Source organism: Chelonia mydas, chromosome 11 (genome assembly GCF_015237465.2).
Source record: "Chelonia mydas isolate rCheMyd1 chromosome 11, rCheMyd1.pri.v2, whole genome shotgun sequence".
NCBI lineage: Eukaryota > Metazoa > Chordata > Testudines > Cheloniidae > Chelonia > Chelonia mydas.
In genome coordinates, this window is record NC_051251.2 from 16,666,914 (window position 1) to 17,713,155 (window position 1,046,242).

The window sequence follows — 1,046,242 nt, forward strand, 5'->3', positions numbered from 1 at the left end:
TTATCTATTTATTTTGCAGGTAAGGTTTTAGTGTCAAAGTGCCATATGATTCTGTCTGCAATCTTCCATCAGATTAATTTGTCCCTTGCCTGTTGCTTGCAAGGGGAAAAAGTGCTAGAATTTAAGATCCAAGCCATGTTGCCCACGTTACTATTAGAGGTCCTCAAAGCAAAATATTTGATGTATTTTTTTAAAAAATTGAAAGAATCTAAAACTGACTGGGTTTTTTTTACTTTCATTAAATTCCAATTAACTTTTAAACGTTCATTGGAAATTATCTGAAGACACAGAGGAGAGCTAAAGATAACTTTTTCCCCTTTTTTATGATTTTTTTTAAGTCTAGTACCAAAGCTGCAATGTCTACAGCTGTCACAACAGAAAGGAAGAGCTCACAGAGACTAATGACCAAAAAGCAGAAAATCTGCCGGTAACTGCTTAATAACATAGTGCTTTAAAATGCTTCTCTGACACTTCAGTTTTTTATGTTCTAGAATGTGAAATGCATGCAAATGTGGTGTCTCTGAAACATTCTGAGCCATTGAATGCTCATGAATATGAGCTATCAGTCTAGAATACAACAACACACGTTGACTGTGAACATTGTTGCTACTGTAATAAGTCCGAGAGGTTTCCCTTTTGTTTCGTTCTTATTTCAAGATATTTCAGATTTCTATTACTTAGTCAGTTAGGTCCATGTTTGTATGCAGAGTTGTTGTAGCCATGTTGGTCCCAGGATATTACCTCACTCACCTTGTCTCTTTAATATCTGTTATTTGACCAACTTCTGTTGGTGAGAGAGACAAGCTTTCAAGCTTACACAGAGCTCTTCTTTCAGGTTTGGGAATGCCAGAAGTTGGTCCAATAAAAGATATTACCTCAGCCACCTTATCTCTCAATTAGGGACAGATTTTTATAAGTATTTAGGGGTCTAAAGGTGCAGATAGGTGCCTAATTCCCTTTGATTTTAATAGGTGCCTATCTGCATCTTTAGGTCCCAAACACTTAAAAATGTGGTCCTTAGTCCTTCCTTAGAAGGCTTTTACTCGTTCATTAGAAAACAAAACACTTATTAACTTATGTGATAGATTTTTCTTTATGTTGCATAATGCACTAGATCTCTAGGGTTTTTTTGATACTGTGAGCTAGACAGACTGATTGTTAGGTTTTTTATTATTATTTTCAGATAGGAAAAGGTTATACTGAAAATTATGCAGTCCCTACATATTTTCAGGGTGCACTACTGCAGAAATAGCATAGAAATAGGACAACGGAAACCCAATTTTTTGACATAGGCAACCAAAAAGGCATCAGGTGGGTACCATTCTCAGTCTCTGAATTGGATTTGTAGTTTTCAACTGGTAATACCCAGATGTGCACAGAGACAGGACCAAATGAGCCTAGGCCATCCCTGACAGGTGTATGTTCAACCTGTTCTTAAAATCCTTCAGTGATGGAGATTCCACAACCTTCCTTGGAACTCTGTTTCAGAGGTTAACTACCCTTATAGGTTAGATTATAGGAAATCTTTTCTATTTCCCTGGGTGCAAATTAAGCCCATTACTTCTAGTCCTACCTTCAGTGGACATGAGACAGTTGAACCCAATCCTCTTTATAGCAGCCCTTAACACATTTGAAGTAGTAATAACAAACAAATACATAGTTTCCGCTTTCAGCACTCCCACTATAAAAGTTGTTCCAACATCCTTGCTACAGCCACAAGTCCTCCACATCTCTGGCTAACAGAGAAAAGTGGTGAGGCCAGCAAGCAGGCCTGAAAGCCTTAAAAGTCTCATCTGCATCTCCACTGCCAGTTGCCTAGACTAATTTCTCAAAAATGAGCTGGTACCCCCTCAAGGGCTGTGAGATTTGTCCAGGATTTCTAGCATTGCCCTACAGAATTTGCTTTGTGAGCCAGTGTCTGCTGGCTGGAGAGCTAGTTTGCTGCCTTCTCACTCTTGCTCTGGAAGCTGAGAGTACATGCCTGCATGAGAAGCAGCCCTCAAGCTACCAGAGCTAGTCTCCTCTCTCTCTGAGCTGAGACAACAAGCACCCTATGCTTATCACTGTTGCATACCATTGCCAGACACTGCAAGGCTCCCAGCTTCAGTCAGCTCAGTCTGTGATGCTCCTCTAGATTCCCAATATACCAGCTGCCCATCATGAGGACTGGGAGGAGAACATACAGCAGCAGTAGGATTGCCAGATGTATGGTTTTTGACCAGAATGCCCAGTCAAAAAGGGACCCTGGCGGCTCCAGTCGGCACTGCTGACTGGCTACGTTCCCTCTAAGCTACCCGACTGGCTATCAAGGGCCATGCAGGCAGGGCGAGGCATCTCTCCCCTGGCCCTGGGTTGCTGCAGCAACAGAAGGCTGGGGGAGAGTCCTCTCTCCCCACTGCAGCCCTGGGGCAGCCTGCACCCCAAACCCCTCATCCCCAGCCCCACCCCAGAGCCCTCACTACCCCGCACCCTAACCCTCTGCCCCAGCCCTGAGCCCCCTCCTGCACCCTGAACCCCTCATCCCCAGTCCCACCCCTCATTTCTGGCCCCATGATGGAGCCCGCATGCTCAGCCAGAACTCTCACCCCCTCCCACACCTCAACCCCCTGCCCCAGCCTGGTGAAAGTGAGTGAGGGAGAGTGAGCAATGGAGGGAGAGGGGATGGAGGGAGCAGAGGGGGCCTTGGAGAAGGGGTGGGGCGGGGCAAGGGTGTTAGGGTTGCCAACTTTCTAATTCCACAATACCAAAGCAGCAGACAATGTGGAGCTGTTTTGAAAAACTGGGTTCTTCATGCTGATTTTTTTATGGGAAAAATCCCTATTGAAATTTTGATTTCCTACAGAAAGTTTTAAAATGTCATTCAAATGTCATTTGCTTGGGGTTTTTTTAACCAAAATAATGGAGTTTCTTTAATTTTCAGGCTCTCTCCCCATTTTTGCTTTTTCTTGTTTTCCCCACAGGGAAAAAGGGAGGGGAGGATGATTTTTTAAAGTATGATAAAGGTGCAGGGGAAGAATACTTCTCACCTTTTTATTGTTTTGCACCTGGCAGAAGTTGGAAACAAGTCATAAAGTGCAGGAAAGTGGGGAAAACAGCACTTCTCACAGAAAAAAAAGGGGGGGGGTAAAAAGAGGGGGCTTTCCCCCATGTCAAAACTTTGTAACTAATTTCCAACTGGCAAAGTTCCTGCCCCACCACCACTTTCTGTTTGCCAACTCTTGTAATCTGGAAAAAATTACAAAGTGTTGAAAAGCGGGGAAAAACCATCATTTCAAAATTTTAAAAGTGAGGGGTATTAAAATTAAACCTTCTGAAAAAATTTGGATTTTGACCCTCCCCCAAATTTGTCAAAAACAAGATTCCCCCCCCACACACACACAATTTTTTTTTTCAATTGAACCCTATTTTTGGCCAGCTCCAAGGCAGTGTCAGGCCTTTTTCCTCATCAGGACTACATAGCCAAGCCTTCAGCTGGCAGAGAGGTACCACATGAAGACCGAGGTATGCCCTTGGCCACTCTACCAACCCAACATCTAAGCCAGCCACAGCCTGTTTGCTTTGTCTTCTGTCCTTCCCGGACTCTGACTGATTTTTTTGGTGGCTTTTTTAAAGATTAATCTACTGGAATCATGCAATTACATGAGACTCTCGGCTTTCATTCAAAGTAAAAGTAAGTTTCTAGTTCTTATACTTGCAAAGAAAAATTTGAAAAATGGAACCTTAGAAGTTATTATTTGTTACCATAGTACCTGGAAACCCCAATCACAGACCAGGACCCTGTTATGCTAGGTGCAACACCAAGAAGTTTGCAAACCACTGGCTTATGCTTTTTTATTCTGGAATTCATATTTGAGAGCAGACTTACAATAACCAATTCTGTGCTCTTTATTTGCAGGTGATTTTTACTTACCTTCACTATGGATCCCAAGATGGATGGGAAACCCTGCAGCCTACGTTCCGTCTCCAGGGGTGCTAACACTTCATAAGATTTATGTAATTCTCCAGGAAGCATGGAGGCACTGCAGCCTATTTATCAAAAGTCTTTACATTTTACTCACATCGTCATGATTTGTATTTGCTTGAGTCTTTTATTTTTTTTTTTACACTCCAGATTTCTGCATGTGAAATTAAGTCAATTACTACACCAGTACATGAGCAGCCCATCCTCCATTCCATTCCCTTACCTTATCCTATATATAACCTTATGCTATAATCCAGTGCTGGCCTTCATTTTCTACAGCAGGACAGATTCAGTATTTTCCTTTGGGGGACATTAATGATTCTGCAGACATTTCTGTTGTTTCTTGCTGGAACAAACCATTAGCCTTTCAAAATGGGAAGAGAACAGGGAAAGCTACCTGGATGAAAGATGCAAATAAAGAAATGATATATCTTGAGAGTTTCTTTACAGGAACGTTACATGAAATTATAGGGCTAATGGTCTATTGTCTCTTTAGACCATTGTTTCTCAGCCTTTTTAAGTTTGGAACCCCTTAAAGTCAAAAATGTTCATGACCCCCTTACTTTTACAGTAAAAGTGTCAGTGACAACAGTGTTATGCCAATAGAATGTATTTGTATGTGTGCTCAAGAGGATGACAGAGAAAACGTGTCCTTGAAAGGTTAGGGAGTGTGGGAAGTTGGGGAGCAAGATTTTCTTTGCTCAGATTGTAATAATGTTTTCAATACTTCACAACCCCCCTGACCGCCTTTTGGGACTTCCCCCTTGGGGATTGCAGCCCACCGGTTGAGATACACTGACCTAGATCAACAGCTTTCTCAAACTGATGACAAGCAAAGTAATCCGCTCTGGGATTTGTGGGTGGTGATGGGGCAGGCTACGGAATGGGGTCAGAGCCAGGTGCATAGCCACTCCTGCAGTGACGGCCTGTATGTAACATAGAGATTCTGGGCCTAACAGTGATGAGTGGGTCACTAGAAACTTAAGTTGACTCCTCATCTCCAACCCCAGTGCTCGGAAATACACCCTTTGAGGTAGTTCCTGGGGGCAGCAGCAAATGGGGGAAGCCATAGGAGCACGAATCCAACAGAGCTGTACTCGGATAGGGATGTGAGAAAGCTGGAAGATAGTACAGAAAGAAAGGGCCTCCATGCAGATGCCTGTGGCCTCTGATGGATTCTCCAAGATCTATGCATTCTGAGGGCTAAACTCCTCACCTCCCCATCCCCCACAAAGCAGTGATGGGAAGGAAACTTTCCAAAGGCAAAGTCTCTGAGTTTCTAGTCTCCCACACTTTAACTCCCATATAGGATTAGATGGCCCCAAGTTATTTTACTGCCTTTTATTTAATGCAACAACACTAGATACGTCTTTAGTGGAGTGCTGAAGGTATCTTTTCGGTCCAGACTTGTTTAATATCTTCACAAATGATCTAGCTGACAGAATAATCAGCACATAATGAAATTCAGAGATGTTAAATCAGGAGTTGAGGACACCAGTGAGGACAGAGAAGTAACATGGAGAGAAATAATAAAAGGAGATTCAGCTTCGGAAATATGAAGGCTAATATAAGGTTTTAGATTATATTTGAGACATTCAGTAGGAGGGCAAAAGTTGGAAAGCACTAATATAGAAAGAGGCCAGGAGTGAGAGTGGACAGCAAATTAAACATGAGTTAAAAAATCAAGATATGGCCCTAAAAAGATATTACTATTTTGGGCTTGCAAATACAGAGAAACATGTAATGGGATGAGGAAAAAAAGACACGCACTCTCTGCTGTTCCGATATGAGTGCAGGTAGAACACTGCATTCCTATCTGAGGACCTCATTACCAGAAAGATGTTGATATATTGAAAGGAGTTTAAAGGAGAGCTACAACAACGATTCGAGCCTGGACGATATGTTTTAGCTTGGCTAAGAAGGCTATGTCATCTATACATATCTGAAGACTGAAAACACCAAGGAAGGAAAGGACTATTCAGCAGAGTAAAAGTAAAGAGGAAACAGTTATCAAAATAGCATAGTGTGGATGAAATTAGCTCAGTCTGAATGTCATAAAAACCACTTCCTGACAGTGAGACCAATTAGCTTGCGGAATAGTTTCACAAAACTATTCCACAATAATACTTAAAATACTCCAATATAAGAGAGAGAGACAGAGAGAAATACCCCTAAAGTGGCAGAAGGGACTAGATGACTTTTCCACTATTAAATCACATGATCCACCTAGCTTTCCTTTTAGACATTTTCAGACTTTTTTTCCTTCTAGTTTTTTATTACATTTAAAAACGAAAAATTTGGATATTTCAATTTTTTTTTAATTTTCAACTTGTGGGATTTCTCCTACTTTCCTCTCACTTTTTAACTCTCCTCTCCACTTTCTCCAGTGGGTAAAAATGTTGGGGTTAAAATAAGAGAAAATGAATTTTATTCCCAGCGAAATGAAATAAAAATTTTAGTTTTGAACATTTTTGTTGAAAAAAAACAACATTTAAGAAATTTCTGAACAAAATTTAAAAATATTCTGTCAAATTTTTCATGAAATCTTTCTTTGACCAGGTCTAGCTACAATAACAAAAATGTTGTGGGTTTTTTGGTTCTTGGTAGAGATTTATTTTTTTTCCAGCAATAACACTAAAATAGCATGAAAAATAGATTTGAAATTTTCTTGCAATGCTAATCATCAGCACTGCATGTGATTTGCTCTCAAGAGACATTTCACAAAAAACAGGGATTGGATAAAGTGCTGCATATTCACCTAACATCCATCAGGAAGCCATTATTTCACTAGATAAGCAAAAACAGTTTTGATTATTTCAGATGAAAGTTTCTTCTTCTTAAGCCATGCCTACATTACCACTTATGTCAGTATAACTTTATGCTACTCACAGATCTGAATAAGCCACCCCTCCAAGTGACGTAAGTTACTGTGACCTAAGCGTCAGGATGGACAGCGCTATGTCAGCAGGAGAGCTTCTCCCGGTGACATACCTACCGCCGCTCATTGCGGGTGGATTAATTAAGTCAACAGGAGAGCCCTGTCCCATCATCTTACAGCAGCTACACTAGGAAGCTTACAGCGGCATGGATGCAGCTGCGCTGCTGTAAACTCTCTAGAGCAGCCCTAGTCTAAGAAAACAGGTGCAGTGTTATCTAACGGTTAGAGCATTGGTCTGAAAGTTAGGACACCTAGTTTCCAATCCAAATGGCCATCTAGTTCTCATTATGTGACTCAGTCCTGGCCTACACTGAAAAATTATACTGGCATAGCTAGTCGGTCGGGGCATGGTGGGGAAAACCGTACACCTGACTGATCTATGTTGCCATAACGCCCCGTGTACACGAGGCTACGTTGGCAGAAGGAGGTTTCCATCAATGTAGCTAATTTCATCTGGGGAGGTTGTGTTCCTACACTTAGGGCTATGCCAACATAACTATGCTGCAACAATCTCCAGAGTGGAGAGAGACCCACCGTTTCTCTGTGCCTCCATTTAACCATTATCAAAATAGGGATAGTGAAACTTTCCTATCACACAGGTGTTGGGAGGAGGGGTGGATTAATTGGTGAGTGTAAAGTGCTTTGATCCCCACAAATAAAAATCACTATTAGAAGTATTATTGGCACTAAAACCTCCACTAAAAACCATCTTCAGTAGGCAACCCTGTGTTAAATGACTGCATTTTGGTGTAAGTTTCCAGGTATAATTGTTTTACCTTTAAATAACCCATCTGTTATGCTGTTAAGTGATCACGTAAGGCCCAGCAAAAATTAAGAGAGTTTTCATTTTTAAAACTGGTAAGTACTTCACAGTTAAAACTGCACAAGATTATCCTATTCCTCTGCACAGTGCCGCAGATAACCACCACTCCTTGCTTTGCCATTCTCATATATCCTTTTAATCAAATCCTTAGCTGTTGCAAGCATCTTGATTAATGGGCTTGATCAGAGCCCCTCCTTGTTTAACGATTATGTTCGCCTCCTCATTTCACACCCACATCACACCATTCCCATTTTATTGCAGGAATTGAAGTATACGACCTCCTGTCAGATTACAGGGTAATTTATACTTTTTTAAAACCTCAAGGAATATATTACTTCCTAGTGGAATGGAATCTGAACTCGATGCTTGTTATAATTTTAAGTGGGGTACCTAAATAACTACAAGAATGGACATATTGATATCACATCTTTTAAAAGAGCTGTTGTACATGGCCTGTGTATCTTCAAGACTACTAAATCCAATTTGTCAAGGCACAGCATCTTCTCCTGCCTTGGCAGTTACTGAAAAGAATCAAGTTCTGTACAAATGAATATCTGAACATCTTCAAAGGTTGCCCTGAGAGAAATTTTGCCTGGTGTAACTACATTGATGTATTATAACAGCTTTCCATTTAAATTCCACTCACACCTAGATGTTATCCAGGTCAGGATCCCATTTTGCTAGAGGATATACAAATATATAGTAAATAACAGTCCCTCTCTAAAGAGCTTACAATAGTTACACTGGTGTAAACCTTTTAAGCAGGGCTTATCCAGCACAGCTTTTGAAGTACAGCATACCCCATAGATACATAATTATGACAAGAGGTTTCAGTACATTTATTTGGGGACAGTAAATCATCATGTCGATACTTGTGACACTATTCAAGTGGTAATGTTATGCCAGGAGTAATCCACAAGATATACAGTTATACATCTGATGTCTCCAGATCCTGGCAGAACTGTGTGGTATAGAATTTTCCACTGATTTGCTTCAGGTCACAATGTTGTGTCAGTTCCCTTCAGGAATCCAGTATATGCAGTTATAGACTCGTGTGTTTATCCCTTTTTGGATTAAAGCAATAAGAACTGTGGGCAAAATTATGTTATGCCATTTATTAATTTAGGAGTCTTGTATTAAGGGTTTTAAAAGTATATTTCAAAAGTTTTAGTGCATGGGGAAAATAATTCTCTCCACCAGTTAAGATAAGAATCAACTCTAGCTGCTGCACTAAGGTCCCAATTCAGCAAAGCATTTAACATGTACTCGAAGTAGAGTATGTGCTAAAGGGCTTTGCCAAATGAAGGTCTAACCACAAAAACAGTAGCTAAAGTGCTCCCTCTCCTGTGTCCCATTTATCTTCAGGCAAGCTCAGTTGGACTATGGTGAAATCACAGCTAGCCTAATTGTCCTTCTGTGCATAGCATTTTCTTCATAGCTAAGGGTTTTATTATTCCAAGTGGACATACATGCACTCTGTAGGAACTTTGGTTCAGAAGCTCATAATGTCTCTTTTTGCTCGAGACATTAGGCAAGTTTTTACTATAGTGTTATTCCAGGTAGTTTACAACATTGTCACTTCAAATTTTAATAACAGTTCTGTGAAGCTTTCTGTAATATTCACCTAGTCATAAGAATTGCACTAGCTTTTATGTTATGGTTTTCCTTCTCTTTCTGTAAATTGCCAGTAACTCCCTGGCCAAATACCACTAAAGTCACTGGAGTTCGACCAGCGGTGAATTTCACTCATGTACAGTGAAATGAATATCTGTCTCTTTATCTAAGGGTATGTCTACACTACCCGCTGGATCGGCCAGCAGCGATCGAGCCAGCGGGGATTGATTTATCGCGTCTAGTCTAGATGAGATAAATTGACCCCCAAGCACTCTCCTGTCGACTCCTGTACTCCACCGCCGTGAGAGGCGCAGGCGGAGTCAACAGGGGAGCAGCAGCAGTCCTCACTGCAGTGAAGACACCGCAGTAAGTCAATGTAAGTATGTCGACTTCAGCTACGTTATTCATGTAGCTGAAGTTGTGTAACTTAGATTGACCCCCCTCCCCCTCCCCCAGTGTAGACCAGGGCTAAGGCATTTGCTCCTTTGCACACTCAGGAGAAAATTAAACTCAGCTCAGGTGAGGCAAGGAAGAGTGCAGAAAGTTTGGCCATTGTACCAGATCACAGCCTTGGAGAAAGCTGCGTCTTCCTGAAAACTGCTACAGAATGGCTGCTTCAAATGACCTAAGCAGTATGAGGCAACAGACACCAGCATGGTTTAGGATCCATATCTAGCATAGCAGATAAAAGTCTGTGCACCTATAAGGTAAGGACGTAGCTCCCTGGGAGGTGTGTCAACTGATATTTTACAGAAATAGAAACCAACATTTTTGATCCTCTGCATCCATTAAGTATTTGGTTCTTTGTACAACAGTCATATGGAAACACTTGATTATCTATTGATTAATATATTTACTGGCTTAGTGACCTTAACTGTTATCTCTGTGTCCAAAGGCATCTCTCATATTGAACAAATCCTTGACAACTCCAGAATGTTTTGGTACATTGGTCTATCTTATGTTATCATACAGTGCCTCTCACGCAGGCACATAAGAGCTAAGAATGAAGCTATGAGCGTCTAAAATCTCTCTCATTTATAACTAGCACAGAGAGAAGTGGAGCTAAGAACATTATAATGTGAGGAAATAATGTAATGACACAGAAGTGCTAATGCAAATTATTTGTTCTCCTGGGACATATTCACCAGGCTGTTTCTAGTACAATACTTCAAGACCTTTGTGACAGTGTAAATGGTGTTGCAGAGGATGGGCTGTGTTTCAACTGCAGATGAAAGTCACCAAAAGACACTTAGGGAAAACCTGTTTTGGTGCAGAAAAACTGATTTTGCTGAAGCCAATGACCAGGTGTAGTCCCTGTGTGTAATCTTTCCAATAAACCATTGTAAAAAAATAGTAAAATTGCAAAGTAAAATAATAAAAAATTATAAATGTTTCAAAAGAATCTAAGTGCAATAATTTAATTTAATATTTGCAACTCTAAATTATTGTCACTATAACAAAAACAGTAATACTAATAGCATCTGAAGTTTTATTATTAGGACCACATTCATATAAAGCCTTTTGTCCTAATAGATCCCAAACTGCTTTTCAGTCTTATAGGTTAGACACTTATAAGCTACACTGATTCTCCACTGGTTTGCACCTTGCTTAGTGATTTACAGCTGGGTAAAGGGTGGTAAAATAGTACTAGACTGATCTGTTAGCAGTTTACATCCATCCTTCCCAGATCTAAATGACTATATTAGATGAAAGACAGTGGGATAGCAGATATATCAATTCCCCCCGTTAGTGAAATGCAACCATTCTGGGATGGAATCCAACACTACACAACAATTCAGGACAGGAAATGAAAAATAATGGAGTGCCCAGCTGAACCTGCAGGAGACATCCAGGTAGGCAGATTATAATTACTTAAATTGCAGTCCTGCCTGGAATCAATGTTAACACCTCCATTCTTAAGAAAAGCACCAGGGCATCAGTACATATCATGGGGTCAAAGCCTCTGTTTCATGCCTCATTGAAAAAAAAAAAGCAGATTCTAAATGGTTTTACTGATTTTAATTGTCATTTTAATGCCATGTAGCACCTAAAATACACTGGTGGATAGGCACTATATAAACAAACAGCAAAGTCTGAAGAGGTATGTTCATCATGTAAAGACTGGACTTTTAATGGTCATTACCATTGCAGGTCTAGGGTTTTAATTTAAAAGGACAGGTATATGGTTATCAGAAAGAATCACTGCTATTGAAAGCCAAGTATACACCATGTAGTTTCACGGTCTGTGATCCAGTCATGAACAAAATATCCTTTCACTTCACTATTGCCTTTATATAAATTCAGTTTTCATAAAAACCAATATTAAAAAAGTCTATTTTGTTTACCAAGTTAAGTACATTTTATATGCTCACTTAAGTCAGCATGCTATTTCACAGTCAATTCAAAGTTATTATAGAGATGAATCCAAGTGCTATATTAAAAACAATTTAGTTTTTATATCTTTCTAGTTGTCTCTTTATACTCTCTCCTTTTTATTCACTGAATGAAGTGTCAAGGACCATTCCACTGATAAAATACAGCTGCTTTCACTTATAATCTTACTTCCCCAAAATGGGAAGAAAAACACAATACATGCTATGGGGGGTTAGGTAGTGAAGAGTTGACAGGAGATCAAGAGACTCTTTAAAGACCAATGAAAGCCATACACGCAGGTTTTTAAAAACTCTTGGTTTGTGCAGGTAAGACTGAATAGCCTATATAGAGGTATTTACGTCATTCACATTCAGTTCTCCTCATCAGCCTTACGGTATTTGTCCCAGACCCATGGGAAGACAGACAAGATGCAAATCTGGGCATGAGAAGGGGCTCAGACTGGAGGTACAAGTTTATATATTCTCTCTCCCATAAATATGCAGGGCCCGTAACTTACCTGAATCACACCAGCCAACCCACATGCTCTGGTGATGCCTTTTCTCCCTCCCAGCCACCCACCTGCTCCAACCCCCTGGGTGGTGGGACACTTAAAGCACTACCCATTTTCCCCCGCAACAGCCCAGAAAAAGACCTGTCATCTTTGAGGTTGTGGGGATTGCACTGGAGGACTTTTTGACCAAGGATCCCAAATGGGATAGGTTGCAGACCCCTTTATTCACTACTTCCTCTTAAAGGTTAAAAATTGTTTTAGTCCTTTGGGATGATTGGTGTAAAATCACCAAAGAACAGTTTAAACCATCTTGTAGTTAAACAAGAGAGAGAAAAACAACACAAACAGTATTCATAATGTACCAAGTGGGCACAGTTCATCTTGTGATATGGTATCATGCTGCCTGGAGTGACCCACAACCGAGAGTGCCTACTTCAAGGCAGACTGCCAGAAAACAGGGTACACACCCGAAGCTGGCGGTATGTTCTATAATTAGATTTCACCAAGCCAGTACCAAATGTGAACTCTTGGATCACTAGACCAGTCTGACCATGGAGTCAGAGACTGTCTCCTTATACTCTTCAGCCTATCTTGCCACTCAGACAACCTGGACTTTGTAATAATGATCACTTAAACCAAAAATTACACCACATCAGGTTGCTCCCAGTCCCAAGAGACCAGTCACTTACCCCAGATCAATTGTACTCCAAATCTTACACCAAAGACAATGCTGGCAGCCAATTCTTTAGTAAAGCTAATGGTTTATTAGCTAAGAAAAAAGAGTGAGAGTTATTGAGAGGTTACATCAGGTAAGATATATGTTCATGTGAATCACAGCTTGTAATTTCAAATAATGGCAGTGATGTAATAAACTGCTAGTTTCCCAACACTCTTGTCAGGATACCCAAACTGTTTCTGTGGATTTCTGCTTTGCATCTGGTACACGTCCGTGTAAGAGTCCAATCATTCAGAGATAAAGGCTCTTTCTTTGAATCCATATTTATAGTATCTCACACAGAAAGCAAGCTGGCAGTGTCTATAACCACGTGGAGTTTTCCTTTGATGACATGTGTGAGGAATGCACCTAGTCTTTTGACCACCAACCATTATACATAATGGCCAGTTCCTTTGAAATTAGCATTTTTTGTTAAAGTCCTAGGTCTTCCATTAACATTTCACAAGTTTTCTTTGATGGTTATTTAGTTACGGGAATACACAATGTAAATGTTTGCTGTTACATTATAACAGGAACAGATCAGTGAAAACAATACAAGTAACATTCCAGTAGTTTTCATGAAGTTTAAAGATCTGAATACACACTTACACATTTAACATCTACACTAACACACAGGTGAATTGGACTGGGGTTCTGACCTGAGCTGGCATCTGATTTGCCAATGTCACACAGGGAATAACCAATATCTTGGCTTTCTTGAGCAGCTTGTGTCTCTTTTTCTTCTGACCCCTGCGTAGGGAAGTGCCTGGGTCTTGGTTTGCAGTCCTACTTTTGCAACATAAGGAGTCCTATTGAAGCTGTATGCATACATATACAAGTAGTTCCTAGAGCCGGTTGAAATTTTTTAAATTTTGCATTTTTTAAGGGGAAAAATGAACAAAATTGTTGTGACTGCAGCCCCTACTGTATGTGAGGGTTTGGGATGCAGTGACTTCCCTGCTGGATCCATAATTCACTCTGTGTTGCCCCTACAAATAGGTAATACCAGGGTTAAGAAGTGTAGAGGGCTCTGTAAGGATCTTCCAGTCTTCAGTAAGTCTAACCCTTTAATACGTTTTGCTGCAACCAACCCAAGTACATTCCATTCATAGAGCACTGGAGCTCTCAGCGAGGCATATTTAACTTAATCCGTCTGTTTCTCCCACATACCCACTTTACACTGTACTTAAACTTCCAATGCATTGGAAAATATTGTGATTAGGTTTCTTTATTAGACATTTAAAAGGGCTGTGTTGTATTTCTAAATATGGTTGATTGGGGAACAGTATGTGATCTTTGAGGAGGATTTATCTTAAGGGCATTTATTTAAATGAGCTTCATTACAGAACATTCTTTTGAATGGGGTGGGAAACGGAGAACCTGAACGCAGAAAATGAATGTTGTTCTGGCTGTGGCAAGTTCATAAGGGCTCTATTAGGAGCCGAGTAAAGAGCTGCCGGAGGAAGTTATTTGCAGTGCACAACAAGGTGACCTGTGACCCAGTCATCCAAATTGGTCACCTCATCTTCCTCAGGGCCCTCTCTGTCCAGAATATCTAATAGCAACCTAATATTAATATTAAATTAATTTGCAAACTGGACACCATTACATTAGGCTTGAATAAAGACTGGGAGTGGATGTGTCATTACACAAAGTAAAACTATTTCCCCATGTTTATTCCCCCTTCCTCCCCCCCCCCCCCCCCAAGCTACTGTTCCTCACACGTTCTTGTCAACTGCTGGAAATGACTCACCTTGATTATCACTACAAAAGGTTTTTTTTCTCTCCTGCTGGTAATAGCTCACCTTACCTGATCACTCTTGTTACAGTGTGTATGGTAACACCCACTGTTTCATGTTCTCTGTGTATATAAAATCTCCCCACTGTATTTTCCACTGCATGCATCTGATGAAGTGAGCTGTAGCTCACCAAAGCTTATGCTCAAATAAATTGGTTAGTCTCTACGGTGCCACAAGTACGCCTTTTCTAATAGCAACCTGACATCTCTCACAAACAGGAGATAAAAAGGAGAAAAACCCGTCAATAAATGGATGTGTCTGTTATAGGCCAACACCAGCTCAGGGAGACATTCCTGCCAGGCTCACTTCTTTTCAGGTGAGAGTGTTCTTAGCATGTCATGCATTGACTGGTTAAACTGTACCGGGAGACTTTGGCAAACCAGTGAAGTGCCTAAAACCACTAAGGCTTATTGCTAAAAGCAGCCAAGTCAGCAGGCTGTAAATTGGCCATTCAGCAGTCTTAGTTTAACAAAGGCGGGGGGGGAGGAGGAGGGGAGGGGTGGGTGCCACAGAGAGGGCAGCTTGACCCTGCATCCTTCCTGATAAGAATTGTGTTGAAGTTACTGATACATACATTTTAGAAGAGCAGGATGTGCCCCCGGAATGTCTACTGGGGCCTCAAGGCTGCAAACTCTGGAAAAACCCACACCTGGTTAATCGATAATCAGAAGGAACCTCTCACTTGACCATTGAAACTGCTTCCCTAACAAGTTTGCTTTAAGGGACATGTCATTCTGTTACTAATGTATAAATAAGGAGAAAAAGTTTGAGGCAGTGGGACTCTTCAGGACTGGACTCTCCCTCTGGATGCATCTTGTGTTCCCCACCGGCAGACGGGCTGCCGCTGTGCCACTCCAGGGCCACGCTCAGCTTTGGTGATTATCAAGGGTTGGGGGTGTTTTACTAACCTGTTGCGGATGTGTGTATAAGTGCTTGAGACTAAGTAAAGTTTAGCTTTAAGTGAAAGCACTCTTGTGTTGTCCTGTGTGTGCCAGCCATCTATCGGTCGGACGGCCGTGTCTCCCGATTTATTTCCTGACACCACCTCACAGAGTAAAAGTTACCAAGAGCTTTGGGTTGAAGGAACCCTGGGTAACAAAACCTCTCGCATTGAGCAGTTCCTTGTGGGTGATAGGGTGTTTGGCTTTTGGCTGTGCCATACAGTTTGCACACTTCAGATATCTCCTCTGATTAAGAATTCCTCCCCGGATCAGAGTGTAACCACAGTGGACAACCACAATACACAAACCAGTGTTCTATGAGGGCTTCGGCCATTGTCCACGCCATCTGGTTTCTAGTTGGAACTGCAATGGTAAATCTGCTGAACCTGTCCAGGAGAAGTAGTACATTCTCATACCCCTCTGAAGATCTTTCTAGCTGTATGTAGTCCATCACCAGGACCTCCATTGGGGAAGTCACGTTAGTACAGGTCAAAGAGGCTCGGGTGCGAGGAAACACATAGTTGGCTAGGGCACACTGTTTGCACTGACGGATTCACAACTGTATGTTGCTACCCATCGTGGGCCAGTAATCGTTTCTCCTTATTACTTCAAGAGAGCTCCTGTCTCCAAAATGCCCCACATGATCATGCCTGGCTTCATAAACTTGCTGGCATAGCAACACAGGCACCACTAACTGCCATGCTTCTTCGCCATCTTGGGGATGATATGGTACCCAGAGCAGCGCTCCGTGGTGTAATCTAAGTCGCTCCCACTGTCTGGCCAGCTTCTTAGACTGCGGGTATCTGGCCTCATTCAGCTCATGACTGCCACTAAGACAGTTCTGACATAACCTTCTCATTGCAGAGTTTGAATCTCCTCCTATGAGTACCCCAAGATTATCGCACTCTCCTCTTTTACCAGGTTTTGTACTGCATCCTTTATCATTTCATCCTCAGGCTTTAGATTCTCTAGACACAAACAGGTCTGCACACGATCTGCAGGAATGACCAGGAGGTCTTTTTCCAGATGTTCGCCCTCTTCTGATTCCTCCTCTAGACATGGTGTCTGGACTGATGTTCTGCCTTCCAGGTTTATACCATACTTCAAAAGTGAATTCAGCAAGTTGGGCCACCCACTGGTGTTCAGTGTTGCCTAAATTAGCCATTGCCAGGTATTTTGGAGTGGATTGTGCTCTGAAGTCACCATGAACTTAGAGTACACTGACTAAATAATCCTTACATTTTTCAGTGACAGCCCGCTTCAAGGCCAGCAGTTCTAGTTTAAAAGCACGGTAGTTTTTGTCATTGCTTTCTGACCTCCTCAGTCCTTGGCTTGCATATGCAATCATGTGCTTGGCCTCCTCTTGCCTCTGGCTGAGCACCGCACCCAAGCTGTGCAGGCTTCCATCAGTTGTCACTATAAATGGCAGGCTAAAGTTGGGATATGCAAGAACAAATGGTGACATTAGCCAGTGTCCTAATTTGCCAAAAGCTGTCTGAGAGACATCATCCCTCACAATGCATTGGTCCTGTCCCTTCCTTTGAGCCAGTTGGCCCACTAGGCCATATAGGGGTGCAGCAATGTGTGCGAACTTTGGGATGAATGGTCTGTAATAGCTCATGAAACCTAGGGCCTGCGGCACTTGGTTGGGATTCTCCTCCTTACATACCTGGATTGGATCCTTCAAAAATCACATGGCCCAATGGGGCAACACTTGCTCAGCTTCAATCAATATTCCTTCAACCATGTGAAAACCAAGTCAAGTTTTTCCATACGACTCCCGAAATCTTTGGAAAACACAATGATATTGTCCAGGTATATCAGCAAGCATCTAGGATATATTCTCCTAACACGTCCTCCATTAGTCTCTAGAATGTAGTGGGCTCATTGCACAAGCCAAATGGCATGTGTGTCCATTTGAACAGCCCAAACAGAGTCAAAACTCCTGTCTTTTCCTGGTCTTGTTCTTTCACTGCAAACTGGAAGTAACCAGAAGTTAGACTGAGAGTTGAAAACACTCTCGCCCCTCCTAATGCATCCAGTGACTCTCCCCCCTGGGGTAGCAGGTAGGCATCCTTGCATGTCATCTCATTCAGGTTCCTGTTGTCACAGCAGAATCCCACCCACCACCGTTTTTTATAATGATCACTGCAGGCGATGCCCAGGGCTTTCTTTAAGGACACCTTGAGTCACTAGGTCCTGGATGTGTCTTTTTACCTCCTGGAATACTCGTAGTGAAATCCTCCGGTGTCTGTTTTATCGGGACAGCATTTCCAGTGGGTATTTGGTGTGTCACTGTGGTGATGTAACCAAAGTCTCGCTCATCCCTGGAAAAGACCTCTTGATGTTTCTCTAGTAGTACCTGCAAACAGCCAACCTGTGTGGGGGTTAACCCTTGGAGGTCCACTGGAATGAGTAGCTCTCTGTTGGGTGCCACTTGGGATGAGATAAACCGTGCTTCCTTTTCCACTTTTGTGAACCCACAGTTCATCCCTGTTTTCTTCCAGGGCCACCCTCACTGGGGGAGCCACTCCTTCGGGTCGGTGTACCTCTGACAGTCTGGTTCGGGGGCACAACTTTTTGGCTTTCTCACTTGGGTTTCACAGCCTGACTGGCACTTTTCCCTTGCTGGCATTAGCAAGTCCATTTGCAACCAGGAGCCCATTAGGGAGACTGATCCCAGGTGTTGGCTCGACAAGCACTCAGTACCCATCAAAGCCACCTGGTACCCAGCAGCATCCATCAATAATCTTCACACTCCAGGGGGGTAGAACCACCTTCTGTCTCCCTGCCACCTTAACATAGCCTATTGGTCCCATAGGACCTGGGAAACGTTTCTGTCTCTCCACTTGGGCTAGTACCCACTTCAGCATAGCATCCTTCTTAGCTTGCCCATGTCCGTTCAGCTGCTGAGTTCCTTCCCCTACCAGCAGTAATTCTTTCAGCTCTCTAATAATATTCATTCCGAGAATTCCTGGTACCAATAGTCCCCTTACACAAACATGACCTCTTCCTACGTATTCTTCCACTCCTAAAGTGCCCATCACCATGGTATTTTGCTCTATGGTATCCTCTGCATTAAAAGCTATGTAACCGAGATTTGATCTGAGTATAAGTTCTCTTCGGTAATGTCACAATGCTTCTCTCAGATGTCGCATCTTACTTGTATATGATTTCATAGACCTAACAGAAGATCCCTATTTGTTGGCTGTAAATCAAAGCGCAACACTATACAGTCCTCTCTCAGTTATCTAGGATTAAAAGGGCACCAGGCTGTCTCAGAGAGAGAGTTGTTTTCTATTGGTGCTCTGTCTGTTAGTGTCTTCCTTTCAGATGAGTTGTCACAGGGAAAGGATGCCGCTGCAGATGTGGAAACCATTTCGCTGGCACTCACTGAACTGAAACCTAATTTCTGGTACAAAAGCACCATCTAGTGGCGAATTGGGACATTGCTTATGTTCCAGATCTGAAAACAGAGTGAAATGCAACCGCCCATACAGGATTATTTGAAATTCCCCATATGCTCAGTAATGCTAGTAGTCCTTCATATATCTACACTGATAAGGCCAGTTGTCAATCTTTTTCTCATTTGTTTCTACCATCCTGATTTAGTCTTTCAATTGTGTATTCATTTTAACTGCCATAAACCATTTTTTTTTGGTTTTGTTATATTCTGGCTTTCATCGTAATGTTACATGGAGCTTATCATATTTCTAAGATGTTTGTTTATTATATTCCACACATTATGGCTATTGCCATTCTCCATTGTTAATATGGGTGGGCCCAAAATACCCAGACAAAAAATAAACCACAAGACCACCTCTCAAATTCCTGTCAATGTTAAATTCTAATCACACTTCTCTTTAGATTCAGCTGCAGAATATGCAATGGGAGTTTGAAATTTTAGACTTAGCTGGCATATGGTCTTCACTAAAGACCAGTGCCTTTGCTTGGTTATGAGGGGAAAATATGTTAGAGAGACTGAAAAATCATTTCCTGAGCATGCTTAGTCGTCATTTACTAAGATTTTAGGAGCCTGACCCCAGTTTATGAAATCCCTGGTAGGCCTCTGCTCTCAAGACACTGCTGGGACACTTTGTAATCAACCCCTCAGACCAGAAGTCCTGAAGACCAACAGAACTGAACCTTGTTGCACTGAAGTGGATACCAATTCCAGATCTGAAAGTCCATACTGAGAATGTCATGACCCAACATCCTATTAATTAAACAAATAGATCACAACACCTCAGAATCAGATATCAGAATCACCACAGAAGGAGAGGCAGTCTCTAAGGTTGCTAGAACCTAAGCCACACAGGGCTTTATAGATCAAAACCGACACCTTTAAATCCACGCTGAAATAAAAGAGAAGCCAGTACAGGTTACAGAGTGTGGGTGTAATGCTCTTCTCTGTGAGAGGTGCCATTTAATAAGAGGACAGCTGCACACTGTATTGGATGAGAAGTGGACTTTAACTGAGCAATATTACTGTACGGTCTTGGTTAATTACAAATAGCGAATGGAGGTTCTGTCTGCAGTTCTGGGCTTATGTTGCTGTTTTATTGGGACTATTAGTGCTTAAGAGATATTCAAGAGCCATGCTCAGTTGAGGATGCTAATGATTCATCAGTCCGCGTGTTCTATTAAGTAATGAACTATGCCCTTTAAGAAAGAATTGTTAAATGTTTGCAACTGTTGCTCTTGAGCAAAACAAAAGCCAACGTTCAATTACAGTATTTTGTTAACTGTTGTTAAGTGCCATACAGAAGACGTCAGAAATTGCCAGTTCACATTCTGAGGGAGGCTTGGACTGAAATGGAGATGTGATGCACTTGTTAGTTTAACATGATTATTGTTTTCAAAGTTTATATAACTCAGATTCAAACTTTAAGGCCAGAAGGGACAATCATGATCATCTAGTCTGATCTCCTGCACATTGCAAGCCACAGAACCTCATCCGCCCACTCCTATAATAGACCTGCTAACCTCTGGCTGAGTTATTGAAGTCCTCAAATCATCATTTAAAGACTTCAAGTTACAGAGAATTCACCAATTATACTAGCTTAAACCTGCAAGTGAACTGTGCCCCATGCTGCAGAGGAAGGCAAAACACCCACAGGGTCTCTGCAAGCTGACCCAGGAGAAAATTTCTTTCCGACCCCAAATATGGCAATCAGTCAGACCTTGAACACGTGGGCAAGACCCAACAGCCAGAGCAACTCTGAGCCCTCGTTTTTTATGTAGAGTACTTGTGGCACCTTAGAGACTAACAAATTTATTTGAGCATAAGCTTTCTTGGGCTAAAACCCACTTCATCGGATGCATGCAATGGAAAATACTGCATGCATCCGATGAAGTGAGCTATAGCTCATGAAACTTATACTCAAATAAATTTGTTAGTCTCTAAGGTGCCACAAGTACTCCTGTTCTTTTTGTGGATACAGACTAACACGGCTGCTACTCTGAAACCTCTCCTAAGGTAGTTTTTCCATTCCTAAGATCATCCTAGTAGTCCTTTTCTGCACCTGTTCCAGTTTGAATTAATCTTTCTTAAACACGGGAGACCAGAACTGCACACAGTATTCCAGATGAGGTCTCACCAGTGCCTTGTATAATGGTACTAACACTTCCCTGTCTCTACTGGAAATACTTTGCCTGACACATCCTAACACCACATTAGCATTTTTCACAGCTGCATTGCTTTGGTGTCTCAGTCATCCTGTGATCAACCAGGACACCCAGGTCTTTCTCTTCCTCTCTCACTTCCAACAGAAACATCCCCAGCTTATAGCAAAAATTCTTGTTGTTAGTCCCTAAATGCATAACCTTGCACTTGGCACTGTTGAATTTCATCCCATTTCTATTACTCTAGTTTTCATCTCAATGTCTTATATCTCTACCATTTAGCTAAAGTCTGTTAAGACTTTTTTTTTTTGACACATTGGCCAAAATATACAAAAAGGGTTAGTGATTTTGCATGCCCTAGTTTTGGCTTCCTACTTTGAGCCATTTCAAAAGGGCTTGATTTTCACAAGGCAGACTAAGAAAATCAGCCTCCTTTAAAGAATGTCAAGTTAGGCTCCCAAAAAGAGACCCAAAATCACTTTGTTTTTAATTTAGGTCATCAATATTTATCCTTTCAATAGGGAGTTCAAACTTTCTCTTCCCGGTTTTTCCTTACCACTGACTCTAGTGCACCGAAAGGGACTGGGTATAAACAGAAACCTCATCAAGGAAAGCCTGACAGTACATTTCAGATGTTCTGGAAATAAATAAAAACAATGATTGTTATTATTGGCCATTTATATGACTGTGCTTATGTTAGGTGTTCGAGAGAATAAGTTATTGTACTCCTGTAAATGCTGATGAGTCATTCAGTAATACATATTTTCAAGAACAACATTTTAAGGTCATACTGTAGTCATCTTAAACCATGACATTTTCTTGAAGAGCCTATACATTAAATCCTTTTGACTCCTTTACACAGTATTAACCAGCCTTTGGGGAAAATCCCATGGACATTGGATCAGCAGAGCAACCAGTAGGGAATTTCTTAAACTGATAATAATAAACTTGAAGTGTAGGGAACTACAAAAGCAGTTTCTCCTCCCTTGGTGTTCACACCTCAACTGCTAGAAGAGGGCCTCATCCTCCCTGATTGAACTATCCTCGTTATCCCTAGTCTGATTCTTGTTTGCATATTTATACCTGCCTCTGGACATTTCTACTACATGCATCCGACGAAGTGGGTATTTACCCACGAAAGCTTATGCTCCAATACATCTGTTAGTCTATAAGGTGCCATGGGACTCTTTGCCGCTTTTACAGATCCAGACTAACACAGCTAACCCTCTGATACTTGAAGTGTAGGTTATTATTAAAGGGTATCTGGCACATTACAACAGGTAAAAAGGTACTAAATCAACTGCAAAATGCTGGCCTCCGACAACTCACAAACCAAAGGCACAAAGGGGCCTAGGGTTTTAACTCTGGCAGGATCTGCAGAACTGTTGGGTTTTCAGCAGCAATTGAAGGAGGAGAGTAAGGGAGCCTAGTACACAGTATCTGGGAGCCTGTCCTATGTGTAAGGCCTGGCATAGAAGGTGGCTTGTAGTCAGAAGTGCAAAGGAAGCAACAAGGGAAGCTTAGACAGACTTTAGGGAGCAGGCGGGCGTGTAGAAAATTAAAAGAGGTAATTTATAGAATAGCTCCATTCTTCTGGAGAGTTTGAAGCACTAAGCAAACTAATGAGCACAGCAGTGCACCAAAGTAATTGCTGGATACTTATCACATAGCTACAATTTAGTTACATATTTATTTCCCCCACATAGAATAGATGCCTCAGCTGAAAACCATGATTTCAGATCTGGATAGGTGCAAACAAAGGCGCACATGTGCCATAGTACTAGGAGTTACCCTGATGGACCCTGAGGGAAAAGCGTCCTATGAACTTCAGAAGGCTGGAATAATTTCGCCTGCTCATCCAGTACAGCAAACTCCTCAAGAGCATTCCTTATTTTTGATGAAGAAATATTTGACAGTATCCTAAGTCCATTAAAACAATGAGGAGTCCAGTGGCACCTTAAAGACTAACAGATTTATTTGGGTATAAGCTTTTGTAGATAAAAAACTCACTTCTTCAGATGCATGGAGTGAAAATTACAGATGCGAAAATTACAGATGCAGGCATAAATATACTGACACATGAAGAGAAGGGAGTTACCTTACAAGTTGAGAACCAGTGTTGACAAGGCCAATTCAGTCAGGGTGGATGTGGACCACTCCCAATAACTGATGAGGGGGTGTCAATACCAAGAGAGGGAAAAAATGCTTTTGTAGTGAGCCAGCCACTCCCAGTCCCTTTTCAAGCCCAAATTGATGGTGTGAAGTTTGCAAACGAATTGTAGCTCTTTGGTTGCTCTTTGAAGTCTGTTTCTGAAGTTTTGTTGTTGAAGAATGGCTACTTTTAAATCTGTTATTGAATGTCCAGGGAGATTGAAGTGTTCTCCTACTGGCTTTTGTATGTTACCGTCCTGATGTCTGATTTGTGTCCATTTTATTCTTTTACATAGAGACTTTCTGGTTTAGCCAATGTACATGACAGAGGGGCATTGGCTCATTGGGTTTTGGAACCCATGTCCCCTCCCTAGTGACTGCCGTTCAGTTGAGGGCGAGTCCCTCCATTGGGGTGTGCCGGTACACTTCTGCTGCCCTCGGTTCACACAACAAGGATAACAACCCGTTAATACTCCGCCCCAATAACAAGGTGACTGGGGATCCAACACCAGCCACAAGTGATCATTTGGGCAAGCAATCCCATCATGCTGAGCACCTAGGCAGTGTGGATGTGTCCACGCAAAAGAAATCAGCTCCTGAAATCCTTTTCCACAGCTCACCACTAGATGTCAGGGGAGATCTCATTCAGACTCTGTTTACACAAGTATTCCATCTCTTGGTTTTCAGTCTCTTAGTTTCTGACACAGGACAGTCATTTTGCCTTTTGCCTCATGACTGCTTAATAGCCTCTTCTGGGGGACTGTCTCAAAGGCCTTTTTGAAACTCCAAATAAATTGTATCTATTGGCGCTCCATTTTACATGGTCTTGCCGACAGACTCAGATAATTCCAGAAGATTGGGAAGGTCATTGCATAGCATCGCTATGAACAGTTAACCAGTTGCAGCAAAAATTAAGAGGACTGATCTAATAAAATCCTGACACAAGATTATTTCTATCCTAGGTTTCCTTTTAACACACAGAAAGGAACTTCCTTGGAGTCATTCATCTCTCTCTGACCAGGTTTTAGGAAGCACTGGTATCTTTCTGTCGCTCATCAGTGGAGTCTGAGATTAATAAAATCCACTAGCAAATAGTCTGCATCCCGAGACATTATTCTAGTTTACACCACGCACTAACTTTCTTGAATTTACAATTTCTTTTAGATGGTTTTCCCCAGTTGTCTGAATAAAAAATACCTAACTCTTATTTCTTTACAGCTTCCAAATATTTGAAAAAAGATTAATTCTAAATCTTTTTCATGACCTCAGTGTTGAACCCACAAACTCTTAGCTTCTGACTCTTTGATCAAACAACATCACTGCTTGTCACAGACACAGAACAGGACAGTTATAAAACAGATAGCTACTCAGAAAATTCTCTTCTGAGCCGACACCACTTCACCTGAATAAGAGCTCTCTCTAAATTCAAAATTTTATCTCTTTCACCCACAGAAATTCATCTAATAAAAAATATTATCTCACCCACCTTGGCTCTCTAACACCATTTCAGGAGAGATTTATCACTTATATCTTCCTAGATACTTCCATTAGTTGGTGAAACCAAAAAAGTTACATGACCTTGGTCCTAACTCTTCAATTTCTGAAGAATACTATTGTTACTTATTTTACACACATGCACTGATGATCTATTTTATATGGCCCTCATCACCATAATATCGGAGCATCTCCTAGTTGTTAATGAATTTTAGCCTCACAACAGCTGTGAAGTAGGGAAGAATTATTGTACCTATTTTACAGGTTGGTGACTAAGGCACGGGGCAGATTAAGTAACTTTTCAAAGGTCATACAGGAAGTCAGTGGAAAGTCTCAGTCTGAAGTATTATCCACAAGATCAAACTCTGCCTACTTGTGCTTAGTTCTGTAAAAGATTCAAATGACAATATGTTCCCTGAATGTCAGCCAAGAACACACTGGTAATGTGATTGTGAAGATGATGACTGTTCATGTGTACAATATGGGAGAGAGAAATGGGAGTGGTGATGCTATCACCACAAGAAATTGGTTTCCAGTAGGGATTTCAATTAAAAGGAAGGGGCCTTGCCTTGCACACTGGCAAGCAAGATTATTCCACGCTTTGAAATACCGGTAGCTTTTACTCGCTATGTACAGTATATGCTGTGTATAACACTCCTATTACTAATTCTCTCAGTCTCACCAGGGTTCCTGTGAGACTGAGAATTCATAGTGAAGCAGTGTCCCATTGCATATACTGTATTTCTTGTGATGCAGAAGAGGAATCTTTATAGTCGTCAGCAAGCAATTTGTTCCTTTCTGTTGCTTATGAACTGGGCAGCCAAGATTTTAAGAGACTATTTTATTTTTCATTAATATTGCAGGCATCTGCTAGGGATGCTAGAGCTTACTGATCTAAGTTGTACCCTCCTTACTTTCATTATAGTGGAAACTGAGGAGAATGCTTACTATATTAGAATGAAGCATGATTGCTGGCAAGAAGTGGCCAGCTAGTCTTTCATTTTTGCTGTAAAATGCAAAATGAAATCTAGAGCTTGCAGCATCAAGTTCACTTTTTGTTTGTCAGGAAGCAAAATCAGTAATCTAAAGATGATTTATTTATTTAATGGTGCTAATATGAAGTGAGGGATATTTTTCACACCCAAGGCCTGGTCAACATTTACTAGTAGATTGGTGCTGCTGCAATCGATGCAGCAGGCATCGATTCAGCAGGTCTTATGAAGACTTGCTTTAAAAAAAAAAAAAATCGATCGCAGAGCGCTTGCCGGTCGACTCCAATAATCCACCACTCTGAGAAGAGTGAGGTAAATCAACGGGACAGCATCTTCCATAGATGCAGAGCAGTGTAAACACCACGGTAAGTCGACCTACACTACTTTGACTCCAGTTATGTTATTCATGTAACTGGAGTAGTGTAACTTAGGTCAACTTACCGCAGTTGTGTAGACAAGCCCCAAGTAATGAAATGGCTTTAGAACTGTGAGTTTAACAGGAAATTTCTGATGAGCTGGCGTTGATTACTCAGCTCAATAAGCCCAGCAAATGCTTGAGGTCTGCCTGGTTTCCTTTCATTGTTCTTATCAAATAGAATTTAAAAACAAGACACTCGAGGCAGTGGAATCAAAGGATTATTACACTTCTGGGTGGTTAAAGTCAATCAGGCTTTGTGCACCTGTGCTTTTAACCCAATGGCTCGAGGCATATATTAATTCCCCAGCAAGTTACAAGCTGTGGTTTTTTACTGCTTAAATAATTATGCTCAGCCATTCCAACTCAAACCTCTAGCCATGTAAAGGAAAGCTATTGTATTACAATGGTTTTTAAAATTTTCCTTCATTGTATCCTTAACACTTGAAATTAATAAAACTCAAGTAACACTAAAATCAACAGCACTTTTCCCTATCAATATTCTTTACTCTCAGCCTTTCAAATAAATTCATTTTTGGGCTCACTCACTAGACAATGCTGAGGTGTAGGGGTTGCAATCGCTGTAAGGGGATGTTTCAGCTGAAACAAAAGTGGCTGTCACTTGATCTGTTTTTTCTAAAATACCTTGATTTCACAAAATCTAAACTGGGCCTACATTGACTGGGTTGTGATTCTTCAGCAATCACATCAATTACCGTAACTTCAGCTGTAATCAAGTTTTCTTAAGTGCCACATTTATTTTAACCTCTCAAAGTCAGCTAAACCTGGAGTCTCCGATACATTATGCATTCACAAACCCACAGGAATTAGAACCAGAAAAGATTCTGTCTGTCAGCCTCCTGCCGTTCTCATGGAGATCAGTGCCTAGATCCAGGCTGCAGGGAGGCGTCTGTCTCTGCTTAGCAAGCCACACAGGGGAACCTGTCTCCTGGAGTCAGAGGCATAGACATCTAAGTACATTCTTGCGGGAATGAGTTAGATGCCTGTCTCGCTTCTCAGAAAACAGTTGGAGGAGGAAGAGGGGGTGCCACCTCTGCCTGCCTGATAACTTTTCTCCCACTGCTTAGAGGACTTTCCTGTGATAGGGGAGATCCAGGTTCAATTCCCCTCTATGCCTGATGGGGAGAAAAGCTTTGAAACGGGGTCTCCCACCTCTCAGTTCAGTGCTCTAACCACTTAGCTATTCTGATGTGGCGGGTCCTGCAACCTCTCCTGTTGAAGCTGTTCCACTGTGGATAAATAATGAAAGTGCTGGGAGGAGGGAAATGACTGGATGCTCTGTCACCTCCCAGTTTGGGACCCTAATCACATGTCTATACAGTTGTTTCCAAAAAAAATTTCTGACCCAACAACTCTAAGTATTTATCCACAGTGGAACAGCTTCAAATAGGAGACATGGAGGGAGCCCTACCTCAGACTATCCCAGAGCTCAGTGGAGACCCCTGTTCAAAATCCTCAATTCGGCAGAGAATGGAATTGAATCTGGGTCTCCCACGTTCCAGGTGAGAGCTCTAACCACTGGGATAACATCTAGAAGGTTGACAGGGGCACCACCAGCAGCTGCAGCAGCTATTTTGTGTGGAGAGAGGCAGGCACTTAACTTATTCCCACAAGAAACGCCTTAGGCACTACGCTACCTGGTTTCAGGAAGCTCCTGTTCATGGATTGTGAAGCAGAGCTTGGTGCCTCCCTGGCCTGGACTTTGGCGCCTGTCTTCACGAGAGGGGCAGGACTTAGCACACACTCCTCTTGACACAGCATCTCCCATTGGTGGCTCCCTGGGCTAAAGGTTATCAGGAGGGCACCACCGTCACCACTTCCTCCTCCATCCAGATTTTGAATAGGGCCCATTCTGGGAGGCGACCATCGAGCATGCCTACTGGATTGGGCTCCACATGTGACTTTTCTGGGGGTGGGCAGGGAAGATGCCTACCTTCTCCTGGTTCAGTCTGTGGCTTAGGCAGGAGACAGGCAACAGGCCATCTACAGCCTGCATGGCCAGAAGTGGAAATTTAGGTGCCTACAGGGTTCGATTGGAGTTTTGTAGATCACAGTGGAACCTAAAACTGTGACTTAGATGCCCTCCCAAGTACCTTTGTGAATTGGGGCCACAGTGGCTATACAAAACTGTGCCCACTGAGGAGATGGGGACAGATCCTGTCCCCTTTACACTGCCAGACAAAGTGGAGGGAGTAGAACCAAGAATCTCACCCATTTGACTAGCAGCATGAAATAGAATTTTTAGACAGAGGAAGAAAAAAAATTTCTGGGGCAGCCCGGAAACCACCACCCCCCGCCCCCGCAGGAGGAGCAGTATCTGCAGGAGCACCCCACCCAGCACTTAAGATTTAGTTAGGGGTGACAGGTCACGGGCTGTGACTTTTTGTTAATTGCCCGTGACCTGTCCATGACATTTACTAAAAATACCCATGACTAAATCATAGCCTTATTCATAAATTTGAAATATATGGCACAATTACACATTTTAAAGATTTTAAATTACATTTACTAATCTGGGTCAGAGCTGGCATTAGTGACATTAGAATTATAGGGACTGTGACGGGTCCAGCACCGCAGCACCCCTTTGTGGCAGGGGTGGATGGGGTGTCGGGGTCTTGCCACTCTTACATTCCCACGCCCGTCCTTTAAGGGCGTTCCGATGTGGCCCAATGGCCAGTTTCCCCGTGTTCACCCCTTAGTCGGGGCAGCGTGGCCCAGCGTCCAGAGTCCATGTGTCATGCCCCGCATATCAGGGCAGCGTGGCCCAGCTGCCAGAGCCCATAGCTCCCCCCATCAGGCAGGGAAGTGTATCCCAATGGTCGGAGTGGTAGGGGGACCTGGGCCCACCCTCTCCACTGGGTCCCAACCCAGGGCTCTCCTAGTGGTGGGGTTTCCCCACACGCTTAGCTCAGCGGGGATCCGCCTGCAACACACCGAGTGTCAGTGCAGCTTTAACACTGCTTGTCTCTAAAGTTCCCCGTGGTCACTTCCTACCTTCACCGTTGTGTTCTCCACTCCAGGGTGGTGGGGTCCTTCAGTCCCTCCCCTCCTGTCGAGATCTCTGCCTGGGACGCCAGGTGCGTCCTGGCTTGGCTGGCCCCTGGAGGATTGGGTGTCCCTTGTCAGGGGCTGGCAGTGTGCCTCCTTCTCCTCCAGTGGTCAGCCCAGACTGAGCACCTTTGCAGGCTTTTATACCTATTCTCCAGTTGGAGCATGCCCAGCAGGGCTTCCGGGGCGGGGCTTCCTCTGCCAGGAAGGAAGCTTTAACCACTGCAGTACCAGTGTGGGACCACTCTGCCCCATCACAGGGACCAATTGTAAAAGAATGTAAACCAATTTCTATTTAATTTTAGGACAGGATTAACATTTTAAAAATTAATTTGTTTGAAATTTGAACTTTTAGACTAAAAAACAAACACTAACACTAAAATGTATTCTTGGTTCCAAAGTCCCACTTTGAAGAGTTTCCAAGACATCACTAAAGATTAGAATTCTGGGTTAAAAATTAAGAATTAAAAACCTTTAAAGAACTCGCTTTTAAGAGCTAAGAATGATCATGAAACAACTCATTTTTGACTCCATTTTTCCCAATAAGTTCTTCACATAGTTAAATGCAAACAAGCAAATCCTCCCTTCCCTTTTTCCCCAAAGAAATACCATAAACTAACCAAGTGAAAGATTTATTATTTCTATTTTTAAATATTTAGGAGACACTGTAATGACTAAGAGACCTTAAACCTGGGATCATTTTCAGCTGCTTATAGTTATGAGAAAATTGTGGTTCTATTAAAGTATTTGCAAGGAATGCCTTCTGTGACACAGGTAGGCCAGGTGCCAGCTTATGCCAAGCTCCCCATGTCTCAACTGGGCACTAATGGATGCATAGCTGGAATCTGTCTGGCTCACTTTTGGGTTAATATTGGTAAAATAGGGATTAGATTTATAAGGAAGTGTTTAGACTGTATGAATCACCATATAGGAGAGGGACATTAATTAGCATGAAGAGTTACTCTTCTCCAAAAAAATGTTATGCCCCTTACAAAAGAGGAGACCTATTGATACCAAATGGACTCTGATTGGATCTAACAACTAGAAACTCTCTACATCTGGATTGAGAAACCATCACCAAAAGGACTAAAGATTCTTCTTATTGTTCTACTCTCTACCCCACGAAGGTGAGTCACTTGAGTAGACTCCTTCCATCACATGAAGGTGTAGCTCCGAGCACACAGCAGCAGGGGGATGAAAACCCCAAACAAAAGGAACTAAGTACCTCTGTACTGCTGGGAATCAGGGAGTGGAGGAGGGTTCCTAGGCATAAATAAGAGATCCCCAGCTGCTGAGCCTGGAGTAGCCCTAAAGGTCAAGTAGAGATTGCTAATTATAGAAACCAATATTATCTTTTGAAACGTAAGGCGGTAACTCATTGGTGTGTCTATGTTTGTTTGCTTTAGCCCTGTAAATTTCTTTTTCTATTTGAGAAATCTTGATACAATTTAATATAGGATTGTCTCAAGGCATTGTCTTTGGTGTGAGACTTAAAGCACAACTGACCTGGTGTAAGTGACTGGTCCTTTGGGATCAGAAGTAAAATGACTATTGCTGTGATTCTTAGTGTAAGGGGCCATCTATCACAGAGATACAGTCACCCGGGTGGGAAGACAGGCTGGAGTACCCAAGGGGACTGTCTATGCCTCCATGCTGAAGCTGTTAAAATGCCTAAGGAGTTTGTACTTGGTGCGGTAGTTTGGTGAAATCTAAATTTAGAACTCACAGCCAATTAGGGGTTGGTGCCCTGGTTTTCAATAGTCTGCCCTGAAGTTGGTACTCATGCTCGTGCATCACATCTTCCCTTTCTTCCTTCTCCTCCAAAGAAATGGTTAATGTCCTGCATTGAAAGTGGTTATTTGGAAATAGGAAAGGGTTTTCCCAATATGTAAACATATTTAAGTACAACTGCAGACTTTTAATTCCATTGGCCATATTTTGTGAATTAAATGCTATATGGTATTACAAAATACGACTAGATCAAATGTAAACTTGTTCACCTGGAGCAGGAATCTGAGAGCAACCAGGAACTGAATGGGTTGCTAAGCAATGTTGTTAGAAACCGTTCTTGTGTCCTAATTAACTGAATTCCATGATTGTCAGTGGACTACCTAGGAGCCTGGTTTGGACATGACCGTTCCAGTTCTATGGCTTTGTTTAGGGAGAGGCTTAAGAGAAAGTTTTACTTAATGCTTCAGCTATTACTACTTGATAGGTATCAGTCTTCAGGCAAAAAAAAAGTTCTGGGCTTTTCTTCTGCATGCTATATGTTCTCATTGATAACAGCTGTAGAGTCATGGAGCGCCTCCTACTGAAGTTGCTAGTGGAATGAAAAAAATGAAACACTTATTTTTACCTTAAGCAGGACTCTCACTCAGTTCTCCCATACACCTGAAAGCTTCCAACCTTCACAAGAATATATTTTCCCTTCCAAAAAAAGCAAGAACGGGAGCTGACTTGTTAACTTGCCTTAAACTCAGGGATGCTACTGTATTTGACTCTTACTACGGTGTCGTAAAATTAATCTTAGGCAGTGCGAGCAGTAATTTGTTGCCAAGTCAAATGTATAGAAATGCAGTAAACACTTACATAATAGGGAAGAAGTTGGTGATAAGAATTTCACCTCACTACTTTAAGGTGCATGTAATTGTAAGAGGTGCTGCATTAATGAACGTCCTCCTTGAATAAATTTCTCTGTGGTCAAAAAAGGTTAAAAATAATCTTCCGAAAACCAGCCCTTAAAAGAAGGCAGATAAACTAGTGGGAACTGAAGGTTCCTTAACTAGTGAGAGGAAAGGGGAAGACAAACACAGAACAGGAACAAAAAGAAGAGGAGTACTTGTGGCACCTTAGAGACTAGCCAATTTAGTACTCCTTTTCTTTTTGCGAATACAGATTAACACGGCTGCTACTCTGAGAACAGGAAAAGGTGTTTGTGCCTCAGCCTTTGCACTGAGGGAGAACAACAGAGAAGACATTGTCCAATTATTTTGGAAAAACTTTATTGAGGGGTTAAAAGCATTGCCCAGGAAATATATTAAAACAACCCTCTTAAAATATAAAAGCTATTCCTTGGATTAAAAGGAAGTGAAAGTGTTACTGAAGCAGAACCTCATGCTCTCAGATTGAGGTAGCTACACGGGGAAATCTAGAGAAAATGTAAGAGGCAGTTAGAGTACAGCACACAAGAGTAGAATTAAATGAGTCTGGAGTCATTCCTGTTCAAGGCCAAACACTAGCTTTAGAGATATGTGGAAATATGACCTAGGTGAGTGGCCATCTCCACCAGTGATATATTTCTACATACAAAAAGCCTAGTTTAAAATTGGGACAGCACAGATGTGAAACATTTTGATTGCTGACAGAGTAAGGCAGCTAGGAAAACTTGTGTAGTGCCTTTCACTAAACATACCCAATTTAAGACAGAAGTCCTACATACTGGCCATAAAGCACAAATGGTAGTGTTGCACCTAAAAGTGGTTAACTATCATACGTTCAAGAAATTAGACATTACTGCTCACACTGTGTGCATTTAAGACATTGCTTAGATCACCCACTGGCAACAAGAGCTGTTTGAACTATGAGTAATTTGACAAACGCAAGAGCTAACTTTGTGTCAAATTGACAACAAAAGTGCTTATGTGAAATAATTTTTACAACTATATTGGAATTATGGATGATTGTGTACTGTTTGTAATGAAAACTCAGTTGCTTCATTGGCTTTTGGAGTTTGCTATCCAAGCTCTGTGACAAGTTACTTAGGTGACATGGACCAACTAACCTTTTTATTGACTACTGCAGTGCCAAGCAAGTCTCTTCAGTAAATGAAGTTCAGCTATCAACCTGAAGCTCCTAATTTATGAACCTATGAAAATCTTTGGTCATTTGAGCACTATGGTCACATGAATAATCGAAGTACAGAAAATAAAGTTATAAATTGCTTCTAATTCAGAGCACTACTCATGAACAAGCTTACGATTTTTGACCAATATTTGCATCATTTAGAGTAGACAGCCAGCATTACTGCATCAAACAAAGTGCCTGGAAATTCTGACTTTGGGTTGCAGTTCATTTGCAGACAAAGTTAGCATCCTTTTGTCATTCCACCCTTTTTCTTTTAGAGCAGTTACAGAACAGGGCTCTTAATTTCAAAAAGCTAAGTGAATTAGTCACAAAACAAGGGGAGGTTAAGCACACTTGCTTTTGCAAATACCAACTTATAGTTACAAGTCACTACACAATCTTCTTCAGAAATTATACCCATTCCCAGGCAGATCTACTTGCCTTAGCTGAAGTATCTCTGCAAACCCAGATACATTTATGTTAAATACTATTAATTTAATAAATTGACAAGATATTGGCAATGAAAACTGCAGCGAAGCAGCTAAACTTAACTTTAGGAAGAGGATTTACCTGCCAGTGACCAGTTGTCTTGGACAGTGGTTAAAAGGAATAGATATCATCTGGGCCAGCCCAACAAAGGAACACACACAGGATTTTTTTTCACACTCACTGATCTGTTGCTGAGAAATGAATGATTGCTCCTCTTCTACCCTCATAACTATTAAAATTAGGATACAATTAAAGCTTCCAAGCCCTGAGCATAGAAAAATTACAATGCTGAGGATATTGATGCAAAAGCAAGGGTTTTCATAAACAGGTTTCCAAAACTTTTAAGGCAGCTGTTTGCTCACCTTACTCTATTCATAAAGGCAGAGTCAGAGAGTTTAAGGTCATCTAATCTGACTTCCTGTACATCACGGACCACCAACACCATTCAGCACTTGCACAATAAACCCAGCAACCTAAATTAGACTATTATAGCCCACAGGAGACTAAACTGTTACATGCCACAGGCAGAGAATGGGAGGGACTGAGGTTTACCACTGCCCAAGGCCCCCACATTGGCAGAGAAATGACTGAGACATAACCAGATAATCCTGGCAAGTGACCCATGCCCACATGCTGCAGAGGAAAACCCAACCCCCCCAAAAACCCAAACCCCAAGGTCATTGCCAGTCTGACCCTGAGGATGTTAGCAAAAACCAGCCAGCCAACCACCTGACAGAGAGAATGCTTGGAGCCAACTCAGCATCCTGGCCCTCCCCATCCTATGTCCTATCTCCAATCATGGTCAGAGAAAGAAGTTTTTTAAAAAAAAAACCCTCTCAGAATATATGGGGGTGAAAGGGGAAATCCCTTCCTTACACCTGCATGCAGATGAAACCCTGAAGCATGAGCTTTAGGAACATAAGACAAAGTGGAAGTGAGCCCCAAAGCAGTTGAGTCCTGCCCCCTACCATCACAAGCAACCCCATCATACAATTATACTCAAATGTATTCTGCTCTCTTAAAACTATTAAGTTATTTACTCCCACAACTCCTATTGGGAATTTGTTCCCCAACCTTACCCCTCCAATGGTTGGAAACCACCTAAATTCAGCCTGAATTTATTCATGGCCCAGTTTATATAATTTGTTCTTGTGCCAACACTGTCCTTAGTTTAGCTCTTCACAATCCCTTGTATTTTTCCCCCGATATATTTATAGAAGACAATCTTATCCCATCTCAGCCTTCATTTTGCTAAACAAGCCAAGCTCTTCCAGTGTCATCCCATAAGATAGGTCCCTCATTCTCCTGATCATCCTGGTAGCTCTTCTCTGCACCTGTTTCAGTTTAAATTAATCTTTCCTGAACCTGGGTGGCCAGAATCATGCACAGTATTCCAATGCAATCTTACCAGTGCCGTGTACAATGGCATTAATATTTCTCTGTCTTTTCTTGAAATGCCACAGTGAATCACTAGTGAAAATTAGTGCTGCATTCATAGAAATATTTTTGATAGCAGATGGGATTTGAAGATACACTGGGTACATATAGTGGACAGAAAAGCTCACTTTCACACAGTCTAGGTATGAATTTTAAAACAGCGCCAGGTGTATTCTTTAGTCTTGTTTTCGATCTTTCTACCAAAACTGAGAACTTTATTTAAAAGCAACATTTTTCAATGTATATCTACAGAAAGCTAATCTAAGTTACTGATTCTGATATGGATTCCTGTATTCCTCTTCCCTTCTAAATTGATATAAGAGCGAGAAATGTCCTTACAGTCTGCTTACCAAATATCCAGAGATAGTCACTTCCCACTCCATAGATTGTTTCCCTCAGCATTTCATTCCTTTTTGGACACCTTGTAGTCAGCCGACACTCAGTCATAGGCTCTTGCACTCTTCTGTCCCTGGTTCCCCGACAGGAGCACACACACACCCCCGCCCCCCGCTCCTGGGCAATCTCACTGTTCCCAGCAAGAGTTCAGCTTACTCCCAGGGTTCTTTCTAAGTCCAATTACCTCTAGTACTTGGCAGTGCTCCCCAGGCCAGACCACAGGTTGTTGGCTGGGAACAGCCTTACAGGCCTCTTGTCCACATCAAGTTTGCAATGCCGGTCTGCCCCCAAACAAAGGGAACAGGGGACTAAGAAAGGGAAGCTAATCCGTGCCTGAACCAGGCTCTCCTTGCTACTAGAGGTCACGGGCTGTCCCTAGAAACCTTTCATCCTGAGCAAACTTTCCCCTTTCCTGTATGTGTGGGCTCCACCTTGTTAAGCTCCCCTTCTCCAGATAAGAGGAAGTTACTCACCTTGTGCAGTAACGATGGTTCTTCGAGGTGTGTGTCCCTATGGTGAAGCTCCACTTTAGGTGTCTGTGTGCCCCTGCACCTCTAATCAGAGATTTTTGGTAGCAGAGTCCCATTGAGCCTGCGCATGTACTCTCCCTCCCTCGTGGTCTGCCTCGGGGCTATTTAGCACTGCATGGGTGAACCCCGCTCACTTCCTTCTCTACCACAGAGTCCTATAGAGAACTCTGAAGTAGAGGGGAGGAGGGCGGGTTGTGGAGCACCCACAGGGACACACATCTCGAAGAACCATCGTTACTGCACAAAGTGAGTAACTTCCTCTTCTTCTTCGAGTAGTGTCTCTATGGGTGCTCCACTGTAGGTGACTCCGGAGCAGTACCCACCGCTGGAGGCTGGGACTTCGGAGTGGAGTCTTTTACTATAGAGAGTACTGTGGAGTCGAAGACGGTGTCAGTGGCCAAATCTTCAGTGATCGCATAATGTTCTGCGAAAGTATGGACAGAGGCCCCAATCATTGCTCTATAGATTGGGGAGATAGGGGTATCCCTATGGATTGTGATTGAGGTAGGAACTGATCTCATGGAGTGCGTATGGACAGAAGCAAGTTGCGCCCTTGCTAAGTGATTAATGTAACTAGAGACCCATTTGGATAGTCTTTGAGGAGATAACACAGAGCTTTTGGATCTTTCTGTGGATGAAAGGAAGAGTTTAGGGAATTTCCTGAAGTCCTTAGTCCTGTCCAAGTAGAATGCTAATGTCCTTCTAATATCTAGCATATGCACAATTGTCTCCCAGTTGTCACAATGTGGTTTTGGGGAAAAACAGGGAGATGGATCTGTTAATTCATATGGAAAGTGCAGAAAAAGTAGGGAGAAACTTGGGATATGGCCCTAGAGTTATTATTGTTATTATTATTATTTGTTTTTTTTAAAGACAAAGGCCATGAATGATGGGTGTGCCACCAGGGCCGCTATTTCTCCTATGTGCCTAGCTGAGGTGATGGCAATTAGAAATGCTGTTGTCATGGACAGGTGTAAGAGAGAACAAGTTGCCCTGGACTCAGAGGGAGGTCTAGTCCAAGCCCTGAGAACTAGATTAAAGTCCCAGGCTGCAGCGGGTGGTGTCACATGGGGGAAGAGAGTCTCAATGCCCTTAAAGAGTCTACGCATTAGTGGTTGAGCAAACTCCAAGTGGGAAGCCATTTTCACCATGAGGTGTACCTTAAGGGAGCTGAGTGAGAGTTTAAAATGTAGTGCAAAATCAGAGGGAGGAAAGATGAGGATGGGTCTGTCCATTTGGAATGGTACAAACTTGGAGTCGTTTCCATTGTGTAGATAGGTATGTGGATGGTCAACTTGTGGTTGTGTTGCAAAATGTGTTTCAGCTTGTCAGAGCATTCTGCTTCTAAGCCTTGGAACAAAGAAAGATCGAAGCCTGGAGGCGGAGGACCCATGTATTCGGGTAAAGGGTCAGCCAATTGTTTTGAGAGAGCGGGTGAGGAATGGGCTGACATCAGAGGAACAGGAGGGCATATTGCCATCTGCATCAGGTAGGGAGCCAGCCTTGTCATAGTCAAGAGGGCCAATCACACTAATTCTCGCTTTGTTTTGTTGAATTTTCAACAGAATCTTGGATAGGGTAGGAAACTGGGAAAAGACATACAAGTGGGCCCTGTCTGCTGGAAAGATGAGGGCAATTGCCAGTGAATGTTTCCCCAAAGGGTGGCTATATCTTGAAGCACCTGTGAATTCAGTATACACTTATTATCATAAGAAAATTCCAACTGAGACTGTTGGTTACCCCGTTCTGTATCCCTGGTAGACAGACAGCTGCGATGAGCACATTGTGATGGGTGCATCAATTCCAAAGTTTGAATGCTGTCTTGCAGAAGGAGGGCGATCTGGCAGCTCCTTGGCAGTTTATACAAAACATACAGGTCACATTAAGTCCATCATAACCTTTGTGTGTTGTTTTTGATGAAAGGCAGAGTTTGTGCACAGACACTCCTGACAGCCCCTAGCCCCAAAAGCGTGATATGAAAGGTCATTTCGGTGGAAGGCCATTTGTCCTGAACCTTGCTGTTGTGTAGGTGAGCTCCCCAGCATATTAGGGAGACGTGCCCCAGGGTGGTGAATGTGGGTAGTGAGAGGAGCACTCTTGCTTGTACTGCACCAGGTTGGTGCTGATAAAGTCCAGTCACGGTACTGGGATTAGTATGCCACTACAATGAAGTGAACCTTGGAGACCCTGTGTGGAGCAGTCTGTACCTATAATGATCCTGCCCCAAAGGTAAGCAGTAGGAAATCTCCTGTACGATGGTTGTATTGAGCTATGGAAGTAGGCACCCTGTAGGTTCAGGGCTAGAAATCAATCTCTTTGCTCTAGAGCTGGTCCTAACTGCTGTGAAGTAAGGTAAGGTGATTTCTGAGTGGCGTGACAGGTGTATAGATGGAAGCTGATGCTGTAAAGTATCATTGTTCAGTCCCCCGACCAGCTCATCAAAGTGCTTATAAGAGGCAGTTTGAGAAGTCATGGACTGGGGTGCAGACTGTTCTCACTTTTGAGCCCTGCGCCTCTTACACTGTGGCTCATAACAGTACAGAGATGGTGAGTATTGAGAAGATTGTGATCTGTGGTGAGGTTGAGAGGTATATCTTCTCTTCTATTCCACAGTGTAGATTCCTAAGGAGTGTAGTGAGGTCCAAGAATCCTTCAGGATGTGGAAGGAAAATCTGTCTTCTCCGCAAAGAGTTTGGCCCTTCAAATTGGAAGTCTGTAGCTCTTCAGGCAATCTAGAGAGGTGTAGCGAACAACAACAACAAAAAAACCCCACAACCCACCTCAGTACCACTGTCATGGAGACTGGGTGGGCAGCTGTAACAGCTACATCCAGTGGTGTCTCTAGGACCGGTCTGGCTATTAACTGACCTTCTCTAAGAATGGTCTGAATCTGTTCTTTTTGTGTTTCCAGTAATGTTTCAGAAACATCCTGGGTTTCCCAAGTTTAACAAAATTGTTTTGGCCATGACAGTTTGGTAATTTATGACTCTAAACAGTAATGTTGTTCATGAATACGCCACCTTGCGAAGCCTGATCATATGGAGTTGACTTGGCATTATGTTGCTTGCTTCATGCATTAACCACATCCACTATGATGGAGTTGGGTTGCGGATGTTGAAAACAAAGTCTGCCTCTTTGGGTAGAGATGTCGGGTTGTTTTTGTTTACACTCTGTTGCTGGTTGGTGCGATGGAGGCTGGCTCTGCCAGATGATTTTGGTAGGATCTAGAATCAGCTCATTAACTGGGAGGACAGTTCTAGATGAGAAGGTAGTGTGCAGAATTTCCACCAACTTGTGATGTGTATCTGCCACCTCCTGTAAGGGAATCTGCAGCTCGTCTGCCACCCTCTTGGTAAGATCCAGAAAGTTCCTAAATCTTCTCCTAGTGATGAGGGGTGGGCAGCACAGTCTCATCTGGGAGAGATGAGGAGAAGTGTGTTGAAGAGGTAGCTTCCTCTTCGGGTGTGTTTTTTCTCTCTCCCCCCCACCCGCTTCCCGCTTCTTTCCTGTTCTGAGAAAGCTTTCTCCTGTTCTGGCTCAGGTGCTCTCCTGCCCTGGGTCAGGTGCCAGGCTGTAGCAAACCATCTGGTGGACTCTCACTGAGAGATACCGGAGACGGTCACACCATGTGTGTGTATATACCCAAAGAGTTACAATATGGCCTTGGGAGGGAGAGGCAGGAAGGCAGGCACAGGCGGTTGGCGTGATGGAATTGGGGATGTCCCTTGTAGTGTGGTGGTGGGCCACCTTGAGGGGCCAAGGAATGATCTCCGCCTGCCCAGTGTCAGATTCGTCAGTGGGTAAGGGTGCCACTGACTGGGGTATTGGCAGTATACAGCCCAGCGGTAAGAGCGATTGTGGGTGCCGGGATGTGCTCGATACCGGGGTCCTGGTACCAAGTAATGGGGATCGTGGTTCTTCCCCATTCATCAGGTCTCTAGGGTACCAGAGCTCATGCAGTACCATGGGTTCATTTGGTACCACAGAGGAGGGTCCATGGTACATTGTCAGTACCGATAGTTGGGCAGAGCACTCCCTAAATGAGAGTTTTGCCCAGTACAAAAAGTTTGTTGGTGCCACTTTTTTAGAGACGGTATGGTAATTGTCTCTCCCTGGGTACTGAGGCCACAGGTCTCCAGAGTATCTGAGTACCTGTGTTACCAGGGGCTCATCCAGAACCCCAGAGGAGTGTCTGTAGTTGGTATCAATGGTTGAGAAGGTGCAGAACACTTCCTAGGTGGGAGTTTTGTTGCATCGGGTACCAAAGGGTTTCTCTATGCCGCTCTACTAGATGCCTGGGGAGGGGGGGAATGCCCCCAGACAGGGAAGGAAAGTGAAGTTCTTTTCCCTTTTCTTTTTAAACCAAAGGAATAAAAAATAAAATAAAGAAAAGGAGTACTTGTGGCACCTTAGAGACTAACAAATTTATTTGAGCATAAGCTTTGGTGAGCTACAGCTCACTTCATCGGACGCATGCAGTGGAAAATACAGTGGGGAGATTTTATATACGCAGAGAACATGAAACAATGGGTGTTACCATTCACACTGTAATGAGAGTGATCAGGTAACACTTAGTGTTTACTAACCCAGGAACCTATCCTTGCAACAAAGCCCGTTGCCAACTGTGTCCACATATCTATTCAGGGGACACCATCACAGGGCCTAATCACATCAGCCACACTATCAGAGGCTCGTTCACCTGCACATCTACCAATGTGATATATGCCGTCATGTGCCAGCAATGCCCCTCTGCCATGTACATTGGCCAAACTGGACAGTCTCTACATAAAAGAATAAATGGACACAAATCAGACGTCAGGAATTATAACATTCAAAAACCAGTCGGAGAACACTTCAATCTCTCTGGTCACTCGATTACAGACCTAAAAGTTGCAATTCTTCAACAAAAAAACTTGGAAAACAGACTCCAACAAGAGACTGCTGAATTGGAATTAATTTGCAAACTGGACACCATTACATTAGGCTTGAATAAAGACTGGGAGTGGATGTGTCATTACACAAAGTAAAACTATTTCCCCATGTTTATTCCCTCCCTCCCCCGATCCTACTGTTCCTCACACGTTCTTGTCAACTGCTGGAAATGGCCCATCTTGATTATCACTACAAAAGGTTTTTTCTCCCTCCTTCTGGTAATAGCTCATCTTACCTGATCACTCTCCTTACAGTGTGTATGGTAACACCCATTGTTTCATGTTCTCTGTGTATATAAAATCTCCCCACTGTATTTTCCACTGCATGCATCCAATGAAGTGAGCTGTAGCTTATGCTCAAATAAACTTATTTGTCTCTAAGGTGCCACAAGTCCTCCTTTTCTTTTTACAGATAAAGATTAACACGGCTGCTACTCTGAAACCTAAAATAAAACACTAGCCTGAGTACTTTTAGGGAGAACAAAGGTAACAAAACAAACACTACTTACGCTAATGACACAGATAAGGAAGGGACAACTGCTCAGTTCAGTCAGAGGCCAAAGGCAGTAGAGAAGGATTTGCCCTTGCAGTGCTAAATAGCCTCGAGGCAGACCAGGAGGGAGGGAGAGCACATGCCCGGGCTCAATGGGACACTGCTACCAAAAATCTCCAAGATATTGGTAGAGGTGCAGGGGCACACAGACACCTGAAGTGGAGCACCCATAGGGACACTACTTGAAGAAGAAAGTATGTTCTGCAGGTGCACCCAGTTGACACTGCCAGCATGCTCATTAGCCTATTGATAGGATGGTGGGGAGGGTCATATCCCAGACACCTGAAGAACTGCAGTACCATTTTTACTTTTCTTCCTGCACTTGCATTCTCATCTGCTCCAGCTCTCTTGCTGGTATTCAAATGCTCCTCCCCATCTCAGCAGGGAAAGTTGGATCAGACCAACAGGGGGATGGACCACAGTAGGGCGGACCCAGGTCATGCTAAGACAAGCTGGTGAAGAGGCCTCTCCTTCTGGCTCAGAGTGCATTTGTTTCCTCTGCTTCCCATTGGCCAGCCAGGGAGGGATTAAGAAGCCCTTTCCTCTCCTCCCCCTATCAATTTAAATCCGAGACCAAGGGCTATCTTGCTGCTTCCTCCTCCCCCATAGGTGGGAATGTTGATGTGTCCAGGACGCTGTGGGTCTGCCCAATAGCCTGTTTTGAGGACTAGGAAATAATTGTTTCACATTGGGCCACACGGACCAGCTGCCAGAAGGTTTTTGCCTTCCTCACAGCACCATAGAACAGCAGCTCAGGTTGAAAGGAGTAAGAATAGGAACATATTGCATGCAGGAATAGAGGAATGTTCAGTCTGCTGCACTATGTGGCCGATATCCAATGTAGAAGTAGGTTAAAAAGGGCAACTCCCAGCAATAAATGAGACCTGGACTATGGCTGGAGAACCTTTTGACCATTAAGAGAAGCGGAGTCCTAAAGTCTTCACAGACTAAGGTCCCCATTGGTTCCCTCAGTCACCTCGTTGAGGGGGCATGCAAGGGGATTTAGAAGTGAGCTGAGGCCTAGGGCTTAGGCTGAGGAGGATCAACCCCAAGTTGTTGGTTATATGGTGTGAGCTCTTTAAACACCACACAGGACCCAATTAAATGTACATGAGGGGGGGATGGCTAGATAACAATGGATAGGGACACTAAGTTAAATACACTTAAATCATCTGGGTCCATCTTTCATGCACCTGCTTGTCCTGGAAGTCTGGGTACCTGCTATAAAAATCCGATGGCACCGTGTCTGAGCATCAATACTGCAATTTTACAGCCCCACAGCCAGAGCCCCATGAACCTGAATCAGCTGACTCAGGCCAGCCATGGCTGTACCAAGGGTCTTCTATCTACATACCCTAAGTCAACTGTGTGAATAATACAGTGGTGTAGGGGAGACCATCAAAAAATGGAGTTTTTATTTAGTGTGTGTTTGGCACTACATTTCCTACCTTAAAAGCAATTTCAGATTTCTCACACACACTTTACTACACTGGGTATTAGCCAATGCGTAAGGCACTTGTTGATGAACACATTAGACCAATGGTGCCCAACCTTATTACACAGGAGGGCCACATAAACCTAAGAATGAGCTTGTGTGGGCACAGCAAATTCTACATATTTTCATAAAATTTGAAGTCACCTGTACTGATTTATATTTTAAGTTCAGTTTGTTTCGTATGTATTTAGACAGACAATACTGTACATAGGTTGTTTCTATTTACCCTCTTGTGTAAACCAAAATGATGCAAACATTGACACCAAAACACTAATGAATTGGCTGTTAGTATATTGTGCTGAAACAGGTTGCAGACCTTATGAAATGCTGCTCTGGTGTGTCATGTACAGTCTGCAGGTTGGGCCCCCAACATTACACCACCTGTTAGCCTCTTCCTTTTCTCAGGTGGAGGGATTTCTGCTATTTTTCAATGCAGATGTGTTAAGAAATAGATATTAATTTAAGCAACAGTAGTTTATTTCCTGAACCCAATTCAGGCAGCATATCCATCTTAACAGTATTCTGTTATTGACTGGATGGGTTTCAGGTAAAGTATCATTCTTGTTTGCAAAATACAGTAAAATAAAGCCTCAAAAGCTACAGGCACAACTGAACTTCACTTTTCCGCCAGACAACAGCACAACTATGGCTGTACATACAGCTTTACCTTCAAGACTAGACTGACGGAAGTGTGCAACTTGCTATTTCCCTGCTGCTGCAGTGGAGAATGCAATTCTAGAACACTTGGCCCCCATATGTAGGGCCCTACCAAAATTCACATAAGAACGGCCATACTGGGTCAGACCAAAGGTCCATCTAGCCCAGTATCCGGTCTTCCAACAGTGGCCAATGCCAGATGCCCCAGAGGGAATGAACAGAAGAAGAGGTAATCATCAAGTTGTCCATCCCCCTGTCACCCAATCCCAGCTTCTGGCAGAGGCTAGGGACACTATCCCTGCCCATCCTGGCTAACAGCCATTGATGGACCTATCCTCCATGAATCTATCTATTTATGAATTCACAGTCCATTATGGTCAATTTCATGGTCGTAGGATTTTAAAATTGTAAATTTCCTGATTTCAGATATTTAAAGCTGAAATTTCATTGTTTTGTAATTGCAAGAATGAGTTGGGGGTCACAAGGTTGTTGTAGAGGGGGTTGCGGTATTGCTACCCTTACTTCTGTGCTGCTGCTGGCGGCGGCCCTGTCATCAGAGATGGGCGGCTGGAGAGCAGCAGCTGCTGGCCAGGAGCCCAGCTTTGAAGGCAGAGCCACCACCAGCAGCAATGCATAAGTAAGGGTACCCTTACTTCTGCATTGCTGCTGGCAGGGCGCTGCCTTCAGAGCTGGGTGCCTGGCCAACAGCTGCTGCTCTCTGGCTGCCCCGCTCTGAAGGCAGCACAGAAGTAAAAGTGGCAATACTGTGACCCCCCCCTCCCCCCGCAAAATAACCTTTCGACACCCCCCTCCCAGCAACTCCCTTTTGGGTCAGGACCCACAGTTTGAGAAATGCTGGTCTCCCCCCATGAAATCTGTATAGTATAGGGTAAGAGCACACAAAAGACCACATTTCATGGGGAGAGACCAGATTGCACGGTCCGTGACGCGTTTTTCACAGCTGTGAATTTGGTAAAGCCTACTCATATGGCACTTTACTTCTTGAAAGTGCTGCAGAACATTAATCCTTATAATATACATGAGATGTATAATCCATAATTTTATAGATTGACAAACCGAGTAGTTAAGAGACTTTCCCAAGGACAAACACTGAGTTAATGTAAGAGCTTGGAATAGAACTCAAACTTCCATCTCCAAGTACTATGCTCCAGCCACTAAGTCTACCTTAGAAGCCAAGTGGAATGTTTTTGCACTGATATTAACCAACGAACAAAGCACAATGAAATTATAGCAGTTGTCAGGAGAGAATAGGAATCGTACCTAGAGTTTTATTTAAAAAGATAAAGATAAATTTATATCATGATTAACAGTTTCTTATTTTGCTTCAAGGTTCTGTTTATTTTTAGCTTCTGCACAAAAAAATGTCTTAGTAATAGTTGTAAAAATGCCTTTCCATAATTTATCCTCGTTTTCTGGAAAGAATGGTCTCATTTGTCATACTCTCTCTTCTCTTTCAAGTGACTGAAAGATATCACATCTAAACGTTCATCTCTTTCCTCTACCCTTGATTTCTAGTGTCTCCATTTTTCATTTCAGTTGGGGGGAAAAATCAAGTAAAATATCTCCCTCTTGTGGTCTTCTGTGTAAACTGGTTTAACTAAGTTTGTGAGTCCAGCAGAAAATCTCCGGCTGCACATTCTTTAGAAAGATTTCCCTGTATTTTCTGTGTTCAAACATTAACAGCAATTGCAGATGATCACATTAAATACATCCAACTTCTTTCTAGAAACTAAAAAAAAAACTTGCGCTTCACTTTACTTTTGCACATAAGCTATGAAAACTGAAAAAAGGCAATGCTGTCTCCTGCAAACCACCACAGGAACTGAAATGAAAAAAAAAATGTAGCAATAAGCTATGGAGATGAATAAAACCAAATACTGAGATGTATAGACTGATTAATTTAGATGATGCCATACAAATTTCAGTTCTAAAAATTTCACTTTAGTTTGAGCAATGCACATAGTGATCTCTATCTTGCAAACCAGCTGAGGAGTGTATGAAGACTTCGTGCAATGTGATCAACAAAGCCTCACACAAATATAAAAAGAAATGGTGTGCCTTTATTGGAATGGTGTTAGGCTTTAAAATATACCACTTCTGATAATCAGATTATTTGTTTTTTAATTAGAAATGACACTACGGAACTGCAATACTGGTCCAACAGTCTTGTCTTTACTTTTGTTTTTTTAAGCAAGAAATAGAATGAAAATGCACCGAGTAATCAGAAAGCACTAGCAGGCATCGGTTAACCCAAGATACTAGCTTCTTCGTTCCAAAAGCACTTGCAAAGTTGGAACCGAGGACTTAGACTGGTCATAATTTGCAATAACTAGAGTCACATGAGTAAGTTTCATGTGCCCAATATATATATTTTTTTAATTTACCATTAAGGTGGTCACTGGTATTTTTTCCTCAAATATTACAGTTTTTCTTTAATTGATATTTTTCCTCAAAGTATAAAAAAGTATGAAATATAAACAAGTTCTTGCGTTGTACACATGTAAGAGTACAATTGAAGCATTAGAGAGCTGACTATCTACACACCGTCAAATCCCATCAAATCTTGGATAATTCCTTAATATACAAAATATCAGGGCACAGAAAGAACTAAAACCCACTTCTTTGTTTTGTTACGCACAGGTTCAAATATTCAATCTAAAGAAAAACACTTAATTATTTTGGCTTTCCACTATATCCGCATATTGAGACACTTATTAAAATATTCCTGTTTAATTGTGTTTGGGCTTTTTCTTATTGTCAAGTCATGTTTGTTATCTTCAATAGCCGCCATCCAGACAAACAAGTAATCAGAAAGACCCTCTTTCCCCCCCTTCCCTAGCCCTGACCCCTCTGAGGTCAGTTTTAAGACATAACTCCAAACACTGGGTTGTGACGACAGATGCTAGGACCAATCTCTTCATAATCTTTTTTGGTGTGGCATACTTGGTAGAACTCGGGCTGGAAAAGAGGAAAACAAAAAGTCAGATGCTCTGCTTGCATTTCAACTATACGTAAATCTCAATAACTGGGAAAACAAAGGTTTATTGAATTTGGAAACTATACTTCGTTCTGAATTACTGCTAAACAAATCCATACAAAAAGAAAAGGAGGACTTGTGGCACCTTAGAGACTAACCAAATAATAAAACTATTACCAGCAGGAGACATGCATCCGATGAAGTGAGCTGTAGCTCACGAAAGCTCATGCTCAAATAAATTGGTTAGTCTCTAAGGTGCCACAAGTCCTCCTTTTCTTTTTGCGAATACAGACTAACACGGCTGTTACTCCAAAATCCATACAACAGGCCTCACATTTTGCTATAAAGCCAAATACAGTATTCAATAAGAATACTCATGCAGAATCGTGTAACTATTATAAACAGATACATTTCATGACACTTGGTTGTCATTTGCTCCTTTAAATCTCTGAAGTCTTCACTGGACTCAAAGGGGTTTATATGCGCCTCCCCAAACACATCAATAGGAGTTATGAATGTGCATCAAGAACAGAATAGGATTCCAAAGTGTACCTAGAATGACGGAACCATGTTAAGTTTTATAACCAACTTACTGTGGAAGCCAGCATTGATCCTCCAAACCAAACTGCATATCTTTGCATATGATGAGTAATGACTTGTACATCAATAGGTTTGGGCTACAAAGGAAAACAAAATGAATACAATTAAAACTTGCTATTACTAGTAACACTCAAGAGTGTGTACATTTTTCTTTACAGATCTAAGTTTAGTGCTCATAATTAAATCATTTCTTGAACGCAGCATGTATATCTGCACTACGCTATATTTACACAACCACCACACACCTACTATTCTCCCAAATAAAAACTATTTTTAAAAAGTTAATTTTTAAAATTTCATGTGGTGATTCCACCTACATAAACACAATAAAAACCCTGAAATTCCTATCTCAGACGTGTGTCATCACTTCGCAATCTACAGCCATAGCTTTTCTTTTTCTAAATTGGATCACCCACAAAGAAGCGTCTTCCTCTCTACATTCACACAAAACAGAAATTGTAACACCAAACTTAGAGTGGTTGGAAATGAATGTTTCCTGACTGTCTGGAGTACTGGTGTTGCAGGCAATAGTGTGTATGATGTAGTTTGATAATGATGGGTATATTTGGGTGTGTCGTGTGTGTTGGGTGTGAGTGCATGAAGTTGATTGAAATTTAGCGAGTGTGGTAGGTAACCTGAGGAAATAAGATGTGTGTGAGGGAAAGAGATTTATTAGAGGGAAGCAAGGTGCTGTGGTTCTGCGAGTGTTTCAAGCAATCACTACAGATAAATTTCATCATTTTGAAAGATTATTGTTTGCAACTACTAATAGTGTTATTTAAAGGTGATGCAATAAGGAAGTCTGATGTGTTTTGATTTTTCAGTAATTGATTTACTGTTGGGGAGAACAAAGGGCCTAAGTAGGTGGTCTGGGATGGAGTCCTGTATCGGTGCTGAGGCAGCTGTGATTGAATGGATGCACTAGGACATTAAAGCAACAGTGCCATGGGGACATAGGACCTGCAAGATGGGAGGGTCCCAGATCTTGGTCTGCAGCCCAAGTCCTAACATCTACTCTGCAGTTAAACAGCCCCCCGTTAGCCCGAGCCCCAGAAGCCCAAGTCAGCTGGCATCGGCCAGCCGCAGGTGTCTAATTGCAGTGTAGACATGCCCAGAGATTTCTACAGTTCATGAGTGAAGCAAGGGATGGGCAGCCCAGCTGTGAAGCAAGGGAAGCAGCACCACAGCGCTCTATTACACAATACTTGTGTTGAGATTATTCTCAGGAGCCCATTACAGTATATTAATCCTTGTTAAAATAATCTAGAAAATCTTTATATAAAAGAAGAATCAACTTTAGTTCAAAATGACAACACAAACAGAAGAGTGTCATTGCAGTAATTTCTTGTTACTTAAGACCTAGAATTTCCAGTAAAAAAAAGCATAATAAAAAAAAAAAGAGATATACATGAGTCATGAATGTTAGTTTAATGTATTGGCTAAGGAAACAAACCTTCAGTCTGCCACCACTCAGTTCCTCACTGAGTTTCAGTCGGGCATCAACAGTTCTTTTCAAATCTCGTTGTAAACGGCGACCAAAGTCCCTGAACATGGTCGAACCTCCAGAGAGGACAATATTCTATAATGAATATGCATATACATTAGAAATAGGTCATTAAGTAATTTTAAGACTATCAAAAGTTAGATATTAGTCTTTGACATAAGAGTGAAGACAGATGCTGATTATAATAATTATATTAAGGATGCTTCCTGTTTACAAGGACTCAGACCTAAATTTTTGACTGATTAGTGATTTCAGGGGCCTCCATTTTTGGGTACTCTATGGGAGAGACGTTACCGGGGATTGATTTTTCAGAACTTGGATACTTGGCATGACTGAATATCACATCTCTTCAGGGTGTCAATGTGGGCACCCAATATTGAGGCATCAAGAATTACTAGTCACTTCTAAAAGTTAGCTCCTCAATATTTATTCAGCCCTGGACATGGATATTCAACCTATGGTCACCAATTTGACATGGCATTTTAAAGTTATTACACAGAATGTTTTAAATTATTTAAATTTTAAAACGTTAGATAAAGTACCACACATAATTTGGGCTGTTACTCTGAAGAAAGGTAAATTGTTTACAAAAACGTTTAAAATTCCCTTTGATCCCTACCATTATCTTTTCTTTCCCTCAACATTTTCCCCCATTTTTAACCCTTTTCCTCCTCCTTTTTTTTAAACAGTATTACAGTCCCGAAACATTAAAATAGATTAAAATGTTCAAATTGCAATTCTGGTTAAAATTAAATGGTTAATGAAAATTTCTTCACTCTGAGTGCTCTTCTGTATGTTAGACCCAATGACAGTGCAGTTTGCTTTTAATCAAAATCTACCACCAACTGTATAAAAAGATGACATCTATATCTAGTAAAGGACATGCATGTTTGGACCCCACTGAAACAAAACTATTTTAAAATAGCTTCACTGTTACTGACCTTATACAGAGGACGTCTAACATCAATAGGACAATTCTGAATAACTTCATCTACTACTTCTGAAATGGGTTGTGTGAAGTCAGGATTAGCAAACTAAAATCAGAAGTCAAATTGGATATAAAAAACAGCAGTCATTAGGTAGCTAACATCACAATTTTAAACCAACATACATCAAAAGTCTTGCACTTTTAATTCGAAAAAGAATCGAAGTGCAATTTGAAACAGCAGTAATTCTTTTCTGGGTTTTAGAAGCAAAACCCTTTTTCTTGACCTACTATGCGTACACAGGTTACTCAGGGGATCCCAGGAAAGTGAGAAAAGTAAGAACACAATTAGACTTGAAAGAGAAGAAAGCTCATTAGTAGTAGGGAGTCGGAGTACCTGAGATCAACATGTAATAGAAAGAGAAAAAGGAAAATTCAAGATTAATCCCAGACACGTCCTTAATTGAAAAAACAGTGTTAGTACATGCAGGAGTAATAGGAAGGATGTTCTGAGGGTTTCCCCCCTTCCCCCTCTCCTGCACATTCACAAATGGAAAAAGGTCAAGTCAAATGCTGCACAGTTTATACCAAACAGAAGAGGGGAGAAAATAAATGAAGCAAGCCATCTTATTGCACTACATGTGCAACCATTAACTAATACTGGAAACAGAAACCTGAGTATTTTAATGGCCATTTAGTAAAAGGTTAAAAAGAAAAGAAAAGTGATTAGATTTTTTCCCCATTTTGCCAATTGTTCTCTTGTACTGCTTTTGTAACTTTAACAATTCTTTTGCAACAGTTCAAAGACCTCCCACCCTTCTCAGATGCTCAGTACTGAAGCACACAGTTTAACTCAGAATGAGGAAGTGGCCATGACAACAGAAAGAAAGAGAGAGAGAGAGAGAGAGAGAAAGAGAAAGAACGAAAGAAAGAAAGAACTGAGGAAGAAATAGGTAGAGTTATTCCTATCTGCTTTTTCTAAAATGACCCTGAAAACAGGAGTAGTGGCACAGAATTGGAAGTGAGGGGGGAAATTTTTAATTAAAATTGGTATTTTAAATGACTGGACAGAACCATGCACGACGGGTAAGAAGAAATTTAAAAGATAAATGCTTAGCAAGACGAAGAAGAAGAAGAAGAAGAAGAAGAAGAGAGGACCAATAACCTATATTAGCAATACAATTCTTTAAAACATTCTAGGGTTGTACTGTTTGTGTCTGCTCAAGTGCTTTAATTTGTATACTGAAAGGTTACCCAATAGCAAGAAGTAAAACTCACTCGCTTTTTACAGCAGCAATTATCTACTTTAAAATATAAACTGAGAGAGGCAAGTTTTCACATCTTTCAAATGCATTTAGATTTTAGTGTACCAATTTTAAACTGCTGTTCTACAGCTTGAATTGAAAAAATCTGAAGACCATTATAATTCACACCAATTTACCTCAGGATGAAAGAAGATCTCCGGCCCCAGGAATCTCTCATAGCCAACATCAATGGTGAATTCTTTCTTTGAGATTGCATTGATTCCGGTATACTGCTTAATCCATTTTGTACCATCTGTGTCATACTTGTTAAATTCTTTTACTAAATCAGGGCAGACATAACTAAAGCGCTCCTGAAAAATTAAATACACACATTTGTAGAAATCTTCCCCAAAATAGTAGGAAAATGATGGTATGTACTTCCAATATGGAGCCGTTTGAACCCAATTACATATAACACAAATAAGGGGCCTTTTAAAAAAAGGTCTAGGCTCTTGGGAAGAGTTGGAAGCTGGTAAGTAACTCCATAGTAGAGTAACAAAAAAAAAAAAAAAAGTTCAGCTGACACTATGTACAATTAAATAATAAACTTTGCTTCTACAAATCATTTCTGTGTATCACTGGGAGCAATTTGGTTTTGATTCCATTTTTCCCTCAAATTCTATGGTAATGAAAAAGGAGTACTAAATGTATAATGTATTTCATAGATGAACATCCTTCAGTGGATCAGGTATAACAGATTTGTACTGCAGGAAAAAAAAAGACAGCTACCTATGCAGAAGAAGTCATAAGGACATAAGAAAGGCCATATTGGATTAGTATCCTGACTTCAGACGGTGGCCAATGCCAGATTCGTCAGAAGGCAATTATTGAGCGATCCATTCCCTGTCATCCAGTCCCATCTTCAGAGGCTTAGGGACAGTCAGAGCATGGGGTTGCATCCCTGACCATCTTGGCTAATAGCCACTGGTGGACCTATCCTCCATGAAACTAAATAATTTATAGTTATAGTGTTGGTCTTCACAACATCCCCTGGCAACAAGTTCTACAGGTTGACTGTGCATTGTGTGAATCAAAAAACAATAAGCAATTATGGCTTTTCATTTTACAGATAGCACCAGGAGAGTTTCCAGTTAAGTATTACAATAGTTACTCTCATGGGAAAAGATGGTTCTAGACGGACATTGGTATATTAATATGTTATATTTTAGGTATTTAAATATCAACATTTATAGTCTCATTTAGAAAAAGAGCATCATTAAGAAGGTAGTTATTTTTAATATGATTTTAATATAAATGTATATTGTGGTATAACTCTGCCATTCATGAATTCTCATTTTACCTTCACTGCTTTAGCGGTTTCCAAGGATTGCTCAGGAGGAATTCCTACTTCTCGCTCTCTCAGCAGTTGCTGAATGAAGTATGTTATATCTCGTCCTGCAATTGGAATATGTTTGATACAGCTGCCAATCACATAGCCTTCAGCCTGGAAGTAACATTAATTTGGAGAAGGAGAAAAAAATGCCTTTCATCAGCTTCAGAAAAAAATAGTTACTTATTGAAGCATATAGAGTGCGATTCTGAAAATGCTTAGTCACATCCTTACATGATTTGGTCCTTCACTACCACAATTTAGATTTATCAGAGTTACACTTACACACACAATCCCTCTCATAATCTTGCACCCTTGATGGAGTCCTGAGGACATTCCCGTTATTCATAGCTCTTTACGCTCCATTTCTGAGGCCCTGCATTTGGTTACCATTCTCACAGGCAACAGGGACCGGACACATCCATTCTGTCAGCGCTTAAAGTAAACATCTTACTCTCTATTTGCTCCTTAAGTCAGAGAAAGTGAGTGCCATTGAATGATGGGAGGCATTCTCTCACCCATTACTGTTCAATAGCACTCAAGAGTTGTAGGCACTTAAGTATGCAAGAGTTTACAATCTATAGGGGCAAAAGAGATGAGAGGAGGAGACTAGCAAAGTCCAGCAAAGTGATCAAAATGGCATCTAGCACATCACATTGGTCCACCATTTTTATCATTTTTCATTCAGCAAGCGGAGTACCCCAGGGGTCGGTCCTGGGGCCGGTTTTGTTCAACATCTCTATTAATGATCTGGATGATGGGATGGATTGTACCCTCAGCAAGTTTGCAGGTTACACTAAGCTGGGGGTAGAGGTAGATATGCTGGAGGGTTGGGATAGGGTCCAGAGTGACCTAGACAAATTGGAGGATTGGGCCAAAATAAATCTGATGAGGTTCAACAAGGACAAGTGCAGAGTCCTGCACTGAGGACGGAAGAATCCCATGTACCACTACAGCCTGGGGACCAACTGGCTAAGCAGCAGTTCTGCAGAAAAGGACCTGGGGATTACAGTAGATGAGAAGCTGGCTATGAGTTAGCAGTGTGCCCTTGTTGCCAAGAAGGCTAACGGCATATTGGGCTGCATTGGGAGGAGTACTGCCAGCAGATCAAGGGAAGTGATTTTTTCCCTCTATTCTGCACTGGTGAGGCCACATCTGGAGTATTGCGTCCAGTTTTGGGCCCCCCACTACAGAAAGGATGTGGACAAATTGGAGAAAGTCCAGGGAAGGGCAACAAAAATGATTGGGAACTAGGGCATGTCTTACGAGGAGAGGCTGAGGGAACTGGGCTTGTTTAGTCTGCAGAAGAGAAGAGTGAGGGGGGATTTGAAAGCAGCCTTCAACTACCTGAAAGGGAGGGGGGTTCCAAAGAGGATGAAGCTCGGCTGTTCTCAGTGGTGGCAGATGACAGAACAAGGAGCAATGGTCTTAAGTTGCAGTGGGGGTGGTCTCGGTTGGATATTAGGAAACACTATTTCACTAGGAGGGTGGTGAAGCATGGGAATGGGTTACCTAGGGAGGTGGTGGAATCTCCATCCTTAGAGGTTTTTAAGGCCCAACTTGACAAAGCCCTGGCTGGGATGATTTAGTTGGTGTTGGTCCTGCTTTGAGCAGGGGGTTGGACAAGATGTCCTCCTGAGGTCTCTTCCAACCCTAATCTTCTATGATTCCACCCTCCCTATCCTCACCTGTCATAAAGAAGGAAAGGGGAGGCAGGTGTTTAATTCTATCATAAGTGATAGGATATTGGTGTTCATGTGGATTAACTTGTAAATTGCATATGTTTTAACAGGAGATTAGATTCCTCAACCTTTAAAAAGGAAGATCAAACCAGAAGACTAAATTATTCTATTATCAGATATACTGTTTGTACAGCATATGCAGTACTCTTTACAGTATTTAAAATATTTGAAATGTCTTAACTATTTCAAGTTCTGCATGATCTCTGAAATTTTAATAATGAGCTAAAACATTTTGTAAGTAGCAAACCCATACTTAAAATGTGTATTTTTAACTAAAAATGATCAAAATGAATATTCACATGTACGTCTGTCCCATTGCGGAGACCACATTTTCATCTATCAATTCCTTTTCATCTACTTACATTTTTAGTACTTCATCTATTGCATTACATTACATTATAGATGGGCATTTGACCAGTCCAAAAATAGTCAGTCAACTGACTGGTCAAATAAATGTGAAAACTGTCAAATACTTTAAAGCACTAATTTCTTAGAAAAGTAACCAAAAAAAAAAAGAGTAAGACTATATGTTCGCCAATAGGCTTAGCCTAAGATAGGTACTTATGCCTAATTACACACATAAAAAGTACTTTTAACTAAGTTATTTCAACTCAGAGAATTGTGAAACAATGAAATGAAGTTCTAAAGAAAAGTGAAAGAATTACAGAAGTGAGTGATCAAGACAGTTCAGAAGGCTAACAGATGGCACCCTCATGCACCCAAAAACGTAGCAGCTGCCTACATCAGGGCAGTTTTGACGGAATATTTGACAAGAGTCAAGTATATGGTCAGCTGACCAGTCAACTGGCTGGCTGTCCAAGCCTACATCATGGGTATTTGCTTTAGTATGCTAAAGGTTGAAAAATGCTGGAAATAAGAAACTCCTTTGTGAATATATCGTCCCCTAACTGTCCAAGTGATACCAAAAAAAATTACGTACAACCTGTTCATCTATTTAAGTTAAAATATTAAGAAAGTTCTGCTGTCTTTTAATAGCCATTTAAAACCGATGAAGCATAATAAAAACAACCTAACTTACCATTACAAGAGTTGAAATTTCAGTAATCTAATAAGCCTTAGCAGAAAAACGCCATCTCTAATAAGAGTCTAATCGGAAATATTTTACATAGTATTTTTCACTGAGCTGAGAAGAAAAACTGTAAAGCACATTTAGATCATAACCAATGTAACTTTCCAATATAATGAATCAAGCAAATGAGCGTACTAACTGTTAATTTACAATTAGTAAGCTCATTTACATAGTTCTCTATTTTGTAAGACTGGTCCTACAAACACCAGATACCCATTTTCTCTCAAAAGACAGCTATGCAAAGAGATGTATTTCCATTCATCTGGAGAAGAAAACTAGTATATACTCCAATTATAAAACTTTCAGTGTGCAATTCTGTAAATTGCATTGCATGCCTACAGCAAAAACAATACTTTGACATTTAATAAAATTATACATTAGTTATAAAATAAAACAAATAATTATATGTTCTATTTTTAAGATCTTATAAGTCTGTTAACCAACTTTATTATTTGAGTCATGTAGGAATTTTCCTACCTGTTTGATCTTTGCTGTATGGTAGTACACTAGAATTGTAATTTTTTCTGATTTAACAGTTTGGATAAGTGAAAGCTCTGACCTTAATATGGAACATTTGATGTACATGAATATTAGGGTTCTAGTTTACAGATGACAAAATTGATTCAGAGTAGGGGCCAAGTTCTGTGAGCTTCTGAGGACACTGAACTAACACTGACTTTTAATGAGGAAACGAGAGTGCTCTGCAGTTCTCAGCACCTTAGCATAGAAGGGCCGCAGGTGAGAGTTGCCAGAGGTCATTCAGTAACAGTCATGTTTTAACTACAACAAAAGCCACCTCCCATACCAATGTTCACTTCAGCAAGGTTACAATGCGTGATATAGCATTACATTATGCGGGTTTGATATTTTGATACTTACCACAGGAATGACATGAGTAACACCATCTCCACTGTCTATAACTGTGCCAGTCAATGTCCGTTCTCCTACCTGTCTCGATGTCCAAGATGCAGCTAAGGCAAGGACAGCCTTGCAAAAGAGAAAGCAGAATTTGAACCTTTAGTTTTACATTGATGCATAAAGCCTACACTGAGGTTCCTCTACAGCTGATGTTTTATACCCTTTGAATGAAGATACAAAAAAAGCCAAAGTGAGCAAAGTCTATTTAAACACAACTGAAGCAAAATAACCTAAGCCCTCAATATTTGAACACTTTTCATTTTTCCCTTACAGCACAATGGAAACGAAACAAGTACATTGTATTTTGACACTAATGTAGCATAAATTACCATGTACTGAAAAGGGAATTGAAGATGTATTGCATTCTAAACAAAAGTACTAGAATTATTAGAGTTTGGCATTTAGTTAGTTTCCTTTTATAGGCAAATACACTTATAAACTAAGGGGCAGATCAGTGGTTTTCCACCTTTTTTCATTTGTGGACCCCTAAAAAATTTCAGATGGAGGTGGTCCCAAGGGGTCCATGAACCACAGATTGAAAACCACTGTTCTATGGTAACAACCATCTTTCACAGACCTGTGAGACATAGTCTGTAGACCCCAGGTTGAAAACCACTGGGCTAGATCCTCTGTTGGTGTAAGCCGGCATGGTTCCACTGATTTCATTGAAGGATGCAAGTTTAAACATCAATTCTTGTTTGAACCTCCACTTAAGTGATTTACACAAGCAAGGAACATCAGATTGTATTTCTACTATCTGAAGTGTTGGAGGAAATGAACTTCAAACTGTTAGGGGACAAAATACATCATCCTCTGTATTCCTCACACATTGAAGACTTTTTTTTTTTTTTTTAAATGTTCGAATTGGAGAGCAGGACACTACTGGCAGAAAATAACCATATGATGATAGGTGCCACTTGGAGAGATCTACACAATTATACAAATGAATGGTAAATGCATGTTTGAATATCCAGGTCGCTGCCTGACACGGTACTAAGACAAACATCTCTCCAAGGAAGTGTGAATGAAAGAAGTGGAACATCCACTTTACATTTTGGAGGAAGGGGATGGGTCTAGACCCGTGGATGAACAACTAATAGAAAATGTGAAGGAATCTAGATGAACCTGTATGTGAGTCAGTATGATTTCTCCAATGGCAAATTAGTACCTGTATATTTGATTATACACCAGGATAGAAGAATTTGTCCAGTAGTAAAAAGCATAATCACAAAATTGAAACTGATTTCTAAAGGGAATCTGCTTAAGTGCTATTGTGTTCCATCTCCTTAAACAAATATAAACTATATCATGCTCCTAAAACAAAAATTCCTAAGGAAACAGATCAATGCTTTCTAAAAATAAAATTTTTCACTAAAGCTCAAGTTACAAATCTCTCTCTGAATAATCTTCAGTGTAATTCACTAATTTGTGTGCATTAGTACAATTTATGGATTGGAAAGTAACAATGGAGTGGTGGAATATCTATATAAAACAGCTTTCCCAAAACAAAAACCAACAAAAAAAAAGTATTGATAGTTCCTGTCCCTAATGTTTCCTAGCCACAGAACAGACACAGCACAGAAATACAGCAATGCAAGTTCTGCAAAACAGAGGTACTCCTATCCAAAGGGTTACCTCTAGACATGAAAGACAACTTCCTGTTCTTGGCCTATTGCTACTTATTATGGTGTGTTTTCTCATGTGAAACCTGTCCTTCACAAACTGAGTTGAAACCACCAGTTAATTTTACATAATATCATTTGGCTGCTGGCTGGAGTACGTATTTTTGACCACTAGACTGGATTTGAACCAGTCACCCCATGAAAACCTCTGACCCAAATATCAAACTCCAAAACATCTTCCAACCATTAGAATTATGCACAATTTTTTCATTGGGTTTAAAGATTATTTAAATTAAAGCTGAGAAAAATCATCCTTCCTTCCCTCCACTTAACAGTTGCATTCTCACCTGAACAGCAATGTACAGCCCTGGAACGTTGAAAGACTCGAACATTATCTCAGCAGTATATTCCCTATTTTCCGGAGTATTTAGTGGAGGTTCAGTCTGTATGACAGAAGTGATTTTTAAAATCAATTCAAATCCAATACTTGCATTTATTCAGATTTTAAAACACACCAAGAAAAAAGTTTTCAGGTTGTGAGCTTAATAATTTACCCAGAGTACAAATAGCAGGAATTCACACTGTGCTTTAAAAAGCAAACTGTTTAATTTAGTAAACCTGTCAATTCCCATGAAGGCTGAAAGACTAATGCAAACTGCACCACAGGGATATACCACTCTATGTGACAATGCAGGAACACAAAGTGACGTGAAAATTAATTCTTGCCGCAATTTACCAAGATATATTGGTGTCCTCTTATCCTGGGCAGTTATTTCACTGCAACATTGTATCCATTGACAGAATATAGCACTACCATCCAAAAAAAGGACTGCTGTATATTCCAAGTATTTTGATATCCCCAATTACAAAAAGGCTATTTTTTCCTCAGCAATTCATCTAACTGAACATAGATATTATGTTCTATTTTCTTCTCAAAGGCAATATCTGAAAAAGATCGTCTGTTACCATCTGAATGAATTATATTAAAGGGAGACTGGGACAGAATACATATGATGTGCTACTATAGTGAACTTGGACTTATTACAAACTATAGTTCTCTTTGTTTTTTGAAAGTATGCATTCTGAATGAGTGAGGAATATTTAAAGAAATAAACATAATATTTGTTGCTACCAGTTGCTTTCGTGTAGGCATACACTACGGTTCTAGTAGAGGAGGAATATTGAATTCAACCTGCAACCCTCATTGAAGTGCCACTGATTTCCATGAGATTCTATGTGGTTGGTTAGTGGGTGCAGATTCAGGCTCCATATTCATGGAACAAACCAGGGTTGTGATACTAAAGCAATTTTCTGCCTTTACCTTTTTTTATAAATAAGTAGAGGAAATTTTCAAGAAGAGTTATAAACTGGTCATGAATAAATTTAAGCTGAAAATTAGAAGAAAGTTTCTAACCATCAGAGGAATGAGATTCTGGAACTGCCTCCTGAGAAGAGGAGTGGGAACAATTGCTTAGCTAGGTTTAAAATGGAGGTTGATGAATTCATAAACAGGATGAAATAACAGAGCGGGGGGACTGAACTTAATGATCCAGAAATTTCTTTCCAGTCTTATGTTTTTAACTTCTATATGTGGACATTTCTTTCTTTCTTTCTTTTTTTTTTTTAAAAAAGAGTCTTGTAAAAAAAGACTGAAGTTGTGGGCAACTTGACAAGTTAATTGTAACTAAATTGTGTAGCAAATTCAACTCTCAAAATCCAAGAACAAGCTTTCAGCAACAGTTGTGAGGAATTAAGAAGGCTCAGAACTTGCCCCAAATCCAACCATAAAATGTCTAGAACTACTCAAAGCTGCAAAACAAATCCCACTGAATAGATTTACACTCCATGTTTCCACAGGCTCTGTAAAAAGTACGGCAACTGAAATGAAACTTTCAGCAACTGCATCCAAATGATACAGTAAATTGTTCCGTTTTAATACAACTGCTATTAACACAGCGCACAGACTGCTACTGCATCACTGGAGAAATACTTACCTAAAATGTAGTTTCCATGACATCACTATTCACTTCAATGGAGAGCTGTTGCAACAGAGAAAGTTTGGGGCAATAGAAATAAAAGGAAGAATAGGAGTTTGTAGATCAGACACTCCTTTGCTTTTAAAACTCATAAAAAAATAAAGCAGCAACATATAGAGAAGCAGCCAGACCAGCTTGGCTTCAGCCAATGCACATAACCTTTAACTTCCTACACAGGTGGCACAGCTTAAAGGTTTATTTACATAAAAGGTTCTTTGTGTAATAAACACAAAATTCTTACATATTCTTTCATAAACAGGAAGTAATTTGTACTCACCAAAAGAAAGTAATGATCTTCCGGTTCTGCTCTTAGATATTTAAAGATAACTTGCTCCATAAACCTCTCCATCAAGTCCCAGTCTTCAACTATACCATGGCGGATAGGCCACTGTTAAAACAGATGCATCAGTATATATTTGGAAAGTTTAAAATAAGAAGTCTTATTGATTGTAAGTGCAGGAAAAAAAATTCACTAAAAGTGGCGACAAACTACACAGTAAGAACACTGTGCTGTAAGTTCTTCCTACCGCAGAATGATTAATAATTTGAAATTCTGAAATCTTTCTAAGTACTCATCTATGCTGGAAAATAGACTGTAAGCAAATGTGCTTCACTCTCCAGTGTTACTTCAAAGAAAAAAATTAACATACTTTTTTCCAAATGAAGACAAAATGTTTTGAAAGTTACCAGAACTGGTTGAATATTAAATCACATACGAATAGCATTTTCTTTTAAAAAGTACATGTTAAAAATGGAAAAATAGAAAAATAAAGAGTTCTTTACAGTTAAGGATCAATAAGAAACCATTTATTTTACAGTGGATTTTTTAGAAGTATTAAATTAATAGAGAAGAACTATCCTTTAATACCTTTGTTGCATAAGTTGGTTTTTCTATTGCTTCGTCCCCAATAAAGAAGTCTAAATCATCCACACCTTTTGTAACCCTCCTTTGTGCTTGATCAACAACTTTTGCCGATTCCTTGATTGCAATACCTTTAATAAGCAACAGATATATAAATGACATTGTAGATTGTATATCCTGAAACTTCTATCACACTTCAAAGCTTTATATTCTGAATTAAAAGATTAAAACATTGCCACCTGGAAATAGTTTACCATTCCTAGCTTCGGTACAGGTACAATGAGTCTGCATAGAACACTCAAAAATCTCATTTGAAAGGCCACCTATAATGAAACACTATTAGGATTGAATAATACAACACAGTCATGAAAAACAAAATATGAACATGGTGCAATGCGAAGCATACAATGCAGAAAGAGGTTACTTACTTTGTGCAGTAACTGTGGTTCTTCAAGATGTATCCCTTTGGGTGCTCTACTTCAGAAGCACATGCACCTCTCGAGCCCTTGATTGAAGATTTTCAGTTAGCATCCATCTGGCCCATGCCTCCTCATGCAATATAGGGGTGTGTGGGCGAGCTGCCCTCAGTTCCTTCTCTACCCAAACACCCCTAAGGAACAGTCCAAAGCAGAGGGGAAGGAGGGTGGGTAGTGGAGTATGCATGGGGGACACATCTCAAAGAACCACAATTACTGTGCAGAATGAGTAACTTTCTTTGAGTAGCGTCCCAGTGGATGCTCCACTTGAGGTGACTTCTGAGGGACGAGGAAGGGAGGGATATAAAATGTATCGTGTATCCTAATGCTCTGACCTATTTATCTGAAGTGATCCACCTCCAGGCATGTTGGAAGCAAGCAGGACAGTCTCCAAAGTGCAGGGAGGTGGGCTAGTAGGAGCAGCTGTGAATACAAAAGTGTGGGAAGATTCAAACCCTTGACCAAGCCAACGAAAATGTTGCTTTGAAGATGGCTAGGTGGTCGTGGAAGGCAGTTGGGCAGCCCTCTTTTTCTGAAACTTACGTCTCTTTCCAGGGTGTTTGGTGGATCTATGGGACCTGGAAAACGGAGCAGGATGCAGTCCCTGGGTAGTCTGTGACCTCCTAAACCTTTTCTTATTTGTAGGTGTATATGTGCCCAGGGATTGTAAAGTAGCCCTAGAATTTGTTAGAGTGTTCAAGAACTCATCTGTGGTTTACAAGAACAGCTTGCAACTGTTGAAGAGGAGCTCCTCCATGGTGTTCTGTACTTCTCTTGGAAACCCCAAGAAATGACCATTATGCCTTGTGCATAACCACCGTCATAAAGATGCAACTGGTAGCAGTGTATGAAGCATCAAAGGATGTTTGAAGAGTGGTTATGGCCACCAACCGCCTTTCTGAGATGGACTGGAATTGCTCCCTATCATCTTGTGGGAGATGCTCAATAAAAGCTGTGAACTGGTTATAATTCGCAAAATTATATGTGGGCATGACTGCCAAATAATCACAATCCTGAACTGGAGGAATGCTGAAGAATAAGCCCTTGGCCCAAAGATATCCAGCCTTTTCTGGTCCTTGTCATATGGGGTAGACTTACTGAAATACTGACTACCCTGCTCATTTACCACGTCCACCACCAGAGAATTAGGTGTGGGAGGTGGGAAAACAAAAAGACAACAATACTTTTTATCTTCCTGTTTACATGTGGGCAGAATAATGTCAGGTGTCTGCCATGGCAGTATAGCTGGATCCAGGAGTACCTCATTGATGGGTAACTATTCTGGGGGTGTTGCTGACTGCAGGATAACCATCAGTTTTTGCTGTGAATTCTTGACACCTCTGAGAGGAATCTGAAAAGTGTCAGTCACTCTCTGAGATCATGAAATTACTGGAAAAAAAATCATCAGCTGTGGATGGTGGCAGAACCATAACCATCTTGTCCAGAAGTGAGGATGAAGTAGGAATTTGAGAGGTGGCCTCCTTATCTGCCCTAGCCTCCTGCTCCTCAAATATTTCCTCCTGTCGGGGGGCTGGCTGGGGAGGAGAGGGCTATACAACTCTGGCCTCCCTATGAGAGTGGTCTGGTAAATTGTCGCCGATAGGCAGCCCGGGGGGGGTGGGGGCTCTCACTGGAGAGTCCTGTGGTACTGGAGGACGGTAGTCCAGAGATCAGAGTCTTGGTACCAAGAGACCCTCAGTACCCACGAGGAGCGGAGACTCTGGTTAATCTGTTATCAAGAGGTCCTTAGTATATCTGAACTCCTGCGGTACTAAATAGGGGATCAGTACTGAAGCAGTAGCTAAGGCCATGGTTGCCGAAGCTGATCATGGGCTCTTATTATACAATTATTAGAAATATAGAAAGCCAAGGCATGCTCAAGTTGGACATACTCGGGCTCAGTCTCAGGCTGAGGCAGTTGAGAAGGAACTGAAGGTGGTTCACACCACACACCCCTATATAGCTTTGGTGTCTGGCATGAGGAGGCAAAGGGTGCATACGCAGGTCGAATGGACACAGCTAACTGAAAAATCTCTGATCAAGAGCTCAAGAGATGCTCATGCTAAGAGATGCATGAGCGCCTGAAGTGGAGCACCCCTAGAGGTACTACTCAAAGAAGAAGTTAGTATTTTAGCAGAGTCAATAAACCTGCTGTTAATTCCACCTGTTGAAGATTTGCCTCAACTGGCAATGGACTACTTTACCTCCACATTCAACTAACAACCACTCAGCAGCCAGAAAGATAGGAGAAAAAAAGGAAACATCTGTTCAATGTGCACCCACATTCAAAAAAAAGCAGAGAAGTAATGTACAAAGAATGGGATAAAGATATTTTCAACACCATGCCACTATATAAATGGATGTTTCGCTCTGATTGAACTCTAAGTTTAGTTTTAGACACCTCATCATAAAGACATTAACAGACCAAGAAGGGATTCAAAAATGCAATTAAAGTCTGGGGAGAAAAGATTTCCACAAAGAGAGAGACAGGAATATTAAGATTCTTTATCTCTTAGAGAGGGGACATGAGGGAGATACACAAAATAATGAATACTATTGAAAAGATCAGTCAAGTATTCTTATTTACCTTCTATCACAACACAAGAACGAAAATTAGGAAGACACTTTCCCTTATAGCACCTTCTTTATTTATTATGGGGGTTTTGCACACTGAAGCTTGAGGTACTGGCCAATATCAAAAACAGGATACTCGGTAGATGGATCATTGGCCTGATCCAGTAAGGGTACCATGCACCTGACCTTTGCCTCCAATCTTTTGCAGCTTGATTTGGCTAGTTGGGTTAGCGAGTGCCTGGTAAATTTTTCAACCCTGCAGATCACCTTTAAAATTACACACTCTCCTGAAGTCAGGTGTCATATACACTTCCATATCTAAGTCAAAAGGTGTTCAATTATTGGTCAATACCTAGACCTGTGAAGGTATTGACCAATAATAGTGAAGGATGCCGAAGCAATGTGTGAAAAATCCTAATCCAACCACTTGGGGATAGTGACTTTTGCTAATGAACAGAGGATCTTAACTGAGCACTTGCTCATCATAAAAATCCTAAGCATTTACTACTGAATCCTACTTTGCTCCTCAGAGCAGTGAAAGAAGACAAATCAAATATCAACAGAGACAGCAAGAACCATAGAAGAGCCAAGACTGAAACTAAGAGTGAGACAGAAAGAGATGAACGGTATTATATATTTATAAATTATAGTAGCTTACTCATAGATGGTAAGGGGTACAGGGAGAAAAGCACCCAATAGGAGTAGAACTGAGCAAATAATTCATTTTCTGTTCTGTGGCTGAACTGGGGAGCGGGGTGGGAGGGGGGGAATCTCTAAAATATTCAGTTTGTTTCAGACCCAAAACGGATTGATTGTTTTTCTTACCAAATAAAAAATAAAAAAAATATCTTTCAGGTTGAATTAAACGCTTTGAATTTTGTTTCAGGAGCAAACATTTTATTTCAAAAGTGTTACTTCCCAAAATTGGCATATTTTTTGGCAGATTTACTCTGAAGAAAATTTTGTCCAACTCGAATAGGAGGATACAAGACAATCTTGTGCTACACATAAAAGGAAGAGTTGAGCCAAGCATTTTTAAGAGCTCTATTATAAAGCTCTTTGATACTTTAGGTTAAGAAGGCGCTTGCTGCCCAGCAGTGACATCTTAAAAACAGTTTTGAGACAGACACCACCAGTTGCTATAAACCTCCAGAGCTTTTCCACTTAAAGTGATTTACCATTGCTCTAACCTAAAATAGGATGACTCCATATTTCTTGTTGAATGTGATACTAGCCTACATTTTGGGCAACATTTGAAAATAAAATAAAAAGAAGCAATTTAGAAAAGCAGCACATTGTGACAATACAAACTGGAAATTAAATCTGGGTAGTGAAATAATTAGGTTACCATGGTGTTCGAAGATGGGAACTTCTCCAGCAGTATCAGAGAGCAGTTGGCTTTGGTTGTTCAGCACAAGATTGAAAAGCTTTTACAAGAAAGAGGACGTGTGTGTGTCATACTGACTTTTGTGCTCAAAAACCGATGGGGCCATTTGTTTTAAATATAACAACTGGAAAAAGAAGAGAATGAGTCTTTAAAATTTGTGTTCATACAAAAAATATTTTGATATGGACACAAGAAAATAGGAGTGCTGGCTCTGGAGGGATATCAATTACTTGATATTTTGAACATATATCGCACAGTAAAAATTAAAGACAAGAAAGAAGAAGGTTTGCTGGACATTAACAAATAGCTGGGAGACAGCAAAGAAAGAAAATGAACCCCTGAACTCCAACAGGGACAAAACAGTCTTCCTGGCCAATGCAATTGGCCTAATATTTCACATTTACTTTATTTTTCTGGCAAGTTTCCTTGTGCAGTACAGATGCATATTCAGAATTAAGCAGGAAATCTATATAAAGGAACAGTGGGAGAGAAAAATATTCTTTGAGAGTGGGAGATCAGGAAAGAGAAACAACTGATCAAGAGGGAAGGAATGCTGCTCAAACTGGTTATATAGTAAGCATTTTTCCCCCCAAAGAATCAAATAGAGAGCAATAGCCAATATTTAAAGTCAAAAGAAAAAAAATTAAAATAGCAAAGGTGGAGTGAAAAGAGCTAAAAATATAGAAGCTTTTAAGAGAGCCTCACTTATTTCAGTATGATTTTATGTATATGTACTGCTGAAATTTATCTAATGTGGATTACAGATTCTATTTTACCCCATTTTGGGTGGTGGATTAGTTTAGTATGCAATTAGTGTAATTATTATATAATTTGGTCTAAAGGACAGATGACGAAATATTTAATTTCATCAAATGATAGTGTTGCAGACTACGACACTTTCAAAAGCAGTCCCATTTAGACTGCAGCTATTTCCACAGTATGGTAATTTTTGTGTTTGATGTACAAATAACTGAACTTATTCATGGATATTTCAAATCCATTATTTCCTCAAAGATTTAACATATATATGTGCCACTATCCTCTTTTCTTGATGACCAGTTACATAATTTCCCTGCTTATCTCTTAGGTAATTCCCATTCCAGTATTTAATGTCTAAAGCAGACCATTATGATCATGTTAGAATTACTAGCAAGGAAGAAGAGATGCAGGAAGAATAAATAGAAGAAACATCTGAATATCCGGGAGTATACAAATACAAGTTTTAAATATTCTAATCCATGTAAGTAGATTTATGTCCATATTTGAAGTGAAAAGTCTATCTTTAATATTATAATGCGAAAAGAATGACAAGTGGATTATTCAGTTAAAGGCATTTGTTCAGCAACATTTTCTGTTAATCCAACATTAGCTCCTAAATACTGTTCTCAATGTCCTGTTGAGAAATAGCAATTTCCACAACACACTTAACATTAAAATTCTAAAGGGAAGTAACTGGCTAGCAGTTACTAGTTTTTGGTGAAATAGGCAGTACTGACAAGGCAACATCGAAAGCGAAGGTTTAAGGGGAAAAGCAAAACTGAGGATAGTACACTGGAGAGGATATATCAAGTAAACATATAAAAAAAAGCAAAAATGATCAAAAAACAAACAAACAAAAAAAGGTGGATAGTTCCAAATTAAAAACCCACATAGAAAAGAAATGGATCTATAGTACTGGAGTAAATCAGGGGAACAGTAAGAAATATTAAATGCATCAAGCTTAGTTTCCCATACAAGTATTTTGTTGCCAAAGAAGCAAGACAGCCCAAACTAGCCACAATATTTACTTTGCAACAATAATTTTTAAGCACTACTGCTTCTTATCCTGTTTCCATTTGGTACTCATTCAGTGAAATTCATTTGTGCTAATTAGTTTTTTCTACCAAGAATTGATACTTGACTGATTTGGCCCAGGTGATCAATGACATAGTGCCAAATCTTTTAACCTTCTAGATGGACTTCCAAAAGGAAATTAATTGAATTCTACATTCTACTCCAATTTGGCAACAATCACTGGGAACCCCTTCATGAAGAGGATGGAATAAAGATGTAAATTTTACATGAAAAAAGAAAGTTAAAAAAATCAGTTTCTACAAGTACCATTTGCAAAACTTAAGTTGGGAAACTGTTAATGGAAACACTGAAAAAGTCTGGGGAAAATACATCAGGTCAAAAGAACTGAAGATATGAAAACATACCAAAAAGTTGTAAATTAGGCTGTTTTCTCCAGTTATATATGGTCACAACTTGAAATATTTACATGGTCTCTTGAAAGGTGAACCATACCTGTGCTACTATTACTTTAAAGCCAGCCTCCTTTACCAGCCTTTCAACCTCAAAGGCTAGGTTTTGTTTTGCTTTTAAAAGCAGCTTACTTTCTACACAAATTGAGGCTACATTTTCAGGAAAATTACCTAAAGCCCAGGGACAAATGCTTACGTTCCACTTCCAGCCCTGTGCATGGTGATTCTGTATTCCTGGCCACCTTTCTAATTTTAAAAATAAATAGACCATGAACTTTAGTGCATGTGTAAACAAATGCTTACATGAAGGAATGATGAACTGTGGTTCTGTATTTCCAGCATATCCCAGTTTTGTATACCTACAAAACAAAAAGCAAACGGGTTATGTTATTAATATTCTCATCAATAGTAAGTCTAAGATACTATGTGATGATTAATGCCACTGAAATGTTGGTTAAATACCTTTCTTAAGAGTAGTCTTAAAGGCACAAACTGAGACTTCCAATGGAGTTGAATCACTTAAATCAAGCCTGAAACTGACAATGATTTTCTAAAATATCTTACTGTTTAAAGCACAACCCTAACCTTATTTATATACTTCAGGGAAAAACATCCTCATGAAAACAGAAATATTTACAAAAGCATAGCTGTGTGCATGAAAGGAATGTGTAATATTAAACCCCACCCTCCTACGAGCATCAAGAGAGAAACTACAATTTCTTAAAATTTTAACTTTTCCTTAAATTATATTTATCACTGTTGAGGAATGGAGTCACAGCAAGTTACTGTAAGTTTGCTCTTCTCTGTCCAACATTCACCAGTTCCATAAGAATATTTTTTATGAAATAAGAAAACAAGGTTTTTAGGGCTATGTCTACACTACCATTTATGTGGTATAAGTTACGTCCCTTAGGGACGTGAAAAAGCTACCCCTGAGTGATAAATTACACAGACCTTTTCAGAGTCACACATGGAATATGCAGATTTTAAAATATTTTTACTTTACATAGATGAGGAAAACTATGCATCCATACTTCCCAGATTCAATCCCTATAGTGTCTTTTGGACATTAATGTTATTCAGTGTACCATACATCACTTATATTATTGCAATATGGTGAACTTCAGATATATCAAATATCAAAATGCCTGAAAATATAATCTGATTCTACTGAGTTCGCGAAACTGTAATAAACATCTTGGCTTAAAAGCATGCAAACGATTTGCTACCACTGAAAAGTTAATTACGATATTCTTACTTTTGATGTATTGGACCAAATGATAACCAGACTGTAAAATTAAGACCTAGCTGTAACACAGATGAAGTGTTTAAATTAGTAAACTAACTATGCACTACACCTAAATATTGCAGGCTATGTACCTATTTATCAATATTTAAATAAGGGTGCATCCAAATTTTCTCAATTTCTCTATACAGTCAGATGGTTGCATTGACTATATAACAATCAGTTAAAAGTACAAAATATATGCAGCAGCATACAGGCATCTCTATAGATTTGACATTTCAAATACAGGCAGAGAAAATGGCAAACCACATAATGGCAAACCACAAATTTTAATAGAGTATATAACTCCACATCAACAAAAATTCAAGCAGTCTTGCAAAACAGACAGGAACATGTTGGTTTTACAAGCCATGGGCAGGAGTGCTGCTCCGTTACTTTTTGTTCACGCTAATCTCGGAGGCTGTTGTTCTGTTCATCTAATCACTAATGTTTCCATATCTTCTGATCTTGGACACGTATTGGTATGAAGTTAAGCATCAACACGATGTTCACAATTTAAAAGATGATCAATTTCTCTTCTGATGACGGAACTATTATCACAGAATGTCAGTGTTACAGAATGTAACGCTGGACGTTGTTTTGTGAAACTAGAGTCAGAAATATTACAAAGGCTATGTAGATAAGAACCATTTAGATAAGTTAATTTTGACCAATGCAAGGAAAATTAATTTTTCTATAAAATACAATAGGCAAAACAAGATTGGTCTGACTGATGTTCAAGGAGATCATATTAGAACTTAATACAGTGGAGAATGATGGAAACAAATGAACCTCTTTTGCTGACACAGTGTCGTGTTATATGCTATTCTGAAATCTATTTGAACTTGTGGATTCATTCTCAGAAAAATATTGATCTTTAATATGTTTGTTTTAAAAATTCTATAATGATGTCCAGTTACTAAAATAATTAAAGGCCAGGTGAGTGTTCCATTACTACTTATACAGAACTAGAGTTAAGTTTTGGCACTTCCACTTTAAACATCATTTTCAAAAGTTTACCATTTCACAACAGAAGTTAACTGGAATACCAGCAGAAGACAGTTAATGGATCAATCTTCAGCTGTGCATTAAGGACTATCCCACATTTGGCCCTCAGTCTCTCAACTAATGAATGGGTATGTCTACATAGCAAAGAAAAACCCGCATCTGGCCCTTGCTAGCTGACTCAGGCTCCCAGGTCTCAGGCAGTGGGGCTGTTTGATTGCTGTGTAGACTTCTGAGCCTGGAGCCCAAACCCCATGAGCCCAAGTTGGCTAGCAGGGGCCAGATGCAGGTTTTTCTTTGTGGTGTAGACATATCTATTTCCAAAGGAGACAGTGGGTGAGCCTCACTTGTCCAAACACCAAAGTTTGCTGTAAGAAAGGTGTGATCCCCAGCATTTATGGATTTTATAACACGCACATTAAAAGATCTTAAAGTTGTGTCTGTTTAGTTTTGTTTTTAAACACAAATTTAATTACAGAACAAATCTGAACCTAAAGCTGTGCTGTTTACTTCCATATTCAGTTGCTGAGAGTTCTCATGAGTTCCCCAACCACCCTTTATTGATAACTGAGATTCTACTATATTCAAAAAGTAATGACCACCACATAATTTGTGTGCTTCCTTAGTAACTACCTTGCATACATTTAGCAAATTGTGTTCAGTCTCATGGATCTCTTACCTCCAAATGTGAAATTTTACAGATGTATTCAAACTTAGACTAGCATGGTACTTCTCTCTGCATGGACAGCTCTCATTAGAGCAGACAGTGTCCTATCTGTAGGTAACTGTATCCCTATATTCATACAGGTTCCAAGACTATTTTGAGGCTTTTCCCCCCATACCTAACTCAGCCTCATTTCTTTCCTTGTACTATAATTTCTTCTCCTCCAATGTGTCCTTGAGAGTTCAGATTGCTCAGAGATTGACTTTATAGCACAGGTTTCAACTTGAATTTCAATTTCCAGTTAACTGTTTAATACAGAAATCTAGTTTGTGTTATTCTACATTACTACGCTGAGTTCACACGAAGGTATTAATATGATAAGTAAAGGCCTGTTACTGGGACTATATCATTTCTCTCACCCCCAATCATTTTTACATCTCCTTCCCAGTTCCCTTCAGTCTAGCCCTCATGTTCTCTCCTCACTGACTGAAAGACCCACAGCAGCAGTGAAGCATCCATTATGATCACACCTATTAGGCGTTAAAACAACACTACTACAAGAGAAGCACAGGCTTAATAACAGTATCCAAAATTGCTATAGTGCCCAAATAGGTTGAAATTCACTGTGTTACATTGTGATTTTTTTTCTGGCTTTGAGTCTTGAACTCAACACTATTTTAATGTAGTTATATTTAATTACATCCAAGCTAAGCCTTAAAGAGAAAATATATATAAAACAGAATAGCAGTATTGGCCTATAAGAATAATAGTGCTGTTCAAAGGAGCAAGTTTCACATGCTGAACAATGTATTCTTAGAATTGTTTAATAGAACATTCTTAAAATGTCCATATAGTACAATTATATTGGCCTTTCCGTTTTGGAGCTCCATTCAGGTCATAAAGGAGGATTTATCTTTTCCTAGTCTCCATTTATTAGCATCAGAGTACTCACTCCATCTGTCATGACCGGAAAAAAGCTATCCTTAAGAGATGTCCAAATCCAGGTTAGCATGGGTGTTGCTGATCGAACAGCACTAGAAAAGTAGTGCAAAGAAGTTTGTATATTACCCGTCTGACTATGGCTAGTTAAACCTACTGTTGGACATTCTTTTAGCAATGTTCACTCAAAAAAAGGGAATATTAGATATATGTATTATTAGAAAAGCTAATTAACACTTTAAAGTTAACTGCTAGTATTTTCTAAGGAATGTGAAAATTGTAGGGTTATGCACTAATGCCCAAAACAACAAGTATAACAGCAGTAACCAGCACTTGGTTTTCTTTTAAGTTTTTATAAATTACTTCTGTGCAGAATGCCTATTTTACCCTTGCTTTTGGAGGGCATTCAGGACTTAACCTTACAATTAGCTCATTTTACTTAAAGGCGACTTGTGCTCATGTTTAACTTTTCACATCAAGGATGACAGGTTTCAGAATTTTATAATGCACTTTGAATTACTGTTGGAAGCTTTCATAACTACAAGCAGTAAAAATCAATTAAATGAGTATCTACAGCAGGGGTTCCCAAACTTGATTTGTGGCTTGTAAGGGGTAAGCCCCTGGCAAGGCACGAGATGTTTTTTACCTGTACAAGCCTTCTCACATCAGACACTCCTAGTGAACGTCTCATCAAGAAGTGTGGTATGACTGACAACTAAAAAAGTAGACAGAAGAGGCAATGTGTCTACTAGTTAGAGCAGTGGGCTCAGTTCCTGGGATCTAGACCTGCCTCCTATTTATGCTGTGTGACAGGGTCGGGCCAGATGGCTACAGGAGAGTAATAGACAGCAGATATATTAGCCCCAGGCTAAGTAGGTCCCTTTTCCCTTTGTAAGGTAACAGGAAGGTTCCAGAACAATCAGGAACCTTCTGGAGACAATTAAGACAGACAGGCTGATTAGAACACCTGCAGCCAATCAAGAAGCTGCTAGAATCAATTAAGGCCGGCTAATCAGGGCACCTGGGTTCAAAAAGGAGCTCACTTCAGTTTGTGGTGCGCATGTAAGGAGCTGGGAGCAAGAGGCACCAGGAGCAGAGAGTGAGAACGCATACTGTTGGAGGACTGAGGAGTAGATGCATTATCAGACACCAGGAGGAAGGTCCTATGGTGAGGATAAAGAAGGGTTTGGGAGGAGGCCATGGGGAAGTAGCCCAGGGAGTTGTAGCTGTCGCACAGCTGTTCCAGGAGGCACTCTAGACAGCAGCATTCCACAGGGCCCTGGGCTGAAACCCAGAGTAGAGGGCGGGCCCAGGTTCCCCCCAAACCTCCCAACCCCTGGTCAGACACAAGAGTTGACCTGGATTGTGGATTCACAAAAGCGGCCAAACTGAGGGCTGCCGTGAAGCTCCAAGGCAAGCAAATCCGCCAATAAGCACAAGACCCACCAAAGTAGAGGAGGAACTTTGTCACAGCTGATACCAGACCAAAACACAATACTGGAACTTCAAGGTTGGATACAAGGAAGATTCTTCTAACTGCCAAACACACATACAACTCTGAAACTTGAATTCAAGTCTCTGATTCTAATTTTTTTAAAAATGACATGTCTGCAGGGTCAGCATCTGCCCTCCATTTTACCTGTATGAACACTGGGCAGAAGCTGCACCTACAGTTGCAATTTACTAACTAGTCTGCTGGTAACGTGAAAATCAGAACAGAATCCAGCTCACTTTTACATAGGAGAAAAAAATGGACTTCTGCTTAATGCAGCAAACTAGGACTCAGGAGAACTTGTTACTATTTCCAGTTCTGGCACAGACTGCTGCTATGGCCAGTTCCCCATTTGTAAAAGAAGGAAAATATTTACCTCACTAAAGTGAGGAAGATTAATGTTTGTAAAGAACTCTGAGATCACTGGAAGAAGTTCTGAATAGTTGTACTTCTGGGAATAGTGTCAGTAAGTGCTGGAAAATTATACTCTGTCCTGAAAAAGCTAAAGCCTCATCAAGTGCAACATCCAACACAGAAAAAAGCCAAGAAGTGTCCCAGCATATAAAAAGAGTTAAATAGTTTTATATCAAACTCAGCAGATTCTAAGAAAAACAAAAAGTAAGTTGTTGCAGATAGCAACATGCTGCTTAGTAGTTTTGTGGTGTAGGAAACAGTCCAGTATACACACACACACACACTCTGAAAACTGAAAGAAAAATATAGCCAGATGAAAGATGTATTTTCAATAAAAAGGCTGCATTCAAAGCATACAGATCAGCAGATCTAAAAATACACAATGCTTATTCAGCTAGAACACAGCAGCCTGACTCCTAAAAATAAAAATAAAGTGTTGGGGTTTTGGTTTTTTTAGTTGTTAGAACAGAAACATTCATTCTACTTTGGTCTCTGAGGGCATATCTACCCTACAGCTGCTACATGTACAGAGCTGCAGTTATGCTCCTGCAGCAAGGTAGTGTAGATGCTTCCTACATTGATGGAAAGGGTTTTTCCCATTGATTTAGTAAATCCATCTCTCCAAGAGACAGTAGGTAGGTCGATAGAAAAATGTTTCTGTTGACCTACTCACATCTACTCTGGGGTTAGGCTGACCTGACTATTGCACTCAAAAGTGCAAAAACAGGCCTGTTATCAGCTGTACTACCAATGTAGTCTCTCAAAGTGAGGATTCACCTTTAACAAACTAGACTAGACTTACAGATACTATTCCGTAAGCTAACATGGAGTGGTCAAAAATTGAGACATCGGAGAGGAGGGGAAGGTAGAAAAGTGAGGAAGAAAAGAGAAAAAACCAGGGGAAAAAAGTCATAATGAATACATTTTTAATGATTACTTTTTATATAACTTATAGCACCCTCTAGCTTTGCATATCTATTTTTCAAATTTACCAGATCTACTCATCCAATGCTGATGTTAAAATTGAAAGATTCTACTCACTAAAAAAAAAAAAAAAGTGACGCCTTAAGCAAACTGGATTTTACAAATTCCCTAGTGCCACTCATGTAAACCAAGATGTGTCTGACTAATGTATGAATCAATGAAGTATGAGACACAGCCTGTCTTCAATCCTATTTGCACTAGTAATTGAGTCCCTTTCTCCATTACTGAAAAGATCCCAATATAAGAAAGATTGCAGAAGAGACTACTGATATAGCACCACTGATTACAGATTACACCCTAAAGTACTTTCTATAAATTTGAAAAACCTTATTAGATTTGGAGACCTCTCTCAGTCAGGAGTGACTTACAGGGAGGAAGGTGGGCACTTTGAGTTCTCTTCCCCTAACTTTCCCAAACAGAATTCTGTACTACTAATAGCATATTACACATTGCTCCAATCAAGTTATATTGTTCTATAACATTCTTCTAAGATGCCACAGTACCAAATCCACACACATGAATGTAAAACATAATAGGGAGGTAGATCACCTTGTATGACCTGAATTACAGAACACTATTATTAATGGTTTTCAAGTTTCTAGAAGGGAAAAATAATCTTATGATCCTCTTTGGTCAAGCTGTCATTAAGATAGTTTTCTCCAAATTCAGCTACCTATTATTAAATGTTCTTGTTGACCTACTTATTTTTCTTCATTAGAAGAAGGGAAAAATACTAAGATCATTCCTGTGAAAGACAAGATCGGTGAGGTAATATCTTTCATTGGACCAACTTCTGTTGGTGAGACAGACAAGTTTTCAAGCTTACACAGAGCTCTTCTTCAGGTCTGGGAAATGAAGACCTTGTCTACACTAGGATTTACTTCAGAATAAATTTCATCACTTAGGGTGTGAATAATCCACACCAGAGTTACACCAACCTAAGCGCCAGTGTAGACAGTGCTATGTCAGTGGGAGAACTGCCTCTTGTGGGAGGTGGAGTAACTATGCCAACGGGAGAGCTCTCTCCCATCAGCTTAGAACTTCCTCACCAGAAGCGCTACAGTGGCGCATCTGCATTGGTGAAGCTAGACCACTGTAGCACTTCTAGTGTAGATGCAGCATAACTCAAACTGTCACTGCTAAACATAAGATTTGACACGCTTGTTTACGGTAAGTAGTTAACACATTTCAAGGGACTATTCAAGGTGAAGTGGCCAATTAACACCCGTCCAGTCATAGGGAAGAAAGAGGGTGGGGAGTTGTTAGTGGGTTAGATAGTTGTAACAAGCCATAAATCCAGTATCTCTATTCAGTGTATGGGCTTGTCTACTCTGGCAACTTACAGCGCTCCAACTTTCTCGCTCAGGGGTGTAAAAAAAAAAAACCAAGCCACTCCCCTGAGCGTAGCAAGTTTCAGTGCTGTAAAGCGCTAGTGTAAACAGTGCACCAGCGCTGGTAGCTGCGCCTCTCGTTGAGGTGGTTTTTTTTAAGAGAGCTGGGAGAGCTCTCTCCTAGTGCTGCGCTGCGACCACACAAGCCACATTAAAGCGCTCCCGTGGCAGCGCTTTAGTGTTGCCAGCGTAGACTAGCCCTAAGATTTTTAGGGTCTAGCAAAATTATGAATTTAAGCTCACAGGATCATCTTTTAAGGTGTTGTGCACCTTTCCTTTGAGGATGAGGACTGAGAGGTCAGGTATAGAATGATCGCTTTGTGAAAAGCATTCACCCACAGGTGATATGGTGTTTTTGTCTTTTATCATTTTCCTGTGTGAATTCACTTGAGAATTGTAGTGATTGTCTGGTTTCACCCAGTTGCTATTGGGGCATTTAGCGCACTGGATGAGGAACACTACAGGTTGTGACAGGCACGTGTAGACCCATGGATCTTGAAAAGTGTGTTGTGCAGGATAACTGTAGCAATGGAGATTTGTCTGTGGATTTTGCATCTATTGTTGTGGCAGGGTCTTGTACCACTTCGAGTTGGTGTATCCTGGTCTGTAGGGAGCTTGCAAGCTTGTCTTTTTCACCAACAGAAGTTCACCCAATAAAAGATACCTCACCCATCTTGTCTCTCCAACATCCTGGGACCAACATGGCTACAACAACACTGCATGCAACAATTGTTCCTATCTGGTAATCAGAATCTTAGCATTTACTTAAAACAGCTAACATTACCCAAATTCAGTAGGGAGCTGCTACTTACAAAATAATAATTCAGCCATCACTACTCCAGGATGTGATTATGTAAATCTGGCTAGGCAAGTGGAGTAAAAATGTTCTTGGCATACTATATACAAATATTAAGCAAAGCCACAGCGCGTAGATACTAACATGAGTAACTACAGATCAAACAGAAAAAGAGTACTTGTGGCACCGTAGAGACTAACAAATTTATTTGAGCATAAGCTTTCGTGAGCTACAGCTCACTCCATCGGATGCATGCAATGGAAAATACAGTGGGGAGATTTTATATACACAGAGAACATGAAAGAATGGGTGTTACCATACACACTGTAACACGAGTGATCAGGTAAGGTGTGCTATTACCAGCAGGAGAGAGAGAACAAAAACAAAAACAAAAAACAAAAAAACAAAAAAAATCCCTCAGTCTGGACCAGTCCACACAGGAGATCCATTTCCTGGACACTACAGTGCTAATAAGTGATGGTCACAAACACCACCCTATACCAGAAACCTACTGACCGCTATACTGACTTACACGCCTCCAGCTTTCATCCAGACTACACCATTGTCTACAGCCGAAATCTACGATACAACCGCATTTGCTCCAACCCCTCAGACAGAAGCAAACAAACACTTACAAGATCTCTATCAAGCATTCTTACAACTACAATACCCACCAGCTGAAGTGAAGAAACAGACAAAGCCAGAAGGGTACCCAGAAGTCACCTACTACAGGACAGGCCCAACAAAGAAAATAACAGAACGCCACTAGCCATCACCTTCAGCCCCCAACTAAAACCTCTCCAACGCATCCTCAAGGATCTACAACCTGTCCTGAAGGATGACCCATCACTCTCACAGATCTTGGGACACAGGCCAGTCCTTGCTTACAGACAGCCCCCCAACCTGAAGCAAATACTCACCAGCAACCACACACCACACAACAAAAACACTAACCCAGGAACCTATCCTTGCAACAAAGCCTGTTGCCAACTGTGTCCACATATCTATTCAGGGGACACCATCATAGGGCCTAATCACATCAGCCACACTATCAGAGGCTCGTTCACCTGCACATCTACCAATGTGATATATGCCATCATGTGCCAGCAATGCCCCTCTGCCATGTACACTGGCCAAACTGGACAGTCTCTACGTAAAAGAATAAATGGACACAAATCAGACATCAAGAATTATAACATTCAAAAACCAGTCGGAGAACACTTCAATCTCTCCAGTCACTCGATTACAGACCTAAAAGTCGCAATTCTTCAACAAAAAAACTTCAAAACCAGACTCCAACGAGAGACTGCTGAATTGGAATGAATTTGCAAACTGGACACCATTATAGTAGGCTTGAATAAAGACTGGGAATGGATGTGTCATTACACAAAGTAAAACTATTTCCCCATGTTTATTTCCTCCACCACCACCGTTCCTCACACATTCTTGTTCTTGTCAACTGCTGGAAATGGCCCACCTTGATCACTACAAAAGGGGTTTCTTTTCTTCTTTTTTTTCCCCCCCCAGTTTCTTCTTTTTCTTTCTTTCTTCTTCTCCTCTCTCCTGCTGGTAATAGCTCACCTTACCTGATCATTCTTGTTACAGTGTGCATGGTAACACCCATTGTTTCATGTTCTCTGTGTATATAAAATCTCCCCACTGTATTTTCCACTGCATGCATCCGATGAAGTGAGCTGTAGCTCTCGAAAGCTTATGCTCAAATAAATTTGTTAGTCTCTAAGGTGCCACAAGTACTCCTTTTCTTTTTGCGGATACAGACTAACACGGCTGCTACTCTAAATACAGATCAAATATTTGATCTTCTCAGGTATTATCAGAAATAAATCCCCATGCCAATATAGACTTTACTCCAAAGTATTACCCAATTCCAAACGATAACTGAAAGTAAATGGAAGACAGTATCCTCCTTTTAGCCTATGAACTACTGAACAACCACTTAAAATCATTAACAATTACTAAACAAGTTACCATTATTATATGCCATGACCAATGTGGGAGTGCTTAGTAATAAATACTGATCTGTCCCCCCAAATGTTTTAGGTGTAGGATTTCTGATATTATTGGAATGTCAGGGAGAGTAGAGATTTCAGCACATGTCCCCTCAGTCACAAGATTTGCAACTGAAAACCACGAAGCCTGAATAGGTCTAGCTACCAAATAAGGAAGCAAACATCACAGCAACATTCTCTCAAATGGCCTGACTAGCCAAGTGGAAAAAAACAGTGAGACAAAAGGAAGACTTCACACCTAGGCCCTGTAATAGAAGCCACTGAGAAAATGGTAACTGGGCTCAGAAATACACTGCAATAAAACACCCACTGCTGGCCCACGTCAGCTGACTCAAGCTTGCGAGGCTAAAAATTGTAATGTAGACATTCAGAGCCTGGTCTCCAGTCTGAGCCCAAATATCTATGTTTATAGTTCTGCAAGCCTGAATCAGCGGACGTAGGGCAGCCACAGTTTTATTGCGCTAACAGGGAGTGTGGTTTCCACTGCAGTTAAACCAGTTAATATAGTCTGGGTGGAATATCCCCACTACAAAACTGCTACCTGTGTCAGACTTACATAACTGCATCCAGTGGTGCTGTACTAGTCTGTACGCTGGGATGGAATTCTGATGAGATATCCCATAGTTCTTAGCGGTGCAAGAAACTGGGCTGCTCTATGAATTCATTTGCAGGGTGCTCTCTCACACCTAGCATGGTGGTGCTGTCTGTGGCAGTGACACGAGAACAATATTTCATGTACATAACTTCCAAATGGAGTTACTCATTATTAATGCAGACAATTCTGAAGAAAAAAAGTAAACATTTGGCAACAAGAACTTTTAATGCGAATGTCATTAAGGATTTCAATCTGCAAGCCAAGTGATTTGTGGCACACCTGACTTATATACACCTTTCAGTTTCTTTCCTGTCCACTAAACATAAAAATGTTCTTTTGGGTGTATTCTCCCAAATTATGGGTCCTACTTATATCACACCAGCAGAAGATTGGTGTCAGCTTCCAGGTAGCACGAGAAGAGAATTTATTGGATGACACCTCTGTTCAAATGCTGTAGAAGCACAGCAGAAATGGAGCAGGCAAATCTCGGGTTAAATGCTGAGGCAGCACAGGTGATTCCCAGTGTAGAGTAAGAGAGGCAGACAAAGCGCAGCTCAGGGGGAACTGGAGGCTAGGATTGCAGGACTCATAGCACCTGGGTTTAATTAGCCTAACTCTTCACTCTCACTGCAAAGTAGGCGAGCTGCCAGCCTGGGTTGAAGCAAAAACTGACCCCAGCCAATGTCCTTAAACTGTGCTTGAGACTCCCTCAAGCCCCAGCTAGAGGGTTTTCCTGCATGGATGGAAGCAGGGTTAGGCTGAAGCCTGACCTAACCCGGCAGCGAAGACATAACCAGGGAGGCTCTGAGAAAAGGAGTTTCAATCAGAGGAGGGAATGGATGAGGGGACACACTCTGGAAGGAAAACTGAGACCAGGCTGGGTCCCAAGAACCACCGAGTTCCTGAAAAGAATACAAGTTGCGTCTTTTCTTTTCCTTTAACTCAAGAGAGGAGAGAGAGTATTGAGAAATTCAACCCAAAGACAGGTAAGGGTGGTAGTGACAACGGAGGCCTGGCAAGCCTACCTCACTAGCAACTCAAGCTGTGAGAAAGCAGATAAGTTTATGAAATGTTCCAATTCCATAGAATGATAAAAGCTAAAAACCACAATGCTGCCTGAGCAAAAGAAGGGGAAGGAGTGAGCTTCAACAAAATGGCGGCTACCTCCACCATCTCCAGGGACCCTGAGATCAACTGTGACACCACTATGACTGTCATCCTGATCCTGAGACATATCCTGACCAGACTGGTCCAAGAAGAGGAATCCAGATGACAATGCCACCTCCACTACCTCTAGCTAAATCCTGAACTCCATCTGGGGCGTGAGACTTTGTTGTCTCGTCCTGTTTCCCTACCCAGTGTCTTTTCCTTCCCCACCTTATTTCTTTTCCCTCTCTTTTTTTCTTCTTCTTTTTTAAATAAGAGTCTGGCTTAGCCAGCCAAGACTGTATATTCTGCAACACTGTTGTAAGGCTCCGACCAAAGAGTCATCTAAAAGCAAAACTCTTAATAGCCAAATGCTGCAAATGTTTGCCAGGTCTCAGAGTGGCAGATACTGAGACCAGATGCCACGTCCGCATTTCTTCAACAGTGAGGTTGCAAGTGAAAGTCAACTCCAGAGACAGAAGTGCTTTTTTAAATCTGAGTAGTTGTTCTCTCTCTCCCCTTAGGTATGTCATATCCAGGAAACGGGATCAGACTTTAAAATGGCAGCAATAACTGCTCCAGCCCATCTCACCTAACTTTTTTCTCCAAAAAGGACAGTTATCATCTAAGACCATCAAACAAGGGGGTTCTTTCTAAAAACTCTCCCCAGCTAGAGTGAAAGGGAACAAAAGGATGTTGTTAAAATGACAAACTGTACTTAACACTTAACATTTCAGATGCTTTAACTGTTTTTCCTTCTTGTCTGTATCTTTATTAAAATATTAAAAAAGATTTTCAATAACATGTTTGTCATGGTATTAAGCATGCTAGAGGTCTCTGCATAACAAACCCCAAACCTTGTTTAAAACTGTTCCATGTTGGGCAGTTTCAGGGTCATGTTAAACACCTTTAACTCTTTGGGCCCATATATTCCATCTAAATTAATACAACACAGCACTAGACCTAACACCTCAGGGGTGTACTCAGAGAGACCAGAATTGGGACACAGGTCCAATCAGCCATGTAACTGTGACATATGCAAATAGGACATCTTCAAAGGGGTAACAAAAACAAAGACTGCAGTTTGAAAATTTTCTTCACCACCTACTTCTCTTAGAAATCACAAGGTTTTACCACGACAAGACCAATTGTTCATAAGCGATACGGTAAGTGAATAATTAAAATTAAAGCTGCATATTTTGGATTAAGCGCAGGAGGGAAAGGAACAGAGAATAAAACTGAAGCAATGCCTCATAATTGCATGAAACAGTGAATAATCTGTGTAACTTGCTGCCTCCTACACATGAATTGTCTGCATTACTGTGGCCTGCAGAACATTCTCTCCCTTCCCTTCAAGTGATATCTCTGATACAGAGGTTGTCAATTTCCGCCTTCCTTTTTTCTCAGTCAGGACACAGCTTCCACTCTCCTTTGGATACCAGTCCATCTAGCAACATTTCTAATGTAGGTGGTTCTCTTTCTTCCTCTTCCTGGTTTGCCTGCAATCTTGTCTGATAGTATGAGTACTGAAACTGAGTCACTCTGTGATAAGTGAACAATATGTCCAAAAAGATGATATTCTTTTACACAGGGTCTCTAATAATTGTGCTCTTTTTAAATTCATCCTTCTCATCACCTCATCATTCATCATTTTGTTGATCCAGCTAATTTTTAACGTTCTTCTGTAACATCACAACTCAAAACCTCCGAGTTGCGTCTGTGTCCTTTTTAAGAGCCCAGTTTCCACATCTGTACAGCAGGGGTGACCAAATGTAGCACATCAGCAATCTAGTGCGGATATGCAGTTTTAACTTTTGGACTACACGGAAGTCTTTGTATGTTACTGAATACATTTTAGGTAAGCTGTATCCTGATCTTGATTTTTTTTTTTTTTTAATCGCATCTTCTGTCTGATGTTATTAGACCCCCCAAGTAGGGGAAACTATTCACTTGTTCCACAACAAAGTAGGAACTGAAGACAAACAGTAAAATGAAAAAAAGAGTGCCATTCAATTACATCACATGAAAGCAGACAAGTAAATATAAAATTTGTCAATAAGTGCTTGTATACAAATGCTATAATTTTAAGTACTATGATAAGTGAACTTGAGTGTGTGATAGTAAATGAGGATATTGATATAACAGGCATCACAGAGACTTGATGAAATGATGATGATGATAACGATAATAATCAATGGGACATGATAATACCAGAGGAACAAAATATATAGGAATGACAAAGTAGCTTGCGCTGGTGGGGAAGTGGCATATATATTTGAAAGAAAGCAGGTGGTCAAAAAAAGTAAAAATCTCAAATGACAAACTGTATCAGAGAATCTCAATGAATAAAAATTCCATGTTTGAATAAGGGTATAGATAGTAGGAATATACTACCAAGCAGCTGACCATGACGACGACAGTGATTGTGAAATGCTCAGGGAGATTAAAGAGGCTACAAAAACAGAAAAGTAAATACTAATGAAGGATTTCAACGATCCCATATTGGCTGGGTACATGTCACCTGAGGATGGGATGCCGAGAATTTCTAGACACCATTAATGACTGCTTCTTGGAGCAGCTAGTCCTGAAACTCAAAAGGGGAGAGGCAATTCTTGATTCAGTTCTAAGCGGAGCACAGGATCTGGTCTAAGAGGTGAATATAGCTGAACCACTCAGTAACAGCAGCCATAATATAATTAAATTCAACATCCTTGTAAGTGGGGAAAATACCAAAGAAACCCACCACAGTGGCATTTAACTACAAAAAGGGGAACTATAAAAAAAAAAGATGAAGTTTGTTTCTTTTAACTTCTATTTAACTATCACAAGAGCAAAATGCTTTCACACTGCATGGAAACTATTTAAAAACCACCACAATAGAGGCTCAAACTAAATGTATACCCCAAAAAGTAAGAGAACCAAAAACACGCTACCATGGCTAAACAGCACAGTAAGAGAGGCAGTTAGAGGCAAAAGGCATCCTTTAGAAGGCATATCCTACTGAAGAAAATAGAAAGGAGCATAAACTCTGGCAAGTCAAATGCAAAAATGTCATTAGGAAGGCCAAAAAAGAATCTGAAGAGCAACTAGCAAGACATTAACTGCAGATTTTTTTTTTTTTTTTTTTTTTAAGTATATCAGAAGCAGGAAGCCTGCTAAACAATCAGTTGAGTCAATGGATGATAGTGGTGCTAAAGGAGTACTCAAGGAAGATAAGGCCATTGCAGACAAGCTAAATGAATTCTTAGCATTGGTCTTCACTGCACAGGATGTGAGTGAGATTCCCACACTTGAGCCATTCTTTTTAGATAACAGATCTGAGGAACCGTTCTGGATTGAGATGTCAACAGATGTGATTTTGGAACAAACTGATAAATTAAACAGTAATAAGTCACCGGGATCAGAGAGTATTCACCAAAGAGTTCTGAAGGAACTCATTTGAAATTACAGAAGTACTAACTGTAGTATATAACCTATCACTTAAATCAGTCTCTGTACCAGATGACTGGCAGATAGCTAATGTGAAGTTGAATTTTTAAAAAGGTTCCAGAGACAATCCAATTGCAGGCCAGAAAGCCTGTCTTCAGTACCAGGTAAACTGACTGAAACAATAGTAAAGAACAGAATTATCAGTCACACACATGAAACAATACGTTGGGGAAGAATCAACATGGCTTTTGTAAAAGAATATCACGCTTAACCAATCTATTAAAATTCTTTGAGGGTGTCAACAAACTTGTGGACAAGAGTGATCCAGTTAATATAGTCTACTTGGACTTTCAGAAAGTCTCTGACAAGGCCCCTCACTAAAGGTTCTTAAGCAAAGTAAGCAGTCAAAGGATAAGAGGGAAGGTCTTCTTATGGATCAGTAACTGATTAAAAGATAGGAAATGAAGACTAGGACTAAACGGTCAGTTTTCACTGTGGAGAGAGATAAATAGTGGGATCCCCCAAGGTTCTGTACTCGGACCAGTACTGTTCAACATAGTCATAAACAATCTGGAAAAAGGGGTAAACAGTGAGGTGGCAAAGTTTGCAAATGATACTAAATTACTCAAGATAGTTAAGTCCAAAGCTGACTGTGACAATTACAAAAGGATCTCACAAAATTGGGTGGATGGGAAACAAAATGATAGATGAAACTCCATGTTAACAAATGCAAAGAAACGCAGACTGGAAAACATAATCCCAACTATACATACTAAATGATGCAGTCTAGTTAGCTGTTATCACTCAAGAATAATCTTGGAGTCCTCTGAAAACATTTACTCAATGTGTAGCAACAACAGAAAGAAAAAAAAAGTGCTAACAATGTTAGGAACCATCTATCCCTTTACTAATAAGACAGAAAATATCATAATGCACGCTATATAAAGCCATGATATGCCCACACATTGAAACCTGTGTGCAGTTCTGGTCATTTCATCTCAAAAAAAGATACATTAGAATTGGAAAAGGTACAGAGAAAGGCAACAAAAGTGATCGGGGTATGGAACAGCTTCCATTTGAGATATTAAGAAGAATGGGACTGTTCATCTTAGACAAGAGATAACTAAAAGGGGGGGAAGAGAATACGAGAGAGGTCTATAAAATCATGAATAGCATGAAGAAAGCAAATAAGCAAGTATTATTTATCTCCAAGAACCAGGGATCACCTAATGAAATGAATAGGCAGCAGATTTAAAACAGACATGAGGAAGTACTTCTTCATACAGTCAACCTGTGGAATTTGTTGCCATGCGATGATGTGACAGCCGGAAGTATAAGTGCATTCAAAAAAGAATTAGATAACTTCATGGAGGATAGCTCCATCAATAGCTTTTAGCCAAGATGATCAGGGATGCAACCTCATGCTCTGGATGTCCCTAAGCCTCTGACTGCCAGAAACTGGGACTGGATGACAGGATGGATCACTCAATAATTGCTCTGTTCTGTTTATTCCCTCAGAAGCATCTGGCACTGGACACGGTCAGAAGAAAAGTTACTGTGCTAGATGGACCATTGGTCTGACCAAGTTGGGCCATTTTTATGTTATGTTCTTAACTTGAGCATTGAGGTATTGGTGTTGCCTACCTTGTGTGCTATTGTTTACTTAGCATACTTTTTGTCTTTCTAATGTTGATCACCATTCCGTATTTCTTGCTGGCACTGTTCACAGCAATAAGCATGTTCTCAAGTTCTTCCCTTGTGAAAGAGATGGGTAAACTAGGTCATTGGCATATCTAATGTTGTTGATATATATGCCATTGACCGATATGCCCTGGCTGGTGTCTTCAAAACTTTCCCGCATTATATCTTCTACATATATATTAAATAGCTGTGGAGTAGGATGTAACCGTGGGGTAACGCCTTTTGTGATGCTGCCGTACTCAGATATTTCACAGTTCATTTGGATTGCTGCTTTCTCTCCTCATTACAGGTTTTGGGGGTGGGGTTTTTTGTGTTTTTTTATGGACAAATTGTAGGTCTTGAGTCAATATTGCATTCTGTAGACCATTACCTCCACTATTTAAAATCCCTTTCAAAAAAAAAAACAAAACTTTACTTCTTCCATAATATCTAGAATAAAATTTACTATTTTGTATTTTTATCTATAGATAATTAATTTTTAAAAATGAGGGAAAAGTAACTTCAAGTACTACTCTACTCGAATGCCCCTTCCAAATTGTACCTTATTTAAGTATGTCTCCCTAGCTCTGTTTGACACATTGACACAAATAATGAAACTAACTATTCAGAAAGTTTCAGAGTAGCAGCCGTGTTAGTCTGTATTTGCAAAAAGAAAAGGAGGACGTTCTTGTCAACTGCTGGAAATGTCCCACCTTGATTATCACTACAAAAGGACCCCCCCCCCCCCCCAAGCTGGTAATAGCTCACCTTAAGTGATCACTCTCATTACAGTGTGTATGGTAACACCCATTGTTTCATGTTCTCTCTGTATATAAATCTCCCCACTGTATCTTCCCCTGAATGCATCCGATGAACTGAGCTGTAGCTCACGAAAGCTTATGCTCAAATAAATTTGTTAGTCTCTAAGGTGCCACAAGTCCTCCTTTTCTTTATTCAGAAAGTGCCATCAAATACACAAAACAAAATGGAGAGAAAAGTTTTCATTAACTAAAAGATTACAGGAAAAAATTTAAGAGTTACATAGAGCGATGGTAGGTACAAAATGTTAAGACAAGAGTGATTACGTAGATGTCCTTAATGACTGGTTACACAATGTAAAATGGATAAAACTAGTAAGGATATTCAAGCCAACTGGAAGTTTATAGACTAACTCCCTTGCTACTCTACATTGTTACTTTTTCCACATAGCATATATGCAAAATATTATGTGATGCACAATTTATCAGTGAATAAAATCTACTACACATTTCTACAGTCTTTCATCATTAAACTGCAGAATCACCACACTCTGGATGAAACAACATTCATTTTACAACTGAAACAATTATACTCAAATTATATCTAGTCCACACAAATGCTGCTTCTTTTTACTTCCTTTCACATACACTCTCAGTAGCAGCTTTTACAACAACAAACAGCACAAAATACATATGCTAATGTACTGTTTCATTTGTTTCAAAGTTTACAATGATGTTCAATGACCAGCAATATTTGATGTATTAAATCATCCAAAAAATGGCCCACAACTGGTCCTTTCCAGCAAGGAGACCTGGAAAATCTGCAGTCCAGTAATGTCTTATCTACAGCAGAAAATTTTGTACTAATTTTTCATCAGTTGTGCCTGGTGGTATTCTATTTAGGGTTTTCATACTGCACTCAAAGCAGTATCAGAGTTCTTTCCACAGTTAAGAAGGACATTTACAACAGTGCAAGCACTATGTGGACAGGGATCAGCTGTTTTTAAAGCATCACAAAAACTCCTTCGGCACATTACTGCTAAAAAATGAGAACATATTTAGTCTTTACATATGTATGTTGAAGTGACCACAAGAAGCGTGGACAAAGCTGTGGGACTGTTGAAGACTAATTTCAGTCTTTTATGTTGTTGCTGTATTTGAATCAATATGGAGATTCAGGACAGTTGGGAAGCCCAAGAAGAGTGTATTTTTCATTTCTCCTGAAGAAGAGAAAAGGAAAATAAATTGCAAATCCTCTCCTGTCAGACAGATTTTGTGCTACAGCTGGAGCAGATAAAAGTTGGTCAGGAAGCAGTGAAGCCTCTGGAATCCCCTCAATACTTGAATTACTGCGAAATGACACGGGAAGAAAGGGCTGTTCATAGAAGAAATTAATTAGCGTAATATCTCTTCTCAAATGTTCTTAAGAATCAGACATGGGATGATAAGTCTAGGCAAGAACTGAGACCATCAAACTAAAATTCACAATTTGCTGACAAGAAAACTTTCAGTGGGCACTGTTTCTTCAATCCAGTGCCCCGAACTTCTGTACTAGTGAAGTTCTAATTATTAGCTAGTATGGGACTGGTCTTTACCTTAAGAATTTTGATTTTTTTTTTTTTTTGGTTTGCAACTACTTTAATCATAAATGTTGGGTTTTAAATAACTTTAAATTCATAGGACTGAATTACTACTAGTCAAAAATGGAAACTTAACATTGCAACTGAAGGAAAAGCACACAATTTCAAATTATCCCAGACAAAATACTCTGAGGATGCAGACTAGAAAAACAGAGACGGTAGTCTAAAAGTGTTTCTAGACATAGGGGATGTTATGGACAGTGCAAACCAGACCACTGGACCAGGCAATTATTGCAACACTGGATATTTGAGAAGATGCTGTAGAACAGGATGTAGGAGTTTAAAAAAAAAAACCCAAAAACCAAAAATCCCATTCTTCACCTAAACAGAGACTACTGCAAATTCACTTTGGTGAATATTTTCACTGTGACAACACATACCTGCCTTAAGCCATTGATATTAAATAAGATCCTGATAAAATGTAAAGTGCAACCAGGGAGTTATAGCTGTGTAAAGAGAAAGAAAGCTACCATTTATTTTGACAATTGTCTAGGTATCTTGGAAAAGAAAGGAAAAAAAACTTCTAAACACTGATTTACATTTCAAAGTATTATTTTTTTTCTTGTATTTAATAAACAGAACTACGATTTATCCAAATTCTGCTTTTATCTGTGTCTTTCTTTCCTGAATCTGAGTAAACCTGTACAAATGAAATAGATTCTTAACACAAAACAAATCCAAAATTCAGAAACTTAACTACTCTAAAGCATTCGCTATATGGGGAAGTTCACCAAAACATTCCCATTCATTCTACTACCACCAGTTGAACCAGGGGAACCAACTGAACCACTGTGAAAACAATTAGAAGCAGCAGTGCAAGCAAACCTCCTGTGGCCAAATCCATCTTATCACAGTTTCAATTAAAATGGCAATTTTTAAAAAAATGGCACAGGCCACCAGAACCTTGTTTAAACTGGGAGCTGCAGTATAGACACTCAGCAGAACCTGTGGGAGTGTTTTGGTCAAATTTTCCCAGTGTAAACATAGCTAATGAGTCTATTGCTACCATGTTATGTCTGATGGTAGCAATAGACTTTGGTAGCTAGCTTATGAATAGTTACTATTAAGGCTGCTTGGCATCTACAACAGCATGATAAACCTGTCCAGGATCAACCTTTTTATAATAAATTCAGATATTGAACAGTGTCTTGACCAAAATTCATAGTGCCATAAAGCATTCTCCAGAGACTCCAGTCTCAAAACTCCCACCCTCTTCTGATATCTTAGGAGCTCTAAGAGCTCCTAAGATATCAGAAGAGGGTGGGAGTTTTGAGACTGGAGTCTCTGGAGGATGCTTTATGGCACTATGAATTCCAAACAAATACAAATCAAGCCCACCGATCTGAACAGTTTCTGGACAAAATGAGGATACCACAATGTTTTTTCTCACTTGATGCTGCTGTTGGTGGTATAGCACTCTCCTAAAAAAACCACCACGAGGAGTGACCTCTAACACAGTCTATGCCAAGGGTGGCCAAACCATGACTCACAAGCTGCATGTGGCTCTTTTACAGTTGAAATAAAGCTTCTTGTTGAATAGATCATATCTAGCAGCACTACACATGTCTAAAAACTGTTACCAGAATACAACACGTGGGCGGAAGAAAGTGCTTTGGGAATCTATTTGCCAGTGGCCAGAGGGAAGTTGTTCTTGGGGAAAGTAACGCTAATCAGTGTCTACTATGCTTAAGTTTTCAGTAAAATTAAAACCTATCAAATATGCCAGGCTGTCATGGTTGGTAAAATAAGTTTCCTATTGGGAACAAACAATCAGACTGCTGTCTTTGAGTCAGCACACACAGGTTTTATGTGTGGTACTACTTATGGCTTTGTTAAGCAGCAGCAGAGTGAAATTAACAACTTTCTGGTCAGTCTCACTGCTGCCATTCAGAACCCTCTAGGTAGCAATAAAAATTTTAAGAATCATGTCAATTTCATGGTGCAGCACAGAAAAACCAGAGCAGCAGGAGCCACACACTGGGGTTATTCATGGGTGATAACACAAAAATGGAGACTATAAGAGAGGGAGAGTAGCTGAGACCTGTTCCTCCTGAAGCAACCAGGAGGCTCTGGAGTTGGAAACGTAGTTTCTAGCACCCCGGGGGGGGGGGGGGGGGGGGGAAGAGAAGGGGAGACATGGTGGGGGAAGAGAGGGAGGATAGAACTCCAAATTAAGATACCTATATTTTGAAGCAGATATTTGTGTGAACACAAACTGTACCTATCCAATTCTTTGGGTGTCTCTGATAATCAAGATATGCTTATGGATAAAATTAGTTATTTTCCCCAAACTGGATAAAAATGATTTCCTTAATTTTATATTTCACATATTAATTAAGATATGCAACAAAATTGCCAATTTTGATAAAGCAAACTAGATGTTGTGTTTTAATTCTCTGGAGCTTAAAAAGTTCAGTAGAAATACTGGAGAAAGCCATGGGTGCTTACAGTTTCTAATGCCGTTGCATTTAAGAAGAACGTTCTGTTATATTGCTGTTGTGATGGCTGTTAATATAGATTAAAAAAAAAAGGCAACAATAAAAAGATCACAATTGCTATATCAGCTAATTTTTACTCAGATTTGGGATAAAGATATACAAATGAAAGCCCAATTAAAATCAAGTTTTCCATGCTATGTCATTTCAGCACCTACCTTAAGATCAGGTCAAGCAGCCATCAGCACTATGGCAGCTACCAGAAAGGTGTCTCCTCTAACTGTTCAAACTGGCTTGGGTACCTAAATATAATTTTCTACTAAGTTAAATTCACAGGTATTCAAGGTTCGTAAAATAACTGCAGTAGTGACTTGACTCTTTAGAAATTGTATCTTTATATTTAAAAGTTAGAGCGGATGATAAGATGCCATTTAAAATTATACCATTGCTCAAAATGGGAACTTACTCAGAATCTCCTCAATTTATAGTTTGGCCATTTCTATATAAAGAAGATAATATCTGCAAATGTTATACCATAGCAGATTAACAAAGCCAAACAGAGGCATGACTACAAGCACTTATATATTACCTTACCACCCTGATCTAACTTGTAATTCTGAATCCATTTGCTTTCTATTTGTGAAACTCCTTTTAAGTAGTTATTTTTAAAATGCTAAAAATATATATCTTATTTGAATGCAGTTCTCAAAAATAAGAAATGGCACATGGCTTTGAATGTTACATTTGTATTACAAATGTAATTTGTGTTGGCATTGACAGAATGCTCCCTTTCTCCTACCACATCCTTTGGGACCTGCACATTCATTTTTGAGTGTCCTAACAGTATGCCTCTGTATTTCAACACACAAGACAGAGCTGGACATATGCTGTATTGCTAATTGGTCATTACTTTCAAATTCATCCACATAATCTACTTATCTTAAAGAAAAACATTAAAATGCACTTTATATTATAGATAATACATGTGAAAGTGTGTCCAACTAAAGGGTAAAACAAAATGCCCTAGAATTTTGGAAGAGATTTTAGCATACATGTATAAAATTTCATAACATACCACTACACAGACAAAGTCAACAAATCAGGCCCACCCCCTAGAATAGGCCAACAACCTTCCAACATCCATCAGAAGAAGCCTGAGAGAAAAGATTTGTCATCTATTAAGTTCTGAAGTCAACTAGCTAGGAGTCTGCTGGGCAGATAGAAACAGCAAATTCGAAAGTCAAGTCTTGCCCTTGAAGAAAAGCCTGCTGTTGGCCCCCAGACACACAAGACTACCCCCCACTGACTTCTGCTTTTGTGACAGTACACAAAGGAAAATTAAGACACTTTACTCACATTGATCATAACTTGCTAAAGATTTTCCCCAAACTTTTGGGGATGTAAAATGTACAGCTATTTCACTGCATTTCTTCCATATAATGTGATGCAGGCATTCTGCCCAACGAATAAAAATGTCCAGAGCATCATATACATTTGTGCTGGTTTAACCGCTTAACGTATTAATTTAAGGAGGTAACCAAGTGGTGTTTGTTTGTCAAGAGCAGACTTGCATTAAAATACCAGTTTACATAGTCATGTTGCAACATGTTTCTACTTCAGGACAATGTTTAAATTAGAAGCAGTTGTCTTCTGAAAAAGTATCCTACTGAACTGTAGACAAAACATGTCATTAAATCTTGTCTTAATAAAAGCTAGTCTCATTTAAGATTTTATTTTTTTTATCTGACAGTAAATATACAAGGGCAGTGATATTTCTGAAATCTCTTGCAGATGCTGAACATGGAGATAAATCTAAGGCAACTCATGACAAAAAAAATAATAATAAGTATGCAACATTTTCAGAAACAAAACAATCAGAGACATTGCATCATCCAAAGAATTAAAACTGGAATCAGTCCAGTGACAGCATGCACTGTCTCTCACTCCTCACAGTCTAAGTTAGTCTACATTACGCAGCTGTAAAGTTCTAAGCACCATGCAATGACCACAAGCGGGGAAAAAAGGAGCCTCACAAGAAAGGCATCAGAATAAGACACTTCCCACACCTAAATGCTAGTTTAGAATCAAACAAAATGGAGAACCCATGTTCAGATGAGAGAGAAAAATAGAATGGTGTTCCACCATTAAAAAAAAAAGGTTCAGAGATTGGTTCAATAACATTTTCAATTTAGGAGGTATCATCTTCTTCGACTTATTCAATTATTTCTCAAAAACAATAAATATTGGCAAGATGTCATGCGTACCACCTAAAATTCTAGTAGTACTTGCTTCCCTTGGTAGCTTATATAAAGATTCCTGAACCAGGTACACATTCCAAGGCCTACTTTCAGACTAGAAACGTTTTAGAAAGGTAGTTTGTCCAAGGATAACTTGCATTTCCTGACCCTTTTTGATTAAGTAGACTTACCATGGCATTCATATAGTCTATTTCTTTTTTCTTCTTCTTCACTTTTGATAAAAAAGAAACTGCTCATACACTAAGTCAGCAGTGTCAAACAGCTGACCCATAGTCCCACCTAACTATTTATCCAGCCCGCAAGACAGATTAGATTCTCAAGCTTTCATTTTGTTAAGAAGTTAGTTTCTAGCCCTTATGGTTCTGAAAAGAAAACCTGCATTCAGATCATGTTTGGAACTGTGTCTTTCTGAACTGACAACGTGCCACTGCCCCATATTGATGATAAATAGGCCCATGAGTTAAAAGCCCATAACTGACAATTGCTGCGTTTCTTGCACCTTCCTCTAAATCATCCACATAGCATTGCACTAGACAGACCACTGGTTCTGTGTTCCTAAAAGCCAAATTTTCAACTAATTTTGGTGCCCAAGTGTACATCTCATCTGCACATTTACCACATTACCTGTGTGGTGTGGGCAACTCAGATACTAGCATGGGCAAATGGCAAAAAAAACCAAACACCAAAACAGAAGCTGAATAGTACCCCGCATAGTTTCTCTCTCATTGTATTAATATTTCTCAAGTAGCCTCAAGTAAATGTTAGTTACTACTATCAGGGCCATATTCTCCCTTGATCTTTGTGCAAGCTTTCCATCTGGCCAATGGACAATATAAAACTGATTTGACCTTCTTTTTAGAATTAGTTTGATTCTCCAATCACTTTTCTTCAACAGGAGGTTTAAATGACAGTAGCAGATTGAAAAAGCAACTGCAATGGCAGCAGCAACAGAAAAGTATAAATTACATTATTTTTGATGAACTGTGATGTGTATTTCAATGAGACACTTTTAAAAGTTGTGTCAACAGCTGGAGAGCTGTACATTTTTATGTCACAAAGTGGGCTAGGATTCACTAGGCTCTTCTAAAAGTCCATGCAGCTACTAAGTGTTCATGGTCAAAAGTTATTTTCAATCTTACAATAAAAAGTTATAAGTTTTAAAAATACTTAAAAAAAAACTTTTTTTTTTTAAAGTTTTAAAATTTTCAACTCCACCTCCAAATCTAGCACAGAGCCTATTCACACGTGAAGCATAGAGGGCACCCCTCTATCCCCACCAGAGTTACTGGCAAGCAGAAAAGCCCTTAAAATCCTGAAATGGTATTTTTCCCTTTTCCATGAATGAGTGGCTCAAGAGATTTTGCTCATGCTTCCCCCCACACACAAAAAATCAATTCTAAAAGTGGAAAATTTAACCCCAAAAGGAGAATTTTTAATATCAAAGCATATGAAAACAGGGGTTATAAAGAAAGTCTCATTGTAATCTTAACTATTAAAAAATATACTATAATTAACTAAGTTATTCTAAATAATAAAGATGATAGTTTAGTGCAGTAGTTCTCAACCGGGGGTACAAGTACGTGTGGGGGTACGCAGAGGTCTTCCAGGGGGTACATCAACTCATCTAGATATTTGTCTAGTTTTACAACAGGCTACATAAAAAGCACTAGCGAATTCAGTACAAACTAAAATCCCATACATACAATGACTTGTTTATACTGCTCTATATACTATACACTGAAATGTTAGTAAAATATTTATATTCCAAACGATTTATTTTATAGTTATATGGTAAAAATCAGAAAGTAAGCAATTTTTCAGTAACAGTGTGCTGTGACACTTTGGTATTTTTATGTCTGATTTTGCAGGCATGTAGTTTTTAAGTGAGGTGAAACTTGGGGCACACAAGACAAATCACACTCCTGAAAGGGATATAGTAGTCTGGAAAAGTTGAGATCCACTGTTTTAGTAGATATAAATGAAAACTGGTGGGAAGAGGCTCATAATTAGAATGTCAGTACAAGACTCTCTAAGTACATTTTAGTGGGGCCTACAAACACCAAAGTATCAAATAAATAGAGAAACAGAACCCTCAAGACCTGTACATGTCTTTGCTGAGTAACCACATTACTGTAATAATGACATGTTTCAGAGTAGCAGTCGTGTTAGTCTGTATTCGCAAAAAGAAAAGGAGTACTTGTGTCACCTTAGAGACTAACCAATTTATTTGAGCATAAGCTATGCATCCAATGAAGTGAGCTGTAGCTCACGAAAGCTTAAGCTCAAATAAATTGGTTAGTCTCTAAGGTGCCACAAGTACTCCTTTCTTTTTGCACTTTACTGTAATCCTTGTTCTATATATTCTCTTACTCCCTATTTAAACGTAGGCCCCAATAATAAAAAGGGATCCTTTACTCCTGTACAAAGATTGCTATAAAAAATGGAAATTCTTTGCAGGTATAAGTAATTCTCTTTACAGACTCTAGGCTTGTAAACTCTTCAGGGCAGGGGCCATGTATTCCCTTGTAGTAGGTGCTTCACTGAAACACTTCATCGTTCAAAAAAACCCAAATATGACAAAGCGCTCCCTACCTAATACATAAAATGTGATATACAAAAGGAAAGAGTACATTCACACTTCATATAAATTCAAGGTATTTATTCCTGCTGTAACTCTAAATGCAACCTTACCTATGACAGGTTTCAGAGTAGCCGTGTTAGTCTGTATTCGCAAAAAGAAAAGGAGTACTTGTGTCACCTTAGAGACTAACCAATTTATTTGAGCATAAGCTTTTGTGAGCTACAGCTGAATTCCACTGAATGCATCTGATGAAGTGAGCTGTAGCTCACGAAAGCTTATGCTCAAATAAATTGGTTAGTCTCTAAGGTGCCACAAGTACTCCTCTTCTTTTTGCAAATACAGACTGACAGGGCTGCCACTCTGAAACCTGTCACTTAACACTCTCACTTTCCCTAGAGAAGAGGGAGGAGCTAGAACCATTACAAAAAAATCTTTTGATAGATTCTACAATAAAGCCTTCTGGAATGTTTAAAAATAAATCATTCCATCTTTAAAATCATACACTAATCAGTAGTTCACAGGAGGAAAAAAAAATCCTTGCATTTCCTCAGTACACTACTACCATTAAGGATACAATAATCCTGCCAAGTTCAAACTCAGTCTTTACTTCCTACTTTTACCCACACGGTCTTGCACACAGTGGGAAGACTAGGAGCAGCAAACACAGACAACAACTGAAAGGAATTCTGAACCTCTGTCCCTTCCATCTATTTGCATTAGCTATCACTGGTACTTTCTCTCTACTCGTCATCGGGTAGTTGCTAAATACAAAATAGTTTCTAAAAAGGATTTGGTTCAGGTTTGACACTGAAAACTGCCTTATAAGGTATAAAAGCCTGAAAGCAGGAAGAGGCTTTGACAAAACTAAGGAAGTTCCGCTGCGCTTGCTCACTAGAAGAGGGGGGAGGGTTTCCCCTATAGAGAAGTAATACTGAATAAATGATTTGATCCATATATTAAAAAAGAAAACCCATGGTATTTAACAATAACCCGTGAGCTCAGAATATTTAAGCACACAATTACATGACTGAACAATAGAAATAATACTTTTTTTTTATCATTTTGCTATCCTATCTGGATTCTGAGTAGGGTCCACCCTAACCTCAGCAGCCCCTGAGCAGGAGCCTGCTTCCTGCAAGACACAGGCAGCAAGCTTGGTCTTGGGAGATTCTCAGTCAAGGGTGGGGAACACTGCTTCCTGAATGACCGAGACAGGAAGATTTCTAGAGCAGAATGAATGAGATTAGGGTAGAGAGGAGACCCTACAAAAAACACCCAAGAGGGCGAGGGGAGAATGCTCACCTTAGGGTGTGACCCTGCCCCCAGAGTCAGACTGATTTTTGGAGGGTCAGAGCAGACCCTGCCCCTGCACAGTCAGCCCAAAATAAACAGGGGGCGGGAGACGGTGCTACTTGGGCAGAGGCCCACTCCCACAGGGAGTCGGGGGGTGGGTGCTGAAGTCAGGGTGGGAGCCCGCGCCCACCCAGATCTGGGGGAGGGGGGTGCTCCTGGGGCGGGAGCCCGGGCTCACAAAGCCGTAGGAGGGAAGGAGCCGCGCGGAAAGGGGATGGTGGGGGAGAAACGGGGGGGGGAGCACTTCAACCCCTTCCCCCGCTTTCTAGCCTCCTCTCCCCGCTGACACCCCCGCCCCAGGGGGGGCTATTGTGGGGCAAGACACGTCCCTGCAGCCTCCCCACCGGGGCGGGATCCGGGGGGTGGAGGAGATACCCCACCCCCCACGGGCACCCACACGGGAGGGGGGCACCCCCCCGCCCCCGGTGCCTGGTACCAAACTGTCAGCAGCCTCCCTGCTGCCCATTCATCGCCGGCTCGCCGCCCCCGCGCTCACCCCGTGCCGCAGTCCACCACGCAAGCCGGTAGCCGCCCTGCCATCCTCCTCGCTAGAGATGGTGCTGGCCGGGGAAAGGTGGGGGGCCCTGGACTCTCCTTCTCGCCGCTCTCTCTCCACTACGGGGGAGCGAACGCGGTCACTTCCGCAACCCAGCCAGTCCCTCCCCCGCTCGCTCGCTCACAGCCCGGGCGAACCCAAGATGGCCGACTCCCTCGTCCCTCCCAGCGCAGCACGGCGAGGTGGGAGGGCGCAACAACCGAACCATTCAGTGACGTCCAATTTCTCGTCCTCGCCCATACGAGCGGGTGTGAAGTAAAGCGGGCGGGCTCCTCTCCGCCTACTTATTTTTCTTTAAAGAGCCTTGGTTTCACCATCTGATTCTTCAAGGTCCTTTTGAAGGAGGATCAATTAAAAAAAAGATCTGCCAGTTATTTGAATAAAGAGGCGGAAAGAATTATTCGCCTTCTGTTATTTGGGAAAAGACACAGGGACAATTGAGTGTTGGATGGAGGGATGAAGAGTTGCAAAGATTAAACCACAATCAACCAAGTTCCTGTAAATTGGTTGAAATAGTGGGATTGGGGAGGAGGGCTGCAGGCAATGTTCCCTCTAATTTTTGACAGGCTGTGTGCGCAAAAAATTTATTCAGTGCAAATTTTTGTGTGCACGGTGTTTCGCTGTGTGCGCGGGGTACGCACGCTGCTTAGAGGGAACAGTGGCTGCAGGCACCACCAAACTCAATTCCCAGTAATTAGGGTCTTTTGAAATGGTGGGATGAGGGAGTACTCAGTTTCCATATAAATATGGATTACGCATTAAATGCAGAAGTGTATACTGCTTGGTTCTGTCTCTGAAGAGTCCAAATGCAAGAGCAGACAGATGTAGCTGTCTCCCAGGAGTACATTTTGTGAATCATGTACTTGTTGTGGTAGCTAAGTATATGCATTTTTTTCCATTGGTAAAAAGCAAGTAGCTCTTCTTACAATAAAAAAATCCCCTAAAAATAAGTGGGAAAATAATAACAATAAGACCTGTTTTAAAAAATTTGGCAGTGTCCTTTTATTAATTATTTATAGCACTAAGAAATGTTCAATATGCTTCACATTAGACATAGAAGGACAATTTCCCTACCCCCTACACCCAAAAAAACTGTACAATCTAAGAGGTCAGGAGGTCAATTATGGCAGCTTTGCCACAAGCCCTGTGTTTTATCACCATCGTCCGCAAATCCCAAAGGGATGTGGCCTCCTTGCAAATTGAGCACCACCTTGATCGATCTCTGGCAAAGTACTTAAGGTGGCCTAGTTGTATATTCAGTTTATAACCATCACTGGCAATTTTCTCACACCACCAAAGCTTTTGACACCCACATGATTGCCAGCCATGTAGACACGTTCCTTGGTACACATGCTTTGAAATTCATTGGTCTGCCATTCTAATAATATGTCCACCCCAAGAAAACCTCTAAAACCAGACCAGTGCTGATTAAGGCAGTTGCTGGGTTCAGTTTTGAATATCCTCATTTCTAATCCTGTCCTGCCACTTGATGTGGAGCAGCTGATGAAAATGACAAGAATCATCCATCTGGGGTTCTTCAGCCCTCCTCTGTGCCCACATTTCACTTCTGTACAGTAGAGTTGGTGTAACTGTGGTTCTACACATCTACAGCTTTGTAGCAAGCTTGATGTCATGACATCCCGATGTGGGAGGAATGTTAACTGGGTTCAAATAACAGTTCTGCGGAGGATTTGGAGGTGGGAGACAGCCTGGCCTAGTTTCTGTCTCATTCAGGGCCTCCTGAAGGTATGGTTCAATGGGACCCTGCGCAGTGGTTTGCAGATGGGGAACCTATCCCAAGTGTCTTTCCTACCTCACTGCTACAGCTGCTTTCATAGTTCCCATGTGTTCTCAGGACAGTGTCCGCTGCTGCTTCTTTAGAACATTTGGGTGCTGCCAACATTTTCCTGAAGAAGGCAAGTAAAGGGAAGGTAAAATTGAAGGTTTTTAAGGGTTAATATCTCAGAAAAAGCAGAATGGAATTTCATGGGATAAAGAAAAGGCACTTCGATAGCCTGAGTGCTGTCCTCCTTCCAAATATCAAAGGAGACTGTGACTCAGGGAGCAAAACAGTATCCCTTGCAAGTACTTGATCACATTTTGCTGTAGGGACTTTTGTCCAGGAAAAACAGCAAAAGCATGATAACTGACTAATAGCTCTCTAGCATCCAATATCCTAACATAATGCTTCCAATTAGTCTACATAAGGCACTTTAGAACTACAGCTGAAATGGAGAAGAAATAATAAAAAAGCTGCTATAAGAGTATATTGATTATTTCTTTTCAATAGTAGTGCCATTTACTAGTAAATGTAAAATCAAACCCACAAGCACTTACTTTAATGCAGAATATGGAAAACGTCCAGTAGTTTTCTTCTGTTGGTCTAAGCATTTTCTGTGGGTTGACAGCACAAAGACAAGGAAAAAGTAGAGTAGCTTATGTGGAAAGTGATACAAATGTAGCAAATAATTCCATTGCAGTCCTTTCCTATCAGTTTATGTGTTGTTTCTCTGGTCTGAGTCTATATTAAAAATTACATTGCAGAAGAGCAAAGATATTGCATTTTCCGTTTTACTAAATGACAATGGGATTTACATGCAAAAAGCCAAAAGTACAGATTTCATCTGAATACTGAGATGTCTTCGTGTTTACAAATAGAGTATGTGTAATTTGCAGCATTTTCCTCAGTACCTTGTGATATATTGTAGGTTCCTCTTTTTGGAATACAATGCAAAGTAGGGGTTGGAGTCCTGCAGCTCTTGCTCAGGCAAAACCTCCATTAAAGCCAATGAGAGCTTTTCCAAGGGAAAAGGCTGCAGAATTAGGCCCTTCAGCTGTAGTTGAGTTCTCATTTTTTATTTAATCAATTCTTCAAAGTTTTGAGCACTCTGGCCCCAATACAGCGAAGAATATAAGCATGTGCCCACCTTTTCAACTTTAAGTCCTGTATGGTTGTATAGTAATAGCATGATTTTGATGTTCAGTGCCAAAATCCAGGCGGACCAAGTAGGACATAGTTGCTGGATATGTGTTTTTGTGGCACTGTTACGCCATGATAAAGTGGTATCTATACTGTTTTGGTGGACAGGGAGAAGTTACATATATACCAACTTTAGATGGTAAAAATGGATGGTATTTAAACAAAAATTATCCAGATTTCGAGGAATTTTGGTGCCAAATTAGAGATTTTGTATACCAGATGTGTTCCAGACCAGATTTTTTCAATGTAATAGTAGAAGCAACCCTTATTTCTGTTTTGATGGTACAATTTCGGGGGTTTGTCCCAGGATTTTGCAGGATCCAGATACCAGAGCCAAACTTTGGCAGTGTTGATGCCATTACTAAACTGGATGGGATGCTTTTCAGAGTCCCAAACATGCTGGGCCATTCCCCTCCAGCTACTGACCTCCTCTCGCAGATACAAAAGGAGTAGCTATGTGTGTCCAAATATAGATTCAGGCCCAAAGAGCAAAATGAAGAGAAAGATGCAATGAATGGAGAAAAGAAAGGCATTAGAAATGTATTCCTGGAATTGCACTTTGTGTAACAAGGTGCCACTGCTGGATGGTGGGGAAGGACTGTGCAGATACACATGAATGATACTTTTTGGAGCACGTATGTGTACCTCTTATGATCCAACAGAGTGCTAGCTCAGAATTTAAGAGGCCCAGGTTCAACTGGCTCTGCCATGGACTTCCTTTGTAACCCTGGGCAAGTCACTTAGTCTCTTAGTTTCCTGTCAGGAAAATGGCAATAACAGTACTTTACTACCTCATGAGGTGTTGTGAGGATAAGCACATTTAAGATTATCTGGTGCTCAGATACTATGGTGATGGAAGCCAAATAAGTGCCATATGTAGATTTTGAGAGCTACTTCATACAGGTCCAGAATTTGTCCTCTTTGTAATAAAAATAAAGTAATTAGCAGGAAGGAGAGCAGTTATTATCTTTATTATTGGTGTGTCCACATGTGGAATATTTAAGGCGTATATCATTTTGGTGTCTAATCATCATTTAGTAGTTTGTCTTGGATTTAGAAAAATCAGTTATTGTTTAATTCCATCAGAAATACATACAAAATTTTTACAACCCACAAATTAACCTTCGTGCAGGGATATGTTCCCAAAAGACGACTGAATAAATTCCCTTGCTAATCTACAGCTTTGCTGTTTGTATTATTCCTCTGCAAGCTCAATGATTTGCAATAGTGGAGAACTCCTGGGGATCTGTTTGACTCTGTATGTGCCTGAGATCTCCAGACAGAATGTGCGGTTTGTGATCACTGAAATCAAAGGAACAATGACATTGGGTTCAAATGCAGTCCTAAAGACAGGAATATTTCACTACACCAGCAAAGCAGAAATATGTTCTTTCTGTTATAGAACCTCACTTTTCCTGGAACATTCGAAAATAAAACACCTTCCTTTTTATTATTAGTTTATAAGAAAACACGTATATACAGCTAAATATTTACACAGTGCCATGTGCATTTTGTCTTTCTAAAACAAATGTTGATGAAGCCAATAGATTATTTCTTCCAAAATATTTAAAATTAAAAATGTTTAGTGTGTGTACATACATTGGAGAGCAGGGAGGGTGTGTGATCAAATTTTACGGAAATTCATACTATTTTTAAAAAAATTGAATCTCATTTTAATATACTTCTTTCCATAGTTGCTTGCCTTTAGTGATGGATTGGACTCTTCAGAAATCCCCATTAGTTTTCTGATCATACCCACTTTGAACTAAAATTCCAAAGGCCCAGATCCTCAAAAGTATACAGGCATCTTACTCCAATTGAAATCAATGGAAGTTAAATGCCTAAATAGAGAATCTGGGACAGATTTCCTATATGATGCAAGTAAAGTCACTTAATCCAAACTTTTCACAGGTGGTCACTAACTGAGTATTCCTGATTTTCCTGGGTGTGTGATAAAGATACACTGGGGTCTGACTGGCAGGAGTGCTGAGCTCTCACAGCTGTAAGTGAAGTAAACAGAAGCTGTGGTTTGAACATATAAAGGATTAATGTTAAGTCTTCTGAAAAATCAGGTCCTATACATCTCACATTGGGCACCCAATATTAGGTGGATACTTTGGACCTTAATCTTTCTCTGTCTCAGTTCCCCTAATCTTGCAAGGGCATTGTGAAAATGAATGCATTAATATTCGTGAAGCAATCAGATACTATAGTGCTGAGCATCACAGAAAAGCCCATAAAGGAAATTAATAATTCTGTCTTCAGAGCAGGGTTTGAACAGTAAATAAGGCACTGGGCCACATATTGCCCAATTAGGAGAAAACAAAATATTGGATTGCTGAGCATTAAGTGAGCACTGTCCACTCTGCACACTGAATGAGGTAGAGGTTTGTGGGGAAAAAAACAAAATGTGATCATGTAATTAAAGACTGCATCATAATACGTGTGTGCAAGGGAGGGGCGAATTAAGGTTGCACCGGTGACCTTAACTCTGGCATTTCCCAATTTTTGAGTACTTGACTTTGCATCCTTAATAATGTCCTTTTAACATAGATTTGTGTATGTATGTGTGTATAATTGCATATCATCTGGACATTCCAAATATAGGAACATAACTGTTTCTAGACTATGAGTTGTAAGACATGCCATATATCACTCAAAAGATAATTTCCCCTAGATTTACAATAAAGTCTAAGTCCTAAATTTGTCCTGATGTCACAATGATTTTCTCTTTCTTATTATGCTTTCTCTAGTCTGTGAGTAAAAATACTTTATTAACAAAGCTTATTGGAAATTAGGCAATCTGTAATATCATGAAGAAGCAGAAAAAAAGCAGCAACAACAGCTAGAGTTTCAAGCCAGCCAACATAGGAACGTTAGCAGCTAGAGGAAAGTGAGAAAGGGCCCAAGGCCTTGTCAGAACCTCTGGCAGAGGACAATCTAGTACATTGGACATTGTCATTGCTATTGTATCAAAAATTGTATACTTTAAACAGACGATCAATTATGTGCAGCCTGGAATTTCAAATGTGATTGCTTCCTTACATGGCAAGAACCTAAAAAATAACATGCAAGGTTTATGTTACATTTTGCTGCAAATACTACATGCAGGATAGCTAGACATCCAATCGTGAGTTTTGGAAGAAGTCCAAAGACCCCAAATAGGGAAGTGGCGAAGAAGAAGAAGTTGATGATACACTTAATCATGCAAACTTAGAAAAACTACATGTGAAGAGAATTTTCTTTTCACTTTATTCCTCATGCAATCTTCTCTCCAGTTAATTTCACAGAATATTTAAATAGCAAAGTTTTAATGACACTGTGCTCATGATTCACGTGTGTGTTTGTTGAGACAGAAGGAATCTGCATGCCACTATATCTTTACTCCTTGAGCAATGTTGTCAGGTAACAGATAAGCCTGGCCAATTGGGATGTCCCAAAATGGCTATCAGTTCTTCTCCCTATCTCTGCAATTTTGCTGGCTGTCATGTGGTATCCTTATGGACCCTATGTGGAGCTCTTTGTTCTGTACATGGAGTTCCTTCTGTGTCAGCTGCTCAGACTTGCAAGGGAGAAGAGAGAAGTTCTGTCTTCCCTGATCACCTCCTCAGCTGCACAGACCTAATGCTACTCTCTTCTCTCCTTGGCCTGCAGTTCCTACCCTGACACTTTCAGTGGAGCAATGGTAAAATAATATGCCATTTTGAGTCCTAAGGCATCACAGCAACTAAAGATACATCATTACAGCATGGAGAATGAGAGACACAATGGTACACATAGTGCCTTGCACAACCTCCCTCAATTACGCTCCACTCCTAAATTTAAAATCTGGAAAACCCACAAAACCTTGTGTCTTCCCCAATCTTGGCATAACACCACGAGGCTCAATATTGTCCCACAATTAATTCCTTTTTAAAGTTAACCTTTCTCTTTCCAGTGCTAGGAAACCAGTTATGAATGAGCTGATACTCAATCCCAGGGGTCAGCAAACTTTGGCATGCAGCCCATTAGGATAATCTGCTGGCGGGCCGCAAGATGCTTTGTTTATGCTGATTGTCTGCAGGCACAGCCCCCCGCAACTCCCAGTGGCCGCGGTTCACCGTTCCCGGCCAATGGGAGCTGTGGGAAGCAGCGGCCAGCACTTCCCTGCAGCCTGTGCTTCTTCCCACAGCTCCCATTGGCGGGGAATGGCGAATCATGGCCACTGGAAGACCGTGCTGTGGACAGTCAGCGTAAACAAAACGTCTCATGGCCTGCCAGCAGATTACCCCGATGGGCCGTGTGCTGAAGGTTGCCGACCCCTGCTCTATCGCATCCGCAACAAAGAACAGAGACCCTGAATTAGTGTCCAAGTATGCCCCTTTCCTGAGATTGGCCTTTATTGATAACCAACAAAGGGGGTGGGTTTGCATCAAGGAGAAACACACACAACTGTCACACCAAAGCCTGGCCCATCATGAAACTGGTTTTCAAAGCCTCTCTGATGCTCAGCATGCCTTGCTATGCTCTTCTAATCACCCTGGTGTCTGGCTGCTCAAAATCGGACGCCAGGCAATTTGCCTCAACCTCCCACCCCATCATAAATGTCTTCCTCTCTCCCCACCCCCGACTTACACTCACAGATATTACAGAGCACACAGCAAGCAGCAATAACAATGGGAATGTAGGTTGCACTGAGGTCTGACCTAGTCAGCAAACAGCATCAGCGAGCTTTTAAATGTCCAAAGGCACATTCTACCACCATTCTGCACTTGCTCAGCCTATAGTTGAACTGTTCCTTACTACTGTCCAGGCTTCATGAGCCATGGGAGCAAGGGGTAGGCTGGGGTAGGTGCTGACCGCACGGTGCTGCCGGCTGGGAGAGCAGCCTGAGGCAGAAGCTTCCAGCTCGCATGATATTCCAGGCAGGACTGAATTTTCATGAGATGAAACTTAAAGAAGAGAATGACCTGGAGTCTCTGGCTCCCATTCGGTGCTCTAAGACGAGAATAGCCATGTTTGTCCAGGCACCCCTGATCGACCTCACCAAAGTCTGCCAGGAGATGTACAATGGCTATCAGTCCTACTGCACCATCTGCCACGAAGGCAAGGAGCCGCTGTTGTGTAGCAATGCCAGCAGCACCCAGGAGATATACGGTGACCATGAGCTGAGTGGACTCCATGCTTGCCGTGGTACGGCATTTGCACGGGTAACCCAGGAAAAAAGGCACAAAACGATTGTCTTCCATTCCTTTCACGGAGGGAGGTAGGGAGGAGGGCCTGACGACATGTACCCAAAACCACCCGCAACAATGTTTTTGCCCCATCAGGCATTGGGAGCTTAACCCAGAATTCCAATGGGCAGCGGAGACTGTGGGAACTGTGGAATAGCTACCCACAGTGCACTGCTCTGTAAATCAATGCTAGCTACGGTAGTGAGGACGCACGCCGCCGACTTAATGCGCTTAATGTGGCCATACGCAATTGACTGTATAAAATCAGTTTCTAAAAATTGACTTCTATAAAATCAACCTAATTTCGTAGTGTAGACATACCCTGAGACCAGATTTTTCTCAAAACAGTGATCCGTCACTCATGTGAGTAGTATCATTAGCTACAATTAAACTACTCGAGTAACTTTGCACCAACGTATGCAAGAGATTGTAGGTAGCCCCATTTTATGCTCATTCCCACAGACTGTGGTTTTTACAGATAGCTTTGTAAATTCTGGATTCAAAGTATTGTGAATGTCTGATTTTTTTTTTTTCATTCATTTTTAGTTTTGCATGGTTAAGCTTTTGGTTGGTTTTTAAAGTTTTTTTATTTATATACTGAAAATAATTGGATGGCAGCAATGTCACTATATTTTCAGTTGTGGAAAATCCATTACCAATTAGGATACTTGTTTTTCTTACATACTATAAATCAAGAGTAAGGAGACTGAGGCGACAAGTGTGATGTCGCTTTATAATAATACTATTGACTAATGTTTGTTAACTGTGTTCCATAGCATACAGCAGAGCATAAAACACTCTCAATCCTAGTTTCATTTTCTACAGTTATGAAGATTGAGTATCAAGAAAGCTAATTTTGTTTACTAATCCCCATGCTTTATGCCTCAGAGAAAGTTACATAGCCAAAACTGTTTGCGTTGCTTCTTGTGTGTATTGTAACATTTTCCTTTGTTGCATTTCATGGTGAGCATTAGTTTTATTTAAAAAAACCCCCGCCCACACATTTTTGAGTAATGATGTTTCTTACCACTTTGCAGTATGAGGCAAAACAGATAACCTGTACCCAATTTAACACAAATCAGAACCTGGGAACTCTGAAAGGTACACCAAATCACCTGCAGTTTTTTTTTCTTTTTCCATTAGGGTTGATAGGTCAGTGGACGTTAAGCACATATTGAAGAGCTTTACTGAACGCAGATGGAATTATTCACATGCCTTTTCTACAATTTCCCGCAAAGTACAGAAAAGTTCTTACACAATTGACAGGGAAAGAATCCTGGAGTGCATCAGTAGAAAGAACCATGGGATATGTCCCCAGACATATATGGACAAGTGCAGAAACAGCAAGGACACAGGAACGGCTTTGCTGTGGGGATTCTTACATCTGGGCTAAGATATCCTGGGTGCTCAGACCTGATTGCCAATCACCCAGATTAATTGTGCAGGGAAGATATACCTTAATGCCCTGATCCAACTCCCACTGAAGACAACTGCAGAACTCTCATGAATAGAATCAACAGGAATAAAACCCATCACTTTTTATTACTATTAAGATAAAATTTTTGTCATTCCAGTTTCTAAAACTCACTCTTGATAAAGGTGTTTCCATTCATACAAGGATTGTAGTGGTGTTGTGATGTAGAAATACTTTTACCTTGGCTGGATATACAGTAGTGTTTTTGTTTTTATGTTTATCTCTAAAATGTAATCAAATGTTGTTCACAGTTAAATACGAAGTACACAAAAATGCAGTACAGAAAATACTTGGAATGTACATGAAAAGAGGGCAATTTCGCCTCCCAAGAATGCTATTCCCTAGTCTTTAATTCATACTCGGCTAAAACTGAAATAATTTTATAAAGAAGAAATGAAGCATTCAAACAATTTTAATGCAGTTTAGACATCATGTGAGATTTTATGATGGAAAGCCAAGAAGTTCACTACCAGCTAAAAATGCAGCCAAAGTCCTGTGACCTCTCCAAGGGTATGTCTATACTACTCGCCGGGTCAGCAGGCAGTGATCGATCCAGCGGGGGTCGATTTATCAGATCTAGTCTAGACGCGATAAATCGACCCCTGAATGCTCTCCCGTTGACTCCTGTACTCCATAGGCACGAGAGGCGCAGGCGGAGTCGATGGGGGAGCAGCAGCAGTCAACTCACCACAGTGAAGACCTTGCGGTGAGTAGATCGAAGTATGTCAACTTCAGCTACGTTATTCGCTTAGCTGAAGATGTGTAACTTAAATCGATCCCACCCCCCTAGTGTAGACCAGGCCTTAGTTGCAAACAAATTTAATAACCCTTTGACCCATTTTTTTTTCAAACCCCTGAAGAACCACAGCTTAAGTGTTTCATCCTGTGAAGGGGAAAAGTTTGGCACTGCAACTCAAACTGTAGTTTTCTACTCTTTGCATGCCTCTCAGACAGAATTGTTTTAAAACAAAACATTCACAGGTTTGTTTCACCCCTGCTGCTGCAGGGCAGTGCAAATTGCATACCCTTCTGAAACCCTGACAAGGGAACACACATCTGTGGAATGACAGGTGTTCTCATCATTGATGCCTCCACTGGGATTTCTACTATGAGAAAGGCAGCTTTAATTTATGGCTGAGGTTCTGCAAGGTGGCTAATCAGAGGATGCTGAGAATACACTAGAGCAACCTTCTCTCCAGATGCCTGGCTATGCCCTTGTACTTGCCAGTGCCACTCAGTTTAGCCACTGTATTCACCAACTGCAGGGCACATGGCAGAATAGGACCTGTGGGCGTCTTATGCCATGACAACTCACCTTCCCCTACAGGTGGACTTTCCACCACCAAGGTCCAGGGCACCGGGGCCTTCCACCACTAGTGGTCAGCTATGAGAGCTTCAAAACAGTGGTACAAAGCTACTGCAGTGCAGCTATCTGGTCCCCTACTCTTCTTTCTTAGAGTGTATGCACCTTGATTGTGATATAGTTGGAATATTCATCTATTGTTTTAATAGATATTATCAGTAATTTCGAAGTATCTATAGTATGAAATAGTAAAGATGACATTAGGCATCACTATTAACAGGCAGTATGTCTAGTGATGAGATCAGGAACTGTGAATCTTAACTCCTTGGCTCTACTCCTGGCTTTGCTACTTACTAACCTTAGGTGAGTCAGATGCTTTCTGAACCTGAGTTTTTTTCCTTCTGTAAAAAGTTGTAAGGATCTGTGCAAAACTGGAAAAAAATGCTTTATTAAAGTAGATGCACATTTTTTGTCAGCTCATTTTACATTGTTTTCATGTTCTCACAATTTCACAAAAAGCACCTTTTCAGGAGTCCACACTTTTTCCAGATTGCCTTGGGAAATTCACTTCTAACTCAATGTACATGCAAAATTTTGAGCGGTCAAAATTTCATGTGAAAGTACCATCCCAGTCATTTTTGGTAATTTTGTCTTGAAGGAAGAACACAGTGGGGGATGGAGCAACACACAATCATTCAGCCACACATTTTAACTACTCAGATTATAACTACTGTGGATGTAACTGAGAACATAATTTGTTGCATTTATCTCTATTATTTAGATTGTAATCAATCAGGGACTGTCTCTTACTATGTGTCTGTATAGCACCTACTACAATTGGGCTCCATCTTGTTTGGCACCTGTTGGTGCTAATCTACTACAAAATAATAAGTACAGAAGTTTTTCCTAAGTAGGAAATAAAGGATCAGTGAATAAAATGACAGTTTGACTGATACTGAAACTTTCTTAATGTCATTTCTTTTTCTTTTTTTTCTTTCTAAAAAGTGGTTTTAGTTTGTATACAGGAAATCATTCAAGGTCCACAATAACATGAATCCAGGAGGCTATTTTGATCAAATGTTACTTTACAGCTTTTAATTTAAAATTTGTGTATAATTATAATAGTTAAACTGTAGGAAAGACAAAATAGATTACTATTTCAATAGCTTGTGAAGTGTGGATGATCTGATGTCCACTTTTACCACCATGCAATATGCATGAAATTAGCTTTTTGAAAAATTGTCAGTAGCAATTCCTCCCACCCATGTGCAAAATTTGAAATGATTTCCTAGGAGATTTTACAGTTGCCTTTGCCTTCCCACTCAATTTGCTATAGTTGAATTTTTTAATAAATTACATTTTTTTAAAATGAATCCTGAACAAGATGTTAGTTTTCATTAGTCGCTTCCCAATCCAACTGTGTGAGGTTATCACCGTGTACATGCTGTAAGCCCAGTTCCTTTCTACAGTAAACCAGTAATAACTCATTCTAGTCATTGCAGATTATCTATCGAGAGATGAATCTGGCTCTATATCTAACTCTATGCTGGTGTACTTTTTTTAAAAAGGACAGACACTTTGTATTTTTAATAGTTTCTGATGTTTCCTTTTGTGTCTTGTCTAGAAGGTGCATTGGCTAGTGGACAACTTTATATTTTGAAAGCTAAACTTTAGGTATCGGGCACACTGGCATTTGTACTGATAATTAAACAGATGAGTCCTGTAATATTTTGAGGGGGCAGTTGTTTCTTTGGTTTTTACGTGCCATTACTTTAAATGTGTGGTGACTTGCAGCTCACACACACATTCAAGTCCTATCTTTCTTCTCTGGTCCTTCTGTCTGTAAACTGTCCTGCTTCTCTGAGTTTTCTGTTACCTCTTTTATTTCCCTCTGTTTCTCACTCACCTGTATCTTTCAATATAACACTATTCTGAAAGGATTATGAAAAGGGCCCATGTACTGGTTCCCATCTCTTCCATCAATATACTTGGTTCATTGCTTTGACCACCTTTCAGCAAAAGAGACTAAAGAGCCAGTCAGCTTCTACTGGGAGCCAGAGGTAGTGCTGCTCTGTGGGAGTTCACAACACAACAGTGCTACAGTAGCACAGGCAGCTGACCAAATCTCCTAGAACTGGTAGAAATTATAAAACTTTCTCTCCAAACCAGGACGCTCCTGATAAAATCCGGGCTATATGGTGTCCTCCTAATTCAGTTTCACAAACTGTCATAAATATAAAGGGAAGGGTAAACACCTTTAAAATCCCTGCTGGCCAGAGGAAAAACCCTTTCACCTGTAAAGGGTTAAGAAGCTAAGATAACCTCGCTGGCACCTGACCAAAATGACCAATGAAGAGACAAGGTACTTTCAAAGCGGGGGGGACAAAGGTTCTCTCTGTCTGGGTGATGCTTTTGCCAGGAACAGAAAAGGAATGGAGTCTTAGAACTTGGTAAGTAATCTAGCTAGATATGCATTAGATTCTGTTTTGTTTAAATGACTGAGAAAATAAGCTGTGCTGAAGGGAATGGATATTCCTGTTTTTGTGTCTTTTTGTAACTTAAGGTTTTGCCTAGAGGGATTCTCTATGTTTTGAATCTGATTACCCTGTAAGGTATTTACCATCCTGATTTTACAGAGGTGATTCTTTTTTACTTTTCACTTCTATTAAAATTCTTCTTTTAAGAACCTGATTGCTTTTTCATTGTTCTTAAGATCCAAGGGTTTGGGTCTGTGTTCACCTATGCAAATTGGTGAGGATTTTTATCAAGCCTTCCCCAGGAAAGGGGGTGCAGGGTTTGGGGAGGATTTTGGGGGGAAAGATGTTTCCAAGCGGGCTCTTTCCCGGTTATATATCTGTTAGACGCTTGGTGGTGGCAGCAATAAAGTCCAAGGGAAAAAGGAAAATAGTTTGTACCTTAGGGAAGTTTTAACCTAAGCTGGTAAAAATAAGCTTAGGAGGTTTTCATGCAGGTCCCTACATCTGTACCCTAGAGTTCAGAGTGGGGAAGGAACCTTGACACAAACATAGAGGGCAGATTCTCTGGTCCACTAAAGCCCCCTTTTTCCATGTAAACATTGTAAACTGGCATTACATTAATGGATAGCCAGTGGAGAATTCTCCCAGCACAGGGGAATTCTTAGATTCCAAGGCTAGAAGGGATCATCGTGATAATCTAGTCTGATCTTTTATATAACATAGGCCATAGACCTACCCCAAAATAATTCCTTGACCAAATTTTTTAAAAACACATCCAATCTTGATTTAAAAATGGTCAGTGATGAAGAATCCACCTCAACCCTTGGTAAATTGTTCCAATGGTTAATTACTCTGTTAAAAATGCACAGCTTATTTCCTGTCTGAATTTGTCTAGCTTCTACCACCTGCCATTGGATTGTGTTATACCTTCCTCTGTTTGATTAAAGAACCCATTATTCAATATTTGTTCCCATGTAGGTATTTACAGACTGTAATCAAGTCACCCCTTAACTTTTTCTTTATTAAGCAAAATAGACTGAGCTCCTTGTGTTTATCGATGATTAAAGGATTAGAAAGCATGCTTTACATTCTTGTGGCTCTTCTCTTAACCCTCTCCAATTTATCAACATCCTCCTTGAATTGAGGCCACCAGAACTGGACACGGTATTCTAGCAGCAGCTGAACCAGAGCCAAATACAGAAGTAAAATAACGTCTCAACTCCTGTTTGTGTCTGAGGACTGCATTAGCTCTTTTGGCCACAGCATCACACTAGCAGCAATGGGAACTTTGCCAGCAGAAGCAACTCTATTGATTCTTGTACCTGCCGTCCCCCTAGCTGTCTTAAAGATTGTGTCAGAGGGAGACTGTTGGCAAGACTGGTACTAGGGCGGAGGCATGGTGGATTAGAACTCCACTACACCTAATCGTAATCTAGCATGTCAGGGTTGACTCTGAAGTTCTAATTTGTGCCGGGCCAGGCAGTTCTGAATCAGGGAACTACAACTGTTCCTCTGTGGCTCTCCCATTCAATTCTGCCTGGAGTTTGGAGAGGAGAGAAGAGGCTACATCCTCTAGTGTCTGAACTCTTGGAACTAGTCTTCTAATAGACGGGTAAAACTGCTGTTTGCTACCATTTCCCATTCTTTCAAGATTGTCTAGATTAGAATTTAGACTCATTCTCATTGCTAACATTTCAGTATAGTACTGAAACAGGGTGTAGAACTGCTGGTTGACACGACAGCTTTCAGAGAAGATATTAAGTCATTGTTCCTTTTGCCTATCTTAGTTGGCATCCAAGTGGAAATCACGGATCATATGAAACTTGAGTAGGAGATAAGACTAATGTCCTGGCCAACTTTCCATCTCACAATAAGAAAGGTTCTAATGTTCCTGCTTGCATGAGCTATTGCTGAGTACATAAAGATTGCTCCACTTGTCAACATGACTGTTGCAGTACTAGTATTTAAAGCACTGAAATATCTTGATTACAAAAAGTGCTATATCAGTGGGTCAGAAAAACAAATTTCAATTTTTAAATCTCTTACATTATGCTATTGTTTCTGCTCTCCCTACATCTCTGAATTGTTAATACTCTATTTGCTTGCTTGGTCAGAGGACTTCTACGTACAAGGATTGTTCACCATTCGCTAGTTTAACTGGAACATCTTTTATTAGGGGATTCTCTTGCTATAAGCTAATAGTCCAGTTTTGCAAACGCTTGATACAAATTAGGTCTTAAGTACATTGAAATCAGCAGGACCACTCAGTCTTAAATCCCTAATAAGTATTTTCAGCAAGTTTGTAAAGCACATTGACTGAGTCAGTATTCCTGATACCACAAAACAATGTCTTAAAGGCAAAACCTTTTATTTATTTAAATTTATAAAGCACCTATCTTATAAATCTAGTAAAGTTATATTGCTGAACCAGGGTAAGGACTGAGCTATGTGTTTTGTACAGCATCTAGAATAATGGGAGTGCAGCAACATAAAATTAATAATGAAGGTAGAGATTGGAGGGGAAAAAAATGATTCGGTCATCTAGTCTATCTCCCACACATTGCAAGGAAGTGTATAAAAGCATATGAACTGAAGTTGTACTGTATCTCAATTTTATTTTTATTAGACTTTGGGTTATACTGTTAATATTTTTTACATTTATGTATTTATTAAGCTGCTCCACTACAAAAGCAATGAACAATGCCAGTTGCATTCTTAAATGCCACAATACTTGAAGAAATGGGCAAGTTTTAACAATAAAATACAGTTCTTCCACATATTGGGCTGTAAATGAAATCTGACATCAAATTGCAAATTACCAGTAGAGTTGTTTGTAGTATAACCGTTTGACCCTGTTATAGCTAGTCTTTGTAACTTACACTACCCTTCGCAACAAACTTTGTCTACAGTGGACATATTTTCTTAAAATCTCCCACCATGGTCACTATACATTCAACTTTCCTGGAGTTCGCAACAGCAGGAGAACTAGCTTTTATTTGAGAGCAGCACAATAGCAGCTCAGACCTTTTCTGAGCTGTCAGATGCCAGGGTGACTTTAATGCAGGTGGTCAGATGTGCCACTGCTAGCATCAGTGCAACTCCACTGGTGGTAACAATAGTGGAGAACTATCAGGAAAAAGCCTAATCTAGATGTCCAAAATATCTCTGTGTAGTCATCTTCACAAGAAAAAAGTAATGGCATGATCACACAGCAAGGAAAATTGTAAATAATGTTTCAGAGTGGTAGCTATGTTAGTCTGTATCAGCAAAAACGAGGAGTCCTTGTGGCACCATAGAGATTAACAAAAAGAAAAGGAGTACTTGTGGCACCTTAGAGACTAACCAATTTATTTGAGCATAAGCTTTCGTGAGCTACAGCTCACTTCATCGGATGCATACTGTGGAAAGTGTAGAAGATCTTTTTATACACACAAAGCATGAAAAAATACCTCCGCCCACCCCACTCTCCTGCTGGTAATAGCTTATCTAAAGTGACCACTCTCCTTACAATGTGTATGATAATCAAGGTGGGCCATTTCCAGCACAAATCCAGGGTTTAACAAGAATGTGGGGGGGGGAGGGTGTAGGAAAAAACAAGGGGAAATAGGTTACCTTGCATAATGACTTAGCCACTCCCAGTCTCTATTCAAGCCTAGGTTAATTGTATCCAATTTGCAAATGAATTCCAATTCAACAGTTTCTCGCTGGAGTCTGGATTTGAAGTTTTTTTGTTGTAATATCGCAACTTTCATGTCTGTAATCGCGTGACCAGAGAGATTGAAGTGTTCTCCGACTGGTTTATGAATGTTATAATTCTTGACATCTGATTTGTGTCCATTTATTCTTTTACATAGAGACTGTCCAGTTTGACCAATGTACATGGCAGAAGGGCATTGCTGGCACATGATGGCATACATCACATTGGTGGATGTGCAGGTGAACGAGCCTCAGAGTGTGGCTGATGTTATTAGGCCCTGTGATGGTGTCCCCTGAATAGATATGTGGGCACAGTTGGCAACGGGCTTTGTTGCAAGGATAGGTTCCTGGGTTAGTGGTTTTGTTGTGTGGTATGTGGTTGCTGGTGAGTATTTGCTTCAGGCTGGGGGGCTGTCTGTAGGCAAGGACTGGCCTGTCTCCAAAAATTTGTGGGAGCGTTGGGTCATCCTTCAGGTTGTAGATCCTTAATAATGCGTTGGAGGAGTTTTAGTTGGGGGCTGAAGGTGACGGCTAGTGGCGTTCTGTTAGGCCTGTCCTGTAGTAGGTGACTTCTGGGAACTCTTCTGGCTCTATCAATCTGTTTCTTCACTTCCGCAGGTGGGTATTGTAGTTGTAAGAACGCTTGATAGAGATCTTGTAGGTGTTTGTCTCTGTCTGAGGGATTGGAGCAAATGCGGTTGTATCGCAGAGCTTGGTTGTAGACGATGGATCGTGTGGTGTGGTCAGGGTGAAAGCTGGAGGGATGTAGGTAGGAATAGCGGTCAGTAGGTTTCCGGTATAGGGTGGTGTTTATGTGACCATCGTTTATTAGCACTGTAGTGTCCAGGAAGTGGATCTCTTGTGTGGACTGGACCAGGCTGAGGTTGATGGTGGGATGGAAATTGTTGAAATCATGGTGGAATTCCTCAAGGGCTTCTTTTCCATGGGTCCAGATGATGAAGATGTCATCAATATAGCGCAAGTAGAGTAGGGGCGTTAGGGGACGAGAGCTGAGGAAGCGTTGTTCTAAGTCAGCCATAAAATGTTGGCATACTGTGGGGCCATGCGGGTACCCATGGCAGTGCCGCTGATCTGAAGGTATACATTGTCCCCAAATGTAAAATAGTTATGGGTAAGGACAAAGTCACAAAGTTCAGCCACCAGGTTAGCCATGACATTATCGGGGATAGTGTTCTTGACGGCTTGTAGTCCATCTTTGTGTGGAATGTTGGTGTAGAAGGCTTCTACATCCATAGTGGCCAGGATGGGGTTATCAGGAAGATCACCGATGGATTGTAGTTTCCTCAGGAAGTCGGTGGTGTCTCGAAGATAGCTGGGAGTGCTGGTAGCATAGGGCCTGAGGAGGGAGTCTACATAGCCAGACAATCCCGCTGTCAGGGTGCGAAAACCTGGATTTGTGCTGGAAATGGCCCAACTTGATTATCATACACATTGTAAGGAGAGCGATCCCTTTAGATAAGCTATTACCAGCAGGAGAGTGGGGTGGGGGGAAGTATTTTTTCATGCTTTGTGTGTATATCTTCTACACTTTCCACAGTATGCATCCGATGAAGTGAGCTGTAGCTCACGAAAGCATATGCTCAAATAAATTGGTTAGTCTCTAAAGTACCATTATGAAAAAGGATGGGCTTTAGCTGGCAAAAAATTGTGAATAAAAAAATTATTAAAGGCTCTCTTTTTTTCGAAGAGATTTTTCTTCCAGGCCTCAGGGGCTGCCCATAAGTTACAGAACTTTTTATGTGGGGGAGGGCCTAACGCTGAAACAAGCACACACCCCGTTAGAGGACACCCCGCCCCCATGCCTTATGTACTTTACAGCCCGCTGAGCGCAGATCTGGCCTGTGCTCTCCATGGGCCCGGGCCTCCGCCGCCGGCGAGTCACTCGCACCCCTTCCACGCTGCCCCCCTTACTCCGCCCCCCTTTCCCTTCCCGCCCCACCACACCCCTCTGCACGGCCCTCTACCGGCGCGCGCTCGGCGCCGTCCCCTTCCCCGCTCCCTCACACCCTTCGCTCGCCAGCCGCGCCCCTTCCGCCTTCTCCTCCCCCCACTTCCGCTCCTGCCCCGGCCGTCGCCAGCGCCGCCTCTCGCCCCCGCCGCCGCGTCGGCGTCTGTGGGAGCGGCAGCAGGCCGGCGGGTGGCTCTCCGAGCAGATCGATGGAGGCCCGGCGCGGCTGGCCGGTAGGGGGCGCTGGCTCTCGCTCGCTGGCTCTGGGATGGATTTGCCGCGGCCCAGCTGAGACTCCGGGCCAGCCACCATCTTAGAGGAGAGGAGCGGGCCGCGCAGCGGGACGGAGGGGTCTTGGGGCCGGGCCCTGCCGCACACAGGTACCGGTGAGACCCGAGCAAGGGTTTCCGGCCCGGAACCCAACGGGGAACCGATGCCCGGTGTCCGGGGCGCCCCGACTAAACCCTGGCTCGGGGTGTCAGTGGGGGAAGGGACCAGCCTCTTCGCCTTCTCGCCCCCCCGTCCATGAGTGAGGGTGGGGGCGGTGCCCAGCCTGCCTAGGTCGTCTTCCCCTGACCAGCCTCCCTCTCCGTGGGGGGAGACTCGCCGCCTTCCCCCACTGTCACCTGCGTGTGAGGGGGGAAGCCGTTCCTTCTGCCCCCGGGATCCACTGGGTGGGGGCTTAGCTTCCCCTGCACATCCACTTTTCGGGGGGGGGGGGGCTGTCTCCTCTCCCTCACCACCAGAGTACGGGGTGGGGAATGGGGGCCTGTCTCTCTCTCCCCCACACCCTCAGAGTGGGGGGTGTGCGCGCGCGGAGGAAGGGAGGCTATCTCCCGTGCCCCCATCCCCAGAGTGGGTGGGGAGGGGGCGGAGGGCTGTCTCATTCTCTCCCACCTGATCCCCAGAGTTGGGTGGGTGTCTGCCGAGGAAGGGGGTTGCTCCTGTCCCTCTTCCCCATTCCCGGAGTGGAGGAATGGCGCCGGGGAAGGGGAACTGTTGTCTTTCTCTCCCCACAGCAATGTGTGTGTTGGGGGGGAAGGGTCTCTTCCTTTGCCACCCAACTGTGGAGTGGGAAGTTTTTTGGGGGGGGGGGGGGGAAGGTCTCCTGTTTCTCTCCCCCCATCCCTAGAGTGAGTGGGTGGAGGGGGAAGGAAACAGAACTGAACCCCTACCCTGGAAGCATCTCTCTAGAAGTGCAGCATTGTGCCTGTTCCCGAATGTGTAAGGCTACCACAGTTATGAGGGTGAGGAGTACTTCTGGACACTGTGCTGGACTTGATCTCACCACTGCTGTGTAGTTGTCTACCCCGCTGCAAGCTGATTTCTTTTGATCTTCTATTAAGAAGGATTGGACAGGTGATTTCCAAGAAATGCTTATGTTTCTGATAATTCAGTAGCTGATATTCTTCCTTGTGTGTGGATTAAATGCATGATCCAGCATGTTATTAGGGGACACCATTGATCAGATGAGAGGTAAAAGTGAGGTCCTGAGTGGTTATTAAAGATTCCCTAGTACTTTTCACAATTGTGGGTGAAACCGCCTGATGTTTGGGCCAAATTCCATTTGGGTAATTTATGTTCTTCCTAACTAAAATTCCTCTGTATTAATTTTATATTGTACATGTCATATTCAAAATTGTTGTGTAATGTTACCAGTTGTCTGTTTTGCCGCAAAGGTGTCTGCCCTTCAGTTGTGGGTGAAGTTATATGTGTGTAAGGTTTGTCAGTTAGACAGTAAAGTTTTAGGATTCTTCCATATGGAATATGCTACGTAGACACAAGTGTTCTGTGTGATCTCTTCGTAATGTTTGAACTTGTGGAGTTCATGGTCGGTTTATTCCGGTAATTGTCAGTTAATAGTTAAACACACCATGTAATATACCATTTCTATTCACACTTGCAAATTACAATATAGCTGAAAATTTATGTTTCTGACACTTGTATGAGAATTTAGATATATTTTTTTCAAGTATTCCTCTTATTCTTTAGATACTGGGAACCCGCTCTACTATTATTTATATACAGAACATTTTGATGTCATGGAGGTACTGTTTTCAAGTGAGTATTGCCTTTTGTTGGACTCCAGATGTCTCATGAGATAAAATAATTGAGCTTATTTTAACTAATTCAAAACAAAATGCTTTCTGTGTGTATTTTGGTCTTCTATTTTTTAATTAATTTTTATTTGGGCAGGTGTGGTAGACTAGTGACAATGCTCAGCACCAGCATATGAGACTTGGGTTCGATAACCTGTGCTTTGCTTCATGATACGGGGATTTTTGTGGAGGAGTCTACTCTTTTTATGGAGTTTTCTTTGAGTAAGGACTGTGGGAGTAGACCTTTAGTGATTGCAATATCGCTCGGAAAGCATCCCACCCATCTGATTTAAAAATTGCCGTTGTCTTATTTGAAGGAAGTCCTCACCACCCCCACCTTCTATTCCTATGTAGTATGGTGATCAATTGTTATGGAAGTGAATTCTTGAGGTAGTAGAAAGGACAACAAAGAAAACCCTGTATGTTTTAGAAATTATTTGCACAAAATGCACCGGTTTGTTTTGCTTTTGACTTTTGTGCCATCAAATGAAAAACAGTGAGACACGAGTTAGTCAATACAAAGGCTGACCATTTCTATATAACCTCCCTGAGATTGGTACCATCATATTTTTTTTTTTTATACGTTTGTCCTGGCTGACAAATAGGTATTTCTAGAATTGGAAGGATGGCACTAAATGATTAGTCAATCCACTTCTATTCATTGTCTGGTTGTAGCTAAAACGTAATTTCTGTGTCTTCATCATATGACCCACGTACTTCACGGGTGTGAGTGAAATAAGAATCCACTGAGGCCAGTATATTTCAAGTCTCTTTTGACACATTCCCTTATGAGAACAGGCAGTGTTCAATTAGTCGGTACATTTTAAAGTTGTTCTCATGTTGGCCCAGATTGTGGTGTGGGTGCAAAACTGTGAAGACTGAAAAAAAAATTCAATCTGTTGTGATTGAGCTGCTGTCCAGGTGCCTTTGTCATGGACTAGCTTTTACATAGAATATCCGTAGTATATACACTGGTTTAGCAATTTTTGTGTTCATAAAGCGGTTTCCCTTATGATCAACAAGCTATTTGATTACTTCATATTCTCAGAGATATCATATTGTTCTGACTTCACTATTAAATTGTATTATAAATTGAGAATGGTGGTAATCTTTACATGTGGTGCTAATGTGGCTTTGCTGTCAGAGGTGATGGGACTTCTTGCAAATGGAATGACACTTGCAGGATTACACATACTTACTACCCTTCTAAATACACTTTTGGCATATGTATCTTAGTAAAAATGGTGTTCTACGTTTTGTGAATTAGCATAAGGCCATTCCAGCCCATTCATCCAAATGTAGGTAGCCAAGTGAAAATACATGTGAGATCATTTTAAATGTCCAGGGATTGGGGTAGTATCTTTTATTGGACCAACTTCTGCTTGAAAGTTTGTCTCTCTCACCAACAGAAGATGGTCCAATCAAAGATACTTCACCCACCTTGTCTCTCTAATATCCTGGGGCTGATGCAGCTACAATAACGGTGCATACAATAAAGGCATTTATGTCTGGGAGTATCAACTGTTAATGCGGAGTATCTCTACCTAAAATTAAGTGATTGAGAATAGTTTAATGTGGGCGGGAGGGGGAAGGACACCACTGAGTTGGGATTTTCACTCTTCACAAAGTGTTGGAAAGGGGTGTTCTAAAGTTTTCATTCCTTTTTGGCTTTCTGCAGAAGGCCTGCACGTAACTGGCTGAAAAAAAATGGTTCCACAAGATGACAATCTCAGCCCTAATATGGTCTAAATGGTAAGGAAAACTATTTTGTGTCTAGTCTACTATCAGCCTCTGTTGAAAAGTGTTTATTAACAAAGGTGGTTTTGAAGCATATTTAACTGTTACTGTAAAGATGACGTATAAAGGAATTCTGATTTTTGTTGCTGATGCAATGAACCAATGTCTGGAAGTTGAAAGCTAGACAAATTCAGACTGGAAATAAGGCGTACATTTTTAACAGTGAGAATAATTGGAACAACTTACTAAGAGTCATAGTGGATTCTCCATTACTGAAAATTTTAAAATTAAAATTGGATGTTTTTCCAAAAGATATGCTCCAGGAATTATTTTGGGGAAGCTCAGTGGCTTGTGTTATAGACAAATGTTATACATAGATGATCACAGTGGTCTTTTCTGGCCTTGGAATCTGTAAATATGTCTTAGACAAGCAGTACGTTTTGCCTCAAATAACAAAGAAAAGAGGGACATTCAGCACAATTTTGAAGTATATCTTTTGTTTAATTGTGTTCGGGTTTAAAAAAACAACCAACCGAACAAAAACCATATGATCTGTTGCATGCTCTCACCTCCATCTCACAACATGCATACACCACAGGAGCTTGCACGTAACCGGGCAGAAGTGTCAGACACATTCTGTGAGAAGGCTGCAGTATATATTTAATCTTTGTTCTTGGCCCTGATGTCCAAAGGTAGGATGCTAAATTGTCTTCAGATTCCCAATGGATTTCTCACTGACGATAATAGGCTTTGAATGGAGTTGTAAGTGCTCAGAACCTTGTAGGAATCTAGCTCAAAGGCAGGTTTGCACAGTGATAGAGGGTAGAATACGGTCCTTAAGCAGTAACTAAATTGTAGCCCAAATTCTGCACTGTAGTACATGGGGTACAACTCCTATGGACTTAAATGAGAGCTAAAGCTGTATAACTGAACAGAATCTACCCTTAGAAAAGTAAACTGTTGCATTCAACTTCAATGGGTTGTGGATGGAAATGATAGAGGGCAGTTTTGGGACCAGTGTCTGTTTTCCCCCTCTGTTTAGTCGCTGGTGTGTTCAGTTACAATTACTGCTATTGTGTGCGGAAATCACATAAACATAAAACTGCACCTGTACTTATTTAGCTTTAAAGTAGTAGATGTATCATCCTAGCTGTATAAATGAGGCAGTTCACACCTCTCAAATTTATGTAAGGGTCCATCCACAGTGCAGCTCAGAGGTGAATTCTCATCTTGCGTAGAAGTACATGCACCAGTGTTGCAGCGATGGCATGGGTGCTGACTTGGGCTACCTGCTTCAGTTCAACCGTAACCAAGATCTTAGATATGCACTTGGTTGGCTAGCTAGAACTACCACCTCTGCCATTATGGCCTCACTGCTATTTTTAGCATGCCAGCTCAAGCAGAACTGAGGTGTTTACATCTGCCTGAACTGGGAATTACACCTCCCAGCTGCAGTGTAGACATAGACTAAGACAGGTATGTCAAGTCATGTTCTGCAGAGTCTGACTCTGTTATGCGTCTGGAAGAATACTTAAGGTGGGCAAGATGTTTGATACCAATAGCATAGGTTAATGTAGTTCCTGCGCATGTATATGTGTATAATTATTTTAACCTATTAAAAAGATTTTGCTTTCTGAAGTGCCAGCCCCTGTCTGCCACAGGATTGCATAGTAAATGTAAAGTGATCAGCAAGTACAGTGTACATGCTAGGTCACTGTGGGTAGCAACCTACAGTGGATCTGGACTCTCTAACCTCCAGAATGCATAAACAAATAAGGTTTTCATCTTCAGAGTATGCTGCAAGTGCCTCTTAGCCTGGCTTATTAGAGTGATTCAGCATACGTTGCATGTCTTATTCCTGGGGGAATTCTGTGCCAAAAATTAAAAATTCTGTGCACAATATTGTAAAATTCTGCATTTTTATTTGTCAAAATAACACAACAGTTTCAATTATTTTGGTATTTTATTTCAAAATATCTGTTAGCAAGTATGTCTGTAACAATACACACAACAAAAAAGATTCAGGAAATGTTTTTGACAAATAGATTCCTTACTGGACATACGAATACAGAACTTTGAGTAATAATTAGGGCTGACAAGCCATTAAACAAAGTAATTGCGATTAATCACGCCATTAAAAAAAGTAATGGAATACCATTTACTTAAATATTTTTGGATGTTTTCTACATTTTCAAATATATTGATTTCAGTTACAACACAGAATACAAAGTGTACAGTGCTCACTTTATATTTATTTTTCTTACAAGTATTTGCACTGTAATAAACAAAAGAAATTAGTATTTTTCAATTCACCTAATACAAGTACTGTAGTGCAATCTCTTTATCATCAATGTCGAACTTAGAAATGTAGAATTATGTACCAAAAAACCCTGCACTCAAAAACAAAACAGTGTAAAATTTCAGTGCCTACAAGTTCACTCAGTCTTACTTCTTGTTCAGCCAACCACTAAGACAAACAAGTTTATTTCAAGGAGCTGACTGAGGAGATATCTGAGCAATTATCCTTGAGAAATCATGGAAGACCGGAGAGATTCCGGAAGACTGGAAAAGGGCAAATATAGTGCCCATCTATAAAAAAGGAAAGAAGGACAACCCAGGGAATTACAGACCAGTCATCTTAACTTCTGTACCCAGAAAGATAATGGAGCAAATAATTAAGCAATCAGTTTGCAAGCATCTAGAAGATGATAAGGTGATAAGTGACAGTCAGAATGGATATGTCAAAAACAAATCATATCAGACCAACCTGATAGCTTTCTTTGACAGAGTAACAAACCTTGTGGATGGGGGGAAAGCAGTAGATGTGTTATTACTAGATTTTAGTAAAGCTTTTCTTACTGTCCTGCATGACATTCTCATAAATAAACTAGGGAAATGCAACCGAGGTGGAGCTACTATAAGGTGGGTGCAAAACTGGTTGGAAAACCGTTCCCAGAGAGTATTTATCAGTGGTTGAGTCATCCTGGAAGGGTATAACGAGTGGGGTTCCGCAGGGATCAGTTCTGGGTCTGGTTCTTTTCAGTATCTTCATCAATGATTTAGATAATGGCATACAGAGTACACTTATAAAGTTTGTGGACCATACCAAGCTGGGAGTGGTTGCAAGTGCTTTGGAGGGTAGGATTAAAATTCAAAATGATCTGGACAAACCGGAGAAATGGTCTGAAGTAAGTAGGATGAAATTCAATAAAGACAAATGCAAAGTATTCCATTTAGGAAGGAACAATCAGCTGCACAGATACAAAATGGGAAATGACTGGCTAGGAAGGAGTACTGAGGAAAGGGATCTGGGGGTCATAGTGGACCACAAGCTAAATATGAGTCAACAGAGTAACGCTGTTGCAAAAAAAGCAAACATCATTCTGGGATGTATTATCAGGAATGTTATAAGCAAGACATGAAAAGTAATTCTTCTGCTCTACTCCAGTCTGATTAGGCCTCAACTGAAGTATTGTGTCCAGTTCTGGGTACCACATTTCAGGAAGGATGTGGACAAATTGGAGAGAGTCTAGAGAAGAGCAACAAAAATAATGAAAGGTCTAGAAAACATGACCTATGAGGGAAGATAGAAAAAAATGAGTTTGTTTAGTGTGGAAAAGAGAAGACTGAGAGGAGACATAACAGTGTTCAAGTATGTAAAAGTTTGTTACAAGGAGGAGAAAGAAAAATTGTTTTTCTTAAGCTCTGAGGATAGAACAAGAAGCAATGGGCTTAAATTGCAGCCAGGGAGATTTGGGTTGGACATGAAGAAAAACTTCATAACTGTCAGGGTGGTTAAGCACTGGAATAAATTGCCTAGAGAGGTTGTGGAATCTCTGTCACTGGAGAAATTTTTAAGAGCAGGTTAGACAAACCCCTGTCAGGAAAGGTCTAGATAATACTTAGTCCTGCCACGAGTGCAAGGGACTGGATTAGATGACCTCTTGAGGTCCCTTTCAGTTCTGTGATTCACATTTGCAGGAGATAATGCTTCCTGCTTCTTGTTTACAATGTCACTTGAAAGTGAGAACAGGCATTCTCATGGCACTGTTGTAGCCGGCCTTGCAAGATATTTATGCGCCAGATGCTCTAAAGACTCATATGTCCCTTCATGCTTCAACTGCCATTCCAGGGGACATGCACCCATGCTGATGATGGGTTCTGCTCTATAAAAATCCAAAGAAGTGCAGACCGACGCATGTTCATTTTCATTATCTGAGTCGGATGCCACCAGCAGAAGGTTGATTTTCTTTTTTGGTGGTTCAGGTTCTGTAGTTTCTGCATTGGAGTGTTGCTCTTTTCAGACTTCTGAAAGCATGCGCCACGCTTCGTCCCTCTCAGATTTTGGAAGGCACTTCAGATTCTTAAACCTTGGGTCGAGTGCTGTACCTATCTTTAGAAATCTCACATTGGTACCTTCTTTACGTTTTGTCAAATCTGCAGTGAAAGTGTTCTTAAAATGAACAACATATGCTGGGGTCATCATCGAAGACTGCCATAACATGAAATATATGGCAGAATGCGGGTAAAACAGAGCAAGGGACATACAGTTCTCCCCCAAGGAGTTCAGTTACAAATTTAATTAACGCTTTATTTTTTTAACAAGCATCATCAGCATGGAAATATGTCCTCTGCAATGGTGGCCGAAGTATGAAGGGGCATATGAATGTTTAGCATATCTGGCACGTAAATACCTTGGAACGCCAGCTACAATAGTGCCATGCCAACGCTTGTTCTCACTTTCTGGTGATGTAAATAAGAAGTGGGCAGCATTATCTCCCATAAATGTAAACAAACTTGTTTGTCTTAGTAATTGGCTGAATAAGAAGTAGGACTGAGTGGACTTGTAGGCTCTGAAGTTTTACATTGTTTTGTTTTTGAGTGCAGTTATGTAACAAATCTACATTTGTAAGTTGCATTTTCACTATAAAGAGATTGCACTTCAGTACTTGTATGAGGTGAATTGAAAAATACTATTTCTTTTGTTTATCATTTTCACAGTGCATATATTTGTAATAAAAAATATACACTTTGATTTCAATTACAACACAATACAATAGATATGAAAATGTAGAAGAATATCCAAAATATTTAATAAATTTCAGTTGGTATTCTATTAACAGTGCGATTTAAAACTGTGATTGTGATTATTTTTTTAATCACGGTTAATTTTTTTTAGTTAATCGTGTGAGTTAACTGCGATTAATTGACAGCCCTATTTCGTAATTTATTTAAACTACAATACAGAAACATATTTCCTGCACCCATCAGAAGCTGGGCAAAGGCTTAGTAGTGTCAGGAGTAATGGAGGAGCTGAGGGAGAGGGAAGTAATTGCTGGAAAGGAGCCTGGGAGTGAACCTGGAGGGCAGTTGGGTATGGGTGGGGAAAAATAAGGACCAGTTTTTCGGGGGGGGGGTAGGGGAGGGATTGTTAGGGAGTTGGGGACCCTCCCCCATGCTGACCGCAGACTCTCCCGTTCAGTGCCTTTGTGTTCCTGCACCCCCACTCAACCACTCTTCTTCCCCCTGCCCAAGTGTCCCTGTACCCTCTCTCGGCCACCCCGTCAACATGTGACCCACTCCCATTCAGCCCCGGCCCCAGTCTGTCCTCCCACTAGCCCTTCTGAACTCCAGTCTGTGACCCCCCCATGTGACTCCCATTCACCCCATGTGCTCCCCTTTGTTGTCTCCCCCCACCCCCCAAATATTCCATGCCTCCTCACCTGGATCCACTGTCATGGCGCTGTAAGGAACGCAGCCTCTCTTCTCTGTCGGCTGCTACAAGGAACCAGTTGCTGGTCTTCTCTAGTGCCACAATAGTCCCTGGTGGGCAAAAGGCAGCTCCTCTCCAACAGAATGTATCTTCTGTGGAGGAAAAGAAACCCTGCAGGTCTAAGAGCCTGAACTTGCACAGTGCTGGGCAGTCAACTTCGATAAGTGTAGTGGGAATTAAAGGTGTTACTTGCTTTGCAGGATTGAGCCCTAATTTGTGTTGATTCTTCTTTATTCACTTTTAAAATGTAATTTAGAGTGCTTGGAGAGCATCAGTTAAACTGCGAACAAGAAAGAACAAAAGATAGTAGGCCTTGCTAGCTAGGGGGTACACCCTTGGCAGGTATTAAAGGTGAAATGTAGAGTTGGAGGGAAAAGTTTGCTCTTTGCTGCTCCCTCTTTTTAACACACAATCGGGACATTCATTGACACAAGATATCATTGAAGCCAAGAGCTTAATCGGATTCAAAAAAGGATTATGCAGTGACATGGATAAGGAGAGCATTAGGTAGGATAGAAAAAAAAATTGAGAGAGAATCCTTTGTTTTAAAGCATAAGATGTCTGAAGTTAAAATGAAACTTTCTCTGTGGATTGTTTACTGAGACTCACCAATTACAGGATTTTTCACCTTCGAAAGCATCTGGTACTAGCCACTGTCTGAGATAGGATGCCAGATTAGATTAGATTAGACTGGTGATTGATCTAGTGCAGCGATTCTTATTATCTATGATGTGAAAAGACTCCCCAAATACAGTAAACTGTTTTTTGTTGAATATTTTTGGAGAACCTGAACAAAGATGTGGAGAGAGAGCGTGATGGAGTCTTTCATGAAAAAGGAGCTATAAAGAGGAATAACTTTGTTTTTGCTACAGTTTAGCCTTAAAATAATAAACTTAAAATATATACATGCTCTTCCAAATCGTGTTTGAATCTGAAACATTTTTAAGTAAGGACGTTTCAGTTATACTTAAGAATTAAGGTTTTCTCCTTCATGCAATTACATATCTTTTTCTTATGTAGTTTAAATATTACTATTAAGCCCAAGCAGTGTGCTCAACCCTGTACAGGACACTGATATCAATACAATCTCTGCACCAAATGTAAGACCCAAAAAACAAACCCCACTAGGAGAACCAGAGGAAGGAGCCAGTGTAATTAAACTTTTTGAGAAAACTGTTTCCATTTGTGGATCATTAAGAGGGATTTAAATAAGCGAAGGGTTGTGCTCCCACACCTGATGCTGTTTCACCTTTATGCTCTATATTACTAATGATTTTCAAACCTTAAAATATGGACTGAATTGTTAAGATTGTTTATATTTGCATCTGTAACATTTAGGGCTTGGGAGTTTTGATATTGCAATATAATTTATTGTTTTCTGTTTAGGAAACTTATTGAATGAACATGTATTTATTACACAGTATTTCATATTTTATTTTTTTTTATTTTAGGAGACAGCTTTCATCTTGACAATGGCAGCTTGAAGTCTATTAAAGTCCAAGCATTTATTTTGTTTTTAAAAATTACTGTGCAGGTATGTAAAATATAAACCTCGGGAATTATTTTCTCAGCGTTCTTCTTTATTTCAGCATGTTGTTCTCAATGTGGGGAAACAAAATACTGCATATTTTCACTTTCTTTTTACAAATATTCATGATTTAAAATCTGTTTGCATATTGTGAAAAAATTGAAATAGTACAACAGTTTAAGATATCCAGAATCCTTATTTTCTCTTCACACACTTTGCATTCCATATTAAATTTTACAAACTTTAATAATGCTGTGATACATAGTGCTATAAGATGTCTTATATCGAAGATTTAGAGAAGAATCATGGGTTTGATATTGAGGATCAGAACAGATACCCAGGACACTGTCAGCTTTCAGTTTAGTCAGTATTGCACCTGTCTTGAGTGCAAACTGAGACTTCACAATCACATTTTCCTATTAAGCTTTTTTTTCTTGTTGCAGCCTGAAACACAGAAAACAAGAAACTGGCCATATAGGGGAAGTGGAGATGATAAATACACACATTGCTGTCAAATGCACAAGAAAACTGAAAAGATAAATATTTTTTCTTTAATTTCTTAGTTATGGTGATCTTGACTGTTACTTTTAATAAGTATTGAAAAAACCCTTCAGACATAGGTGGTTTTTTAGTTGGTGTCACTTAAAATGACTAATCATGAGTAAAAAGCAGTATAATATGTATTAAAATGTATCCATAAAATATAAACCAATTCAGAGAACTTGTGATCTCTGAAATATTAGATGAGTAATTTTAGGGGGAAATCCTGCTCTCTACTATTCTCTCCATCAGATTCCAGATGCAGGAGAAGTGGGGTGGGTCTGATACGGAAGAGTAGGGCAAGAGGTCAAGAGACTATAGGATGATCTGTTCCAGCTGTGTGCTTTGGAGCAGCAGGGGGATCTGGGATATGACTAAGTAGTATGATGGCTGAGGGTCAGTGGCTCCACCATTTAGTGGATTTACTGGTTGTTCCTAACCCCAGCAAAGCAGGCATGCGGGAGCCTTAGGCTACAATAGCCTTCAGGCTGCACTAGAAGCTTGAGAGCCACTCTTTTACTAGTTGTCAACCTGGGTGTGGGAGAAAATTCCTTCCCTCTGGCTTCTTTGAATTCCTTCACACACAAGTCCTGTTTGGCTTATACATTATGCAAAGGGCTTGGCCCTAGATTATTATTTAAGATCATCTTCTTGGCCCAGTGTTTTCAACATGTATTGTTTTCACCTCTTTGAATTCCTCAGTTATTTTCTCCTTCACCACCACATTTAAATAAAAATTTCTGGCCCTCATCAGGTCCTTTGTAAGTGGGTTCCTATCTGCTTTATCCACATTTTCTCTCTTTTGTGTCAAGCCCTTCCTTCCATCAACCATTCCAGTCTTTATTGTCTTCCAGTTTGCTTCCATCACAAACAACTGCATGCTTTTTTCAACCATCCTTTTTGTAGAGAACACCTATCCTGATCTTCCCTGGAAATTCACTGCATATCTCTTGGATCCTTTCTCAAGGCCCACTACTTATGGGGAAATTGTCAGTCAATAATGGCTACATGGATTGCCATCAGGGACTTCTGATATTTATCTTAATTAATTGTCTGTCTTAAATCTACAAAAACATAACTTTCTGGCTGGGCACATATCTGGTCTATTTAAAAGCATGTTCTTACTGCATCATCTTCACTTCCTTATTACTTCTGCTTATTTGTTACACCCATTTTTTGCATATTAATTAGATCTTAAGCTCTTTGGGGATAGGAGAGCCTTTTATTCTCTTCACCTTCTAATGTGATGAGGCCCCAGTCCTGACAGGAGCTTCTAGGCATTACTATAATACAAATGAATGTTTTTAATTATTTCTGGGAGCACTAACAGTTGACTTTCCAAACAGGTGAAGAAATGATCCGTGTCTTGCTGACAGTCTAAAGACAGACATACAAACAGCGGGTAGGGGAAAGGTATACAACATGTGCTGGCAACAGATACAGTATAAGTGGGGCTGGTAGCACTGCTTGTTGTTTAAGTTACCCAGCACTTCCCATTATTAGACCCTGGTTTCAGTTGCTAGGTCTAGGAGCCGGTGAAGGAAGAACAGGGTGCGAGAACAGGGGATTGGGAGAATTGAGATTGGATGAGGATTGGAATGGGGGAGACTGGGACTGGCAGGACAAGAGTAGAACTGGAAACCAGTGTGTTGTAGGCAATATATAGAGGTGAGGGAAGACAGATGTGGCAAGGAGCTGAGGTGTGTGGGAGAAATGAAACTGAATAGGCAAAGGGACTGGCATAAGTAATCAGGGAAGTTGAGGACACTGAGGTTGGGTGAGAAGCCTGGGGAGAGGGAGCCAGCGGGTTGGGGGAATGTGGGCAGGTGATGGGAGGCCAGAGACAAGGGGGAGAGACCAGGGAGTGGGGGAGGAAACTGGACAGGAAGACTGGGAGCAAGGAGTTGGGATGGGGGAAGATTGGAAATGCCTTGACAAGGAGACCTGGAACAGACAGGAGTTAGAAGGGTGGGGCTAGATTTACTGGGCAGGGCGATTAGTATCAGAAACCTGAGGAGTGGAGACTCAGTATAGCTTCAGTGTCTCTCACCAAACCTCAGTCCCTGGCCTCTCTAGCTGAGGTTTTTTTGCCCTGCTTCATTCTCAGCCCTCATCTGGTTCTAGCCCTCACCTGGAGACATCAATAGGGTCACCACTCCATCACTCTCAGCCTTCAGCTCTCTTTGGCTCTCCCGCTCAGAGAGCCAGGAGACATCTCTCTTGGCTAATGTCAATCTTCAGCCCTCTGTGGTCATGGCTCTTACAAGTTTTGTAAGTGACCACCCAACTGCCTTCCTGCTTTCTGCTATCACCAGCCTTATCGGGGTCCACTGCACAGCTTGGGAACTCTTTCTAATCCCTCTTTCAGGGATATTCCCTGCCTCATTCAATTTAGCTTTGCTCTTCTCCTGAGTGCTGTCTCTAGAATTTGGATTCTGAACTCTTGCCTTTGGCTGTCACTCATTTAAAACTTCCAGGGGCATCCCTGCCCTCCGCATCACACCAAATTAGGGCGCAAAGCTGGACTGAAATTGGAGAGGGGCCAGCTACCTTGTTTCACTATTTCTTTCAGCAAAGCAGGTTGTCTTGGTTTATTCCAGAGTCAGGGTTTGCTACATAAAGGTTAATGAGTTGTTAGATGAGTTCAAGAAGGAATCCTTACTATTATAGCTTTTTATTCTAACAAACAGAAAAGAATTTTAGGTATTCCATGACTAAATCTCTTAAATACATTTATTTTCAGAATATGTGTATATAGAAGTGCAAGTGGAAGCATAAAGCTTGCTAAATCAATATCTCTTACCAAGGTCCACTGGCGAGTACTTAACTTCTTTCTGGCATTAATAGTCTGCGGTATTAGACTTCTAACTTCCTGTTCAGAATCTAAAGAAAACATTTTGTCATCCTAAACTGATACTTTCATAAAACCTAAGGTCTTGCTGAATTTCAGGTCTATTGATGGGCAGTCTTAGTGCCACATACAGTAGATATATATAGGCACATATAGATTTAGTTGTATAATAAACTTGAGTCCCCTTCTGCTCACCTTGGTGAATGTACAAATGTGTGTGTATTGCTGGCATGGTCAAGATAAGACTTTGTTTGGAGTAAGACTAATGCAGCTTGTGATTTCAAAGGCATCTGGAGCAAGGTTTAGAAAAGGTGGGTTGATTTCACTCTCCTTGCCCTTTAAAAGACATGTATGATATTTTCCAATATACCTTCTTCAACTTCAATATTTATTATATATAGAAAAACTGTTAAAAGAATGTTTCAAGGGCTTGACTGTGAAAGCTAAAGTTAGGACTTCGCAATGACAGCCTGGGACTGGCCATGCAGTATTTACTCTGTTGCCATGTATGTCCATCCTGCGCACTGAATGAGGCAGGGTATTGTGGGGGGAAAAAATAGTATGTGATCGTGTAATTAAAGATGGTACAATGATGCATATGCCCAGGGCAGCAGGAATAAATTTGCGTGGGCAGCTGTATATCTAGCATTTTCTGACTGGATTTTGCAGTCTAGATAATGTTTTTAATGCCCTTATTTGATCAGCATGCTCCTTCCTGTGCATATGAGCAAGTATTGCCATAGTTCAACATTTAAACCCTTTTATACTTTTGGCATTCTAGTAATTTGCTCATCTCTTCCTTATACTTAAGTCCTGATAAGGTAGATCTTGTCAGTACCAACTTGGGTAGGGACTTTTAAAATTGCCAGAGGTCCTCTGTGTGTTAACCTAAACTTTGTCTTGAAATTTCTAGTAGACATGTCTGTATGTTCTCCCATTGATTTTTATTTTGTTTTAAATACATCTGTACATAAGTTGTCTTAATGTCCTTTTATATTTCACACCTAGCTGAAAGCTAGGACACCTCTACAGTACCACTGAAGTCCATCTAACTTATGTCACTTGGGTGTGAAAAAGACACCCTTCTGAGCAATGCAAGTTACAGTGATCTAAGCGCTGTGCATTCCAGCGCCATGTTGGCATAGAGTGTCTTCACCAAACGTGCAGCTGTGCCGATGTAGTACTTCTTTCTAGTGTAGACCTGCCCCATGTCTGCAGTGCTTGTTTTGATAGCTAGGTATTCAGTATTCATGCTGTATGAATAACTGACTTTTTTTTTTTTTGGTTCCGGGGAAAACCCAAACTGGAATTTTTGCTGCATTGAAAAGTTGGAGGAAAAAAAATACAGTTTGGGTCAACTGAAACATTTTGTTTAGATTTGGGGCATTTTCAACTTTTTGTCTTATTAAGAGCAAAGGAAATTTAAAAACAAAGGGTCTAGATTCACAAAATCATTGAGATTGTGGGGCCCCTCTTATACCTTATAAGCCTAGGATCTGGGAAACCTGTTTCAAGTCCCTGCTCCAGAACAGTGACTGTAACCTGGGTCTCTCAATAGCATATTACACACACACTTAATGTCTGTTAAATGCTACTGATGGCTTTTTTCTTACTTTCCTGTATATTTATATATACTGTATTTATAGTCACTGTCTATAATCTGTATTTTGTTCTGTATTGATGTTTAATAGGTTACAAATGGTGTGGGTTTTTATCATGAACCGAATGAGCTCCCAAAGCAGTTCCTCCACTCAGCGTAAGCGAATGGCTCTTGGAATTGTCATTCTTCTACTTGTTGATGTGATATGGGTTGCCTCCTCAGAACTCACTTCAGTAAGCATTGTTTCATGCTTCTTCTTTTTAAAAAAGGGGAAAATAATATTACATAGACACTTTTGAAGCTCTGATCACATTTATACAGAGTTTTACTTGACACATTTTTTTAATCTTAAAAAAGGGCGAAAAAAATCTGAATCCTCCAGGTAGCTAGACAGTACTATAAGCTATGTGAACTGAGAGCTATGAGCCAGCATAATGTAAGAGCTATTATTTTAACTATGGAGGGTATTGTTTAATCTAGAAATTGTCAGTATCTTGAACCAACAATCATCAGAGGGGTAGCCATGTTAGTCTGGATCTGTAAAAGTGGCAAAGAGTCCCGTGGCACCTTATAGACTAACAGACGTATTGGAGCATAAGCTTTCGCGGGTGAATACCCACTTTGTTGGATGCATGACTGCATGCATGACTGCATGCATCCGACGAAGTGGGTATTCACCCACAAAAGCTTATGCTCCAATATGTCTGTTAGTCTATAAGGTGCCACAGGACTCTTTGCCACTTGAACCAACAAGTATTCTTATTTTTTAGTTAGGGAGTCAAAACCTGACTTACTTATTATTATATCAGTGAAAAAAAATGCCAAGTGTTGCCACAGGGAGCAGTTATATCCTTAAAAGTTAGTCTGTATAATGAACCTGTCATTCTAGCTTTACATTTCAGATTTTATGAAACTATTGCCTGTAGCCTGTTAGGGAAAATTATTATGGCTATATTTGTTCCCATACTGAAAAATCAGCAATGTTGCTGTTAATAGACTAAACACTAATATAAGTAGTTAAAGATCACTATTGTTTAATTGTGGTTTTTAAACAATGCCAGCGTGTTTACAAATGAAGATTGACTTAATAAGCTTTGAAACTTTACCATGAGGAAGAAAAATGCTGCTTTTAACCATCTTGATTTAAATGAAACAAGCACAGAAATGGTTTCCTTATCTTGTGAAATCTTTTTTTAACTTTTTCTTTGTTTTAGTAGTTTAACACAGTACTGTACTGTATTTGTGTTTTTTGTTTTGTTTCCTCTGCTGCTGCCTAATTGTGTATTTCCGGTTCCAAATGAGGTGTGTGGTTGATCAGTCAGTTCGTAGCTCTGGTGTTCGTAATTCTGAGATTCTATCGTATATGTTTTGACTTCAAGAAGACCTGCTGGGCTGATTTGGACTTGAAAAGCACTGATTGAGAAGTCACATGACTCATTAGTAATTATGAAGACTGTAACTATTTATTTTCATTCCGCAGTATGTTTTTTCGAAGTACGAGAAACCTTTTTTCAGTACCTTTGCAAAAACGTCCATGTTTGTTCTATACCTCTTGGGATTTATTGTTTGGAAACCATGGAGGCAACAGTGTACACGTGGGTTTCGTGGAAGGCACGCAGCTTTTGTAAGTATTTTTCAATTTAATAACCTAAATATACACAATTCAAAGTTTTAAAGGGGGGTGGAAATTGAGGGTTAGTGTATATTACTTTGCTGATAGTGATATTGGCAAGGCCCCCTACTGGAGATGCCCATTATGCCAGAAAATATTCTTTACCCAGCGTAGTTAAGCCACCACCCTGAACATTAGTTTTACTGGCAGAAATAATTTTGACATTATAAGTTGCATCTACATGGGGTTTTTTTGCTGTCATATCTGTGTCAGTTAGAGGTTTGGTTTTGTTTGTTTTTCCTCTCCTCCTTGTCTTCCCTGTCAACATAGCTATACTGGAAAAACTTTGTAGTGTAAATCTGGCCTTACAATAACATAAGCTAAACTCCAGATGTTAAGTGAATCAAATACTGATTTCATTAAAATACCATTACAAACTGAACAGACAGAAATGGTAATTTCAGGTTGTACAATTGAGTCTATATCTGGAACTCTATACTCTAACATTATGATTTGTCACTTTTTATATCCAGTTTCTTCAGATTAATTCTGACTAGCATGTTTAGAGAGACTACAATCACTCTTTTTTGAGATCACGTTCAGGAACTTGTTAGAATGAGTTTTAGTTTCCTGTCACCAACTAAATGTATTTGTAGGGTTTTATGTTGTTAAACATCTTTGTGGACAAAGACTCTGCTCACATTATGGTGGGCATATTCTACACTCAAATTTGGTGTTTGATATTAAATTCAGTGTCTAAAGCAGGGGTGGGCAAATTTTTTGGCCCGTGGGCCACCTCGGAGTGCAAAACTGGTACGGAGAGCCAGATAGAGAAGGCTGGGCCTCCCCAAACAGCCTGGCCCCCACCCCCTATCTGCCCCCTCCCACTATATGCGCCCCCCTAGAACCCCCCACCCATCCAACCGCTTCTTTTCCCCTGACCGCCCCCTCCCAGGACCCCCGCCCCTAACCACCCCCTGGGATTCCACCCCCTATTTAACCTAACCTCCCATGCTCCCTGTCCCCTGACTGCCCCCCCTCCCCCGAACCTCTGCCCTGTCCAATTGCCCCCTGTCCCCTGATGACCCCCCCCAGGACCCCACTCCCTATCCAACCCCCCCCTTGCTCCCTGACTGCCCCCCAGGATTCCCTGCTCCTTATCCAACCCCCCGACCCCTTACCGTGCTGCTCAGAGCAGCATTTCTGGGAGCCACGCCAGAGCCAGACACGCTGCCCTGCATGAGCGTGCTGCCCGCGTGGCGGCATAACTACAGGGGAGGGGGGACAGCAGGGGAGGGACCGGGGTCTAGCCTCCCGGACCAGGAGATCAGGGGCCGGGCAGGACAGTCCAATGGGCCGTAGTTTGCCCAACTCTGGTCTAAAGACTCGACTCTCATGAGAGGCTTGGAACTAACCTCATGTTACAGAGGCATAGAAGCAATTCCAGGGGAAATTTCAGAAGACTAGAAGAGTGCTAAAAAAGCAGGCAGAATCACCTGGGTAACTGTATGTCCATTAGCCTGACATCAATCCGGGCAAAACAATGCAAAAGCAATACAGGATTCAGTGGATAAAGAATTAACAGATAGGAATATAATTAGTGCTAGCTAATATGGTTTTGTGGAAAACAGGTCTTGTGAACCCTGATTTGAGTCTTTGAGATGACAAATGTGGTTGATAAAGGTAAGAGCATAGATGTAATGTACTCAACTTTTGTAAGGTGTTTGACTTATCGTGCAACATTCTGATTAAAAACAACTGTACTATAGCAAGAGAGCACATGTTAAAGAGATTAAGAACTACTAACTGATCTCTCAAAAAGTAGTTGTCAATGAGAATCATCTTTGAATGGGGTTACTCTTAGTGGGGTGCTGCAAGGTTTGGTACTAGGTGTGATATTATTCAACATTTTTTTTAAGTGATCTGGAAGTAAATATAAAATCACTGGTGATAAAATTTGTGGATGACACAAAGATTGGCAGAGTGGTAGATAATGATGAGGACAAAGCAGTCATACCTATTCATCTGGATGGCTTCGTAATCTGGGCCTGTTCCAAAAAATGTATTTGAATATGGCCAGATGCAAAGTTATGCACTTAAGAACAAGGAACACAGTCCATAACCTGCACAGTGGGGAATGGTGTCTTGGAAAACTGATTCTGAAAAGGATTTAGGGGACATAGTGGACAAGCAACTGAACACGTGCTCCATACGCAATTCACGTTAGATCTTTTTGCCAGATCCGTGACTGTCGGAACAGTGAAGTGACTTTACCTCTGTGTACAGTGTTGGTGAGTCCTTAATAGGAATAATACATACCATTCTGGTGTCAACATTTTAACATGTTAAAAAAACTAGAGAATGCTCAGAAAAGAGCCACAAAAGTGAAATGAGAGCTGGAAGAAGTGCCTTCCTTAAAAATCTCAATCTACTTAGTTTATTGAGAGGAAGATTTGAGAGGTAATTTGACTATGGTGTCTAACTACTTTCTTGGGGAGAAAATGCTGGGTGTGAAAAGGCTCTTCAGTCTCGTGGAGAAAGGCATAATAAGAACTAATGGATGAAGCCAGACAAATTCATTTTTAACAATGGGTGTGATCGATTATTGGAACAAACTACCAAGGGATGTTGTGAATTGTTCATGTCTTGATGTTTTTCATATCATGACTGGATGCCTTTGTCGAAGATACGCTTTAGTTCATTACAAGTTAGTGGATTTAGTGCAGCAGTAACTGACCTTTGATACACAGGACATCTGACCAGATGATTTAATGATCTTTTCTGGTTTTATAATCTATGAAAGAAGTAAAAATAGTGCATAAATCTCTCTCAGATTATGTAAACTTGAAGAGTAGGATTTGGTGGAATAATGTAGATCAGGGGTCGGCAACCCAGCATGCAGCCCATCTGGGTAATCCGCTGGTGGGCTGTAAGACGTTTTGTTGGCCATCCACAGGCACGGCCCCCCGCAACTCCCAGTGGCCGTGTGCCAAAGGTTGCTGACCCCAGGTGTAGATCTAGCTAGAGTTCTTCAGTCTTTCTGGCTGTTTCCTCTTAGATATAGGGAGGGTCCAAGAGAACAACTTCATTTGTTAAAAACACAATAGATTTTTATTAGTTAGGTAAACGATACTTTCCATTGAATCTGGGAAATATAATGTCTTTTCTGGCTTTTTATGGTTTTAAAAAATTGGTGGAAAACATTCAAAAGTTTTGACATTTTTGCTTTCTGGGTCCTTTTTTTGAAATGTGCTCTGTATACTGTAACTATTCATTTTTCATCACTCATTTTAATAATGTGTAGAAAGGATCTAGTGCTTGGGAATTAGTTTATACTTGAAGATAGGATAGACTTGATACTGTGAAGTGAAAAATGACTTGGCTAGTTTAGAAAGCCATTGATGGCAGCATATTTCCGAAGTACAATGTAGAGATAGGATTATTGCATTAAGTTGGGGGTGAGGCAAGTTTTTTCTTAGGAGCAGGGGAAGAAGGTTGTTTTGTAACTGTGTAATTCCATATAAACATCTTGTTACCAGGGTGGATTTGATTTAAATCAAATTGATATAAATCACTAGTCAGGAAGACTTGATTTAATCATGGATTTCTACGTAAAAGTGAATTCTTGTCGGTTGTTATAACCTTAATACATATTCTTCACAACTCACAGATAGCTGTAGATTTCATTTTTAGAAAGTACACACTATACATTTTCAAAGTGATTTATTTTGAAAATTTTTCAGATTAGTTTTACAGCTATATCTGAAAATGAATGATTGTTTGGTTATTTCATTTACCAAAGGTAATTGAAGCAGATAGTTCACCTCCCAATGACTTCATAAATATCTCCAATTCAGTAGTCATTAATTTGGAGGATTTTCTTGCCTTCCTGTATTAGGAGGAGAACATCACCAGACAGACATTTAAATTGTTTAACGATAACATTATGTATTCTGGATTTTTTTTCTTCAACAGCAAACATAATATTTTAATAAAACAAGCATATGAATTTAATTAAACATTTGTTTTTTTTAAATCAGGGTTGTTGTTTTTTGTTAAAATTGTTTTTAACTAAAACAGTTAAATGAAATTTAAACAAAAATTAAATCGACTATGTCAGCCAGGTCAACATGAAAAATTTAAAATATTGGCTTCTGCAGCAAACTTCACCTTCATTTTCCTGTTTGTTCATAATCTGGAAAAGAAGAACAAGCTTTCCTGCTTTTTCAAGTCCCAAACGATTTCTCAATTTGGAATTAATTAATTAACTAATGGGAGCTGCTGGAAGTGATGGCCAGTATGTCCCTTGGCCCACGCTGCTTCCAGCAGCTCCCATTGGCCTGGAGCAGCGAACCGTGGCCACTGGGAGCGGCGATCGACCGAACCTGCGGACGTGGCAGGTAAACAAACCAGCCCGGCCCGCCAGGGGCTTTCCCTGCACAAGCGGTGGAACAAGTTTAGGAACCACTGTTCTAGACTGAGCACTGAGTCCCATTGGGTAGATAGAAAGATTAACCTAAATAATCTATATAGAAGCCCGTGGAACCCCATAAGATTGGGTCCCTAATCCATGAACTATTGGAACTCATTTACAAAATTTTTCTTAAACTTTACATGAATATGTTGTCTCATACTATAGAATTAGCATTCATAATCCCTATTCCATGATGAGATATCTTTGAGCTATAACGTGTCTTAATTAAAGCTATCTTTAGATAGGTTTTTTCCCCTCAAAAAGCATTTTATCAAAAAAATCCGATTTAAATAAAAATCTGACTTTTTTATTTTTATCCACCCTGCTTGTTACTAAAAGATGTACTATTAGACATTTGAATGTTTTAAAGCAATGTTTTGTGCACCAACCTTAACCAATCTAATATATTTATAGACATTCAATTCAATAATTCCTTCAGCATTTCTGATAATAAATAGTTATATATAGATTGTGTGTTAAGCCAGTAGGGAATTGCTCTTTGCAGAACAAGACCTAGTTTTACTGTTGCTGATCTTCCCTGCTGGCTTGTAAAATATTAATAACTTTTTATAGTTATTTTTCTTTTCAGTATTTTGTGACTAAACTATGGTAGACTACAATGTAAACATTTTTTACTTAGGATTTTATATAATAATTTTACAATGACTTGTTAAAATTTTAAATGTAAAATCTCTAATTAGTTTGCAGATGCTGAAGGTTATTTTGCTGCTTGTACAACAGATAACACTGTAAACAGTTCTTTGGTAAGTCCCTTCATTTTTTTGTATGATTAAGACACCACTATGTTTGTCAATTATTTCCATCCTATTCTAAAAATTGTACACTTAAATTTGCAGGCATTCAGGAAATAAGATGAGTTACATTTCTCCTTTAATCAAAATGACTGAAAAGCATTTAGTTAAAATGGCAGTAATGTGTCATGCAAGAAATAGTGCTACTCACAGTGGGAGATGTGGGATCTCTCTGAAATAAAACATATTAAGTGAATTTAGATTGGACTATGAAATAAATATCAGTGTGTCATACAAGAGAAACATTCCCAGGTTCAGCTCAATTTTTGCAAAGCCAAATGTGGAGAGCCAGTGATAAATCCAAACAGCCTTCAAATCCAAGGCCCGTACAACAGTGATTCAGCTGGAGGTGAACACATTAACATATCATGATCTCATCTTACAACTTGAAAGAGAAATAAACTCCAGCCAGGTTTACCATATAGGTGATTTTTGTCAGTCTTCATTTTTAAATCTTGTTGGGACATGCATGGTAGTTGCTATATTTGGACTGGTCTAAAATATTAACTTGTTAGAAGATTTTAAAAAAAAAAAGGGTTTACTTAACGGATTTAAAATGTATTCTAAAATAGATTGGTCATGTATTTTTATATGTGTACTAGAAAGTTGAAATATTTTAGTAGTAGTGAAGAGACTTGGTAGAGCGATCGTGATACTGCTTAAAAATTCTGACTGTCTTGCTATTTCATGGAACTTGTTTTTCCTTTAGTATTTTGTTTCCAGGTATCCTAAGATAACAGTTTTGCTAACAGTTTCAATGTTCTGTTTAACTGCATATGCTACTTGTCCTGCTGCATTTCAGAGTGAACCTTTGTATGTTCCTGTAAAGTTTCATGACTTACCAAGTGAAAAGAATGGCAGTGCTAACAGTGATACTGAAAAAAGTGAGTAAAGACTTCAGAATTTCAAAATGCTCTTTGGTACAGGGACTATTTTTGTGTCTGTATTGCCCCTGTTGTGGGTGCAGAGCTAGCTCCACCACTATCCTGTTCCTGATATCTGTGAGCAAATCCCCTCAGGTGTCTGGCCTCATTCCTTGCCTTTCCTGGGATGGAATTTTGGGATTTCCCCCCACACTTTTAGAGTTGATCTAAACTTAAAAGTTAGGTTAACAGCTACATTGGTCAGGGTTTTAAAAAAAAAAAAAAAATTTAATGGATAGCTGTGCATATTGTCACTACTACAGTAATAGGTGCTATAGAAAAACCTAAGACACTGTTATAATTAGTATTGTTTATTAAATGAAAACAAAAACAATCTAACTCTTGTTTGTATAAAAAAGTTTCCTGTCTGATGTAACTATTAGATTCTTTGACCCATTCTCCAAACCTGAAAAATCCTCCAGATTCCTACTGAAACTTTGAGGATCTGTGTAACGCTCCTACCCTCAGAACGCTATATTGCAACCATCCTTTTCTTATAGTTTAGCATAACTGTATGGGGTACTTTTTACTGAGAAACACTAGCCAGACTCTTCAACAACACAGGATAGTTTCTCTTGCCTAGGGACTGTTTTTGTTGCCACTGTATTCCCTGCTTGTCTAAAGAGCAAGAAATCAGGTGAAATCCTGGCCCCAGGATGAAGTCATTGACTTCAGAGGGGACAGGGCACCATCATAGGACTGGAAAATGGAAGTTCAAATCATTATCACTCTGTCACTGAGCTAATTCTTTTGTTGTTAACTTAACCACTCCTTGTGTTGTGGAATCTTTTTATTAGTTTAAATTGGTACAGGCTACATTGTAAGATCAAAAACAACTTTAATTTTCCCATGCATGCAAATTTGTGCAACTTTTAACATCTGATAATTTCCTTAAAACAAAATTATTAGAACTTGAGCTATTGTGCATTATTAAAAATACAATGTGCATACAAAGTAGTGGGGAAAAATAAAGTAACAGGCTTCATTGTCAAGTTTCAAAGGAGTTACTCTGAATAGACCGTAATAATTATTTAAAGCAATTATGAGGTCCTTTTTTCATAAGTACCCTATCAAGTGGTATAAATACTATTTTGTTAAAAAAAGAACTAAAGCAAATCTTTTGTTGGAGGGAGAAGCTTCATGTCATGATTTGTGAACTGCTGTAATCAATGGGATCAAACATCACTTCTTTTTTTTCCTGTGTAATAGAGTGAAAAGTTGAATGATCATGTGCCACTTTGTTTTTTCCTTAAGCTCCCAAAAAGCCTCGTGTAAGGTTCAGTAATGTTATGGAGATTCGACAACTCCCATCAAGCCATGCATTGGAAGCAAAGTTGTCTCGCATGTCATATCCAACTGTTAAGGAGCAGGAATCAATATTAAAAACTGTAGGGAAACTCACTGCAACTCAAGTAGCAAAAATCAGCTTTTTCTTTTGCTTTGTGGTATGTCCTTTGTTCTTTAAGAAAATTATTATGTATAGCTACAAATATTGAACTGTTTTACGTAGTAATGAAAATGAACTTGTATTTAACGTTGGAGTGTGGTCTGTTTTTTCAGTGTTTTTCTCATTTTATGTATATGCTAAATACAGTATAACCTCTCTGATCTGCACTTCCCTAAAACGCAACTCTGAACAGTACACTGGGTTTTCAGTGGCTTGCATTTAATTGTAGCACAGGTTCTACTGCTGGCAGGGCCATTGTAAATTATGTCTTACTCCACTCTTCAGAATGGATGTGGTAAGTCACTCACTAGTCTTGTCTGGGCAGAAATCCGGGGTTACTTAAACACCAGCTGTTGTTTCTTCCTTGTATAGAGGAGTGGGGCTGAGCCCTGACTGTACCCACAACTTTGTGGATATAGCATGTAGAACTGCCTTTCAGTTTCAGGGTGGAAAAGGAGAAAGGACTTATAAATGCAGCTGTTGCTCTGCTCTCTTTTTGTGGAACCTCTTGAAAGCTGCCACCACCTTGTCTGTCTCATCCTGTGGCATTATACACAGCCATGCAGTGATGTGAAGATGCTTGGCTTGTGACAGAGGATATCCTCAACTCTCCCCAATGAGAATAGATAGGGCTGCAAGATGTCCTTATCCTCATCAGCAGACTGGTCATCTTCACATACTTCTGCAGCAGTTCTCAATGTCATGGAAACACAGAGGTGAGAGTGGCATGTTTCCTAAGAGCCAGCACTGAAGAGGAGGGTAACAAAGCAGTGGTGGCCCTTCCAACAGTGGCCCCACTGTACTGCTAGAGATGTTTTATTTAAATTTAAATTAATCTGGTTAAGAGCAAGCTACACATAGCTCTTAGGCCAGCAGGAGATACTTCATGGGTATAGCAGCTCAGGAGGTGGCTTTAACTGGTGCACTGACCAGAGGAAAGTGATCTGACAAGTGGAATTTCTTGAGATGGATGCATATATTGAGAAGATGTCCACAGAATTTAAAGGAAAACTAGTTGTATATTTCATGTATATGAAGGAGATTATAAAGTAACAATTTTTTTAGATTTATTTTCTATTTTTGCACATGTACTTAAAAACTGTCTGGAATAAGATTATTCTTTCCTTTTTGTTTACAAACAAATTAAATGATACTGCTCTTGCTTTTGCAGTTGCTTCTAAAAGGTACCTTGGCCGTATCTACTTCTGTATTTTTCTTCTTGGTCATCATTCAAAAAGTAAAATCTTTTTGAAATAATTTTTGGGAGAATGGTAGCTTCACTAAGAACATCTTTAGGCTAACATTATTAATGAGCTCTTGCCCAAGACATGATCTAATATTTACTGTTTTACAAAGGATTTTACAAACATTTAATCCTCACAAAATACCTGTGAGATAATTGGTCTATGCATTGTATTATCTCTATTTTGGAGATGCTTGTTTGTTTATGTACTTAAGATGTTTTAAGACTCCAGTATATGAATCCGTTTAAGTGAGATGATGATTAATTTAACCTTTTGAGATTTATGGAAATAAGTAGTTTCTCTTAGTTTTTGAAAACTGTTTCAAAATGATGACTTCAGACTAAGTTGTTAGCTTTTTGGTTGTTGCTGACTTGCAGTTGCCATTTCACTGATTATCTCTAGTGTGCATTTTTTTAAAGTCTGCAGTAATTACTTTATTGTAGACGCCTCTGAAACTGTTCATGTTGCCTGTTTTCACCTCTGCTACTTTATGCCTCTGCCTCTTCTTAATAACAATTAGAAGTTGATATTGTTATTTATAAGGCAAAAGGACTTGTGTGAAAGCCTTGTCCTGATTGATTTTTTTGTATACTGGTTCAAGTGATATCTCTGGTAAATATAAAAAAAATCTAAAAATTGTAGGAATTAGTGCACAGGCAAAACAGACTGTTTTAATACATTTTGTGATTATCCATTTATTCATTAAACTACTTTCCTTGTTCTGCAGTGGTTTTTGGCAAACTTCTCTTATCAAGAAGCACTCTTAAATGCACAAGTTGCCATAGTTAATATCCTATCTTCAACCTCTGGTAAGATATGAAATGTGCATTGTAAGAGCTAGTGAAATAGCTGTTTATAAATTAAAGCTCTTTTTGTTATGCTAGCACTAGTTCATTAAATTGACTATTATGTGTATCTTTGAGAAGCGTAAAGTTTAAAAAACAAACATGATAGCTTAGACGCATTCCCTATATTGACAGGTTTCAGAGTAACAGCCGTGTTAGTCTGTATTCGCAAAAAGAAAAGGAGTACTTGTGGCACCTTAGAGACTAACCAATTTTATTTGAGCATGAGCTTTCGTGAGCTACAGCTCACTTCATCGGATGCATACTGTGGAAGCTGCAGAAGACATTATATACACACAGAGACCATGAAACAATACCTCCTCCCACCCCACTCTCCTGCTGGTAATAGCTTATCTAAAGTGATCATCAAGTTGGGCCATTTCCAGCACAAATCCAGGTTTTCTCACCCCCTCCCCACCCCCATACACACACAAACTCACTCTCCTGCTGGTAATAGCTCATCCAAAGTAACCACTCTCCCTATAATGTGCATGATAATCAAGGTGGGCCATTTCCTGCACAAATCCAGGTTCTCTCACCCCCCTCCAAAAACCACACACACAAACTCACTCTCCTGCTGGTAATAGCCCATCCAAAGTGACCACTCTCTTCACAATGTGTATGATAATCAAGGTGGGCCATTTCCTGCACAAATCCAGGTTCTCTCACCCCCCTCCAAAAACCACACACACAAACTCACTCTCCTGCTGGTAATAGCCTATCCAAAGTGACCACTCTCCTTACAACGTGCATGAAAATCAAGGTGGGACATTTCCAGCACAAATACAGGTTTTCTCACCCCCCCCCTTCCCCCCCCCAAAAAACCCCCCCCACACACAAACTCACTCTCCTGCTGATAATAGCTTATCCAAAGTGACCACTCTCCCTACAATGTGCATGATAATCAAGGTGGGCCATTTCCAGCACAAATCCAGGTTTTCTCACCCCCTCCCCACCCCCATACACACACAAACTCACTCTCCTGCTGGTAATAGCTCATCCAAAGTAACCACTCTCCCTATAATGTGCATGATAATCAAGGTGGGCCATTTCCAGCACAAATCCAGGTTTTCTCACCCCCCCCAACACACACAGAAACTCACTCTCCTGCTGGCAGTTGGAAATTATTTTATTACCTATGTCTTACCACTTTGCAACTTGCATTCTTTTGTCTTTATATAGCTCTGCAAGTACATTACATTTTTATAGTTAGGATACTTTTTGGACTGTAGTAGTTGCAAGGAAAGCTGACCTTTTAGGTGGCTGCAATTTACTATTGTAAAAAAAAAAAAAAAACATCCTTCACATACAGAAGAAATTTTTTGTTTTAAAAGTGAGCTACTTTTCTAGGATGCTCAGCCATACCTGAAATCGATGTACTGAATGCCCCTGACTATGAGAGGGGTATTTTTAAAATTTTAGATTTATTACTTTTTTTCTTCAGCAGCTCTTGTGAAATCTAAATTTGAAATAATGTATTGAACAGAACCTCCAGCATGTGCTGAATCTGAAACCAGTAAAATTTCCTTGGGTTTTTTGTCTTTAAGCTGATCACGATTGCAGTTTCTATACAACCTTAAGTTTTAATTGGTATGAGAACAATAATAAAATTTACAGTGTATTTTTTTTTTTAAATGGGGAAGGGGAAAGCAGTATGCCCCCGTAGACTATATGTAGCGAGTATTGTGGATGTGGTTTGAACCAAATGGCACAGCTGCTGTGCTGTAAAGAGCTGGTGGTAATATGACAGGTCTGGGCTACAGTAACCCAAAGAAGGGTGGGAGTGAAAGTAATTTCAATGAAGGCTGTGCTGTATACCCTGATACTGGTCACTGGAAGCATTAAGGACATAAATCTAATTTTAGTTTTGTGAATTTTACACTTGCAGATCTCCTTTTAAGAAAAAAAAAATCTGCTTTTGAACTGCAAACAAACAAACAAAATCTAGCACCCTTTCAAGTTTGCAACATAAAAACAAAGGTTTCTTTTACACTGGAAAATTTGCAGGGGATGTCATAATTAGAACCAGTCAATTCCACTGTTTGGAGGTTTGAGAAGTGCCAAGCTGCAGTGTTTTTAGGAAATGGTTAGTTCCGCCATTGAAGTGTCTTAATTTAAAACTATATGAGCGCTTTTTTTGTATCTCATATTTCTATTGACCCAAAAACCATAATCTGTCCCTACTATGGACATCAAGTTCTCTAAATAGGTTTTTTTTTTTTTACATGTTCAGTGAGACTGTCTAATTTTATCATAGCATGGCAGACACTAATTGCTCCCCAGTTTTGCTTTAACGTGTAATTAGACTTAGTCTTTCAAAGTTGATACTTACGTTTATCGCAACCCAAAAATAGCGCACTGCTTTAGTTACTGCTATTTAAAAAGTATAGTTCCAATATACACTGGTTTTGACATGGGCTGATATATTTTTTTTATATATATAAAAAGACTTAACTGAGTTTATTTCCTTTGCATGTTTAAGTTGCAATCTTCTTCATTTTTGTTAAATGTATTTTTACTTGTCGGGGGCATAGATTTTGAATTTCAATTTAGACACTGTCAACATTTCAGCAATACAAGAAAATTAGAGACAAACTGACATACTAATTCGGTTGCAAAAATTCAGATTAAAAGTATGGAAACTAATCTGAAATGAGTAGACAACATTTAAGTTAAATTGAGATAGTGGTAGTACAGTTTATTGAACAGATGAGTAATAAAGCTTGAAAAGATGTTACACCTTTTTATTTTCTCTTACAGGACTTTTTACCTTAATCTTAGCTGCAGTGTTTCCAAGTAACAGTGGAGACCGGTTTACCCTTTCCAAACTGTTAGCTGTTGTTTTAAGGTAGGCATATAAACTCTTAATCTCCAACACCCCTTCTCTGACCCTACCCCTAAACAAGCTGGTATTTTTTTGAACTGTTAGTTCAATTTATTTGGTGAAGAATGTTATTTCAAGAGTAGCAGATCTTGGCAAGTTTTTTAAAGAAAATAAAATGTAGAAGAGTGCCTGCTTAAAATTTCACTTTTTTTTTTTGACAACTGCTCTGACCAGGAGTCTTCTCCCTCTAAATCAGCGGTTCTCAACTCTGGTCCACCGCTTGATCAGGGAAAGCCCCTGGCGGGCCGGGCCGGTTTGTTTACCTGCCACGTCTGCAGGTTCGGCCGATTGCGGCTCCCACTGGCCGCAGTTCGCCTCTCCAGGCCAATGGGGGCTGCAGAAAGCAGTGTGGGCCAAGGGATTTGCTGGCCACCCTTCCCGCAGGCCCCATTGGCCTGGAGCGGCGAACCGCAGCCAGTGGGAGCCGTGATCGGCCGAACCACAGGACGTGGCAAGCAAACAAACCGGCCCGGCCCGCCAGGGGCTTTCCCTGAACAAGCGGTGGACCAGAGTTGAGAACCACTACTCTAAATATAAACCTTTCTTTAATAGAATTCCCTATATGCTGGTTGCTGAAGACTAAGTAACCGAGGATTAAGGTTAAAACGCTGCTGGAACCTTGTGGTGTTACTACTCTGCTCTGGAATGACTTGTTTTACTATATATTTTCACTTGAACCCGTTTTTGGGTCAGATGACTTTGGTGTGCAGCATTAGGGAGCTAATTTGAAGTTCAGCTAATTTTGACTTTTTAATGTTTGTGTCTGAAAGTTGTGTGCATGATACTTAAGTAACTTCCAAATATTTAGATGGGTTAGGAAAAAAAATGCTATGATATGTGGGTAATCTGGTTAGTTTCACAGTTTTGTTCTGCTATCATTCAAAACTCTCAGCTGTCAGATTTTTATAGATCTGCCCTGGATTCCCCCCCCCCGCCACTATGTCAGTGGAGTTTTGGGAAAGTATATAGTGTGTATACGACAATGGTGATATGCTTCAGATTCTTTTGTTTTATTAGTCAAAGTGAATCTCAACTGTAATGGGCAGGGCATCTTTAAGCAATTATATTTTAGTGGTCATTTTAACCTAATTTAAGATATAAGTATAGGATTTGGTTATAAAATTATTAGATAATAAATACTAACACTTTTTTCTTATTGCTAGTTAATTTTAGATTTTGTTTTAATGCAGATGGAAAGCATTAGATGTTTAATGAAACTTAATATCTCATGTCAGCTTTGTTCTCACAAAGGCCTGATCCATAGTTCAGTGAAGTCAGTGCAAAGAATCACATTGATTTAACTGAGCTTTGGAGTAGGCCTTAAAGCACAGATTCACCAAAAGCTGGGTTCAGTCTAATTACAGATATCTAAAAACTGGTGTCTTTATTTGTTGGTATGCGTGTGTGCGAGATTTAATTAAAAAAAAAAAAAAATCTGTGGTATGCCTAATAGTTGATGATGTTTTTTCCTAGCATTGGCGGTGTAGTTCTTGTTAATCTCTCTGGGTCTGAGAAATCTCCAGGAAGAGGTACAATAGGTATATTAAATATTTTTAAAATTTTATTCTGTAAATTGAAATACCAAGATAAATGTAACATGTTGGCTTTTTTTTTTAACTGCTCAAAACTACAGGGTGGGAGAGGGAAATGTATAAATCTGTCATGTATTAGACTCTGGAAGATTAACTGCTGAAAGTGGCTTGTTTTGAGGAATGCTTTTTATTAAATACCCTTTCAGTATATGCATGTAGCGGGTCACATTTTCATAAGTTTCATTCATTCCATATAATAATGGATTCTATAGTAAACTATTACAATTAGAAAATTGCCCAGTAGAGGGAATTAAGTATGATAGTCATATTGATAACACTATGCCTAATCCATTTGTCTTAAAACAATATTTTTCATCTTTTACAGGTTCCCTGTGGTCTCTTGTAGGAGCAGTGCTGTATGCTGTCTATATAGTTATGATAAAAAGAAAAGTAGACAGAGAAGATAAGCTTGATATACCAATGTTCTTTGGTAAGAACAGCAATATTGTAATATAGCAATGACTATATTGAAAACAAAACTTTCATTTACAGAATGACTAAATCCCTTGCTCTTCAGGCCCCAATCTTGTAAACACTTAAACATGCATGTAAAGTTAAGCATATATGTGTCTGCAGGTTTAGGGCCTTAATCTTTGAGTATTCTCAGTACTAGTCCATTCTTAGGTCCTGATCCTGAGGAGTATTGAGCAGCAGCTCTCACTGTAGTCAGTGGGAGTCTCAGGTGCTTGACACATCTCTGTAAGGCCATCGGTGACACAGTGACCCTCTGTTGATAATTCCTGTGATGTATTTTTATATTGAATAAAAACTGGGTTGGTATGCTGAAATTTTTGTTGTAGTGCAGGTTTTGTAGTGAGCAGTTCAATATGGTGTCTCCACTTTGCAATGCCATAATTTCTGAAGTCCAAATTGTAAACCAGAAACCATATATTGTGCCATAGAGCCTTACTAACCTTCAAAAATATAGTGTTCTGTCCCTGCCTCTGAGCAGACTTAATAGCAAAGTGCTACTGGGAGTTTTCATATTAATAAAATTTCAAATGTACTAGTATATCATGAAATATAAATAAAAATAAATGATGAAATAAATGACCATAGTACAGTTATGTTCTATGTTGCTTGCTGATTCACAGAAATCAGTAATTTGCAGTGAGTCTTCCAGTCTTTGTGCTAATTAGTGAGGCTTTAAGAAACTATCTGCAAAATCAGTAATCTGCAAAAATATCTACAAAAAGTGGAAACATAGATGAATTACAAAGGAGATGGACAAAAGAATGTTATAAGCATATGGGACAAAATTAGAAAAGAGAAGGCACAAAATGAGTTACATCTAGCAAAGGACATGTGGCAATAAGAGGAGGTTCTTTCAGTACGTTAGGAGCAAGAGAAAGATGAAGGAGAGTGTAGGTCCACTACTTTGAGGGGAAGGAGAGCTAACTAATGCCATCAACAAGGCTGAAATGTTTTATGCCTCTTTTGCTCAGTCTTCATTAAAATGGTTAATTTGACCAGATACTCAATACAATCAATATTAACAACAAGGGGGAAGGAACGCAAGCCAAAATAGGGAAAGAACAGGTTAAAGAATATTTAGCTGTGTTGGCAGGGCCTGATGAAATTTATGATAGGGTACTTAAGGCACAAAATGAAGCAATCGCAGAATTGTTAGTAATTATCTTCGAGAACTCATGAAGGACAGGTGAGGTCCTAGAGGACTTCAGAAGGCCAAATATAATACCTGCCTTTTAAAAAGGGGAATAGAGAGGTCATGGGAAATTACAGACCAGTCAGTCTAACTTTGATACCTGGAAAGATGATAGAACAAATTATTAAACAATCAGTTTGTAAGCACCTAGAACAGGGCTAGTCAATAGGCAGATCGTGGGCCAAATCCAGACCATCAGATGCTTTTGAACGGACCCTGAAATCATTTTACTTATTTTTTTTATTATTATTTTCTCTGGAGTCTGGACTGTGACTATACGTTCACCAAGAAATTTGGACCTTCACTAAATATAGGCTACTCCTGCCCTAGAGGATAAAAGGGTTATAAGGTATAGCCAGCTTGAATATATCAAGAACAAATCATCCCAAGCCAATCTAATTTCCTTTTTTCATAGTGTTACTGGCACAGTGGATAGGGGGAAGCAGTAGATGCGATATATCTGGAATTTTAGTAAGGCTTTTGCAATAATCCCACATGACTTTCTCATAAGCAAACAAGGGAAAAGCAGTTTAGATGAAATTACTATAAGGTGAGTACATTTAGCGGGGTCCCAGAGTCTGCTACTCTGCTACAGTCCTGGGTCTGCTACTATTCAATATTTGCATTAATTACTTGGATAAGGGAGTGGAAAGTATGTTTATAAAATTTTTGGATGACACCAAACTGGGAGGGTTTGCAAGCACTTTTGAGGCCAGGCTTAGAATTCAAAACTACCTGACAAATTGGAGAATTTGTATGAAATTCAATAAAGACAAGTACAAAGTAATTTTAACAGTTGGAAACAAGTAAAGCCAGCACCATGTGGTCATCTACTTTTTCCAGACCCACGAGCAAGTTGTTCATTGACCAAGTTCATTCAGTGGTTCATGCACCGTGCTTTGAAACCCACAGTAGTAGTCCTTAACTTGGAATTATTATTATAAATTCCCGATCTTTTTTTCCCCCAAAGTTTGGTCTTTTAGTTCTCTTTTCACATGTAGGCACTGACAACCTATTTTCTCAGACCCATGTTTTCTTCTTATAACTCTTGTGTAACTGTCCAATGCACCCCTGTTTCAAATGGACAGTTGGATTCAGGCAGGAGCTCTTACTGACCAGTGTCACTTTTTAAAAAGTCCATGATAGAGCTTTGTTGTTTGTTTGTTTTTTTAAAAACATGTTTTATGCCTTGTTACTAGTCCAGCTTTCATACTGTGACCCTATGTTGGAATTGAAAAAAGCTTCAGGAGTCCCTCCCAATAGTTCTAGGACCGTCTAGCCATTAAAAATCGTGGTGGTTGTGACACCCTGGATTCCCCATCTTCTAGATCATCCCTATTGCTAGTGTAAATTCTTTCTTGTTGGAATCTTTAAAATGGAAGATTGCTTTACTTGTGGAAAGTCAAATACGCATTCTGAACTTGGGGAACTACTAAAAGCCTAGAAATGTCACATATTGTAAATATTTAAAGTATTGCTTGCCATTTTCAGTTAAAGATTCCTGTATTCCTCTCCCCAGGAATAGGAACAACCTATTAAGATAGTTTTTTCTGCAGCTCTTGCCAGACATTTGGACTTTAGGGGAAGCAAAGTAAGGGGAGAAAGAGGTAAAAAAAAATTATGATGAAACTGAAAGGAAACCAACATTAATTTGATTTTTATGTTCAGGTTTTGTAGGCCTCTTTAATCTGCTGCTGCTTTGGCCAGGTTTCTTCCTACTTCATTATACTGGATTCGAGGCCTTTGAATTTCCCAATAAATTGGTATTGATGTGCATTGTCATTAATGGCCTTATTGGAACAGTTCTGTCAGAATTCCTCTGGCTGTGGTATGTACTGTTTACTTCATATAAGTTGTCCTCTGATACATTACTTAAAGACTGTGAGCTGCTGAGGTGTCAAAATGATTAGGCTGTGTTTTTGTTTTACAGTGATCTGTAAAGGCAGTCCGAGTTAGAGGAAGTCATCTGATATATCATAAATTATGGTTTAAGAGCAGTTAGCCTGATAATTGTAAAGAGAAAATGGCTCGAGATTATAGAAAGAAACAAGTGTACATATTATTATTTAGAACTAAGAAGAATAAACCCAATAGTAGTTAATTTTTTATATTGTTCGCCAATTATAAAACTATTAGAGGAAAGATGACGAGATTTTGAGGATCCTGTTTATCCTGAAATTGTAGTTTTCTTGTGCTGATTTCTACTGAAACAATACACTTACCAAAAAAAAAAGGTGAGCATTAATCATCTTGGATTATGAGTTTACATAAAAACTATTATTTAAATTCCAGACTCTTGCAATATCCTGGCAATGCAAGAATCATATCCAGTAAATTACATACTTCCATAGTTTAAAAGTTTAACTAAATTAGATCTTTGAAAAATGATTGCACTGGTATCTTATTAGCTTGCATTAATCACTAGGAGATGAATTGCGAATTAGCAAGTCAGTAAACAAAGGAAATCTAGGATAATGTGTTTTATGGGTGAGTAACAGTAGGAATTGGGTCAGTAACAGTAGGAATTGAACCTGAGACTTCTGGGTTTAAGACCATGGTCTCTACAGCATGAGCAGAAGAACTAGGATCAGAGGTTCTTCTTTGAGTACTTGTTCATGTCAATTCCAATTAGGTGTGTGCGTGCCACATGCAAAACAGATGGAAGATTTTTCCCCTAGCAGAATCTGGAGGGTTGGCCTGGGCACGCCCTGGAATCGCGCCTTCATGGCACCCAATATAGCACCCTGCCAACCCGCCACCCCCTCAGTTCCTCCTTACCACCAATGATGGCTAGCTGGAACTTCCCTCACTCTTGCTTCTGCAAGCTAGTGTCCCGTTGTATGTTGTATATAGTTAATAGTTTTTGTCTTAAGTTAATACTAGTAGTGGCGTTACTAGGCTGTTTTCTTTGTGGAGGTCCCCCTGCTTCTTTTCTCCCTCCACCACTGGGACATGCCTCGGACTCTGGGGTTCGAACTATGTGAAGTCTGCGGAAAGCTGATGCCAAAAAGTGGCCTGCACACTTCTTGTTTGAAGTGCCTTGGTGAGAGTCACCAAAAGGACAAGTGCCGCATTTGTAAAGGGTTTTGGCCAAGGACCCTGAAGGATCGCGAACAGAGACTCGGACTTATCCTCATGGAGGCAGCCCGCAATCCAGCCCTGGGTCAGCGGAGCCCATGCCAAGCTCCGCCTCCTCTGTGCGCAGCACACCGATGGTGCACAGGTCGGCTCCTAGAAAGGAAATTAAGGACTCCCGGCACCAACACAGTGCCGAACGTAAGACTTCTGGTAGGTGCTGATATGTATTCCTGGTGACCCAGAAGAAAAAGAGGCAGGAGAGAGGACGCTCTCCCTGTCCTAAGCCTAAGGAGACAGCGGCAGGGAGACCTTAGCACACCCAGCCTACTTTGGGTCTGGCAGCTCCCAGGGGCTCGTCGACTCAAGGCACTGGTAATAGCCAGACCGCCTGTTCCATCTAGAGGCAAGCCAGCAATGAGGTCACGCTGCTCACCATCTCCAGCACACCACTCCCCGGTGCTGGCCGCCCACGGGGGGAAATCACATCAGTCTCCAGAGGCTTGGCACCGCTCTTCGGCACCATCCAATACTATTCCTCTGTGGTCTTCTTTTTTGGAGACCTCGGAGTCCAGCAGCAGGAGGTCTAGATCTAGGCAACACCGCCAGCACCCTGGCCACCTCAGTGGCAACCACCAACTCAGTAACTCTTTTGGACTCCATGGGCTAACCATCAGGCTAAGGGTCAGGACCAGGCATAGAGATCCAGATGGACATTGATTGCGACGGCAGCTGGCATCGGGTCCATCTCCAGCAACGATTCCTGCCTGCCGCTTTGAGCTCGGCGCTGGCAGCCTCAGCACCATCCACATGAGGACTGCCACCCTCTTGGCACCGAGGGCAGTGATGAGGGCCATGGGCCAGTGTTTTCGTCCTCCTCCTCCCCAGATGACCCTGTTGTGGGCATGTCAAAAGCCCCGGCCTTGGAGGATAGTAGGGTCCTGCAACAGCTGTTGCGCAGGGAGGCCCAGAACCTGGGGATCCAGGCAGAGGAAGTGGTATAGGATGAGGATCCCTTGGTGGATGTCCTCGCCCTCTCTGGACCCTCGTGTATCGTGCTATCACTTATTAAAACTATAAGTGACAGCACAAAAACTTTGTGGTAGACCCTGGCCTCCTTGCCCCCCACTGCAAGTAGGAATGAAAGAAGCTATTTCGTCCCCTCAGAGGGGTACCAGTGCTTGTACGCTCACCCTCCACCTGACTCCCTGGTGGTGGATGCTACAAACCAAACGGAGCACCAGGGGTTCCAGGGACCCTCCCCTGAAAACCGGGAGGCCAAAAAGGTTGACTTATTTGGGAGGAAAGTATACTCATCTCTGATTTGCAGCTGCGAATTGCAAACCAACAGGCCATCATTAGTAGATAATCCTTTAACACCTGTGGAGCGATGGACAAGTTTGCTGAGCTGCTACCACCAGACTCCTGTTCTGAATTGAATGCCTTGGTGAAGGAAGGCAAACTCATTTCTAGGGCTTCCTTGCAGGTGGCTCTTGATGGCGTGGATGCAGCCCCCGTACCATGGCTATGGAGGTGGCCATGAGGAGGTCCTCTTGGCTCCAGATCTCTGGACTACCTCATGAAGTCCAGCAGACCATCCAAAACCTACCTTTTGAAGGTCAGGCATTGTTTTCTGAAAAGACAGACAGAAGACTGCACAGTTTAAAAGACTCGAGGGCTACCCTCAAGTCCCTGGGTATACACACCCCCACCACACAATGCAGGCATTTCAGGCTGCAACCTCCTCCGCGGTTTTACCAGCAAAACTGACAGGGTGGTTCCTGGAGGAGGAATAGGAGCAGCAGGAAGTGGCCGTACCTGTCCTCAGGCCAGGGCTCTGGCCAAACCAAGCCTTCTGCGGGCCAGAAACAGGCCTTTTGAAGGCGCGCATGAGGATGTCATACCAGATCAAGAACTGGATCTGCCCCGCCTTACCTTTTCGTTCCAACTATCCCCTTTCTATTGTGCATGGTCCCGTATCACTTCAGACCTCCGGGTGCTCCGCACAGTAGAGAGGGGATACTCCATCTAATTCTGTGCCCTCCCACCCTTCCACCTCCCTTCCCCGTCCCTCTTCAGGGACCCTTCTCATGAGTAGCTCCTTATACAGGAGGTGCACTTGCTCCTTTTACTAGGGGCAGTGGTAGAGGTTCCTCAGGAGCAGAAGGGCAAGGGCTTCTGTTCCTGGTATTTCCTAATACTGAAAGCCAAAGGAGGGCTCAGGCACATCCTAGATCTGCAAGAACTCAACAAGTTCGTGAAGAAACTCAAATTCTACATGATCTCTTTAGCCTCCATCATCCCTTCACTGGATCCAGGAGACTGGTATGCCACCCTCGACTTGAAGGATGCTTACTTTCACATAGCGATAACTCTGTCCCACAGAAAATCTCAGGTTTGTGGTGAACAACACCCACTACCAGTTCACAGTCCTTCCATTTGACCTGTCAGCTGCACCTTGAGTATTCACCAAGTGCGTGGTAGTTGTGGCTGCATTCCTGCGCAGGTGACAGGTACAGTGTTCCCGTACCTTAACAACTGGCTGATTAAGGGCTGATCCAGGGCTCAAGTAGAGAAGTCCCCTTCATAAGAGCATCTTACGATGAATTGGGCCTGCTACTGAACGAGGGGAAATCCCTGGTTCAGAGGATAGAATTTGTAGGGGCAGTACTGTACTCCAGGCCAGAGCATTCCTTCCCGAAGTGAGATTTCGAGCCCTAGGTGATAGCATTCAAGGTCTCAGGCAGTTCCCCACCACCACAGCACAGAACTGCCTGAAACTTCTAGGACACATGGCTACTTGTACCCACGTAATACATCATGCCAGACTCAGACTTCGATCTCTTCATGTCATGGCTAGCGTCAGTGTATCAGCCAACCCAGGACAGTTTGTCCAGGATTGTAACCCTGCCTCCTCCAGTACTCCTGTGGTGGCTCACCCTGCAGGTAGTATGTGCAGGGGTCCCCTTCACCAGCCCTCAGCCATCCATCAGAGGTGTCAGACTTGGGCTGGGGGGCACGTTTGGGAGACCTCAGAACACAAGGCCTCTGGTCTCAGGCAGATCTCACTCTACACATCAACGTCAGAGCTGAGAGTGGTACACCTGGCATGCCAGACTTTTCAAGCCCACCTAACAGGTAGATGTGTATCAGTCATGACAGACAACACCACAGCGATGTTTTATGTCAACAAACGGGGGTGCACGCTCCTCTCCCCTGTGCCAGGAAGCACTCATGCTGTGGGACTTCTCTGTAGAGCACTCGATACACCTGCAAGCATCGTACCTCCCTGGAGTTCAGAACGAGTTGACAGATCATCTCAGCAGGTCATTCCATCGCCACAAGTGGTTCCTTAGGCCGGACGTCATGAACTCAATCTTCCATCAGTGGGGCTTTTCCCAGATAGACCTGTTCGCCACGTAACATAACAGGAAGTGTCAGCAGTTTTGCTCCTTCCTGAATCACAGCCCGGGCTCCATTGCAGATGTGTTCTTCCTCCCCTGGGGAGGCCATCTCATATATGCATTCCTGCCCATCCCTCTCATTCACAAGGTACTCCTTGAGATGTGGAGGGAAGAAGCTTCAATGATATTGATAGCTCCAGCCTGGTCCTACCAGCACTGGTACACGTCACTCCCGGAAATGTCCGTGGAAGCTCCAGTTACCTTGCGGCTTTTCCCGGACTTACTAACTCAGGATCATGGCCTTCTCCAACATCCGAACCTTGAGTCACTCCACCTCACAGCATGGAAGCTCCATGGATGCCCCCTGGGGAGCTTTCTTGCTCTGATCAAGTCAGACAAGTTCTCCTTGGCAGCAGGAAACCCTCCATGAGAGCTACCTACCTTGCCAAGTAGAGGAAATTTTCAGTCTGGTTGGCGCAGCACCATTCGGCTCCGATGCTCGCCTTGGTGCTGCTTATACTGGACTGTCTTCTCCACCTCAAGCAGAAGGGACTGTCTGTGTCGTCAATAAGGGTTCAGTTGGCTGCCATCTCTGCCTTCCACCCAGGCTCAGAGGGACACTCAGTCTTTGCCAACCCGTTGGCCAGCCATTTCCTTAAAGGTCTCAACAGATTATACCCGCAGGTCTGACAGCCTGTTTCAGCTTGGGACCTCAGTTTGGTCTTATACAGACTTATGGGGCCACCATTTGAGCCTTTGGCGACGTGCTCCCTGTTCTCTCATACAAGGTGGCGTTTCTGGTAGCAATAACCTCAGCTAGGAGGGTGTCTGAGCTCAGGGCCCTAACATCAGAGCCTCCTTACTGTATTCCATAAGGACGAGGTTCAGCTCAGGCCTCACCCGGCTTTTCTCCCAAAGGTGGTCTCCCAGTTCCACATCAACCAGGACATCTTCCTCCTGGTGTTCTGTCCAAAGCTGCACTTGACTGGCAGGGAGCAAAGGCTTCACTCATTGGATGTCCGCAGAGCACTAGCTTTCTACATCAAGAGAACTAAACCATTCCGAAAGTCCATCCAGTTATTCGTGGTAGTGGTGGACAGAGCGAAATGTCTTCCTATCTCTTCTCGAGATTTTCTCATGGATCACATCCTGCATCCGTGAGTGCTACAACCTGGCAGGGGTGCCTGCTCCTTCGATCGCTGTGCACTCCACCAGAGCTCAGGCCTCTTCAACGGCGTTCCTGGTGCAGGTCCCCACCCAGGAAATGTGCAGAGCAGTGGTCTGGTCCTCCATACACACTTTCACCACATGCTAAGCGATCACCCAGCAGGCCAGAGACAATGTGGCCTTTGGAAGAGCAGTGTTCCAATCAGTGGACTACTCCGCCCCACCTCCTGAACTTGGGCTTGTGAGTCACCTGATCGGAATTGACATGAACAAGCGCTTGAAGAAGAAAGAATGGTTACTCACCTTCTCGTAACTGTTGTTCTTCAAGATGTGGTGTTCACGTCCATTCCAATACCCATCCTCCTTACCCCTCTGTCGGAGTAGCCGGCAAGAAGGAACTGAGGTCGGTAGGGCCCTCTATTGGGAGCCATGAAGTTGCGACTCCAGGGGGCGCCCAAGCCAACCCTATGGATGCTGCTAGAGGAAAAATCTTCTGGCTGTCATGCACACACCTGTTTTGGAATGGTCATGAACAACACATCTCGAAGAACAACAGTTATGAGAAGGCGAGTAACCGTTTTTTGTGTCAGGCTTCTGAATTGAGTGGCCTAGTCACTGGACGGTGACTGAGCCACACTGTGAAGGTTCACCTGCATCACAGAGTATAGGCTCTTAGTATTTTGATAAGTTTTAGTTTTAATTGACAGGATATTTTGGAATATTATACACCATCTTGCTAATAAGAGACATCTCTCTAGCGATGGTATTAAATCGTTTGCTGAAAAATGAAGCAAGATTGCTAAATTGGAAAAAAATAATAATTGCCAAAGTGTAGATTAGAAAAATATTCTTGTGTTGTAACACTTGTTTGAACTGAAACCATTTAAATGTTGAGATCCCAGCTCCTACATTAAGCTAGTGATTTCATGGCTATGCAGTGAATGAGAAATCTCATTTTGTCCCCAAACTCTGCCTAAAATATTTCTAAACCCAAAGAATCTTAGGATTCTTTGAGTTAACATCAAACGTCCTTTTATTCATGCAAATAGTCCCAACAAGACCACAGTTGTTTTTTGTTTTTGCTTTTTTAATTACACTTTGTGCGTACAACGACATAAAAGCATAAGCTGAAGAGCCAAGTGGCAGATTTTGAGTCTTAATTATTTGTTTCTTCATATTTGTAGGTTTGAATTAAACTTTGTACTCCTAAATTTCTGTGTGGTTGAATTACTTCTGTATTTGGAAGAACTTAAAGTTGGGTCATAGAAAGTACCTACCAGTTAAAAGCGTTGTGAACGGGAGCTGGAAATTTGGATTTGTGCATTTAATTCTGGGGGAGTGGAGAGTGCTTTTTTGCTGCTTTTGCTCCATAAGTAAACAAGGCCTAACATTTGTTTGCTTCCTCTCTCTGCCCCCATCACCCCGCTCAAGTATTTTTTCTGCCCTTTTTTTTTTTTTTTTTTTTTTTGGTAAAGTTTACCAATATAATGTCCAGTCTACTCTTTGTTTTGCTGGAAGTCTCTCTGAGAAGGACCCAGTGGCTTGGATTGGGGGTTCTCTCATTCCTTAATTGAAGAGGCATGTGCATTAAATCTTTAGCCGAAAGACTTTTTTCCAACTGTTTGTTCAAACTGTTTGAGCTTAATAGGCGTTAACAAAAATAAAACAATTTTGTGATGTGAATAAAAATCACATCCCCTTTCAGTTAACTAGGTTTCATGTGCATAGCTTCTGTGATGTCACTCCTACTAATTCTCTAGTTATCCATATAATTACATAGGAAAGACTTAACTGAATTTTTAAAAATAGAATAAAAAAGATTAATATTCTTAAATTTAAGGTCTTGTTTAAAGTTGGTAATTAGTACTGGTCAGATAACTGAGGGAGAGGGGGTTGTTTTCTGTGGAAAACTTCAACATTTTGGCCAACAACCTGAAAATCTTAAGCTGAAAACAGAAAATTTTGATTTGGTAATGTCACTATGGTACATCATAAGAGATGTAGTCTGTCTGGTAATCTGGCCCATAGAGGAGAATGGGGTGGTGAGGCACCTGGACTACATCTCCGTTGAGGTGATGTGGTAGCATTTCTGAATAAAATCTTAGCATTTTTCAACCAGGAACTTTATTGGTGTGGAGATTGGTTGGTTGTGGGGGTTTTTTTGGGGTGGTAAGGGTAAGGTGGTGGTGGTTGTTTTTTAACAGGTCAGTCTGTGGAAAGTTATTGGGGGTTTTTTTTGTTTGATATTTAGTAGAAAGGTCAATTTTCTGTTGAAACAGTTTTGATGGAAAATTTTGACCAGCCCTAGTAATTAGGAAGTTAAATTAAAATAGAAAAAATATATCTGGTGCCCTCTTTGTTCCTTGATGATGGAGATAAAGAAACAAAAAAGGGGAGAAGTTCTGTTTTTTTTTTCCAGATTACCCGTAAAACTTCCTAATTACTGATTTTGATAGTCCATCAGCATCTAATACCATTAGACTCATGAATAAATAGGTAATTTAGTTTAATGAACAGTATTGACTGAAGTGGGAAAATAAGCATTTACAGAGTTATTAAATCAGTGATTCTTTACATGACAAAGCAGAATACCTCTTAGGAAGGTATCTGTTGTCAAGCCTGGTTTTACATTTGGGATCATTGACTTGATGGATCATAGTGTCTAACTTACAGCCTTTCTTAGTATCTTAGGTGCTGTTAACTTGATACCAAAATGGCTCAAACTAGGCAAGCCTTACTGTAGATCTTTTGTTGGGCCAATAATTCGTGAACTAAAGAATACTTCAAATTCACAGTAATTCCATGAAATGTCTTATTTAAAAAATATATATATTGTATGGCTCAGTCACTTTCACATTGAAGGTGTCCTGCAAAGAACTTTTGAAAACAAACCTTATGACTTTACACTTAAAACAAACCTTAACTAACAGATAACCTTGATTAAATCTCTTCTGTACTTTAAAGTATTTGTCTTAATTTTTAAATAAGACTTTTATATTTTTTAGGGGCTGCTTTCTTACCTCATCACTGATAGGCACACTTGCGCTAAGCCTTACAATACCTCTGTCCATAATAGCTGACATGTGCATGCAGAAGGTAATGTACACTTGATTACTGATAAGATTTGAGCATTATTAACAGGCCTAAGTAGGTATCTTTTAATGCAATGCCAGTGTTAAAGCTGAATGTACACAATGTACAGTATTTTCCTATTACTGTTAATTATCAAGACTGAATTGTCTGTCATCCTTCCTGTATGTATCTTAATCTTGTTTGTTACTGCATACTTTATCTCACTGAAATACAACTTCAATGAAAAGTAATTTAAATCACCAAACTCTCCCACTTCAGTTCCTTTACCTGGTCTAATCATTTAACTAAACCTGTAGAACATCATGTAACAGCATCCTTAAATAGCAACTTAATAGTGTAAAATCCTGTCTGTGGCCTGTATATTTTGAAAATATTCAGTTAGTGATGTAAAAAACCTGTAGGTTAATGTTTGCAGAAGATGGACAATTTAAGGCTTAATCCTAGATTTTATGAATACAATAAACATTAAATTAAATCTGTAAATGAAGCGGTCCCAATTAAAAAAAAAACACCTTATTTCGATGGGTATTGTGTCATAGAAGTTAATAACTGTGAGAGAGCACTTCATGTGATTAAAATAAATATCCAAAAATAGTGTGTTTAGAACAGAAATGAGCCACAATTTTTCATTTATATTCCCCCTCAAACTAAATTGTCTAAATTTTTGTTGAATATTCTATTAAAATTAGATCATTTTTGTCATGATTTTCATATAAAATTTAGCTGTCTTTCTGAATGTTTGACTGTAGTATTTTATCAATGGCAAGGAACCCCAAATTCTTAATTTGTTTATATGAATTATAATCTGGATTTAGTGTTCTCATAACACAGGAATGAGGGGTCACCAAATCAAATTAATAGGCAGCAGATTTAAAACAAACAAAAGGAAGTATTTTTTTACACAATGCACAGTCAACCTGTGGAACTCCTTGCCAGAGGATGTTGTCAAGGTCAAACTATAACAGGGTTCAAAAAAGAACTAGATAAATTCATGGAGGATAGGTCCATCAATGGCTATTTGCCAGGATGGACAGGGATGGTGTCCCTAGCCTCTGTTTGCCAGAAGCTGGGAATGGGCAACTGGATGGATCACTTGATGATTACCTGTTCTGTTCATTCCCTCTGCGGCACCTGGCATTGGCCACTGTCGGAAGACAGGATACTAGGCTAGCTGGACCTTTGATCTGACCCAGGTATAGCCATTCTTATGTTCTATGTATAGTAACACATAATACATTCATACATGTTGAGTACTACTTTGTCTTCATTTTCATTCTTGTTTTAATTGACTCAAAGCTCTCCGTCTTACAGGTTTGTTTTTCTGTTTGCTAAGATCATGGGCTCTTAAAACTTTGCTGCTGCTCCTAATGTTGGAGCAAATAATTATTCCGTTTTGCTGCAAAGTCTGACTATAACAACTGAGATCACTTGATCTGTCTCTACAATACCTGTTTAACTTTTTGGAATCGCTTTCAAAACTAGCACAAGTACTGCTTGTCGGGGGAGGAGAAAGCATACATTTGTGCATAAGTGATATGCCTCAAAATTTTTGAAATTAGTGTATATGTTATCTTTCTCACCTGTATCGTTAATTCTTCTTTGTACTCACCAAAAAAAAAAAAATGGATATCGATCAAGTGCATTTTGTACTTATCAAAGGCAAATCATGAAAGCTTCCTTTATGTTCTGACAAATTTAAACGAATGACAGCAATGACTAACAGTTAGTTGTATGTTGCTAAATAAGTCGGAAATCCTCCTTTCCCTTAAATAATATTGAAATGGTTAAAGTTCTTTGGTTTAGATGGTAAACCCTAAAATGGATCAGTAAGCAATACAATAATTTAAAAGCAGCTTACACTTATAGCAATTCCCAGCTTAGAGGATCCGGACTCACTTTGTAGACTGGATTCCCTTCACCCATTGATGGCATGCAGCAGCTGTTAAATGCAACAAAATAGTCTAAGGCAGGTACGGAAGTGGACGTATACTCTGTTCCATGGGTGGGCAATCTTTTTGGCCTGAGGGCCACATCTGAGTATGGAAATTGTATGACGGGCCATGAATGCCCACGAAATTGGGGGTTGGGGTGCAGGGGGTGAGGGCTCCGGCTGGAGATGCGGGCTCTGCGGTGGGGCCAGAAATGAGTTCAGGGTGCAGGAGGGGGCTCCGGGCAGGGGGTTGGGGTGTGAGTGGGGGGGTGAGGGCTCTGGCTGGGGGTGCAGGCTCTGGGGTGGGGCTGGGGATGAGGAGTTAGGGGTGCAGGAGGGTGCTCCGGGCTGGGACCGAGGGGTTCGGAGGGCAAGAGGGGGATCAGGGCTGGGGAAGGGGGTTAGGGGTGCAGGCTCCGGGTGGAGCTTACCTCAAGCATCTCCCAGAGGCAGCGGCATGTCACCCATCTGGCTCCTACGCGGAAGCACAGCCAGACAGCTCTGTGCGCTGCCCTGTCCGCAGGCGCCACCCCTGCAGCTCCCATTGGCCGCGGTTCCTGGAGCGTGAATTGACTTGCACAAGATCAACCAGCAAATTAGTGGCAGTGCCAGAAATTAACTCAGTCTGCCAGTTGCTGATCACTCCCACCACTCTCAATGGCATTTCTTTTCTTCTGAAGTGGGGTCTTTAATCCAACTTGACTCTAGGTAGTTTGTAAAATCTCAAAAGATCAAAGCTCAAGCATAAAGATGATACATAAAAATACACTAACAATTCCTTATGGACCTCACAAGAAATATTACTTGGATCAATTTATACATCATGTAGATGTCTTGAGTGAATACACAGGTTTCAGGTGTTACTTATGGTTGTTCAGTTTACACTACATTTTTAGCACAGGCTTATTTTAAAAAGTAATTAGCTCATTAGATAACTTATTACAGTAGTTCATTAAATTGCAGTTTTTTACATTACTTTTGAGATACTCTTTTACTTGCTTGTAGAGGGTCTGTCCCCATTCTGATACTTAAATGTGGGGAGACTAAAGCTGATCACAGATTTTTCACAGGGAAAATTTCCATTCTGATGAACAGTTTTTTTTTTTCTATGTGCATTTTTTGTGCATATTATTGTTTCATTTTGATTTAATGTCCCTTTGGGATTTTTTAATACACTGAAAAGCTTTGTTTTTTCTTTTTTTGGACTTTAAGGGTCGTTCCCCCCCCCCCCCCCCATCTTCTCACTTTTCCCCTCTACTGAAAAAAAGGGGTAGGAGTGTGTTGGTAGAGCGTGAGCCAACTTTACCTGACTGTGTTTGAACACTTTTCCCACTCTTTCCAGTTGGAAAACAAAGTGGAGTTGTCTTTTCCTGCTGAGGAGGGAAGAGTTCTGAAACGTGTGTAACCTTTTGAATATCACAGTGCTGTCACCTTGTCTTCAGAATAATTACGTTGTCACTATAGTCTTGGCAGACCATTCAGGTGCACAAGGATACGTGCTCACCCCATCCTTATGCAGAACACAGCTCCACATCTCTCTGCTGCCTCGGACACCCCCACTCCCTCTATCTCTGACTCCCTCATTTCCCTGGTCTCCATGCAGAGCACTCACCCTGACCCCACTAACATGCCGACTTGCTTCCACTCCACAAGCAGAGCATCCAACCAAGCACTCCCTCCTGTGCCTGAAACCCTGAGGGTAATCTTGCCCAGGGACAAAAATGTAGTTCTCAGTGAAGTTCGTAGTTTGCTCAGTACAAAGAAAACTTAGAGGAAACATTGCTACTGTCATGTGTCTCGTTAAAATGCAGGTCTTCCTCTGGCTTTATTGCCTTATTTTTATGCAATTACATGACACTTTTTAGTGGTTATTTCCCAAAATACAGTATCTTCTGGAAGCTGCTAAGCACTCTGAAGACTGGAATCCGTTTTTATTTTGTTGTTTTCCATTATATCACGTAAGGCTGACTTTTCCCAAATCTTATTTTTTGGACATTGGGTTCAGCAACATCTGTATGTGTTGTGAAGTCTGTTGTAGTGACATTTTATGTGGGCCACTGTTTTTGTGGTAGGCTATTTTTAAAAGGCCTTTCTTCATGTGAAATGCCAGTCGCCACAAGAAAGAAAATGACAAGCATTAAGATGGCTGAATTCAAACCTGAATAATAGTAGTGGAAGCAGACATGAAATATGATATATTTTCTATTTGGTAGAAAGTGAAAATGTTTTCAGCTTTAGGTGTACAGAAACTACAACTAAAATAAATTATTTCATGCGAATAAGCTAAAGCTTAAACAAAACACGCCTAATTGTCTTGGCCTTGAAACTTAAGCAATTCATATAAAAGACATAAACATTGTACCAAGAATATAAAAGTAAATAAAAAGTTCTTCAGTGAATCAAAGTAACTCTTCTCCACAAAAACAGGAAGAATTTCACTCCAGTGCATGTAGGCAGCGATATTTATATCTTTGAAGTGCAAACGGCTCACAAGCTTTTTTTTATTATTATTTTTCATATTCTGAGGCAATTTGTTTAAATTTAGTCGCGGCCATGGTTGAATGAACAGGAATCCTTTTTCGTAATTCCCAGAAAACTGGAACAGTTTCTTCTCTGAACTATAAACCCAAATAGAGTCTCAGCCCAGTCCTTTAAATAAATAGAATTTATTCTGTATAAGCAAAAAATACACAAAATCACTGCAGCATCTGAAATGGAAGAGACAGCATTAAAGCAATGTTGCGTGACAGATGCGAGGCACACTAATGCAATGGCAACACAGTTTCTTTTAACTTGCTAATTATTTTTATGGCACTCATCACTATAATCGGAACACTTGTACTGTATCTGTTTGACATTTATAATATTAATAAGCCCAAAACATTTAATAACAAATCTCATTTATTTTACTCACTCTCATCTCACTTGCTCTTCTTTTCCTTATTTTAATAAATCTTTATCTACCTCTGCTTTCTCCGCCTGTCTGCTGGCAACATCTGTCTTAATCCTAGTCCTCTGCACATATCCACTCCTTTCCTCCCTACCTTCCCTAACCCTTTCCATCCTTCAGGCATAACACCCTCTGACCTTTTTCTTGCTCTTCTTTTCCTGCTCCTTGTGGATTTTCCTGTTGCTTTTATTTCTGACTATTATCTCTTCACTCTCACTAAAAACTGCTGCTGCCTCTAGAGTCTGCCTTTGGTTAACCTTTTATTAGCAATCTGTCTCCTCCTCCACCTCCCCATAGACATTGCCACTGAGAAACGTGGTAATGGTGTAGGGGTCTTTTCAGCTTCAAATTGCACGCTTTCTAGTTCATTTTCTCTTCACATGGCTGTCATCTACCATCCAGGTTTCTGTCTGCCTGTGTGACTTTGTCTGCCTGTCTCTTTCTCACACTAATTAACACCATTCTGATGTGACCTAAGCAGGCTAGGTCTGTCTTTGGTTTTAACTTGTGGCTGGAGGAGTGCTGAATTCTTCCCTTCCTTTCCCTTCAGTGCCTTTTATAATTGAGCTGGTCTGGATAGAACTAGCTCAAGGGAGCATTCCCTCTGAAGCTGGGTGCTTCAGGTTAGCTGTGTTCCCCAGGAGATTTGCCTCTTCCCCTAAACACAGAAGCTCTGAGGAAAAGGGAAAAGTACTAAAATATAAGACGTGCATGCTTTAGACCTTACAAGTCAAACTTGTTGCAGCTAGTAATACTAGTTATTATAAAGCACTTTTCATCCATAGATCTCAGTATGCTTTAGGAAGGAAGTTGGTATCATAATCCCCATTTAACAGATGGAGAAACTGAGGCACGGAGCGTGAATTGACTTGCACAAGGTCAACCAGCAAATTAGTGGCAGTGCCAGAAATTGAACCCAGGTCCTCTTAGTCCTAGTCCAATGGCTGTTCCCCATGTTTTTAATGTACCTTTTAAGCTCATTTAAACATTTATTTCAATTGTTTGAAGCTAGGCTCAGTTAGAAATTAATGTGGACACTAATCAATTCTAGTAACTGCAGATACAGATTTCTAAGAATGAGGTGTTGTCCATACTCATTAAAACCCCAAGATTTCCTATCACTGTATAAGACTTTATTTTTTTCCACAAGGGGGAGCCTTGTCTATGGTTAATCAGCTTTTCCCAGCTAAAAAGAAGCTTTTTACAGACCTTGTAATTTCTGTTTTGAAGCTTTACATATGTAGTAGACATTCCAGATGCTCAGGCTAACTATTACTACCCTAGAGTCAGGTAAAATCTCGTTCATCTAATTTATGGCTCACTTTCAAAACAGGTGAGCAAATAACTTAATAAAAAGTGCTGTACTTCCCTCCCCACACACACACAACACACACTCAGGAAGAACAAATTCTTGTTACTTCCAAAACTATTAGCTTCTCCATGTGCTTTATTTGGCAGACAAAAATCAGAACTTCTTTGCTAGTACCACATCCAAGGATTTTTCTCTTCAATTATTGTTTGTTTTTATTTCTTTAATGCACACATCTCTGAATATCTCTTTAAATGAGCATTTGGGGGCACAAATTGCCCTGAAATATTTGGGTTTTTTTCAGCTAAACTGTTGGTCAGAAATTCAAATCTAGGTAGGTATGTTGTTTTGTGACATTTCACTTGGGTTGTCCATACAGTTGTTTCAGGGCTTGGAAAATTCGCTTGCCTGCTCATCTTTGAAAATTAAACTTTCATGGATTAGTGTCATCAACTTGTACGGGTGGGTGGAGAAACAAAGAAAGTGCTTCCATTTTTCAGCAACCAGATATAATTTAGGAGAGGGGAGATGCATGCGTATTTTCCTGAGACTGATATGGAAGATGAAGTCCCCAAAAGAGGGTTTAAAGACCGTATCCTAGTATGAATCCCAGCACATCTCTTTCCATGCCTGGGAGGAGTGTTGGCTTCTCACCTGAATGTGGATCCACATCAGCTTTTAGCTAGAAGATGTAGTCTCTTGATATTCTGTACCTGGTAATCCTTCTAAGGTCCATGAGTGAATAAGTAAGGGTGAGATCATTTGAGAAACTAGAAAAGAGAACCATGTTACCGGGAAGAGAAGGGGAGGAAAAACATAGGTCCCAATGTAAGGAGGTAAGGAAAAAAGGGAATTGAACACAGCAGGTGACTGAGGATACGATGAACGAAGAGATCTTATAGAAAATGTTAAAATGCAAAAACTGTAACATTGGTCAGCATTCAAAGGAACTGAGACCCAACACAGTTTACAAATAGATTTTATTTTTTTCTCCAAGTGGAAATGTCTCTTAAACACATATCCTGACACTATTGTAGCAACAAACGAGGTAATAAATTTACAAATTCAGTTATCTTTACAATCTTGAAGTTAGACACTTTTAACAATAACAAAAGTAGACACTTCTCAATTTTATGGCAGTTGTCACAAAAGAAAAAAGTCCAATGTTAAAAGAAATTACTATTGCACTTTGTTACATGATGGATAAATTATATTCATGCTCTAATTCCAGGTGCAGTTTTCCTGGTTATTTTTTGCAGGGGCAATCCATGTATTTTTCTCATTTTTCATTGCAACTTGCTTATGCCATTACAACAACTGGGATCCAGTGATGGTAGGAATCAGAAGAATGTTTGCCTTTATCTGCAGAAAGCATCGAATTCAGAGGTATGATCACCTATTGTAATTTCCCTAACTTTTCATTCTATCTTCCCTATGTATCCTACCTATTTCAGAAGCCTCAGAACTCTCACCCAGGGTTTTTGGCTCCCTCCCTTCCCCTTCTTTAAGAGCACCTCATTGACTGTTTGATTAGGTACCAGTGTAATTCTTTATCTCCATTCTTTGCCCTAATATCCAGTGAGGGCAGAGACAAATTTATAAAAATCCCTGTGACAGGATTGTCTGTCCTTTAAGGGCCAGAGGTCTGGGTCCTGCCAGCCCTGTTCATTAATCAGATGCAGCTGAAGGGTGGACATGTGTTCCTTATAAAGAGCTGGGCCATCAGGAAGGAAAGGTAGGCAGAGGCTGCAGGGAGTCCATTGGGAGGGGAGGCAGTGGGGGGAAAAAGCCTCCTGGGAGAAGCCCTGGGAAGGGGTGCAAGGAACGAGGAGGAATCCTGCAACAGGCCTTGAAGCAGGACGGAATGAGAGAGGCAAAGGGGAAAATCCCCTAGTACTTGTAGCCCCGTGGGGGTGGAAGAACTGGTTTTGTTTTGTTTTTTTATCTATGTTTGGAAAATAAAACTATGCCTGGAAAGAGACTTTGGGTATGGCAGTGGAGTTTTCATGGGCTGGGGACAAGCCACCATCTTAAAATCCCATTGTACTAAAACATTTTTCTACAGTGAATATTCTTTACAGTTTTGGTTTTGCCTAATTATTGTTACCATAGTATTTGCTATATTTCCGAGACACCAAATGGCTGTCTATAGATCTTAATTATGACGACTCTAGTACAGTATATGTAATTCACCTAAGTATTTAGTTTTTTAATGAACACTACTCAAGATACTATGTAACTCTTTTATATAGCGTTACCATCCTTAGTATTCATGTCTCCATGTCACAATATAACCAGTCTTAGATTTTCTGTAATTACAAAATGAATTTGATATCTCTTTCAGAATGCCAGAGGAAAGTGAGCAGTGTGAAAGCCTCATCCCTATGCATAGTGTTTCTCAAGAAGGAGAAAGCTGCTGTTCATAGGCAATAGGTATGTCTAACACGTAAACTTCAAAAGATACAGTGAATACATTCAAACTCTAAGTAAATTTTTTCCCTCTTGAGGTTAACACCTTACAATGGACTTGCTAATTATTCCATTACCTTCAGTAGCTTTACCTGTTTTATGAACTCTCATTTCCATGAATTAAAGAAGGAGCTCATATATGTTAGCAGTCTGCCAGAGAGTCATGGAAATTTACCTGTGCAGGCACAACATTTACTCTCTCGCCCTTTATCATGATTGATACTCTCCCTTGAAATAAATGAAGCTGCTCTCCCTGACAAGTGAGTGTGGAGAATTTTGCAAAGCTAAAATAACTAGAAATGCAAGATTTAGAAAAATGTGGTCGTTTTTTCCATAGTCTAATAATGCCTGTTTGGCCTCAAAACAAAATGTAGCCCAGCTCTATAGTATATTTGCAATCTATTTTTCACCATTCTGCATGCGAAATTTCAAATACGTTTAATACTATGACTGGAAAAGGTATGGAAAATGGGAAATATAGGATCAAAATCAATACAATTAATACCTAGTGCATAGCATTAATAATTCTGTTTTCATTTTTTTCAGTTTAAAGATGGATTCATACTCAGCAAAGAGACAATCTCCTGGAAAGTCCATAAGGAACCGTATTTCAGTGCCTATTCTACATTTGGAAAAAAAGTTTCAGTTCTTTTGAAACTCCTAAACTTTTATTTTCCCATAATTGCCTGTCTTCATCTAGTTCTATCAACGAACAACTTCAATATGTGCATATCACTACAACTATAGGAAATCCCAGTCCATCTAAACTACCAACCTGCCTTATAGAACTCAACTTGAAATTACTTGACATAATCAAGAAAGCAAATGCTGGTCTGGTGATTTATTTTTGTTTTTGTTTTCACATTTTTGTTAAATGCTGGACAACAAGTTGTTCAAAAATTACTTTAAAAAATGAATACGTTAATAAGTCTGCAGGTTGTCATTTCTTACAGGCTTTCAGATAAAAAAGCTAAATATGTAGGTTACTTGTAATAGGTACGGATTAACATTTTTGTTCTATAAAGTCTATTTGCATATTAACACATAAAATTAGAAAAATATCTTAATTTATTAAATAAGTACATTTTTGCAACTATCAGAGCAAGACGTATGCAAGTTTCTGGAACACTACGTATATTGCTTTATCCCATTTTAAAAAACCTTGTAATAGGAAAGGGTGCTTTGTGTTTAAAAATCTGTTATGACCTAACAATCTGAAACTTTTAAAGAAGTGTGTATAAAAAGGTTATGTATTTTTAAATTTGGCTGGACAAGCACTTGATGTAAACGTTCATAATTCAGAATCAGTCTCTTTTTGAGAACTTAATAGTCAAAATTATTTAATATGTAAAATTGTAAATAATTCCAAGATGCCATGTGTGCAGCTGCTTATTTGAGGGGGGAAAACATCAAGTAGAATTCTAAATTTTGTAGTTATTATCTTGTCTCAACTGAAATCTTCCAAGCAATTATAAAGCTAGAGATAATCAAGTTGACTTCGTTTTCCTAATGAAATTATTGTGTAATGGCTAACTTTCACTGTGACCTGAGTTTTCTTCCCTACTGCAATGCTGCTGTTCTGTTTGATGCTGCAAGGTAATGAATTAATAAATATATTCACAAGAATCCTGCCAATAGTCATTGCCCTCTTCAAAAAGTAAAATTTGGTAACTTTGGCCCAGGGGTATTATTTACTAATTCATTGTCTTTTAGTGAATTGTAATGCTTATAAAGAGTACAGATGGACTTTCAGTCAAGGTGACTAAATCCTCCAGATACCTACAAAACCTACAGTAACATTGCAAGCTTTCTCCTGCTGCTCTGCAATTTGTCTCAACCCTGTTCTGGAGGAACTGATGTTTTTCTAGGGATAAATGTCCATTCAGTCTTTGATCTCTATATTACTCCCACCAATAAGGATACTAATTGTGGAAATGGTGGTGGTGATTTGGTGATGTAAAGAAAAAACTAGTCTAACTAGACTGTATTAAGACCACAGACTTGGATAAATGTTTAGAAGGATTAGATTTTAATTTATTCAATCCCCCAATCAGTAGATGTAGGGAGAAGTCCATTGTTAATTGAAATTTATAGAGGGTAAGTTAAAACATAGGCTATTGCACTTGCAGGCAAATATTTATTTCTTTGTTCATTTTTATCAAATACAAATATTTTTCTGAATTTTATATCAACGATTGGTCACTAAACTATGAACAAAATTTATCTGAGGCCAACCTTTTTCAAAGTAGGGCCATGAAGATAGGACCTGAGGTTGGGATTTTCAAAAGATTTATAAGCACAGTCCCATTTGAAGTCACTTAGATACTTTCAAAAATCCCATTTTTTTTTTTTTTTGGTCCCAAGTCCATATTTAGTCACCTGTCCTTTATACTCCTATTTTTGAACGCTTAAGCCAGAGTTCCTGATCTCTTGCAGAAATGGAGGTCAATAAAAATTGGAAAGAAATACTGATGATGTACATCAAACTGAATGAAAAATAACGTTCAGTTCTACCAAACTGCATTAGTTTTAAACAGTCTTAACTAAAAGTGAATGTCTCTGTCTGTCGATTACTTCAGCCGTCAACTACCCATGAGAAGACAGGAACTTTAAATGCCGCAGTTGAACTATTTTTATATCTGATCATGGGTAGAATTTTTTGGCTGTTTGGCAAGAAGAGAATTCTCCTGATAAGGTTAAAAATGGTTTTTAGGGAGCAAGGTAACTCCGGAGAATTTAAGCGGAATCCTTACTAAGAAAAGCCATTAATTAAGGCATAGTGGCAATGGAATGCAAATAGTTGTTCCCTTAAATAATGATTACATCTTCAGTTAATATTTGGCTTCTGTCAAGTTTGCCTAATTAATGCTCAACACTAAATCATGTTCTCTATAGTAGCGAGAAGGGTAAGGATTGTGGCATCTGCAGAGATAAGCTTAGCAAAGCTAATTTTGCTTTCCAACAGGCGTATTGCCCTGTTTTCAGAAGAAAACTAAGGTTCACTTTTGAAATCGATTGCCCATGACCCATAGTTGTTGTTGTACTGGGCTGTAACATATAACTGTGGACCAGAATCCTTATTTAACATTACAAAACATGACAAAGATGTGTAATCTATCATCAAATCCTTGGTTAGTTTATAGAGTTTTACATAGCAGTTTTAAATTGTGTAGAGAAATACATTGTGCTGGAAAAAATGAACATTAATACATAGAACATCTTATCTCTATGCCTCCGAAGGACATTCAAATAACTATATGTTTAAACAATTCAGATGCTGGGACCTCCTCACTAATTTTAAAAAAAAATATATATATATATTTATATTTATATATATATAAATAAATATTTTGAGAAATCAGATTTGTTTAGTGTCATGATATAAAGTGTTAGATATCATAAATGACTTCAGCAATCTTCTTATTAATGTGTAGCATTCTGGAGAATGGAATGTAAAATACAAAATAAAAATTTAAGGCCTTTCAGGGAAATAATTTGAACAGTTGTGCCCCAGCATTACAAGAGATACATGTATTAGAGTATTAATTACTAAAGTTATATATTGTTACATTATACCTGCATTTAATAAGAGGAAATATTTTTTTCTATACCAACCTGTGATTTTTAGTACAAGAACATCTTTTATATCTTTTTTGTTAGAAAAGTGATTCATGGAGCTTTCTATAATGGTTGCTAGGTAAAGGCACAAGAGATTTAGCTTTTGAATCTCAGGTACCGGTGCAATAGTGGTGACGTGATGAATATAATACTTTTCTTGTTTTGTTTTTTGGGTTTTGTTCTTTTTTACATGACATGATGTGCAACTGGAATCAGTTTCTTGTTACAGTAATGTGAAGAAGCTATCTCTCCTGGTAGAATTCTCTTTACCGATATGTGCTACCATAACTTGTTTTTTTACTCTTTAATTGGAATGTCTTGATTTTGATTTATTTCCTGTAGGAAGTGTGTACACCATAAAAAAAAAAAAATCTTCTCTAACTTTTTAAATTAATCATACTTTGAATGTTGTTGCATATTTAAAGAGCAGTGATTTACCACATATACCTACATTATAGAAAAACAATGCCATATATATAGTGTTGTCCAAAAATTAGCTCATTTATCGCAGCATCCTTATGAGGCAGCTAAATAATTATCCTCATTTTTACATATGGAGAGACTGATACAGAGCAAAGTTAAGTGATTTTCTGACTGCCCCAAAATAAGTCTTGGAACTCAAGAGTTGAATGGGAGTAACAATTAGTCTGCTACACTATACTGTGCAGTCCGGTAGACAGTAAATAAGGGTTTAATTCTGGCTATATTCAACTGGATCTGTTAAATACAGAAAACTGCATTAACCCTTTTACTGCTAGTGGCTGCTGCAAACTTTAGCCTAAATCCAGAAAAGCACTCAAGCACTTAACCTCTAGCACTGCTCTAGTAGTACTCTAGTAATCCCATGATAGTTACACACAGACTTAGGTGCTTTGCTGGATTGGGGCCTTCAGCAGTATTTTCCTTAGAAATGCTAAATGCCCTTCAAAGGACAGTTAAAACCAGGGTATTGCATGTGATGCAAGACATGCTGTGTGTGCTGTTATGTGCATCACATACCTCATATTACACAGCAGGCTAGAAGTTTAAAATAGTAAGAGCCTGAAAACTGAGTTTCCTTGCCTTATACACTTGCCATTCTTCCTGTTTGTTTATCCCCACTGTGCCTAGGTACTGCTGTTTACTGTTGTGATTCTTTATCCTGTTTCCATTGTTTATAATCCATTTTCGAAGAATTCTCCTTTCATATTGAGTTTTGCCATTCGTGGTCTCTACATAGTCTTTTGGCTTGGGAAAATTAATTAAAGTGTCGAGCCTATTTTAAGTCACGGAACAAGGGGAAAGTTCTTAACTCCAAGGTGAGTTTATGCAAAAAAATGGTGAATTATTATTTTTGCTAGGCATTTCTTTAGACGTAGTGAAGTAGTGGCTATTTGAAAATGCCATTTGAAGAATGCACAGTAGGGGGGGCAAAAATCCTCCTGGATCTTATGTAGCAACCTGAGCAGGCTGTAAGCATAGGCGGCAAGTTTATATGGGCCCACGTTGTCCGTGCTCCACCAATATTCAGGAACTTGGGTCCGGCTCTACCAATGTTTGGGCTTATATTTTCAGAGCCGTCCCGCCATAGGACCGACCAGGGCCCTACACTTCAGAGGGATGCGGAGGCCAGAGCAGCCTGGGGGATTAGTGGGGGGCCTGGAGCTGGCAGCAGTGAGTGACCCGGCCCCAGCCTGTCCTGCTCTGCCCTGCCCCCGCCTCTTCCCACCCCTGCTGCACCCTCTGCTTGGACCCATTCTGGACACCACCAGAAATCATACAAACCTGGCACCCATGGCTGTAAGTGCATGGCATGCATCTGTGCACATCTGCATAATTATACAGTTTTCTTTAACAAGCATTGCTGGTCACAGACGGGCTAGTGTCTCTTAACTAGTGATCCGGAAACTTTTCTGTTTTCTGAATTTAACACAAAGAAGACAGGCAAATGCAATGCAATCCCACCGCACCCCCGATCATTAACGCAATGCTAGTACTGAGAAATAAGATACACAAAAATCAGAAAATAGCAGAAGTTAAGGTTTCTTTTGCACAACTGAGTTATATGACTATATTGTGGTCCTGTTACTTTTTCTCTCACTTCCAGTGTAAATCCTCACTATATTATCATTTCGGTTAAGTACTGCATAACTGAATATATAGTTGTGCAGCTTGATAAGAGTTACTGATGCAGTGAAAACCTTACCTTTTGATATTTCTTTGGGAGGTTTTTTGCCTGTTTATGTTGTATTTTTTGTTGGTTTTGGTTTGGTTTTTCCAACCTTGTGTTGCAATAACACTAGTTCTTCGCACTTTATATAATACCATAGCATGATTTCTCAGGGAAATGTGGATGATCTTAAGCAGCTTATATCCAAGGAGGTGATTTGAAAATGAAGCAGCAGCCCTTTGTAGGCTTTTATTTGAACATTGAATATAGTTTTCATATTTTGTTTCCTTTCATTTAGCTCCTTCATCCTGGTTCTTTGGATAAGGATGACATTACAAGTATAATTCCCTATTGCTTTGTTTTTTCAGAAATATAATTCCTCTGTTATACTTACCCAGTTTTCCGACATAGTTGTACTGTGCATCATCTTTACTGTATGAAATTGTATTGAAATTAATAGGACTCTTGCTCTGTTGATTTCAAAGCTGCCCTTTTATCCATGGTAGTATCGTGATGCCTAGCATTGAGGGTTAAACAGCTCTACTGTATCACATACCTAGTTGAGTTTTGTACTGATTTCAGTGCACAGTGCTAGTATAACAGTATTTCCATGAATATGTTCCCTACAGTCAATGGGGTTCTTCTTCAAGTGCTTCTTCACGTCCATTCCACATTAGGTGTGCGTGCGTTGCGTGCATGAGCGTCGGAAACTTGCGCCACGTGCCGCAAACCTATGCCAGTTAATGACCCCCACGACTCGTGTCTATGTTGCTTGGGGGACGGACATCAAACTGAATAGTGTAGGATTTGCAAGGTGTTTAAGCCAAGGACAAGGAAAGAAAGAGACTTCCGTCTAAAGCAACTGTTGATGGAGACCGCATTGCAGCCGCCGGGCCCGGAGTGCCTGATGCTGGCTCAGGCTTTCTCGGTGCGTAGTGCCCCGGAGCCATCGAGAGACCCGGCACCAGCTAAGCACAGTAAACTGTCGGCCCCAGAGTGCCAGGCTAGGCCCTGGCACCGCTCATCCTCCCCAGTGCGGCCCCCGGTGCAGCTGAAAGGAAGGCACGGTTGTTCCCTGCACAGGAAGCTGGCGCCTCCCAAGGCCCCGAGCGCTGATAAGAGTGGGAAGGCTGCGGTCCCAGCAGCACAAGCCCTACCGAGCCCAGACCTAAGTGAGCTCAGTGCAGACGATGGGCTTGAGGGCATAACAGAGCAGCTCTCTACGCCTGGCACCTTTTGAGGCTGCAAAGGACCTCATCGAGCTGTCAGCGGCGAGCCCCTTTCCGTATGGGGAGAACCCTCCGGCACCCATGCCTTGGGTGCTATTGAGGGGTAAGCCAGCAATGGTGTGCTGCTTGAGGACACCATCCCAGCACCGCTCCCGGAGGTGGTCCCGGTTGAGCTCCGGCAACTCACACTTACCAGCGGCCCAGAAGGAGATTGCGGCACCGGCAGCGGGTCGGCGCGAAGAAGCACCGGAAAGGGCACGCCGCTCTCCGGCACCACCCAGAGACTGGCACCGGGAGGAATTGAGACGGCTCTCGCCAGAGGACTCCCACAGACCGTCCCGATCCAGATCCCGGTCCCGGGGATACCGGTACTGCTCCCGCTCAGCCAGGAGCCACTCGGTCTCCCGCCGGCGCAGATCATTGGCACCGCCACGGCCTTTGCGATGGGCGTCGCTGCAGTCCGCCGCTATAGCTACCTGCACCGGGCCCCGGACAGCAGGGACCTTTAGGGGAGCTGGCAACCCCAATGGGGGCTGCCAGGCCATTGGCTCTTCTGGACCCCTGGGCCCATCAGGAGTGCCAAGGGGCACCATCCAGGGCAAGTTACTCGGTGCAGGGGTCCCGGTCGCTGCACTGACGCCAGATGGTGCCGGAGGTTACAGTATCCAGGCCTCCAGTATCCCCCTAGCGTAAACCGGAGAGACCGGCACCGAGCCCGGTGCCGTCCCATGGACTCTCACCCCGGCCTGAGCCGGAGGCCCCTCCCATGGGAGAAGGGGAACAGGAGGACGAACCAGAGGGGGTCGAGCAGCAGCTAACTTCCTCGTCTTCCCCCGATGAGGTGGTGGAGGGTACAGAGGTGTCCGGCGCTTTGCCGATAGACCATAGAGCCCACCAGGAATTGCTGCGCAGGGTCACCCAAAACTTGGGGTTGCAGGCCTAGGAGACAGTGGAGCAGGAAGACCCCATGGTGGACATTTTGAGCCCCGAAGGTTCATCCAGAATAGCGCTCCCGCTCATTAAGACCATTCAGTCCAACTATAAGACTATATGGCAGACCCCGGCCTCCTGTGCTCCAACGGCCAAAGGAGTGGAGCGTAAATACTTTGCCCCATCTAAGGGCTATGAGTTCCTGTTCTGTCACCCGAGTCCATTCTCCCTAGTGGTCTCAGCGGTAAACAAAAGAGAGTGCCAGGGACAGCAGGCCCTGGCCCCTAAGGCCAAGGAGGCAAAAGGCCTGGACCTTTTTGGCAGAAAGGTGTACTCATCTGGGGGCCTTCAGTTGAGGATTGCGAACCAGCAGGGCATCCTCAACAGGCACAATTTCAACTCCTAGGTGGTGGTGGGGAAGTTTAAGGACAACATCCCGCAAGGTTCCCAACAGGAGTTCACGGCCCTGGTGGACGAGAGCAAGGCAGTAGCCAAGACCTCTCTCCAAGCCTCCCTGGATTCAGCAGACGCGGCGGCTAGAACAATCGCGTCAAGGGTGGTCATGAGGTGCTCGGCGTGGCTCCAGGAGTCAGGCCTGCCGCCCGAGGTCCAGAATACACTCCAGGACCTCCCCTTCGAAGGGTCTGGGCTCTTCTTGGACCAGATAGATACAAGGCTGCATCGCCTCAAGGACTCGAGAGCTATGCTTAAGTCGCTGGGTATGCACACCCCGGTGACCCAGAGGAAGCTCTTTAAGCTGCAACCTCCTCCTCAACGCCAGTACCAGCCTCGCCATAGGCATGAGCCTTACCACAGGTGAGGCAGGGATAACAGGCCATGGCACAACAACAATAGTAACAATAATGCGCCAGGCCAGAACCAAGGCCAGCACAAACCCCAGCTGGGCACTAAGCCAGACTTTTGAAGGTGCGCTCGAGGACAGCGTACCAGACCAGTCACTGGATCCATCCCTTTGTTTCCTGAACCGCCTGTCCCGTTTCTCCCGTGCGTGGTCCACCATTACGTCAGACTATTGGGTCTTATGCACGGTGCGGAACAGGTACTCGCTGCAGTTCACCTGCCACCCCTCCTCCCAGTCCCTCTTCAGGGACCCCTCTCATGAGCATCTCCTAGAGAAGGAAGTCCGCTCACTGCTAGAGGTGGGGAGCGGTAGAGGCTGTGCCACACCTGAGGAGGAAGGGGTTCTACTCCCAGTGCTTCCTCATCCCCAAGGCCAAAGGGGGCCTTTGCCCCATCCTAGACCTGTGCGGGCTCAACAAGTTCCTGATCAGGGCCTGGTTCCGCATGGTCTCTCTGGGCACCATCATCCCTTCCTTGGATCCGGGGGACCGGTATGCTGCCCTCAACATGAAGGACGTGTACTTTCATATCGCCTTCCACCCAGCACATCGGCGGTTCCTACACTTCACTGTGGGCCGAGAACATTACCAGTTTGCAGTTCTCCCGTTCAGTCTAGCCACGGCCCCAAGGGTGTTCACGAAGTGCAGGGCGGTGGTGGCTGCCTCCTTACGGAGGCAGAGAATCCGCGTGTACCTGTACCTTGACGACTGGCTCCTGGTGGGCCGATCTGAGGCAGAAGTGCGGGGCCATGTGGAGGTGGCCCTGAGATTGTTCTGCGAGCTGGGGCTCCTGGTCAACGTCCCCAAGTCCACGCTTGTACCCGCGCAGAGTGGAATTCATAGGGGCGATCCTGGACGCAGTGCAGGCCAGGGCAAGCCTTCCGGTATCCCGATTCTGGGCTATCCAGCAAGCGGTGGCCTCCCTGCGCCAGTTTCCAACGACAACGGCCAGGTGCTGCTTGCGGCTGCTGGACCACATGGCAGCATGCACACATGTGGTCAGGCATGCCAGACTCAGACTCAGGACTCTGCAGGCGTGGCTCGCTTGGGTATACCGCCCAGGCAGGGACCCCCTGGACTTGGTAGTGACAGCCCCAAGGGACGTGCTGGACTCCCTGCTGTGGTGGCAGTCCCAGCCTGTGGTTTGCGAAGGCATCCCCTTTCCCGCCCCACAGCCGGACCTGACGCTGGTGATGGACGCATCAGACCACAGTTGGGGGCTCACCTGGGGGACCTCATAACACAGGGGTTGTGGTCCGGAGTAGAGCGGTAGCGCCATATCAATGTGAAGGAGCTCAGGGCGGTTCGTCTTGCCTGCCAGACCTTTCACGCCACTCTGAGTGGTCACAGCGTGACAGTTTTGACAGACAACACTACTGCCATGTTTTATATAAACAAACAGGGTGGGGCTCATTCCTCGCCACTCTGTCGCGAGGCTCTCCTCCTCTAGGACCTTTGCATAGCCCATGCAATTCACGTCGAGGCGTCCTATCTCCTGGGGGTACGAAATGAGCTGGCGGACTCCCTCAGCCGGTTGTACCGCATGCATGAGTGGATGCTCAGGGCAGACATGCTTTTGCTCTTCCGCAGGCGGGGGTTCCCCCGGGTAGATCTGTTTGCCAACGCCCAGTGCCCACGGTTCTGCTTGTTCCAGGGTCACAGCCCAGGCTCACTCATGGACACGTTTGCGGCCCCATGGAGAGGGGGCTTGATATATGCCTTCCCCCTGCTCCCCTTGGTGCACAAGGTCCTACTCAAGGTGCGCAGGGACAGGCCGGTGGTGATCCTCATCGCCCCAGCCTGGGCCCACCAGCACTGGTAAACATCGCTCCTAGAGCTGTTGGTGGAGGCCCCAGAAGTCCTGCCCCTATACCGGGACCTCATTACACAGGACAGTGGATGGCTTCTCCACCCCAACCTACAGTCACTCCACCTGACAGCCTGGAGGCTCTGTGGCTAAATGCCCTGAAGAGCTAGTGCTCCCTTCCAGTGCAGCAGATTCTGCTTGGCAGTAGAAAGCCCTCTACGAGGGCAGCCTATATGGCCAAGTGGAAAAGGTTCTCATGTTGGTGTGAACCCCAACAGATGCAGCCATGCCAGGCCCTGGTGCAGGCAATCCTGGAGTACCTCCTGCACCTCAAGCAGCAAGGACTAGCCCCATCCTCACTCAAAGTGCACCTGGCGGCCTTCCATTCGGGGTTCTCGGGGGGCTCGGTGTTTTCCCACCCAATGGTGGGACGGTTTCTTAAAGGGTTGGAGAGGGTGTTCCCCTACTCCCGCCCATCAGTCTCTCCATAGAACCTTAACCTGGTCCCCTCTAAACTCATGGGACCCCCTTTCAAGCCTCTCACTTCCTGTTCCCTCCTCCACCTTTTCTGGAAGGTGGCATTTCTGGTTGCCATTACCTCGGCCAGAAGGTTGTCCGAACTGAGGGCCCTCACCTCTGAGCCACCGTATACAGTATTTCACAAGGACAAGGTGCAGCTCCGGCCGCACCCCAAGTTCTTCCGTAAGGTGATCTCCCAATTCCATTTGGGCCAGGTCATTTGTCTGCCAGTGTTCTTTCCGAAATCCCATATGGACCCGAGTTACCGCAACTTGCACACCCTGGATGTGCATCGAGTGCTGGCGTTCTATTTGCAGCGCACCAAGCCCTTTTGCAAATCCATACAGCTGTTTGTAGCTGTAGCCGAGAGGATGATAGGCCTCCCAGTATCGGTGCAGTGGATTTTGTCTTGGATTGCAAGCTGCATCCAGGCGTGCTATGAGCTCGCAGGTGTTCTGGTTCCAGCCCCGGCGGTCACGGCCCACTCGACCAGGATGCAAGCGGCGTTCCTGGCACAGGTCCCAATCCAGGAGATCTGCAGAGCAGCCACCTGGTCCTCTGTGCGCACTTTCACAACCCACTACGTGGTCAACCAGCAGGCTGGAGAAGACGTGGCAGTTGGCAGAGCGGTCCTCCGAGCGGTTGTTCTGTGACTCCTACCCTTCTCCAGAGGTAAGCTTGTGATTCACCTAATGTGGAATGGACGTAAACGGAATCGAAGAAAGAAAAAACGGTTACTTACTTTCTCGTAACTGTTGTTCTTCGAGATGTGGTGTTCACATCCATTCCACCACCCACCTTCCTACCCCTCTGTCGGAGTCGCTGGCAAGAAGTAACTGCAGGGGGTTGGGCCGGCGGGGGGTATATATGCACGGTGCAGTGGCATCACTTGGGGGATCCCGCCGGCCCGACAGGAGCTGCTAAGGGAAGAAGTTTGTGCGGTGTGCGCACACCTAATGTGGAATGGACGTGAACAACAGTTACGAGAAAGTAAGTAACCTTTTTTTTGCAAAGTAAAGTACAGTCAGGTTGTCCTTTCAATTTTTTCTTCAGCAAAGTTGCTTCCCCAACTAATTTAAGCCCTCTGAAGTAAATGGCAGTCTTTCCATGGTTTTCCAGTGGGTTTTGAGTCAGAATTTTATTGAAATAAGGCTCTTACAAGCAGCTTGATCTTTCTTCGTACACAGTATTTCCATGTGTAATATACCTCTGGAATAGTCTTACTTTAATAGGATTTTGCATAGTATCCGCCAATGGGACTTGATGCAGTAAAAAATGTAGTGACCCTAGCATTCTAACTGTTCACTCAAGCCATTATTCTCTTGTACCCAAGACAATAGCAGCTTTATTATGTAGAGTCTTAGGTGTCTTTGGCTCCAGTTGTTATAATGTTGGGCTCTAAATCAGTGGTGTAAGGGATCCTATCCATTTCAGTAGGATTTATCATTCATTTTTAGAAGGATTAATTGTCAGTATCAACATCAATATATGTGCGCTCGTGGACTTGAGCCTCAAGTCTCTCTTAACAGATTTCCCAGTATGGCTGCTCTGTTTGCACTTGGGTCAGTATGCAGCAGGAAGTTTGCTCGTTGGTTTATGCTACTGAGATTGTATTGTGCCTGCAGCTGTTATCTTTGCATTGGCTGCCTATATTTCCTTCAGCTTGAGAAACAGCAGTGCTAACAGTAGAGTGGAAAGTCTCCTTCCGGAAGTTGCAAAATGGGAGAGAAGGAAGGAAGGTGATCATTTAAAATAATATAAAAACAGCACATTCATTGGAAGGAGCAAAACCTTGTTGAGCCGCTGGAAAGTTAGGGCTAGAAATTTCATTTAACTAGAAAATGTACATGGGAAGTTTTTTGTGTTTATCTGATTGAATATGAAATGACTAGGATATAAAACTGTGATCTAGTTTCTAGTAAATACCATGCATATTAAATTTAGAAGTTAATTGCCAGTTGTGATGCAATCTAGACACAGCTATATTAAAAGTAGTCATTTTTTGGTCACAGTGTTACATTGACTTCTAAGTAGAACATACTGAGTTCAGTGGGGAGTTATGATTTTAAAATTCACACAGTATAGCACAATGAATCTTGGAAGAGATACTTTGATACCTGAGGCTTTTGGGGTGGAGGTTTATGGGGTGGTCTTTAAACAAAAATATGTTTTGGAAATCATTATTTTGTCTATAGAGGTTGGTAGGTTTTAAAAGTTTAGCATTTAAAGATGAGAAAAACCCATGAAATTATTAACTGTAACATAATAATGTTAATGCTCATTAGAGCATTAACATTTTGTACTAAATTTCAGCGCTCTTCATCATGAAATGAATTCAGAAACCAGGATTCTAAGGCAGACAGCCCTGCAAAACTATAGTGAAACCACTAGGTGTAACTGATGAAAATAGTGTATACTTGTACAAAAGTGCTTAAAGTTTCCAGACTCTTTCTAATAATTCAAAGCACAGCAAGTTCCAGGGATACATCTTGTATGAAATATTCATGTGCTGCAAAATTTTTTAACCCATTTTCCTTTGATGAGACCAGAGCCTCAATTGCTGATCACTGATGCATATTGCATTTGCAAATAAATAAATCCTGGTTTCAAAGGGTTTTAAATCTTGATCTATTTTTGATAAATAGAAGTGTAGCATTTTATCTGATTTCCATTCAATAACAAAAATATGCATGCAGAAAAGAACATGTAACCATGATTTCCTGAGTGATTATAAATCCAAGAAAACGTTATAAATATTCTAAATATTGCCAGCAGATCGAGGGACGTGATCGTTCCCCTCTATTCGACATTGGTGAGGCCTCATCTGGAGTACTGTGTCCAGTTTTGGGCCCCACTCTACAAGAAGGATGTGGAAAAATTGGAAAACGTCCAGCAGAGGGCAACAAAAATGATTAGGGGACTGGAACACATGACTTATGAGGAGAGGCTGAGGGAACTGGGGATGTTTAGTCTTCAGAAGAGAAGAATGAGGTGGGATTTGATAGCTGCTTTCAACTACCTGAAAGGGGGTTCCAAAGAGGATGGCTCTAGACTGTTCTCAGTGGTAGCAGATGACAGAACAAGGAGTAACTCTCTCAAGTTGCAGTGGCGCAGATTTAGGTTGGATATTAGAAAAAACTTTTTCACTAGGAGGGTGGTGAAACACTGGAATGCGTTACCTAGGGAGGTGGTGGAATCTCCTTCCCTAGAAGTTTTTAAGGTCAGGCTTGACAAAGCCCTGGCTGGGATGATTTAGTCGGGGATCAGTCCTGCTTTGAGCAGGGGGTTGGACTAGATGACCTCCTGATGTCCCTTCCAACCCTGATATTCTATGATTCTGAAATGAAGACACATGTCTTCTTAGGAACTGGAAGGTAGTCCCCTACTTTAGCACCAACTTGTGCTTTTCATTTCACTAGTATAAATCTGGAGTAGCAAAGACCAGAACTCAGTCATTAGTTCATGGCAAGCAAATATTAGCTTTAACATGGAATTCCATAGTCTGACACTTTATTCATTTTCTTAGGGGTTTTGGTGAAGTAAAAAGTATAGCATAGTATTTTTTTAATCCACAAGAATCAAAAACAGATTAAACAATGAAATATTTTAGAACTTGTACAGGCCTAAAACACAGAAATTATTGGCATATATTAGGAATTTCAGACACTGCTTATATATTTTTTAAAAAATCAGTACATGTGTGATTATTTGAAATATATATATTATGATGAAAATGGGAGAAAATAGTATTGATAGAGATTTACATTTGGTAATATCCAGTACCAAACCTTATGAAAGGGCTAATGAAAAAGAAAACATCATGTATTCTAATGAACTGCTTATGTAATACAATCAATTGGTGTGAAATTTTTGTCTTGTATATTTCATATTTATTGTATGTCTGTAAAAACAAATTAAAAATTGTCTTGTTTTCTTAACAGAAATAAGCATTTGGTTACAATTTGTCTTTAAAGCCAGGGTTCCCAAACTGTCAATGTCCATGATCATGGACATCGGGCTAGTCATATGATGCTAGCTCTGCTTTTTTTCCCTCCCAAGATAGCAAATCACATTACAGTTATCCACATTAAAAATTTTATAATACTGATTTTCCATATAAACAATTGCTGTGGGTAGCACAGGTTGTTTGATCATTACAAGAAAGGAGGTAGTTTTCCCACTGATAAATGGGAGGGGGAAGGTAAAGTGGTCTGTGAGATGTAACTTTCAAGGTGTGTAATAAGCCCTGCTTAAATGTGTTTCTACAAATTGAATCTCTGGATGAAAGTTACATTGCTGAATTAGACCCTTCCATGGCAGTTGTTCCTTAGACCAGGCCTGAATTTGACACATCTTGGTTAAAGTTTTATAATAAGGAAAATTGGCACCCATCTTAATTATCTATGTACCATAGTCTGGGTTCCAATATAAATGATTTCTCAAGCTTAATAACACCTTTATCTCTAGAATTCAATATGACCTTTCAAACCGCAATTGACAGTATTTACCAGCAGTAAATTAATAAGATTCCAGAGTCCATTATGAGTTTTAATGGGTCTTCTTTGGAAGAATAACATAGTAGTGAAAAGTTGCGGGGCAAACTATACATGTCCACTTAATTACTTTTTTTTAAAAAAAACAAAGTGAATCAGAATGTCTTGATTTGCTCTGAGTCAATCAGGATCCCATATGCTTGTAATTGGGTTTCAAACTGGACTGATAAACCAGGTAGCAGGTAAATTGTTACTTTCTCAAAATTTTAGCCAGTTTTCTGTTTATATCCTGAGATGGAAGTGCCCCCTATGCTTTCTTCAATATCATGGTTGGTCAGCAGGGGGAGTTACTGTAGTACATATCCACTATTTGTTCCAGTTTTCTGAAAGTCACCTACACAAGAAATTAGACAAGGTGGGTGAGGTAATATCTTTTCTTGGACCAACTACTATAGTGCATACTACATAAATGACATTAGCAGTACAAAGATCATGACTCATCTGTTTCTGACCCTTCGTTTTGAAATTAATCAGCACCTCATGCTGAGCTTCCTCCACGGAGTTGAGCTTTCATAGATTTTAATGATTTCTTAAATCTTTTGTGGATTGTAGGCTTTTACCTAAACATACTAGAAAAATTAATCGTTAAAAATCTTTGCTTTTTCTAAACTTACTGAAATACTCAGGGCTGAATTCAGCCTTCTGATATTACCTGTACCTGCACTCTACTATACCTGAAGTCAATTTTGTTGCAGATTTTGGCATTAAGATTAAACCGGGGTGCCGGAACGGGAGTCCAACAGGCCATGGCTCTCCCACTTTTTGCTACAGGCCCAGCCCCCTGCTTCTCCTCTTCCCCCAAGGCCTCGCGCCCCCCTGCAGCAAGGCCAGAAGCTGGAGCCAAGGCCAGGTAAGAGTGGCTTGGGGAGCTGCAGACCCTCCATCTGCCCAGGGTGGGGTGGGAGGGCTGAGAGCAGCCCCCATCTCGTGTCCCCACTCCCTGGGTCTCCCACCCAGAGCAGATAGAGAATCTGCAGCTGACCACAGGTGACCAGGTGGCTCTTTGGCCCCCGAGGCCTAGCCCCCAGACTGGAATCTGGAGCTGGGTTGGGGGAAGAGCCTTGCAGGCAGCTGTGAGGAGCTGCAGACCCTCCACCTGCCCTGGGTGGGCCCTCAGGGGGCCAGGGACACAGGCCAGGATAAACAAGAAATGCACCCAGTTCTGCTCCAGAGGTGGTCAGGGTCCCACTGATCCGTGGAAGATGCCTTTCACTTTCAGTGATTGTCAGATATACTGTGTGTTTTCCCCCAGACTCCTCTAATATCCAAAGTTCTACTCAAAATATAAAAGGACAAAGCCAGAGTTGTTCTTATAGTTCTGACCTGGCCTGGACAAACCTGGTTTCCTTACCTGGCCATTTACTCACCAGTCACTCTTCAGACTGCTCCTCATCTCTCTTCGGAAGGCAGGAAGATCCTTCACCCCAATCTCAGAGTTCTTCCCCTCAAAGCATGGCTGGTTGATGGTTCACGGGATTAGAAATGACCTGTTCAGAGGAAGTAAAAAGAGTGCCATTACTACCATCTAGACTCTCTACAATTACTTACAAAATGGACAAGATTTGCCTGCTGATGTGACCTCAAACACATTCCACCAACCTCATTGCTATCAGATATGCTGGACTGCATTTTATAATTAAAAAAAATTCTGGGCTGTCGCTGAGCTCCATTAGAATCCATCTGGCAGTTATCACAGCTTTCCATGCTCCAGTAAAAGGTTATTTCATATTCAACCATCCAATGACAATGAGGTTCCTTAGGCAGCTCAGAAATCTTTCTACCACTCAAATGTCCTACTCTCGTTTTGGAACCTCACTCTGGTTCTTAAATACCTTAGCCATCGGTGCAAATAGAGATCTTGATCTGCTCACTCCTCCCTTTATTGATGAACACAGCATTTCTGGTAGCCATCACGTTGGCTCAAGTAGTTGGGGAAATAGGGGCCCTTATGGCATATCCCCCCTTCACAATATTTTTTTTCAAATGTTTTTCAAAAACAAGGTCATATTACAACCACACCCCAAGTTTTTACCAAAGATATTTTCCACTATTTCTAGTGTCCTCTTGTGAAATCACTTGTAGTTGTCCGCACCCTAGTGTTTACCCTAGTAAACATGTATGTTTAAAGAGACAAGGTGGGTGAGGTAACAGCTTTTATTGAGCCAACTTACGCTGGTGAAAGAGACAGACTTTCAAGCTACATGTTTAGACACATTTTAAAAGTTTATCTCCAGCCTGTTGACTCTTACAAGATGTGTATAAAAACTAGCAACTGGTTACCCAGCCCTGCGTCTCTTTCTCTGAGGCATCTTCTGTCTCCCTGTTGGAATGAGGAGGGTTCTCTCATCTTTTCACTCATCCTCCACCTCTGTGAACCACATTTCATCCCTGACACTACTTCATTTGCAAGAGCCAAATGGCCTTTGTTCATAGGTGAAGTTTTCTCATAACTTTAAAACCTTTAAAAAATATATATAGGGGTTCTGGAAGAGAGAATATGTATAGAAAACATTCTTGTCAATTTTTAGCTATATTTATAACCCAATAATATCACATTATATTGTTTAAAAAACTTGGCAACTCTTAACATTTCTAAAATAACTGGTTTATTGCCTTGGAGTAAACTGATTTTTTTTCTTATTAGAAGCTTCCACTTAAAGTAAAAATCTAGAGCGCTGTTTAAAATTAATTTGGAATTTCCTTTTTGTAATTTTATCTAGTACATTACAATTTTGCTGTGACATGAAGATGGTTATACCATAAAAATTAGCTGATTACTTAAATTAGCTATACTTTGTGGGAAATGTGCTGCATCATTTGCTGGGATTATTTGGCTTAATTACTAGAATTATGCTGTTAACGGTGATGAGTAAACTCCATTATTAAACTGTGCAACTGTAATGTGTTTGTTTACACAGTGCAAGGGGAGTATTATTTACTTCATAATATGCTAAAATGTACTCTTCCTCCCTGTAACATTCAGCTTTCCCACCCAGAAGGCCCTCCAGAACTCAGGTACAAGTCTACTAGTCGAGTTCTTTTGTTTAATGTGTCTTTCAAACAAAGACCTTCACTCTGATCTGCTGGAGCTGTGTGTAGAGCTAGCTTGTGTGACTGTGATGGGGATTCAAGTGTGTAAGAGAGAGACTCACACAATGTAGGGCCTGATCCCTTACTCACTTGAGTAAAAGCTGCAGGATCAACTCCATGATATGGGACTGTGGTGTCTGCTGCTGTTGGGTGTGGACTGATCTGGAAGGGAGGAGGAGGAAGTGATTTATCAAGGGAAACCAGCAAATGGATCCTCTTGTGGTACACCCTAGCCTCTCAACAGGCTCTCCTGGCCTCATGTACACTTCCCTACCCTCAATTAACACATCCAAAAGGAATGTACAGTAAAGCATCCACACCCCTCTTTCTCCATCTACAACATTGGGGGGGGAAGAACCCTCAGGGCTTTTGCCCTGTGGTGGGGCTAGGGGCTTCTGCCAGAGATGACTGGTGCCTGTTGAGAGTGGGGAGACACAATTTGAAGATTTGCCCCCCCCCGCCAAAGCTTGAGGCATGCCCCCCCTTACCCTCAGCAGTCCCTCCTTGCAGCTCCCAGTTGTTTGCTGCTGCCTCTCCTGCAGCTCCCAGCTTGCTGGCTACAGCAGCTGCCGCGCAGGGAGGGGGCCCGGTGGTACCGAGCGGAGCCAGCAAACCCTGACAAAAATCAGGGTGGGGTGGGGGCCACTTCTCGTGCCCCTCCCCATGTCTTCTGTGGCTTCTTCCCAGCGGTGAGGTAGGTCTCGGGCCTTCAGCTCCACGGGTCACACCTGCCAGGGCTCGGGGCTTTAGCAGGAGCAGGGCTGAAGCCCCAAACCGCAGCAGGCGCTTCCCACAGGGGTGAAGCCCCAAGACCCCCCTCCCTGAAGGGCAGAAGCCCCTAGATCCACCACCCTGCCACAGGGCTCAAGCCCTGAGTTCCGGCAGGCATCTCCCACAGAGCTGAAGCCCTGAGATCCCCCTCCTGGCAGGGCTGACGCCCCAAGCGCGGGCAAGAGCGCCCCAGCTCTCAAACTTCTGAAGATTGTCCTATGCGGCTGGCGGGGTCAGTACGTTAGGCCACCCCGGTCTATGGGGAACATGCAAATACGTCATTCCAAGAAATGAGAAATTCCTGCCCTCTGCAGGAACCAGCCTCTTAGTGAGACTTAGATTGTTGCTATTAGTAGGGGACACAAAGGAAATGATGCATAACCATTAAGATCCATTCATTCATTTGTCAGTGCTGGAAAGTGTGAAATGAAATGTCTCCAACTACAGAAAGGGTCTGAATGGCCAAGCTTAAAGCAATTGCTAGAGAGAGAGTGGAAAGAGACACTGTCCACTATAGGCACCTTTTCTAAGGGAAAGGGTCTGAGAGGAACACTTACTTCGTTTGGAATAGAATGGCTGGGAAAATATGATGATGTGATGGAGGTTGGACACACACCAAAGATAGGATAAGGTGGATGAATCCTTCAGGTAGCTTGCCCAAGCTGCTATCATCCTGTCTAGAGTGAGGGAGGAATAGCTTTTCAAAAACGTGAAGAGAGATATAAAGCCAGTTTTCAGAAGCCAAAGCATGACAGAGAACCTGAGCTGTTTGGGGAAGAGGCAGCCCAGGCTCAAGACGGATCCAGCGTTGCTGCCTGTCATGATATTTGGTGACTGTCTTAAAGCCCCAGCTCCTGGGCTGAGATGGTTCTGAGAGAATCTTCACTTCCGTTTAAAAAAAAAAAAAATCTAGTCCTCATGGTTGCAGAGCAAAATGTGGAAATGTGAATCTTAAAGGCTCAAATGCCAGAAGGCAAATAAAAAGAACCTCAGTCATTGTTTTTAAAAAAATGATTTTTACACCTACATCAAGATTGGGGGGTGGGGGCGGGAGGAGGAGCTGGCTCATTATTTTGAACATTTTGGGTTAGTGATCCTGAGATTCCTTCTGCATGAAGCAGCGTCAGCAGTGGCTGTCTCTCTGCCAGGGTAACTCCTAGAGATGGTAACTTGATGCCTTCAATATTTCCTTCTCGAATCTTGCAGGTGCTTTATAAAAATGTCTCATGTCTCCTTTTATAAACTCTTTTATTTTTGTTTTTTCTGCTCAGTGTAAATGATATTGTTTCAGTTCTGATTATGTGCTAATGCTAAGCACCGTACAAGTTCACAGATACAGCTAACCCCTTCTCCAAAGAACTTACAATCTGAAATACAAAAAGAAAAGGAGGACTTGTGGCACCTTAGAGACTAACAAATTTATTTGAGCATAAGCTTTTGGAAGCTTATGCTCAAATAAATTTGTTAGTCTCTAAGGTGCCACAAGTCCTCCTTTTCTTTTTGCGGATACAGACTAACATGGCTGCTACTCTGAAACCAGTCTGAAACACAGACACACATAAGACAAACACTGGGAGACCTCGAGGAAGGGATTCATTTTGAATATTTCTCTTGTCCGTGCATGCAGTTTTGTGGTAGGGGGGCAGTTAACTGATTTGGGTTGGTGTTTGGGCTTTCAGAAGTGAATCTTTAAGAAGGCTTTTAAAAAGGAGACAGATCCCTCTTGTTTTCATGATCTGGCTGAAACTGTGCTGCTCTATATAAAACTGGAGACCCACAGTACTAGTCTTGATTGCCTAGCTCTAGTTCCAGAGTTGGAAAATAAGGGCTGCTATGTGGCTGCTTGGAAGAGAAAAAGGACTCTGGGGCAGAAATAGTCTTAGAGCAAATATTCTGGTGTTGCCAGTGAAAAGGACACAGACCAAAGGCCAGATACTGAAACATTTTCATACTGACGTTGCTGATGCCCCTTACCTGCACAATGTCAATGGGCAAGTCACTTCACCTTTGTGTGCCTCGGTTTCTCTAGCTGTACAATGAGGATAATGATCACATTCCTTTGTAAAGTGCTTTCAGCTCTGAAGAGGAAAAATACTATAGAAAAACTAATTACTACGACTTACTATTAGAAGGACCACTGTAAATGAAGCATTTGGGACTGTTTTCAGCCCACACTGCCGTGAACTGTGCTGACCTCTGGTTGTCTTGTTTCCTGGATTTCTCTCCTGCATCCTGCTATTCCTCTTCTCCAATCCCACCTGCATTTCTTGGGCAATCAGCCCAGTTCCCAAAGTTCTTAATGAGTCCTGACTGGAGATGCCAACAGTAATACATCTCTGCTGTAGCTGCTCTCACTGCTCAGCCAGGCCCTTTAATATTGATGTCTCTCTGGTGGCAGCAATGAAGATTAACTACCATTTGTTACTTTTAAAAAATAAGCTTTCTAGCTATGTTGAGGCAGAGTGGCATTGTTCCAGATAGCTAAATGACTTATTTTTTTAATATAACAAATGGGCAGTTTATCTTCATTGGTGCCACCACAGAACCATGTCAGTATCAAAGGGCCTGGCCCAGCAGCGGAGAGGTGTTTAGGGCTAGGCCTCAAAGTGCTTGGGGAATTGGGCTGTTTGCCCAAAAAATACACGTGGAGGAGACCAGAACGAGGAGAGGATAGAGCAATAGCAAAGGCAAAGAGAGTATAGTGATGAGCAGAAGGTGACTGTGGACACAATTAGAAAGTTAATGCAGGCCCCACCCATCCTCCACCCTGGTCTTGCTTCTAAGGGAAAGACAGTAGCGGCACTGCAGTCCTGGACCTTAGGAAAAGACGAACAAATGTCAACTTGCTTTAAACGTACAGCTGCTCCATTTACAATACAGCAGCACAGAACCCAATCTACCGGCTGAGCACCACTTTGCCGCTCGTGGTCTGTGTACAAAGACGGTCCTTAAGCAAGGCACTGCCCGTTTGGGGAGAAGGGGGGTTTGACCATGCTCTAATATACAGCACTTGCCTATTGCCCTGAGAAGCCAATCAAGCACCTGGGGATGTTAACCTGCAAAGAAATATTAATCACAGACCTTTTCCTCCAGTCATGTCCCTAATGCCAGTGACCTAGAACCTGTAATGGCAGTTCCATGACCATGAGCCTGCATGGGGAACCCTTAAATGTCTGGATCTGCCAACCTCTGGGTAGCAGTGCAAAGCTGTCCTAACATACAAGAGAACTGGACCCAGCACTCACACAAGATGCTTACATCATCCATTCCTTCTAAAAATTAACCCTTTCTTTTAAAAAATCAATTTTTTTAAAACTTCAGTGGCATCCTCATCTGCTGCATCAGCAAACTCAAGTTTTGTCGATGTATTTTTCTGACTTATAAAATACATCCATCCTAAATCCTTGGTGCACATACTGTATAAACTAGATAGGTACAAAACCAACCCCTAACAATTACAACATTTCATCACCCTCCCAATCTACCAAGGCCAGCAATTTCTCCTCCCACTTAGCCACCTGTACCCTCCTAAACATATCCATCTGCTTCTCAGAAAGCCTTGTAGCACTGGTCTAGCAGTTATCAAACTCAGGGATTGTTCCAACAGAGTCTCTATCAGTAAATGTCACCCACTTCTGTATTATTTAAATCACATGGTGCCTGTTACAATCTCTTTCCATTCCTCCTCCTCCCCCACCCCCTGCCCCACACACATACCCTACCCTCCCCCTTAGAGAGAGATCCATGGGGCTTTCTCTTTCTGGTCCCCAAGAGTTGAGAGTCTGCTGGGATGCATGTCTCCTGAGAAGAGATAATTACTTCCTTGTAATTGCTGTTCTCTGAAGATAGGCATCTCAAAGGATTACCTCTTGCCCACCCCCTCACCTCCCTACCGAGCTGAGATTTTTGTAAATCGTGTGTGTGTTTGTTAATGGTTTTCTTCTTTTAATTTGAGGTGATATAGGGAGGATTTTCATCTTCCACTACAAAAGGAATGGATGCTTGGAGAGTAGAGGACAGCTGAAACCTCTCAGCAGGTGTAGCATTAAATGACTCCTGCTATGAACAATGGCTTACAACTTTGAGATGAGACAGGTCCCACTGAAACTGTTTGCAGGTGCACAAATCCCTACTCCTTCCAAGAATGGTACAGACCAGATTGTCATCTGATGTAAACAGGCATAGTTCTGTTTGCTGTAATGGAGCTATAACAACTTTCATCAGCTGAGAATCTGGCCCTATGGGTAATCTTCAGTTAAACACAATTACAGGTAAGTAGTTTCCTCTAGTATTGCCTTTTTTATTTCCTATCAACTTCATCTCTTAACAATTTATTGGGTTTTTGCTCAGCACATAGGAAGGTGTTTGGGCATTCTGATCAGTCCAAAAGTTAAGTAAATCAGCAAGGAGCATGTGGACTGTGGTTTTTGGTGCATCAACAATTTTTACATCCAGTTTAGCTTTTTTATCCACGAAAAAAGACACTCATATTGAAAATTATACCTTTTAAACCTCTGTATATTTTAATTAGTGCCTCAACTCTGTTGTGTTTTGTATTTGGAACCTTCTCTTTCAATACTTATGTAAGAAAATTGTTTGTTCGTCAACAATTTTCTTTAAATGTAGTAACTAAATTATACTGCTCCTTGTTCTTAGGAATACTGTAGTCTATATACTTGTTATAAATTTCAAGATGCAGCTTAGTAAAATATACCAGGAGAGCAGAAGGGCAGATTACACTTCACCTCTATTAGTATCATTGTCAGTTTTTCCTGTAGGGGCTTATACTGAAAAGCCATCCTCTTTATCCTTTTATAAAATAAGTGGACATGTGCTGCTATTTTTGACTTTCCTATCAGCACAACCTTCTTTCAGGAAGATTTACTCAGAATCAGAAAATTCTATTTGAAACAGTGTTTACTCTTAATTAAATGTGCTAACTTAGTCAGGGTTATTACTAATGATCCCTTTCTTGAGAGTCTACTCTTTAAATTCAAATCCAAGGTTGGCTCGATTTCTTTGCCTGTGGTTATTTGAGACAAAGGTATATAACTAATTGATCCCCATGGCTGTAGTCAGTGACCTATAAATTTTCTATCTTACTCAAACATAGCAGTATAGGATTTTCTGCTGCTAATAGCCTTGTCCAATATTTAGATTCTATCTTTATTCAATCAACTCATTTACCGTTCGTCTTAAATGCGGGAAAGATGAAGGCATCACCTTGTAAGAAATTATGCCACAAGATTAAGGTTGCTGATGTATTGGGTATTAAATTACAGTTTAGTTTGACTCTTTCACAGTCTGGCATTTCAGGTTTAGTGTATAGGTTTCATCCAGAGATTATATGATCAAGCATATAATGATCAAGCATACACTATTTGGGCCTGATATATTTAAACAGTAATTAGTATGTGCAGTATGCACTAATGTTGATAACCACGCAAAAGCTCCATTGTCCTTCTGGACTTTTTACAATAGAGAGTATGATCCTCTCTTAACACAGAGAGAAGTTGCATACATTATGTTAACATAATCTGTAATATTGAAGCACAGTTGATAAATAAACTGTTTATAGAGATTTATGTAATGGTATATTGGCAAAATAAATATTTTCTTAATGGCATGTGATATTGGTCAGTGCTCTAGGATTAAATGGTTTAAGATATAACTAGGGCTCCATGATTTCTACGGTGACCAGTGTGGCTGACCCGAGGGCTCCCAAGCAGCTGGCTATGGGGCCAGCTGCTCAGGTGGCCCCCGGGACAGCCACACCAGACGCTGCTGGAGCAGCTCTGCAGCCGGATGCTCAGGTGGCCCCGCAGCTAGCTGCACCAGCTGGGGGACCACCCGAGCAGCGGCCAGTGTGGCTGGCCCTGGGGACCGCTAGGAAGGGTCCCACGGGCAGCCAGAGCAGCCGCTGTCAGCAGACCGCATCAGCAGTCCCGGGGCGGCCAGAGCAGCCACTGCTCAGAGGCCCCCAGCAGCAGTCCCCTGGAGCAGCCACTGTCAACAGCCCCTGGCAGCAGTCCTGGGGTGGGCAGAGCAGCTGCTGCTCAATGGCCCCCAACAGCTGAAGCCACTGCCCCACCCCAGCAGCAGCCCCCATCCAGCGGTGCCAACCCTTCCCCCCTCCCCGCAAGATTTAGTCAGGGGGTATTTATAGTATAAATCATGGACAGGTCACAGACCATGAATTTTTGTTTGTTGTCCATGACCTGTCCATGACTTTTACTAAAAATATCTGTGACTAAATTGTAGCCTTAGGGATAACACGGGATTGTGCTGTGTTAAATGTGCTATGGCAAGTTCAAAAATATCTTTCCTATTGTTAGGGTATGTAAACATTTTCCCTCCAGAAACACACTCCTATTATATCCCTTTCAACAGCCATGTTGTCCTATGACCCTGCAATCACAGCTGTGTAACCGCAACATGCTTTGCCATGTTTGCCTATCACCTTGACATCCTAAAATGGTTCCCAATGACTTGCCAAGACATCAGTTTCCCTTGACCTTGCAATCATAATCTTATTAACATAAGTGCATAATGACACTGTTTCATTTTGATCCACTATGTGGTCTCCACAGACTTGCTTTGACATTGTAATGCCCTCATTTGGACATTGTAATATAGGCCCTTAATGAAATTATTTTACCATTAACTTGAGTGTAGTGCCAGCAATGTACAACAGGCACCATAAAATCATTTTTGATAATCCATAGTCCCATGCAAACAAATGGGAACCAGCTTGGCTGGAGAAGTATCATAAAATGATTTGTTCCATTTACTGTGCATCTCTCTTTAGAGGTAAGGAGCTATACTCCATCCACACACTTGGCAGTGAATGGTTTTGATTCAGTGGGGAATGTGTCGACTGTCCATGCCTTGCCAAGAACTCTCATGACCTAACTGTCAGTGGGCTCTTTAGCACCTATTCCCAGTGTGTCTCTGGCACATCGCTTCTTGACCCTTGTGCAATTTGTTTAATTATTTAAATGTTATTAGGCTAGGAGCTGCTGAAGGAGATGAGTCTGGCATTGTGCTCCAAAGGTTTTAAGCCTCAGCCTGATCAGAGAGAGCATTCAGCCACTGAGAATGCCTCATCCCCAAGCCCCATGAGTCTGAATCTGGGCTTGGTTGGCCAAAGCATAGCTATATCGTGGCATAGGAAAAGGCAGTCCCTGAAGTAAGCAGCTGAGGTAGGCACAACTGCAATTGGATTATTAGGGTGTCCTCTGTTTACCCTGCCTAGTAGTTAGGTGGCTACTTGATGAATCATTTGTAGTTGCCAGATGACTGCATTAAAAAAAATAGGATGGGGGGGTGGAGGTTGTTTGTTTATTTACTTATTTTTGCAAACTTTTGTTGGAATGTCAAAATCTGAAAATTTTACTTTGAAGTTGGAGGGAAAACAGAAGGAAACATAACTGAAAATGCAAAACCTTCAACCAGCTCTACTTCTGGGTCACTTAGTATGTCACAGCAGTCTAGCCCTGAGGTGAGCAAAGCAGATGGTCAGTTAGCGTCAGAGAGAGAGAGGCTAAGGGTAAAATCCCAGATCCACTCAAGTCAAAGGCAAAACTCCCATTTACAAAGATGGGCCAGGAGTTCACGTCAAGTTTCCTGACCAGGTGGAGATGAAAGAAGGAATTGCTGAGCACCCATGAGTAGGAATGAGTCAATAAGTCTCTGTGGTTGTTCATCTCCTTGACAATTGAGAAACTCGTGCAATTGAATGTGAACACAGTTTCTGCTAGTTCCTTGGAGGACTTCCCCTTTGCAACTTACATTAAAGTGCCTGTTACATGATTTTGGAATGGAATTAAACATCATACTCTTTAGAAATTCTGTACTGTTTTGTAAAGGGACCCATGTTTAGCTGACCTTTTAAAACTATATATTATACAGTTAGCCCAGCCTAATGTGTAGGTTAGTCTTTTTTACACCAGTTGTTCTGGCAGTGACTAACCACTTTACACTTAACAGTTGCTGTGGTTTTCATACAAAGCAATGAGCATGCACATTTCATTATCATACAGCATGAGCACAGCTTTCCTTATTTATAAGACCTTTACTAAGTGCCATAATTGTTTTTGTAATTATTCAGTCCTTCACTATGTACCATTTAAACAAAAGAACCACAGAAGGGTGGAATCAGAAGCACATTTGCTAAACACTGAGCATGGAAATGTCCTCCTAAGCTGTTTTAATGTCAGTTCTGGTCCCCTTCTTTAGTGCTTAGGCTTTAAACATCACAACCATGAAAAGAAAGAAGGAACACAATTAGAAAATGTACAGGAACCATGTAGATGAAATTGTGAATTGGCATTTAATCATGGAAAGGGATTCTGTAACAGGGCCTTTTTGGTTTTTTTTAAATTGGTGTGAGTCAATGAGCTTTTATGGTAGCAAAATTGCACAGTAGGCTTTAATTGTGCATAATTATTGCACTGCATGGTGCACAGTGATATATTCAACTGAATTCCATTAAGTATTTGATTGAACTCCAGAAAGATGTGTACCTGACCGTGTTTGGAATACACTTGTTTAATATGCAAGTCCTTCCTTGTCTTAGAAAAAAGAAAATAAATTTATAAAAAAGGGTGTGTTTTTTTTCCATTTCTCCAATCTCTATATGATAAATAGTCTCCATGGGCTGCCACTTTATCCTCCTGAAATTAACTTGAGTTTTGCTTCTGACTTCAACCAGATCACAAGCAGATACTACACAAATTATAATATAACTCTTACATGGCTAGGAGCTGGTTTAGGTGTGTAACTTTAAGTTCCCAGGTTTGAAAATTTGACAAATGGCTCATCCAAGGTCACACAATGGGTCAACTGCAGAAATGGGACTAGACTCCCAGTCACCCAAATACTAATAATTAGGCCAGAGACCTAAACAATGTTTACAATTATTTGAATATATAATAAAGATGTTCTACTATACATTTCAGCTTAAAGTGGTGGAGTGCATGGCTGAAGCTTGGTGACATAATGATCTTAAGGGGTCTTCCACAACCTTCTCACTTGATTGATTTACAGCCATTTCTAACTTGTGCACATTCCCTTGCTGCATGATTAATTCCTGCTGATTCAATCACTTTATCTTGTAGTCAATATTGTAGAAACATCCAGCTTCTGATCCAAGACTAAGAGAACTTGACTTCCTCCGCTGTAATTATGTAAAGAATGTACATCATTGTAGCCTTAGCATTTGAAGCACCCCAGTGTTCTGTTGTTTGGTGCGTTCAGTTCTTTCTTTCTTCCTTCCTTTCTTTCTTCAGACAAAGCCTACTGCTATGCTTTCAAGTCTTCAAGAATGATCTGATTGTTTCCCATCTTTTCACTAGTAAAGGAGCCAATGCCTATTGATCTCCTGTTCAGTATCACAGCTCTCATTCATCATGAAGCCCAATTATGATGATTGTGGGCTGTCACATTTCCATAGAAAAACAGCTTTGGGTTTGGGGTATTTTTCTGGGGGGGTGGGGGTGGGGATGAATTAATTGAGGCTGAAAATATTGTAATTACTTTTCCACAGTATTCTGTAGCCCTTTCACTCTCCCAGAGATGAAAGTACAGTGTAACAAACAATAGCTCTAGCAAAGCTTTTTCCTGTTTGTTCTGATGACCTTGCCATCATTATAATGTAGACAGCAAACCTTACAATCATCCTCTTTTTCTCAGCATCTTCCAACATGTAAGCATCTGTATGTAACCTCAAAGCACACACTAAAGGAAGAATGAGTTTTCACTACTCCTGAGCAAGGGTTTTTTTGTGTGTTGTTGTAACCATACAGCACCAGGAAGAATAAGCAGAGAGAGAGTCTGTGTTGTTCCAAGATGCTCAGAAAATGGTTGCTGGAGGAGCTGTAGCTGAAGTTAGGCCAGGCAGGATATTTTTATCTCTTCACCCAGTACAGAACCAGCAATACTTTTATTCACAGGGAGCAGATAATAATTCTGTGATTACTTTGCAGTTTTTCCCATGGACATTTGAACCACTGTATTCTGCCACTAAGAAAACCAGTCTCTTTAGCTATGGTGATTTCTGCTCTGCTACTTATAGCTATGGGAAGTAACTGTAGAGACACAAAGTCCTATCTAAATCCTCACTTTCTTGAGATTTCAGAGGATAATGCAGACAGAATAGGAGAATCCTTATACAGGGAAATAACTACATTATAAACTTAAAAACAGGAATTGTGACGGGAAAAAATTAAACACACTGTAGATGCTCTTCTTGTTGACTGGCATTTGACTGAACAATCTGGGGCTGATTCTGACTTACAGTAAGGCCCCTTTACACAGGGTTGTGAAGAAGCTTATCTACATGCACTTTCTTGCACTTCTAGCGTGGTGTGAAGGGGCCTTACTGTAAGTGAGAATCAGGCCGTTTCACTGTATGCTACAAAATTAAATCAACTGTGAATCTTTTATGTATAAAAATGTGAAGAATAAAGTACATATTTCTTCTTGCTTTAGGTTTTTAATAGATCACTGCTACCAGCACAATCAGAAGGAAAAAACCCACACACAAAAACCCCCTCCATTGAGTGCCTCACTTTTTTAGAATCTGGATATGTTCCCAGATTATACATCTGCCCCTCAATTTCTGTCTGAAATAATGTAAATACCAAATCGGACAGCTGTGTGGGAGATAGTTACAGCGGCATGCCCCTGTGCTACTTCTGCTGGTGCATTTACAGAACCCAGCATGAGCTTGCTCCTCTACGACTTAGCTTGGCAAGGGACGCCCATTAGCAAGAACAGGCTCCAAGCATAATTAAGGAAGCATGTGCTTTTTCCTTTCTTGAGATTTTTAACTCCTCTAGTTCCTGGCTTTATTTTTTCTCATTCACATTGTAGCAGCAGTGGTGAAAAGGCTATGTTGCAACCAGTCAAGTTATAATTTGGTACTATGTGGGTAGCAGGTAATTAATACTGGCAAATATCCATTCCAGACACCTCTTCTTAACCCTTTATTTTTCTCCCTTTTAGTGTTTCTTTTAAGGTAGTGGTAAGGAGCTAAGTTGATTTGAATAGAGGTAATGCAGAAATGCTCTCAGGTGTGACATTTCTTTCATAAAGCTTTGGGTCTCTGGCCAAGTAGATCCTTAATAGGACGTGACATCTTTCACCTTGAGAGGTATGCCTACACTGCAGGGTAAGCCCAGGGTTAGTGGGACTTGAGTCAGCAGACCCTGGGACAGAGGACCCAGGGCTTGAGCTTCTACACTGATTATAAACCCTAGGCTGAGAATTTTCTAGTCCAGGCTTGAACCCTGGGGCTCTGGTGTCCACACTACAGCACGCAGACCTGAGTTCAACCAACTCGATCTCAGATTTTCTAGTGCCCTTCAAAATGTGCAAAAAGAAAAGGAGGACTTGTGGCACCTTAGAGACTAACCAATTTATTTGAGCATGAGCTTTCGTGAGCTACAGCTCACTTCATCGGATGCATACTGTGGAAATCGCAGAAGACATTATATACACAGACACCATGAAACAATACCTCCTCCCACCCCACTCTCCTGCTGGTAATAGCTTATCTAAAGTGATAGCAAGAGAGTGAGTTTGTTTGTGGGAGGGCGGAGGGTGAGAAAACCTGGATTTGTGCTGGAAATGGCCCAACTTGATGATCACTTTAGATAAGCTATTACCAGCAGGAGAGTGGGGTGGGAGGAGGTATTGTTTCATGGTGTCTGTGTATATAATGTCTTCTGCGATTTCCACAGTATGCATCCGATGAAGTGAGCTGTAGCTCACGAAAGCTCATGCTCAAATAAATTGGTTAGTTTCTAAGGTGCCACAAGTCCTCCTTTTCTTTTTGCGAATACAGACTAACACGGCTGTTACTCTGAAACCTTCAAAATGTGGTCGCTCTAATCCTTTGACTGTGGTGCAGTTTGGGAAATCTTGACTTTTCCACCCTGCATGTTACAGGCAGTTTGAACAGCCCACCAACACAGCCTGCCAAGCACTCATTTTGGTCTGTGTGCTCCCAGCAACCAGACCCAGAAACATAGAGGAGGTGCTTTTTGAAGAACTTCTCTTGCTTGTGCTTTCATACCTGTATCAGGAAATGGGCAAAGCCTCGGTGAGACGCTGGTGGTGTTTTCTGACCCACCAAAGGCACCTGAGAGAGCTAATGGCCACGACCAGGAGGAGGAGGAGGTCACAGACATGGCCAACTTGAACTGGCTGCTCATGACACTCGGTATAGCTGTTGATGCCCCCTACATAGAGTGGCACTTCAGGAGCAGGGCCAAAAGCACAGACCGATGGGATCATGCAGGCCTGGGATGACCGGCAGTGGGTCCAGAACTTCTGCATGAAGAAAGCTACATTTCTGGAGCTTTGTGAGCAGCTTGCCCCCAAACTCCGGTGCAAAGACACGTGCATGAAGGTGGCCATTTTGGTACAGAAGCAGTTGCTATAGTCATCTGGAAGCTGGCTACCCTTGACTGCTACAGGTCCACTGCCAACCAGTTTGGTGTTGGAAAGTTGACTGTGGCTAAAGTGGAGATGGAGTTTTCTGAGGCAGTCAGGCATGTGGTTTACCACAAGGTGGCAGACATAAAAGATATTCCTGAAGTAAATGCTGGCTTTGAGAGAATGGAGTTGCCAAACTGTGCCAGGATCATTGATGGAACTCATATGTCCATAGTTTGCCCTCCTCAAGGAGCACATAGGTACTGCAAAGGGTAGTGCCCCATTGTTATGCAGGTCCTCGTGAACCACAGAAGCCGATCTATGAATATCAACGTGGGCTGCCCTGGAAAAGTTCATGACGCCAGGGTTTTTCACCAATCAGAAGTCTACATTCATGGACAGGCTTGGACACTATTGCCACCAAATGCCATTGTTATAAATGGAGTTACTGTCCCCACTGTTATTCTGGGGGGGCGGGGACGCAGGTATCCCCTTTTATGTTGGTTTATGAAATCATATTCTGATTTCAGAAGCCCTGGCAAAAGTCAGTTTAATTACACCTCAGCAGGTGTAGGATGGTAGTTAAATGTGCTTTAGGCAGATTGAAATCCTGTTAGAAAGTCTGTAGACTCTGCCAGGATGGGCAGAGATGGTGTCCCTAGCCTCTGTTTGCCAGAAGCTGGGAATGGACAATGGGATGGATCAATTGATGATTACCTGTTCTGTTCATTCCCTCTGGGGCAGGGCACCTGGCATTGGCCACTGTCAGAAGACCGGATACTGGGCTAGATGGACCTTTGTTCTGACTCAGTACAGCCGTTCTTATGTTATCAAGGCTGTCTGCACTATTGTGACTTGCTGTGCTCTTCACAATCTTTGTGAAGCCAGAAGTACACCATTTCACCCTGAATGGACCTATGACAGCGAGGGGCCACTGAATTGGTACACTCAGTCTGCCTACCACTGATGGAGCTGGATACATCTGGGCAACATAAGTCAGGGATTCTTTGTGCTCCCACACTATGGACTTGCATGGCCCAATGTAAGAGGGAGGAATAATACCTTTCTGAATGTGCTTGTGGGTGGGTGGGTGGAGCTGATTACTTGTGGGGAATTTGGGGGAGGGATGCAGGGGTTGATTGCCATGCAGTGTACTTAAGAATGACCTGACCGCTTATCAAATTGGGGGAGAGGAGCTGATTCACAATATGGATTGATGTAAGGAAGTGATTCATGTAGTTAACTGTAATGAGGAATAGTGTTTGCATACAAATTCCCCATTGTCTCTGACCACGTGTTTACCTTTACTATTTGAAATACAGATTGTGTGATAGGAATCAGTGATTATAAATAAACTTTCTTTTATCCAGAAAGTTGATTGCTGACACTTATTAGAAAACTACAACATTAATCCATTTCCAGACAGGCCAGCAGCCATTACCACAAGAGAACCTTAAAAAAAAAAAAACCCCAAAGGGCATGAAGAAATGCCAACAGTGAAACTATGTACAAGACAGACACCCCCTGCTGTTGCATGTCCCCAGGCTCCCCATTCTCCTTTCCCTTTTTTCCACGTTTGCTGAGCACTTGGTACTGGGGCACGGGGTCGGAGGCATCCATGTGGGAAGCGGTCAGTATGGAAGACTGCATGGGGCAAAGTTGCCTTACTCAGCTGCTCATGGGCCTGATTGCATGGGCCACCCAGCCATGGAGTCAGGCCGTAATGTGGGTTCATCAGGAGCTGGTACTCTTGTGGCGATTAGAGGTAGCAGCTGCTCCAACAGTTCTTTCTGCTGAGCTCTGTGCTCCTGCCTTAGCTGCTGTTCCTGTTCCAGGAACTGCGAAGCAAGTGCCTGCTCCAACGCTGAAACCTTGTCTTCATGCTGTGCAGTCAGTTGGAGCCTTTCCTCTTTCTTTCCTCTAGCCAGAAGTCCACCTGTCTTTGGTACTAGACCTGCTGGTTGGCTCTGTCCAGAACTTCAACCATAAGTTCATCACAGAAATGCTTCCTCTTGGAATGGTCTGTTGGCCCAGGATTCTACTACAATGTGGGTGAGCTGTGAAGGTACTGCAACCTTTAGAGGAAAAGGGGCCTGGAACAGGACACGACACAGGGCTAGTCTGTCAAATAGCTCAGTGCAGGAGTACAGAAAAAAATCTTTGTGGAATTTCAAGGACATCAAGTTTTACTTCTCCAAACTGAACTTATATTGAAAGCAATGTTTCAGACTCCAGAAGCTCCCTGGACATAGCAGGATTAATTGCAGTAAAAGAAGGTTTCAAAGTAGCAGCTGTATTAGTCTGTATTCGCAAAGAGAAAAGGAGTACTTGTGGCACAGTAGAGACTAATCAATTTATTTGAGCATAAGCTTTCGTGAGCTACAGCTCACTTCATCGGATGAATTCCTTCCAGTTTTGAGAGCTCATTCTTAATCTTTCCCTGTTTGCTGTAGAGGATGTTGATCAGGTGGTTCCGCAGTTTCTTTGAGAGCGTGTGGCACAAGCTGTCAGCATAGTCTGTGTGGTATGTAGATTGTAATGGATTTTTTACCTTCAGTCCTTTTGGTATGATGTCCATCTGTTTTCATTTGGAAAGGAAGATGTCTGTCTGTATCTGTACGAGTTTTTTCATGAAGTTGATAGATTTCCATTCCATACGGCTAAATGTAGTGCCTTGCATAATGACAGGTTTCAGAGTAGCAGCCGTGTTAGTCTGTATTAGCAAAGAGAAAAGGAGTACTTGTGGCACCTTAGAGACTAACCAATTTATTTGAGCATAAGCTTCCGTGAGCTACTGCTCACTTCATCGGATGCATCGGATGAAGTTAGCTGTAGCTCACGAAAGCTTATGCTCAAATAAATTGGTTAGTCTCTAAGGTGCCACAAGTACTCCTTTTCTCTTTGCAGTAAAAGAAGTGCAGAGGCAATGGTAAGTTTAAAAAAAAAAAAAAATCACAGCTGCTTTTCCACCCTCCCACTAAAATTTGCAGAAGTTCGGTTTGGAGGGGCAGTAGGTAGCTGTGCTACAAAAGCTTTCTCTGTCATTTCAGGCCTTCCACATCTTGGACATAACCGTTTCTGGGGTGACTGATTGGCAAGGGGAAATGTTATTCCAAACTGCTCATGGGAAACCTGCAGTGTATGCAACTGAAGTATTCAAACATATAGTGACTGAACAGCACATCTGTGAATGGAGTGAACTATCATGCTATCATGGTGGCCTTGGAAAATATGCCCATCCCTGAAATGTGACTCCTATCTGGAGTTCCTGCTACAGGGCAAATTTGAAGCTATCAGCACCTATGGTTGGGTCAGAATTCATGAGGGAAGTAACAGGATGCTGCTCTAGTATCCCATAGTTTAGCCTGTTATCACTGTCTGCAAACACCCAGAACACCACTGCTATCCTCTTTACATGGCCCCCAGCACATTGCTGGACAAAATTTCAAACTCCAGTCACATTTGGGACAAATGATTTTGTCACCTATGGACTATGAGTAAGTCTGCATGTCTGTCCCATAAGTCACAGATTCCATGACTTTCCTTGACTTCTGCAGTGGCTAGCAGCAGCAGTTTGGTGTGTGTGGGAGGGGGCTCAGGCTAGGGCAGGGGGTTGGGGTGTAGGGTGGGGTGGCACTTACCTCGGGGTGGGGGATTCCCCCGCTCCCACCGGCATGTCCCTGCAGGTCCTAGGCGGAGGGCCCAGGGGGTTCCACGCGCTGCCCATGCCCGCAGGCCCCACCCCTGCAGCTCCCATTGGCTGCAGTTCCCAGCCAATGGGAGCTGCAGAGCTGGTGTTTGTGGCCCCCCCCCGGCTGCCCCTCCCCCTAGGAGCTGCAGGGATATGTGGAGCTGGGTAGGCATCCTGCCAGCCCTGCCAACTCTTCCACCCCCCAGCACCAGCAGGGATCTTGGGCCACACGCTGCTGCCTGGCCCCCCCCCACCCTAGCACCAGCAGGGTCCCGGGCCAACCCCACAGCACCTGTGGTGTCCCCGGAGCACCCTCCCACCCATAGTACCCGCAGCCCTCTGCCCAAGTTTTAGTTGGGGTATACAGTAAAAGTCATGCAGTGAATTTTTGTTTACTACCCCTGACCTGTCCATGACTTTTTTTTTACTAAAAATACCTGTGACTAAAACATAGTCTTAACTACAAGTGACTGAAATGGACTAGATGTGTAAATGGAGCGTATTTTCACCTGCTCGCTCACTCCCTAGTTCACTGTTTCCAGGTGGCTTGTTACACCGCTGAGTGGTTAAAACAGCAGAGTACTTACAGCGATGGCAATGGAAGGTTATTATTTTTAAGTAACAGGAATGCCCTAAAAAAAATCAGCACCTTTCCCATAAATATTTGCTTTTCAAGGAGCTTTTTTACTGTCTGCATTACCTGGTTGCCATTTTGAACTTCACTCCACATGCATGGGGGTGTGGGGGGGCGGGAAGGGGAGGAGCAGGATGTCAAGGTGCTGGCATACAATCTGCCATTAGTGGACGCATACCGCTAGCCAGGGCTTCTAATAACTTTGGCATTGGTTCATAGAATGGAAATCCCTCCCATTCCTATATTAATGAACATTAAAATGGATCCAGAAACTTACCAGTCTCTAGGGCACTTCTGTGCCTTCCGTTTCTGCTGCCAGTTCCATGGTGGGCTGTTCGGGAGTGGGAGGGGGGCATCAAAAAGCTCCTTCAAGTATGCCCCACGATGTACTGCTGCTGTCCGGCTCCAAAGCCGCCTCTGGGACTAGTGTCTTCTGTCAGATCTCAACTGGACTCTGGGGCCAGCTGGTTCCATTTCAGCTGACCAGATCATCATGCACTATCATTGGCCCCATGCTCAGTGCAGTACCCAGCACCCGGTCAAACTCCTCATAAAATGGCCATGATGCTGGCGAGTTGCCTGAGGTGAGGTTCTGGTCCCCGGTTTTCCTGTACTCGGTCTTGAGCTGCTTAAGCCACTCCCTACACTGGTCACCAGTCTGGTAAATTTCCAGGGCTGCCATCTTCTTCCCTATTTGCTGGAATGCATGGTCATTCCTGATCCTCTTACTAAAATCCACAGTTTTGCTGGCATTGCACCAGAGATTAACCAAAATCTGGCTGTGCTTCTGTGTCCATGAAGCAATGCTCTTTGTAAAGGACTTCTTCTGGTACGTCTCCACTAGAAATGCAGAAGGTTCTCCAAAGGCGCATTTGCAGCTCACCAGTCAGAAAACTATGGAAAGGTTAAACTCTCATTCGCTGCATTGCTGGGCTACAAGGGCAGTTAATTCCAGTTTCCTGGAGTCAATTAGTGATTCATGGGATGGAGAGGACAAAAGAAGTTGGCCCATGGGATAGTTTTGGTGGAATCCCAGGACCCAAGTCGGGGTGGGGCTGCGTCTACACTGCAAAGCAATAGGGCTTGAACCCTGGGTCCCAGCTTGACCAGGGCTCGAGCAATGGGAAGTAACCACACAAACACAAGGTCCTACATAAAGCCTTACTTCCTGTGATACAGTTGTCAAAATTCAGTGGCTGTTTAGTGATCTTTAGAAAATTATTTGGTGGTCTCAAGCCTATTGTTATGGGATGAGTACATATCACCACAATCCACACACTCTGTATTACTGCAGGAAAAGTCGGATAGGAGGCCTGAACTACTATGGTCATTGAACTGCTATGGCGGTTTTCACTGCAAAGATAACTCAGGGTATAGCTCAGTTGATCCTGTTGACTTGACCCGGGAACATAAATCATCAGCTGCTAACATGACCACATTGTAGGGTGGACAAAGACTAGTAACGTTTGAGTACCGCTAGGTCTCCAATGCCATCCACAATTCCCCCTAGGCTGTCTCATCTTGTCATCTACCAGTTCCCTGCTTGCTGGACTGGAAGTCCTCTAGCAATTCATATAGGCCAGTTTGGCATTTGAACCTAATGTTTACACTCAACTTCCGAGACCAGCAACAACATTCTCCAACTCTGCCACAGAGCTCTGTCTGATTCTGTTTGAGAAGGGAGACCAGGAAAAGACATCTCAGCACACTGTCATCTGGCCCAAGGCTGACACCAAAGTTCTGACAGGTCTCTGGTGTGTGGCCATGAGGGACCATGATTTTGGGACCAAGTCCTGCAATGCTGATCGCTCCAGAGCAGGGTTGAGTCACATAGGTGAGGTATGAAGTAGAGAAGCTTGCACGGTCACTGCTTATTCTGTCTTCGCTTTTCCAGAATTGTCAGGCTAGCTTCTCTACTACTTTTAATAAGCACTGAATTCACTGAAGGAAGATAGAAAATATTGTTAGTCCCGTTAAAGAGAAGTGAAGCTCCTGAGCAATTAGTGTGAGTTGACAGGATTGAGAGAATGTTTGTTACCATTTTAATTATATATAGATTTTACTAACTTTTCTGACTACAGAAAAATTCCAGAAGGGAAAAGCCATTTATATTCAACAGATCATTCAACAAATAATCTCTTTTATAATGGAGCGAGAACACTGTGAAAGACATCCAATAGGTTTATCCTTTTCCAAAACAGTTCATTTATAGGTTGCCAGGTAACCAGAAGTCTTTGACTTTAAATAATTATTTCATTGGGATACAAAAAACCAGATCTCTCAGGAGCGGAAATGGCAGGAGCTATCTAAAATGAACAGCAGTCTTGCCAAATGCCCACTGAGTTGATCGTCAATACGCTCCCCCACAAAAGTGAAAGAAGGGATTTGATAAAATCTTCATTGGCCATATGAACCCAATTTTAGATACACATAGGAAGTATTTTGCTAGCAGATTAATAAATTGAATCTGCATATTCTCACTCAAGGTCACCCTGTCACTCAACAAGTAAATCATACTCTTGAGCTGCTTCAGGAAAAACAAGTGTACAAAGGAAGCGCTGCAAAGGAAAACTGTAAATAAGAACTATTGTCAAACTATTATCTGCTACTGAATCTTCTCTTTATGGTTAATAATTAGCTCTGCTGCATGAATTGTCCCTTTAATATTCAAAGGTGGGAAAGTGTCATTGGGCCATGGTATTTCCCTAAGTAGTACAACTCTTGCGGGCTAGGATGCTCTGTTTTACAGTACCTGATTCTCTTCTCACTTTTAGATAAGTATATCCCCATGGGCTTCACTGAAGTTACTGCTGATCAGACTGTTTAAATGCGATCAGCCTTGGATCCAGAGGACTAGATTCACAAGGGGATTCAGATGGCTCACTGTTGGGCACTTAACTCCAACACTTAGATGCCACTGGCCGATCGTTGACCTGCTTGACACATAACTCATATTTAAACTCCAGGAGGATTCACAAAGTAGGCGTGCTCAGATTATGCCAACTCTCCATGGAAGACAATTGAGGAGAAATTGATAATGATGGAGATGCCCTTCTTAAACACAAATAGCTCAGTGGTTTGCACACTCACTTAGGATGTAGGCACCCCAGATCCAAATCCCTGTTGGGGATTCTGAGTTCTGAATCAGGTAGAGTATTTTCCCAGCCAAACAACACAGAACCTAGCACAATGTGGTCCTGGTCCATGACAGGAGCCTTTAGGGGCTATGGTAATACAAATAAATAAAATGTAATGTTATACCCATGTTTTCAGATCATGAGGACAAGAAATAAGGGGGCAGATTCCCCAAGCAGCCAGGGCAGTGCTTGGCACACCTGGAGAAATGGACCAGCACAGATGGCTTTATGCCACCTGTCTGACCCTAAGATTCTGGGGGCTGCCAAAGACTGAACCAGCCCATGATGCCATTTAGAACAGGCTCAAGGCCGCTTTAACATGCACTGATGGATAGAAGCTCCCAGCAAGCTGCTCCACAAACCAAGCTTACCCCCAAACACCACCTAGACTGATGTGGGGCGGCGGCTATGCCAGTCTTACACCTGCTGAATCCTCCATGACTATCATTTTCAGTCCACTTTTGTTGCTGCAATGGTGCAAGGGGGACTGACCAAGGACAAAGGATCTGGTTCAAGATTTTCTTTAGTTAATTTACTGCTCATAAAATGTTTGATCAACAGGTCTGGAGACCTTGAGGGTGTAGTAATCTAATCACAGGACAGGGACAGCATGGGCAGAGTCAGGGCAAACTTCTAGGTCTGCTGGTGTGCCTTTAATCTTGACTCTCCGGGACCAATCTAAGGGAGTGATAGTAGCTCAGTCTCTTTGTCAATTCAATTCTTGGCCCCTCCTGCCATTTACCAACTAGGGTATCCATTGCAAAGCAGAGTCCTGTCAACTAGAGACTGGGCTGAGACCAATGATTTACTTCATAGAGCCTCCACAGCAGTCCTCAGTGGGAGCAACTTTCTATCACTACTGGACTAGGTTTGTGTTTTTGTTGCAGACCTTTCCTACCACAGTCAGAGTTTTAAATGTTCTCTTCATTTGAACAATATTTTGCTGCCATGACTTTTCCAGCATCACTATCTGCCTTTTCTAGCCAAAATGCTCAAACACAATTGGCTTTGTTTCCATAGTTTTGTCACATCACCTTAGCACTGTGTTATACTCAATAGCACTTTAATAAAAAGGTCAACCAATGTCCAAAGTTCACAGTAATCTGATAGTTTGCAACAGTGTCTATCGGAAAAGTCTTATCTACAACTCTGCACTGAAAGATGACCACAGTAAAAAGTATACTGTTTGGAATTCTGCTACACAATTTGAAATCCCATTTTGTTATTGTTTCGGAATTTGCATTAATAACTTCATTAGCATCAATATGAGAGACTCTTGTTTGTCATGCTTCGGGCATTCCAGCGGTTCAAGATCAATATTGATACGGAATACGCAAGGTCTTGCATACTACCGAGACAGCATTAATGATTATAGTAAAATGATAGGATGGCAAATGGAAGTGATTCAGTTCTTGGAGGTACAGCTCCCTACTTGGAATTACCTGCAAAAATATGGATCAGATGTCTACTTATTGGAGTGATTTGTTGTCTTTACTTAATCACTTTAGAAGAGTGATGAAGGTGGGGAGGGTAGGAGCATCTGAAAAAGCTCCTCAGAGTAATCCGTAATTCAACGGGGGGTCGGATCCAAAGCCCAGTGAAGACTATGGAAAGATTCTCATTGACTTCAATGACTGTTGATGAAACTCATACTATACACAATTTCTATAGAGGTGGAGAAAAAGGAACATAGAAATGTATCACTGATCTATTTGATAGCAATTAATTTTCCAGTTGAAGCATGAACTAAAGCTTACAGATCTTTTTCAAGCATTAGGCCCATTACTAGGGAGATGGTAAAATTCTTAATAATAATGCAGAAAAATCAGAAGTGTTTGATAAATACTTACATTTTGTATTTGGAAAGAAGCAGGATGCTGTACTCTTTTCACATGAAGATGATGAAGTACTTTCCAGTCCCACTAGCACCTGAGGAAGCTGTTAGACAACATTTATTAGGGATAAATATTTTTAAATCAGTAGGTCTATCATTCCATAGGAAATGACCCTTGAGGTTTTTTTTAAAGTGATTTTTTTTTAAGTGGGACAATGTTAGCTAACAAAAAAATTTCTAAAAGTGCTGAGGAGCTCCCTGGTCTGTTAATGTTGTGCCAATATTCAAAAAAGGAATGTGTATTCATCCAGGTAACTACTGGCTGGTTAACCTGACATCAGCCCGAGGCAGAATAATGGAAAAGCTGATATGGAATTCAGCGGATACAGACAGGGATATAACTGATGCCAGTCAACATGGTTTTTTGGGAAATAGGTCTTGTCAGACACACCTGATTTCATTCTTTGATGAGATTAGAAGTGTGGCTGATAAAGGTAACTGCATACATGTAACATACTTAACTTTTATGAGACATTTGATTTAGTATCACACAATATTTTAATTTAAAAACCTAGTACTATACAATATCAAAAGATTTTTGAGTCAAAGTGGACAAGCAACTGAACTTCCAGGGTGATGCTGTGTCAAAAAGGGCCAATGTGATTCCTGAATGTATAAAGAAAGGAGTATGAGTAAGAAGCAGATTTTACCTCTGTGTATGGCACTGGTGAGATACCAATACTAGAATGCTGCACCTATTTCTGGTATCAACATTTTTAAAAAGGCTGTTGAAAAATCAGGAGAATTCATGAAGAGCCACAAAAAATGACTAGAGGACATGCCTTACAGTGAGAGGCTTAAAGAGCTAAATTTGTTTATTTTATTGAAAAGAAGATTGGGAGGTTAGTTGATTACAATGTATAAGTACCTTCATGGTGGGGGAAGGTATAACTAGAATCAAATGTTGAAAACTGAAGGCAGACAAATTAAAAGTGTACACCTAAATTCTAACGTGAACGATGAGGGTGATTAACTATTAGAACAAACTACCAAGGGAAGCTGTGGATTCTTCATTTCTTAGTGTTTTCAAATCAAGACTGTTTTAGATGTAACAGTCCCTTCTAGCCTTAAATCCTATGAATGAAAAAGTAAAACGCCCTTTGAAAACAGTTTAGGTACTACTTGAGTGAGATCTGCAGCATTTAGCCTTGTGTATGTAACAGGATATATATTGTTCTTGCTTTCTGGTACAAATCCTGCCCTCAGGTGTTGCTGTGTACATGCATCATATAATTCGCAAGCTATTTAATCCTTATTAGTGCAGTATTTCACATTATGAAACCACAATATGGAAGAAAAAGAGAAAGAATTAGACAAACCTTTATGGGAAGAATCTTATGGAATTTAATAGGCAATTACATTCATGCTATAGAACTTCAAAACAACATGTGGAATTCTGTGGCAGGTGTATACGTCTCTGTTAAATTCCATCGGTTTAAAATTCTATAAAAGGATTTCAATCTCTATTTTCTGCAATAGGTTTTTAGAGTAATTTCCATGGAAATGCATGTCATTTCTAATCCTGGTGTATTGGTTTCATCCATTTATGTTCCACAGGGGATTCTAGTAGGGACAATTTTTGAGAATCATTGAGCTATTCAGCACTCACTGTATGCGGGGAAGAATTTCTTCTCTCCTCACCAGAGTGTCACCTGCAACATTAAATCTTTATTAGAGTATAAAATAGTAAACACTGAAGACAGATCTGATGCTACAAAAGCTTTTGATTTAAACAAGAGAAGGGCAATTTTGTGAAAAGAATCCCATTTGTAGAAGTGAGCAGTAATTTCCAACGTTTGAATTTTTCCACAGGAAATGGCCCTCGCGGTTTTTTTTTTTAAAGAGGGACAATGTTAGCTAACAAAAAGCACTAGCACACAGGGCCCTTCTTGCACAGGGACTCCTGTGAGGTACGATCCTGCTCTGATGGAAGTCCTTGGCAAAGCTCCTATTGACTTCAATTGGGGCAGGAGTATGCTACCTAAAGCAGCCACAGGAAGGCGACTGCTTGTCAGTCCCAGCTTGGGCACTCTGGTTTTACAGTTTAGAACAAAGGTGGGCAAACTACGGCCCATAGGCCACATCCGGCCCGCGGGACCCTCCTGCCTGACTCCTGAGCTCCTGGCCCGGGAGGCTAGCCCCCAGCCCCTCCCCTCCCCTGCTGTTCCCAGTGGGGGGCAGTCAGGAATAAGAGGAGGGATTAGATGGGGCTGCGGGGGGGGGGGGGCAGTCAAGAGACAGGGAGGGGTGGATGGGGCAGGGGTCCGGGGGGGGCCGTCAGGGGGTGAGAAGCAGGGTGGGGTCAGGCCACGCCTGGCTGTTTGGGGAGGAACAGCCTTCCCTAACCGGCCCTCCATACAATTTCGGAAACCCGATGTGGCCCTCAGGCCAAAAAGTTCGCCTGCCCCTGGCTTAGAACAAAAGGCTCAAATGTTGTAGGGGACAGCAAGCTCAAGAGCACTGCAGCAATCAAAAGAGAAATGAAACAGTGCTGCTTTGCACGTTGTGGTAATGGGGAAGGGTAGAGTCACAACACTCTATTCTGAAGCGTTTCCATGTGGGAGGCCTGTTACCTCAGTCACAGCAAAGTGAGCAAGTGAAACCTTCATAATTTCACTTTGCAAGAGGAATTGGCTGCTCTGACCACATTCAATCACTGTTCACAATCCTCCACTGGCTTTTTACTGTGGTGTTTTTCTCCATAAGGCATGAAGAGCTTATGTCTAACACTTAAAATTTATTTTTACTTAAACGTTGCATAATGCTGACACAGCAACCACAGCCTGATGTTAACTGCAGCCTGTAGCTCCCTGCTGTCTTGAATCCCCCCCCTTGCCAAATTGGAGGATGACTGTCGGTCTTTGCAGCCATATCCAAGGACCTACCCAATCTCAATCTGATGTTGACTTTCAATAGAATTATTATTGTTATTATTAGTGTTGTCACTTCTCACAATTTTCTTGTAACCGAATTTTGGCTGGGCTAGAGCCAGTCTTATGATGATGCAAGAAGCTCTCCCCTTAGGAATCTGAGCCCTGTCAGGGGCAGAACTCCCTCTTGTTTGGCTGCTTGTCCCCCAAGTCTACCATCCGGGGCGGGGCAACCAATCAGAGCTGCTGTCTGAAGAGCTCTCTCCCTCTTCCTCTCCCCTCAGCACCCTGAAGCCACTCTTACAGGACTGGGGGGGGGAGAGGAGAGGAGGGAGCCGCAGAGGTGGTGGGTTTAATAGGCCAAGGGAGACTAAGCCTCCCCTGGAGCAGCCGCCGCCGACAGACAGCTGGGCCGCGGTGGCCATGTCTGCACTCTGCCTCTCCCTGTCCCTGGTCTTCCCCTTCCCTAAACCTCCACCGCCTGCCGCTGCCTGGCGGAGTCCCTCCTCGCCTCTCCTCCAATCCACCCCCCGCCCCGTTTCTGGAGGTGCTCGCTGCTCACCGCGTACCTCCTCTCCTCCACCCCCTGCCCCACGAGGCCGCTCCCACCCACTGCTCACTCTGTCCCTGTGGGGCGGCGGGGGGCAGCAGAGAAGGGACGCAGAGGGCCGAAGCGGCGGGCGCCTCGGGGGAAGGGGTGCGTGGTGGCGCGGAGGGACATGGGGAGTGGCGGGCAGTGGGGGCGTTGCAGGGGAAGAGAAGAGTAGAGGAGGGAGGCGGGGAGCGGCGGGGGCGGCGAGCGGGGAGGGGGCCAAACGGGAGTAGGGGCGGGGCCCGGGGCGGAGCGAGGGTGGAGTATGGGCAGGGCCGTGGGCGGGAGAGGCAGGACGGGGTGCTAGCTTCCCCGAGGGGAAGTTTCACCTGCCAGCCGTGGCAGGAGGCACCCAGCAGCTCCGGGAGGCTCCATTTCCCCTCCCCTCCCCTCCTAGGAGCAATGGGGACAGCTCCTCTCCCTCCCTTCCTGAGGCACTTAACTTGGGAAGCGGGAGAGGGGGCTCAGCCCCCCTGCAGGCTTGGGTGTGGTGAAGAACACAAGGAGAAGCAGAGGGGAGGCTGGAGGGGCTGGGGCTGAGCCTGAACTGGGGGGGGGGGGTCAAATTGATGTGGGGACAGGATAGCTTTGGAGAGTGGGGGGTGGGGGGGTGGAATTCATTGCTGGAGAGGGGACGGGCAGATGTGGAGGTGAGAACTCCTTCAACGGGCCGAAATCACCTGACCCAATACATTCGGGAGGCTGGACAACACGAATTCTCTCTCTCGCGCGCGCGCACACAATGGGCAGGGGGAGGCCAAACATTAGAGAGGGAGGGCATTGTCTGTCTTTTTAATGTTTTTAAAATGTCTCATGGTTTTTAGGATCTGACTCATGATTTTTTATCTCTTATTATTTATTATTGCTATTGTTGTAGCACCTAGAAGCCCCAGTCATGAACCAGGACCCCTTTGTGCTAGGCGCTGTACAAACACAGAATAAAAAGACAGTCCCTGCCCCAAAGCCTTAACCTACTTAAGTGCGTGTGGAGATCCCATTCGGCACTTATCTGCATCTTTAGGCATGTAAATGCCTTTGTAAATCTCACCATAAGTTCCTGGGAGCAGTGACCTTGTCCTTATAGCTGTCTAAAGCATATAGTGTACTGTTGGATTGTCATTATACAAACAATAAATAACAAAGACAGAAACAATGGAGAGAAAGCAAGAGGCGCAGAGAGCAGAAAGTGAGAACAGAGATAACGTAGAGGATTTCCACATGAACTCTGTGCAATTTATCCTACAGAAGTTATACAGTCCTAATGGTTTTGCTACAGCTGGTGACAGTTTCTGTATCATTCCGACATGTGGTAAAAGAGCTCCACTTCCATGGTACATGAAGTTACTACACCCTGCCAATCCCAGAATCTGCCCCAACAGCAAAAGCGTGCTATTTTTATTACAATAACCCTAGAACTACCAGGCCTGGAAACGGTATCAAATATAAGTACGTATAAAGGCAATGTAGGGTTACATACCCAGTCACTGTTTGTGTGGGGCTTCAGATTATTCAAGGGTCAGTTTAGTAGGCTAGTACAGTAACCAGCTTACTGAATCAACATTTACGGGGAGATTTTCAAAGGCATAAATGCCTGTTAGGCACCTAAGGTCTCTGCAGGCAGAGAAAGTGTGATTAGCCACCAGTCAGAAGCAGAGGCTTTCCAGGGAAATATGACATACCTACACCAAACATCTTAAGTACCAGCTCCTAGATAATGAAGGCACACAGTGCTCTGAGTATAGACTAGCTTACTTACATGTCTGCCTGCTATTAATTTACCTGTACTGACTTTACTCCCAATTACCAGTGTAATTGGTAATTAGGAGTCAAGCCTGTCACTTTCCATTAATAACATTTGCTTCTACAACTACATGTATAGTCCATGTTAATGTTTGCATCATTTACCTGAATAACCTTAAATATAGGCTATGTACTCAACTGCCTTCTTAACTGTGGACCTTCCTACAACTATAGTATAACTATAGTTTTACAACATACATAAATAGAGGGATTTTTTTTTTAAAGCTGCTTATGATGGGGCCAGTGACCATTCCCCTTTTTGTACTATGATTCTCACAAGCTAGTCAGGCTTCTCTGAGAAATCTCCATGGAACACTTCACTGTTGCAAGGAAGGAAAGGGCACTACTCCTGTTACACCAGAACTGAACCAATGTTCCAGTTTGACAGTGGGAGATACATCTTCAATTCAGAGTTAACTCAGGTTCTTACTCAGGTGTTACCCCTAACTCCCCTCCCATCCACACGTAAAAAATCTGTCACCCAAGTTGAGTGATGCTTTCAGACCAGGATATCTGGCTTTTCTGGGACTGTGTGTCTAACAGGCAGCAGGTTTAAAACAAACAAAGGGAAGTATTTTTTTCATACAACACAGAGTCAATCTGTGGAACTCCTTGCCTGAGGATGTTGTGAAGCCCAAAACAATAACTGGGTTCAGAAAGAACTAGGTACGTTCATGGAGGATAGATCCATCAATGGCTATTAGCCAGGATGGGCAGGGACGGTGTCCCTAACCTCTGTTTGCCAGAAGTTGGGAATGAGCGACAGGGGATGGATCACTTGATGATCACCTGTTCTGTTCATTCCCTCTGGGGCATTGGCCACTGTCAGAAGACAGGATACTGGACTAGATGGACCTTTGGTCTGACACAGTATGGCCGGTCTTATGTTGTAGACGAGAGCTTGGGTACAGCTTTCATTCAGGCTGGGCACCCTCCTTGCCCCACTTTGCATAGAGGACACATGCTAAACCATTTGAGCCCTGATAGTCCTCCAGTGTCTTCCCACAATTCCCCCTGTGTTCCCAAAAAGACAGACAAGTCCCCCCACAATTCACTGGGAAAGAATCATAGTGTGGCTCAACTTACAGCAGCACAATGAGCCATGGGTTATGTTTTCAGAAGTTCTAGCAACATATGTGGGTGAGTATAGCATCAGTAAGGACACAGTAAGTAGGGCGAGGCTTTGCAATGTGGTTGTTAACACCCAGGCTAAACTAACCTGAGTGCTTAGACCTGGGTGATGAGGACCAGGATTAAGTCTGCAGTGAAGACAGACCCTGGAGGGTTTGTCTTTGGACTAAGACATCATTAATAATCCCATTGTGCTTTTTACAAGAAGGATTGAACCTTCTTTGTTCTGGCCAAATTTCAAGTCAGATATTTACATTCTCCTACTTAAGTTTCCCCAACAGTTCGGTTGGATATGGTATCCTCTACATGTGTAGAATTGCTGAGTTAAACAGCTGCTGTGCTATACCCCAAAAGTGGCTGCATTATTTCTGCGGCAGGTGAAGCAGTCCCTATATATCCCTTACTTATTTCATAGGAGAATTTAATGTTTGAATTAGTCAATGGTTGTTAAATCTCTTGAAAGGAAAGATGCTATAAAACTGTAAAGCATTTCATTTAAATGAGTGGCCGAATATTTTGAGTGTAGAGATCTGATATTTATTGTAAATGAGAAACAGGTAAGAGGAAATGTCCCTGTTAAAGTGACACAGCTGACATGATTTGCTTTCAAGTGGGCTAAAGAGCATCCTTCAGAATAAACCTTATCAGCTGAGTATTGAAATGTTGAAATGTATGCAAAATGGCTGTATAACTACTCAGCTGGGCACATGAATTCAAGTACTGAAGATGACAAGAGGACAAATATGAGATGGACATTAGCAAGGATTTCATTGCTTCCTGTGGCAGAAAGCCAACTTAACACTGCAGCTATTATTTCCCCCCAAAAAAGCAGAGATCAAAGTGGACAATTTCCAGAAATTGCACAGTCATATCACTAAAAAACAGAACCAATGGCAATTGTATGAATTGGAGCATTTTGGCAACATGGCTGGGAGGCTTGTATCCATGGATCTTTCAAGGAATTGGAACATTAATCCTGTAGTTTCATAAATGCAAGCTGTGGAGATGCTACCTCCTGCAATGATGCATTTTTGCAATGGTTCTATTATGTCTTGTAAGCTGAAGCCAGTCAGAGGAAAAAAATTCTGAAGTCCTGCATAGAGCTATAGTGCTATATGCAAAAGGATGAAACTCTGTTATAAACACTGGCCAAAACCAGTATTTTAATGCAAGACCTGCCGCATGCTCAGATAGGGGATGTTACAGGCACAGCTAACTGATGGGTTAAAAAACCGACAAAAAGCCTTGGCTTGAGCAGGTGGTTTGATGTGTATTTGAAAGCCATTAAATATTCATCTTGACAAACAGTTCAGAAAACAGGCAGTGATAAATGTGTCCTGCATGGGTGTGCCTAAGCTTGTGTTCCAAGGCTAAAGGTGGTAATTTTCTGTACTCTCATGACACTGTGTTTAAAGACACTTGGGATTCCATACAGATGATTTCAGAACAAACACTCTCTGTGCGGCCAGCTCACAGTTATAGGGGACTCGTGGGGGTGGGGGGAGTATTGTTTTTAAGTTATAAATATTTCCTTTTTCTAGAGGAAGGATATAAATAAACATAGTCCCTTGATTTTAGGGGGTAAAAAGTCCTCTCTAGTCCAATAGAGAGACTGCTTCTTGCCTGTCTCAACTACCAAACCCAACCCATCTTGTTTCAGGTTTTCTCTTTAATAAGTCACAGCTGAATGCCTTTCCTTCCATACATAGCAACTACTGCAGTCTCTGTGAGATGTGACAATTCTCTTTCCTTGCTCCAGTGAAGGAGCTTAACCCTTTTACACACCGATGAGGGGAAGGCACACACAACCTGTCACAATGATGCCTAACTCACTCCTCCTTGTCAGGGATGAACACACTGGGTGTGCTCCGGACAACACTGACTATGAAAAAGAAGGCTGTATATAGAACAAGAATATTTAATGTTCTCATATGTGGTCAGAGAACAGGATTTGCTTTTTTTAAAAACATAATTCCAGACAGCTATAAACCAGAGTAAAATTTGAGCCGGAGTAAAATGTGAATGTGTTTTGCAGCCATAATTGTATTTCAACTATTATTAATTAATAATAAATATAACAGTCAAGGCAACTTCTGTGGAGGGGTGAGCTTGTTCCTCTTGAGTTTGTAAAGCTACAGGTTATTCTATTGCTAATGTGAGAGTAGGAGAAAGAATAAGCTTATAGGACAGGCAGCTGGCTGGAACTCAGAAGATCTGTGTTCAGTTCTCAGGTCTTCCATAGATTTCCTATGTGACCTTGTGTAAATCTATTACTGCCCAATCTATAAAACAGTTTGGGAGAAAGAAGCTTTGTTATTCCCTTGTCTGTCTTGTCTATGAAGACTAAGTAATTTGGGGCAGGTGCTGTCTTTTATTATGCAACATACAATCTTGAATGGGGTTTCCTGATGAGAAAAAAATAAAATAATAATTATAATAAGGCATTCACGAGATTGATATTATTGCATGTGATACTCTGACCTGATGGCACCACCCCAGAAAACACTGAGTAAATTGGTTATATTATGCTTCCCATGTCTAGCCTATTTCCAGAAAGGAAATCATCTAGTAGTCAATGGCAGAGCAGTTGTAATATATTATGGAAGACCTAGCCAAAAGGGTATTTAAAAAGCAAACATACAGTTTTAATTATTTGGGGGAGGGGAGGAATCTTAATGATTTATTAAATATCTATTTTCTATTATTTACTATAACTTTTTTTTTATTGACACAATAACATTAAGGATCGAGCTTTTTTTGCCTCTGTTTTCACTAACAAGGTCAGCTCCCAGACTGCTGCGCTGGGCATCACAAAATGGGGAAGAGATGGCCAGCCCTCTGTAGAGATAGAGGTGGTTAGGGACTATTTAGAAAAGCTGGACGTGCACAAGTCCATGGGGCCGGACGAGTTGCATCCGAGAGTGCTGAAGGAATTGGCGGCTGTGATTGCAGAGCCCTTGGCCATTATCTTTGAAAACTCGTGGCGAACGGGGGAAGTCCCGGATGACTGGAAAAAGGCTAATGTAGTGCCCATCTTTAAAAAAGGGAAGAAGGAGGATCCTGGGAACTACAGGCCAGTCAGCCTCACCTCAGTCCCTGGAAAAATCATGGAGCAGGTCCTCAAAGAATCAATCCTGAAGCACTTAGAGGAGAGGAAAGTGATCAGGAACAGTCAGCATGGATTCACCAAGGGAAGGTCATGCCTGACTAATCTAATCGCCTTTTATGATGAGATTACTGGTTCTGTGGATGAAGGGAAAGCAGTGGATGTATTGTTTCTTGACTTTAGCAAAGCTTTTGACACGGTCTCCCACAGCATTCTTGTCAGCAAGTTAAGGAAGTATGGGCTGGATGAATGCACTATAAGGTGGGTAGAAAGCTGGCTACATTGTCGGGCTCAACGGGTAGTGATCAATGGCTCCATGTCTAGTTGGCAGCCGGTGTCAAGTGGAGTGCCCCAGGGGTCGGTCCTGGGGCCGGTTTTGTTCAATATCTTCATAAATGATCTGGAGGATGGTGTGGATTGCACTCTCAGCAAATTTGCGGATGATACTAAACTGGGAGGAGTGGTAGATACGCTGGAGGGGAGGGATAGGATACAGAAGGACCTAGACAAATTGGAGGATTGGGCCAAAAGAAATCTGATGAGGTTCAATAAGGATAAGTGCAGGGTCCTGCACTTAGGACGGAAGAACCCAATGCACCGCTACAGACTAGGGACCGAATGGCTAGGCAGCAGTTCTGCGGAAAAGGACCTAGGGGTGACAGTGGACGAGAAGCTGGATATGAGTCAGCAGTGTGCCCTTGTTGCCAAGAAGGCCAATGGCATTTTGGGATGTATATGTAGGGGCATAGCGAGCAGATCGAGGGACGTGATCGTTCCCCTCTATTCGACACTGGTGAGGCCTCATCTGGAGTACTGTGTCCAGTTTTGGGCCCCACACTACAAGAAGGATGTGGATAAATTGGAGAGAGTCCAGCGAAGGGCAACAAAAATGATTAGGGGTCTAGAGCACATGACTTATGAGGAGAGGCTGAGGGAGCTGGGATTGTTTAGTCTGCAGAAGAGAAGAATGAGGGGGGATTTGATAGCTGCTTTCAACTACCTGAAAGGGGGTTCCAAAGAGGATGGCTCTAGACTGTTCTCAATGGTAGCAGATGACAGAACGAGGAGTAATGGTCTCAAGTTGCAATGGGGGAGGTTTAGATTGGATATTAGGAAAAACTTTTTCACTAAGAGGGTGGTGAAACACTGGAATGCGTTACCTAGGGAGGTGGTGGAATCTCCTTCCTTAGAAGTTTTTAAGGTCAGGCTTGACAAAGCCCTAGCTGGGATGATTTAATTGGAGATCGGTCCTGCTTTGAGCAGGGGTTTGGACTAGATTGCCCTCGATCTGCTGGCAATGCCCCTCCTTATACATCCCAAAATGCCATTGGCCTTCTTGGTAACAAGGGCACACTGTTGACTCATATCCAGCTTCTCATCCACTGTAACCCCTAGGTCCTTTTCTGCAGAACTGCTGCCTAGCCATTCGGTCCCTAGTCTGTAGCGATGCATTGGATTCTTCCGTCCTAAGTGCAGGACTCTGCACTTGTCCTTGTTGAACCTTATCAGATTTCTTTTAGCCCAATCCTCCAATTTGTCTAGGTCCCTCTGTATCCAGCCCATACTTCTTTAACTTGCTGGCAAGAATACTGTGTCAAAAGCTTTGCTAAAGTCAAGGAACAACATGTCCACTGCTTTCCCTTCATCCACAGAGCCAGTTATCTCATCACAGAAGGCAATTAGATTAGTCAGGCATGACTTGCCCTTGGTGAATCCATGCTGACTGTTCCTGATCACTTTCCTCTCCTCTAAGTGCTTCAGAATTGATTCCTTGAGAACCTGCTCCATGATTTTTCCAGGGACTGAGGTGAGGCTCACTGGCCTGTAGTTCCCCGGATCCTCCTTCTTCCCTTTTTTAAAGATGGGCACTACATTAGCCTTTTTCCATGAAAGGACATATGAATCTTTAGCGCATCTGGCACATACAGTTCTATGCAAACGCCTGTTCTCACTTTCAGGTGACATTATAAACAAGAAGCGGGCAGCATTATCTTGTGCAAATGTAAACAAACTCGTTTGTCTGAGCGATTGGCTGAACAAGAAGTAGGACTGAGTGGACTTGCAGGCTCTAAAATTTTACATTGTTTTATTTTTTAATGGAGTTTTTTTGTACATAATTCTACATTTGTAAAGTTCAACTTTCATGACAAAGAGATTGCACTTGTATTAGGTGAAAAATACTATTTCTTTTGTTTTTTACAGTGCAAATACTTGTAATAAAAAAATATAAAATGATCACTGTAAACTTTGTATTCTGTGTTGTAATTGAAATCAATATATTTGAAAATGTAGAAAACATCCACAAATATTTAAATAAATGGTATTCTATTATTGTTTAAAAGCACGATTCATTTTTTTATCATGCGATTAATCACGACTCATTTTTTTAATCACTTGACAGCCCTACTTTTCTTGCAGTTTTTTCTCATATGCTGGGCACTGTCGTGGCTTGTGTGGGTTGCCACAGTGGGCGCAGGTCCATGTACTGTTTTTGCTGGACTCTGACTTTAAGCTCTGCATACCTTTCTGCCTCGCATCCCTTTTCTTGTAGTATTTTGGATTCTCAATCATGGCTCCCGTGTGAGAGCACTGTCCACCGTTCAGAAGCTTTATTTTGGACAGGATGGCTTTTGTAGGCAAATTATAAATGCTTTGCTAAGGGTTAATTCTATGTCTTCCAATAGTCTCCCTCTAAATTTGTTTGTTTTGTTCTAGAATCTGGTCATGAGCTAGTCTCTTATCAGGGACGGAGTTACCGCCCCCACCCCCATTGCAAGATTGTTTTTTTTCACCCCCAGATCAGTCACATGCTGTACTATAGTTTCACCTTCCTGTGGTACCCTGCGATTAAAAATTATATGTCTCATTTTTCAATACACCTCACATTTCTGTACAACAGGTCCATCCCCTGCCTGAATTAACTGATAACTATTTAAACACAACAAATGCTTCAGAACCAGACACTGTCAATAATAAACTTCCTTCTGAATGTCTTCCTTTTTCTGGCACCCCTGGTTTGCAGATACAGAGTGAAGTGCTGTTTGAACTTTCTCCAATTGTCTTCCACGTGTCCTGAAAGTTTCAGCTCTGTTGGAGCTTTTAACTGCTCAATTTTTCCACTCAGAGTATGCTCTTAATTTCTTTTTACTCCTGGTGCCATGTAGGCAGTAATTACTCAGCGCTTAAGTTATTTGCAAGAGAGATTTAGTTTATTCTGTGTCTGGCTCCAACTGGCTGTGCATAACAACAAGAGCTTTATAGTACCCCATCCAGAATCTTTCTGGGAACCTTAGCCCTTAAAGGCACCTTCCCTAATACCACCCCCCCATTTCCTGCCTAGACAAGCCACTAAGACCTGGTCTACACTTAAAACTTAGGTCAACATAACTAGTGCTGATGGGTATAAAAAATCCATGCACTTGAGTGCTGTAGTTAAGGAAAGCCAGTCTAACCCCCCAGTGTAGATGCAGTTAGGTCAATGGAAGAATGTTTCTGTCAACCTAGCTATCATTGTTCAGTGAGGTGCTGTTCCTACAGTGACAGAAAAACTCCTTCCTTCAGTGTAGGCTGCATCTACACTATGCTATAGTCCTCTTAATGTAGACATGGCCTATGACTTGCCTTCAGATTAACTCTAGTATCAATTTGTTTACCTTCTGTTTCAGAGGTGAACTGGGGAAGGCTGAGATTCTGCCTCTGCAAACAAACGAGAGACAAATGCATGACAATTATACTGGAGGACAAGAGGCCTGCTGTGATGTGGAGAGAAAACATGTGGTGGGAGAGGGACATGGGTCAGAAATATTTCTAACTTAAATAAACAAAAAGACTTTCACATCCTCGCTTTCTTTGCTTTTGAGCTTTCATTCAGGTTTTGGAGTTTTTCAGCCAGACGAAGTGAGGAGATGAGGTGTTTCTGCCAAGCACCTTGAACATGGGAACCAATCATAGCAGAGTTATTACAGTCAATTAGGGCAGATTTGCATATTCACAACATGGCTATTGAGAAAAATTCTACAGAGAGACTGCAAATCTAATAATGGCTGTCAGCCATTCAGAACACAGTGATTAGCATAGTGTATGGTAATTGAGAAATAACCATATAATTATTATGCAAATTGGGCACCCATAACCAATCAGTGTGCCTGGAATTACACAGCTGGGAAAAAATGTACTTATGAGTCAGTAACTATATGGTATCCCTGCACACTGAAAGAGGTTAATCTACAAATAATTTACAAAAAATGTGATGGCATCTGTCAGATGAGTTTGTTGTTCCTAGATCAGTTCCCATTTACAATTTTTACCAACTACCACACTGAGAGGTCTGATCCTGTGAACACTTTGTAGGATGGCCCATTAACAAGAGAGCAGATTGGCCAAGAACTGAATGGCATGGAAACTGCTCTGTCCTTGCACCTCTTAGATGTGTTGCCAAGGCAGCATGGGGGAAAGGTTGCACTGCAACTACCTGTGCAATACCTGTTATGTGGGAGAGAAGACTTTGCTTACCCGAACTATCAATCACGCAACTTTCTCCAGAACTACGCCCTGCTCTACATGACAGTTAGGTTGACATCAAGCAGTTTATGTTGACATAACTCATTAAATGTCTACACTCGAATGTAGCTCCCATTGATGTAACTCACCCACTGTGACACCGCATCCCATATTCTTCATAGAGATATTGTTATGATATGATTGATATGCATAACTATGATGTATTTTATACAAGATAGGTCATGTGAGATATCATTAAAAAGGTTATGATCTACTGAATACGATTATCCTCTTTGTATGCATGTAGCATTTTGGTATCTGAAGTTAGGAATATTGTCTGTGCATCTATTACAAATGTGCTTACACCTGGGGAATGCCCACTAGGCAGAATTCAATCAGTCTAGATGGCTGGCTGGGAAGGGCCATTACAGAAAACAATAGGCCTTTGAAGAAGTTTATCTCCCACTGGGGAGCCTTCCTGAGGATGCTACAAACGGCCTTCTAGTCACGGCTGCTATAATACTACAGGGGCATGTGACCAGATCACCTGGTACTGGACTCCATCTTGGAACACAAGTGTTTTTCCACTAAAAGGTGTGGGAACCTTGGAGACAAAGGGTTCCCGCCATATGCAATAGCTATTTAAGGCAGGGGAGTGACATCACTGAGGTTCTTCACTGACTCCCTGCCCAAAGGAGACTCTTGGAAACACATGAGGAACACGGAGTGAACTGGGGGGAAGTGCTAGACCCAGGCTACAGGGGTTTCTAGCCTGTGAGAGGAATACCTGGGGTTTTTAAGTTGCAAGCAAGGGCAGCTGGCCCCTTTAGAATCTCTGCAACCTGCTTAAATCATCATTTAGGGTGAGAAGATGCTACTCATATCCAATCTCTTTAGTATATTAAGCTTAGATTGTGTTTTGTTTATTTGCTAGGTAATCTGTTTTGATCTGGTTGCTATTCCTTATAATCACTTAAAATCTATCTTTTGTAATTAATAAATGTGTTTTTGCTTTATCACAACCCAGTGTGTGGGAGTTATAACTTGGGGCAGAAAGCTGTTGTATATTCCTCTTCACATTGAGAGAGGAGGCGAATTTCATGAGCTTATGCTGTTCAGTTTCCTGTGCAGTGCAAGAGGGTATAATTTTGGGTTTACACTCCAGAGTGGGATGAGTGTCTAAGTGGCTGGGAAGTTCCTTAGCTGAAGCCTTTCCACACAGAGCTGATCACAGCATCTGTATGTTTCTTCAGCTGGATGTGTCCCTACCCGTATGTGTGCTGGTGAAGGTGCACACTGGAGACTGTGGCAGGCTGGTCATAGCAGTACAGTGTAAAGGGAGCCCAGGCTGGTGGGTCAGGTGGGCTCAGTGGTACCCCAGTTCCAGGTAGCACCGTGGGGGGAACCTATCACACCCACTACATCAACTTGATAATTTCACCTCTACAAGAGGTGTAGCCTTGATGTAGTTAGGTCGATGCAGTGTCAGCGTGGACATTGCATTGCTTACATCAACTGTTGCTGCCTTTTAGAAGTTGTCCCACAATGCCCCACACTGACTGTTAAATTGATGCACACGCTCCTGGTGAAGAGTGCACCACCAATACGAGGAGCATAGTGTGGATTTGCAAAAGCGATGTAATTATTGGGGTGGTGGTACTTTGATGTAACCTAGGTTGACTTAATTTTGCAGTGTAGACTTGCCCCAAAGTCACACAGAGATTAAAGCAGAAAGCTAACCATAGAAGAACTATTTACATAAGCATTACTCCAGACACAATAATCTGTATTACCTATCTATGTATTTGTATGCCCCCGCCCCGCCCATTACTCGTAGTATCTTATCAAACAAATCCATGAAAGATGACTTGTGCCTCCCCATAGTGGGGAGAGGCACAATCTAAAGGGGAGGACATGTGACCACCCCATGTGTCTTCCCTGCCCAGTGACACACCTCCTCCAGCTCCCAGCCTGGGGCTACCACTCTGTCCCTGCCCCACATTGCCTGGGGGGATGGGGGAACTGGGACTCTGTCTTTCTTTCCCTGCACCTTCCCCACGTGTCACCTCTGAACATTGCAGGAGTTAATGTTACCTGGCCAATGGAGAGAGCAGGCTGCAGGTAGAATGTCAGATCTGCATCTACCTTGCCTGCACTTAATCTTTTTTTTTTTTTTTTTTTTTTGAGCTTTTTGCATTACCGTCATTGTCTGGTTGATAAAGTGCTGACTGCAGCCTGCCAGCACTGCTGTGTGCTATCTTACATATGTGGGCTTCTCCACAACGCTGATGACTGGCCCCCAGTATGATCAAACTGAAGACATCAAAAATCATGAGTAAGACCCCCCAAAATAATCAGATTAGCCCAAAAAAATCATGACAAAAAAAATCAAATATTTGTAGTCTGTCTTTTGACTTTGTAACTCCCCTCTATTCATTTGCCAAAGCATGCGTTATAATTTCAGATTGAAAAGTCAACCTTATTGAAAACAGTGGGAGGTGGCGGACAATTTCTTTATTAAGGGCAGCCTCACTTCCCTTTGCAGATAGACTGTAAGGAAATGGTGACCATCTTGCTGGCTTCAGTCCCATTGATAGTAACAGAAGATTGTGGCCATTTTGTGTAAGGGAAGATTCATGAGTTTCAGCCTTTCATCATGTTTTCATTAGACAGGTAAAAAAAACCCCCAACTCCCCTACCCCAAAAGCATAAAAGTTATAATAAAATTGCAAGAGTTGGTGAACTCTTGGTGACCAACCCATAGATCAACTGGGTGCTGTAAAGAACCATTTCTTCTTATACAAGAGCAAGGGTCCATCCATGGAAATTAATTTAAAGATAATAGAAAATTTGGAATACAATAAAAAATTGACCGGTGGAACTCATTGCCACAAGATATTTGTAAGGCAAAGAGATTAATAAGATCCTCCAAAAGATTAGACATTCATGTGAATAATAATAATATAATCTAGTGCTACACTAATTAGGATAAAAATATATGAGAGCCTTCAACCTTCATACTGCAGTCAACCATTAACTATCTGTGGTTAGGAAGAATCTTCCCTACTAGGTATATTATTGCATAATTACCCACGATGGATATTTCAGACCTTCCTGAGAGGATCCTGGACTAGATGGACAATCGTTCTGATCTGATATGGCAGTTCCTATGTACCTTCTTTTTTATGGTCTCAGTTTATGGGCACTGAAATATTCTCTTTCTACTCTTATTCCCTCTGTGGTACTACAACTCTAATAAAGGGAGTTAATAAACATTGTGTATATTCTAAAGATAATATTGAAAGCTGCAAAATTGCATATGCATTTTATAATTGGTGTGGAAAAGGGGGGAGATCTAATCCTATTGGACCCCCCCTTTCTTCCCTTTGATGGCAAGCAGCAAATTTTAATTAGCTTCATTTCCATGATTCAGTCATGCATATGTAATCTTTGTTCACACTTTTATAAAGTAAAATTAAGTGAAAGAAATTGGGTAATAATAGAAAGCTTGTCTGAGCAGAACAAATTTGAATTATCAAGCATAAGGAAAGATGACTGGGGCTACAGGGCTTGAAGTTCTGCAAGGTTTGAGGTGGTTTCTCTGAAACAGGACTGCATAAATAATCCATTGAAACAGGTGCTGATTATCCAGTTATTGGCATCCTTTGTTCATTATGTACTTGGGTTGCCTAGGTGTAGAGATAACCACTGAATATGAGGAGGCTGCTTAATAATATTTTTCTAATGCTCCTCTTATCTTGAGATAAAATGTGACCTGAACTTTTCTAGTTAATAAAAATTACTGTTTGAACCCACTTTTCTTGGATTTAGTATTAGAACAGCTCATCATACAGGACCTGGCGTGATTACAGCTGCTAAAGTTATTCTGCCATTTGGGGAAAAACAACTTGCATTGTACTGTGAAGTTCTCCTAACCCATACAACCCCCCTAAATCAATGGGCCCAGGGATTACTTCAGGAGCCTTTAGTGTCCTGGTGTGAAACTAAAACTAAAGAGCGTATTAAATTCTGTCCCTCTGGAATGAGGCATGGAAGAGGGAAATACAGTCTAATCCCTGCCAGTCATGATTATTGGAAGGAATGAGCGTGATTAGGATTGCTATCTGTATTATTTTTATCTAGCAGGGGAAAAAATGGAAATGTAAAGAGATACTCTTAATCTGTTTATGCTCAGAGTTTGACTTACTTTAAAACTTGTTAGAATACCCTTTACATTCTAAATATGTATTTTATATATCCATCAGCTCATCACCAATAATTTATTTACATTAAGAAACCTATTTGTCTATATAGGGCTGCAACCAGCTAGCATAAATCAAGCCAGCCCCCTTGAAGTCAATCAAATTATATCTGAAGCAAGGCTTAGGCCCACTTTATTTTGCTCTGCTGCATCATAACCATGCATGAGGAATGTGCTGATTAAAGGTAGTATAAAAACAGAGCAACAAAGGAGGTTAAAGTCAGCATAGAGCAAAAGCCTGAATCCTGCTCAAAGGGAAGCTACTGAATGAATCACCTCTCTCCAGTATCTGCCTTCCACACCAACCCCACCTTTATTTGTCTCCTGGCTAGCAGGTTCAGGGTAAAGGCCTCTTACAGCAGTAGGTATCTGATTTCAGGAAGTGGAGGCTGTTTGTTTTGAAAAGCTATTGCACTTTTTCCCCTACCCACCTGACTGCTGGTCAGTGACCATATCCTGTCTCTGCCTCAGCCAGTTAATGTTAAACGAGAGCAGCTGCACAAACTCTTATCTCATCCCCAAGTCTGCGGCAGTGAAAGCTTGGGTGCAAGGTGTGCTGCAAAGCAGTAGATAGCAGCAGTGAATGGAAGAGGTACAGCTCTGCAGTTCATTGCCTGGAGTGTTTGAGAAAACAGAACTGATTTCAGCAGAGAAGAGAGAGGGAACAATGAAAAGAAATTTGTTTCATCCATCATAAGAAAAGGGGAACGTATGCTGAGAACTACCCTATCTTCTTCCCACCACGCCTGTGCTGAATTATGGACGCACTCTCTGTAACTAACAAACCAGCTTTGATTCAGGTCAGGTGTGCCTTGTAGAGTCCCTTTCACTGCAGCCTGCTTGTACGAGCTTGTGACTGTGAAGGGAGGAAGCGGGATCTATTTACTTCTTTACTTAGAATATTGGAGGGAGTTGGTAAGCAGAGTCTTCTTCCTTGTTTTTCTGTGGACTTGGTCATGGCTCAACAAAGTGGCCAGGCAAATTGCTCTCATGTGATTGATCACAGTCATGTCCCAGAGTTCGAGGTTGCGCTGTGGATCAAGATCACTCTCGCCTTCGTCTACATCTTTATCTTTGTTGCAGGGATCGTGGGCAACAGTATCACCATCCAGACCACCAAAGTGCTGCAGAGGAAAGGCTATCTGCAGAAGGAGGTCACTGACCATATGGTGAGCTTGGCCTGTTCCGACTTGCTGGTCATCCTGTTGGGTATGCCTGTGGAGTTCTTCAGCATTATCTGGATCCCCTTCTCCACCCCAAACGGCAACGTGGCCTGCAAGCTGTACTGCTTCATCTTCGAGGCCTGCAGCTACGCCACCATACTGCACGTGGCCACCCTCAGCTTCGAGAGGTACATTGCTATCTGCCACCCTTTCAAGTTCAAGGCTGCCTCTGGACCCCATAAGGCCAAGATACTCATTGCCTTTGTCTGGGTCATCTCCATCCTGGTGGCCCTTCCTCTGCTCTTTGCAATGGGCACTGAATACCCCCTAGAAATTGTCCAGGGTCACCGAGGAGTGACTCCCTGCATCACGCCTACCTCCAGACACCACTGGCCTAACCTGATGAGCAATGTCACTATGTGTACAAATCTTTCTTCCAAGTGGATTGTCTTCCAGTCCAGCATCTTCAGCGCCTTCATTGTGTACATTGTGGTGCTGACATCAGTGGCCTTCATGTGCCGCAGCATGATGAAAACTCTGATGATCCTCAAGAAAGGGACTGTGATGGTTCAGGGGGTACAAAGTCACCAGGAGCAGTATCTAAGGAAAAATCAGAGTATGGAGGGCAAGAACTCCAGGAAACAGACCATCATCTTCCTAGGTAAGGGCATGTTTTATTTGTAGGGGTCGGGAAGAAACTTAGAGGTATCTTGCTCACCCTGCCCAGGCCCATGTATTGCAGTATGGGATGCAGGTCCAAAATGAGGGAGGCCCTGGAATTTAAGAAAATTATTCATACAACTAAATAAATCACTCTATTTCCTCACTTTTGTGGTTCTTCACTCTTGATGACAATAACTTTTTAACAATTAAAGTGATGGGACCCCAAGCTGGTGTGGAATGTGGGACTGAAAATGAATAGCGTCTCTCAAATGGCACAGCTGAGGGCCATGCCCAGAGGAACTGTTCTCATACCATCTGCATCCTTTGGCTTTCTACACAAAGGCCAAGGCTGGGTTTTTTTAGTTTCATTCCAGTCTCCCCCCCTGGCCCCCCGGCCATTTTTTTTAAAGGGACCCTTTAAATTTTAAAAAATATATTTTAAAAAACCTGATTCCCTGAGCTGTGTCTTATTAACATTCTATCATGTTAAAGCAATGGGGAGGGAGGTCACTAAGTAAAATCCAGTTTACTTTGTTATTTATGCTGCCTGGTTACACTCTGTGTTTCTTTCCCTGTGGACAAATGAAGCTGGCCTCACTGTGGCATACAATGTTAGTCTGGTAGGCAGGGCAGAGAGATAGTGACTTGATGTCAAACTGTTCCTGCTGGCATTTTTTCCCTTAAATTCCTGACTATGTGGCAGTTGCAAAAATTTGTTGTCTCACAAGATCTAAATCTCAGCCAGTTCTGATGCATGTCCTATTCAGAATGTTACCTAGCAAGTGTCCTGTGCTGAACTATGTCAATTGTTGCTATATTTAAGTTGAATGATTGATTGAAACTGGGCTGGAGAGTTCATTTGGTCTCACAGGTTGCTCTTGCCCATGTTTGTTTGTTTTTTCCTCTGGTCTGATTTGAAGGCCCATAACCTTGGAATTATGTCTGATTCTGATCTCTCTCGCCACATTTGTCAGACTAAAACTAATCAAGTTGTCATTTCACCAACTCGGAATCTTTCCAGGCTGTGATCCATGTAGCCTCCACCTCCAGTTGAGGGTCTTAGAGGTGCTCTTAATCATGTCTTGCTTGAATTACAGCAAATCCTTGTTTTGCTGGCTTGCTTAATACAGTAGTGGCTACGGTAAATGAACAAGCTAGTGGATGAATGCATAGACAAAATAGGATTTCAGTGCAGCTTTTTGGCACTTTGATACCTCAGGGAAGGGGTTGACACAAATAGGCTCTTCCACTTAGAAAACCTTGCAGAGATTAATACTGACTGTCCCATATTCTCCTAGCTAGTCATATTCTTACTATTATCTGCAACCCACCAAACCTTTTCTAGAGGCCTATGGAATAGGGGGAATGAAATGGATTCCTGAACCAGGAATTCTAGCTATAGTGAAAAGAGACCCAGTCTTTCTCTGCCCTCTTCTGCATTATGTCTGGGTCAGAATTGCGGACCCAGTTAAAAGATACCATGTGGACAAGATCTAACCTTACTCCTGTAATTATGTCTCAGTAACCAGATTAAAAGTGTTGGATAACAGATGTGGCCAAATACATGCATAAAGTGTTCTGCAGGATTCAAAGATGAGAACTGAAGGTTCAGGCCATATGCCTTACTTTGTCAAAACACTTGTCTGGTCCTTGTGTCTAAAGTGCATTTTTTGAGAAGAAACACTCTGGTTACTGTGGTTCTCTAATGATACTGCAAACCATTTTGAGATCATTTGGAATGAAAGGCACTGTATAAATATGATGACTTACATTTCAGTGGCACTGTATCTGAATTGCCTTCTGGGATGGAAGGCAATGACTAATGCACTTTGCACAGAGCAAGGGAGAGAGACTGTTTTGCTGTTTAAGGTCTTTGCTACAGTGGGACCTTTCAGATATCTGTGTAACTTGCTCCCGTCACAAATTGTCCACATCTACATTCAAATCCAGCTTAAGGCCCCAATCGTGCAATGCACTCTACGTGGGTGCAGAGGGGAAACTACATTACTGTGGCTTTTCTTCCCATTTATCCCGTCACCCTGTCTGGAGTGGCTTACAACCTTGAGTGCCAACCTCAGGGCAGACTGTCAAGAAGGCAGGGCAGACACCCCAAATGGGTGGTATGTTCTATTATTAGATTTCACCAACTCAGTAACAAGTGTGTCCTTCTAAAGCGCCATAACAGCCTTACTGTGGAATTGCAGACAATCCCATTGGACACTCCAGTCTATCTTGCCATCAAGGCAAGCTGGACTTAGCAATGGTTCATTGGTATACACCAAAGGCCACACAATATTCAGGTTGCTGCCAGTCCCAAGAGACCAGTCACTCACCCCCATGTCAAATTTTACCTCTGATCTCACACCAAAGACAACACATTTAGCCAATCCTATAGTAAACTAGCTAAGGATTAAGAAAAGAAATGAGAACTTTATTCCAGGTTAAAGTAGGCAAATATATATACACACAAATGAATTAGTGTATAGTGCCAAAAGATGACCAAGTTGTAGTAATCTGTCAGCGCTGAATGTCTTTTAGGGCTAACCCAGGTCGACCCTGGGGATCTCTGTTTCTGTTTCATAACTCTAGCCCTCTGAGAGTCTCAACAGCAAAAGAGAGATGAAAAATTTCCTTCTTAGCTATTTTTAGTTCCTTCTTTCAGAATTCAAACTGAGCTCTTTTGTATATAGCCTCTTTGTGGTTGTGAAGGGGCAATTAACAAAGTCTTTGTATTGTAATATCCCACAATGGCCCCTTTAGTTTTGGTATCCTTGATGAACAGGAGACAATCCCTCCTGACAGGGCTCACAGTTTCATAGCAAATACTTTTTTTACAGTTATGAAGCAAAAACTTAAATATTGCCTTATAGCAGGTGATACAGATATTACTGAGATTAATGCATGCAGCAATTTACAAGCATTTCATAAAGTCTAAACACTAAACCCATGGTTATAAGCTCAATGCCCATCTTAACCATGCTGATACACAGCTGAAACAGACGGTGTTCCAGCAATGAATTTGTCAGTGCTTGGCCAAGGCCTAAAGCCTTGGTAAGAGCTGGCACCTGGTTTGCCAGCCTCACAGCCCATATCTCCACTTCTTAATTTTTCCTTTGACTGCCCAGTTGGAAGTGGGTGAGGACCAATGCTAAAAGCTAAATGAAAGCAATTGTCTGGTGCTTAATATTAAAGGAATTTGCCACTGATATCTAAAATTTTCTGTGTGCGACCAGCACGCTGACAGTGTTGGAAAATGCTTTCATGAATTTCCTGAAACGATTTTTACAATGTATTTCAAATGGCTCTTAAAAATATGAGCCTCACTAATTAACTTGGGTTAGGAAATAAATTAATGAACTGAAGAGGAAAAAATCATGGCCTGCATCCATGAGAATAATACAATGCAATTTAATATGCGGATTTCATAAGAATTATGCTTGAAGGCAATTTTAACCAAGAAGAAACAAACACATAAATTGTTTACAAATTGCTTAATTTAAATATGTTGATTTAGCAGCCCTCTTTGTATTTCATTTAACAGATGGGTCAAATTAAAACAGATATTTGCTTATTTCCAACATATTTCACATTAAATGTGAAATGTAAATGACGGCGTATAGCAAGATGTCTTTGAGCATCTAACCGCAATAAAAACAATCTAGCATTTTCTTCCTCCAGTTGTTAAGTGATAACTTCTACAAAACAGAAATTCATAAATCTACCAAAGATGAGAAGAACGTAAGTAGAAAAACACAGAAGTAGAAACTGATGGTTTGTTTGTTGTTTTGTTTTGTTTTTTTAGTGCCTTATTATTGTGCCATGTTTGGGAATAATGAAAACAAATTGGGAAAGTTGACAGTGAGAAAATATTTCCTGTATCATTTCAGAATCCAGTAGATAGTTTGCGGGAAGTAATCAAGATGCAGATGGGAATGGACAGTCATAGCGTAGAGAGAGCATGTGTTTGAGGGAGAATACAAAGGTAGATACTACTAAAATATGTACAGAACCGAATTCTTCTGTTAGCATAACGGAGAGCAGAAATTTGGTTCATATTGTCAGGATGCTCGTCTGATTTTCAGTCTGATAGTCTATAATATACTAATGTAATGGACCAGATTCTGGACTGTGACTGAGGAACACTTGATGCAGCTTGTGGTGGTGGGGGAATAGATGGTATAAAGGTGGATTTAAACCACTTTTGCCTTCCCCAGTTCTTGTGGTGCTGGTCTAGTCCCTAGCTGTGCTAGTCTGAACCCCAGGCCTTCAGACTGCTTTAATTTACTCTAAGATCCAAAGGGGCTGCTCAGGCATTTGGAAATTGCTGGGGTGCAGGGATATCTGGCCACACTCCTCTTCCTCCAGACCCAAGAACTATGCTGGCAGCCTGGAGGGGAGAGGTGTGGGAACCACAACAGCAATTCTGGACCCATAGTGCTGGTGGAATCCTTTTGATATCCGGGCAAGCCAGATTTATGGTAGCTCTACACCAGTGGAGCTGTGCGAAGTTGCCCCAGTGTATTGGGAGATTGACTTGTAACTGTTAAGTGTAATGCCCTTCTAAGTAGCACAGTGCTGTTCCTTTCATATGTTACAGTGGATATAAGCGCTGTTGTACCTCATTGCTTACACAGCTCAAATTTAAGTGTCTTGCACTTCAGATAGACACACTTTAGGGGTTTTTGCAAGCAACTTTTCTTGTCCTTGCCTCAGTGTGTGTTTATCACTTGGAAACTGAACCTGCTCTTCTTAGTCATATGGGAAACTGCATTCCCTGCAATGGGACTGCTTGTGTGAGTAAAGCAAGTAGAATTTGGTTTGATATGGTGTGGGATTTGCTTAAATGACTCATAATTGACTGTGCTTCCTTGTTCGTTGCAAACATCATTTTATGGGGGAGGGATAGCTCAGTGGTTTGAGCATTGACTTGCTAACCCCAGGGTTGTGAGTTTAATCCTTAAGGGGGCCATTTAGGGATCTGGGGAAAAAAGTTAGGGATTGGTCCTGCTTTGAGTGGGGGGGTTGGACTAGATGCTCTCTTGAGCTCCCTTCCAACCCTGATATTCTATGATTCTGTGATAAAATGTATATTGGGGCTGTTATCTCAGGCTGGTGTTATGAGCAGTAAGGCAAATCTATCTATTGTCATTTTGTCAGTGTAATTTTGTATGATTCACACTTGTGCAGTATTTTATATTTAAACTTCTTGCTTCATCTACAGCAGCAGAAGTTAGTGAAGTGTTACATTTTCAGACCTGTGCCCAGGAAAAGTGCTGGACTGGTAGAACTTGGATAAATGGAGGATAAACCTCGGCAACAGCAGTGCAAGCTTCCCCACAATACCAGTCCTTCTGTGATCAGGTGGGATTGACCCTGAAGGTGGGGTTCTAGCTTGTTCAGCTCCTGGCCTTTCTGCCAAAAGCTAAAATGGTGATAAAAGACCCAGGTAGATGCCAAGGGTGGTTTTGCACTGCGTGGACTTGTGGGCATTTATTGTACACTTGTCAGTATACACTCTGTCTGTCTTTGTCCTGAAAACGTTGAGATCTGTGGTCATCCTAACCTCTTATCTGCTGTGGAAAGGAGTATCGAAGTGATGGGCCAGCTGCTGAGAAATCTATATCCCCTGTTTGAAGCATGAATCAGCTATGTAGCTACTCAGGGTATGTCTACATTGCAGTTAGTTGGCATGGGCCAGCAGCAGGTGTCTGACTCGGGCATGCCGGGTTCAGGCTAAGGGGCTGTTTAATTACAGAGTAGATATTCAGGTTCCACCTGGAGCCTGAGCTCTAAGATCCTGTCAGGTAGGAGGGTCACAGAGCCCCAGCTTCAACCCATGCCTGGACATCTACACTGCATTTGAACAGTCCTGCAGACTGAACCCCGTGAGCCCAAGTCAGCTGGCATAGCCGATCAGCCGGTGTCTAATTGCAGTGTAGACATACCCTCGGTAGCTGCTGCTCCCAGTTGTTTGGCTGGAGTAGGGGCTGCAGCTCTCCCTCCCTGACTGTAAAAGGATCTGTGTTTACACAGATCTACTGCCCCTGCCCCTCTCCCAACCCAACAGAGCCAGGTCTGCTGTATGCACAGGATACAGTGCCCCTGGCAGGCTGACAGCTCGGCTGTCTCCCGCTTTGGCAGAAGAACCGTAGTGTCAAATAAGCAGGAATAGGAACTTTTCATACAAGCTTTGTGTAGCTTCTCCATTAGAAGCAGTTACAATTTGGTGGCGTTTTTAGGGTTAATTTGGCATAGTGCTTACACAGATATGGAGAGGTCTCTCTACTCAGCACTTTACAATGTACCAGATTTAGTGTTCCGCCACAAGATAGAGTTCACTTTGATCTTATTTGTATTCCAGTAGCACCAAGATTGTGCTGTATAGGAAGAGACAGTCCCTTCCCCAAAGAGCTCACAATCCATATACACAAGACAGGGGAAGGGGTGGGAGAAGAAACAGGCACTGAGAGTAGAGGCAACTTCCCAAACCTCACCCAAATCAGTGGCAGAGCCAGGAATTAATTGAACACAAGTCTCTTGAATATCACACCAGTGTCCTATCCCCTGGAAAACACTGCCTCTTTGATACCTATTGTGTCCCCACTGAGTACTGAGTTTTACAATAGATGCCTAGCCCCACTGTGCTAATTAAAATAATCACAAAACATACTGCGGCCCATGTTCACGACTCATTAGCTTGGCAGTCGTTAATCTTTTAATTCTACACAATGCCAGTTTTAAACAAACAGGTGTGTGAGCTGACCTAAACAGTCAATTAAAGCTAAATATAACTACAGTGACCAATGCTAGCACTTTTCTTTAAATCAGAAATTAAAAAATGACCCCCAAAACTGGAGAAGGGCACCTGATTTCCTCCCCTCCCCCCTTGTTATGAACCATCTAGTGTTGGCAGATTAAGGTGTAGTTCAAAATAAAGATATTGTGTATAGAAATTACCTTTCAAAAGATCACCAAGGAAATATATTTTGTAAGGCACTTGGCAAATGGATTTTCAGGAGAACCGATTACTTCAAGTATTCTGCAAAAAATATGTGGTTGTCATTTAGAGATGACTCAGGTGCTGCAAAACTTGACAATGGTAGGACTTCTGTTACAAGAAAATTAGACATTTCCTCATGGGCTGGAAATTGTCTGCTTCTTTTCCTTACAGCAAAAGGTACAGCTTGGAGACAGAACAAAAATTGAAAGAACAACTTTGTTGATTAGGTTATAGTCCCCTTAGAGTTTATTGGACATGTGCCTAAAGATGAATATGTTGTAGATTGGTGGTTATTTTCATGTGTGCGTGTTATATAGTTCCCCTTAACCATATATTTCCTGATGGGGCCTTCTTTGGAGAGGGACTCTGATTACACAAGTCAATAAACTATATGTATCAGTATCACCTGGTGCTTAGATATTGTCAGATCTCATAAATTTAGCAGGGGCAGCTGGATGAGTGTTTGGCTGGAGAATTTAAGGGAACATCTGGATAATCCAGGAAGTTGTGCTGGTGGCATCCACTTTGAGTCAATGCCACAGCACTGTATTGATGCTGTCTTTTGAATAAGACATAAAAGCAAACGTCTTGCATGCTTGTTATTGCTAAAAATGCCTTCATTCATTCCACAAGAGTAGGGGGTGTTAACCCTGGTGCCCTGCCCAAATCTGGGTAATTGCGTTCTGATTATTGAAAACTCCCCCATGTGTTCAGATGAATATGGTTCCTTCACTTCTGTCCCAAATAGTTCTGTAGCATTGCCATGTTCTGTCACACAGATATTGGATTTCACCCAGAGGTAGCTGCATCTCATTGGAGGGTGGTTGACTCCTAAACAGTTCCTGAGACACTGTGGTCATTTTAGGTGAAAGTCTTTAGATAAAATATTAAAGGAACCATCAATCACCCTCCACTGAAATACAGCTACCTCTGGGTTGGAATGTGTCATCCATTCTGTGTCATCAGAGCTCCACGTTAATGATGGGAAGTGATTTAACATCTCCAAACAAAACTACAGCATGAACTTTTGCTGGATAGAATGTTGTTTCCCAGGGTTGAATTTGAGTTGGCAGTGGGTGGGAGAATCAGGGTTGACATATTCACAGTGCTGCTAAATATACTGACCTGGATGTGTTTACTGGCCAGGAGTAGTCAAAGCCTTTTAAAAAAAAAAAAACCTCAACAACAACAAAACAAAGGAGCATTTCCAGCAGCGCAGTGCTGGGCACAACACTAGCCAAAAGGGAAGATTACACCTTTTTATATGAGCCTCCTTATGTTACGGTGCTAGTTGTAATAATTTTATTGCACAAACCTCAACAAATGGGAATTTAATAATATAGTGTTTAGGAGAGAGAAAGATAGATCTGTGGTAATAACACACAAATGGGAACAAACTTTGGAATCTTAACCATGCAGGGGGAAACTATAGCCACCCACAGCAACACACTGGAAATCTGGAATGCAAACACCTCTTACTGTTAGTCGGAACCCCAAATGGGTCGCAAGTTTGTTTTAATGGGGTCGCCAGGGCTGGCATTAGAGCAGACCCCTGCCCGTGTCCCTGCCCCCCGGACTCCCTGCCCAGGGCAGATGGAGGGTCCACACTCCCCACAGCTGCCTGCATGGCTCTTCTTATGGCTTGGCTGTGGCTTTGAGGGCCCTCCTCTCTTCCTCCCTCCTCCCACCACCCCGCAACTAGAGCCAGGTCGGGGACAGAGCCGGCGTGGAGTCGTGGACCCTCGAACTCCACCTGCCCTGGGCGGGGATATGGGCTGGGCACTGCTCTCAGCCCCCACACACCGCAGGCAGATGGAGGGTCCATGCGGCTCCCCGTCTGGCCTCCAGGCTGGACTGGCTGGAGGATGGGGCCTTGGTTGGGAGGAGCGGGAGAGGAGGGAAGGGAGTGGGGTCCAGCCGGGCAAAAAGTGTATGGGCCTGTCCCGCCCACTTTCAAAAAGTGGGAGGACCATGTCCCTCCACCCCTCCCAGTTCTAGCACCACTGTACTGGGGCTCAGGGCAGTAAACTGAAGCCCGAGCCCTGCCATGAGGGGCTGAAGCCAAAGCCCAAGGGTTTCGTCCCCACGGGGCTTGGGCTTGGGCTTTCTGCCGTTGGCCCCAGCGAGTCTAATGCCGGCCTTGCCGAAACCTGAGCCCCACCATGTGGGGCTGAAGCTCAAGGTCAAGCAACTCACCTTCATGGGGACCCCTGTGGTGTGAGGTCATGTAGTAATTTTTGTTGTCAGAAGGGGGTCGCAGTGCAATGACAGTTTTCAGTTGGAGATTAGAATGGGGATGGTGACTGAAAGATCTGTGCAGAAACTGCCTCTTAAAACTCTAGAAAAGGTAGAATAAAGCGTCCTAGGACAGCACCAGAAGGGAATTTTATTCCCAATATGGAGCCAAGCAGATGTGCCTGGGAGATAATTGTTGGGATGTTCAGAAATGTATCTTGTCTGAGATGTCTCAGCGTTCATGTGGCAGCCTGTAAACTGTTTCATGCTACTACATACAGCATGGTTTTGGGAGATTAATTTTTCATTAATCTATAATATATATTCGGAGTAATCTTTCCTTTTATAACCAACAAGTGCACATTTTGTATGGGAGAAAGAATACTGTGTGTGTGAAATCCCGAATAAGTACTGTGTAATAATAAAAAAAATTAACACTCGCCTCCTTTAAAAATTCATATGGACAATGTGAATGAGAATGGCTTTAATAATGAAAAAGGGGTGAGCGAAAAGTGTCAAACATGGGGCCAGAGAGAGCATTCTAAAACCCAACTTTGGGGGGAGCGAAAAAGTTGGCCCATGGATTTCACGTTCAGAAATAATGCTAAATCTATTCTTTTTCTCAGTTCCTCCTTCCTTTGTAAATGGTTATTTATACAAGTAAGAACCTATCAGCAGGCAGGTTTAGTCTAATAGTCAGTTGACCTTGATGATATGTTACTCTTGCGTCTGATTTAAAGGATCAGAAAGATTATCTCTTTCCCTCTTGGTAACCATGCAGATGAAGTCTAGCAGTGTAAATTGCTTGGGTTACCCTTGAGGAAAGTCTGAAGGGACATGTTAGAACTGTTTTTGCCTAGAAGGATGGGGCTGTGGCACAGTTACATATTGAAATCTTAACTGGTGGTCTGCAGTGGAAATTATTGTTTTGAAATGTCTCCTGACTAGTTCTGCAATGGTATTAGCTGCCCAGTAAAACTGCAAGTCTAGGAATCCCCTTGTCATAATGGAAGAAGAAGAAAATAAGCTTTAGCCTGCTGGTTGTTGCTGTGCATTTAGTGCTGAGATTCTAATAGCTGCCTTTAGGAAGTCAAGGAGTTATGTGCGATCAAATTGAAAGCTCCAAATGACTAATAAATTCTCCGATATTAGAGCTCTTTCATTAAAATTCACAGACTAGCAATTATTGTTTAAAGATAATGGTCTTGACATCAGCTAGAAAACAAAAGATTTAATTTTGTGAAATGTGGTATAATCGGAATTCAAAACAATAGAAGAATAGATAATGCACTTAATTTTCACAGGTGAAGACTTTAATAAATCATCTGTGAACTTGCCACAAATGAGTCTTATCTATTGAAACTGGGAGAGGTACGTGAGCAATCTATACATGACTTGGAGCCTGGCTCGGGGGTGATAGCGAGAAAACATTGCCAGAAGGGAATACTAATGCCTGGGATCATGGTATATTGTCCAGAGGAAGAGAATGGTATTCCAAAATTCTAGAGGTTGTCTTACTTAATCTGAGTGCACTAGGTTGTTACTGGAGGCACTCTGTTTTATTATTAACCCTCCTCAGCTCCACACACACACGCAGATTGACCCTAAGCTACCAGCTCCTTGGAAGAAGTCCTTGAGGCCTTTTTTCCCTGCTCTCAGGAGCTATCTTTGGAGAGAGTGACACAAGATTGGAAGATTTCTGTCTACCCACAACACTTGAGCAGGGGTAAGCTTCAGAGATGGATGTTGGGTGGGCTCTTTCTCTCCTCCTCTCTGTTAAAGAACATACTGAGGGAAAAGTTCTGGGTACTAGCAGGCGCACTGACCTCTCAGCTAAAGGGAGATGGAGAGGAGGGTAATGAGACAGCCTTGTTGCTATTTTTTTTTCTCCTATGTAAGAGTGGGGAATAAGAGGCTGAGGTTTTAAGGCCAGTGCTAAGAGTATTCTTAATGCTGCTGGCATTCTGAGGGGCTTTGGATTGGGAGAGAGCCAGAGTACTAAAGAAATCTCTGTAGTGCAACTGAGGGCTTCCTTGTGATGTTAGTGCTAGAGCATGGAGGGGAAGAGGTGGGCATATCCTAGAGCTGTTTGTCTGGGTGGGAGAAAAGATCAGGCTGATATGGTGTCCTCAACATGTACTCTTTCTTCTGGTGTAACTGCTGTTTCCTTTTGTGTATCAATTGGAGGGCAATTGTGTCTGGATTCTCACTAAACAGAGGACCGGTGAAATGAACGGAGGATAAAGCGTTCTTTAGAAATTCATAGATTCCAAGGCTAGAAGGGACCATTGTGATTATCTAGTTTGATCTCCTGTGTAACGCAGGTCAGAGAAGTGCCCCAGAATAATTCCTAGATCATACTGTTTTAGAACAACATCCAAATTCTTATGAGCCCTATTAGTGTATGCACATAAAGACAAAAATAGTTTTACAATCATCACATTTTGAGCTGACGCCACTTGGTTGGGATGGCAGAGGATGTAAATTAGTGATGACTCTAGCTTTCTGGCTAAATATTTTTGGGGCTACATTACTTGTAATACCCTGAACTTTTCACTTGAAACAATTTTAAGCACTCTATTGCAGTGTAATTACATTTTGCATGTTTTAATGAAAATGTAATAACCCCTTTAACACTTCGGTGACCTTTGGCCTCCTTTAGACTCTAATCTAACATTCTTGTTTTCTGGGTTCCACTTTTCCATTCCCAGTGCAGGAAAAGCAGTCTAATTATGCTAAAAGTAAAACCTTCAATCACTTGAGAGGCCAATTAAAAGTGACAGTATCTGCAATAGTTGGTAAACTGCTTGCTGTACAACAGGGAAAAAATTACACTGGATTCTGCTTATTTCAGCTTTAAATTATAGCGTGGAAAGCCTAAAAAACCCATAAAAATGTAAACCATCTAATCTCTAGCAAGTACTCGTGTGTGTAAATATATATGTTCAACAAGAGTCCAACTAACTTTTTCTGAGGGTTTTAAATGATCATCCATAAAAGGTAAATACTTGTATCATATTTTGCATCCTCAATACACAGCCTTTCCTCTCACCTCTATTAAATGGTGGATATAATTCCTATGTTATTAGCATTGTGTTGTTGATCAAATTCTACACCGTAGCTCAGCCAAAGACATTGGATGGTATACAAACATGGGTAAACATTTTCAAAAATGAAAAGCTGGTTGGCACTTTTCAATTATTATTTATTTGTAATTTGAAATAGTGGTGTGTGGTTTTTTTGTTTGTTTTGTTTTAAAGGCATGTTTTTGTCAAAATGGAATCTTCCATGGGTTATGTGTTTTTTCTCAATTAATTCTAGATTTTTGTCCCCCTCACTCCTCCCACCAAAAACTGAAACCAGAAAAATTTGGGCCAAAATAAAAACAAACAAACAACCTTTTGGGAAAAAAAAATAGAGAAAACAAAATTCACGGTCATCAAATATTTTTGCAGGACCAAAACAACATTTTTCCTCCCAGCTCTAGAGACGCTTTTTTTTTTTTTTTTTTTTTTAAAATGCTTCAATTCTTGGATGCCCAATTGAGACACCTTTTGAAGGGCCTAACTTTCAGAAAACGTTCCTCTGAAAACCAAACTCTTAAAATGTCTGAAGTTGGGCATGCAAGAATTGAGGTGCTCAGATACCATGGTAATGAGCAGAATATCAGAACCCATACTGAATACAGTAGAAGCACCAAAAATTACTATTGAAAAATCTTAATCTTAGATAATTTAAAATAGTGAGACTGTTTATAAAATTTTTCCTTTGCCCCATTCTGTGAATGGGTCCAAACCACATAATGCTAGCTTAGTACTAGGCTACATTGTTCATGTATCAAAGCAGGTTGACTGTGGCTTCTAATGTGCCAAATAAGAACCAAATCCTTGGTGGTTTGTCAAGGATAAATAGAAGTCAAGGGCAAGTGCAGTTGCCCAGCTGAATTGATTAGATTAGGTTTTAGACTCTGAAATAGCATCAAAAGGTCTTTAGACTTTTTCACAACACAGCTTTATTTTCTTGATTTTTTTTTTTTTGTCCAACGAGACCTCTAAAATAGATTTAGGGCAGATTTTTCAGAAACACAAAGGCTATTTAGGTACCCAGATTCTATTGAAAGCCTGGGAGTTGGTGCTTAACTCCTATTTGTATAGCTAATAGAATTCTTATTTGGTCATAATTACTGTGGGTTAGATTATGAGCCGCTTTTACTTGCATTGGTGAGCAGTTAAACAAAGGAGTTGTCTCATGGTGCCAGATTTTCAAACGTATTTAGGTACCTAAAAATGCAGATGGTGTCTAGTAGAATTTTCAGAATTATCTGCCTGCATCTTTAGATGCCTAAATACACAGATTTTTTTTTTTAAAAGGTAACGGCTCACCAGTTTGAATAACCCAGCCCTATGCAATTGCGTTGTTTGTATTGAAAACCTAAGCTACACGTTCAGGTTTCTTAAACTAGACCATTTCTATCTGACAATAGTCAGATGTTTCACAAAGCAACTGAAGCGCAGGGCTTAAAGGCCGTCGGATACCATTGTGATGAGTATGGTATGAAAACTTAGAAGCTGCCTCTAGGAAGGATTGGAGTTTATTGCTCTTTGATTATGGCATTGTGTAAGTTTTTTATGGCTGACCCAGCAATGAGGTTGTTCCTCTGACTGGGGAGGGTGTGTGCAGTGTGGGTGTTTTTTATACTAGCAAAAACAGTTGACTATTAAGGTGAACTGGCTTGTATATGTCATTTTATGAGCACTATGTGACTGCACGAACCCCTGCGGCTGGAGAGTGCTGGAGCCAGTGAAGGTGCAGCAGACTCTCTCAAGTGACACTACCTGGCAGGCAAATAGCTCAAGTTTTCAGAAGTCAGGATAGGAAACCCATGAGATCTATTTCCAGCTGAAATACACACACAAATGGTTCTCTGCCTATGAGCTGCTTCCCATACAAGTTGCTTTGTGTCCTGAGAAGAGTAGGAAACGTTCACCAAAAGACCAAGGGTATACGAAGTTTGATGTGCTGCAATCCCTGTTTGCCCTTTGATGTGCACTCTACTCAATTTGTCTGCATCCTGGATCCAAGACCCACCGTAAAGTGTTCATTTATTTTCTGCTTCCCTAGTGTCCCAGCTTGGTCTATGCCTTGGATGTACTAATCCATGACCTACTCAGTTGTGAGTCTCCTTGTGCCCAGTGTCTGGTACTTAAAAGCCTGTGTTGTGAATGCTTTCTTCCAAGAGAGAATTGGTCTAACCTTATCAGATTGAAGTGAAGTTTTAAAATGCCTGGATGTTTGTTTGCTGACAGGCAGATGATGTCCTCTAGACTGTCACAGTGTGAACAAAGTGCTGTGAAACCAAATCATAACCCTTTGTTAGGCTTCAGTCAAACCACATTAAGCTTTGGCAACAAGATGGTGCTTGAGCTGCCTTGGCCTTATGCAGAGCATTCTCATTTTGAAATCTTCTATAATGAAGAGATTTTGATATTTGCATAATTCAAACATGAAATCCTCTAACAACCACAGAAGACTTGATTTAATTAACTCAGGGCACTGCCATTCCCAGTCTCAGGCAGATGGCAAATACCTTTACTGTAAGTATACTTAAAGATTCACTTTTTTCTTTAATCAAGCAACAAAATCTTACCCAAGGGAACCTGAAATTGGCTTATCTTTTCCTCAGACTGAATAGTACAGACACCTCTTGGGTTACATGTAAGGTCAATCATTCTTTGTGTTACAAATTAGCTGGTGGGGGGAGGGGGAGTTAATACATTCTGCTACAACCCTTTGAAAACCTGTGCAATGTGTATGGTTTGCAAACAGAAGAAGCTAGTTCCTCAGTGGTGCTCTGCCTAGTTATACACTGATTTCATTGGAACTATGCCCACTGACATCCACTGATGATTTGGCCCTAGATTTTTTTAATCTCCCTTTAGAAGGTGTTGAGCACTTAACTTGTGACACCCACTCTTTGGTAGAAAACCTATCTCTTAGGTAAGTAATTATAACTTCCTTTAACTGTTTTCTCAATGTTGCAACCCACGGGTGGGGGGAAGGGAGTTACTGGGCCAGATTCTCAAGCCTGGCTACAGCCTCTCTGTACAACACAAGTAGTGTAAAGGGGCAATATTCCTCCCTCAACTCTCTAGCACAAAAATTCCACAGAGTAGGGGTCCTCCATGTTTGTGCATCCATGCCATTGCCCTTAGGGTGTACGGATGTGTCAGGGCATGGCAAAGCTCCACCATACCAGTCTTCCACTGGTCCATTGAGGTTCCTGTGTCAGAGAGGCAAGTTAGAGGTATCTGGTGATAGCTCTAAGTGGTGGTGTGGCTGGACTTCAGAATCAGGAACCACAGCCAGGTGCCTCGTCTTCCTCTCATTCCCTGCACTGAGCAGAGCTCTAGTGCTGGGGTGAATCCTCCCCACTTTCTCCCCATTGTCAGACAAACCCTCATGTGCGCGGGTGAATGCGTGGTGGTGGTTTTTGTTTTATATCCAAACGTGCCGTCTCTGTATCAAAGCTTTGGAGTTCATTCTCTCCCCTTCAAATATGTTTTCATTTTCCATTTTCTTATATCCGGGTAACCTGACCTCTTACCTGTTTCTGCTTCTCAGAAACATTCCCCTGAGCTTCATCAAAACCAGAGCACTCTCTACATTCTCATGGAGAGCTGAGCCTCTATATTTTAATATCTATATATTTTTTCTAGAGCTGAGTCGAAACACTTATTTCACAAAGCATTCATGGTGAGGGTTTCTTTCTTCAGGTCACTAATGAATTTAAGAAGTGCTCTCTGCCTCTGTTTCCTGCCAGCTTCCCTGCCAAAAGAAAGTCACAACTTTTTTTTGAGGAGAACTCTCAAGGGTGCTCGGAATGTTGGGGTTTGACCTCTGGAAATGAAGGTGTCTCTATTATTGATTGTATATATTAAGTGACTTTTATTTTTTAATAAAAAAAAAAGCATACATTTCTTGGCATTTCCCGGCATTTCCCCTGCAAGACATTATGCTTGCCTTACTGTCCCCATTTCAATATCCGTTGTTGGCTACCTTTTACTAGCCTGCTCAAAGAAGGCTTCTAGTTCGGCAATATGGCTCTCAATTGCTGTCAATGAAGCAGCTCTAAGAAACAACTTACTCACGTAAGGTTAAATCCTGTACTTCCCCTTCTCACTCTTGAGTCATCTACTCCCTGTAGATATGGAAGTACCTACATTCAATTGGTAAGTCTCAGACCAGGCTCTGAAGGCACTATAAAGGAAGATTTTATACCTCTGCTCGCTGTGGGCTTTTCAATGGCAGTGAAAAAGGTGGTTGTGAGTGTGGGAAACATTATCCACAGAGGCAGAGACACCGATCCTAATGCCCATTTATGGACAGGAGGTCAAACAGTAGCTGCTTAGTACTCTGTGCCGTGATGGAGATTCTATCTCCTTGCAGAGATCATCTGAGTAGGGATGCAGAATTTGACCTATAGATATGCATAAGCTACATCATAGACCTATTTGAATTAATTATGATACCCTTTGCTACCTTGAAAAATTGGTGTAGTCAACTTAGACTTACAATAAATGCCAAGAAGACAAAGTATTTGCATCTTGGAAAAGGGACAATAGATAGAGTATTGAAATGAAGCAGTGGGGAAGTCCAAGAACAAGTAAAATCTTGTGTACCTAGGAAGTTTGATTGGTGCCAATGGGTCCATCAAGGATAAGATTAAAAGAAGACGTGCTTTAGTTATATGTGCTGCACAGAAGTTGGTGACAATATGGATAGATAAAAACATTGTTTGGTACCAAAGTGAAAATTTGTCTAACCAGTGTACTAACAGAATTACAATCTGGTCTGGAAGAAGCTGCCTTAAATGAAACAGACATCTGAAGGCTGGAGGCAGTTAGAGATAAGAGTTCCTTGGAAGATGACAAGTGTAAAGTGGAATGATTTAAAGACAAATAGTGTTAGGAGAATAGAATGTGAAATCAGGGTACAGGATTGGCTGCAGTTAAAAAAGATTATGATGGCGTGGACGCTGTAGAAGACAAACAGCTGATAGGATGCCAAAGATGAGAATGTAAATGCAGCCAGGGTCAGTCAGACCCTAGAAGCCAACCACTGACAAGATGGTGGGACATCAGACACAGAGACGTGACTAGGCTGGGCTTCATGGAGGAGCAATTCATGGGTAGGAATGAATGGCAATACTGTGCTCCCCGTGTCTGTTAAGATGCTTTGGGATGCAGAGAAGATGTGTGTGTAAATTAATCTGGAGGCAAGGGGCAAGTCTTCTATCATTCTAACTGGTGTCCTGAGCATTGTTCCACGGGCTGCAATTCAGAAAAGCATGTTAAGAGACACTTTCATGAATTGGGACCATTCTTCCTCATTCTCCTTCTTTCTCTTCTTATGTATCGACTCCACCATCCTGAAATCAAAAGAGGAAGAGATGCAATTCCCTTAATGGTACTGGCTAGTTAGCAGTAACCGCTTTGCTGAGTAATGTAACTACTCCTAACTCATCTGGGGGAGGGTGAGCACTTCATGCTGCACTCCAATTCCTGTTGCTTTAGGAACTGAGAGTCTGGTCACGTGGCAGCTCAGAGCCCTACAAGAAGGCAATGTGTTGCATTTTGCCTCATGAGTACCAGTTCATTTATCCAAAAGTGTCACAGTTCAGGGCAACTGCACCTGTATTTCCCCCTTTATGGTCCAGCAAGGGCACCTGCTCTAGATTTCTGGTTCCCCAGCCATCACCTTTCTTGGGTGGAGAGACAAGTGTCTCTCCCTCCTGACTGGGTATTTACAGGCTGCCCAGCTCCCTGCCTAACACTCTGAAGTCCCCAGCAAAATCAGAGTGCCTAAACTTGCATGCTCTGCTTTTCAACTTAAAGGCTATAAATAGCGTAACTGCCCACAGTTATAAAGAGCTGTGTGGTAACTCATAAGCAAGCACAGTTAATTTTAAGGGCAAAGCACTACAAAGAAAATGAAGTTTGAACAATGAAAGAATGAATGCCTACTAATAAGCTTATCAGAGATCAACCCTCCCCCCTACTCTGTAAAGCCTCTGGTTGGTGTCAGTCCTTCTAACTCTTCCCTAGGGATTGGGGCTCTCCCTTTGGAAGAATGTCTTGGCTCTTGCAGGATCAGAACAAAGACCCTGAGTCAGTTTTAATTCAAGCTATTTAACAAAAAGTTTTTTTGTTGGCTGTAGAGAATCCAGTTTGAATCAGTATGTGTAAGTGGTACTCTCCAGAACTGTTACAGCCTGAGTGAATTATCCTAGCTACCCCCGCCCCCTGTCCCTCCCACACACTGTTGTTTAGGTCCAGGAAGGCTGTTGTCCCCCTTCTCCCACAGAATTACATAAATATAATTCAATAGAGTTTGTCCAGGATATTGCAGGAAATTGCCCTGTTACAAGGAGACCACCATGTCTTCATGTTCCTGGAAATTTGTGTTTGCTGAACCTGCTTGAGGATTCAAAGGTGACTCAGCTCGGACCCTCTAGCAATGGCAGCTTCGTTCAATGAAGGTACCAAGAATTAAACAGATCCGGAGAGTGAATCAAGGTGCAAAGGTGGCACTTATAGTGGATATCTTATTATAATGCCCACTAGGAAGTGGAATTAGTTCTTCAGCGCATTTGAACAGCAATTAAACCATAATGACTCTCAAGCCATCCGGGGTCAGAAATAATTGAAATAGGCTCCATATCCTTTTATCTATCCCTGAGAAATCCAGTCTCCCGGAGCTGCAAATGCTCTTTAGTAACTACTTGGCTTGGTTTTCTTATTTTTAATAAAGTACTTTCAGATCACTTTTGTCCAATCTATTTTTTATGAAAATTAAGAAGAGCCAGGAGAAAAAAAGTCCTTTTGTTTTCAAGTGAAAGTTGATGGTTTTTGATCTGAGGGCTGATGTTCTACAGGAATAGTTGAAACAATAATCTCACGGTAACCCCTATGGTAGCTTAAAATAGAAAAGCTCCCTAGTTAATGAATATAAATGAATTTACATTCACTTCCATTTTTATGAGGTTACTAAAACTGATTAATGTTAGGTACCACAAATTTGTTTAAAGAAGTTGAGTAATTGTTCTGATTCCTATCCCAAGAACATGCAATTTATTTATTACTCTGATTTTTGACAGGTTTCAGAGTAGCAGCCGTGTTAGTCTGTATTCGCAAAAAGAAAAGGAGTACTTGTGGCACCTTAGAGACTAACCAATTTATTTGAGCGAAAGCTTATGCTCAAATAAATTGGTTAGTCTCTAAGGTGCCACAAGTACTCCTTTTCTTTTTTCTGATTTTTGAATGTCCTTGAAATCACAGTGAGTCCATGGGTTTGTCTTTGTCAGAGTTTTACAAGAAGTAGTTTTATCACAGAAGGAGAGAGGCAAACATGAGTAACATTATACAAATTAAAGAAATTGTGGTGAATTGTTTGGCTTCGAGGTAAGAATTAGAACTGCTCTTGAGTGAATTCAGGTATCTACAATCTTGCTTAACATAAATGGAATTCTATATTCAGGACACATTAAATTAGACAAACTGGTATAGTTTCATCACAACAGAACAATAACTCTTCCATTAGAATATTTAAAATAAGTTAACTTGCTACATTTTTATTGTGATTCTTTCTGAGTTAGGGCCAGACTGACTTCAGTGAGACTACCTGTGGTTTAAGGTACTTCTTGCTATAAGAAGATTGCCCTTAGTTTTTAAATGTTGAGGGTCAAAACTAATTTTTTTTTCTGTCTCAAATTTTTTAGTAATTAAGTGAGGTGGGGTGTGTGTGTGTGTGTGTGTGTGTTAAGGCTCCAAACTTGATGCTCCATAAACAGTTATGAGCTGCTTAAAGGAATTCCCTGGATTTGAAATATCTAACTTTCTCCTCAATGATGTAGCCGTGTTTTAACTGGTGAATGAAAATTGGCCTCTCGGGAGGCCATCAGAAGTTTTTTGTCTCCCACCGCAATTGTGCTCCTATCAGAGTTCTCCTGCTCTTGTGTATCAGGAGATGTTTAGCAGACATTGATCTGAATTGCCCTCTACGGCACATGAATGGTTTTCTCCCCTCCACCTGCCTACAAAATTGCCTTTTAAACTTATCTACAATTTTGCCCATAGATCTTCATGATTTAAGATATCCTTATTAGTGGTTAGCGTATTACAGCATTACCCACTGGAGTCTGTTTATGTATTTGGAATGCTTTTATTCCCTTTGCCTATTGTTGCCTCACCAGGCCATGTGAAACTGTATATGATGTCAGAATTGTAGTAATACCAAAATTCTTAAACACTTAACGTAATTTAGATGTAGAGACAGTTTTAACTCCCAATTGCATATGAAAATATTTAAGGACAAAATGATAAGTGATATGCCTCTCTAGCCAGTATAAATGAAACTATCACCATGATTTCAAGCAGACCAGAGAGTTTCTGTATTAGGGCTATCCTTCCATTGGAGCATATGTATAACTTTCATTAATATTTTGAGTTCTCTGTGCACGGTAATAGGCGAACATATGCTGTTTAAAAACAAGTTGGGGAAAATCAAAAAGCTCTTGCATTTGAAATTTCCCCCTTCAAGCAATTTAACTTATTATGGGCCAGAAAAAAGTTATGCATATGATGAACTTTATGGCAAAGTTACTTTTCACAATCAGTGCAGCTATAAAAAGACACTTTAAAAAATCCCTTGCACTCTGAAAGTCCTGTGACAATTCATGACTCAAAATTTGATTCTGTGAGTAACTTATTGGATGGCTGTATTAATAGAAAAATATCCAAAACATATGTATACTGCTCAGTTAGGATTACGAACTTCTACTGAGGGTCTCACAATTGAAAAGACCATTGGTGGTTGGACATACCAGATGCTGGACTGTGAATTCACAGCCCAAAATATTATTGTATTCCAGTAGAGTCTTGGATCCTGAAATCAGGATCTTATTGTGTTATGCACTGTATAGACACACATGAGTTGTTTACACAAACAATTAGTTTACAGTAAGCTGGGGTGTGAATCTAACTCACACTAGCCTCCCATGCTCTGTCTCTCTGAACCCTGCTGACAGATTAATATTCATTAGTGCGCTTTGATCTAGTCCTGTTTCAAAGAGGATAAGAAACAGTCCGTACCCTAAAGGATTTACCATCTAAATCAACAAGACAAGCAAAGAATGGGAAGAATGAAGTATTATTACCATTTTCCAGATGGGGAAACTGATCTTCTCTTAGCTTTAATAAGACAGCTATTGCGTATTAAAATAACTGTCTATGTAAGAAATGTCCTCGTTCATTGAAGTATAGTGGGTTAACTTCATCTGAGAACTATATAACATTTTACCTAACAGATTGGGAAATATTGTATCTCTCTCTTTTTTTAAAATGCATATTTCAAAATTTTCTTTTTAAATGACTTACTTTTCTTTGGGTGTTCATCTATCCCTGTTTCCTAGCAAGAGCTCCTTCAACTGTTTAATTTTTTTTCCATTTTCAGTGCAGATTAGCGGAAGAAAATGAAGTGCATTCAATTGGTGGCTCCCCTCCCCCCTTTCTCATCTAAGTAGAAATATTGCTTGCAGACTCGAATTGTGAGACACACATTCAGTTAATAATAGAAACTGAAGTGGATATTTAAATGTGTTAGTAGCTGCTCAGAGGGAAATGTACCTCTTCCTACTTGTAAAATAAACTAGGATCAGGCTGTGGAAAGCTGTTTAACTTAAATTTGACAGGAATGTAACTTAGACTGCTTTTCAGTATTTATTTTCCCCTTGACAGCATTTAAATATCGTAACTCCTTGGTCTATCTTTTGAAACCTTGTTGAATTCTTTTTATATTTAGTTCTTTCAGTTGCTCTTCGGTTAAGATTCTATGCTGCTTCTCATTCTCTCTCTCCCTCTCAACCTTCTTCCCTTTCCACGGCTTCATTTAAACACATTTTTCATCTTGGGAGACTGTTGCTGCTGGTAGTCTAACTGGTTTGCTTTGATGCAATGTTTTCTTTTATCATTCATGTGTAGCTGTATCTCCAGATAAACTGAATAAAACTTCCCTATGGGGAAGAAGGGTGCATGGAGTTCTTGGCTTGTTGTTTGATTTATTTTAGTGCATTGGAACAAGAGCCTGTAGTGGTTTCTTTGTAGCCCTGAGCATTCAGACACAGCTGGTGCATCAGTGCCTGCACTTCATGCATTCAGGATGGCAGGTTTCCGGTGATATGTATGACGAAGGTTTATAATTTATAATGAATCTGCAATATCATGGGCAAAAGAATTATATGGAGTATGGAAAGACAGAGAGCAATGAAGCTGTACAATTTAATTCAGGCACAGCTCAGTCCACAAGAATTATCATCCGAGTGACAGAAGTGTCATTTTTAATGCCTGCTGAACACACAAACAAGCAAACATTTTGGACATTTTCAAAGACCAATAGCTAATGCTGATAATGGGATACAATTTTGCAGACTTTTCTGAAGTCACTGATATCCAGATAGATTTTCATTGCTTGCATCAGGGAGGAAATTGTAGGAATGAGGAAGTGAAGTTGTGCTTTTTAAAAAAAAAAATAAATTACTCAGCCCTTTCAGTCTGTGCAGCCTGAAGTCCTCTGATACGTGTCTGGCTTGAGAGAGCATGCTGAAAAGTTCAATCCAGATCCAAGTTTCAGGGCTGCTCCAATCTGGGGCTCTGATTTGGATCCATATGATAAATAAGGCCTAAATTTCCAAAAGTCTTACTATGCGTGGGTGTTAATTTCAAAGGGCAGGCAAAGGATAAATATATGTAGGGTTTTTAATGTGGGTTGTTTTTTCCCTTGCATGTCCTCAAGACTTTATTTAGTCCAGAGGCAATTGTGAGTATCCTTATTGTTTTACCCTCTTAAGACCACTACAGTTTATAGTGCTCTTTCATAACTTATTTACATCGATAAGCCTGAAGTGCTTGTTTGTCTGATGTTCACACGAGCTGCATCACTCCCTTGTACCCTAGCCATAATCAGCTCAGTTAGGGAGGACAATTGTTTCCTAGGCCAGCAGCAAATTTATCGTCAGGAGGCACTTGAATAGCGTAATTGAGGACCAGCTCATGTTATCTACTGCTTTACTTAGGAGATTGGCCTAGTGCAGTGGTTCCCAAACTTTAACAGCCTACAAACCCCTTTCACTAAATCTGTGAAATCTCGTGAACCCCCTCCTAAAAATGAATATTTCCAAGGATTTAAGTTTAAATTTTCTCCGCACTCCATGGGGCTCCTGCTGCTGGATCCTGTTGACCGCTCTGGTCAACTGAGCTCCCCTGAGCTTGGGCTGCTCGTCCCGCTGACCGCCGGGGCTTGGGCTGCCAGCCCCAACTGCCCGGCCCTGGTCTCCCTGGGGCTTGGGCTGCCAGCCCCGCATGGAGCGCTGGGGTTCGGGCTGCCGGCTCCCCCACTCACGGGGGCAGGACATGGGCTGCCAGCCCCCACTGCCCTGCCCTGCTGTCCCTGGGGCTCAGGCGGTCTGCCCTGCAACCGGGTCCCACCTGCTGCCTCCAATGCCCGGGGTCCTCTGGTCGCCATGAGTGAAATTTTTCTGGTGAACCCCCTGTAACGTTCTGCAAACCCCCAGGGGTTCGTGAACCCCAGTTTGGGAACCACTGGCCTAGTGAGAGAACTTTAAGCTCCCCAGCTCCGGGAGGAGCTGGCAGCATCAGAAAGATGCATTACTTGACTAATGTTGTGTGTGAACATGAGCTGTAAAATAACTATTGATGCCAAAAAGACATTAGGGTGGTTTGGAGGAACTATGTAGAAAGTTGCCTTTTCAGAATTAGTTCGTGATTGGTGGTGGGGTCTTGTATTTACTGGCTATGACACACCCAAATTTTATAATGTGGTTTAAACTCTGCTGAACTTTCTGTCTAGCTGTCCATCCAAGTTTCTTTTGTGGTCAGCCAGTTCTGCTTTCAGTTGTGTAAATTCTTTTCCTTGCTTTAGATTAAACACACACAGTTTTTTACACACAGATTAAGATTTTCAAAAAGTAGCCTGCAGCTAGGTTCCTAAATAAATGAACGGGTGGGTGGGCTTGGGTGTTTTCAGAAGTACTGAGCAACCAGTTCCGTTGCAGTAGCTCAACGTTTTGTGAAAACCGGCCACCTGCTTTTTTGAAAAATTTGGCTTCAGTTTGCCTGCAGTGCAGTGGCATAATTATAGTGACTTTGTGTAACAAGATTGATTCCTTGTACCTCTTGAAATGTTCACTCGTCGTGGCAAAGCTGCCACCTGCTTTGTGAGTAGCTGAAAGAATTTTTCCTCTGTTGATGCGGTAAAAAATACACAGACTTCAGGCTGGAGGGGAAAAGCAATCGCAGGAGGCAGCAATGACAGCCCTTAACACAATGGGTCCTACTCCATGACCAGGGCTCCTAGGTGCTATCAAAATATAAATTAGTAATAAGGCGTTCATTTTTAAGTTTAAAAAATAAATTACAAGTTCAACTGATATTCTTGGCAGATGAAATTTCATGTTGATAAATGCAAAGTAATGCACATAGGAAGGCATAATCCCAACTATATTTATAAAATGATGGGGTCTAAATGAGCTGTTACCACTCAAGAAAGGGTGGATTGTTCTCTGAAAACATCCACTCAATGTGTAGCGGCAGTCAAAAAGGCGAACAGAATATTGGGAGCCATTAAGAAAGGGTTAGATAATAGGACAGAAAATATCCTGTTGCCTCTCTATAAATCCATGGTACACCCATATCTTGAATACTGTGTGTAGATGTGGTTTCCCCATCTCAAAAAAGATATATTGGAATTGGAAAAGGTTCATAAAAGGGCAACAAAAGTGATTAGGGGAATGGAACGGCTTCTGTATGAGGAGAGATTAATAAGACTGTGACTTTTCAGCTTGGAAAAGAGACGACCAAGGGGAGATATGATTTGAGGTCTATAAAACTCATGACTGGTGTAGAGACAGTAGATAAGGAAGTGTTATTTACTCCTCATAACACAAGAACTAGGGGTCACCAAATAAAATTAATAGACAGCAGGTTTAAAACAAATAAAAGGAAGTATTTCTCCACAGAATGCACAGTCAACCTGTGGAACTCCTTGCCGGAGGATGTTGTGAAGGCCAAGACCATAACAGGGTTCAAAATGGAACTAGATAAATTCATGGAGGATAGCTCCATCAATGGCTATTAGCCAGGATAGACAGGAATGGTGTCCCTAGTCTCTGTTTGCCAGAAGCTGGGAATGAGATACAGGGGGATGGATCACTTGATTACCTGTTCTGTTCATTCCCTCTGGGGCACCTGGCACTGGCCACTGGGCTAGATGGACCTTTGGTCTGACCCAGTAGGGCAATTCTTACTTTCTTATGATGATGTGCAGGAAGCTTCTTTCAGGAGCATTAGTTTTTCAAAGCAGCAACAGTACAGATACCATTAAAACAACAAATACTTTAAGATGTACATTTCAAAATTACTATAAAATGTTTTTTGACTTCTTTTTATAATAGGTTTTAAGAGACAAATTTGTGCGAGCAGGCCTATCTATCTGTGCTGCTGCACAGATTGATTTATATGCTTGAGTAACAGAAATCTATAGGTAAATGCATTAAAAAGCAATGACACTTCTGTAAAGCAACATTTCTCATGGAAAACATTCTTTGTTAATGATTGCTATCAAGTCGACTATCTTTAATACATTAGGTCTGAGTTCATTTTATTGCTCCATTGAAAGGAGGACATGTTATTTAAGAGGTTCTTTCATTTTGGAGCAAACTTGGAAAGACAGCACTTAAACCTAAAGCAATTTACTGGGCTAGTCACTTTCTATATTCCCTTTGCTAATAAGGCATGGAAAAGACCTACTGAATCATGCAGGGCATCTCCCTTCCGATGCAAGGTTATTCTCTATGACATGTTGTCTAGTCTGGTTTTATGGGCCTCATCCTGGAATGAAGTCAATGGGAAATGAGGATATTTGGCATTCATAAGCACAAAAGTGAGGGGATGCTCAGCTCTAGAGCTTGTTTGAAAAATAACTTTTTGGGGGGGGGAGAAAAATCAAAATCTCTTCCTTTTTTTTTTTTTTTTTTTTTTGATTAAAAGAACAAAATCTTGATTGTTTCCCCCTTTTCTCTTCTTTATTTCTTTTTTCCATTTTGCGGCATAAGGAGGGATGGGAGGGGTGGACAAATAAACTGAAAAAGCATTTTTTTTTCATTTGTGCTTTCAAAACTGAAACACTTTCCATTTTTCCTCAAAAATCAGAAAGTCCAAAAATGAACTATGCTCCCAAAAAAATCACTTTTCATTGAAAGCGTTTGGGAATGAAAAGTGACCTTCTCTACTCTGCACTTTGCAAGATCAAGCCTTAGATGTCTCAGGATGATGGGAATTCTGCTCCCATCGGTTGATTTCCCAACCTGCGAGATCTTGCCCAGGGAGAGATCCTGACATCTTTACTCACGCTGAATGGTTCCCTGGCTCAGAAGTAATTCCATTGATTAAGGTTAATTTGGCTAGAAAACAAGAATTCAGTTTTGTGAATAATTTCAAGGTCTTGAAATTTTAGGTTTTGTTCCACATCACAACTTTTAGGGGAGAGACATCCAGCCACCCAGAATAGCTGGTCAATGCAGAGACCCAGTTTGAAGTCCCTGCTCTGCCTGATTCTTGTCTCCCACATCTCAGCTGAGTGCACGATCATGAAAAGTAATGGGATGTTACGTGCATTGTTTGCATTTACCTGTATCCCATTATAACATAGTAGCAAACATTTACATTGTACATACCCCTATAACTAAACAACCCATCAAATGAGAAAGAAGCCTTGTGTAATGCAAATTACTCCTGGGAGAGTTCTGCACCAAATAATTAAAAATTATGTGCAAAATATTTTTAAAATATGCAAAATTCTGCATAATCATGCCAACTTCAATTATTTTAGTAGTTTTATTTCAAAATACCTGTCAGCAAGTATGTCTGTAACAATACAGACAACAGAAAGATTCAGGAAATGTTTTTTGATAAATAGATTCCTCACTAGGCATATTAAGAGAGCGCAAGAGGGGAGGGCTCCTGCCTCATACTGAGAAAGCGGGACAATCAGCGAGTTATCTTAAGTGCCTATACACAAATGCAAGAAGCCTGGGAAACAAGCAGGGAGAGCTGGAAGTCCTGGCACAGTCGAGGAATTATGATGTGATTGGAATAACAGAAACTTGGTGGGATAACTTGCATGACTGGAGTACTGTCATGGATGGATATAAACTGTTCGGGAAGGACAGGCAGGGCAGAAAAGGTGGGGGAGTTGCATTTTATGTAAGAGAGCAGTATGACTGCTCAGAGCTCCAGTATGAAACTGCAGAAAAACCTGAGTATCTGGATTAAGTTTAGAAGTGTGAGCAACAAGGGTGATGTCATGGTGGGACTCTGCTATAGACCACCAGACCAGAGGGATGAGGTGGATGAGGCTTTCTTCCGGTAACTAATGGAAGTTACTACATTGCAGGCCCTGGTTCTCATGGGAGACTTCAATCACCCTGATATCTGCTGGGAGAGCAATACAGCGGTGCACAGACAATCCAAGAAGTTTTTGGAAAGTGTAGGGGACAATTTCCTGGCGCAAGTGCTGGAGGAACCAACTAGGGGCAGAGCTCTTCTTGACCTGCTGCTCACAAACTGGGAAGAATTAGTAGGGGAAGCTAAAGTGGATGGGAACTTGGGAGGCAGTGAGCATGAGATGGTTGAGTTCACGATCCTGACACAAGGAAGAAAGGAGAGCAGCAGAATACGGACCCTGGACTTCAGAAGAGAAGACTTTGATTCTCTCAGGGAACTGATGGGCAGGATCCCCTGGGAGAATAACATGAGGGGGAAAGGAGTCCAGGAGAGCTGGCTGTATTTTAAAGAATCCTTATTGAGGTTACAGGGATAAACCATCCCGATGTGTAGGAAGAATAGTAAATATGGCAGGCGACCAGCTTGGCTTAACAGTGAAATCCTTGCTGATCTTAAACACAAAAAAGAAGCTTACAAGAAGTGGAAGATTGGACAAATGACCAGGGAGGAGTATAAAAGTATTGCTCAGGCATGCAGCAGTGAAATCAGGAAGGCCAAATCACACCTGGAGTTGCAGCTATCAAGAGATGTTAAGAGTAACAAGAAGGGTTTCTTCAGGTATGTTAGCAACAAGAAGAAAGTCAAGGAAAGTGTGGGCCCCTTACTGAATGAGGGAGGCAACCTAGTGACGGAGGATGTGGGAAAAGCTTATATACTCAATGCTTTTTTTGCCTCTGTCTTCACGAACAAGGTCCGCTCCCAGACTACTGCACGGGGCAACATAGCATGGGGAGGAGGCGACCAGCCCACTGTGGAGAAAGAAGTGATTCGGGACTATTTAGAAAAGCTGGATGAGCACAAGTCCATGGGGCTGGATGCGCTGCATCCGAGAGTGCTAAAGGAGTTGGCGGATGTGATTGTAGAGCCATTGGCTATTATCTTTGAAAACTCATGGCAATCGGGGGAAGTCCTGGATGACTGGAAAAAGGCTAATGTAGTGCCCATCTTTTAAAAAAGGGAAGGTGGAGGATCCTGGGAACTACAGGCCAGTCAGCCTCACCTCAGTCCCTGGAAAAATCATGGAGCAGGTCCTCAAGGAATCAATTCTGAAGCACTTAGAGGAGAGGAAAGTGATCAGGAACAGTCAGCATGGATTCACCAACGGCAAGTCATGCCTGACTAATCTAATTGCCTTCTATGACGAGATAACTGGGTCTGTGGATGAGGGGAAAGCAGTGGACGTGTTATTCCTTGACTTTAGCAAAGCTTTTGATTTGGTCTCCCACAGTATTCTTGCCAGCAAGTTAAAGAAGTATGGGCTGGATGAATGGACTATAAGGTGGATAGATAGCTGGCTAGATCGTCTGGCTCAGTGGGTAGTGATCAATGGCTCCATGTCTAGTTGGCAGTCGGTATCAAGCGGAGTGCCCCAAGGGTTAGTCCTGGGGCCGGTTTTGTTCAATATCTTCATTAATGATCTGGAGGATGGCGTGGACTGCACCCTCAGCAAGTTTGCAGATGACACTAAACTGGGAGGAGAGGTAGATACGCTGGAGTGTAGGGATAGGATACAGAGGGACCTAGACAAATTAGAGGATTGGGCCAAAAGAAATCTGATGAGGTTCAAGAAAGGCAAGTGCAGAGTCCTGCACTTAGGATGGAAGAATCCCATGCACCTCTAGAGACTAGGGACCGAATGGCTAGGCAGCAGTTCTGCGGAAAAGGACCTAGAGGTTACAGTGGATGAGTAGCTGGATATGAGTCAACAGTGTGCCCTTGTTGCCAAGAAGGCGAATGGCATTTTGGGCTGTGTAAGTAGGGGCATTGCCAGTGGATCGAGGGATGTGATTATTCCCCTCATCTGGAGTACTGTGTCCAGTTTTGGCCCCCACACTACAAGAAGGATGTGGAAAAATTGGAAAGCATCCAGCGGAGGGCAACAAAAATGATTAGGGGACTGGATCACATAATTTATGAGGAGAGGCTGAGGGAACTGGGATTGTTTAGTCTGCAGAAGAAAAGAATGAGGGGGGATTTGATAGCTGCTTTCAACTACCTCAAAGGGGGTTCCAAAGAGGTTGGCTCTAGACTGTTCTCAGTGGTAGCAGATGACTGAACAAGGAGTAATGGTCTCAAGTTGCAGTATGGGAGGTTTAGGTTGGATATTAGGAAAAACTTTTGCACTAGGAGGGTGGTGAAGCACTGGGATGCGTTACCTAGGGAGGTGGTGGAATCTCCTTCCTTTTTGAGGTTTTTAAGGTCAAGCTTGACAAAGCCCTGGCTGGGATGATTTAGTTGGGGATTGGCCCTGCTTTGAGCAGGGGGTTGGACTAGATGACCTCCTGAGGTCCCTTCCAACCCTGATATTCTATGATTCTATGAATACAGAACTTTGAGTAATAATTCATTCAAATTACAATACAGATACATATTTCCTGCACCCTTCAGAAGCAATGCAAAGGCTTTGGGGGGAGTCAGGGGTAATGGAGGAACTGAGGGAGAGGGAAGTAATTGCTAACACGGATACTGGGAGTGAACTTGGTTGTTTTTGGGTGTGGGTGGGAGAAGTATGGAATAGGGTTTGTTTTTTTGGGGGTGGTGGGAGGAATTGTTAGGGAGCCTCCCACATGCAGATCCTGGCTGACCCCTAGCCTCCCTCTCTTTCAGTCAGGGAGCTCTTCCCCTGTTCCCATGTGTCCCTATACCCATACCCATGTGGCCATGCACTCCCACTGAGCCGTCCTGCTAACCCAATGTGTCCCTGCACCCCCACTGCCATTCAGCCCCCACTCCAGTCTGTCCCCCCCACTAGCCCTTCTGAACCCTAGTCTGTGACCCCGCCCAGAAGCCTCATGTGCCTCACACTGTTCCCCCCTCCCTCCCCATACCCTGTGCCTCCTGATCTCGTCCCACAGGCAGGGCACTGTGAGGAATGCAGCCTGCTCTTCCCTATCCACAGCTGGAGCTGTTCTGGTGCCATAGTGACCTTCTGTGGGTGAAAGACGTAACTGCAACACTTCTCGACAGAATGTATTTTCTGTTGAGGAAAAAAAAATGTGCATGGCGTATGAATTCTGCATGTGCGCAGTGGCGCAGAATTCCCCCAGAAGCTGCAAATGAAGATCTTTAGCAGGAAAGTGCTAATTCATGTGGATTGGAAGGCAAGTGGTCATTGTGTGAGATTATCAGAGATCCAAGACTCTAAACGCGCTCCTTTCTATTCACCGGTCACAAAAAGAGCCCACGTGGGTGGTGACCCTCTCAGCTTGTTTTCTTTGAGAAGCTCTAAGTATGGACTCAGGGAGAGCTGCTCTATCTCTGGACTGTTTGGATTTTTACAGACCAGTGTGACACACATGTGATTGGCTCTTCAGGGCTGGGTGTCCCTCTCTCTTTCTCTTTCTCCAAAAAGCCATGCCCAGCTCTGGAGCCACCCTGCTTTGGCCCAGATATCCTATCAAGACACTAATTCCTTTTCTAATGAGCACCTCCCAGTCCCATCCCTGGAGACTGCCTAGAGCAGTGGAGGGTGAGCAGGGCACCATTGGGTGCACTCCTCTACCTGACCGGCTCAGCTGAAGTCTACCAGGTTCTTGTCCTGCTGCTCAGGCTGGCCCTGCGTTATAACTGTAAAAATACCTGCTCTGAACTTGTGAACCCAGGCAGGAGGAGTAGTTCCCCTGCCCATCAAGAAGGACTAGCAAAATGAAGTGGGCCATTGTGAAACATCACGATACAAAGACTGAGTTAATGGCCGTCGCACATCCATGAAGATGCTACATGCAAGGAAGCTCATGCCTTCAGCCTGAATTCTGGAAGAAGGCAATAAAGATAGCTGACATGAAAATTCTTCATCCCTTTGCTGTTTGGGCTCTCGCAGGGCTGGAGCTATGAAACAAAAGCAGAGATCCTCAGGATAAACTGGGTTTGCACTAAAAGACAGTCAGTGCTGACAGATTACCACATCAGTCACCATTTGGAACCATAGACTGTAACTCATTTGTGCACACGGGCTGCCTGCTTTAACCTGTAAATAGGTGTCTCATTTTTTCCCCCTAGTTAATAAATCCTTTGTTAGTTTATTATGCAATTATCTACAAGTGTTGCCTTTGATGTGAGATCTGAGGTACACATTGACAAGGTTGAGTGACTGGTCTTTTGGGACTGGAAGTAACCTGAATTTTTTTGTGATCTTTGGTGTAAGTGACCATTTATCACAAAGTCCAGCTTGCCTGAGTGGCAAGATAAACTGGAGTGTTGGAGAGAGAGTCTGTGACTTCCCTGGTATGACTGTTATAGTGCTTCAGAAGTTTGCATTTGTTACTGGGTTGGTGAAATCTGCTGGTGTGTTCCAATTAGTTTGGGGGGTCTGCCCTGCTTTTTGACAGTCTGCCTTGAGGTTGACACTCACAGTTGAACTGCTCCAGACAGATCTGACCACGATGGGGCTGCCACACTACCTCTCTATTTATTAACACAGCCAAAAGCCCATGTGGGTGGGAAGCAGCAAATGCCATGTTTAATGATGAGATCTGTTAATACAGCTAGGGAACCATATAACAAAGTATTGTTTACACTCCCTCTCTTTCAGTCTTCCTCGCCCTCCCCTTCTTCCCCCAATTCCTTCCTGGGCCTAAAATATATTTCCATGAAAGCGTCTGGTTGTGAATCCATATTATCCAATATGAATCCATATTATCCAATGGCAAAAACACTTTGAGATTTCTACACAGCACAGAAAAACCCACGGCTGGCCCGTACCAACAGACTCGGGCTCCTGGGGCTTGAGCTGCGGGGCTGTTTCATTGCTGTGTAGACTTCCAGGCTCGGGCTGGAGCCTGAGCTCTAGGATGCTGTGAGGTGGGAGGGTCCTAGAGCCCAGAAGTCTACACAGCAATGAAACAGCCCCGCAGCCCTAGTCGGCTGGCACGGCCCCTGTGGGAGTTTTTCTTTGCTGTGTAGATGTACTCTGAATAATTGCTGACCAGCTGTATTATTTAGTACTAGACCCATCTGACATGTAAACTGAATTGCAAGTGGCTAAATGGCTTGCCCATAGTCTTACCTAAATTGTTTTTAGCCACCACTGTATCCATCTTATTTCAGACACAATTTTTCACAAGTGCAGCAAATCCTGTACTGTGCTGTTTACCTTCATTTCCAGGCAGACAGAGTGGAACAAAGGTAATCCTGATTTCTCCCCGCCCCCCCGGCCTTAATTCCACACCATCAAATCCTCTTTCTATGAGGACCATCACAATAGCATCTTAGTGCTTTGCTCTATGAAGGCTTTTTAATTATGGATGTTAAGTGACATACTTAGGCTTGGGCTACACGTAAGTTTTACAGGCATTGTTATGGCAGCAAGTGTGAATCTCTTTTACCGACACAGCTAGGTTGGTTCCAGTATAAGCACTCTGACACTGATATAACTGTGTCTACACTGGGCTTTTTGCCACTTGAACTATGAAATTTTAAGTGTAGATAAGACCATAATTTTTTCTGCCTTTCCCAGCTTATCATCCTGAGGTAGTGTGGCCCAGTGGATAGGGCATTAGACTGGGACTGAGGAGACCTGGGTTCTGTCCCTAGCTCTGCCACTGGTCTGCTGTGAGTCCTTGGGTAAGTCACTTTGCCTCACTGTGCCTCTGCTTCCACACCTGCAGAGAGGGGATTTCTGTCTCCTTTGTAAAGCGCTTAGCACTGATTTGATACAACGGAGTGACTTAGTGCAAACTACAAGTGTGACAATACAGCAGGGCGCACTTGAGCGCACACACGGGCATTAGCATGGATTTCCTTGCTTCTCTTTGAAGTCGTGCCCTTAGGAGTAAATTTTTCAAAGTGGTGTGTGAGATTTTTAGCTGCAAAATGCCTATGGAAAATCAGCCCCTCGACAGTTTGATGAAAAATATCCTGCTTAAAGTGAGATTAGTGTAGGGTTTTGTTGTCCTTCATTTCCATGGGATTCTAATGGCAGTCTGCAAAAGAAAGAGACTCTCCCCTGAGAATGTGTAGCATTTTGGGTTTCGCATCAATGTAATCCAATTACCCAAGCGTAGGCCATGCAGAACTATTTTGTCTGAGGTATACATCAATCCAGTACTAGTACAATATACTGAAGAGAAGGAGAAGCCAGATCTGGCATGCTTCTTAACGGCATAACCCAATGCATTTGCCAAAGGAAAGGCATATGTTTCTCTTCTGTGTTAAATAGTGTTTGATGTGAGTAATTTGTGGAGAGCGGGGGACAAAGCCCATGCATGGGGGTTCAGAGATATCCTCCTGAGGGAACAGTTTTATAAGACACATGCCATCTGCTGCATTCAAATGCAAAAAGGGTTTGCTCTTCAGAAGTTGGATCTAGGGATAGAAGTCCATCCCTGCCAGAGTTGGCTTAGTGGTATCCAGATGGGGAGAATGATGAGTTTCATCATAGGCGGTGAAATTCACCTCCACGCTTAGCCTCCAATTCAAACATCAAATAGACTGATCTGACTGTAGTTGGTAGCTTCTTTAATGAAAGTTTTTCTGAAGTCCTCTCATGTTGAGCAGCATGCTCTGAGCTGTTTCATTACTGTTCTTTCTGGTTTGCTTCCAGGCATCTCCGTTTTACATATCGGTCAGAAGAGGGGTGAACACTAAGTGGTGGTTACTGTCTCCTAAGCAAGGAGACCAAAACTAGGGAGACCAAAATTCAGATCATCATCATCATATGACTGTCGTCTTTCTTGCATGCTTTGATCATCAGTTAAATGGCTACTGGTGGCATTAAAGTTGTTGTTGTTAGGTTTCAGAGCTGACACCCCTCAATATGAATTGGTGCAGGTCACACTGAGCTATTGGTTCAGACTCTTTGCAGACTCAGGTGTTTAATTCTCATTCTGAAGGTTATCTTTGCAATTGAAAGGGCTAGAGACAAAGGCCACATTTTTTATTAAGGGTACACCTATAATTAGCTTATAAAGGACTTTTATAAATGGTTAAGCTTTAATCTAACAAGTCAGCAGGCTGCTTCTAACCATCTGTAATACCACCCATTGGTGTGCTTACGTGGCAGTCACCATATTGGCCAGCACCAGGAATCTCCACACCTAAATGCACAAGTGTGTACAGCTTGAGCTACAGAGACAGAATTGGAGGCTACAGAGGTTTAACAGACTCTTATCCTCTGTGGATTGGTAACACATAACACACACTGACCGGTAGGTTACACTTTTATAGCAATTCGTAATTTTATCATACTACTCACATCTGATGGCTGGCTGAAATCAGTTTTGAAAGTGGAGATCTTGGCTTGATTCACACTGGGGATTAGCCCTATCTTCCTCTAGAAGTTTTGCTCTATCCAGGCATAGCAAGATCATATAGCACACACTTCCTCTTCTTACTGTGTGTTTATGGAAGTTCCTCTCAATTGGTTGGTTATTATTGTTAGGATTCACAAAGTGCGTCTTCTTTTAATTAGTCATTTTGTCTTTAGTTTTTCAATTTACACCTCTGCTTGACATAGATGGCACATGTAAACAGCTGAAGATGACTGAAGGCAGTAAAGCTGCCTTTGAAATACAGCTTTTCTGGTGTAAGAGGGAACAGGCTAATTTTAACTTACTCAAAATGTACATTGTGCAGACTTTTCTTGTGCTAGGAAAAACACAATCGTTAAAATAGGGACCTGCTAAGTCTCATCTTCCTGCATGCAGTGTGTCTGTAAAAGCACCTGTTACAACAAAACTATATGTGAAAACTATTTATACTACTTCTATTGTGTCTCCATGTTTATGGATAGGCATAGCATGGCACAGAATGAAATGCGGATGCCCGGAAGACTTTAGAATGCCAGGCATTTAATGCGTGGCGTGGTGGAGCTGTGACATGCTGTATTCATAATCTTGCAAGTTTACAACATCCAGAATGAAGCTACCAGGCATCTCCATGATACTCTTCTGTAACTTGCTAAATGTTTGAATCCTATATCAGGATCACCCCCTCTTGAGGTGCCACTTCAGTTCCATGCTCCTTTATTGGCTGCTTATCAGCCTGTTTTCTTGGGGTGAAATTCTCTCTCCACTGAAGTCAATGGGAGTTTTGCCATTAACTTCAATGGGGCAAGGATTTCGTCTTTGGTGAGCATGTCCCACCTACTTCACAATCCCTCTTGCTCTGAGCTTTTAGTCTTGCCCTGTCACTGTTCCTCCCTTTGATCATAGCTCTTTTAGCCTTTTCCCCAATATAACTTGAATTCTTTCTCTTCCTCTTTCCTGATGTGTCACTTTCTCACCTGAAAAGTCCCCCTGGCTTCTCACTGATGATGGAATTTCTCTAAAGATTTTTTGTTGATGGTTTGTATTGAGAGTAAATATCAATCTGTATTGCATTTCTTGATCTCCGTACTGTAATAATTATCAGACATCAGTCCTACTCTGGAGGAAGGATTAAGATTGAATAATCCAGTTGCGAGGAAATGAGTTGGGCTTGTTCTGAGTCAAACAATCAGACAGGTGTAAATGAAACCCACTGACACTTCCCGCAGCCTCCTATCTGCCCAACTCATCTCCACAAAGAGGCAGGAAAAAAATAACCTAAAGCAAAAATGTTCTTTGCTTAAGTTCCACCAGTATGAAGTTTAATAGTCATGTACAGTAAAACCTTCCAAGAATGGGGGCGGGGGGGAGGAGGGAAGAGAGTAAATAATGAACCCTTTACATCATTCTTCATAGATGGCTATTATAAATAATCCACTGCAAACTAAATAAAAGGCTTCAGATTAGTTATGCTTGCCTGCCTGTTCCCCTGCCATTTAGTCTCTCTCTTCTCCTGTTTGTTTTTCCTTTTGTTTATGGAGAGCCCCAGAGACATATAATGCATGGAGCATGTGCATCTATGCTTAAGTGAATGTAATTTGTATGTTAGAGTTAAAATTCCTTTTGTGCTCTCCCATTCATCTTCGTGTCCTCTAAACATGGATCCTGGTGTTTGGGACAAATATAGCAGAAGATTTTTGTGTGTGTGTAAATGTAAATTAGGCCAAAGAACCATGGTTGCTACCTGATTTTAGACATTGTATGTGTTAGGCAGACTGAAACTGTATGGAAGATAAACTATGAATTGGGATTGCTCTTTGTCTACTTACTTACTTTCTTCAAGCTCCTTTCTACCCACTCATGTAATAAATGCAACTCAAAAGTTCTCCGGCCCAGCAGAAAAGGATTCCAGGTGGAGGCCAGCACATATTACAAAATGAGTTGTACTGAATATTTCACTTGTGCCACAAAAATGTTTTGCCATTAAGGCAAAATGCCAGAGTATCATCAGCTGCCATAAACCCCCTATTTATAATAATAATACAGGATTGGTTAGAGCAGTTAACAGTAATTTGTCACATTGAACAAAGAATGTGTGTTTTGCTGTCACCTTGAATAAGGAGGCTGGAGAGATTCTTGCTCTGTACAACCTGGCTGATAAATGGTGAGATGACAAAGGGGGGAAGTGGCAATGGAAACTGTTGCTCAGATGAACTGTACTGAGCTGTCTGCATTAAAAGCCAGGGTACTAACGCTATATAATTGAGCGCTGAGAAACCACCTGTAGTGATTTCCCAGTCTAACGGAGAGCCAGGTTTGCACAGTACATGGGCCTGTGATTCACCAGTATCATGACACTCCAATCTGCTTTCCATCATCCTGCAAATAGCACGACCAGAAGTCATTGACCTGTTGTTGGCAATGACTGGAAAACGAGTGTTGCCTGGTGCTTTGGCCTAGATTCCAGTCTGCGATAATCCTGGGTTTCTTTGTCTCGTCCCTCCCTCTCTCCTTGGAAGCCAATATTTGAGACAGCCCAGACACTTTAAATGTGCTGTAATTGAAGGTATTCAGCTTTTAGTTCTGCTTAAATCTGTGGTTCAAGTGTGCTGCAGTTAAATATTGCTCTGTGCTCAGTTATGGTTCTGCACATATAAACTCTGCTGGAGCTTATTCAGCTATAAGTAAATCTAACATGTACGGATTGTAAGAGGAAGTATTGAGCCATTTACTTGTAGGATAGGTATAGATTAACCGGGGATGGACCAGTGCACTTTTACCACATGCCGTCAATTGAAAGACGGAAGGATTTCTGGGGTGGAGGGAAGGTGGTATTAAAATGGCTAAAAATCAGGCAATAGAGAGATTCTTGGGAAGTGGGTTTCCGATCCTGTGTGGAAATGTCCTCAATGGAAATTCATGTTTCTGTCTTGCTTAAACCTGGCTCCTAACTTTTATTGAAAGTTTGTGAAGTACAGAATGCAGAAGGAAAGGCAGGGGTTGGCTTGGTGTGCCGGTCTGCAGTGTTTAGTGGGAGGAGGACCATGTCCTAGTTCCCCAAGTAATTGCATCTCGCGCCCATGTGTGGCCTCCTTCAGAGCACCCGACTTAGCTAGAGGCCTGAGACCGGTCATCTTTCTTATGGTGTTCTGCAACTCTTCTTCTAAACTGGGGATTTAGGCTGCAATTCACTGTGGTTAGTCCAGCAGGTCTAAGATTTTTAGTTTGGCACCTGAAATGATGTTGCCTCAGAGGCAATGACAGGGTTAGCCAGTGCCTAGCCAGCCTTTGTAAAGTATTGTAATGTAATCATTATTAAGAACAAAAACATTACAGAGGAAACATTTCTTGAAAACAGTACACTGTTTACATGCAGGTCTTAGCTTATCAGATAGTCATTCATCTTCTACATGGAAACCCTGAGACAGGGAGAGAAGTCCTTCAACTCCTTCCCACAGGGTCTGTCCCTCTTGATCTGGGTGTCATGGCGGTTCTTGGATCATGTGAGAGTGACCTCCTGTCCTTTGTCAGCCTGGCCACTTCATTCAGTGCTGTGTTTAGTAGCTTTTTTTCACCAGGTCAAATAAATATATGCAAGCTTCTCCAGACTAATTACCGACCTAGGGATTTGCTTTAATCATCTTCCCCACTGATGTTAGTTCCTGCGGGAAACTCGGGTAACGCTGCCCCATAGAGCCAGAATACAATCCCTTGCCCATGTAGCATTTATAAAATTGATTCAATAGTCTGGATATTCCAGCTGTCCATATTATCTGTAAAAGACTTCCTTAGGAATCAACCTATCACTTCTCTGACCATTGAGGGCATCAGTTGTTTTCCAGCCAGCCCTAAGCATAAGTTTTTCAGATTTTTGTGTTTAAAAAACACAAAGAATTAGACATCAGAACAAAAATGAGACTTTTTCAAAAATTTTTTTGCAGGATTCGGAGCAGGGCCTTGAAACTTGGTTTCTTACATCCCAGGCAAGTGCCGTAACCACCACTGGCTATTTTGGCGGGTCGGGGGTCTCTCTCGTTTTGCACAGAGATTCTGTCTTGTATCTAAGACACCTGCCCAACAAAAGTTTAACGGAAACTGACACGGTTCAGTGAAAAGTTTTGGTTTTGTTGAAAAATTCCCATCACTCCCAGTTGCACTACAGTGATTAATGCAGCCTAGGTTCTAGGTTCAGTCAGCCTCACCTCAGTCCCCGGAAAAATCATGGAGCAGGTCCTCAAGGAATCAATCCTGAAGCACTTACACGAGAGGAAAGTGATCAGGAACAGTCAGCATGGATTCACCAAGGGAAGGTCATGCCTGACTAATCTAATCGCCTTCTATGATGAGATTACTGGTTCTGTGGATGAAGGGAAAGCAGTGGATGTATTGTTTCTTGACTTTAGCAAAGCTTTTGACACGGTCTCCCACAGTATTCTTGTCAGCAAGTTAAAGAAGTATGGGCTGGATGAATGCACTATAAGGTGGGTAGAAAGTTGGCTAGATTGTCGGGCTCAACGGTTAGTAATCAATGACTCCATGTCTAGATGGCAGCCGGTATCAAATGGAGTGCCCCAAGGGTCGGTCCTGGGGCCGGTTTTGTTCAATATCTTCATAAATGATCTGGAGGATGGTGTGGATTGCACTCTCAGCAAATTTGCGGATGATACTAAACTAGGAGGAGTGGTAGATACAGTGGCAGGTAGGGATAGGATACAGAGGGACCTAGACAAATTGGAGGATTGGGCCAAAAGAAATCTGATGAGGTTCAACGAGGATAAGTGCAGGGTCCTGCACTTAGGACAGAAGAATCCAATGCACCGCTACAGACTAGGGACCGAATGGCTCAGCAGCAGTTCTGCGGAAAAGGACCTACGGGCTACAGTGGACGAGAAGCTGGATATGAGTCAACAGTGTGCCCTTGTTGCCAAGAAGGCCAATGGCATTTTGAGATGTTTAAGTAGGGGCATAGCCCGTAGATTGAGGGACGTGATCGTTCCCCTCTATTCAACATTGGTGAGGCCTCATCTGGAGTACTGTGTCCAGTTTTGGGCCCCACACTACAAGAAGGATGTGGAAAAATTGGAGAGAGTCCAGCGAAGGGCAACAAAAATGATTAGGGGTCTGGAACACATGACTTATGAGGAGAGGCTGAGGGAACTGGGATTGTTTAGTCTGCAGAAGAGAAGAATGAGGGGGGATTTGATAGCTGCTTTCAACTACCTGAGAGGTGGTTCCAAAGAGGATGGTTCTAGACTATTCTCAGTGGTAGAAGATGACAGGACAAGGAGTAATGGTCTCAAGTTGCAGTGTGGGAGGTTTAGGTTGGATATTAGGAAAAACTTTTTCACTCGGAGGGTGGTGAAACACTGGAATGCATTACCTAGGGAGGTGGTAGAATCTCCTTCCTTAGACGTTTTTAAGGTCAGGCTTGACAAAGCCCTGGCTGGGATGATTTAATTGGGGATTGGCCCTGCTTTGAGCAGGGGGTTGGACTAGATGACCTCCTGAGGTCCCTTCCAACCCTGATATTCTATGATTCTATGATTAGGCAGGGGAGAGCAGTGAGATCTGCATGCAATGGGAGTGCCTCCCACTGGTCAGTCTAAGGAGACTGCTTTGAAGGCAGTTTTTTGTTCCTCCTCCTGTTAGGAAGGATGGAGTGGATTCGTGGCAATTTGCAGAACCCTTAATCGCTGCTTCCAGGAAAAGCAGTAAATTTACCTCTGAAACTTCGTCTGCACCCAGTTCAAGGACTTGTTCAAATGAAGTGTTGAACACTCTGAGTTCCAATATGCCAGGAGGGAATGCTCCAAAGCAGAAGTAATTCCAAGAGTGAGAATGCACCTTTTTTCCCCCTAATAGACTGCCAGTATTTCAGCAATAATTTCTACTTCACGCGTCAATGTAAATTATCTTGCTGCATCTGTCAACAGGCACCTAAAGCAAAAATAAAGGCAGAATAGCTCCTCATAAATATCCAATATCCTAATTATCAGAGCTTGACTTAACCAATGGCAGTGTAATAAAATAAGATTTAAAAAAAATCTTTTGCCATGAAAAATGCATGCTTCATTCGTTGAAGGCTGACTGCAGTGTCACAACTTTGGTGGCAAATAGTGCATGAAGCATATGGTTAGGGAATATGAAGCCACTAAATATTTTATCTTGCTGGCAAGGTACTTGGAGAAAAAGTATAAACCTTAAATCTATCAGATTCTTCCTCCCAAACTGTTTTAATAATATAGAAATCTGAGTTCTTGAGAGAAATGCAACACATCCATTTTGCAGTGTGCTTAGGTGTAGTGAATAGCATAAATTATGGAGTTTAAAATGTCATTGCTCTCTATTTCTAAGAATTGTTTGGCAGTCTTGCTTTGCAGGCTTCCATTTCTTTTAACAACAAATCATTCTAGCCAAGATAGGTCAGAACCTGGGATCCAAACCAGTTTGAATTAGTGGGGTGTTACAATTTGAATCGTCTTTCTCTGATCTTGAGCCTAGAGTTCTGGTTCTGGGTTGAATTCAGACCTGAGGAGGGAATCTTGGAATATTTCAATGTCTTCTAATATGAGCCAAAGCATTAAATCTAATGTGGATGTGAACAGCACCTTATTGGCTCATTTCTATATTAAACAACAAATATTTTCAGTTCATTATAAGATTCTTTAAAAAGTGAAAATTACACTGAGGTTGTGCGCACAAAGCTCCAGTTTTGTTTTTGTTTTTGTTTGCAGGGTGGGCCGATTTTATGTGTATTATGGTAGGCGGCTCAGTCGGTAGTGGGAACTTGCTGAGCTAGGTACTGTAGAAACTTGTATTAAGAGTCAGTCCCTGCAATCGAACTAGAAAAATGAGAGGAAATACTTGGTGGAACTGAGGCACAGGGTGGATCAAGGGAGTTCCCCAATGTGAAACAAGAAGTTTGGGGCAGGGCTCGGAACCGAACCCACATTTGTTGCATCCAACTCTATTGCCTCAACCAATGGTGCAATGAGTGTGAATGGCTCGTTAAAGAAAAGATAAAGAGTGAGTCTGCAGGATGAGATCAGCTGGCTGTTTTGGCGAGTGACACATATCATGGATGGTGGTTTTGTACACATTTTTTAGGTATAGTCCTGTTTAATTGTAGACTGAGATTTGTGCAAGGAATTCAGGAGAGGGGCCATAAAATGGAATTCTGCCCCATCTCCTCGGGCTCTATTTCTCCACAGCTGCTACTCCAACCCCTGGGTAAGAAGAATGCATGGGGGGCAGCAGGTGACAGCAGCTGCTTTTATCAGATGGTGACTCTTCTCATCTGCATGAAGTCTGCACAGATTTTTCTCTCTCTCTGGCACAAAGGGAGGTCCAACCCCATGTGGTGACTTCCCCAGTCTCCTCCCTCGCTACTCAAGTTCAACATGTTTAAATCAGCAGGCCCGAATCACTTGCATCCAAGAGTTTTAAAAGAGCTGGCTGAGGAGCTCGCTAGACTGTTAAAGTTGATTTTTCAATAAGTTTTCAGAATACCAGGCAAGTTTAGGAAGACTGGAAGAAAATGTTGTGCCAATAGTTAAAAAGGGTAAATGGAATGACCTGAAAAATTCTAGGCCTGTCAGTTTGACATTGATCCTGGGCAAGATTACGGAGCGGCTGATACAGAACTCAATTATTAAAGAATTAAAGGAGGGTAACTAATGCCAATCAATGTGGGTTTATGGAAAACAGACCCTGCCAAACCAAGTTGATTGTTTTTATGAGCTTACAAATTTGGTTAATAACGGTAATAGTTTTGATAAAATATACTTAGACTTCTGTAAGGCATTTGATTTAGTATTGCATTACACTTTGATTAAAAAACCAGAATGATATATTTTAGATCACATATTAAGTGATCTAAAAAAGTAATTGTAAATGGGGAATCATTGAGCAGGTGTGTGTTTAGTGGGTTTCCACAGGAGTCTGTTCTTGGGCCTGGTGCTATTTAACATTTTTATTAATGACCTGGAAGAAAACATAAAATCCTCACTGATGAAGTTTGCTAGTGACATAAACTGTGGAGGTGGTACATGAAGAGGACAAGTTGTAGATACAGAGCTGTCTGGATTGCTTGGTAAGCTGGGCTGAAGCAAACAATATGCATTTGAATATGGTTAAATCCAATGTATACATTTATGAACAAAGAATGTAGTCCATACTTTCAGGCTAGGGAACTCTATCCTGGGAAGTAGGGATGTTGAAAAAGATTTGGGGGGTCATGATGGATAATCAGCTGAACAAGATTTCCCAGTACAATGCCGTGACAAAAAGGCTAATGCAATTCCTGGGTGCATAAACAGAGGAATCTCGAGTAGGCAAAGAGAAGTTTATTTTACCTTTGTGTTTATTACTGGTATGACCACTTTGGAAATACTGTGTCCAGTTCCAGCGTAAACAATTGAAGAAGGATTCTGATAAATTGGAGAGGGCTAAAAAGACCCATGAGAATGATTAAAGGATCAGAAAATATGCCTTATCATGATTGAGGTCCTTGAGTCTATCTAGTTAACCTAGGGTTGCCAGGTTTTCGACCGGAATGCCCAGTTGAAAAGGGACTGTAGGGGCTCTGGTCAGCACCGCCGACTGAGCCGTTAAAAGTCCGGTCAGTAGTGCTGCAAGGCTAAGGAAAGGTACTTCCTACCTGTCCTGGTGCTGTGCTGCACCCCGGAAGCGGACAGAGGTCTGGCTCCTAGGCGTGGGGAGCCATGGGCTACCCCTACCCCAATCATCAGTTCTGTACTCCCATTGGTCGGGAACTGTGGCCAATGGGAGCTGGGGGGCGGGCGTGGTGCCTGTGGGTGAAAGCAGCGTGTGGAGCCTCCTGGCCCCCGTGCCTAGGAGCCGGACCTGCTGGCCACTTCTAGGGCACAGCATGGAGCCAGGACAGGCAGGGAGCCTGCCTTAACCCTGCTGCACTGCTGACCAGGAGCTACCTGTGGTAAGCCCACGCCCCAACCCTGAGCCCCCCCAAACCCGTAGCCCCCCCCCGTACACCCCAAACCCCTCATCCCCCACACCAGAGCCCACACCCCCAGCCCAGAGCCCTGACCCTGCCACACCCTAACCCACTTCCTCAACACGCAGCCTACTCCCACACTCCAAATCCCTTGGCTCCCCACCCCAGAGCCCACACCCCCAGCCGGAGCCCTCACCCCCTTCTGCACCCCAACTCCCTGCATCAGCCCATCCAATGGGAGTTGCAGAGTCAGCTTGTGGGCGGGGCAGTGCGCAGAGACACCCTTGCCCCCACTCAGGGGCCGCAGGGACGTGCGGCCCGTTTCCGGGAGCAGCACAGAGCCAGGGCAGGCAGGACCCTGCCTTAGCCCTGCTGTACCTCCAGAGGGGGAGGAGTTGATCAGCGGGGCCCACGGTCCCCCCAGAGTACCCTTGGGGACCACCAGGAGCCAGCGGATCCCAGTTTGTGAAACGCTGCTCTTGGAATAATTTGGGGAAAATTCTATGGTCTGTTCTATACAGGTCAGACTAGATGATCACAATGGTCCCTCCAGTCCTTGAAATCTATGAATATGGGTTTTTGGCTTTATGCTTGCCTTTGTGCTTGTATCCACAAGACACTTGCAGGCAGCAATTGGTATTCTGCTCCATAACTCTCATGGTACATACGGTAAGCCTAGATAAGGCTACCATTGTTTATTTTGCACACTAGATTATGGAAATCAGAGGCTTATGGGGTCTGTAGTTCCACTAGGATAGAAAGAATCACGTGGTAGTTAGGGCACTAGACTGGGACTTCAGAGACCTGGGTTCAATTCATAACTCAGCTACAGATCTCCTATGTGACTTTAGGCAGGCTACTTAAGCTCCTTTGTGCCTCCATTACTGATCAGTAAAATGGGCATATTAGTACTTCTCTGCTTCACAAGGGTGTCCTTATCCTAGATAAAATCTACTCATGAGTGAGGCACTCAGATATATGGCCCTCATCACTGGAATAAGTATCTGGATAGATCTTTGCTCTTTCCCTATATATGCCAACGTGTGAATACACTGACCACAATGAATGCTCCTCATTAGGTGCTGTGTAAGTTGAGGGGAGGGTTGGATTGGGGTAGGTAGGAGGTCATGAAACACTACAGTAGACTGAGTGGACTTTTGGTTGGCTGTCTCTGCTAGTGTCATCATCTTTATGAAGGTCTCTACAACAAAGACACTCCCTTCTGTCACTCTCTGTGACCAGCATTATAATAATCAAAAGTTCTCAAGGGAAGAGGCAATCAGTGGGGAGAAGTGGTAAAGGTACCCCTCTCCTTTGAGGTCTGCATTTTTCCATACGCTGAATGAAGTACAATCCCTTCATTCCAAATACAGCTGTAGCAAACAAGAAGCCTGGGGCTGAATCCTCTTTCATGCCAAGGTAGTATTCTGGAAGTGTAAACTAGTGACTATTAAAAAGAAAAGGAGTATGTGTGGCACCTTAAGCTCAAATAAATTTGTTTAGTCTCTAAGCTTTTGTGAGCTACAGCTCACTTCATTGGATGCATGCAGTGGAAAATAAAAATAACATGGCTGCTACTCTTTAAAGTGACTATTAGAGGCTTCCAATGTAGACAAAGGAGTGATGACTCGCTAACTGATGTATGGAAGCTGGTAGAAAACTGTTAATTTATTATTTTCAAAATAAATAGCAGGAACTGAAAGCTAGTGAAAAGACTAGAGAGAGAGAGAGAGAGAGAGCGCGCTCTGTGCACTGGTATGATGGAACAATTGAACACGGCTCAGTGAGATGGTGGAAAGACATAGTGTTGAAAAACAGGAAATTTCTGAAGGCTGCTGTGGACAACTGGTAGGATAAACTAAGACAGCAAATGATTTAAAACGCAGTTATCTGCTAATCCTTCAGCTCTGTGGTTTTTGGAGATCAGGGGGCCACGTTTATATTTATTAAAATACTTGAGCTGAATAGTATAATCATGATACTCTTTTATGCTTTTGTGGCAAAGCTCTTGAGGAACTTCACACATTGCTAAGCCTTGCCTCACTCCATGAAGGAGGTAAGTACTATTATTCCTGTTCTAACAGATCAGGAAAGTGAGCCACAAAGTTGACATAATAGAATTGTCCTCTACAATGGGGATCTGCATAATGTTGGGGAAGGAAGAAGGATACGCATATGCAGAAGGAAAACATTCAGAGGCTCATTCATACAGCTAAGTATTTTATACTCTTTTGTCCCAGAGATTGGATTTTCATATCCTCAATGCAGGAAACATGATTTCGGGGGAGAAATCAATTACAGGAGTCTTTAAATCTTTTTCTCTCTTTCCTTGAAGGTGCCAGTTTCAAAGGCTTTATATCTTAGCTTTGGATAAACTAGTAGCATGTATCGGCGAGAAGTCTAAGCAGATGTAATTGGACTGTTGACTTGCTTTCCACATAGACTGAAATAGAGTAATTTTTAGTCCTATTCAGGTCACAGGGTGGAAATTTTTGAGAACACTTCAAGTGCCAGAGTCTTAGGCTAGATGGACTTCTCTGAGAGACCTGGAAGTACACAGGCTTGACGTGTGTGTGGTGTTGGCTAACTTAACTTTTGATGTAGGATCCTTGATTAATCTATCCTATGGTGATAGCATAGAAATATTGTCTCCATTAATTTCCATGCTGTTTGAAATAAACAAGGACTGAACATGTAGTAAATATTTGGCTGTGTAGTGCTTTCTGGGGCAGTTCATAGCAGGGAGGGACTGCTGTCTTTTTTGATGATAAAAAGCTTACAGATTGATGTGAAAAATTGGTCTATGGTGTTATGCACAACTCACAAATTTCTAAAACTTCTTTTGGTAACATTACTGAAGTGTTGAATGTGTGTGAGCTTCTCTATTCAAAAGGATATAAATATGCAACCCCCGGCATGTGGAGCTGAGTTTACATCCTTTTAGAAAGGGTAGTCTGTCATCTTGTTTCCTGCTTTGTACTCCCTGTTGAACAAAATCTGCCAACATGACACTGGATACTGATTCACAGTTTGTATGGTTATAAAAATATTGGCAGAATTCCATTGTTTTGCTATGTAATTCTTAATTTACATTTTTAATGTTCTGTGTCCTCATTCACATTACTGGTTTTACTCCTCTGTGTACATGTATAATAGAATGGAATTTTTTTCCTAAAAATTATGAATACTAAAAAGCGTGTGTGTGTGTTTGTTTTTAAAATAGGGAATGTCTCATGGTTTCTCTCTTAGGATAGGTTTCCTGCTATTATGTATTAACCAAAAGAATTTTTTAAAACAATCTGTTTAAAAATAAACACCCCAAGTGTTTTGGTTACCACAAGAAAATCTGTTCATTTTCCATTATCCTATGGTTTTTGCCATTGTGTAACTAAATGATAGAAACCTGAGAACCAGCCTTCCTGAAACGTGTCTCAATGGTTTTTTTTAAATCATGAAAAGCGTGGGTGTCCCTGCTAAGTAAATAGAAGATTAACAATGCTGTGACCAAGCAGCATTTTTAAATGATTGTGCCGAGTCAAACTTTTTTTTATAACCAGATCTCTGGCTCCATCAGCACTAGAGAAAGGAACAGGTGGGACTTCGCTGGGGTAGACGCCCAACAATGCAGTTTTTGTCTGCAGCAGCTCTCCTACTTGGAGTATATTTCCATTCTGCATCTGCACATGGCATCCTCGTACTCCAGTCTAAGTGTTATAATTGAACTACGCTCTGTGTGCCTATCTCACAAACCTTCATAACCACTCCTTGAAGAGTGGCCTGTGGGAGATTTGGAAAGGCCTTCTTGGATCCTGAAGGGGGACAAACTCCTGGGAAGCTCAGCTACTTCTGGTCTCAATTTTGCATGTATGTCCAAGAAGTCTTGGTTGGAGTTTACCCTTTGCTCAAACGCTTTCTACTGGAGTTCCTGAAAACTAATCATCAAGCCTCTCAGAGGTACTGAAGGAGGTACCAGCAATATCTGCACAGAGCTAGAGAAAGAGACCAGCAGGTTGTGGAAATCATGCTTCAAGGCTTGGGTTCTCCCCTCCACCACCTTCTCAATTCCTGAAGTAGCCAGCTACTTCAAATGGAAATTCATCACATGAAGTGCTGCTTTTGGGTCAGCCTACAGCTGCAGGCTGCGGGGCGGGGTGGAAGGTTTCCAAAGGAAGAAGCATATGTGACCTGCAATAAGCAGCATTAAATTGTAGCATGCTCTTCCATTAAAAATATTTGTTGTTTTTCTAGGGTGACATTCAGCTCCATAGCTGTGAAATGGCAATTGTACTGATAGGAAATTAATCACACTTTATGGACTAATAACAGAGAAATGTGGTAAATTAACTTTAATGAGTACACAAACTTGTAAGCCAGATGCTACAAATAACCAGTACAAAAATATGGAAAAATAAGTCTCTTCCTTCCCCCTTTCCCCCCTGCCCCCACAGTGGTAACCGGGTGTTGCTGTTTGTTCTGCACGGTTCTGTACAAAATAGCATTTACATGTCTATACAAGTCTTTTATACAGAATAAACCACCTGAAGAGAACAGTGTCTTTCAGCAGGGGCCATCCTGGCCTCCTCCATGAAGGCGTGAAAAGAGAATGAAACTGTTATGTTCCTGCAGAGCCTGAGCACAGGCCAACCACATCAGCTGCCAGTCTCCAGGGACCCTCAGCCACAGAAGGATACTGAAGGCGCAGTAACCCCTCCAGGCGGGAATGAGCTTACACAGGGGCTAGAAACCGCTCTGAGCATGTAAGGCAGGGCTTCGCACTTAGGTGTGGGAGGTGTCTGACTGGATCCCCAAGCTGTGCTGGTTTCCAGCAGCATCTAGGAGGAAGTTTAAAGCTGCCATGCATCCTGCAATGCAGAGTATTAGTGAGCATCGTACTTCCTGAGTTGTAGACACTGAGACAATGGAATACAGCTAGGTCAGACTGCAGCAGCAACAGTACTGGGTTTGGCTAGACCCTTCCTCAGTAATCACTGAAATTATGCAGGAGTTAAGGTTGTGAAGAAAGGATGGGTGGAGCCTGTCCTACATGGGCCTCTCACTGAAAAGAGCATGCACTAATACCGTGGGAGACGTGGGGCACCCAGTAAGAGGTGCTAGTGTTGTGGACCATGTTACTGAAAGTAGAATGCAAAATTAGCTGGGAAATATGAGTGTGTGCACACATGTTTTCAACAAGTCAAGTTAAACTCTGTTGGGGATAAATGGAAAGCATATTGTTTGTTCGAAGGAAGAAATGCAACGCTGAATTGATTTTGGACATGCAATGGCCATTTCAGAAGACTGTCATCTTCTCCTTGAGAGTGCTGCTGGGTAAACCCTCTCATGGGTGAGACTGGAGGGGTAGATCAAAGTACCCTGGGAAATATATCTGAGGGTACTCTGGGGAAGTGGGAGGACACCTACCCAAGAAACTAGAGGCTGTCTCTCTAATGCAGTGGTGGGCAACCTGCGTCCCGTTCGGGTAATCCGCTGGTGGGCCATGAGACAGTTGTTTACATTGACTGTCCGCAGGCACAGCCGTACGCAGCTCCCAGTGGCCTCACCGGGAATGGTGAACCGCGGCCCCTGGGAGCTGCGGGTGGCCGTGCCTGTGGACGGTCAATGTAAACAAACTGTCTCGTAGCCTGCCAGTGGATTACCCTGACGGGCTGCGTGTGGGCCGCAGGTTGCCCACCACTGCTCTAACGTGTTGCCAAGGGGCAGAGAGACTAAAGGGACAAGCTGGGGGAAATAGAAAGTGCTCTCTAGAGTGGAATACCTTTTTTGTTTCTTTACTGCACCTACTCCAAGGTTTATGTACCTGTCTGAGCTCTTGCAGAGTTTCAGGCTATATTATATCCTTCCTGTTTTTGTCTTGATTTTGATTTACTTGCTCTCCTTTTAAAAAAAAAATGTCATCTGAGTGTTTAAGCAGTTTGAGAATTTTGTGCAGACCGTCTAGAGATGGAATAAGCTTCAGCCTCTAAGATAAAGTCCCAAATGAAGGGCATCTGGAGCATGCCCCGAGTGAGTATGTCAAGAGTGTGCAGTAAGGAGTCCTCTCCCACAAGGTGTTGTGCTTGTGTAAGCCAGGCCTGCTTGGAGTAACACTCTGTCCCCCTCTTGTGGCGGCTAGACTAGCTAGCGATTGATGAACCTGCTACAGCCTTGGCGAAGAGAGACATGCATTTTCGCTCATGCAGTAGAGGCTCATGCATTAAGCTCCAGAGGTCCCAGGTTTGATCTCAGCTTCTGCCGACTGGAGTTTGTTGGCATTATGCTTGCTGGGCCTTGATCCACTGGATGCATGGATATGCATAATTACTGATGAGAACTGATTTTAAGACGCTTATGGTGACAGTATGACTTGGGCGAAAGTGTATTAGGAAGGGACCGCAAACATTGAAAAGCTGCCCGGGGATACGAACCAACCCCAACCCCTTGCAGGATTGAATCTGATTTGTTTATAAAGTCAGAACAGGAAGCCCTGAATGCAAGACTGATGGGAAGGGAAGTTGGAAGGTGACTAGAGAGGTGTGTACAGGTAGGTGAGTAAGAGAAAATGAACGTACGCTTGACTCAGAACTGGCAGTTCTTCTTGTTACTACCGGTATGGTACGTTCGGGGAAGATCATCCACTTTTATTTGAAGTGCTATAATGACTAATGTTGAGTCAGTCAGGCTCATGTAATGCAAACTTAAAATAGCATGACTGACTTTGCAGACCTCTGATAACTATGTTCTGTCCCTGAACTCCAAACATTTAGTCAAACCTGGCTTAGGACAGAGTGGAATTGTAAGGCAGTGTCCTCACCATCCGTAGCACCTCCTCATGTCAGGGTGAGGTGCTGCCTGGGGGTGGTCCTCTCCAGCACCTCCTGTTGGCCCTCTGCTACTCACTGGGTTTTCCGTGCCTTGCTCCTCCTGGCCAAGTTATAAAGTTCAGTCCCCTTTTATGGTAATAATGTCCCAACTCAAAGGAACAAAACTTATCCTTCTCAGAACCAATCCTCCGCATGTTGTTTGCCCCACTCCCAGGCTCTCCCAGGACAGTTCCTCCTCACTCTATCATGGAGGGCCTGGCTGCCTTGTGCCATGGACCCTCAGGGCTTCTTCTCTGGAGCCTCTGTTCTCCTGGGCTTGCTTTAGGAGTCTGTTTCTCCCCAGTCGCCCTCTCCCTTCAGGGACAGTCTCGGGGTGCAAGGAGTCCCTCCATTGTTCCTTTCCCCTTTAGTCTGAGTCTTCTTCCATAGCTCCTCTTTCAGGGAAGTCCTCATCCAGCCCTGCCCTTCTCTGAGCCCACTGCCCAGCGACGTTCCATTCCCCTGCAGCAGCCCCAGCCTTCTCCTAGTCAGAGTAAATCATGGGATCCTGGCCATTCTCCCTCTCCCCTCTGCCCCTGGGCTTCGTCCTCACCACCTCTCTAGTCCCAGAGTATGACTGCAGACTGTCTTCTTGCCAGCCCCTCTTTTCTCCTTCATATGCTTTATGGTGCAGCAGACTCAACCACCGAGTCTGTAACCACCACTTACTATGTTCCTCGTACATTCATGCCACTCCTCTCTCTCACCCTGCTCTACATCCTAAATAGTAGAAGGTTTTTTTTTAATGTTACCCTGGTTTCCTGATGCCCACTAACCCTCTCATTGTGTATTCTGTTACCTGAAAGTGTCTCAATTCTTCATAAAAATCTGTTTTTCCAAAGAGCACTCCCTGTATCAGATGATCAACAGTCTCTTTAACTTCACGTATGTTACATAACCCAGCTTTGTCTATTCACTAAATATAAATTATTATTTTCAAACCACAGAGGCCAGTTAACAATCTAAATATGATCCACTTCACTGATCCTTCCATAAATTTGGGCTAGCACCTTGTCCTCTATTTTGGCAGCCCCTTTCTGCTACAGACTTTACGCTAACTAACCGGCTCCAGTCCAACTGGGCTAGCCTACCTCTTCCTCCAGGTGCAGCCTGGTATGTTAATTGTCCTCTCATGCCCACATTAACCGATTCAGAGCCAGTGGCCAGGGTACACACCCCATCACAGGAATGCACGACTGTACAGTTAAAACTAGATTTTAAAAAAGCACCAGGGAAACCTTACCATTACATGCGTTAGGACTAGCTTGTGTAGTCAACATAATGCACCTGCACATTATTTTACTACCCACTGTGCATTAAGCCATCATCAAAGTTTTACTGTGCTCTCAAGGTAGAAAAATGTCTGCAGAGAGCTGTCTGTCAGCTCACACCACGTTTAAATGCAATTTTCCATGCCCGTCTAATAACACACTGTTTCCAAACAACGCTTTCCTAATAAAAATAAAAATAAAAACCCAGATAAACGTTTGGTGATGGCAGTGGAAGTCGTCCAAGGGCAAAGGGTAAAATAGTTTGTACCTTGGGGAAGTTTTAACCTAAGCTGGTAAAAGTAAGTTTAGGAGGTTTTCATGCAGGTCCCCACATCTGTACCCTAGAGTTCAGAGTGGGGGAGGAACCTTGACACACACGTTGTAAGGGAGGGTGGTGTATAGACTTCTGTTTTATTAGACTTCCCCAAAACATGCTACATTTTAGAGAAAATGTTGCTGCAAAAGCAAACCACTTTTTGATTAAGTGGCAATGTTATTAAATATTGAATGTGTGTATGTGTGAATTGTAATGGAGAGTGCTTTAAAATGGTGTAGATAGGAAAAAAAAACCCTGACTTTTGTCACCTAAGATGATAAAGAGCAGCCTAAAGACCATTTATTGCACAGGTTCCTATGCAAATTACTCCTGGCAAAACATATACTAATGGAAGAATAAAATGGAGTGTGTGTGTGTATGTATGTTTGTGTGTGTATGTGTGTGTAATATATATATTCAACCATATACTTGTGTGGGGACGTACTGCATATATAAAACAGGAACCAGTGGCTGGAAGTTGAAGCTATGCAAATTTTAGATTAGAAATAAGACAAACATTTTTGAACACTGAGGTTAATTAACCATTGGAACAATTTACCAAGGGTTGTGGTAGATTCTCCACCACTGGAAACTTTAAAATTGTCTGTTTTTCTGAGATATGCCCTAGCTCAAGTACAGCTATTAACTTGAAGCAGGGATCAATACAGGGAAACCTTATGGTCTGTATTTCTGCAGGATATCAAAGTAGATGATCACACTGGTCCCATCTGGCCTTTAAAATCTATTGAGTACAGTACATCCATTCCTAGTGGCATATATCTGGTTCCAGTAGTGTTGCCACATGACTGTACAAGACACAAGAACCAGAAATCATATTTAAAGGAACTAAAAGATGATTCCTAAGTAGAGCTATACAAAAGTCAATGGCTTCACTGCATTGATTTTGGTTGGTGTGTTTGTGCCTCATCACCCCCAAATTCCTGTATTTTTTGGGTCTTCTGTTAGAACAAATTCTAAAATTAATGGAAATCACTCATTTGGATATCTATTGGAAACCACTAAGGCCAGATCTTTGCCATCTGGCATAGTTCTGGCTCCTCAGAGCACTCCCATTGACTCTCATGTACCAAGCACTAGGTTTGGTGCTAGGCATTTTGTAGCATGAAGACCTTATTTGCAAGCTCTTTGAAACAGGGATGTGTCTGCAACTCCAAAGCCATCTGTTGATGTGCTCCGTTTACTTAAGGGGATTGTAAAAACTTAATGAAGCTACTCTGAGTTTTTGAATTGGTGACACAATGTGAAACCAGGAGAACTGTGCCTGTTTCTACAGGGCTCTGTTGGACTTGCATAGTGTGGGTCTTAAACACTCATTTAAAATACCTGTAACCAACCACTTGATGTTTTACTTCCCTTCCTATTTTCAGTGTTGTCACTTGTTTGTTTGTGGCTCTGTTTGCTGTCTGTGTCACTTTATTATTTATGTTTGCTGTTCTTTGTGTATGAAGTATTAATCAAATTAAGAGTTGCCATCCCATAGAAATTGTAGAAGCCTGAGTGAATGCCGTTTTACTCTCCTTTTTCAGTATCAGAAAATACTGTATTAATATTTGCAATGAGAACATGACTATTTCTAGTTGACTCATAGATTTGTTTAGCATCTTTAAAGCTGAGCTGTGTGTGCAGGTAATATGCATGCAAGAGGGATAGTTTTTTGAACTGCAAAAGTCCGTAGCATGCTTGTGTTTTGGCAGATGCTTCATTTTTCGAGAGCAGCTTTCCCTGAAGATTTAGTGGTCTATGGTAGGAGTAGGTTATTAAATTGGGCCTCTGGTGCATATTTTTTATGCTTTCACTTAATGGCCATGACTTTGTTTTATTTATATAGCTGTTTTCAGTATGCCACATTTTGGTGTGTTTACTAGCTTGAGAGTTGTTAGAAAGGATGATAAAATACATGTACTCCAAGGGATACTTAGTCGGCTCCTCTCGTAAGATAGCATGAACTATAACTGAGGCGGGGTGGGATATAATTTAGAATGAGAGGGACTGGAGTTTATTTCTAGAATCTTTGAAGGTTAGAAATCCCTTCAAACAGAAGGGGGCAGCAATGTACAAAAGTAACACGGTTCTTGTGAAATATACATTTAGAGAAGGCAAAGAAATATCCAGGGTAGGTTAGGAAGATTTTATAATCTTTACCTGGGATTTCTCAAAGGAAATGTATTGGAAATGCCACTTACTGTTCCCTGCATGCATACTTTCTTCAGCATCCTAAATGCTACCACGGATATAATAAATGATTGCTGTTGAGGTATACTGAGTTCTTTAATCTCTCTGTTGCTTTGTGTAACTTGTAAATTACACAGCCCTGCAGAAAATTACATATAAACCAGGATTATGATCCTCATTATGAAAACTGGCTTTTGACGGCAGACTATTTTTAATTGTCATTTGGTTAGTTTTCCTTTCACTTAAGTTATTAAATAAAATTAGTTGGGCTTTTTAGTACTTGAAATCTAGCCAGATATTGTAATGTCTTAGACATTTTGAATTCATTTGCAAGTTCATCTGCAAAACAAATACCAAGAAATACATGTATAGACATAACCATATTAATTAGAGATCATGAAAACCCTACTAGGTCATCTGTTGTTTGTATTGCGATTGGGGCTGGACCATCTAGACTCTCTCTGCTAGACACTGTACATGCACATATCCTTGCTCCACAAATTATGATTTCTGTATAAGGTGAGACACTACAGGGGGATAGGGGGAAACACCAGCAGGTGTGCCAGAGTATTAAAATAAGACGATTGTAAGAGTCCTAAACAATGGTCACAAGACCATCAGCCTACCCATTGTCATGTGACTTCAAAGCACTGGGGAGAGATTTTAAGGTAAGGTTAGGAGGAGGGTAATGGACTGGTCTTGCAGACTCTCATGAAGAGCTCCTCCAGTCAGTAGGAGTTGGGAAAAGAGAAAGTGTGTTGATGCTGTCAAGTTTTCCATTCACTGCCCAGGGGTCAACTGTCTATACCATCTAAGCTTATTTGGGTCCTTTCCAAAGTTCCTTGTAATCTATTTTCATCATTTTGTTCAGCCCAGACTTAAATAAATAAATTTTAAAAAAGTGGGGGGACCTTCTGCTTAACTTCCTGCTTAAAACCCTTTCCAGTTGCTTTTTCTGTGCCTCATCTTTGTTGGTTAAATTTTCCTCGTAGCCAGTTCCTGGTTGCTAGGGGAGTAGAAGGCTGAGGGCTGCGTGCTAGGTGAGTAGGAAGGGAATTGGGGATGGGGAGAGAAGAAAGGAGGGAGGAATTTATGAAGATGCAGAGGTGGGAAAACTACAGCCTGCGGGCCACATCCAGCCCATGGGACCATCCTGCCCAGCTCCTGAGCTCCTGGCCCGGGAGGCTAGCCCCCGGCCCCTCCCTCGCTGTTCCCTCTCCCCGGCAGCCGTGCAGCGCAACACTCTGAACAGCGGGGCTGCAGAGCCCGGTCTGACCCGGTGCTCTGTGCTGCGTGGCGTGGCTACCTGTCCTCTAAGGGGGCAGGGAGCGGTTGGATAGAGGGCAGGGGAGTTTGGGGTGGTGGTCAGGGGATGGGGGTGTGGATAGCGGTTGGGGCAGTCAGAGGGCAGGGAATGGGGGTTGAATGGGGGGCAGGGGTCCCAGGGGGGCTGTCAGGAAGGAGAGGAGGGGTGGATGGGGTGGTGGGGGGCAGTTAGGGGTAGGGGTCTTGGGGCGGTCGGGGACTGAGAGCAGGGGGGATGGATGGGGCCATCAGGGAAAAGGAGGGGTTGGATTGGGCAGGAGTCCTGGGGGGGCCGTCAGGGGGTGAGAAGTGGGGGGTCGGGCCATGCCTGGCTGTTTGTGGAGGCACAGCCTCCCCTAACTGGCCCTCCATATAATTTCAGGTTTCAGAGTAGCAATTTCAGAAACCCGATGCGGCCATCAGGCCAAAAAGTTTGCCTGCCCCTGGTCTAGAGGGAAAGGGAAGCAAGATTGGAAGAACATAGGTGAAGTATGAGGAGAGCATAAAGGAGAAAAAGAAATAGAACAAGAAAGTGTTCCTATTTCCTCTCTCATTTCCAACTAACTAGTTGTTACAGAAGATGGGGCAGAACATGCCCCTTCAACTCTCATTGGAGTCATTGGAAACCTTTACATTGACTTTGAGTCTTAGATTCATTCCTAAATAAAGACCATGTTAAAATAGTGTATATGGATAATATTCACTGGTAGTGGAGGCTCTGGTTAAGGCTGAGAGAGGGTTTCTAACTTTTTTCCTAGTTGCTCATGTATTTCTCATTCTTTGTGGGCTGTAGTTCCCCATGCCTGGTTGGTCAGTCGGTCGGTTTCTCTCTCTTTAAAATTAAACAAAATTGGTTTGGCTGTTTTTGATTTATGCAAGCATGGGGAAAATACAATTCTGCCATATCTTTAGAGTCAAAATTTGCGCACACGTAACTCAAAGCTGGCTGAAGCTAGCTATGTCAAATTAGCTTGTTTATAGTTCTCACTGGGGAGTTCCCAGTTGGGGAAAAAAGGTTTAGTGTTTTAAGTTCTGAACGTTTAGCAAGTCAGCATTTTCATGCATGCACGCTAGAATTATGTTTCCAGTGCTTTTAACCTAGATCAGCTTAGAGGATTTAAGGATGCATTGGCTGAGAAGCCTTTCTTTCAGTTAAGGTTGCTCTGGTAAAGTACTTTGATCATACGTAGATGAATCTTAAGTATGAAACAGCATCTTTTCCTTTATTTCTTTTAAACAAACACATGAACCAAAATACAGCAGGGAATCTTAAATAATGCAAGACTAGTATGTAATGCAATGTTAAGACTGGGAAATGAAATCCTTAATTTTTAGAATTATGGCTCTTAGATTCTTAACACAACATTATGGCAATTCAGCTGCATGTCATGATATGTATATATACTATTTTCTACTCCAGTATCCTTATATAATACCAACCTTTTTAATGGCTGAAGGCTTCCTTTACCAAATATCAGAAAATACAGAATAGCTGCAACATGGCCAAGTTGCTCCAGAAACCTTAATTTCTGGGTTTCTTTTGTTTGTTTGTTCGTTCTTTCTTTTGAACTTGAATTGTGCAATTTTATCATTCTGTCAGTATGATTTTGTACTCAATTTACCTAGTGTTGCCAATGCTCAGTATTTTAACCAGACTCTCATGATTCTTAAAGACCCAGCTCCTGGATGCATGTGATTAAGTGAGAATCTCTGCTTTCATTTTTTAAAAAGTATGTTTCTAGCACTCATTAATGCAGCAGAAAGCTTAAAACCTGACATAAGTGCACCCTAATGGCTCAGAAGGCAAAGAACCCAAATTTATTTTTAATCTAATGGATTTTTTTTTTTTTTTTTACCCAATCATGATAATATGGGCCGAAGTCATGATTTTTCAGTGCTTGGGCTTACCAAAACTGCTTATTAGAGTTTTTTATTTTTAGAGTTAGGGGAAGGAAAATAAGGAGAGTGAGGGGAAGAAAGCAAATAAACCCCTCCAACACACATGGCATGTCTTGGAGGACCAAGTTTTAACTTTTTTGTATGTTGTGTGCATGCCTTTGTTTGACTACTATGCATGCAAAGTCATACGTTCCTGCTTTAGTATCAATTGGATATAGAATTCTTCACTTGTCATCCCTAAGCTTCTGTGCACTGTGAAACAGTTGTACTGTTCGGCCCTGCAGGTTGCTGCATTTGAGTGGTTAGTGATGTGATCTCTCTACATTTTGCCTTTTACACTAGATTGTGTTATATCCATATAGCATGTAAGACCAATAGCTCTAGAACTCTTTTAAGTTATATGGTTTTATTAATGCAGGGTATATTAGTCCTTTAGCATACCCTTCTTCTATGCAAATTTATCCAAAGTCCCATTCCATGGCACATTAAGTAATTTAGTTAATGATGATTAATCATCTTAACCTTGATTTTCCCCTAGATAACAGACCCATGATATATCTGTACAGGAATAACTAAACAATTGATACAGTTGAAAAGATAGGAATAGTTTGTTTTTCTCAGATTTACAATTAGCATGCCACAGCATGAAGCTCTCTGTATATGCTGTGTTGTATGTTGCTTATGTTCCATAATACAAATAATTGAGCCCCTACCCCCATCGCATTCACATTTCATCCCTAGGCATTATTTTAAATAAAAGTTAATGATACGTGCTTCCAGGTGGGTGCCCTGAATGCCTCCTGGGAGATTCCAGGGGTTGTTTCTTGATCATTAAGCTTGAAGGTTTCCAAAACTTTTGTGTCAATACTAAATATATGTTTACTGTTGAACAATTAAAAAAGGGAGCTGTACAGCACCAGCTGCTTGGTTTCTTGTCCCTGTTGTGATGCCTCATAGAAGAGCAGAATGTCCTGGGAGTCTGCACTCATGAGTTATCTTGTGAAGATGTTTAGCTGTGATTATTACATAGCGTATGGGAGTATATGAGTTATGTAGAAGGAGAAACAAAAATGGTCTGATGGCTCTTTGAGACAAGGTGAGTGAGATATCATCTTTTACTGGACCAGCTTCTGTTGGGGAGAGAGACAGAGTTGTGTGTAAGCTTGAAAGCTTGTCTCTCTCCCCAACAGAAGCTAGTCCAATATTACCTCTCCCACCTTGTCTCGCTAATATCCTGGGACTGACATGGCTACAAGGTGGGTTTTTTGGCATGCCAGATACCTACTCAACCTAGACCCTGAATAGCCTTATTAAGAATTGTACGTGCTTCCTTCCTTTTCAAAACAGCAAAGTCTCTTTTATCTGGCCAGTAGAATAGTGTACTACAATCTAAAGAATATGTAGACGCAGGGATGAAAGCTCTGCTATTTGTACTCTTGTGCTGGGTATTCTTAAGGCTAAGCAAGCTTCAGAAAGAAAATTTTGGCCTGTTAAAATTAATTTCAAATCTGCCAGCCAATGACCATCAATCTTGACCTGGACAAATTAAGCTACTTGGGGACAGGCATATGCAGTACATTCTTGTGCTGCAGAAAAGACTGGATAGCTGAGAAAGAAAGGGGTGAAGAGTTACAGTTTCACATGTCAAACTACCATTAAACTCTATAGATGTTGCCAAAGTATAAACATGACACATACTTCAGCTCTTTGTCAGAGGTAGGGACAGTCTACCCAGGATGGGGTTTTAGCGTGTGTGAAGTTTTACCCAATATGCCCGTATGTCATTGTCTTCGATTCCTGAGCTAATAGCTGGCTACTAAATAGTATGATCCCATATCTGACCTTTCTCATAGGGTTAGGCACAGTTTTTCCTCTCTCTCCTTCTCTCTCTTAATCCAAAAAAAAAAGTGTTTTCTCATTTCTGATAATTTGGGAAAATATTTCTTGGCCTTTCATGGATTTTTGGACATTTTTGGAGTAGGAAGTGCATGTCTATCTCCATCTTGCCTTCTATTCTAGATCATGTTGGTTACATGGTCACTTTTCTCTGGATTAGACCTTGCTTTTTATCTTCCACATTCCACTTTTACTCTATGATCATTGACTCTGTCTCTTTGGTGAGAGTCTCACTTAATCTTGCATGCTTCACTACTGTGAACTAGATGGGTGAATCTATCCTAGTGGCTTTATATCGTGTAGAAGATTCTTAGCTTTTTCTTGTAGTGTTTTAATAGCTATCCTGAAGCTCCCAGATTGTCATCTTGTGAACCCAAGGATGGTTGTGTGCTCAGTTTCCATATTACCATACTACAGTGTTATTCTGTGTTGGGTTTTGCCTTTGAGATACCATTTTTAATTTGGCTCTAGGCTGATCTTTATAGCACTAGATTTCTAGCAGGTATCAGTGGTTTGAGCATTGGCCTGCTAAACCCAGGGTTGTGAGCTCAATCCTTGAGAGGGCCATTTAGGGATCTGGGGCAAAAATTGGGGATTGGTCCTGCTTTGAGCAGGGGGTTGAACTAGATGACCTCCTGAGGTCCCTTCCAACCCTTGTATTCTATGATAAGACTAATTGTTTTATGCCCAGACCATCAGTATATATGTAGGTATCTTGTCTGAGTTGTTTACTGGTAGTCTGGGATCCTAGCATCAGTCTGAGGTGACACCCCTCTTGTACTCTTTCCTTGCTGAAAGGATGCTTTCCAGGTGTTGAGTTTTGGTCCTATATTGGCACAAACATGTAATAATGTCCTCTTTGCTATGTTTCTTACCAATTTCACCTATAGCAACTTCAGTTTGATTCCAGGGTGGCAATTGAGTCAAATTCTCTAATATGAGCCAGGCAAATATTTATTTACTCTCCTTCCCCCCCCCCGACAACCTGCTTCTTTCCAGGATAAAATGTGATTAATTCCATGTAGTTGCATTGTATTACAGTCGGTCAGCTATTGCAGCACTTTCATTGAGGACACAACAGGCTACTTTGCTGATACTGCTGCTGACACTGATCTCTCGGCAGTTGATAGGAGTGAGCCTTTTGCATACAGAGATAATTGGGTCATCTGACCATATCTTAAGGAAGTGCCTGTGTAATTTAAGTATTTTTGGCTGAAGCCAATGAAATAAGAAAAAGAAAAGGGGACAGTTGGGGAGGGAAGATCTTTTGATTTAAAACATGCTGCACTGCTTGTACTACGCTCAATGGTGAGACATTGGTAGCTCTCTAAATTCCCTAGGGAACAGAGACTCGGGTACAAGGCTTGAAATAGTAGGTGGAATCTGGATCCATTGAAGTACATGCCATTGGTTTCAATGAAGCCAGTATCTAACCCACTGTTTTTGATTTCCCTAGATATCCAGGAGAAGTAATTCTTCCACTCTGATTAGGCCTCACTGGTGTATTGTGTTCAGTTCTGGGCACCACATTTCAGGAAGGATGTGGACAAATTGGAGAGAATCCAGAGAAAAGCAACACAAATAATTAAAGGTCTAGAAAACATGACCTATGAGGGAAGACTGAAAAAATTGGGTTTGTTTAGTCTAGAAAAGAGAAGACTGAGAGGGGATATAACAGTTTTTCAAGAATGTAAAAGGTTGTTATAAGGAGGAGGAAGAAAAATTGTTTTTCATAACCTCTGAGGATAGGACAAGAAGCAATGGGCTTAAATTGCAGCAAGGGAGGTTTAGGTTGGACATTAGGAAAAACTTCCCAGCTGTCAAGGTGGTTAAGCACTGGAATAAATTGCCTAGGGAGGTTGTGGAATCTCCATCATTGGAGATTTTTAAGAGCAGGTTAGACAAACACCTGTCAGGAATGGTCTAGATAATTAGTCCTGCCACCAGTACAGGGGACTGGATTTGATGACCTCTCGAGGTCCCTTCCAGTTCTGTGATTCTATGATGTATGGAAAGCTACTTGCCTGGTGTCTGGGGGGATGGGTAATCCAGTCTCTCTTCCTCCTCCTTGTCCTTCTTCCATGAAGACCACCTGAGTGTGTGTTTTTAGGGGAAGAATGGCCGTTTTTTTTTCTTTTTCAATCATGGATGTTGTATTGTTGTTTTCCAATGATCTGTTAGATACAGACTTTAGAGTCTATGTAGACAAGTCAAGAGGTTTCTCAAAGCCTTTATTAGGCATTGAGCAGCTTCTTAAAGCTTGTTCTTTTGGACTGGAAAATATAACACGTGGGGAAACAAAAATCCTATCCACCTGTCTCACTTGCACAGGGATTTGGGTTTAGCACACAAACGAACAACAAAATTTGGCTCAGATCTTGTCTTCAGGCTTGGGTGCTCATAGGGTTCCTCCCTCAAGACTCCAGATTATTTTGTGTAAGCTGCTTCCATGTGTGTCATACATGGGTGGGATAATGAGCCACCTGCCTCACTATGAGGAGAATGCACTTAATCCTTTCTCAGCTGAAACACCACCTGCTAACAGGGTGGGATATTTTAGGTAAGGGACACCTTATGTTATGGAACATGTAAAGGAACCTATTTTGGTGTGAAATTTGAAACAGAAATGCATCCCTCCCACTGGATGAAGGGAACAGCCCCTCCTCCCAATAGCAGTTCATAAATGAGCAGGAAATATAAACTCAGGATTTACACTGCTAATACTAACGTGAAATGGAGTTCATTATCATGTTGATCCTTGAAATAAAGAAGGGGTAGAGAAATTGCCACAGGCACTGACCCATACGTTTATTATAATTGAGTCCATTAGCCTTAATTTTATAATTTGTAAAGTAACTTTTCACATTTACAAATGGCTTTAATTGCTTGATGGAAGGAGTTAGGATTTAAAAATGGGGAAAAAAAACAAACAAACAAAAACAAACCCCAAATCTGGCCATTTATATCAATGGGCCCATTTGTACAATAGAGCTGACAATTTAGATCTAGCAAGAGTTGCAGTTGTTTTTGTTGGGCCATTAAAGGCATTTTAGGCCAATTAGGGGTATTAAAAAAAAAAGAAAAGAAAAGAAAGAGGGCTTGCACATTAGGGCTTCTGTATGTGGCTAATGCTTTTTTTTGCCAGGGTCCTTTGTTTGTCCAGTTTTGGATACTGGAGGGATGAGGGCTCTGGCTAGGGGTGTGGGCTCTGGTGTGGAGCTGGGAATGAGTGATCTGGGGTGCAGGAGGGGACTTTAGGCTGGGGCAGGGGTTGGGGTGTGGGGGTGTGTGAGGGCTCTGGCTGGGGGTGCAGACTCTGAGGTGGGGCTGGGGATGAGGGGTTTGGGTGCAGGAGGGTGCTCTGGGCTGGCACTGAGGGGTTCGGAGGGCTGGGACAGGGGTGTGGAGCGTGGGTTGGGGGTCAGGGGTGCAGGCTCCAGGTGGCACTTACCTCAAGCAGCTCCCAGAAGCAGCAGCATGTCCCCGCTCCGGCTCCTATGCGGAGCTGCAGCCAGGCGGCTCTGTGCACTGCCCAGTCTGCAGGCACCACCCCTGCAGCTCCCATTGGCTGTGGTTCCTGGCCAATGGGAGCTGCAGAGCTGGTGCTTGGGGCAAGGGCAGCATGCAGAGCCCTCTGGCTGTCCCTACATGTAGGAGCCGGAGGTGGGACATGTCACTGCTTCTGGGAGGTGCGCGAAGCCATGGCAGGCAGGGAGCCTGCCTTAGCTCCACTGCACCGCCGACTGGATTTTTAACGGCCCAATCAGCAGTGCTGACGGGAGCTGCCAGGGTCCCTTTTCGACTGGGCATTCCAGTAGAAGAACGGACACCTGGCAACCCTAGGTCAGCCTGTGAAATACTTTCTGTTCTGGTTTCAGAACCTAGTTGGGGGTGGAATCTGGGCATGAGTTGCTGAAACGGTAGACATATATTGAAGAACTTAGTAGACAAAGCCTTGAAGAGAATGGACCACAAAGTAATCACGTATCTTGTTTGTGCTGGGGTAGCAAAGCTAGGGACCCTCACCCTTGCTCCAATCTCCCAAACCACATAAGTATGTACAGTTAAGCATGTGAGTAGTTCCATTATTCCAATGTCCAATGCTAGGTATGTAATTTAAGTGCTTTGCTGATCAAGGCCTCTGTGAGGACTTGATTGAGCCACCTCTAGGGGAAGACCAGTGATAATGTAAGAAAAAGAGCCAGCTTTCAACTTTTTTTTTTTTAATGTGTGTCTAGTATTAAAATCTACATGTTTAATTGCAGCTAATGTGGATTCTTCAACAGCTTTAAACTCTTCAGAAGAGCATTTCACCTATTGTATGATAAGGCCAACATTCTGATTTAAGTTCAGACCCAGGTTAACAACTTTTGCTGTTGTGAAAATGGATGGCTTGTTGGCTTTAATTTGGAGATGTTTAGAACGGTCTCCTAAATACCTAGAAATAACACTGATTAATGAAAATATTTATCTCTGTCTTAATGACCACAATATGGACATGTCTAAGGATTTGTCCCAGAAACTTGCACCAGCTGCAGTTCTGGTGCTTAACTCGCCTCCCTTGCATTGCAAAGTGCAAGCTGACTGGAGAATCTGCATAGCTTGGCGGAGGAGGGCACATAAAATTAATGCTGGAATTGAGCCTCTGAAACAAAATATGTTAAAAGTGCCATTTGTTGCCCATAAAACAAAAATATTCTAAAAATCAGGGTAAGAATTAGATGCTAAGGTTCTCCCGTCTCTGCAAAGGATACAAGAGGTTTCAGTGAAGAGGAGGGCAAAACAGAATGCAAGGGCAGTACATTACTTTATTCAAAAGCAAAGAGAATGCTATGGTTGGGTTATCAGTATTCAGAGGCAACAGCTAACCTCAGGAAGAGAGAGAGATGATCATTCCAAGTAGAAGACCTCTGCAGACAGGTCTAGCTTGCTGCGTGGCAGCATGATATATCTGATGTCAATAAAACCGTAGTGAGTGATATCTGATTAGCACAGACAAGACCTGCTTACACATGCTTTATTTTAAATCCACCAAATGTTCTTGTAGCTTAGAAAATGAAAGATCTAAAGAGCATAAAAGCATGCAATGCTTAGGAGAATCTTCATTACAAGACAGCGTTGGCCGGGAGAACAAGTCACAATGTTGGATTCTCTTAGGCTCTGATCCCATTGAGACACCCTGAGTTGTGTCTCAAAGTGGACAAAAGGAGTTTGCCACCAACCGTTGTGTTGCTTTTTTAGCAATCAGATCAGTGCTCTGTTCACCCAATTATAAATCTCTGAAATACCACTGTCGTTTTTTTTAAAGGAACAAGTATATGATGAATCGACTATTTTAGAAATATATACAAAGTATAATGGAATAACAGCAGCAGGTGACTTCCATGCAGCCTTTTATCCTCAGCCCAGGCTCACCTTCTGAGCTTCTCCCCTGCTTCCTGTTCCTCCCACTTGCATTCTCCCAGTTGTCTCATTAGCCCAGCAATTGCCACCTGTGTCAGTAATCTTCAGCAGAGGCTGATAAATTGACTTCAGGTTTCAGAGTAGCAGCCATGTTAGTCTGTATCCGCAAAAAGAAAAGAAGGTGCCACAAGTCCTCAGAGACTAACAAATTTATTTGAGCATAAGCTTTCGTGAGCTACAGCTCACTTCATCGGATGCATTCAGTGGAAAATACAGTGGGGAGATTTATAATGTTATAATTCTTGATGTCGTCTTTGTGTCCATTTATTCTTTTACGTAGAGACTGTCCAGTTTGGCCAGTGTACATGGCAGAGGGGCATTGCCCCATGAGCCCAAGTCAATTGGCATGGGCCAGACATGGCTGTCTAATAGGGTTGCCAGGTGTCTGGTTTTCAACCGGAACGCCCAGTCGAAAAGTGACCCTGATAGCTCTGGTTAGCTCTGCTCACCGGGCTGCTAAAAGTCTGGTTGGCAGTGCAGTGGGGCTAAGGCAGGCTCTGATGTCCATGGCTCCATGCGGCTCCCAGAAGCAGCTGGTATGTGTGGCTCCTGTGCACAGGGGCTCTGTGTGCTGCCCTGCTCTGAGCACCGGCTCCACAGCTCCCATTGGCTGCAGCTGCGGGGGCGGCGCCTACAGGCACGGGCAGTGTGCAGAGCCACCGGGTCGCCCCTGCGTCTAGGAGTCGGACATGCTGGCCACTTGAGGTAAGCACCACCCAGCTGGAGCACGTACCCCAAGCCCCCTCCCGCACCCCAGCCCCTACCCCAGACCTGAGCCCCCTCTTGTACCCCAAACTCCTCATCCCCAGCCTCACCCCAGAGCCCACACCCCAGCCAGAGCCTGCACCCAAACCCATTGGCCCCAGCCCAGAACCTGCTCTTGCACCCCAAATCCCCCAACCGGAGCCCTCACCTCCTCCCACAGCCCAACCTCCTGCCTCAGCCTAGAGCCCCCTCTGCACCCTGAACCACTCATTTCTGGCCCCACCCTGGAGCCCGCACCTCCAGCCGGAGCCCTCACTCTGTCCCACACCCAACACCCTGCCCCAGCTTGGAGCCCCCTCCTGCACCCTGAATTTCTGCCCCTGCCCCAGCCCGTTGAAATTGAGTGAGGGTGGGGGAGAACGAGTGACAGAGGGAGAGGGGATGAAATGAGCGGGGCACAGGGGAGACATGAAAGGGGTGGGGCAAGTGCGTTCAGTTTTGTGCAATTAGAAAGTTGGCCACCCTACTGTCTAATTGCAGTGTAGATGGCCTCAGTGATGGGGGGTGTTGCTAATAGTACCCTGTCATGGGGTGATTTAAATTTGCCTGACAGATAAAGGGAGGAGAAGCTTAAATGCAGGAAAGATGAAGAAAAGGAAACAGTCTGCAGAGCTGGGCAAAATAGGGCTCCTTGTCCAGACATGTTTCACAGAGCTGTATAACTAATCATAAAAGTAACCAACAGAGGTGAGAAAGAGAGTTGAGGGTATTAAGGAATTTTTTATGCCAGCAGGTAGCTCTGCTATCTAGGTATAGAGCTGTATAGATGACCCTTGGTCAGCAATACATGCTCTGGTCAGTCCAAGTAGAGTTTAGCCAATATTTCCCAGTGTGCAAAGTTGACTTCTTGAACCCAGAACCCATAAAGCCATTCAGTCAGTCTCTTTTTTTTACAGTATCTGGTAGTGAGACTGTAGTCAGGGTTTTTGTTAAGTCTGCTGCCAGGCTCCTAAACTATCATTATCTGGAGGAGGATAAGAGTGATTCTAAACTGTGTATTATCCTTTGTCTTGATTGGTCTTATTTGACCTGGGCCTTGCTCTGCTGTTTCTGAATATAAAAGTTAAGGGGTTAGAAAAGTGGGAAACTGACAAGATGCTAAAGTTTTTGTAGATCTGTGCAGTAGAGAGAGTCGGTTTTCTTCCTATTTTATCTCTGCTTTGAAGCAATTGGGCAATAAAAGTACAAAGTCAAATTTCTCAAAAGTTTTATTGTCCTCATCCTTTTGTATCAGGACATGTGAGAGTTACACGTTTTGGACTTTCTGAATAAGAACTAGGAAAAAGGAGAGAACCCTTTTAGATTTCACTGATTTTTTTTGTTGTTTTTTTGGTCAGGGAGCCTGCAATCTGTTCCATTTGGGATATTTAGCTTGGTTTTCAATGTGTTCTGTTTATCACTGATGAACACTTTGAATGCCTTGAAGTACTATGAGGACAGAGAGATACCAACTTTTAAGTCATATTTCAAACAGCATGTCCGATCTTAGGCAGACTTCAATGAGGCCAGTTTATTGCTAGTCACCCTCTTATTTTAACATACTTAAAAAAAATCTTAGGGCTAAATGAGTTAGTCTCCAAGATGACTTGTACTAACACATCACTCCCCCCTCCCCCCCCCACTTTAATCTTTTGTTTCTAGACACAATTTGAAATGTTTGGGGGTGTTGGAATATTCAAGGCAGCTGTATGATTAAAGACAGCACATTACACATAGTGGGTATGCTGGCTAGCATACCCTTACTCACAAAGTGACAAGAAGCTAATCATTGCTATTTCCCACTTCCCATAGTGGTAGACGCTTGAAGCAGGAGAGAAAGCAATTTCTTACCTATAAATTGTTTTTCTCTTTTCCTTTGAACATCTAGACCCATCAGTCTAAGGTCCCTCTTTTCTCATTGATTGATTGACAGTTTCAATGGAAAAAGCAGTTGACTGCTAAAGAAACACGCTAGTTTTATACCTGAGAATGTGAGCTTTGTAAAAGGAATTCTGTGAGACTAATTGAACACGATTGGCATCTGCCACTGATACAGTGAAAAGAGGAAAAGACCGACATTCTGGACTGGTGGATATCAGATGCTTAGAGAAAACCAATATCTGGTAAAAAGCTACTACTTTCTCCTTCATTCATCGTCTTTTAGAGTGCACAGCCATAGTCAGATAACAGCAAACAAGGTCTGATTCTCTTGGCCATTTGAAAATCTAAAAAGCACATTAAAAAATGCATTCTTTCCAAGTCGAGAGCGCTCAGGAAATTTAAATCAGTTATAAACCTAATGAAACCTAGGCTTCCTAGTGGTCACTGTAGGTGTGTCTACACTGCAGTTAAACCCCCACAGCTGGCACATGCCAGCTGATCTCACTCATGGGGCTCGGGCTAAGGAGCTGTTTAACTGTGGTGTAGGAGTTTGGGTTCAGGATGCAGCCTGAGCTCTGTGATGCTCTCACCTTACAGGGTCCCAGAGCCTGGGCTAAAGCCCCAGCCTGAACATCTACACCACAATTAAACAGCCCCGAGCCCGAGTCCTGCAAGCCTGAGTCAGCTGGCACGGGCCAGCCGTGGGTGAATAATTGCAGTGTAGCCGTACGCTATGCAAACACTGAGACACATTCTTCCTTCCTTCAATTTAAATAAAGCAACAGCAGTAAATGAAGTTGCATGAATGTAAAAGAGGACAGAATCTGATCTGTGCCTGCTTGGTCTCAATACTATTTTATTTTATTTCCAAGGTCTTTTAATCAAAAGGGCACATTAAATGAAAAAGCATGTGGAGTGGAGGGAGGAGAGGGAAACATTGAATAAATAAATAAAACAGAACACTGAAAGTGTCTGCAGAAATGAAATGTGTTTTAACATGGTGCAGGTTCATATTAATGATGTTTTGCAAGACTGAATGTGATCTGTTTTTCTGTATCTTGAGCACTAGATTCTGTATTTTGAATTACTCAAATTAGCATACAGGAAAGAAGCTGGGTCTAGTGGCTAGAGGAGGGAGCTGGGAGCCAGGATATCTGTGTGGTATTCCTGACTCCTCACCCATAACTCAGGTGACATTGGGCAAGTCACTTAACCTTTATCTGTTTCCACATCTGAAATGAAGATAACACGCTAATCATGTGGTTAAGTCTGTAGAGGTTTAATTCATCAGTGCTTGTACAGTACTTTGCACTTGTGTAAACTGCCTTCCATCTGATGATCTCCAAGTACTTTTTGTTATCTGTTGTTGTTTATGTGGTTTCATTATTTTTTTTTTTTTTATCCATAGTCAGGAGGACTTGAGAAGAATATTTCTAGTTCTCCTGGCTGTGGAGAAAAAATGGAATTCTGATCCCAGTGTACCCAAAAAGCTCCAAATCCAGAAGGCAAATAAAGCCTCAAAATGCATCTTTCTCTTAAATCCCAGGATTTTTAAGCCAATCTCATCACTTTTTTTTTTGGAGCCCAACTCATGATTTTTGATTTGGGTTGGCAATGCTGGTAGTAGACTCTCAGATTCTTTAATATCTACTTTGTGCTCTGTGAAGCCTCACAGCCACCGCTTGATGATGATAAACTGGCATTGCAAAAGGATCTAGCAGAGGAATTCTGATGCAAGAGAATGCTCCAAGGTGGATGATGATCTCCAAAAACAATCTTTTACATTGTATTGGATTTCCCCTTCCCCACAATCTGGATTGTAGGGAGGTGCAATTAGGAGAGAGACGGGGGATTTGAAAGTGTTCTGGCATGTGGTGCAGCTGGTGTAGTCAGCTCTAGGGAGAAAAGGTGCTGGTGGGGGTGGCTTTGACTGCAGGAAAAGTGTGGTGTGGTCTTACCTTGTTAATATTGCCACCGGAGTGCTCAAAAATCATGAGTCAGGACCCCCAAAATCATGAAATTTAAAAAAATAATAACTTGGGGGTTTTATTGGCCTCCTGGTTTCTGCCACTTTACTGTTTGCTCAGTTCATGGTCTCAAGATTTTCCCCACAACTACAAGGGCTAGAAACTTTCTCCCTTTAGGGAAGGGAAGCTGAGATTCTCACCTAGTCACATGCTTCCAGAAGCTAGGGCTTTAACAAAAGCACCAAATATCCTGAGGTTTATGAGAATTGGGAGAGTGCCTTGTTCATTCAGATAATCTTGTTGCTATAGTATTAACTAATGTAACATTGACCTTCCAGAAAGCAGCATAAATATGCTTCATATCTGGTTAGTCCCAGCCAAGATAAGATTATCACTTATTTGTCTTTTAGGGTATGTCTACACTCTGATAAAAGACCTGTCGTATGGCTAGGGCTGGCCCAAGTTAGCTGTTGTGGGCTCTGGCTGCAGGGTTATATAATTGCAGTGTCGGATTCAGGGTGGAACCCTGGTTCTAAAGTCTATACTGCAATTTTATACCCTCAGCCCCCAGCCTAAGTCCTCTGAGCCTCAGTCAGCTGACCTAGGCTCTGATACTTGGTGCCATTGTTTTTTTGTTTTTTTTTTTTTACGGCATTGTAGACACATCCTTGGTAGCCCCACAAGGCCAAATCAGGACACAGTGATGCCATGCTGGGCTGTCTACACAAATAAAATAAGAGGCAGACAAATGGGGAGAGGACAAGGTAGCTATGCAGCATTCATGTTTTGTGTAATATTCAGCTGCTACAATTCTGTGTAAATTCAACAGGCAAGTATCTAAATACGTGAACCAACAACATGTTCTCAAGTCTGCCTTCATATTGACTGGATACTGATCATGGGTGTTTGTTTTTTTTTAATTCTGTGTCTCTGAGAACCCTTGTTACAGTGAGAGTCACAATGCTCCAATTCATATGATGGCTCGAGTAGGAATTCAAAGAAATATTCACTGCCCTGTTGGTGTGCAGAAAATCCCCAAGCAATGGGACTGACTGGTGGCTGGGTTTCCCTGGTGAGAGAGGATTTCATTTTGTTCGCATGAAGTTTCCCAAAGGCCAGTGACAGCCTGCATTGTGCAAACTCTATTTACTCCATGCCTTTTTTTTTTTTTTTTTAACTTTTATACAGTTGTGATAAATTACTCAAAAATTATTAAACCAGCGTAATGCAGATGGCCTGCTGGCCAGAAGGCAGTTGGGTGCTTTCCTTTGCAGAATGCATGCGTCTGGCAGCAGCCTTGATGATGGTGCTCCCTGAGCCAGTGGTGATTAAGTGACAGGTGTATTATGGATGTGACAAGCCTGAAATCTCAAGGGCATAATTGGTGCTGGCTAAATCACTCTCTTCTTTTTGTCTTTCTGCAGCAAGGAGAGCTGCTTTAGGGCTTAAATGTTGGTGCAGACCCCAAACCATTTATGGGGGGGGGAGAGGAGAATAACGGAGTTGAATGGATATGATAAGATATTGTCCTTTGTCTTTCACTGAGACTGCATGGTGGCACTTCCTGCTACAGACTAAATGTGGAGTATTGGAGACTGAGAAAAGTAAGTGGAGGCTGAGGATGAATTCCTAGACTAGGCTCTTGGACCGCCACACAGTTCAGAAGTGATAGGTGCTCTCTCCAATAGTCGCTTTTCCTGCCAGAGACTGCGGGTGGGATCCACAAAGCAAGTTACCCTCCTAAGTCCCTATGCGTGGCACCACTGCAATCCCTGAAATGCCATTTGGCTGCTTCCTAACCCTGCAGGTGCCTAAACTCACTTGGCCCCTAAGTTTCGTCTGTAAAAGTCTCCTGGGCATCTAAATTTTAGACCCTAGGGTATGTGCACTGCTGCCTCCTTCTAGGCATCCAGATGCCTATCCCCTGCTTCAGCCCCAGGGCAATTCACGAACCGGTGAAAGAGGGTATGCATCAGCCAATGTTGCATGCAAGGGTCAGGTGGCCTGTGAGCTGGCCTATTGGATTGGGCCCTATTCAAATCCATTGCTACAGAATCACACTCTCTCTCCACCTCCCTCCCCCCGCCCCAGCTCCTCCAACCATATGACTATTTAAGTATTTACCCACCGTGGAACAATTATTGGGCCAGAGGAAGCGTAAGGATGTAGCCTGGTGTTCAGGGCACCTGCCAGAGAGGTGGGAGAGCAGTCGTCCAATCCCCTTGCTCTAGTCACTCTTTCGTTACGTATCCACAGCAGCACAGCTCAACAGGAGAGACTGAGGGAGCCCCCCACCAGAATCTCCCATAGCTTAGTGGTTAGAGCCCTCTCCTAAGAGGTGGCAGACCCCTGTTCAGATCCTTTCTCTTGTGAAGCAGGAGGGGAGATGAACCTGGGTGTCCCATATCTTAGGCAAATGTTCTCACCACTGGGCTAAAAGTTATGACCAGCAACTTTGTGTAGAATGAGGCAGGCACCTAGTGTATCCCTTTAAGAAACTAGTTGGGTGCCTAAGCCACCTGACTCCAGGAGATAGGTTCCCATTCATGGATTGCTAGCACAGATAGGGGCATATGTCTGGGCTGCAGGGAGTGTCTGATGTACAAGAGAGAGGGCTGGGGATTACCAGACACTCCTCTCACGGGCATCTGCCATTGACTAGTGTAGGCAGCTCTTTGCCTAGCATGCTGGCTTTTGTGCATTACATTCATAGGCGCCTATCTCTCCCCATTCATTGTATAAGGAGCTTAGGTGTCTAACTTGGCTTCGTGGATCACGGTGGTGTTCTTGTGTTTTGGTTTTGGGTTTTTTTTGGTGGTGGTGTTTAAAAGTTAGCGGAGCAATGCTTAAGTCCTTTTATGCATCCCACTCCGAGGGAAAGTTGGTCCTACAAAATTGAATCGACCTAAGTTATGTCAATTTGCAGCCACTACCATGCTTAACTTGTTTTTGCACGTCCACACTACGCTTCTTGTGTCGGCAGTGCGTGTCCTCACCAGGCTTGCTTGCACTGATTTAATTGTCAGTGTGGGACAGTGTAGGGCGGCTTCTGAAAGGCAGCAACAGTCAATGTAAGCAATGCAGCGCCTACGTGGACACTGTCGACCCAACTGTATCGACCTAAGCACGACGCCTCTCTCAGAAGTGGAGTTAAGTCAGGGTAGTGGGCGAGTTACATCGGTGGGAGCTACACTTCACCGTAGATGCTTACAGAGTTAAGTCGACATTAGGTAGCTTACGTCAACCTAACTCTCTCTAATGTAGACCCAGGCTAAATGTCTCAGCCTTATGTAAGTTCCTCTTTAAAGCAACAGATCTCCCTGGTACTTCAACTCTAAGCAGATCATCTGTTACAAGCTGAGATATATAGAATCATAGGACTGGAAGGGACCTCGAGAGGTCATCTAGTCCAGTCCCCAGCACTCATGGCAGGACTAAGTATTATCTAGACCATCCCTGATGGTGTTTGTCCAACCTGCTCTTAAAAATCCCCAATGATGGAGATTCCACCACCTCCCTAAGCAATTTATTCCAGTGCTTAACCACCCTGACACTTAGTTAGGAAGTTTTTCCTAATGTCCAACCTAAACTGCCCTTGCTGCAATTTAAGCCCATTGCTTCTTGTCCTATCCTCAGAGGTTAAGAACAACAATTTTTCTCTGGTTTCAGAGTAGCAGCCATGTTAGTCTGTATCCACAAAAAGAAAAGGAGTACTCGTGGCACCTTAGAGACTAACAAATTTATTTGAGCATAAGCTTTTGTGAGCGATGTATTGCGATACAAATCGTCTGTAATAACCAGCCAAGCCTAAGAAGGATTGAACCTGGTTCTTTGACTTTGGGACAGGACACTTTACAACCTTTTCAGAGCTATTTCTTAGAAGCGAACAAGGCCTAGAAACCCAGATGTCTGCGTGCAAATCATCCTGCCAGAGAAAAACAGGAAATAAAATATTGGTTAAGGTTCTCCCTCTGCCCCTATTCCTTTATTCTAACATGCTCATTTGGATTGGCCACAAGGCGCTGGTCCCTCCAGAGGTCGGTCCCCCTTGCTGCTGCCACAGTTTCATCCAGTATATGAACCCATATAATCAGGCTGAAGTGCAGTACTGACTAAGTGCTGCCAAACTAACTCTACACCATTTGGTTTCCCAGGGAGAGACGAGAGGAATAACTGTGAAAAGCAATGACTTCTCTGTTGGACAACGCTGCATCAAGGAATGGGGGGAAACCTATGTTTATTAACCTGAGGGCTGCAGTGCTGAAAGCCTGCAGGGTTTTTCTATTAGTGGGCTTCTACAGTGATGCTAGCTATCCTATTTATTTATGATATTTTGATTGATTTTTTTTTTTGATGTGTGTATGTGTGATACCACTTATTACATATATTTTCAAAACCCAAATGAAGCTGTAACTAGCTTGGTTTCCAAGACTCCATGTGGGTTCATATTTCGAGTTTGTGTTTGAGTTCTGTGGAAAAAAATGCCTGCTGCAACCAGAGGAATTTTTTAAATGACTTTCCCTCTTCATCCCCAGTCAGTTTGCTTTATAAATATATATATATATTTTTTCTCCCCTGCACCAAAAGAGACAGCATTTGATTTATGAAATTTAGTTTAATTAAATTGCAGAAACAGAATCTCGTCTCTGGTACTAACAGAGAGAGACTACATTATTAAAGTAATAAAAGGGGAAGAAACAATTTATTGAGGACAAACTCAGGAAAGCAAGAGCAGACAGACAGTTAATGAAAGGCGAGCAAGGGCTTGGCAGCACTTTACAGGGCAGAGTGGAGCTGGCAAAAGTCCAGCTGGAATATGTTTCCCAATTAACTCTAATTCTCTGCTTTTGGATGCAGACTAGATTGCTGTGTTGTCATTTCTCCATCCTGGGCATTCCTCTTGCTGAATCCCCCTTCTGAGTAGGAATTTACGCTGAGCAGTGAGCGAGTAAATAAATAAATAAAAATCAACAGCTATGAACCATCTTAGTTTTCAAGGGTAGAGGAATATGCTTTTAATGCCGGTCTCCAAGCTACACATTCCGCTGCAGGAACTTCATTAACACACTCATTAGTGTTATCTGATTCACTGCTGTAGCCTCTCCTTGGGAGTTTGGAACAGCAGCTGGAAGAGCAAATCAGCTTGAGCTAATGCATATGTTAATAACACTAATGTTGTAGCATTTGGTGTTGCTAAAAGAGAGACAGTAAAATATCTATGCTGTCCCCTACACTTAAAAAGAAAAAAAGACCAGTGCAGCATAAAATAAAGCTATCCTCTAGGAACATTTATAGTCCGTATTTATAGATTAGTGCAGTATGTTAGATATTCCGACAGTAAAATACCCACACGAAGACCCATGCAATGAATTATTCAGCAAGATCTATTGTAAACTGGTCTACTGACAAGGAAAACAAACTAATGTTTCAGTAAGTTGAAATGAGTCTGCCACCTATGACCCTCCAGCCCTGCATAGTCGATAGACCTCTGCCAGCATAAACTTAGTACTCCATCTGCTTTATGTTCATCATTTTTAGTGGCACACAGAATGCTCCACTGTCTCAAGTTCCACTGAAACCCCACAGTGTAAGTCTTGAGTATAATCAAACAAATTAGCAACTTCACTTCATTGCTTCAAGGGTAGAGATTAGTCAGTTCGCTCTACACAAGGAGTAGTTGAATTAGGTAAAATGAGCAACCTGGTCCATATTTCAGCAGCACTGCAGTACTCCTCCAGCTACTAATTAGACATTTCAAGATAACTAATTTCAGGTATCTAATTTGTGCCTTTTTAGGTCCTGTGTGCCATGAACTTCAGTATTTCTAACATGAGTGATGCTGAAAGGGTCAAAGTGAAAGCAAAAGCAAAGGTGACTGTATTCTCTGATTAGCATTCATGTGCCATGCCTTTTGATTTGCATTCCTTGTCTACGCTCTTGAAAATGTCATAGAAGAGTCTACATCTTTGGTGTCAGGAACTGCTGCTGGTATCTTCATTTTTGGCTTTCTCTTAGTAAAACATTAGTTAGCTATAATACATCATACTATATTAAAGTACTATGTATGCAATTATACAGTATTAAAGAGGACTGTCAATAGTGATGCAAAAAGAAAAGGAGTACTTGTGGCACCTTAGAGACTAACAAATTTATCTGAGCATAAGCTTTCGTGAGCTACAGCCCACTTCATCGGATGTATCCGATGAAGTGGGCTGTAGCTCACGAAAGCTTATGCTCAGATAAATTTGTTAGTCTCTAAGGTGCCACAAGTACTCCTTTTCTCTTTGTGAATACAGACTAACACGGCTGCTACTCTGAAATAGTGATGCAGACGCTGATAGGGACTTCTTATGAAAGGTACTGGATCAACAGGGATGGAAAAGTAGATACAGTCCAGGCATCTACCCCACACTGTCCCACTAATGTACCTCAGTCCTGATGTGGAAGAGCTATCTCTAGTGATAAGGCGGCCTCAGTGTGTGATCTCTTTGCAAAATCCACCACAGCTGGAACCGTATTAATGTGAAACTTCCCAAAGAGGAGCTGAGACCACAAAATAATTCCTCATGGGCTACTTAAAGCCACAGTAAAGGTTTTTCACTACTCCTAGCCTGTTTCAAATGTCGACTGGTGCCATAATCTAGTCTGGTCCCCCCACCTCTGCCATCTGGTTCCCCTTCTGATCCTGGTGACACCCAGGAGCCCAATTCTCTCCTCCTTATTCACGCTGAGTAGTACTTCCTAGGTAAGTAGTCTCATTGAGTCCGTTTCCATTTGATGTGAATAAGGATGGCAAATCCTGCCCTTAGTATCTGTTTGGATTTGTGAGGTTGTCACATTTTATATCTGAATTTTGTTTTCCTGTACATCATATCTGCTAAGTGGTGATGCAATTTCAATCTGATACAGGTTGCAGCTAATTTCACTTAAGCTAATAAGCAATTTTCCTTCCCTCTAAACTGTATTTCAGAACTTTTATCTGGAGTCCACAGCTTCATTGGGCACTCTACATTCTGCCCATCAATAGAAGTTCTGTACATTGAACTAGTGCAGAACATGCTATTGCAACTCATATTTGCAAATTTGAAAAAAAAATTGGCCCGACACTGAGTGGCTCTTTTTCTGGCAATATCTTTATATTTTAATTTAATAGATATTGCCTGTTTATCTTAATAAGGCATTTTCTCACACTCAGCTCTAAGCACTTTAGTTTATTCTGTCTAAAAAATAAGAATAAATCATCAAGGTAAGAAAAGCTTGCCCTTTATCTGAACAAAAAGCATGTGGCCCATACATTACTTCTCTCACACCCCCGACCCATATGCACATCATGATAAAAATGAGAAATAAAGATAGACAATAAAAATCCAGGACGTGAACTAGTGTGATCAAAATCTTCGGATTTATGGGGCCCTACGCAGTATTATTAAACTGGTGCCCCTAAGCCCGATGGCAGCCCAGGCTCGCAGCCCCGGTGGGGGAGGGATGAGACAGCAAAGGATACCAAGTCTCAAGATGAGGGAGAGTCACAGTTCCCCACAGAGACCCCGCACCTTACCTTCATCCTAGCTATTATGGCAACTTGCCTCTATTGATTTATACATTTTTTAAAAAAAAAAAGCTCTCTTGTAAAGTCTGTTCTGAGGTTACTCCAAATACTTAAACAATATTCAAACTTGAGCCTTTGATAACTTTTAACATTCATTTATTCTGCCTCTTCAGGAGAGAGGCAGGCGAAGTGTTTTGCATATATCACAAGAGGAAAGGCTATAAAGGAGATCATTGTCTGCAGACAGTAATATACAAGTAAAAGCCATAATGAGAGCCAACAAAAGGAGCAAAACTTGGCTGTAATGGGGGGAGAATAATTGTTTTGAGTTCCCCCCCCCCACTTTCCTGCCACAGGATAACAAGTGGAAAGATAATAAACCCATTCTGTATGCTGTAAATATTTTACAGTACGGATATATTCTGGTTTTAATCTTTATGGAGAAAGTGTCTTCTCCAATTAAGTCAATGGGAAAGCACCCATTGTTTTGAATGTAATGAAATCTGGTGATAATGGGTTACTCCTAGGTGATAAACAATTTCCATTCAGTGGTAATGTGGATAATTAATAACTGGAACCCGAAGTAGTACAAATCAAGCAATTCTAAATGTCTGTATCAACATGTAAGACTACTGGGTACAACTTTCAAAAGTGACTATGACACCCAAGTCCCAAATGAAGCCCCACTGGGACTCCCTGGGTCATTGAGTCCAATCCCCTGCTATCGCAGGCAATGCTGTGATATAATCCCTTGGGTGCTTTAGAAAATGCTACCCAGTATCTCTAAGTGGCATTCTTCCTCCTCAGACTTATTCTGACATCTTCCCACTGTGCCTTAATTGGAAGCTTGGAAATAGTATTTATGTGCTAGGTCTGCCCTTTTTATAAATGTGCACATTTGGCTGGATAGAAAATCATTGCATGGGTTCTTTCTCTTATAAACCGTTGATTTTGTTTCCTTTCTCTGGCTCTAAGTCAAGAATAGATAACCAGCTAAAAGATGATTCAGGCCCATCCACTCTCTGCATGCTAGATTAACAATATTGGAGACGCCAGCATTGTAACCACATTCATGACATTGTGGTTTGTACAGTGTATATTGGCCCTTCCTATTTAGGGGTTCTGGACCTGTACATCATGTCAAAACCAGAAGAACTGGGAACAATAGTTCCGGTTCCTGTTAGAATCTTAACATTATACAATACCTACTACTAAGTATTATAGATGCCAAATGCATTAATTTTTTTTCTGAATCAGGTTCTTAATATGTGTATACTTTTGGCTGAATTGTTAATAAAATCAACAGCAATTGTACAGTATTATGAATTGCCTAGCGTTGGTTTGAAGTCAAAGCTATTTTTGACACCTACGGAGTTATTGCGTGGAAAATATCAGTGCAGAGTGAAAATTTACAGTTGAGTCAAACCCCTTAGAAACCAGTTTCTAATGAAAATTATAATGAAACTTTAATTATAACCGGGCTAGTCGAGTCCCTGAGTATACATGTCCCATTAGATCTTGTCCACTGAGATAGTGACATCTTTTACTCCTCTCTTCCAGGAGTAAAAAATCAAAGCAAAACGCAACCTGGGTTTCACATGTGGCCAGAACTGTTACAATAGCTTCTATTTTGTGGGTTTATCAAAATCTCATTACCACTAGCTGGAGATGTGGCCAGAGAAGAATAAATAGGCCTTCAATTTATAAAGTGGAAAGAAGGATTTGGGCAAAACAAGAGCACTTTTGCTTTTTTCCGTATAAGAGGGGACAGGTTTGTTTAATGTAAAATGCTGTATCCACTTTCAAGTTGCCACACTATATTAGAGCTTTTATAAACCACTAGTCAGATAATACACAGTATATTGAATGAGCTCTGTTCCTGTGCTATGCATGGAGTTCTCTGATTCCTGGGGCAACAACTGCAGTGCTCTTTCCTCCCTCCCCCTTTGTTTGCATAGTCTCTTAGTCCCTGATCCTGCAACTGCTTACTCACGTGTTTGTTTTTAAGCAAATGAGTTATTGCATTAGGCCTGGTCTGCACTAACATTGTAAGTCGGTCGAAGTTTAAGCTAGTTCAGTTACATAACAGTTGACGTAACTTAGGTTGACTTACAGGGGGTATGTACACCGCACTATGTCAACAGGAGATGCTCTCCCATCAGCATAGCTTCTGCCTCTCGGGGAGGTGGAGTACAGACGCCGATGGAAGAGCCTGTCCCATCGACTTAGCGTGTCTTCACCCAGCCTGCTAAACTGAGACCACTGCATTAATCGCAGCAGTGCCAATTTATCCAGTAGTGTACACATGGCCTTAGTTTCCATTACAGTACCTCTAGGTGAGGCTATGCCTTAAATGAATCCAGAAACTTAAGATGGTACTGAATGTGTCAGCCTGCTTATTGATCAGTTCTTTTTTATGGTAGCCCTCCACATCTGTTCGCCATGCTTGAGACTGGCTGCTGATTGGTTTCTCAATTTAAATCTAAGGTGTTGGCTTTTGACATCATGCCCTCAGTAGGAAGGTCCCAAGTAACTTGAGATCTCCGCCCTCTTCGTGCCATAGTGCCACACTGTGGTCAGCAGAGGCACTCAAGTTGCGTACCTCTCAATATAGAAGAGAGGCAGCTGGCAAAATAGTGTTTTTTCTGTGTGAGCGAGAGGGGGAGGGCTCAGTTCTGGAACTAGTTCCCCACACTGGAATTCTGAAAGACATTTATTTGCACAGGGTGCTGCAGAGGGTGCCGGTGAGGAGGAGATGTGTGTGAAGCTTTGTAGAGGGTCCAGTGCTGTTGATGTGAAAGCTGCTGGTTTTAGTTTTTATCTGTGTAACTGGTGCTGGGGACACTTAAGAACTTTTGGACAGGTGCCCCTTTTTATTACTATAGAAATCCAAATAAACCATTCAGAGGCTTTGATGTTATATAAATGAGAACAATTCTGTTCAGAAAAGCACTCTCTTGAATGCCATGCTTTAGAATTGAAGTCTGTGTTCCTCAATATGTAACTTCTGTAAAATTTGAAAGGCAGCCCAAACTTCCTGAGACTGCTGGCTAATGGGGAGGTGAGAGGCCTCCCTATTACTATAGCACTAAAAAGTTGGTAGACATTCTTCACAATTGACTTTAAAAGATAGCTCCTGTGTAGGAGGCCTAACAAAGGCCCATGTTCTTACTTTAAAATAGCCCCAAAAAGCAATTACCGTTCTTGAGAGTGGAAAGTATAGGATTCCTGGGTACTACTTAAGCCTGTCCTGCCGATACAACATGCCTTTAAATTTAACCTGAACTCAGACACCTCCTGGGAGCTTCGTTTTTCTCTCCTTAGCTTTATTGCTGTAAGTCCAGTTTCTCTGGGCGCACAACACCAGGTTGCAATAAAGAAAAGTCAACTTTACAAATTGGACTAAGGCCTCATTCCCCTTTGTGACATAAAGGGCGTGTTTGTAAGAGGCAAGGAACTCTTCCAGTGATATCCCAGAGTCAAAAGATAATCTAAGGACTTCCAAGAACTTGGAGCTCCAGTGATGTAAACTCAAAAACTATGAGGGCTGAGGGAAAACCCTTTTCACTTCTGGAATTCCAGTAACAAGATGGTGAAAGGCATTGGAGTGCTCTGCTCCTTTTGACATGATCAGCATAAATTTGGTTGTCCAACAGCTCAAAGCTTCTTTGATTCCCAGAATACCTTGGAAGAAAATTTGGCTGTTACCTTGACTGTGGTTTTTTTAGGGGACTGGGACAGGGGGCGGAGGGGGAGGGGGAGGGCAAGAGAGGGAAATGTGGTTAATGCATTCTGAATATCTTGCTGTGAAATAAACATAGTGTAAGCTAGAAACTTTAAGCAGCACACAGATTCTTTATTCTCAACTATCCAAGTAATAAGATTTTCAATTGAGCAACGTGGCAGAGTTGTGGTGTGAGTTTGGATGGACTACACAAACTACAGGGCAATGGAGACTTCAGCCCAAGGAAAGGAAGCTGGGTCGCAAATGCAGGCAGTAGGCGGAGGTAAGACAGAGCTTTCCTGGCTGCAAAAATGGCCGCTTATCATCTCAAACCAGCACTGATAGCAGTGAATGAATGAAATGTGACTCTGAGATTTGAGAACATTTATATAACTGATAGCCACACTAAATTCCGAACAAAGAAAGGTGCTGTGCATAACCCAGGCCAAAGAGGACCAGGGGAACCTCTTTTTTTGGTGGTTGCTAGAGCCCTGTGAATGGCAAAATCCTGTTTGTAAATCTTTCTAAATAAAGAACTGACTGTGGCTCCAGGAGGAAATACGAAAGTTGCTGCTCCTTGACAATTCATACTTCATGTTCAATATATATATTGTATTTAAACCACACCATGGATGAACACGGCCCCGTTCCCTGAGAAGTTTCCAATCTAGGGCCCTTGTCGTACAGTTCGATGGCTGTGGGTGTGAATTCTTCTGACCATGCAAAGTCCCAGGACATCATGGAAGATCACATGAATGCAGATGTGCGCTTGTGTGGATCCAGTTGCAGGTTTGAGGATCTAGGTTATGTATGATGTGAGGACATGGAGAGAGAATGGGTTGGGGTGGGAACTAGATGGAGGCTTATATAGCATAAAGCAACTTGTTTGCATTGTATGTGTAGTCATTGTATGTTGCATCCGATGAAGTGAGCTGTAGCTCACGAAAGCTCATGCTCAAATAAATTGGTTAGTCTCTAAGGTGCTACAAGTACTCCTAGTCTTAGAAGTGGAATTCTTTCTAAATATACTAGGTTGACATGGGTTAGTGGTCCAGCACAGTCACAAGAAATCTGTTCGGAGGAGAGCTTGGATGGGTGTTGCATGGCATACGGGATCAGGGAAGCTTTTCAGCCCACAGGTAGGGGGTAAGCAGTGTATGGCATCGTTCCAAGAGTACTAATTGTGCAAAATGTGAGAGTATAATTTGACAGATAATGAGGGGAGTGAAGCAAGATGGAGGCATTAAGAGAAGAATTGGCCATCAGTGTACTTTAGGAAAAGACCCCAAGTGATGTACTCAAGGAAAGGACCTCAAACATTTTCTTGCAACTTTTGCATGAGGTTTTTTTTTTTTTTCCTATCCATACTCACATTTTAATCAAAAAGTGTTCTGGTACATTGCAATGAGTTGTGTGAAAGCCAGGTTTTTGCACTGGGGATATTTTTTCTAAAAGTATAAATTGGTATTGTACATAGTTGCATTGATTACAAATGCAAGATGGTCTTGGACTCTTCTGTATTTGTTAGAAGATTTCTCCTTTATAATTTGCCATTGGCATGGAACTACTCAGTTTTGCTTCATCATCTTCAACTTGATTGTTCCAACTCTTTTTATGGAGGACCTGTTTGCACAGACCCTCTAAGTATTGGCTAGAAATATACTGTGGTATCATACCCCTTTGGGAGAGTCAGCAGCTGGATGCTTTTTGTTTCTTTCCAAAGACACCTACCAATAGCAGGATTTACTTTTCTCCCTTAAACTCAAGAGCAGTATCAGCTCAAGGGTTTTTGAAATATGGATGCCTAAAGTTAGGCTCCTAAATCCTTATTTAGAATCCTAAATATTTTCATGTTTTCAGCTCCCATTGACTTTAATAACAGCTGATGGGTGCCATTAATCTTGAAATTCAGGCCACTTGCAGCGGGCGTGCTTACAGGTTCTAGAGAGATCACTGGTTCTAGCGTTATTCCCATTTTAAATTTAGGCAACAAGGCTCTGGGGCCTGCGAGGCCTTAAATTCCCAAATGGAATGTGCCTATTATATTATGACTCTTTAAATATCTATTTTAGAAATCCAAGTGTAGGCCAGATTATTTTTAAAGACTCCCTGAAGCCCTTAGGAGGGGATGTACTGACTGGACATTGAATTTTTAACTTCAGTGATAAAACGGGAGTAATAGAAAAATGTCAGAGGAGCGTGAGTGTGAGGTGTTTCAGCTTTTTTAAGACTTTGGAACTCAAGTATTTTGCAGTATTTTCCAGGGAGAGAATATGGATGGCTGAAAAAATTGTAAATTCAGAGAAACCATGCTGGGAGGGGAAGTGATCCTTATTTCGGCAGTTTATATTTTGTTTTTGTTTTTGTCTGTAATAGTGATTCAAGTCCTTGTTTGGGCATTTGAGTTAGACACAAAACAAAACAAAAATGCTTTCATTCTGTCTGTAAAGATGAATCATCCCTGCCTCTTCAGGGATGACAGAGCTCCCAGCCCCAATGCCTGGGCCCAAGAAAAAAAGAAGCCCAGTTTGACACGACATTGCTGATATTAGCAAAGTTTAAAAAATAAAAAACAAGATGGAAAATAACCATCTTTTGGGAAGGAGAGGTGTCGAACCTTACAGGGAACCCAGGGCCGGCTCTAGGATTTTTGACGCCCCAAGCAAAAATTTTTTTTGCCCGCCCCCACTTTTTTTTGTGTTCCCCCCGCCCCTGGCTCCGCCCCTTCCCAACCCCTTCCCCAATTCCCTGCCTCCTCCCCGGGCGTGCCGCATTCCCCCCCCCCATTGCTTCCTGTGGCTTCCCCCCCGCCCTAGCTCACATCCGCTCTGCCTGCTTCCGTGAACACGCCGCCGCTCCGCTTCTCTCCCCACCCCCCTCCCCCCCCCAGGAGAGGGAGAGGCAGCGCATTCAGGGGAGCAGGCGGAGCGGAGGTGAGCGAGGGTGTGGGGGGGAGCGCAGGAAGTAATGGGGGGGTAGAGGAACTGCCTCCCCCCCCCGAGCGTGCCGCCACTCAGCTTCTCCCTCCCTCCCAGGCTTGCCTCATGAAACAGCTGTTTCGCACGTGGCAAGCCTGGTAGGGAGGGGGGAGAAGTGGAGTGGTGGCGGCGTGCTCAGGGGAGCAGGCGGAGGCGAGCTGGGACGGTGGGGGCACATTTCTAGGGGCGGCATGGCCAGCGCCGGAATGCCGCCCCTAGAAATGTGCCGCTCCAAGCACCTGCTTGTTTTGCTTGTGCCTAGTGCCGGCCCTGAGGGCACCCACAGGTGCTGACTTCCCCTCTTTCCCCTGAGTGCTCGACCTCCCCCGGCCCCACCCCTTCCATGAGACCCTGCCCCCATTTCAACCCCTTTCCCAAAGTCCCCACCCCAACTCCACCCCCTCCCTGCCCCTATTTCAACTCCTTCCCCAAATCCCCGCCATGTTCCCGCTCCTCCCCATCTTCCCAGAGCATGCTTGAGGGGAGCTTGGCTGCCTGTGGGTGCAGAGCACCCACTAACTTTTCCCCATGGGTGCTCCAGCCCCGGAGCACCCATGGAGTCGGCACCTATGAGGGCACCCTTAAAACGTGATTAAAGGGGAAAAATGGGTGACTAAACTAATTTTAAACGTGATCTGCAAAGGGAAATAGTTTTGTAGCTCACCTTTATAAACACAAGAGATTTGTGTTGTGTAACTATAGTTCTTTCTCTAAACTGTTTTTGACCAACTGGATGACAGCATTTCTTTAACCCGCCTCATAGTGGGAAGATTTGAAGCACTGCGATCTAGTCCCTTTCCCCACACCAGTGGACGTTTGATCACAGCCTACAACAGTCATCCCTTTTGGGGGAGACTTCACCATGAAACTGCAGCGTAAGAATGTGTGGGTGGGGGCAGCAGGTCAGGATCGACTGCAAAGACTCTAACCCATGCTGTCAGGACCTCACTCTCTTACACAAGAACTGATCATACTAAAACTTCATCCAGTTTCCAAAATTAAACAATGAAAGAACAGAATGAAGAAGGCTGTGCATTTGGAGGTTAGGGGGTAGAGGAGAAAGCTGAGGCTCTGGATGTGCACTATAGAATGCAACAGGTTAATGGATCAGAAAAACCCTTGGCTAGAAGGATCGCGACAGTCTATAGAAGGAAAGTGCAAGATGCATGGGACTCTTCAAACCATTTAGTGGCTGGCTGGAAGAGATTGTTTGGCTTCCCAGTTGTAGGGCAAGTGTGCCTCTTTGAGCAGAGCAGGTAAAGCTGTAATATTGGAAGGGATATAGGAATAAATGAGAAGGCATGGGGGGGGGAGAAAAGGGGGGGTAGGATTAAATGGAATGAAAATGCATTTATAAAATCTCCTGCTTGAACTGGCAACTCTTCCTCTCTCTGCTGCATCCTCGAGTGGGTGGGATGAGAGAATCTACATTAAGATGACCAGGGGCTCTCACCTGCTGGAAAGAAGCAGAGATTAAAGGGGGAAGGACACGAAAGGCATGCAAAGCACTGGCACGCATGGAGTGTAAATCCTACACTCAGCTGGCTTGTGTTTCAAAGGAAAGCATTTCAAATGCTGAGAGAGATGGTGCTGTTAGCCGGTGATGCAATTACATGGCTGTGAGCTATAGAAACTTTTTCTATGTGGCACATATTAAACCTTTCAGAGGTAGTGCTTTGATTTTTAATGTTATGCTTTTGGCAGGCAATCAGGGTCTTTAATAGTATGGGGGCCAGAGGGAAAATGTTTCAAAACAGTGAGGATCTTATCATAGTGTGCAATTAATGAATAATTATTAAAAAACCAGAAGTAACTGGAAGAGCAGGCATGAGCTGGCAACGCAATTCTCTGGTTTCATGCCCATAATGAAATCTCAAGAGAAGAGAAATATGATATGCAGTTTCATGCAATTGAATCTGGGTTTCACCCCTTCTCCCAGTTAAAAGATAATAGATCTTGGGGGAGGAGGGGAACTGTCACTCCATTTTATTTTAAGTCACTTGTGAGCTGTAGCTCATGAAAGCTTATGCTCTAATAAATTTGTTAGTCTCTAAGGTGCCACAAGTACTCCTTTTCTTTATAATTGTTGTTAGGGGGCTTATTCCTTCACCCGCTTACTTCCCTGGTCCTTCTCGCATGAACAGAGAGCAACAATACCTGAAGTCCAAAGGTGCAAACAATTCAATATTTATTGGTGTGAACTTCCAGCAAGCATAATTCCAGTTTCCTTCCTTAGTGTCCCCCTTCCCAGCTCTGACACCACAGAGCCTTATCTGTGTCCCTGTTCCCATTCCCCTCCTTAGCAAAACATGATTCAAATTTCCCCACCCCCATTCCCTGTTCCCATTCCCCCCCCACCACCCACTTCCTGATTGACTGCAGACTATATAGTAAAACTTGAGTTCTGCTTCGCTATACCTTAACCAATCATTTTCCTGAAATTTAACTAACCAATCCTAACATATTGTAACATGATTATGTAACCAATTATATCCTACCAACTTAATTAGTTTACACCCAGCAAAATTAATTATACAGCAGACAGAAACAATCACAGAACCAGACAGAGACCATGCAAATAAACAATAGCAAAGTGGGAACTATAATGACAAAACAATACAGAAGTGAGGATTTCACATCCCAGCTATTGATAAGTGAGTTCTTGCCAGACAGAATGCTCTCAAACTAAGTTTCCTTTTACATCTTCTAGGCACTTCCCTTTCTCTGGAGGCGATAGGCATTATCAGGACAGGACTGTATTCCTAACAGCCCAATAGCACCTTATTTCAGTGTGACTAGTTTGGAATGTGAGGATCTGACCATTCGCTTCCCAGCTTATGGCTGCCTCTGCTGCTTAGCCAAAGATCTTAGCCTAAGCACAGGGCCTCAGACTGTCACAGTAAGAGAAGGCCCTTACACGGGCAGACAGTGATTTTGATTCTTTCTTTTATACCTCTGTAACTAGCTAAGTGATAAGAATACACCTAAATTCTTAGAGTATAGGCCTTTACAGACAGGCCTGAATATCTATATCCTAACAATTGTCATGGTGAAGCATTTAGCCTATTTAACTAGCAAAGTGATATTCTTCAATACTTTGAAACAGTATTTTGAATTGTTGAACTATTTTTAAAAATATTGGTGTGAATTTAGGTAAGAGTATCTGATAGCCCTAGAGACTGTAAGCCACCACCTTCTTCAAGTGCTTGCAAATGTGTTTTCCACATAGGTGCGCAGGTGCTCAGCACACCAAAGCCACAGAGCTTTGGCTAGCAGTACACATAGGTGTGTCAGCTTCTGAGCCCTCTGGCCCATCCCCTGGCTGTTTAAGGGCTGCCCTGACCCCCCTCAGTTCCTCCTGGCCTCCTGTAGCAAGAGTCAGAGCATTCTGTGTGGTATTTTTACCTCATAGTTCTCTCTCTGTCTGTCTTTTTCTGGGATTTTACTATATAATTAAGTTCAGTATTACCCAGAGGTTTAGTTTATAGTAGTTAGTTGAGATATGTAGTTATCCTGGGTGATGCCCTATCCGGGGTTTAAACCTCGGGGGTGGGGGAGGGGCTATCCCCAGAATTGACCCCCCACGCACAGTGGCAAATCATTCAGGAGAAGAACTTGGGTGGCAAGGGACTTGCGTTTTGAAGCAACAACTTCTGGGGCAGGCCATGAGGCTAACTAGAAAATTTATTCTACCTCATCCTTACAAATGCACATTGCCAATGAGCAGGTGCTTTTACCAATGTATGACTTTCTAAATTGGGAAACAATAATATTATTTACGGATTGGTTGTCCGCATCCTCCAGAGAAGAGTTTGACTTTCATTGTGGAAGGCGATCTAGTGCAGGGGCGCTCTCAAAAAATTTTTTGATGGCTTCAGAGTGCGGCCACCAACTCTTGCTGGTGGCCGCTCGAACGGTTTTTCCTAAAATACTTATTTAACTTTAGGAAAAACAAACCAAAAAAAATGCACATATATAGGTCCAAATCATTGTAATTTATTAATCAGGGGTGTTTTTTTGCAGACTCGATTAAAAAAACATACAGTTGTCTCTATTCTTTACTGGATCTAAATAGAATACAAACACAAAGACGGCACTTTGCATGTTTTTGTCTTTTTTGTTTGTTTTTTTGGTTGCTTTTTTTAGACTTGCTAGCTAGTAAGTCTGCTGCTGTGAAAAGCGATACTTATTTGTTAAGATCACTTATCATTGCCTCCAGACTAGCTACTAAGTTTACTGTGAAAAGTGACATGAACAAACATACAAATATCACTTTTCACAGCAGACTTACTCAGCCCCTGCAAGCCTGGGGACAAATTCAGCCCTTGATAGGGAGGCGGGTAGGAAGGCACTGGGGACCAGGGGAGATGGGGAGAATTGATGGGGGCCGAGGGAGGCAGCGGGGGGCCGGGGCGATGGGAGCTGGATCCTGGGGCTGGAGCCTGGGGGATGAAGCCCAGGGCTGGAGGAGATAGCAGGGGTCAGGAGTAATGAGGAGAGAGGGTGAGCCTGCAGACAGAGCCACCACCATGTGGCTGGGGGGACGGAGCACAAAGTCCCACAGCTGCCATTTACCACCCCAGAACTGAAACCTGACCCTGCCGCCCTTGGGGAATTCACCGGTTGCCTGCTCCTCCAGCGTTTGTGTCTCCAGAGGGGGACAGGGCCCAACCCCTGCTGGCAGCCCCAGGGGAGGGGCTGCTGCTTTGCTCTCTTCCCCCCTCCACTCCCAAAAATACCACCCAGGAGGCTGTGGCCTCAAGAAAAGGTGATGGCCACATGCAGTCATGGTGGCCGCATTTGAGAGAGACAGGCCTAGGAGCAAAAAGTCACTGCAGTGAACTTAGGACATGGCTGACACTTCCTCTAGAGTTATGGCTGCTGCTGTAACAATGAGAAGGGCTTCATGGTTGCAGAACTCTGGTCTAGCTCCTGAGGCCCAACAGACAACTGAGGACCTACCCTTTGACAGTCAGTTTTTGTTTTCAGAGAAAACCTGCAAAACGTTACGTGCCTTTAAAGACTCGTACTATGTTGCATTTAGAGATTTTTACCTTGGTGATAAAGAGGCTTCACTTGGGGCAGGGGTGGGGGTGACAAGAGCAGCAATATTGCCCTCAGCACTTCTTTCATTTGAATTATCCCGCTAGACAGCAAGACTTCTCTAGAAAGGGGTACAAGTCTCATAAGAGAAGTTTTCTGGTCCCAGTTTCAACCAGTCAGCCCATCCTTCATCAGCTTTGGGCAAGCATCCAATCTGACTCTCTCTGAGTTTGGCATTCCAGTCATTGCACTTCAAGCCATTTCTTCTCCATTCTGGGACAGGCTATTCCACTTCTACAGGTCTTGGGAGTCAACAAGGATAGACAAGTGGGTCTTAAGCACTATGGGACAGGGTTATGTCATTCAATTACTGTCCATTTCCCCCTTCCCAACCTCCTACTCTGTTCCTTTCTAGGGACCCCTCTGATGAGTCTATGCTACTTCAGCAGGTGCAGACTCTCTGGGCTTCTGGGGTGATAGAGGAGGTTCCTATTCAGAATTGGGGAAAGGGATTCCATTCATGGTACTTCCTGATTCTCAAGCCCAAGGAAAAGATTAAACCTATCCTTAATCTCTACATTCTCAACAAGTTCATCAAATACATGAGATTCTACATGGTTACACTAGTGACTATTCTGCCTGCTTTGAATCACAATGACTGGTTTGCTCCCCTGAGTCTTCAGGATGCTTACTTTCATGTGGTGATTTCTCCCAAGTCCCAGGAAGTTTCTGAAATTTGTAGTAGCAGGTCAGCATTATCAATACACTGTGCTTCCCTTTGGCCTGCCCTGCGCTCTGTGGGTATTTACCAAACATAACTGATAGCAGCATATTTCAGAAAAAGAGGAATTAATGTCTTCCAATATCTGGACAATTGGTTAGCAAGAAGCAAGTCCTCTGTTATGTCCAATTCACATTACGTCTCTTCAGTCATCTAGGCCTGATTTTGAAAAAAAAATTGACATTAATACCAAATAAAAAAACCGTGTTCAAGGGTGTTTCTGCTGAACAAATTATTTCATGCAATTAGTCACCTCTGTCTGGCATAACAATCTCAACTTTCAGCTATGGTCCTTGTATGCATGGAGTTATTAGGCCATATGGCTGCATGCACTTCCATAGTCCAGCATATAAGATTGTACCTTCATCTTCTGGAAGCATGGGGTTGAAGTTGGTCAATCACCTGAATTGTCAATCATTAGGCAGGTTTGTCTGAGTGTCTCTAGCGATCCTGGACTCCCTATAGTGATGGACAGTTCAGATAAATATATCCCAGGGTGTTCCCTTTGCTCATCCTTCTCTGATCACAACTATTGTTACTGATGCTGCTTCAATAGGTTGGGGAACACTGAAAATTTAGGGCTTGTGGTCAGAACAGGCGGCTTCCTTTCATATCAATGTTCTGGAGCTTTGAGCCACTTTCAAAGCCTGGCAAGCCTTTTGGGATCACGAGTGGTGCAGCAGTTCGTATACTTACTGACAATACCACCTCCATGTATTGTGAATAAGCAGGGAGGTGCCCGCTCCAACCAGCTTTGTCAAGAGGCAACAAAATTTTGGCAGTTCTTCATTAAGGACAGCATGGTTCCCACAGCTGCTCATTTACCTGCGGTCAAAAATCACTTGACCAATCATCTCCGAGGACCATGAGTGGTCTTTCAAGACCCAAGTCCTAAGGTCCCTCTTATAGAATGGGGCATCCTGATAACAGACGTGTTTTGTAATGAGAGATGGCAAGAAGTTCCATTGGTTTTTCTCTCAAGTAGGTCTCAGTCCAGGCTCCTGAACCAACACCTTCCATCTGAATTGGGGATTGGTGGTGATATAAAGCTTCCCTCTGATCCCAATCAACCCACAGGTCATCCTCACATTGAAGTTGGATCATGCCAAACTGATTCTTACCACTGCAGTGTGGCCAACACAATGTTTGTTCTCTGACCTACTCAGTCTATCGGTTTGAACACCCATATCTCTTCCTCTCTATCTTGATGTACTGACTCAGCATGATGATGAGTTTTGCACCCAGTGCTCAGCACTCTGGCATGGATGCTGCATGGCTAGCTGAGGAGGAATGCTCTTTGGGAGCTGTTACGCAAATACAACTCAATAACAGAGCTACCTATTCAGCCAAGTGGAAGCAGCTTTTGGTTTGGTCGCTAGTCTGGGGACTTCAACCCAGGCTAGCCTGCATTCAAAAAACTTTGGAGGACCTGCTACAGTTTCAATCCTCTTGTCTGTCTCTCAGCTCCTTCTTAGTGATGACCTTGGAGTTTCATCCTCTAATCCAAAGGAAGTAAATTTTTCTCAAACTCTCTCTATTATAGCAAAATTTCTAAGAGGATTACTCCTCTCCGCCCCCCTGTGAAAGAGCTGGTTCCCTTGTGTGACCTTAATACTGTTAGCTTCCCTTATGGGGCCTGTGTCTGAGCCCCTGGCAACCTGTTCTGACACAATAGCAGACTTCCTTGTTTCTATAACATCTGCAAGGGGAGCAGGTGCTGTAGGCCTTAATGGCTGAGCCCCCGTATATGCAGTTTTTCCAAAGACAAAGTGGCCCTATAACCTCATTCAAAACTCTTGTCGAAAGTGATTTCCCAATTTCACCTGAACCAAGTAATATACTTACCAGTGTTCTTTCGTAAACTGCAGTCAAATGCAGATGAACGGCCGCTTCATTCATTGGATGTGAGATGATGCTCGGTGTTTTACTTGGGGAGGACTTAAGCCTTTCTGTTCATCGCTTCACCTTTTGTGTCCTGTGCAAATTGAATGATGGGTCAGGCAGTCTCTGCATGCATGATTTCCAGGTGGATAACTTCCTGCATTATGACCGCATATGAAGAAGCTCACCCATCAACTCTGCAGAGATTACAGGTTCATTTGACAAGGGCCCAAACTATGCTGATGTTTTGATGTTGGACATTTGCAGGGCTGCTACCTGGTCTTCTGTCCCAAGCACTATGCTGCTACCACAATGCTGCATTTAGGTTAGATATAAACTTTAGGAAGGCAGTTCTGTAGCCTGTTAAGTAGGCTCTGAGTCCCACCTCCTTTGAGGACTGCTTCAGAGCCACCTGAGAAGAATACTCATCTGCAACCACTCAAATAAGGAAAAAATGGTTACATACCTGTACTGCAACTGTTGTTCTTTGAGAGGTGCGTCCAGGTGTGTATTCCAGGACCCACCCTCTGTTCCCTCTGCATCCATCTCTACTCTTAACATCTGGTGCAAAGGAACTGAGGGTGCTGCCCTTAAATAGCCACGAGAGAGGCTAAGGGCCAGAGAGTGCGAGTGCTGCCCCACTGGTACGGCTAAGAAAAGTTCTCCAGCTTTGATGCTCTGGGAGTGCATACACATTGGCACCCACATTTCAAAGAACAACAATTACAGTACAGGTAGGTAAGTTTTTTAACTACAGAGCAGGCACAGCTTGGGCAATGATAGCCCAATCTTCCCCACACCGACCCGCCAATGAGCTTGAACACTGAGCTGAAGGACAACTTCTAGGTAGGGAAAAGGGTAACTGAGGAGACCTGGGTATACTTCTCTGCTCTGCTACACGCTTTCTGTGTGACCGTGGACGTCACTTTAATATAGCTAGTGCTTCAGTTCCCTATCTGTAAAATGGAGACCATAATGCTCCCCTTTTCTGTCTTGTTTAATTACAGGGTAAGCTCTTCAGGGTGTGTGTGTGTGTGTGTGTGCGCGCACACACACATGTTGTCTGATCTCAGTTGATGTACTTAGGCACAATATAACTAATGATGATTTGCCCTTTGTGCCTCTGCCAAAGGTTCCAGTTGTGGCAGTGGTTTTTGTAATGTGGGACTGGACAGAGGCAACCAAACTCATTTTGCACAGGGCATATAAACAGTCATCTGTTTGGTGCCACTTCCAAAGACTAACAACAAGGACTGGGTTTGAACTAGCAACCGAGAACTGGAGAAACCGAACAATACCCAAGGCCTCTAGTGCTGTACCTTGAAATAATTTAATTACATTTTTAACCAACTTTGTACAATAAACCACAGTTACAATTAGCCCTGGCATAACTCACATTCCTTTATGGATCTAGGACCAGTTTATGGTAAAACAGAATTACATATCTCATCATATAGTGTTCACTGAGAAGACCTTTAAATGTGTCAGGAGTGGCAGTGACTTCTCTATTTCAGGCTATGTAACAGTTTTCATTCTAAATCCCAGTTAGTCAAACCTTCCATGCTGATTCCCACCCCACTTTGAGGCTTCTTTTCCAATGTAAAGAAAATGGTTTTTTGTTTGTTTAGTTTAGTTTTTGCAATTCACATACCATTCAAGTACACAGCTTCACATTGTTCTGTTTGAAATCTAAGTGAGTTCAGACTTGTAAAAAATGTATACTTCTCTGAACTTTGCTAAATGGAGAAAATAGTCTGGTGTCTTGGAAAGGTTTCTAGCTGGAAAAGACCTTTAATCTATTTATTTTTTAGACATTTTGATTTCTACGGAGCACTGCACCTTGGAAGGACTTCAGAAGCTCGAAAGCCTTTAAAAAAACAATTAGATTTCCCAGTCACATTACTTTGAAAAACAATGGCACATAGTGAAAACACTTGGCCAGATTGACTTGGGGGGGAAGGAGATTAAATTGACATACGCTAGATGTGGCATTTTCCTGGAATCATTACTAGGAGACAGAGCTCAATCTTTGCTACTTTGACTACTTACCCTATGGTGGTTTTCAAATTTTAACTGTCTTCCACAGCCTCTGGCTCTGATTCCCTTCTGCTCTAGAGAGCAGGGGAAAGGGTTTAAAGCAATTTCATGCTTAAGGAAGAGGGCAGCAGACCCATACAATCACCTTTCCATTCTTGCATCTGCAACCCCCCGCCCCCCATACCCATGAGCACCATGCAGTGTAGGCTTGATAGGCTTCAAATGGGGAGCAGCTCTTCTGAATAGCATGTTCTCCTGTGAAACAGGTGGTATTTCTGCTGGGCTTTTAGGCAGAAGCTAATAATGCCACAAGCAGCACTAACTTCAAGTGCAAGGTAGGAGAGCCATCATGCTAGGGAAGAGGATGAGATGGTGACAGGGACTGTATTAATCAATTTGGAGATCTTACCTCCTCCATTAGGACACAAGCTCCCTTCTCCCCTTCCCCTCCCCCCTGCATCCATCAGTCCCAGAGAACATGCAGCAGAAAATATACAATGTTCACCTGAAGTATCTGCATCCTCTCCCTCTCTTCCCCACCCCCGCCAATGGCTCTTACCACAGGAATGTCCAGCATGATATTTTGGTGACTTACATGAATTGTATTTGAAGCAGCTTTAGATGCCTTTTATTCAAAAAGATGCTTGGAACTTGGAGCTTTGTTTCAGAACCTGTATGGAAGGTGAAATGTGCGAGCCAAGTCTGATAATATGCAACCACCATACTGGCAAATCTGTCTTGTACTCTCTTTGACAAAAGTAAGACGGGCAATAAGCTGCAGGAGGAGAATGCAGAGTCCTTTCCTAACACTTCCTTCCTCACCCTACTTCCAGGAGGATGTGGTTCAGGCCTGGGGCTATCCATGTCAAAACAGTGCCTCAAAAGCAATAAAAAGTTGCATGCAGACTTGTGCTTTGTCAGCTCTGTATTCAGAGTGGTCTATTCTATGCTTGTCTCTGGTTGCTGAGGATGATCTGTGTCCAGTTCTGGGCACCACACTTCAGAAAAGATCTGGACAAATTGGAGTAAGTCCAGTCAAGAGCAACAAAAATTAATTAGAGGTCTAGAAAACGTGACTTTCAAGGACAGATTTGGTTTGTTAGTCTGGGGAAGAGAAGACTGAGGGGGACATAGCAGTTCTCAAGTACATAAAAGGCTGTTATAAAGAGGAGGGTGATAAATTGTTCTCCTTAACCACGGAGGACTGCATAAGTAGTAGTATGGGCTTAAATTGCAGCAAGGAAAAACTTTCTAACCCTCAGGGTAGTTAAGCACTGGAACAAATTACCTAGGGGAGTTGTGGAATTGCAGTCACTGGAGATTTTTAAGAGCGGGTTAGACAAACCGCTGCCAGGGAAGGTCTAGATAATACTCAGTCCTGCCTCAGTGCTGGGGACTGGACCAGATGACCTATCAAGGTGCCTTCCAGTCCTACATTTCTAAGATCTCTGTGGTTCCTCAGCTTTATGTCTTGCCTTTAAGATGCCCTAAAGTGAATGATTGACTGTGGATCTAAATTGTCTTTTTCAGTTTTTGACAGCTGTCCTTTCCATTGCATGTCCTTAGAAGAAGTCTTCTCTCTGGTGGTTGGAGGCATACAAAGCTCAAACCTTCTCAGCTAGCTTCAGTGGCAAGGACAATGTGTTATGTTCATTTTGAGTCTTCGTTAAGCTGTTAAGAGCAAGGTTGTTGTCCTATTGTGAATTCTTTTGGCATTTAGCACAGCCATGTGACTCTCCATTGCTAAAGAGGACTTCTCTTTATGCAAGATGTGCTCAGTGCCACAGTAAAACTTGATGCCACTGTTAAGCCGTTGCAGTGTTACCAACTAAAGCCATTGTTTTTTTCCTCCTTTAAAAGTTTATGGACTCAGCGCTCATGCCAACAAAATTTGGCAAAATGTCTTGCCCAGCTTTCGCCACTGTCATTAATTCATAATCTTGCCAGATCTGCTATAATTTAGTGCCAGCTCAGCAAGCTGAAATTAACTCTTTTGTGTAATCACTTGATCACTTAATTTATCTCTTATTTCTATGTGTGGAACTAAATGTAAACTGTCATTGTAAATCACTAACTCAAGTAATAGGAGAAGAGTGCACAATTTATATATTTCAATACCACTCAATTAAAAAAAATTCCCATGTAAATATACTATGCAAAATCCTTCTCCTGAATGCTTCAGACCTTATGGGTAAAATGTCCTTTTGGCCCCATGTTTCTTGCGCTACTATTATTCTGGCCTTTAAATTGATAAAATATTTAGTTTAAGATTTCTGGCCTTGGGAGCAAAATTAAGTCCTCTTGGATCCCGGACTAATTTGTTCCTCATAGATGTCTGTCTGTAGATCTGCCTATTGCCCCTGTCAGAACATAAAGTTGCAAGAATGCATCTTTAATTTGACCCTGCCCTGCTAATATTTTTATCGCAATCACTTAGTATCTCTACTACTGCAATTATCTCTTCTCTGTTCAATCACAGTAGTTGCAGGTGACAGTCTGGGTATGCTTCTACTCCAACTAATTGTCTGCCCCAGAACTTTCTTCAAGTCTAGGATTGCTTTTATGTGCCCAGTTTTCCTACGTCCAGCTCTCTACTTAACCCCCCTCCAATCCCATATCTACCCTCTCCAGTCCACTGAAATTGTCTGGACCAACTTCACTAATGGCCTTCTCCTAGTTAAATAGAAAAGAATTCAGGTTGAAGCATCTGCTACCTTGAACACTACCGTTCATTCTTACTCTTCCACTTTTGCTCCTGGTTCTCCTAATCTAGCTGACTGCACTGTCATCATTTTGCATTAATGGCTGCTCCTCTGGTACCTTTGGAACCCTATTCCCTGTCTCCGTCTTCCTCTCCCTCGTGGTGACCTAAAGTTCTCCCATAGTTTCATAATTTTGAACTGAAATCTTTTTGCTACATTAGCATATCAAGGGAACTAAACTTGCTCCAGAGCAATAATACTGGAAACATCCACTCAAGTTCTGGCCCTCCAGCATCTTTGGAGCATACTGTGCTTCCTATGTTGCTACTTATACCAAGGTGTGAAATGGAAATGTTCAGTAGAAAATGAATGGTAATGAAATTCTTTTTAAAGGAATATTATTTTCTCTCTCTTTTTTTTTTTTTTTTGAGAAAAAAAATTCTGCATTTTTATCAGTTGCTCTTCCATAGATTCCAGGACCAGAAGGGACCATTGTGATCATCTAGTCTGACCTCCTGTGTAACACAGGCCAGAAACTCCCCCAAAATAATTACTAGATCATATCTTTTAAAAACACATTCAATCTTGGTTTAAACATTGTCAGTTTTTTGTTTAAATCCAAACCCCAAATCTGTATATGTATTTAGTATAATGAAAATGAAGTATTCTGCCTGAAAAGAACAAACACAATTAAGTCTACCTTTTTGTTTTATTGGTGAGGTTTTTTTTTTTTATTGAATTGATCTGTTACAAGGTTCTCCATTGTGGCTAAAATATTATATTGTACATAACATTTTCCTGTTTTAGCTCAACTTGCTCAATTTTCATTTAGTTTCAAGGTGGTTCATTCTGTTGAAGCCCTATTTTGTTCAGACTAGCAGCTCAAGAGGCTTCCTGTAGCTAAGAGATTGTTTTTGAATTGATACATTATTCAGTCATGAATTTCTTCTTTACTGTAGGAGCGAGTGTGTGTGTCTTATCACAAATATGAGTTTGAGTTTAGAACAATTGCCATTTTGACCAAATATAAAAAATGTAAAATTAACTGTGACACTCAGTAATATGTTGTGATGCCTCTGTATACTGCATGGATTTGAAAGAGAAAGTCCTTTGGGAAAGAACCTCCTATGGTGTATAGTAATAGGATTTACTGCATTTAGAATAATACAATATATTGTAGAAATACAGGTGTTAGTGAGGAATGAAACTATATTTCATACCATCAAGAGATGTAATCAGAAACATGTTTGGTCTTGTTGATCAGCCACTAATTAAGTACATCTTTAATAGCATTCAAAATCTGACTCTGGTATAATGTTCTAAATTAATTTATTATGAGATTATTATATTCGCTAAAGGAATGAGATAAAAACAGAAAGCAGCAATTTTAATATTCCACTAATCAGCATTTTTTAAAATAGTTCCTTTGATTTGTTACTGCCCGTTGTACAGTACAAGATGTTTTCCACTTTAGGTGGATTACTGCCTTATATGTTCCACTTACAAGTTTTCTGTCATATAAAGTTAACTTGGATAAATGTAAGACAGTAGGGGGAAAAACAGTCTAAGCTTTCCATACACACTGTCTCTGAACTTGTAAGATGTTCTGAAGGGAAAAAAACAAACAAACCCTGGGGACCATTGTGGCAAATGGGAGGAAGATATTTGCCTAGTACATAACCAGTGGCAGATTAATGATTTTGCCACTCATAGACCCTGAAATAATTGCCCCCCCCCATCCCATATGAACTTGTTTTAGTTTCTTTACAAATTCATTTGAGCTAAAATGAATCTAAATGTCATTAAAATAATTGAACATTTACAAGTGTTGTTATAAATAAAATTACAAGTACAGCGGGCCCTCGCTTGAACGCGTGTCTGTATAGCACGATTTCGCTTATAGTGCGGGACCACGCATGGATCCAAAACCCCATGTTCAAGCGGGGGTCCGGTGTATATCAAATATTTATTTTTTATTTTGTGTAGATACAATAAAAGAAATAAAAGTATGTGAGTAGTAAGTAATTACATTTGTTTACACCTACATCTTTGAGCGGCAAACTTATTAATTAATTCTGTATAATCCAGAGAAGTTGTTAGATCCTTTTCAATTGTAAGGAGAGAAAGGGAGTTTACTTTTTCTTCACTGAGATTAGCCCTCAAATAGTTTTTCACCCTTTTTAATGCCGAAAATGATGGTTCCGCTGAACAGTTTGTAGCAGGTGTGCAAACGAACATTTGGAAGGCAATATCAATATTTGGATATACTGAATGAATGTTTTGATTTCGAAGAAGGCTGCAATATCTTAAAATTGACTTCTTTTCATTTTCAGGAATTTCAACACCTTCCAAATACAATTGAAAATGTAGACACTCATTCACGAATGATTCTTCTAACTCTCTTTGGTAGCATAGCTGTAATTTTTTAGCGTGAACTGTTATATCTGTTGTTGAAGTATTGGTAATGTTAGAGAGAAACTGAAATCTGCCATAAATTTCTTGATACGCATTACTTCTGCGTTTTTAATTCGGAGCATACAAGGTCTAGTATTGTTAAAAAGGTATCTACTTTAAATTTAATCTCTACCACACATTTCCACTTCAACTTCGCGTATCTCATCAGATTGAAGTTTACGCTTTCTTTTTTGCCTTGTGTCAAATTTGTAGTCTTCAATTTCAGATTTTTCTTTGGCTGTCTCTTCGTACATATCAAACAAGTCCCGTGTAGAGTTAATGTATCCTCTTAGTGAGTTGTAGAATTCTACAACTGTCTGTATATCAATATAAACATTTTGCAGTTTTTGGCTAGTTATATGAAATCTTTCCAAGAGTGAGCTCCAAAATACAGCCATAAAAGCTGCCTCAAGTCGATGGAGTTTTCGCTGCAGGCCTGCAGCTTCATTATGTGTAATAGGTTTCTCAGTAGCCTCCTCCTTTATTGTATTTGAGGCTTTAATTATAGCATTCCAGTTTTCACTCAAATTATGACAAGCTTCCACTCGATGACCATTGAGTCTCGGAAAGTCTTTTTGTTACTTTACTGCCTGTCTTCAAATTAGATAGTAAAATCTCCCATCAGTGAGTAGAGGCAGAAAAAAATGAATAAAGATGTTGGACAGTTGAGAAAAATGAACATGCTTCTTGACAACTTTCTGCTGCACATACTCCAACCAGATTTAAAGAATGTGCAGAGCAAGGCACATACACAGCATAAGGATTTCTATTCTTTATTCTTGCTTGCAACCTGCTATATACACCAGACATGTTAGTGGCATTGTCATACGACTGGCCACGGCAGTTTGCGATATCTAATCTGTAACAATTCAAAGTTGAAAGTACAGCATCGGCTAACTGTTCTGATTTGTGGCCAGTATTTGGTAAAAAAACAAAGAAACCTCTCTACTGGTATGCCATCATCGTTTACATTTCTCAGTATAAAAGCCAATTGATCAACATGAGATATGTCGGGAGTTGAGCCAATGCTTATCGAGAAATATTTGGCTTTTTTTATTTCTAATAATATTTGAGATCACATTTGAAGCCATCAATTTTCTAAATTCATTACTATATAGGATGAAAGATAAGATACGTTACCTCCACCTTCATTTCCGTAACGTGCAATGTAATTTGCTAAAAATGGATCGAATTCTGCAACAAGCTCAAGGGCCATCATGTAATTGCCGTTATAAGGTGATCCAAATTTTTCCACCTTACCTCTAAATGCAAGTCCTCTGTTTGAAAGTTTCTTTACCACTGCTACAATCCTCTTCAACACATTTCTCCAATAAATAATGTCTTTCTTTTGAAATTTTAAATTCATATCAATTCTTCCGGATATCTCGCCCCTCTTCACCATTGTCAGTTCACACGTTTTATGTTCAGTTGAATTTTCATGTTCACGTAGTTGAGCTGATATGTTTTGCCTTCATGGTATCCACTCATCTCCAGACTAGAGATCCCTCCGAATAATTGACATGGGGCACAATACCTGGCTCCTTTGCTCTCCGAATATACAAGATATTGCCTTGGCTTTACTTCACTGTTTAAAAGATGTCGTTCAAACACATTTTTTGTTAGAACACGCATTTTATCAGTATATTGTCTTTTTGAGTTAGTAAAATCACTATCAATATTTTGTTTAATACCATGCATTGATAAATACTCAATTGTAGTATCATTCACTATCCAGGTTTCAGAGTAGCAGCCGTGTTAGTCTGTATTCGCAAAAAGAAAAGGAGTACTTGTGGCACCTTAGAGACTAACCAAGTTACATCCGATGAAGTGAGCCGTAGCTCACAAAAGCTTATGCTCACATAAATTGGTTAGTCTCTAAGGTGCCACAAGTCCTCCTTTTCTTTATTCAATATCCATTGGGCCAGGTCGTCACTTATGGTAGATATTTCAATGTCCGATTGAATTTCTATTGACATGATTCCCAAATCTCTGCAGTATTGTCAAAGATATCCAGATCAACATGATTCCTGGTAATCTCTGATATGCTAGTATTTGGAGCATTTTCTTCAACACTAACTGCAGCCGGAATTTCCTCATTAGTTTCAATATGTACTTTTAATTACATCAATATTTTCAATACCAACACCAATGTTTTCACTTTTTACTTCACTACTTCTTTCAACTATTTTTTTCTGTCTTACTGTCGGCACTAACTGATACAACAAAGGAATCAATTTTGCGCATTTTTCCTATCATTTCATTTTCCCTTTCTTTTGTATAGCATTTTTTTTAAACTGAGAACCACTTAATTTCTTTCTTCCGGTCCTAGTGTTAATGCTTAGGATTGTCGCGAGCATGTTCTTTACTAAATGGTGTTGCGCCGTCATGGGTGGTTTCAGTACGCGCTGTGATTGGTAGAATCGCGGCGTGCGTCACTGGTGCCGCAATTACAAAAATGCTGCTATTATAAATTTGCCGCCCTAGGCCTAGGCCTTGTCAGCCTAGGTGATAATATGCCGCTGTACATAACATAACATAACATAGCCAAATTATGGACCCATGGCTTCCATTGGCATCCTAATGTAAGATTTGTAACATGTTAAGAAGGGATCACTTTCCTCCTTGGGTTGGAGCAGTGCTGCAATTGCTGAAGTGGAGGCTCCACTGACTCTCACAATACATCTTCTTTGGAAGCTAGATTTAATTATGAACTAAGAGGGCTCTTGCAGCCCACTTACCAAAAGCAGAACAATTCTGCATGCTGATAAAAGGCTGGCTTAATATTGCTATTGTGTTATCCTTCTGAAGAAATGTGTCTGCCATATAACTTCCGGTGTCCAGAGATTGGCTATGGTAGACTTCCAGGGTCATGTGCAGGAATTTAAATTTGACCCCTTTTTAAGGGGCACAGAAGCTCACTCTTCCCCTTCCCACCTGCAGTCCCATGAGTAGCTCGCTGCTCCCCCTCCCCACCCTGGAGAGGAGCTTGCTGCACCCCCCCTCCCCGCAGCTCCCAGAGGGAGAGGACTCCCCCAGTTCCGGGGCTGCAGCTGTCTCCCCGCCGTAGCCCCAGGGCTGGGGGTATACTGTATCATGGGGGGGGGAGGGATGACCCATGCCCCTGCCCCTGCTTGCCCCTCCTTGCACATGCCCCTGTAGACTTCAAATTCCTCTGAACAAGTAGGTGGGAGTTGCTTGTATTGTGACTGCTGGAAAGAAAAAATATCCCTATTTGAAGAGCTTACTTGGGGACCATGAGCCATTTCACCCTGTTCAATAGATGGGAGTATGTGTGGGATTAGAGACTGTAAAAACTCTGACAAGGCATATGGAGGCATGGGAAGGCTAAAGTGAAAAGGTAATTAAAGAGAGAAAAGGAATAAGCAAAAAATGAGAGTTTTGAAAAAAGGGGAAATATACTCTGTGCCACCTCCACATTCAAGGTGGAACAGATTGTTTAGCATAAGGAGCTACCATGGAAGAGACCATTCAAGGTGAAGTAGGTCCCTCATTGAGCATTGGTTGTAATTGTTTAATGATATCCCATATGGTTTCTGGTGTAGGGTGGTAGGTGACAAATAGGGGTATGTGGTCAGACTTGTGGTTTGTTCAGGTTTTTTCCCTGTATTGATGCAGTTTCTCCTGGGGTATTTGGTTCCATGGTGCGATGTACTTCTCTGGTAGAGTGTCCTTGGTTGGTGGAGGCAGCTGTAAGTGTCCTTAAGGTGGTGTGTATCCTGGATATTTTTCTTGCAGCATATTCTGTGGTATCTGAGTGCCTGGCTGTAGATAACGGATTTGTCGGGATGTTTGGTGTGGTTACTGGATCTGTGAAGGCACATGTGTGGTGATCCAGGGTTGTCTGTAGAGTTTGATTGCTGAAGATGATCGTGGTGTCCAGGAAGCTCATGCTGGTGTGGGAGCGTTCTAGAGATAGTTCCTTGGAGGAATGGTGGTTGAACTGGTGGTGCAAATCTATGACAGAGTTTTAGGTCATCTGTCCAGAGCAGGGGCGGGCAAACTTTTTGGCCTGAGGGCCACATCGGGTTTCGGAAATTGTATGGAGGGCTGGTTAGGGGAGGCTGTGCCCCCGCTCCCTATCTGCCCCCCACCTTGCTTCTCGTCCCCTGACGCCCCCCCCCAGGATTCCTGCCCCATCCAGCCCCCCTCCCGCTCTCTGTCCCTTGACCGCCCCCCACCACCCTATCCAACCATCCCTGCTTCCTGACTGCCCCTCCCCGGGACCCCTGCCCTCTGACCGCCCCAACCCCATCCACACCCCCACCCCCTGTCCACACCCCAAACTCTCCTGCCCTCTATGCAACCCCCACTGCTCCCTGCCCCCTTACCACGCAGCACAGAACACCAGTGGCTGGCAGTGCTACAGCCACGCCGCCCAGAGCATTGCCCAGCCGCCCAGAGCGTTGCACCGGTGTAGTGTAGTAAATTGCTCTCCGTAACTGCTACCAGTAACACATTCCTACGCAGAGCAGTTAGATACACTACACCAGCAGCATGGCATGCTGAGGCTGCAGGGGAGGGGGGCCAGCATGGGAGGGGTTGGGGGCGAGCCTCCTGGGCCAGGAGCTCAGGGGCTGGGCAGGAGGGTCCCGTGGGCCAGATATGGCCTGCGGGCCATAGTTTGCCCACCTCTGGTCCAGAGGATGAAAATATCAGGGATGTATCACAGGTGTAAAATATTGATTTCATAGTGCATCCTTCTTGTGGAGCTTCTCTTGTGTACGTAGTTGCTGTGAAAGCTTTTCCATTACAAGAACAGTCCATATTTTACTATATCACAATTCCATAGGAGTCATCATCACATTTTCCCAATAGGGTGCAATACAGACTCTATCTGCGAACAATAAAAGAATAACAATTTGTTTTTCTGTTTAAAATGCAGATCCTTTACTGAAGTGATAAGTAAAGAGGTCAGAGGTTCTTTAGGAAGCCAGAGTTTTGTTATAAGATGAATCCCTTTAATAATTTCCTCCCAAAGCCACGAGATGTGGAAGTATAATTTCCTCCTGGACACAGCCACCCCATGTGGAAGTATCTTTCCCCTTTCCCTGCAATCCCTCCAACAGAATGCCTATATAGTAGCAAAAACATGATGGATCTTAACTGGACTCAAATGCAATAACTGATTAAACAAATGTATTTGAGCTATGCAAATTGAAGATGTATATACTCTTTCCCATATGAAGACCCACTCATCCAGGTCAATTTCTTTGTCCAATTACCTCTCCCATCTTTTTATCTGTCTAATTTTAAGTTGCTGGTTATGCATGTTGTAGATTTAGAACATAGATCCATAACCAAAAAATTCAACAAGCCATCCTATTAGGTTATGTATAAAGTGTGTTTCTTATGCATGGCTAGGATTACTATTAGGATGGTGATTTGGGGGAGAAGATGTGGTGGGGGTCTTCACCCTCCCTAATTTGCAGTATCTTGTGCACTAAATTTGGGCCGGGGGCTGCACCCGCCTGTGAGAGAAGATGTGTTTACGAAAGTAACATCATTTACAGTGATTCAGAATGAAGAGAATCTGGAGAAGGTAGGTGACCTCATTTAAATGTCAGACGTCATGCATGACCTCCCTGTGCTCCCCATCCCTCCCCCCAAAAAAATCCTGCCCGACACTGGATTCCTGATTTTCCACTTAAGAATTGTAATATGTTTGCATAATTAGATCAGATGCACTATCATATAATTAGAATCATTCCTGATCTTCTCTTGCTCATTAATATAATTTTGTTCTGAACATCACTGTCTGGTTCCTGTCTTTCTTAGCCTGGAATTAGTTACACTGAGTGGAGAAACGTGGCAGATAGCGGGGGCTCTGGTTTAATTACTTTTCTCAAGTTTCCATTATCATCTCATTGCACTTGGTATTCATCAGAAAGGTGCTACAAAAGATAGAGAAAACTGCATGGTCCAGCTCCACCTGGAATACTGTAGTTAGTTTTGGTCTCTACTCAAGGGTATAACTGAGAATCAGAAGGCTAACAAATGTTTGAACCTGGTGAGACTTGCATAGAAAGGAGTAAAATTGCTTCAATTGTTTAGTCTGTAAAACAGTAAAAGGGATTTGATTGACTCTTTTAAAAACAAATTATGAAGGAAATTGTCAAACTGATCAGACTCTTTCCTTTAGAATCTAATCTGATGATATGAGGTTGATACTTGATGGCAAGAGGAAAATGCTCATTTATGAGATGTATATTCAATCTGTAGATATTGCTGCACACGGGGTAGCTGAGATATTTATAAGGGACCTAATACCTTGTTATCTCATTGCTGAAAGTATGTAATATGAAGAAGCAAAAGACTTTAGAGCAAATGGTATTTACTCTCTCTCTTCTCTCTTGAATTAGAAGGGAGAGTGCATCCATAATAAAGTCTCTTTAAGGTACTGTTTTTCCAAAGCACTCTGTATTGGCCTAATGGTCACGCTTTTGTCTATTATCAGACTCCTATTAACATCAGTGGGAGTGGAGTTAGGCCAGTGCCCATGGCTTTTGAAAATCCTATCCTTATTTGCAGGATTCCTTAGGAAAGGCTTGAAAAAAGTGACATTCGTTAGCACCATGTGGGCCATTTCTGTGGCAAGTCCAGCTCTGAAACATTGATTAGGAAGGATACAGGATGTTAAGAGAGGATGGGTTCTGTTGGAGTTCAGATGTCTCCACTTTCTCAGTGACCTTGCCCAGGAAAGGGAGGCTGGAAACTGGGGAATGATTAGCCATATGGTTCTTGTTTAAATATGCGTATGGTAGCTTGACTGCTTTGAAGAAGACTTTCATCTGAGTTATCACAGGGATCAGCACATCTTTAGTGGAATACATCAGGCGTGAAGGGCAGGGGACGTTGTTACAGGTGATGGACAGTCAGTCTTCAGGCAGGATGGTGTCCGTTCCTGATTCTGGGGTAGCTCTATGCATAGGCGCTGACTTCCCATCTTTCCCCTGGGTGCTCGACTCCCCGACTCTTCCCCCGGCCCCGCCCCCACTCCATCCCTTCCATGAGGCCCCACCCCTGCCCCGCCTCATCCCATCACTGCCCTGCCCCCATTCCAACCCCTTCCCCAAAGTCCCCACCCTGGCCCCGCCTCCTCCCCTGAGTGCACCATGTTCCCGCTCCTCCCCCTCCCTCCTGGAACATGCTAATGCTGCTAAATAGCTGTTTGGTGGCAGCTGGGCGGTAGGCGGAGGAGTGGGGACGTGGAACGCTTGGGGAGGAGGGGACAGTAGGAGGAGGGGGAGCTTGGCTGCTGGTGGGTGCAGAGCAACCACTAACTTTTCCCCATGGGTGCTCCAGCCACGGAGCACCCACAGAGTCTGCACCTATGGCTCTGTGTCTCAGCAAACCCCACTCTGATTTTGTTGAATTCCTCAGCAAATAATGAAGACACATCTGCCTCTGTGTAAGCGGACACTGTTAGTGATTGCCAGTAAAGTCTACAGCTGCTGTGTGCAAGCAGATAATGTTACCACACTATTCCTGGTTAAATATACATTAAGGATTATGGGATTAAATTTTCAAAAACACCGAAGTCCCACTTTCAAAAATGATTTAGGCATTTTGGAGCCTAAGTGATTTTGAAAATTTTACCCACTGAATATTGTGGTAACATTAATTAGGTAAAACTGTAATTTGAAGTGAAAATCGAAGGTATGGCAGAAGGGTATTCAAACCTCATGTTTCAGTAAATCACTTGCAGTGGTTGCACAGGAAATTTAATTCCATGTATACATGCATGGCATGCATATATCTCGTAAACTAGCCAGGTGTGTTAAAGGGTCTCTTCACCTTCTTCTAAAGCACTGGTTTTAGCCACTGCCAGAAGAAAAAAATTAGATCAATGGTCTGTTTTTAATGAGACAGTTTGGGTATTCTGTATCTCTTCTACTTTCCCCTACACTAACACATTTTAAAGTAATCCTTTTCAAGGAGGTTTGAGGGTGGATTTTAGTCTGTATTCTCCTGTAATTTTCTGGGTTCATTACTTTAACTAACAAACGCTATTAGAGGTCACCTGAAATGAAGATTCTACTCTCCTTTCTGGAAGGAGGCAGCTGCAATGTGAAATATTTCACTTTCTTTATCTTGACTGATTATGATTGATTATGGTATTTCCAAGCAAGCACTCTTTCTTCTGAAAACTCCCAGACGGGTTATAAACTTTTGGATCTTAAAAATTAGTCCTGGAGGAAAAACCTGAAACATCTGGCTTTATAAATTTTTTTCCACACTTTTTTGGCCACATTGTTTCCCTTCCCCTCATAGCAACTAATCTAACAGAAGAATATCCACTCTCTTCAGGCCAAAGTGCTAAGGAAGCTGGCTCAGCATCAGGCTAACGTTTCCAGGAGAACTTGGATACATTTTGGAATCCAAAATACCCAAACCCCTCACTTCCATGCAGCTCTAAAACTCCTTCTGTCAGAAGTGGAAAATTCTTGCTACTGTATATTCTCTGGACAAGTACGCTTTCCACATGGGGCTGCACATCTGGTGAGTAATTGTAGCTCTCCGGCTGCAAGAAGTCACAGAAACTCTTCCACCTGACCCATGTGGGAGCATTTCTAGACTGTACAGAGGAGAAGAACTCAATGGAGATGAGTTGAATTTACCCATCTCTATTGAATCTTTCCTTCCGTTCCCTACAGGTTCTCAATGGGTGAAAAATAATGTTTGGACTGCATGGACGGTCTTTCAAAATTTTTCTGTAGTTGACTGACTTGGTTAACCAAATGGGGAGGAGCCCATTCCTGCATTAAGGTGTTGAGAAGGATGAGTCTCTTCTGCATGAGCCTAACTGCTGAGGTATATTGGACTTCATCTCCTATCAAGAGACAGCCACAGAATGCCCTGGTTCCTTTCTCACTAGAGGGGTTATTAATCCTTCTGTCTCGTTTCACGCACATTATCACTCTAATTGTGGACACCACACAATGGGAGCAGGAGCAGGCTGCTGATTTTTGTGTTTGCAGTATTAATTTATGAAAACAAGTCAGAGTTCATTTCTCCCTTAACTTGGTGTTATAGTATTGCATTTCTTCTCATAAACTTTGCAATAAGGAGATCTCTCAGCAACTGTGTGTGAATTATTTCTTCCTTGAGCTAAATAGTTTTGAATTTTGCACTTGATATTTTAATCTCATTTTCATTTCATCTCCAAGCACTTCACGCATTACTGAATTAAACCTCATAGTATTCCTTGTTGATATTTTGAATGACTTTCCTAAAGTCACAGTGTGTCAGTAACGGAGCTGGGACTAGAACTAAAGTCAGATTTCTAGTTCTGCACATAAGCAACCAAATTATCCACTTTTTTCCACCAAATTTGTGAATGGCATATTGAATTTCTGTTCTTTTCTCCTCTTCGTTTGGACATTGTTACTGCTGTGCACTTGGATGCAAGATTTAAATGGCTGCACGCCACTTTTTTAATGGAGCTTGCTCTGGTTTCTCTTCTCACACAGTCTGTTGTACATAAACTCCACTTGCCCCTGAAAATCAGCTGGCAGTCATGTTTTTTGCTATAATTTCATTTCCAACGTGTTAACTACAGAGCAGTAGGTTTTCTTCGTCTGATGGTTTTGAATGCAAAAGCCATCTTAGGAGCCTGATCATATCTCTCCAGTTTGGGAGAGCTTTGCTGATTCCCACTATGACAATTGGTTCTGTATAAAATATAGTTCAGACTTGTCTTTCTGGCAGAGCTCTTCAGTATCTCTCATATCTGCTGATCTAATATTTTGCCTCCCTGGATTTATATTCAGCTGTTAACTGTTCAATGAATTCAGCAGCTAGCTTCTGCTAGATGAGACTCCTGGTATAGGTGTCTAAAGCTGCAGTGGCTAATTCTGTAATTTTTTTGAAAAATCTGAATTCCAAATTGCGTTTGCTGGTTGCAACACTGAATTTAAATGAGAGTTCTATGGAAACTGAATTTTTCAGTGGCTCTCTAACACATAAAGAAACAAGTCTTCATTCTTTGTAAAAGGAAATCAAAGGGAACCATTCCAGAGAAATTGTTCTGAAAGGGAGAAACATTAATAAAAGATTCCATTTTTTTCCTTTTATTACCCCTCCTCCCAAGTTTGTTTACACTCCAGCGTTTAAACTACTTTTTAAATGAAGATTTTTTTTGTGTGATATGTACATTATAAAAGACTATATTATTTGACAGCTGTTTTATTTTATAATTTATTTTATTTTAAAATAAATCTGAAATGAGACCACTGTGGAAAATCTAATTAATAAATTTTAGACCATTCCTCTTTCATATTAGCTGAATATGGAAGTGCAGTGGGTTTTTTTTAAAGTAGTCTTGAATTACAATTTGATTGATGACAATTCTATGATTCTATGATTAGTATATATTATCAGCATTTTTTGTACTGATTGGGAGTGGACACCTCTGAGAATTGATGATGAATCATAGAATATTAGGGTTGGAAGAGACCTTAGGAGGTCATCTAGTCCAATCCAGTCCAATCCAATTTATAGCGTTTCATCTCTAGGCTAAGTATAGTAGTATGTGAACCTAAAAAGAACTGTCAATCCCTGGTTCAAATAAGATTCATGTCAAGTACTATATGTCATCACTATCTAATGATGACCTCACTGCATAGTAAGTGGTGTGGGGATAATTGTCTGGCTTGTAGGGAAAGGTGTGTGGCTCTTTTAAGGGCTAGAGAGCCAGAGTGACTTGCTGTGACAGGTTCAGATCAAGTGAGCATGGAGATGCCATAGGGAAGGGATACAGTGATCAGATAAAATTGATTGGGAAAGCATTTAAAGGCGGTATTTTTTTAAAGAAGCAGAAATGTGAGGGTTGGAGCTTCTATGACTTGTAGGCCTGGAAGCCAACCCCCCATTTTTTTACAGCCTCCCCCTTAACTCTCATTGGAACGTGGGGGAGAGGGGAGAGTAAAGGGGCAGGGCTGACAGCAGCTCCCCCTACCCCCGCCTTGGTATATGTAAATGATTAGGGAATTACTTGCACTGTAAACTTTTATCTGCCTATTACTCCGACACCTAGGAATGAAGCTGTAGCCTAATTAAACCACATCCAGTATCTCCTGTCCGTCATCCAGCATAGCCAGACAATGACTGTTTACTAGCTTATATGAAATGAGACAGGTGTACGTCCAGTATCAGACTGGACAAGCATACACATCAAATGCCCCATTAATTCTCACCCTTCCTACCAATTTTCCTGAGACTGCCAAGGGTGGAATGGTCATGGAGAATGAACTACTGTCTCATCCAGAGAGGTGTGGTCCCTTCCAGAGAGGTGTTGAGGCAGGTTGGCATAGCATTGTGGGAGGGCTGAACTGCTGCATGTTGTGTGGAAAACAAGACATCAGTCCAGTGCTACGAGCCTGATTCTAGATTGTGAAAGAGAATTATGTAGTTGTGGCACTCTGTATCTCAAAGCAGCACTCTGGAACCCCCATATTCACCCCTGTCACAGAATTATGGTATATTTCATACAAAGCATGCCATGTAAGATATCATATGAAGGGTCATGATCTGCTGAAACCCATTATTCTGTCCAAATATGTATATCATTAGTGTGTGTGAAGTTATGAGATTTCGCTGTATGGTTGTTACTGAAATATGTTGTAAGTTTGAGAATCTCTGCTAGTTCCCCGGTGACAACAAAGGTGGAGATCCACTCCCAGGAGGGTGTCAAGTGACCATTAATCAGCAGGGGAGTTGTGAACAAGGGATTCTGTACAATGCTGTAAGAGGGCTGCATAAGCGTCACACAGTGGGGAATTGCTCAACTCTGTGACTCGGCAAAGCCCACTAGGATGTGTCTGAGAATTTTCCAAGCACATGGACTGAGGGCATAAAATACGGGACACTGATATCATGCCTTTGCCTTTCTCCTCCACAACCTATACTGGAAGTTACAGGAATGCTGGGAAGACAGACTTGAACTGAGGAGACTGGTCCCAGGCTTAAAGGAGAGGCCTGTGTATTATTAACTATAACCTACCTGCAACATCCAGTGGGGTGAGAAACTGCTTGATCCAAATACTGCCTAATGTAAGAGAGTTTAGGATTTAGACTGTGGACTTACCGTGGGTGTTTTTTTTTTTTTTTTGGTAACTATCTCTGACCCTTTATGCCTACCACTTATAATCACTTAAAATATATCTTTCTGTAGTTAATAAATCTGTTTTTATATTTTATATTTTATCTAAAACAGTGTGTTTTGGTTGAAGTGCATCTCAGCTCAGGTTGAAAAGTCTAGTGTTTGTCCTTTCCAAATCATAGGAGGGGTGAATGGGTGATGAACTTACAGTGGTCAGCCTTCTAACCAGGGCAAGACAGTATAGTCTGGGGGTGCAAAGCTAGGGGCTTGGGAGATTTGCTGGTGCCTTTCTCTGTGTGATTCATGAGTGGCTCAGGGATCACTCATGCAACCTAGCTGGGTGTGGGGCTCCACATGCTGTTGTACTGAGTGATAACAGCACCTGGAAGGGGTTGCTACTTGTCACTAGCAAAGCATTGTGAGAGACAGCCCAAGCTGGAGAGTTAAGGGGCACAGCCGTACCCTAGTTCCAGGTTGCAACCCCAGAATCCCATCACAGGAGTAAAAATAAAACATCAAGGATTAAGCAGTCAGTTCTTTCTCCTCAAGGCTCCATAGTTATGGCCTGGTTCACAAAGTATTCGTGCATCCTTCATATGGAAAAAATTTGATAGATATGTGCATGATTAAAATGAATATGGTTGAATGATGAGAATCATGAATAAGTTTGCAGTCAGTGGCAGTGAATCTAAGACATTAAAGTAGAATCACTTGTACTAGATAGATAAGTAAAGTTCTATGTGTATCTGAATAGGAAAAAGTGAAGAGGAGTAATTTCTTTTTTAAACTTTTGGAAGGAATTATATAGGAGAGATTTTGGGAAGATTTTCAAAGACCAAATGGGAGTTAAGTGCCAACTTGTGCCTTTGAAAATGTTCCTCATAGTTATTTCTAAAAGTTAGGCATTTTAAAAATGTTAAATTATAAGCACTTCTCTCCACTGGTGAGATATGAATGGGACTTATATTATATACTACGTAGTTTTTCATTTAGAAGCTGACCACCACTCGTTTGTTGAAAGAAGGTTGCTCTTGTTGAATAACTGTACTTTTACTGTGCATCTTTCTTGTATAGGCCACAGGTAGAAGAAATTGCAATATATGGTATCCAAGGGATTCTAAACAAAGGTTTATGCAGTGCTTGTATAGCAAATTAATGGAATTTTGTAGCAGCACTTTCATGCCAGTAAGGGAGACACGCCGCATGCAATAGAGCAGACACGGGAGAGCAGCAGAACAATCAGACTTTTCAATGAGGGAGGAGGGAACTGGAGTCACCTGCACTCTGTTACCTTGCATCATTGGTTTAATCCAAACTTGTCAAACCCCTGATCACCATATTGCTACAAATGACCACCTGGGAGCAAAAGAGAAGAGAAGGTGGCCTTATTTGTGTGTGTGTGCGCGCGTGTGGCCAATCATTCAAACTCTTCCAGTCCTTCTGTGGTCAGAACTAGAGGTGCATTGGCAGTGAGATGTGGAGAATCTTGTACATAGGCCTTGTGCTCACTGATGCCATTTATCTCTCTCACTGCCATTGAAATCACCCAAGATCCTTTTTTAAAGGGGTAAACATAAATTCAAGTTTGCCAGTAATGCCATACTAGACATACTTCAGCTTTGAGAGAGGAACTGCCGGAAGCACTAAATGTGTAATTTGTAAGCAGACTGCACTAACTCCATTAACATCTGTGATTTACTTAAGACAGTAATAGCTTCTCTGATGGAGAAAAAGGTAAGTTGTTCTAAAACAGTGTATTCGGGTATTTAGCTATTAAAACTTTGTAGTTGAGTCTCCCATTTCCTGAGCTCAGTGACAGAACAGTTAGGCGCACCTGACATCTTTGTAATACACAACACCTCTTGCTTTCTGTACACCTGACTGTGCAAGAAGACTTCGATTCACCTATAAACTGTTAGAGCTCTTCAGATTGACATCACAGGTGAATTTAATGATAAGAGATTGCCTAAAATGCTTGATAACACATTAGTTGCACAGTAAGGCACACAGCTGTGTGTGTGTGTAATTCGTCTCTTACAAGCATGCACAATGCGCACACACCCTATTTAGCTGTTATATTTAACAGTAAGCTCTCTGGAGCAAGAACCCTGCCTAAAGCTTTTCTTGTAACTAGCCCACTGGGTCCATGATCCTGACTCAGCTGCTGCTATGCAATATAATTACTGCACTCCTTGTCCGGGACTGTGATCCCTTTGCTGAGGCCATATTCATTTTGCTTTGAACATCAAACAGTGAAATGTCAAATGGCTACATTCCATCGCTACATACATGAGAGAAATCCTAATGCACGATTAGCCCAAGAGGGTCATATGGGACACTAGCCTACGAAGTGCTAAATGTACTCAACTCCCAGTGACAGCTATGGGAGTTAACAGTGCTCAGTACTTCACAGGAGGCTGCCTCACATGTGCCTGATGCCATCAACAATTGTAATTGTTTACCCAAAATTAACCATGTGGCCTGAAAAAATGTTAACCAATTAGACTGCATATGAAAATAACTGATAAGTTCTGCTCTGAACTGCTGGGTAAAAAAGGACAGTTTCTTGTTCAGCAGGGCAGCCCCCTGTGTGTATTCAGACATGCCTGCCTGCATTAGTACCAAAATATGCTTTTGCTACCTTTTTATTCCTATTAGCCCCGCAGAGCCAGCACAGCTAAGAGAGGGAGCTGGATTCTATTTGCCCTTGCGTGTGATCAGCAGACTTGTTTGTTCCATTCCAATTATAATGTTACATGTGTGCAAACCCACCGATGGCAACGGTGACAAATAACGGGGCTGCGCAGATGGGGAGGAGCTGGCTCGCGGAATCTGTTCACTGGAGATGGTGCACAGTTAGCAGCCAGCCTAACCTGATTTTCAGTTCCCACGCTGAGTTTGCAGAGCTGGCTGGTGTGAATGGAGCACATTTTGATATGGAAATCATTAGCACCGTCACCCCACCCCTACAATGTCACTTTACAAGTCAGAGCCAAGATTACACGATTGAGAGTGGTAGCCGTGTTGGTCTGTATCAGCCAAAACAAAACAAAACAAGGAGTCCTTGTGGCACCTTAGAGACTAACAAATTTATTCTAGAACATTAGGGTTATTTTGTTGTTGCTGCTGTTTTAAGGGGAAAGAGTGCTTCTGAACCTTGGGGCTTGGAAGAGATTTGCCTAAAAACTTGATGAGCTCATTCAAACTGTATGTGTAGACTTTATAGAGCCCTGCCCAGATACAAAATGTATATCTACAGATGAGAATATCCATGGACATAAAGTGGATATCTGCGGATTTGCAGGGCTCTAGCAACAACGAGCGAGACCAGCAGAGCCACAGCCAGCAACCACGCCAGGAACGGCAGTGGCAAAAGCAGCAGCATGTCTGGCCGCCACTTGCAAGAGCCAGCGCTCAGCCCGGGCACCTCCTCCAGCGTGGCTGTACCACCTCCTGCCCTGCCCACTGGGGTGGGCAGCAGGCTCACCAGTAGCTGTCCCCGGTCACACTAGTTTGTGCAAGTGGCTCATGTGCTCCCAGACAGGAGATGAACACTGCTGCCTGGTCGCTGGCCAGGGCCCTGATGGTCTCGCTCCTTGTCGCTAGAGCCTGCAAATCCACGGATATCCATTTTACGTTCTCAGATATAAATGGTGTTTCCAGGCAGGGCTCTGTGTATGTAGCAATGCATATATTTACATGTTTCAGTGAACATCAAAATATATTGTCCTCTGAACTAAATATTGACACAGCCAAGGCAGAGATCAATATATTATCTCTTGGATTAACAAGCTTTTATTTTCACCTCAACAGACATCAATATCTGCTTATTATTATATATTATGGTGTTTGTCCTTCTGCAAAGAAAGCTTACATGTGGGGGAGGGAATGGGAGAGATGATTTGTATGCTCCCCATGCTTTGATTTCACTCGATACTTTATGTTGTACCTGGAGCGTAATTGTACAGTCCTTATTCAACAAAACTCTTATTGATGTCTATGATACTTTCTGTACTAAGTAATTCAGGGTTGGGCAATTGATTATTGGGAAATATAAAGTTAATTACCACTAGCAAAAATGGCCATAGTATCCATCTTTTCCATTGTGCAGACTACAGTTGCCTTCTGATTTATGGTAAGAGGTGTGTGTTTGATGATACACTGAAGCTTAGACACAGAGCCGACTACAGAATGCAAATTCAGACCTTCAGGTGTGAGTAACAGTAGGGGAAAAAACAAACATGGGGAAATAGTTTTACTTTGTGTAATGACCCATCCACTCCCAGTCTTTATTCAAGCCTAATTTAATGGTGTCCAGTTTGCAAATTAATTTCAATTCAGCAGTTTCTCATTGGAGTCTGTTTTTGAAGGTTTTTTATTGGTTGCTTTCAAAGTAATGGGCAGTAGAGGAGACATGGGAGCTGCCTGCAGATTCTGGGAGACAGCATTGCATTAACCTTCCAAACATTCATCATCTTGGCAATCGTAAGATTGAGAAAGCAATATTTTGTTTTCTTAATAAAACCTTAAACTCTGCAAACTGATGGCTTAGATTCCCAGAAAACAAGTAGGTTTTCAAGCCCATATTAAATCAATTTAAAAACACAAACTGAAGGTGGCATTGTATGAAATTACTGCTAGGTATGTGGTTTTTAAAATGTGAGATTTTTTTCACAAGGGTTAACTGTGAAAGGTTTCACAACCAGTTAGCATTAACTTGGGCAGTTAACTTGACTCCTCTGCCAAAAAAGTAGGATTAGTGGGGACAAAAGTGGCAAAGATATTTTTTTTTTTAACCAAGGCAAAGTGTGATCTGCAAGACTGTGGGCCCATGGCAGTGAATTTAGCATTTGTAAGATACAGGTTTTACTGAATATTTTCCTCTTCTAGGATCTGATGTAGCTAGCTTTACAAAAAGATGATTTAAATCTGGTGGGCTGTGGGAAAGGTCTGCATCCCGATACAAAGTAGGGCACTAATGTCACATTATACCCTGAATTGGAGTATAAAACCAGGTCTAGTGTGAAAATATAAAATGTAGAAAGCTAAGAATGTCCTATTGAACCAAGTGCATTTCTGTCTGCACTTGACTCATAACTCAGCTAACCATATGCTTATAGTCTACTGACAATTGCCATTTAAATGTCAGTTTACAAGCAGATGTTGAGAACCCTCTTTTGTACCATTAATTTAATCACAGAAAAATAAAGTTTAGGTTTTAACCCTGCTGCTGCCAACTGTGAGCCAGCCTAGGAGCAGATTCCTATACACTATTAATCATCAGGGCAAATAGTATAATTGGAATAGACAAGGAGAATGTACTTGATGTGACAATGACCACGGAAGTGGTTAATAGAATAGGGCATCAAAATAAAAATATGCATTGGAGCATTCTACTGACTGTGGTTTATAATTTCATTAGATGACTCCAGGTTCTGTGGATTGGGCTGGCAGTGCCTAGTTGTAGGGTGGAAATAACATACTTTGACAACAAAGAAAAGGGGGAAGGAGCCATCAGGCACATTCTGGTCTTTTCAACATTGAAACAAGCAAAACCTGTAGAAAATCCCGGTGTGCTCCCCCAGACTTTGGATCCTGCTAGCTGGAATGTGTTTAAAATCACCTAGTAAAGACAGTAATGAATTTAATTTAGCATTCTATAGCTCAGGGGAATGTTTTGAGTCATAAAAAGTATAGTTAAGAGAAATGACTGCCAAACTCATTCTATTCTATGCCAATGATGCATATTTATGTCATTAGCTCTTAGGCATTAGGTTTGCTTTATTACAAAGACCATCCTTTATCACTTATGAAGATTAGATATTGTAGCTTCCCGAAAGAAGCTTTATACTCACAATTATTTTAATTTAAACTAGCAACCATTTGTCAAGATTTGTACAATGAAATGCACAATTTTTAAAAAGGAGGGTTACATTTTAAAACTAAATTTCTAGCAGAATAGGCCACTTTTGGTTGGGGCAAAGTGTTGTGTAGTTTGCTTAATGTTTAAATTTATTTGCCTTTCATCCAAGGATCTCAAAGCACTTGAGTTACATGAGTTTTGTTAAGTTTGCTGAAATAACTGAGTCAATGTAGTTACTCTTACTTAAAAGCTGGCATGTATTCACTAGTCTGCGTTCAACCAGTGCTAAGCCTCTGATTGCATGGCTTAATGAACTTTTGAATATTAAACCATACATAATGATTCTAATGTTGTTGGAAATTTCAAGCATCAAGTGCTACAGTTTGTTGGACATCTGCATTACTTTGTTTTTAAACAATACTGAGAGGATAAATCTGTGTCCTGTGCTAATGTCTTTTGTCATTTTAGTACAGTAATCAAGAGGAAAAATGACTTTGGGGGCTTGCAGATCAGGTGAAACATGTAAGGTTATAATAGACAGCAGGTGACTGATCTGTGTGCATAGAAGTCACAGGGAAAAGATGTATCAATTCTGGTATAAAATACAGTTTGTTTTACATGTGAGTTAATTTCACTGATCTTCATTAAAGTTCATACACAAATGTATGTGCATTCTGCACATTACATATCAAATACTATGCCCTCCTTCACCCCGAGGCTGTGTACAAGTTCAGACTGATTGCAGCAGTAACTCAGTCCACATATTTAATACATTATATTAAGGCCTGAATGAGAATGTAAAGCTTTTCCTTGGAGGTATGAAGTAACTCTAAGTGTATCTGAACTAAATGCAAACAGCTAGAATAAAACACGATTTTTTTTGTCAGCATATTTATTCACGTGGTGCTTCTCTGCTAAAACAATGACCGTTTTTTTTAAGTGTAAAAATGAATAATTACTTGTCCTTCTAAAAATGACAAAGTTTACAGAGAAATTACTCTCCTCCCCCTAAAAAGACTAACCACTGTGGTACTGCAAAAGAGCACAAACAGCTCATTTTTCACTTGCTGTACACATGCCCAAATAGTCAATTCCCCCAGAACAGACATGTCTGAAGAATATAGGGAGGAATCTTACACACTTGGCTGTTTAGACTCAAAATAAAGGTCAATGTCAAAGGATGCAAGATAAAAATGTGAACACTCAGGGCATTATGTTAGAGCTTTAAAAATGGAACTAAAACACTGGTTTTAGAAGATGAGATCTTCACAGTAGAATTTCCATCCTTGGTCTTTATATAATCTGGCAAGATAAAATAACTTGTAATTTAAAAAAATGAAACACAAATTGATTTACTCTATAGTAAACAAGCTTTCGTAGTGTGATAAGAATTTGGTTGCAGTTACTATGTGTAAGGGGACTGTTGCCCCCTTACTAACATTCAGTGGGGGTGTTTTAGTTGCTAGCTCCCGGTACTAAAAGGGGGAAGGGTCGATGGTGAAATCAGGACCCTGAGACTGACAGTCCCTAGGAACAATGGGGAGAGGCCTATGCTCCAGGTCAGCCTGAATGACAGGGCGGCAGGCTAATCAGGGAGTCAGGAGGCCAGGGAGGTCCTGTCCTCCGTGTGAGCTGGATTTGCCTGGGTCAGACAGAGTGGGACCAAGCTAAGGAGAAAGCAGGGGCCCAAGCTGAGCTGGGGGGCAGAGCTGTGACAGATCCAGAGGGACCAGAGGCACAGCCCAGAGAGAGCAGACCCTGTCCTGGGAGCAGAGCTGCAGCCCCAAAGCCAGAGGCACAGCCCAGAGAGAGCAGACTTGCCCTGGGAGCAGAGCTGCAGCAACCAGAGCCAGGGGGGCCAGAAAAGCAGCCCACAAAGCAGGTCAATGCTGGGAGCAGAGTCACAGAAGCGGCCTGCAGACCTGTCCTGGGAGCAGAGCTGCAGCAACCGGAGCCAGAGAAGCAGCCCAGGGAGCTGGAGGCGGAGCAACAGCCCTGCTGAGGCAGAGTGGAGCTGGAGCAGTCTGGAGCCGGGTGTCGTGAGCAGCTGGGGAGAGCGAGGGGGGACCCTGGGCAACGGGCCCAGCACAGGGAGATGCCTCAGCCAGGAGGTTCTGCAGGACAGAGTTGGAGGGGGATTGGTAACCCTGACAGGGCGGGGGCAACCCTGGGAAGAAGGGCCCTGCCACCTAGAGCCTGAGAGCGTGTGGCCACCGCCAGAGCGAGTGTCCAACCCACAGCATCCCTGCAGCACTGCCAGAGCCTGGGACTTACAAGGAACAGACTGTGAACTGCCCTGACATTCCAGAGACACTGTGATGTTCCCTGCCACAGAGCGGGGTGATGTGTTTTCCTTTAACCTTCCCATTTTCCCTTATTCTTTTTAAAATTAATTGTTGATTAAATAACTTGCATTTGCTTAAAATTGTATGTAATGATCAGTGGGTCAGAGAAGTGCCCAGTGCAGAGAGAGTACCCCAGAGTGGGGACACCCTAGCCCCTGTCCTAGGTGACCACAGCAGGGTTGGGGGTTGAGCTCCCCAGGAATCCTGGGCCCAGCCTTGTTGGGGTTACGAGCAGTGATGAGCTGCCAAAATCTTAACAATCGGTTCCCTCCTCACCCCATGAGGGGGTCGTGGCTCGCCCCCGTCCCCCAGGACTCCTGCCCCATCCAACCCCCCACGTTCCTTGAAGCCCCCCCCACCCCATCCACACCCCTCCCCGTCCCCTGACTCCCCGTGGAACCGTTCAGGAGGGTCTTATGGGCCACCGTAGTGGGTGCCCACCCCTAAGAGCCAGAGGGACCTGCCAGGGAGTGAGGTGGGGAGTCCTGGTGCTTACCTGGGGCGGCTCCCGGGAAGCATCCAGCAGGTCCCTCTGGCTCCTACGGGTGGGGTAGCGTAGCTGGGGGGGAGCAGGGGGAGCGGCCTCTCCCCCCACAGATCACATAAAAAGTGGTGCCTGAGGCATTGACTCCATGGGCGCTCCGGGGCTGGAGCGCACCCACGGGGAGAATTTGGTGGGTGCAGAGCACGTACCAGCAGCTCCGTGCCCGGCCCCAGCTCACCTCTGATCCGCCTCCTCTCCTGAATGAGTCACCCCACTGTGCTTCTCCACACCCCCCCCCCCGCCCCGGCTTCCCGCGAATCAGCTGTTCGCACAGGAAGCCTGGGAGGGCTGAGAAGCAGGCGGCGGCTTCGCACTCAGGCCGAGGGTGGCGGAGGTGAGCTGGGGCGGGGAGCAGTTCCCCTGAGCGCCCCCCGGGTTACCTGCTGTGGCACGGGCGGCCCTCCTCGCGCTCGCCCACCCCAGCTCACCTCCGCTCCGCCTCCCTAGGCCTGAGCGCGAAGCTGCCGCTTGCTTCTCAGCGCTCCCAGGCTTCCCCCACGAACAGCTGATTCGCGGGAAGCCGGGGGGGGGGCGGAGAAGCAGAACGGGTCGGAGCGTAACTCAGGGTCAGAGGTGGAGCCGAGGTGAGCTGGGGCTGGGGTGGGAAGCTGTCGGTGGGTGCTCTGCACCCACCAAATTTTTCCCGTGGGTGCTCCAGCTCCGGAGCACCCATGGAGTCGGCGCATAAGGTGCCACTTTTGGCTGGTTGTTAAATTTAGAAGCCCTTTTAGAACCGGTTGTCCCACGAGGGACAACCGGTTCTAAAAAGGCTTCTAAATTAAACTGGTTCCAGCTCACTACTGGTTATGAGGACTCTGCCAGACAGGAGAGTGGAAGGGGAGTCCTCAGGGGCAGGGAGGCCACTTTGTAAAGGAAGTGGGAGCGAGGACTCAGATCCTTTCACTAGCCCACTTCACCGGGGTAGGACAGAAGCCAGGAAAGTTCCCCACAATAGCGGGACTATTCCCCTGCTTACGTATAGTAATGAGGGCCATATAAGTACCTAGATTGCAGAGTGCAAAAATCAGCCCAATAACCTACCTTTGCTATTCTATAAAAGGTGGTAATTAAGTAAATGATCCATCAGAAAAGTTCTTACCCAGGACACTTGTTTTGCTTCTCTCTGCCATGGCTCTTTGACATTTATAGTGCTGGCAGCAAAGAAAACCATTAAAGTCTGGAGCTCTGCACAAAGCTCATGTCATGACACAGAAATGCAACACAAATAGTGAAACACAAATGTGAGGTGAGGGACATGCAGTACAAAAATGTTACAGGACATCTACAGAGAGACTGGTGGGTGAGGTATTGTGATAGTAGAGAACAGAATGAAAGGTGATGTGCAGAGAAGCAAAAGATGAGGCCACACTGTCTCCTCTGGTCACTTACCTGATCAAGCAAGTTCCTATTTCTCCTTTTCCCAGCCTCTATAGATACAGTAATGTTGATATCTGAGATACCAACCCCTCCCCCCCCCCCCAATCCTTCAGGGCAGCAGTGTCCTTGAAAATTAAATTTCATTAAAATGTTTTTTGGGGGGGAAATTCTCAGAAAAGAGGGTTTTCAATTGATCAGTATGGGTCAATGAGAGAAGAAATTTGTACAGTCCTTGTACAACAGAAGGGAAACTGGTCTCCCATTAAGAAAATGAATCTCTTTATTAAAGAATCTGGAAAAAATAAAATTAAAATGTGAAAACTGCAGTTCTTAGAACACTGAATACACACACTGCTTGTTTCTGAGTCCTGGCACTTCCAAAGTGGTGAAAACCTCATATCTTTTTCTTTACATTCATAATTTTGACTCCAGTAAAATACTGGTTTTCAAGCCAACAAATGTTATCTAATGCACTGTTTTAGAATTCCATGTCTCCCTAAAGTGATCTCATCCTTTCCAGTCAATTATTCTCTTTTGCTTTCTATGTTTTAGAATTAACAAGACGTGGGGTGTAGTTATGAAACCAAATTTACTGAAAGGCAGCTGCAGAATTCTTGTTTCTGTTGAGAAGCAGGTTGGATTTCAGAACTATAAAATCAAAGGTAGAAAAAATCTGGTAAAATGTGCTGCCTTGCACTACAGAGCTCTACAAGACTATTATAACTGTAGGGGAGGCAGACTCTGCTGCTGCCATTGTGTTTTAATACAAGGCACCTTTGATGAAAAGGGAAAAATATAGTGGAAACTGTAAAGTTTTCAATTTTTAGTACATTTTCTTGGAGTATTTATATTTGAATTTGTGTCATCGTCAAATGAGAAGTTAGGATTTCCAGCATTTGTTTCCATATTAGCTAGAGGTTAGGAGTTTCAAAACTCAGACTGCATTCCCTTCCCTGCCTCCATATCCTTGTGCTACCACTGTGTGGAAAGTACTCTGATAGATGTGTTCTAATGCTACTGTCACAAGAGAGACTCCATTATTGCTGTTTCTCTATTGAAAGCTTCTCCGTAAAGACAGAATCCTCAGATGTCTATTTAGATAATGTTTCCCTTTAAAAAAACGTCGATAAGGTAGCGTGATGCAGCGACACATTATATGTAAATATAGAATGATCAGATACCACATTTTGGAACACATTTTGTATTATCTCAAACTGCTTACATTTCTGTCTTTCCTGTGCCATTTACATTCATGAATTTAATTCCCAACATATATCTTCTTAATTACCCTAAAAAGATCCATACATACTTTACTTAAAAATATCTTCTGTAAGAGGAAAGTTACCAAAAATAATGCCTAATATACTATTATGCATTCTTTTTTTTCTTTTTTTTTTTGGTAAAATACAAACAGTCTGATCTCTCTTCTGGGTATTGCCTGCACTAATATGGCTATATTTTTTTAAAAAAAGGAAGAAAAGGGAAAACACAAATGTAGGAACAAACAAATTCCCATTCTTTCTAAAGATACAAATATCAATGAGAGAACATCTGAAAATTAACAAGTGCCAACAGGTAGAAATAAATACAATCTTACACAATCTGTATCCAATCATATACGGCAATGACTTTGAACCTGTTAAAATATTTGCTACTGCCAGAAAAAGCTGTCGAGCAAAACACTGAAAAATCAGTACCATTTCCTACCCAGTAAGTGCAAAACTGAGAGACTAAATATTGTATGATTTGTTTCACATGTTTTCTTTTTCTCCCCCTTTGCTCACAGGACTGATTGTTGCCACTCTGGCAATATGTTGGGTGCCAAATCAGATTCGAAGGATCATGGCTGCTGCTAAACCTAAGCAGGACTGGACTGTGCCCTACTTCAGAGCGTATATGATCCTTCTTCCCATTGCAGACACCTTCTTTTACTTCAGTTCTGTGATAAACCCACTCCTGTACAACATCTCTTCTCAGCAGTTCCGAACCGTATTTCGACAGGTCCTCCGTTGCCATCTGACGATAGAACATGCCAATAAACAGAAGCTTCTGCGAGCCAATTTGAATTCTCGAACCAGCACTGGCCATTTTATGCGTCCATTGATCTTCCTTTCATCTAAGCGCAATTCTTCTAGAAAGAGCCCTGTTTTCTTAAATACTTTTCAGAATGAGACCAAACCTGACTACAGTCCACCGAAATTGAATCTTGAATCACCGGAGACCAACTTGGAAATAATGCCACTGGAGACTAATTTAGAGTCCAGTCCAGCTGCACAGAATGGCCTTCATGAACATGAAATGTGACTCCGTGTAAGGCAAAGTTAGATGATTAGCAATAAACATAACATGGAAATTAAAATAACTGAGGATCTAGAAACTGAACAATCAACTATACCTTCCTTAAGTGCTGTTTCTGATGGACTTGTTTCCAGTTACACAAATGGAGCATGAGTTTGTGTGCCATTCGTTTTTTAAAGTGCACACTAGAAATTCAATCAGACAACTGAATTTATTACTTGCTGACCAAAAGAAAAAAAAAAACAGGGAGAGGAAGATGGTTCTTGGACCAAACTCTTCTTTAGCAGGGTGGCAGCAAAAGAACAGCAGTGTCTTTGAAGAAAGTGGGATATGGGGATATGGAACAAATAATGCCAGGACAAAAAAAAAATCCTTTAAGTTTAGCAATGCACTGATGATAAAAGAGCCAATTTTAAGAGCAAAATAGTAGTTAATATGCCTGCCTTGGGCACTGTGCCAGAATTCCCCCTCTTCTTGGGCCGGGGTCCATTGCAGAGTGGAGTATTGCAGCAGCTGATGCAAACAGAGTTCATTTTCCCTGGGGAGCAGAAAGACTGGTATCCAGCAGAGGCTATGAGACAGGCTGCAGAGGATGCGCAGGACTTGCGATAGAGGATTCCTGTGACACAGAACAAAAGTTACTTAGCTTAATATGAACATGCTTTTGGTGTATGTTAGAATCCTGTTTGAAGATTCTGACAGACAGTTGGGAATGCTGGTTAAAATTTTCAAATCAATATTGGGGATTTAGTCTCATCACTTCCATAAGTTAGAATAACAGATGTGTGACTAAAATCCCTGCATTGCTATGAAAATCTCAGCCATTGTTTTAGATTTGTTTTAATGTTGTAAAATATACAATATGCATTTTAAAGCCATACATTTTACAACCAAAAATGTAATCCGATGGAGTGCCTGTTAAAAGGTTTGAAAAGGAAATCTAGTCAATTTCAAAAGGCACTCCAGTTTCAGATACTTTACTGGCCTGAGTCCTCCGGCACAATTTTTGTAGCTTTAGAATTACTTTTTTTTTCCAATGTTTTAAAAATGTTGCTTTTGCTTGTTGCTTTGTGGGGAAAAAATGTACAAAGATGGGTAAGTGATTGACTTTGGGAGGGGAAATGACTAAACACAAAGCACTGTTCAATACACAAGGAAAACCACCAAATAGATTTCTCTAATTTTGTTCAGTCCTAGTTGTTGTTTTAGGAGAGGGTAAAAACAATTTGAAGAGAAATTATTTTTTTAAAGTTGAAGGTGTTCCTTTAAAAGCTAGTATCTCGAACTGTTTTTAACTGAATAAAACGCAGTGCACTCTGCATTCTAATGCACACAATCCTATATTTTAAAAATTTTATAAGGTTGTAAAATAAACAATTATTACCACTCACTACTTCAAGGGTCTTTCCTTTATGTGATATGACAGAAATTTGGATAGGGCACATAATACAGCCGTGAATCCTTGGGGTTTTTTTTTTTTTTTTTTGCCCAATTTACCTGGGGGAAGATTAGGGAGAGGAAGGGGTGGAAGTATAATAAATGCTTAGTAAGTGTTACATGCATTCAAGATTAATAAAAACCTCATTCCTCTATAGATATCATGAGTAGGATTTTAAAAAGTGTTCATGTCAGTAGGAACAAAGTGAGGCCACTGATGAGTGCTTTTTAAAATCCCACCCATAACCTTTTGATTTTTATGTTCACGCTAATAGGCCAAGACTGCCTGTCTGAGAGGAAAGGGGATGCCCTAGCCAAAGAAGAAAATGACCCGAACGCGCATTCAACTGCATACCTCTTAGTTTCTTTACTCTGAAATAACATGCCCACCAGTATAGTGTGTTGGCTTCTAAGTAGGGCTGTTGATTAATCGCAGTTAACTCACGTGATTAACTCAAAAAATTAATTGTGATTAATCGCAGTTTTAATTGCACTGTTAAACAATAAAATACCAACTGAAATTTATTAAATATTTTGGATGTTTTTCAACATTTTCATATATATTGTATTCTGTGTTGTAATTGAAATCAAAGTGAATATTATTTTTTATTACAAATATTGCACTGTAAAAATGATAAAAGAAATAGTGTTTTTCACCTCATACAAGTACTGTAGTGCAATCTCTTTGTCGTGAAAGTGCAACTTACAAATGTAGATTTTTTTTATTACATAGCTTCACTCAAAAACAAAACAATGTAAAACTTCAGAGCCTACAAGTCCACTCAGTCCTACTTCTTGTTCAGCCAATCGTTAAGACAAACAAGTTTGTTTCCATTTACAGGAGATAATGCTGCCCACTTCTTATTTACAATGTCACCAGAAAGTGAGAAAAGGCATTTGCATGACACTTTCGTCACTGGCATTGCTAAACATCCATATGCCCCTTCATGCTTCGGTCACCATTCCAGAGGACATGCTTCCATACTGATGACACTCGTAAAAAAAAAATAATGCATTAATTAAATTTGTCACTGAACTCCTTGGGGGAGAACTGTATATCCCCTGCTCGGTTTTACCCACATTCTGCCATATATTTCATGTTATAATAGTCTCTGATGATGACCCAGTACATGTTGTTCGTTTTAAGAACACGTTCACTGCAGATTTGACAAAACACAAAGAAGGTACCAATGTGAGATTTCTAAAGATAGCTACAGCACTGGACCCAAGGTTTAAGCATCTGAAGTGCCTTCCAAAATTTGAGAGGGACGAGGTGTGGAGCATGCTTTCAGAAGTCTTAAAAGACCAATACTTCAATGCGGAAACTACAGAACCCGAATCACCAAAAAAGAAAAGCAACCTTTTGCTGGTGGCATCTGACTCGGATAATGAAAACGAACTTGCGTTGGTCTGCACTGCTTTGGATTGTTATTGAGCAGAACCCATCATCAGCATGTGCGCACATCCCCTGGAGTGGGGGTTGAAGCATGAAGGGACGTATGAGTCTTTACCGCATCTGGCATGTAAATATCTTGCGATGCCAGCTACAACAGTGCCATTCAAATGCCTGTTCTCCCTTTCAGGTGACATAAACAAGAAGAGGGCAGCATTATCTCCTGCAATTGTAAACAAACTTGTTTTGTCTTAGGGTACGTCTTCACTACACACCGGATCGGCGGGTAGTGATCTATCTATCAGGGATTGATTTATCGTGTCTTGTCTAGAATCTCCTGTCAAGACACGATAAATCAATCCCTGATAGATAGATCACTACCCGCCGATCCGGTCGGTAGTGAAGACGTGGTAGAATCCTGTGGTAGAATCTCCTTCCTTAGAAGTTTTTAAGGTCAGGCTTGACAAAGCCCTGGCTGGGATGATTTAATTGGGGATTGGTCCTGCTTTGAGCAGGGGGTTGGACTAGATGACCTCCTGAGGTCCCTTCCAACCCTGATATTCTATGATTCTATGAAATCGATCTCCAAATCGACGCCTGTAGTCCACCTCGGCAGGAGGAGTAAGCGGAGTCGATGGGGGAGCCGCCGCCGTTGACTCGCCACCCTGAGTACAGCCAGATAAGTTGAACTAAGATGCTTCAACTTCAGCTATGTGAATAGCATAGCTGAACTTGTGCATCTTAGTTCGAACCCCGCCCCCAGCGTAGCCCAGGCCTTAGCAATTGGCTGAACAAGAAGTAGGACTGAGTAGACTTGGAGGCTCTAAAATTTTTACATTGTTTTGTTTTTGAATGCAGTCTTTCTGTACATAATTGTATATTTGTAGGTTCAACTTTCATGACAAAGATTGCAATACAGTACTTGTATTAGGTGAATTGAAAAATACTATTTTTTTTACAGTGCAAATACTTGTAATCAAAAAATATAAAGTGAGCACTGTACAGTTTGTATTCTGTGTTGTAATTGAAATCAATATTTGAAAATGTAGAAAACATTCAAAAATATTTATATAAATGGTATTCTATTATTTAACAGTGCAGTTAATCACAATTAATTTTTTTAATCACTTGACCGCCCTACTTCTAAGAGGTTTTTTTTTTAAATATTATGCATTAGTTGGTAAAACTCAAAGCACTTTATAAAGGCAAGTAAGTATCAGCATCCCCACTTTCCAGATGATCCACAGAGAGGTGAAGTGTCATGCTAAGGTTCACAGAGCAGGTCAGTGACAGTTGGGGTTAAAATTCAGGTCTCCTATGGAGTTGACCATGCTGCTTCCCAGCACAGAAACTGAAGATGTCAAAGCTGTGTCTCTGGGTTGTTGCTTAGTCTTGCCTACCCAAGGCCCCCTCAGTAATACTATAATGACAGAATGCACATTATTAAGCTTTTGTGCTAACCATAATGTACAGTTCTGAAGCATAAACCTTTATGTATAGATTCATAGATACTAAGGTCAGAAGGGACCATTATGATCATCTAGTCTGACCTCCTGCACAACGCAGGCCACATCAAATTAGCTGACAGGAAAGCACTTAAGTGATACTTAAAGTACTTAACTTCCACTGACTTGAAAGGAATTAAGCATAGTTTTAAAATTACATGCCTACATCTTTAACCCTCTCTAAATCCCAGCCCCTGTGGGTGGGTCACTAATAGTTGTGGGGAAGTTCCTTCTTAGGTGAGCTGAGATAAGGATATGAGGATTCACTGGAAGAATTATGTGCCCACGTACACTATGAATCACAGCCCAACAAGGGCTCCTTGAGGCTGAGCACTAGGAGAGCAGAAGTTTGCACAAGCCACACCCCCACCTCTTTGGCCTCCTCCCCAAAGCCAGCTATGATATGTAGGTCCACTGGCTAAATCCCCTTTGAACGGGGGGAAGAGAGCAGTGCACTAGTTCTACGGTCTAGTAGAGATCTTAAGCAGTAATAGCTACAGCAGAACAAAGCCATCTTCCCCCACCCACTTGCTGTGAACCTCTCCCAGTGCATAGTCTATTTGGTTTGTGCCCTGGGGGAAATTATTTCCTACGCTCAGCAATATTGCTTAGAGAGGAAAAGCAGCTGTTGGTCTTATTTTAATCAATTCCCTGCATGTTGCCCCAAAACTGGTACTGTTCTAGTGTTGTGGAACTTTCAGAATCGATGCCAATATAGAGTTATCTACAGAAAATTCTTATCATCTTATCCTGATCTTAATTAAATCAATGACCTGCTTGGAGCCAAGATTTCACCCACTATGTTGGGTTCATCTTTGACTATTGATGCTGCCATGGTATCTTACCTTAAGGACAGACGTTCATCCACCTTATTTTGGGTAAACTTTGTTAACAAGGGCTTTTTTTCCTTTCACAAACTGATGTCAAAGTTTGCATGCGGGTGACCCTGGAAATAGATTATTCCGGTCCAGGAGCTCTAACAGTGTTACCCCTGGTAGGTTCATGATGCTGGCATCCCAATGTCTGGGTTGCTTTGTCCAAATTTATTCTCCAGCATTTGAAGGGCAAAAGCCCTGTCCCAGCCTTGCTACTTGCATGGCCATTGCTAGAGCTAATTTTCTCTAGTTCTTGAGAAATCACTGCTTTTGTGTAAGAGTTAAATGAGAACAACCATGCTGAGTGTTTCCCATTTCTATTCCAGAAGATCAGACCTTGGTGATGAGTCCCCTTCCTCCTCTGCAGGCTTCTGGCTCATCCAATCCTCTCTATTTAGAACATGTCAAGAACATTGAAGCTGATTTTTCCCTGCCTAACTATTAAGCTTCTAGAATTTTAGTAACAGAGGTGCATGATTTTGTTCTGTTTATATACAGTTTTTCTTTCGCTGCTGAGCATTTTTCTTTGACTGAGATGGTTCTCCCCGTTTCGTGTGATTTGCATCCACAGTGATTTATGGTTTAGGTATCTGATGTGACGGAGCCTCCAAGTCGTGTTGCTTTAACTGAAGGACTATGTTCATTACTGTGAACAGTTTGTTCATAGCCTCGAAATGGAAGCATCCTGATTTTCACCAGGGAACTCTGAAGACCTCAATCATGATGATCATATACGCCTACAGCCTTAATTTCAACTGCCATCAATGGCTTTCTTATCTCCAGCATGAATTCAGTTGCATAATAGAGTTCCTGTAAAAACAAACCCTAAATTCCTGCAGGGAAGGTGGAATTTTAAACTCTAGTACTGTAGTTTCATGCACAGATGGAACACATTCATGCTTAAGTAGAACGAATGATCTGACTGGCAATAAAACCTCATTGTAACATTCATCTCTTGTAGTGTCTTCACAATTGTTTCTTCCAATAGAAAATTCCATTCCCCAATGAGTGTTTATTCCCATTTCCAGCTGCAGTAGCAGTAATCTGAATTAGACTCAGATTCTTCTTTAGATAATTAAAACTGTGCAGCATTCTTATAGTTGGGTTTGTGGCAGTTCTTTGGCTTTCTTAGAACTCTCCACATCCAAGATATCTTTTTATAAACAAAAAAGTACAGATGGATCTGCGTTCAAAGGACCTGTTGTTACACAGAAATTATCTGCATTTTCAAGATGACTCTAGGAGTTGTCAGGTAGCAACTCAACTTACATGGAAAAAGGTTTTTACTGTGGTTGGCATGCTGTAATCCTTCTTCACAAGGTACGATAAAGATAAGCAAGTAGCCTGAAAAATAGGAAAAATTGATGCCATTCGAGGCGATTTACTTTCTTCTTGCTCAACTTCTAGTCAAATACGACTCTTATTTTCCCCATACCTTTTTGGTTCAAGTTGGGGCAAAAGCTATGAAGCCCTGAATCACAGAAATCTTAGAGATGGTTATTACAGAAGACTAGCTCATACCTCTTTGATCCTGGTTTCTTGAGGTAGTAGAATGAATATAGAACAAATGATTGCCTCCAAACTTTGATTCAAGGAAAAATTATAACCCTCCTCCAGAAAGGTTAGTTTCCAGGTCCAACAACACAATAAAATGTAGAGGGGAAAACCCATTCAAACAAACCTTTGCATACATCAATGTTGCATGTACCATTCATATAGTAGACTATGAACTAGTTGGGGGTTTTGGCAATCATGGAGTGCCATATGTGGTAATGCAATCTTCTTCTGGTCTCTAGAGCCTGGTGTTCCTGTCGTCCTTTCATACAGCAATGGGAATTTCCACAGGGAGGCTATTTCATGCCCTATACACATCTTAGCCTAACTACATTGCATAAATTGGACTGTCTCTCCTATCACTGAAATAAATGAATGCCTATCATACCACAGTAGCTGCACGACCACATTTTATGACTATGAGTAAAGATGCTACTTTTCTTGCCGCAAAATAAGGTAAGCAAAACATGTCTACCCTAAGGACTTCATATGCTGCATATGAAGCACACAGTGAGCAACATAGAGCAAAAAATACAGTATATTCCAGCTCTGTGGAGGCATTTTTTTAGTACCGCTATTATATTAAAAATAAACTATCAAACACAAGCCAGCATAACAAAAAGTACTTCGCATCTGCAGGAGCACAGAAGGAAGCTTTCTATGTCTTGTTCTTTGCTGTATCACTAGTTTCTGTGGGCCTTTAATGTACCTTTCTTATATTTATTTGTCTGGCACTGCCCAGAATATGCTAGTGCTTCTGATACATAATAGAAGGTAAGGCTCCTGCCTAAAGAGCTTATGGCAGACCAGCTCAGTCACAGCATAAAGAAAAGCTCATACACAATAAAAGAAAGTAGCAACAGGACAGCCAAAAATTGGGAACTATTCAAGTATAGAAGAAGACTAGTTATAACACTGAATTTAAAACAATCCAGCATTCTACCACCACACAGCATTCTGAGAGCAAAATTGGGCCCAAACGTGTGTTCATTTTAGCCTACTGAATAGCAATGATTCAGAACGGTTTCAAGAAACAAAGTGTTAGATTCACAAAGGGGATTAAGCAAAGCAATTCCTAACTTTCAGGTGTGCTGATACCAGTGGAATGCACAAACCCTGAGTTAGGGGCCCATGTGCCCTCTACACTGTGTGGGGAGAATTAGACACCTCAAAATGGAGTCCACAAAACACAGCATGCTGAGCTAGGAGTTGCCTAAATTAGCCAATAGAGTAATAGAGCCCACTGTCAGTAGCAAATGCCAAGGAGAGGGGTGTGTCATGAGCCCTGCCCCTCAAAGGGAATTAGATGCCTAAATCTGGGCTGGATGCTTATTGGAAGTGATTAGGACACTCACATGGGATGAGATGCTAAGAGTAACAAGAAGGGTTTCTTCAGGTATATTAGCAACAAGAAGAAAGTCAAGGAAAGTGTGGGCCCCTTACTGAATGAGGGAGGCAACCTAGTGACAGAGGATGTGGAAAAAGCTAATGTACTCAATGCTTTTTTTGTCTCTGCCTTCACGAACAAGGTCTGCTCCCAGACTACTGCACGGGGCAACATAGCATGGGGAGGAGGTGACCAGCCCTCTGTCGAGAAAGAAGTGATTCGGGACTATTTAGAAAAGCTGGACGAGCACAAGTCCATGGGGCCGGATGCGCTGCACCGAGAGTGCTAAAGGAGTTGGCGGATGTGATTGCAGAGCCATTGGCCATTATCTTTGAAAACTCGTGGCAATTGGGGGAAGTCCTGGACGACTGGAAAAAGGCTAATGTAGTGCCCATCTTTTAAAAAAGGGAAGATGGAGGATCCTGGGAACTACAGGCCAGTCAGCCTCACCTCAGTTCCTGGAAAAATCATGGAGCAGGTCCTAAAGGAATCAATTCTGAAGCACTTAGAGGAGAGGAAAGTGATCAGGAACAGTCAGCATGGATTCACCAAAGGCAAGTCATGCCTGACTAATCTAATTGCCTTCTATGATGAGATAACTGGCTCTGTGGATGAGGGGAAAGCAGTGGACATGTTGTTCCTTGACTTTAGCAAAGCTTTTGACATGGTCTCCCACAGTATTCTTGCCAGCAAGTTAAAGAAGTATGGGCGGGATGAATGGACTATAAGGTGGATAGAAAGTTGACTAGATTGTCGGGCTCAACGGGTGGTGATCAATGGCTTCATGTCTAGTTGGCAGCCGGTATCAAGTGGAGTGCCCCAAGGGTCGGTCCTGGGGCCGGTTTTGTTCAATATCTTCATAAATGATCTGGAGGATGGTGTAGATTGCACCCTCAGCAAGTTTGCAGATGACACTAAACTGGGAGGAGAGGTAGATACGCTGGAGGGTAGGGATAGGATACAGAGGGACCTAGACAAATTAGAGGATTGGGCCAAAAGAAATCTGATGAGGTTCAACAAGGACAAGTGCAGAGTCCTGCACTTAGGATGGAAGAATCCCATGCACCGCTACAGACTAGGGACCGAATGGCTAGGCAGCAGTTCTGCAGAAAAGGACCTAGGGGTTACAGTGGACAAGAAGCTGGATATGAGTCAACGGTGCGCTGTTGTTGCCAAGAACGCCAATGGCATTTTGGGATGTATAAGTAGGGTCATTGCCAGCAGATCGAGGGACGTGATCGTTCCCCTCTATTCGACATTGGTGAGGCCTCATCTGGAGTACTGTGTCCAGTTTTGGGCCCCACACTGCAAGAAGGATGTGGAAAAATTGGAAAACGTCCATCGGAGTGCAATAACAATGATTAGGGGACTGGAACACATGAGTTATGAGGAGAGGTTGAGGGAACTGGGATTGTTTAGTCTGCGGAAGAGAAGAATGAGGGGGGATTTGATAGCTGCTTTCAACTACCTGAAAGGGGGTTCCAGAGAGGATGGATCTAGACTGTTCTCAGTGGTATCAGAAGACAGAACAAGGAGTAATGGTCTCAAGTTGCAGTGGGGGAGGTTTAGGGTGGATATTAGGAAAAACTTTTTCACTAGGCGGGTGGTGAAACACTGGAATGCGTTACCTAGGGAGGTGATGGAATCTCCTTCCTTAGAAGTTTTTAAGGTCAGGCTTGACAAAGCTCAGCCTGGGATGATTTAGTTTGGGATTGGTCCTGCTTTGAGCAGGGCATTGGACTAGATGACCTCCTGAGGTCCTTTCCAACCCTGATATTCTATGATTCTATGTAAGAGACCCTGATTCAATTTCCCCTTCTGCCTGATGAGAAGGGGCATCCATCACTCAGGAGAGTGCCCTAACCATTGGACTACGGGCTAATCTGATGCGGAGCTCTCTGGCTGAAGCTGTTCCATGGTTATAAATAATTAAATAGGTTTTGGGCCAGAGAGAGGAAGCGTAAAATAACTATAGTCCAGTGGTTAGAGCACCCATGTTTAAATCCCGGCTCATTAGACAGAAGAAAGACTGAAACTGGGGTCTCCCAGATGAATGCTGTAACCACTTGGTTGATGGGTATACAGGAGCTGCTCTTTCCCTCCTTCCCCAGCAAGAAGGCTGTTCTACGCAGAGTTAGGCAGGCACTGAGCACAACTACCTGATCAGGTGCTGCATGGTAATGCCTGATTTGGGGATCCTGCAGGGGCTTAGGCAATAGTTAGGTATGCAGGCACCTGTCTAAGATGCAGTGTGCATGCCCAGCGGCTGGAATCTAGGCACCTAAGGCACTTTTACAGGAAACATTTTTGGTACTTAGAGAATTTATGCAGAAACTGATACATCCAGACTTAGATGGCAGCTGAGTGAGGGGTTTGTAAATGCCAGTGGTGACTAAACACTGGTCTTAGGCACTTGAAGTGGGAGTTTGTGGCCTTAAGTCCCTTTGGGAATGTGGCCTAAAAACAAAATTAAACAAAGATGAAATGGCCCTAGATTAAATTAAATATGTCCTAAAAGAGACACTTCTATCATTCCAATTCATGTTTTGCATCATAATGTTTCTGATTGCTGGGCTATCAAATAGTATAGTATAAGAACTTCTCCATGGCCTGAGATAACCATTCCTCCAATAGGCTTTTGTAAAGAAAACGAGACACAAGGAAGCAACATATGGAAAGTTGCTGCCATATTCTTGCATTTGGTGCTTACCAAAAAGGCTGCAAATTAGTTACTGCTTCAGTCAAGCTCATCTGAATCAGCTGCACGCGCACACACTGTGTGAAACCGGTAATAATAATTAGCCTCACTTTAATGATACACATTCATGATTAATTAAGTCTGTCTTGGATGTTATTGCATTTGTTCATAAAGACAAGATTTAACACAGTGTATACAAGTTGATAAAGCATTCTTCTGTCACCTTTGTTATGCCAGCCTCCTAAATGGCCTCACCTCTTGTTCCTCTGAATTTTTAATTTTGGGGGTCTTGGGAAATCTGTACGGTCATGCTTTTTTGAAGCACTCAGACTTGATGTCTTGTCTTTCTACCTACACTTTCTCTGCAGTTTTAACTGTATATATGGTATTCTTTAGTTCTTGCCCTACATTGTGTGAGCCCTGCTAAACAGCTCCTGCATTTCAGCCTAGTGTCTGCTGCATTTCGGAATATACAACTCTTGAGTAATTATTGCAGTAAATATTGGTCTTCCGTAGCCTAGTTAAGTGCCCTAACCACTGGGCTATGGAGTCAATGTCCCGCTCTGACCTAATGACCATTTAAGTAATGTATGTAAAGTGAAACAACTTCCACAGGCAAGACCCTGCCCACACTAGCCATAGCACTCACTAGGAGACTGTCTTCAGGTCCCTGCTTTGCTCAAGTAGAATGCAGATTTGCACTAGGAATTAGGGGAGCCCATCACCATATCCTAAGTAAGTGCTCTACCTGCAGGCCCAATGGGTATGAAGGCCCTACTGCCGGAGTGGTTCTTGAAAAAGGGCCGACCTGGCTTAGGCCCTGAACGCCAGGAGACAGTCCATGACTGTGACTTTCGAGTGGGGGGAGTTAGGCATCCAAGATCCTTTGAGGGCTGGGTTTAGGCAGCTCCCTGCTCAGTGTGCTGACTTCTGTGAATCTCTTTTTTTAGACACCTAACTCTCCCCATGCATCGTATAGGGACCCTGGGCACCTAAGTCAGGGTGGTGAATTCCACTCGATGGCAGGGAACCTAAAAGATAGGCATAGCAACCCCATGCACCCCCTCCTTGTGAATCCCACCCTTCTTGTAATGCCAGAATAATTAAATATAATCTTTGATGTATATCATTTAATACATCAAAAATCATATTTAATTTGAAATATAGGACTTGAGTTCAGATTTTTTGATACATCCACAGATGGTCAAAAACAGACTGCAAAGCCACAAAAGGATTAGGGTATAGGATTATCTTGTTCTGGTGGAGGATCTGGTACAGATTAACTAGGACAGCCTTTGCAACAGACTAAGTGGCTTTGACATGCACCTTTTCCTCCACTCACTAGATTGTAAAGCTAAGTGTAACACCGACAAACCCTGGTCGTCAGCAGGAGCGATCGAACCTGGGATCTCTGAAGCTTAGTGCATGATTCTCTGCTGCATGAGCTAAAAGCCACGTGCCACTTAGTCAAGGCTGTAGCAGACTCATTACTCTCTAGGTGGTTTAAGTGCCACTGGAAGAGGACAGAACACCACACTCAGCAGGCATCAGTCACATAAGCATCCCTGTTTATCTAGTATTTGTTCACAGGAGTCATTATGCAGTGATTTGATGCCACAAGTCTTTTTGGGATTTTGCTCTCCTGATTTATAGAAAAAGTCTTTATGAATATTTGATCCAATAAGGTCCTACACGTATTAGAATGTGACGCATCTTGCAGGTGGAAAAGGAATGTTTCCTTGCATTATGCTTTGAAAAAGAAATCATGTATTCAAAACTTGCTTATGTGCAACTACACTAATATTCAAGAAGCTGAAGTTGTTACAATAACTTCATATAAAAGACTCAAACCTGTGCTCTTGTTTTGTTTCTAATAAAGAATAACCTGCTTGGAAGAGATGAAAACTGGGCGTGCTTTTAATTTTACACACAGGCTCTTTAAATTGTGCTGTTTCATTTTAGACTAATTTTGCTGTCCCTACTCTCTCAAAACTCACACGGAAGTTAATTACGTTTTAATAACAATTGTACTTATGTACTACCTTTCATGAGAGAATCTCAAAGTGATTTAATAAACGTCTAATTAATCTTCACTATATTTAATTGTGATCCACAATTTATAAGGAGGCACCTGAGGCATAATGATCTGAAGTCTGCAGCATAACCAGAGACAGAACTCAACTCTTCTATCGCCAAGACCTATGCTTTAGAACGAAGGCCCTGCATCTCCCCTTTCGTTACACTCGTAAGGATTCCAGAATTGGACCCCCCCTTATAAATATATTAAGGAGCAAGTATATCCATTACAATTAGATTCTGAGATAGTGTAGTATAGTTATGAAAACTACATCCATTATCTTAGTGTTTTCTTCCTAAGGGCTTGCATGACTTGAGTGTTAATTTGGATTAAGGCAGGGTATGAATTTAAAGAGCAATAGCTATTTCTGAATAACTCCAAGTGTGGACACTCATTCCAGACTTATTCTTGACTGCGTCCTGAATAACTCCGGGTGTAGACAAGCACTAAATAGTTCTTCATATACAATTTCACTTTATGCTTAGAATGATTGCAGCAACAATTTTAAAAATTCGTTTAATCACTGCCTTGGTTTTTAAATCCTTTGGGCAAATACAGTAATAGGTGGTTTTGAACAACACGTCTTTTTTAAAAAAGATGCTTGATTACCTGCTTTCTGACCTCTCTGCCATGACCATGTCATGTAGGGCTGAAAATGTTCTTAGATGAAAAACAGGATAATTGCTGGATACAGTGAACAAGGGACTGGATTACTGTGATTTATTTTACAATACTGAAGAAGAACATGGCATCAAATTGTGCCTTCCAATTATGGCACTGGAAGTCTAAAGCAAAACAGGCTTGTTAATATTGTTTTAAATAATGACCCAGGAAAATCCATCCTATTGCTTGCAGCTTCACAAAGCACAAGTGAGGCATTAAACTACTAAAAATATGCATTGATTAGCAAAGTCTAAGAGCAGCATCTGGTTTTTCTGTATTACCAGACAGATTTTTTTTTTAGTAAATGCCAAGTATGGATTAAAAACAATTGCATTCCAGTCAAACCGCAGCTTTCATTTTCCAATCTTAACCTTTTATTTTCTGCTGTTGTATCTATTTCATCTTTACAATTTACTGTGCACTAGCAGTAAAGTAGTAAATTGTACAACTTTTCAAGTACAGTTGGCTTGTACAGTCGTCAGCTGTCCTTTCTTTCTACATGGTAGGGAAGTGTCATGGATATTGAGATCAAAATGTATTCCAGTTTCCAGTACTGGACATTTACTCAGGCTTCTGACCTTTCAGCATCAGACTTTAGTATTTTACTTGCAGGTATTGATTACAGTAGTAATTCCCTGAAATGAATTAGGGAGCCATAGTCCTTATGCTATTTGGAGTGTTAAATGGCCCCAATCCTGCAAACATTTACACACATAAATAACTTTACACATGTGAATAATCCACATATTTTTCAAGAGCCTTATTCAGTTCAGTGCGTCTATTTGCATGTGTACAGCTATTTGCCAGTATACATATTTGCAGGACTGGGGCTAACGTCGTCAGCTCTTGCAAGTTTAACACAGAAACCTACATTCAAGTCTTGATGGAATAAAGAAGGACCTAATTTATTAGTATTTTGTTGTTTAAAGTATATTTTTATGGTTTAAATCTAAATATATATTCTGCTATTGATTTTGGATATTTAACACTTTAGAACCCAATCCTGCTGTCCTTGACTTCAATGTGACCAGGATGAGGCCATTGGTTTGGGGGTTTTAAAATGATTTTTAGTTCACATTGAAAGTGTCACTGGTAATACCATCATTAGAACACCACGTACTATGGATGCAGCATTTGTGATTACTCTCAATTTTGCCAACGGATGCCCCTGCTATAAAATGAAAACAACTATATTGTTGTCATTAAATATACTTGCTTGTGTTTAGCTCCCCAGGAGTTAGAGAAAAAGCTGGGCAGGTCACTGGAAATTGTTTTTGAAATTCAGATTCATTTATATGTGAAATGTGGGGCACGATATGGTACTCGATAAGGGACAGAGTTCAGAGATACCAGCCTATGGGCACCATATCCTATCATTGTACATATTTTTCAGACAAGCCCAGAAATAGAAAAACATAAAAAGCTATTGTCCATGTCCTGTGAGAAATGAAATTCACTGGACCAGATATCACAACCTCCTTAAAATAATACAACACTTCATCACTTTTGCGTTTGGATCCTTTTCATGGTTTTCAAGTCATCAACTACTTGAAGTCCACAACCAGCTCCACCATTACTTTACTGTATTTAAAACACACACGCACAAAGCAATTTATTATAAACTCTCCATGGTTTCACCTTATCTAATGCACTTAATTCAGTTTATCTCCTGCTTGTTTTGTAGTGTTGTAGGCAACTGATAGAAAGCGATTTATTAATAAGAGAACATGCCCTACAGCTTTGGCATCTGAAAACAGTTTCTGAATGGTAATATATCCACCCCTCGAAGTTTACAGCATATAGTGAAAGTTAATGACATATACTATAATTCTTTTATTCATATTCAAGCTTTTATTCACACCCCAACAAAAAGCATCCAGGTGTTGTGAATATTGGTTACTATGCTTTGATTCTGTTCAGCATCTAACAGTGCAGAACAAGATGCTATTTGCTAACTATGTCATGCACTAAGTTACTTTCTACACTTGAAAAATACTAATAAAATATATTGTCTTAAGTGTTATATTAGTTTTGAAAATGATCAAAATACATATGTGCATCTCTTCATTCCCCTCCTTATTCCCAACTCCACTGAGTTATTAAAACAAAAAGACTTTAATCACTTTTGACATTGTTCTTAAAAAAATAAAATAAAACCACAACAGAAAAAACAACCCACACATCCTGAAACCACTGCAGGAATTGGTACATATTCCTTTCTGTAAATTTTTAAGTGATAAAGATGAAGTTAAAGAAGATTTATAGCTATTATCTATAAAACTGTAATGTTTAGAGAGATTCTGAAGGTGTTAAACTTTGTTGACTATGGTAATCTTTTGTCAATAAATGTACGCAGGGCACACTCTCCCCTTGATGCCAATGTGTAACTCTGCTTGAGTCAATGGGAGTTATGCGGTAACAGAAATCTGTCAATCTGCCCGAGGCGTCAGGTGATCAGGCTGAGGCCACAGGATCATTAAGGGAGGAGATGATGTAACACACCAAGTGCTTAAATTTTAAAAGTTTATTGATAAAATAATAAAAACAACAGCGGAGAGTGATGGATGCTCCCCACATCACTCAGAGGAAGGAAGAAAGTGTTAGTGCCCCAAGCCCTAACCCACTTTCGTACTCACACACGTTCTACCTGAGGCTGGCCAAGCCTGGGTGTAACGTGAGCAGAAGAGAAGGAAGGGTGGACGGGAGTTCTGTCCTGGCCCAGGTCGTCCTGGGGTCCGCTATGATCTACGAATTACTCCAGCTCTCAGGAGGGTTTTAAGTCCTGGGTTCCTTTGGGGGTGTTCCATTCCGTGACCTCTGTTTCTGGTGCTCTTGTGCCAGTCCAAACCGGCTTTCTGTGGTCTTCTTCGCTTTACCAAAACACAACAGCTCCAGGGACGCGAAGCTCTGCTCCCCCCCTCATTGTCTCGCCTATGTTTTCCATCTCTGCAGCCCTGGTTCAGTGTATTTTTTCTTTCTCATGGCTGGCTGTGGCTGGGTGAGATAATTTTTCATCTAGCGCCGTGACCTTGGACTGGGGCCAGCTCTTATCATCGGACTGAGCTTGCTAGCCGCAGTGTTGAGTTAACCCATTCTCTGCTTTTTTTCTCCTTCCCTCTTTGGCCTCTTGTAGCCTGAAAATGAGTCTTCTACTCCCCACTCACACTTTTGACCCTCCCCAAAATGCTTTGCGATGCTTGCAACAGCGTTAGCAACATGCAGTGCTGATCTGCCTTCCTCAGGGGAACCCCTGAGGTTGTGACAGTTATGCATATGCAGGAGAGGAGTATATACTTGTTTAGCCCTTAAGAACAACATATATGGTGCAACTTGAATGTGGCAGCAAAGAAATCAGAGGTGAAGGTGTTAATGTAGGACTAGTTGTGGTAGAACTTTAACATCTGCTTCCCTCTGCTTCATAAAAGGAGGGAGTTGGAAATCAGTATCATGAAGATCCTTAGAAACAGCAATTAAAATTCACCAGTGAAATGAATATCATGTTCCTAGGCACTACTTTAAGTACAATTACAGGAATTGCTTTAATTATACTGCAGTATTCTATACAAGTGCATGCATGGGAAATGCCACTGTAAATTGGAAAAAAAAAAAAAAAAAAGAGAACCTTTTATTGCAGGTATATTGAATTGATGAGGTTCATTTACAGGGAAACTTTATAAATAATCTCATCTTGCTATCTAGAGAAAATTTAGTTTTTAGAAACTTTTTTTGGAATGCCTGTTGCAAAACTCTTTTTGCCTTTTTCCAAGCGGCATTTTAATGCAGATACTAGGTGAATGGTGTAACAGAGACAGTGAAAAAAAGATTTACAAGCTACATAACAGAGAAATAGCAAGAGCATGAAGCCTTGTTTTAAAAATTCAATAGCCTGTTATAGCTACTGAGCATTGAGATGGTCTAAGAATTTTACATTTTCCAACTCTGTCCTTTGATTTTTCTCCCGTCACACTTGATTTCCTTCTACTCTGTTCATTTTCTGGGTTTATTCTATTTTTAAAAACACCGTTATTTATAGTGATAAGAAATTGCCTTGTACCATTTTTTGATGACGGTTGTACGGTTTTCTCCATTTGGAGATAGACTGGGTTCTGTATTTGCTGCATTTCTGTATCTTTTTGCAGACTATGGGCCTGATCCAAAGCCCATCAAAGTCAGTGGAAAGACCAACTCCCCTTGCATTCAGTGGGTTTTGCATCAAGTCCCAAGTGGTCAGGTCACTCGTCACCAATAGAAGAAAAGTTGTATTTCTTAGAATTTGTTTTATTTAAATATAATAAACACAAGAATAGCCGAAACATTTAATTCGGTCCAAAGAAGAGAAGTATGCATTTAGGTTTCTTTGTTCTTGTATTCACTTTCACTTTGACAAGCAGCAGCTTTGTAGATTCAGTGCTCAAAAATCAGTAAAAAAAAAAAAAAAATAATAATAATAAAAAAAAAATCAGTTACCAATGTTTTCCTGAAATAGTTGCAAATGGAATTAATATAATGAAGAACGCTTCTCATTCATCAAACATTTCATCTATGTAATCTGCTTGCAAACATCAGTTGCTTCTTCAACTAGAAGGCTAACCTTAAAAACCTATCCCTTATGTTAGTTTCTATGGCACCAAAAGTATTTGATATGGGCTTCAGTGCCTCCTCCAGAGCTCACAGTTCTTCCTTATAAAGAAGAGAAGTATTGATGCTTTTTAAAAACTAGGTTAAGTAATTAGTTGGCGAAGTGCATTCCCTGTAGTGAAATATGGTTCTTTTGCATCTCCCATTGGAAGCCATCTCCCATTACTACCTAAAACTTAGTCTTGAAAAATGCATAAATAATGGTACTGAAACTTGGAACATTTTTGTCATTTACTTCATGAGGTCTCCAATTCTGTACATTTTGGATGGGTTATCTAGGTTTTATTGTAATACAAACTGATATAATAAGAGAACATGTGTGTTGGGGGGCGGGTGGGAGAAGAGGGTATATTCGCTCAGTATAGTCACCCATCTTGGTACATGCTTAACTGCTTCCCCCACCCAAATACATCCCACTTTTATTATTATTGTTTTAATTAGGAAATAGACCATTTGTGACATTAGTGGAACCATCTGATTGGTACTGCTTAAGTTGATCTGATTTAAATATGAATGATTTCAATATCTATTTTGAAAATCCAAGATACTCATAACTGTGCTTTTTTAACTTGGATTTTTGTAAAATTTCATATTTTACATAGGATTGTTAGAATGCCTTGTGTAGGGATGAAATACATTTCAGAAAACTGGTTCTAGACCCAAATTCTGAGAATGCTTTGACTGAGTAGAGTAAGGTTTTAAACATAGCTTAAGCTTCACTTTACCTTAATTAAACAGGAGTGGTTTGTCTTGACTAAAGTAAGGCTTAAGAAGTATTTACAATATAAATGAATAAAGCTTAGAATTGCAGTTCTCCTTTGTATTACTGAGGAGAGAGCTTAGTATAGAAATAAAATTGAACCACTGAACTGTCATTGTTAAACTTAATGACCACTAACAAATATGTAAGAAAATAGCCATTGCCTACATGCTCATGAGTATAATGTATACAAGCATGTAAATCAGTGACCCCCTTGACTGCAAAATAGACAACTAGATTAATGTATGTTGCAAAGGACGGGAGACAAGGTTCATTAGGTTACTGATTCAGACCATGAACTTTATCTCAATATACTGCATTTAACTTTTAAATAAGGTTTAGGAGAACATGAAACATTTTGCTTACTGACAGAGCTATATTTTACTAGAGGCAGAATTTGGCTAGTCTATAAAAATTAAATTATACTCCTTTTACTGTATCGAGTCGAGGAAAAAACTAATTACAAGATCACACTGACAAGTAAATGCAAATGCATATTCTTTATATACTGGGTTAAAAATTCAAACTCAAATATTATTATAAAATGAAAATCAATATTTGAAATACTTTTCAGTTTTCAATGATAAGCACATAAAACTGAGTTTTAAAATGGCCTGTCAAAATAAATGTTGAATTATTAAATGAAATTTTTGAGAATGAGCCATTTTATTTTACACACATTTAAACAACAAGAAAAAACCCCAATAAGAGATGATTTACTCAATCCTCCTTGCTTTACTACCACCCTTTTCTCGAACTGACTGAGGAAATAGGAAAGAAATTTAACCTGTACCGCAAATCTCACTCAATTTGGAATAGTTAAGTTAAAAATAAAATTTACTTCTTTACGGGAACTTGTAACTCTCTAACTTAAAACTAATAAGAACTGCATTTACAGAACAAAGCCAAATAAGACTGAACTGTAGTCTGCTATGCACTGCATGATAGGTATCTATGGGAAAATTCAAACGTCAGTCCAGAGACTTTCATTATAGGCAATGTAATATTGCCCAGGTAAAAGAATAGAAGAACATTTCATTAAAAATGTTTCTCTACCTTTATTTAGTCTATTGCAAACCAGTTTCTTTGTAGTGGTGAAGACAAGTTTATGCAGCCATATATTTTTAATACCCAATCACCATCATTCATATTTTCAATATAACATAGTCACAAAAGCTTAATCAGCCAGTTTGCAAACTCAGTTGTTAATCTGATTTTTTTTAATCTGAACAAGTCAGTTGTACATACATGCTATGTGAGTGGCTTCCACTTAAATCTTTTGGATACCTATACACTTAAGTAAACCATTCCTTGTGTAAGGAGGTCTAACTGCAAACACTTCTTTGTCTAACATTCATCCGGAAAACAAGATTACAGATGTTTCTTTGAAGGCTGTTATAGTCTGAAATTGTACATTAGAATAAAAATATTGTGCAAAGGGAAGGGGATAAAAGGAAAGAAAGTGGCAAGAGTTAAATTAGGATAATTTACATGTTTTACTGGGAGGGATCTGATTTGACTATATAGGATTTTTATAGCACTTCAAACTCCTCCACATCATTCATTCAAACCAATTTAAAAGCTTATAGAATATTTGGGGTGCATGTGGCAAAGCCTTCAAACTGCATTTCAAATATTTGTCTAAAATTATGCATAGGTTCAAAGCACCTCACAACCCATAACTGTCTCAAACCTCCACCACCTTCTCTGAGTAAATACTCCTTTCTTGAAAGAAGATACTATGTTTGAAATAAAGAGAAAAACGTGTTTTTACCCAAAATATGTTCATATTTTAAAGTTGAGTTCTCTTACTGAATGGCGACTAATCTTCCCTTAAGTATATATCTTTTTCTGTCTGTTCAGAACAAATCCCAAATACTTTACAAAGTAGCTATAAGTGCAGTACTGTGTGTATGGTGTTATCTGTATTGAGGACAAATGCTAACAATGCATTCTCTATTTACTAAAGAGGCAATTTTACCACTTTCTCATGATTTGCAGGGCGTTAATCATGGTTAGCTGTAAGATCAGAGTTGCTGATAAATACCTTGGTAAATATCATTTAGGTCTGTAGAAGATTTTAATAGTATTAATCACTTTTGTTTATGTGGAAACTATTTTACATTTCAAGTCCTGTAGCTATACTTATATTTCCCATTAACAGAGGGAATCTGGTATTGTTGGAAGGAGACAGGCTGTGGCTTTATTTACATAAACACCAAAACAGTCCTATATACCATCCTTAATCAACAGGCATGTATAAATTGTTGCCCTCAGCTGTGAGCCACTATATCCATCCAAGATCCTTTCCCTCCAAATCAGTGGTACTACATACTCCCATCTATGTACATCTTCTGGATTCCTGCCTTTTGTAGATGAGTTTTTCAATCTGAAACACCACTCATCAGTGTGCAGATCATATCTAATTTGAGGAACTCCTGAGAGCCAGTACTATCCTAGCTCCTTCTGCCCCTGCAAACATCACAGGTGGAGGCTATGATAGGAGCAGGAGGCTATATGAAATAGCAAACAGCCAAACACTTTTCCTCTATCACAGAGCCCAACCCAAAAGTCTCTGATAAAGCTGGAACGTTTTATCCAGTTAGATGACTATGATTGGTCCTGAAGTTTAACATACAAAACACCTGCCCCCAAAATCTCTAAAAATATCTTGAAGTATTTGATGTAATGGATTGATTTACAGCCCAGCCCAGAGATGATTTAGGGAGAAAAGAACAAACATGGCTGGCTTCCTCTTGAAAATATTAGTGATCTTTGAATAAAAAACTAAAAGCAGTGCACTGTATTCTAAAATTAATTAGAGCAGTGACAGAGCCCCTAAAGAATTTTCAGAGATAACATCCATATGCCCAATACATTCTTTCAGCCATGCCCACTTGAATTCCAATATCTTTCCCTGCTCACTGTCTTCTGGATGAAATCCCATAGCTCAGCTTCTTATCCCACGCGATCAACCTTTACTTTATGTGAATTGCTGGAGTAAATAAAGAAAAGAAGGAATTACTAATTTAATGCACTTTTCCGCCATCTCTTGGGAAAGGCCCATCTAATTAACTATAATGAGATTAAACTAACTTGTTATTAATTTTCCAGTGCTGTGAAACTAAATTTGACCATAAGACCATATTTTAACATCTTTATTAACATTTGTCTTGTAAGTTTCAATATTTTCCATTTTAAAGGAAAATTATTAACCTAAAGTATCTGAAAAATACAATAAATTTGAGATAAAGTCCCTTTGGTAATAACATAATATGCCTTAAGCTAAAAATTCATAGTAGAGAAAAATGAACAAATGCAGCTAAGAGCACCAAACAATACCAAATAAACCTGGAAGAGTGTAATTATTAAGTTCTTACCAGAACTTTTTTCCATTACTTCTTTCTGGCACATGTCTTGAACATTCACTGTGCAGTTCACAATGAACTCTGGAGCAGAGCAGTCATTATTTAGCTGGAATTCTTCACACTGGTAACACTGTATTTGCAGACCAATTCCTGGAATAGACAGAGTTTTGCTCAGAGTAGATCTGCATATGCCAAAAATGCTACTTATTTTTTCTTCACTCTGTTGTTCCTATTTAGCAGCAAAGCAAAAATATGGGTTTTGTCAAAAGATTTGTCTACAAGTCTGGCCCATTTAGCTGACGCTACTCCTTATAGGATCATAGAATATCAAGGTTGGAAGGGACCCCGGGGGGGGGGTCACATCTAGTCCAACCCCCTGCTCAAAGCAGGACCAATCCCCAATTTTTGCCCCAGATCCCAAACGGCCCCCTGAAAGATTGAACTCACAACCCTGAGTTCAGCAGGCGAATGCTCAAACCACTGAGCTATCGCTCTCCCCTCATAATTACCCAGATTCTTATAATTAGCTAACTATGTACAAACGGGGAGTCTACATGAGCGAAGCAATCCCTAGCCAGCCACTCAACTTTTTTGAATTATCCGAATTCCCTGGGGAGCAAGAGCAAACGCTGCAGCCAGCAGGGGGCAGAGTACGAAGAACAGGACTGAAACAAAATTGATACCACTTACCCACCGACCCGGCACTCTCAGCTCCCACTCTACCCCGCTGGAGTCCCCTTAAAGCAGTGGGATAAGAACTATCCGTGCTTGGGGGACAGTAACCGGGCTAACAGACGCGCTTCAGCTCTTATCTGTGCCGTCGGGTTTACTTAACTACTAATTAATTACAAATGATTTAATTACTATTTTGCCATGCACAATTACAGCTGCAAAGCCGTCTTCGCTTCCCTCTTTTATCATGTAAATTAGGTCCTTCTCCAACACGAAGTGCAGGAAACTGTCACAGGCCCTCCATGCTGGGCGGGGGGCGGGCACTGCTCGAGGTGAGACACTTCTCCACTACGTCGTCACCCAGAGGAGCTGTCCCCGGGCATGTCAGGGAATTGGGCGCTGCACGAAGAGAGCCCGGCTGTTCCCTATGCACCTCGCTGGGGACCGCTGGCAGAGCTGGTCCCTTGTGCATCTCACAGGGAGCAGCAAAATGCCAGAGGGGACCCCGAGCCTGGCTGACGATGCCGATTCAGTTCACACCGGCGCTGCTCCCAGGACGGAGGCTGGTAGAAGGGACCCAGACCTGAGCTGTTCCCAGCTGAGCGATGCGGTTCTCCAGGCAATCGCCCACAGAGGCTGGCCTCAGTCAGTGTTAGGATCGCGGGGCCAGGGAGGCGAGCGCTGCGCAGGGACCTGGCTCAGGGCTGGAGACTGCGCTCAGCGAGCGATGACCCACAGCTGAGCTGATCCTCGCGCACCCGCCGGCGAGAGGAGCCGGGCTGGTGCATTGCCCGGGGGAGGGCGGCCAGCGGGGCACGGGCTGGGCAGAGGCTCCCCTCGGGAGCGCTGGGCGCAGTGCCGGGGGAAGGGGCCACCCCGCCAGCAGCTGTTGAATAGCAGCGCGAACTTTGCAGAGTGGCGGGGAGCGGGTGGCAGCGGGGAGCTGCTGCGGGCGCCGGCCGGGAGAGCGGCGCGGGAAGCGGCAGGTGCGAGAGCCGGGCGCAGCCGGCGCCGCGCCCTGCCCAGGCCCCCAGGGGCGCGCTGCCCCGCGTCTCCTACCTGGAGCCAGGACCAATCCCCAGAAAGTTGCCGCGCCGAAGAGGAGCCACATCCTCGTGGAGCCGGGGCCCCGGGCTGCGCGGCGCCCGCCGCGGCGCATCAGAAGCAGCCGGGCAGCCGAGGCGCGGTGCCGCCGAGCCTCTTCCCCGCACCGCTGCGGCGAGCAGCTCCGGGAGCCCGCATCGCCCGCCCGGCTGCGCGCTGCCTCCAGCCTCCAGGAGTTGGGAGCGGAGACTGGCCGGCGCTGGGGGAGAGTCGGCGAGAGAAAAGTCTCCCGCTGCCCCCCTCCCTCGCACCATGTGACAGGGGAGGGGAGAGGGACCCCTCCCGGCACACTCGGGGAAGGGGAAGGGAGAAAGTTCGTGGGGGTGGGGGAGGGAGGAAGACCCCCCCCCGCCCCCCGCGCGCTGATCACGAGACCCCCCCGCCTCCGGCCAGGCAGTAAAGCTGGGCGGGCTTCCCAAGTCAACCCACCCGCCCCTCTCCCGGGGCTCCCTCTCCTGCTCCCAGTGTGTGGGGCGGGGGGCCGCTAGCGATCCGAGACCCTCCCCAAGGCGGTGGGGGCTCAGGCGCTGAGCTACTGCTACACAGTGGCCGGTGAGTCGGGCTCTGCCCCTAACCCCATCCCGGGCTGCGGGCTTTGTCCGTGCGCTGCAGCCCGACGCGGTCTGGGAAGGGTAGGGAGAGCCCCCGTCCGGTGTGTGTCTGCCGGCAGGGCTCTGTCCTTAACCAGCGCGCACCTCCCGGGCCGGCAGGGGCCGAAGGGCTCCCCACACAGCAGGGACCCGTGGGGACAGACGGGCGGGCACTGACCCCGACCCTGCCCGGGCGGAGCGGTCACGAACCTTCAGCTTCTCACCCCCAACTCTTCCCCCGGCATGGGGGAGGGGGCTCGGTCCCTAATTTACCCTAGGGGTGTGTGTATGGGCTGGGGGGGGGGGTCTGACTGTAACCCTTAGTGTGTATATATGTGTGTGGGGGGGGGGGGCTCTGACCTTATCCACCCACCTGTGTGTCTTGGGTGGGGTCTGACCCTAAGCCCCCCCACGAGCATGTGTATGGGGGGGGCTCTGACCTTAACCACCAACCTGTGTGTTGGGGGGGCTGGCCCTAACCCCCCCAGTGTGTGTGTGTGTTTGTGTGTGTGTGGGGGGTTAACTCTAACCTCCCCTAGTGTGTATTGGGGGAAGGGGCTGTAGAAGGCACTGCCCTTAAACCCCCCCCCCCCAACCTGTGTTTTAACGGAGGGGGCGGCGCGCTGCCCTTAACCCATCCACGTGTGTGTGGGAGGAAGGGGCGCCTCTGTGCTGTTTGCAGGGACACTCCCCCGCCGAAGGGCTTTGGTCCGGGTTAGGCTCGCCCTCGCTAATGGCCCGCGGGGCACACAGCAGCGTGCCCGTCGAGAACGTGCAGGAGGCCTCGGCCGGGTGGGAGGCGAGCGGGCCCAGGGCGAGGCGGGGGCACGCTCATTGCTGGCTAGCGGAGCTGTGGCCCAGCCCACGGCTCGCTCGGCGCAGGGGGAGGCTCGCCCTCCCCCGGGGCGGTGCCCCAGCGCAGTCGTTCCCATGCCACGGTGGGCGCGTGTCGACTCCCTGGGAAGCGCTGCCGGGGGCAGGACCCATTCCCTGCAGCACCCTCCCAAAGGCGCCGCCACACGGGCCGCGGCGAGGAGCGTTTCCGTGGCTGTCCCCGCCATGCGGGGCCTGGCTCTCGTCTGGCACAGTGTGGAAGCGTATGGAGGCTACTGGGGCCACCCCACGTCACGGTGGTTTTCATTCCTACAATCCGCTGCGGCCTTCATTTGTGAGATGAAGAACTAGCTGAAGGAAAATGATGGTTTTCATTGTACAGCCTATTACAACTCCTTCCCCAGCCTCATCTTTCCGCAACCCACAGGCTTCCCTTTGATCAGTCACAATCTTGTCTGCAAGCAGAGGGGTTTGAATTAAGCTTAAATTACTTTTTAGTTGCCATGTCGAGAATTCATTTGAATGATTGAATTCCATCTGCACGTTTATTATTTCTGGGGCACGGAGGGCTAGTTGACTGGAGAAGGGAAATGGTTTGCACAGTGTTTTGCATGCATATGGTATCATAGAGGTGGTTCTTTAAAATAGTTTTACATTTTTATTTGCTTCCCATCTCTTCTTTGATATTTTCTTGGACAATTAATTTGTAAATCCATCTCATTAAACCAATTAACTCCAACATGGACGACTTGTCCTTGGGAAAATATATATCTTTAACCATTCCTATAAATGTGATATGAACTTTATTTAGAAATAAGTTTCAAAAAGACAATGCAAGTTTAAATCTGACATCATTACTTAAAATAAAATTAAAATGTAACAAATTGCACAAAGTATTAACAAAATAACACTGATCATACAATATCATAAAGATTAACAGGTATTTGCTAAAGAAACAGTAGACCCTAGAAATATCCCAAATATACCTAGTTTACAGATAGATTGCTGTACAAAAGCAGTTATAAATACTTCACAACTAGCAAAAATACACATAACCTTTGAAATAGACTTCCCCTTACATATAAAGTCTTTATAGGAAAAAGATATGTTGAATTAAGAGTTAGCACCAAAAACATTTTTTTTTAGTTTAAAAAAGTTTATCACAAATATGAATTTTATTTCAGTTTTCCAGGATTCCTAGATGGAGTTAAAAGGTGGTCTGAAGGGGAAAAATCAACATACCACATTCAGAAATTCATATTAAATGGTTACAGCGGAAGGAGAAGTAGGTAAACTATAAAAGTAAATACTGCAGTGAGCAATAAAGGCCAGATCCTGCAATCCTTTACTCAGGCAAAACTCCCATTGAAGTCAAATGGCAAATCACTTTGACCCTGATCTTCCAAACACTTTTATGCACATGGTTTATGAACTCAGTGGGGCTGCTCAGATGCACAAGTAGTAGTAGGGATCTGGGTATTTGATTCCAACCATTCTCATACTGTCTCAAACATCAAAACCCTCTGGAAGTATCAACAGATACATGTTAAGGAATTACACCAACCAAAATGCACATACCCCTGGAGAATCTTATGTGAAATTGCACTAAAATAAAAAAAAAATTACAAAGTGTACGTTGTAAAATGTGGTCCAAGAAGGTTTATTTCAAACAATTTGGCGGGCTCAAGTTTATGTTAAAGCAGTGTTTCTACATACAGTTTTAAGACTAGTACAATTATAAATCTTTCTTTAAAAAATGCACTAACTCTGCTTGTTAATATTAACATCAACTTTTAAAAGTTAGTAATCTGTCATTTCAGGAGCATGGCACCATTTAATATTTATTGCTTTTTTTTTTCTACAAATATATTTTTTCAAAAATTTTTACAACTTCTGTACAAGTATTCATAAAAGTGCAAAATTAAGACATTTTGTATAACAGCTTTTGTGTTCAATTTTCAGTCTCATGCATCACAATAAATGCAGTCTTGTCTTTCCTTATTGCTGTGTCATGAAAATAAGTCAGGAAATACCCTGCTGTGGATCCAACAATTTAGGATGAAGTTTTTCAACAGTTGTTCCTTTCTTTTTTTCCCCTCAGTTCGTTAAGTGCTCCATTCACAACCCACTAGAAAGTCTCTTTATACATCATTAGAGCCTTGGCTCGCACAGGATGAGAAGCTATCATATAAAGAATCACTCAAGGATTCTAAATTGTCTACAACATGACTATCAGAGCTATTTAAAGAAGCTTCTTCATTCTTTCCATTTTCTTCCTTTTGTCCTTCAACCTTGTTCACACAATTCTTCTCTTTTTCTAATAAAATGACATTATTGCTGTTAAATTTATTGAGAGACTCCAGGGAAATTTTAGATAATCTATTCTCAGAATCTTCCCTTGTTTTTTCAGCTTGTTTCAATTTCTGTAATAAGTAAGGAAAATATTAGAAACATATTTCTTACAAAAATAAAGCTATCCTACCGACAGTCAAATGTTTGTTTGTCCAACATTCACAGTGTTAAAGGAATAAATTGTTAGAGGCTTGTACCTAAATCCTCCAGTATAATTAAATGGAATAATAAAGCCCATTTTTGGGTTAAATCATAGCTTTAATGATTCTGCTGAGATAAATAGGACTCAATTTGCAAAACAGTTAAGTCCCATTTACATTTTAAGTGGCAGATTCTGGAATTTGTATGTGTAAAATATCTTCAGCCTCTTCATAGTAATTTAAATTTTCCCTCGTCACTATTTATTTATTTATTGTAAGGGTAAATGAATATTTGTCTATGAATTGACTTTGGAGTCTGCCAAATAACTAACATGCAGTGCACATATGCTGAGGGGGAAAATATATTTTCTGTATGATACAGGCACAAATGAAACTTACTAAAAAATAACCTAACATTTTGCATGTGTAAGGTTATCGATTTCCATGAACCAAAAGCCTCCCTAATAGAAATGAAAGCAACAAGAGAGGAAATTACACTGAACTGATCCAATCCCCACAGACCAGAATCAATCAGATATTGGCTAGATCTACTTTGGGAAGTGTTGTAATTCTGTTGAAACTGCACCAAATGAAACACTGGACAATGTATTAGCACATTATATTAAAAAAAATCACAGTAGTATTATATAAGTGTAATTGCATCCCTTTGTTGGCTACAAAGATCTTTTCAAGACCAGTTTATCAGCTGTTTAGGGAGAAGTTCAATAAAAATGACCTGTCTTTCACATACAGTCTTTTTTTTTTTTATCATGTTACCAACTCATGTTACAGATAATATTATCAAAAAATAACATTGCACATTTGATGGGCACGGAGACCTAGGGAGCCAAGTTTTTTAAATACATATTATTAAATGAGGTGTGCTATCCCAGTTAGGGTCATTCCTTATTTTTAGTAATAGTATTAAGCAGCAATGACTGGATCAATATACTATTGGCAATCCAAGAACAAACAGTGTTACTTGGTTTCGATGGATAGTTTAGGCCCACCCAAGAATACAGCTCAACCAGAACCAGAAGATCCTGAGTGATTAAACACACAGTTTTAACTAGTCATGAGGGTTTGTGGAAAATATTAAGGTTAAAAATATATCAGGCTTTCTTTCTGCCATGTTTATTTAACCCTAGAGATCTTGGGCAATGGGAAGACAGATTAGGTAAAGGAGGGTGCTTATTTTTTAAGGTTAAATATGTAAAAAAGGGGGGGCATGAAGCCATGCCACCTTAGATTGTGAACTTGTTAGATCTTACAGGCTTAATGTGGCTGCCCAGGTTAGAACTTGGATGAAACCTTTCGGAAAACTTTAAATGACACTAGAAGTAATGTTGGTGACACAGTAGGTGGGACTCTTCTCTTTGGTCCAATAGTGAACGCATGCCCCGACATATTTCAAGGGGGAATTGTATTATTGCAAGTGCCATTTTTCTAGATGAGACAAAACAGTGGTCCTTACCACTGATCTCACAGTACTTTCTGAAAGAGGAGGGATGTAATCCCCAGTATTCCAGACAAATTCAAATTTTGGAAGTTACAGTTGACAGTCCACCCACTTAAAATTCCCTGTAATTTCAGGTTTCAAAGTTCTTCCCTTCCCTTAAACAATGCTGTATAGTGTATACTGACACAGAACAGGAGTACTTGTGGCACCTTAGAAACTAACAAATATATTTGAGCATAAGCTTTCGTGAGCTACTTCCGATGAAGTGAGCTGTAGCTCACGAAAGCTTATGCTCAAATAAATTGGTTAGTCTCTAAGGTGCCACAAGTACTCCTTTTCTTTTTGCGAATACAGACTAAGATGATTGCTACTCTGAAACCTGACACAGAGCAGATGCCATATTTCAGTGTAGGCTGAATGAAATGATCCATATGCGTAACATCTTTAAAACACTTACATAGTGCCTTTTATCCTACAGACTAGCAAAATCTTAAATATTTTATTAAATGAACTATTGATTTTTAATTTGAGTCACATGGCTTTTCTTTGGGGTTTTTTTCTTCCAACTTTCAGCTTTGCTTTGGATAAATAAAATGGGGATGTTTGGGCATAGACATGGAGGGATAAACATGGGGTTTTGGGTGAAATCCTGGATCTGTTACGTAAATGGCAAAACTTCCATTGGTTTTAATGGGGGATTTCATCCTTTATTTTCTGACAAGAGCTAGAATGTATGTATGGACTGACTGCACAGGGCTATTTCTGATAGTATATTGTACACTGTTAAATAACAACAAAAACTCTGGATGGGCTGAAAGACAGTGTAAGTCACAGGGGTGGACATGCAGTTAGCTGACTAGTATATTCTATGTACCTGGAACCTCAATAGCGTATAACCTCATGCAAGTCCAATATAAAATAGTACATTGATATAATCACACCCTTGTTAAGGTATTTAATATGGGGGTTACAGGAAATAAACTATACTAAAGAAATTATTGGGACGAAAGGTATCCACACCAAATTTTAACTAAAATCACTGAACCAAATGAAACTGAAGTGCCCAGCATTGAAAACTGAATATACTGCGTAGTAAACACTGCAATGGATGGATGCTCATAATTCTAAATTTGATACACATAAGTCTTATGTGGATACAGTATCTGCTATCCTACAACGGGAAGTAGGAAGGGTGGAAACGGTGTTTCATGTGTTCCTGGCAGTGGGAACACGTGTACTCAAAAGGAATGGGAGGTTATCATTGCCACACTTAATGTGTATGACTGAACCTGAGGCAAAGGCATTTGTTTTCAGAATAAGTTAAAGATATTTTATGATATATGATTGCCTTTTCATATACGTATTAATGCCAAGGTCAATGGTTTCATTTGGTAAAAGACAGAAGATGGTCTGGGTTTTCTTTTCTCTAACACATTACTACAATACTGTATGAGCAAAGATGTGTGATTTATTGATAGTGTTGCGGTGAGATGCAAAATATTTTTTTCCTTTTCCTTTTCAGCTGATGCTGATGTACGGTTTTCATTTCATATGATACATAATGTCCTCCTTTTCTGGGTTTCTTTCTCCTTTGAACAGTGTTCAGGATTGCCAACCCCAAGCAGTCAACAATCAAGAGTCAGACTCCAAAAATCATGAGACTGGCTTAAAAAAAGCCCCCCCCCCCTTTTTTTAAACAATAATACATTTTGTGTTATTTTTATTTGTCACTGGATTTTGTGCTATTAGGGTTCATGTCTGCAAGCCTCACTCTGTAACCATGAGGGCTAGAAACATTTTTAGAAAAGAGAGAGGAGAGATTCTCATGTCATACCATTGCTCCAGGAGCTGAAGCTTTAAGGAAAAACACCAGATATCCCCAGTCTCCTAAGACAATCTTCAGATAACAGCAAGTATATAAAGGAAATGTAAATTGGGAGGTTTGGGAGTGGGAGTAGGAACAATTAAGGGAATCATACTAATGTATTAGACAAATTCATTAAGAAGAACTTCCCCCCACAGTTTAATTTGCAAGAGAATTGTGTTTGCATATCATATTAATACATTATGCTGACCTTGGAATAAGAAGTCATGTAATATAATTCTTAATACATGTGGGCAAAAAGTTACAATATGATATTTCCTTAATTATAATTCTGGAAGTAAATTCCATTACATCCAAAACTCCTCCACACAGAAAAGGTTTAAGCACAATAATTTCTGTGAGGATTTCTACAGACAATGCACTGTTCCTGTCGCATGATAATGAAATAACTTACATATCCACTTTGTAAAGGCTAACATGCATTATTTTATTATCAAGAAAGAATCCCCTTTGTTCTTTAACAACCTATTCAGTAGTTACGGAAGGTGAATACCAGTAGGATACAAAATATAGACTATTTGGATTCAGAATACATTATATTTCTTGGTTTTCATGGCAGTTTACAAAAACTGCTGTATGAAACAAAAGGAAATCACAAAATAATAAATATTATTAGGATATGTTGATAAATTATAGACATAGTTGGTCAAATTCTGTTCTCAGTTACATGCATTTAGATCTATTACTGACTTCAGTGGAGTAGCACAGGTGTAACAAGGAACAGACTTTGCCTCAAAGATGTTAGCTTTACTCATGTTTAAGTCATTAATTTACTAATGCACTTTTAGTGTCAATTCTCACATGAAAGAATCAGTATCTTCTCCTGACGATAAGGCCCTTCAGTGGGATATATATATATAAGTATATTGGGAAATTGGATAGCTCAGGGATTTGGTAATGGTATATTAGTTCATATCAAATCTGGTCCAGGTCAGTAGTGACTGAAAGTCATTACTATCAGAAACATGTCAACCTAACTGTGGTCAACCTAACTGTCAGGGAACAAGTATTCCTATCACCACAGCTGGCAATATGAGCAGAGGAATAGAAATGGAAACTGAAGTGCATTCTCATTTAAAACATGGTTCCTTGCTGAGGGCCAAGGCACAAGGCAGGTTCAGTGGGGAGAACTGCTGCTGACCATGCCATACCTGTTCTGAGGTAGACGGACTGATCTATCCTTCAAGGTGGTCAACTCAGCACCTTTTCACAAACATTAAATTCACCCAGATGAAAATACAATAGATACAAGCACAGATTATGTCCTGAACCAAGATACAGTCAGTACAGAAGATGCCATCAGGGAGCAATTTAAGCCTTCTTGATTCTTACGGTACCTTTGCAGCATCAAGGCTCAAGGCTCCTCTAATTAATGCCAACTGGCTATGAACTCAATGGGACCATACTACAATTGTGAATTGGTGTTGTGCAGGTGTGCTGTGCTCCACCCCAGGAACACCCCGTATTAGTGTCTGTATGTGTGTAGGGGGGGCAATTGCCACAGAACTGGCTTTTCCACTTTACATCAGCTGAGTGCTCCCCTAGTCTGCAGGAATCCTCAGCCGGCCACCACCTGAGAGTGGTATACAGTTGCCAGAGGAGGAGGAGGAGAGAATCTAGTCCAGATACTACACACATTAATTAGGAATCAATTTACATTGATTGCAATTTACATTGATCCTCTGCAGCATGGGGCATGGGTCACTTGCGGGTTTTAACTAGCGTAAATGGTGGATTCTCTGTAACTAGAAGTCTTTAAATCATGATTGAGGACTTCAGTAACTCAGCCACAGGCTAGGGGTCTATTACAGGAGTGGGTGGGTGGGTGAGGTTCTGTGGCCTGCAATGTGCAGGAGGTCTGATTAGATGACCATGATGCTCCCTTCTGACCTTAAAGTCTATGCGTCTATATGGAGATATACTGCAGTCATAAATCAGAATACTTTTTCATTTTGGCAACATTCTAATGGGTTTAGTTAAGACCAGAACTAATGTAATAAAATATCTTAGTGCAACAAATTCAGAAAACAAAGCTAACCTACATGCACATTTAAGAATTGGACATACACACTGAATATTTCTACTTTACTAACAAAGAATTTATGATGCACTTTCTAATTAAAAAGTCATAGGGCCAGATTATGGGTGGGCAGTGGTGCAAGGAGCCTCTTCTCCTTGTGCCTGATATGCTCAGGGACAAGCCACAATTGCAGTCCTAGTGCTAACCTGAACAGCACCTGGACTAGGGCTAGCAAACAGGGACAGGGAAGGGTGGGGTGACGGCAGAGCTATGGCTGCTGAGGAGAACTCATGCTGAACCCCCTTAAGGACTGTAGCCGCATGTCCATTCCTACCATATACTGGTGGAGCTACCATTGTGTAATGTAGCGAGACACTGCCTCCTAGCCAGACTGAGCCTGTAAGGTACACCTGAGCCCCAAATTAGCAAGGAAAATACTGTAGTGTAAATGCATTTTGCATTCTTCTACGTTTAGTTAAACAGTAGTTTAAGGGGCTCAGAGTCAGTTACACACTAGAATAAAATAAACCTTACTTTTGTCTCGCATGCACTGAGCAATTTAGTTTTTAGATTATCACAAAAGTAAAAGGAACATTGCTCCAAGTGAAGTACAGCTGCAAAACACTCCTGTGTAAAAACAACTAAATTGCTATGAGAATTAAATATAGATCAACAAAATCAATACTTAATTGTATAACTCAAGGTCTTTCATTTCAGATCTAATCCCTAATAGGAGATATCAAGTATGCTTGCTTTTGATTTTTTTTTTAAATTATTATTTAAAACTACACCACAAGGCAAAACAATTTTCTAGCTTTTTACATTTTTTAATTCCATAAGTTACTTCGCCTGTGTGTATCCAAGGTCATATTGATCTCACAGTCTGTAACTGTTTTATCATTTTAAATACAGAGTTTTATCAATCTAGATGTCCCGTAGTTGTTACAATAACTGCTTTGCATTTATTACACACTAGGATTAAGCAGTAAAAGACACAGATGCACTACTGTATTTGTTACAAACTACCATATTGCATGCTCAGTAGGACACCTTTAATATATATGCAGTGTCCTCTTATAAAAAAGGCGTTTTGCAGACACAGGGCTGGATTCTGATCAAAGTTACACTGATGTAAATCAGAAGTAACTCCACTGACGTCGATGGAGTCACACTACTGTAACACCATGGTAAGTGAGATCGGGTTCAGGGCCATAGAATTTTGTGTTGCAGAGCCAAGCGTGGTATGAAAAGGTTCAGTATAGCTTTGAGCTGAGGTACAGTAGTTTTCCATTAGACAGACAGAAAGGGACAGAATGCAGTGGTAGTTTCTCAATAGAAAGTGAACAGTCTCCAGATCTCATTTAGCCAAATGGATGAGAACATTAGGTGGACAGGTAAAGCTCTACGGTGAAAATAGTGGTACAATCACATCCAGGAAACTACAAAGGTGAAAGCTGTAACTGCATGACCTCTGTTATATTACAGCAGAGCTAAAAATGTAATGTTTGAACTTTTTTCTCTTTAAAGCGTAACCTTAAATAATAAGTTAAGCCTTGTTCTCCCTTATATACTGTCAGAGGCTTTCATCTATTTTCTAGACTGACGGTAAAATAATTTTTGAAATAATGAATCATTTTTCTTTTTCCTGCTTGAACAGAAATCCCATGATTATTTTGCTGTAGCAGACAATGACCTTCTCAAAGGAACCCCATCAGACTTTCAAGATAAATAATAAAGAAGCCCTCTATTTCCTGCCTCCAGGAAAAATTGCTTTGACATAGAGTATTTGTGAAATTATTGATCTGTTCATCATTTTATGAGAAAACAATATACACTTAGGTGAAAGTAATCTACATATGGTATTATGTGTAGCTTGATGATACTGTCAACAGAACCAGAAACTTGCATGCCATTTCTAGGACAGGGGAGTAACGTTCTACATAAATATTTAATTTTTCGTGACAAGGAGAATATTTTTGGCCCTTCTAAATTGTAAATAAATTACCTAAGGGGAAATAAAGCTCATTAGCATGAGCTCTGCATGGCTCACACCTGCAGACCTGGACAAAATGGCTATTGATGAATAAATAGCTTGCTGTGGAGCTGAGAGCTGTATTATCGATGGTTTGAATTCTTGTATGATGTGGAAAGTAAAAGACACTGCCTAGTGAATAGAGCTTTATGTGTCTAAAAGCACAATTTTCATAATATGGCTAGATATATATCTGCTTTTAAGAAGGGATTAAGTGGATTCAGTTACTCAAAATGAATACTGTGCCCAGTATGATGTTGCACCTAGAAATATAGGCATTATAACAGCAATAATTACATACCAGTATTACCCTCACAGTTTAGCACGCAATATTATCCCTTTGGTGATACACCAGACTGTTTACATATACACTAGATTAGATATTCTCAACCTTTCATTCTTGCCTCAAAGTTTTGCCCATTTTTAGTACCCAAGATTTTCAAATTCTGAAATGTTCCTGATCAGGTAAGAAACTGGGTGTGCCAAAGTATATCAGGATGGCTGTTTTCCCATGGCACCATATGATGACTGAGAGGGGACGTGACAGTTTTCAAGCTTAGAAAAGGTTGTTACAAGGGGGAGGGAGAAATATTGTTCTCCTTAACCTCTGGGGATAGTACAATAAGCAATGGTATTAAATTGCAGTAAGGGCAGTTTAGGTTGGATATTAGGAAAAACTTCCTAACTGTCAGGGTAGTTAAGCACTGGAATAAATTGCCTAGGGAGGTTGTGGAGATTTTTAAGAGCAGGCTAGACAAACACCTGTCAGGAATGGTTTAGATAATACTTAGTCCTGCCATGAGTGCAGGGGACTCGACTAGATGACCTCTTGAGGTCCCTTCCAATTCTATAATGGCTATTGGATGCATGAACTGTACATGAACAAAGTGTGTTTGACAGTGGTTGAGGAGAGAATAATTTGAGCTGAATTTAGTAGAAAAAGATGGCAGCAACAACATAACAACAACTAGACAACTGTGACCAGAGAAGTTAAAAAAGCTAAACACTCCTGCTTTCTCCAGAGAGTAAGCAAGGCCACAAACTGTCAGCAGACATGGAATCACCAATTCTGCTTCTCATGGAGGAAATCCAGTAGACAATTGTGATGCTAACTTCAATCACAGACTCATCACCAGAATTAAAGAACAAATAAATATTTGTTCTTTAATTCTGGTGATGAGTCTGTGATTGAAGGATTGAAGGAAAAGGAGGCTGAAACTTTAGATTTTAGCGTTTGAGAGAGTGACAATTAATACGAGACACACAGGGTAAACTTTGCATTTCAGAAATCAATTTACTGTTGTTACTCATGGGGAGAATTAAGTAATAAAATTATTCTGATTTTCTAGTGAAGGGAAAAATTACAGTAAAACATTTCAGACTGAAAGGCCAAACTAAGTTGCTGACAATTATCTTACTCTACAAAACCATATAAAGTTTAATACTGCCTCTAAATGTTAGCCTTACGTTGCCAATGATAACCCATTGAACACCATTTTAGTGAAAACCATGCACACTTAAACTAAATGCTTTTACTCTTTACCTTCTTAATCAGTTTTTTATTCAATGTACAGTATTTAAATATCCAGGGTTCTGTTCTGTAGAGGTGGATATGCCATGAAAGTCTGTTTGTTTGTTTGGTAGTTTAAACAGGGAAGGGATAAAATGGGGATATCCTGGCTATTTAATCCAAAATTAGCATTTGTTAAAATTGATTTCTTTTTAAAACCAGGACATCAGTTAGAACTGAATGAGGAATGAAACTGTAAAAACTAGTTCAAACAACCAAGTTATTTTGACAAGATAATTCACAATGCGGCTCTTAGGGAGCCTGATTCTGCCACATAGACACCAATGGCAAAACTCCCATGGAATCCAATGGAGGCAGGATCAGGCACATACAACATATAATCTTTAATGACTCTCACCATGAGAGTAGTCATCTTTCCCTAAGGCTGACCTGTTCTCAAATGATTTTTCATAAGCATTAGTCACACACTTGCCTGTCTTCATGTTCTACCTTTGACTTTCTATTTATTTTGGTAATTACAAAGAAATTTCTCCCCTCACTCTCCAGTTATGTCCGAGTCCCTTACTGTCTCAGAGTTAGTAATGCAGTGCACTGATGGAAAATGGGATTCCAGTGCACAATGTCTCCTTCAAGACTCAGTAGTGGAGAGTAACTGGGGGTAGATAATGATTTTCTGCTCTAGTAACCCTCCCTATTGGGCATCTGAACTAGATTCTCTTCAGGTTAGCCTGTGAACACCCAGAGTGCACCACCTGACCCAACGGGAAAAGGGCAGAAGCAGATGAGGTAGAAATAGCATTTTCAAGTGGCAGTATCAGTAGCAGTCAGCACAACGAAAAAACCCTCTTCTCCCTGCTACGAAGAGCAGCAGGTGTTTATACACACAGGGGGACATCCCCACCCCAGTACCCAGCACAAGTAGCTTGACTAGGTTGGGAGATTTGTAAAGGGAAGAAAGAGAACATCCTTCCTCACATGGCTGTAGAGACGGTTCACAGGAGATACTCCATTTAAATTGCTGGAATAGCTAGGGTTGCCAACTTTGTAATTGCAGAAAACCGAACACTGTTGCCCTGCCTGCGGCCCCAAGGCCCCACCCCTTCTCTAAGGCCCCACTTCTGCTCACTCCATCACTCACTCTTCCTCACCCTTGCTCTCTTTCACTGGGTTGGGGTGCAGGAGAGGGTGAGGGTGAGGGCTCTGGCTGGGGGTGCGGTGTCTGGGGTTGGGCTGGGGATGAGGGGCTTGGAGTGCAGAAGGGGGCTCCCAGCTGGGGTGAGGGGTTCGGAGTGTGGGGCTCAGGGCTGGGGCAGTGGGTTGGGATGTGTGAGGGGGTACAGGCTCTAGGATGGGGGGTGAGGGATCCTGGGTGGGACCAGAAATGAGGGATTCAGGATGTGGAAGGGGGCTCCGGGATGGGATTTGGGAGGGGTGCGGGGTGTGTACTCCGGAAGGGAGTTTGGGTGCAGGAGGGGGCTCAGGGCTGGGCAGGAGGTTGGGGTGTGGGAGGAGGTGTGAGCTCCTAGTAGAGGCTCAGGGCTGGGACGGGGGTTGGAGTACAGGAGGGGGTTTGGGCTCTGGGTGGAACTTACCTCAGGCGGCTCCCGGGAAGTGGCCACATGTCTCTCTGGCTCCTAGGTGGAGGCATGACCAGGGGGCTCTGTGCACCCGCAGGCACTGACCCTGCAGCTCCCACTGGCTGCAGTTCCCGGCCAATGGGAACTGTGGAGCCAGTGCTCGGGATGGAGGCAGCACACGAAGCCCCCATGGCCACAACTCCACCTACGAGCCGGAGGGACATGCCGGTTGCTTCCCAGGAACTGGGGACAGAGCTTGCCAGTGCTGCCAACAGGACTTTTAACGGCCCAGTCAGCAGTGCTGACCAGAGCTGCCAGGGTCCCTTTTTGACTGGGTGTTCCGGTTGAAAACCAGACACCTGGCAACCCTAGGAACAGCCTCTAGGGTCCTTGCATGCTCTCTGTGTAAGGGGAGTGGGGAGGGAACACAGGGTCTGTTCATATCCACCAGTTCACCCTACTTCATTTCCAAACACCTTCTTGTGTACTGCTGCACAGGAAACTGCTGCAGAATGAGACTCCATGTCATACAGGCAGTACGCATATACAGCACGGCTTCCCTAACAAATCCTACCTTCCTTGGGCAGCAGAATTACACTGGTTTCACTGCCAGCAGGCCTTTCACACCTGCACTTGTGGAAGCAGGATTTGCCAGTAAGGACTACCAAGTCAAAATTAAGAGGCTTTTTGTGGGGGTTGTTCATAGGAGCAAGAATCTCCTCACTTCCTCTCCACCTCAGGTCTTAAAGTTACAATGTTCAGGTAAAGTCTGCATACTCATGGTTCCATTGGCCAGGTTCCCATATCTCCCCCAACTGGCTACACCAAAACCTCAATGGAGGTGTATCCCCTCAGCATATGCACTCTCTTAAAACTTGTCCTGATCTGTGCAATGGAAAGGCAACATTGAGGAGAGATTAGTAAGCCTGGGACTTTTCAGCTTGGAAAAGAGACGACTACGGGAGGATATGTTAGAGGTCTATAAAATCATGACGGTGTGGAGAAAGTAAATAAGTAAGTGTTATTTAATCCTTCTCATAACACAAGAACCAAATGAAATTAAGAGGTAGCAGGTTTAAAACAAACTAAAGGAAGTATTTTTTTCATGCAAGGCACAGTCAACCTGTGGAACTCCTTGCCAGAGGAAGTTGTGAAGGCCAAGACTATAACAGGGTTCAAAAATGACAAACTCTAGTTCTTGTTAGCCTGTGAACATCCAGAGTGCACCACCTGACCCAATGGGAAAGGGGCAGAAGCAGCAGAAGTAGAAATATCAGTTTTCGAGTGGCAGCACTGAGGATAAATTCATTGAGGATAGGTCCATCAATGGCTATTAGCCAGGATGGGCAGGGATGGTGTCCCTAGTCTCTGCCAGAAGCTGGGAATAGGCAACAGGGGATGGATCACTTAATGTTTACTTGGTTCTGTTCATTCCCTCTGAGGCATCTGGCATTGGCCAGTGTCAGTAGACACGATACTGGACTAGATGAACCTTTGGTTTGACCCAGCATGGCCATTCTTATGTTCATCCACAACGGGTCAGGGAAAGACTGAGACCTAAATAGTGATGTTGGTTCAGTGGCTCTTCTTGCCACTTCAACTGGCATTAAGATCAGATCATTTTTTAGAAATGACTGGAACCAAACAAAAACAGGAATCTATCTGTCTGTATTGAAACTTATGCTTCATCCATCAGCAATCAAACCCTGTACATAAGTATATTTCACATACACTTTTTAAAATTTCCTGCAACCAATTTACTTGTTCTTTAGCCCAGAAATTTTGTGGGAAGGGAGGGGCAGAAGCCACAGAGGCACACACACAAAAAACAGAACAGCACACATACAAAAATCAGAACAGTCAAGGCTGGGAAAAAATACCCAAATTTAAGTAAGGGGAGAATTACTCTTGCAATTTTTAAAGTATATTTCAGTCTAGTTGGTTGTGTCAATAAAGAGCTCATAGTATAAGCCAGCTAGAAAATAAATGCTATGAAGGATGTTCCATTTTATGTGGTTTGAATTTGATTAGTGATTAGTCTTGGTGGTTTAAGTCACATGGGAACAATAATCAAGGTTTCTCTACTGCAGCTCTGTAACAACTGGAAAACACTCTGCTGGCTCATGTCCCATACTCTGATGGGATATTAACCTAAAATCTAATTAATCTATGAATGAATTACGGCTCTAGAAATACACTGATTATAATCAATTTTAAGTGAGATCCTAACAGAAGATAAGATGAAGAAAAAGCTGTAAAATTAACAGAGGTTGATAAATTCTGTTTACTATGTCTGATGATTTTTAGGGGGATAATTTTACAATCCATCAAACTTTTGTCAGTTCAAAAGTCACACTGCCAAACGTATGCAGTAAATTAATTTTTAAATTTACATATTTATTAAATATCTTATTGAAAACAGCATGAAGCAAGTCCGGGTTGAATAATAAAGTAACTTGTTATTCTAGCAAACAGGAAGCAAACAAAAACCCCACAACCCTCCTATTGAAAAAGACTTTATACTCAGGCAATAATCATATAAATCTCTATCTGAACTAGTTAAGTAAAACAATGTATTATTAAGTCACGCACCAAAATTTACATTAAGAATTATGGCACTGATACAATCAAGACAAGAAAATTCATAATTTAAATGCCAAGAAATTCATGGTTAAGGTTGAAATTTTCCATAAGCGTGTTTCGCATCTTGGGCCTGGGCTCCATTAGTGGTGCCAGACAAGTATGGGAGTGGGTGTGGGAAACTGCACGCACTCTGACTTGGCACCGTGGGGAGCTCCTTGGAACCCATCTTCCCTCCCTGCACCTGCAGTAACCCTGAATGCCATTGCCACAGAAGCAGCTTAAGTGTATAGTGGTACCAGCTCAGGAAGTAGCTCACCTACCCAAATTTGTTTCTGCATTCACAACACCAGAGAGCTCAGCTGCCAAAGGATGTGTTCCAGCTCCATTCTGGACACCTCCCACCAGAAGAATGAGAACCATGTAACTTGATGAAGAATGAGGAAAGGAGCATAGGGATCAATCAGGTGAGGGGAATGGAAAAAAAGGAAAGAGGAAAAAACCCTTTGAAATCAAAATTTAAAAAAAGAGAGAAATAATCAGGTGGGGGGTGAGGTGGCTAAGAATGTGTTTGGGGGGGAGAGAGAGAGAGGAGAGAGCAACAATTAGAAACCCTGCCACTGTGGTCAGGCATGGCACAAGAGGTTACAGAAGAGGAGGGTAACAACACACCAACCTGTCACAAACTCCAAAAAAGGTGGATAGGGAACCATTCTGATATGTTTTCCTAGGCACACTGGAAACATCAGAGACCAGTCAAGGAGAGTTCCTGGCAGGAGCCACATTTCAGCCTTATCTATAAATCATTGCTGCTTTAATGATTTTCTGTTATAACTTTGACATGTCCTGGACTCCCACTGCTGTTTCTCCTGTGTTATGTCTCACTGATATGCTGCTGAAATCAATGGAACGTCAGTAATGCCTGTCCTAATGTCCCCTTGATTTCCTTTTCTCAATATCATCTCCATGCCTTTTCTCACGCAACAAAACCCTTTCCAAACCTGGTCCACCAAGTCATTACCTTCTACTCATTCCAATCTCCCCTAAACAATCATTTCTTCCAGGCCCTCTACAACAGGTGATTTGATCTAAACAGACAAAACCAAGTTTTACTTTAGAGGAACCATCCAGGTGTGCGTGCATTGTAACCACGTCACCATAACCCTTGTGGTTCCTTCCCCAATCCCTGCTCTCATTAGCTGCTCTCGCTCACAGTATCATCTCCAATATTAGAATGCAAAATGCTTAGGTCAGGGACCATGTCTCTTCATTTAATCTGTACAGTATCTAGCACATCTCTGGATGCTAAGGCATACTTTATGCATGTTGCAGAAGAGAAGCAATGTGTTTCTGGACTCCTTCCACATAGCAGTCCAGTAGAAAAATGTGGTGGTGTTGGTTAGGGTAGTAACAAGGTAAAATAAGACTGAGTAGTGTAGTCTGTGGCCTAAAATACATCTGGGCATACACAAATATAGATCATAGACTAATCTAATATTTGCCAGGAAACTCAAGGATCTAGTCCTGTGATGTGTGACTCATCTGGCTTACTCCACAAGGAAATGACAGAGACAAGAAGAGACATGCAGGAAATAGGTGAGTCATGTCAGACACAAAACCAAATGGCAGAGGACACCCTTCACCCCCTGCTGTGGAGAATCATCATAAAGAAATATCAGTAGGAATAAGCAGAGTATGTTGGCACCGAGAAGTGGACTGCAGGTTACACAGCTAGAAAGCTACCATACCTAAATAGCTGTTAGATGTTGTATGTGACAGACTCACTGAGGGGAACCTTGTGAAGTTTCTTGTCCTCCCTGTGGGTTTTCTCCAGTGACAGAATGATGCAACTCATAGTGTGTGTATTTAGTGATGTGTAAGTGGTGGGGTGACCCGACACTGCAGTGAACGTGTAGGAGAAATATGTTTAAGATTTTTTGTCTTGTCTTATGTATTTTAGAAATGTTACTGCATTATTAATTCTGTCAACTGTTCTGAGATGTGTTATATGCCTCATATTCCTGTATATAAAATAAAGGGGACATTATTGTTATTATAAAAGGCCACTAGGAGGGCTAAAATACAACTGGAATATGTGCATACATACTGTAGCCTATTCGTTAATGTGCATCAATTTTTTTGAGTGATCAGATACATGCCAGACGATGCACAACAACAAACTCATTAGGAAATAATAAAAATCAGTACCTAAGTTATATTAGGAAATGAACAGTTTGAAAAGTTTTGTTGAAAAACAAAACAAATCTATGTTTGATATATATTGGAGCCTAAGTAAATCTTTAAAATATTAACAGGTTCCATGTTTTGAACCAATCAAATGGTTATGAGGATTTAATTAAAATTGCCCCAGTGCACAGACACTGCAATGAGATCAACACAGCAGGATTCCCGAGCTGGCATGAAGCCCCACTGAAGTATGTAGGGCTCTGTGGATGCTACCATAAAATTAACTAATAATAATAATGATTATTTACTTAGCACTGCTATAGCAACTTTTTATGAATTAAACCCCAAATACACCAGGGAGGTATTATTTTTATTCTTAGTTTCATTGATGTGGAAAGTGAGGCAACAAGAGATTAAGTGATTTGTCCGATATGTCACCCAAAAAGCCAGCAGCAGAACTGGGAGTAAAATCCTACTCTCTTGATTCCACAGTGCTGTGCTTTAACTACTAGCCCATGTAGAAATATTAGAGAATTTTTCTCCTTCAGCCAGGAAATTCTCTATACAGACATTAAGGACTGGATTGTACTCCTCATTAGAAGAGATCCTGAAATGCTATGTCAGAACACCAGACCTACAATCTGATCCAAAATCGATTGAAGCTAATGGCATAGTTTCCATTGACTTCGGTGAACTTTGGATCAGGACCTTGGTGTGTTAGAGATATAAATAGGTTAATTTACCCAACTCCCCTAGAAACAAGTTTTTGAGCTGCAAACTAAAGCTAAAAAATACCAAATGGAATGCCATCTGCTGCAATGAACAGAACATGACCAGTTCCCAAATGCTTGAGATTCTTTCAAAATAAAGTTTGAAATGGTTTTTGTTATACTCCCGACTGCTTCACAAAAGTTGACTTAACTCAGGTTAGCAAACGCTGATGTCACCAGCAACTGTAAGCTAGATTCTGATGTATCATTTGGAGCTGTCCAACATTTTAATCTTATTGGTTTGCCCTGTGTAAAGGTTTGGTCATTTTCTACACACACACTATGTACTGGGAGCTGTGGAGGCAATTACTGTCTCTGAGCATATATGGCTGTTGGTTATCCAGTAAATGATCCAAGTCCTCCCATTTGGCACACAGCTTAGATTCCTTTCCCCTTTCCCCCTCAGGATGGGAAGCCATTTCAGGATCACTACTGTAGCCCTGACTGAGTCTGCAGCATTCTCCCCAGCCTGCCTTAAGGCACCCCAATAGGAAGACAGTGTTGGAAGACATGTGGATCTGCTCCCCACACAATGGCACAAAAGCCCTACAGAGCTGAGGTGTGAGCCACCCAAGGTGCCTGCACCACTGCATGGCTCCACCAAAGCACCAATGCTGCCCCCTTTCTGCCCCACAGAGGAAGGAACATAATTTTCACCATGGAGCAATAGAGTAGACTATAAATTATGCCTTCATATTTTAAGTTTCTCCCTAACCACACACCACTACCACCAGCCCTACCCCAAATGATAGACGTAATCATTAACAACTAACAGAGTTTTGGTCCTTATCAGATAGCTGGAACAGACCATCATCCTCCATGTTACTCAGCTATTTTGGATGGTTACTACTGCTCTTTGACTTACTACCCTGCCTCAGTGTTCCTTCTGGTTCACTATTGTGCTACTAAAACCCAGCATATGCTGGCACAGTACAGATTCCCTTTTTCTACCTAACATTTATAGGAGTACTCGATTGGTAACACTGGAGTCTTTAGTGCTACTGTTTGGTGTGGCAGGTTTTCAGTGTCACGAAAAAAAGAAAGAGGAAATTTAATATAAAAAAAGCCTGTAAATGACAGATCTGGTTCTGGCCTTTGCTGGTTGCCAGTGTTATAATGGTAATGGAAAATGCTATAAAAATTAGCTTCAAATTAACAGGAGTTTTATTATGATACAACCTTTTGTGTAGAATCATAGGTTCTCATTCAAAAACACAGTATTTAGTCTTCTTTTTGGTGGAAACCATAGAAAAATGCCTTTTGAGGCTTCTGTGATGTCACTCACACTACCCCAGTACAAGAGTTAGACATTATAGGTTAAATTATAGGTTAAATTCACCTAAAGGTAAGTACATAAATCCATATTTGGGCACCTAAATAAGAGACCTGATTTTCAGAGGAGCTGAATACGTAGAACTCTCTTGGATGTCTCTAAAAGCTGCAAGCTTTCAGCACCTCTGAAAATCAAGGCATTTGTTTAAATGTCTAAACATGAGTTTAGGTGCCTAACATTAAGAACCCAAGCTTGAAAAAACTGGCCAGTGTTTTTACCGATGAGGGCCCATGAACAGGACACTACGGTTAGGCTTTGCAGTGTTATATAACTCTTGCAAAAATGACCATGAACAAAGTATGTTATGCTTATTTGGTTCTACTCATCAGTGTCAGGCAGCCTAATAAACGTACCTCTTGCATTTCAAATCCATTTTGTAGCTTTGTGCATGTGTAACCTCTCCCTCTCTGACAGCCACACCCGCTAACTTTGCTGCAGATTCAGTGTCTCAGTGAAGTTTAAACACTCCTGCCATAAAAAGTCATGTACTATTAATGCATGGTTAACATTTTAATTTTAAAATACTCTGCAATATAATTTATTCATATTTAATTTCCTCATTGCCACCCACTTGTGTTTTATTCGACATCCACTGAAATTCATTTGAGGCCTTGTTTTATAGTATGCCTAATAGTGTATTTAATTTTACAGACAAGATGAGTTCATGTTTAACAGGATATCAGAGGGATCACTTTTAAATGCATAGCAATTATTCAAATAATTCTTCAAATAACCACCTGGTTTCTTGTTTACTAAGAATAACAGAGTAGTTAAAAAAATCCCTGCGGCTATAGGCATTTTATAATTAGAGAAGTTTTAGCAACCTTTATTAATGATCAAGCAAAGAATGGAGTAATCCACAGAAGGCGGCAGTACTTGGAGCTCAGCTGTCAGGATGCCTCTCAGTGACGAAGAGAGGGTAGTTCAGGCTGGGAGGACTCAGATATGTGCCACTAAAGTTTACATCACTCTTCTGAGCTTTTGTGAAAGGTTATTAAATACATTTAAATTACTCAGGTGTATCTTACAAACTTCTCATATAATCTTTGTCACTCATTGCTATTAAGTTTGCTGAGTCCCGTGTTGATTTGTTATACTAGATACAACTATTGCTTTTCATGAGTGCTGCATGGGGACTGAAATCCAAATGCCAAGGTCTTAAAAAATTTGTTAGAAGACAAATATTTTATTTTGGGGCTGGGGCCAATCAAAAATTAACAGGATGGGTGCACTTCCAATTCCCTAATTAAAACCAGTGTACTTACAGTGGCATTTTCTCCTACCTCTACCCACAGGACATAGTCAGTGTTTTTGTCAGGTTGCAGATGACTTTTCATTTAAATAAAAGTTGAAATTTTTGGGAGATGAAACACAGCAGACTTAGTAAATGGCTGGACTGGAGCAGACTATAAGATAAAAAACAGTCTTCAAAAAGATTTTAACATGTAATTTTAAAAAGATATTAGCAAGAACTTTCTGTCCTCTTAAAAAAAAAAAGTGATGGAGCATTTCTTCCTGTCTATATATGAAGGAAAAGAAAGAAGCAGGCTACAGGGCTCTACTAAAAAAAGAAATGGCTTGGCAGTACATTTTGTATGCAGTGCATAGCCCCTATTAACGTGAGCTACGAAACTTATTCCTCATGCATCGTGCTGAGAACATAACTCTGATATTAAAATATCAGTCATTTCCTGCCCCTCCCTTCATGATATTCAACTGCTTTTATGCAAAGCATATCACTGTTATAGATGGTGGAGGCAAATTTCAGCTGGAAAAACAATTTGCAAAAATGCTGTCCTATTATTCATCTCATTTAACTTTGCTAATCAGATGCTCCTCTGGAGTCAAAATATTTTCCAGACTCACAAAACAAAGAGCTCTTTTGAACATCTCTCTGCTCCTATTCCTCTTATTGTGAATTGAGTCAACTCAGTGTTTATTGTATTCAATTTATTTTTATCTGTTTCTTTTATTACTAATAACATTTCCACCATTATAACAATTACATGATCTTACAAACTTCCTAATAATATTTGTCATTTGTTGCTGTTAATGTCTACTGAATTCCATGTTGGATTATTGTATTAGATTATAATATTCCAATTCATGGCAACAATATGAAAGCAAAGGGAAATAAAACCAAAAGCTTCATTTCCAAAGTTGCAAGATTGAAGAGTGTAAGATGACAAATGGCAGAAACATTATTGCACTTTGAGTCATGGTGCAAATCGCAATGGCTACATCTGTCAAGTTTTTTGACAAACGGCTTAGAATGTTCTCCAATTAAGGGAATCAGCTAGTAAATTATATTTTTATTCAGTGTATGCTCTTGGTTCTAGCTGTCTGTTGACTGAAGGATCTATCTGCTTATGCCTATTCACCACGGAATCTATTTAATTCTTAAATATTCTTCAGTTATATAGGGAAATAAACATTTGCTATCACTAACAGACATGTGCTTATCTCTAAGGACTCCAAAATGATATGAGCGCCAAGACATTTTATATTTGGACCAATGAAAGATACAGTTATATAACTTGTATACACCAAAAGTACCGTGGTTGTGTGATTCAAATAGTTTAAAAAATGCTCCTTGGGTGGGAAAATAATGTAAATTAAGACCAGTAGGGGTCTGGGCTGCATTAGACAAAATAGGGAACGCTTCTGCTCCAGTGGGCAAGTTTTCCTTAGTCAAAAAGGGCCAGATTCTTTCACCCTGACAGAGAGGAAAGGCTAAGAGCTCAGTGAGTAGTCCCATTGAAATCAGTGGGGCATCTTATGGAGCAAGACATTGCTCAGTGTGAGTAAGGGTGGAAGAATGTGGCTTACAGGAAAGAGAGGGCCTGAGTCTCCTCTCAGTTACACCGGCATAGGACAGGAGTAACTACTGCAATCCATGGGCTACAGCAGTGTAAAATGGATGTAAAGTGAGAGGGTAATCAGGTCCAGGATATTTTTCAACCATTCAGCCAGTCCTGTCAAGTTCTAGCCCCTTACAGACACCTACAGCCCTCTTGTCTTCAGCCTTCCCATAAACACTCCGTCACCTGCATTCCTTTGTTAGACCTTCCCCCCACCCCTCTACACTTCCATTTCCTGTCCTTACCCTTCCGTCAACACGGCAACAAAGACAATTCTTATTAAGGAACACACATGAAGAAATATCAAAGGGAGTAGAAAAAAGAAGGGTGACATCCTCAGCCCCAGTCCTTTTATGCCATGTACAAGGGTTGGAGTGGTGTAAAATTAAAAGTCTCTTATTTGGACTGGGTAAAATTCCGCAAGTGCAGGAGTTGAGGAGAGAGCTCTAAGGCTGCCCCCAAGGATCCTCTTGCAAGCCCTGACAGAAGGACTGTGCCCTGGGTGGGGCCACAGCATACAGTGCTGAAGCTCAGGGCAGCCCAAAGAAATGGCCATAATTTAGGCAGGCACCCACACTGCACAGGCACAGCAAACAATCTCACCCTAATAGTTGAAGCACAGCTCTGGTGGTGTGAATCGTTTGGAGATTTGCTCTGAGTAGGATTAGATGGCACCCTGGCAAAAATGCCAAAGTCCCATCTATACCACGGACTCCACCTGTGGAAAACCACAGATTCCAGTTTTCCTAATTTAGATAGAGCCTTTCATTTCCTCTGCCTCTTCTCTCAGTTAACATAGATATTAAGTTCTCAGTTGTCTAACCTTGCTCTGTTATTTCACTCAGCACAACTAAGCAGGGAGCTGTCTCCCTGCCTGCTAGTCACACCCCCTTCCCATAATCCAAACCTCCTCTTACCCCTCACCAACTCCTCAAATGTTTCTGAAAAATCTAGTGAACCTTGGATGAAAAACATTTGGTTTGCTCAAAGTAACATGCCACCTACCACTCCAACTTTATATGGGGACAGGTACATTGGAGCAAATATAAAATAAAGAGAACATTTATACAGCATGGAGGGCCAGTCAAAGCAGTGACATGCTAGTGAAAACGCCAGAGTTCTGTCTACACTACAGCCTCCATCATGGCTGCCACTACTGTGGAGGATCGCAGGTCTCAGTCTTCCCCATGTAGAGAAGGTCTCTGGACATGAAGCTTTACGCTAGCTGCTAGAGAACTAGGTTGTAGCAACAGTTTTTTTTTCTGTTGGACCCTATGTTTGTGAAAAATCTTTTGTTTCTTTCCTATTATAACTGGTCCCCTCTAAGATCTTAATTAAGCCTTGGAGAAAAAGCTTGTTTGGTGACGGATTTTTGTTGTTGTTGCTGTACCTTTCTAGCTATCTGGATCATGATAGAAAATCCACCATGACTCTTGGCAAATTATTCCAATAGTTAATTACCCTCATGGTTAAAAATTTACACCTAATTTACAGTCTGATTTTATCTGATTTCAGCTTCCAGCCATTGGATCATAGTACACCTTTTTCTGCTAGGCTGAAGAGCCTATTATTAAATAGTTATTACCCATTTAGGTTCATGCAAGACTGTAATCAAGTCACCTCTTTACTCTTCTTTGTTAAGCTAAATAGATTGAGCTCCTCGAGTCTATTACTATAAGGCATGTTTTATAATCCTTTAATCATTCTTATGGCTCTTCTCTGAACCCTCTCCAATTTGTCAACATCCTCCTCAAATTGTTGACACCAGAACTTGACACAGTATTCCAGCAGCAGTCATACCAGTGTCAAATGCAAAGGTAAAATAACTTCTTCATTGTATTTAAGATTCCCGTTCATGCATCGAAGGATCACATTAGCCCTTTCAGCCACAGCGTCTCACTGTGAACTCATGTTCAGCTGATTATACAGCATAACTCCCAAATCTTTTTCAGGGTAACTGCTTCCAGGACAGAGTCCCCCATCCTATAATTATGGACTACATTCTTTGACTATATTTACATTTAGCTATATTAAAACACATATAGTTTACTTGCACTCTGCTTACCAAGAGGTCCATATTGCTCTGTATCAGTGACCTGTCCTCTTAATTATTTACCACTCTCCCAATTTCTGGGTCATCTGTCATCTTTATCATTGATGATTTTATGTTTTCTTCTAGCTCATTAATAAAAATGTTAAATGGCATAGGGCCAAAAACTGATCAATGACAGCCTGCACTAGAAATACACCCATTTAGCAATGATTCCCCATTTACAATTGAATCACAGAATCATAGAATATTAGGGTTGGAAGGGACCTCAGGAGGTCATCTAGTCTAATCCCCTGATCAAAGCAGGACCAATCCACAACTAAATCATCCCAGCCAGAGCTTTGTCAAGCCTGACCTTAAAAACTTAAAAGGAAGGAGATTCCACCACCTCCCTAGGTAACACATTCCAGTGCTTCACCACCCTCCTAATGAAAAAGTTTTTCCTAATATCCAACCTAAACCTCCCCCACTGCAACTTGAGACCATTACTCCTCGTTCTGTCATCTGCTACCACTGAGAACAGTCTAGAGCCATCCTCTTTGGAACCCCCTTTCAGGTAGTTGAAAACAGCTATCAAATCCCCCCTCATGCTTCTCTTCTGCAGGACGAAACAATCCCAGTTCCCTTAGCCTCTCCTCATAAGTCATGTGTTCCAGTCCCCTAATTGTTGTTGCCCTCTGCTGGATGTTTTCCCATTTTTCCACATCCTTCTTGTGGTGGTGGTGGTGTGTGTGTGTGTGGGGGGGCAAAACTGGACACAGTATTCCAGATGAGGCCTCACCAATGTCGAATAAAAGGGAACGATCATGTCCCTTGATCTGCTGGCAATGCCCCTACTTATACAGCCCAAAATGCCATTGGCCTTCCTGGCAACAAGGGCACACTGTTGACTCATATCCAGCTTCTTGTCCACTGTAACCCCTAGGTCCTTTTCTGCAGAACTGCTGCCGAGCCATTCGGTCCCTAGTCTGTAGCAGTGTGTGAGATTCTTCCATCCTAAATGCAGGACTCTGCACTTTTCTTTGTTGAACCTCATCAGATTTCTTTTGGACCAATCCTCTAATTTGTCTAGGGCCCTTTGTATCCTATCCCTACCTTCCAGCGTATCTACCTCTCCTCCCAGTTTAGTGTCATCTGCAAACTTGCTGAGGGTGCAATCCACGCCATCCTCCAGATCATTAATGAAGATATTGAACAAAACCGGCCCCAGGACCGACCCTTGGGGCACTCCACTTGATATTGGCTGCCAACTAGACATGGAGCCATTGATCACTACCCGTTGAGCCCGACAATCTAGCCAGCTTTCTATCCACCTTATAGTCCATTCATCCAGCCCATACTTCTTAAACTTGCTGGCAAGAATACTGTGGGAGACTGTGTCAAAAGCTTTGCTAAAGTCAAGGAATAACATGTACACTGCTTTCCCTTCATCCACAGAGCCAGTTATCTCATCACAGAAGGCAATTAGATTAGTCAGGCATGACTTGCCCTTGGTGAATGCATGCTGACTGTTCCTGATCACTTTCCTCTCCTCTAAGTGCTTCAGAATTGAGACCTATAAGTTAACCAGTTTTTACTCCATTTCATGTGTGCACTGTTATATATTTCTAGTTTTTAATCAAAATGTCACATAGCACCAAATCAAACGCCTTACGAAAACTATTACCTTTATCAAGCTAATTTGTAATTTCATCAAAAAAAGATATCGAGTTAGCTTCATAGGATCTATTTTCCATAAACATGTCAATGTGCCTTAATTATATTACCTTCCTTTAATTATTTATTAATCAAGTACCATATCAGGTGCTCCATTATTTTATCAGGATCAAAGACAGGCTGACAGGCTTATAAGTATCCAGGTAACTGAATTTGCCCTTTTAAAATATTGGGACAATGTTCACTTTCTTCCAGCCTTCTGGAACTTCTCCAATGCTCCAAGACTTATTGAAAATCAACATTAATGGTCCAGTTTGCTCTCAGCCAGCTCTTATATCTTGGATGTAAGATTATCTAGTGCTGCTGATTTCAAAATGTTTAACTTTAGTAGCCGCTGTTTAACATTCTCCTGAGATACTAGTGGAATGGAAAGAGTGTTATCATATGATATGATTACATCATATGTTTTTCCCAAATATAGTATAAATATTTATTCAAAATGTCTGCCTTTTCTGCATTATTATAGATAATTCTACCATTTCAATATAGTAATGGACCAGTGTAATTGTTAATACACTTAAAAAGCCTCTTTCTTATACTCCTTAATTCTGCTGACCATAATTTCTCCTTCTGCCCCTTTGCTTCCCTTATCACTTGTCTACAATTCCTACCTTCTGACTTATACTCATTACAATCAACTTCCCCTTTCTTCTATTTATTTATAGTATTGTTTTATAGCTGTGTTCACTTCCCCTCTAAACCACATTTTTTTTAACCAATATGTGTTTCCTTCTCAATTGTGGCCTTTGGGCATCTGCTAAAGTGTTCTTAAACAATTCCCACATTTTAAGTGGTTTCTGGATCTAATTAGGAATAAAAGACTGAGTAACATAGGAGGGATATTGAAATGGGAACTCACCCTATTAAACATGTGAGATGTCGAATTTGTTGATGTCCAGAGACCTCCTAATTTATTTCTAATTTAATGTTTCCTCATTCTCAAACAAATTAAATTTGAGGCTAGATGACACATTTTTAAATTCTGCAGTACTCCCATGGGTGGTACAATAAAGTCCATTATCTTACTGGATCATGCTCCTGTGTTTTTTTCATTGAGGTTGTCACTCTTATGAGACTCCCAGGACAGTAGACTGGACATTAAATTGTGTAATTATCCAGACTCTATTGTTCCTTGATGGAACAAATATTACATTATTCATCTGAGATTCTCAACACACTCATTAAACATAAATTACACCTCATACTCTCCAGTGAGGTAAGTAACTGAAATTATACCCATTTTATTAAGTAGAAGCAGATATAGATTAAGTGACCTGACTAAGATAACACAGGTGTCACAATGGCAAAGACAAAGACAAAATGATCAGACAAGCACCAATACTGAAATTAAGCTACATTTTTGTAAGCCTATTTTTGGCTGTGATGAACCAGACTACCATTATAAGACATTACAGGCCTGATGTTCTCTGTGGGTTCCAGAGGAGGAACTCGGGCTGTGAACTGCCAGAGAAGTAAAGTCTGCCTGGGCAGGGCCAGCACTAGCTGCACAAGCTGCTTGCAAATACAGCTCCAAAGGTCGGTCTGGAGGCAGTTGGGGCTGCTAAGAAAGTGAACAGGCCTAGATGCCAGGGGACCTGGGAAATGTGATGATTCAGTGAAGTCTCCACCAATTAGACTCGGACGGATCACTGGCTAGAACCTTAAGCTGCTACCGCTGGAGAGCTGCTAGGGCAGGCAACCACGGTATCCCATTTGTCCCCCCCCCCCCTTCCTTAGTAATGAATGTCTCTAGTGGCCCAGCTTTCACTCAGATTTGCAGAAGTGCAAATTGTACCTCCATGTGCCTGCAGGGCTGAACTGAGCCCTATCTTAACATTTTTACCATATTAAGGAACAGCAAATTGCTGCACACCGAGTTGTACAGCAAGCACTTTCTATTTCCACAGGCATTATGAAGTATTTCCTAACTAAAGCTACCTTTAAAAGACACTAATATAAAACAATGAGAAAAGGAGGGAAGACAGGCTGGATGGTTCAGGGGATTGTTAAGAGGATACAACTACTAGGTTGCTGGTTCAAATCCAGTTCAAGTCAGTAATGAGCAGTGGATGCTTTGTCCCATGATTGTTTAGAGGACTACTTAAACTGGTGGTGAGAGTCAGTTCCTAAGTATCCATGTGAGAACACCACCACCATGATTGCCAGTCTCAGGAGATAGGATAGGGACTGAATGGCCATGGAAAATGAATTATGCTCTCTTTCCTAGAAATGACAAGACTGGAATGGGTCAGGGTGGGGGAAAGTTGGTACAACCACTGCCCATGCTATACCATTCTGTGGATAGGTAATGAGCCTCCAGAGTCAACCCAGTTCCTTTCACAAGCACTGAATATTTTGAAATAAATACATTCATTAAAAAAAAATAGATGAAGTTGATATCTCATCATCAAGGCTGCCAGAAGGGATAGCTTATTGATCTAAATGTCTGGTGTGAAATAGCTAGGTTCCCTAGAACCACAGATTCCAGTCCCATCAGGATCAGCTCAACCTTGCATCCTCGTGAGTCAGAGAAATTGAGTTTAATGAAGTTTACTGTGTTTGTCTCTTTCGGATCTTAAAAACTGAAGTCATGTCAATTCAACATGCATGTGAAAGATCTAATGACACTTTTAATAAGAGGAGGGATTTGCTTCCGAGTCCTTGGACAAACTGTCCTCTCCCTCTACTTTTGCTTCTACAGTATGCTTTGCAGTGGTTTCCCGCCTACATGCTGGATCGCACGACCAGGTACGGCTGCAATTAAGAGGCACTGGATTATCTTATGCATTGCTCGTAAAATGCTTTTGGCTCTTTGAGGATGGCAGGCATTGTATAATTACTAATTATCATCATTTTGTAAGTCCTTGTTTGGATACTCCATTGTGCTAATATGATACTTTAGAAGACTCACAAGTACAATGAGGCATACATTAATTCCCATCAACTCACTCACTTGTAAAAATTCTTGAGTTTATCTGGGAATGTCACCATGTTGATTCCCTTCATAAACATAGCCAAAATAGCACTGGTTTCTCTGTTGATATATTTGTTTTTCCTCTGCCCATATTTTCCAGCTAGCTCTAAAACCTATTTGAATGGCAAGACACGGTGATTTGAGCATCAAATCTCCTTCATGAATCAGCTGTACAATACACAGGCACTCTGCTGCATAGAAAAAAAGAGTATAACTTCACTTATGCACAAATAAGCCTCTTTAGTTAATTGGGTCTATAATTAAATCATTGATGTAGTAAACACTGTAATGTGAGGTGAAAAGTCAGTGTTTACATGTAAATCATTGTAATTGAGGAAAAACAGATTTCCAAGCTTGCAATGGATACAAACGTTTCATCACTCTTCTTCTACAAAGGAGCCTATCCTTTCTGCCCTCACCAAGTCATACCTTGAAATATAAGCAAGAAAAAAATCTTGAGAATTGTAACTGAACTACATATAGGGAGGAAAGGAAAGAAGAATGACTTTATTAAATAAAAACATGTGACTCCATTACATAGAGACAGAGAGGATCATATATTTTTCATGAAGCTTTGGGGTCATAAGGATGATGAACTAACTGGCATGCTTTTCTGCAGCCAGAAAGAAGGCAGTAAAAATAATTAATTATTAGAGTATTGCCATAGCACCTGAGCCCTAGTCATGGACCAGGACCACCTTGTGCTAGGTGCTGTACAAACAACATGGGAAAGTGATGTCTTGTTTTCTGAGTTCTTTAAAACATGCTGTGATTTATTAATTTTTATAAAAAACCCACTGAGATAATGCAAATTGTGAAATAATATTTCCATCTCTGACTTGTCATGATTCAGATTTCTGTGTAACTGGAGCACAGATCATGATGTCAGCAAGTGGTTTAGGGCATTATCAGTTATTGCCACAAGCAATAGAAGCAATATTCTGTATACTATGGGCCTGATCTAAAGTTTGCTAAATCAATGGGTGTTTTTCTATTGACTTTGATGGTCTTTGGTACAGGTCCGGTAGGAGTTCATTAAATTACATCAGTTATTGTGTAATTAAAATCAAATTTAACTGCTGCCTATAAAAATAATTGTGTTCCCAATTTTAAAATACTGCAATTAGCAAAAATCATGTTAGAAAAATATATTAATCCTATTAATTTAGACGATGGTTTTATCCACATCCTTCAGTTCACTTCAGTTATCTTCTATTTGAAATCATGTTTTCTTTGTATAAAAATGGAAACTTACTGAAGAATCTGAGTATTTCAGAATTTCCTGGCATGGCTACATTTTCCTAGCTGATTTAAAACGATCTCTTACTGGTGAGCAGAAATTTGAGGATATTAAAAATAGTTTCCAAAACAGAAAGTTTAGGATATCTCAGATCAAAGATGGGATCGAGCAACATTAAAAATGTATTTTACATCCTCAGAAACAATGTATAATTTCTCAAACATTCTGTTTACTTTCCCCTCTATAAGAAAGGTATTTTGTCTGTTCTGAAGCCTTGCTTTGAAGCCTTTTGGTGACTGAATGTATTTGTGTGTGTGTATTTTGGGGGTAGCACTGGTGAATGTGTACTGGGGGAGGAGAGACAAATCAAACTACAATAGTGCCAGATTAGCAGAGCTTCCTTCCAAAATGTCTCATTACAGCACTGAGCCTGTAACCACCATCTTACTAGTGGTGCCTTACAGTCCAATTTAATTGAGCTAAGGTACTGCCATGGCACACTGCTCTTTTGACAAGCATGGTAAACTCATTCTGTCCATCATGACACTTTAAAAAAAAAAACTTGACGTACATCATTCAAGAATTAAATTCAAGGCACGTACCATCTTCTTTTTAGAAGGCCACATTATAGATCACAGTTCCTTTCCAAAATTTGCCTGATTTTTCAGAATCATTGACGCAGGTCCTCGTTGCCAGGATTCCCCATTTTTTGTGAGTAATGTTCCAAGCCACACAAGTCTAATTTAAACAGACTATGGATCTTCTTGTGGCGGACAAATTACAGCTGAGAAAAAAATTGCTGCGCTGGTTCAAACAAGGAGTTCAGGGGCAACCTGCTTTTCATGGTCACTGCTCCTCATTTGTCATTCTGAAAAGTTTAATACTAATAGGCAAATCCCTTGTGTTTTATTGAGCTTTCACTGTTCACCAAGAGGTAACACTGGTTTTGAGCACTGTTTCAAATCTTCAAAAAGTCATCTTAAAAGCCCCCCAACTTAATGCATGGTAAATGCTGGGGCTGAGATACACCTGCTGTTTTCTAGTTTAATGATGCAGTGTTACAAGGTTCTTAAGGCCATGTCAATGAGTTTTGTTTACTTTTAACCCACTGCTGATTTTGCACATTATTTAAACATGAAAAAACTATAATATACCAGTAAAAATTAATTAAGTGCAAATGCTACCTTTTTTAGCCCATTTAATTAATACAACCAAATCTGATTGCTCGATTAATAGCAAAAGACCTTGACCCTGGCAAAGGCAGAATTGTAATATTTGTTTTGAGACAATTCATCATCTCTACATAATTCAGTTGTGAATCTCTAAATGTTTAAGGTGAGGAATTAAATGGTTGTTTCCCTTCATTTATCCTTTTTAGTACAGTTCTAGTGTCATTTTCTTTTCCTCATGTTTTTCTAATTGTAAAGCCAGAGCATAGTCTAGTCATTACATAAATGTTGGTAGATGGTGAAACAAAGTAGGTACATGTCAGGATTTTTCTTTCTAAGTTTGTGAGTGAATGTAGTGTTCAGTAAAGTGCAGGTTTCCGAGCACTGCCGTGAAGGCACAGTGTAAGTAAGAGCTGTGAAAGCTTCTTCCATGTCATTCCGACTGTGCACTTTGGGCCTAACCTCCAATGCTCTCTGATAAGTAACAGATATTGCCAACTCTGTGGAATTGTATAGTGATTTTCTTAAGTGCACAAGTGGGGTCAAGATGAAAAATGCATTTTTTCTCTTGTGATCTAACCCACTGTGCCACTTGCATTATCATCTATTATCGTCCTCCTGTATATTTACAATATTGTGCTCAAAATGTGCTAGGTGCTGTACAGCGACAGAATAGAATGCAGCCCCTGCTGAGAAGAGCTTACAATCAAAAAGAGAATGGCTGCAGAGAAGAGATTCAATATGCAAAATGAACAGAGCAATGACATGGGACAGGTTTTGTTAGTTCAGTTTTTTTTAAAATGAATATGTTCACTTAATTTCTGCTATAATCTTTTAGTTTTAGCTGTTTTTTCAATGGGGCAGTCAGGGTTGAAGTGAGGGAGAGGAATGGTGGGAAGGGATTGTAGGACTGAGAAGAGGAGGAGGAGGATGAGAGTAAGGGGAGAGAAGCACAATGGGATGTGAATGAGGGATTTGGCAGATGAAGGGTGGCAGAGATAAGGGCAATGGGGGAAGAAGATGGACCAACCACCAATGACAATTCAACTAATGAGAAGATAATATGTCCAAGTCCAGATCTCAGAGGTTAGTGAACACAATGATGTCAAGTGGCTCCAAGCCCCATGGAGGGAAGCAAATGGATAGATAGCAAAGAGGAGGCATGCAAGCTGGAGGCTAATCTTCTGCAGCACCAGCTAAAGCTGAACCTGGATGCTTGCCAAAGTCTGACCCCTGCAAGTGCTTCTTGGCTATTGCTGCTCCTCATTTGAAGGCCACTAGGACCAGTGTCCCAGGAGGGTATGGCTGAGATTAAGGGGCACTGGGCCTGAAGGACCCTGATTTGCACCCTGTGCCCTCAGCTGTAGCTGGTGCTGGCTTCTTTAGAGAAGGAGCCCTGAGGGTTGAGAAATTTTCCTAAACATGTCCCCTCCAAACTCCTTGAGGCGGCTCCTGCTCAAGTGGAATTTCTGGGCCTGGTTGCTGTGGGTCTGGTAGGCAGGGTAGAAGCAAGGCTGGAAGTCCCAGACTTGACAGCTGGTGCTGTCTGCTTTGGGATCATTAGCTCCAGGTTCTAGCCACTGATTCTCTGTTAACAAACTACTTCTATTTGTGATTCACTGCACTTCAGAAACAGAGGTAAAAAAGCCCCAGCTGGAGAAGAGGTGGGAGAATGAAAGTACATGCTCACCAGTAGTATTTTAAGGGGCAATGGGCAGGGTTTAGCAAAAAATACTTCACCTCTTCACACACAAAATCCAAGTAATCCACCTTCCTGCAGGGAACTTTTCAGGGATGGTGGGGGAGGTGGTATGAAACAGGCTGTGGGTAGCACTGTAGGTCCACTACAGCTACTATTCCAGGACTATAGTCTGAAATATCTGCCAGTTTACCTGTGCACCCATAGGCAGAGATTTGGAGGAACTAGATCCATGTAATCATGGATCCAATAGTCCATCCTTTAAGCAGCCACCAATGGCCTCTCTATATCACCTACTTCAGGGCTAGTGTGGACCCTCCTATACACTCTGTCTGCAATTCTCAGAGATATGGTATCTTAGGTATTAAGTGGTGCAAAAGTCCATCGTTTATGGATGATATAAATTAGCAAGCAGGTTTACATCTACTATGGGGAAAATGCAATTTTCTGTCCATAAAGCATTGAGGTTCAGAGATGAGAGTTGTGTGCGACCTTGATCAGTGTGTTTGAAGCCATCATTTGCTGCATCCTCAGAGCAGAAATGACATATACTCCAGCAGCCTTGGATACAAGTCACTCTCAGTTTCTTCCTTAAATCTAATTCTAGGTTCTTTTAATAAAATTTATACTTACAGAAACAGATTTGTTTTTTTTTAAGTTTACACATAAGAAAAGATTCTCTGTAAAACAGGCATTAAAATGTATTGCACCTGTGACTGCTTGCCATAGAATGTATTTTCCCTTTTAATACTTGGAATTGTGTACCTCACTGAGAAAGAGAAAGAGAGAATATTGGTGGTGGTGGGGGAAGGGGGGAATGGACAGAAAACAAGAATGTGTGTGTGGGAGGGAGAGAAAGCGAGAAAATGTGGCAGAGTACATTATTTCAGAGGTACTGTGTGTTCAAGGTGGTAGAGACTCCCATAGTAAGGGTCATACTCTGCTACTAATCTCTTGGTGGAACTCTTGATTAAGTCAAATGAAGTTTGCACAGAAATTGGTGGTAAGACAGACCTAGTCTTAAGAGAACTGTGTCTGACTATATGATGGTATTTTGGGGAGCCCACAAAACAGTTGGTAACCACAGCAGACTTCTACTTGAATTGTTTTTTAAATACCATGTAATAGGCCTATGCTGCACTAAATAAAATGCAACCTCTTGTAAGCTGACTCAGCGTGGAGCAGCAGCCACAAATGTTATGTCTACACTGCAGCTTGGAGCGTGGGTAGATGGACTTGTCTCTGCTCAAGCTAGCATGCTAAAACAGCAGTGTGGATGTCACAGCAGGGGAGGCAGCTTGGGCTCGATGCCTAAGTTTAACCCTGCCTGACTCCCTGGGGGTCTGAGCGTAGGTGACTAGCCCGAGCCATTGCTTGTGCCTCAATGTCCACCCTGCTATTTTTAGAGCACTGGCTCGAGCAGCACTGGTCTGTGTCTATCTACCTGGGCTGGGAGACACTCCCCGCTGCAGTGCAGGCATTTCCAAAGAGATATCACGGGTTTTACTGCTAGTCTTAAACAGAAGTTTGCCATGAATCTTAGGGCTCCAGATTGTCTCTAATGGTAAGTTTCGGAAGTCTGTTGTAAGCTAGAGCTGACATCAAGATCACCACACTTATGCAACCTCCTTTAAAAAGGTGCTTAGTTTGCTTTACTCCCCCTAGCAACCCATGCCATATTTTCAGGTGTCTTTTTGGTTTCTGTAAATACTAATGATGAATGCAGAAAATGAATATAAATGAGACAGATATATTCCTGGGTTAAGTAAGAGGAATATCATAAAAAGCAAGATAACTCACACTAGGGATCTCTTTGCTCTTGCCTTCTTTACTGGAAGCTCCACTCAGTTGCTCAATAAAACTGTAATGTGTTAATTGTTCAGGCCCATCCTCTCCATAATGGCCATAGAGACTGTGTTGATATAAATCCAAGATTGACATAGGGCTCCCCATAAAGGACTTTCTCACAGTATTTTCTTCTTGCTCAGCTATGGAAAGATTTTTAAAAACATTGCACATTTATTTGAGAGAAAGTTCATGTCCAGCTTAAATGGATGACAGTGTAATTTTTAATAGCAATACAGATACTTTAAGACAACTAGAAAGGTCAGTGGTTGGTAATAAAAGCATAACAAAAACTATGTGAAAGTTAAGGGTATGATTTAAAACTACTGAAAAAGGACATTCAAAGTTAATACTTAAAATTCAGGATGACTTTCTATCCTTAAAGAAGATACAATGGTCTGAGATAAACAGAGGGGCAAATCCCAGATTTTTAATTTCCTTTCTTTTGTGACTTTAGATGAGATTGTTAATTTGACTTTAGTGTAGAATTTTTTTTTTAAAATATTTTTGGTTTAAGTTTTTATCTTTAGCTGTTAATAGCCTTCAAGCCCGAACTTCCTTGGGCACATGCCTATCTTTTGGTTGGCTTGCTTCTGAACATATTTTTTCTTTTATCTACTTTTTCATTTGTTTTATAAATCTTAAATCCTTAACTGACTGGCTGGCAGTGAATACAGTGGTGTAGAACCTATGTTTGTGAGATCAGAATCAAGCTCTATTAACTTGTTAAAGATCATACAGGAGGTGGAAGTGCTAGGAATAGACCTCAGGACTCCCTACTCCTAGGCCTGAAACCCAGGTTAAAAAAAAAATGCAAAGAAATCTTCTGTAACATTGTGAGACAGCACAAGGGAAGGATGTTCGAGATTGGGCATTTGTTTCTCTACTGGCTCTTGCTGTCACACACATTTGAACGCTGCCTGACAGAAGTACGGTATATCCAGTACCTTTTGAAAAAACATCGTCTCCACTGCCTTCAACAGGGTTACACTGATGTAAAATCCAGTTGAGATCAAAATTAGGGTGGTCTGGTACTTGAGGTATGGGGCGAAGGCTCAGAATACCTGGGTTTAATTCCTAGTGTGCCACAGACTTCCTATGTGACTAGACAACTCATTAATAGCCTGATCCAAAGCCCATTGAAGCAATGAGCCATTCCATTGACATCAATGGGCTTTGCAGCAGACCTTTAGTCTCCTTGTGCTTCAGTTCCTTGCCTGTACAATGGGAATTAAAATACTCCCCTACCTCATGGAGTGTAGTGAGGATAAGTTCATTAATGTTTGTGAGGCTCTGAGGCAATACAGTAATGGGGCCATATAAGTATCTAGATCATCTCTGTGCCTCAGTTTGCTCATTTGTAAAACGGGGATACCACCTCACCCCCACACAGGTGTTGTGAGGCTAAATCAGTTAATGTCAGTCAGGTGTGTCGAGCTCTTTGGATGCAAGTTGCAATAGAAGCATAGCGTTATTACTTACCTGATCTCGTCAACTGTATTTAAAGTGACCAAGGCTGAAATGTTGATCCATAGGAGAAAAAACAACCACTCGCTATACCAACATTTTAGGATTTTTTTTTTGTTTGCCTCAATTGCAGACCAGAAGTTTTGCATCCATTTTGGTTCTCTCTGTCCCAACCCCAATGAACCAGCTATGTAAAAGTAACAGCTCACTAAGTAAAGTGGTGGTTTTAATTCACAGTAGATGTCACAAAATTTGAAGGCTGCTGTCATTTAATGCGCTTACACATGATAAAATCCTTTAAAACATTTGTTATGGATAAAGAAATCACTGCACATATGGCAACACCTATTTAAGAAAGTACGATTCTCTCCTGTTACAAAATCATTTTAGAAAAATATCACATGTCTCTTTGATTTAATCACTTGCAACATTTCATATATAACCAAAGATTAAAAAAATAGCAGCATGCCCTAAATAAAATAATCAACCTCCCACACTCTTGCTTCGGGTTGCCAACTCTCTGGCATTGTCCTGGACTCTCCAGGAATTAAAGATTAATCTTTAATTAAAGATTATATCATGTGATGAAAACTCCAGGAATATGTCCAACCAAAATTGGCAACCCTACTCTTGCTGCTGAAAAACACTCAAATGGATTATCCCTGCAAATGCCAAACATTCAGTCTAGCTCCTGGTAGACACTAATGGCACCTGGGTGTCTATCTGCAGTATCTATCTGCCTGTGGCATTTTTAGGCACTTATCACTGTAGTTTCTACTGTATGTGCTGGGTCAAGTTCACCCACTGTGCAAAGGGCTGGCATAAAGTCTATGCATCACTGAAGTCTCCCTTAAATTCTCATGAAATGCACAGGTCCTCAGGGCTTGAGTGGGTTCATTGGTGCACAGCTCTTGTGCTGGCCTTATACACTCCCTTGAATCATTCGTAGCAGGGAAGCCGAGGATGGAATGGGCCTGGACTTTCCCACTGCAGAGAGTCTTCTCCATAACACAGCTAACATACATTACAGGATGGTTTTCACTGTTGCTGCTGCTCATGAATTACCTATTCTGGTGTTCGAATACGGACAGCAATCTTCTGGACCACCAATCCAGCAGTCAGTTACCTCAGAATTTAGAAAAATTACCCCAAGGAATTCACTGTTGAGCTTTCATACTAGATTTCAATTCAGAGTCGATTCTTGTGACCTAATTTGATTCTCAGAAAAGTAGCAATATACACTGGGAAGGCTGACAGACCCTTGAATGGAGCCGTGTGAACAGTACCACTGTCATAAGACAGTTAGAAAGCTATGGCCATGGCTCATTGGGTTATTTTAACCTACTACTATACTATGTAATTAAAAAAAAAAGTTATCTTTATAATCACCTTTTTATTGCTGCAATAATGCAGCTAAAGACTTTTTAGTTCACCATGGGGATTTATGAATAAAAGCCTTAGAGTTATGCCCATAGTGGCAAGAATGGTGTTCCAGAAAACAATGATGCGGATATGTAATAAAATTATACATAATGGGAAATTATATCCGAAGAAAGATAGAGTTAAAAAGTGGAAATAATCCCACAATGAAAGACACAATCAGCGGCTGTCAGGATGGAGATGGGAACTATACATTACCATGTATTACATTTTCAGTTACCTTGTTTGTTCTTTGTTAGATCTCCTAACTCTTCCCCTGCGGTTCCAAAGTCACTTGTTTCATAGTCTGGCTCCGGCTCAGCGTCACTACTGCTGCTAGCAGAGTAAGTGCACGCTCGCAGTGCCTTGTCCTGCACCGGTAATAACAGCACAATGAGAATGACTCATACACTAGGGCAGAATATTTTATTAGGGTATAAAACATTTTGCATTCATCAAAGAAAACCTCGGATTTACTAATGGAACTACAGCAATTATCATTCAGCATCTAATGATAAGTTTGACAGTATGGGAAATAGCCACTGGTTATTGTCCAGATATGTCCCAGGAGTTAGTCCTGCTTATACTGGGCCAGATTCTGCAACTTTATTCACCTTGTGTAGTACCATACTCCTCACTTAGTCCCACGGGTTTAAACAGGACTCCGTGAGCGAATAACAGCTTAACATTAGTAAGAGTGGGAGAATCCAGCCTCTTTCCCTCTGTAAAACTACTTTAAGGTTGCACACTTTCCTCAGGTAATATTTATTTATTTGCATTTATAAAGTACCCTTCATATACAATTTTCAAGCCTCTCAAGTATTTCTAAGATAGCATGTAGGGCATTCACACAACAGATGATGTGTAGGGCTGTGTAAAGGTTTTATCAACACTTGGTTGGAATGACTAGCATAAAACACTCATGGCTTTACCATCTGTGAGCAATTCAGCCATTTTAATGTGATGCCCCCCTTCCTATCTTTTGGCAGAGTGGTAGGGAAGCAATAAACTCCACAACTGGCTCCTTCTCCTCTGGACTCCATGGGGAGGGGCATAGACAAATTCATCCCTTCCTCTGGAAGTGAAGATCCCTAGTAAAGAGCAGCCCTGGTCCTGATACCCTACTCCATGGAAGCGCTGAAGATTTAGGAGTTCAGTGGCAGCAGAAAGGAGAGGGGAGGAAGTAACATCTGATATTCAGAATAGGGTGGTATTTGTACTTGGTGTTCAGATTATCAACCAGATAGCAAGGTCCACAAGTACAATTATCACCTGGACCCACTTTTAAACTTTTTTTTAATATGAGAAATTCTTACAGCAGTTTTGGAGACGCTGGTTTTTCCCCTTGTATTCCTCAATTCATCAGAGATTTAAAATGACAGCTGCTTATTGGGTAAGAGGCATATTCCAACAACAGGAGTATGGGAGCGAGAGGCAGCAGTACTCTAATCAGGATCTGCCACAGACTTGCCAATGTGACATTGGGCAAGCCACTTAACTTATCTGTGTGCACCATGGAGAACAAGAGTCTGGGCCAACTTTATAAGGGAACAGCCCTGCACCAGTTTTAAAAAAAGCATAAAACAAAAAGATTAGCATAAATTACAGCATAAGCAACGTAAAGATCTTAGCTCACAATAGTGTGAGGCTTATGTGCTAGCTGTAGATCAGTTTCCTTGTTAAACCACCCCCTTTCTTGAGGAGGTTATTTTTTAAATCACCCTATGTATCCTATATCTCAAGGGTTCCCATTTGCTAACCTGCTGCACCTGTTCTTCCAGCAGGGCTTGACTCATCTGGCACTTCTAATCATTCATAGCCCTCCAACCATCAACAGTAGCTTTTACACAGGCGTATGCATTTGCCTATTTGTCCTTTTCATTGTTTTCACGGAAGGATTGAAAGAGAGACAGATCATTGTAGGGATTACCAAAATGACACAAACCAAAAGAAGATTATTTTACCTTTTACACTAAAATTATATTACATCCACTCACACATAACACACCAACAGCAAAACCTAGATCAGGAAAGAACTGTATCTCCAAAGGGAAAAAACAAGAAAAAGCCCAAATCTCTTGTAAAGAAAGACCATCAGGTAACCGCAACTCAATTTCCTCATCTATAGAATGCCTGGAGATAATAATATTTAAGTAATTAATGTCTGTAAAGCATGAGACAAAGTACCAAGCATACCTGTGGGCACTGTATTATTAATAAATAATAACATACCTTTTGTCAATGAATGTTATCCAGTAATCACAAATAATTATGCATTAGATTGTTAATTATTCTTTTCATTAAAGTTAGGACATTTAGCAATTTTGACTCTTTACAGTGAAGTATGGTCTTTAGACTAAATATATATGCTAGTTACACCACTGGCATTTTTCTTTCAATTTATACCTTTGTTTTTTTAGTGGCTTTCTTGCTGCTCCAGTCTGGAAGAATCTTCTTGTTTTCCACATTTTTTTCAGTATGCTCTAATGAAACAGAAGTCACCAGAACTTGTTCATGCCCACTTTGCTTTGGAGGGTTAATTATTCCTGAATTCAGAAAGAGATTATGCAATTTATGGATCTCATCATCATCACACTAACAACAGCGTTTGCTTGTGTTTAGGAGTAATCCAGTGTTCAGTTATGGGTTGATTCTGATACTTCTTTTCACGTCAAAGAATCCCATTCTTCAATGGAACGACTTGTATAGTAAGGTGCTGTTCAACATAAGGGGGGCAGAATCTTGCCCAAAGCACTTCCCAAGGCACAATTTAAAATCAGTCTTTGACTCTTAAAATGTAAACTCTTTGCAAATGAGAAACAAAAGGTTAAAAATGATTTTTAGGAAGCAGTTAGAAAAGCTGTACTGTTATTTTATATTCTGGTGGAGAGAAACATAGCAAACTCAGTTTGTTGACAAAGACATAAATAGGAAATTATATCTTACTCCAGAAATGTTTTAGATCAAATAGTTCTATTTATTTACTACATGTATGTTGTGTAAAACCAAAATCTAAGAAAATAAACAGTGCTTTGTAGAATAAAATGAAAGTTGTGTTTTTGGTGAAGTAGGGTAAAGAAGAAGGGTCAGATGAAAATATTCCAGGAAAGAATGAGTTGACCTCACAATCTGATGTATTCTACTTTTTTTGCATCTCTTCATGACAATTTAATTAAGATACAAACCTTACAAGATTGGTGCAGTGAATATTACGATTAAAATCAGTGCAATCTTACTGCTACCAACTTCTTATGAAGCAATTCAATGCTTGCAGTTTCTATTCAATTTGTTATAATGACAGTGTTTAATCATGGAGTCTACTCTATAGCACACTGCTGAATTGAGGTCACACATGTGGCTATTCAAGCATGTAGCATATAATCTATAACTAAGATTTCTCTTCTGAATCTCTTAGCTGTGCCATTAATTAACAATACATTTCTTTTGAAAATAATATGTATTAATATATATTTTATTTAGCTTTGATTCAAAACCTGCAGGGGAGTTTGAAATAAAGGCCACAATATGTGTTTGTACTCTAATATACTGTACTGGGAATATGGCTAAATCAACCACATTCCAGTATGTTTAATTAAAAACCTTCTCATATACATTCTGATGAAACACCAGTCTTAGGTTCAATTTAAATAACAGCAATTTGGCAAAACATACTTTGGTGGCCTTACCCTAAATTTAAACCTGATGTCTAGCCCTGCATGACCATTACATGGGATTTCTTGTATGAGGGCAATGTGGTACAGAGTCATGCAAGTTAAATAAATCAGTGTCATTTTTTTAGTTGCAATAAATATTCTACCTTGACAAAGTGTTAGCAAAAAATTTCAGCCTGTAGATTTTTTGCTGGTTTTTTAATAGCTCTCTTTTTAGAAAGTAAACTCTTTGGGGCAGGGACTGTCTCTTAGTATGTGTTTATATGTGTTAATCTAAGGCTAGATCCACAAAGGGATTTAAACATTTAATTGTCACTTTGGGCACCTAAACCCAAAATGTAGATCCCTCAATGCTGTAGCTCAAAGGCTACCTAACCATGTAGAAGCCCACATTTCCACTGGAAAGACCCCATGGCACCTACACTTCTGCTGGTGAGCATGCACAAAGCTGCCTAACTCCTGACACCCTCACCTAGCTCCTACCTAAACTGCAGTGGGATCCTCAAACTAGATGTTCCCCCGCCTAGCTCACCTGCAGAGCCCGATCAAGTGGGCATTCTCAGAGGATACCTACTAACACAGAAGAAAGTGGTAGTGTAGCCCAGTGGCTAAAGCACTTACCTGGGATGTGGTCATTGGAATAGGGGCTTGGACCAGACTTTCCCACATCCCAGGTGAGTGCACTAACCACTGGGCTACAGAGTCACTCTCTCACACTCACTCTCTCTGGCCCAATGAATGTTTAAAAATTTCATACAAAGTGGAACAGCTTCAACAGGAGAGATTTAAAGCTGCAACCAGAATACTATGTAGCCCAGTGGTTAGGATAGTCACATAAGAAGTGGGAGACCTGGATTCAAGTCCTTTCTCCAAATCGGGCAGGACGGATTTGAAGCTGCACCTCCCATTGGGCTATAAGCTACACAAGGGGTGGAATAGCTGCCCCCATTTTTTTGAGAGAAAGGGCTGAGCTGATTTAGGTGCCAGAAGAGATTTCATGGCTGTGAATCCCAAGTGAAGGGAGGTGGCAGACTCCGTTGGAGAGGTGGAGCTCAGGCCGCACCCCTGTCCTTGGCACTAGCTTAGGCAGTTCCCTGCTCAGTGACTCCCATTCTTAGGCACCTAACTCTACTCATGCACTGTACAGTGAGCCTGGGTCTCCAGCTCAGGGCTGTGGATTCCACTGTGCATCAAGGAGCCTAAACATTAGACGTCTATCTGCCCTTTGTGGATCTAAGTGCACAGTTTTTAACAGCAAAGACCACCAATCCTAATAGCGGCTTTGGGGCATTCCCATAATACAAAGAATACATAATATCGAAGTAGGAACAATTAAAATTTGTACACCACCCAAAGCAGTTTAATTTATTGTGTTATTTGCAATATTTCCCATTTTAAGTACAGAAATTACTCCATGATAAAGATAAATGCTGTGGTGTAATTAACATCCATTTTTTTTACTGGCACTTTTACTTTTAGGCCACAAGCCTGCAAACACGCATACACACACATACCTTTACACACTGGCAGTCCCATTGAACTCAGTGGGACTATATTCAATTCAGTTTGTATATATAAAGATACTCATGTGTGTGTTTGCTGGATTGGGGCCTTAGCATACGTCTTTCATTCCTTTGTGAGCGCTTGTTTTATATGTGATAGTTAATGCACATTCTGCTGATCCATCAAAATAAGTGTTTTTTACTACTGTCTATACATACATTTGTACAGTGCAGTAACATATCAAAAGACTTATGTTTACAGTTGAGGCAAAATATTCATTGGTATAGAATTTATGCACCGAGTCCAAATTACTTTGTATTCCAAGTTCAGTTCTGAAAGCAAGTGTTTATGAATATGTCATTTTAACATTTAATATCACAATAAGGCCACTGACAGCAAATTGAGAGCCTGATCCTGAAAGTTGCTGAGCACATGCAACTCTTATTCAAATCAATGGGAATCAACAGTGTTCAGCATTTCTCAGGGCTGGCCCTACTTTTCTCTCAAATACTGTTTCTTGAGGAATGGATTTAATATTTTGCACAATTTTCTTTGAGATACAGATATGCATTATGAGCAACCAAATTTCCATTCGACTCACGTCACCAACTTGATAACCTTATATATTCACATAAGGAATCTTTTCTGCTACATGCTTAGCGTTCTCGTTATCTAACGTCATTATTACAGGGCTTCTGTTAATGGAAACAGACATTAGGGCAGAAAGAATCTAATTTCCAGTGTAACTGGCACTTTACCTGAGGAGACTGGTTTTGGAAGGCGACTTTGAAAAGGTTGTACAACTTTGGCAGTCATGGCAGGATCAGATGTTGAATGACTAATCATGCTTTCCACAGATTCTGGGCTCTTAGCTGTTGAAGGCACTTCTCGCTCAAGAGTTTTGGCTTTTATTGAAGGAGCTGAAGGAAGGGCTTGCTCAGGAGACATGAAGACTTCCGTTTCTAAAGTTGATTCTTGCTTAGAAACATATCGTCCAGTTGACCGGTTTCCTGAGTCTGGGAGAGGGAAGGTTCCTATCCCACTGTCCAATGTTCTCATCTGGCAGCAAGACTCTAAGATACAGGAAGATTGTGTGATGGGAGTGGAGCTAAAGGAATCACTAGTATTTAAAGACAGTGAAAGGGGCTATGGGGAAAGAGGGTATCTTGAAAGGAAGGTTTTAAGGAAAGAAAAACATTTCACATTTAGCAAGTGTCAGTTGCAATTGCAACTTCTAATATTTCACGTGAAACATCTTTTTCATTAAACTCAACAAAACATCACATTCAAATACAGTTAAACCACAACAAAAAGATAAAAGACAAGACATTCTAAGTTGCATGACTTAAACTCTTGTTATGACAATGGCTAAAAAGGCATGTACTAGAAACTAATTACTGCTCTTAATGGTTGATACGAATTTCTTTGAGCTACATTATATTTTAACAGTTTGGAGAGAATTCAGAGAAGACCATTCACATGATTAAAGGCTGGGGGTAGGCTTACAGGAAAAAGTAAAAGAATTAAGAGTGCAGTGCTCTCCTTCCCATGTGCAACATGTACAATAGGAGCTCGTTCTTCCGCGAGGAAGGAAAGGGGTGCGAATGTGCCACTGCCAGAAGTCATACCACCAATTCTTGCAGATGACCAAGATCTACAGGGTTACCTGGAGATATCAGCCTCTGAGGGTTCCCCCACAGGCCTCCCATAGCAATGACAAGACAGCTCACATCCCTGCCTTCTTACACTTTGGCTCAGCTGATGTTATCTTGTCACACATGCCCTATGCACTGTTTATTCAAATTGCAGAGGAGCAGTTACTGCTGATCAGGGAAGCAAGTGTTTTAGTTGGTAAATTCCTGACAGGGGGACATGACTCAAAGCTTCACACCAAATCCCTCCCCCTGCGTCTTCTCAAATGAGTGGTGTTCGGCTCCACCATAGCAGCCATGGAGTGGAGATAGGGATGCAACTGTGGCTCCCCTACGTGGTGGATGGGATGCAGCTGCATAATCCTATCCCTCCCTCTCTATTCACTCACATAGTCTTCCCCTCTGACATACCTAGCTTGGCCAAACAATCCTGAGAGGGTATTATGGCAATTGACCTATATTTTAAGAGTGTAAATAACAAGGAGGAAGCTTTAGGACTAATGGCTTGAAACTAAGCAAAATTTAGGTTAAATATCTGGAAACATATCCTGACAGCAAGATCTATCAGGCTGTTGCAGATACTCCCCAAAGAAGTGGTGGAAATCCCATAGCTTGAGCAATTTAAAACCAGACTGGAAGAGGGACTTGAGAGTATATGGTAGCAAGCAATTGTGCCCTGGTAGGACACACAGAATGACTTAATAGATCTTCTCCATCTCTGTTTTCTATGCTCCTATGTACTGATCTTTTTATGATATTCCTATTTGCTATTTAACACCATCATAGTTAGCAGTGCTCTGTCAAGTCATGTTCTGTTATTTTTCCTCTGCAGCATTTCTAATATTTGAAAACATTTCTCCCTTACACATTTTGCCTGTCTGCTTCTGAAATAATGGCTGTTTTCACTTAATATTTTTATCTTAACTTGATATTGGTATAAGAACTTATCTTCGCCTCCCTTCCACCCCCCAAAAAATTGTTAGGTGGCTATTTATTTTTTCAGTTTCTTGTCAGAGAAGTAGTAGTTTTATCTATCTATCTCAGGTACTTATATGCCTGCTAATTACTGTAGTATATGAGTGCATCACAGTCTTGAATGCATTTATCCTCAGAACACCACTGTGAAGAAAGGAAGTATCATTATCCCCACTTTACAGATGGGGATTTGAGGCACAGAGAGAGACTTAGGACTTGTCTACACTTAAAATGCTGCAGCGGAGTAGCTACACCTCTGTAGTGCTTCAGTGAAGATGCTATATATGCAGACTGAAGGGGTTTTCCCATTGGTGTAGGTGCTCCACCCCTCTGAAAGGAGGTAGCTAGGTTGAAGCGAGAATTATCCTGTCGACCTAGCACTGTCAACACTGGGGTTAGGTCGTTTTAACTGCATTGTTCAGGGGTGTGGATCTTTCACACCCATCTGCAACGTAGTTATACTGACCTCTTTTCCTAGTGCAGACCAGGCCTTAGTGACTTGCCCAAAATCAAACAGGAAGCCTGTGACAAGGCAGGCAAGAGCCTTAACAATTGATCCATCCTTCCTCTTTTTTAGTTTTAATTGCTCTGGTTTTTTTTTAAAGCCACAATAACATAGCTACTTAGAATTCTGTGGATTGTTCCTATCAGATTGTAACAGTGTTCAAGTAAGTTACATTCAATGAGTCAGTCCTGGTAACATGCTACATGGACTAGCAGGGGTTAGAAACCCCATGGATAATAAGCAGACATCATTTACTGACAGGTCTCCTACCAACGAAAGAAAAACAGGAGTGAAGAAGCGATTTCGATTAATTTCTACTTAGCTGGAAGGATGGTGACTGATGTGGGGATCTTAGTTTGGAGAGGTATAGATCAGATAACGATGGAAAGAATTCCAGGGCTTCAGCAAAGACATGGGATAAACTAGGAGGGATAAAAAGAAGACCATATTTTGGACCCTAAATATCTTAACAGCATGCCTTTTATGGTCTGCAGTGTTATTATCGGGCCTGATCCTGCATTCCAATTTCACTGGAAATTCTGCAAAAGAAGAGCTTGTAAGATCAAGCACACATCTTGTAACTCTTTTCCATTTACAGCCATTCTTTTCCATCACGTTGTTTTAAAAATATTCTATATTAGAAACAACAGTCAGTCCTTCCTAATTACAGCACACCGATGTCTGGTACTGGACTCAGATCAAACAACGGATGCTGATCATGCAAAAAAGTAGCAGTGGCCTTCAACACAGGAAAATTGGAAGTGAAAGACTATCAACTCTTTTTGGAATAGCTTCAAGAAAGAACACATCTAGTGCCAGAGAATCCCTCTTCCTCATGACTCATCTTTACAAATCCTAGGAAACCTAACATCCATGAAAGATAGAGCTCATAATCAAGATAAATGACTAGTAAGGACTGTGCTGATTGCCAAAAAATGATTCTTGAAAAGTGGAAGTCCCCAACTGTTTCTAAAATAATTGATTAGATGAGAGAGTGACCTGGGAGCACAAAGTAAGTCTCACTTAATAAACATAAATACTTTTAACCAAAATAAAATCTTCTGTAGAATGCTGTATCTGGCTAACCATCTTTGTAAAAGGAAAAGATGCTATGTTGTAAAACAGATTTTCAAAGGAGCTCAGTGCCAGGCTTTTAGTGCAGAGCACCCACCACAGGATCTTGGTTTTCAAAAGGGCTCAGTATTCAGAAGCTCCCACTGTGACACTGGTGGCGAGATTTTCCAAAAAGATGTGAACCCAACAAGCTATAATCTGTCCCTAGATCTAAACACAATGAACATCACAACTTCCTATGTAGTGTGCTAACTTTTCAATGTGCATTAGTGCTTTATACCTGAAAGCTTATTTTATTAATACAAATAAACTATTGTTCATAGATGTGTGGGTTTTTTCCCCGAAGAATGATTTGCATTATTAAGTGAATGAGTATTAAGTATTCCTGTGTGCTGGATTTTAACTTCTATGAGGCAACTGCCAAATCAAAGTATGTGGAACACTCATCAGGGATGGCTCCCAAGCCAAACTGCTTAAGCCCAAATATGACTCCTTTAGGTTCTCTTAGCCCTGTACTGGGGTTTCAGTTGGAATACTTGCATTACTAAGTGCTGGCCAGTATGTGTAAGGTTGCATAATCAAACTCAAAGATATAAAATGACTCAGTAGAACATTAATGTGCCAAAAGGAGTCATATTTGAGCTTAATTGCTATGGTTAGGGAGTCTTCCCTGGCAAGTATGCCAAATTCCTTGGAGGGGAGGCGGTGGTGGTTTGTATTTTTTGCCTCAGGGAAGAGAGGCACTATTCCACAGGCATGACTTTGTTATAGTGATCACAGACTTACCATCTGCCATACTACTGACCAAATAGTCAAGAATCAGTCTCTGAAATACCGAAAGAATTTTTCCTTTGCCTGGAGTTGATTCTGCCTACAAAACAAAAGTCCCTATAACTCCTGTGCAGATGCGTTCTTCCAAACTGAAAGCAGAAATAGGCCCATGACTTTGAGACCTTTACAGGAGATCACAAACCTCCTCACCCCAGAAGGGGACCTTCTGACACCTTGTGACAGGCAACAAACAATACTATCTCCATATTTCCCTATGGATGGCACAACTTGGGGAATACCTCTGGGTTTAGCGAGGCTTCCTCCGACAAGCTGTTACTTCTACACAAGGCATTGGCCATTATGCTCTCTGATCTAAGAATTGACTGAACAGTTATGCATGTGTAGGAATTTCAGTCTAACTTCCACATTTTCATAGATAAGATGATCATCCAGTCTGGTCTGGATTCCCCTAGTCTGGTAAGGTAGACATCATGGTACTGTAGTCTGACAAACCTTGGACTTTAGTGTCCTGTGGTAACAGCATTGAGACCTCTCCAGACAAAAAGCAACTGCATGTTTTATAGTCTGAAATAGGTCTCTGAAAACTTAGCAAGATTTAAAGAGGGACTGGATGACTATATTGATAAACAAGAATATCTAGAGTTCTAATGTTAATGTTAATAGAAAAATTTTGTAAGGGATATAAAACATGCTTCAGGATTTACACCAATCTCTAGCTATTAAAATGAGACCTTCATGGGGGCAAATTATCCCACATCCACCTTCTATGGAGTCTTTTAACTTCCTCTGAAGCATCTGGTGCTGGCCACTGTCAGAGACAAATTACTGAAGTAGATGGATGTCGGGTTGGAGCCAGTCTGACAAGTCCTGTGTTCCTATGATATGCCCCGTTCACTGCTTACTTAAAAATCAGACGGTAGAATCCATGCATCTCCCTAAGTAAGGATTAGTCAGGGTAGGTTGGCAACCATGGACAAATATTTCATCTTGTTAGGACACCTCATCCTGGTATAGAAATGAGGCCTGGTGTAGGATACATTAAAATGATTAGATTTTTTCTCTTTAAAATACCAGCAACACATTCACAGAACTCATCACTGGCCAAATTCCTGGGTTGTTTTAAAATAATCACATTACATAAAAGGAGGGTTCTTACATAAGACACCTCTTGTTTCCGGTTTCAGATAATATGCAATTTGGGAAATCATTATTTGAAAAAAGAAGACAAGATGAACAGTACAACAAGAAACCCAGAGGGCCTGATGCTTCTGTCCTTTCTCAGGTTAAAATTCCACATTGATGTAAATAGGGGAGTTTAGCCCAAATAAGGACTCCTAAATGAAAAAAAATAAATAAAGCATGTACATGGAGGAGCCTCTTCACAAGGCTTGGCTTTGTCACTCTTATCCATACTGAATAGTACCTTACTCTGCAAGTACTGATTTCAATGAGGCTGCCTGCAAAGTAAAGTACTATTTAATGTGAGTAATGAGGCAAAATCAGGGCCTACATAACTTTGAGATTAGGTACAAAGAAGCACTCTTGGGTTGAGCTTCCACAAACCAGAGTTCAACCTTAGAGAGAGCGTGAATCTCTGAAAACAGGATTTTATAATGGAAGTGATGACATAGCCTTTCAGTACAGCTTCTTAGATGCACTGCTCCAATAATTTACAAAAATATTCTTATTCAGAAAAAAAAAAAGGCATTGGCAAGGTATTCTTTTCTTCTGGATACTTGGTAGAGCTTTCCAAAATACCTGATCTGTGAAAATGGTGGATCAAAGACTCACATTCCACTCATAAATTCTTACCAGATGTTTGGTTTATTGAGGAGTTAGCCAATAATCTGAACAGATCTCAATTATTCCTTAAATAGGAGTTTAATTCCAATTAATTAAAAATATTTGTAGGGTTTTTAAAATATAAAGCAGTGTAAGTTCTAAATATTGCCAGGTTTGGGGATGCATTTACATGCATGCATATATAATAATGATTAAATAATCCTTAGAGTGCCTTACATTTGAAATAAAATGAATGAGCCCCTGATCAGCAAAGCAATTAAGTACATAGCCATATTCAAAATAATGGGACTATTTATGTGCTTGAGGGCAAGTGTATGTTTGTGTGCTTGCTGGATAAACAAAATATATGTTTCTGGACATGTGTGCAGACAAGGAGTTATATCTCTCTATATCTCTCTAATTTTAGATTCCAGCATGCCCTAATCAAAGCATTGTCTTGTATTGACCTGTGCTAAGATTGACAGAGGATGGTCAAAAGTCAATCCCACTTCGCTAAACGTGTCAGGATTTCTGGAAACTTCGCTAATCACAACAGCTCTGAATCAGACGGCATCACAAGGTTAACACAAACATTTTTGCTGGTTACCTTAATGTAAACAAACAACATTACTTCTATTTCAAAGCACAGAATTCCTTTAACAGTTATAACTATAGAAGAACTAGGAAAAGTGTATACAATACTGGCTACCAGAGCTAATTTTAATGGCAAGTCATGTAGATTGTCACATTGGCTATCTAAACTTAAAAAATAACAAAATGTTTTTAGGGACATAGAGAATCTGCGTTCAAACAGTATATAGGTAGCTCTCAGTAAACCTGGCTTCCTGGGTAGTGTAACTACAACTACCATAGCCCACAGGGTCTTAATTTCTTTCATATTAATGGTTCGCTTTATGTAAAAAAGGTTACATTTACCCTTGAGTAGAGGGCACACACCACTAGAACTAGTGGGGAAAAAATCACACAGACATTTTTGAATTTTTGGCCAAAAACCCAAAAGTGTTTGGTGGAAATCCTTTGGTTTTTGGCTGAAATGTTTTGACAAGAAACCCAAAATTTTTCACAGAAAGCAGACACTTTTCACAATCAAATTCATTTAGTCAAAAACCTAAGTTACCACTGAAAAACAGTTTATGGAAAATTCTTGACCCATTCTGCTCACCACTTAGCCCTCAAAATAGTGTTTAAAGTGATACATAACTCTTGTGTGGGCTGTCTGCACAGGGGTGAATGACTGCACTGAAATGAAGGAGACATATTCAAACCACTAAAATGAAGCCCCCCCAAATATTCTGACAAGTACTCTTTCTTTGCATGAGAAATTCATCCTGTCTCTAAAAGTTACACTGGCATACGCAGCAGATGATATGATGTGGCTTTTGAGCCAGATATGAGCACAGCTAATTTTTTTGGTATTTTGAAACATGCCAGATTATTAATTATCACTCTTTCTTCTTTCATAATAATATCTCCAGTGTAAACAGATCTCTGCAAAACTGCTTTACCAGTTAATAAACATCTTTAAACTACATGTGGTATTGGCAAGAAGAATTTAAACTACAGATGGCAGAACAGATCTCTTTATTTGCACATCCTTCTCTTCATCTGCAGTGCTAACGTAACTACAAAAAAAATGTACATAATTCTGCCAAACTGATGTCAGTTTTCAAGCAGATTATTCCTTTTGGGCTTATACTACCATTGGATATAATTAGTCAAAGATGAATGCATCAGTTGTTTACTGTCTGGATTAGAAGCATGACCAATATGCACACCTGAAGAAGCTAAGCCTACTGTAGGTAAAAATCAGAGGAGAATTAGAGGTAACGATTTGTATGAACATGATTCTCTTCTCACTTACAGTAGTTTTACACTGATGTAATCCTATTAATTGCAATGGAGTTTTTCCTAATTTATACCAGGGGACATGAGAAGAATCAGGCCCTGTATCTTCAAACTGATTAATCTAAATATGAGTTTTGCCCAGACTCAGGGTTGCTCAAATCTGGGTTGCAGTTCAGATCCAATTATAATTAAAATTTTTCTATAAAACTATGTTGTGGTCCTTATTTGTCCTTCCCCACTTATCCAACCATGCCTCTTATTGTCTCACCCCTTCTCCTGCCTTTCTGCATTCCATCCAACTTCAATACCCTGACTGTACAATTCTCCCACAAATATCTGCATGCTCTTTCCTATGACACCCCTATCCATGGAACTTCCTGTTTGAGTGGAAATACCAGACCACTACCTTCTCTTCGTTCACCCACCTCTCCAAAGACACACTTCTGCCTACAACAATAAGTCAGACACATTTATTTGTAATATTGATAGCAAGTAATAATAATAATCTTCTGCTCTACCATATTGTATGCTGACTTTTACCATATACTGTTATTCCTGTCCATCTTCCCTCTCCCATTTTGTTATCCCTCTTCTTGCATTATGACAAGACAGATTGTAAGCTTTTTGGGGCAGGGATCATGGGTGAAATCCTTGTCCCTATTCAAATCAACAGAAGTTTTGTTAGGATTTCATCACATGTATTCTCATTTGTGATTTACCTAGGGCATTTTTGGGCAATGTCAATTATTTTTAAGAACAAAAGTTGTAAAAACAAAATTATTTATGGACACTTGCACTTGTTCCTTATCTTTCCCAAAACATTAGTTGTTCCTCCAATTTGTTATAATTATTTACTGGGAAAAGATTTACATTTTATCCAAGAAAATTAGACATTAGGATAACAAGTTTGATATGCCTTAACAGGAATAGTAGGGCCTTTAATTGATGTGAGGTGAAAATTCTAGCTCTGTGTGTAAGACTCATTGTGAATTTTTAACAAAATTGAATTGCACCTACAGGATGTGAACAGGGTCAGGGTAGAAATGGGTTTGTTTTGGAAGGAATCAGACTCCTCCTTTTTGACTATACATAACTTTGGCTGTACATTCTCACCTGCCAATCAGCATTAATGATTTGCAAGTGTGCTTAGGCACTCCCAACTGATGAATAATAGATGAAGAGAAGGTGAAATCCTCAAATCAAATGTACAGGATGAATCCAAGTTAAGCAAAAGAAATGATAAATTATTGCTGTAGCAATGCAGAAGTGTGGCTATTCCTGATGCTTCCATAGTTCAAATGTGTAGTACCGCAGCCTGAGAAAGGATAGTCAGTGTATGTAGGTACTAAACTGGGACTCAGGAGATTGGGGCTCAGCCACAGGCTTTGTATGTTACCTTGGGCTAGTCACTTAGGCCAGGAATTTTAAGGGATTTAGTCACTTAAAGATGCACATAGGCGCCTAGTGGGACTTTCAAAAGCACCTGGGCCTCTAACTTCCATTGAAATCAATGCGACATGGGCACTAGGTGCTTTTGAAAATCCACTAGGCACCTAACTGTATATTTAGGTGCCTAAATACCTTTAAAAATCTGTTCTATAAAGAGCCTGAGACTTAGGAACCTAAGTCACTTTTGAAAATGAGACTTAGGCATGGCAACGCCAAGTGGAGCAATGCCTCAATACCTTTACAATCTGGGACTTAATTTTTCTGGCTCAGATTTCTAAAGCTATTTAGGCCCCTAACTCTCATTGAGTTCTGTGCCATTGGTTTCAATGGGAGTTAGGCCCCTAAACACCTTAAAAAAAATCTTGCCCTTTGTGCCTCAGTTCTCCATCTTAAAAATGAGACTATCAATACTCCCCTACTTCCCAAGAGAGTTGTCAGAATAAAGCCATTCACGTTTAGCACTCAGATACAATAGTGATGGGGCCATATCTACATAGATAAACAGAGCGCCACAGACAAAGAGGCTATGAACTGAATCCTAGCAAATGTTTTCTGGTTTTACTCACATTCAGTTCACATTGAACTGTGACCAGTTCAAACCTCAGTCTCAACCCTAGTACCACTGAGGGTGGAAGCCAGAGTTCACTGACTGGTATTGCTGAAGTCTTAGTCTAGGATAAACCAGGAAACTTGACTGAACAGGTTGGGAGCCACTGATAACATGCTCTTGCAGGAACCTCGTGTAACTGGCGCGTGGTCTCATTCACGTTAGGAGAGCCTCCTTAATTTTTCTGCTAGTGAACAGACAAGAGCAGTGACAGAGCTCTGAGTCCATACATTTTGTCTCAGGCACTATGAAGTCATTTATAAAAGATGTGCACAAGAAGCTCTGCATACTGCAAATGCAAAAGAGAATGTACTATATTTATTTTAGTAACATCACCGATTTGTTTTTAATAGCACAAAACAGTGCTAAAATAAAAGCTATATAAATATTAAATGAGGCTTTAAATAATTTATTAGTTATGCCCAGAGGGTGATTTTACTTAACCGTAATGTAATAACTAGTTATATATATATACACACACACACACGTGCAACTAAATGGCTTTATTTCCCAATTAATGTAGTGAAAACCTGTTAACAGACTTTTCTGGGTGACTTTCAGTTGAGCTATAATCTTTCTTATTTCAGCACACAAGTTCAGCTCCTCCAGACCAGATGATATTCTAATCACTGTATCTGAAAGCTAACTGTGTGTAAACAGAAAGCAGCAGTTGGTGACAAATTGTCATGATCTAAAGCCAGAACAATGAATACTGATTTCTTTCAGAAAGTGTTTTCCCCATAACAAATGTCTGTAATATAAATGCTAGGTGGTGTTTCAAAAACATCGTTAACATGAGTGGTTGGGAACAGCATACTGTAACACTCTGCCTGCTAGAGGCTGGAGAGAGACAAATAATTAATGAAAAATAAATTTGATTTTTTCTGTTTATGAATGGTCCTCAGATTGTGAAATTCTCAGATATATTCAATATTCAAAGCGACGCATGAATTTCTTTAGTGAATATTTCATGCTCGTGGAGATTACTGTTGAAATTGTGCTATGCTGATTAAAGTCAATGAAAAGACAGCTACTGATTTCAATAGGCTTTGGACAGGCTTGAATGAGTTATGTAACTAACTGGTAAGAATGTGAATTTTGAATTACATATTAAAATAAAAAATAAAAAAATAAAAATTTGAAATTCATTTTTTGCACTTCAAGCATATTTCAGCATTCAAGATTAAAATTTGTTTTTCATGAACATTCATGCTCCTAAAACCCATTTCACCATTTGTACAAACAGAACAGAAAATCAGTGTGTGCACAAGTGAAGTGAATTGGAAAAAAACCCGAACAAACATCCATAGAAAATGTTTTGTAATATTCCCTCTGCTCCACTACAGACATGTGAAGTAGTGTTAATGAGAAATGCATGACCAAAGCTCCATACAGAGAGACGAAGATGTGTCCGTCCACAAGTGGTTTTAACCAAAATATGTACTAACCAAAAGCAATAATCTCTAAAGTGAAAAGTCTAAAATATAAGGAAATCATATTTATATGGAGAATAATGTCTTATACTACCCCAACTAATTGGGATAAGTACTGTATTCTCTATATGCATGATATAAAGTAGGATAAATCGGGCCAGATCTTAAGCTGATGTAAATCAATATAGCTCCAGTGACTTCTGAACTATGGCTCTGGGCCAATGTGTTTAAATGGTATTTTAAATCCTGAAGAATAGTAGATTTTAAGTATCCAGAATACTAATCAGGGTATTACCTGCATATAACTGTAGGAAACATCAGGTTTTCTATCATTCCAATTACATAATTTAGTACTTCCAGGTGGATAAATGTAATGACAAAAAATAAAATGAACAGCAAATCATTGTGACTAACACGGAAATGTTGATCCAAGATATTAAAATTCTCCACAGAAAGGAGAGCTAAACGGTATACCATAGCGTTGCTGCAGGAGACTTGGCAATTATGAACTGTTATGTGTATTATCCGTTTGAAGTAGGAATAAATTATTTGTCTTTGCCAGACTGTGAAGAAGGTAAGTTGACATAAATTAGGAGACACAAATTCATGCTAGTTTCTTATTCACAATAAAAGATTCTCCACCATCTTCAAATGTACACATAAAATTACATTCCATTATTGCAGACTCCTTCATACCATCACTTCAGAAATACTTTTCAGAAGACACTCAATAACCAAACAATAGTTAATGGCCTAGGCAGCACACAGTATCTGCACACACGATTTCTAAAGGCTCTGAAAATTGCATGTGGATTCCAAGGATGGGAACACTCACATGGACAGGGGAGTCATGGATAGGCAGAGATCCCTTGTACATTGGTCACATGCATGACAGAGAGGGAGATAAAGGAGATTTTGGAGACAGGAAGAAAGGGGGAAATACAGGGGATACTGGCTGGGTGAGAATATAAGACACTTGGGGGTGGAGGGAATGGGGTGAGGGAATGAAGAGCAACAGGCACTGAGATAATATTAAACCTGTTCTGGGATGGATCTGAGAGGGAGGAAAAAAAACTACAGAGAGACCACTGGAATCCACCAACTGTCTGCACACCCATCCCTTTTGCGTGGCATATTTTGCACTGCTGCTTGGCACATAATTAGCATATGTTATTATTAGCATATGGAACATGACAGTTCCCCACCTGTCTGCATAGCCAAAAAATCCTGTGCCTGTAGACTGAGTGGTGCAGAGATTTTGAAAAGTGCCCTCTCATGGGGGAACACAGAGCTACAGTGCAAAGGAATTGGCAGGGACAGTAGTTGCTTTTGTAGTATAGTAGCAGGTGAAGGTACTAGTCTGAATGGCTTCTTCCTGTAATTAGTTCTGTCCTGTCTGTAAATCTGTGCATTAGTCCATAGGGTTACCCTTTCGTACTACGCCAAATGACTGAGAAAGCATGAGGCACCTTGCCACATCATCTAGAACGTATGTAGGTCTGGTAGGCTTTGATGTTGCAAGAGGTAAATAGTTTATTTTTAACATTTATTAATATTCAAGCTGCTGAGGTACAGTGGCCGAGTAGGCTGCAAATGTGGCTGATAAGCTGTAGCCCCATTACAAAGTCTCAGTTCAGCGAGCACTCACATTAAAACCTGTGTACAAACTCACAATGGTTGGGTTCTTGTAAGGCTTAATTGTCAACCTGTGTGTGCCCTTAGGGCTTTTGAAAACAGGTTTCATTCTGGGTGTGCAAATAAGTACATGACTACAGGTACCACTGTTCACATATAAATGACTCATTGAACATGTGACCCCTTACCATTTCTCACATCAGACATAACACCTTCAGAGTACAGATTCCAAATACATCAGAAACAGATTGGAAATTGATTCAGTGCTACCAGTGTTGTTACAGCCAGTAACCTAGCGCTCTCTCATCTGTAGAGACTTTTAGGTATTCTATCGCCTTACTAGAGTGCTGAAGGGGAAGATAAAGCAAATATCATTCCTTTATCTGATCATGTGTAAAATGAATCAGCCAACCACTGTCTGTGATAAGATGATTGCTAAATGATTCTTCTCAAATTCTATCAATGGACTGACGAAAAAAATTAAGACAGACATTGATAAGTTACTTTCTCAGGCCTGGAGGTTTCATGACAAGAGAGGATTTCTTTAGACCCCAACACACACCTCAGCAGAGGAGTCCCAGGATCTTCCCCAAATCTGAACAACTTCTGAATGACTGTACCTATTCCTAACCACATTTTAATTTCAATCACCTTTCTTTACTAAATGGACAGCCTCAATTTGTTCACTGTCATTTGTTTTGTTATGTGATTTCATTTTATCTTGATAATTCATTATTGCCCTCACCTAATCCGCCCACAGTTTTTCAGGACTCTCTAAAGTAAATGTATTTACTCAAATATGTCAGGCGTAATGGGCATATTACAGGATGACATGTGTCAGACTTAATACATAGACCACATTAATTGAGTTTGTTTCCATCATGTCTATCTTCATATTCTCAGAATGGAAAAACATGAAACCAGACAGTTACAACTTACTTAATATCAACATAACAAACTACCCAGCTGTGGCATTTTTAAAAATGGTGAGTGTTGTAATGTTAATTAATGATTTGCTTGGTGGGAAAAGAGAATAGTGGGATAATTTCATGCATATTTACTAATTATGACAGAGAGACCTTGATAGTACCGTTAGGTATGAGGATGGAATAACACTAGAAAGGAAAGCATATTTCCCAGCCTACCTACAAAATGATCCATATTCGGTTCTGGGAATTTGCCTTACTGCTGAAGACACTTAAAGACCTACAAGCCATGAAAAAGCAGCCTCCAGTGACTTAAAGGGCTCAGTTGGGAAAATGGGCTGAGCAGGAGCTATTCTTGGGAACCTGCTCAGTATATATTAGGTTTCAGGGCAATGTGAGCAGGAAACCAACTAGGTTCACTGATGCAGGCAGCTGATGAGAAATGATCTGAGGACTTACGCTTCTCTTGCTGGATAAGAAGGATCCATGGGAGGAGCAGTTCTGAATAGGGGCTTTACAGAGATGCAGTTGGAATGTCAAGAGACTGAATTGGAGAGTTAGACTGTTTGTTTTTAAAGGCCTAGATTCCAGAAGGAAACCTAGCATCTGGAACAAAGGCACATTGACAAGAAGCAGCAGAAACAGTATCTATGGAGCCACATAAAATGTATGCTCAAACCCATGGTCTGATCAAGAGTAAAGAGCAGGTTTGGGGTTCTTTTGATGAGAGTGAAGGTGGGATTTGACAGACAATTTGGGGCAGGGAAGGTGATGGGAGGAATAGGGAGGGAGAAAATTGATCCCTCCTACCGCCCACATCTGGTTATTACATAAAAACATAATGGCTATACTGGGTCAGACCAAAGTCCATCTAGCCCAGGATCCTGTCTTCCAACAGTGGCCAATGCCAGGTGCTTCAGACGGAATGAACAGAACAGGTAACCATCAAGTGATCCATCTCCTGTCAACCAGTCCCAGCTTCTGGCAAACAGAGGCTAGGGACACCATTCCTGCTCATCCTGGCTAATAGCCATTGATGGACCTATCCTCCCTGAACTTATCTAGCTCTCTTTTGAACCCTGTTATAGTCTTGGCCTTCACAACATCCTCTGTCAAAGAGTTCCACAGGTTGTCCGTGGCACTTAGGCACATATGATTGATAACCTAAGAATTTTTAAGATGACCCTGGTCAGAAGTTATGGCACTGTCTCCCCACACCACTTTGTCCTTGCACCTCAGTGAAGCTTACAGTGATTGCCATTTTTACCAAAGTGGCCTTCTACTTAGGTGATGTGATTGCACATTTATCAGGAGAAATCTGCTCAAAGAAATAAGCCAAAGCTTTGTCCTACAGCAGAAAGTAAGTCTGTGAGATACAACACTTAAATACCAAGGTGATTGGTAACTTATAAATACCCTAGATAGATGGATACTGTAGGTAGAAAAACTAATGCATTAATTTATAGCACTCATCTGCCCCTCATTTTATATAGTGTATAAAGCTATTGTAAGTACTGAATCAGACAATATTTGGATGCAGTTTTGGATAAGGATATTATGCATAGATTTTTGATACCACAACAAAAACTTTTAATGCTGACACTTCACTTTATAAGTCAACCCTATTCACCGTCAACAGCATTTTACATCTAGCGAACTTGCTATCAATTTATCTGTTAAACTTGCTATCCAGAGCATTCCTGTTTCCCTGAAATTTAATTTTGATCACTTGTCTTGTTTCTTTTGTGTAAAACTTAAAGGTGTACACCTAAAAATACAATCCTTGCTGCAAAAGACCAATAGCCCAAAATTTCAGGAGCATTAAAAATGCCACTGAATTCAACCAAACATTCTTTTAAAATAAGGAAATCTACAAAAAAAGCTATGTGAAAAACAGACCTTCCTTTTTGGATCAGATTGCCTTTAAATTAAACTGCAGAACCTTTCTGCAAGGTTGTTCTTGGAAAGCAAAAAACGATGGTATAGGAAAGTGCCTCCTATAAGGTAGAGATGATTATCGAGAACTTTAATGGAATTGAGCACCATAGTACAGCAGAACTATAAAAGAAACCTTGACCTGAGTATATTTTTATTCTGTCACAAAAAACCTAAGTCTACAATGCATTTTTAATGTTACTTAACAGTTTGGATGCCTGACCCTCTGTCTATCTTGAGACTTCCTTAAGCCCCTTTCAATCATTTGTTAGCTTTTCCCCCCTCTGCATTATTGACATATCAACATCTCTAGAGTCTGCCAGTTAACATTGGATGAATTTATCTAGAGAAACTGACCTGAGCCTTTCGCCAAAACTTTTATCTTATTTATTTTTGCATGGTTCTGCACTTCAGATCAAATACTCAACATAAACAATAAGGGACACTGCTGTAGTAGGATAATGCCTCCCCAAGAGCTGTGACTATTATCTCTGTGGCACTTCAAACCCCTGCTCACCTGGGGAAATTAAGCCCTGAACACAAATATCAAACCCATACATCCCACCTGGTAGTATCATATGCTTTCAACAGACCAGCTAAAGGTCTAACTCCAACAGTAAATCCTGAAACATTTTGGATCACTATCCTAATCCCTGTCCTATCAATAATTTGCTTAGCATGCCATCCACAGTGCTGAAACTAATTACAGTGCAGTTAATAATGAACTGATTTTTAATTCATTTTACCAGCATTTCTTGGACCCAAACTCTGCACACAGTGCTCTCACTGATTTCAAGTCACTGTATGCTTTCATTTGACAGCAGCCTTTGTCCCGCAATGATTTAGCCCAAGCAATGGCACACTCAAAATAAAACACAGAAACAATTACATTATGAAGGCTTGTGAGGTGCTGTGCTTTAGTTAAATTAAGAGAAGGCGCAAGAACCCCTAGTTAGAGAAGGGGATTGAACGTTAAGAGTTCTGGATTCTATTCTGTGCTCTGTTAATCACTAGCAGACTGACCATAGCTTTATTATATCTTATGCCTGTCTTGCAAATTACCCTATTAATAAAATAGGCATAATAATACTTATCTACCCAAAAGAAGTGTTAAGAGTCTTAATTAATGTATGTAAAGCACTGAATGGTCCTTGGATGCAGGTGCAATATAAAGAGAAAATGTTCTAACATTCGTCTCTTTTTTGGCTAACCCAAAGAGTCTATAATATCTTTAAATCTATTTAGATCAAATGCTTAATAATAAAACATTAGCAACTGATAGTTTACACGTTATTTGTTTAACAGGTTCAGGAGGATGTAATTATTGGAAAATGATGAATCAGAGTTGTCTTACATGGTGCCAAGTTTGAAGGCTGTAAAATATTATCTGACTTGCATATTAGCTAATTGTGCAGAACTGATACCAATTTAGGCATTTTACATTGACAACTATAGTAAAGAATGTCTTTTTTCTTCAACTCATTCAGTTCTGTTTTGTAAGATTTTAGTTCCTTCAGTTAGAGCATAGAAGAAAAATGACAGTATGCCAGGTTCATTACAATGTAGCTACACAACAACTCACCATAATAAACTTTAAATTATGGTTTTGAAATGACTGCTGAGAAAGTCAGAAATAGAATGTATTTAACGCAGACCGGCTGGAGTCCGGTGTCCATAGAGAGTCATGCTGAGCGCTGGCAGCAAAAATACCAACATGGGAACAGACTAGCATAAGAGGAGCATAAAACACAGCAAAGCCTGATTCAGGTAAAAGCATCTCTGTTCAGGAAGGATGTTTGAACATGTCTTTCAGTTGGGCTTAATTCCTACGAAGTAAATGAAACGTAGCATGTTTACGTTCTTTCCTGAATTGGGGCCAGCTTGCTAACACTAAAAAACAAAAACATTGCTTAGGGCCCTTCTATGTACTCCATCTTTTATGTAACAATGACACCTATACAGTGCACTGCCGTGCATCTTCTAAGACCTCTACGACATTAAGTGATGAAGCCTCACAACAAACCCTGAAAGAAAGGTCTGTACATTTTAACAACAGGGAACAGACAGCGGGTAGATTCTGTGCCAGAACTCTCAGCCCAAGGGGAGGAGGTGCTAAGGTGGCTTTAAGCCACCTTTGCATTCCTGGATCCTCAGCTGTGTCAGGAGCCTCATTTACGACAGATTCCCAGGGGTGCTCTATGAAATGCAGGACTGGCTTGGAATCACTGCAGTGCTGCCTGGAATCTCCACAGCACCACATACAGACAAGCCCTCTGTCACTCTTGGCATACCCGCTATACCAGAGCCTATGAAGAGGTCCTCAGAAGGCTGCCTTACCATTGACCATCACAGTGCCTGTATTGGGAAAATCCTCCCCTTGGGCAGATCTCGGTTTTTTAGAGCCCCTTTATGCTGCTCTGGTGCTTTTACCCAGCACTGAAGGACCAGAGCAGGGGTGCCGATGTCACCCAGATAATTTAAGTGGCTTACTCATGGCTATACCATGAAACTGAGGCAGGGCCAGGCTTCCCGTTCAGGAGTGCCTTGAGACTGAGTCCCATGCCACCTATATACCGTCAGCAGCTTATTTACATATAAGGTGTATCTTCGCTGCAACTGGGAAGTTTGATTTCCAGCATGGGTAGGTGGATACATCCTACATCTGCTCAAGCTAGCTTGTTAAAAATAGCAGTGTAGCCACAGTGGCACAGTGGCAGCCTCTAGGGTACAGACTTGGGTGGCTAGCTTGAGCTGCTGCAGCCGCACAGCTAGTTTTAGCTCACTTGCTCAAATAAAGCTAGCACGTATCTCTCTCCCCGCACTGGGAATAACACTTCCCAGCTGCAGTGCCTTCACATAACCTTCAGTTTATATGGAAAAAAATAAAACAAATTCTCAGACTCAGAAATGTAGGGCCAGAAGGGATCTCAAGAGGTCATCAAGTGTAGCCCTCTGTGCTGAGGTAGGACCAAGTAAACATAGGCCATCCCTAACAGGTGTTTGTTTCAATCTGTTCTTACAAACCGCCACTGACAGGGATTCCACAAACTCCCTTGGAAGCCTAGTCCAGAACTTAACTACCCTTATCAGGAAAAAACTTTCTACCTATATCACACCTAAATCTTTCCTGCTGCAGATTAAGCCCATTAGTTCTTGTTCTTAACTTCTATGGGCACAGTGAACAATTGATCACCATCCTCTTTATAACAGCCATTAGCATATTGGAAGACTGTTAACTGGTCTTCTTTGTCATTGCTATCTCCTGAGCAGCCAGCCCTAGTAGTCTGAGCCAGAGTCCACAGTCATGAGATGGGGTCAAGAGTCAGCTGGGTCAGTATACCAGGAGGTCAGAGGCAGGAGACAACTGGAGATCAACACCACAAGATAGATGCCAGGAGTCACACAGAGTTGGGATGCCAGGAAACCAAGCCAGGGGAGCAGCAGCAGGAAGCGCAAGGTACACACAGTCCAGAGAAGCACAGAGGCCACTGGTTCAAACACTTTCCTGTTCTTGCTGCTGGCTTAAATAGGGCCAGCGGGCCAATCTGCTGATCTGGGACTCTGCCAGTTGGACGTCATTGGTGGAGCCTCACACTGGGTCTGGGTGTCATTGGTCCCAGGTAAGCAATTGTCAGCGGTCTTCCTGGTGGAGGGTTGGAGCATGACTGCTCCCATAAGCCTCATTGGCTCAGGTTTGAGACCTGTGGGGTATGACATAGCCCCCTTCCCTACAGGTGTGGTCCAGATTTTTCAGGGTATCTCCTATGGCAGGGGTGGCAAACTATGGCTCGCCAGCTGATTTAATCTGGCCCTCGAGGTCCTGCTGGGGAGCGGGGTCTGGGTCTTGCCCTGCTCCCGCGCTCCAGCCGGGAAGTGGAGTCAGGAGCTGCTCCACATATGCGTGCTGCAGCTCCACATGGCTCCCAGAAGCAGCAGCATGTCCCCCCTCCAGCTCCTATGTTTAGGGGCAACCAGGGGGCTCCACGTGCTGCCCCTGCCCCAATATTGCCCCCGCAGCTGTCATTGGCAGGAACTGCCTGCAGATGGGGCAGCACGCAGAGCTGCCTGGCTGCGCCTCCATGTAGGAGCCACGGGGGACATACTGTTGCTTCCGGGAGCTGCTTGAGGTAAGCTCTGCCTGGAGCCTGCACCCCCGAGTCCCTCCCATTCTCCCACCCCCTGCTCCAGCCCTGATCCCCCTCCCATTCTCCAAACGCCTTGATCCCAGCCCTGAGCACCCTCCTTCACCCGAAACCCCTCATCCCCAGCCCCACCCCAGAGCCTGTACCCCCAGCTGGAGCCCTTACCCCCACACACACACCTCAAGCTCCTATCCCAGCCTGGAGCCCCCTCCTGCACCCTGAACTCATTTCTAGCCCCATCCCAGAGCCTGCACCCCCAGCCAGATCCTCACGCCCCCATTCCCCAACTCCCTGCCCCAGCCCTGATCCCCCTCCTGCCCTCTGAACCCCTTGGTCCCAGGGTGGAGCACCCTCCTAGATCCCAAATCCCTCATCACAGCCCCACCCCAGAGCCTCAGCTCCAGCCAGAGCCCTCACCCCCTCCTGCACCCCAACTCCAATTTCTTGAGCATTCATGGCCTGCCATACAATTTCCATACCCAGATGTGGCCCTCGAGCCAAAAAGTTTGCCTACCCCTGTGCTATGAAAGGCCCGAAACAGGGCCAGAGCATGAATGTTTTCAGCTGGCTCTCAAGTGTGTTCCTCTGGACTATAACCTTTCCTGTCAATCAGGTACCCATAATTTTTCCTACTTGACTTCATGAGCAATGGATTTCTCTTGTGACCCAGTGGGGGCATTGCATAGTCTGTATGGGGAAATGTGTTTTTGATGTATGGTTTTAGAAGTGAGACATGGAATACCGGGTGGACTCTAAAAGACTGAGGGAGCTGGAGCTGCAACATGATCAGGTTGATTAGTTGCCAAACCCAGTACCAGCCAAGGAGATGATAGTCTAGTTTCTGGCATGGTCTATCTGTGTGGAGGTATTCTGTTGAAAGCAAAACCTTTTCGTCTATGGAGTAGGAAGGGCCCTGTTGCTGACACTTCTCCACATGTCTTTTGTAGACCTCGTTTGCCTTCTCAAGGTGTCCCTTCATGTCCTCTTGAATGTGATGGATACATTGTATTAGGTCTGAGGCAGATGGGTTGGGTGAGGATGTAGGTAGTTGTGGGTGGTACCCATGGTTGATAAAGAAAGGGTTGTGGCCAGTGGATGCATGGTCTGCACTATTGTACAAGAACTCTGCATATGGTAGCAGTGACCCTAGTGATGGCTGATTAAGCATCTTAAGTACTGTTTGGCTGAGGATGGTAAGCAAAGGACAGCTGCATGTGGACTCCTAATAACACAGGGCCTCATGCCAGAAGCAGGCAGTAAATTGTGTCCTCCCAGTTGGAGATGACATGATCTGGGAGGCCATGAAGATGGACTACGTTGTTTATCCAGAGCTGGGTGGTTTCCTCTGAGGAGGGTAAACCTGTGCAGGGAATGAAGTGAGCCATCTTAAAAATGCGATCTACCACTGTCAGGATGCTTGTGAAACAACTGGATTCTGGTAATCCAAGGAAATGGCCTCCCAGGGCTGGGGTGTCCAGACGTTGGAGGAGACCATAGAGTTTCTGGTGAGGGATGCTGGTGCGGGAAAACACCTACAAAGGTCTTTATTGTGGGGTGCATTTGGGGCCACCAGAAGAAATGGGACATTAATCGTTTGATTTTGTATTGCCCTAAGTGTCCTGCCAAGGTGGAGTTATGGCACAGTTGAAGAACCGCCACTCTTGCTGATCCTTGGGGAACATAGATGGGGTCCCTCAGAAACAAAATCCCCTCTTGGGTGTCATGTGGTTCTCAGCTGATAATGGCCAGCTGGTTGGGTGGAATTCCATAGACAGAGGCAGAGTGGATGACCTCAAGCAGGTCTTGGTGGCTAGCTGCATGAAGGAAATCCATGGGTCTTGAGAATATGGGCTGATTCCAGCCTGGGGCCTTGTGAGTCAGAAGCATATCTTTGGGTCAAGACATCAGCCTTGCTGTTTCTGGTTCCAGGGCAGTAGGTCAAGGTAAAGTTGAACTGGGAGAAGAACAGGACCCACTGGAGTTGTTGATAGTTCAGGGCCTTAGCCCTGCACAAGTATTCCAGGTTCTTGTGATCAGTAAACACTTGGACCAGATGACAGGTCCCTTCCACGAAGTGTCACTACTCTTCAAAGGCAGTCTTAACTGCCAGGAGCAGCTTGTCCAAGATCTCATATTTTCACTCAGCAGCTGTAAGCTTCCTTGAGTAGTAGGCAATGAGGTGCAGTATTTGCTCAGGTCCCTGCCTTTGGGACAGGACTGCCCCAATCGTCGTACTAGAGGCATCGACTTCAACAACGAAAGCTTCCATCTTGTCAGGATGGGCCAATATTGGAGCAGTGGTGAAGGCAAGCTTCAGCTCCTCAGATGTGTACTGGATCTTGTGCAACCAATAGAACTTGGCGTTTTTCTGGAGTGAGGGGGTTGGCTTGTTTGAAAAATTTGAAATGAACTTTTGGTAGATGTTTGCAAGGCCTAAAAAACATCGTAAGCCATGCTCTCTGGCTGTGCCCCACTCCGCTGTCTCCCCTGCTTTTGAGGGAACTGGTAGTCTATAGTCCAGTCACTCGCCTCAGTGGCCTGCTGCAGTCACCAGTCTAGTCCCTTGCTCCAGGGGCAAACTTCAGTCTGTGCTGGCCACTTCCTTCAGGGCAAATGGGGGCAGTGCTAGCATCTTATCTGCCCTTCCTCCAGGGCCTCAGTCTGGCAGCGGTCAGCCAGACGCTCCTTCTGCTCTGCTACTCTGCCCAGCACTTCTCTAGCCCTGGTGCTCCTAGGCAGCCAGTCCTTCTCCCTAGCAGGCCAGGGAGAGACTGCCCTCTGCTTTGTTGAGCAGCCCTTTATATATGGCCCCTGCTGGCCCTGATGGGCTGCTGCAACAAGGCACCTCCAATTGGCTCGCGTAGTGAGCCCTCCTCTAATTAGAAGGTTCTGTGCAGGCTCCCTCTGGCCTGCTTTAACCCTCCCTCTTCCTGGTGTGGGGCAACCACCCCAGTACACATAGGTTTGGGGACACATCAGAAACGGAAGGTTCCCATTGAACCATTCAGGCAAGGGTATTCCCGGTCCATGTTCAGGGTAAGACACTGCAGGCCATCTTCGCAGCACTGTGTTCTCAGCTATGAGCTGCCTCACTTGCTCCTGCAGCCATTGATTGTCTAAGGTCAGCTGCACAACTTGGGCCTGCAGGACTTGACTATCCTCCTGGAGGTGGAGGGCTCATTTGGGTGAGTTTGATGCTTCTGGTGGCCACAGTAGTGTTGCTGGGTCCATCCTTCTCACATCAGGCTCAGTCCCGCAGGACTACTGTGGTCCAAACAAGCTCTCACAGCCAGGCTGTGGGCAGCCAAACCTAGTAGTCAGAGCCAGGGTCTGCAGTAGTGAGACAGGAGCCAAGAGTTGGCTGGGTTAGGATACCGAGAAGTCAGAAGCAGGAGACAAATGAGATCAACACCATGAGTCAGGTGCTTGGAGTCTTGCCAGGTTGGGATGCCAGGAAATCTAGCAGGAGGAGCGGGCGAGCGGGGGGGGGGGGGGGGGGGACGGCGGGCACAGGAAGTACAAGGCACACAGTCCAGAGCAGGATGCATCCCAGTTGTTTGGACAGCTTCCTGTTCCTGCTGGTGGCTTATGTATAGCCAGCAGGCTCTGGGACTCTGCCAATTTGATCTCAGGGGGCAAAGCCTCATATTGGGGCTGGGCTCCATGGGTCACAGGTAAGCAGTTCTCAGCAGACTTTCAGGTGGAGTGTTGGAGCGTGGGCACTACAATGAACCATTTGACCTGTGGGTCAGTCTTTTCTTAAGACTAAACATGACTAATTTTTTTAATCTTTCCTCAGAAGCAAGACTTTTTAAACCGTTTATCATTTTTTTTGTTTCCCTCTGGAGTTTCTCAATTTGTCCATTTGCTTTCTAAAGTTTGGCACCCAGAACTGGACACAGTACTCCAATTAAAGCCTCACCAGTGCCAAGTACGGCAGGACAATTACCTCCATGTCTTACATACGATGATCCTGTTAATACACCCCAGAATGACATTAGTCTTTTTTCACAACTGCATCACACTGTTGATGCGTAATCAATTTGTAATTCACTATAACCCCCCAGATCCTTTTCAGCAGTCCTACTGTCTAGCCAGTTATTCCCCATTTTCATAGAATCATAGAATATTAGGGTTGGGAGAGACCTCAGGAGGTCATCTAGTCCAATCCCCTGCTCAAAGCAGGACCAACACCAACTAAATCATCCCAGCCAGGGCTTTTAAAAACCTCTAAGGATTGAGATTCCACCACCTCCCTAGGTAACCCATTCCAGTGCTTCACCACCTCCTAGTGGAATAGTGTTTCCTAATATCCAACCTAGACCTCCCCCACTGCAACTTGAGACCATTGCTCCTCGTTCTGTCATCTGACACCACTGAGAACAGCTGAGCTCCATCCTCTTTGGAACCCCCCTTCAGATAGTTGAAGGTTCCTATCAAATCCCCCCTCACTCTTCTCTTCTGCAGACTAAATAACCCCAGGTCCCTCAGCCTCTCCTCGTAAGTCATGTATCCCAGCCCCCAAATCATTTTCGTTGCCCTCCGCTGGACTCTCTCCAATGTGTCCACATCCCTTATGTAGTGGGGGGACCAAAACTGGACACAATACTCCAGGTGTAGCCTCACCAGTGCAGAATAGAGGGGAATAATCACTTCCCTCGATCTGCTGTCAATGCTCCTACTAATACAGCCTAATATACTGTTGGCCTTCTTGGCAACAAGGGCACACTGTTGACTCATAACCAGCTTCTCATCCACTGTAATCCCCAGGTCCTTTTCTGCAGAACTGCTTCTTAGCTAGTCAGTCCCCAGCCTGTAGCGGTGTATTGGATTCTTCCTTCCTAAGTGCAGGACTCTGCACTTGTCCTTGTTGAACCTCATCAGATTTCTTTTGGCCCAATCCTCCAATTTGTCTAGGTCCCTCTGTATCCTATCCCTACCCTCCAGCGTATCTACCTCTCCTTCCAGTTTAGTGTCATCTGCAAACTTGCTGAGGATGCAATCCACGCCATCCTCCAGATCGTTAAGGAAGATATTGAACAAAACCGGCCCCAGGACTGATACCGGCTGCAAACTAGACATCGAGCCATTGATCACTACCCATTGAGCCCGACAATCTAGCCAGATTTCTATCCACCTTATAGTCCAGAAGTCTATCTAATCTAACTTTTATGGCCACTTTGTATAACAAAACACCCAGAAAGAGATAAAGCCTACTTTATAGGACTCCCACAGATGAATGTCCAAGACCGGGGACCAATCAAGGCAGAGGCACGATAGGCCTACACCTAGGCCCTGGAGTCACTTGGTGAATGCATGATCTCATCTTTCATTAACAAATAGAAATAGATTTCTAGTGCACATAGTTGTGAGAAAAAGCTTGAAAATGTGATCCATATGTAAATGACGCAAGGACATCTGCCGAAGTCTGCAGGTAGCTTGAAAAAATAGCTCAGAGGTGTGAACATCCCCATGCATCTCAATGAGGTGTTAACTAACTTCTCTGGGAGCCCCCACCAACACCACCTTAACAGAGAATTGTGCATATTGCAGAAAAGTTGAGCAGCAGGCCCAGCCAATGCATGTAAGGGTTAAAAAGTAATATAACTAGGAGCTGGAGTAAACACAGGGGTGCCCCCTGCTGCCACACCTGCCTCTTCCAGGATGCTAAGGGACCCCTGCTGCCACCCTTGTGTGGAACCTGCTTCTCTGAAAGGGAAAGGAGCCTCCCCTCCCCCAACACTATCACTCCATGGAATGGGGATGAGAACCACTGGGCAGGGGGAGCTGGGGCCTGATGGGTAAAGTCATAGGGGACAGGTTGTGGTGTGCCTAAGAGCCCAGGTTGCCTTAATCTGTCCCTGCCCATGGGCCAAATGCAGTTGATTGAAGTCTGATCTCAAGAGTTATTACAATTTTGTTTAGTAACCACCAAGCTCACAGCCTTGCAAACAAGTAGAGAGTCACAATATTTAATCCAGCAAACCTAGCAGCATGAATTATCATTATAATCAACTTATCATTAGAATCCACATTTTTAAAGAAACCACAACCAATGGGTCCTCAGCCATTACTGGTTGTAATCTACACCTGCAACAGCCAAGGGAGTCTGGGAGTCTCTTAAGTATTAGTCACAGGGCCAAACTGTGTTACAATCAGGGCCAAATTATGGCTGGCCCTGCAGGCATGCATTAGAGAGGTGAGAGTTTAAAGAGCCCCTTCTGCCCACCCCAGCACAGCTGCACAGAAGACAGACAGTTTAGAATTAGTATTACAGCATGGCATGATCTGATGACTTTGTCACCCCCCAGGCTCTAATCTTTATGGGGAAGGGGAGCTGTGACATTGGGGGACCAGGTGCCAGCTCATGCCAAGGCCCCTAGGTGTCAGCTGAACACTGACTAATACATAACTGGAACCAATCTGGCTCACCTGTGTGCTGGTGTGGTTACAACAAGTATTAGCATTATACAAATGTGTTTAGTGTTCAGAGTTCATGAAATGCTTGTAAATTGCTGCATGCATTAATCTCACTTACAGTGTCTCATGTTATAAAGTAATATTTAAATGTTTGCTCTGTCACTGTAAATCATCCAACAGGAGAGAAATATTAGGCAAATGTAAAATACTAGTTTGCCACAGGAGGTGTTATCTCATGCCCAACAAAAGAAGGTCCACCAACACCAGACAAATTGTTGTGGAACATCAGAGGACAAAAGACTTTATTGATTGCTTCCCCCTCCGCCCCCACAAAGAGGAGATGTGCAACTGAATTCCTCTCAGCAGCTGAACTTGCAACTCAAAGCAGAGGGGAAGGAATAAAAAGCTCTAACAAGGAGAAACTGTATCTTTTATGCTGTTTGGACTCTGAGGGGCAAGGATTACTAAGCATAAGCAAAAGCTCCCCAGTGATTGGCCTGGGTTAACCGTAAAGGACATATAAAGCTTGCTTATTATAGAAGCTACTATTATGTTTTGAAAGTTAAGACTGGAACTCATTTTTGTGTATATATGTTTACCTGCTTTAACCTTGTAAATAATGTTCTTATTTCCTTTTCTTAGTTAATAAATCTTTAGATAGTTTATTACAAGATTGGCTACAAGTATTGTCTTTGGTGTGAGATCTCAAGTGCAATTAACTGGCAGTAAGTGGTGATTTTTGGTGTAAAGGGCCATTTATCACAAAGGCAGGCTTGCCTAGGTGACAAGATTGATAGGAGTGCCCCAGGGGACTGTCTGTGACTCCATGTTAAGGCTTTTGTAGTGCTTGGGGAGTCTGCACGTGATCCTTGGTTGGTGAAATCTAACCATAGAACTCACAGACGAATTGGGGTTTGAGCCCCGCTTCTTCACAGTCTGCCTTGAGGCTGGTCCTCATGCTCTTGAGCTACTGCAGGAAGAGCTTGACAGGCCAACTTGAAAAGTGCTTCTTCCTAGCATAATCCCCAACAGTACCCTGGAAAGACTAAGTCAGATTCTACCCTACGCTGTGGTCTCTGGCAACACAGAGGGTTGAAATGGCCACTGCAGAATCCTCCTGTCCCACATAAAGCGAACATAATGGCTCTTTGACATCTCCTTTCACAGGGCCATATTTTGTCCCGTATTGCATCAGAGCTTATGGGAACAAATAGTTTAAGAAATGTTGACCATGTATTTCAAATTAAAAAGTAGTACATGCTAATCAAATCGCAAGCAGGAGGAATTGTGCTAGTCCACTGAAGAACACATAGTGGAGGTAATTCTTTTCTTATTTATTTAGTAAAACCTTTTAGTACCTTTCCTTAAATAGGGGCAGTATCTGGCACTCAGTCTGTGCTAGATTGTCACAGCTATTACTCTGCCGCACAGAGTATGACTTTGCTACTCTGGCTGTGGTGAGAAGAGCAGGGTCTACTCATCTGATAATCCCTGCTGTGAGCAAATGGTTAGGGAGGAAGGAAAGAGGAGCAGAGTGGGAGCAGCCATGGATTTGCTACTTCTAGTCACTGGCCAGAATAGATAGCTGGGTGCTGAGATGGGAGTAAGCTGCTCCACAAAAAGAGGAAGTAATTTTCTCTACCAGAGCAAGGGAGGAGTAGATGAGGAACTGTGACCCTGAGTCATAACTCGATCCTTGCTCTGCTCCTGAGGTGATACAGCTATCTGCCATCCCTTATTCAAGGCAGAGTGTATAGTTACAGATTGTACATTGGTTGAACTCCTGCGAAAAGCAAGGGCAGTTTTGCATGAACAACTACTACAAGACCAGGACATAGTACATGGAATACTCCAGTTGTAACCTCTGGGCCAGGTTGTAACACCCTTACTCACATCGAATAGCACCTTGCTCCACAATTGGTGTCAGCATGGTAGAGCACGATGTCAGTATCTGTACCTCTGGACTGGCAAACAAATGCAGAAAAAGTCCTTCTTTAAAAAGGACAATTTAGTAGCTAGGTTAGCTACTGAGATTAAACATTGTTTTACCAGGGGAAAAAAGCAACATTAATACCCATATAAAATATAGTTTTGTACCTATTACGTGACTCTGACATGTAGTGCTTGTGATGGTGTCCTCTTCATCTTCTTGCTGACTTTCTTTAGTCTGCACATAGTACAACAAAAATCAAAGTAAAGAAAATATTCTTCACGTGTCTGCTTTTGGTAGCATAGACCAAAAATGGTGTGAAGCCATAGCACTTTTGTTTTATTGTTTTAGCTGATTATTTACCTTAATTATCCTAATATCCTTTCAGAAATGTTTAGCTGCTCACGTATCAAAAGTAGGAACATATAGTATGTGTCATTCCATGAAAGATGTCTAAAGATAACAGCTTTGATTCTAAATCCCCTAATAAAAGCCATGATATGTGGCTGTCAAGAAAAATTAAGACTTGGGGACATGTAATTCCTCAAGAGGAAATTACTTCTGTTACTATCCATTTTAATAAGAATACAGAAATACACTCAGGTCTCATGACCCTGTATTTGTTTCTCTCCAGGAATACCACGTGTCATTCTTTATGCTAAGGAAAATATGAGGTGAACTTAATGTGTGACCTGGTATCTCCTCATTCAATTTGCAATCATTTAACTCTGGTGTCTTCTTTTCCACCTGTTAAAAGGCTAGCTAGAAAGCCAATCATAATTTTTAAAAATGCATCATGCACCAAGATCCCTATACTGATCTTTTCTATAGCACTGTAGTTAAAATGTGTGATTCTAGCCTCATGGATTTTCTAGGTGATGCTTGAGAGGACTGCATAATTCACACTTTTTCTTCTCTCCTATTCCCAAAAATGGGTGCACAAATAGTTAAGCTTCTTCCTCGCATGCATTCTGTCAACCTGCTTCTTACACGTACAGAGAAAAACCTCTCCAGTGTGCACCATCTGTGGCTATAATTCAGATCCAAGGGCATATGTTTTTTCTTACACCATGCTAATACGTATAAGTCAAACAAAGGAAAATACTTCCTCAGGCTGTCCTGAAAGAGAACAAGCCCTGAAGAAAAATTCACTCTTTCACTGCTTAGTGCTCGTGCTCTTATTAATACTTGTTAACTGACCTCTGTTGCCCAAAGCCACTTCCAGGATCTATTGTATTTTATATACATTCCAAGAAGTATTAAATATGCTTCCTAGTCTAAAATCTTAGGATTATTATTTGCAAAACTATTAATTTTTTTAAAAAAATTATCATAGACCAGATTCTGCTGGTCTTACTCACACAGGTAGTTCCACTGACTTCTCATAACTACCATTAGTAAGTCAAGGATTTGGCTCTATAAATTTGCAAAAGTCACATATTCTTTGAAGCGGAAAGATTTTATATGGACCTTTTTTGGGGGAACAGAACTCTTTAGGGCATGTGGAATAAGAGAAGAATATGTGCATGGTTTGACTTAACTGATTGATAAAGTAATCTTTTCACATTTAGGGACTGTACCACAGCTAGGACATGGGCAGCCTGACACAGCAATCTGAGCCAGATTCCACAGTGATGAGACGGAAGTCAGCTGGGTCAGGATATTAGGAGATGAGAAGCAGAAGACAAACTGGAGATCTGCACCACAAGTTAGGAATCAGGGTCAGGCTGGGTCAGAATAGCAGGAGGTCAGAAGCAGGAAACCAACTGGAGGTCTGGACCCAAAACTTGGATGCCAGGAAATAAAGGAGCAGAGAGGGGGCAGGCGTGGAGCAGAGCTGTTTCAACAGCTTCCTGTTCCTGCTACTGGCTTAAGTAGGGCCAGTGGATCAATCAGCCACCCTGGGGCTCCAACAATCGGACCTCAGGGGCGGAGCCTTACACTGTAGCTGGGCTTCATGGGTCCCAGGTTGGTCCTTGTCAGCAAGCTGGGTTCAAGACCCATAGGTCATGAGGGATTGTATGTGTCCTGCTAATTTTATTAAACTTCATGATAGAAGTCTATGTCCTTGGGTATTCCAAAATGCACAGAGTGCAATTCAAGGAGCTGTATGCAAATCTGGCTCAAATTTCTCACTTGCATTGCCCTGATTTTAGTGCTACTCTGTCCACTTCTCCCCCCACACTGTTGCACCTGACCTGAAGTAATGGCCAATGGTCTGAATAAGTTGAGGTCTGTGTCAGAAAAGAACATGTGGGGTGTTATTGTTTTGTGCCTATGGGAGTACATGTGTGAGTGAGCAGCATTTGGCCCAAAAGGTACCTCTTTTGATTAACTTAATCATATTGCATTTGGTGGCTGTGTATCCCTCCCAAAGGTGTATGCCCAAGCTTACTGTTAATGAGATGCTAGTTTTATATCTTTTAAATATGAGAGCCAAGTAATGGTGCTCTCTAGTATAAGTTGCACAAAAATCAGTGATAAGTGCTGCATAAGGGATGGCATAATAGGCCCCCATGCTTTTAATTAGAACTTGGAAAGAGAAAAGATTTAATTCTATGAAGTATAAGAAAAAAGACTTGAAAAAAACACTTTCTAGAATGTTAATGTTTAAAAGAGCCTCACATTACTGTCAGGTTTTAAAAAAGCGGTACATACGATATGAGGTTTGAAGAACAAGTGTCAGTTTCAGTGTTGACCCTCATTACTGAATGTTCTTTACATTGTTAAGAAAAGAATAATCCTCTTAGTTTAAGGTTTTTTAAAAGATTTATTCTGTTTTCTCAAAAAGCATTTATTTTTCCTTTTTATAAAAAATACACAATGGTCTATGCTCCCACATGCTAGTGTTTTCAATCATAGATATCTCTCCAAAGAGAATCCGTTGCAATCTTCTTCAGAGAAAGCAGGCACCAAAGAATAATGGAAAGAGCTAGAAATAAGATGCATGAACTCTGAATTTAAAGAGTGTCAATTGTTTCTCTTGTATGAATTTGGAGGACAAGCTGAAATTCCACTTAATTTATAAATCCTATTTAACACCATATTTCTTTCAAAAATTAGATTTAAGAGCACAAAGTATATGCTTTCATTCTCTTTATTCTAAATGTTCTCAACATGTTGACACTAGTTATTTCATTTAGGAATTAAACTCAACAAAATTCATAATAAGGAATTCACAGCTGAAGCAACTTGAATCTTCAAAAAGAATATAGTTACAATACTTTGATTTCCAGCTTAACAAAAGGGATGTATGGTATAAGATAGGTAATGCCTTTTCACCATGACTAATTTGTCCTTAGAAGCTAAATAGGATAATTAGCATTTCTCCATTATTTATGTATATTAAGGACAATCTTTGTACTTCACTGATAAAATGAAGTGTGTTTCTTGAAGATATACTTAAAGTCCTAAATGACTGTTATTGTTACATTTTAAAAAACTTTACAAAATGAGAGACAAAAAGCATAGCAAATTATTGCAGCATTAGAAAATAATAAGAAAGCAAAAAAGAAATTGTAGAAGCAACGGTTCAGAGCTTTTTGTACTTCTGTACAGTGACGATATACTCTATGCTGTCAGGACCATATTAAATGGGACATCGTTAAATTGAGTGGCTCTGATAAGGGGCTCCGCTTTGCTATCAAAGTTCTAGATCACTTGGATTGAATTTCCTGCATATTGCACATTTCCAGACTTTCATTCTCTCTCCTTCCTTTCAGTGACATTACAAGGGCAGCCTTAGATATGCTTATAATTTGTGGTTTTATAATGCAGGGGACATCTACATTTTCAAAGAAGAGATGATACCACAGAAGCCAGGAGCAAAAAGTTTTCCAAAGCATTCGTTCTGCCAACGCTTTCTGAGAGAGTTTACAAAATGACCTTGTATATCCTTTTATAAAGACACTATTTGCATGAAAATAAAAATACACATTTGCCTGGACTTGAAAGTGTGTCTGTGATAACTGTAACCTTAAGCACTCTAACATCAATAGTAAACTAAGAGGTTTTCCAATTTCCCTTATGAAGCCTTTTGAAACTTGCTTTACCCTTCAAACATAACACAGAGAAATATTTAATTACTTCATATTTCAAATTTTGTCATACAAAATGGCAGCATGTGCTGTATTTTAATAACCCATTTTGTCAGAACGAAAATGATATGCTTAAATTAATGCTGTATAGTATACACATTTGGTGCAAGCGTTCAAATTATTTTGCAAAAAGGGAAAATAATATGGTTAACACAACTATGGAGAGTGTAGACAGTGTTTTATGATACAAAATTAAATGCTGTCAGAGTTCAAACATCTGTACGCCACTGGTATTTGAACTTTATAACATCATGGGAGAAGCCCACTCCAAAGGAGAAATCACTGTCAGCTGAGTTCTAAGATTAGTTATTAAAAACTTCACAATTAAGGGTATCTTTAGAGTGAGATCTTAGGTCACAATTCTGCAAAGATTTACACATTCTTAGCTTTATTAATTTGCTGCACAGCAAGCACTACTCACAATGTGTAAAGCTAAGCACATACATGCATTACCTTTGCACATCAGGGCCTAAGAGCTGACAGTGCTTAAAACAATTTTCCTTAGGAATTGTAATGCTTCTGCTCTCTGGATAAATTAAAGTATCAGATCCAGTTAAAAACTGTAGAGAAGCACAAAATTCACTCCCAGGGGGAAATTTTCAAAGGGAATCTAAGGGGCTTAATTCTCATGGAAAGTCAAGTATCCAATTCCCACTTGTGTGTTTGGTAGTGACAAACATCCCTAAATGTGGTTCAGTGCTTTGCTTTTTTTTTCCATTGAGTTTTACACTTTTTACTTTTTAATGGTTTCAATCATATCAGAAGAATGTTTGACACAAGTGTATAATTTTCAGGGGAAAGTAAAGAAGAAAAGAAAATGGTCTCATTATTTCATTGTGCTGCACTGTGATTATGGCATCATCGTGCAAATATATTTACAGAAATTCAGTTGCCGGTAAAAGCAGTACGATCTTCATGAATAGTCGTACAATCTGGCCCATAATCAAACTGTCAGATTTGGCATTAATTCATAGTTCTCTAGTTACAAAATTCTTTCTACTATATATAAACAATTATTGTCTTGTTTGTCTGTACTGAAAATAAGGAACAAAGCACATCCAGATATTAATAAAAGGGAAATAACGTTTTTGTGCACTAAAGAACTTACCAGTGTCTCATGCTGCATTTCCATATCAGCTTTTGTTTTGCTATTTTTCTTGTGGCTTCCTTGAGTGCTGATAGAGTTGCTGGGAAGACAGGAGCCCTGGGAGCTGCCCTTCGACACACTCCTGTAGGAAACATTATTTGATCCACTTTCTGTCTGCTGAGCTGCTTTCTTATCAACTCTGCAGGTAGAAAGTGATTCCTCTAATAAATTACATTGCCCTTCTTCAATCACTCTACTTTTCCCATCCCTTTAATGTTTAAAGTAACCTCTCTGTATCTTTCTGTCTCTAGACCTTTGAGTGATAAATGTTTCTAACTAGTCTTGATCAAATCTGTCACTTGTAATTTCAGGTAGTATATCAATTTAGTCTTTCACATACAAGGATTTATTTTATATTTGAAATTGCTGTGCGGCAAACTGGGAATCACTGTACAATGATTGTTGAGTGTCTTTGTGGCCTAAGGTTATGGTAGCTGTAAATGTAATTAATTCTGGCTAGTTACCAAATGCACATTTGCTGGTTACAATCACTGAGAATGGCAGAAATAAAAAACATGTACATAATTTTCCTCTGTGTCACACCAGATGCCTACATTCCTGGTTTCTGGAATAGTTTGAATTCCTGTAATCTTTGATCAAATTTACCATTCTTTAATTTCAAAGACCATTGCTTTGGTTAACAAACTAACATGAACCAGATTATTGTTTTATTGCTAACATTTTCCCCCAGAGATTAAAATCTTGATATGTACAAAACAAATGCTGCTATTGTAACACCGACAGACCCCGGTCGTCATCGGGCGGAATCGAACCTGCGACCTCTGGAGCTTAGTACATGAGCTTGTACCGCATGACCTAAAAGGCTACAGAGCAGACTAATAATCTCTCTCTTTCTCTCTCTCTTTCTAAGTGGTCTTGGGGCTACTACATGGGACAGAATACACCCAGGAGGTGCATGGGTTACACTATGCATTCCTATCTAGAAGAAACATGCTTGCATTTTGTTTAATACTGAGAATGCACATAAAGCTGCAGAGAAAAAAAAACTGCACATCCCAAATTGTTTCATAAAGTAATTACCTGTTTAAAAGTTCTTTCATAAAACTGTCTTTTGCTGAATATGTGATGGTGGAGGAACCACTCTTTTGATAACACCTAATCTGGCCAGGGATGTCTTGTGAAGCTCTTGTATTCTTTATGCCTTTCAAATCATCATCTAAAATGTCACCATTTTCGGTTTTCTTATTAAATTCATTTTCTGCTTCAGGGTGTTGGTCAGTTTTCTTTTTATCTTTTTTTTTCTCTGACTTTGCCTGCCTATTTCCAAAACCTGAACCTTTTGCTTCTTTCTTTTCTACCTTTGTTTTAGGAACATCAGTTTTTCTACCATTCAGGGCTGGGAGTTTACTCTTACGAAAACCAAACCAGCTAGCTATAGAGGGCCCAGTCTTTTGCTTCATCTCAGCAGTGGGAGGCTTGTTTTGCCCTTGACCCTTCTGCACATTTTCCTGGATACACAACATGACTTTTTCTTCTATTGTAGGTTGTACAACAGATGAACTTAAAGCACTGGGAACCTCAGAGTTTTCTGATATCTTTAAAGAGGTTTCTTGTCTCTGTGACTTGCTTGCTTCAAGTTTACGAGGATATTGTATTCCATCCAAGTTTTGAAATGATGAAATTTGTTCTGTTGGAATAGTAGGTGATGACTCCAACTCCAATTCTGCTTGCATGATACTTTTTTTGTTTAGTGGATGCTGTTTAGAATTCTCACTGCTTTTTTCATTGTGGACAAATATACTTGGTGTATCTTTCTGAGAAGGTGATTCATTTCCCTCACATTTTGAAATGCTGTGAAACAAGTCCACTTTTGGAGACGTTCTGAATGGTAGTCTGCTTGGGCTACCATGCTGACTATTGGAACTACTCATGCTTCCATCAGAAACTTGTCTAGAATATAAATTTTCTGGGACTTTTGAAGTATCTGAAAGGGTCTCTGATGCCATTGCTAACCCAGGAGTGGCCTTGATTTGGAATCCTTCCATGGTAGAGTTTTGTCTTGTTAAAGAATTTCCTCTCTCAGAAGTGTTAGTAATAATCTGAGTCCGTACTTTTCCTAGACCTTCTGTCACAGGGATAGCTGGCTTTTCCCCTGTATGAATGCTGAAACTTTGACTACGGGCCTTTGCTCCATTCATTCCCAGAGCCGGTTTTAAGTATGCTTTGTTACTAGAAGAAACAGATCTCTTAACTAATTTGTTTTCTAATCCATCTCCTCGGTCTACCATAATGCTGCAGTTTTCAGGTGAGTGAGGAGATGCTGTATCCATAGTAAGTCCCATGGAAAAAATATCTTTTATTTCAGTATCGGCCTTAGTGACTCTTAATTCCGTACTCACTGTTTCCATGGTGGTTAGACACATGGATTCATCCTGCTTGTACTTACATGAACTCACATTGCTTTTGGAAGCTGCATTTATACTGTCTTTTTCTTGTTTTCCTGGTACAGTAGAACTCTTCCTGAGGCGTTGGGGAGATTTTACAAGTTGTTTCAGTCCTACAGGGAGACGGGCTTTCAGTCCTTTCTCATGAGAATTTTGGACAGCATTTGTCATGTCACTGCCATGAAACGATAGTGGCAATGAGGAACGGTTAACATGAGATAGAAGAGGCTCGCTACTACTTGCTGTGTGACATTGTGGAGATGTGGGCAGACTGTTTGGCATTTTTTGAGGCACTCCACTGCCATTGGATATTCCTTTTTTGCCTGAATACGTGCTTTGTGAGGAAACCGTTTCCAGTGACACACAAGCGAGAGAGAAAGTCTTAGCTGTCCGTAATCCTGGGTTAGAAAACTCCTGATTGCTGCAGAATACTGACTGATTAGAGGTTTTTGGGTTAGCTCTTTTTGTGAAAACTTTGGGAGGCCCTTGAGAGTTTCCAGGGGACTTTTGAAGCATGTTTTGTGTGCTCATTTGTCCATTCTCTTGAAGGTGAACTAATTCAATTTTGGCCATGAGAGGTGTATTTTTTGTTAGCATTTCACGATTAGATTGATTATGAAAAGCAATAGGGTTTGCAGTTCCTTTTAAGGGTGATGATTTAAGAATATTTCTTGCTGTTTCATTGGGAACAGTTGCTCCTGGCTTTATGGATAAAGGTGGAGAATGTTCATAATTTGGTTTTATCAACAGTGAAGTTGACCGGCCTGGAGGAGGGGGTGGTGATGGGGATTGGGTTTCTACAGTTGCTAAATTACAATGAATATCTCTAGTTGGGGGCTCTCCATAGTCACTGCGTTCTATAAGGTGCTGAGGCAATAATGGTGATCCTGGAACTTGACTCTTTGGATTCTTTCTCCATTCACTTCTGCCTGGATTTTTAGAATTTTGAGGAAGATGGTGCTTTGGAATTTGTATGTCTATTTTCGAATCCAAATTATGAGTTGGACTTTGTGCCTTTTTGAATCTTGACAGTTTCATAGGCGGCAAAGCTGGTGATTTTTCTAGGGTTGTTGGGCCAGATGATGAGGCTGCACCAGACTCACTATCTGTCATCTTAATTTTCTGTGGTGAAAACTTATTTCTGCTGGGTATTTTAGTCAAGTTTTGCTTTTGATTGATACCTGCATGAACAGTGGAGACGGAACTGGCCTTATATGATACATTGTACACTGGCTTCACTAGCTTTTGTCGTAGAGTATTTTGCAACAATGCTCTTTCAAAGTGTAAAGATTCACTGCATGTCATGGGGACAACTGTATTTTCATTCCCTACATTGTTCTGAAGAGTCTTTTTCTCTATTTCATCTTCAGGTGTTTCTAAAACAGTGTAGTTTCTAGCATCAGTTCCTGTCTGCGAATTAGTTATTCCCTGAGGTATAAATTCAGTGTATTCTGCATTGCGCCCACTTTGTGGTCGGTTGATGGAAAGTTCATTTCTAGTCACAGTGACTACTCCAGTTTGATGTGAACTGAATTCAATAGGCTCACCATCCTCAGCATCAAATATTACAGTAGTGCATTCTTCAGAAGAAGTCTTTTTAATAAGCTTTTGTTGTTTAATAAAATTACATGTCTTTGGCCCAATATCTGACTGAGCAGATACTTGTTTTTCCTCTCCATCAGTAGATACAAACTGAGAATTCTCCATCCCTGCAAGCATGTCAGAGCTCTTTGTATGCTTGTCAGTAAAGGGAGTTAATAACAACTCTGATGAACTTTTTTCATCACTGCTTTCTATATGTAATTCATCCATGACTTCATTGTCATCAGTATCTGAAAACTGTAAATTAAGGTCCTTCCAACCCAGATTAGCAGTGCTTTGATCTAGCTGCAGTACAGGCAGTTTAACATTTGTGCATGATTTTACCTCTGACTGAAAATCATTGACAAAACTAGTTAGTTTTTCAGGTCTTTCCTTTGAATTAAAATATGAACCTTTTTCTGGTAAACGTTTCCCATTAGGCTCCCAACCAAATAGACTGTCAGAAATACTGTGGGTTAATTTATTACAATAGAGCCTGCCACCTTTGCTTGGTACTTCATGCAGCAATACTAAAGATGAAGATTCATCATCTGCATCATCATGTGAATCTGAATCATAAGTGAAAGTTTTGTTGTGCTCGATGCAAACGCTCCCTATTTCCATTGGCTTACAATGAGTTTGTTCTTCATGACTGCCACATTTAATTCCAGGGGAATATATTCCTTCATTGGAGTTCATGCAATCTTTGTAACCCCATTTTGATATTACTGAAGATGGTTCAAATAATATTTTTCGTTTCTGTAACTTCTTCAGCCCTTCCAAAATGTGGTTTTCCTTGATACGAGTTGGAGGTGGATCGTCTGTAGGACTAGAGAGGTTGCTCGGTAGCGAAGAACCAATGCTTATTCTTTTATCCCAGCTTACAGATGACTGTTAAAAAAATAAGAATATGCTGGTAAGAAAAAAAGTAACACCTTTTATTTAATTGGTTATAAATTGCATATGGTATTAAGTCTCATCTAGACAAACTGCTATCTTTGGAATTGATGCCAATATTCTTTCTTAATACAGTATTTCATAGTAGTGTGAAATGGGGAGTGTGATTGGCGTGTGTAAGAGAGAATGTGGGTAATGAGTAAGACAGAAAGAGAGCAGAAGAAATTTGAGTGTGAAAGAGAAAGGGAATGTCTGAATGAGAGAGAGATTGGGAAAGCAGAGGGAGAGAATGAGGATAGTTGACTTGATTTAGGGGAAAGAGGAAATGGGAATCAATGAGATGAGTGAAGAAAGAGTGAGAACAGAGGATAGTGAAGGGGCTGCACTCATGCATGCAAACTTATGGTCAGGTGATCTGCCATTTCACATATGAGGGAAAAAAATAAAGGGAAGACTACACAGCATATATAGTAAATACTGCATATTTACATGAACTCCAGCACCACTATGACATGCTGGGCCCTGGGAGGAAACCCCATGAACCCTACTTCTACATTGAAGTCTGTGAGGTAATGGGGCCCTATATAGTACTATAGATAGAGGTCTGTTACTATTGTTATTAGTAGTAGTGAAGAAGTGGGGTTGTTAAGCAAGTGGGCTTTGTATCCTGCAGATTAGAACTGTATTAGCAGCTCCTCTTGCCTGGATGTGACTCAGGCAGCTTAGAGACCCACCAAGCAGCCCAGAAGACAGCTAGGAAAGGTGATTCTTCTGCATTATGGACCATTTATGGGTCTTTTCTTATAACTGATGCTTGGATTTGAGATAGGAGAAGTCTATAGTAGGTCTTATGTGTATTGTTTGGTTTAATATGCTAACAACCAAAAATAAATATAGCAACCCAGAAAAAGATTTTATTTTTGTTAACCAGAGAGTTTGGTGTCTATTACTGAGGGAAACCCCTGAGCTCCCGTACAGTCCCCAATAGTTTTCTACATGGAAATCTCCTCTTTTTGCCTTTTTCAACTTGCCTTTTTGAAAATATAGGAAGCACAATACAACAGAAAATGCTTGAGAATGAACAGCAAACAAAAGTGCAAATTGAGCAAACTGTGATTTGCAAAGAAGAGCTAGAGATAGGCATAGCTAGAAAAGAAAAGGCAATTTTCTTACGGTGAGATAGTATGACTGTGGTACTTTACTAAATTATAGTAAATGTATCTTTACCTTAAATATTACAGAAATTTCCTCCCTTCTGATTGCTTAGTCTGTGCTCCCTGTGTCAAAGCCACATTTCTAAAATATCATTGGAAAAATTATTGAAAAATATACTATAGGGAAATATCTTCCTCCAGCAAGTTGATGGACTAGTTGTGACTTCACAAGAGTCTATGGATTCTACGATTCTAAATATAAACCATATTCACAGCGAAGGCCAAACCTTGATGTGATTTGCAAAACTTGCTTGGAATAGTTCTTGTTAAAATGTTTTGCATGTTTTTAAATGACTGTGATGCTTGCAAAAAGTGCTGGAGTGAATGTCCTGAGAAAATAAAACAATCCATTTAACAGTGGTAGAGGCAGTGGGAATGTGAGCATCTTTGTGCCTCAAGGCCACATCGAGAAGGACCATCTCAAAGAACGAGCAGGTAATTCTGGGCCAGGTTCTCTTCTGTGTCTAGCTTCTCTGCCTGGCCCCAACCCAGGGCACAGTTTAGAGCAGTGTTGCTCTAAGATCTATCAGCGGGAAATGATTTGCCAGCTGAGGATAGCCAAAACGTAGAGTGGTCCAGCCATACCTCTGCCCCACCAACAACACATCCTTTCTAACCTCCCTGAGTGGGGGGCTGCAGGGAGGGGAGCATAGGAGCCAGCTATGCTGTTTTTGTTGGCATTGAGGAGCCTTGAGCAAAGGTAAATAGCTAGGGTGATGCTCCTTTTGTGCTGCTTGAGTAGCATAAAATTAGCAGAGCAGGACTGAGAATCTACCTCGCAGTCTTTGAACTCTGGAATGTTAAGTGTGTTGGTGGTTTTTCTGAGATGATCAACTGTCTACTGGGTACTTTACTCACACCACAAACTTCTTCCACTGAACAGATGTCTGACGGTAACTTTCAGTCACTATTTACCAGGGTTATATCTAGGGAACTACCAAATTCACGGTCCATTTTGGTCAATTTCATGGTCAGAGGATTTTAAAAATCGTAAATTTCATGATTTCAGATATTTAAATCTGAAATTTCACGGTGTTGTAATTGTAGGGGTCCTGACCCAAAAAGGAGTTGTGTGTGTGGGGGGGGGGAGGGGCGGGTCGCAAGGTTGTTGTAGAGGGGGTTGCGGTATTGCTACCCTTACCTCTGTGCTGCTGCTGGCGGCGGCCCTGTCATCAGAGATGGGCGGCCGGAGAGCGGCAGCTGCTGACCGGGAGCCCACCTCTGAAGGCAGAGCCACCACCAGCAGCAATGCATAAGTAAGGATGACTTCAGAATTGGGCCTTTGACAGAGGTGAGAGTAAGCCGGTCCAGTCCGATATGGTGTACCATTAAGAAAGCCGCTGATAATGGCAGGGGGCAAAAGGGGCAGCTACCCTGGGGCTTCAGCAGTGATTTAAAGGGCCTGGGGCTCCCGGCCCCCACTGCTCCTGTGGCTGGAGCCCCGGGCCCTTTAAATCACCACAGAAGCCCCGGGCAGTGGGGGTGGGGCAGCGCTGAAGGGCTGGCTAGGGGATTTTGGCCCCTGCCCCGCCCCTTCTGCCAGAGGCCCTGCCTCTCCCAGGGCCCAGAGCTGCCCCCGCCCCACCTTGCCCAGGACCCCAGCCACCCTGCGTACCAGTAAGTCATTTAAGTTACTTTCACCCCTGGTCCTTGGTCAGCAGCTGCCACTCTCTGGCCACCCAGCTCTGAAGGCAGCAGCGCAGAAGTAAGGGTGCCCTGGTATGGTATTGCCACCCTTCCTTCTGCGCTGCTGCTGGTGGGGTGCTGCCTTCAGAACTGAGCGGCTGGCCAACAGCCTCAGCTCTCTGGCTGCCCAGCTCGGAAGGCAGTGCAGAAGTAAGGGTGGCAATACTGCGACACCCCTAAAATAACCTTGCAGCCCCCCCACCTGGAACTCCCTTTTGGGTCAGGACCCCCAAGTTGAGAAATGCTGGTCTCCCCTGTGAAATCTGTATAGTGTAGGGTAAAAGCACACAAAAGACCAGATTTCATGGGGGGAGACTAGATTTTTACGGTCCGTGATGCGTTTTTCATGGCCGTGAATTTGGTAGGGCCCTAGTTATATCTGAACCTAAGAGTTGAAAGTTTCCTTTTCCCAAATCCTTCACCCTTTACCTCCCTATTCTAGCGCCGCTCAAAAAGCCTACTTTGAAGTTAGCATGCTTAGAAAAGGAAACTAAATGAAACATTCTTTCTGAGAAGAAACCTGGAGAAAATCCAAAACTGACAAGAAGTTGCTGTTCAGAGAAGAAGCCTACCATTCAATATGCTCAGTTAATACAGAGACAGGGAGAACAGAAAACGATTAAAAACAATATGAGCTCAACTTGCTTAACCCTTTGGCACTGGTGGTGGCGATGCTCCCAGTGTTGTGTGCTAATTCATCATGCATTAGGACTTTGCATTGAGGTAATTCAACAATTAGCGTCAAGGGGCTAAACTTCCCTATATGATTCAAGCTGAAATCTCTCCAACTACTCTATTTAAGGCCATTAGATCACGAGACCTCCTTTCCGATGTATTTTTTCCCTATGCATTGCAGAAGCAAACACTTTCAGTTCATAAGCCTCCTGCCTCCTAAACCATAATGACATTTTTTTTTTAAATCTGCTAAATCTACCAAATTTTACCCTTGATTAAACCAAGGCAACCCAAATGAAGCCAGTGTGGCACAACTTGGCCTCATGTGTAAATGCATAGACTGGTTTTGCATGTTGCACTCTGTAGGCCCTTGTGCCAGATAGCTTAAAGAGTTAAGGAGGCCTGAAGTTTGTTCGGACCTCTCACATCTGCACATTTGCCCCCACCAAACTCTAGCAAGTTCGATAATCATTTAAAGGGATGGGGGGAGAAGAGGAAGAAAGGCAAATCATTCAGAAATTTCTGACTGCTCCATCTTGTTTCAGATGAATTGAGTTAATAAATGAAACAAATCAATTTGCTTTACCCTTTTACTGCACGTCTTTCCATCATTCCAAGTGTAGGAGGAGCCACTGGAATATTCACTGCAAGCACTTGATAGAGAGAGTTCACTGCTACTGCAACTGCTCCGGGGATATAGGCGACTGGGCCCTGTCATATTTATTTGACTCTGGCATTTCAAGGCAGGTATACTGGATTTCACATTCTGCTGGCATTCCTAAAACACAAGAAGAAATGCAACAATCTTATGGGTAAAAACAGATAACTTTCTCTTCTACCTGATTGATTTAGTTAATAGGGCAAAATGCAAGTGTGCCATTTATACTTGCATAATATTCCATTAGGATCTGGTAATATTAATGAATAGATATAAAATAAAAAAACAATTTAATGTTTAGCTTTATTAGAACAGAAAAAAATCTCAATCCCTCCAATTATTTTTATTTACTTACTATGGCTTCAGCATTCTGCTGGTCTTTCTGCAAGAGTATTTTGAATCTGTGTGAATTATGCTGTAGATATTAGCAGCATGCTCCAGTAAGATATCACAAACTAAGTTATAAGAGTACAAGTACATCTTGACAACTGCATTATAGCCCCACAATGTAACAGATGAGGCTCCACCAACTGGACAAGGTAAATTAATTTAGTGTCCCAAACAGAATGTCCATTGAGAATGGAATCTCTCCATTACAGTCTAATTCTGGTTTCCTATCTAGTCCAAACCTTTGTCTAAGAAACTCTCGGATGCAGGACAATCCATCTTTGTGTCACTCTCAGACAGCTGAAGCCTCTTACTTATGCAATTTATTGACACTTTATGGCTGCCTTTAGTACTTGGGTAGTTATCGCCCCTCTCCAAATGCAATTTCAGCTGACTGTGACTAAATGCCAGCTTTGAGGAAGAGAGTAATGAAGAGCAGATAGCACGTTAGGTAAAATATTAAACCTTTGTAGGAGTATCTAGGATGTGTGTAATTTATATTCAAACTAGTTCTCTTGTGCCTAACAATGCTAGACTTTCTTTAACGTTAAGTGCCTGCACTGTTATGCTGTTATGATGATATCCTCGTCTGCCATATAGAATCAGAAACTTTTTTAATTACCAGGAATACCGAAGAGCAACACGACTATATTTTTCTGAAAGGTGGCTTAGAATTTCATTAAAACTAGAAAATAACCTCACAACCAAGCCTTAAGCAATATTTATTGATTTCCATTCTTGTTTATAGCCTGATGTAGTTTTGCTTAGATGGGTGTTTTCACATTTATATCCCAATAGGATACAAACAAATCTAAGGTTATATAATACATGAGCGGCTGGCAAAACTGTCAAATAGATTCAATGGATGTATAAAATGTTTCATGGAAATCTTTGGAAAATATTCAATTTAGAGACCATTCTCCATATACTCTGTTCCATGCTGGGTTGCTTTTTGTGTGTGTGATTTCCCCCCATTTATTACTACAAAGGCTGTTTGGCTGAGAACAGGATTTTTATTGCTGAGGAGTTCCTCAGCGACTGCTGCTCATTCCTCAAGTGACATCATAATACTCTGTCTGTAACAAACCTAATTACAGGGCAAATCATCGCTCCCTGTCATGGACAAAACCCCATGATCAGAAAAATCAGTCAGCAGTAGCAGCAGAGAGTTTCACCTCATGTCCTCCTAAGCAGTGAAAGGGGTGTAGAAGAACTGGTCTCCAAACCCTCCGGAGCGCCAGGTAATACACAGAGCACAGGCTTCAGCATTTCTGCAATAGAGTCCCTTGGCTTTCACCACTGGCATCATTCACTCCCTCTGCTGTCACTAGTTCCCCCTGCTATGCCTGCGTCCTCCCCTGCAGGTAGAAGGCATGGAGGCCAACAGTAGTATTGACTTCTGCTTATTATGGTATTTCAGCTGTGGTGCTAGATAAACATACAATGTTCGGTGACTGCACTCTGGGTTCCACCCCATATAACAGGCCAGACATGTCCAAAATGCCTAGTGCCTGCCTGGAAGGACTGCTGTAGATTCTGGGGAAAGGGAGCACATAGCATGGTGCAGAGCCCTCACTCTCCTCCCCCCACCTTCTGCTGCTTTGGGAGCCTTCCCATCCCATCCCCTTTTCCCCTTTGTGCCTTAAGGAGGAGAGGGACATCAGGTCCTATGATTTCAGAATAAGAAGCAAATGGACATCTAAGCAAAAAGTATTTTCATGTAAATACCCTTAATATTTACAGCAAGTAAGAAAACATGGAAAATATAGTGTGCATCCCGAGAATTCTCTCTGAACAGAACGTTCTCTCAACTTCCTCAATTTTAAAAGGAGGCTGGGTTTTTCTTCTAGGAGTTGTCTAATTTTTTTTTAAATTCTGTTTAAAAAACCTTTAAAGATTATATTTATGACGCATTAATTATATATAGTTAACTTGCACACTAGTTAATTAATTTGAATTGCATAATCTGAGTTTTTTCCCCTAATCATGACTTCTAAACCATCAGCTTTAATGAAATTAGAGTACAAAAGCTGTCTGTATGAGTATAATTTAAACATGTAATTGTTGTTAGGAAGAAAAGACAACTGACTGAATCAAACAATTGCAGAGAGAAAACTGCATACTTAGAAAAATCTAACCTGAAAGCTAAATTACAGATTGTACAGAGGGTCATTAACATCTTTTTGAACCTTTGAAACAATGGCTTTCCACTAAAATATGTATTATTATAAAGCGGATTACATTTCTGATGACACTTTTATACTTTAAGATGAAAGGCATAGAAAGGCTCAGTTTTCTGTTCTCATCTGCTTTATTTCTCTCTATCTTCATGTGACTTTTGTTTTTAAAGCTACTTTTCTCTCCGTCAATGAAACATGAAAGCCCTACTGGTTACAGTTTTGCCAAATAAGCACAAAGCTAACCCCCAACTTTAATTAAAAAAAAAACCAAAAAACTGCAGAGACTATGAATTTTTAAAAGTTCATACATAATATATCATAAAAGTAGGATGAATAACATGGTACATGGGCTTTAATAAAAAGCTCCTTGACCATTTCTCAGAGATTTTGAGATGTAATCAATACCCAAAAAGGTATATTGGGGACATTGTCAAGATTTATGCTTTTTTTGCACAGAGTGACACTTTCTGTGTACTATATCAACCAGAGACATGATATTGAATTTCAGAGACCAGAAGAAAGGAAAGTATTGTTATCTGTCTCAACAATGGCTCACCCATGACATCGCACTTCACAGACAAAAATGAGCACTCCAAATGAGGCACTTAAAGACCGCACAAAGACTCACATGAATCTGAACACCAGTAGTTCGTGATTGTATCAAACTTCTGTTCCTTTCTACATCTGAAAGCAAATCCCCAGACGAGAGATCTAAGATGCGTGAATGCAGTTTCTGGCAGAAGAGAATGACCAAAGCATAAACATTTGACAAATATGCAACAGATCAGCATTTTAAAAATTCCAAACCATGCAGTTAAATTTCAAAGGAGAATAAAACCCTGTGGTAAAAGAGCACTTGTCCTAATTTGAAAGTTTTCCATTTTACTGCTTACTGAGTACAGGACTTGATGCACGAAAATTTTTCATCCAAAGAAAACTGAACTTTTTCTCCCTGCGACTGTTTCACAACTTATCATGATTTCACATGCAATAATGACAAAGTAATAGGACCCCACTCATATTTATCCATAGAGTTTGGAAAGTTTGCATTAAAGAAGCATAAAAATGAATGATGAAATTAACATTTATAAAGCAATCAACGCATTAACCTTGTTTTATTTAGCAGTTGCTACAGCTTGAGTGAATGATTATAAAAGTGACCCTATTTCTAAACGGCATTGGTCTTGTGAAGTCCTGCCTTGCACACATTTTAACTCAAAGTCATTAATGTCATCTGTTAGGAACAATTAATATGAATAGAAAATAATTGCATCAGGGAGCAAGGGACTCAGAGGATTTTGTGCATTAATATTCACATGCTGTTCAATTACACACTCAGTCCTTTATTTCAGTTTTGCTTGGAAGGCCTGCTAACCTGATGCCATTTCCCCCATATTAATCTGTACACTAATTACCAAGGCTTTCTGTATAGAATAAGTCTGACCTGTTTTAATTTCAAATGTATGATTTATTTGAATGCTGTTTCTTGACCAGTGACTTCAAAAGAAAAAAATAGCTATATCTGCTCTCCAGCTGGTCATGTGAGCTAAGCTTTTTGATTATAGATATTTGGGATCTGATCTGCAGTCCACTGAAATATATGAAAAGGTTCCTGTTGACTTCAATGAGCTTTGGGTCAGGCCCTCTGGTAAGATCCTGCCCACCCTCCCTGCAACCACAGAAGAATCAAGCCACTGGAACTGCTCAGTTCATGTTGTGCATGGCTGTGGGTATTGGAAAGGGGTGAAGGGGAAGGAGAGGCTGCAGCAAACCTGCCAAGAAAACTTGGTACCCTGCGTTACACTGTGCAGGACACACCCTACAGGGATGTGGAGACGATGCAGCGGGGCAAGGCAATGGGCCCGGAACTGTTTATCCATTTGTCCACAAATATTAGTGTGAGGGGGAAGCAATAGCTTGCAACTGCTAATCTTACCGATATCCAGCTGGAGTATTGGCAGAGCAGCTCTACACAGGCTTCTGCAAGCTGGGACTGAGGCTTCAGCTCAGCACCACATGCAGTGCTCAGCCTGCTTATCAGGCACTCACCTCTACAGTTTCTTCCTCTGGAGAATGAATCATCCAGAAATAGACATCTCTTCTTCCAGCCTTTGCTGGTCACATCCAGAATTGCAGACTGACTTCTATTGCAGGCAATTTAGTACTTTTAACCACTAATTATTAATTGGGGAATAATTTTGCAGGAGTTACATATTCATCTAGTTTTCATTCAGTGTTTTGTTTTAACCTGTGCTATCCTGTTTCAGTAAGATTATGGGAAACTGTTTGAATGATGAATGCTCTGTATAATCATATTTCCTATAACACAATGTTGAATAGATGCCACAAACACTTTGCATTCAGTATAGTTTTCATTATAAATATTTACTACACCGAGTGTACATGTCTTTTAACACAGTGTCAGTTATATCTATTCTCCAGCTATTGAATGTGAACCATTTAAAATATTGTTATTGTAATTGCAGGCTGATGTTTGCCCAAAATTTAAATACTGCCTAATTACACCTTTCCAAGCTCACAGGTTTACAATGAACTCAAAGTTAGCCTTTAACTGAAAGTCTCCCAACTGTATAGTTGAGCCACCAGAAAATTCGAATTGATTCAGACACAGGAATCTTTGATGCGATGCAAAGGTGTTGCTAGGAAGGGCCCTTTGAAAAGGACTGTCTTTCCTCCAAAAAGACCAACTTCCTAGTCTCTCCTTGCAGAGGATTTTTAGTGCAAGTTTCTGTACTTAAGCCATGCATTAGACTGGAAAATTGGAGAAGTGTGAAGGGAATAGACACTAACGTTTATTTCCCAAGAAAACATACTGGAAATATTACTTCAGGAGTTTTACATCTTGAAGACTTGCTTCAGAGTTTGTCAGTCCCTAAAAATGTTTTGAAAATACTATTTTATTGTACAGGAGTTAGCAATACAGATGGCCGTAAATAATGAAGTGAACAATATAATTTGTTATAACAATAACAGTTACATGAAACTAAGTACACTGCTATATCATCCTTGTGAAACATAATGCCAGCTCACTCAGCATACTGAGTCAGCCAGAAGAAAATAAAATCAGGAAGGAGAAAGAAATAATCTCCCAAATAACAACCTAAAATTAATTAAAAATAGTAAATTGTTAAAAGTTATATATTATTGGGCTCAATACAGGGGTAAATGGGTGACATTTAATGGCCTGTGATATACAGGAGGTCAGACTAGGTGATCTAATGAATCCTTCTGCCTTAAACTCTATGAGCCTATAAATAATAAAAGTAAATCAGCAAAATATAATAAGAATAATAGAGAAGAAAGGAAGGAAAGTGGGTTCTCAAGATCTATAATACCATTACATATCTGTATCAAATAGACCAATTAAGTAATCATCATACTGGAAACGTTCACCATCATACAAATCACAAAAGGATGTGGGGGTTATAATGGATCACAAATTGAATATGAGTCAACAATGTGATTGAGTAGTGAAAAAGGCCAATATCACACTGGAGGGTACTAACAGGAATGTTGTATGTAAGACACAGTGGGTAACTGTCTCACTCTTCTCAGCTGGAGTATGTTTCCAGTTCAGAGCGCCACACTTTAAGACAGATGAAGAGAAATTGAGAGAGTCAGAGGAGAGCAACAAAAATGACGCAAGGTTTACAAAACCTGACTTGTGAAGAAAAGTTAAAAAACTGGGTACGTTTAGTTTTGAGAAAAGAAGACTGAGGGGGTAACAATCTTCATATATGCTAAGAGCTGTTATAAAGAGGATGGTGATCAATTGTTCTCCATATCCATTGAAGGTAGGACAAGAAGTAATGGGCTTAATCTGCAGCAAGGGAGTTATACGTTGGATATTAGGAAAAGGTTTCTAACTATCAGACTAGTTAAGCACTGGAGTAGGTTTCCAAGGGAGTTGTGGAATCCCTCTCATTGGAGGTTTTGAAAAACCAATTAGACAAATGCCTGTCAGGGATGGTCTAGTGTACACAGAAAGGAAGCTTGACTAGACGACCTCTTGAGGGCCCTTCCAGTCCTACATTTGTAGGATTCTATGAAATTAGCTGTAACAGATACATATCCAGCAGAATGACCTACCTTAACAAAGTTTAAAGAAACAGAACAAAGTTTGGATTAAGATAATTAAGGAAATAAAGCCACACAGCAATGAAACAGTAATTATAAAGTAAAAATGACAGGAAAATAATTTCCCCCCACATTCATTTATTTTCTCTAAGTGATAAAGTCAAAAAATAAAGAAGTATAATGTTGCTTATTAAAAATGTCAATACATTTACAAAATGAAAAAATATTCTACAAAATGTGACATCCCCCCCCACTGATGACTTTATCTCACAGAAGCTCCAATGACATGATGTAAACTATACTGTATTGATCACGGACGTTCTCACGACACGCTTGTTTACATCACAGCATCTGTGTAATGATACCTCTGTGCTGAAAATAATTTGGTTTTTAAAATATTGTTGATGCCCTTGGGGTTCAGCAGAGCAAAATAGAGTACAGAAGGAGATTACTCTTCTTGAAGTTTGTGTAATGTGGAGAACTTCCATGCATGAACTTCCCTTGCCTGAACAGAAGAGGCCATCAGGTGCACACATGGCATCACCCTTATTGTCCTTGAACTGCTGTGGATCGAGGCACACGTGCATGAGAATGGAGCAGTCCTGAGCTGGGGAAATACATGTTATCCTCTCACCAGCCCCCATGCAGAACACTCAGGAAAGTTAATACAGCCTAGGCTGTATCATTTTTTCAGAAGTTTTTCTCTTTTTGGTTCCAAAAAGCCTAAAGAAATAATACACTGTGAAACAGTTCTATTGCCCCATACCAGATAATGTTATAACCCCCCCCCCCAATAAACACTATGATTTGGTATCTAGTTTATTTAATAGGAGTTTCTAAAGATAATGTCTCCATTATGGAATTGGATCCTGCTGTCTTCTGGGCATTGAACAGAATGCACAGAAATGTTTTCAGGGAGACGGGACATCTTATACCTGTTTCTTGCAAGATTGGTGAGAGTTCTAATTCAAGCTAAATACTACACAACCAATATATTAAGCATGTATTCTTCATATGCTTAATTCTGAGAACGAAGGGGCAAATTATGTGTATGGAAACACTGAAAATAAAAAATGTAACATGGATTTCAGCTTTACGCAAATTAGAGTTTACAAACACTGGCATAGGGTGAAGATTGCCTTCCAAAGAGACCAGCAAAATTGGTCATGTATTGGAAGTGGGCTTTAACTAAAGAGCATAGAAAGTGCACTGAAAACCTCAAAGATGCTTTAAAGTGTTTTCTTACGAAGTGATGCTATTGGAAATGGTTCTTACTGCAGATCTCACTGTACTTAATTATAATATAAAATGTTGGAACATTTCTGAGAACTGTACTCTTTTTGATCTACAAAAATGTATGAATTTATTATTATGTATAATTGTTAGCTATACTTACTTATTTCAGATCTTGGAAGTTATAAATATAATGGAACATTGAGAATTAAACTCCTGCTTTTCTACTAATTAATTACTGTGCTATAAACAGAACTTTATATCCATTGCAAAATACTGTTTAATCTAACTTTTCAGTACACAAACAACAATATTTATTTATTTTCTATTTTCATAGTTTATAATGGCAATACTGACCTCCATGCATTTCCCCCTAGTTAATCAGGTGGGTTAAGGATTTGCATTCACCTCCTCTCACTGTTTATGAATTGCCAGGAAATGCAGTGTCACAGTAATGCTGTTACGTTTGCATATGCCTTTTCACCATTCTTTTCATACTGACTACTGATATTACCTAGTGTCGTTTCAAGGGCAATGCTTGGTCCAAATTTTCAAAGTTCTTTTCCTCCCAATTCCCTAACAACTTCCTTATTATTTATCCTGACAATCTACCCTTACCTCCGACATATGCCATTCCTCTTAATGATTTGGATCTGTAAAGGGTCCAGCTTTGTAGAGGCCCTTTTCCAGATGCCAGAGTGTCCACTGTCCTCTTTACCACTTTTCAGAGATCTCTCTACAAGAGTTGAAGCTCCCCAAAGAGTATTAATGGCACATGCCTGTCTATTTCATAAGATGCCTCATCTGCTTTTGCTCCAAAGTGGAGACTGAAGTAATGAGACTTTCCACACCAGTAGTTCCAATTTCTGGGGAATAAAATTTGGTCCTTTCTTGTAGGCTGCACAGAAAAGGTCCAAAGGTATATCTCCCTAGTTTCTGTGTAAAGAGACCATCAGTAGAGGATGAGGAAATAACAGCATGGCTCTCAGCAGCAGAAAAAGGAGTTCAGTTTAAAAAAAAAGAAAAAGCATTTTCAGGAGAATGAACATGAAAATTCGAAACTAACTTTTCTCCTGATCTTCTCTATTAGGTGCCTGTAGCATTCTGAGTAAGTGTCCACATTTAGGATAGTTTCCAGCCCATATTTATTGGAAGTAAACCACGAACCTCTGCATTCTGCATAATTGGAGTTAGATCTTTGCTTTTAAATGTTTGCTGGCTGGATGGAATATTGTCTACAGACACCCTTCAAATGGCATAGAATACTTTGTAACAAACATTTGGACACACACAGCACCTTGGTCCTGAGGACACCCAAGACAGAGCCGGATGCCAACCAGTCAATCTGCAGAAGTCTCCCTGTCCATCCCCATCTTGCACCATCAATTGCCAGGGGAAAAAAGAGGGTGGGGTACTTGTAGATAGAGGCCATGGCCAGAGAAGTGCTGAGCCAAACCCTATCCTGGCCCCCTTATTTGGGTGCAGAACAATCATGGGGCTGAAAAAGAATGACAAGTTACTCACCTGAGGCAGCTGACAGAATATATGATAGGTAGTAGATCCACCAGGGGCTCAAGTGGATAACTTCTTCAGCTCACACGTGCATAGCAGGCCCAGGTTTAAGCAAGTACAGTAAAAACCAGAGTAGGAACCTTATACTATCTTAAAACAATTCCAATATTTGCTTGTGACTGTTTAACAATAACACCTTATAATATTTGTAAGGCTGACTAAACCTTTAGATCATTAAAAGCCATTAATAAACCTTTACTCTGAGTCCCCATTTTTGGACATGCAAACTTTCGTAATCTTGTATGACTCTAAGGCACCATAAAACTGATCATAAAGGGAATGCAAAATGCAAGAAAAAATTGATGAAAATTAGCTCCATAATGTACAATCTTTTGTTCTTTCTGCTGCTCTGAGTATTGGTTCCAACAGGACAAGTAGCTAATGACAATATTTGGTGATACTTCTAAAGGTCTATTACGTGGAATCTGTGTCTTGAAAATGCAATGAATGTCTGTAGCCTTACCTCCCATGATATTTAATACTAACATCCACCTTATCAGTGATTCAGGTTTAGTACTTTGTTCTTCTCTATAGCCTAACTGGTAGATTTAATAAAATTAGCTTGCCTTACAGTTTGTATCTGCAGAGTTGCATCCTTATTTTCCTCTAGCTTCAACCTTATAGTTGCTGTTTTGTTTTCTATCCTACAGTAAGTGAATCCCAGGATATGAAATGCCTCATAGTGATATAAGCAAGCAGTTGGGGATTGTTATTTATTGGTCTTACAAATAGCTGTTTGAAATGTAAGGAACAAAATTACAAGCTTACAATATTGCTCAGTATTAACAGTGGGGAAAGTTATACACAAAATAAATAGTAAAGGATTAACTCTAAAACATAGTTCAGTAAGCCAAATAATTTCTTAGTATAAAAAAGAGCTTCTAGCTATTACAGAGAATTCATCCAGTCAAGTGGATTTTATTTTGATTTTCTATTAATCTAGCAAAAGTATTTCCCTGTTCAAGTTTTAATTTGTTTATTTCTGATTTTCCCCCCCTCCTGTCAGGATAAAGCCGTTAAAAGCTAAGTCAGGAGATACAAAAGATGCCAGACTTTAAATTCAAACCCACCCTTAATAGTGGCTTGTCAGCTTTGCTGGCAAATCCTACAGGCGAGTTTACTGAGACTTAACTGACAACATTCAAGACAAAGTACAAGGATGTGATATTACAAACGTTTGTATGGAAGATTAGGGAGTTACAGCTACATCGGAAAACCTTGTTAACAAAGCAAATCCACCACAAAATATAAAACAATAGTTTTGTGTCTGTTTCAGATTCTACAGGCTTGTTACACTTTGTTGTAATCAAGCCTTTCAAAGATAGGCAGAAGCAGTGAATTAGATTCCAAAAGTACTGAGAAAGTTGAAAGCAAAAATTCCTAAATGTCCTCGAGTGTAAATTGTGAGGTATTAAGCACATATTTGATGCATAAACATAAATAGCATAATCTCTCTGTATTCTTCAGTAGCCTGTGTTACTATAAGCCTAAAATTATTCCTCTTTCAAATCCTCCTAGTTTTATTAATTTTTATAAACTGCTTTAAATAAAAGCTACACTGACAGATTTAATGTAATCCCCTCTGATCCTTGCTTTCATTTTATAACTATATCAGTGTTTTCAAGTCTTGAGAACTCCAAAATATTAGTTCTTATTTTAATAGCATTAAGTTAGGAGTGTGTAAATACAGCAGAAACGATAAAATCAACTAATTTGTTTTTTTGGGAAAAATATGTATAAAGTTCCCTATGGTTTATAATTATTGTAGAGTCAACATTTTACACCAATAACCTGGTAATCAGCTAGCCAGAAGGTAAATGATTAACACAATTAATTATTTCATTGAGCTCACTGAAGACTCCTTGCGTATTTCATGACACCATCTTTCCTGCAAAATGCATTCTGAGGTGTTCAACCCTCCTATTAAATATCAATCTTCACTTTCTGTGCTCATTTGTTTCACATAAAAAGCAGTAAATACTTTTCATAAATACTTTTCTATTGATCTAAAATGAACGAAGTAAATTTTCCTCCCACTTTACTATGGGATGGCCAAAATCACACAGATACAGCAAGTTATGTGTATATGAAAAATTGTAACATAGAATTCTGCAAGTTATGACACCTTGTCTTTTTTATTAGTCAGTTTCAAAGACTTTTCATTTACATTTCAGCGTGGTCAGAATCACTCCAGAATACCATTTTATACTTCTAACTTTTATGACAAGGAAAATCTATACCATTTATCTTTTATGACCTGCCTTACAGAAGATATTTGTACTTTAACACAAAAAGGCAGGCCTGCCTTTTATTCTGTCAGGGTGCCCAAGTGCAGTACTTTAACATATGAATGTGAACAGCTATGCTATTGCTTAGGTTCCATCTATAAAATATGCACTGTATAATATAGAAGTTATTTGATTATATACTATTAATTAATTTCATCATGTGATTAGGTAGCTTATATCAGGATAGCCAGTGATATATCATTTATAGTATAATGTAGTGTTGGCCTCTGTCTTTGTGATTCTTATTGTTTTAAACTTCTTTTCACATTCACTTCCTGACTCTGTCACTAGAACCAAAAATCATCTAAAGGAATTAGCCAGACCTCAATACGATCTTGTTATTGACATTTATGTTGATCGATGTTGGCTCTTACAGAATTGGAATCTGCAGATCAATTCTCTTATTAGATTCTTTCTCACTGCTGCCATGATCATTTTATCACACAAGCTGCTGCTATCAAATGCTGTTTTATCACTTTATAATGGGATAAGCTAAAGCTTTCCTCCAGCGTAGAGTTAGAAATGAAAACTGTCTTGAATCTCAAGATCACTTACTCAAGTATTCAAGATCACTTACTCAAGTATTCAGAAATATCCTAATCATTGTGTATATTTTAAAAGTTAATTTAAACTAAATTCACATAACCCCCACAAAATTATTTCCCATGCTAAAATTCCAACTTATTTCCAGGGGGAAAAAGGTTAAATATTAAGGGCTTAGAGACTGGCACGAATCTCCCCACCTCCTCTTCTGTATTTTGAGTCAAGGCAGTAAGTGAGCCTAGGAATGAAGGGATTTTCAGTAGAGATAATATCAGGAACAAAAACTCTGATGTCTGGAATGAAAAGAAGCACATAATTCTCTTTCTCTCTCATACACACAAACAGAGCACAGGACAAAATGTATATACAAGGATTGTTGCAGTTTTATGTCTTTAAAATTTGTAAGGATAATTATACAAAATGCACATGTGGCTCTGCAGGAATGGCATTCCAGCTCCTGTTAAGAGAGGAGTTCCTCACATTAATTTAAATCTCTGATAAAATAAATTAGCTTTTTTATTGTAAGGTTAAACTATGAGACTATGATTGTTATGTATTACTTCAATCCAGGCCTTAATGGTATTTTAGCCCTGTGGTGGGCAAACAGAAACTATTTCAAGCCTTCCAAAGGCTACTAAAACATGTGCAGATGTCTGGAAAATTAATACTATTATCTAACTCTAACCTTTTGCCTGTAGGAGGAAAAGGAGAGACAAGGCTCAGGGAAGATATTTTAGATCAATACATGGCAACAGAGGAAGGTAAGCACTGCTTTGCTAGGAAGTTCAGAGGCAACAAGCTGGTGTCCCAAATAAGCATTATATTACATATTTTCAATAGATTCCTTCTTGCATAGTTTTAGCTGAAATAATTCATTTATTCTATAAAAAAACAGAAGAGATAAGCATCATTTTCTATAATCTTCTTTCACTGCAGTTTCTCAAAGTCCAGCATGTTAGACCCTGAAAAGATTCATTTATTTACATGACAAGAACATGAATTTGTCAACGTTAATATTGAACAAGCCATCTTTTCCTTTCCCAAAATGTTCTGTATTTTGAAAGATGTTTTTGTGTATCTTATAGAAATGTCACAGATGGTGGGGCCGGTTGGGGGTGGAAGGCAGAGTAGTAGCAGGATTTACACAAAATGTCCTCATTCCTACTTTCAAGACTTTCATAACTTTTTAATAAAAGTTCTTTCTCCAACACTGATCAAAATGCAATGTTTTCTGCTCTGGAAAAGCAATTCCAAATTTTGAACTTTTATAAAGGTTCTGTTAAAAAGCCTTAGCGGTCTGGACGGAAGGTGTTTTATTGAACACTTCTTCTTTAAAGCGTCTTTTGGAGGATGGGCAAACTGATTTGGAAATAATCAAAGGCAGTCACCCAGCTGGTGTAAATTGTCAGCTTCTCTGCTCCTGAATCTTTTTGTCTATTTCTATAAATGAAGATTCTGAAGTGTTCAATTAACTCTTTTCCCCCCAACTTTTTGTTAATGTCCTCGAAGTCCCAACATAGAGTGAGAAAACCTAATCTTGTGGAATTTCCAGCCCAAGGCTAACTACCTCATGAAAACACTTAAGCACTTTCCCAAAATTACAGGACAATAAACATGTGCAGGATTGAACCATAACTTTGCAAACCCAAAGCCTTGAATAAGCATCCCAATTTTGGCTGTTTATCTGAGCCAGACCCAAATTTAGCATCTTTAAGATTTAATTGTCCTGTTCCAGTGGTTCTAATGAGGGATTTATTCTATAGATTACAGGTCTACTGGATTAAGCAAAGAACTGGGACTCAGGAATTCTTGATGTTTAGCCTACCCTTGTTTCAGGCTGCTGTATGGACATGAGTATGTCACTTAACTCTCTGCTTCCCCATCTGTAAAACAAATATAGTGATACTTATCACAAAGGAGTGCTGTAAGCAGAGCTGGGAAAATAGTGGAAAAAATCGATCTTCTAACTTGTTCCCTAAATCTGATTCAACGAAGCAAGGTGTCTTTTTAAAATTCCCTTTTCCATGAACATTCAAATAGCTGGGGTTTTCCCCCCTCAGCTTAACGATGGAGTTTCTGTTCGTGTCCAGAAGTGTATTCAGATGCAGATATGCACACTCACACCAGAAGTCTTTGCTTGATGACCCCATGTATAAAAACTGGCGTTGAGGTTTTGGGCATGAGAGTATTAGAAGGAAGAGACTGGGGGCTATGTCTACATTTAGAATGCTGCAGCAGTGTTTCAGTGGAGACACTACCTATGCTGACAGGAGGGCTTCTCCAGTTGGTGTAGGTAATCTACCTGCCCGAGAGGTGGTCGTGAGGTTGATGGAAGAATTCTTCCATTGACCTAGCACTATTTACACCAAGGGCTAGATTGGTATAGCTTCCTCCTGCAGGGGTGTGGATTTTTCACACCCCTGAGAGATGTAGCGATACCGATGTAAGTTACTAGTGTAGACCAGGCCTGGGAGAGTGAGAAAGCCAAACCAATCATTTTTAATAAAGAGCGTGATCACCCAGCAAAAGGAGAAGGACGCAGAAAAGCATAAAGGGGCATAATCTAAAGAGCAGGTTTATTTTTTGTTTTCTGAAATCTTATTTCCTCCTCTGCTGCTCTCTTTAAACTTGCCTGGAGATTCTGAACATGTTTCAGACCCTGGAACAGAGACTGCGCAATGTGACTAGCTACTGAGGTGGAACAATTATTCTAAGGAACTACAACTGTACAAAGCATAAGATCTTGTATATTTTACTGGAGTCATATGGAAGCTTCTTGGTATGATTGGGTGGGTCTGCTGATCAAGAAAGGGCTATCCCATTCCCTCCTGAGAGCAGGAGTGGGGCTGGGGATGAGCAAGCAGGGGTGCCACTTGGTGTAGAAGGGAAAGCCAAAGATTAGCCACCGCAATTACTCGGTATGATTGTGACAAGAGAATACTGAATCTAAAATCTGCTGAACAGCCAATACATCTGACTGGTCTTCCCCATCTTCACTCAGGAAAGATTCTAGATATCTTTAAATCTGGGTCCATGTAAGCAGACAAAAACAATCATCTATGTTTTGTAAAGAAAAAAGGAAAATATTTAAACAAGATATATTTATTTTCTGCTCTGCTTTTCTCACTAAAAAACACTCTCCACTCCCTCCCTGAGAAACTCAGCACCCTCAAGTCATTTGTCCAGGTTCTTATTTATGGAAGACTAGGTCATTCAATCAGAGAACAGACGGCATACCATAGTTGGCCAATCACACAGACGGAACACAAACCCCCATATATCAAATACTCAAGGGACCATTGACATGGAAGAGTTCACAAAAAAAAAACAAAAAAAACCCACAGCGCAAAATAGGTTCCTTAAAAACTATTTACAAAACAATTCTGAATTATGAACAGTACAAATCAAAACCTGTTCCCTGACAACTCCTGGAGAGGAAAAGGCACCAAATCAGACAATGAATTGATCATAATAGTGTGACCAGATCTATTGGGAGGATTAACTAAATGGTTTTTCGTGGTGATCTGAAGACAAGTGCTAAGCACTGTTATTGAGTCAAACTGTGGTCTTGCAGTAGCATGGCAATCAGCTGCACAGACATGGACCTTGTCATTCCTGAGAACAGCCAGGCCAGGTGTGTAAGGGAAAGGGGAAGACAGTCTCTCTCCCTACGTGGTGGTTTGGACCTGTGCTCACCACCCACAGTGAGGAGCCTTGTGCTGTTCCTGTCTCCCCTGTCTCTTTGTGCTGGGCTTGCAGAAGTCAATGTGGTACTAAAGATCTGCCATGGACTTGGCTTGGGAGTAGACAGAAAGACCAGGATTAGTTCCTAAAACTGATATCTTGGCACAGAAAGAGGATAGTGTTACAGGAGTCAGGTGTTTTCCCTTTCTGCCTCACACTGTGCTTCTAGATGACTCATCCCATTTTGGAGCTGTTGTGAGATAACCATCTCCAGGTATGTGGCCTATTCAATTTCACAGTGTTTTGACAGCTGGGGCAGCAGAGAAGCAGTGTCCCTCCACAGCCACCTTAGGGCTTAAGGGAGTCACAAACCTGCCTATGGTTGTGGAGCCTTATGAATCTATCCCTGAATGGGAGGAGAAAGTGCCAGGTTTTGCTTAGGATTCTGTTGCCTTGTACCTCTAGCTAGCTCTTCTCTGTAGAGAAAAGCAGGGCCAAGATTTGGTCCACGAAATAATATTATGTTGACGAGATTTCCAGAAAAGATCAGCTCCCATTTTGGGATCAAATAAGTGTCCAGAATTCCAAAGGTGCTCAGCATATTGACTGAGCACTTGAAAATCTGGCCCTGAGCTCTTTTGAAAATCTGGTCCTACGTGCTGTTATACGGAAGACCAAAATTAAAGGTTATTTCTATTAGTTATTCCCTCATGGGCTGGGAATGACTGGTAATATTGCAGAGGCAACCCTCTGTCCCTTAAGGAAGGCCATATGTCAGGTTACTGTCAAGTAACTCCCAAGGACTGGTTTACAGAATAGCATTTAAGGCGTCCTTTAAAAAAACAAGGTTATATTCTTCCTCAGGTTCATGTACAATATCTGAAGTCCATAGACAAATGTACAGTATGCACAAGTCTTATGTACACTGGAGGTGGACATATAAGGAAGAATTTTAGTCAACAGAACATAAGAGGAAACCTGAAAAGAGTATGTATCAGTTTTTAAAACAATAGAATATTAAAGTTTAAAATTCAAACTCTACAAAATGGGTGCAGAATAAAAACGATTCACATCAATGACTTTGTAGTTGAGAAAGACTAAAGAGTGGGCATCTCTTCGAGATTTCTAAAGTACTGTTATTAATTCAAGATGTCATTATCCTGATATGCTGGTTTCCATACTTCAAATGCAGTCAGTGAGAGTTTAATTCATGACGTTAAAGATGCCCTTGTATTCCACACAGGACACAGACAAATCACCACTCCTCCCAGTATCCTGAAAAAGGTGAGTGACTAATGAAACATGGCTTGCTCACATTTAGAGACAAATTAATTTTAATACCATCTAAAAATGCAAAAGAATTAGAGTTAAGTCTAGCAATATGCTGCAAAATGTTTAACAACAAAGGTAACTTTTCCCTTCAGCCTGCTTTTATCAAGAAAGAAGACAGATGGCAATTTAAGAGTTAAAGCACTAATGGACTCTTCAGTTTCATTGAGCATCTATGTGCTGATTTTATCTTGCAATACAGTATTTCACATCCTCAGCAAAGTCAATAGAGATTTAGTCAATAGTGTCACAGCCTTTGGATGAGGATCTGAATTTTACCAGTATCAAACCATCATTACAGAAGATAGGTCATATGGGAAAGAAAGGAGCACATTAGTAAAATTCAATACAAAAAGATTGGGTTGTTTGACTAGCTGTTTCATGACTCATTATGGATCACATTTCACTTTAACTACTACCCCATCTCTTCTTACTACTGTGCAATATATATAATAGTATACAAAGTATACAGAATATATGCCAGGGAAATTATTCGTTTTGTAATAGATGGCAGCACAAAATCTTATAGAATAATCTTGTTTGTTAAAATCACTTAACATAACTTTAGTTGGAGTCATCTGGTGAGAGTCCATGAAGTTTAATTTAAAATCACTTGCAAATCACAGTGACTTGATAAAAGTTTAAAAATCTTACAATGTAATCAAGTATAACCTTTACAGGCATAGACAGTTTTAGATAATAGAGCCATACGTTTGATTTTGTTTCACAACCCAAAGTTCTATCGCCATGCTATATAAAGTAGTAATGGGAAAAAAGAGATAATAAGTGAAATTTTCAGGGAGTTTCACATATTCATTTTAGTGATGCTACAGGTAAATTAATCCTCTATTTTTATTACATCAGCCATTAATTTCATATAAATACATATACACACATATTACACACTATTTTTTGAGCAGTAGGCCTTTGTCTAAATTTCAGTCTTTTAAGATAACCAAAATAAATACTTCATATTTAGCAACATTAATAATAATGTTTATACTTCCATGCCGTTTTAGAATTTCAGTAGATTTCTCTTTTACAATAAAGATCAGAAACCCTCTAAATCTTTGAATCATTTAATCTTATGCATTCTTTTGGAATTTCATTTGGGAGTTATGGAGTGTGAAATATTCACCATGATGAGAAAACAATTATCTAGCACACCTGTTGCTTATGCATATTGTGTTTACGACAGTCCTGCAATGGCTATTATTTTATTCCGCTGCATAATTTCAATGAGGGGGCTTTGAAAGTTGATCTGATGACATGAAATTACACTTTTATATGTAACACATGGCTAGTGCTTTGCCCATTGTGATAACACTAGAATGATGTCTGTTTTCCAAGTCAAATTAATTTTCCAGTCTGCACTCCAGTGAGAAAGATTTCTCAGTTTTAATGGGAAATTGAAGGAGTCTTGGCCTAAATATACAAGTTATATAACAAACAGGATAATATACACTGAACACAGAAATGCATCAACTGCAATATATTTACATCTATTGAATCTTTGATACTGTCCCTGTCATAAAATTGATGATGATAAATCTTTGTATCATCTAGGCTGCATTCATTAAGAAAATTCCCCACACTGTTCATGTGCACTTTATGTAAACTTAAAAAAAAAGTAAACAAGTAAATGCCACTGCTTTCTATTTAATTAAAACCTACCCCACCCCACCCTACTCCAAACAAAGAGCTAATTCAGTACCACATCCCCAAAGAGTAAATAAATGGTCTGGAGCTGGTAATAAAAAATACAAACAGAGCTGATAGAATTTTCACACAGTTCAGAGCGTAGAACAAAGGCTACCTATAAACAGCTCTCACTTATACTTTGACCATTTACCCAGGGATTTACATGACAAGCTGACATCTTATATTTATGTTCAGTAAATACAGCAAGTTGAAAAACCAAGGTGCCCCTGAGTCAAGTGGTTGCTTCTCTTTAAGGAAGGTGTGATTATGAGGAACAAAATACAACAGTGGACAACAAAGAAAAGTGTATCTTTTTAATGCTTTTATAAAAAGTTTAAAGTGTAGGGCTCCTCTGAAAAGCAACTGTAAAAATGGTAGCGTAGGCCTCCTTGTTTCTTGCCTTTCACTGATTCCTACATTTAAAGCGTTCAGTTTACAAGTATAATGATATTTTTTCACAATGATTATCTCTGCATACTCACCTTGATCTACAAAAGCAAAATTGGATTTTTTCCATTGTGCACATCCCCATCGGTAATAAAGGTCCTTACACCCAGGCAACCCCATTGTCTACATGCTATGGCCTCAGTGTATCCTCACTGACAACAATTTGCCCCCATGGAACTTAGTGAACAATTCTGGTGAGGATGATGATGCATAAGATGGAACGGAACCTACAGCTCACTCAGTCTCAGCTGTATGTATTTTTATTTTTGTCACTAAGAGCCTGGCGTAAGTGTTCTCTTGATCCACACTTCCCCTGAGTAACATCCATCTTCATTCATCAGGACGATGCCCACATATATCTTTCAACTGTTATAACAGATTGTATTCCTATTTCAAAATAATTTATAAATATTACACTAAAGACCATTTATATTTTGCCTCAAAACCATTTACTCAATTTACTGTTGGTAGTCTTTCCCTGGCAATTTATTGTCAGTTGAGCAGAGGACAAATCTTGCTTTCAGAGGTTGGATGTGAAAAGTGCCTCCATAAAATATCACAGAACCTCATGTTTGTATAGACATGGAAAAGCCTTTTAATGCTTTTATTTGGCAGTCCTAAAGGCTAATAATCTGTGCTATAAGGACTTGAGAAGTGCTGGCTGCTGAGGGTTATTTTCACTTAAAAGATTTGTCATGTTCACCGGGATTATATGCTTGGTGAGCTTTGTTCATTTTGAGGGGGTAGGAGGGGGAGATCAGAAAGACTCCAGATGCTGAACTAGGAGAAGCCAGACATGACAAGTAGGAGATCATAGAAACACATACATTAGAGATGGAACTGATCTATTAGGTCAGTTAGTCCATCATACCGCTGATGAAAGATTGTTCACCATTGTGCTATATCCAGTTTAGTTTTCAATGTCCCAAATGATGAGGCTTCCATCTTTTCCCAGGGGAAACTATTTCACAGTGTAACACAACTCATTATCAGGAAGGTTTTCCTAATACTGAGAATATGCCTATATCAATGTGAATATGACTCTGATCCAGCAAAGCACTTAATTTTAAGTACTCAAGTACTTAATTTTAAGCCTGTGAGGAAGATTCACTGGGTTCAAATGCCCAGAAGTGTGACTAGTAACAGTCAACAGTGAGTGGGCAGGATACCGCTGCTGGAGAAGTTGGTCATTGACTCTCTAATCTGTTCCTTTTTATCTGAGAGATCTCTCAGGATTGAATTGGTCAGTTGTTCATCTGATCAGTGGGCTGTATTGCAAGGAGGATGAAAGTCTCAAGGCAGGAGACCATCAAACTGGAGCAGAGGGAAACAATCCTATAGTTGGGACCCACCTTCCAGATGAAGTCATGATATCCTCTTGCTTTGAGGATATCCCTCCAGCCATGGGGACTCCAGTTATTATGAAGGGATGGGCAATAGTAGTAGGGGATTTGATTATTAGAAACATAGACAGCTGGATATGTGAGAACTGTGAGAATGGCATGGAGAACTGACTGTCAGGCGCGAAGGTAGCAGATCTCACAAGAGATCTAGATTAGTGGTTCTCAAAGCCGGTCCGCTGCTTGTTCAGGGAAAGCCCCTGGCGGGCCGGACCGGTTTGTTTACCCGCCGTGTCTGCAGGTTCAGCCAATCGCGGCTCCCACTGGCTGCGGTTTGCTGCTCCAGGCCAATGGAGGCTCCGGGAAGGGCAGCCAGCATGTCCCTTGGCCCGTGCTGCTTCCCGCAGCCCCCATTGGCCGGGAGCGGCGAACCGCAGCCAGTGGGAGCCGCAATTGGCCGAACCTGCGGATGCAGCAGGTAAACAAACCGGTCTGGCCCACCAGGGGCTTTCCCTGAACAAGCAGCGAACCGGCTTTGAGAACCACTGATCTAGACAGCTTTATAGGCAGTGATGAGAAGGAAATGGTACTAGGTAAGAGATTAAAGTCCAGAACCTCCATGGTAGCATTCTTTGAAATGCTTCCTGTTCCATGTGCAGGGACACCAAGACAGAAAGCACTTCAAGGTCTAAATGTAAGGATGAGGGCATGGTATAGGGAGGAAGGATTTAGGTTTATAAGGAACTGAGGAACTTTTGGGGGAAGCAGTAGCCTATACAGGAGGGATGGGGTTCAACTATCCAAAATGGAACCACCAGACTGCTTGCACATAAAATAAAAAAGATTACTGAGGATTAGAGATTATGGGAGCTGGGGGAAAATTGACAGGTGAGGAGGACCACCTGCTTTGGGCACAGACATCCCTTGGGGATGAATTTATTAAAGGGGGGAACACAATATAGTAGAGAAGGTAGGAAAGAAGTAGGTAAAGTACAGGTAAGAGCTAATAAGGAATAATCCCATTTAAGCATAACACCTGAAGGCAAGCAACTAAATATGGACAAAATGCACAAGTGCTTATATATAAATGCAAGAAATCTAAATACGAAGAGGGTGAACTAGAGACCTTAGCTTAAATGAGGATTTTGATATAACAGTCATTTCAGAAGCTTGGTGGAATAAGGATACTCAAAGGGACATGGTAATACTTGGGCACAAAATATATAGGACTGACACAGTAGGTATTGTTGGTGGGGGAGTGGCATTATAGGTTTTAAAAAAGCATAGTCAAATAAGGTGAAAATCTTAAATGAATCAAACTATATCACAAATCTCTAGGGATAGAAATTCTGTGCTTCAATAATAAGAGTATAGCAGCAGAAATATACTGCCAACCACCTGCCCAGGATGCTGACGGTGATTGCGAAATGCTGAGGGAGGTAAGAGAGGCTACAGAACCAGAAAACACAATAATAAAGGGTGATTTCAACTATCCTTATATTTACTGGGTAAATGTCATCTAAGGGCAAGATGCAGAGATAAAATTTACAGACACCATGAATGATTTATTCTTGGAGAAGCTTGTCCTGGAACCCACAAGAGAACAGAAATTCTTAATTTAGTCCTAAGTAGAGCACAGGACCTGGTCTAAGAGGTAACTATAGTTGAACCACTCGGTAACAGTGACCATAAAGTAATTAAATTTAGCATCCTTGTAGAAGGGAAAATACCAGCTCAACCCACCACAATAACATTTAACTTTAAAAAGGGTAACTGTACAAGAATGAAGATGCTAGGTAGACAGAAATTAAAAAGAGCGGTCACAAGGGTAAAACGCTGCAAGCAGCATGGAGAGCACTGAAAAACACCATAATAGGGACTCAGACTAAATGTATACCCCAAATCAAAAAAGACAGTGGGAGGACTACAAGAATTCCATGATGGTTAAACAAAATAATGCAAAATAAGGGAGGCTGCTAGTGGCAAAAAGGCATCCTTCAAAAATTGGAAGTCAAATCCTATTGAGGAAAATAGGATGGAGCACAAACTCTGGCAAGTGAAATGTAGAAGTATATTAAGGAAAGTCAAAAACGAATTTAAGAAGCAACTTGTTAAAGATGCAAAAACTAGCAGTAATTCTTTTTAAGTACATCAGAAGCAGGAAGTCTGCCAAGCAGGCAGTGGGGCCACTAGACTACCAATGTGTTAAAGGTGCACTCAAGAAAGACAAGGCCAATACAGAGAAGCTAAATGAATTCTTTGCATCAGTCTTCACTGCAGGTGATGTGGGGGAGATACCAACATCAGAGTGATTCTTTTTGGGTGACAAAGTTGAAGTACTCGCCCAAACTGATGTGTCAATAGAACAGATTTTAGGAAAAAAAATTATAAACTAAACAGTAATAAGTCACCAGGACCAGATGATCAAGGTGATAAAGCGTACTTAGATTTTCAAAAAGCCTTAACAAGGTCCTTCGGCAAAGGCTTCTAAGGAAACCAAGTAGCCATGAGTGAAGAGGCCTTACCAATCTATTAGAATTCTTTGAGGAGGTCAACAAATATGGTGGACAAGAGTGATCCAGTGGACGTAGTGTATTTGGACTTTTAGAAAGCCTTTGACTAAGTCCCACACCAAAACCTCTTAAGCAAAGTAAGCAGTCATGGATAACAGGGAAGTTCCTCTCATGGATCAGTAAATAGGTGAAAGATAGGAAACAAAGGGAAGGAATAAACGGTTGGTTTTCACAGTAGAGAGAGGTGAACAGCGGGGTTATACTGCAGGAATTTCAGAGCCTTGAAATGGCTGAAACTTAAAGTTACTGATCTTTTTCCTAAATATGCCTTTAGAGTGCAGATATGCATGAGGTGTGGTCTAGACAGTTGGCATGCTATCCAGTCTGAATTATGCAGCTTTCAGCACATATTGGTACAGTTATTTAAATGAATGGTTAACTGTTGACATCCTTTTCTACCAATATAAGATGATCTTTGGGTTTGTTTTCTCCTCCGCAATTGCTTACTTTTTGAAGTACCTACTAATTCTGCATATTCAACTGGTAGAAGCCAACGTAATGTCTCTTTTAACCATCTGTATTCAGAACATCATGATGTCTCAAGATATCTGAATGTAAGGTCAGATTCTGGACCATTCATTTCATCCACTTCTGTCAGGGCTTAAACAATTAATTGTCCTATCGTTCTTCACATATATAATAATGTTGTTGGAGCAATTTACCCCTTTCTGCTAGGTTGATAACTATTTCCATCTACGTAAGTGTATTTCCCTTCAAATACATATTTTAGAGCACACTCTTCAAATAGTTATAGAAGTCAATACAAAAATAGTTAATACCTACATTAAGATGAGAATTTAGCAATCTGGCCACAGCAGTATGGACAAATTTTAGGTACACAGTTAAGCAATACTGGAGATCCATGGAAAATGAATTATACTAATCCAGCCAAATGTACACAAGGCATAATTAGACATTTCAAAAGACTTCCTGCTTTGTTCTAGAGCTGCTAAAGTGATATTTGTAGAGATAGTGATAAAATGACAATTAAAAGAGAGTTTGGGAACAGAGATGCCCTCGGTCTTACGATTAGTAATATTATTTTATACTTCCCACACTCTATGCAAATTTCACTATGTAGTTGATGTAGTATGATGAAATAAATCAAATCAATGAACAATACTACTACCACTTTGCACTTATTTAACACCTTTTACCCAAGGATCTCAAAGTGCTTTAATTACATCAATGATAGTAACTCTGTTTATGAAGAGATAGAACAACATTCTTGAGAGAATTCAGCTAACAAATTTATACATATGCACCTTCTCATGTAAAATTGTTATTTATTTATGCCTTTACTTGATTTTCATGGTATTACCAACAGGAGAGTGGGTTTGGGGGGGGGGGGGGGGAAAGAGAGAAAACCTGGATTTGTGCTGGAAATGGCCCAACTTGATTATCATACACATTGTAAGGAGAGTGATCACTTTAGATAAGCTATTACCAGCAAGAGAGTGGGGTGGGGGGAGGTATTTTTTCATGCTTTGTGTGTATAAAAAGATCTTCTACAATTTCCACAGTATGCATCCGATCTTTTTTCGTTTCATGGTAGTATACAAGCTATTATAGAATGGCTTTGGTGTATATGACAGGCCAAATCCTGCCCTCAGTTACATTTGTGCAATTGTATGAGTGTAACTGAGGGCAAAATTTGGCACTATATCTTCTATAAAGAATTTTTCAATGGACTGGCTTTTTCTCTCATGTACAATCGGTTAAATCAGGAATAACTCCAACGAAATTAGTGGAGTTACTCTGAGGTAAAAGATATGTACAATATGAAATCAGAATCAAGCCCAGTGTCTGTAATTCCATTTTCACCTGTAAGGGGGGGAAAGAGCAATGACTGGAAGAGAAAGCCCTGAATTCATTTCTCTGTTTCAAGAGGAAAACCTGGATTTGTGCTGGAAATGGCCCAACTTGATTATCATACACATTGTAAGGAGAGTAATCACTTTAGATAAGCTATTACCAGCAGGAGAGTGGGGTGGGGGGAGAGAAAATCTTTTGTAGTGGTAAACACCCATTTTTTCATGGTTTGTGTGTATAAAAAGATCTTCTGTACTTTCCACAGTATGCATCCGATGAAGTGAGCTGTAGCTCACGAAAGCTTATGCTCAAATAAATTAGTCTCTAAGGTGCCACAAGTACTCCTTTTCTTTTTGCGAAAAGTAACGGCTGTTACTCTGAAACCTGTCATCTTTATACCAAACACTCACGTATCTGCCTCTCCACTCATTTAGTTTCTCTGCACTAGCTTTGTCTTCCTTGAGTGCTCCTTTTCATCCAAGCTCAAATCTCAGCCTGTCTAACATTCCCTCCTGGTGTGTGGCTCACTGACAGAATATATGTAACATGGCTAGCTAAAACTGAGCTCCTGATCTTTCTTTCTATACTCTTCCCAAAAGGGCAGGTACATTATTTCTCCTCTACCCCCACCCTCCCGCAGGGGGTCAACTGGACAGGAGCTCCATTAGTGCCACAGATCCTGGCCTTGGCTGTTGCTGCTTTTCAGGTGGTATTGAGTTGAAGGCACCTCCACAAGATCTCCTCCACAAAACTGTCCCAGTGAGTCAAGGAGAAGGATGGTTAGATAACAGCAAAAATTAGGTGCCTTAAACACTTGCTTATTTAGCCTACACCGAATGCCAACTTTATACATGACTTCCAGCAACAAGAAAGCATGTCTCCAGAGAATCTCAAAACAAACTCACCTCCCATACAAATTGGTGACGGAGCAGAGACTGAATTACCTCCGGCTCCCGGAAACTCTGGTCTTTTATGTCAGGGTTTGGGTTACTTAATCTTTTCAAGATAGGAATGAGATTTCCCCCATGTGACATATACTGCCAGCAATGGACGCACCGAAATTTCAAGTGCCAAAGAATTAATGTAACAATCTGCATAATCAAATCCCCCAGATAAACATAGTAATTTCTTGTTCAGTACTATCAGTCCCTTGGATTTAATGGATACTTATATTTATCCAAAATTCATGAAAATGTAATACTTAATAACTGTTTTACAGTGAAGGCTTCTTAAAGTTGTCTTTTAAACCTCCCTTGCATGAAATTTGCTAAATCTGGAGTAATCAGTTTTTCTTTTTGATCTGTGTGTGAAACATGAGGGAAAACAGCATAGTGCATTCAGTATTATATAAGGAACATGTTCTGCACTCTAATTTAAATCACATCCTTAAATGATCACACTGTGTTATGTTCTCCTCTTGTTTATAAACCAAACAGATTGTGAAGGCTTTGTTTAAAGTCAAATGCACTAAAATAACCTGTAATACTGGTGATTCATTATTTTGAAAAGCATTTAAGCTCACTGAGGCAAGATTTCAACACCACTGAAATGGAAGAAATCCATACTTTAATACAAATTTGGTATGTCAAGAAATTCATATATAGTTTTTAAAGTACATTTAAATGTAGGTAAAAGAATTTACTAATGTCTGGTTGCAGAATAATCTGCTGGTAACATGCAAAAAAGTCACTGGTGATAATGGTATACATGATAACTACAGAAGAAAACAACTAAGATTAACTCAATTTTCTTCTTCCTTTGCACTCATTTCAAATTTGTAACTATTTAATTGTACACAGAATTTTAGGATGAGATTTGTATGAAAATAACATTGTACTGCATTGTATAAATCAACAATAAATAAATGATGATATTTTCACACATATTTAAGTAAATGAGTAGCACAAGTACAACTGACTTTGAATAGGGCTTGTGAGCCTTGGCTGCGATTTTCAAAATTCTCAGAGTTAGTCTCCTTTGAAAATCCCATCCCTAAATTATAGGACTCATGTTCCTAAGTCATTTAGATGCTTTTCAGAATTTATAAATGGGTACACAACATGTAAAGCAAATACAGTTATTGATCATATAATTTCTCTAAACTCAACTATATCTTTAGAGAATAATTCAACTGGGGAATAGTTCTTAGTAAATGAAGGTGGATCTGGGACTCCATTCTAAAACACACAGATCACACACCCTGCCTTAGAACAGTGTCCCCCAAAGGGTGGGTCTCGACCTACCAGTGGGTCATGCGAAGGTTCCAAAGGGGTCACAGGTGGCAGATCACTCTCCACCATCCCCTACCTATCCCCCAAGGGTCTCCCCTCTGCATTAGGCCAGGATTAGGCTTGCGGTGTCAGGGTGGAGGGTGCATGTACATTATGGTGGATCACCAAAAAAACACAAAATGCAGTTGGTAGGTTGCCTTAGTAAAATGTTTTGGAATGTTGACCAATATATGCTGGCTAGCATGTACATATATCATATTAGTCGTATGTATATTATCCACACCATAGATATATATTACTATGCATTAAGCACAAAAGCATTAAGCACAAATATTATAGCAGTTATACAGACTAAACTAGCCTAGACCTTTACTATAATCCTGCCTATTCACTTATGCTGGTATCCCATAACATCGTGCATTAGTTGAAGTAAGCTTTGGCTTAAGTAGACAGGAAAGTTGTCAGGATAAGGACATATGTGTATTTTACCCTAGCAAGAGATAGGGAGTTATTCCCATAGGCCAGTACTGGAATATCCCAAAGGAAGACGACAAGATATGATTGTTCTGACCTGGTACAAACCTAGAAGGTACCTTCAAACACCAGTACCTGGAATGCTAGTATCCAAAACAAAGATAAGGAAAGGAGCAGAACAACAAGTTAATGAACTGGGACAAACTGATGGGCTGAATTTTAGTAACATGTAAAGAAATGTGTACCTTGTAAAATCATCGGATAAATACTACCAGCTGAAATGTGTAACTTTGGGAGCACACCGTCCATGTAAGGTGAATGTGACAACGGTGCATAAGACAGCTTTCCAGAGACTGGTATTGTATAAAAACTATTTCCTGTACTATATTATTATTGGCTTATAGCAATAAACCTGACTGACATTGGTTATTTGGTCTATTGAGTACATTTCATAATGAATCAAAATGTGGTCAAAGAATTGATTATACAATTTATCAACAGAAACCACTGCCTTAGAACGTCCAGGTGCAGCTAAATGTGCAGAGATTCCACTTGGAAGCTGCAAAGTGTCAACTCCATAGGTTTTGAGAGAGTTGTGGTCTCCTGGTTGCCTGTGTATGTAGAAGGGACCATCAGAACATTTAAGCAACCACCCTTTCAAATAATTATGGTGTTTGGCCCCAACTCAAAAAAGCATTGTGATTCAGGCACGTATTTAAGTACACACTTGAGTACATTCCTGAATAAGGGTAACTTAAGCAAGTGCTTAAGAGCTTTTCTGAATCTGGGTTTAAGAGTATAATCCAAAGTGTCCATTAATGTGGCAACCCCGATGGCAGACATATTATTAGTTGCCTAATCTAGCAGAATTCAGTAATATCATTTGGAAATATCTCTTTGAAAATCTTAAAGTCTCAGATGATGAATTAGATTCCACTGGGCAAATTAATTTAGAAGATGAGTTAAATTTTGGTAATTCTCAAATTTACTGTTCTGTTTTTCTGCAAAAAAAATATTTGACACTGATCATCTTTATCAGAAGTCCATCATTGTCTGAAATACAGTGACACTCTTCTTTTGATTTTTCACAAGGGCTCAAAATACTTTGATGACCTAGTTCAGTTGCACATCAGCAGTACATTTTGCTGTCAGTTTGGCGACATGGAGTTTAGGAATAACAGTGGTTCCCCTTCTCACTTGGCCAATAAAGACTAAGTAGTGAAGTCAGAAAAATTCTGCAGATATAAAGAGCCTGCCTGCTAAACCATGGAGAGGCAACAAGGATAAATGTTACAAATTCATACAAGCTGGAAATAAAAAGACTTACTAGATCGACTCCTTCCTGCTACCAATGCAAGTTCATTCTCTTCAGTATATTCCATAGCACTTGGTGCAGTCCAGTTTCAAATAACTTTAATCATAGGACTGACACCAGTTCCTTTGAGAAGATATACGACATCCTAAGGGCCAAATTTCACCATCATATACATGTGTGGAACACCTGGTGATTTCCATAAGAGTTTCATTCATGCTCTTACATAGGCCAAATTCTGTACTCTCATGTACCTTTCTTTGGTCTCAGTGGCAATTGTATACACACAAAGGGCAGAATTTGGACCATCTTTAAGCAGCTTCTCAATCTCAACCTAAAGTTACCTTCATTTAATTTCATCCCAGCTCATGGTCAGATTTTCTGGCTAGCACAGAGGTGCTGCTAGGCACTTCTAATGGGAAGGGGAACAAAGAATAATAGGGAAGATAAAAATAAATTCATATTAAGGGAAATGCCACATCAAAAGAAAATCTGAAGCCTTCCTGATTTTTCCAAAATAACAAGGAAGAATGGGAGACAGGTCACTCTACATCTGAGTTCTTGACTGTCTTGTCCCAGAAAAGGTAAAAAAAAATATTGCTCTGGGTCTATGTAATATATTGAGTCACTACAGCAAACATGGAGAAAGCTAAATAGACTGTTTTCCTTCTCACAGAAAATTACGCTTTGTTTACCATCAAATGGAATATTATGGAATTATGTATCCACAATTTTTGCCCCCCAAGAGGAATAATGAACCCATATGTGATCCCATTTATCATCCTGAGGAGGAACTTGAAAAAGTAACTTATTCCTCAAATATACTTCTCTCTCCACATCTGCACATAATGCCCAGCTAAAGTTTGGTGGTGTACACTTTCAATTTCAATGCCATCAGATGATAGATAGATTTTCTTCTAATATATTATGTCTATCAGTTGTCACTTCTTGCTTGCTAACATTTTCTTAAGAAGATTAATATTATGTAAATGTACTGAACCTAAATTTAGCAGATTCCAGAGGCAAAGATTTCTTCCTACCTGGAGGAGGAGGTCAGAAGCTGGTTTGACCCTTTGTTGGAAAAGCATACTTAGCATTCGATTCTGTTGTTCCAAATCAAAAACTCTTGTTTTCAGCTTTACACATTCTTCCCTCAGATCCTACAGCACAGGAAAAAATAGGAGGATTGAGGAAAAATGCAATGAAACTCTTGAAAATGCTTTATGGAATAGGAGGCTTCAGAAGAGAAAAATGAGCAAAATTTTCAAAATAGCACAAATAAATCAGAAAAAAAGATACTATGCCATTTCCCTGATTATTTGCTCATCAAAAGATAATATTTAAAATGCATGAAATCAGAAATATTAGTTACAGTACATATACTTTTGGAGTGTGATGTCAGTTAAGCCTTAGCAGCAGTGTGATTTAGTGTATCGATATGGTCATAAAATCAATCAGAAAACACAAGAATAATTATGTTTTCATAGAGCTGGACTGTGTCTTTAAGCACAGCCCTAAAATACCATGCAGTGCTTTGTAAGCTACACCATTACAGAAGTAGACCAAGGAGGCATTATACCTTGGAGATGCTCCTCCAAAATCCCCTCCCTTCCCTGGTTTCTGCTTGCTCTGGAGTAGTACCAAGAGCAAAGTATACCACTACGCATGCTGGCTCAGCTGTGCTGACTGTTGCATCAGGAAGGGAGGGGAAGCTTGGCTCTTCACTTTCCATTCCTCTTCCTATCCACAAGCTCTGGACTAGCTACTCTAGGGGTGGCGTGGCCACAGACAGAGGTTGATGAGCCTGCTACAGCCTTGGCTGAGGAAGCTCATCCCAAGTTTTAAAGGTTTACCTAGTCCAGTTGCCAATAAGGGCTACCACTTGTAACCTTATGACCCTGGATGGGTTGTCTGCAGCTGAGATTGTACTTGGGATTTCTGGTTCTTAAAGCATGAAGCCCTTCTGTCCAGGTCAATCAGCCAAAGATTGCAGGTTCATTAACCTTTACCTTTCGCCCAGTCACCTGTAGAAGGGGACAGAGTGCCAATTTGTGTGGGCTACACCCACTCCCAAGGGCTTGCATAGGGTTGTAAAAATGATGCTCATTCCCCTTTATCCCCTTAGGCGGCCACAAAGTCCAAATCACAGTTCAGAACAGAGTGAACAGAGGTCTGATAAACTGAAGCCGAGTATGGGTTTGTTTTTTTTTAATATACCCAGCATGATTCCATACCATACACTATTTCAGCTGTCAAATTTGATGATGCAGTTTTGTAACTGAAGGGACCTATGACAACTTTTTAAAGAGAAGCTGCTGTATAATTTAGCCCAATAATTTATCTGCTTTACAATGGTTATAGTCTAATGGGAATTCTTATAGTCTTAAGATTTTTAGAAAATGTCTATCACCTCAGCATCTAAGACCCCAGCAAAGCACTTCAAGCATTGCTTAAGTTTAAATACATGAGTAGGCCTACTGAAATTAAGCATGTGCTTAAGTGCTTTGATGGACTCAGGCCTAAGTGCAGATCCTAAAAGTTTGTTTTTTTTGCAGTCACCATTCTGCTAGCAAAATATTAATCAAAATAAAGCACTCAACAATACCCAGTGTTTATGTAAGAACTGTTTTATGCTCTACTTCTGCAGCAGAGCCTGCTACCCAGATAGCTAAAGGAACATAACCTAACGAATGCTTTATTCTCAGAGCTACAGTGGCATCTTTGATGCTGGTGGTACACAATCCATGAAATAAACGTTAGCCATCTTGGTGGTTATTCCACCACAATTACAAGGGGCAGGGGGAATCAATGCAGGCACATTTATTCCCACAAAAAGCGTAACCACTCTTCTCAGTTTTTTTTAAATTTAGAACAGCTGCTACCCACTGGCACTGCCTAACTGGTGGAGAAACAGGCCTCTTGCTTCCAATATGCTTTGTCCATCAATATCATTAACAATGTATTGACCTGCAAAGGTGCATGAACCTGATGAAGTAGCAGCTCAGAGTGGGAAATTATAGTCAGAAGTAACCAAAGTGCCTGTCTACATCAGTGCCAGTTCTTATCTAGAGTGTACTGTAGCCAGCACAGAGAATACAAAAGAGGTCACCACACAATGAGAAAATCTTGTCCCAAGACCATTGGAAACATGCTGAAATATCTTTAGTTACAGAGGTATCACTGGATGAATTATGAAGTTATTTCCCCTGGATACATTACCAGGATAGTGCTTATTTTAAGTGGTTCTAAAGCTGTCCAAGTTCTATATGTGCTGCCTTCTAAAATGACGAGGCAATGATATCTATTTGAGGTGTAGTGAAATCCTAAAGCTTTAATTCTCTGAGTGAAAAACCCTGCTAAAAACTCTCATCTATTACCTTATATGGGACAGTGTTTCTCGTCAGGGGAAGCACAACACCAAAGCTCCTCTTTACATGGCTTTCACAAATAATCAAAGAAATTAAAACTGAGACCTCGCTGCTATAATGAAGTTTAAATACTGAGTTCACTGAAGAGGAAAAACGCTTCATGGGAACTGACAATTTAAAACAACATTGCAGACATAGCAATATTGCCTCTCAAACCTTTCCTTTTAAGAGCTAAACATTGGAATTTTATATCCCTCCAACTTCAGACTTTTTGCTCAAGAGCAAGAGTAAAATTCTGGCATGTTACCAACCAAGATGCAGTAAACTGTTCCAACACTAATGCCATTCACAGTAAGGTGAAAAAAAGCACTAACAGGAAATTAACATAAGAATATTTATGTAAAGTAGCAATGCCTGGTTATATTAAATCAAAATAGTAAAATGATCAGTAGGCATGTTGTGTAATAATTAACAAAACCTGAAGTATCTCATTATGCACATTCCAGATGGTAGGACTAATGGGTATTAAAAAAGCGATACCACAAATATCTATCTCAGGACTGTAGTATCTGAGTGTCTCACAATCTTTAAGGTGTTTATCCTTACAACACCCACTGCACTATTCCTCGATACCAGAACTATTTTTCCCCCAGCTGGGAAATGATGCCTTTCCTTCAAATTCTGGAAATCCACTGCCTTTTCTTTGAATCCATTTCCTCTGTTGTAATGCTCAGTTCCTGTCCACACATTCACCATACACAGCACTGAAGGGCACCTGTAGCACCAGATAACAGGTGGCAAGATTTAAAAAATCAGAAAGGGAAAAATTAAATGATCACGCGGATCCTAGAGCAGAGAATGTGGGTCAGCACTTTCCTGAAAGGACTCAAGTGTAGCAGGGTGACAAGCAAAGGTCAGATCTATGGATCACTCAACAATTCCATTATGCACTATAACTCCGATGTTACAATGTTGATCCAGATCTTAAGGAAAACTTAGACCCAAGCACGCAGCCGCACTTTCTCAACTGGGCACTAGGGATCTCTGGAGAGGGGATGGAAACCTCACACGGGCTGCAGAGATATTCCATGCAGTTTATTCCAGCCTTCTGTCTGGAGCCTGCTTCTAGGGTGTTAGCACAACCAGTTGAAGGGAAACGCTCTCTAGCAGCAGTTCCCCACTGCCTACCTTTTCCCCAGGCCCCTTCCCATGTGTTGCCACAGAGCAAACCCCAGCAGTGGTAGGTTACAAGCAGTGCAGGGGATGTCACCTCCTGTGTGGAGCTTCAAAATACTGCCTCCCTCTTTGCCCAGGGGAATTACCCATGTTTAATTCTACCACATAGAGTTAAGCCATCCATGGATACATAAAGAATGATGGTTGATGATCTGCACAGAAATCAATGGGACTGTGCAACAAACACCAACAAACACACAAAACATATTTTGTGGGTTTGTCTCAAAATCATTTGCTGATTATCTGACTTCTCAGATTTTCCAGAGGTAAAACCTGCTATTTGTAAGTGGGGAGAAAAATGCAAACAAATTTTCTGCATAAAAAGATGAAATTTTGCTCTGGGGCTAATTCAGGAAAATTCCCAATTTCACATATTTTCTGCAAGCGCCTGGTAAAAAGCCGGCCATATCAGAGTAATTCAATATGTATTATAACAAATGATATACTCCAAAAGTGCACATTTAAGACTGTAATTCCATCTCAAGGTTTCAATGACATTGATAAATCACTCAAGCTTTGCTCTCTCAGTTTATCTCATCAGAATTCCTCAGTGGAATCACAGTCTTCTCATATACTGGTGGCTGTACAGTACTTTATCCCTTACATTACAGCATGTACTTAATTTAAACAAAAATTAGCCCTTGCTGAGCAATTTCAAATTCACAATAAAACATACCCAATATAGGTTACTGTGCAATATTACTCTCCTTGAATCTTTGAAAGCTCTCAGCTTGTCTTCATGCCTCACTATGCCCCAGAGGTGTGTTATCTCACTGTGGCATGACTTGATGTGTCTTGCTGCTTAGCTGCAGTATGGTAGATTTATCTGTTTACTAGTTATTACCTGGATTTGTATAACTACTACCTTTTGTGATTGACCTGAAGAGTCCAATTTCCTACACTATTGTTTTCCTCTCCTTTCTTATAAATGATCTCAGTATGAACAGAGGTAGGAGTACTGTAACAGTTAACATTCATTAGCATTTAGAAGAGTACCCTCTCCATTCCATGGACGTTAAATTAGCTGGTATTACTCAGCAGTTGGTAAGCAGCTGTTAAATCCCATCAATACTCAGCAAATTACTTTATTAAATATATTTAAATCCATTTTTATTATATCTGTACGAACTCCACAGTTCCTACAAGTTTGGGTGGGTCCATTATTGGGAAAGTATATTGTCATAAAAAAATCTGACTCTCAGTGCAAAAGGATTCAGAGAGCTTCTCTCTGCTTTTGGAAAACAATCACAACATTTCCCGAATTATAGCCTAAAATATGAAGACTGAAACTCTAGCAAATATGTTACCATTATAAGATGTGAACTTGCTTTATGTACTCAAGGATCAGTTCTCTGATTATACGTAGAATAGATATAGCAAGAACAGCAACAGTGCAAGCTTCCCCACACTGCCTTGCCTCATGTCTGACCTGCGTGGACCACCACTAGGCTTGAGTGTGCTGTGTCATTTCCAAACCTATGCAGGGTGGAATTGTGGGTACAGAGACAAAGACAGTGTTCTGAAGATGTGGAGGTGAGGAATGGAATATTCATCCCCAAGTGACAGTGGCATCTGTGGAGCCATTTTGTGGCCACAATTACTGAGCATAGGGCTTTAGAAAACATTAATTGCCCCCTCTATATGCTCCCTCCACAGATCTTCACAGTATGTGAATGTGGTGGCTACACTCCAGGATATTCCTGCATTGCCTACCTACAAATCCCTCTCTACACAGCTGTCATATAGCACAGAGGCGTTAAAGAGCAAAGTTCCATAGCATGGGGCTGAAGCGTCCCCTTTACATCATCTTCACTACTCAGCCTTAGAATATCCATTCCTCCGCTGTGTATATGGGAGCCTTCCATTGCCACTCAGGCAGGCACAGGCTTTCACCTATAACCCTTACATTCTGCTGACAGCCAACAAGAGTGCCAAGTGTGACGGTGTTTTTCTGATGTCCAACAGGAACCGGATTGGGAGACAGAACCAACTAATTTTGGATAGGACACAAAAAAGCCAAGAGATGGGATGGACTGTCAGGCATTATTTACCTTAGCCAGGCCTACCCTAAGTATCAAATGGGATGAGGCTATATATTCCATTACCAATCCTCTGAGGTGTCCAGAAATTATTTTTCATTTTTGTTATTGGTAAAACACTTGTCATATTTTGACATTTTGTGGTTGCGTTAGTGAAATGTGTGCACAGCATTTGAAAAAATGTATCCCACATAAAAACATACATTTTCTAATTCAATGGTTTGCATTTATAGCCTTTAAAAATATGCCAAAAATCAGAGAAACAATCTTACCTTTTGAGTAAGTAGAGCTTGAACAACCTGGTTGGCTACCTGTAAGAAATAAATAATAAAATAACTGAGCAGTGTATTATATTGATTTTTTTGGCAGAGGAGACCCTTTTCTGAGGGATCCCACTATAAGCTATTTCCCCCCTGGAGTAACTTCCCGAACCCACTCCCTAAATCAGATAGTGACATTACGCGCGTACATAAAATCTAGGTTCTAACTTTTGACCGGTTCCCCATTTCATACCAAACATATACTCCCTAGTAACTTTAGTATGACATTACAAATCTTTGTTTTGGTCTTCTAGTCTAATACAGTCAAACAGAATACAATGTAAGGGTCAGATCTCTCACTGGTGTAAATCACTATAGTTGAACTGACTTCAATACCGCTACACTGCTGAGGACGTGATCCTGAATGTTTTGATGAAGCTTAGTTGTTTCTTGATTCAATGCTGGCAAATGGTACATCTATCATGATAGGCAGGCAACAATAAAGTGCCACAGAAAATTAAAATACCTAGAGTCATCAAATATGGTTGGTTTCAGAGCAGCAGCCGTGTTAGTCTGTATTCGCAAAAAGAAAAGGAGTACTTGTGGCACCTTAGCGACTAACCAATTTATTTGAGCATAAGCTTTCGTGAGCTACAGCTCATTTCATCAGATCCGATGAAGTGAGCTGTAGCTCACGAAAGCTTATGCTCAAATAAATTGGTTAGTCTCTAAGGTGCCACAAGTACTCCTTTTCTTTTTGCAAAATATGGTTGGAAGCATTCACACAATAATGTGTAATTGCCTTGAATCAGATTACACACCATTGATTAGAGGAACTGTATACGTGGGAGGGAATTTTTAAATTTATTTTATATAAGTGTCCTCTCCTAAGTTACATTTTTGACATGGGGGAAAAGTAAGTATTTTCTGCTGGTGATACTTTTGAATGTTTTTGATAAATGTTTCATTAAAAAATGTATTACCATAATCAAATGTCATTTTTGAAACTATACATGAACTGTCACATTTTCAATGCGTTTGTCCTGATTCCATTCTGTATAAATAACATAATCTTAGGCTTAACTCTCTGTGCACAGAGTCTAGTTACGAGTTCGAGTCCATTTTAACTTTCTAAAAGTTAAACAATACGTGAGGCTGTCATTTGGAAGTACAAATCTGCCTTGCCTCTCTTTACTGTTAGTGAATTTAAAATAAAAATAAAAAAAAACAGAGCATTCAAGTGAACTAAGTCATGAGCAAAGAGCTGAAGCTAATTCATTTCGGTAAATAATTCAATTCTCTAAAACCCAAAACTTTGATTTGATTCATATTCTCATAAAATTGCCTAGTATCTATTTTTTCCCCCAAACTGGTCCCTAATTTAAGGCAGCCTGTGGAACAATGGTCACATAAAATAGCTCTATACATGATTTAACAGAAGACAGACTAATACTGGAACTGTAATAACCCACAGGAGTAAATATGTTATATTTCTGAAATCCATGTGTTGCCCCACAGGCTTTTAGAATCTACATCTGACAGTGTTCCTTCTGGCATGTACTTTTAACGTCTGTTTGCTCTACCTGAAAATTGAACAAATCACATCTAATACCTTATTTCTTTACTTCCTGACATACAGTTACTTTACCAAGGACTAAAGGGTTCTTTGCAATGTGTTCAAAGCACTTGCAACAGCATTACCTGTAAAATGATTCTTACAGCTTTATAGACTGTACAAAGAAGTGTAGATGGAATAATCTGCCAATTGAGGTGGAGGGGTGGGGGAAGAACTTGCTGATGCACACTGGACAAATTTTTCTAACTTGGGTGCATGAAGGTAGGTACCTAAGGGTTTGTCTACACAGGGACACAGGAAAGTTAATCTGAATTATTTATTATTATTTAAAGGTGTGAATTTGAAGTGAAGTGGTTTAGTTAAATTACACGAAAAGCCTGTGTGAACATCTTCATTCAGAATCAAAGTGGCCTTAATTCAGTTTAGTTTCATTCACTTCCAAAGTGATTTAAACTATATCAAATTAAGGCCACTTTAATTTTGAACAACATCTTCCATATAGGCATTTACTGTGGTTTAACTAATCCACTGCAAATTCACACATTTAGTTAATTTGGATTAATTTTCCTGGATGTCCCAGCATAGACAAGCCCTAAATGAATGCTGCTTGATTTTCACAGATGCTAATGACCAAAGCTCCCATTGACCCCAGTAGTTTTAGGCACCCAAGTCTGAAAATTATGTCTCCTGTCCTGAGATTTTCAAATCCAGTCCCTTGACTGGCATGTCCAGAGAAAACTGAGAATTCAGACTGAGCAGGAAGCCTGCAGGATAGTATCTGGAGTAATGGTGGTTCATTTAGGCTTCACACAGAAGGGAATCACCAAATGGAGTCACATCCAGACCCCCTCAGCTTAAAGGTGGTCATAATTATGGGAAATTCATTCCTGTAGTTAACATTCCTGTTCCTGTTTGTGGGAAAGTGAAGTAACTGCTAACTAAGACTACTTTACACCTATACCATGCCACTCACCTGAGGATGTCAAAAGGCTTTCAGACAACACTCCTGTGCGGTAGGCATTGTCTGTGGTGTATTGAAAACTGTGTTAAAACTGTGCAAGCTGAACACTTTACATTGTAAGGGCGTTCCTGGTTCGGCTTACAGGCTAGAGGGCAAGGACCACACAGATGTTTTTTGGGGCCCAGAAAAAAATCTGAAGGTGAGGCTCCTCATCACCCTTCTAAAAAATTATCACGGAGACAAAAGAGTTTAAGAAGAGGAGAAGGATTGAAGGAGGTTAGAGAGGGCCAGGTCTTTGGGGTCGCTGCCCGCCTTGTGCTGCCTGGGGGGCTAGAGAGGGGATGGGGAAGACAGTGAGGGCCCACGTGGATGGAGTCACTGCCTTCCCTGCGGAGCTAGGGAGGCTCTGCCCCGCATACAGCTGGAAGGCCACTCCTGGTCCTGCCTCTCCCTGAGTTCCAGGCACGCTAGTGGTGGGAGAATTTTCCCTGATTCTGCTCCTAACTCCAGGTTCTCAGCCTGGTGGGTCACCTCAGGCCCAGCGCAATGATGCCAGCAGCAGCCACTCTGAAATCTGAGTCACTCCCCACACTATTGGGGGGGGGGGGGCGTTGCCAAACCTGAGTGGTGCTGGATATCCTGAACCAGACTGCAACGCCTCTCACTAAAATTTGGCCTAGATACTTGATTTCTGTATGTGAAGTATTTTTTTACAGAACTGTATCTTTAACATATGGCTTTGTGTAACATTTAGGATTTTCTAATTAATTAAACAGAAGCTCTGAGAGATATTTTTCTTTCATTTTTTTAAAAAGTAAAATGCATATTGAAGAAGCCTTTATATGTTGGGGGTGCTAATTGAAAATGTATTATAGTAATATTAAGACGCAATCATTTTAAGATTTCATCTATCACTGAAGCAGTCATTTGTACATTTTCCTCTATATCAGTACAGTCAAGCTTGACAGAAATCTTAGCTGGCACAATAACGTGAATAAACATTATACTACTTCTTGCCAATAAACTGACAGTCAAATTCCTGAATAGGAAACTAGGATTAAGCATGTAACCTCAAGCCCATAAGGTACAGGAAGATAATCCTGTTTCTTGCATTATGTTTTCTAGACAGAGAGATAGGTTTACAGTATATTTTTGAATTTTAAATAAATGCGCTCTTTTTCTGGTTTGTGTAGGATTGGGCAGTTCAGTGCTATTTACTTCCAAATATTATTCCAGAGATGTTCATATGTCAACTTCAGATAAAATAATAGAGATGGGCAATTAATTTTAAACATCTGTGAATATATGAATAGAGTTCATAAAGGATTTTGCTTCAGTCATGTTCATATCCCTTGTGTGTTTTCTGTCTATGAATATTTGAGTTTGATTGAGTTTTACTGGTGAAAATGATTGGAGAACATGAAATTTTAAGTCAGAGGTACAGTGTTCACCCTTGAATAGTGACGGATGGGCATGGAATGAATGAGGAAGAAGGAAGTACAAGGGATGATGGAATGAAGAAGGAGACAAAGAAAGGAGGAGGAAATGGAAGTGAGAGAGGCTGTACTCATAGGTGTTAAACATGAGCTCAAACAGCTATTTGCTCCTCAAAGAAAGGAAATAAGAGGGAACTTTGATACCTTCACCGCTTTAGTTTGTGCATGTTGCGGGGCGGGGGGGAGAGGAGGGGTTAGATGTTGTTGCCAACCCATCATGGCTAGGCTGGGATGATGCTGGAACTTCTTCCCCAGGTAGGAGCCCCACCCACCATGAAAGTTTTGCTGAGGTGGCATGTATGGCCAAGCACAGAATCCACTGATGGGGTGGCAGGTTTACCCTCTGCTTGGGACAGACCCTGGTCTTCCTGGACAGGGAGCCGCGGTTTGGGAAGGAGGGCCCACAGGACAGTGGCAGATTCCCTCAACCCTACAATCATCACTACCCCATCTAGAGGCAGGGTGGCGTCACAGGAGCACAGGGCCCCAGGAATTATGAACTGCCTTGAATCCAGCTCTTGGGTGTACAAGACATGAAGAGGATGAAATGCACCCTTGGTTCATAGCATTCCCCTTAATCGACAGAGGTCAGAACATGACATGACCATGCATAATATTCATCCTCTCTGGCTGATGCTGCGACCTTGTATGGCTTCCTCTGCAGTCTGACAGGGATGGGACACCCCCTTTTTTTGTGGGGTCCAAAGATCATGATTCATGATTGATTTGATTGCTGGTAGGAAATTAAAAATAATTATTGTAATGGACCCTGAAACTCTCTTTTAGAGGGCTGATCTACTGCAACTTGGGGACTAATCAGAGCCTGCTGTTTTGAGCGACAGCTGAGTCCCTTCCCCTCAGCCAACCAGGTCATTTTGGTGGCAGAAGTGAGTATGTGAGACATCCTGTAAGGAAAGAGAATGAGGCAGCTGATCTCTGGTCCTGAGGATTGCATAGGAAGCTCCTAAAATCTGGATCAAACAAGAAAAGGACCAGGAAAGGAGCTCCTGCCTGGGAGAAGTGGAGCTTGTACCTTGGGCCTAGAGCCTTAAAGAACAAAAGTTTTCTAACCAAAAAATGGACAATTTTTCATAATTTTTTAAAATGTTTTTATTTTTTGACCAGCTCTGCTGAGAATCCCTGGTTAGGAATAACTTTGTATCAGGGTATGCTTGCTCCAGAGGGGTCCATGCGATTCAAGGCAATTGGAGCCACAGGGTCCCAAGGGCATTAATGGATTATTTCTTAATTGTGTTTATGTCAGATCATTAATTCTGTTTATTGTTTCTTTACTGAATTCACTGAGATTATCTCAGCAGAGAGGAAGTAAAGGTCCCTGTTTATTTTGTGAACCCTTCCTGTGAGTGACATTCCTGTGTGAGCCCACTCAGTGTTAGATGCCCATGTGGCTGTCATAGTTGGAACTCACAGTGCTTATCTCCGGGTTTGTGGTGAGGTTGTCATGGCTGCTGAAACCAAATTATGTGCATCATTGCTCACATAGGTCCAGGCCTATTTCGGCTGAGATAGGGCAGGTTACAATATCACTAGGAAGAGAGAGGTCAAGGCGTTGGAGGGGGGGAAAGAGATGAGAAATATAGTGGGTAACAGGTGAGGCAAAGAAGAAGAGAGGTGATTAGAAATAACAGAGGTATAAGAAAAAAAGAAGGGAACACAGAAAAAATGAGAGGCAAGACACAAGACAATGTACCTTACTGAAAACAGCAGCCCTTGTCACTTACAGAGAAGAAACATTGCCTCCAGGAGAGCGTTCACAGAATGGGGAGGAACAGATATGCCAGGGGAAGACCTGAATCACCTGACTGAAGCACTTAGAAAATAAAATCTGGAGCACAGTTTTAAAATGACTATTATTCGTATTGCAGTAGCACGTAGGAGCCACAGTCATGGACTAGGACCCCTTTATGCTAGGCACTGTACAAATACACACCAAAAAGAGGGTTCCTTCCCCCAAATGCTTACAGTCTAAATATGTGGACCCCTTTTATTTTCTCAATGGTGGGTAACTGTCTCACTTAACCCAGTGCTGAAATGACTTCTATGGCCACATCATATCCAAGACAAGCAGATAATAAAAAACAAAGAACTTCACAATTTCATATTAAACGTAATAAATTCTTATATTCTATCCTAACGAGGTTCTTACACCACCATAGTATCTGAGCACTTTCCACCAGTGCGTTAAGTGACGTGACTAGTATCTGTCATATGTGATTTGTTCTTTCTGTCTCGTCCTTTCTCCAAGGGGAGAATTGTGTGTGTAGTGTGGTGTTTTGCTTTTTTAAATGCACAGGCTGCTGTGTGTTGCTATGCTGCAAGGTGTAAAGGCTGCCGTTTATCTGAGTTATAGTTATATATATAGCAATCACAGATCTGGTTAAACCCAAACTAGACAGAGCATGTGATGGCGGGTGCAGACAGCCACAGAATCCACTAAAACCTTTGGGTGGGCCATATTTTATTTATTTGTTTGTTTGTCTGTGTTTCAAAAAGGCTACATACCCTTCCATAGGGCAACAACCAGTAACACCAGCTCTTACATGAGTTAGGCAGCGGCAATAGCCTGAGCATGCTTTGCTTCCAAGTAAAAAGATACCCAGCACGGCTAGCCCATGCCATCCACTACAGGCGCAACAGAGCACTCTCACAGCAGCAGCGGCAGCAGCATGCCTTCTGTGGCCAGCAGCAGGTCACAGCACGGCAGTGAGATCAGGAATTTGGGGAGGGCATCCTCCCTTTCAGCACAAGGATTAATGTAGTGGGCAAAATAAAATGCTGACAGGCCAGTTACCCATCCCTTTTTTTCCCCCCCAGTGGTCACCAGCCCTTCTCCCCTTTCCCTCCAGCCATCCTGAGATGGTGGCCCTGTGCAAGGGCACAGAGTTCACATTGGTTAAGCTGGGTCTGGTGCTAAGCACCCTTCTTTCAAGCTAAATGGAAGGAGCAGTTAAGTCCCTTTATGTAATGAAATCACTGAAAACAACAGAAGCCATCACCCAAGGCAATGGGCTGCATGGCGAGGCCTGAGCAGATGCTAAACTAAGCATGTGAGCTGAGGGCTCCCTGATTGTAAACAAAGCACTAAAGGATTGTTTGGCAAGCTGAGTGTGTGCTAGAGGAGGGAAAGTTAGCAGACAGTGAGAGATACAGTCATGAGGGTGACCCTGAGAGCAGAACAACAGAGCTTCTAGGGCTGGGAACCTACTGGAAAGGCAGGCTTGGGGAAACTGCCTGTTCGTTGTTCATTACAGTCAGCAAAACTCAGTCACAGAACCTTTCTTAAATCTACATTACCTCATCGAGGCACCTTTCATACTGTTCTCTTTGATTTTCATTTTCCAGAGCCAATGCTGAATTCTCTGCCTGCAGTAAGATGCAAATATATAATGCAAATGAATCATTGGGTATTTTGTGCTACATGACAACTTATTCAATGAATTTTCTGCACATACCTTCTCAGGATCCAAAATAATTTCTTAAAAATACACAAAATATTTCCTTTAAGTTACTGTTATAAACAAAACTGAAATGTCATCAGTTTTATGAAGTTATCCACAAAATACATTACAATTTAGAAAAATACAAGCATTGACATTCTAAGTATATCTGTAACCTAGTCTTGTCAGGTGCAAAGATAGTTTGCATGTCAGTTTTATTCCTGGTACTGTACATTGAAACTGACACCCAACCTGCATAGAGAAAGTATCTGGTGAAAACGGAATCTATCCCAAGCTAAAAGCAACAATAAGTCATTCCAGGGCACTGGAATTGAGTAACCATGGATATAGTGGCCACACAATAATTGATGGGTACATTACACTCTAATCATAAAAAATAATTTTCTTAATCCACCACATTAAAAACACATGCCAAAGTCTACCATTTCAAGAGTGAAAAGGAATTATATTTTACAACATCTAAATAAAATCTTAAAGTCAAACAGTAAATTTCATTCTAACAAATGTCAGTTTAAAAATTAATATTTTCCTGTATACTAATGGCTTTAATCTGTCCTTAATTATCCACTGTTCTGAGATTTTTGCATAATGCACATGAAAAAAATAGCACAAGATGGTATTAAAATTTAAATTGTGTTAAATCACTGTACTCTTCTATATAATTTTGCCTTTGCCTTGGGAAGCTCCTTTGTTGCAGAAATTCCCCAAAATATAACAGAAACAAATACATCATTTTCAAATAAGAGCAAGTTTCACCTGTATTCCTCTCAAAGACTGAAAAAATAAAAAAATATAAAAATGTGCAAATTAAAGCTGGCCTTGGGAATCTATGTGTTGTCCCTGCTCCCCACTCAGACCCTTCACATCATGCAACCATAACATCACGATCAATACATTCAGATAATTACAACCATTAAAAAGTTTACATTACTCACCTCCCTTTTACTGCACTGACAATCCATAAAAGCTTAATAAATGAGGTCTTTTAACCACAGTTATTTTTTGGAACAATGGTCACATGTATGGTTAATGTTTGCAATTCCAGACCGAAAAGTTTATTGGTGTAATCAAACACGTCCTAAGGGAAGATTTTGCCCGGAGAGAGCAACAGTTATCTCTTTATAGTTAAAAAAAAAAAGAAAAGAAAAAAGAAAAGAAAGAAACCTGAGCAAAATTGCAATTAGTTAATTCACCGACCTTTATTTCAAATTCAAGATTAACCTAAAAATAATGTGTTGGGAGGAGAAAGGGAAATATGCCCATAATTAGCCAGTATTTAAGAAGTATAGAGACAAGCCAAAGGGTGAGGAGAGCAACATATGGAGATTACTTACCTTTCTAAACAAACAGTTTTATAAAGTCAGCAGTACACTCCAGAGATATCTATCAGCAAATGTTATGAATTTCTCTGCATCATATCTGCGCCATACAGCACACCCACAGATTCAACATTTGGTTACAAGAGAGTTTCTAAGTGTCCCAGCAAAGTGGCAGAACATATTGCAGGAAAAGATAAAGGTACAGTAGTAAATTCAAAGCAGAAGCAAAGATAGAAGCAGAGGTCAGAATAACAAAAGCAGCAGTAAGAGTTTGGGAGCTGGATGCTCAAATATCCAAGAGGACATCATACTTGCACACCGGAGCTAAAACAGAAGTAGGAACACGTAAACTATCTGTAACCCAAGGAAAGTGCCAGCCCACTCAGGAAACAGACACTTGTTATCAGTTTGGAAAAGCGTTCCATGCTCCTTGTGATTGCTGATTTAAAGATGCACATTGCAGAAGCTGTAATAAAAAAGGTCATAGCCAAACAGTTTGTCACGCTACAAGAAATAAGGAAGAGACCAAATTAGGATATAGAAAAAGGAATATCAAGGTACACTCTGTAGACAGATTTCAGAGTAGCAGCCGTGTTAGTCTGTAGTCGCAAAAAGAAAAGGAGTACTTGGGGCACCTTAGAGACTAACCAATTTACTTGAGCATAAGCTTTCGTGAGCTACAGCTCACTTCATCGGATGCATTCAGTGGAATTCAGCTGTAGCTCACAAAAGCTTATGCTCAAATAAATTGGTTAGTCTCTAAGGTGCCACAAGTCCTCCTTTTCTTTCTGTAGACAGAGGCAATGGTGACACAGACTGCGAGAGTGGATAGCCAGCTGTGGATATAGTGTAAGCCAAAATCACAAGTCATCAATCGGGTTGACACCCCAGGTGGAGGGAAAAATACTTGAAATGGAAGTGGACACTGGCTCCATAGTCTCATGTTCAGAATATATGAAAACTTAAAAAAAATAACTAACTAAGGGAGACACTGATGTTACTAAAACATATACGGGAGAAAAGATAGCACCAACTGGAGTAAAACAAGTGAATGTGGAGTATAACAATAAGCAATGTTTATTAGACTCTCATATCATTGAGAAGGGGGGCAAAGCCCTCTGGGGCGATGAATGGTTATACAATGTTCCTCTGGATTGGAAATCTATAAAGATCTCTAAAGTCATTTTCAATGTACCCCACTAAAACAGCTGAACAGCAGCTGGAAGGGATATTATGTCAGGCATTGGGAATAATCAAGGGGGGCACAGGAACTCTAAACCACATGAAGGCTAAAATGAACCTAGCCGAGAAGGCACAACCCAAGTTTCACAAAACTCAACCTGTACCTTACAGCAGTCGCTCAAAGGTAGATGCTGAACTGGAATGCCCAGAAAGAGAGGGCATGCTTTCAACAGGGGCCTGGAGCAAGAGGGGAACTCCTATCAGCCCAGCTGTGAAAAATGTGCTGCAGTAAGGGTTTGTGGATATTTTAAGGTCACCATAAACCCTGTCTGAAAACACTTACACATGGAAGTTCAGGAAGAGTCTAAAGCAAACCTCACAATCAACACACAAAAGGCTCTTTACCAATACAGCAGGCTAGTGCGTAGCATTGCTTCAGCTCCTGCTATATGGCAATGGATCAAGTTTTGCAAGGTATTCTGAGCACACAGTGGTATCTGGATGACATGACTGTGACCAGTAGAGGAACATCTGGAATCCTGGAAGGGGATAGTAAAGTGTCTAAAAGAATCTAGGTTACAAGCCAATTGCATAAAATGTGAACTTTTCAGGGCTCAATAGCTTATTGCGTGCACGTTACTGATGTACACGGCCTACATAAATCTCAGGAGAAGATTAAAGCAGTGCTGGAAGCTCCTCTGACAAAGAATGTGTCATAATGTAGAACATTTCTAGGATTTATTAACTACTATAGCCGATTTGACCACACCTAGCAACTGTATTACATCTGCTGAACTGTTTGCTGCAGACTGGTCAAAAGTGGGTATAGTCATGTAAGCGTCAAAAAGCTTTCCTGGAAGCAAAACAATTGGTCATATCAGACAGTGCTAATGCACTTTAACCCACTGTTGCCTGTCAAGTTAGCATGTGATGCTTCTTTACATGGAATTGGGGCAGTTATACTGCACTCAATGCCAGATGGCAGTGAGAGATCCATAGCATTTGCCTCCAGTCTCTCACAGTGCCAGTATGTAACTATGCACAAATAGACAAAGAGGCTTTAAGTCTGGTATTGGGTGCAAAGAAATTCAACAAATACTTATATGGGTGGAAATTCACACTTGTCATAGAGCACCCTAGTATCAATCTTGCATCTGAGGAAGGGAGTTCCTGTGAAACTGCAGCATGTATGCAATGCTTGGCCCTCTTCTTGGCAGGTTATATCTATAGCATCGAATTCAAAAGAACAGATGCTCACACAAACCAAGATAGGCTCCCCTGTCTGCCCATGCTAGTTGAAGGGTAACCTGTAACAAAAACAAAATCTATCATATTTGTAAACTTGTTACAAACTGAGTGTGCCCCAGTGACTTGTAGTTTGTTCGAGCAAGAAACCAAGAGGTTTATGAAGCCACTCTGAAGGGCTGGAAATATACTGAGCACCCTAATCTGGCACCCTTTTACACTGGCAAAGTTGAATTTATGGTACATCCAGGAATTCATGTTATTATACCTAGCAAACTGCATATAAGAGTCTTAGAAAAGATCCATGTAAGTCACCTAGGAGTAGTAAAAATGAAGGCATTTGCCAGAAATTTTGTATGGTGGCCAGGCATTGACTAACAAATAGAGCCACTTGCTAAGGAATGTTTAGGATGCCAACAGGTACCAGACATGCCTAAACCAGCACCATTACACCCCTGAGAATGGCCCTCAGCACCCTGACAGTGTCTGCATATTGATTTTGCAGAACCATTTTGGGGAATAATGTATCGAGTAGTGGTGGATGCCCATTCCAAATGGTCGCATATTTTTTGCATGAAAACCACCACAGCTGCACAGATGGTAGAAAAATCTTTGAATTTTGTTTGCAAGAACTGTGCAGCAGGAACAAGCTGCGAGTGACAACAGCTTTCAGCTAAGTTCAGAAGGGTTTCAGTCGTTCATGAAGAAAAATGGTGTTAGACATGTTATCTCAGCACTATGCCACGGAGCCACAAATGGTTTGGTTGAAAGACTTGTACAAACTTCTATGCAAGCTCTGTGATCCATAACAGATGAGAAGGGGTCATTATAGCAGAAGCTGGCATGCTTCTTACTAGCATATCAAAATGCATAACATGCCATGATGAACCAAACGTCTGAAATTCTGTTTATGGACTGAAATCTCAGGTCATGCTTGGACTTATTAAAGCAAGATCTATGTCTACAAGTCAGAAATAGTCAAACAAGTTAAGCAATTGGAGAGAGCGCACCTTGTAAGCTACAAATGGATCAAACAGCAATTGTTAGCACACAAATGGGTACTTTGTCCTATAGAGTACAAGTGGCACCCAATATGTTCGGACACTGCCACACTGACCCACTACAAGATTTGGGGGTGACTCCATGACTGACAAAAGAAGCAAACTTGGGAAGCCATCAATTGTTCCGACACTGGTGCCCCAACCCGAAGCAATAACATTAAACCAGAAAACAGCTGCATTGAACCATCAGCATCATCTGAGGGAACATCCGATTCAGACATTACTGTGGACCCACCACTTCCTCAGGGAAATGTTCAAAATGCTGGCAGATGCAAAATAGAAACCACCTAAAAGATCTGACTTGTAACTGAAACTTTGGTTGTTCCCCCCCAAACACTTCTGAAGGTTTTGTGCCCATTTGATTTCAGGGAGAGGGTGGATGTGATATATTTGAATGTATTGAGCAGTGTTGAATCTGTTTATGTGAATTTGCAATTACAGTTTTATTTCTGAGTCAGTATTCACCAATGTGAATAGGTATTGTACAATCTAGCCCTAAAATAGTAAGCTTGAAAAATATATATGATACAGCCTGCTCCCATGTCCAAATGCCTAAAAGATCTGCTAACAATATATGGTCATTTAGTAAACACACAACTACAAAATATCAAACTTGAGTCCTACATTTCTTTCAGTCTGTCTTATTTTGACTGCTGTGATGTAGTAATAAAATGGAAGCTGAATCTAAAACTGCGTGTGTTTTATTGCCTATAATATGACTTCAGCAAGCTATTCCTTGGTGAATACACTGCCAAAATTAGGAAATCTGAGCGTGACAGCATTAATAATAAATAGTACATTTTTCCTCATTGCCTGCCACAGTGGAAATATCTGTATAATACAAACTTTTTCACACCAGTGGCTTTGAATGTGTACAGAAAGGATGTAATCCAGTCTATGCTAGCTTGCTTCTTGATTGCTGAGCAAATCATGCCCATTTATTTGGTATTTTTGAAATGGGGACTGAGCAAGGAAGGGAACACTTCACAGACTTCATTTAAGATCCCGGTGCCAATCCCTGTAAGGTTGACAGACCTATACAGGGATCAGTATGTCACCCCATATTGCAAAAGAACACTTACAGTAAACCACAATCACCCCCATAATATTTACATATATATAAACTTGGGAACAGTTTTGTAGTTTAAAAAAAACGACCTTTCTTTAAAAGAGGGAAACCAAAGTAGGGATAAAGTGAGACAGGCTAAAAGTCAAGTAGAGTTGGACCTTGCAAAGGGAATTAAAACCAATAGTAAAAGGTTCTATAGCCATATAAATAAGAAGAAAACAAAGAAAGAAGAAGTGGGACCGCTAAACACTGAGGATGGAGTGGAGGTAAAGGATAATCTAGGCATGGCCCAATATCTAAACAAATACTTTGCCTCAGTCTTTAATAAGGCTAATGAGGATCTTAGGGATAATGGTAGCATGACAAATGGGAATAAGGATATGGAAGTAGATATTACCATATCTGAGGTAGAAGCGAAACTCGAACAGCTTAATGGGCCTAAATCGGGGGGCCCAGGTAATCTTCATCCAAGAATATTAAATGAATTGGCACATGAAATTGCAAGCCCATTAGCAAGAATTTTTAATGAATCTGTAAACTCAGGGATTGTACCGTATGATTGGAGAATTGCTGACATAGTTCCTATTTTTAAGAAAGGGAAAAAAAAAGTGACCTGGGTAACTACAGGCCTGTTAGTTTGACATCTGTAGTATGCAAGGTCTTGAAAAAAATTTTGAAGGAGAAAGTAGTTAAGGACATTGAGGTCAATGGTAAATGGGACAAAATACAACATGGTTTTACAAAAGGTAGATCGTGCCAAACCAACCTGATCTCCTTCTTTGAGAAAGTAACATATTTTTTAGACAAAGGAAATGCAGTGGATCTAATTTACCTAGATTCCAGTAAGGCGTTTGATACTGTGCTACATGGGGAATTATTAGTTAAATTGGAAAAGATGGGGATCAATATGAAAACTGAAAGGTGGATAAGGAATTGATTAAAGGGGAGACTATCACAGCGGGTCATACTGAAAGGTGAACTGTCAGGCTGGAGAGAGCTTACCAGTGGAGTTCTTCAGAGATCGGTTTTGGGACCAATCTTATTTAATCTTTTTATTACTGACCTCGGCAGAAAAAGTGGGAGTGTGCTAATAAAATTTGCAGATGATACAAAGCTGGGAGGTATTGCCAATTTAGAGAGAGACCGGGATATCATACAGGAAGATCTGGATGACCTTGTAAACTGGAGTAATAGTAATAGGATGAAATTTAATAGTGAAAAGTGCAAGGTCATGCATTTAGGGATTAATAACAAGAAATTTAGTTATAAACTGGGGACACATAAATTAGAAGTAACGGAGGAGGAGAAGGACCTTGGAGTACTGGTTGATCACAGGATGACTATGAGCCGCCAATGTGATATTGCCGTGAAAAAAGCGAATGTGGTCTTGGGATGCATTAGGCGAGGTATTTCCAGTAGCAATAAGGAGGTTTTAGTACCGTTATACAAGGCACTGGTGAGACCTCACCTGGAATACTGTGTGCAGTTCTGGTCTCCCATGTTTAAGAAGGATGAATTCAAACTGGAACAGAGAAGGTACAGAGAAGGGCTTCTAGGATGATCTGAGGAATGGAAAACCTGTCTTATGAAAGGAGACTCAAGGAGCTTGGCTTGTTTAGCCTAACCAAAAGAAGGTTGAGGGGAGATATGATTGCTCTCTATAAATATATTAGAGGGATAAATACCGGAGAGGGAGGAGAATTATTTAAGATCAGTACCAATGTGGACACAAGAACAAATGGATATAAACTGGTCATCGGGAAGTTTAGACTTGAAATTAGACGAAAGTTTCTAACCCTCAGAGGAGTGAAGTTTTGGAATAGCCTTCCCAGGGAAGCAGTGGGGGCAAAAGACCTATCTGGCTTTAAGATTAAACTCTTAAAGGAGTTGGTATGATGGGATAATATGATTTTGACAATTAATTGATCTTTAAATATTCATGGTAAATAGGCCCAATGGCCTGTGATGGGATGTTAGATGGGGTGGGATCTGAGTTACTACAGAGAATTCTTTCCTGGGTATCTGGCTGTTTAATCTTGCCTATATGCTCAGGGTTCAGCTGATCGCCATATTTGGGGTCAGGAAGGAATTTTCCTCCAGGGCAGATTGGAAGAGGCCCTGGAGGTTTTTCACCTTCCTCTGTAGCATGGGGCATGGGTCACTTGCTGGAGGATTCTCTGCTCCTTGAAGTCTTTAAACCATGATTTGAGGACTTCAATAGCTCAGACATAGGTGAGAGGTTTATCACAGGAGTGGGTGGGTGAGATTCTGTGGCCTGCATTGTGCAGGAGGTCAGACTAGATGATCATAATGGTCCCTTCTGACCTTAATATCTATGAATCTATGAATGTGCTTTTTCTCTTTGGAAGACCAGAATGGTAGAGAATTGTGGAAGTCTTTCACCACTCTTATCACCCAGACTTTTTACCTCATGGTGTTCTCTGTTGGGAATCCTAATGATCCTTGTTTCCTCTACCCCCAAGAATTCAGATTCCAGCCATCTTCTGATTGGGAAACTCTTGTGGGATTTGCATGGAGTTAAAAAGTATCACTCCTTATAATTATTTGAAAAGGTGGCTGTTAAGCAAAATAGGTACTCTGAGAAACTGTCCCTCTATTACACATTTTTTGTGGGAAGTGGGAGGACAGTATACTCCAAGCTGTATCATGTTTACTGACCCTCAGAGGCATAATAGAGAAATAGAAGTTACACACCTGACATAACCTAGGAGGTGAGTCCATAAATCAAAAGGAAGAAAGCTGGAAGATTATTGATGATGACACTTTCTTAAGTATCAGCTGTATGGTTTCTGCAGTCATTCTGGTTTTAGATACAGTTGTACTTTTATTCTAATGGATTTTGCGCATCTTTTTTCTTCTGTGTTTTCTTATGTCCCAATACACACACGGAACGTAAAAAACTAAACAAAACAACCTAAAAGCCAAAGCAGTCTAAGCATGGTAAACAGTCCCGGGGACCATGGATATGTTTGGTCTGTCACTAGTGTTTCAGCAGCTCAGACTGTGGGTAAGTACTTCTCTGCTGGGGTCTCAGCCCTCATCCTATAGTATTCAGTCAGCTGAAGACATGTTGCAACATAAAGCTTGCCATTAGATGAGTCATTACATACTGCTTTGCATGCTATTAAGGCACTATCATGCTGATGCCAAGATAGAGGCTTATGTGCTTCATATCTTCAAATTGGAATAAAAGGTTTCTACTGTAGAAGAGACTCTCCAAACAGTTAGTGGGAAATATAAGGTTTTAAATCAGTAACTGGATAATGCTAAGCAGCTTTCAGCTGCCTTAATTAGAGACAACTTTGTTCTAAACCGTAAGACTGAATTTATGGAAAATCAATTAGAAAATGAAAATTTAAGATTACTTTGTATAAAATAGGGTTTTCTGGCATTGACACCATCGCCAAGATACAGTCATTACTAGATACTTATTTGTTTCTTAGTTTGATCCACTTTTCAGGGTGAAAAAGGCAGATTATATCTCCAGCAAAGCTATAAATATTTTCAGGACACGTTAGAGCTGGGACAACAATCTTTCCCACTCCCACGCCGACAAGGGTCTTATGAAACATAATGAATTAGTTCATGATAAGTACTTTGAGATCTTCAAAAGAAAAGTGTGATACAGTATACTGATTGGAGAAAGTCTTCAACACTTTTATAAATACGATGGAAGAAAAAAAACAAAACCCACTGAATTTTCCCCCAAAAGACTGATTTTCTTTCAAGAACCAATTATTGCAGAGTCAAGATATGAAACAAAGGGATATGGAGGGCAGGATAGCAGACATGTATTTGGCACTAAGGCGAAAGGAAATGAGGGTTTAAAGGTCGTATGTCAAGTTAGCAACTCAAAATTCTTTGAAGGTATCATTGATAAAGGTCAAGGGGAACAGAGTTATGACAGTGAACTTTAAAAACACTGACAGATTGCTAGAACACTGGTTACTCTGTGCATTTCCTTGTTATTCATAATAAACCAGTAGTCCCTTTATAGAAAAGTTTATTGATTTACACAGACACTCATTTGTGTAAACCCTGTATAGTACATTAAGAGCTGCCCAAGTACTTCAAAAGCACTCAGCAATTTTTTTTCATGTTTTTAATCTATGATTTCACACATTTTGTGCGCAGAGCTGTATAGATTCCACCATTTACAGCTATCCAGAAGGGGCTGGTTTGAACCTAAGAAGAAGTTTGTAGACTGTGTAGATGTAGGTAATGGTTCCTGGATCCCTTATGTCCTTTGGGATTTTTTCCAAGCTACTGCTCTAGAAGGAGCCTGCCACCTCCATACCTTTGACCCTGGTGAACTGTTTACCTCCATCTTTTTCTGCATGTCTTGATGAGACAGAGACAACATACCTTTTGAAAGTAAGTAATTACATAAAAGTTTTACTGGCATAGTTACGTTGGTTAAGGGGTGTGATATTTGTAATGATAAAACTATTCTAGTAAAAGCCCTAGTGTAGACATAGTTACATCACTATAAAACTGTTTATACTGGTATAACTTTTGCTGGTTCCATGTTTCCTTTTATATTGATATAAATGCTTCAATAGTAGGAGTTATACTGCTATAACTGCATCTCCAGAGTGTCATTCACCAATACAATTCTTTCTCTTTCTTCAATCCCAGCCTCATTCACCACGCAGCTTCTGACTTCTGCAACAAATGAGGCAGGGGTCCTACGTTCAGCAGCTTCATTTTCACTACACAACCTTGATTCATTCCATAAGCACTGTTCATCCTATACCTTGAATGAGGCAGGAGTCCAGCAGAAACAACAATATGCGTCCATGTAATTTAAAACTACTATAATACATACATACAAGGAGATCACTTGTGCGTATGTATTATGCGGGGGAGAGGGAGGGATAGCTCAGTGATTTGAGCATTGGCTTGCTAAACCCAGGGTTGTGAGTTCAATCCTTGAGGGGGTCATTTAGGGATCTGGGGCAAAACTTGGGGATTGGTCCTGCTTTGAGCAGGGGGTTGGACTAGATGAATTCTGAAGGTCCCTTCTAACCCTGATATTCTATGACCAAACAGAGGTTGCAAAGACAATATTAACACGGGTATTTCCTTACTTTTGAGTGCTTGACTGTGCAAACTTAACGTTCTTTTACTGTCTCTTGCCCTTCCCCCCCACAGCCCATCTCCTTCCTTAGAGGTTTTTAAGGTCAGGCTTGACAAAGCCCTGGCTGGGATGATTTAGTTCGGGTTTGGTCCTGCTTTGAGCAGGGGATTGGACTAGATGATCTCCTGAGGTCCCTTCCAACGCTGATATTCTATGATTCTAAATTGCATATGTGCACATTATTTGTATGTGAACCTAAACTTTAGCTTTAAAAAATTGTGTGGATTTAGTGCTGGAGAAAGACTGGAGTAAGGAAGTCCTCCATTTATCCACAATCCAGCAAGAGAACAGGGGAAGTTGTTACCCTCACGCATTGCCCTGCCAATATACCTCCACTGATCTATCGTGGACTGCCCCTAGGCGCCAACAAAGGTAGCATAATTTTCATGGTCCATGTAGTTCTAACTCTCTCTACTGAGTCACAGTCTCTGACTGCTACCGAGAATAACTAATGATGAAGTCAAGTTATCCCACTCATTCATCTGTTAGCAAAAAATCAGGCATAACTCAGACTTCAACTGGGCTTCTCAAAATGCCCCAGGACAATTAGATACATTTTTTATTTTCTGGTTAAAGTCGGAGTTCTGCCTTGTTTTGTCGTTATTCATTTCTTTTTGCAAACTGGTGAATGAGTGGGATAACTTGACTTTTAACCTTCAAATCTACTTATGTTGGATAAGCAACTGACCTTCACAAGGCTAAGCCAAACAAACCCAAACTATCTGAGGTTCACACATTTTACTAGAGATGAGGCTGCTTCTTAAATATAAAATATAAATCCAATTTTTCCGGGGCTTTGCAAACTATCTTTGCTGAGTTTTCTTAGGATTTTTCTAGAGAAGCTATGGCCCGATATTTTTAACTGGCTCAAGAGTCACAATATTCCTCTTTCTTATTTCTGTTGACTATATGGTAGTTAAGAACAACAAGCCTTTAAAACCTTCAACATTTTCCCTCCTGATACCATAGAAATGTCTGGCGCTGACATTTTAAAAGAAGCTTAGGAACAGGCTCTAGCACAACAGAATGCACTATAACACAAGACTTATCTTCAAGCAAATAAATACCCAGGCTATAAACAGATATATCAGTAATAGCCATTTTATAGCAAATTCTGGTGTACGGAAAATTTCAGCATCTCTGACATATACTGTTTGTATATATACACACACACACGCAGAGTATAATATACTTACAATATAATCACACATACAAGCATATGTAGGATACAATTATACATCTTTATATGTCAGATGTAAAGGGTCTCTATTCCATCATTTTTTGACATGGTCAGACAGTATACTTTTGGAGAAGAGGAGAACAGTGACAATAAATTGGACAAACCGACAGTGCTGTACATCATACGTGTTGTCTCTGGGGGTCACAGATCTAACAAAATCTCAAAGCTCTGACATTGCCTAAAGAAAGGGGCCACTGCTAGTGAGGGGAACTGATGTAGCCAAATCCGAGAGAATGTTTTCCCACTGGCTTCAGAGCCGTCACCGTACGGTATTACCGCACACGCTTCTTGTTCTATTCCGGACATGATGCTAGAGGCAGTGGTGCCAAAACACAAACCAGGGCAGAAGTCTGAATGCTCCTGCAAGGGAACATTTGTGCATGTCACCCCAAAAAGACAACTGTAATTACTGGTGTATCTTTGCTTTCTTGTATTCAAAAACTTGGGTTTGGCAATCCATCTCTTTGCAAATTGTGAAGCACCTCCCCAATCTCTGCTGTGTTTCATCTCCTTGTCCAATCCTGTAAATGAGCTGATGCCATAATGACACTCTCTCCAATTGGTATCCAACAGAGCATCTCATCTTGGTGTATTTATTTTGCTTCTCCTACCTAGTATTAACAAATATTTGCATCTTTCTCAAGGAAATAAACATTAATCAGTCCAGCAGTACTGAAATTGTAATTATTATGAACTAAGGAAAGGCCATAAATAAGAAATGCAATCCTAATGCCAACTAGACACATCTTTAAGAACATTTTCTTCCCCCCCACACACATTTGCATGTTATTTAAATATACATAAACACAGTCACTTATAAACACACAAAGGATTCACTTCACTCACCACTGAAATGGATTTTTTTTGTCATTTTGGTTTACAGACTTCTTTATTTGTTTGGCTAGCTGCATTTGCTTTAACTCTCTTTCTCTGCTTCAAGCAACAAAATCTCCAGAGAAAATCCCTGAGACCAAATTTTTCTGGAATTCAATAAAGTGTTCACTATGACTGTTTGGCAGCTTTGTACCAATATGTACAGTGATAACTAGAGCTGGTTGAAATTTTTTCTGTGGAACACTTTTCTATCAGAAAATGCAGTTTTCTCAAAATCAAAACATTCATGGGAACGTGTAAATGTAGATGAAAATTTCAAAATGGTTCTAATCAAAATGGAGTATTTCATTCTGACTTCCTTGTTTCAATTTGACAATTTTTAAATGTGTATTTTCTTATATATATATTTAATATTTATACACATATTATTGAATATATTTTAACTTTTCAACTTTATGAAAATAAAACATTTTGACATCTAAAAAATGTTTTGATAAGGTCATTTAGATGTTTCAGAAACTAAGTATTTTGGAATCTTCAGCCAATTTTAAATTTCAAATTTTCATCCCAATCAGGATGAAAAGAAATTTTGAAATGTCTGAATTTCCTCAGGATGAAAATTCCATTTTCTAATGAACTCTAACCATCCCATTATGACTTAGAACCTGATGCGAAGTCCACTGAGGTCAGCTGGAAGTGCTCCTATGACTTCAGTGGGCTTGGGATCTGGTACTTAAGAGCTTTTTGAAAATGATGTGTTTGACGAATCAGCAATTTTGTTTTTTGAAAGTAGAATATTGTAGGATTTTTAAAAAAATCATAACATGACAGAAACTACTCATATGCTTAAAGTTAAGCATGCATGCAAGTTTTTGTAAGGTGGGAGGAATCTCAAGTTGAAATCAAGTTATAACACCCTTTCCCTCAAACTTCTGTAGTGATGAGCACCTCAGGGAGGGAGAAGACTTTATCTCGAATATTAGACCGATTCTACTGGCCAGGTGTGCATCATAAGATAAGAGAATACTGTTCCTCCTGACCAAAATGTCAGTTGGCCAGCAACAAAGGGGCCCCTAAGGCACCCTTGATCCCTCTGCCTTTGATCAAGATGGCCTTCAAGAGAATTGGTGTGGACATGGTCGGACCCCTAGCGAAAACTACCTCGGTGCATCAGTGCATATTAGAGATTGTTGACTATGCAACCAGGTACCCAGAGGCTGCTCCGCGAAAGCTATGGCAATAGCTCCAGAGTTCTTGAAGCTCTTTTCATGCATGGGATTTCCCCCAGGAAATATTAACAAATCAAGGAACGAACTTAACCTTTAGAAGGTAGAATAGTTTACTCATCAGTTGGGAGGTGATGTTCCTAAAAACCTTGGTGGAACAACCACAGACTGATGGTCTAATAGAGTGATTTAATAAGATACTGAAAGGAATGTTGAAATGCTTTGCCAGTGACTATACCAAAGAGTGGGACCAGCTACACCCATCACTCCTGTTTGCCATGAGAAGTACTGCAAGACTCTTCGGGGTTATCTCCATTTGAATTGCTTTATGGTCGTCAACCACGGGGAATTTTGTATTTGCTCTGTGAAGGGTGGGAGGAACAAGACGTAAGTAGTGCCTTAACCATGACCCAATACATCTTGCAACTAAGGCAGTGGTGGGCAAACTATGGTGACCATGTCCTACTGTCCTAAATGTAGTCTGTAACCTATAATTTAAATCAGCTTCTGAACCAAATGACCGGAGGATAGCCAACGTGATGCCAATTTTTAAAAAGGGCTCCAGAGGTGATCCCAGCAATTACAGGCTGGTAAGCCTGACTTCAGTACCAGGTAAACCGGTTGAAACTATAGTAAAGAACAAAATTATCAGACACATAGATGAACAAAATTTGTTGGGGACGTGTCAACATGGTTTTTGTAAAGGGAAATCATGCCTCACCAATCTACTAGAATTCTTTGAAAGGGTTAACAAGCATGTGGACAAGGGGAATCCAGTGGATATAGTGTACTTAGATTTTCAGAAAGCCTTTGACAAGGTCCCTCACCAATTGCTCTTTAAGCTGTCATGGGATAAGAGGGAAGGTCCTCTCATGGACTGGTAACTGGTTAAAAGATAGGAAACAAAGGGTAGGAATAAACGGTCAGTTTTCAGAATGGAGAGAGGTAAATAGTGGTGTCCCCCAGGGGTCTGTACTAGGACCAGTTCTATTCAACACATTCATAAATGATCTGGAAAAAGGGATAAACAGTGAAGTGGCAAAATTTTCAGATGATACAAAACTACTCAAGATAGTTAAGTCCCAGGCAGACTGTGGAGAGCTAAAAAAGGATCTCTCAAAATGGCAACAAAATGGCAGATGAAACTAAATGTTGATAAATGCAAAGTAATGCACATTGAAAAACATAATCCCAACTATATATATCAAATGATGGCGTCTAAATTAGCTGTTACCACTTAAGAAAGAGATCGTGGAGTCATTGTGGATAGTTCTCTGAAAACATCCACTCAGTGTGCAGCAGCAGTCAAAAAAGCAAACAGAACTTTGGGAATCATTAAGAAAGGGATAGATAAGACGACAGAAAATATCATATTGCCTCTATATAAATCCATGGTACGCCCACATCTTGAATACCGCATGCAGATGTGGTCACCCCATTTCAAAAAAGATATACTGGAATTGGAAAAGGTTCAGAAAAGGGCAACAAAAATTATTAGGGGTACAGAACAGCTTCCATATGAGGAGAGATTAATAATACTGGGACTTTGCAGTGGTGAGGCAGGTTGGGCTAATGGATTGTGAGATAAAACTGCCAGGGAGGAGAAAGGAAATCAAGATCTATCACATGAATCTTCTCAAACCTTGGAAGACATGGGAGGCCCTGATGATAACTCCCCATCTTCCGGAACCTGAATTAGGACCCCAACTACTCAGCAGCCAAGAACTGACAACAGTATAAGAGGGTGAGGGCTCTCCCCTGGGCAAAGAAAGCAGCTCCACCAATTGATCAAGAACTTTGCACTTGTATTCTCCATCCACACAGGGAGAATGCAGTTGATTCAACACCATCTGGAGACCAACCCGGGCCAGCTGGTCAGGAAGAATGCTAGGTCATTGCCATGGATGATGTGGGATATAGTCTGAGGGGAAGTACGGGTGATGTGGATTTGGGGGTAATTGTCCCATCCAAAAGTGAATGGACAAGCTCCATAATTCTCGTTCCCAAACTGGACAGTTCAGTTCTGCACTGACTTTAGAAAGGTTGATGCCATCTCGAAATTCAACACTTACCCAATACCAAGTGTAGATGAGTTACTGGAGCAGCTGAGACCAGAGAAATACCCGAGCACTACTGACTTAACAAAAAAGTACTGGGAGATTCCTTTATCCCCTTCTTTGCAAGAGAAAACAGCTTTCTACATCCCTTTTGGACACTTCCAGTTCAAGACTATTCCTTTCAATCTCCTTGGAGCTGCCATGACTTTCCAAAGGCTTATGAATAGGATCCTCAGGCCCCACCATCAGTATGCTGTGGCCTACACAGACAGCATCATTGTCTATAGTCCTACCTGGGAAGACCACCTACTGCACTTAAAGGCAATGCTAAAAGCCCTATGGGATGCGGGACTTACAGCCAACCCAGTAAAATGTAAGTTAGCCATAAATGATGTAGCCTACTTGGATACTGCATAGGTCTGATGAAATCAGTGGTCAACACGATACAGGCTCTAGCAGTGTGTTCCATTCCCGAGACAAATAGGCATGTAAGGTGTTTTCTCGGTCTGGTCAGTTATTACTGGAGGTTTATACCTGGTTTTGCCTCAATTGCAGCCACCCTTACAGACTTAAAAGGCAACAACACAAAAAGATCCAATGGGATGAGAAATGCAAAGTCAGTTTTAATGAGCTGAAAACACGACTGTGCCAGGCACACCCATGCTCTTCAACCTTGATTTCTCCTGGGAGTTCATGCTGCGCATGGGAAGCCTCGGATATCAAGCTCAGCACTATATGTTGGATCATATTAAAGAAGTTCTGTATTAAAATCACAAATGAGTTTGATTCCCCATAGTTTAAATTCCAGGGTATTACTGATTAAGAGGTCTCTTGGGTTTTGGTACTGTTTCTCTCCCTCTATGTGTAAAACTTGCAAGCTGCTAATTGTGTTAGTACATTCTAAGACAGAGTCTGTTCTCAAAGCAATTCTTTGTAAGAACAACTACTCACACAGAGAGAGACTCAAAGCAATACTTTGTAACAACAGAAACAGCACCCAGAGACTCCCCACCCTTTTGTTGTATTCATCTCGCTTTGTTAACAATTGTGATTAAAATAGAGTTAGAGGATGTATGTGGATGGATGCTTGGTGTGGATAATAACTGAATGATCAGGGAGGTGCCAGCCTACGAATCCAGTGTCCATCGGCTGAAGAAGGCGTCAAGTGGAAATAACCAGAGGACCCCCGGAGGGCAGACTGGAATCCACCCAACAGCCTCAAGAACCAACGAACAAGATAATATCTGGAAGCACGGAGCAGTCAGGAATGTGCCATCTGCTGATTGATTCAGCAAATGCATGATGAAGCAATTCCCATAGACTGGCATAGGAAGAAATTCCTATAAAAAATGAACTCTAGAAAGTGAGAACTTTGGTGTCTGATTCTGCAAACCAACTTCCAGGAGCATCAGATGAGCATCTGACAAGGCCCTGCTCCCTCCTCATGTCCAGGTCACCTGGCCAGTGGCTTGGCATGAGCAACTCTAAGGCTGGTAACTATGATAACAACCTTGCAGAACTTGTGTGTGTATGAATGAATGTGTGAATAAATATGAAATTGAATGGAATGTTATAGCTATAACTAACTGCTTACTATGATTCTTTCTGTATTCACAATAAATGTGGCATTTTGCCTTTTCCCCTTTAATAAGATCCTGCTGTTTTTTATTCTATTGGTATAACATATACTCTTGCAAAACTTTGAAGGAAAAGAACACCCAGTCCTATTCCTGAGTAGGAAGATCTTTCCCACAGAAAAGGCTTACTCCATTCTTGAAAAGGAGGTATTGGCGATTAAGTGGACCATGTTTTCCTTTGAGTATTGTCTGAGAGGGTAGCCCCTCTCTCTGGTCACAGAACATGCCCCCCTACATTGGATTCACACCATGAAAGACAAAAAACCCACATATAATGAGATGGTAACTTGTGCTACAACCCTACAGTTTCAGAGTATAGCACTAGCTGGGAAGGGACCATAACACCGATTTCTTCTCATGGGAGATCGGGGATGGCAACAAACTGCCCCAGTATGGCTTTTCCAGGTTGAGAGGTGAGGTACGTAAAGGGACACAGCCTCATACTGACATTGAGGACACTATTGAGCGCCTATGGGCCTGTCCAGCACTAATAAGGTGCACCTTCAAGGCTTGTTCTGCCTGGAGAGCAGGGAGCTTAAAAGGGAAAACCTATCACAGGAAGGGGCAGTGAACAGGGAGAAGGCTGCCCTGCCTCAGACAGTGAGACAGGCCCACGGAGAAGGAGACAGCAACAAGCCGCACTGCTCCCAAAGCTGGACAACCCAGCCTCAGAGCAACACGTCTCATGAGGAGTGGCTGGAGGTGGACCTTGTGTAGATTAAGCCCAAAGGGCTGACCCAGGAAGACTGCCTGAATTGTTTTGCCTTGCGTCTGTTTGATTTCCCATGTGGTCCCCTCTCCCACAGGGGACGAAAGAGGGGGAGAGGACTTTTCTTTTGTTTGCTCCAAGAACCTCTTGGGCATCTGCTGGAAAGGGGGAGAGTACAAGAACCTGCAGTGGGGTCTAGAGGGGACTTGTAGGGACCCTTTCCCTCCACAACTCCCCAAAACACAAAAACAAACAAAAACAGATAATACCTTTGTTTATGATATAAAGCTTGATATTTCACCTTGTCCCTCCCAAATTTATTTTTCCTTGTCTGTCTTTTAGCTTAGAAATATGACTATTGTCAAGTCTTCCCCTTCCTGGTTTTGCTAGCTGTGTCACTGGAAGGCTAGAGAACTGGAATAGATGCTTTCTCTATCCTTAATTGAAGAAGTAGGGTGTTGAATCCTTAACAGTGATCTTTTCCCCCAACCATTTATCCAGTGTTTGGAATAAATAGGTGTTTTAAAAACAAACAAAAAATAAAAAGTCTTTAACACACAAACAGCCTGACCAAATATTCCTTCTTTTCTTAATTGCTCAAATTTCACATCCTTGGTATGTCTGATGTAACAATCCTCAGAATTTTCCAGCCATCCATGGAGTTTTCATGGTGAAAGGTGATACACTACACTGGAATGTACAGGTAAAAATAAGCAGGAACTTTTCACCTCCCCAAAATGTTCAGGCCTTTTTTAAACATCTTAAAGAAACAAATAAGACATCTTCCCTCCCTCCTCCCCACACACACTTTTTAAAAAAAATTTGCAAATCTCCTTTTTAGTTTATTGTCCTTTTGTGTTTGTATATGTGAAAATGGAATCATCTCTTTTGCTTTGCTATGTTGTACGATAGAAACATTTTAAGTATAGTATGGTGCCATAATATTATACTTTAATTGTATCACAGAATATTAATTTTTTCATGAAAGCTAAAATCTATTTACCTTCCTTCCCCTACAGTGTATAAGCTTTGTTTTATTCCACACTTTAAAATTATTGACTTTCATCACAATTTAAGCTATTAACGTCAACTGTTTCACAATTCCTAAAAGAAACTTATAACGTGTTTCTCTATATTTAACCACACAGAGGTTCCTGAAAGGCAGTGTTAGCTGCAATTTCATTTTATTCAATTCCATAGAAGTGCATCCATAAGTCAACTGTCCCCAGGGATTTCAAAATGACCTTCTTCTCAAGGATTTCATTTGCTTCCCTCTCCCCTCCAGGCGAGGAGTTATAAAAACACCACCACAACTCACAACCAAGCACGGTAGGTATTTGGTCCATTGTGCACTAGACATGACACAATGCCACATAATGCGATGAAGTTTTTTCATAGCCAATAGCTAACTTCTCATAAGTGAACCAGCAAAGTATTGTTTACTTGCTGCCAAATGAAATAAAACTCCAGTGACAAACATCTTTCTTTCCCTTTTGAATTTCATCTATTTTTCTTCTTACAGACACAATACGCAGCAAATAACATCCTGTAAGTCACTCTGTTTATGTCATGATACACAATAGGTTAAATTAAAAATGAAGTTGCTTTTTCAGTGCAATTTTACTTCACCCAAAGCAGAACAAAAGCATCTGAAATTTAGTATCTTTTACAATCTGAAGCTGCCTTTTCCCAAGTTGTGCTACCTTCAGAAGGGATGGATGCCCTTTGCTGGGCGATTGTGGCCTTAGAAGCCGTCTATCATGGCAGCATACCATGGTTATTCTAAACCATCCTTGAGGGATGCCTGATGCAGCTGCAACCAGTAGTCTGAGGGCTCTTACTTACCAGGGGCTTGCCCCTATGGAGTCATCACCTACGTCAAGGAAACTTCCCATAAACCCAAACTGAAAGATAGGACAAATGGGATAGAAAGCCTTGTTTAAAACACAGAATGGCATTCTTCTGTATAGCTTAGAACCAATCCAGAGGCCTTCTGTGACAAATGATTAAAAAGAGAATTTTCAAAAGCTTTTACAGGGTAAATGTTGTGAATTTACATTTAATGGAAAACAGAAAATGTGCAACAATATCACAAAAAGTGCATAAAAGGAAACTAGCTGTGTGTGAAAAGTATATGTTTATTTGACATAGTCATTTTTTGGAATTAGTATAGTACCACAATAAGTATCTTTATTTATTTAGCATGCCCCGTGTTGAAGGACACAATATAAATTTTGGATTGCACATGTGACAGAAACATCCCCAGTTCGCGCTGGGATTGTTAGTTACACATGTCAGGGATGCAACTACAGAACAAAAACGATACCACTTGATATCTTGTATCTAACCAACCTAGCGAGATTCCGCATTCTAAAAATTAGCAACAAAGCTTCGGCAAGCAATAATTGCTGAAGGATTTGATGACTAATTTCAAAGAAAGAGAACGCTCACAGATTTCTCAAACTATCTGTGACTAAATCAAAAACAGAATAAAGAAAATGAAGTGTTTTGAATTATGTGCCTAGCTCTAATCACATGTGTTAGGCTAAATTCTGTGAGATACCTTGGTGCTATTTACATTGATTTCACATGAGATGCGCTTATGAAAAAGAGAGCAGAATGCATCCTGTTATCTGATTTATATAAGTAACCTCAAACAATGGGCAAAATTCAGACTAGTGGTATGTGCAACTCCACTGCAGTCAGTGGAATTACACCCACTTATACCAAGTCCGAATTGATCCCAGGGAAGTCAAATATACAAACATTACTATTGACCACGAGGAAATGTTGCCGTTATCTTAATCCCAACTGCTACTCAAGAGCAATATCAATGATTAATTGATTGGCCTAGGGGGGAAATGTGTACAAGAGAACACAAATAAATCAATGTGTGAAACACTATGCAATGTAATATATACCTGGGATCGATCATATTACTGCTCACTCAGATAGGCCTGCAACTGAGAAATAGTCCTGCTCACAAGAGGTCACCAGCAGGGCAAATTGGGTGCTTAACAAAAGAAATTTTCATCGTTTTATGCATACCCTATTTCTCCTGAAGAGGGCAAAAGAGATGGATGAGGGACAGAAAGAATCACTAAAATGAAAAGAAAAATAGTTTTGATAAATAAAGGGTAAGTGAGAGAAAGACACAGTCTGTTTCATAAGCAATAAGTGATGCAGCAAAGAGGCTAAGTTGTAGGAAAGACATGATTTAATGATCATGCGTGGAGGCTACGTTACACTGGCCTGTCTGTCTGGCAGGAACATGGCCCCAGACTGAATTCTCAAGACCCTTGTGTAACAGCAAAGTACGTCCTTTCTGAAACCTGACCCCCCTTTCTCCAGTTCCTCTCACACTACAGAGTCAGTGGGTATTTAAGTCAAGTTACTGAAATCAGGGAAGTTCTCTCAAAACAGAAGTGTTATTTTGGCAAAATATTCAGCATTATTTTAATGTCTGTCTGATAAATTTATTAGTTGGTCTTAAAATAAATGGGCAATTACATTTTAAAAATGAAAACAGGATTGATTAAAGAACATGGCGGTGTCCCTAGAGCTTGGATTTATTTTATAGAAATTTAGAGACATAGCAAAATAATTACTATTGTGATGATGTAGGTTGGATTTAAGGAAGAATTGACATTGTTTATTTAAGAAAATGAAGAATATACCTTCTGTTGTTCCTATCAGAGATGGTAGTGATTAAAATGTCGTGAAATAAGGTATGTCTTCACTAGCAACGTTAAAGCACTGCCGTGTGGCTGTGTAGTCACAGCACCACACAGTTGTGGCTGTAAAAAAACCACTCCCACAAGGGGAGGAGCTCCCAGTGCTGGTGCACTGTCTACACTGGCACTTTACAGTGCTGAAACTTGCAGCACTCAGGGGGGTGTTTTTTCACACCCCTGAGGGAGAAAGTTGCAGCTCTGTAAATTGGCAGTGTAGACAAGGCCATAAAATGAAATGACAAAGCCCTTTGTGATAGTGCTAAGCAACAGGCAATGGACTTTTGCCGAGAGGAGGAGTTTACTGAGCTTGTGCACAAAAGTCGAAAGGGGTCTGGATATTGCTGGGGAGGGAGAACACTGCATGCAGCAGAATGGAGAGCAAACATGTAGGCATGTTTCAACTCCAGAACAGAAAAATTCCATAAGAATGAAAACAGCCTTTGATGAACTTCTAGAGCAGGGATTCTCAACCATTTTCTTTCTGAGCCCCCCCCCCCATGCTATAAAAATTCCATGGCCCACCTGGGCCACAACAGTTTTTCTGCATATCCAGTAAAAGCCAGGGCTGTCATTTGAGGGTAGCAAGCAAGTCAATTGCCTGGGGCCCCACAAAACTAAGTTGCTCAGTCTTTGGCTTCAGCCCCGGGCGGCGGGGCTTGGGCTTTAACTTCATCCCCAGGCAGCAGGGCTCTGGCTTCAGCTTTCTGCCCTGGGCCCCAGAGAGTCGAACGCCGGCCCTGCTCTCTGGTTTATTTTGGCGGCTCTCCTGAAACCTGCTCATGGCCCCTCAGGGGACCACGTTCCTCTGGTTGAGAGCCGCTACTCTAGAGAAACGGCAGGGAGAAATTTTTTGCACTCCAACCAGGTCAGTTTTTCAGGGAAAACCTCTTCCAACTGATTTCCAGATTGCCACAGACTGTTAAGAGAAATGCTAACTGTGCATTTCAAATAGAAGTGCCACAAATGAGCAAGACTCTACTGCTTAAGGAGGTGTTAGGGTGACAAGAGGTGTTTTGGGAGTTGAATTTCAGGGATGAGTTCAATATAAGGCCAGGATGAAAGATTAGATTTGACTGTTGAATAGACTGAGAGAGTATAAAGTGCAGGCAAAGTCCTCAGAGGTTTAACCTAAGCATGAAGAAGACAACAATTTCAAGGATATGAGGGTAGAGTTAGATTAAGTGGGGGATTCTAGAGGTACAGAGGTGCTTTGAGAAAAACAGTGAGGATGACTGTCATTGAGCACTTGGAAATGAGAGAGGCAGGCGTGACTGAGAAGACAGGGGGACTCATGTATTTGCCTGATTAAGAAGCATGATGATATTACATTTTGTGTGCTCTTTAATTTTTGGATATGATGCTCAACTGTCAGACTCAGTTTTTCATCTGACCCTAAACTGCTGTTGGAATAACCTCATCAGAGAATTTTACATAGCAAAACAACTAACCTGTAAGACCCCTTCTTTTTCAGCAGATTGCAGCAAAGTGGAGTGAAAAAACTAAAAGCTCTTGTCGTTACTCTTTCCGGAAAAGAATCTTGTCTCACATTAAAATTTCAGATGAAGTGAATGAGTGTTAAAGTCAGCAAAGACTATTTTGGAAGCACTGACTGAGGGCTTGACTGGAGATAACAAGGAGTTTACATATTAATTAAATAGGGAGAGTTGTCACTCTCAATAAATGGGCATTTCCATCTTCTTTTCTGAAATGGTTTTCCAGTTTGGGCCTTGCATGCAGTGTGTATTAATGAGGACAGGAATATGGAGATATTGAATTGCAAAAGTGTATAAGCACCATTATGATATACAATGGAAAGTGAGTGTTATCTCATGTCCTTATGCAGAAAAGGAAGGGACTATGCCCTCTAGATGGCATTATGAACCTGCATATTTCAGATTTTAATGGGTCAGAATGTCAGGCACACTATTTACCCTTCCACCTATGTAGGAAATTTGTGTACGTAAGTCAAAAAGATCAGATGGCTGCTTTTGGTCTCTATGGGATGGAGACAGCTGCTCACTGTTAAAATGCAAAAAGGTTGCTGTCTTGGGAGAAAGCCACTTTCCTGGCCATTTGATTAGTACTCCAGGTGCAATGAGGTAAAGAAAGGATGCTCCAAAATCTCAGGACAAAAATGACTGAGGATCTCCAAGACACCATCTGGGCAGATTCATTAAGGGTAACTAGACTTGATAGCATGCCAAGGATGGATGAGATGAGATATCAAAGCACGAGAACAAACATAAATATAACAAATCTCAGGCATTACGAAAAATGGGGGGAAATGTCTGCAAAAATAGTTGTCTTTTTCTGTAAAATCAAACTCTTCCTTCTACATGCTGTTTAATACCATTGCAAATCTTAATCAGGCAAATATATACTGACATAAAATATACATATATTTTGTGGCTTTTTTTGGTTTTACTGTTCAATTGAAAGCAGGTATTTGTTGCATAATACATGCTTGATTTATTCATTCTATTTATGTTTTTACACAGATTATTGAAATTATAACTAATCTTAAAGTCTGCAAGTACCACACTGACATGTTAAACTGACTTTTAAAAATTAGAATAAATATTTAGGTTTTAACTGCTGTGGACCAACAAAGAACTTTATAAAACAAGGATACTGAAACAATGATCTTCTGATTATGCAAATATGTGCATGTGTGTGTGTGTGTATATGTGTGTGTGTGTGTGTGTGTACTCCCCCCCCCCCCAATACTGGGGTCAAGAACCTCAGTTGACCTAAGTCAGCTAAGGATCTGGGCCAGCTGGGCCAGATCTGGGATGTGGGTTTCTAATTTGTGGTGTTTTGCAAGTTTAACAAAAAGAAAATCATTATCATTTTTTAAAGTTGTGTTACTCTCCTAACCTCATTCATGTTTCATCATCTTCCAAAGCCCATAGAAGAAAATGAATTGAGAGAAATTATTTTTGCTATGTGAGAATCAAATACCTTGCAACTCTAACTGCTGAAGTAAATTAATGGGATTTCCTCTGCAGCCAACAAAGAATGCTGATGGCATATGGGATTTTCCTATTTAGATCAATTTGACATGAATTCCAGCTACTTATTATTTTAAGTCTATGAACTATTTATTATTGGAGACTTGCTTCGTTGGATCACAAAAAGCATTGCATTAGTATGTAAATTAGAAATGTACGGCCTGATCCTGCAAAACCTCTCTCAGACAAAAAGCCCTTGCTCCATGAGAAGTCCCTTGCAGACTCACTTAACCAATGACAGGTTTCAGAGTAACAGCCGTGTTAGTCTGTATTCGCAAAAAGAAAAGGAGTACTTGTGGCACCTTAGAAACTAACCAATTTATTTGAGCATAAGCTGTAGCTCACGAAACCTTATGCTCAAATAAATTGGTTAGTCTCTAAGGTGCCACAAGTACTCCTTTTCTTTTTACTTAACCAATGGTTTGCAGAATCAATTTCAGAATTTATCTAATAGAAATTATATATACATAAAAATAAATTATTACGACTTACTATTTTAAAATTACAAATAAGAGAGTGGTAAAGTAACTGAAAGCACAGAGAACTTTGTTCGGCAAAATTTTGTCTCATTTGACTAGGATACTGCATTTTCAATTTTTTTGCATTTTTGATTGTTAAGAAGCTAAGTTACATTACTTACTGATGATATGCAGTGAGGTATTGTACACAGAGTGATCCAATGATACTTAAAGTGATTAAAAATGGAATTATAAAAGTCTTTTAAACACTTAAGCAAAAGTACTTGAGATTCAAAATATGAGATTAATTACAACCCAGCAAGGATTCACTCCAGAATGGGGTGGAATATGAAATAGTTGTTATGGAAGGTCTGCAAAATGGAAGCCTTTATATTTAGTTATAAACTATTATATTTAGTTGCGTTGCAGACAATACAGAAAATGTTAACCTCTGTTCTCCAAGTTTTTCTGTAAATTCAGTAACTCAACACATTGTTTAGGAGATCCTCAAGTTTAAATACAGTTTCCATTGTTTGTATGCATTATAACAAGCTAAAACATTAGTAGAAAAATAAAAATAATATTTTTAAAAAGGACATTTAGTGCACATAAAAGGAGCTGAATTGACAGCACTGAAAAATCAAACCCCATGTCAATCTACCTTGAGTAGACATAAATAGGTAACAGCGTAGGTTATCTGCCTTATCAGTGAGCCTTAACCTGACCTGGACAGTGTTATGTTTGTAGTAAGAGCATGCAAGAAGCTGAAACTAAACCAGAAAGTGAACAAAAACTTCTATTAAAAACTATATTAATTGCATGAGAAGGTTGAACAAGGAGAATTCTGGCTTATGCAAAAATGATCTCCCATCTTGGTGAAGGAAGGGAGTGCAGTCACAGGCCGCAGTGCATAATGGGATGTGAAGTCAACCTGGAGAGACCGACCTACAGTGAAGAGTGGGAGCATAAGTCATCTGAACTACAAGTACCCTGAGAAACTATGGCAGCATTTTGGAATTTAAATATTTTGAAATTTTAAAATTTGGCATTCAATTTATCTATTAAAATTTTCATTTAGTCAAAACCCCTCCAATTTTTCATCAAAAACAGTTTCAGCAAAAATTTTCTACCAGCCCTCAAGAGCATACCTAAGGCAGTAGCATGTGTTACATGCCAATTCAATCCTTGACTTCTTTTCTGAGTGTAGCAATAAAGGAGCTATTTAGTACTAATTGTGCTTGATAAAGCCATTTGTAGATATGAACGTTTCTTTACCAGAAGCCCGACTGATATCGATTGACTGTTGAACAGTCAGTTAAGTGTAACATTCAGCTATCCAGCACAGATTGCATTCAGCAGTGACCTAGAGGTGAAGGGATTTACCTATTACTATTATTAACCTATTATATCCCCCAAACTCCCAACATCCCAACTGAAAATAATTACACTCAATTTAAAACTGTAAGAAAAATAAATTGAGATACTGTATACAGCATTACTTTTTCCAGACATCAAGAAATCTGGAGATCATGGAAATGCCACTAAGTATGGACATGGTTTTCATTAAATTTCTTATGCTCTTCAGGGGAGCAAAATAATTTTAATCTGATTAAAATGTCATTTCTTTCTAAAACAATTTTAAGGTGTAAATATTTAGGACACAGATGCATGTTTAGTCCAAACTCATTATAAGGAGTCTGCCGGGAGAAAGGAAGTGTTTTCAATGGTGTGCATATTTGGCGGTGTGCAGTTTCATTTTAACAGCACTTGGAAAATATATTACCCTTAAATATGGCTTTATGATAGCTTTGTATTGTTAAGTACATTTTCAATGCCATATGGGGCATTTCCATCACTCATTCTTATTCCCCCCCCACAATTTTTAATATTTAACACTTTTTAAAAAGCTCTTGTAACAGGAAAGGGGCTTAATTTAAAAATCTGAAGCAAAAAAAATACATATCCATAGACAGATGTATGGCCCCACGTCACCTTCCACCAGGTGATGGCTATTTATGCGTATTTATATTAAGACACTGTTCCATTTGGGGGGAAGGGCTGTGCGGTGGACTGTGCACCTCCAGCCAGTCCCAAAGACGAGCACAATCGTTTCAGCAGTGATAGGGGAGTGAAACCCAAGTAGTTCCTCCTGTATCCAGAGGGGAGGGGCAGGACTATCTTCATCACCTTTAGGGAGACTAATGTCCACACTAGACATTCTTTGCCTTTGCATGCCAAGAGCCCTGGCTTCTCTGCAGGACTGCAAAAAGGGAAGATGCTGGATAGAAAAGATCTTGTACCTTCTCCATGTCATTTTCTAGCCTTATATACTGAAATATACTTTATTAACTTTGAATGTAGCCAATATGTTCATGTCACAGGTTCACCAGAGCCAATGGACTCACAAGGAAGAACCCTAAAATTTTACAGCAGTCAACTGATGTTCAGCTCAAGGTGGACACCTCAGTTTTATATTCCACAACATAAAACAATCTTTCATTGACTCAGTCAGAAACATGCAGAGTTAGCCAATGACCAGACTGGGCTTTGGGGTTAAGAGAGGTGTAGATCCTTCCTCTCCTAACTTCACCTAGAACCGTCCCTGGGAGAAAGCATCCAACCCTTTTTACATCACCTGTTGGGCTCTGATTGGCTTTCTGTCTGCTCCCAACCTTTCTAGCCACCAAAGAACTATTCTCATTGGTACTGCCTGCAGCTGACCCTGGGTGACCTCTCTATGCAGCTCTTGGAGATCTAAACTCACTTCTTTTTTCTCCAAAAGGAAATCTTCCTTGGACAAGGTGCATCAAGGCAGTGGGACTTCCAGTAAGGGGCAGTAAACCTTGGTATACACCATCACAGTCCAACAGATATTTTCAGTAGTCCAGGTTCTTTCAAGTGAATATATAACCTTTATTCACATTCTATTTACATTTTCCTACTTTTAGTAAGAAAATAATAATACTTTTAATACTTAGATTTCAGTAACTAAAATAACTGACATGTAGTTCTTGTAATGGTTATGTAATCTAGCAGTTTTATCCATTAATTAATTTGGTGTGGGGGGGGGAATAGATTTTGAAATGGCTTAGCCATAATGGTATCAATTACAGTAGATTTGTTATTTGAAAACTTGCTTAAATCCTGAGAAGTAAAAGTTTACCAACATTATTACAAGCAAACAACATTGTAGTTTGGAGACAGCATGCTGTCTTCAATCTAAGTGCAACAAACTGGAGAGTTTGTGAAATCCATGGTATGTGAAAATGTTGGTTAATTATCAGGCATTGGTCCACATTATGGAATTTGGACTCATTCAGCTTCCCCCGCCCCGCCCCATGACTGTAAGGGATCTGGTTCTTCCACATGGCTCAGAATTGAATGGTAAAATCTCCCTGGGAGAAGAAGATTTGACAGTAAAGGGGTCAGATAATTTGGATTAACTAGCTTGACCTACGGTGACTAATTAGATAATAAATCTGGTCATGTGAGTGAGAAAAATGTATTGAACAAAACATGAATCTGTTCAGTGTTTTCATTGATCTGACAAAAGCATTTGATACAGTCAATAGAGAAGGATTATGGATGATCCTCAGCAAACTTGGTTGCCCACCAAAACTGGTAAAGATCATTTGTTTATTTCATGAGGAGATGCAAGGTCAGATACTTTTTAATGGAGATCTCACTGACTCCTTTCCCATTTCAAATGGAGTCAAACAAGGCTGTGTCCTTGCCTCTGTACTGTTCAACCTCTTCTTCACCCAAGTTCTCAACCATGCTACAGATGGGCTCAACAGAGGCATATACATCAGACACAGACACGACAGCTCAGTCTTCAATCTTACAAGGCTTAAAGCAAAAACAAAAGTAACAGAACTACTAATAAGAGAAGCGCTCTTTGCGGATGATTGTGCCCTCCTAGCACACATAGAGGGAGCTCCTTAGTGCATCCTAGATCGCTTTGTTGAAGCATCAAAATTGTTTGGCGTCTCAATCAACCTGGAGAAAACTGTGGTGTTGCAGCAACCATCTTCACCGCTCTGTGCCCTATCCCCGGGCATCTCCACGAGTGGAATCCAGCTAAAGCAAGTTGACAGTTTTACCTATCTCAGCAGCAACATCTCCCATGATGGATCTCTTGACAAAGAGATCACAAACAGGATAGAGAAAGCTTCTCAGTCATTAGGAAAGTTACATAACAAAGTCCTGAAATCCCATAACAATAACCCTCTCAGCAAAAATAAAACTTTCTAATGCTCTTGTGCTCACATCTTTTCTCTACGGCTGTGAGACCTGGACACCATATGGTATATCAAACAGCTAGAGGCCTTCCATATGCGGTCTCTGTGTACCATTATGGGGATCCGCTGGCAGGACAAAATTACCAACCTGGAGGTTCTCCAAAAGTCAAATGCCATAAGCTACGCTGGGCTGAACACATCGTTGGGATGCCTGAACATCGACTCCCCAGAAAAATTTTCTATGGAGAATTGGCACAAGGACACTGGAACCAAGTCCACCCCAGAAAGTGCTACAAGGACAGCATCAAGGACAGCACATACTTTGGTGCAATACAACCAGATGATCTTGAGAAAGCTGCATTAAATAGATCAGCATGGCAACATACAACACTCAGAGCTTTCCAAGCCTTTGAAGCGGACAGCAATAATCAATTGTTAGCTGCAAGGAAAAAGCGTCATACTACTGCTATAGCTACCAAGACGCTCACCAATGACTTCTCTGCCCGATCTGCTCACGAGCATGTGTGTCACGCTTTGGACTTCAGAGTCACTCCAGAATCCACAAAAAGAGGGAGAGCATGAAAACGTCATCGTTGAACCGACGGACTACACACACACGAGTGGCCAGGGAATTGGGGAGAGAGGCTGTTTATGGATGAATCAAATTAAATGTGGTGACTGAAGGAGGACTATTTGCTGTAGATTATTTTTAGGCAATTTAGTGATTATGTCACAATTTTAAGTAATGGGATTAAACTTTCTTGTAGGCAACAACTGCAGATGAAGCAGTTCACTTCTAGTAAGTAACAAGTTTCTTCTCCTTGTTACCAAAGGGATTTTAGACTCCTTGATGCTTGACACTTTCTTTGGTGAAAAAATAGTCTAACAAAAAATTTATTCAATATACATCATAATCCATATGGAAATATCTGTTAAAAAAAGGAAGCCCAGAATCTATAAACTGCAACATTAAAGATTAAAATGAAGTTGCTTTCTCTTTGAAATTTCAGTTCACCCAAAGGAAATAAGTGTCTTCATAAACACGGTCTCTCTCAGCTATTTGGTTATCAAATAGTCTCTCTCCATAGAGTAATAAAAGCATAATATAGGAAGTATTTGACATACTTCCTCATTTGTTTAATGGTGATGATATGGGGGAAATTACCCTTTCAATACACTGGAACATTTAGCTTATGATCCTAAGTGAACCTTCTCCCATAAGCTCAATTTATTAAAACAAAATACATTTTCCCATGACAAATTGCAAAGAGTGAGAGTGAAAAACACTATAATTAGAATCAAGGGGAAGGCTTTTTGTGACTCTTCTCAAATAGAAACTAGGTCTACTATAGTTCAGTTTACTGAAACTTTCATTGAGTTTCACTCACCCGCGAGCAATGAGATTTTCACACATGAATTAGGCCTTTCATTGGAAAACTTCAAGATCACAATTTTATGCTACCTCAGTGGCTTGCTGTTTTGGTGCAAGAAAGCAAGGCTGACAGCAGCCTACAGTCACCAATTTCCTCAGCTCGTGGAACTGATGCAAACTGCAGAATTTAGGTGCTTGAGGCAGGAGGGCTGGTTGCCTGCTATCTAAGTATGTAACAACCTGTAGGAATCACTGATTGGTTACCAATATCCGTCTTAACTGGAAGTTATGTTGTACTTTTAATACAGAATGTGGGTTAGAGGTAGAAAAAAATAAAATGGTGGCTTTGGGAATGAACTGACTTTCATTCAGGGGCAGGGCCAAGTAGTAGTATTTATTATTTGTATTACAGTAGCCCCTTGAAGCTCCAGCTTCCAACATTCTAGGCACTCTACAGACCCACAGAAAGAGGCAGCTCCTGCCCTGAACAACTTACAGTCTAAGTAGACAAGACAGAAACAGGATGTATTATCATCTGTCACAGAGCCTCAACAGGCATATTAGTTTGTAAGTATCACACCAGTACTCCAGATGGTTAGATGAAAAATCAAAGCCCTATTTTATTTATTTTTTCCTTGCCTGTTTTAGAGATGAAGGGCCAAGACAACAGACAAACAAACAAAACACATAAAGGGGCTATCAATATTAATAGCTAGAATAGCCAAGTCTAAGACAGTACTTGTTAACTAGTCCCCCATCTCCTCTCTGACCTTTGTCTCCTCTTAGCCAATATGCACCATTTTCAGGTACCTTAATGACCACTGAACTATAAGTCTCTATTTTCCCAATTGTGATCCTTGTGTCCCAGTGGTTCCCTGATTTGTGTTTCTGGGTCAAATCTGTAAAATGAATCCTGAGGAAAGAAAGCCAGCAAGCCAAACCCAGGCAACCTCTCCCCAAGATATTTGACTGCCCTCTCACATCCCCGTTCTTTACAGATGAAGAATTGAAGCACTGAGAAATTAAATTACTTGTACAAGATACAGGAGGTCTGTAGCTGAACTGGGAACTGAACCCAGATTTTCTGAGTCTCAATCCAACCCCTAACCACAACCTCATTCCTCTTCAAGGAAATGTGAGGACCCAGAGCCTAGTGCATGAAAGAAGGCCATCACACACAATGATTTGTGTATTTTACAGAAACCTTTTAATAAAACCTATGTTTACTGTTTTAAAAAAATTGTCTTTCATTCAGCATCCTTTGGTTTATTCCCTCAGGCTAACACCATTTGACAGAAAGGTTGCTTTCTTCCTGACTGCTCAGTCAAAAGCAAATGGTTTTTAGAGAGTTGCAATGAGAAAACTTAAAAAAAAAAAAAAAGAGGACAGAACACTTAATACCGTCAGACCTAATTATTTCATGCTGAATTCTCCACAATGTGTAAATGTCTGTCTATCGGACAGATTTTAATAAGCCTTCAAAAGCTGACACAGTATTTATCACTGATTTGTTAATTTAATTTTTTAAAATCAAAATGACTATTGCTTTTAGGGCTAGATTAGGGACCAAGCCCTGTGTAGCATAGTGAAGAGCTGCACCATTCCTGGAGGACCACCAAAGAGATTGTACTTTGGACAGATAGGAACACTCCCTCCCAGGTGATCCCTGTATACACAGGAAGAGTGAAAAAACTGCTCTGTTCACATATCATCCCACCCCTCCCCACTCCACCCACAGGCTGGTATAGAGGGGACAGGGCTATGAACTAGACTGTCCCCTGCCCCTTTTTGGGGGACTTCTCTTTGGTCAGGGGAGGTTGTGAGAAGCAAGCAGTTCCCCAGAGCACAGGAATTGCTACTGTAGGAAGGCTTTCCTTGCTGCATAGTTGGAACAGAAGCTTCTTGCTTGATGGGTAGGCCAAGCTCTCACAAGACTAAGACCTTTTTGGTATTCCTGCATGGCCAGGGAGGATATACTTGCTAAATAAAGCCTCAAAGGACTTAAACTGAACACAAAAGTGAAATTCACAAGTAATCCAAGTGATTCAGTAGTAATACATAATGAGAATCCTTTGCTGCTCTTTAGCATTTTATGTGGGGTTGTTAGCACTGTCTATTATTAAGGTTGCCTGAGACTTCCAATGATAAGACCTAGTTTTCAGTTGCTCTTCACTTTGCCAAACTAACTTTCTGGGCTGAAGTGTGCTTTTTGTCATCCCTGTAAAATTTCACCCAAATCTGGCCAAGTTAGAAGCCCTTTGAAAATCACAGTTTACACATGGTCAGTAGAGACATGATAGTACTTTGCAGCTAAATTCCCCCAAAATTCCATCCACGCTGGGCATGGTCCATGCTTGGGGCTAAGCAAGATTTTCCCTGCAATTGCAATTTAGGGATGCTGCGAGCCAGGGCCCGGCACCAAAACTGACAGCAGGAAGCCTCTCTGCCCTGTGCTTTCAGTGTGACCCTTCAGCTAGGCCCAGGAAGCATGGAGAAGGAACCTGCTTTATTTGAATGGGGAGAGGACAATAGCTGGATGTGAGGAGAGTGGGGCAAGTAGATTGGGTCAAAGAGCCGGAGAGGGTGTGGGACTGAAGGCTGGTGGTGGGGAGAGGGAAACTGGGCCTGGGAGTTAGAGTTAGAGTAGGGGGGAGACTGGGACTGGCTGGGCAAGGAGACTGGAACTGGGAGTTACGGAGGCTAACAGGGTGCATGACTGGGACTGCCTACATAAAGAAATTCAGACTTAGAATCAGTGAGGCAGTGGAGAAGTAGTCAGGGGTTCTGTTGAAATAAACAGTATGTGATCATGTAATTAGAGACTGTATCTTAATGCATACACACCAGGGAGTCAAATTAAGGTTGCAAAGGCAACCTTAATTCTGGCATTTCCTAACTTCTGAGTGTTTGACTTTTCAGCCTTTTCCACATAGTATGTGTAATATGTAGCTATACTGGGGGTTGATGCATTTTCAAAACATACTATGTTGTGCAGGTTTTCCTGACTGCCTTTAAAAATATCTCTCTCCAATCACTCTTGTGCTGAAAGCAGACATGAAAATGAAAACCAACCAAAGAGTTGCACTATTTTCCTTACATCATTAATCTTTTATCTTTTTCAGAAGTCCACATACACAATGAATTTACCAGTGGAATTACTTTTGCTTCGTAAGAGCTATAAGGTGTTTGATCATAACTGCTGGAGTAAATTAAGTGGATTTCATGAGCAGCTAACTAAGAATGCTGATGCCACAAGGGAGTTTTGATATCCAAGAGATCACAATTTTATATCAATTCCTATAGAGTGGGATATAATGGATTTTGAACCATTTGTTATTTGCCATCTGTTTCATTTGATTACAAATGTGTGGTATTTATAGGCTTGGAAGGATTCAATTTAAATCATGACTTGTCAGTAAATGGCAATTTCACCTGACACACAAAGCGAGGGAAAAAATGTCCACTGAAAGCAGTCAGTGAGCGCAGCCTCCCCAACACTTAGCAGCTTCAAGGATCTGGTATCACAGGACCTCAGCCACGCAGGACGCCCGTTTCCCTGCTGTCATGGCCCTGCTGACTCATTCACTGGCCAAGAATGGGGGGGTTACCATGGGCCGGAGATGTTCAGCAGTGAGGTGGCTTCCCCTGTCCTTGTCATGTGCCTGATCGCAGCCTCCCACGCACAAAAAGGCCTGAGATCTTTGTTTGTTTGAGCTTCAACCTCCTAGCTGTGAGAACTGAAGACTTTATGGTAAAATTCTGTAATTTACACTTTTGAATTAGGCTTGTACAAATAAATAAAGCTTTAACTTTTTTAATCTCAACATCTACTGCCATTAAATAATTATTGCCTGCCACCTGCCCCCTTCATGCACCTGAGAAAATTAAAATAATTAAAAATAAAAACATGCTTAAAATTCATATTATCCATCACAATTAGAACATAATAAAAATTGAATTCTGCCACACCTAAGAGTATTTATCAGTCAGTACGTTGGAAAGAGAATTGCTATGACTGATAAAGGATGTAAAAAGATCATCATTAAAAGGGCAAATGAGGGAATACTAAACTTTGTCAAAGGGCACAGAACACCTCATCGGGGAAAAAAAAAAAACTTTTCGGTAGGCTGACAGTAAAAACACTTTACTAAATTGCTTTTCATTGTTCACTGAGAAACCATCTATACTAAGATGCAGTGTGGTGGTTTATTTGGCAAATGAGAAAAATAGTGCTAAAAACAACTGCACTGTTAAAGTCATTTTCTCCCTTTTAACAACGTATTACTTGAGAATAAAATGTATTACTGTTTTTACTCTAGAATGGATACCGTGCAACATTCAGTTCAGCATCAGTTTGTACTAGCTTCATCATATTTGCCATTTTTGCACCAGACTATTCGTGCAGAAATCTATTACTTGCCTCCCAGCTAATGCGGTGATGTTCAGTATTCCAAATACTATTAGCATCCAAAGAATTCTCTTCCTGTTATGGAGCTAGAACATGAGATTATTTTTTCCTATATGGGTAGCATAAAAATATAAGCTGAATAACCCATTGGTATGCTTCTTTGGGGCTAGGGTTTTGATAGTGGGTAACTCCTCTGCTTTAGTCTGGTGTTCCTCAAAGACATTTAGTATATAGCAAAACCTTTTTTTTCTACTAGTTCAAATTCTTCCCTAGATTAATGATAAATATATTACTGTCTTTAGTGCAGGGACAGCACACTCCAGCAATAGGATGATGAGGAAGGGCTGGGAAGAGAAAGGAAGGACTCTGTGTACCCTGGAAAAGGAGTACTTGTGGCACCTTAGAGACTAACCAATTTATCTGAGCATAAACTTTCGTGAGCTACAGCTCACTTCATGAAAGCTTGTGCTCAAATAAATTGGTTAGTCTCTAAGGTGCCACAAGTCCTCCTTTTCTTTTTGCGAATACAGACTAACACGGCTGCTACTCTGAAACCTGTGTACCCTGGGAATCTCTTAGGTGTTGAAATTGCATATTTGGCTAAATATGTGAAAACTTTCTTGATGCAAATGATCTCTTCTCTTAAAATATGTGCTGAATTCATGAGTCAGTGTCAAATATTCGTAGAAAGAACACGTGTGTGTGGGGGGAAGCGTGATGAGGAGTATAAATCCCACACTAGAGTGGAAAGGGTTAAAGAGCAGTTCTGGGCCCCGGTAACTCTGCATCCCCTCTTTTCCCCAAACCTGCAGAGCGTGCTCCAGCTGGAGGAAGGACTTTAAAGGGAGCCAGACAACTCAGATGGGGGAACAGGGGAGATCTCTACCCTGAGTGCTCCAGTCCAAAGCTGCCACAAAAGCCTCTGCTGGGGAGGAAAGGACTATCAGCTGTCTCTAGCCAGGCTGAAGGTTCAGTTACCCCTTTTTCCCCCCTTTGCAATAGTAAGTTGGACTTTGAGACTGTAGAAGGGGGTGGATAGTAGGAAGTGGTCAAAGGAGGCAGTCTTGAGGCAAACCCTGGTGCCTGACTTTGTTTTCCTCTCATAGGGCCCAGAGTAAGAGCTCAGTGGAGTGGAAGGGTCCAGGCTCCTTTATCAAATGCCCTTGTCACACAGGGATCTAACCGTCACTTCCACCCCTCCCAGAAGTAAGAAGATGATGGAGATGTTGAAAGCCTCATGGGAAGGACCATCTGCAGGGGCCAGGAGATAAACTGAGGATCCTCTCCTGTCGGAAGGACATGGGACCCTCTACAGTTTGTTGAACGCTGCTGCCCCAAAAGGGGGGACGAACTAAAGTGGTGACCCAGCTAGAGGACTGAGTTGATTCACACCAAAAGGCAGGTCAGCCCAGTTCTGGAGGAGTTGCTGACAGGAAGCACCAGAGACAGGGAGGGGGAAATTGAGGGCCCAATGACCTAACTACTAGATGATGCCACCGGTAAGCCCAGCTCCCGGCAGTACATACATACATGCGTACATACATATTTAAACAGACATAAATTAGCAATATTTGTGAAAATATTTATATACTGAAAATATTTTTAAATCACACACGTATGCTATATTTCTGCCAACTTTTAAAATCAAATTTCAACTTGGGGCCAACAATTTTGACTAGGATTTTTAAGAGGTGGTGTTATGACTAGGATGGCTTCCAAAGGAAGTAATAGAGTTGGGAAGATACACAAGGCTTGAAAAGACATTACAAGTCTGTGATACAAAATTATTTATAATCAGATGCTTTATTTCAGCTTTTATTAGTTTGATGAGACTAGGTGCATCTTGCAAATTCCCATCTCAAACTGTGCCCAAAATTATCTGCTCTTATTTTACTGCCTGGTATACATATACATATGTATACACATACATATCCCTAAGTAAAAGGATAAATGGACACAAATCAGATATTAGAAATGGCAACATACAAAAACCTGTAGGAGAACACTTCAACTTCCCTGGACACACAATAGCAGATTTAAAGGTAGCCATCCTGCAGCAAAAAACCTTCAGGACCAGACTTCAAAGAGGAACTGCTGAGCTTCAGTTCATTTGCAAATTTGACACCCTCAGCCCAGGATCAAACAAAGACTGTGAATGGCTCGCCAACTACAAAAGCAGTTCTCCTCCCTTGGTGTTCACACCTCAACTGCTAGAAGAGGGCCTCATCCTCCCTGATTGATCTAACCTCGTTATCCCTAGCCTGATTCTTGCTTGTATATTTACACCTGCCTCTGGAAATTTCCACTCCATGCCTCTGACAAAGTGGGTATTCACCCACAAAAGCTTATGCTCCAATACATCTGTTAGTCTATAAGGTGCCACAGGACTCTTTGCTGCTTTTACAGATCCAGACTAACACGGCGACCCCTCTGATACATATACTTAGTATCTCTGTCTAGTGTATTAATCTATAAGGCTATTTTAAAGTACTAGTTCTATTTGAAATGAGTGTTGAGGGCCTTTATGTTCCTTGTATTTGGAAATGCATCCCTATTCGGGAAAGTCCTTGAGCAGAGCCACTGGAACTTAAGCAAGTGCCTTCCTGAATGGAGGCCTTAGTCCTAATTTTCTACTACAAGTAACAAGCAGTTTTGTTTAGAACAATGTATCCTGCTCACAAAGGAAGCAGGAAATGATGTTACTTCCACACAACCCGAACGATATACTTTACTAACAGAAATGTTATACATGCAATTAATTTAATCAAAAGTAAGTATTAAGACTTGGAAAGAGAAATAACTATCCAAAACACTTAATTTTTTTCTCAGTTGGTGAATGGAAATACTCCCTAGCATATAAATAGTGTGCTTACTACTCATGGCAGTGTTTACACTTAGGGGTTTACCATGGTTTTTAAATCACAGACTGAATGTGACATGTGTCCCATTGTGCTGGGGTACATTGCATGATATGCTATGTCACATCTAACTATATATTACATTATTTCTTGATGCCTTCTTCTGATATTAATGTATGCTAATACCAGCAATCCACTGCTTGTAGAGATAAATATATAATGAAAATATTTTCTTGTAACAATTTGTTTCCCCCAAAAAATACTACTGGTAAAAACATGCACTGGGCCAACAAATAATTTTTAAAAAGGAATCAGCTCCTCCAAATGGTCTTCCATTGATCAAAGGCTGGACAAAACATTTCCAAAAAACTGTCTCAGTGAAAAATTGAGTTTCCAATGAAATAACATTTTTCATTAAAAGAGTCTGCTTTCTGCAGAAAATTTTGAATTTTCATCTTAAACACTTTGGCCAAAATTGCAAACTTTTCAGCCAAAAACATTTGGGTTTTGGCTGGCTGAAAATTTTCCAGTTCCAGTTTTTCCAAATCTATCCAGAGGGGAAAAAAATTTCCAAACAGCTCTGCATTGGTCACCATACAGTGGGCCAAATCTTGCTGTTAGTTACCTCCATGCAAATGCTAATGATAGCACAATGTGGTCCTGAGACATTCATGAGTTTTATTCATGAGTTTTGCTTAAAGGCATAATCTTAATGCACAACACTGCACAGATGGATGGACTAACTTTCCTATGTGCTTTATTAGACTTGTTAATTTTATGAATCATGTCTGATAATTGTAATAATTTGAATACTCAAGATGAAGGAACCTGCTAATTGGTTTACTGTGGATGTAATGTCAAATACCCATTTTCTGTTTTTTTAAATACATTAATGAAATACTAAGATTAATTACTCTCAGAATACTAAAGGATGAGAACTGCTAATTGCAAGTAACCGAGAAAATGTATGTCTCTTGATTAATAAACCAAAGAGCTTTCACTCTTTGACATAAAAATTTATACCCTCCAAGAAAAAACAAGGGCAAGGATATATACCATTAAACCAACACACAATTAACAACACTTTGTTTTAATTATCTTTGCGCACAATTAATGTTGGCCCTGCAGTTCATTTTTCTTCTTTGACTGCTCATTAGACTATTTATGTAGATTAATTCTTGAAGTATTGGCATTTGCTAATACATGGTTTTTTACAAGCTACTGCACAAAACTGACATCAGTGAGGAAACCTATTGACTGACCTCCCAGAGACAGAGCCTGTCTGTCCATAATGTTATGTTTTCTTCTTTCTAGGCAGTTTGCCATAATTGATAAAAGGTTATGACTTTATTGAATGACTTCTTATCAGCTGAAAGGACATAAAGGACTGAAACAGTCATGTAGATTGACTGAAAACAAGGCCAAGGGAGCTCAAATTATGCATATTTGGAAAAAGAAATGTACAAGTAACCTCAACTCACTCAACATCAATGATAAAATTAAGACTGAATAAGAGCTTTTGTTTATTTCAAGTTCTAAAGACCTACGTAAAATGCTTACACATTATGAAGCAATTGTTCTATGTAGGATTAGTGAGAATTAACATTTAATATGTTTATTTTAGTGATATTTGTGTGGGTCTTTAAAAGGAAAATATATTTACAGACAATTATAAAGACCTCGTATCATTTTAGGTGAGGCCTGTGCTTTGTATTTAGATCTGAACACCCCTACCACTTTTTGTTTTCTTTTTGTTTTACAAAATCTTCCAGGACACTAATACTGAACTTGATTTTTAATTGAATTGGAGTACAAACCAAGTGATTACGAAGCAGAAGGAGAATTTTCCTGTTTGCTTAAACCAGAAATCTATAGCCCTAGTGACTGAATCTTTATTCCTTGTTTTTCTCAATCTTTACTCAGGCAAAACTCCTGCTGAGATCACTAGAAAGCATTTTTATACTGTACTGCTGAACCACTATATAAAAACCTGAACAGACTACAATGAACTGAGCACCGAATAAGAACTTCAGAATTTGATTCTATGTTGGTCCAGTCTTTGGTTCTGATCCTTGAGGTTATTACGGCATGCTTAAGTACATACGTATTGAACTCAGTGCAGTTACTCAGGTGCATTCTCCCTGGAGGTCTGTTAAGGACTGTGAGATTTTCCACAATAAGTACACCAAATACTGCAACTTCAGCAGTAAACACCAGACTGAAGTAATGCCATTTTTATGATAGTTATTAAATCACACGATTTAAAAAATTAACACTTGAAACAAAGTCAGAAAGACACAAGTTTTCTTATCGGATAGTGTCAGTGGGTGTCATTGAGCCTATAGCTTAAACTGAATTAAAATTATTTATGAAGTACTTTTTAAGGATAAATGATCCTTGACATTACAAAGAGTTGTTCCAAGATGGAACTTTTTGCTCATCCTTGATAAATGAATCATGATAAAAAATACTGTTACATGAGTCTAAGTGAACTGAGAAAGACAGGATTTATACCACACTGATTCAGTACCACCACAAGAAGTGGTATACTTTTATGTGTAAAGTGATTTTATTTCTTACCTCCAGAGCTTTCAATCGTTCTACTAGCAATTTTGTCTTTTCTTTTTCCTCTTCAGTACTGCTACTTTCACTTCTTGAATATTCATCTACTGCCATATGAATGTGTTCCATAGTTGCTTTGCATTTTCTGTCCTCTTCTGACAGTTTTTCCTAAAAAGATTAAGAATTTTTTTCATTACACACAAGAGTAGATGAAATTAACTATGTAACAATAAATGCCTAGGAATCTCCTTTGAGAGAGAATGTGGGTGAGGTGATATCTTTTATTGGACCAACTTCTGTTGGTGAAAGAGACAAGCTTGCGACCTACACAGAGCTCTTCTTCAGGTCTTCTCAAAAGCTACCTCTTTCACAGAAGACCCGAAGAAGAGCTTTATGTAGCTCAAAAGCTTGTATCTTTCACCAAAAGAATATGGTCCAATAAAATATATTAGCTCATCTACCTTGTTTCTCTAATATCCTGGGACCAACACGGCTACAGCAACATTGCAAACAACATAGGAATCTCCTTTGCACATGCAAAAAAGAGAACATGTACCTTGTTTGTGATCACAGTACTCATGAAGATTCTGCTGAACATATTATGGCCTCAGTCTCACAAAAGGGTGTGCATGGGTGAACCTTTATATCCTTCCTGCATTCCCAGTGAATTTAATGGGATTCTGTGCAGGTGTAAGAGTCTGTCTTTTGCAGGTTAGAGACCTGGATTATCATTAACAAAACAACTTTTGCATTTTCTTTAAAAGTTGTTGCAACAAAAACTTGGCTTCCAATACAAGTGCTCTGCCACTGACATACAAAGACAGTTTACCTAGGGACAACCAACATAGAGACTTATACTTAATATATGACATCCTTCTTCATCTAGCGCTTATTCATGAACTATCATTTAGTAGGCTCAGAACCTATTATGTGACTACTACTTGGATATTGATTTCAGCGCAGGATATAAACTAATGTATAACTAGAGATAACCAAAGTAACAAGAAGTTTTCAAAAGTTTCTTTTGAAAATAAGTGAGGCTTAGGCTCCAAAGTGACAAAGGAACTTTTTAAAATTTTGTTCATAATCCAGAAATTTTGCATTCAATTAACTTAACTTGATACATGTGTTTTGGGGTTATAGCTTTTGATAGGCAGACTCATTTTTGCTTAATTTCAAGTCCCACTGAATGGCATCATCATTATTTAGGGCTAGATTGCCTATTACTTCTAACCTAAAGAAAAGGATAGCATGTAGCTGAGCTGCCCTAGGAGCAATGTAGGGAAGGAACTGTGCTACAGTTCCTCTCCTGCTCTTCCACTCTGTTCCCAGGAAGTAATAACTGGATACCAATCTTTACCACTCGCAGATTACTACTCCCTTCATACTAGGTCAGCTGTGCTGGTTGACACATTTAGATACAGAGCCAAGGCTCCGCCCATTCCATGACCCTATTAACTTAATCTGCCCAACTGCATGGTGGAGGAAGGCAGATGGAAGAAAATACCAGGCATGTGGCCCTGCTTCTCCAAATACATGTAGCAGAAATGTGGACAAGCCATGGAGGAGTATGGGGAGGAGGGAACTTTTCTCCCCATCGGGCCCCTGTGCAGTCATGTAGGCAAGACCACAACTGGCACTAATTGCTTGTTGAGAGTAAATAGTGTACTCTATGATGTAAAGAAGAAACAGAGGGCAAGGACTATCACCTCAAGAAATTTAAAATCTAAGGCCCCCCAAAGACTTCTCCACATGTATAACTTTACACACAAAGACAATCCCATTGAGATTACCGGGATTGTTCACATGTGTTAAATGTATGTGTAACACCAACTGACCCTGGTCGTTGGCGAGCGGGATCAAACCTGGGACCTCTGGAGCTTAGTGCATGAGCCTCTACTGCATGAGCTAAAAGCCATATGACTGTTAGCCAAGGTTGTAGAGCAGACTCATTCATTTCTCTTTCTAAGTGGTCTCGGTGCCACTAGAGGGGACAGAACACCACACCCAGGATGAATGTGGGTTACATATGCACATGCAGAAGGGTTTTGAGGATTAGCACCTAAATAGATGAATAAAATGATGCACACATACATTTTACTGAGAGTGGAAGTATCAGTGGGTGACTCAGAAATTTTATTTTATTTAAATGTTGTTTTTGTTAAGTGATTAAGGTTGGTGAGTTTCACAAGAGACCTGTAGAAAACATGAGTTTGAACGTTGAACTGTACTAACTCAGTAAGTTATGGATCTCATTCTACAATTAGAGACAAAGAGGGTGGCAAAAATGAACTGAGAGCAACAAATCCAAAGGAAAATTATACTGCATGTGAGATATTGTGCAAAAGGAGGAAAGGAGTAAGGAAAAACAGACACACGCACACATACAATGTTATTATTCATAAGATACTTATGGTGGACTCCACAAATCAATGTAGTCTCCTAACTTCTACTGAAATCAGTCACTGAAATCAATGGAAGTTAAGGTCCTAACTTCTATCTAGGCACCTAAGTTGCTTTGTAGATTCCACCCTCAACACAGACAATAAAAAATACACTGTCCCTACCCTGAAGAGCTTGCAATTTAATTGTGAAAATGATACGAAGAGTGAAAGTAACAATGGTGTCCATAGGAATGGGAAATAGGAAGACAGGAAGGACAACAACTATAAAAAGATAACATGGGGATGGGTGACCTTACAAAAATCTAGACAGATATATAAAATCACTTGGATATGTAATGTGCACTTCATGATAGTTCTGATATACAACTGCATATATGTGCACACTTACAGGTATTTTGTACCAGCCTATATTTTGAGAGGTACTTTGTTATTTCTCATATATAGCACATGCTCTGTAATGATTTAATGGCTTGAACAATACATTCAAACCATTTTCCCTTTTCAAGTTGTCCAATCAGGAAATCCATGTAAAACTTTATCAACCAATTCAGAGAACAGTTTGTTATAACGACTCATCTTTGATGCAATGCCAGCATGAATGACTCTTTTAAAGACAAGAATACAACACGAATGAAGTCTAGCAATGGAAGGACATCTTAACACCCATACAAGGGCATCCTAACTGCCAACTTCATAAGCTTGTTACAGGAGACTATATAGGAAAGCATGACCCCAGACACTTCACCACAGAGGTGGAAACAATGTGATTCCTCTCAAAGTAAATTGCAGAAATCAATGACTTTATCTAATACAATGCTGAGAACAAAGAAACAACTTCTCACTCTTCTCTGAATTACAAAATTTGAAGTCGTTGGGAGACAAGGTTGCATTACCGAAAATTCACACTGTCAACTAAAATCGAATTACATATTTGAGCATTGTTTGCCCAAAAATGAAGCCTCAAACAAAGATGCTTAATAATGTTACCCTGTAACAATATATACATGCTAAACAGAATACAGTCAAAGATCAAATCCCACTATAAAGAAACTAGGTCTCCTGCTCCCACTGAAGTCAATGGGAATTTAGCAGGATTGGCCCACTGTATCAGATTCACAAACTGGTGTAAATCGATGTAGCTCCACTGAAGTCAATGAGGCTATACACATTTAAAATAGTTAATGATCTGGCCTACTATCTCTACATATACAGTATGTTCTATTAAAAAAAAAAAAAGACATAAGTAGTACACTGATGATGCATCTTTTGGTCTATTACCTCAATTCCTATTGCCAATAGAGCCAACAGCTGAAGATAGACCCAGTGCAGCCTCGAAGTGGTAAGAGCTCTTGAATTAATGTGAAGATATAAATCACTGAAGATGCTGATCTATGAAACTTCACAATGCAACAACCTCACTGAGATTTGTCTGAAAGCTGGATTTCAAAAAGATGAACTAAGAGGGAGCAATTCAATTTCCCCTCCCCACCAATACATTTAGATGAAAATGACAAACTGACATGGGATGCAATCTTGCTGAAATTCCATTATTTTCATTATGGTGAAAAGCCGCTTTCCTCCCTAGTATTCCCTGTGAGAATATTCTCATTAACAAAGAGGCATTCACAATCATAATTATAAATAAAACAACAGTAACAATATCTAGAGAAGGAAACATAAGGGACATTTTCAAAAGGTCATACTTCCTTTTTGGTATGGCACCGGAAAAGACCACATCTAGGAATTATACAATTTCATGAAAAACATTTGGAAAATAATCAAGTTACTATTAAAATATTTCATTTAATTACAAAGACATTTCAAAACATTAAACAAAAAGAGTGAATGGTTAGAAGACACATAGTAGCAAATTCAGTTAAGAACAGCCCCGAGAGGCTCTGAAGTAGCCACAGGTGACAGGTTTCTTCCAGTCTTTGAAGCCTGAGAAGAAACATACCCAGATTGAAAAAGAATGCCTGGCAAGGAAACATATGCTTGATTTCCCGCTGTTATTATTTATATTACACTAGTGCCTAATAGAACTGGGGCTCCACTGTACCACATGGTGTACAAACATATAGGGTGATCAGATGTCTTGATTTTATAGGGACAGCCCCGATATTCAGAGCTTTGTCTTACATAGGTGCCTATTACTCCCCACCCTGTCATGATTTTTCATATTTGCTATCTGGTCACCCTACAAATATATGCCAGGAAATGGTCCCTACTCCATGGAGCTTAAGGTCCAATTTGGGATCTTATGACCTAATTTGGCAGTTTACAACCTAAGTGTCACTTGCACTGACTGGGAATCTTTTTGTCTGTTAACAGAACACAATCCATTAGTGTCACTGCTCAACTGTCAGGCATTAATAAATAGAGCACTTGCCTGTCTTAACATTAAGCCACATGAAACATATGAAGAACCATGAACATCATAGTACATTCCAGGATAAGAGCTGTTAGCAGTAACCAACAGCTATCAGCGTGTCTTGTGACAGAGGCTCGTCTGAAACAATAAAAGTGACTTAAAGGGGGTCAAAGCTGTTTGTGTAACTGGAATGGCTGGTTTCTTTATTAGCAATTGTTGGTGATATGACCCACTCTTGGCCCTGACTGCACTAAAAAAAAAAAAAGTACCTGTTTTACAGCTACCCCAGTGCTAGCAATGCTGTAAGTGCTAAAACAGGCAGCCTTGGGTGTTTTAAACACTCAGTCATGCACATCTGCTTAAGTGGTAAAAATGCCAGAGCCCTGTCTATAGTTACTGCACCATTGTTGGCCGCTGCTGCTTGTAATACAGGTGCTAATTTTGCTAGCACTCATGCTGGGGAAAACCAGCTTACTAGATAGATGTCTCACCTCCTCCCACCAGGTAACATTCAGAAACACATAAAGAAAAAGCAATAGTACCTGGTACTTATTGTTCTGGCTACTAATAAGGAATCATTAGAAAAATTACCCCCTCACTCACAGAAGTTGGAGCTTATCTCCATGATTATCACAGCCAGATTGTGCTTAATATGCATTTATGTGGAAAACCAAACCAGTTTCATTTTCAGACACAGTGAGGGTTCTGCAGATGCAGACCATGTCCTTATATCAGTTTCAGCTGTTGGACTATGAAATGTCAGCTTCTCCTTTTTTGGTTATAGTCTCTTTAATTTTTAAGTCACTGGACTTTGTTAAAAATAGTAGATTGATCACTGATGTAAACTCATACTACGCAGAGATCTGATGTGGGAATACTGCTTTAGAAACACATCTAACCCAGGAACAAAACAGACAAAAAAGCACATGGCATGGAATAACTTCAACATTATTTGTGAGGCAGAAAAGTACCTCTACTATGTTATAATCATTCATACACACAGCTCCAATTAAAAAACAAAAAAACGAACAAACCTCCATGCCGTATTTATAAACACACAGTCAGCAAAGGTGTATATATTGTAAAGTAACATTAATAATAGCTCCTAGTGGGTATCTGCCCCCAATTAGTTAAACTGCAAATTTCTTCTCTGGAAGCTATCCAAATGCACTGATATGCCTCTGAGGCTTCCACAGGTTCAGCTCTCCTTGAGCCTTCTCTGCTATTCTAAATGCATAAACTTGACCTCAGTACTCTCTACATTTCAGTTTACAAAACAATATACAAGATAACTGATGCAATAATAAATTCTGAAAGTTGTTTCTTGCAATGTCGCTATACAGTCTTGATATATTCCTATACAAAGTACATTAAATGCTATTTTCTCTGCAGAACTCCTAGTGTTCAGCACTATCCCTCATCATGAGTGCGTGACATGAAAGAAGAATGTTCACGCTGTAGATATGGATAGTGAATGTACATGGAGTTTCTTCACAGGAAGTCTTCATGCTGGCATGACACAGACAGTCAGGGCTGTGCACAACTCACTCAAGTAATATGACTAGACAAGTAGAAAAAACGCAGCAAATGCTCCCAATGATACTTGCTTAGAAATTCCAACAAGCTTGAGGATTCAACAATCTCATCTCATTCTCAGTGGCATCCAGTTTTTCCCCAGGGCCTTATTGTCCTAATCATAGGAGGAGATTCTTTCATCCTAGCTTGCTACAACATTTTCTAGCTCAGTCACTCTTAAATGTGCCTTTTGAATTTTAATAGCAACCTCATGTATTTTTTGGAACCTATTATACCCAACAGAACCTGAAGTGCATCAAGGCATTTATATACTAAGTCCAACCCTCAGGACAGTGAGGATCTGGTGAATTAAAGACGTACCTTCACGGAGATGGCTTTTTAGAGGGGCAGATGATGAGATCCTAGTGACATCAACTTTTCTGCTCTCTAAGTGGAATTTTTTTAAACTCTCTTTATTTGTTAATGGGAATCCTTTCAGGCTATTAAGCTCTGTGACCCAGCTCTGGACAGCTTACTGTACTAGGAGAAAGTAACTACAAAAAAGTAACTAAGCAATCAATGTAGAATGCAAAAAAGTATAACAAGAAAACGAGAGGTTCAGTATAAATTAGCTATCAGCTTTGAAACCAACACATGCCTCCTATAGGTTTCAGACTGGTAGCCGTGTTAGTCTGTATCAGCAAAAACAAAGAGGAGTCCTTGTGGCACCTTAGAGACTAACGAATTTATTTGGGCATAAGCATTATTTATTTGGACATTATTTGGGCGGGCGGGTCACTACAAAAACTGATTTCCCTCTGCTGATACTCACACCTTCTTATCAACCATTTGAAATGGGCCACCTTGATTGCATTGGCCTCATTAGCACTACAAAAGTGATTCTCTCTTGGTATTCACCCCTTGTTGTCAACTGTTGAGAACAGGCCACTTCCACCTGACTTGAATTGGCTCGTTAGCACTGACCCCCCCCCCCCCCACTTGGTAAGGCAACTCCCATCTTTTCATGTGCTGTGTATTTATACCTGCCTACTGTATTTTCCACTCCATGCATCTGATGAAGTGAGTTTTAGCACACGAAAGCTTATGCCCAAATAAATTTATTAGTCTCTAAGGTGCCACATGGACTCCTATAGTTTTTTCTTGATTTGAAATATATTTATTCACTTGTTTTATTTTCTGGTGGCAGTGGGGTGGAGTAGAATCATTGTTTTAGACAGCACATTAACAAATGCAATAATAATGTTTTCTTGTATAGCTAACGTTTTTTCTTTAGTACAACCTGACCAAATTTGAAGAAAAAGAAAAGGATTCACATAAATCAGAAGCAGAAACATCCCAAACTGTTCATAGTTTAACATTACTGCTGTCAGGCAAAACATATAAAATTCCTCTTTTTCATCTCTGGATTTGACTTACAAAGCGAAGAGAGTGAGCAGTAGAATCCCCTAGATTAAATGAGTATGATGGATAAGAGAACAAAGTGTTTTCTTTATGTCTCTAATATGAGCCCACGACCACTCGCATATCAATCTAAATCTACTACACATTATTCTTCACTCAAAATACTCCTAAATGTTGCAAGCTATCATCCTTATTGAACAGTTCTGCAGAGTTACATTAATACATTTTCTGATGATGCTTTTATTGCCTGTTCCATCTATCAGCAAACATTTATTTCTTTTGAAAAAGTTCTGATTTAGAAGGCACGTAAAGTAAAAGGAAACTGCATAGTGAAATGAAAAATGGAGAAAAACTTAAGACTAATCCTAATTAAATGGTTAAAGCGGAGGAAATAGCTTATTAGATGGATAATGGAATATGGAGTCTTTTGCCACTAGTAACGTAGTCTGTAATGACCAACAAGTAGAATAGCTGTCCGGTGACACATATGAAATGAGTTGCCGTTGGTCTCATCCAGTCCATAGTAAACAGATATCTACATTGCAAACACCGCCACTGTATCTAGGACTTTTGTTGTCTGCACTGATATCAAGGACTGCATAGACAAGGGAACTGAATGTCCCTTTCAGCTTTGAAGGTAGGTGACACTTTCAAATCAGGACTGAGACATGCTGGCAGGGCAGGAAGGGAGTAGCTTGCGGCATCTGGTATTACAGTGATGTGCGTAGTGTGTTGATAAAATGGAAAATTTCAAATTCATTCTGTGGCTATGGAATTTGCACAGTAAAATGATACTAAGGGGCAAATTGCATTCCGTGGTTCCTATTGATGTTTCATGCATGTATACGTGGGCAAAATATCCACTGCATTTTCTCATGTACATTGTAATCTAATATGAAACGGTTCATTACACTACTGAAAAATTAAAGCATTTTTCTTTTCTCACAAGGAAACCTATCTTAACCTAAAAGGAAACACAGCATTTAATGTGGCTATAGGAATTTGAGAGTATTAAAATATCTACAGTTAACTGAAGCAAGATAAGACAAATTCTGCTCGGATTTAAATTTGGGGTTTATTTGACGAAACTGCAGTGAAGTCAATGCAATTACTCCAGATTTACTTTGGCAGAATTTGGCCCTATTTAAAAAAAAAAAGACTGTATTCTCACTTCCCAGATAAAGGAGGTGAAAATGCTCATTTTGATCAATTAAAGAACTTTAAGGTAAAAAGTTTCCCTGCCATGAATCTCATTGTTGGTGTTCAGAAACACCAATGTATTAAAGAAAAGGAGTACTTGTGGCACCTTAGAGACTAACCAATTTATTTGAGCATAAGCTTTCGTGAGCTACAGCTCACTTCATCGGATGCATACTGCTTTCCACAGTATACATCCGATGAAGTGAGCTGTAGCTCACAAAAGCTTATGCTCAAATAAATTGGTTATTCTCTAAGGTGCCACAAGTACTCCTTTTCTTTTTGCGAATACAGACTAACACGGCTGTTACTCTGAAACCAATGTATTAAAAGTCCTTACTCAAGCTTCACAGAGCTGTGCTACTCAATTTATTCTGCCTGTTCTTCCCTTTCTAGAGATTACTACAAAGAAGCTATAAAGAACATAGCTCAAGAAAGGCATTAACTAGTATTTTGGAATGCCAGCATATTAGCTGATTAGCTCTCATGGGAGACAATGTCGGTGCAAGTACAGAGACCAGAGCCAACTATGCCTCATGTGGAATTTAGCTACAAAGCAAGTATAGTACTGTAACTGAGGTTCTCTTTGGCAGATGCCATGAAATATTTAGTTGGCTGTAGAACCAACCAGAGATGCAAGCATGGAATGTATTTTTTGGATGGGATTCTCAACTGTCAACACCATTCCGTGGATGGAATCTATCAGTGATATGGCTTCAAAGATTTGCTAGACTAGCTAGATCTAAGCATTCCATTTGTCTTAACCAAGAGATGCAGGAAATAGAGGTTGCTTTGTTGGCTTTGCTAGGCTGCAGGGGTAGATGGCTATTAGGAGAAAGCGGTTGTAGATTTCATACATAGAAATCTAGCTAACACAATAAGAATTTGTCTATGAGTGATAAGAGGATAGGATTTTTTACATTTCCTGCATTTAGTTACTTACTTTTACTAACTACAAGTTACTTACTTTTCCTGCATATAGAAATGTTGTTTGTCATAATTTTGGTTAGAGATGAGCCTGAAACAAACTCTGGATCTCACTCTGAAGTATACAGCTCTATAAAGGGCCTAACCTAAATCGGAACATTCTCAAATTTGGGAGTTAAGTATCCTGATTGGAACCTTCCCAATTAGAGTGATAAGTATGAGCTGAGACTTCAGATCCAAATCTGTGATTCTAATCTGGGATGTTGATAATTACCTTAGAAAGCCTGGTTATGTTTTTATGGCTGTATTGTAGATATCTGACTCACAATACTGTCTCACTTGTGAATAAATCTTTGTTCTTCCCTTATCTCTTGGCTGCTGTTTTATCTCAGAAGCAGTAACTAAGAAAGGGGGAAATCTAAATCTAATTTGGCTGCTTCAGAAATATGGTCGAGAACTGTAGATAAAAGTCAGAATGACAACCCTGAGCCTTGAGACAGGTCTTTAAGAAATATGTGGATTAATTTTATGGCAGTGGTTCTAGTTCATATTACAGCCTTTATTTTAAAATAAAATCCTGCAAATTCCCTTGTCTTGAACAATAGATCTGTAATGCAAATGGCAACAAATTATTTTCAGAACAAATAATATCAGTATAGGGATGTTCAGCCTGTAAAATGATAATATGCCAAATAAAAAAATTTGATGTATATATCGCTTCTTGCTATTTTGCTAAACAAAAAATGCACAGCATAGCTTTGTAAACTTGTTAAAATATTATATATTTACAAATAATAATATTTTATACTTCTATAGCACCTTCCATCCAATGATCTCAAAGTGCTTTACAAACCTCAATAAATCATACCTCAAAAACACAGAAAGGGTAGTATCAATTAGTTGATGGTACAAATGGAGAAACTTATGAACAGAGAGGTTAAGTGACTTGACCATAAAGGAAACCCATATTAAGAATCCATACCTAGGAACAGAACCCAGGTTCTATCAGATTCCCACTCTCATGCTTTGGCAATAAGACAATCCATCCTTCACAGCTTAGAAGCGCTTCAGGAACATCGCTGCTTTTCAGCTAGGGTGGAAACAAGGGATGTAAGAGGCAGATGTTGAATGATATAAGGGAACAAGACTGCAGCCTGGGAAAGGCAGACAGCTGATTACCATATCTGGACTTGATTTATCACCAGCATTTGGGGACATGACCCTCACTCCAGAGTCTGTAGGCTATCCCTGCACACAGGAAGAATATCTGCAGGCATTAGGGCAGCATGAATCACCCTAGGCAGACTGTGAATCTGGCTGTAGAATTTTTCAAAGCTCTTGTGTCTACATCTCTGTGTTATGGCTGTATGATATTCATAGGTACCAAGAAACATGGATAGGTTTTTTTTTTTGAATGATTCCACAGAAAAGATACAGAAAGACGGTATGATTGAAAGGAAATATCAAGATGGTTTAGAGGAAAAGTAGATGTGGGAGCCAGATCTGTCCAATATAGTGCTACAACAACATGTTACTTGGAATGTGTAGACTGAATGTTTTGGGAATAAGAGAATAATTTATTTTCTAAGAAACAGGCACATAAACTGCATATTTTTAATACAGAGATAGGCGTATGCTGTTAGACTTCACTGTTGTATGTAACTCTACATGGTTGTTGCTCTATGATACTGAATGATAAGCAGACAAGAGCAATGAAACTGGAACGCTTCTGCAGGTATGTTCTTTGATATGAAAATTTAGTTTTGAATTATGTACATTAGCATCATCATTCTCCCTTTTAGATACAGGAAACTAGCCTCTAGGTATGTAAATGTAAGGACAGATTACACAAAGCCTGCACCAGAAGCTAGAACAGAAACTGATAAAGGGCTCCCAGTAGCAGAAATTACTTCAAGGGATATTTGTGGCAGAGGAAGACACAGGTTTCTATTCTGCTTAGTGGAGTCGGGTAGCTCCAAAAGTGGACAGAGCTAGCCAGGGCAATCCGGGATCTCCTGTGGAGCTGCCAGCAGAATGTAAAGTTGCTCTCTCCATCCTCCTCAGGAAGGAGGTGGCAGGGAAAACACCACTAGGCCTCCCCTACTGTGAATCTGCTCTGTGGAACAGCTGGTCAGGTTGGTGCAGCTCCTCACTGCACCAGGAGTAATTCTGGGACTTTATCTTTCTCTATCATCTGATATAGACCCTATGACACGCCTTACCCCAGTCCAAACATGTGAAAAGAGCCAGGATGAAATAAAAAGAAGTCTCTGACACCTCATGCTATCTTGACCTTATAAATGAAACCAGTTTAAATATGTGCATATTCCTTTAATATATGAAAGTTACAATGCTGTACCATTGTCTCAGGTGTGTTTCCAGGAAGAAGTCAAAACCAGGTGCTTTCTTCAGTACCTTTAAAGCCCTCAGTATCTACGTTGCCCTACCAGCAATCCATTTCTAATCATAGCTTCCCTTTGAAATCAAAGCATTTCAGGAGTTCTGTTACTGAAACATTATAATTTGATGTCACGCCATAATTTTATATAGATATGACACTATACAAAAAAGGATAGAGACAAGTTTATTTTTTGATCAATTGGATGACCTGACCCCTAGCTGGGGTGAATGCCTTTGAATCAGAGGCAGCTCAGACCAAAGTTACTGCATTAAAAAAAAATCCTGTTTCATTCTGGGGCAGGTTTAGACTTTTAAATTTAACTAGAAGCCTTTTTTCAACATCATAATCTATTTCAACAGCTGCTTTCACCCAAGTTGAAGACAATGACCCTCCACCTCTTCCTCTGCTTCTCCAGGGTCCAGGTCTTCTGCCAGGCAGCAGATTTGACACCAGTATCAAGAGCCCAATAGAACCACCGTAGGATTATAAGCACTTCTATCCAGTTCCAGTTCTTTCCTACATTTCCCCCCATTCCCCATGCTTTTTAGGGAATCTTCTCAAAAGATACTGTTGAAATAAGAGGTTCACTTCCTCGTATAACTCACAGCAGTAGAAGATGTTCCTTTAGAGTTCGGGGAAGGGAGGCTTATTCCCACTATGTTCTCATTCCAAAGAAGAAAGGGTGTTGATGTCCCATTATGGATCTTTGACATCTCAAAAAATTCATCTACCATTTCAAGTCCAGGCTGGTGACTCTGGCTTTCATAACTCCCTCATTATCATCTCAAGACTGGTTCACAGCTATTGACCTACATGATACCTATTTCCATGCATTTATTAATCCAACCCACAAGATTCCTAGTGGGAACAGCATTTGGTCTTCCCACAACAATGAAGGTATTCACCAAGTGCTTGGTATTCGTGGCAGCTCATCCAATGACACAGAGAATCCAGGTCTATCCATAACTTGATATCTGGCTAATCCAGGGAGGATCACCCCAACAGGTGACCAACTCAATTCATATAACCTTAAAACTCTTTGTCACTCTGAGCCTCAAAATCAACAGAGAGAAATCCACACTGATTCTGTCTCAGAGCACAGAGTTCACAGGAACAGTGAGATTCCAGATGAGCAAATGCTTATTTTCCACAAGAAGGGTTACAAATTATATTGAACCTTCTCAACCAACTTCAAGCCCAACCAAAGAAATCAGTTAAAACACACCTCACAGACTCTTGGGACACATGGTCTCATGCACCTATGTGATGACACTTTGCCAGACTTCACCTACACTCATGAAAGAGTGGTTGAAATCAGTGTATTTACTCACCAGACACCACATGGGCATAATGGTCAGTCCCACAAGTAGTCCTCATTAAACTGGTGGAAAGGCCTTCTGCAGGTGTGCAATGGAGTATCTATCTCTGCCCCTCTACCTACCAAGACACTAGTGACAGACACCTCCTCTCAGGGATGGCAGGCTCATCTACATCACCTTCCATTTCAGGGCTTATGGTTCTCTCAGGAAGTCTGTCTCCACATAAATGTTCTAGAGCTCAAAGCCATCCACCTGGCCTGCAAGGAATTTCTACCACTTTTCTAGGGACCCATAATCCAAGTATTCACAGACAACACCACAGCCAAGCATGATGTCACAGACCAGAGGGAGCAAGATCATCTCTGCTCTGCCAGGAGGCCTTGTGGCTCTGGAATTGGTGCATTCTGAATCAAATCATGCCTGTGTCTCTGCATCCTCCTGGCCTTCTAAACACCTTGGCAGATCAGCTCAGCAGACAGTTCCCAGACAATCATGAGTGGGCTATCAAAGACTGAGTCCTACAGAATATTTTTTTTGCAAGTGGGGATTCCCAGATTCAACCTGTTTGACTAGAACAACAACTGCCAGATATTCTATTCCAGTGGGTCTCCAGCCCAGGCTTCCTGACAGATGCCTTCCTCTTCCTCAAAACTGATGCATGCCTTTCCGCTGATCCCCATGATACCAAGGCTTCTGTGGAAACCAAGGCAAGATGCAGAACTGATGATTATGATAGTCCCAGCATGGGCCAGGCAGTTCTGTTCTCCCTCACCACAGGGCCCCCCCACCGCCTTACTTGCCCTCAACTGTGTTACATCTGACAGTCTAAATGCTGTCTGGATGATGTCCACTGAAAGAAACCATTCAGCTGAAGTTAAGAACATTCTGCTCCAAGCAGGAAAACCCCACACAGACAGATTTTTAAAGCTAAATGGAAGAGGTTTGCTATTTGGGCATCTCAGCACCAGCTGTCTCCCTTGACAGTACTCATTTCAGCAATACTGAACTGTCTGCTAGTCCACAAGCAATCTGGATTTTGTATCAGCTCCACAGGGGCCCATCTAAAAGCAATATCTGCACACCACTCTCCTATTCAGGCCCACAGTCTGTTTTTCCCTCTCTACCATGGCTAGATTCCTTAAGGGTCTTATTTATGTTTTCCCACAGTTTGGGAGCCCCACCCCACTTGGAACATCAATACAGTGTTGGCAGAGTTGATGGTTCCTCCCTTTAAGCCCTTCGCAAACTGTTCTCTATACTACTGATCCATGAAGGCTGCCTTTTTAGTGGCCATTACATCACCTTGAAGGGTAGGGAGATTCAGGCTCTCATGGTTGGTTCCCCCTACATAGTGTTTCAGAAGGACAGGGTCACTGTCAGGCCTCATCCCAAGTTCCTGCCTACAGCTGTTCCATGTAAACTTGAGGGAAGATAAACTTCACACACAGGACATAGTAAGGGCACTGTCCTTTTATACTGACAGGAAAAACATATTCAGGAACACACCTAAATGGTGGCCTTTGCCATGAGGGCTAAGGGTCTGGCAATGACCTCACAGAGACAATTTAAGTGGGTCTCCAACTGTATAAGGACATGTTATGAATTGGCCAGGTTAGATCCACCTAGCCACATCGAGCTCATTCCACTCAAGTTCAGGCAGCTTCTACTGCCTGTTTGGAGAATGTCCCTGTTTCTGAAACCCGTAGGTCAGCTGCGTGGAGCTCAGTCCACTCATAACATCCTACTCTTTGGTAGAAGCTTCAGATTGGATGCCTGCTTTGGTAAAGTGGTCCTGCAGTCACTGGTTAAGTAGAATTTATACTCCTACTATCCACTTCCAAGAAAACAGACAGCCACTTTATTAGTCATCATGAGTGGAATTTATGCAGAATATCACTCTAAGAAGAAAGAACACTTACCTTACAGTAACTGTGGTTCTTCGAGATGTGTTGTCCACATGCGTTCCATGACTTTTTCTCCCACTCCATTACTACACAGTCCTAGTCATCTCAGATTCTGTGTTGGCAAAGGAATGGAGGGACAATTGGGACTGCACTACCCTTTATTCAAGAGGAAGGGGCAAAGGCATCTAGGACATAGGCACAGTTCCAGTGGACGCTGCTAGTAAAAGAATCTCATCTCGCACACATGGGATGCTTGTGAACAGACAGTGGGATCCATGTAGATAACACATCTCAAAGAACCACAGAAACTGGCACAGGAGGTAATTTCCCCATTCTTTATATATGAAAGAATAGCTTTTGCTTGAAAACCATTTTCACTTGAAATTTGGTCCTATTTTTTTAAAATTGTATATTTAGCAAACTCTTTTGTGAAAATGAGCCTATTTTCTAGTTCATAAAGAAATATGAAAAGCCTTGTATTTTTCATGTCTACATTGCAGTTGAGATCATGCTTTTCAGAATGGGTAAACAGACTCCTGCTAGCTTCAGCAGAGTTAGTGTGTTAAAAATAACCATGTAGCCGAGGGTACACAGGTAGCACAGGTGATGCTTAAGCAGACCTACTACGTGTTTATCTATCTGCACTGGGAACCATGCTCCCAGATGCAGTGTAGACATAACCTATGTCTATATTTTATCGGTCCATATCAGTACTTTTATGGCTCCCATCACTGTGGTTTCTGAGCAGCTCACAAGCACTGAAGAGTTTATATTTAATGTGAATGTGAGGTAGGGAAGAATTATTATCCTCATTTTACAGATGAAAAACTGAAACAAATTAAGTGACTTGCCCAAGGTCACACAGGAAGTCTGTGGCAGAGACAGGAACTGAACTCTGGTCTTCTCAGTCCTACTGCCTTAAACACAAAATAATCCTTCCTCTCTGATAACCTACATAATATATTCAAACAAGTTTATGTTTGTCTGTACTGAACTTCAGGGTACTTGTCTGGCAAATTCTGAACTGTGATCAACTGGGATTTTACAGCAAACTCTTTGTCTTCTTTATCTATTCTGATTGCCAAACTGGCAGATAAAGTCAAAATAAGTTTAAAGGAAACCTGAAAGACTCTATTTGCCTGTGTGATCTTTAATCAGATGATACTCTCCCTGTGGCATATATGCAGTAAAAGGATCAAGCGAATAAGAAAGAATCTATTTGCAGATTTGTGGATCACAGGAATAAACATATGGAAAATGGCGTGCAGAGTCCTTGCTTTTACAAACTGGATTCATCCATTTCTCCTGATTATTCACAGTGACCATTTCCCATCTCCCATAAATGGGGCATCTTGAATGGGCAAGCCTTTGTTTGGCCTTTAATATACTTAGGCTTAAGTGGCTCATAACCCCAATAAACTTCAGATAAGCTTCAGAATTCTGCAGTCTTTAACTAAACTTAACTTCCAGATCCTTTGAGTGCCACCCCTCATAATTTAAAACACACATTCTTTATTCTGTATTATGGTCTCAATTTATGTGAATATTCATACTCATAGCCTCAGTTATTATTATGTAAAAACCATGCACTATAATTGAACATAATTTTATTTGCATTCCGGCATCTAAATTCAGTTACACTGTAGAAGGTACTTAAGCCCAATTTACTGAATTCCCCCAAGGCAGTTCCCTCTACTATAAGGGTGCAGAATCTTCATTTCAAGTGAGAATTTTGACAAGGCCTAACACAGTTTAATAATAATAATGCAAGCTGTGTGCTGTACCATATTACTATTCCACCAAAACGACCAGGTATGACCCGAACCGATCACCAGTGACTACAGGACTCGGAGTGAGGGTAAAGGAGTCAGGGGTGCAAGTTGGGTTCTTGTCCATCCTCCCAGTTGAGGGTAAGGGCCAAGGCAGGGATACGTGCATCCTCTAGATTAATGCATGGCTGGACAGATGGTGTCAATGGGAGGGTTTTGGTTTCCTCTACCATGGGATGCTATTCTGGAAAGGAGGTCTACTGGGAAGAGATGGGGTTCACCTGACCAAGAAACGGAAGAGTCACCAGCCTATTGAGCCTTTAAACTATGTTCAAAAGGGGCAGGTGAAATAAAAAAGTGACCTTAACAAAGGACTAGATGTTGGGGAGGACATGGAAAATTACAGTGGGGCCACAGAAGCAACAAGAGGGAAAGCAATAAGGGAATCTGCTCAACCTCTGAGATCTCAATATACAAATGCAAGGAGTATGGGAATAAACTGGAAGATTACAGTGTATTGTATTAGTACATAAGATAAATTATGACATTTGGCATCACAGATACTTGGTGGAATTAATCTTATGAATGGAGTACTGGTATTCCTGCCAGGAAGGACAGGAAGGAGTTGGTGCTGCATTATACATCAAATTACATTACATTCTATTGAGGTCCAGAAGGAGATGAAAGGCAGACCAGTTGAAAGTCACTAAAAGTAAGGGGAAAAAACCAGGAGTGACATCATGGTAAAGGTCTACTATAGATTACCAAATTAGAAGGACTAGGTAAATGAGCCATTTCTAGAACAAATAACAGAAATATCCAAAACATAACCCCCAGTAGCAGTGGGGGGACTTTACCCAGGCATTTGTTGGAAAAGTAATACGGCAAAACACAAAATGTCCAATAAGTTATTGGAATGTATTGGTGCCAACTTTTTGTTTCAGAAAGTGGAGGAAGTAACCAGGGGACAGCCATTTTAGACTAGATTCTGACCAACAGGGTGGAACTGCTTGTGAATCTAAAGGTGGAAGGCAATTTGGGTGAAACTGAACATGAAATGATAGATTTCATGATTCTAAGGAAAGGAAGGAATGAGAGCAGCAGAATAAGGACAATGGACTTCAAAAAAATCAGGCTTTAAAACACTCGGAGAACTGGTACGTAAAGTCCCAAGGCAGAAAATTTAAGGGCTAAAGGAGTTCAGGAGAGCTGGAAGACTCTCACGGTAGGGTTGCCAACCCTCCAGGATTGTCCTGGGGTCTTACAGCAGGGCACGGCAGGGCCCCCTTGGTTCCTGCCTCTGCTAGGTCCACAAAGTCACTCTGAGACACTGGGGTTAGTAACCACTGGTGAAGTTTATTCATAGGCTTGTTCCAACCACCATTTTACCATGTACATTTGGCCCATCACCATCTGCAAGCAGGCAGGAGGAAGGGAGGGAGGAGTTACCTCCCTGCTTCCACTCCCTACTTTTTCCACTTTCTTTCAACTCCTCCCTTAGCTTTCTTCCCCTTTTATACAGCCCTTGGCTAATTGGGTGGCAGCTGTCTCTTTCCCCCCTATTAGGGCCAGGTTCTCTCTGGCCAGCTCTAATGTATTCCCCTAAATGGGAGCTGGCATGACAGAGGGATGAATCAGCAACCCTTTGCCCAGCACCCTGTCATACGACTCCAGGAATTAAAGATTATTTTGTGTGACGAAACCTGCCGGAATACCTCCAACCAAAATTGGAAACCCTATCTCAAGAAGACAATATTAAAGGCACAACTGCATACTATCCCAATGTGAAGGAAATACAGGAAGAACAGTAAGAAAACAATATGTTGCCATCATTAATGACCTGGAAATCAAAAAGGAATCCCACAAAATGTGGAAATATGTATACATTGCTAAGGAGGAGTACAAAAGAATAGCATAAGCATATAGAGATATAATCAGAAAGGCTAAGGCACAAAGTGAGTTACACCAAGCAATGGATATAAGGCAATAAGAATGGGTTCTATTAATATATTAGGAGCAAGAGAAAGATGAAAGAAAATGTAGGTTCTCTCCTTAGCAGGGAAGGAGAGCCAATAACTGATGACATCAAGAAGACAGAGGTCTTTACTGCCTATTTTGCTTCTGTCTTCTCTAAAATAGTTCATGGTGACCAGATACTCAACAACATTAACATTAACATTGAGGGGGAATGAATGTAAGACAAAATAGGCAAAGAACAAGTTAAAGAATATTTAGACAAGTTAGGTCTATTCAAGTCAGCAGAGTTTGATGAAATGCATCTTTGGATACATAAGGGACTAGCTGAAGCAATCTCAGAACTGTTAGCAATTATCTTTGAGAACTCTTGGAGGATGGGTGACGTCCCAGAGGACTGGAGAAGGGCAAACACAGTCCCTATATTTAAAAAGGGGAATGAAGACCTGGGGAATTATAGACCAGTCAGCCTAACTTTGATACCTGGAAAGATACTGGAGCAAATTATTAAAACTATCAGTTTGTAAGCACCTAGAAGATAATGGGGTTATAAGGAATAGCCAGCATGGATTTGTCCAGAACAAATCATGCCAAACCAAATTTCTTTCCTTCTCTGACAGGGTAAGTGGCCTAGTGGATGGGGGGGAGCAGTAGATGTGATTAATCTTTATGTTAGTAAGGTTTTTGATACTATCCTACATGACATTTTCATGCTCAAACTAGGAAAATGTGGTCGAGATAAAATTACTATGAGGTGGGTTCACAACTGTACTTAAAGAGTAGTTATCAATGGTTCACTGTCAAACTGGGAGGGTGTATCTAGTGGCGCCCCACAGGGGTCAGTCCTGGGTCCTGTACTATTTAATGTTTTCAGTAACGACTTGGATAATGGAGTGGAGACTACGCTTATAACATCTGCAGATTACACCAAGACGGGAGGGCTTTGGAGGATGGGATTAGAATTCAAAATGACTTTGCAAAATTACAGAATTCGTCTGAAATCGACAAAATGAAATTCAATAAAAACAAGTGCAATGTACTACATTTAGAAAGGAAAAGTCAAATGCACAACTACAAAATGGGGAATAGTTGGTACTGGTACTGCTTAAAAGGATCTGGGGTTATAATGGATTACAAATTGAGTATGTATCAATAGTGTGATGCAGCTGCAAACAAGGTTAATATCATTCTGGGTTGTAGTGACAGGGCAGTCTGCTCTTCAAGGGTTGTCCCGAGTACTCGTCAGTCCACCCCATCACCTGACATGACTCTTTTGAGTTGAAATGTCTGAATATAGATGCAAGATACCTGGGAGTTATCAGGAGAAAGGAAGCAGTTCCAGGAGTAAGTAGGATTTGGGAGGAAACCCTGGTACTGCTTCTTTAAGGGATTGGAGCTCAGAGAAGTTGGGGCAAAGCTTTCTTCTCTATCAAGAAGGGCACCAGCATAAATGCAGTCTCCTCCCTCACAGCTGGGCAGATGCCTGTAGACACTACAGGGAGTATGACAGCTCCTGAAGGGCCCTGTGTCAGCAGAAAGAAGACAGCAGCCGGAGAAGGTCTGCCTGCTGAACTCTCCTAGGCTGAACCCCCACAACCAGCTGAAGGACTGATCGTGAAAAGGGCCAGCTGCAGGAGAAGGTGCCTGAGGCTCTACAGCTATAAAGTGTAACTCCAGCTCCAAGGAAGAGAAATAGAGAGCTCCTATCCTAAGGAGAGGGACAGAGGGATTGTCCAAAGTACAACCCAGCTCTGGAAGAAGATCTGGGACAGGGGAGAAAACTGACCAGGACTCTTACATGGATCCAGAGTGGGCATGAACTTGTACAGCTAAATAAGTGAGTTACCTTCTTTAGAATAAATAAACTGCAAATCCAGATACCGCAAAGAGGCACTGGACTAACCTGATCTGGGTGATTGTCTGAAAAGACCCAAAGGACACTAAGTGCAGCATGCCTGCAGGGCCACAACGGGGCACAAGGGGGTGTGTTCGAGAGAGATGCCCTATGACAGCTATTCTAACAGGAGTGTTTCATGTAAGTCATGGGAAGTAATTGTCCTGCTCTACTCGGCACTGGTGAGGCCTCCAGCCGGAGTACTGTGTCCAATTCTGGGTACCACACTTTAGGGAAGATGTGGATAAATTGGAGAGTCCAGAGGAGAGCAACAAAAATGCTAAAAGGTTTAGAAAACCTGACCTGTCTTGAGAAAGGAAGATTGGGGGGGGGGGGGGGGCTGGTAGTCTCCAAATATCTTAAGGGCTGTTATAAAGAGGACTGTGATCAATTGTTCTCCACATCCACTGAAAGTAGGACAAAAAGTAATGGGCTTAATCTGTAGCAAGGCAGATTTAGGTTAGATATTAGGAAAAACATTCCAGCTAAAAGGGTAGCTTCTGGAATAGGTTTCAAGGAAGGCTGTGGAATCCCCATCATTAGAGGTTTTTAAGAACCCATTGGACAAACACCTATCATGGATGCTCTAGAGTTACTGGGTCCTGCCTCAGCTCAGGGAGCTGGACTTGATGACTTCTCCAAGACCCTTCCATCCCTACATTTCCATGATTCTATGATCTGAAGTTAATTAACAGCAATATTTATTCTGGAGTCAGGCATATTGGTATTGTAATAAATACTCAGTTTTATATGTCCCAGAACAATCATTGGGTTTGCAAAAAACAAATGTGTCCAACAGTCAATAGATCAAAAGTCTTTAGTGCACAGTGTTTTATGACTACTCAATATTATTTTGAACAGGCTGCACACAGTGAAACTAACTTACCATAGGTGTCAGGGAATATGGGACACGGTATCAACAATTCCTGTTAAAGAGCCACTCTAGAGATCTCCTTCTATGTTTTCTGATTTGTTCCAAAATATAGGAATTTATTGTGCCAAAAAAATTTCTGGATTACTGATAATTAAACTCATAGGTGTGTTCTGCTTTAGAAAAATAGTACCAACTTTACTTACACATTTGAAAATTGCACTCAATAAAGCATTAGGAATGAGAGCTATGTGACTAACCGAATTTTCAGCCTACTAGCAATTCCAAAAAATGGGTGCAAAAATCTTTTCAGGTTGAACAAATTGGTTTGTTCAACCCAAAATGAAATATTTCAATTAAATTTTGAGCTCTTTTTACATTTTAAAAAATAAAATTGAAGGAAACTTCAAAATGAAAAGTCATTTCAAATTTTAGAAATTGAAACTTTTGTTCACAAATGTCTAAATGAAATGTTGCAACTCTTTTGGAATTTTGGGTTTTTTCCCCCCTTCAACTTAAACAATTTGGCAAAACCGACACAAACTCATGAAACATTTCGGTATCACTACATTTTCATTCTTCGCCAAAGCATGTTTCAAACTAAAACTTTCCCCCAGTTTATTTGGAATGTACAGTAAGTGTGACACTGGCAGACCAAGTGTCAGCTCATGCCAAAGCCCCAAGCCAATTCACTTGTGCATTAGTATAGATGAAAGTGAGTGTTAAATGTATCAGAGTGTATTTGGTGTTTAAAGTTAATGAAAACTAATGGAATGTTACTTGCATTGTTTTACTTATATGTATCCTCTCATAATGTAATAGCAAACATTTACAATGTAATTAAATAACCCATCAAAGGAGAAAGAAGCTTGTAGGATGCAATGAAGAACTCTAACAGAAAAGAGCTAATTGCAAAGCAAATGCTCATAGTGAGTGATGATTGGAGGTCAAAGACTCAAAATGAATTCCTCACTCTCTGTCATCAAAGGAAAAGCCTATATAGGTATTGACTCTGTCAGCTTGTTTTCTGTGAGAACCTATAAATATGGATTCAATGAAAGATCCTTCGTCTCCGGCCTGTTTGGACTCTTACAGGGAAGTATGCCAGATGCAAAGCGGAGATCCCCAGAGACAATCTAGGTATCCTGAAAAGACTTTTGGGAAACTGACAGTTTATTACATCACTGTTGCCATTTAAATTTACACACTGTGACTCACCTGTGCATATATTTTACCTGCTTTAAGGTTTCAATAACTCTCATTTCCTTTTCCTAGCTAATAAAGCTTTAGTTAGTTTACTATATCCCCCCAAGCAGTTGCCTTAGCAATGTGAGCACAGACCAAATCTGAGGGGGGAAGGATTTGTTGTTGTTCTCTTTGTTTGTTGCCTCTCTGGACAGAGGGAGAAGCCAAGCAGGTACAAAATCTCCTGAAAATATACCTGGAATAATCCATCTAAAACCACAGAAATTGTAAGTAGGGCAAGGAAATGTGTTAGGTTATCTTTTGTTTTGGCTTGTGAATTTTCCTATGCTACAGAGGTAGTTTTATTCCTGTTTTTGTAACTGTGAAGCTGAGCCCAGAGGGGAATCCTCTATGTTTTAAATCTCTTTATTACCTTGTAAAGTTACCTTCCATCCTGATTTTGCAGGTGTGATTCTTTTACTTTTTTCTTTATAAATAAAGTTCCTTTTTTAAAAAAGAACCTGATTGATTTCAGTGTCCTGAAGACAAAGGGTCTGGTCTGTGCTCACATTGCTAAGGCAATTGCTTGGGGGGATAGGGATTCCAAGTGACCCTTCCCTGAATTTTTGTGTAAACCACTTGGTGGTGGTAGCAATACCATCCAAGGACAAGGAAAGGAATTTGTGCCCTGGGGAAGTTTTAACCTAAGCTGGTGGAATATAAGTTTAGGGGGTCTTTCATGTGGGTCCCCACATCTGTACCCCAGAGTTCAGAGTGGGAGGGGAACCCTGACAACATGGCTGAACTGAAAAGCAATTCAGAATAAGTAAAATGTTCACGAACAATTTTCCTCATTTCTCACTCCCTCTGTTCATCACTGTCATATGATGCAGTAGGCTGGCCATTCTTTCAGTAAAGAAGAAACTGCTTTGAGCACATTTTTTGTATAATAAATAAATTGAACAATTAAATGTATGTTGTAATTATACAGGACTTCCCATAGAAGAATCCCAGTGTTAAATTATTTAAGTAGCAGAACAGCACTGTGTGAGGTTAGCTACTATTAGTATCCCCAGTTTACAGACAGGGAAACTAGAGCCCAGACGGGTTAACAGGGACATTAAGTGGCTTGTCCAAGATCAGACATGATAGCAGCAGATCCAAAAAATAGAATCCATGACAGCTGTGACTCTTAGTCATGTACCTTAACAATCAAATCACACAGTGAATCACCTTCACATTTATTTCCACGTCAGTTACTTGAACATATACATAACCTTAGATTAAGTCTTAACTGCCTATGATTCTGAAGCTCAGATCAAGTGTAACTGTTGTTTGGCTTTGCATTTTAGCTTGTCCTCATGCTCTGGTTGTAAGAAGGGACATGGAAGTATTTATACACCTTTTTTCACAAGTGTCTCGTTATCTGGAGAACTGCAAAGTAGGTCACGTTTCAATATTTTATTTCTTGTAGGATTGTTAGTAAAGGTATGAATACGCACTGAGGCCTTCTCTGTCTGACCAAGGAAATGCAACTTTTAGAATCATTGGGACTGTCTTTATTAAATATTTAAATAAGTAAATTTTCAGAATGTCAGTGTAAATGGACAGAATATATCTCAACATCCTCAACAGAATGTAAAGGCCCTCAGTTAGCTCAAATCTCATGCTTTTCTTGGGTAAAGGAAAATTCTAATAAATCATAAACCATAATATAAGCTTCCTCCCTCAACTTGGTTCTCCCTCAGTTTTTCTCTCCGGAACCAACTCTGTTCTAGACCCTTAGTACTCTCTGTTCAATGGGACGCTCACCTTCCCTGTATCCTGGGTTCAAGTGACAAAGCACACCTACCACACAAGTCAGATGAATTTTTGCAGCTTTCTACAGGGTTCTATCACCTCTGAAAATATGGGTTGACAGAACATTGCTGTGACAATCTTCTGGTAAAATCTTGTGACTTAGGCACTTTGGAATATTTTACCATAAATTTCATGTTCTTTAATAAGGCTTAACATTTGGTTCATGTTTCCCTTCTGAAAGGTAGATGCAACAATCAAAATAATAAAGCGAAGAGTTTCTTGGGAAGGAGCAAGAAGATAAAAATGTAATTATGGAAATGGAAAACCTTAAGCAGTAGGGGGAGAATACATGGAGAAAGGAAGGAGGAACCAGGTATGTTGAATTATTTAATAATAATAGATTACCAGCATTCATAATTCAAAGACAGAACAAAAATACTTGGACATGGATGTCAGAAATATAGAGCACTTGTTAGATTTTTTAAATATGTAAACAATAGAAAAGCTACCAATACCTGATACACCTTCATGATATTAACTGTTCCCTCTCCATTCTGGTCTGGGGATCCTTGATTCTGCAGAAGATTTCTCACCGTCTCCTCCATCCTGGAGAATGAAAATACAAAAACATTTTAAAGGTCAGAAATCTCTGTATGTGGATAAGACATGTAGTCTTAGGGTCATTTAAAGAACAAAATACATAATTCTACTGGCTACTAGCAAATTAATATTCATAGGATATCCTGGGCTTGGAACTTTCTTCGCTTCTATACATAAGCCTATGATTAACACATTTAAAGCACTTCTTTACCTTTTACACGTATAGGGTAGCGAGAGCTTCTTTTTTATCTGCGCTACAAAGGGAGTTTAATAAACATCAGACAACATATGCAGCTAGCAGGCATCTTCTTGATGTCAGTGTTGTAGCAGCAGCAGAATGATAAAATTAATGCCATTTAAAAAAACCATTCATAATTTTCCAGAAAAGTGTAATACCACAACTACTTTTGAGTACCATTGCATTTCTAAACAGTTGTGTATAATGTGGACAGTTCATCCCCAAAGAAAATTCCTGGCTTGACTCCTTTATTCCCCAGGTATGTTCCAGGATAATTGAAATAAAATGTCTTATAATTTTCCCACTCCATGTATGTTTGGTTTGTATTCAAAGAAAACATTACAACTAGAACTCTGTGAAAATGTGTCTAAAATTTACAACTGTGATGATGACGACTCGCCTTCTGAAGGATTGAGAAAGTGGGCATACCTTATTGCTCTGTTTTTCCCCCTCTTCACTTCAGTCCAGTACAATCTGTGGCCACCAAATTAAAAGTTGAATGTTAATGCAGTAGCAGTGGGAGCAGGATCCTTTACAGTCCTGCTGCAAAAAGGGGTTGAGGTGAGCTGTCACTCATAAAATACCACCAATGTAGTGAAGAGATCAAGATGTAGGAGTGGGGAGCAAACTAGTTGACCTCGAAGGCTTTTGAGGTGTTTGGAATAAAGTAACAGCCAACTTGATTTCCAACTTGACTTCCTCCTGGCACTGAGGGTCGAGGATAGGCTGCGCTGCAGCAGGAGCGCCTGAAGAAATTCTAGCCAACTCAACCAGAATGTGGAGAGGCTAATTCAGACACAGTTCTGTGAATGGGTCCATTATGTGCTCCCTCCTAGCACAGCAATGCTAGCTAGTGTGGAGGGAGGTAAGAGTGCAAAGACTGGGATCATGGCTCATTCTTCTATAGAGGCACAAGTGCACTGCCTGGTAACCTTTTCCCCCCACTTACATCCCATGCAGGGCTGGCCACAATCTGGCACTGTAACATCATGAGAGTTTAGTCAATCTCAGCTCAGACATTAAAAAAGAAAGAATGTTTGTGCTATTACGCTGGTAGGTATTAATGGCTGCCATCAAGCATGCCTTTGATCGATCTGCAATCACAGAGCTTGTTAAAGCTGATGGGCATGCTAGCTACTCTTAATTCAGGCTGAATGGAAGAAGCAATTTGGCTCCTTTATTGAGTAAGATAGCCTTAGATAATGGAAGCCACTGTCCAAGGCACTAGGCCACATGCAGGGCTAATCAAAAATCAAGCCATATGGGTAAATGGGTTCCATGGGGACTGATTGCTAGTGCAGGGGCTAGGGCTTTGATTGGTTGAAGCTGTGTTTGTCCAGGTGTGTCAGAAGCAGAAACAACCAGAGAGCCAGAGAAGCTGTCATGAGAGTGACCTTGATAGGGAGTAGACAGAGCTCATTGGAGTACAAGACTGGCTAGAAAAGCAGGCTTGGAGATTGTGAGTAAGGAAACCACCTGCTACTGTTTGTTCCTATTAAGTTCACAGAAACAGGACGTTGTGAACCTTCTTTGTAAATAAAGAGGACTGCACCAAAGAAATACCTGATTCTCTTAATCATTTTTACTCCTACTGGAAACAACCCAGTAAGGCCCCAAATGTTAGCTACCCATACCGGACAAGGGGCAACGGTACCATCCTTACATAACCTTTGTGCATCTGGTTGTCATTCGAGTCTTTCAGTCTGATCAGAATCAGTAGTTACTAATCTAATGACAACATTCCTGCTTGCTTAGTTCTCTCTTTTATAGTCAGCCAGCAACATCCTACTTCCTGAGAAGCAGGCATTGTGAGGCATTCATCCTAGTCAGATGCCCAGTGACATTTCCCTTATTTTTATTATACTTTTTTGGTTGATGTGCATGTTTTTGCATTACCAGAATACACACGGAATAGTTGGACCATCTGTTGACCAAATGTGAATAAGAATAAGCCAGCTCTAATCTCCAGTGCAGACAGTGGTACATAGTTTTTCAGTGGCAGACTGGAACCATTTCTGCTCATCGGCTGACCTTAATCAGAACCTTTTTACTCAGGAGGCAAAATCCTTTTGCTTCAGAATATAATCCATAAAAGACAACGTATATTTTAATGCCTAAAATGTGAACCCCTAATTTTTAAAGTTATTAATATAGCAGGGTCTCTTTCTACGGATATATCTATAATATTATGAAAAGCCCATGCAAATGAATAAACATACTTAAATCAGGAAAGAAAATGAGGAAAAGATCCACCTCTCACTGAAGTTAATGGGAGTTTTGTCACTGAATTCTGTGTTAGCAGGATCAAGGACAATAATATGAATGAAAAACAACGTAGGTGCAAAAAACCAAACCACCTATGAAAAAGAATTGTGAAAAGCCCTATAATAGAGGTCATTAGTTGCATGATAGCTTCTCTTAGCCTATTTTCTGTGCACAATTAGGTTGACTTCCTGGATTGCGTGCGTGCGTGCATGCAAAGCAGAAACTCATTTTGTCTAAGAACTTTGTAGGGATTGATTGTACACTGTTCTATGTGGAGTATAGTGATCAGATACTCCTTCTAGCAAAACTCTAGTTTACACTGGCAGAACAAAATACAGAATGTGACAAACTCACCCAGACGACAGGCAGAGTTGTTCTAACTGGAGGTTAAATATATTTTTTTTGTTTATTGATATTAAAGAAATGTATAAAGACAAGCTGATTCAGCATGTCATTCAGTAAATGAAATTTACTTTAGATTTCCAAAGGTCCTGATTTCCCTTTAATCAGGTATCAGTGGAAGAGTACAACAAGGAGAAAGAATAAATAGACATCTGCCAAAAAGGCAAGTCAAATGCCCTTAGATTCAGCTTTAGCAAAGTTTGTCAGGCACTGCCATTGTGGTTTACAGACTGCTATTGCTAGCATTCCTTTTTTATTTGAATCCCGGTCTTCCATTTTAGGAGGAACGGCTTAACCAAACGTGCTGTACCACAATAATTTAATCTGCTTCCTCATTAAATCAGCATTCAGTGCTTCTAATTTATGAGAGCATTAATAAAATTTAATTGTTATATTATAATCTACATTAGTCTGCACAATTAAAGTATATACCAGTAAAATTTAATACACTATTTTAAAGTTTGGCCAGGCCCTCCCCCCAATCCAGTTTGAGAAATAGCCTGTTGCCCCCAGGAATTAGTCCTCTAGTGAGGCCTTCCCCTGGCTTTATCTGGGAGATAGCATATAAATTTTGAACCAAAGTGACATTGATGAACTATATAGTAGTCAGTCGTGTCTGATGATCACATCACGGCATCTTGTGTGTGCTCTTGTGGCTGTACAGTCCGATCTGCAAGGAGCAAGGTCATGGTAGGTGTCACACAGAAATGTCTCCCACTGAAGACATGGCATGATGCTCGACCCTTTTTTCAACCAATTTTTCTTTCTCAAAGTGTTCACAAACACTTTGCTCTCCAAATTAGTTGCTCTCCATTCAAGTCTGCCTGTGGCTGTGTCTTCTAAGTGATCGATATTTATGCTGCATGAGTTGAGATTCTGCTTAAGGATGTCTTTGAATTGTTTATGTTAGCCACTCAGTCCAAGTACGCTTACGCCAAAGATTTTCATTTTTCTGATGAAAGCATTAACCTTCCCTACCCTTGTATTTTCCTGTAAGTTTCATTTTCTTTTCAGAGCACTATGTTGCTAAAAATATGTGCATTACAGCACCATATGGGACAAAGTCCACATATACACAAACCCATTCAACATTTCAGGAAATAAATCTCATAAAGAGAGAGAGAGCGCACACGTGTGCGAACAGATACAAAATGTCTTCTATTCGGTTCATCGGTACTAATGCTTGCCAACTGGGAAATGCCAGGTCAGAGTTTGCTGCATCACCACTCATAACATTCCATACCAGGCTCTGAGCAGATAATTCAGCCCTGCAGCATTCCCCAAAAAATAGAATAGACCTTAATATCCATTCTGGTCTAGCACTTAAAACTTCTTTTGCATCACCCTAACCAACACCCCCCCCCCCCAATAAAGTAGTAATAGGAGAATGCATTCATTTATTATTTATATTATAGTAGTATCTAGATGTCCGAACTGAGATTAGGGTCCAATCATGCTATTTCAATGAAGTACACAAAACAGCAAAGGATGAGACAGGAAGCAGAGGAACAGCAATGTAAAGTAACTTGCCCAAGATCCCAGGTAATGCTGGGAGTAGAACTCAGGGGTGAAATTCTGGCCCCACTGAAGTTTATGGCAAAAAACTCTACTGACTCAGCTCCAGTCTAATGCATTGTATATTGGAGGGAGCTATTTCCCCCCCATTAATGTGTTACGGATTTTAAAAAAATGTACACTCTCATTTTTTATAAATAAATACAAATACACGTGTAAAGAAAGCTTGTCCTCAGGTCAGATTTAGTTTATGGTCTTAAGTTTTATCTGTACTCCTACCCCATGCATCACATAAAATTACACAGTAGGTCAGATATCTCAAAACATCAATAACACTGAAACAAACTATACATCCTTGCTGTAAAAGTAGATTCTAATTTTTAAACACAGATTGTGTGCGTGTGTGTGTGCGCATGCACATATCTACACACACACACACACACTATATATATTACATAGTCTTTAATTTGGTAAAACTACTTTGGCAGAGAGAGAGAGAGACTGACTGCAGGCTTTAATTCACTCGTGGGTATGTTATGCCATTTAAAACCAACCAAAAGTGTTAGTCTCATTTTGAATGAAGCTTCATAGCCATTCCAAGAACATCTGTATGTGTGGACACGGAAATATCTATGCGTTTATTATTAATAGTGATGGCGTGTGGAACACAACAACTTTTGAAAGGATGAAGTGAATACAGAGAAGTGCAAGGTGAAAACTAGGTCTGTCATCGATGACTATTTGTGGAAATCCCCTGAAAGTTAACAAACAGTTTTCATGTGTTTTCACACCACACTGCATGCATCACGACATTTTCAGGCTCATACTATATAGTCTTCTAGTAGACACACAAGAGTGCTATCCGCAGAACTGATGGCAGGTGGAGGAAAGCAAAGAACAGGAAGGGTATTTTATTCTACGAGGAATTACCATTATTTGTTTTCAGTCTACAAGTTTCCTGCAGAGTTTTCTGAGTCTATCAAAAGGTTTCTCATCTCATAACAGAGATTACATCACCTACATTTGTTTGATTCCTGATGATTATGTACTCAAGAATTATTCTTTATCTGGAACCATCTCTATTCCAGTAATAACTTCCTCTTATCATGGCATCAACACTTCCAAAAGTCCTGTGATTTTTGAGGTAGTTTTAAGGGCTTTAGAAATTCCCTAGAGCCGTTGGAAGTTGGCTATATATAGTTTTGCTTGAGTAGGACAGACTTCAGCAACTGGCCAATAATTAATACTATTACTAACAGTATTTTTCTACAGTGCCTTTCACCCAGGGATTTCAAAGTGCTTTACAGTCATTAAAGACTAAATTCTCCCAGGTTATACTCATGTAACAGAGAACAGTAGGAGTTGCCTGTGTATCTGATGACAGATTCGCCCTCAATTAATCACAACATCCCTTTGATTACTATTCTACCAGAACTTTTGTAATTCACACAAATGACTGTGAGACCCACTGCAAATTACTGAATTTTGCAAATTAGCATGTGCATAAACAAAGAAGCGGAGATGAAGATTACGCACCACAAAATATACTTTGTTCATTCAAATGCAGTGTATCAATAACTATGATTCATTGTATACTAGGAAATATGATGTACAGTTTGTAAACATCAGCAAGCGATATGTATGTAAGCGAGCATGTATTAAAGCTTTTGCTAAGAAGTGATCAGAGAATGATGGGGTTTTGGGCATGCAATTATGATTGGGGAGGTTAGTATAATTCTACTGTATACTCATTTTACATTTGAAAACTGAGGCTCGAAGAAGTAAGTGACTTGACAAAGGAATAGAAGCTGGCAGTCACGAATCCTTCGTCTAAGCAATACATGACAACACATATTCTCTGTTTCTATTTTATATCGCTTCATTACTGTGACTGAGCAGACCTAATGCTGTTTCCATGAGTTATCTGACTAAGTTGCATACAGTAATACATATCTAAATAACTTCATAGTATCATAACAGTATAGAGACCGGAGAGCTACCAATGCATTTGATGTACATTTCATATCAATAGCATATGATCCTGCTCACATAATTTTAAAAACAGACAATTTGATCTGGAATGAAGAATGGTATTGAAGATCTTAGTTCTGTCTTTTTACTAGTTTGGACAGTTTAGTACTCATACTATGGACTCAGAGTTTAAAAAGGTACCTGGCAAATGTGTGTGGGGCTAAAAAGAAAAAAATATTTCCACATTTTATAGTTATTTTGCAATACAAAAGTAATAGTTAAAATATAGAATTATTTTGATTAAGTGGCTACTATGCATATTATTAATATTTAATGGAAGTTTTATTATATTAAAGTCGACATAAAATACCCTAACTCCTCCAGAACTAAAAAGTATTACATTTCATTGTTTTTCCTTTAATTTTTACTTGTGATTTTAATGTCCATAAAAGTAAGGTGCTAATTGTGCTAACTAGCTATTTAGTGAATAAGGACCTCAGGATTTGGTCCCATAAAAGAAGTTCTTTGTTAAAAATATAATTCTCAATAAAGGGCTGGTGTCGTGATACCCCAGAGCCATGTATTGTAGGCATACCCCTAAGCCCAAACCTCTGCAGTGCACTGCACATAAGGCCTGTCATACAGTCTGTACAAATAGGAGTGTGGGGTGGAAGTTTCCCCCACACTGATCTTGTCTCCCCACAAAACCCAAGAAAAGGGCACTCTTTAGGCCCTCTGTAACATCCACAAACCTGGGAGTCCAAAAATCATGACACACGACCCAAAACATTGCAGAATATCATGAGTTTGGCTTAAAATAAGTTTTAAAATAATAAAGTGGGGGATTTGTATTTTATGATTTTTGATCCTTTAAGGTTCATCTTTTCCAGCTTTTCTCTGAAAATATGAGGGCTAAGAATTTTTTTAAAATGAAAACTGAGATTCTCATGTAATCACATGACTCCAGGAGCTGGGGGCTTTCAGAAAATCAAATATCATGAGACACACAAAGTCTCATGAGCCAGCAACACTGCATGAATAATGAATGAATATTCCAAATGAGTTCTACAGTAACAAAAGGTGTACTTGTGGCACCTTAGAGACTAACCAATTTATTTGAGCATAAGCTTTCGTGAGCTACAGCTCACTTCATCAGATGCATGCTGTGGAAAGTGTAGAAGATCTTTTTATACACACAAAGCATGAAAAAATACCTCCCCCCACCCCACTCTCCTGCTGGTAATAGCTTATCTAAAGTGATCACTCTCCTTACAATGTGTATGATAATCAAGTTGGGCCATTTCCAGCACAAATCCAGGGTTTAACAAGAACGTCTGGGGGGAGGGGTAGGAAAAAACAAAGGGAAATAGGCTTGAATAAAGACTGGGAGTGGCTAAGTCATTATGTAAGGTAACCTAAGTTAATTATATCCAATTTGCAAATGAATTCCAATTCAGCAGTCTCTCGCTGGAGTCTGGATTTGAAGTTTTTTTGTTGTAATATCGCAACTTTCATGTCTGTAATCGCTTGACCAGAGAGATTGAAGTGTTCTCCGACTGGTTTATGAATGTTATAATTCTTGACATCTGATTTGTGTCCATTTATTCTTTTACCTAGAGACTGTCCAGTTTGACCAATGAACATGGCAGAGGGGCATTGCTGGCACATATCACATTGGTGGATGTGCAGGTGAACGAGCCTCTGAGAGTGTGGCTGATGTTATTAGGCCCTGTGATGGTGTCCCCTGAATAGATATGTGGGCACAGTTGGCAACGGGCTTTGTTGCAAGGATAGGTTCCTGGGTTAGTGGTTCTGTTGTGTGGTATGTGGTTGCTGGTGAGTATTTGCTTCAGGTTGGGGGGCTGTCTGTAGGCAAGGACTGGCCTGTCTCCCAAGATTTGTGAGAGTGTTGGGTCATCCTTCAGGATAGGTTGTAGATCCTTAATAATGCATTGGAGGGGTTTTAGTGGGGGGCTGAAGGTGACGGCTAGTGGCGTTCTGTTATTTTCTTTGTTAGGCCTGTCCTGTAGTAGGTGACTTCTGGGAACTCTTCTGGCTCTATCAATCTGTTTCTTCACTTCCGCAGGTGGGTATTGTAGTTGTAAGAATGCTTGATAGAGATCTTGTAGGTGTTTGTCTCTGTCTGAGGGGTTGGAGCAAATGCGGTTGTAACGCAGAGCTTGGCTGTAGACGATGGATCGTGTGGTGTGGTCAGGGTGAAAGCTGGAGGCATGTAGGTAGGAATAGCGGTCAGTAGGTTTCCGGTATAGGGTGGTGTTTATGTGACCATCGTTTATTAGCAGCGTAGTGTCCAGGAAGTGGATCTCTTGTGTGGACTGGATCAGGCTGAGGTTGATGGTGGGATGGAAATTGTTGAAATCATGGTGGAATTCCTCACGGGCTTCTTTTCCATGGGTCCAGATGATGAAGATGTCATCAATATAGCACAAGTAGAGTAGGGGCATCAGGGGACGAGAGCTGAGGAAGCGTTGTTCTAAGTCAGCCATAAAAATGTTGGCATACTGTGGGGCCATGCGGGTACCCATAGCAGTGCCGCTGATCTGAAGGTATACATTGTCCCCAAATGTAAAATAGTTATGGGTAAGGACAAAGTCACAAAGTTAAGCCACCAGGTTAGCCGTGACTTTATTGGGGATAGTGTTCTTGACGGCTTGTAGTCCATCTTTGTGTGGAATGTTGGTGTAGAGGGCTTCTACATCCATAGTGGCCAGGATGGTGTTATCAGGAAGATCACCGATGGATTGTAGTTTCCTCAGGAAGTCAGTGGTGTCTCGAAGGTAGCTGGGAGTGCTGGTAGCGTAGGGCCTGAGGAGGGAGTCTACATAGCCAGACAATCCTGCTGTCAGGGTGCCAATGCCTGAGATGATGGGGCGCCCAGGATTTCCAGGTTTATGGATCTTGGGTAGTAGATAGAATATCCCAGGTCGGGGTTACAGTGGTGTGTCTGTGCGGATTCGATCTTGTGCTTTTTCACAGAGTTTCTTGAGCAAATGCTGTAGTTTCTTTTGGTAACTCTCAGTGGGATCAGAGGGTAATGGCTTGTAGAAAGTGGTGTAGGAGAGCTGCCGAGCAGCCTCTTGTTCATATTCTGACCTATTCATGATGACAACTCCAGCGAGAGACTGCTGAATTGGAATTCATTTGCAAATTGGATACAATTAACTTAGGGTTGAATAGAGACTGGGAGTGGCTAAGTCATTATGCAAGGTAACCTATTTCCCCTTGTTTTTTCCTACCTCCCACCCCCACTGTTCCTCAGACGTTCTTGTTAAACCCTGGATTTGTGCTGGAAATGGCCCACCTTGATTATCATACACATTGTAAGGAGAGTGGTCACTTTAGATAAGCTATTACCAACAGGAGAGTGGGTTTGTGGGGGGGGGGGGGAAGGGGGAGAGAGAAAACCTGGATTTGTGCTGGAAATGGCCCAACTTGATTATCATACACATTGTAAGGAGAGTGATCACTTTAGATAAGCTATTACCAGCAGGAGAGAGGGGTGGAGGGAGATATTTTTTCATGCTTTGTGTGTATAAAAAGATCTTCTACACTTTCCACAGTATGCATCCGATGAAGTGAGCTGTAGCTCACGAAAGCTTATGCTCAAATAAATTGGTTAGTCTCTAAGGTGCCACAAGTACTCCTTTTCTTTTTGCGAATACAGACTAACACGGCTGTTACTCTGAAACCAGTAACAAACGTGTAAACCACATGATCTTACAGCCTGATGATAATCCCTATCCACATATTACATGTATAAAATTCAGGATCCTGGCAGGTACAGTCTGGTTTTAAATGTTGGGCCAGAATTTGGCTTTTGTTTTCTCCCCTCTAATATAATCTGATTGGGGATTTTCTGGTAGCTAAACCTAAACAGAGAGGGCTAGGTTTTGCCTGGCTGCTGTGCAGTGAATAAGAAGCCTTCCTCTCCTTGCCATCTCTTTGCTTCAGCAGGGCCCAGCCTCACCAGAGCACAGAGACTGATGACTTGTAGTACCCCATGAACAAACCACCACATGGAGTGAGGAATATATTTGCTTTTCCAACCTCCACTGACCAGCAAAGCTGGATGGGGACAGAGAGAGGAGTATGCTGCATCAAGTTAAGTCCTCTCATGTGCATGGAAATTCCCTGAGGGACAGTACTTTCTGATCCCACACATGCTCCAGGATGTATGAGAGCTCTGCCTTAAAGATACAATTGAGACTAGAAGTGAGGAATAACTAGTGACATAAACAGCAGTTCTCCTCTTCTAAAAAGTACCTTCCTTATTCTAAAAAGTTTTACTAATATGGATGATGGATATAATAATTTCTCTACATAACAGTCACAAAGAAATCTAAATTTCAGGTATTAAATTTCAGGTAGTTAAAAAACAAACAAACAAGAAAACAAATTGTTCCAGAGACTTATAAGAAGGAGAGAATTTTAATGTTCTTAGTCTTCACCAAATTTGAGCAATATAGCAAAATGGTTGAGCAAGTAATAAGTAGTTAGAATAATGGTCTCCAAGGGCTTAATTATTTGTATCATGTTAGGCAGCAATAGTCTCCCTAAAAATGATATTGACAGCTCTTCTACAACCAAAGCATTGATAACGAGGCAGTAAAAATACAGCTTCTATACATCATGACTGAGCATGCCCTAAAGATGGCTGAAAAAGCCTTAAATAGATCATACAGGTCTGGACATTGATATACAGGAGGTGCAGAATTTCACCATTTGTGAAATTGACTACAAAAGGATTTTGTAGACAATATTTTGTCATTAACAGTTTTAATGCTGCACATTCCAATCACTCAGACTAAGAAAAATTATGTTATACATTGTTGCTCATATCTTCCTAATTGTGCTGCTGTATCACAGCCATTATCCTATTTTATCAGGCAACAATGGAAAAAAGAAAACCCACATTAAGCTTTAAGGGCCAAATTCATCCAGGTGGTAACCCCATTGGCTTTTATGACATTTCCCTGGGAAACAATTGGACTCAGTGCTTTAAAAATATTTACCATTATAATTAAAAAGCAATTGCTCTTTAGTATAATATTCTCTACAAGTGTGTGGCGTGTTTGATTGAGACACTTGAAAAATTAATGACAAATATCTAGTAATTGGTAATGATGGGCCAGATGCTATTGCTCTTACAATGAATAGTGCCTTACTCTGGGAGTATCCCTATATATTACAGGGCTTATAATGGTTAAAACACAGAAAGAGGGGAAACCAGACTATGTGGTGTTCTTCACCAGGCTTGAATTGAGATGCTATAGAAAGGATGCTGGCACTTTATTTCTGTCTCCTGTACCAACTATTCCAGCTCTCTCCTTTGTTGCTGAAGCTGTGCAGAACACTTCCCCTCTCACAGACATCAGGTCTGGCCCACGCCCACCCACTGATTACCAGGGCCAGTAGTATGAGGCCAGTAAGCAGATGGGGATGGGGTGAGGGAGCTCTGTCAGAGGTAACTAGTGGCCAAAATGCAAGAGAAAGAAGAGGAGATGGAAAGGTGAGAGGCCCTGAAGAATCACACTCCATGGATCAGGCCCACCCAGAAGCACAGCAACAAGGCAGACCAGGATATAGCAGGGTGGGGGAAGAGACAGACATTGGGCGGGGAATAAAAGGGGAAGAAAAAGAGATATACTAGTGTGAAAGGGATCGAGAGAGAGAATGAAGGGGAAGGTGAGAATACTGAGAAGAGGTGGAGAGAAAACAACTTGGAGACGAGGGAAGAGAACAGAAAAGGGAGAGAGAAGAGAAGGAAAGTGGAAATGAGATGGGAGAACTGAAAGAAGAGTGCATGATGGTACAAATGAGATGCCAGGAAAGAAAAGGAATGGAAAGAAAATTAAAACAAGGAAGTAAGAAATGAAGACAGACCCTTTATGGTTGTTTTATTTATTTTCAGCATGTTTTATTATACTTCCTTTGCAGGAAAGGGAGAGTCATAAGGCTGGGGACTCCACTCCAATGGAAAATCATTTAGGTGGAAGAGGATTTTTGGCCTGATTGAAGAGTGAAAGCCATTCCATCACTTACTCTCCCCTCTTCAAGCACTTACTCTTTAAGCATCTATCTTCAGCACAGCACGAGGTACATTTTCAAACTGCTGTGTGGGTTTTTAGCCATGCAGCTCCCATTGAGTTTAATGGGAGTCCTGTGGATGAGCCCTCATTTGAGGCTTTCAAATTGTACTCCAAAATGTCTAAATAACATACTATTTGAACATTAACTTGTTACCTTTTCATATGATAGGAGTGAAGTAAAACAAGGACAGAAGGATTTTTAAAGTTATATCATTCTGTTTTGCAATATATATTGGGAAGCTCACCAGGGTTTAGTCAAAAGGGGATCTTTCTCCATATAAATATTTAACACAAAAACTTATCAACCTCTACGATTTAGTTTTCATAATGATTAAAATAAATTACTCGTATGTGTTTTTAAATGGGGAACATAAATCAACCCATGCTGCATGTCTCTCACAGAGGAAAGATGGTCCAGTGGTTAAGGCACTAGTCTAGGACTTGGGAGACCTCTGCTCAAGTCTCTGCTCTGCCACAGACTTCCTCTGTGACCTTGGGAAGTTATTTAGGTTCCCTTTGCCTCAGTTTCCCATCTGTAAAACGTAGATGGTCATAGCTGCCTACCTCCTAGGGGTATTGTGAGGATAAATAAATTTAATATTTGAGGTACTCAGATACTAAGGTAATGAAGGCCACAGATATACCTGAGGTAAATTTATTCAGATATGGCAAGAATGCAGGGGCATTCACTTCCCAAGCAAAATGCTTTCATTTTCTTCCCTCTGTAGGAGGGGGTCTTCCTCATGCCTGGGACTGAAAAACATACGTGAGGTAGTCCTGGATAATTTAAACCACCACTGCCCATGTTTTTCCTGTTCTACAAACAGAAGATAGTCTCTAATACAGTCATCTTTCAGGAATACTAGAAGATTATTCAAAATAAATCTAAGCCAGTACAATTTTTTCTGATGTTTACATGTCCACGTAGTTGATGATCATATTCTGATACTCTTATTCATGTTGAGCAGTAACTTACTCCATTACTTGTGAATTAAGGTACTATTCAGCACCAGTAAGCATTATTAGAGGGTGGCCCCCAATTAGTATGCCAATGAAGAAAATGAGTGAAATGGCATTCATGTGGGGCCAGATCCTCTATTGCAGGCAATGGAGCTATGCCAATTTACACCAGGTAAGAGTCCAGCCCATGAATGTCTGGGGAAAAAAAGAAAAAGAAAAAAGGAAATTGGCTTACATTGGAGCCATTTCACTAGACTGCTGGCAGACAATGGGCTTGATACAACTATCTCAGCGAGTTCCCCACATACTTATGTAGTTCACATCTTACTTATGTAACTTATGCTATCATGAAAATATGGAAATACCTTTGGGCATGTCTAGATTTATGCCAATACTTGTGCTTAGAGGACTCTGAAAATTAGGCTTAGCAAGCAAAACCCTTAAACCATTACTGGTTTTGGTTTTTTAAGCTTTAACAAACCATTATTTGGATATTACTGCATACCTCTATTGTTGTATGGTAGATACAATATTTCAAAAGATTCTGAATCTAGGCAAATGGGAAATAGAAAGACTAAAAAAGTGACATAGCCACCTGCTTTGGGCCCCAACCCTGCAAACTCTTCCACATATGAGTAACTTAGTGCAAAATAGTACCACTGACTTCAATAGGACTATCCACATCTTAAAATGTCTGCAGAATCAGGACCTTGGTAAGTTACTTAGTGAACAGAGAGCATGTATTTTACCCAAATCTGGTGGAAACAAAGCCTCAGACGAGCCTCCTAACCCAGGGGTGGCCAACCTGAGCCTAAGAAGGAGCCAGAATTTACCAATGTACATTGCCAAAGAGCCACAGTAATACATCAGCAGCCCCCCATCAGCTCCCCTCTCCTGTTCCCAGGACCTCCACCCATCAGCAGCTCCACCGATCAGTGCCTCCCTCTCCTTCCCCGCACCGCCTGATCAGCTGTTTCGTAGCGTGCAGGAAGCTCTCGAGGGGAGGGGAAAGGTTGGGCACAGAAGGCTAAGGGGAGGGAGCGGGAAGAGATGGAGTGGGGACATGAGCAGTGAGCACCCCTCAGCACATTGGAAAGTTGGCGCCTGTAACTCCAGCCCGAATCAGTGCCTATACAAGGAGCTGCATATTAACTTCTGAAGAGCTGCATGTGGCTCCGGAGCTACAGGTTGGCCACCCCTGTCCTAACCTAAGAAATAATTTAGCAGGAACTCAGTGTGTTGTTCTGTAAGCAAGTAACACCACAAAGAAATTGATCCTTTAAAAACATTAATTAAATATTACAAAAGCTGAAAAGAAGCAATCATTGCCCGATACTACTTCCTTACAAGGAAAACCCCGAATTCTGAAGAACCCAATTTAGATATCAATGTCCAGCAAGGAAGAAGGGCAACAACAACAAAAAAACTCCCTGAAAGAGTACCTGTGTATGACAGATGCTTTTGTATCTAAGAATAACTACTGAACAGCAGTAACCCACAGTTCTGGAATATTAAAAATTCTACCTGTTCTTCAGGAAGGGAGTATGCTTTGTCTTCAACAGGAACTCAGGGTTATACACTGGAATTAGCTTGCAGGCCAGGTGAACCCATGCAGGGCAGATGGAGTTCTAAGGCCTGGTCTACACACCATTTTTGTATTCATGTATCTATATTGGTTAGGGGTTTGATTTTTAACTGATTTACTTATACTGGTATACCCCTAGCGTGGATGTGATTATACTGGTGTTAAAGGTGCCTAATACCAGTGTAGCTTATTATCCTTCCCATATGGGAATAAGTTATACAAGCACCTTTATACCAGTATAATGATGTCCACATTAGGGGGTGTTTACATCTGTAACTAGACCAGTATAGTTAAAGTAATACAAGCCCTAAGACTCCCTGTTTAATTATCTTTCTGTATAATCAATTTAAGCTAAGGCTTGCAAATTGTGGAATATATTTAATCAGGTCTCAGTGTTATCTGTGGGGGTCGGGGGAATCAAACTCATTACAGAGGCAGATAGAGGCTAGGTATAGACTACAAACTTTTGACAGAATAGCTGTCAGTGAGGAGATGCCATTTGTGACCGACATAGCTGTACCAGCAAAAGCCTCCAGTATGGATGTAGTTATATCAGCAAAATTGTGCTTTTGCAAGTTATGCATCCAAACACAAGTATAGTTTGACCAGCAAAGCACTCTTAGTTTAGACCTGACCAGAATGTTTGTAGACTTCAAGACAATTAAAAACACTATGGATATATAAAATCTCCCCACTATATTTTCCACTTTATGCATCCGATGAAGTGAGCTGTAGCTCACGAAAGCTTATGCTCTAATAAATTTGTTAGTCTCTAAGGTGCCACAAGTCCTCCTTTTCTTTTTACTGGATACACATATGAATTGTGCCATCTTGCGAATAAAGTCTGATATTGTGACTAACTGTAATATCAAAAGACAAATACAGGAAAATGCATTATTTTATCATTCAAATTTAAAGTTCATATTCGCTCCAAATTATTGCCACTGCTTTATTAGCTTTCTTCCATATAGCAAGCATATTTTTGTACTTATGATAACATTTCAATACCAACATAAAATGAAGCTGTTTGCAGTATTTTTATTAACAAAGTACTAGCATAATACGCTTCTACCTATGTTAAGCCATCTGTCAGTGTCTCATTTCAAAAGCAATTTCTTCCCTCCTATCAGTTTACTGAGTGCAACTGCCATACATTTTCTTAATCCTAGCTATCCTAAACCTTTTTATACATTCCTCTCTGCATTCCTCTAGCATATCATGTGCTTGGAGAAATCCCTTGGCATGTAGACTGAGTTTCTAATCCTGTTCAACAAAATAAACTGTCATTGTTTTGGAAATGTAAGATTTTTGCATTTTAAAATATACCACTGTGCAGTCTGAGATTGCTGGAGGTTTGTGGGTAACTCATTTTTTGATTAAGGCTATGTACCCTTGTGTCATAAATATAAAGGGAAGGGTAAACATCTTTAAATCCCTCCTGGCCAGAGGAAAAACCCTTTCACCTGTAAAGGGTTAAGAAGCTAGGATATCCTCGCTGGCACCTGACCAAAATGACCAATGAGGAGACAAGATACTTTCAAAGCTGGAGGGAGGGGGGAAACAAAGGGTATGTGTCTGTGTGTTGCCCTTGCTGGGACCAGAGCAGGAATGCAGGTCAGAACTCCTGTGAAGGGTTAATAAGCAATCTAGTTAGATATGCATTAGATTATGTTTTGTTTAAATGGCTGATAAAATACGCTGTGCTGAATGGAATGTATATTCCTGTTTTTGTGTCTTTTTGTAATTTAAGGTTTTGCCTAGAGGGATTTCTCTATGTTTTGAATCTGATTACCCTGTAAGGTATTTACCATCCTGATTACAGAGGTGATTCTTTTACTTGATTTACTAAATCAAGAGGTGTCCAATTGGAAATGAATCCATTAGCAGGAGAGATATCTGTATCTAATGTGCTGAATGTTCATTTTCAATTGTGACTCTTAAAACTATTTGACAATAATTTGAATCTTTCTAATTTGAATAAATACCTGTAGGTTTAATCTTGCAGATATATCCATAGGCCTTTGGGCAAATGGAATGCTCCTGGATTTAGTTTTTTTAACTCCCTCAGGGGCAAGTATTTCAAACTGCAACTGATGAGGAACTACAGAGGATTTGGAGAAAAAAGCTTATTGTTAACTTAAAATATAAGCAATTGCCTACTACTAATTTTTCTCTAGGTTTAAGATTGCTGTTTAATCAACAGGATGAGTGAGATATTTTCAGTATCTTCTTTACACATAATGAAAAGGTGAGTACAACATGGAGGGGTATGTATATTAACGAGCAAGTCATTGTGCCTGCAATTCTGAATACAAAAACACACTTACTGATTTGTATTTTTTTTAAATCTGATGATCCTTAATGCACACATATGAAATCTCTAACTTAAGTGTGCAGTTAGAAAGCCAAACCACCAATTTTCTGTTGCTCTAGGAGCCAATATATAATGACAAGCGTTTGCATTTATACTGCACCTTCCACCCACTTTAACTTACTAGTCACTTCTGACAATTTTGGCTAATGTGTGTAATTTTAGGTGCCTTAATTTTTTGAGCATCTACAGTGAGACACTTCAAGAGAGCCTGGTTTTCACAAAGTGATGTACTCCCACCTTCTGAACATAGCTTGCTTTAACATATCTCATATTAGACACTCAAAAACAGAAACAACCACAATCACTAGTCATTTTGAAAAATCTTGGCCACTAAACCCCAAACATCCCCATCTGACAGGTTACCACACCCATTTTAAAAAATAGGTAAACTGAGGCATGGAAAAGTTAAATGACTTATCCAGGGTCACACAGTGAAAGCCCACAACTGCTTCAATTACTTCAATGGGAGCAGGAACTGGTTGGTTAACTGATAAAGCCACAGACAAAACCCAGCTGTCCTGGCTTATTCACCTGCTCTAACCACAAATATCACACCAACTACTTCTGTCATTTTTGTGCATCATTTAGCACTCTATTGCCCCCACTTGTTGACTTAAAATGTGTTCCTTAAGAATTTAGACCAAAATACTGAGAGTTTTTAATTGCTGTTTTACTGTAATTCTAATATTGAAGGAACAATACAAAACAATACTATTATTTTATACATTTGGGGGTAAATGTTAAATCTTTCTCCTCTAGCTTTTCTAAACGTCTGAAGAGCATATTTTTGTGCCCTGGCAAAGGTCAGAAAGAATAACCAAAAGAAGAGTGTGTCTTTTTGGCTCCTATTTGATATGCCTTGTTACTAAGCTAAACATACAATCACAATAGAAAGAAAAAAATTATGTAAATTAAAACAACATAGGAACCAGTTAACACAAAAATATTCTACTTCTAAAGATTCATTTTTTCAATTATATCCACAAACAAGTGTGATAATCCGCTGAAATATTAACAGCCTTTTTACACACATGAATCTGGCTAGTTACTCCTCCAACTAAAGCTTGCCTCAGTGTGAGTATGCAGCTCAAATCCTACCTCTCCTTGTCTTTATATTGCATAGTTCTGTAGAATTCCTGTTACACAGAGGAAGAGAAACTACAGCTCGATGTGAGGTTTGGCTGCAGCTTTAATTGCCTGATTTATTTGCAAACCTGGTATCTCTGTTATATTTAATATTAAAAATATATCCAGAATAGTAAACCTAGCAACTTCACTAATGGTTTTATGTGGAAGGTAATGATGAGCGGCAGTATAAAACTGTAGAGATAAGCCAAAATATACAGCTGTATCACACAGTGCCAGACATCACCCCAGTGGCCAGAATGAAAGAGGCAGGATTCCATGCCAGTCCTTGTGCTCCTGGATGAATCTGGTGCCACTCCTAGAAACACTGCTATAGTAAGGCAAAAGTTAGGATCAGGAGCCCAGTCTTCCTTCCAACTGAGGCAATTCACTGGTATTGAGCAGAGGAAGAGGAAAGGGAGTTTACTGCAGCCCTACAAAGACAGTAGTAATTAGAGATGGTTGAAATTTTTTCCAACAGAACTATCAGGCTTCAAAGAATCTGGGAGCCTGGAATCTCTGATAGCCCCAGCTCCGCGCCAAGCAGGCTGCCAAAGAGCCAGAGAGACCTATCTCAGAAGCCAAGGTGCCAGGATCCTGGGAACCCTGGGAGGGGGTATGGGCAAACTGACAGGATAACAGGCAGATTTGTAGGTTTTCATTGGGAACCTACCTGGCTTCCATCAGAATTTCAAAGAAATAGACACATTCTTGTGGAACATTTCAATTCTGTCAAATCAGCATTTTCCTACGGGAACCTGTTCAGTAGGAAAATTTCTGATCAGCTCTATCCAGAAGGCTTTCAGTTCCACCTCCAACAGATAAACACACTCTCATTTCATCACACTTGCACTCTAATACAAAACCTTAACACAGGACGCATATATGCTTTTAAATCAACAGATCAGAACACAAGAACTTCTATGCAGTTAGGAAGTTATTTTGCCTTCACACTGCTGAAGTCAGTGCTAAGGTTTCACGTTACAGTACTAATTTCCTAGGGGTTTACATAGCTTTTATGTTCTTCACTATATTGCACCCCAGAGTCAGGGAAATGAGAATCTGCACCTGCCTGGGAATCATACAGAGCAACTGGGATGTGGAAACTTCTCCTGAATATGTCAATCCTGCTGAAAAGTGTGAGACGCTGTGACGTGCTTCTGTAAACAGGACGTGCTTCGTGTAACATTTTATCCCTATTTAAAACATACTTTCATTATGTACAGCAACAGCAAACCCTCTATGTTTACCAGTGATGACCTGTTAGCTAGACAGAACTTCTCAGAAGGAGTCCAAAACTCTAGATAGTCTCTCATGAGCCTCCAGAAATTGGACACAGCCACAAGCAGCTGCCATAGCAGGGTGTGCCTGCGTTACACAAGTAGATTTGCCTACTGCTTCTCCTTCTCTGTCATTATGAACTGTACTGTTCCATGTCAATGTGAGACATCTGTAAGTGCGAAGGCCACCACCTTGGCCAACATCAATGACCTCTAGCACTAAAAGAATGAGTCTTTAGAGTTTGTGCTAAAGAGCCAGACTCTCAAGCTAAGAATTGTCACAGACACTTTGAGGCATCCTCTGTGGATTGGTCACAGAATATAGTCCATAACACAGATTATGACCAGTGATTACACAAGCAAAATGTGAAAAATGACTGAAATGTGAAGCATGCATATTCTCATGGTTCACTCCATAATTTACAGATTTTCATAGTTTTAAGGGGGAAAACCAATTTTAAAGAGGTCTTTTAACTAACTATAAAAATATTTACCTTTGAATCAATAGTGTACAAAATGGCTACCCAAAGGAAGCAGGATTTCTACTAATGCAATTTGAGAGAGGCAACAAATTACAAAGGTATTGTTTACTTTTAACTAATCCTTGTAGAATGACTTGATATAATTTACATTATTTTTCGAGGAATGGTATGAAAATGTTTTGTTTACGTGTCTATATTCAGTATTCAATTTGTATTCAGTGTCACATAACAGAATTGGAATCACATTGATAATTTGCTTGAAAATTATGTAAAAAAGTGTAGTATTGGATATAATTTCCAATGTATAAAAGATATACCTCTTTCTTCAAATAAAAAAAAAATTACTACAGAAACATCCTTTACAAGTAAAAAAAATTCTTCATATGCAGTAACTGGTATGTAATAAACTTGTATTCTTCTTTATTTTAAATATAGTTTTCTGAGCACTGAAAACAGATGTGCATGAGTAATTAACATGATTTACTACATTTAACTGGTTCTGAAATATGTAAGCAAGTGTGTTTGTGTGTCTGTTTCTCACTTGAACACATTAAGGATTCTCTTTTGTCTCAAGCTGCCTATTTTTCTCTCTTCGTGATGAACTTTTCATGAGCACAAATCCTCATAATTTATAAAGATAACTTTATGATCATTTTCCCTGTTTTCGGATATCATTCCATACAGATGTTTAGTATTGTTCGTGGATCCATGAATCATAATATAAGACAGATCAAGCACACATCTTCTTAAAGTGATAACATTATTTGACTACACTTCACATAAAAAATGATCATGGGGTCTGAAAAACAGCTAAGTCTTGTTTTAGTCTAGTTTTCTTTAATACATATCTTTCTGGGAGTTTTTCAGTTTCTATATCACCCTAATGATAAATGCCCCCTTTTTCTTTGTAAGTAATAATATTGTTTCGTAGTTTATCTTTGTAGTGATACAAATCAGGTGAAATTAAAAAAAAATAATTTAAATCATATAGGGACAGATTGACTTCTTACCAGCCAGCGTCTGCTTACCAACGAGAGTAAGGAGTTCACAGTCTAGCTGCCAGTAACTAAGGGAAGGTAATTAAATCTCTGGAGCCAAATCCTGGGCTCCACTAAACACATATACTATGGCTAGATGGTCCTTTTAACTTTCGCCCTGATTAAAGGGAGGTGCTTAAGTGTGTTACCCCAGCACACCCCAGAGAAAGAAGTGGGTCTTGCACCACATGAACGGCAGATGTAGGGACACCTACGTTCTACAGAGATTGGGGCTGGAGATTCACAATGTCAATTCCCTTCTTTCTGTCAGTTCCTTCCAAAACCCTCCCCTTAAGCTTATTCTGAACCAAAACCCAGCATGACATTAGGAGGCACCATTTTTGGTAGGACATAAAAGAAGGTTTTCACTCCATGTTATTACAGTTATAAAGGCTTCCATATAATCTGCTACTGGGTAATTATTTTATATTTGCAGTTTCAATTGGTGATGATATTTTTCACTACCTAATCTAACTTGTTGAATGTTGCTAAGAGCTGTTAAACAGCTTCTGTATTTTATTCAGGGGTTGCTGCATTTGTTTGGTAAATGGAACGATCCCTGTGTATGAACAGAATGATCAGTTGATGTCAGTAAATTGATTTGGTGTCCTCTGGAATGAAAATTATATAAAATGTATAATCACATTAAACTGCAACAAATGTATAACTTCACTAATCTGTGATTCATTAATTTCCCATGCCATGTAATATGCACACAAAAATAGTAGTCTTTCTTCTCAGCTAAGATTTCAGCAGTGAGGTCTAATATTCTCAAAAATTTCATTATTTTTACAATATATTTTAGATTAGATTAGTATATTATGAAGCATTCTCATAAATAATTAAAACGAAAAAACTTATTTTGTGATGCATTCTTATTCTGTTTTCTCACTTATAAATTCACAATGTGCGGTAACAGGCTATAGGTCTCCCAGTCATTAGCGCAAACTAGCACAGGGTAAATTGTATTATTGTAAATAAAGCATTAGGAAAAAAAGAGTGGAGGCCCAAAATTTGAGAACTATATTCTGTGAAATGGCTTTGTTCATAAATGGGCCTTATAAACCTGACAAATTTTTAACTTGTGGCATACAGAACATTTTTTTCACTTATTTTTTTGGAGAGGAAAATATTAATGGATAGAATTCTTAAACCCATTTGAAAATTAAACCAACAAGCACTCATCTACACTCTTATATTATTCACAACTGGGATCCATATTGAAAACAAGAATAAAAACTGCCTAAAGTCCTGTCTGTGTAACATATAGAAAACTGCAGAAAGTATTGAGCCAGCAATTGTATGGAAAGTTCTATTGGATGACCCTCCTCTGGATGAGATACTAAAAGATCAAGAACATATAATTTCCAGAGTCATGAGATTACTAATAGCACAAGAACTTGGTTTTTGATGTTGTTGTTGTAAGTGATTTATGAGGGGAAAAAAGAGAGAGAGAGAGAGAGCGCGCAGAGATTTAGTGCATGCTATTTTAGAGGACATGCTACTGCACAAAACAAAAAAAAGAGAAGGTGGTTACCACTATTGTTCATTATGGAATTATTTTAAGAATAAGATCAAAGGGACAATTCAAGGGACATTAAAAATTCATAATATGAAAACTTTGGACATAAGGCAGATCATCAGATGTACTTTTCATTCCATAAATTCTTACTAAATCATTTGTACATTTCCTTATTCTTAAAACACTAATCCACTTGGAAAGAGTTATATGACATAAGGATGGCTCATTGATGGAGACTCAGTATGTCCTCTCATTAAAAAAACCACAATGCAGAGGAGTATAACAAATGTATATCTGAATCGTTAACATTCTAACTTTTGTAGGAATGATTAGCATCTTCTGCAAGTGAAGCAGGAATGTCTCCTCCAAAAAGTGCTAAGTATAGCTGCTTCGTAAAGTGATTTAAAGAAATATAGTGAGGAATAAATAATTGTTTCGAGCCCTTCACACTGGGTGGCAGCAAGAGTTGTCTTCATCTTCACTGTCACTCTTGCCAACTGTCCCTTGGACTATTCTAACACTTTGGGAATATACAGTACATCTATTGAATGCCAAACAAGAATGAAAGTACTGGTTTCTGTATTTCTTCTGACACTTCAGAATTAATTAGAAAATATACTGGATTTTCTTCCTGTTCATTTCAATGGTTTCCAGATCTAGAGTTTGTACAGCGTATTCAATATGAGTTAACAACACACCAAATCTGTAGAGGAAAAATGAACTAACAAAAGGAGTTCTAAGAAGTTACGGTACTTCCCAACTGTAGTGCATATCATCCCCTTTGCATGTTAAAAGGATAGCAGGGAGGACAAATATGCAGTTTCTAGGTCACAGAAACTTACATGCATCATACTCTTCTAGAAGTGGACCAGGCTGCAGAATGCATCATGATCAGTGCAAGTCAGAATGCATCATCATACAGAAGTCAGAGGGCCCATATTCCCTGGAGGGACTGTTATTGAGCGAATACCACAGAAACAGGGAAATTAGACTAGAAAAAAAAAAATCAGCCAAAGTAGTACACAGGGTTTAATGAAGTTCCACTTGTTCAACTTAACCGGCATTCAGCTTCACTCTTTGCAAGTGATGGGGGCTGCCTTTCCTTGTAGGCAGGCCAAAATCTCTGGAACATGCCCGTCCAAAGGATCCTAGCTTGTGCCTGCATACGAAGCATGTCTATACTACAGACTTAAGTCAACCTTTGTTAAGTCAACTTACAGCCACCACAGTGTGTGTCCACACTACACCCCTTCTGTCGGTGGTGGGCGTACTCACCAGGAACACTTCCACCAACTGAAGAGGAACAGCGTGGGGTTAGGGTTGCCAGGCATCTAGTTTTTGACCAGAACACCCAGTCGAAAATGGACTCTGGCAGCTCCGGTCAGCACTGCTGACCAGGCTGTTAAAAATCCAGTTGACAGCACAGTGGGGCTAAGCCAGGCTCCTGCAGCCCAACCCCAGCCCTGAACCCCCTCCTGCACTCTGAATCCCTCAGCCCCAACCTGGATTCCCATCCAACACCCCAACCCCATTCCAGCCTGGAGCCCCCTCCCGCACCCCAACCCCCTGCCCCAGTCCTGAACTCCCTCCCAGAGCCCGCACCCCACACCCCCTCCCGCACTCTGAACTGCTTGTCCCCATCCCAGAGCCCCCTTCTACACCCCAAACCTCTCATCCCCAGCCCTATAACAGAGCCCACACCCCAGCCAGAGCCCTCACCCCCCCATGCACCCCAACACCCTGCTAGGAGCCCCCCCCATACTTCAAACCCCTCTGACCCCACCCCAGAGCCCGCACCCCCAGCCAGAGCCCTCATCCCCTCCCTTACCCCAACCCCCTGCCCCAACCCTATGAAAATGAATGATTGAAAGAGCGTGGGGAAAGCGAACGACAGAGGGAAGGGGGATGGAGTGAGTGGGGGGCAGGGCTAAGGCAGGAGGTAGGGCAAGGGTGTTCGGTTTTCTGCAGTTAAAATGTTGGCAACCCAAGTGGGGGCCTGAGAGCCCAGGCTTTCAGCTCCACGCAGCTCCCCGCCAAGAGCCGAGCTGCTAGCCATCTGGACTTCTCGCTTCCCTGCTCCCCGCCGGGGGGGGGGGAGGGAATGGAGGGGGGGGCAGCCACTCTGGCTTCTCAACTTCCTGAGTGGGGAGCCCGGCCAATTGGCTCTAGCTGCCCAGGTTTCTGTCAATTTCACAGCTCCAGCAGGGAGCCCTGAAAATTGACAAGACAGACAGCCAACCACCGATGTAAGTAAACACAGTGTTACACAGACACTGCCTTATCCTAACTACACCGACATAAACCCTATGCCTCTCATGGACGTGGAGTTACTATGTTGGTGAAGAAGGGCATTTACATCGGCGGGACAAGGCTGTAGTGTAGACACTGACATTAGCTGCCTTACATCGACCTGTGTAGTGAAGACCAGGGCTTAGTTCTGCCATGGGAACGAGAACACCGTTTTTATGTTGTGATGCCAATGGCCTATCATCAGACAGCGGTCTGCCTACACCCTGTCGATGTTGCAGAAAAGCCATGGAGTGTCAAGTTGGTGCTGCTCAGGGTTGCAGTACCATAGTTTCAAATTGAAAACATACTTGTTTGCTGGGAGAAGACAGTCTACTACATTATAATTCATTTTCATGGGAATCAAATGTAAACATTTTCTCATTTATTATGAAATATTCATTCATGGCTTTAAAACACAGTTCTAATATGATTTGGCCATGCTTTCAATGGCTGGTGAAAGCATGTTAGAAATCTGTTTCACTGCATTGGTGTTTAAAGCAGTTCCTTAACTTTGTCATAGGCCCAACCTTAGACTGCTATACTGCTTCATAAACAAACAGTACCAGTAGTTGACCTGGGATCACTTGCTTTGATACTAACCGGCTTGGATAAAAGTCTCAGCTGACTTCCAACTTGATTCCACAGCACTCAGTACCTTAAAAGGCACAAAACCCCTCTTTGGAAATGATACAACATTGTTTCAATTAATCAAGTCTAAAGAGGATTTTGAGGACCTTCCGAAGGAACTCGCAAATAAAGCTACTAGGTCACCCACTGCCACATAAAAGTCAGTGTATTGTGCTGCAATGCACAAAAGAACAAAACAATGTGAACTGCTCATACATATAAATCAAAGCTACATATTAATTTATAATTATCAACCATGGCCTCTCAGAAAAAAGGTGTCCTTGTAAACAGCTCATTGAAAACATCTGATCAAAAGTCTGGTGGTAAAAGAAGCAAACAAGGTATTAGGCTTTATCAAGAAAGGACTAGAGAAAAAAAAAATACAGAAATGATAATAATTCCATTACAGAAATCAATGGTAGGACCTCAAGTTGAATACCGAGTTCAGCTTTTGTTACCTCATCTCAAAAACTTTATAAGGCAAATCAACTTTCAAGCTTTTGGACATAAATTAATTACTAGGGGCTTAATCCAAAACCCAATGAAGTTAATGGAAAGACAGATTAAGGACAGGGTAAATAGCAAGATACCCTTGCAGTTAACGTACGTACACCCCTCCTCCCCCCCCCCCAAAACATTTGAAATGCAGAAGTCAAGCTGATCCAAATTAAAATCAGTTGCATTAAAATTTATCTTAAAATCAGGTACACAAATATCATTAGTACATTACACATACATGGCAAAATATAGAAGAGTTTCGTAATTATTCATGACAACAATGAAAATCCAGTATGAAATGCTAATAACACACTAATTTTGCTGAAACTGATTTGAAAATCTTTTGAAAACCATCTGAGGTTAATCAGTTTGAACTGAAGCCTTGCAGAAGAATACAGTGTGCTAGCTATTCATTCTTTTTAATACAGTATGGAAGAAATGTTATAGATATTTGTTTTTATTAATTTTACAGTTAACTTTTGAATATCCACATTTTCTTGAGATCTTCATTTGAATCACATACTCTATAAACTGCAGAAATAGAATTGAATTACAACACTGATACTTCATTTAAACAATCAAATGTACACCACACACTAAGGAAAAGGCATGTTGTACAAAATGTACATATTTGGGACTACACTTTGCATACATTTACAATGAACTCTTTTCGTGCTGTATATGCAATGTAATGATAGCTATAGATATGTGAACAACAAAAACAAGGTCAGCAGTGCCTTACTTATATAAAAATAAACTCACAACTTGGGAAGTGTTGCAAATCGCAACTAACTAGCAAGCATCAGCTGGAGAATCCGAGCTACATATTGTTAAAAGCCTAGCAATTTGCTCCTATCTGGACTTCCTCAAGGGCTCCTGGAGGCATTATGTCTTATAGAGGCCTAATGCTTCTCTCTTCTACAGCTGGAGCACTAGAGTAACACTCCAGTACTCAAAATAGTCGCAAAACCATTGTTTGGCCCAAAGAGGTGGGGGGAGTTGTTTTTATCATTTACTGTAAACAGACACTTTTTCATATGATCTCTCTGCAAAAATTAATCTGATGAAGACCACAATTTTAACTAAGCACAACAGTGCATAACACCATGGAAAGGTATTCTTTTCTTTAACCACCAAATAATGCTGTTTGCTGTGTACTGTAGTTAAATATTAAAATAATAGAGCTGTGATATTCTGAAAATTAAACATGTTTCTTATTATTGATAATCTAACATGTCAATATAAATAGAAAGAGCTGAGCATTTAGTGTAATACATTTTAATGTTGTTTTTTTTTAAATGTGCATCTCTTTGTACTCCGGAACATACTATAAAGGTAGAGAAGTTACTTATTCTCTTGTCCCTGTTACAGGAGTTTGAATTACAAATTAGATAGGGCAGATGGCTTTTATACATCTACACTTCGGAGGTGTTCAGATGTGGACCCAAACTTTCTAAAAAGGGACCCTCACTATATTTGTTAGTGCTAGTGACAGGATCATCTCACAAAGAAATAAATGATACAGGGCTTGTCACTGTAAAGGCAGCACTCACCAAGAGTTATCAAAACACAGTCTCAGTTGTACCTCAGATACCTCCTCTATTTTGAATATGAAGAAAAAACTGCTGTGGCTCAAATACCCTGGTTTGGTGACTATTGGCAGATGCTGACACATTAAATGGCAGTCATTTTATCCATCCATATTTTACTTAAAGTTTCACTGCCTTTTTGGCTGAAAATTATTTATATCATTACACTTGTGTTTTATGGAGTTTGCTCTGGAGCTCTCTTCTTAGTACTATTGTTTTCAGTTTTGCTGAAAACTTAATCCCAATATTTGACTGCAATGTTTTTTGTTGCTGTTGTTATGGGCAGGATATTCAGATTTATTTTAGTCATATCCTTAATGCCTTGAATTTGAAAATGAACACAATGTTTAGCTGAAGGAATAAGTGACAAAGAAGAAATATTTTATGTTCCACCAGAAATGGAAACGTATATAGTTTGATGGGCAATTTCCTTTAAATATTTTGTTTGCTTCTATTTTTTTAGTTAAGAAAACGTACATTATCCTGGAATTAGGAACATGTAACTGTTTTTTGTCTCATCTAAGGAACATTTCTGAAGTGTGTCTTTAAAGAATAAATTTGAGGACTTGAATGTGTGCTGTTGTAACTTTTAGTCTAGATAATAGAAATTCATTCTATTTAAGCACACCCAGTAAAAGTCTATTTGTAAGATTCAACCAACACAAAATTCTCCCAGCAATGTCCAGTCAGCCTATTCTGCACTATCCTAGAGATTTATTTTGATTACTAGTGTGTTGAGTAGTGCATCATGACAGGCCCAATCCTTCAAACACTGAACTCTAAAGCAAAATTCCCATTGGCTACCCAATAGCAGCATGCTCAGACCAATTGATTTTAACAATAATTTACTACATTTTAGGGCATTCATAGCACCATTTTCCTTATATTGTTGACTTTTTCACCCCCATAAGTTCCATTATGGATAGATGCACTCAAGTCGTATGGTGATAAGCACCACCAAAATGACTATAAATAAATAAATAAGATGCTAAGGATTGTCACACACACAACTTCCACATTCATCAGAAACACAGATTTGCTGATTTTAAGATAAAATAAAAAACCTCTTTTCCTACTGGCTTTAAGCTTAAATGATGCTGGATCTTCAAAGCTCTTTGTGACTTCATATAAAATACTGAATTTGCATGAACAAATCTATATAAATTTAGCACAGTGCATTGTGTTATTAAACAAGGGAACAGGAAACAATAAAATTCCAGAGATATGGATCCATCCCAGTCCTATCACATATGGTGGAATCCAACCTTCCCCAAAATATCCTACTTCTCTCTCCCAACCAGCCAATCCTTAGGGCCCTTCCTGTGAACATCGGAGCAAAGAGAGGGTAAAGCTAAGCTGGAGTTAACTGGGTATTGGTGAACACTGTAACAGAGGTGAATGTCAACACTCTGGATGGTACCTCTCATGTCATGAACTCTTGCAAAGAGACCATTCATAGAGATGTACAGTCTGAGATTAAAAACCCCACCAATATTTAAAATAACTGAACTTCCTTCTCTCTCCGCCTTGCAAGGATAACTGTGTAATTTCAGTTGTAATTACAGTGGACTCTGATTGAATTTAATTTTAATTTAAAATTTGTACACACTCCAGAAAAAACCTCATTAAGCTGGATCAGCCAGTTTGTTTTCAAGTGGGACCTGAGAGTCAACATTTACAATCATCCATTGCAATATTCATTCATTCACTCTAATGATTCTGACTAATCAATTCAAGCAAGTACGTAATGGTGGATAAAATCATTTTATAGTTGTACAAGGAAGAAGTGATTCAAATAACTGAAAACTTCAGGCTGCTGGTACATAAACAGCTGACCTTTCCTTATTCTAATAAAACAAACTTTCAGTTTACAACAAGCATTCCTCTCAATATAAAGAATGATCACTCGGTGGTTTACTGAAACACAGATCGTAAGTACTTTGGACCACTACCAAAAGTGCAGCAATGTAATAAAGTAGTAACAGGATGCTGTTAAATTAATTTTAATGGCAATAAATCTATCTTAGCACATGGCACATCAGGCAGTGGTGATATTCTTACTTAACTGAACCCATAGCAAATATATCAGCAAATGCAGTTTAATAGTTTCTTCGGGTAAGAATCAGTTGTGCCTGGCCCCATATAAGAGCATCCACACTCTTTAGAGTCCATGTGCAAAGACCGAGCACAATTTTATTAAGGATCCCACACACTGATTCTGGGATCTAGCTGCCCAAAAAAAGGAGTGCACAGAGGGTAGTATCCACTAAATTTTCAGAAAGTTTCTTCTGTAATATGTACTGACCCTACTGTAAGAGGTGCAAGTTTTAATCCTAGGATGAGTGAGCTTGTTTGGCTGTTTGTTTTTTTCCTCTTTCTTTCAGGTTACTTGAAGTTACAGCATCAGCTGGGATTGTGCAGTTGGGGACTGTTTGAGCCTTTGTTCCCTTGATCATCTTTGATAAGCCTCAATCAGCCTTGAGATCACCCTCCCCTGTTTCATTAATGAGGGGTAGAGCTGATTTAGGAGAGAAGGGTTTAAAAGCCAGAGGCTAAGCAACCAAGGGGAGCTACCAAATAGGGGACAGCAAACAGGGGAGTTTGAGATGGTGTTGATGGGAGGGTGATGTAATATCATCACTATGGTTAGGAAAGGCTGTCTTGTCAGTGCTGCTCCTGTCTCCTCCACCTGCGCCTGTATCCAGACAGAGAACCTAACCATGGATGCATCTTCTCACAGCCTGGTGTGGATTTGCAGAGTCTCTGTGAAAGGGAAATGCAGGCCACAAAGCCACATTGGGGAGACTGTCCAGCGTGAAAGGGAACTGCTGGCGGAATCTCTCAGGAAGTCAGTAGGAGAGCTACAAGGAGGAGGTGGCTAGGCTGAGAAGCATCCATGCACACGAGGAATTCATCTAGAGTATTCATATTGTAACTTCCAAGGCTGAGGAAACTATCTAGCTAGAGGACAGTTGTCAAGCCACCAGGAGAAGGAGGATATGGCTCTGTCACAGGGTGGTAGGCAGTGCTCCACCTCTGGTCCCAACTCACTGGTGATAGTGATGAAGAACTATTATGCTGCCTTGGCAACAAGGGATGAGGAATCTCCCCCAAAGGTGGAGGAGGAAAAGCCATGTGCCTCCAAGGCTGGGAGGATTGCAGCCACCACTCCCAAGAGGAAATATAGCATAGTGGTGGTCGATGACTCCCTTCTGAAGGGGACGGAAGCACCAATCTGTCAGCCTGACATGGCATCGCAGGAGGTGTGCTGCCTGCTGGGGGGTCCGTATCCAAGATGTTACGGAAGGAATTGTCAAGGATCATCCAGCCCTCTGACTACTTCTCATCCATGTGGGCACTAATATGATACTGCAAGCTATGACTCTGAGCAGATCAGAAGTGAGTAATGGGCTCTGGGAGTAAGGGTGAAGGAGCTGAGAGCACAGGTGATGTTCTCTTTAATCCTTCCCATCAAGGGTAGGGGTCCAGGCAGAGATAGATGCATCCTGGAGGTGAATGCATGGCTGTATGGATGATGTCTCCAGAAGAGCTTCGGCTTCCTTGACCACAGGATGCTGTTCTGGAAAGAAGGACTGCTGAGCAAAGATGGAGTCCACTTATCGAGCAAGGGGAAGAGGATCTTTGGACATAGACTGGCTAACCTAGTGAGGCTAGCTTTAAACTAGGCTCAATGGGGACAGGAGACAAAAGTCCACAGATAAGTCAAAAACATGGAGACCTGGGTGAAGGGCAGGAATCCAGGGGGAACATGGGCAATTACAGCAAGGACAAAGGAGAGACAAGAGGAAACACAGAGGAGAAATCAAATCAGTATCTTAGAGGTCTGAATAGTAATGCAAGAAGTATGGGGAATAAACCAGAAGAACTAGAAATACTAGTGAATAATCACCACTAACTCACATGACTGGAATATTGGTATAGAAGGGTACAGCTTGCTCAGGAAGGACAGACTAAAAGGGAGGAGGTATTGCCTTGTATATCAAAGATGTATACAGTTGCACTGAGGTTGAGATGTAAATAGGAGACAGACTTGTTGGAAATATCTAGGTAAGGATAAAAGGGGTAAAAACAAGGGTGATGTCATGGTAGGGGTCTACTACAGACCACCTAACCAGGAAGAAGACGTGGATGAGGCTTTTTTTAAAACAACTAACAAAATCATCCAAAGCACAGGACTTGGTGGTGATGGGGGATTTCAAGCACTCAGACATCTGTTGGGAAAATAATACAGCAGAACACAGATTACCTAATATGTTCTTGGAATGCACTGGAGACCATTCTTTTTTCAGGGGAGAGGCTTTGTAGATTTGATTTTGACAAATATGGATGAACTGGTTAAGAATTTGAAAGTGGAAGGCAGGTTAGGTGAAAGTGATCATGAAATGACAGAGTTCATGATCCTAAGGAACAGTACGAGGGAAAAAAGTAGAATAAAGATAATGGATTTCAAGAAGGCAGACTTCAGCAAACTCAGGGAGTTGGTAGATAAGATCCCATGAGAATCAAATCTAAGAGGAAAAACAGTTCAAGAGAGTTGCAAGTTTTTCAAAGAGACATTATTAAGACCACTGCATAGGAAAGACAGGAATTATGGCAAAAAGACCACCCTTCCTTTACCAGGAGATCTTCAATGAACTGAAAATCAAAAAGGTCCTACAAAAACTAGAAACTAGGTCAAATTATAAAATGAGATTAAACTAGCGAGAGAGAGAAAGGGTAACAAGAAAACATTCTACAAATACATTAGAAGCAAGAGGAAGACCAAAGACAGCTTTCAATACTGTTTTACATGACCTTCTCATAAACAAACTAGGAAAATATAGCCTAGATGGAGCTACTATAAGGTGGGTGTATAATAGGTTGGAACAAAGTTCCCAGAGAGTAGTTATTTGTGGTTCACAGTCAAGCTCGAAGGCATATCGAGTTGGGGGTTTCACAGGGTTTGGTCCTAGGCCAGTTCTGTTCAATATCTTCATCCAATGATTTAGATAATGGCATAGAGAGTACATTTATAAAGTTTGCGAATGATACGAAGCTGGGAGGGGTTGCAAGTGCTTTGGAGGATAGGCTTAAAATTCAAAATGATCTGCAGAAACTGGAGAAATGGTCTGATATAAATAGGATGAAATTAAATAAGGACAGATGCAAAGTACTCCACATAGGAAGGAAAAATCAGTTACACACATACAAAATGGGAAATGACTGCCTATGAAGGAGCACTGCAGAAAGGGATCTGGTGGTCATAGTGGATCACAAGCTAAATATGAGTCAATAGTGTAACACTTGCAAAAAAAAAAAAAAAGCAAACATTCTGGGATATATCAGCAGGAGTGTTGTAAGCAAGGGTATGTCTACACTAGAAACGTAAACTGACCTATATAAGGTTGACTTATAGCCACCGCAGTAATTACTGAGGTGCTTCATGTCCACACTACCCCCCTTGGGTCAGTGGTGCTCATCCTCACCAGGAGCACTTCCACTGACATAAGAGAGGCAGTGTGGGAAGCTGGCAACTCAACTCCGCTGGCAGCTCCCTACGGGGACACCAGCTGCCCCCCACTCCCCTCGCTCCACATTCCCCACTGGGAGCTGGGTGGATGGGAAGCTGTCCAGCACTTCTCACCTCCCCAACCCCCACCATGAGCCAGGGGAAGCCACCCCAGGCTTCTCACCTCCCTGTTCCCCGCTGGGAGAGGGGAAAGGAAGCCAGGAGAGGCTTTTTGGCCCTCCCCACCAGGAGTTGGGCAGCCTTGTCAATTTCACAGCTCAGAGCCATAGGATACAGCCACCCAGGTTTCTCACCCCAGCTCCCAGCCTAGAGAGGGTCCATTCTCATTCTGGCAGCCAGCTGTCCAGGGAAGCGAGGTGCAGCTGAGCTCTAGCCACCCAGCTTTCTTGTTAATTTCATAGCTCCTGCTGTGAAATTGACAAGACAGTCAACAGATGATGTAAGTAAGGCAGTGTCTACACAGACACTGCGCTGCCCTAACTACACTGACATAAGCCTTACACCTCTCGTAGAGGTGGAGTTACGATGTCGGTGTAGTAGGGCACTTACATTGGCCGGAGAAATGCTGACATAATTAGGTCGATGTAAACTGCCGTATGTTGACCTAACTGTGTAGTGTGGACCAGTCCCAAGATACGAAAAAAGAAAAGGAGTACTTGTGGCACCTTTAGAGACTAACTAATTTATTTGAGCATAAGCTTTCGTGAGCTACAGCTCACTTCATCGGACGCATACGATGAAGTGAGCTGTAGCTCACGAAAGCTTATGCTCAAATAAATTGGTTAGTCTCTAAAGGTGCCACAAGTATTCCTTTTCTTTTTGCGAATACAGACTAACACGGCTGTTACTCTGAAAGATACGAAAAGTAATTTTTCCACTGAACTCTGAGCTGATAAGGCCTCAACTGCAATACTGTGTCCAGTTCTGTGTATCACAGGAAAGATGTGGACAAACTGGAAAAGTCCAGAGGGCAGCAATGAAAATTATTAAAAATCTAGACAACCTGATCTATGAAAAAAGATTGAAAAAATTGGATTTATTTAATCTGGAGAAGAGAAGACTGGGGGTTTGCGAGGGGGGGGTCTGAGAACAGTTTTCAAGTACATAAAAGGTTGTGACAAAGACGAGGGTGAAAAAAACAGTTCTCCTTAACCTCTGAGGCTAGGACAAGAAGCAGTGGGCTCAAATTGCAGCAAGGCAGATTTAGGTTGGACATTAGGAAAAACTTCCTAACTGACAGGGTAGTTAAACTCTGGAACAAACTGCCCAGGGAGGTTGTTGAATCTCCATCGTTGGAGGTTTTTAGCAGGACAGACAAACACCTGTCAGGTATGATCTAGTTATTACTTAGTCCTGCCTTGAGTGCAGAGCACTAGACTCGATGATGTATCAAGGTCTCTTCCAGTCCTATACGTCTATGATTCAATCCCGAAAAGAAATATTACTCACTAAACAAGAATTCTGTCTACAGGCTCCCAGCACATCATGGATACTCTACACCACCCAACAGGCCACAAATGATCATAATCAAGCCCACACTGTATTGTATAAACATCTGAATAATCAATAACATAATAATTTTCTATTTGAGTTTTCCTAAGAAGTCCTCCTAAATCCAAGGTCCTTACATGAGGTCACCATGAGTTTGGTCAGAGCAATTTTAAATGAAATTTAAAACAAGTTTTAAAAAAGTCAACTGGTAAAATACCACATTCAGTGTCCATTCTTCTCTGACTTCATCCTACTACAACATTTTATAAAGTTCTTCTGAATTGTTTCTTTTTTTGTTCTCTTTCCATTTCTCCCCGCCTCAAAATTCTCCTTCTCTCTTTACTCCTATTTATAACAGGTTTCACTAGGCCATTCTTACAATATTGCAAGACAGAAGTGAACTACAAGATCTGTTGTAAACATGTTTCCACAGAGTAAATGGCAGGTTTTAGTGACGTTCTGTAATTGTGGTTACTTAGTTTGAGGAGTAAAAACAGTTTTTTAACCTTGTCATCTGGGGAGGCAAAAAGTACTTCCTATCCCACTACCTAAGAATATGCATTGGACCCAAAATCATCAGCAGATTAAAGTCAGCAGGATTTAAAGCAACAGGAGTGATAACAATTGGAGCATATTATACTGAAGTTCTTATGTGAAGCCAACCCATGCCAAATTCTGAGTTGGTAGGTCAGAATACAGTCCTTTCCAGTCCATATGAAGACAGACAGATTTACTTTTGTTTGAAATCCTTATTTAAATGTGTGGTTGACCCAGCCAAACCTAAATATGTTAATGTGAACTCAGTTATTGCCAACGGGTACATTCACCTTAAAACCACACATATAACTCACCTCACTGTAGAATAAACCTACCTTCATACAGCAAGTCTGAAATAAGTCCCTTTGTTATTTATATTAAAATATAATTCAGAACATCTGATTATTGACCACACTCATTTCCTAAAACATTATTTAGAAGATATTTCTTTAATTTTAATGAAATTGTACTGTAAGAAGACATTTGTTATTTAAATCTCAAACTATATGTTATGGAGCACTACTAAAGTGAAGCTATCGATATGGATTTTGGTGCTACAGCATACCATTGGCGTCTCCAACTCATTAGCTGCATAAGCATACAAAAACTTAATGAGCCAGAAATAGTGAAATCCAACCCCTGGATCTCATTTTGGCAAGTTCCTGCTTGAAAATACTCCAGCTCATTTTCATGTTCTCAATATTCATATTTTATTAATAGATTCATTGTCTAGAAGTAATTTTTGAAGTCCATTTTTGCCACTCATCCTAAGCTATATGTCAGGGAGTTTATTTCATGTCTGTGAAGATAGCTGTCCAGAAAGCAAGACTGATACTGCTGATATCAGCTGAAGAAAATGTACAGTATATGAGTGAGCTCTGTGGGAAAGGATTGGGAGTGGGCAAAAAAGAAATTTTCAGTGGCATATATATTTATTCAAAACAAGTTTCTGGCAATACTGTGAGAAGAGGAGAGGAAAAAAATACGAGGTTACCTCTATACTGTCTGTATTATAATACTGCAATAAAATTTTCTAGAGTGTCATCACATTTACTTGAAGCTTTCCAATTGCAATACATTATGAATTCAAATATCAAATGCTGCACCTTAGCCAGATATCCTAGATAACCCAAAAAAGGATGTAGAAAATATTCCCACGTCTGTATACTTACTAACTGTTAAATCTGAAGATTTTTAGTAGTTTTAGAAAACAATGTATTTTTAATAGAATACAAGAGCAGAACACCTTTAATTTTGTTCCATAATATCTAAGCATGTTCAAAGAGTATTTTATGAAGCATTAGTATTACTCCAAGTAAATCATTACTGGAAAATAAATGTTAACCATGTACTTGAACTAAATAGACTAACATTCACAGTCAATCAGGTTCAATGGTTAAGCAAGACTCACTTATCTTTTCACTGCACTAATCTTCACTTGTTACTATTCCCATCATTACTTAGCTCTAACTTGTTTAAATCTCTTTTCATAGAGGAACATTACAACCTGGAAGGCATTTGAAACAGGTCTGATAAAACAAAAGGTTAATTGTACATTTTGTCAGGATCACATAGCATCATGCATGACCATCATTTGACTGGTAAGTCTTATCTCAGTTTCCCTTATTATTTAAACTCTCCTTGGCTGAACTGTATTTCATTTTTGCTATATAAGCTGCCTACAGGGTAAGATTTCAAAGTAAAGTTCCAGTTTCAAGGTCCCTCACTTATGCTTTGGTTTTAGTTACTAGGGAAACTCATTTTTTCATTGCTCAGTATAATCTTTTAATTCCCTTTCTCCTAATTCTTAAATAATCCATTTAAGCTACAAAAGCAAACAATATGAGACATGTTCACTATGTGCCTAAGTGACAACTGAATGAATAACTGCATAACATAAACTTAGCAATTTGTATGCCTTCCAATCAGAAATTAAGTTACAAGGGGTTTCCTTGTATAATACAGTACGGAGAGATAAAGAAAGGTGAAATATTTATGTCAGCAATAACTTTTGACTCATGGGGCCAGTAGTGGGAGTATGTCAGGAATGAATTTTCCCATTATCAGAATTCAATGGCATAGAAACAAGACTTTCTATTTACGTTTTTGGATATTTACAACACTTTATATAAGCTTGCAATCAGATCTACTCATGTGGAATTTGAAATAATGATACTCATTTCTACAATAAAATAACAAAAAAATAGTGAACTGGCATAATATTCACATTAAGAACAACACTTTTTCCAGTTATCCACACTATATTCCATACGGTGTATCAGATAGGCATTGATCAGAAAAGGTGAAACTAGGTCCAAATGCTCTTTAAAGTAAGTCAATGAACACTTACATACTGCCCTTATCTTTTGTTTATACAGTAGCAACCAGACAAGGGCATTAAAATTATTAAAGTGTTCTGGTAATAGATGGTAATTTCATTATTCTCTCCCAACTATGATAAACTAGAAAATAAATTTTGTTCCTTGCTAATGTCAACTTTTACAGTTTGTGAAATACTAATGGGAATGAAATCGGTACAAGACTTTGACAGTGACATTGTATCAAGTCTGAAGCTCCTTCAGACCTAATACCAAGCTTGTATGGTGCCATTAAAAGTCACCATATATCAAAATGTATTAGAAACGTCTAGCAAAACTTTAGAAAGCATACAGCTGAATACAGCAGTTCAATTACATCACATTAGTAATGTCAATTATGGCAACAAACATATTAATACAAGTAGTTACTAGAGAGTCCAAACAAACTTTTCAGATGTGAATATAAAATCTGTCTTAGCTGTTAGCGTTTCCTCCCAAATAAAGGCATATCTCCTGACACTTAATGATCAGTCAACTCCCTTCCACTGCTGTTTCAGTGGTAGCTAGAGCTATCAAACAGGGCCAACCAAGAAACAAAAACTCATTTCTCAACTCACTCTCCAGAAGAAATTCTTCCCTATATAAAATTACTAACGAATACATTAACAAGAGAAATATATAACATAACTGAGTGCCCTGATCTATATACATAATATTTCCTGAGGATACTTTCCAGAAGGTTTCTCACTCAACCAACCTATTCCTTGTATACAACAAAGATGATTGGTGGATATACCTATTTTATAGGGCAAGAAAAAAAAATTAGATAGAGACATTTGTCCTGATTGCTTTTCTTCAGTGAACCATGCTTAAAACACTATTTGCTAAAGAGATCCTAGGCGTAGACAGAACCTTTTGAAACTGGCTTGTCTTTGTTAGAATGAAAGGAAGTGTCTGAAACTAAAAAAAAAACCCTACTGTTATGGGACTGATCTATAAATGAAAGCCATGGACACAATCAAGACTGTTAGGCCCAAAATGTGACCCTATATTTTTCTTCCTATCCGTATATCGGCTTGAAAAATACATGTATTAATCCATATCCTCAAGTGGATTTACAACAGCCAAGAATCTGGATTATATTTTTTCAAAGCTATCAGTTGCCCTATGCACATGAGCAGCCTATAACAAAGCAGCGAACATGCACAATGGAGGAAAATTTAGTAAAGAAGCAGAATTCTGCCTTATGCTTTCAAGGAGTTATTATAAAACAACACCAAGTAAAATAATGAGTTTTAAAATTATAGATAATATCTCAGCAGTATCCTTTCAAGTATTTTTATTAGAAATAAAGGCACATGTAGGTTGACCATATTCATGCAAAGTTGAAGCCAGATGTAATTTAAAGCAGTTGAATTGTCAATCCTTGAAAACCGTGGAATTTAATGGAAAAACTGAACGATCCTTAAAGAATCATTGCTACTGATTTCTGTAGTATTGGTGCTAATGCTTGCAAACCAATGAGATTATTAATGGGAGTAAAGCAAAGTCTGCACATAAGTGTCTGCTGGATTGGGGCCTTTGCTGATACATCAACTTGTTCCTCTCACTTATTTCCTTCAATCCAGGGTTTGACATTCCCTGCTTGAAAATGACTGTAATATCACAAACACTGGAGCAAGGCATCACTGAACAAATCTGGCTGATTGGAAAAGAGTTTTTATTTAGACACTAACACTTTGAAAATCCTCAGTGATGCATTAGATCAATGAGGTGTTGGAAAATATTTACTTGATCAATAAAGTAAAGGCAGTTTGGGTAAAATAAATTTAAATAGCTCTACCTGCAGTGTCATAAACGCTAAAATTAAGATAAGCCAAAGAAATAAAGTATATCAAAGAAATCTGAAACTATTACTCGGGGGAAAAAAAAAAAACCTCATTCAAGTCAATAGGAGGTTTTCCTGGGTACAGTAAGAATGGAGTAGAAACTGAGTGAGGCTATCAGAATCTGGACTATTGTAAGAATATAGAAATGATTCTTCAGAAATGATTTTTTCTTGCATATTGTAAAACTTTTGTGTAGGAACATTAACTGGGCGGACACTAGATGGCAAATTAAATGCCAGCTGTTTATATAGCACCACCTACTCCAGCCCTAGCCTACTCACTAGCCCAAAGTAGGATGGACGTGTATTTTCCCCGCCTACAGTTTCCTCCCCTTAGTCACAGCACCACAGATTATTACAATCCATACTCATGCATTTTTTTTTTAGTATACAGACAGGATTCTAAAGTATCATGCAGGATCTTATTTAATGGGATTGATTTTGGATGCACTTCTAACCATTCTGTAAGCTCTCAGGAAAGCCCCTAATGCATATCCATAAACATACCATACAGTATCGACTGCCTATCCATGTACATATCTGTGTCTGCATTTGTTTTCCAACAGTGTAGTCCCATGGCCAGGGGCTTAGAGTCAGAACTCCTGGGTCCCAGCTGTGGCTTACTTTCTGACAGTAGGAAAGTAACTGTAGTCTCAGGTTTCCATATATCCATTGGTAGAACAGATGTAATATCATTACCCTGTCTCGTGGTGGGGGCTGTGAAATGTAATTAATTAATGTGTATAATGCACTCTGAAAATCAAACACCAAATATTAAAGTTGTTATATAAATGTGAAGTTGTATTATTTGTGCTTACTGCTTAATTGCCTTGGTTTAAGAATTCCATAGCAATTCTTAAACAGTCTTTCAGACAAATATTTTCCTGCATCTGACTTTTTTGCACATTTATTGGGTGTTCTTTTTGTTCTCATCAGTTCCATTATTTCCCCTTCCTGGAGATTTAAGAGTCCAGACATCTATCTGTCTTTGGCTGAGATTATAATCATACATGAAATCCAAATTCCTTAGAACCTTGCTAATTCACACAGTGCTAAGCCTAATAATCCATAATTTGCACACATATAGAAATGGTGTATGCGCAGTTCTGAGCAAAGATTTAATTGCAGAGTGCCGTGTGAGGTCTTAATGTTGAGACTTCATTACATTTACAAATATATTACAAAACATTATGCATTATCACTTAGCATAAATAACTGAAACTAAATGGTCAGTTATATAAACAAAAGATATTCTGTTATGCCTTTTTCTTATTTTTTAATTTGCATAATTCAAATTGGAACAGGTCTCTAGATCATTGGGGCAAATCAGCGACGTTTTGCTACACGGAATAGCCCTCTGACATGGATGTGAGGACTTCCTTTACTTGTGCAAGTTTTCCCATACAATTAACATACCTCCCGAAATGTCTCCAACACCTGGTTACACATACTATATTTGCGCACTTAGGCAGATTTCTAAATCAGTCAGCAAAGTATTTATACAAGTAACTTTGATTAGCAGTAATGGAGATTACCTGCATAGAACTCCCCTTGTATCAATGGAAGACCAGCAGTTTGGAATTAGCTGTAAAGTCAACAGCCAATCTCCTACATCTGTAGTTGTAGCGTAACATCTTTGTAGACCAGAATATATTCAGGCAACTGTGCCTTTAAGAATGAAATTCATCAACTGCACTTCGAAATTAGTAACTCTGTAAGTGCTGGGGAATTCTACAAGTGATAAGTTTCAGTCAGACAAATGAGTTCCTTTGACTGAAACGTTAAATTATGATTCAGAGAACACTCGCAAGCTGTGAAATTTAAACTCAACAACTCAAGCACAGGAAATTCATGTGATACTTTAGAATGTGGGGGGATATCAAAAGGCTGTATTATTTATGATTGTTTGAGTTGTAAATAAGGATAAGTTAATTTCCTTGAGACCTGTAATTCCTGCATACAAAGGCTTAGTACATGAATGCTCAGTCTGAAGAAACAAGCCTACATGGCAAATCCTGTCAGGAAGCATTAATTTCACACAGAAAAAAAACAACCCACTGTTATAGCTGAAATAGTTTCAGGGAATGTAATTCACCGATACTCAGGAAGAGTTACACACTTATGTGATTTTTCTGCAAGGCTTTCGTGCAAAGCTGAGATATGTAGAAAGCAGCCAGGTCAGAACTGTGTGTTTACAAACGAAGGCTCCAATCTTGCAACTATATCCATCCACATGGGAGGATGTTTATGCCTGACTGAGGAAGCACTACTGGAGCCAATGCAGAGGGACATTACTAGGTATCTGCTGCTGGGGTCCAGCTACAGGATCAGGACCTAAAAGTACTGATGAAGAGGAACACCCATTTGAGAAACAGACTCTATTATCATTATTTTTTGTATCATGGTAGCAGCTAAGAGACCCAGCCAGGGCTCAGGGCTCCACTGTGCTAGGCACAGTACAAACACAGTGCCCCAAAGAGCTTACAATCTAAATAAATCTATGATCAAATGATCACTATTAAATGTATATGAGACAAGATGGCTGGCAACATTATACAACAGAACACTGGAGAGTACTTCAGAACACTTGGCATGAAATTTACTGTATCCCTCACCACACTTTCATTACATACGGTTGAATTTGTTCTGTTAACTTTTATTCATAAAGAAAACTGTCATAATTAGATCAAAAAAATAAAAACAAAACCAATGCATGGTAACTACTCGCTTCAAAGACAACAGCTAGGTGCAGAGCTAAAATCTGTTCGTTCCCATCAGAGTTCTAATGGGAGGAGGAGATATCAATGAGGAGCCATATTCTGCACCAGCCTGCACGTGTGTGACTCCCAATGAAGTCAACGCAATGGGAAAAATAGATGCATCCATCCAAAGCACAATTTAGCCTGAAGAATGTAAATCTAATCTTCAAATAATTTTCATCTATGCAAGGACCACTATAATCAGGTAAATCTACACCAAGTACTAAGAAATATTAGATTGGCCTCAAAATTAATTACACTCAGCCAGAATGACTTGATTCATCCAGATTAGTTGCTAAAATGCCTCAAGGGAATAGAACAATCATTTTATTCCTCAAGAATGAAATGAAGATGTGATTCCAAATGTCATAATTTGGGCATATAATCAATATTTCCATTGTCCAAACATCCACAATAAGTGTCTTCACGGATATGAATGTTGTCCATTGTAATTTCTGTAGGTTCACCTAAACCTATATAGAAAATTATATTAGAACACATACATATTGGTTGTTCTCTCTTAGTAGAAGTAGGGTGACCAGATGTCCCAATTTTATACGGACAGTCCCGATTTTTGGGTCTTTTTCTTATATAGGCTGCTATTACCCCCCACCCCATCCTGATTTTTCACATTTGCTGTCTGGTCACCTTAAGTAGAAGTTATATACCATACAAAGTGCCTCAAAACACCAAAAGACTTGCAAAGGATTTTTGTTATCTGCAAATGAGCACCCTATAAAGCTCCATCTAAAAGCCACAATGATGTATAACTAAAACTAAGTTTTTCAAGATTCCTAAAACTACTTGCACAATAATAACATGACTTCTAATGCAGTTGGCTGTGCAATTAGCTCAATAACCATTTTCACCACTCACTTCATACCTCTTAGACCCTTTAGAAACTCTGCCACTGATTTGGTCATGCATCCATGCCCAAATAAAAAAAAAAAAATGATGAGCAAAATGCATGCCATCTTCTGAGTCTCTGGCCCTGGTTATGGTTTCAATTGTTCATGAAACTTAAGGCCTATAACATGAGGGGATGTTAGAGGTCGTTTTTTTTTAAGCTGCTGACACTTTAGTATAAAGAAAAAACCTTCAAGATCTACAATTTGACAAATTTTCAGCAGTTCTTTTCTGCCTGCTGGATACACTGTACAGTGCAGTATATACAAACTTATACTCTGGGAAACTCTTCCATGCTTCACAAACCTTTGTAATGTCTGTTCTTTGCCAACAAGGCTCTTTCTATATATACACAAGCTTAATAGCAAAGAATTATTCTTTCATTTTTCTTTTATAGCTTTTGACGACTTACTTATAGCTTTTGAGCAACTTCAGACAGTAAATGGAAGGAATTAAAGAAAAGATGCCTACTCTTTTTAACTGTATACAACTCTAATTTCCTTTTATCACAGTTCTGACTGCTAGTCCCCAAAAGAAAAAAAAAGTTATCAAGAAACAAATATGTGCAATGTAAAAATTAACCATGCAAGTACAAGAAGTTGAAACTTTAGAAATGCTTTAATGCCTGGCTAATTTTGCCTATGAAAAGCAACACTTAAAAAAATAAAAGAGCTACAGGAAGTCAAAAGATGCAAGAGAAACTGAATGGCTTTTATGTATAGACAGTTCCTCTCAGTGGTCACGGGCAGGACAGTTATATGAAAAGTGGAAAAAAAATTGTGGAGTGAAAGAAAAAGAGCCTGCAGAACTGAAATGAATCTCTAAAATGATAGTACCATTTTCAGAACTGTAAAAATAGATTAAGAAAGATTACTAAACACTTTTACTGCAAGAGAACTAGCTCAAATACCTGATGAATACACAAAACTGCTGCAAACATAACAAAAACTTCTCAACTGGTAAATAAGGACACTTACAATTGCGGCTTGCATAAGTCACACATTATTGCAGTGCACATATTTAATGTGATATAAGGAACAATTAGATTTTACATAAAACACTGAAAGAAAACAATTCCTCAGATCAAAATTTAAATAGCACACAGTCCTTCTAAAGCTACTGCTTCAGATATCTTCAAACTGATCCTCACAAAGCTAAAGCTAATAAACTATTAGGTATATAGTCTTCTTTAAATACGTTATACTATCGTTCATATTTAAATTCTTCCAGACATAAGTTAGGCAATAGGAAAACTTTCTCCAAAAGGACTTAGTACCTGCAAACAGCCTCTCTTAGCATCAGATTAAATTCAGGGTCTTCTGAATAGGATCTCAGAGTGATACTCCTCTTGTGTGTGTTCTGGGACATTGTCAGTTATAGTTCCTCTTTCTGACTAGGATAAATGACTTCTCTCAAAAGGCTACTCAGGAACTGGGCTGCTTCTTAAAAAAGCATTAGCTTGGCCCCACACTGTTGTCAAAGGCTCTTCTGCATGAACCCTTCATTACTCATACGTTTCAAATCTGTTGCACAGTACATGGGATATCAGATTATCATTTTGTCCAGTCCTCTATTTAAAGTCCTTACAGTTACACTTTCCACATACTAGTGGGAAGAGCGACCTTTCTTTCTCGCCACATGTTGCTGGTGTCTGACCTACATCATGAAGATGACTGAATCTCCTACTAATCCACACCGTAATAGCCAGACTTTCAACTCTTAAAACCCCAAACAGGAAAGCCAGTCACATGACAAGCAGCATTTTTCTTTCTTTTTTTTTTTAAATGTTAATTGTTCTCCCTGCAAAGTTATTTCACCATGTGAAAGAATTCTTTGAATTTATAATAATCCAACAGATGCAAAATTTACAAATTTAAAAACATGGGTTCATCTCTGGAATATAGTTTGATGAAAGATACTGTCTTTTTTAATATCTTTTTTTTATATATATATATATATACACACACACACACACGAACCCTTCATTATAATGAATAATGTATTATACTGTACTTAGAATTTGTGTTATTCATTAATATATTAGTTTAATTTACACAATTTCAACTGCTGAAAAACACTATTGAAGAATGGATTTTTCTTCTTCTACCAACGTTTTAATGTTAAACTGATTGGGAATCCACAGACTGTTAAACGACAAGTAGCCAGGGTTTTCATGTATTGAAGTAGAGGGAGAACAATGTTTGACTACAATTGTGATTCACATTAAAATATTTATCAGTTATCAGTTAAGGCATATATATTTTTCTTTCTGTAAAAAAAGGATTTCTAATTATTTTAATAGAGGCAACATATTGATGGTTAGACCAAATAGCTTGGAAATACAGAAGTAAAGTCAACAATTCCTTGATATTTAGAAATATTGCTCTCTTCCCCACCACAACCTTCATGTATAATTGTCATATCTATTCCTACAACTATAATTTTTGTTGTTGTTGTTTCTACATCTTCTTTGTGACTTTGGAGTGTTATTCTCGCTCTGTTCTTTTAAAGTTCACATCTTTCCTTGAATTAAATCAAAAAGGCATCTCTCTCTCTCCCCTCCCAAAAAGTAAAGCATGTAGAACATAAGTGTACAAATAATATACACGTGGTTCAGTGTACAAATAATATACACATTATAACATATTTCAGTGATAACATCAACCTATTTTTTTAACCTGTGTATGTTTCTTAGGGTTCGTACTGGTTCCCATCACTACAGCATCTGAATGCCTCTGTCATCAACATTATGTGCGATGTGTACACATTAATCCCACTAGTGGCAATGCAAGTTACACACGTGTACCCAAGGAAGACCTAAGCAATCTAAAAGTATATTGTATCATAACACAGCAAGATTTACCTGCTATTTTGTCGTTTGCTAAGGAGCCTTTGATCTCTTCAGTGTCTGTGAGTAACAGCAATAATGAGAGCTATATACATGTATCGAACAAACCTCCACAAAGGTGTTTAACTGTTTAGTATCTGTCAAAGTAACATTCAGCAAATTAAATTGAAAGGACAGATAAATAAGAATCTGGGATTGAACCACACAATCTAAATTAGAAGTTTTAAAATCATGAATTACAAAACAGAATACTCTTATTTACTCTGCTTACTGTGTTGGCTATTAAATGTTAATGATGATGATGTACAGCAAAGTGAGCAGAGAGAAAAAAATTATTAAAGCTTACGTTAAAAAATTATATAGTACACAGGTTAAGAAAAGAGCATCTGTACATCTGGGTATAGTACTTAGATTATCCACAAATATAAAGTTTATTTCTAAAGTCATAAGATACATATAGTGCACAATCAGCAATAACCCCAATTCTGGTGAATAAATTCAAGAATACAGTTTAGATATTTGCATCCAAGTATTCGGATACATCATTCATGAAAAGTTATATAGAGAGTTGGTTGTGGAAAGCAAATATAACAATGAGTGAAGATTGTCCCTTACTAATTGATTTACGAAACCAATATTGCTGTGAAATATGTAGAACCACAAAACACAATTGCAAAAATACAACTGTTCCTGTTCCCATCCACTGGAAGATGGCTCTACAAATCAGAAGGCCAAAAACTGGATCCTCGTAATTCAGAAGTTCTTACATAGTTACATAGTTCTTACATAACCACATTCAGGTTAACAGGAGTTATGCATGCCTGACCCCATTCACTTTACCAGGTGCTTGCATGTACAGCAATGAGAGATTAGACTCTGAGAACTAGCAAGAAAACATGTATATTCTTGTATGTTATGTATACCTTGACATAAGTTCCCCCATGGTTCTATAGCAGAAATAAGAATAATTAGCCATTACCATAACAACGATAATATGTAGGTAGCACTTTTCAAATATCTAATTAAGCTCAATATGGCAGAGATAAATTTATGCCAGTGACTGGAAAATGGTAATAAAGCTGGAGGCAAGGCAAAAATTATCAGAATAAAATAAATTCTTATTTACTATATTTATAGGATCACAAAAACATTGGACAACTGGAATTTAAACAAGATGAGATGAATTTGCGTTCTCAAAGGAATTAGTTAAAAACAGTCCTAATCCTTCATCTTCTAAATCCAACTCTACCTTTGATGCAGTAGATTGTTTAATCTGAAGAATAAGCAGAACTGTCATCCCGTTCTCTCAACTCCATGATAACTCACTCTTGCAACATGAAAAAGTAAGATGCAGATTGAAGATTCAAAGCAATTAGGACCTGTAATGGGGTCCCTACAGGGCCCTCCTTGCTACTGCCCCTGCTGGGCTGAGAAAGTCCTGCAGAGACCTTGGTGCAGTGCTTTTATTTACAAGTTGTGGTCCCATCACCTTTCTACCATGCACATGGTCCCCTTCTTACAGTCCACCAGCAGGAGAGAGCGGGCGGGCGGGCAGGCAGGCGGGCAGGCAGGCAGGCAGGCAGGCGAGCTCTCTCTCTCTCTCTCTCTCTCTCTCTCTCTCTCTGCTTCCCCTCACTGCCTTTCCTCTAGTGCATCTTACAGCCTGTCCAGCTCCCACCCCGGCTTCCTTCCCCTAGGGCTTTTATCCAGCCCCAGCCTGATGAGGCAGCAGCTGTTCCAGTTTCCCCAATCAGGCCCAGGTGATCTACCCAGCTCCAATTCACCTCCCTTAATTGGAGCTGGAGTGACAGAGGGTTGGCTAAGCAGTTTTCTGCTTAGCACCCTGTCATACACCTCCCCCGCTTTTCTGAACCACCCGGTTCAACTGCACAGGTCCCTTCTTCCCCCTTCTAATGGGTGGGGTCCTACTGGGGAGGCCTTCATCTTTTGGGTGACTTGCTGGGGCTTCCTTGAAGGGTTCAGCCATCCCCCATCTGCAGCAAGTACATTGCGTTGTTGGTAGGAGACCCCACAGCGCTGCTTTCGCCCGGAGGTCATCACACCAGTCACACCCCTGGGTGCGCTCCCCTTTCTTTCCCTCCTTCACCTCTGACAGGGATTCAGGATTGGCCCCAGCTTCCTCCTGGGCACCTAGGATCTCTGATTCCCAAGACCCCTCAAGCAGGATTTGGGCCTCATCTCCTGGGGGTCTGCCTACAGAGAGTTCTGTTGGGCCCACTGGCTCTGATGAGAGCCCTGGGGCGGATACTCCCTCCCTATCTTCTTTCTCCTTTTCCTTCCCCCGTCCTTCTTGACTCAGGCTCTGTTGTCTAGGGTTTTCTACCTTTTCCATCTCCCATCCTTCCTGACTCGGGCTCCCTTCTCTCGCCTTGGGCCTCCTCACCCAATCTCCTTTCCCTCTGGACCAGGGGTCCCAGTCGGTGCCCACCACCACTGGGTACGGCAGGCCCTCTACCACCCCGACCCGTTTCCAACAGAATTGGCCCCAAACCTCAAGGGGTACGTGGGCCATTGGGCACTGCCTCTCATCCTCATGGATGCATCCCAGATTTATTTTGGCCCCAGGGATTATCCACTGCGGCTTCACCAGCCCCCTCCTTACTAGAGGACAGGTCCAGGCAGAGTCCACCAGACCCCCTGGGGTCTCCTCCCCACCTTCAAAGAATGGAGGACAGTTTCTGCCCCTTCCTCCACCCTCTAGAGTTGGTCCACCCACAAAATTCCACGAAGCCACAGTCCATATCTGGGCAATCTTGCTTTTTATGTCCCTCTCGCCCACATTGCCAGCAGACGAGTTGCCTGGTCTCAGTGGGAGCTCCCCAGTTCATCTCCCGCTTTTTTTCTGGACCCTTCTCATTCAGGGTTTCCCTGAATTTTCTCCCACGGTCCTCATCCTTATAGGGGTGCCCCTCCTTCCTGGGGGAATCTGCCTCCACATACCCCTCTGTCAGCTTTACCATGGCCTCCACCATGCCCAGCTGGTGCTGTCTCACCCATACCCTTGTACTCTCAGGGAGGCTTTGTAAAAACTGTTCCAGGACGAGCGCACCCATGACCTCCTCTATGGCCTGGGCACCAGCTCTCAACCATCGGGTGGCCTAGTTCATTAATTTCTGGGTGAAGTCCTGGGGCCTCAAACCCCTGTCCACTTCACTACCCGGAAGTGCTGGCGATATTTTTTCAGCCGACAGTCCTACCCGGTCTAGGAAAGCCGCTTTTACTGTGTCGTAGCTCCTGGCCTGTTTCTCACTCAGGGCCATAAAGACCGCTTGGGCTTCACCAGCCAGGTCGGGAGCCACATGCAGGGCCCAGATTGTCCTGTCCCATCCTGCCCCCATAGCTACCCACTCAAAAGTGCCTAGGAAGGCATCAGGGTCATCTGCCGGGCCCATTTTACATAGTCTCAAGCCTGGTGCCCTCATGCCATCCCCCACCAGGGGACTCCCTGCCCTCTGGAGGAGCGGTGTTGAACATTGATCTGCTCCCGAATAAAGTCTCTCAGGCTCCACTGTGGCTCAGGCCTGCTTCTCTAGCTGCTGGGACTGGTGAAAGGTTTGTACTGACTTCTGCAGCTCTTCCTGCCGCTTGATCAACCACTGCAAGGTCTCTTCCATCTTGGGCTGCCAAACTCTTGCTCTGGCACAATCCCAGACAAGCCCCCACATGTAATGGGGTCCCTACAGGGACCTCCGGAATCCTGCCCGCGATGGGCTGAGAAAGTCCCACAGAGACCTTGGTGCAATGCTCACCTGGTCTTTTATTTACAGGTTGTGTTCCCACCACCTTTCCACCATACACATAGTCCCCTTCTTACAGTCCACCAGCAGGAAAGAGGGGGCAAGCTATCTCTCTCTGCTTCCCCTCACTACCTTTCCTCTAATACAGCTTACGGTCTTTCCAGCTCCCACCCCGGCTTCCTTCCCCTAGGGCTTTTATCCAGCCCCAGCCTGATGAGGCAGCAGCTGTTCCAGTTTCCCCACTCAGGCCCAGATGATCTACCCAGCTCCAATTCACCTCCCTTAATTGGAGCTGGAGTGACAGAGGGCTGGCTAAGCAGTTTTCTGCTTAGCACCCTGGCACAAGACCCCACATCTGACTCCTTGCATTATTTTAACTAACAAAACTGTTTATTTACTTTGTTGCAAACACTTGTACGAATGAAGTTTTGGTCATGTGGGTGTTAGAAGGAAATGAATTCAGGATCATATCTGAAATCTCTTTTCTTACAGAACTACATTTGTTTAATCTGGAAACAGAAGTACCATATTGGACAGCCTAGAAATTCATTCTGGTGTTTGTGAGTGAAAGAGAAGATCAGGGTAGGCATAAGATGGAGGAGAGGATGAACAAGAAAAGACATATGGAGAAGGATCAGGAGAGCAGAACGATGAGGTGCAATAACGATGAGGAAGAGGGAGAAGAAAGGGAGACAGGGCACAGTGCTGGGATAACTCTTCACCTATGGGGATCAACTTCATTGAGGTTTCTGGGAACATGACCTCTGCCACCAGCAATCCAGGAGAGCATCAGGTAAGCTAAAGCACATCTAAGAACTGATGCACTTTAGTTCCATGGGCTCACCTGAAGCTCTACCACAGAGTCCAGCTCCATATCCTGTTGTCAGCAGTGGGTAATTGTACAAGCTGGGGAAGCAGTATCTGCCCCAGAGGAAGGGGCAGCAGGATGGAGAGTAGCCTGTAGCAATCCACTGCAGAATTCTATGTCCATGGAGTAGGACATACTGCTTTTCTTTAAGGCCTCCAGAACTGTTGATCCACCCATACCTGGACTGTGATAGCGGAGAACAGCATGGAGGAGAGGTAGATCCTGGCAGTGCAGATGAAAACAGAAGTCACATGGAGCCTTTTATAAGTGGCTGTGGGAGATGGGTCTTCCCTGAGCCTATGTCCTTCTCCGCACCTTCTGTCAGCTTGTCTCACCCAGCCCATTAGCATCTTTCCCACAGTTAATATCACTGAGTACATACTAGAGTGCCAGAGTAAAAACATAGTAATACCTGCTTCCATTTAAGTAGAGAACAGAGAATACCATATGACTTAAGCGACCGGTCACACAGTTCAAAGAGTGAATCATGAATACAGAACACTCACAATGAATACACACTGTTTGCAAGCAATCCACAATTTCAATTTTTTGAGTACAACACAGCTGTCAAACAAATACAAATAGCAAACCAAAATAAAGAATCTAAAATCATTGACAGTAGTATGCATTACAAATTGTTTGCCCAATATACACACATATGAATCTTTGTATTGTAAAAACACACATATCATATACATTTTATTGTGTCAGATCACTATAATTATTTCAAATTTTAAAACTACATATTTTAGTTACAAAAATTGTTAACTTTTCAGTATCTTTCATTGTTATTTTGCTAAATACCTTCAGATAGATTAAAAAATCTAAAGTATTGAGTTTTTCTGTTCCTGTGCATAATATTTCTCTTCATTAGAATTTTTCCAGTGTCAACATTGTTCCAGTAACATGCCAACCTAATGACAAAAGGTTGTTCCACATCTTTATGTTCTCCAGATGGCAATGGTTCAGAAAGAATCTCTTTCCTTAGTTCAGCAGGATTAGGAAACCTCTTACAACAACCTCAATTGACATTTCTCACTCCACCAATGCTGCAAGGGATCATGATGTGTGTGTTCTACATACTAGTTGCCGGTATAATTGTCCCATTACAAGCTCACTGATTGAGAAATATTGAAATAAACACTAAATATGTCAGGAAATATGCAATTTGATGTTCAGAATGAACAGTGGGCAGGTCTGGAATTAGAAAATATGGCTCATTATTTTACTGTACCATAAATTGCAGCAATTCAAGAGCTGAACAAAAGGCTGAATATTTCATGTAATTTTTAATAAGAATGCTCTCTAGTTAAAATATAAAACAAAAAGATTTTCCTTTTTTGTATCCTTTAGCATTACCTCAAAGAAATATTCCAGAAATTTAAACAAAAGAGCTGCAATCAAACATACACATTTTAAGTAGACATGTATCTATAAAGAAATTTTTAGGAAATATTATGGGTGATGGGGCTATTCAGACCAAGCACTATAATGTATTCCACATGGTCAGTACTCACAGAGTATTAAATTGGCCTTGGGCAAATGTAGCTTTTCTTTTTCTCTCTGAGAGGGACTTAGATCAAGATATAATCATTGAATCTGGCGGCACTAGTAAGAAACAGCAGTGTCACAGTACCATATGCCACTCTGCTAGTTGATGCCCACTGTTTTCCAACAGAGAATCAAATGTTGGCATTAATCTCTACTGACTATAAAATTTTGATGAGCAAAAAAATACCCAGGAGTAATATTGTTAAATCAATTGTTAACGTTTTTAGGAGCAACAGATGGGATTAGAGGAGATTATTTATAAAATGACCAGTTCATTCCAAAAGTCCCTTAAGGCTAATATAGTATTTTGTTAGGAAAAAGTCTTAATTGAACAAAGCTCGCTAGAGCTAATTGAAAAGCAATCTTATCACTAGCATATCCCAGATAACACTTTAGGGCTATTTAGAAATAAATCATCAGGACAGCAAACTAAGACTTCTACAACCACTTCAAATATTGTGAGGACCATTATACGTGGATATTGCATTACTATATATGGTCCTTTATCAAGTAGTTCTTGAACAGGAGGTGATCTTATGCATTTTATCAAGCCATTAATCTAACTTAAAGTAACATGAAGAGTTTCTTACACTTTACAAAACAAGAAGAAATTCAGATTATGTTTCTGATTCTATCATCTTTATTCAGGCAAAACCCGCACTGACGTCAGTAGGTGTTTTGCCCAAGTAAACAGCAGGATCGTGCCCATGAGGTTGAAAATCCATAACAGCAACCCCATCTTAGATTCACCCTTAACTCTGCATTGCTTAACAATTTCTTGGAATTGATTTCATTCACTGGATAATTTTCTAACAGTCTGCCCTGAATAGCACATGTCACAAAACACACGTTAGAGCACATTGCATTGAAAGACCTGGTGATACATAGAATACCGGGCACTTAAAGAATGCACCTCCTACATACTATACCATAGGTGTAAAGGTAGAGTGCTGCTGTTAAGTAAACTGCCAGCATATCAGAGAGGAGATATACCAGCCAGAATACAGGGGCAAACCCTAACTCTTATGAAAAATGCTGAGAGATCTTTAATAGTGACACAGCAAAAAGGAGCTTGATTGTTAGCTTCTTATCTGTGAATATGAGTATATTTCAAGAGTTCCTGTGCAATATATTGACTACAAAATATTTTGCTGGTCTTAAGTAGAAAGTGTTTATTCTTGAACTACATAATAATGTGTATGACAAGCAAGTCAGGGATCCATACCATTATTTAACACAGCTCCACTAAGATCTGTTGTAATTCTGATTTTAATTATTAAGTCTGAATTGATACTCTGCTTCCACATCTGGTGCTTTACCTCACTCTGTTTTGGCTGGTCTGCTGCAGAGAGTGCAAGTGCTCAAAGCTTGCCAGTTGTATGCTAATTTTTAGCTAGTCCAGTAGAAAGGATCGTGCACAAGGGCTTGTTGTTATTGTTACTGTTGTAGCAACCAGGCAAGGTACTAACAAACTTCAACACGACTTTATTTTTTAAAGTGGAAACCTCTTTACCAAGCTGCTGCTGCATCCTCAGTAGCTCTCACTCCACCTCCTCAACTCCCCCCCCTTCCTGTTTCCTGTCCTTTCAGACTCCCAACAGCCAGTGCTCCCAGTTCTAATAATTACAAGCAGCATCTAAACACCACAGTTACTTAGTTTGTCTACCACACGACCATGATTAGCACCTGTATATTTTATAGGTGTAAAGCAAAAGACTGCTGAAAGAGTCTGCAAATTAGCTGACAAGTAAACTGAAGATAAAAGGCACACGCACACATGCACAAAACCAGCCACTTCTGCCTTTTCAGTCTTCATGATTAAGGATGAAACCCCCTGGTAGAGACAGAAAAGTAACCCTTTCTGTCAGAGTGAGATGGTATGTCAGCATTCACCATCCTCATTCAATTAATAGACTGCTGCAAACATTGATAAATTGGCAAAATGTGCTACTCCTTAATGATCTAATCTGTATTCTCAGAGAATGCAGACTGAGCTACACACAAACAGCTCACTTGGATTTCCCAGACAATGATGCTTCAGAATGTTTCAACAGTTTATTTTGCTAGTATGGTAAGATGAAGACCTCTGATGCTAAATATAACATGCAGTACCACTCAGAAATACTATGCAAACATAAATGAATTCTACTGGTGTCTAAATTAGTATGAGCTACATAAATAGAAGATGATTGAAAACACTTTCTCAGGAAAGTAAATGAGACACAGCAGAAATATTTGTTGCCTTGTATCCACTGGCTTAACCATCTTCTGCCTCCACCCAACTAACTTCCCTACCATTAGACTCTACTCTGTGCTAATTGCTGTGTTGTGTTCTGGTGATGGAATGGAGGGACACCGCTATTTCTCTTACCTGGTTTTCCCTTCACTGGGAGGCTAGAGAGATCATTCAAGTGCAGAGGGACCCAATAACTTCTTTGCTTATTTATCTGCCTTTCTAAGTTGTATTGGAACCCTGAACTTTATGTCCCACTGTGCCCTGCAATTCTACGCAATCTCTGATCATGTAAGATTTTTTTTTCCATTCTTGAGATTAGTGGTTTTGACTGGCTTGCTGCCAAACACCCTAATGAAGTCACCATTCTTCTGATGGTTTAGATAATATTCAACATGGTGCCTAAGCTATGTGGTTCAATACCCTGTGTCTGAAGTGAAGGGTTCTTCACTTTCTTTCCCCCTTCCTACTCAAAAATAAATGGTTACAAATATGGCAACTTACTGCTCAGCACTGTAAACCAACAGCTGATGCAAGCAATGGATCGAGGACTTTGCTGGGTTCCTCAGAGGCAGAGATCAAAGGGCCAAATACATCACATTCCAAGATTTAATGCAGTATGAATCCCTTATCTTTAAAATGATTAAATTACAATTTAGATATTTGTTTATCATGAAATGAAAATAAACCACAGAAAATCTCTTTTGCGGCACATGCAAACTAAGAATTTATCTGGCAACTCATATAATCAACACGCTCTGTGGGTTAAATGTAGTTTCTTTTACATCCATTTGCAGCATACACTTTGGCATCGTATTCTCCCAGGACAAGCTCCAAGACTTTGGGCAAAGCAACATACTCCTGACATCCTTAAGGATATATTTGCAGTACCCAAAAGTTACTATACTGTATGCTTGATGGATAACCTAAGTTTTACTAGACAATTTAATATTTAATTAATGCTATTTAATGCAACATTATAATAGCGAATAACATACCCTCATTTGTATTGTTTATGACTACAGAAAGAGCACCACAAGTGGTACAAATGAAATTGTTTCCCATGTAATATGGTTTTAATCACTCACATCAATCTACATTTTTTGCAACATCTGCAAACTGGAATACACTGTATTGTGTGACCAAAACTAATCACATTAGTGTTTTTTGGCAACACTTTATAATAAGTGAACAGTAATTGTTGCTAAATTTCAGCAGAATCTCTATGGAATTAGATATTACGTCCATATTAGGATCAAGTGACTTCAGGATGGTTAATGACACTGCAACAAATATCAAGGGCATTTAAATGATTAGCCACTTAGGGCTAGATGTTGTACTCTTTATTTGGGTAATATTCCCATTTAAGTCCATTGGTCAAAGCATATGGTACTTATTCAGGGCCTGATCCCGCAAACCCTCACTCCGAGGATCCCTGAATGGTTCCAAGAATGCTCAACACTCATTAACTTAACTGGTCATTGAGAATATTCACCATTTTTCAGGGGACGCTTAGAATCTTGCAGGATCTGGCCCATGGTTAGTCCTTACACATACAAGTAGTTCCATTCACATCAGCTTACTTAAATTGTAAAGCAGGATGGGACCCTTAATTTTTTTTCTCCACCCTTACGGAGAGAAACTCCCATTGGCTTTAGTGGGAACTTATCTGAGCTAGGACTGTGTAGAAACTGAATAAGAACCTTGGGAGTTGTCATTACTCCTATGGATTGGCTAAAAATTGTGCTCCATCATCCTGTTATTTTTGTTACCCCATCCTCCCTGCTCTCCCACCCATTTGTCTGTTTTGTGTATCTGTTATGTCTTGTCCTCTCACTTTGGAGCAGAGATTCATGTTCTATATGTCTGAACAGTCTCTAGTATAATGGGACCTCAGCTTGACTGAGGCCTCTGGGTTCTACCACAATATAAATGAGAGAGAAGAAGAAGAACTTGGCCTAAGGGTAGTGCTGCCTGAGTGAGTAGAGAAGGTGCCATCCTTTTGCTTTACTCTGTTTCACAATTACTCTATATGCAAAATTTTGAATGAGTCTCCCTGCTGATGGCCTCCAAGCTTTATATATGTGCATTGCAACTTTTAATTAAAAATATATTTAAAATATTCCTGTAAGAAAAAAAAATCCAAAACATTTTGCTATGAGAAAAAAGGTTATCTAAATTTTCTAAATTGCACTGTCCAATTTTGAGCAAAGACAACAAATGAACTGCTGTGTAGTCCATTACATTAAAACAAGAGTATGGAATAATTGCAAGTTCCTAGATAATATTAAAATTACTATAATAATTATTCCATGAAACAATCTGATCTATGCAGTCTACAAATTGCTACTAGGTTGAAAAAACATATATTACGACCTCAGGTTAAGCAGAAATATTATTCAATTTCCATTAGTTACTGTAGCTATTTAAGAGGTTATGCAGTCTAAAATGATAAACAAATTATATTTACAACTCATGTATCGTTACATTTAGGGACCAGCTCTTTTATTTGCCCTCTGGTATCAGAAAGCAAACAAGGCAAAAATGTGACCAAAGACCAACTTTTATAATAGCGTCTAACTGATTTTTAAAAGAAAAATACATCCGAAGGAGGGTACTGTGGGCTGGAAAAAGTCCCAGTGCCACAGTCCCCTATGGGATGGCTGGAACTCCAGAGGGCATGAGCAGGTGGCAGATCTTAGAACTGGAAACCCAGTGTCCTCAGGTTGACTGGCATTTGTGCAGCAAGGAGCATGGAGGGACTCCTTGGCCCTCCCTGACCCTACACACCCATGTGGTCCTATGTGGTTTGCCCATGGTCATACAAGGCAGTAATGCAAGTGGGAACATAACTCAGGAGTCCTGACTTCCAGCCCCATCTTCCATTCGCTAGAAAACGCTCCTTTCATTGTTGAACCTTGCACCAGTCATGTCTATTGGGTCAAACCCCAAGGTCCACTTGTTATTTTGGCATCTGCCATCACCAGAGCTAAACAAAATTTTTCAGCTGAAATTTTTCAAGAGAAAAAAGAGAAGATTCAGACTCAAACTTTTCAAAGTTTTTAAAAAACTAAAAAATTTCTGAAAAAAGGAAACATTACATTTCAACAGTTTTCAAATGAAACGTTTTGATTTTTTGATTTGCAACGATTTAGTTTCAAAGTGTCCTATAATTTTCTTTTTGAAAATTCAAAAATGTTTAAAAAGTGGTCAAAATGAAAAAGGAACAGTTCAATTTTGTCAAACAAAATGTTTCATTAAATCCAAAATGAACATTTCTTGGTCCAACCCAGAACGTGTATATATAAAGATATCAGCAAGTCTGGCCCAACTGCTAGCTGTGTGCATACTGTATTTTCCCCTATTCTTTCACTAACTGGTGAGCAGGTGAAAGCAGGATATTAGAATCCTGACCTCCGAGATTTTGCTCTTGAAAGGATGACGACAGAGAGGAGGATCAGCAATATGGGCAAGTGTAAAATAAATTACATTCCCTGGGTCTGTTGTAGAAATGACACCTAACAGAGAAAAATCATATTTCTCTTAAATTTGCTGCCTTTATTTTATTATACATTTTTGTAGGATAATATAATTTCACTGGATAAAAGCATGTGTCCCCAGGCCTAAATTATGCCTCGAATACCTTATGCAGTATTATCTCATTACTACATGGACCCTGAAACCAGTCCAGGCAAATAGTTGGATAAATGGGAGGCAGCGCTCTATCAACTGGGAGTTTAAAAGGTGATGGATAAACAAGTCACACACTTCATATTCCTCTTCCTTTTGGAGAGACTATCAGAGCTCTTTATCAGGAAATGAGAGCATTGCTACAGTAATAAGTACAGTAAATCTATGTTCATGCATAAGCTGTTTATTGTCATATTATCCTTTTCCCTCACTTTTCCGTTTGTTTAATGTTAAATTCTATGGAAAAAAAACTGGGAGAAAACCTTCAAAGAGCTAGATAAAGCACTGTGCACACATACAATTATACCGTGGCAGCCAACACTCAGGATTATATGGTTTTTATTCCTTGTGAGATGTATCTGTACTCTTTATGTGCTCAGTCTTGTAAGGTGCTGAGCACCCTCAAATCCTACTGATTTTAATGGAAGTAGAGGGCACTCTGTCACCTCAAAAGGGGGTCAGCACTTCGGTGGATCATATTTATATTCCCTTGCAATTAAAAAGTGTTTTTTTAAAAGTATGCAAAATTTAGGACCTGTCAGTCTTATCAGTATCCTTTAAGATTATGATCACAGCTCATAAAAGAAAAGCAACTTTGTGTCCCAAACTAAATAGGTTTAGTTTTGTAATGTCACCTTTTTAATCATAATATTTCCTTATGATTTACTTTAATCTATACCTATTACAGTCAATCTGAATATATAGTAGGGTTTTTAATGATACCTTTACAGTTGTAATACAAAGTATACAGTATATGGGAATTATTAATATGAACTTCAGGACACTACTACAACCACTATACAGAAAAATTGTCTTTACAAACAGAAAAATTCCTGATCCTAAACTCAGATATTCAGATCCACACTACATAGAAAAGTGGAATAAATCTATGCATCTGAGGGTTTCACAGAAGCCTTTGTCAGCTACAGTTGGTCTTCAACATTTACCTGTACCTGACAAAAGGAGTCACAAGTATAGCATAATCCAAAAAGTAAACAGGGAGGCAAATCCACAAAGTATCTTGCAAAGGAAACTGCATTCACAACTTTTGTGCAATTGCAAGACCAGTATTAACAGATTACTACATAGTGTTGGACTTTGTATTTTATTTGTTTGTACTGTATCTCAAATATGTAACAGTAGGAAAACAAAGCACTACTGAAGTAGAAGGACTGGCATGGAGCATAGCCACCTTTGAAAGGTTTATACATGGGGGGGGGTCACATTTTTTCTGCCATTTTCAGTAACATTCCTCCTCTATATAAGAGGAAATTCCATTGGAAAGATAGAATCTTTCAAATTGGAACAAAATTTTAAAGGTGACCACTGTGCAGGATTACTAGCGGGATGGAAGACTTAAAAGAAAGTTATCTGGTCCCCTTAATGGTCTGGGAAACAACCACTGTTGTATCTTAAACCAATTGGACATTTGGAAGGGGGAGGGAAGTGGGAGCATTAAACTTATCTCAGTGGTCTGTGGGCAAATCTTTAAATCACATCTGTTTTCTCCTATCTTCTTTCCTGTTCTCCCAATCTTATTTCTGTTTCTCTAAGCATTTTAGTGTGACATCATTTCCATTTAGACAGATCCCTTTGTATTTTTGGATTCAGAGATATAGTTGACAAGGCTGTCTAAAAGGTGATTCTTCGTAATGTGTTTCACTGTAAAGATTCAAGACCTTTATCATCACATTGCCTTCGTCTTGTAGGTGTTCCTTCCAGATTCCCCCGCCCCCCTTTTTTTTTGGTCATTTGTTTTATGGCTATCATATAACAAAGACAATCTTTTAAAATAACAGAGGTACATATTTAAATCTGAAGAGACTTGTGCCATATTCACAAGCTCTGGTAGAGGGATGAATCTGACTCTGAAGTGATAAATAGAGTAAGCTTTCAAAAAAATCCAGATCACTGTGGACCCTAAAGAAATTTAAAGGAAAAGGAGATTATTTCCACCACTTTATTTTCAATGTTGAACAAAGGCTGGAATGAGGGAGTAGTTTTTAACATTTTTTTTCAAAAACAGGCAATGACATGAATAGTAACAATCTTTTCTGGAAGCCAAGAATTTTCAGAATGATAGAGTAACAGTTAAATATAAAGATTCCCTGATTTATGTGAGAGTCAGAGGCCATTAGTGAGACAACAGATGGTAAAAATAGTTGGAAAAGAGCTATCAAATCTTATAAATTAAACTTCCAGTTTTAAGAGTCTTTTTAAAAGTCTCTGAATATTTAACATGTGTTTGTATATCTTAAATTGGTTTTAAAATAGTACAATTACACTCTAAACACAAGAATGTTACATTTAAATAAATTGTCTTAATTTCTGCAAGACATTTACTGTAAAATTCATATAATAAACTGTGTTGGAAGGAGCCACTAGTGGGTCAAATAAGGCATAAGCTCCTTCAAGCCTCATGGCATAAACAAGCCACTAACTGCATGGAGTTTTGTTTCATTTGAATAGGAATAGTATTAAACTAAACCAAAATAACCCACTCAAACCAAATAAGATTGTTCACACAGCCTTTTGCACCAGTTTACTTATATTGATGCAAAACAATAATGTAAGTTACTCATGTAGACAAGCCCTTTAATCTCTCCATGCTTCATTTCCCACCCCTCCCATCTGTAAAATGATAGTAATAATACTTCCCTCAGAGAGGTGTCCTGAGGCTAATTCCGTAAGAATACAATTCACTCCTGTGCAGCTGACCAGCCAAAAGCCTAAGCACCATTTAAATCCTACTAATATATAATTGTGTGCAGTATATATATGTATATATATAGGATGCAGTGTTAGTTGCACCATCTCAAAAAAGATATATTAGAAATGGAAAAGGTACAGAGAAGGGCAACAAAACTGATTAAGGGTATGGAACAGCTTCCGTCTGAGGAGAGATTAAAAAGAATGGGACTGTTCATCTTAAAAAGGAGATGACTAAAGGGAGATATGATAGAGGTCTACAAAATCATGAATGGTGAGAAGAAAGTGAATAAGGAAACGTTATTTATCCCTTCTCATAATATAAGAACCAGGGATCATCCAATGAAATTAATAGGTAGCAAGTTTAAAACAAATAAAAGGAAGTACTTCTTTACACAATGCACAGTCAACCTGTGGAACTCATTGCCAGGGGATATTGTGATGGCCAAAAGTATAACTGGGTTAAAAAAAGAATTAGATAAATTCATGGAGGATAGGTCCATCAATGGCTGTTAGCCAAGATGGTCAGGGATGCAACTCCATGCTCTGGGTGTCCCTAAGCCTGTGACTGCCAGATTCTGGGACTGGATGACAGAGGATGGATCACTTAATAATTGCCCTGTTCTTTTCATTCCCTTTGACGTATCTGGCACTAGCCACTGTTGGAAGACAGGATACTGGGCTAGATGGACCACTGGTCGGACCCAGTATGGCCGTTCTTATGTTCTACTTAGGTTGTCAAAACAGCTGAACTGATACCTAAGTAGTTCAAAAGTCTAGTACTAGCTCTCTGCATTGGGATGACTTCACCCCATGTCTCTGCAAAGCACTTTGAGACCCTCAGATTGAAGGTGTTACATAGTCAATTTATTATAACACCTCCATGGATGGTAATTGCACAGTCTCCCTTGTAATTATTCTCTCATTTGTTTAACAGTCCTTTTACATTTCGTCTTTGTATTTAAACCTAAATTAACCCTGCTGCAGTTTATGTCCATTACTTATTCTGTTAGCAGTTACTGAATGTCAAATTAATCAACCAGGCTATGATAATGTCTCTTGCTCTGTCCCTGAGAATCATTGTCCCACCTATAACTTCCCTTCCCTTACATTTTTGTTTGTAATTATGGCTTTTCTCAGTCATCTTCAATGCAGACTAAACGTTCCCCATCCTCTTAACTTTTCTTCCTAAATCATATTTTTCAAATTCTGGATTATTTTTGCTTCTGGTCTGTGAACTCTCCCCAATCTATGGCCCTCTCAAATCAAGCATCTCTTATACAGGAAAACCTTATCATGTTTCTTCTGAAATTCTCTCTATGAGGAGTCAGAGTAGGCAGGAGGTTAAAGCCCCTAAACCAGAAGGATTTCCCGAAGATCTACGCTGACACCTGAGATCTGTTGGAGGCCAGGGCCATGTGGGCAGATGCAGTGTACCTCCACATTGCTCATGAGTTTCCCTGGAACTCCACTCTATGGATGACTAATGCCATTGTCCCTACATCACCCCATGAAAGGGGTTTTTCCTCACAGTGCACAGGGGGAAGCATACAATGATAGTCCAGAAGTACACTTTAAAAGGGAGCAGGGCTAGTGCATCTGTGACTTGTCAGCTGATCTCAGTTGAGCTTTCAAAGAGGGCACCTGGGCTTACACAGAGAGAGAGACTAGGTGACCGGGAGCCAGGGTGAGTCAGGCTGAGAGCCATTCATTAGAGGGGGAGAGAGAGTGGACATGGGGCTCTCACTGCCTTCTCCTTGGGAACAGGGAGCCCTGTAGAGCTAGGACCGCCAAAGTCCCCTGGGAGGGGAGGCAGTTGGACCCTGAGAAATAAAGGCGTAAAACCTCCTGGGAGTTGTAGCCCAAGGTAGGGTGGCCAAATGTCCCTATTTTATAGGGACAGTCCTGGTTTTTGGGTCTTTTTTTCTTATATGGCTCTATTACCCCGCACCCTCTGTCCTGATTGTTCACACTTGCTGTCTGGTCACCCTCGTCCAAGGTGAGTTGAGGCACTGTGCTTTTGCTGATCTGCCCTGCATGTGGACAAATACACCGCCTGGAAGAGAGACTGTGGGTGTGGCAGTGAGTCTTTAGCAAGCTGGGGAGAAGCCCTTCCTTGTTACGAACAGTTAATATTCACTCAGTGGGGGAGATGATGGATGCAAGCAAGTAACCTTGATTCTGGCCCACTCGCAACGCTCTCAAGGGAAGGGGCCTTAGCGACAGCACTCTCCCCATTTCAATGCCTCCTGACTGGGGATCCGTAGAAGCGGAGGGAACAGTTTGGGCTTATGTGTCTTTTCTAATCAATAACACTCAAGGGTCTGAAACCTATCCAGAGCTAAGCAGAGCAAAAATATTATTTCCTATGTGAACCACTTGACTCTGGCTTTCACTGCATCATATATGATTGATTTTACCTGATTTCTGAAGAACATACTGTTTCTGACCCTCCAAAACTCTGGAGTGTTTGCATTCCCTTCCAGATTTGCATCACCTGCAGATTTGATAGGATTATTCTTCACCCTCCTTCCACCTGCCTTTATGAAATGTACTTCACAGAAACGGCTGCAAGTGTCTACAGCACATCTACTTTTGCAGTAGTTTCAACATATTCAGATTTCCCTGTTTCCCCATGAGAATGTAAAGTGGAACTGTATCAAATTCATTAATAAAGCACGATATCCTAAACCCATCACATTTCCTTTATCCATTAAGCTTGTTATCCTATCAAAGCGATTAAGTTGGTTTGGCATGATTTGTTTTTGACAAATCCATATTGCCTCTTACTATTCATCTTATTTTCCTCTAGGTAATTGCAAATCAACTGTTTTATCAATCTTTAACAATTTACCATGTTCTGAAGTTAGACTTACTGGTCTGTAAATCTTCTGGGTCTTATTTCTCAGCCTTCTAAAAACAGGCATCATGTTTGCCATCTTCCACTCCTCTGGGACCTCACTCATCCTCCATGTAGCCTGCACATAAAATTGCCAGTGGTTCTGCTACTACTTCAGCCAGCCGTTTTGAGTACTTCAGCCTTGGTGATTTCAGTCTCGTTCTTGGTATTTCTTAACCTAGTCCTTCCAGATTCTGCCTTATGACCTCATCCTTTCCTTGTTAATTATTATTGCATTAAGCATCCTATCACAATCATCCTTTTAGGGAAGATTGAAGCAAAGCAGCAATTAAGCATTTCAGCCTTCTAATCTGTTGGGTGGTCCCTTGGCAGTCAGTGGCAGATCCAGGAACAGAACACAGATCTCCTGAGTCACAGTCACAGCGCTCAAACCCTAGGCCACACTGCTTCTCTCCCAGCAGAACATCTATTTGTGCCTTTGCATTTCTGCCTTTGCCCCTACCCCATGTCTCACTCTTATTACTATTGAGAGACAAGGTGAGCGAAGTAATACACCCTTCTGTGGGTGACAGAGACACAAGCTTTTAAACCACATAGAGCTCTTCTTCCTGGGACTCTCATGGCTACAACACTCTTTTTAGTATCATCATTTTATTACTATTATCCACTCAGTTTTTCATCCATTTTTTTCCTGTATTTTTTTCTTTTTTCATGTAAATATTACTACAGTCCTGTGATATAACCAGACCTCAATTCAGAAAGTCCTTGGGCACAGGGCCAGCCTTAGGGAAAATGGCACCCTGAGTGAACTTGCATTTTGCTGCTCCTAGCTCCCGTGGGTGCGGTACACTCCCCCATAGCGCCTGGCACCCATGGGCTTCCCCACCCTCCCTTGACCCCTAACCCCTGCACTGTGCCCTCAACACCTAATCCCTGCACCCCCTTCACTCCTACACCTTGCACCTCCCTCCTGCTCCCCTTCATTCTAACCCCTTCCCCCTCCTGTGCCCCAACTCCTGCACCCCAACCCTTTCACTCCCCTCCTGCATCCTAACCCCTGCACTGTGCCCTCTTCACCCCCACTCCTGCTCCCCCTCCTGTGCCCCTAACCTCTGCATCCCCCTCCTGCACCCACATGGGAAAACTGACTTGGATGCAGACAGAGCAGCTGGCACTGCTGCTCGCTCCCACCACCCCCGGACTGCTGTGACCCTGTCAACTTCAGACCCTTACTTTTCCTATCTGTAAAGTGGAGAAACCAAAGAAACCAAACTATGACAAATTCCACAGGAAAGAAATTTTGTCAGTATTTCTTTTATTTTCCACATTACAAATACCATTTTTTAAAAACATATCTATAAGACTGGTACACCAATAAGAAGTAACAGAAATGTATCCTTATGACTGAAAGACATACTTCCTGTAAAAGTATCTCAAAATGAAGGACTGTAAAATGTCAAGGCAGGTGTGTGTTTTTTCAAAGGGATCCATAATTCTTAGTTCTTCTATTAGCACTTTTCTGTCCCTGATTTTCAAGGTACTTTACAAAGAAGGATGAAGAAAAGTTGATTTGTGGTTAGGGAAAGTAAATGATATTAGCTCTGACAATGTGCCTATTTTAGAGTGCAAAATAAATTGCAAAATGCCTTGAATTTTGATTGGTGTAACATGTCATAGTACTGTGTACTGTCACATTCAGTACAAGGGCCCCAGTCTCCTTTGCTAGCAATAACACAGATAGGGCAGTGGAGGGACTACAAATTCCAGCTCATGGAGTTTTTTTCACTGTTCTGTGGCAGTGGTGAAGAATTCCACCCTCTCCACTGCTTGTGCATGGAGAATTTGTGTCCACAATGCCACCTGACCCCTGGAGAGCAGCCCTTATTGCTTGCCTCCCCGCACTGCAGAACTCCTGCCAGAAATATGCTGTCTGGAGTTTCTCTGGCATCATCTGGAACCCAATTTGGTGAAGGAAATGCACCAAACTACAGATGGAGGAGAAGCATAAGTAGCTCACAGTCTAGTGTAAATTGAAACATTTTGTTCCCAAGATCTGTTATGTGTGTGTAGGATTCATTGTAGACCAGCCAGAACTACTTTCCCATCCCCACCCTCTCCTGACTGACAGAAGCCAAACTTTGTGGAGCCTTTCTGGAAGAGATAACTTCCCCACACCATGTCCCCTAAACAGGAGTATGCTCTGTGCATATACCCAAAGGGCAGTATGGGAACCTAAGCTGGTATTTGTCTGTATTTTTGACGTACCCAGAACCTGTAAGTAACTTAAGCACCATTTTGTATGTGCTCAAAGAAAGCGCAGCCAAAATGAGCATATACTAATGCTAGGGTTATTGAATTATATTAAACAAAGGAAAAGAACCACCACATTGTAATGTTAGCCAAGAGACCTGAGAGAGCTCTGTGCTGGTTAGTGTTCTGATACAAAGATGATGGGCATGTTATAGATCAAGCCTGCCAGAAATGCACATATGTGGTCGAGGCACATATAGAATTACAAAATAGCCAATACATACACACAAAGTAAAACTGTGAGCATCAGAATAAATAAATTAGTCTGATTTTGCCATGGCAGACACAAATTACTCATTTCCTGGACCCCTTAAAAGAAGTATTCACAGCAAATAAGAGATTCAACAGAACAGCAATGCACATTATTCACGAGTATGTCAGGATATTCAGACAGGTTTGACTATTATTGCAGTTTTAGTGCCTCAACAACCTACAGGTGTTCAGGAAAGATATGCATCCTTAATAATGCCTGGGGCTAGTCAATTCAGTGTTCTCTACAAGTGTTACATAAACCAACAGGTGTCATACGAATGTAGCCAGTTATAACTTCTCTTCACTGAATAACTTCTGACACTGTTTTGGAGTGTACACTGATTCTATAGTCACTTTAAGCAGCGACAACAGTGAGGTATATTTTGATAATGATAATATGCGATCTCTGTTTTCGATCTCTCATCCAATGCCGATGAATCCCCTACACCATAACAGAAAAAAGACGATGGAGAGAAAGTCCGGTTTTTAAGAAAACCCACATTTAAGGTATTTAGGCATGGGTACTCTCTAATACAAAGAAATTATTTCTAAACTACAAAAGAAACACAATTTATGCGAACCACATTCACATCTGGAATGGAAAAACTGATAAATTTAAGCCGGATATAAAGAGGCCATCTTTCTCTATTTTTTCCTTATTAGAATATAGCTCAGAGCCTAGAAGGCTGGTCCAGACTAGCACATGAATTGAGGGAAATAATACTGTCAAATCAAATTTCCACCTTGGGGAACTTCCTTCTAGGAGTCTGGACCACAGTTACTTAAGAAAAAATTCCTCTGTCCTGCCGGATAAGACTCCAAGAGGCAGGGTATGGAGCTGTTCAAAATAGAACCTGTTTGGTCTTCCTTAACATGCTGTCTGCCATTTCAGTTTCACCTTTGTTTATTTAGGTAAGTCACAGTAGTGGTGGTGCCCAATCATATTTGCACGTCCTCCTCCTGACTTTTATCTATTTATTTATTTATTTAATAGGCAGCAGGGTTTTAAACAAATATAAGGAAGTACTTCTTCACACAATGCACAGTCAACCTGTGGAACTCATCACCAGTGGATGTTGTGAAGGTCAAAAGTATAACTGAAACAAAGAATTACATAAGTTCATGGAGGATAGATCCATTAATGGCTATTAGCCAAGGTGGTCAGAGAAGCAACCCCATACTCTGGGTGTCCCTAAACCTCTGCCTTCCAGAAGCTGGGACTGGATGACAGGGGATGGATCACTCAATAATTTTCCTGTTCTGTTCATTTTCTTTGACACATCTGACACTGACCACTGTTGGATACTGGGCTAGATGGACCACTGGTCCGAACCAGTGTGGCCGTTCTTATGTTGTGTTGTTTAAATATGCCAATCACATTGTCCATGTGCACATGTACGTAAATAAATAAGAACAATACTATGTTCCACTGACCACTGTAAACTAAAACTAAAACTAAAACAAACCTCATCTCTCCACTGTCAGCTCTAAGCAAACAGACACCCACCCCCCATTCAGGCCAAAGACCCAATAAGCAGATGGGCTTCACACTGTGCCCTGAAGCTCAGAAACTTGACTCCTGTCAGACCAATGGGAAAAGTGCAACCGTTCACTGAAAACACTGCCCCCAGGACCCAAATAGCCAAATTAAGTGCTATGAGCTTTTGCCCATCGGCTGGCACCCAATGTCTCTAAGGTAGTTACCACTCAAACCATTTAGGGCTTTCAAGATCAAAATCAACATTTCAGACTGTAGCTGGAAGCAAAGAAGAAGCCAGTGTAGTCTTTAGCACACAAGCACCATGTGCACCATTCAGTCAGCACTTCTAAGTAAACGGGCTGTTGCATTCTGCACCAGGTCTGTGGCTTCTAAGTGGTGTTAGCCCCAAGTAATTAAATCTGGAGGTAACTCAACCACGGATACGTGTTTCAAGGTCAGCTTCAGATACAAGTTCTCTCCATTCTTACACAAGCTGCCTCTCACAGGGACCTCACATGCAGGTTGAACACAAAAGGTGTTAGGATGGGTCCCTGAAGATCTGTGCAAAAGACAGCCCTTGGGGAGAAAGGAAAAATCATAAACAGACACCATCTGAAATCTCTCTAAAAGGCAGGAATACATGCAGTTTTGTCTCCCTCTCCCCACTAGGGTCTGCAGTAGAGTCAACAAATTTATATTGTCAATTATATGAGAGGTTGCTGACAGACATAGCTGATTTTTTTGCTCTATCACTAGGAAGAGATAATCTGCAAATGAGTCTGGTGAAGCCTCTACACCTGAAGCAGCCAAATCATAGAGTCATAGAAATGTAAGTCTGGAAGAGACCTTGAGAAGTCATCAAGTCCAGCTCCTTGCACTGCGGCAGTACGAAGTAAACCTAGACCATCCCTGACAGGTGTTTGTCCAACCTGTTTTTAAAAACCTCCAGTGATGGAGATTCCATAACCTCTGTTGGAAGCCTGATCCAGAGTTTAACTACCGTTATAGTTAGAAAGTTTTTCCTAATATCTAACTTAAATCTCCCTTGCTGCAGATTAAACCTGTTACTTCTTTTCCTACCTTCAGTGGATATGGAGAACAATGGATCACTAGCCTCCTTATAACAGCCCTTAATATATTTGCAGACTGTTATTAGGTTCCCCATCAGCCTTCTTTTTTCAAGACTAAACATGCCCAGTTTTTTTAACGTTTTTTCCTTTTTGTTGTTCTGCTCTGGACTGTCTCTATTTTATCCACATCTTTCCTAAAGAGTGGACACAATACTGTAGCTGAGGCCTCACCAGTGCCGAATAGAGTGGGATAATTACCCCTCATGTCTTACATATGGGACTCCTGTGAATACACTCCAGAATGATATTAGCTTTTTTCACAGCTGCATCACATTGTTGGTTCATATTCAATTTGTGATCCACAACAACCCCCAGATCTTTTTCAGCAATACTGTTAGCTAGCCAGTTATTCCTCATTTTGTAGTTGTGCATTTGATTTTACCTTCCTAAGTACTTTGCACTTGTCTTTACTGAATTTCATCTTGTTGAATTCAGACCAATTCTCCAATTTGTCAAGGTCATTTTGAATTCTAATCCTCTCCTCCAAAGTGCTTGCAACCCCTCCCAGCTTGGTGTCATCTGCAAACTTTATAAGCGTACTCTCCTTTTTGTTATCCAAGTCATTAAATGAAAATATTGACTAGTATGAGACCCAGAACTGACCCTTTTGGGACTCCACCAGATATGTCCTCACACTTTCACAGTAAACCATTAATAACTACTCTTTGAATATGGTCTTTCAAGCAGTTGTGCAGCCACCTTATAGTAATTTCATTTAGACCACATTTGCCTAGTTTGCTTATGGGAATATCATGTGAGGCTGTGTCAAAAGCCTGAGTAAAATCAAGATGTATTATATCTACTGTTTCCCTCACCCACTAAGCCAGTAACCCAGTTGAAAAGAATGAAGTAAGTAATGATGCCAATTTTTCCCACCTCCCACCTGCTCAACAATCCTGGCCCAAAAGGGCAGTTTGGTCACCATGGCCTCTCCCTTCCTCTGTTTCCTTTTTGTGGATTTGGAGGTTTAGGAATGTTCACCAAACTGTCTCTAAGTACCAAGCCAAAGAATCTGACTGTTCCATGGGATTAACCTGCAGATCCATTTGGCCTGGAAAGGCTAGGACCCTCTGAAAACAAGAACTGCCACATCCTCTCCAAAGGGGAAAAATTGTCTGAGCTTTGGAGGAGTCATATTTATTATCTAGATAGCCTTAAACAGGGGAAGTGCCCTTTGTCTCCACAGTGGTTGAAGAGAGAAAAATCTATTGGAATTGTTACTCCAGAGAACTAAAATGGTAATGGAGCTACAACGCAGGGTCCTACAGAGTCTCTGAACTGTTTATATATCCTAGAAAGATATTTACAGCAGTGCAAAAAACGCCTTTTAGGCTTTGACCATTGCTCATGAAATAGCTACTGATTTTTCATTATGCTCATTTTACTTCATGCATGTTTGAACTTTACTAAACATCTTATTTTTCCATTAAGTAATTCAAGAGAGGAATTCTAAATCGCTGAGTACACAGAAAACATCTTAGCAGGCTTGCAACCTAAATCTAAAAGTGGTTCTGACACAAAGAGTGCCTGATCCTAGAAAAGGTTCGAAGACTGACTGACTTGATCAGATTAATCATGTTAGTTTTGAAAAAGGTAAAACCTTTACAAGTACTCCTTTATGATAGTACTGCTCCTTCCTAAAGATGCAAGGAAGCCATGGAGGTTCCATTCAAACATACAGAAGGAGAGGAGATTGCAGTAATTTAGAAATCTGATGGCTTAAACTCAGAGGAAAAGCCCTTCCCCTTATCGTTATTATGTTCATATAGCTCCACCAAAGATGTATACTTAAAGCAGTTTTAGCTATTTGGTAATCTGTTGACCAAGAGATTCTAACCTCAGATTAATGATAAATGGAGAAGGGGAAGCAAATTTACAACCTCTTCTCCATGAGCAGGAGAATGTATCTACAATTTAACATCCAAAGATGATTTTGAAATAAGATTAATAGTCTGACTGGTGTTAAATGGACATTAGACAAAATGACCCCACCACTTTAGGCTATACAGGTGTCCCAAGGCTTATAAATCTCTAAGCCATTCTACCCAAGATTCAGTCTGTGCCATAGTGGATTGTTGTGCACTGCAATAAAGCTTCTCTGGGGAGTAAGCAGGTTGCAATCTCTAGGTCAGTTTGACGTGATTAAATGCAAAATATCCCTTTATCCCCAGTGGTAGGCAATTAGTTATCAATTCTGGTCTGATCTTCTGACAACACATCACCAACATCACCAAACAGAATACAGCAGGAGGAATCAAAAACACCAGGAGCAAGCTAAAGAATACACGTTTGTACCCACTAGAGAGACATACTGTCATCTTATGCAAAGTGTTATTGGATTTGTCATGGTCATGTTCCACCTGTTAGAAGTGACAGATATAACCCTATGGTCAATATTAGCGTGAGGGGAATACTGAAACAATGCAATGAGAATTATAAGACATCTAATTTGTCAGATTCCTAGAGCCCCAACCTGGATAAATTTCCTACTTTTCCAGCAGCATGTGTTCTTAAAAGTCAGCATCAGTTTTGCAGCAACAGATGTAGACATCTGTAACCAAGGCCATCTTAAGGTGAAATATGTTGTGCAATGTAAATAAAGTAATTTTAAAGAACTGATTCTTGCAGCTTCAATTACTCTTAACAGATTCACTATACAATTGTGTGTTTTATTAAACTTGTTTTCTGTAGACTTACATAGTAATCAAAATAACTTAAGACAGATCTACTTCTATTACTGCTTCAACATTTAATCCCAGCATGGATTCCTATGTACTGCATGCACTCAAGCAACATTTGGTACACTATGATGATGTATAGAAGACAGTGCAATCAATTTATATTCTGTATACTACTTAATGTACCTTCTGGAATGATACTATAAATCACACCTACTGTTTTGGTTCTTCTTGGGATCACTGCACATATTGCTACAAGAAGTTGATGAAACTATCAGACATAAAGCACAGTCCAAGCTCAGAGCAGCCAAGAAGAGACTGCACTTTCTACTCCAATGTCCAAAATACAAGGAAATACATGAAAGAAATCTCAAATTGTAAGTAATCATAAAAGTCATTTAAGCAAAAAGGAGTAATGAAAACTGTATCTAACTCTGGAAGAAAGGAAAGACAGCAGAGATGGGTTCACACGATGTAGCAATCTGCCAGTGGATCAGGAATGGCCATTGCTGAAACAGGAAATAAATCCTAAACACGTTTACCCATATCCTGGATGGATATTACCCAACTCTGATAGATACCTGAAGGCTCAGTCTCTTTTATGCACTCTAGTAACACTTGTATGGTTAATCATGCCAATAAAGTCTCGTGGAATTTAATTGTTACGAACAAGCAACAGACTTCAATGGAGTTGAAGGTGAGAGTACAGTATGTTATGCTTTGTAAAACAACACAAGAATCATTGTACACAACTCCAATGTAAAGATTTTGGATTTAAGACTAAAGTGTTTTTCTGCGGCACTCTGAATACTTTAAACACATACTACATCTAATAGTAAAATTGCTCCTATCTGCACAGTACACTATATAATCCAGGTACAGAACATACGTTTTGTTAAAAATCTTTTCCTTCTTCCACAGTAACTGTCAAACATTTACATTAAAACTGTAGCCACTGTATCATTTTAAGGGTCTAGATTTTTACAGATGTTAAAAAGGAGGACTTTGATTTGCGGGGGAATCTCAGCCAGAAATATTGCTGACTGAGTAGGTGTTAGGACTTAATCAATGCAAAAGAAAGCCTGCTTCTGGAGTCACGCACAGAGGACTGTGCACTCAAAACTGAATGCTTATAAGGCAGGTTAAAGTTTTCACATAATAATGAGCAGAGCTTTTTGACGCGGATTACAAAAGGTCAGTTTACAGTGTCATGTTTCATTCTTCTAAAGATGAGGAGAAAATATTTTTATGAGAGGGAGAAAGACAGATTGAGCACCTGCTCCAAATCTCTGTTTAAGTTACTGTATTGCATGGAGTGCATAGGCATGAATGTATACACTGACTCAGTAACAGAGATGTGCAGACTTGCAAAGCTATGATGTGCTACCTGCTTTTCTCTCAGATTTTCTGTTCTCTTTTGAAAGCCAGATTTGGGTGCAGAAAATCCTTTCCCAGTTCGCATGTATGTACTGATAAAAGTGCTTTCCTTTTCCCCTTCACTTTCTGCCCCCATCGCCACACACTTTTTTTTGGTCCAGTGTAATTTTTTTTCCTTTCCTTCAATTCCTCAACTGACACAGTATCACTGTGGAACAGTAGCATAGTTAGGAAAAAAAGAAATGGGTAAACTAACCTAAACTAAACTTCATATTCCTCAAATGAGAAGTAGATAATCTCCATTTACCTGAGTTTCCTCTGAACTATACGACTGCCCTGGGGCATAGGATTTTACCAGCATCAGTCTTATTATTTCTTAACATGGGGCTGAAAAATTCACTTGTCCAGAGATAAATCTATATGATGTGAGTACCATAACCTGTGAGCACCATAATCTTCTGCAACAAGAAAACTTTCACTAAAAAAGAGGGAAGTTTTTAGCCCTCATAGTTACAAAGGTGACATTCCAAATGGAAATGAAGTTTAAAACAGTGTAGTGCTGTCTTCCAAAGAGCTGGTCTACATACAAGTGATAAAATCCTGGCCAATGACATCAGTGGGAGTTTTGCTGTTGACTAAAACGGGACAAGGGATTTCACTCAAATTCACACTAGTTTAACAAAAGGTGTGTTTTAGTTAAACTTGTACAAAACTATGTGTTGATGCTCTTAAAACAGTTTAATACAGGTTTATATTGGTTTAGCTTGCACTGGAAAATGAATACGTGCAAAGCAAATTTAACCACTTTTAAACCAATATAAATGTGTCCAGACAAAGGTTTGCACCAGTTTAACTAAATCAGTTTTAAGACAGCTACACTGTGATGAAGAGGACATTGTGAAAAGAAATGGGAAGGAAAGAAATGGATTAATTTGCCATACAAACATGGATTTTCATTAACAGTAAAGGTAGTCATTTTGTTGAGCTATTGGAGATTTAGTCAAATGTTTTTACAGGAATGGTAAAGAGATCTGTGCATGAAACACTGGAAAATTTCAGTCACAACATCCAGTTACAAATTTATAGCAAAAAGACACAATACAAGCTAGCAGTACTGCATCAGTTTAAATAATTCAGGAAGATTTAAATTTAACAAAATTATTGTTTTATAATCAGGAGCTTAAGCACTTTTTCCAGAAACTAAAATGATTAAAATGTAACAGGAAAAAAATATCCCAACCAACAACGTTCAGTGGACGGATTTGAATTATTGTGAATCATTCAATGGGACTCACCTAAAGAGAACATCATGCTGGAACCTCAAAAAAGGTGTGACGTGTTTTCAATATTTTTCATGAAAAGTTGTCATCAATTTTTGACAAAAACAGAAATTTATTTTCCAAGCATTTCCAAAATATTGGCCATCTATAATTGTATTATTTATTTGTATTGCCTCAGTCATGGAGCGAGACTCCATTCTGCTAGGTGCTAACAAAAAGACAGCTCACTTTTATTGTATGAACAAAATGGAACTTTGCGAGAGAAACAGTTAATACTCAGACACTGTCTCATTGGACACCATACAATGTGAAACTCCGTTTTCAGTTCTGATTCTGCTTGCTCTTCTCCATGTGAATAGAAGCCACTCAGAATTGCAGTAAAAGATGTCAGTGTGCATTACAAAAACCATACAGCACTCTATTCCATGTCTCAGCCATTTCATTTAAGTATTTGACTATGGAAATAACTTAAGGACCCAATCCTGTAATGACATCCATATGGGTGGACTCCTACCCAAGCACCATATTCCATTAAAGTCAATGCAGAAACAGTCCTAAAGCATGCTGAAACAGGAAAATAGCCTGCACCCTTTAGGATATTATATATTTGACAATGGATCATAAACAAGTAGCACATTTTATTAAATTATTTAAAAAGCATTATTTTCAACTGGTGATGAAGGCACAGTGTTTTTTCATCATATCGAAGAATAAAGAAAATGTAACCTTGATTTGGCCACGGCATGCATTTCTTAAGAAATGTGAAGCCCTGTGATCTTCCAGAAAAATAGTAGGGAAATATAACAGATAGTAATTGCATTTCCACAGATTTTGTTTACACCATCCTATGGAATTCTACAACAAGGTATAATCCTCTCAAATTCTATAGGCTGTATAAATCATTTACCCAGAAGCATAACGGGTTTTCCCAATTAATTATATGAGAGGTTTTCCTCCTTTCATGCTGACCATGCTGCCAGAGGGTTTCAGGCACTTTTGTATCAAAGCATTCTTTCTATATTGTGAATGAAGTTTACAAACACAACGTACCTCGAAAACTGCTCCTGCAATCCACGCATTTGAGCTCTGCTACGCTCCGACTCCAATGTCACCTCCCGTAATCTTTTTTCACTCTCAAGTCTCAAATGTCTTTCTTCCTCCAACTCATGTATCAGCTTCTCGCGCTGAAAAATATATCACCAGAGGTCATATATTAGTTGTATGTGTCCACATTTGAAAAATAAAGGTGCTTCTTTTTGAAGATAAAGATAGCAAAACTTATGAAATGCCATAAGAAAAATGTCAAGTGTGTTTGATTCTGATATGTAATCAAATCAATACGACAATTAGAATAATATAAATTAGAGATGGAAAAGACCTAACACAGTAAGTTATCTAGTCCATTCCCCTTCTAGTAAAGGGATATTCCCTATAATATGATTTCTAAATTCCTACTTGTGTGTTAAACTTCTCAAGCAATAAGAACTTTTATTTTTCCACTGTTCCATATCCAATATCCTACACTGAATGCACATACACACACAAAAGGATAAAAGAAAAAAATGTCTAATTTTTCCACTTGTTCTGTGTGTTCAGTTTGTTAATGCAAATTACTACAGAGACAGCAGATTTTAGGATTTGGTAGGGTCACAAATCTGTATAAGACTGCTGTAAAGTATCCCTATCTGAGCTGCTCTACTTTGGCTCACAGACTCATTGAAATCAACAAAACAGGCCTTTAAAATTAAAAGTCTCTCTCCCCCTCCTCCATTTGAAGCCCTCCCCTTTACATCAATGCAGCAAAGTTTATTTTATTTTTATAAAATACAATAATAAGAATCTAGCTTTAAAAATCCAGGTACCCAGCCAAAAAGAAAGAGAGAAAGGTTTCAGAAATTTAATAAGAACACCCTCCCCTATAAAGACATATTTAGGTGAAGAGTTTTGGAAACACAGACTAAAAACAGAGCACCTCCAGCATACTGTACCTACTGTACATGTCAATTATGACATGCTAATTCTTATTAGCCTCTTAACCTCAGCTCCAAAAATTAGTGAATTCAAAAGCCTATTTCAAACAAAAGGTTACATATGACTTGCAAAAAAAAAAAAACAAGCAGCAGCTTCAAAACCCACTGTCTGAACCATAAAATACATACGCTATCCATGAGATCCTACAAACACAGAAATTAAATTCTAATTGTATTTGATTATACTACAAGCATCTAAATGAGACAGCATCAAACAGGTCAATAAGAAACTGAACAACTGATCAATGTTCTACTAGACAGAGAAAGAGCTCAGGCATCAGTGGACTATGAAAAGGCTAAAGCATCATAAAATTACATTACGTACACCATTTATATACTTTGAAAATCACTGTAAACATGATGTGGTGCAATTTGTGGCCTGTCAAAGATTTTGATGCAGGTCTGCTACTGACCTAATTTTTTTGACATACCTGCAAAAAATGTATCAAGAAATTACACATATGGTTTCATTACAAAATAACAAAGGTTTCTTACTGTGAAGTCATTAAACAGAGGAGATTATTTATACAAGTCTCACAGCTATAAATCTTACTGAATAATAATTTATAATAGCAGTAACCAAGGGACCAAAAATATGAGCATTACCAAGTGGATAAGGGATCTTAAAGACAGTGATAAATAAGCAGATGCCACAAAGGAAGGCTGGCAAGGAATTAAATGAAATATCTATATACTTGTGGGAAAATATGGGGAATTGTAGAGAGAATACAGAACTTCTGTCTAGCTAGCTATACCTAGTATCTCAAAGATGGAAATTTTCAAAATAGGAAATAAATTATTGGAAAATAAATTATTGTTCTAATTAAATTATCCAATTAATGTTCTGCCACAGACCCCAATTCTCCAAGATGCTGAATGGTACCATACTCTCATCTGACTTCATTGGGAGTTGAGAGTGCCCAACATCTGGTAGAAGGTGCTCAGCACCTCACACTACAAGAATTCTGAATATAGGAGAACATGGAGGAGTAATTCATGCTTAAAAATACTGAGTGGGATTTTCAAAAGTGCTCAGTATTTGCCTAACTGTTCTTGTTGAAGTCAATGGGGAAATGTTCAATGATTCCAATAGGAGAACAGCTTGGCCAATGCTGAACTCTTTTGACGATAGCCTGAATTATAGATGTAGCTCCCTTGCCATATGGGGGGCTTAAGAGAGGCAACTCCAGGAGCCAGAAGGCAGCTGTGAAAATGAAATGAAAGAGAAATGTCTGGCTGCTTAATCTGCATGCTTAAGACCCAAATACCCAGTGGGGGCTCATCCAGAGAAAAGGAGAAATTATTGGGTGAAGAGCTGAACTGTCATGCCCGTACAAGGCAAGCACATTGTTCAGGCAAAGTTAAGGGAGTTAACTCCAGCAGAATGGGGTGCATTTCATGTATTGCATGCAGGGCAATACTGTAACATAAAAGAATTCCATGTTTCTAAAATTAAACTGGTTCTTTATTAGGAAAACTATTTACAGAAATGCTGCAACTGCAGCTAGATTTCCAGCCGTGTGTACACCTACTGACTATCGGGTCCCTCCTCCAAACTCTTCCCCCCTGAAATCTGTGCTCCTCCCTCCAACTTCCAAGCAGCATCTTTCCTTTTAACAATTTTATTGTGTATCATGTGCAAGCATTTGCTGACTTGGTGGGGCCAGAGGTGACTAGTATATAGCTCACCACAGAGACATGGCCTTTGCCACCAACCGTATCCTGGTGTGCTATTCCTCTAACAAGTCTCCCACTTCTTGTTTGTGTTATCACTGTTGGTGTGGGACTTGCTTCCACTCCATTGCTGCCTTCATTCTGATGGGTGGCATCCTGTTGTCCTTGTGTTGTCCATATACCTTGTTTCTTCTGACTTCTACATCAGGACAGCTGAGGCCCTTTCTGAGTCTTCCTGGTCTTGACCTTGGCCCTGTTTGTCTGGGTGTACCAGCTGTCTGCTGCTACTCTGCAGTGGTCTTCGGTTTTGTCTTCACTGCTGTCCTGAGTACATAGCCACATCACGTGACCTGTGACCCACTGCAATTTGCACTGCTGCTTTTGCAATTGCTTTGTGTGGCTATTTGAAGGTTGGAGTCAGACCTGATCGCCTCTGTACAGTGGACTCAGGTCTTGACTCCACTGTAGGAGCAAGTTGTAAGCTTATCTTGGCATTCTCCTAACTGCATCTGTGTCTTGTCCATTATTCCTTTGTATGTCTCCATAGTCTGCTGCAACAGACTACCCCTCATGGGAAGCAGAGTCTTGGTTCTCTGGCCCCATACCCATCAGTCCCTGTGCTAGGCTTGTACCTAGTCCCTAAAAGGGTGTATCGCGATGGTCCAACATTGTCAGTAATTTCTGTCTGATAAGTCAGTCTGTTCAGTCTCTTGGCTAACTTTACTACTGACTCTGCCTTCCCATTGCTTTTTGGTTACCCAGAGGAAGATATCTTGTGTTAAAATTCCAATTTGATGCTGAATCATTGTAATTCTGATGCAGAGTACTGTGGCTCATTGTCTAAGTATAGCATGTTGGGTATGCCATATCTTACAAAATGCACCATCAGTTTTCAGATCACAGTTCTTGCCTGAGTGTCCTCCATACAGTCCTTCTCCCAGAAAATGGAGTAGTAACTTAGTGTAACCATGTATTTCCTGCTACTAACAGTGAATAGATCTGTAATCCAGCCTTTTTCCAGGGTCAGGTTCAGATTTCGTGATGCAGTAGAGTCTCCTTCTGTGGCTGATCCCTGCACTCTTTTCTCCCCTCGCCCTGTTCCATGTCACTCTCAACTGGGCATTTATGCCTACCCTACATGTTGTCACAGAGTCCACGGGCGATGCTCTGGAACTGCTCCCCATGAAGCCAGTCAGGACTCTGGGGCAGTTGTCTTCCTGTGAGCAGCCTGTCTTCAGGACACCTTCCTGGGTCTGACCTCGGAGCATTCAGCATCCTCTGCCCCTCCGTGCGCTTCCCACAGCGAGTCCGTCCAGGCGGGGCTCCTGGGGAAGCCAGAGGGTCCTGCACCCCAACTTCGCAGTCAGACGTGACTCTTAGCCAGCCAGTAAAACAGAGGTTTATTAGACGACAGGAACATGGTCTAAAACAGAGCTTGCAGTGCAGAGAACAGGACCCCTCAGCTGGGTCCATTTTGGTGGTCAGTGAGCCAGACAACCACGTCTGCACTTCACTCCATGTCCCAGTCAGCCCCAAACTGAAACTCCCTCCAGCCCCTCCTCCTCTGGGCTTTGTCCCTTTCCCCGGGCCAGGAGGTCACCTGATTCCTTTGTTCTCCAACCCTTCAGCTCTCACCTTGCAGGGGGGAAGGACCCAGGCCATCAGTTGCCAGGAAACAGGGTGTCGGCCATTCCTTGTGTCCAGACCCCTGCACACACCTGCCCTCTAGGGCTCTGCAATGACCATACACCCTTATCCCACCCCCTAGATACTTAAAAACTGCACAGGGGAAACGGAGGCACCCCCACACTATTCAAAGGAAACATTAAGAACAGTCCCACTTCGTCACACATGTATACACCCTTTACTAGAGGGCCCACTGAACATCAGGCGCCCAGGCACACAGGTGAGTGTTGCCTGCTCCTGAGTAACCCAAGAAGGAAAGGGGGGCTACAAACAGGTACATTCCCTGGTTCATATCATGCACACTTCTATCCCCAGGTGTGAAGTGTGTATCCATCTCATGATGTCAATTTTTAAATCTGCTCGGATTACTGCTCAGTTCCTTTTAAACAAAATCCCCATCTTGTGCACACAGCTCATCTCTGATCTGGTAACATAGGGCAACCTCCTGTGGGATCTCCTCCTTGAGATCTGCCCAGCTCTTCAGTATGAATGTTTTTCTGCCTGTAGCATCCCAGCCTGGGTGGTGCTGTTTTTGCATTGCCTGGAGCCTCCCCTCAGAGATATGACGGTAGTCTATCAACCTGCTCCACAGATCCATCTCTGTTGTACTTCGGAAGGTAGCCCTGATCACTATATTTGCCACCAGTCATGACTTTCCTGGGCAGTACCTTATCCTCACCTCATAGCACTGATCCAGTAATATGCATTGGTGTCACTTCAGTGTATTCAGGAGTGATTCATGCTGCTTTCTAGTGGCTGGTGGTCTGCCTGCACATCTACCTCGTGCCCAAGGGTGAACTGATAGAATTGTTCCATTCCAAAGACAACAGCCAGCAGCTTCTTTTCTATCTGAGTACATGTACGGGCTGCTGGCTTTGCATCAGTGTTGCTTTTCACAGTATTTACACTGAATCATGTCATCTGCGTTCATGATCGGTCTGTCTCTCTCCTGATTCCTGGGTTCCTTTAGCTTGAGCCTCTAAACTTGTTTTCAACCAGTGGCTGTTATTGTTTTGATCCTTTGCTTGGATGGTTTAGCTGTCCTTGCTATTTGGAGTCCTTTGCTGTCAGATCTGTTACTCTCAACAATCTCTCTTGTAAGCTGGAATCACATTTCCCACAAAGGCTCCTGTCTCTAATTAAGGAATCTTTAATGTCTCCCAAGTTGCATGTGGATGTCAAAATTCCCAGGTCTGTAAAGTTAGTACATTCCTACTTCTACATCTTGGAAGTGGGTTAAAAAAAATCCAGTCTCTCTCTACTGTCTCATTCCATCTGGGGTCACAGTACTCATCAAAACACTCAACAGCTGTTCCAGTGTTTTGCTGGCTACGTCTCATCCTTTTCCCAACTCCCCCCTCCCCAATGAGACAGTAAAAAAGCTTTACCTTCATCTTCTCATCTTTATTTCCCACATTAAGCTCTGAATATAGATTCAATTCTGGCTTCCATGTTTGTGCAAGGTTTTCTGTCTGGAAATCCAGCTTTCCTGATGGTCTGAGCCCCTCCCTCCTGATCGGTACCAATAATTCTGTGCACTTTAAAGCTTTTATTATTGAGCAAAGCCTCATACCCCTTCATTAAGTAGTAGACGAGTAAGTATCATTCCCTCCATTTTACAGATTTGATAATTGATAGGTTCCACAAGATCACTTCAGGCAAAGCAAAGAATATAACCCAGGTTTCGGCTACTCAGCCACACTGCCTTACAGAATGATTGTGTCGGGTCCATATATGTGGCTATGCTTCTACTAATCACCAAATCACACTCCCCCTTCCACAGCAAAGAATAGAGCCCAAGATTCCTGATTGCAAGCATTCCTCTACTGTCCAATGAAGAATTCTGTAAGCCACTGGCAACATGTGTGTCATGTCCCCCACAAATGGCTGGGACTCATACAGGATAGGTTACTCCTTTAACTCATGTAGTAGAAGTATGTATTATGGAACTAAAGGTTCATATCCTGCTGATGACCAATACCTGAGGATCAGTATGGCTCAGCATGACAGAATTTCTGTTTTGTCAGCGTGCTTTTTTTTTAAAAAAAATGTTAAACTATGAAAGTACCTTAAAAATTACATTAAAAGAACAATGAGGTTGCAATGAAAATGCACAAAGTTAGGAACCATCATACTGAAGATTTCCAGAGCAAACTTAATTCAGCTCCATTGTGAGTATACATTATGATATAGTTTTTAATTACATGATTACATACTATTAGTTGTGCAGGACACGTACTTACTTCAGTGCACATGATGGACAGCGAATGAGGCAGAGGAATACAAGCACAGAAAGGATGTTCTTTTGTATGCAAAGCACTGGACTGCGATCCAAAACAGCTGAGTTCTTTTCCTGACTTTACCACAGATCCTATGGGATGTTGGACAAGACTTTATAAATGCATATATGCAAGCCGGCTGAACTAAGGTTGCACTACCAACCTTAATTCCAGCATTTCCTAAATTAGGAGTGCTTGACTTTGCAATTTTAGTGTTATTTTATTTTATTTAGTGCACACGCATGTGTGTGTGTAGTTTATCCAAAATTAGAGATGCAAAGGACTCTGGAGACAAAAATAAGAGTATGAATGTGAAACTCCCACAGCTAAGGAGTCTGCAGAATTCAGGATATATCACTTATGTGCAGTATACAGCAATACTAATCTCACCTACAAAAATAAGGACAATATTTTCATTCTAACGAAAATGACAACAAATGGTGAGACAGAAGAAGCAAACCCATCCCACAGAAAGGCTAGGACAAGATAAAGAGGTTTGTTTGTGATGAAAATAGAGTCAGCATTCCTGAAACACCTACAAATTCTGTGTCTTTGTAGCTCTCTTTTTAAAGTTTACTACTAAGCAAAGTGATTGGGTGAGAACAGAAAAGCATTAGCCAGTTGCATGTTTAAGTTCCATAGTGGGTATAAACTTAATGAAGGAGGATACGTGAGTGCAACAGGTTTGAAGGGAAGTTAAGAAAAATGAAAATAGAAACAAAAGTCATATTTTTTCTTAAACACCAGGCAACCACGGTTATCTTGTCAATGAAGTTATCTGCACAAACTCTTGCCACATTTTTCTCCAACTGTAGCTTTCCTGCCTTCTCTTCTTACTATTTTCCTCATCATCGGGGGTTCCTCTTCTCTGCACTCAGGAATGTGCTATCACCCCCTCTTTAAAAATTATCCTCACTTCACCTACTTGCTTTCTAATGGCTATTCCATCTCCAGCTTCCCTGTCATCAGCAAGCTTCTGAAGAAAGTGTTCTGACTCATCTTTGACCATTTCTTCTTGCAAAATCTCCTCCATGGTTTTCAGTCTGGTTTTGGACCCAAAAAGAATTTGCTCTTTTTCATGTGTTTAGAGACTGGTTGATCAAGTACCACAACTATTTCCCAACTATGAGTCAGAATTTTAAAGTGAATTTATTTTGCACATGTTCTTGGCACTGTTCGTATTCACGCTCTGTGAATGTTTGAGTGATCTAGTTTTACGGGCTAGATGTTGTGAACAAAACTGAAGAGCTACATGCATGAATATTTGCAAAAAATCCTATTTTAAATTTGCATGTGTAAACATTCTTGCCAGAAGTCCTCCTGTTCTCTTCTAGTCCAGGAATAGAAACAATCCTATGTGACCAATCACATCTAAGCAACATAATTCCAATCTGGAATATTCATGATCAATACAAAATTTGAGAAAAATGTTTATTGACTACATTCAAATGGTGAATGCATTTGCAGAAATTCTGACCTCCTCTTTGATATCCCACAAAGAGAAAGACAGGCTAAATTTGTTGTGTAAATTATTGACTGACTATTATGTTCTCACTTGTATTAATGACCAAAGACCCAATCCAGTGAGATGATGGTGTGTCTCCCAAAAAGTGCTCAACTTCTCAAATCCCACTGAGCTCAATGGGAGTTAACACAATAAATTGTTCTCTATGGTTTCCTTACCTGTCACACTGCTTCTACCACTACCCCACCTTGTCTAAATCTACTATTTTAATCTTTTTCCCTTGTACAATAAGGCTCTGTTGGACATCTCTATGTAAATGTAAAGGGGCTTTAAAGTGGGCATAAGTGTAATTTACACTACTAGAGTAGGGAAAGAGGGGCTCAGTATATATGAGAATTCAGTCATTTGTTTTCCTGTGTTTATTTCTTTTCTGAATATGTGTAACCTGAAGGAGAAATTAGACAGTGGATTAGATATGGTAACTATTAATTCTCCTAAAATACAAGAATAATTATGTCAGTAATAGCCTGCAAAGTATTAAAACACAAGTTAAGGTTGTTTGATAAGGCTACTAACCCTAATTAATTAATCTTAATTGTTGACATGTTTTTAAGCATTTTGAAAACAAGGCCACAATTTCTTTGCAAGTAATACTGATTTCTAGCAAAAGCTGTTCTAGAGGTTTTAAACTAAGGCAAGAAGATAATTGTCTCTCAAAACTATTTGTCTATGTATAAAAAAGGTTTTTTTTAAGTCATTGCAATTCCAAATTAAAAGTTGTTTATAGTAGTGTATATTCAGAGTGTACATATGTTAAAGAACTTCTGAAGTTATGCATTTAACAATTCTCCATAATAACCATGCCATAATAAAAACATTGCCTGAAGTAGTGGTTAAAAGCATAATAGCCTAATAACCAGAAGATTCACACTGAAGAGTGAATATTAGATTCTTGCTTTTAGTAACCTCCAGGAGCACTTTCAAATGTCCTCGGTCAAATTTTCAAATTGACCTCAACCAGATTGCCATTTGTGTACACACACAAGAATGCACATTCAAATCACTGGACATACTTCTTTGTGCAATATCACTTGTGCACACAAATGATAAAATGCACATGCACAAAAACAGCTTGCAGTCAATTGTGCTAGATTTGCATGGGGAACATTTGACTGTGTAAATTCTATGCTTTATATGCAAAAGTGGTAGAATTACACAAATACATAGCAAGAAATTTGCAAACAAATTTGTGTATGTACAAATGTAGCTTTTGTTTAGACAATTTAGATCACAGAATGTATGGGAAGGGAGTTGCAAGGAGGTTGGTTTATACTGGAGAAAATACAAGAGCTACATTAAAAATTAGATTAGAAGCAGATATTAGTTATGAAGGCAGCCAGGAATGATTGAACAGGAGATCTTTACCTACACCTGTCCTACACATTCTATAGCGCATAATGGTTATGGGATTCACCTGGGAGGAGACCCCCCCCCTTCCCGGTTCCAGTCCCTGCCCAATGACTATTAAAGTATTTTACACAAACTGAAACACCTTCCACAGGAGAGACTGAGAGAGATTTACCCCAGAATAGTGGCTAGGACAATCACCCACAATGTGATAGACCCAAATCAGGCAGAGTGAGAACTTGAAGATGAGTTTCCCATATCCCAGCTGAGTGCTTCAATGACAGAGCAATAGAGTATAAAGAGGCAGCAGCCACTGCTACCACCACTACACTAGTTTGGCAATGGTGTTTCCAAATGTCCTTGGCTTGTAATAATAATTAAAAAAAATCAGTTAAACATGCTCAAAAACTAAATGAAACATTTATTTTCAGGTTGAATGAAATATTATGTTTGACCTTTTTTTTGCACGTGGGAGGAGTGTTTTGTTTTGTATTTTTTCCAAGACAACAACAAAAAATTTATTTTGGTTCATTAGTTTCAGCCAATGAACCAAAAAAAAAATCAATTATTTACACAGCTTGAATAATAATAGTAATTGTGTATATTGTGTCTGTATTAAGCACACTGTTAAGTATATGTGTCTCAAATAATGGGGGAAAACACTGTGACCTTACAAAAATATATCTCATTTTATTATCTAATCATAAATTACTCTGGGTTGTGTGTTTTAGCTTAAATTTAAAATGATTCAGACTTCAGAATGTCCTTTGTCTGTTCCTCATCGATTGCTATTAAACTAAATGTTTCTCATTCTGTAATCAATACTTCTTTACGAAAATAAACCCAGGCACTGACAAACAGCTATGCAGCTTATTGCAGCTTTCCTGGTAGTGGATTTTGTCAGTATAAAAAACTACTACCCCCAATGAATTAAAAAAAGATATGCACTGGGTTTTGTTTTCACAAGCTGCTTACATCTGAGTAATTTTCCTGTAACAAGAATATTAAATTAGACAACTGTTAAATCTTGAATTTACCGACTAGTGATTAATATGCCTGTGTTCTTTATTACTGTTTTAAACTGTACTACTAATGTTGGTAGTATTTTTGAAGCTTTTCCAGTGATGAAGTTATAGATATATTTATATCAGTGTGACGCTGTAGGATAGAGACAGTAACAACCAAGTTCTTCAGGAATTTAGTCTTGGAAATCGGGAGAATAACGTGTTATATATAGTGCTATATATCTTTAAAAATGAGACTTTTTAATTTTGTGTGGTTGCTTTGCCATCAACGTGAAGTAGGCCTTTATCTGATACAGATGTACCCTACTAAGGCTCAAGGAGAGAGTTTCCTCCTTCATTCTAGCTTTTTTCTTAACTTTTAACATTATTTCTTAAAGTGATAATCTCTCCGAAAATCTATTCCCTTCAAGGCTCCAGAACAGCAGGATCTATAACTACAGCATAGAGAGCAGAACATGAGAATATAAACAAGATTACCAGTGGCTGATTCCTTCTATCTCACCCTAATCCCTTTATTCCAAAAGGGGAAAGTTCTAAAGAACAATCTTGTGGCTCCTCCATGTATACCGGGAAAACCTAGAACGTCCTAAACCATTTGAATGGTCAAAAAGTATTTTCCAGTACTGCCCTATTATGACCGGAGGACTAGGGTGCATAATTGTCACAGGGATCCCCTGGATCTGGTATTTACATTCTAGCTCAACAAAAAGTGTCCTTTAAGGTTTCTGCTGAAAGCCTGTATCACACTGATATCATAATCTTTGCAAAATGTATGTGTGGATAATATGTAAGGAGATATGTATACATATACATTGGACACTGTGTTCCTAATGTAAGTGGGCTCTTGGCCCCTTACTGAAACATAGTGGGTTTTTTGGTTGGCCCTCTCCTAATTCCATGAGAAAGGGGAAGGGTTTAAGAGGAGTCAGGATCCTGGGACCCCAGAGCTGAGCCAGGGAGAGTGCAGCAGCCCAGAGGCAGAGAAGCCAGAGCAGCAGTCCAGAGCCAGGGAGCTGAGCAGCGGAGAGCAACCATGCTGAGGGTGAGCCAGGACCGAGCTTCAGTGTGGAGCCACAGAACCAGAACCGGGATAGTGGAAGGTCTACCATGCCTCAGGTAAACTGGAGCTGAGAGCTGTAAGTGGCTAAAGAGAACAAGGTGGGGATCCTGGGCAAAGGGGGCCCCAACAGAGGGAGACTTCACCAGACAAGGCTAGACTCGGAAGGGGAGATGCAAACCCAACAAGAGGGCCAATACTGGGGAGAAGGGACCCTCCATGTGGAGTCTGAGGGTGTGTAGCCACCACCAGAATAGGTATCTTACCCATGGTATCACCACTGCACATCCAGGTCCTGGGAAGGAGGCCTGGGACGTGTGAGGAATAGTCTGAGTTCCAGAGACCACTGTTTATGGTGTTCCTTATGCCCACAGTGCAGGGTTCCATGATCTTTCAATCTTTTCAGTTTTTCCCTTATTTGTTTACAGTTGCTGTTTAATAAATAGCATGCAGTTTAAACTTCATGTAGTGATCACTGGGTCAGGGAAGTGGCCAGTGATGAGAGAGTGTGCCACGGAGTGGGAACACTGTAGCCCTCATCCTGAGCGGCTCATAATGAGACTTGGGGTTGAGCTCCCCAGGGATCCTGCACCCAGCCTTATCAGAGTTATGAGGATTCTGCTGCATGGAAGAGAGAAACAGGAGTCCTTGAGGTCAGGAAGGCATCCAGGTAAAGAGAGCTGGAACAGGGATTTGGATCTTTTCATGATCTGATTCCAGTGGGGGTAGAAAAGAAAGCAAGAAAATTTCCCACAATAGTGGAACCATTCCCCTGCTTACACTAAAGGCATATCACCCAGTCATAGCATGCCTTATGTCAGGTTTCACCAGACAGGATATGGGAGACATTTATCTCTCTGGCTGCCCATTGCATATTGTGTGTCTTACAATGGAAATTTCTTTGCACACTAAGTTAAATACTAATGAAGGGATTGTGGGAACTTCAGAAGGAAAATTAACAGGAAGAGGTAAACAAAGGGGGGGTTGAGGAGAGACTTTTTTATACTTTTTTTTTTAAGAGATGAAGAACAAACGACTGGTTTAGTGTATCTAAAGGTAAAGAAGGACACCGTGCCTTTCTTCAACTGGGGAGACAAATTGCCAGCAGGCTTGATCTCATGAAAGGAGAGTCTCTACAGTCTTAGCTGAACAACACTGAGAGAAGGACTTTGGGGCACGCAGAACCTTATTAGACAAGAGGGCATACTGTGAGTTAAGTTTAAACTCTAGAATGCATTATTTTATTCTATATGTAAGCCTTTATTTCCAATAGTTCTGTTTACTATCATTTGAATCTCTGCTCTTTGTTAAATAAACATACACTTGCTTTCTCTATAAACAAATCTAAGTGCTAGGTGTTAAGTGGAACTGTGTTCTCAGGTGTACCTAGTGAGCTGTGGTGTACTGTTCCTTTGGGAACAGAGGATCTGGTAATTCTGTGAGTGTCCAGTAGATAAGGGGCTGGACCCCTCAGAGGGGTGATCAGAGCACGCGGGAGTTAGATTGTGTCTATTGCTAGCCTGCATGAGGGCCAGCGAAGCGTGCACAGGCTGAGAGGGGAGTGCTTGCATTGCCTGTGGCTGGGAGAATCAGGGAGCTGACCCCTGGTAGGCACAGATAAGGCTCCCTCATGCTAAGAGCAGATGGTACCAAGGTGCTTTACAACCCTGGGTATCCCCAGGGAGTGTCATGCCTATAAATGACTAATAAATCAGAACAAATGGTTTCAATTTTTTTGTTTTAAATTTGGATAAGCTAAAACATATCTCCATCTTCTGTTTATTAGCAAACACCAAATACATTTGTTCAGTGACTAGTAGTTACAAACTCTAAGTTTTGAATAGTAAGAGAGGAATGTAGAACTTTTATTATTACTGGTTGATATTTTAGTGACATTAGACTATAGATTGCAAGGTTTATATTCTTACAAAATGGCATTATTACAAACCAATTCAAGTAAATTTAAAGGGTTTTCTTGCTACAGTTACTACTTCTGTATAAAATAGCATACTAGCTCTCACTAGGCAATAGCTCAAAATTGCCACCAAGTGGCAGGACAGCAACTTAATTTAGCTGTATTTATACAGCACTGGTATAATTTTAATTGTATCTCTGCAACAAAATAACTGCTGTTCTGAAGCTCCTTTTTCATTATAATTGTACAATTAATCTGTATTTAGAAATTTAGAAGGCTGCTACATATGCAGTACTGTATATACAATTGGGCTTGTGGCAGCATTTGTTTTAAAAGTGAAAAATATTTTAAATAATTAAAAACAAACTTTCAGGAAAGAGCTAGGCAGTTAACACTATTTTCTTCCTGTCTCTCTCTACAACTGTGGTATACAGCCAACACTCAGGTTGGTGGCGGAGGAAAGGGGATAGCTCTTACTGCCAAATAGCCATTTAATAATGTGAAACAGGCAATCCAGGTGACATAAAATTGGAGTCACCACTGAAACCACTCAGTCTTCCAAAGACTAATAAACTGGAAGTTATTATGTGGACTTCTTTTACAATCTTTCTTGGAGACACTGCTCTAGACATACTAGTGGTAATATATAATCCACTACAGAAATATAAACCATTTACAGGTATGCAATATGTACACAAAACAAAACATCGGAATCCCTGGGTAGCCATCCTCTCATTTTCACTTACTGAACTTTTCAAAATCTGTCTAAATATTGTATTTTCAACACTGAATGAAGGAAAACAACAAATATATTTGTCAGCCCTTTCTCTTTATGGAAATATTTATTGTTCAGTGTAGCTCAGGGCAAAGTTTTAAGTCTTGAATTGATCTTCAGTTTCTAGCATAATTAATTTTGCATTCAGAGCAGTACATTCTTTCCTTGATGTGTGAACACCATTGGGGGAAGGTGGGGGGAACTTCTTAGTAAACAAGAAAGTCCCATATAGTCAGATCGTGGGATTTTTATCTTAAAACCATAAAGCTTTTCAAAAACGAATTTGAAAATGTAATTGAGCTTCTAATAGCTTCTACAGACAGTAATAAAGGAAATCTCATTTCCTTAAATTAAACATAATGAAATGGTTTTCAAGATCAAATAAAAACTTAGGAATGATATTAGGGCAGAGATAATTTGTATGAAAATCTAGTATTCAAAAGTTGTTCAGAATAAGCCTAAATCAATAGCAAAATGAGTAACTGTAATAAGTAATGCGTAAACCCTTTTTCCGTGCATCATGTTAGCTTTTATTTGCTGATGATTACTCTAATCGCTTCACCACACATCGTGATTGGGAGGTGACTTGTTTCACATTAAGACAGCTAAGCAAGCACAACAATTCCTTAAAACTAATCACTTACCCCTTTTTCAATTTAAAAAAGTGAGTTTTCATTTAACTAACATAACCTGTTTCCATGGCAGGTTTATGAATTCTGAATTCACGTGCAAAAATCCATTCAGTGTTAAAAAGTTTTTTATTTCCCATTTGTCTGATTTTAGAGAATTTACAATGAGAACAAAGGAATTGCGACATACTGGCATTTAATCAACAACTCATGACTCAGTACAGCCCAGCAAATGACTATCTTAAGAGCCAAACTGTGGTGTACCAGCACAGCACCAATAACTTGGTGGTTGAACCACTCCTTGGGCTGACAAATGTTATTGGGTGATATACAGAATTCTTCTGTACCTCAGAGAATGAGTTGCAGATCTGGTATAAAACAAACACTAAGATTTCCCAAAAGGGATGGTTTGGCCAAGATGGAGTATTGATGTGTTTCATTTACCACTTGCTGGGTAATAACATAAAAGGACTCCATGTTTCCAGTGTCATCAGCTACATGCCTGGGAGTCCTTCTAGTTTCTGCTAACACTGGAACATCTCTGATATCGGACTGATGCCCACAAAAAAAGTAAATGTGACAGACATACTTTTCCCTTCACTGACAGTAATGCAGCAATCCACAAAACTCTGTAACATCTACTGTATTCCTCTCTCGGTCTAGACATTTAAGCCATGCTCAACACCACAGTTAGCATCCAAGTACAGCAAACCTAAGCTCTTGTTCATAGCCAATCTGATGTGTCCAAGGGGTCAGCTGAGGAATTACAGGATCTCTGGACTTTTTGAGATAGGTGAATCATTTGCAACATAAATTGTCTGGAATAATCCACCATGAACAAGGATTGAAAAGTAAAAGGACTCTTCCATCCACTAATGGAATACATTCTTTGGCAAGTGAGCCAATGCTGGTGGCAAAGGAATGAATCAAACTTAAGATGTTTCTTTGCTGCTGCCTCCTTTTCTCACCCAATTTTTGAGAGTTTCACTGTGCTGCTCCGGAACACTATTATGTAGCAGCTGCAGCAGCAGAAACTCAGTCTTCCCTTCTGGAGATGGAGAGATCCCAGCCACGTCCGCTACCCCTATTGCTGCACACAGTGCCCCTGAGAAGCCCAGTAAAGCTTGTAAGAATCTGGTTGGTGTCATTGCTGCTCAGAGCAGTAGGTGCCACCAATTAAAGTGATCTGACTTTTTACAGTTTCACTCTGCTTCTGAAGAGGGAAGCAGCGTACAGAACAAAGGGATGATGAGATCAAGGGAGTAACGTAGCCTCACCTGCTCTTTTTCCATCACCCAATATGGGAAGGAGGGCAAGAGGGGTGGGCTCTCCTTGCAAACAGCAATAAAAGCCAGACATGGAGATATTGTTTGGACACTATCCAAGCATGAATGGAGGGTTGGTCCTGAAATTCTCTAACTGGTGTATCTTCACAATGAGATCCATGTGATAGGCACAGAAGGATTCCAATTGATTTCACATATCTCACTTCTGCACAAAGATCCACACAGTAGAATTTAGCCCAGGGGTGGGCAAACTATAATCTAGCCCTTGAGCTCCCGCTGGGGAGCAGGGTCTGGGGCTTACCCCGCTCCAGCCGGGGAGCATGGTCGGGGGCCTCTCCGTGTGGCTCCCGGAAGCAGCAGCACATCCCCCCTCTGGCTCCTTCATGTAGGGGCAGTCAGGGGGCTCTGCTCCACATACCACCCCCACCCCAAGTGCCTCCCATTGGGAACTGCAACCAATGGAAGCTGCAGGGGTGGCGCCTGCGGACAGTACAGTGTACAGCAGAGCCGCCTGGCTGTGCCTCCGAGTAGGAGCTGGAGCGGCGGACATGCTGCTGCTTCCGAGAGGTGCTTGAGGTAAGCGCCACCTGGAGCCTGCACCCCTGAGCCACCCCCCGCACTCCAACCCCCTGCCCCAGCTCTGATCCCCCTGCCGCCCTCCGAACCCCTCAATCCCAGCTTGGAGCACCCTCCGACACTCCAACCCCCTCATTCCCAGCCCCACCCCAGAGCCTGCACCCCCAGCCAGAGCCCTCACTCCCTCCCGCACCCCAACCCCAATTTCTGAGCATTCATGGCCCGCCATACAATTTCTATACTCAGATGTGGCCCTCAGGCCAAAAAGTTTGCCCACCCCTGATTTAGCCCTTAACAGAGCAAGAGAGGAACAGATATCTGCTACAAGTCTGGACAGAACTTTAGTCAACATAAGAAAAACTGCAGGAAATAAACATGGCCAAGCGAAGAGTTGCAGTGAAGAGCAAAAGAAAAAACTTTAAAAAGGCTAATTTATTTCATGTTCATTATATATTTACTTTCATTAGATATGCATTTGGCAGCAAATTTTACAGGCCATCTGATATCAATGGAATTTCTGCAAGTAGTGGACCAAAAGCAGTATATCGCCCATGTAAGTCTGTTTCATTTCTTCCTCTTTGTTCCAGATTCTATATAAATAGCTCTTACTTTTCATATTATAGTAAAGCCTCAAGGCCCTAATCAAAACTGAGGCCCCACTGTGTTGGGCCTTGCTCTTCTAGTATAGCAAGATATTTGCCTGGGAAGGGAGAGCAGTACTCATTGCGGTTACTCAACTGTTTATATCACCTCAATTATACAGCTTTATACATGTAGTCTTCACTGGTACAATTCTGACTTGAACTTACTATATAAGTATTTCAGCCTACAGCTCAGAATGCAAACTGTAGCCAACTCTGACTGACAAATATTTTTATTTAAAATGTAATGTTTGAGCACTAAATGCAATGGCGTTTACATTCATGCTGCTTGGATAAACTAAACCTATAAGACTAAGCTCAGAGAGGCCCATCTGGCGTAAAAATGTTATCAGAAGGAAAGAAAGGGGAAAAAAGATTCCTCAAGCTGCTGTACAGTCACTCAGTATCGCAGCCAGTATTCTTCTCTCATGCAAGATATGTTTTCAAAATGTGAATTTAAGAGGCAGAGTATTTCCAGAACTTGAGAGTTATTTTCCTAGCAGTTAATCATACTATTCAAAAATAAGCCTGCTAGCCATGGCAGCACAATTCTGAAGTGTGGAAATTATTCAGACTGATTTTAGGTAGGCTGTCACATTGGTACCTTCCATATACTCATTACAGCAAAACAGTATTTCTTAGTGTGCTTGCAGTACAGGCATCAAATGTGGAGGAAGGGCAGGAGGAAGAAACCACGGTTTCTGTAGCTATTTAGGGCTTGATTCTGATTTCTGATCCTTCAGTGCCTATCGCCTCAAGGTGGAATTTCATTTAACTTCTCTAATGGGATAATGCCACCTTCCAAAAGGTCCATTAGGACCGATATGGCTGTCCAGTGCACCTGCTCTCACAAGGCACTAGAAGGAGAAGGATGGTTTGGAAAAAAGTGGAGTGGGGAAGGAAGGAAGAAGAAAAAACAGTTACAAACCTTTCCGTAATGGTTATTCTTCAAGATGTGCTGCTTATGTCCATTCCATGTTAGGTGTGCGCGCACCGCATGCACTGTCTCCGGAGATTTTTCCCATAGTGGTATCCATCGGGCCAGCTCTAGCACCCTCGGGTGCCATGTGAGCCTCTCCCAGACATTTCAGACAACTGGAGTGTGGGTCACTCACGGGCATAGGCTTGCTGCAAGAGTCACAAGGTTTGAAGCCCAAGGACCAGGGCATGCTCAGACCCAGGGGTAAAGGGTGCCCCTCTATGCTAAGAGAGGGGGACTAACTAGCTATTTACACTACTACTGACTATGACTAATAAAACTAAGCTGAATAGAAAACCACTGAATAATGCCTTGCAGAAGCAAGAGGAGATGTTTGAGCGCGTCAAGGGTGGTAAGAAAGAACTGAGAGGGTGCAGGGCGGCAGTGCACCTTATACAGTGCATAAGCATGCAGCACAAAAGGGTGCTAGAGATGGCCCAAGGGACACCACTGAGGGAAAAATCTCAGGCAACAGTGCACGCAGCATGTTCACACCTAACGTGGAACAGACATGAGCAAGCACTCTAACAAGAGGATGCATTTAGCTTGACTGAGCCTTTGGGAGCTACCACAACATGAATATTAAATGCAGCATAGGCTCCTGGCCTGTCCCCTCAAGCCCAGGAAGGACTAACACCATGCCCAAGTCGTTTTCAGGTCCCTCCCTCAGGCATGGTTTATTAATTCAAAAACAAGCCAAGGAAGACAAAACAAACCTATTCCCCTGACCAACATAGGCTGAAGAAGCCCAGAAGCCTTGGCCTCCCACAGGGCCAGTCACAGAAGCCAGCTTTCCTTCCACAGCTCCCCCTCCAACTGAGCTTTCCCAGCCCTTTATAGGAATCACCTGACCCCCTTCCCAGCTGGGTCTGATAATCCACTAGGGCTGTCTGGCACCAGGCCCTCTGGCCCTTAAAGGGGCAGACCACTCTGTTACAACCACCACCTGGAATAAACAGTAAACATAAGCCCCTTCAAGGTGCATCATGCAAGACAGTGTATCCCCCTCTACGTATACACACAGTATTTTCACCTCATGTTCTCTGACGTATGCAACGAACGAACATGTTCTCCTACCACGAGAGCATAAAGTGAATGGTTTTGCCATAACCAGTTGGCATATCTCTTAGATCAGATAACTGTATTTGGGCTGAACCATTGCAGAGTAAAATGCAAGAGATCTCCAAAAGGAGCATTCCCCTTCAAATTGCCTCACTACCTTGTCTCAGCTGCAGCTTACAGGTCATATATAGGACAATACTGCAGGCATGCCTTCTTGCTGGTACAAGATACTTTAGATAAACCAAAATAGTTCCATGTCCTGAACAATCCTATGATTATTTCCTCGTTCCATTTGCACTCAGTACAAACAAAAGTAACCCTTATATGATGTTGATTACATAAATGAGGTTGTGTTTGGTACAGATCCCTTTATTCTTGGGATCTGTACAGGTGAGATGGGAGCTGGCAACACACTGTGTGTGGTATGCACACAATGGGAACGACATCAGGAATATTATAAGGATTCTAGTTTATTTAAAAGGGTGGACGTGTAGAATTCTGCATCATTCTGACAGGGAGATTGATGAATAGAGATTCTTACAGAGTAAAAGCAGCATATGTTTGCTGCCCTGATGCCACATAGAAATAGATGTAATGCAATTTTTGAAGTTATTTCCTTTTAATATAAACACATGCAAATCCTGCCAATAGAGACACTACCAAGCAGATAACTGAGCTATAACGCTATGCAAGCATCAAGCAGTTCTGAGGTTATTGTGCCAATCACAAGAAAAAAAAAAACTAAAATGATTTGCAATGCTATCAGAGACAAAAGATTTTGAGGTAGTCTAATATCACAGATTTCACATTTACATTTCTATGCATCATACTCAGATGATATATCAAACAATAGTTTGCTACCAGTCACCTCCCCACATAGCCTCTTACCAGGCTCTTCATGGTACTGCTTCATGGTACTGTCAGTTTATTAATTTTTTCCTGTTTTCATTTGTAGAGTCCTTTTAGGCTTAAAAAAGTAATTGTAAAAAATGGCACCATATTTACTCAACTGATCCATTTATGGATTCAACAGTCCTATCTACTTAATTTTCTGGGAAAAAAACCACCATTTTACAGTTTTTCACTCCTGTGAGCACTGCAGAGCCATCGCAGCTATGGACAATGGGGAAATGTGAAAGATTATTTTCTTGTGCATCTTCAACAGGATTTTTTAACAGAGTTCCTATTGCAGAATCTTTACTATTGCTGAAGATGCATGCATCAGAAAGAATAGTGCTTGACTTTCAGATTGCAGGCTGAGTTTGCGGGTCTGGTACGTGGGAGAAAAGAACATCTTTTTATTTGTAATCTGGGCAAATTGGATATGGTAATTAAGAGACAATACAACTGCAGACACATGATGCCATTTTGCAGAATCACTTTTCAGAGCATAATTCCACTTCAAGTTCTACCCATACTTTCAGCATTTCCTGGGCCAAATTATGTTCTAAGTTATACTTTTGCTATCTCATTAGCCCTCAGTTCTCTACTCCTCCAGGCCCACCTCCTGTTTCCTTGGGAGCTGAAATAGCAGCACGAGTTAAACTATTTTTTTTTTCCAAACAGTCCCTTTTCTTTGTTAGAGCAGCTGAGCTAGATTCACTGATGTGATAGAATTCCTACACAGATAGGGGACCTCTATCCCTTAGTTCTTGTTTTGCCATTTCTGCGTCTATTGATTGCCATATATTATGTATTTTGTTTAATCATATCAAATGATGGTTTATTCTGACCCATTACTTAGTCTTACACAAATCTGTAGACATTGACTGGATACAAAGCAAGATAACTATTTTGACATTTATTCCAGCTTAAGAGTCAGTTAAGAACATTTTAACCATGCACAAATTTTTAAGTGTGAAATTGCTTTGTACAGTGTCCCAGCTGCATCACTTTTCACAGGTGTTGTCTTACACACCTGCAGCAGGTTTTACAGTGTTGTCATTTAGAAATGGTACTACAGCTACTTGCTTGAACAAAAGTTACCGTTTATTACTGTTGCTGCAGAATAAATGAGATCATCACTGAATTACCAATTAACTTTACTGGCCTCATAATTCTTGCATAGTAGTATCCTCAACACGGATGGCCTCGTGCAGGGGTTGGCAACCTTTCAGAAGTGGTGGGCCGAGTCTTCACTTATTCACTTTAATTTAAGGTTTCACGTGCCGGTAATACCTTTTAATGTTCTTTAGAAGGTCTCTCTCTGTCTAAAAGTCTATATATTATATAACTAAACTATTGTGATACTGTAAAATAAACAAGGTTTTCAAAATGTTTAAGAAGCTTCATTTAAAATTAAATTAAAATGTTGATCTTATGCCGCCGGCCCGCTCAGCCCACTGCTGCTCTGGGGTTCCGTTCACCTAGGCCAGCAGCGGGCTGAGAGGGGCCTGCGGACAGGACCCCGGCTGGCAAGGGGTCGGCAGCCAGAACCCCAGACTGGCAGCGGGCTGTGCGGGGCCGGTGGCAGGACCCCAGACCGGCAGAGGGCTGAGCGGTTCAGCCTGCTGCCGCTCAGGGGTTCTATCCGCCGGCTCCTGCCAGTTGGGATTCCGGCTGCTGGACCTGCTCAGCCCGCTGCCAGTCTGGGGTCCCAGCCCTGCCCATATACAGTGGGTACCTACCTTCTCCCTGGTTCTGGTCCATTCTCTTCCTCTCTCTCTGCACTGAGCTGAGGGTGGGAGTGCACTGAGCACAGGGCTGGGGGTGAAGGAGCAGGCTGGAGGTTTTGGGTGTAGGGTCTGGCCAGGAGCTAGAATGAGGGAGGGGGCTCAGGGTTGGGGCAGGAGGTTTAGGTGTGGAGAGCTTACCTGGGCAGCTCCCATTTGGTGGGAGGGGTGCAGGTGGGAATGTGGGGGGGAGGTGGGTGCAGGAACTCCAGTTTGGTGCTCAGGGTGGGGATGGGGATGTGGGGGGTGCAAGAGTCAGGATGTGGGGGGTGCATGGGTGTGAGGGTGCTGGGTATGTGGAGGGGGTGCAAAAGTCAGGGCAGGAGGCTGGGTATGTGTGGGGGATGCAGGTGTCAGGCCATGGGGTGTGGGGGGCCTGGGTATATGTGGGGGTGCCAGAGTCAGGGCTTGGGTCGTGGGGGGGGGTGAAGGAGTCAAGCAGAGGGCTGGGTGTGTGAGACGGGGGTACAGGGCTCAAGGCAGAGAGCTGGGTGTGTGTGAGGGGTGTCAGGGCAGAGGGCTGGGGTCGTGGGGTGCTCACGGCAGGGGACTGGAGGGGGTATTCCCCGCTTCCACCACCCCTCCTCTCCAAGGCCCTGCACCCACTTCTTCTCTGCCTCTGCCGGGAGCAGTGAGCACACTGACCCCACTCCTCACCCACCCCCTTGCAAGGGCCATCAGCTGATCGGCTGGCAGAGAGGGACAGAGAGGAGGTGGAAGGGCGGAACCCAGCACACTGCGGGAAAAGGCAGGGGAGCCAGCAGGACCAAGCTTCTGCCCCCTGCCCCTGCGGGAGGGGGCGGAGAAGAGTGGGCCAGACCGGGCCGGGCAGGGCAAGACTTTTAATGGCACGCTGCTGCTGCCCCGGCAGGCAGCAGCGTGCCATTAAAAATGGGCTCGCGTGCCATCTTTGGCATGCGTGCCATAGGTTGCCGACCCCTGGCCTAGTGATTAAAACATAGGCATGGGTTTCAGGAGATCTGGGTTCCATTACTGGCTCTGCCACAGATTTCCTGTATAACCTTGGGCAAGTCACTGCATCTGTCTTTATTTGAATTGTAAGCTCTTTGGGGCTGGGATTATCTCTTACTGTGTGTCTGTACATTGCCTAGCACAATGGGGGTTTGAACTCAGCTGCTGTAATACATAACAAGAAAGAACTCAGCTGCTGTAATACATAACAACCCAGATCTCAAGTCTGATATCAAATCCCTATAGTGAGAAGATAACTGAAATATTAAATAGATTTTTCTTAAGACAATAACTTAACAGAAATTTTGTCAAATTCTTCCCTGTATCAATCCTAGCAAAAAGTCAAGTCAACAGGGAAATACCAGATATATGTCCAGGAAGCATTTAGCCCATTTATTTAAATCTTTGAAAAATCAAGGACCAAAAAGTATGCTCATTTCCAGTCATCTAATACGTGCACTGGCGCTAAGAAAACTCTGCTTTCTTGCTGTATTGGCCTCTGGACTGCACCTCCTCCCTTGTCTCAGGAGACTATGATATAGTCATGATTTTTCTGGAGGCTCATTTTGACTAAGTTTTTCTGTACCTTTTGAAGAGACAGATTGCACCCAAATGGTAGGGTATTAGCCAAAAAAATGTCCTACAGCAAGAGCTTTATTCCCACTCCTACAAATTACTTATTGTGAACACTTCTTTTTCTTGTAGTCTAACATGTTACATCCAGTACGTGAAAGAAATTAATTTAAAATACCTGCAAGATTCAAGATCTAGTTAATCTGTACCTTATTCCCTGATAACCAGAAACTTCTGTGCTGAAACTCTGTACCGTTTTCTTTTTACTTCAACATTATCTTAATAAAATTATTAAATCAGAGATTCTTCAGCTTTTGAGTTAAGACATATATTTCCCCCCCCTCCACCCCCATGAAATCTCTGGCAGTAAACTGCACATATTTTCTCTTTTGCTGTGGTTTATCATCAACAGCATAAGGAACCTTACATACCACTACATTTCCAGAGACAATCACACGATTAGGTCCGGCTCTCATTGTGAAGTCAAGAACAAAGTTGCTTAAATGGGAAACTAGGCCAGTCACTGGTCCAGGGCTGAGGTAAATAGGTGCCAAACTTAGAATGCTCCCAAAGGAGGATAACTTCTCTCCTACCTTGAGGAATAGCTTCTAAATAGGTAGGATCACACTGGAATGCTATTCACAAACTCAGAGTATAAACAGCCATTACAAACTTGTTCTTATGAAGGCTATGCATATTGAGTCATATCCACTCTGCAGTGCCCAACCTTAGTAACTGGGCTACAACCATCTACGTTACAGTAGCACCTAATGGCCCCAAATGAAATTAAGCTCAGTTGTTCTAGGCAGTGTATGAAAGCCTAGTAAGAGACAATCTTTGCCCCAGAAAGCTTATAGTCTAAACAGACAAGACATACAAATGGTGGGAGAAAGGGAGTATCATTATCCTTGGCTTACAGAGGGGGGAGCTGAGGCATGAAGATTAAATGACTTGCCAAGATCCCTCAGGAAATCTGTGGCAGAGCTGAAAGCTGAACCCAGAACTCCTGAATGAGGTACAAACAAGCAACAAACTGAGAAGAAGGGAGAGGGAAGAATCTTTTCCTGAGGCTGCGGACTTTCTTCCCAACCCTGCCAAATGCTCAGCATCCCCACCTCACGTGACAGAATGGAAAGGGACAATCGTGCAGCATGTGTGCTCCGACCTAGTGGTGTTCCCAAGCCCTCTGCACCCCAAAGGGGTGGTAAAACTATACCCCATTGTGACTTTTTGATAACAAGAGTACTAAAAACACTACTATTTAAAAAACATTTTTGGTAGATGTCTAAGACATGTTAAGACATATGCCATTATATTGTACACACAAAGCATTGCTTGTCGCTATGGAGGGAGGAAGTCACTGTGGTGGCAGATTACAGCCGGGTAAGGCACTGGGAATTAGACGTATATAACATGGTACTTTACTTTTTATTAGAGTTCAGAAGAATTACAAAAGCACAGTGCATCACGCCAAGCGATATGGAAATAATACAATTTAAACATCAGAGAGTCATTCCCACAGTCTAAACATAGTAAATCTCATCTCACAGGGCACACCAGAATGCCTCTGTCCCAATTCCAGACCTGGAAACTATGTGATGAAATCTTCATTGTAACATATTCAGTGGAATACCAAAGGATGCATTATCACAATTACTGGAGAGGCCAAGATTTAATGGGCCATGGAGCATGAACTACCCTCTCTCAGTACAGAGAGCTGCAGAGCTGAGCCTTGGACAGGGCAGTGTGATAAAGCTTTTATTTCCACTGTTTATTTTATTTCCACTGTTTGTGCTTCACTTGTTCTTGGGTAAAACACAGAGTTTCTGTTAATCTGGCACTTTTTAACAATGCTCCATTCATTTAAAGATATAGGTTTGGATTTGTACATTTAATTGAACCAACAAGGTGTGCCAATGCCAAGACTGAATAATCTTCTTACTCTGACCTTTGTTCTTCCACACCCCACTTCCTCCGTACTGTTCAATATCTTCTCTTTTTGGGTCACATTTATAAGACTAAAGGTTACCTCTTTGGGAGAGTGAGCATTAGGTTAGGTTTGCAAGCACATATTAAATAAACAGTCAGCAAAACAAGTTTGGTTCACCTTTAGCTGACAGGCATGGAAAGGAAACAAAAGATCTTGTTCCCTATACTGGAGCAAATCCTGCTCACCTAACCAGATTTCAATGGGACCTCTTGCTTAGTTAGAGCAGGATTTATTCCATTGTCCCCTTCTCTGTGTTGCTCTTGTCATGCATTATGTGATAAATCAGTAACCAATTCAACTCACTATGAAGTAGTACTGATATAAAAAACACAAATATGACAAGTGTTAGTACATATATTATTGTGATAATCAAAAGGTCTTGCATTCGCTGAGATAGAAGGCTACCAAGACATTAAGGGCCAGATCTTCAGCTGATGTAAATCAAGATATCTTCACTGATTTACAGAGCTTTAAGTCAACAGAGCTACACAGACTTACACCAGCATTTATTTAGCTCAAAGAGTGTGTGAAGGCTAAAAAACAAGAAATTAACAGTACCTGTAAAAAGGTTTGTTTTAAAATAAATAAAATGAATGAACCCTTAGCTAAAGATATAAATTTAACTGATTTTCTGTGTTCTCAGCATTAAAACAGTGAACACATTATTTTGATTAAAGCAATGCTACTGTATTAATATAAATGCTACAGAAATATTCTGGCAATTAACCAAGAGAACAAACTCCTTAATTTATTATATTAAAAGTATAATAATTTTCCTAGAAGATCTAAAAAAAAGTAATCCCAAATATGCCATAGCAATTTCACTATTTATCAGTAGATTTCTCTTTATATTTTGCATCAAATTCAAATTGTTATGCAATTTACACTTTTTTAAAGAATTTCAATAAATCTTCTGATTAATAGAGTTCCATTAGCAGCACAATAACCTGGTATTCTATCAAAAACATGCTTATACATTTACTTTCTCCTTAGATTTCAAAATAGTGGCTATTTTCAGGTCATCCTTTGTAAGAATATTAACCCAATAATGCTGATGGGCCTCATCGCCAATCCATTGCATTGCCTGAGGGTGCTCCGGATTGCAGAGCTTAACCTTTAAAATATTAAAGTGGCACAGTTCACTATTAGTGTGTATTAGCCAGTGAGGTATTGCCTAGAGCAGCATACATCTGTTTCTAGCCATAAAATGGGATTTGCTCCTTGCTAAAGACAACTTCTACTCTGATATTAAACATACCCAATGGATAGTTTTCAGAGTAGCAGCCGTGTTGGTCTGTATTCGCAAAAAGTAAAGGAGTACTTGTGGCACCTTAGAGACTAACCAATTTATTTGAGCATAAGCTTTCGTGAGCTACAGTTCACTTCATCGGATAGTGTGAGACTTCCTGCACTTTTGATGCACTGCCTGGATTGGCTCCTGCATGGGTTATCTAATGTGTAAATGCCAGTTTCCACCCAAGAGCAATTTACTTTACACAAAAAGAAAAGGAGTACTTGTGGCACCTTAGAGACTAACCAGTTTATTTGAGCATAAGCTTTCGTGAGCTACAGCTCACTTCATCGGATGCATAGCAACGAATACAGACTAACACGGCTGTTACTTTACACACTGTACTTTTACAAATTGACTGTTTTCCATTCAGGCCTTATACAACATGATCTTTTATACCAAAGCTTGTTTTTCCTTTTTCAGTACTAAATTTTGAATAATCCTATTGCCTACCACCTCAGTTTCCCTAACCAAGACTGAAAATGAGGATAGTGTTTTATGCTCTACAATTGTGAATGTTGAAAACAGATCTTTAAATATTGGGACTTTGATCTGCTAACAATACAAGGCCAAATCTAAGTCCCATTGAAGTCAAATGGGACTAGGATTTGTCCCATGATGTTTTGAACTACAATGTCCCCAATACTCAACCTTGAATATGCTAAAGAAGGTTTGTAGTTTAAACTGAGCTTTGGTTATGGATGTTATTTTAAATGAATGTAGCTCCCTCTTCTGGTTGAAAGCCAGAATCAGTAACTGTAGGAACTGAAAAAAAAAAACAACAGGGATATTTTCCTTCCCATATGTGCTCACATAATTCCTATTACACTTAAAACAATAATAGATTGAAAGTAAATTAATTTATAATCAGCATGTTCCTCACATTCTTATAGAAGAATTTGATGAGTAAATCAAATTCTGAAGTTAATTAACTAGGAAAAACTAAAATTGGCTTTGAAGAGCAGAGGAACTCAGAGACTACACAACTATCAAGTGTCCAATAGGTTAGTGTCAGGAAAACTCAGAAAACTGTGGCTATTTTATTTTATGTTGTTGCTGTTGTCAAATGAGTGCTGAAATGCCAGAAACATTCTGTTTTAAATTATGAAGAATATTCTTCTTAAGAAACTACCAGTAATAACAAAATGTCTGCTCCAAATATTCAGATGTACAAATAAAAAGGAACATATTTAACATGAAGAATTAAGGGGACAAATCCTTCTCTCAGTAAACATATTTGAAACCTCACTAACGACAATAAGGTTGCAAAGTTGTAAATTAGGACATTTGGCCCACTGAAGGATAGAATTTAATGAGGTCCAGGTGCATTAGGCTAAACTTCTAAAGAAGCTGGTCAGTCATTATCAGTGATAATAACTATTATTAAAGTCACTGAGTTTCTACATGCATGAGGACTATGTGATGTAGCTCTAATGAGGAGGTAGGAAGTAGTGTAAATAGACCATCTAACAGAGAAAAAAAGAGCAAGATGGATGGATGAGCAGGTTTCATCTTGTTTTTAGGGTGTTTAATGTTCAAAGGGATACATTTAAATATGCAGCTATTCCCTGACAAAATACAACATGCTGAAACCTGAAAGAATAAATGAATAGTGAATATAGCTCAATTTCAAGACAGGGAACTTCAACGGAAATAGTGAGTCTGCCTCATTATGTGCTACTTTTTAATTAAAGCACAGATAGCTGGGTTACTGGATGCAAGGACATAAATGTTGGTATTGCAAAAAGACAAGTTAGCCTCTTTTAGCTCATCTTTTAACACTTCATTTACTGCTACACAACATCTATTTTTGAATGACCTCAATGCTTCTGCATCAACAGACTTTCCAGTTGCTCAAGGCTATTGCACAGATTTATCACTTCTTTGGTAGAAAAGTGTTTCCAAGCTGGAGGCAGCACATTACGCTGCCATGTGTAAAAGACCCAAGTTCAAGTGCAAACTCAGGACTCCCACTCCTTGGTAAGGACCAGGCACATTGCAGATGCCACATGCTGGCTATCTGGAAATGCTGACCACACAGGTTTTAGAAGCATTACCTGCTAGTTGATTAATGGAGCAGCATTAATATCAGCCTTGGTGAAGGCCACATATTCAGTTCCCTAGCTGGAGACAGAGTGCCAGTATAGTGATAACAGCTGGAGAGAGGCACAGGCAGTAGGGAGAGGAAGGAGGAGGAGTAAAAACAGGAGCCTCCATAATGATGGAGTGAGTTTAGTCCATACTGTAATGTCTTGGAGCAATAAGTGTCTCTCTATAGATAGGGAACAAGAAATGCCGAATTTTAAAAAATATTTACAAGGGACCTTTTCTGGAATTTACTTTAAATTTCCAGTTTTATTCCCTGCTACTGTTATTGGTCCTGAATGAACCTAAAAAACGTATAGAGCATTATCTGTTTTCTTTTGAATTTTCAAATGAACACAGAGTTTGAACACAGATCTGAGCTAGGAGGGACACAACAAACCTCTCCCTGAAATTTGAGGGAGTTCAAACCATGGAGACATCCCACTGATTTCAGTAGGCTTTGGATCATAACCGCTCTCTGTACTTCAGCACTTCTGCCTCCAAATGGAACAGACAAGTTCAGAGTCACATGAAATGACAAAGATTTCACAGAGTTAGTCAAACTTTTTCAAACTTGAATAAATAATTAAAAGATTTGGTTTGAGTTTTAGGCAAAGATCCAGTTTGTTTTACATTTTATCCTTTTTCTCTCATCCGTGACTCTTGTGTATACACAAAGAACTAATGCAAGGAAGTTGTAACAAGAAAGATAAAATTCAACTCAGTTTATGATAACAAATGAATTGTTTTCTGGTAGTTCACCCCTCCCCCCCCCTTTTTTTTAAACGTACAGTGTCTACTAGTTTATGCTAAAAATTCATTGTAAAGCAATAATAGCGTGGATCACACAAAAACTCATTAATATAACTTGTTTTCCCATTATTAGCACCATCTGAGCCTGTTGAAAGTCTTAACCAGGGCTTTAATTTCTCCACAGAGGGCTTTAAATTAATTAGTGGTTTACATGCTAACAAAGAATCTGATACATTCATAAATCAATCTAATGCAGGAGGATTACAGAAGAGTGGAAACCTATTCAGTGGGGACCTCATATTCAGTTAACATGGTGTGTTTCTAACAAAAGGGTGCAGGTGTGAAATAGATGGATACAAGGAAGAAGCCATGGTAATCACTTTGCATTACTTAAATCCACAGCAGGAAATATGGTAAATCAGAGCCTAAGGCCCACCCTTAGTGAGACCCAAAGTGCTGAGCCCAAAGAGATGTTTTCTTATTTTTGGCGTTTGATGAAAGTTTGGTAAAATATTATTTGGTTATTTTTAAGTTACATGAGTCTGAGGAAACAACTTCTTTGATTATTTCAGATGTTTCTATATACTTCTGTGTTCTGGAATAAACTCTTACTTGGATTATTTTTAAAGTTCCTAAATTTGAAAATAAAAATTCTGCCATCACAGATATTTACACATTTCTCATTGGCTTCAGAGAGAGATGCACATACTTGAGGGTATAATGTAGCTTTTAGTCTTTGGTAAAGGAAAATGCCTTTGATATCCTAATTTTTTAACTCAAAACTTCAAATGTGCAGGGTTAAAAATTATGCAGTAAGGGCCAAAGTGCAGCCTGGATATATATTCATGGTTTCAATTTCTAGATACATTTCTAGGGCCCTTTCTAGAGGATCTCTGGACATTCAGACAACTTTTCACAGCTCTGCCTGGATTTCTCTGCCCTACGCTGACTAGCTGTTTGTTTCAACTCTCTTGCTCCCCGTCCCTCAGTCTTTTCATCTTAGCTTCACACCACACCTGCCCCACTTCTCCCTTGCCTGGTCCTCCTCACTCCCTTCCTTTTCCGTTTAGTTTACCCCCTCTTAAGTAAACACACCCACCTCAAACAAACCAACACATGGAATTAATGTTTGCTACCATCAAGTAGTTCACTCTGCTTCTGTGTTCCACCCTTTCCCCTACCCTAACCTGCGTCTGTCTTGTCTGTTTAAACTGTAAGCTCTTCTAGGCTGGGACCATCCACTATACTGTTGGACAGTGCTTAGCACAATGGGGCGTCCTTTCTTGGTTGTCCCTAAGGCATTATTGTAATAAACATAATTAATAATAAAGTCTCTGTGCAATTTGACAGTTCTACAAATCAGAAATTATTTGTGAAGATGGTCCAGTAAAAAACTGTGAATAATAAATAAATCTAAGCAAATCAAACTGTTCACAGATAAGTTTAGCCTATTTTTCCATTTCATATGTATCACAGAATCATAGAATCTCAGGGTTGGAAGGGACCTCAGGAGGTCATCTAGTCCAACCCCCTGCTCAAAGCAGGACCAATCCCCAATTTTTGCCCCAGATCCCTAAATGGCCCCTTCAGGGATTGAACTCACAACCCCGGGTTTAGCAGGCCTATGCTCAAACCACTGAGCTATCCCTCCCCCGCCACATAATAATTTATTCCCTACATTATCTGAACTCTAGTTGTGACACACCAGTTTTTATAAAATTGTTTAAAAACGTATTTGTTATATCAGTAAAATTTATTTTTTGGTAGAGACGATTTACCCTGAGAGAAAAAAAATCTTCATTTTAATCCTTTCACCTCAGCATTTCCTGGTATATCTACTGCCAGGAATAAATTGAACACTGAGACAGTGTAACTCTGGGAGCCAAAGACTTACAAAAAACGCATTTCCTATGTGGGTCTGATAGTTTGATATCATATACTGTTTCCTCCTGATCTGTTCTCTCGCAGAAAGATGGGATACCTCACCGTGAGTGGCGCTCAACATTCTCTCCTCGTAAAGATGCATTTCATTATTGCTTACCACATGTGTTATTTATACAGATGTGTATAACTCACATTTTGAGCAAAGATATCACAGCTTAAATCGGATCTAAAACACATGCTTAATGTTTACTTTTAATTATTGCTCTGTCTGAATAATCCCCACTGCAGCGATTCCTGTAACAGTGGGTGGACGAGATAGCGCAACAGGTCTTTCCTGTCTATAATTCCTTGGGCCGTACATAGGAGACAACAGCTGGTCATAAGTTATGGCTGCAATTAACTAGCATCCCCCTGTGTAGGGAAGCAAATCCTAAATAGTGTAGATTTTTCTACCTGATTTAGGATAGGCATGCTCTGGAATCACATGTACTCAAAAGCTATGTATGTCTAGAACTGGGGCGGGCAAACTTTTTGGCCTGAGGGCCGCATCGGGTTTCTGAAATTGTATGGAGGGCCAGTTAGGGGAGGCTGTGCCTCCCCAAACAGCCAGGCATGGCCTGGCCCCCGGCCCCTATCCGACCCCCCGCTTCTTGACCCCTGAAAGCCCGCCCAGGACTCCTGCCCAATCCAAACCCCCAGTTCCCTGACGGCCCCCCGGGGACCCCTGCCCCATTCACCCCCCCTGCTCTCGGTCCCCTGACCGCCCCAGGACCCCATGCCCCTAACTGCCCCCGGCCGCCCCATCCAACCCCCCCCTCCTTCCTGACTGCCCCCCCGGGACCCATGCCCCATCCAACCACCCCTTCTCCCTGACTGCCCCCAGACTCCTCGCCCCTAACTGCCCCCCCCACCCCATCCAACCCCTCCTCTCCTTCCTGACTGCCTCCCCGAGACCCCTGCCCCCATTCCCCGCCCTCTGACCGCCCCAAACCTTATCCACACCCCCTCCCTCTGACCACCACCCCAAACGTCCCTGCCCTCTATCCAACTCCGCCCTGCTCTCTGCCCCCTTACCGCACTGCCTGGAGCACCAGTTGCTGACAGCACAGCTGCACCAGGACAGGCAGCCGCGCCGTGCTGCACAGCACAGAGCACTGGGTCAGGCCGGGCTCTGCAGCCCTGCCACTCAGAGCATTGCGCCCCACGGTGGCATGGCTGCGGGGGAGGTGGGAAAGCAGGGGAGGGGCCAGGGGCTAGCCTCCTGGGCCAGGAGCTCAGGGGCCAGGCAGGATGGTCCCGCGGTCCGGATGTGGCCCGTGGGCAGTAGTTTGCCCACCTCTGGTCTAGAAGGTTAATATTATTTATTTAAAGAGCCTCGAATTATCCCACAAGAAGGACTTCACATTTAAGAAACTGTATTAGTTCTATGCCTACAAGGAAAACTAGTTCATAAAATTAAAGGAAACATTTCAATCAAGGTAACAGCACTTTGTACTTTTTTAAAATTATTTATACTGAAAAGCAATACGCACAGTGGCAAACCTGAGGCCTGATCTTTGCCATCTTTCCTTAGACAAAACTCTCTCTGAAGCCAGTGGAAGTTTTGCCTGAGTTACAGACTCCTAGATTATGATTTAACACTGGAAATTTTTTTTTCTCACCTTGTATATGAGCTCTGCTCCAATACATACAGTAGAGTCATAATTTATAAGGACAGAAGGGACCATTGTGACCATCTAATCTGACTGTCTGCATAACACAGGACACTGGAATTCCATGAATTAATTCCTGTTTGGATGTTTTTTTCTAAACGATATGATCTAGCCCAATCTTGATCAACAAATTGCCAGTGATGGAGAATCCACCACAACAATTTGGTAAGTTTTTTCAGTGGTTAATTGCAGTGTCAGTTACACTGTTAAAAATTTGCTCCTTGTTTCCAGTTAGAATTTGTCTAGCTTCAGCTTTCCATTAAAAGCTGTAGCTTCAGAATCAAACTCATCTTTATCTGCATGCTGCCAATTATGCCTTCCAAATCTCTCATTTTATTATACTAGTCATTAAATGTGGCTTACATATATTTTTAAAAGGGAACTGTTGAAATTTTAAGGTTTTCAAGACTTTGCATCACAAGACTAATGGAGTTTTTAAATGCCCACATGCACTCCTCATATGGTCACTATTTCAGACTCTCTCCACTTAGTTTAACAAACTATGGGCCAAATTCTGCCTTCAGATCCAACTAGATGACTCCATTTTAGTCAATGGCAGCCTCACGCACATGTCCACGGGAACTGGGTTTTGTTTTAGTAATTCTGAACATATCTGCTTTATCCCTTGTGTCCCCCAGACTTTTCAGGTGAAGATAGAGATAAACAGAATCCTTCTCAGATGGGAAAAGTCCTCTGGATTTCAAATAAATTAAGCAGTGTTAATAAATGGTTGGGGCAAAAATAATGTTGTTTTAGTGTGATAATGTAACGCCGACAGACCCTGGTCGGCGGCAGGTGGGATCGAACCTGGGACCTCTGGAGCTTAGTGCATGAGCCTCTACAGCATGAGTTAAAAGCCATATGGCTCTTTGCTAAGGCTGTAGAGCAGACTTGTTAATCTCTCTCTCTCTCTCTCAATGGTCTCAGTGCCACTAGATGGCACAGAACACCACACCCAGGAGGTGTGTGGGTTACAATAAGGCATGCTATCAATTGAAGTTATAGTTAACTAAAACCAGCCATGCCAGTTTTTAACTCACAATCTTCATCCCACAAGCTTGATACATGGAAAACAGACAACCAACGGAAAGCAAAAAATAAATTCAGAGCTTAAAATTTATACAGTTATTGAACTGGTCTTCTTTTCTTTCTTTAAGCTTCCTTACCTTAATTTTTCCATTTTTCACAGCTTGGGAGGGGCAACTTTTGACTAAACAAACCTAATTTGAAAGAATCCTTATTGAGATTACAGGGATAAACCATCCTGACGTGTAGAAAGAATAGTAAATATGGCAGGCAACCAGCTTGGCTTAACAGTGAAATCCTTGCTGATCTTAAACACAAAAAAGAAGCTTACAAGAAGTGGAAGGTTGGACAAATGACCAGGGAAGAGTATAAAAATATTGCTCGGGCATGCAGGAGTGAAATCAGGAAGGTCAAATCACACCTGAAGTTGCAGCTAGCAAGAGATGTTAAGAGTAACAAGAAGGGTTTCTTCAGGTATGTTAGCAACAAGAAGAAAGTCAAGGAAACTGTGGGCCCCTTACTGAATGAGGGAGGCAACCTAGTGACAGAGGATGTGGAAAAAGCTAATGTACTCAATGCTTTTTTTGCCTCTGTCTTCACGAACAAGGTCAGCTCCCAGACTGCTGCACTGGGCACCACAGCATGGGGAGGAGGTGACCAGCCCTCTGTGAAGAAAGAAGTGGTTCAGGACTATTTAGAAAAGCTGGATGAGCACAAGTCCATGGGGCCGGATGCGCTGCATCCAAGAGTGCTAAAGGAGTTGGCAGATGTGATTGCAGAGCCATTGGCCATTATCTTTGAAAACTCATGGCGATTGGGGGAGGTCCTGGACGACTGGAAAAAGGCTAAAGTAGTGCCCATCTTTAAAAAAGGGAAGAAGGAAGATCCTGGGAACTACAGGCCAGTCAGCCTCACCTCAGTCCCTGGAAAAATCATGGAGCAGGTCCTCAAGGAATCAATTCTGAAGCACTTAGAGGAGAAGAAAGTGATCAGGAACAGTCAACATGCATTCACCAAGGGCAAGTCATGCCTGACTAATCTAATTGCCTTCAATGACAAGATAACTGGCTCTGTGGATGAAGGGAAAGCAGTGGACGTGTTGTTCCTTGACTTTAGCAAAGCTTTTGACATGGTCTCCCACAGTATTCTTGCCAGCAAGTTAAAGAAGTATAGGCTGGATGAATGGACGATAAGGTGGATAGAAAACTGGCTAGATTGTTGGGCTCAATGGGTATTGATCAATGGCTCCATGTCTAGTTGGCAGCCGGTATCAAGTGGAGTGCCCCAAGGGTCGGTCCTCGGGCCGGTTTTGTTCAATATCTTCATAAATGATCTGGAGGATGGTGTGGATTGCACCCTCAGCAAGTTTGCAGATGACACTAAACTGAGAGGAGAGGTAGATACGCTGGAGGGTAGGGATAGGATACAGAGGGCCCTACAAAAATTAGAAGATTGGGCCAAAAGAAATCTGATGAGGTTCAACAAGGACAAGTGCAGAGTCCTGCACTTAGAACGGAAGAATCCAATGCACCGCTACAGACTAGGGACCGAATGGCTAGGCAGCAGTTCTGCAGAAAAGGACCTAGGGGTTACAGTGGACGAGAAGCTGGATATGAGTCAACAGTGTGCCCTTGTTGCCAAGAAGGCCAATGGCAGTTTGGGATGTATAAGTAGGGGCATTGCCAGCAGATCGAGAGTCGTGATTGTTCCCCTCTATTCGACATTGGTGAGGCCTCATCTGGGGTACTGTGTCCAGTTTTGGACCCCACACTACAAGAAGGATGTGGAAAAGTTGGAAAACGTCCAGCGGAGGACAACAAAAATTATTAGGGGACTGGAAAACATGACTTATGAGGAGAGGCTCAGGGAACTGGGATTGTTTAGTCTGCGGAAGAGAAGAATGAGGGGGGATTTGATAGCTGCTTTCAACTACCTGAAAGGGGGTTACAAAGAGGATGGATCTAGACTGTTCTCAGTGGTAGCAGATAACACAAAGAGGAGTAATGGTCTCAACTTGCAGTGGGGGAGGTTTAGGTTGGATATTAGGAGAAACTTTTTCGCTAGGAGGGTGGTGAAACACTGGAATGCGTTACCTAGGGAGGTGGTGGAATCTCCTTCCTTAGAAGTTTTTGAGGTCAGGCTTGATAAAGCCCTGGCTGGATGATTTAGTTGGGGATTGGTTCTGCTTTGAGCAGGGGGTTGGACTAGATGACCTCCTGATGTCCCTTCCAACACTGATATTCTATGATTCTAATGTCTCAATCTGATATTGGCTATTTTGGTTCAGAGTGATGCTTGCTTGAGTTTCAGGGTGAATTCCCATCACCAGGGAAAAGGAGACTATTTCTCTGCCTAAAACAAGTATTTCCAAGACAATGGTGTTTCTGGTATAACTGAGTTTTTCCAAAATCATCACTGGCAAAAACATCACTAATCCTAATGCAAGACTAATATTTCAGTGGCCACCCTCCGGAAGGTGGAATGTGTCTAAAGCCTGAATAGAAAGGGTACAATTGGAATTGCAAAACAGATATTATCCAACACTTACCATTGTCCCTTCACTCTCACTTCGCGCAACTTCCCGCTGCAGCTGAGCCACAGACAACTTCTCCCTATGGAAAGAGAAGCACATGAAAAGCAGATCATTTTTCACTAGTTGGGAGTATGCTCTGCTCGCATGTCACTGCAGCATTCTTCGACATTGCCGTGGTAACCGTCTTGGCAGAGCTCTCTCTCTCTCTGCCATATTTCCTAAAATGTTTAAAGGAGTTGAGCTTTATTGTTGCATTTCATGACAGCCTGACACCGTGTCAGTGAATCAAATCAACCTATGCATCAATTGTCCCATTGAAACAAGTAGCAAAGTAGCCCATGATCTTGGCTTTATGGGAAAACTTCACCTAAATTATGTTTTCATCATTTTTCTGTAACCTTGCACATCAACTTTATTCTACTACATGGCATCTCTGGTTAGAAGGTTGGAATATTTAAAAACATTTATACTATATTTGAACTTTATAAATAAACTAACAGAAGAAGCTGAGAACGCATTACCAACCGTATTCATAAACACATTCTGTAGCATTTTGTAATTCAGTATTACTTACAATTTTAGACCCCAATCCTGAAACCCTCAGTGACATGAAATCCTCATTCAGATCCTTAGCTTGACTTCATGTAGGCCTATTTGCTTTATTAAAGGGGCGGGGGTGGTGGTAAATAAAGCTCTTATTGTGTACAGTAAACAACAAGAGAGAGAGTTTCTCTCCGAGAGTTATACGCAAGGGATAAAATATATGGTTTTAGAAGATTTGAAGAGAGATTGGGCAGCAGATTGTCAGTTGGTGTACTCTGGTGTAGCACCACTGACTTCAGCTGGAGCAATGCCAGTTTACACCAGCTGAGGATGTTGTCCTAAAAGATCATGGAGTGGAAAGATCCTGGAAGGCCCTGGAGCGGAGAGACATAGTATGCAGGAGGTACAGAAGAGAAGTCTAAAGGGAACAGTGTAAAGGGAAACAAAAGACACCAGTGCTAGTTCAGTAGAGTGAGCAGGGAGAGGAATAAAGAGACAGGAAATAACCTTTTAAAATTATTTTAAGAAAGGCAAGATGGGCATTTTTCAATTGGGTCTAATAGTTATTGGGGAATATTCGTGATGCAACCACATTAAAACAAAAAAATGTAGGGAGAGGAGAACACACTATTCATATATCGACCCTGAGGGGCAACATCAAAAGGATAGTAAAACTTTAGGAGAGGGGAAGCATATAACCCCCCTTGCACCTAATGCTTAAACCTATGAGGAACAGAATTTCAAGAAGCCTAGATTGTCACAAAAAATTCCATGCAAATGGTGAGAGAACAATAACACACATCATATACCCCACAACAACACTCTCACTTAGAGAGTTCTATTCACTTAATTTATTCACTTCCATTCAGCAAACACAGTCTAGACCTAAAAATACATACAGTGATAATCCTGAGGAGGGAGTAGTAGTTAATGTAATTCCCTGACCACAGTTTCAGTTCACACATCAGTCCAAGAACTTTATCTGCAATTAAATAAATGGCACCAACAATAGACACACCATCCCCTTAGTAATTCCACAGCAGATATCACGTGTCCCCCTTTCTTGATCTGCTTTACAATATATGAGCAGTTTTGAGCAACTAAAGCCATCATGATAGATAAATCTCCTCACTGTATTTTCCACTGAATGCATCCGATGAAGTGAGCTGTAGCTCACAAAAGCTTATGCTCAAATAAATTGGTTAGTCTCTAAGATGCTACTAGTACTCCTTTTCTTTTAGCTTGCTGAAAGATGCCTCACTTCCTTTGCTTAAGTAAAAAACATTTATCAATGATTCAACTCCAAAACCTCTCCCACCTCCTTTGCACACCTGAAGCACTGTGTTGCACAGCATAATACAAACTGTTTAAAATATGCTTTTTAAAAATCACGAAAATAAAAGTTTACTTTTTAAAAATTTAACAAATTAAATCAGTCAAGGGGTGAAAAAGAAGGGGTAAAAGGCAGTAAGAGTAGGCAAATAAGAAAACTAATAATGCTCAATTCATATATGTGTGTGTGTACACAAATGCACACGTGTGTGAATACACATGTTGTATGAAACAAAACTTTTTTTAGAGGTTGAGTTTCAGCATGGGCAGAGACAGATCAAGATGAATTTAGAAAAGAGGGAGAGCGAAATAATTCAGTATCCATGAGCCCATCACAGTAAAGTCCCAATCTCCTACCAATTTAAGAAGCAATGAAGGATTTGTTAAAACAGTAAGCGTTGCAAGTGCATAGACCAAGGCTCACGGAAGAAGCCGGAAACAGACAGATACTTCAACTCTCCATCCTCACCAATGACTGGCTACCCTGAAAAACATGTTTTCCAACTCCAGAACAAAGGCCGAAACTCAGACTGCATCATTTCATGTGGTCAATCGCCAGCCTAAAAGGGAAGACAAGATTGACTGGTAAAAGCATGACGGTGGGGGCAGGTGAGAAAGGAGATGAGAGAAATCTAAGAGGAAGTATTCTCTATTTCCCTAAACCTGTGGAATCTCTGTCCTGTCAAGGCTCCCACAGATGAGAAGGGAGACAGAAAGGCTCTGTCTAGCCCTGGGGAATTCTTTCCGCAGAAAACAATGCTGACAGTCAGCATCAGCTCCCTGGAGAGCCTACTCCATGCCATTGAGATGGGCTGGCCCAGGCACAAATGAGAAGACTGTGGCAGCAAAGTTATTTTCAGAACAATTCTGCCAGGACCAGGAGATGCTTCAGAGTGGCCCACCATAGATGTGTGAGTATCTGTAGGATTCCACAAGGGTTGATGGCACTGGCTTGGATGGCCCCAAACCACACACATATCTTGGGCCAGCAAACTAGCCCCCTCCCCTCTCAATGATGGGATAATTAGTCGGGAAACTTAAGTTGAGACTGAGTTTTCTGCTTAAATCTGCCCAGACACGGATATTGCCATGGCAAAGCATAACCTGACCTATATAGCTTTTAAAATCTCTAATATTATATGAAAGTTGAAAATTGTCTGTTCTTATATCCCTGTGTGTTTGTGTGTGCGCGTCTGTAGACAGAAGCTACTTTCAAATCATATTGTGTTACGTTCCATCTCAAGTTACTTTGTACTGTTCAAAAATGGGTTATATCTTAAAGGTTAATATGCTGCAAATGCTTTATATTACTGTAGGCCCACGGAACAATGAGGTCATATTTTCTGTACTGGCGTCTGTCTGATGATGAAAGTCATATCCGAGAAGCACATTTAAAACAATGTTAAACAAAAGAATGGTCTAAAAGATAGGATGCTGGACTGGGAGTCAAGCGACCTGCATTTGGTTCCTGGCTCGTCACAGACTTCCTATGGAATGCTGGGCAAGTCTCAGTCTACCGTGTGCCTCAGTTCCCAACCAGTGAAATGGGGATGATACCTTCCTGTTTCACACGTATTGTGGATAAAATCCACTAATGCTTGAGAGATGCTCAGATACTACAGTAAGCAGAGCCATATAAGAACTTAAATAAACAGGATTTGTTCAAAGGGAAAGTTAAATTGGGAGGTGTACTTCCAAATTGGGCCATTAAGGTAACTCATTGTGGCTCTCATCTAGCAGACCAGGGGTCTCAAACTCCCGGCCTGTGGGCCATCTGCAGCCCGAGAACCTCCCCAATGTGGCCCACAGGGCTCCAGCAATTTTGGGGCCAGATCTCTCCCTTGGCCCTGCCTGCTGCCTCTGGGCGCTCCCCTCCCCCAAGTGTCCCCCAGACGATTTACAATGGCCCAGGATCCTGCCCACCACCGGCAGCACAGAGGAGCTGAGTGGCTTCTGCGTGCTCGCTCCACATGTCTGCCGGCCCCAGGGCGGGACAGGGCAGGGCAGGGCTGTGCCGCCGCACACTGCCCCCGCCCCAAGCGCCCCTGCGGCCAATGGGAAGCTGCAGGGGCAGTGTCTGGGGGCAGCAGTGTGTGGAGGCCCCCTGGCCCACCCCACCTTGGAGCCCCAGGTAAGCACTGCACCTCCTGATGCCCTCCCAGAACCTGCACCCCTACCCCTTTCCCACACACCCCCTCCCATCCCCAAACTCCTTCCCAGAGCCTGCACCCCTCCCCTAGCCCCAGCCCAGAGCCTGCACCCCGCACCCAAACTCCATCCCAGAGTCTGCACCCCAGACCCCCTCCCAGGCTCCCTCTCAGAGCCCAACCTCTCACCCCTTCTGCACCCAAACTCCCTCCCAGAGCCTGCACCCCAACCCACTACCGCAGACCTCCTCCCCCATCCAAACTCCCTCCCAGAGCCTTAGGCAGGTGGGGTGCGGAGTTTTGGGGGTGGGTTCTGGGCGGCATGAGTGACATTACTGGCCCACTGGTAGGATTTGAGGACTGGCACTGGCCCTAAGGTAAATTGAGTTTGAGACCCCTGTCGCAGACCAATGCCATTACTTTGGGAAGTACAGTATATGAGAGGAAAAGCTGGCTCAGAAAGAAATAAAATAAAAAGGACTAAGCAAGAAAGTACAGATGTGAAAGGGCCCCTTCAACTTGACTGGGGGACTCCTCTCTTTTCGTGGGTAAGTTGTTGTGGAGTCAGAGAAGCAAAACACAAAGGGGAATCAGGGCAAATCAAGGTTTGGAGTAGAGCCGATCAGAAAAAACCTCTGCAGAACAGGTTTTCATTGGAAAGTGCAGTTCCATCAAAATCGAAACTCTGAACAAAACTGTTTCACAACATTCTGTTTCTACATTTTCAGATGATGTTTTAATTTTTCCTCCAAAACAACTTTTTGTTTGATTGTTTGATTTTGTGTTATAATATAATTTAAATTTTTTAAAAAGTCAAAATTGAAATGAAATATTTCAAACAATCCCAATAATTTTTTTAGGAATATTTTTTCAGAAAATTTCAAAATTTTCAGGTTTTATTCTGGATTGGAATAAAAACAGTTTCTAAATCTTGAAATCCTGTGTGAAACAGAATTTCCATTATTTACATAGCACTAATTTTCAAGAACTCTGTACAGAAAGTGACTCCTACCAGAGAAGTTACAGGATTACCTCTAACCTATTGCAATCCAGCTTTTACATAAGCATTTATAATCATAGGCCTTTTTGCCATGTTCCTAAACTATTTACCATTCACAAATTTAATCAGTTTAACCTCACTGGAACAATTTCCATTCGTCATGGTACCTACCTATCAAATAACTTAAGGTATTACTAATCAAGCATTCATATTTTTAGAGTACTTTCATATAGCTAATATTAGCAAAACCTAAGTAAAGTATATCAAAACAATTTGGATCTTGCATTTAATCTAATCAAGTTTTTGTTTGTTTTATTTGTTTTTGTTTTCCAACTTGACTATCAGAGCTCTAAACATCTATTGAAAATGCACAGGTAGAACAAATACACTAATAGCACCTTTCATGCAAATATGTAGCTTTTAAACACAGCCCTTTTTTTAAGGCCCTGTGCGTAGATGCTACTGTAACACCGACAGACCCCTGTTGTTGGTGGGCAGGATCCTACCATAATCAAATTACAAAATTGGTTAATCCTGTTTTAAGGATTTAGCTCATCCACTGGAAATAGTCAGTTGCTTGTTTGCATTGCTTCACTGCTTTAATATGCTTTAGTGGAAAAGCTAACATATGCTTTGAGGGGTTTTGACTTTTTAATTGCAAAACAAATGCCTAAGGATATTTCATGAGCAAAGCACATAAGAGCTGTTTATCCATATTTACAGTCTGCTAGAAAAATCAACATTAAAATACACAATGAAACAATATGGGCCCCCCCTGTATCTACTTCAGCTGTCTGCAGAAAAAAGAAATTATTTTCTCTCATTATTCAATCTTACATCTGAATGCAGAACAAGCTATAAGTTCCTGAAGACCTTGAGAACCCAAAAATCCCATCTATGCTTTCACTAATAAAAAGATTTCTCTTTCTGGTACATGAATCTTATGAGTACTACCAGCAAGAGTCTTGGAGAAATATTAGAAAGAGAGCTTCCTTGAGGGATTTCCTAAGGAAACAAAGCCAGGATGGTCACCCTTAGAGAATCTGCATGATGCAAGATAAAAGATGTAATATTTGAAAAATTGTGCAATGAAAACAAAACACAAAAACAAAAAGTAGCTTGTTACGTATCACAAAAAAAAAAAAAGATTAAGAGCACTGCACAGCCATTTGTTGCATGGGTGTCTAAAAGAAAGTTTATCTGGAGGCAACCCAAGTTTATGTTTCTATTTTAAATAGGCCCCCCTCCTAGAAATGAAGAAATTGTGTACTTCACTCCAAGCAGATTGTTACCTTCACTTACTAGGACACATTAGTGAGGCACAGCAGTGCCCCTGGACCAAATCAGTCCATGGTGTAATTTCATGGCATTCCATCAGGGATTAATTTGACCCATTGGGTATGGTAATACATTGTTTTGCACCACATGTAATCATATACACCAGCAAAATGATTGCAAAGTGCATACAAAGTGCTACCATTCTGAGTTGGTAGCATTTTGCACACAGTTTGAATTATCGTAAATTATTATACAAGCTGTATAGCAAGGGGGAATGAGGTCCATTGTGTTTAACTGTGACCAAATAAGACTATCCATTAAAAGCCACTGTCTGAGGAAGTTAATCATTGACAAGTCTGATTAAGATATAACCTGTAACAGTTCTCAGCCCAGATTTTTTTTTTTTTTAAATCAACACAGTGTCAGTTGGATAAGGATTTTTATTATGACTGAGCTGGAGAATAGAATAGGTTTTCAGCTGCTTTAGCCTTTCAGATGTTTTGAATGTGTAAGAATATTGTGATGAGCCTTCAAAGTTAACTTTTGGTTTTAATATTTTTAATAGGAAATATGCTTAGCTTTGCTGTGAAGTTACACGGTTTTACTAATTTTTAAAATCAAGTATATTTTATCCCTATAGTTACTACAGCAGACCTGAACCAGACAAAAAAAAATTTCTGCAAGGACTGGACAAAATATTAAAATAAATTCACTTCAGATGCACTTGTTGGTACTTTTGGAAAAAACATCAAATGATAAGAGGTTTACAAAATGCTGTTAGAAAGCATATTTTGTGCTTTTGAAATTGATTTGCACTGCAAGTGGTATATGTTGTAGAAGATGGGTCGCAGGCCGTAAATACAACAGGGGACAGTGTTCCCAAAATGCCTAGCCAGAGACCCTTTATAGAGGTAACTGAGGGAGCCCAATAAAGATCTGATCATATACCCTTGGCAGACAGGACCAAACATATACATGCAATTGCTTTATGTGAATACTATGAGAGGAAAATACATTTAAAACTCTTCCCACCACTAATATCTCTCACAATAGTCTACCTTTCTGTGTAATGATGGGATGGGACAAGTAAGGCATATTTGGCCCACAAAGGAAAAGGTTTATGATGTTCTAAATAATCCTGCCTACATTCTAATGTCTCCCTAACTACTACTACTCCTTCAAGCCCTCTTCCTTATGAGTTAGACTGAAAAGAAACTATGCCATGTGACCAGTCACAACTAACTGACAGAGCTCAGATTTTCAATATCAAACACTAACTTTTCAAAATTCAGAGAGACAAAAATAACTGGACTGATTTTTTTTTTTTTTTTATAAAAAACACCACAACTTTGAACAAGAATGTTAGTGTATGTCATGGTCTGCTCAGAGACATTCCAGACACACAAAAAAGATGCTACCTTTGTTGTGTAAATTATTCATTTAAAAATCCAAGTATATATTTTCTAATCCTATGTCCTAATCTTAAATAGTCATAGCTCCAAACTCTCTCTATAATGGGCCAAACCCTAACACTGAACCTGAACCTCCCAAACTTTATGTTAAGATTCTGATCCATATTTTGAAATCTCAAATTCTGGAGCTTTTAGATAAAGAATCTTGGTTCAGCCTCCTACATAGGTGAAATGATGATATACCTTTCCAGCATAAGAGTTCAGGCTAGGGTTGCCAACCCTCCTGGGTTGTCCTGGAGTCTCCAGGAATTAAAGATTAATCTTGAATTAAAGATTATGTCATGTGATGAAACCTTCAGCAATATGTTCAATCAAAATTGTCTCAGATGGAATCTCATCCTAATTTTCAAAGAAGGTTTAGGCATGCACAAGTAGATTAGGACACAGTTTCAGTGCTAAGAAATATTTTTTTTAAAAAAAGCTTTGTAATAAAAAAGTACTTTGGCATCAATCAAAACTCAAGGAGATTTGAAATTTCTGGGTACTGCACCTAAAACCTGATGTAATGCTTCACTGAATCCAGTTGCCCAGGTTCCATAGAGAACACAATACCCATAAAAAAAAAAAAAGCCCTTTTTTCCAGTCTTAATCACACATCAGTACACCCACGATGTGTGTGCAGAATGTGTGTCTTACATTCTTAACACTTAAGCAGCTTCCAGAGTTTCCCTTTCATACTGAAATGATCATTTTCCGATACAGCTGTACGTCTTCTTTATTTAATTCCTCTTAAGAGTCAATGCTCATGTTATCCAGACACTAGTTTTTCTATAAACCAATCTTAACCTGAGAACAACAAAAAAGAGAGACTGTTTTTTCATGTATGTTTCACACTTAGCTTTGTAACTTTCACACTGTGTTGAACTTGCACAGTTCTGCACAAAAGAAGTATTACTTAAAAATCTAGTATTTTCCTTCATGTAGTGAACCATTTGTAACACTGAGCTCTTGTCTTCCTGTAAAAATACAAGAGATGACTTGGCAGATTGAAAACCATGCTTTGTAAAAAAATTATTTCAAACAGTTAGCCCACACCACACTAGTCAAACTGTATGTTAGCAAGCACTGTTTTATTATCGTATGGGTGTATCAGTCCATACAAGTGCAGATTCCTTTGCCACAGGAAAATAAAAACATCTTGACAGCAACATTACACAATAGAAAGACAGGAAGTGAAGAGTACCCAACTGAAAAGGCAATAAATATTTAAGCAGGCAGGATATGAAATCTGAATTTCAAAAGCGCACATGTATCATTAACTCTTTCAAAACACTTACCCTCACTTTCCAAAAAAGCTGTGGGATGTTAAATAGGACCTTGTTCTTCCAATGATCCAGAAAATCAGTCTCTAAAATCCACTAAACCAATGCTCCAGCATGGTGCCAATACTGACTTATGGTGAGGTGTACTATGCACAGAATTACAAGCACCACTTCCTTCAACACCCTTGTTTTCCATGGAGGTTTCCCAATCAAGTACTAACCAGGCTTGACCCCATTTAGTTTATGCGATCTGACAAGAGCACAGGCCCAGGGTGATTGGCTGTAGTGAATTAATTTAACTCAGTTTTAACTGGTGTTGTGATCACTGTGGTTAGCAGTGCTGAATACTTGCTTTCTATTGTAGGAGATTATGTATAATGGATTTGATACTATCAAAATGGCAGTTCCAAACTGAATTTTTGAATCGTTATTTTGGAATCATGACCATTTTAATTGGATCTGGCAATAGAGAAATTTAACTTGCATGGAAAAACTAAATGAAAATATAAATATGATGGCTAGACACAGTAGAAGAAGCTTTATTTAAAGGAATACTTTAATTTACATTGTCTGAAGTCATTTTTGGTGTATTAACCCTGTTAAAAAACCATCAGAATAATTCATATATAGAAAATGGCACCAGTAATGCACAGTTTTCTATTTATTTGTAATTGTGAATATTTGTCTATATTATAATTGAATAGAATTTACATAACAGAAGTAAGTATAACTGAGATCAGGGCCCTATTGTGTTAGGCACTCCCCAGACACACCGAAAGAGAGTCCATGCCCTGAAGAGTTCACAATCTAAAAAGACAAGACAAACAAAAGGGTTGGAGAAAGGATGGATATCAGCAGTCCCCACTGACACTCTACCTAGCAATCAGTTGGCTTTTCCCACAGCCATCATATGAAAGTCCTTAGGAAAAATTTGAAACAGGACAGGGTAACTGCTGTACAGAATAGTTCAGACAAGATACAGAAGGAATGGGGGAGGAGGATGAAGGGGAGAGAGCATCAAAGGTCATTGTGAATGACAAATGAGTGTTTGAGGCAAGGATCGTTGGTGTAATAGAGGAAATATGGAACACCCCCCAAAAGATTCAGGAACAGGTATGTATGGTGCGGCAGAATCATGAAGGGTCTCAAAGGTGAGGACAACAAGGTTGAATCTGATGCAGAGAAGGAGGGAGAGTCCATAAAAAGGTTGAAAGAGAAAGGGTAGTATGGTAAGGACTATAGAACAGTTTATGAGAGGATAATTTTTCTGGGAGACAATTATTCACCTGAGCTGCTGTCATGGCAGCTGAGACCAACTGGAGGAATTCAGCTAAAAGCCCCTTGATTTAAACATCTGGGTGCTATTAGCAGTATATTTTCAGATGTGGTCTCTTGACTCAAATTCACTATCCCTATGAGCTCAGTAGGGTCTGTACGGGTCCTCCGAGCAATTCTCAGTGCAGGATTCAGATCTTAATGACCTGCTGTTGTTTTAGTTTACAGACAACTTTTACACCTTTTGTCATTTAGGGGAAAAACTGCTTTAAACTTGGATTGATTCCATAGCACTAAGAAAAGCAGCATCTTTATGCTCATGCCAAAAAATTTATCTCAGATCATAACCTACTGAAAGTAAGTCACAAAGTTTACAATTTTGAGCTCTGATTTTATCACATGATTTCAGGATAACTAGGTCAAGAGTCAGTGCTTTTTAAACGGTTGACCATTAAACAGTTTTCCTCAGCAATAGCCAATAGTCAGCAGGATACCAAAAAGGATGGCATACGCAGCCTGCTGCTCTCATGAAGTGTACCTGTACTTGTTATTCCCCTGATTAAGCAGAGATAAAGGGAGTAGCAGGCAGTGTGCTGTAAGAGCCATCATGTTCCAAAATGCATAAAATTATTGATGAGGCTGCTTTTTTCAAGAAAGCTAGTGACGTTGTGCCATCAAACTTTTCACAGCTAGTGCTGTCTCTCTATCAGGAGAAGAGACACTGACTCTTCATCACCAAGCTTGCCTTCAATTGTAACATACGGAAAATCTTGTATGGCATAATGCTGAATCGTCAGGATTGAGCAAGGATTTACAAACCTGTGACAGGTTTCAGAGTAGCCGCCGTGTGAGTCTGTATCCGCAAAAAGACAAGGAGTACTTGTGGCACCTTAGAGACTAACCAATTTATTTGAGCATAAGCTTTTGTGAGCTACAGCTCACTTCATCAGATGCATAAAGGTGGAAAATGCAGTGAGGATGTTTTTATACACATAGATCGTGAAAAAATGGGTGTTACCATGCACACTGTAATGAGAGTGCTCAGGTAAGGTGAGCTATTACCAGCAGGAGAGCGGGGAGCAAACCTTTTGTAGTGATAATCAAGGTGGGCCATTTCCAGTGGTTAGAACACACACTTTGCTTCTCTACAAAGAAAAAAGACACTAAACTATCTAAACTACTACATGCCATAAGGGGCCACAACCGTGGTTCCCTTAACCCACCCAGCAATATTGTTAATCTATCCAACTATATTCTTAGCCCAGCAGAAGAATCTGTCCTATCTCGGGGCCTCTCCTTCTGCCCCTCCACCCCCACGAACATGATACAGTTCTGGGGTGACCTAGAATCCTATTTTCGACGTCTCCAACTCAAGGAATATTTCCAACACACCTCTGAACAACATACTAACCCACAGAGACCTTCCTACCAACAGTACAAAAAGAAGGATTCTGGGTGGACTCCTCCTGAAGGTCGAAACAGCAGACTGGACTTCTACATAGAGTGCTTCCGCTGACGTGCACGGGCTGAAATTGTGGAAAAGCAGCATCACTTGCCCCATAACCTCAGCCGTGTAGAACACAATGCCATCCACAGCCTCAGAAACAACTCTGACATCATAATCAAAAAGGTTGACAAAGAGGTGCTGTCGTCATCATGAATAGGTAGGAGTATGAACAAGAGGCTGCTCGGCAGCTCTCCAACACCACTTTCTGCAAGCCATTACCCTCTGATCCCACTGAGAGTTACCAAAAGAAACTACAGTATTTGTTCAAGAAACTCCCTGAAAAAGCACAAGAACAAATCTGCACAGACACTCCCCTGGAACCCCGACCAGGGGTATTCTATCTGCTACCCAAGATCCATAAACCTGGAAATCCTGGATGCCCCATCATCTCAGGCATTGGCACCCTGACAGCAGGATTGTCTGGCTATGTAGACTCCCTCCTCAGGCCCCATGCTACCAGCACTCCCAGCTATCTTCGAGACACCACTGACTTCCTGAGGAAACTACAATCCATCGTGATCTTCCTGAAAACACCATCCTAGCCACTATGGATGTAGAAGCCCTCTACACCAACATTCCACACAAAGATGGACTACAAGCTGTCAGGAACAGTATCCCCGATAATGTCATGGCAAACCTGGTGGCTGAACTTGGTGACTTGGTCCTCACCCACAACTATTTCACATTTGGGGACAATGTATACCTTCAAATCAGCGGCACTGCTATGGGTACCCGCATGGCCCCACAGTATGCCAACATTTTTATGGCTGACTTAGAACAACGCTTCCTCAGCTCTCGTCCCCTAATGCCCCTACTCTACTTGCGCTACATTGATGACATCTTCATCATCTGGACCCATGGAAAAGAAGCCCTTGAGGAATTCCACCATGATTTCAACAATTTCCATCCCACCATCAACCTCAGCCTGGACCAGTCCACACAAGAGATCCACTTCCTGGACACTACGCTGCTAATAAGCGATGGTCACATAAACACCACCCTATACTGGAAACCTACTGACCGCTATGCCTACCTACATGCCTCCAGCATTCATCCAGACCACACCACACGATCCATTGTCTATAGCCAAGCTCTATGATACAACCGCATTTGCTCCAACCCCCCAGAGAGAGACAAACACCTACAAGATCTCCATCAAGCATTCTTACAACTGCAATACCCACCTGCTGAAGTGAAGAAACAGATTGACAGAGCCAGAAGAGTACCCAGAAGTCACCTACTACAGGACAGGCCCAACAAAGAAAATAACAGAAAGCCACTAGCCATCACCTTCAGCCCCCAACTAAAACCTCTCCAACGCATCATCAAGGATCTACAACCTATCCTGAAGGACGACCCATCACTCTCACAGATCTTGGGAGACAGGCCAGTCCTTGCTTACAGACAGCCCCCCAACCTCACGCAAATACTCACCAGCAACCACACACCATACAACAGAACCACTAACCCAGGAACCTATCCTTGCAACAAAGCCCGTTGCCAACTGTGTCCACATATCTATTCAGGGGACACCATCATAGGGCCTAATCACATCAGCCACACTATCAGAGGCTCGTTCACCTGCACATCTACCAATGTGATATATGCCATCATGTGCCAGCAATGCCCCTCTGTCATGTACATTGGCCAAACTGGACAGTCTCTACATAAAAGAATAAATGGACACAAATCAGGCGTCAAGAATTATAACATTCAAAAACCAGTCGGAGAACACTTCAATCTCTTTGGTCACTCGATTACAGACCTAAAAGTGGCAATTCTTCAACAAAAAGACTTCAAAAACAGACTCCAACGAGAGACTGCTGAATTGGAATTAATTTGCAGATTGGATACAATTAACTTAGCCTTGAATAAAGACTGGGAGTGGATGGGTCATTACACAAAGTAAAACTATTTCCCCATGTTTATTCCTTCCCCCCTCCCCCGCTGTTCCTCAGACGTTCTTGTCAACTGCTAGAAATGGCCCATCTTGATTATCACTACAAAAGGTTCCCGCCCCCCCCCCACCCGCTCTCCTGCTGGTAACAGCTCGCCTTACCTGATCACTCTCGTTACGGTGTGTATGATAACACCCATTGTTTCATGTTCTCTGTGTATATCAATCTCCCCACTGTATTTTCCACTGAATGCATCCGATGAAGTGAGCTGTAGCTCATGAAAGCTTATGCTCAAATCAATTTCTTAGTCTCTAAGGTGCCACAGGGTCCTCCTTTTCTTTTTACAAACCTGTGACAACTTCTCTATTATGGCCACTAATCAAGAGCCATGGTCTTCAGTTGCCAGTGGTTCTTTAAACCCAATATGATGGGGGGAAAAGAATTTGGAATAGTAATAAGTCGGCTCAGACCAGCTATCCTAACAAAATGACTGTTTTGATACAGGTATTAACACTTCTATTAGAACTAATAGATCTAGCATATCAGGTAGGATGAAGAGGTAAGTCAAGTGGAGCAGTATAAGATCATATAATTACAGTGATTATTTTATTTACAGTTGAAAAATGAGGAAAACTCTGAGGCTGGAAAAAAGTTTAATTCATGATCATGAAAAGTTTGGTTAATACTATGCAAAGTGTTCTTACTATACTAACCTAAGACAAGACCCAAACCAAAAACCAGGGTAACAAACAATAAGGTTTGACACCTATGGAGCGAATGGATGTCTGTCTAAAATCAAAGTTTTAAACCCCTTTACTCAGCATGATCTACTTGCACAATAGGTCATTTTGCTCAATATGCAAATGTATTTTTTAGCATTCAACATAAGTAAATGCTGAAGTTAAGATTGAGATGCAGTTTCCGTTCTACTTTCCCCCTCTCCTCCATGCTATTTTTAGTTGCTCATAATTCTCTCAAATACATGCCTTTCATACTTATTTTAGGACCAAAGACAATACATGGGGGAGTGGGGAAAGAGAAGAGGAATTGTACAGCAAAAGCAAATGAGCAGTTTTTTGAGCTATAAAAGTGTTAGAAACATAAACCACACCCATTCTCATCTTCCCCTTCCTGGTCCCCCAGGTGCATGCGTACATATAAATTATGTATTATGTATATATATTCTACATAAGTGTTTGTGCCTACATAACAAACAGCAAACCAAGACATTTCCAGCTTGGCTGTTTGATAGTTGTAATTGAGGAAGGATAAACAATCAAGTCTAAAGAAAACTGTATCAGTATTTTTAAAGTTTTCAGTGCCAAATCTTGATCCCACTTAAGTCACTTAAGGTGTTTTGCTATTATGTTTCAAAACCAGAATATGCCATGTCAATTTTTTAGGTCACTGTTCTCTCACATGCAATTTACAACATAAGTTTGAGTGTTTTTTATTGTAGGTCCTGATTGATGAAAGTACATGAGCACGTGTCTAACTTTTAACATGAGTACTCTCATTGACTTCAATGGACAACTCATGTGCTTAAAGTCAAGCATGTCTTGAGTACCTTCCTGAATCAGGGCACTGGAGTAGTTTAGAATATTGATTAAGGGCACCCCAGTTAAAGCTGTGTTGCTGAAGTGACCTATGAGCACTATGGTAGCTCTAAAACTTTACCAATACTGAATCATTTCTAAAGTACATTATGTGGCACCACAGCATCTTTAAGGAGGCTTAGTTTAAAAAATAAACACAACAAAGCACCACTCCTCACAGCGAAATCACATCCAAGTACTCACATTAATACAATGTCAAGTGTGAGAATTCAAGTACTTAAATGTCAGGAAATATCAAGTGTTCTACAGTAGTACCAAACTCTGACAAATCGTGCCTACATATGAAATGTTATGAACCTTAAGTAAGCTCTACATTTAATGAGGACTCAATATGGTTGAGTTAACATTTTAGTAGAAACCTTGGGCCAAATTCTTAGCTAATGTACACCCTGCTTAGCCCCCATAGTACTAAAGCACAGTGAGTATAAATCAGCATGGAATTTAGGCCATCAGTTTTACTGCAATATTAAGACATCTATATTGCACATATGTTGTATATTCAATTCCTCTGCCCTTGTTAAATGTAAACCTTAATGCTTCTGTTGTGCAATGTATATCATAAAATATACAGGAAGAGCAATTTGGCAGAGTTCAACATTGTGTCAGGAACTTTCAGAATTTCCTGACTTCGGTGATTGATTTATCTTTCTCGATGTTGCATTAACATTAATATTTGCATTTAATATTGTATTATATCTGCGATCCAAAAAGCATCTGGAAGGAATTTATACGATGAGGCAAGCTGCCAAATGTTCAAAGACTCTATTATCATCATCATCATCACCATCATCATGGGAAACCTCAACGTTAAAATGTACAAGAAAAAAGTATTGAAGGACTAAGAGAAGTCATTTTGGAATATTAACTAAGCACAGGAAGGTTTAGATAACAATGAGGCAGGGGGTCCATGTAAATCCAGCACCTTCTCTTTGTGAATGGTTGTTCACTCTTCCTTTTGTCACTTATTGGATACTAACTCAAAATGTTCGTCAACATCTCACTTAATTAGGACTTTGAGTTTCTTATTCTACATGAAGGTCCCCAATGAGGGCCAGATCCTATGAATGGATCCACCTGACCACACCCCTGCACCTGTGAGAGGCCTCACTGACTTCAATGGTCTCTGAATAGGCACAGGGATGTTTTGGGGCAGATCTATTTGCAGGATCTAGCCCATAAGATCCAAACCTGCAAACACACACACACACCCCTCAGTGAAATTACTCACTGTACTGTAAAATTAATCAGATTCATAAACCTTTGGAAGACTGGGACCATCTCCAACAATGCTGCAAGGAGCTGAGCACCGTTAAGATCCATTGAAGTCAATAGGAGTTGAAAGTTCACAGCACCTTGCAGTATAGGCCCCTTAATTTAAAAAACAAAACAAATCCTAGGTTCTCTAAACTTTTTGACCAACAAAAGGCCCAGAGCCCCTGTATCAATCTCATGACCTTCCTGTGTTCTGCACCTTCACCATTGAGTGCCAAAATAAAATTTGCTTTCCAGACCATTACCTTTCTCTTCCAGTCCCCAGAAACCCATCTGCTCTTTCAGTAGTAGTTCACGGTCCAACAACTTGATCTCCTTTATGAAATATCATTTGGGCTGTTAAAGTCTCTGTTTAGCTTTTGCACAGAAAGCAGGTTAAAAGTGGAGGAAAGGGCCACAAACAGCTGCTAAAGCGGCAATGTGGCCCTTACAGGGAGGGGACATTTTAAGTCGTCACTTTTTATCTCCAACCCTCATTTCCCACCATATGAAATAGCATCTCATTGCCACATATCAGCACAGAATGCTTATGGGGACCACTCCTCAACCATTTTCCCACTCTCGCTCACAGAGTGCAATGGGGATACTTATGAGGTCCCGCCTATGCACCAGAGGGAGTTGATACATGACTGTGACATTGCTAAAGCCCTCATGTCAGTTTTAGGACACACAGAGTAAGGTTCTGATCTCACCTACTCCTGTCTAAATCCAAAAGTAACTCAAGTCAAGTGAATAGAGCTACTCTGGATTGATAATCAGCGTAAGAAATCAAAATCTTTTCTGATTAATTTTTTATGCTCAGTCCTTAGGAATTTTCCTTCTAGTTACTGTTTGCTATGTAATTTGCAGTGGAAGTGTTTATATTTTTCATATGGTGTTATTTCAGCATGTTGTCACATCCAGCAATTCTACTTTACTCTATACTTAGCGCAAGAGGCCATATTTGCAGACTGAGTATTACTATCATTACATTGGTAATTGTAGATGTTTCTCCTTGGTTTAGTAGAGATTGCTCTTAACAGTTTCTTTCATCTAACGAATGTAATTCAGCTTCTGACCTCTTTTATCTGGTGTTTATTTCTAAGCTTGACTGAGCAGTTCTCCATACAAAATGGATTCAACTTCTTTAATGATGTGCCTATCTCTGATTATCTGTTTCTTTTGTGAAGCTTTAGAGTATCACAACTGTGTTGTGTATAGGTTTATCGTAACTTTTTTTTTCCTACTGATTCCTATTTCTTCCCTTAGATTTAAACACAAGAAAAGTTTGAAAGCCAAAAGATCATAGAAAACACTTGAGGACTTTTGAAGATTCTGATCAAGATAGTACAAGCTGTCAATCTGGGATAGTTCAGCCATTAGCAGTGAATTCTTTTTCTTCACAGTCTAGTCACTAGAAGACAATTTTGAGACAAGCTGTGAAGAAATGTTGAGAATTTCTCTTTTAAAAAAACAGCTGAAGTTGAAAGTTCAGTTAATAAATCCCTCGACTAACGATAGTTTATATGTATTTTCTCTGGAGATTTGTCATATGGACAAGATGTTTAGTGGAAAATCTTTTGAAAAACTCTTTTGCATTTCCCTAAAGGATTATTAATGAGAATTTAGTGCTCCTGAAAGATTCAAGATTGACAGCACTGGAATCTCCAGTCCTCTATTAATATAACGTGCAGCCTGGTTAGCAACAGTGTAACTTTCCCAAGTAGTGTGTTTCAATCCAAGCTCAAAAGACAATACAGACTCGGCCAACGTCGTACTCTCTACAGAGGCTGCCTGCACAGGTGCTAATTAAAATTTATAATATTGACCACTACAAAATAGAATCAGACCACTAATTTCAGAGATCTGTGAACTATGACTTTGCCACAGTTGAAATCAGTCAGATATAAGCTACTGGTGAAAGGCAATGACAGGCTGCCTGTAGCATTCATTCTCTCTTATGGTAACCTCTGATCGATATCTGATCTTTTGCTTAGTTATAATCCATTTTTAGATCAGTCAGCTCTTTAGCTCCTCAATTAAAATTTAGGTTTGATGCTGATCAGTGTGTAATTCCATATGTTTCCAATATGTCATCAAGTTTTGAAACTTTTGTCCTCCTCATAATATTTGCAGAGAGTCACCGAGATTAAAGATCATCTGAAGCTACCAAAAATGTTGGTCGCTAAACCCATTCATGTATTTCCAGGGTATATGGGGGAGGGCAAAGTGGGCGGTCATGACGTAGCAAAATTTGGAGGTCTTTTTGGAAACACCAGGCCCTAAATCAACTCCCATATTTCTAAGGGAATGGAGTGGCAAAATTTGTAGGCCTCTTTGGAAAGAAGACCCCAAACATAATTGCAAATTTCTAGGAGGGTAGGGGAAGAAAGGAAAGTAGGGTTTAAAAAGCAGAATAAATTAGGTGCTTTGGAGAGAAAGCCCAATCTCAGCCAAATTGTTATATCCAGCCTTCATGGACCAAGGGCTCTTTGCATCTTTGCATCTTATTTTACTTCTATTTTGAGTTTACAAAAGGTATATTGATCTCCCTATTTGTTTTCTGTTTCTAATACCCCTGGAACCAACTAGTGTTTTCAGGACTGTTTAAACATACTACTGCAGATTTCTGCTAACTCTATATACTGTATCTGCTGTGATGTTAGTGTCCAAAGAAAATAGCTGCTAATTTCATTACGAATTGAACTTTTCATTTCCTTAAACTCCTATTTTCCTTGAGAATATCCTGGATCATTACAACATGTTTTTGATACTCTTTGCAATCTTTATTTTCAGCTTCTCACACAATGAAATGTGTTTTCATCCACCTATAAACTCTCCAGCATCAAGACCTTTGTCTTTCTTATCGAGTCTTGCCTGCCAAACATCATGCCTTTTTCCTTCTGAAGTTTCAGATATTGTGTGCTTTGATGCCTTCTGGCTCTCATTCAAGTCTTGTTTTAATTGAACACTACAATGCCTTCAAAAAAAATTTCATTTTTTTTCTTTGTAAAGGTGGACAGGGGACAGAGTGAATAGATGGTTTCACTCTTTGTTCACTCTCTTGACATCTGCGTCCACTTTCCGAACTATTTTTTCTTGTACAAAGTGTTCATGCCTTATACACTATGCTAGCAATTTGTAGCAATTTGCACTCTCTCTTCAATCAGTGAAGGGAAAGAATATAGAAGAGAAATGAAAAGCGTTCAGAGATATTTAGCTGCTTATAGCTGAGTGACATCTAGCAACACACACGCACACACTAATATTAAAGGCTGGTGTTGCTAGAAGTTGAAAAGTTGTTCAATCACAAGAAAGAAAAGGTGCAAACTCACAAATATCGGGTGGAAAGAAGACCCAAGGACCAAACCTAGCCATTGCTGAACAAACTACTTCTACCATAGGCTGTGGGTGCTCCGCGGCTGGAACACCATGGGAAAAAAAAAATAGTGGGTGCTCAGCACCTACCAGCCACCCACCAATCAGCAGTTTGGTGGTGGCAGAAGGTGCTGGATAGAGGGAGCAGGCAGAGCAAGGATGGGGCCTTGGCAGAAGGGGCGGAGTGGGGGCGCAGCCTCAGGGTGCAGAGGGAGTGGAGAACAAGAACACCAAGAACAATGAAGGTCAGCGCCTGTGACTTCGACTGGGACTCCCACTAGAAATGAGCCATCCAAATCATTTTTATTTCAGAAATATATTTATTTTAGATGTACTTTTAATGAAATTTATAAAATGAAAATAACATTCAACCATGCTGTGTGCATTCCATTCCTGAGCACGGGCCCGATCTTAAAGCCCATTGAAGTCAATGGGAGTCTTTCCAATTGGATTTGGACTAGGCCTTAAGAGTGTTATTTTCATTGTAGGGTTGCCAACTTTCTAATTGCAGAAAACCGAACACCCTTGCCCCGCCCTCTTTCCACCCCTTCCCGAGGCCCTGCCCCACCCCGTATCTGAGGCCCCATCCCCCACTCACTCCATCGCTCACTGTCCCCCACCCTAAATCACTCCCTCATTTTCACTGGGCTGGGGCAGAGAGTTGGGGTGCAGGAGAGAGTGAGCTCCAGATGGGGGTTCGGGCTCTGAGGTGGGGCCAGGGATGAGGGGTTTGGAGTGCAGGAGGGGGTTCTGGCTTGAGGAAGAGGGATTTGGACTGTGGGAGGGGGCTCCAGGCTGGGGCAGGGGCTTGGGGTGTGGCAGGGGGTTCGGGCTCTGGGCTGGGGGTGGGACCAGAAATGAAGGGTTGTGAGTGCAGGAGTGGGCTCAAAGTTAGGACAGGGGATTGGGGTGCAGGAGGGTGTGCAGACTCCGGGAAGGAATCTGAGTGTGGGAGGGGGTTCTGAGCTGGGACTGGGGTGCGGAGAGGGGTTCAGGGTGTGGGCTCTGGGTGGCGCTGACCCAGGTGGCTCCTGGGAAGCAGCAAGCTGACCCTCCAGCTCCGAGGTGGAGGGGTGGCCCGGGAGCTCCGCGTGCTGCCCTCATCCACAGGCGCCGCCATGCAGCTCCTATTGGCCACAGTTCCCAGCCAATGGGAGCTACAGAGCCGATGCTTGGGGCAATGCCTGCGGGCGGGGGCAGCATGCAGAAACCCCAGCCACCCCTATGCCTAGGAGCCAGAGGGGCATACCGGCCACTTCCCAGGAGCAAGGCAGACTTTTAACTGCTTGGTCAGCAGTGCTGACCAGAGCTGCTGGGGTCCCTTTAAAACCGGGCATTCCAGTCGAAAACCGGATGCCTGGCAACCCTATCTTATTGCCATGACCCCCTTTTTTTTTATCCTAAACTTGTTCAGCTGAGGCTTTTCTTTTTTTGCCCCTTTGTTGTGTCATGTGTGAAATTAAAAAATAACCTGTGGCAGAGACCAGGTGTAATCTATCTGTACTGAGCACACTTTTGAGCACTGTAAAATAGTAATAGCGTAACTCCATTGACTTCAGTGGGGTTTACCTACATATATCAAGGCTTAATTATGTGGTATTAAGATGATACAATGGAAATTCTGAGTGCTGAGAGAGCGCACGCACAAGTGAGAGAACAGGATTTAGAACTAAGTAGATGGATGCGTAACAGGTTAAGACAAATAGAACTCTCTTCCAAATACATATTGAAGAAATAATCAATGGGAAAGACAGAACACTGCTATCATGAGATAGTTGGCCACATTAAGGAGTGTTTGGGCCCAGGCTACCAGTGACAAGCTAATTTAAGTACATCTAGGCACTTAATTGAATAATGAGCACCTAGGCCTGATTAAATGACAACAGGGCTCAGTTGCAGGGTGGTGCTCACAGAAAGAAAAACTTGCTTAAAAGAGAGGAACTCCTAGAGACCGCAGTTTTCAAGAAGGAGAGCTGTGTAACCCCTAAATCACAAAATAAAAGTCATTTTCTATGGGCTCAATTCTGCACCATTCACAATAGGAGTTTTTTCAATGACATGAATGGGAGCATGATCAAGCCCTGTATGCCTACAGTATTTATTATTAAACAAAAAGGGTCTGATCCTGCATTAATTACTTCAATGGGAGTAACTGAAAGAGGCTAATTCTATACTTTCTATAAATCACTGTAAATAGCTACATATTGTATCATATAAGAAGCCAAGTTTAAAAGGCAGTGAACACAGGTCAGAGTTCTGAAAGGAGACATTTTAACTGAGCTTTAGGAAAATTCATCAGCAGTTAGAATTTTCTTCCGTGGGCTTGAGACCATGCTAACTGATGCCTCAAACAAAATATCTTTTTCTAAACTACATAAGGGATTTGGGGGGAAAAAACTGAAATACGGACTGCTGAGGCTCACTCTGAAGTGTCCCTCTGTCACCTAACTGGCAAATTCATATTCATACAGCCTTAAAGCATTAAAATCAATTACATTTTAATGACATAATTGTTTCTCCCATCACTCTAGCTAAAAAGACAGACCAGCTGAAGTCAAAGCCAGTGGCCCATGGCTGATTATATGTTTTGAGAAATTAGATGATTACTAGAACCATCAAGCTCAAGCCCACTATATCTCTACAGACCTAAGACAGAGGAGAGGGAAAGGATTGCTTTTAAATGGACATATGTCCAGAGCGGGCTTCCAGAGGATAAGCTGACAGACCACATGGTCTAAGCTCTCCGGACAAGGTTCTAGAAGATCTGTAACCCAGTATGCCTACGGACTTCAAGACAGGGACAATGTCTGGGCTCTGTTCAGGCTGAGACTGACTCTGTTCAGGATATGGAGACTTAAAACACGATCCAGCAGCTGGGTCCCCTCACAGCAATCTGCTAAGCTTCGAGCAGGGGGCACTGAACCAGAACTGTTACACAGCCATGCCTTTAAATTCACTGAGGTCAAAACTGCAGCCAGAAAATACACACTTCAAGCCATTTACCAGATTTGCTGCTTAATCCAAAATACTCATGTTTACTCTTGCACGGGTTCTCAAACTTCATTGCTCCGCGACGCCCTTCTGACAACAAAAATTACTACATGACCCGAGGAGGGGAGAACAAAACCTGAGCTCACCTGACCCCTACTGTCCTGGGTTGGGGGGCAAAAGCTCAAGCCCCACTGCCCCAGGCTGGGGGGCCAAACCTGAAGCCCAAGGGCTTCAGTCCCAAGTGGCAGGGCCTGTAACCTGAGCCCAGCTACCCAGGGCTGAAGGCTTTGGCTTTGGCCCCAGGACCCAGCAAGCCTAACACCAACCCTGGTGACCCAATTAAAATGGGGTCATGACCCACTTTGGGGTCCCAACCCAACAGTTTGAGAACCACTGCCTAGACTCAAAGGATCTCAATAAGGCCTTTAATAATCACCAACTTAAATAAATTACCAACCAAGCTATCTTTAAGCCAAACACCACCAATAAATAACAATTTCCTAAAAGGAAACTGGACATAAGTGTAATTTACTGTATATCCATAGTCCATTACCAACAAAAGCTGCATCAGTAGGTTACATACTGTTTTAAAGGAATGCAAAAGAAACTATTCAGTACTTTGGTATTAATTTAGTAACATGTATTAATTCTGGCTTTAAATGTCATGAAGTCATTATATAGTATCTTGGAACTTTTCCAAACTGAGAAAGAAAAATACCTAAGGGATGTTCACATCTGGTTTCCCTTTTGAAAAGCCTGATGGCAGATTTCTTTTTCTTTCTTTCTTTTTTCCCCCCCATGGAAGAGGGGAGGAAGGGGGTGTTGATCTGCACACAATAGCTTTAATTATGTTGCAAAAACAATCTATATTTTGATACACTGAAATATATGAATGTTGACACATTTTTCTAAATCCCCTTTGCCAACAAAGTAAGACAAATCACCTTGCAATAACCAACAAACCTAAAAGACTTCTATTAAAGACTAAAATTTGATTGTAAAATAAAAAAAATGCTTTCAGATTGCATATTGCCCCTTTCATTACAGCAAATACTATAAAACAAGTTTTCACAGTTCAGAATGAAAGCTATTATTATCTAATTTCATGTGGAAATGAGATGTTTTTATCCACTCAGAAGTATAAAATATGCCCTTCATGAATATGGTAGATGAATGCATGACCAGAATGCAAAAATTCTTTTTCTGCACTATTGGCTAACAAGCATATTGTTAACTTAGGGCTTTATAAACTAGTTCTCTTTACTGTGGACTATACATTAACTTTTATAATTATTTCATTTCAACAACTTTTAGCTGTATTTCTAGTTAATATATTTTGTGTTCTAATTCATTTTTGGATGTAAGACCATTAAAAAGTAAACTCACAGAACATAAAGCTTCCATTATGTTCTTGAAATTACAGTTCCATTTTGAACATTTTCAGACTGTTTTGCTCTTTTCCCTTCTCCCAAAATATCACCCTGGAAATATAGCATTTTTCATCCTTTATCATAGAATCATAGAAAATTAGGGTTGGAAGAGACCTCAGGAGATCATGTAGTCCAAACTCCTGCAAAGCAGGACCAACACCATCTAAATCATCCCAGCCACGGCCGGCTGTCAAGCTGGGCCTTAAAAACCTCTAAGGATGGAGATTCCTCCACTTCCCGAGGTAACCCATTCCAGTGCTTCACTACCCTCCTACTGAAACAGTGTTTCCTAATATCCAACCTAGACCTCCCCCACTGCAACTTGAGACCATTACTCCTTGTTCTGTCATCAGCTACCACTGAAAACAGCCTAGCTCCATCCTCTTTGGAACCCCCCTTCGGGTAACTGAAGACTGTTATCAAATCGCCTCTCACTCTTCTCTTCTGCAGACTAAATAAGCCCAGTTCCCTCAGCCTCTCCCCATAAGTCATGTTCCCCAGTCCCCTAATCATTTTCGTTGCCCTCCGCTGGACTCTCTCCAATTTGCCCACTTCCTTTCTGTAGAAGGGTGCCCAAAACTGGACACAATACTCCAGATATGGCCTCACCAGTGCTGAATAGAGAGGAATAATCGCTTACCTTGGCAATGCTCCAACTAATGCAGCCCAATATGCCGTTAGCCTTCTTGGTAACAAGGGCAAACTGTTGACTCAGATCCAGCTTCTCGTCCAATGTAATCCCCAGGTCCTTTTCTGCAGAACTGCCACTTAGCCAGTCGGTCCCCAATCTGTAGCAGTGCACGGGATTCTTCCGTCCTAAGTGCAGGACTCTGCACTTGCCCTTGTTGAGCCTCATCAGATTTCTTTGGACCCTATCCCTACCCTCCAGCATATCTGCGTCTCCCCACAGCTTAGTGTCATCCACAAACTTGCTGAGGGTGCAATCCATCCCATCATCCAGATCATTAATGAAGATGTTGAACAAAACTGGCCCCAGGACCAACCCCTGGGGCACTCCGCTTGATACCGGCTGCCAACTAGACATTGAGCCGCTGATCACTAACCACTGAGCTGGACGATCTAGCCAGCTTTCTATCCACTTTATAGTCCATTCATCCAATTCATACTTCTTTAACTTGCTGGCAAGAATACTGTGCGAGACCATATCAAAAGCTTTGCTAAAGTCAAGATATATCACGCCCACCACTTTCCCCACATCCACAGAGCCAGTTATCTCATCACAGAAGGCAATCAGGTTGGTCAGGCATGACTTGCCCTTGGTGAATCCATCTTGACTGTTCCTGATCACCTTCCTCTCCTCCCATAGTTGTTTATAAGCAGCGATTTCTACTTTATACATCTCTAAGAACTGCAATTTTATGCAAGGGACCCAGGGCACGTCATGCAGGAAGAACAAACAGTAAGATGGGAAAAAATAAATGCTCGAAAACAGTGTCAAAGACATCTAGCATTTTAAATAGAAGGCCAGATCTTCAGCTGGTATAAGTCAACATAGCTCCATTGAAATCAATTTAATCAATCGATTTACACCATCCAAAGATCTAGCCCAAAATCTTAAAAGGGAAAGTTTCACAAAATTAATTACATCATTGGAGATCAATGACTTCAGAAATTACTTACCATTATCAATCACCAACATTTGGCCTAAGATTTTGGGCCCAGTACTGCAGAGTGGGTGAGTAGGGCAATCTGAGCACATGCTCTCGAGCTATTAGATTCCTCCAGCTGAATCTTGATTACTACTAGTATCTGTTGGTTGCTAATGGCCTCTGTCCATTTCACCATTAGCAATAGTAACATCATAAACCCTTTGCTTGCCCCTAAACCTAGATAGCCAGCTGCAACCGGCTGAACGTTTGCAACTAGAATTTTCACTAGAAGGTGAAGGAAAGGAAAGGAAAGGAAAGGAAAGGAAAGGAAACTCTGTCACAGTTATGGGACAAACTGCATCTCTATGTACAGTATTCAAGGTTAAATGTACAGTATTCAAGGGTAAATTCAGAATAGTGTGAAGACCTCCACATTACTGCTGCCTCAGAAGTTTATGCAACACCTGTTCATTTCCCCAGAATGAAGAGTTGCATACTGCATGCTGTACTGAAAACTTTTTTAAGTGAACAATATACTGCAGTATTGTCATTTATTTATTTACTCCTAGATACAAGTTTCAAGTCCCATGCTTTGAGAAGCACGAAAAGAAGTTTTTGGAAAGTTTTGAACTAGTGAAAGCAAGTTTAAAAAAAAAAAAAAAAAACCTTAAAACCTAAGCTATAGTATTCAACATGTACCAACACTGAAATCCATTGTCAGATTTGCTTATTCTTTGGGAAAAAGTTAGAGGAAACCTCAAATTTTAGAAACTTATCTTTTTAGCACAGATTGTAGTCTGGTTCAGTACAGATGGCTGCAGGGAAAAGATTAATAAATTTGAAATACATTGATGTGTTTTGAGGAAAGAGAAATTTTCTATTTTACATTTAATTAAAAAAAATCAGTTTAAAGCATTTCTCACAGTTTTGTGCCCACCCATGCTGCCTGCTTTCAACAACCTAGTAACTAATAAATCTGATGAAAATTAATTGTCTTGACAGCTAGCATAAAAATTGTAAAGGTACAAAGGAAAAATGCTGTGGCAGCATTTTCTGTCTGAGCAGGACAGTAGCTATGGAAACTATCTTTAGAGGCCAACTGGCCTTCATCCCAGCACAACATATAAAATAAAAATGCTACTTACACTCAGTCAGTGGCAGCAGCCTTAATTTTCAACCATTCCAACCTTGCTAAACATTAGTTGAAACTAAATCGTCAAAGGTTTAATTAGAATTATAATCTGCCATAGTAGATATCTTACATATTTAAACAACATAAAACATACATGAAGATACTTTCATGTTTCTGTTTATTACAATGACCTGATATCAGGGAGTACATAAGAGATTGTAAAACCATCAGATACAATCTAAAAAATAATCAGTATATAGATTCTTAACTGAAAATGTATTTTACTAATCACTAAATAATCTAAATGTTTTCATCTTATCCTGAGTGCTGATACTTTCAACCAATGAAAACGAAAAATCCAATCTCACTTAATTCTCTACTTGTCACATTTGTTTTATAAATGAATATACTTCCACTGATCCTCTAAGAACAGTTTTTCTGCTATAATCCCATCAGAACCCAACTTGCTGCACAAATGCTGTAATATCAGTTACTAGTCTGACAGAACCATAGCTTTTCCAAATGGTGATGGCCTACCTCTGGAAAATTAGATATAAAATAAGACACAGATAATCTGTACCAGAGATCTATTGAGGCAAATGTATCTGTAAACCCCAATCTGCCACACAAAACAGTTATTGTAGGACAGTAATTGTAAACGATTAATGATCCACTTAAACTTTTGAAGAAAGATGTTTTCCTTGTAGAATGGTATTTTGAAAGTCGTGAAAGATTTCATTCATTAAGAAGGCTAGCAACCTGGAAGTAGGCAGGAGTGGAATGCTTCAAGTATACATACGTTTTCTCCTTTGTATTTCACTAAACTGTACTGTCTTCCGACATTGTGGTATTCAAATACTATTTTCCATCTCAGACACTCTGTGCAACACTTGCTACATGTTTTTTGTTTTTTGTATTTTTAATGTTTTGGCCCAATCCTGCAAACCTTGCTTTGCCTCCACTGCAATCCACAAAACACCCACAAAATTCTATAGGTGCCTAAGTTTCTGCCTAAGCACATGTTATGCTACCTCCCTCTAGGTGTCCCAATACCTATATCCTGCTTAAGTCCCAAAACAAATCACAAACTAGACAAAGACAGGCATTCAGCCATAGAATCATAGAATATCAGGGTTGGAAGGGACCTCAGGAGGTCATCTAATCCAATCCCCTGCTCAAAGCAGGACCAACCCCAAATAAATCATCCCAGCCAGAGCTTTGTCAAGCAGGGCCTTAAAAACCTCTCAGGATGGAGATTCCACCACCACCTTAGGTAACGCATTCCAGTGCTTCACCACCCTCCTACTGTAATAGTGTTTCCCAATATCCAACCTAAACCTCCCCCACTGCAACTTGAGACCATTGCTTCTTGTTCTGTCATCTGCCACCACTGAGAACAGCCTAGCTCCATCCTCTTTGGATTTATTATAATTATAATTTATTATAATAAGCCACTTATCTCAAGAGGAGCAGCTTCAAAAGGAGAGACTGAGGGAACCCCATATCAGAATATTCCATAGCTTAGTGATTAAAGGAGGGAGACACCAGTTCAAATCCTCTCCCCACCTCCGGCAGAGATGCGGGAATTGTACCTGGGTCTCTCACATCCCAGGTGAGTGCTCTAACCTTATAACTAATTCCCCCAGACTTAGGCACCTATCTCTGGGAGAGGCGTGGCTTAACACATATCCTTCTCCTTAGAGTCTTCCATTGGCTAGTTTACGTGGCTCCCTGCCAAACATCCTGGCTTTTATAGATCGCGTTCTTAGGCACCTCTCTCTCCCCGCTTTCATCGTATAGGGAGCCGAGGCTCCTAACTCAGCTTTGATTGCAGACCTATTCCTGTGACTTTCTATGCACTGTGATACTGACCATTGCAAGGCCTAAGCCATCCTAAGTGGCTTCACTTGGACTACTCATCTAAGACAGACTTGCATGATCAAGTCTACATAAATTAAGGTCCCAGTCCTACCAGCTGCTAAATGACCTATGCTAGGTGTTGTGTGCAATCAACCCGAGCTCAGTGGCATTCAGCACTTTACAGGATTGGACCCTCAATCAGTAGCACTTTTTAAGGTCACTAAAAACACAGCATGAAGGCTGAGAGTTGATAAAGATTTATAGGTACGTTAATTCTGTGTGCCAATGAGGCTGCATGTCAATAACTGTAAATAACTTATTAATTATATTTCTGTTAAGGTACCCAAGCACAGTTGAGGATTTATGTACCCAAGCACAGTTGAGGATTTATGTCCAAAAAACATTTGTCTATTTGGCAGACCAAAACTGACAAGTAAGTTGTGTGCTCAAAACATAACACTTACACATGGTTACCAACCCTCCAGGATTGGCCTGGAGTCTCCAGGATTTAAAGATCATATCATGTGATTACATCTCCAGGAATACGTCCAACCAAAGCTGGCAACCCTACACTTACATTTGGTGTGTATGGACCGCTAAAGCTGACTCTAAGGACTGGGATCACAGCATATGTCCTTAACTCTAACATGCTCGTTTCATAGAAAACTGCACATCATATCCTTCTGTTACTTCAAGATAAGGTGTAGTAAAAGCATATGGGCTAGTTTCTCAGCTGTCATAAAAATTGGTGCAGCTCCATTTTGATCAATGCAGTTATGCTGATTTGCACACACTTGAGAATCTGGACTCATTTTAAACAGTTTAAACAGTGTGTCATTTTTATTCCATTAAGTCTATAGGAATTTTGCCATTAACTTAAATGGGTGTCGGATCAGGCCCTTAGCCTGCCACATGTTTTCTTTTGCCTCAGAAGCAAATGAGCAAATTACTACTTTTGTATATTCCAGGTCTGGAAGTTAAACCCATCCCCTTCCTGTGAATAAGGACAGCTGCTAGGAAACTTGTTGATTGGAGTGCCTCTGTATTGATTCCCAGTCGCTGTCACATAGCAGCTATTGAAACCATGATAAAAGTCCTGTAGCAGTGTGTGGTGTTTAGATGTTGCTTGTAACTATTAGAATTGGAAGCACTGGCTGTTGGGAGTCTGAAAGGACAGGAAACAGGAAGGAGGGAGGAGGAGTTGAAGAGGCCGAGGGAAAGCTACTGAGCATGCAGCAGCAGCTTGGAAAAAGAGGTTTCCACTTTAAAAAATAAAGTCCTGTTGAAGTTTGTTAGTACTTTGCCGGGCTACTACAACAAGTGTCCAGCCACACCAGCCTGCCTTTTCACACTCTTATCCGTGACCTTCAATGAACTTCCAGGTGGACTTCTCATAATACATCATTTCCCCCAACTAAAACGTCCCTGTGAAACCTCCTTCTCAATAAAAAGGAAGAGCTTCGAGCTAAATTTACTAACGGTTCTAATACTGAATAAATTTCCTTATTTATTTATAAATTAGCACGTTGAGTCAAGTAACTTTCTCTATCAAAATATTTGATGCAATTTCTCAGAAACATGTACTTAGTTGCAGTACATATTAAAACTGATGAATGATTTAAGATCTTAACTAATAATTTGCTTTTTAAAATCAGAAATGTTTCACAGGTTTCCGAGTCACACTGACTTCTAAAACGTGTTAATGATCAAAACTAGTGGGCCAAATCCAGCTCACCTGGCTTGCATGAACAGCCCTGCTACTATGTACATGAGCAGGATAGTAGGACCTGACTCCAGGGTGATGTACATTTATATCTATCCTGAAATAACTGTGGATGTGGCAAGTCTTTTAAAGACATTAAAACAGGCATATCAGTTTCATTATATAGGTTATATATCAAAAGCTCATATCTCTTCCCAGTTAATATATTTCACAGTATAATTAGAAAGTCACATCAGTGGGAGTGGGACGTTCTTCAAAATGGCATCCACTGTCATGCAAGTCATGCTATTGGGGGCGGTGCAGCACACTTTTCAAAAAGATATCCTCCATGCGGCATGACCTCGCACACATGGTGCACATGAGGTCATGCTGGCAGAGGCAGGCTCATGCCATTCCCGAAAGTACCAGAATGTCCAGTATTCTGGGAATGCGGCAGTGGCCACCCACTCCTCACCAGGCCAGGATTAGGGATGCAGTACAGGTGCCCCCTTGACACCAGCGGTGCAGGCTGAGGGATGTGCTGGCCGCTACTTCCTATAGCCCCCATTGGCCTGTCACGGCGAACCGCGGCCAGTGGGAGCTGCGATTGGCCAAACTTGCGGACGCTGCAGGTAAACAAACAGTCCCGGCCCACCAGCAGATTTCGCTGGCGGGCCACCTGCCAGAAGTTGCTGATCCCTGGTATAGTGCATCCATTGAATTGGGAGGCAACATCCACATTGCTTCTGGGACAATGCAGATCACAAAGCCCAAATGCAGGGCATGAGAGCTGGGGTCAAAGCGTTCTTCGTCAAGGGGATGTGGTAATGGAATGACCTTCCAGAAGAGATCAAGCAAACCCAATGTCTGAGCACCTTTAGGTAACATTGTGAAGCCGCTCTCTTAGAAAAAGTCTTTCCACCATAGTAATAACAACAATCACAACAATGACATCCATCTACCCAAATAACATTCCCACCCCCAAAAAATAAAAATAAAGACGTCTAACAAGTCATCAACCAAAAAGAGAAAACACACCGAAAACTACCCCACGCAGATTTTTTACCCCACAAAGGGAGAAGAGCACAATACTCCATGAAGTCCACATGGGATCTCACTCTTGCTATATAGATTGTAGTATATGAGCTCTCTGCAAATAAAGTGATGGATTGCAGTACGATAGATAGTAAATTTAAAAAATTCTGAACACGAAAATGATGAAGAGTTTGACGATTTGTTTAACATATATGACTTCACTCACATAAATAATCCTTGGAAAAAATGTTCTGGCCACCCATTGTATGCAATATGTGTCAAGAATACAATGCAAGTCAAGAAGAGCTCGTTTTTCCTTATTAAATATTAGGAAGTACATAATATATAGTAATTTCAGAAGTTTTGCAGGAAAATACCAATAACAGTGAGAATTTGTTTGTTTTGACAAGTGTAAAGCTTGACATAAATACAGTAGTGTGTGGTATGTGAGCATGATAAAAATTCAGTTTTCTTTTGGCAGCTACTACTTTACTCATCAATAACCACTGAGTATTAAATTGTTACATCTCACTCTGTAACCATCTACAAAAGGCTATCCACGGCAACACAAGCAAAGCCAATATCACATGAAAGAGAACTGGCTAGTCAAGCGTACACTATGAAATGAAACTAAGAGCTCTGCTTCATAAGCTACATATGCTGCATTTGAGCAGCCAAGATCAGAGGCAATCCTAACATTCCCATGTACACATGCTATTTATATTTTTTAAGTGTACAATCTTTTTATACACATTCATCTGTGTGTATGCTGGCCTGCAAAATCCCATTATCATCAATGGGCATGATTCTGATCTCACATTCAGTAGAAATCAGGAATTGCTACAGTGGAGTTCTACTGGTGTGACATAAAAGCCAGGCACAGTGTGTTTTAACTATGGCTCAGTTGATAGGTGTGGCTTTGATAAAATGTCAACGGGAAAGAGTCACTTACTCCTCAGGGCTTTGGGTCAGCCCTACATGTAGGAAGTTGTATGTATTGTTATATACCTACACATGACACTAGAACTGGGCTAATAACTTTTTTTTCCTTCAGTTTGTTGGCAGTTCGGGGAGGGGGGGAGGGCGGGATTGGTTCAATCTGAATCTGAAAATTCAGAAAAATTTCAGTAAATTGAAAAAGTTAACAAAAAGTTCTTTGAATGGTTGAATGAACTGTTTCATTTCAATTTGTTTCCAGGCACTTCTTAAACATAAAAGCAAAGGAAATGAAGGGCTAGATTCACAAAATAGGGAGAGAGAGAGGAGGAGGAGGAGTAGGTCATGATGCCCATTTTGTAAGCTTTTAGCTTAGTGGTTAGGGCACCCAGCCACTTTAATTCTCTCCTCTGCTTGATATGGAGAAGGGATTTGTACTTTACATCTAGGAGAATTCTGTGCCACTGCACATGTGCAGAATTTATTTCCCCCACAGATTTCTTTGCTTCCCCGCAGAAAAATAAATTTCTGATGGGGAAGCAAGGAGAAGCCACAAGAGCGGTCATGCGACCCGCCCCAGCAGTATGTTTCAGGTGCCCAGGGCAGCTGGCAGAGAGGTAAATCACTGTGGGGCAGAGGGTGGGACTGAGGAAGACCCAGCTAGTGGCTTCTACCCTGTACCGGGCTCAGCTGCTAGTCCCAGCTGGGCTGGGGAGGATGGGAATTCCCCTTTCCCTGCATGGCATCTGGGACCATGCCAGGCCCATCCCCTCAGATTTCTCTCCCAACTGTAGGAATACCTGAAAACTCTCTTGCCCACCACCTGCTTCCTGCACCCATTGCTCCTCAGCTACAGGGGGAGGGATCCCTGTAGAGGGACCTGCTCCCCCATCTGTCCAACTCCCATGCATCCAGACCCCCTCATACCCAGACCCTCCTGCTGAGCCTCACCCCCCCACACACACACACTCAGAACCCCCACACAATGATCCCTATTCCCCCTGCACCTGGACTACCCCAACTAGCCATGCACACTTGGATCCCCACCCCACTGAGCCCCACTCCCCCAGACCTCTCTGCCGAGCTCTATCCCCCACACCCCACCGCTGAGCCCCAACCACCTTCACCTGAACCCCCATGCAGAATTCCATTACCATTGCACCCAGAACCCCCTCAACAAGCCCCCTGCATCCAGATCCCCCACTGAGCTGCCCGCATCTATACTGCCCCGCACAGAACTCTCTCAACCCAACCTGGATTTCCCACCCCCTTCCCCACAAATTCCATGCACACACTTGGATCCTGCCTTGCTGAGCCAGTCTGCCCACACCTGGTGCACCTGGCATGGAGAGGTAGGGCCCTGGGGTGTTTCTGGGGCAGGTCTTTTCCTTGCGCTGTATCAGGGTTGGGTGCAGCCTCACCACTGAGTCCATGTCCTGTGGGGGAGCTGCACAGTGATCTCCCACCTCTGTTAAGCCAGTGGCCTGTGCTCCCCACTACCATGCCTGAGCCTCCACATTTATTTGACAAATAAAATTTGCAGAATTTTAAAATATTGTGTACAGAATTTTTAATTTTTTGGTGTAGTATGCCCTCAGGAGTCGTCCTTGGATCTCCCAGAGTGCAGGACAGCACCCTTGCCACCAGGCTAGAAGGTAGACTGAGGTTGGGCTTTCTCAGTCTCTCCTGTTGAAGCTGTTCCACTTTCTCTTAGGCTATGTCTACACCACCACAGTAAGTCGACCTACGCTATGCAACTCCAGCTACATGAATAACGTAGCTGGAGTCAACATACCTTAGGTCAAGTTACCACGGGGTCTACACCACAGGGTTTCGACAGGAGAAAACCTCCCGTGAACTTACCTTACTCTTCTCATCAGTGGTGGAGTCCCGGGGTTAACTGGAGAGCAATCTGTTGTCGATTTGGCAGGTCTTTACTGGACCCGCTAAATCAACAGCCGGTGGATCAATCTCAGAGCGTTGATGCCCACTGTAGCGTAGACCTACCCTCAGAGTTGCCAACCCTCCACGATTGTCCTGAAGTCTCCAGAATATTAATCTTTAATTATAGATTATGTCACGTGATGAAACCTCCAGGAATATGTCCCAATCAAAATTGGCAACCCTACATTCTATACAATACTTTAATAGTCAGAGAGAGAAAGTACAAAGAGAAATGACACTATGGCCTGGTGGTTAGTGTGACAATGGCAGAGCAGGTGCCAGCTCATGCCGAGGCTTTAGGCCTCAGCCGAGCACTGACAAATTCATTAGTGACAAATTAATTACTGGAAACCAGCCAGTTTTACCTGTGTGTTAGTATAGTTAAGATGGGTATTGGACCTATAACTGTGAGTTTAGGCTTTATAAAATGCTTGTAAATTGCTCCATGCATTAATCTCACTTATAATATCTTTATCACCTGCTATAAGGTAATATTTAATTTTTTGCTTTTTACCTGCAAAAAAAATGTTTGCTCTCAAACTGTGAACCCAAGATCCATCCCCTGTCCATCAGGAAGGCCTATCAAAATTAAATGGGTCATTGTGGGACATCACAAAGACTTTGTTAATTGCTCCTACACACCCAGCAAAAGGGCTCCTTCCATCAACTTGAATACGGGAAGATTCTGAAAGAAAACTTTTAATCTCTTTTGCTCTGTGGACTCTCACAGGGCCAGAACTACGAAACAGAAGCAGAGATCCCCACGGTCAACCTGGGTTATCCCTAAAAGACATTCAGAGGTGACAGATTACTACAACTCTGTCACCTTTTAAAACCATAGACTATCTCTCCTTTGTGTATATATTCATGCCTGCTTTAAATTTGTAATAACTCTCTCATTTATTTTCTTAGTTAATAGATCCTTAGCGCTTGTCTACACTGGCAATTTACAGCACTGCAACTTTCTCACTCGGGTGTGAAAAAACACACCCCTGAGCGCAGCAAGTTTCAGCGCTTTAAAGTGCTAGTGTAGACAGTGCACCAGCGCTGGGAGCGACACCCCTCAGGGAGGTGGTGTTTTTAAAGCGCTGGGAGAGCTCTCTGCCGCGACCACACAAGCCACGTTGAAGCGCTGCCATGGCAGCGCGTTAGCATTGCCAGTGTAGACTAGCCCTTAGATAGATAGTTTAGCATAGGACTGACTACAAGAGTTGTCTTTGGAGAGAGATCTAAGATACAAATTAACCTGGGTAAGTGGCTGTTCCTTTGGGACTGGGAACAATCTGAATATATTATGATCTTTGGTGTACAGAAACCATCTATCACCAAGTCCAGTTTCCCTGAGTGGCAAGATAAACTGGAATGCTCACGGGCACTGTCTGTGACTCTCTGGTAAGGCTGCTGTGGTAGTTTAGGAGTACACACTTGTTACTGGGTTGGTGAAATCTAATTTTAGAACATACCACCTGTTTGGGGTCACTACTTCCTGACAAAAAAAAAAAAAAAAAAGGAGGACTTGTGGCACCTTAGAGACTAACAAATTTATTTGAGCATAAGCTTTCGTGAGCTACAGCTCACTTTATCGGATGCATTCAGTGAAAAAAACAGTGGGGAGATTTATATACACAGAGAACATGAAACAGTGGGTGTTATCATACACACTGTAAGGAGAGTGATCACTTAAGATGAGCTAATACCAGCAGGAGGCGGGGGAGGGGGAAGAAAACCTTTTGTAGTGATAATCAAGGTGGGCCATTTCCAGCAGTTGACAAGAAAGTCTTAGGAACAGTGTGTGGGGGGGGGGAATAAACATGGGGAACTAGTTTTACTTTGTGTAATTGACCCATCCACTCCCAGTCTTTACTCAAGCCTAAGTTAATTGCATCCAGTTTGTAAATTAATTCCAATTCAGCAGTCTCTCCTTGGAGTCAGAGTAACAGCCGTGTTAGTCTGTATTCGTAAAAAGAAAAGGAGTACTTGTGGCACCTTAGAGACTAACCAGTTTATTTGAGCATGAGCTTTCGTGAGCTACAGCCCACTTCATCAGATGCATAGCATATCGTGGAAACTGCAGAAGACTATTACCAGCAGGAGAGTGAGTTTGTATGGGGGTGGGGGGGGGAAGGGTGAGAAAACCTGGATTTGTGCTGGAAATGGCCCTACTTGATGATCACTTTAGATAAGCTGTTACCAGCAGGAGAGTGGGGTGGGAGGAAGTTTTGTTTCATGGTCTCTGTGTGTATATAATGTCTTCTGCAGTTTCCACGATATGCTATGCATCCGATGAAGTGGGCTGTAGCTCACGAAAGCTCATGCTCAAATAAACTGGTTAGTCTCTAAGGTGCCACAAGTACTCCTTTTCTCCTTGGAGTCTGTTTTTGAAGTCTTTTTGTTGTAATGTTGCAACTTTTAGGTCTGTAATCGAGTGACCAGAGAGATTGAAGTGTTCTCCGACTGGTTTATGAATGTTATAATTCCTGACGTCTGATTTGCGTCCATTTATTCTTTTACGTAGAGACTGTCCAGTTTGGCCAATGTACATGGCAGAGGGGCATTGCTGGCACATGATGGTATATATCACATTGGCAGATGTGCAGGTGAACGAGCCTCTGATAGTACGGCTGATGTGATTAGGCCCTATGATGGTGTACATTCCTGACAGACTGCCCTCAGCTTGGCACTCATGAGCCACTCCAGACAGCGTGATAGTTAGGGCACTCACCTGAGCCATGGGAGACCCACGTGCAAATCCCTGCTCCAATGACTATTAATATAAACTAGAACATCTTCAACAGGAGAGTTTGAGACACACCACTCCTACAATCACACCAGAATATGCCACTGCCCCATGTCTAGGGATCTCTGTTACAATGTGGGAGACTCAAGTTCAAATTTCGTTTTCACATCTAGCAGAGGGGGGAACTGAACCCAAGTCCCCCATCATGGGTGATTACCCTAACCACCGGGCAAAGAGTTTAAAGGTCCCTGTCACCATCACTGATTTGTGAGTGGTGCCTAAATCTTGGGCGGGGGGGGGGAACTATTCAGTGAATTGGTGTCAAATTCGCGAATACTTTGGGTTGGCAAAAACTGCATTTTTCTGTGAACAAATGTATTACTTCAAAAAAATTCATAGAGCTCTACATGACAAAAACACCCTGAATTGTAATGAGACTTCTGGTATTTGCAATGTCACATTCCAGGATGCCTTCAGTGAAGCAAGATGTACCAAGCGGAAAAGAAAACATACATGCATGGAACCCTATTGAAGTCAGTGTGGCCCACACTTGTTTAACAAAGCACAATTTGGCTTTTAATTCCGACGCTGGCTAACGTACATAGGCATTTCAACTGGACATAAGCAAAAGGTCATTGTATATGGCAGCAGCTGAAAATACAGAGACGCAAATAGTGAGAAAGATCAGTGGATGCTGCTTTTCAATTGGTTTGATTATTATGACCTGGAGCAAAGCTGTGCCTACATTTACTATATTTGCTGATGACAGCAAAGCTAGAATTGTTATTCAAGCCTTAAGTGACATAGCTCATCTTCAAAAAAAAAAAAAAAAAAGTACACTACAGAAGCAGCATATATAATGGCTGGTAGGGTTTCACCTTAGCAAATGTATAGTGATTTTATTTATTTATTTATTTGTTTATCATGTGTGTTTCAATAGCCCAGAACAATATACATTACTTAATAAAATCCTGGAATGCACTGCCATTGAAAGGGTTTTAGGGATTCAAGTTTGCATATTGAAGAAATGTAGGTATTGTCCAATTAGAACAAGAAAGGCCAGCAGGATCTGAGAGTCCATCAAAAGGGATATTATAAACAATATAAGAAAAATTATTATAAGACTGAACAAAGACAAGTAAGGAAAACAATTGGCAGGCATTTAATTTGGTTGGAATAGTCAGGGAGTGCACAGATTTAAAAGGTGACCTAGAACAGAGAGGAAGAAGAGGAGTTTGTACATCATAAAGAAGCAAAAAAGGGCATAAACAAGTCCTGGAAGTGCTTTGCTAAATCAGGATCTTTGAACTCATGAGTCTAGTCAAGTGAATGAGTACTATAATACTGTATTTCAGTAGGGGCTGCAGAGCCAATCCCACAGCAAGCGAAGTGCACCACTTTACGAAGGCACCTCTGAAAATCCAACAGGCAACAAACAAATTCTAGAACTACTTTAAAATCTTGAGTCTTCCAAGTTCATGGGACATTTCATAAAGTGCTGGGTATGCTGGACGATGCTTTTCATGCACTTACAATCTGTAGTGCATGCAAAATAGTTACCTTTTAAAAGAAAAGTCTATCTCTGGGGCAGATGATGACCTCAGTTCCATCACAGACAATCCAGAGAAACCTCAATGGAGGCAAAGGAAGTAAAACTCCAGTAGAGTTACTCCAGATTTACACTGATAGAACTGAGATCAGATTCTTGCTCAATGACTAGATTAGAAGTTCTGTGCACTTGATCCAAAAGCTAATAGTAGGAAATTTATTTAATTTCTGTAATTTGTTTTCTCAATTAACCAAGGAAAATAAGGACAGCAGTCTAGATACTCAGGTCAGAAGAAATGTTTTGATTTCATTGTTACATCATTATCACCTGCATTAAAATTTCTACTAAAATAATCCTACAAGTTTTGAATATTAGATGGTATATTCCCAACTACATTTAAAAACAGAACTTGTCAGCTCTGACATCTCAAAGTAAATTTTATTGACCTACTAACCTGTAACTCTGGGAAGCCTGGAACTAAAAATGCAATAATGGCTAGCAAATACAAGTCTCCAAACAAAGTGTAATAACCTTAAGTAAACTACTGCCAAGCAAAAGTCCTGCAGATCAAACAGTTCCCACGATGCCTTGTTATATTAACTTGTGAAAAGGTCCCGTGATATCTCCACAGTCATGCAGAATAACAGATCACTGCATTTTTGTTTACTTACATAGCTTATCTGCAATCCAGAAACATATACAGTCAATCCCTCAGATGTAAATCACTTGCCTATGAAATGTTACCTCGCTTGTTAAAAACTTAGCAAATTTTACAATGATAAACAATGGTTTTATCTTGAATATCATTTTTTTTAAAGCACACGTCTACAATGTCTAGGCTTTAAACCCTTTCAACAATTAGCCCATAAGTATTACATACAGTTATGAGAACAAAAGGATTACCTAAAATACATGCTGAAAGTAGAATATGAAGTTAGCAACAATGTGTCAACTGTGAGGCCTCCCTCAGAAAGTTGTTATAAACTATGTTTGATTCAAGTGGATGATTCTTAAAGCAAGCTGCAAGGTCAATTTCTTACTTTATGTACTTTAAGCTTTCAGGAAAACTTTCACTTCAGGAGCAACTCACATATTGGATGATAGGTCTAATACAACTGAAAGGTTTTTTGGAATACGATGAACAGCAATTCATGATTTCACACTTTATTTTTCAGTTTATTTTACATTCTCCTGTCCTTGTGTATTTGAATATGAACTAAGTGTAGCTCTAGTTCATTTCCTTCTGAATTAGTTTCTCTCCATCAATATATGATGTGATTACTTATGCCAAGTTTTGTGTCTGCTTGTTTTTTAAACCTCTTCACTTCAACATGAACAAACACTTAGGGTGCTTCTTAATGAATCAAAATATAAAAAGAGAGAAAACCTGGCTCCTCTGAAGCAACAGGGTTGAAATGTTTACTCTAATGAAGCATTAAACATTAAAAGCATACAGCATAAAAAGCAAACATCATATTGTTTATCATATTGCTGCTCAAGACAAAATGCTAAGCATATTACGTTCATTAGACTTCCCACCCCCATCCCTCAAAAATGCACAGCCTCTTATAATTCATATACTCAAGATTCAGAGGATTTTTTCCTAAGGAAACATAATGTTTATAGACTTTATGTAAAGTATTTGTAAACACTTTACAAGGAAGGAAAGAACTGCTCAGCACAAATTAGCATAAACATTAAACTAAATATTTGATTAGTCCAGGTTTCTCACCCAGAGCATTGGAAGTGATTCCAATCTCAGCCAACCAGACAATTTTTGGATCATTAGGTAAAACAGTTTTTGTTCATATTAAGCGCACAGCCACACACAGAAAATACAGAGCATTCTTCCCTTGTCGTTTGTTACCTGTACTGTACTCCTCTGCTTAGGAAGATGTAAGAGAGTGACCAGCTTTTATAGAAGAGGGGGGGAGGGGGAATGGAAGAAGGGAAAATAGATATTTCTATTCTCTGCAACGAATTGATTTCTTTAACAAATTGTTTCCGGAGAGCTTTCAAGAATCATTCTGGGTCAGTAGGACAGGTCTGTTTCAATGATCAGGCACTGAAGTAAAATTACATGAAAAGCTTCGTTTATCTGAATCAACAGAAGCATACATAATGAAGGGTAGAAATGAAAGCTCTGCAGCAGTCACACAGAAAGCCTAGATAAACCAGCCAGATCACAAGAGGGAAGGCACCAGGATTAATTTTAAAGATTAAAAATTCTAATCATTCTAAAATACACACGCACACACATATCTATGTATACACACATATACAGGGTGCATAGAAAGCTTTGGTTTCTCACTCTCACTGGTCATCTTTAAAATATCATATTTCTGGGCCATCAATCAGAATTAAGCTGCTTATGGATGCGTAGCAATTCGGTACATGTAGTTGCCAGTAGCAACAGGGCACACAATTGTGCAGCTTTCCTCCCTCACACAGGAGCAACAGCAGCAGCCGAGGGAGGAGCAGCGGCAGGAGAGGGAGCTGGGAGGAGAGGGGGCAGGAGCAGAAGCAGATGGGACAGCAGAGTAGGGGCAGGGTCAAGACGGGCGAAGGAGCCAAGGGCCGGGGCAAGAAGAGCAGCAGGGGAAGGAGGCCGCGGCAGCATCAGAAGGGACAGGGAGCCTGGGGCTGCAGGGAATTGGCAGCACGAGAGACAGGGGAAGAAGGGGCAGCAGAAGCGGAAGCAAGACCTGTCACAGGGGCAGCCGCGGAGACAAGAGAGGAGCAGGTGTCCCCTTCACGGCACAAACACGCCTTCCCAGCCGGACCCAAGCCCGCCCCCCGCAGGCCTCTTGACCCCCTCCCCCAGCCCGCGAGGCGGCAGCAGCTGCCCGCCCGCCTGTCCTCCCCTGCCCCGCGCGGGGACCGGGGCTGCTGCGCCGCGCGCCGCTGTTGCTCCTGTCCCTGCGCGTGGCCCCCGGAGCCGGGCGCGGGGCCAGGGGCGGGGAGCAGGTGAGGAGACAGGGCGGCGGCGGCGGAGGGGTGGGGGGCTCGGCTCCTTACCTGGCCTGCGGCGGCACATGCTGGAGCGGGGCGGGGACGCTACCACCTTACAGGGGCGAGGAGCCGGCCGGGGTCCCCCGAGCCGATAAACTTTCCATGGCCCGCCCGCGCGGCCCCGAGCCGCTCTCCCCCGCCGCTGCCGGGGAGCCCCGCGCCTCGCCCGCTCGGTTGCGCTCCCGCGGCTCCTTCCCTGCTGGCTCCCCGGCGGGGCGGCGGGACGCGCCGCATGTGCCCGGGCCGGGCCGGGCCGGGCCGCGGGCGGGGGCCGGCGCGAGGCTCCGCGGGGAGAGTAGCGCGCGCGCGGCCGGGGCGCTGTGTGCGATCCCGCGGCGCGGCCGGGGCCTGCTAATTCCCCCGGCCCCCGCGGAACTGCTTCGGATCGGGGCTGTCAAATCCAGCCCATCTGCTGCAATCATAATCAGTCTCAACTGAATGGCTCTGACAAATCCGCGCCTGCAGCAGGGGTTAGGCGAGCCCGGGTAGGGGAGGGAGGCAGGGAAGAGTGCGGGCTTCTATTGTCTGCTGCGAACTGGGTGCCTGAAAGGCAAGACACTTGGAGAGGCAGGCTCCGGGAGAGCTGTGAGCCCTGCCCATCCCCCGGTGTACGACAAGGGAGCCCACCCTTGCCCTTGGTCCCCCTGGCCAAACGCTTGCTGCTAATAAACTAAACACGCAGTTACCTTAACCTGGTTATCAGTTAGCCCTGAACAAGCAGGCCAGCGTGCGATGTGCCATTCCCTCCCTCCCTCCCCTCGGAAAAAACAAAAAGTGTTGTAAGGGGCAAGTTACACATTAAAACTGTCAACAGATCAGTGACACTCAGAACTAGCTTCAAGTCAGTGCACTTTTTTTTTAAATCAATGTGTTTTGTTTGGGTAGTCAAGGCTTTAATAGGTGACTTTGACTACAGTGTTAAAGTTGGGGAACATGTAATTTCTTTGAAGAAGCACTTTAGTATATTACACTACTACACTCGAAATACACTTGCAAAGCCAATATTTTCTTAATAAAGAATATAAAACAAGTTCAGTATTTTCAGGCTTAAAGGGGGAAATCGATGGTGCAAACTATTGTGCTTCTGTACTTCTTAAACAAGAGAGCTACACAGTTTGTCAGTTTGGTTGTTTTTTTAAACTACTTTGTGACTATACAAGTGCAAAGAATAAAAAAATGTAGTCTTAAATATTCAGAAATATATAATGAATAAATAGATGCCTTTCAAAATATCCTGAAAAGTTGGCAAACACTCACCCAGGTAGAAAGGTCTTGGCCCATTCTGCTGGAATTATTTATCAGAAAAGTGATAAATGGTTACAATTATGCCAGATGGGATCTGTGCCAGTCACACTACTGGATGGATGAGTTACTCCCTTACAAAATTTAGACAACAAAAAAACTTTAGACTATTGTAATACGCAGACAACTACAATATATGTTTAAAACTCCAACCTTTATGAATAAATTCTAAAAGTTATTTTAGGTAGATGTGCTATATCGCAGTACAAAAGGCACAATGGTCAAATTTCAGGGAGAAAGACTGATTTGTAGGGAAAGCAGGAGAAGTGGGGTAGATTTTCTACAGTTTAATTAGCTAAAGTGTTAGGTGTCACAAAACAGGGAGAACTGATGGAGCTCGAGATATAATCAGAAAACAACTAGAGAGGCAAAAAGAACAGTACTTGTGGCACCTTAGAGACTAACAAATTAATAAGAGCATAAGCTTTCGTGGGCTACAGCCTACTTCATCGGATGCATAGAATGGAACATATAGTAAGAAGATATATATATACATACACATACAGAGAAGGTGGAAGTTGCCATACAAACTGTAAGAGGCTAATTAATTAAGATGATCAAACACAATGAGACAGGGAAGCTGTTCTAGCCAAACCCCTGTTTGGTGAGCTTAGCGGTCAGTATCTCATATATCATCACAATGGAACTCATGGTTTTGGCATTTTGGTAAAGACTGCTTTCCTTAGAAATTAGAAAGAAATCCTTTTTTGGATATACTAAGATGAAGAAAGCTATGATGCAAGCAAAAGTTAATGAAGCAGTAACAGAATGTGAGGAAAGGGCTACTAGAATGAAGGGGACAGAAATGTAGGTATAAACTGAACAGAAGTAATCCCAAATTTGAAGTCAGAAAGGAAATGGCAAAGGACCATTAGAAAGATAAGGAAGCAAGTTCTGGTTTACTACATTCTAATTGGTTTAGAGACATACCTACTGTATGTGTTTGCTAGTCTGTAATGTCCCAGACAGCCACTATTCAGCAGAACATGTAAGCATATACATAATTGTAAGCACATGAGTAGTCCCATTGAAGTCAAGACCTAGGTACCCACACTGAAGTCATGCAGTTGCTTAATTGCGAGTGGAATCACAGTGAACAACTTTCCCTGTATTCAGTCAATAGCCATCAATTTTAATGACTGAACATAAAGTACCTTAAGCTTTTTATATAATAGAAATAACATCACTGCAATAAAATGCTATCACAGTTACCAATGTCCCTTGCTTGAAAATAAGCATTTCAGTTTCACCTTGACATTGTACTTGCCACATATGGTTTCATCTTAGCATGTAAGTGACAGCAGAAGACCATATACTTATCTTGGTAGCATTCGATTTTTACATTTTTATATATAATTTTAGCAAATAAGATCAATGTTTATTTTAAAGGATTTTTAATATTTATTTAAATTTTCACAGGTCTGGGAAATTATCAGGGGCTCAAACAATAACAGGAGAAATTCAGATTTAAAAAATTAAAGCTCTATAAAATGTCAACACACAAATTGTCAACATCACATCAAAATATACAAAGTAAACATCCTTCACTCAAACTCAACAGGTAGTCGAGCAGCATTTTTCTTACTTTGCCTATCTGTAGATTTTGATTATTATCAATGCAAATATTTTTCCATCACTGTGTGTGTGTGTGTGTGTGTGTGTGTGTGTGTGTGTGTGTGTGTGTGTGTGTGTGTGTGTGTGTGTGTGTGTGTGTGTGTGTGTGTGTGTGTGTGTGTGTGTGTGTGTGTGGTGAAGTAGACTTTTACTGCCATTTACTGATAAAAATCTAATCCTTTGAAGCCCCTATATACTTGTTATAATATTCTAAACTAGTGGTATTCAAGCTATGGTATGCATAGCACTGATAGTACACGGCCCACAGTCAGGTGGCTAGTATATATGTTCATTTAAACTATAGTATCAGCAAACGATTCCTGTATAACTGCATTGATTAAAATTGCAAAGCCCAATTACTTTTGGAGGTTTAGATGTGTATGCAAGATGTGTGTGAGAGAACTGCTGTACTAGTCCACTGTCTTTATCTCTAAATTATGGATTTTTAAATACAGTGTCATAGAGCATGGAACTTTCTTAGTTTGCATTTCTTTCCAAGCTCTGCCTACATTTGCCCAATCCTGCTTTCCCAAAATTCCAGTGAAGCTTCTATATACCGGTAGTTCATACCAGTATTTGGATAATCTTACAGTATTGCCATCCACAATAAAAATGTGGTTAGTCAATACTACCCAATCTAAATAAATCTTTGATAAGTGTTTAACTATTTAGAGCCCAATCCTGCATCCACTGAAGTCAGTAGAGGAGGAATGGGCTGTGAATCTATGACCACAACATTTCATAACTAAAAACAGAACTACATTATTTTTCTACAACTTACAACAAGAACTCAAAAATATTTTTCTGCAAATTAAACTACTTTGCTCCTGATCACTGAGCTGCTGTTCTTCCTTGTCTGCCTCTTCTGTTTGCAAGACTAATAGTGTATCTGAGTTTCATGTGTATATGAGTTTGTGACTCTAGGGCGTATAGGTGCATATACCACATCTTGAATTGGTTCTTGCCCCTGAATCAATTTTTATCTAACATAAATGTTTAGTAGATCATAGAGCACACTTTTAAGAACATTGATGGCAAAGCTCATATTTCAGAACCCTTTAGACTAAATGTAAAACCAAGTAACTCTAGTTTAACATATAAGGAATAAGAAAGATTTCACATGGAAAGATACAACTGTTGGTAAGGATATATTCAATAATTGTCCAGTTTGGGATTTTTGTTCCTTCCTCTGAAGCACCAGGTCACCATTGAAGACAGGACATTGGACTTAGATGGACCATGGGTCAGTTCCAGTGTGGCCCACCACTATGTTCCTAAATTTCCCCAGTGTGAAATCAGCATCAGTGAGGTTACTGATTGGAGTGAGATTGGAATCAGGCCTGGTGTTTCTAAATTCAGCTAACTATCATCCACAACTCATTCCATATCTCTTTCAAAGTAGAAATACTTTGAAAATAAATCCAATAGGCAGCCAGATCAGGAAAGAAGTAGTTCAGTTGTAATTAATAATATCACTATGACTATTTAATCATAAAGAAAGGCTTTACGGGGGGGGGAGAGGGGGGGAGAGGCATCTGAAACATTCTTTTATTAAAAGTCTGAAAAAAACTAACAAACAGTTACTAAATTTAACACACTTCTTGTCCTTTTTAACAATGATTTATATACTCTACTTACACAGGAGTGAAACAGAATTTTCATTTACTCGACTTTCAGGTATTATGCCCACAGGTTACTAACAGTTAATTCCTAGAACTCCAAAAATTAATTATATTGGAGTAGATTAGAAATCTCATATAGTGAAGTCATTGGGGAAATAAATTATTTTCACTCTGAGTCTGAACCTGAGATATGTAGGAAGTCCTTAACACTCATTTAGTGGGAACTTGGAGAACAGAGCACTCTCTTGGTTCAGACCTCATATGCACAGGTTCACTATGGACTTGTCTACACAGGGGAATTGACCAGCATACCTATTGCAGAATGAGCTATTCTATAATAGCTATTTTGGAATAGGTCCCACTGTGGAGACTCTGTTCTGGAATAAAAGTCACTTTTATAAAGTGTCCATAGGGGGAGCTATTCCAGAATAGATACTGTGGAATACCTTATTCTGCTATAGCTATGGAGGTCAATTTCCCGTGTAGACAAGGCCATATATAACTAGAATTGTAATGATTTGAAATCTTCCTATTGATTTCAGTGGACATTGGATCAAGCCAATAGGCACTATCCTGCTCCCATTTAAGTCAATGGGAGTTTTGATACTGATTTTATTGGGAGTTGGAGCAGACCCTACAAGTGGGTTCCAATTGTATTTTCAAAAAATGTCTCAGTAATGGCCCAAATCCTGCCAAGATCCACATTCAGAGAATATAAGTGAAGGGAAATTCTGCATGTCCATGTCTACTAGAAGCATTTGGCCAATAACTCAGGCATTTTAACGAAGTATTCTTTGCGGAAAGGAAAGGACAGTTTCAAAGTGTTTGAAACTTTGTTAATGGATCTGGTTCTCAGACTACATCTGAACCTGGGGAGCAATTTGCAGTTCATGTAGACATGCCCATGCTAGCTTGCTAAAAATAGCAGTGAGGACCCAACAACACTGGCTTTGGCACAAACTTTACAAGCATGCCTCGCCTCCTGGGATGTATTTGCATTGCCTGGGATGTGCCGCATGCCTCCACATCCTCACTGCTATTTTTAGTGAGCAGGCATGGTGGATATTTCTACACAAGGTGCAAATTACATCCCCATTTGCAGTGTGGATATAGCCTCAGAGGGCATGTGTTGGGAGATCTCCCCTCCCTAGCCACCCAGAGTGGAGTCCATCAAGTCTATGCGGGACCTCACTACACAGATTTAATTTACCTTAGAAGCACTTAGGACAATCTTGCATTGCATGAGCAGGGACTTATTAGGATATGTCTGCATTGCAGCTGGGAGGTGTGATTCCTAGCCCTGATAGATAGACTTGTGCTGGCTCGGCTTGAGCTAACATGCTAAAAATAGCAATGTGAACATTATGACACTGGCAGCAGCTCAGGCTAGCCACCTGAGCTTGGACCCAAGTGGCTGGATAGGCTTGGACTCAGGAACTGCAATGTCCACACTGCTATTTTTGGCATGCTAGCTGGAGCTGAGCTAGCATGAGTCTGTGGTTTCCATTATATATGGGGTTTACAGTTTGGTTCAATGGTTTTCAGCACCCCACTATAAAAATTGATCCAGCACCCCTGTTCACATGAGCAAAGGTTTGCAAATTCAGGACCAAGGTGAATCAAACAGAAAAAAAATTGCTCATGTTGTTAACACCCTGATGAATACGGCTTTATAATTGAAACCTTGCCCTTTGTGGGATCAATTTCAAGAATGTTTACACAGGTTTGCACTATCAGTCCATGAATTTTTCCCCCGAAGCAGAATCTGTTGGAATTTATTCCTGATTTTAAAAACTTGACTAGCAAATGGACCATATACCCTGATATGAGTTGCCACATGCATGACAACACCATTTTAATATTAAGCACAGTCATGACAAATATCATTCCTTAACATAAAAAGGTCTCATACAACACACACAACTTATAGAAAATGTATCTTGGGTCTAAATATTTAACATGTGGAGGCAGGAAGTCAGCCAAATTTTTCAGAATTAAAGGAATCTTGTATCCAGAATAGGATAATGATCTTAAATCATCCTGAGCCAAGTTCTCCTATCCCCAAATTCTCCTATCCCCCATTACACCCAGCAGCGAAGCTAAACAAGACACCAGATGAGTGGCCTGGATGAAGCTAGCAACAGATCAGAGGTTATGTCTACACTTTAATTAAACACTCACAGCTGGCCCTTGTCAGCTGGCTTGGGCTACAGAGCTCCAAAATTGCAACGTAGACATTCAGGTTCAGCCTGGGCTCTGGGATTCTGCCCCCTCTCAGAGTCCCAGAGCTCGGGCTCCAGCCTGAGCCCAAACATCTAAATCACAATTTTACAGCCTCATAGCCTCAGCACCACAAGCCTGGCTCAGCTGACATGGGCCAGCCGCAGGTGTTCAATTGCAGTGTAGACATACCTTAGGGTATGGCTACATTGTGTTTTAAAACCTGTTGCAGAGACTCTCAGAGTCCAGGTTACAGATTCAGGCTAGCAGTGTTTCCCCCAGGAATTGAAATTAGGGGGTGTGTTCAAATTTACAGAGGCGGTGAGGGCCAAGGGGGTGAGACTGTGTGGGTGAAGGTAGGTTGTATGGCTCCACAGTAAAAACTGAAAAATGTTTTACGACCATTTTATTAGATTTAACTTATGTTTTTAACTCATCACACAAATTAAAGTTGGCTACTCAAGCCTACTATGAAGTACATTGGTACACTACATCCTTCATGGTTTCTCGTTATAATTTTGCACAACTCTGTTAATGAACTTCTCGAATGCAGTGCATTCATATTTGGTGGCTTCTTGTGTGTCTGTTACTTCCAGTCCCTCATGGTATGTTCATGATCAGGCAGAAGATGACTTCTTTCAGAGCACAAAATTCTATTCAATGAGGAAAAAACACTCAACTATAGCTGCTGTGACTGGGAGTAGCAATAGATGAATTCCTATTTCTTTCATCCTAGGAAACACAGAACAAAGATTGGGTCGAACCACGAGTGATGATAAAGAAGAAGTTGAAGTTAAATCTTCATTCGTTTGTGGTAGGATATTCCATTCTGTATTCAAAATTCTCTACTCTGTCCTGATCACATAGCAGCTCCATTGCTGGTAGTGCCTCATTCTACTCAACTGTAGGTGTTTTATAAGACGTAGTGGTTGAGTAGAATCCAGAAATCGCTATTGTAGATTTATAAGAATCAAGTCTGTGTACGTTTTCAGCTGGCTTAACAAACACTTCTTGTCCTCTCCACTTAAGGATTCAGTATAAGTGCCTTCATTTGTCAACCTCTGGGTTGAAGTCTTTGCTTCTTCCAATACGTTTTCAATGGATATCTCTCTGATTGATCCAAGGGTAGCTTCTATTGCTGGACAAAGATCTACTACTGTTATAGCAGATTTTTGGATGGCATTGTTTAATGACCCCAGTGGTTTTAACGGTAGACTAACAAGAGAGAGAATGGCAATAGTCTTCTCTGAACTTTGTAGCAAAAGTAGTCAACCAGCTGCACTACTTAGATCTGTCCTATGTCCGTAGATATTTTCTAAAGCCAGTAATAATGGTGCAGTAATTTTGAGACAACAGCCAAAGATCACTCATGAGAAAGCCAGCAAGTTTTCCCAGGTTGGACTAATTTGAACTTCAGTCCCAGTGTATCTTCTATTTGTTTTCAAGACATTCAGTCCTTTTGGACTCTTGCTGAAAAGTGAGTATGACAAAGCCATTCAATTTATCGGTTTTTAAATGTCTTTTGAAGATTCTGCAGCTCATATTAGTGCTAGTTGGAGTAAATGGTCTCTGCAGTGTGTTTAGGAGAGATAAGGTTACACTTTTCTCTGAGGAAAGCTTGTACACCACTATGTCTTCCAGAGAAGTTTGCAGCTCCATCAAATGCACAAGTGGCCATCAGTTTGGGGTTCAATTTTCAAGCATTTAACTCTTCTAAGATATCACAGATGCATCTGATGTGTCTTCTATAACCTGAACATCTAGAATGCTGGCCTACCACGGACATTTACTGGCCTACCACGGACATCAAAATAACATACTCAGTGACTTAATACTTGATGTCTATTTGCACTAGTACATTCCTCAGCCATGCATGCACATTTTTTGAATGTAGTGAGAGAGTTCTTTGCGTTCTCGACTGCTGAGTCTTTCACTGTTGCGCCACATGCTTCTAGCCAGTTAGTTGAGTTTCTTGCAGAAAGATAGTGAGCGTTTGCCAGTCTTGTTTGGGATCAGTGTCCAACTTCAGGATTAACAAGTGACAATGCACTTAACATTGGCCTCCAGTTTGTAGTGTGTGGTATCTCTTGCTTAAACAGAAAGTATGATGCGACAGCCATGTTGGTTCACATAACCTGAGTTATATCTCCAGCATTCTTAACAGCCTCATTAAGTACTTCTAAAATTTGCTTTGACAGTGACTGGCTTATAAGACTTTCTGCATGTTGATGCTGTCCAGAGGCATGGTGTTTTGAAGCCTTTTCATGTAGGTTGTCAGTATTGGCTTGGCTGATCAGTCTGCCAAATCAAGCTCCTACACTTTTACTATATAAATCCATGATATGCCCACATCTTGAATACTGTGTTCAGTTCTGGTCACCCCATATCAAAAAAGATATATTGGAATTGGAAAAGGTACAGAGAAGGGCAACAACAATGATTAGGGGTAGGGATTAAAAAGACTGAGACTTTTCAACTTGGAAAAGAGACAACTAAGAGGGGATATGATAGAGGCCTATAAAATCTTGACTGATGTGGAGAAAGTTAATGAGGAAGTGTTATTTACCCCTTCACTTAACACAAGAACCAGGGCTCACCCAATGATATTAATAGGCAGCAGGTTTAAAACAAACAAAAGGAAGTATTTCTTCACACAATGTACAGTCAACCTGTGGAACTTTTTGCCAGGGATGTTGTGCAGGCCAAAATTATAACAGGGTTCAAAAAAGAACTAGATAAGTTCATGGAGGATAGGTCCATCAATGGCTATTAGGATGAGCAGGGATGCAACACCATGCTCTGTTCACTAGAAGCTGGGAATGGGCGACAGGGGATGGATCGCTCAATGAGTGCCTGTTCTGTTCATTTCCTCTGGAGCACCTGGCATTTACCTCATTCAGAAGACAGGATACTGGGGTAGATGGACCACTGGTCTAACCCAATATGGCTGTTCTTACATAAAAATGAATTATAATAATAAAGTTTAGTACAGAAACTCCCCAAGATAACAACCTCTTGAACTAGTGGCAATGTGAGATAATAACACTGGCAAATAATGCATTTTTAAAATGTTAGCCCCCTAGGAAATGTACATTTATATAAGTTTCCCAATCACAAATCTAGCATTCTGGAGCAAAGTCACTAAAATATAATCCAACAAACAAATGCTCCTTTGACGTGTCCCTCCCTTCTCCCTCCACCACACTGTACTCGTAGTTGGGAGCTGCGGGAGGTGGGGAGGGGCAAGGAAGAAGGCATCTTGCTCGTTCCTCCAACCACTCACCACTCACTCTGGCTGCTCACTCTGGCCGATGTTGTTTGTCGTCCCACCATTTACTCCACTGCTCTGTCCCCAATGGCCCTGCACCATCACCTCCTGCTACCACCTGTCACTGTGACCTCTGCAAGTTGGTCTCTTGAGGTTCCACCCAGCTCTCAGTGAGGAACCTCACTGCTACTGCAGGCTGGGCAATTTCTTCAACAGAAACACTGTCCCACAGCAGGTCTAAGTACTTAGACCTGATTATCAGTGAGTTCAGCTCTAGTGGTCACTTAAACCAAAAGACTCCCTACAGAGCCTAATCAGCTCTATCTTTAAACAGGGGAGAGAGGCAGATCAAATAGTGCCTGTGACTCTTAGGCAGAGCCCACACCACCAACCAAAACACCTGTGCCCCACCCTCTCTCTCCCCACTGGGATCTGGCATCCAACCCCCCTGCTTAGTGAGGTGAGTTCAGTTGAGGGTGCTTATTTTGTAATGAAAGAGGTACAGGAACTCAAGAAAATTTGTTACTTTCATAACTGATGTGGCAAGCCCAGAGGTCCCAGGGCTCAGCTCTGGCAAGTTGTAGCACAAATTAAGCACTGAGGGAGACACCCCCCGTCCCCCGCCATTCAGGCAGGCTAAGCCCAGTTCTGAAATAAGGATAACATTTGATTACCCCAGCATTCAATACTAAAGTGATTTGTAACCTGGCACCAGCCAAAATTGATCACTTAGACAACACAGCTCTGTCTGCCGGATACCTAGGAAGAGTAGGTGTGTTCATGTAAATACAGTCAGGTCCTGAAGCCTTTCCACCTACCCCCTGGCTCATCACTAGCTATCAGGGGAGAGCTCATTCAGACCTTGCTTACAAATCGTAATTTGAAATTCTTAGGTTGGACAATGTAGCTGAAACAAATGCACTGACATTGTCATAAACAACAGCTGTATGAGAAAGCTAGTCTTTGTTCATACTTTTCAAACACATTATGCTGTCTCAGGTACACGTATTTTATCATATGCTGTATATCAGTGGTGGATGCGGCCCATTAGGCTAATCCACTGGCGGGCCATGAGACAGTTTGTTTACATTGACCATCCACAGGCACAGCCACCCGCAGCTTCCGGTGGCCGCGGTTCACCATTCCCAGCCAATGGAAGCTGCAGGAAGCAGTGGCCAGCCCGTGCCGCTTCCCACAGCTTCCATTGGCCGGAAATGGCGAACCGCGGCCACTGGGAGCTGTGGGTGGCCATAATGCAGACCGTCAACGTAAACAAAATGTCTTGTGGCCCGCCAGTGGATTACCCTGATGGGCCACGTGTGGCCTGCGGGCCGCAGGTTGCCCACCACTGCTGTATATGCTTTCAAAGTGTGTATTAATGTTTCAATTTCTATTCAAATTTCCAACCAACAACTAAATTGGCAATACTGTATGTAACTGGTTGACCACTGGGTGTGGAGGGTGTTGGGAAATCCCTGCAGGCTAGCACTATGGCAGTGTAGACATTCAGGCTTGAGCTGGAGCTCAGGCTCTGAAGCCTGAGCACAGGGTAGTTTTCAGAACCCATGACCCAGCTCAAGGTGCAATGTCTACATACACCACTGTTTTTAGCACTGTAGTGTGAGCCCTAGTCTGTAGATCTGGGCTCTGAGACTTCCTGCTGTGTGTTGTAAAATGAAGTATAAACATACCCTTAAGCCTAGAAAATTTAAAAGTGCTACATATTATCAGTGTAGCTGATAACTAACCACATCCTCTAAGATGAGGCAGACAGGGCACAACACTGTGACTTGAAGGAAGGGATGTTCTTGAGGTTAAAGCACTGGACTGAAACCCAGGAGTTCTGAGTTCAATTCTTGATTTAGCCACAGATTTTCTGTATGAATTCGGTCACCTATTCTCTTTATATGACTTAGTTGTTCATCTGTAAAATAGGCATACTACTATTCCCTTCCTCCTGCCCTTTGCCTATCTAGCTTGTGAGATCTTTGGGGCCAGGGGACATACATTGTCTCTCTCTGTAAGTATGAACATGGCCTAGCACAATGGGACCCTGATCTCAGTTGTGATCTCTAGGTGCTACTTTAATGTAAATGATAATCAATAATAATGATGGAACAAACTTTATCAATGCTGGTGCAATATAAAATCAAACAGATATGCTAAGCTAGGTTATTGAATTTATCTTCTATAAATGAAGCCAGTTTGCAGGGAAAGATTGGTAGACCAAAGTCCTGTTTACCCAATGGCCTGGTAGCAGCAGTGCTAGCTTCTCCACATAGCTCAGAGAGTGTGATTCAATATAGCCTTGGAAGGGCTTTCTGGGTCCTTCTCCTCCTAGAGGTGATTGAATTATTCTCCCTCCATGCTTGTTCAGTCATTGGCCTCCTTCTGAAATGGCGAAAAAGGGTGCCATGAGGCGGTGCAAAATTTGATGGTGACCAGAAAGGCGGCCTTGTAGATCCTATTGAATTAGTGTTAATGACTTATAGCTTGCATAGGGAAAACTGGGCTGCACTGGGCTCTCCAACTTATTTCATAAGTTTCTTGAGTAAAATGACTAATTTAGGATATTTCCTCAAAGAATTCCAAAGAAAATAACACATCTAAGTTCACGGTAGACAATACACATGCTTTTCTGCAATCCTATTCTCACTTTTATGTATTCTCTCCCCACATGACAAGAAAGAAAAAAAAAGCCACTTGAGATAAACCTGTCACTGAAGTTTCCACAGACTTAGCCTATCTGCCACACATATTTCTATACTATACTACAATATAATAGGCTGTTTATATAGGTCCAGATTCTGATTCTTTTACACTTATAAATCTAGGGTAATTCCACTGGGTTTAATGGAATTATTCAGGTTTACACCAGCGTAACTGAGACCAGAATCCATCCCACATGCTTTATATGTAAGAGAGAGTATGTACGTTTAAAGAAAAGGAGTACTTGTGGCACCTTAGAGACTAACCAATTTATTTGAGCATAAGCTTTTGTGAGCTACAGCTCACTTCATCGGTAGCTCACTTCATCTGTAGCTCATGAAAGCTTATGCTCAAATAAATTGGTTAGTCTCGAAGGTGCCACAAGTACTCCTTTTCTTTTTGCGAATACAGATTAACACAGCTGCTACTCTGAAACCTGTACATTTAAAGATACACTTGTTTTATCTGAGGCTCAGACTACATAATTATTCAAGATCTTGGGTCAGGTCCTGTCACTCACTGTTCCTTGATCAATGGGACTATTTGAGGAGTAAAGTACAGTTCAGCATAAAAAAAGCATGGCAAAAGATAGCCATTAGTGAGAATGGAGAAACAAACATTTCTATGTGCTATTTTGTATTTAATTTCCACTTGCCTTGAAATAAGTTTGGAGAGCATTTTATTTTTTAAAAAAGAGCTTGCTAACCTGACAGAAGCCTCACAAGCTCAACATGTAATGCAGCATCTACATGTATTGTAAATTGTCGTTAATGACCTGATTCAGTACCAGAACCCAAAGCTGAGACAGATTTTCAGATTAGCATGTGCTCCAATATTTTTCCAAAGGGGACATTCCTCTTTGTAGACCTACATTTCACCCATGCAGTGATACAGTTGTATATATATACATGCTGTGCCTAGTGCCCTCCAACTGAACCACAGTGCATAGTTCAGGAGACCCAGACAATAACCATCTGCCTTAAACAGATGGGATCAGGTAAAATGAATTCCCAAATTCTTCTAACCCTAAATACCAACTAAAGAAAGAAGCCCATCTGAATACACAAAAAGTTCATTTTTATAAAAATGTAAAATAAATAGTGAACCATTCCAAGATTATACATTTCATTTCTCAGCATATAAATGGGGAGCATTCACTCTGGGCTGTTCATACATTTTACATTTAACAAACATCCATATGTCAAGTAGACCTTCCACACTCTTCTCGGCTGGAGTTTTCTTCTTTCAACTGAGTAGGGAACATTTATGATCTTTATTCCGCCAAATAAATCTAAGGAATATATTTTGCTCAAGGCCTCTATTTTTTAATTTCAGAAATGAATCAATTCATGGTTCAGGCAGTCTGTTATTAAGACAGCCATACATCTGTGCAAAAAAACCCCAACCTAATTCATTATACAATTTTCTTAAAATATTTTTAGATTAAGCACTGGCTAATTTCTTTAGTTTTAGAATTGTGAACATATGGAACAATTACATAGTGTTCTTAAGCTCTTTCTGTCAAATTTAAGATTTTAAACTGGGATTGTATAGTATACATACAGAGCAATTTGATGATACGGAAAATATTTTGTACAGAGAAAGCTCAAAATCCCTTTCCTAATGACTTAAATACTTCACTCCTTATTCAGGCAAAACTCCAGTTGACACTGCCATCAGCCTTCCCTGAGTGAGGAGTGCTGGACAAGATCTACAGTCTTTTAGAAATTAATATTTGCTTTGCATGTATTGTGTAATGATCATAGCCACTGCCTCATATTTCTTATGTACTACAGAACATCAAGCTGTGCTTTGTTAAAATAAGTAAAATTAATTTAGAAAACGCTCCATCAAAACAAATATAATTTACTGTAACAATTTCTTGTTGGTTTAAAGAGATATTAATTTCTTAATCTGATACAGTAGTTGCACTTAAGTAAATGACTAACCCGGTAGCAATTTTTTATCAGTTTGTGAGATATTTCCTCTATATACAGTACACGAAGGAACACTGATACAATAGTAACATCTTTTGAATAGGTGCTAACTTTTCAAAAGGTATCCACTGTAATGTTGTTAGTTTAAATGTGATTTAAGTGGTACTTTGAGACAAATAATATTAATATTAAACAAGCACTGAACTGTTTTTCCTTACCCCCTTTAGCCAATACGTAAGCATTCTAGTCTTCTTCATCAGACTAATGTTGTTTAAAGAGTTCATGTTTATGTACTGTATAGGATCTGTGTAGTTTGGTACATTTGTAATCTTTAACCCATTACCTATTTAGTGCGGTCACTGAATTTATTTTTACAGTCTCCTATTGTGTGTCTTGCTTTTCAGAGAGCTGTCCTCTTTAATGTATATCTCTGTAGGAGAATGGATTATCTCACTGCATTCTGTGATCTCTTAGGTCATACAATAAGATGTAGCCAATAAAATGCCTCCTTTTTCTATCTGCCAGTTATCCACAATACCGACCTAACTAGTTTAAAATCATGGAGAAGACCCTTTTTAAAATTGTGGTATGACACAGGGCTTTGTACCAGAGATTGAAAGGAAGAACGCCTGCTTAATTCACAGATAATGCAATAGTAGTGCTTTTTAATGACCTAGTGGCTACATATTCCCTGTTCATTGAATCATCCAAATTTACTCTGATCTAGAGAAATATACATTTGATCAAATATTAGACATGTTCTCAAAAGACTTTCCCTCTCAAGCCCACATTACAAATGCTGGTTCATGGAAGAAATGAGTTCACATAATAAATAAAGCACATGGTGTATTTTAGGACTGAGGCATTATCAGCAGTGTTGGAAAAAAACTGCAAGATTTGTCTGCTCTGTAAGTTTCATTCAATCAAGTTCTGTTAGTTCATTACTATAATGAACCACAGAAACCACACAAAATGTAAGTAGAAAAAAATGTTATTTAATTATTTTAATTGGCAGCTACTCAGATAATGCAAATGAATACCAAGAGCCAAATTCTGCCCTCAGTTACAGTCTCATACCTCACTGCAGGATTGTAAAGATTTCCCTTAAAAAAAAGGAATGTGTCAGTGTTTGTACCACATGATGTTCAGATTTACAAATCTAATGCGTTCTCAGATTTAGCACTGTCCTGGACTTGAAGGAACATGGCTATTAAATAATTTGACAAAAACAAGCAACTTAGGTATATGTGCCTGGCATCTTAAAATTGCATTTTATTCTGTCTTTATCCACTGGCAGGTGTTGGAAGCATGAGTAGGTAGAATACTGAGCCACTAACACATAAGAACAAAAATGGCCATAATGGGTCAGACCAATGGTCCATCTAGCCCAGTATCCTGTCTTCCGACAATGGCCAATGCCAGGTGCTTCATAGGGAATGAACAGAACAGAGCTATTTATCGAATGATCCATCCCCTGTTGTCCAGTCCCAGCTTCTGGCAGTCAGAGGTTTACGAACACACCGAGCATGGTGTTGTGTCCCTGACCATCTTGGCTAATAGCCATTAATGGACCTATGTTCCATGAACTTATCTAATTCTTTTTGAACTCAGTTATACTTTTGGCCTTCTCAACATCCCCGGCAATGAGTTTCACAGGTTGCCTGTGTGTTTTGTGAAGAAGTACTTACTTACGTTTGTTTTAAAGCTGCTGCCTATTAATTTCATTGGGTGACTCCAAGGGCCGGATTAACTGTCCTGTGTGCTTGGGGCTAATAGATTTTGTGGGGCCTCTGGGAGTTTGAAGTGGGGGAGTGGGCTCAGGGCTGTGGCAGGGGATTGGGGTGCAGGAGGGGGTGCAGCTTCAGCTGGGGGGGCCTCTGGGGTGGGGACAGGGATGGGACAGGGGGTTGGGGTGCAGCAGGAGGTTCGGGGTGTGGGCTCTGGGTGGGAGTTTGGGTACAGGAGGCGCTCAGGGCTGGGACAGGGGGTTGGGGTGCAGGTGGGGGTGTGGAGTCTGGGAGGGAGTTCGGGTGCAGGAGGGGGCTACAGGCTAGGTAGGGGGTTGGGATGCAGGAGGGGGTGCGGGGTGCAGGCGCTTACCTCGGGTGGCTCCTGGTCGGCGGCACAGGATCCTTGCCTGCCCTGGCTCCACGTTGCTCTGCTCCCTAGTGTGGCCAGCATGTGCAGCCCCTCGGCAGAGATACCTGGCCAATGGGACCTGTGGAGCTGGTGCCAGGGGCGGGGACAGTGCTCAGAGATTCCCTGAATGCCCCTCGCCTAGGGGCCACAGGAGCACATCGGCGAGCTGGCACTCGTGGCTCCATCCCCCCGGGGGGTGGGGCTCGGAGGCTCAGGGACCAGTGTCCAGCCCATGGCACAGATAAAAAGAAGCAGCGGGCCTCATTCCCCAGCTCCCTTAGCCCGCCGCCCTGGGCTGCAGCCCCTAAAGCCCCTGCATTAATAAAGCCCTGGTGACCCCTAGCTCTTGTGTTAAATGAAGAGGTAAAAAACACTTCCTTATTCAATTTCTCCTCACCATTCATGGTTTTGTAGACCTCTATCATATCCTCCCCTTAGTCATCTTTTTACTAAGGTGAACAATCCCAGTCTTTTTAATCTCTCCTCATATGGAGACAGTGGAGAGGAGAGCTTTGCATTTCTTTGCGAAGATCTCTGCCAGATGACCAAGGGGCAACAATGATGGATTCCAAAGGAAATCCCATTCAACATCACTGGCTGGAAGATATAGCTAACATTTGGAAATCTTACAGGAAGACTTAAAGTGGGATTAAAATTATGAAGATCCCCAAGATTCTGTCTGCTTTAATGTTAGTTCTACTCAGCCAAGCTACAGGGAGACCCCACAGGAAAAGAAATGTGTGCGGAGTATGCCTTTGTTCTGTTGCTACAGCATTAGCTATTTTTGTCAAAGCCTGCCCTGCCTTAACATCAGACAGTACACAGGGTTTTCCATTTGTTTGCCGTGCATCATATTCCCAAAAGATTAGTCCTTTTCTAGTCAAGCAGTTTAAAACGAATCACGGTTGTTACTTTAATCTGTGTTCACCATTAAGAATTCTTGCAGAGCAATTTTACTTGTTACCAATTAAGATCTCCCAGTGGAAGTTTATGATTACAGCAAAAGCAACCTGATGAATACTTGGCACCTCCTTAGTTTACAAGCATTCAACCCATGAGCATAGAGACGTGCTAATACTTTAGATGAAAGCATAGCAAAGTTTTTTAAGAAAGCCTCTTTTTTAAAACTTGTACTTAGAAAAATGTCATGGAGTCCATATACTGTCTCTCTCTCCATCTCTCAGGGTTTTACATCACTGTAGTATATATGTTTGGCTTTTGTTTTGTTTCCTGATTGTACTCTCTGTGAAGTCTAGAACATCCCAACACTACCAAAAATTCTGGGACCAAGATCCAATCCTGGTTCCATTGAAGTCAATAATAAAATTCTCCGGGACGTTAGCGGGTACAGGAGCAGACCCTTTTATACCTGGAAAAGCATACTATCTTCAATACCAATTCTTTTTTCTGTTAAGGAAAAAAGTGAACTACAATGTCAATAATTTAAAATTAAGATCTACTGTTGCAATCATTACATTGATGTTACTGAGGCAAACCTCCCTACTGAGGTCACTGAGCAAAGACTGCAGGAGCAAACCCTTACTTTTCCAATTATTTCTTCATATTATTCTGCCCTTAAAATTATATAGAGTAAATAAAATTTATCCAAATATGAAACAGCACTGGTTGACTACGTGAGAAAATACCAGTGCAGAGAAAAAAATCTTTTCTGTCCAAATTTTTGATACTATTTATAGGACCATGATGGAGTGGGAGGGGGGAATAAACCCTAAAATAATCCCAAATGTTCCAGTGCATGTTGATCTACTGAGACAAATTCATTACTATGTAACCACTAAAATAGCTTCAATGGAGTTACATCAGCGTTGAATTTGCGTTACTGTCTGTTCTTTTCCCAAATAAGCCAGAGAAAAGCAAAAACAAAACAAAAAACCATAAAGATTTTTAAAAAAAAAAAAAGAAACCCCACCTCAAAAAATAAGATTCCAGGGTTGTCGCTGTGTGTGTCACTCTGAAGACTACGATGTCTGTAGCATCACTGTGAAGCCATGGAATCAGCGATAAGCATGGTGGAGGGCTTTTTTTGTTCAGCATACAACCAGACTGAATCGTCACCGGGTTTTGCGATCTGTTACCATCCAATTTTTAAGTTCTCAGTCCTTCTGATTTATGAATTACACCTATGCAGTTGATGTAGTCACGTTTCAAACAGGACTGCGTTTACGCACCCTAGGTACCTTTTAGAGCACGCCAACAGGGCCTACAGGAGGCAGTTAGTGCACAGCTCTTTAGAGGACTCTACTCGTCCCACCCTTTCAGTCCAGGCTCAGAGTTCAGGGACCAGTTTTCACATGCCCCAGTGGCGCAACTGCCCCCGACTCCAGGGCCCAGGTAGGTTACCCAGATGACCAGGCATTTTCTATTTTTTTCCCCCTTCTAAGGCCCACTTGCCCCAAAGTTCACCCGCTACCTCTGCAAGCAGCACACACTATAACCCCATACATACATAGCTCCTCTCTACAGCATATACTGCTCATTCAGCACCTGCACAAATCAACACAACTCTCCCAGCACAGCAACACAATCAGCACACACAGAAACCTCAAGCATCACACTGAAGAATGTCTGAGTCAGTGTGAAGAGCTGGAAACAGCTACAAGGATGATAGTTTTTGTTTAGAATATCAGCAGGTTCAATCATGACTTGGATTCACAGTCTGTTACTGTGTAATTTTTAAGTTCCCAGATATTTTTGTCTTTTCTTACGCACGTGACTTTACAAATTACACCTGAGTGACAGCGCGGGCTTTCAGCTACTAGTGTGTGAGTGTGTGTATGTATCTTGTTTCAGACAATGAATTTCTACCTCTATTGCTGTCTTAATTCTTCATATAACAATAAGCCCTCTAAGGTTCTTAGCGTAAGAAAACCGTGGTGGTCACAAACAGCTGTACTTTCAGACACTGCTGAGGTAGCTGTGCTTATGCTTCTGAAGTTCTTTAGAAACTGAAAATCTGGAGGTCTATTATAGTAGCATGCTATGAAACATGACCTAAACATAACCGGTCCTCTTGGGAGTATGATTAGAGCAATAAATTTCTATGTTCCACAACAGATGGCTATGCCACATGAAGAAAGTAAAATATATCAAGCTCTGTAAAATGAGAAGAAAAAGAAATTTCTGCTCCCACATCTAATTAAGTGCCTTTTAGTTTGCTGTTGTACATGTGGTACCGTAGACATTCTATAGGAGCACTGTACCATCAGTTTTAGTCTCTTCTGTCTCAAACTGGTTGCTATAAATTAGCCCAGGCTGTAAGTAATGTTGAAGGAGCTAAATGTTCAGAATTTGTATCTGTCTTTTTTATTAGCTACCCTAGAGTAAACTGGGGGCTATTGTTCAATGTCAGGTTCAATGCCCAATGACCCAATAGGTTAAAATTGTGGCAGCCACAAATCAAGGGCATAATGAAGTCTAAGAAGTGGTCTGTGCTGATTTATTAGGGCATCTGTCTGACTCTAGACAATCTAGTACTGCTCTTGTATAGCATGAGCTATTCCCATGATCCTGAGCATATTACAGATTTCTCTCTTTTAAAACTATAATAAAGCATTCAAGATAGTCTATCGAAACCAGAGAGGATTTTTTTATAGTATTCATTGTCATTCTTAAGTTTTTATCCCAATGTTACTCTGTAAATAATAATAAAAAGAAAGTGCTGACTTTAACTCTGCAAAGAACATTCAGTTTTCAGTACTAGCTGAATGTCAGTTCTCAATTCAATAAAGTCCTTATATATTTGCTGGTTTTCAAGGAGTTTTTCCATTTTCTTTATTGTACTATTCATTTCCATTTATTCACCATATTATTATTCAGATATAATGCTACTGTTAACCTTCATTCTTAATCAAATGCATTTTACTGAATACTGTAATTTTACATGAAAACCCTTGTTTCTTCTGGTATAATAATTCAATTTTAAAAGAAAATGGGAACTAAATGTCCATAAACTTTTGTAGTCTAGCTTTAAATGAGGCTAAACCCATGTCAAAAATGTTATTTTAATCCAATTTTATATCCCAGAGGACAGGAATGTTCATCAGAGCTATATCAAGCAATGTGAAAATCCATCTTTTTTGAGTATACAGGGTTTTCAACTGAAAAATCATAAGAACTTAATTATTCCTCTCCTGAGATCAGATCTGAGGTGCATTGGTTTAACTAATTTGAGAAAATTAAATTATAGTTGTCTGCAAACTTAATGGAGGACTTCTCAGATTCATGAACCTTCTATATGCAGCAAGAAAAAATAATCAAATATTGCATACAAAAATATACGGATGGTAAATATTCCATCAGTTTCATCCCTGGTAAATTCCAGTGGCTTCCCAGTAGAGTTACGTCAGATATTAAATTTGGCCCCTATACCTATAAAAATGTGAGATAATGGATGCTCAGAAATTGTACAGTGAACTGCAAAGTGTTTTCCTATAGCTACTTAGTTATCACATGTAATGTGTAACAACTACAAATCTACATAAATAAAAAAACTGGTGTAACTTCACAGACTAATAAAAATCTGATCAAATAAGTCATCCACTTATAGAGGGAATAAGTCATCTAAAGTTAAATAGGATTTGTTGAGACCAAAAAAAAAAAAAAAAAAAATCAGAGAAAAAGCCTTTTGAGATGTTTGTACCATTTCTTAACAGGGCAGCCCTGGGATAACCTGCAGAGCACAGTTCTTCAGAAACAACAATACAGCACCAGAACCATTCATGTTGCAAGTTGTCACTTTTATGAATGACATTTCTATAACTTTAGAGAGATGCAAAAAATGCACAGTAGTATGGCTTACATAATGGGGATGGGCCATGGAATCTGGCATCATTGGGAATGCTTCAGTAAAACCATCCAAGTAAAGCTATCCAATCAAGTTGCAGGCACACATAGGGAAAATGTATTTAGAATTGAATAGCTACTTTATTGCAGCAGAACTAGGTGAACTGATAACTTATGAGTAGATTATATTTTCTAAGGCAAACACATGCAAGGGAATTTTCAAAGTTCTGCATCCAACTTGCCTAAGCACACAGAATTCAATGGGATTTTCAAGTGCTCGTGTACATTTCTCAGTTGATAAAGGTGGAGCAGAAATCCCCACTAGGTATATATTAGCATATGTAAATCATCACTTTATAGATATGCAAATTGGGTCTGGACATCCAGTGGTAATGATGTGAAAGCAGGAGATATGGAAAATACTTACTAGAGCATCAAGACTGCCTCTTTTTCATTGAAGAGACAAGGTGGGTGAGGTAATATCTTCTATAGGACCAACTGCTGTTGGTGAGAGAGACAACCTTTCATTGCAGCAGGCTTGTTAACCATTGCTAGTTTGGGTTTTAAAACTCTGAATGTCTTATGTTGCCATGTTATCACCACTTCATGGTCACTTATGTTTCTTCCTTTCACATTCCATTTGAAAGAGACCCCCATATTCAAGGAGACCAAACTGCCTGGTTCACCCACTCCAGTGATACTGACAATAATTCTAAGCAGGGATAAGCGTAGCAAATACTTGGAAAACAGAGTATTTCCACACACAGGGATACCTGCAGACATATTTAACAATCTTGACAGGCCACGGCTATGATTCCACTGCTAGAGTGACGACTTTCTGTGTGGTGCACTGTTGAGTTATTTCATCTGTGGTAAAAGTCATGTGAGAGTTTAATATTTGTGGGTGGGTATTTTTGAGTTACGTCTCAACAGAAGTGCAGATTTGGAAGTTCAACACCTGTCCATATTATCTAAAGTCAGCAGCAAAACCTATGGAATATCATATCTCTTTCCAAAACAAATATATGCATATAAATTGCACTTGCCTCCATAGGTTCCAGCGTTGCTCTTCTAGCTGAGTTACTAAATGCTCTATGTATTTATTTGAGTCCATATATTCCTAAAAAGAAAAGAATCAACATATTTTTTTCATATATATATTTATATTTATTTATTTATTATAACATTTGTAAAATGTTGATTAACTAACAGAGATACTATGTGAGGGTTAAGGACCAAATGGAAACCTACAACACATAAAACTTACATTGACATAAAAAAGCAACATTAATGGAGGCTTATATTCGAGCCAGAAGAACCCTTTATAAAGCCAATTGTTATATGCAGAAATTATTGGGGAAGATGCATAGGTGTCATGGTAGGCCATGGTATGTATATGCATGCACCTGCACACTATGTCCAGAATTCTCCTCCAAGTCTCTTGGTGGTAGATTTTTGGTCAGAGTTGGGGTGGATAATGTTTTCTCTTCAGGTCTTGTGGTTTCTGGCATAAATCTATGTCTGCTGGGCAACCATGATTTGACCCAAATGTTTATTTTGTTGCTTGCATCACAGTTTGGAAAAATATTACCTCAAAAACTGAATTTGAATATCAAACCAATTCAGCTCCAGGATCCTTTTTCAGTTCAACTTTTTCAGGTGCGGTAACAGTATGATATTATCAGCCACACGAAAGCTTCTGTACTTTTCATCAGGTGGAATTTCAGATACAGAACAAAAATCACTGATCAATTATTTTTCTATTGCTGAAAGAATCTTGTCTGTTCTTTAAAGAAATAATTTATTTCTCTAGAGAAACACTTACTTCAGCAATAGAAAAATAACTTTCCAGTATGAAAGTAACTCTAGAGTGATACTTACATAAAATGTTTCAGAAAGATCCCACAGAATAACATATAGCATAATATGCTGTGTTATTATGGCAGTGGCTTCAGTACAGCCATAGTACTTTTAATTTAACAGACTATCAACAATATCAGAGGTGTAGCCATGTTAGTCTGTATCCACAAAAACAATGAGGAGTCTGGTGGCACCTTAAAGACTAACAGATTTACTTGGTTTTTACATAAGTTTTTGTGGGTAAAAAAACACTTCTTCAGAGGCATGGAGTGATTTGGTTTCTGTAATTTTCACTCCACACCTCTGAACAAGTGGTTTTTTACCCACGAAAGCTTATGCCCTAATAAATCTGTTAGTCTTTAAGGTGCCACCAGACTCCTCATTGTTTTTATCAACAATATGATTCACGGGCAACATCTAATGAAAATTCCAACTTGGGTTTCTGGAGACAAAGGTTCTTCTTTTTATGGACTCACTGGCAAGCCCCATCATAGACTATATCCTTGTGTACTATTGTTGCTTGTCTAGTATTATTTGCTTGTGTGTGTCTGTTGCGTAATGGCTGGTCTTTGTTCAGCCATTTATCTTAATAATTCAGGAATGGAAGGTGGTATTACAACGGGGACAGTACATTATCCCATCTCTCCACAAGGTGACAATAAATGTCACAAAAACTCAACCATCATATTTTATGTATCTAATGTAGTTTTTATTTTCCAGGACCGAAATTGTTCTAAGCAATTGTGTAACATTATAGGGCTTAGCGTTGGGTGAGAATAGACGGTTCTCAGGAATACAGCTAAGCTTTTAATAATTTATGGATTTAAACGACAACAAAAGAAATAAATTAAATTAAAAACAACTTAATATACAATTACAGCTATGTAAGTATAAAAATCATGATCCACAAACACCTATTTCTGCTTGTGAAAAACTGAGTAGCATACAATCAAAAAGATAATCATGTGATTACCAAAATAAATTTTGCACACACTACTGTACATTTTTAACTGCAATTATGTCTACAGTAAAGAAGGTTTCTTCAATTTCGCCTCTGGCAACACTACAACATAGAGGGGGCCTGATGGTTAAGTCAATTGGAATAGTATTATTGGCAGGATTTCTACAATGAGGATATGATGAAATGTTCTAGCATATGTTTCTGCCCATGGTAATCATTTTGTTGTTCTAATAAAAAGCTACATTCACTCTTCAGAGGTTGGTTAATAAAACCACAAAAATTCCTCTTATAGAAATTCTCTGAAGTAGGTAGTAGTAGACACCTGTTCCATGCAAATGGAAATAATCTCAGTAATATTTTGTTGAAAGTTAGCATTGTTGGTAAGGAACTGACTATTATGAAGCTTTCCAGTAGTTTCCTTATCTTTCCCAAACCCCAGTAGTAGATTCCAAATATAAGGACAGATTATGCAGTCTACTTAACCAAACTTCCCGTGAACCAGATTTTGTGCTTTGTTACAATAATATAAAACTGGAGAAACTCCATCAACTTCAGTGGCATTAATCTGGGTTTTACATCACTGCAATGGAAATCAGAAGCTGACCCGTTGGCTTTATCTTGGGTCCGTAAAGTGTCTGTTTTAATAGATTGAGTTAATTTTACATGTACAGTCATCATGTAAATTAGATAGTGAGCTTTTCTGAAGCTAAACTGAGAAAAATCATTGTGCAGAATGGGTATGTTATGGCTTAGAAAAGCTACACTATGCAATTGCATAATGATGATTACTTGTGGTACCAAGTTGTTTGAAACAAACTTCCTTGTAACGAATAGCTTTTACTATATCACATATAGCAGAAATTAGTATTAATAACCCCTTTATATCTTATTTTACTGTAATATGAATCACTCCTGGTTTATACTTGAGTGCACTTTGCCCTGCAGCCAAGAGAATCAATAGTTTTATTACACACAATTCTACTGCAATAATGTGAACAGTTAATTTTATAGCTATTTTTGTGAAAAATATGGTCAAGTGCACAAAGTCAATTGGGAAAAAGAAAATATATATTTATTTTGTATATTTTCTGCCTTAATGTCAAGTTCTTCCCATGGCAAACCTGACAAATGATTCAATTTCTACTTAGAGGTCTGAAAGCCAACAGCAGATGATTTGTCAGTATGGCGTGAAGATCAAGCACAACTCAAATATAAATTTTGTGGTTAGCACAAACATCTCATCTGTGCTGTGACTAAAAGGTACAATACAATGATTTGCTGTTTCAAAAGCTCTGGAAGTACTGTACTTCCAAACCTAGGTTTGCCCACTTTCCTACCTGCACATGTGAAAGCAGCTGGATTTGGTCCCTATCTAGTACTAATCCATCTAACCCCTCTGAACTGCTCTGGGATAGCAGTAGGAGTCAGCCTTTAAAAAGGTTTCACTTGGAAGGGAATAATTTCCAAATGCCATAATCTATTTATGCAGTGTAATTGTAGCTGTTTTGGACCCAGGACATTAGAGAGACAAGGTGGGTGAGGTAATATCTTTTATTAGACCAGCTTCTGTTGGTGAGAGAGGAAAGCTTTCGAGCCACAAAGAGCTCTTCTTCTGGTCTGGGAAAGGTACTCCAAATATCACAGCGAAATGAAAGGTGGAACAGATTGTTTAGCATAAGTAGTCAGCACACAGGTATAAATAATGGTGTGCATAACACCTTCAAAAGATGAACCTGGAAGCTTAAATTCATAACTCTGCTAGACACTAAAAATCAGGGATTGAACAGAGACACTGGATTTATGGTTTATTACAACAATATGTAATGCACTAACCCCTTCTTTTTTGGTCTATTACTGCAGACGTGTTAACGGGCCTCTCTACCTTGAATAGTCCTCTATTATTATTTTTATAAGAATGTATTTACTGTTTAGATTTTATGAAATGCTTGTAGGTTGCTGAATGCATTAAGCTCACTTGCAATGTCTGTATTCCATAGTATAAGAAAATATATGTTTTGCTTTACAACTTTGAAAATGTTTGCTCCAAACTTGTGAAATCAGGCATGGGAATAGTTTCCACCGACCCTTCCCCACCAATCCAGGACTATCAACATCAGATGGGCCATCAAGGAACATCACAATAAAAAGGATTGGTTAACGGACCCATCTGCACCTGCGTGCAAGAAAGCTGAGTCCTGTGGGCTTGAAGGCTGAATGAAGGAAATAAAACAAAGCCACAGGAAAATTTCCCATTTTTTTGGTTGTTTGAACTCTGAGGATATGTCTACACTGTAATAGAAGCCCAGGATTAGAGGGACTTGAGTCAGCCTACCTGTGTTAGGGAACCCTGGGCTTGAGCGACTACATTGTATTTTAACGCTAGAATTTTCTGACTCATGCTCTAACCTAGGGCTCTGGCATCCACATCGCAGTGCACAGACCCAAGTCAAAGCAACCATATTTCAGAGTCCCTAGCGCCCCACTCTCAAAATGTGGCCACTCTAGCCCTAAGATCATGGTGCTCTGTGAGAAAGCTTTACTGCCCACCCTGCACATTACCAGGAATCAGCTTGATTTGCAAAAGGCTTGATCAACTCGCTCTCCATTGCGAGAGGGTCTCTGATAGTGTGCTTGCAGATCGGCGATCAGAACAGAAGGAGTTAACACTGACCTGAGCTGCTGCCGTTTGCAAAGGGGACGTGGCTTCCATTTTCAATAGAGTGGACAGCAAATTGTTGGGATAGAGAGGACTAAGGAAGTTATTCCACGGAATTGTGGGATACTTCCAGATGACTCCCAGGAAGTGAGTCAAGTGGGGCTGCGTCTACGCTGCAAAGCAATAAGGCTCAGACCCTGCGAAAAATATCCTTCCCATAAACACTAGAGAAGGAACATCCAGTTACTGAGTAGTGACAAGAACCATTTAGATTAACATTACTGCTACAAATACTATTGATAACCATTTTAGAAAAGTGGAATAGATAGTAGAGAATGGCCTGTAGCACTTTGATTTAATTTTTAAAAAGTAAGCTGCCCAACTGCATTTCAGAGACGCTAAACACCTCAACTTTAAACTGAGTCAATGGGATCAGTAGCTGCTCAATACTTTTGAAATTCAGTTATTAACTGTCTAAAGCTGGCAACCTATCTAGTAGTGTTATATCACAATTTTGTTGGAAGGAAATTTTTGCTTATTTGAATCATGATAGAGCCAGGATTTCACTCACTGAGTAAACTCTCATATGATGACACAAAAATCACTTCATTTTAAGGTAACACTTTCACTAATTGTGTAAAAATAATAGAAAATCCAAATAAAACTTCCCATTATCTAATCTAGATTATGTGGGTAATTGGGAGAAGGGGGTGTAGAAAGTGCACAGCCACCCACAATGATGCCTTGTGGTCAGGCAGGAATCAGCAGGTCATCTCCCCATTGGAAACTGGATCCTGCCCTTCAGCACCACTGACCCCAAAGATTTCCAGTCCTCCCCTTCTGCACAGGGTCCCAGAGCAGTCAAAGTCTATTCCAGCAGACCTCTCAGCTTAGATGAAGGCCCATAGTATTGTAATGTCCTCTGGGAGAGGGTAGGGGAGCCCCAGGCCTGCCCTCTCCGGTCCAGGGCCCAATGGTGGGCAGCTACCCTTGACACATTAGGTTGCTAAGCTGGCACCCTCCCTGGATCACTTCCTACTCATCGACTTTAGTTTCAGAGACTATACTACTTCTTCCCACTCTCTGACCTGCACGCTCATTCACTTGACTTCTCTCTCTCCTTTGTAGATTTTCACTGATCTGTGAAGTCAGGCCTCAGGCAGGGAGCTCCTGGGCAGTACATCCCCCTCAGGGCTCAAGGTAGATGTCTGCTCCCTTTCGTTACCTCCCTTTGAGCTGCTCTCCTCTCCTTTTTAAAGCCCTGCAGGTGTGGCTGGGGGGGGCTGCCTGCACCCAGGGCTGCTCCTTAACCCCATGCTCTCCATGTGGTTTTTGTAAACTCATCAAAGGGAAGTATACCAAACCCATATGGGCACTAATGCACAGTTCTATAAAAGCCTGTAATTTTGTTGTGTTGCCACATAAGCCTATAAATGAATCTAAGCATGTTGGTTCACAGAACAAAATATGAAAATTCCCACTGTGCAGCTGTTTTCCTGTAAAAATGATAATTAAATGGTTGTTAGATAGCAAAGCCATCTAAAACATTCCTTTTTTAAGAAAACAGAAATTAGTATCTCACATGCGAACTCGGATCCACCATCCAGTGTTTTGATATACCAGATGTGTATTTGTGTTGTGCTAGCTAGGACATAAACAAAACAAAAAACATCAGGAACACAGGACACTGTGAACACTTTCCCACTTATTGTAATGCAGCAAACGTAGGACATCCTGGTCCCAGAATACAAGGAGTGAAAGCTGGAGGTTAGAAACTAAAATTGGCAAAATGAAATATATTCTATGGATCATTTAATAAGTTTGTAGAGGTCACAGTCAAATATATTAATGATCTTTGCAAAATTGAGAAAAGGATTAAGATTATAGGTCCTGATTCAGCAAATTACTAATTACATGCTTAGCTTTAAATCAGTGGTGTCAATAATCAGGCCTAGTGGTTGGAGTGTAAGTCACAGCGAGGCAGGGGGTTGGGCCTGGGCCATGGGTGGTGCTGGAATCAAGAACCAGGACAGGCTTGGGTCAAAACCTAAGTCAGAGTCTGTAAACAAACCAGAATCAGAACTGTAGCCAGAGGTCAAAGCTGGGTGGTCACAGTCCAAAGATAAGCCAAGTCAATATTCAAGCTGGAGTCCAGATACAGGCCAAAGGTCAAAGCTGGGTAGTCAGAGTCCAAGGTTTTGGGAAGGATCAGGAAGCAGAGATGAGGCTGGAGCGGGTCAGTGATGAGGTTGGAGTAGGGCAAGGACAATACTGGGTCTGGGGTAAGGGTAGGGGCAGGCTGGGAGTCTCTGGAGTGTGGGGCGTGGCAAGGCAGCAGGACAGTTCCTGGCCAGACAGTGCTGTTGCTCAGACTGATTGACAGCTCTGGTGGGGTTGTGGAAGTAGCTGAGCCTAGCATCATGTGACTCAGGGTCTGCTTAGTGATAGGTTGCTGTTGCTTGCCAGAGGGCTGAGTCACCGCAGACTCTGTTGAAGTGGTAAGTCAGTGCCGCTGGGTTGTTGCTGCCTGAGTGCTGACTCACCGCAGCACCTACTGAGTGTCTGGGGATGGGCGGGCACAGGCCCGCCCACATCTAAAGGTCCCTCCCCTCAGCCTAAGGGTAGGAGCTACTGCGCCCAGGTCTCAAGTAAATATGGGGGACAACAAAAGATAAAACAGGAACGGGAGTGAGGGTCATAGGGTCAAAAGCAGGGAGTCAGAGCGGGACAATGAGCAAAGATCTCTGGACAGTGCCCACTGCTCCTCAAAGGCCTCCAGGGAGCCAGTGGACCATGGGCAGTGGGTATAATAGGCCAGGGTAGGCTAAGCCTCCCCTGGTGCTGCCACAGCCGCTGGACTCCCACTTGTGGGATTTTGGGTGAAGTTTTTGATTTCTTATGCTTATTTCTATTTCTTATTATTTCTTATTTCTTATATTCTATGATTTTATGATTTCTCATGCAGGTTCTGGGGCAGCTGAGGAGGCAGTATGTGCTATTCAGCTTCCCAGGTTCATCAGTAATCTCCCTGGACTCCAGGGAGATTACTGAGAACCCAGGAAGCTGCGTAACACATACCACCTCCTCAGCCATCCTGGAACCTGCAAGGTGGATATCAAAAGCTCAGGTTCTTCTCCCAGAAGAGAAGAAACAAGAGCTTTCCCTGTGGCGCGGCTGGGGGGAGGCCTCCGGCTGGCTGGGGGCTCCTCTGGCTAAATGGGGGCAGGCTTGAGGCTCCTCTGGGGCAGGGGTGGGGTCTCGGGGCTCCAGCCACAGGGCAGAGTGGTAGGGGGAGGCTAGGGCTCTGGCCACAGGACGGACGGGGGACGGAGGTGGAAGGGGCAGAGCTGGGGGCTAGACTCCCAGAAGGGGGGATCTGCCCGCTATTCATGCAGTAGATGTGGCCCAGAGGAACTCTGCCCTGGAGACGTGGTCTTACCACAGCAGCTGAGTGAGGAGCCCTGGTTTGGTTGTGAGTTTGCCTCACAAATGGAACTACTCATGTGCTAAAAGTTAAGCTCATGCTTAAGTGCTTTGCTAGAGTAGGGCCAGTGGGCTCTGACCAATGTGGCAGTTGGGGTTGAGCCATCCCACTCAGTCAGGAACTCTGCCGTCCAGAAGCAATCTGGCCCAGCTACGCTCTTTAAGGTAGTGCAGTGTGTACTTCAGCTGTGGCAGGCCACAGCTGTGCTCACCAGTGAAGGAGGGAACAAGGATATAACTCCGTCTTCTCCACGCTTCCTAAACCACTTGTTGTGACTAATCTCATGCCATTTATTTCCCTGTGCACCCACCTGAGCACAAGGACTCAAAACTGTGATTGTCCCCTCTGGGGTTTCAGGCATGGCCGCATCACTGCCCTCCAGAGCAGCCCTAAGCTGGGTCAGAATGGCCCCTCCAACATAGCTGCTCCACCAATAACTCCACCAGGAGCATAAGTAGTGCAGAGAGCCTTGCGTTGGTACTCTGCAGCAGGGTGAATTTCACCCAGTAACATTGCCTTTTAAACCAACTAGGATAACTTCACAGTTGATCCAGACCTTCATGCCTCAGGGTATAAGAGGTTTGTCACCTGGGTGTGGGAAAGTTACATAATCAACAATTGTCCAGAAGCCTGGTGGCTTCATTTTCCTCTGAACTGTCAGGCAATTGTCCATTATCAAAGACATGGTCCTACACTAGACACACTAGTGGCCTATTCCAACATGGCAAGTCCTAAAAGTCCTATTTTCTTACCCCTGGTCTACACTAGGAGTTGAGGTCGAATTTAGCAGCGTTAAATCGATTTAACTCTGCACCCGTCCACACAACAAAGCCCTTTTTTTCAACTTAAAGGCCTCTTAAAATCGATTTCTTTACTCCACCCCCGACAAGGGGATTAGCTCTGAAATCGGCCTTGCCGGGTCGAATTTGGGGTACTGTGGACGCAATTAGACGGTATTGGCCTATGGGAGCTATCCCAGAGTGCTCCATTGTGACCGCTCTGGAGAGCACTCTCAACTCAGATGCACTGGCCAGGTAGACAGGAAAAGGCCCGCGAACTTTTGAATTTCATTTCCTATTTGGCCAGCATGGCAAGCTGCAGGTGAGTGCAGAGCTCATCAGCAGAGGTGACCATGCAGAGATCATCAGCAGAAATGACCATGATGGAGTCCCAGAATCGCAAAAGAGCTCCAGCATGGACCGAACGGGAGGTACGGGATCTGATCGCTGTATGGGGAGAGGAGTCTGTGCTATCAGAACTCCGTTCCAGTTTTCGAAATGCCAAAACGTGTCAAAATCTCCCAGGGCATGAAGGACAGAGGTCATAACAGGACACGAAGCAGTGCTGCGTGAAACTTAAGGAGCTGAGGCAAGCCTACCAGAAAACCAGAGAGGCAAACGGCTGCTCTGGGTCAGAGCCCAAACATGCCGCTTCTATGATGAGCTGCATGCCATTTTAGGGGGTTCAGCCACCACTACCCCAACCCTGTGCTTTGACTCCCTCAATGGAGAGGGAGGCAACACGGAAGCAGGTTTGGGGAATGAGGAAGATGATGATGATGAGGTTGTAGATAACTCACAGCAAGCAAGCGGAGAAACCGGTTTTCCCGACAGCCAGGAACTGTTTCTCACCCTGGACCTGGAGCCAGTACCCCCCAAACCCACCCAAGGCTGCCTCCCGGACCCACCAGGTAGAAAAGGGACCTCTGGTGAGCGTACCTTTTTAAATAGTATACATGGTTTAAAACAAGCGTGTATAATGATTAATTTGCCCTGGCATTCGCGGCCAGTACAGCTACTGGAAAAGTCTGTTATCGTGTCTGGGGATGGAGCAGAAATCCTCCAGGGACATCTCCATAAAGCTCTCCTGGATGTACTCCCAAAGCCTTTGCAAAAGGTTTCTGGGGAGGGCAGCCTTATTCCGTCCACCATGGTAGGACACTTTACCACACCAGGCCAGTAGCATGTAGTCGGGAATCATTGCAGAACAAAGCATTGCAGCATATGTTTGCTGGCATTCAAACAACATCCATTCTTTATCTCTCTGTGTTATCCTCAAGAGAGTGATATCATTCATGGTCACCTGGTTGAAATAGGGTGCTTTTCTTAAGGGGACATTCAGAGTGCCCATTCCTGCTGGGCTGTTTGCCTGTGGCTGAACAGAAACGTTCCCTGTTATTAGCCACGGGCAGGGGGGAGAGGTTAGCCACGCGGTGCGGGGAGGCAGAATGCAACCTTGTAACGAAAGCACATGTGTTATGTATGTAATGTTAACAGCAAGGTTTACCGTGAAAGAGTGTACCCATTGTTCTATAAAATGTGTCTTTTTAAATACCACTGTCCCTTTTTTTTTCTCCACCAGCTGCATGTGTTTCAATGATCACAGGATCTTCTCCTTCCCAGAGGCTAATGAAGATTAGAAGGCGAAAAAAACCCACTCGCGATGAAATGTTCTCTGAGCTCATGCTGTTCTCCCACACTGACAGAGCACAGACGAATCCGTGGAGGCAGACAATGTCAGAGTGCAGGAAAGCACAAAATGACCGGGAGGAGAGGTGGCGGGCTGAAGAGAGTAAGTGGCGGGCTGAAGCTGATAGGTGGCGGCAGCATGATGAGAGGAGGCAGGATTCAATGCTGAGGCTGCTGGAGGATCAAACTAATATGCTCCACCATATTGTTGAGCTGCAGGAAAGGCAGCTGGAGCACGGACCGCCGCTACAGCCCCTCCTCCCCAAGTTCCATAGCCTCCTCACCCAGACGCCCAAGAACGCGGTCGGGGGGCCTCTGGCCACCCAGCCACTCCACCCCAGAGGATTGCCCAAGCAACAGAAGGCTGGCATTCAATAAGTTTTAAAGTTTTAAACTTTTAAAGTACTGTGTGGCCTTGTCCTTCCCTCTTCCACCACCCCACCTGGTACTTCCCGCATCCACCACCCCTCCAGGTGCTTCCCTCCTCCACCGTCCCTGCCGGGCTACCTTGGCAGTTATCCCCCTAATTGTGTGATGAATTAATAAAGAATGCATGAATGTGAAGCAACAATGACTTTATTGCCTCTGCAAGCGGTGATCGAAGGGAGGAAGGGAGGGTGGCTAGCTTAAAGGGAAGTAGAGTGAACCAAGGGGGGTGGGGTTCATCAAGGAAAAACAAACAGAACTTTCACACCGTAGCCTGGCCAGTCATGAAACTGGTTTTCAGAGCTTCTCTGATGTGCACTGCGCCCTCCTGTGGTCTTCTAATCACCCTGGTGTCTGGCTGCGCGTAACCAGCAGCCAGGCGATTTGCCTTAACCTCCCACCCTGCCATAAACGTCTCCCCCTTATTCTCACAGATATTGTGGCGCGCACAGCAAGCAGTAATAACAATGAGACTATTGGTTTCGCTGAGGTCTGAGTCAGTAAACTGCGCCAGGGCGATTTTAAACGTCCAAATGCACATTCTACCACCATTCTGCACTTGCTCCGCCTGTAGTTGAACAGCTCCTGACTGTGTATGGCTTCATGAGCCATGGCATTAAGGGGTAGGCTGGGTCCTCAAAGATAGCTATCGGCATTTCAACATCCCCAATGGTTATTTTCTGGTCTGGGAATAAAGTCCCTTCCTGCAGCTTTTGAAACAGACCAGAGTTCCTGAAGATGCGAGCGTCATGTACCTTTCCCGGCCATCCCACGTTGATGTTGGTGAAACGTCCCTTGTGATCCACCAGTGCTTGCAGCACTATTGAAAAGTACCCCTTGTGGTTTATGTACTCGCCGGCTTGGTGCTCCGGTGACAAGATAGGGATATGGGTTCCATCTATGGCCCCACCACAGTTAGGGAATCCCATTGCAGCAAAGTCATCCACTATGATCTGCACATTTCCCAGGGTCACTACCCTTGATATCAGCAGATCTTTGATTGCGTTGGCTACTTGCATCACAGCAGCCCCCACAGTAGATTTGCTCACTCCAAATTGATTCCCAACTGTCAAGTAGCTGTCTGGCATTGCAAGCTTCCACAGGGCTATTGCCACTCGCTTCTCAACTGTGAGGGCTGCTCTCATCTTAGTATTCTTGCTCCTCAGGGCAGGGAAAAGCAAATCACAAAGTTCCATGAAAGTGCCCTTATGCATGGGAAAGTTTCGCAGCCACTGGGAATCGTCCCAGACCTGCAACACTATGCGGTCCCACCAGTCTGTGCTTGTTTCCTGGGCCCAGAATCGGCATTCCATGGCATGAACCTGCCCCATTAGCACCATGATCCCCACATTACCAGGGCCCGTGCTTTGAGAGAAGTCTGTATCCATGTCCTCATCACTCTCGTCACCGCGCTGATGTCGCCTACTCGCCCGGTTTTGCTTTGCCAGGTTCTGGTGCTGCATATATAGTGCTGGATAATGCGCGTGGTGTTTAATGTGCTCCTAATTGCCAAAGTGATCTGAGCGGGCTCCATGCTTGCCGTGGTATGGCGTCTGCACAGAAAAAAGGTGTGGAACGATTGTCTGCCGTTGCTCTGATGGAGGGAGGGGCGACTGATGACATGGCTTACAGGGTTGGCTTACAGGGAATTAAAATCAACAAAGGGGGTGGCTTTACATCAAGGGGACACAAAAACAACTGTCACACAGAATGGCCCCCTTAAGGATTGAACTCAAAACCCTGGGTTTAGAAAGCCAATGCTCAACCCACTGAGCTATCCCTCCCCCCGGTATTTCAGGCAGGACTGAATGTCCATTAAACTTTTCAAGGTGCCCCTCACCGAGACCTCACCGAAACGATTGTCGGCCGTTGATTTCGCAGAGGGAGGGAGGAAGGGAGGGGGGAGCAAATGAATACAAAACAAATCTGGTCTATTTCTTGTTTTGATCCACTCCATCTATCTTTTACATCTTTGGCTGGCAGCAGACGGTGCAGTAGGACTGCTAGCCATCCTCCTCTCCTGCCTGCTCGGCAGAAGATGGTGCAATAGGACTGCCGGCAGGACTAAAGAGAATGACCTGGTCGAGTCACTCCTATTTCAGTCCCTGTGCCCATATCTGCCCAGGCGCTCCCGACCGACCTTATCGAGGCAGCCAGGAGAACCTTGGACATGATGACAATGGTTTTCAGGCCTATTGCACTGTCTGCTGCCACAAGGCAATGAGCTGCTGCTGTGTAGCAATGCAGTACCGCATCTGCCAGCACCCAGGAGACGTAGGGTGACAGTGAGCTGAGCGGGCTCCATGCTTGCTGTGGTATGGCGTCTGCACAGGTAACTCAGGAAAAAAGGCGCAAAACGATTGTCTGCTGTTGCTTTCACAGAGGGAGGGAGGGAAGGAGGGCCTGACGATATGTACCCAGAACCATCCGCGACAATGTTTTTGCCCCATTAGGCATTGGGATCTCAACCCAGAATTCCAATGGGCGGCAGAGACTGCGGGAACTGTGGGATAGCTACCTACAGTGCAACGCTCCGGAAGTCAACGCTAGCCTCGGTACTGTGGAAGCACTCCGCCGAGTTAATGCACTTAATGCATTTAGTGTGGGGACACACACAATCGACTATATAAAAACGATTTCTAAAAAACTGACTTCTATAAATTCGACCTAATTTTGTAGTGTAGACATAGCCTTAGGGAAATATTTAAAAAATAATAATAATAAAGTTAGTCAGTAAACTCTGTTGAAACTAGCAACCTACAGTAGCAGAAACCAGAAGTAGCTAGTGACGCTGACCAGAGAGATGAAGACCTAAGCTATGATCCCATGTGGGGAGGCACTAGTTTATCTTTGAAGGACTTTGGAAAGCTGCCCTGGGGTTAAGCTTTAGTTCTGGGGAGAGCTCCTCTGGAGAATATTATAATGTTTAAAAAATATTTATTTTTCATTATCATCCTGCTACATAACCTTCTGATGGAATAGGCTTTTTCCAACAGCCCCCGGGGAGATTATATATATATAATATATATGTGTATTTTACATGTGTCCAAGTGTTAGGAGAATTGGGGATTTAAGTGAGCTATCTGTTATCCAATATTATTCAGCAGTGCACTAAAAATAAAACACATGGAAAAAATATAAAAGCTCCTTGTATTAGGTATTTCTGTCACTTCCTTCAGCACTGCATCTGATGCCAGACTGCCCACCTTTAGAGTTAAATAACTGCTATTGCTAAACAGTGCAAGCCAATGAAAGGAAGGTCTTTTAAAACAGCTCTTTTCACTAATTTACTATTTTCTTACATGATTTCAACATGGTAGTTTCATTGTTAATTTTATTAGCAATTAAAATCAAACTGCACATTTTAAAAAACTTCCAATGGAGCGAAAAACTGGCAAGAGCCTTCTTCTCATGCTGTGTGCATTATGAACATTCTGGTGAAAACAGTAATGATGGCTTTAACAAATATGTTGAGCAGATTTCTTAATTGTTCAAAATTACTTAAGCCTGAGTGAACAGTTCATATTAAATCTCAGCTGAAGTGATTAAAGCTGATTTACCAACTCTTCTGAAGCCAGTTATTTTCATAAAAATCAGCTGGGTCTCATTTCTGCTGCTGCCTAGTTTTGGCTTTGCACCCATTCAAATGTCACTATCCACATATATGAGAGTAGAGTTTAATAAAGCCTGAAACAGCACAAGACAGTTAAAGAGACTGATCCTGCAACCCTCGGTCTTGATGAGTAGACACAGTGAACTCAGTGGATCTACTCATGGAACTACAACTCAACATGAATTAGGGTTGCAAGACAGGGGCCAGACTCTCAGCTGGGGTAAAACAGTTCTGTGGATTTATGCCACTCTACATCAGCTAAGGGTAACAAATTGAGCATCTAGCAAGGCAGGAAGCTCAAGCCTGGACTCTTGCTTCCAGGGCTGGTGGAGACTGGGCATTTTCTAGAGGCACTTTGTCCTCATGTGCAGAAGTAATGAGGCAGGTGAGCAGCATATGGCTATGGACTGGCTAATCTAGGAGTGATCATGACAAATTCTATCCAGCTCTCTCACCTGGAGGAAAGTTGTTGGAGAATGAACATGCTTTTTTTACTAAGGGACACTGCCAGGGTTTTTTTTTCTCTCCCTCACAGGCTTCACCTCTAGATAATATGTCTCTGAGATGGGCCTTGTCATGAAAGAAAAACCACAGGAGGTAGCTGGATAGCACTGGTGTAGGAGTAAGATGATCTGCAAATGGAGGAGGAGAAGGTAGCCAAAAAGGTAACATAATTTGCCAATTTATTCTGCTCACACTCACCAAATTAATTTCAACTTGATGCTTTACCCTACAAATCCCTTCTTGCCCTCATCCTAATCGTCAAAGAGTGTGATTAAAAAAAACCTCATAAAAAGCATTTACATAAGACACAGAACAGAGTTTCCCTACTGGCGCTTCAGTGTGAAAGGGAGAAGCTAAAGAGGCAGGAATAGAAACATTTCAGCATCCCCAGGGGAATCCTGTTGCCATGGCTCATCCAGATGAAAAACAGAGGGCCAGCTCTTCAGCTGCACTAAATAAGCATATCTCCCTTGACTTCAAGTCGTAACTATTTTAATTGTTATTTATTGAGTGCTATAAGTTTGCATGGTGCTGCACAAACATAGAACAATAAAATGAACATGTTGCCTCTAAGAACTTCCCTGGAAGAGCTGACCAAGACATTGTTCATGCCTTCCATTGAAGTGTTACAGCCCTATTTAAAGTTCTGTTTTTTTATTCCTCACTAAATCTGGAGGACCAGGTAGTGGCCACGCTGATCCATGCATGTGTCATCCCCACGCTGGATTGCTGCAACTCATGGTATCTGAAGCTGAATGTGAAGACAATGCACTAGCTCCAGCTGGTACAGCCTTCTTCTCCCTGGCTTAAGCTGTTGTGAGCATCGCCTGATGTGCTCAAATCCCTCCACTGGCTCCTCGTCAGCGTTTGATGCCAGTATAATGCCTTGATCCTAATTTTCAAAGCAACTAATGGATCAACTCCCCACTACATCAAAGACCAAATTTCAGTCTATGAACCATTGTGACAGTTGCACTCTTCTGCAACATACAGATCACAAAGCTCACAATGAAGCACCTGAGAGCTGGGGACAAAGCATCCTTGGTCAAGGACTGTGGAACCATTTCACATAGGCGATAAGGTGAATTCAGATTGTCCGTCTTTAGGAAATGTTGCAAAACCTTCCTCTCTGAGAAAGCCTTTCCTCCATAAGTGATGCTCACAGTGCAACATCTCTTCTATTCCCAAACCACTACCAGCTGCCCCCTCCTCAAAAAACAAAGAGCAGAGTTTTGATCCCAAGCAGGAAACAGACTCCATAGAGTCCACTAGGGACTTTGCTCTTGCTATTGATTTAGGTGGAAGGTGCTCAGATACTATGGTGGTGGGTGGCAGTATAAAATCCCAAAATGACTGAGCTGGACAGACAGAACAATTTTAGAAACAAGACACTGGGGGGGGGCGGCGCAATATGCCCATAGTCCATTTAAAAATGTACATAACTATTTTAATCTGTTTATCTGATGGATTATTAGTGGAAGATTTTGCAGAAGAAGTGGACAGATAGAAGGGATATGAATGAAAGGAGAAGGGGGGGGGGGTCAATTCCGAATGGAAGGGATAACAAAGGGTGGGGAGGAAAACAGGAATGAAAAAGCTAAATGAATGTGTCTAGAACTTAGTTTTCTTACTGGCACAAGCATCTAAAAAAGTTAGCAGTCAGCACTCCTTCTGGGCCACAAATCTCCCTGGTGGTGGTTGCTTGCAGGAGTTGTATCTCTTCCTCTTAAATCTTGAGCAAGCTATTCTGTTTGGCTTCATGAACAAAAAAATGAAGTAAATGCATTTTGTCTTGCGATGACATACCAACTGTATTTAATTCAAGACACAGAGCTGCTTGCTTGCTTGCTTTTCTTGCGGATGAAATACATCAGGGAGAGTATGGCTAATAAGAAAAATAGAGTACTTTAAGCCTTTACTGGAATTAACCTGAGATGGGACAGAATGATCGATATAATGCCAGAAAGTTTGAATTTTGAATTCTAAATGAGTTAGTTGCTGAGTATTAGTAGCCCAGTTTAGGAGAACAGTGTATCAGATATATATGCTGTCAATGTGATTATCAAAACTAGACCTTATGAAGATAAATAGTATTGATAGCATCATAATCATGTCTCCTTTATAGAAGTGGATATCCATTTTTCATTATTATTAGAGGTCAAAACTGGACATCCTCTCTCACTTTGTATTCAGTCCTTATTCAGACGAAACTCCCACTGATACTAATATGAGATTTCCCTGAACAAGAACAGAATAATAAGTAAATCAGGATGTGGCCTGTTATGAATTAAGTTTAAGCAGAGTTTTTTTGCCCTGATCCTCTGTTGTAGCCAAAGAGTATAAAATGCAACATAGGTGGGGAAGGAGGTTTGCAAAGGCAGCTTTAAGCATTTCCCCTTATTTGGGCTGATCTCCGGTATAAGTAAAAGTAGTAGTTCTAGGGCTCTTCTAATCTGCATTGGGTGACGAGACAGCAAATGTGAAAAATCGGGACAAGGGGTGGGGGGTAATAGGAGCCTATATAAGCCCAAAATCAGGTCTGTCCCTATAAAATCGGGACATCTCATCACCCTAAATCTGCACCAACTGCCAAAGATCCCAAAGGCCATTACAGCAGCCACAGATAGCTGGGTGAGGGAAGTTCTGAACATGCTGTTAGTGCCAGCCAAAGGAATGGCAATAGGTGCTGGTCTAGGAACTACTGTGCTGTCTCTATGTCACCATAGGGTTCCCTTTCAGCAAGGTGGTTCAGTCATGCCAGGTTGGCTTTTTTGTGCTGAGTTGTGGTGTAAAGTGGTCAGACAGAGGAGAAAACCTGGTCCTTTGTACGAGATCTCTACATAACAATACAGTCCAACTGAATCTGGCAACATTTATTTTTGTTGAATGATCTAAGTTTTAGGAGCTAAGGAAACATTCAGATATTTCTAAATTGCTAATGACTAAGTGTAATTTTAGAAGGGGAGAAACTATCTGACAGAAACCTTTGTATCTTAAAGATGTCATGGGTGAAAAGGTAGCCACTGAAACCGAAAGAAGTTTACTAGATAGCAAAAGCAGACAGTCAAGTAAATAAAGCTGTAAAATAAATACTGTGCAACATGTTTATGAATTTATCTTACACAATATACACATTTTAAATGAAATAATTAGCTATAATCTTGTTTGTCAAATCCAATTTACATTAACAAACATCACACAGTATAAGTACTGATGCCATATGTCCAGAAATGTTAACAATCAGAGAAATGCAACATAAAAATTGAAGCCTTTAATTAATCAACTTCTGACTTTCTCAGGTAATTACAATTTCTGAATAATTTTTCATTGTTTTTATGAGTATAAATCAACCAGAACACACTGAAAGTAGGTATTGGTTGGAAGCATCAGATTTGTTTATACATATGGTACTTGCATGTGACTCATGGAAGTGATGGATTGAAGGAGACAGGGAGCTATAACATGGATGGAAAAGCATTCATAGAATCCATCTGAAGGTTTGGGGAAATCCAGTGAAGAGTTTCTGTGGCTATCACAGATGTGGAGTGTTCATTTGCAAAGACTACTCTGGTTGCATACATATAGAGGGCTACTTAACCTGTGTATTCACTCAAAATAACCGCAGTGTATAGCTTAAAATTGTCATCCATGTGAGCAACATGTAAATCCCAAACTGGATATTTTTGTCCCCTTTCCTTCCTCTCACTACCATGACCACCCTCACATACACATTGCAATTCCTGGCAGAGTGCTACATTATAGAAATATATTAAAAATACTTTATAGTGCCTTCAATGTGAAGCTTACAAAATGCTTTAGAAATGCTACATATGCATAATCACAACAGCCCTGTGAAGGAGATAAGTACCATTATGTTATCCATAATAACTGAGGCACCAAGATTTTAAGTGTAATACCCAAGGTTGCCAGAGTGGCAAAGCATGAAAAACCAGCCAGGATTCCCAGCTTTCAGCCACTCGGCTCTAATCACTAGGTTAGTCTGTTATCTAACAAAAGCAATACTGATAAAAAACAGCTGCAAAGCCATATACAGTAGCTACTGGATGTTTTGGCCTGTCATAAAAACAGAGAAGTGAAAGACTAGCAATGAAAGGGCAATATGAGTGCAGTGGTGAGGTTTCCTTGACTCCAGACATCCTCCCCCCTTGCCTGCCTTTTGCTGAGACTGCTGAAAGGAATCTTCCTTTCATTGTTTCTTGCCGTCACTCTGTCTTTCTTTCGCCTGTCTGACAGGACGCTTTGCTCTAGCCACAAACTTTTTGATTGGCGAACTGAACTTGTTAAGGCAGGTTTTTGAAGTAACATCTGCTTAACTGTGGCCAGCTCGGCTGGAATGGCTTGCACATGCATAATAGCACTCCAGTTATTTTATAAATATTGACTTCAGCACAGCTACATCAATTTGCATCTGCAGAAAATTTGCCCCTACCCCCGGTGTAACGTACTATATATTCCACTATACATATATTAGATACAGTATACAGAGAGAGAGAGAGAGAGAAACAAAGAGTAAAAAAGCAATGTAATCCGAAGGGAGTGTCCTAAAAAACCATTTTCTTTACACTTTTCAATCCATTAAAAATAGAACAATAAAATCCTAATAAGTAAAAAAAAAGTCAAATTTCTCCTAGAATTTATTTTATTTACATACACACGCACACACAAACACACCATGACTTTGGTTCTGCTCCTAATAGGGTCCACTGAAAACCCCTAATTTAAATGGGAGCAGGATTCGGCTCTAAAGCAAAGGGCCATATTAAATCCAGCTGCCCCGAGCGTGCTCAAGTTGAAGGAAGTCATGTAAGAAACACCCCACTCTGTGTCCCTGCATTCTAGCCACACCTTGGAGAGCAGGAATGCTCCCCACTAGCATCCTGACAGTGGAAGCACTTTAATAGCTGTGGGGAGTTATTAGGTGAAGGTAGAGCCATGTCCTCTATTCTTTCCTGGCCAGCTGATCTGGCTGGAGACACAAAAGAATGCAGTAATGTGTATTTACCCTGCCTTCAAGGAGCTCTGAGAGGTATCTTTCTTCCACAGGAAGATTAAGCCCTGGTCTACACTACAGAGTTAGGTCAACATAAGGCAATTTACATTGACCTGATTATGTCAGTGTACCACTATAGCCTTGCTCCCGCCTTTGTAAGTGCCATACTATACCAACATAATAACAGCACCTCCACAAGAGGCATAGGGCTTATGTCAGTTTAGTTAGAGTGTCTGTGTAAACACTGCGGGTTACTTACATCGGCTATTGGCTAACATTGGTGTCAGCTGCCCCTCTTCCCCCGACTCCTGGCTCCCCATTGGGCTGCTGCATCCTGCCTTGGCTCCCACCTCCCTTCTTGGAGCCAGGCTGCCCCCTAGGCTCCCGTCTCCCCACTCCCAACTGGGCAGATGCCCCGGCTTCCCATTCAGAGACGAGCTGCCCTCAGGGTCCTGACTCTCCACTCCTAGTCGGGCTACTGCCCGGGCTCCCTGTGCGTGGTTTCTGGCTCCCAGCCTGGCTGCCCTCCGTGCTCCCAGCTCCCCATACCCAGCTGGGCTGCTTCCAGCAGGGAGCCATCACAGAGCTCCCTATTGAGAGCCTGGGCAGCAGCCATGCTCCCAGCAGGGAGCGTGGAGCTGGAAACCTGGGTGGCTGCTGTGCTCCCCACAGGGAGCCGGGAACCCAGGGGGGCACCCAGGCTCCTGGTGGGGAGCAGGGAGCTGAAAGCGGGGGGGGGGGAGCCAAGCTCCGGGTGGAGAGCTGCATGGAACTGACAGCCCGGGCTCTCAGACCCCCACACTGCCCCGCTAAAGAAGGTGGAAGCAGCAGTCCCAGTGAGAAGAAGGGTAGTGTGGAAATGAACCAATGTGGTGGCTGTAAATTGACCTAAGTTTTTAGTGTAGACCTTACTCCCAAATGTCACCCGGGAGTGCTGGAGTTCTTCAATGCACTCAACACAGGCTAGTGACTATGGGATATGACTGAGCCTAAAGAAAGGATCAGTGCTAAAATGTGGGCCAAATCACACTCTCCTTATTAATTCAGAATTCCCATTAACTTCAGTGATAGTTTTAAGTGAATAAAACCCAGTAAAGATCACAGGATTGGTCGCTGTTTTATTTGTTTCCCACAAATGGAAAAAAATACTGCAACCTATAATGCACTTTCCTATAGACAGCAACTAAATTATGCATCTGGGTGAGGAAACAAATTTTAATACTTGTTGCAGAACAGGTTTACAAGTCACATATCTGATAACCAGCTCTAATAGCAACGCACTGCAGTATAGCCAATAAACTAACCCTGGACTCCACGTTATAAAGAAAGAGTTTACATTTCCAGCATGAGACAATAGCATGTACCAGTGTAATCTAACCCTCTCTATTCATGGGATTAATCATCTGAAGTCTGGCATTTCCTAAAGATTGTATAGGCTAGACAGCATCATGTGACCTTGGCTGATTTAGCACAGATTTAGGACAGATTTAGCAAAAGGAATATGCCAAATTTTAATGTCAAGCTATAATAAGAAAATTCAACAAAATCCCAGACAGGTCTGAAATTAAAACTGAAATATTTGTGCCTATGTGCCTATTAAACACTTAAGAGGTCAAACTGTGCTCTTTGTTACACCGATTCAGTCCCGCTAAACTCAATGGGTATAAACAGCGGGCACTGGAATGTGTCACTGGGATACAATTCACCCCATTGCATGGGTCTTACACAAGACACTCTGCTGCTACAGCACTCCAACAGCCCTGAATAAGGGATAGATGTGTTGCAAGGAGCCATGCCGGGATGTATTTCTGTGTGCTGGTGAGGTGACTATGCACCACTTCATGATAGGTAATTGTGAAAGGTTGCTTTGGTGGTAAACCAGGAGAGGGACAGTTTGATCCATGCTTATGACAACAATAGATACAGTGGCTTGGAACGTAGAAGAGGTGCAGAGGGGCAGCAAACACTATTATCAGCCTATAGTCAAAAGTAATGGATGAAGAGGAGCTACACTGCAGCTCCACATCCTCCCCTCTGGTAGGATGGGGTCAAGATGGCTTTTGATAGATCTCCCCTGGAACACTTACAAAAAGCCAGCTTAATTGGGTTTTACATGTCATTGCAGAAAAAAGTGGAAATGAGTAATTTTTCTCTCTGGTTGATAGTTAAATAAATCACACAGTTCCCCCCTCACTGCTTGCACATGAGGGTTGTATTATTAATCATATTATTATGTAATTTTATACAGAAAAGGACCAATGCATTACTTATCCCCCGTGCAACCTTGCAACTTCTACAGGTGGTTTTCATTAAACATATTGTGGATACTGAACAAGTCATAAAAAGTAATAATGTTACACAAGTTAAATTAATTTTGTTTCCTCTATAAAAATCTTAAACTGAAAACTTTAATGTAGCTCAGCATTTTTTGTATCCACAGATGCAGTAAGGTATAGGACTAGTACACAGTAAGAGGATACCTTCTCAGCTGAAATCATGACATTGTAGCTGTTCATCTCTTAGTAATACTAATGAAAATTGTGTAGTTAAATCCCCGCATACTGAGTTGAAAACACACCCCTAAAAGCTACATGCCTAGAAATATTCTTTAAGAAGGTATTGCAAAATATTCTGTTTATTCTAATAAGACTGAACCATATACAAAACTGTAGAAAAGAAAGCTCAAAATATTCAGAAATATAGGCTTAGATGAGTATTTGTGAACTGACTGCAATTCAGGATATATGGTGACAATTCAGATTATCCTTACATGTTAGCTTTTCATTTTTATAATACATATTGCAAGTGAACATTCCAAAAATATATCTTTACAATAAGTATCCCTTCTACATTATGTCTAAAATACATCAGTATAATACTTACTGTCCATTTGTCTTAAGTATGATCCTTTCAGTCTGCAGGAGATTTAATTCTGACTTAACGTGATTTATTTAAACAGTGAGCGAGCAAGCATTAGCCTTTAGGCTTCCACTAGACTTGTTCTCATCACTGGATCTGACTCACTGGAAACAATGCTTGTATAATATTTACCTGAATTACAGCACAAACATTATAAAGATCTTTATCATGATCAACTGGAAAATCTAGGGCTATAGGTTATGAGTCATGTTACTGAACTGGAGGCTCTATTATAGACTTTGAGAAGTTTTAGCCACTTGAATTGTTCTAGTGTGGAAATACCATCAGACTTTTCTGCAGCAGCCGTGGTTCTCACTGTTCAGAGCCGGAGAGGAAAAAAGGGACACTTAAAAAACAACAACCCTGAAACTGTTTTAGAATATATTAACCATGTGCCCCAAAGCCTCTTTTTCCACATCAGAGTGATGCCATATGCTGAGTGTGGACAAGAGAATTACTACTCAGCTTCACCTTGAAGTCATTTTACTCTTGACCAAATTACTCAGATATCACTCCAACATGAGGAAAGACTTCTGGGGTGTCTGAAATTGCCAATTTCCTTCTGTAGTTTTAATGGCAGAACTTTACAGTAAATATTGATTTTAAATGAGTTTTAGTGTACTATTTATTGTACATAACCATTCTTTGGATAGTGGTCCATTAGAAGCATCTAGCATTTGTGAAGCTACTCTTGTGCTTTTGAGCACTCAAAAATAATGGTAACTAACAAGTTGCATATGTGAGGTCAATGAAATGTATTTGATCCACACATATATCCCGTGCCTGGATCATGGGCAATATACCGTATGGTCCTCAAAAGGTTTGAAGATCAGATGCATATGCAAATTACATGAACATTCTGAGGCTTAAATTAGCTTTAGTGAGAAACTCCAAAGTGAAACATACTTTTTTCCAAATATTTCAGAAATTTCCAAAAGATTCCCTCCTAGAAACTGGTGGAGATTTAAACCTCCCCTTACTCTCAAAAAACTTGCTACTATGCATTATATATTTCTATAGAAAGGGCTGGCTTGTATCTTACAGGCTCTGCCCTGCATTGTGGCTGGAAGAGTACCTCAGTGCCCTAGCAGGTGCTCCAGGAGCCATTGTGTACAATGGCATTCCCTGGCACACAAGGAGAATGTGGTCTGTGCCAGGACATAGGGAGTATGGTCCCCTCTGCAGATTCCCTTTTGGGATGGCCCACACCACAAGCTATGTATAGCTCTTGCACTCAGGTAGATGAAAACACTACAATTGCAGGGCAGAGATAAGAGGAGACAGAAGGATCCTTTTACCACCCCTTCCCCCCACGAATATACACTGTGCACCATGGATAGGATTCTACTCCCACCAAAGGGAGTTATTTATCCAATTCCCACTAAAAGCCACAGGGAGGTTAGCCCTTTATCAAAGTCTCACCTCTTACCTATAAAGCAAAAGCCTACTGCACAAGAAAGTATGAAATGTAAAGTGTTACAGACCTATGGGTAACTATACAAGTGAAGCCATTGCACTCGCCCAGGCATGTCCATGGAATCTTATATGGCTTGATTCTGCAAAGTGCTAAACATCTATCTGCATCATCTATCTCTTACAATTAAGCCCAGTTGGGGGAAAAAGCCATTTTTAAACATTAAATATAGTACTTAATCATTTGTCTAAAAAGCACTTCCATTGTCATCAGCTTGACAGTATTTAAATGAAAAGATCCTGAAAAATCACTGCTTGTTTTCAAGCAGGAAATGTTTTTAAAGATTGACATTTCTCATGTATAGAAAAATTTACAGTAATCATGTCCTGATGACAACCCTAAGAGAGGACTTCTATCTAACTGGAATAATCTAATTTGTCTTTCATACAATAATACCCAGTGGCTATTTTCAACATTTCATTATCATGGAAATTAAAGACAACACAGGAAATTAATGTTTTAAGAGAACTGGGTATGGTCCACTTAACTCTTCCTTTGACTGGTCACAGGATGTAATAAGATAATTTGCTTCCTTTGTATATATGTCTGAGTAATGAAATAACACTTTTTCATAAATTACATGCAGAAGCTTCAAGAGAAACTCCAGGCTAGTCAGTATAAAGACTTTCTAATTATTACATATTTCTACATAAATGCATGTCATGCATGTTTCAGAGTCTGCCTCAATAACTCCCCGCCAAAACAACGCATCGGTTTCAGGATGTAATATGCTCATGACCCATAGTGCCAACTCCTGCTCTTATTGGAGTCAAAGGGATTTTTGTCAATGGGAGCAAGATTTGGACCTTTAAATGGAGTCAGCAGTCAACTATGAAGTCAAAGTCCTTCCTTAGAAAGGAAATGGGCCACAATGTTCTCTAGGGCCTGAGCCCTAGAGAAGAATTGCAGTTGAGCAGTCACTTGTCTTTGTCTCTCCCTACTTTCTTCCAAACATTATGGCCCTGTCTCTCACTTATCCTAAGAACATTTTAGCTCTAGTAGTGGAAAGGGACCTTAAGAAGGGTGCAAAAATAACTGATGCACACATTAAGGCCACTTTATACTGCCAGAGTGGTGCTAAAATGGCCTCAGGCTAAATGAGAATCAGGCCCTAAGTCTCTGTAACAATGAGCTCTCTGACAGTTATTGTTGCTACTGTGCTTGACCCCGCACTTCTTACTCAGGCAAGTCTCCCATAGAGGTCACCATGGAGTGAGACTATTAACACAGGTTCCCTTGCTAGGCATCCCTACATCAAGAAGGAACCAAAAGAACACAGGGCCAGATTTTTAAAAGTATTTTTAGGCACTATTTGTATCTTTAGGCACCTAAATACCTTTAAAAATCTGGCCCCTTGCTACTTCTTGTGCGTCAGAAACTTTTTCTTTGATTTCAAGGGTTGGAGGGGAATAGAGGAAGGCAACATGCAAATTCTTTTTCTTTGATATTTACATTTCTACCTTGTATGGTAAAACAAAACATCCTAAGCACATATTTGAAAATCATGATCATTTATGTGGATGACTGAATTCCACCCCCATGCTAGCATGCGCTCATGTATCAGACGTCTGGGGCCAGAAAGGCATGCTGAATATGCAGGTGTCTGTCTAGCCACAAAGAAAATATGGAGGAAGAAGAGGATAAAAAAGAAGGCAAATGGAATCCTCAAACTATCCGTGAACAATGCACACCCTGGCTTTACAAAACTTCACAAATGCTTATTGATAAGATCTTCTGTGACACCATAAAAAGAACAGGAGTACTTGTGGCACCTTAGAGACTAACAAATGTATTTGAGCATAAGCTTTCGTGAGCTATGGATGCTGCATCTGATGAAGTGAGCTGTAGCTCACGAAAGCTTATGCTCAAATACATTTTTTAGTCTCTAAGGTGCCGCAAGTACTCCTGTTCTTTTTGCGGATACAGACTAACACGGCTGCTACTCTGAAACCTGTGACACCATAGTTTCCAAGCACCTCAGAAAGACAAATTATTTTATCCTTACAAATGGGAAAGCACAGAGCCACAAAGTAAGTTGGCTGAGATCACCCAGGAAGACTTGGGCAAAGCCAGCACTAGAACCCCAGATCTCCTGAAACTTGGTCTAGTGCCTAAACTACAGCACCATTCTTCCCCTTAAACAGGTATCCAAAAAACAGATATATTTGTGTAATATTATAGAGAACATAAACCAATGAAAATAATTCAGAAAACACTTGTTTATCTTTAATGTTCACCTTAGTAGCAAAATTATATTCAGGGGAGCCAGAATGATCCTTCCTCTACAACACAGAGTTACATAGCCAGCTTAGTTTACACAGGTTTCAGATACTAATGAGTTTTCTGCCAATTATTAGTTTACTGACAGATCTAAACTCTTTTTGTGGCTTCTGTATCTTTTACATATGGGTGCCTAGATTCTCCAGATTGTCCCCTATCAGGCTCTTTTGATTGAAGCTACTTCTTTCAGATCTGTGCCAAGCTATTAATCAAGGCTGAGATTTCTGCTTTCAACAGTAATGTAATTAGTCTCTTAACTATGATCAGTGCTACATGGTGAAAGCACTGTTTAAGAAAGTCGGCATTCAGACCTGAACTGATACAGTACATCCTAAACTTAATTTTGGGAGTTGGAGTAATGCTGAGATGTACTGTTTTGTTGAGAGTTGTGAGAACCTATTGCCAGTATTGACACCCCATAATGGCTTTATGTGAAAAATAGCCTTTGGTTACATGCACCAGTGTTTCAGTACACATTCCAATAATCACCTAAAGGAAACCCTCCTGGCACTCACATTCTTACAAAACACAAAGGGAATTTACGGACATGTAATCTTTAGAGAAGGGCTAACTAGTGCCGTGATTATTATTTGCATTCTGGTAAAGTTTTTGGAAAGTTCATAAAATATATAATCTTCCAAAAGGCAACACTGTAATTCCAGTGGAATGGTAACATTGTGATGCATCATTCTTACTCATGTAATAGTCTCAGAAGATCAGACTTCATCGAGAATTAACCTATTTGTACCATCCATATACATCATTATTATTAAATATTTATATTATACTAGTTTCCAGAAGCCTGATTAGATTTGGGGTCCCATTGTGCTAGGCACTGTACAAACACATATAGTATGATGGCATAGTCCTTGCTCTTATGAACTTACAAGGCCCTGATCCTGCAGTCAGATCACCTACATCCATGAAAAGCCCCATTAACATAATCAAAGCCCCATATGAGTTCAAAAGTCTGATTACAAGATCAGGGCCTTAGACAGCAAGACTTGAGGGTCGTACAAATGTTCTATATACATTTGCAATTTTCTATCATTACTATTAACAATGTATGCACATGTGAATATATTAATTAGGAGAAGTTATTATTCAACTGTATTAAAATTACAGAATAGCACATATGCTAGTTGTCCTTGCAGAATGTAATTGATGTTAATACTGTAACTGACACATTTATGCTGTAAGGATTAGCCCCTCAAAGCTGTTATAAGTATTCATAATTTCAACCTTTTCACTGCCAACTGTACGTACAGCTGTCAGGGAACAGACATGAGAAGACAGAACAGTGAACAGTTGTTTCCACTTTCTTACTTTGAAAATTTTGAATTAGTGATTAAACATCATCTGATGACTTTCTTGGCAGCTTTACTAAATCTGTGAATTAACAGTTTCATTTTACTTACAGAGCTTCATGGTATCTGCAAATGGAATTCCAAATACCGAGCTCTGTGACATTTCCTGTTTCCTCATGTTTTTTTCTCCTGTTGCTCCTACTATGACTTAAAGCAGCAGGATTATATTTTCCTCAGTGGGAAATGCATCACCTGCTGTTAAAAGGAAAGCAATTATTGTGTTCTCACTAAATCTTGGCCCTATTTCTGTACGCTTGACCCCTTAAATATATAAACATCATGCTCTGTGCCAGTTTTAAGAGGTTAAACAGGTGGAAACACCAGCTGGGATACCAGTGGATGTCACCTTAGGTGCCTATTAAGAGTAGAGAGAGATGCCAAACTTGCGCGCCCTTCCAGTAACTATGACTAATCAATCAAAAGTAAACGTGAATGATGTGCACTCAGCTTCTGCATATCTGACTTCGTGCTCTAAAAAATTAGATTCCTCCTCTTTCTCCTCCAATCAGATTATATTTTTTACTCTTACTCAAGCAAGATTTGTGTCTGCCCTGATTTTTTTTGTTTGTTTCTTGCTTTTATGTGGTTTTCTTTCCTATGACTGTAAACCTGGCTGACAGAAGAACAGGTATTTTATTTGCACATTGTCAGATATTATTACTCAATGGAATCTACTATTGTCAAACAAAACAACTCATAATGAAAGTGGGACTTAACACAACATGAAAGTTTACATTTGCTGGTAGTGGCAAGATCCCTCAGGCAGCAAGAAGCAATAAAAGAACCAAAGGCATATTTAAATGTGTGGATTGGCATGCACACAAATGAAAAAGTATATGGATATATGTACAAAGGAAGTCAGATTTCAGTATATACATATGTCACAATGCACTTTAACAGCAAAGTAGTATGCAAATAAAAGTATGAATTGTGCATATTTATGCACACAAGAGGACACACATGAATACAGGACAGGGAAATGAAAAAAGATAGAATGTCTGAATATGAGAAAGATCACCTCTAGGCTATCCATGAAAGGACATTTATAACATTAAACAGCATTCATCTTCAAAAGGCCTTTTGGAGCTCAGGAGAAAAAATACCTACCCTTTCTATAAAATGACCTAAAAATACCCCTATTGACAGAAAAGAGGTACTTGTCCCAACCACAACTAAAAAGATTTTAAAGTTTAAAACAGTACAATCTATTACAAATGGTAACCTACGAATATATCTAGAACACTCTGCCTGAGACACAGTAGGAAACTGCAAATAAATACTCTCTAGTTACACACACACCCCACACACACTCCCAACACAGCACCAGGGACAATACCAACAATAAAAATGTGAATAGATAATCATAAATGGTGCTCTTTTGAAGTGGTGCTGGAACAATTTTTATGGTAGGGGTGCTGAGAGCCAGTGAACCAAACTGTAAACCCTGTATATGATGGAGACCACTTCAAGCCAGGGGGTGCGGCAGCACCGCCAGCACCCCTAGTTCCAGCACCTCATTTGTAATATATAAAGTAATGGTAAATACAAGGAGTGTATTTATAGAGGACTGTCTATTTAGAGGCATTTCTAAAGCATTTCCCTGTGGTATCATGTACTGATGTTGGGTGGACTGCAAAATTCTGTATGTAGAATGTATCCATCATATGGATATTTTCATTGTCTTCAGTAAATAAGTTATTTAAAAATCAGCATCAGAGGAATATAGGAACTGTCATACTGGATCAAACCAGTGGTCCATTTAATCCTATATCCTGTTTCTGTCTTTGGTAGCCAAAACCAGCTGCTTCAGAGGAATGTACAAGAACCCCAAAACTGGATAACTATAGAATTATCTGCTCACAGAGAAGTTTTCTTTTGGCTTATGCCTAAAGAATGAGAGTTTATGTTTAATCTTCAAATTTTTTTATCCTACCTAATGTAATTGTAGATGTACTTACTATCCATGTAAATATCTAAATCATATAAAGTTCCTGGCCTCAGTGATATTTTGTGGCAATTAATTCAACAGGCTAATTACATGTTGTAAGAAAGCATTATAACGTTTTCAGAATGATTTTCGACCCCATTCTTTATAGAGCCTAACTAGGACGGATTGAAAAATGTCAGTCAAAACTGTTTTTCAATGAATAATTGAGCTTTCAATGTTTTTTGACAAAAAGTCTAAATTTTCCACAATTTTTTCCCAACAGGCTTTCATCCTAATTTTTTTCACTGTTTTTTGACCATCGTTACACAGTAAGCTAAGATTTTCATTAAGCTCTCCACAGTGATGCCTCTTTCTTTTGTCTCAGAATTAGAATGAATTCAGACCCCCAGATGAATCAGCGATGCTTATCGTTAGAAAATATTTCTGAAACATTATTTTAATAATTTAGCAACTTTCTGAGATACATCCTTGCATAAAGAGAAATTCTTCCTGGCAAAAACAAGCATCTACGCTGCAATGCATTTTATTTTCTGTGGAGCTGTTAGGACAGAAGGTTGGCAAACTGCCATGTTGAAGAGCAACCTCATGTTCTTCAATACATTTGCCTCTCTTCTGTTTCAGTGATCGTCATCTAGTTTCCTAAAAAATTACTGCTCAGGCGGCCAGAAACAGATCAGTAGAAACGGAGGTCTACATACCTACCACACTTCATTTTTTCACATGATCTGCTAGAGACAAGGGCTTTTAGCATTCTGCCAATTTCAACCATTCTGGCATATGCATTGGTAGCTGTCCAAGACTGCAGCCTATGAACTAAAGCATTATTCTGCAGCTTGATCCATAAAATCTTTTCCTTTCTTAAACCATGACTTTGAAAATAAGTAGAACATATGGTCTTAGTTGAGACATACCAAAAGGTTCAGTGGTAATACAAACATGACCAGTTTGGGAACTTCTCCCCCCTTCATTCTGTAACAAGAGTAGCCAATTTATTGTTTTGCTTTTTCTTTCATTTCTTTCATTTGCTTTTTCTTTCATTAAAATGCTCTGGATAAATAAGTTTTTCATCCAATATTCATTATAGCTTTACCTGCTCTGAAATGAGAATTCTAGGCACTTTGGTAATTGGATTGAAAAGTTCACTATTTTCACTATAACTTTTACAAATACCACTGTACCTTTTGCTTTGTAATCTCTTAGAGGCATACCTCATAACAAATCAGAACAGATATCACTATAATACCCATGACAATTGTGATTGGGAGACTATAGAAAGAAATTATTGTATTTCGCTTCTTTTCCTAGCAGTGGATGACAAATGGCATCAGGCCACTAGCCCTTTCTGTACTGATACCATTAGTCTAACTTTGGGTGGCTGCTTTTCTCATATACTTGCTCCCAGATGAAATGCACGATTTCTATAGACATGTAATTTTGGCCTCTATTCATTTAAAATCAAAAGTGTAAGTAAGAGGAATCCTATTATACTTTCAGTTGAACAGCTGATTTCTTATGAATAACAATGCTAAGTACTTATAACGCTCTTCACATTTTTAAATTGCTTTATAAACCTCACGCCACCATCAAGCCATTGATTTCTAAGCAGAACTCCCCCATTGGAAACAACGTCTGCTTTAAAAAAATAAAAAATCACTGGCACAATATGGCTCAACAACTAATTAATCCTCATAAGTAATAATATCCCCAATTTATAGGTGAGGAAACTAAGACAGAGAACAGTTAAGTGATTTGCCCAATGACCCAAAGTGAGTCAGTGTCAGAACCAGGGCAGGAATCTAGGAGTTTCTGGTTCTCAGTCTAAATATGCTAAAGTATAGTGCATGCCTCTCCCTAATGACACCATCAAGAAGCAAAAATCAGGATTTACATGGGATGAGCATCACCTATTGCAGTTTTCTGAATTTCAGCTCCATAAATTCAGACTCACTCCTTTGGACAGTGAGGTGTATAATTTGTACCCTCTCTGCCTTGTGTGTGGGGGAGCAGCTGGGCCACAGATGAGAGTTACCACTGAGCATGTATCACTGCTGTCCTCCTCTCAGGATTCCACTAGAGCTCCTCCTGGACAGGGACTACAAGACCCTCTAGTGAAGGTTGCCCAGCAGAGGCACTGAATTAGTGCATCTTGCACCAGGCCCCCCACTAAGGATGGCTCCACATACTTTTGGGAGTTGCACCAACCAAAGACCTCCAATAGGAATGGGACATGGGCAACTTGGACAGCTGCACCCTCTCTACATACAGACTTACTGCTGCCAGGGATCTGCAGCCTGGCATTTGCTGGCTTATGCTAACAGAACTCAGGGTTAAATTAAGTCTATAACTGTACAAATAGAAAAGGTTCACTTCCTTAGGCTACATAGCTCAGACCCCTTTCCCCCTCTGTGCAGGACTTCTAGACTCACTAATACACACAATGGCCATGAGTAATGATGTCAGATTAACTCAACAGAAATTGCTCAAATAAATTCACCCACATCAACTGAATGTAAAAGTCTGAAATCAGAGACATACTAGTAAAGGCTTTGATCAAGAAGAGAAGCACTAAAGTCCATATAATACTGTAATGCAATGCGAATGTTATCAGCTGGATTCAGGCATCCAGCTGGCAATCTGCATCTGTGGGGAGTGGATTTAGAGATGGATTAACTTTCGGCTGATAAAACTGTGTCGAGCTGCTGCTGAGGGATAGTTTTTGTCACTCCTGAGTCAGCCATTAGTTTTGGAAGAGAGAGGGAAAGTCAATGACATGAAATCTATATGACTGCAATTTCGCAGGAGGTGGAAAACATGGAATTTGTCCAACACAGTTACAGCCTGCTGAACAGGCCTTCTATATGCGGCAACTTTCTCCACTCCATGCAGAACAAAAATATATGGCAACTGTCAATTCTATATATTCTGAATGGCATATGTTTTATATATTGGACTTGTACAATAACACTCAAAACCAAACTACTATGTAAGTGGCCCCTTTTATATATGGCAGTCCACAGAAATATGTAACATCTATAATAGACAATCCTTTCCAAAGGGAACTAAACATGTCTCATGCCAAAAGCACAGCGAGAGGGTCCAATGCCTTCCAGGGCTACTGGCCGCAAAAGTTCCCTGAGTAGACCTGGTTAGGAATTTTTTGACAAAATGGTTTTGGTTTTTTTTTCTGAAAATCCTCATTCGTCAAAACAAACTGTTCACAGGACAGCATCAGTTTCCGCCACACATTTCTCAGGGTCCTGGATGGAATTTCTGAGAGAGAGGGTGCCCTCCCTCAGAACAGCAAAGAGCAGACACCTCGGTTCAAGTTCTGTTCAGCCCAAGTCAGAGCAGGGACTTGAACCTCACTCTCTCATAACACAGGTACGTGGCCTGACTACCCCACTAGTGGGTGGGCAGGCCTCTCTCACACATTTTTTATGAAAATTTTTGAAAGATGTCAGCTTTGTCCGTCTGCAGAATGGAGCAAAAATTTGAAATTCATTCCCCCCCCGGCTCTGTCCCTGAGCTTGCTTAGTTACACAGTCATAAGGGCTATGCCCTATTTTGATGAAGTACAATAGCAGGAGTACACCTTGGTAACCGTCATATTATGCTTGTTCAGACTGCAGCCATCTTGTAAGTCTCTATGCCAGAAAAAACTGATTTTTTAAATATGTCTTCGATTGAACTCGGATTAATAAAGGTATTCAGGTGCCTAAGCATTTGCCAGGCTGAAATCTAAATTGATATAAATAATATTTTGCTTATTTATATTTTTTATATAACCAATGTTTTACCAGTCATGAAAATTATTGAAAACTCTAAGACCTTCTTTGCTAAGTTTAGTAATTATAAGAAATATTTCTAGTTCAATGACAATAATGGCTCCTCGGGGTTGTGAAAAACAGGATAGAAATCTATTTAAAAAATAAATGGGATGCTCAACTTCAAATTCTTTGTTTAATGTTGTGTGTTATTCAACACATGTTGCTAGACTGTATATGACATTGTCACAGGAGTATAATTTCTGTCATTTTCATTATGGGTTTGGAAGAAGCTTTCAATTAAATAAGGAAAACTGTAACCTTATGCTAATAAGTGTAACTAAATCTCTTCAAAGATCTATTACTGCACATGGCTGCAGTTGAAGGACTTTATTTATCCTTTGGAGCCACTCAATCTGGCTAAAGTTTGAATTAAATGCAGATGCCATAGTGTCAGCATACCATGGTTTTCACCTACTGTGACAAGTATAAGGATAATCTGTTATTACTAAAGGTTAAAAGGCAAATTGGAGGAATAAACACAAAGATCCTTCCTCATACTGACATCCTTCAGAGAGTGTTTCTTTTTAGTCTGTGTGGAACCTGATTTTCTTTGAAACCCATTGACAAGTGCTGTGCAAAAATACAAAAACAAAGTGTTTTGCAGGAAGATTTGTATTTGTAGATTTTCTTTCTGTTGTATTCTGCAAGTGTTCATAAGATCATTTTACTATGCAAACGTCTGCAACCTACCAAACATCACATTTTCAAACCAAGCCAGCAAAATTTGCCTATGTACCAACTCTGTGCAGAGAATCCTTGCACTTGAATAAGTGAACAAATATTTTAATTTATTAATGAGGGATTTGTATGCGCAATCGTGCATATCTGCTTGTGAAAATGCAGGTTTTTGTTTGAGCAAGTTGCAGTAGTGATTTTCAGAAGTGACTGGGGATTTTGATGTCTCCATTTTTGGGTGCTCAGCTTGGTACACCTTAATTGCACCTGATTTTTAGATGATGGTTATCAGTACTTTATGAAAATCATAAAGGGGTCTCAATTTGGGCATCCAAAATGACTAGTCACTTTTTAGATTCTTGGCCCTGGTCACTGCCCTGAGGAATGCACAACCTCAGTTCATAGAGCCAGAAAGGTAGAGGATGGAGGAGATAGGGGAGACGTGGAGGGTTACAATAATATGGTTTATTCACAAATTTACCCCCGATCCTCAAAATGAATCCATGCAGATGGATCCTTGTGTGACGTCCCACTAAAGTCAGTGGAGTCTGCACAGATACAGGGGACCATCCATGGGCATCCAATTGTAGGATGGGTGCAAATTTAGAGGCCCCTTGGAATATTTTTCTGAAGACTTAAATGTTTTCAACCACTTTGGTTATACTGCTGATTTCCCTCTATTTTAAACACATTTTGTGACAATAAACATTAAATATATGAAAGTGGTAATGTGGGTTATAAAGCCTATCAACCAAAAGCTGAAGGAAAACTAAATTCATTTTACCATGGTGGTTTCTTGTGCTATGTTAAATATGTCAAATAAAGACTAAGTACAAATGTTTTAAGCAAAACTACACAGAAAAGTAGTAATGACATAATTAATAGTAAGAAGTCAAGGGTCTGTGTTTTGCATTTTGGTGGTAGAAAATCTGGTCATTAACTTCCAGTACACTAAGAGTTGTTCCACACCATGGCTGAAGTAGCAAGCGCAGTAGCAACAGTTTCCGTATCCAACTGTGCCATAAATATTTCAAAAATCTACTGTGCAAAGAGAAAACCCTTGATTAATGAAAAGTAGTTTCATTTTTTTTAAAAAAGTAACCACACAATTCATCATTATTATAGTTCAAGTGAGTGTATGAGATCACTGATGAGAGAAGGTTGGATAAAAGTGAATTAACAAGCCACCTTTAGCTTGCTTGACATGTTTAACACATACCATCAATAGTGCAACATAGGAGAGTCCTCTAACAGTACAGAAATGAGAGATATTTTGGCTCCTGTGCATTTTTTAGGTTTTGTTTTAAAACTGATCTAACGAGCTTTCGAGTAATAAAAAAAAATGAATATACTGCTCTCCTTATAAGTTATAAATAAGACCAGGGCTAGCATAGGAGTTCTGGATTCTGAAGCTAATGAAAAATGTCCATGACTTTTGACATTTTGGAATTTTTCTGCATGACTGCATGGAGATGGATGGGCGGGTTGGTGTGATTGCAAACAGTTGAATAAATTTCACTGTGAGCCTTGGGAGCATCATAGGAAGGTGATAAAGGGCAAGCACTTGGTAAAAACACTGAAAGCAGATCAGCCAAGATCTCAGAGAGAACTTTTAATGATTATCCAGGAGAGGTGGGTGCACTCTTCAGGCTTTGTTTCTCTGAGCAGCCCTTAATGCCAGGATGCCCCAAAATTTTCATTTATTTTCTTTTTGGGGAGTAACCTGACAATCTTTCTGATCAGCTGGTTACACTGACTCTAGGGCACACAGAGAGACTCATAAGTCTTAGTACTGTAGCTAGGGAAACCCCTAGGGTCCTTTAGCAACCACACGCTAGCAGGTATGGCATGTAATTCCTAACACACAACTGCTAAGAACCCCGCAAAATTCCCTAGCTACTTCACCAAGTCTTATGGAGCACCTAGTCCCTGCAGGCAGTGTAGCAACTACATTACAAGGAATTATTCTCAGTTCCTGCTGCTTTATGGGGGAAGATGTCAGACGGTTTTCTCTCGCCAAATTCCTATGTGGATTTCAGAGTCATTGGCTCTTTGTTTCCTGGAGCTCCAAGAAGCTAAAGGACATGGACAGCAGTCCAAGTTCTGCCTGATGGGGACAGTTAGTTTCAGGAGGGAATGATTTGGGATCAGGCCATAATTCCACCTCATAAGAAAACAACTAAGGAAAGTTTGGGAGAATCCTGGAGTGAGAGGGCATTTTTAGCAAAGGATGGGAGTGGGGGCCTACATTTGAGCCAGCTGTATTGGACAAAATTCGGATCTGATTTTTCACAGGTAGCATGGAATCTGAACCCACCCTGATTTCAGCTGGCATCAGGAACCTAGCCAAATACTTCATACTGACTTATTCATGATGAGTCACTCATATACACAAAGTAATGGGGTGGACCATCACCAGGGATAAGACCCTCAAAATGCCCTATCCTGTAATCTGGGCAGGAGTCATTCCCCAGAGATAGAATCATGTTATTATATATTAATTTTTTTTAATAAGGAACCTGAACCAGGCAACAAGTGGGCATGTCTCATCTTCCTTAGGGCTGTAGTATCTGGTGCTGGTTACATGGCTGTGGTGGGAGGGAGAAATGGGGCCGACAATGAGCAGAAGGCTCATTTAAATGAAATGCCTACCCCACAGGCAGGTTTTCAGTTTTTGATCATGGAGTGGAATTGCTTGGGATTTTTTCTTCCTTTGGTTTTCTTCCTTTCCTTTTCCTTGTCTGTAAATAGGTAGTTGAACCACTGGCACACACTGCTTGTGGTGGCTGTGTGTGACTGAGAACGCTTCATATATTTCAGAGACCATAGGACCTTTTGTAAGAAATAATAAAAAAAAAAAGTAGAAGTCCTTGGAACAGTGTTTGCTAACTTCAAATCTTTCTCTTCCCTGAAGATCACCTAAACAATGTGCTGTTAGTTCCAGAAACAAAGTCCATGATTACAGCTCTGCTGCTATCTTGAAAGAGTTCTCTGCCATTTGAATGGAGCAGTTCTTATTACCTGCCTGGGATATCAGTAAGTTTGCATTTAACAGAAGCAGCTTTCTGGTCACAATTGCCAAGTCATTGATTTTTCCCAGTGACCATTAGGCCACTGCTGCTCCTGTCATACCGCAGACAGAAAGCCTCCTTCTGAGACAGCATCATCAGTACAACGAATTTGACTTTTGCTGGAACTTCCACTGGGATGGAGAGATGGGGCTAACCGAAAACTCAGTTACTTTCCACCCTGTGGTCTTCTAATAGCTTCCACCACTGCATTCCAGATATGTCCCAGATATGTCCAAGACCTGTGGAATAGGCAGGTAAAATGTTGCTCTACCAGAATAGAGAACTAAAGAGGCTGTAATGAGCTTTAATCTTCATACCAGAATAGTAGAATCAAGAGCTATATCATGGCTGCATACCTGTTGTTCAACCAAGCATGATGAATATTTATCTCCACCATCTTTTGAGGTATACATACAGTCCTAGAACAAACTTCTTTAGAGTTGCGAGAGCCTGAAAAGCTCACAGGGTAAACAAAATTACATTTTTAAAAAAAGCTTTTATAACTTAAGAACTTGAAACCAATATCCAATGTAAATACACAATCAAGATGCTCCTTCCTTTTGGTTTAGGATCAAAAGTTCTTTCCCTGCTGCTGTTAAGTCTGATAAAATAAAACACTTTTTCAAAGACAATGGATCCATCCATCAGACACATTGATTTAAAAAGTGCAGTCTCATTCCAACTTTTTTCTCCCCTAACTCTTCTCCTCTCTATGAAATCCCCTCTTTCACTGATCAAAAGCCTGACCACTACGTAACAAATCACCCCTCTACACACTCACATAGGCACACAACCATTCCTTCCTCTCTGTCTCTCAAGCTTTAACTGAGTCCTGCTTTCCCCAAAGCCGAAGTGCATTGATAATGAGAGCGTGACAAATTGATCTTCTTCTTCAGCAAGTCCTTTGACTCCTGCACTTGGAACAGTTTGAGTATTCAGGCAGCATGAGATTAAAACCACTTTGATCCTAAGTTTAGATATCCGAGTTTGAAACTCTGATGAACAGCTTTCTGTAGCTGTAACATCCGCATGATTTTCATTTTTGAATGGAAAATTGACAATAAGAAAAATATACGTATTTATTTTCTTCAGCTACTTACAGAAATAAACACTAATTAAAAAGTATGATACTCTTTTTGTCTCTCTCTCTTCCATTTGTCTTACTATGAAAGATTTGCATAGTAATGCAGACTGGTGATTTCCCATTGTTTTTTAAATGTTACCTTTGTGATCAATATTGGTCTATGTCTTTTTCAATACACAATATGTCATCATGTCATAGTACAAACATCATCATAGTACAAAAGCATGTTCAAAGTCATTGTACTTGCTGGAGATCTGGCATTTCTTAAATTGCTATTTTCCCCTTTGACCACTTTCATTTAAAGTACTGTGGAATTAAGAATAAAAATCAAAATATTTATATAGTACTTTTTAAATATAACATTTACGAAACTAACAATTACCTATGGCCAGATTGTGCCATCATAAATATCACTTATTGAATTTTATGGGAATTGAGTGAAGGGTAGTTTGCCCCCTAGTTTCTAAGTGAAAACAGAATTCTAAGGCCAAACAAGGGATAAAATGACATTATTGTCATTAATGTCAATATTAAGCACATGCTTAAATCCCTCCCTATTCAACAAACTACTTTAAGCCCGTGCTTAAGTACTTTGCTCTACTGGGGTCTTTGTGAGTCAATAGTACTATCTCTATTATCTTCCAAGTCAAAATATTACCGAATTGCCAAGATATGTGTATGCATAAATTGAGTTGCATATGATTGCCCTGCTATAATATTTGTCTTTACTCAGCCTGTCCCCTGCCTTCCATGGTCATCAAGTTGTAAACTCTTCAGCACAGGGACTGGGTCTTTTGGGAAGTGTCTGGTGCAAATTTGATAACACCACCACCACAAATAAATAATTAACAAAGATCAGCTCAGGGCAGTCTAATGCAGGCTTTCCAAAGATCATACATTTTGTTGCAGTGGCCATGCATTGTATTTCATTGTGGGAGACCTGCATTGGATTCTTGTTCTTATGATTGATAGAAAGTGAAAGCAGAACAGGAAGGATGTGCTCTATCACCATTTGGAGAGATAGCAGCCTTGTGGATTAAAGAGCAAGTTGGCTGACCTTCAGAGAACTGCATGACCCTCGGAGCCTTTCACTCTTCTTCCCTTTCCTACCAGAAGTTAAATTACTGGTTGTAGATCAAGGTGCTGGGGATTAGGTAAAGGGTCAGAAGTTAAAATCAGGGCTCAGAATAAAGCACCCCTCCGCTTAGCAAACATGGAAAATGTGATATTGAGACAATCAATCAGATTCAGATCTCATTTATGCCAATATATATCTGGAGCAATTCATCTAAAAATCAATGGAGTTCATCCAGACTGTGTAAGTGCAATCAGTATCCAGCCCACAAGCATCACATGTTATGATGTATCTGCTAAGGAAGAAAGGAAAATCCCACACCACACAAGAAGAGGTTAAGGCATTACAATGGGCCAAATTCTATCCTTAATTACACATTGCCCAATCCAATTAACTTCATTGTTTCTTCTCCCTCTTTCACCCTGGGGCCACATACTAAAATTCTGAAAAATATTGAGATCGTAAAACTTTACAAGAAACAGTGTAATAAAAAAATAAAACATCATGAAAATGCCTTAGGAACATGCTACGTATTTGGTCAGACCTACTAAAAGCCCTTTAGAAACATTAGAATAATTAATTAGCTTTATTATAATCAGTTTCTATATAATGCAGTCATTATATTTGAAAAATATAGCAATTTCTCTGTGGTTCACACAGTATATGACATAATATTATCCCAAACATAATATATGTATCCTTAAAACATAGAACCATGATGCATAGTCAGGCATAAAAAGGTAGAGAGCACACTGACCTTTATTAACATGATTTCTAAAATGGTTGATACGGAAAAGATGAGCTTGGGAGTTTATATTCATAACTTTGCTAAACAGTAAAAATCATGGACTGAATAAAGACACTGGATTTATGGCTTATTACAACAATCTATAACCCACTACCGCTCTTCCCCCAGCTTTCTCCCCGACCTTTTCCTCTCTCAACGCTAGAAATGTGTTAACTGGTCACTTCACCGAGAGTGGTCCCTTGAAATATGTGTTTACTACTTATGCTAAACAATCTGTTCCACCTTGTATTTAGCTGTGACACTCTGAGTACATTTCCCAGACCTGTATAACCTCAAAAGCTTGTCTCTCTCACCAACAGAAGCTGGTCCAATAAAATATATTACATCATCCATTTTGTCATACAAGGAAAATATACACCTTTCATTAAAATAAAATCACAATTTTTTTGCAACTTAAGTATTTCCTGGCTCCGTTTTGTAGTATTAAGATAATGTACATGAATGATTATGAAGCTTGTCCTAAATGGTTGCCCACTGCCCCAAAGAAAATGTTTATAACCGGAGTAGAATAATTATATTCTCCTATTAAATATTGCTCCTTCAGGGCTAGTTATTGTGGAGCATAAATGTGCCACTTTATATGCAAATAAAATATACTGAGAGTTGAATAAAAAGTTCAGCATATATCTACTGACAAATCATCTTATTATGTTCTATATTAGCAGAGAGAACATCTTGTGGTATGAAATGTTAATAGAGTTCAACAGGATGCAATATTTGCTTCCTTGTTTCTATGAAATCCTAGTCATAGCTTTTATTTTTCTTAACTACATTTGTTTTATTTGGAAGGGAATTTTAATAATGTAGTTCAATCTATTACATTTCATACATGAAAATATGTAGATTTTGCAACCATGTATTAATAATGTCCGATATTTGTAAACATTTTGAATGATGATCATTATCTGAACAAAAAAAATAAGAGTACACTAAAATAATGCTGAGACTTTTATGAAAGATAATTCAAAACCATTAGTGCATTTTAGGACAAGTTCTCAGAATCAAAAGCTATTATATCTCAGGAGAAAATTGGATTGTGGTTCACATAATTCATTATGATATGTCAGAGGATATCCCACATTATTTAGCACAATACACATTGGTCATCAACTGTATTTAAAATTCATGAAGGAAGTACAAAATCCAGGCTTAAGCTTTGTCCTCAATATTACTTATTGTGCCTAAGCATTGGCTAATGTGTGATATAATGGATCTGATGATAGCCACAAGGTAATAAACTAAGGATATTTGAAACAGTTCAAATGAAATAAGAAACCACCTAATCGTTCACTCAGAATTGAACATGAACTCTACCCACCCCTTTTATGACAGACTAAAAAGTTTGTTCATTTGTTTGTTTTGTTTTCACACAATTCACCCCTCTCTGGTTTTGGCAGGGACTGGTAGCAAAAGTAACTGAAATACAGTGTGAAAGTGGATTCTTTCTGACTCATCTAGAACCAAGACTACTATGGACCTGACCCACTTTATCCATATAAATCAGGAGTGACCCCAAAGAAGTCAATGGAATTATACTGGTGTAAAGCTAATGAAAGGAGGTAAGAGATAGGGTCCTAGAAACTTCTTTTTGCTATTTTCCAGGGGACATCAAGGAGTCTCACTGAAATCAGTCTCCTAAGGCATCCTCTTTCCTGCCCCATTCCTACTCAAAAAGGGTGGAGTGCTGGGCAGGTTGCCAGTCCCCAAGAATATGCTGTGGTGTTTGCGGTGTAGTGATCCTCCTTTCTGATGCCCCCAATGCAGCAGATGTAGGACTAGGCCAACTGTCTGCCATCAGATGTAGGGAGAGATGAGAGAGGAGTTTTCAGGTTTACAAGCCCCCTGAAACAGTAAGAGGTAAAGAATGGGGAGAGTTCTAAGGCCTGTTGGAGAAAGAACCAGAGAACCTATAGGGGGAGAAAGGTAGGTTCCAGGTAGGCTTTGAGATGGGGAGGTTGGAGTAATTTGCCAGTTTGTTGATGAAACTGGTGATTCTCATCAAGTTTGCTTGAAGTTTCACATAAGCCTGGTCTACACTGAGGGAGGGGGTGTATCGATCTAAGACGCGCAACTTCAGCTACAAGAATAGCGTAGCTGAAGTCGAGGTATCTTAGATCGACTTAGAATCACTTACTTTGCATCCTTGCGGCACGGGATCGACGGCGGCCGCTCCCCCATCGACTCCACTTCCGCCTCTCGCTGTGGTGGAGTTCCAGAGTTGATGGCAGAGCGATCGGGGATCGATCACTAACCACCGATCCGGCGGGTAGTGTAGACATGGCCATAGAGTCTTTGGGTTCATAGTGTATGAACAAGTAACTTAAAGAAAACCAAAATGGCTAAGTATGCTGGTAAACTGCTAGTTTTTGTTCACCTGTGGACCAAAATGGAGGTGCTTCGATAACCCAGCTTAATGTCCCTTTTTGTCAATGGGCGTCTCACACACAAAAACAGAGCCCACAATGCGAGAATAGCACACTTACCTGTCCCACACCCCCACCTTAACACATGGTCACAATGAATAAAATTATAGATGGGGAGGAAATTGAAACATGGCATAAATATGTCTATCTACACTGGAATTTATGCAGTTTTATCCACTTCCATCAGGACTTAAATTTTGCTGGATTCTTTACCTCTGAATTTTCTTGCATTCTTGAGTTTAAATCAAGTATGCAGCATTAGCTGAAAGTAGTTTTTATGCATTAGTTTATTTTGTCATTTTAACTTTTTTAAAAACAACACCACCAAGATGTTAATTGGAGTTAATTGCAACATTCTGATAGGGTTTGACCCAGAGGCCACTGAAGCCCCATTGGAGAATTAGTCTGATATCAATAAGATGAAATTCAATAAAGACAGGTGCAAGGTACTACACTTAGGAAGGGAAAATAGAATGCACAAATACAAAACATGGAATAACTGACTAGGCAGTACTATTTCTGAAAAAGATCAGGGAGTTATAATGGATCACAAATTGAATATGAGCTAACCATGTGATACAGTTGCAAAAAAGGCAAACATCAAGCTGGAGTATATTAAAAGGAGTATCATGTGTAAGACACAGAAGGTAAGTGTCCAACCTTACTCAGCACTGGTGAGGCCTTAGCAGGAGAACTGTGTCCAGTTTTGGGTGCCACACTTTCGGAAAGATGTGGACAGATTGGACCAGAGGAGAACAACAAAAGTGCTCCAAGATTTAGAAAACCTGACCTATGAGGTTACCTAGGAGGAAAGGTTACAAAAACTGGTTATGTTTAATTTTGAGAAAAGAAGACTGAGAGGGGATCTGATCTTTCAATATGTTAAGGCTGTTATAACGAGGATGGTGATCAGTTGTTCTCTGAGGCCACTGAAGGTAGGACAAGAAGTAATGGGTTTAATCTGCAGGAAGGGAGATTTAGGTTAAATATCAGAAAAAATTTCTAACTATAAGGATACTTAAGTACTGAAATAAATTACTAAAAGAGATTGTGGAACCCTATCATTTCAGATTTTTAAAGACAGGTGAGACAAATACCTGTCAGGGATGGCTGTATACTCGGTCCTGCCTCAGTGCAGGAGCTGGATTAAATGACTTCTACAGGTCCCTTCCAGCTCTACATTTTAAGTCAATGCCAAAGCTCGCACTGTCTTCAGTTTAGAACTCAACCAGCTTGCCAGATTAGACACTGAATTTTGGATCAGACCCAGCATGATTAAATCTTTGAGACGATAGATAATTTTTAAATCATAGCAATGTATTAATATAGGAGCGTTAGCCTTTTGAGTGCCAGTTTGATCCTCAAAACTATTGAAAATTCTCAACTGCTATAGAAGTAAATGAAAGTTGAGAGGGCTTAGCACCTCACAAAGACATTTAGTACCCTCAAGGATTTGTTCCTATATTGGGTTCATTGTGTCACGAGTATTGGAACCTGCAAGCATATGCTGTGTAATCTACGTTTTTTATCTGTATTGCTAATGCACAACACCTACACACCCTAACCACGCCCCACATGAGGACTGGATATTAATACACGGCACTGGGCAATGAAATCCCACTTGCATGCTTTGAAGTATTACTGTACATTTTGTGAATGAAGAGTAGTTACTTTTAACCTTTAGATATGTAACTTTTTTGTGCATGCTGGGTTTGGAGGAGAGAGACTACTGAAAGGTTCTAGTCTTCTTTTTGAGCTACCACTCTGCACAACGTACATGTTTTAGTTACAAACGGTCTTTGAATTCTGAAGTCTTTAAAAAAAAAGACAACAAAATTATACATATTATTTTTGCACTCCCATTAGTCAAAGATTTCCAAACAGATTGAAACAAGATTTGAAAATATAAAACTGCTGCTGTGTTTAGATCTTGGATGCCAAGTTACAACCTGGAGAAAATTTTTATAGCATCATAACTCCGTGAAAATAGGATTTATAATAAAAGGCTGGTGCCATTGCACTAACTCTTGTGGCACTAGCAGGAACCTCTGTATTACTAGTAGGTATTTCAGCCCTTGGTATCCAATTCCCAGATAATGTACTGACTTAATGACACCACTCTCCAAAACACAAAGCAGGCAATCTTTTTTGTCTTTTGTTCATTTTCAATCTTAGAAAAGTCGCTTTTCAATCTTTCTATACACCATCTACCCCCACATCTGTCTCACCCTATATAGCTATTCTTTACAATTCCTGTCATGCATATTTTTGTTACTACATTGAAATCTTATGCATAATTATGTGAGGTTGCTATGGAGATTATGTGTGATTTGTCATGAGGAAAATCTATTGTGTTTGAGATAATTCTGCACACTAATGACCTTAGAATCTTTTTTCTTTCTCCCTCAGGGATTAGAAGAAACTAGCTGCATAGATAGCTAGCTAGCAACAAAATAAATTTTATAAACAGCAAAGTTGGTGTTATTGACTTCAGCTCAGAGGCCAAGAACTTCCCTTCATTTTAAACAGATAGGATGTGAACTTGTACAAGATAATGATTATACTACATAATAATTATGCAAAATTTAGACACCAGCATCTCATATTAACTATAACAAGTGTCTACACAATTCATTATTTTCCCTGACTGAAATGTCTTCAAATAATGCCCACGATCTGACATTATCTATTTTTTAAAAATATATTTTTGATGAAGGGATAGATCAAACTAGACACACTTTATTGAAGAGCACTTGAAAAATATCAAATCAGCAGTGCTCTGAAACAAGTTACTTGTCTTCTTTGCTACCTGTGTATCTTTTTATAGCAGGAAAAGCATGTGATTGATCACTGCATGTCAGTCACAAGCAATTCAGGCTATCCAGTTCTGTCTGTACAATAGCTGTAGGTCTAGCTTTAGCTCCCAGCAAGGTCATGGGTTTATTCCTTCTTCACTCCACCTAACAACTTCCTCGGACTCAGGACAATCCAAGGGAGCATGCATATTTACACAGAAAACGTCCATGAGAACACAGAATCAAACTTTTCCACCATGGAAGATCTGACTAAAGAATTCAACAGACATTATTTTTGGTGGGGGGGAACCCAATGCTCATGTCAAGTGGAGGAGATAGAATGAAAGTGTGAGAATTCCTGGGAATGAAAAAGTTAGCTAGGAGGAAATGTGTGTCCATAAGGTTAATAAAACTCAGAAAGCTCAATCTCAGTCAGAAGCCTATGTGATAGCTCCAAAGTCAACTCCAAAGTTATAAAGCTCTGCAAAGATATAATCTGTAGCATGGTTCATGTGGCTGCTATCAAAGATAATGCAGAGGTGCTATCCTTAGCATCCACATATTACTGGTGGGAAAGGGCAGGAAAGAAGTGCAGATTCGGAAGAACAATGAGATCATCTTTAAAGATTCCAGCTCCATTTCTGTATCTTATATCACCTCTTTTATTCCTCATGTAAGCATGCCTCATCACTTTATTATGCTACTTCAGAGCACTTTTACCATTTATATTTTTAGGGATCCTTGCTTTGCTTAAATATCCCTGAAACCGCCATTAAAAGTAAAAGAATCATACAGTGTAACAGATGGACAGGTGCACCTTGGGGTGAATAATATAGATAGAGGTCTGTCATCGCAACACACAGAGTCATATGTTCACCTTTGGGTCAATATTCTTGATATAGATCTGTAGCCTTTAAAAAGCACACTTGGTTGAATTTATGGGAGTCTCCTTGATAGTTGATGGAAGATGTTACTATACACATACCCTCAGCTCCATTCCTTTCCAGTCAGCCACTCCACAAAAAATAACAGAGAGAGCACCAATCACATAGTGTCTGTAGACTCTGAATTATGCTTCCATAGTTTCCATTTCCACCATACTAAGCAATTACCATCCAGGTTAGCTGACATTTGAATTGCTTTGACTCTCTTCCTCCTCACCCCCAACCCCCCTCCTGGCCCCTGCTACACACTGGAAAGGATGATCTGCCCCTAAGGCTATATAATTTGATTGTGTGGCTTTGGAGACATCAAAAACCACTTGAGTTTGCTCTCATGGTTTATAATATTGCCAGAACCCTTGATGGAATTTACAACCCCATTATGTACAGCTGGAGACACATTATTCTTTATATTGCTAATGTTAAATTTGTACTGAGAAATAGAGCTTTACAGTGTTTGTAAAGCACCTCTATGGTCCTTCTGGAGGTAGTTGATGAAATATGGTCAGATGAAGCCAGCTATTGCCCTCAACAGGATTATTGTATTACACTATGAAGTTTTAAAACTTTTTTGCAATATGAATTTAGCACCTGTAAAAGCCTTTGTTTAAATACGTGAAGGGGAAAGAATGGTTGCCAAACACTGAGGTACATAGGGGAATCAAGGGAACTCATGCATAGAGCTTCTGTGATTTTCTGTCTAAGAAAACCTGGGAAATTGCACTCTGTCCCTGATTTATACCAAAGACGTTTTCCAAACATAAAGGGTAAGTGGAGGTGATGTGAAACGGGCTTTTAATCTGTGTGATAAATTGTCAAATTCTATTATGTTTAATGAGTCTCATTAATACATAGCTAGAATAGCAAAAAATATAATAAGTATCCTATCAAATACTCATATAAACAAATTGAAGGAATTAATAATAAGAATGCTATTAATGTCTACATAATTTAGAGAAGTTAATGAAATCAATTTTAAGTTTTACTAATGTATACTTAGTAGTAAAAAGAAAAACCAACCCAAAAACCCCTGATGTCTTAAACAGATCTTAATGTTCCTTTCCCCTCTCCATTTCCCCCCGCCCTCTATTTAAAGAATGAAACTACTATAAAAAATTCTATAGAATGTAATGGACTATGATATTCTTTCTAATCCGAAAGAATTTAATATGAATTCTATTTTGCTATAGAGTTCCATAAATACCCTATTAAAGGGATATAATTTTTTATTACATTCTGTAAGATCTGAGAGTAATTTCAATAAAATTTTATTAAGTTTGTATACATGAGGAAAACTGTCATATTTGGTCAAGTATGTACATAAAGGATCACATTTTTAAATCATAATATATGTTCCAAAGAAAACACTGTTACAAATTAGCAGCTGAATGTATAAAATCAGATCTTTGTTGACCCGAAATGAACAAATGAGAGATTGTAAATTAAATTCTATTGCATCCTTGTAAAAGTGAATAGTAATTGTGAGGCCATGAGAGACAACCAGTCTTCAGCCAGTTTATGGTTAAAATCATGAGTCTTCTGGTTTTTAACAACAATAAGAAGTGATCAAGGAATTAAAGACATGACTAAGAAACATCTACAAATTTTTGGAAGCAAAGATGTTCAAATCCCCTTGACTAAATCTATGGTATTCTAATGAGAAGAATCTGCTGTATTCAATCAATCTTTCGGCAGAACATACCATTAGTAATTTATTAAAAACAAACTAAATTATTTTCCATACACTGGTTGTGGAAAAGGTATGTTTGTCCAAATTCCAAAGAGTACCAGGGAGTCACCACTCATAGTTCCATGACCATTATGAACTATTGAGAGCCACCCTGCTGTTCAAAAGCAAAGGACACATCTCAGGGTGAAATCCTGACCCCAGTGAAATCAGTGGCAAAACTCCCATTAACTTCAGTGGATATGACTACACCACAGTTGGCAGCATGCCTCCCAGCCCAGGTAGATAGACTCAAACTAGCATGCAAAAATAGCAGTGTGGATGTTATGGCACAGGCAACGGCTGGGGCTGGCCACCTGAGGATGGACCCAGAAGGGTCGGGTGGCTAAGCACACTAGTTTAAGCAGAACTAATGTGAGTCTGTCTGCCCTGGTTGGGGGGCACGGGGCCAGCTGCAGCGTAGACATGGCCAAATGAGACATTTTAAGGGCCCCTGCCAATCAGGTGGCTCAACTTTCTGACCATTCCAAGGCCTCTTTTTATAATCTCACTTTCATTCAATAGAGCACCCAGCAGATTGGGTATACTGCAGGGGAGTGATCACTGCCAATGGCTGCACTGCTGATGGGAGTGTGCATATGCTATATTTTATTGTATATCCTCACCAAACCCAGCTTGCAGAGTGAAGGGCATGGCACTCCAGGTGAGGACCATCTCCAGTGCCCTCCCTACATTTGTTAAATTTTTGAATACCTTATTTTTATGGCATTTGTAGCCCATTTCACTACTCTGATGCACAATATGCATGTATGATTTATCCCTGTCACCTAAGATGATAAATCTGCATGCTAGGATCTGTAAATCTGTGTTTATTCATACCATATATAAGCAAATTAAAAAATTATTTCTCTAAGCTTATAGAAACTTTTTAATTTTAAGAAAAACTGAAACGTACTAACATCAAGAAATTAAACTGTGCCCCAACACTGGGTGGACCAGTATTAAATAGTGTTACAGTAAGTGACAGCCTTAGAATGTTAATTCTAGTCCTTTGGTTCAAAAGGTCCTTTTTCTTGACTTTGCTCTTGCAAACTGAAGCACAGTGTCAGAGAGATCCAAAGAGTGGCCAATGGCATTCTCAAGCAATAAAATAGCAAGTAATGTCAGTCTCTTGTCAATTGAAGAGATGTTTTAATGAGCCCGAGCTTCGAAAAGCTGCGCTCACCACTCGGGACTATGACCAGCAGCGTAAGCACAATCCTCAAAGCTATTCACACGTTAGGAAAAGTTTCCTTAAGCTATGCATCATGAATGAGTTGGAGAACTTAGAGTGGAGAGTGCTTCCCATGTTGAAAAATGTAACAGATGATGTCCAATTTGACATAGAGGTCTTTATCATTGATATTTGAACATTCCCCATGTGTCAGCATCCGGTGAAGGTCTGTACTATTGCTCAAGAGTGTTTTTCTGTCGCCAGGTCGTACACCCCACTCCCCAGGGTTTTTTTGTGATACTTCATTTGTCCACACCTTTGTTTGATGGACACTTGAGCAGTGTCAATGAGCAAGCAAAAAAACTCCCTCTTGAATTTTTTCTTCCGAGCTTCCCATCACCTCATCTCTACCCTCACAACCAAACTGTCTCATCTTCCAATGAATATGAGCTTTCTTTAGCTAAGTTTTCTGCCATTTCTTTGGCAGCAGTGATGGCATCTTCAAATTCATTGTCTCTGTAGGCACCAATGAAATCAAGTCAGCTTCTCATCAAAGTAGTAGATGTCACGATTTCCATTGACTAAATTTGTAAAGCCTCACTTATCATGTTTACTTGGAACAGAACATCATGCCAAACCACAACTGAGACCAGAAATTTGAAGTCAGTGATCTGCTTTGCCAGGCTTTGTGCCTTCTGTCAGATTCTGGCCTCGGTTTTACTTGGCTGTGTCAGTTTCATCAGGGCATGGTAAACCTCAGTCACTTGGTACCTCACTGGCCCCAAGCAGTCAATGCTGCTCTCCCAGCAAGTGTCACTTAGTGGCTTCATGGTCAGATTTGTAACATTGTCCAGGAGGATCTTCTGAGAGCTGATGCTGAAAACAGGATGTATCTCCTTTGCAATACTTCAAAGAGAGATATTGAATCTAAAGCAGATGGCGCTGCATGTGACATAAAGAGGTTGAGGGAATGGCAGCCACAAGGCATGAAGAAAGCTCTTGGATTCAGTGCAAGAATCCTTGCCTGGATGCCACGGTTTCTTCCCTTCATGTTTGCACTGTTGTTGTAGCCTTGGCTGTGGCAGTCCTGAAGCTTTATTTTATTTTCGTTCAAAATGTTCACAGACGGTTCTGTTAGGCCTTTCCCAGTAGAGTCATTCACAGACCAGAAAGAGGTAAAGTGTTCTTTTACTTGGATGTAGCCATCCCCATCAACAAAAAAAATCTTACTGTAAATGACATCTTTTCACACTGTGACTAATGTTGGGAGTCCAGTTCATTATTACGGCGTAATGCTTCACTTTGCTGAGGCACATCAATATGTTATCAAGCACCTTCCTTGCCATAAGGTCAATCAATTTGTTTTGAGTTGTTTTGCTGCAGTAATGGTACACAGCTTCTTTACGAACTATCCGACATAGGTGCTCATGCATGACATTGTCTTATTTCCCAAGGAGCTGTACCAAAGCTGAGGAAATTACCATTATGTTCAGTGAACAATTTATCTGACAAGCCCCAGAAAGCCAAATTATTCTTTGCAAGTCAAAAGAAATAACAGTATTTCTTTTATATTGTTACATAGATAGGGGTTCAATCCATCTTTGGCATCTCATTAAATATGCCCTTTATTAGTTGCTACTTACACACTTCAAGTATTAAAACACAAGTACACTTTCATAATTACACAATAAAACAAGGCTCAGTATATCCCAGCTTCGCTCTCACTTCATTTTTATATCTCACTGACTGGCTGGCCATGCTTAGGCATGGCTGACAACATTCTAGGAGGTTCAAGGAAAATGTAGTTTTTAGAAAGTCTGAAAGGTTCCATGAGATTCTACAAAGGTCCGGAACATTCTAGGAGTTAGTGAAAAATGAATCCACATACAGAATACCTGAAACATTTTACTTCAAACATTCTATTTTCCCTTTTGTTGCTAACAACAAAAACAGCCCCCAGAGCCTGGTGCTCCCCAAGCCCAGCACTGCAGGCAGTTGCCTGGGTCACCTACCCCTAAATCTGGCCCTGGCTCTGTCCAGACAATAGTCCTTATCTTTGCCTGGTCCCTCCAAGGCAAGATTGAGGATAGCCAGTGTTGAGACAGTTCCTGCACCATCATCTAGGTATTTATACCATGCTCATAAGCTCAGTGTTTACCTCTTCTCTGAACAAGGAAGTTCAATCCTCAGAGCAGTCCCTCTGGCAACTTTCAAGAGCACTAAATTCATCAAAGGATCTTTTTTTTAAGCAAAGTAATTTCGGGTACCTGTGCCTAAGAAATTTATTGTGTGTGACATGTATATCTTTTATTTACCATTCTATAAGTGTGTATGGTTTGAATAAGGAAGTCAGATTTGAACTGCCTAAGATTTCCAAGAGCTACGCTGGAAGAGTGCCTGTGGTGAATGAAGAAAGCAGCATTTTATTCTGTGATTCACTAGGCTTCATGAAATGACAGCAGTAAAAAAAAAAAAAAGACATTTGAAAGCTGCTAATGAAGTCTGTTTACTTTAAAAGTTACAGTGCAGTTGGCAGTGATGATAACAGCTGATATCAATCATACATTTAAATTCTACTGGCTGAAGGATTCACAGATACAGCTCCTTTTGAAACTGTGTTACCAATGGAACTGTAGACCTGACTTTTTTTCAAGTGGCAGTACTAACTAATACTTGGAAATGCTTATGTTCCACTTCAGTAATGTATCACATCCTTTCCCTTTGGCTGATAAAGACCACCTCATAAAGGACAATTAAAATAAATACAGAATAGTATGAGCATCTGCTGATTAGAGTAGGCCGTCTATTGGGGAGGGTTTGTAAATTTACATTTACAATTTCAGCAAAAATACTACTATAGAAACAATTAATTAACAAGGAGGTAGAAAATGCTTTGGAAATACTGTGTGAGAATCTGACTTTCCAGAGCACATTGTCCAAAGACCTAGAACCAACCTAGAATCATATGATTTGGAAATACAGTGTGCTAAAATAGAATGGAAAGTGTTGGAAGGGTGGGGTTGTTTAGCAAAGCTGTAGAGCAATATAAATCTTCAATAAGTTCTTGGAATGTATCAGGGACAACTTTTTGTTCCAGGAAGTAACCAGGGGGACAGCCATTTTAGACTTGATTCTGACCAACAGGGAGGAATTGGTAGGGAATCTGAAGGTGAAAGGTGATTTGGATGAAAGTGATAATTAAATGATAGATTTCATGATTCTAAGGGAAGGAAGGAATGAGAGCAGCAGAATAAGGATAATGGACTTCAAAAAAGCAGACTTTAACAAACTCAGAATTGGTAGGTAAGATCCCTTGGGAAGAAAATATAAGGGAAAAAGGAGTTCAGGAGAGCTGGCAGTTCCTTAAGGAGACAAGATTAAAGGTACCACTGCAAACTATTCCAATGCAAAGGAAAGACACAAAGAATAGTAAGAAGCTAAATGTGATTCCATCAAGAGTTCTTTAATAACCTGAAAATAAAAAAGAAATCCTACAAAGAGTGGAAACACAGTCAAATTGATAAGGAGGAATACAAAAGAACAGCACAAGTATGTAAGGGCAAAATCAGAAAAGCTAAGGCACAAAATGAGTTACACCTGGCAAGAGACAAAGAAAATAAGAAGCAGTTCTTTTAATATATTAGAAACAAGAGAAAGATGAAGAGAAGTGTAGGTCCTTTATTTAAAGGGGAAGGGAGCTAATAATTGATGACATCAAGAAAATTGAGGTGCTTAATGCTGATTTTGCTTCAGTCTTCACTGAAAAGGTTAATGATGACCAGATATTCAACACAATTAATACTGACAACCGGGGGAAGGAATGCAAGCCATCACAAGGAAAGAAAAGTTAAAGAATATTTAGATAAGTTAGTTGTATTCAAGTCAGCAGGGCCTGATGAAATTCATGTTAGGATACTAAAGGAATTAGCTGAAGCAATTTCAGAGCCATTAGCAATTATCTTTGAGAACTCCTGGAGGATGACAGGAAGACTGGAGAAGGGCAAACACAGTACCTATCTTTAAAAAGGAGAACAAGGAGGACCCAGGAATTATAGACCAGTCAGCCTAACGTCAATACCTGGAAAGACACTCGCGCAATTATTAAACAATCCATGTGTAAGCACTTGGAGGAGAATAGGGTTATAAGGAATAGCCAGTATGGATTTGTCAAGAACAAATCATGTCAAACAAACTTTATTTCCTTCTTTGGTAGGATTACTGACTTAGTGAATTGGAGGGAAACACTAGATGTGTTATACTTTGATTTTAGTAAGGCTTTTGACACAGTTCTGCATGACATTCTCACAAACACAGTCAACCTGTGGAACTCTTTGCCAGAGTATGTTGTGAAGGCCAAGACTATAACAGGGTTCAAAAAAGAACTAGATAAATTCATGGAGGATAGTTCCATCAATGGCTATTAGCCAGGATGGGCAGGGATGGTGTCCCTAGCCTGTTTGTTAGAGCCTGGGAGTTGGTGGGAGGGGATGGATCACTTGGTGATTGCCTGTTCTGTTCATTCCCCCTGGGGCACCTAGCATTGGCCACTGTTGGAAGACAGGATACTGAGCTAGGTGGACCTTTGGTCTGATCCAGTATAGCTGTTCTTATGTTCTTAAGCAAACTAGGGAAATGTGGTCTAGATGAAATTACTATAAGGTGGGTGCACAACTGGTTGAAAGACCATACTCAGTTGGCTGAAAGAGTAGCTATTAATCGTTTGCTGTCAAATTGGGAGGGCATATCTAGTGGGGTACTTCAGGGGTTAGTCCTGGGTCTGGTACTATTCAACATTTTCATTAAATGACTAGGATTATGGAGTAGATAATATGGTTATAAAATCTGCAGATAACATCAAGCTGAAATGGGTTGCAAGCATTTTGGAGGACAGGTTTAAAATTCAAAATGACCTTGACAAATTGGAGAATTAGTCTGAATTGAACAAGATGAAATTCAGTAAAGAGGAGTGCAAATTACTTTACTTAGGAAGGAAAAATCAAATGCACAACTTCAAAATGGAGAATAACTGTCTAGATGGTAGCACTGCTGAAAAGCATCTGGGGATTATATTGGACCACAAACTGAATATGAATCATCCATGTGATGCAGCTGCAAAAGAGGCTAATATGATTCTGCGGTGTTTTAACAGAAGTGTTGTATGTAAGACACTGGAGGTAACTGTCCCTTTCTACTCAGCACTGGTGAGGCCTCAGCTGGCTGTGTCCAATTCAGGGCACCACAATTTAGGAAAGATGTGGACAAATTTGAAGAGTCTAGAGGACGGCAACAAAAATGCTAAAAGGTTTAGAAACCTGATCTCTGAGGAAAGGTTAAAAAAATGGGCATGTTTAGTCTTAAGAAAAGAAGACCAAGGGGGGACCAGGTTATAGTCTTCAAATATGTGAAGGGCTGTTATAAAGAGGACAGTGATCCATTCATTTTGAATTTTTTCATTAAAAATTGAAAATTCTGTAATAAAACTGAACTATATTCGTGAAACACATTGATTTCAAAGAAAAACACACTTCCAATAAAATTTTGGCTGAATAATCATGGCCAGCTGTTAGGTCAATGAGGAGAAAGCCTTAAAATGTAACATTGGTCTAAGACAGTATAATAATTGGTTAAGACAGTAAGGTCCTGCTCTCAACTTGGTGGCATTTCTCTGTTCATGGTGGAGAGAAATAGGGAAATGCTTGGGGATGGGGGACACACAAAGCCCCTGGAATGGTAGGGGAAAGAGTGGAAAACCCTGGTATGGAGAAAAGGGAGAATGCAGGAACACAGAACCCCTGGTCAGCGGGGGAAATGGGGGAGCCTGATATGGCGGAGAAAGGAGGGAATCGGTGACATAAAAAATCCCTGGCAAGGGAGGAGAGGACATGGGGGACACACAGAGCCTCTAGCATGTGATGGAGGGGGAATTATGTGGGCACTGAGAGTCCCTGCCATAGGGGAGAGAATGGAGGATGATGGTATGGGGGAGCAGACTTGGGACAAACATAGAGCCCCTGGCATGAGGGGCAGGTGGGAAATGGTGAATGAGGAGACACACAGAGGCCCTGGCATGGGGGGAAGGATGAATGGGCATAAGGGAGGATGGGGAAGGGGGGATTGCAGACCGTCCCTGAAATAGAGAGTGATGGGAGTGTGGCATACAGGGAGCTTATTGAGGGGAACTGGAGGGATGCAAAGAGCTGTGGTGTGTGCAATGAACTTGGCCTATGGACATTACGAAGTGTGTGACCCCCTTGTCTAGGTCAGAGAGTCTTTACCACATATTGAAATTGCCAGATAGACAGAATTCACCTGTGCTATGTGGAATAGGAACTTTTCTAATTAAAATATTCCTGTGTGGATTTGCACCAACCATATTAGATCATTATACATATCTTTGCTCAAAAAGAACCCAATCCTACAGACTGTCCACTTTAGTGCCTGTGGCTCTCCACCTTCAGAAGTGGAGCTCTGACCCCTGAAGAAAAATAAGAGGCTGGTCACCAATTATTGAAATGGCTGGGCAGCCATAGGAATGACCAGGGATGATCCTACCATTACAATGTGTTTCTGCTGCATCCCTATTTCTAGAGTCAGTAACATGGCTTGCAAAGATGCTGCACTGCAACTAGTTAGTCCCTAGTCCATTGCATTGTCATACCATAAGCCATGAAAGAGGTCAGCAACTTTCCTGAGACACTCAACTCCTTGCATGTCTGGGCCCACAGTGTCTAGCAAGGTTTTCTCTACTGAGTATTTTTTTAGGTCTTTGTAACAAATGTTGTTTCTGTAGGTCTCTGCTCAACACAGTTTACAAGAGACTTGCTGAATATCCCTTTGCAAAGGGTTGGAGCACAGGCTAAATTGTTGCTTTGTTCAGTTGTGAACTTGATATTACAGTGGCCAAAATGTCCTATACTACGGAAGTTACTTCAAAGAATGAAAATTTCATCATTCAGAATCATGCCAATATGCAAAGAAAACCTTCATTTCAGATATATTTTCTCTGTCAGTTGCCTCTGAAAGCTATGGTAGTTAAGCTCATTATGTGCTGTCCAACATTCATCAGAAGATTATCGTGTATTAATTTTAAAAACCATTTCTTCTTCATGATAAAGTTTTTCAGGATAGAGAGCTGGAATGACATTAGAGTGGCAATTTGTAAAGGAGATTAGTTTGGCAAAGTGGATCTGAGCAATTTGTTTCTAATTATTTCAATAAATGAGCTTTGCAGGAAATTCCGATAATCAAGCAATTTATGCCAAAATGGAAAAAAAAAAGTAAGTTATAGTATTCTCCAGTTCCAGATACTGTCATTATGCTATTAAGACCTATGGTACCTTGTGAATAACACAGAGCACTTGAGTAATAATGAGCATTTATTTCATTATGCAATTTATAACATACACCCATCATACAGTTGCTATTTGCATTCTATGCATATTGTATCTTATTCTGAAAAATACTTTTGTCACTTTATCTGGATTGTGTTATGCATCTGTGATCGGCCTTTAAATATTATTTCACATGAGTGTTTTGCACAAAAAAGGAGGAACTTGCAGGCTTTACTGTCATTTCAACTGTGTGTTCATATTGCACTGGTAAGTAATACATTGTCTGAATCATACTCTGCAACTTCTGAATTACTTAGATTACAGTAGAGAAGGGAAATCACTTTGGGATGCAACTTCTTCCCCCAATGTCTGTACTTCAGATATCTCTCAATGGACAAAAGTGGGCACAAAAAAGATTCAGTATATGTGCAGAAATGGGGACAACCTGGATCACACAAACCTCTTCCCCTCAAACCTGAGGCGTGTCCAAAATCTGAACTCATGTCTGAATTCTGCAAATGGCTCCTCTCCTTGCAACCCAGTTCTGAACACCTCTGAAGTTTGCAGTGCTTGATATGCATACCCAAATTTTGATTCTTGTGCCTCTCTCACTTATCCGGATATCTCCATTCTATGGAAAGCTCTCTAATCCATTTAACACTTAACTCTCCCTCTTCAATCTCTCCTCTTCCCCCCTCCCCCACCCCAACATGAGGGCTAGCAGGCAGACTTCTCCAAAGCCCAGGTCCATGATGGAGCGGAGGTTCATGTCTGGTATTAAGTGCCTAGAACCATTTTTCGCTCATAATATCGGGCACCATCATCCAGGAAATAACAGACCTGCTCCCTGTTTTATAGATTCCTAGACCAGAAGTATTCAGGATAATGAACATATAATATCTCATTGAGGCTATCTATATTAAACTTACTCTAAATGACTGTGAGGGGTTTGGGTTTTTTTACTGCTCAGCCCCATGGAGTGTCTGTTTATTGAGTATTCTAAGCTGAATGCCACCAGGAAATAAAATACTGTCATTCCTTATTTCTGTCTGTCAGAACAAGTAGTAATATTCAGTGACTATATTTATTAAGGGATTTTCCCATTCATTTGTAAAGCTTAGTGTTTCTGTCTTGGACTCAAGTGTTTCTGTCTTTGACTCAGTGATGCCACCAAGACAGGTTAAAATGAAAAAGAAAATGACTGCACTGTTGAGCATCATTAGCAATGTCCCACCCTTCCTATTCATGTACATGTACCTACACAGACACACTTTGACAAATGAACAATGGGGGAGGTGGGAGGGCTCGCCAAACCACAATACTTTAGATTAGTAGTTTTCAAGGTACTTATATGACCCCCCTCCACTGTAGTAACTGAGCATTTCCCAAGTTTTTAAAAATAGAAGCAATACATGTCTCTCTTTCTTTTCTTCCCAGCCCATAGGAAAAACAGCCTCATTCGTTTATACTTTTCTGATTTGCTTATGTTTGTGTGTGTGCGTGAGTGGGGGTGATGAGTGGAAAGTGGAAATTACTGAGAGAAAACTATTATAAAAGAAATGAGTTTTGCTTTTCGTTCTGAGAAGAGATAGTTTTGGGGTCATCCTTATATCTTTTAGGAGTGAGCTCCATAGTCTAAATTTGGCTCCTGCAATAATTCTGTATCCTGCACTCAAGAACCTCCTGTATTCATAGGCAGTTTCATTGCTTTGTTGCAATGTAGTGGTTGCAGACAACCAGGATTATTATAGAAGGAGAGGTGATCTCCCAGGTAGCAAGGACTTTGATTATGAGGACAGAGATCTTGAACTAAACTCTGTATTCAATGAGGAGCCAATGCAGAGAACAGGGCACAAGGATGATGTGTTTACAGTGATCTGTGTTACCAGACTGAAGCTACCAATTGGAGCTTCTTAGGGCATGTGGCTTCATTCCTAGGTATAATGAGCAGTAATAATCAAGGCTGGGCATCCTGAATGTGTTGCTCTCCAAGGCCAACTCCATGTCCAGAAATCTGGGGTGCAATGTTCTGGCCAGTTGCTGTTGAAGTTTTTTGCTGTCACTCACAGGGCACTTCCAGCTGATGCACAGAGCTGTTTCCATTAAAATGAAGAAGCATGTGCAATTGAAGTAAGTAGCAGTCATACTGTCCTAGAAAGTACCAATTATGCATTCATCAGTCTTCAAGCAGAACCCTGCCAGAGCTTCCTTGTATACTTCTGCCTATTTGGATTGCTGCATGGAACTTAAGTCTGCTAACAAGTATTTCTTTGTCAAGTGTATAAATTCAACCACTTTCAAATTTGCTGACAACACCAAAGTTGAAGGGTTCGTAAACACACAGGAGAAGGGAACAAAACTGCAATGTTACAGGAAGTGATTAGAGCACTGGGGGCATCAGATAATGCAGGGAGCTTTCCTATTAATAAATGTAGAGCCTTACACTTAGGGGAGTAAATTAACAGATACAAAATTGATGGAGGAATGTAACTAAGGAATCATAATCCACTGCATGACAATGAGTTTAGCTGTATCCTGTCTTTGTTATATTGTCCAAATATTACCTATTTCTACAAAGCCAAGTACTACAATTGCTGCAGGCAAGGTGTGGACTTGGGATATTGCGTCAGGTGTCCATGAAAAGACTGGCATTAAAAAGCAGTCCACAATATTAAAAAGGTGCAAGAACCATTGCAGTAGATGTCAGCTTCAATAGTCAGAATCAGGAAGTAACCAATGGCACTAAAGGAAAAACTGTATATATTTATTCATTTATTTTAATAATTTACAGTGCACGCATTACCATGGCCTTTAGGCACAACACACACAAACTCTCGAATCTTTTAATAAACAGAAAGGGGCTAAAGAATGCAGCCTAGCACTATACTCAGAATCCCTGAGCATAGATATATTTTATCAGAAGATGAAGAACTAGAAAAACTCCATTTTCTTTAGTTCAGAGAGATTTGATTATTACTGTGGAGCTCTTTTGTAATAAATTCAATCTCACAAATGTCTGAAGGATGTTAAATCTTGGTTTTCAGCAGGATTTCTAGGACCAGCTACTGACTGCTTGTTATAATTATTTGACCTTCAGTTGAAAACCCAGGAAGCTCCAATCACCAAAAATGTGCTTACACAGGCACACAGTTTATAGGTTTTCTGTGTGGGCATCTAGCACATAGTGGCACAGATGTTGGAAATAGTCAGAAAGAGTGAGGTGATTTTAGGATTGATCCAATTATTTTTTTGCAATTTCAGTATGAAGAAAGGGCCAACATTCTCTTTGCCCTTCGTATAGTGAATATAGACTACTTAAGAGTTTTGGCAGCCAATCCACATTTTGTTACTTTCTTCCTTAACTCTGAGGAAATATGTAGTTTATCTCAGTGCAAGTGCACTGTAGATTACGACTGCTTGAAATTTATATAATCAAAAACTCAAAACCAGACTCAATGCTGGCTCACTGAAGTTCACAAACATTTTTGCGAACACTGCCTAAGCTTCATTAAAAACTATGTTGGATTCCAAAGAAATCCGGACTGAGTTACAGTATGGTTATGGATGGAACCCATGTGAATTTTGGTGGCTTCAAATAATTTCAGCCAATCCTAAACCAGGGAGAACTTTGTGGGCTTGGCTGAGCTTTGCAATGTTATTGGACTTGTCCAAACCTGAAAAGCAAAGTGAAACACTTAAGAAACAAGGAAAAAGTTCACAAGACTCTCTACTAATTAAATCCACACATTTAACACAGTTGTAGTGTAGATTTAGGACCCTTTGCCTTTCTGAGAGCAAATTTCAGTGATTAAAATATAACAAAATATCTTTGTTTATAAGGCATATTACATCTTTTCTGAATTAGTAATGTAGTATGACTGTGAGCAGAATATGGAAACAGGAGTTTAAATCTATTCACCAAATACCCAATTTATCTTTAGTTAAAGTGGACTCAAATATAACTTTGTAAGTCTAATGCAATGTGCATCTGATTGTCACAAACTCTAATGTAGGTTATGGCAGACTTCTGGGGCTATTCATTATAGCATTTGGCTTAGATTGTACCAGTATAGCCTCAGAATGACAATTCAATTACAGAGCACCTTAATCTAATCTATTTATTCTAGAGATAATCTACAATGGCTGACCCAGTAACACAGATTATAGCCATTTACGTATGTTTGGAGGATTGCACACAAAGGTAAAGAGATAGAAATAACCTTGTATATTGACCATGTTCTCTCCTATTATTAATTGTATTACATAATTTTTTTGACCAAAGAATCCACAAGTGCTCAAAGGCAGTTAGCAAACATCCATTCTTGGACCAGATCAGGAAGGATTTCAAACATCCCCCATTCAGCTGATCCTTCCTTCTGGCCACTAAGGCCTACATGTGGTTACTTCTCAAGCCCATCAATGCCACTCCTGGGCTGACACCATAAAGGACTATTCAATGACACAGTTGCTTTTTGTCTTGGAGTTGAGCATGCTGCTTCTGGCCCCTGCTTTGTGTCAGACTGTTATTTTGTAATTATCCTCAAGTTTTAAAGTTCACAGAGATTTGATTCTTATTTATTCATTGTTGGTATTACAGTAGCACATGGAGATTCCAGTTGAGGATGAGGGCCCCATTGTGTGTGATGCCCTACATATATATGTTGGAAACTGTGGTCCCTGCACAGTCTAAATATGAGACAAAAGTCAAAGGGTGGATACAACAAATAGATGGTGGGAGGCGGAAGCACAAGATAACAGTAGACTAAGTGGAATTAGTGTAAAATACAGCAGTTAAAGTAATACATACGAGTCAGCAATGTTCTATGGTTAGTAATAAAAAAGAAAATAAAGGGACCAAGCTGAAGAAGTCAGTTGAAAAACTTTGGATTGTGTCCAAAACATCCTATGCTGTTCAGTAATGTACACTTATGGGAACTTCTGCAGTAAACAGTTATTTATAATAAGGGCCTAGTTCTGTAGCCTCTCTGTGTCTGTATCCAAACATAACAATATACTGTATAAGTGTGCCAAAGAATCCAGAAATATGTATATTTACCTCAAATTTCTGAGCTAAAGAAGAAAATCTTCCAAGCAAAATCTGCTTCCTATGCACCCTCAGATATACTGTTAGGCCTCAGGCTCCTGCTCGAAAGAAGAGAAATTTAATAGCTTTACAGACGCTACTGTTCACTTGCTAGCTGTTTCTGATAGTGCATCAAGGTGCAGTTTTCGTAGTTTGGAGTTGAAGCACTCCTGACTATAATATTAAAAATGCCATAATGGATTAACATAAGATTCATTTGAATCCAAGTTGCAGGAGAATTTGTCCTGTAATAGAGTTCTTTCACCATTGCTTAAAATATCCAAACAAATGAAAATCTTAAAGTTTTATTTGAATCCCAAAGTGAATATTATTCATTATTTTGGCTTCGTGGCACATGGTATTGTATTTCTTCCAATACAATACCATGTAAAGCGATCAGTAAATTTCCGGTATAGGGTGGTGTTTATGTGACCATTGTTTATTTGCACTGTAGTGAAATGGTTGTGGGTGAGGACAAAGTCACAAAGTTCAGCCACCAGGTTTGCCATGACATTATCGGGGACACTGTTCCTGACGGCTTGTAGTCCATCTTTGTGTGGAATGTTGGTGTAGAGGGCTTCTACATCCATAGTGGCCAGGATGGTGTTTTCTGGAAGATCACCGATGGATTGTAGTTTCCTCAGGAAGTCAGTGGTGACTCGAAGGTAGCTGGGAGTGCTGGTAGCATAGGGTCTGAGGAGGGAGTCAACATAGCCAGACAATCCTGCTGTCAGGGTGCCAATGCCTGAGATGATGGGGCATCCATGATTCCCAGTTTTATGGATCTTGGGTAGCAGATAGAATACCCCTGGTCAGGGCTCTAGGGGTGTGTCTGTGTAGATTTGTTCCTGTGCTTCTTCAGGGAGTTTCCTGAGCAGATGGTGTAGTTTCTTTTGGTAACCTTCAGTGGTATCAGAGGATAATGGCCTGTAGAATGTGGTGTCAGAAAGTTGCCTAGCAGCCTCTCGTTCATACTCCGACCTATTCATGATGACTACAGCACCTCCTTTGTCAGCCTTTTTGATTATAATGTCAGAGTTGTTTCTGAGGCTGTGGATGGCATTGTGTTCTGCACAGCTGAGGTTATGGGGCAAGTGATGCTGCTTTTCCACAATTTCAGCCCATGCATGTCGGTGGAAGCACTCTATGTAGAAATCCAGTCTCTTGTTTTGACCTTCTTCAACAAAAAAATCTTCAAAACCAGACTTCAACAAGAAACTGCAGAACTGGAATTAATTTGCAAACTGGACACCATCAAATTAGGTCTGATTAAAGACTCGGAGTGTTGGGGTCACTATAAAAAGTCCCTCTGTTGATACTCACACCTTCTTGTCAATTGTTGGGAATGGGCGACGTCCACCTTGATTGAATTGGCCTCGTTAGCACTGACCCCCCCCCCCCCCCCCGGTAAGGTAGCTCCCATCTTTTCATGTGCTGTAACATACATATAATGCTTACTGTATTTTTCACTCCATGCATCTGATGAAGTGGGTTTTAGCCAACAAAAGCTTATGCCCCAATAAATTTGTTACTCTCTAAGGTGCCACAAGGACTCCTCATTGTTTTTACCAAAGAAAATGTTTGTCACACCACTATTATGGATCCAAGTGCTTCTGTAATCTCAGTGCAAGCTAGAGTTCTTTTCTACAAGCTCTACTTGGGCTTCTCAAGGCTACTAGGGAGAGGTCAAGGAAAAGAACAACTCCTGAAGAATGGCAGACATGTGGTAACAAAAGTCCTTACAAGCAATCATTTGGGGACAAATTTCCAAAATTACACAGCACCCAGAAACTCAAAGTGAGAATGTGTAGGGAAGGAGGAAGCATTGCTTTAGAGGGAGAATTCCCACCCAACCCTCACCCCATCACCCTTTTTGCATGAGAGCATGTGTCCTTTAACATGCTATTTTGGCCTGGCCCATGGATCTCCTTTTTGCACCTTCCTTGCTAATGCTTTCATTTCCTCTTAGCTTGCTCTGCTGGTTATACTGTTTTTACAATTTTGTTTGTGTTTTAACTTCCTCTTCATTACAATTTACTGGACACGTAAATTTGCACTGAAGCGTAATTCTACTGGGTGAACAGCACTACAGTGGAAAGCTTTGAAGGACTTACTGACCAGAGGGGCAAACAATTGAGGGCAGCTCTACTTTAAACTATATTTGTTAGCTATCCACAAGATAATATCAGACTCTGACTTAAATGGATCAAGATGGAAAATCCAGAGTCCTTCATTAGAGGTGCTTGCCCTTTTCTTCCTGAAGCCAGCGTACAAGAGACAAAAATTTCAGCGCTAATGAATGGAATCTCAAAGAGCAGCCCCTTGGTGGATAGCTTTACTGGAATTCTATCATAAAAATAATGTCTGTGCATTCTGAATCCTGGATAAACAGAGCTTCTACCTGCTGGAAACCCTGTCTAAAATTTTAATAAGATTTGCCACCAAATGTATTTACCGACACTTCAGCGTTTATTCTGAAAGTGCATATGCTTGTAAAGGCCCAAATTACATTGTTGGGGAGGGGGAGGGAAAGAAAAGTTGAAGCTTTGTGATTATTTTAAATAATTAAAGCGGAACTGAGGAAACTATTAATAATGTTTAAAACACATGTATTATTAACAACAATACTCCTTGCATTAAAACAGGCAATATCTTCAACACTGCACAGCACTTGAAGATATTGAGACGTGGAGCTGCTATATAAATGGTTCAAAAACTAGTTATGGGTTCATTTTGCCAGCAAGATGTTCCATAACCAGTCTGCATTCTGCTTCTTAAATATACAAGATTTGTCTCATTTGATCTCAAAATTCAAGCACACAAAAATAATTGAGAAACTAACAACAGCAAACCTATGGAAAGTGTAAATTAATGCCGGCCAAGAATGGAAAAGTCCCAGTGATATTAACCAGAATTTCTGTTCCTATTAAATCTCTGTACAAGAATATGAAACCATTGTACAACACATCTACAAATACACAGTTTTGCCAAACAAAAGATTTCCACTTAAAATCTCTTCACTCTTCCTTATTACAACAATCACATCTGTCCTATAAAACATGATTTTATGATGGATAGTTCAATAAATGCTTTGTATTCGCTTTAGTTTTGTGCTCCCTTATCCTTTTTTGAAATCCCCTTTCTTTCTACTCCACAACAATTCCTATTATAAGGGACCCGACTCTGTCTTACACAAGCTGCTCTCCCACTGAAGTCAATGGGCAATTTGCCTTCACAGAAGCTGCAGGATAGAGGCACAGACTGTAGTGCCTTAGTGGGAGCTGCATCTGTATAACTGGGATAAGAATTTAGTGCATAATGCATGTCTCCATTCACTGCATTCTAAGTGATGCCATTCATTAATCTACCCGTGCATTGTAGCTTAATGAAGCAAGGTTGCTGGCAAAATGAATCCATCAATTATTTTTGTCCATTTATGCAGCAACTAGGTCTAGAACTCACTGCTAAATCTTTAGCTGGGTGTTACAAGAAATTATTCAACTCAGTTGGCAATGAAGGTAGAAATGATTCCTCTTGTAGCAAAGACTTGTTGCATGATCGGGTTGTATTGCTGAACACCATACTGCAGAAACATCTTGAAAATGGTTAAAGTTAATATCACAGTACAATGGGTTATACTCTCCCCGTAAGGTTATACTTTCCCCTTAGGCCAGTGCCAGTCTGGTTCTTCAGGCTGCCCTGAAGCTTGTCACACAGTCATTCCAGGAATAGGGAGACACAAGGTGGCTTAAACTGAACTCGACTTCCCCAGCTAAAGCATAAGCTTCTATAGTTTGAGCTAAAGGATGCAGGGCCACATTTTTAAAGATATTTAGGCACCCACATCTGTAGACAGGTGCCTAGTGGGATTTTCCAAAAGCAACTAGATGTCTAACTCCTATTGAAGTCGATGAGGTTGAAATCAGAAGGAGCTGGGCGTACTTCTGAATATCCCACTAGGTGTTAGATTTCAGAGTAGCAGCCGTGTTAGTCTGTATCTGCAAAAAGAACAGGAGCATTTCTGGCACCTTAGAGACTAACAAATTTATTAGAGCATAAGCTTTTGTGGGCTACAGCCCCCTTCATCGGATGCATAGAATGGAACATATAGTAAGAAGATAGATATATACAGTGGTGAGCTGGAGCCGGTTCACACTGGTTCGCGCGAACCGGTTGTTAAATTTTGAAGCAGTTTTAGAACTGGGTGTTAACCCGCTTCCCTGCAGGGGGCGCTGAGGCTTTGATGGACTCCGGCCGGGAAGTGATGGAATTTCTCCTCCGGCCGCCGGGGGCGCTGCGCTGCGGGAGCCACGTGGGCTGCTGCCTGGCCCTGGGCACGAGCCCTGTTGCTGCTGCTGCTCCCCGGCTTGGGGCTCCCGATGCTGCCTGGTGGGTCCCCGGCTGCTCTGCTGGGCCTGGGGTGTGTCCTGCTGCTCTTCCTGTGAGTACTCACCACCCTGCCCGCAGCCAGCCCCTGTCTCCAGCCACCCCCACACCCCTTGCCCTGCCTCCAGCCCCTGCCGCACCCCCTGCCCTGCCTCCAGCCACCCCCACACCCCTGCCCGCAGCCAGCCCCTGCCGCACCCCCTGCCCTGCCTCCAGCCACCCCCTGCCCTGCCTCCAGCCAGCCCTGCCGCCAGCCACCCCCTGCACCCCCTGCCCGCAGCCAGCCGCTGCCGCACCCCCTGCCCTGCCTCCAGCCACCCCGCACCCCCTGCCCTGCCTCCAGCCACCCCCGCACCCCCTGCCTGCAGCCAGCCCGTCTCCAGCCACCCCCTGCCCTGCCTCCAGCCACCCCCGCACCCCCTGCCCACAGCCAGCCCCCGTCTCCAGCCACCCTCGCACCCCCTGCCTGCAGCCAGCCCGTCTCCAGTCATCCCTGCCCTGCCTCCAGCCACCCCCACACCCCCTGCCCGCAGCCAGCCCCTGCCGCACCTGCTGCCCTGTCTCCAGCCAGCCCCTGCCTGCAGCCAGCCCCTGCCGCACCCCCTGCCCTGCCCGCAGCCAGCCCCTGTCTCCAGCCACCCCTGCACCCCCTGCCTGCAGCCAGCCTCTGCCGCACCCCCTGCCCTGCCCACACCAGCCCCTGCCACACCCCCTACCCTGCCTGCAGCCAGCCCCTGTCTCCAGCCAACCCTGCACTCCCCTGCCCTGCCTGCAGCCAGCCCCTACCTCCAGTCAGCCCCTGCCCTGTCTCCAGCCAGCCCCACACCCCCTTACCTCCAGCCAACCCTGCACCCTCCTGTCTCCAGCCAGCTCTGCACCCCCTGCCCTGCCCGCAGCCAGCCCTGCACCCCCTGCCTCCAGCTAGCCCTGCCCCACGCCCCTGTCTGCAGCTGGCCCCACGTCCACTGGTGCCCTGCAGTTCCCAGGGCAATAACCCTGCACACCTGCTTCAATGGGGGGGGGGGGGGCAGGGAGCAGCTGGGACGCACACATGTGCACACCCTAGGGTGACCAGACAGCAAGTGTGAAAAATCAGGACAGGGCGTGGGGGGTAATAGGAGCCTATATAAGAAAAAGACCCCAAAACCGGGACTGTCCCTATAAAATCAGGACATCTGGTCCCCCTAGCACACCCCCAGGGTGTGGCGGGGACCCACACATGTGAAACGGAGCTCATTTCTAGTTCAGGCCCATCTTTTTAAAAAAGAATGTTAGGCAGGGTTAACACACATCCGTATTTTCCCAGACAGGTCAGGCTTTTTGGTTCTTAAATTGCCGTCTGGGAGGAATTTTTAAATTTTAAAAATTCCTCCCGGGAAAATACGGACGTATGGTAACCCTGTTGGTACAAAAAATACATACTGGGGCACATCCCTTAAATCAGAACCAGTTGTTAAGATTTTGGCAGCTCATCACTGGACATATATATATATATATATACACAGAGAAGGTGGAAGTTGCCATACAAACTGTAAGAGGCTAATTAATTAAGATGAGCTATTATCAGCAGGAGAAAAAAGCTTTTGTAGTGATCATCAAGATGGCCCATTTAGACAGTTGACAAGAAGGTGTGAGGATACTTGACATGTGGAAATAGATTCAATATGTGTAATGACCCAACCACTCCCAGTCTCTATTCAAACCCAAGTTAATGGTATCTAGTTTGCATATTAATTCAAACTCAGCAGTTTCTCGGTGGAGTCTGTTTTTGAAGCTTTTCTGTTGCAAAATTGCCCCCTTAAATCTTTTACTGAGTGGCCAGAGAGGTTGAAGTGTTCTCCTACCGGTTTTTAAATGTTATGATTCCCTGATGTCAGATTTGTGTCCATTTATTCTTTTGCATAGAGACTATCCGGTTTGGCCAATGTACATGGCAGAGCGGCATTGCTGGCACATGATGGCATATATCGCATTGGTAGATGTGCAGGTGAAAGAGCCCCTGATGGCGTGGCTAATGTGATTAGGTCCTATGAGATGGTGTCACTTGAATAAATAGGTGGACAGAGTTGGCATCGGGCTTTGTTGCAAGGATTCCTGGGTTAGTGTTTCTGTGGTGTGGTGTGTAGTTGCTGGAGAGTATTTTCTTCAGGTTGGGGGGCTGTCTGTAAGCGAGGACTGGTCTGTTTCCCAAGATCTGTGAGAGTGAGGGATCATTTTTCAGGATAGGTTGTAGATCCTTGATGATGCGTTGGAGAGGTTTTAGTTGGGGGCTGAAGGTGATGGCTAGTGGCGTTCTGTTATTTTCTTTGTTGGGCCTGTCCTGTAGTAGGTGACTTCTGGGTACTCTTCTGGCTCTGACAATCTGTTTTTTCACTTCAGCAGGTGGGTATTGTAGTTTTAAGAATGCTTGATAGAGAAGTTGTAGGTGTTTGTCTCTGTCTGAGGGTGTTGCAATACTTTTCAAATTTGATCTAAATTTCCTAGCTACAAGTTGTAAAACAGTCACAAGCCATGAGTTACATACTTCCCCTGGGATGCTCACCCCACATGTCAGACCCACAATAATTCTAATCCTAAAGAAGCCACCACTTTCATAACTATCATCATCGCAGCTACCACCAGGGATCAAACCAGAGACCTCCACGACAAAAAGCACAATTCTCTATTACTTGAGCTTAGTCCTTTACCTAGGAGCTGTAGCAGAGCCCATATCCTTTGAGAACAAGGCACAAAAGAGGCTGTGTAACACAAACTGAATGGTGGTGGCATTATAAAGGCACAGCTCTAAGTAAGGACATAAATTAGTATTGCCCCAGCAGAAGCATTGGGAGGCACGGTGCTTAACATGTTTTTCCTCGGACTGTGTGTTATAGGCTTGAGAGTTTGGAGAACTAAGAGTTTACTCTTCCCCCATCCTCTCCCACAAAATATCCTAGTTCAATTATCAAGTAGATTTTCTCAAGTTAATCAAATTCTAATGAGGACACTTGATTAAAAAGAAATAATTACAAGTATTAATTAATCTGAAGTCTGCATCTATCAGTAAGAATCTCTCAATATAAAAATCACACAATGAAGTATAAACAGCAATGTAATTAATTGTCTATTTACCTTAGTCAGCTTAAAGAGTATAGATGGTCATTACATCTAAAATGCCATTGCATAAATTCATCATTCAGACAGACAATACAATGGCCAGAGCTTACCAGATTTACTAGGTTTTGCAATTCCTTTTTGGAGAAGGAAATTATGTGTAATTACCAGAACAAGGCATGCAGCAAGACAAGTTGTGCACAAACATTTTGGTGACTTCTAAATAGAAGCTGACTTCAAGCCATAATTGAACCCTATACTATTATTATTATACAGTAGTAGAAGCTGAAAGGCAGTGCTGTCGCATGGGCATAATTTGTAAAGTCATCTGTGTAAAAAAGCTGAAAATGGGAGCTCTTGTTTCCATGTGTCGTTCTGTAGTGAGAACTGCTCCTGTTTGTATTTGTTCCCCAAAATTTGTGCACACCATTGTCCCTTGATTGGAAGCACAACCACTTTTGTTAGCCCCCGTAGCCATTACTTCCACTTCTCTGATCAACTGTCATATTCCAATCTCCCCAGAATCTGTGGACCCCTGCATTCCATCGGGTTCTCTCAAGGCCCAGTGATCACTGAATCTGGTGATACTTTAAACAAAGGAGAGCTTGTATCTTTCCATTCCTTCACACTAACTCAACAGACAGAACAGTAGTGAGCAAACTGCAGCCCATCAGGGTAATCTGCTGCCGGGCCGCAAGACAGTGTTTACATTGATCATCCTCAGGCATGACCGCCTGCAGCTCCTAGTGGCCGTGGTTCGCTTTTCCCATGAAGGATTTATGCTTGTATGTCAGTACCAGAACTGGAGACAGGGAAGGAGAGATTGCCCTGTCTGCAATGGACTTTATCCCCATGCTGTGTGTTGCACTATAATATTTGTCAGCAAGAACTTTTATTCCTAGCTCATAATAAACATATTTATTGGGGATATTTTGGAATACAGTAGCTTGCATCAAGTGATAGGTGCTTCCAAAGCAATTTCTAAGACTTCTGAATAGGGGATTTGTTTCTCATCACTCCCCTTCGACTTGCAAATTACATGGGTCCAAATTCTGTGGTTCTTAGTCAAGCAACTCTTCCACTGATGTCACCAACAACATTTGGTCCTCTGTGTTTTCTAGGTTACTCAAAATATATTTTCTGCACTGCTTCTACCCACAGTCTGGGTTCTCTGGGGGAAAATGAGCAGCTGTTCCCATGAGATTTTTACCAGTTTGATCCGTAATCTCTCAAAAAATCCTGATCTCACATTTGACCACACTGAAGCTGGACCTGAAAAATAGAACCCTCCCAACCTCGGATCTGACTACTACCAAAACCTAAACCACCACTACTTATTCTTCATATGCCTAAAAGTGTGCTAAGCATTTTACAGACATGTGAGAAGACAGGTCCCTTCTTCAAGTGACTCAGACTTTTCTAGACAACAGAAAAACAACAAGCAAAAGGCAAGTGAGAGAAATGCAGCACTTTCATTTTTAATTCAATCTATTCTTTTTGTACTTTTTAAATTCTTAGGTTAAAGGTCACTTTGTTCTCTGTACTGTCAGTTTTCCTGTATAGAGATCTTTAAACTTTACCAATATTCCTCTCTGTTTCAGGATACCATGTGATAAAACCCAACTACTCAGACTGAAACTGAAAAATAGAGCAACAAAACTGCAGTGACTTTTGTACAGATATCCAGAAAATAAAAATCACGCCTTGTCCAAATTTGTCTAAATTTTCACTAATTCAAAAGTGATGTAGGAAATGCTACACAAACACATACAAGCAAATTTTGAGAGTATTCAGTTTTGAGTAAAGGATGACACAGAGCTCAAACGTAGATGCACTTATGTACATACACTAGGCCCAATTCTGGTATCACTTATACTAGTATAATCGCATTAGACTTCCTCTGAGTTACTCTTGATTTTTCACTGGTGTTAGGCCTCAATCCAACAATTCACTTAAATTCAGCTGGACTGTTCAAATGGTTAATGGAAAAACCCACATGCTAGCAGTTGCACACATTACTTAAGCGCTTTACTCAAGCATACTTTTCTGTTAACTAATCAGTTTTCAGTATTGGCACTGCCTAATAAATATTTAGCCAAACAGATGTTTATCTAGTTTATAATTATATGAAAATTATATAATTTCTGTGCTTGCATTCTGTACCCTGTAAACCATTTCTGGTTTTGAATGTTTTTGTATGTAAAATAATAGATGAGCAGTATTAAGAGATAAGGATAGTAAATTCCTATATTAATGAATGTGCAGATTGTCAAAAGCAAACTTGAGGCAAAGAACACTGAAAGCGCTTTCAGCCCTTTTGAACCAACTGGACACCACTGCAGTGGATCTAACGACTCTAGCTGGCCTGTCATTGTGTGCCTGATTCTCAGTATTTCTCTCCCATATGTCTGGCAGCCAGCTGGTAGACCAGATGGAGTCACAGCAAACTATGATAGCCAAATGGCCATTACTATCTTGGATGATACATTGAAAGGTCAAAGGGGCTTTGGCTACTATTTACAAGAAGAGAATTTTACCTGCAGGGGGCTCTTTGATTGTTTGCAATAAAACATGCAAATAATTTACAGATCCATTGTTTACCTTTTCGTTGAACACAAAAGAGCAGAACCCTCGAACAATAAATTTGATTTATTCACCACCAAAATCATTTGTTCAAATCTTCCATTCTTCTTTATTGTTGCGCAGTAAATTTCCTTTACTAACCTCTTGCCCTCAGAGAACAAAGACGCTTTCCAGGGCTTATTTTTTCTTGTCAAAACATTCAATATTTTCTATCTAATATACTTCTTAAAAAAAACCCCAACTTTTAAACTTATAATTCTGTGTGCAAGATGGAAGGGTGAGATTAGCTGAAATGGACATAATAAATGGCTTGAATTTTTAAAAAGGATCAGTGCTCATTTCAAAATTAAAATCCCCAAATTGTATTTGGGATAATAGTCTGGCCTTAAGATAGGTCCAAGGAGTGTAGTTCAGATCCAAATCTGGTTCCCAATCCAAATAAGCCTAAAGGATTTGCAAGTAAAAGTGGAATTTGATTCAGGTCTAATTGTGAAGGTTAATTTTGCAAAAATTCATAGTGTTAGTTTGAAATGTTATATAACTGATGAACATTCTGATTACATAAAGAAAATTCTAGAGTGTTACTGGAATATCAAGATTCATATTTAGATACATGGAGCTGCAGGTGGTCAGTATCCCTGAAAGTCAGGTCAATATTGTATTCCAATGGCAGAATGTAGAACATTAATATGTGTGCATGGAGAGGAGACTAGTTCTAATCTGTATGAGAATAGCACACTTTATTAATGACAAAAGGGCCAAATTCTGCAGTTCTTTATTCAGCAAAATCCTCATTGATTTTTATGGGAATTTGACTGGATTAAGAAACACATAATTTGATCCAAAATTGCCAAAGATTCTTTTCTGTAACACACTGAGGAGAGATGGGTGAAACTTCTTGAAAATTTGATTATGTTATTTTGCCTGGTTTGGTGAATGGTTGTTAACAATCAATCGTTTTTCAAGTCATCTTTGTGGATTTGGCCCAAAAATCTGTTTTTATAACATTTTAAGTGTTCTAATTTGGCCTGTGTTTATGACAAAATCTTGAGAATAATCACCAGGGATGTTTTTGTGTGCTTCTATCAAACCCACACCCCAAAAGCCAGAAGTTACCAGCTCTGCTTTATATTGCAAACTGTACTTTTCATCCATTTAATCATGAAGTAAAACACTGTTCAACACAAGCTTCCGTTTCCAAAGTTAAACAAAACCAGACTCAAAAAGGAACATCTTTTAATTTTGAATACTTCTCTGCCAAACATTTGGTTTAGATAAATCAGATGGAATAGCTCCAGGGTTTTCAGGGCTACAGAAAGGAACAGGAATATGATACTCAGTGACAAGTGACTAGAAAATAAATGTTAAATTTGATTATTTAAAGTTATTTTTCCCACTGAACCACAATACTTCCTTACTAGTTTCAGAGATGTATATTAAATATATTTCTTTATTTGTTCAAAATATTTCAAGTGCCTATGTAAGCAAGTATTTTCTGTGACTAGAGTGAAGCAAACAGAAGGAATGACTCAATTCCATTTAATTTATTTTGATTTACAACTTCAGGGGCAAATACAATAAAAGCTCTGGATGATTATGTTCCACAGTAGCCTATACAAGGTTACACTGGATAGACAGAGGTTTTATATAATTTAGCACCATATGATTTGTGAACAACAAATGGTAATTTCCTTTAAACTCCTGCTTACCATGACCCTGCACAGCAGGGTGACACTTCAAACAGGTACGTCCATAAAGGTGTCAAAAGGATAGTGATCCGCTCAGAATTTAGTAGCAAAAGAGGGCTAGGAATGAAGATGGGATGAAGGAGGCAATCTTGGGATCTGGATTAGATTTAGGATAGTGTTCAGGTTCAAAGCCAAACTAGGGTTAGCTTTCAGATACAGGTGGCACCAAAATCTTACAGTGCTGTTACTGCAAGATTTCAGCCCCAAAGGACACAAGTCTCTTGATGTTTCTGCTTGGTTTTGGCCAATGTCTTGCTGGCAGTGTTCTTGTGAGATTTTTGACTCTTTCTAGTTTTGGATTCAGGGATTCTAATCCTAATCCTGCATTTTCCAAGGGAGTTTGGATTTGATGTTCTATTTTCATCTTGTATCTAATAGGATTGAGCAGTATTTGGGTGGGAGAACTCCAGGGAAAATAGATGCCATAGAAAGTGGTATTTGTGAATCGGTAGATATCACTTTCCTTCTGAGTTAATCATGAAATAAGGCGCTAGTGTGGTGTTAAGGGACATCATGCTGCTAGAGATGCTGTCTTTAGATGAGAAGTAAAGCTGACACCACAAATCATCCACTGTGATGATTAAAAATATGTAAGCACTTGGTTAAATCTGGTCTCCTGGCCAAATGCCAACCTAAGTCATTACAGGCCAAGGTCTATATACAATTCCCCCTGCATTTTCATCTGATCACAGTATAGTTTAGCTGTTGTGTGGTACTCCTGTGTTATGTTGGATATGTTACATCTCTGGGGTGGGTTCTACTGGGGAGAGAAACAATCTCTCCCACAGATTCATCACAACTTCTGTTGATAGGCTGAGCTGGGGAAACTGCAGTGCAAGCGGGCCTCAAGGACTCAAAACTGGGTATAGGGCTTAGCTGCACAAGAATACACACTAGAGGCCCTATCTCTCTATGTCAGTATTCTACCAGTACCTCACTCCTCAGCACTAGTAGAAGAGTTTAGCAGTCGTACGGCCATTAACTGTCTCACTCTACCCTGGGACTGTAGCAATAGAGAGTCTCAGAGCACATAATTCTACTTCAGCCTGCACCTGCAGATTTTCTGCTCAACGCCCCTCCTTCCAGAAGTTTAGAGGTGGGAACCTGAGGATATTCCTAAATTTCTTTCCCCGGCTTGACCCACAGGAAGCTTCTGCACAAGGGAAAGTGACATCCAAACGAAAAAGTGGGAGAGCAGATATAGCCTGTGTGTTGTTCCACAAAGTCATTGTCCCTATTAACATTCTCAAGTGTGATCTTCATAGTTTTATTGCCCTCTGTCTGAGCATTACCACAAAGTGGGAGCATATGGGCCATTATCATTAACTTCATCTAAAGTGTGGACAGGACCCAGTGGACATTTGGCCCAGAGGGATCAAATTCAGTCTGAGTCTTAATTTTGAACAGAATTTTTACAACTCAATTAGCATGAAAATGTCTTTATAGTCCCCTTGATATGCAGTGGTTTGGCTAAGATTTACATACTGTCTTCTTGAAATCTTTTCTTTAGGCACAGCAGAAAATTACAGGTCTTCTCAACAGTAAAATTAAAATCCTCTCTCTAATGTAGCTTGGGCTAAGTTTACAACCTTGCTTTTTCTCATTATAAGATACCTTGAGATGATTTCCACTTTATAAAGAAGATTTTATATACTTAGTTGTTCTTTGCAGTCGGTTTTGTATGGCGAGCATGAATTGCATCACAGATTTTTCAGTGTAACAGATACAATTCCCTTCCCTACCATATAAGATGATGTGCGTGCTAGCTAACCTCATTTCCTTTTATTGCACTGGATCCCTGCCCTCATATTTCCTTTCTTAAATTGTATGTCCAATCTTGCAGCCTTTCCTTGTGCAGAATTCCCACAGAACCAAGAGGGCCTGATTCAACTGTATGTAACTTTCTTTTAAGCTGGTGTAACTCCATTGATATAAATGGAGTTTCATCAGCATGATACTGGAGTGACAGTGATGATACATACCCAGCAAATTCTGCATGTGGATGAATTCCAGACAGGGTCCAAACAATAATTAGTGACAATTTTTCATTATTCACAAAGTGATACCGGTTTAATTAGAACACATTTCATAACACCAAGGAACACTTTTAAAGGAATTTACAAACACCTTCACAAACAAACAAAAAGCTCAGTATGTTGTGTCCTTAGTGATGTACATTTCCAAGACCTAAAACTAATCAGAAGAGTAAGGTAATCAAGCTAGCCTACAGCAAGACTGTAATTTGGGAACAGAGCTAGCTTCATGCCATTATCAACTAAAAATATTTAGCCAGCTTTGTATATAATCCCTTTTCTTCTGCTAGTTGGTTGGTTTATTCTCCAATTAATCTTGCATATCTTACACCACATAAATTACATATTTTTTCCAAGAATATAGCTTTGGTAATTCATCAACTGCTTCTGTATCAAATGAAGGTACAGCATATCACTACCAAAGCAGGATATACCATATATGGTTTTATTATCATACATTGCACACCTTAGGGTAATTATTGTGGGCAAAATCCTGAGTCTTACTCAGTCCTCACTCAAAAAACGTAAGTGATTTTGATGAGAAAATTGCCTAAACAAGAACTAAGAACTTTAGGGGTCGGCCATGCATAAAACACTCCCAGATCTCAGCCAGAATGGACAATGTTCCAAGTGGCTAAAAAACTGTTACCTCTAAACAACTAAGAGCATCACATTCTGTAAATGAGGATTGTTAGCCAAAAAGGACTCAGGGAAACTGCTGGCTCTAAAACATATAGAGACATCGAATTTAATATGCATTTCACAATTCTCTATAAAGCTTTTCGCAAATGAGCCAGCAAGCTACTGTCCATGAGCTTTACATTCATGTTTCCATATTTCAATAAGGCTCCATACATCAAAGAATGTTTGCCAAGAAGTGCATGGTATGTATAGGCCATATGACACATTGGAATTACACAACACAGTGCTTTCTGGAAAGGAACATATAACCAACAATGCATTATATGAACATCATATTTTAAGAGGATGCTTCCCAAGAATAGTCCTGTTGAAATAAACTATGAGGGTTTTATTGCTCACTCTAATATTTTCTTCCTATTCTTTTTTATTTCTCCTTTTTCTTTTAAAAAATAATTTATGAAGAATAATCCAGAAGATTGAATGTTTTCTGTACTATTCTGGAAATAAGACTGAAGGTGACTTGCCATTGTTATTTAGTTTTAAAAGGTAGTGTGTAAATTCCAGCTGCTGATTATTTAATCACCTTTTCTGAAAAGCAAATATGGTAGTTTCCTGAGTCTCTTCTATGTTTTCTAATTTCCAAATATGGAACTACCAAAACCTAAAGCAGTTAATATGTCAGTTTTTATTTATGTAGCTCTTCAGTTATCCTTCTGGGACAGCTTCTCTACCCAGCCTGCCAGCTTATAAAAGGATTTGGTGCAATAATAGAATGCCACACCATTTTTTAAAAAAAGCAACACACTGTATCCTTTGACTACCTCTGTGCATTATTTTAAATGAAATAATAATCTCATAATACTCTTGACATACATGTCTCTCCATTAGTAAATAGCCCTTTTTAGATGCAGTCTTATGGAAATACTATCAACAAGATAAACATTTTTAAATGGACACAAAAAATCATCATTGCAAAAGGTCAATTTACAAGCTATAAAACATGCAATTTTTTGTGTCACTAAAGGACTTTGCTTATTTTTCATTCATTAAATTTTGAACAGTATAAGCCTGTATGTAACTGCGCAATCAACAATAAAATTATCTCCCTGAAGTTAAACCATCTTCGAGGCATCTGCACTATTTACTGCTAATGTGCTGTACCAACCAGAATAATTTCTTCTGAGCAAACAGACCTACCTTTAACAACTGAAGAAAAGGTAAACTATGCAGAAGACTATACCCAGGTGAATCATTAGGACCACTCCAGCTGTTCATTTTGGACTGAAAAATCCTGGATATGTTGAATCACAAATGCCAGACCTTACTTTTCTCCTTCAGCCTGAGTGCTGCTGCTCTTCCGCTTCTTGTCAATATTTAACTAGTTTGTCAAGTTAGATTATATCACCTGTTCTAAATCTTACTCTTGTAGCTCCAGCTTGGGTGTGCTTCTAGTATTGCATCTTAGGCAAATATTAAAATCCTATCGAAACATTACCAGGACTCACAATTAGCTGTTTGACCTAAAAGGAACAGAGATTTTTTCCTGCGCACACTATCACATGGAGAATATATCTTATAGTTTGTGAACCATTTGAGGGGAGAAAAGCAAACAGTGTGTAAATTAACCACAATGCTTATCTATGTTCCACGGCAACATGCAAGTAAAATCTGTAGTTAGATGGCGTTCTGATGCCCCTTGATGATTACTTATTATAGCATTTAATAAATATAAAGATACCATTAAAAGGATGAAAATAGCACCAATAACTAGAAATTTAAAAATGAGCATGCTCTTCTATAGATTATGTTTAAAGTAACATTATAACAAGGTTTTACATAGTTTGGGTTTAAAGGTCAAAGAAAACACAGTTTAAGGGCCAACTGTAGCCATCTAAAAGTCTTAGAATGTGGCCCATGGATGCCCTTTCCTTGTAAATACATGGCAATGACAAAGCTGATCAACTGCTGGCCTTTATTTCTGGGGATTGCAAACAAGCAATTTCCATTTGACCCTCAGTGAAGATGCAAGTGTAAGCTACTGTTAGGCTTGTGTGAATTTATCTTTTGATACATTTTATGTACATTTATATGCAAAGTATGTGTGTCCCTCAGGCTCCAGGCAATTTTCCAGTGCAGCCCTCAAAGGTGCAAAGTTTTCACTGCAGGTTTAAATGGACAAATGATTTCAGCTAGCAAAAATTATTATGCTAAACCCATACGGTATTTCAAAGGTCAGCTGTTACCATTAAAAAGTCAACTGTTACCAACCAGCTGTATCTGAGAGACTAATATTTCCTTACAATAGATAACAACGTTTTTATGGAAATATAACAGTATCTCAGATACCACCTGGAGGGAACTCTCATTAAAAGTTGACCTGTTAATAATAAACACTGTGTGTTCCCACAGAGGATGGGATGTGTATGGGGAGGGGAAATCCAAAATGCTTTGGGGAAAACTCTGCAAGTACCTTCTCAGCCCAGTCTGTCTGGGCTGCTGGGTATTTTCATAGAGGATGATGCTTAAAGTCAGTTATATTAGTCAGGCCACATGTTGGAAGTGATGAAAGTCTCATTGCTTAGGGACATTTAAAACTAAACCCCACAAAGTGTTGAAGGCAAGGAGACAGGCTGAATGACCTAATGGTATTTCCCATTTCTAATTTCCTTGAGTTTATGACCATTGGGCAAGCCTCATGTCTGGGCATATAAAAGGGACTATATATACCTTTTTAGATAACTCTGAAGTTAGAATATTTAGGACCAAATCCTGCCTGCCTTTCACTTCAGCAGGACTTCCCATGTGTAAGAGACCAGGAGTATTTAGCTCTTAACAGAACTGTGCGTGTGTGTGTGTGTGTTTGTAATTTTGATTGTGATAGGAGCTCAACTCAAAACACTGGAGACCTCTATATGGGCTCTATATGGTCCCTGCAAATTTTTCTATTGACTATACTGAACTTTGTGTTCTGGTAAAAGAGGGCCTGCTCCATACAAACTCAGTTGCAGTACTAACTTACCATACCTCTGACCTCAATGGGCCAACCTCAGATTTGTGGTGAACATTGTGGTAGCGGTTTTCCAGGTGTGGGCCCTTTTATCCATCATGAACTAACTTGATATCACCAAGCTTATCTCATATATGCCAACAAATGGCCATTACCATAAGATCACTGTCAAGGTGTCAGGTCAATGCAAATCTGGGTGGGATACAAATGGATATTCCAGATATAAAGGGCTTTACAGCCTACTTGCAATCCTTTGAGCCATCCAGTCCCCTCCATCTGGATTTTTGCTGCTTTCTGAGGTTATGAGACTCTGCAGAAATAAATGTTAGCTTTTGACTATTTAAGGGCTATTTTGTAACATGCTTCACATAGTAAAAAGAAAAGGAGTACTTGTGGCACCTTAGAATACCTTTTTGCGAATACAGACTAACACGGCTGTTACTCTGAAACCAATGCTTCAAATAGTGTTTCTCTAGCTGAGACCAGTGGACAAATATTAGTCTTTTACAAGAAGATAGTTTTGTCTTTGATAAATGTTAACTGATATGCCATAGTAAAAACAGCTGAGCCATATTTCACAACTATTGAAAGTCTGAAACAAGGGAGGTTTCTTTGACACTATCACGAAAACCAGAACACTAGTTGCTATAAGCTGGATCCCTAAGCAAGGCTTGATTTCTGATTGTGGGATACAAGTTTACTACATGTGGAATGAATACAATGAAATGGAACAGAGAACAGGTGGCAGGAATAGTTTAATTTTTTTTCATTCTTTGTTAAAGAGACAGGAATTCCCACGAATAACCTATTTAATAACATATTTTTGATTGGGGTAAATGAGTGGTCTCATCACTAACGATATAGAACTGCTTCTATTAATCACAAAATGGCAGCGGATTTTTTTGTCTAATTGTGAAGGATATTGTGTTGTTGATATAATCTATCCATTAGGATTACAAGAAGCCACATGTCACTTTGTCAACCAGGCATGTTTTTTAGTGAATTTCAGTTGATACTTTCAAATTCCATCAGTGAATATAGCACTGGTCATGATAATCTAAGATCCGATTCCTAACAATCCACAGATAAAGACTGTAACCATTGTTATTAATGGGGGCGGGGGGAAGCTCATAGGCAAGCAGTGACACAAATACAAGACTTGTGCTAGACAATAATCCTAGAATATCAGGGTTGGAAGGGACCTCAGGAGGTCATCTAGTCCAACCCCCTGCTCAAAGCTCAAATCCCCAATTTTTGCCCCGGATCCCTAAATGCCCCCCCAAGTATTGAACTCACAACCCTGGGTTTAACAGGCCAATGCTCAAACCACTGAGCTATCCCTCCCCCCTAAAAACAACTGTCACACAGAAATGGCCCCCTCACGGATTGAACTCAAAACCCTGGGTTTAGCAGGCCAATGCTCAAACACTGAGCTACCCCTCCCCCTCCACTGAGCTATCCCTCCCCCTAATAATGCGAATGCTAAACATAAAAAACAAATAAAACATTTAAAAATATCCTTAGAAGGAAGAACAGATCTGAGCCTAGAGTGCACATTTCCAATAGGGATGTCCCAAAGCCAGGAGAATGCTTCATGGTTAGTTATTTCAAATTTTGTTTTTTGATACTACAGAATTTGATTCACAATTTGCACACAAAGGGAAAAAAATACGAGACAAGTCTCTCATACACAGGAATATTGCCTAAAATTTTACCTTATGCAAAATACCATAAGCCTTATAATGACATACTACAAGGTCTGGTCCAAAAAACCTTAGCGCACTTAATGTAATTCTCTCTCTCTCTCAATCTCTATCTCTTTCCCCCCTGCTCCCTGTATGTAACCCAAACAGCTTGGCTGGGGAAACTAACTTGAATAGCTTTCCACAGCTGCTGCCAATTAATGTATCCCCAATGGTGTTCAGAGCTGATTACCAAAGTTTCAGATAGTGAGAAGTAGCTCTTCAGCTAAGTGTGCAGACTGATTTCAGTCTTCTGAAAAAGAAACAATCAAAAAAACAAAAACCTGTTGTATGGCTTTGTGGGGTTAGTTTCCAAAGTCTGCATTGTTTCTAAACATTCATGAAATATGGAGGACCTCAATAACAGATCACATGTATATTACAGCAACCAGGCCAAGGGGGTATAGTTAACAGTTTTCAGCACTGCAATTATAAATCCCTTTTTTAAAAAGTATATTTTATATATTTAACTGAAAGGTGAACCATAAAGGCTGTTTTTGTGTCAGTTGGAATTCCACATAGGTAGAAAAAAACATATCACCACAACTGAGTACAAACTGGTCAATATGAGAGGAGAATTTTGACCTTTTTCTTATGTGCACATACCCATTCTTTCACATGCACATAATGGCCGTCAGTCTCTCCGTACATAACACTCCCAAATTTTACCCTCAGCTGCACTTGTTGCTCTCACTGACTTCAATTTTCTCTGCTGAGCTGTTTGCAAGATATAATGGGCCTAATCCCAACTTCCTTACACATGTCAAATGCCTATTGTTATCAATGGGAGCTTGGCCTGAAAGAGTAAGAAAGGCTTGGATCAGGTCTTGTGTCACAGTGTAGGAAGGAAAATGAATGGTGCTGATGGTACTCATTTGTGGGCCAGAAAACATTGGGTTGGATTTTCAAAAACACTCAGAGTTGGCCAAACTCTGCTCCCACTGAAGTCAATCAGAGATAAGACTTTGATTGTCTTCAGAGGGATCAAAGTTAAGCTCGTGTTCAGCACTTTGAAAAATACAATCCCTTAGATTCAAATCCCTAAAACAGGCTGCACAGTCTTTATTTGTTAGACTACAAAGTACAAACCTTCCCTTGCATCATTTTGAACGACAAATCTATTGCACTAAGTTCCTGTGCAGTAAGTGGATGTCAAAAGATGCTGAATATACATAATTGTTTTTGGTACTCGCTTTTAATAATGGCCTATAATGCCATGGGCTAAGTAAGGAAAGCCAATTTGTGTTACACTCACAAAGCTGTCCTTCATCTTAGTGTGTGCTCATTAAACTTTGAATACTGTACATCACACAATATCCAGTATAATTGCAAGATTAGTATCCCCACATTATTTACATCATGCAACAAACTGAACAGCATTACTTTTTCATGAGAAACAATAAAAAATGTTAATCAATTATTAAAATTCTCTTTTCAGCATATAAGGCTGAAAAGATGCATAAATGAAAAGGAAATGCCTCACCTGCATACATACTAAATAATTTCTTACAATAGACCCAGCTATAGTAATATGATGTATTGTTTAATGCATTGATAGGTATCCATGTTTTACTTTGTTTAGGCACATTGTTCAGAATATTAGGAACACACATTGCTGTCGTCAGATGTTTGGCTGTGTGTGTGTTCTGCCATGTGTTCCACTGTGTGCTGTCCCAGCTCTGCTCAGACAGCTGGCACAGCAGACCTCGAGTGAACCACCCAATAAATCCACAGACTTGGCTCATAGTGAAGGCACTTGGTCAGGTTTATTTCTGACAAAGCATGGCGCTAATGCCCTGGCTCAATGGTTACAGGTACACTAACACATGTATGCTCATGACAATGGACCGTCTCAGTTAGTGGCGGGACTTTCCACTATCCCCTATGCCAGACAAAGACACTCTGAGCAATACCTTTATACAGCAATACAAACAAGTTACGTGTCATCCTTGATGTATCAGGGTGCCACCCTCTAAAGTATTAGGGCGGCACCCATTGCCTTGTACCTGCAGGTGTGATCAAAACATCTCTCTTCATCATCCTTTCATCCTGACCTTATCCTTAAGATGGATCAGCATGTTCCTGTTATCTTTGGGGAATGTGTTTATTGGGGTGCTCTGGTACCACCCTTCTGGAATGTGCTTGCGTGAGTATTTTGTGCACCTCTTAGGAATATTGTTTTGCAATATCAACCTTACGCTTGCCAAATTAAGTGAGCAGGGCCTGCCTTTTGCTCACAACTTGACCTTGCTTCATATCAGCAAGGTTTTAACTACTTTAGCCCCTCTGATACATGGGCTTATGTTTCAGGCCCTCTTCCTACTACATTTGCTATCAAACATGTAATTAAGTCCACTTCACAGGCTTAAGAAACTAGAATAGTGCTTAACATCTTGAAGAATAAAGAGGAAATTCCTCCTCTATCATTCATCCCCTCACAGAAATTAATACAGTGCGTAGCATCTCTAAGACTAAAGAGGAAACTCCTCCTCTGTCATTCCTTCTTTTCAAAGACAAGGTGGGTGAGGTAATATCTTTTATTGGACCAGCTTCTGTTGGTGAGAGACTCACGCTTTCAAGCTACACAGAGCTCTTCTTCAGGCCTGGGAAAGGTACTCAGGGCATGTCTACACTACAAAATTAAGTTGACTTAACTTACGGCAGCATTCAGCTGCCGCAGTATTTACATCGCTAGTGTGTGTCTATACTTTGTGCCTCATGTGAGCAGTGTGCATCCTCATCAGGAGCACTTGTACTGATTATACTGTCAGTGTCGGGCATTGTGGGATGGCTTCTGAAAGCCCGTAACAGTTGATGTAAGCAACAAAGTTCTGCACTGACACTGCCTTGACCTAACTACATCAACACTGACTCTACACAGTGGCAGATTTAGAGTTAGTGGGGCCCTGTGCACAGCTTCATTTCCCCCCGCCCGGGACCCAGCCAAGAAAAAGAAAGCCAGATCCCTGTTCATCCCAGGAGTGGGTCCAGACCTGGGCGTGGGCTGTTGGGCAGCAGCCAGGACTATAGGTGCGGGAACTAGGGGTGTGGGCTGGGCTGCCGACTGAATTGCCGGGCCCCTGGGCAAGGTGGGTAGGTCAGCTCTGGGCCCCCAGAAGGGGAAGGGCCTCGGGCAGAAGGGGTGGGGCTGGGGGCTAGCCTCCCCCAGCCAGCCCTTCAGCGCTGCCCGAGCCACAGCGCCCGTGGCTCCAGTGGTGATTTCAGCCTGAGGTTCCAGCTGCTGATGCTGTTGCGGTAGCAGCAGCTGCAGCCGGGAGCCCTGGGCCCTGTTAAATTGCCAGGCCCTGGGGCAGCTGCCCCTTTTGCCCCTCCTCCTGTCGGCGGTCCTGGGTGCAGGGGGTGCTGCAGCACCCCCACGTTTAATGCAGGGCTCTGCTGCCGCCCCGTGCCACTTATGTTAGAACATATCGTTAGGAGCACAGAACCGCCCGGGCTCCTGAGAAGACAGGGAGGTACCCGAGCCTGGCCATGGGGGCTGCAGCACGGCCGCAGCGGCTAAGGGGGATCGCAAGGACCCAGCAGCCAGGGGAGGCGAGCAGAGATCAGTGCATGGAGGCAGTGGGGCGCCCAGGTGGCTGCCGATGGAGCCGTTCCCCCCCTCCCCACCTTCAGGTGGGTGTTCAGCCCACATGGGTCTCTGCCCACTTCTCTGGGCCAGCCAGTGGGGCAGCAGCGGAGCCCGCAGAGCTCAGGGCATGGGGTGGCAGCCGGGATCCCAGGTGCCCCGGAGGTGGCACACAAGTGGAGCTGCCATGGGGCTGGAGAAGGAGGCAGGAGACAACAAGATCTTCATGGCCAAGAAAAGCTTCAGATGCCCTTAACGCAGTACTGCTTTACCCCTACACATTCCACACTTTCCTTAAAGGGCTTATTCTCATCTCCTCTGAGAGATGGCACCTAAAATGGCACAGGGCCCTCATGCACTATTCTGGGGAATTCGTTCAGCACTGATCAAAAGGAAGAGTGCCACCTAATGAATTACCAACAACAATTTTTACAGCGGTGGGGATTTCCTTGGAGAGCACACATTCAAATACTGGCCAAACCCAAATTTTGCTTTGTTTATGGGAGCAAATGAGATCACAGCCCAAGGAAGTATGGCTGCAGGTTATAAATGTTAATGGATGTGGGATCAACAATGTTATGCCCATAAAATTGAAACCAAACTTTGGGGACAGTTAAAGGTCATTCACCCCAACCGTTCTCTTTTATCCAGTACACAAAGACCAAATATCGATCGCTGGGGGTCACAGAGACTAGGAAAGCACATAGTGATGCTTTTTAAAATAAAAGGTTATTACTGCAAAACTAAGCGAAGAGATAGGGTAAGTCCGAAATGCTATGTTGGGTGTAGCTTGTGCAGGCAAAGCAGTAACAATTCATAAATTTCCAGGCAAAATCACCAACCAACTAAACAAACAAACCTTTGTTAAGCTTAAATAAAGATTATTAATACCTATCACTTCACACTTTTAAAGGAACACTAAAAACATCAATGTTACAAAAGCCTACACTTCTGTCATTGCTGTGGATGGTTTGCTAACTCTGACAAGTATGGTTAGGGAAAAAAAGTGAATGTGCATACTGTCAAATGAGTGCACTGTGGAGGCAGTCTATTCACTGCAAATAATTACTTTTTACCAGCAATATCAGGGGACTCGAGCGCTGCTGTTTGAATGATACTGTAAAGCAAAGGTCCTCAAAGCAGCATTAAAGGCTTGGCATAGCTAAACGGTTTTACGATAAACTCTGCAATACACCATGCCACTATTATGCAAAAAAGCTTTAGATTGCACCATATTTTCAGATTCTTGATGACATTTCTACTGTAGTTGCCAACAGTGTCGATGTCATCCACAGGCATAAGGCTAGATTTTTTCATCTCATCTCTATTGTTTTATTGAATCCAGTGAAGTTACTCTGGATTTACACCAGTTGAAGAATCTGACTCTTAATCTTGGGCAGAAATGCGAATGGAGTGATATCTTCTATGTCTATATCAAATCATTTCACAACATCTTAAACTAAATGGATGTTTTAACCAACCAGTACATTTAAGAAATGCAAAAATATTTAAATTGGTTTCAGCATGGTAAATTTGTAATCAGAGTTGCATGATCAATAAAATGGCTATGGGAAATGAAACTCTGATGAATATTCAAATAGCTGGAAGGCAAGCTAACTTGTTTGGATGGTGTCTGATCTTATGACTATTTGTCATTTGAATACTTTGATTTGTGCAAAGTTAGAGGACCCATTTACTCTAAAGCAAAAACAACGGATAGTATCAATAGGAATCCAGAACTGACAGCTGAGAGGCTGTTTTACTGCTGATCCAGGCATATTACTGCAAAACATATGAAAGAGATCAAGTAGAACTGAAACCTTACACTAAAATTATAAAATTCAGTACATTCATGTAAAAATTATTATTTTAAAAAACTTGCTTAACTTCATAATGAAAATAAATTATGATTAAATTGCCCCTCTTTGGTTTCTTATCAAATGGGGCTAAAATCACATTCTGCTTCTTCCAGTTTTGTTTTTCAGATCTTGCCAATATTTATCCATTTATTATTAAATAGAAATCTTCTGCAGGTGTAAAGTATTTGTGGTGTCACACACACCAATTTCTTATTAGATCAAATCCAAGTCTCTTCAGACAGCAGATAACACAAAAAAGAAGCAGTGAGATTAACTAGCACTAGAATTAGAAGGAAGGAGTTAAAGTTAAAGGGTTTGAGGGAAAATATCCATTATGATACACTTCAGATTCCCCATTAGACTGCCCTTGGGAGGGAGAGAATCAAGAGGCTGTGTAAACAACTGTATGAAATTTGCTTCTGGGGACGTGGAGTCAGGACTCTGTAGCCTTACATTACATAGAGTTTTTGAAGAGTCTCCAAGTTAGGGTATTCTGTATCTAAAAATAAAAACAATTCTAGCTGACAGGCTAGCACAATGTAATGAAAGACCACTTGGAAGACTTAACAGGCTTTGGATCCAAGGCATTTTCCAAAGAATGCTAAGCACACAGTTCAGATACGTTATTATTCTTAGTCTGAAAGTGAATTAACTGAGGTAAGCATGCTGCCTGCCAGTGTGTCCGCACAATAGATCTGTGTGGTGGAGACAAGATAGATAGGAAAAATTCATTAAAAAAGAAAGGTTTGATAGCCCTCCTCGTACTTCAACAGTCTCACTATTGATGCATACTCTATTCCTGCAATAACAGTGCTACAGCATATTCACTATGATGGTAAATCTTTCTCTTCACATTACTGCCAACTCTCACTGTTGCACTGAGAGTCTCACAATATTTGGTGTTTTCCTTAAAGCCCCACCTCCTGGATTACTGGGTTGAGGTGAGAATCTCAGTTTTCAATATTGTTTAAAAAAGTAAATTTCTAGCCCTCAGTATTGAGTAGAAAAACTTGAGAATGTTACCCAAGGAAGACCTATAAAAGATCTAAAATCAGAAGGCAAACACATCAGACCGCAAATGTCTTTTTTAATCTCATAATTTTTAAACCAATCTCCTCATTTTCTGGGCCTGACTCATGATGCTTGAACATTTGGAGCTGGGAATACTGCTTTAGCTAATTCTGTGTAACACTGAGCCACATAAAGGAAGGAAATCTAACTTTTGACTGTAGAAAAATCAGTGGTTTATCTCCTCTAGGAAAGAGGTTTCATAGTGACATAGAAGGGGCAGGGAACACAGCCTTCTAGTTTCACAGGGTTTGAGGAAATTTCAGGGAATTACACCCCTGATATATTGGAACTTAGGACAAGCATGCATAGCTATCCCAGATATTGTCCTTGGCTGCCCTGCTCGATGGCTGCAGACCCTGCTCAGTGGCCTTACCACACTGATTCCTCAGTCCATAGCTTCACACTTCTACCCTCTCCACGGGAGTGGATTGAAGCTGTAGGTTAGAATTAATATTGAAGGGATGAGGATAAACTTGCACAAGGAATTCAGCCTCAATCGTGCCAGTTCTGTATGAGAGTCTACTGCCTGTGGGCTAGTTAAAGCTACCAAACACCTACACAGAATATCACTCCGAAGTGCATAAATGCTGACAATCCATTGTGGGTAAAGGGCTTCATTGAATGGAGTAGGAGAGAGACAGCACAGAGCTGCAAGCAGATAGAGTGGACGTAAGACCCACTAAGTCTCTGTGATAGGATGAGGTTGTGAAGCCTACTCTACCCAGATGGCTACCCAGAGCCACTCATGGTTTCTGCCCTCCTAGCTAAGCTCAGGATCCTGGCACATCTGAGGAGGACACGATTAGGCATCTGAAGAAGTGGGGTTTTTTACCCACAAAAGTTTATGCCCAAATAAATCTGTTAGTCTTTAAGGCGCCACCGGACTCTTTGTTGTTTCTGTGGATACAGACTAACATGGCTACCCCTCTGATATGATCAGACAGTCTGCCTGGCCTGACAGGAGTCTCTCTTTTCTTCATCTGAAGACCACATAACTGGTATACAGCAGTTTAGAACCCGTGTACCAGAAGCAGGGATAGACACTTGCAGATGCAAAGCTGAGATCTCTGGCTGTGCCTTCCAGCCCCTCAGAGCAATCCATCCAACTCTCCCAAACTTCAGTGCTGCTTCTCTTCAGCCTGTTAATACCACCCCCTCCCCAACTTCCACAAACACTCCCTGTCACTTGAGGAAAACTTCTGACTTTTGATTCATTCTAGTGGCTCTGGTGACCTTTTCCAGTTTTCCTGTGACTACTTTGTAAAGAGGTGTTAGGATATGTATACTGTTTCTTTAAATCTGGAGAAGGAAGACAGGCTAAAGTCAGGGAGACGAAGGCTGGTTCCAGGGAGAGAGAGGCAGAGAAGCTTTGGGGCTATTAATTTTTGACTTATTCTAATAAAGTTCCTTGTTCAATGTAAAAGGAAAGAATCGTTATTCTTTCAGTGCCCCATTACCATTATGTCACAGAAGAGTTTTATAGCTATGCCAACTGGACACAAAGCCAGTGCCTTGGGCACAATTTTTCTCCTTGGGTCAGTGTTGAAAGTGGGGCTGTATTCTCATGAGCCCTCTGGCTCTGCATGGAGAGCCTGGCAGAGAGGACAAATACCTTACACTGAAAATCAGTTCTTTATTATTATTATATTGACAATTACTTACTACCTACCATGGCATCTGGGTGCCTCGAGTAGATTTAAATTGGGGAATGTAGTGATCTTACTCAGAGCAATCTATTTTACCATGTGTATGCTCATCCTTATATAGATTTGCATCTGCTGATATCCATTTTATCAGAAACCACACTCTCATCCCCAAAATATGTTTAAACTGGGGGGAATGTTACATGCATCACACAATTTAAACAGAAGAATATTTCAAAGTCAGGCCACCTGAGGTGATACTATATATTTCCCTGGGCGTCTATCTAACTAATGAGAACATATAGAACAGGACACGATGCCTTAGACCTGCCTGAAGATAGGTGTTGACTGTTGTGGTACCCTGTTTTCAGGCAGATATTTAATGGAGTTGCACTATATGCTGGAGGCCTTTTATGCCAGCCAACATGGCAGTGGCATGGAGGATGCAGTATGTCTGTACTCTTTAAATGTACCATTTCTTAGTAGAAGTTGCACCTGTGTTTCTCAGCACAGCTTCAGACCTCCAACATCTATGAAATGGAGTGGAAGGGTAACGAGTTTAGTAACAAATTTCAAGAGCAAGATGGTACAAAGAGGCACTGACTTGGCCACCTCAGAGACCTGAGTTGTACAAATCACAGCTTCAAGAGCTGCCATTGGGTTAAGGCTGATCATTTTGCTAGACTTCCACATAGTCAAGGCATTGGCACAAGGGTTCAAGTAGGAGAGAGTGTTTTGTTTGTGAGTAAAAGAAAATATTTATTCTCCTCCCAGTGCTGCAGCTGCTCCAAGGTTCATGAAAACTGCCTCTTGGCAGCTTCAATTGCCAAAACTTGCTCCAAAATAAATGGGCAACGGGGCATTTTTTACTCAAAGCAAGTCTGTGTGTAGTGAGTCATGATCTGTTAACGGAGTGTCCTGCAGAACTGAATTGGAAAACAGTCATCTGAGACAGAAAGAAAATAAGAGGAGCATGCACCAGAGATTGTCAATCCCCACAGAAACAGACAGCTCAAAAAGGGAACTACTGTATGATTTAGATAAACAAAGATTTTATTTCACTCCCTCTGACTAATATTCCAAGTCAGAGTCTCCGCTGGTAAAAATCAAAATAGCTCCAACCGACAACGTCAGAATTTAAGGCTAGAAGGACTCACCAGATCACCTAGTTTGACCTGTATATCACAGGCCTCCAACACCACCCAGCACCCGCACACTAAACCCAACAACCAAAATTAGACTAAAGTATTACACAGTATATTATTGACAGTGCTCCCCCCCCAGAAAAACAGTAAGAGGACCAAAACACTGCCACCTAGCTAAACAGTAGAGAAGAAGAGGCAGTTAGAGGTAAAAAGGACATCCTTTAAAAATTTAAAGTCAAAACCTACTGAGGAAAAGAGAAAGGAGCATAAACACTGGGAAGTCAAGTGTCAGACTGTATTGAGGCAGACCAAAAAAGAATTTGAAGAGCAACTAGCAAAAGACACAAAAATTAACAGCAAAAAAATGTTTAGGTACAGCAGAAGAAGGAAGCCTGGCAATCAATCGGTGGGACCACTGGATGATCAAGGTGCTAAAAGACCACTCATGAAAGACAAGGCTATTGTGGAGAAACTAAGCTAAGTCTTTACTATGCACAGGACATGAGGGAGATTCCCACACCTGGTGACAAATCTGAGGAACTATCCTAGACTGAGTAGCCAATAAAAAAAGTTTTGGAACAAATTGATAAATTAAACAGCAAAAAGGTCACCAGGACCAGATGGTATTCTCTCAAGAGTTCTGAAGGAACTCAGATATGAAATTGTGGAACTACTAACTGTGATATGTAACCTATCATTTGAATCAGCCTCTGTAATAGATGACTGGAGGATAGCTAATGTAACATTGATTTTTAAAAAGGCTCCAGGGGCAGTCCTGGCAATTACAGGCTGGTAAGCCTAACTTCAGCACCAGGCAAACTGGTTGAAACCGTAGTAAAGAACAGAATTATCAGACACATAGAGGAACACAATATGTTGAAGAAGAGTCAACACGGCTTTTGTAAAGGGAAATCATGCCTCACCAATCTATTAGAATTCATTGAGGAGGTCAATAAACATGTGGAGAAGGATGACCCAGTTGGCAGAATGAGCTTGGACTTTTAGAGAGCCTTTGACAAAGTCCCAAACCAAAAGCTCTTAAGGACAATAAGCAGTCATGGATAACAGGAAGTTCCTCTCATGGATCAGTAACTGATTAAATATAGGAAACAAAAAGTAAGAATAAATGGTCAGTTTTCACAGAGGAGAGAGATTAATAGTGGTGTGCGCCAAGGAGCTGTACTGAGACCAGTGCTGTTCAACACATTCATAAATGATCTTGAAAAGGGGGTAAACAATGAGGTAGTAAAGTTTGCAGATGATACTAAATTACTCAAGGTAGTTAAGTCCAAAGCTGACTGCAAAGAGTTACAAAGGGAGCTCACAAAATTGGATAACTAGGCAACAAAATGACAGATGAAATACAATGTTGATAAATCCAAAGTAATGTACATTGGAAAACATAATCCCAACTACACATACAAAATGGTGCAGTCTAAATTAGCTGTTATCATTCAGGAAAGAGATCTTGGAGTCATTGTAGATAATTTTCTGAAAACAACTGCTCAGTGTGCAGCAGCAGTCAAAAAAGCTAACAGAACATTATTAAGAAGTACAAAGGGATAGATAAGAAGACATAAAATATAATAATGCCACTATATAAATCCATGGTACTACATCTCAGAAAAGATATATTAGAACAGGAAAAATTATGCAGGAGGGCAACAAAAATGAATATGGGTATGGAACATCTTCCATAACAGGAGAGATTAAAAAGACTGGGACTGTTCAACTTTAAAAAAGAGATGATTTAGGGGGGATATGATAGAGGTCTATACAATTATGAATGGTGTGGAGACAGTGAATAAGAAAGTGTTATTTACACCTTCATATAACACAAGAACCAGAGTTCACCCAATGAACTTAATAGGGAGCAGGTGTAAAACAAACAAAAGGAAGCACTTCTTCACACAATGCATAGTCAACCCGTGGAACTCGTTGCCTGGAGATGTTGTGAAGGCCAAAAAGTATAACTTGTTCAAAAAATAATTAGATACGTTCATGGAGGACAGGTCCATCATGGCTGTTAGCCAAGATTGTCAAGGACACAACCCAATGCTCTGGGTGCCCCATAACCTCCAACTGCTGGAAGCTGGGACGGGATGACAGGGGATATATCATTTGACAATTGCCCTGTTCTGTTTATTCTCTCTGAAGTATCTGGCATTGGCCACTGTTGGAAGACAGGATACTGGGCTAAAGATGGACCATTGGTTGGACCCACTATGGCCATTCTTATGTGCCACAGGCAGACAATAGGAGGGACCAAGGTGCACCAATACCTGAGAACCATGAAATGGCAAGGAAATGATTAAATGACATATACCCGAATAATCCTGGTAAGTGACCTGCACCCACACACTGCAGACAAAGGTGAAACCCCCCCACAGCCATTGCCAATCTAACCTGGGGAAAAATTTTTTCCAACCCCATATATGGCGATCATTTAGATCCTGAGCATGTGAGCAAGAATCAGCTAGACAACCACCAGAGAGAGACAAACTTCAGTGCCACCTCAGAGCCATGGCCCAGCCTGTCCAGTGTCCCATCTCCATCCATGGCCATCCATGATACTTCAGAGGAAGGAGATTAAAAAAATCCCAGCCCCAGAATACATTGTGTGGTGAGAGGTTGGGAGGGATTGGGGGTGGAATCCCTTCCTGACCCCTGCAGGTGCCTTGCTGAAACCTTGAAGCATGAGCTTTTAGGAACATAAGACATAAACCAGAAGTGAGCCCTGTCCCCTACTATCACAAGCAATCCTGTCATACAATCATATTAAAAAATTGTCCAACTCTCTCTTTAAAACTAATTAAGTTGTTTCCCCCCACAACTCTTGATGGCAGGCTGTTCCAGAACCTCACTCCTCTGATGTTTAGAAACGTTCTTCTAATTTCTAGTCTGAATTTGTACATGCCCACGTTATATCCATTTGTTCTTGTGCCAACACTGCCTTTTAGCTTAAATAGCTCTTCATCCTCCCTGGAATTTACGTCCCTGATGTATTTATCCAGAGCAATCATATCCCCTCCCTGCCTTTTTTTGCTAGACTAAACAAGCCAAGCTCTTCCAGTCTCTTCTCATAAGATAGGCCCTCTGATCATCCTAGTTGCTCTTCTCTGCACCTGTTTCAGTTTATATCATCTTTCTTTAACACAGGTAACAGAACTGTAGACGGTATTCTGAGTGCAGTCTTATCAGTGTCTTGTACAATGGCATTAATACTTCTCTCTTTCTACCGGAAATGCCTCGCTAATACATCCTAGGATCGCATTTGCCTTTTTCACAGCCGCATCACACTGGTGGCTCAGTCATCCTGTGATCTACCCATAGATCCAGATCTCTAGCCTTCTCTGTTGTGTCCAACTCATGAGCAGAAATTCTTATTACTAGACCCTAAGTGCATGATCTTGCACTTTGTCTGACTGAATTTCATCCCATTTCTCTCACAACCATCTTCAAGGTCATCTAGATCATTCTGTATAATATTCCAATCTTCTGGATTGTGATGTCTCCCAATATCAAAGAAGCTACACTGATTTACACTAGCTGAGGATCTTGCCCTCACTCTAAATATTGGTCAGGAGTGGTTTGAAAGAAACCTGCTCTGAACACATTCTGGCAGCGGGGTCCTCAACCCAATTGAGTTTCAGTGGTTTGCGACTCATGGCTGTGCTTGGGCTCTCATGACGCAGACACCTGAAAGACTTTTTAGATTGACTCAGGCCTTCAACACAGTGTAAATATTCTCACCTGGTAGAAGACATTTTAATTAATTTATTTGTTTGTGGTTGCATCAACAATACACTAGGTGCTATCCATGCATTCCAGAAGGAACAGTCCCTGCCCTATGGATGTCAGAGTCTTAGGATGCTCAAAACAAATGTTTCATGATTTTGGGAGGGGGGAAAAAGTTACACTTTGATGGGTGATTTTCTGAAAGGATTCAGGAAAAGGAAAGGTGGGTTTTTCAGTCTTGAAAATCAGCCTTCACCCGTGGAAAGTGGCAGCTGAGGATTGCCCTTTCACCCTAATAAGGGCAAACATTTTGCTACATCGCACCAGAATCTCATTATCCACTGCCCTATGCTTGATTAGTAACATTTTGTAGGGTTTTTCTGACCAGATAAAAGCTGTCGACAGATTACAAGCATTACAAGACTCAAATTTTTCCAAGTAGACACAAAAACCTCACAAGGTTTGCACTTGAAAATTGTTAAATTCCTATTTGTAATCAAGGCAGAAAAGGCCAAATTCTGCTTTCTTTATATCTGGCTGCAGAATTTAGCTCATTGTGTCAGATCCTGATTTACATTAAGGCCTGGTCTCTTTACACTGAAGAGTGGTGTAGACAGAGATTAGTGTAAGTGAGATCTGGATCACTGAATTTACTTTTCATCTGAACAGCTGCTGGAAATGTGGGTTACTTTCTTTGCATGTCTTCACTTTGGGCCGGAGCCTGCATTCCTGGCACACTGATTGCAGTGGGAGTTTTGGATACTGAAAGGATGCAGAATTCAGCCCCTAATGAATGAAGCATTGTAATACTGTCCTAAACTGCAGTACTCATGTGATCGTGTGCCCTTCTACAATAGCCATTTTGATTGGCCCTTGATTTATGTAAGATACTTTTCTATGTTGGACTCTGCTCCTATAAAGGATGTCTCACTCCTCTGCTAAAAGGTTTTTGTGCTGCAGCATATCCCATCCAAGTGTCACCTCCTGTCTACATCTTTCTTGTTGTCTTTCATCTGTTTTGAAAGTCTCTTGAAGATTTTGACAAAGGACAATAAATGTGTTACTTCTATCTCAAAATGCCTGGAATTACCATTTTGGGGAATTATAGCACTATTTACAGTTGTTGCTCTTCCCTGTGGCAATAGTTCTAGAGTTTGCAGGTGGAATTAACCCATGTTGGGTCTTCATTTGAATGACAGCCACTATTCTGCTATACCCTAGTATGCAGAAATGCCAACCTTCGTGGCCTGAGGTAGCCCTGCCAGCACCCTGCCCTCAGATCCCTCTTAGTTCTTTACTGTCATTTATACTCAGATCAGAATACTTAAAATAAGTTTCCCCCTCCCACTGCCTTTGTGTGGTTTTATTTAGTCCTCTCCCAAATATAGATCTGTAGCGGTGGGGCTGGAGCAGCTCCCCCTTCTGGAACCCTGAGGCAGCCAAGGTCTCTCAGGTAGGGGAGGGAAGAAGTCTCTTTTTCCAGTGTCCACTGAGGCAGGACTCTCACCTACTGATTAATTTTCCCATCAGTTTTATCCCCTTCTGGGTGGGTTTGAGGGGCTCTGCCCCAAATGTTCCACAACAAAAAGCAAACATAACTCAATATTAGGCCATCCCCAGTCTTCTGAGGTGGGACATTCCTGTCCTTTCCTTTGGGTTTGGTTCCCAAACAGTCTCTGACTATAGCACTGTTCACTCCTTGGGGTTTAGTTGTTCCCCCACTGGCTGTTCCAGCTAGCAGGCCTGTCTCTGCAACTCTACAAGAGACGCTCTCTTCAGGCAGAGAGCCAGAGCCCCATTCTCCTTCCCAGACAGTAAGCCTTGAACTGAGTCAGGCTCTCTCCTTTTATTCCCCCTCCAGGCTTGACATTGGCTGCATGTATAATGGGGTGGGGCTCAATGGTTCTCCTTAACCCCTCCTTTGCTGGTATGATGCTTCTCTGCCCTGCCACAGAGTTTTTTGGTACCTCAGACCAAACCCTTCTTCTCCCTAGTTCAGGAGTCTCCAAACCCTCCTTCGGGGAGTTGTGTGGCAATTCAAACAGGTGTCCTCTTCTCAGCCCAGGGTTCCATAGCATCCTTCTTGGGGCTCTGTTGGTTCAGGCTAGCTGAAGCCCTAAATTGGTTTCTCCCCGGTGGCCCCTTTTTACTTAGACCTTTTCCTCCCTGGTAGGAGAGAGGGCAGTAGTCCTTCCCTGCTGGTGTCTCCTCTGTTATGAGGGAAGAGGCAGAATATACACTGCCTTCTTTCCCAGAGCTTGTTCTGCTTGGCTGGATGAGAGAGGAGCCCTGACCCATCCTATACTACATGACTCCTATTCCTGGGGTCTTAAAGATAGTAGTCTTGGTTTTCACCACACATTGACCCACTTCCTCTCTTCCAGTACCTGCTTCTTGCTGTTTCCTAGGTCTGTGTCCACTCCTGAAGTCCAGGAGCCTTAAAGCCAGAGGTTGTGGGCCTATTACAGGAGTGAGTAGGCAAAGTTCTGTGGCTGTGACGTACAGGAGATCAGACTAGACGATCATGATGGTTTCTTTTGACTTTACAGTCTATGAGTCTATAGAGACATGACCTGGAGCAGGGATTGCCTGACTATGCCCATACTACCCTAAAATGAGACAGCTTCCCCATGACACCCAGGAAATACTGGGACAAAGAAAACAGTCACATCATACACTGTCCAAGTATTCACCTTCCCACCTTGCACCACAAGTTTTCTCTCAGAAAAATATTAACCTTGAGCACGTCCTGGATTTTTTACTGTAGTGTATAGGAATAGGTCGGTATGTCTTTAAATAGTTTGTGAGCCCTCCAGTGCGGCTCATTGTGTTCTATGTTGTTACGCTGCCAGAAACCAAACAGAGCAGCAGAATCTATAAAGCCAAGCCTTGCATGTTAGTGTATAGTTAGTAAACAGGATTACTTGGAACGTAACTGTGCCCATGTGATTTCTTTGGATTATTATTGTTGTATAATGAGCAACAGACAGAATATTTATTCTTTTAGTATCTTCTAATGGAACCGTGCAAAGCAGAGCTACTAGTTGTTTATCAAGGATTCAGATGCTTTCCGTAATAACCCTTGATGGCATCAAGTCCACCATGGGAGGAAGGTGCAGCACCAGAGAGAGGCTGCTATCTCCCTAGTGGGTGGAGAATCATAAGGGACAATTGTGCTGCTAAAAGTGAACAGAAGGGGTGCAGCCAGGGTGCCTGAGAAGTGCATTAATTTAATGTCTCCCTTCAGCAGTTCCTACCTGCAGAACTGCTGTTGAGCTCCAGCATGAGTTAGAGACTTCTTCCAAGGCTCCAGGAGAGAATGGCAGTAGCCAGTACCTGCCTGCCCTCCATTTGAATCCAACTGGGCACAAGGTGCCTCAGTGGTGCACAGATTTACACTTCCTTACACCAACTTTAGTGACACTGGTCCACTGATTTCATGGAGCATTTCGTCATAGTCTTGTCTATGCAATCCCACAGTTTGGAATACTGGAGTTTGAAGAGCAGTGCACACCAAAATGACGTGCTGTAACTCCACCATGTGGATGCCGCGGGTGCCAACTAAAAGGTTCCTTAGGCTGGTTAATGTGGTGCTGTTTGAAGGGGACTACGTTAACACAAACTAGGAACCCTTCAGTTTGCTGCTCTGGTGTCACTATTTCGTCATAGTGTTGTCTATGCAATCCCACAGTTTGGAATACTGGAGTTTGAAGAGCAGTGCACACCAAAATGATGTGCTGTAACTCCCCCATGTGGATGCCACGGGTGCCAACTAAAAGGTTCCTTGGGCTGGTTAATGTGGTGCTGTTTGAAGGGGACTACGTTAACACAAACTAGGAACCCTTCAGTTTGCTGCCCTGGTGTCACTATGGGGAAGTTACAGTGCAGCACTCTGGGGCATACTGCTATTCACAGCCCCATAGTCTGAACTGTGGAGCCGTGTAGACATAGCCTAAGTGTCATTTCCAAAAGTGACTTTAGAGTCTGTCCCATTGGAAATTAATGGGATGTAAGCACTTTTGAAAATTTTGCCCAACATTTAAAAGAATGAGCAGCAAAATCTAAGGAAAAATTTTAACCTTTTAAAAATATGCCATTTTTCTTTAAACACTGCCAATGTTTCAGCCTTCTCTTGACAAGGGCGTGTTTGCTGAAGTATGTGTTTTGATTTCCAAAGAGCTGTGGAATAAGTAGTATGTATGATAGGACATGCTTTAGGGGTTAGTAAAGTCAGACATTGCCAAACAGTTTAAATTGGTGAGGCCACAAGTTAAGACACGTTCCCCAAACAATCGTATGTTTTGTACCATCTTGAACTGTACATAATCTATATTAATGGAAAGTCATAACCTTTTCCCATAACATTTACAGAGTATTAAAGAAGAATTCATTAGAAGGCATATGAGGGGAGAAGGCAGAATGGATATTGATACAGTCCTTCTCATCGGAGGATCTGTCAGTGCTTCACAAACATTAAGCCTTTATCTGTGAGGCAGGTAAATGCGGTTAGCCCCTTTCTCCCAGACCTGTAAAGTGAGGCTCATAAATGACATGTGGTTCATAAGAGCAGTGGAAGAGCAAGACAAGAACCTATGGAGGCCTGACAACCAGCCCCCTGCTCTAACAAATATAATTCATTCACTCCGATAGAAAGTTAATCCTATGCTCTGGTAGTAAAGGGCCAGATTCTGTCCCCACTTCCAGCAGGAGTGCTAGTAGGGCGGTACCCGCCAGTATGCAGTACCGGCAAGAGATTTTTAGTGAGTACGGGGTACCGGAAAGACTTGGGGCTAGCCCCCTCCCTCCCCGGAGGGGGTGTGGGCCTGCACTCTGCTCCTTAATGGAGCAGAACGCGGCTAGGGAGAGCATTCATTCTTTAAATGGCTTTAACAGCACAATACATGCGCTAACAAACTTAAACAAAGGCTTTGTTTAAATTTGTTAGCACATGTATTGTGCTGTTTGGTCAGGAGTCCTCAAGAAGGGGAAGGGTGGCGGGGATGGAAGGTGTTTAAACAGTGTTTTTGATTCTGTTTCTCCACATTGGTCTGAATTATCCATGACATTCATACTGCATCACATCAAGTCCAAATCATTAGAGGAATGCCTCTGCTTGCACTGACCAGAGGATGTTTGGATTTTGATGTCAGGCCAGTTCTGCAGCCTTACAGGAATCAGATTGTGTCCCCAGTGTACATAGAATTATTCTTTGCAGCCAAACTAGTCTAACATGCATTTTGTTAACTGGAACTGGAGCAGCAAAACAAAGAAAACAAATGTCTCATTTTGCTGCTTTGTCGGTGAGAGAACTATAAGTGAAGATTATAATGCCAGACACTGACGGCCTTAAACCAGCTGCCTCAGGAATCTGCCAAGAACTTTGCTGAAAATATGTTCCTCATTTTAGCACTTTTAAATATGTTCCTCATCTGCCCACCTTTATTCGAACGAAGCTCCTTCTGATCTGACAGCTCAGAGATTGTCAGTTTCATCCAGAACAATTTACAAACTTGCAACCTAATCCTGTAAACCATTAATCATTTGATCAATCCAATTGAAGACAATGGGACTATTTGCATGACTATGGATCATTTTTGTGGACTAGTAAGAGTTTCAGGAGTCTGTTCCTATAAAGGAAGTTGAATCCCCCATTGAAATGCAATGTTTGGGTACAATACCATAAAGCAGTTAGGATACAGTTCTACTTGAAATTTCTCTTTTAATAAGTCAAACATATGCTGAACTTGCTCCTCACCCAACTGCCATATTCCATATAAACAGACTGAATACTACATACGTGGAGGGAAAGTGAGTAGTTACGCGTGTTGATGTTTGGATATTCAAAGGAGGAGATGGGGAGAGCGTGGGGGCTCCAGGCTGGAGGCGGCACTGGGAGGAGTCACATGGAGGGTCATGTGGGGAGGTGATGTGCTCTCCCCTTGCATCCCTCTCATAAGTGCAGTACCGGCAAGAAATGATTTCTACTTGCACCAATGCCTCCCAGTGATAGCAGAGCCTCTAAAATATTCACATAACTAGAAATGCTACACGGTACATTTTCTTTCCAATCTGTTCTAGCTCAGAATTCCATCTACGTATACAGTCTCTCGACATCCATGGGTTCAGCCATTTATACTTGCAGCTATTTCTTCCCTTCCTTCCTGCTTCTTTTCCTTTTTCCCTTTGCCATCCAACGCCTCCATTCGTTTTCTTTGGCTCCTGTTACTCTGAGAAGGCTTCTGCAGAAAACTGGGCTCTGAAAACGGTCAGATTAGAGCTCGCAGTAGGGTGAAAATCACCTCTATGCAGAAAGCCAGTTGGAGGCCTGTGCACTACTTAAATTCCACTTAATCCATTAAAACTGGGTATTAGTGGAATTTAAGTGGTTCACAGGCTTTGCACTGGCCCTCTCAATGGGTCAAATTTCAGCTGGTGCAGAACATCAGATAGTCAGCTAATCTACATTTTGTAGGCTGAGACTCTTTTAGGTATACCACAATATATTTCTGCAAATTTTCAAACACAGCTCCGTAACTCATAAATAATAGGTACTGTATCATAGTAAATGTCATGATGCTAAGTATTCCTAATATGTACGATCACGTAATAAACACTCAAAATGGACTTTAGCAAAAGAAAAAAAGCAAAATATACAGAGCTACTGTAGAGTACCTGCTCAATTATAATATATTTGTAAACTGTCTGGAACAGAGGGCTTTTTTTGTTCTATGTTTGTTCAGTGCCTAGCAAAATGGGATCCTGGTCCATGACTAGGGTTCCTAGGTGCAGCGGTAATACATATTTTATATAGATAGAGATATTGATACATATAAATAAAATATTGTTCTTTCTGTAACTTATCAAAGTCAGCCAGAAATTCAATAACTACAAAAATAATTTAAATAATCCCAACTGCTGAATTCACTAACAAGTTGCCCAAGATACCAGTTTATACTAGATGTGTGGTTATACTCAGAAACAGGACACTACAAGGTGCCACCTTCTTATTCAGTGTATCTACTCATCCAGTATTTTCAGGTCAGGTCTGCTTTCTTCACTGACAAAAACAATTTTTTTTTAACTACAGTTAATTCTCAAGAACACTATGGCAGAGCAAGCTGCTTCCTACAGTGCCTTGCACATTATTAACTAATGTGTCAGCTAAATTCTAATTGCAGACTCCTGGTGGTGATGCAAGGAATAGAAAGATAATCACGTTTTTGATTTTTAGCGACCAGCATGGGTTCTTCATTGCTGGTTGTTAGAAGAATCAGAGGAAAAAAGGAGTGAGTGACAGAATAAATATGGAACCTGACATTTTTACAGATTGCTTTTCTGCGTGTAATGTACCACAGGCTCTGGCAAGCACCGAAGTATTGTGGTCAGAACCCAACTAATTGGATCAGCAACTTTCCCATTCACTTCTAAACACAGCATACCAAATTCTACACTCAGCTATATAGCTTCCATTAAAGTCCATAGGAATTCCAGGTTTTTATTTGAGGGCAAACGTAGTACAAGGTGGATAAAGTCATCTCTTATTGAGTGGATAAAACCCCATCATCGCTAATGAAGTAGAAGACTTAACTGCAAAGAAAAGACCCCCATTTAGTTCTCTTGAAAGCAGGTGATCAGACTAAATAGTCTCTTGAGCTGGAACGACTTACTTAACTCCACAGCATTAATATTAAACTGCATCAGCTTCAGAGGAAAATATGTTAGCCAAAAATAACAAGGGTTTGGCTTGACATCAAGGTCTGAAACCTGCAACCTATTAAATGACAGCTATTCGTCTTGAAATGCTTCCTGTTTTCATAAATACAACCTGCAATTCAAGTGTTCTCATGTTTCGAGTACAATATGACATTTGAAAAACAAAGCCGTGAAATACAGCAAACCAGAAACCTGAGAGCTTAGAAAGAAAAAAAGCCTGTTCATTCCATACATTGTACAATGGCAATTTTCCGAATGTGCACATTAGACAAAGGGGAAGATTGCATTTAGATTGTGCATGGGTGGGAGAGGGGGGAATAATAATTTCCAAAACTCTGAAGCATCCATAGATTTGCAAGGATGGAAATCCCAGTTCCAAAACTACAAATTGTTGTATAAATTAGGGTTCAGATTATTCAAATAAATCATATTTTGGGATCTCAACCAGTGCATTGAGTCTTATTGGGGAATGTTTCTGTATAATGTTGACCATACCTAAAATATGTTATTAATTGCTAGTGGGGCATTATATAGTGCAGATTTTATATGCAGATTTTTATAATATTGATTCAACATTACACCTCCACTAGAATTTGGTTTTTGTCTTTACCTTTGTTTGGAAAACATTTCTATTTTGGTTCTAAATATACATGCATATGTTTGAATACAAAGATGTTTAATGAGAGCAAAGAACTCAACATCAGAACACCTGAGTTGTATTCTCAGCACTGCAACCTACTTGATGTGCAACTCTAAAGGACACTTAACCTCTCTTTCACTTTATCAATCTGTAAAATGAATCTCCTAACAATGTTTGCTTAATTCCACAGTGCGTTGTGAAAATTAATTAAAGCACTTTGAGAGCCTCAGATGAAAGGAGTTAGAGGAGTGTCAAATATTATGGTAACATTACTTTTTCCAGGGCTTAAATGTTATTGCAGATGGACACATCTAAATGAGTTATTCCTTTATTAAGCCTTTACGTTTACAGGATTCTAAGTCTGTGCCTTCACTGACAAAAAAATAAGTATGTTTTTAACCATGTGTTTTACCAGAGAAGCTTTAGCAATTCTGCTGAAAAAACATATAGTGGAGACAAGGCACTGTAGTTTTTCCATGAAGTAAAGTAGGCCCGGTCTAGCATGAGTGGGGGAGTATAGTGCTTACCGACATCATGGCTAACACTGGAAGTGACTTGTCTCCACTTGGGATTTCACAGGGAGATAGCAATTGGCATGTTCATTTCACAATAAAAAAAAAAACTTTGGGTCAGTGAAGTCAAAGCCTAAAAGGTTAAGAGTAATCCATTGTCCATGGTCTCACTGAGCACCAATTTCTTGTGTCATCAAATCATAGAACCATGGGGTTAGAAAGCACCACAGGAGTCATCTAGTTTAACTCCCTGCCAAGAGGCAGGACTCGTTGTCCATCCAAGACAGATGGCTATCCAGTCTCTCCTTGAAAACCTCCAGTGAAGGAGCTTCCATGACTTCCTTAGGCAGTCTGTTCCACAGTCCTACTGTTCTTACAGTTAAGAAGTTTTTTCCTGAGATTTAATTCAAATCTGCTATGCTGTTGTACTGCCCTCTGTGGCAAGAGAGAACAACTTTTCTCCATCTTTTTTATGGCAGCCTTCAAGTATTTGAAAACCGTTATCATGTCCCTCCTTAATCTCCTCTTTTCCAAACTAAACACACCCAGTTCCATCAGCCTTTGCTCATATGGCTTGCATTCCATCCCTTTGATCATCTACATTGCTCTGGAACCTTTCCACTTTCTCTACATCCTTTCTATATAGTGGTGACCAAAACTGGACATAGTACTCCAGCTGAGGCCTAACCAGCACCAAGTAGAGCACTACTATCATCGCTGTATAGAAAGGACGCTTTGTTTGCAACGGCATCACATTGTTGATTCATGTTGAGGTTGTGATTCACCGCAACTCCCAGATCCTTCTCTGCAGTGCTGCTGCCAAGCCAGTTATCCCCCATTGTGCATTTGGTTTTTCTTCCCTAAGTGTAGCACCTTATATTTCTCTTTGTCGAATTTCATTTTGTTGTCTAAAGCCCACTTCTCCAATTTGTCAAGATCCCTTTGAATTTTAACTCTACCTCCAAAGTGTTTGCAATCCCTCCCCTCTCCCTCCCCTCACTTTGTGTCATCTGCAAATTTGACGAGTATGCTCTCTACTCCTACATCCAGATCATTAATAAAGATGTTAAACAACACCGAACCCAGAACAGATCCCTACTTGAGACCTCCGTCTAATCTGATATAATTCCATTAATAGTTACTCTGTGTTTACAGTTGTTTGACCAATTATGTACCCACTTATACCCGCATTTCTCCGGTTTACTTATGAAAATGTCAAGTAGGACTGTGTCAAAAGCCTTGCTGAAGTCCAGGTATATTATGTCCTCCTATCCACCAAACTAGTTACCTTTTCAAAGAAGGAAATCAAGCTGGTTTGGCATGATTTGTTCTTAGTAAATCCATGCTGGCTGCTAGTGATCACCACTTTCATCCTCCAGGTATTTTGAATGTTTTACATATTATGTTGTGTCATACTAGCAATGCTTGCTATTCCAACACGAGCATCAAAACTTCCAAGAAGTTTCTGAATAGATTAAATGACACCAACAGTTAAAGTATTTGGAAAAATCCCATAGCTTTCATCCGATGTGACCTTACTATCTGAGCTCAGTTTGGTAAGAGTATAGTAGCATTTGGTCACATCCTGCAGCTTTGCTGAAACCTGCTAGCATGCAGGGAAGAAATCAGCTGGCTAGAGTGGAAGAATGGGTCTTGTGGTTAAGGCACTCAGTAGATTTTGGTTCAATTTTCTGCTTTGCCCCAGACTTCATTCATGACATTGTGTAAATCACTTAAATTTCTCAGTACCTCACCATAATCTGAACATAATAATACATCCTTTGATTATTTAGGGTGTAATCTCTTTGGGGCAGAGACTTACTATGTGACTATAGAGAGCTTAGCACAATGAGATTTCTAGGCCCTGTTATACACATAAATAATAACCGCATTAAATCACTAGGTTGGTGGTGGGTGAGTGGGTGTATACCTATACACACCAAAAGCAAAACCCCGTATTTCCAAGACACCCCCACCAATTTCAAGAAGTTATAGGCCAGATCTTGAATGTTTTGAAAAAATGTGACTATTTTTAATTCAAACCCCAGATATTTTTGCACTGTGAAAACTGAAACTGCCTTCCGTAAAATCCCCCTACATTCTCTTGTTCATATGCCCAAGCCTAAAATAGTTCTTTCAACTCTAATGGATGGCTAATAAATGACCAAAGAAGAGAAAAGTATGGCACTGACCCCTGTTGACTTGGACTATATCCTTCACTAAATTTAAAGGGAAAAAACGTTGTCGCAGTCAAGTTTATCTACTTTACTCTTTCTTGTTCAGGATTACAGACAATTGCTAACAGTCTACCATGATATCTGATCCTTGTGGACCAATAAAAATCCTTATGACTTCCAAATGAGACTACTACTGTTTAAAAGTCAATTCACAGATTGCTAACAAATTAGCATGCTGAGAATAACTTCTGGGGGTAAATTGTATGGCATTTCAGCACAAGCCTAAGCATTAGAGCACATAGCGTAAATAGTTTGAAATGCTTTAGCAAACTTGCAGCAATGTATTAAATCCCAAGTTATTGAATTCAATGATTAAATTAACCATATTATTTATTAGCAGGCTTCTATCCATTTCTAAACATTCTGGCATCAATTAACCTTTGATTTAAATCATACACTTAGCACTAGCAACTCCCTCTCTGCCCGCTCTTCCCTGATGTATACATGAAGGCTGGCAAAGGTGCTTTAAAGGATAACAGTACCATCGGTATCTATATGTTCTCAGAAGAATTGTCATGTTTGAGCCTGTTCTTCCTGTTTGCCCAGAGAAAGAGTCAGAGGAGCTCATCCCACACTTGGACACAGGCACATGTAAGCTGTACATTTTCTGTTGCCGCATTCTGTTTTTAATGCTCTTCGATAGCCTAAGGATCCATTTGCTCTAAAGTCTTTTTCTCTTTGTCTTGCAGAAATGTATGTTTCAACAGACATGCCCCAATCAGTGAACACCTACTGTGAGACACAGCATTTTAATGACAGGGGTTACTTACAATACCACTCCTACGGCACACACAAACAAAAAAACAAAAGAACTAAAAAAGTGGGTATGTGGAGCAAAGATATTAATAACGCAGAAGTATCCTAATTGACAGTCTATTGGCCAAATTAGGTGAAAATTCTATTGTTTATTCAAATGTCTGAAAAGACATAAAATGAAATAGCACACTGAATAAAAATACAAGAGTAACATAACCTTCACTATGAGCTACATTCACAAAAGTACTTAGGCACCTAAACCCCAGATTTAGATACCTAATTTAGCTACCTAAATCCCAGTTTTAGGCTCCAGTGAAATTCACATAACTGCTACTGAACCCTGTAGGCATCTAAGTTTCTGCCTCTGAGCATGCACAATGCTACTACAAAAGTTTTTTTTTCTCCTGCTGATAATAGCTCATCTTAACTAATTAGCCTCTCACAGTTTGTATGGTAACTTCCAACTTATCTGTATGTATATGTGTGTGTGTGTATATATATATATATATATATCTTACTATATGTTCCATTCTATGCATCCAGTGAAGTGGGCTGTAGCCCACGGAAACTTATGCTCTAATAAATTTGTTAGTCTCTAAGGTGCCACAAGTCCTCCTGTTCTTTTTGCGGATACAGACTAACACGGCTGCTACTCTGAAATCTTTCTCATTGGCATTTCCCACTGTTTAGGCAGCTCACTGCCTAACATGCTGGCTTTTGTGAAGCCCTGTCTCTCTCTCGCCATTCATTCACTCAATCGATCGTGGTGATTTTCTAGGCACCTAAAAGTTAGGCGCTGTGACTCTCAACATCACAACACCTAACCCCTTTTGTGCCTGTATCGTTGCCATGCCTGTATCGTTATTTGGTCTCTTAATCCGAGTTTGATCATTTCTGCATTAAATGATCTTAATTTCATACCTATTTTATACCTCGTCAAGCACCAGCTATCTACTTGGCACTCGTGAAATGCATCACTATAAGGAAGAACTTTTGCTTACTGTGTCCCAGTTCAGCAATGTTCATCCACTACCACTAGGCTAAACTGTGATGATAATTATTAATAACAACACATAATAGCACCTAGAGGACAACCAAACTGGGTTCCCGTTGTGGTAGGTGCTGTACAATCCTAAATTTGTTCATGGGAAATCTCTCAGTAAAGCGGTCCTCTCAATTAAGTGGCATATATTATAGTAAATGTATAATTCTTTTTAAAAAATCATGATTTAAAATTGCTGGCTAGACAATTCAGTCTTTTCAGACACATTACTCTTTTTCACAACTGTCTCAGTTGAATCTAACCCTTAAATATAGATTTTAATGTTTTGAACATTTACCCAAAAAAGTAACAAAGAAATGCAATTTTCACGCCCAGGAAACTTTATCTGGTGGGATACCAAGGTTCTCCCTTTAATTAGGTAAATCACTATTTAGTTTTCTTGTAAATCAATATTTTCTCTCTGTTTCATATAAAGCTGAGGCAAACAGCAAGGGTCCAGTTATGAGAAATACATCCAACCCAGTATTCTACCTTTGGCTGTGAAGTGTTACATTCTTCTGTAAGTCACAGTGAGCAAGTTTATTTATGGTTCATTAACCCCAAACTCAATTTCTCATCCCCTATACCCAATGGGCTTACATCAAGTCATCTGTCATAACCCTTGAATGATTTCCCTAAATAGTATTTTTTATGTAGGCATACACGTATATACTTGTTCCCTGGCATTTGTATGGAAATACAGCCTATTATAATGAATCATTTCAAAAGTTAGTTTTGAAGAGAAATAAACTGGGATTATCAAATCTCTTCCCTGAGGATAGCGACATTCTGCTTAAGCGCTTCACAAAGTTCCTTTCTGGATATTTTTTACAGAAACTGCTCCTGCTGTGTTTGCCCTCTGCTTATTGGTTTCACCTGTAAACAGTTCACTGCCACTGCTGACTCCACTAAACATCTTCTTTGTACTTCAATCTGCATTTTATGTGAACTCTGGAGCTATTAGCCACTAATATCAACAGCATTGCACAGTCTAGGAACATTTATTGCTCCCCTGCTTAGTTTAATGTTCCTGCCTTCGTACAATAATATTATTAATAGTCACAGAGTACAATAAAAGAAAATTAAGTGTTTATTTTGTTTAGGCTTTAGCCACTTTACCTGCAGCCTTTTTCCATTGCATTTGCACATAAATGAGCATACGCTACATTTTTTAGATGCAAATCAGGCTTTAACTCCCCTAATCATATTGTTCTTTTTCCAGTCATCTTCCAGGCCACTATATTTGTTATTGCAAATGCATGTATATATTATGGCAAATTAAAAAAATGTGCATGAGATAGCTATTCACCTCTCTAATACACTTAATTTACATATTTTCCTTTTAAGGAGAATTATTTTCCAAAAAGTCAGGCTGTAATATATGCATTCAGTAGACTGCAAAACAGCTTCATGGTACATAGACACCACTACAGCTTGTCTGCATCTTACAGTGTGGGTGTGGTTTTTCCCCTCACATTACGCTTCTGGGTTTTTTCCGCACTTGCTAGATATGTTTTCACAATAAACAAATAAGTGCTGATTTAAAGTTCCTTTGGAACAGATTTGAATGATACCTGAAAACAGTTGTCTCTAAATATACCAATACAATCTGAAATGTCCATTTACTAAAGAAACATCAGCCCTCAATGGTTCACGTGCAACTAATGAATAAAGCAAATACTGGCTGTTCCCTAGGAAATGGACTAATGTATCTTGCAAGGAACACACGACTGTACTGTGGAACAGCTTTAAGTACATTCTCACCAAAGACCAGCCCCACTGCACAACATAGTCAGTGTATGAACTTGAGCATGCTAATTACACATCTGGCGCCCAAACCACCATCTATAATTCCCCTTTTAGGCTCTTGTCATGTATCAGTCTCTCTTTGACATTATGCTGGAGCAAACCAAGACAGTCCCCTTCCACCATACGCTCATGTTGCTTGCAATCCTATTGTTTTCTGGCATATCTTGCTCTTTTCTTTTGTTTGAATTCTTTTACCCAAAATACATTATGTCACAAGGATTGGGTTTGAGACTAATTTAAATCCTCTCTCCTTCTTCCATGTGAGAAAGTGTGCAAGAGCAGGAGAACTAGGGCCAAGCCCTCGCCTCGTGAAATCAGTGGGAGTTCTGCCTTGGACTTCAGTGGGACCCAGATTTCAACCTGGACTTTAGCAGTCATCCTGTAAGGTTCCAACAAAGAACTAAGATATAAAGTAACACTTTATTGGGACCACATTAAAATTCAGCATGGCCCCTGACCCATCCATGCGAGACAAACTAGTCAATAATCCTCATGCCAGCCATCCTCATGTGTGTCCATTTTAGCACTATACAACCCATGGTGAGTGATATTTCCCCACAGGATTAATCCAAACACAAAAAAGCTTTTGTTGAAATTAAAAAAAACCCAGTGAGGCCTTATGGGCTTCTAAAATTGCAGATGCAATTCTATGTACCCAAGTTTTTCAGGACCAACTCTTGGGATACTCAAGTCATGTAGTTTACTTGACCGGCTTGCTCTTCTCTGAGTTCCCTCCAGTGCATCCCTTTTTTTCTCATATCGAAGTTTCCAGACCTGAATACAGTATTCCAGGAGCAGTCTTACTATAGCCATATGAAGCAAGGGCTATCACATCTTATTCTTTGACTTGATGCATCTGGGTTTACAGCCCCAAATTCCCACTTTCAGATGCAGTGTAAATAGCAATGCTTTGGAGTCTATACATTTGTTCAGAAATATTCTTGGTTTACTCCAATACAATTTGTATTATATTGACACATCTGAGAACAGGGAAGGAAAGGAGAGACATAGTGATTCATTACTGTGACTAAGAGAATTAGCATTTTCTTATCACAAATTCCAGGTAATCTTGTTTTCTTTTGTGTCAGTGTAATTAATCACCATGTTTAGCATTCAGAGATAAAAACACCTTGTGTATGTTTTGATTAAATAGACACAAATACATTTTGCAAAATACTTTGAATCCAGTCCCATCAACTGTTGTATTCATATTTGGCCTTTTCTGCTACTGGAATTGACTCAATGAAATTTAAACACTTGCCTGTCGACCTGAATGCTTTGGCATTCATCTATCCATAAACTAATGATGGTGCACAAAGCTATTTATTACTGCCAAATTATTTCTTTATTTGCAGTTATGTAACTCCACTGAAATCAATGGGATGGTATGGGATGTAAATGAGGGCATAATTCTGCTTATTATAATGAATGGTTGAAGAAGTGAAAATGCTTTCAAATTTGCCCCTTACTTCACTGATTGTCTAAAAAAAACCCTCTTCATTGGATGGAAGGCAAAAGGATACTGCACTTTGATCTTTAACTGAGTAATAAAATAAAATTTAAGAAACCTTTTATCAGTTAATTGAGATTCTCTTCAATTATATAATGCAACTTACTAACCTGTACAGCTTTTCATTAACAAAGGTTCATCAGTTGTAATTATTTGGCACTCAAATACTTCAGCTAGGCAAGCCAATATAATTGAAGTTGACAATTTTGCTGACAGATTTCTTAAGTTACAAGAGCAGTTGTCAATGTTAGATACTAATTTGGTATTGTACTGATTTCTCAGATACAGTACTATCACATTAATGCCTTAACTGGCTTTACTGGAGAAATTAATTTTCAAATATGTACTCATTCTTTAAGCTTTTGGGCTAGACCAGGAAGTTCACAGTCACGTGTGGTATGTTATCATAGTGAATAATACATACAAGACTCCAAGGAGAATTAATAATCCTCTTTAATCAAGCCTTTTAATAATTAAGATTATAACCTTCAAGGGTACTTTGTCTGACCCCTCAAAACACATTCCTTATTACTCTACCATATGGATTTTGTGTTGTGGATAGGTGGAGACTCAATGATACTCGTTCAATAATTTGTTCAGAAGATCCTTCTCACTGAAGAAATTCCGAAGTATTAAAGTGATGATATGCCTGCTAAAGATTTCAACTTGTAGTGCAGGAAATCCGGCATGATTAATTCATTTATCTACTCTCCACTTTACAAGCACAAATAAAATAAAATAGTATATGTTGTAGAGGTATAGCGCCTTTTCCCAGAACAGTCACAAAGCATTTCACAAACTCTGGCCAAGATCATGCAAACACTTAAGCATGTGCCTAACTTTATGCACAGGAATAGTCTTATTGAGTTCAGCAGGTGTACGCATGTGAGTAAAGTGCTCCCACGTCTAAGTGTTTGCAGAACTGAGGGAGGGGAGGGGCTTGGAAAGCCATTCAAAACTCCTCATTCATGCAAAACTCCTACTGGATCCGAAGAATCATGCACCTAGCTCAGATGTGAAGGGAAGCAAACATATGACACACTGGTCAACAGTGGTAGGAAAGGGAAATTTTTGCTGAAGATATCACGTTCTGTCCCTACTCTTTCTAAAATTGTCATAGTATCCTTAGGAGTAAATTTTTAGACATTTTAGTGGGTCAGGTGCTAGCATTTTTGTACTGATTAAATGAGTTGCAGGAGCAAATCTTAGTACATGTGATTAGAACAATTTAGAATATCTGATTACTGTCCAAAAGTTAATTAGAAAAGACAACTAGATTTCCAAATAAATACTGCCTGTCGAATATCCATGTCAGATTGGCAGTCCACATAACAAAAACAAAGTGAAAAAATTAACCGAGTGTATCTGAATAACAAATACCTTTGAGGAACGCTCAGTTTGCTTGCAGACATTCCATAAGCAGAAAAGAGGCAAAATTAATCAGATAGAGCACTGTTGCAAATTATTCTCTCCGTTTTAGTAAATATTAATTCAGAGCCAAATCCTGCTGTCCTTACTCAGTCCCCACTTGCCACCAGTGCGAGTCTGTGTTGGAATAGGAATGGCAGGATTTAGCCCTATTTTAATATATATAACAAATATATAATTGTATATAATTTTTTCAACAATTAATTGTTAAAGGATGGTGAAACCCCTACTGAAAGCCTCTGTTTGGATTATTTAAGGCCTATTTGGTAGATACATGGAGAAAAAAAGACGCTGTAGAGTCATTTTCCCCCCTCTTAGATTAAGAAGTGATTCATAAAGTTCTCTTTGACCCAGGGCCAAATCCTGCTCTCAGTTACACCTGTACAACTGCACTGAAGTCAGTAAGGTCTTGATCTTGCAAAGACAATGTAATGGGACTACACACATTATGTAACATTATGTATATACACAAATATTTTCCGGATCGGGGCCTACAGGAGTGTCGTTCAACTCAAGCAGGATCTCAATATTTGCTGGAATATATATTTCCAAGTATAGTTCAGGGATGATTGGCTCCTTGTAAACCATGATGTCCAAACAGAAATGATAAGATCCACTGTGGTAATTTGCCAGAAGTCCAAGGTGCCACAACTGATTTGCATTTTATCATGATTAATTATTTGCATTACAGTAGAGCCAGATGTTCCCATCCAAGATCAGGCCCTATTGTACTGAGCCTTGTACACACAACTACTGAGAACAGTCCCTGTCTTGAAGATCTTACAAGCTAAATAGACAAGACAGACGACGAAGAAGAAAAAAAGTAGTATTATCCCCATTTTACAGGTGGGGAACTGAGGCATGGACTGAGACATTAAAAAGAGCAGACCAAGCCTATGACAGTCAGAAAAAGAATGAAAATCTCTAGTCCTACTCTAGTGCTTAATTTCTTCTTGTCAACTTAACATACATTTTAAATAGGAAATAAACACAAAATATCTATTTGCTTGAAATTTTCCTCATCCTCAATCGGTTCTTAGAAATTACATAATAACTGAATTCACTAGCACTGAAAACAAAATATCAGGGTATTTGAGAGCAAAATAGGGTAAGGTTACTATGTGCTCTGACTTGCACTCTTGATTAGATTTTAATTAGTCTTGCTCAGTTCCCGTTATATTAATTGTCAATATCCATGCTTTGGAATTATACGCTTTACAGCATGATCATAGTCAGACAAAATATTTTTCTAATGACTAAAGGGAGGAGGAAATTGCAGTGAGTCCAAGAATTATATTATCCATCGGATTTGTTATCTTTTAAATTATAATACACAATGCTTTTTAAAGGCTTTGATCTGAAAATGTGGTAAATGACAGCAGAGTATTTCCCTGGGTTTTGCTGCAATCAGTTCTAAGATTGTGTTCCTGCAGTTGTAACACCCACTGAAGTCTTAAGAGTTCTCAGAAGTGATCTAATAGTCTCTGAAGCATTCAAAAAAGTTTGAAGGGCTATGGAGAATCTAAAAATCTCTATTTGCTAGTTGAAAGCTGAAATTTTAAAATAAGTGCATTTGTATTAATGGTTGGGAGACGTGCGCACTTAGAGACAGATTCTGATAATCTTGAGTGGCAATTTATGCCACAATAAGTCCCATTAAAATCAATATTTCTAGATTCTAAGGGCAAGATTGTGGTTCCCTTTAATCATGTTGGAATGTACATTATTCCTCAACTACTCCTGCTGATTTCAGTGAGAACACTTGAGAAGTAGAGTACTATTTTACGTGAGTAAGGGCATCACAATCCAGCCCTGATATATCTGATCGAGGGCAAAGTGCTAACACTCTTGTTAAACAAACTGATTCGCTGCAATGCTGATCTCCTTATTTTAACTGTGCCTGTTTTTTTCAATTAGCAAGATTTTTTTTAACAATTTACATGTGTTTACATTCGCATGGAAAATGTCATATTTAGCACTCAGTTTGTGATCTTAGCTTATCAGCCTCTGGGTAAATAATCCTGAGATGAGCCATCATGATTTAACAAAGGATACTTGGGAGAATAACATGTCAAATCTTCTGGTCTTCTCAAGATAGTTAAGTCCCAAGCAGACTGTAAAGAGCTACAAAAGGATCTCACAAAACTGGGTGACTGGGCAAGAAAATGGCAGATGAAATTCAATGTTGATAAATGCAAAGTAATGCATATTGGAAAACATAATCCTAACTATACATATAAAATGACAGGGTCTAAATTAGCTCTTACCACTCAAGATAGAGACCTTGGAGTCATTGTGGATTGTTCTCTGAAAACATCCACTCAATGTGCAGCGGCTGTCAAAAAAACGAACAGAATGTTGGACATCATTAAGAAAGGGATAGATAAGAAGACCGAAAATATCATATTGCCTCTATATAAATCCATGGTACGCCCACATCTTGAATACCGCATGCAGATGTGGTCGCCCTATCTCAAAAAATATATACTGGAATTGGAAAAGGTTCTGAAAAGGGCAACAAAAAATATTACAAGTATGGAATGGCTTCCGTATGAGGAGAGATTAGTAAGAGTGGGACTTTTTAGCTTGGAAAAGAGACAACTAAGGGGGGATCTGATAGAGGTCTATAAAATCATGACTGGTATAGAGAAAGTGAATAAGGAAGTGTTATTTATTCCTTCTCATAACACAAGAACTAGGAGTCACCAAATGAAATTAATAGGCAGCAGATTTAAAACAAACAACCAAAGAAAGTATTTTTTCACACAACGCACAGTCAACCTGTGGAACTCCTTGCCAGAGGATGTTGTGAAGGCCAAGACTATAACAGAATTCAAAAAAGAACTAGATAAGTTCATGGAGTATAGGTCCATCAATGGCTATTAGCCAGGATGGGCAGGGATGGTGTCCCTAACCAGAAGCTGGGAATGGGTGACAGGGCATGGATCACTTGATGATTACCTATTCTGTTCATTCCCTCTTGGGTACCTGGCATTGGCCACTGTCAGAATACAGGATACTAGCCTAGATGGACCTTTGGTCTGACCCAGAATGGCTGTTCTTATGGTCTGTTGTAGCAGAGCTGTTTCTTGGTCTTAGAGAACTTACAGTCTCAAATTCCAGTTGTAGCTTGAATTTTCCAAATTAATTTTTCAAGTTGCACATCAATCTTCCCCCTTCCTGTGGTGTGCTGTATATATTTATAGAGAAAATAATGCATGTGGTAGTACTGTACGGGGCACCTGATTTAAAGTACAGTAGCAGCTGAGCACACATACACTTGTATAACCAGAACTGGAGACCTTACAGTATAAAACAGACAGAACACAGGGATGTTAACTAAAGGATCATCCAGAGAGGCTTTACAGAAATACTGAACTTACAGTCCCTTCACTGAGAAAATGGGGCACCAGAAACAAACCCTATTGCTGGGGACCCTTAGGAAACACACCATAGGGAACAATCCTGCAATGGCAGGCCAATGAACTGGATGATCCAAACAGGCCTTTTGGTATCTAACGTCTATAATTCTAGGTTTCTTGAATAAGAAATATGCAGTGACTATTTTTCATTTTCATTTCTTGCAACCAGGTTCTGAAATCACTTGTCTGAGACTCTGCGTTTGCCTAGTCACTGTTATATTCCATTAGACCAACGGTCATTTATAAAGACCTAAAAGTGCTCTTTGCCACAATGAATAGAAGTTTTCATGAATTTTAAGGAGAGATATTGCACGAATTCCTTTGAAAGACATTACCTATATTGCATAGTTACAGAGGGCCAGACTCCCATCCTGAATTTCAAGATAAAAGAAGGGGTGGAAAAGACAGAAAGTCCTATCTAAGCGTCACTACATCTGCAGAAACATGGCTTTTTAGAGAGATCCTCTACTCTTAGTGGCAGACCAAACCAATGCTACACATCATATGAAGGCTTGCAGCCATAACTCTGCATTGAACTAGCACGCTCATGAAGAAATTATTTACCCAATATCACTACGCTTGAGTGCAGAAACTTGTCTGTCCTCATAACCTATAAACCACTGTCACTTTCTAGGCCTGTAGCCAAAATCAGTGCTTAGGAGGATATCCAGTGAAATCTCTCTTTTGTGACAACTCAAGGGATCAACAACATTTTTTGTCTAGACATTAAATACGGTTGTAAAAAATAGTACTGGGAACCTTTGGGACAAATGTGTTGCTTAAAAAAGGGAGTTGCTTCCTGGATAGCAGACCAGACTGTATGTTTCACTGTATATGCTCCCAGTTTTCAGAGGGTTCATCACTATATTCTTCTGTAAAAACGAAATCATATGATGTGTACTCCAGGAATCACTAATAGACTCATAATTAATTTCATAGGATGTGAGTTATGTAACAGTGTACAAGAAAAGAACATCATTAGGAGATGGTTTGTGTTTATTCAATACGTTTATGAAATCTCAAGCTTGACTGGAAAGCCTTTCCTCTGGGATATAAAAACCCATTTAGAAAACAAAACCTTGTCCTCTCATGGCTTTGCTTATCAATGCCATTGAGAAATCTGCACACTACAGAGGCCAAGTCCTGAAGTCTGTGAGAGATTTCCTGAGGAAAGACTGAGTGAGAATGGAGTAAGAACCTCAGAATTTGTCTCCATATTTTGAAGCAAACAAACAAATCAGAGAAAATTGCCAAGGGGATGTTAACTCGTCTGCAAACTAGGAACATCTTTCTAATCAAAAGGATTTATTTCAGAGGCTCATGGCATGTTAGGGCAATAACTTGCTTTATCCACCCACATTTTGTGTTGGAAATTAAAATGGTACATTTATTGCATTTAGCTTACACCATGGTGGCAAGAGTAGGGGACAGAGGTGGCAAAAACAAAACATTTTAAAAAATTATGTGTATCTGATATAGAAAAGTTTTCCATAAAGAGGGTTAAACTTAAACCAATAGTAAACCAGTCATGTTCAGGAGTACTCACAGGCACTTCAATGAAGAGTTTAGACCAAGTTTACCTCCCTAATATTCACAGCACAGATTGCCTCTGAAATGCTGAGACTTAGAATAGGACCCTTCAGCTCTGCAGATTGCTCCATTTCCCCTAACAAGGAAAACCTAGAAACACTGGCAGCAAATCAGGGGTGGCTGATTGACCTGTTGACCACCTGGCTGGTGGAGGGGAGTTTTGTCTTGTTGGAGTCAATAGGAGTTGTACTCTGCACTGTGCAGAATGTAAACAAATGTAGATGGTGAGTAAAATTTTCAAAAGGTTCTGAATGTCTTAGGATCTGAGGTCCCGTGGGCAATGAGCGAACCTAGGATATGTCATCATAGGGTAAGATACAGTGTGTCCACTCATTTCATTCCCAGCAAGCAAATCACCCACTCCTGGAGTCCAGTCTTTCTTAACCACTTGGAAGACATGACACCAACTGTGGGTGGAGGGTACCTAAGGGCTAGATTTACCCAAGTACAAAATGTCCATGTGTAACACTGACAGACCCCAGTCATTGATGGGCAGGATTGAACTTGGGGCCTCTGGAGCTTAGTGCATGAGCCTTTACTGCATGAGCTAAAAACCATCTGGCCCTTAGCTAAGGCTGTAGAGCAGACTCATTAATTTCCCTAAGTGGTCTCGGTGCCACTAGATGGGACAGAACACCACACCCAGAAGGTGTGTGGGTTACACATGCCAGGCCTTCTGCATCACTTAAGATTTGAAGATGAACAGCCTTATATAAGTTATAGTCATGTAGGGAGTCACTACAAACTCAGATAGCAAACTGCAATTATTGTATCAATATCCTCCCAAGCCTTCTCATGGCCTCTAAGTGTTTGACCCAGTTTTAGACACTCAGGCAGCTGGCAGTACAGAGCACCACCTGTCACCTGTGCAGCCTGAGGAATGCAGTCTAAACACTTGTGCCTCTTCAGTGCCTTTTGACACCCTTTACTTTTCATGCAATGGTTGCTGGATCCTTACTAGATTAAAGATCATCAGAGAACCATAGAGAACCCCAAGTGGTACCTTATGCTCTGTGTATTATAAAGAATGCATAACAAATATGGCATGTGGATTTAGGCTTGAGCCAAAGCTCACAGTCAATGGGAGGCTTTTCACTGACTTTAATGGACTTAGGACCTGGTCCTTAGCACTTTAGACATGACTGTAACTGAAGCACAAAGAGTACAATAAGATAGTATAATTTTAATTGATATAATGATAAAAATAAAAGTGATATTAAAGCAATGCTAAGGGTGCAGATAAACACATGCTATCCTATGCTCCCTTGCTGGACCCTGGTGGGGAGGACATATTGAAGTAGCGATATGTACAATGGTCCTCTATCTTATGATGCTGTATTTGTCCCCTCCACAAATGTTTGGGAAAAAGATATGTAATCCAGACAGAGAAGAGCAGGGGAGAGCAGCTCTAAGTGGCTCTGAACTCCATGTGGACTGAATGTCACCTGAGAAAACAGGACTAGTTAATGCTGAAGCAGCACTCAGACTCCTCTCAGCTGCCATCTCAGACTCTCAGCCTGAAGCTCTGCAACTGAAAGGCAGCACAGCTAAATAAGCATGCTGTCAGAGTTTGGATGGGGTGAGGTCAGTGGCATAGTGGTAGAAATAGAAATGGGTGAACTAAACTAAACTCAACTCCATATTTCCTAAATGAGAAGTGGATAAACTCCATTTACCTGTGTTCTTCATCAACTGCACTATCCGGTCTGGGCAAGAAGTAACACAGAAGGAGTTCCCTCTGTGTTCATGACCAAGGATCTGTGAGACGGGAGCCAGGATTTCACACAGAGCCCTGACATTCCCTAGGTTTGCTTTACTCTACTGTCACCATATTCCCAACAGTCCCTTGCACAGGGAGAAGTACGAAACCCATTGGCCACACATCAAAACCCACATGGGCTTGGTATCAGTGTGTCACCCTCTGCACATTCTTATCCTGAAAGACAACATAGAGGACATAAAAACCAAGAAAATTCTCAATTAAAGCTGCTATAATCTCTTTGAAATCTCCTTTTATCTATACATTTTAGACCAGGGGTTCTCAAACTGGGAGTTGTGACCTCTCAGGGGGGGTCACAACGTTATTACATGGGGGTCTTGAGCTGTCAGCCTCTACCCCCAAGCCCCGCTTTGCCTCCAGCATTTATAATAGTGTTAAATACATAAAAAGTGTTTTTAATTTATAAGGGGGCATGGGGCTCGCACTCATAGGTTTGCTGTGTGAAAGGGGTCACCAATACAAAAGTTTGAGAAACATTATTTTAGACCATGCTGCATAAGGGATGCTGGACAATTTTCAGTAACACTAGGGAGAATCTGTATGGTAATTTCCCAATATGCAAGATATGACTATATCTTTAAAGATACCTGTAGTTGTATATGTTTATATTTATCTAACCAGATAGGTAGGTTTGCACGATGTGCCATCCCTTAGATCGTTCAACACTGCCCAGTGTCACAGAACGGTCTGTTAGGTAACAATCTCTTGTCACACAGACCCAAGGTAAGGATTTGGTGGCAGAATTTCCTTGCTTTTGTGTGCATTAAAGTAAAACCTTTTAATACACATTTTTGTACATAAATGTCACATTCAAGCTGCTGAACGAAAATACATACATCTCCCTTTGGCTTCTGGTTTGTCAATGCCTTTTGCTTTGTCAACAGTGTGCACTCTGACTGGTGAGTGAAGGATAATCTAAACTATGATTTTAAATTTCTAAGCCTTCAGCTTTCCTAACTTGATACAGTCACTTCAGTCACGTCTCATTTAAGGATGCAAGAATGTAAATGTCTGTGTTCTGCCAGAGGGGGAAAAAATACAGTGTTTACAAAATGCTATAGCGATTAGTTTCACAGACATAGTATACCTAACTCGCAGCCAAATTCTGCCCTCAGATAATGGTGTGTCATCTATAATTATGTGGGTGTAACTGAAGGGATAATTTAGTCCTTTAGTATTAAAAACGGTGTGTGAATGTGTGTGTTTGTTTTTAAATGTTACAATAAGTGTTGTCAACAAAGTTGGTTGAAAAACAGAATGATTTTTTTGTGAAAATTTTGTTCCTTTTTTTCCCCCTCAAACATTTTTTTACACAATTTTTTTTTTTTGTCAACCAGCTCTAGCTGCCAAAAACAAATGAAATAAAGTAGTCAGCAAGGAGATTTGGGCCCATTTTTAGCTAATTTCAGATCACAGATCATTTATCACTTCAAAAATGCTAAAAGAAACCTAGAATAAACCTAATAATAAAACATAGCAATCATTTTGCAAAGCAAATTTTCATTCCAAAATGATTTTTAAATTCTGGTGGAGTAAGTAGCATTATTCCCATTTTACTCAAAGGAAAAATGAGACAGCAAACCCAAAGTGACAAAGGACTCAATGTCAGACTGGGGTTAGGCCTGGTTCCCATTTCTGTGCTCATAAGAACACAGGGCTGTAATCTATATTTGTATAAATCTCCCAATTCAGAATGCAATCACATGATTCATATCCATATTTTGTCATCGCACAACAGCTTCATTCCAGTTAAAAACTTTTTTCCATCCCATCTCACATCAGTGACACAAGTTAAAATCTTACAACCGATGCAGGTGTTGACTGTACTGCTGGGAGGAAAATAGCTCTTATGCCCTGTCATACATATAAAGGGAGGGGTAAGCACCTTTAAATCCCTCCTGGCCAGAGGAAAAACCCTTTCACTTGTAAAGGATTAAGAAGCTAAGATAACCTCGCTGGCACCTGACCCAAAATGACCAATGAGGAGACAAGATACTTTCAAAGCTGGAAGGGGTGGGCGGGGCGGGGGAGGGAACAAAGGGTTCTCTCTGTCTGTGTGTTGCTTTTGCCGGGACCAGAGCAGGAATGCAGGTCAGAACTCCTGTAAAGAGTTAGTAAGCAATCTAGTTAGATATGCGTTAGATTCTGTTTTGTTTAAATGGCTGATAAAATAAGTTGTGCTGAATGGAATGTATATTCCTGTTTTTGTGTCTTTTTGTAACTTAAGGTTTAGCCTAGAGGGATTCTCTATGTAGGGCTTGGGGGGATTTTGGGGGAAAAAATGTTTCCAAGTGGGCTCTTTCCCTGTTATATTTGTTAGACGCTTGGTGGTGGCAGCAATAAGGTCCAGGGACAAAAAGTAAAATAGTTTGTACCTTGGGGAAGTTTTAACCTCGGCTGGTAAAAATACGCTTAGGGGTTTTTTCATGCAGGTCTCCACATCTGTACCCTAGCGTTCAGAGAGGGGAGGGAACCTTGACATGCCCCATGAAAATTTTCAAGATTTCAACAACTTTTCCCATTATGCATTAGGACTAAACCAAGACTTTTCAAAATGTTTCATACAAATCAGACAGAACACACATCACTCCAGAATAGGAAATAGCCCAATGGTTTGGGAACTCACCTGGGATATGGGAGACCTGGGTTTAAATCCCTATTTTGCCTTACTCAGAGCAAAGACTTGAACCTGGGTCCCCCACAACTTAGGAAAGCACCATAAATGCTGGGCTTTTGAATACTCTGGGGTGATGTGTGTTCTCTCTTTCTCCCTCTTGTTTTGACAAGAAATTCCATCCTTAAACATGAGAAACCTTCCTGATAAACCTCCCTGCAAAAAGTTTAGGTTTTGACAAATCGGCATGTTTCTACAAAAAAACATTTCAGCAAAAAATTCCCAACCTCGCTCTAATTGCCAGCTGTTGTTTCTGTTGGAATTTATGCTCTTGGCTACTTTAAAGGATGATATACTGGTCCCTACTACTAAATTCTTTGACAGGACTGTATATTGGAAAAGCAAATTAAAAAAAATCAATAGAGTAAGGGAGATCCAGGCCTAGACACACATCAAATAGCAAAAGCAAAGTTAATAACATGGCTCTAGCAAATGCTACAGGATCAGCATAGTCGTGATCAAGTGGTGAACAGAAAGACACACATTCCTAAAGATTTCATTAGGTCAGTCCTACACTAAGAGCATGAGAGAAGCAAGACAAGTCACATTAAGTTACCTCATTTAGCATAATCCAACACTATTAATGCAAGCAGACATGACAAGTCACAACCTGATGTGTCGGCACAGAGAAAACAGGAAGAGACATATCTTTCTGCAAAACCAGTCTAACCCAGCATCATTTTCTGAGAAGGTCCCCTTACTCAGAAAATATTTCACTAGCTGGCTGCTATTTATACTTTCTTAGATAATTCTTGGTATTAAATTAGTTTATAAAATTGAGCCGTTTCCTCGAGCCAAAGGGTCAGAAGAATTCGAAATCTAGCCTGTTTCTATTTAAAGCAGAGGCACTCACTCATCTGCTGTTCTCAGAACATCAGTGACAGAAGAAAAGCACAAGGCAATTGGCCGCTGGACGCACTGAGCATTAGAAGATGGCAAATCACCTGTGACATTGCCATGTCTCTAACCTTGCTGTACCTCTCCACGTGCTTCTCCCAGTGGAGCTGAGGAGAGGTTACCCTGGTATTAAATTACCTGACTGCTAGTCAGGTCTGCCCAGAAGATAGATGTGAGATAACATAATACTACTTTGTCCTTAGAAAGCCCTGATTATCTCACTCAAGATTGCAAAGCATTTTAGGAAAATGGTGAAACTGAGGATATGTCTGTGCTGCAGCTGAGTGTGTGCTTCTCAGCACGGGTAGACCAACACACACAAGCTCTGCTTGAGCCAGGACACTAATAATAGCAGTATAGCTGGGGTAGCGTGGCCAGCCACTTGGGCTAGCTGCCCAATTACATTCCTGGGGGTCCGGGTGGATTTGTACTCAAGTGGCTATCCCAAGGTGCTGTCCATGCTATGCTATCCACCCCTTCCCTCCCCCCCTGCTATTTTTAGCATGCTAGCTGAAACAGAGCTAGCACATGTCTGTCTACCCTCATCAGTAAGTGTCCTTCCAGCTGCAGTGTAGACATACCCTGAGAAACACAGATGAAGCTGCTTGTCCAGGGTTTTGTTTTAGCCTTGCATACTGATGAGGACCATTCTGGAGCATTTGAAATTTTGGGTACTGAACAGTCCCATCTCTAATGTAAAGATGTAAATCAAGTTCACAGTAGCATCTCCCTCTCTAACTGCTGGAGGAAAGCATGTATCCTACCAACCCTACTACACCTGCTCTAGTGATTACTTTTAGCCCTGCTTTATAAAGGATCATCCAACGGCGTAATGGCAGAATAAGAAAATAAGATACTACTACTGGCATCAAATTTACAAGAGGCAAGAAGTGGAAGTCACAGAGAACAATTAATAGATTCCAAAGCTGAAAGGGATCACTGTGATCACTTAGTTTGACCTCCTGAATAACACAGGCCGTAGAACGTCCTGAAATAATTTCTGTTTGAATTAGATGTCTTTTAGAACATCCAATATTAATTTAAAATTTGCCAAGGATGGAGAATCCACCACAAGCCATGTTACCCTGTTCCAGTGGTTAATTACTCTCACACTTAAAATGCCACAGTTTCATTTTCTTTCATTAGGCAAGTGTGTATGCAGAAGCACATACACTATCATTCCAAAACCCGATCCGTCCTAATGACTGTTCATACTTATCTCTTGCTCCCATAAATAAATTAAGCTCAGCCCCCTGCCACATTGGATTGTATGTGAGAGAAACCTCCCATAGCAGGCAGGAAAATTCTGCTAATTTCCACTTTGGAATTTCCTCTGAATCACTTCCTGGTGGGAAGGGCTGGTAGGATTTGCTTTTATTGGAGTGGAAGGGGATTCCGTCTCCTAACCTGTGGATAGCCAACTTCTACAAAGATCTCGGGACCCCTGCATTCAGCAGAGCATCCTATCGGAAGCCAAATACCTCCACACAGCACCCTAGGTTCCTCTTCCCCTCACAGTATAAAGCTCCCAGAGAAGCTGTGCTTTCTTGCAGCACCACCTTCCATTGACTACATCCAACCTGTCCACCACCCCTACCTTCTCAAAGTACCATACAAGAAATATACTGTACACCTGACATCCAGATGTGTTTTCAACTGGAAATCCATACATGTCTGAAGGAATATGCCTCAGAAAGTAGCTGCTCCATGTTTGTTTTCCACTCCCAAAGTTGCAGAACCCTGACCCCAAAGAAAGGCCTCCATGATGGCTGGTCATTAGTCATGCTCACCTCCACCTCTCAGACCTCCTGATCGGACTGATATATTGCTACCTCCCATTGTACAGTCACATGTGACGAGTCATTCATTGACTATGTAGCAGAGCTGCTACCCTGAAATGTACATGTCCGAAAAATTACAACACCGAGATACTACAGTTATTCCCTGATCACAGTGTAGGGAACTCTTGTGATATCATAAATACCACTGAGCAGTGACTTTACTTTGGATGCACCTGGAAGGTGGTGTAGGTTGAAGAGCAGGGATATACTACATCTGATGATACTGGTGTCCATTTGGCATTGTTCAATCCAATTCAATGATCCATTTAGTCATCTGTTTGTTTTTTAAAATAACTTATGGTATTTTTTCCCTGACAATTTACACATGTGGGACCACAAAGCTGGCAGGGACATGCTGAATTATAAAATGAAGATGGGACAAAGCTCAGTTCCTGTCTAGCCACCCCACAGATGCGTTCACATAATTGGTTGCTTTGGTACTATTGCTTGCACCTCTTTCATCTCTGTTATTTCCGCTAGTATGCAATGCAAAATAGTGCATGCTTTAAAGTGCCAAATCTTCACCCATTCACATCCTTTCCCTTTCAGAATCAGGCAAAGGCCTTTTTTGAACAAACTACTTAACTTGGAACTTAAGTTTAATAAAATATCAAGAAATTGGACAAATATTGCAAGGCAAGAACTTTTTCCTTGTGAAATTTATAAATTTTAATGGAATGTTACATGAATGTGCATTACTGCCCTCTACTGGATGGATGCAGACATAAAAGATTTATTATTATTCATTATTATTATCATTATTATTATTCTCTTGCCGTCTAGTGGCTGAGGTACATAGAGACTACAAGTCCCGTTACTGACAACACGAGAAGAACTCCTTTAAATCAAGTGTTATAGGCTTTAGTTATAAGCCTTTTAAATCCAAAGTTCACAAATTCTATTTTCCATACAGAATTAAATTGTTTTAACTGGAAGTTTGAGTACTTGTGCATTTGTGAAGAATTTTTCTTTTTCTCAACCAAGTTTAAAATTTAACTTGGGCATTGATTTGATCTTCAGAGGCAAAAAACTATTTTAAAAATAAACAGTATTTTTCTTGAATATATTTTGCCAAAAACATACATTTCAAAGACAGCTGCTCACGGAGTCATATGTTCGGTGTGATTCTTCCTTTTGCTATTTCATCTTTTGTGAAGTTTGAGCTATAGCTTTTGCATCAAGTATGATTACATTTTTGAAAAACCAGAATTCAGGCATTGACAGCTTTGTTACTTGTTTGTCTCAGAAATATTTGCTAGAATGGACAAGACTGCAGCAAAGAAAATTGCAAGGGAAGCAGAACATTCAATATGTTTTTGATTGCTTTATATGGAATGCTACATCTGGAGTGAGCATTTGATAAAACAACATTCTGAAGTCACGCTCCCCAGAAGAATGCTTCAGTTCACTAACAAACACTGGATCTTATCTATTTTCTGCCAGTGTTTTAGGCTGTCTAAAGAAAGGCTTGAATCTTCTTGACTCCATCATTTCATTGTATCCCAACAACTGCACAGAACTCAACAATACTCTTTGCTTTGACAGTCAATATTGTTATTGAAAGTTTACAGAAGCGAGGATTATATTGTAAATTTGACCACATTGAAGGATAAAGAAATGCTGCGTTCAGACATATTCCTCAAAGTGCTCTCTCAAAACAGCAGGATTAGGGAACAAGGTCAAGTTGCTGACATCCATAGTCAAGTTGCTCAGATCATTTAGGGAAAAAGCAGCTGTGAGACTTATTATACTCACCATCATTCAACATTGTAATGGAATGTTATGTTGAAAAGATAAGACCAGTTCCAGAGAGGAAAATGAATTTAATGGGAAATATTATGTATGGTATGTGGCAAGATTTCAACCTTTAGACTCTGCATATTCAAAGAGCTAAAAGCTAATCGCTGGCCTTTACCCAAATACTGATGCACCATGCAGTATGAAAATAGTTTCTCTTTGTGGCATCTCTTGCCCACAGTAAAGTAGGGAAGAAAAATAGAAAATTTAAACAGCCAGGAGATTCTACATGGATGCAGAGAAGTTAATTATCTATTAGAAACTGAATTTCCTTGCCTGGCTCTGGAGGAGAACAGAGAAGAGGCCCAGAAGCGTCCAAATTAAACTTGAATGAATTGTTCTTGTAATTTAATTCACTTATTTATTGATGAATGATAACTTCCCCAAAACACACACTGACCTGCATGGGAGCAGGATCAGTGCTATGGGTTCCCAACAGAGCTAACCAGAGCAGAGTTGAAGCTTCTGATTGAAAATTAAATATTCGACTCCTCTCCTTGATCCCTCCTTTCTTGACCTCTAACGTCCTATATAGGATGAGCCTCAATGGACATAGTCATCCTTGCTTCAACAACAAACATTAAAACAATCAGTTGTATTTACTTGTTACTTACAACTGACCAAACACTACCATAGACTCTCTATGGACAAAAAATCCAAGCTTGATTAATAAAAGGATAGCAGTAGGAATATACTACCGACCACCTGACCAGGACAGTAACTGTGAAATGCTCAGGGAAATCAGAGAGACTATAAAAATAGACAACTTAATAATAATGGGGGATTTCAACTATCCCCAAATTGACTGGATCCATGTCACCTCAGGACATGATACAGAAATAAAGTTTCTAGACATAGAAATCATAGAATCATAGAAGATTAGGGTTGGCAGAGACCTCACAAGGTCAGCTAATCCAACCCCCTGTGCAAAGCAGGATCAACCCCAACTAAATCATCCCAGCCAGGGCTTTGTCGAGCGAGGCCTTAAAAACCTCTAAGGGTGGAGATTCCACCACCTCCATGGGTAATCCATTCCAGTGCTTCACCACCCTCCTAGTGAAATTTTTTCCCCTAATATTTAAAAAAAACTATTTCACTAGGAGGGTGGTGAAGCACTGGAAGCACTAGACATCATTAATGTCTGCTTTTTGAAGCAGCTAGTCCTAGACCCCAGAAGTCGAGCACAGGATCTGGCCCAAGAGGTGATTATAGCTGAACTGCTTGTTAATACAGACCATAATATAATTAAATATAAGATCCTTGTTGGGGGTGGGAGGGGATACCAAAGAAGCACACTACAGTAGCATTTAACTTCAGAAAGGGGAGCTACACAAAAATAATAAGGCTAGTTAAAAGGAAATTGAAAGGAACAGTCACAAGAGTGAAATGCCTGCAAGCTGCATGGAAACATTTTAAAAACACCACAAAAAGAGGCTCAAATTAAATGTATACCTGCAAATTAAAAAGAATAGTAAAGGGACCAAAAAAATGCCACCATGGCTAAACAGAGTAAAAGAAGCAGTTAGAGGCAAAAAGGGATCCTTTAAAAATTGGAAGTCAAATCCTTCTGAGGAAAATAGACAGAAGCATAAACTCTAGCAAGTTAAGTGTAAAAGTATAATTAGGTAAGCAAAAAAGAACTTGAAGAGCAACTAGCAAAAGACTCAAACACTAACAGCAAAAAAACGTCTATGTACATTAGAAGCAGGAAGCCTGCCAAACAATCACTGGGGCCAATGGACAATCAGGGTGCTAAAGGAGCATTCAAGGAAGATACGGCCATTGTGGAGAAGCTAAATACTTCTTTGCATTGGTCTTTACAGCACAGGATGTGAGAGTGATTTCCAGAATTGAGTCATTCTTTTTAGGTGCAAGATGTGAGGACCGTCCCAGATTGAGGTGTCAGTAGAGGTGGTTTGGGAGCAAATTGACAAATTAAACAGTAATAAGTCATCGGGACCAAACGGTATTCACCCAAGAGTTCTGAAGGAACTCAGATATGAAACAGCAGAACTAACTGTGGTATGTAACCTAACGCTTAAAGCAGCCTCTATACCAGATAGCGAATGTGACACCAATTTTTAAACAAGCCCTCAGAGGTGAGTACAGGCTAGTAAGCCTAAATTCAGTACCAGGCAAATTGGTTGAAACTATAGTAAAGAATAAAGTTATCAGATACATAGATGAATATAATGTGTTGGGGAAGAGTCAACACGGCTTTTGTAAAGGGAAATCACGCCTCATCAATCTATTAGAATTCTTTCAGGGGATCAAGAAATATGTGAACAAGGGTGATCCAGTGGATATAGTGTACTTGAACTTTCAGAATGCCTTTGACAAGGTACCCCACCAAGACTCTTATGCAAAGTAAGCAGTCATGGGATAACAGGGAAGGCCCTCTTATGGATTAGTAACTGGTTAAAAGACAGCAGAAAAAAGGGTAGGAATAAATGGTCAGTTTTGAGAATGGAGAGAAATAAACAGCAGTATCCCACAGGGATCTGTGCTGGGACCAGTGTTGTTCACCATACTCATAAGTGATCTGGAAAAAGGGGTAAAACAGTGAGATTGCAAAGTTTGCAGATAAAACAAAATTATTCGGGATAGTCAAGGCCAAAGCAGACTGTGAAGAGTTACAAAAGGATCTCACAAAACTGGGTTACTTGGCAAGAAAATGGCAGATGAAATTCAATGTTGACAAATGCAAAGTAAAGGACATTGGAAAATGTAATCCCAACTATACATACAAAATGATGGGGTCTAAATTAGCTGTTATCACTCAAGAAAGAGATCTTGGAGTCATTGTGGATAGTTCTCTGAAAACATCTACTCAATGTGCAGTGGCAGTCAAAAAAGCTAACAAAATGTTAGGAATCATTAGGAAAGGGATAGATAATAAGACACTAAATATTACAATGCCATTATATAAACCTATGGTAGGTCCACACTTTGACTAGTGTGTGCAGTTTTGGTGACCCCATCCCGAAAAAGATAGATCAGAAATGGAAAAGGTAGAGAGAAAGGCAACCAAAAGGATTAAGGCCATGGAACAGCTTCCATCTGAGGAGAGATTAAAAAGACTGGGACTGTTCATCTTAGAAAGGAGATGACTAAAGGGGAGTATGATAGAGGTCTATAAAATCATGAATGGAGTGGAAAAAGTGAATAAGGAAGTGTTATTTATCCCTTCACATAACAGAAGAATCAGGGGTCACCCAATGAAATTAATAGGAAGTGGGTTTAAAACAAACAAAAGGAAGTACTTCACACAATGCACAGTCCACATGTGGAACTCGTTGCCGGGGATGTTGTGAAGGTCAAATCTATAAATGGATTAAAAAAAGAACTAGGTAAGTTCATGGAGGACAAGTCCATCAATGGTATTAGCCAAGATGGTCAAGGATACAACCCCATGCTCTGGGTGTCCCTGAGCCTCTGACTGCCACATGCTGGGACTGGATGACAGGGGATGGATTACTTGATGATTGCCCTGTTTTATTTATTCCCTTTGAAGTATCTGGCATTGGCCACTGTTGGGAGAGAGGATAATGGGCTAGATGGATCTGATCCAGTATGGCCATTAGGTTCTCCGCCTACCCAAAGGTACACCCAGGCAACCCAGTAGGGTTTCAGTGGGGTTGCACAGGTATACATGGGCACAGAATGTGGCCTTACAGTTTGACCCAGTCTGCAGCAGTTCTGCATGTTAAGCTTCCAGTGAAGTCACTGGGAGTTGTACACATGAAATAGCTGCAGAATCAGACCCAGCATTGGGAGCCTATAGCAGGCAAAGAGTTCCAAGGGAGCAGCTAAAGGCAATACACAGATATTGAGGAGGAAGGTCTCAGGTGGGAAAAGTTAATGAACTTAGTTCAAAGTCACATCGAGAAATAACAGTACCTGACTTGTAAGGAAATGCTTGTTCGTTTTTTTTCTGGAACTTGTAGCAACCTGACATTTCTTAAAGGTGTAAAATGCAAAGTGAATTTAGTGTAAAAATGTACATTTAAATAATGCCAAGACCATAAAATAAGCCAGCTGCAGCTAGGAAATTCAAATTAACAGTCACATCTCCAACCTTAATCAACTGTTGGTTGGTTTTCTTTGCCAGCAATGGTGCAAGGTGAAGCTGGAGGCATTTGTTCTTCTCTCAGTAATTGCATGCACGTAGCTCCCACCTACACACCTTCTTCTCCTTGACACAAAACTAACTTCTGAAGGCCCACCTGTTCCACAAAGCATTCCAGCTAGAAAGGCCACCCATCACTCTGTTTATTCACTGTATCATATTCAGGCCCTTACGTCTGTAAGCTCCTTAAGGCAGTGGTTAGTTTTTTATTTAGCACATTTTACATTATATAATGTGTAGCGTATGCTTACGATGCTGTATCCGTTATAGCAGATTTGTGTCTGGTGGACCCAGTCGTGTCCTGCTCTTTGTTGTTTCTATCGCATGCCGAATATTATTTCAACATAATGAGCCACATGTACACTTTGTGAAAGTAGGTGCACTTCCCAAGAAAATCTCTGGGTTAAATTCAGTGGTGATGTAAGCTACATGTCAGGCATGACTGGGTTTGAAAACTACTGTATGTGGCAAAGTAGTGTAACTTGCACTGCCTTGACATTTCTTGAGTATGCAAAATAAGTGCAGTTTGCTGTTAATCTCAATCACCAGGACTTTTCCCACTACTTGCCTTTGACATGGACATTTCACAAACCTACCTGCATGTTTAACACCCACTGAACAACAGATCTGTGCTAGTTACACTACTTTAATACTTATACCCACCAAATAAAACTGAACCATCATTTATGTTACTGCTGAATTTGGTCCTGTCATTGGTGTTATTTCTCTCTCTCTCTCTTTTAAAAAGAAACACATTGTGGGAAGTGCAAAGACACGTATTACTCCTCTAAGAACTATAAAGCAGCTCCTCTCCCATGTAAACAGGGGATGAAATCTATATTTTACAAAAAACAGGTCATAATGTCTGTTTAGGTCCCCACTGCTTCCTGTGAACATTTGAGCCAGAGTCTCCCTCTGCATGGACCAGGAATACGGAGGCAGAACCCTCTCCCGCAACACACACACACACAATCCAGTGGCAAGTCAGGGAGGCAGCACCACAGCTTTCTTCCCCCGTCACTAGGAGTCTGAGGAAGTCCCGCCGTGCAAATAGGGCTCTGTCAGTTCCAGCCTGAAGGGGAAGGTGGCATGCTGTAGGTACATGCCCCTCCAGATTCCAAGCTGTAACCCATTTTAGTGAATGCTGTCTCCATCTCTGCACCTTCTGCTCCCAACAGACAGGAGTTAGGAATCACCTGCATTTTCATGATGGAACTTCAGGCGCTGTGGGGTTTGAATACTGCACAAGACAAAAAACCCTTTTCCTCCAAGACACTGCAACAGTAAATCCACCAGTGTTTTCTACAGGAGAGGAATAATTTCCCGTAACAAATACTATAACCTGCACCTGTACTTTGAATCCCTATGGTAGGTAGAGGCATATATAAGCTGAAGACATTTTTAAAAAAAGATACTCAACAAGCACAGTAACCAGTTTTCAAAAGCTAGTATTAAACGCTCAAGCCTTTATTTATCTTATAAGGATAAAACAACCACAGACAGAGGGACGCTGCCAAGATTTCACCTCAAGAAGAAAGTGGCCTTATTGGGCTACCAGGCCAAGACTCTCCTCTGATTTACATCAGTGTAAACCTGGAGTAACTTCACTGGAGTTAACATGCAGTTTAAAGACAGGTTAAGCACCATGTTTCTGTGCTTCTAGTCTGTGGACCTGATTCTAATCTTACCTGACTTTTGCACCACGGTAATTCCAATTTATCCCATCGACTTCAGTTATTCCTGATTTACGCTGGTGCAAGTGAGAGCAGAGTTAGGCCTTGTGTCTTCTCTATGTCAAAATTCAAGCTGAAGTAATTATTCCCATCATGAGGTATATACGAAACATTGCAAGATTAAGGCATTCTAAAGGAAGTGGTCACAGAAAAGTGCCACTGTAATATACAGTTTAGTGAGGCAGAAAGTGAGCAGTAAATAGCATTCAACTGGGCTAACTGGATCCCATTCCTTAGACTTGTCTTCATCCACCATATAATTTAACCTACTCTAAATAAACAAGAACCGGTTCAGACAGCATATTTCCCTCTTACAGTTGCTTCTGGGTGCTCAATAATCACATTAAAATGGTTTAAACTTTAAAAGAAATAATCTTGCCTCTAGGGATTTCTACTTTCCAGAAATGTTACATATTATTATATATGAAAGAAAATAAGACAGAGTTCAAAGCTAAGCTGACTGTGCTACTATATACATTGGACTTTCTATTTTAACTAGTGTGACAAGCCATGATAGGTGGCTTTATCAGTCAACATTTCTAGTGGAATAAAGGGGCAGAAATCTCAAACCTAAACACTCAAAACAAGGTAAACAGGAGTTAGAAGATATTTTCCACTCCATTTTCAATGCAGATTCTGTTTCTTCTATTGTTTTGATATTGAAACATCCATCAAGGCTTCAGTCAAAAAAAAAAATCTCTCAGGACAGAGCTGTATGGTTATTATCCTTAACATTGAAAATAGCAACTAAGGGATAGAACAGAGTAGTATTATAAATTCAAGTAATTCCATTTTAAATACTAAACCCAGACATCCCCAAACTCTTCTCGAACCCTTGCTTCAGTATTCATTCCATATCAACATACCGTATGATTTGCCAAACCAGATCAGACTATTGGTCCTTTTAGTCAGCTGGCAATCCTCTCTCTGGTAATGGACAGGACCTCATCAGAGAAAGGCAGGCACTTTTCTATCCTGCCCAACCAACTGTGTAATGCATCTGGGGAGGGTATGAAGTCTGTCCTTGCTCTACAGGTGATTACTTTATCCCCTGAAGCAAGAGATCAGATTACACTCATCATTAATTTAGCTTGCAAAGCTACAAACATTAGAGGTCATAAAATTACCCAGCCCTTTTACAAATCCAGCCACAGTATTTATCACAATGACCTTGTGCAATCCTGATTTTCACCGGCTGACAATACACTGTGTCTTCATTATTGCCTCTTATTAAAGATGGGCCCCAAGCCAAAACATTGAGGAATGTTTGGATCCAGGGTTCTGGGTTTTCCTGTCTCTATTTCTTATTAGTTCTTTAGCTTTAACAACTGTCTACCCATTTTGTTTTCATAACACTAAAACACATGCTTAAAGTTGTGCGTAGTGCCATTAACTTCAACTGATTATACCTACTGCCTCAGGACTGCAGAAGATCTTTGAGATAATTTATGGAGACTGGCTTTGTAAATTTTACTGTGTCTAGTACTTGCAGCTCTGCAAGCTAAACTGAGGGCTCTGGTGGGAATTTCAAAAGCACCTCTGTGAGTTAAGAGTACCAATCCCATTGAAGCTGGTGCATTGGTTCAGTATTGATTGAGAGAGAAGCCGCCCATTTACTTTATCACCAACACACTTCCCGCAAAACTTATGTGTTGCTTAGAGATCTCCCATACCACAACTGACATAGCCGCATGGCTACTAATACTCATACAAACAGATGTATAAAATTCCTAGGCACAAAAAAACACCTTAACTTTGCCTTGCAATGACACCATGCATAAATAATATGTTTATGGTTAGCAATAAACCATCTGTAGCCCCAGGTTAAAAAGCCACATTTGATTTTTTTTTTCCATTTTCCCCCCTCATCATGTCCCTATAGGTCAGGACATTGTGCTGTCAGGGGCCACCATCTTCTTTGAAGGCAGCTTTGCTTCATTCTTATATTCCCAATAGAATGCAGTGGCCATTTTGAAAGAGGGCATCTTAATCAAAGGCACCTGTGGTCTCAGTCCTATTAAAAACAATTGGAAATGGCAGAGATTTTAAAAGGGGGAGGTCCGTTGTAGACTTTTCTAATAATGTCCTTCTATAATAAGTCTCTGCTGAAGAAGAAACTTTCCACTATGTAGAAAAATGGCAAAAAATGCCATTAATCCTACCAAAAAATTTTAAGTAATCAGATATTTTAGTTAGTTTAAGTATAAGGAAAGTTTGAAGAGTTTGCATTATTCCAGTATTTAGATAATTCAGGACAAAGAAATAGCCGCACACATGGTGCTAAATTTCTTAAAAGACTAATTTTAAAATTAATTTTAACTCAAATTAATTAACTAATATACTTGCAAATTTGCAGAGATTCATTCTGTACTCAAAGAGTGAGTTCTGTAGTTTTGGGGCAACATACACTGTATTCTTGATACATAATCCAATGGGTGAATCTCTGCTGTCAATGCGAAAACTCAACTAACCCCTAACTATGAACCACAAGTAGCACTACCTTAATATTTGTTTTTCTTGATCAAAATATAGATATGAAATTCAACAATGGCACGGTAAGTATGGCTTGTCTTTCTGCAGTGTTCAATTCACAGTTTTGAATACATCCTTGAAATGAATGGAATGACACCAGGGATGAGGTTGGCAAATGGCCAAGATCTGCAAAGTGAACAGTGATTCTGGATGCCTCAATCTTTGAATGCTCAATTTAAGACTTCTTAAAGGGGCTTGGTTTTCAGAAGAAATTTCAACACGTTTGGAAATGAGGTCCTACTCGGATGCCCAAAGTTGGGCACCCTAAAAATGAGCCACTCAGAATCCACAAACACTTGAAAATCTTGGCTTGTGGGTTTTAAAGATGGGATATAAATAGGTTTGTAAGGATTAGATTTTTATCTGTAAATGTCAGTAAGCACTGATTATACTCTACACACACAAGCCAATCAAAACATTTCCAGTGACAATAATCAAAATTTACAGTTAGGAAACATAAGAAAAATGCTGCTAAGAACTTAGAGTTTGATTTAAGGATATTTACTTTGTATAGGTTGATATGTGATGTTGACGATTTGTGCTTTAATGGTGACAAACCTTTAACTTTTTGAGTCTCAAAGTCCACTGTCATTAAACGGGTCCCCCTATAATTTCCCATAACTGTGAACATTTAAATTGATAAAAATCTAAAATGTGCTTAAATAAACATCGATATTATCCATCAAAATTATAAAAAAAATGAACTCTGCCAAGCCTAGACATAAAAAAATTAAAGTAAAGTATATTAATCACTTCATCAGCTTTTGGTTACATAGTGTCCTTAATAAAGCAATATTTCAGATCATTTGATATAAGTTAACTTGAAATTATATATAAATATCAATTTTCTATTATTGAAGGAAGAGGAGACCAAGGAACTCCTATTGTGTCAGATTCCCTACCTTTCAAGGGCAAGTGGTGAATACAGATCACAACCAAACAAAGACACACACTCTTGAACAATATATTTTGTAAGCATACAAGCAGTGGAACAGTCCTAGAACATGAGAAACTGATACTTCATGAAGATGTGGAGAAACAAGCAAATTCAGAGCTTTATAGGTTTAAGTGCGATAAAATGAATATCATATTTGAAAGGAATTCAGCATATAATTCCTAGTACAGGTGTGGTATGTTGATTGCTGGAAACATTGAGCTGTGTGTCCTCTAGCTGCTGAATTTCACACAAGCTGGAGAAGTAACAGCCACTTTGGGAGGTCTGTGAACCAGATATAGCAATAATTCAACCGTGCTGTTATCCAGGCATAAATCAAAACCTCTGCAGCTTGCTGAGGCAGCAGTGGCTTGAGCTTTGCTAAATTCCTGTGCTGATAATAAAGTCTTGACAATGTGGTTGATGTGGCACTCAAAGGAAAGCTTCAAGTCACAGATGAAACCAAGATTACAAGCTGGTTAGAAAGTAAATAACAGTCCCATCAAATGGAACCATAAATGAAAAAAAATGCTTCTCAGCCAGTGATGGGAGCCAACTATAATTCAAAATGATTCAAAATTCAGCCAAAGAGTCAGTATCACAGTGCAACCCATATTACAAAACAGAACATGTGGGAAGAATTATACTCAACCCTGAGTATGTATAACAACAGTAGGAGGAACAGGTATTTGTTGGTAACCGAATGCATATGTGACAAAGTACCTACAGAATGGGCATACACTTGGTATCTGTTTCTGATATAAGTTACACTGGTGTAAATCAGGAACTACTCGATTAAAGTCAATGGAGTTTAACTGGTGTAAAATGAGCAAATGAGATCAGATTCAAGCCATCACAGTGGTCAGATTCTGCCACTTTTACTTATGTCGAGCAGTACCTTTCTGCATAATCAGTCTCATTGAAGTTATTGGGACTACTCATGGAGTAAGGTACTACAAAGCGTGAGTAAAGATGGAAAATTCCAGCCCACTATCTTTAGTAGAGCTTGTCATGAGTTTGCCATTTGAATAGATTGTCTATGGAAAATGCAGTTTCTGCAAAAATCAAAGTTTTCCATAGGAAAATTTCAGTTTTGCCAAAAAAAATTCAATATTTCACTGCCAAGTTTAAACAAAATATTTCATTTCAGGTCACGTTGCCCTATATAGCAAAGTTTCAAGTCGTCAAAACAAATTAAAATGTTTTGTTTTGGGTCAGTTTGACATTAATCTGTGTCCCGCTGAGTTGCCATGATGCCTCAGTGGGAGTTATTGTCTGGGTGCCCCCATTCTCATCTGCCAGCCAAGCTCCCTGGCTGGATATTTCCCTGGATGCCCCACAGTTTCCCTGGTTGAGCCACCTTGGTGGATCATGTGAGATGTTGTCCCACCAGAGAGCTTGACCACTGAGGAAAATGGGGGCATGAGGTACTCAAACTACGACTCCCATGGGCATCACAGCAACTCATAGGAACCGATTCAAACCAAAAAGACTCAATTCACTCCAACAAAATGAAATGTCTCAACATTTCTAAACTGAAATTTTTTTATTCAACTTTCAATTCCATGAACATTTTTGTCATTTCATCCCAACAAATTAAAAGAAATCTCAAAATATCAGAATTCCCCACAGGATGGAAATTCTCATTTTTGTCGAGCTCTAGGGTTTAAATCTCCAAGGAACTTCACAAAACACCTAAATGGAGCCACAGAGGCATCATTGTCTGTTATTCATTAGAGTGCTTTAATTAACATGGACATTTCAACCTTCTAATAACGCGGTACAATTTGTTCACAGAACAACTTCGCTAAGGGCCAAATCTTGCTCCACTTGCTTACACAAGTCATCCCACTGAATTCAGTCCACAGTGAATAAAACTGGAAAGATTTGTCCTAGTAAGAGGAGAATCCTTACAACTGGAACTGCAGTTTGCATGATGCAAGCCTTTGCAAAAAATTGGGACTGTCTTATTATTTCAGTATAAACAATATTACATTGTGTTACCACTGCCTGGAGGGACAGAGTGGAAGGAATTCTCTTGGTATATATATATATATATATATCACTGAAGACACATAGGAGTGCAATGAACAGTTATGAGATGGTTTTGGATTCAGTCAGAGAAGCCATTAACCCTGAAATGTGATCACATTGTCAGTTATCTTTGTCAAACTAGAGTTTCAAATTAGGAAAAAATATACTGTGTGCTCATAAACAGTAAGAGGTAGTTTTCCCTCAGCCCTACCAAAGATTTTCACTTTTAAGAAAATCTCTAAGGTATGACAGTGAAACAAGCTCTTTGGAAAACAACTTGGAAACTGTCTCAGGCCAAATTACCCTGCACTGTTTCTACACCAGGGAAAACATTCATTGGTGTCATGAAGACTGCCTGGATTTATAGAGACAGTTGCCCAGAAAGCCAGTTGCTGTTGCTACTGCGGAATCTGAATGCTTCACAATTATCCTGATTCATTTCTTATCTGGGTCAAATGGACCCCTAAAAGGAGCATGGATGACCAGCTTGTGAGGGTCAGAGAGAAGGCAACTGTCAGTTATTCAAAGTAAATGAGCCTTGACAAGCATTTTAAGGAAACCTACAAAAGTATTCTGTCTGGTATCCCCAAAGACCCCTGGCTCACATGAGTCCTAGTCGATAAGTATGTTCCATGTAAGCTGTATAATTTTGACTAGGACTACTAACAGCATAAGGCAGATTACAGCAGAGTTGGTTGAAAGTTTTCCAATTTTTAAATCTCAGAATTTCTCACAGGATGGAAATTCTATTTTTAACCAGCTCTAAAATACAGTTTGTGACACCAGATGCTACTTTCATTTTGAGTCCCAAGTTAGAATAAATAAAGTCAAAAACTCTGAGGAAGCTTTTCTTTCAACCCCAGCTATTTATGAAATGAATCTTTCTGGTTGTGACTATCTAGAACTTTTCCACAGGTATTTTCTCATTTGTGTGTGTGCACAAACACACATTCAAAATAGAATCTGCATCCACCACTGAAATATATACTGCTCTGTGATGCAACACTATCCAACATATCAGGACAGAAAATTTGAAAGAATAACATATTCAGCTGGACTGCAGTATGGAGATTCATAGCGACACAATGTAGCAACCCAAACTGGATTATGTCGCCCTTTATCTGCTAAATGACAAGTGAAAAGTGGCATGATCCTTAAACTTCACAAGTTTTCAACTGGTTGTACATATCAGGTAAAAGATAATACTTTGAACAATACAATGCTAACAGCTTGGGACATTGGTTGAATTCTCACACAGTAGGAAGAATCCCCTTCCAGATTCACCAACACTGCTTTCTGTGGAGGTTTTTATAATACTTTGTATATGACACCTTTCATCAAAGGTCTCAAAGCACTTTACAAGCACACACTAGAAACTCAAGGCTCACAACATTTAGTGACATAGGGAAGTATTATCATCTCCATTTTACTGTGAGAAAATCGAGGAATAGAATTTGAGAGAGATTTGATCAAGGACACAGCGCCAGGATTTGAACCTAGAACATCTGATTCTGAGTCCTGTGCTCTAATCATTAGAAAACACAATGTTCCTTCCCAGTAGGTCTCCTAACCGACTACTGACTAGACTGGCCTTTACCTAGTGTTTGACTGTAATACAATCTGAGGAGGGGTGGGTATAGCTATTACTCTCATTGTAAAGTGCAATTTATTATATTATAGTGCTACCCTCATTACAGTGTAGTGGTATCATTGAAGTTAATCCAATTGAGAATCACAGCAGTGTATGACTAGGTTGAAAGTATCAGCACACAGTTCATGAGCCACCAAAGAAACCATTTACTGCAGTTTGCTCTTAAAAGTAAAAGCCTCATTTTTAAAGTACGTGAAAAACTTATTTTGTAAATGCTGGCTTGCTTGAAAAGAAACTATTCTCAAACTTCCTGCTCAGCTAAATGCCATCACAGCTGCAAATGCTAACCAAGCACACAGCCGGCTTGTGAATTATTCACATAAATAAAGAGCACAGCTTGTAACATTGACTTTTTTTGATCAAAAAGTGTCCTGGGGACAACTGAACAGTTTGGATCAGGCAAAGGCTAGGCTTCTGGTGGGCTTTTTATTATTTTCACAGAGTATTAGACCTCGTGAATACACAGCTAGTTGTACTCAGAGTGATAATGACACATTCTAATAGTCTCTCTATCCCACAGATGCTTCTTGAAAAGTTGTTTTATTTACTTACTTTGGGAAGAAGTTCTTTTAGGACAACTTGAAATACAATCAATCCTTTCATTAGCTGTTTTAATAGCATCCTCAGGGCCAACATCCCTCACCACTAACAAAATAAGTCAGAGGTGCTGGAACAATTTGTATGGTGGGGGTGCTGAGAGCCATTGAACCAAACTGCAAACCCTGTATATGATGAAAACCACTTCAAGCCAGGGGTTGCGGCAGTACTCTTAGTTCCAGCACCTACAAAATAAGTTGGTAATTATTATTGGATAAAAGGGATCTCGCCAGGTTAAAAATACCCTATTAAAAAGTACACTGATGCTAATAATATCTTTCCCTTATTCCAAACTGAAAGAATTATTTAAAAGCTAATGTATTCTTCATAGTCTGCTCTTTATTTCTGTTTTGCATTCTAACTCAGATTGGAAAAAAATACAGAATAGCAAGTTTTCCTTTTATTTTTTTCTCCTTGCATTTTTCATTTGCTGGTTGTCATTTACCAATACAATGTTTTGGTTCCAAATGTCAGAAGGAGCAAAAAGCTATTTGAAAAAACTAAAAATCATGAAACATTTCTAATATTAGATTTGTAAAACTAAACAGAACTTAAATTTAAGGCCTAAGCTACTTGACTTTCATTTTATATTGAATCAATCTTACAAAGTTTATTGTAGAAAACGACAAACTGCAGACCAAACCAACAGACTTCTACAAAGCTTGAGTCCCAGTTCTGTCTCCTTTGTTTACCAGGGATCATATCCTGCCTGGAAAACTGTACAACACAGAGAAATACCAAATGGCTGAATAATATATTGCAAATAACCTTATTCCATTGACATTATTTCTTTTGCATTTTATTTTAGTTCTAAATTGAAGTACCTTCAGTAATCACAGCATAACCCTGATGTGACTGTGACCCCCATCCTACAAAAGCAATTCACAGTGATGTAAGAGCTCAGTAAACATATTTTTGTTATAATTTTTTTGCGAATTTCATGTTATTTTATTGTATTCATTTTATCCACAAGTGTTGCGTCCTGCCCACAACATGTGAAAGACTCTCTGGGTGATGGGGTTTGCAGAGTGAGCCTGCCCCTCACTCACCACGCAGCAGTGGTTTCTGACCTGTGAGGCTGACTCCAGCTCTCCATTCCAGGCACCTGGCACCCAGGTTTGCAATACCAATCAGCTTTGGCCCATCTGCCCCTCCATCATCATGAATTTGTGAAAAATATAGGTCTCTAGTTCCACGTAGGTGGATGGACTTTGTCTAAGATGTCTGAGAGAGTTTGTGTTGTTTCCATCTATTGGCTGGCCCACAGACAGAACAGAGGACCCCTATTAATAAGGTCATCTAAAGGAGCTTTCCTTTACTTGAAGTGACAGAGGCCTGTTTTTTTTTAAGATGAAAATCAAGAGTTCTAATCCTAGCTCCCCACATGTGTCTCTGATTTAAATAATAATCATGTCTTGTCTGTAACATATAAACACAGATTTTCATAATAGAAAGCTTCCCAAGAGCTTAATAGGGATGAAACCAATACAGGTTATAGAAATTATTCTAAATTCCTATACAAAAACTATATCCTTATTACAGGTGGGTGGGGAAGGTCAACCATCAGACAGAACACTAACAAGGGTGGGATTATTCTGAAGTCGTATAGGGATTTTCTATAAGGGTTGTTACATCGAGTTAAATATTTTGTCATTCCTTTCACCTGAACATGGAACTGTAAATATCATTGTCATTGCTCTAAAGGTTTGCGTGCTTTGTCTATAAATATTAATTAATAGCCTGTGCACTGAAATTCTCAGTTGTTGGCAATAGTGGAGACCTCTAGTGGTTACAGTAATAGCAGTAATAATATGACCATTTAACCTCAAAGTGATCCAGTTCCCTTGAGGTCAGTCGTAAGACTTCTCTTGATCTAACAAGAGTTGAACAGGGCCCTCAGTGGATATTTTGCTGTTACTAAGGGCAAGAGGATTCTTAGTCTCCGCAGAAATAAACGGATTAAAATATATCAGCTTTTGGTAAAGTATTCAGAGAAATATTCATTCGAACTTTTTAATTAGTAGAAAATCTCATGATGCTTCACAGTATGAATCATCCTCATATTTTTGTGTCTACATTTTTTCTTTGAGAAAAGCTTATCTGGCCTCATTTTCAAGCTCTTTCCCTAAGGGTTTTCAGATGTGCTAAAGGTTATGGCATGGAGGCGGAAAGCAGGTAGCACCACTATCCCCACCTCCTTCGCCTCCTCCTCTAGCCATTTTGTGACTGGTCAAAACTATTGGTGTCAAATCCATACATAGTTTCAGGTTGACCTGAAACTGCATTTTTTGTCAACTAAGCTATTTGTCTGAAAAAATTTGCTCAGCTCTAGCGGGGCTTAAATACATTTGATTTTTCCCCTTCATTCAGGGGATCCAAGAAGAAGCGACTCTGTTCTGTGCTATGAGGAAGAGTGTTATGTGCATGTGTCCTTTGTCACTACTTCATTGTTTGTAGGTTCCAAATTTAGACAAAAATTGGCCTGAGTCAAAACCCGAGATGAAAGCTTGAAATGGTGTCCCAGGTTTGGAGTTTGGACCGCTCTCTGTAATGGGCTAAATCCAAACACACCAAACTCTAGTAAAGCTCAGATTCAGTTCTGAAAAGCCCAGATTTATACCCAGAATGGCTTGAGCCCATTTCTAGTTTTAGAAATTGCTTTCTTTCTCTTTTTCTCACTTTCTCTCTTCCTCTGAGCCGATACATTCTGACTCCAAGAGGAAGATGCAGGCAGAGATAATCCACTGCTATTAAAAATCTCCAAGCAATACTTAGGTTTAGTAAATTTTAATACCTACTGAAAGCGAGATCTACATTGTTCATTACTTCATGGAAGAAGTGTTTGTTTCCACAAGGAGATGGCATAGTAAAGCAGTACAGATCAATAACATAATACACTATTATGTGTGTTAACATTATCTCCTGTTCATACTTGTGTTTTGTGGCCCAAGGTCAAAAACTGAACATGTTGCTTTTGAATGCATATTAATAAGATTCTTTTCTATGGTGGATTATTGCTAGAAGGCTCCACAGAAAGCAGAGACCATGTTTTTATCATCAGATCAGGGTTGATGGTTCCAAGCATAATGTCCAGCCTGGAGAATACTGAAATATGAGCGTGCAAGACGACTTCAAGAGAGTGGTGAGGCAGGAGGGCTTACGTGAAGTAAAAAGACCGAGAGGAGATGTAGGAACTTCAGAAGGTAGAATGAAGATGAGTGGATAGATTTTGTAAATGTAGTGTTCTGATGGAATTTGACAACAGAATGGATGTAGGGGAAGTGACGAGAAGAGCGGAGTGTAATGCCCGGATGACAGAAAGAAATGTATTGTTATTAACAGTGATGGAGAGGAGAGGTTTTTTGGAAGGGAGAGAAAGATAAAGTGTTTAGTTTTGCCTGGTTGAATTTGGCTGGCATGCTTAGTGAGTCTCCTCCATTGTATAAATGCAGGAGAGGATGGGTCTTGCTTGACTGGTAATGTCAGCTGGCCAGGGAAACAAATGTAGAAAGGCGACATGACTGTGGGAGCAGTGACCACTTTCCTGGGCTCTGAAATGGAGATTAGGGAGATGAGATGATTCTGTAAATCACCCTTTGTGCCTTATAAAATAAATCAGGGAGTCAACACTCCTTCCCCTAGCCTTAACAGACTTCCAATGGCCCCAATGAAAGGGTGATTGTAGTGAGTTACATATCATGGGAGGTATGGAGCTCATCTTCCCATTGTGAGCAGCTCCAAAACAACCTGACGTTGAGTGTGCTTTTGCAGTGGACCATCTTTTCCTCCAGGTAGGTCTGCAAAATCCAGCCTGCTGGAAAGCCTGCATCCTCCCAAGACTTGCACAGTCCAGAAATGTGCAGGTATTTTCAGCTAGATCAAGCCCAAAGTTACAACGTTATTAAAACTACTTCAGTTATCTTACAGCTTGTGTGCACAGAAGTGGATGCACAGTTTCATCATCTAATAGACTCTTATATATGAGCAAACCAAAAATAAGCGTTTATTGTACATTCATAGAGTATGGACTGTGTTCATATACAGGATCAAGTTCTGCTATTATTTCTAGGCATGTAACTCCACAGAGGCAGATTCTGGTCTAATTTCTCTAGTTAAAGTTCATTGCTGTGTTCCAAAGATTTTAGCCACAGAAGAATAGAAGCTGTATACTGAGAGTTTAGGGCAATGCCAGCAATTTTGAACATTGCCACATGGATTGCTAGGAAAGGTGTTGATCAGTATGGAAAATAAGTGCTGGTTTTTTCACTATTGTTTCATTTATCCAAAGAATTCTCCATAGAATAGTTTTGATGCTTTCTGATGTCTAATCAACCAATGAAAATGTAAATTTTGTTTTACTCAAGAGACAGGTGTGGTCTGATGCATAGGCTCCTGGTTTCCTGCCTCCAGTCTATGCACTAGATCACACTACCTCCCCAGTAAACCAAAATGTTGTGAGTCTTCTGTAAAGTCTTGCATCTTCGACTGCCTGTTAGTATATCATTCTGGCTGTCCTGTGACTAACCCTGTTTCTGGACTGTGCAAGTCTTGGGAGGATGCAGGCTTTCCAGCAGGCTGGATTTTGCAGACCTACCTGGAGGAAAAGATGGTCCACTGCAAAAGCACGCTCAACGTCAGGTTGTTTTGGAGCTGCTCACAATGGGAAGATGAGCTCCACACCTCCCATGATATGTAACTCACTACAATCACCCTTTCACTGGGGCCATTGGAAGTCTGTTAAGGCTAGGGGAAGGAATGTTGACTCCCTGATTTATTTTATAAGGCACAAAGGGTGATTTACAGAATCATCTCATCTCCCTAATCTCCATTTCAGAGCTCAGGAAAGTGGTCACTGCTCCCTCAGTCATGTCCCCTTTCTACATTTGTTTCCCTGGCCAGCTGACATTACCAGTCAAGCAAGACCCATCCTCTCCTGCATTTATACAATGGAGGAGACTCACTAAGCATGCCAGCCACTTCCCCAAGCATCATTCCCAGGAGTTTCATTACTCTGAGAAGGCAGCAGATCTGCGAACACCTCCAAGGAAAAAGTTTCCTTCTCAGAATAAGGAGTAGCCTCTGCAAAAGTCACAGTGGTGAATGTGGGCAGGGTGAGACCTCTCAGTTTATTCAGTTTCAGCATACTAGTTGTAAACACATATTTCAAGTATTTTCCAATCTGGGCATCCATGATATGTCTGTAAAAGAATTCTTTGTTTATTCCAGTCAGCAGCTAAAACATTACTTTTTGAAGGCAGATTTGGGGCCAAGATCATGCTCTCATTAAATTCAGGATCAGGTCCTTGGTATATCAATAATAATTCATCCAGAGCATGTGCCAGATGATGCTTCCTTAAATTAAAGAGCAATACTTTTAATGCCAAAACACACAACAGTAAATGAATATTTTAGTCCTTACCACAAGACTGCTGTCCAGAGAAAGTCTTTTCCCAAATTCCCTTTTCTGTAGTTGTTTTTTTCTCTCCATGACTTTGGTGGTTTGTTTTCCTTGCAATCTACTAGAAATATCAGGCTGTTTCCAGTGTCACTGAAAAAAATAAATGCACATTTCAATATTCGAGTTAACAGTTTCTGTCTTTCTAATAATCCAGCAGTTAATGACTTTGTGAATCGAGTAGGCTGTGTTCCAGGAACAAGTTTTCTGTGCCAAAAAAGTTGATCTGTCCAGAGAGAAATGTAAACTGAACATATTGGGGTGATATCTTAAAAACAAAAAATAAACCACAACCACCCAGCTGTTGATACTGTCCTTGGTTGGCTTTATCAGGGCCCCCTGTGTTTGTATAGTCTTTTACTAACAGATCTGGGAAATGGGTTTGCAGAGCTAGTAAGCTGTCTGAAAAAATAAACAGTTCACTTTGCTCACACTCCCCAGTAAACCATGTTTACAGGCATAACTCCTTGTGTTATATTTATGAGGCATAAATATAGAGCCCAATCCTGCAAGGTTCTGGGAGTTGAAAACCCTGAGCACCTTTCATAGATTTTTAAGGCCAGATGGTACCACTATGATCATCCAGTCTGACCTCCTGCATAATACAGGCCATAGAATTTCATCCTGTGAAATTCTGGTACTTCTGCAGTAGAGGAAATTAGTGATGTCATTGTTGGTGACCTTTTCTATTAATTCTAAGACATAACTTGCATCACGTAACAAGAAAGTTTCCAAGTGTCCAGGATAACAGAAAGTGTCTTAAAAGGTTCAAATTTCTAAGAGAGGTATATTGTGCATGCAATGGTTTGTCTAGTGTTCTTTGGAAATGTAGGTCAGATTTTTCTCTCAGCTGCACTCGTGTAAATCTGAAATAACGTCTTTGATGTTAATGAGGATGTTCTGGATTTAGAACTATGTAACTGTGATCAAAATCTGACCCAAATAGAGGCAAATAAGTATGCACATAAATGTAGAGCCAAGTATAAGAAACTTCTACTGCAACCAACATTGAGTGCATCTGTAAATGTCAAAGGGCAATGTCTGCAGGTCTTACTCTGTGCTAACTTCCAGCAAGGCCAAAGGGAGCTTTCCCTGAACAAAGATTCGAGGGTTTGGTCCAAAATCATTAGTCAAGACCAGTTTTAGAAAGAGAAGAATTAAAAAAAAATGGTTTTAGCAAGGTTGCAATCCTCCTAGTTTCACTCAGTGCCAAATCCATTCTATTTAGTGGAAAACCAGACTAAAATAGAGCAGAATCTGACCCTACATGTATAAGAACCAGTTTCTAACTCCTTTTACTTATTTTGAATAGTACCTTGAACCACAAGTAGCCCTATGACTTCAGTGGGATTACTATTGTAAGAAGCCATTCGAGGTGACTAAGGGGAATCAGAATCTGTCCTGACAGCAATATATCCAGTGTCAAGTTTCCCATTCTACCCAACTTCAGACCCATCTGACCTCACTTATACTGGTTTTGTTCTGGTATGAGATCAAAATTCAGCCAGTTTTCTATATAATACCTGTAAATTAGTCTGTAGAGAGATTAATTGCTATAAAATGAGCTCAGTGAGAGAATATTTAAATGTGCGTGGCAATTAATCAGTGAAGAAATCTCAATTATTGCTCCAATCACGTTCTTTTTCCATTTTGTGCAGTGCTGTTTACAGTAAACCTCTGCTTGCTTGCTTTGCTACCAATTAAAATGTTAAATGTGTTATTCACTTGAGATAACGAGGGAGCACAATGGTGAGTTACTACGTAGTTACCACTATTTCCAGATGAATTACCACAGTTCACGTGAAATACCACAATGGATATTATTAAAGGTGCAACAGCAACTCAATACAATGCTGTTTTCCTCTTTATAAAATGCCAGACGTGAGAAAGAAAGGGTTAACTTTTGCCATCTTTGCACAGTATCTCTATCCATTCATCATCATACCAGCCAAGCATAACCTTCCCTAAAATACATTTCTATTGACCGATAGGCTCACCTTGGCTTGAGCTAGAGGTAGTCATAGTTTGGAGGCAACTACCCCAGAGGATGGGCAAGATTTCATTTGAGTAAGTGCTTTGATTATCCTGTCTGCAGACACTTAGCAGAAACCATTCCCAAATCCACTACACAAATAATGAATGTAAGACTATCTATCAATTATTTGTACAGTACCAACACTGAGCTACTATGGACATTTTACACATATATGTGAGGACAAGGCTCCCAAAAAGTTTATAGTCTAGATTTATTAACAGTAAATCTAGGTCTAGCCCTACCCTTTTCCAACTAGGAAATAATAGCCCATGACACATGGGTTGAGTTTTCAAAAGTGATTAGTGACTGTGGATACCTCAGCTCTTCGGTGTCCAACTCATGACACCTTAAAGAAGCCTGATTTCCAGGAAGCAAGTACCCACATTCTGAATATCACTTCCCTTTATTTTGCCTCCAGCTGGGCACCGTTAACTGAGGCACCTACAATTACTAGTCACTTTTGAAAATCTTGCCCATGAATCTTAACAAACAAAAATATTCTAATTCAGACAAGCCAAAGGCGAGTTTGAACCTCAAAATCAGACTCTCTCTTCAAACTAAAGATAAAAACATTGGCTAAAATGTTGAAAAACAAGCTCTTATCTCTGAACAGATATTTCTGTGCAACATATTTCCTGTCCCAAAGAAAGAGCTTTATCTGGTAGGCTTCTATCTCCTAGTAATCAACCTACAGGCCAGCTAAGAGACCTACAGTAATTCAAACGGGAAGAAATGCACCTCCTGAGAGAGTCCACCTTCTGGGAGAGTGGCTGTCTAGCAGGAATAGACCTTAAGCGTTATACCACTCACTAACAGTTTGCCCAAGTCATGAGGAATACTCTACCTACATATCAGGATAAAACAATTTACCTGCCTTCTCTTTTCAGTTTATCATCCGCTGCCTGATGCTCCTGAGGGGATTTCTTCATTGCAGAGTTAACTCAGGTGATCAGCACCAAGGTTAGCCTAGGCCAGGTGTGAGCAGCCACACTGCAAAACCATACCCAACTACATGTGTCCTCACTGGTGCTGCACTCACCGACTGGTGACACTAGGACTTCTGGCGAAGGGCCCAGGATTCTTTGTGCTATAGTAAGCTGAGCTGCTTTATGATTCTTTACCAAAGAATAAGGCTAAGATTTTGTCATGGATATTTTTAGGAAAAGTCACGGACAGGTCACAGGCAATAAAGAAAAATTCATGGAAGCCCGTGACCTGTCCATGACTTTTACTAAAAATATCCATGATAAAATGGGAAGGGACTGGGCAGCTGTGGGGTGGCTGGGAGCTCCAGGTCCCCACGTCCCTGGGGGTTCAGAGCTCCAGGGTCCCCCTGCTGCCATGGCTAGTGGGGAGCTGCAGGGTCCCCATGCCCCCTGCCCTGCGGTGGCTGCGGGGAGCTGCTGGGGTCCCCCTTCCCTCCCGTGGTGTGGGCGGGAAGCTGCCAGGGGTCCCCCGCCCTCCTGTGGCAGCAGCCAGGGAGCTGCCAGGGGTCCCCCTGCCCTCTCTTGGCGGAGGCTGGGGAACTGCGGGGTACCCCCCGTGCCTGCAGCGACTGGGTGCTGGGGGAACCTCTGCTGCTTATGTCGGCTGAGAGCTTTGGGGCCCGCTACCTCAGGCAGTGGGGGTATGATACAGCTCCCTGCCGCTGCGGGAGGCAGCAGGACCCTGCAGATCCCAGCTGCCAGGGCTGAAGTCACGGAGGTCTTTGGAAGTCATGAATTCTGTGACTTCCGCGACCTCCGTGATAAAACCATAGCCTTACCAATGAATTGTGGAAGTGTTTGTTTGTTTTTCTGGACACAACGGGGAACTTGTGGGAAGGCACTGTAGGACTATCAGCACTTGAGTGGTTTAGCCCCTATCCTCACTGCAAAGTCAGTAGGTTACCAGCCTGAGTAACTATGGAACCTGTATTTTAGCTGGCAGTCCAAAGCAGGCCAGCTAGCTTTGGCTGAAAGTACCACTAAACTTGGGAGAGAGGGTTGTGTGTGTGGATAGAGGTGGATATGGTGCAACACCCATGACAGAGCCTGGATTAACTGCGCAATGAAGCCATACCTTTGGATTTAGGAATTTTCAGGGTAACAGCAATCTTCAGTCCAGAGGTATTACACACTTTGAAAATACACTAATTTTATAATGGAAAGAAATGTTCAGTACACTGGGAGATGGACCTAATAATCCGCATCCAGGAGAACCAAGGTATTGTTATTAACATACAGAAATTCCACCTGTAATCCACATATGACATTTTCTGATTCATATTGTCTCCTTCAGAGAGAAGGTTATACTTTGATGTATATATCATGACTGCTGGAAAAGTGTAAGATTATTTTACCAAGATAAACATCCAAGATCTCTTCATACAGTTTAAGGGTACAGGGTCAGAGTTCAATAGAGCTATGCCAATTTTTGCTAACTAAGGATTTGGCCCAGAATCATATCTTTTGGAAACGTGAAACTGATTATATTTGTCTTTTTTAAAAATGTATATGAACATAGCAATTGTGATAAGTGTCAGATTGACAATTCTAGAGACTGAAGCCTTCCTGTTTATCCTCAGAACAGGTACATTTCAAACATTCCCACCACTCCACATACCTCAGTACCAACAGGGCAAGCATCCCTGGGGCAATAGGATAGTTCAGTCTCCATAGCTCATTCATTCTTTGGCCTCCTCTACTGAGATTGTCAACAAGAGTGCTAATTATGGGGATTTTTTTGTGATAGGATCATGAGCCTACTAGAGACTAGAATAAAATCGCCAAAGATTATATATTGGTCACATTTTAAAAGTTTCTTCCATCTAGAAAAATTCAGCCAGTTTGAGAGCTATCCTTTATACCTGAAATGGAGAACACAGCTGGAATTGGTAATATCTCTGAAAATTGGGGGGAAAATGTTTTAAGTGCTGTCACTAGGATAGGACATCAAAAAGCCATCAGATAGGAAAAACTTTCAGTCAGTGCAGACGCTGACTAGAATTAAACAGGTGACCTAGAGGTGAAAGTCTCTCTATCTCATTGTGAATCCTTTGAGTCACTCAATCCCCCTGGAATCGGTTTTCTAACTGAAATTTTATCTTCCAATTTATCATACACACTAGTCTGCTATAGTACAGTAGGGTTGCTTTTGCAGCCTGTGCTGGTGACACTGAAGTTTATGGGTTGGCTTTGCATGTGGTTTCTCTAAGACAAATGAACACAGAAGCATTTCAAACTTAAGTATTATGAAGAATTGCATGAGCCTTTGCAAAACAGACATGAGGTGGAAAAAAGAAAGCATTCAAAATCATAGAGCTTATTACTACGAATATTCAATATAATGAAGAATATTCATTACACACCAAACAGTGCTGTTATATTCCTAGGTCTGCATCAATCAAAAACCCTTACACTGATTCTGTGTCCTTTTTCTGTCCTTCCAAACACTTCAGACTGGGATCACCACAAAACTCCACCTCTGCAAAGCATTAAAAATTTTCCATTATGATTAAAAGCAGGTCATTAAAATGGTTTCATTAACACACCCTCCTCCTTCCCTCCAATGGTGTTCAGCAAGCTGATGTTGAGGATTTAAATACTGACAAGGAAAACTCATTCTGGAATTCTCTTCTGAGCGGACATATCAAACAGCTATCTTCAATAGTAGTGATTAGGGAAACAGAAAACTGCAGAAAACTGCATAAACTGTGTTTATGCATCATGAAATTACACACTTTCTGTTTCACCTGCAATATGCTCCACAGCAACTCTATGAGCACAGATCAGCCAGATAAAGCTCAACACACCAGGCATTTGAGTAGACTGGTCAGTAGTTTGCTAGCATGAGGGTACACACTGTGCACACACACACACACTGGATTAGGAGACTATTTGGATAAGCAAGCTGCATTTTTGCAGAGAGAAAGAGAAGAATCTTGGCCTGGGTCACGTGCTAATATGAGTGAATTAATTAAATCAGAGAAAGTCTAGTGCCAGACACTAAAACACCTAGCTAAGTTGAATGCTATGGGAATGAAAAGGAAGCAAACACGGCACTACTCCATGCATGCTGCCCCTACGTCTAATTTTTTTCTGATTGGCTCTGGAAAGTTACATCAAAACAAAAAATCCAATTTCGAGAAAGTCAGTCAGGAACTACTGACAAAAAGGGATCCTGAGTCCGATCTCCCTTACACCAGACTTTCAGTAGCGTAACTCGTTTTGCCAGATTCTGACCCGGCTTACAACCCCCTATTGCTGCTCCTGGGGCATTTAGGAGTAGTGGTGGGTGTGCAGCAGCCCCAAGGGCTGCCTCTGAGTTGCTCTGCAGCCTGGAGCATCCCCATCTACATTCCTAATCTGTCCCAGCAAGTCCCCCGGCTTGTGAGGTGACCAATTTAGAGTCTAGAACAGCTCTATGCAGCGCCTGCCTTGGAGAAATTATCCCAGCGGCATTGAGGAGTTTGGTTCAGGCAGGCAGACTCCTATGCAATGTATCCCAGAGAGAGAATGAAACAAATCTGCACAGCTACTGAACTTTCACCCTGTCCGCAACACAATTTTGCCATCTACCTTTAAGCTTTCTTCACACAAGGCGTTCTCCCCCTGCTTGTCAAACCAAACATCTAGAAACCCGCCTTACAAGACCATTTCTAAGAGCCAAGCAAGTAAGGGTTGGGGGATTAAAGCAAACAAACCTAATAATGTGCTCAAAATAATACAAGGAATTCAATAAACCATAAAATACGGAATATGGCATTAAAGATGTTTCAGTAATGACAGATGTCAAGATGAAACAGATGAGAAAAGTTTAAAAGATTTGCATCTCAATATCTTATCAGGTTAATTACATGGATAACTGGATGCATTTAAAGAGAAAAGGGTTGGTTGCAATGACATAAAATGAGTGGCCACAAGATTACAGTGTTAATGTGTTAAGGAGAATGGGTTATGTTTATATCATTTCCCTATTCCATAACAACTGTGATTCATCTGATGCCATTTTCTGTTCTTGTTAAAATCTTTCCTGGTAAAAATACTCTGAACAGTTAATAGACTTATAACCAATCCAAAGGCTGTAACCTTTCCAGCATTTCATATTTGGACTGTCTGTCCATTTTTATCATGGTTATAAGGGCCATGCTGTAGGGAGAAAGTGAGCAGTCAGTAAATTACACCAAAGAACACTGAAAAGGTCAAAGGATTACACTTTGTTGTTTGCTTTTATGGAATATATGAGGCATTTAAACTGTGAAACTAAATTATTTGGACAAAGATGATAACAGATAAAAAGTAGGAAAGCATGAATGGGTTGTTGAGACAATGACTGATGAGAGTAGTGAGAGGGATCTGTTGCAGTGTTCTGATCCTCAGAAGACTGATCCTGCAAGATGATGTTGCATGAGCATTCTTAGCTCCTCCACAGAAGTCAAAAGGGATTTGAAGACAGTTGGTATTAGAGCTTGTCAGGATTTTTTGATGAAGTATTTTCTCTCCGGAAAATGCCAGTTTCTCAAACCCGAAACTTTTCTCAGGAACACCTGGGTTTAAACATGGATTTCTGTTGGGAAAGTGTCTCAGGTCCAGGATGGAATTTCGGGTCAAAATTAGAGATACCCATCCCGATATATCCAGTAGCCTAGTGATTACAGAAACAGACCTGCATGTGTCAGACCCAGAGATCAAGTGTCTACTTGGCCTAATTCAAAGGCTTTATCAGAAAGAGACATCTTTCTTAGGAATCAGATTTCAGAGTAACAGCCGTGTTAGTCTGTATTCGTAAAAAGAAAAGGAGTACTTGTGGCACCTTAGAGACTAACCAGTTTATTTGAGCATGAGCTTTCGTGAGCTACAGCTCACTTCATCGGATGCATAGCATATCGTGGAAACTGCAGAAGACTTTCAGTGGCTTTCTTAGGAAGCCACTGAAGATAGCAGGCCAAATCCAAAGGAGCTGTGTAATGTGATGCAATTCACAGATAAGTGAATGTGAGTAGGTCTGAAAGAGTGCCAGTTGGTGAAACTTGTTTCGGCAAAAGGAAGACGTGTACAATAAACTAATCAAGAGTTCTTCATAACCACCAAGTCTGGATCTTTCGGACCGATTCTCATTTCTCTTGCATCAACATCAATCAGGAGTATATTTATGAAAGTCAATGAAGTATGAAACCAGTGAACGATAAGAGTCAGGTCTTGACTCTCCATAGTAAGCAAAATGTGATTGGTCAATGGGCTGTACCAATTAAAATTTTTGAAGACTGAATTTAGTGCTTGTGAAAGATACCACATAGACGATCCTAATGACAGAAGTCCTGTGTTTTTCCCTAGAATAGACGTAACACAGGCAGCATCCTCTCTGCCTCCCTGCTAATCCTGTTCCAGAGAGATTGCCAAAAGGCATTAATTCTCCATGAATCTTCAACTTTTTCTAGCTCTGCTGCGGCAGCCAACAAAAATAACGGCTAGTGTTTGTTACAGTGTTGGCTTTGTAATCTCAGTCTAGTTCCTGATGGTCCTATAACAATTTTAGGTCACTATCACCCAGACAGAAATACCTCATTGCCAAACCCCTGAGCAATTCAGTCTTCTGACAAATTTTATCTTTACATCAGTTTGGCAAAAATTGACCATTTTAATGGCACAGTTTTTGCCCACTTCTTTCTAGAGCAGAGGTGGGCAAACTAGGCCCGTGGGACCCTTCTGCCCAGCCCCTGAGCTCCTGGCCCGGGAGGCTCGCCCCCGGTCCCTCCCCCGCTGTCCCCCTCCCCCGTAGCCACGCAGCCGTGTGGGCAGTGGGGCTGCGAGCTCCTTCCGCTCTGAGTGGCATGGTAAGGGGGTGGCAGCAGCTCTCGCACGCATGCAGCAGTGAGGGGGTTGGGTAGTAGGGGGTCCCGGGGGGCAGTCAGGGAGCAGGGGGCAGTTGGGGGGGGGTCCCGGGGGCACTCAGGGGACAGGGAGCAGGGGGCAGTTGGATGGGGTGGAGGTTCTGGGGCAGTCAGGGGTCGGGGAACAGTAGGGGTTGGATAGGGCATGGGAGTCCTGGAGGGCCTGTCAGGGGGCGGGGGTGTGGATAGGTCAGGGCAGTCAGGGGACAAGGAGCAGAGGGGGTTGGATAGGGGGTGGGATACCTGGGGTGTGGTTTGGGGCAGGGGTTCCCAGGAGAGAGCAGTCAGGGAACAAGGAGCAGGGGGGGTTGGATGGGTCGGGAGTTCTGAGGGGGACAGTCAGGGGAAGGGAAGTGGGAGGGGGCGAATAGGGTGCGGGGGCCGGGCTGTTTGGGGGCACAGCCTTTCCTACCCGGCCCTCCAAGTTTCGCACCCCAATGTGGCCCTCAGGCCAAAAAGTTTGCCCACCCATGTTCTAGAGACACAAAAAGAAACATGTCGCTATGCACATTTTTTATGACAAAAATTTAGTGAATCCAAGCAAGGTTTTGCTAGATGAAGTGCCATCTTAGAATCATAGAATATCAGAGTTAGAAGGGACCTCAGGAGGTCATCTAGTCCAAGCCCCTGCTCAAAGAAGGACCAATCCCCAATTTTTGCCCCAGATCCCTAAATGGCCCCCTCAAGGATTGAACTCACAACCCTTTGAGGCCAATGCTCAAACCACTGAGCTATCCCTCCCCCTATATGACCTGTAAGAGCACAACTTGATTTGGTTTTATCAATAGCAGAGCCCAGGAGAGTAAATGATTATTTACTGGTGAATTCTAACTCATGGACATGAGAAATTATAACCCAGTCTTAATTTATTCATAGTTTTTGAACATCTGATTTCATTCTATGAAGCATGCTGGGAAGTTATAAAATATTATGTGGCCTAAAGGAAAATTTTCAAGATAAAAGTCATATCTTGAAAAATCTTTTCCTCTGTTAACTAATAACACGGTAAGGGACAAACCTCACATTGCCTACTTAGACAAAGTAACAATCCACTGACTTAAAATGAGAATTTTCCATTTTCATGAGTAAGGACAGCACAATTTGTTCCTAAATTACTCGAACAATTCTATGGCCACGGAGGATGTCATGATCACCTGCATTTTGCACAGCTGTTACTTTGTCATTTTGACCCTCAGAGTAGACTAGACTGGAACTTTACAGTAAGTGGCCTCAGGAAATTGTTCCACCCACAGAGCACGCTGTGATGGGTTCGGTCACAGAGACCCCCTTGGGACTGTCACCTGATGTGTTGAAACTACCTCTAAGCCCATTTTCTCTGCCAGTTTGGGCCTCTAGAACCCTGCCTTGTTGAGACACACATGCGAGTCTGCTCCAACACAGACCAAGGGTCTGAACCACGCGCCCCAAAGCTGCACACTTAACTGAAAACAGCTTAACAAGTGTTCCTGTCTCAGACACCCAGCTCCCAATGGGATCCAAACCACAAATAAATCCATTTTACTCTGTATAAAGCTTATACAGGGTAAACCCATAAATTGTCCGCCTTCTGTGACACCAATAGAGAAATATGCACAGCTGTTTACTCCCCCAGGTATTAATTACTTACTCTGGGTTAATTAATAAGCAACAGTGATTTTATCAAGCACAAAAAGTAGGATTTAAGTGGTTCCAAGTAATAACAGACAAAACAAAGTAAATCATCAAGCAAAATAAAACAAAGCACACAAGTCTAAGCCTAATATATTAAGAAACTAATTACAGATTAAATCTCACCCTCAGAGATGTTCCAATAAGCTTCTTTCACAGACTGGACTCCTTCCTAATCTGGGCCCAATCCTTTCTTGTTAGCTCCAGCTCAGGTGGTAACTAGGGGATTTCTCATGACTGGAACCTCCTTTGTTCTGTTCCACCCCCTTATGTAGCTTTGGCACAAGGTGGGAATCTTTTGTCTCTCTGGGTCCTCACCCCTCCTTCTAAATGGAAAAGCACCAGGTTTAAGATGGATTCCAGTACCAGGTGACATGGTCACATTCCTGTGAGACCCCAAGCCTTCATTCTTCCTAGCCTGACTCACAGGAGGGTTTGCAAGTAAACAGCCATTTACAGCAAATTGTCTTAGTTGATGGGAGCCATCAAGATTCCAAACCACCATTAATGGCCCACACGTTGCATAATTACAATAGGACCTCAGAGTTATATTTCATTTTTCTAGTTTCAGATACAAGAATGATACATTTATACAACTAGGATGACCACACTCAGTAAATTACAAGCTTTGTAATGATACCCTACAAGATACCTTCTGCATGAAGCATATTCCAGTTACATTATATTCATATTCATTAGCATATTTTCATAAAATCATATGGAATGCAACATCACACATGCATCTAACAACCTGTGATTCTGAGTCATAATCCCCAGACTCTGAGGAAGATGATAGCTGCTTTGCCCCTTTTTGTGGAGAAGCTTATTCTCCACTGTGTACCTAGCCAGCAAGTAAGAAGAGGCAGAACAAGGGCTTCTCCCACTTCCTGCCCACTTCCCACCTACTTGCTCACTGTGCAGAGGGTTGAGTGAATAGCCCCTATTGAAACCCCATGGCTAAAGTCACAATTTGAGAAGGGCTGAGAAGGGGAGAAAGGTCTGGGTAATCTCATCCAGTGGCACCAGAGAAAGAACTCAGCCTCTCCAGCTTCAAAGGACAAGCCCCTACCACTTTTGGGCTGCTACACCGTACAGCCTGTAACACACAGTTGAATAGTTCTCATTCCAACCCCTAGACGGCACTGGACACTTTATTAGAGGCCAGATTCTGCCATCCTTACTCACATTTCATAGTAATTTACTCCACAAGTACGTTCATTCATTTCAGTGGGACCACTTGAGGGGTAAATTATCACTCAGTTGCCCCATTCTCCATTATTTCCAATATGTGCTCAGTCATAGCCAACAGTGGCAGCCACAGGGAGTCAGCTGTGACTCCTTGATTCCTGACTATTTGGCCCTGGCAGAAGTTAGAGCAGAAGAGGTCTAATCTTGCTTTTGCCAAGCTTATACCACCAAGGGATCAGTCAGAGTAGAACCTGGCTCCACCACCCACACCTCTGACACTCATTGGTGGTAGGAAGATAGCTAGCTAGCATAGGAGGCAGCTAACCGATCTTCTCCAGCTATACACCAGCAGGGATTCCCTCTAAACAGTGAAAATTCTCCAGCGGCATTCTTCAGCTGCTTTAAAAATTTACTTTGTGCTTCTTATGCAGTGTAAATTGAATTTAGTTGACTGGAAAATCTGGCCCCATGTGAACAAGAGTGGCACAGCCTGGTTCGTCCTTATTAAAGATGAAAAAATGTTAAAAATTGATGGGTGTGATTTTGGAGACATGTTGAACACAGTTGTTTTTATCAATTTTTGTAATATATGCTTAGATGATAGAATGACAGGGACAATCAATGAAAATAGGGAAAAATTCTTTTCACATTCGTCCAACTTCAGTTTAGCTTATGGTCAAGAAAATTGCAGTGAAGAAATTAAGGGGTAGATTGTGTCTTGGACTACGCACACACAGACAAGAGAGGGAAGGGGGCCAGGAAGAACACCCCACTCTCTCACAGGAGTAAATGTAGCCATTCACCTGTATTCTCCCTCCCCAGAGCAGCTGAGGCAGGACTGGGCAGGGAGGGGTAAGGAGTTAACTCTACCCACTTACTCAGTGGCCCAAAGCATAAAAATGACCAAATGCAGGTTGGGGAAGGTAGTAATTTACTGCTGGCATCACTACCAACCCAGATTAAGCAGGGGGAGACTTGGCATCTCAGGTGTCTCTTTGAGTCACATTTTCTCTTGGACCTATTTTTAGAAAGATACTGTTTTAGTCTGTGCTTAAAGTCTGTGCCCTAAGTTTTGCAACAAACTCAACACCACCACAATCAAAAAATGTTTTTGCATAAACACACACAAAATCACAGGAAAAAATGACAATATTTTAGAAGTAAATGCAGGAAGATTCGAAAATAGAGTTGCTCATCTTTGTGGTTCAGGAGAGGATGGGATAATCTTATGATGGAAAAGCTCATGAATGATCTGAGATGCAGATTTGGTCTCTATATGGTAGTCTTACAAGTCTAGATATCATTTCTAGAATATGAAAAAGATAAGAAGAGAAAGAGACATCTGGACTATAAAGAAGTTTTATTTTATTATAAAATATTGATATGTTTAGCCACTCTTCAAGCAATATATGGAATTAATAAGAATTGTTAAGTTTCTGCTCCTGTATCAGCTTTTATTTTTTAAAAAATCATACCTCTGCAATATAGTTTGCAGCAATTATTATTCCCTTGTAACTGCTTGAAGTCTGCAACATTAAAACAAAAACAGAAACCCAACGGTACCCGGGTCAGTGCCTCCAGAGCACCACCTCATGGCCTGGAGATACCTTGCAGTATCCCTGCCTCAGTTTCCTTCTCTTTAGGGTTTCTTGGGAATTTCACAAAGGTTTCCTGGCAGCCAACAATGCTCCTATTTGGGCTGGTTTATTATCATACACAGTTCCAAAATAAAGTCCTTCAAGTTCAAAATTCAGTTATTAATCCTTCATCAAGCCCTGCTCAGACTCACCTTGAAAGTCTTCCAAGCCTCTCCCACGTCCTCCTGCCCAGAGCACTTCGCTGCTTTAGCAGGCCACTCCTAGCCCTACCTAGTTGGAGTCTGTGAAGGGCTGGGTCACAGAAACCCCCTTGGGATTGCCACCTGATGTGCTGAGACTACCTCTGAGCCTGTTTTCCCTGGCTGCTTGGGACTTCAGTACCGTACCTTGGTGAGCCAGACACACTAGCCTGCTGCAAACACAGATCCAGGTCTGGACCACATCCCCCAAAAGGTGCAGGCTAAACTGAAAATGGCTTAGAAAGTACTCCTGTCTCTAGCACCTAGATACCCAGTTCCCAATGGGGTCCAAACCCCAAATAAATCTGTTTTACTCTGAATAAAGCTTATACAGGGTAAACTCATAAAGTGTTCACCCTCTATAACACTGATAGAGAGATATGCACAGCTGTTTCCTCCCCCAGGAATTAATTACTTGCTCTGGGTTAATTAATAAGTAAAAAGTGATTTTATTAAATATAAAAAGTAGGATTTAAGTAGTTCCAAATAATAACAGAACAAAGTAAGTTGCCAAGCAAAATAAAACAAAAACACACAAGTCTAAGCCTAATAGAGTAGGAAATTAAATGCAGGTAAATCTCACCCTCAGAGATGTTCCAATAAGCTTCTTTCAAGACAAGACTCCTTCCTAGTCTGGGTCCAGCAATCACTCGCACCCCCATAGTTACTGTCCTTTGTTCCAGTTTCTTTCAGGCATCTCTTTGGGGTGGAGAGGCTATCTTTTGAGCCAGCTAAAGACAAAATGGATGGGTTTCCAGGGCCTTTTATATTCTTTCTTTTGTGGGCAGAAACCCCTTTGTTCTCCTATGCAAAATCACAGTAACAAGATGGAGTCTGTAGCCACCTGGGCAAGTCACGTGTCTATGAATGATTCAGCTTTTTGCAGGCCGACACCATTGTTTACATGTTAGTTTGAATGTTCCCAGGAAAGCTTAGATGTGGACTAGTGTCTCCCAAAGTCCATTGCTAGTTAAACACTCCCAATTACTTGAATAACCCCTTCACACTATGTTGACCAAATCTGCCTTATGTGCTTCCTACAGCAAACACTTTAAATACAAGCATAGAGCCAACGCTCATAACTTCAGATATAAAAATGATACATGCATACAAATAGGATGAATATATTCAGTAGATCATAACCTTTCCAAAGATATGTTACATGGCATATCTAGCATAAAACATATTCCAGTTATATCATATTTACACTCATAAGCATATTTCTATAAAGCATTATGGGGTGCCCTTTACCAAACACACTACCAATCAATCTTTTAGGTGAGATGTGGGCACTCACCCAGGGAACCCAAGAAGTGACTCAGATCCACCTACTTTTGATACAAATCTGAAACGCACAATAGTTTCAAAAGCAAATGTACGCTCCAATGTATTTATAACATTTATCTATTAATCATATTAAAAGGTTTGAGAGGCTGGAGTAGAGGAAGAAGGGAATCATCATGTCTTACATGATGCAATAATTCCTCTGAATTTAGGATGGAATCCTGGCCCAATCAACATCAAGGTCAAAACTCCCATCAACAGGGCCAGGATGTTACCCTTAGAAACCAAAATACTGCTGATTGTGTTCACTGGGCTTTTGTACAGCAATAAAAATGATTAAGGCACTGGCTTGTGTGGAGAAAGGTTAACAAAAGTGTACATCATTGTTTTAAACAATTGCGAGAGGAGGACGGGATGGGAGAGCATAACTGTCTACACATATTTGAGAGAGGTATACAAACATCAAAGACAATGAGGAATTGATTAGGGTTCGTACACTGAGATTAAACAGAAAAAAAGGGGGGGGGGGGAAAGACACTGAGTAGTTGGAGAAAACTACCTATAGTGAAATCCAATATAGACTATGGTATCATCTTCCAAGGAAATTGGTCAAATACTTGTGATACTAAAAACGAGACAGGATAAGGGACAATTAAATATACTATCGGGAACTATGTTACACTGACAGGGTGGATGACAGAGCCTGATAGGATTTTTCCATCTCTTTCTTCTATGATTCTCTTTTTCTACGTTGTAGTGGCTGATCTATATTAGAGTGAGAGCTTAGCTTTGGAAAAATATAAATAACAGCCCCTCCCTTTCCCTCCAGCAGTCAGCTGCTGCCAGTGCCTTACTTCAACTTCTCTGTGAGAGCACTGGCTGTCACAGACTGACTTCCATTCTTGCCATCTGCCAGAAACTTAATAAAAATGTAAATTTTAAAACGCTCATGAAACTCCTAGTTAGAGGCTGATAACTCTTCCGTGTTTATGTCATCCTACTGATCCCTTTCACAAGTCTGCACTCAGTTATTTCAAATGACACAAAACAGACATGTAGACTATATGGCAGACTACCATTAACAATAACACTAAGGTAATGGAGAGAGAGGGGACAGAGGTAAACAGAGATTAAGTTTTTATTTATTTTAAATTTCAAAGGTCACTCACCAACTGATGTTTGAGGGACATTTGTATGTCTTGTGGTGGTGGGCATATTAGCATGAGATAATGCAGTCTCTCTTTAGTGTGGAAGCAGTGGCTGCCAGTCTGATGTGACTGTTTTCCAAGGTGATTTTTCAGGGGTAGAACTACACCCTACAACATACACACATCTACATGGAGCATAATGGTATTCTTCTGTTTCTTAGGAAGGTGGAAAGGGAAAAGTGTGCTATCAGCATGAAAGTCAAAAACTCCTTGGACTTGATCACACTAGCTGTTGAAGCCACTTGCCTGTAACTGACCAGATGATCAGGACCCCAAGTTCTTATCCCAGCTCTGACAAACTAAATGTGTTACCTAGGGCAAGTCACTTATTTTTCCCTGCCTCAGTTTCCTTTCCTGTAATGTGAGGATAATAATACATCTCATATAGGGGGTTTAAGGATTAGTTCATTTTTGTCAGTGGCTTTCATGAAATATGCTCTGCAAATGCTGTTACTACATCATAGATTCCAAGGCCAGAAGTGACTTTTTGTGATCATCTATTCTGACCTCCGGTATAACACAGGTCATAGAACTTCTACAAAATAAGGTATTGTTATCCTGATCTAGCCACCATTTGGCTTCCCCACTGTCTTTTTTCCCAGCTATAGGTATGATTCTGGAAAGGGTAGGGGACAATTTCCTGGTGCAAGTGCTGGAGGAACCAACTAGGGGCAGAGCTCTTCCTGACCTGCTGCTCACAAACCAGGAAGAATCAGTAGGGGAAGCTAAAGTGGATGGGAACCTGGGAGGCAGTGACCACGAGATGGTTGAGTTCAGGATCCTGACACAGGGAAGAAAGGAGAGCAGCAGAATACGGACCCTGGACTTCAGAAAAGCAGACTTTGACTCCCTCAGGGAACTGATGGGCAGGATCCCCTGGGAGAATAACATGAGGGGGAAAGGAGTCCAGGAGAGCTGGCTGTATTTTAAAGAATCTTTATTGAGGTTACAGGGACAAACCATCCCAATGTGCAGAAAGAATAGTAAATATGGCAGGCAACCAGCTTGGCTTAACAGTGAAATCCTTGCTGATCTTAAACACAAAAAAGAAGCTCACAAGAAGTGGAAGATTGGACAAATGACCAGGGATGAGTATGAAAATATTGCTCGGGGATGCAGGAGTGAAATCAGGAAGGCCAAATCACACCTGGAGTTGCAGCTAGCAAGAGATGTTAAGAGTAACAAGAAGGGTTTCTTCAGGTATGTTAGCAACAAGAAGAAAGTCAAGGAAAGTGTGGGCCCCTTACTGAATGATGGAGGCAACCTAGTGACAGAGGATGTGGAAAAAGCTAATGTACTCAATGCTTTTTTTGCCTCTGTCTTCACGAACAAGGTCAGCTCCAAGACTACTGCACTGGGCAGCACAGCATGGGGAGGAGGCGACCAGTCCTCTGTGGAGAAAGTGGTTCGGGACTATTTAGAAAAGCTGGACGAGCACAAGTCCATGGCAGGATGTGCTGCATCCGAGAGTGCTAAAGGAGCTGGCGGATGTGATTGCAGAGCCATTGCAGAGCCATCTTTGAAAACTCATGGCAAACCGGGGAAGCCCCGGACGACTGGAAAAAGGCTAATGTAGTGCCCATCTTTAAAAAAGGGAAGATGGAGGATCCTGGGAACTACAGACCAGTCAGCCTTACCTCTGTCCCTGGAAAAATCATGGAGCAGGTCCTCAAGGAATCAATTCTGAAGCACTTAGAGGAAAGGAAAGTGATCAGGAACAGTCAGCATGGATTCACCAAGAGCAAGTCATGCCTGACTAATCTAATTGCCTTCTATGACGAGATAACTGGCTCTGTGGATGAGGGGAAAGCGGTGGATGTGTTGTTCCTTGACTTTAGCAAAGCTTTTGACACGGTCTCCCACAGTATTCTTGCCAGCAAGTTAAAGAAGTATGGGCTGGATGAATGGACTATAAGGTGGATAGAAAGTTGGCTAGATTGTCGGGCTCAACGGGTAGTGATCACTGGCTCCATGTCTAGTTGGCAGCCAGTATCAAGTGGAGTGCCCCAAGGGTCGGTCCGAGGCCCAAAGGTGTGTCTGAGTCACAATGCTTCCCATGGCTACCCCTGGAGCAGTGCAGCTTATGCACTATACCTTGCCGAGGGCTGTGCCTAAAGTCAGAATCTAGCCCATAAATTTTCAGTACTGGCTGGTTAAAGCTGGGTTTTTTTGTGACGATGGAGAAGAAACACAATTCACTTGATTAAAGACTGGTAAATGGAACTGAGGAAATTGTTTCCCATAAACATCATGATGTTAGATACACAACCAATAAAAACATGACAGAATTTGAGTTTTGGGGGAACTAATTAGTCTTGTATTAGTTTAATACAAGAGAACTGTAAGGATTCTTGAGTGGAATTACAAGGAGAATGGCCAGCCTGAGACTTTCCATGGTGTTCTATTGTTGTTTTTCCTTGTCCAGTCCATTTTGCATTTTCCTTTGCTTGTGCAGTTTTAGGACATAGTTATGGAACATCTTGGAACAGAATGATTCCGAACATTCAAAACGGTGACATAAGGGAGTTAGTGATTTAAGCTGATCTTTTAATATGTCATAATTTATAAATGTTCCACAGATATGAAATTTAGGACTTCTAGCACCAGAGTAATAGGGGGAATTGGAAGGCTCGGAGTATTGGTAATTGAAATTTTAGCCTTTCACCTCTGGATCATGGTTTCCAATTCACACCAGGATGATAGTGAATGAAAGTGATTACCATCATCTGGCTGCTCAGTGACCTATATGAAACACTATAAGTTGGTAGTGGACAGGTGTCTGGATAATTAAAATACTCTGTACAAGCACAGTTGGCACTCTACAATTTTTTTTAACTCATTTAAACCTCCAGTTTATAAATGGAAAGTATTCAGAAGTAATGAAATTTCAGATGTAAGAACTGGAAGGATACAGTACTCTTAGTAAATCCATAAACAACATACCCTGGTTTGTAAAGCACTTTGAGATCCCCAGACAAATGGTGTTGTACATTGCCAAGGCAAAGTATTATAGTGCAGATCAATACAAATATGTTCAGAGCAGTATTTGATAAAACCTACACTGATGTGGGCCATATTAGGTGAGTTCAGTGTCAAGATTACAGCCAATGTTATGAACTAGACTCCACAGATACTGTAAGATATTCCAGAATAATAGGAGGTGTCTCACTAGAGTAAAGTTGCAGGAACAGTACAAAAATGGCATTATAAAGTCTAAATTTCCAGATGGGCTAGGACTAGTGACCATGAATGGGGGAGGCAACCTAGTGACAAATGATGTAGAAAAAGCTGAAGTACTCAATGCTTTTTTTGCCTCGGTCTTCACAGACAAGGTCCCAGACCGCTGCACTGGGCAGCACAGTATGGGGCAGAGGCAAGCAGCCCTCAGTGGTGAAAGAACATGTTAAGGACTATTTAGAAAAGCCGGACATACACAAGTCCATGGGGCAGGATGCAATGTATCTGAGGGTGGTGAGGGAGTTGGCTGATGTGATTGCAGAGCCATTGGCCATTATCTTTGAAAACTCATGGTGATCGGGGGAAGGTCCTGGATGATTGGCAAAAGGCAATTATAGTGTCCATCTTTAAAAAAGGGAAGAAGGAGAATCCAGAGAACTACAGATTGGTCAGCCTCATCTCAGTCCCCAGAAAAATCATGGAGCAGGTCCTCAAGGAATCCATTTTGAAGCACTTAGAGGAGAGGAAGGTGGTCACGAACAGTCAGCATGGATTCACCAAGGGCAAGTCATGCCTGACCAACCTGATTGCTTTCTATGATGAGATAACTGGCTCTATGGATATGGGGAAAGTGGCAGACATGATATACCTTGACTTTAGCAAAGCTTTTGATATGGTCTCCCACGGTATTTTTGCCAGCAAGTTAATGAAGTATGAATTGGATGAATGGACTATAAGGTGGATAGAAAGCTGGCTAGATCGTCGGGCTCAACAGGCAGTGATCAACGGCTCAATGTCTAGTTGGCAGCTGGTATCAAGTGGAGTGCCCCACGGGTCGGTCCTGGGGCTGGCTTTGTTCAACACTTCATTAATGATCTGGATGACGGGATGGATTGCACCCTTAGCAAGGTCGCGGATGACACTAAGCTGGGGGGAGAGGTAGATACACTGGAGGGTAGGGATAAGATACAGAAGGACCTAGACAAATTGGAGGATTGGGCCAAAAGAAAGCTGATGAGGTTCAATAAGGACAAGTGCAGAATCCTGCACTTAGGACGGAAGAATCCCATGCACCGCTACAGGCTGGGGACCTACTGGCTAAGCAGTAGTTCTGCATAAAAGGAACTGGGGATTACAGTGGACAAGAAGCTGGATATGAGTCAACAGTGTGCCCTTGTTGCCAAGAAGGCTAACGGCATATTGGGCTGCATTAGTAGGATTGTTGCCAGCAGATCGAGGGAAGTGATTATTCCCCTCTATTTGTCACTGGTAAGGCCGCATCTGGAGTATTGCATAAAATAGTATGTACTGTTCATGGTTCTGCTATAGCATGAGGGAAGCCCCAGGTGGTGGAATTAATGCTGGACACTGGCTCAACAGTTTCAATACTACCTGAATCGATTTATTTGCAATATTTTGGACGTGTGCCACATGTTGAACCAAGCTTACGTTTAGTGTGGAACTTGATGAATCACATTCCTGTACTCTTTTGATACATACTCTGTACCAGTGAAATTCAATATCATCCATAGGGGTACTCCTATTGTAGGCAGATTTGTTTGCCGCACTAAACGTGCATGGGTAGTCAATGGGCATTGCTTCTGCGCCACCTGACACCACTAAAACCACAAACTCCAGTCTCTGCTCTTAACAAGGATAGTTCAGAGGAGGCCCTTGGCTGTATATTTGGATTTGTTCACAAAATTACACTTCGACCTAATATGACACCTGTGCAACAGAAGTTGTACCATCTACCATTCTCAGCCAGGGATGCTGTATCACAAGAGCTTAAAAAATTAGTACAGAATTGTATTATTGAAGACCCTGCATCATCTGAATGATGGCCTGGCATGACAAAGCCCTGGCTGGGATGATTTAGTTGGGGTTGGTCCTGCTTTGAGCAGGGGGTTGGACTAGATGACCTCCTGAGGTCTCTTCCAACCCTAATCTTCTATGATTCTATGAATAGTTCTGTTAGTGGTGACAAAGGAAAAGGCTGGAAGTATTCATCTTTGTGTAGACTTAAGGGATCCTACTAAAGCCATTGTGACTGACAGCCATCCGCTCTCACACACAGAAGTGTTCGTGCAACTTCATGGCACAAAGATCTTTTCTACTCTTGATCTACAGAGTGCATATCACCAAGTTATAAGACAGGAGGACAGCAGAGATCTCACAACATTTAATTCTATATGCTGGATTATTCTGCTTTACACCTTTACCATACTGACTTGTATCAGCACCCAGCACTTTCCAAAGAATGTTTTCAGTGATTCTAAAGAACCAGCCTGGAGTCCACAGTTATTTGGATGATATTATTGTATTCAGGAAGACTCCTGAGGAACATGAAAAATATCTCCTGAATCAGCAGGGCTGAAACAGAATTTGGCCAAATGCCACTTCAGAGAGGCTGACTTGTTATTTCTGGGGCATATAATTTTGCAAACTGGACTGAAATCTGACCTGAACCATGTCATGGCAGTTACAAAAGCGCCACGTCAGAGAGGCTCACAGAGCTCATGTGCTCTCCTAGGTCTTATGACATGGTATATCAAATTTATTCCAAACTATGCTTCAGTCATAGAACTGTTACAAACACTACTCCGGGGAACCTCAAGTTAGTTTCAAAGCAGTGAAGATTTGATTAAATAGCCCAGCACTTGCATGGTTACCCACAACTGTGATGATGGATGCCTCAGACTGTGGACTCGGGACAATTCTTACATAAATCCATGACGACAACATCAAGAAGACAGTTGCATTTCCTTTGAGAACACTTACAGAAGCTGAGAGAAAGCATTCAGCTGTTGAAAAGGAGGCATTTACTTGCATATACACTACAGAAAAATGGAGAACTTACCTTTGGAGCCGTACTTTCAAATTGCCTACAGATCACAGCTCTTTGATGACACTATTAACACCTAAAGGATGTAAATGAGCAGGAAGCTGAATTGCTAGATGGTCAGCGAGACTACTGTCTTTCACATATGACACAGACTGGCTGGAAATTAAAAATGTGATGGCTGATTGCTTGTGCCACGTGCCCTTGCCTTCGTCTGACATCCAGATTGGGGACGATGAAGAAGTAGTTGCACCTATAACAGGTACTCTCACAGCCATAACAATTCAAATCTACTTGCTTAGCATGCCCAATTCAACAAAAATTGCAGGAACTGCTGATGACAAAATGGTCACAAAATTCCAAATGCCTTGATCCAGCTTTGCTATCTTGCTTTAGAGCATGCAACAAACTTTCTCTACAAGATGGATGCATGATACAAGGTACTTACCAGCTGGTTGTGCCAGGTGAACTGCAGCCAAAATTCATACACCTGGCACACGACACATCATCTTTAATTCAGTAAAGCAGCACCTACGTATTGGTGTCTGAGAATGGATGCTCAAGCTGAAGCACCTACAAAAACATGCATTACTTGCCAATTACATGACAAGATGGTGGTCATGCATGTGCCCTCATTACAATCTGTTCCTCATCTAGATGCAGTGAGGGAAAAGGTTGCCATCAGACAATGCGCCAACTGATTGATGCTATGTCACCTATATCAACTACTTCAGTAAATGGCTAGAAGTGGCATTTATGTCACAAGTCACCTCTGCTACAGTGATCAAGTTCTTGTCAAGTTCTTTCCTTTAGCAAGAAAGGGAACCTGAAAGAATTAGTATTGGACAACAGAATGCAATTTGCCTCACTGGAATGTCAAACTTTTCTGGCAGAGAGGCATATTAGACATAGAAGATCATCCATGTATTACCCTCAAACAAACGGAGACACTGAACAATTCAACAGATGTTTGAAAGACCGTCTGCAAACAGCTTATGTTGGCAAGAAAAGCCCGGATGACCTTCACTACAGATTTCTTACAAATCTATAGGGCTATACACCAGGCCACAACACAAAGGTCATCTGCTGAATTACTGCATCGATTATAGGGACCTACATCTGATATAGCTGTGTTGCTGGATAGAAGAGAAACAGCAAATATATAAATCTATACAGAAACAGTGTGGGGCCCAGGAACCAAAAATTTAATTTGGTTCATTTGTAAGAGTATGAAAACCTGGAATCTTATGAAAAGAAGAAACCAGGTTCATGTTTCCATTGAAAATTGTTGGGGGCGGGAGGGAGGGCGGAGGAAAGGACTTTACACTTACAAACTGTCAGATGGTCAGGTATGAAATGCTGTTTATTCATCTTGCACCTGTGCGAAGAGCAAAGCAAAGATGTTTCAGACCATCTAAGTGGGGCCGATTATTCTACTTTGCCACGGACAGTACAGGATAACTGACAGACCATTGGGCCTGACAGACGTGCTATCAGAGTCAGACAGCTACCTGCATGGACTAAAGACTATGTTATGTAATTACTACTGAAAAAGGAGACTAGTACTCAGTTATAATTAGAAGATTAATTCAAGTTATCTAACCATTTATTCTTAGCTATTGTTTATTTATTTGCTAATTACTGAATTGGTGTTTATTAATATAGTAACAAGCTATTGCACTATTACTGTTGTTGTAAGGTAGGGTTAGTTCTTAAGATGGGGGAAATGTGGTATTGATAGATCCAGTATTGCATGCTGGGAGTTATAGTCTTTGAGTTAATTTTTTCTTAACAGGAAGCAAGAAGTGTAAGTGTGTGAGTGTGTGTCATGGCTGGAGTCAGGGACTACTACTGCAGCTGCTTCTGGAGCTGCCTGCTGGCCGTCTAAATAAAACCTCGTTGGATTTCACCCTTTTGGTCTCAACACAGATTTCCATTGTCTTCGCTTCCTACATACTACTCATGGGCTCCATCAAGCCCTATTTGGGGTTGTACGTTGGTTTCATAAACGGGGATGGGAAGGCAGCAAACCATTGTTTCCTCCTTATTACCTGTTTTCAAAATGTATGTTGGTCAAAAACCCCTCCAAAAAGTCCACACGTGGGCTGGATATATGGGTCGACCATGTGGGGGAGGGGGGATAGAGGCTAGAGAGACACCTGACAGGGTGAGGGAGCAAAAAGGGCTGGGCACCCCCCCGCCCCCCGTGCCAGCAGTAAGAAGGAAGGATCGGGGTAGACTGGATGAGAGACCAGAGGGGTTTGCAATTACAGCATCTACTGACCCAACCCCCAACTGCAGATGCCACTACAACTGCTGGCTAGCGAATAAATTCCACCCTCTCCATACCCGCTGTGAAATACATGAGCATGAAATGAATTTTATGCAAATTTATTTCACGATCACCAAAGAGCCATAGATGATCATTCCTTTTGGTGATTCCAGAGCTCTATCATCTTTCCTCCAGTAAAGCAGGGTGAGAAATCCATTCAGTGCCCCCATGAGTGCAAATTGCTCCAGAAGGGATGAGAAAAGGTGGGATCATGGCCACTTCCCGCCGCACATTAGTCCATGACACTGACTGGGCATGCCATGAAGGAAGGACAGGTCCCAGCATCTCAAGGTTTACCGAGAGTGCCCTTCTGCAGGCAGGGGATCTGGGTGAAAATGTGTCCTTTCCAAGACATAATCCTTCTTGGAGCTCACCCTGACATCACACCAATATCAGTGTAGACTTGTGTCTATTGGGCCCAATGCAGCCCTAAGAATACAACCAAAATTGTTCAATCCCCCCTGAAGAAACCAGTAAAATTTGCAAGACAGAGGACAAAAATCACACAGATAAAATCAGATGGGAATTTAACTGAACTGTTTTTCTCAACTGGTAATTTCTTTTGCACTCATGGCACATGATATGTGCTAATGCATATGCTGTTGAATAACTTCAGTTATTGTGCATTAGAAGCAGTAGATTCTAAGTGCAAGAGGAAAATTCATTCAAGCTAATCACAGTGGTTTTGTTACTTTCTCTTGGCCCAACAGTACATAAAAATGTGTTAAATATTAACAATAAAAACAAAAATCACAAATTTGTAAAAAAAACCCCAAAAAACAAAAAAACCAACCACTGCCAACAAACTGAAGACACACGTGAATTGTCCAGAAAGACTTAGAAACTCGGGAGGGGTATCTAAGCAAATCATGCAGAAACTATTTAATCAAAGAGCAAAGACAATTATAACATCTGTTAAGCTTTTGTGTAGGTTATAATTAGATGCTGTGGAGGAGTAGCCTTTAAAGGGGGATCCTTTAACATCTGCTGTAAGGACAGACAACACTGCACAATGAATGACCCTCTAAATGCAATCAGCAAAACATGAGCTGTGCAGAGTGCACACAAGCTGCATATAAAAGATTGAGGACAAAGTATTTTGCCAAGAGTCAATTCCTGCTGCACTTATTCAGGCAATATTCCCACTGGGGCATCCTGGAGTTTTGCCTATATCATGACTGCAAGTTTTGGACCCCAAATCAAATGCAAGCATGATTGTACCTCTGAAAAACAATATTTTTCTCATTTGTCTCATTGTCTTGAAAGCACATGCTATTGCTGTATATCACAGCCACTTAATGACTTATTGAAGCTGTATCTATAAACTTAGAACAGTCTCAAATACATTTTATCCACATGTTTATTTTTTTTAAAAAGGGAAGAATTTCAGTCTAATTAGTCCCATATATAACTGCATTGTGCTGTTAGAGGGAAGTGAGTCTTATTTTAAAAAATTAATCATTCAGTAGCTTCCAAAATAAACCCCAAATTTTGCCCTTGAAAATGTCCACATGTTTTAAGCAGCATTACTCAGTGAAAATGTCAGTCCAGCAAGCAATTATTTTATTCCGTTTAAGAGGGCCCTCTACTGGCAAAAACACCCCCCCCCCAAAAAAAATTTATCAGTGTGAACCATTTTGTAAGATTCCAGGAACTGAGTATTTATTATAAGCACATGTTATAGCCAAGTTATTTCATATCTTAAGAAGATACACCTGGGAGCTCTGGAAACTAGCAAAAAGAAAATAATGAAGGAGAAGAAATTGGGTCATTATTTTATCCCATCCAAAAGTTGCTTTGCCAGGAATACTACTTTCTTTACTCTGCAAATGCAACTCTGGATATCAGTCCTGCACTGAAGATAAAGACTAACTGAATAGAACAATTCATCGAGGGCCAGATTGTGAGACCCTTATTCATTTTGAGACGTACCTTACTCCACAAGTAGTCCCATTGATTTCAGTGAGACTATTTGTGGAGTATAGTATTACTTAGCATGGGTAAGGATATCATAATCTGTCCCTAAGTATGAGAAAGGCAAAGTATGAATGCTAATTACTAATAACAATCAGCTAAGCAGAGCTGTTTCTGCCTCTCTCCTTTCCCGAATATCCACACTCTCAGTTCAGTGCTGCTGCAATCAAAATAAGGCAAGCAATAAAATTTGCCTCTATTGTTGCATGCAGTAATTAAGTCTTCCTATTTGTATTATGTGTGAGTGACAAAGAAAGAAAAGGACATGGTGAACTGTTGTATTTAACAATTTAGATAAGGATGAATTACTATAATCAATTAGTGTGATCAAAGAAAATAATGGGTGATGTATTTGATGCTGCACAGACCTATTGTATGTGCACACCATCCAAAACTAGGCTGGCTCTGGAAAAACAAACAGTATCATTTCATGGCAAGCCTATCAAACATGCCGTTCAACAACAGCATTTGTTCTCTCGGCGTCTCAATGCTAATAGCCCATCTTTCAGCAACATAATGTTTATCCACTGTTTTAGTATCCAAGCTGCTTTTCACAGAGTTCACATCATCCATAGCCTATAGACAATTTTACTGACAACTTTTAGCACCTTCTGCTGCGATACAAACCATATTAGCAAGGCTCACCTGAATGCCAGGCAAAGAAATCGCAGTGAGATTTCTAGGTAATTTTCAGATTATAGCGAGCCAGTTCCTCTCCCTGAAAATACCTTGATTAATTTACGCAACCATCAGGCAATATCTAAAGTAATCAATTTTTCTGCATACCACACATCATTAGACATGTGTGGATCAGGGTATTGTAGGCATTATGACTAATGTCCTATTTCTATTGTACATGTATTTTATTGTATGTAATAAACTCAGCAGAGCTTACAATAAAACTGAATTTTAGAAGCTCAACACTTCCACAGCCAGATTAGCATTTTTGTTTTACCGGGGTCCTAATCCAGCAAGGTGCAGAACTCCCTGAACTCCCACTGAAATCAGTGGGAGTTGTGAAGCATCTTACAGCACCAGTCCCTGTAACGAGGGTGCTTAAGTCTTTAGCTAATTCTGCTGCTCCCTTTGCAGAACTGTACAGTGTTTTTGTCCAAAATTAGTCCCACCTGTCAGGTTGACTGGCTGACGTCTGCACTTATTGCATTTCTTTTCAAATTGAAAAAGAGCCTGAAGAGTAGAAATGTTGCTGGCAATTGTCCACTTTAACACCATACTAAAATGATAGATGATTATGCATATGACATCCCCGGGCACATTTTCAGGGGCCAACCCTGTAGTCCTTACCAAGGCAAAAATCCAACTAAAGTTGTATCTACAGGATTGGGACTCTCTTGTGTATCCTAATTTGGTTTAATGAAATATAAAATAGGACCGTATATTATGTTGCCAACCTAAGGTAAGGAAAATGAAAGAAAAATGGCCCCAAATTCTCAAGGCTTTTAGTGTCTCTGATCCCGCTCCTGTTGAAATCAGTTAAGAGTTCTGCAATTGACTACAATGGAAATAGGATTGGACCTCTTGTAAGTGTTGATGAGTCTCAGTCTCTGCTCATTTAAACCCCAATCCTCTAAACACTTGCACATAGGAGTGATTTTATGTGGGTGAGTAGCCCCATAGAAATCAATGGGGCTTTTCATGTGCACTTATGCATAAACCCACACAAAAGAGCCAGAGGAAGAGGGGGCTGGTGGTACCCCCCTTGTAGCTTTTAGCCCAATGTTTAGAGAGCAGTGTTTCTCAACCTCTTTGATACCAGGGAACAGCTTGCTGACTTCCTAAACTGTGTCAAGGAGATCTCAGTGACCACGGACTGGTCGCTGAGAAACACTGGGTTAGAGCACCTGTCCCAAAATACCCCAAAACTGAGCAGTTAGGGCACTCTCCAGTGGGGGGGAGGGGGGGACCCATATTAAAATCTCTTCTCCACATCAGGCAGAGGGAGAAATTTAAACTGGTTCTCCCACATCCTGAGTGAGAACTGTAACCACTGGGCTAACTGTTATAAAGGGAGGGGAAGTTACCACTTGCTTCTTCCTGGGGTCTGTTTGTTTGTTTTTAATAAACATAAGGAAGTGCTTAGGTGCTTATCTGCAGGAGAGGATCCATGGCTGTGAATCATGACTGCAGATAGGTGCCTCCCTCCAAATCAGATGTAGATGCCTAACTCTTTCTGAGGGTTGTGGTGTAGGCCATACCCCTCTCCTCCATATTTCCTACTGGCTAGTTTAGGCGGCTTCCTTCTAAACGTGCTAGGGAGCCTGGATGTCTAACTTAGGGCTGTACATTCCAGTAGGTGGCAAAGCACCACAAAACTTAGGTCCTGCGGTGCTTAGTGTTGCAATGCCTACAGCCTCTTTTAAATCTAGCCCTAGGATACCAATCCTGAGCATGGATCCACCCAGCAGGGGTGAAAGCAAGTTGGAATGGGTCAGTACAGCATACCAGTACAGTGTACCGGTACAGGCCAGGGCCACCGACGGGGAGTGGGGGTGTGGGGGGGGGGCACAAAAGGGGCAGCGATGTTAAAGCACTGCCACGGCAGCGCTTTAATGTCGTTGCCCCTTTTGCCCCCAAAGCCCGGCCGCCAAACGGGGGCGGGCAGGCAAAAGGAGCAGCTGCCCCAGGGCAGGCAATTTAAAAGGGCCCGGGGCTCCGGCCGCCGCTGCTGCTACCAGAGGCGGTATATGCTGACCGACCCTCAGATGTTTAACAGCAGGAGCTTCCTTCCGCCTCCTCCTGCAGGGAGAGTGCTTTGTTCTCCCAACGGAGATACATCATTAAGTAGAGGAAAGTAGTAATAAAAAAAAGATGTCTCGAGCTTTTTATGGCCAGTATTGTGATCAGGTGGCTTTTCTGGAGAATAGACAGTATATCTGAAATTACACTAAATAGGGTGGTCTTCTGCTTAAGGCAGGGGACAGGGAACTTGAACATCTGGGATGTGTTCCAAGCCTTCCAACAGAGCGCCTGCGCAGTCTTTGGTAAGTCACCTCAGTGCATCAGTCCCTCCTCTGTAGAATGGGGACAATGCAATTCCCAACTCACAGGGTTGTTTGAAGCTGAGTTCAGTAGTGATTGTAAAGCACACTCTGATCCTGGGATGGAAGGCACTAAAGAAATATAATGTATTATTAATAGCACTTATTAGGGCAGCCCCTTTCAGCAGTGGTTCAGTTACTTATCATTCGTTGTTTACAGCTAACAGAAATAAATAAAATAAAAATGCTACTGTCCCTGTTGTAGTAGAATACATCTCATTTTACATGAATGGTTTCAATGGATGATTTACAAACTTTTAAACTTTCTATGCTTCCAGAGCCAGTACAGAGATTAAAAGTCAAAGCAGACTAATTTTGCCCTAAATGTAAGTATAGATGAGCAGGAAGTACAACTTCATAAGGAAACTATGTTAACTATTTGAATGAATTTTGATTGTCCTAAAATGACACCAACTTGGGAACCACCATAAAAACTTCATCAGCCAACTGATGAAAAATATTTATGATTTTTCTTTGTTTTCTAATCCGAGTGTAATTTTGCAGTTACACTGAAAAAAGTCAAGTTAGCATAACCATCACATGCAAACATAAAATTTAGAATTCAAGTTGTGATTTTTCTATTACCCGTGCTATATGGGACTATTAGCCACACTTGAAACAGATTCAGATGTCTGACTGTAATTACTGCTATTAACTGCGTACTTGCTGCTGTTATAATTAATCCTTTACCACAACTAGTAATACTGAAACATAATGCAATATTTTTTAAAAGAAAAGAAGCTTTGCAGATATGATAAAACACTAAAACAGCAAAAGCCTTACTTGCAGTTGTTCAATTAAAACATGCCACAGTCCTAGAGAAATCAGAACCATAAGAAGTCTTTGCAGTCCAGAAATTCTCTTGAGTTTATCCAGTGGTTATTTACCAAGCTTTAAAACTCTGTGGTCAGAAGAACAGGGTTAGCTTTCTAGACCATCCACAAAGTCCTACAGTAACTGCAGACATGAAGTTTGCTGGTAGTTGGCTTTTCTGCTGTTATGTAGTTGCTCGGTACTTGTAAATACAAGCTCTGTGGACAAAGTCCCAAATGACATCACTGGCAGCTGCTTATTGTTGAGTCTTTATTAACTGACTGTCAAAAAAGAAAAGAGAAGGGGAGGGAAAAAAGCACAACTATCTTCCCTGCAGCACAATTTGCATCTTAGTAGGAGCTTCAGTTCTACATAAGTAAATACTTCTAGTTACCCAAATTACGATTTCTTATGACCGGTAGTCAGTGTGTGCATGAAAAACAGAAAACTGAGTACATCCTAATCAACTTACACAATGGAAAGAGAGAGATTTAAATGACAGCAGTACTTTATCAGGATTTACTCCTGAATACTTCTAGTGTGTGTGTGCATATATAATTACACACAGGCACATATATAAAAGGAAACCTAGAGTCGATGTCAGTATTGGGCTGAAATTGAATATTCAGCTAAACTCTCATTGTAGAAAAATAACTTTCATAGTCAGCCCTGATGTTTTCCTTTATTTATCACTTATTTTGATCACACCATGACTTACAAGATAGTTTCATTTTTAATTTCATTGACTTTTTTAAAGACTTTATAAAATCCTATTTAATCCCTCACTTTTAAAAGGTGAAAATATAAAGAGCAAGGAAGTTGAATGGCAAAGGCAGCTAGTCTGTCAATACTAGGTGGTAAGGACATAAAGTACTGACCTTTCTTTCCTGGGACTGTGGTTTGGAACAAAATGGTGTTTTAAAAGTGAAATGAGTATGACAGATTCTATTCAGTCCCCATTAATCTGTAGAACACACATCACAAAACTAGCACTGCCACTAATTTGGCCAAATGCCTTTCCTTGAGAATTTCTGCTAAAGGAGAAGTCTAGAACAGAACTGGCATGAAGTTTGGACCTTGACTCCTGTTTCTCAGAAGTTGATCTTTTCAAGTCAGAACTTGGGACACAGGAAGGGCACTGTGTAAGAACTGCAACTGTCTACACTATATCTGCAATCTGTTTATGTTTCAACAGGGAGGAACTTCAATATTGGGAAATATACCTTGGCTCTTCTTCAGAAAACAAAAATGCAGATTCAACCACAGACTGAAAGATTGAAGAACTGTTTAGAACCAAATTAAAGTAGTATTTTTGTTTGCAAATTTCTCAGCCACGATTAGTAAAGCAATCATCCTACACTCCTGCATCTCTTCAGAGACTAAAACTTGGGTCAGATCCTCAGCTGGTGGCAGTCGGTATAACTATATCAATTTACACCAGCTAAGAGAAGATATGCCAATTTACACCAGCTAAAGATCTGGCCCCTGGCCTGCCTTAATGATGAAAGGGCTCTCTCTTGCCAATATTTACCCCTGGGTTTAGTGATTACACAACAGCAGTGTATCATGCTATCTTGAACAGAAGTCAAAGGTGCTGCTCACAGCAGTAAGGACTACACCTGGTAAGCTCTGTTGTCTGTTCTAATGCACCGTTTTACCTAGGACAGAAGATCTGGAACAAGAAGACAGGGTGGTCTCCTCCTGAAAATGGAGGTGATTGATGTAAAGTCTCTCTAGAATTTCTCCATGTATGTCTGTACAGCTCCTAACCCATTCAAGGCACTAGTAGTTCTACTACTATGGTATTACTTACTGCCTACCTCACAATGGTGTCATTGCAAGCCTGCTTCCATTAAAGTTAGGGAGCGAAATTCCCATTGACTTTTATGGAAGGAGGGTGGGTCCCAATTTGAAATAGTGGGCAGGGAGTTACACAAGTAGTCCCACTGAAGCCAATGGAACAATTTGCAAGTGCTCACCAGTGCAAAGCCCACAATCTGACTCATAATATTTGCAAAGCACTTTGAAGATGAATGTGCTTCAATGAGAGGTGTTACAACACAACATAATTAAAGTACATGGATTTCAACTCCTAAGACAACTTTACACCCCAGCCCTGCATGCAGGCGGTATAGCAAAGAATTCCACTGAAGCAAATGTTAATAGGACTCTGTACGGCTGCACGGGTCTGTTAATCAAGGCCTTATATTGTTCTAACAGGAACAAACCCATCCGTAATCTGGAGGGGTTAGATTTAGTGTAAATCTGATGCTAATTTACAATGTGATTTTCTCCGTTACTTGGCCCTTCCATTGCAAAGATTTATATGCATTAATAAAATTGTAAAACACATGTTAAATTCCTACACATTTGAAAACAAAATCAGTTTGTAAACTGACACAAAGGGGGACCAATAGAAAAAAGAAGGAATCAGCATTTCATAAATTAAGACTAATAATTTTCAAATGCTTATTCATCTAAATGAAATGATCAAAAACTTATATTTTCACAAAAAGAAAAGAAGTACTTGTGGCACCTTAGAGACTAACGGATACAGACTAACACGGCTGCTACTCTGAAACCTGTCATTATATTTTCACAATACAGTTACAGTCTCATGAAACAAACAAAAAATCACACACACACACACACAAAAGACAGCACTTACAGAACAAGACTCTGTTCCCAATGAATATTTATGTTGCTCAACCTAGTTCTTGTACATTTTACAGTATGGAAATTTGCAACTCACTAGGAAATTTTAGAGCATTTCTAAGTCAGATACTGGCACGTATGACCAAATCACTTCCCCAACTAGAGCAGTGCAGAGGATCCATTGGTCAGATCCTCCCCGTTCCACAGGAATAGGTTGGCCCTGGCAGAACAGGACCCCAAATTTTTTAGACCCTCCACCTCAACATCTTTCACAACTGGACACTACTTGACTTGCCCAAGATAAAAGCCTACAGCAGAGGTGAAGCCTGAACATAGATTTCTTTATTCCTGTGCTCAGCTACCAGACTATCCTTCAGATTCAGTGTGGTAGTAAAGACAAGCCCTTATTTGTTCCCCAGGCTATTCCTGGGGGTGAGGCAGGACAAGCAGATCAGTGGATGCAGTAGCAGCAGTTACGTTTTAGAGGGCTATGCTGCTGGACATTATTCCTAACTGGCTGCATTATTCCTAACTGGCTGCATACAAAATGTACATTCACCGAGACCACTGAACGGGTGGTGCTTCTTTCTTAATTGACAAAAGGATTCTCCTGAATATGTCAAATTCGGCTCTCTCATACACTGGTGGAAACCTGGAGTGCCTCCTGGAAATCAAAGAACTTTCCCCAGATTTACATGGTAGCATCTGAGGCCAGAATTTGGTCCTACATTTTAAAACCTTTTGAACACTCACTTTAGCCAACATAAATAAGTCCTGAACAGCATGACAATACAAATGCCTAAACATACCTTGGTTCCTAGCACGTTCGCACAGTAAATATTTTCGGAGCCTACTAGCTGGGGTGTAGCAAGCAGACAGGACAAACAAGGAAGCTGAATGAAAATATGTGAAAAAGGTACGTGGGAGTAGGATATGCATCTCCTTAAATTCTCATTGTTAACACCCGATCTTCACTTGAAACAGTTTGATCAGCCTTGGAAGCTTTTGATCACCAGGACAGTTTTGTTGTTTTCCCTGCTGGGTGATTTTTCAAAGCTCACTCTACCTCCCTTGCATGCCAAGGAAAGTGAAGAGGTAAGAGAAGTCTTTAGCAAGGCAATGCTTTCTTGCTGTAACAAACAATAGATTTCTCCTCAGACTGCAGAGAAAGCCGCTAACAATATTTAATAACAGTAAACTGCCCTCTGATTGGCTATTCCACAATCTAATGGAGTCATAGTGCAGTATAAATCTAGCTTGTCTGTGGTAAGTGGTCTCAAAGTGAACTCGGGGGATAAGTACATGCACTTAGAATGGCATCTCCACAGTCTTTCCAGTACTTGATTGACAGCTTTATGGGATGACCTGTGCATTCCCCAGATCTTTATTAACCTCTCTAGTACCTTAAAAGGTGATTCAGCATAAAGTGCATCATGCAAAGGTGCATTTGTGCAAGAATATCTCCTCCAACTCAATTCCTGCACCATCCAGAATCTTATCCTTAATTACAAAGATGAAGCCTTGAAAGCAGATACTGTCGTGAAACATAAAGGACTAATATGAAAGATTTCCTCCAATATTTTTAGCCGTTAGGGAATCTAAAATGAACCTATTAGTTCTGCCAGCTACAACAGTGATATGCAACCAATTTCTAACACTTCTGTGAGGCTCCCTCACCACTGCTACCATAGTATTGTGCTGAGAGCCTTCCTGTTTGTGACAGGGATCGTCTGGCTCAGAATATCATGACCATTACCCTTAAAGAACATTTGCTTTCACAATAAGATTTTTTTGTGAAGCTGCCTCATTGTAAACTCACAACAAGAATATGCAAGTTTTAAGCCAAGCTTGAGAGTTCTATTTGTGTCATGGTTCATGACAGTGGCAGTGAGTGGAACTTTCAATTCCCCCCTCCAACCAACAGCAATCAAAAACTTTTTTTTTTTTTCATTTTAATGTTTAATTAAATGCAGGTAACATACAAAACTGGTTTGGGGTAATTTAAAGGTTTAAACCACTCTTCTTTTCCTTTCCGCCCCATTGTCCCTGGAACTATTACAATTATTCAAACACCAAGGGCCTGATCCACAGCTCATTGAACTTAATGGCAATGACTTCATTAGGCTTTGGGTCAGGCCCAAAGAAAGAACATTCCAAGGCCCAAATCCTGCAAAGGTTTATGCCCAGGTGCAAAGTTAAGCACACGTGTAAGTCTTTGAAGGTTCAGGACCCTGGTTCCAGTCATAAAATGAGTTAGGCAGAGCTTGACATCTGTCACACACAGGCGCAGTCCCAGTGGGGCTGTTGTAACTGGTCTCTAGTAAGCGATGAGTCTTAGAATGGTGCGCCCACAGTCTGTTTCCAATGGGAGTGCTGAGATGCCTACAGCTCAGCATATGTCTAAGTGACAGCACGACTGAGGCCTTAATGAGAACACTGACTGATCTGAGCTCACACTCCTCCCTTCTGGACATATCGCTCTCTGTCAAAAAGCATAGGTGTTACTGTGCAAAACCCACATTCCTCCAGATGCAGGCATCTGGCTTCTTGGCAACCCAGTTGTGACAGGTTCCACAGCAGCTGTGATGGCTCTCTGTTCTTTCAGGTGACTAAATGGTCCTGCTGTCTGGACTACCCTGTATTCCTGGATGAGAGCCCATTTACCTTTTTTACTCAATGAACTGGACATTGGAATGGAGTTAATCACTTGCATTTCTCTATGTGTCTGAGAGCAGATTCTTACACATGGTCCTTCCACCCCACATCCCTACACATCAAACTCATTGTTTAACATGCTCAGCCCAATCCTGATACCCTTACGTAGGCAAAGCTCACGGACCCCAACAATCGCCTGTAGTGGTGGGAAGGGCCATCCACCCAAACTGGGAATATTTGCTATAACATCTTTCAGTGTCCGTCCATTGGAAACTTCACTGCTCCTTCATTATTAAAAGAGAGTGATTAGAGCCGCTCACAGCAAACAAGGAATTTGTTTTATTCAGACAGCTTTATGCACAGTGTCTTCCCACACGCACACACCAGATGGAGATAAGCATCAGGGTGGAAAATGCAGCCTTACAATGTGTTTCAGAGACATAATTCCATATCAACTCATTAAAAAAATCGTTCTCCAGAAGAAAGTGGATTATGCTAATAAGAATTAATTTTGCTTAGATTGGTTTATTTTATGTATGTATTTACATAATATTTAAAGGCACTGATTCCTCCCCAAAACCATCCACATACATACACTGGCATAGCATAGTGGAAGAACGAACCTCTCATAGAAGACTAAAGAAAAGATAAAGCCATCAGTGTTACTAACCTCCTGTCTCCATCCACCTGTGAGCCCCTCTCTTCCTCTATTCTTCCCTTCACTGCTTGGAGGAAGAACAGTTTCTACCCTCTTCCTCCCTCCCTCTTTTCTCATCCATCATAAGGGGAGGAGGTGTCTCTCTCTCTCTCTGTGCGGGAGGGGAAAACTGTTGTTGCCAACTATACATGTTTAATTTCTCCCTTGCTGGACTTGTACTCCATTTGGCTCCTTCACAAACCTCATAGCCTGCCTATTTCACCATGCAGCATCTTCCCTCGGGAAGGAGCCAGTGACTTTCACATCTCCAGGCCCATTTGTTCAGTGCTTCCTGTTCTGCCCACTCTTGTTCCAGCCACAATGTGGATTTCCTAACACAATCACTCCACTATGATCCTGACCAAGGACAACCTGCTATGGTACTTGTTCTCATTAGCTTCGGTGTTTGTACGATCAGGTTACTGTTTGATCAGTCACACTACGCAGGCAATCTCATTAATGCACGAGCACACACACACACACACACACACACACACACACAGGTTCAATCAAGATCCAGCAGCAGCTATGACATTTTGCAACATTGTGGCTGCTGACTGCAGTAGTCCCAGAGAAGAACCACTGCATCCACTGGAAATTGTCACTACAGCTACTCATTCCCGCAGCGGTCAAGAAGCACTGGGCCTGATTCAGATCACTATACACCAGCAAAAGTAAATGATTGCATCAGCAATCAAAAATCAGAGCCATCCTTTCCCAAGGCTCTACAAACAGGGCACGTTGAACAGCCCTAGAGCCATTTACAGAGACTAAAGTCACTCGTGCTCCTCCTCATATCTCCCAGCTTTCTCCTATCTTCACCAAGATTAGTGAAGAGCCAATAGCTGTGAAGCATCTAACACACTGCTGACACTATTTAAGTGATCAAAAATAATAATATGCACCATTTTAGAAATATCCAGAGCCTCTCTTCCGTAATGTATTCTTGTTGCAGTCAAAGCTTCCCATTTTACTTCATGTCCACTTATACAGCACCCTATAACACCTCTGAGAGCCTCTCAAGGTACTTCACAGACATGAATATGTTATTCTCATAACAGCCCTAAGATATAGGGACGACTTTGCTCCATGCTACAAATCTAAGACACACAGAGGTTAAGTTACCTGCCCAAGGCCAGAGAAGGAGTCAGTGGTAGATTAAAGTCCAGGAATTCCTACTCCCAGTCTCAACAACTGGGGAAAACCATTTTCTCAAATGCTTAAAAAAAAAACAGGCACTTCAGAGCAAGTCTCCAGGTATCCACCCTGCAGTCCTCTTGGAAAGTGTCACAGTGTCATGGAAATGCAGTGATAAATTTTGCACACAACCACTGGCAGTCCACTTCCCTGGGAGGTGCTCGACCCCCCACTCCGCCCCAGGCCCTGCCCCACTGCACCCATTCCCCCAAGGCCCCACCCTGCCTCTTCCCACCCCCATTCTGCCACCTCTCCATAGCGCGCCCTGCTCTCACTCTCCCCCTTCCCCAGAACCTCCTGCATGCTGCTGAACAGCTGGTTGCAGTGGGAGGGAGGAAGGGGGAGGTGCTGATCAGATGGGCTGCCGGTGGGTGCTGAGCATCCACTATTTTTTTCCCGTGGGTGCTCCAGCCCCGGAGCACCCACAGAGTCAGCGCCTATGCACACAACAGAATTTCAACCATATGGCATAATTATTTTGTATCTGATTGATTATATATATATATATATATATAAACACTCCTCACAGCAGCTGGTTAGAGATTCCTCATCGAAGAGGGAAAATTGACCTGTACCTTTGAAACAATGTTAAAACAGCTCTGTTATTATTATCTTTGTGAAGAGAAAACTTCCCTAGTCATCCTACTTCAAAAGGTTCAAAGAATCTCCCCTCCTCTTGTCTTGGTAGAAAGTGCCCAGTGAAGAGATCGTCTGTTCTGGCTTATCATACTGTTCTCTGCTATATTTCTTGAAGATTTTACTGAACACTATAAAGAAAGAGAAACTCCTTGTGCAGCGATATAAATGCACTGAGCAACACGGAATACACATCAAATGCCTTTGCAAGTTTCAGTGATCATCTCAGCCCTGAAGGTACAATTTCAAACAGTATGATAAAGACTTCAGTTAGATTAGAACCATCAAACGCAAACTAACATTCAAAACAAACCATGCAGTCTCAGTGTAGATTTATTACAATACTTTTTCTGAATTGGCAGATTTCCCTCCTGGCTGTTCAGCTGTCTCTTTCCCACATGTAAAGTGAGTCAATCTGCTTGAGAGGACAATTTGCCCCCCCGCTTACATAAAGTTGTACATTAAAAAACACCACTGAACAATTCTGCTGCCAGAATGTTCTTGTTTTTTGTTTTGTTTCTTTAATCCATGAATAGGCATTAAACAAAAAACAAAAGAGAAAAATATACGTAGATGTAGTTGGCTCCACAATAATTTATTAGATCAAAATAAAATTACTGACCAAACTTTTGCTCTGATGTATGCACATATTTTCCACCAAAGTCCTCCCCTGAAATTATTCCACTGCAGCCAATGGCAGTTGTGTGCATGTCTTTCAGAGAACACTTTGAGCCCACGGTTCAAATTTTGCTTGGTTATTCTAGTGCAAATACAATATAACTTAACTGACATCAAAGGCATTATATTAGATGTACATCAGTGTAACGCAGACCAGAATAATATTCTGTGGCTCTGATTCTGCACTGCCCTGCACTTACACATGTGTAAAATGGGTATAAACTGCTACCAAATCAGAATGGTAACATTTTACAGCCACTTAACATGAGTTTAATTGATTACTCAGCGTGCAAGGCATTGCTTGGAGAAAGAGGAAGGAAGAGAATGCTTTATCTTCATATTGTAAGGGAAAACCAGAACAAGCTGGCAAAATCATATGGATGAAAGCCTAATATAACCCACTCAATTCAAGCTAAACAAAATCCTTAACACACATTATAAATAAAAAGAAGTTACCGGTATATTACCCAGCATCTCCAATTATGAGAAATCAAGGAAGACAGGAGAGACTCCAGAAGACTGGAAAAGGGCAAATAGAGTGCCCATCTATAAAAATGGAAATAAGGACAACCCAGGGAATTACAGACCAGTCAGCTTAACTTCTGTACTCGGAAAGATAATGGAGCAAATAATTAAGCAATCAATTTGCAAACATCTAAAGATAATAAGGTGATAAGTAACAGCCACATAGATTTGTCAAAAACAAATTGTGTCAAACCAACCTGATAGCTTTCTTTGACAGGGTAACAAGTCTTGGGGTTGGGACGAAGCAATAGACGTGGTAATCTTGACTTTAGTAAAGCTTTTGATATTGTATCGTATGAGCTTCTCATAAACAAAGTAGGGAAATGCAACCTAGATGGAGCTACTATAAGGTGGGTGCAAAACTGGTTGGAAAACCATTCCCAGAAAGTAGTTATCAGTGGTTCACAGTCATGCTGGAAGGGCATAACAAGTGAGGTCCCACAGGGATCAGTTCTGGGTCTGGTTCTGTTCAATATCTTCATCAATGATTTAGATAATGGCATAGAGAGTACACTTATAAAGATTGTGGATGATACCAAGATGGGAGGGGTTGCAAGTGCTTTGGAGGATAGGATTAAAATTCAAAATGATCTGGACAAACTGGAGAAATGGTCTGAAGTAAATAGGATGAAATTGAATAAGGAAAAATGCAAAGTACTCCATTTTGGAAGGAGCAATCAGTTGCATACACACAAAAATGGGAAATGACTGCCTATGAAGGAGTACTGTGGAAAGGGATCTGGGGGTCTTAGTGGACCACAAGCTAAATATGAATCAACAGTGTAACACTGTTGCAAAAAAATTGAACGTCATTCTGGGATGTATTAGCAGGAGTGTTGTAAGCAAGACATGAGAAGTAATTCTTCCGCTCTATTCCGCACTGATTAGGCTTCAACTGGAGTATTGTGTCCAGTTCTGGGTGTCACATTTCAGGAACGATGTGGACAAATTGGAGAGAGTCCAGAGAAGAGCAACAAAAATGATTAAAGGTCTAGAAAACATGACTTATGAGGGAAGATTGAAAAAATTGGATTTGTTTAGTCTAGACATGATAACAGTTTTCATGTATGTAAAAGGTTGTTACAAGGAGGAGGAAGAAAAATTGTTTTTCTTAACCTCTGAGGATAGGACAAGAAGCAATGGGCTTAAATTGCAGCAAAGCATATTTAGCTTGGACATTAGGAAAAACTTCCTAAGTGTCAGGGTGGTTAAGCACTGGAATAAATTGTCTATGGAGGTTGTGGAATCTCCATCACTGGAGACTTTTAAGAGCAGGTTAGATAAATACCTGTCAGGAATGGTCTAGAGATAATTAGTCCTGCCATGAGTGCAGGTTACTGGACTAGATGACCTCTCAAGGTCCCTTCCAATTCTATGATTCTATGATCACTGAATGTGTTTGAAACATTGAATGATAACATGTTTTGTGATTAACTGAAGATTTAAGTCTCAGGCTAGTTAACTGACTGTTGTTATATCTGCTAAATATCAAAAACCTTTAAGTACATACTGAGCAGTGCCGCCCACCCACTTTCCTTTGATCTTAAAAAGTCACATGAATGTTCATTGTGCTACTTCCACCTTAGTTCAACTAATGGGATTTTTTTTCTTCTTCCCACTCTTTAAACACACATGCACACACTCTCCCCTTTGTATTATATGTAGATGTTCATGAAAGTAGGGATTGCATATCATTGGCTAGAACCAAGTATAACCCACTGGTCAGTGTTTTTTACACATCCTGATCCACGGAGAATGTGAGTCTATTAAAGGCCCCAGATTCAGAGCGAGCCTGGTTCTTTAATTCAAGCTGTAGAGTTGATGCTTTTAGCTCTGGAACTCCTTGCGCTCAATCCCTGGTTGACTAAAATAACCCAAGCATGCTGCAATCTTTCCAGCACACCTCTGCAAATGTCCCTGACCTCTGCACTGCACCTTTTCCGCTTTGCTAGCACTAGGATTCTTCAGAGAAGAGAATTTCCATCATGCTGAAATGTTTTGTATTGTGTACGATGTGAATTATTAATTCATGTTATATTTATATGGTGCCATAGGGGTATGAATGCCCTCTAGGGATCTGAATGAGGCCAAACATATTTTGTTTGTTGCTTAGAGTAGTACTGTATGAATCCATGTCTCTAGACGTGCAAGGTATTAAGTCTCTACCACCTCTTCCAACCATCCCAACAATTTGAAAGTAGTTTATTTCTCCAGCGTCCCTGACTTTGGCATGTGTAATAAAACAAATGCAATTTACTGTTTTGCAGCCTTAGGATATCTAAATAACTCAAGAGCTCTTGTTTCTTCTGCAATGACATCCAATTAATAGCAGAGTTTTTCTGCCACTGAAAGGGTTTTAAAATATCGGGACTGGAGCCAGAAACATGGTGTTGATTTGCTCATTTACAACCTAATCTGAATATAACTGTATACTGAATGTAACATAATCTATCCAAAAATACATTAAGTGAGCCATTCTGGTGTATTGAATAAGGTTCTCGGTTTTTTGTAGTGTATTAAAATCTCATGTATTCCTATAACCTGTTTTACCTTACGTGTTCAGTGACAACACCAAGACCCCCATATTTTTCAAACCAGAGTAACATTCCTGCACTAGGTGTCTGTGGCTTTAGCAGCCTCATTTTTTGAAGATGGCTTTTATTTTAGAGTAACATTTTATTTATTTTTATGAAGCAACATGAGTCAAGCTCAGCCTACTCAGATATCCCATTAATTCAATATGGCTACTCATGGGAAAATGGAAGAAAGGTAACATCTCAAACCACCTAAAGCAGGTCCACTCCATTAAGTGCTTTAGGTGTTTGTGATAATTCTTGGACTGTGACTTATTCATGAATTGTTTGTAGAAAATATTTGATATTTTAAATGATTTTGAGTGGGCAGGTGGTTACCTGAGATTTCCTCCAAAAGAGTCCCACCATGTTTATCTATTTAGTCCCTCGATTGCAACCTGTCTGACTGTTGGACTCTCTGGAGCAGGGACCATCCTCTGTGATTTTTCTGTATAGTGCCTGGCACAATGAGACCCAATCCTTGATTTTATTATGGGAGCACCTATGAACCACAAACAGTAATTTACAAGAGAAAATCAGATCTCTGCAGACTTAAGAAATATATTTTAATTTCCTTGAAAATATATTAATGTTAAGGCTACAGATGTATTCAGTTAAGGATTTCTTGACAATGGCAATATGGGGAAGGTTATAGAGGTTTCTTTAACACATGTTTTTTAAATCTTTAAAGAAATAAAAGATAGGAGATTTGCGGTCAATGAGATAATGTTAATTAGGGGCCAGGACCTGAATACTCTGCTTCTAGCAGTAAAGACTTGGGGACCAATCTACAACATTTAACACCATGATTAAATATTTGATTCTACCCTCGTGTAACTGAGTTCAGAATCAGGCCCCAAATTTCACTTCTTGTCATTCTAATAAGCATCTGTCGAAACACAGATAACAGAATAGAAATATTTTCCAAACAGGAATAAGCTGAGTCAGTAGCTATTAATGTATGGTAAAGACAACACTGGTGAACTGTAAGCAAGCGAGCTCCTTATTTGCTTTCTTTAAAAAGATTCAATGGTTCACAGTAGCTGGCAAGATAAACAGTAATTATAACCGTAATTTGATGTGGATTATCTACACAGAAAGCAGAAGTGGTCCATATCGTGCCAGATGTTGGTTTATAGTTAAATATTATAACTTTTTTTAAAGATAATGCAATTTCTGACAATAGTAATTAAATAAAAGAGAGGGTGGGAAGTTGAATTTTGTTGGGGTTTTTTTTGGAATGACGGATAACTCCAAGAATGTATTCACTAGTAACTGTTTGCATTAGGGTCTGCACTTCCCTCAGCACATAAAGAACTGCCATTGCATTAATGGGAGTTGTACAAATGTATCAAGGGCAGAATAGACACCAAAGGCTGTAAACACTAGAAAATTAAAATTAAACGTAATTGCATTCAAGTACACCTAGCAGGGGCACCATTTCAGATTTTGGGTCGGGGGGGGGAGGGGGGGACTTTAATCGTGATTCCAAGGGCTACTTAGGCACCTGAAAACTCTAGGGTTTTTTTTTGCAGATAATAACTCAGAAATTAGCTGATAGGAGCACTGTATCTAATTCCTATATTAAAAAAGAGAATTAAATAAATGTTAGACCCACTCAGCTCTAATACTAACATGTTCTCACATCTTGTGTCAAGTCACTTAAGGGATACTGGTTAGATTTAAAATTTTAATATATGTTCTTACTTTGTTACTAACTCTTGAATACCACAATTGAAATACTTGTAGAAAAATCTCGATTACTTTCTATCACTTTTTTGCAGTTCACCAAGCTTGGAATAGATCATTTAACTTTTGGAAACATCCTACTAGGGCAAGGCCCCATGAGTTTATACTGCACCCATCTGGGGCTGTAGGGGTGTTACCCCACTACAAATAATAGACTAGAAACTGACATCAAACAGGAGTGAAAGTGACACTTTCAAGTCACTTTCACAGTATTGCCAATCCCAAATGTTCAAAAACCATGAATCAGGCTCACCAAAAATCATGAGATTGGCTTTAAACTCATGAGATTATGTAAAAATAATTGATTTGGTGATCTTTTTATTTGCATTCTGCTTTTTGAGCCTTTAGGGTACACTGGAGTCACATTTTGAAGCTTTCTCCACAGCCACGAGGGCTAGAAACTTCATTTTTCTTTAAGAATGAAGGCTGAAATCATCATGTATCCACTTGACTCCAGGAGCTGGGGCTTTAAGGAAAACAATGATCCTCATGAAACACATGACAAAATCATGAGAGTTGGCAACATTGCTTTTAGTTCTATTTAAAGGCTAGTTACTTTCCAGAAGGCTCCTAAACACAACACTACAGCGATTGAGTCGCAGTTCTCACAGGAAAATATTTAAAACCAAACATCAAAAAAATTCTGCATTTTAAAGCTGAGGAAAAAAACAGAGACTTCTGAGGTATATCAGGGCCACTGCAGGCAGGAAAGGAAAATAAACAGGCACAGGAGCTCTGAGCAGTTCTTCCTCTTGAAAGAGAGTTGGAGGGTCAAATCTTCTAGTCCTTAATTAAGTAAAACTTCTATCGCCATTAGTGGTAGATATTAACATCACAGTGAACACGTGATAACATGTGTGGTCAATAACTATACACTTCATACTTAAATATCTGAGCCATCCTATCCAGGGCTACACATTTTATACACATTGGCCCAGGAACTACATTCTCTGCCATATTCTGAACAGTGCTGAGCACACAGATGGTGCCCAGTGACAAATACATATAATGTCAATAATCGTTGACTGTATGGACTCGGTGGATGCAATTTCTGTTCTTTGTTCTGGAATTGGCCTGGATACAGATGAAATCCTGAGAATTTGAGGCATAAACACATCTGATACTCATATGACACTTTCTCGTTCCTTCCTTTTCTAGAACTCAGAACAAAAATGATGTAAAATTGCACAGCAGCTATTGCTGTACAACCCAGCCTGGGGCAGAACCTGCCACCCCTAGGGAATTAAATGATGTCTTCTCATCTGACTCTCATTCTCCATCCTTCCTGACTTCTGTGCTGCTTTTCATACAGTCAACCATGGCATGCATCCCAACTTCCTGGGACTGTTTGCTGGCATCTCAGAGACCTAGCCTTGGTTTTGCTCCCATCTATCAGAGTCCTCTTTTTTTTTTCCCCAGCATGCAGCAGAGAGAGAAGCTGGTCTGTTGGATAGGAAGCTAGCCATGAGAGACCTGTGTTCTACTCGCTCCCCCGGCCCTGCCCCCCATGTACTTCCTGTCTGACCTCAGGCCATTGCCTTATGGACAGAATTTCAAAATCTTTTAGGCACCCAAAGATGCAGCTAGGCATCTAATGGGGTTTACAAAGCATCTAACCTTCTTGGCACTTTTGAAAATCCCACTCGGTGCCTAAATACCTTTGAAAATCTGGCCTTTAGTCTGTGTGTGCCTCAGTGCCCCCACTGTACATTGCGGATAACAGCCCTGCTCTACCTCAGCGAGGGGCTGTGAGGAGAAATAGTTTAGACCAGGTATCGGCAACCTTTCAGCAGTGGTGTGCCGAGTCTTCATTTATTCACTCTGATTTAAGGTTTCGCGTACCAGTAATACATTTTAACATTTTTAGAAGGTCTCTTTCTATAAGTCTTTAATATATAATTAAACTATTGTTTTATGTAAAGTAAATAAGGTTTTTAAAATGTTTAAGAAGCTTCATTTAAAATTAAATTAAAATGCAGAGCCCCCTGGACCGGTGGCCAGGACCCGGGCAGTGTGAGTGCCACTGAAAATCACCTCGCATGCCGCCTTTGGCACGCGTGCCATAGGTTGCCTACCCCTGGTTTAGACCTTGTGAGGTGCACAGATACTATGCTGATGGGGCCACATAAGTACCAGAGATAGAGTGGGAACTTCTCTGTACCACTGCTATCCCTTCCCTGGGTTTTGACCCCTTCTTTTCACCTATACCCCCAAATCTCCCCCTTTTCTGAATGTAATCTTGGCTCACAGGGCTTGGCTGTATTTTTTGAGTCCCCTATGTTCTCTCTAAAATAACCCCACCCCCCACCCTGCCCCTCAGGGATTCCTGTTTTACAGGCTAGACTTCCAGATACTTAATTTAATCACCAACCCTTTCTTATCTTAATCACCCTGCCTCTGTTTGTAAACAAAATACTGATTCCCGCCCCAGGGGCACCTCTTCTCTGCAGAACTTACATTTCACACTAATACTGGGCTGTAGTTAAGAGCTCTACGTGGGAGCTTGCACACCTCCTGTACAAAACTCAGGGGCGGGGGAGGCCTCCCGCCCTTCCTGCTCTCCTCTCCCACCCCCCCACCCCCCACACACTCGGAGCACCCCTGACTAGGTGTTATAGGCAAACTGCTCTTTCTTCCTGCCAAAAAGGCCTCTCTAATCTACACTTATTCTCATTCCTCCAATATTTCCCCTGCAGCGACAACAACCTTATACCCACAGGCCCTTCCCTACAGTCCTGACTCAGACTAAACTCTCACTAAAGTCAGAAGAGTAGGATCAGACCTTACAAAAGGCAGGCAAACTTTTAAAATTACCACTCCAAAGACCTGGGACAAGCTGCCTGTTCCACTGAAGCAGGCACCTACATTCTTGGTTTGGTTTTAAGAAATGCTCAAAAAATGAACTGAATCTGACTAGTCATTATTCTTGTCCGCTAAGTTAGAGTCAACACCCAACTTGCGTTATGTTATTTGTATTGTACATAGGTATGCTGGGATATGATTGTATGATTGCCATCCACATCAGACCATCATATAAGGGAGATGTGTGTGTGTCCTAAAGCTATTCCAGTCAGTACAGTTTTAAAATTACACAAAATAAAGGTCATGCATCATGCACATACATGAGTGTATTTTCAGTGGTGCTCTAGTGTTCCTCAAAGGTTTCTTCTCCCTTAGGCAAAACCAGGCATTATGGGAATGCTTATGCAAATCAACCCAGCTGCAGTTGTGAAGCTGACTCACTTTCCATCAGCAATAGTGCAAATAGGCCATCAGCCCAATTTGTTCAAGTCACTCTGTATCTGTTCTATGTGGGCAAAAATTGGAGAATCTTTGTCTTGTAGGGAACTGGCTGGGAAGTCTGTGTGGGCAGAGCAAAGCAGGTTTAAGGAATAGGAGAAGGTCAGAGAGGCTATCAGGGAATAAATGTGAGTCTAACATGGATTTTCTACCCTATTGAAATGATAGCATAAGCCACAGAGAAGCCTAATGGATCACTCACGTGAGCATTAGTTTGATGGTCACTTCATAAACTGGGCCTCTTATACTCTGGAATTGCACAACTGTTGAATGTCCACCCCTTGTTACAGAGCTGTGCTCCACAATTTAAGCTTACATTAAAAAACAAAACAAACAAAAAGTACATTTCTAGCTGTTATGCTTGAGAAGAAAATTTGCCTAACATTGAACAGAGAATATTAGCCAATGAAATGTTTTCTTCTTGAATCTGCACAAAACTTGAGAAAATAGCTCCGAGACAAAGCTCTGTGGGGATGCCCCTATTCTTCTCAATGGGATGTTAACTCTGAAATTTAATAATTACATTTTGGAATGCCAACATTCCTACTATTAGTGCTGGCCAGCAACTCTGAAAATGAATGTATGTATTCTCGATACAAAATTCTGAGACATTTTGAAAATTTAACATGTAGTGACAGCATAAAATAAATGCAATGTAATATCAATTTATAGGATGAGTTTTTCAGAAATCATGGAAACAGGAGAGAGGAGCACAGGTTGCAGGAGGGAAGAGTTTGGAAGAGGCATCAGGAAGTCAATCTGTGTGCACATGGCTAGAATGCTGGCTGCAGTTGCGGCATCTCTGTAAATTGTTCTCTTAATAAAGAACCAGTTTAAATTTACAAGCCTGGAGTTCTTTTTATTATTATTATTATCATTACCTAGCATGTGGTACCTGAAACAGCTTTCTTACGTTATCATTCTTAATGGTATTTATTTTTATATCTAAATAAATTTTAAAAAACGAAGGTTTTCAATAATCTGAAGTTGCCACAGAATAGCCAAACTGCTGTACTGGAGTACCACAAAATGCAAGAGCCTTGCCACAGAACTGAAATCAAGCTTCAGAGAAGTACACAGAGACTTGTTTATCAATGTGTGACATCATAATTATTCAGAAACTAGCATTTGTCCATATATTCCAGGTCCAGATTCAGGGCCTAATCCAAAGATCATTAATGTCAATGAGAATCTTTCTAATGACTTTAGTAGACTTTGGATACGGCCAGAAGTGGGGTCCATTGTGCTGAAAGCTTCCAAGAGAGAGTTCCTACATCAAGTATCCAAAACCAAGACCAAAAACCACAAGGACCAGTTCTTCCCTGCTTGTGGTTGATCCATTGCACACAGCTTTGCCTCAGACAGCAAGCCTCGCAGCCGCTGCGGAAAAGCAGACGAACATTTTAGTGCTGGCATATTGCAGAACGCACACAAAATCCGTTTTGTCTCAGGACAAAACCACAAAACCAATGAACTGTGGCAGTGCTTATTCAAATCCTCAGTCACTCATGTAGCTGACTGACTTTCAGCTAGGGGATGCCAACAGTTGCCCATAAAATGATGCAAAATGAAGTTCCAGTCTACATCATTCTCTTAGAAGGGACAGAGATACATTTGTGAATAGGAACTATCAAGCTTTAATTCCTCTTCCACACTGTAAGCTACAAGAAAAATATAATTATCTTCTTTTTTGAGTCCAGAATAATTCTATGTACTTCTATTTTATACACGGAATCAAATTCATCCCTGGTTTAACTCCGCTGAAGTCAAGAGAGTTACATTAGGCATGTATTTTGCATATTCTGGCTTATAAACTTGGACACTTCTTACATCTACTGTGACAAATCCACCCAGCCTCCCTTTACTACTCTCCAACACTCTTAAATCACACAAAAGACCCCTGAGAGAATGCATTGATTTACAGAAAGGACTGCAGATACATGCAGGAAACACTGTATTTAATCCCACCTATGCTTCTCCCTGGTCAACCAAATTCTGATGATTTACCTTATTTTTCTTCTTTCTTTCATCCCCCTCAAGGTGGTACATCATGGCAAACATCCCTCCAACAGAGGAAGGTTGGAAGGGACTTCTAGCAGACAGCAAGACTGCTCCTTTAACAGACTGGCTGCCGGACAATTATATGAAACACACCCAGCTCTCCAGGGCTAAGGATGAGCTTTCAGCTCTCCCAGCTCCTAATGGCACTGCAGCAAGGAACCAAGCTTGACTCTCAGACTACACATGAGGGTGCATAACATTGACAGTACACCCAAAAATCTACAAATCCCACCAATTTTGAAGTAAATAAATCTTCAAAAACACCCTTTAAAATGGGTATGTGTTGTACGGATGTGTGGGTGAGCATGCGTGCATATGTCATACATACATAAGCACTCTCATAGATACTGGACAAGGAGTTAAAATAAACCTATGTTTAACAAAGAATGGCTGTCACCTAAATTTGCAAAACATGAGGGCAAATCACAGCTGCAGCTGTGGGACTGGTATGTTTACTCTAGGTTTACTACCCAACAGAGGGTTGAGAAAGATTTTACATTATCCCCTTCTGTAACGCAAGTGGCTGCATGCTGCGCGAGGCACACCTTTCTAAGAAAAAACAGGCCCAATACACAGTGAGTGTCAGGACACACCTTATGGAGATACATTAACACCCCTTTCCAAGATGTCCTGCTGTGAGCACCAAACATCCAGGGGACTAAGGAGTTATTAAAGATCTAAAAAAAAACAAAACCATAATAATATAAAATATAACCTGTCAATCAGGTATTGGAAATGGACTATGAAAATGCCAGTCTAAGTGCATTTACTTATACCCTGAGACCACTAGAGGCCACTTAGAAAAGACAAGCATGATTTATACTACACTGTGGCAGTCACACACACCATTTCTGATGTTCAAGAGCCTATCCAGGCTGTCACTTGAAGAAATTTCTAGTTATTTGCTATTTTGTAGCTCTGTAAATCACATAAATGCTCATAGTAGTACCATGTGCACCAACGGTTTGCATCAACAGATCATCTCAGAAGAATTAGGATGATGAATTATTGATAATGCCTCACGTATCTGGCAAACATTTATTTTAAATTCACAAAAAGAAAAGGAGTACTAGTGGCACCTTAGAGATTAACCAATTTATTTGAGCATAAGCTTTCGTGAGCTACAGCTCACTTCATCGGATGCATCTGATGAAGTGAGCTGTAGCTCACGAAAGCTTATGCTCAAATAAATTGGTTAGTCTCTAAGGTGCCACAAGTACTCCTTTTCTTTTTGCGAATACAGACTAACACGGCTGCTACTCTGAAACCATTTTAAATTCAGGCTCTTGTGATATGGAACATGTTTCTTTACAATCTCCAAATCGAACCTAATGTAACTACAACAAGCACAAAATTAAAAAATATATAGATCCGAGCCCTCAATTCATTTTCTTATTTCATGATTCCCATGAAGATTGTTTATTATTGATGTGAAATGCTGGAACTGAAATATCCTGTAGCTGCAAGTTGGAAGTCTTTATAACTGAGTCAGTGTCTCTCTGTTGGCTTCTTCTCAATGTGTTTTATTCCTTCTACTGAATAAACAAACAGTCCCATTCTCTAATAACAAACCAAGCCCAAGGATTTTCCTGCATTGTTTAGACAGATGCTGTCAGGGACTGATTACAAAAACGTATATGCTTAGCTCTAGCAGATATGTATTTCTATGATTTTCCATAATGCAATAGAACAATACACAGATTAAACTGATGTTATGGGAAGCTGTGCTAATGAGAAGCCTCTAGATATGAAAATTAAGCTGCCATTTAACTTTCCCAGATGCTGTGACATCCAGTTATAAAGGAACCGAAGAACATTCATGTTACCTTGCACTTTAGGGCACACAAGAGACTAGATGGGACATGAAGAGCCAGATTTTTTTTAAAAAATCTCATCATTCAACAGCTCCTATTGAGAACAGCCTGACAAACCTTTTGGTTAGATGGTACTCAGCAAACTGAATCCCCTGTCTCCGGTATTCATTAGAGATTGTTGTGTATTAACACTTATTGGATCGTCAACCAGTTCTATAGCTAGTCAGATAATATTCAGCAAATATATTTGTGATGCTAGTGGACCACGGGCCAGCTCATGCCAAGGCCTGTAGGCCTCAACTGAACACTGACAAATACATAGCTGGAAACCAGTCTGGCTCACCTGTGTGTTGGTATTGTTAAAATAGATATTAGGTTTATGAAAATGCGTATAGATTTTATCAAAAGCTTTTAAGTTGCTACATGCAGTAATTTCACTATATCTGTATCCCACATTATAAAGGTAATATTTAAGTTTTTGCACTAGAAAAGTTTTTGCTTTGAAACTGTAACCCTCCCCCGCCCAGTCAGGAGAGAAGTATTAAGCAAGTGTGAAATAATAGTTTACCACAGGGGGTGTTCTCTCTTGCCCAGCAAAAGAAGGCCCATAGACATCAGACAAACCATTGTGGAACATTAGAGGACAAAAGATTTTATTGATTGTTCCCCTGCACACATGACGAGGAGATCTTCATGGAGACTTGTCTCATCTGTTTGAACTCTGGGGGAAGGGAATAAAATTCCCTGACAGGAAGAAACGGCATCTTTATGCTTCTTGGACTCTGAGGGGCAAGAATTATTAAGCATAAGCAGAAGATCCCCTTGCTTGGCCTCGGTTAACCCTAAAGGACATATAGAGCTTGCTTATTATAGAAACTTCTATTACCTTTAGGAACTTAAGACCATGACTCATTTGTGTGTGTGTATGTTTACCTGCTTCATCCTTGTAAATAATTCTTATTTCTTTTTCTTAGTTAATAAATCTTTAGTTCACTTATTACAGGATTGGCTACAAGCGTTGTCTTTGGTATAGGATCTAAGGTGCAATGGGTAAGTGACTGGTCTTTTGGGACTGGAAGTAATTGTGATTTTTGATGTAAGGGACTATCTATCACAAAGCCAAACTTGCCTGGGTTGCAAAGTAGATCACAATACCCAAGGGGACTCTGTGACTCCATGTTACAGCTGTTTTAGTGCCTGAGGAGTTCAGACTTGATACTTGGTTGGTGAAATCTAACTATAGAACTCACAACCAATTTGGGTGTGTGCCCTGTTTCTTGACAGTCTTCCCTGAACTTGGTAGTCACAGTCCTGAACCACTTGAGACAGCTTGACAGAGAACGTAGCATATTAACACTTATTTTATAGTCACCCAGTTCTACAGCCAGTCAGATCTTATTCAGCACATATATTATTAAATTACTACTAGTAGAATTCATCAATTACATTAAATGACTATTTTTTCTGCTATTTTACTGGCCCTAGTAGTAAATTATCTTACAAGAAACAGAGTGATAATACAATACAATTATATACAGCACACAACTATCATTCTTTGAAATGCAGGGGCCATGGCCTCAGAGGAAATAGGGTCCAGCCTTTGTGAAGAACAATAGGCCTAAGATATTTCCCTGGCTAGTAGCTTGGGCCCACAGGAGATGGCAGATTTTTTTTCAAGCCCTGGTGACCAATCTCCCTAAAAATAAATATGTGTATTTTATATAACCTGTAATAAAAAAAAATTCATAGCATCATTTTAGCAGTGCAGCACAAAGTAATGTACAACACATACAGATGTGTGTATTTAAATGTAGAATAGCACTTCTCCAGGGCTCTCAATGCTGCAAGACTATTATAAATCAGTAGAGAGAGATCCTGGATTGAAAAGATAAAGCTCAGAGATAAAAGGAGCACAGGTAAGTTGACAGCTACACAGCTGGCCCCATGGGTCATTGGATGCAATAAGAACATCAGAATGGGATACGCACCAAAACAATCCCCACAGTTCAGTTTCAATGCTTAAAATTGTACACCTCCCTCTGAAAGGCAAGGAACTATGGTGAATGAGGGGTTAATGTTTTTTCATGTCCTTAAATACAAATTGATTAGAGGAACAAATGAGCTACGGCCTAGGATCCCCAAAGATTTCAATGGGAGTTAGGTTTCTAAATACCTTTGAGATTTGGGCCTACGTATTTTTAACGCAGGTAGTAAGGGCCCGATCCAAAACCGAATGAAATCAATGGGGATCCTTCTATTGCATTAAATCGGCTTGTGATCAGTGCCCTAACTGAATCTAAATCCTCAAACATGCTGAGTAATTTCTTAGCCGTTTTTATTCTGGCACCTTTTTTACCCTGAAGACAGTTGTCTCTTTTAATCTGAAAAGTCACATCTCTCATTACATGCAATACCACCGAATGAAAACAATGCACCTTCCTGTTTTTCTAAGCTCTTCCACCACTGGGCGCTAATAAGCTGCATTGATTTTAGCAGGACAAACTCATGCCTGTTCCCATGCTGCGAGAAGTGTTGTAGGTCATTCCTCTCCCCATCAATGTCATGAGAAGTTACAGTACATGATGTTTTCCGTGCAGGATATTAGAGTGGGCTCCTAGCTGGTACAGTTGTGATTTCTTCTGTGGACAATAACCTTCCTTGCTGATTTCCTAGTAGTCTGAGAGTGCTAAAGTGAGAAGAATTAGATGTTCATAGGAGTATTATTGAACATCTTCTACTTCTAGCAAGGGCTCAAGCTGACATTCTGACATTTACTGGAATTACCTACCCTCTGTTTTGCTTCCACTAGATTCTAAAGGGGTTATGTACTGAATGGGAATTCATTGGGATCTGGACATTTTACTCCCTTAGGTATGTTTGAAAATCCCAGCCTAATGTAATGTACTTTCAGGGCAGAGGGAGAGAATTTTGCTTCAAGGGCCTTACTGATGTCAGTGGAAAGACTCCCATTGATTTCAATGGACTTTGGATCAGACCCTAAGGACCACATGTCCTGCTGAAGTAAATGGAAAACTTCAATTCAATTAAATCAAACTTTGAGCCTAAAAGAGAAAAGGCAAGTTCTTTGGGGGACCATATTACAGAGCTACGGAACTAATTCATAAAGTAAAAGCAAAAGCAGCTATAAATTGCATTTGATGATAAACAAAGACAGGTTTCAGAGTAACAGCTGTGTTAGTCTGTATTCGCAAAAAGAAAAGGAGTACTTGTGGCACCTTAGAGACTAACCAATTTATTTGAGCATAAGCTTTCGTGAGCTACAGCTCACTTCATCGGATGCATACTGTGGAAAATACAGAAGATGTTTGTTTTTATACACACAAATCATGAAAAAATGGGTGTTTATCACTACAAAAGGTTTTCTCTCCCCCCACCCCACTCTCCTGCTGGTAATAGCTTATGAAAACCTGGATTTGTGCTGGAAATGGCCCACCTTGATTATCATACACATTGTAAGGAGAGTGATCACTTTAAATAAGCTATTACCAGCAGGAGAGTGCGGTGGGGGGAGAGAAAACTTTTTGTAGTGATAAACACCCATTTTTTCATGATTTGTGTGTATAAAAACAAACATCTGTATTTTCCACAGTATGCATCCGATGAAGTGAGCTGCAGCTCACGAAAGCTTATGCTCAAATAAATTGGTTAGTCTCTAAGGTGCCACAAGTACTCCTTTTCTTTTTATGATAAACAAAGAATTTCATTCAAAACACTTGAAATAATACTTTCATCCTCTGATCATATCAAAATCAGTCATGCTTCCAGCCAAAAGTGCTGTAAGTATAAGCGATAGGTGATAATACTCATGGTACTTCTAGCTAAAGATTGTATGAGGCATTTGGAAAAATAAGAATTAAACTAACTCAGAAATCTGGTTTACTCTTGTCTATTTGAACTTTAATTACACAGCAGTTGTAGGATGGCAATGAAGTTCCGAGTCTTGAAATCCTTGAATCAATATTTTAATCATACATGAAGCCTCACATGATTCTTATCAATAAAAGAGGCTTTTAAATTTTTTTTCCTTACTCTTAACTTCTTCCCCTGCTCTTACACTGGATGCCCTTGGCAAGTATATAATACCTTTTAAAATCATCACCTTAATATGTGCAACTCTCTGTGATCTCGGTGATTGCTGATCACTTAATGTCATAAACTTTAAGGCCAAAAGGAACCACTGGATCATTTAGGTCTGGTCTACACTACAGACCTATAGTGGTTTAACTACGTCGCTCAGAGGTGTGAAAAATACAGACCCCTGAGCAACTTAGTTATACCGACCTAATCTCCTGTGTAGACAGCACTTTTCCCGCCGACATAGCTACCACCTCTCTGGTAGCTGGATTAACTACACCAATGGGAGAGCTCTGTCCTGTCGGCATAGAGCGTCTTCATTAAAGTGCTGCAGCAGCGCTGATGCAGTATTTTAAGTGTAGACTCAGGGCCATCCCTACCCATACGCAAAGTACACAGCTGCACAGGGCACCAGGAAATTTGGGGCACCTGCACTGCTGCGTGCTGCTCCAGCTCCTGCCTCTTCCCCAAGGCCCCTGCTCTGCCTCCACCCCGCCTCTTCCCACCCCTGTTCAGCCCGAGCCCTGCCCCCACTCCACCCCTTCCCCAAAGCCCCCCCTGCTCCGCCCTAGCCCTGCCTCTTCCCGCCCCTGAGGACTGCAGCAGGGCCGGGCCTGCACTCACCGGCAGCGGGAAGTGCAGTGACCCGACCTCAGCTGTGCCGCTGGTGAGTACTGGGGGATGGTTCCCCCCTGCCCCCCAAGCCAGCCCCCCCCCCAGCGGAGGCCTGGGGCCAGCCCCTCCCCGCCCTGCAGAGGCCTGCCCCCCGTACCCCCCCATGGAGGGGCTGCGGAGGGCCCCAGAATAGCTAGGGACAGCCCTGTGTAGACTTGCGCTTAGTCTGACCTCCTGTATAGCACAGGCCAATAACCCCCCCACAAACACACCCACATACTAAACCCAACAATCAAAATGAAAACAAAGTATTACAGCCCACCAGAGATTAGACTATTATGTGCCACAGACAGTGGCTAGAAGGAACCAAGATGCACCAGTGCTTGAGGCCCCCCTCTGTGACTGTGAAATAATTAAGTGAGATATACCCAGATGATCCTGGTAAGTGACTCGCACCGAAATGCTGCACAGGAAGGCAGGTCTTGTCAGTCCCCCCCACCCACCAAGGTCACTGCCAATCTGGCCTGGGGGAAAATTCCTTCCTCACCCCTGGCGATCAATTAGACCCTGAGCATGTGAGCAAGAACCAGCCAGCCAAGCACCTGAGAGAGAGAATGCCTGGTGCCACCAAAGAGCACTGGCCCACCCCCACAATGTATCGTCTCCAGCCATGGCCATCTGCTGGTGCTTCAGAGGCAGAAAATCCCACCCTGACCCCTGCCAGTGGCCAGCTGAAACCTTGAAGCATGCACTTAGGATATAAACCTGAAATGAGCCCCAGGGCTGTTGCGGCCCACCGCCTAGCATCACAAACAATCCTGTCATACACTTGCACTCATAATATTTGTCCAGCTCTCTTAAAACCAAGTAAGTTATTTGCCCCCCTATGACTCCTATTGGGAGGCTGTTCCAGAGCGTCACCCTTCCGGTTGTTAGAAACCTTCTTCTACTGTCCAGCCTGAATTGGTTCATGGCCAGTTGAGATCCATTTGTTCTTGTGCCAACATTGTCCTGTAGGTTAAATCACTCTTCACTCTCCCAGGTATTTAACTCCGGATATATTTATAGAGAGCAATCATATCCCCTCTCCGCTTCCTTTTTGCTAGACTAAGGAAGCCAAGCTCTTCTAGTCTCGTCCCGTAAGATAGTCCCTCCTTTCCGCTCATCATCCTAATAGCTCTTCTCTGCACCTGTTCCAGTTTAAATTAATCTTTCCTGAACAAAGATGACCAGAATTGTACACCGTACTCCAAATAAGGTTTTACCAGTGCCTTGTACAATAGCATTAATACACCTCTATCCCTACTAGAAATACCTCACCTAAAACAGCTTAGGTTCACATTTGCCTTCTTCACAGTCACATCACGTTGGTGGTTCATAGTGATTGACCCACACCCAGGTCTCCTCTTCTGTCACCACGACTGGGCCTAGGACTGATTCTCAAGGAACTTCACTAATAACCTCCCTCCATTCTGATAATTCACCTATCAGCACAACCTGCTGCCTTCGCCCCTTTAGCCAATTCTTTATCCACCGTACAATGCTTGTATTGATCCCCATCTTTCCTAATTTACCTAATAATTTCCCATTTGGCACTATGTCAAAGGTTTTACTGAAGTCCAAGAATATTACATCTACCGCATTTCTCTTGTCTAAAAAAGTCTGTTCTCAAAGAAGGAAATCAGTCTGGCACGTTCTACCTTTTGTAAACCAATGTTTCATTGCATCCCCCTTTACCATTTATGTCTCTGAATTTAATTGTTCTTTCCTTCACAATTTGTTCTAAAACCTTGCATACTAGTGAAATCAGACTAATGGGTCTATAATTTCCCCCTTTCTTAAATATAGGTACGGCATTAACTATTCTCCATTCATATGGTACTACCCCCGAATAAATAGATTTATTAAAAATCCTTGCTTCCAGACTAGAAGTCTCATGGGCCAGGTCTTTCAGTATTCTGGGGTGGAAGTGATCTGATTACCCTGATCTGAGCACATTAAGCCCTTTATGTTTTTCTTCCACTTCAGATGTGGTCATTTCCATTTCTAGATACACATTACCATCAACCATACTGTATCTACATAGACTATTTCTGCTGTCCTTCTCTAATATCGAAGGCCAAGATTGCCAAAGCTGGGTACGTAAAGTTGAGCTGAGTGGCCAGATTCAGAGGTGCTGACCACTCCCACTCTGCCATTGGCTTCAACGGGAGTTGTATGTGCACAGCACTGCTGCCAAAAAAAAAGAAAAAAAGAAAAAAGAAGTCAGGCTACTAAATCCATACTTAGGCAATTAAGCAGAAGTGGTTTGATTTTCAGAGCAACTGAGCATTGTCTTGTCTTTCTCTTCCTCCTCCAGCCCCCACACTGATTTTAACACAATGATATACCTCACCATTATATGGTAGAGAAGATCATTAAAAATAAACCACGCAGCTTGAACTGCATTGATCACCTTCAGCATTCATGACTTGCTGTCAGTAACCAGAAGAGTACACTCTGCAGCCATGGAGCAAAGGCAAGACACCAGGGGAACAAAATAAATCAAAAAAAGGAAAGAAAAAAATATCCAGCTGAGCAAGACACATCCATGCACTTTTTCTTGAGAGAGAGAGATGGCCAGCTTAGGAGATGCATTGCGTTGTAGGTATGGTTGAAGACGAAAGAATAGAGCATTACTCACCAAGTCAGTCATTGGGTTAAACAAACAAGGGCTGGCACAGCTGAGTGCAAATAGGTCTATCAATGGCAATTAGCAGAGCAGACACACACAAACCAAAAATGAGTGTGGTTAGCCGGAAGGTTGAATGGCTGTGCAAGAGTAGAGTCCATCTGACTCAGAGCTGTCACTCACATGCCAACGTTTCTAATCTTTTTATTTTACCAGGCAAGCTTAACACTCATAGTGTGCACCACTGTTCATTCAGAGTCATCTTTTTACTTCCTGTAGTCTGAAAGGGATTTCCAGAATCTTGGATGTAAGCTCCATGGAAGCAGACTCTTCCTGGACACCACAGCAGTAAAGCTGATCTCATCAGCAAAGAAGAGCTTATGGTCCGAACCACTGCAATCATGTCAGTCTGAATAATACATACTTGTAAAGGTTGGATTGCCATCTGAACCTAGAAAGGGTTCTTCTTGTTCAGTCCATTAAAAGCCTCCCTCACTTTATAGACAGAGCCCTTAGAATTCATAGATATGAAGCTTTATGCTACTCATGTAAAGCTGTCAGGCAAGACTATTTTCAGCATAATATTTACAGAATAAATAATGAGAAGTTTACTGCTGGGGGATTCCACTTTGGGTTGCCAAAAGAACTCAGTTTAGTTGTTTATAGTAGTAAATAAATGTTATCAAAGTTCATGGAGAAAGTATTATCCACATTTCTAAACAAAAAACAAAACAAAAAGGCCACCATTATATTCCAGGAATGCATTTCTGGCACAGAAAATAGAAGTTTGTATACAATGTCTTTTTATAGATTGGTCAGGGAGAAAAGGACTGCATTGACTGGCTGCAAACTGTAGCAATTTTTGCAGAAGAATTAGAAGTGACATCAATTTTTGTGACATCTGAGAAGAACAGAATTTATTTTGTTGAAAGAATTCCATCTTTTTCCACTCTGGTTAGTTTGGTTATGGAGACAAACTTTCCCGTTGTTTATTGTCTGGCAAGTTGTATAACTGGTAGCTATATTTAAAAATATATATGAAAGAGCGTCTCAAAAATCTCAGATATTTTTTCTGAATAATTATTGAACTGTTGTCTCTCTAAAGCAGGAGTACGCAAACTATCAACTTAGCTTTGTTGTTAGCATTTGCAAAGAACTTGAAGCCTGCACATAAAGCAGCTTCTGGAAACAAGTCAAAATATGTAATATTCTGTCTCAGCAGTTCTCAGATTGTAGTCCAACAACGGTCCAAAGATCCCTTCTTGGTGGCAAACAGAACTGTCTTTTTTAAGTTACAAGTATTGGGGCATTGGAGGATGAGAATCATCTATGAGAATCTGTCTAATGAAGTGGCTTGCAGCACACAAAGTGTATAGAATCCCTGATCCAAAAAGCCAATATGCTTGGACAAAGATGGAATATTCTAAATTGGATCCTGTAGGAGACTCCATTGGTTCTCATCTTCCATGTTATTAAATAAGGTCAGCTTTGGACTGCACTGGTAGAAGTTCTGGGGAATATACCTCAGTGGGACACTGAAGCTATGCCAAATATTTAGAAAAACACTCTTCACTCAGTAGCAAGAATTTATATTCAGCTCTTACTAATATCAATGGAATTTATGCAGATAAAACCTCATGCCACAATCTGGATTTCTGTGTATAGTGGTTTGACAATACAGCATTTTCTTAATTAATCTATGTGAATCAAAAGCGGGGTTTCAGGAAGTTTTGCCATTAACTTCAGGGGGAACAGGAACACAACCACATTATGAAGCTGGTGAGCTAATACAAACTGATGTCACATTGTCAGTAAGATACCATATAGTGACATGGATCTGAAAAGCTATGATTTGGGCCCACTCCTGAAAGCCCTTCCTTATGTGGGTAGATCCATTGACTTCACTGGGACTACTTGTATAGGTAAGGACCCAATCCTGCAAGACCGCTGTATCATTCCAAACAAATAATTGCTTCAAAAGCATTATATTTTACAGCTCAGATGGTCCTATGTGCCGTACATAATTCTCTGACAGGAATACCAAGCTAAAAGAAATTACATTTTAAAATGAGTCAGAAATATTATCACAGAAAATTCCTCCAGTATTTTTCAATGAAAAGACTTGCTTTAAAAAGTCACATAATATTATACATCTAATCCAGAAGAGTGGCTCATTTCTTTCCTTTTTATAATAAAGAATGTTAAGAAAAATCAGCACTGCTCCATATGCACTTCGATGGAGTGATGGCAAGTTACACCAACTGAGGACCTAGCCCTTACTTTTAAACCTTATCCAAATATTCACTTCTAATAATATTAATAGTTTGTTTGTCAATTTTTCTATACTGGTAGCAGTACAACAGTAGGTTCTGTGTTTATACAACTCTACTATATTTACAGAAGAGTTTGGGCTTTATACACGTTTCTTCATAATAAAGGATACCAAAATGGCACTGTCTATTGATCTATGCAGGTAATTATATGACCTCATCACCATAGTATCTTAGCACCTTTGCTTTGCAAAAAGATATTAGGTGATAGTAGTGCAGGGAGAGTCCAACAACCATGTGTTCTCAGCAATAGATCTCACAGAGTTTGGTTCTCAAAACTCGTTTTGTTGACAGAGTGATCTTCAGCCAAGTGCTATGGGATATTTTGTTTCTTCGGTAAGTATCCACTCAGATTGGCGTTAGTTTTGCATCTGCGGTGAAATCCTGGCCACACTGAAGTCAATGGGAATAACACACCCCTGGTCCTGAAAGTTGTGATCATTTCCCTCCAAAATTGAAAGCATAAATCTCTTCTCAAAGGTGAAATTAACCCCAAATTACTTAATCACTTACCAGGGGGCGTAAATAGGAATTCCATGGCGCAAAATAAGTTATATGGGCTGTTTGCACTGTGGCAAATGCCAGACTGAATGAACATTTTTTTCTTTAAAGAAGTGCTTGACAGAGCACATTAACGGTCCTGGTTATTTAAACTTCATTGTCCACTACTTTTAGCTTGACTTGTTTAATCAGAGGCATACAACTATACCCAGCATGCAACCAGCATTCCCTTCTTGAAATTCTTATTTTGGAAAGCAAAGGTCTTTACAGAGCAATTTCCATGAATCTTATCTAAAAGAAAAAAAAATCTGCCCAACTCTCAAAAGACAAGATCATGCTCATCTTTTTAAAAAGATCCAGGACAACATCTGTCACCTTGATGGAAAAGATTAGTTAAGAGCCTTCACAACCAGGGGAAGGATTGTTCTGTGGTTATTAAGACACTAGACTAGAGCTCAGAAGATCTGGGTTTGGTATCTGGCTCTGCCACTGCTTCCCTGTGACACCTTGGGCAAATCACTTGTCTGCATTTTTGTTCACCATCTGTTAATTGCAAAAATGCTCCTTTTCTGAGGACCCTTTGCCCATTTTGTCTATTTCAACTGTAAGTTCTTTGGGACAGGGACTATCTATAACTATGGGTCAGATTCCAGTTCCCTTCCACCAGGTATAGTGGTGCTATTGGAATGAACAGGACTATTTGAGGATTGAGGTACTAATTGAGGAAGAATATCAGAATGGGTCCTATGTGTCTGTACAGGACCTACTGAATGGGGCCCTGATCTTGGTGCTACCATAATCCCCACCCCCTCTTCCCCTGACCGCCCAAAAAAAGGAACAACAATCTCTGTGGCTTGAGCCAGACACCCTAATATTAACTGAGTAGTACCCTATTTCTCATTAAAACCAGAGGGGCAGATCCTCAGATTATGAAAATTGTCATAGTTCACTGAAGTTCAATAATTGATTTTAATAGAGTGATGACAATTTATACCACCCGAGGATCTGCCCTAGTGAGTCTATTTGAAGACAAAAGCACTACTCAAAGTGAGTAAGGTGAGCACTAAATTAAAAGCATAAAAATGGCAAATATTGTGGGAGGCTCACATTTGTTCTATGTGATTTTTTTTAAATGGGTGCATAAGGAAGCTGTTTTGAACAATCACAAGTGGAAAGTCATGTTCAACAGACTATTCTACTGCTGAAGGGTAGGGCCAGCATCACTCTCAGTAGGCCCCAGTTTTACCAATAAAGAAACTGTTTCTTCAGTCTGGGTACAAATATGTAAAACTCTCACGAGGCAGAGGAAAGGGTTGCCTCTCATTAACAATTTCCTGTAGGCAGATGGAAATGGTTATCTTGAAGAATGAGGCTGGAAGGAAATTATAGCCCCTCAGTTTGATGTGTTCTTGGAGAACTTCTAGTGGAGACCTGTAATGGTGGGTACTTCTACCAAGATCCTTTTCTAGTACATGAGACCCCTGCACAGTCCTTGTGTTACACAAAGCCATGACATGTCAGATCTAGCCTACAGATTTTTCCCCTCTGTCTCCTTTTAATAAACAAAGAACCCATTTACAGACACTTAGTGTCAAAATTACTCACATATGGCTCTTGTTCGTGCTTTCCTCAGTGGCCAAGTAGGGTGCAGGGCGATTTGCCACTTTCTGCTCTCTTATTGTTCTATGGTTCAGAGCTACAGCTAATAAAATATCCACTCAATTGTTACTATTAATTGTGATACCTTATGTCTGCATTGCACATTTCTCGCCAGAGGATCACAAAGCACTTTAAAACACATACTTTATATATAGCTGTATATACATGCCCCCATATATCACACTGAGTTGGAGGGAAAAGTGTCTCGCCCTGAATCACAAACACCCTTACGCTTAGCACCCTAGGTAATCCTTGGAACCTCCCGTTACAGACCACAACCACCGCAATTTAGCTTGTGAAATCAGGTATGATTACAACACAAAACAATATTGCTACAAGCTTTTTTAAACTAGGAAATCCCATGCTTTGGGCTTAAAAATACCTGTGCTATAGATACACATTCAAAACCAGAACCCAGCCCTTGTTTAAAAGCCATTGTACATTGTTTTCTATATACAAATGATAAAATTAGCAGAATACAGAAGAGACTAAACAGTGCTGGTGCATTTCACCATAGCACTAACATGTGAGTAACTCTTTTTAAAAGACAACGATCCCACACTTTCACAGGCCTTGGGAAGCAGGCCAGTCCTCGCGCACAGACAACCCACCAACCTGAAGCATATTCTCACCAACAACCACACACCGCACCATAGTGCACCATAGTTAGGTAACTAACTCAGGAACCAATCCATGTAACAAACCTCAATGTCAACTCTACCCACATATCTACACCAGCAACACCATCACAGGACCTAACCAGATCAGCCACACCATCACCACACCATCACCGGTTCATTCACCTGCACATCCACCAATGTAATATACGCCATCATGTGCCAGCAATGCCCCGCTGCTATGTACATCGGCCAAACTGGACAGCCCCTATGTAAAAGGATAAATGGACCCAAATCAGATATTAGGAATGGCAATATACAAAAACCTGTAGGAGAACACTTGAACCTCCCTGGACACACAATAGCAGATTTAAAGGTAGCCATCCTGCAGCAAAAAAACTTCAGGACCAGACTTCAAAGAGAAACTGCTGAGCTTCAAGAAAAGGAGTACTTGTGGCACCTTAGAGACTAACAAATTTATTTGAGCATAAGCTTTCGTGAGCTACAGCTCACTTCATTGGATGCATACAGTGGAAAATACAGTAGGGGGATTTTATATACACATAGAACATGAAACAATGGGTGTTACCATACACACTGTAACCAGAGTGATCAGGTAAGTTGAGCTATTACCAGCAGGAGAGAAAAACAAACAAACAAACAAACAAAAAACCTTTTGTAGTGATAATCAAGGTGGGCCATTTCCAGCAGTTGACAAGAACGTGCGAGGAACAGTAGGGGGGAAAAATAAACATGGGGAAATAGTTTTACTCCTGCTGGTAATAGCTCACCTTACCTGATCACTCTTGTTACAGTGTGCATGGTAACACCCACTATTTCATGTTCTCTGTGTATATAAAATCCCCCTTCTGTATTTTCCACTGCATGCATCCAATGAAGTGAGCTGTAGCTCACGAAAGCTGATGCTCAAATAAATTTGTTAGTCTCTACGGTGCCACAAGTACTCCTTTTCTTTTTGCGGATACAGACTAACATGGCTGCTACTCTGAATGCTGAGCTTCAGTTCATTTGAAAATTTGACACCATCAGCTCAGGATTAAACAAAGACTGTGAATGGCTCGCCAACTACAAAAGCAGTTTCTCCTCCCTTGGTGTTCACATCTCAACTGCTAGAAGAGGGCCTCATCCCCCCTGATTGAACTAACCTCGTTATCCCTAGCCTGATTCTTGCTTGCATATTTATACCTGCCTCTGGACATTTCCACTACATCCAGCCGACGAAGTGGGTATTCACCCGCGAAAGCCTATGCTCCAATACGTCTGTTACTCGATAAGGTGCCACGGGATTCTTTGCCGCTTTTACAGATCCAGACTAACATGGCGACCCCTCTGATTCTTAAAAGCTAGTCTGTATAAACCAAGGCTACATCTATACTTGGAGATGGCGATGTGATTCCCTGCTTGAGCAGACAGAACATTAGCTCTCTTTGAGCTGAAAGGCTACAGAAATAGTAGCCCAGCCACAGTAGCACAGGCAATGGCAAGCAGTGGCATGGCCTGACCGCCTGCCCAGCCCCTGTAGGCCATGTCCTCAGAGCAATTAGCCTCTGCTGCCACTTGCCGCTACCCACGCTGCTGTGGCTGCCACTACTATTTTAGCACGCTAGCTCAAGCACACCTACGCCGGCTGGGAATCACACCTTCAGCTCCAAATGCAGATGCAGCTCAAAGTTAACAGCTGCTGCTCCTTATACTTTGCCATGACATAAAGTGGTCACACAGGTTAAGAGCATCGTTATTGGAAGAGCACACAATGTTGACAACACATTTTGTTCCTTGTTCCAACAACCAAGTATTGCTATTTGCAATGGGTCAACTTGTGGCCTGGCCTTACACAGCCTTACAAGGGCAAAAGAGTGGTAAGACTCTATGTACACACATTTCCCTCTATTGTGTTCCCATATCTCAGCTACTGATATGTGGGGGGAAAGCAGGGGTGGCACAGCTGGTATCCCCTCCCATGAAGGTGGGAAGGTAATGAGCAACAAACAGGTGGATCTTTGCCTCTTCCTCCTTAACAAACTGGCTAGCATAGCTGGGCCAGCATGGCTGAGAGGATGGAGAGAAAATAATCTGGTAAGGGCCAGTAGCAGATTACTTCCCCATTGAGAACATGGGGCAGGGGGTAGCAGTTCTTTGCTGGGGCTCCTTCTGGGGCAACGCAGCTACAGACATCACTTAGATCAGGGGTGGCCAAACTTACTGACCCTCTCAGCAAGACACACACAACATGCCCTGTGTGGCAGTGCCTGCTGGGGCACGGGGCTAAAGCCTGAGGGAAACAAAGCTCACAGTAATGTGGCCAGCTGCAAGATCGAGTGTGGATTCACTTGGGATAAAGTGACAAACCCAACATTCATGTGGGTTACCGCGGAAGTAGTCATTTTAAAAAGATTCTGTATCCCTATTTTGTGGTTCCCACCACAGAGAAAAGAAAAACTTTTTGGCTTTGGGTAGGAAAATAACTATGGCAGTATGGGCAGGGCGCACAGAGTAAAAACAGTAATTTCATTAAAGCATGAGTATCGTTTAGCAAACCACAGTAATGTGCACTGATTGCCAAAGCCTTTCACATTCCTTTAATTGATATGCCCTCTCATACATCAGCGTTTGTTACTGCTACCGGAAAATATTGAAATTTCAGTACACCTGTATTGTTTAAACCACAAGATTTTCTAGTGTAGACAAACCCTTTGTATCTCACTGTGATTCCATACACAATTTGCTCCATGTAAAAGCAAAAATATATTTTTCCAGACTTCTGGAAAAACCACCCTGGATATGAAAAGCAAGCCAGGTTCTTTCCTTATTCCTCAGAACTACCAGTAGTAAAGGTTCTATAGGTCAAATGATGCTGCCATTCACACCTAGGCTGTGTGAAATGTAATTGATTATGTGTGAACAGCAACATAGTTTTATCTCACATAGTTATATTGGCTCCTTAGCGATAATATATGTGTTACTAGAGTCAGAATTTTGGACTCAATACCACACGGGGATGGGCCTAGACAAAGAAGGCGACATTTCATATAGCCATTTTTTGGAGTAAAACTGCATTTCAAATTGTTTGTATTTCCATAGGAGGCCAGGTGCTCATTGGTTCCCTGAATTTGAAATGGTGACTGCCTTGCCTTTATAACTTCTACCACAACCTTAGCCACCGTGTCCTAACAGAACAATTTGAAAAATATGGGAGGATCTGAAGCAGCTACCAAAAATTCAGTAGAGAGCAGGATTGTCAGGGGACTAAGAGGTACTCAAAACTAAAATGCTCAGTTTACAAGAAAAATGTTGGATACATCAATGTGTCGATTATAGGTTAGTACTGGTGCATAACTAAGGCACATAACCTATCTTTATGAAATGCTGTATCCTGGCGGTGCTGTAAGTGAAATCACACCCAAAAGTTTTTCTAGCGATCTATCACTCTAGAATGTACAATTCAGCAGTTGCACTTTGTTTCAATTCTGAGTTTCCAGAAGCATCGAATTCTCATGGAGTAAGCCTTTGTTACAAAGTAGAATTTTGCCATCTTTCAGCAAACACCACAGATTTTCACATGTTTACTTTAGAAAAAAATATAGCAAAACCTGGCCAGTTATGGTGGGAAATTTTACTCTAACAATAGCTTTTCTGCTCTCAACACCATCCTCTTTCCTGGTTATAAAACAGAATCGTAAGCACTAAAGAAAGTAAACAAAAGTCCATTAAAAAAATCCCAAAATGTATTCCAAGTTAATATCATCTTCTGGGTCTCCCATTTCATCTCAGTTTATTTGTTTCTGGCTTTGAGCCTATAAGTGTATGGACCTTCAGCATGAGTCATCTGCAGGGTTTTGAACCTAGCACATTCAACACTAAAAGCATAGGCCTCAATCACTAGAGCTAAAGAAGCAACTCCGTTAACTACTAGCAGTTAAGGTGAAATCCTCCCTCACCAAAGTTAATGGGTGTTTTGCCATTGATTTCAGATGGGTCATGTTTTCACCCTTATCCTCTAACATGGACCAGCCATTAGAAGGGGATATGACACCCATAGTGCATTGTTTTATATAAGATCTTTGGTGCAGGGTCTGTTTATCTGTGTGCTGTACAATACCAAGAATATTGTCAGCACTGAAATCCTAAACAGATGATAAAATAAAATAATAACTCTTGATTCTGAATAATGTTTTCCTTTTCATAATTATGAAAAGCAGTGCATCTATCCTGCTGCAACGTGACCATTTTTTCATAGCTCTAGTCTTTTGATAAAGGAAAGGAGGATATGTTCGCACATGAGGGCTTTCATGTTTGGTCTGTCAAAGACATGAAGAAGTAGTGGATAAGCTCCAGAAAGGAGTAAGATCACATCTGCTTGCTATTATAAACATAAGATCTGATTCCACAGTCCAAATTCCTACTGGAGTCGGACCAAGTCTGAGGTGCAGGATCAATCTGTACCTCTCCATGCCTCTGCTTCTCCTTCTGCTCTGTGTCTGTCTTGTGTATTAAGATGGTGCCAGTCATGACTCCATAGTTAAGGATGAGCTGTGTTTTGCATGTAAAGCAGGGATTCAGCGCCTTAGTTATGCACAAAGTTACACTGTGTCCCCCTCAAAATTACAACATGCACTCTTGAGTTCAGAATGAGTGTAGACTGTAAGCTCTTCAGAGCAGGGACTGGCTTGCACTTTGTATTGTACAGTACATACTACAATGGGGCTCTGATCTCTGATACTAATACCATGGCCAATGGCTAGTATAATATGAAGGTAGAGCAGGGAATGTAGAAGTAGCAATAGATCTCTCTTACCTGTTTGTCTCTACACTGTCTAACCAACTCTTTCTGTTTTCCCCTTGAAGGAAAAAATATAGTATACAGAATCAAAGCCAGAGACACCAATCAGTTCATGTGTGTAAGGGAAGTTTACAAAAAAGTCCAGGACAAGAAAAACATTTGTATAGAAAGGGCTAAATTCAGTTCTTGGTTTATGCTAACTGGATCAAGCCTCTTTTTTTGGGACAAATTCTCAGTTTGAAACAAGTCTTTTCTGAGACTCCTAGTAAAGAGAATAATGACAATCCAAGTGTCAGAGGAATTAACCCATTTTTCAGGTATCCATGTACTAGCTTCTCAAGATCTTTCCTAACTATCCTTCATAACCCCCCTAAAAAGTTGCTTTTTCAATTTGTCCTTTAACAATAACCATAATCATATTTAGCATCTCAGTGGACTCTAGGAAGGTGGGTAAATATGGAAGATGGCAGCATGTAGTGGCTTTTGCTGTGGTATTAGAGATCTGGGTATGTTGGTGCTACCAGAGGTGGGCTTTTGTTTTTGTTTTAAAAAATGAGCTGCTGACCCATTCCCCCACTGACCCTTCCATCTTTCTCAAGGCTTTTCAATTGCATTTTATCTTCAAAAAGACTTTCACTCAATCCCGCAAAGACTTGCCTAAAGTTAAACATGTGCACTAGTCTTTGCATGATGTGGGGCCTTGTGGGTTTTTTTAAAAGTATATATTTCTGCCTCGCACTATATCCCATAATAAATATTATATACACACATGCTTTGAACCCCAATTCTGTAGTAGTTATTAATGATGTGTTGTACTTTGCCAAATAAATAGTTCCATCCACTTCAATGGGACTAGTTTCATGAGTAAAGCTTGAAAAATCAAGGCCCTTAATGTAGGGAATTTGAATATGTATTTCTTGAATGTACTTGATTTTTACTTCACCAGACTTATTTTCATGTGATAGCTGAACTCATACATTGAAGTTTTGTTGCAAAATACATTTAAACTATTATTCCATAGACTAACCAGCATTTATTTTGTCAGTAGGCACATGAAGCTTTTCTTAAAGTCTCAGCTTGGCATATGCTCAGCGCTACTTGCACATTAACAATTAACAAGGCACATTTAACGAATCCCTATTGCTGAAATATGATTCTGTACCATGAAATGTGCAAGATTCTTTGCTCATAGTTAGCAACAGTGAAGCCAAAGAGTACTGACCATAATGTGTTGAAATAGGAATCATCAATCTGGAATTTCAGATGATTTAAAGTGCTGAGATGAAATGATGGGTATAAAGCAATACTGTCTGCAGGGACTTGAAGACATTCATATTTACAATACATCAGAATGTAATAAATGAAATCAGATATGATGTATTATGATTTACACATCTTAAATTGTGTAATATACACTTTTCATTAATGCAACTTCAGCTGTTTCTTTTAAAATACCAGAAAAGATGAAGACGATATTCTCAGATAAAACAACTCATTAAAGTTAAAAGAAAGAGCAGATGACACATTTTTAGAAGTCCTTAGTTTGCATTTGAAAACTAGAATAACAACGATCAGTTAGATAGCAGAGAGAATAACTTTTCAAAAGTACGGTACATGCAGCAAATTCTGAAATCCCACTATTAATACAACTAGAGAGAATGCAGCTGGGAACTTGTCAGGAAAGTACCAGACATTAAACTATAAATGTATATAAAGATGTCTGTAAAGATTCAAGCACCTGTAAGGTACTGGAACAGTACCGAGAAAAAGGTAACATGAATGCTGATGGTACATAGTTACGGGTAACATCTTCTGTTTACACATACTGTCTCACAGCTTCCTCTCAAATCACAGGATTAAATTAAAAGTGCTAACAGCACCTTTCAGTGTGCTAAATGTAAGCTTTTTTTTATAATAAGATTTAAAACAAACAAAAATCTGTCCTTACCTACAAGGCAAAGCAGAAATGGAAGGTCAATGTTTTCAATTTACCAAACTCAGTATTTTCTCTTTCATTCTGTAAATGTTATAACGTTATTGAGGACAAAAAATGTCTGAGGTTCTCAGATCTTCCTTCAGAGTTTTAATCACTCGCTTCTCAAGAACGGGTTTAACAAATACCACTGTGTTCTGTCAATATTTGTATGCAGCACCACATAGGGCAAGCTGCCAAACTTACATGGTTTAAAGAGCCACGAGTAGAAAACTGACACCCTAACAAACACACTCCCTGCTTTGTCTCTTTTAAGGTAGTGCTAAAAGTGTCATCTTTGCTTCTGACTGGAGCTTAGGAGAGCTCTTTGTTTGGTTTCTCCACTTCTACAAAAATGCATAATTTAATAATCTTGTTAGCCAAACTTGGGGATTTTATCTCAGTGCCCTAAAGTTTCTTGCACAATTGTAGGTCTTTTGCTTTCCACCAGCTGCACTTTAAATGCATTTTAATTGGCTGGAATTTAGAAAGAATGCATTTGGCAGTAATTTGCATTTGAAGCACGCCCATAGCAGCTGAAACAGGCCCCAGAAGCAGCCCGATTACTTCATCAAAAGATGTCGTTTGAATACCATTGACTCCTACATTACTACAGTGAACTCTATTATATAGATGTGATGATGTAATTAATAATTTTCTGTTAAAGGTCTTAATTAATCTGGAAGCAAAAAAAATCCTCATCTGGAAACAAATTTACTGAAAGGGCTGTAGCTTTACACTTCTTGTTTTCAAAGACAATTCGATTTTTGGAGATTTCAAGAGGTGCTATGATGAGATGCTTAGAAACTGACTTCTCCCCATTTTTAAGTTCTTTTGTGAGTCACTTGTGCGATTCTGTGCATATTTACGGTCAAACAAGACTTATCCATTTGAATTTTGGTATGATATACTCTAGTACCTAGTGTGTGAGATACTATAGAATACAAGTCTATAGTAAAAAACAAAAGTTTGAGTCTCCATTAGTGTTGTTAACATTTGCTTATTTTTCTCCTTTTCTTTATGTTTTGTTACCTAAGGGTATGTCTACACTATGAAATTAGGTTGATTTTATAAAAGTCGATTTTTAGAAACCAATTTTATCCAGTTGATTGCGTATGTCCACACTAAGTGCATTAAGTCGGCAGAGTGCGTCCTCACTACCGTGGCTAGCATCGACTTACAGAGCGGTGCACTGTGGGTAGCTATCCCAAAGTTCCTGCAGTCTCCGTTGCCCATTGGAATTCTGGGTTAAGCTCCCAATGCCTGATGGGACAAAAACATTGTCGCAGGTGGTTTTGAGTACATGTCATCAGGCCCCCCTCCCTCCATGAAAGTAATGGCAGATGGTCGTTTAGCACCTTTTTTCCTGGGTTACCATGCAGACGCCATACCATTGCAAGCATGGAGCCTGTTCACCATCACTGTATGTCTCCTGGGTGCTGCTGGCAGACACGGTACTGCATTGCTACACAGCAGCAGCTCCTTGCCTTCACTGCAGATGGTGCAATAGGACTAATAGCCATCGTAAGTCTCCTGGGTGCTCCTGGCAGACCTCGGTGAGGTCAATCAGGGGTGCCTGGACAGACATGGCTATTCTCCTCTTAGAGCACCGAATGGGAGCCAGAGACTCCAGGTCATTCTCTTCTTTAAGTTTCATCTCATGGAGATTCAGTCCTGCCTGGAATATCATGTGAGCTGGAGGCTTCTGCCTAAGGCTGCTCTCCCAGCTGGCAGCACCGCGTGGTCGCACCTACCCCAGCCTACCCCTTGCTCCCATGCTCTCATGAAGCCTGGACAGTAGTAAGGAGCAGTTCAACTATAGGCTGAGCAAGTGCAGAATGGTGATAGCATGTGCCTTTGGATGTTTAAAAGCTCGCTGGTGCTGTTTGCTAACTAGGTCAGACCTTAGCGCAACCAACATTCCCATTGTTATTGCTGCTTGCTGTGTGCTCCATAATATCTGTGAGAGTAAGGGGGAGATGTTTATCGTGGGATGGAAGGTTGAGGCAAATCGCCTGGCGCCTGATTTTGAGCAGCCAGACATCAGGGCGATTAGAAGAGCACAGCAAGGTGCGCTGCACATCAGAGAGGCTTTGAAAACCAGTTTCATGACTGGCCAGGCTTCGGTGTGACAGTTGTGTTTTTCTCCTTGATGCAAACCCACCCTGTTTGTTGATTTTAATTCCCTGTAAGCCAACCACCCTCCCCCCTTCAAAATAAAGTAACTATTGTTTTGAAACCATGCATTCTTTCTTTATTAATTAAAAAAAATATGAGATAACGGACAAGGTAGCCCAGGTGGGGTGGGGGAGGAGGGAAGGACAAGGCCACATTGCTTATTGTAGCCACACTAAAAATCAAACTGTTTGAATGACAGCCTTCTGTTGCTTCGGCCATCCTCTGGAGTGGAGTGGCTGGGTGCCCGGAGCCATCCACTCCACGTTCTTAGGTGTCTGGGTGAGGAGGCTACGGAACATGGGGAGGAGGGGAGGCGGTTATACAGTGGATGCAGTGGGGGTCTGTGCTCTTGTTGGCTTTCCTGCAGCTCCAACAGATGCTTCATCATGTCCGTTTGCTCCCTCATTAGCCTCACCATCGCATCCTGCCTCCGCTCTTTGTGCTCACTTAATTCTTTCCTGTCCTCTACCACTGAATACCTCCATGCATTAAGCTGTGCCCTATCAGTGTGGGAGGACTGCATGAGCTCAGAAAACATGTCATTGCAAGTGCATTTTTTTCACCTTCTAATCTGTGATAACCTCAAGGATGGAGATGATAGGGGGAGCATAGAAACATTCTACGCTCTACGATTCTGGGGGGACTGCATGGTCACCTGCGCTGCTGAGTTCGCCACACTGACAAAACAGGAAATGAAATTCAAAAGTTCCCGGGGTTTTTCCTGTGTACCTGGCTAGTGCATCGGAGTTCAAAGTGCTGTCCAGAGTCGTCACAATGGAGCACTCTGGGATAGCTCCTGGAGGCCAATACCATCAATTTGCATCTGAACTACCCCAAATTCAACCCAGCAAGGTTGATTTTAGCACTACTCCCCTCGTCGGGGAGGAGTACAGAAGTCAATTTTAAGAGCCCTTTAGGTCGACGGAACAGGGTTGGTTGTGTGGATGCAGTCATTTTTAAATCGACCTAACGCGGCTAAATTCGACCTAACCGCATAGTGTAGACCAGGCCTAAGAGGTTAAATGTGTACATAATAAGTGGACTCTGCAGTTTTATTTAAATGAGTAAGTTCATCCCATATCTAATTGTGCAGCGTGTATTTTCTAATTCTGTAATATAAAGATTTAAGGGCTCACAGCAGCATGGAAAAATGGAAGACATTAAAAACCCACAAGAATTCACACAGTAAAATACAATATTTAGACTTAATGTAGAAACATTAACAAGTCACGTTTAAAAGCACTGAGACACTTCCAAACTGTGTCTGACTGAACGCATGGCATCTGAGAAACCCAGTGTTCTGCAACCTAGGAAAGCGCCTATGAAATTGTAACTGCTAAACAGTTTGCTTATCACCAATGTATCAGTAAGGATAAAGGGGATTATTCTCGAGCAGGAGTATAATGAAGACTGTTTAAAGGTGAACAGTTCTCAGAGGAATGATGATAATAATTGCCACCTACAGAGAAAAAACAGCATTTCAAGAGCACCATCTGAAAAGGAGAAGGACTAATTATACCAACCATGAGTCACATGGTTTCATATTTTGACTCCATGCAACATTTTGGAAATGTGCACCTCTGTACCCTAAATCTGTAAGGACAGAGGGCCTTGGCCTGCCAGCCCTCAGTGCCCTGAACTTTTATGGAATTCAGTGGAAGTACCACATTCGGAGGGAATGTAGATTTGAGCTCTTAATGATACTCCAAATATTGTGCCCAATTTTTTGTTCCACCTCAGCCCCTTATGTCCTCCAGAGGTGTAAAGGGATCCAAAAGGGATAGAAACTGCCCCTGAGGTTTACTCCTATCAAGGCACCTTCCCTGAACAGCAGAGAGCTGCCAACACAGCTCTACCCTGGCCCCCTCCTAGTCCGCACAAAAAGAGGTATACATTAGGGAGGCTTAGCCAAGTAAGCTGCAGCCGATCTATCCTGGGCTGGTTGACAAACCCTATCTAGGTGCGAATACAGTGCTCATCATCATAGTATCTGAGTGCATCACTATCACTCATGTATTTTACCCTCACAGCATGTCTGTGAAGAGGGAAATTGTTTATTGTTTGTTTTGTTTTCATAAAACCAAAAGGGAGCTGAGCTACTTGCTTAAAGAGGGTGTCTGTGACCAACCTGGGACTTGAAACCAGACCTTCCTAAGTCCCATTGTAACCCACACATCTCCTGGGTGTGGTGTTCTGTCCCAGCTAGTGGCACTGAGACCACTTAGAGAAAGATTAATGAATCTGCTCTACAGCCTTAACTAAGAGCCAGTTGGCTCATGTACTTAGTTCCAGAGGCTCCAGATTTGATCCTGCCTGCCGATGGCTGAGGTCTGTCAGCGTTACAAGTGGGGTCTCGTCAGGGATTTCAACTGGGAAGTCTCTGAAGCTCGGGATGTGCTTCCTCAGCTAGGGGAAGTATGTAACCCACACACCTTCCAGGTGTGGTGTTCTGTCCCATCTTGTGTCACCAAGACCACTTAGAAAGTGAGAGAGAGAGATTGAGTCTGCTCTACAGCCTTAGCTAATATGCAGGTGGCTTTTAGCTCATGCGGCAGAGGCTCATGCAGTAAGCTCCAGAGATCCCCGGTTTGATCCTGCCCACCGACAACTGGGGTCTGTCGGCATTACTCTGTCCATCACACTAAGCCACTGTTGCTACCAGAACATCACTTAGAGCAGTTCTGAGACTTGTCTCGCTGATGATTGGCAAGGGCCAGGCAAGATCATTCAACATCCTGAAAACACAGGCAGCAGAAAAGATTACATAAAGCAACATTTGTCCCACCCACTGTCCCTACACTGCAGCCTACTGAAATGCATGACAAAATTCCTGAGACCTTCAATGTCATCCATTCTCCTACTGAAATGCATGACAAAACTCCCAAGGCCTTTAATGGGTCATCTCATGAGTGTTATACATAAGAGAGAGCAGCATAGCTTTTTGTGGCATCCATACTGTAAGTGAGAGGATATTCCTGGACCATCACAAGTACCCTGGATGCACTGTGAATATCATTATTTACACCAAGCTTTGTAGTTTGTTTGTGGGATTTTTTTGTAAAATGGGAAAACTCCCTGGTGGAACTGTTGCACTGTAACCTTCTACTGGGGAAAAACTAATCTTATCAGCAAAATATGAAGTGGGTGGCTGGGTGAGAAGGCTTGGAGGAGGGGGGTTGAGGATAGCTAATGGCAGGTTGCACAGCACCCCAGTTCAGCCCTACCTTTAGCTCAAGTGGTCAAGGCCTGTGCTTTAGCAGAAGGAAGATCAGAGTTCTAATGTCTGCTGCTCCAGGGATCACGGTGCGCAGTGTCATGAATGGTAACCTGAAGTCCTAAGTAACCTCTGATTTGTTACAGGACATTGAGGACAATCAGCCTTTATTTCCATTCAATAGCTGCCTTTAAAATGAATTAAATTTAAGGCACTGGCTAAAATTTCCAAAGGAACAGTAAGAACAAACTTTCACAGAAGGGTCTGGTTTATTGACGAGCCTTATGGGAGATTCAAGTCACAGCCCCAATAAGCCTCAAAAAAGCTCTATGCTAACTGATTTTCTGATAGCTATTACACAAGAAGAATCTTTGCACTGACAAAATGTAAGCATTTGAAATGCTTCCTATTAAGCCAGTTAATAGCCCTGAGCACAGTGAGAAGGAAAAGCATTACTTCAAAAACAGAGAGAAAGAAATACGGGCATTATCAAAGAAAAGATAATCAATCTTTCAAAAGCAACAACAGCAACAAGCAAAGAATACTTCCCCCAACTCTAATGGGAATTCTTCACTGCCTTCCTGCTGTTGGCAAGAGACAGACAGACAGACACAGATGCACAGAATAGACAATAGCCCAGTAGTTAAGGCACTCATGTGACACATGGGAAAGTTGGGTTCAAGTCCGCACTCCGCTAGTCTGGGGTGGATGAGTTGGTCTCTCTCAAACTTCCCAACAAAATGATCATCAAAACAGATGTTTCTGCAAAACATTTTGATTTCAGGACCCCCAATTTGAGAAACCCTAGTATCCCCCGTGAAATGTGCCAGATTTCAGGGTCCTTGATGCATTTTTCTTGGCTATGAATTTGGTAAGGCCCTACTTATAGAAGTTTGCCTCTGCACCCCCCTCCCCATGCTGTGGCTACACACAAAAATCTAGCCCTAAGCAAGGTTGCCAAGCATGATAGCTACCATTTGATAAACACTCATTTGTGGGAAGCACAAGGGCTTGTATGCAATAATATGCAGAAACAAGATGTCTGAATCTAATATAATGATTCATAATTTACAGTTACACTGAACAATGGTGGGATTGCCAAGGAAGACGCTAGCCTTCCTTAGACACTGGAGCTGGGCCTGAGAAGTATTTCCCAAATACCCCATTTTATCTAGTGTCTCATGTTGCTCCCTTCTAGTTAGCTCCAAACCGTCTGACAAGAAACAGCACCCTGAGAAATATGTCTCCACGTCAGTCAATTCCATTGAGAGTTCAAATATCACCCCTGAAGTATCACTTTCCTGGACCTACCTTCCTGGAGCAATGTCTCTGAATACAAGGCTGCCGCATAGGACATGTTACTGAAATACCAAAGCCGACAGACGTTCTTTGACATGTTGTACCATTATCTATCACATACCTTCCTGTTCTTCTGGTATTTGCAGTGGCATATGATTCTTTATGAGTAGGCCACACAACACTAACATCTTTATGGAGGAGAAACCTTTTCAAAAAATAAATGAGTATAGTCTGAGTTTCAGGCCAAATTCATGCCCTGAGCAGATTTAGCTCAGGCATGAGAGCACATTAATCTGCATTAACATCAATTTGCAAGTTCACTGGGGTATAATGCCCTCGGACTTATTAACATCAGTTTGCAATTTCTCTCATCAGACGTTATGTCCATAAATTTGCACTGGCATTGCTTTTCCTTTTCCTCAAATCAGATCAAAAAGGGGAAAAGCAGTTTTAAATAGGGAATCTGTATTCAGATTGGCTGCAACCCCAAGTACTCTCTCCTATGCCGATTATTTCTGCCAGGGTCAATAGTAATCTGCCTGAGAAGTGGAATGGCCAGGACACATGCCATATGTCCCTATTATCAGCAACATTATCCTTCCACAGCTGCATAGTAACTCCTGGCCAAGCCTGAGGAATGGTCCTTAGAAGTACCTTCTGCATGGCACATAATACCAATTGGACTCCACACATCCATGAATGCACTAGTTCTACTCCTGGATTTTTACACTAAAGACTCTGATGCATACCATTCATGTTTTTCCACCCTGGTGGGTGTATAATTTGCAGAGGGAGTCTCACTTCAGTCACGCTCTGCTGGAATAACTGCATCAGGCTGACAGTGTCCACCAAGATGGAAGAAAATAGCTTACCAATTGTTTTGCTTTGCTGAGCTAACAAATGAGGAGGGTAGAAATTTACATAAATGAGGGATCAAGTTTTCAGGGCAGAAGATGAAGGATTAGTTAGCACGCAGAGGGCACTGAAGATTACAGGAGAATGAATCAGCTAGGGAACCCATCCAGACAACATAAAAACAAGAAATCAAGGGTGGAATCAAAATAGCCTAAAATCATCTACCTGCACAAGATAAACATCACCCCTCATGTGACTCAGAACTTGCTACCCTGAGGTGATGTTTTCAGCTTCAAATGAGCACTTGGATGCACCAGGACAAATATGTCATTTTCAGTTGCTACATACTTATGGCCAGTCTGATGAGATGACATATAACTGGACAGAATATGATTTGTGTGTCATGCGGTAACAACTCTAAAGCATGCATTCTTTAAAAAAAAAAAAAAAAAGGAGATAAAAACGTGATGTTGTGCCAGTCTTTTCCAGAACATGTAGCTAAGGTATGGTATCTTCATATAGCAATTTTAAAATATTTCATACCACTCATACAGTCTCGCTTACCTGGGAGAGAGTGGAAGTAAAATAAATAAATAATCTGTTAAGTGAACTCAGTGTGAGCTCTGCAGATTCTATAGCTTCGTTTTCCTATCCTACTGTAGCTGTTGAGGTTTCAGCTGTGCATGCATGGGTAACAAGGACTGGATCAAGCAAGGAAACCAGGGATACCGGTGGAGCCAGAGCCTTGGGGCCTGCGATAAAGCTGAGTATTTTGTTTATTCAGATTCCATTCAATCTATTGGGCAGCCAGAGCCTGTAAGAAAGCCCTCCTGGGAAGTCACTGCAGGGACAGCATTACCAATTATAATGTATAACCGTGGAATCGCCATTCATTTAATGAAACTCATGACAACTCTCACGCACTTGGTTTTCAGTAACCTTTTAGATCGTCACTGTACTGTGACATATAACAACATTACCCACGAGACAATGCAGATTAAAGTTTGATTTTTGCTAACAATAGTATAATGATACATGTGGCCAGATCCCGCCACAGAGCACCACTTATGTCAGTTGAATTCTACGTGGACACAGGGGTTCCATTTTCAGGTTGGGGCTTAAATTCTGCCTGTGTACACTATCCTTCTTTTAACGATAATTGCTCAGCAATTATTATTACAATGTATTTATTAAAAAAATTGTTTCACATTTTCTTTTAATAATGGTATTCAAAATTCCATACAGACATTAGCAGATCCAGCCTCTAACTCCTCCCATAAGGCAGGTAAGCATGATAAGTAAGAAATGTTATCATCTCATCATGCATTTTGAGGTACAGTGTGCATGGGACATAATTAAACTGAGATGTAAATTAAAGCTTTTCTTCCACAGAGATAGACAGGTAAAACATAACTTACACTTAAGCCTGAGTACAAAGGAGTCTAAAATTGTCTTTACTTTAAGATTGCACAACTTAATATCACTGTACGGCAGAAGAGAGAAAAGGAAATACTTTTAGTAATGTCTTTCAAAAGACTAATATCTATTATTACTCTGACTAGAAAGAGTACATTTCAATTAGCATATGGGGCCAAATTCTGCATTTATACCACTATGAATCCAGCTATTTGCATTCATTTAAGCTGAGTTAGTCAGGATTTACTCTGGTGTAACCAAGAACAAATCATGGCCTGTTGGGTAGATCAGAGGACTGGGAGTCAAGAATCCCGTTTTTCTCCAGAAACACCAGCCCTAATCCTACAATCAGATTAGCATGGACAGATCCGTGAGCCCACGCAGATCTATGTTGACTGTAATGCAGTTTTGCATAGACACAACGATCCATCTGCACAGCGCCGACAGCAGGATCATGTGACCTTGGCCAAGTCACGTAACTTCTCTCAGTCACAGTCTGCTTACTTGTAAAAGGGGTATAACACCCACTGCCTAACATCTGTATGATTTAGAATGTGGGCTCTTGAGTCAGAGACTGTGTCTGACTCTGTTTTGTACACTGATAAGCAAATTTACAGGATGGGTGGGGGGAAACAATCCTGTACTTTGTTTTTTTCATGTGTCAACTAAAAATAAAGAATTCAGGGAGAGGAGCTACCAATTAGTGTTTTCAGCACTGGTAATAAGTCAATAATAGATAACTAATCAAACAGTTTAGAGAAAATGTACAGCCTATGCTATTCAGAATCTCAAACTTACTTACGAGGAGCTGAACAGCTGCTGCCGTTAGAAAGGTCCCTCTGGTGGCCGCAACACTCCCTGTCCCAGTTTTACCACAGCAAAGAGCTCTGCTACCCCCAGGCAGAGGCACGACGACAGGTCAGGCCACCAGAGGTAGACTGAAGAATGAGCTGCTTGTCCCAGAAAGCTCTTGTTTTAAGGGTTAAATTTCCAAGAATCAGATCACGGCTAGCTCTAATTGTTCTTCAGAAGTAGGGAAAATCACTTACTCCCATTTATGCATTAGTTTTGCGGTCTGTAAAATGGGTATCATGCCACCTACCTTACAGGGTTACAGTACATAGTAGTGAAGCTTAATTAATATTAATAATGAGCTTTGAGATGCCAGAGATGGATGACACTATAGAAGTGAAAAACTGCATTACTATATTAAATGTCATTATGAAAATATGTACTAAGGGCACTAAATATACTACATTTTATTGAACTTAAGTAATGTTTCAACAGTATTGTCTTTGTTTGTAATGTATGTGGAGATATGAAAGGGACCAAGGGTTACCGTGTTATTGGTGAAGCAAGTTAGAGTTGAGCTAAGGTCATGAAGATAAAGCAGGACACAGCCAGACATAAGCTGCAGGATCTTCCAATTGATCCGCTCTTTTACCAGAAGCCTGTAAAGCTCTTTCAGTACAGAAGACAGTGATATGGTCAATTATCCTGCATCAAGTGAATAATTAAGTGGCTGAATTTTGTACAAGCTGAGAGCATAGCTAGGATGCAGCAGAACAGAGGTAGTTACAGTTACGCAAGTGAGTGATAATGAACACGTGTATAGATTAGGGATTGGGAAAAGTAGGGCAAGCCACCCAGAATAAGAGAATTTTGGTCATCTTAGAACCGAACAAGGGAGGTAGGGTGGGGGAGAAAAATGTTGCAAGCAAGAAGAAAAGTTTGAAAAAGTTTGAGTTTGGGGGGAGGTGGAATGGTTTGTGTTTCAGCATTACAGACGCAAGTGGAATGATTGAAGTGTGGTAATCCCCAGGTTCTGAGGAATTTTTTGCAGCGTTTGAGAGTGCTGTGTACGGCTGCAAACTATTGCTTCAGCAGACTTGCTAGTGCAGGCTGGCACAGACTCACAGTGAATATCGCCCTATATGTTTTCATAGACCTTTGTACTATCACCATCATTTAGCATTTGAAATGTACTCTCCTACTAGGTCTTATTAAAATTAAATGAACTGCATATTTGAGGCAAAGAACCCACCTGTGTAACACATTCAGGGTGTTGTTTTTCCGACCTCTAAATAAATCTCTCCCACTCTTGTTTGGCCTAAAGTCTTGCTGTAAAACTTTAACAACAGGAATGATGATTCATCACAATTATAGCGATACACGTGCAGTAACTTTGCATGGATGCTTGAATGCTCAACACACCCAATGATGCCCTTGAAAAACAATCCATAAGAATTTATATTTCCAAAGGGATCAACCACAAACTAACTAGGATGAAGGAATGCCTGGGAATTAGTTGGTTAAGAACAAACATTTCCACACTGAGCAATTATAATCACAATGAAAATTCTCTCTCTACCATTCAGTAAATGATTCTCATAAAGAAATAGCAAACAATCATCCTGTTAGCTCTTAAAACACTGAGTATAGTCCTAACAATCACTATCAGTCAACGGAAAATGTCAAAAGAGCCCAGAATCAGGCTTGCCTCGAATCACTCATGACGATTGATTGTTCCGCAGCAACTGCAATAACTAGCATTTCAATCCATGCACTAGGCCTCACTTGAAGGTAACTTTAAAAAAAGCAACAATAGAGACACTACTGCTGATCCAGGAAAACCACAACGTGATCCCTCTGGGTCTCCCTGATGCTAGACGGATTGTTCTTGATGGATTGACTCATCTAATACCACAGAAGCACATGGGGGCATGTCATTGTTCTTTTGCTGCTGACTCTTTTCTTTGGACCTGTACACCACCCACACCTGCAGGTAGTGTGGATGGTGTTGAAGAAGTTGCTGAAAGTTGGGTGCTTATCTCCTAAAACCAGGATGCTTAATTTCTGAACTTCCAAAAATTAGGTTAATGCTCTGATGCCATTTTTGCAAGGAATAGCAAAAACCCCAAAACAACAACAAAACCCTCCCACATTTCATCACACAGAGAATGATTAAAAACAAAGCTCTTGGCTACCAGCCCGAAGACTCCTAGCAAGTTTGAAATATTTGGTGTCCTATTGTGATTTTAGAGCCATGCTGTGACATGTCAATGAAATAATAAGAAAGACTTTTCCCCAGTTAAAAATCTCCACATGAGCACTGAGAGGAAGTCCTGATACAACCCTCTGAACTCCAAAGGGCAAACTATACTAAAATGTAGAGGGAATCCACCTTGGTAATGTCAGTAAATCAGACTGTAGAAGGCAAAGGAGGTTTCTCCTACAGTGGGGAAGGGGCTACAGAAGGCCCTAGGTATAGCAGAGCTCTGAGCAGCTGAACAGTGTGAATGCAGGATTGAGCAACCCTTGTGTGTGGAGAAGCCATGTTCCATATCAGCTCTATATAGGACAGAGAGGGTTTGGAAGTGGGATCTTGTCACTGGGTCCATGCTTATGGAAATCTAGGGGCTACAAACAACCAAGTACGTAGTGCAGATCTTGCAACTTTATTGCAGATAGAGCTGGAATATTGGCCAGGGAGGATCTATGGACTGTCTTCATGCTTCTCACGTTAGGGGGATGGATTCCATCCACCATGTAGTTTCCCACATGATATCTGTTTATTCAGACTGTGCAGAATGGAAGAAAAGGAGGTGAATTTCACCCAAGTGTTTATTCATGTCATGAAACTCATTATATTATGATTTTATAGAAGAACAAGAGGCAGAAAAGCTGTTCAGGATTTAGAAATCAGAAACGTGAGTTTAAAAAAAGCAAGATTCATACAATAAACATGGTGAAAGTGGCAAAACTTTAGAGTCTACTGGCTCTCCATTCAGATGGCTCTCCATTCAGACTGTGCAGGCCTTGGCTGCTGAGTGGAGGGCACTTGAACTGGAACCTGGAGTAGAGAGTGGACCTAGGTTCCCCTACCAGTCACTGCGGACATGGCATAGAGCAGGTAAAGGACAGTGGATTGCCTGGGACTTTTTGTTCCATGGAGACCTGGGTACCCCTCCCCCACTCCTGGAAGGGGAAACCGTGCAGCGACCTGGCCAGAGGGCTGAGTCACAAAGAGGAGGCTGCAGAGCAAAAGGGGTCTGCAGGCCAAGAGGATAATGGGAGAGAAACTGCCAGAGGAGAGCACATCTGGCCAGAGCTTATCCCCAAAGTGACCAGGAGGAAGTGCCATCAGAGGTGAATGGGCCATGTGACACCCACCAACAAAATGGAGTAAGCTGTGGTCTCAGAAGAAACTCGTCTGTGTTAGATGGGTTGGGAAGGAACATAAGCTCTTTAACAATGGCTTCATGATGAAGTGACTGGCTTCATATACTGGTCCATTCCCACTCACTTCCCAATGTAGGCCATGAAGTTTATGTGGGTCACTGCAGATTTGTTGACAGATGTGGTTTAATAATTAGAACTGAAGTCTAAGTATTCAATTGCAACCAGAACATTTACCATCTGTTACGTTTCAGGTGAAGTTTACTCATCTTTCCTCAGTGCAGCAGATCCACCTACCCCACAGGCAAGAAAATGAAAGAAGAAAGAAATCAAGAATGAACTTGCGCCAGTGGAGAGGAAGGGCACATGCTGCATATTTAGGCTCAGGCACTGAAAAACAGCTAGAGGGGGGGCCAAAACCAAAAGCTTTTATCTTCTCTTTTCCTTCTAAACACCTGCAGTTTTGGTGTTTGGATAAAATAGGGCCCTGATTTGCAAAAACCCATAGCATCTTCAGTTGGCTCATTTCCAAAACCTGTGTGAAATCTCACAAGTAAAGCCAGGATGTTTTTCAACGTGTATGTTTTTTGTTGTTAGTTTTTGCCATGTTTCATAAAAGAGCAGAAACATCACTTTTTAGGGCAACCTTTCAGCTTTCCCTGTCTCATGTTGAATAGCAAGTTGTCACCTCAGACTCCACATGACCAAAGCTGAACCAAAAATCCTACCTCCCAAACCTTCTCCTTAATCTCCAGTCTCTGTTATTATCAGTTATGACATCTTCATCCATGTCACGTAGGCCTATAACCTGGGGGTCCTCTCTGACTCCTCCCTCTCCTTCTACTCCCACATGCAACCCATGACCAAGGGTGGTTACTTCTACCTACAAAACACTTCTAATATCTGTGTCTCAATGACTAAATTGTTCATCATAGGGTCATAGATTTTTTTTTAAGCCCAGAGAGACCATTGTGATTGTCTACTCTGACTTCCCTGTATGAATCCCCTGTATCACCTTTCTTGACTACTGCAATATCCTCTTCTTTATACTGCCTAACCCTCCTCCAGTCCCTCCAGAACAACAGTTATTGCTGTAGCAGTCAGACCCTTCTCTGAGTCACTTCACTGATTCCCCATTGTGCCATGGATCGAATTTAACCTTATTATCTTTGCCTTCAAGCCAATACATCAGGCATTGTCTACTTCACTAAACTATTTTCCTTTCATATTCCCTCTCATCTTCTCCACTTTTTAAATGATGCAGCCTTGACACTATGTAGGTTTCCTCCGACAGGTGTCTCCATGCCCTATCTATGATCCTCCTAGGGTTGGAACATCTTCCCCAGACACATTTGTCAAGACACCTCCCACACCTCATTCAAATCCCTTCCTGAAACTCACTTTTGCCATGAAGTCTGTGAAAAGAGAGGAGGAAGGAAGCTGGCTTAAAACAAAACAACAGAAACTTCAAGATGTCTGTGACTTACTAGGTGAGTTAATTATGCCACCCTTGTACTTCCTTTCCTCTTCCCCTCTACCTTCTGGTTGTCTTGTGTCAAAATTAGACTATCCTCTTCACAGCAAGGATTTTGTTGTCATTTGTTTTGGGATACACTTACCACAGTTGCGGGAACTTGACATAACAAAGTAAGGAAAGAAAGAATTTTCACTAGTGAACAATGGAGTTACTCACATGTGAATGAGATCAGAATCCAGTCCAAGACTCCAATACCAAGCTGCAGGTGTAGTGAGACTGAAAATTACCCAAGAATGCTTCATATGAGCTTCACATATGTAAAGGAAATCCAAATAAATGGAATGATGCTATTGGAAACTTTTTTCCACCCCTTCAAGTGCCTGAAAGTGGAGAAGGTAAGAGAGACAGACACAGTGATAGCTTAGAAGAAGGAGGAAGAAAGGAAAGGGAGAGGAGATAATTATTAAATAGAGCCACAGAGACAAAATAAGCATAGCAGAATGTCATGATATTGCATTGTGAATAGAGATGATCAAAAAATCAGAATTTCCATCTTGTGGGAAATTCCAATATTTTAGGACATTTGTTTGCATCCTGAATTGGGACAAAAAGTCAGAATATCATCATTTTTCATCAAATGAAAGTGTCCAAACATTTAATTCAGAAATGTCTAAATATTTATTTTCAGCTATTTTTATTTAAATGGTGTTTTTGACTTTCCAAATGGAAATGTTTCATTTGTTTGTCATGCCAAATCAAAATACTTAGTTTCAGCTCAGTTTAATATTAATCTCTGCTTCTGCTTGAGCCACCATATCACCTCATGAGAGTTGTAGTTTGGTTGCCTCACATCCACCATTTTCCTGTGATGCACTTGTGATGCCAGCAAACCAAGTGCCATCTTATGCAAAGGCCCCTAGATCTCAACTGAACACTGACAAATACATAGCAGGAACCAGTCGGGCTCACCTATGTGTTGGTATTGTTAAAATAGGTATTAGAATTATAAGAATGTGTTTAGTGTTTATGAAATGCTTGAAAGTTGCTGCATGTATTTATCTCATTTAAAATACCGGTATCCCATATTATACAGTAGTAATTAAGTGTTTGCTCTGTAAATCACCACATAGAGAAGCATTAGCAAGTTTGAAATATTAATTTCCAACAGGTGTTATCTCATGACCAACAAAGGAGGTCCTCAACACCAGACAAAATATTGTGGAACATGAGGGGACACAAGACTGTAGATTGCTCTGCCCTGGACATGAAGAGGAGACAAGTGAATTCCTCCCCACAGCTGAATTTGCAACTGAAAGCTAAAGAAGGGAAGGAATAAAAAGCCCTAAGAAGATGGAACTGTATCTTGTATGCTGCTTGAACTCTGAGGGGCAAGGATTACTAAGCATAAGCAAAAGATTCACAGTGCTTGGCTTAGGTTAGTCCTAAAGGACATATAGATGTTGCTTATTATAGAAACTTATCACTTTTTGAAACTTAAGATTGGAACTTATCTGTGTGTATATATGTTTACCTGCCTTAACCTTGTAAATAATGCTCTTATGTCATTTTCCTAGTTAATAAATCTTTAGATAGATTATTTAGGATAGGCTATAAGCAATGTCTTTGGTATGACATCTTATTTTATCTAGGTGTCAAGATAGATCGAAGGACTGATGAGGACTGTCTGTGACTTCATGTTAAGGCTGTTACAGTGTTGGAGAAGTTGACACTTGGTTGGTGAAAATAAGTCTAGAACCCACAACCAATGTGAAATCTGTGCCCTGTTTCTTAACAGTCTGCCCTAAGATTCATGTAGGACAGCTTGGCAGCACTGTAATTATAGAACTCCCATCATACACTACAGTGGATCAGCAACCAAGGAGATGGCCATACATAGACTAAATCTTCTAAGTAGGGAGTCTAGCCATTGGGAAGAATGGGGGAATGAGGCATCCAAGGGCGTGGACAAGGGGGTGGAAGCAGGGGGGGCACAGAACTCCTCCAGCTGCAGGGGCAGGAGGAGAGCAAGCTCCTCCCAGCCCTGGAGCCACAGGGAAGGGAGTGAGCTCCTGCTGGGCCGGGGTGGGGGAAGGAAGTGCGAGCTCCCGCTGAAGCCAGGGTGCGGCAGAGAAGGAGGGTAGAGAGAATTCCTACTGGACGATGGGGAGGAGGGAAGAGCAAGCTCCTCCTAGGGCCAGGGCAGACACAGAACATGCTTCCCCCACCTCAAAAGGGTCAATGTTAAATTTCTGCATACACCCCTGGAGGCATCTGAACTACAATCCCCCTGAGACACTGTGGCAGCTCAGGCAGACACTGATTAGTGTCAGAAGGACTTGAAACAAAAACACATTTAATGCAATTCAGCAAAACAAAATGTTTCAATTCAAGTTGATCTGACCTAAAACAAAATATTTCATTTTGATTTTCCCAACAGAAAAGCAAAAACTTTTTGAAAAACCTAAGTTTTCCCATGGAAAATTTTAATTCTGTGGAAACAAAATTTTCATTAAAAATATTTTGACATAAAATTCCCAACCAGCTTAAATAATGAAGTTTGCACCAATACACGATGTTGTTGTCAAGGTCACTCTCTGCTGTTATTTTGTGGGTCTCTACAAGGTGGTCTAATTACAAAGTGAGTGTCCAGGTCTCCTAGATTCCACTGAGGGACACTACATAACAGGAATAATCTAATAGTATGGATACCACAGGACAGCAAAAGTAGTCTGACATTTATTCCTCTGAAATCAGCATAGCTTGTCATATTTGACTTCTCATAATACTGCATCCAGCATCCATCAGGTAAAAAGAGAGTCTATGCAAGTAAGAAGTATATGTTGATACAAAATAAACAATCATGGAATTATTTCATTTAACCATTATTAAAAACTTTTTAAAATACATGGATCTGAACAAAAACATTTTCCCTTTACATATGTGAGTTACAAAAAGGAAAAACAACAATGATTTAGGTGTCCAGTCAAACAACAAACAGTACTTTTATATATATTACAGGCCAGAGTTCTTCACATTTCAGAAAACAAAACAAAGTATGATGTTAAGTGATTTAAACCATAATAAAGGCTATAGATCTGACTCTACAACCAGCTGTGAAAAGAGCCAGACTCTGGATGAAATGGACTGTAACATATTTATAAAAGAAAGCAAAGAACACAACCTTTGACTTTCCCCTAGGCTTCATAACAAGATGCAGTGGTGATTTAAGAGACCTGAAACATGAAGCTATCAGAGTGCATATCATATTAATTTGGTTATAGAAATACTGTAGTTGTTTAAATGTCAGTATATAGCTTATTTATAACCATGGGGCGTGGGGGGGAAGTACCACAACCGCTTACCATAAATGGCACTTCTCATGCATACCAAGCCCATGCCAACAATTTGCAAAGAGGAAACAAAAATCAGCCTACATGTCATACATTTTTTGTTTATTTTTAAATCTTTACACTGAATAGTCCTGAAAGTTATAACAATTAATGGCAGGTCTGGCTCACCTTTACATCTTTTAGTGCCCAATTCCACTCTCATTGTCCTTCAATGGGAGTCTTTCCATTGACTTTCAATGGGAGCAGGATCACATATCTAGTTGTTCCCCAGCCAAAACGTTTTTCAGACTGATTAAAAACTAGCGTGTTGTCACCATGTCAATTTTTACAATTTTTGCCTATTTCCTTATTACAATGGAATTTATGGTATTCTCTGTCCTAATAAAGAAATAATGAGGTAATATAAAATTGCTGGAGGCTAGAATATACAGTGATTCTAGCCTTCAGGAATGGGACGGGCAAGGCTGTGGTCATGCACAGGCCAGAGGAAGTAAGCCAGGGAAACTGGCAGGCTGCATTGTGTAAGGCTATGTCTTCACTGCAGAGTTAACCTGAGTGATCGACATTCTAGTTACTTCTCTGAGTTAGCCTAGCTTGAGTGAGAGCAGCCACACGGCAAACGAACTCAAATTACTACATCCACATTGGTGCTGCACTCATGTAGGTGGCACTAACACTTTTGGGGGCATATCCACGCCCTTTTCCTGTACTGAGTGCCTACGTTCAGTCGATTGAGAAGTTTTCATTTAGCAGCGGTTCTCAAACTTTTGTGTTGATGACCCCTTTCAGGCAGCAAGCCTCTGAGTGTGACCACGCTTCTAAATTAAAATATTTTAAAAAATATTTAACGAAGGGGGTGAGTTTTCAGCGCTTCACAGGGTTTGCAGACAGAGTTTTAGAGCAGTAGGAAAGTTATCATCTCACGTCAGGAAAAGACACAACAGGATAGTGGAAATAAACAGGATAGATTCCCTACATGGTGGTGTTTGGTTCTACTGATTATTGTCTGTAGTTATCAGTGGACGATGCGTATATAATCTTACTTTCCTACACCAGTTTTCATTTGTGCCCAAATGTTTGCTCGTAACTTATTCTGCAGCAATCAGATTAGAAGTGATTTTATTGCCGCTTTGGTTTTTCAAAAACGGGACAATTTTGCTCTGCATAATTTGAGTGCTACCCAGCTGCAGGTAAGCAGTAACAGTGTTAGGCCATGTCTACACTACAGACTTAAGTCAACTCAAGTTATGTCATCATACAGTTAGTATATTGCTTGTGTGCATGCATACTTGGCTTCTTGTGTCAGCAATGTGCATAGGCACTGTGATTGCTTGTATCGATGCAGGGTGTGGTGCACCACAAGTAGATATCCCACTGTGCAACTCACCACTGTCAGATGCACTGTCTTTTGGGAAGTTTTGGCAATGCATGATGGGGCCAAAACAAGGCACAAAGGGGTGACTGGGCGCATGGGGTCAGTGGTTTGCAACTATCCCTATCCCATAAACCTCATGCCTTTTTTCTCCAAATCCCACAAACGCGTGCAGCCCTTCTCGCTGTCTGCCATCTTCACAGAAGCATGGAGCCTGCACAGCTCTGCACTATTATGAGAATTGCAAGCACAGGACGCGGGATCCTGGAATATCTGCAGAGCTACAAGCAGCACCTAATGAGTGGGAAGCACAATGATTCCTTGGAGGACAGACTGCTGTGGGAAATAGTGAGAATCAATGCAAGGATATTAGTGGCATTCACAGAGCAGCTCCAGATGATGGAGCACTACTTCTGGGCCTGAGAAACAAGCACTGATTGGTGGGATCACATCATAATGCTGGTTTGGGATGATGAGCAGTGGCTGCAGAACTTTCAGATTTGCAAGGCCATGTTCCTGGATCTGTGCACTCAGCTCACACCAGGCCTCCAGCACAGGGACACCAAAATGAGCACTGCACTGACCATAGGGAAGCAAGTGGCGATCGTACTATGGAAACTTGCAACACCAGATTGCTACCGGTGAGAAGGGGAATCAATTTGGAGTCTGGAAATGCACCATGGGGGCCAATGTCATGCAAGTATGCAGGGCCATTAATTCACTTCCTGCTATGCAGGATTGTGACTCTGAGCAATGTGCAGGACATAATGCATCGATTTGCAGCAATGGGCTTCCCAAATAGCATACATATCCCTATTTTGGCACCAGATACCCTGCTGGTGTGAACATCAACAGAAAGGCTACTTTTCTATGGTTAAAAGAAAAAGAGTACTTGTGGCACCTTAGAGACTAACCAATTTATTTGAGCATAAGCTTTCGTGAGCTACAGCTCACTTTGCTCACGAAAGCTTATGCTCAAATAAATTGGTTAGTCTCTAAGGTGCCACAAGTACTCCTTTTCTTTTTACGACTACGGACTAACACGGCTGTTACTCTGAAACTTTTCTATGGTTATGCAAGCACTGGTGGATTACTAGGGGCACTTCCCTGCCATCAACATGGGCTAGTCAAGGAAGGGCATGACACTCAGATCTTTAAGAACACAGGACTGTTCCGAGAGCTACAAGGAGGGACTTTATTTCCCAACTGCTGATTACCTTTGGGAATGTTGAAATGCCAGTAGTTATCCTGGGGGACCCAGCCTATCCCTTGCTCCTCTGGCTCATGAAGTTGTACATCAGCCACCACAACAGCACCAAGAAATGATTCAACTACCAGCTCAGAGGTGCAGAATGACAGTTGAATATGCTTTTGGTCATTGGAAAGGTCACTTGCTTTGTTTACTCACAAGATTAGACCTCAGTGAGAAAGAGATCCCAATGGCTATAGCTGCCTGCTGTGTCCTGCATAATATCTGTGAAACAATGGGGGGAAAGTTTCCACCAGGATGGAGGGCAGAGGTGCAGAGGCTGTCTGCTGAATTTGACTAGCCAGATACAAGGGCTATTAGAAGAGCTCATTGTAGACTATATGGCTAAGGGTGACTTTGAAAGACAATTTTAACAGAGAGCCAGAGTATTGTGTGTGTTGTTGTAGAGTGCTCTACCTGCCCTTGCTCTTTAGTGGCCTGGTAGGAATCGTGTGGTGGTTGCGGTACATGTGGGAATATAACATTGTCAATGCATTTGCTAATTTTGTTAGTGAAAGATCCTATGAGTTGTATGACATTGTGCAGTAATTGGTTGCTTTCAGAACTGCTGAGTACTCAGCAGCATATGTTGTGAACTAATAAAGATGAATTATGTTCCATAATAGAATTTTATTCTGTAACAAAATCAGTGTACAAAAAAAAATCCATGCAATTTAAAACAAATACATTAAAAACTTAATTCATTAAGAGAACTGAACTTATGCAAAAGAACTTTCATGTCTATTTCTACTATACATACTCCAACCGTGGCTCTCACAGGTCAGCGTATATGAAGTTGTGATTGTCTTTAATGTTCCATGGGGTGAAATGGCAGGGGTAGTGAAAATACTCCTGATGCCCTGTGAAATGTTGCGGGGGAAGGTATAAGGAGGTCCCCATATTGAGTTCTCAATGGCTGCAGAAGGAGGGGAGCCTGGGATTGTTGAACGTGCAGGTCCACCAGAGTCTGCAGCATCTGTGTTTGTTGCTGTGGTGCATCTTCCTCTCCTTTTCCTGCTGGGACTTTTTCCTCTCCACTCTTCTCGAGGCTGTCTGGAGTGTTCACCCTCCAGGCCCTGTGCTCACAGTCTGATGCAGCACTGGCTTGCAGGATCTCATTGAACATGCCATTCCAAGGCCTCCTCTTTGTCCTCCTTATCTGGCTCAGGCATTCCACAGGTGTGGAGGAGGAGACCCTGAAGGCTGCAAAGGCAGCATCTGAAGATAAAATACACAGTGGTACCCCTGTCGGTGCATTCACTACAGAAAGCAAAACAAGATGCTGAACTCACTCCCCTTGCTCCCCTAAAGTTTTAAGCACTACATTCTCACTTCTGCTTGTGCACTGCCGTCACAACACTGGCCAAGGGGAGTATGACCTGTGGGAGAAATGAGGAGGGAATTGCTTGGTTGCATGGATTCTAGTAGTATAGAGCAATGGGACTGAATACTGGCACCATTTTCCACAGGCGGTAGTGATTTCAGGGGATCTCACTCCTGAGGGTAACAGAGGCAGAGAGCACAGCTGCTGCTGGTGTCCTGACACGACCCAGGCCCATATGCTGCTAGCTTGTATACTGCAATGGTGCCTGCTAAAGTTATCGCTGAGTGGCATGGGAAAGTGACCCACTGCGGAAGAAGAAATAAGACATCCCTGTATACATAAACAAAGTGCTCTGCAGGCCTTCTACCCCCTGCCTAGCTCTAGAAGGGAATGAAAAGCAGATAGAAACTCTCTGTCTTCTGGTTGTACCATTATCTTTTCTAGTGTGAGTAAATTAATGAAAGTCAAAAGATATGGCCTGCTACTTGGGGGTGCCATTCCTGTAACTGAAAATCTATCCGTACCCTCACCCGAGGTTCTTCCCCTGCATCAGGCTCATCCATGCTCAACTGGCTGGATTGCGGTAGAGTCAAAAACAGGTCCTGGCTCACTGCACTGCTGGATCCCCCGGTTGCCAGTCCCCCATCCACCACCTTCTCCTCTCACTGTTCACGCTGGTATCCCTTTTCCTGTATCTCCTGAGCAATCTGCCCATTGATGTCAATGTTTCTAAAGCGGTTTTGGAGCTGTACCTGCACAGCCTCTTCTCGCCACAGTCCCAGGAGACCCAGTATCTCCTGTCTACTCCTAGCAGAAGCACATCTGGCATGGTCAGCTGGGCAGTTGCACTCAACAATGGAGAGCTGCTAGGTGTGCTCGCCAAGCTGGGCAAAGGAAAAGGATTTCAAAAATTCAGAGGGCTTTAAGGGAAGGGGGGCACTGTTCCATCTATGCTGTGCGGGTGTGCACACGCACACAGATCCTAAACCCCGCGCACACGGCAAACACCACGCGCCACAAAAAATTTGCACAGAAGCACAACAATTTGCACAGAAGAAATTTTTTGTACACACGACCTGTCAAAAATTAGAGGGAACATTGGAGGGGGGCTTCCAATCTCAGTGACCTGGGCAGTGGAGTTCACAATGATGACCAGAGTGATCAGTAGGGGGCATTGTGGGACAGCTGCTGGAGGACAATTAGGGTTGACATAAGTAATGCAGTGTCTACACTCACACTGCATTGCTCTAACTTTGTAACGTATACTAGGCCAGAACAATTAAAACTACAGGCTTCAAACTCTACCAAGTCTTCAAAAACTGTCAAACACAACTCATTCTGTCCTTGTGAAAATGAGGACGTTGCTTCCATGCAGATGTCTAGACCAGACAAATTTGCTTTCTTATAGAGCTCAATGTAATGGTCACTTGAATGCAGTGATTAAAAGAAGGTTTCCCCATAACTGATCCTCATTAGAAAATGCTCCTAGTTCACTCAGAATGTCACTGTGCTAATAATATTTGCAAACCTCAACCAAAAGAGGGGATATAAAGCTGAAATGAATACAACAGAATATCATCCATGTCATATGTTTTCCCTCACAGATATATCCTGAACTGAAAGTCCTAAGAACTCTGCAGATGTTCCATTTGGATTCCTGACAGAAGATGAACATCTGTTGGGGGCTGATTATGAAGCAAGGAGATAAACATCTCAGGCTGAAAAAATCCAGAGATTCCAGATGTCTTCAGTCCCTATCTGGACGCTCTGGACCTTGAGAAGATTATACCAAGTGTACATTGTAAGTTTAAGCTATTTAGTAGACCTGCAATTTGAGACATTCCTTATTCTTTTAAATTGGTAGCTCCCCCAGACAGCCGATCTTCTGCTTGTTTTTCAAGACTGGAGTAGCATATCAAAACGTGACACGTTACTTTTCCTTATGAGCTTGCCCTTGTAAAGATTTCCAACAGACTGTGCAGGAGGCAATCTAGAGACTAATGAGATCACTATACATAGCCTTTGAATGTTGCCGCAGTTGTAATCCCAACAAGCCATATTGCATGCTGTATATCATACCTTAATGGCATCTGTCTCTAAGAAGGACAATCTCGCTTAGCAGCACCTATACACTGGAGACCCGATCCTATCTGTTGTACGAAGGAGAAAAAGCAGACTATTCATAGAGCTCAGGGACAGATTGAATGACACAGCATGCCACATTGTACTGTCTCATGCAGAGCTGATGTATCATAATTAGTGGACCGGCTCATAAGCAAAGTATTTTCCAGAAAGCTATTATCAACTATAAATAATAAATGGTTAAAACTGAGTAGGAGGTTTACAAACCTTTCAAATGTCAGCGTTGTTACCCACAAGCTGTCCTACATTTTCCAGATTGCTTTGCAGATACCAATGCCAGCTGGCCTCCTGTGCCAAGCATATACAATATACTGTGTAATACTTGTTATCTGGCAAGCATATATTTGATGATTTATCCATGGTTACAAATCACACCATTATGCTGTGCTACTTTTATAAATGTTTCTAGGCCTGTTCTTAATAAGGGTGATGATCTCCAAAAGTGAACAGTCGACAATCCTCCCATATGAACCAGAGATATCAAAAGTGCAACTTTGACTTCCTCCATGTGTGAAAGTTTTGCTGACGAGATGAATGAATTCAAATTAGCTGGAAACCATTGATTCCAAGAAAGGTGACATAAGACAGATGTTAGTCCCATCTCCCTAGTATCTTTTCATAAGACATGCAAATATAAAGTCAAAGGTTACCTCAGCAGTGCAGTAATACAAGCATTCCCACTTCCCCTGCTGTGAAAAAATAGCTATTTATGTTCACATATAAATATACAAAATATACAAAGAAGTTGCCATACAGTTGGCATACAGGTACCTATAACAAAATTTTAAAAGATGGTTCAACTAACAGGCTTTCACCCACTTACCCCTGCATTGAGCTCAGTAACTTGTGTTTAACTAAAACATATCATCCAGAAAGGCATTCGGTCTTGATCTGAAGACATCGAGAGAGAGAATGTATTGCTCCACTTAGTAGTGTTCTACCACCAGGCCCTTCTCTTTTATCTGTCTAGAAAGATTAGGCTGTAGAGCACAACAAAGACTACTCTGAAAAGACCAATCCATATTCTGGTGCTAATAAGTGTGTCTTTCTGTACTGTCACAACACCTCTTCCTAACTTGGGACTGTTTGCCGTAAGTAGGATGTGTTTGCAATTTAGGTGCCAATGGTGGTGTTCATTATGCAAGGTATATTTTTAAACTTAGGGAGAGATCCGCATCTGGTATAAATTGTAATAGCTCCACAGTATACAGCTGAGAATCTGATCCCAGATGCCCATACTGAGTTGAATTTGTAATTAGGCACAGTGTCACCCATTTAGATTTTGGGATGCAATTCAGACTAGTGAGAGCTTGCATCACTGCTCATCCTGTAACCCTGGGTATCTTACAATGCTCTGCTGCTATACCTCCCCATGTCAATGCTCCCAGACAGCATCTAAGCATGCGCTGAGTGTTTTATGTGTTGAGCAGCCCTGTTTCAGCAACTCTGATACCAGCAGCCTGCTTGTAATACCATAGTCACACTCTGGTCTCCACCAGCATAGGTTATTACTAGCCAAAGAACCCCAACAAACTCCCAGTCCTGAATTTCCCCAAAACCATCTGCCCTGAAATGTCCAGTCCTCTCCTGGAACATTCAAAGGTACAATCAAGTCCATTGCTCCTTTAAAGGGACAACAGCTGGTTGCTTTAAAGCCACAACAGCGAGTTGCTTCAACTGGAGTTAATCACTTCAATTCAAACACAGCACTAAATTGTTTTAGATTAAAAGTAAAAAGTTTTTAACAAAAAGAAATCAGTTTTAAGTGAGTTCAAGTACAAGGGATAAAGACCAAATGGCTACAACCAAATAAAAGTAAAATACACTTTCTAGTGGCTAAGACTTAACTCAACAAGCTACAGCCTTGGTTTAAGATGGATTTCTTACCAATCTTTTTCTTTCCAGCCATAGCCGAAGTTCTCTTAGTCAGGATCTTCCGCAGAAGTGCAAGGTGCTGGTTTCCCTTGTCTTCCTAGGTAAAAGATCATTGCCTAAGCAGATTTTTCACTTATATTCACTTCCCAAAGACTTTAACCACTTTGCCTGAAGTGCCCATCTTTCTCAGCTTGCAAAATCTCTGGCCCCTTGTGTCTGTCCAGTGTTAGATGCTAAGACAGCTTCTTCTCTCCCTTTATATCTTCCCAAACTCACTGTTTTGTCGCCAGTGTCAGGATGACCTCATGCTGTTCTTCCCTTCTTCTGGACTTCCCAACCCCTTGCTCATTCATATGTAAATGGGTCTTCCATTGTTTTTGTTCACACTTTGCTTAAGGTCATTGGAGAAAGGAAGATAACTCCCTTCCATCCTTTCTGGGGGAAAACCTGTCTAAGGCAGACTGGGCTTATGTATTACTTGCCAAATACATTTTAACAACATAATTTAGCACTTATCCATAACTATATGTACTTGCCCTGTACATACATCATGCAATAATATTAATGATCGGCGAGCTATTAGTTTTCCAGTGATGTATTACAAGCCACCTTTTGAGTTTATATCATGACAACTGTGTGTTAGGAGAATATTAGGCCTGACAAGAATTGCTGACACAGAGCAGTGAATCACAAAAGTGTGTCCATATCACACACTCTAACATATGAATCCAGGGGCCAGATCCTCCTTCAATGAGCTATGTTGTTTCACACCAAATTATCTTTTGACATAATTTCAGTTAAGTATTTGGATCTTGATTCCCATCCTAGGCTATTAATATGTCAGTCTGTGCAGAATTTATGCACTGTGCATTCTGGTGTACACAACATCCATGGCATCTTTCTTGAGTGTGATCATTCTAAAGTACTCAGAAAAATATTTTAAAATGCAAGGGAGAACAAGGTTAAGAAAACATATTTTGGCTGTATTTTATTTATCAAACTATAGAACATTTTAAATTTATAATCAAATCTCATTTTAATTTATCTATTCTGTAGTTGTGACAAAGGCATAATATTTTAAAAGAGCATTTATGTTAATGTCTTACATATTTTACATGATATCACATTACCAAAGGGTTTACCATCAGTTCAAATGTATATCTTGTGACATGATTTTTGTCTACCCTCAGTTGCTGGAACATTAAGAATCCCACTTTTGGGAAGAATTCCAGATTGGAGTTATTTGTCCATGAGGTAGTTTAGATCTCTATACATCAGCACATGATTATTTTGGCTATGGGTTTGCATAACTATGTTGGGTTTCCTGTAGTATAAATAAGAGGACAATTTAGAATGCTCAGGCTTTTGCCTCTCTGAGGGAAAAGTTTAATAAAGACAAGGAATTACACCCACTGCCATATCTAGTGAAAAATGGATTCAGCCAAAGCAAACAAGATAAGCAACAAGTTAATTAGAGATGGGCTTAAGCCATGAAGCTTTGGATCCAGATCCAAACTCCTCCACTGTTCAGGGACATGGTGTTTAGATTTGGTCCCATTTTCTAAATGCTGCCAATTAGTCTTAAAATTAAAGTCAGTGCTCAGTATGGCCTGATCCTTCCCAATGGCCTCAATGAGAGTTTTGCCATTGACTTCAATGGAGCACAATCCAACCCTTTTAGGTTGTGTCCAACAGTGCTAAGGGCCTGGTCCTGCAAACACTTCCTATCAATTGGAATTAGTATTCACAGAAATCACACTAAGCTTTGTAATAAGTGTTTGCAGGATCGGGCCCTTAAGTACTTTCATATGTTGAAATTATGTACATATCTGTGTTACGTAATATATATTGTATCTACTGTAATTGTTCATGCCAGAAAAAGTACAAGAACACCAGGATAAATCTTCCTGAAGTTGCATCGTTGCCTGAAGAATAGGGGTGACACATGGTGATATTATGTTGCCTGTGTACATAGTTAATTCTAAAAATTCCATATTAAACAAAAATTATTAGTATTTTGACCTTCTATTGCACTGTTCACGCAAGGATATCAAAACACTTTGCAAACATTGACTCTTAATAACATGAGCAAATAAATTCAGGCTCATAACACCCTTCTGAGGTAGATAAGGGATATACAAAGATTGTTTGTCCATCATTGATATATGCAGGCTTTTTTGAGGAGAGAGAAAGCAGCTTTTCAACAGTTCCCAGCAGTTCCCCTATCTCTCTGCATAGCATCACCATGGACTTCCTTTTGATGCAGAAGGCTCTGTGAGGCCCACTGCAATAGGCTGGGTTTTAATTAATTTTTATTTATTTACTTTTTCATCTAGAAGTGGCTCTGTTTTCACTGAAGTCACACTACTGCATAATTAGAAAAAAAATCTGCAACTGTGTTTTCAGGCACAATCCCATTGAGACGTGTCCTTTAGATTTTAGATAAGGTGCATGTCTGCATACCTCCAGTAAGGAGAGAGTCCAGTCTCTTCCAGTAATTTCAAGTGAATACAGTGGGCCAGAACTGTAGGCCCATTAAATTGTCCTAAGGCCCTGGTTCAGAAAAGATATTTAGAAGGCCATATAAACACACTTAAGAGCTTTACTGAATCTCTGAGCATTCCTATGGCATGAGTCTGCTCTATCTGGGGGCCAATCCAGTCTCAAGAATCAGGAAACTACCCAACTGGCAGACCCTATTCAGATCCTTCTGGGCCTAGTCAGTCTAGTTCTAAATTTAAAGCTGCCTGGGGGAGATGGAGGCAGTTTGCCCCAGACCCCCTTTTCAGATGGTCCCCCAAACCAAGTGATGCTGTGACCCAACCACTTAAATTTGGCCTGGCAGTTCTGTCATGACAGAGGGGCAGCTGGGCTATACCTGAGCGGCACTGTGACCCCACATGCCAGGTCATAATGCCTGGAGCAGGGAGCTGGGTACAGTCCTTCGGAATAGGAGTTGAGGAACTACTGTGAGGAGAGTGTGGTGCAGGTTCACTCTCCAACACCCGCTTTCTCCTGGCCTCCCCTCAGTGGTAATTTTTTTGGAAGGTCGGGCGGCATCAGTTTCAGATTTTGCCTTGGACCCCCCTCAAAACCTCTGTGCAGCCTGGTCTAAACTATGTGCCAGCCAGGAAGAAAACAGGTGAATACTCCACCTGGGCAAAGCTGTTGAGAGACACTGTGGTTTCTCTAACGATTCTAAAAGGTCGTTCCTGTACCTGTTCTATAAACAGAACTCTGTATTGATATTTCATTGTTTTATGCATCAGACAATAATTCAAGCCTCTCTGCCTTCCATTGAGAGCAACTGCAAGATGAAGAGAGAGTTAATATATTTTCTATTCTATATAAATTCTTATACCATGGTCATACCTACAATATCTGCGCACCTTCCTGTAGCGTATTAAGGAACTTGACTACACAACTGTCAGGTGTTGTTTGTTCTTTCATCCTGTCTCTAGTGAGAGAAGTATGTGCAGTCAAGTGTATTGTGTTGGTAGAATATAGGGTTGTTTTTGTTTTGTTTTTTAAATATACGTATTTCTATATGTCGATGTTAGAGAACTCCAGGTCAAAAAACCATGCCTGGCACTTGGAGCAGAAAGTGGTGAGATTTGTGATAGTCCTTAGTTCATTCCATGGTCTCAACCAGCCCCTAGAGAAAGGGTCATTTCCATCACAGACAAATTTTACTCTTATTGTAGAGAGTGCCATATTGCCAGAGGATCAAAGTTGTCAACCATGGTCTTCATCCCAGAGCATCAGACAATCTTTTATATTGGGCCCAGGCCATGGAGAGCTTTGAAGATAAGAACTGAGACTTTGAATTTAAATTGTAATTTGATGGGAAGTCAGGATAGAGAGAAGAGGTCAAGTTTGATATTGCCAGGATGGCACGGGCAACCGACAGGGTCTCGCAGTGCATTGCATTGTCAGGGAGGAGAAATGATCTCCTCTGAAGACCGGTGCTTGTGTGTCTCAGTATTTTATTTTCCTCTGTGATGTGGCCATGTCCAAAAGGTTTTGTTTGTTTGTAGTTTGGGGCCCAGGGAGTTACTCAATCTTAATATAGTGCCATACATGGGGAAACAGACCTAAATAAAAAATGAAACCACCACCCCAAAAGTTCCCTGTCAGGACAATTTTTCCTCCATTCAACTGAGTAATCAAGGGCTTGTTGTTCTCATGCTATTTCAATATTTATTTTCTTCTATATGGGCATCCTAGGAAATTACTGTAGGTCAGAGGAATATTATCAATTCAAAGAAGGCTTAGGAGCCCACTAGGTCCAAAGCTGCTACAGCAGCTAACTAATGAATGGGTGGTTTATTAATGTGCACAGTCAAGTACCTGTCCAGTTCTCTTTGAACATGACTGTGAAGTTGTTTCTACTGTTGTGCTTGTTAACCTTATGCATAAGTTTCCTTTGCAACGCTCGGTCAAATGCCTTTTAGAGAGCATTAGATTTTGTCCACTGCCTCATTCCCCTCTGCATTATCTCCTTTAAAAATCTATCAGCTTTGTCATACAAGATTTAGCCTTTATAAATCCAAGATGGCTAGTTTTTGTAAGCTCATATTTCTCCAGATGTTTTGTGATCTCATCCATTATTAATGTCTAGAACCTTGCCTACCATAAAGGTTAGGCTCACTGGTCTATAATTTTTTGTCTCTTGCCCCTCTGAATGGCTCCCCAGCTGACTAACAGGCCCCTATCAGCAAGTTCAGCCAGAGAGAACCACACACCCACACACACACACACACACACACAGAGAGCGCGCAAGCATCTAGCTGCTCACAAGTAATATTCAGTGCTGTTTGATTCATTTAGTATCCAAGATATTTGAAACCATTTATACCGAATAAAAGCGTTCTACTGGGCAAGTTCCACAGAGTCAATTGTGAAGTACAGTTGGAGAGGAGCTCATAAAATGGTTATTTACAAAACAGAATGGTAAATCTTTCCCACACCTACCCTTTCAGATCTCATCATTAGGAGGAAATATTTCTTCTCTCACACAAATGCACTTCCATGTCCAGTGTAATTTGAGTTGCCGTTAGTTTTCTGGTTATGTCCTGCTCTCTCTCAGTGCAATGAACTAGAAATTCTGGAAAGAGTAAGATGTGACAAGAGAGCTGGCAGCACCCCAAAAGGTACAATTTGCCTAGTATAGAATTGGGACAGCCTTGGTGTGAGTATAATCTATTAGGACTTCTGGACACAGATCTTAAACATTCAAGTCCTGTCAGTGATGTGTGGGCATTAAGGATCTCATACCCCTTTTCATAATAGCAGTATCCTTGGCATACCATCTTTTGCTCCATGGGAGATGGCTGCATTTCAATGATGACAAGTATGCAGTTTGTTCCACTTTTATATCCTTTGGACTGAAAGATGCTATGTAAGCGTACATTTTTATATCAACAGGAGAAAGATTAAGGGTAAATTATCCCCTGAAAAAATATATTCCTGAAACCAGATACAACAGGAGATTTTAGACTAACTAGCTCTGCTGTTATTAGCAAATGTTTACATTTCACATGGTTCTTTTTAAACAACTTGGATCAGACAATGAATGAAAGCAAGTCCCCATTCAGTCCACAGAAGGGACCTGTCAACTGTTTTGGGCAGGTCTAGAAAACCATTTTTGTTACCCTCCTCCTTCGACGTATAGACAGTTTCTGTCCACCATGGTACCACAATTACACAAAAGGAAAGCCAAAAGGTTTGGGGATAGTAAGCATGTTCCTTTCAATTCCAGAGATTCATTTGCATAAATTTACATACGCAAGGCCATTCGCACAAGGACTGGAAACCTACTTTATTTAAAGAAACAGAAATTGGGTAAAATTTTCAAAAGCAGGTACGTGATTTAGGAGCCAAAAATCCCTAAGGTGCTTCAGTGGTAATTTTAATGGGCCTTCAACTGATTTTTAAAGATATTTTGGTGCCTAACTCCAATTGAAACTAATGGCAGATGAGACATAATTTCAAATGGTAGCCAGGCACCTAGGCACTTTTGAATATGTATCCATTCTCCTTTAGATTTAAAGTACCTCTCTAACCAGGCAAGCCTATATATGCAAAGGCCCATAGCCCAGCTGCTGTCAGGTAGTTTTGGAAACCCAAAGAGAGAACTCATGGAGCATGATGAATACACCTAGAACTTGTATCACCCCCATTACTAGTATCAGAGCACATCCTGAGTGACACCCTCTGATGAATGGCACTGAGCTTTAATGTATTACATATGGCAAGTACGGTGGATATATGAGTATTTTGTGCACTATAGAATTTAATCATTTGCCATGTCTGTCAATATTAGTTTTTTGGCATTTCACTTAGACTCAATAGGACATATTCAGAGGTGAGTTTAAGGGAGACTAAGTTGGCTTAATATATATCTTCTTGCTCCTCAGCACTTAAGCTACACCAACTTATACTCCTTTATGCCTCACTATACCTGCTTAACAGCATGTAACTCAGGGCACTGACACATCATCTCTGTGTTTGGCCCAATGGTCTCAGAGAACAGGAGATTTATCAGTAGGAACCTTTGGGAGAAGGGGAGTATAAAGGTCCTTGCTATTCATCACACCAAACTACTTGAAAAAATTTTCACCTAGGAGAGGCCAAGATTCTCAAATACACTGTAGAACTTACATGATTTGTGAAAGTTTGGCAATATGCACATATGGATACAATTACCTATCTCCAATACTTACCAGCTAATGTCTGAAGCTAATAAATGGTCAGATGAGACCATAACAGGTGTTGTGCATACACCTTCTATGATATATGTATTTTTAACTTCGCACAACACATGCAATTATTCTTTTAATAATAGTTCTTTCAGTGCGATTCCTGTGCACTGTACAGGGAGTATACGTGGGAGAGTCAGGGTTTAATAGTTCTGTTTTTGTTCTGCTGCATACTTTGAAATTTTACTAGCGACTCAGAGCATATTAAATGTGTTTATAGGAGCCACAATCAGAGTTGACGTCCTTGAGGGAAAGAAAACTGAGGTATGAATAGAGAGAAAGAGAGAGACTGAGCCAGGACAACTGCAACCTGATAAGGAGGGTTCCCTTTCCACCCAAAAAGAAAATGCCAACATACCAACTAGGAAAGGGTAGCAGGAACAAGGAATAAACATCACAAGCCCCCATTCAATACTAAACATGTTCTTTCTCTAGGTTTCCAAAAACAAAGAAAGGTAGAGTGGCTGGAGGCCCTGTCTATTAGCTTCTAGTTATTTAGAAAATGTGGCGATCATATCATCAATATTTCTCTTACAAATTTTAGGCCCAAATACTTTTTGCCTTACTCCTACAAGTAGTTTAATTGGACCAGATTGTGATCTCAGTTATATCAATTTAAATCCAGAGTAGTTACACCAAAGTAAGGGAGTTACTGTGGAATTACACTGGTGTAAGTGAGATCAGAATCCATCCTGTTATTGACTTTAATGGAACTAGTTGCATGAACAAGTTAAATAGATTGAATTCATAGATTCATTAGATTAAGCCCAAAAAAGAAAAATCAAGCAAACACTGAGTTTACTGACAGGGAGTGTGATCTAATGTGAAATCCTAGGTCCATTGAAGTCATTGGCAAAGTTTCCATTAACATCAGTGGAGCTAGGATTTTACCCACAGATAGTAAGGTCACAAGGGACCATTATGATCATTTAGTCTGGTGTCCTGCATAACAAAGACCACTTAATTTCACTCAGTAACTCCCACATCAAGCCCAATTGCTTATGGTCAAGTATATCTTTTAGCAAGACATCCAATCCTGATTTAAAGACTTCATGTGATAGAGAATCCCCCATATCCCTTGGTAAACTGTTCCAATGGTTAATTACCCTCACTGTTAAAAGTTTGCTCCTTCTTTCCAGTTTGAAATGGTCTAGTTCTTATTTGTTTTACTAAAAATATATATTATATAATAGTAACATTTATTTATAAACATCTTGGTGGCAAATGTTCTGCTTTATTTTGTTACTTACAAATTTGTAATTATTCACTCTTTAAACTTTACACCAGGTGAACTAAAACATTCCCCCACCCCACCCCCATTGATTCACAGCTGATACATGCAGGAAGTGGTCTTGGCTAATTCAAGCCATTCTTGAAATAATCTCAAGCCAAAATGTGATCCTACAAATGTTTGCAAAATATTTTTTAAATGAGAGATGGTTTCTGGTCTGGGTTCATCAATATACAATATTAAACAAAGCAGATAAAGGTCACCATGACAGGAATATTTGCTTAAAAGGAGGAAATTCCATTTTAAAGCTACATGACTCACAGTCAACTCCAATGATAGGGTCAGTAATTAGCCCAAACCTTTATGTGACAGGCATCAGAGGCAAAGTGCTGTGCGTACAGTTTGTGAAGTATGATTAGCATTCTATAGTCATATCTCTGACTTTATGATAATGAAGGCAAGAGTTATCCAAACAGTCTCATTAGCACTCGGGTTCTTTGCCCAACTAGTCAAAGATCAGTTTGTTTCTGATAGATACAATGCGTGTGTGGGAGAACCCCCCAGAACCAGGGACAGTCTTTGGTGTATTGGCACCTTAGCTGAAATCAGGATTTGATGCCAGCTCCTCCTACATGATATTCCTCATACCTTCTCCCTCCTTCATGGTCATAATATTCCCTCTCCCTTTTCCCTTCTTCTCACCCAACACATAAGCCAGCCAGTCCCTTGTCTGCATATTTTCCTTCTTCATAAGGGTGGTCCTGTTTCTGCTCATTGGTGTGCAATAAGAAGGAAACTCAAGGTTAGGTCTGGTTAAAAGTGGCTAGATTTTATCTGTAGTCCAGGCAAGTGTTATGCGAACTTCCCCATACAGCTCTGCCTTAGTCTAGTTCTTACCCATATCAAACAAGCTAGCGTAGCTGTAAGGTCCTAATGAGATTGAATCCAATGATTATTGTATGTACAGGTTTCAGAGTAGCAGCCGTGTTAGTCTGTATTCGCAAAAAGAAAAGGAGTACTTGTGGCACCTTAGAGACTAAGTCTCTAAGGTGCCACAAGTACTCCTTTTCTTTTTATTGTATGTACAGACAGCATTATCTCTGACATGTAGACTATCCACTGACAGAAATGTGATCAAACGGTCTTTCATCTAAGTTATTAATTAAACCTAATTTATTAAATAGAAGTTTCTATATGCAGAAGACTAGAATGAGTTAATCTACTATCACCTTCTGAATGTCTGCACTTTGTTAGTCACATATATTCTTCTACAGTTAAATATAACTTGTGTAAATACTTATCACATATGCAGCTATTCCATTTTCATGATTTATGTTACTAATGTCTTGGCATCTGTTTTACAGTGTGAATCAGCCAATATATAAAAATTATTGGCAAAAGGAAATATAAGATTTATGCACACTAGTCACACAGCCTAACTGCACAAGATGTTCTCTAAGCCATTTAAGATACATCTACTTTCCCATCCCAAAGTTTTTAAAATATAGCAGTAGACATTAAAAACCTATTCACATTAATCTTCAGAGACTGCATCTAAAATCCTCAGCTAATTTATAATATAAAAATAAAGCATGCCTCAAATAGTCAAATGCAAACTTTACTCATTTTCATGCATTAGGATTCAAAAAAATGTAGACAGAAATTGTCCAATCAAGGATATTCATCTCATACCAGCACCTCAAATTCTTCATCATCCATTACATGTTCCAAACTGCTGGGATGATCCATTGTTGATATTATAGAGATGTAAACGCTTTCAGAACTGCATTTGGATTGTAAGTGAAGTCTGTAAATGTATAAGATAAATCCATCCCCGTCTACCACTGAGTTATATTAGGATATGGTCTAGTCTAATAAAATCTGATTTGTTAGTATGAAAGCTGGTCAAAAAAAAAAATAGGGGGGGGGAACATTTTAATGAAAAACCTTAAAATATCAAAGCTGCTTTCATTTTGAAGTGTTCAGAATGAAAAGTATGTTTTTTTCAGGGGTTGTTTTTTTGTTTTTGTTTTTTGTTAGTTTTTTTTTCTTTTTCTTCTTTTGTTAGCCTTTTCAATAAAATATTGGGGGGAAAATCTGCCACAACTGTGTTTCTTTTTAAAAAAACAATCAAAATCAAGAACATTTTAAACAAATGAAATATTTCTGTAACATTTTCAATAATGTTTTGGTGTTTTTGAAAAATAAAAAAGACATTTTTTTCAAAATGAAACATCAGCAATTTTTCACCAAAACGTTTGTTTTTGAAAAGTGTTTTCAGTGAAAACATGTTTGCCCCATTTGAAAAATTTAAAGCAACTCTAGTTACCAGCGACTGAATGGAACTGCATTGCAACTTTATGCAAGATATTTCAATACTACTTATGATTTCAAACAAAAGTGTAAGAGGTTAAGAGAAAGAAGGGTAAAGCTCTCCCCTTAGTCCTGTGGCTTAACTGTATTAAGGGTAGGATTCACTGCACCAATATAAAGCCCTTGTAATTGGAAGAAGGATGCAGGAGTCGGGGGAGTAGAATGCAACCCAACCTGTGGCCATGCAGCTCATCAGCAGCTACTATTCCAGTTTATGACTGAGAATACCAGCCATTGCTCCTCCATGTCACTTGCTCAAAGTGCTGGAATATGGATACACAATCATAAATCCTTTGGTTCTTTTTCTGGATCCCTTCAGCCCAGCCACCCATCAAAATTGCCACCTTTTCCTTGGCCTATATGGGGACATCCCCTCGTTATTTCACATGAACTGCGGAGGGTTCCCAGCATGCACTGCTATAATCTCCACACACAACTCAGTACAGGGTTTAGGAGGTGCCTATAGCCAAGTAGAATTCTCTCTTAGGGTGATTTCAAACTCCTGTCCCCTTGTAAATGTCAAGTTGTTTTTCATAAGGTGGCATTGATGTCTTTTGGCCCTGATCAGTCCTTTGATTTTTCATGAGGGAAACATAAGAATGATAAACTGTCTAATAATTCCTCTGCTAGAGATCCAGAGACAGAAGAGAATGAAGAATTTGAAACTTGGAGATGCAGTTTAGTGGGGAAATGGTTTTGTTTTGGAAGAGGGTGAGAATGTTACCATTGGCTGCTTTCCTTTTTAAATGGGACACTTAAGTGAAGAATATTTGTTCAATGCGATCATGAGATATGAAACCCATTCTACGAATTTTGGTGGACTTTTCTTTCCTTTATCTGAGTGTGGAATGTTAGTGAGAGCAGGGATCACAGCCTTATAGGGTGACTTGGAGAAATTTTGTAATGATTATTTCATATTTCTTGTCATTGTCACATGAATATCCGTTGTTTCCTCTGCCACTTGGTAAGCACATTCAGACAGATCCTCATGCAGGTGCCCAAAAAGGGCATGGCACAAGGAGCCTTATCTTTTATGCTCTCATACAGGGAAAGGTATAATTATGGTCCCTGGGTACCCCAAGAACAATCTATAAAACAGGTGAAGTATTTGTGTACATACACAATTGTATACGTATAGTGGTGCACCTTCTTACCCCACATCTGAATTTGTTTAACTGACAAGACTAGTAAAAAATTGTAAAACACTATGGGTGAAATCCTTGCCCACTTAAGTCCGTGGCAAAAACTCCCATTTGACTTCAATAGAGCCATCATGAATCTCTCATTAAGACAGTGACCAAAAGCCAAGCAAGGTTTTAATTTTTTGTTGATCTACAGTATTTAAAATGAAGTTGATTTTCACCTGGAGTGTATCAGACACAAAACACAAAAGATGAAATCAAAATATCCAATCCAGGCAAGACACTGATACCATGGAGGCTTCAGAGAGTGTGAACAATTCACAGAGAAGTGTCCTTTCTTTCCTGTCTCAAAGCTTAACCTTCTTAAGCCCAATTTGTCACCTCAATTACAAGAAAAACATTTTTCATATTGAAATTCCTTCTTTTGTAACCAAGATGAAATGTATTCCAGAACCAAGTATTTTGTATGACTAGACTTACTGCAGACAAAAGGGAAATAATGAAGAGAAGTATTTTAAAATTGCTTAATTTATTTCAACTGCAGAGGTATTAAATTAAGCCCATGTCATTTGGTTGGTAATACCCATTAGCACTCACACACCCACACACAGAAAAATTGGGTTCAGAGACATTGTTTGTCCATGTAGCAATATCATATTTCAGGAGAAAGGGTTGAGAAAATTATTGTCGGTTCATCAGAAGAATTAATACAGACCCCATTCTTCCTCCTAAGGAACTGAACCATTTTACTCCTCATTTTCTAATCATTTTAAGATTCTTGGACAGTACAGAAGAGGTGTGAATTCTGCCTTCACAAGTCATTTCTCCCAGAATGCTGAATGGTTCCGTGGTACACCACATTATTTTAAACCTAAACCGTTATTGGGTTTGTTTGTCTTTTTAAAAAAAAAGTCTTTCAGGCAGCGATTTCCAAAGGCAGGAATGGGATTTAGGCACCTCACTGCCCTTTGGGCTTTTAAAAACCTCCCCTCTAATCTTAGGCTACTTCTATTCTTGGAGACTGGGGTGTGATTCCCAGTTCGAGTGGACACCCTTGTGCTAGCTTTTATCAAGCTAGTGTACTGAAAATAGTAGGGTAGCCACAGTACAGTGGGCAATGGTGAGTGGTAGCACAGGCAATCCTCCCTGAGTACAAAGTCTTTTGGCCACTTGGGTACATATTCAGGGTGGCTAGCCGACACCACTATCGTTAGCATACTAACTCCATGACAGCTAGCATGAGTAGGTCTACGTGAGCTGCTAGTCACACCACTAGATCCATGTGCAGACATTTCTATAAATAAGGTGCTTGATCCTGCAAACTCTCCATGCATACCTCTCAACTGCCCCCCTGGTTCAGGGACATCACACAGTTAAGTTGCAAAGGAACCTATGAGCCTCAAAAATTTGGTGTTCCTCCTCTTTTATTGTTGAAAATTATTTGCATCTGAAAGAGAGAATTATGCAACTCAAGTTACAGGCAGTTATTTACTCTAACAGAGAGAATCCTGCATCATTTTATGTTTCCTGCAAGAATACCTGTGTGTCCTTTATTTTGGGTCAGTCTCCCACATCTGATCCTGACTAGTGTCACATGACCTTTTGTAACTCTGACACATGCAAGTCACTGGGGCCAAGACAGAGAGAGTTCAGTCACACTTAACTGGCACTCCTGTGTGTCACATTTTTGTTATACATATGGCTGGCAATGGTGAATCAGGCCCTATCCATCCAGTTTTTAAATAATGTGTGTATTTTAAAAGTAAAAACTTGAGCTGTGCTGCAGGAGGGATGAGAACGATGGTCTGTGCATTCAAGCTGTTAATGGTTATTAAAAAAAAACAAAAAAACACACCCCACCACACACTGGACTAGGTAAATGATAAATGATTAAATGATAGGTATTTCTGATAAGCACCATAGTCAGATGTACTTCCCCTTTCTTTGGCTGTCCATTGTCAGATGATGTTTCAGTGCACAGTGGCAATATCAGTTCTGACTGAAAAGCTCTATATTGGGATTTTAAAAGATAGCCGAGGTTGTAAAAAGGTCTGAAAACTCTGGGAAATTTGGGAACAAATTGATTTTGAACAAGTGTCTATTCAGGCACTAAGCGTAATGCACTGACTGACAGCTAGTACAGAACCTGGCATACATCACAGAAAGAAGAAGAAAAGAAAAAACTTAGTCTGTGATAAGCTTTATGATGGGCCTGTAAAACCTTAATTGAGGCATGCTGAACCATACAAATAAGTTTGTAATATATGATAGGGGCTTAAATGAATAGGCATAGCCAGAAAAAGATGAAAGAAACCTTCCTTAATGACTGATTTGCTGAATTTTTAGAATATTATTTTCTTAATCCTTGAATTTGCTGATTTCTTACATATTCTTGTCATTTAATATTGTGCATGAGTGGATATAGTCCCATACTGTCATCTATATTTTAATTATTTTGGCTAACTTTAATTGCACTGCTCAGGATTAATTTTCTTTTGAAAAAAATTTCAAAGCATTGTCTTAAAATTGGCCCCACCGAAACTGTATTTATAATATCTCCATTCAATTCCAGCACAAATCTAACATATGTGTGGGGAGAGAATAATGGTAAAGCTAACTTTTTTGCAACCCCACTATAGACGTGGTGTGGTAGTTCAATGTTTTTTGTAAACATTATGTGTCCGCTATTGCTATAAGCCTAAATAAACAGTAGATTTCAGGCCAAACTGGACCCTCACATGCACATGCAGCCCATACTTACTGCAGAAATTATTAGTTTCAGTAAAGAAAATAAAACTAATAAATACATAGCTGAAGGCAGAATTGGATCCTATTTAATTTCTTGAAACACACATGCCTAGGAAGCTTTATGAGAGAATCTTGAAGAACATGGGCCAAATGGGGCTGTCATTTGATCCCCATTGACTTTTACCTGAGGAAGGGCCACAGGATTTGGCCCACACATGAGGCAGTGTGAGATGTGTTTGCTTAAAAAAATTGATACTCATAAGTATTTGAAAATGGAGAGAAAAGGAGGCCCAAAGTCCTCTCTCATACACAAATAAGAGATTAGGGAGCTGTGGTCCTTCAAAAGCCGGGGCGTTCCCAGTCAGTCATGAGATGGGGCAAATATACCAGTCACATCAAGCATCCTATTCAGTTTCCCATAGGATGCAATTATTCATTTTGTAGCTATTCTATGCATTTATAAGGTACTGAAGCATAATTAAAAAATATTCCTCCCCTCCCCCTTCAAACATGGTGGGCTATGTACTCTGAGGAGTTTCAAGTCTTAAGCATGCTTTTAAAGGTCACCAACTCAATGCATTCCATTTGCAGGATAACAGTTTTCATCAGCAAGGGGCCTAGGCCCTTCACAACAAGAAGGATGAATCTATCCCACAGGGTATAAAACTTTAATAAAATGTATATAGCACTTGGAAAGTGTTTTAAAAGGGTGGATTTTATAACAGGGAAGTTGGTATTATCTCCATTTTACAGATGACAAAAGTAGACAGAGAGGTTAAGCAACCTGCCCACTAAGTCAGTAGCAAAGCTAATATTAGAATTCGGGTCTCCTGACTCCCAGTCCATGGGCTCCAAACACTGGACCACATCACTTTGGTTGAGCAGACCTCTGTAAGCATGAAACTGGATTAAATTCAGTCAAGAAGAGTGGTGACATAATATATATATATCCTCAAGTCATGCGTTTAGTGTTTGGCGAGTTATTTGAAAATTATGTTGATATAGCAATTAAGTCAGCACTGGATCAATATAAAACAAATAGCTTTTAGAATACCATGATTGCACTTTCTACCACAGGTGCTGCGGCCTGATCAGTCATTACAAGAGAAGGATATTGCTCCTCCTGAGAGGATCGAATATTGAACTGATAACAGTCATTTTCTGTTCTGTCACCTTGACTACAGCTCCTTTCTGTCAAATAGTCTTAAAAGTTAGCAGTTCACTTTGCTAACATATAATCCCTACCTTTTCCTGATGTGTCACCGTATAGCTCTCAGACATTGATGAAAGTTCACCTGCAAGATAAAAGATCATATGAACACAATCTTTCTTGATTCTTTCATTTTAGCTCCAGCCTATTTCCTCATTGAAATCTGAGCTGTAATAATGCGACAGGACGCTTCCCCTTCGATGAGTTTTGCCATCTATTATTTCTTTGATGTCTTCAAATTATGTACCCATGTTTCTGATATATTTTCAATTCAGTGAGTGACCTTCATACTTCAGTGCCATGATGGAGAGGGTGTATACATGCAGGCACTTCACTACTGCACGAGCTAGAACTTTTGATGAAATCTTCAAAGGAAAAAAAAGACTCTTGGTAAATTAAATCATTAATACCTCCCGTCAGTTCTTTGTTTGCACAAACCAATAACACTATCCGGGGACAATAATAAGGTGAAAAAAATTCATCAGTCATGGCTGAAAAGAGTCCATTGTTTTGGAAACCTGTGCTTCACAAATGCAGTTTTGAACCTGAAGCAGTTTTATATTTAATTTTGGGGAGGAAAAAAGGATGAACATTCAGGGCTAGATCCTCTCCTGCTGCGAACCGGCATAAGCTCCCTTGACTTCAGCGCTACTCCACTTTACAGGATAAAGCCATCAGTCTTCAATAATTAAGGTTTTACTCCTATTTCAGCAATGCCAAGATTTTAAAAAGACAGACGCTGTCTAGGAGAAATAATGAGGAAGAGGAAGGACAGTATAAAACTGTTGCCATGGTAACATTTCAGATAACAGTAATAGTCTACCTAGCCTAGAGGTAGAGGTAAATGAGACTAAAATATATGCATAAACTAAACACTTTCAAGGACCTTTTTCACTTTAAGTACATAAATTTAAATTAGGTAGTGCCTGAATATTACAGATATTATGAATTATAAGTCCAATTTATAAAATAAAAGCACATCTATCTTACACTGTGGACACCTCTTCAGAGCACTGTTTGAGAAATACATAGTATGGTTACATGGAAAAAACTTGCAAGGAATTGCTATACATTTCCTCCTCAAGTTACTCAGACTGTGTGTGATCATTTAAAAAGAGTACCTGGCAACCTTACCAATGCAGAGAGTAAGGATAGCATTTTGCATTCTGTTTTCTTACCTAATATTGACTTACAGGACTAACCAGTTATTTTGTCTACTGCTACTGAAAGAACTGCTCCTGGCCCCACCACAGTGCAATGGCAGCACAGGAAATTGGCTTGGTAGCAGAAATTCTGCACATTGCAGAAAAATGAATGGTCCAACTGGCAGAATCCAGACCAAAAAAAAAAAAAAGGATTGTGGAAAGAGGAGGATGCTAGAAAGAAGCTAAAAAAGTAGAAAAGAAGGGAAACTAGACATAGGGTGACCAGATGTCCTGATTTTATAGGGACAGTCCCGATATTTGGGGCTTTTTTTTTTTAATATTGTCTCCTATTACCCCCCCACCCGTCCTGATTTTTCACACCCTTGCTATCTGGTCACCCTAATTGGACAGGAGAAGAGCACTAGGAAAAAAATAAGATAAGATGAGGTCACAGGTAAGAGAGAGAGAGAGAGAATATGATGCTTTGAGGATTCTGAGCAGCATATGACTTGAACAAGATGCTCATTTTGACCTATAGACTCTTTCAGAATCATGATCCAACTTAGTTCTCTGCCTCTGCCATACCCTTTTGGCAAACTAACTCCCATCTGACATTTGATAGCAGCCTACAAGACTGATGGAACCTTAACATGCTCCACTGGAAGGTCAGTGCTTAAGCTACAGAATATAGTTCCTTCTATACAGAAGCCATTGCCAAAAGACATCAAGAATGCCCCATTTCTTGCTCTTTAAAGATGAACAGATTTTAGAAGAACTAAACAATACAATGCAAGACTGGCTCAATGCCCTGGGAGTTTTGATCATTCTCATACTAATATATATTTATTCAACTCTGACAAATTAAGAACTACACAGTGAAGACTCTGAGAGCATTTAGATTTTAAGTTCTTCAGGACAAAGACCGTCTTCTTTTTGTGCCTTGCCCAGCACAAATTGTTCTGTGCATAAGAAATAGTCATTGTAAGTAAAAGAATTACAGCTGAAGTGTAGTATTACAGTAAAGTCTTATTTACCATTCTATGCCCAGACACCAGCCTCAAAATGAACAAAAAGCATAGTCTGATATTTACATTGGAAAAGAGCAACTGAGTACCAACTGTAAAGGAGTATGAACAGACTTACAGATATGCCAGGAGTGTTGTTTAAATGGACTAGAGGTGCCATTTATCCATTAAGTCACTTAATTGATGCAACACACCATATCTGTTTCCATGGCAATGCAGCAGCAGCTATGGAAATACAGGCAATTTGTTCTTGTACTGTCCATGTAAGAAGACAAGCATAAAGCGCCTCTCCGTTTGAGTGAACAAAAGCATGAATATTTTCCAGTGCAAACATGGATGCCCACATCTCTTCCCTGTCCTGACTACGGAAAAATATTGAACAAACAGACAAGCCTTAAGAACATAAGAATGGCCATACTGGGTCAGACCAATGGTCCATCTAACCCAGTATCCTGTCTTCTGACAGTGGCCAGTGCCAGCTGCTTCAGAGGGAATGAACAGAAAAGGCAATTGTTGAGAGATCCATCCTCTGTCATCCACTCCCAGACTGCTTTGGACTTAACTATCTGCAAAATTTTCCCACCTCACTGTTCACCCCTTTGTTCAGACCAAGTAAGAATATGTTGAACAGACCCCTGAAGCCACCACTATTTACCTCTCTCCATTCTGAAAATAGATCATTTATTCCTACCCTTTATTTCCTATCTTGTAACCAGTTACTGATCCACAAGTCAACCTTTGTTATCCCATGACTGCTTGCTTTGCTTAAGAGCCTTTGGTGAGGGACCTTGTTAAAGGCTTTCTGAAAAATCTAAGTCTACTATATTCACTGGATATCTAAGTGTGCTATATCCCTTGCCCACATATTTGTTGACCCCTTGAAAACAAAGGTCAACAAACATGGGTTTTGGTTGGTCAGACCAACAAGGAGTTAGGATTATTTCATTGAGAACATCCTGCTCCCTGTGCCTGGCCCTACCTCCCCTCCTTCCTGAGTTCAAATCAAAGGCCTGTTAGCAAAGAAGTCACAGATGTTCTGTTGAGATGGTAAGAGGAGAGAGACATCCTCTAAGGTAGCCAGAATTCTAATGCTACAGGCTTTACAAATTCAGTACTTAGAATTTTACTTGGAAACAAAAAAGAAAGCTAGTGCAATACACAGAGAACAGAATGTACCATGCAAAAGTTACCTTCATGATCACCTCCAATTTTGAGGTCAAAAAAATCAAGGATAACAGTGGCATGATATACATTCAAGATAAAAGTTTGTAACTTCCTAACCAGACACAGACAGAAAACAACATTCCTAACTACTCCTGCTACCTGGGAAACCAGAAATAACCAAGGACATAAAGGTCCCCAAACTATACCTCACAACCCCCTTACCTCTGTCCGGGCCCTCCCCCTGCAGAGCTGAAGCCAGGAGTGGGGCCATGGCTCTGGGACGGGTGGATGTGGACAGGAATAAGGAGGCTGAGGCTAGGGTCATAGCTCAGGGTGTAACGGAGTCTCGGCTGGGGCCAGCAGCCAGAGTCAGGGCTAGGAGTGGAGTTGGGTGGCTCTCCCTCCCCACCCCAGGAGCTGGCCCAGGCCCCGGCCCATGCCCCATCTGTGCCCCCCTGCTTCTGCAGCACCCCCAGGTTTTACACAGCTCTGGGGGCAGCAGAGGGCATGGAGAAGAGTAAGAGGGGGGCACAGCACCCCCACTTTAAAAACTATTCCAGCACCGCTGCCATCATCACCTAAATGTTGTCCAGATTAATTGCCAGACAGACAATTTACCAAGAACTGAGAAAGCAAAAAGAACAGGAGTACTTGTGGCACCTTAGAGACTAACAAATTTATTAGAGCATAAGCTTTCGTGAGCTACAGCCCACTTCATCGGATGCATAGAGTGGAACATATAGTAAGATATATATATACATATACAGATAAGTTGGAAGTTACCATACAAACTGTGAGAGGCTAATTAGTTAAAATGAGCTATTATCAGCGGGAGAAAAAAAAACTTTTGTACTGATAATCAAGATGGCCCATTTAGACAGTTGACAAGAAGGCGTGAGAATACTTAACGTGGGGAAATAGATTCAATATGTGTAATGACCCAGCCACGCCCGGTCTCTATTCAAACCCAAGTTAATGGTATCTAGTTTGCATATTAATTTAAGCTCAGCAGTTTCTCCTTGGAGTCTGTTTTTGAAGCTTTTGTGTTGCAAAATTGCCACCCTTAAGTCTTTTACTGAGTGACCAGAGAGGTTGAAGTGTTCTCCTACTGGTTTTTGAATGTTATGATTCCTGATGTCAGATTTGTGTCCATTTATTCTTTTGCATAGAGACTGTCCAGTTTGGCCAAAGTACATGGCAGAGGGGCATTGCTGGCACATGATGGCATCTATCACATTGGTAGATGTGCAGGTGAACGAGCCCCTGATGGCGTGGCTAATGTGATTAGGTCCTATGATGATGTCACTTGAATAAATATGTGGACAAAGTTGGCATCTGGCTTTGTTGCAAGGATAGGTTCCTGGGTTAGTGTTTTTGTTGTGTGGTTGCTGGTGAGAGTATTTGCTTCAGGTTGGGGGGGTTGTCTGTAAACGAGGACTGGTCTGTCTCCCAAGATCTGTGAGAGTGAGGGATCATTTTTCAGAATAGGTTGTCCAATCTTTGATGATGCACTAAAGAGGTTTTAGTTGGGGGCTGAAGGTGACAGCTAGTGGCATTCTGTTATTTTCTTTGTTGGGCCTGTCCTGTAGTAAGGAATGGTAGAGCTGAGCGTCCCCAACATGTACATGGCAGTGCAGCCCAGGTATCTCAGTATCTCCTATGGCCTATTATTGCTATTTGCATTACAATACCACCTAAAAGCTCCAATCAGGAATTGGGGTCCCATTCTACTGTGCACTTTTCACCATACCCTCATCCCAGTGAAAGTTGGTCATTGTCCCAAACAGCTGGCCTTCACATTGAAGAGAAGGGGGAACAGAAGAGAATATTCAACTGCCTATGTTGAAACACCTGTAAAACTAATTAAAGGTTGCTGTACTAAGGTGTTCATGGTGGTGGTGCGAACTTTACAGACAACCTGCATAAGGAGGTCCTGTTTATTGGTTCTATTCTCTAGACCTTGTTAGGACCCCTGATTTCTTATGAAACCTTATTTCAGAAGATAAACACTTTTATTTTTGCCCCTTGTGGAGTGTGGAGGGAGGGAGATAGTAAGAATAAATATAAGCATGATGCCTCCTTATCTTTACATAGTGCAATATTTATATACTGTACTTTTATCACTAGTGTGATAAAGGATCTAGGGCCAGTTTCCACTCTCAGTCATATCACTGTAAACCCTGAATAACTTCATTCAAGTCAAAAAGAATTACTTTGAGTTTACATGATTATCGCCAAGAGCGGACGTTAGCCCTCTGAAAGAGTGTTCCACTCACCGCTAGGATGGTGCCTCCTCCTGGTCACTCTGGGGAATAGCTCAACACCCCTTCCCACAGTTGCAAGCCATTTCTCCACTTCTCTCTCTCTTTCTATCTCTCCACAAGCTGCAGCCTTCGCTTCGTGACTCAGCCTTCCAGCCAGGTGACTCACCATGTATCCCCCTGCCAGTGTACCAAAGACCTTCCACATGACTGGTCTCAGGCAGTCTTTTCTGGCAGTGCCCTGATAGTACCACTTCCCCAGTGGCCAGTAGGGGAACCTGGGCCCACCCACTACTCCAGATTCTAGTTCAGGGGCCCTGTACCTGGCAATTGCGGCTTTTGCTCAGACCCCATTGCTCTTTCCTACAGCTCCCCGTTCCACCCCTGCACGTACCAGCTCAAACTCCCTCCTCACAGGGGATAACTGAACCCGATAGCCTCAAACACCCCTCCCAACTCGCAGGGACTTAATACAGCCTACTTCCCTGTAGCTCCTCTCTGATGCCAGCTTCCTGGCTTGATAAGCCCAGCACAACTCCTCTCCCAGCTGGACTTCATCACCAAAGTAGGTCTTGGCACTCCCTGGTTTTCCTCTAGGTGCAGCCTATAGGTTAATTGGTCTAATTCACCCCTTCAGGCCTCATGTGAGGTAGACACCCCATTACAAGCTTCTAATGTGGTCTTTATCACATCATTTAACACACCCTGAGAAGATCTAGAGTAGGGGTGGGCAAACTATGGCCCGCAGGCTGGATCTGGCCTGGCCAGTCATTTAAATCTGGCCCTCGAGCTTCCGCTGGGGAGCGTGGTCTGGGGCTTGCCCCACTCCAGCCAGGAAGAAGGGTTGGCGCCCGATCCACATGGCTCCCGGAAGCAGCGGCATGGCCCCCCTCTGGCTTCTATGCGTAGGGACAGCCAGGGGGCTCCACTCTACACACTGCCCCTGCCCCAAGCACCGCCCCTGCAGCTCCCATTGGCTGAGAACCACAGACAATGGGAGCTGCAGGGGCAGTGCCTGCAGATGGGGCAGCGTGCAGAGTCACCTGGCCATGCCTCCATGTAGGAGCCAGAGAAGGGACATGCCGCTGATTCCGGGAGCCGCTTGAGGTAAGTGCCACCCCACTGGGAGCCTGCACCCCTGAGCCTCTCCCCATGCCCCAATCTCCCTCCCACCCTCTGAACTCCTCAATCGCAGTCCGGAGCACCCTCCTGCACCCCAAACCCCTCATATGCAGCCCCACCCAAGAACCAGCTCCCCCAGCCAGAGTCTGCACCCCTTCCCTTCCCCCAAACCCCTGCCCCAGCCCTGATCCCCCTCCCACCCTCTGAACCCCTCGATCCAAGCCCAGAGCACCCTCCTGCACCCCAAACCCCTCATTCCCAGCCCCACCCCAGAACCAGCACTCCCATCCCTCCCCCCTTGCACCCCACTTGCCCATCCCAGCCCAGAGCCCCCTCCCGCACCCTGAACTCCTCATTTCTGGCCCTACACTGGAGCCTGCACCCCCAGCCAGAGTCCTCACTTCCTCCCACACCCCAACCCCAATTTTGTGAGCATTCATGGCCCGCCATACAATTTCTATTCCCAGATGTGGCCCTCGGCCCAAAAAGTTTGCCCACCCCTGATCTAGAGCATGGCACAGAGGGAGCCAAATCTGTACCAGTGCTTAGTTCCTACCTTTGTGTAAGTCCAGAAAAGGAGGGCTTTGTAGGTTATTACCCTCCTTCTCTGAGATGAGAAATCTTTGAAAGCGGCCCTCCAATACTGATGGAATTATTGGTAGTATTGTCTGTCCATCTCATCTAAAAGTCCTTTGTCTGCCTTCGCTCCTTTCCTCTCTTGAGCAGAGCTAATAAAGCAACAATAGGCAATAGCATGCTTTCCTACAAGGACTGTACAGTCATGCAATTGTGCCCTAAAACACAGGATAACGTTTGTGCGGATTTTTTCTGCCTAAACTCACACCCCATGATATAGTGCCAGACACTAAAAAGTGAAGGGCCCCTATGGAGATGATGCGGGTTTCCCACTACTCTGCCATTTAGTTTAATAATAAATGGGATTAAACATAATTTAATTAATTCCATGGGAAACTTGCACCCACTCCATGGGAGTGCCTACTTGCTAGCAGTTAGCACTGTATGCATGTCTCTTTTTATTAATAAATACTACTCTGTCTCAGACACTGTATAAATGGTCTGTTTCCCTCTCGCTCTCTGCATGTGACTTTTCTAATCTCTTGCTTCTAAACCCTCAGAATCCATTGTGTATTTATTCTAGAAGGATTAGTGCTGGATGCCTACACACATGTAAATTGCTATATATTCAACATTCACAATATGTTCTCCAATTTAACCTTAAGGATGTGATGGGTAGTTTTTGTTATGATCAGTGAGACTTTGGGGTTTTTTTTTTACAGGGCACCTAGGCTGCTTCATTTTACTATGTTACAAACAGCCGTAGCATTCTGTGCTCCTTGGATGCAGTAAAATATTCTTTGTACCCAATGTGAATCCTGAGCAAGGAGAATTCAGTGCACAGTGTATTGCTCACTTTTGTAATTATATTGAGATGAACATGGAGTTGATACAGTTTACCTGGTGTATCAAAAAGGAATGATACAGTGAGCCAAATTCATCCCTGCTGTAATACCACCCCGCAGTCAGTGGTTTTAATCTGGCCACATGTGCTGCAGTGGCTATTTTGATCATTACAGAGTCATAAAATCATATTTACTTTGATGTGCCTTGCTAGGATTTCCAGGCAAATGTGGAAGCTGTGACTTTGCTGGTCTGGGCTAGAAGAAAACGTCTCCTGTGTCTTCTCTGTCAAGCCAACTTGTGTGTCAGGGAAGGATCGCAATCTCAGCTGCTAATGCAGGGAGAGCCCCAATCCTCCAATGGACAAAGGATGGGGAAGACAGGTTTGCACCAGTTGGCTTCTGGGTAGGGCCCTGAGTACTAAAGGAGAAGGAAGGGGGAGGGTGGTCATTGGCACTCAGGTTGCCATCTGCTTCTCCCAAGCAACACAACACGGGGGGTGGGGTAGAGGGGGAGAAGCTTTTGGACTGCAGTTAATGACAGCATTCAGAGATGCACAATGTCCTTGAGCCACATACACAGGTCCCACTGGTGTAGATAAACTCTGCTATCCCTGTTATACGGTACCATCTCTGATCAGTGGCTATGTACTTGTACACCTTTGGCCTGTGTAATGCAGGAGGGCAGACTTGATAATCATAGTGGTCCCTTCTAGCCTTAAAATCTGTGTCCCTCACTGAATCTCTCATAAAATATCAGATACTGGACACAATCCCACCAAAGGCAACAAAACTTCTGTTAACTTTGGTGGGAGAATGGTAAGGCCTACTCTTGTCTAATCAGAACTAAAAAAAAAATTTTATTGGGAGCTCCACAGCAAACTGTGTCACAGCCTTGGCAGGGGTAGTCGGGCCTAGTAGGGGAGGCCGAAGCCAGGCCTAGCGGGTGAAGCCAGAGATCAGGAACTCAGGATCAGAACTGAACTCAGATCAGAACAAGGAAAAGAAGTAGGGTCATTCATAGCAGCCAGCTGAGTATCCACCTCATTACACAGACAACTCCCACGTGTTCCCTCCAGGTTTAAGTAGTGAACCTGGACCAATCAGGGGTCTAGGAGCATTGACATCAGGCCCTCTGTGGGCAGCACAACCTGTGGTGCTCAGGCCCACAAAGCTCACAGCCTGTCAATCACTGGTCTACTAGATCAGTCAAAGGGCAGGATGGATATGACACTCACTCAAGAACCAGTAGACTTAAGTTCTAGACCTCTGGATCCTCCCACTCTGGTAGGTTGCTTACCAACATTAAGGGTTAGCATTATGTGTTCTATGGTCTTCTGTACATGGAAGAGCAACATTTGCGCACTTCTCTGACTTATTTCCTATCAAGAGCCATAAGGGAGTGAATGCTTCCTGATGATCAAAGCAACCAGCCTACATTGCTATGGAAACTATTTTTGCATGTAAAATGTCAGTCATCACATCACTGCTCTTTTTCCCTATACAAAATGGTCCTGCAGAGCAATGGGTGCATTAAAAATATTTGATTAGACATGCTAAATTCCTGGTGTGGTGTGTCTTCAAATCCCATTGACTCCGCTGACTGAGGAGTACTTGGCATTTTGTAGGAGTTGTTCAACTCCTTGCAGGCTCTGACCCTTATCTAGATTGTCCTGTTACAACAGGCGTGTTTTCCTCAGGTACATACTGGATGCCAAGATGACAATTCATAAGAATGGCCATACTGGGCCAGACGAAAGGTCCATGTAGCCCAGTGTCCTGTCTTCTGACAGTGGCCAATGCCAGGTGCTTTAGAGGGAATGAACAGAACAGGTAATCATCAAGTGATCCATCCTCTATCACTCATTCCCAGCTTCCGGCAACCAGAGGCTAAAATTCCTTAACAATGATCATTTTACATACAACTTCTGTACAGATCATCAGTTCTACCATACATAACACTGAAAACATTTTTGGTTGTTGATATGGCTGTCTTTGTGGACAAAGCCCAAAGTAGTTAATTTTAGAATGAGAGACTGCCATTTCTGCCGCGTCCTGTGGTTTATATACAGTAGACTATGAGCACACAGCATGCAAGTGGGCTGCTTCTTCATATTGTCACACACATTTTGATACAAAAAGAAAAGGAGTACTTGTGGCACCTTAGAGACTAACCAATTTATTTGAGCATGAGCTTTCGTGAGCTACATGATACAGCTCAGAAAATTAATTTCTAAACTAGATCAAAATATTCAGACTGTATTTGAAGTATTATGTGAGTGGGTGGGTGAGGTTCTGTGGCCTGCAATATGCAGGAAGTCAGACTAGCTGGTCATGGTGGTCCCTTCTGGCCTTATAGATAAGTCAGTGGCTATGTCTACACCACCACTTATGTCAGTATAACTTACAGTGCCCCGAGCTGTGAATAAGCAACCCTCGAGTAACATAAGTTACACAGACCTAAGCACGGAGTGGACAGCGCTATGCTGGCAGGAGAAGTGGCATAGCTGCCACCGCTTATTGGGGGTGGATTAATTAAGTTGACAGGACAGCTCTCTCCTGTCTGCTTAGAGCCGCTACACTAGAGAGCTCACAGCTGTATCAGTGCAGCTGCAGTGCATAGACTAAGGGGGTAAAACTGTGCTTTAATCAACTAAGCAGATTTATAAACTGCCACCCCATACTCTAAGCTGGCAAAAAGTACCCTAAAGAATTATCATCACATCAGCATCCACAAGCCACCTGCTGCTTATCAATCCTTAACTAAAGCAAATTCTTCAAAGAGATACTTTGGTGATCTTCAGATCTAAACAAACAAACCCCCACATCATTCACTCCCTTGTGAGTCAGCTACCCTGTAAATGAATAAAATCAGACAACTTGAGTTTTGGAGAGGTCATGTTTCTAGTTGTATAACTTCGTCCACTTCTTTGACCTAAAAGTTTCTGGCCATAGGGAACTGAACCAGCCCATCAGACTGACATGGCCCCCTTACCCACTCTGGGCAGAATTCCTCTGTCTTCTGACAGTTTATTATCATAGTTTCTTGTGCAATTTATTTAAAATTAAGAAAATATAACCAATTATGATGTCAAGTTCATTAGAGGAAAGGAACCATTGTCTGTTTAAAGCTCAAAACTGGGGCTTCAGAGAACTGGGTTCTGTTTGTGGCTCTGCCACAGAAATAGTATGTGAACAAGTTACGTAAGACCAAACTATTCCACTGCTATACAGGAGGAGTTACACTCCATGAACAGCCCCACTGAAGAAAGTGGGGCTACTCATCTACTACAGCACTTGCACCATGACATAAGCAAGTCATCCTATCTCACTCTCAGGAGCCTCCACTGTCCTATTCATGACTCTGCCGTCCAGCCAGGTCCCCATTATGATTTCACCTTTTTGGGGGGCGGGAAGGGAAGTGCATCAGAATTCCTGTTCTCCAGCACCCTCAGGCAGTCTTCTGCTTCACTGTATCACTGCTGCACAGGCTGGTAGGGAACCCAGGCCCACCCTCTACTCCAGCTTCTGGATCAGGGACTCTCTACACAGCAGCCAAGAGGCTTTCCCTGTACTCTGCTGCTTTTCCCTGAGCCGCTTCCATACCTCCTGACCTTCCCCACATGTCTGAGTTAGCCAGTCTCTTCTCTCCCTCCTTCCAGGGAGTAACTTAAGGCAACTTGTCTCTGAAGCCTTCAAACACGCCTCCCTCTTCTCAGGGAACAACTATAGCCTTTCCCAGCAGCAGCCCTTCCTGTTGCCAACTACCTGGCTTTATAGGCACTCCCCCCCCCCCCACACTTCCTGCCCAGCTGATCCTGATTTCAATTAGCTCCTTGCTACCAGGCTCCTTCTCCAGGTGCAGCCTGTGGAGTTAATTGGCCTACCTGGCTATCTTAACCCCTGTCAGTCCTGTGTGGGGTGGACACCTTATCACAAGGCTTCAGTTCTCCACCTGTGAAATGGGATTAACAACGTTTACCTATCTCTCAGGGTGCTGTGATTTTACCTCAAATGATTTGAAAGCACCAGAAGGGGCTGGAATACTGCAAAGCATTAATATTGGGCCAAATTCTGAGTCCTCATGGAGTATTAAATAGTATTCTCAGGTAAAACAGATCTAGGGGTCTCTGAGTAGCTGTTGCAGGCAGAAAAATAGGAGACACATATATATCAGGACCCTGACCCACTTTGCTAAGCAATCTGTGCAGCAGCATTTTAAACCCCAAGGGAAAAAGGGAAAAGTATCATATTCCTATCATTGATGTGCATTTTCTAGGAGATGTGAGAGAGGGAAACACAAAAGGAAAGGAGTCAATGGGAGAACAGCAGCAGGAGAGCAGGAGGTGCTGTGGAATCACAAAGCCTGGATTAGCAGCAAATACCTTTGCAAAGTAGAGTGTCTACAAACTTTCAGAGTAAAATGCAGAACCTCATATACATCTAGGCCTCCTATTTTGTTGCCTGCTACAGCTACACAGAGACCCCTAGCTGCTACTTCGGCTAGCCCTTATTTGCCTGAGAATACAATTTAATATCATTGTAAAGCAACAGTGACAGATTTAGTAGTTAGTGACCATTATAGTAAGTTGCAAAATTGTAAAATGAAATAGCCTACAAAAAGTCCCCTGCAATTTACCACAAATTTCAACATTATGACATGACCACAGCAATTCTGTATACAATTTTCCACTGGTCCTTCTTATCAGAGATGGGCAGCTAGAATTTATTTTATTCCTCAGTTGAATGGCCAGAACAAATCTGTCTCTGGATGATTATGGAGCCAATCTTGTGAAATGTTGGTTACCCTAAACCTCTTCTTGGCATCAGTGTTGATCAGTCCCAGATTAAAGATTTTGGTGCCCTGTGCAATACAGAAATTGTGGAGAACCCCACCTTCCTTGGACTAGACAGAGCATGTGATATACAAGAAAATTATCACCAGAGGCAAAACTTCAGTATGTCCCCTCCCCTATCTAGAACAGAGGTTCTCAACCTGGGGTGGAGAGAGAAATGTTGGACTTTCTGGAAGGTTGTGGACAGCCTTCTGATAGTTTGGTGGTTATGGTAAAAGCAGGGGAAGTGGCAAGCTCCAGGTAACAGTGCCAATCACCCAGGGTTGGCTTGGTTGCCCCTCTGTCATGATGTAGCCAAGACTCCACCCACTCACCAGCACAGGAAGAGGAGTAGCAGTCCCTCACATAGACTGATGTGGACAATTCACAAAGGATTATAAATTGTAAGCTCTTTGGGGCAGGGACGATCTTTTTGGTCTGTGTTTGTACAATGCCTGGCACAATCAGGTCCTGGTCCATGGCCAGAGCTCATAGGAGCTATGGTAATACAAATAAGAAATAATAAAGAGAGGTCAGGGGGTGTTTGCCCTTATTCACAATTGAGTCCTAATAAAGGACTTACCCCTGCAGAAGTTACATGTGCCTGCCTGGGCTCCCCGTACCAGAAGATAGAGTTAAGATTGCTTGGCACTTCATACCATAAGTGCCTTAAGCAAGGGAACCACTTGAACTGGCCGTCTCACTTACATTGTAACTGGAATGGATGTTAGACAGAAGCTTGCACATGGGAATCTTCATGAGGTCAATGCAAAGTGAAAAAATAGAAACAAGAGGAAGAGAGATTATGGGGAAAATAGGAAGAACTTGCCCCTACAACCCTGTTATAATCAGCCTTCTTCCCAGGGCCTTAAAGCTATTAGAGGTTTAAAATTGAAACCAAAGAAAAAATTTAAGTTGTGACTCCATTAATTCTTGTTTATTGTCAAAAATCTCTTTAGGAAAAGGTCAGTTGCAGGGTCCAATGAAGCATGAAATTCCTGTTTAAATACAAATATCTCCAGTGATTAGTAAACTTGATAAAAATCCTGAAAAATATGAGTGAGGTAAATGGGCTTTTGCCTGAAGTCTAGTGGCTAGACAACTGGACTGGGACCTGGGAGACTTGGGTTCTATTCCAATCTCTGCTGGTGACCTTGGGCAACTCACTTTCCTCTCTGTGATTTGTCCCCCCATCTGTAAAGTGGGGAAGATATTGATCTTCCTTTATTAAAGCACTTAGAGATTAATGGATGAAAAATCACTAGATCAGAGCCAGATCTTATTATTACTCTTGAAAGTTTCCCCAGCTGGAAAGTCACTCATTAAGTAAGACAATTGTGCACAACATGAAAGGCGCAACATTGGACTCCAAGGCATAAAAACAGTGCTTGATTCATACATCTAACTCCAGACCAGGGCATTCTATAGTCCCAAGTAGAGCTGTTGATTAATTTTTTGGTTAAGTGGATGAACTTTAAAATAAGTTATTTTTTTTAAAATTGTTTCAGGTCTACCCAAAACAATTTTTAAAACAAATCTTTGGCAAACCAAAAAAATTGAAAAAAGTTCATTTCGGGAAAAACAAAATGTTTCTGTTGAGGTTGGGTTTTTTTAAAAATCTTTTTAGAAAAATGTAATGAAGTTGAAGTAAATACCATTTATGTCAACAGGGAGAGGATTAGTGTCTAAATCCTAGTGTCTAAAGCAGAGAACTGGGAGGTGGGATTCCTGTATTCTATTACTAGCTCTTTCACTGGCATAAGTAATTTCTCTCTCCTTACCCACATCTGTAAAATGGATATAACTTCATAGGAGTGTGATTCTTAATTAATGTATGTTTGTAAAGTGCCTTGAGATCCTTGAATGAAAGTTGATACAGTACATAAGTGGATATGCATTGTGTATTGGTTATCACTCATGTCCACTAATATGACTATTTGCTGTGAATGCTGCGGAAACTTTTAGAATGGTAGCTGCAGAGTAATAACTTTTTGATTATTTGTATTACTTATTTCTGAAAGTCACTATGGCCTGTTGGTTAAAAAATTGCATATTTGTAAATACATGTTCACCCTGTAGGCTAGAACAGCTCTTACAAGGCCATTTCTCAATTGCATTCTAGCTTGAATACACAAGTATACTCAGAATTGCTCCAGAGAAGCACCTGTCAATTTGACTGACTGTGTTGCTAGCTAGCTATGTAATTTTTTAAAAGGTTCAGTATAAATTTACACAGGGACTGGAACAGCTGTGGGAGAGCAGGTTTGCGCCCAGGGGTAAATAGTGAGCAGTTTCTAATTTTCCATGAATGGATTTCCTCTTTAATGTGGAAATTAAATATATAAACTATATATAAATAAACTACCATTAAGGTTTGGACAGAGGCCGACAATAGCCAAGAATCTCATAGCAAAGGTGATATCATGACCCTCCTTTGCACAGTTGTACCTTGAGTTTTACAACCAAGTGAGTTATTGACACAAGGCGAGCATTTGCCATTCTACCTTTTCTTGCTTTGGGTCACAACAAACCTCAATGTTATTTTAATACGGAGAGAAGGGACCTGCATTTCATTAAAAATGATGGGAAGGGGGGGATTAAACAGCCACCTTGTGACCTTTTAAGTAAGAGCTTCCAGTATTTGAAATAGCATTAGGAAGTTTACTAGGCAGATTTTAAAGATCACTGTGTGGCTTCTCTTTTATGACTTGAACAGAGGAGCCCTAACGTAGTAGTGAAGTCATTCCATAGGTTTAACTCATTACAGCTGTGTTGGTAGGTTATTAAATGTACTTTATTCCATTGCAATTATTCAGTACCAGTTGATCCAGCTCCTTCTTCTCCTTGTCGAGCAGCAAGAACCTGTTTGGATTACTATAGAATAGTACCTGTATAGAAAGTTTGTATAACTTAAACTTATAATAAAAAGAAAAGGAGTACTTGTGGCACCTTAGAGACTAACAAATTTATTTGAGCATAAGCTTTCATTAAACTTATAATGTAAAACACAGTGTTACCACACTGCACAACCTATTTTCTTTGTTCCCCAAACCCACAAATCTTATAATACTCCACTTGCATTTAAAGCAGAAATAAAAATATTATCACTGAATACATGTAGAGATAGGTATTCATGTATTTTAAAATGGGAAGTATATGATAAATACTTTAGAATCTGTGTTTTAATAAGACTGGTATCATCTCCATCACATTTATGTTGTTCTGTGTCTTAACAGTGAATATGTTTACCTCCTACTGCTGCCGTTCAGAGGCCACGTACTGCCATCTGCTGGAAAATAATGATCATGACACAATTTTGATATTTCCTTAAACACTAAATGTTCGGCTGTTCAGGAGGGCTTGTTCCCCTCTTGATAAGTATGTTTTACTTCCATCAATAGAAGCTACACATGTTCAGGGAGAAGAGAATACATTGGAACCCTAACTAAATAATTTATAATACAATGTTAGAAATACATCCATGTTAATAAGGCTCCTTAGTAAATACAGGGTCTATTGTGATATACAGTAATTAGACTTCCACAGTTTGGGCAAGCAAGATTCACACAGGGTTTTTATACATGCAGCTGCCATTAAGTCTAGTCTTGATTGTTTATTATTTTTTTCTGGACTGCTCCTATGTTACTCTAAGTGCAAGGCTGGGAAACCCCCAACCCAACTAGTACAAAGCCACACCACAGTTGTGTGGTGCATCTTGGTGATATCAGGTGTTTTACTGAAAGAGAAAGTGCTATCAAATTGTGGGTTGTCAGAGGCAGACTGGCATCACCACCAGATCTGAAGAGCTTGGAAGCAAGAGAAGACAGGGCTTAATGTATCCCAAGTCATTCAGGTGGAGTTACATTAGGGTTGAATTTAGCTCAGAGCCTTTGATTAGATCTTATGGTTCTTTGTATCTGTTGAATTACACAGTGGACAGTGACTATTAGCTATTTTCCACTTACAAACCCTTCTTTTCAGATATGCAAATGGGTAAGAATAGAATTCTACCACTTCTTTCATTTCAAGGCAGCAACCGCAATTTCTACCTCCCTCACACTTTGCCCGTCTATAGTATGGATCTCTTTGTTTTAAATTTTTCTTCTCTTGTACGTATAGAACATACAATGTAACTAGCTAATTTTAATTTCAGTCTCTTTTCTGATCCTGAATGAAAAATGCCAGGAGTTTACTAAGAGGCTTTTACATGTTCACCATAATTGCTTCACACACGAATAAATTGGCCCAGTGAGTTACTAACTACCATCTGACTGACTTGCAGTCAGAGGGCTTGACTGTGCTCTCATTAACCCTGGGTAAATCAGGAGTAGCGCTGACAAAGTAGAGGGAATTATACTAGTAAGTGAGAGCAGAATGATGATCAGGGGTTCTGTGTTCTGTTTCTACTGTTCCCTTTGGCTATACCACAGGGCGCATCCCTAAGCACCGAAAAATGGGCAAAATAATTTAAAATGTATCTATTTTGGGTAATCTAGAAGTGTTAATTTTTGAGTAAATTTAGTGCAAATGAAAGGCGACGAAGAAATCTGGGCCCCATTCCAGCAAAAATTCAGCTGATCAAGAATTATCCAATGAAAAATCCAGTTTCTACAAAATTCAAAATTTTCTGTGAAAACTTTTTAGTTTGCCATAAAAAAAACTGATTTCCCCAAATCTCATTGTGGGTCAGTTTAAACCAAATTGGACTATTTTGATTTTTGAAATGACCTGAAATATTTAGTTTTGAATCAGAACAACAAAACATTAAACTGCACTTCCCTATGACATTGTCTTATGGGAGTTGTAGTTCTGACCCCAATTCTCTCCTGTGAGCCAGGCTCCCTGAAGTACTACATCTCTCGTAAGGCAATGTACTGATTATCCTCTGACTGAGTTGTGTGGTGTATCATGGAAATTACATGACTCTGGGTGCATCAGACCTGGACGAATAAACCTGGCCCATAGGGAAGACTGGGGGCATCAGGCTCCCCAACTTCAACATCCATATGGCAATGAGCGACGATAGAAAAATGCAGTTTCATGTGGAAATGGCTTGAAACCAAGTGTTTCAAGTCTTTTCAACAATTGTTTGTTTCAAGAATGTCTCAGTCTTTGAAAGTGTTGAAATAAAATGTTTTGATATTTCCAAATGGATTTTTTTTTTAATTTCCATTTGATGGTATTTTGAAATATCAACTTTTCATCCCCTTTCAGGGCAAAAACAAATGTTAAAATGTTGGAATTTCCTATGAGACAGATATTTCAAATTTTGCTCAGCTCTATGCACAAGTAGTCTCACTGAAATCAGTGGGACTACTCAGATGCCTGAAGTTAAACACCTGCTTGAGTACTTTGCTGGATCGGGGCCAAGAGTACTCTGTATCTTGCAGATTCAACCTCCTTTACAGGTTCATAGATTCCAAGACCAGAAGGGACCATTGTGAACATCTAGTCTAATCTTCTGTATAGCACAGGCCACAGAACTTCCCCTCAAAAATTCCTAGAGCATATCTTTTACAAAAACATCTCATCTTGATTTAAAAATTGCCTGGAATAGAGAATCCACCATGACCTTTAGTAAGTTCTTCCAATGATTAATTACTCTCACAGTTAAAAATGAATACCTTATTTCCAGTCAATTTGTCTAGCTTCAACTTCCAGCCATTTAATGGTGTTCCACCTTTTTCTGCTGGATTGAAGAGCCCAATATTAAATATTTATTCCCCATGTAGTTACTTTTAGGCTGTAATCAAGTCAACCCTTAACCTTCTCTTTGTTAAGATAAACAGACTGAGCAACTTGAGTCTATCACTATAAGACAGGTTTTCTAATCCCTTAATCATTCCCGAGGCTTTTTCTTGGAACCCTCTCTAATATATCAACATCCTTCTTAAACTGTGGACATCCAACCAGGGCACAGTATTCCAGCAGTAGTTGTACCAGTGCCAATACAGAGGGACCGTAAGCTCTCTCCTCCTCCTTGAGACTCCCTTATTTATGCATCCATGGATTGCATTAGTCCTTTTGGCCATAGTCTCACACTGGAAGCTCATGTTCATTTGATCTTCCACCATAATCCTCAAATCTTTGTCAGAGTCACTGCCTCCTCAAATATAGTCCCCGATCCTGTTCCTAGATGTAGTTTTAAAATGCCAATTGTTTTCTTCCGCCCAGTTTACCAAGCAATCCAGATCACTCTGTATATCAGTAACATATCCCTCTTCATTATTTACCACTCCCCAATTTCAGGTCATCTGCAAACTTTATCAGTGATGATGTTATGTTTTCTTCCAAATCATTGATAAAAAAGTGTAAAATAGCATAGGGCCAAGAACCAATCCATGCGAGATTCCACTGGAAACACACCTGTTCAATGATGACTCCCCATTTACAAATTTTGAGACCAATCAGTTAACCAGCTTTTAATCCATTTAATGTGTGCCATGTTCATTTATATCTTTCTCGTTTCTTAATCAAACTGTCATGTGGTACTAAGTCAAATGCCTTACAGACATCTAACTATATTAGATCAACACTATTACCTTTATTTAACGAACCTGCAATATCATCAAAAAAGATATCAAGTTAGATCCCTTCAAACTATTTCCCATAAACTTATGCTGGTTGACATTAATTATATTACCCTCCTTTAATTCTTTATTAATCGAGTCCCATAGCAGTGGCTCCATTATCTTGCCTGGGATCAATGTCAGACTGACAGGCCTACAATTACGTAGATCATCCCATTTACCCTTTTTTTAAATATTGGTACATTAGCTTTCTTCCAGTCTTCTGGAACTTCCCCAGTGCTCCAAGACTTATTGAAAATCAACATTAATGGTCCAACATTAATGAGCTCTTCAGCCAGCTCTTTTAAAACTCATAGATGCAAATTATTTGGACCTGCTGATTTTAAAACATCTGACTTCAGTAACTGCTATTTAACATCCTACACAGATATTAGTGGAATGGAAAGAATGTTATCATCAACAATCATCATATTATCTGTTTTCCCCCAAATACAGAACAGAAATATTTATTGAAAACTTCTGCCTTTTCTGAATTATTAATAATTTTACCATTTCCATCTAGTAATGAACCAATACCATTGTCAGGATACTTTTTTCCTATATACTTAAAAAACTCCTTATTTTCCTTAATTCTGCTGTCTATAGATGTCTCCTTGCATCTCTTTGCTTCCCTTGACAATTTTCTACAGTTCCTAACATCTAATTTATATTCTTCATCATCAACCTCCCCTTTATTCCATTTGTTATACCCCTTTTTCATTTTTATTGGCTTCCTTCACTTCCCCTCTAAACAAGGTCAATTTTTTTTTAACTCATATGGCCTTCTTCATTTGTGGCTTTTGGGAAATCTAGTAAAGTGTTCTAAACAATTTCCAATTATCATTCACCATTTTCTGATTAAATTCTTCTTTCCAGCTGATAAAAAGAAAAGGAGTACTTGTGGCACCTTAGAGACTAACCAGTTTATTTGAGCATGAGCTTTCGTGAGCTACAGCTCACTTCATCGGATGCATAGCATATCGTGGAAACTGCAGAAGACATTATATACACACAGAGACCATGAAACAAAACTTCCTCCCACCCCACTCTCCTGCTGGTAACAGCTTATCTAAAGTGATCATCAAGTAGGGCCATTTCCAGCACAAATCCAGGTTTTCTCACCCTTCCCCCCCCCCTCCCCCACACACACACATACAAACTCACTCTCCTGCTGGTAATAGCCCATCCCTCTTTGAAACCTCTCTGCTCAAGAGCATTTCACATTAAACAAAAATTTTCCATAGAAGTTTTTATTTTGAAAAAGAAAAAGGCCATTTTCCACTAAAAAAGGTTTTGACTGAACATGTTTGACCAGCTCTACCTTCAGTTATTCCTGATGAATACATTTAAAAATCATCAAGTGCAAGGATGCAAGTAGCTACAACATGGGAATGTTGGAACAAAGTCAGGACTCACTATCCGATGAAGTGAGCTGTAGCTCACGAAAGCTTATGCTCAAATAAATTTGTTAGTCTCTAAGGTGCCACAAGTAATCCTGTTCTTTTTGCGGATACAGACTAACACGGCTGCTACTCTGAAACCTGTAGGAGAAATGGCACCTACAGTGTTTTACAAGTATCCTGTCTAAACCCATTACTTCTTGGCACTTGTGCTCTAGGGTAAATATCCAACCAACTGGGAAGCTGGCACCATATCATTGCACCTGATGGGCATGACTGAACTCACGCAAAAGACTACAGATATGCCTTCACTGAGATTCCCAGCTAAGAGATCTGAACAGCTGTCTTTTGCTGAGCTTCTATGTCTTTAGCCAAAGGAGTGACAGGAAAAAGTAAAGGTGGTAGAGAGAGTCCCATTGTAAAAGTCTGTGTTTGCTCTAGCTCTCTATGAGTTTTTAAAGTCCAGCCAAATACATCGAGCTAGTTAAGCTGGTCATGCCTTTCTTTTTATGCCCAAAGTTACCTATGCTGCACATGAATTTGTTGCCCTCCCTTCCTTTTTACCACTGAAGATTATTTACATCAGAAATAAAGTCAAGAAATGGAGGTGCCAGAAAGACTGAGTTACAGCAAGAGGCTACATCCCACAGCATTTTAAGTTTCCTGCATTAAAATGTTGTGATCTTCCTTTTGGGTCTGTATTACACATTTGAGTCTTTGCAGCAGCTGAATGCTGTTTCACTTCCTGTTTTCTGCCAGCGTTCATGCCCGAGTATGTAACTCTCTCTGTGAATGCAGTAAAAAAGAATGGAATAGCTCAATTTCCAATAGGTATGTCAGAGTAAACTACTAAAAGGTAATTTCTGAAACACAAAATAAGAGGAACAATTAGATTTAAGGCAAGCCAAGTCAACAGAAACCAGTTATTTCAGAATAAGAGGTGGGGTGGCTAGACCTACCAGTTGGTCAGGTATATTTTTATCCACACTAAATAGAAGGAGCATTCTTTCTTTCTTGCTTTCCCTGCTTCTACTCTCATTTTGGTGCCACCCTCCACATTGCCCTTTACAACCGGGAATACTGTTTCCTTCTTATGAGCCAAACAAATTCCATCTCCTTATTCAGATCGCTCTTCAGAACTGTTTTCTGTATTTTCCTCAGTTTCTTCCACCAAAAAAGCCTTTCCATATCTACCACCACAGATTCCTCAAACTCACAGAAGCAGAAGGTGTTGTACTATATGTGCCTGGACTATTTAGTGTATGCCTCTGCATCATTCACCTACATTTTCCATTTGTCTTCTTTCCCCAATTCATGATTCTATGCAGCTCCCTGCCCCTGTAGTACCTTTCCTTTTATAATCATGCATTCTTCCTCTCCTTCGTTATATCCATTCTCAAAACTTGCTTCTTCTGGCTGGATTTCCACTGTTTGAGTACTTCCTAATGACACTCCCATGCTTGTCCATGATTAACAGACCTATATTTACAGGTAGGGGGAGGAGGGCAAATTCAGCACAAGGCAATAATTCAATGACAAACATTTAGTGATAAAGGGAAATAAAGTAAAATCTGTGACCCCTAAGAACCCCTCAATGCCAATTGGCAAATGATTCACTGTTCTGTATCAGTAACTCCTGACACGCCAGACAAATTCATGACACCCAATGCATTGCTTTCATAGTATTTATCCAAAGAGGGCCTCTCTCTCATGTGCATCGCATATAGCGATCGAAAGAGGGTCAAGTGACATAGCTAATAAAAGGTTATGTCATACTGATTCTCATAATCATTGCAAACTGTTCGTACGGATGATATTTAAGAAGTTGTGTATAAATACTGAAAATCTGTTTTAAAATCTGTGTCTCAGAAAGAGCTGACAAACATCTTATGGGGCAGACAGAAGATGTTGATTCACCTGTCCCTCCCTATTTGCATATGATTCAACACAGTGCTTAATTTGTAATGAAAGAGGTGTTGGGACTCATGCAATACTTTCATAACTGACACAGCAAGCACAGAGGTGCCAGGGCTACGAACTGCTAAGCCTAGAGGTGCCAGGGTTCAGCCCTGGCAAGCCCCAGCACAAATTAACCACTGATTCAAGAGGTGGTTTGGAAGTCAGCAGGAAAGAAGACAACAGATGATAAACCCCAGGTGGGTAATCCTGACTCTGGGGACAAAACAATGAACTTTGGGGGTATAATAAGGCAAAAAGTGCATCATTTAATCCTGCACTGAAGAAGCAAAAAGGACAGCGCTCTCTATTAATGAAAGGAAGATCCCAGCCATGTTGGTTGGAAATGCTAGGAGATTGCTTTAGGTGGGATAAGCTGCTTTAGACAAAGAATTTTAGCCTGTTAAAGCTAAGTTTAGATTCTGAGAAGTGTGTTATACTTCTTGTTTTATATGTAACCATTTCTATTTCCATCATTATCCTTAGTCGTCATCTCTTAAATCTTAGCCTTGGATAATAAACCTATAAATATATCTCAGTGCTGTGATGTTATGTTGGAGCTGATCCTAGGCTAAATCAATCAAACTGGTGTGTGCACTCTTTCTTTGGGAGCAGCTTACCTGGTAATTTCTCTGTGTGCCCAGTACTTAAGAGCTAGACACTCAGAGAGCATCCCGAGGACCAGAGGTTAATGTGTGCATATCAATAGCCTGCAGAGGGACAGCAAGGTCTGCAGACACCTGGAAGTACTTGTGTGACCAGAGGCTGTTGGTTTCAGGAATCTGAGTTACTAGTCTGGGAGCCCAATGTAGTAAAATCTCATTCCGTGGGCAAGTTAGTGACAGAAAAGTAAGAGAGGTGTCATCTGATTACAGAATCGTAATTTCCGTGCTGTCACCCTCTGCAGCATGCAACAGGGGACTCGCTAGTGTCTCCCCATCCCCAAGCACCCAGCTCCAGACCCTCCAGTTGGTTGAATTTTGATAATACATCCAGATGGGTCAAGTTGGGTATCACTCAAAAGCCCCTTCTCCCACAAATACAAAGATACTAAGCATAGCAAACCTAGAACAATTATGTAGATATATGTTAGAGAAAGTTTTAAAAAAACAATTTGTTTGAATTATACTTTAAACACATGAATGCATTGCTTACATTGAAAAAAGCCATTGCTCTTTGAAATCCTAGGAAAGTTAGCCTTGACACATAGGCCTGAAAACATGTATTCATCAAAGTCCTCATCAGTGTCATCTCAGTCTAGGGCACCAATGCTAGACACACTGTCATACTGATCCTTGTTCAAGTCGCACTCGCACATCTCTGTACAAGGCAGGCTTCTGGCAAAACATGTGCAGGGTCGCAAGCATCTGCACTTTGCACACAAGGATTTGATTACCTGAAGGATTGATTCGAGAGTGCCTAGTATTTCACACACAAATGATGTGATAAGTCCGTTCTCCAAGACCCATCATGCCTGACAGGAGAGGATAGTTTTGGATGCACTCAGTCATCCTAAAACCATTCCATTGCTTGCTCATTTGCCCTCTTGATATCAGGAATAAATGCACCCCTTGTTGGTGGCAATTTTTCTCCGTTTATCTGCTTCTCGGAAAAGATCCACAAACATAGTTCTGCGAGTGTCATAATGTTAATCTTCAAGTGGTAAAATTAGCATATGAATGCCTGTAGCACATGTATTACCTCATCAGTGACTGTCTCAGCCATTCCAAGCACCTTCAACATGAGGAAAGGCTCTTCAGAGGCTGAAGCAATTGCCTTCCAGTAAGATATTTGGTCTTTCCAGCCAACCTTTCAGTAACATCGCACACAACACTGCTTCCCACTAAGGGCAGGTAGTGGTCAGGGGCTTCACAACCCTGCATACCCCAGGGTATCCCCTGTCTCTCCTCCTATTTTTGCCATTTTGTGGTTCCTGCATCCCAACAATTGGCCTAATTTAGTATGGACTGTGACTTTAAGGCACAGCTCTGAGGAGAGGGTTATAGAACTGCGCCATGCCAGGAGTGGTGAGGAAGGGACAAGCTTCCTGGGGCACAGGGCCACGGCACTGCACAGGCTGTGCATTAGAATGGGAGCTAGTATGGAGAGGGCAAGGCCATTGTCCTCCCTCCTCTCTGCCCCCTTAGGAGGCAACATGCATCATCTATGGTGCACATAAGGCATGGGTGTGATATGACTAGCCCTTGCATGAGCTTTGCAAAGAGGGAGGGACTTGGCTTCATGCCCTGTCCCCTGCCGACCTGTGTAAGGGCCAATCACACTCCAATCCTTAGATTATAAACTCCTTGGGGTAGAGATCTTGGATGAAACCCTGGGCCCGTGGAATTCAGTAGGAGTTTTGCCATTGACTTAAATCGGGCCAGGATATTGCCTTTTGTCTTTTCGTGTTTGTATCAACCCAAGAACCATGTACATCTATGGACCAATTTAACTAGTTGATAAATAAATAAATAAATAGTAAGAGATGTAAAACTCCTTGAGGCCAGGGCTGTAGTCTTTTACTTACTCTTTGTTTGAGCAAACTGTTAGTACTACATAAATAATAAACTAATGGTTTTTCATCACTCTGCACCCTACAGCAGAAGATATTAATTAACTGCTGCTGCTGCCATCTTTGGAAGCTGCTGCTTCTGGTACGGATATCAAAGAATGGTGGCCCTTCCTGTTTGGAACGATTGCCAGCAGGTAAATGGGGCTGACTTTCCACCTGTTGCAATGTCTGGCTACTGAGTGTTGGTATCAGCGCTCTTTGCTGGGTGGCCTGAGACTTGCCTAGTTGTGTGCGATCCTGCCTGCTTAAGTGGGTGATGTGCAAAAAGGATGAGAGCCTTGCTATGTCAGCTAGCTGGGACTCTCATTTAGTAAGAGCAACAGAAACGTATGTACACTTGGAGCAGAAGAACATGAGTTCCATATCCAAAAGCCACTGGGGTGTGGTTTAACAGATGTCTCCATGCAACGTAGTGTGCAATGGATTTATTACATGTTGTATTTCTTTGGGCACTGGGTTATTGACAGCAGTATTATCTCAGCAACTATTTAATGACAAGGGTGGAGGGAAAACAGCTAGTCACTGTTTTAGAAAGTACATTTCTTTTGCCAAAAAAGAATATTTCCATGAAGCTGGAAGAAAAGAAAACCAGACAAGATGGAGAAAGGAACATGTTGGGATGAAAAAAATAAACCCTAGAAATTCATTCGCTGGTGCCTCACATAACTCAGTTCAGGCCAGACCAGGGCCATCCATATGTGTTGGGCTAAAGTAAAGAAGTCCAAGCCAAGAAGAGCCTTGGTTCTCATCTAGCCCAAATCTATGCTTGAAAGAAAGGGAGCCACTTACCCTCCATTGACCTCTTTCCAACCAGCTAGAAAACTGGTGGAAAGAAGTTCTAACCTCTCCAACAGCCTTGGTTAATCTGTGCTGAGTTTCCCAAGACTAGGGAAATACGGGCCACAAAACACAAAGCAGTCATCTGAGGCAAAATATATCCCTTGTCATTAATAGAGTTACACTAGGGATTAATTTGACCCCAGTTATTATTTGTACTGCAGCCATATCTAGCGGCCCTGTCAGGTATTGGGTCCCCATTGGACAAGGCATTCAACACAATGAAAAACGCCTCAGAATATTCATACGGTAAGTATATGATGAGAGACATCAGGTGGGTACAAACAGATGCAGGAAAAAACTGATGTCATAGCGCCGTGGTTACGGCATTCGTCTGGGATGTAGGTGACCCAGGTTTAAGTCGCTGCTCTACCTGAGTCAGTTTGAGCTGTTTGGTTTTGTATAAGTAATTAAATATTCACTGGGACAGAAGAAAGAGAGGGAAAAAACAGGCAGGTCAAGGACATGAACCTGGATCTCCCACATCCCAGCTGAGTGCCCTAACCAGCAGTCTATGGGCCTTTTTGGGTGGGTGGGAGGGGTGCCTTATTTTCTTCCCCACAAAAAACTCTGAAAGGTCTCAGTTTCATTCTGATGGAGCACAAAAACAAAATCCAAAACATCAAGTTATTTTGCAAACTGAAATTCTTGTTTCCAGACAACCCTAATTACTGTTGGTGTAACAAAGAGCAATTACAGTGTACCAGCTGCTTAGACACAGTCAAGTGCTTTGGAGACATTTGATGACAGAGGTATGTTTTAAGAAGGATAACAGCGGTTTTATGGAATTGTATGGGGAGCTACTTCGATGCATTAGGGACGTCAGCTCTCACTGTAAAACAATTAGAAAACTCCCTGGAAAACACCTAGAGTCTAGGTGCTGAGAAACTGCTGTGAGGGTGTTTGCACTGCACCTGCTTGTGCCATGTCTGGCCCTAGCAAGGGTTCTTGGTTTGTAATATTCACCAGCAAATTCATGATTTTTTTTGTGCACTTGCTACATGTCCCTGCTGTTGGGGCAGCACAGCTCCCAGACCAGTAGGCACTATTCTACATGAGCTGTTCTCCACACCCAGCCAGAGTGCTAGCTGGATGTACAGGAGCCAGGGCTGTCCCACTTTCCTGCTGCCTTTCAAGTAGATTGTGCCTCTGAGGTCAGTAGGAGGGAGTAGTTCCTGTGCTCTTCTAAGCAAAGGGACTGAGTGTGCCTTGCCTTTGACGCCACACACATTTACAATCACTCCCACAAAAGGAGCAGGCACAATGTAGCCCACGATATATACAAAATGCATGTTACAGCACCAGCCAACAGAGCTGACAGGTGACTGAGTGTTTGTACTCTTCTGCTATGTCCTGACACCCAGACAGCTAGATATTGACATAGGAGTAGACAGATAATTAAATAGACTGATACATCTCAGAGAATGACAATATCAGCAAAGACATTAACTCAGAGAGATTGGACTCCATGTTCACGTCTTAAAAGTAATAGTGAAGCTGAAGTTTCCTTCTGAAATTATGTGTGAAGCTTGGTATGAGAAGGAGCTGGATCTAAACTAGTGTCAAAGTTGAAATCTCTCGGTGACTGGATGGAGGGAATGACAGGATTGATACAGTATTTTTAGCTACTTAACTGGAACAATGTCAGCCTATGTGGAGACATTTACATGAAGAAGTTGGCCTGAACTTAGCAAGTCACTAAATATTCCATTTGGGGTTAAAAAGGTGCAAATTGAATATTTTGTTGCAAAACAAACTTGACAACCTACATCTCTCAAAATTAGAGATGTCACAAAAATGTCTCAGCATTCTAGTACCACAGCACCTTTAAAGGGATTGATCTCTACAGAGAGCAGAAATATAGCTGGGGTGAAGCCAAAATTCTCTGTGGCAGCAATCCCAGCTGACTGATTGTTTCATCACACAGATAACAGCGATAGATAGAGCAGGTTGAAAAGTGGAATTTCCATCCCATAGGAAATTCTAAGCCTTCAAAATTCGGTGTCATCCTGAATCAGGATGAAATTTCATTTTGGCCTTGTTGATACATTTTGTTTCAACAAGATTAAAACATTTTGTTAGAACTTTATCATTTCCACTTTTATAATTACATTAGACTTTATCATGCTTCAAACCTCATTGAAATATTTTGATTTAAATCAGATCAGGATTCTCCAGCAGAACAATGTTCCATCCAAAATGTTTCACCCAGCTCTAGTAGTAGCCAGGTAGCTCTTAGCAATTACCACTGATGCAAAGTGAGGATGACTGAAGATGAAATCTCTACTTCCAGTGAATATACTGGGAGAGATTACCACTTTTATGCCCCGAACTGACATCATCCTACAGCAATTTAAGAGAGCACACCCAGATTGTATACATGCAAACTTTACATTTTCCATTTACTTTGATTCAACAGGAACATTACCCACTCCTGTGTAACCCCCTTTACTTTTTCTTATTTCATGGTGTTTAGACTAGGGTGACCATACGTCCCGTTTTGGCCAGGAGAGTCCCTTTTTTTAAGACCTATCCAGGATGTCCCAACTTTTTTGACAAAAATGGGCATTCCTTTCTTAAAAAAAAAATGTGGGGTGCAGAGGAACATCTCAGGGGAGGGGAGAGGTGAGCTACGATGCCAGCCCTGTGCATGGGGGGGAGGTAGGGCTTGAACAAGCCGCAATGGCAGCTCAGTATTGCATGTGGGGGCAGGTAGGCCTCGGGCAAGCAATGATGCCAGTCCCAGCCCTATGGCGGGCGGGGGGGGGAGACTCGTGCTAGCCCTACACAGCATCCCATTTGCCCTTTGGGAAATATAGTCACCCTAGTTTAGCCACAAACACATTTTGCTATAATTACAGCTGCTGTTTCTATTTACTCTGGGGGTTGATATGGAAACAGTTCCAGACAAGATGGCAGTATAGAACCTTGAGTGACTGCAAAGAAGTAGTTGCTAATCCTGCACTCTCTGGAAGTGTGCTGGAAGTTTTTAGCCATGCTCAGTAGCTGTTTTGAAGCTGTGAGAAAGGCTACATTAAGGGAAGACATTCCTGCATGGGAAGACTTCCCCCTCCCTGCCCCTTAGTTAGAAGCTGGAAGCTCCTGGCCAACCAGTAGTGAGATCTGTCAGGGTACAAACTAATAGCCATGTTTAGCACTAGATCCAGCCCAATCCTGTAGGGAGAAGACAAAGAAATCATTGGGATTGAGACTGGGAAAACACCATCAAACGAAGATTCGCAGACTGGAGGCTAAAAGCCTTCGGGAGGTGTATTACACCATTGACCCAAAAGATACTGTGTGAGCTAAAGCTACAGTCACTGTCAAGTTTTTTTTTTAAATCTTATTTGAAGTTGGGTAGGTGCTTAATAGTGTGGATGCTGAAACAATTTGGTATGTTATACAACTAAGTGTTTTATTTACTTGTTAATATAACACCCAGGGTGCGCCTATGTGAAAACAGAAGTTCTCCCATTGTCAGAAGCCCCAATCCCTGTATCTATTTTATAAGGTAATATATATATTTTGGTGTCCAGGCCCTGTGTTATATTCTTCATTTTAAAGGGAAATATATTTCTAGTTAGTGATGTTAGTCTAGTTAGGGTCCATTGTAACTGCTGTGCTGTAAGAGGCGGGGGTTGAGTGTTATTCATAAAAAGGAATTTCAAATTATTAACTGTGTGTACACGTAACTGTCTTTGGTTAAACCCTGGTATTAGATTCCTAAGGAGAGGAAGAAAGTGAATCCTATTATAATTTCCACTTTTAGTATTTAGAGGGTTCCTATAGAAAATCCAGCTGTAGTCTCTTGCAGGGATAGGAATTCATGGTTTGTGCAAATACTTTAAGTCAGATAGAGGAATTCTGTAGCACAGAATTGCTAAATAAATTGACTTACCTCCATTCTGCAGAGGTTACACCAGCACCACAGATCCCATAATATTTCAATAGAAAACAATGTCACAATGTGAAGGTACAGATTCTGCATGTTGCAGAGTAGCTCACAGTGAAAACTGCATGTAAATGTAATTGCAGCTAATCTCATACTCACTGTACTCTTCAGCCCTTTGTTACTGGGGAAAAGGAGAGATGGATATATCTATAGATTTACACTACTGTCCTATACACTACCACAGGCAAGATCAGCAGAGGAATTGTTGCGGAGTAAGTACACCCTGTCACGCGGTGTCGGGACGGCATCAAGGTGGCTACCCTTTTGGTGCTGGGCAGCGTGGCCTAGCGGCCCAAGTCAATAGAGCAGGGCAGGCAGCCCACACCATCTAAGATCCCACAGCCTCCTGGCTGGGGAACACTTGAGCCTTGTGGCCCAAAGGGAAGCAGGCTGCCATCCAGTGTTGGGTTTGGTGGCCAGGTGTAGAAGGATCCAGGTCCTCCCTACTCCATCAGGTCCCAGTCCAGAGGGCTATCAGTGGCGAGTGGTGCTGGGTCAGCGGGAATCCCACAAAAACACGCTCACTCCATTCTCGGTACCACAACCGGATCAATGTCTGATTCCCCAGGCTACTTCCTACCTTGGTCTCTCCACTCCATAGTTTGTAGGTCCGACGACTCCTTGTGGGACTCAGCAAGTGTGGTTTCCAGCAACTCCTTCCCACCATGGGCCTCAGCAGACAGCCGGGTACTTGCCGGGGTCTCGACTTGGCTGGTCTCTGCAGCCTGGAGTTCTGACAGCTTCTGGGTGTGAGCCTCCAACACACATCCACTCTCCTCCCCAGTTAGACCAGACTTGAGCTGGGACACCCTCTTTATAGTCTGCCTCCAGTTGGAGCATGTCCACCAAGGGGGAGAGTCGTGGCCTCCTCAGACCACAGGGTGGGGTTAACTCCTGCAGGGCCAGTGTGGGGTAAGTACACCCCATCACAGGTCCTCAAGTTGGAACTACCTCAGCATCAACAAGAGATAGCCGCTGGCAGGGCATTCTCTGTATAAGGTCCTCAGTTTTGGAAATCACTCCTCACCTTGATTCACCACATCTGTTAGTTTTCAGGCATTTGGCAAAGTGCATCTTTTTTCTCAAAGACTGCTGAGGATGTTTATGGACAGTCCTCTGCTGATGATCTTTTTTCCAGAAAAGGATGATCCATTGGTTGGGACACTAGCCTAGAGTTTTGCAAAAAACCTGGGTTCAGTTCCTTGATCAACCACAGACTTCCTGCATGACCTGGGGCAAGTCACAGACAGAACGGCCCTAGCAGTTTCACCAGCCAAGGCAGGAAAAAGAAAAAGCTGGCTAATCACCACCAAAAAGCTGAGCAGTACAGCATTCCCTAGCCTAACTGACTTAGGAGACTAGGTCTCATTTTCAAAAGTGACGTAGGCACTTTGGCTCCAAAATCCCTAAATACCTTTCAAAATTTAGGCCTTGGCCTCTTTGTGACTCTGCGCTCATCTGTAAAATGGAGACAATCCTACTTCAAAGGGGTATTAAAGATTGTATGATACTCTGCTACTATTGTAATGGGATCCATAGATGGGATTTTTCATTGATGAGAATGGCATCCAAGGCATGGGCTGGGCATCTCTAGTTATAATTTATAAATTTGAAGAGATAAATAAGTATACTTCCCTACATAGCCTCCTGCTGTTTTCTGAGATTTTACAGTCAATAAAGCTATTAGTTTGTATTTTTAATCTTTAAATACCAGAAATATTGTTCACTTGTCATTATATCCTATTCTAAGATCATGACCCTAAACTGAGTACAGTAAGCAGCTCATATACCTGTCAGTGGGGAAGTCAACACAATGCTGTCCTGATTGTTTCTCACACTGGCAAGTATAATATGTTTCAGACTAAAACTATTGTCTTGGCCAACTTGTGAATGGTGTTACTATAATGTGGTTTAGCAAAGTAATAGGCAAGAGTGCATTTCACAAATAGAATGCAGCCATGCGTTGTCATCTGATCATTGTTGTCATATAACTAGAGGATAAACTGAAGAGACCGTTTGGCCTTCTTATAACCAGTGCCTTCTCTCTGTGTGGCATGTGTTAGCACTAGCCTCATTCAAGCATGCTTCATACAATTCCTGTTTGACATTAGCCTACCCAATTATCTATATACATACATCACCTCCAGACACTTTGCAGTAAAACCACTAAACTGTAAGTGATGGAATGCTGGAACAACTCTCCCTGGCTGGATTTCCCTTTGGTATGAGGTTGTGCTCATGTTATGCTTACAGCAGTTCCTGAGAACGAAGGCATCTGTCACAACACAGGACATTACTCCAACACTAACTATGCATACTGGATGTGATGTGCTGATTATCATGATGAAAGCTATTGTCACCAAGTTGCCATATTTGGGACGGAATACCTGTGTCCTGGGGTGTCCTTCTGTTTCAGCATGACCTAATGCAATCAGCATTACCGAATGCATTAGTTATTGGAGATCGTAATGGGGTGTTGTCACTGAGCACACCCCCTTGTGGCCCTGCAGGTACATTCCTCACAGCACCCACTCTGCATCTTTCATTCAACTACCCAGACTATATTAGTTCAAAATGTAACTTTAGCACCCTCATGGCCAAGATGGAGTCTGCTCTACAGGCAGCTCTGGCCAAGAGAAGGTGCGCCCAGGAACTCAGCAGTGAAAGTCCCTTCCACCCCAGGGGCACCTGTTTCAAGCCCCCTGGAGTGAACGAACACACACCCACAGAGGAAGAATACAATTAATATAGGAAAGGGAAATATTTATTCACAGAGTGATGAATGGAGAAAAACAACAGGGGGGAAGATAGTGGGAGCAGTAAAACAGGGTTACATTCAACACAAGGCCCCACCACAGGCATAGTGGTACCAGTCTAAAAGGGCAGATACCGAGCAACGTCTCTGCACAGAGTTCAGAAGTCCTGGGCAAAGTTCCAGTCCAATGGTGATTCTTGGGTGCTCCTGGTCATCTTCGGCACCAGTAAATTTTCCCCAACAAACCCCTCCAGTGCCCTCTTCTGCCGCTCTCTGCAAAGCCACAACAGCGACAACCTCCCCACTTAAATAGCTGCAGCCTCCCTCCTTAGTCCCAATACAAAGTCACGAGCCCCGGTACTCACAGCCCCGTGCAGCTCGGGGCCACAGTGATACTGGGTCCAGCTCCAGTTTCTCAGGCGATTCCTCCCTGGCACAGTGCTCCTCCTGGCTTCTGTCCTGGGGTGTCCCCAGTCAGCTGCTCTGTCCCTCTCTGGCTTCAGGCGGGTTCTTGGCTGCTTCACTTTGTGAGGACCTGCTTACTGTAGCCTGTCTGGAGCACCAGACACACACCCTGTTCTCTCACCTGTCTCTCTGCTTCCCTCCCCCCAACAGCACTTTCTCCACCCTTAAAGGTTTTTAAGGCCCGGCTTGACAAAGCCCTGGCTGGGTTGATTTAGTTGGTATTGATCTTGCTTTGAGCAGGGGGTTGGACTAGATGACCTCCTGAGGTCTCTTCCAACCCTAATATTCTATGATTCTCCTTCTGGAACAATTAGCACTTCCCCCCTCAGGAAAAAGATTTAAAGAGGCCATGCTCTCTAACCCCCAAAGGGGTTACAAAAACATATATCGCCTTCACAGGGTCTGGTTTATTAACTGTTTCTACAGAGTAAACTTACTTTCTTTAGCTGCTCAAGTTAATGCCCACTCTGGGTCCCTATAAGAATCCAGGTAGTTTTTCCTTGCCCCTATTCAGGGGGCCCAGCCCTTCTGCAAGAGCTGGATTGTACTTCCCACAGGTCCTTTGTCTCTCCTTACAACAGGAGGCTCCAGCTGTCCTCCTTGTCCTCCAGCTGGAGTTATAATTTAAGCCCAAAGCAGAGCCTCAGACAATTTCCCGTCTAACGGTGCCTTTCCTGCAATTAGTCCTTTCTTTCACCCTCCAGCTAGGAAGATGCAGCAGTTAGTCCTTTTCCTGCTAGTGGTTTTTTGCTCTGAAGGAGAAGGCAGCATACGTGCTGGTCCCCTTCCCAAAGCTCACGCAATTGGTTGGGTGAGAAGGGAGCCTTGCCCCACCTATTCTGCAAGGCTTCTGGTCCCAGGGCTCTTAAAGAACCAGTGATGGGATTTTCTCCCAAACACCACTTGTTCCTGGGACCACTTCCTCTCACCAAGATTTCCTAGGTTCTTGTACATATCAGACCTTTCAAAACCTTAAAGGGTCACACCATATGGTAGGCGGGATTGATCCTACCCTTAAGGGGCAGACTACTCAATTACAGAGCTCTTGATGGGTCATCTGAAGTCTGGTTCAAGCAAGCAGTACTTTCAATTATCAGAAGGGTGGTACATTCATAGAATCATTGTATTTAAGGCCCCAGTCAGACTAACACACATGCTTAAATTTTGAATAGTCCCATTGTTTTTAACATGTCTCTGCAGAAATGGGGGCCTACGTGCTAATAATCTACCCTTTTACTTTGTATTTTCCCTTTTAAGTATGCTCCTCTGCAGGTACAGATGTGATTTAACTAGTAACTGTGTTAGTTTTCTACAACACATGGTTTCATTACAGTCTCCTCTAACTATATGTAAAGTTAACGAATCATTGTTTTATAAAAGTTAAATCAACTTCATTGAAAAGTCAAGGAAAAGAAAAAATAGTGCATGTTAAATAGTTACAATGAAAATTGCCAGGGGAAAATGCTGTAGTTCGGAGAAATACTATAAAAAATGAAAAGTAAAATATGAAATTTAACTGTTAATTATTTTTAAGCTCTTTTAGACCAGGACTATTTCATGCCTTTCAAATTCTGCATATTGCAAAAATAAGCTACATGTTCAGGAACATTAAGAAACAGAAATTAACCCCCTGCTAGGGGTACGTTCCACTCTATTCTGATACATAGCATTTGTCTTTTCATGTTCTTTAGTAAATATCTCACAGCTAGTCTTTCAAGTCACTAGTTCTATAACCAATGGTCAGAAGATTCATAAGCTGATACAGTATTGCAAAAAGTCTCTGATCAGTTGCCTCCATTCTTATCTATTTTGAAAGATCAATATTTGTCAAAACCTGCAGTGCATTACCCTAATTTATATTAGGCCTGAAGATTTTCAGTGAAGCAAATTTGATGAAGCTTGAATAGTTGCCTAGATTATATTTCCTGCTATTTTTTCTACATTTGCTTTATATTTCTACTGAATTTCACATACATCTCTGTCCACAGAGACATTATTGAACATGCTGCCTATTGTACAAATGGATGAGCCCCTCAGTGGTACCACAGATAGGACTGGATAGTCATTTAAAAACATATTCTAATAAATAAATGACTACATAGCTTAAATAAGACCAAAAAAAGGTAGCTGGCTGGCAGATTTACCATTTACAGGGTTCCCTGTATAACCTTCGGGTGGGCTAGAGTTTACTTCATTGCCCTTCTCCAGTGCCTAAAGAAAGCCCAACTCCCATAGAAAAGCACCTGGAAAGGGAAACCCAGAATTCAATCTCTAAGGATTTTCAGTAAGGATTGCACAGGGTCAATCTCATTCAAGTCCAAAAGAACAGAAGGAATTAACTTAATTCTTAAGTACCACAAATTTTATGATAAAGAAACAAATCACAACAACTTAATTTTTACAACATAACCTGTCTACTTTGTAATCCACATACATTATCTTCACATTTATACATAAACATAAATAAAGGAAACACATTAAATCTAAACAGGTCAGTCCCCACAG

General features: G+C 41.1%; 5 protein-coding genes and 2 long non-coding RNA genes across 26 annotated transcripts; 3 read left to right on the forward strand and 4 right to left on the reverse strand.

Annotated features, from left to right (window-relative positions):
• Positions 1–45,923: 45,923 nt before the first annotated feature.
• ACTR3 (actin related protein 3) lies at positions 45,924–97,106 on the reverse strand. Its single transcript, XM_007060872.4, has 12 exons — positions 96,735–97,106; positions 67,667–67,722; positions 60,690–60,814; positions 60,099–60,209; positions 58,133–58,228; positions 56,125–56,232; positions 52,384–52,527; positions 51,221–51,394; positions 49,796–49,888; positions 48,804–48,929; positions 47,344–47,427; positions 45,924–46,731 (listed from the first exon to the last, which is right to left on the reverse strand). The coding sequence occupies exons 1-12, from the start codon at positions 96,776–96,778 to the stop codon at positions 46,636–46,638; spliced, it is 1,257 nt and encodes a 418-aa protein (XP_007060934.1). The 5' UTR covers positions 96,779–97,106; the 3' UTR covers positions 45,924–46,635.
• Positions 97,107–116,136: 19,030 nt separating this feature from the next.
• Positions 116,137–172,291, forward strand: SLC35F5 (solute carrier family 35 member F5). 9 transcript variants are annotated; one of them, XM_037912878.2, is made up of 20 exons: positions 116,137–116,286; positions 117,136–117,265; positions 117,899–117,967; positions 119,684–119,757; positions 126,967–127,049; positions 127,487–127,579; positions 132,123–132,267; positions 133,515–133,658; positions 138,822–138,884; positions 139,735–139,816; positions 141,110–141,300; positions 143,274–143,355; positions 146,152–146,239; positions 147,749–147,813; positions 148,193–148,297; positions 151,202–151,361; positions 160,185–160,275; positions 167,693–167,847; positions 168,806–168,894; positions 169,477–172,291. In XM_037912878.2, exons 6-19 carry the CDS (start codon positions 127,533–127,535, stop codon positions 168,885–168,887), a joined length of 1,500 nt encoding a protein of 499 aa, XP_037768806.1. In that variant the 5' UTR covers positions 116,137–116,286; positions 117,136–117,265; positions 117,899–117,967; positions 119,684–119,757; positions 126,967–127,049; positions 127,487–127,532; the 3' UTR covers positions 168,888–168,894; positions 169,477–172,291. The 9 variants fall into 9 exon arrangements, 8 of the variants coding, with proteins under 8 accessions (XP_037768806.1, XP_037768807.1, XP_037768809.1 ...); XM_037912877.2 differs by having other exon boundaries at positions 116,183–116,286; positions 117,101–117,265; XM_037912879.2 differs by lacking the exon at positions 117,136–117,265 and having other exon boundaries at positions 116,140–116,286.
• An 8,164-nt stretch (positions 172,292–180,455) lies between these two features.
• Positions 180,456–213,865, reverse strand: LOC119567411. Of its 3 annotated transcripts, none has more exons than XR_005227416.2 (5): positions 213,744–213,865; positions 211,573–211,905; positions 210,210–210,297; positions 185,963–186,082; positions 180,456–184,929 (listed from the first exon to the last, which is right to left on the reverse strand). It is a non-coding gene; the product is annotated as an uncharacterized LOC119567411 (long non-coding RNA). The 3 variants fall into 3 exon arrangements; XR_005227415.2 differs by having other exon boundaries at positions 213,693–213,841; XR_005227417.2 differs by having other exon boundaries at positions 211,863–211,905; positions 213,693–213,839.
• A 14,867-nt stretch (positions 213,866–228,732) lies between these two features.
• Positions 228,733–354,862, forward strand: GPR39 (G protein-coupled receptor 39). Of its 3 annotated transcripts, none has more exons than XM_043525445.1 (3): positions 228,761–229,428; positions 229,597–230,337; positions 353,408–354,862. In XM_043525445.1, exons 2-3 carry the CDS (start codon positions 229,680–229,682, stop codon positions 353,923–353,925), a joined length of 1,176 nt encoding a protein of 391 aa, XP_043381380.1. In that variant the 5' UTR covers positions 228,761–229,428; positions 229,597–229,679; the 3' UTR covers positions 353,926–354,862. The 3 variants fall into 3 exon arrangements, with proteins under 3 accessions (XP_037767828.2, XP_043381380.1, XP_043381381.1); XM_043525446.1 differs by having other exon boundaries at positions 228,761–229,105; XM_037911900.2 differs by having other exon boundaries at positions 228,733–230,337.
• LYPD1 (LY6/PLAUR domain containing 1) lies at positions 351,884–378,824 on the reverse strand. The gene is made up of 3 exons (XM_037912867.2): positions 378,006–378,824; positions 376,287–376,424; positions 351,884–354,538 (listed from the first exon to the last, which is right to left on the reverse strand). The coding sequence occupies exons 1-3, from the start codon at positions 378,103–378,105 to the stop codon at positions 354,300–354,302; spliced, it is 477 nt and encodes a 158-aa protein (XP_037768795.1). The 5' UTR covers positions 378,106–378,824; the 3' UTR covers positions 351,884–354,299.
• A 1,434-nt stretch (positions 378,825–380,258) lies between these two features.
• NCKAP5 (NCK associated protein 5) lies at positions 380,259–968,983 on the reverse strand. 8 transcript variants are annotated; one of them, XM_043525276.1, is made up of 20 exons: positions 968,843–968,983; positions 898,742–898,870; positions 753,851–753,924; positions 689,309–689,372; positions 652,367–652,500; positions 576,910–577,000; positions 551,459–551,608; positions 509,893–509,961; positions 502,557–502,595; positions 496,682–496,801; positions 469,633–469,737; positions 466,366–466,557; positions 458,363–462,198; positions 457,283–457,403; positions 452,245–452,314; positions 423,713–424,027; positions 420,187–420,326; positions 418,022–418,151; positions 414,850–415,037; positions 380,259–381,897 (listed from the first exon to the last, which is right to left on the reverse strand). In XM_043525276.1, the coding sequence occupies exons 2-20, from the start codon at positions 898,808–898,810 to the stop codon at positions 381,616–381,618; spliced, it is 6,189 nt and encodes a 2,062-aa protein (XP_043381211.1). In that variant the 5' UTR covers positions 898,811–898,870; positions 968,843–968,983; the 3' UTR covers positions 380,259–381,615. The 8 variants fall into 8 exon arrangements, with proteins under 8 accessions (XP_043381211.1, XP_043381209.1, XP_043381212.1 ...); XM_043525274.1 differs by lacking the exon at positions 968,843–968,983 and adding an exon at positions 929,036–929,259 and having other exon boundaries at positions 457,283–457,460; XM_043525277.1 differs by lacking the exons at positions 898,742–898,870; positions 968,843–968,983 and adding an exon at positions 886,441–886,526 and having other exon boundaries at positions 457,283–457,460.
• LOC122462374 lies at positions 489,085–844,632 on the forward strand. Its single transcript, XR_006284882.1, has 3 exons — positions 489,085–489,154; positions 651,580–651,584; positions 844,474–844,632. It is a non-coding gene; the product is annotated as an uncharacterized LOC122462374 (long non-coding RNA).
• Positions 968,984–1,046,242: the final 77,259 nt, after the last annotated feature.

Coding starts and splice junctions, on each gene's coding strand:
- ACTR3 (XM_007060872.4), bottom strand. CDS start 96,778: ATGGCAGGGCGGCTACCGGCTTGCGTGGTGGACTGCGGCACGGG. Junction 60,815..67,666: donor ACAGTTCATCATTCCTTCAT/GTAAGCATTTGT, acceptor TGCTTATTAAAG/GTATTGCAATCAAGGAATCG. Junction 47,428..48,803: donor TGAGTGGTGGCAGACTGAAG/GTTTGTTTCCTT, acceptor TTTCCTTTGTAG/CCCAAACCTATTGATGTACA.
- SLC35F5 (XM_037912878.2), top strand. CDS start 127,533: ATGATAAATACACACATTGCTGTCAAATGCACAAGAAAACTGAAAAG. Junction 139,817..141,109: donor TAACAGTGATACTGAAAAAA/GTGAGTAAAGAC, acceptor TTTTTCCTTAAG/CTCCCAAAAAGCCTCGTGTA. Junction 147,814..148,192: donor TCCAGGAAGAGGTACAATAG/GTATATTAAATA, acceptor CATCTTTTACAG/GTTCCCTGTGGTCTCTTGTA.
- GPR39 (XM_037911900.2), top strand. CDS start 229,470: ATGGCTCAACAAAGTGGCCAGGCAAATTGCTCTCATGTGATTGATCAC. Junction 230,338..353,407: donor ACAGACCATCATCTTCCTAG/GTAAGGGCATGT, acceptor CTTTGCTCACAG/GACTGATTGTTGCCACTCTG.
- LYPD1 (XM_037912867.2), bottom strand. CDS start 378,105: ATGCGCCGCGGCGGGCGCCGCGCAGCCCGGGGCCCCGGCTCCACGAGG. Junction 376,425..378,005: donor GGGATTGGTCCTGGCTCCAG/GTAGGAGACGCG, acceptor TGTCTATTCCAG/GAATTGGTCTGCAAATACAG. Junction 354,539..376,286: donor AGTAATGGAAAAAAGTTCTG/GTAAGAACTTAA, acceptor TCTGTGTCACAG/GAATCCTCTATCGCAAGTCC.
- NCKAP5 (XM_043525273.1), bottom strand. CDS start 831,548: ATGAACAGCTGGAGTGGTCCTAATGATTCACCTGGGTATAGTCTTCTG. Junction 496,802..502,556: donor AAGCTCTACTTACTCAAAAG/GTAAGATTGTTT, acceptor CCTGTGCTGTAG/GATCTGAGGGAAGAATGTGT. Junction 462,199..466,365: donor GAAAGACGTGCAGTAAAAGG/GTAAAGCAAATT, acceptor TTTTTTTAACAG/TCATCTGTAAGCTGGGATAA.